This window comes from Sus scrofa, chromosome 1 (assembly GCF_054392235.1).
Source record: "Sus scrofa isolate SSC_HxYL_T2T_F1_AM1 chromosome 1, Sscrofa_HxYL_maternal_Yorkshire_Landrace_v2.0, whole genome shotgun sequence".
Lineage (NCBI taxonomy): Eukaryota > Metazoa > Chordata > Mammalia > Artiodactyla > Suidae > Sus > Sus scrofa.
In genome coordinates this window covers 11,575,601-12,647,598 of record NC_139383.1, presented here as the reverse complement: position 1 = coordinate 12,647,598, position 1,071,998 = coordinate 11,575,601, and the positions used below count along the sequence as shown (strand labels likewise).

The 1,071,998-nt window shown below is 43.4% G+C and overlaps 6 protein-coding genes, 5 long non-coding RNA genes and 1 pseudogene across 59 annotated transcripts; 4 read left to right on the top strand and 8 right to left on the bottom strand.

Annotated features, from left to right (window-relative positions):
* Window positions 1–15,796: 15,796 nt before the first annotated feature.
* IPCEF1 (interaction protein for cytohesin exchange factors 1) lies at window positions 15,797–177,956 on the bottom strand. The gene is given in 13 exon segments (NM_001445178.1): window positions 15,797–20,993; window positions 28,925–29,118; window positions 46,380–46,752; window positions 57,781–57,869; window positions 59,162–59,220; window positions 65,956–66,027; window positions 67,474–67,547; window positions 89,356–89,525; window positions 90,144–90,183; window positions 103,765–103,817; window positions 126,718–126,808; window positions 127,501–127,544; window positions 177,794–177,956. Coding segments are annotated over 10 exon segments (1,302 nt in total). The 5' UTR covers window positions 103,789–103,817; window positions 126,718–126,808; window positions 127,501–127,544; window positions 177,794–177,956; the 3' UTR covers window positions 15,797–20,786.
* A 42,072-nt stretch (window positions 177,957–220,028) lies between these two features.
* On the bottom strand, window positions 220,029–319,666 carry CNKSR3 (CNKSR family member 3). Of its 3 annotated transcripts, XM_021086603.2 has the most exons (13): window positions 319,122–319,666; window positions 262,860–263,023; window positions 254,812–255,014; window positions 254,206–254,293; window positions 247,041–247,082; window positions 243,297–243,416; window positions 240,867–240,926; window positions 235,474–235,542; window positions 234,807–234,953; window positions 228,887–229,011; window positions 224,860–225,068; window positions 224,280–224,369; window positions 220,029–221,592 (listed from the first exon to the last, which is right to left on the bottom strand). In XM_021086603.2, the coding sequence occupies exons 1-13, from the start codon at window positions 319,171–319,173 to the stop codon at window positions 221,294–221,296; spliced, it is 1,668 nt and encodes a 555-aa protein (XP_020942262.1). In that variant the 5' UTR covers window positions 319,174–319,666; the 3' UTR covers window positions 220,029–221,293. The 3 variants fall into 3 exon arrangements, 2 of the variants coding, with proteins under 2 accessions (XP_020942262.1, XP_084879568.1); XR_014844338.1 differs by lacking the exons at window positions 220,029–221,592; window positions 224,280–224,369; window positions 224,860–225,068; window positions 228,887–229,011 and adding an exon at window positions 230,288–231,405 and having other exon boundaries at window positions 231,708–234,953; XM_085023442.1 differs by lacking the exons at window positions 243,297–243,416; window positions 247,041–247,082; window positions 254,206–254,293; ... (1 more) ...; window positions 262,860–263,023; window positions 319,122–319,666 and adding an exon at window positions 311,320–311,368 and having other exon boundaries at window positions 240,867–241,757.
* LOC146405930 (uncharacterized) lies at window positions 256,113–261,755 on the bottom strand. Its single transcript, XR_014844354.1, has 2 exons — window positions 259,347–261,755; window positions 256,113–259,050 (listed from the first exon to the last, which is right to left on the bottom strand). It is a non-coding gene; the product is annotated as an uncharacterized LOC146405930 (long non-coding RNA).
* A 72,314-nt stretch (window positions 319,667–391,980) lies between the features above and the next one.
* Window positions 391,981–392,592, bottom strand: LOC146405929 (cytochrome c oxidase subunit 7C, mitochondrial pseudogene; annotated as a pseudogene).
* Window positions 392,593–496,251: 103,659 nt separating this feature from the next.
* Window positions 496,252–729,646, top strand: SCAF8 (SR-related CTD associated factor 8). 20 transcript variants are annotated; one of them, XR_014844296.1, is made up of 24 exons: window positions 496,252–496,767; window positions 532,036–532,119; window positions 536,245–536,289; window positions 543,702–543,863; window positions 545,500–545,653; window positions 547,021–547,151; window positions 549,994–550,170; window positions 551,392–551,471; window positions 553,534–553,651; window positions 557,512–557,643; window positions 558,147–558,259; window positions 559,677–559,870; window positions 561,718–561,818; window positions 564,591–564,704; window positions 565,942–566,098; window positions 567,977–568,110; window positions 569,829–569,973; window positions 571,851–571,919; window positions 574,417–574,635; window positions 575,700–577,164; window positions 687,663–687,739; window positions 719,802–719,977; window positions 725,281–725,606; window positions 729,402–729,646. XR_014844296.1 is itself a non-coding variant. In XM_085023350.1 (22 exons), the coding sequence occupies exons 2-21, from the start codon at window positions 502,429–502,431 to the stop codon at window positions 577,148–577,150; spliced, it is 3,795 nt and encodes a 1,264-aa protein (XP_084879476.1). In that variant the 5' UTR covers window positions 496,252–496,767; window positions 502,383–502,428; the 3' UTR covers window positions 577,151–577,164; window positions 644,574–645,193. The 20 variants fall into 20 exon arrangements, 16 of the variants coding, with proteins under 16 accessions (XP_084879476.1, XP_084879461.1, XP_084879417.1 ...); XR_014844297.1 differs by having other exon boundaries at window positions 725,281–725,706; window positions 728,614–729,646; XR_002338279.2 differs by lacking the exon at window positions 725,281–725,606 and adding an exon at window positions 502,383–502,446.
* On the bottom strand, window positions 609,671–616,271 carry LOC146405928 (uncharacterized). The gene is made up of 2 exons (XR_014844318.1): window positions 612,649–616,271; window positions 609,671–612,369 (listed from the first exon to the last, which is right to left on the bottom strand). It is a non-coding gene; the product is annotated as an uncharacterized LOC146405928 (long non-coding RNA).
* LOC146405927 (uncharacterized) lies at window positions 684,831–687,516 on the bottom strand. The gene is made up of 3 exons (XR_014844319.1): window positions 687,385–687,516; window positions 685,505–685,585; window positions 684,831–684,940 (listed from the first exon to the last, which is right to left on the bottom strand). It is a non-coding gene; the product is annotated as an uncharacterized LOC146405927 (long non-coding RNA).
* A 348-nt stretch (window positions 729,647–729,994) lies between the features above and the next one.
* Window positions 729,995–969,395, top strand: TIAM2 (TIAM Rac1 associated GEF 2). 14 transcript variants are annotated; one of them, XM_085023170.1, is made up of 29 exons: window positions 729,995–730,337; window positions 817,978–818,055; window positions 846,881–847,009; window positions 849,497–849,607; window positions 851,911–853,092; window positions 858,059–858,494; window positions 863,916–864,088; window positions 866,694–866,918; window positions 882,253–882,438; window positions 883,087–883,233; window positions 886,362–886,433; window positions 894,680–894,841; window positions 897,044–897,148; window positions 898,223–898,301; window positions 900,346–900,438; window positions 901,051–901,314; window positions 923,400–923,503; window positions 948,305–948,484; window positions 951,486–951,554; window positions 952,414–952,539; window positions 954,503–954,611; window positions 959,066–959,245; window positions 961,140–961,258; window positions 963,149–963,257; window positions 964,067–964,125; window positions 964,692–964,797; window positions 965,974–966,061; window positions 966,406–966,560; window positions 968,284–969,395. In XM_085023170.1, exons 5-29 carry the CDS (start codon window positions 851,917–851,919, stop codon window positions 968,880–968,882), a joined length of 5,121 nt encoding a protein of 1,706 aa, XP_084879296.1. In that variant the 5' UTR covers window positions 729,995–730,337; window positions 817,978–818,055; window positions 846,881–847,009; window positions 849,497–849,607; window positions 851,911–851,916; the 3' UTR covers window positions 968,883–969,395. The 14 variants fall into 14 exon arrangements, with proteins under 14 accessions (XP_084879296.1, XP_020927597.2, XP_020927596.2 ...); XM_021071938.2 differs by lacking the exon at window positions 846,881–847,009 and adding an exon at window positions 730,745–730,968; XM_085023163.1 differs by lacking the exon at window positions 729,995–730,337 and adding an exon at window positions 731,160–731,395 and having other exon boundaries at window positions 846,881–847,053.
* Window positions 869,780–875,338, top strand: LOC146405926 (uncharacterized). Its single transcript, XR_014844329.1, has 3 exons — window positions 869,780–870,159; window positions 870,863–871,273; window positions 871,715–875,338. It is a non-coding gene; the product is annotated as an uncharacterized LOC146405926 (long non-coding RNA).
* LOC146405925 (uncharacterized) lies at window positions 962,683–964,110 on the bottom strand. The gene is made up of 2 exons (XR_014844316.1): window positions 963,931–964,110; window positions 962,683–963,217 (listed from the first exon to the last, which is right to left on the bottom strand). It is a non-coding gene; the product is annotated as an uncharacterized LOC146405925 (long non-coding RNA).
* Window positions 969,396–1,052,307, bottom strand: TFB1M (transcription factor B1, mitochondrial). 10 transcript variants are annotated; one of them, XR_014836794.1, is made up of 9 exons: window positions 1,052,119–1,052,307; window positions 1,049,322–1,049,473; window positions 1,033,417–1,033,525; window positions 1,031,922–1,032,073; window positions 1,030,264–1,030,477; window positions 1,029,743–1,029,941; window positions 1,022,213–1,022,332; window positions 977,927–978,054; window positions 969,396–969,763 (listed from the first exon to the last, which is right to left on the bottom strand). XR_014836794.1 is itself a non-coding variant. In XM_021083526.2 (7 exons), the coding sequence occupies exons 3-7, from the start codon at window positions 1,033,523–1,033,525 to the stop codon at window positions 969,535–969,537; spliced, it is 738 nt and encodes a 245-aa protein (XP_020939185.1). In that variant the 5' UTR covers window positions 1,049,322–1,049,473; window positions 1,052,280–1,052,307; the 3' UTR covers window positions 969,396–969,534.
* On the top strand, window positions 996,073–1,001,517 carry CLDN20 (claudin 20). Of its 6 annotated transcripts, none has more exons than XM_085020006.1 (3): window positions 996,073–996,110; window positions 999,125–999,145; window positions 999,441–1,001,517. In XM_085020006.1, the coding sequence occupies exon 3, from the start codon at window positions 999,530–999,532 to the stop codon at window positions 1,000,187–1,000,189; it is 660 nt and encodes a 219-aa protein (XP_084876132.1). In that variant the 5' UTR covers window positions 996,073–996,110; window positions 999,125–999,145; window positions 999,441–999,529; the 3' UTR covers window positions 1,000,190–1,001,517.
* Window positions 1,052,308–1,071,998: the final 19,691 nt, after the last annotated feature.

Genomic DNA, 1,071,998 nt, shown 5'->3' with positions numbered 1-1,071,998 from the left:
TCTGAAAGGAAGACACGAAGTTTTCTGGGATGTTGAGCTGATGAGAGCAGACACAATAGCCCTGGTGCAAGTGTTGTGCCCAAATTACCCACCATCTACTCTAAACCAACCCCTCCTCTTCCTCTGACCCCCATACTGAGGCAAAGGACATGCTCAGACCTAAAAGATCTGGAAACATAATACATCCAGAAGCCACATTATGTACAATAAGACACACACAAAATGGTAACTCGCTATAAGACATTTAACCATGACTCAGGCTCCTTCCTCTCCAACTTCCGACCCAGATAGCAGGAGCAATCCAGCAGTCCTGCAAAAGTACAGACAGTTCTCTTACCGAAACTGGCTGGAGAGCAGCTTATTTAAAAATTCATGTGTATTTTTAGGACAAGAGTCAAAGGAAAAGACTCTTTGAGAAGAGGAAATGGGAAGAGTAGTTAACCCACTTATCAAAAATAGATGACAGGAACTACCTATCTAAATTAGATTTCATCTAATCATTGGGAAGAGACACCTTGGAGCCCTTCTTTATTTCCCACTCATCCCCTGTGGGGCTCTGGGGTCAGGGGACTTCCAAGTTCAATCTAGTGGTGGACTGAACCCTTAGGTCACCCCTGTAGGTCAAATCTATATGTCACCTCTTGACAAAGCTTTGTTCACCATGCCTATCATGGAACTGATTGTAGGTGTCTTCTGCAAAAGCAAAATAGACCAGAATAAGTAGAAGTCCATGAGAATAGATCTTTTTCCTTATTAAGACTCCATATCCATTATAAGTGATACTTTGATGGACCGATTCTTTGTCCAGATTCAAGCAGAACTTTAATTCTTTTTAAAACTATGTCTTCTCTCTGGTGGCTGGCTCCATGGCCGGTATATGAAAGGTTTGGATCAGCCTTTCCGAGCCACCTGGACCTCATATCCTGGCCTCTAGAGCCCCTTGGCCTTGGCAGGGAGACACAGATGCTCCTGGGCAATGAAAGCAGTATTTGGAGCACCAGCCAAGCTTTTCCTAGTGCAGCCTGATACTGGAGCAGTGCCGAGCTCCCCCAGACATGTCCTTTCTTAGAAAAAAAACTCAAAACAGGCATATTAAAAACACCAGAATAGAGAGAAAATTGAATTATTTAATATTCCCTGAAGAAGCACCAATATAATCATAATAGAAAAATTCATGCTCCCTGGACTTCTTATTGTTTCGTATTGAGTATTTTCTCTATTTTGATTTACATATGGAGGGTGAGGAATGATTGTCTTTTGCTTGTTTAGGACCTATAAAGACATAATTTAGCTCTTCCCTTCCAGAAAGCCTGAGACCCTGTACCTGGAGAAGGGTGGCTGGTCACACGGAAATGACTGAAATAATTTGTTGGGACCTGCTATCAGAAAAGAGTGAGAAGGCGTTCCCGTCGTGACGCAGTGGTTAACGAATCCGACTAGGAACCATGAGGTTGCGGGTTCGGTCCCTGCCCTTGTTCAGTGGGTTAACGATCCGGCGTTGCCGTGAGCTGTGGTGTAGTTTGCAGATGTGGCTCGGATCCTGCGTTGCTGTGGCTCTGGTGTAGGCCGGTGGCTACAGCTCCCATTGGACCCCTAGCCTGGGAACCTCCATATGCCACAGGATTGACCCAGATAAATAGCAAAAAGACAAAAATACAAAAAAAAAAAAAAAAAAAAGAAAAGAAAGAAAAAGAAAAGAGTGAGAAGCCATATCAAAGGGATCACATGCACAATCCTACCTGTGTCACAACCTGTGGCTAGTGCCGTTTTTCTGGGATGCAGCTTCTCCACCTCTCTGTCACCACTCTCCCTAGGTCTCCCCCCCCACCCGCCCCCGCTTCCTGACTGCACCAGCATTTTGTTCTAAGGCTCCATATTCAATATGAAAAATATTCTGCCCTAGGTAGAAGGAGAGAAGTAGAAATGAGAGAAAATTCAGTGGGGACTTGATATCCAACTATCCTTGACACTTCTAGTAAAACAATGGTGTCAAATTTCAGCTGAATCATGTAGAAAGAGATGACAGATGCAGCCAAGCGATTCTGTAGACTAAGCTTATCTAAACCTCTCATGCCCACCTTTCGTTCTTTCTTTAGAATGGCTACAGGATCTCAGGTCCCACCTAAACCTTCAGCCCCTCAGCCCCCTTTCTGAACCATCTTCCCCCACCAGCCCAGCACTGCTGTAGACAGTGGCCAAGGCACATCCTGAACTTCAGGCACACCAAAAATGTACAGCCCTTTAAATTCCACTTTGTGGGGAGAGCATTGAAACCCAGCCCTGCTTTTCATGATCAGCTCTTGCAATGTGGATGGAGCTGGGCTTTGCAGGGGTTCCAACCTGTTCACTTACCATGGGAAGGCAAAAGAGAGAGGCAAGTGGAGTGGTAGGTAACTGCCCACACCTACCTGCCAAAAAAATATCCCACTACTAGTGCGGACTATAAAGTGCCTTTGGAGGACTCTCACTTTAGAACTCTTATAATGATAATAAAGATGTCAATAGGGATATTGTGAACATACATCAAGTACAAATTATTTAACAGTTATTCTACTAAGCGCCTCACAATGAGTACCTGATTTAACGTTCACACGCACGTTCTCAGGCCGTGCTACTGGTACCCCATTTGAGATGAGGAAATCAACATTGAGAGATTATACTCTCCTTCGTAACCCAGGGACTGAGGTATTTCAAAATTATGCTCTTAACTTCCACATCATGCTACTACTTTCAAAAATTATTTCCCAGGAGTTCCCATTGTGGCTCAGTGATTAATGAACCAGCATCCATGAAGACGCAGGTTCAATCCCTGGCCTTGATCAGTGGGTTAAGGATCTGGTGTTGCCATGAGCTATGGTGTAGTAGCAGACGTGGCTCCGATCCCTCACTGCTGTGGCTCTGGTGTAGACGCAGCTACAGCTCCGATTGGACCCCTAGCCTGGGAACCTCCATGTGCTGTAGGTGTGGCCCTAAAAAGACCAAAAAAAAAAAAAAGATAAAAAAAATATTTCCCAAGCATACAAGTAACATTCAAATAAAACATAAATAAAGCCCATGATTGGAAAAATAAAGCTAGAGGTAATCTTACGGTAAAGAGAAGATTTTAGCTATTTACAATTATAAAAAGAAAGAATTACATAGGAGTATTTTTACTATTTTAAAAGGTGTCTAACTCTGAATATGTTTATTTTCTGTGGCATGATTTGTGCAAGATTTTTTTTTTAGGGTTGCACCCATGGCATATGGAAGTTCCTGGACCAGGGGTTGAATCCAAGCCACAGATGTGCCCTCCACCACAGCTGCAGCAACACCAGATCCTCTAACCTACTCCGCTGGGTCAGGGATCAAACATGTGCCTCCACAGAGAACTGAGCCGCTGCAGTCTGATTCTTCACCCGCTGCACCACAGCAGAAACTCCATGACTTGTGCAAGATTAACAAATTATGGTTTATGGTTAAATGGTTTATGGTTAAACCAAGAAATAAACTTTTACGTATGCAGTTTATGGTTAAATCAAGAAATAAACTTTTACATACTCAGTTCTTTGTGCCAATTAATTTTATTTTCTAATGTTAGGGAAAAAATTCTGTAATTTGGACAGAATAATTTACACAGAAATTAATTAGCAAGTGCTCTCTATTTGGAGTATTGGGGGTTACTGGAAATTCAAAATAGGAGATTCTGGTCTATTTACAATCTTACTCCAATTATCTTACAAACACAAAGGAGAGTGTATGGTCTTTATACACTGATTTAGTCATAAGTCAGATCACATAATATATGTGTTAAGGGCCATGAGAGTTCAAAAAAAAAAATCATTTCTGCTAAGTTATCCTGGAAAAGTTAGTAAGAAAAAATAGGTAGTAAAGGAAATAAGTACAGCATGGAGATCAATGGATAGTAAAACGAAGGGCATTGGAGGTAGAGGAATTTGCAGGAGCAGGTACAAAAGAAGTGACCCTTGTTAAAAACCAGGCAACAGGCTTAAAACGGAGTGTCTTATGCTAAGCTACCTGTCATCACACCAAGACTTATTTACAGTTTCAGCTCTCCCAGAAATGGAATCTTAAACCAGTCAATGAAGGATCACCTGGTTAGCATTATTAGGTATCTACCTAATAAAGCCCCACACTTTCCTATATGGAAAGTAACCTGGTGATACCTAATCCACTCTTCTGTCCAGTACAATTTCCTTGCACCTGCTCCCTTCTGTCTGCAAAATCTCTCACCTTGTATAGCCGTTTGGAGCTCCTTTCTATCCGCTATATTGGATGTCGCCTGACTGATGAATAAAGCCAGTAAGACCTTTAAAATTTACTCAAGTGAATTTTGTTTCTTGAGACTTTAAAGACCCCAATGTCGGTGCCAAGACTTGTCTCTCTACTGAAAGGCCCTGGAATTCATGAGCATCATTTAGTATTCATCCTGTCCACTGGCTACAGTCATAACGCTAAACACTAGAAAGAGAGAAAAAGACTTCATCTCCTCTTTCCAGGAGCTCAGATCCCAGTGTAAATTGAAAATTAAAGCAGCCTCTGTAATGGTGTCGTAATTAAGATTCTGAGCTCTAGAATCCACACTGACCAGGCTTAACCCCTCACTTTTCGACTCACTAGCATATTCTTGACCTCTCTAAGCCTGTCGCTACCACTGTAAAATCATTAATAACTGACACAAGGATTAAATTTTTAATTTACATGAAGCTTTCATTAAAAATAAGTGACTGTTATGTGCCTTTTGATAGTGTTAATATTTCAGAATGTCCAGCAATCGCACTCCTGGGCATCTATCCAAAGAAAACTCTCATTTGCAAAGGTAGATGCCCTCCAATGTTCAATGCAGCACTGTTTTCAATAGCCAAGACATATAAGCAACCCAAATGTCCATCGACAGAGGAATAGATAATGAAGATGTGGTGCATATATACAATGGAACATTACGTCAGCCAAAAAAAGAATGAAACAATGCCATTTGCAGCAACATGGATGGATCTAGAAATTATCATACTAAGTGAAATACGTTAGACAGAGAAAAACAAACATCATAAGACATCACATATACAGAATCTAAAAAATACAAATGAGCTTATTGGCAGTGCAGAAACTGACTCACAGACTTTGAAAACTAACTCATGGTTACCCAAGGGGACAGGTTGCGGGGGGATGGAGGGTTTGGGATTGGCATATGCACACTGTGGTATATGGAATGATTGGTCAGCAGAGATAGCACAAGGAACTCTACCCAATATTCTGTGATAATCTCTATGGGAAAAGAATTTGAAAAGAATGGATTGTGTATATGCATAAGTGAATCCCTTTGTTGTGCAGTCGAAATAGTGTCTGGAGCTGGGGCCTGTCATCAGGACTTTTTAGAAGTTCCCCAGGTAATCTCACATCCCTGCCCTCCAGGTTGAACCCACAGAAGGGATCAGGAGCTCTACCCGTGTATTTGGAGGGCAGGGAGACAGCCACAGTGGACATCCTGGAACGGACGAGTCCTGTCTTGGGCAGCGGGTACCCGAATGCCACAGAAAAGGTGGGAAGAGGATCAGATGTGTAACAAACCTTGGCAAAGTCGCGGACAGGTTTCTAATTCTCCCCGGGGGACATAAAAATGGGTTCTCTTTTGGGGGCATCGCAGAACCATGGCGTTCTCCCCTTACAGTCTCTTGCCTTTTCTTTCAACCAGGAGCAAACCACAAACCAGAAAACACATAAGGTGCTGCAGTGGAGCAGCTGCACTGGAAAAGGACACCAATCAATAATAGTGGCCCTTTGAGTTGTCCCAGGTCCCTGTCCGCGCTCACCGTGTTCCTTCCCTCTGTCTGGTCACTGGCATGTCAGAAAGCGCCCCTGACATGGGGTGGGGTGGGGAGCCCCGAGGATGCCCTTGTTAGTTTTGAATGGACCTGAAGGAAGGAAGGGGTGTCAGTGTGGCTGCAGCGGGGTCTGACAGGGCCATGAATCTGCAGTAGGCTAATGTATCTTCAGAGAAGCAATCAGAGTGAGAGACACTTAAGGATCTAGCAAGTGTGAGGAGCCACTTAGATCAGCCCCTAATGCCTAGCTTGCTAGAGATTTCATCAGAAGCTTGTCCTTTCTCCCCACTGTATACAAAGTGAAAAACACGCTCTGCAGACCGACATGGCCAGAAACAAGGAGCATTGATCCCACGGCCTACATTTCAAATTTCCTAGTGATGACAGCTCTTGGCAAAATCCCACTTGAACTGGCCCAACGCGCAGGAGGTCGAGGACGCCGGTGTGCAGCCTCCGGGAACAACACTCCAAGTCCCTGCAGAAAACCAGCACTTGGCGGGGCCTGGAGCATTGATATGCAAGTCACTCGGGCTATGAGTCAGTTTTCTTCTCAAGGCAATTAGCAATTACCAGCATTTATTCACTGAGCAGGACTTGGGCAGGCAGACACTGACAGTCTGTCATTATCGCAACCAAAGAGCCACAGCTTTTATCCCCCTCTGAGGAAGGAAGATTTTTAAGAACTCCAGCTTTCGAGCGCACGCTCTTCCTGGACCTATGACTTACTTCATCGTCACCCTTAAAAACAGTAAAGACCTGCTGTTTATTTCTGAGGGACGGCTCCCAAGAATTACCTGCAGTCTCAGAAGGCTCTGAGAGAGGACTGAAGAGAGATGTATTAGGGCAACCGCCAGGGGGCGCCACCTCTACATTTATGCCCCATTGACTCCATCCTGGGAAAAGGCACCCTTCTTCAAACTTCCTGCCAAAGGGCTTCCCTTCTGTCGCAGCCTAATCACTCCGCTGCTGTTCTGGTGTGCTCAAGCCAACCATTATTTGTCACATTCCAATTATAAGCCACTATTAGACACCGTTGAAGCCAGTACGAACTAAGGAGGCATTCATGCTCCCAGCTCTTGAGCGCTAGATCCTACAGTTTGGTCAGAAGCTCAGTAATGAAGCCAAAGTCAAACTGGAATCAAATAAAATCCACCTCTTACGGGAGGTAGGATTTGGGGCAAAGTGTTTAATCACTCTGGGCTTTAGTTTAGTTTCCCATTTATCAAAAGGCTAAAACCTCTTCATATAAAAAAGATAGTGTACTATCATAATAGCATAAAACCTTCTGCCTTACACGCAATACGCGGGCAATATGTACTAATGTCGCTAAGTCATCAGTGTGTCCCTGCTGTACCAGCTGATGCGTATATTTATTCCAGTGGTCAGCCCTAGCCCTAAATTTTAGTGCTAGGTCCCCCAGGTCCACCATGTCTGAAATTCCAATCCTTCCCATTAATTCCCTCTCTCATTATTCCCTCTCAGGGGTCTTGATGGGGATGGGGTTATGGTGTCTGAAGTTCCCTGGGCCAGGGCTGCAGCATCACAAAACTTTCACGGTCTGCAAGGCTCTGCAGCTGCTTTGCCTTTTCACTCTCATGACCAAGTTTTACACAAGAGGTTCAGATGTAAACCAATGGCACCTGTAGCACCACAGATACAGGTACTCAGGGTACTCAGGGTACGCAGGGTACGCAGGGTACGCAGGGTACTCAGGGTACGCAGGGTACGCAGGGTACGCAGGGACTGGAATGGCAGAGCAGGTGCAAACGGCCCAACCCTCTGTCACTCTGAACCTGGAATCTGAACCCTCCAAACACTGGTCCTCCCTGCCAGACTTCTAGCCTCACAGTTCATCCAAGTTCCATCCAAGTTCTCCCAGTCCATCCAATAGATGTGACGTTGTCTTAACTGTCCTTGTCAATCAGCACTTTTTCATAAGCCTCCTAGGCTCTATACCAATCGGGGTATGGTTTTGAATTCTCTGAACATTCAATGCCCAGAGTAGGGAACCTCCAGCCAGACTAACAGTCTCATCTCTGACACAGCAAAACACCTAGTCCCGAATGCCCCTGATTAACATAAATGTAAATATTCTCAACAAAATACAAGTAAACCAAATTCAACAACACATTAAAAGGATCAAACACGCTGATGAAGTGGGATTTATCTGTGGGATACAAGGAGGGCTGAACCTACGCAAATCAAGAACTATGATGCATCACATTAATAGAATGAAGGATAAAAACAATACACATCTCCAGAGGTGCAGGAAGAGCTTATAACAAATAAAACCTCCCTTCATGATACACTCTCTCAGTAAATTAGAAGAAAATGCCCCTCAGCATAATTAGGGCACTCTATGGCAAAGTCACACATTACCTCCTACTCAATGAAGAGTTGAAAGATTTTCTTCTAAGACCAGGAACAAAGCAAAGATGCCCAGTCTTTTCACTTCTCTTTGTTAGGGTACTGGAAGTCCTAGGCAGAGCAATTAGGTAAGAAAAAGAAAAAAAGCACCCAAATTGGAGAGAAAAAGGTAAAATTGTCTCTGTTTGCAGATGACATGATTTTCTGGACAGAAAATCCTAAAGAAGAAAATTCTGTCATTTGTGACAACATCAATGAACGTGGCCGATGTTATGCTACGTGAAAGAGGTCAGACACAGAAAGACAAATACCACGTGATCTCACTTCTCTTTGGAGTCTAAAAAAAGTCAAACTCATAGAAGCAAAGATTAGAATGATGGTTGCCAAGGGCTGAGGTGTTGGGCAAATGGGGAGATGTTTGGAGTCAAAGGGCTCCAATGCTCAGAATTTCTGGCCATCTAGTGCACAGCAGTGTAACTACAGTTAACAATACTGTATTATATAACTGAAACGTGTAAGAGAGTAGATCTTTTTCTTTTTTTTTTTTTATGCGTTTTACGGCCGCACCTGCGGCATATGGAAGTTCCCAGGCTAGGGGTCCAGTCGGAGCTACAGAGGCCAGCCTATGCCAGAGCCACAGCAACATGAGATACAAGCTGCATCTGTGACCTACAGCACAGCTCAAAGCAAAGCCAGATCTCTGACCCGCTTAGCGAGGCCAGGGATGGAACATGCATCCTCATGGATACTAGCCAGATTCATTTCCACTGCGCCACAACAGAAACTCCAAGAGAGTCGATCTTAACTGTTCTCACCCCCAAAAATTACAGCTATGTGGGATGGTGGATATGATAATTAGTTTGACTCTAGTAATCATTTTACAACCTATATGTATACAAAAACATCACATTATATACTGTAAATATACACAATTTTTACTTGCCAATGACACCTCAGTAAAACTGGGGGGAAAATTCCAGCAAGGTTTTCTCATAGATACAGACATGATTATGCTAAAATTTCCATAAAAGGACAAAGAGCTAGACTAGCTAACATATTTTGAAAAAGAAAATAAAGTGGGAGGAAGCAGTCTGCCTGATTTCAATTTTTATTTATATAGCTACAGTAATCAGGAGTGTGAGATACTGGCAGAGGGACACACACATATATCAAATGAACAGAACGGAGAACTCAGAAGTAGATTCACGCAAATATGCCAACCTGATTTTTGACAAAGGTGTGAAAATTCAATGGAAGAAAGGTAGCATTTTAAACAAATGGTTCTGGAGCAATTGGATGTCCATACACAAAAATTAACCTCAATTCATAAGGTTTATAAACACCACACCTTATACAAAAAGTATCACACTGTCCTTGATAAAATGGGCTAATGATAAGGAAATATTAGGGTGTGACATCTCTGCAATGCAGTTATGTTTTTAGAGAGATATTTGCTTAAATTGGATGTTTGGGTAAAGCAAGGAAGAAAGTAAATCTGGTACAATCTAGCTCTGATCAATAATTTGTAAGATTAAGTGATTACAAGAGTAAACACTTAAATTCCAACCAATGTTTTAAAGGTAGGAAATGGGACATTCTGTGCATAATGTATAAACGCAAATTGTGTCGTGATGGCTAATGAACAATTCTGACTTCACTCGTGGATTGGACGATACTTAAGGTACATTAAGGTGATGGGTTAGGAGTGTGACGTGAAGAGCATTGCATTCTGGGCTCATTCTCAGGGCCAACAAACAATTGAGCAAGGAGAAACACTCATCCTCAGGCTACGATTACAGAGCAGAGGACAAAAGAGCTCCCCCCGCCCCCCGATGTGAAAGAACTAGGCAGAGAGGTGGGTAAGTGTCTTAGATGAGGTTCCACAGAGGCATGGCGGAGACAGAGATTTTTGTTGTGATGTATTGAGGCGTGCCCTCAGGACAAGGGACAAGGGCAAGCAGGATAGGGAGGGAAGAGAGCTGATTAACAATGTGATCTAGACGTAAGCTAGCTTTGATCTGATCTCAAGGACCACTCTGGAGGACACACCGCACCACAGAGTTGGTCTTGTCTCAGTACTAGAGCAACAAGCTTGAACCCTCTATAAATCAGTTACTGGTCACTGCCTTGTGGGGAGAAGTGTGGAGAAGGAGCAGGGGGACAGTCTTTGGGGAGGCAGATGCTATTCCGTGAAAGGCCAATCTCAAGAGAAGGAGGCAGTTGTGAGTAGCCAATATTCACTGGGTTTGGGGTCTGTCTGAACAAGGATCTGAGCAGTGAACCACCTACATACAAAGGCGTCCACCTCCTGAGCTCTTCCTCTTGATTTTCGTATTGAGTTGATCATATTTGGGCACCGTCACAATTTCTGAGCAAGCTTCCAAGTGGCAAGTTCAGGTGATGCGCTCCAGCCCAGCTGTGCCGTTGGTCCTAAGGACACATTCTCTCCCTCCTCCGAAACTCATTCTGGCTTCCCCTTGCCTTGCACATCTGCTATCTGATGGTCCAGATCCCCATTCCTGAGCTGGAAGAGCCCCTGGATAACTATTTCTCAGCCCAGTTGCTACCCTTGCCATCTTACTGGGAAAGTTATAACTGGGCATGGAAGTACCAAGAGATGGCCCAGTGGATTATGTGAGGGCCAAACAGAGTTCTCCCCCTTCCGTTATGTAGAAGCAATCTTATCTCTTCGTGATTATCACAGTCAATAATCCCACCAGCATGGTAGATCCTGTCAGTCCTGCTGATCTCCACGACCTAGAAGTAAAAGTAAATATGTGGCTGCCATAATCTTTGGTTTATTGGGATTCTTATGGAACCCCTCATAGAGGTAGGACCTCTAGACCCACAGAGACTGACACTGTAGGTATCAAAAACTCAAATTCTTCAGCTGAATCACCTGGAGTGATGGTGAGCTGGTCGTTCCTATTTTCAGCCCCTTTTTGCCCTGACCTACATAATTTAGCCTTTTGTAGATAGGGCACCATACAATGGCCACTGGCTTTTAAAATTGTACCATACTCTGAATGATGGTGCTCCATCCTTATACTGTGTCTTCTACCAGTAGGTGTCCCAACTGCACCTGCAAGAGATCTTCCCAAAGTTCTTTCAGGCCACCAGCTTCTCAACATACAGAATGTGACAGAACCACTGGATCCCATGGCCATGTGCCCACTGCCTCACTAGGGGATATCAGTTGGCTGACTCATCCTATCCACTTGGTTGTTTAGTGCTTCTTCTGAAATAGATGCTCTCTGATGGGTATTGGCATTCAATACAAAGACAGATCCTCACACATTGCGCCCATTCCCACGGGTAGATATTTAAGCATCTCCTCCAGACCTCTTTGTCCTTAGCGTTACTTGGGCCACCTCTCTCTCCACACAAAGTGGATAACCAGTCACACTGCCTGAAGCTCTGACTCCTGGGAAGTTTTCCACTCACCACTGGCTTTCAGAGTCAGCCATAAGTGAAGCTAAAGTGCAGTTGAGCTGTCCGTTTCTTGGCTTGAACTCACATATGAAGTTGACCCCATACTGATCTAGGTTCAGGCATTTTCCTCTTCCATCTGACAATGAGAACTTCCCACAAGGTCAATGTATGAGCTAAGGGAGAGATGACTATGTAGCAGTAGTGAGTGAGATAGGTGTTTGAGTCACCTGTTCATGAAATTTTCTTGTGCCCTCTAGAGCTGCTTGAGCCCAGTCTTGGATGTGGCACTTCCATTTTATGTTGAATTCCTCTGGACAACCCTAGAGTTATATCTATCTAATAATACCCAACCCTTGATGGTTAGTTCTGGCTACAAGTCTGTTGATATGCCACAGTCATACATTCTACAATAGTTGATATCTAGCAGAGCTAAATAGCATGCCAGGAGCTGTTTTGTAATGACGACTCTTCCTCTGTTGTAGATGGCACGGCCTTGGTCCAGAACCCTAGGGATCTGTACCATGACTCTGACATTGGAAACCGGCATGGATTCCACCTTGTTTCTTCCTGTATTGAATATACCTCTACTAACATGGGATCTGCCATATCTCAAGCAAGAAAAGAATGACTTGCATCACAGCCTGTTCTTACTGTAAAGCCCATTCTGTCCTGGGCCTCACTCAAAACTAGAAGCTTCCCTTGTTGCTCATTGAATGAAGTCAGGACCATCTTCCCAAGTATGGAACTTGTTGCCTTCAAAACTGGAAAAGGTCCACCAAGAAAAACCCTTCTTTTTTATTGGTAGAAATCCAAGGTACGCTAACTTGTCCTTTGAATGAGATATCCTGACTTTTCCCAAGCAATTGAACCCCTAAATATTCCACATATTTGGCAGGCCCCTGAGTCTTTGTAGATTGAGATTTATCTTTAAATAGAGACTGAGTTCCTGTGTCAAATCCTAGCCTCCAGAGCTCTTGCCACTTCCCATTCATCAAGTTCTTGCTATTTATTATATGATGTCATAAATGTGGTGAACCAATATGGGTTTCTGTAGAGTGTTCCAGTGGTGTTTGAGCACATGGTATACGTGACACTTTGCAGAAAATCAATACAGGCCTTGGGCAGGACCATAAATGGGTATCGTCATCCATCCCATGTAAACTGTGAAATGCTTCTGATCCTCCTTCGTGGTGTTGAAGAGAATGCACTTACCTAACCAAAGTCTAGGTACTTGAGCTCTGTTCTGCTCTAGTAAAGATACCATAGCCAATACCACAACTTCTGTTAGGATTATAACTTGGTTAGTTTGAAAGAATCCACTATAATTTGCCATTGTCCTTCTTGGGTTTTCAGGAGACCAACTGGTAACCCGAACAGGTATGAGTGGGGACCACTATCCCTGTACATTAAATCTTTTAGGGTAATTACATCCCCCTTGTGCCACTCAGAGTGGCCATTATAAAAAGTCTACAAATAATAAGTGCTGGAGAGGGTGTGAGAAAAGGGAACCCTCCTACAGTGTTGGTGGAACTGTAAATGGGTACAACCACTATGCAGAACAGTATGGAGATTCCATTAAAAAAAAAAAACTAAATATAGAACTGCCATGTGACCCAGCAATCCCACTCCTAAGCATATATCTGTTGAAAACCATAATTCAAAAAGATATATACACCCCAATGTTCACTGCAGTTCTATTTGCAATAACCAAGACAGGGAAGCAATGGAAATGTCTATCAAGAGAGGAATGGATAAAGAGGACATGGTACGTATATACAATGGAATATTACTCAGCCACAGAAAAGAATGAAATAATGCCATTTGCAGCAACATGGATGAACCTAAAAATTATCATATAAGCGAATTAAGTCAGAGAAAGACAAATATCATATGAGACCACTAATATGTGGAATGTAATAAAAATGATACAAAAGAACTAATTCACAAAACAAACAGGCTCAAAGATTGTGAAACCAAATTTATGGTTCCCGAAGGGGAAATACTGGGGCAAGGGATAAATTAGGAGTTTGGGATTAACATAGACACATTGCTCTATATAAAATAGGTAAGTACCAAGAATCTACCAGAGAGCACAGGAAAATCTGCTCAATACTGTGTATTAACCCATATATGGGAAAATAAGCTGAAAGGAATGAATGGATATATGTATAACTGATTCGCTTTGCTGTTCCCCTGAAACTAACACAACATTGTAAGTCAACTAAACGCCAATAAAATGTAAAGCAAACAAAACGAAACAGACTAGCATCAAGGAAATACCTATAAGGATAAGGATGGATGTGCTAGGGTTTTTTAAAAAGAAAAAACAAATACAATACTCACATTTTTTTTTTTTTTGTCTTTTGTCTTTTTGTTGTTGTTGTTGCTATTTCTTGGGCTGCTCCCGCGGCATATGGAGGTTCCCAGGCTAGGGGTTGAATCGGAGCTGTAGCCACCGGCCTACACCGGAGCCACAGCAACGTGGGATCCGAGCCGCGTCTGCAACCTACACCACAGCTCACGGCAACGCCGGATCGTTAACCCACTGAGCAAGGCCAGGGATCGAACCCGCAACCTCATGGTTCCTAGTCGGATTCGTTAACCACTGCGCCACGACGGGAACTCCACAATACTCACATTTTAAGCTACAAGCACCAAAACCTGTGGAAAGTCCATGCTGATCCGTATAGTTGACCATCATCACACACTCACAAGAAACTGCGACTTGGCTGGACCCCTGGTCAGGGTGACATTTTCATCCTCTGCTTCACAACACTCGATTCTCAAAAATCGCTTATTTTAATTCTTTGTCTTTAAAGGTAAGAACTGTTAAAACCTGATGTTATTGTGAAACTACCGTACATGTTATATATGTATATGTGCACATTAAAAAAGCTAGAAAATTTTTCACCCTTCTCCTCATAGAAGTGGAATTACTTTTCTGGTGGTGGACAGATTTTGAGGCAATCAAATTCAAGTCACCAAATATGACAAAGGTCTTTCGTGTTTATAGTTAAAACTTAGACATCCTGAAATTTCTGGAGGAAATGGATGGTGCCGGGGGCCTATGTGAGATATTTGAAATGGAGGTTTGCAGCCGGCAGAACAATGGTCATGAATCACTGGAATGTGTATAGATGTTACAAAGGGGAATTAAAGCTGCAGGTTGTTTCACGTTGCTAAAACAGAGCCGGTCGCCTGGATTATCCAGGAGCGCCCAATGTAACCACAAGGGTCCTTAAGAGTCAGTCTGGGGAAGGTATGACTAGAGAGAAAATGTGTAGAAAGATACAGTGTTGCTGATGTTGGAGATGGAGGAAGGGAGGCGAAGAAGGCGGGTGACCTGGAGAGCACAGGAAAATGTGTTCTTTCCTGGAGGTTCTGGAAGGAACACAATTCTGCCAACACCTTGATTTTAGCTCAAGGAAACGAGTGTCAGACTTCTGAATCCACAGCTATAAGAAAACACATTTTTGTAAGCTGAGACGTGTGTGGTGATGAGTTACAGCAGCAATGGGAAACGAATGCAAGACCGTTCCAGAAAATAAGAACATGCTGTGTGGATGCCTTTGGTAATCCCTTTGGTCTAGAATAATGTTACTGCTTCCAGATGTGTGTAGATAGATTTTGTGGTGGCCGATGGAAGGAAAAGAGGATGGAACTCAGCATGACCCATGAAAATTGGGGGAGAGAGAGAGAGGGAAAAAAAATAACACTTTGTATAGACAGCAATCACCATGTGAGTCAAGCTCAGGGCAGGCTAATTTCCTCTCATCAGTGGATCCAGAATAAAGGCAATTGATTAGGCCATTTCAATACTTTGTGTTCTTTTTTTCACAGAGATTCTTATGTCTCTTAAGGAACATATGTGCTACTGATTGTAACTTTATAATCTGTCATTTTTTTTTAAAGATTCTGTAAACAATATGTGGGGGGGCCTAATAATAAGTCAAATTTTGGGCACCAACAATTTTGGAAAATATAAATATCTTTGTACAAAGAAATCTGTGAGTTGGGGACCAGTGTAGAAGACCACATCAGTTATTGTTGAAATAGAGTCCCTAACATAATTATTTTTATTTATTTAAAAATAAAAGCATCAATCGCCTGGAATCAATTATTTTGAGACTGCCACCAGAGGGCGCTAAAACCTTGGTAGAAGAGAAAAAGCCCAGCCATTCAACACCTCCCAGGGAAGTTTTATTTTGAGGAAGCAATACTGCAGGGCAGAAGAGGAACAGCCATAGGACATTCCCAATTTTTTCCATGTCATTTTACTAGGTATATTTTCTCCTGTTTTTATTATCTTACAAGTCAACCTCAAGCACATAACGCTGGAGAAATGAGTCATGCCTCTTTTTTTCAGTTTGGTCGAAGAGGGTTCGGTGACAGAGAACGAAAGCACAATGAGATTGAAGGTATCATTTCCACATTAACATCTTGTCCCCAGACACCATGCAGTGCTAAATGTCACATCCCCGTCATGCAAGGACATTAAAATAGATGGCAGTTTAAAATCCTGGACTTCATTTTGAGACGCTAACCATCTCGATGGGGCATGCTTCCCCTTTGGACTCAAGATGAAGAAATATCAATACAGAGCAGTGAAGTCTCCTCACGGCCAGAGAAATAGAAAAGCTGGGGTTTTTAAATGTAGAGTCCATTTCTTGGTTGTTCATTTTCTCTGTGGTCTGTGGTGGTGTGAGGAAGAATGAAGATGTGCCGAAGAGGCGAGAAAACTGCTTCCTGTCTCACAGCCTCGAGAAGCACGTAGCTGTTTGTCATCTGGTTCATTGCAGCGACAGGCGACAGGCAGCTCTCTGTGCTGGGTAGAATTATCACCCCTCCCAGTCCATGTCATATGGGTTGTTAGAGTCTAGTTTCAGGGCTTTTCATGTTTGGTGACATGTTACAAAATCCTAGGCAGGGCAGTCACCTCGCATTTCCTAGAACTCCATTCCTCTTGTGAGATAAGTATACAAAAACGATGGCATGGGAAATAAATTGGAAAGCCACAATCAAATATAAGATTCTATTAGGTGGAAGAGGTGCATCGAAAAGCTTCATTTGGATACGGCAGCTTTGCAACGTATCTTGACTGCTGGAGAGACAACCTCTGCACCTAAATTACTAGCTAAATCTTCTGTGTGGCTGCATCAAAACATTACCCTTCAATGAGAGCATCATACAAAGAGGTATATGTCCACGAATTTAAATATGGCTGGAACTTGTGTAGCTTCCCTCTTCAAACTGCTTAAAAGTATATCTCTTTCATCTCTATCATATTGTTTGTGATTTAGAGGCTATCTGAGGCATTTAGCATAATTACATGAAAAGGAATTAAGACAGGAAGCTAAAGCCTTAACATTTAGTCACTAAGCCCAGTCTCTGGCATCTCCTGACAGGTGTGAAAAGAAAAACAGAAAAATGCACTCCAGGTCTTTCAATGTATCCCTTTCCTCTGAGGATCTCCCAGCACCTAAGGAGCAGTGTTTGTTACCCAAGGAAAGAAAGGAAGCCCAGAGCTAAGTTACACCCCAGCTTGCAGCTAGCCCAACAGCAGATGGCTACAGGGGGAGAGTTAGCTTTGGGGCCATGAGGAAGAGAGGCTGCACTCAAGGGAAAGAGTGATTTTCAGCAGACAACCCTGCAAAAGGCACTACGTCCCTGTGCCCCTTGCAGCACGATGCCATTTACAGTCGAGTCCAATGGCTGGTCCCCTGAGCAACGGCACAAGGTGGGGGAGGGGGGACAAGACACTCGAGACTCACATCCTGGCCATGGCCAGCCGAGGGTCTCCCAAGGCACCTCACTCCTCCGCAGGAGGAGTAACGATAATCCACAACCATCCTCGATATGCCCCAGGGAGAGCACTGGGGGGGGGGTGCTGAAACACACCCATTTGCAAACTACAAAGTGCTCCTTAAATATAAGGCATCATCATTTCACCTTGAAATCTGCCTCCAGCATAGTCTCACTTTCAGGCTTGCTTGCCAGAATCTTGGTAATAGCCTGCTTAGCATCTCTCCAAGCTTTGGGTGCTGCGCTGAGATTGTGGCACAACTAAGAATCATTCAAAGCAAGAGATACCTGCCAAGGGTCGGAAACGACTCAGCAAGCACTCCAACAGCCCGATTATTAAGGGCATCACACCAGGCACCAATGTGGGTCCATAGGCTCTCAATGGAGCCACACCATTCTTCCTGAGCCCCCGGAGAGGTCCGGTCTGTATCCTAAGCCCCGGCAGGTGCGGCAGGTTTGGACGTGGTTATGCTCAGAGATCCTCCTCTTCCTGAGCGGCCCTATGGGAACGCCATCCCACAGCCTTCAGACCCGACGCCTGCGGCAGTGGGTTCAAGAGCCTCCCTTTAGACCCCATGAAACTGCCCAAAATCTGTTTCAGAGATGCCCCAATCCTCAAGAATACACTGGAAATGAACCAGTTTTCTCAACACCCTTTGCTCCTCCCCGCCCCCAAAAAATGGCTGGAGGCGAGACACACTGGGATTACTGCTCAAGAATGTCACCCCTCTTCCTCTCACTTCCTTCTCTCCCCCACCCTCCTCGGTGGCCGCAGCTGAAGGTGGAAACACACAACCGAGCCTCTAGCTACTTCCTAGCTCAACACAACACAGCTCGAACATTCACAGAAGGAAGTCCTACCAGCAAGCAGGTGGGTTTAGGTGTGAAATCGTGCAGCTTAGTTTAACTTTCATTCTGGGAGGTTCTGCCAAGGGACTGCCTTCCTAACAAAGCAAAAACATCCAAACAACCCTGAAAAATAACTTACAGGCTGCATTAATCTCATGGATCTATTCTGTCTTTACTTTGGAGTGGTGCTGAATGACTTTAAGAGGCCAGGTAATTTGTATTAATGCAACGTCAAAGTAGAGCATTAGAACGTATGGGCAAGTTCTGGCCAAGAGCTTTTGGAGTGCTTCAACTCAGCACGAACTGGTCTGAAGTGTACAGGCTGGTGCTGCAAACCAAAGAGAAGAAGGTTGAAGAACACCTGAAACTCGTCTTCCTCCATTATTTTCTCCTTTCTCACCACTGTTTACACTGTGAATGCTAAACAATCCACCTTCTGATCACAGGAAGGGTGCTGCTAATTACAGAAAGAATCAATGATAATTTCTAGAGGCAAGAGAGGAAAGCACTGGCCTCTCAAACCAGAAGCTTTGGCGTCCAATCTGAGGACCTGAATGATGGCTGATCTCTGTGTGGCCAGCAAACTCAGGAAGGGAAGGGCCAGGTCCTCACTTGTGCACAGTCTGAGCCTGCCCCACTCACTCAGCGCCCCCCCCCCCCGGAGCAATGAAATGTTTACTGGGCCAAACTGACTAGTGTAGCCTTTATCTTTCAGAAACCTCTGCTATTACAACTTGCTTCCTGTTTTTCTTTTTTTCTTTCTTAATGCTAAGGCTGCTTTTTGTTTACAAAGTATGAAGACTTCTTAGTAAAGCTTAGGGAAGATTTCGAAAAACTATTTCCATTTAGGTTACAGATAAAATTCAGGGGTTATTTCCACTTGAACGTCACGCCACACACTGACACTCTAGAGCTGACGGTGTCATGCTGACCGTTTGCTAGAGATCAAACCAAAATGGGGTTTGGGTGGGTTGCGGTTCTTCTTACGGGGAGGAGAAGTCGAGGTGATGAGCAGGTGAAGACCTTCCTACCGGCTCTCTGACCGGGGGAGTCCTTTGTAACAATGAACCTCAAAATTTCTAGTGGTCTTTAGTCAAAAGGTTGCATTCATTTGGTTTAGGGTGTGTGGGCATAAATGGTACGAAGCTTAAGGTGTATTTATTAGACGGGATAACATCAGATCCAAGTCCTTTTCCAATGAGGAGAAAGGGTTACAGCAGATAGAAATCTAAGCATTCTGGGGGGAGAGAGAGAGAAAAGCCAGAAAGTAAAGATTATTAATGCATGCCCCCATTTACCCCGCGAGATTTCCTGAGCATTCCTCAGACATTATAGTGCAACATAGTAAGTCCACTGAATCGAGAGTATTCCTACTTTTCTCAAGCAAAAAGTATATACTTTGAAATATACACTGAACAAAACATAGGAATAGTATGTCATCTTTTAAAACACTAGTAATCTGAACTTCTATAAATATACTTAAATAACATATTATACATAGCTATTCACATAGGACACAAAGTGATGCATAAACATACAAAAATAAAACAACCATGTTTTAATTCTTGTGTTGGTTTTGTTGGGTTTTTGTTGTTGTTCTGTTGGCATTTTTTTTTTTGAAGTAAAGATACTAAATTAATTGAGACACCAGAATCCTCTTGTCAATATCGATCCTGGGAAAGCTGGATGTACACTTGTACCAGGCATAGGGACCGCACCCAAGGGCGAAGGCAGTAAACATTCCTTCTGGACGTGTTACTGTCCTACCGTGATTTAGAAAAGCGAGGAGCAGAGGTCTCCGTGTAATGAGACCATTTAGCTGCTCCCTGGAAAGGAAACAGCAATCAGATCCCCCATCCCAACCTGGACAAAGTACAGACACCTTGAGCTGTCCTTGGAGAGAATGGAATATGAACATGCTTCCTTCTGGGGGGCACCCACACGCCACATCCTATGAAGTATTTCTCGACACATCAAGAAGGCACCACCACGCTGGACCAAAGGCAAGGGGTTTGGGTTCCCATCTGTCACATCACATCTGTCCTGCTCCTGTGGCTGCTATAGAAAGTATCCCTCCACCCAAAAGACGATCTGGGGACCTCGGCTCCCCAGCCAGATGGAATATGTCTGTTCTTCTTTTGCAAAGCAAAAGACTTCTGGGAATTCATATCCCTGGTAAAAGCAATCTTTTGGCCATGGAAGGCTGTCCAGTCTCTTGAGAGCAAGAAACGGAAGATACAGTTCTCGCATCCCACCTAGACGCTAGCACGGCAGAGAGCTCCCGGGAGGAACAGAGGACGGCTCATTCACCCGGACTCCATCCCTCCAGCTGGGATGGAAGCACTGGAGCTGGTGACGATGCCACCATCAGGGTTTGCCCTCATCCCAACCGCATCCCTAGAGGTTCCACGAACTGGGTCTCAGTTTTCCTTTTTAACGGAGAAGGTCAAGCTCTTCCAACATCTCGAAGAGTTGCTTGGGGTGAGAGAGAAGGAGGAAAAAAATCCTGGTTTGTTCTCACATAGAATTTTCAACGCAGGTAGAGGAAGGTGGTCTCTCGAGTCCCTGGGGGGAGGTTTCGGGAGCAGACGAAGAGACCTGCCGCTGCTGATAGATATCCTGGATCAACATCGTGTTCATGACCTTCCATTCCCTGTATTTTGTGGCTGTCAGCTTCGGATCATCCAGCAACTGGTTAATCATGGCCAGGTCGTGTTCTTTACACTGTGCAAGTAAAAAAAGAGAGAGAAGAGGGTGAGATGTAGTGATTCATCTTTTATCTCTTTTTACAGCTGCACCCACGGTACACGGAAGTTCCCAGGGTCCTTAACCCACTGAGCGAGGCCGGAGGTCAAATGCACAGCCTCACAGAAACTATGTCCAGTCCTTCATCTGCTGAATCCTACGGGGGCTATCTTCATTTCAATAAACCACCTTCAGCCCTTTTACAAATAAACCCACATAGGGAATGTAAACTGGTACAGCCGCTATGGAGAACAGTTTGGAGATACCTTAGAAATCGATACATAGAACTTCCATATGACCCCGTAATCCCACTCTTGGGCATCTATCCGGACAAAGCTCTACTTAAAAGAGACACATGCACCCGCATGTTCATTGCAGCACTATTCACAATAGCCAGGACATGGAAACAACCCAAATGTCCATCGACAGATGATTGGATTCGGAAGATGTGGTATATATACACAATGGAATACTACTCAGCCATAAAAAAAGGATGGCATCATGCCATTTGCAGCAACATGGATGGAACTAGAGAATCTCATACTGAGTGAAATGAGCCAGAAAGACAAAGGCAAATACCATATGATATCACTTATAACTGGAATCTAATATCCAGCACAAATGAACATCTCCTCAGAAAAGAAAATCATGGACTTGGAGAAGAGACTTGTGGCTGCCTGATGGGAGGGGGAGGGAGTGGGAGGGATCGGGAGCTTGGGCTTATCAGACACAACTTAGAATAGATTTACAAGGAGATCCTGCTGAGTAGCATTGAGAACTATGTCTAGATACTCATGTTGCAACAGAAGAAAGGGTGGGGGAAAAACTGTAATTGCAATGTATACATGTAAGGATAACCTGACCCCCTTGCTATACAGTGGGAAAAAAAAAAAAAAAACAAATAAACCCACATATACATTGACCATAAAGTTATCCAAGTGCTTTTACACATAAATATTCAAATCCCCGCAACTCTCTGAAGGGATATGACAGGACACCCATCTACATAGGCTAGCCACCAAGAAGGTAAGCAGCCTACCCAAGACTTGGAAGGAGAACTAAGCCGCCTAGTCTCCCATGGAGCTCTTCCCTGATCAATCCGCTGTAATAGTCCTACCTCCGTGTGAGCTTTATTCTTCCAGGAACCTACAACTGCGTTATCATTCTGTTGACCACCCAAACTGCACTCAGTAAAGCTAGGACATAATACGTTTCCTAAGACATAAGACAGTATAAAACATATGTTTTTAATTTCTATTAAATTATCTTACTTTTTAATAAATCACACATTTACTTAATGAATATCTACAGAATAAATATGTAGGCTCTTTAGTCAAAGACTGCCAATCGTCCACCAAAGCAGCGTGTATTCTGATGACGCCAGCAGAGTAAACAACCTATTCATACGATTTCTCCCTGCCGCCTCTGAAACCAGTGATACCCATTTCTGCAATGTCTATTGGGTTAGGAGACTTGGCTGTACCCCAGGAATGGAGTAAAAATAAGATGTATCAGCCTCCACATTCAAAAGGATCGCTCATCCTGACAAACTTATCTCAAATCTATTCCTGCTTCCTCCATTGCTATGACCATAAGCCCAATTCTGGATAGAAAGTCAGACTCGACCCACTGCTGCAGTCTCGCAAGTGAGGTTCCTGCCTCCAGCCCCCACTTTGTATCCACCTGCTGCATAGCAGTGCAGGGGATCCACCTAAAATCCTGCGTCCTCTTAATGGTTCTCCTTCACGTCCAGGGTTCCGCGGACTTGAGCCCATCTGTCGATGCTCTCCTTGCTTCTGATGTGCCACACTAACCGTGGGGATGTGACTTTTCTCCCTCACGTGGAGCTAGTTCACACTCCACAATGTGCTCCAGGGAGGATCTTCCTCACCTTCCTTCACCGATGGACTCTAACTCCTAGAGTGACTTTCACCGGGAACATTCTCCCACCATTTTTTTCTTACTGGATTTTACTGCAGCTCATAAATGTATATTCACTTCAGGCATCATGCTCTCTCAAAACTCTCTGAACCCCTAGATTGATTGGAAAAGTTCTTTTCATGCTAGCCTAGAGCCCTCTTAGAACTTGCCATGTCACCCAAGGATGCTCATGGATCTGTCATGCCACCTTTTCTAAAGCATCTTAAAGAAGGTGACAGGGAACACATTTTTTTCATATTTTTTATTAAAGTATAGTTGATTTACAATGATCTGTCAATTTCTGCTATAGAGCAAAGTGACCCAGTCATACATAGACATACATTATTCTTCTATTATCTTCTATCATGTTCTATTACAGATGATCGGATATAGTTCCCTGTGCTATACAGTAGGACCTCACTGCTTATCCATTCTAAACGTAAGAGTTTGCATCTACTAACCCCAAACTCCCAGTCCATCCCCCTCCCCCTCAGCAACCAGCAAGTTTGTTCTCTATGTCTGTGAGTCTGTTTCTGTTCTGTAGATAGGTTCATCTATGCCATATCTTATACTCCACATATAAGTGACATCATATGGTATTTGTCTTTCTTTCCGACTTGCTTCTCAGGGAACATATTTTATTAACACCTGTATCCCCTGTAGCTGAGTGCCAGGCAGACATTCAATATATGTCCACTATTGAACTAATCTCTCTCTGCCTAGATCCAGGGCAGCTTGTGCAAAGCTAAATATTCACAACTGTGTTTACTGGCTGAAGTTCAAATTCATGACCACTGCCATTGAGTGGACTTCCACTACTATTCAGTAATCGTATCTTCTCATCTGTTTTCTCTCCCATGCTCCCAAAGGACTATTTCAAAACTTCTCATTTCTACCCAAATCTCCTTCCCAATCCTCCCTCGTAGCTGTTGACCCTGCTGTCTATTTTCCGAGGAAAGGAAAACGTGAAGAGTGGCTCTCCCAAGCTCCTACTGCCCTCTTCCTACATCAGCGCAAATATGTGCCCCCTTCCTCCCCGGTCATTTGGGTGAAACATCTGTGCTCCTAGCAAAGACTGATGTCTCCGCTTCTGCTGACGCTTCCTCTCTCACAGTCGAGAAATACACTCCAGCACTTCTCCCCTCTTTCCTGTGACTCCTCAATTCCCCATCTCCGTGTGATCATTCTCACTGCCATAACATGCATAATCTTATTTCTCTCATCTTAGAAGCCCTTACTTTTCTCTTTCTTTCTTTTTATTTATTTATTTACTTACTTACTTTTGTATACAGAAGTTCCCAGGCTAGGGGTTGAATTGGAGCTGCAGCTGATGGCCTACGCCACGGCCACAGCAATTCAGGGTCAGAGCCGCATCTGCAACCTATACCACAGCTGATCAAAACGCCGGCTCCCCAACCCCCTGAGCAAGACCAGGGATCAAACCTGCAACCTTGTAGATACTAGTCAGATTCGTTTCCACTCCACCTCAATGGGAACACCCAAAAGCCCTTTCTTGACCCCACTTTCTGAGTCCAGCTAACGCTCCACTTTCCTCTGTCTCCAATGTCCTTGTGCCCATTCTCCCATAGGCTCACTCCCTTCAGACTTCTGCCCCCATCATTCCACCCAGACTGCTCTTGTTAAGACCATCGATGACCCCCATGTTGCTAAATCCAATAATCAATTATTCATCTTCCACTTCTATTTCCCGACAGCATCTGAAACGGTTCACTTCTCCCTCTTGAACACTTTCTTGAACATGTTGTTGCTGGGACAGAGTCTCCAGATTTTTTAGAGATCCTAAGATTAATGAAAATTGGAAAATTGATTTTTCAAAGGCAAAAATGAATTCACCACCACTCTAAATCAGAAAAGAGACCTTAGGAAAGGGTCTCTTCAACTTTGGGCTGACACTTCTCATAGGGTTTTATCTCTAAATAATTCAAATTTCTTACTCTTTGGCCCAAGTCTGTGTTAGCTCTTTTACAGATTAAAAAAAAAAAAAAAAAAAGTAGAGAAGAATAGAGGGGAAGGAAATTAACAAAAGAACAGAATCCTCTGAGCTCCTTCCTTGACAGGGCACCCTAGTCAACAGCTTCACATAAAGGCCTCGTATCCACCCCCCGCCCTCCAAGGAGCAGGAGGCTTTGAACGACTTTTACAGCATCCTTCTGGCTTTTTTGGAGGCAGGCAGGGTCTGGTAGGGATGCCAAACAATACCGTGAAAGAATGAAAGTGGTACCTTCATTTTTCATTCCAAATACTCAAAACATAGCTTACTCCAAGACCTAAGCACTGGAAATGTGTCCTACCAGAGCAGTGGGGCAAAGGAGAGCTCATTCCTCTCTTGACCTAGGTGAGAGGAACCCTGGGAGAAAATTTCACTTGGACCCATGAATCATGCAATTAATCCTTCAATTTAAAATAAAGACAGGCTTAGCTGAAAGTCAGGGATGTGGAGCTGTCAGAAACTCCTAAATATCTAACGGTCTTTAGTATGTGATGTGATAGTTTGCTCAACATCCAAAAAAAATTTTCTCAAAATGCATTCATTCCAACACAATCACAGCGTGAGGATTTTTCTTTATTTCCAGAATGTGCATACCACTAATATAAACATGATTATTAAATGTTTCCTTATTTCTACATGAACCTCTGTCCTTCTTGCTTGTCCACACTCCAGCTTTGAAGTGCTTTTCTTTTCTTTTTCCTTTTTTCTTTTTTTTTTAAATTTAGGTCTGCACTTGCAGCATATGGAAGTTCTCATGCTAGGGGTCAAGTCAGAGCCACAGCTGCCAGCCTACACCACAGCCACAGCAATGCCAGATCCAAGCTGTATTTGTGACCTACACCACAGCTCATGGCAATGCCAGATCCTTAACCCGCTGAGGAGGGCCACGGATCAAATCCGTGTCCTCATGAATACAATCAGGTTTGTTACTGCTGAGCCACCATGGGAACTCCTGAAATACATTCTTTAAATGTATTTTATTTTATTGTTTTGGCCGCACCCACAGCAGGCAGAAGTTCCTGGGCCAGGGATTAAACGCGAGCCACAGCAGTGACAACACTGAATCCTTAACTGCTAAGCCATCAGGAAACTCCTGAGGAACTTTTTAAGTAAACATTTATATCGAAACGTAACATACATGAAGAAAAGCACATGTACAATAAGGTTTGTGCTTGACAAAATTATCACAAAGTGAACACATCTGTATAACCATCACCAAGACAAAAAGATTCCTACCCAGAACCTCAAAAGCTTTATTTGTGTCCCCACCCCCGCCAGTCATATCCTCCTCTCCTCCTCCCCCCTACTCTCCTGACTGCTTTGAGTTTTAAAGACAGTTAAAATACACTTAGAGACGGTTAAAATACAATTAAAGGCGGTTTTACAGTAGGAAAAAAATTTAATAAAAATAAATAATTCTGATAGCTTTTTGACATGAATAAATATGCATGTGCTAAATGATGTTTCTCTAATGAATAAACAGATTGATGTGCTTTTTTGCTTTTTTTCAACTGGTCAATTTCAATGTCATCATGTCCTCCTGACTCCTGGGTGGTTCGTAGGAACACAGAATACATTTCATCAGCCCCAGCTCAAAGGATCTATGGAAGGGTCTTCTTTCCAGGAATGTTCAGCTGGGTGAGGCAGGTGGCCTCTGAGACGGCCCCAGTGTTCCTTGCTCCCTGGTAGTCATGCCTTTTATAATTCACCTCCTTGACTGCAGGTAGGCTGACCTAGCAACTTGCTTCTAATGAAGAGAATACTGTAAATGCAGTGTGCTGTCACTCCTAAGATCTGGGGGTGACCCACCCTGCGCCCTCACCCCTTGCACGGGAGGCCAGCTTCTCTCTCTTCTGCCTTAGAAAGAGGCTTACATGGCCAGGAACTGGGGGTGGGCTCTAGCCAACGGACAGTGAACAACTGAGACCCTCGGTTCAACAACATGCAAGGAACTGAATCCAACCAAAAACCACGTGAGAGAGCTTGGAAGCACACTCTTCCCCACCCCGGTGGAGGGATGAATGAAGCCCCAGCTGACAAGTGGATTGCAGCCTTGGGAGAAGCATCTAAGCAAGTCATGCCTAAATTCTGACTCACAGAAACTGTAAAATAAGACATGCTTATTGCCTGTAGTTGCTAAGTTTGGAGGGTATTTGGTTACCTAGCAATAGATACCTAATAACTGGGAAGAAAAGAAAAAGCTACTGGACTCATCAATTCTGTGGCCACAGTGCATGGAGAACAAGAGGTCACAGAGAATCAGCTATAAACCTTTTACTGAACCAGGTCAGTAAAACCTTTGAATCTTTGTACAAACCTGCACTCGCAGCAACTGAGCCCCAAGGCATGGCCTTGTAAAGGTCTAGAATCCTGAGATTGCTGCTCTTTGCAAAGCTGAACCCTCCCTTTTTCTCCTTCTAGAAGTAGCCTGAACTGTCCATGCTCTCCTTGGCTTCCATTTCCTGTTTCTCCCAATGTGGGCTGTAGCATCCCATCCACCGATACCCCTCTGCCTCGCCCAGCTCCTCCTCCGTGAATGCATCTTCTTCTCTTTCTGATGTTCCTCATTTTTCATCACAGGCCAGTTTCAGCATCTCCATGGCATTGTCCCTCAAGGCCTCAGGTAGGCAGCTGCTTCCCCCTCTGGACCACCCAAGTGTCCCAAGCTGATGTCAACTTAAGTACTTATCCCATCTCATTCTAACTGTTTTCCTTTACGTTTCCGTTGTCCAGTGGCATCTACTCAGGGGTCCCAGTATCCTAGAAGAGTGCCTCATACAGAGTCAGGAAATACTTGTTCAATAAAAAATGTATTCATGCCTATCAGTTATTACAAACTAGACAGTAAAATCACAACCTATAATGGTATATTTCATTGATAACCATTGACATTTACCCACTCTGTAAATATACGGAATATAACACATTTCACTTTGAAATGAATGCTAGTGATATCTTTCATCACTAAGTGCTAGGGAATTTCCTCTACATTCCTCTACATTTCTTTTATGTTGGTAAAATACACCCTTGCCTTTATTTTTCAGCCTCATGTTTGCAAGGCTTTTAGAGTGCATAGGCCTTCCACGGACTAGCTGGGACACCTGAAGAGTCACTTGGCCATCTTTTGTAGCCCTGTCCTTTTGACTGCTGATATTTCTTCCTGGCAAGGGATGCCAACTCATGATGCCAAAGGATATATACAAAACAGAATGAAAATGCAGGCTTTATCAAGGCTTCTCAGAATCTATAAGTCTTCTGTTAATTCAGGACCATTTTACGAAGTATCCTGGCCTCCACCTGTTTGTGTTATTACAATCTAAACCTGAAAGCAGGATGCTTTTGTTATGAAGAACCACTTCAGCTACAGGAGGCCCTGAAAACAGCTTCAGTATAGCTATAAACTGTCCCTCGTTCCCATTACGAAGGCATCTGTTGGTCTGCTACCAGGAAGTGTCTATTTCCCACAGCCCAGCTCTCATGGCGTCTCTTGGCTCCAGGGCCAATAGCTCAGAGATACTATGCTGTTGCTATATCTGAAACATAGAATTTTTTTTCTGGCTATGGTAGAAAAGAATGGTACCTTTTAATGAATCAGGTGAAAGCCCAATATCTTATTAAATATGACTGTGTGTTCTTCCCAGTTGACCCTCTCAGGCTCTCAGCATTTGTTCTCTCAGGTAGAAGGGTACAAAAACACATCACACATGATCCTTGCCTCCTAAAGGAGCTTAATCTTTGAAATTTTATACCAAAGTGAACACAAAAATCAAGGCCTACTGTAGAAAACTGAGTTGGATGCTGCTGGGTGGATGTCCTAGTGCTTTCAGAACGTCAAGGGGCAACTCACCCAGTAGAGTCTGCACTGCCCTCCGCAGCCTCCACCCACGCAAACACTGCGGTTTGCATGAATCCTTCTGCAGAATCAGCATTTTTCTCGACCCACATCCACAGAGTCCATCCATAATCTGAAACTTCTTACCTTTAATGTGCTATTCAAAGTTCGGATCTTGTGGAGTTTCTCATTTATGGATGGATTTTTGCACCGCTTCACAAAGGACTTCCTCAGCTCCTTTTTGGTTGAAGGTCGCCGGTCCCCAAGAGGAGACAGACTGGCTTGCTCTAAAGATTTGTAGAGCTTCTCCATTTCATCATCCTCAGACACTTTTGTCTCTTCTGTTAAAATAAAAAAAAATAGCAATAAACCAAGTTAATCAAGGAGAGAACATTTGAAAGTGTAGTCCTAAAACAAGACCCTCCTGACACCTTGATCTTAGACTGCCAGCCTCCAAAACTGTGAGACATAAATATTTATTGTCTAAGCCACTCGGTTGGTGGTGTGTTGTTATGATAGGGCCAGGTTCCTTTTGAAGGCACTTATTTCAGGTCTCTCTCCCAGCTTCTCATGGTTCCTTGGCTTGTGGCAGCATAACCTTAATCTCCACGTGGCGTTTAACCTGTGTGCATATCTCTGTGTCCAAATTTCCCCTTTTATAGACACCAATCCTTCTGGATTACAGACTCACTCTATTGACCTCATCATAACTAACTATACCTGCAAAAAAAAAAAAAAATCCATTTCCTAATAAGGTCACATTCTGAGGTACCAGGTATTAAGTCTTCAACACAAGCATTTTGGAGGGACACAATTGAACCCATAATAGTATATGCCCTCTAACCTCCCAAAATTCATGTCCCTCTCATATGCAAAATGCATTCCCTGATCCCAACATCTCCAAAAGTCTTAGCCCATTTCAACATCTAATCTCATCCAAATATCATCTAAGTCAAATGTTGGTGGGACACAGGGAGTGATTCATCCTGGAGCAAAATTCCTCTCTATCTGCAAACGTATGGAAACAAACAAGTTCTCTGCTTCTCAAATACAATGGCGGGACGGGAAAACCTTAGCAACCCAATACACACCCTGAAGCTTGAGAATCATTGTCCCAGATTGCTTTTTTTATCCTTCCTAGAACTGCCCTTTGAGAGAAGAGCTCCACCTGTGGTCTGTGACTCTGAGCAGATAATAATCATCTCTTATGCCACATACCTCTGTTCCCTTTCTTAACCATGCCTTGCCACCCTCAGTTCAAATGCTTCTAGTGAAGTGACTCCACCCAGGATCCAGGGGGGACTCCATATGATAGCCTAAGCCAATGGCAGTTCCATCGCATTGGCCACAGTCATCAATCCAAGAACGCACATATGTTTCAGGCCAGACCCACTGGGGCCAAAGAGACTCAATTCTGTGACTCTGGTTTGTGAGAGATTGATTCTCAGGGAATCAATCTCTCTGTTTTCCTAAACTGAGTGGTATGATCATGTGACCTGGAAGATTCCAGGAATCATGCCAGAATCATGAGAATGGAGCTAATAAAGAGGATACACTGAGATATATATCTTTGTGATACCATTAGAATCCTCTCAGCTTATGGGAACCAATACATTGCCTTTCTTAAGCTATTCTGGGTGCTGTTTTCAGTCATAGGCAACTGAAAGAGTCTCAAAGGATGTAGAAAGTTACTCGAAGGAAATCAGCCCTTAATGTTGCTTTAATTCCTTACTAAAAACTTCAGTTCTTTATTCACTTCAGTCTCTAAAATTAATCTTGGGAAAGATACACAGTAAGATTTCTTTCTACTATATACTCCTTAGTGTCTGTGCATTTTAGTTCCTGTCCTGAAAACAAGCCTGATAGAGGACCATAGAAAAAGTATGGCTTTAGGAGAACTATAAAAAAGGGTTTCTTCAAAGGGGAGGGAAAGGCATACAAGAGTACTCTAAGAGCATCAAAATTAAGCACACTTACTTTATAGTTTACTCCTGTAAGATTTAAATTCTTTAGGCAATAGTTTCCCCCCATTTGCCACCAGAGAGCCGCCACAGGAGTTCCCAGTACTCTTTCATAAAATGGAGAACCAAGATGTTGGGCTAACTTTGCACCTAAATTATTGGTCAGTAAACTTTGTTCTCTACCAAAACATTCTCCAAAAGGGGAGAAACATTAAAAACTATTCTTAAACACAACTAACTTTTTGGCTCCATCTGTGTGCAGACAGCAAAAGTAGGTTTTTGTCAATAAGCACATGAAAAGATGCTCAGTATCATCAGTCATTAGAGAAATGCAAATCAAAACCACAACGAGATACTATCTTACACTCCCCAGAATGGCTAAAATCAAAAAGGCGCAATAACAAGGGTGGGCAAGGATGTGGAGAAACTGGAACGCTTATACATTGCTGGTTGGGAGTATAAAAGACTAGCCACTTCAAGAAACAGTTTGGTAGTTCTTCAAAATGCTAAATGCGAAGCTCCCATAGGACCCAGCAATTCCAGTTCTAGCTATATACTTAAGAAAATGAAAAACATATATTAACACAAAACCTGTGCATGAGTGTCATAAATAATATGACAAAAGGTCTATATGCTAGGTGTTCATTAACTGATGAGTGGATAAATAAAATGTGGTATAGGCATGCAATGGGTATTATCCGTGATTAAAAGTGGTATTCGATACATTCTAAAACATGGATGAACCCTGAAAAATTCTCTGAGTGAAAGAAAACAGTCACAAAAGACACATACTGTATCAGTCCATTTATACAAAATGTCCAGGCAAGCAAAGCCATTGTGATAGAAAGCAGATTAGTGGTTGCCTGGGGCTGAGGAGGGGACAAATAGGAACTGAGAATGATAGCTAATGTGTATGGCTGTGTGTGTGTTTGTGTGTGTGTGTGTGTGTGTGTGTGTGTGTGTGTGGTGCTAAAATGTCTTCAAATTAGACTGTGGAGCTAGTTACACAACTCTACAAATATACTAAAAATCACCAAGCTCTACATTTTTAATGTGTGAATCTTTTAGTATCTGAAAGACATCTCATTAAACCATTAAAAAGTAGGCTTTTATATAAGATTATCATGGTAACTGATGTCACTTGCAAAGCAGAAATATTAAGCATGGCAATAATCCTGGAGTTCAAACTGCTGGAGACTTCAGCAAGTCTTAAGAAATTTATTATTTTTTTACTTTGAAATTTTTATTCAAAATGGGCACAAAAACTAATGAAAACCCAATCGTTCATAGAAAACAACTGCTAAAATTTTAGTACATATCAGTATCAGTCAGAGTTAAGTCAGAGAAATAGAACCATCAGAACAACCAAAAACACCTAATAAAAATCCACTCATTCAGAGAAAATAACCACTAAAATTTAAGTATGTATTAGTTATCAATCTTCAGGTTAACCAGAGAAATACAACCATATATACATATATTTCACTGCAAGACTTATTGTAAGAATTCAGATTATGGAACTATGAGGGCTGATAGGCAAGTCCAGAATCTATAGTAGGTCGTTAAATAGGGTAAGCCTGAACTTTTAGGCATGAGCTGAAGCTGTAATTCACGGATGGAATTTCTTCTTCTTCATGGAAGCCTCATCTCTGCACTCAAAGCCCACCCAAATTATCTAGATCAACCTCGTTTAAATTCAACTGATTATAGATGCTAATCACACATGCAGGATAACTTCACAGCAACACCTAATTTAGTGTTTGAATAACGGAGGACTACAGAACAGCCAAGTTGGTACATGAAACTAACCATCATAGTCCACTTCTTGTCAACTTGCTACTAACACATATCTTCTTAAACCACACTTACACTCCGAATAAAGACAACAGCAAAATCATATTTCCGCCTAACATGATACAACTACCCCACATATATTGAAAATACAATAACCTTTTCACCAGAAAAGGATGCAAAGACACCTGACTCTTAAAGGGGTTCATTAGCATCGAGGACTCTGGAAGTTTTCAGACTCACAACAACACAATGATTTTATATACATCCTTTTTTTTATAGATAGGCAGGCAGGGCTCTACTTCAAATAAAGCCTAAATACATAGTTTTTAATACCACTTTAATATTTTTAAGTGTTTTTAAAGTTTTATTTTATTTTATTTTTCTTTTTGAGGCCACGTCTGTGACATATGGAGGTTCCCAGGCTAGGGGTTGAAGAGGAGCTATTGCTGCCAGCCTACACCACAGCCACAGCCATGTGGGATCCAAGCAACACCTGCAACCTACACCGCAGCTCACAGCAACACTGGATCCTTAAGCCACTGAGAAAGGCCAGGGATCAAACCCACAACCTCATGGTTCTCAGTCGGATTCATTTCCACCGTGCCACAACCGGAACTCCAGTATTTTTAAAGTATTTCATATTTAACAAACTTCAAGAAACAAATCAAACAAGATATAACAAAGATAAATAGAAAGATTACTTCTCTGTGTTCACTAAGCTAATCAGTTGTGCTAAAGAGATTGTAATAGAAGATAAAGTGACTTTTGACTAATACATTAATTTGTAATTAGACCAGAGTAAAATGAATCAGATCTAATTTGACAGGTAGTAAATCCATAAAGATGAAAATAAATGTTAAAATCTTGGAATAACATGGCATTAAGTACAGTCCCTAAATTAAAAATGAACAGGACTGCCTCTGGATAATTTTATTATTATTTAATTTATTTATATTAAGATATATTACCTTTAAGTTAAAAATATCTGAGATTACCTCCCTCCCACCCACCCACACACACACACACACACACACACACACTCCTTTCCTAAATTAAAATGTGGGGCATTACCTATGAGGGGGTGTGTGTGTGTGTGCGTTTGTGTGTGTGTGTGTGTGCGTATGTGACTTGATCCTTCAAGAAATAGCAGAACTTTAAAATTAATACAAGGTAAAGTAGCCTTGGTGGGATTACAAAAAGTTAATACAGAATTCACCTAAAATATGATCAGTGTTCAAAAAACAAACACTCTCTCCTTGGGATTCGTGTAGAAATTGGAGAGAATAGTTAGAAGTATGTTCAGATAAGGTTAAAGCTCTTGGAGAAATGGGGGAAAATTAAAGGCAAACTACCCTTATGGTCTCACCTCACAGCTATTCATCTCTCCTCAGAGAAAACCTAAACTTTAAAGACTATAAAGTCTGGAGTTCCTGCCATGGCTCCGCCGTAATGAACCCAATTAGTATCCATGAGGATGCGGGTTCCATCCCTGGCCTCACTCAGAGGGTTAAGGATCCGGCATTCTGTGAGCTGTGGTGTAAGTTGCAGTCACAGCTCAGATCCTGAGCTGCTGTGGCCGTGGTGTAGGAGGCCAGCAGCAGCAGCTCTGATTTGGCCCTGGCCTGGGAACTTCCATATGCCGCAGATATGGCCCTGAAAAGCAACAACCACAAAAAAAGTCTTCATGTCTGATCTTTAATAATCTTTCAGAATCACTCACAGATGTAAGGACAAAAAAAAATAAATGATGTTAGGAGTCAAAAAACACCCTGATCGCCTTTTTTTTCATGTCATAATCTGAAAAATATCAATGTATTGCTAGAGACTCAGGGGATAGATTGTGATCCAACACGGTTCACCACCTGCATGGGGCTTTTATACTGTTTTTTACGGGTGCTAATGGCTGATGCCTAGGTCTTCCCAGGACCAAAAAATGAACATCCAAAAATGATGGACACAAATGGTAAATAAGATCTTAGGACAAAAAAGGACCTAAAGGCTACAAGCACACAACAAAACACCGCAGAGGTGAGGGTCCTTCCTAGTCACTGTACGGAAGCCTCGTGCTGGCTGGTTAATCCTCAGGGCTAACCCCGTACCTTTCAAAGCCTTCCCAGTCAAATAAGCATCTCCCTTTCATCTTTTATGTAAATATTTTTCTAAATTATAATTTCGTATTTGAAAATACTAGGTTATTTCCCTTATCTTACTAGATTATAAAAAGAGCAAGGAAAAAAAATGATTGGCAGGAACAACCACTGGTCTCTCTCCCACTGGAAACAGAAGCCAAGTTCATTTTTTCCATCTCTCTTATCTTATCTTCTGTGACAAAATTAATGGGCTTTGTCTGACTATCAAGTGTTTCCAATGCAATTGTTCTTCTTCCTCTCAAGTGCATATTCTGGTCTTGTTACATAAAATAACATGGCTTGAATTCCCTTCATCACGTAAGGCACAGTGTAGTCTGTCTCACTAAGCCTCACAAGTTCTTTGCCAAGGAAGATGAAGTTATTTTTATTTTATAGATGAGAAAAAAATGTGAAGATTCTTGAAAAACAGTCCGTGTTCTTTCCAAAATGTAAATCCATGATGGAATGAGGAATAAAAGTTCAGTTCCACATTGTACAGGCCCATGCCCTTCTGGACCAGTCTTCTCCAACTTCAATCAGCAAACAACCATCTAGGGATCTCATTAAAATGCAGTTTCTGTTTCAGTCAGTCTGGGATGGAAGGCTCTGAGACTAAATTTTTAATGAGTTCCTAGGTGATATCAGAACTGCTGGTCCATGGACATACTTTGGGTAGCAAGGCTAGATTGCTTTCCAGCAATTAGCCATGCCGCACCTCCGCTCGTTGGAAGAGAAAGGTTTTGGAGTTACAACTAGAAAGTTGGGGCTTGTCCAGAAAGCAGCATCTATTTTCTCTATGCCATGTCTTTTTTTTTTTTTAATCTGGCTTGCTCAAAGAATGATTCCAGAATCCCAGCTGTAAAGCCTCAGTATCTCACATGTTGAGTTGGTGGGAATTTGAGGTACATGTGACTGACCCTTCACTTCGGTTAGACTTGCTCAGAATGCCTGGAAGAGTCAGACTAGGAAATGGTCTCTGAACATAGGTCAATAATCTAATGATTTAGACTCAAGAAAGGTAAGGGGTTTTTTTAGCAAGATCTTTCTTGTTGACATTAGCGAAAGACACAGCAACACTTTTAACCAATAGTGACTAGTTCACTCCTTTCCAAGATGCTGCCAAATGCATGTGCTCCTCCCACGTAGCCAGCCTACTGTCTGCTCCTGACAGGACAGGCACACCCCAGCAGGCCCAGAATTTGGCTGTCGAGAACACTGTATGCAGATTCTCTCTTTAAATGCTGTATTGTCAACGCTGCCTCCCCCACTGTCTTATTTTTGGTGTTTCCTTGTGCTTCCTAGAATGTGATTTTTTTTATTTGCTGTTTAGAACATAAATACCGGCTTCCAGAGACAAGAGGGGACTTTATATACCATATTTTATATCAGAATTTGAAAGGAAAATTTTTGAGATTGGACAAGTCTAAATGATATCCCAAGAAAGATAGTATTAGCTCCCAAAGTGAAACACTTGAAAAGGTTTAGGTAGAAATTGGTATTCCCTGTTTCATGTGCAATGTTCTAAGTGTTTGAGAAAGGAAAGACCATGGAAGGCACTTGTTACGAAGAGAAGAAAGAACTTCGTGGTCATTTGGACATTAAGACTTTAAGAATTTACAAATGTCATTTAATACAGCACCTGGTACCAAGAGATCAAAAGCATTTTACAGGCTTCCTCTAATTAATGATTCTGACAACTCTAGGACAAAAATCTTGAAATCCGAAATTATAATGACAGACGAATTTAAACCAGATAACTAAAATAAGTCTGGATAACTTATTTTTAGACACTTAGTTACTTGCTTTAGGATACTAAGGATACTACTAACCAAGTTTAATTTAAGAGACAGATTGCCTGTTTCTGCTGCTGTTGATGCTGGCAGAGATAGCTCTGTGTATTGAGTTTTTAATTATGTCATAAGCATTATGTTACCTGCTATACCAACATGATCTCACTACCTTTGTAACAACCCTATGAAGAAAGTGTTATTAATAATCCTTATATCAAGGAGAGAATGTGAAGACACAGAAAGATCAAAAACTTTGACCAAAGTCACAAAGAGACAAACCAAGGTTCTGACTCAAAGCTCATTGCCTTAAACACTATGCTCTGTACTATAAACCTATTTGATATACTTTTTTGAAAAAAGTTCATTGAAGAGGATTTCTAATCAGATAATGCATAGGCACTAAGATGGTAGCTTGATTTGGACTGGAGAGGCCAAGGCTCAGATTCCTGCCCCAACTACTCCATTTTCCAAGTGAAAAATGTCCACCCAGAGCCTCTGCTTCTGAGGGACCCAGATTTTATACATCAAATTCTGTTCTCACAGGGCCACAGGGCAGTAGATCCTAGCACAGGAAATTCATAAGTTGGTCAGCAACCTAAGACACAGGCTGGATAACCAGATTCTCTGCTTTGGCATTTGAACTGGGAACCTGGGGATAATGAACCGGTTTGAATCAGGAGTAGGAGGTTGGAGTCGCAATCATGCTAGGCAACAAAGACATAAGTGCACAGAAATGGAGAATGCAAAGTTGGGGTTTAAAATGTATATACGGCAGGTAAAAGAAATTCTGTAAGAGAAAAAATCGAACAGATTGAGAGAAAGCCAGAGAGAGTGCCCAAGTATAAAGCAGGTAATTTTACTTATGTTCTTGTAAATCTGACAGTAGTTTCACTTTGGTTTCCCTCATTTTCCTATATTTGCTTTATCTTTTCTGCCAGAATCAGACACCTCTTGGATACTTAATGTTTCTATTAAGCAACTCAGTACTCTTACACTGTATTATTATTTTTATTGATAAGAATAAAACCAGCCTATCAGGAAATCGTTAATGTTGTTCTTAGGTTTTATTATTTTTGCCTCTGTGGCACTGATCTTCAGAACTAACCTTAGGGTAGGTTCATTGCCCAGGATTCTAATAAGTAGCTTCAGATTCTTAAAACTAAGACTCTATTTGTTTTTAAAATGCATTCTTCCAATCATATGAGCACCTGGATTGTGTGAAATATTTAATGCAGACGTAAAATTTCTCTATCTGCTCACATCTCTTAGGATGTGATAAGAAAAAAAAGAACATTGGCATGTACATAAAAAAGGCATTTGGTCAGTTTTTTTTCTTTCTTTTTTTTTTTTTTTTTTTTTTTTTTTTTTGTCTTTTTCCCTTTTCTAGGGCCGCTCCTTTGGCATGTGAAGGTTTTCAGGCTAGGGGTCCAATCAGAGCCGTAGCCGCCAGCCTACGCCAGAGCCACAGCAATGCAGGATCCGAACCACATCTGCAACCTACACCACAGCTCACAGCAACACGGGGTCCTTAACCCACTGAGCGAGGCCAGGGATTGAATCCGCAACTTCACGGTTCCTAGTCAGATTCGTTAACCACTGCGCCACAATGGGAACTCCAGGTTTTTTTGGTTTTTTTTTTTTTTTTTAATATATTTAATGCAGCAGAGTTCGAATGGGAAATAAATGGGGGAAGGGGCTGAAAAACTGCCTAAAATCAAGAATATAAACCCAGAGCATGATAGATAAATGTATCATCCCGCTGGAATCCATCAACCATGTGGATCCATAATAGGGATAAATGAGCATAAAATATAAAAATGAGAGATTCAGAAGAAGAGATGTGAGGGGAACTTCATGACAAGTGCAGTGAGGCAAGAGGAAGGAAGAAGTTACCCCATCTCAACTTCACTAAGCAGTAAATGAAGGTTGGAGCAGATAAAGATGCAGCTCTCTTGTCCTCACACCTACGCTTTGTAATTACTTGCAAAACATCCTTATTTTTGCCTTATCGGAAATCCTCAGGGTACACATTTAGAGTTACATATTTCAACATGGCCATTAAATCCCAACTCATGAACCTTTTCCCAGGAAGTGATAACAGTTCTGCAGAGTTGCAATTATCTTTAAAGCCACAGGGGACTGAATGTTCTCAACAACGACGCATCCTTCATCTTCTCTTTCCCTCATCCATCCAATCCCTTCATTTATTCAATCCATCCATCACATATTCTTTGAATGTCCACTGGGCACTTGGGCAGTGGCGTTAAGTGACCAGAGCTAGACCAAACCAGGCAAGAATCCTTTGTAAATCTTACATTCTTACATTGTATGTTGACAATCTATCCCTAATATGTGTATTTCTTTTCTCTCCCTACCCCATTGCTACCAATTTAGTCCAGGCCACCACCACTTCATCAATTTCATCACTGCCTATTTCAGCAGCTACATTCCTAATAAACATGTTCCATACAGTGAAGTGACCTTTTTAAAAGATCACACCAAAACCTTCCTCCAAAAACATTCCCTTGCAATTAGAACAAAATCCAAATATCTTAAAGGACCCAGCAGTTGCCACATTAGCAGAACTCAGCTGCTACTGAGTTCTCCAGTCTCTTCCTAAGCTTCCCCTCTGCTCCAGCCACACTGAATATGTTTCTGTTTCTTGAACCACAAAATTCGTGTCAGTGCTAGAGCACTTAGACTCTATGTTCTCCCGACTGGGGCATTTTGTCAGCTGTTGCTCATATGCGTAAGCTTCCTCGTGCCTTCAGGTCTCAGATCAAACATCACTTCTTCATGGAGATCCTCCCCAACCAGTCATCTCAATAAAGGTCCTTCTTCCAACCAGCTATTATTATATACCCCTACCCAATTTCCCTTACAGAACTGGCTCACTACCAGAAATTATCGTGTTCTTCTATTTACCCACTAATTGTCTCCACATCCTGCCAAAATGGACGTACACACTAGGCTGTAAATTCTATGCAAGAAAGCTATTGTCTTTGATAAATTCAAAAATTATCTCCAAATGCCAAAAACTGATCCACAACTGAGATGTAGCAAAAGCAATTCTAAGAAGAAAACTATTGCAAGAGCTATTGTCTTTGATAAATTCAAAAATTATCTCCAAATGCCAACAACTGATCCAACAACTGAGATGTAGCAAAAGCAATTCTAAGAAGAAAGTTTATAATGATACACACTCACCTCGAGAAATCAACAAACAAAAAAATCTCAAATAAGTGATCTAACCTTATACCTAAAGGAACTAGTAATAGAAGAACAAACAAAACCCAAAGTTAGGGGAGAGAAAGAAATAATAAAGATCAGGGCATAAATAAATAAAATAGACTAAAAAAAGATCGATGAAACTAAGAGCCCGATTCTTTGAAAAGGAAACAGAACTGCTAAACATTTACCCAGCTTTATCAAGAGCAAAAAGGGTCCCAACTAAATAAAAACAGAAATGAAAGACACCATGCGACTAAGAAGGCTCGTAGAGATTACTATGAACAAATGTATGCCAATAAAATGAAATCTGGAAGAAATGAACAAATTCCTAGAAAAGGACAACCTCCCAAGACTGACTCGGGAAGAAATGGAAAATATGAGTAGACTGATCATCAACGATGAGATTGAATCAGTAATTTAAAAACTCCCAACAAACAAAACTCCAGGACCAGAGAGCTCCACAGGTGAATTCTATCAAACATTTAAAGAATTAATCTCTATCCTTCTCAAACTATTCCCCAAAACTGAAGATAGAATACTCCTGGACTCATTCTATAAGGCTAGCACCACCCTGATAACAAAACCAGACAGAGACCACAAAAGAGGGAAATTACACATCAACATTACTGATGAATGTGCAAAAAGTCCTCAGCAGAACCTTAGCAAACCAAATACACTAAAAGGATCATACACCATGATCAAGTGGGATTTATCCCAGGGAGGCAAGGATGATGCAATAAATGTAAATCAAATTCATACACATTGTTAACAAACTGAAGAATAAAAATAATATGATCATCTCAATAGATGCAGAAAAGTGTTGACAAAATTCGTCATCCATTTATAATAAAAACTCTCAACAAAGTGGCTACAAAAGGAACACACCCCAACATAATAAAGGCCATATATGAGAAACCTAGGGTCAACATCACACTCCCAGATGAAAAACTACAAGCATTTCTTCTAAGATCAGGAAAAAGACAAGGATGACCACTTTTAATCAACATAGTGTTGGAAATTCCAGCCACAGCAGATGAGAAAAAGACCAAGGAATTCAAGTTGGTAACGAAGAAATAAACTGTCCCTGTTTGAAGATTACATGCTACTGTACATAGAAAATCCTAAAGATGCCACCAAAAAACTACTGACCTCAGCTATATGTGGAATCTAAAGAACAAAACAAATGGATAAAACAAAACAAAAACAGACTCAGATACGGAGAGCAACAGGAGATTGCCTGAAAGGGGGTGGAAACATGTTAGGCAAATAGGTGAAGGGGCTTCAGAGGTACAAACCTCCAGTTATATAACAACTAAATGATGGGGAAGTAATATACAGCATAAGGAATATGGTCAATTATAAAAACTTTGGGGACAGATGGTTACTAGACTTACCATGGTGATTATTTCATAACATATGCAAATGTCAAACCAGTATATAGGACACCTGAAACTAACATAATAGTATACATGGACATATTTCAAAAAAAAAGAGTTGAGATTAAAGTCTGAGAACTACAAATGACCTAGTTATATTGCATAAATTCATAGGTAACCTAACCTATTATTTCATGACATCTTCTAGGAATCTTTGGCCACCTGTCATGGAGCAGAGAAAGCAGTGATGGGTCATCCATGTCTGAGACCAATGCCTCTGAGCTCAATAACTACAAATTCAGGATTTTTACAGCAGGAAATATTTACTCCCATTTTCATGTCACTTCTCAAATTATACTCAAAAAAACAGGATCACTAGGAAATTTTCTAGGGACTGAATTAAGTAATAGAGATACGAAAACCAAGATTGGTCTTCAACTGGATGGACATGCAGTAGAATCCCTCAAGTAAGCCTCGCCTTTGCTTCCTATTTCCACTGCCACCTACGCTATTACCAAAGCTCCCTCATTATTCTAATTTCCTTTGTTCCCTTACTAAAGCTAACATAATTTTTCTTTCTTTCTTTTTTATTATGGCTGCACCTATGGGATATGGAAGTTCCAAGGCCACGGACTGAATCCGACCCACAGCTGTTACCTACACCACAGCTGCAGCAACACCAGATCCTTTAACCCCCTGCACTTGGCCCAGGATCGAACCCGCACCTTTGCATCGACCTGAGCTGCTGTAGTGAGATTTCTCACCCACTGAGCAACAGTGGGAGCTCCTTTTCTTTACTTCATTGTTTAAAAATTTTTCCAAATACATAATTTCTCTGATTAGAAATCATCATCCATTTTCTAAAGGAATAAACTAACAATGAGCCCAGGAGTCCACATCATCCAAATTTATCTTCCACTCCTCTTTTCCCTGGCTCTCCTCTCTAGGCACAGATCTTCCCACTTGGGCCATCTTAGATCACTTACAGGCAATCTTTCATATTTTGAGTTCCTGCTCTCTTTACAACCCTCAAGTACTTCGTATCTCTCTGTGGAACTTATTTTATTCTGCTTTATTTTGTTAAGTGAGTCTTATTCCTCCCACTCTTCCCATTATGTGTGAAAAAATTTTAGACCAAAAATTGTATCTTGCTCGTTTTCACAGTCCTGTTAGCACAAAAGTACATCTTGGGTGCCCAAAAAATAACAAAAATAATGCTTAATTGAAGAGTTTATTAATCAACTTTTTTTGTTATTATCTTGCTTCCTAAAGAGACATACTCCATCATTCCTACAGCAATACCTGAGGTATCTAGCTAAAACAATGTAGCGTCAGTACCGATGGCACTAAAATTGTGTAAAATATTTGGTAATTGCTAAATTCTAAAATCTGGCTCCTTTATGTCACTTTCCTGAAATGTCATGCATGCGTTTATATGCATAGCTCTTCATTAAAGATGCATTTTATTCTACCTGATTCCCAGGCCCATTCTGGCTGTATTTATATTTGACAATTTATTTGCATAAATCGGGTATCAGTCTTATTAGTGGTTATCCAGCTTATCAGCATCCAGGGTACAGTCACTCCATGCATGGAATAAGCCTGAGTAAAACTGTCTCCACATTGTCACTAAAATGTAGGTAGAGGCATACAAATGACCTAGTTATATTGCATAAATTCATAGGTAACGTGAGTCATCATCTCACAGACATGACTCATGGGTCAAATAACCTTTCACGAAAGAAACAGTATAGAGTAAAGCTGAGCTGGGATGAACATTCCATTAACCCCATCACCTCTTTTCCCATCATGCTTTGTACAAAGACTCGGCAAAGAATCTGAAGAGCTCAAAAAACTGGAACTCCCAAAGCAGAAAGGCAATAGACTGCAATTAACACTCTGCATTGTTTAAATAGTTTATACTGTAGGTGAAAATGTCTAAAAGGGTTTGAATTCTGTATAAAATTCTACCAAGCACAATTTTAATTGTATACCAACTGCAAAATACTTCTCTCGTTGTCTAAATAAAAAGAAGCTATAATAAGGCTGTCTGCTTATTTCAGAACTCAGTTATTAACTTTTAAGAATCTTTTCTAGCATAAAAGCCTCTTTCTCCAGCAAACACATCTTTAGACTGGGACTTAATCTAAAACCCTAACTCCTGTCATGGTCCACGTTGAAACTTCAATTTCTGTCATAAAAATAACCTGAATAACATTTCAGACACAGGAATTTCAGTGCTTTTCTTTGTTTAATTGGCAACTAAGAAATAATAAGTTTTAGAAGTCGCAAAAATGAAAAGCTACCTTCTTTTCCAACACATGTAAAAGAAAAAAAGCACAGTACGTAATCTGATTACTCAACAGTATGTCATTGCAAACGCAACAAAGACTGGGTTGCTGTTTCCATAGCAATGACTTTATGTGGTTTAACTCTGCTGGGAATTTAACCAAATCCCCAGCAGCAGGAGAAAAATCATCAGCAAAAATTTTGTAACATATGGCAAGTGCCAACAAATCAGTGAGGGGAAAAAATGGTTTTATTTTCTCTTCCTTCCTACCCCAAAGAATAACCTTCATATCAAGCTGTTTGAAGAAGCACAGAGATTTTTGTGGTTCTCTCTGCACCTAACTCAAAATTTTAAAATATCTGGTTTCTTCCTTCTTAGATTAAAGGAGCTATTGGTACTCAGCCAGCCTCTGCAGCACACGCATCCCCAGAAGGACACTGGATGTGGACAAGAACTGCATGCATCTTCCCATGACTATCAGATTATTTGTCCTAAAGGAAAACTCAATCTGCAACATTATCTCTTGAAGAAGAATGCAAATGGAATTTATTCCCTATTTGGCTCTTCAAGCCATCCTCATCCTGGGATGCTGTGAGTGTGAGTGTAAGTGTGTGTGTGTGTGTGTGTGTACACGAAAATTTTTAGCTCTACCAGTGGCCCGGTGATTAAAGTAAGAGTTTTCAGCTGGAAAAGAATAGATATAGTCCTTTTCATTATTTTCTTGAGTTCCACCAGTCCTATATCTGGAAGGATCTTATAACCATCAAGTTAGAGGCCATCTAGTTCAAGATACTTAAATTCCCTCTTCAGCGCATCTTCATAAGAGCAAAAGTTGTAATCGGCAGGAAATACATGGTTAATACCCAATGAAGATGGTTGTCTCAGAATGAGTAAACACCCTCACAGTAAGGAACATGCTGCTCTCCGAAGAGCCTATTCAATTTCGAACAGTTCTCAATGTTAACAAGACATTTCTTATGCTGAACCCCAAATTATCTCATTTTCACTTGCACCATTGGCCTCAAAATTTCCATTTGGAGTTCCCGTTGTGGCGCAGTGGTTAACGAATCCGACTAGGAACCATGAGGTTGCGGGTTCAATCCCTGGACTTGCTCGGTGGGTTAAGGATCTGGCGTTGCTGTGAGCTGTGGTGTAGGTCACAGATGCGGCTCAGATCCCGTGTTGCTGTGGCTCTGATGTAGGCCGGCAGCTACAGCTTCGATTAGACCCCTAGCCTGGGAACCTCCATATGCTGTGGGAGCGGCCCAAGAAATTGCAAAAAGATTAAAAAAAAAAATTTTTTTTTGCATGCATTTTTGTTCTTCCAAGGAGGTACAAACTAAGCCCTATACCTTATATGTGGACAACACCTCGCGAACTGAGGCCAGCATGATCAAGTTTAGTGCCTTCTATTCTATACAGTCCGGTCTGACTCCCTCCTTACTCCTCAGTGGTGCTCTACTCCACCTCATTCACCTCTAAAAGTAGGTTATATTGGCAAGGACTTCATTTACTCCATTTTTCTCTAATGTAAAGTAAATCACTGGCCTAAATTAGGGGTATCCAATGAAAATGCTATCAGAAGCCAGGCAGGTAACTCAACTGTGTGAAACATCTTCAAATGAGGCCACAGGGAGTGCTGACAACTGTGACGACTTAGAGAATGCATTTCCAGCCTGAGCATTCAAATAAAGGCTACACACACACACACACACACACACACACAAGCTGGGTCTGCAGTTGTCATCCTTGACCTAAATTATTCTGATACCAAACATGAAATTAATAGGGTACATCTGAAAACTTGAGAACTTAAAGAAATTCTTCCTGATTAGGCTAGGGAGGAGAGAACAGTCACCCTGGCCACCCTGGCTAGGTGTCGTGAGAATTTAGCCTCTCAACTTTCAGTCAATAGTGCACTGAAAAAAAATACAAACCAAACTCATCATCCTCTCATTTTTCAGTGTCCTAAATCAAGTAAGCTTGCTTTACACCAGAATGAATAAGGCACAGACCATCAGAAAAGACCCATCCTGATTGAAAACTAAACATTTTTAAAAGTTTATCTGAATAACATATAAGGATCAATTATCACAGAATATTAAGTAAGCTCACACATTTCATGTCTGCACTCCAAAGACTCTTCCCTTTGCTAAGACTTAAAATGTTTATTCTTCAAACACATAAGCTGTGCTCTCCTTTGGTTTTAAAGTTCTAGGGCTTCCCTCTAACATGCATACAAATTGCCTGTCTCTCTCTCTCTCTCTCTCTCTCTCTCTCTCTCTCTCTCTCTCTCTCTCTCTCTCTCTTTTAAGGGCCACACCTGTGGCATATGAAAGTTCCCGGGCCAGGTATCAAATCAGAGCTGCAGCTACCGGCCTATATCACAGCCAAGGCAACACCAGGTCTGAGCTGTGTCTGTGACCTACACCACAGCTCACGGCAACGCTGGAACCTCTAACCCACTGAGCAAGACCAGGGATCAAATCTGCATTGTCGTGGATACTAGCCGGGTTCTTAACCCACTGAGTCACAACAGGAACCCCCCTGTCTTCCTCTTAACCTCAGGAGGTGGGTCTCAGGAGCTGACTAGCAAGGACCCAGACCTCATCTGAGATTACAGCCCAGGGAAGGAAGTTGCCCTGCATTTGTTTGAAATCATGGCGGTGATGTCATCTGCAAAATGTTGATCTAACCACCACAAGCCCCAAATATAGGCCATGGAAACAAACCAAAAAAAACCCTCCAACCTTACTTCAGATAGGTAGAAAAGTAGCATTATTTTATGAATGTCTCATAGTTGCAAGGATTTGGTCAGTGAAACTTACAGTAGGTAATAAATGGCCTTGAAGCAAGAATTTCCCACATGCAACCTCCTCTAAAAAGTGGCCCCTGGACTTAGCCCCACTTGACTGTTTAGGGAGTGAATCATTTGTGACTTTAAATATTCTTTTTACAATTGACACTAGCATTCCACATCCACATACAAATATTCATTCCCTAAGGAAGAATCAACAATTTCTTGGCTTACCTCCGTCCATCATCTTTGGTCCAGCAGGCTTCTCTGGGCCACTAAAATGATCTTGATTGCTATTCAATGAAGAAGTGTCATCACTAGATAAAGAGTTCACGAAGTCACTCTCTGATGTGGCAAAGCTGTTTTCCAGGGCCCTGAGGCTGTTTGCCTCTGAGGGCACAGGTGAGTGGACCTGCACAGCGCACGTCACCGATCGTGCCCCATCTTCAGCGGCAGACGAACTATTGATCATGTCGATCCAGGACTGTCTTCCTCTCGACAACGAGGAAGACAAAGTGCTGGATGTCTTTCTTGAGGTTTCTATGGAAGATAAAGAACGCGCTGTTCCACTCAGTTTGGGTGAAGATGAAGATGCCTGCTGAGCAGCCTGTTTTTCACAAATAAAACCAAACGAGAATAAAATAAATCATGAGTACGTCAGCATTCTCTACTTCTCATTTTCAACGAAGCTGCCCCAGTGTTTCAAAAAGTGGCCAATGATAGCAGAGTCAAAAGGAAAACATATGGTATGGACATCCATATGACAGGCATTAGGATGCCATTTTCCAAAGCCACTTTGTACCACTTCGAGTTCACTCCTCTAGGATCCGAAAAACCTTCATATCATGATTTACCCTATTTTGCAATGCTCTCCAGATGCTTAAAAGACCCCTTTGGGGAATTCTTCGGTACACGGAGGGGCATTCTGAGCAAACATTAGATTGCAGGAGTTCCCTTGTGGCTCAGCAGATTAAGGAGCCATTGCTGTCACGGCTGTGGCTCTGGTTGCTGCCGTGGTGCAGATTTGATCCCTGGCCCTGGAACGTCCCTGTGCCATGGGTGTGGCCCCCAAAAATAGATTGTTGTCTATCACCGAATTCTCACGGACCGAGCAAAAGCTCTTGAGAAAGGTTACCAGGAGTAAGAAAGCAAAAGCTGGAACCAGGCAGGAAGCAAAATAATATTAACTGAGTGGAAGACCAGTAATGTGGGCAAACATATATTTACACCCTGAGCTATTTTTCCCACGTTCCTTAGCACATCACCAGAATCAGCTCATAACTGCCTGCTTAGGTGAAATAACGTTAACTCGTTCACGCTTCAATAATTTTAAAATGGCAATAAACCTTCACCAAAGAACACAGGCATACACATGCAGGCTCCTAATTCATGAACAGGAAATCAAAACCTATGAGAAGTGGGTTGAGGATGCAGGGCTTTCTGAAAAGCAGTTCCTGACATACAATCCGAGGGTGAATGACAATCCTTGGCCACACTTTCACCAGTCCAAGGAGAAAACATCCAATGCAACTTCATCAATCGTCATCTCTTGGGAAAGACTTCATTTCCTCTGAGACTGTATCCCTGTTACCTTTTGATGTAAGGTAACACATGCCTTCTTCTGGAAAAAGGTAATGGTAGACAATAGGTTTTGCCTTTTTGGAGATTTTTTTTTTATATATATTCTGTGTAGCAAAATAAAGACTTGGCAACTATATGCTGGTTCCCCCATTTTTAATTTCATTGGTCAATAAAATCCAAAAAAATCTAACCACCACTTCTCTATAGGCCACCCCATATCTCCAAAGGCAGATGAGACAGAGAAGTCTTTTTCCTGTTTCGGTTTCATTGTGTCAGCTACGGAATACTCTCATCAGTTTCTAGCACTTAGAATCAGTTCAACCGCATCAGGATGGCTGCAAGATAACGTTTTCAAGCATTTGCAGGTTCTGAGTTCTGGTGGGAAAAGCCAGTACTTAGCCTACGTGTGCCCGCCTGGCTGCATACAAGACATGGGTTGTCAAATAAGTAAGAAACCCACTTGTTAGTAGCATGACACTAAAATATCCAGTTAAAACACTAACTCATCACAAACACATTTGGCACAGACATGAAAACGTTCACTTCAGGAATGAGTCTATAAGCTTTCAAACCAGCTTCCTTAAATGACCCAAACCACTTACCCTGGAGATCAAAGATCTGTAATTCACTAAATAAGACTCTAATTATCTGGAGGAGGTCATTTCCCCCTACCCTCCACCAAACTGTCCAAATCAATGCCAAGACTTGTTTACTCATTAGCAGAATCTACAGAATAAATATTAACAAAAATGCCCATTCAGGCTTGGTCCTGACATGTTCCCCATTGAGAGCTATTTTAGTAAAACTTGGCTTCAGTGGCATCAGCTTCCTTTTCTGGAAAGAGACCAAACACAAGCTTTTCCTGTGGTTCCTGCTGACACTATTGTAATTTGATGATAACAAAATGGGCTATTTGGGTAAAACGTTGTTGCTACAGCACTTTCCATAGGCTTTTTGAACCTCAAAATTCTGCTTAAAAACTAAGGAAAGACATACTCAGTGAGCATCAGAAATTTCTGTAAAGTGTATTCCTGCTTGTGGTCCCACCCAAACACAGGGCAATTGCTTTGCATCCATTTTTCTCTAGTGTCATGTTATCATTTCTAAATTTGATTTTTAAATGGAGAAAAGAGTGAGGAAAAGGAGAAATAAGGAAAAGAATTCAAGAGATGGAAGAACAAAATGAGATAATTATGTTGTGTATCAGGTCAGAGGGAGTTTTCATGAGAAGAGAGATGGACTCAGATCCAAGGTTACATGGAGTGCCGTTACGGAGGATGCGTGTGGAGATGTGCTTTGCTAAATCCCAGTTCATTATTCCTACTGTTCTGTGTCTACCCATAGGCACAAGTCAAACAGAAGAATTTTTAATTCAGTGTCTTCTATGAGCTGTCCAAGTAACACACTATAAAGCTCCTCACTGCAAATCAAATGAAGGCAGAAAGGAGTGGAAGTCTCCCCTCTCACCCTATCTCTACTTGGCTAACACAAGCCCATCCTTCAAGTGTTAGTTCAAGGGACACCTCCTCCAGGAAGTCTTCTCTGGTGGCCTTGGGGCCAAGTAGGTACCTTTGTCTGATGCTCTGGAGCTTACTTCTATGACACCCGATGGAATATCATTTTATTTGTCAACAAATAGTGCAAGTGCTGATTGATTTGTTCCTCTTGTGGGGTGAGTTACTTGAGAAAAGGCTGTTTTTAATCATTTTTTCATCCCCTTTTCTTGCATTTGTGCCTGGCATTAATAAATTAATAAACAAATAGTTGGTAATAAATTAATGCCAACAAAAAGTGGCCTAGAAAGCCAGAGTTATGTGAAGAAAACCAGCCTGGCACAGTTCAGTCTCTTATTAAGGAGTACCCTGAAATTCTCTGCAAAGTTGCTATGGATGATTTATTTGAGTTTAAATTTTTTTTTTTTCTTTTTATGGCTACACCAGCAGCATATGGAAGTTCCCAGGCCAGGAGTCAAATTGGAGCTGCAGCTTCTGGCCTATCACAGACACATCAACACCAGATCTGAACCACATCTGTGACCTATGCCGCAGCTTGCAGCAATGCCAGATACTTAACCCACTGAGCAAGGCCAGGGATGGAACCCACATCCTCAAGACACTATGTCAGGTTCTTAACCCAGTGAGCCACAATGGGAACTCCTAAAATTTTATTTTAATGGGAAAATTAAAGACATTTAAAAATCTTAGTTTTAATGAGCAGACTCTGTATATGACTAAACAAAAAAATCAGTATTGCTTTTCCCCATTTTCTGTATGACATTTTTATTCATCAAAGAAGCTTAGTTCAAAAGCTGATTAGCTTTAAAATCCTTTTCTTTGAATTGATTTAAAAACCCAAGTTTGACATGGGGAAAAATAATTTAAAATGGCCACCAAAAGTCTGTAAGTAGAAAGGAATGAGTCAGCATATAAATCTTAAGCCACATTAGTCAAAGTATATGAAAAAAAATAAAATACAGGAATAACTGGACTAAACATAATAAAACCAAATGAGAACAAAAAGGAAAGTACACAGCTTTTCTTTTCTTCTATTGACCAGATTGATAAAAACAAACCTGTCAGTGCTGCTAAGCCCTAAGAGGTGTTGTGTTTCTATCTCTACATATGCTGATAAGAATTTTGCTCTAAAAACCTGAAGACCTTGTATTGTGCACTGCCCCTCTCTGTCTCTGATTTTCTGCATGACCTTGGGCAATGAGCGGGCTGAAGATCCACTCCTCACTACAATCTTACTGTTTAAGTGACTTCAGAGAAACCACTTTATTTCCAAGTCCTAGGTTACTGACTTCCTGCCTCCACCGCTGCCCACCTCTTCCCCACCTGAGTCCATCCTCCAAACAACAGATAGAGCATTTTTTAAATAGAAAACAGATCATTTAGGGGTTCATAGATGCAAATGATTACATTTAGAATGGATAAGCAATGATGCACGGCTGTATAGCCCAGGGAACTATAACCAATCACTCGTCCTATATCCTATACATGTATACATATGACTGGGTCACTTTGCTGTATAGCAGAAATTGACAGAACATTGTAAATCAGCTATACTTTAATTTTTAAAAAAATTTTACAAAGAAAACTGACCGCAGTATTCTTCTACTGAAAATCCTCCAGTAATTGCCCATCACAAGTAGGAGAATATCCGTGGTCTTCATCACAGCTGAGAAAGTCCACATGGACCCTACCTACCCCTCCATCATCCCCTGAAGCCCCCGCTTCCCTCTCCTTTCCAATCACATGGTCTTCTTTCTGTTTCTTGAGCACATCTCCAGTTCCTTCTGCTGGAAAGGCTCCCTCTTTGTATTTTTGGTTGGCTGCCTCCTTCCCATCATTTTGGTCTCAGGTCAAATACCATTTCCACAGCAGGCTCTTCCCCAACAGTCAAGACAAAGACGTATCCTCCCCACCCTCAGCCTCATGTTATCTTCCTAATAGAATATTCATCAGTACATGAGACTCTTTGCCCACATTACAAATTCATTGTGACTCTTCCTCCACTTAGAACTTAAGATGCTCCAGGGATGAGACTCTCTCCGTTCAGCATCCTCTTCCCTGCACCAGTGCCTGGCACAAGGTTAATGCAGAAAAAAAATTTATCAGAGGTCTTCTTCCCTGACTCAGACTATCAAGAGGAGCAAATGAGAGAACTTAAAATAGTGTGAATAACAGGTAAACTTAAGCTTGCAAAGGTTACTTATAAGGGTTCTATTTACTTCTCCGCCATGTGACTTTAGCATTTGTAAAAGACAGGACTTGCGTGAGAGTCAAATGAAGTCATCCTCATAAAGGCCAAGTACAAGCACTAGACAGGTGTAAAGCAGTTAGGTTTCTAATTCCTGTGGGGAATTATTTTTACGGCTACAAATCTGTGGAGTGCATGGATGAATTCACAATTATCATACATTTGCCAATTGACTGGTCCATTAAATAAATATTTAATTAGGCTCAAACATGTGTTAGGCAGGGTCATAAATGTTGTGGGTAAAGAAAAAGATGTAGGACACTGCCTCTGACATGAAGAATTGAATAATTAGGAGTTCCCACCATGGCTCCGTAGAAATGAATCTGAATAGCATCCCTAAGGATGCAGGTTCTATCCTGGCCTCGCTCAGGGGGTTAAGGATCCAGTGTTGCCATGGGCTGTGGTGTAAGTCGCAGACACAGCTTGGATCTGACATTGCTGTGGTTGTGGCGTAGGCCAAGGGCTATAGCTCCAATTCAACTCCTAACCTGGGAAATTTTATATGACACGGGTGTAGCCCCCACCAAAAAAAACCAATTTAATAATTAGATAAATAAACCAGATACACGAAATATGCATTAAAAAGCAGAGACTAACAACATAATAAAAAGTGCCCAACAAATGCACAATGGGCACGTGGAGTTTAGACGAGAGTAAAATCCTCCTGACTTAGAGGATGAGGAAAGCTTTCATGAAGGCAATCACACTTCAAATGGTCTTAAAAGATATTTAGGAGGTGGAATTGGAATGAGAGTAAATGGTTCCTGCAAGTGGGGAAACTTTACGAATACACGTCCTGCAAAGCTTTGGGGAGATGGGGGCAGTTATTGGGCTGATAACAAAGGAGGAATCAGCAGTAAGACTGACAGTTAGAAGGAAACCCAAGGGCCTTAAATACCAAGCCAAGGAGTTGGAAATTAAATTGATAGGCAGTAAGAATTCACTGAGAGGTCATGTGCTGGTGAATCAATTAATCAGAACTGCACATTATGAAGACAAATTTGGCAGTGTTTTTTTTTTAAGAGAGAGATGAGAGACAGAGAAAGAAAAACAAGCTGCTTTTCCAATGGTCTGGGCAAGAGCTAATGCCAACCACAGCAGGGCAGGGGCAGCGTCATGGAAGGCCTACAAGAGGTTATGTGACAGCCACCATGCCTGGCGACTGACAGCCAGAAGATGAGCTGTTAAAGCAAGAGTCAAGATGTAAAAGCTAATTTTAGAAAAGTCTTAAAATCAGTTAAGTGTTCAACCATAGAGCTTAAGAAAATTTTCCACATTTTGAGGATAGAGGCTGAATTTTTCTTTCTACCTATTCTTTGTAAGTTATGTGTACTCACTAATAATTTTTCACACACCTCTCTCTGGGGAGCATTTCCATTATTTTATATAGTACTGACCTTTAGTAAACAACTGTGCAAGATTCCTCCCACGAAGATTAAATTTGAATTACTGAATTGATTTTACCACTTTTTGTGTTTAATCTTTAATCTCCTCCTCTGCCACTGGCCAATAAGCCACAACATGCAGAGTTGTTTCTATTTATTGCTTCTTTGATTTGCTTTAGCTGATATATTTTTTTTTTTTTTTTTTTTTTGTCCATACCTGAAGCATGTGGAAGTTCCTGGGCCAGGGATCGAACCCCCACTGCAGTTGCAACCTGCACCACAGCTGCTGAAATGCCGGATCCTTAACCTGCTACACCACACGGGAACTTCCAATTTGCTTTAGCTGGTTTTGTTTTGTTTTTTTTCTATTCCTTAGATATAAAGGAATTTTACTTCTAAAAAAGCATCAAAATATGAGGACTATCATGTTAAAATAATCTGCATCGGCTGCTTAAAACATGGATTATAAATATTTATTTTCATAATTTCTCTCTTATCTGACCCACCTATTGGGGCGTCTGCCTTCCAACTACGTTCAAAATCCACCCATTCCATTTCTCAGCCCTGCCCTGATCCCAGTCTTCACCAGCTCCCACACTCGATTACTGCACACTCTCCCTTAGATTTCTTTGCTTCTACACTTTTCCCCCGCCTCCCAAAGTCTCTCCCACACAGCAGCCCGAGTGGTCCTTTCAAAATGGTGATTGATCACATCACGCCTCTGCTCACAATTCCCAGAGGTTAAAGAACTCAAAACATCAACATCCCTGAGGGTCCACAGGCTCTATTTGGCGTGGCCACCACTACCTTCCAACCTCATTGCCTGCTGCTCTCATCTGGGTTCACCCTGCTCCAGCCACACTGGCCTCCTTGCATTGGCATCGATGCACCAGGGAGATCTGGACTCTAACTGCTCCTTTTGCTTGGAAAACACCTTCCCTGAATATCCACCTGGCTGACGCGTACACCGTCCTCCAAGAGATTTGCTCAGATCTCGACTCTCACTCGGGCGTCCCCTGCTACCCCATTCATTGCCGCAACCTGCCCTGCAGCACTCCTGACCCCTTACTCCCTCTGCTCCACTTCCTCTACTGACACAGCAGATCGCTTACTTCCTATGTTGATGGCTTCTCTTCCCTCAACTAGAAGTTTGGTTCCAATGAAGAAACAAATCTTTGTTTGTTTACAGTTGTATCCTAAGGACTATTTAGAATAGTGGCTCTCAATAAATATTTGTTAAATGAATGCATAAGCAGCATAGATCAAGTTATCAGACAATCCTTTTTCAAAATTAAACTTAGAGGGAAAATATTTCTAACAGACGCTTGATGATCTTTAAACTCTTAAATACTCTGTAACACATAAAACCAATGCATTTGAAATGTGAATGAAGTCAGTTCTTTTTTAGCTCTTTTATGAGTTTTAAGGAATCACGGATAAGTGATTTCCACAAAGACTCTTCCAAAGTAGAACCTACAGAGACTCATCTATTTTGAGCCTTTCAGTGGAGTTTTGTGGTGGTTCAGCGAGGTAAGGATCTGACGTCACTGCTGTGGTTCTGGTTACTGCTGTGGTGTGGGTTTGATTTCCGGCCTGAGAACTTCCACATGCCATGGGCATGGCCAAAAATTTTTTTTAAAAAGCTCTCCATTTTTCAATTCCCTATAAATAAATAGATATCCCTAGGCGTTCCCGTCGTGGCGCAGTGGTTAACGAACCCAACTAGGAACCATGAGGTTGTGGGTTCAATCCCTGGCCTTGCTCAGTGGGTTAAGGATCTGGCATTGCCGTGAGCTGTGGTGTAGGTTGAAGACGTGTCTCGGATCCCGCGTTGCTGTGGCTCTGGTGTAGGCCGGTGGCTACAGCTCCGATTCAACTCCTAGCCTGGGAACCTCCATATGCCGTGGGAGCGGCCCAAGAAATAGCAAAAAAGACAAAAAAAAAAAAAAGAAGATATCCCTTCCACCATCCATCTTGTGGAACTTTCTCAAGAAGAAGTAACATAAACAGAAATTTCTTGTTCACTCAAGGAAGACCCTATAGTGTTTCTTTATTCTCTTGTGGAATAGTGTCCCACTAGAAGTAGAGGTCCCAACTGGTCTGGTGTTGAAGTCTTACTACTGATTTTTATAGCAGACAGAATGACTGGACATAGAATTAAAATTTTAATTAAAGATTTTTAAATTTTGAAATAATTTTCCAGAATAGTATTATTTTATACATTTGAGTTCATCACTCCCAAAATAAAAGTTCATTATCCAAAATGTTTTAAAGCAAGAAGTTGGGAAATGTTTGGGTGTTTTCATTTTTGCTTTTATTCTGTTTTGATCTTTTGCCAATGCTTATATATCTCAGTCATGGCTAGCTTATGCCAGATTGAGCCAAAACAATAAGTTGATTCATGCTCCAGGTGAAAGTTACCATGATTTTTAAGTTTTCGTCTGTTTAAGCAAAAAGCTTAAATGTTATGTGAACCAAGTGTCTTGCATGGCTATTTTTCAGAAATAGGAAAAAACAAAAATAAAATCTGCCTGGGAAGTATATGAGGAGCAACATACTCTGTTTCTAAAGAAAATGAAATCTAACTATTCAGCATTTATCTATTTCTAATATATTTCTTCAGAAAAAAAATGCTAGCCTTGGTGGTCTTCCAAAAAATTCTTAGCTTAAAACTTCAGGGAATAACACTTATTGACATTTAGAATAACATTCTAAAGAATACTCTTACTTCAGTGATCTAAGTTACTGGTCCCATATCTATCCTTCCATTTATTTGCTCTGGAACAAGCAATTCCTGATCTCCCACTGTAACATGAGGTAAGACTATCATCATATAATGCAAGGGAGCCACACTCCTTCATCTAAGAAGATAACTTGGTTCCTTTTATTTTCATCAAGTAGATTACTGGATGTCTGACAATGCTCTTTGTAAACTGTGATACTAGTTTGTTGTTATAAAACTGAAAACCACAGTATTTTAGAACAAAAAGAAATCACCTAAAAGACAGAGATGGAGAGACACAGAGAGACAGATATAAAGACCAAAAGAAACCAAACAAAAATTACACCAACAAGGCACGGCTGTTTGATGACTGGATTAGGAAGATGTGGTATATATACACAATGGAATACTATTCAGCCATAAAAAAGAACAAAATAATGCTATTTGCAGAAACATGGATGGAACTTGAGGCTCTCATACTGAATGAAGTAAGTCAGAAAGAGAAAGACAAATGCCATATGATATCACTTATTTCTGGAACCTAATATATGGCACAAATGAAACTTTCCACAGAAAAGAAAATCATGGACTTGGGGAATAGACATGTGGTTGCCAAGGGGAAGGGAGTGGGATGGATGGGGTGCTTGGGGTTAACAGATGCAGACTATTGCCTTTGGAATGGATTAGCAATGAGATCTTGCTGTGTAGCACTGGGAACTATGTCTGGTCACTTATGATGGAGCAGGATAATGTGAGAAAAAAGAATGTGTACATGTATGTGTATCTGGGTCACCATGCTGTACAGGAGAAAATTGACAGAACACTATAAACCAGCTATAATGGAAAAAAATAAAAATCAGTATATTAAAAAAATAAAAAGAAATAGAAACCTCTAAACACTGAAAAAAAAAGAAGAAAAAGACTACATCAAGGGAAAGTTATGGATATATTAAGAAAGGGTACATTGTAAGTTGAGTTCAAACACTGGTCTACATTTTACCATATTCAAAGTTTAATTTTGTTTATATCTTGCTTAACTTTGGATAATCCTATTTAATAGATACTTTAATAAACATTCATTCAACAAATATTTATGTCTGGTCTTAGCTGCTAGCCAAATCAATTAAAAAAGTGACCACAATTCTCCACTGACAGTGGATAAAAGTAGCAGAGGTCATTATTTAAATGATATTAACACCATAAATCCAGGAACTACAAAATGCAAATAAAGATAAAAACTTTATCACACAAAACAGAAGATTTTGGCAGAAGAGATCTGATCAGTGAAGGAACTGCTGTAACCCGTCAGCGCCTATGCTTATTCGGGTCCTTGAGTGGACAAGGGTCATGGCAGAGTGGACGGAGCGTACACTGTAAAGCTGGACAGACGGGGTTCCCACCCCAGAGGCTCCATTTCCTGGATGTGTGACCAGGCCCTTCCACTTCTCAGAACCTGTTTCCCAATCCAAGAAATGAGGATAGCATTATCTACGTCCTCGTGACCTGGGAATAGGAAACAATTCTTCAGACAGGACACTGACCACAATGAAAGTGATGGATAAACCTGACACATTGAAATCATGAACATCCGTTGACAAAAAGAAACAGAGTTAAGGAGTTCCCGTCATGGCACAGTGGTTAACAAATCCGACGAGGAACCATGAGGTTGCTGGTTCCATCCCTGGCCTCGCTCAGCGGGTTAAGGATCCGGCGTTGCTGTGAGCTGTGGTGTAGGTTGCAGATGCGGCTTGGATCCCGTGTTGCTGTGACTCTGATGTAGGCCGGTGGCTAGAGCTCCGATTAGACCCCTAGCCTGGGAACCTCCATATGCCGCAGGAGTGGCCCTAGAAAAGGCAAAAAGACAAAAAGACAAAAAAAAGAAAAAGAAAAAATTATCTTTGCAAGCACTGGCCTATCACCCAGAAGCCCTTTGCATCACCACGAATCCTCTGAACATGATACATCATCTGTGAGTCCCACACAAATACACCGAGTTTGTCATACCAACGGATTGCTATGGAGAAGGCTCAAAATCAGCACCTGAGAACCGTACATGCTCTTTGGCAGGGAACTTCGCTTAGCTTATTCTAGAACTTCAGCAGTCAAGGTGGTTTCTACCCAACTGGGAGGAATGCTGTCCATGCATTTGATTGATGACCAAGACACTAAGGACATCAGTACACACCAGAGGAAGCAGAGACTCCTCAGCGCAGGGAGGGGGTGCAGTCTCCACCGCTATCTCAGGATCTTCCTGCTCACTCTCGCTGTAGCATTCTGTAACAAAAACGAAAATGCTTAGCGTTTCAACACTGTCATCACTTATCCCATAATGCACGAGCTGAGGTCTACTGCAATTCCAATCCGATGCAGGAAGTACTTAACTAGTGAGCTACCTGATATGTAAGAGTTTCCGTTTCTGCCCTCAAGGAGTGTCCCATAGGCTAAAAGAGGACTAACTGTAGCTCCGGGAAATTCAAATAATCCCTCAAAAGAAGTGTGAGTCCTACACTAAGGGAACACAATTTTGAAGCTAGGAATCACACGGAGCTGAAAATGACAGGGTGAGTGAACCATCAGTGGTGCACACAGAGCAACGGGAGTACCAGGCTGAGGACAGAGGCTGAGCCAAGTACGCAGAGTCCCCTAAGGTTCACGATGGAGAGAAGCAAAGCTGAAAGGCTGCGCCAGGCCGTATCACAGAAGGTCTTACACACCAGGATAAGGATAAGGTTTTTGTGCAGTTTCTGTGCAATTTTTGCTCACTATCTATAAATAGACTTCCAATACACAATGGGCATTTATTTTACGGAAAAGAGGACCAAGGAGATGACTGGGACACTGCTTTCTGTTACTGCTTTGTCCTTCCTGTGGCTTTAAGTCAAGTTGCCACTTTTCCATTTCTGAATTTATGACATCATGGTTTTGTTATCCAAAGATATAACTCCCTACTTCCAATTCCCAGGTTTTATGTGGCTCTGAGCATTTCAGAACAGCATCAGCTCTGTGACCCTGGCACCTCAACTTCTTTCTTCTCAACATTAAGGAGTAATTTCATCCTTAAGAAGAATTAGCCTCCTGGAACATTTGAATCCTGAAAGCCACAGACGGAGCTAGAAATATGGCAATCTGTCCCAATCTAACATTCAGGCTCTTGGTACAAATTTAGGGCAATTTGTCTCAGCACACACCTAGAGGAAATACTAAAATATCAGAGAGGAAACAGTGGGCTGAAAGTTATCTGTCTAGATCAGGACGAGATCATGTCTCTGAGTAAGAATTCCATAAGTGGGGCAAAAAATCATTTGCACTGGCAATTGGCTGTGGTATCAGTGAAGCCTACAGCTGCTAACTGTGGGTGAAGTGTGAAAAGCATTCTTAGCCAGCATGAGAAACTCTATTCCATGTTGGTGAGCCCATGGGACTATGTCTGCTCTACATATTTTCAGAGGATTTTAAATGCCAAAATATGTTTCATTAGAACAAGACTATGCACAGAACTTGACCTTGTATTTTTACCCTAGCCCAATGTTCTTGTTAAATTTTCAGAAATTTAAAAGAGAACATACCTTCATCCTTTGTAGTGGACTCAGGATGGACTACAGCTAATCCAAACTTGCTTAACCACCTAAAATTCAAATAGAAAATAAATGTTTGATCAGAGATATTGGTCCCTACCTACTCAGCTTTACCCTAGACCCCAAAGGAAGGTCTTATAACAGCGTTTATAATGAAACGAAATCACGGTGCCAGAGTCAGTCTAAACATTTCCAGACGTAGCATAAATTTGCAGTATGGAATCCTAAGACCTCTGGTTTCATAGCACTGTGAAATCAGTACATTCTTTGTTGGATAAAAAATGAGGAGTTCCCACCATGGCTCAGTGGTTAACAAATCTGACTAGCATCCATGAGGACACAGGTTCAATCCCTGGCCTCGCTCAGTGGGTTAAGGATCTGGCATTGCCGTGAGCTGTGGTGTAGGTTGCAGGTGTGGCTCAGTTCCCGCATTGCTGTGGCTCTGGCGTAGGCTGGAGGCTACAGCTCCAATTCGACCCCTCACCTGGGAACCTCCATATGCCACGGGCACAGCCATAAAAAGCAAAAAAAGAAAGAAAAAAATGAAGTGGCCAGCTAGTTACATTAGATATTATAAATATATGAATGAATGTATGCTTTACACTTGTGTATTTGAAATCCTTTGGTAACCATCAAAATGAATTTAGGAACTTGACCTTTTAAAGTTCTAGCTCTTTAATTTTTAAAATGTAAGCTTATTTCACACACAAAAAATGAAGATAGTCTATTTTTAAACCAGGCTCTTTATATCAGTCAGTAAAAAGATCTGGCCAGAGCTTCATAGCTATCCCTAAACTGGGGAAATTTTTAATTCCCTAAAAAAATTTATGTAAGAATAAAAATTGACAATATCCCATCTTCTATTGATTTACCATCTTATTGGCAATGAATTTCAACTACACATCAGTAATGAAAACAGAGCTAGACAAACCTGAAAGAACACAAGTTGGCTTATGACTTCAGGCCACTATAGCTCTTTTTCTAGGGTTCAGTTAGAAACTTATATGTACATTTTTAAAAGATACAAATGTGTCTATTTCATATATTCCTAGCTGTAAAACCTTCTATTTAAAGGGAAAATATTATTCTGGGACAGTGATAATCTAAGTGATTATTTCCTATTTCTTTCTAGTTTTCTTTATTTTAAAAAAATATTCCATAATGTATTCCACAATGTGTAGTCATCTTTTTTGAAACATAAATAGCCTAGGTCAATCAGTATCAATAAAATGACGGTGCTATTCTCTTACTGATTCACTTATACTTTTTATTTCTTCTAGCCCTGTAATGCCTCATAAACAATCTAGCATGCTACACCCCCACCATAGTATAAATATTGCACGCACATTCCCAAGTCCATCATTGTCACCAAATTAGGAATCCTTACCTAACTCTCAACCTGCCATGGTCTTGTTGTACCCATTTTTTTTTAATAGGAAATGTGTAAATAACTTTGATTTTTTTAATGAATGAGGTAGGACTTTTTACAAGAAGGAAGATGAGCTCCAGCCTTATTTAGGAAGTCCCCTTTAGCATATGATAAACATGAGTCTTCAATGGCCACTTAAAACTAGACCAATACCTTGGCCCAGAACGCTCATCAAGATTCAATAGAAAAACAAAGAAACAGAAAATGACACCCCCCCAAAAAAATACAAATGACCAATGACTATATGGAAAAAATTCCCAGCCTTAATAGTATTTTGGGAAATGCATATTCAAGCACAGGAAAATATTTTTCGCCACTAGACTGATGAACATTTTAAACATCACTGATCTCTAGATTTTAGGAGGAAGCATTCTCATCCTTTGTCGAGTTGACCATGAAAATTTGGTACAGCTGATACTCAGCAAGCAATTTGATGATACTATTCAAAATAGAGATATCTATCCCCTTCACCAAATAAGTCTAAGTATAAATGCCTATTCTACAAAACACATCTTCATATACATAAGTAAATGTGGAAGAATTTTTTTTTTTTTTTTGTCTTTTAGGGCCACACCCACAGCCTATGGAGGTTCCCAGGCTAAGGGTCTAATCGGAGCTGTAGCTGCCCGCTACACCACAGCCACAGCAATACCAAATCAGAGCCACAATTGCCACCTACACCACAGCTCACAGCAACGGCAATGCCAGATCCTTAACCCACTGAGCGAAGCCAGAGATCAAGCCTGTGTCCTCATGGATACTAGTCAGATTCATTTCCACTGAGTCACGACGGGAACTCCAAATATGGAAGAATATTAATTCAATAAGGCTTACAATGGCAAAAAGAAAAGGTTGATGTAATATAATTGTCCATTCACAGGAAAATGGATAAGTTATGGTAACAATTCTACCAACACCATGTTATAAAGAAGCTAATAAAAAGAGTGAGATCGGGTTAAGGATCTGGCATTGCCGTGAGCTGTGGTGTATTTTCTTTGTAAAATAAATATTAAAAAAATGCTCAGAGTTTTTTTTTTCCTTTGAAGTCCAGTAATTTTACTAGAGGGTACCTTAGTGACGGTAGTTCTGGATTTAAAATGTCACGTATATATTTGCAGTTTCAAATCTACAATTCAATAAATTTTTCTTAACTACTTAAAAAAAAAGACTGGGCTTGAGGGGGGGGGCTTGTTATGACCCTGAAAATTCCTGACATACTGTTAAGTGAAAAAAGCAAGTACAAAGTGTGTTTGTCCTGATTCAGTGGGCCTTCAAAACTATATATTTGCATAGGTGCATGATTCTGTATGCAAAGAAAAGCATCAGGAAAGTGTAGAGTCATATTGTGAAAAGCGACTTAATCTTAGGGAGAGAAGCTGAATTGGAAGGTAAAAGAAGTAGGGGGTATGGGAAGGTTTTCACTTTGCATACTTTTATATTTCCCACTTTGCATAACACTGTATTCAGTACTACACACGGTTTTCACAAGAATATGCTGTATGCATTACTCATCTAAAAGAAACACTTGAAAGTACATTTTATTTTTTAATGGTTTTTATTTTTTCCATTATAGCTGGTTTAGAGTGTTCTGTCAATTTTCTACTGTACAGCAAGGTGACCCAGTCACACACACACATATACATTCTTTTTTCTCCCATTATCATGCTCCATCATAAGTGATTAGAGTTCCCAGTGCTACACAGCCGGATCTCATTGCTAATCCATGAAAAGCATATTTCTAAAAACTGATCAGGCAAAGCAAATTGAATGGCTCACTAATTTCTAGTTTATAATGTGAGTTCATAACTGTGGAAGTTACCCAACCCCCTCCAAAGCATCTCAAAGTGAAATAGACAAAATTCTTTTTTTAACACCTCAAGACCAAAAAACAGATGAATCGATAAAAGCTGAAACAAGAAAAGCTGTTTCTAAGTTCTTTTCCCAGAAATAGAACAGAACAGAAAAGTATCAATGGTAAAGAAAAGATTCCTATCAGCCCTTACCCCAATCTCACATCCTTTTCATTGCCACCACCAGTTACTTGCTGGGAAAAACTGGTGATTGTTTAGAATCTTGTTTGACTGTTTTCCTTCTAGAACCCGTGGGTTTAGAGCACCTCCTTTGCTGGGAACTTTTTTTTTAAACATCCAGGGAGTAGAAAAATTTCTATTTGTGGCTAAATAGGAGGATACTCGGATACACAAAAAGACTTACATTTACATAAAAGAAGATGGCAGATGTTTCCTGGGAGTTTGTTTTATGTTAACTCGATGTGAATGTGTGTGTAGAAGACCCACAAGTGTTAAGAAATTGATGTACCAAACAAGAGGAGTCTTCCTACAAACACTGTCTGGGAAAGGCAGCTACCTTCAGTCTTTGCTAGAAACCAACTCTTTCATTACCCTTAATTACTGACCCCTGAACTTGTAAATTGAGGGTCCCTGCAGAATGCACCACACTTCTGTTAAACTTAATTATGTGTCCCTTCACCATCCCTGGAAACGCCACCACCCAAAAATGCAGTTTCCCAAGAAGGCAAATTTCTAAAACAGGACCCATCTCTCCAAATGCCACCCCCTCCTTCCCCAGCATCTCTGCCTCTCACTAAGAAATACCCAGATGCATTATGTACCAATTTAAACAGGCCTCATCAGTAACAAAGGAAGCTCTTTAGATATTACTGCAGAACAAACCCTTAAATATCCTCTGCATAGTCTTGTGGGAGAAAGAAGAAGTGAATCTGCAGGTCCAAAGAGATGCTGCCTTGTTGGCTATAGAAAAATCATCTTCAGAATAAGAAAGCTTAATGATGATATTACAAATTAAAAATCATGATACATTCAGGCAGAGACAAAATGGGCCGTTTACTTATGCGTGGCCAGATGGACAATTTTTGAGTACAGAGGTCACCAAGAGGTTCAAAAATACGGGGTCAGGACACCACCTCATGTACAAATTTCAGTTCACACCTTGTTTGCAAGCTGGAAAGGTTAACAAATACTAAGAGAGTTTCAAGTGAAATGAACAGATCTTTGGGCATAAATAGGCCATGAGATCTTGACTTTGATAACTATAAAAGGCTTTGGGCTAACAGCCAAATAGGTAGAGTCTGTAGCTGATACTCATGCAACTGTACTTGCCATAAGCAGATTTCTGCAACAGGAGAATGTGAAGAGTGAAGAGAAATGGACCAGAAATGTAAACAAAAAACTGGAGTAGTGGGTGGGCAGGGCTATGTGGTGTAGAGAGCAACCTGCCTGAAATAGAACAGCTTCCGATAATTGTGGAAGGGTCTCACACTTGCACTGGTTTAAAATGTGTTTGCTATGGAGCTGGAGAAATTCTCTAGGTAACAAAACACTTGGCAGTCGTTGTTTTTATGGTAAATGCAGTCTTACGCTTCCCGCTTGTCGTCGGAGAGAACAGAACAACTTTGAAAGAACCAGCCATGGGATGAAGGGGAAGGCTGTGGGCCAGAAGGAAGCTGGAGATAGAGAAGGTGTCTGGGAGAATCCAGACACAGCAGGAGCCAATGCAAGGGGGGAGAGGGCTCTGAGCACAGCACTGTTTCAGCACCATTAAAGGTCAGAAAGCACCGCTTGGGATCGATGGACAGCTCAGCTCCAGACTGATGCTCACTACGAAATGCTCCAAGGACTGCCCCGCAAGGCGTTAGGCTTTCCACACACCTAGACCTTAGAGTCAATAGGATTCAGTTACCAGCGTAAATAAAAAGAGGAATAAAGAGCTTTGACCGTGAGGTTTTTTATCTTCTCCTTTTGTGCATCTGCTCTTATTTTTCTCAGATGCTTGAGAAAAGCCAGGGCGGGGGGGGGGGGGAGCTAAAATCAAGAAGAGACTAGAAACAACTTCTCTCTTGGTCCAAGCAAATAAAAGACTTGTTTGGAAGACTCCCTTGTCAATACCTTGCTTTGCTATTTCTCACACAGGCTTATTAACTTTCTGTGGTAAAGAGTTAGTCTGTCCTCATCTGAAGATGTGTGGTGAGGAGATAAATTTAGGGAGCAGATGAGAATGCTTCTAGCAAGAAGCGGCTTCCCTGGGGATGTGATCTAAGGAGGGGTGTGTGTGTGTGTGTGTGTGTGTGTGTGTGTGTGTGTGTGTGTGTGCTCTTCATCATGCATGTATAATGAAAAGTAGCTTTTTTCAAGTGTCTACAGCAAGAGGGTAAGGAGAGGAGTTCCCACAGTGGTGCAGAGAGTAAAGAATCTGACCTCAGAGGCTCAGATCACTGTGGGCACCCACGTTCCATCCCTGGTCCAGCACAGAAGGTTAAAAGATCCGGCACTGCCACAGCTGCGGCAGAGGTTGCAGCCAGGTAACTTCCATACGCCGTGGGTGTCGAAATTAAAATAAAATAAAATAAAATAGGGCAAAGAGAAATTACAGCAGATAGATTAGAAAATCATTATGTTTATAAAGAAATTAATAGGTATAGATAAATGGTATAAATATATAGATAAATAGGCATAAAATATAAATAGATAAAAGTAGGTTAAACCATAAACTCTGAGAGTGGAGGGATTATGACTGCGCGCTTCATTACCAGTGCCCCGGATCCGCTACAAGGGAGCCCCTCGTAGGTACTCCACATGCATATTTTTAGTTAATTATGTGAAAGTAATGAGACACTCCAAATTCTGAGAATAGGACTTACATAGAATGTCCCCTGATGCCTCAAGCACCTCAAATACAGATAATCTCATTCAAATAACACAGCCATTGCGGTCACACTGTAATCTAAACCAAGCGCGAACGTTGCAGGGAAGAAAATACTCTACCTGTATAGCCACGTATTTAAACCCAACAAACAGGAAATGGAGGTAGGGAAATAAATTTTTATATTAGATGTACTCTAAAACAAAGACACTTTTCAAAATGTCCAGGATAAACGCTGAGGGATGGTAAATGCATGAATCATCATGATAATCACACAGCATATATGACGTGTCCTAGAGACATTTTTCACATAGAATTCTGAAAGCTGTGAGATTGGCGACATAATTCTTTCAAGTTTTTCTCCCTGCAATACTGATTCCCATTTTAACCGTTTCTTATCATGTCTTCTGTCTATTCCTTCCTCAACTTAGTGGTTCCCTCAGAAGAAACGTATTACTTCTTCCTAAAATAGCCATTTTGATCTGTCTAGTTCTCCAAAACGCTTCTAAGTACTAGAAAAGAAAGCAAGAAGCCTTTATAACTGCTAAGGAGATCAGTCATTAAAGTAGTGGCGATAAATAAAATAATAATCAACATGAACATAGGCTTAAATTCAGACACCAACCAAAGTAATCTATCCCCATAAAGTCTGGATTTAGCAACTTTCTCTACTTACAGGTTCATTTCCTGCACATTCTCAGCTGCAAAATAAAAGGTCTTGATCTGTGAATGGCTGATCTTAAAAGCACTTGAAGGGGAGAAAAACAGACATAAATTAGACATTACTGTGGTCAACAATGGATTTGAAAGCAAAACAGTCGAATATAAGTATAATAAATTCATCTGCTTTCTTTGTTAATTTACAAAAAAAATTATATTAAATACCTATTTTCTAATTTCTACTTTATGCAGAGAACAGAGGATTAATTCATCATGTCAGAATATCCAGACCAGTACCAAGTCTTGGCTGATCAAGAGTTTCTATTTAAAACACGTGGACATACTCTTTTCATTTGCTAACTGTTTTACTATAAAGAGATTAATATTTGAAAATATAAAGTGATAGACATGTCACTTCAAAATACTCAGATCAACTCCTTCAAGCAAACTATTTATTTGAATTCCATCAAATATACAAGATAATTGTATTTATAGAAAAATAATCAAGTATAAAACTTCTACACTGTAACCACCCATCAAAAAACCTTATTCAAGCTACCCTTTATTAGTAAAGGAAAAATATAACGGAGCATCTTAGTTTAAAAGAAAATATAAAACACTTAAGATAACAAAGTATTTCCCCTTTACCATTTAGACAGGAAGTCCTGCAGTGTGGGGCAGAGTTTTTGCAAATGACCACTTTAGTGAAAACCATGAGAATCAGCACAACCTCACGTACCACTGGATACGCGCAGCTCCACCAGAGTGGTAAAGACTTAGAGCTAACACTAGGGTTTTTTTCTCTTTTTTTTAAGAAAAGCTAATCAATTGCTGCTACGAGGAACACAGGTCCATAGGGAACTGCCCCTTCCTAATAATACAGGAAAAGATGTCAAGATCAGAATAAAGAATAATAAGTAAAAGGTGAAAAGGACACACTCAAAATGCAGCTGGATGCTGTCACGGGGAAGAGCCCTTGATTGGGAGTCTGGGTAGCTGGTCTAGAGCCCTGGGCTGGTGACGCTTGGTTCCTATCGGTTCTTAAATCTTTTGGACTTAAATTACATCAGGCTATAATGCCCCAGTCTAAGACATCTCAGGAAATTCAATTTTAAGGATGCTCCTGACCATTCCAGGAAACAGGAAAAAGAAACTGATCTTGTATCCTCTTCTCAGCTCTGGTGACTCCTATTTTACTAGACATTCTCTTTGCAAGGACAAAACCTTAACATCTGATCCCCCTGCCAATCCTGGATGGCAGCTTGTTTTTCACTGGATCACAGGCACAGTCCTTAACAGCATGCCATGCCAGGGCTCGGTGGGGTTTTAAAATCCATCTGCTCCACCCAATGAAATTCCAGAAAACAAGAGGTTAAAAGCTTCTGTTATCATTTGGAGTACCACCCTATAAAGTCAAAATTCTCAGATATTTGAATGTCACTATCGTTAACTTCCAAATCACCCTATCACTTGAGGAACATGATAAAGGAGTTATCCTGGCTCAGAGTTTTGCAGAAAATGATAGAGAACTTACTGCTTTTTCTTGCATTCAGACGCCCTCTCTACAGTGAAATCAGGCAGGTTGACAAATCCATCAGCTTTCTCTGCCTGAAACAAATACACACCACAAACATGAATAAATGTGTCAATGGCAGCAGTTTCCTTATTGAGATCATATATGTTGAAGAGAAGCAGTATAAACGAAATGGAAGCGTATCAAAAGATACCTTTCCAATCAGCTTTGGACTTATCCCAGATGCACATTTTATAAGGAAAAAAATGATATGCTGATAAATTATCCAGAATCTTTCCCTGAGAAATAGCATGACACAGTTTAGGGACAGCCCTTGTATGGCACACATAGGACCTTCCCAACTTATCCTCCTCCAGGCAAATATCAGAGAGAACCTATCAGAGCTCTACTTCCTGCTGAGCCCACAACCATCCTCAGCATCTTTCTCAAGCTACTTCTCTAGTGAGCCACAGGCACAGATAATGGACCCAATTAGCACCCTATTATATGGTAAACAGAAGCCTAACTCTGGAGTCAGCAAATCAAGGTTCTTATCACAGACCTACCACTTACCAGTTGTTATAAGAATTAAATGAGCTCAGACAAATAAAACACTTAACAGATATTCAACAAACACTATTTCCTCTCCCAAGTCTTTAGGCAGTTCCTTGGGGATTAACTCACAGAGCCATGTCTTGGGAAACCCTGGTTCCCTAGTCACTTCCTAAGGGTCTTTCTATAAAGGAAAAACTGTGGAGGAAAATAGCACTTTTAAGGCATGAACGCCACTTTAAAACATCAAAATTTTTATAGAAAATGTAACATTGCTTCACTTCTCTAAGAATGTCTTATTCTTTTCTCTATGAATAAAATTTAAGTGGACCACAAGGAGGCTGGATTGTCATAGACAGAACTCGAGTCTTTCATCTCTTGAGTGGAGAAATACAATCCACGAGATTACCATAAATGAGTCTGTGGTTATTGGTGATGAGTAAAAATTGATTTTTTATTTTGTTGTGTTTTTGGCTGCATCTGCGGCATGCGGAAGTTCCCCGGGCCAGAGAGCAAACCTGCACCACAGCAGTGAAAACACTGGATCCTTAACCTGCTGAGCCATGTCGGAGCTCTGGTAAAAATTGATTTTGAAAATACAATCTTAATTTATAAGGTCAGTTACCTACTAAGTTAGCACCATGGGTGCTCATCATTCACTTCTTCATCTGCGTTTCTCTCCCTTACGGCCAATGAGAGTGCAACTTGCACTCTTTGCTCGGAAAAATTACACGGCAAACCTTCCAACCCGAGGCTTGTCCTGTCTTCTCGCCTCTCAAGTCAACTTATCTAAACTCTTCGCTTGAAGTGCTTTCTTTTTATAAGGCTCAAAACTCAATTTCAAAAGTCATTTCCTTCTTTAAAAATTATACGTGTTTTTTCTTTCAACTTATCTATTTTTTGCTGAGCTGCTTAATTACCAGATGGTGATGTCACCAATCCTATCTCAAAGAGAATGTGAAGTACTTGAAGAGCATAGACTGGGTAAGTCAATTTTCCTACAATGCACAGTGCTTCTTGTGGATTCAGCATTATACAAAAGTATAGTTTTGAAAAACTATGTTAGGCTCCATCAGTCCTACTCTTAGATACATAACCCCAAAAGAAGTGAAAACGGTACTCAAATAAATACACGTACGTGCCTGTTCACAACAGCATTATTCACAGTGACCAAAAGGTGGAAACAGTCCAAATGCCCATCAGCAGATAAACGAGTGGTTGTGTAGCCATACAATGGAATATTATTCAGCCATGAAAACAAAGGATGTACTGATATAGGCTACAACGTGGATGAACCCCAGAACATTATGCAAAGTGAAAGAAGTTAGACACAAAAGATGATGTATGGTGCGATTCATTTATACAAAATATCCATAATAAATAAACCCATAGAGACCAAACACAGATTAGCAGTTGCTGGGGTCTGGGAAGAGTGGGGCGTAGGGAGTAACTGCTTAATGGGTATGAGTTTTCCTTTGCATGTGATGAAAATGATTTGGAACTAGATAGAGAAGGTGATTACAGGGCACTGTAAGGATATGAAATATTCCTGAACTGCTCATTCAAAAAAATGGGTAAATCTCATGTGAATTTCATCACAATCAAAAAAAAAAAAAAACTTTGTTATGCTAAGGTATTTCAATGTAAATTCATATAGTTATTTTAGAAAGAATAAAACAATTTATGGTCACCATTTGTTTCTACTTCCTTCCCTCATTCATTTCTATGCCCACTATTCCACAGGAAGGGTAGTTACCATGAACCCCAACGATTTTCATGTGGCTAAATCCCATCTACACTTTTCAGCCCTCACTTACCTGAACTCTCGGAATTGACAGTACAGTCCATCCATGCCCCAGCCCCGAAATGCCTCATAACTTGCTTTTCTGACGACATATTTTTGCACCCACCCTTCTCTAATTATTCCTTGTTTTCTTTCATATGGTCTTCTTCTCCAACCTGTCTCTTAAATCTCAGGATTTTCCAGGTTTCTAACCACAGACCTACTCTCTTCTCATTCCAATACTCTCTGTAGGGGTGCATACACACTGCCATGGCTGCATGTATAACCATTGTGCATGCATCCAAAACCTATACCTAAACTCATTTCAATTCTGGTGCTCCTGTCCCAAGATCCAAGTGCCTAGTGTACCTAATTCGATGGCTATTCCACAGGTTCCCTGTTACGGACCCAATATCTGTGCCTCTCCCCATCACACATTCATATGTTGAAGCCCTAAACTCCAATGTGATGACATTTGGAGGTGGGGCCTTTGAGCAGTCATTAGGTTTAGATGACGTCATAAGGGTGAAGCCCCTATGATGGTATTGGTGCTCCTCTAAGAACAGGAAGAGACCTGCTCCTCCCTACTCCTCCTCCATCTAAAGATATGGCAAGAAAGCAGCTATCTCCAACCAGAAAGAAGTCCTACAGACTTGGAAGCCACCAGAAAACTTGATCTTGGACTTCCCAGCCTGCAGAATTCTCAGGAACAAATATTTGTTGTTTAAGCCACCCAGTCCATGGTATTTTGCTTTGGCATTGCAAACTAAGACTCTCCCCAAGAGTGACAGATCCAAAACCAAGCTCATTACCTTACTCCATAAAATGCCTGCTCCTCTTTCTCCTGTGTTCTCCTCTCCAATGAATGATATCACTTTCTATCCGGTTGCCCAAAAAAAGGGGAGTATGGAAGACATCTTTGACTCTGCAATCTTTTTCTCAGCATCCGTGAAAGTAATCTCTAAGCTGCATCTTTGCTACATCTGTCACAGCTCTTCAGTGCATCACTATCTACCACCTCCTTCAGATCACCTTTAATTTTGACCTGAATTAATGGAAAAGTCTTCTGAACCATTATCCTTCTCTGTAATTCTGTCTTTTCCTCCAATTTAGTGTCCAAGTCACAATTACAGCAAATCTTCACTGTCTGAACTTTTGTTTTTTAGGGCCACACTCATGGCATATGGAGGTTCCCAGGCTAGGGGTCTAATCGGATCTACAGCTGCTGGCCTACACCACAGCCACAGCAACACCAGATCCGAGCTGAGTCTGCAACCTACACCATAGCTCAAGGCAACACCAGATCCTTAACCCACTGAGCAAGGCCAGAGATCAAACCCACAACCTCATGGTTCCTAGTTGGATTCACTTCTGCTGAGCCATGACCAGAACTCCATGTCTGAACTTTTTAAATTAAATCCCTGCATGGTTCTCAACTGCTTTTTGATAAAGTCTAAATGCCTTAGCAGTGCATAAAAGTGCCTTCCTGATCAATCCCTGCTTAATTATACCCTATCATCTCCTCAGGTGTCCCCATTCCTTACTCAACCAAAAGTAAGCTGCCTCAAAAAATTAAAACACAGAAAAAACAAAACTTCCATTAAGCTGAATTAGAATTGACAACCAATTTATAGCATTATTAGCCTCTAGACAATTTATTTTCAGTTTAAGAAGCCCATCTTAAATGATAACAAGTCAATCAACAAACAACTAAACACAGATATATGTAAGAAATGAGTTTTAATCTTCATTTGAATGGATTCCTTTCCTCCAAAATGGAAAAGGCTGAGAGTCCTTTAAATAAGAGCCGAAATAAACTTGAGTAAAGGACACCTTAGTGTTTCCCCAGTAAATCTTTCCTTTGTGAGCAAAGGCCCTTTTCATTGTACCTAAGACATTCAGGCTGTATTCAAAATCACAGGCAACTGCGTCAAAAACTGTCTTTGCTTATTTGACTTGCAAAAAAGACCTCAAAAATGACAATCACACTGGAAAAACCCTAAGGAAATGACAGTTTTCTCCTCTTCCTCCTCCTTTCCCTCCTCCCACCCTCTCAGATCCCTTGTTCCTTATTTCATTAACTAAAAATAATTTTCTCAAATGGCATCCTTCCTCTTCAATAATTCCCAACTTTCTGAAAAGTTACTTGAAAATTCTGCATTGGTACCTGCAATTTTCTCTCTGAATTCTCCATGCAATAAAAATCTTACTCTCTTGCCAGAAGTATCAAACCATCCTTTGGCCATTGTGCAAACTTGTCTTACCAAATACAGTCTTAAATTCTGAAGCAAGACACTGCTTTTAAACTTTGTGATAGGATATCCTACAATCTCAAAGCTGTTCCTCCTGTATCCATCCATCCATCCACTTTTCCCAGCATCTCTGATTTTGTTCATCTCAGCGGAGTTTCATCTGCACTTGGTGTATTATTTGGCAGCATTAAACACACATTTTTATCAAAACTGTTAGCGTTATACAGTTATTTATTCAACAAATAATTACTGAGTATCTTTTCTTTGTGTCAGGTTCATGTCTGCTATTTGGGCTACATCAGCAGACAAGAGAGATCTCATCTATCAAGGAGAAAAGAGATAATAGCTCAACACATGGGTGCACAACCTACAAAGCACAATGTAGGCAATGATGTCTATGAAGCAAAGCCAAGTTGATCTGGGTAAAGGGATGCTAATTACAAGCAGGGCAGGATGCCTTCTGCTCCTACTGCCCTTCCTCCCTCACTTCCCTAGATGTGTCTCCATGAATCATCACAAGTATGACCTTCTCCAAAACATTTCCCTGCTCCTTTGAGCCTGGAATTTGTACCCTTCTCTTTATGCCCAGTATCAGTGATGGACTTTGCTTCCCATACTTCTCTTACTGTATTTAGTTATCTAGCAGTTTCTCTATTTCTCCAACAAACTGTAAGCACCTTGAAGGAAATAATTTTGTCATTTACAGCTATATAATTATTCTTGGGACAAGGAAGGTGTTCAACACTGGAAATAAAGAAATGAGTTTTATGAATGACTAAATGACAGAAACATGGTCTTTTTCCTCTGACAATAAAAAATGTGCTAAAATGAGATGCAGAAACCACTTTGGAAAAAAGTTTGGTGTTTCTAAACAATATAAACATATAATTAACACACAACCCAGAAATTCTATTCTTAGGTATCAAATCAAGAGAAATGAAAGCATAAACCCACACAGAAATTTGCATGCATATATTTATAGCAGCATTATTCATAATAGCCAAAAACTGGAAACAATCTAAATATCCATCAACTGGTAAATAATAGTGTGGGATATACTTACAGTGGAATATTGTTTAGTGAACAACTGATGCGTGCTAAAACATGGAAGAATCTTGAAAACCTAATGCTAAGTAAAAGGCGGACATAAGAAACCACCTAATATTACATGATTCCTTTATATAAAATGTAGAGAAAAGGCAAATCTATAGAGCCAGAAAGCTGAATAGTGGTTGTCTGGAGTTGAAGGTAGGAATGGAAATTGACTGTAAATAGGCATAAAGGATTTTCATCATCATTTTATATGATGAAAATGATTTAAAGCTGATTTATTAGGATGGCTCATCACAATAAATTTAACAAAAATTATTGAATTATAAATTTGAATAGGGTGATTTTTATGATAGGTAAAATATATTTCAATAAAGCTGTTTTTAAAAACATGAGATACATGATATGTTTGGGGAGTGAAAAAAAAAAATCTATGAATGAAAGCTCTCCTGTTTGGCTATCAGAAAGACCTGAAAGAAGGTAAAATATGAGTCCTCTGATGATCCTGTTGATAAGTCAATATGATCTGTTCAAACTTAACACAGAAAATTGGGTTAATATTTCTTATTTGCTTCAATTTGGAACTACAGAAATGTTTGAGTCAAAAGTATTTTACATAGAATTTGCCACACTCAGACATATACTTTAAAAATTAATTAAAAGAGGACATCAAATTTTAATATTTAAATGCAAAATAAGTGTTTATTGCCATCAATACAGTTTGGCTTTTTCCACTACAAAACCTTGCAAAATAGGCAAAATCACTTATTAGGGATCTACGTATGTCAGAACTATAGAAGAGCAAACCTAGAAAAATGAGTGATATATGTATTTCAGAGACTAAGTAGGTCAAAGAAGACCAAACCAGAAACAAATGAAGTACAATACAGGGAATTATTGTGTACTTCATAGTTAAAAATAAAAAGCAGAATTATATCTCTATTCTTAGTGGAATCCCATTTCCTTGATTTTAAGAAACCAGATTTTTTTACACTTCAATAATTCTGAAATCAAGAGGCACCTTAGAATCTAAATGTATATTTCATTGTATCATTCCCCCCAAAAAATCCAGTTATTAAATAAATTATAGGTCTTCAGATGAATAGAATCTTAAATTCAAGGGAAAATAAGTTTAAAAATATAGGCTTCTTTGTAATATGCTTTTGCATTTATGCGTGAATATGGGTTTAACATTCTTGGAATTACTTTAAATAAATTTAAGTGAAGTTACCCAATGAATATCAGAATCAGGAGAAGCTGCAAAATTCCATTTCTCCAAAGAAATCTGTAATTTGCTCAGTTCTGCCCTGACACCTAGAGAAATCTGAATTAAATCCTCTAAAATACAAGGTAAAAATAAATTGAGATGAAAGAAAAGAAAAGATGAAATCAATTTTTAAAGTTCTACTTCTACGGAGAAATAGTCATTCCACACACTGTTGGTGGTAATGCAAAATGGAACCCAGTGGAAGGAAAGTGAGCAGTAATTAGCAAAAATGCACTTACCCTTTGACCCAGAAATTCCACTTCTGGGATCTGTCCCAAATACAAATATGTGGAGTGGCAGAGGCACTGCAACATTATTTGCAGAATAGAAGATGGTAAAGGATCCAAATGTTTATCTTCCAAGGACAGTTGAACAAACTAAGGCATAGGCATGCAGTGAACAACCATGAAAAAGGACACAGATGCATGCAGAGTAATCTCCACAACCAAGCAAGAGAAATAGTAAGTACAGTACAATGGATACAGTATGCTATTTTGTGTAAGCAAAGAGAGATAGAATATGCCTCAGTATACATACTTGCCTACATTTGTAAAAAGAAACAGTAGAAAAATAAAACAAAAACAAACAAAGGGCAGAAAGAGGGTAGAGGAACAGGCATGAAAGCAAGACTTAACCTGGTTGTAATTTGTTACATAGTTTTGACTTTGGAATTGGGTAAACGATTTTTATGAAAAAATGAATAAACCAAAACAAACAAAAAAGAAGCAGTTGACAAAATTATAAACAAATAGAGACAAATGAGCCAGACGGAATATAAACGTGGTGACATAACCCCGCACGAGTGATAATTACGCCAAGGGGACTTGGAGCACAGAATCTGAACTATAATTAGTGGACTGCAGTCAAGAGCTTTTAGTCGTGACATTGCCATTATTTTTAGATAGTTTTAATAGCTTTTCTTCCCCTCAAAAAATTGCCTGAAATCCAAAGCATTCCTCCTTCTCACCAGATAATAGACCATGTGATGCTGCTTTGCTCTGATAAGCAACTCGACTTCCTCTTCCTTTCAGGAAAGAACTTCAGAAGATTATACACCAAGGCAATTTCCATTCTACAAGTATTACCTGGGCCTGCAGGCAGAGAGCTAAGCTTATTAGCACTGGACTCTGACAAGCACTGCAAGGGAAGAGGGAACAAAGATCTTTTGTTTCGTTTTGTCTTGTTTTGTTTCTTCCCCACTTCAGAAGAAGTCCTGGCAGTGAGAATGCTAGAAACCCTTTTAAGAAATACAATCACAATAATCTTGAGTAACATCTAATAATACCGAACACTTATTCAGTGCTAAGCAAGATGCCATCTAGGTACTATCATCTTAGCCTTTAGAGGAAAATGAATCCTGTGTAAGTGTCAGAATTTATGAAATGTAACAGTTTTTAACCTAGACAGCAAAGCAGGCTGGCATTATAAAATAGAAAAGTTCTATGATGTCCTTCGAGTGACAAAACTCAGACCAGAACCCAGAAGTCGGTTAAAAGATTCTAAACAAGAATTTCTTCACTCTCACCCAGGATCTGAACTAGAAGAAAAAACTGCAATTGATGGATAGCCGGGAAGAAAGAACCCTGGATTTGGAGGCAGCATATCTGGAAACAAGCTACTTTCTGTGTAGTTTAAGCAGAGCACTTAACCTCTAGGATTGGCATCCACGAGGTGGATCCAAGCAGCATCTCAAGGCTGGCCAGAGCTAACATGAATCTATGTAATACCGTAACATCGTCAGCGCTCTACCTAATTTAAGACTGCATTATTAACGATAAGAACTCGGGAAAGAAATGGAAAGAAAGTGAAAAAAGAAGGAAGGACCCAGAAAGACAAAGGTGAATTAAATAAGGTTTTCATTCCGTCCACGGTCAGCTGCGCCTTCTGAATAGCTGTTTCTTTGTCTTCTCTGAGTCAGATTAATCGCTGTAAAAAATATTTTGACTTCTCTGGAGAATGATAATGCTAGCCAACTCACTATAGCCTTCATACATTCTCTGGAGTCGGCTTTTCTTAAAATGATATTGCATTTGGGTTGATCTAGAATTACATTATGAATACAATGACATTTTAATCCAAAGGGACCTCTTCCAAATGCTGAGAAATAGATGTTCTTCCACAGAAAACACTGGGTAAATGTTCGTGACTAATAACCAGAAAAGCCTGGTTTCCTAAAACACACAGATTCCTGGCACGAGTATAAAAATGGATTGAAGCTGTTGATGGCTCTGAAGAGGCTGAGGCTCCAACAGGCGGAGAGCAAAGGGGCTCTGGAAGGAAGCAGACCCCTTGTAGCGGATGCTGTGGTGACCCAGCCGCCTGCCCTCATCCTGATCACCTGCCGTTCACTAGCCAGACTTCACTGCCAGCCTTGCACCTCTCGTGGGAAGGCTTCTCTGGCTGCCTGCTTCCACGTCCACCTGGGAAGAGGTGCTCAGGAATCCCTGTCCCCAGGACAAGCCTTCAGCCAGTGACCCAGGCAGAGGGACCCACCGTCCTAATTTTCTCACCTCCGGAGACCTTTATCCACCCTTTCTCACTTCTTCATTCCCTTTTCAAGTATTTCCGGTATCACTTCCCAAATAAAGGACTTGCACCCAAATTCTCTTCTCAGGCTCTGCTTCTGGGAAACCCAAACCAAGATGCTGTCCCTCTCACAGAAAATGTGCCTACTCACGGGTCCTGCACACGAACAGCGCATCTGCTCAGCACTAAAGGCCTCTTTATTATCTCCTTTTTAAAAATCACCTGAGCATATATGACTACCTCAATATCATATTAGGTCATATGTAAGTGGTGACCAAGAAGAGCCTGGCATCTGACTCGATGATTTGTAAATGAGCTCTCCTAGCTAGCCATTCTTACTTGCATCCTTCCATTCTCTCCCTGTGAGATCATATTTTAAACAAAGTTTACTAGTGAACTCTCTGGTCGTGTGACATACAAAGATAGCCATTATCTTCTAAAATATCTGCTGGTCTATGGCCATACCACCCTGAACACACCTGCTCTCGTCTGAAATATCTTCTGAAGTATCATTTTCAAAAACAATTAAGATGGAAACCTTCATGTAAAAGAATTTTTGGCATATAAAACCCTCCCCATGGGCACAAGCCTTAGCATACAAGGCCATGCATGACCTGCCCCATCCAGTCTCATCTTCCACCAGTCTTCCAGAAGCCTTAAAACCCTAGAGATCCTATCACCTTCCTCTTCTAAGAGTGGGTCTCTTTAGCAACATGGGCAGAAAAAAAAGGAAAAAAGCAGTATATAAGATGGAAAAGTTTTAAATAAATAGGAAGGAATTTTATTAAATCTCACTATTACAGAATAAATTACATCTCTTGCTTCCCAATAAATTTCATCTAGTATCTATGGTTAGATCAGGAGTAAGTTAAAAGCAAGTAGAAGAATATAATTTAAGAAAAATTAAAATCTGGTGCATATGCTTCCACTATTAGAAACTCAGGAGAAATAAAAAATAACTTTAGTTCTTGCAAAATCACAGTAGAGAACATAATTGCACCTTCACACAGTGCATATTAAACCTTCCAATACTTTAGACACTTTCAAATCTCTTCAGACTTTTTTCCTGAGTTTCACGAGTGCCATTAAGGTACTACTCAGCCACAACAAAACAACCCCAAATGGGGAAAGATACTTTTCCAAAGATATATTAGTGGCCAAAAGGCACATGAAAGAGGTTCACGGTACCTAAATCATTAGGGAAATGCAAATCAAAACCACAATGAGACACTACCCCACACTCACTAGTACGGCTAACTATCCAAAAAAAAAAAAAAAAAAAAGAATAACAACAACAACAAAAAGGACATAACAAATGCTAGTGAGAATGCAGAGAAAAGACAACTTTTGTGCACCTTTGATGGGAATGTAAAATGGTCACCAGATAGAATCAGCACGGCAGGTCCTCAAAGAATTACAAATAGGATTAGCATATGACCCAGTAATTAGCCTTAAAAAGGAAGGACATTCTAACACATGACACAATGAACCCTGAAGACAGTATGCTCAGTGAAACAAGTGAGTCCCAAAAGGACAAATACTGCTTGATTCCAAAGATACGGGCTGCCAGAGAAGTCACATTTTGTAAAGACAAAGTAGAATGGTCGTTGCCAGGAATGGAGGGAAGAAGGAACAGTGAGTTATTGTTTAGGGAGGACAGTGTTGCAGTTTTGTAAGATGATAAGAGTCCTGGAGACGGTTGCAGAACAATGTGACTGTGCTTAAGAATGCCACTGATCTGTACCCTTAAAGATGGTTAAGATGGGAAATGTCGTGTTATGTGGAGGTCTCCGCGGTTTTTCAAAAATAAATTTTAAGCAATGTTAAGATACTACTCTGAAAAGCATTCTTTGTCAGTGAAGGATGAGAATGCATTTGCCACAGTAGGTTTCATCGGGCTCCACCTCCGTGATGAGCACATGCTGTCCGCGAGCACCGCCTCCTTCCCAGGGCATAGCCCGCTATGCGCGGTCCTGCTCAGCAGGAAGGAGAAGGCCCAGAGAGAGTGGGCAGTTGGCCTTAGCTGTCAAGGGGCTGCAGCATCAGCGTAGCACCCGTCCTCCTGAGTCTGAACCCAGGGACATCCTCAACTAGAGCCTGTCATTTCCCTGTGTCCTCTTTGAAGATATTGTTTCAAACAAGTTCTAAATTCTGATTCCTTTAAAAACAAATCAGTACATACATATATATATATATATAATATGTATACCATATATATATAAATTAGTGGTATGTGTGTATATATATATATATCATATATACATAAAGCGTTTTATATTTCCACTACATAGCTTCTTTTCAAATGTTCTTGAAACATGCTTTATGGGAGTCTAAACACAGCAGAACGATGCCAGATGAATTTATCAGTTAGCTTGTCTACAGAAGCAGCTGGGCCCTTGGCCCTTAAAAAGCTTGCTCCAGAGGGATGGTAAATCTTCCAATAAAGACGTCTCAGGAAAATGCTCACATCTAACCAAAAGTTCAGCTCATCCCATGGGCCACTTCTCAGGCTATCGCTTGGAAAATTCATGCACAACCTCCGTCACTAAACCACGTGTTACTTCATCTCCTCCTCCAGGTTAGGAACTACTGTCCTACAGAGCCCCCCAGAGAGCCTCCTAATTCACTTTTCTGTTTCATGGCTTAAAGTCACCCTTTACACAGGGTCAGCAGGTATACTTTTAGAATCTCCAACGCATGATAGCCATGCCCTCCCCTCCGCAAAAAAAATTCCTGCTGTTTGAAAATCCTCAGCACAAGTCTTCCACATCCTAAAACCAAAACAGTGTGCAAGCACATTTCATCTAAAGAACAGGAGTTCCCATTGTGGCTCAGCAGGTAAAGAGCCTGACATAGTGTCCATGAAGATGCAGGTTCGATCCCGGGCCCTGCTCAGTGAGTTAAAGATCCAGCATTGCCACAAGCTATGGCATAGGTCGCAGTTGCAGCTGGGATCCAGGGTTGCTGGGGCCGTGGCATAGGCCTGACGCTGCAGCTTCAATTCAGCCCCTAACCTGGGAACTTCCGTGTGCCGCAGGTGCAGTCGTTAAAAAAAAAAAGAGAGAGTGAGAGTATATAAAATTGCCTTTATTCATATCTATTCCTGGTGATTTTTTAAATATTGCCTTAATATGCATTTGACCTTCTCGAAATCACTCTGAATTATGTAGGGGTAGCATTCTTGGTCAAAGTGTACTTGTCAGAAAATGGAAGCATACAAAGTTACATCACCGACCTAGGACAGTGCAATTTAGTAGAAAAGGGCAGGACTAGAATCCCAGTGACATTTGTCCTTTACATCATGCTGGCAAAACCCACCTTCCTGCCTTCTTGCTTAATAGAATGACTGCGTTACATATACACACACCTCCATCAATTACATTATAGACACCAATAATTATAGAAACACGCATATAGTAAACACACATACAAATATAAATAGTTGCTTTATAGTCAATTTAGTATGTGTGTGCTTGTCTATTCTATTAGCTAGAAAGGATTTTAACATAACAGGATTTCTACCCTCAAATTCTAGGTACTGATAAGCTACGATATATCCACATGAAAATATGTTGATAATGTATTTTCTCAGTGGGAAGATCAAGTTACAATTTCATGCACAGGATAATTTTCTTTTTGGAAAACATAATGAAAGGTTTGGAAGCCCATACATACACCGAAACGTTTACAGTGATCACATCAAGGTGGTTAGATCATGACTCATTTAAATAAGTAAATGATCTGAATAGCCTGCTGGCCTCTATATTGATCAGCTATTTTAAACAATTTTCTTTTTTGGCCAAGCCCACGGCAGGTGGAAGTTCCAAGGCCAGGGATCAAACCCATGCCACAGCAGGAGCCAGGGCCACAGCAGTCACACCACCAAAGCCTTAACCTGCTAAGCCACCAGGGAACTCTAAAGCACTTTCTTAATTATTTAAGGTATTTTTAAAAATTATTTAGGAGTTCCCGTTGGGCTCAGCTGGTTAAGAACCCAATATATTGTCCATGAGAACGCGGTCTCACGGACTTGCTCAGTGCGTCAGGGATCTGGCACTGCTGTAAGCTATGGCACAGGTCACAGATGCAGCACAGATCCGGTGTTGCTGTGGCTGTGGTGTAACCTGGCAGCTACAGCTCCAATTCAACTGGGAACTTCCATATGCCACAGGTGTGGCCATAAAAAGAAAAAAAATTATATAAATTTCCAAGAAGAAAGAAGCTGGATTCCACCAAAGACAAAGCAAGACAAAGGTTGTAGAAATGTCAAGAAAAGTGCCATGTTCGGCCCACCGCCCAGGGAGAGAGGGTAATGTCACATTCTCCTGACTGGGTATGTCAGTCTCCGCTGTGACCTCTGATAGAGCACGACCTGGGCCATTAACCCTGGTGTCCTCATTAACCCCTGAGCACACCGCTGCCTCCTAAGAAGAAATGAAAAATGTCACAGCCTCACTGTTTCACAATTACTTGTGAGAAGTTTGGAAAGAACCTAAGCGATTATTCCCACCCTGTGTGAATGAAGCAACATTTAGCAAATGTTTAGTGAATGTAGAAGTGATTCAAAAACAGCCTGCTTCAGTTCCTGACAGCCCTGGTCATAAAGATGTGGTGGGGAACCCTTATTTCAGAACTAACATTCTGGGGCCCACCAAGACAAATAAATGCCAGAATATGGTAATAGCATTGTAGACAACGAATAAATGAAACCAAACCAAACATCTGTTTAGAGATCTTCTCCCCATACCTGAAATTATAATGAGGGAAGTAACAGAATTTACAAAGTCCTCAGATCATTCCTGGGTTGAGATTTTCCAGTGGTACCTAAACAGTCCCGTTTACCCCTTCCACCCAGGTCATCATCTTGTGTAAACTGCTCACTGACAGCTCCTGAAAAAGAACTGCTGGGAGTTCCCGTTGTGGCGCAGTGGTTAACGAATCCACCTGGGAACCATGAGGTTGCGGGTTTGATCCCCGGCCTTCCTCAGTGGGTTCAGGATCCGGTGTTGCTGTGAGCTGTGGTGTGGGTTGCAGACACGGCTCGGATCCCGAGCTGCTGTGACTCTGGTGTAGGCCGGCGGCTACAGCTCTGCTTCGACCCCTAGCCTGGGCACCTCCATATGCTGGGGAGTGGCCCTAGAAAAGGCAAAGACAAAAAAAAAAAAAAAAAAAAAAAAAAGAATTGCTGCTCTTTTCCCCTGTGTAGACCTGTCATCCTTCGACGTGTCGTCCTTCCCAATACAAATTCTAGAAACACATGTTGGCAAAGAGTTCATCCATTTTACTTAAGTGGTTTGAATTGTCTTCACCGAAGTAACGTCTTTAAATATTGGAATTTTGTTCCAGATACACTCAGAAGCTGGTTGTTGGTTTAAAAAATGAACATAGAGATCAAATAAATTAGGAGCCCATAGTTCATAAATCATCTCATTTTGTAGAATTCTGGGACTATATCAGATGTTCAAAATCCTTTGATTAATTGATTTATATAATTAATTGATAATTAAGTAATGGTAATTAAGTAATAATGAGGTAATGGTCTCAAAAAATGACTGGTGCCTAATCCATGCCTACTGCTTTTAAGCTCCAGGGACCCAGGTTAAAACAGAAAGGTAAGGAATACACACCTCAGGTGTTTATGCTGTAGTGCGGAAAAGAAAAAAAGAATATAATAAGCTCTGATTGCAGTTTCATAAATTCCTACAGAATTTTTTTCACCTATGGTAAGCTCACGCAGACATTTTTCCAAAATCTATGCTAATGGGTGATTACCGCTAAAAGACGACTTAAATGTCTCTTTCAAAAGGAGAATTAACCCATTCCTTATATTTCTTATGCTGAAAAAAAGGTGCTCTATATTTGCTAAAACTTTCAGAACATGAAAGGAGATATTCTGGTGTTCAGGTAATGTTTTCTGCAAAAGTGTATTCTATTTAATCTCAAAGTTGATGAGGTCTTTGCTGTGGAGATTCTCCTAAGATCGATTCCAAGAAAATTCCTGCAAAATCTAAGATCTTTCAAAATTCACATAAAGTGCACATACAGCTAATACTGAAAACCTCTGATACTGGTCACAGTTACTTGAACCCACAGACAGGTGGAACCATTCAGACAGCAAGGACAATCACATTTGGGCAGGAAGGTTGGATTCTCAAAGAACTGAGAAGTCTGCATAATAGGTATTAAATCAGACATTAACCTACAAACCTCACCAGCTGACCAAATGTTTTTATGAAACAGAGTCGGTGATTGTTTTTCCATATGAGGCTCAGGGCCCCCTGGGCTCCCTTGAACTTTTGATGCAACAGCAAAAACGGCATCAACAAATGGTTATTTCACTACTAAAGAACCCAGGTTTCCAATAATTTTATACGAAGAAAGAATGTATGAAACTAAAACAAAATAAAAAATCTACGACGATGAGTCTAAATGAAATTCCACATTTTCAGCCACAAACTTCACACCTTGCCCTTTCTTATTGTATAGCGTGTCCCAAATTTTTAGTTTCCACTCTAGTTTGGGAGTTCATGTCTCAATACCTGCATTTTGTCACCATCTCCTAAGTGACCCTCTGAAAGCTCCTTTATTCTCCAACGCATCCTATTTATTACTTCCGGGTCAGTATTTTCACATGTCAATTTCATTAGATCATCTTCAGACAAGAATATGCAGTGGCTCCCTACTGCCTCCAGGATCAAATTCACATTCCTACCATGTGCCTTTGAGACCCCGTTTACCAGTCCTGGCCCACCTCTAAGTGAAGACAGCATGCAGACCCAGGAAATAGCCTGGCTTTGGTACTGGTAGAGCTTGTTTTTAATCCCAGCCCTGCCATTTACTCCTTAAGTGACTTTGAGCAAGTTATTTAAATTCTCTGAGCTTCATTAAACTCCCTTGGAAAATGGGAATAATAAAATCTCTCTTGTTGGGTTATTAAGAGAATTCAATATAATGCCTAACACAATGGGGTGGCACAGTTCATTTATATATTCATTCCTTTGGTCACATTAGTCCCCAGACTGGACTGTTTATCCCCCTACCCTTTATCTTTGAAAAAAAAAAAAATGCCTTCCAAAGAAGATCATAAGAGAATCTTCTCCATAAAGATTTTCTATATTCACTGTAACCCAGAGGAATCATATTCCTTTGATTCGTGAAAACTATGTTTATCTAGTAAAGAACGCTGGCTTCTTTGACCAAAGAAATTATTCAGCTTTGGAAAATGATAAAGAAAGGAAAAACCCACCTTCCTAGGTGGAAATGAAAGAGAACCTTTCAGGAATAAAAGTTGCTATGGCAGAACTTCCTCACATTCAGCCCCAAATATTTCCCTCACCCCTAGAATTTATAGAATTCATCTGTATTGCTCAATCTCAGTCATTTTTTTCACCAAGTTTTCTTTGATCATGTCTCTTAAGTAGATCTTTCTCCCTCTACCAGTTTATAAGCTCTTAACAGAGAGAAAAAATGTCATCTCTCTTATTTATTTTTAATTCTACACTTCCAAGAGCCCAAAATATTTTTAAGTCCTCAGTAAACACTAGTGGATGGATATGTAGGTGCATGGGTAGGTGGATGAATGGATGGATGGATGATAAACTTTTCATGTTGGGTTTACTTAAAAAGAGTTTTTTTCATATCTTTTCTCTGTAACTAGTATTAAACAGTGCTTTGTAATTAAAACTTAATTTGTTTAGGCAAATGCCTCCAAGTTGTATACCAGCATAATGCATATGTTCCCTTGATGTATTTTGATAGTTCACATATGCTCTTGGGTAATGTAAGAAAACACACCACTAAGATGCATAAATGCTCCCAGAGTAGAAACATTTAAAAACCTCATTGACTTTCAGTGAGTTATATAATGTAATAATATATATACTATTTTCCATATGATCTGTCTTGGGTAAAAATAAAATCCACAATATATTTCACAAGGAACGAAGCCAAATTTTAATTAAGAATTCTTAGAAAAGAAAAATAAGACATTATAGCAAAAGGAGGAAATCTAAAACCTTAAAACTTTAAGATAGTTTTAACAAATAAGCAGTAACATCTTAAGGACCCATCCTGTCATAGTTTCATAGTGACACGCCTGAAGGAAGACAATAATTCAGAATTTTGCTTCTCCTTCACCAGAAAGAAGGTATCCATCCCCAAAGTCACTCTCCAGGTGTGCCCGGAATCCAGGTGAAATGCTAAAGTGGAGGGAATTCCCTGGGAAACTTTCTTTCTCTCTTTCAACATTTCTTCGCCCAGCCCAGTGATCTTGATCTGTAAACCCTTGTTTTTAGCCACAGGCCATGGTTAGCAAGAATGGAATAAAATAAATTCTAATAAGGTGTTAGCAAAATGGGAGACGCTGAAGGGATCTATTTGGGACCCTGCGGCCCTTCTAGCAAATCTCAAATTGAAACTTGTTCTGTATTTTTAGGAATAGATATAGAGGTATTCCCTGGTGGCCTAGCAGTTCAGGATCTGGTATTGTCACTGCCGGGGCTCAGGCGACTGCTGTGGCGTGGGCTGATCCTTAGCCAGGAACTTCCACCTGCACACACACACAAAGAATGGACACGGAAATGTCTTTACTGGAAAATTATTTTGCGTCACAAGCAATCCTTATTCACCATCCCATTTCTCAAGATTCCTATGGATAAGGTAAATAGTGATATTCCTAAGTCTCCTTTATTTATAAAACCAACAAAAATTACTTGAGTGCCTAGTAAGTGTCAAACACCACACAAGACTCTAAAGATGTCCTGTGGTCCTGCTCCACAGAGATTATTATCAATTATGGAAAACAGCAAGTCTAAGAACATGCACAAAAGAGGAAGATAAATATAATTAGTATAGGCTATATGGGAGCGGACGAGGAGGCCTAATTTAGGTCAGAGGAAAAGTAAGGAAAACCAAGAAGCTGAGCTACTTAAACTAACATTTGACTTATGAGGAAGAATAAGCTTGATGGAATTGAGTGGGAGAAAACTATAGGGCTGGGAGACCAAGGGTTTTCTGAGCAGAAAAACAGCACATGCGAAGGATTAAGGAGAGCCAGTATACATGATATGAATAAGGAATTAAAAGAAGTTCTGTAGTTGAAGCTTGGGTGGAGGTGGGGAGGCTGGGGAAGTAAGAGAGAGACAGGGCAGGAGACCTTCCGGAGCCAGGAAATGAATTTCTACTTTATCCTAGAAGCAGGGGAAAACAACTGTGTGGATTTAACGCCAGGATCTTGAACAGCCTGGATTTTTAAGGCTGTTCAACTTGAATATGGTTTTATAAGACTTGGCATAATTTTCTGTATGCTGCATCACATTCTACACACATAAGATGGGGTGTGAAAAATGGTAGGGGGAATGTCTGAACTTGACCTTTCTCAAGGAAATTTGGGTAGCACTTCTGAAAGCAGCAAAGAGTTGGTGGAAGAGGGGGATACACCCTGCATCAGTTACTAGGTAACAACAATAATAAAACACTGGGAGAGGTGAGGGGTTCCAGAGGTTGTATCAGGGACCAAGAGAGACAAGCAAAGGGATCTTTGTACTTTCACATAAGGACTGCCCCACATTTCATTTCTAGGGTTGTTCTCTCTGAACTCCCCTGAAGACAGATGACAGGGCCATTGAACCACGTCGTTTATTCTGGTCCCAGCTATGGGGTCAGGTTGGCAACTACCCCCGGGGAGGAGTCAAAAAGGCTGAAGGGGGTCTGATTCCCCCCACGTAGGACTTGGCTCACATGGGACAAAGTACACCAGCTCTCTGAGTCTCAGCCTTCCCAACTTTCAGCACTTGGTGACAATTAACACCTTGGGGGGTCTTTTCGAGGAGTTAAAAAGAGCATGTGTGAAAGGCACCCAGATTCTCCTTTGGCCTACCAAGGTGTTGAGTGAGAGGGGGCTCCAGCTATGATGCTGACAGCTCCATCACTACATATAAGACAGAACTGGAAACCGGGAAGGGAGAGGAGAAGGAAGTTTGCTCCTTAGGCAAAAGTGCCTTGGGAGCTTCTTCGCTGAATCTGAATTCCTTGAGCGGCAGGAAGTAAATAAATGGTCTCAGCTTGAAGGTATGTGTTTGGCTCTTATTTCACAGTTGACATTCTCACAGATAGCAAGGATATGACTGTTAATTAAGTATTCACTGAGTAGCCTTTTTTTTCTCCACAACACACACATAATTAAGATGTCAGGGTGTGTTTTGGGAGCGAGAGTATTGCTCTGCAGCTCAGAGTCATAGAATTAGAGAGTTGAAAGTGTCCCTCTGTTACATACCACTGGTTTAATAGGATAATACTGGGGCCAGGTAACAGTAAACTTATTTTCCATTCACTGTTGCTAATCTAATCCCATTCGAGTCCATGACTTGCCACCTGACTGTTGCTTTGATGTGTCTGCATGAAAGCAAGCCAGGACAGGGGCGCCCGAGGGGTCTCAAGCTTCCTCCTTGTCCTCTTTTGAATCTAGTCTCAGTCAACAGCGTTGCTCCCTGTGGAAGCCTGAGATCCCTAACGCCTGAAAGAGGTAAATCATTGTTCCTCTAAGAGAAGCTTCAACCAAATGAACTGATGAAGCCACATAAGCCAAGTCTGTAGCTCTCTGCGGTTCAGAGAGGACTCTCAATTCGATGAAGACACAGATGGCACCCAGACACATTTGGGGACTAATGTGATGGGATGAGGAAATCAAGGGCATGCTTATAATCTGAGCTTTGTCACTTCCCACAGATGTGCCACGCTCCATCAGCACTCAATCCTTCCAACAGCTTGGGAAAGTTCCTAGAGAGCTATTAAAAGATAAATCAGCAAGCCCTCTCATTTCACGAAAGATGCAGGCTATCACTTGCCACAAGTAACCAAAAGCAAGAGCCTAAAGTATTATAAATGAAAGAAATTTATATTCGCCTCAATTAATTAATCTTTTTATGGAAGGAAGTTGTACTTGCTTAAGAAAGATCCCTCAGGCTAGAAGGTGAGACCTCACCCCCAGGTTGCCTTCATTTGCATAAAACTATTCCATGCGAGACAAGATGATGAATGTATCCAGCAGGGAAGAAGAAAAGAGAGAAAAAAGGAGATGGTGGAAGACTCCGCAAGGTGGTATTTTCTTGTGGCCCTCCAAAAATATTTGATAAAGTTGTTAAAACTCACCAAAAGCTCAAAAAAAAAAACCATATTTTTATAAGACTCAGTGAAGAATGTGGTACCATGTGGCAGGTGAAACCAAAGCAATAATCTTGGCACAGAGAAGGGGGGAATAGAGAGAGAAGCAAAAGGGAGAATGTTTATTCCAGCGGCTGGAGTTGGAATTGGGGCCAGTTTAACCAAATTTTTACAGAACAGGTGCCTTGGGACATATGGGTACACAGCCTTTGATTAGTGGCCAGTGAATATAAGTGCATCTACTAAACATTTCTCCCACAAACTACACAGGGCACTTATTTCATCCTTGTACAGTTATATGCCCTAAAGCTCTGCTGCTTGAGAGTCAGGCATACACAAGTCATTTTAAAAGAATGGTGTCACGTAAAGAGAAGTTTTCTGGCTTATGGCATATTTAAGTAACTTCCCCTTAATAGGTTGAAGGACATCCGCTGCTGACCTTCATTCTACCACAAAGAGAAACTCAAGCTCTCCTGAGATCAGCAGTTGCTACTCTAGGTTAGGGACGAGAGTTCCTTCATCAAAAGTCTCTGCTTAAGAGTCAACAATACTGTCGTTTTCAGAATGTTTCAAGCCAGGAAAGATCCGCACGCCTTTTAACAATAACTTTATTTCTAGCCCTTTCAACAGAAAACTAGCCTGGGAAGCAGGCCACAAAAGGGTACTGCCTCTTACAGGATAAATGAGGCAACTTTCTTATCAAGGATTGACCAAGCATCAGAGGTTTAATGCCATCCCTGCACGTGCCAAAGACCCAAGAGACAGCTGTCACCCACACACCACCACACTCAGATGAGCAATTCCAGAATCAACCCACCTAATAAAGAAGGTCAGAGGCAAAGACGGTAATGAAGAAGGAGAAATGGAACAGCTTCTGTGGACTGAATCAGTTTACACCCTGAGCAGGTCTTCAAAGTTGAGTCCCTCTCTGTTTGGGGAGCGATCTGAGCAATGTCAAGTTCCCATGTCAAGTACTGTCCATGGAAATCCTGAAATGATTAGCAGCTCTCATGGAAGAGTCACATGAATAGGTCCAGAAATCCTCCTTCAATCAGGGTAGACATGTGGGCCCCCTCTCCACACAAAGATTAGTCAAGCAGGATGGTTTTCTCCGTTGTAGAGTCCAATCGAATCACCTACGTATCTGTTAGCCCAGAAACAGTTTCTGGAACTTATTTGCTCTGTTCACAGTCCCAGAAATTCAAATGATCTCTGCCATAGGCATCACCTGCTCCACAACGATCTCTCACCTACCCTTTGTTAGGCTGGGAAGGGGCAGGGGGCGGGGGGCGGCCGGGGGGGCAAGGACTCACCAACTGATTGCTGTACCAGTACAGTGACGATCCCTTCAGCACCACCCAGAACTTTTTCCATTTGTTGCCCAGGAAAGTTCCCTTTTCCTTTTTCTTATACAGCCACCCTTGGCAGTCGGCATGCCCGAGGTCTTTACATGATATCCTCCTCCGACTCATGCTGAAAAGACCTGCAACAGTTACATGAAAGGTAAGGACCATTGTACCCCGATGGATGAGACAGAGTGAAAGGTAACGGTTCATTGTTTACCTCCGGGAAGTTGGATTTTTCCAAGGTTTATGCAAAGTCCATGCCGGGAAAAAAAAAGCATCTATCCATTTTATTTTTAAACATTGATTTAGTGCTTGTAAGGGACAAGATGGGATCAAAGAAGCAAGGAGACTCACGTGCAAGTGTTAGTCTAAGAATATTCTTCAACAGTAGCAGAAAAAATGAAAACCGTGAGTCTGGCAGGCACATCACTGCACGGAGACAGCTTGTTTCAACAATAAGAGCTGTACTTATGCAACAGATGGGAAAGGGTTAATGCCCACCTAGAAACACAGCCACTTCCCCACTCTGTGCCAGTCTTGCTAAGCCCTATTGCATACCGCGGGGGATTAATCCAAATGAACAGCATGCCATCATTTCGTAAAATCGATCCAAAATAACCCCCCAATTAATCTGCCATCCACCCCCAGATATTAGCATTCAGACAGACCAAAACCTGATCCTAAAGAAGGCATCGGAGAGAAAACGACACTCAGCGCACACAAACAGGGGACAAAGAAACAAAAGATCTAATTACCTTGAGTTTTCTTTCTCTGCTTCCGACGCAAGGGAACCTGCTGGAAATGCAGGAAGGAAAGAAAAGAGGAAATTTCTGATTGTGTTGTAACATTTGTAAAAAGAGAAGGAGGGAGGAGGTGGCAGTGTTTATGAGCAGGATGGAAGCTAAAAAAAACTCTCCAAGCAGAGCTAAAGGGGAGCTCCTAGCTGAGGCACAAAATGTGCTAATGAGAATCAACATACATCCAGCTGCACCTGAAAAAAACTACGTAACACGGCATTTATCACTAATGTTTCCTGTTTCCACCCACAGGCAGCTTTCTCATACCACTGCAGTTAGGACAAGACAGGGTTCACTCGAGTTCTTAAAAATAATAAAATGTTTCCGCTTTTATTTATTTGGTGTGTGTGTGAAGAAAAAAAAATTTATGCCGTGCTTCTTTTTGTGCAATTTCTAAATAATAGCAATTGTTTAAATAAACCTGGAAGTTGATCACTGAGATCTCACAATACTACAGGTTCACATCAGGCTATTAAATTCCTGAACCTGCTACCCCATAGGGTTACATCTAAATCACATGAATTAAACATTCCAGAAAAAGAAATTCCACAACCTCTTTTGGTGAGATCTAAGTATTTATCAACCCTCCCTACCAGGGAATTTTTACTTACAACCAGATTTAAATTACTTATTGTCTATACGTATCTCTAAATATTTATCACAGGTTTCATGGAAGACATTAATTACCAATCTCTATTTGATACTAGCTCTTTAAATATTCAAATCAGACAAAAGACAATATCTCTGAAATATACATTTTCACAATACATTTTGAAGAATTCAGGTAAAATCATCAGACCAACAGCAAAAATCAAAAACAAAAAAAATCCTTTCAAGTTATTGTGTGTGTGTCTGTATGTGTCTGTGCGCGCTCAGAGAGACATTTTAGATTTAAAAACTTTAATTTTCTGGTCACAATATCTAAGCTGAATTTATCCAGGTTTAAATGACCCAATCTGTTATGGCAACAAGTGGAGACTTTGAAAAAATATACATTATTGAAAAGCAGTTCTAAAAATTAGTATACAACCTTATTACAACATTTCTTAATGTTATTCTAGATGCACCTGGCTAGTATTATCCATAGCTAACTATTGATCTAATAACTACAATGGTTCTACTATATGTTTGAAGAGGAAATATGATGTAGTAGAAACGGGATTTTTAAATCAGAGGTCTGAGAGTTCCTGTCATGGCTCAGTGGTTAATGAACCCAACTAGGAACCATGAGGTTGCAGGTTCGATCCCTGGCCTCGCTCAGTGGGTTAGGGATCCAAAGTTGCCATGAGCTGTGGTATAGGTCGCAGATGCGGCTTGATCCTTCGTGGCTGTGGCTGTGGCGTAGGCCCGTTGGCTACAGCTCCAATTAGACCCTGAGCCTGGGGACCTCCGTATGCCACGGGTGCAGCCCTAAAAAGACAGACAATAAATAAATAAATAAATAAATCAGAGGCCTGACTCATGGTCGTCATAATTATAGCTGTGTTACCCAAGGAAAAGTCAGTTTACCTCTCCAAACCAACTTCCTCATTTGTAAAGCCAATATGTTTATAATAATTGCAATCCTGTAGCTCTCATAAATATTTATTAAAATACATGAAAATGCGTTGAAAACTAAAAATACTTGAAATGATTATATGTAATATTATATGATTATAGATATAAACACTCCATATCTCATCAACAAAAATTTCATGATCAGCTTTTAGGATAAAGCAGGATTTGTATTTCTTTCAGCAGCCACGATGAAGTTAAAGTGCTCAAATTATATTTCCTGGGAAATGCCATACTGACTTTTCATTTTATAAATGTTGGAATAAAATTTTACCCCTGAAGAAATGAATCATCCTTATGGGGAAAAAAAAAAAAAAAAAAAAAAGACAAGACAAAAGGAATAACTGCCCTAAATTTTTAGCAAGAGTGGATATGTTACAGTCACAACACATGACTAAAATTTAGACATGTTACCACGACAGAGTCCCAGACTCAGCTTCACTTCACAAAATATCTGCTACACAGCCCTGAATTTTGGCCTGAAATTCCTACCATTCCCTCAAATGGTCTCCTGGGGTCTTTTCTGTATGTAATTATCTAAGATCAGTAAAAACCTATTAACAAAATATTTTAGCTCGACTATATTATTTGGACAATGCATAGTATTCGGAAAGCTAAATTTTAGCTGAGAGCCAGGATTAAAGGCAAGGAAGAGATTAAGCAAATTTTTCTTTTTTTCTTTTTTCTTTTTTCTTTTTTTTTCTTTTTTTTTTTTTTTTTTTTTTTTTGAGGACTGCACTTGGGGCATATGGAAGTTCCCAGGCTAGGGGTCAAATCAGAGCTGTAGCCACCAGCCTTTGCCACAGCCACAGCAATGCCAGATCCTTAACCCACTGAGCGAGGCCAGGGATCACACCAGCATTCTCACGGATGCTAGTCAGATTTGTTTTTGCTGAGCCATGACGGGAACTCTGAGAGTAAGCAAATTTCAACAGTGGGAACAATTTGAGAAAATCTGCGTCCAGGAGACCTCAGGGAGAACGCAAGACAAACTAAGAGACAAAGGAATAGCAAGAAAAGGGAGCTACAAACAGAGGCACTGCTAGAGGGTTCTGGCCCCATTCAAACAAGGTAAATCACTTCAGCTCATACAAAAAAAGCATCTTTGAAAAGGCAAGAGAAAAACTTACGGTAACCAAAGGGGACAAGTGGGGCGAGGGAAAGGTGGACCGAGGGTTTGGGATGGAAATGTTCAAAATTATGTTGTGATGATGGTTGTACAACTATAAATACGATAAAGTTAATTGATTTTTTTTCTACTTTTTACAGCCATTCCCACAGTATATGGAAGTTCCCAGGCTAGGGGGGTTGAATCCGAGCTGCAGCTGCCGGCCTACACCACAGCTCAAGACAACACAAGATCCCCAACCTGCTAAGCGAGGCCAGGGATCAAACCTGCATCCTCATAGATACTGGTCAGGTTAGTAACCCACCAAGCCACAATGGGAACTCCCAAAATGCACTGAATTATTAACAAATCCAAAAGCAAAGATGAGAGAGGAAGAAGCGTGGACAGCTATAGAGAGCAAAGGCTCCATCCCTCCTGACAAGGAGCCAGTGCCACTGCTCCAACCATCCCTTAGGGCTCCCAGTATGACTGGGGGCTCCCACCACCCAACCTTAGGGCTAGAGAAATCCCCCATCAAACTGCAGGCTCTGGCACAGCTTTGCCCCAAATCAGGCTGCACCTGCGCTAGATCCTTGCACCTGGCTTGGGCCAGAAGGGGGGCTGTAGACATTATCCTGTCTCAAGCAGGGTGAGCACCCACACCAGCAGAGGACTCAGACTCTTTCTAAAGGGGAGCAAGGAGTTTCGTCATTGAGTCAACCCCCCTCTGACTGGCAGTACCTCTCCCAAAGCAAATTATTATAAAATCTGTATCAGTGCTCAAACTCCCCCCATCCCCCCCGCACCAGAAGCAGAACTGCATATTATGGAAACAATAAATTATGGGGAATTTCAGTTTCACTATATACATATATATAAAGAATTTGAAACCTAAATTGGTTTGCATGAGAGAATGAAAACAATCTTGAGAACTTTAGTGAGCTGGAGATACATCTAACTCCTGACAACAGGAAGTGGAACCAGCGAACTAGTCAGTTTCAAAAAGATCTCACATGTGGTTTTTTTTTTTTTTTTTCACTAGGTGAGCGAGAAAAAGCCAAGCCAGCAAGCAGTAAGCATTTTATGAGACAATTTTTTGATAGGGAATTATAACTCGTTATCATAACAAATAGCTGAAGCCTAAGATACTTTTCTCACACAATTTTCTTCCCCTTGAGATGTTGTGGGTAAAACTGAAAAGTTACTCTAAATTCTGAATTTGCCCCAACATGTGAGTTTTTTTCTTTTAAATATATATTTATATATTTATATATTTTTTAAATATATTTTTTATTTAAAAAGTATTTTTCTTGTACTTTTTTTTACCTTTTTTTTTAGGGCCGCATTCTTGGCATGTGGAAGTTTCCAGGCGAGGGGTAGAATCGGAGCTGCAGCTGCTGGTCTACACCACAGCTCACGGCAACGCCAGATCTTCAACCCGCTGAGTGAGGCCAGGGATCAAACCTCCATCCTCATGGATACTAGTCAGGTTCCTTACCACTGAGCCACAACGGGAACTCCCTTCTTTTACTTTTTAAGATGATTTTTTAAAAAAATTCACTTGGTCACTAATCACTCAAAAACACACAAAGGAACTGGTTTAAAATACACAAAGGGACCTACTTTCATGTAGAATACTGGCACTAACACCAAGTACAGAGTAATTCCTATATTGACTTCTAATTTACACACTAATTGTTAACTCTTGCAATTTACCACCATAGTATATTAAAATTCACCTAAAGTGGTCCATCAGTACATGAAACTTGACAAGGATCCTGGTCTTAGGCAAAAATATTCAGTGCTATGCTAGAAAATGGGTCCTGATTTGTGGCATTTATCTGAGTTCCACGGTATAAAACCTCAGTCATTATCGATTTTAAGCTACCAGTACTTTAACCAAGCAACAAAAACGCCTACATGTTTTAGAGCCAAGCCAGCCCCAGCTCACAGAGCTGTTCAGCCTATTTCTGCACAAATACCTTTTCCCCACAAATATCCTTCTTTCCTGGAAAATTGAATTCAACTTTCTAAAGAGAAGAGGGGGAGAGGGAGGAGGAAGGGAGAATGTAAAAGTGGGGGAGAACAACGTCCCAGGGAAGGTTTCTAGCTCAAACCACAGAATAAATGACAACAGTATAGAGAACACGGTTTAACTCAGAAGCAAACCTATTGAGTGTGATGTGCATAGGAGGCATCCGAGAGGAAATAGGGTACATAGTATTTAAGGGTCTAGGGACTTGGAGGAAATCTGGAATAAAGGGATAAAATTAGGAATCATCAGTGCACAGAGGGTGGAAGTCTTGAGTTTGGGTAAGATCTCCCAGATGTGTAGAGTGTCAAAAGGTCGAAGTAAGAATCGGAAGAAAGACCAATGTGTTTACACAGAAGCATCAGGAAAGGACACTCAAGGAGGCTAAGCAGAACAGCAAAGGAAAATAAGAATATCAGGAGAGAGGTTGTCCTGGGGGTGAGGGAGAGCTGAGGGGAAAGGCGAGCCCAAACCATCCCATACTTCCAGGATAAAAGAGAAAGAAAACGTTACTAGAGACCTTGGCAAAGCAGTTTCAGTGTCAAGTTGGCAAGTCGGGGGTTGGAGAAGGAGAGGAATTGAAGAAGTCAACAAAAGTTTCCTTAAAAAAGACACATGCACCCGCATGTTCATTGCAGCACTATTTACAATAGCCAAGACATGGAAACAACCCAAATGTCCATCAACAGATGATTGGATTAGGAAGATGTGGTATATATACACAATGGAATACTACTCAGCCATAAAAAAGAACAAAATAATGCCATTTGCAACAACATGGATGGAACTAGAGACTCTCATACTGAGTGAAGTAAGTCAGAAAGACAAAGACAAATACCATATGATATCACTTATAACTGGAATCTAATATACAGCACAAATGAACATTTCCACAGAAAAGAAAATCATGGACTTGGGGAATAGACTTGTGGCTGCCTGGGAGGAGAGGGAGGGTGTGGGAGGGATTGGGAGCGTGGGGTTATCGGATGCAAACTATTGCTCTTGGAATGGATTTACAATAAGATCCTGCTGAGCAGCATTGAGAACTATGTCTAGATACTTATATCGCAACAGAACAAAGGGAGGGAAAAAAATGTATACATGTAAGTGTAACTTGGTCCCCATACTGTACAGTGGAAAAAATAAATAAAATAAAATTTAAAAAATAAAATAAAATAAAATTAACTATACCCCAAACACATTAAATTTTAAAATTTTGGGGAAAAAAAAAAAAAAAGTCAACACAGGATTGAAGACACGTCTTTCTAGAATCTTGACGGCAAAGAAGAGACGTGGTAGTAAGAAGAGGGCATGGGGCCAAAGACAGATTGTCACATGCTCTCGTCAGAACCACTGCTCCTCTGCTTACAATTTCTCCTGCAGTAAGTGACAGATACACATCTATTGACTGATGGGGGATGTTGAAATTGAAAAGCAATTTAATAACATCAAAAGTATCAAAACATCTCAACTATATTCATATTCTAACTCACTGAATTCACATTCCTTTCATCTCTTACTTTTTTGATTTTATTTTTAAGGGAATGAAACACACATACACACTTGTTTTCCTACCTACAACTTCCCTTTCCCATTTCCCTCTCATTCACCCCAGGTTACACGAAGCTAAATGTGACATTTGCCATTCCATACAATTTTAGTATTTCTAAGCAATATTTAACGATACTATAAACAAAGGCATTAACGGGAATATTTAATGTTAGTATTGTGAGGTTTTTATTGAAGCATAGTTGATCGATAATATATTCATTTCAGGGGTACAGCACATCAATTCAGTTATATACGTGTGTGTGTGTGTGTGTGTTTGTGTGTCTGTGTCTGTGTGCAGGGGGGGTGTACTCTTCAGATTCATTTCCTTTATAGCTTATTACAAAATATGGAGTATAGTTCCCTGTGCTATACAGGTTCTTGCTGATTATCTACTTCTATATATCAGTGAATATATGTTAATCCCAACCTTTTAATTTGTCCATCCCCCCACCCTTTCCCCTTTGTATTTGTTTCTTTGTTTGTTTTGTCTTTTTGCATTTTCTAGGGCGGCACCCTCGTCATATGGTGGTTCCCAGGGTAGGGGTCTAATCAGAGCTGTTGCTCCGGCCTACACCACAGCCACAGCGATGCAGGATCCGAGCCACGTCTGCTATCTACACCACAGCTCACGGCAACGCCAGATTCTTAACCCACTGAGCGAGGCCAGGGATTGAACCCTCAACCTCATGGTTCCTAGTGGGATTCGTTTCCGCTGTGCCACCGCAGGAACTCCCCCAATTTTTTACTTTATATTCTACCTTTCTTAGCATATTTTAAATCTGCTTTGGAGTTTAGGTTTGCAGAGTTGTCAGTGGAAGGATTTCACGTGTGCTCTCCTGCCCTCTCCCCTCTCTCTCTGCCTCTCCCTCTCTCCCTCTCTCCTTCCCTTTCCCCTATTATGCCCACGGCTCCATCTTTATCACTTTGGAAGCTGCCTCCACTTGGTGTGGAATCAGTCCCACAATCACGTCCTCAGGCAGTCATGGAAAATCTTGCTAATCCAGTTGCTGACCTGGCTGGTGACTGGGTTTTGTTACCATGGCCCTATTCCTCCTTCCCTGGGCCCTCAGGGAGCTTGTGTAATTGTATAACCCTAGACAGTGGTTTGACAACCATTATCGTTTCATCGGTAGCCCCTTTCACAAGTGGGGGAGCCCCACGGACCGTTGTCCTCAGGAAGAGAGCGTAGCCCTCTCACATCCAGTGGGGCATTTCATGGCGCCTTAACCTGGGCCAGGGGGCAAACCACTTCCTGCTCCCCAGGAGGGTGGGTGCCCATCAGGCCCACAGCTTCCGTCATGCTGCTGCTTTGCCCTTCTGATCCCTAGACATGCGTACAGTGTTTTCCAGCCTAAATGTGCTTTTCTGGGCTCCTATGTTTCTCTTTGTCTCTCATGACTCTCTATGCGCAGCAGAGTGGGGTGACTGCGTGGGAACCTGCAGGGCCATGACTGGATGGAAACCACTCATTTCAGGTACGAGAGTCCATCTCGAAACACGATTTAACTGGCAAGTGAGTCCTTTCCCACAGGATCCTCAATACACCACCAAGACATCTGTCCATTCCTCTCCTGGGACCTTAAATTTTTTCTATTCTGCAGAAATATCAGGCACTTGAACCACTCCGTCTGTACCTTTGAATGCTCTATTCCCTTCCCCCCGTTTTCATCTGCTTAACGCTTACTCATCCTTTCAGACCGGGTCAAATGCCACCTCCACCGTGAAGCCCTCTCTGACTTTAGAAGGCAGTTAGCTCTCATTACTAATCCCACACTCGTTTAGTGTTATTTATTTGCAATCACTGCAATAATGGACTTACATTATTTCCCAAGATCTTCATGGTAGGCACTATTTTTGTCTTCCTTTTCACTAATAAGGAAATTCACCTTGGTGTGGTTAAGTAACTTCCCCTCAAATTACACATAACTAGTAGCCGAGCCAAGACTAGGACCCAGGTCAAAGGGACTCCTAAACCTATGGTTTAAGTCTATGTTACTCTACCTCTTCTGTCTTCTGTATTCCACAATGCTTTGCCAATGCCTCTGAAATGAGATTATAATCTGTTTATAGACCCGAGTGGTTGCAAACATGATACTACCACAATTCATCCAGTGGGCCAACCCAGAACCTGTGGTTAATCTCTGGCTTTTTCTTCCATCCCACATAGTTACTCAATCACTTCCCCTGTCGATGTTGCTTCTTAAAGTTTATTAAATGTCTTTTAGCAGCTCTGTAGTTGAATGACAATTCTGTTTGGCTTTAATGACGGGTCAAGACTTCAAGAGAGAACTGAGGTTCTTGAACACATCAAGACTTCAAACTCTAGCACATATCCCTATGCCTGGCACGTAGAGTGCTCAATACGTATTTACCCAAAAAATTAACTGTCTTATATCAATTTTCACTTTCTACAATGCCTTAGTAGTGGTACATGGTACCAGTGATGATTTAACAAATATCTGGAAAGCCACCTACTGTTCAGTTACTCAGAGCTGAAAATGCCTTCCATGAACATCCGCAAAGAAAAGCAGCATAAAAGTTGCTCCAACACTTCCCTCCCACGAGAGAGGCACATTGGTAAAGAATCGTCCCTGGAACCAACTGATGCTAAGTTTGAACCCACCCGGAGAGGGGGGATCCTTGGTATTTCCCTAAAGGTAAAATGGACTAGTGCTGAACAAATCTCCACTTCAAGCTAAACTACTAGTTCCTCAAAAAACACAGCTGCTTTCTCCAGCATCCTCTTTTAACCATGTCCTCCAAACACTAAGAATCTGGAGCCCAAGAAACAGGAATGCCTCGGGCAGAGGAGGGATGCTGGGAGGAGGAACACAAGCCTTCCAAGGAAGTTAACAAGCCCCTCGCCAGGCATCTGTTCCCCAGACAGCTGTGGTATGCTTCTCCACTGGAAGTTCTACTTGGGACAAAAACCACGCAAAACAGTCTCCTGAGTTGGATCTGTCAGGCTTGTCCAGGGCAGCACTGGCACAGCCGACCCAACATAGAGTTATGTTGGTATAGCTTCAAAAACAAGCTGCTAAAAGGTCAGCTCTTTTGAGTTGATCCAAAAATGTGAACAATAGATTCCTCACTTTGAAGATTCCTGGATATCTCTGCACCCCCGAGAGACACACCACCATCCCCGAGATGGGGGGTGTGCAGGGCGTGTTCCCACGGGGGCTGAAATCACGTCTGAGCTGCTCACGGCACAGAGTGCACATGGCACATGCACACCAGGCAATACATGCTACTGAACAATGAATGCAGAGCTTTCTTAGAAGCACACATGCCAAGGACCAGTTGGCTGCCACACGGATCACCACGTGGATGATGGTCCAGGCAGCAGGAGATAACCCAGTGACAGCAGCGCCAGAGAAAATGCCCATTCGCCTTCAGTGAGCATGTCCACATCAGCAGAACCAAGTCAAGCCAAGTAAACCACAGTTTATACCTAGAGACGTTTGTTTCCGGAAAAACGTTTTCACTTGACATTTTCTTCCAGGCAATATTGAATGAAGGGAATTTATTTTCAACAATTTTTGAGAAAGCACTGTCATAAAGTTTTGATCTAAGATAATGCTGACATTTCTTCCCCACTGGAGCCATCTCTGGATGTAAGAAATCTCAGAAGCTTTAGGTATAAGAATTATGTACAGTGTTAAAAAGGGATGATGTGTCACATTCCCTCTGAGCCTTGTCATCAGTAAATTAAGGCTGTCTTCCTTCCTTAGCTAAAATGTTGTTAGGAAAATCTGAGACTCGAGAACTTTCTCAATCAAACATTTAAGATTCATACACCAATCTCTCTTTCTTTCTGTTTAATCTATCTATCTACCTATCTCCATTTATTTTAGTAAGAATGAAAATGAAAGAAAGCTAAGTCAAAATGATTTGTGTATAATTTGTAATCACTAAAGTGTGGCTTATGGAGAGCCTTATAAGAATCAAGAACTACACCAATGGCTGTTTAGTGATTGTACCAAATCTAATCATTATGTTGAAAGCTTCCCAAAAAGCTATGACCCAGATTCTAAAGGTGAGTATGCTAGTGCTTTCTTTCAGGCCACAATCTGGTAAATTATGGCCTTTGTTTCTTCTACCACCACTCACTGCACAATGACTCAGCGCCAAGGACCAGAGATTCAACGGCACTCAAGCTCTAACACAGCTTCCAGGGAAACAGAAAAACGAGAACTGAACAAGGATAATGAGGTCTGCAGCCCATTAGCGTAATTGCCCAGAACTGGGGAGTCAGGGAAGCCCCCCCCCCCAGATAAAGACCTGCCCATAAGAGGCTGTGACATGGGGATGCAGGTACAAGCCAGGAAGCTTTGACCACACAGTACAGGCAGGGTTTAGGCGAGGTAACCATAGTCAGGGTGGCCGGGTCACATCACAAAGGGCCTGGTAAGTTATGTTTGAAAGGATAAAGTTTATCTGAAAGCCAGTGTAAGTTATCCCACAGACGGAATCAAGTGGCAAAATCACATCTGCATTAAGGAAAAGCCGCCCTGCTGTGGAGCAAGTGGAGACTGGTCGGGGGCAGGTGCAGAGAGAGGCAAAGAGCCGAGTGCACAGAAGGAAAGGCAAGTGTTGTGTCTTGGAGAACTATTTAGGAGGCAAAACAGGCAGAACTTGGTGAGTTAATATTTCTGATTTTGTGTGAAGCTATCGCTTTGAGATTCTGCTGTTTTCCTTTGGAAGAGAGAACATCAGAGGAAGCAAAAGCATACGATCAGATAACAACAACGCAGATTAACGAAAAAGAACAATGCTTTTTTACTACACACATAAGACAATTTCAAATGCTGAGAATCTAGTTTCTTGAACAGTTTTATTAGCACGGTTTCCCACGCCAACTTCAGTGATAACTACCACGTCAGGATCAACAAAGATGCCTTAAAAGTATCACCCTTCCCCCACCAGATGGTGGGCTTCTCACCTTCCTACCCCAGCACCACACAGAGAGTTTAGCACATGTAGTGCAATAAATGTTAGTTTAGTGGAAATGAAATATAATTCAGGATGTGATTAGGTCAAATGTGTCAAGCCTACCGAAACTACCTAGCATAAAAATAGGTCTCCTGTGCTACACTGTATTTAGAGAACAAATGACAGCAGAAAATTGAACTAATTTTCTAAATGGAAAGATAAAATAGGGTAACCACTGAAAACAGCTGGAAGAAATGCTTGAGAAAGACATTAAGCAGCACCGCCCAGACACTGATGGCTGTGAGATAAAAATAACAGGTACACAGACACCCAAGGAGAGCTGAGCTGATTGAATCTAGGAGTGAAAGATGCCTCATGAAATGAGAAAGACCCAAAAATAGCCAGAGTTCCCACCAAGAAGAACAGAATCCACTTGTGCCCAAGGGGAAGCAGATTATACATCATAATGCTAATTTCTCTAGGTTGGAAACTATACGATGATATGTTAATTCTTTGGTGATCATATCTGCCGTCTTTGTTCCAAAACCTAAGGTTATAATTTTTTAAGACATGTAGATTTTAACTCATTGCGGGTCATGAGTAAATCACCAATTCCTACCTATTATTATGGCGGATACATGATAGACTCAGGAGAGGTAATCAATGAATATTTCAGCAAAGAATGAATGAAAGAATTTATTAAAGTCCTTAGATGCTCCCTTATTATCCTATTTATTTTTTTAATTTTTATTTTTTTAGTTGTTATTTCCCCAATACAATTGTTTTCCTACTGTAGAGCATGGTGACCCAGTTACACATATATGTACACATTCTATTTCCTCACATTATCCTGCTCCATCATAAGTGACTAGACAGAGTGCCCAGTGCTACACAGCAGGATCTCATTGCTAGTCCATTCCAAAGGCAACAGTTTGTCCCTTATTATCTTAATTTCTGTCTCCTCTTAAATATAAGATGAACTCTTTCCAGTTGGAAGACTGCCTTTTTTTCCAATGGCGAAAGTGACGCAATATAAGAATTAACCCTGGCACCACCTTTCTCAAGGATCCAACAGTCCTAACTCTTTCTTTTCATGTCTTTGTTCCACATAACACATACACGAGTGCTTATAATCACATGCATTTTTTTCTTTTTAATAATTGTCATAAACTTTGGCATCACTGAACTTGAGTCCCCCTGACTGTCTTTACAGATCTGTGATATCCATTTGCTTTTCCCTTGACCATAGGACCTTCTTTAACACCCTTTATGCCACATATTTTTATATCTAATTCTAGCAAAAATCTTCTCTTGCAGCCACATTTATTCTTAGCTGTTCCTCTTATTTATCTTCACTGTGATTATTCGCATTTTTATTATCAACACATTCATTCATGTCCAAAGAATCAAATTTTCCTCTTCCTGCAAGTTTTAGATAGTGTATTTCCTAGGTTGCATAACAGACAATAATTTGCATTTGCATTTTCAGTTTTCTGCAGCCCTGTGTCCCAAAATTTCCTCCATTTTTCATCATTAGCAAGCTTTTCCTCCTCGTGTAGAAGTAACATCAGAATTAAAGTGCTTGCATTGCCTTCTCTCTTTCTGGGACTTGAAATTGTTAACAAGCAGAGAATTAATATGCTGTGCTGCTTTGTCGTAAGGTGGCCCTTCAAGGAGCTGTCTAGTTCCCTCGATTTCTCCATCACTATTGTTACAACCTACATTGACATCCATGTTCTAATATGCAACAGGAAACCATTGCCTTTGTTTCCTACCTGGCAGGAAGCCTATGCTATGTTCTCTTGACATCCCACGTCTGATTCTGCTTCTGGCTCTACTCCAAAAACTCTGTCCTATGCATCCACCACAAGGTCATTAAATTTGCCAAAAGAGGCACACCATCCAATCCCACACTCCCCTACATCCGCATTTATTAGAAGTGTCATGTTACTTATATCAGTTTTTCCCTACATAAGTTTCCTCCTCTAATAGAGGAAACTTGCTCAACTGACTTACCTAATTTAGGCAAATGTATGGCTATAAAATTATTTTAATAGGAACCTACAATTTCAGCGTAACACTTAGCAGAATTACTCCCATAAAAGTTGCAAGAGAGATTACACTATACCGTAGCTAATTTAAAGAGGAAATAATTTATGTACAGTATGTTAAAATCATGGAGGGGGTTTCCTTTAAAAGTAAATAGCTCGGAATCTTAAACAAATGCTTGATGATCATAAGAAACTCTCAAACTCTAATAAAAGTATCATGTAATTTCATTGTGACTAATCAAATGGAGGACAATAAACAGCTAGCCAAACTCAAAGTCAAATTGATTGTTTTTTAATCATTCATCAAACTAATGATTAACATCTAAAATCTGGAGTTTCCAAAGTACTTACAAGATCATTGCCATCAGTAGCCATGTGTGATGTCAAATTGGTAGGAACAAAAGCTAGAAAAGAAGAAAGATTTTCAATTAAATGTGGGATTAAATTGTTCATAAAAGTATATATCACTTTAACAGGAGGAAAGGCATTTCTATTTTGATTGACGACATTCACAATAAAAGCAACTAAGTACATGGCCTTTAAGCCAAAATAAACCAACTGTTACACACTGAGTTCATAACATAAGCCAGAATTTCATCCGCATGTTTCTCAGTATTCTTTCAAGTCTACAACAAGATGAATATATTTTTATCTTCTTAATATTGTAGTACCTATACACATGTATCTTTGAAAAGTGAAAATATTTTCCTCTTCATGATGGACAACGCACTATAAGATGTGGAAATATTTGATCCATTACTATTGCTCTGATGGTGTTAACTAAACAATTTCAAATATGTAACTAATCCCTCTGCTTCAGAAGTCCCAACTTTAATATGAAGATGAGCCCCTTTTGATGTATTGCACTTTGTAGTGGATTACCTAAAAAGCAAGACACTGTGGTTTCAAGAAAAGGAGATGAAAACAGACAGAAAAAGGTCTCATATTTTCAGACTTTGACAAGCAAGAAACTTGTTAAACATCCACAACCCAACGAAACTCTCCCCAAAGCAGAGAGCCTTTCACCTCTTCCCAGATCCATAACCTATGTGACTTTATTACCAATGGTTCTCAAAATCTGCAAAACATATGTACAACCCTTTTTCATGTCAAAAATGCCATATTTATATTACATAGATATGAATAAAATGTTTACTTGTGAAATTCCAAGAAGAAAAACCACAATAAAAAGACTGACCAATTTAATTACTTAATTTTTAACTTATTTGTTCAAAAAATACACTAAGACATAAATAGAAAATCAAATAACAAGCTGATGAAAATAACTATAATATATATTTAACATATAAGAATCATAACATAAGGAGTTCTTACCAGTAAGAAAACAATAAGCAGACTGGGAGATCAAGATGGCAATATAGAAGGATGTGGAGCTCACCTCCTCCCACAAATACATTAAAAATACATCTACAAGTGGAATAATTCTCAAAGAATACCCACTGAATGCTGGCAGAAGATCTCATACAACCAAAGCTGGAAAAAAAAAAATCACCATATAACTGGGTAGGACAAAAGAGGAAAAAATGAATCAGGACCCTCACCCTGGGAACCCCTTTCACTGGCTAGGAGTCGATAGGGAGCTTCAGAGGCTCAGAGGACAGCAACTGGCTTGCAGCAGACAGGACAGAGAGAGAACTGCACAGAAGATCCTGGCACCTCCCTTCATGCCCCAGCCTGAGATGCATACCTGCTGGAGTGTATAGCAGCTGAACGTTGACACTTAGGCTTCAGCAGACAGACCTAGGGAGACGATTTGGTCTGGCTGTGTGAGGACAGTCCCAAGGGCCTCAAGAGTAGTCTGGGCCACAGCTGGAGGTGTGTGCAGGACAGATAGGAGCCCTACTATCAATGCATATGTCAAGGGAGAGCTGTGGCCCCCATCATAGCAGCCCCCTTCTCAGCTTGCTCACAGAGGACACAGCCCCACATCTACAAGCTCTGGAAGTGCACAAGCACCTGGGGGTTGCCTACAGAGAGGTGGAGCTGAAATCTGAGCCAATTCCCTGAAGGTACTCGACTTTCATGGATTTATGCCACTGGCAGCTTTGTGAGCACAGTGCCTGAGGGACTTCCGAGCTGTTTGCTGGCTTTCCCTCTTCTGAGATGGGGCAGAGGGCAGTTTCAACAATAGTGTACTTAGTGAGCACGCACAACAGGTGACAGAGTGCATGTTCCAGTGGAGGAATACTCAGCAGCTCTTTTCCCAGTGGGAGGGTTACAGTCCTGCCTACCTCACACTACAGCTTAGGACCAGATCTGGAGCTTCTGCTCCAACAACTGTGGAGTAGACCTTGCCTCTGACAGGTGTCTGACAACCACTGACAAAAAGGAGACCCCTTGTCCAATGCCCTGTGCAGGCTTTGGTCACCACAACACCAATCACACCCCTTATCAAGGGGATAATGACCAGCATACCTTGAGGAAAGATGAGGCAGGCATCCATAGCAAAAACAGCCCTCATATCAAAAATATTAGATTTAACAGACTACACTGGAATGATTCCACATAAAAACAGCCCTTCGAGACCATATTAGATAACTGTTTCTTCTAAATTCGTAGAGTTAGAGAAATATAAGGAAAATGAAGATGCAGAGGAACCACACCCAACTAAAAGAACAAGAGAAGTTTCCTGAAAGAACAATGAAACTGACTTCTCCAGTCTACTAAACCCAGAATTCAAAAAGAAAGTAATAAAAATCCTGAAGGAATTAAGAAAGGCTATTGATAGAAATGCTCTGTCACAGAAACTAGAAACTTATAAAGAGAAGCCAATCAAAATTAGACAGTTCAACTGCCTAGATGAAAATCAAGCCAAAGGCAAAAAACAGAAAACTAAATAACGTGAAGAATAACTAAGTAATCTGGCAGATAGAACAATGGCAATCCCCCAATCAGAACAATAGACAGAAAGACAAATGGAAAAAAAAATGAAAGCAACATACAAGACTTATGAGATAATATAAAGCATTCCAATCTATGCACAATAGGGATCCCAGGAGAAGAAAGAGAAAAGGGCATCCAAAATGTATTTGAAGAGATTATGGCTGAAAACTTACCAAACCTAAAGAAGGAAACATATCCAGATACCAGAAGCACAGAGGAGGGTCCTAAACAAGATGAACCCAAGCAGACCTACACCAAGACGTATTATAATTAAAATGACAAAGGATAAAGATAAAGTGAAGATTGTAAAGGCAGCAAGATAAAAACAAAGACTTCGTTACAGGGAACCCCCATAAGACCATCAGTTGATTTCTCTACAGAAGTAGTGCAGGCCAGAAAGGAGTGGCAAGACATATTCAAAGTCCTGAAGGGAAAAAACCTAGGACACTCTCTCCAGCAAGACTATCATTTAGAATAGGAGAGATCAAGAATTTCTCAGACAAGCAAAAACTGAAAGCATACAACAATATTAAATCTATCCTAAAAGAAATATTGAAAGGTCTTCTCTAAGGAGAAGAGAAGTAAGGCCCTACAGAAAAGGGGAAATCACAATAGGAAAAGCAAGCACATAAGTACATAGATTTAAAAAAATCAGAACATTTTTTAATGTGATTATAACTACAATGAACAACAAAAGGATAAACATGAATATGTAAAAGAGAACATCAAAATCATAAAATTGGCAGGAGGGGAGTGAGAAAATGTGGTCTTTTTTTAGAATGTGTTTGAGCTTATAAGACTAGCAATATAAAGCAACTAGATGCAGTAATGGGCTAACATACTTGAAATACACAGTAACCACAAATCAAAAACATACAATAGATTCACAAAAAACCAAAAAGAAGAGAAATCATGAATAATACAAAAGAAAACAATAAAAGGAAAAAAACAAAAAGAAAAAAGAGAATAAAGAAGAAAGATAACATCAATTGGAAACAAGGTTTAAAATGTCATTAAATACATACCTATCAATAATTACCTTAAATGTCAATGGACTAAATGCTCTTATCAAAAGACAAAGAGTGGAAGACTGGATAATAAAACAAGAATATACAACATGCTTCCTACAAGAGACCTGTTTTTGGGCAAAGAACACACATAGATTGAAAGTGAGGGGATGGGAAAAGAAAGATATTTCATGCAAATGGAAATGACAAGAAACTGTGGGTGGCACTACTCATATAAGACAAAATAAACAATGAAGGTCAAAAGAAGGACACTATATAATGATAAAAGGATGAATATAAGAAGAGACTATTATACTCATTAACATATATGCATCGAGTATAGGAGCACCTAGATACATAAAACAAATACTAACAGACATAAAGGGAGCAATTGAGGGGATACCATAACAGTAGGAGATTTTAACACCCCACTGACATCAATGAACAGCTCTTCCAGATAGAAAACCAATAAGGCAAAGAGAAACCCTAAATGACACAGTAGAACAATTAGACTTAGTTGATATCTTCAGGACCTTCCCTCCAAAAAAAAGAAAAAAACCAGAACACACATTATTTTCAAGCACACATGGAACATTCTCTGGGATAGAGGATATGCTAAGGCACAAAACAAACCTCACCAAATTTAAGAAGGGAGAAACATTTTCAAACATCTTTTCTTTTTTTGTCTTTTTGACTTTTCTAGGGCCACTCCCGTGGCATATGGAGGTTCCCAGGCTAGGGGTCCAATTGGAGCTGTAGCCACAAGCCTACACCAGAGCCACAGCAACTCGGGATCAGAGCCACATCTGGGACCTACACCACAGCTCACAGCAACACCAGATCCCCAATCCACTGAGGGAGACCAGGGATCGAACCCACAACCTCATGGTTCCTAGTTGGATTCATTAACCACTGAGCCATGACGGGAACTCCTCAAACATCTTTTCTGACCACAATGGCATGAAACTAGAAATCAACCACAGAAAGAGAAACAAAGGGGAAAAAAAACAATTTACATGGAGACTAAACAACATGCTAGTAAAAAACCAAGGATTCAACAATGAAATCAAAGAGGAAATTAAAAAATACCTCAATACAATTGACAATGCAAACACAAACATACAAAATCTATGGGCTGCAAGAAAAGCAATCCTAAGAGAAACATTCATAGTAATAAAAAAAAAAAAGAAAAATCTCAAATAAACAACCTAACCTACCACCTAAAAGAATGAGAAAAAGAACAAACAAAACCTAAAGTCAAAGTGTTCACATAGATAAAAACCAATAGTGGGACCCAGAACTCTCAATAATATTTATTATTTTCCAGTAATAAATAATATTCATCCATATGTATGTTTCATAATTAGGAGGGACGCTTCACCTACATCATTAAACAATGCATTTTCAATAAAAACATTTACCTCCTGTACTGATCAGTATTTGTCAAATTTGTAACATATTCATATTATTTGTTATGTACCAATAATAATTGTAATAATAACTCACTCCAAATGAAATCCTCTATGGCTTAAAGAACCATGTCACCTCAAAATTTTTAAATTAATTTCCCTTAAAATATATATAATTGTTGAAATGCATTATAGATTTATCAATAGAAGTTTTCAAGCACAAAAATATTATATAATTGAATGAAAAATCCATGGAATATTGGAATAAAAATATGAGTTCAGAGGGAAAAACAGGGAGGAATATAAAATGTAAAACCCCAAGGATTCTTTAAAAAAAAACACTTATCAAATTTCTTTTGTGTGTGTGTGTGTGTGTGTGTGTGTGTGTGTGTCTTTTTTGTCTCTATAGGGCCACACCTGCAGCATACGGAGGTTCCCAGGCTAGGGGTCAAATCGGAGCTGCAGCTGCCAGGCTACACCAGAGGCACAGCCTTATCAGATCCAAGCGGTGTCTGGGACCTACACCACAGCTCACGACAACACCAAATCCTCAACCCACTGAGTGAGGCCAGGGATCGAACCCACAACCTCATGGTTCCTAGTCAGATTTGTTTCCACTGTGCCACTATGGGAACTCCTCAAATTCCTATTTTTAATGCATAAGTTATATTTAAAGAGTACTATTATCTTTTCACTATCAAGATTTATAATATGCCAGAAATTACATATTTTCAACAATTTAAACATATGATAAAAACTCTGGGTGACAATTTAAACTGTGAGGGAATACACAGGGTTTTCATATTATTTCATGGATACACAACCAAAAAAATGTTTTAAAACTATTGCACACACATGGTTTAGGGTCAAAGAGATTTCACTCTACCACTTGTTAAATGTGGAAACTTCTGAAAATCATTTAATTTCCCTAAATAACAAGTGTCATCTGTTAAACAGAAATAAAACAAAACAGAAATAAAAAAAATAACCAACTGATAGAGTTTTGGTGAGAATTAAGTGAAATATCATATGGGAAACACACATATACTCAATAAGAAGTAGCAATTACCTAGAATGGGAGCAATTACCTAGAAATAGCTTTGTTATAGAGAACTATTCTTCCTAATGGAATTAGCACACAACTAAAGGGTTTGAGCAAGTGAGATAACAGGTTTCATCAAATAAAATAGCTTCCACACTTGAAGGTTGATTAAACTCCCTAGCCTCCTCTCCTGGAGGCATTTTTGGTACCTTATTTCAGAGTTTAAGGGAACAGTTTTCTCAGTCATATTTGAGGCAAGTTATCTCCTTTAAAGAACAATTTCTTAACATACCACAACATGAGGCTTAGCCAAAACAATGAAGTTATCAATATTTTTTAAGTAAGTGAAATGAAATAAAATATATTTCTGATCAGCTCTGTAATTGAAAAGTGGAAAACACATTTCATTACTAAATGAATAATACTGTTAATTTCAGAGAAGAGTTTTTTTTTTCCTCTTAATATATACTAGTTGTTGTGGACTGAATGTGTGTGTTCCCACAAAATTCTCATAGGAAATCTCCTTCTCAGTGTTTTGGTATGTGGAGGTGGGGCTTTGGGGAGGTAATTAGGTCCTGAAGGGGAAGCCCTCATAAATGAGATTAGTGTCCTTAATAGAAGTGGCCAGCTCACTCTCTCCACCATGTGAAGTCACAAGAAGAGCCAGAAGTCTGTAACCCAGAAGAGGGTTCTCTCCAAAACCAGAACATGCTGGCACCTTCATCTTGGACTTCCCACGTTCAGAACTGCGAGAAAAGAATTTCTGTTGTTGATAAGCCACCTAGTTTATGATATTTTGCTATAGCAGTCTAAACTAAGATATTGATGAAATCATTCCCTTTTGTTTTAACACAAACAGAAAAATTTAAAAATTTTAAAAAAATAAAAGTGCATTCTAGCAATTTATTTTAGAAACTGTTTGGTAAATTAGTTAAGTCAAAAATACAGACACTGCACAGATGGCCAAAAAAATACATGAAAAGATGTTCAACATCACTAATTATTAGAGAAAAGCAAATTAAAACTATTATGAGGTACCACCTTACACCAGCCAGAAGGGTCATCATTAAAAAGTCTACAAACAATAAATGCTGGAGAGAGTGTGGAACAAAGGTACCCTCTCGTACTCTTGGTGGGAATGTAAATTGGTACAACCACTATGGAAAACAGTATGGCAATTCCCCAAAAAACTAAAAGTAGAATTACCATTTGATCCAGCAATCCCACTCTTGGACATCTATCTAGAGAAAACCATGGCTTGAAAAGATACATGCACTCCAATGTTCATTTCAGCACTATATATAATAATCAAGACACGGAAGCAACTTAATGTCCATGGACAGAGGAGTGGATAAAGAGGTTGTGGCACATATACACAATGGAATATTACTTAGCCATAAAAAGGAACGAAATAATGGCATTTGCAACAACATGGATGGACATAGAAATTATCATGCTAAGTTAGTCAGACGGTGAGACACAAACATCATACTCTAGCATTTATATGTGAAATCTAAGAAAAGGATACAATGAACTCCTTTGCAGAACAGAAACTGACTCATAGACTTTGAAAAACTTACGGTTCTGAAAAGAGACAGTTTGGGAGAGGGGAGGGACAGGCTGGGATTTGGGATGGAAATGTAATATTGGGTTTTGATGATGGTTGTACAACTACAAATATAATAAAATTCATTGAGTTTTTAAAAAATATGGACTCTGGTCTTATATACTTTTAACCAGAACATAGACCAAGAATATCAATATGCAATAAATGCACTATTGATAAAGCAGGCAGTTAATACTATGATTGATATTTTTAAAGCCAAAAAAAAATTCACTAAAGGCAATTATAGGTTTAATTGATCCAAAAGTAACTGTCTTGATTATTCTCCAATGGACATTATAATCTTTGGGTGAATGCAGCAAAATAAGCACCACATCTACTGTTGTAAATATTTTTTTAAAAAATACAATTTATTGTGATTTAGCAATAATTTTCCAATTGAAAGAAACTACAGGCTAGGTTTACTGTCTTTTTCACAGAGCCTTAGGTGAAAACAGCATAACTGAACAAAAATTTAAAACACCGACAGCTTAACTCACATCATGCTTATCCTTTAGAAATACAACGTTAGCATTTGATGAGACGTCTCAGAACCACAATCCATGAGTTGAGGCAAACAATGTGCAGTATTCTTAATCCAGCTCTTTGGAAACAGAAAATGCTGGTCCTTCTAGAGGCAGAAGTCTCAATCATCAAAAAGCATGTAAAGCCTGTGGCAACAAAGTGTACACTTAATTAGCCATGGGAGTAAATCTCTCCTGTTAAGAGATTGTTCATCCTAGCAATGCCGCAAGAAGTAGGAGAGAAATTTCATCTTTGCTTACACGTTAAAGCCAAAGTGAAGGACATGGAACAATCCATTGATTTCGCTACTTAGCCGCAGACCTCTTGTTAAAGCAGAGCAGGAGAGAAGGGAGCCAAGTGCGAGATGACTTCCGGTGTGCACAGATGCAAGAATACATGGGCTGGGGCAGTCTGGGGTTGTTACTGTGTCCAGGAAATTTACGAAAGGGAAAAATGCCTTTGTCCAAATTATTTCCAACGTCTTTCTTCTAACATAAGCTCTACTGTCATTGTTTCCATCCATTTCCTACACGCTTTAAAAGTCTCCTTTTTCCTCTTACATGCATTTTCTGTTTTTTCCTGCTAACTTTTCCACTCACTTCATTGCATTTCTTTTCTGTGGTCTCTCCACTTCGAGGATAAACTGACAGATGGTTTTAAGAGCAGCAGCTTTTTTAAAACAGAAACTATGATTAAAATACTTTATGTGCAACACCACTGAAACGCTGTGCTCCATCATCGGAGGAGACTGGCAGGCATCTTCCTTACATTTCTCTCACACGTTCCCACATCAGCTGTCAGTCCTGACAATCAAGGCTTAGACATCAAAATCCACAAACCTCAGAGGGAAAAACCCCCTTTTTCAGCTAAATACGTCAATCTTTGTTCCCAAAGGACCATTTTACCATAGTAACAAGCAGGTTGCAAACTGTAAGAGGTCACCAAACAGCTAGCTGCCTCTCCCACTTCCGGGAAGAACCTGCGTCAAACCCAAAGCGCTGCTGGCCAGGCCCCTCCGGGAGGCATGATGCTCCCTCGCGTCTCTGGCCGCAGGCGTCCCGGCTTCCTGCGGGCGACGGAACCTGAAAGAGTCACAGATTAGGGTCTGTGTCTCAGCATGCCCCTAGGGCTCTGGCAACAAGCGGAACTCCGCGGATCCCCTCCTAGGCTTAGCAAGAGTCTGCCCACGTGCGCCTGGTACCCACTGCTCGCAACCGACTGCTTTACCTGCACCAGCTACTGGGGTCGACCAGATGCCCAGAGACCACCAAGCTTCATTTCCAGGCGGTTGATCACGTTCCCACGCCTGTCTTCAATTCCGCGATGCCAACCCTGTGAGTGACCGATCCCACAAGGCCCTTCGGAATTGGGTTAGCACATTGACGTTTGACTGTTCGAATTATTTATGCAGGCAGGGCCCCTCAAAACGTACTTGCACATACCTGCAATACGCGCGCACACGTACACACATCCACATCCAGCCCCCGAAACACCATAGCAGCAACTTCGTGCACCAATACAAGGCACCTACCTCCTCCCCTAAGCCAGTGACAGTTCCAAGGAACCTCTAGGAGCCAGTTATTCTAAGATCCAAACTAGCTGTGTGTTTAGATCTGATTTAAAAGATTTGGGATGGAAACCAAGGAACTTCCTCAAAGGTTTGTACCAGGACCAAAATGTTCCACTTAGTTGGGGAAGGGCCACCAGGCTTATGATGATGCCACAGGAAGCATTGGGAGGCCCCAGGCAAAGTTCCGTTATCAGGTCCACTAAAGTCTACCCCATGAGCACACCCTGGCTGTCTACAATGGCAGCCCCTAAGTAACAACATCTGACTCCTACATTCCCTTCCCTCCAGCCTGTGTGTGTGCGTGTGTGTGTGTGTGTGTCCCCCCCCGGGGGGGGGGGTGATAGGTGGCAGACAAGAATGGCAAAGGGTCACCCTTACCTTCCTGCAATTTGCATCCCTCAATTGCTCCAAGTGAGTAATAATCATATATTTTCTCCATATATTCTTTCTCTGGAAGATAGTATATTTTTCTGCCTGTGAAATCTGAACTGAGTGCATGCTGCTCTGAGGCAGCCAATCACTTTAACTCAGCTTTGCCAAACAACCTTCCACTGAACCCTCTTTCTACCAAAGTGAGTAGGTGCACTGCCTGCAGCAGTGGCCTTGGCTACAGGACTATGGCTGACTAAAAGGAAGCCAGAAACAGGAAAACTGCTATAAAAGCTGCTTGCTGTGTGCACCCGTGACTCTGGAGTTGGAGCAAAACTGCCTCTTTTGTCTGGCTAGCTCTTTCTTGGGAACTAGCCCTTTGATGGGCCTTATGATTTTGCAAAAGTAGCTCTCAAGGTCCAGTTGACCATGAGGCATAGAGACCATAAGCTGCTAAACTGTGAAGCTGAGCATCACAATGGGAAATGCTGTCTTTACCAGGAATAGGGGCCACTTCTCTTGGAGGTTTTACACTGATACTCAGCAGAATTATCACAAACTGTTTGCAGGTTTCACCTCAACTCTGTAAAGTAATATTACCTATTCTTTTGCAAATAAAGAAACTGACATACAGAGCACTACACGCAAGCAAGTCAGAAAGTCAGAGTTTGGATTCAGGTCTTCAGACTCAAGCTCAGGGCCCTTTGGATATCAACAGTGCTATCTCATAAAAAGTTTTTGCCTTTCCAGCTTCTGAGAAGCACTCTTAATGTTTCTATAAACAGTAAATCTCGTTACATCCTTACAGAATCAATGGGTCCCATCATTCTTGTAGACACTCCAGGTCAGGCATACCTTAGGCACCTGGTAAATATCTGTTAACTTATATTGACCCTGCCTCTCCTTTAGGACAAATTCAAGAAGGTAAGCTCTTCACCAAATTTGAACAATTCAGAGAAGTCTTATGTGACACACTGCAATTGATACCTTTTACCCAAAGGGTTACATGTGGGACCATGGATCAGCTGTCACTGGGTAGTTTTGAAGGATCTGATCAGCACGGATTATAGAGCTTAGAAACAGACATTGGAGAGCCAAAGACACCTAGTTTGGGAACTGAGCACTCTTGCCAAGGCTTCATTCAGAAATAAGGTAGGACTAACTTCCTAGTCAGAACCCTGCGCGGGCAGGTTATCTGTATCAGCCTGCCAGCAACCCTGGTGCAAGTACCCCAACGTTGTGTCTGCTAATAGTTCCTGGATAATGTCTCCAAAACTTTTAAAATGAGAGTGAGAGCTTTGATCAGGATGCACCTATTATTATTTAAGAAGAAATATTAAATTAAAGCCATTCTTAAATACCCCCAAATTGAGAATTTTGTTAACAAAATCCATGTAAACTACTGTTATCAGAAATAGGTTAGCATTCTCTGGAATCAAATCACGTATGTAAAGAGACACCTAGTGGACAAATATGTAAATACACTATTTAGCTTGAGATCAAAGACTAAAAGATCATTCTGACTCCCCGAATTTACATTCTTTTGATTTTAACTGAGTTTTTTTGTTTGTTTGTTTAACTACTGGAATCATAAACCTGGAAACCTAAGTTTTACAGAAGAATATTTTGTTTTTACTTCTAAAGGAAAAGTTTGCTCTTTGATTTGTTTTTTCAACGGACTATCTCAGAGTAGAATGCAACTGCCCAGCCACTTGAGTTCACCAACATGTGTGTGCTTATTTTTTATTTCCATATTTTTATAGACTGTGTGGGAGATTTTCCACTTGTCTTCAAGTTGTTTTATTCTTGCTTTTAATTAAGTAAAGCCAAAGACTTTTCTTTTCCAGCCAGTTTCCTGTGGTCGCCCAGTTTCCTGTGACCTGCCCGCTCTCTTCATTTCATACTCCCTTTCTCACTCACACCTCACCTACACACTGTTTTATACCCACCTTCTCACATTCAACTTACACATGCACCTGCCACCTCCCAGCGCCCTCGATAACTTCATCTAACCTCAGAAGTAAAAGTCTGTCATCACAAAAAATTAAGTTATCTATTTTTTTGACATCATTTCACTGAAATTTGGTTATGGCAAACATGCAGATGAGAAATTTTTTAATTAAATGGAAGAGTTTAATGTCAGTTTATATGAACTCATGACTCTCCAGCTCGTAAATTTTGGATCTGAAAGAGGAACACTTGTTCTAGGGGAAGGCAGATGATATTTACAAAGTCCTGTTACTCTGAAACAGCCCTGCTGGGAAAAGCCAAGCCACGTGGATAACCCAGGAGAACAAGGTGACAGAAGAAGGAATACAGACATATGGATGAAAAAGTCAACTTGGAAGTGGGTCTCCCTGCCCCAACCACTCCAGCAAATGAATCAAACATGAACTGCCAAGGCAAGACCTTCCCAAATTCTGACATGGGCAAAATGAAGAGGTCCTTACTCCACCATTCTCAATAAATAAGGTGGTCCTTATTGCCTCCATCCCATATTTGATAGTGAAATGTTGAAACCTTTTCCTTGGATATCAAGAATAAACTAAAGATGCTCATTACTGTTCAAAAAAATTGTCTCAGAAGTGCTCATTAAAAAATAGTAAGAATTAAAATAATTTAAAAAATAAGAAATTAAGATTGTCAATATATTCAGACGATATGATTATACCTGTGGAAAAGAATCTACACATGAATTATTTAAAGTAAAAAGTGACATAGAGGGGTTGCTAGATACAAGGCCAATATGTAAAAATCAATTAGCATTTCTACATGCCAGCAACAAATAGCATAAAAATAAAATGTATAAGAAGATACATAAACTGCAACATCTTTAAATTCCAAATACATTAGAATGATTCTGGGTTTTTTTTTTTTTTTTTTTGTCTTCTTGCCTTTTCTAGGGCCACTCCCTCGGCATATGGAGGTTCCCAGGCTAGGGGTCTAATCAGAGCTGTAGCCACCGGCCTACACCAGAGCCACAGCCACACGGCATCCTACACCATAGCAACCTACACCATAGCTCGTGGCAACGCCAGATCCTTAACCCACTGAGCAAGGCCAGGGATGGACCCCACAACCTCATGGTTCCTAGTCAGATTCGTTAACCACTGCGCCACAACAGGAACTCCTAAAATGATTCTTTAAAAAGACAGCCGATATATCTATAAAGAAATTTATAAAAACAATATTGAAAGAAATTTATAAAAACAATATTGAAAGAAATTAAAGATCTCAATAAATGGAAGGATAGATCATGTTCATTAATTAGAAGGCTTAATATTGCAAAGATGACTTATGGTCAGTGCTTTTTCTTTGCTATTAATTTTATTATCCTATGGCCATAAATATATTATCTTACCTTTTCTTCTAGAATGTTTGTTGTTTTGCCTTTCATTTTAGATCTACAGTCTATTTGCAACTGACTTTTTATTATGCTTTCAAATAAGAGTTAAGTTTCACTTTTCAAATTAGTAACTAATTGTCTCAATATCGTTTATTGAAAATACTGTCATTTCCCCATTTGTTCTGATGATAAAGGAATAGTCTGATAAGTTTGAACCCACTAAAATTAAGAATTTCCATTCACCCAAAAGACATTATGGATTCTAAAAGCAAACAAATGAATGAGAGAAAATGTGTGTAATATTTACAGCCTATACAAAGCCTATACCAGAATGCATAAATAACTCTTATAAATCAATTCAAAAACAAGAAAACACAAAAGAAAAATGAGAACAGACTTAATAGCCATTTCACAAAGGAGGATGTGTCATTTGGCCAATATATGTATGAAAACATGCTTAACCTCACTAACAATCAATAAAATATAAGGCAAATCTGCGAAGAAACACCATTAAACACTAACCAAAATCATGAAATTTTAGAAAACTGACAATGACAAAGTATATTGTAGAGCCAATTAAAACTCAAACACTGTTGTAGGGAATGTATTTAGGGCAACCTTTTTGGAAAACCAGGAAAATCTGCTAAAGTTGATCAGGTGCAAGTCTGTGACCCATTAATTTTACCCTTAAGTGTATATGTCTCAGATGTGCATGCACGTATACACTGAAAACATGTATAAGAATGTTTCTAGTAGCTTTATTAATAATATCCAAAATGCTAAAAACAATCCAAATGCCCATTGACAAGAAAGTACATAAATAAATTGTGGGTTAGTCATACCATGGAATACTACATAGCAATAAAAAGAGGAAAACTCCTATTCCACAGTCACCTAATACTGAAAGAAAGAAACCAGACACCAAAGAATATAAACTGTATGATTCTGTTTATATATATATATATAAACCTGGCAAAACTAGACATCAGCATTTAGCAAAGTGCACTTGAGTCAAAAATTATACAGTAATGCAAGGAAGTAATGACCACAAATGACAAAAGAGTGGCTACCTTTAGGGGAAGGAAGGAATTATTAATTAGAAGGGGCACAAGAGAAGACTCTGGGGTCCCATCAATACCCTATTTCTGGCCTCAAGTAGTGGTTACAAGAATTTCTACTTGTAGAAATCATCAAACTATTCAGATTAGCTTTGTGCCCTCTTCTCTATGAATATTGTATTTTGGGGGGGGGGGTTGGCCTTTTCTAGGGCAACTCTTGCGGCATATGGAGGTTCCCAGGATAGGGGTCGAATTGGAGCTGTAGCCTCTGGCCTACACCAGAGCCACAGCAACACGGGATCCAAGCCACATCTGTGACCTACACCACAGCTCACGGCAACGCCAGATCCTTAACCCACTGAGCAAGGCCAGGGATCGAACTGCAACCTCATGGTTCCTAGTCAGATTCATTAACCACCGTGCCACGATGGGAACTCCCTGAATATTGTATTCAATATAATGTATATCATATTTTGAAATAAAATTTATTTTATAAAGTAAGATTTGGAGTTCCTGCTGTGGCACAATGGGTTAAGGATCTGGCATTGTCTCCTTGGCAGCTGAGGTCGCTGCTGAGGCACATGTTTGATCCCTGGCCCAGGAACTTCCATATGCTGCAGGTGCAGCCAAAAAAAAAAAAGGATATGAAATGTTAAAATTTAAAAGATGGAAACAGATATCCAAGCAAACAGAAACCAAAAGAAAGCATCGTGATTATTTTAATATCTGTAAAATATAAAATTCATGGTAAAATATATACTTATATATTGATATCAGAAAATATAACTTTTATAAACATTTCAATATATTGCCTTAAGTGACCACAAGTCATAGAACTGGAAAAAGAAATATGTAACTTATAGTTGAAGATTATAGCGCAGATCCCTCATATATCAATAGCTTAAGCAGACAATAAGTAAACAGAAATATTGATGACCCAAAAGACACAAATTAGTAAATTCAGATACATATAACTCTATACTTGAGAAACAGAGAATAAACACTCATTTTCATCACATATTGTCTATTGACAAAAGTAGTGTATTACAAAGGCAGCCTTGATAAATTTCACAGAATCAGTTTTAACAGAGATTATATTCTCTGATATAATGCATTAATTACAGAAATGAATAATGAAAACATAGCTTTAAAAAGTCTACGTGTCCGGAAACTAAATCTTGCACTACTAAAAAAAAATTGATTCTGAGGAAAATCAAATAGGATATATTTCAAATGTATCACCATTGAAAACACTACATATCAAAAGTTCTAGGAAACACAACTAAAGCATTTTTCAAAGGAAAATTTTTATCTTAAGTGCATTTATCAAAACATAAGAAGGAATGAAAACAAATAAACTAAGAGCTTAACTGGTGAAACTAGAAAAAGAGCAAAATGACGAAACCAAGGAAGAAATATTAAAAATAAAGGCATAAATCAACAAACTAGAAAAATACAGAGATTTAAACATAAAGCTGGTTCTCTGAAATAAATAAAATTAATAAAATTTAAAATTAATCAATTAAAATTAATTAATTTAAAAAATTAAATAAACAAAATCAATAAAATACAACTTCAGCAAGACTGATAAAGGGGGGAAAACTAGATATAAATGAAAAATTCTGAGTTATAGCTTTTAACCTGCCAATTATTTAGCCTAAAATTGTTAACATCAAAAAATTTCATCATGGCTCAGTGGAAATGAATCTGACTCATATTCATGAGGATACAGGTTCGACCCCTGGCCTTGCTCAGAGGGTTAAGGATCTGGCGTTGCCATGAGGTGTGGTGTAGGTCGCAGACACAGCTCAGATACCACGTTACTGTGGCTGTGATGCAGGCTGGCAGCTACAGCTCCGATTCAACCCCTAGCCTGGGAACCTCCATATACCACAGGTGTGGTCCTAAAAAAAAAATTCATTTGCATACAGGCAAATAGCTAAGAAAAATATCATATAGAGAGATTATGCAATTATCCATTTTGTAACCTGCCTTTTCTGAAAGAAATAAAATATTCTTTACCAAAGTCTAATTTATTTTTTGGCAGATTGATCAGTGAGAGTAAGAATCTAATTGAAAATGAAATAAATTATCCATAAAATCAGATAAAATTATTCTCCCCATAATTTTTCCAGACAAAATTACCTAACATTAAAGACTAATTATAACACATACAGAAATTATACACACACAAAACTCATCAAACAAATTGAAAAATTACTGTCAGATTTCAGATCTGCTGCTTTCTTCCAGCTATTAATCTTAGGCTCTTTTAAAACAGACCCCCATTTCTCAAAGCTCAATAGAAGGATATTTTATTGGCTATTTATTAATTTTTGTCTGACTAGCTCCTTTTTCTTTGAGGAATGCCTCTTCTCTCCCTTGTGGGCACTGTCAATCATACGGCCCCACATCCACAAAACAGGAGCCAGCTCCTGGCGTAGGTTTGCCAATCATTCATTCATTCGTCGAGTATGTATTGGCTGACTAGGTGCCAGGCACAATTTTATAGCCTGAAGATACAATACTGAACACAACAGATTAAAAACCTCCTGCAACCAAGGGGTCTACATTTCATGGGGAGAGACAATGAACAGGATAAGTAAGTAAAATAAACGGTATATTAGAGATAATATGGAGATAAATGGAGAAAAATAAAATGTAGGAGAGAGTGTTATAAAGAGTTGTGATTTTTAAATAGAAATGGTCTCACTACATAGTTGACATTTGAGTTAAGACCTGAAAAAAATGAAGAAGCAGCCTATGACTGTCACAGAGTGGAGCAGCCCAGGTTTAGAGAATGGCCAAGGGGAGGCCCCAGACTGGGATAGGCGATGTGTCTGGCAGGTGTAACGCGTGGCTCAGAGGCCAGCATGGCTGAGGCTGAAGGAGCCGTAGAAAGAGGGTGGCAGTAGATGAGGTCAGAGGGTCGTGGGAGGTCAGATCACGTAGCTCTAGATGGTCTTTTAGGCAATGTTTGAAGATCAACCCTAGCTTTCTTTGAAGTGGAACAGGCAAGCTTTATAAGATTTTGATCTGACAAACACATTAACAGCTCTGGCTCTAGCATTTAAAATGACCGAACAAGGAGTTCCTGCTGTGGTGTAGTGGGTTAAGATTCCGACTGCAGTGGCTCAGGTTGCTGCCGAGTTATAGGTTCCACCCCAGCACAGTGGGTTAAAAGATCTGGTATGCCTGCACCTGCAGAGGAGGTCGCAGCTGCAGCTTGGATTCAATCCCTGGCCAGGGAACTTCCATAGAAATAAACAGATAGATAAATAGATTGATTGAACAAGGATATACATTGAGAAACCAGTTAAGAGGCTCCCGCAGTCATCCAAAGATGTAAGAATGTCTTGAGCCAGAGCCGTTATCAGTAGAGGTGATTAGAGAAGTAGAGGGTTCGATGCCTGGCCAAGAACTTCAGCATGCCATGGGCGTGGCCCAAAAAATTAAATTAAATTTTTTAAAAAAGAAGTAGGTGGACCAAAGTACTTGTCTTCTTTGACACAGTGACCAATTCAGAAAGGAGTACATGAACCAAATCAGGCTCATGGGAAAATTCTGCCTGGAGAATTAGGACAAAGTTTCATCCTTTTCTCTGGGATTTTAGTCATAAATGCAGTACAAACCTGGAATTAGCTGTGGCCATGTTGGTTACTTGGTGGAGAGACTAGAGAATGAAACTGAACCAGTGAGAAGAAGAGCCCAGACAGAGGGGGAAAAAGGAAAACTTCCCATCCCACAAAATGCTGAATCAGACATATTTGAAAAACTGCACGCTTGAATATGTCTTGTGAAATTTTAGAATTTCGAAAGTATACAAAGAATTATAAAAATTTATGGACAGGTTAAATAGGTATTATCCACAAAGAAACAAGAGTAAGAGTGACAAATTTCTCATGTGCAACATGAGATGTACAAGGATGTTGGCGAAATGCCTTGGAAGTTCTAGATGAAAATTAATTCTCTACATAAAATTCAATATCCAGTCAAACACACAATCAATTGTGAGGTCAAAATACATGCTGAGACATGATTATTCCCCATGTATCCTGTATAAAGATAGTTCTTGGTAAAATACTCCAACAAAGTGAAAAGGAGATTTAAGAAGAAAAACATGAGACTAAGATTCAGGGAAAGCTGATCATATTTTTTAAAAAAGAACTTATGAAAGACCATCTACTAAAACTGTCCTTAGTTTCATATTTCTAGCTCAATATCCCATGAACGGATTTTGCAATCAAGCCTCCCTGTATTTAGACTTACTTTTAATTTCAAGTTACAGTTTAATTGAGAAGAAAAAGAAATACTAGCTACTACTACTAATACAAATAAGAATCTATACATTTGAGGGCTTTTTTTTCCTATTGTTGATGATATCTATATCCTAACTAATTCCTCCTCAGTAATTCTTGTTTTATTTATTCTTATCTAAAGTTACCAATTACCAAAAAAGTGAAATTAATTTTAAAAGGTTAAAATTGCTTATCTACATATTAAAATGTAAAGAATTATAAATGTGAACGATATAGGAAGGAAATTTCTCCTTGTTTCATATGGGGGCCTCATATGAGAATTACCAGCAAAATTTATCAAAGAAGAAATTACTGGTGCTCACTCTATCTAGTTTTCCCCTCCTGCCAAGGCCCCCAGGAACACCTCCAGCGCCCTGTGGTTAGGAGAGGCCATATGGCTAGTGCTGGGCAGTAGGCTCTGGGTGGAGGTGTTGCAAGGCCTTCAGTCTGGAGAAGAGTATGCATCCTCCATACTTCATTCCTGCCACAGCAAACCCTGATGCCCCTGTTGCCATGGTGATGCCACAGGATGGTGGTGCTTTACTTGAGTGACTGTGTGGCGTGGAGGAGCCCTTCCCTTCTCATGTCAATCAGCTTTGAACGTAGGGTGTAAATAAGAAAAATGGTGCCTGTGTTAAGCCATGGAGATTTCAGGGTTAATTTGCTACCCCAGCGTAGCCTCGCCTAGCCTCATAAGGGTTACTTTTGCCTCACAAATCATTAACAGGAGTCTTTTCAAATTTTATTGCAGTTACGTTTAAATTTTTCTCTTGTTAAGTTGAATTGACATAGACCCAGGGTAGTTCACGTCTTTCTTAAACACTGTAGTGGAGGTGATTTTATTGGGAAAGACATTGATGTTTCTACTGAGGACAATAAACTAAGGGAAAATGAAATGTCTGACAGCGAGAAAACTCTTGCTCCCTGGATAAGCGTATTTCTCTCCTCCCCTTTTCCTCACTGTCTGCAAACAGTAAAGGCAGAAAATTTTCTGGAAAAATGCCCCTTTAATTTGTGCAAATAACCTCAAAATTGTCCAAAATTCAGCTAATACATTTCAGTTTTGAAATAAGATTCTGTCCCTTAGAAATCAATTTTTATGTATATTTTTAATCAAAATTGAAAAAAGCACAAATATTATTAATGAGGTAAAATAATGGCCCAAATGTGAAGCTTTCCTGTCAATAATTTGAAAACCTTACAGATCTGTCTCAAAGAATAATCTTTGTTCTATATATATATAGAGAGAGATAGATATAAAATATATATGGAAGTAATTCTCCAGCTAGCCAATTCTTTTTTTGTAATCTGGTTGTCCCCACTCCTGTTCACATTGGTATATTTTGTGCAAAAAAAAATTACGAGCCTTCAAAAAGAAAGCATGTGGTCATCTACTCCTTTGCTACCAGAACACAAGATTTTAACGTAGAGTTTATTTTAAAACAAGCCAAGAAATCCTTGGAGTCCAAGTTGTTTTTCCATTAGAAGTTTGAGACTTGGCCCCACATATTTCTGTTCTGGAAAAACTCCACTGACACTCTGAATCACCTGGCAACATAAATTAACATTAAGTAGGTCTTAGACCATAACACTCCTAGGCGCCCCAAGGGAAAAAAAAAAAAAAAAAGAACAGGAAAAAAATATAGTATAGCCTTGTGTTCAATGTGTATTCAAATAAAACTTCACGATATTCACTTTCCAATAGGAATATGTCAAAATAATTAGATGAGCATTCTGTACTTAAGAACTCTGTGAAGACTGTTGGCGAAAATGTAAAATGATATAGTCACTGTGGAAAACAGTATGGCAATTCCTCAAAAAAATAAATATGGAATTACCATATGATCCGTCAACTTGACTTCTGGGCATGTATCCCAAAGAACTGAAATCAGGGCCTCAAAAGAAATATGTGTACATCCATTTTCAAGGAAGCCTTATTCACAATAGGTAAAACATGGACACAACCCATCAACAGAGGAATGGATAGGCAAAATGTGGAATATTATTCAGTCTTAAAGAAGGAAGGGAAGGAAATTCTATAATATGCTACAACATAAACAAACTGTGAGGACATTACGCTAAGTGAAACAAGCCATACTGTATGATTCCACTTATATGAAATATTTAGGGTACTAAAAATCATATAACGGTAGCTGCCAAGGGCAGGTGAGAGGGAAGAAAGGAGTATTATTGTTTAATGAGCATACAATTTCAGTTCTACAAGATGAAAGGAATAGTAGGGAATGATGGTGGTGATGGTTGTACAATAATATGAATGTATTTAACACCACTGAACTGTAAGCTTAAAATGGTTCAGGTGGTAAATTTTATGGCTATGTGTGTTTTGCTACAATATAAAGGTAAAAATTATTAAATCTATGAAGAACTCAAAATAATCATGGGGCCAGAAATCTATGCATATGTGAATGAGAATTAATTATGAATTACTTACTCCCACTACACACACTTGGACTATATACTATATATCTATAATATATCAAAATGACTATATTAGCAATTTATTCCCACTACACACACTTGGACTCTATGCTATATATCTATAACATATCAAAGTGACTACATCTATATCAAAGTGACTATATTAGCAATAGCCCTTTACTGTTGATTAATGACAATGATAAAGATTAAAATTATTAATATGCTTTTGCATTAAATTGGAGGACATTTTATTATCCTAGTAGCTGGTTCAAGACTTTATTTTAGGTAAATGTCTTGCTTGGCTAGAAAGTATCAAAATAAGGCTCTTTGTAATGAAATCTGAGATCCAGAGCTATTTGAATGTATGCAGGTCCGCCTGCATGAAGCAATGCGAGGAAATTGGGAAATGGAGCCTGGGGAGTGAGGAAAGCCGTCTTACAGAGGTGATGTCTATTGCTTCTATAATGTTGGTACAACTAAGAAGCAAAAAAGCATTTGAGCTTTATCTTCATGTCGGCTTCAGGTGGAACAGAGATAGTATATCAGGATTCTTGAAGAAATAAGTTGCTGGAAATTCTTAGAAATCACAATCAGATGCACGCCACTCTTAGGGGATTATTGAAAAATATAGAAAACTCTCTAAGAGGCACAAATGCCCCAGCTGATGACAATATCATTCATCCATCACCATCAAAACTGATATTTATTGAGTGCCAAACTGTGTACCAAATATGGTTCTAAGAACTGTATTCATATCAAAGCATTAAAATCTCATAGCAGCTTTATTAGATACTATTACCATCTCCATTCAACAAATGAAGAAAGTGAGGCAAAGATTAAGTAACATGACCAAAGTGACATAGCTAGTAAGTGTAAGAGACAAGAATCAAACCCAGGCCACCTAAATTCAGAGACTGCCCTCTTTACCACTAACTCTGTCTCTGTGAAGACTCAAAGACTCTAATTTGGTCATGGGTTGCATAGCTGAGAATCATCTTACATAAGAAATACCAAGTTTTGTATGTTATAAAAGACCATGGAGTTTATTTAATTCAGTGTTTACTAGTTCAGGGTTCCCTTACAACACACCGTTTTCTGATAAATAAATAAGGCTCTTTCTAGATAGATATCCGTCTTGATGGGGGAATCCTAAACTAAGGATCAGAAATGTTTTACTAGAAAATTACTTGACAACTTTCGATGGTAAAAATCTACCCAATTTTGTCAATTCCTTAGTATAACCAGTTTCGTAAACCGTCCATGAAAAGTGCAAGGATGAAAAGGGCTACCTTAAATTTCTCAATGAAACGTCAAATGTTAGGGTTGATAAAGCATTCTTTACCATAGAAGGCAACCTAGGAATCTTATTGGCTGAGTTATATAATCCACCACATCAGTAAATGAAAATCTTTAGTACACACATGTTGGAACAATAGTAATTTATATATTTGAAAACATCTGAACACCGAAGAAGGCAACAAAAGTAATTTTTGTGCTTCAGTAAGTTGGACAACCAGGACACTGGGTTTTAACAACTACAGAAAGAAAAAGAGAAGGCCAGTGGTCCTCAGAAAGGATGACGGTGATTCAACAGGTTACGAGTCAGCTGCAAGATAATTGAAAGTGGTCAAAGGACACACTGGGGCGAAAAGTGGTTATTATTACTATTGTTTTTTGGCTCATACATAAATAGGAGTGCTTAAATTAATATATTAATGTTTTCTGAAAAATTACCAGAATTTCAGTTATATCCATGGAATCACAAAAGGATGAATTCTTGAGTGATAACTGTGAAAAGAATGCTTCCCTTGTATTCTGCAGCAAGCTGGGAAAAAAAAAAAAAAAGAGTTAAACTAAACAAGATATGGGTGTCCCAGTCAGGAACTAAGACATAATCTTTTTAAATCATTTTATAAATAGGAAATTAAAGGAATACTGAGAATAATTACACACCTATTTATAGAACTTCAGTCTTACCTAGACTAAGAGGGGTGAATTTTAAAGATGAAAGCATCTTAAGACTGTTTTACTTTCACATGATATTTATTAAATGTAACTAGCTTATTATAGTCATTAGTAAATTTAGGTTCATAAATGCCTCATTTCTAGAACTTTCAATTTATATGTGGGCATCCAAACCCATAGTTTCTTATAAAATAGATTCTTCACATAATTAGAGTTCTATGGTATGTTGATAGTTATGGTATGTTCCTGACCACTAGGGGTCAAAACAGACAGTTCTGTAAATAAACTAACTGCTTTACTGAGCAGCTCTCCCACTAAAAGGTAATCTCCATTAATAATCCACTTTCGAGGGAAATCTGAAGGACTAAATATAGTTGGTTATTTATTAATGCTATTACCTTCTCTCTGCATTAATCCAAGCTTAGGGATAAATACACCTAAGCTAATATAATTTGGTTCACAAATTAGAATAACAAAGTAGAGTCCAGGCCCTTTAGATCATAAATATCATTCAAAGAAAGAATTAGTTTTGAAGAGTTCTCAATTACATACCAAAAAGCTGTGAGTTTCCTCGTTCTGGTTCTGTTGCTCCTGAGCTGTACGAGAAAAAGACAAGAAAGAGGTCATCAGACTTCTGCGTGAATTTCGTTGCCTGGGAGGAGGTCAGAAACCTACCCCATCAACCCCAGGAAGAGGTAACAATATAGTAACTTGTGAATGGCAATAATTACCTAGTGTCTCTCCTGGACAATGAGACAGAAAGTTCTAGCTCATAGAAAATAAGGAAACCTCGGTAGTAAGCTAGTAGGAAATCATCAAACTGAGATCCCCCCAAATTGAACATTTGCTAAAAGATAAAATGAAAATGATATTCCAATCTCTTAAACACTCCTAAAGATACATTTTTTACTTTACCTTTTTATTTTTTATTTTTTTGTTGAAGTATCGTTGATTTACAATGTTTCAGGTGTCCAGCAAAGTGATTCACATGTATATTATACATATATTCTTCTACAGATTCTTTTCCATTTTAAGTTATTACAAGATATTGACTATAGTTCCCTAAGTAGGTCCCTGTTGTTTATCTCTTTTATATACTTTGCTTTGCTTGTAAATACCCTGAGAGATGTGCACTTGGATTTAGAACTTTTGTTCGTTTTCCTGGAATATTGCCGGAGGAAAATATTTCATATTAGTAATAGTAATCCCACGTATTCCCTAAACACAAATGTTTTAAAATAAAGATTCTTTGTTTAAGAAACTGTTTCTTTGAAAGCAGTTTTATATTTACAATAAAACTGAGAGTACAGAGACGTCACAGAGGTGTTCCATATACTTGCTACCAACACACATGCAAAGCTTCCTACACTATCAACATCACTGACCACAATGGTACTTTTTTTTGGGGGGGAGCTGCATCCATGGCATATGGAAGTTCCCCAGCCACTGATGCAATCCAAGCTGCAGCTGCAATCTACACCACAGCTGTGGCAATGCAGATCCTTAAGCCACTGCTCCTGGCCAGAGATCAAATCTTGCCTCCCCAGTGACCCAAGCCACTGCAGAGAAAATGTTGTATCCTTCACCGGCTCCACCACAGCAGGAACTCCCACAATGTACACTTTTCATCAAGGGTGAACCTACACTTACAGGTTATAATTACCCAAAGTTCATAGCTTACCTTAGGGTTGGCTCTTGTTGTTGTACAGTCTATGAGTATGAACAGATGACACCTCTATCATTATACTATCATACATACTGTTTTCATTTCTCTAAAATCCTTAATGCTCTGAGTATGCATCTCTCCACACTCACCCCACCCCTGGCCATCAGTAATCTTTTTTAATTGGCTCTGTAATTTTGCCTTTTCCTATTGGCCTCTTTCATCTAGTAATTATGAATTAAAATTTCCTCCATATCTTATCGTGGCTTGATAGCTAATTTCTTTTAGCACTAAATAATATTCCGTTGTTTGAATATACCACAGCTTGTTTATCCTTTTACCTGTGGAAGGACGCCTTGATTGATTCCAAGTTTTGGCAATTTTATGAATAAAGCTGCTATAAATGTCCATGTGCAGATTTTTGTGTGAACATAAATTTTCAGCTCTTTGGGTAAATAGTAAGCATGATTGCTGCACTGTACAGCAAGCCTATTGTTTAGCTGGTTTTGATGTTACTGTTTTTAACAACCCACTAAACTGTTGTCCCAATTAGCTGTACCCTTGTATATTCCTACCAGCAATGTATGAGGCTCTTCCTCTGGCATTGCTGCAGCTCGGATGGACTTGATCCCTGGCCAAGGAACTCCCAAATACCACTAGTGGGGAAAAAAACATAGTAGTTAACAATGAACACCTTCATAGCCTTCATCTAGATTCCCAAAATATTACCATTTTGCCACAATCACTTTAATCTCTCTTCTGTATATATACACACTTTACCAAACCATTTGGAAATTGCTTGTAGACAAAAAGATGTTTCAGCCTTATCTAGTTTAGCATGTACCTCCTAAGAACAAATATCTTATCATAATGACATAATAATGACCACACTTAGGAAATTTTGAATGATAGAGTATAATTATGTAATATGCAGTTCAAATTCCCCCAATTGTCCCAGTAATGTTCTCTTCAGGATGGAGAGCTATTCTATTTTATTTTAAATCCAGGATCTGGACCCAATCAAAGATCATCATTGCATTATCATATTATATAGTTCCTTTTGTTATTAGTGATCGACACTTCTATAGAGTCCAGTCCAATTGTTTTGCATAATATCCTCAAAGAGGATTTGTCTAACTGTTCCCTCACAATTAGACTCAGGTTAAACGTTTTTGGTGGAAGTACAAATGTGAAATTGAATTGCTTTATTTTTATACTTTAGAAAAACAAGAAAGGTTGGATTAATTTTTTTTTTATCTCAGTAACATTTAAAGATTGCTTCTTATAAAGCAAATTTTTGTTACAGTTGCAATTTATAAAATGCTTTGACTTACTTAGATTAATTTATTCAGTTTGCACAACAACCCCATGAGTTAGGCATTTTTAATCATCTTTTTTGGGGGGGTGGAAATTTATCCAAGTTTATATAACCAATAAGACTATTTCTGTGGCCAAGATAAGATATAGAAATACTATAAACTTCACACTACATTAAGAAGACCTCTATTTTCACGTCAAATACATCGAGACATCTTTTTTTTTTTTTTTTCCCTCTTCTACAACCTGTGTTCCACATTGTTCACACTTTGCGGCTTAAAGTTCTAGTTTTGTTATATTAAATTACAAGGTAATGTGATATTGTTTTAAACATTTTCCGACTATAACGATTTGAAATGATAATAGTTGACCGGAAACAATGTAAAGTAGATGGATGTTAGCCGTGTTGGATGCCGAGTCATTGGCTTCTGTTCATGTTTGTCTTTGCATTTAGTGTACCTAACAAGCCAGCTCTTTCTTTCCCTCTAAAACAAGATTTTATGTTATTTCTTTCTACTTCCCAAAGCAGTGAAAACAGCACTGTTTCACATTGTAGTAATCAGCATCTGTTCAAGAACTTCTTGGTTTGTTTTTTTTTTTGTTTTGTTTTGTTTTTTGTTTTTGTCTTTTTTGCCATTTCCGTGGCACATGGAGGTTCCCAGGCTAGGGGTCTAATCAGAGCTGTAGCCACCAGCCTACGCCAGAGCCACAGCAACTCAGGATCCAAGCCGTGTCTGCGACCTACACCACAGCTCACGGCAACGCCGGATTCTTAACCCACCGAGCAAGGCCAGGGATCGAACCCGCAACCTCATTGTTCCTCGTCAGATTCATTAACCACTGCCCCACACGGGAAATCCTGGTATTTTAAATTACTTTTTATATTTTTCTCTTTTATTGTTGGACCTCCAAATCCTGGTGTTGTTTAGTTGAGGGCCAAGTCAAGAAAAGCTGGGCTATTGGTGTATATAACTTGTTCACAGCCAGCAAAATGAATCTCTAAGTAGGCATTCCAGCCAGAAAGGGCACAAACAGGTTTTTCCATCCTATGAGTCAAGAGCACTCATGGAGGTAAAAGCCAGACAACTTTTATAGTAATATTGAAATTTAAAAAGCATTACCACCCATGTCTAGGTAAATGTGACTGCAGATGCTTATCTGGGTGGTATTCAGTTTCAGATGTACTAACTAAATCATTTTGAGTTTAGGAAGGTCTTGAGGAAACTTGGTGATGTTTTCTGTGATAAACACCACTTTACCACCTCCAGAAAGCCTCATGCTGAGATAACAGATCAAGATCCACTTACTCTTCCATCTATGCACAATTTGTCTAACACTCAATGACTTGAATATCTCATTTCAAAGGAAAAGAGTTATTTCAAATGAATAATGAATGTGACATTATTGCCCTTGTCCAGTGCTCGATTTCATAAGGAAGCAGAAAATACCCCAAGAAGGAACAAAATTCTTTGTTCCATGTTCACAGAATTCTACAGGTGTAACATCATTTTCTTTTGAATTGGCATATAATGCACATTCTCAAAAGAAAAATCTATATCTTAGCCCTAAGAAAAACATTCTTATTCATTTGAATTCGTTTTCTAGGCCAAATACAGTAGAGAAAGCTGCATTTGATAACTACGCTTTGAAGACATACATTGTAGCTAGACAGAGTGATGAAAAATGTTTCAGTGAAGTCTTTAATAGAACATGTATCATTCATTTTTCCCCACCAATCCTCAACAGACTCCTATTGTCTTCAAATAACAATGAGAGGCTGCCTGCAGTTAATTTAATCATTGTAATTTCCTAAGAAATAAAGACTGATGTCTATTGAAAATTATTCCAATTATGTCTTTGAAAGTGAGTTCAAAACTGTTAAAATTACTACTTTCAATACTACATTAACCTCTACCAAGTATTATTAGTTATTCTCAAAAACTTCTTAGAGCAAAAAAATGACATTAGTGCCTAACTTTTTTTTATTCGGTAAAAAAAAAAAAATGGAAATTTTTGCTGCCACGATTATTTTGTAAAACTTTGCTCAAGTTCAATCTACTTAAGGTTTATTGATCTAACCCTTTTCAGTTACATCCTGAGAAGCAGCTTCTCTGATTAGAAACAAAAACAGGGCCAGAAGTAAAGTCACTACACAACCACGTGAAAATAAGTAGAAGGTAAGCAGAGAGAAGGGAATCTCACAAAAGACAACGATGAAAATAACAATAGCCCACATTTGTTAAGCTCCGCTTATCACTAAGTGTTTGCTGGCATGTGCTAAATGCAGTACGTGTATCAAGCATCTAGTTTTCACAACTCTGGGAAGCTGGTGCTTTCTTTATTCCCATTTTACAGATGAACATGATGACGGCCCTCAAGTTCACAGCTCTGGCTGGAGCGCTCTGCTGTGTGGACACTGCCCACCCCGCCTGTGCCCAACCGCCTCTAGCCCCGCCCTTCACAGACACCTGTTTCCCATCCGTATTACTATGAGGAGGCTCCACAGCGACCTCTGCTTCCCTTTGACCATATTTCTCTCCCTCTGGAACCCACAGACACCCTCGCAGAGGAATTGTGTGGGAAGAGGCAGAGAACAGAGAGAACTGGGTCAGTGCCCTCTGTACCTAGAGCCCCGCCTCCTCCCATGCGGCCCGACTTCCCTCATCTCCGGTTCAGAGGTCGTCCAGCCCCTTCTCAAAGACTTCCACCCATCAGGCAAGTCTGGCCTGTCTAAACCACAAAGGCAGATAAGTTTAGCCCCTCTTGCCCCAGCCTCTTGCACCCCAAGCAGGGCACCTCGTCAGGCCTCTGACTCCACTGGGCTGATCACCAAGAGCCTCTGCCAGCCAGGAGAGTCCCGGCTGTGACACGTACCTGCATAATCGCCATGGGGTGGCTGCTGCCTGACTCCCAGGTGTGCTGTCGGTCCCTCATCCTGACACAGTTCAAGAGACTCTTCCGAATCATCAGCTACACGAAGGAGGTAAAGTTTATGCCTCAAACACGTCTATGCTTTGGCTCTTAATATGCTGTGAATTCTATGTACATTTGATGAGAACGAAAGGAGGCCGGGGGAGAAAGGAAAGACCAACGGGAGGAGAGCAGTTTGGCTGGTGCGTTACTGCAGGGACCTTGATCAGCCAGAGGGCAGCAGGGGGGGCCCGCTCGGCGGCTGGGGAAGGAGCAGCGGCAGAAGAGGGTGTGAAGAAGGCAGGCAAACACCCGGGCCCTTCCCAGCTTCATCATTCCCTGTTCTGCTTCTCCCGGAGGCCGCTGTCCCTTCTTTTCCCCATGTTTGCCCACCTGGAAGCTCCATCACACTCCCCAGAAACGCCCATGTGTATGGGTTTCATTCGTGTCAACTTCCTGCACCTACAGGGACTCTACTTCTGTACCTCCCCTGACCCTGAACGAAATATGTATTCCACATAAAACGGTGATTCTTTTTTTTTTTCCTTTTTAGGGCCACACCCATGGCATATGGAGGTGCCCAGGCTAGGGGTCGAATGGGAGCTGGAGCAACTGGCCTACACCACAGCCACAGCAATGCCAGATCTGAGCTGCATCAACGACCTACACTACAGCTCACAGCACCACTGGATCCTCAACCCACTGAGCAAGGCCAGGGATCGAACTTGCGTCCTCACAGATACTAGTCAGATTCGTTTCCACTGAGCCATGATGGGAACTCCCAAAGTGGTGATTCTTGAATATCAGCGTCAGTGCTTTTGAGTTAAGAGGAAGGACTGGTAAAGTAGAAGAAGCTTCCAGGGCCCTCCTACCCACCTCCCACCCACCTCCTGATAGCAGGAGAGAGGGACGGATGGGATGCGGATGCCAATGCAAATTATACGAGAAGTTTTCCCCTTCCCTTTCCTACTAGTCTAAAGTCACTGCCTTTCTACTTGTTTCATCCTTCTGGCATGGCGCAGACTCCTGATACATCACCCCCACCACGAGCATATTTTTAAACCCAGAGTTGATAGGCACGTGGTGCCTCCTCTTGAGTGCTGGACCCTTGCTCACCACGTCCTGACTCCAAGGTTGGCACTCAGCTAATAACTACAGCATCTATTCCACTTTTTAGAAGTTGAAGTTTTGGATATTAAAAAATACATATTTGCCTTGTTTTCAACTTTAAAATGCAAAAGAAAAAAGTCACTAAAAGAAAAATCACCCCAAATCCAGAGATACCCGCCTCTTAGCTTGGGTATTCCTGCTCCATTCTACTCATTTGGAAAATCTGTAATGAAACCGGGGGTGTTCTATATATACAGCTTTGTATCTACAAAGCCTAAGCTTAGAGCTCTGCACAAAGGGAGATTACAGCTCTTATTTGAGCTCCTTGACAAGTCACATGTAGGTCCTTGAATCACAGTGGAGGCCCTGACATTCCACTTACTCTATCAGGCATGTGTGAGATTTTGGACAGCACCCTAATGAGCAGTAATGGTCTGGAGAGAATGCTTTTATCTCCGCTGCTGAGCAGGAGGTCCTAGGGCGCAGAATCACATGTAAGTCCACATGTACATTTTCCCTGTTTGAAACAAGCACATAAGGCTCAGAAGCTTTGAGAGCAAAACCAGGAAGTTCCTGTTGTGGCTCAGTGGTAACAACCCCAACTAGTGTCCATGAGGATGCGGGTTCGATCCCTGGCCTCGCTCAGGGGGTTAAGGATTCAGCATTGCCGTGAGCTGTGGTGTAGGTCACAGACTTGGCTCACATCCCGCTTTGCTGTGACTGTGGCGTAAGCTGGCAGCTGCAGCTCTGATTCAACCCCTAGCCTGGGGACTTCCATATGACACAGGAGTGACTCTAAAAAGCAAAAAAAAAAAAAGAGAGAGAGAGAAAGAGAGAGATTAAAACCAGTAACTTATAAGGCTCAATGTTGCCATCTCAAATATTTCATTGTTTAATGTTCTTGGGTTCTTTTAGGAAAAAAAAAAAAAAAGCTACATAAATGACAGAAAGCAAAGATTGCTCAAGTCAAAATTTATCTGGAAACAAAGGATTTGGAATCATCTGGCTCAGATTTATAGAACCATAAAAATATTCTTAGAAAAAAATCTGACAACATATTAGAAAATACATTGCAATGATATTTCATATACATACCACCTTGATTTAACAATTTCTCTAATCATCCCCAAAATGTCTCTGAAGAGTTGGTTTGTAGGGAACACCTTAACAAGAACAAACTAAATTTAAGGCAACAGCTGAACTTCAACTTCCCAAACACTTCCTAAGTTATTATCATCAATTACATCTTCTCCAATCAAGAGGACATTTTCATTTGTTTATGCCAGAAACAGCCTTGCATAGTTCATTCAACTGAAAAAATGATGCAGACCCAAAGAAAGCAAGAGAAATAAATAGCAACCTTCCTTTAAAGCAGGAAGACCTGTTAAAGATCTCTTCTCTTTTCAGTAGAAAATGAGTAATTCCTATCAAGGTCGCCAGCATCAGCATCTCACAAACACACACACGTGTAATCAAAGGAAGAAAGGACGCCAGTGTTTCTGTCTATTGCAGGATTCAACCCCAGAAGCTCTCAGCAAACACTGCTATTTCCTTCGTAGGAAGATCGTGAATCATTCATGCCTTAAAATGCTATTGTCAGTGGTTTGCATCCTAAGACTTGAACAATCCGTCCGTCCATGAGTGCTTCATGAACTGGATACCTGTGCGATGCCCAACAGCAGTCAGGGTTGGCGCAGGTGGGAGAAGACACGAGGGAGAATGCGGAGAGCCTGGCGGAGGTGGGCAAGTCCACACTTACTGGTTTCACCTTGAACTGCAGCCCATACTTGCCTTCAGAGAAAGAGCTCCAAATTCTTTTGAAAATTGTGAATCTATGCTATTCTAATGTATTTTTCCAAAATTCAGGGATTCTATTCTGAATAATTTATAAAATTCATAGTTGGATTATGACACTAAACAACGAAAAGCCAATTCTCGAACTGTTATAAATCTATTAAAGCCAATGCAGATGGATTACTGCTTCTGGTCTTCTACCTCACTGCCCATTTTCTAAGCCACCATGCATGGGGAGGGCATTCAACCCACTAAAATTGCTGGTGTTTTGGGCTCCCTCCCAGAAGGAAAGGACAGCTCCTTTGCATTTCTGTTAAAAAGTAAAAGGCAGATTTGGCCTCTCTGTGGAGAAAATGCAAAGCAGAGAATACCTTAGGTTAAACATGAGAGCGTTCCTGTTGCTTTTCTTCAACTGAGTCTCCGAAAATATTTATTTTCAACTTATTTGAACATAGGTATTGAGGAAAGGGGCTTGCTTTTTTGAAACAAGCAAAGTGGATACTCCCTGCAAAATACAAAGTCAAAAACTTAAATATGGTCCTTCCCACAGGCTTTGAAGTGGCAGACACTTCAGGCCTTTGCCACTTACTCTTCTCTTGGATAAAATCAACATTCCCCTTCTATAGGTAATAAAATAAGAAGTCCTGTATTCAGAAATGATAGCTTTTATTGTTGCAATCTAGAAGTGGGGACGTTGCCTTGCTACCTGACCCCTGGCAAGAAGGCCACAAATTAACTATTCTAAACCCAACATAATCATCTTTGTTCAGTTTAGCTTCTCATTTACCCTGTTTATAGTCAATATATCTATAAAATAGCTTAGATCAGTCAATTATCAAAACATCTGTTTTCTAGTCAGTTATCTTGGGGCATTCACCAGAAAATTATATCCATCAGTCAAAATACTCCATGTGTGGGGTCGTAAGAGTTTTATAGTGGACATGAGCATGTGGTTCTATCAGGTTTGGATATTCCGGGTTAAAATCACGGAAGCTGGGGTTCCTGTTGCGGCTCATCGGGCTAAGAACTGGACTAGTATGCATGAGGATGCAAGTTCAATCCCTGGTCCCACTCAGTGGGTTAAGGATCCAGCATTGCTGCAATCTGCAGTGCACATCACAGATGCAGCTCCGATCTGGCGATGCTGTGGCTGGGGTGTAGGCCGGCAGCTGCACCTCTGATTCAACCCCTACCCCGGGAACTTCCATATGCTGCAGGTAGGGCCCTTAAAAATTGTTTTAAAAATCATCGAAGCCATTTGACTTTGTTTAAAGCCATATGCTTTAAACACCCAGTCCTCTGTGAATCGAAATAGATCCCGTATTGTTCCAAGTGACTTTTTCCCACTCTGATCTTAGGCTGGTGTGTTCTGAGTAATTTGCCCTAATGGGGCCTATGGTAAGACCACATCCCTGCCTGGGGAATGAGATCTTCCCAGAGAGGGCACACCTTCCCCACGTCTACAATCTTAGAAACATTTGGACTCTGAGATGTGGTAGGAAAGTTTCTGCTTCTCCTTCTGTCTTGGCCTTGCTCTCTTGAGCCTGAATGCTAAGGAATCTTACCGGAAGGCTCTATAGAGATGCTGCAAAGATGCTCTGTGGCTGAAGCACCTGGAGGCAGCCCTTGGAATAAACTGGGAGAGAGGAAAGCAAAAAAACTCTCACAAAGGTGGGCTGTGACTTGTGAGTTCTGAAAGCAGGCCTATAGAGAGGGACATACTTTGGGGTTAATGGGATATATCGATATGGTCTTGCAATCTCTTTTTTGTCCAGTCCGGTTTTTGCTAGCTGTTCAAGTGTGACATAACTTCCAGTAACCCTCTACTTCCCACTGGCCCATTTACCTGGCACAATGATCTGCTCACTCAGGACCAGAGGTCACATCACAGTATAAGCAGGTCCTCTGTTGCCCTGCGTCTATGGATAATGGAGAGAAACAGAGTTTCCAATGAGCACCAGAAGCAAGTTTGGGGAAAATCCTTCAAAATTTTAAAACTCACAGTTGAAACATGAGGGAGAAACCCTACAATTATACATTACAAGAAATAAAATGTGAGGTAAGAAGAAGTTTTTTTGAACAATCAATGAAAATGAAAAACAATTTGATCAACTTATGCTACAGAACAGACTGGATTGTCCTATGTGCTCTAGAGAAAAATGACATTATAAAATCATTATCATATGAAGAGGCAACCAAAAACACTTGCTGTTAAAAAGCATTTAAGAGATATGTCGGGCAGTTTGTTTTTTTATTATCTCATTTTTCTGAACAAAGTGCTGTTTCTGGTATTTTGGCAGCTTTTTCGAATGTGAAATTTATTGTCGTTTCTGTCATGTAGTTTAAATATTGAGTTTCTTACAACTTTCTCTTTGTACGTTTCTATATTTCCTAAAAAAGACCCTCAAAGTTGTATGAGCTTAAGGCCTTACAAAATCTGGATCTCTCCTGTTTATCTCCAATTTCTCTCATTCCAGCTTGGCCTCAGCCAGGCTGTGGCAGAGGATGAGGTAGGATGGTAAAAGGGAGAGTTTCGAACTATGTCCATACTTAGGGACCACGAATTGGTGGTGGTCTCCAAGGGTCACGAGAGTCTTGGGCACAGGAGTTGAGGCTGTATAACCCCAGGCATCGCTCCCGCCTTGAAAGATCAGCACTGTTAAATATGCCTACGCTTTCCTGTCCTCCAAGTTATTACAGTGTTTGTTTAATCCAGAGCACAGACAAGCATTCCCATGTTCGCCAAGAGCATCAAATCCAACTGGCTTGTTCTCAATCTCTGTCAAATGCTCAGTTACAGTAAACAATATTGATATAATATGTTTAAAAGCATATCTGTTACATGATATTGCAGAGTTATTTACTCTTAAGAGTGCTGGGACTTTTGGAGGTCTGTGATTCCCTGAAATTGTAGGGAGAATTTAACGTGTGTCTGCATTTATATCTTTCAAGTCAGAGTCTCAAATCAGTCCATGACATGTAAAAATTAATAATCACTAATCTGCATTTCAAGAATAAGTGCCTCCGCAGAGGAAACCGATCCAACTAGGAACCATGAGGTTGCGGGTTCGATCCCTGGCCTCGCTCAGTGGGTCAAGGATCCAGCATTGCCGTGAGCTGTGGTGTAGGTTGCAGACATGGCTCAGATCTGGCGTTGCTGTGGCTCTGGCGTAGGCTGGCAGCTACAGCTCCGATTAGACCCCTAGCCTGGGAACCTCCATATGCCACGGGTGTGGCCCTAGAAAAGACCAAAAAAAAAAAAAAAAAAAAAAAAAAGAATAAGTGCCTCCATGGAGGTGGTACTGAAAGCAAATAAATAAAAATAAATGATAATACTTTCTACCTTCAAAAGGTTAAAAAAATTATATTAGATTGTTTAAAATCCATTTCTATATTAAGCTACGCCAGTAGAAACATATCATTAATTTATACAAAGTATGAGAGATATCCCAATAAAACAAAGGATGTTTGCAAAAGTACTCATAATTTCATTCCTCAGTGTGTCATTGCTATCGACTGAAGTGTCGCCCCCCAAAATTCAGAGATCGAAGGCCTAACCTGCAACGTAAATGTATTTGGAGATGGGCCTTTCATCGGCATGAGATGGAGATGGGGCGGGGGGGAGCCTCAAGAGGAATTAGTGAGTGCCCATAGGGAGGAGAAAAGAAAGAAATCCTTCTCTTTCCACACCGTGAGGCCATGGCAAGAAGGTAGCCACCTGTAAGCCAGGACGAGAGCCCTCACCAGAAGCCAGCCACATCAGCACCTTGCTCTGGGATATCGAAGCCTCCAGAACTGAGAAAAACGTGTCAGTTGTTTAAGCCTCCCAGTCTACGATATGTTGCTACAGCAGCTCAAGCAGACTCAGATGAAGCAGGGCCTATGGAAAACTTTTCTCCCCAGTTTCCGTCGAGAAAGAGTTGGGCATCTCGGGAGCCATGATCATGAATCTGTAACTAACTGTTTCTTCCTCTTTGTCCTGAATGTTAAACTTAGAATCAAATCTGTCCTTGTACTCTAATAAAGGTCTAGAACCTTCCCATGTATACTTTGTATATGAACTTCCCTCTAAGACATCTGTTACTTCTCATGCTAATTTTCTCTTTCCTTTCTTTTTTCTCATCCACTTACTTGTAACCTTACTATATTGTGCTCTATGCATGTATGCAAGTTGCCTCAGATCCTTTCAAAAACAAGGCAGGTTATAAGTAAGAATATGAATGAATGGATGAATGACTTTTCCATTCGAGAATTAAAAATACAAATGTTCATAACTGCATTGAGAATTATATACAAATATTTATTTGAAGAACTATGTCAACCATGCTCACAATCCTATGGAAGTGATTTTCTTGCTCCGGGAGTCCTTATCTTGGGGGTCACAGACTCTCCAGGGGTTCTGTGGACAGAATTCAGGGAATCTATACACTTAAAATGGTGAAAATATATCTTCCTTTTCACCGACCTCGAACTGAAATTTAACATTTCCTTCAAGCATAAATACTGACAACAAGCCACAGAAGTGCTATCAGCATCTGTGATTTTGTCTCCCATAGAAACCACAGATATTCTCCTCTCCAGTAGGGTTTTGTGGCTATCTTCAGACGTCATTTATGTTTCTCATCACCATCCAAATGTCAATGTCACCAGACTTACTGCTGCAAGGTTGTTTAATGCATTAGCAAAGAAGCACGTGTATTACTACATCGCCCAGGTTGGGATAATTACATTTGTATGTATTGTGTTGCTTTGCAACCTTTTGTATTTTGTTCTATGTATTTAAAAACACTGTTCTGAAAAGGGGTCCGTAGGCTTCTTCAGACTGTCAACAGTGTTCGGTGCTGTTAAAAAAAAGTTACATCTGTGTCAAGGACAACCTGTTTAGGCAGCATTTTACAGAATGTTTGCAAATACCTTACTGAGACCTATACTAAGAGGAGGGATGCTGGTTTCTCTTGACTGGAGAACAGTGGCATCCTCTTTAAAGAAGAGGGACCATTAGAAGCTGAATGGGTCTTTTAGTCCCTTTGACAATATAAGGTCATACTCAACCCTCCGGAGATAAATTTATTTCTTAGGTCTGCACTTAAAACCTCTGAAAAGGCATTTACCAGCCTGGGTGAAATTTTGGGTCAGCATTTCTGTGTCTGAGAGAGGAAAAGCATTTGACTTAACATACAAAACATCTACTAAGAAGCAGTGCATTTGATTCAGTCCTGACTCATTGCCTATTTTGCAAATTATCTAAGCCCCTTCCTTTTATTTTTTTCCTCTGTGAGTCAGGTTTCTTTTAAATTTTTATCAGACACTGTGGCACTTTTAGCACATCTGGAGTAGGGCAAGAATAAGGAACTAAAACGAAAGGCTGCCAGTATGATTGCTCAACACACACTTGAACATTATTTTTAGTTAGTGACATTCACAGCTAGGACCCGGTACGATGGAATGTGTGTGTTTGCGTGTGTGTGTGTTGGAGGGGAAAGAGTGTACATGTGGTGACACCACTCCAAGAAGGCCGTGGGCAAGGGTCTTTGCTCCTCCCTCCCAAGTTCATTGATTGAAGATCAGGGGAGGGAGGGAGCCAGGATGGACTAGAGAGGTTTACTCTCGCCCTCAGCGCTCCGTACTGCAACCACAATGGGAAGTGGGTGGGGAGGCAGCCTGGTGGGTCCCTGCAATGGTGGACTTTATTCTCTCTCTCTTTCGGGCCAATAGGAGGGTACTATCCCTGGGCCACCTGCCCCTGCTCCCGTGAAAGCTGTGGTTGGAAAGTGGAGTTCATAGTTAAATGATAAGGCACCAGCTCCTCTGAGGATAGACGCATCACTTTGTATAACTAGTAAGTTTTCCAGATGGCAGATTTCTTACCTTTTAAGCAGTGATGCTTTTTTCGTGTCAGTTATTTTAGACTACTGAACTTATCATAAATGTCCTATACACCTCCCATGTACTTAGAAAAGTGTCCTGAAGTTAGTTTAGTCTTATATTGAGGACTCTGCATCAACACAAACTATTCTTTCTCGCATGGAAGTGCAGCAAAAGTAAACACCAGGACCCACTGAGGGTCTTTGAATTGGAATTGATGCTGAGATCTTTGGGTCTTCTATAGTGACTTCTATTTTTCGTCTAATTCTTTCTTATCAGACATTATTCTCACTGTTGTCAATAATCCCAATAACGAATTTCTTCTGTGCTCCAATAGATTTGGAAACCAGATATGGAATAATGAAGAGACTGAAGGTCATTTTGAGAAGAGAAAAACTTTGGCGCTTGAGATGTCTTCTTTGTAGTTTATGACATCTGAGTATTCGCAGAGTTTTACCGATCTGCTGATTCCTTGCTGGGTGCTGGATGTGTGAGTTTATGGTACAGGTAACTTCCAAAATAAATGAGGTCCCCCTCCGCCTGGTTTTCTTGTAAATCATCCGAAGAGGTCACCTTGCTCTCACAGGTCCATCCTCGTACCAGCACAAAGAAATGCTTATCACAGTTTTTGGCAAATAGCAAGCTTCTGCCATGGAGTTAAAAATCTCCTGAATCTACTAACTGAAGTATTTACAGGCCTTGACTAAAACCAGAGGTCCTGCTGTCAGAAATCTCTGAGTCACACCCTCAGTTTCACAGAGGCAGCAAAACCCAATTTTCGCACTTCCTCTTTCACCTGGGCTTTATTTATCTCCTTTAGTTGTAACTGCGCCACGTGGGGGAAGGACACTGGACATGGATGGAAACCCCGCTTCTGCCTCCAGCTAGCTGGGTGGGACTTTGGGGGAAACTAGTGTTAAGTGAATATTATTTAGGACCCTCTGTTAAGTGAATATAATCTAAGACACAGGGTGTTTGTGAGAATGAAGTGAATTCTCACTTCTAATTCTAATTCCTGTGAATTTACCCAGGCAGTGTCCGGCACTTAGTGGGTGCTTTTTTCTCTCCTTTCTCATGTTCCTTTATTTCCTGTCTGTTGACTCTGCAACAACCAGTTATACAGATCACCTTCAAAACACAGTTATCGGCTTCAGTCAGGCAGTGTTGATGAGCAACCCAACAGCCTTAGTCGTTCTTAAAAGTCCCCATCAGATTTTGAATGAAGCTGTGTGACAGCTGTGTGACAGTCACCTTGTCTTAGGAGCCTATGTCCATGTCTGCCAGCCCTTGGACCAGGAGTTTCTTGAGGGGAGGGTCGGCATCTCACTTACCCTTTTCTTCCCAACTCTCAGCCCATCACTTAGGACATCAGTAAACATCGAACGAATGAAGAAAAGAATAAAGAACTATTAAAATATCTTTTTTTTTTTTCTTTTTCGAGCCACACATGCAGCTTATGGAAGTTCCTAGGCTAGGGGTAGAATCAGAGCTGCAGCTGCTGGCCTACACCACAGACACAGCAACACAATATCCAAGCCACGTCTGCAACCTACACCACAGCTCACCACAATGCCAGACCCTTAACCCGATGAGCAAGGCCAGGGATCAAACTGGCCTCCACTGGGATACGAGTCAGGTTCGTTACCGCTGAGCCACAACGGGAACTCCACCATGTAGATGTCTTGAATGAAGTTCTCTTTACACTAGGAGAGTCCTAGTCTGGTAGAGTAAATAGTTGGATCAAAAGCCAAAGAGCCTGGACAACAAGAGGCCAAGAGGACCAGATCCATAGAGAGTTACCTACTGGTAGCTTTCTGCTGACCTCTCAGCCCAGAATCAGTTCATAACAACAACCTGGAAATTTTCCCAATGTATCTTCAATTTGGAAAGAAAAAAATCTTCATTTGCATTTCTATACAGAGTCACTCTGCCTATGACTAAAATGGTCTTCTATTTTAAGTCATAAGAAAATTAATGAGAAGCCTGGTACTTTCTGGCCGTCAGCTCAGCCCTCTCCACTGCAACATTTACCCAGTCAGGTGTCTATGAAGAGAAAGAAACCAGCTGCCGCTAAATAGCCTGGTTGACCACCTTGCTTTTGACTGACTTGGGCCCTCTTGTCCTTCGTCCTTGTGCCGCATCCACCCCTTAGTAATTTCTGCCATGCATTCTTTTTGTCTTTTTTTTCTCCTTTTTTACAGCCACACCTGTGGCATATGGAAGTTCCTGGGCTACGGGTTGAATCGGAGCTGCAGGTGCTGGCCTACACCACAGCCACAGCGATGCCAGATCTGTGCCCTATGCTGCATCTCACAGCAACGCCGGATCCTTAACCCACTGAGCAAGGCCAGGGATCAAACTCGCATCCTCCCGGACACCATGTTGGGCGTTTAACCTGCTGAGGCACCACAGGAACTCCTGCCATGTCTTCTTCACTGGGCATTTTTCCATCTCCACGACAATCCCCAGGCCCAAATATCTTATGCTTTTCCCTGGATTTCTACCTTCTTCCTCTTTCTGTGTCTATCCATCTTACACACACTTACATGTTCTTTCACAAAAGTCATATCTCACTGGAAAAACATCAGTAATAGTTTTCCATCTCTGGGTTTTCTTTCAACCAATGAAACCACCCCCAGCTTCCTTCTTCTCCCTTCCCACTGGTTCCTGTATCTAATTCTAGGAAGATTTCCAAGACAGTCAAATTAACCTCATCAGTACTTGTTTTCTCATTACTTGAGTATACTTCAGTATCCACTGTGCCTATCCACACTATCCTTCCCTGCCTTCTCATCCATTTCCTGAAATCCCTTCAAAACATAACATTTTAGAGGTTTAAAAAATGACCTTGGGTTGGAGTCCAACGATGCCATGCAATCCCCTCGTTTCTTTGCAGTCAAGAAACTAAGACCCAGAGGTGGTTTGTGATGTCCTTCTGTTGGACAGGTCTCAGCATCCAAACACTACCTCTACAACACCTTCAAGAAAGCAGGTCCCTGGAGAGGAAGAGGCAGGAAGGTGGATGCTATGGGACACCTCCCAGCCTCAGGTCTCAGCATTCGTACTTGTACGATCTTCACAATGAATTCATTTGATTTTTTTTTTATGCAGCACCCACAGCATATGGAGGTTCCCGGGCCAGGGATCAAATCCAAGCCACAGCTGAGACCAACACCACAGCTGCAATAATGCTGAATCCTGAACCCACTAGGGATTGAACCCAGGCCACTGCCAAGACAATGCTGGATGCTGGATACTCAACCTGCTGCACCACAGCAGGAACTCTTGAACTCATTTTATAAAGGACAAATCTAAAACTCAGGAAGATCAAGTAAGTGATTTGTTCAAAGTCATACATCTAGTCAGTGCCAGACTCAGTTCTCAGGCCTTGGTTTATTTACTTCCCAAATCTCACTTTATTTCTCAATCTCACTGCTCCCTCCACCTGTTTATACTGTACAGAGTTCACGTTGGTGTGTCTGCTCTTCTGTGTCTGTTACTTGACATGGGTGGAGTATCCACCTGCTAGAGCTGCCATAGCAGAATCCCACAGACTGGGTGCTTTAACCAACCGAAGTTTATTTGCTCACTGTTGTTGAGGCTAAAATCTAAGGTGCCACATATTTGGTTTAAGGCTCACCTTACCATTCCCATTTTAACTTAATTACTTCTTTAAAGACCTTATCTTCCAATACAGTCTCCTTCTGAGGCTCTAGGGGTTAGGCTGGCAACGCATGAATCTGGGGAGAACACCATTCCGCCTGTAATGAGGGTCCAGAACTGTATCTTCTACTTCAGTTATCCTTAATCTCATGACCCCCCCCCCCAAGTAGAGTAATCTCTTTCACCAAATTACAATGAAAATCACACAAATTAGTCCTAACTAAGGTTTAGACTCTTTTGCATTTACACATCCACATTTAATGTGAGAAGAATCTAGAAATGCATTCACCCATGTCTTTATTGCTATCTACACCCAGCTCTTTGCTTCAAACACCCATCAAAACCAGTGAAGAATAATTAATATCCACCAGAGTTCCCCTCGTGGCACAGCAGAAATGAATCCTACTAGTATCCATGAGGATTTGGGGTTGATCCCTGGCCTCGCTCAGTGGGTCGGGAATCCAGTGTGGCCGTGAGCTGTGGTGTAGGTCGCAGATGTGGCTTGTATCCCGTGTTGCTGTGGCTGTGGCATAGGCCAGCAGCTGTAGCTCCAATTCGACCCCTAGCCTGGGAACCTCCATATGCTGTGGGTGCGGCCCTAAAAAGCAAAAAAATAAAATAAAATAATTAACATCTGCAGCAACATGGATGGAACTAGAGACTCTCATACTGAGTAAAGTAAGTCGTAAAGAGAAAGACAAATACCATATATCACTTATATCTGGAATCTAATATATGGCACAAAGGAACCTTTCCACAGAAAAGAAAATCATGGACTTGGAAAATAGACATGGTTGCCAAGGGGTAGGGGGAGAGTGGGATAGACTGGGAGCTTGGGGTTAATAGATGCAGACTCTTGCCTTTGGAATGGATTAGCAATGAGATCCTGCTGTGTAGCACTGGGAAGTGTGTCTGGTCACTTATGATGGAGCATGATAATGGGAGAAAAAAGAATGTATACATGTATGTGTATCTGGGTCACCATGCTGTACAGTAGAAAATTGACAGGACACTATAAACCAGCTATAACGGAAAAAAATGAAAATCATTATATAAAAAAAATTAACATCTGCTGACAGCATTAAGCCCATCTCTGCACCAAGCACTGCATTCATAGGACTTACACTCGTCAGCTGCTCTTCCCCCCGCTGCCACCCTCACACACAACATGGACAAATATTACAACCAGCAAATCAATAAGGAATTTCTCATCAGAATCTTATCATTGAAAAGAAAAAAGGTACAGAGCTTCCTCGAAAATTGCACTTCTGACATGTATATAGCTCTCTAGAAGCTTCAGTGATTTTTTAGGGGGAGGAAATGGAAAAGAAAAGGTAGTATTTCTTGTAGAAAGAAATAAGAACAGGATGAGAAGGAGTCCATGTGCTTATATTCCTGCCTGAAATATTTTCATGAGGATTCCAAACTTAAAATTTTACTGCTTAATTCATCTTTTTTTACCAAACTTACCCAGAAGCCAGCCATCCTTCTCAAAGCAGTGTTTATATCCAACAAAGAATAAAGTATATTTCACATTAATTTCAGGCTGCCTCAGAAAAGACAGTAGTCAAAGAATTATAAATATACCAGCTCCTCTTGCAATATAATGCAAAGGTAATATGCCCTTGAAATTTCTAGATCATCCATAAGGTGGTGACACTCCTGAAGGCTCTATTTTGTTGTTAGTTTTATAGAATGAGAATGTTTTTCAACTTAAGATTAGCTGTGATATCTGCAACTCAGGAACGCAAGGACAGTCCATTGAAAATTCTTACACAGTCCTCCATGGTTCTCATTTTATAAGTGTAAACTTGCACATTTATTTTTTAAAAAATCAGGAACTTCCTGACAAGTATATCATCTTAAGTGAGGAAAGTTTTGTAACGGAACATATGGGGAAGAAGTTTAATGTATGCTAAAACATACCACCTCTTGCAAATAGCATGATCTCTTAAAAAAGAGAAAAAAAGAAAAATGAACATGTACTAAATGTTATGTATCTAAACCTCTCTTTCCTTCCATTCCTCAAAAATCTTTCTCAAGTAATTGTCCCTTAGCTCTCTGATTGAGTCAAACTACCCCGAACCCCAAAAGCGTCTTGTTCACAGCCCCAATCAGTGTCACAAGTTTGTATTTATTTGTGTGATTAAGATAAATGTCTGCTTGGAGATCCTGTGGTGGCTCAGCAGAAACAAACCTGAATAGTATCCATGAGGAGGCAGGTTCGATCCATGGCCTCACTCAGTGGGTTAAAGATCTGGCGTTGCCATGAGCAGTGGCGTAGGTCACAGATGTGGCTTGGATCTGGCATTGCTGTGGCTGTGGTGTAGGCCGGCCACTGCAGCTGCAATTCAACCCCTAGCCTGGGAACCTCCATATGCCGCAAATGTGGCCCTATGGAAAACAGCATAGAGGTTCCTCCAAAAATTAAAAATAATACTACTGTATTATCCAGCAATTCCACTTCTGGGTATTAATAGAAAAGAAATTAAAACATTAACCTGGAAAAATATGTGCACCCCATGTCCACTGAAGCATTTTTTTATAACAGCCACAATGTGGACACAAACCTCGTGTCCACTGATGGATGACTGAATGAAGACAATGTGGTGTACAGGTGTCCCTCGGCATCAGTGGGAAATTGATTCCAGGACTGCAGAGGATTCCAAAATCCCCGGACACTCAACCCCCATGTCAGCTCTCTGTACCCCTCCTTCAGATTCCAACAACCTCAAATCATGCAGTATTGTATGTATTTATTTTTTAAAATCTTGATACAAGTGGACCTGTGCAGTTTAAACCTAAGCTGTTCAAGGGTCAATTGTGTGTACATACATACATATGTGTGTGTGTGTGTGTGTGTGTGTGTGTGTATGCATATAGACAACAGAATATTATCAGCCATAAAAAAAAGAAGAAAATACCGCCCTTTATAACAACATGGGTGGACATCAGGGGCATTTTGCTAAGTGAAATAAGTCAGCTAGAGAAATACTAGGACTATATGGTCTCACTTAGCTGTGGTATCAAAATGAAAAAACAAAACCTGGAATTCCCATTGTGGCTCGGCAGAAACAAATTCCACTAGTATCCATGAGGATGTGGGTTCAACCCCTGGCCTTACTCAGTGGGTTAAGGATATGGCATTGCCATGAGCTATGGTGTAGTTTGCAGACACGGCTCAGATCTGGCGTTGCTGTGGCTATGGGTGCTGGCCTGGGAACCTGCATATGCTGCAAGTGTGGCCCTAAAAAGCAACAAACAAACAAAACTCACAGATAAAGAGAACAGATTGATGGTTGGCAGAGATGGGGACAGAGGAGGGGAAGGCAGTGCTGGAGGTGGGGGTGAAGGTGGTCAGAAGGTACAGACCTCCATTTATAAGACAAGCAAGTCCTAAGGCCATGACGGAGGGCATGGTTGCTCTGGGGAAGAATGCCGTATTGCATATTTGAAAGTTGCTAAGAGAGTAGATCTTAAATGTTCTCATCACAAGAAAAAAAATGTGTTAAGTATGTGTGGAGGTGAATGTTAACTAGATTTACTGTGGTGATCATTCCACAGTATAGACATATATCAAATTATTATGTTGCTCACCTGAAACTAATGCTCACTGAAATTAATGTCCTCATGAATGCTAGTTGGGTTTGCTCATCGCTGAGCCATAATGGGAACTCCAATGATACCTTAATTTAAAAAAAATAAAACCCTAAAACAGTATAGACCATGTTTAAAACCATTTTTGCTTTACTTAGTCGTTTTTCTCTTGTAAAGTTTTATTGAAGTGTAGTTATTTACCAGGTTGTAATTTCTGCGGTACGACAAAGTGACTCAGTCACACAGGTACCCACATCCATCCTCTTTCAGATTCTTTTCCCGCACAGATGATCACAGAACACAGGGTGGAGTTTTCTGTGCCAGACAGCAGGTCCCCATTGGCCAATCATTTTGGATACCTTAGCGTGGAGGTACCAATCCCCCAAATTTTAGATTTTAATCCTCAGCTCCCTGGGTTGTGAGTCCTGAATGCATTTGAAAATATGATGAATGTGCAAACTTTCTCCCAGAAAAACACAAACAAAACAAAAAAGATGAATGCTTATGCCCCAACTCTAGGTGTCAGAGATCACACCTGTTTGGCTTCACCAGTTAATCCACATCGTCCTGCCTAAAATCTAACAGGAGATCGGGGTGTGTTTAATGACTGCCCGACTGACAAAAGAAACCAACAGTTATTTCCACCTTCATATTCAACACATCCTTCCATCTCCCTTTCAAGCAGCTCAGCTCCCATGTCCCGGAGGGATTAGCGATGGTTCTTACCCACCTGCCGCCCCCTATTCCTGCTGCAGACCAACCCCTCTGCAAGGGCGAGAGCAGCGCCCTCCTAGTTCTTCAGAGGGAGCACATTTATCTCCCCTTCTCTTTCTTCTGTCTTCAGACAATCCCTTTCTACTCTTTTTCCTCTTAATGCGTAACCATTTTTAACTCCCACTAATCTCTTAAAAAAACCAAATTCCTTTGGCTAAAGCCAAGCTTAGTCCCTGCTTGTTTTGTTTGTTTGTTTTTATTTTATAGCCACACTCGTGGCATATGGAAGTTCCTGGGCCAGGGATTAAACCTAAGCCACACCTACAACCTATACCAGCTGTAGGCCACAATCTTTTTAATTCACTGTGCCAGGGTTACTAACTCTATTATTTAGAAAAGAGTAGAGGAAATACGTGAACTATTTTTTCAGCCACACCGTGGCACGTGGAAATTCCAGGATGGAATCCATGCCACAGGAGCAACCCAAGCTGCTGCAGTCACAACACTGGATCCTTAACCTGCTGCACCACAGAGGAACTCCTTAAATCATTTTTATGCGGTTAGAATAAGTCTATTACCAAAACAGAGAAGCAAATGGAAAAAAAAAAACTATACACAAATATTTCCACATGAATGCAAACACAGAAGTCTGTTTAAAACAGTTGCAAATAAAATCCAGCAATATATAAAAATATAGCCTACCCTGGGAATGCATTTGCATTTACTTGTTTTTCTATTTTATTTTTAATTGTTATTTCCCCAATACAATTTTTTTTCTACTGTACAGCATGGTATTTACTTTTTTTTTTTTTTTTTTGTCATTTCTTGGGCTGCTCCCACGGCATATGGAGGTTCCCAGGCTAGGGGTCTCATCAGAGCTGTAGCCGCCGGCCTACACCACAGCCACAGCAATGCCAGATCCAAGCCATGCCTGTGACCTACACCACAGCTCACGGCAACACCGGGTCCCTAACCCACTGAGCAAGCGTAGGAATCGAACCCGCAACCTCATGGTTCCTAGTCGGATTCGTTAACCACTGCGCCACGAGGGGAACTCCCAAGCATGGTATTTACTTTTGAAAACTAACCTATACAATTATGTACATTGACAATAAAATGTCAATAAATGTCTATCTTTCTTCACAAATGTCATGATTACATACACAGAAAATCCAAAGAAATCTACAGAACAACTACGCAACTAATAAGTGAATTTAGCAAGGCCTCAGTGAGACAAAGTCAATATACAAAATAATAGAGTCCATACAATAATAATGAATAAATGGAAATTTTATTTTTAAAATATGGAGTTCCCATCATGGCACAATGGGTTAAGAATCCTTCTGCAGTGGCTGAGTCACTATGTAAGAGCAAGTTCAACCCCTGGCTGGTGCAGTGGGTTAAAGGATCTGGCATTGCTGCAGCTGTGGTATAGTTCACAGGTGCAGCTTGGATTCAATCCCTGGCCTAGAACTTCTATATGCCTCGGGTACAGCCGTAAAATTAAATAAAAATGATAATAGTAATCATACCCATTACAAAAGCATCAAAAGTCAAAAAAATACATACAGGTACATCTAGCAAAAAATTTCTAAAGTCTCTGCCCTTAAAGATATAAAACATAGTTAATAAAATTTTTAAAAGATCTATGATGAAGCTATAGCAATCAAGACAGCATGATACTAATATAATGATATACAAATTGACAGTGGAATGAAAGAGAAAGTTAAGAAATAAATATACAGGAGTTCCCGTCGTGGCGCAGTGGTTAACGAATCCGACTAGGAACCATGAGGTTGCGGGTTCGATTCCTACGCTTGCTCAGTGGGTTAGGGACCCGGTGTTGCCATGAGCTGTGGTGTAGGTTGCAGACGTGGCTCAGATCCCCCGTTGCTGTGGCTCTGGCATAGGCTGGCAGCTACAGCTCTGATGAGACCCCTAGCCTGGGAACCTCCATATGCCGCAGGAGCGGCCCAAGAAATGGCAAAAAGACAAAAAAAAAAAAAAAGGAAAGAAATAATTATGCAATAGATGGTCAATTGATTTTCAACAAAAGCACCAAAGCAAGCAGAAAGAAAAGACTTTTCAATAATATTGATGGAACAAGTAGATATCCATATAAAAAAATAATTAACTTCAATTCTAACTCCATAAACCTAAACAAAGAAGTTAAAATTATAAAGCTTCCAGAAGAAAATATAAAGGAATGTTTTCAGGATCTTGAGGTTGGCAAAGATTCCTTACTCAGGATACAGAAAGCCCTGAGTGTAATTTTTTTTCAATTTCTGCTCATTAAAAATGACATTAAGGAGTTCCCATGTGGCCTAAGCAGTTAAGGATTCAGCTTTGTCACTGCTGTGGTTCAGGTTCAGTTCCTGGCCCAGAAATTTCCACATGCCACGGGCATGGCCAAAAAAAATAATAATAATAACATTAATAAAATAAGCAAACCAGACTTAGAAAATTCACAAAACATTAACCAGGCAAAGAACCTATATCAAGAATAAAGAATTTTTCAACTCAATAGTAAAATGACAAATAGTACAATTAAAATATGCAAATTCACAGGCAGTGTGTAAACAAATAAGCATGGCTGTGTTCCCCACAAAAAAAACTGTATTTACGGACACTAAAAAAATTAAAAATAAATAAAACGTGCAAACGTTGGGATCAACAGCTACACACAACTATATATAAAATAGACAACAAAGACTTACTGTATAGCATGAGAAACTGTATTTACTATCTTATAATAACCTATAATGGAAAAGAATCTGAAAAGAATATATATATACATATATATGCATGACTGAATCATTCTGCTGTACAACTGAAATTAACACAACATTGTAAATCAACTGTACTTCAATTTTTTTCTTTTCTTGTTTTGTTTTTGTCTTTTTGCCTTTTCTAGGGCCGCTCCCAAGGCATATGGGGGTTCCCAGGCTAGGGGTCTCATCGGAGCTGTAGCCACCGACCTGCCTACCCCAGAGCCACAGCAACACGGGATCCAAGCTGCGTCTGCAACCTACACCACAGCTCATGCCAACGCCAGATCCTTAACGCACTGAGCAAGGCCAGGGATCAAACCCACAACCTCATGGTTCCTATTGAGATTCATTAACCACTGAGCCACGACGGAAACTCCCAGCTATACTTCAATTTTTTTTTTTTTTAAATGGGCAAATGACCTGACCAGACACTTCGCGAAAGAGTTACAAATGGTCAGCAAGCACAGGAAGTGCAGCTCAACACCGTGAATCATTAGGAAAGTGCAACAAAACCACAATGAGATATGCCTACAATGGCCAGAAATAAAAAGATGTTAATGTGATGGGAACGATCAGAACTCTCAGATTACTACTGAGGGGAGTATATAAAAAAGACAACCATTTTAGTTAAAGGTTTGGCAGTTTCTTCAGAAGTTGAACAGCACACGCCCTAAGACCGCCAGCTTTACCCTTTAGTATTCACTCAAGAGAAAGGAAAACATATATCCACATAAAGACATATGTATGGATACTTATAGTGACTTTATTTATAATAGCTTCAAACTAGAAACAACCCAAATGTTCAAAAACAGGAAAAGAGGTAAACAAATTGTGATGTATGCATTAGCTCCAACGGGCAATGGTGAATAGAAATGAACTAGTACTGATACACACAACAGCAAAAATCAATCTCATACACATTATGCTGAACAAGAGAAGCCAGATTCCTACAAGAATATGCCTTCCCATGCCACTGATAAGTTCTGGAACAGACAAAACTAATCTATAAAGGACAAAATCAGAACAATGGTCGTGTCTAGGGAGAGGAAGAGGGGGCAGAATTGACTCTAAGGGGGCAAGAGGAAAATATTATGTTATCTTGATAAGAGTCTTGGTACATGAAAAGATGCATCTGTTCAAACTTACAGAACTCCAACACTTAGGAGCTGCGCAGGCCACTACATGGAGACTACGGTTTAATCAAATAATTAAACAGTTACTAATTATTTCAATATTGTTGTGAAAACGAAACTGAAAACCAATAAAGGAATAAAATAGGGCAAATTCATGTCACTCGTTCCCTCAGGGAGTATGAGCCCCAGATTGTGAGATGGAAACTACAAATATATTCTCATTTCCACCTGACTAGACTGGCAGTGTGCTTCTAGTTTCAAAGATAGGTGTTTTCCATGCTTCTGACATCAAGTACCTTTTTCTCCCCATGTGGCCCATGAACTGGAGCCAACCTCATCATCCAGAACCTGTAGAAATATGAGGATCCATTCCAACAGCTCCACCAGCTATGTGAGTAGAATGTTCTGTTTGTCTCCACTAAGATGTTTTCCAGGAGACTGTGAAGGATAAGCCTGAACGTATATGATTTTTGCCTTACCTGCTGACTTTACCAACCAACCAAGGCTAAGCTATGAGTTCACAGCAATTTTTCCTACGTAAATTAGTAAGTAACATACTGTAGATTCAATACATAACTGAATCCCTATCACATGATTCTACTAAGAATCTGCTCCGGTTATAATTAAATGTATCAACTGTACTTAAAGTCTATTAAAATTCCCCCAATCCTTTCTTTTCCCTCCCCCTCCCCCCCCCCAAAAAACATGAACTATTTATAAAACTTGCAGTCTCTTCATTTGGTTTTACTTATCTGGACCCATAAGCCACGCATGGTAAATTTCAGACCTATAATTTGTGGCTTCCTGCTTCCAAGATTTCTCCAGAGTCGTTCTCATGTGACTGTTTTTCTAGTTAAATATTTACACATATACACGGGGTACACAGGCAGTTCATATTTGACATGATTTAACAGCATCTACATCTGTTTCTCATCATAACATGACTGGAAAATGTGCCTACTAAACATTTTTTAAATATATTTGTCCAAAATATTTTTTTTTTCTACTCTCATCTCGAGACATTTCTGTGTAAAGAAAATAAAAGACAAGACGGCCCCTCTCAGGCCCTGTTTCATTAACTCCTTTCCTCTGGCTTCAGGGCCCTCTGTTGCTACCCATCATCATTTCCCAAGCCTAACCAAAGTGTGCAGCAGGTCTTTTTTTAAATCAGTGGCTGAGAAGCACAAAACTGAGATACGAAGGTGCAAAAATCTTATTTAAATAAAAAGCCTCCCAAAGCAACTGGCTTCAGTGTGATGCTCCAAGGTTAGCAAGACTGCCTCTGAATAAGGTCTCTGATGATGCAAACATGTCTGAAGTCTGTTTCCTGCTCCCTCCCAGTGCATAACTTCAAGCATGCGTTTTCCAAATATAAAAAAGTAGGAAAGAAGGAAGGAAGGAGGGAGGGTAGGAAGAAAGAAAGGGTGAAAGAAAATTACTGGTTTTCCAGACGTGATCATTCCTAGGTCCCCAGCATCTCAAATCATAGCACACACATCTGTTCTAATTCTTCCCCGGTTTGTTTAACAAAGTCAATTTTCTTAAGTTCATACACTTTTCCAAAAATACAAAGCACAGTTAAATCATGAATGTATTTTCTTCAGAACACTAATTTAGAATAAGTAGATCTTGTCTGACTTTCATTCTATTGTTTGGGGTTTTAATCCAGAAGTCTGTTTTCTCATTTTTATTCATATGTTATCATAAGCAATAACAAAGCAAAATGAAAAAGAATGAAAACAAAAACAAAAAATCCTGAGTGAATTATAAATCCTGGAAGCTGACCCATAGTTCATATGTATTCAAAAAGCAAAAAAAAAAAGGAATGATTGTTTTCAGCTATTTTGAGACTTATTTTTCCAACTTGTGTCTAATTGAAGACCTTGATTTTTTTTTTTCTTTTCTTTTCCCTGATTATCTTTTAGCCACTTCATAGCTCTACGCACTCTGGAGAGAAAGTGTTTGGATTAAAAAACAGAGATGAGAATAAAATGGGTATAATTGACCTCAACTGCCCTGAGAAAAAGTTTTATTTTCAGGAAACCTGGAATACTCAACTCTAATAAAGCTTTTGGTGCATCTGCGAATTTTTTAATTAATTAATTATTTATTTATTTATTTATTTATTGTCTTTTTAGAGCCACACCCACGGCATATGGAGGGTCCCAGGCTAAGGGTCAAATCTGAGCTGTAGCTGCCAGCCTACGCCACAGCCACAGTAACGGCAGATCTGAGCCACTTCTGTGACCTGCACCACAACTCACGGCAACGTCGGATCCTTAACTCGCTGAACAAAGCCAAGGATCGACCCTGCCTCCTCATCGATACTAGTCAGGTTCGTTTCCACTGAGCCAAGAGGGGAACTCCTGAGAATTTAAATAATCCTTAGTATTCCTAATTCCTGTCATCCTGATTTAAAAGTATAACAGTAGATTTTTAGATAAACTATAAAAATAGTATGACATACTATGTAATAGACATACCATAAAATAGACATTCTGTTATGAAATAATATGAAAAGTTGTTCAAATCTAGCCATCATGCTATATACTCAGAGAAGCATCTCCTAGAATGCTCTATATTTTCTCAAATATATGTATTTACATAATATACATAAATAATACATGTAAATATATATATAAATGTTAGCTTTGGTCTGCGGTTCCGATGCGTCAAATGCCTATGCTAGTTTTAGAAGAAGCAAATAATTGTAATACGTATGTAAGAAAACCTACAAATTATCCAAATTGTACTTTATCCATGAACTCTCATTACGTAGTAGATAAACATTTCAGGGAAAAGGATATTATGCACATTTACATTTTTTCTTAACTTTGGAGAATTAAAACATATTGAGCATTAAATACTTAAGGAATTTTATAAAACCTCCAAGAAGGTAGAGGAGGGAAATTCCCAACTCTTTTTATGAAGACAAAAGAATGCTGACACCAAATCCTGACACAGACATATAAGAAAAGAAAATTATAAACAAGTATCCCTCATGAACATAGGTGTAAAAATTCTTAACAAAGACCAGAAAATTGAATTCAGCTAAAGATAGAAAATGTATTATATTGTGACCACGGGAAGTTTATCTGAGGCTTAACATTTGAAAAGCAATCACTATAAATCACCATGGAGCTCCCATCATGGCACAACAGAAATGAATCCAATGAATCTGACTAGGAACCATGAGGTGGCAGGTTCGATCCTTGGCCTTGCTCAGTGGGTTAAGGATCCGGCGTTGCTGTGAGCTGTGGTGTAGGCCGGCAGCTGTAGCTCCGATTGGACCCCTAGCCTGGGAACTTCCATATGCCGCAGGTGCATTCCTAAAAAGATAAAAATACCAAAAGCATATATATGTGTGTGTGTGTGTGTGTGTGTGTGTGTGTGTGTGTGTGTGTGTGTGTGTGTGTGTGTGTGTGTGTGTATCACCATATTAACGGAATAATGGGAGAAAATGCATATGTGCCAAAACCTCCAGTTCACATCATGAACAGATCAGGGACAAAGTAAGAAAACACAATGTGGAGTTCCCATTGTGTTAACGAATCCGACTAGGAACCATGAGATTGCGGGTTCGATCCCTGGCTGCCTTGCTCAGTGGGTTAGGGATCCGGTGTTGCCGTGAGCTGCGGTGTAGGTCGCAGATGAGGCTCGGATCCCCGTGTTGCTGTGGCTCTGGCATAGACCAGTGGCTGCAGCTCCAACTGGACCCCTAGCCTGGGAACCTCCATGTGCTTTGGGAGCGGCCCTAGAAAAGGCAAAAAGCCAAAAAGAAAAGAAAAGAAAACACAATGATACCCTACACAACTACTAGAGTGGCTGAAGTTAAAAATACTGATCTCACCAAGACCTGATGTGGATAGGGAAGTTCTGGGCCTCTCATACATTACGGGTGGGAATATAAGTAGTCCCATTACTCCCGTTTATTTTCTTTTATGTTTTACGATTTTTTATTTTTTCCATTATAGTTGATTTACAGGCTTCTGTCAATGGGTCCAATCACTTTGGAAAACAGTTGGGTAGTTTCTTTAAAAGTTAAACATAAACCTACGGCAACCCAGCCATTCTACTCCTGGATATTTATCCAAAGAAAAATTAAAGCATATACATGTTTAAATATTTAAACACAAATGTCTATAGGATCTTTATTTGAAATAGCGAAAAACTAGACATAACCTAAATATGCATCAATACATTTATGGATAAAGAAATTGTGGTATATCCATACAGTGGAATATTGCTCCATGTTAAAAATAAATAAAATAGAATATTAATACATGGCTAACGACAGGATGAATCTCAAAATAATTATGATGAGTGAAATAAGCCAGAGCGAAAAAAAAGGAGTACATAAAATCCTAGAAAATGCAACATAATCTATAGCAATGTAAACCTCAGGGGTTAACTGAGGATGTGGAAAACAGAAAGGCTGGAGAAAGGGATTACATTTTCTTGATTGTAATGCTAGGTTCATGTGTGTAGACCTTTGTCGAAACTTACCAAACTGTACACTTTAAATGGTGCCATTTATTAAATATCAATTACATCTCAATAAAGCTGTTTTTTTTCCTAACTTCTAATAGGGAATTAATGTCCATAAATTTGAGAAACATAAAGAAAGCCAGTGTGGCTAGAACAGGATGAGCGCAAAGGAGTTAAAAGGCAAAGTTAGAGTAAGCTGGGGCCAGACCAAGTGTGTCTTCACAGGCTCAGTCAGGCATGTGAAACGTATGCAAATGGAGGATTATAAACAGAGCAGTCACATGATCTCATTCATGGGAATGCTCCTTGAGCCTTTTCCGGAATGTCATATAATCGGCATCACGTAATATGTAATCTTCTCAGATTGGCTTTTTTCACTTAGCAATGTTCATTTAAGGATCTTCAATGCCTTTTCATGCCTTGATAGATCATTTCTTACTGAATAATATTCCATTATCTGGGTATACCACGGTTCATGCCTCCATTCCCTATAAAAGACATCTCGATTGATTCCAAGTCTTGGCAATTGTGAATAACTTGCTATAAATATCTGTTGTGCAGGTTTTTACGTGGATGTAAGTTTTCAGCTCCTTTGGGTAAAAGCCAAGGAGTGCAATTGAAGGATGGGATGGTAAGAATATGCTTAGGTTTGTAAGGAACCGACAAACTGTGTTTCAGGAATGACTGTGCTATGTTACACTGCCATCAACAGTGTGTAAGAGTTCCCGTTGCTCCACACCCTCACTGGCAGTCGGTGCTGGCGGTGTTTTGGGATTTTTGGCCATGCTGATAGGCGTGTAACATGTCTCATTGTTTTACTTTTCACTTCCCTCACAGCATAAGATGTTGAAAATCTTCCATAAGCTTAGGTGTCATCTGCATCTTTGGTGAGGTGTATGTTCAGATCTTTTGCCCATTTGTGTGTGTGTGTGTGTGTTTAGGGCTGCACCCGCAGCATGTGGAAGTTCCCAGGCTAGAGATCAAATGGCAGCTGTAGCTGCTGGCCTACATCACAGCCACAGCAAAGCAAGATTGGAGCCATGTCTGGGACCTACACCACAGCTCATGGCAACGAGCAAGGTCAGGGATCGAGCCCACATCCCCATGGATACTAATCAAGTTTGTTACCCTGAGCCATGATGGAAAAAAAATCACCTTTTTTTTTTTTTTTTTTTTGTCTTTTTGCCTTTTCTAGGGCCGCTCCCAAGGCATGTGGAGGTTCCCAGGCTAGGGGTCGAATCGAAGCTGTAGCCGCCAGCCTACACCAGAGGCACAGCAACGTGGGATCGGAGCCGAGTCTGCAACCTACACTGCAGCTCACGGCAACGCTGGATCCTTAACCCACTGAGCAAGGCCAGGGATCAAACCCACAACCTCATGGTTCCTAGTCAGATTCGTTAACCACTGAGTCACGATGGGAACTCCACCATTTTTCAATCATGTTGTTTGTTTTCTTTTTGTTGAGTTTTAAGAATTCCTTGTATGTTTTGGATTTCAGTACTTTATCAGATATTCCTTTTGCAAATATTTTCCCTAAGTCTATGGCTTGTCTTCTCATTCTCTGACAATGATTATATTTTAATACAGCATACTTGATACTGGCTAAGCCTTTCAGCTCATCAAATATAGGTAGGTATATATCAAAAACTGGTTCATATAAAAATAAAAATATTGCCAGAAACACAAGATAACAAAAATATGCTAATGTGTCCTGACATCCAAGCAATAGCTTCTATTCATAAAATACTGAAGAAATATTAGGAAACCATTTAGACTCTTAGAAAATTGATTATTATTCCTTAGCAAGTCAGATTTTTTTCCAAGTAACTATCGGCATCCCCAGGATCATGGCACACAGAGTAACAGATGAGCAAATAAGGAAATAGAATTAAACAGCATTGCTTGATATTTTGTTCCCTGCAATCATCATTGCTTTGGCATTTAAAATTTATGAAAAAATTTCCTAATTTCTTCCTAGTGGAGATAGTTGCTTGTTTTGTTTTTTGGGAGCAATGTGGGAAATCAGGGGTTTTGGGAGGGGTTGTCTTTTTCTTTTTTAGGGTGTCACCTGCAGCATATGGAAGTTCCTGGACTAGGGGTCAAATTGGAGCTGCAGCTGCCAGCCTACACCACAGCCACAGCAACACGGGATCCAAGCTGCATCTGCGACCTATATTGCAGCTTGTGGCAACCTCAGATCCTTAACCCACTGCGTGAAGCCAGGGATCGAACCTGAATCCTCATGGATACTGGTCAAGTTCTTAACCCACTGAGCTACAATGGGAACTCTGGAATAAGTTTTCAATGAAACATCCCTGTTTCCAATTTATGCAACTGAAGTTGTTAAGGGAAATAAATGAAAATGTCCAGTCTTAGATATGGCCAAAAATGTCAAAATCTTGCATATCAGGTCATCTTCCGCAGTATTCGCTACCTACTTTTATATGTTGAGAATTTTCCATAATAACAAAGTTATTTTTTATTAATTAAATTTATTTTTTATTAGGGTAAATCTTATTTACCGTGTTGAGTCAATTTCTGTTGTACAGCAGAATGACCCAGTCATATATATACATATGTCATTCTTTTTCTCATATTGTCTTCCATTATGGTCTATCCCATGAGACTGGCTATAGTTCCCTATGCTATACAGTAAGACCTCATTTCTTACTCATCCTAAACGTAATAGTTTGCATTTACCAACCCCAAACTCCCCGTCCATCCCACTTCTTCCACTTCCCCCTTGGCAAACAACCACAAGTCTTTTCTCTAGGTCCGTGAGTCTACTGTTTTGTAGATAGGTTCTTTTGTACCATAATTTAGATTTCACCTATAAGTGATATCATAAATGAATGCTTACATATATTGAAATTTAGCAACATAGTTTAGTCAACTGATTAACCACGTGGAAAATATCTTAAAAAGCTACATTTAAATAACTTTTGGGTAAATAAAAAATTTTGAATACGTAAAATAATAAAACTATTAGAAGAAAATATAGGAGAATTTTATTTCTTTTTAGAGATAAGTAATCTTTTCTAAGCAAGGCACAAAAAACCAAATTCCATAAAGATTAGTGAATATGGTGACATGAAAATGGTTTTTTTCTGCACAGAAAAAATGCCAAAGTCAAAAGACAAATGATCAAGTGGGAAAAATATTTCAACACATATGCCAATGAGCTCATTTTCTTAATATATAAAGACTTCTTACAAGTCAGTTATAAAAGACCATTAAGCCAATAGAAAAACTGACAAAGCCCTTAGAAGCAGTTCATAGGAAACAAACACAAATGGTTTATAACATATGAAAAGACATTCAACTTTAACTGTAAAGGAACAAAAAAGTAAAATATCAATGTTATATGACCATTCATTTAACAGAAAGCATTCTTAAAGCATATGTCATTAAGAAATATTTAAGTGAAAAAAGTCAAGATGTAAAACAATCTATAGTATGCCTCTACCTGTATATACAAACATACATAAAGAGACACAAATATGCATGTATGCTTAGACACACACAGAATATTCTAGAAGAACATTGTCAAAACTGATTACCATGGTTGCTTCCATGGCAGGAGCCTGGAAGTCTTGAGCAAGGAGTAAACATAAACTTCCATCCTCTGTTCTCATTATAACTTTTAAAATTTTAAATGTATGTCTGCATTACCTTTTCAATGAAAAACAACTAGTTGATAAAAAGCTAAATTATTGTGTTCAACAAATATTTCTTGGTGCCAATCAGTATGTGAAGTACTGGAAATACAAGCGATGGAAAACCAACAAAAATCTCTGTCCCTAGGTCTAACATGCTCTTGGGGCAGGAATTATAAAAATCTCTAATGAATTTTGTTCAGAATAGTAATTTTTTTGACAAATATTTTCTTTGGAGATGTGCCGTTTTTAACATAAGTGAATATATTAAGTCTTACATAAAACAGTAACTATAGAAATGCATTCTTTGGAAATGGCAGAGTTGTCATCATCATAATCTGGACAGGCTTTGTCAGGATGGAAGAAGCAAGAAGAGATTCATGGTTCATGCCTCCATGTGTACCCGTATCATTTAAGAATCTCACTGTCCTTGACACAAAACACTTCTAATCTCTCTGCCTTCATTTCATGGTTTATTCATTGAGAGTTAAGAAGCTTCTCGCTCTCTTACTATTTAATCCATTATTTTAGAATTCAAATCTAAGTTATGTCCTGAAGATTCCGGATGAAAACAATCCCAAAGACTTTTACTGTCATCCACGCACATAAAATTCCCATCAGTGTCCTAAGTTTTCATTTCCATTGCATCTCTGTGTCTTTTTCTCTGGCATAGAACAACTATGCCAAAAAAATGCAAAATTATATATGCTAAGACCTTGTTTCACTTATTAAAAAGTTATATTTTGGTTAAAGGTGGAGTAAGCTAAAGAACAATATTTCTAAAGTACAGTGAATAGATGAGTGCTAGACTTGCTCAGTGCCATCATAAAGGTATTCCTAATACATAGGAAAAAGCTGCATATTAAGCTTCCCCACAATGAAAAATTTTCCCAATACTGGAGATTAACAATGCATATTAGCCTATTATCCCCCTAAAAAAGTTCCTTAAATGAAGAAGTTTGCTTAACTTTGAGCCTCTCTTTCTCCCTTCTCTATGCTAATTAAGAAATTGCTGAACATCAGAGGAAATTATAATCTGCACTCAAATTAGGACAGATCTTAGTTCTGAATCTTTGCTTTCCTCTCAGCAAACTCCAGAGTAACTTCCTGGCCCTGCTCTGACATTCATGCTGTCAAATTTCTTATCAGCTCACAGATAATCTGAAGCTTCCATCTGTAAGAATTACAGCCCAACATACCTCTGTCAAAAGGAGCACACTCTGGGTCCCCTGGCAAGATGAAAGTGAAAAAACAAAATACGTGTGGGCTTAAAACAGCTGAAATTCAATATTACCTACAGCCAACTTCCTTATAAGGATAATTCTGATAGGACACAGCAACAACCAAAAACAACAAATGCAAAATCCATTTTTTTTTTTTTAAGTAGGGGACAAAAGAGATCCAATTCAAACCACTCCCCTGAAACACAATGTGATGGGAAACAACTTTGCTGTAAACCGTATACCCAGCAGGACTTCTTAAATTATAGTCTCTCTTTCAACTAACACTCTGCTCAAGAAAGTCTCATTGGATGAAATTCTAAAACCAAACTAAGCATCTTCTCAGACAGTGGCCCTCACAGGTGTGTTCAGCCGTGGGATCAGGCCTTCCTGAGTTCCGATTAGCTCCTGACTCTTATCACCACATCTTGCTTCCAAAGCTTCCCGGGGCGAAATAGTCTACCAGCTAAAGGTGAACCTTAATCAAGGAATCCCCTGTTTCCTTTCTTAAAGAAGCAGTTCCCATCAAGAAAAGCCTGCTACAATTTCACGAATTCACAGGTAAGACACAACAACTGAAAAATCAAGGATGGTGACATTTTCATACTCTGTATCCTATGAGACATTTGACATGTAAGCAAATCAACCTTCTGATGAAAGCCTGTGAATGACAAATACTTATCTGAATCTAAGCTTAATATACCAAGAAGCTGAAACTAGTCCTTTTGTGTAAGTGTGTGCTGAAAACTTTTGTCTTGTTTTTGTTTTTGTTTTTGCTTTTTAGCCACCGTCACCACCCTCCACCCCCAGCATGTGGAGGTTCCCAGGCTATGGGGTCAACTCGAAGCAGTAGCCGCCAGCCTACACCACAGCCACAGCAACATCAGATCCGAGCCATGTCTGCAACCCACACCACAGCTCCTGGCAATGCCAGAGCCTTAACGCACCAAGCAAGGCCAGGGATCGAACCTATGTCCTCATGGATGCTCGTCAGATTTGTTTCTGCTGAGCCACACTGGGACCTCTGAAAAACTTTTTCAATTAAAAAAAAAAAATCTTAAAAACTTTGAAAAGATTCTCTCCTTTGGCAAATGGAACTGAAGACTCAAGAATTTTGTCTCCAGTTCTGTTTGAATTCCCATGTACTCTATGCCAGCTGAGTGCCCTCCCTCCCCCCATCGTGTGCATATTTCTAGATCCTTGGAGAAACCACTAGGCAGAAAGTCAGCACAAATACCTTCTGAGCCCACAACAAGTTGTCACTTGGTGAAAGAAGCTCAGCAGAGAAAGAGAGACGGAGCGCGGGCTCTGTTGTAAAAGAAGCGCATTGCAGGCCCAGGAAAAGTCATCAGGAAAGATAAGTGTGATCAGAAGGGTCCCAAAGAGCTTACCACACCTCGATGCTCTGCTGATCTTGGAGCAGGTGGGGTGGGGACCCTGGAGGGGCTGATGGCTGGCGAGACTCAAAAGAAATTTCATCCAGTGGAAAAGCTGACATCAACTCCTGCCTTGTGGAAATACAGGTCTGTCTCTTACCCAAAACTTCCAAAGCTATGTTAACTTCATTTTCCGATGGTCTTCAGACTAGGTTGGATCCTCAAATAAGCCAACTCGTTTAGATGTTTCCCCAGTCACAGACTGCCTCCTGAACCCTAGAGCCCTGTACATGCAAAGCCCTGACAGAAAAGTGTAAGAAGAGAGAAAGGATGAAATGAAGGAAATTACTGCCACCTTCACACACAAAGGACAGACCCGCATTCTATTGAAAGACATTTTATTTTATATTATTTTATTTTATTTATTATTTATTTATTTTGGTCTTTTCCAGGGCCACACTCGAGGCACATGGAGGTTCCCAGGCTAGGGCTCTAATCAGAGCTACAGCTGCAGGCCTACACCACAGCTCAACGCAACATCGAATCCTTAACCCACTGAGCAAGGTCAGGGATAGAACCTGTAACCTCATGGTTCCTAGTCGGATTCGTTAACCATTGAGCCATGACGGGAACTCCATAAAGACATTTTAAATGAGAAAAGCTGAAAGACTTTTCAAAAATAAATGACGTGTTTTTGTTGGGCAGTGAAAAATTACAGGGTCTCAATTAGGCATATATCAGCTCAAAGTTGTGGGACAGGTGAGCCAGGTGGCCTGGCAATCCAAATTAGCTCTCAATGGGAAGGACTGGCAAAGTCACACACTGGTGTCAGCAACTCATAACAACTGAAAGACCTCTCCTTTCCAAGAATGTGTTCATTTTAACCCAGATTTCACAGTGGAAAGAGTCTAAGAATCAGGAAATCTAGGCAGTGAACTATGCATTGCTCCAACAAGCTGTACCCATTTGGGAAATCTTAAGATCTCTTTGGACCTCAGTTCCCCATCCCTAATGTGATAAGTGGAGAGTAAATGGAGCAAAAATTGGCTTGGTGTCTGATTCTATGGAGTAAGCACTAACCTCAGGCATCCAAGACAGGTGATTAGATAGCTACCCACCCACCCCAGTAGAAGGCTAAGAATACATGCCCAATGGGATGATCCAGATTAGGACACACTTCAGGAGCAGCTGATTAGACTTGCATTCAAACTTGACCTAGGTGATAAATCAGTAGAGACAACATCCTGATAAAGGTCAGGCAGTAGAAAGCTCCAGAGAGGGGAATGTCCTATAAGAAACAGTGAACTACAGTTGAGCCTCAGCTCAGCCATTCACTAGTACCATGGCCTTGGACAAGCCACTTCACCATCTTGAGCCTCAGTTTCCTCCATGGATGCGTTACTACCTGCTCTACACACAGACAGCACAAAGGCAATATAAGAAAATGCATACAGACACACTCAGAAGATTGTAAAGCAGTCATCGCTTATAAGCTCCATGTGAACAAGCATTTGGGATTTAGAAGGAGGTTCCCCTCCCAAAGAATAAAACAAAAACGAAAGGCTGGAAGAAAACTTTTGAGAAAACAGCTTCTTACTTGCTCATTCCTAAAACAGAGGCACTGAAATGTCAATACAGGCTCTTCAAGAGAACAGAGAGCAGACTTTCAATGGAAATGACTGCATAATAAAAAAGATTGCTAAACTCAAGTCTTTATCATATTTGTCATAACCCCAGGCCATGCAAGACATTCAAGTAAGCAAAAGAATCACAGAATCTCTGCTTTACACGAGCAAACAGGACACTGGGAGGGAAGGCAAAGGATAGGGCCCCGCAGAGCAATTAGTCTAATGTGCCCAAGTAATCATGAAGAAAAGGTGCAGAAACTTGGGGGTAGGGTTAAAGAAAAGAGATTTGACCACAGCCAAGATTCTCTATTGATTAGAGTGAACAGGTATGGGAAAAGAATGCTTTTCTTGCCTGAACGACCAGGTCATCTAGAGAGAAAAGTTTTAGACAACAAAACTACCTTGACCCAGGAACAAATAGATGATATCAACACATAGTGTGACCAGACAAAGCATTATTAACCCCTCCTTGAGGGAGGAAGAGATTTTGATGATTTTTTAAAATTATCCTCAACCAAGTTTATTTGTTTTGATCAACTCTCCATGATTCTCAAGAGTGTATAAGGAGAATATCCAAAGAATACTGGGCAATAATTCAATTCTAAACATATGTGAATTGCAACACCAGTGCATTTGAGGGAAAAACCCTGCGAACAAGAAGAAACTGAGTGGGGAACTAGAGTTAGATCAAGACTGGAAAAATGGAGGTTTCAAATCATATTTTGGAATAATCGTTGAGAATTGAGGTCAGGGAACTTCCCAAAAGAGAACCTCTAGATTTAATAAGACAGGAAACCAAGAAGTAAGTCAAGGAAGATGCTACAGTTGAAAAGCCTGCGGAGAATTTTGAGAGAGATGGAGTGTAGGCCCTTAAGGCAGATGAGGTCTGCCTGAGTCTTAAAGTCTGCAGAAGGGATAACTGGGGGATATAATTAATACAATTAGTGGGGAGACATATCAAAAGATTTGACATGCTTGCCTGCCATACGCAAGAAAGCGCCATTTTATTTGTAAAATACAAATGTAAGAAAACCCATCCTTATCATCAAAATTTTTCAGTTTCCCCTTCAAACCCTTTCCTCCTTGTCTTCTCACTTCCCTTCATTTCTCCACTTCTCCAGAAGGGAAGTATCAGTCCCATCAAGTTACCGACCCTCTGCCTGCCTCTTTACCCCTGATACATTTGCCCTAATGACGTAATCCCTTTGTCTTTAAAATACTCACAGTGGCTTATTGTCCTGTGCTCTGGTTTTGTGCTTTCCTTCTGCCTGTATTTCTGGTAAATCATCATCACAAGAGACACAGCACATATTTCAGCCTACAAAGCATAGTTACACACATCATCTCATAGGAGACCCCAACAACTCTTGGAGGCACTTAAAGATGTGATTCTACCCACCTCACAAATGGAGCAACTGAAATGTAAAAAAGGAACAAAGCGAAGTGCACCTACGTAGCAACAGGTAGACCGAAGCGTGGGGCTTGTGGTCCGACCTTCTTCCCCATGAACAGCTGCCTAACGTGCAGCACCAGGAGCACCATCTTGTCTTGGCTCCAGGAAGAAAAGCTCTGTTTGAATTTTACCCCCTGACTCTGTGCTCATCTCTCATCCTTCCACCCACATGATGGAGGGAGATGTGAGAAGAAGAATGTACATACATATGTGTGACTTGGTCACTTTGCTGTACAGCAGAAAATGGACAAAACACTGCAAACCAACTATAATGGCACAAATAAAAACCTTTAGAAAAATAAAAATATTTTGTTGATATTTTCCACAATCCCTGATACAGAGGAAATTCTGTATTTTCAAAAACTCAAGCAGTAAATAGTAGGATCATTGGTAACATCAATTTAGTATAAGGCTGAATGCAAAGTATCTGACTGAAGAGATTCTTTTTTTTTTTCTCCCTTTATCTAATTCGAGATTTACTAATCTTTTCTTTATCTCAAGAACCTTTTCTGGTCTTAACTAGAAAGCATGAATAAAGACAAGTCAAACACATCCTCTCAAAACCTTGCCTTCCTAACTTTTAATGCCCATTTTCTTCCCCTTTCCAATCTGAACTCTTAGAAACAAATGTCGTATCTCTTTGCTGCAAGCCTCCTCAGCTGGGATCTGGAAATGTCTTTAGGAATGGGATTTTCCTCGGTGCTCACGCACACCTGTGACAAGCACTCCCAACATCATATTCTTCACTCAAACCAGCTTCCTCCGGCCTAATTAGGGTTAGAGGACACACACTCTCAGCCCTTTGGGCACAAAGCAGCCTTATCCAAAAATAAGAAATCACGTGGCATCCTTTTTGTTCTGCCCTCCAGATGGCCATTACTGGATTCTCAGCTCCAACAGACCCTGGGTCAAGTTCTGACTCCAGGATCAAATCGTTGGGGTTGGGATCCTGCCTCTACCACTTACTGTGTAACCTTGAGTCCGCTTCTTAAACTCTCTGAGCCTGTTTCTTCATCAGGTAAAGGGGAACTCGTTCATAACAGCACTTCCTGGAGTTATTTGGTTAAGAAAATCAGACTATGAATCTACAGCCTTTAACACCTTCCTGGGCAGACAGAGGGTTGGGCAGACAGAGGGTTAGACAGTACACAGCAGACAGTACCTGTCAACGCTCAGTGATAACAGTAGTGCTGACCACACGTGACACACACCCACTGGGGACATGGAAACGCAGGCAGCCTGTTTGAAAAACTACAACGAGTAACAAGGAGACTTCATGAACCCTGTTTTCTGCCTTCACCGAAGGACTCACCGCAGTGGCGCTCACTGCCCAGAAAGCTTCAAGCAATGAAGAGGATGCCTCGCTGGCCAAGGGCCTCCATCCATTGGCCAAAGGCCCACGTCCATGGTTAGAAACATGAGGGGGAGCAGGCAGTAGTTCTCAGTGTCTGCACTCATTTCAGGATTGAGAGGAGGCTCTTGCTAATTTGCACCCAAATTAGCAAAACACACAGGAGTAGGAAATTCATGCAAAGTGGAAATGATCAGATGCCCTGAGTCTAGGACTCGGCAGTCGCCAAGAACACCAAACTGCAGTCACCGCAGAAGAAATAGCCAAGCCAGACTGGCTTTGCTCACTTACTCTGCCTCTTTTTTTTTTTTTTTTTTTTTTTTTTTTTTGCTTTTTTTAGGGTCACACCTGCGGCATATGGAAGTTCCCAGGCTAGGGGCTAAAACAGAGCTGCAGCTGCTGGCCTAAGCCACAGCCACAGCAACGCAGGATCTGAGCTGCATCTGTGACCTACACCACAGCTCAGAGCAATGCTGGATCCTTAACCAACTGAGTGAGGCCAGGGATCAAACCCACATCCTCATGCATACTAGTCAGGTTCATAACCCACTGAGCCACAATGGGAACTCCCCACTTACTCTGCTTTGATGAATGGCCTGGGGTCTCACTTCTCATGCCGCCTTCTCTGCTCAGGGTAGCTGGGGGTCTGGCGTTCCTCTCAAGGCAGCTGATTTGTACATCACTTTGGAATGTTGGCGAGTGTTCACAAAACAAAACTAAATTGTGCTCTAGTGCCTACCTCAAACCTTGCTGGACAATTGCCTCTTAAGTTTCTGTTACCTACGTACAATGATTCCAGTTGATTAGTCAAGTTGAAAATTCAAGTGCATGAAAACTTGGTAGCTTGTGTTCCAGAGTCAAATCCTAGAACTTGGTAGCTTGTGTTCCTGGTCAAACCCTCTAGCTGGAAAACCTTGGCCATATTTCATCAAGAGAGTTCAAGTTCAATCGTTCTCTTTGACAGAATGTTGGCTCTGAATCTAACCAAGTAAAGATGATAATTCATATGATTATAAGGGAAGGTAAAAAGTGATCTTCATATGGTATTTGTCTTTCTCTTTCTGACTTATTTCACTCAGTATAGGAATCTCTAGTTCCATCCATGTTGCTGCAAATGGCATTATTTTCTTCTTTTTACGGCTGAGTAGTATTCCATTGTGTATATATACCACATCTTCCTGATCCAATCATCTGCCGATGGATATTTGGGTTGTTTCTATGTCTTGGCTATTGTGAATAGAGCTGCAATGAACATGCGGGTGCATGTGTCTTTTCAAGGCAAGTTTTGTCTGGATATATGCCCAAGAGTGGGATTGCTGGGTCATATGGTAGTTCTATATTGAGTTTTCTAAGGTACCTCCATACTGTTCTCCACAGTGGTTGTACCAGCTTCCATTCCCACCAACAGTGCAGGAGGGTTCCCATTTTTCCACACCCTCTCCAGCATTTGTTATTTGTAGACTTATGAATGATGGCCATTCTGACCGGTGTGAGGTGGTATCTCATGGTAGAAAATGAACTTTTCCACAGAAACGAAAATCATGGACTTGGAGAATGGACATATGTGTTGCCAAGGGGGAGGGGGAGGGAGTGGGGTGGATGGGGAGCTTGGGGTTAATAGATGCAGACTCTTGCCTTTGGAGTGGATTAGCAATGAGATCCTGCTGTGTAGCACTGGAAAGTATGTCTGGTCACTTATGATGGAGCATGATAATGGGAGAAAAAAGAATGTATACATGTATGTGTAACTGGGTCACCCTGCTGTACAGTAGGAAAAAAATGTACTGGGGAAATAACAATTGATTACAATTTAAAAAAAAAAGTGATCTGTCCATTCTCTTGCAATAAGACGCTTGGAGAACATGAGGTATCCAATAGGCATTTGGGGAATGTTTAATATTCAAAAATGGGTATTCATTGTATTATATGATTAACATTCACACTCACATGTGAGAACAACTCTTCCCGTTTTGTCAGCCTCATACAGAAGTTGGAATTTGTGGTACAACAAGGAACAAGAAAATAAGGTTTCAGCATAACGCGCTTCAGCTTTTTAACACGTAGGAAAAACAAAGTTGTTATAATTGACCTGCGCTTCGAGTGAGTGACTAAAACGTCCGTCTGGCAACCACTAGTTTGCTAAACTAGCAGGATCTCCAAACACGCTGAGAAATTAATGAGATTACATATGCACACATCCCCCCTCTTACATCGTACTCTGAGCTACCCAAACAGAAGCATCGTAAACGAGCAGCCTAAAAATTATGGTTTTCATGTTCGTGGCCATTTTCTCAGTTTTTTGAAAAGTCGTAAAGGATTCCTCCTGAAAATGTGACTTAGGAGAAGAGCAGCTGCGCGTCTCCTGTGTGCGTCAGGACACCTTACACCAAACTCTTTCTGCAGGAGAGGGTAATGTTAGACCGAGACGCCTGGGAAGAATTTTGGATCAGCTCCATTGCCTTTCTTCTGTAGGAGAGGTCTGTATTTTCCATTTTTACACCAACATTTGGTATCAATAAACACATTTGTCTATGAACAGCTGAATGTTCTAGTCCTCTTTGATGCTACAGATTAGTGCATAAGCCTCCTAAGAAAGCATTTTCCTTCATGAAAGTCAGGGAAAAAAAAAAAAAAAAAGAAATTCTGCCCCATTTGATGAGAAAGAATCTATCCAATCACACCTTTCCAGTGAGCAAGAAACTGTATACAATTAATAACAAGTCTAAAGGAAATTGAATATAAATCAATTAAGGAGGGAGGCAAAAAAAAAATACGTTTAGTTGTGAGTAGAATGAATAAATTAGCCTCCTACTAAAATGTCTTCCTGCTGAAAGAATGTTGTTCTGCTAGGGATAATTGTGGGAATAGGAATTAGGGTAATTTCAACTCAACTGAAAAGAGAATGGAAGAGATTCTTATGTTGCAGAGAAACCCAAGAACCTGCTTGAAATCCCAGCTATTTATTCTGTCATGAAAATAACTATACAGGTGCCAAACTAGGAGTTCCCATCGTGGTTCAGCAGTTAACGAGCCTGACTAGGATCCATGAGGATGCAGGTTCAATGTCTGGCCTCACTCAGTGGGTTAAGGATTCGATGTTGTGTTGAGCTGTGGTGTAGGTCGCAGACATGGCTCAGATCTGGCGTTGCTGTGGCTGTGGCATAGGCCGGCAGCTGTAGCTCTGATTCTACCCCTAGCCTGAGAACCTCCATATGCCGCCAGTGCAGCTCTAAAAAAAGAAGAGGAAAAACAAAACAAAACCCAGGTACCAAACCAACTTTACACATCAACGGTATCCAAGGTTATGGATGAAACCACTAAAATGATCCAATATCCTATCGACTGGGGAGTTGCCCTCACCATATGCTTAAATTGGAGGCTTAGGATTTATATTCAAACCAAAGGGCCATCACATTGCATCATGTTTCCAATTCAGAGTACTTGAACTTTTCTTTCACTATGCAACTTGAGGAAGTAAAAATCTTCCCAGACACTACTGTTCCACATCGAGTAAATGACCACATGCGTATAACAATCTGGAATCCCTACCAAGACTCAACTTATGAAAGGATGCCCTTTCACAGCCTTCACAATAGCCTGATTTTCATTTTGTAAATGCATCTCATTGTTCAGCATCTTTATTCGTTCCCACCCAATGATGAAGTGAATCTACTGTTTGGGCCCAATGCCACAGGTTAAAGTCAGAGAAATGAGTCATATTGGCTTTGGTCCCTAGAAGCGCTTGCCAACAACATAGATGAGTTTATTACCAGCATTTAAAATGACTTTTATTCTTTAGTCCCTGTGTTCCTTTCCTAGGGCTGCAGTAACAAAAGACCACAAGCTGAGGGGCTCAAAACAACAGAAAGTCACTCTTCCATAGCTCTGGAGACCAGAAGTCTGAAATCAAGGTGTTGTCAGGGTCTTTCTCCTTCTGAAACCTGGTAGGTTGAATCCTTCCTTGCATTTTCTTTGGCTTCTGGTCGGCCTGGCAGTTCCTTTGTGTCCCCTGGCTTGTAGCTGCATCACCCCAAACTTGATCTCTCCATCCCATGGCCATCGACCTGTGTGTCTCAGTCTTTCCAGGACTTTCTTCTTATAAGGACAGCAGTCTTCTTGGATCAAGGCTCCCTCCATTATGACCTTCCTAATTTAACTAATGACATCCGCAACTACTTCCTTTGCAAACACAATCCCCTTCTGAAATCCTGGGGGTGAGAACTTCAGCATCTCTTTTCTTGGGGGGGAAGCACAGTTTCAACCATAACACCCGTTACTGCTGTTCATCTAATCCTCTTCTGCCAAGAAATCTTATACCCCAACGGAGTCTCTCCATAGTGAGAAAATAAAATCCAACTTAAGACAGAAGGCCCCATGGGTTTATAATGTTTTTACTTTCTTTGAAGCATGTCCACTTAAGAGCATTGGGCCCACACAACAAAACAGACTGGGTAGGTATTTTTATCTCAGCTTTTACGGCTGAGAGAATGCAAGTGGGAAGACAGTCCATGCCTTGCTTTGTAGCACACATCTTTACAGGCCACAGGCAGAGCCCTCGGGCCTCCTAACCTCAGATGTGCTGTTCCCACTATGACATCGAGCCTGTATCTAGCATCAGAACTATGGGTGCACCAACACTCAAGATAGAGGTTGATGTTTGCAACTCAAAGAGGCTGTTGTTATAAAAGGGCAACATGAGGGACCCTTGTGATGGGAGAATGTTATGTATCTTGGCCAAGGCTGCAGACTATCCTGGGATGGTCCTGAAAGCCATGAACCGCCCTGGCTCTCCAGACCCCTTTGGTTCCTGCTGGTTGGGAAGCACTCCCCACATAACACCTTAGAGCTTCCTAAGAAGAAGTTACAGTGACAACCACGAATGTGCTATTATGTCAGACACAGGTAGTTCCCTGAAAAAAGAAAAAAAAAAGGGGAACATTCCTTCCTACTACCACTTCAATAAAGAAGTAGAAAGGAATGCCACTTAAGGCACTTTCAAAGCTGAACGTGAATCTGTCCACACACTTTCCCTGGGTCTCCCAATTCTTAGCCTCAGGTGACTGTCTAATGTGAGACCATCTTTAACACGGGTCATGTACGATGGGAGTTAGGCCACGAGCTCAGAGACACACAAAGCTCTGGGTTTGTGTCCTGTCTCTGCCCACACTAAGGGGAGTGGTTTTTAGGGTATTTTACCTCTCTAGGCTTCAGCTTTGCGGAAATCACAGCAGGACTAATTCCCAGGATGGTTTTGACAGGTAATTGGCTCAAGATGTGTTCATGCAAAAATAAAAATGCTGATTACAATGCCCTGAACCGAGCCAGTATTCAGTAACATCATTCTTTCGAAGTCACTGCTCCACACACGAAATATTCAGTAAATTCTATGGACCATCTGTTCCAAAGTCAACCCTGCTGCCCCTTCTAGTTCAATTCATATTCCACACTGGGTTATCTGGTTTTTTACACCTGGGCATAAAGTTCATTGTCTGTGTGACCCATTCATTCGTCTCCAATCTAAATTTCAGTTTTCACTGATGATCTAGTCCTCTTTTACTCAGATTTTTTTTTTCAGAGCTCATCTACACTCTAGTAATCTTGGGATGAGTTTAAACTGGCTAACTTTCCACCTTTCAACTATGTCTCTTTCAATATCCATGTCTTAGGAGACCCATCTTTTGCTCACATTTGTTCATCTTTTGGCCCTTTTTCTGGCAATGATTTTTCACTTTCATTTCTAAGACAAAGATAGGAAATTCCTTCCAATACCTAGAAGCCACGATATTTGATTTTGGTTAAGTCTCTGATAAAAGTCTTCTCCACAGTGACAGGTCAACACTATGAGATGAGACAGCCACGATCCTAATGGGAAATATTTCTTGACTCCAACGTTTTTCTAAAATCAACATTCCCTTAAAGACGAATTACTCTTAGGATGGCAAATATAAATTTAATTTAGAACTATTAACTATTTAACTGACTGTTGAACTTGCTAGAAAGTCGTCTAATAGAGGTTTTAAAAGGTAGTTGTAAATCATCTAGAGAAAAGAGCGCATTTGCAGGTGATTCTAGGAACTAAGTAGACCAGTCAATCCCAGAGGGGAACTTTTTAGCTGTTCTCACCCTAGAACTGTCGCATAATTCTGCAGCTATCTTAATCCCAAAGGGGCTCCCCCTACAAAGATTAAATAACACAAATCATGTCATCTCATCAATTGTAATAAACCACAATTTTTGTAGCTAAAGAAGCACCTGTGTTTTATTTTTAGTGGAAGATTAAAAGAGTTAACTTTTTTGTTGATTTATTTTCATTCAACATTTATTTTGTTTTCCAATTATCAAGGTAGTTTAGATATGCTCCACTAATGAAATATTTGGAAAAAAATTTTTTAAATATGAAGATAAATATAACTATCAGCTCTAAAGCTACTTAATCATATTTTAACATATTTACCTCAGTCTTGCTTCTCTGAAGTGTTTTTATCTAGCTGAGAGTTATGTTTCCATTTTTTTTAACTTAGCCTTAATACATAACAATATTCCCATAAACATCATTTTATTGAAGGTATTCCTTTATATAGATACACCACTCTGTGCTTAATCATCCTGATAACTGTTAAAACATTTATTTTTAATAAATAATGCTATAAAAGGATCTTGCTCATTTTACGAAAGTTAGAAAACACCAAAAAATATAACAAGGAAGATAAATTGGTGATTAAATATTTAGGTGTGGCTGCATGATTTGTAAACTGAATGTACTGATAACTGCCATGTGGGGATGAGTGCTGAAGTGGCAGGCACTGGGCAATCGCATCTCTGATCCTTATACAGCACAAAAAGTCAGGCTGTTGTAATCATCACTTTACAGGTCTAATCCCAAAACTGTTTCTCACTGTGTCGCACGGCCCCCCATCATCACTTCACCGTCACTTCTGCCACCACCACCTCCGCTATCGCCAACATCTCCTCCTCCACCACCTCTTCCAATGCCAGATCCGCCACTACCACCACCACCACCTCCACCGCAAGCTCTGACTCCACATCAGCACCACCTTCGTCACCACCACTTCCACCACCAGCTCCACCACCACCTCTTCCAACGCCAGATCCGCCACCACCACCACCATCGCCTCCACCACCACCTCCACCGCAAGCCCTGACTCCACATCACCACCACCTTCGTCACCACCACTTCCACCACCAGCTCTACCACCACCTCTTCCAACGCCAGATCCGCCACCACCACCACCATCGCCTCCACCACCACCTCCACCACAAGCCCTGACTCCACATCACCACCACCTTCGTCACCACCACTTCCACCACCAGCTCCACCACCACCTCTTCCAACGCCAGATCCGCCACTACCACCACCACCACCACTACCACCACCACCTCCACCACAAGCCCTGACTCCACATCACCACCACCTTCGTCACCACCACTTCCACCACCAGCTCTACCACCACCTCTTCCAACGCCAGATCCGCCACTACCACCACCACCACCACTACCACCACCACCTCCACCACAAGCCCTGACTCCACATCACCACCACCTTCGTCACCACCACTTCCACCACCAGCTCTACCACCACCTATGCCACCAGCTCCAACTCTACATCACCACCACCTCCGTCGCCACTTCCACCGCCATATGGCCGCCCTTAGGGCTTCTTATCACCTTTCTACACACCCTTTCTTCTCTTCCCACCTTCCTACTCTCCTCCTCTCCTGCCTTGATCTGATCTTCTTCTCCAACCGGCTCCTCCTTACGTGCCTCAGTAATAGAGAAAAAGCAAAGGCTGCACCGCCATATTCGTTTTATGCGAATCTCAGTCATTCATTCATTCAACACACATTGACTGAGCACATATTATGGGGCAGGCACTGTTCTAAGCACTAAGTAATTCCCCCATTTGCAGAATTTCCTTTAATACCGAAAAGCTGACTTTTAAAAGTTTCCTTCACCATTTACCCTACTAAACCTGTGACAAATTATCAACCTATGTTTGGGTTCTCAGCTCACACTGCCTGGCCCCCATGCTGGATGAAAAAGCAGAAGTGAGCTGTTTAAGAAGGATACACTAGTAAAAAGGAAAGTATCAGGCAATAGCCATGAAGTAATTTTTTATCTCATATTGCCACAGCACGCTACCGCACGAAAGAACTTCCTATTTCCATGCTCAGATGATGTGTATTTGCTTAACACAGCTTGCCCACAAGAGTTCACACATGGACCCTCTACAGAAAAGACACTTGATAGATAAGTAGAAAGGAAAGGAGGGAAATTTTAAAAATGGAGAATAAGTACACCAACAAATACACAAACTGAAGTCCTTTTTCTTCTCACTTGCATGATGTGAGTGGAAAGAAACCTGAGTTCTTTCTATTTCCATTTTCTATGTAAAATTTTAAATAGCTGTGGAGGAATTCGACTCTACATATGACTCTCCAATGCTCAGGACAGTCCTAAGAACACCCAGGACCCTACAGACTAATAAATTCCACCACGGTTGTCAAAGATGCCTTCGTGGGTTATAACCTTGTCTCTTACAATTCAATTTCCATCACACATACAAGAGAAGGAAATCAAATGTTCCAGATGCCCCAAGTAAAGACCTCTGAACCAACATCACCTAAGTTCTCATTTTCATACAGAGATATTCTGTCAAGCCTGTGACTTTCATCTGAAAGTAAAATCCCCTTCAGCTGCCTGTGTACAAAGGGGGATTCTCCATAAAGAACACGCTTTCTCAAAAGAGGCTGGCCACAGGGTGTTTCCCCAGATGAACTCCCCAGGACACACACAAATGCTGAATTGGGCTTTTTCTAAATCCAACCCGTGGTCTGCGGAACAAGCAGCTGCCAACACAACATCCATTGAAGAGCCAGAGGAAAGCAGCGTGTGCATGCAGCTCTCTTCTTCAAAGCTCTAACAGAATTCAAGAGTGCCTTTAGCACGGGACTTCACACAGCAAGTTTATGAAGAGCTGAGCAAACGTGGCAGCCCAAGAGTCACACCTTGCTCACAGCCCACAATTCTCAAGAGAGTGCCAGGGTATTCGTTGCTTTACCATCTTGAGATGCCAAGCAATGACCTCACACATCAGCCAAGGAGTGGTTTTACTTACATGCAATAAAGAGAGTAAATCCAAGCACAGGTTGTTTAATCCCTTGAATTCAGAAAGCTCTTAACACTTGGAGGCCACACTTGAGGGTTCCACCGTAAACAGCCACAGCTCGGGCAGTCAGGCTACCCAGGACTACCATAAGAAGCTGGCCAGAGAGAAAATCTCTTTCGAAAGAAGAGGAAGTGTCGTCTCTACTTCCCCAATTGTATTGGTCTTCCTTCTTATTGTTAACAACCCCTTCCTGGATTCCAAAATCCAGGACACAATTCACACAAATCAGACACATCCCACCTGTCTGACTCCATTGATCACTAAACACTCCTCTGACTCAGTGTATTTTATTTCCATGATACATGGAAACATTACATGGTTTTGCTTTCCTGTTTTGGAGGCAAAGATGTTTATTTGCAGGCATGAAAGGTGAGGTCATTTGCAGAGCTCTTCCTGGAGTGTTTAGTCGAAATGCCACTTTTTAATCACCCACCTCTTTTAGGCTCAATGTTCTTTCAAATGTCCCTTCTTTCTCCTCTCCTAGTGTTCCTACTACTCCTACATAGGGGACACAGATACATTGGTAAAAAGTATCTTAGGATAAAAATAGATCCTTGCCTGTCATTCTTTGGCAGCATACCTAATAAATTCTCTAACTTCAAAACTTTTCCTTCACACGCTAGAAACGGAAAATGACAAGCAAAAGTTGGAAAGACTTGAACTCATCACCAATACATTCCTGCCCCCCCACTTCTTCTTTTCAAAACCAGCACCTTGTTTCCTTATACCTTCTTGGACAAAGAGCACAATCTCGTTATACTTAGAGTCCACTGTCAAAGAAAAGGAATCAAATGATTAGAAACGGCTCACGACCAGGCAGCTTCCCAAAATGTGGTCACTAGATAATTAGCACCTGTATTAGTTATCTATCGATGCCAAACAAAGTACCCCAGACTTTAGAGGCTGAAAACAACATCTATTGCCTCTTACTTTCCAAGGGTCAGGAATCTGGGGGCTTAAGCTCTCCCACAAGGGTATAGCAAGGTGTCAGCCAGAATTGTGACCATCTCAAGGCTCCGCTGGGAAAGGAAACTCCTCAGGGGTTCCTGTTGTGGCTCAGAGGTTAAGAACCCAGCATAGTGTCTGTGAGGATGCGAGTTCAACCCCTGGCTACATTCAGTGGGTTAAAGATCCAGCATTGCCATAAGCTGCAGTGTAGGTTGCAGATGAAGCTCAGATCCGGTGTTGCTGAGTCTGTGGTATAGGCCTGAAACTGCAGCTCCAGGGTGACCCCAAGCCCAGGAACTTCCATATGCCGCAGGTGAGCCCATACAAAGTACAAAACAAAACAAAACCCCTCCCAGCTCACCCCTCGCCGTTGTTGGTAGGATGCAGTTTTTCCAAGGCTATGAGCCTGAGTTGCCAGGTCAATGCAGCTGTTGACCAGCAGCCGCCCTCTGTCCGCCACCCCATAGATCTTCCCGTACGGCAGCTCACAAGAGGGCAGGTGGCCTCACCAGAGCAAATAAGAGGGTGAGAGCCAGGAATCCAGCTCCTCATTAAACTCCCACCTTTCAGGCCTGATTCTAAGTAATCACAAAGGCTTTCCCTGGCAGGTCTCACGGGGACACGGCCGTCCCCACACCAGACTTGGTGACAGGAGGGCACAGCCGCCTCTGAGGGCCAGTCAAGGTCCCAGGTCCCCCTGGACAGTCTTGCTTTTTTGCATATTTCCATTCCTGAGTCTCTTTGTCTGAGATCTTGGGCCAGAGTCTTCCTCTGGCGCCTCTGCAGGAAAGCCCCACTACTCAGTCGGGACATTTCTACTCCTGGGTCCCCCCCCACACACACACACACATATCTCAGGGGCCATAAAAGTGCCAAAGTCTCTCATTCAGGGTTCCCTCAACAGCGAGGTGATTGCATAGGTCCTGACCCTCCACGAGGCACCATTCTCTGCAGAAGATGGGCTGGGGAGTCTGGTGCTGCCTCCAGCTATCGATGCTGGGCCACACCCTTGAGGTGAGTGAGCCAAGGCTTAACTCTTCCATCTCTGGCTGGTTACTCCAACCCTGGACAGCTCAGCTCAACTCTCCCTTACCCGGCTCAGTTGACTTCCCGACAGAGCGTGTGAGCAAGACAGAAGTCACAGTCTTTTGTAACCTATTCTCAGAAGCCATATCATAACACATTTGCCACATTCTGTGTGTTACAAGCAAGTCATTTGGTCCAGTCTACGCTCAGGAGGAAGGGCCTAGGCATTCCTGCTGTGGTAACAGGGGGATAAGAATCCCACAGCAGGAGTTCCCATCGTGGTGCAGTGGTTAACGAATCCGACTAGGAACCATGAGGTTGCGGGTTCGGTCCCTGCCCTTGCTCAGTGGGTTGAGGATCTGGCATTGCCGTGAGCTGTGGTGTAGGTTGCAGACGCGGCTCAGATCCCTCGTTGCTGTGGCTCTGGCGTAGGCCAGTGGCTACAGCTCCAATTCGACCCCTAGCCTGGGAACCTCCATATGCCGCGGGAGCGGCCCAAAGAAATAGCAAAAAGACCAAAAAAAAAAAAAAAAAAAAAAAAAAAGAATCCCACAGGAGCATCTCGGGCCACTGCAGAGGTATGGGTTCGATCCCCAGCCCAGCACAGGAGGTTAAAGGATCTGGTGTTGCCACAGCTGCAGCACAGATCACAGCTGCAGCTCAGATTCAATCCTTGGCCCAGGGATTTCCATATGCCATGGGTGCAGCCTTTAAAAAAAAAAAAAAAAAGAAAGAAAGGGAAGGGAATATACAAAGTGAGCATGTAAAATTTTATCCAAACTGAAGTTGCCTCTGTCTAGTCAAATATGAACGAAAGGGAAGCTGTATCTAAGGAGCAAATCACCAGTACAGTCACATCACTAGGAAAAATCTGAGACCTTCCACCAGGCAGTATATTAGCCTGTAGGCCACTCTAGTCTTTGCCGAGTCACATTGCTCAGACCTGAAAACCACATCATCCCATCTCCAAGAAACACAGTAACATACAAGCAGAAACCTAAATGGCACTGTAAAACCAGCCTGGAATCTGGAAGAGGGCAGAGCATTTCAACAAAAAGAGTACCTCTTTACCTAACCATAAGCAGGCGAAAGCCTCAAGGCAAGCCCAAAGTTGCACTTTTCTCCATAGGTTTATGGAGTCACCTTAATCATTTATCCTCTTAGGATCGGAACTCCCCAACACCTGACTTTTCTCCTCTTAACGGTCCATGAATCTGCTCCTTCCTGAGAATGACAAGGCAGAGCTTTAGTGCACGGAGCCCCCACCAACCCTACCATGGACAAAAGCACATAACTCCTTCCACCTTCCTCTCTCAGCATGAACTGCTTAGATCACAGCAAATAGAAAGTCTGTTTCCTCATCTGCAACCACCGGGGGTAAGGAGCGAAGGGTCATTCTGGATGGAGACGTAAATAATTTAGTTGACTTTAGATCTTCCTAATTTGAAGCTGTACTGATAACAGCTGACAGAAACCAGTGTCACTTGATGTGCGGTTTCATTAGCAATAGATTACAGGCAACATTTACAAAAGCCAAGCGGAATTCCTCTGGGCGGCATGTTTTGTGTCTCTGCTTTTTCAGAAGGTTTTGAATTTGCAGATTAAACATAGTCTACATCCCAGCATCCCCCAGACCTCACCACCCAGATGTCAACAAAAACTGGGTTAAAAATAAATAACTATTAAGGGAGAAAAGAAAAGAGAATATCTAACAAAGTTACTATTTGGTAAAAGCTTTGCCTTTGGGGAAGAAGTAATAGTTTGAGAACTAGTTCCATCTCTGTTCTGTTCTCAGACATCTCATTTTTTTTTAATTCATTTTGTGAGAAGATAAAAATGAAATCTGTGGCATGAAAGGGTCAAAAGAAGATGCTGTACATTTTGACCCGGAATAAAATGAACATTCTCTCAGTGGCATCTTATTTGCAGAAACTTCTGTTTCTGGCAAGTGTTGTCTCTTCTTATCCTTGTATTAAGTTAACCTCTAGGACTCTGCATTAAAAAGCCCCCAAAAGCAATAGATGGTATTAAAAGTATTTAATGACATCAGTAGCAGGGGCTTGTTTCTCATCAGGCTTTTAGATGCCAGCTTCAAAGTCATCCTCAAAGGGCATGTAATTTACAATCATGGGCCTGGAATGGGAGCCACTTAAATTCCCCAAGAACCATCACCTGATTTATAGAACTGAAGAATCCTCAGATCCTTCCAGGTCAACATGGACTGATGACAGATTTTTGGGGCCCCTTTCTCTCCCTCCCAAGACTCCATTAAAATGATAGGGAAAATACAAAACATGTGTAAGTCCGCAATAACAAAGGTAAAATTGGAGAAAGGGCATTAGAGCTTTAGAGTTGCCAACAGATTTCTGGGAGACAGGATGATGGGGGGGGGTAAGAGGGGAAGGAGGGCAGGGAAGCTCATCAGTCCATTGGTAAAAAGGACATGACGGTGAAGAAAGGACTCCAATGCGGAGTCCCCAAGAGAACCAGGACTCAAAAAGCCAAGAGAGGCTAGAAAACTGAGCAAGTGAGGAGGCTCAAAATTGAAGCTTCACTGAAAGGCTGTGAGCATCTGGCTTTCTTCCCATAGCCCCCCTCAAACATCTCTATCGGCCGAGCTTTTACACAGTAGATGCACACAGTCCTGTGGGCCACGTTTTCACCCTACCCCCGAGCAATATTATGGTGGATTCTTCTCTAGTGAAATTGAACTTGTACCGAGAATGCAGGCAAAGTATGTGCCTATGGGACCATTAGAGTGAAAGCTCTACGGTCTGGATGGAGAGCATCACTCAGCACATGCCGGGCAGGACATAATCTCTCTGCTGAGTACACATGAGACATAGAAAAGCAGGGGATGACCTTCTAATCAATATGCCTGCAGATGTTTATGAAGATATTGTACCAATAAAAAAAGGAACAGGGTGTCAAGAAGGATAAATAATTTGAGAGCATGAAAGAATTCTTGGATATTATAAATATGATTGCCACATAAAGATTGGAATGGAAGGCTTGGATTGTAAAGCTTTCAGCAAATGTTATCCAATGACCTCATCAAAGAAATAACATGAAAGGTTTCCCTGAAGTGAATCCATAAGTATTTGGATTGAAAGTTCTCACTGAGTGCCCAGGAGAAAGAAGCTCAAGTTATGGTCAAATTCCCAAACACCGAAGGCAAAAGAGAAAGTCCTAACCTCTCCCAAAGAGAGAAAATGAGTCACTTTCTCAGAAACAAGCAACTGATGTTTCCACATTTCTCTGGAAGTAGAATTGAGGGTTAGAAGGCACAAGTGAGCACAATCTCTAACATTCTGCAGGAGTTCGAGTTCATTCGTTCAGCCAATGTCTTGGAGCAGCGTTCTGGGAAATGAGGCTACAACAGGCAGTGAACAATAAGGAAAACCTTGCCTTCAGCAGGCTTCTGTTCTTGCTAGTCAGGATGGTGTGCTCTCTAAACAAAATAAGCCACATTGAATGTGTTAGGTAATAATAAGGAAGAAAATAATAAAGCTGGGTAAGAAATACATAGTGTCTAGGGAAAGAATTAGGCTAAAAACTACATGTGGTGTCCAGGGAAGGACAAACACAGAAGGTGACCTCGGAGTCTTGATCTGAAAAACGTGGAGTGAGCCAGCAGACCTCTGAGGAAAGAGTGGCAAATGCAAAAGTCCAGAGGCCTCCAGAGCCTGACAGGTGCACTAGAGGAGCAGCAAAGAGGTGGGTCTGGCCAGAGCAGAGGAGCACTGGCAAGGCAAAGGCAAGCCATACAGAGTTATGGTTTGGTCACAAGGAGTCACAGTGAGAACCTGGGTTTTTTGTTTTTTTTTTTTTTTTGGTTGTTGTTGTTGTTGTTGCTATTTCTTGGGCCGCTCCCACGGCATATGGAGGTTCCCAGGCTAGGGGCTGAATCGGAGCTGTAGCCACCGGCCTACGCCAGAGCCACAGCAACGCGGGATCCGAGCCGCGTCTGCAACCTACACCACAGCTCACGGCAACGCCGGATCGTTAACCCACTGAGCAAGGGCAGGGACCGAACCCGCAACCTCATGGTTCCTAGTCGGATTCGTTAACCACTGTGCCACGACGGGAACTCCAGAACCTGGGTTTTGACTTTGACCAACTAAACCCGGAGTCAGCAAACTTCTTCTGTGAAGGATTATATAGTAAATATTTAAATAAGAAATAGTCACAGGTCAGCTCTTCACCTCTGCCTTTGCAGCCTGAGAGCAGCCATAGACAATACGGGAATGAATGAACACGACTGTGTCCCAATAAAACTTTATGTGTGGTCACTAGAATTTGAATTGCCTATAAGGCTGGGTGTCACAAAATATTCTTCTTCTTTCGATTTTTTTTCATCCGTTTAAAAATGTCAAAAACTATCTTAACTTATAAGCTGTAGAAAAAACAGGCAGCAACCAGATTGAAGTCATGGGCAGTAATTTGTTGATCCTGAACTGAGCCATCAATCAAGTACCAAGGTAGAACATTGCTGTTTTCAGACTCAGAAAAGCTGACTCGGAAAGACGACCTCCCACACACCCTTTCTTAGGAAGTTACTTGATAAGATACTCTAGCAAAAAAACAGAAAACAAAGACGTGGAATCCAGGAAAGAGAAGACGCTGTTTAGGAAAGGAATGAAGAGATGAGATAAAGCAGCTGGCATAGACAGCAAAGCATCAGACGGAAACACACACAAGGGGAAATGGCTCCCAAAGCGAAGTTTCTAGGAGAAAAGTGGGATCAGAGGTCAATGGGATTACCCTTGAAAATATGGAACAACCTAAGAGTCAGTAGAGAATTGAAAAAAAAATTGAAAAAGTAGTTAGAATACACCAAAAACAAAAATAGAAAGAGTAAAAGAGCTAAGCCAAAATTACTCTCTGTTATTTGGCTCTAAAGTAAGTAATAGTTACACAGTCATGACAACGCAATATTCACAACTGATTTCCAGCTTTGAGAATCAAGGTATGGAGAAAATATAAAATCAGAAAAGGCTACAGGAGTTCCCTTGTGGGTCAGTGGGTTAAAGATCTGGCATGGTAACTGCTATGGCATGGGTTTGATCCCTGGCCCAGGAACTTCCACATGCTGTGGGCGTGGCCAAAAAATAATAAAAAATAACTCAATAAGCCTTGACAATACAAAATTTAAAATACAATGGGCTGTAAACTATGATAGCCACTAACAATTAAAATTTAAATTTTAGTTAATTAGGATGAAATAAAATTTAAAACTCCAATTTCTCAGTCACACTTACCTCTTTTCAAGAGCTTAAGACCACTTGTGTCCAGTGGCTGCCATATTGGACAGGGCAGATAGGGAATTATGCAACTGTCCTGTTTGGGAGTTTCACTCCTAACTGGACTGTCAGCTCTTTGAAAGCAGGGATGGATTCTTTTTTAAATTTTTATCCCCATAAACGAGTACTAGGATCCTCATCAAATCACCGTTTGCCTAACTGACATATACATACATTCTACTTGCAAGGGCCATAATTTTATACACTAAGATCCAAGGATATCATCCATCGTCCAGGAAAGCTACGCTCTGTAAGAGGCCAGGAATCTCCCTGACACCACCCATCAAGCATCTCCGACTCTTTCTCTGGTGCCTGAAATGCCACAATTACAGCTTAATTCCTTTCTTTGTAAGACATCTCCTTCTTTTGCACGGTCAATCCCCCTTGGAGACACAGCCTTTAAGTTTCACGAGTGAACCTCAACCAACATGAATTTGTCAGATCCCTTCAATTCAGAACCAACCCTATCTCAAAGTTCACACTTTGAAGCCGGCACGCAGCTGTGTTACTGATTTGGGACTATGTCTGTAAAACATAGCTACAGCTAATTCAGCATCCCGAGCCTCAGCCATAACAAATCAACAATGTGAAAATGTTAGTATTATACGTGAGAATACATTAAAAATCAAGATTTTTAAAAAACATCCATTGTCAGGATTTCCCATGGTGGCACAGCTAAAACGAATCAGATTAGTATCCATGAGATGCAGGTTCTATCCTTGGCCTCCCTCAGTGGGTCGGGGATCTGACGTTGCTGTGAGCTGAGGTGTAGGTCAAAGACACAGCTTGCACCCTGTGTTGCTGTGGCTGTGGCTCAGATTCGACCCCTTAGCCCGGGAACTTCCATATGCCACTGGTGCAGCCCTAAAAAGAAAGAAAGAAAAGAACAAATATATATATATATACATTGTCTCCAAAATATATGACACCAGCTCTAATTTTGGCCTGAGCTCAAACATGTTTTCACCTTTTCCATTAATTAGTATAAAAACTCTCAGGATTCCCATTGTGGTTCAGTGGGTTAAGGACCTGACATAGTCTCTGCTAAGAGGCAGGTTCGATCCCTGGCCTCGATCAGTGGGTTAAGAATCCAGCGTTGCCATAAGAAGATGCAGGTGCAGCTCAGATCCGGTATTGCTATGGCTGTGGCATAGCCCTCAGCTGCTGCTCCAACTCGACCCCTGGCCGGGGAATCTCCATATGCCAAGGAATCAGCCATAAATAAATAAATAAATAAATAAAATTACTTCCAAGTTTATCTTGTAAATTTGTTTTGTTTGGAAGTGTACGAAGAACCATTCACCACTTGAGAGACAATCACCACAGCCCTGGCAGGCCCACTTACGGAATCAGTCTTGTACCCACCTCTATTAGAAGCAGTCACAGCCAGTGATTTGACATATATTTGTGAGTACAATTAGTTAGGTATTCTTCAAAAGCCAGATATTAAAGTATCAACATTATTTAGTAGAATATCATCTTACTTAACCTAAATCCAAATATATTTCTTTTAAGTTGGAACCAGGGTCTATTTCATCTGTTCTCTTCCTGTAAGCCTGTCCGAGCATTTACACATTAAAGTACATATTATGTTATTATAAACTACTCTTACTTCTCCTTCTTTTCCTTCTCCTTCTCCTCCTTCTTCGTCTTCTTTTTTCTTTTTACAGCTGCACATGTGGCCCATGGAAGTTCCCGGGCTAGGAGTTGAAATGGAGCTGCAGCTGCTGACCAATACCACAGCCACAGCAATGCCAGATCTGAGCTGCATCTGTGACCTACACTGCAGCTTGCAGCAACGCCAGATCCTTAACCCACTAAGCAAGGAACCTGCATCCTCATAGCCACCAGCTGGGTTCTTAATCCCCGCTGAGCCGCAGCAGGAACTCCTTATTTCTTCTTTATATCTTATTTAGGATATTAAGAGTTAATAGAGAACTTACTGTGTCCCGGACATATTCTAAAAGCTGTACGAGTAACTCACCCCATCCACACAATAACTCCTTAAGACAGATATCCTTACCCCCATTTCAGAGATGAACAACTAAGGCACAGAGAAGTCACCTAACTTACCCAAGGTCCCACGGCTGGTAACTGGCAAAGTCCAGATTCAAACCTGGGCGTGCTGGCTCCAGGCTCTGTGCTCTTGGCCAAATTACTGTACTTCTAGTGGGGTTTTTTATTTTTATTTTTTTTATTTTTTGCTATTTCTTTGGGCCGCTTCTGCGGCATATGGAGGTTCCCAGGCTAGGGGTTGAATTGGAGCTGTAGCCACCAGCCTATGCCAGAGCCACAGCAACGCGCGATCCGAGCCGCGTCTGCAACCTACACCACAGCTCACAGCAACACCGGATCCTTAACCCACTGAGCAAGGGCAGGGACCGAACCCGCGACCTCATGGTTCCTAGTCGGATTCGTTAACCACTGCGCCACGACGGGAACTCCGTGGGTTTTTTTAAAGTTTGCATGTAAGTAGGGTTTTTTTTAAGATTTATAAGTGTTATATTATTTAGGAACCTCATTTCAAGATAGTAGAGGGCATTTCAATATGTAATTTATCAAGCAAAGGGAAGCATCAGATGTAATAGGGATGAGAGTCATTGGCATAGCTGAGAACTGAAGCTGATGGGCAGGAGCGGTGATGAGCAACAAAAGGGAGCGGATGGCTGAGGCTGGGGCGGAGGCACATCTCACCTGTATGGAAGGGTCTCAGCCTCCTTGAATAAAAAGCATTCTGGATGTAATGTGGTTTCCCAACATTCTACCACTTTTCTATACAGAAATCTTCTCCTTGTTAAAAGAAACAAGATTTTCAAAGGCAGGGATTTTTCGTAAGTCTAAACCCCAAGGCTAATGCCTGGTATGTGATGGTCAAGTAATGTTGGTTGAATTACTTACATTTTCCAGTGTGAAAGGCTGGAAAGTAAAAGCTTGGTGCTTAACTTCCCCTCTCTCTCTCTCTCTCTCTCTCCCTCTCTCCCTCTCTCTCTCTCTCTCTCTCTCTCTCTCTCTCTCTCTCTCTCACTCACTGGCGCGCGCGCGCTCCCCGACTCTCCTGCCCCCGGTCCTCAATCACTTGCTTAATAGGAAAAGCAATGGCTCTAACTTGGTGCCTTTGGGATCATGCACTTAACAAGCAAAGATCCCCTACTGGTCTCAGCTAATGGGTAATTTTATCATCTTAAGATACCCCCATGCCTAAGAATCCCAGAGTTCAAAATAACCATCCCCCATTCCAGTAAACGAGTGAGTAAGTGGGGCAATTTTAGCCCAGATGGTTTTTTAATAGCAACCTTCTGACAAATCCATGGAGTCTGCAATATTGGTGGTTAGAGACCTTGTTTTAGCATCTCTGAACCAAGCCTTAATCAACAATAATAGGAAGACCCCGCCCAGATGGGACACATCTCAGCCATAGTTATCTCACTCGGTCTTGAGGACAAGGGCAAAGACAATATCCTGCAAGTGAGGCTGGGGCCCAACTGAGGCAGATGAGCCACCAGAAAGATTGTAGCTGGTTAGCAAAGCAGACCTTTGGCCAGTAAGAGTCTTCTCTCTCAGCCATAAAGGCTTCTCCCGACATACTCCTTCCTGTAGCCTTCAGCACTCTTTCCCCAGCTCCTACATTTGCAGCCATGACGGTGTCCATGGCCCTGGACCAGGCAGAGGCTCAGCTCCACCTGCCCTTCCACGCATGCCATCTCTAAGTGCCATCCACTGGCAGACACTCTGGAGCCTGCAAAGCTGGACCATCGTGGAGGCAAAATAAGAGACTCTCCCAAAGTAGATGACTGAAAACTGAAAACGCAAGTAGTGAGGTGGTGCTGCAGTAAGATGTCTAGCCTACACTGTTGCATTGTCAAGATGTTACTAGCAAACAGAGTCAGTATGGAATGAAGACAGAAGTGTCCTGGAACAAAGACTCATCTACAAGTGAGGACTTACTGAGGGTTTCTTCAACATCTACAGGTCCAGAAGTTCACTGTACTGTAAATTGAAGTACTTCTATGATTATAATTCCCTCTACACTGTAAATTCCTAGAAGCCAGGGCCAGCTTCGTGTTCCCTGGCATATCTCACAATGCTCAGCATGGAGAAGGCACTCCTAAATATGTGTTGGAAAGTGATGGACAGATGGAAGAAGTGAGGTCACCACGTACGTGGGTGTGTTTGTTTCCCATTGCTCTTGTCACAAATTACTACAAACTTTGTGGCTTAAGGCATCATGGGTTCATTCTCTTACGGGTCTGAAGGTCAAAGGTCAAAATGGGTTGGCAAGGCTGTATTCCTTCTGGAGACTCTAAACACGTCTCTGCTTTTTCCAGCCTCTAAAGGCTGCCTGAATTGCATGGTATTTTTTGAGGGATGACTCGGATCCCTCGGATCCTTCCAACCTCTGCACCATTTCTTTCCAAACTCTGCTTCTGCTGTCACATCCTTGTCTCTTACTCCAACCTTCTTACCTCCCTCTTACGGGGACCCTTGCAGCTGCCCTGGGCACACGAGGATAATCCAAATAATCTCTCAATCTCAAGATCCTTCACTCAATCGTATCTGCAAAACCCCTTTGCCATTTCACAAAATGACACAGTCACAGGCTCTGGGGATTTGAACATGGACGTCCTTAAGGGACCATTATTCAGCCTACCAACCGGCTAATGGGTAGATTTTATCCCTCACTTAATTCTAGTAGTTTATGGATTTTTTTTTCCCATTAATTCAGGCACATACTGAGCAGTGTCTCCTGGGGCGGTGGAGGTGGGGTGTTTATTTTTTGGCCACATTTACGGCCTGAGGAAGTTCCTGGGCCAGGGATTGAACCCATGCCATAGCTGTGATCTGAGCCACAGCAGTGACCATGCCAACCCCCCACCGCTAGGCCATCAAGGAAGTCCTTCTAACAGTTTATAATACACATTGCTTGAGTCTATTCTGGAAGTGCTCAGATCTCACTTAGAATATGAGATATGACAATTTCCTCCTGATCCCTGGCTCAGTCAAGGACCCCAAATAAGCCGAATCAGGAGAGATACTAGATTTTTTTCCAGATCCCTGTCTACTTTTACAAATAAATCACCAAATTGTACCACATTCATCTTCTTCCCACCCTGCCTGCCACCTCACTTCACCTGCAGGCCTCCTCCTCAGCCGAACTGCAATACCATGTCAGCCAGTCTCCTCCGTGATTCCGAGGGATCCCTCAAACACACAAATCTGCACATAACACCTCGAGAAACATTTGCTGGACTACTCGCTAAATATTACTAGAGACAATAGGTACTGATTTGAGGAAGAAAAGTCTAAAACGCAGACCCTATAATCTAGGATCTGCTGCTTCCTTATTTGTGAGGGATTATTTTGATTGGCTTTCCCATGTTTCAGTTTTGTCAGGAAGATCATTACTGGCCCATTCGTTTTCATATGAAATTCACATAAGTGGATACCGTGAATGTATAACATTAGATTTTTAAGATTCAGACAGTAAATTGCAGGAGTTTGTGGTTCACCTCGGGCTGGTCTACACGGATCACTGCCACCAAGTGGCAAACGTTGTCATTAGAACGAACGAGCCCAAACACAGCCAGCTCTCTCACTCGTTCTGCCCATTAAGCTTTCAGTGCATAAGGAGGACCTTGAAACATATCTCTGACCTGCAGTGGCCCTGTGATGAGCTGAGACTTAGAACAGCAATTTGCAGGATTTTTATAGCACCAGGGAAAATAGAGGTAAAAATTCTTGTGAGCTTACCTATAGAAATCAGTTCTTTTTTCCTTCTACTTTCCAAATTCGACCTTGCAAAACACAGTAATTTGACATTAAAGACCTACGGCAACCTGGGAGGTTATTTTCAAGGTCGCTCTAGCTGATGTCTTTAAGAATTTAAAACTTATGTCCATGCTTCAATCATCTATAATGTTCTACCTTCACTGTGGTTAAAGTTAGAACAGAATGACGTGCCTGTTTCCTGTGGTGCAGCCGTGAAGGTTCATCACTGTCCAGAGGGCTGGCCCAGCCATGTCGCATTATAAATTCACTGCTCTCCAGGGTCAGGCCCATCCTTGATGGCACACGAACTCCGTTTTGTCCCTGCTTCGGGGTTTCCTGGACACAGGTGTTCTGACTTGCCCTAACCAAGTCACACACAAAAGCTTGAAAGCAGATTTGTGTATCCGTTTGAGATAAGAAATGCAACGCATTATATACTGACGCAGTACCTGTAACAGGGGTCCAGGGGAGGAGAGGGAAACGTAGAAGCCCCTGACAGGGAAGCAGGAGCTGGGTTCAGATGGCATTTCTGCTCCTTTTCTGATTCGTGTAGCTTAGCAATGTGCCCCCTTTTCCTGAGATAAATTACATGAGTCTCTGAGGACAAAAAAAAGTGGGAGTTCCTGTTGTGGCTCAGCAGGTTAAGAGTCTGATGTTGTCTCTGTGAGGATGCAGTTTTGTCCCTGGCCTCACTGGGTTAAGGATCCAGCATTGCCACAAGCTGCAATGTGGGCTGCAGATGTGACTCGGATCCAGAATTCAACCCCTAGCCCAGGCAACTTCCATATCCTGCAGGTACCGCTGTGAAAAGAAAAGAAAAAAAAAAAAAAAAAAAGCTAAAATTACTATTAAACCCGAAAGTCATTAAGGATGATGTTTTTAGTTTTTACTTTTTTTAATGGCTACATTCACAGCATATAGAGGTTTCTGGACCAGGGGTCAAATCCATGCCACAGCTGCAACCTACACCACGCCTGAGGCAACGCTGGATTATTAACCCACTGCACAAGGCTGGGGATCAAACCTATGCTTCTGCAGCAATTAGAGCCACTGCAGTTGGATTCTTAACCTGCTGGGCCACAGTGGGAAGTCCCTGATTTGACTTTTTATGTTTCCTTTTGAGTTTGGAGCATTTAATTATTTTTTATTATTGTTTAAATTTTTACTGCTTGTTTTTTGTTCTATTACAAAATAATAAAAGAATGCGAGGTATATACTTTATGCTTTGCAAAATAAATTTGCCTATTCTTATTGTCCAAATATATTATTAATTACTGTCTATATTCAATGAACACTTTTTTAAAAGGTCAATTCTATGTACTTTAAATAATTTGTATCTATTAATTCAACTTTCAACCTATGTTTCTGCTCTTTAAATTGTTATTGTCTTTGTCTACTTGATCAGTCAAAGACTGAAGGAAGCTTCTTTTTTTTTTTTTTGTCTTTTTGTCTTTTTGTCTTTTTGTCTTTTTGTTATTTCTTGGGCCACTCCCGTGGCATATGGAGGTTCCCAGGCTAGGGGTCTAATCGGAGCTGTAGCTGCCAGCCTACGCCAGAGCCACAGCAACGAGGGATCCGAGCCGCGTCTGCAACCTACACCACAGCTCACGGCAACGCCGGATCCTTAACCCATTGAGCAAGGGCAGGGATCGAACCCGCAACCTCATGGTTCCTGGTTGGATTCGTTAACCACTGCGCCACGACGGGAACTCCTGAAGGAAGCTTCTTAACGTCTGTGACATTTGGGTATTTCTCAATTTCTCTTCATAGTTCCAGTAAAAGTTGTTTTATAAGTTTGAAGTTCACATACTTGGGCTTATATAGGTTTTTGACTATTGCATCTTTGTATATCGTATCTTTTATCTAAAATGACACACTGCCTCATCTAATGCTTTTGCCTTGAAATTTATCTTATCTGAAATTAATATTGCCACTTCCTGTTCTCTTCTGTCTGCGTGACGAAATTTTGCTCATTTTTTTTTCTTACACTTCTGAGTAATTTCACTTCTGCTGTCTGTTATTTGTAGTATCTTGTTCGGTACTACATACGTTAAGACTGTGTAGTATTTCTCAAAATTGCTATATTTGCTCTTCTGTCAGCTTGTTTTATGCTTTCTGCTCCTTTATGTTTCACTGATGCTCCAGAGTCCACAGCTAGAGCACATGACTAGGCCTAAGCCAATCAGAGACTTCCCTGTGATCTGAGCTGGTCCAATCAGCTATACCAGCATTTGTACTGGAGCTCTCAGGAAGAGAATCTCCTTCACGCTGAACTTAAACTTGTTCAGATGTGAGATGAGAGCAGCTATGGCCACCTTGCCAGACTGAGAATAGAGTCAACACAATAGAAAAAAACAGTTGAAAGGTAGAAAGAAGAAAGAGTCTTAAAGGCTCTGTTCAAACACCCAAATTCAGCTATACTTGAAGAAGAGTCTACCTCTAGGCCCTGTCCAACAGAACTTCCTGCCAAGAAAGAAATGTTTCATGATTTGCACTGTCCAATATGGCAGCCAACAGCCCCACCATGACTATAGGAATGTAGTCAGTTGAATCAAGGAGCTGATAAACACAGTGTATTATTAGCAGATGGGGAAATGTAAACAAAGATGAAGCATCTCTACAAAATTCACAGAATTAGTGGCAGAGCCAGAATTAGTAGGCAAGTCTCCTAGAATCTATTCCTGTGCTCTGAATAGATGAGCTGAGATTTGCACTCATCAATTAACAAGGCAGTAATGAGGAACGAAAAACCAAGATCTGTATTAAATGTGTGGATTTCTGACCATGCCTCTTCTGTTTTTCATTGGTTGGGGCCACTGGCATCAAATGTAAACAATAATCTTTGGAGCTAAATTACCTCTAATTATGCCAAATATAAACAAATTGGTCTAATTGTTTTCACCTTTAAAACTGACATGCCAGTCATTTCGTAAGCGATGGTTAGAAAACTTCAAATGATTCTGATTCCATATTCTAACTCCTAGTTTACAACAAATACTTCTCCTGACGTTTAAAATGACAAGGTAGAAAAGGCGATTCTTAAAAAAAAAAAGTTGCGGAAAACCTCTCTAAGCTACCTGTAAGAATTTGATGCAAAGAACTGCTGATACTGTAGTAATGGGCCCATAGCATCAGAATCACCACATGGTTCATTTCCTCTTTTACATAGGCATGCTCCATTATCTTCTGCCTCTTGCCTTTCTCTTTTTGGGGTCTATTTAGAGATTTTAAAAAGATTACTCTGATAACAAAAAATGTTTTAATAATGCTGGGTATTATCATTCTTAGAGATGCATATTGGCTGAAAGCCTATTAAAATTCTTGATAAATTGTGCAGAAAATAAATTTGTTAAAATTTTAAAAATAAATAAAATATGTACAATAATAGTGACATATTTAGATTATAATTCTTGGTAAAATGCCAGCCCTCAATTTCGTTTGATACATAGCAAGTAACTCAGGAAATTTCTGAAGCCCAAAATATTCATCTATGACTTCTCAGTGATTATGCTGTTGCTGCCTCTAGGGTGCCCTAAATGGGTTGCCAAGCAGCCAGGAAATTTAGATAGCAGCAAAAATTTTAAAAAGCTAAGATGTAGCTGAATCTTTCTCTTTTTTTTTTTTCTTTTTTTGAAGTGACATTTTTTATTTAAATTTTTGCTGACCCAAGTAAAGTGGAGAAGCTTTTCACATATTGATAATAATTGGGAAAGAAAACTGAAAAACAGAGCAAAACCCATAAGGTTTAGGGCCCAGGCTGCACCAGCCAGAGAACAGAGCGGCAGGAGAAACCCCAAAGAGACTGGCGGCTGGAAGGACTACTTTTCTCCCTGGGTTGGGGGAAGAAACACTCAGACCTTAAAGTCATTCGACTCTCAAGTTAATTGTCAGCAATTTCTAGGAGTTCCCATGGTGGCTCAGTGGTAATGAACCCAACTAGTATCCATGAGGATGTGGGTTCAATTCCTGGCCTCCCTCAGTGGGTTAAGGATCAGGCATTGCTGTGAGCTGCAGTGTAGGTCGCAGACTTGGCTCGGATCTGGTATTGCTATGGCTAAGGCATAGGCCTGCAGCTGTAGCTCCGATTCAACCCCTAGCTTGGGAGCTTCCATATGCCATGGGTGTGACCCTAAAAAGACCAAAAAAAAATTGTCAGCAATCTCTATAAAGTAAACTCCTGTAAAAAAGTTCATCCATTTATCATCCACATTCTTGCTATGGGACAATCTACCCCTGGTTTCTTACAGAGTTGACTGTGGCTCTAAGCTCTGCATTTCAAGGAGAAAAGAATTTCAAAGCATCTTCCTGAAGGCTCACCACCCTCCGCCTGGCAGGACCATGACCCCTGAGCTCGTGCTCCTCTGACATCCTTCCAGAGAGCAGGAAGGCAGGGAGAAGGAACCAGACACACGGCTAAGCTCACAAAACACTCCAAGCATCCCCAGGGAGCAAGAGCCAAACTCCTGCTCCCACCAAAGGCTGCCTGAGCTCCCCCCAGATCCATGCAGCCAACAGCAGATGGTCCTCCTGCAGGGGGTCCAAGCCGCTCTTGCTGGAATCTACACATCCCATTCCTGACAGGAGTTTACAAAGAGACCCTCGCAGGCACTGGGAGAAAGAAATCAAAGGCTGAAAACCTTGGCTCTCTTTGAAAGACTAAGTCCAAACTAAAAAATGAAGGCCGGGACTGGCAGCAAAGTGCAGTTGGGGATAAGTTAGCATGAAGCTGAATGTGGAATTTAAGATCATGTCTGTAAGTTTCCCCTCAATTTCTTAAATTAAGAGTATGAGGGGAGTTCCCGTCGTGGCGCAGTGGTTAACGAATCCAACTAGGAACCATGAGGTTGCGGGTTCGGTCCCTGACCTTGCTCAGTGGGTTAAGGATCCGGCGTTGCCATGAGCTGTGGTGTAGGTTGCAGACATGGCTCGGATCCCGCGTTGCTGTGGCTCTGGCGTAGGCTGGTGGCTACAGCTCCGATTGGACCCCTAGCCTGGGAACCTCCATATGCCACGGGAGTGGCCGAAGAAATAGCAAAAAGACAAAAAAAAAAAAAAAAAGGCTATGAGGGGGAAAATGCTATTGGGGTCCTTTTTGATCCAGAGAAAGAAAAAGCTCAGGGAGAGATGGTGCCAGAGATTAACTTTATCAGCAATGACAGCTTTCTGCAAACAAATTTAGGATTTTCTATCAGAATGATAAGCAGCTTTACTGTAGGGTTGTCCCTATCAAAAATGAAGGAAAAAACCCATCCAGATATCGCCATCTTATACACACTAGTCCACGCTTTTTGTAGGTCCAATATGCATGGTTTTCAGTTACTACCAGGTGTGCCATAACATGGCGCAAAAGGTGGTTACCGAAGTGTGTTAACTATGAGCAGTTGCATAAAGTATAAACTTGACTGCTAGTCTTTCAATCTCCTAATCACTAAGTGAATAGCTGCTACACGTCAAGAGAAGTGACCAATCACATCCCTTCGTCCTCAATCTATCCGTGATGGATCACTGTGCATCTCTTATTCAGGTCTCACAGAGCCCGGAAAGTGCGTATAAAATTGAGTAATCAAACGTGCAAAAGCGAAAGTGCAGTGGGAGTTCCCACTGTGGCGTGGTGGGTTAAGGATCTGGGGTTGCTGCAAGTTGCAGTGGTGGTCGCAGACGGGGCTTGGATCCCACATTGCTAGGGCTGTGGCGCAGGCTGGCAGCTGTAGCTCCCATTTGATCCCTAGCCTGGGAACCTCCATATGCCTCAAGGGGCAGCCCTAAAAAGAGGAAAAGAGATCAAAGAAACATTAAAACACAAAGGATAAAATGTTGGAAGCTGATTCAAATTTAGAAAGCAGTATGACTGCTCTCCAAGACGTAGAAAAGATATAAAGAAGGCAAGCCCTGTATGAACTGTTCTTAAGTCTTTTACAAAGAAATAAAACAATTTCATTCTCAGTCTGTCTAACATTTTACATTACCAGGAACCATTTTTTTTTCATTTCCCTGTATATTCATAACCCACAAAAAGGGAGCATTTAATTTTTGAACAAAAAATTTTAAAGTTCACGGAAGAATTGCAATTTTGCGCATTATTAAGAGCACCTTGCAAAGTATCAGCTTGCATAGTTGTCCTTATGGACCTGCAGTACTATGCAAAGCAAGAACTGTCTATTCTTTTTTGAATGGGAACACGAATGCATCTTTTTGCTCAAGGCACTGACATGTACACCCTTGAGGAGCATTCCCAAGGCAACATCATCTCTTGCCTACTTTCCGCTGCCGTCTGCCCTCCCACACACAAAAGAAAAAATACACGGTCAACAGCATTGCCCCTTCCACTGTACACCTGTGAACCTACACGTTGTTAAACTGAAAAGTAATGCCTCTTTTCCAGGAATCAGCATCATTATTTCACATATACAGGAAATTATTTCAGTAGCCACCCCTTGGTGAGCACGCTGGGGGATCCTGCACAGCAAGCTTCTTCTCCCACAACAAGCTAAATATACCTGGAGCATCGCTGCCATCCTCATGCCAGGTTTCAGTCTCAAAAGCAGAGATATGCAGAAATTTCTCCCCTTGGTTTAGTCTCACATAACACATTTTGCACATATTATACTTCTATGCTCAATAGCCATCTACCCACTGGAAAGGCTCGCTCTCTGGCAGCCCAGCTTATTCGAAGTCATTTCCCCTCCAGAACTCATACCCCGCGCCCACAGTCTGATTGCCTGACTCAGAGACCTGTTTAATCCTACAGCCTTCGTCTCTGCCCTCCACAGCCGGTCAAATAGTCCGCGCCCAGTAAAATCAGTTTTGAATAAACGAGTGAACAGCTGAATCCTCAGGTCCCACCTTAGACAACGCCTCCTCTGAGAAGCCTTCCCTGCTCCTCCTCCGCCAAATGGGCCATGGATCCGCCCTCACTCCTCGGCCGCTGGTACTTCTGGATCGTTGCTCTCAGCAGCGCTGTGTTATCTTTCAAAAGTAAGATGAAACCATTGCCCTTCTTTAAAAAAAAAAAAAAAAGAAAAGGAAGAAAAAGAAAGACCTCTCCTGTGTCTTCAATACCTCAGATGAAGTTCAAACCCCTTTCGTTGACATTCTTTATTTATTCCTTCTCTCAGCAGGGATGCATCAGTTCTTGAGTGTGTTATGAACGCGTTAGGGGCACTGTCCCCGGTGTCAGCCCTTGGACCAGCTGACAGATACGCAAACAGATAACCATGGCACGAGCCAGGACGTGCGGTGGCAGAGATGTACACAGTGCGTTTTGAGAGCAGAGGGGCGGGGCACCTAATCCATCTTGAGGTTGAAAGGGAAGGGAAGCTTTTCCCTGAGAAGGCAATTGATTGTACCGGCTTAAGGATGAGTAGGAATCCACCCACCAAAGAAAAGTTGAAAGGAAAGGGGGCAGGGCATACTTTGTTTTCATAAACTTAATATATCAAGATACTTAATACATCAGGAGATGACACCCGAGCAGCAGAGAGAGCCTCATTCCTCCTTAAGGCTGGGGGCCCCTCCGCGCTGTTATGTGGTTGCACAGCAATTTGTTCAACCACTCCTCAGCTGATGGGCGTTCATGATATTTGCGCTTCCCATTATCTGCTGTCATAAACAATGTTTCAGTGAAGAGCACAGTGCCTATTTGTTGCAATTTGTATTCTTTTCTTTTCTTTTTTTGTTTGTTTTTTTGGGGGGGGGGGCACACAAGCTGCGTATGGAAATTCCCAGGCTAGGGGTCAAGTCAGGGTGCAGCTGCTGCCTACACCACAGCAGCTTGGGATCCAAGCCACATCTTTGACCTACCCCACAGCTCACAGCAATGCCAGATCCTTAACCCACTGAGGGAGGCCAGGGATCGAACCCACATCCTCATGGATACTAGTTGGGTTTGTTACTGAGCCACAATGGGAACTAGGCAATTTGTATCTTTTACCAGTTGTAACTCTGGGATAAATTCTTCAAAGTGGGATTGGTGGGTGCAAGAGTGAGCGCAGGTATAATTAAGTTCAGTATTGCCAAATTATCCTCCATAGGACATGTGTCATGGCGCATTCTCGTTAGCAATGTATGAGACTGAAACATTTATAGAAATATTTTTTTAAGGGTGACATAAAACTTCTAGTTTCAGAACTGTACTCTGGTGGCATCCATGAGAAAGGACAGAGTTAAAAAATGCAAAGCCCTGGGAAGTCAGAGCTGTAAAGGCTGAATCATAAAATCAGAACACTTATTTTAATGGCTAATGAGGTGCAGCAGAACAAACAAGGCTTCTGACTACCCTTTGTTCTGCCACAGAACAAAAGAAATACCCGCCCTCTGCTGAGAACCGTGGGGAATTGGGAACCTATCTATCCAAGTGAGAGGTGGTGGAAAGAATTAATAGTGCATTACTCATCATTACTAATCCAACCTTTCTCTCTTCTCCAGTTCCATTTTTCCATCAAGTAAATCTCACAACTACATACTTTTCCTGCCCCAAAAGTTTTCAAGATCTTTACCCTCCACTGGGTATCTGAGCCCTATCTTCCTCATTCCTGCCTCTCCCACGACCTGGAATCCTCATTTGCCTTGAGAGGGAAGCAGCCAGGGCAGCAGGGTCACTTTAAATCTTAGCAACTTGAGGCACGTATCTCAACTCCTACACCTAATCTCACTCTGCCAAAGACCTACATGTCTTTTGCGGGGACAGGTAAGGAAGGCAGAATGTGTTGTTTTATTTACTTATTGTCCTATACTTGGTTTAAATAGAAATGCTATATATATAACATACATATATACATGCAAAGTACATGTAACTAATGATGCAGATGCAAACACGGTCAACATGATTTGAGAACTAGAATATCACAATATCCTTGAAGCTACCTGTTGTTCTTGCTTGATCCTCCCTCCCTCCTCTGCCTCAAACCCCTTGCAAAGAGGGTGTGTGCTGGCATTTGCTGAGAGTTAGGTGACTACGAGGGCCATGTTTGCCTCCTAGAATGGCTCCTAGAAGTCCTTTTAGGTGCGACTTTGTGCTTTATGGGCAAGGCTTAGGCTCCACATCCGGGGACTGATGTAAGAGTTTACCCTCAGGAACACTTTCCTGTCCATTCTCATCATTCTGGCCTCACGGGTGGAGGTCCCGTGCATTCTTACAAATCCAGCCATGCCTTATGAGATATCTTTGTGGTGATGAATGCAAGATTAATTTGCAGTTTGGCAGAAGGGTTCTTCATGGTAGCTAGTAGCCCAAACTGCTATGAGTGGAAGTCTGTGGTTTCATAATTCTTGCCTCTGGTCTTGCGATAGCAACTCCCTTCCTTGCTATAGTCTAAGGAAGGATTGCAACAAATCCTATTTCATGGGCTGCTGCCCCTTAAGAGTTTTATTATCTATGACCGTCTCAAATAGTTGGTAGGTGGTCACTGAAAGTCTGTCTTGTAAGACTTGAGGGGTTTTTTTCAAAATCCTTCAGGAATGCATGCTCAATTTCTACTCTGAGCAGTCATGCCATGAGTGACACAGCCTAACAAGAATTTAGCCTTGACAGCCTAAGTTCCAACCTGTGCGTTTTTCAGATGAATGTATATTGCTGCATATTTCCCTCTTCAAGGATTAGTCCTCAATTGCCTAGATCCACCTTCAAAGCCCTAGCCAATAGTAAGATTGTAGGAATGTCAAAGAAACAAACATAGTCTCTCCCTTTCCCTTTCTTATCTCATCCTTCATTCACTCAAGCTCCTCCGTAAATCACGTCTGCTTACAAAGCAGCCTCCTCAAATCTGAGGTCCTTGCATTACCTTGATTTTTAATTCCTCGTAAAAATGATGCAATGAAGAAACACTTTTAGCTGAACTTGGGCCTCATCTCCCATCCTGTTCTGATCATTCTCAAGAACTAATTCGAATTCCTTTTAACAATCATCACTTGGTGTATATTAGCTATTGTTGCTAACCCTCTAATATCGAACAGCTTGGAAAAGCAGGAAACATTTATTTGGTCACCCAGTTTATGTTAGAAATTTGGGGATGCTCAGTGGCGGGGTGGGGGGTGGCTCTGGATCTCATGCGAGGTTTCTGGGTCAGGGTGCTGGCTGGGGCTGCATTCATCTAAAGACCTGATGCGGCAGAGGACCCACCTCTAAGGCAGATCACTCACGTGGCTGGCGAGTCAGTGCTGGGTGCTGCAGAGAATCATGGTTTCTCAGCACGTGGCCCTCTCCGTACTAGGACTGCTCGAGTGTCCTCACAACCTGGCAGCTGGTTTCCCCCAGGTAGAATGGTCCATGGGAGAACAGGACGGAAACCTCCACATCTCCTAGGACCTGCCTCGAAAGTCACGTGCTACCATTCCCCCATGCTCGCTGCTGGTGTCACCTCTCTTCAGTGTGGGAGGATATTACACAGGGAGTGAACACTTGGTGATGGAGATCAGAGGAGGTCTTCCTGTGGGCTCCCTACTAGGCCTGGCAAATATTTCTCCTTTGAAAGGGACGTAAAGCCAAAGACCCCCAAAGCCCGAAGCTTGATACCTTGTTAACTGCTCCAACGTGCTGAATATGGCGCAGAAAGTAAGTCTTTACATTTCCTGGGCAGACGTGGTGATTTCACATTTTTGCAGGAAATCTCATAGCTTTGGGACTTATCACCATACATCATTTTGAGATGCCAAAAATGAAATTACATGTCATGACGAAAGAGTGAGGAGTAGTCGACTTGATAGGAACAACAGGGACATGGCAGAAAGTTATTTTCAAAAGTTCCTAAGTGTGCTGGTTGAGTCTTTGGGGTTAGCTATTTTTCCACAGAATAATAAGCTCCATTCAGTGAAAAAAAAATGTCTTGCCCTTCTTCTTCTGACAGTAACTGTCATCATAGAATAATGGTAGATGCCATTGTGCTTTGTTTTGCTTGGCTTTCTGGAATGCTTCATATGAGAGCACCTGCAGAGCTTTTGGAATTTCCTTACAATCTTCTAAGGAGGTAGAAAGCCATAAGTCTAATTATAAAACAATGTTTGCCTTGTCACTGCTAGGTGAGCAAGACAGAAATCTGGCAAAGTTCAACACAGCAGCAGTTTTAAAATATTTACGTTTTAAATATTTTAAACTTGGTTTAACTGCCAAACCCCTCAAGAACCAGTGGGTCTTTCCACAAGGTGCATCAACATCGCCAAGCAATATCTTCTAAGCCCCCTCTTCCTCCTGAATAATCAAATTTGAGAGATTTTTATGAGCAAATCTACCACCAGAATGTGCCAGACATTTTTCGAGACTTCCAAGAGAGATTAAGAAAACGAAGATCTAGGAGCGAGGTCTCTGCTCAGTGTGGGAAACCTCGGTGGCCTCCTGGTGGGTTTTCATGACGTCCCTCCCCATGTCAACTTGCAAGAAGACATAAACCTGGTGACAGAGGAATTCAGGAAAGAAGCCTCTTCCTTACCCTTGTCCCTGTACCTGCCCTCACCCGCTTCTTTCCTGGGAATAGCACACCTGGGGGAAAGGCAAGCACCTGGCACTAGGAATGTTTTTCCCTCCAAATTTTACATGTTCAGAATCTCATTCCATCTAAATCTTTCCCAAACCTACTCAACATGTATTGTGAGGCTGTTCAAGCATTATTTCCATATTTTAGACTTTTCATCTCATCCATGTTGTGGTTTCATGATGTAATAGTAACGAGAAGCAAATCTCAGCCCCCAGTGATTTACACAGAAGGGGTGGGTCCACGTCGCCCCCACAGCCTTGAGAGCAAGGAAAACTGTCCCAGTGGCAGATGACAGATATCTGAGGAAAGGAGAGTAGCAGAAGCAACGGCTTCTTCAGACCAACTCTTTTGAGTTTCCACACATCCTAGGAACTTTTTACAGCAGCACCTGCAGCATATGGAAAATGCAAATTCCCAGGCTAGGGGTCGAATCGGAGCTGCAGCTGCAGGCCTCCACCAGAGCCGCAGCAACACCAGATCTGAGCTGCATCTGTGACCTTCACTTAGCTTGCAGCAATGTTGGATTCTTAACCCACTGAGCAAGACCAGGGATTGAACCTGCATCTTCATAGGGACAAAGTCACGTCCCTAACAGGTGAGCCACAGTGGGAACGCCACTTCTTTTCTTGAGGAAGAAAAAAGCATCAGACCCCATCCAAACTAAAGACTCACTCAAATGTTTAACCCTATCTATATGCATCAACTCCCTTCTCCCTATCTCTCTCAGAATTATTTGAAAAGGAAAAAAAAAATGCAAAAGCAGCTAGGTGTATGGAGTAGAGCTCTCAGTCTATTCCCTCTTGAAATATCCAAATTTCTTAAAGACAACATCTTCCTTTTCTGAGATGTCATTGATATATAAGCTTTTATTAGTTTCAGGTGTACAGCATAAAAATTCCTTATTTATATGTATTTTGACATCATCACCACAGTAAGTCTAGTTAATGCCCACCGCCGCACATGGTTATAAAACTGTTTCTCTTGTGACCAGAACTTCTGACATCTACTTTCTTAGCAACTTTTTTTTTTTTTCTTTTTAGGGCCACACTTGTGGCATATGGAGGTTCCCAGGCTAGGGGTCAAATCAGAGCTATAGCTGCCGGCCTACACCATAGCTATAGCCAGGCCAGATCCGAGCCATGTCTACAACCACAGCTCACAGCAATGCCGGGTCCTTAGCCCACTGAGCTAGGCCAAGGATCCAACCCACATCCTCATGGATACTGGTCAGGTTCATTACGGCTCAACCACAACAGCAACTCCTTAGCGAATTTTAAATATGCCTTACAGTATTATTAACGACAGCAACTACGATGTATATAACATCCCAGGACTTATTGATTTAAAAACTGGAAACGTGTACCTTTTGACCCTGTTCACCCATTTCGCTCACCGCCCCCCAAACCCTCCACCTCTGCCCATGACCAGCCTTCTCTCTGCATCTAGGAACTTGGGTTGGGTTTGGTTTTGAAGATTCCATATACAAGCGGGACGATGGGGTGTTTGCTAAAGACATCTTTCTACATTGCAGAGTAGCAATCCTAATTTAAAAGTAATTTGAAAGCACGTACGCATTACATAAACACCAAGATGCACCTGAAATTATTAGCATCACGCCCTCCTGCATCCCTCCTCCCTGACAAGGAGCCCCGTTTCCCACACCATCATCCACCTGTCCTTCCCCGGGATCAAAAATGGGGACAGAAGCCCCCCAAAGTCCAAAGACACGTTTCCCCTGTGGGGCACTTCACTTCTGAAATCGGACGAAGCCATTAAAACCTAGCTCTTTTCATTTTTTAAAGTTTGATTGACGTCCCGCTGATTTACAAGGTTGCAATCATTTGTGCGGCACACGCAGGGGGTGTGGTCCTCCATGTACATACCTCCTTCCTCTTTCAGAGTCTTTTCCCAGAGAGATGATCACAGACGATTGGGTAGAAGAGGTCTCTGTGCTGGAGAGCGAGTCCCCATTGGCCAGTCATTCGGGGGCGTATCCCAATCCCAACCCCCCCATTCATCCCTCCCAGCCACCCGTCCTCTTTGGTAACCATCAGTTTGTTTTCAAAGTCTGCAAGTCTGTTTCTGTTCTGCATAGTTCATTTTGAAGAAAAAAAGTCTCCAAACAAATATGGCAATTATCAAGACATGGAGGGTAAGGGCCTCTATTCCATTTGAAAACGTGTTACTTAACATGGGTTTACCACTGTCACATTGCCCCGTGACGGTCAGATATTTTGTTTGTCCCTTCAGATCTATCCTTTACTCCCTCGAATCTAACCCCATCCCACCCTTGCTTTGGGTCAAGGAAGCTCCCTCCATGGACCATTCCATCCATGGGTCAACGGGGCTCTCCTGCCCTCTGGCTTCTGGTTGGGTGGTGCCAATTAGAGGGGACTGATAGAAGGAGAGAAAGCTCAGAACACATACTCTCCCTCTCCATCTCTCTCTCTCTCTCTCATTTCTCTCTCTCCTCTTCCTCCCTTCCTCCTCCCCCCTACCCCCGACCCTGCATTGGCAGAAATCTTCTACCAAAGATCATGGCTCCCAATGGGCAATCCCTCCCTCTCCAACGACCACATTCTCTCTGGGTTCCAGGGCCCTCTCCCTCCCCTGGCCTTCTACCTTTCTAGCTGATCCTGGGACACTTCACCACCCATGGTGGAATCTCTGCATCTACTGACACCTTTGTAAACAACCCGTTGTGGGAGACTCTCCTCAGGGACCCCCTTTGAGAGTGCCACCTGTTTCCTGCAGTGCCCATGACCGGCCCTGTGCCTGCCTGACTTTTTTAACCTTCCCATCAAGGCATCAAGCACGCCACTCTTTTCCAAAAGCAAAGTAAGTTAGAAAAGGAAAGAAAAAGCCAACCACCGGGTGCCCAATTTTACGTAACTAACAAAACAACTTAGGCATTGCTGCAAAGAAAATTAAAGAAAGCCGTTTCATTGTGTACATTGCTTAATTGAGGCAATAGGAAAGGAATGTTAAGAAAAGCAGGAATGTTTGTCAAGTTCAGGGTCTATGATAACCGGAAATCGCTGCCTGTTGCAGCCACGTGAGTAATTCACAAGGGATTTGAACGTGTCCATGCAACAATTCTTCCACTTTCAATAAAACATAAAGAACTAGCAAGCCGGGGAAATTAAAAACACATGCATTCAATTATTTCGTTAGGCCTTATTTAATGAGAAAGGCTTTCTATACTCCAATGTATTGTACATTATTTTTTACATTAATTTTTGTCTGGAAATAACTTATGAATAAAACTGGTCAGCGACTTAACGGCTGAATTTTTACTAGGGATTTGATTCCTTCTGTCCTCCAAATAGGTTTAAATTGGCTTTTCAAAATAATCAACTGAGGAGTTCCCGTCGTGGCGCAGTGGTTAACGAATCCGACTAGGAACCATGAGGTTGCGGGTTCGGTCCCTGGCCTTGCTCAGTGGGTTAAGGATCCGGCGTTGCCGTGAGCTGTGCTGTAGGTTGCAGACGCGGCTCGGATCCCGCGTTGCTGTGGCTCTGGCGTAGGCCGGTGGCTACAGCTCCGATTCAACCCCTAGCCTGGGAACCTCCATATGCCGCGGAAGCGGCCCAAGAAATAGCAGCAACAACAACAACAAACAACAACAACAAAAAAAAGACAAAAGACAAAAAAAAAAATAATAATAATCAACTGATTTCCTGCATGTGAAGAAGAGTAAAGTGTTCTCAGAACTGAAGAACAGCTACTCTTCTCTTTTATACAGAAAAACAAACATACTCGGGCACACAGATTGAATCAATCATGATTTAGTCTTTGATTCTTTATACATCATCATTACTATCATTGGTCCATGCTTGTCCTTCTTTTAGTTTTTAAATTTTGTTTAAAAAATATAGTAAAATGAATGCCTGTGTACCCACTGTCCTAACCAACGACTAGAATATCACTGACAAGTCACAAACGCAACTCGCCTGGCCTCCCAGGTCCCCTGTCCAGGGCTGATCAGCGCAGGGCTTCTCCTTGACCGTCAGCCATGCAGCCGGCCAACCCCCTGCTCATCCAGGTGCTGCTCCACCTGCCCTCTGTGGCCTCGGGTGAAAGGCCACACTGCATGGCATGGGCTCTGGCATTTTGAGCGGCCACTAAAGAGGTTAGGTGACACAACAAGGGAGTATAGGGACTTTAACTTCCCATGGGCTGCCCTGACTCGGAAGATAAATTCCCCCCTCATCCTGCCTCCGCACTGCTTCCAGAGGAGCCCCACTGAGCAGGCCCCGTTGCCTAGAAACCCACTGTGCATCTTCTGGAGACCCACTGTACGTCTTCCTGACTCATCTCAGAAATGACATTGGACAAAGCTGTGGGTCACTGTGTCGGTCTGCTCAGGCTGCCATAAAGTGCCACAGACTGGGGGGCTGAAATGGCAGAAATTCATGGTCTCACAGTTCTGGAGACTAGACGTCTGAGATTCGGGTCTCAGCAGTGGTCCTTCTTTCTGAGGTTTCTCTCCACGGCTTGTAGACGGCTGTGTGCTCTCCATGTCTTCACATGGTCTTTTCTCTATGCATACACCTGTCTAGGTCCGAATTTCCTCTCGTAAGGACACCAGGCAAAGTGAATTATGGCCCATCCTAAATGCCTCGTTATTTCTTTAAAAAACCTTGTCTCCAAATACGGTTACATCCTGAGCTACTGGGGTTAGGTCTTTGATACGCTAATTTGTTGGAGACAAAATTCAGCCCCTAACACTTTACATTGCTTCACATCTTCTTCGGCCTCACTTCCCTTTTTTCTCCTTCTAGTTGCTCTGGGTTTTAACCTGCAGAAAAAGCATCCATTTTTGTTATCCTTGACTCCAGTGAGAATCAAGCCAATACAAGAATCCAGGGCAGGAGTTCCTGTTGTGGCCCAGTGGAAACAAATCTGACTAGTATCCATGAGGATGCCGGTTCGATCCCTGGCCTCGCTCAGAGGGTTGGGGAATCTGGCGTTGCCATGAGCTGTGATGTAGGTTTCAGACACGGCTCGGATCCTGCATTGCTGTGGCTGTGGCATAGGCCAGCAGCTGTAGCTCTGATTCGATCCCTAACCTGGGAACTTCCATATACCGAGAGGGTGCGGCCCACCCCCCCAAAAAAAAATCCATTGCATACATCCACCTATTATGGGTGCCTTCCTTTTCTTTGCTCTGGCGGCCTCGCACCCTCCAACAGGGAACCAACAACCTGAACTGGGCGTTTTCATCCCCTTTCTTTTCTCTCTTCACTTGCACATTCAGTCTAAATAACATACTCTTTGGTGTGAGCTGTTTTAGGAAGTTCCAAAGAGGGTTACACTATACGCTGCACTCTGGCACTTACTCTTTCCACCCGACATTACATGAATAAAAGTCATCTGGATGTGACTGCTACACCTCATTCGTTTCCACTGGCTGCAGATTATTCCATTTTAAGAATAAACCCATAGAAACATTATTTCTTGGTGGGTTTTAGGTTGTGCCGTGCAAAGGCAGATGGTCAAGCTGCACTAACAGGCTTCTTAAGAGACCACGTGCCAGGGACTCTCAGAAAAGCAGCAGGCCTGCAGGTCCCATTGTCAGTTTCCTTGGGAGCAGTAGTTGCAGGTCTGACAGAGCCCAGCCTCAGCCTCTGGGACAGAGGTTCCAGATCTGTGTGGCTTTCGAGCTGCACTGTCAAGGAAGCAGCAGGCCCTCCCCCGGCATGATCAGGGCCCGAGATTGCAGCTGAGGATTGGTTTCCTTAGAATCCGTGGTAGGGGAACAGCAAGCCCTTCCCTCCCCTGGCAGCCCCAGAAAAGTAGGTTTTAAGCCTTACATTTGGCCAGACTTTATTGCCCTAAATGATGGGTCCCAGCCAGTTTCCATGGAGCTGTGCTGGAGCCCACCTCCTTGATTGGGATAACAGCTTGTCAGGGGGCAGTCTTTGACATGTTGGCATTTACCTCTCAGGTAGTTAGCATTTTCTTTTCCAGAACATACACCCAGGAATGAAATTGCGGGGTCAGATGGTGTGAGTACTCAGTGCTAATTTTACCTTACACCACCGATGCATATGCAGTCCCACCGATCTTCCTACTATGTCCTCCTAGCATTTTTTAGTTACTTCATTTTTTGGCAATTAATTAGGCATTGAAGATCTCCCTGTGGTTTTGTTTTAGATTTCCGGGACGACTAATGAACGGCTTTTCATGTGCAAGTGGACGATTTGTGTTCCCTTTTGTGAAATGCTTTTTGCTTATTTTCGTACTGATTTGTCTTTCTTGAACCAATATTTAAGGATTATTTTTTATATTCTATATTCATCTTTTTTCTTTTTAGGGCCACACCTGCAGCATATGGAAGTTTCCAGGCTAGGGGTCGAATCAGAGCTGCAGCTGCCAACCTATACCACAGCCACAACAGTGCTGGATCCAAGACATGCTGTAACCTATGCTGTAGCTTGCAGCAACACTGGATCCCTAACCCACTGATCAAGGCCAGGGATCGAAGCTGCAAACTCACAGACACTATGTCAGGTTCTTAACCCACTGAGCCACAATGGGAACTCTTACATTTTATATTCTTGATGTTAATCTTTAGGATTTTCTATCCTCCCTCAATTCATAGCCTTCTTTTTATTTTCTTTGTAGTGTCTTTCCATGAACAGAGTTCTTGGTTTTAATGTAGTTGAATTAATCAATCTTATCTTTTACAGTTGGCTCTTCTTGTATAAGAAACACTTCCCTACCCCAATGTCATAGAACTATGTAAACCTCAAAATGATACATGAACCAAAGATTAAATCACGATGGAAATGAAAAATTAGTTGGAATTGAATGGTGGTGGAAATTCTATATACGAAATCTTGTGAGCTATAGTGAAAGTCATGCATAGTGGTAAGTGGTAACACTGCAAAAGAAAAGTTATATATTACTGAGCTGTATATCCACCTTAGGAAACATGTCAGAGACCATGAGTTCTCACCAATAGCCTCTTCCCAACCTCCCTTACAGTTAAGGTGCCATGATTGCCATTTTTAGGCCAAGTCGGTTCACTATTCATGGAAAGTTTTACTTTCCCATGTCCCACACCCCAGTCTACCAGATGGGTAACACCAGGCTTGAAGCTCCAAGTTGGATAAACCAGAGATAGGAGTGTGGCCTGGGTCCCTGAGTCACTGATTGTTGCAGGGCCATCAGAGAGCCTTTGCCAGCCTGGACCATCCGCAATCAACTTTGCATGGGGAAAATGTAAACCCTTAGTGTGTTACGTCACTGAGACAGGTTGTTATAGCATGAGTTTCATACAAGTTTAAAAAAAAACAACAACAGTAGAAGTTCCTGTTGTGGCTTAGTGGTTAACGAATCCGACTGGGAGCCATGAGGCTGTGGGTTCAATCCCTGGCCTCGCTCGGTGGGTTGGGGATCCAGCATTGCCGTGAACTGTGGTGTAGGTCACAGACGTGGAGATCCCACATTGCTGTGGCTGTGGCATCGGCCGGTGGCTACAGCTCCGATGAGACCCCTAGCCTGGGAACCTCCATATGCCGCAGGAACAGCCCTAGAAAAGGCGGAAAAAAAAAAAAAAAAAAAGTATGACCCCAAAGGAAATAAAGGAAGGAGAAAATGAAAGAGCAAAATTCAAGGAAATGGAAAACAAAGAAGCAGCAGAAAGACTCAACAGAGAGATTGTTGTTCTTTCCTGTGCCTTAGAAAAGCCATCAGATAACTGCCCAGCCCTGGTCTTGGTCTCCTCGCCAAATGTGTTTTCACAATGCTCACAAGAACACAGTGAGAGCCGACACATATGAAGCTGAATGGGCTGGATTGTGTGCTTCTTATTCTTCCAACTGCCAAATACATGTGCTGCAGGAAGCCAAGTGTGGGGGATGGACGGAGTGTAAAGAGCAAAGCCCGGAAACAGGGGCGACTCGGGGTTGAGTTGCATCAGGGAAAGACAAAGGCGAAAGAGCAGAGCAAGAGTCCAAAAGTCAGAGAGTGAACGTGCAGAAGGGCGAGCGGAAGAAAGGCAGGCAGAGCAGGAAGCAGGGTTTCCTGGGGTGCTCGGAACAGGTGCTCCCCACGCCAGGACAAAAGACACGAGCAGAGTAGGGATGGTCATTTGCGTGCACCAAGTACTTTCCACGGCCAAGACGAGGATCCAACTGCATTTCCCGGATAACAAGCATAGGCCGCATTTTCAGCTAATTCTCCAAGAGCACTTTTGATGCAAGACAGAGCTGTCATCATCAGGAAAAGCAACCCTCCTGGGGCCCGGCAATCATCGTCGTCGTTAACTCTGATTTGCAAAGGACTCTTCCTAAGCATCTGGTATTTCTTCCTTTTAATCTTTTTAGAGGTTGTTGAACCACATCCTAGTTAAATGTCTCCTGCTACCTGTTGTCTTTCTGGGAGTTGGGTTCCTGGGGGAGCCGATTTTCTGATTGTTTTCATACATTAGCACAGAAGAAATGCACAGATTCAGGTGAGCCCCATGTAGCAAGGAGCTAAAGACATGATATTAAAACTCAAGACATTGGAGTTCCTGTCGTGGCGCAGCGGAAATGAATCTGACTAGTATCCATGAGGACGCAGGTTCAATCCCTGACCTTGCTCAGTGGGTTAAGGATCCAGCATCACTGTGAGCTGCGGTGTAGGTCGTAGACACGATGCAGATCTGGCATTGCTGTGGCTGTGGTGTAGGCCAGCAACTACAACTCTGATTTGACCCCTGGCCTAGGAATCTTCTTATGGCTCAGGTGCTGCCTTAAAAAGACCAAAAAGAAAAAAAAAAAAAAAAATCAAGACATTATTTTTGTGCCTCGAGAATGTTTCAGCAGCATTTCTCATTGTCTCTAAAACACAACAACAATATTCTTGGTAGTTCCATCACTCAACCCCTTCAAATGAAGGATTTTAATAATATTTCACTGTCTAGTCAACAGCCGTAGTGTTCATACACTTGGTTTTCTCAGGTCCAAACGTCTCCCCTTCAACCAAACATCACACAACTGGAATTGTCCTCTGTCTTGCCTAAATTTATAAGAATGTTCTTTGGCTCCGACTCCCCACTATTAATTTCCCTATGGCTAATTTGCAATTGCCTATATGAGTCTTAAATGAGCCCTTTGTAGACTTCTGGAAGTGCATCTATTCTCAGCAGTTGCTGTAATCCTGTTACCAAGGAAGCTATTGTCGACAGCCAAGGTTTATTCTTCCTATAAATAAGATCATGTTCTGACACCTGGTATAATGTTTTTCTTTAGAATGACAGCCAATGTAATGAAATAGAGTAGTCTGCAAAAAAATCTTAATATAAAACTTTAATGATTTTTTCTATTTTTTTTTCTGACTGCACAGTCATTAATTTTATCATCCATTTACTTCAATAATATTGACTCTACCCACCGGGCGAGTTACACAGATCCTGCTTTAGAAGGGTCATGATCTAAGCTGGAGAGCCAAACATCTAACAGGATGAGTCAGTGCTATAGAAAAACAGCAGAGACTATTGAATCCGGTCCAGAAGAGGGTCAGGGAGGGCCTGGGGGATGACCTTGGGAATCACCTTGGTGACTGGGCCTAGCAGGATGGATGAGTCCGTCCTCAGCTTGAGAATCCAGAACTAGGGCTCAGTCAGACGTTTAAGGAAGAACACTAGCTAAAATTAACTAGTTGTTAGTTAAAACACACACACCTTGATCATTTGTATTTTATGTTGTCTAAAGAGTACGATTCAATAAACATCCTGAATACCCTCTAAGCCGGCTGCAGGCACGTTCCTTCCTTGAGAAGAAATCTGAAAAAAAGCAGTAGCATTTCCAAGTGAACTACAGTACCCGAACCAGGATTAACTTAAATGGGCTTCCATGTATTTAATTGCCCGGAGAGGAAAAAGAGAAGGCAATATTGAAAGGTCTTGGTTAATTTCTTTTCGTCACCAAAAATCAGGTTCTAGGGGTTTTGTTTTGTTCTGTGGCCTTTTTTGTTTGCTTTTTAATTACTCATCTGATCTAAATGCTCATGGCCAACCCCTGTTTATCCCTGGCTTTGCCATGAGCATAATAATGCAAAAAACCAGTGTAGTCCTTCAGGCAGCATCGTGTCCCCTTCTTCCCAGGACTTAGACAGATTATTTCCTAGGAAATAAAGACGCAAGTAAAATGAAATTTAAGGGTCATCTTCAGGTGTTCAGGGAATGGGGGCGAGAATTCATGGAGGCAGACAGTTATGACAAACTGTTACTGCAACGGAGTTCCCCTCGTGATTCAGTGGGTTGCGAACCCGCCTAGTATCCGTGAGGATTCGGGTTCCATCCCTGGCCTCGCTCAGTGAGTTCAGGATCCCGTGTTGCTGCAAGCTGAGGTGTAGGTCACAGACAAGGCTCGGATCTGGCGTGGCTGTGGCTGTGTGATAGGGCAGCAGCTGCAACGCTGATTCAATCCCTGGCCTGGGAACTTCATATGCTACAGGTGCAGCCCTAAAAAGCAAAAATAAATAAATAAATAAATAAAGTAACTGCAACACAGGGCACACGACAGAACTGAGTTTTGCTGGAAAGTAAGAGGAAGAACCATATGATCTTTGTCTTTGGGCATTTGTAATCTACTAGGTCAACTCGTATTCACTATGACAATGTAGGTTTTTATTTTCATATGGCTGAATACTCACAAACTCACATGATTCTGCTTAACAGATGAGAGAGACAAATACAAGAGCTCAAGCAGAGATGGGGCTTAGAGGCATGTCTTGATCTGTGTGCTCGGTCTGCTGATACACTGCCAGTGTCTAGATAGTTGAAAGTCAGGCAGAACTCAGTCAACCAAATGAAAGCCAAACCGGACAACCATTTGTCCCTCTCATAGAATTTGTTCCCCTTTTTCTCCCTGGACCCATCAAGGCTTTGATCGAGCATCTGAAGACAGTCCTTTCAGCGTTGTCGGAAAGGGCGACACAATCTATTAGCTTTACGTTTATGTAAGAGTTCCTTCCCATGAGAATTTCCAACATAGAAACCATTCAACATGATTCTTTTCCTTTCTAATCATATGAAACACAAATAAATGTGGGGTACCGTTCAAACCAGGCATGGGAGGCAAACATCATTCAGCCTATTAGGAGATGGGGAAATGCTCAGATTTCCTTTGTTTTCCCACACCGCTCTGTTGAAGAAAGTGGGGGGGGGGATTAAAGAGGAAAGATATGTGGATGATAAATCAAATCAATGCTACTCTCTTATCCCGACTGTGTCCAATCAGAGAACTTATCGCTTCTTGAGTTCTGACTCAGCCAAAAATTAGAAGAGACTGAGATTTGTCCCAGGAAAAACCACATTTCCTGGCCACGGACTACACAGCAGCTTTCCGACAGTGTGACAATGGCACTATTTTACTGGCTATGGACAGAAGAAAGAGCAATTCCCAGTTTACCAGCTCTGACTGCCTTCTTTCTAGAGGTTACGATGGAGTAAACCCTGCTACTACAGTGTTCCAACAAGAGTCAACATCTCCTAACTTGGGGGGGCGGGGTGCTGGGCTATTCTACAGGCTTCCCCAACATTATCTCATTTAATCCCCATAAGCCTATGAATAGAGTCTGTTATTATCCCCTCTACATAGATAACTGGGGAGCAGAGAGATACGTAACTTGTTTCAACTAGTGCTTCTAGTTACCGGATGCCAATGTGCCAAGGTCAAAGACTCCTAAATTAGTACCCATTCCTGAGACCCCTCCATTCTCATCCTGGCACAGCCTCAGCTGCAGTGACAGAGGTATACAAGAGTAAGAAAACAGAATCCCATACCCACAAAACGAAAAGGACAATTTCTTACTTTCTGCCCAATATTACTTTATATTAAACTTCATTTTTCCAGTCTTTCTTGTTTCTCTAAGATCAGTCAAAAGGTTCATACTAAGCTATGCCCAAATGTTGAAGGACTATCTTAAAATCCAGTCTTTGTCACCCTAAAGTTAAATGAATTTTTTTTTTCTTAATGCCACAAAACAGAGTTTCCATTGTGGCTCAGTGGGTTCAGAACCTGACAATCCTGAGGATCAGGTTGGGTCCCTGGCCTTGCTCCGTGGGTTAAAGGAAGAATAAAGAATAAGTGATATTTTTCCCCTGATGTTTTCTCTCCTTCCCTTCATTCCTTCACAAACATTTGAGTGTACGCAAGAATCCAGGCCAGGGGAGAGAAAATGATGAGAATGTCCATATCCCTGGGTATTTTCCTTTTTCAAACACCTTTGTGTTCTCTTTCTCAATTTTCTCTTACAGCTTCAGTTTCACAACTTGTCAAAGAAACAAGCAGCTTGGTAAAGGAGAGCATGTGTAATATTCAGCTGCAAGGGTGACATGAAGGCTCAGGCTGGGAACTGTCTTCTTCTGAGCAGTGACTCCAGGGCAGGCGGACCCAGAAGAGAATAGGCACTAACACCTACTTCTTTAGTTGTCTCCTCACCTGCTTGAGTCCCCAAGGTCTGTGGTCAACTGGCATCCGATGAACAGCAAATGGTCTACTCAGATGAGCTTCATAAACATCGCCATAGAGATTTAGCGTAGGCCCAGGGTCCAGCAGGTTACAACCAGAATTGAGTCCTTAAAAACCCAACACCCACCATGGAGTTCTTGCTGTGGCCCAGTAGGAACGAACCAACTAGTATCCATGAGGACGCAGCTTCACTCAGTGGGTTAAGGATCCCTGGCCTCACTTAGAGGGTTAAGGATCCGGTGTTGCTGTGGCTGTGGTGTAGGCCGGCAGCTGCAGCTCTGATTGGACCCCTAGCCTAGGAACTTCCACGTGCCGCAGGTACGGCCCTAAGCAGCAAAAGAAACAAAATAAAACCCAACAGCATGTGCCTGTCTGTGTAACGGGAGCCCCAAAGGTTCTGAAATACCGTGTGTGACAGCCTGTTGGTGGAGCGATGTTATTTTGTTGGTTACAGACAAAATATTACCTGTCCTCTGTGCAAAATCATAGTCTTAGGCTATTATTTCAAAAGGACTTTTCGTAGTAGAAAAATTCTCTTGAAAGAAAAAATTATCTTCTACACACACACACACACAGCATTTGGGACAAGCCTCATATACCTAAAACTAGAGAAAAACATGACCCTCTGGTAAATCCGAATTTGATGTAATCACTTTTTCCTTTACTTATAAAACCTTTGTTAAGCCAGCACACTTCTAGTAATCATTCTGGCCACAAATAAATAAAACCCCTAAGGCAACACTTAGCATTTGAGAATTTCCAGAAAATTATAAGGTAATTTTTGCAATAAGATTAATGCTTTTTCTAATCCCATGTTCTATCATTTATAAAATCTATTTTTTAAGTCTTGCATCAGCAACCATGGTCCTGCTGGGCCTGATTCATCATTCCAGGCCTTCCATATATTTGAAGACACATCAGAAAGTTCAGCTTTTCTTTAAGCCAGGTTTTAATCAATTGATTTTTTTTTTCTTTTTAGGGCCGCACCCACAGCATATGGAAGTGCCCAAGCTAGGGGACGAATCGGAGCTACAGCTGCCCTCCTACGCCACAGCCACAGCAACTCGGATCCAAGACACGTCTGCAACCTACACCACAGCTCATGGCAACGCCGGATCCCTGACCCACTGAGCAAGGCCAGAACAAACCCACATCCTCATGGATACTAGTCGGATTCATTTCGGCTACACCACAACAGGAACTCCCTCAATTGATTTCTTTTTCTCATTATATTTTTTTATGATTTTTATTTTATATGTATGACTGGGTCACTTGGCTATACAGTGGAAATTGACAGAACACTGTGAATCAATTATAATGGAAAAAATAAAAATCAATTGATTTTTAAATACTCACCTTCTGCATGATTAGCATGAACATATTTTAAAAATACACCAGCAGGGTAACCTCAAAGGTGAATAAATCAAATGTCATTGACTAACCCCAAGGGGGCCATAGCAAAAGTAGTATTTTCCTTCTCAAGGGGCCCACTGTCCATATCATCTCCAAGGGAGGAGCTGGCAGAAGTCTCCCCCCAAAAGAAATGATGCAGTGGTTCTGTTCACAAGAATAGGAGCAAAAGCTGAACCACTTCCCTGTAACCACAGATTCGATAGGCGGAATTATCCACATCAGGTCTGCATGGCCATCCCGCGTGTGCGAACAGTGGCAAAAAGCAACAGACGCTAGTGTCAAAGAGACTGACCTACGCCTGCTCTTTGGTGAGTGAACAATTAAGTGCAAATACCTCTTAGAGTTTTCTGAGGGCCAATAAACTGACACTTGGGAACACTGATGGTTCGGGCCAGGGGAGGTAACAACGGTTTGACTTTCAGATGGAAAAAACAAAAACAGATACAACCCCCAGAGAACAGATGCTAAAACTCCTGGTTTGGTGAAGCGACAACCAAGGAGAGAGAAGCAGAGACAGAAAAATGGACAAATATATAACGTGAAGACTGACACTCGATGAATCAGGATTTTTGTTGTTGTTGATTTTAGGACCACACCCTCGGCATATGGAAGTTCCCAGGCTAAGGGCTGCAGCTGCTGGCCTACACCACAGCCACAGCAATACAGGATCCGAGCCGTGCCTGCAACCTACACCACAGTTCATGGCAATGCCAGATCCTTAACCCACTGAGTGGGGGCCAGGGTTCAAACCCACATCCTCAAGGATACTAGTCAGGTTTGTTACCGCTGAGGCACCGTGAGGACTCTCAGAAACAGGATTTCTTGTCAATCACTGGTTCTCAAAGGGATGGTCCTGGCCCCCACAGGCACTCTTGGAAATGTGAGGGCTTCTGAGGTACCAATGGTGGGAGAGCCACTACCTCCATTCCTCGGGTGTAGCAGGGATGCTCCCCCAGCATCCAGGTTAGACTCTCCCGGTGAAGAATGGTCCCCTGCCAGCACAGCTTTCAACAGCCCTGCCAACTATTCATGTAGATGGAAAGCCAGTTTAGAATTCTGAGTCTAGTTTAAAATTATAATTATTTCTATATATAAACATACAGGGAATTTTTAGCCCAGTTTTAGTATGCATTGGGGTTTTCAGGAATGCAATTCTGTGAACTGGGGGGACGGGTACAGCAACGTGATGACAAACAAGGATGCCAGAACTAGACTGCTTCCATTTGAATCCCAGCTTTGGAGTTCCCGTCGTGGCTCAGTGGTTAATGAGTCCGACTAGGAACCATGAGGTTGTGGGTTCGATTCCTGGCCTCACTCAGTGGGTTGAGGATCTGGCATTGCCGTGAGCCGCAGACACGGCTCGGATCCTGTGTGGCTGTGGCTGTGGTGTAGGCCGGCAGCTACAGCTCCAATTAGACCCCTAGCCTGGGAACCTCCATATGCCGTGGCAGCGGCCCTAGAAAAGGCAAAAAGACCAAAAAAAAAAAAAAAAAATTAATCCCAGCTCTGGTCTCATCACCTGTGTGCCTTCACATGTAACAAAGAAATAGCAGTGGCACCTGCCTCATAAAGTTGTTTGTTATTTAGAAGAATGCCAGGCCCCCAGGAAGAACTATCTGGATGTAACTATTATAAACTTCTGTTTTGTCTAGGACCTTAGCACGAATTGGCCACATTTTAAGAAAAGGGAACCTTCATACACGGTTGGTGGGAATGTTAACTGGTACAACCAGTGCAGAAAACAGAATGGAGGTTTTTCTCAAAAAACTAAGAATAGAACTATCGTACGACCCAGCAATTCCACTTCTGGATGTACAACCAAAAAAAAAAAAAAAAGAAAAAGAAAAAAACCATATACCATAATTCAAAAAGATACAAGTACACCAATGTTCATAGCAGCATTTACCAAGGTATGGAAGCAACCAAAGTGTCCATCAGCGTATGAATGGATAAAGAAGACATGGCCTATATACGCCATGGAATACTACTCTACCGTAAAAAAGAATGAAGTAATGCCATTTGCAGCAACGTGGATGGCCTTGGAGGGTATGATGCTGAGTAAAGTCAGGAGGAGAAAGACAAATACTGTACAATACCACTTATGTGTGGAATCTAAAAACTACAAAAACTAGTGAACAAAACAAGAAAGAAGCAGACTTGCAGATACAGAGAACTAGTGGTTCTCAGAGGGGAAAGGGAAGGGAGAGGGGCAACAGAGGGACGGGGGGGGGGAAGGGGGTTGTCATGGGATTATGTGAAATCATGGGTGCGCAACTTTTGAACGTTGTAAAGTACTACAGAATTGAAAGAATCTTTCATTCAATTCAAAAAAAAAGAATTGGCCACATTTTAGAAAATTCGCACTGCTGGCATCGATCTCATTTCTGGGGTTGAGCTGCCAAAGGCAGACTGCCCCGGGCATGGTGATTTCACATACAAACACAGATATGTGCTTTTTCTCATTATTTCGGACATCTCGGAGCATAATCATGCTAGAGCATTTACATATTAAGACAATTACTTCATTACAAAATACTTACACATGTGTATCTGGTTTATATTAGTGAAGACCCTGCATTGATAGGCATGTATATAGTCAGTTATAGTACCTATCCATTTCATTTTGGAATAGCAAATGTGGATGATGCCTTTATGTACAAAGGCAGGTTTTACCACCCATGATTTTCAGTCGATGGTTGCGGTGATGTTATCAAATATTTGTTATAAGAAGGGGTAGGCGTTGATCTGGGTCTGGTAGTATTCAAAAAAATCTCTTTTGAAGGATCATGTCCAAAAGGGTCATTCTGCAGCTTCGTACGTTCATGCACACCCACCACGAAACCTAGTTACTACCAGAGCAAGTGATTTCCATTACTTTCTAGGAAATTAGTATTAAATTATTAATTATACATGTCAATAGTAAAGACAGTTACAAACTCCTTTAGGTGGCAATCTATTTCTCAAATACATTTCAGGAGAAAACCCCCAAATGAAAATAAAAATGAAGCAATTGAAAGGAGAGAAGCCCCAACATTTTCTGTCTTTCCCAGGACTTCAGGGAACAGTCTGGAAAACAGATCTGGCACCGTTACTTACGCGGAGCAGTGACATATGGAGGATGGTGATTTGCTCACAAAGGGCATTTACTCCACAGAAAGGGGGCGAACCTCCAACTACGACCTCCGAAGACCCCGAACTCATTACTCGGGGGAGCTAAAGCGCCCCTAAATCTGGGGAGTGAGAGGAAGCGTTTGGCCCCATTTTCTGGGCTTCAAGCCAGCCAAGCTAACAGTAAGGGGCCAGGGCTGGTGCTCCCCCCTTTCCACAGCTCCCTCCTCGTCCTCAGGACCCTATCACCCCCACCCCCCCGGCCCTGCTACTGTATTACAAGCACCCAATGAATCACACATTCCTCCTCTTCCCTCGGTTTCAAACCCCCTGTCATCCTGCAAGAAACAAGTCTTCCATCTTCCCTGCAGGTCCCTTAGGGGTTGGTTGACAGGAAAACGGGCTGACTGAATTCAATCCCACTAACACAGGAGCGGCTGACAGTTCCCTTCACCCCGCAAAGGCACTTTTTAAAAGGAAGAGTTTACTTGCTCCAGGCAATCGCCAACGTGTGGAATTTCGGGCAGTTCCGCAAAGTAGACCATTGGAGGGGGAGGGTATTTTTGAGGCAGGGGTACCAGCCCTGCCCAGGAATCTCAATACCTCAGAAAATTCCCAGAATGTAATTGTGCTTTACGCAGGCTCCCCCTCAAGGCCCCCATTTCCAATCCATGAAATCCTAAAATGCTTGGGAAGGGTTTATTTTGCTTTTTTTTTTTTTTTTTTTTTTAACAATAGTGCCCACAGTGGCAATAGCCTTGGTGGTCACTGGTGAACCTGAAAACATCTTGCACACTTTCTCATTAGCTTCATGTAAGACACCAATATATCAATTACATGTGACTAAGAGTAGGAAAAATATACAACTATATTTAAAACATTTAAATTAACAAGATAGTACTTTTCCATTCTAACAAAATATCATACATTCAGTTGAAACATGAGTTAATATCCAGACACACTTTTCCAAAATACCTGATGCTAGCTGAAAGTGAGTGACCGTGAGTTTTTTTCCCCAAGAAATTTCTAATTAGCCAAATGTATATAATTTTTGAGGAACTGTCCATTCTTTTCCGGAAGATAGTCATTGAACAGGTCAAAACACAAACCAACGTCTCTCTTCTAAACATAAGTTGTTTCATTTTTCTGAATGATGCTTTGGCCGTCAGCAAATCGTATAGCTTCTTTTTCCCTTAAAGACAATAATACATAACAACGAGGCCACCTCTCTCAAATAACCATAAACTTCTTTGTGGGTAGGGAGCCCTATCGAAATAGTTTCACATGTTTTTGTGTGACTTGACCTCCACGGAGATTGTTATGAAAAGGATATTAACCAAGTGTAACAGGCCTACACTTGACTCTCCGCTCTGAAAGAGCATCAGCCCCTTGACAAGTGTTATTTCAAAGTCAGAGCCGCTACACGTACACATATGGTATGTAGCTTGAAAAATCAAAACAAAAACGTTTTCTCCGCTGGCTTTTTCAGGTGAAGAAGTTGGACCAAAACCCAACACATCAGTGTGACAGGGGCCACCCATTTCAGCCCCACCCCAAAATGAAAAACGGCCCAGTTCCTCATAACGACCACAACATTCCTGGCTGAGGCTCCGGTTTATAGAGCATGTCTCCATATTCTGACTCTCAAGAAAGCAAAAAAAAAAAAAAAAAAGAAAAAAAAAATCAGACTTGAATCATTCTTCTCCTTCAGTCTCCACAAGCCTCACCTAAGATCCTCTGGATTTGTTCCCATCCAATGACTTCAAAATTCCCAGAAGGGCAGTACACGATGTTAAAACAACAACAACAACAAAACAAAACCAAAAAAAACCCCACGGAATTGCACAAAGTCGCTACATAATACTGCGGATGAAAATCAGAACAGGTTGTCAACCGAGGAAGCAAGGCACTTGGTGACAGGAAACGGGGAGAAGCCAGGGAGTGCAGGGCTCAGTGAGTCAAAAGTTTCAGGCGGGTAAACCAGCTGACCAACAGGGACGGTTCAGCGGAAGAGGACCTGGCTGCCGAGGGCCCAGCTTTCTTTTTGGTCCCTTCCTCCTGGAACGGAATCGTGGCGCTGCTGTGCAGATCCGAACTGAGGTAGCACCTGCTGCCTCGGATGTAGTCTGCGCCGCGGACCAGCTGCCTCTCCGTGGGGGGCCTGGAGAAGCGGTACGGGGGCGCCGAGCTTTCTTCGATGATGGGCGGGATCCGCTCATTACTGAAATACCGGCAAAGAGCATCTTCACCTGTTCGCAGACAAAGCCCACAAGCAGTCTTTAAAACACCCATCCTCGGCGGGCTGCAACCTGTTCAGCCGTCCCCTGCCTCTGAAAGCAGCACCACCACCCCTCCCGCCCCACACCCAGGATGAGCTACCAGGCCTCCCAGGCAGCCAGGCCCATCCCATCCATTCTCACTGGGTAGTGAGAAAGCAGAAACAAGTCCAGGCTCCAGGCTGCTCTCCCACCTGAGAGGTAACACAAGAGCAGAGCAGAATCAGAGCCTACACTTTTTAACTCTGTAAAATAACTTCGCTTAAAATAAAAGAGAGAGAGAGAGGAAGCCTGATAATTGCGTCACTCCTTCACACCTGTCCTTTCTGGATGCTTGCAGCACAGAGCCCGGGCTTTGGGAAGAGTGGTTCTTATCCCAGATGCACCCCTGCCTCGGAAACATTAGGAAGATGCCTTAGGTTGTCACCCTTAATGCAGGGCAGACACGCCTCACCTCTAATGGGTGGGGTTCAAAGATTTTAATGCTCGGAAAGGCTTGAGGCATTTCCGGAAAAGGAAGAATGATCCCATCCTAAGTACCTGTAGACCCCCTGGGATGCAAGGCGTGGGTAAAAAACTGAATAAAAACCTAAACTGCAAGTACTCTCATGGGGAATTCCTTTGACCTAGAAATTCCACTGCTGATAATGTTTGAAGACCATCATACATGCGAGATGCTTCTTGAAGTATTATTTACAACCGGGGAAAGAAACAGAAATAACCTAAAGGTCCAACAAGAGCAGACTGAACCAAGAGGTGCTAGAGCCATGAGATGGATTAGCAATGCAGCTGTTACCAAAAATGCACCTGTTCTAAACACAACCCCTTTACGCTGTCTTCCTGAACACCTAGCAACCCCTTTTGCTGTCTTCCTGAACACCTAGCTATTCCATTTTGCACATTTTTTCCTAAGTGTATAATATATAAATATAGGAACAACTAGAAGATACACAAAACATTCAGAGGGATTACTTCTAGGCTGGGGGAGCAGACGACAGATGAATTTTCTTGTACCTTCTTGATGTTGTTCAACGTATTTGTTTTGCTTTTGGAACCGAAGGGGAAAGCAACTTTTTAAAAGTTCCCATCGTCAAAAAGCCACATTTTCTAGGAGTTTATTAATAGATAAATCCAAAGACAGGAGAGTTCCTGTCGTGGCCCAGTGGGTTTTGAACCCAACGAGTATCCATGAGGATGCGGGTTCGATCCCTGGCCTCACTCAGTAGGTTAAGGATCCAGGTTGCCATGAGCTGTGGTGTAGGTCGCAGATGCAGCTCGGATCCTGCGTTGATGTGGCTGCGGTGTAGGCCGGCAGCTGCTGCTCCGATTTGACCCCTAGCCTGGGAACTTCCATATGCCACAGGTGCGGCCCTAAAAAGACAAAAATAAATAAATAAATAAATAAAATCCAAAGACAGAAGGTAGAGTGTGGGTTGCCAGGAGCTGAAATAGGAGGCAACGAGGAATGACAGCTTAAAGGGGTATCTTTTTGAGGTGATAAAATATTCTGGAATTAGTATAACTCTACGACTATAGTAAAAAAAATAAATAAATAAAATACCGAATTGCACATTTTAACGAGGTGAGCTTTGCGGTTCTGTGAGTTGTCACTCAAAAAAGCTTCTTCTTTTTTTTTTTTTTTTTAAGTGTCATTATGCGGATACCTTTTTTTCTAAGACGACCACATCTGAAAAATGTGGAAGTGGGTCAGGGGTCAAGGATCTGTCCACTCTCCCGACCTTCTGCTTCCCACCCTACTCCCCATATCTCAATATTAAAAGAAATAAGAGGCTAAATCAAGGGCTTTCAAGGTTAAAAAGAACGGCAATGAAGATGTGGCCATTTCTGCATCTAAACAAAGGACTGCCCTGCCCCCTGCTGACTGCTCCAAAGATTTTTCGAGTCAACGAAGGGAGTGCTGGACCTGAGAAGGCACCTTCCGGCTTTTCCAATTTAATGTACTCCAGGTGAGTCAGGTACTTAGGTGACATTTACCAAACCCCGGGGAAATGCCAGGGGTAGAACACTTTGGAAGCTGGGCTTTTTTCTCCCTCCTTTTACTCTCTAAGGCCTCCTGTACTCAACTTTGCACCAGCTCTCCACACTGACATTGCAAGAGCAGTGTCCTGCAGTGCTGACCATCAAATGTAATCAGGCCCCAAATAAGAGATTTATCAAGATTTCCCTCAAGACTAGTGTCATCACCAGTAACTTTGATTACGGGGTTAATTAAACACAAGTTTCTTTGCTAATTGTAGGTACAAGAAGGAGTGGGGAGAAAAAAAAAAAAAAAAAGCCATGTTTGTTGTTTGCCAAAAAATCAAAGACTCCAATAATAATAGTCATAACATACAGGTGAGACGGTTTAAGGAATAAGGTGTTTCTACTTGTTTAGAAACTGGGCCATCGATGTCTACAGCCTTTGGAAGCCACACAATACCGATCAGGAGCTTTACAGCTACGCGTATATAATTCTGCCATTCTGGACACAGGCAGGACCTCAGAGGCCTTCGGCACCCCCGATGCTGTAGCTCGGGTGAGATTCCGGCCAAGTCCCTGCTCCAGTCATTAGAACTCACTTAGGACTAGGGCTGAAATGGGGGCCTGGGCTTTTGACTCCAGGTCTGGTGCTTTTCAGTTTGCGCCTAAATTCAACTTACCTTTCCTCCCATGACCTCGAGGCCTGGCAAAAGGGTCCACAATCCCCATCCAGCTGGCGTCCGCAGGCATGGACAAAGGCCGGGGCTTGCCTTCAGCAGAAGAGGAAGCAAAAGGAAAAGTCGGCAGAGTTTTTGGACTTGACAGACCCCTTCCCTTTATCCAGACTTCAACTCCCTCCCCGACCCCATTGTCACAAACGCTTCCACATAACCAATAACATAGTTCCAAATAAGGAAAGTGTTTTAAAGCAGTGTCTTTCCATAGCAAGCAATCAATTAGGCCAGAAGAAGCTGAACTTGAGTCTCTGGGTCCACAGAGCAAAGAAAGCAACTCCAAGTTCAAATGCGGGCATGGAAAGTTAAAATTGTAACATGATCTCAACCCCCTGGGCTTTGATGCCAGGCAGTGTAATGACTCAACAAGCCTTTGCTTTAGAGAGATGAATAAAGGTCTCATACTTAAAATTTCAGAGAGGTTGATGTTGTCTTTGGATGACCCTCCAAGTCTGCCAAATTCACCCAAAGGTTCCAAATTGGGAGAGGGGAGAGGAAGAGAGAAAACACACACTCAGCAACGTACCGTAAGATGGTGTTTTCTCTCTCATTTTTGTGGGCAGAACATTGGTTTCCACCGAATACCCAGGCAACTGATCAGAATCAGCGATAGTAAATCTCCGTCTCCGGCTTTCCTGATCCAGGAAGGAATTGGGGGACTCGGATCCCTTAGGACCAGGCAGTGGCTGTTTACACTTGCTGACTCCTCCATAACCAGCACTCCCGTTCTCCTCCCTGCAAGACAGAGCAAGAATTAAATTGCTTACAAAGACCCTCTCACACCAAAGAAGCATAGGAGACACACTACTTCTAGCACAAGTGAGAAAATTTATTTTTTACTTTTTTGTGCTATTTTTTTTATTTTCCCGATACATTATTTTTTTTTTACTGTAAGAATGTTGACCCAGTTACACATACATGTATACATTCTTTTTTCTCACATTTTCCTGCTCCATCATGAGTGATTAGACATAGTTCCCAGTGCTACACAGCAGGATCTCATTGCTAATCCATTCCAAAGGCAATAGTCTGCATCTATTAACCCCAAGCTCCCAGTCCATCCCACTCCCTCTCTCTCCCCCTTGGCAACCACAAATCTATTTTCCAAGTCCATGATTTTCTTTTCTGTGGAAAGGTTCATTTGTGCTGTATATTAGGTTCCAGATATAAGTGATATCATATGGTATTTGTCTTTCTCTTTCTGACTTATTTCACTCAGTATAGGAATCTCTAGTTCCATCCATGTTGCTGCAAATGGCATTATTTCCTTCTTTTTTATGGTTGAGTAGTATTCCATTGTGTATATATACCACATCTTCCTGATCCAATCATCTGCTGATGGACATTTGGGTTGTTTCCATGTCTTGGCTATTGTGAATAGAACTGCTATGAACATGAGGGCGCATGTGTCTTTTTTAAGGAAAGTTTTGTCTGGATATATGCCCAAAAGTGGGACTGCTGGATCATATGGTAGTTCTATGTATAGATTTCTAAGGTACCTCCATACTGTTCACAGTGGTTGTACCAGCTTCCATTCCCACCAACAGTGCAGGAGGGTTCCCTTTTCTCCACACCCCCTCCAGCATTTGTTATTTGTGGACTTACGAATGACGGCCATTCTGACTGGTGTGAGATGGTATCTCGTGGTAGTTTTGGTTTACATTTCTCTAATAATCAGTGATGATGAGCATTTTTTCATGTGCTTGCTGGCCATCTGTATATCTTCCTTGGAAAAATGTCTATTCAGGTCTTTGGCCCATTTTTCAATTGGGTTGTTGGCTTTTTTGTTGTTGAGTTGTATAAGTTGTTTGTATATTTTAGAGATTAAGCCCTTGTCAGTTGCATCATTGGAAACTATTTTCTCCCATTCTGTAAGTCGTCTTTTTGCTTTCTTTTTGGTTTCTTTTGCTGTGCAAAAACTTGTCAGTTGCTTTGGGACAAGTGAGAAAATTTAATCCTCCTTTCCAGAGGTCCCATTGTGGCTCAGCAGGTTAAGAACCCAACTAGTATGCATGAGGATGCAAGTTCAATCCCTGGCCTCATTCAGTGGGTTAAGGATCTGGCGTGGCCCGGGCTGTGGCATAGGTCAGCAGCTCCAGCTCGGATCCCACCCCTAGCCTGGGAACATCCATATGCTGCCAATGCGGCCCTAAAAAGCAAAAAAAAAAAAAAAAAATCCTCCTTTTCCTCTGGAGGAAAAAGCATTACTCTTCAATCACAGTTGCCTTTCAAATACATGAAGATCCTACTAAATAAGACTAAATGCCATGACCCTATTAAATAAGAGAAAATGAGGTTTTTTCCCATATATATTTAAGTGATACAAATATACTATTGAAAAGCTAGCTCTGGTTTCCCTGTCCATCTGTCCTATAATTGAATCTCCTACTTAGAACAGAAACCACAAGTTCAGGTATGATCTAGCAAACATTTTTTTCTCAAGCCAAGAGCAGTATCTCTGCCAAGATCCAGCAAAGAAGACACTTGACATGTAAATGGAAGTTGTTAGATTTGAAAAAGATGTCAAAAAAATACAAAGGGGCCTTTATTGTAACCAATGAGAAGTGTCTATTCTCTGAACGAAGGACAGAAACTGGCAAAAACCGGTCCTCCAACTGCAACTTAATCCTTTCCAAATGTCAGCTATTTATAATAAAACTTCAAATTAATTTTAGGTGAGTCCAGGTTACCAGCTGGTTAAATTTTTTTGCATTTGGTCCATCCCACTCAGCGATCACTGCAAAACAACTAGGTCGATACAGAATGTGCTGAGTCCAGAAACAATCTATAGATCAGCCTTGCCTATGGGTCTTCCCAGGGAGTCTGCTGCCTGCATACCTTTCCCCTCCACTCTATCTCCTTCTGTACTTTTAAACCTGGCCTATAACTTCCCCATCCACAAAGCTTTCCCGACTTACCACCTGTTCTCTGTAACCATGTGTCTTTTTCACTGCTCGGAAAATAGCCTTCATTAATAGCATGTGTGTGTGTGTGTGTGTGTGTGTGTGCGCGCGCGTGCATACGTACCTCCCCCAAACAGATTAAAAGCCCCAGTTCCCTTTCCCCCTTACTATGTACTTATTTTTTTTTTTTTTTTGCCGCAGCTCCTGTGACCCAGACAAGTGCATCCAGGATTAGGGAAGCTGGCACAGCAGTGTGTGATAGAAGCATCCACACGCTGGTCATCAGTGGCCCCTCTGCGCTCCATGTGCAAAGGCAATAACTCCTTGAAGTTTTAAACACCCTTAAGACATCGCAACCGCACGACGGATCTGTGAGTACAGGAAGGAGTCTGTCCAGCGACCGGAACTCCCCTATTACCGAGGTCACTGCTCTACCTGCTGTGATAAGTTCGGGGCAAACCAAGACTCAAAGAAGAGGAAAATGACACGAACCCTTCTCTCTGCCCAGAAGAGAAACACAACAGAAGCAAAGAGTTCCGCTCCAAACAAAAGCAAACAAAAAACTCCAATATAAACTGAAACCTCACTACAAGTTCAGCCCACACTTTGTCTTATGAAGTATTACATCATGATTACATTTTTCTCAATTTATTCTTGAACAGGCAACTAAAACACTGGCAGTTCTCTGGGGGCAAGATCTACATCTGTTTTGCATAAGATGATAACTGAGTCCCCACTCTCAGTAAATTAATGTTGAATAAACAAGTCAGATTCTCTCATTTTACCAGCATAGGTAACCATGTAAGATGATAGGAATAAGCCTATATTTCATCCTTAATCACACCCTTTGTAACATCTAGCACGACTATCTTCAGTTCACCATGGACATTTAAGAGAGCCGTTAAGAAAGCAATGATCTTTAAGAATTTATAATAGATACATACACATAAACACATATGCACACGCAAATATAGCCCATCTACACTTTTTTTTTTTTGTCTTTTTGCCTTTTCTAGGGGTGCTCCCATGGCATATGGAGGTTCCCAGGCCAGGGGTCTAATTGAAGCTGTAGCCACCGACCTACGCCAGAGCCACAGCAACTCAGGATCCAAGCCACGTCTGCAATCTACACCACAGCTCAAGGCAACGCCAGATCCTTAACCCACTGAGCAAGGCCAGGGATCGAACCTGCAACCTCATGGTTCCTAGCTGGATTCGTTAACCATTGAGCCACGATGGGAACTCCCACACGTTTTTTTAAGTCCTACAAAGAACACATCTCTCTCAGCAAAGTACAACTGCAACCTTAATTCATCTCAGAAATACTCATTACCTTCTGCCCCAGGGATGAATTTACCATGTACCTCATGAAACTTAAGCTTCAGGGACCCCCTTCAGGTACCTGCCGATGCCCAGCAAGGAAGCAAAACAATGCCTTCCCAAGACCACACGCTGTAAGAAGCCCCCTCCCCACCAGCCGTCTGGCTCCCCCACCCCAGGATGACAGGTGTTGACAGCGGATTCAAAACTCAGCCCCATCACCCGGGAGTTCAGGAACCTCTCCTCTCGATTTGCCCGAGGTCCTCCCACCCCCACTAGAATCTCCACACACAGGAGACGTGCACACCACGAAAACAGGCACCGACGTACCGGGGCGAGTAGGGAATGGCCGGAGGAGGAGGGATGTAAAGATCCAGGATGGCCGGCTTCTCCTTCTTCAGCGAGGCGTCCATAGTGCTGTCTGGAGACTGGGTGGTCGTGGGCAGAGGTGAGGTCTGAAGGGGGGCAAGTGCAGACGCCGGGAGGTTAACTTGGAGATCGTTCTCCCCAAAACCAACACCAGCCCCAGAGTGGTGTGTGTCTGCAGCTACTAGCAACATTCCATGCGTATGCTTCCCTGAGACCCTCAAAATTTACCAAGTGTTTTTTTAATATAGTTGATTTACAAGGCTGTGTTAGTTTCAGGTGTATAGCAAAGTGATTCAGATACATACATATATATCCATTCTTTTCCAATTCTTTTCCCATATAGGTTATTAGAGAATATTGACAGAGTTCCCTGCGCTCTACAGTGGGTCCTTGTTATTTATCGACTTTATAGAGAATAGTGTATATCTGTTAACCCCCAACTCCTAATTCATCCCTCCCCCTTCCCCTTTGGAAACCATAAGTTCATTTTCTGCATCTGTAAGTCTGTTTCTGTTTTGTAAATAAGTTCACTTGTATCATTTTTTTAAGAGTCCACATATAAACCATATCATATGTTTGTCTTTGCCTGACTTAATATGATAATCTCTCGATTCATCTATGTTGCTGCAAATGGTATTATTTCATTTTGTATGGGCTAATATTGTTTTATATGTATGTGTGTGTATGTACACACATCATATATACAATCTGTGTATATACACATACACACACATCATTTATCGAGAGTTTTGAAAGTCTAGGTGCATAGTGAGAAGCAGACGCCTGGGAACCAAGTACCAGGCAGGTTTGAATTCTAGCTCTGAGCAAATCATTTAAACACCCCTGCCTCAGTTTCTTCCTCTGAGAAACAGGCAGGCTGACAACGCCTCTCACATCAGGCTGCAGTGAGGACGGAATGAGTCAGTTCACTCAAAATACTAACGATCCTACCACTGCCTAGGAGGGTAGGCTCAGGATTCAGAAGGTCTGGGTGCAATCCTGGTTATACCTCTCGTTAGCTGTGTATCTCTGGGAAAATCACTCAACTTCTCTGTGCCTCATCTACAGAATGGGAAAAAACAGGGACAAGGAAGAGTGGCAACACAGGGTGGCTGTGAGACTTAAGTGACATCATGCATGTCATGGGCTTAGCGCATGGCTTGTCACATAGTAAGTACACAATCTCGTGCTGTTTAATTTAGTATTAGACACATATACACTTACACACAAGTTAATTTTTAAAATTAAAATCCATACGACTTCACTTTAATTATATTATTCGTCTCAGAGGACCTATTTTTTTAAAAGCTGTGTAAGCCCTTCAGTGCTATCTCATCTACAATCTGACAGTGACAACCAGCCTTTTCTTTTTTCAATTCAAGGAATTTTATTATATTTATAGCTGTACACCCATCGTCAACCTAATTTTAGAATATTTCCATCCTAAACCCCCAGTCCGTGCCTCTTCTCCCCACCCAACACCTGTCCCCTCTGGTAACCATAATATTTTCAAAGTCTATGACGTGAGTCTGTTTCTGTTTTGAAAAAAAGTTCATTTGTATCCTTTTTTTAGATTCCACATATAAATGATAGCATATGATGTTTGCCTCTCACTGTCTGACTAACTCCATTTAGTATGATAATTTCTAGGTCCATCCATGTTGCTGCAAATGCCATTATTTCATTCTTTTTATGGCTGAGTTAATATTCCACTGCATATATGTACCACATTTTCTTCATCCAGCAGTCCCACTCCTGGGCATCTATCCAGAGAAAACCATGAGTCAAAAAGATACGTGCACCTCAATGTTCACTGCAGCACTAGATACAGTAGCCAAGACATGGCAGCCACCTAAATGTCCATGGACAGAGGAGTGGATAGAGTGGATCAGCCTTTTCTGGTTGGTAAAGATCAGCAGGGAAATCTGAGTCAAGGCACCCAGGCAGCTGGTGAAGGCCACTGGGGGGCAGTGAGGACTGTGCTGGCTCTGGGGAGACACCTAAGCCCTCTCCCGTCCAGGCGGGGACTGACAGAAGACCCCGTAAATCCCAGAAGTGAGAGTGTGAACTAGAGCCTAAGGGTCGGGAGGACAGGAGTGGCCAGCGCTCAGAGTGACAGCCCCATTTTGGGGGAGCAACCCGGAGGCACAAGGAAACGGGGGCTGAGTCTCCAGTCTCCCCAGAGCATAATCCCCATACCCTGTATGCCAGCCCCTCACACACAGCCTGGAGACTCTCCTCACTACATAATTGATTCGCATCGTGTCCTATTAATCTTGCACATCTGCAAACATGGGGCCAGAACCCAGGGCCTCCCTGTAGTAGAAGTGAAGAAATCTGGAGCATCTCCACAGAACCGGCACTTTCTGAAAACTCCAACACCAATTTCTGAATCAACAGCCCTCGTTTACCAGGATTGTGGCTTAAAAACAGCGCAATGACCATCTTTCCCGGGACAAAACCAATGGTGTTGACAAGAACTAAAGAAGCGGAGTTCCCATCGTGGCGCAGTGGTTAACGAATCCGACTAGGAACCATGAGGTTGCGGGTTCGGTCCCTGCCCTTGCTCAGTGGGTTAACGATCCGGCGTTGCCGTGAGCTGTGGTGTAGGTTGCAGACGCGGCTCGGATCCCGCGTTGCTGTGGCTCTGGCGTAGGCTGGTGGCTACAGCTCCGATTCAACCCCTAGCCTGGGAACCTCCATATGCCGCGAGAGCGGCCCAAGAAATAGCAACAACAACAACAAAAAGGCAAAAAGACAAAAGACAAAAAAAAAAAAGAACTAAAGAAGGTCCCTCCCAGCAGAGGTGGGCACCCAGCCACGCAGATTGCCAGAGAGTGACACACATGGCAACACCCTGTGTGGGGGCTGAGAAAGTGCACGGAGTACTGGTCTACCAGAGTCCATGTTCTGAAAACATTCTCGATGAATCACCAGGACACATAGTAGCTAAACTGTACACCTGCCTCTGCATTTTGATGGTTGTTCTCTCCCTGGGTTGGAAGCAAAGCTAAGTGTCTCACTCCTCACCAGCACCTCTTCCCCCAACTGCACAGTGGAGCTGGCAGGAAAGTAGACAAAACCAGGGGAAAATAGGCATATCTCTTCTTAAATGAATTTTCAGGACAAGGAATAACTCTTGTTATTAATAATTAGAAGTACTTTTGACTTCCCTTCTGAACACATCCACCTGAATTCTCCTGTATCACTTCAAATTCAGTGAGGGTCGGAAGACCTGTCATCTCTGCCTCCCAGATAGCTCGCTCTTTACTGCCCTTCTAATTTCCATCACTGGTATCACCATCCAGATTCACTGTCACATCTGCTTCTCCCATGCCTTGCCTGCCCTCCTCACCCTGTGTCAAAGCTTTTTCTAAGGGTCAACACGAATAATTAGGAGTGAAGTTTAGAAATAGTAAAACATTCTTATCTGAGCTCCCGTGGCGAAGATGTGGCGGAAGTGGGATTTGAACTCCAGGAGTTCAACTCGGGAGCCCCTTCCTGTCCACTCTGCTGTGCTGCTTTGTGAGTCCTCCTAATGCTTCTTCCAAATGGCCTCTTGCATTTCACTAGAATCCCCCCTGTCCCAGCCTTGCCAGAACCACATCCCCAGTCATCTAGACATGCAACCCCTCCCACCTGGGGTTTCTTGTGCTTAGATGGTGCCATGGGCTAAATCATGTCCCCTAACCCCTAGAATGTGGTTGCACTTGGAGAGAATACCTTTAGTTTATTTAAAATGAGGTCATATGGCAGGGGGGGCCTAATCCAGTCTGACTGGTGACCCCATAAGAAGAGGAGATCAGGACACAGACACACAGAGGAAAGACCACGGGAGGACACGGGGAGAAGACGGCCGTCTGCAAGCCAAGCAGAGAGACCTCAGAAGATGCCGGCCCCATTAACACCTTGATCTTAGACATTCAGCCACCAGACTTTTGAGGGACTCAGTTTTTGTTTCAGCCTCTCAGTGGGTGCGCTTTGTTTCAGTGGCCCTAAGCACATCAACACAGATATTATTGTAAAAATCAACTGTCACCCTGTTGACAAAGTGACCCTGTGGGGTGAGGTCCATGCTCCTTAGCCTGGGACTCTAGACCCACCCGTTCAGCTCAGCCCACTAGTCCAGCTTTCTCTCCAGCCCTCTGTCCTGGAGAGTGTGTCCTACTCATTCTTGCAGGAGGGCTGTGGTGCCCACCTACCGTGGCCAGTGAGCCCAGAAGCTGCCTCCTTCTCTGGAGAACTGACCTCCGCTGACGGCTGCCAACCCTGAGTGCAGCTACCACAAGCCCATCACCGTGGAGTTACACCCCTGGAGCAGGCCAAGACTCGACTCTACTGGAGACAGCAGCTTGCTGGCTCCCCCGGCCCCACTGATGCTGCCTCCCTTCCTCCTTTACAAGTTTTACTGAAGCACGTGCCCTCAATGGCTTTCAGGAGAATGTCACACACTCTACTTCGAGGAAACCTTCCCCGAGGAAGGCATATCCATGATTTGTGGGCATGTTTGTGTGTGTGTGCACACGCACGTGTGTATAACTGAATCACCTTGCTGTATACTGAAGCACTATAAGTCAACCACACTTCGGTTTAAAAAAAGTAGTAATTAAAAAAGAAAGAAAGACAGAACTGCAGTCAACTCCTCCGTCACACCATCTCTCATCTGCCTACCAAAGCCCACTTAGTTTGCCAGGCTCCAAAGTGCACCCACCTCCTCAGGAAGAGGCACCTTCACCTACCAGTCCATGCCCACTGCCCACGTCTTCAGAACCCACCATTTACCCCTGTGCACCAAGGAGCTGGCAGAGCTGGCGGGCAGCAAGCACTCATTAACCACCAACGATGCAGGCAGACCTCCAGGACGTTAAGTGACACATTCTGAGGATTCCACAACTATTGAAAGATGCTGCTCCTTATAGTGGGTGATGCAAACAGAGGCAGCTGGGGTGTGAGTGATATGCGCCCCTATTATTTAAGAAGTGACTTCAGTTACGTGCCCCTCCTAGCTCCACCCTCCACATCCTGTTATTTATTTTTCTGTCCCTGTCACACCTCTAAGGTACACAACACACACACACACACATTTCCAGTGCTCTATGCATCACAAAGTATCCAAAGTGAGGGCTTGAGACTACTGCTGCCCCTTCCATTTGAAGATATACAATAAACTCAGAAACAGTTGCATATTAACGGCAATCTCAATCTTACAAAAGGGCATTAAAATGGGACTGCTTTTCATGCATGGTTTAGGAATTAAACACTAAGGACCAATGACATAAGGAGAGGGCTGGTCAGGGGGCATGGCCCACCCGGTGTAGGCACTAAGAAGTGAATGGTTTGTACAGAATTTAAACAATAAAACTCCCTAAAGGCTGGTCTGCTTTTTATGGTCACCCAAGACTGCCAAATCTAAACAAAGGAGGGACACAGCTCCCCACTGAGGTTGGGGAGGGGGTGTCCTTCCTCAGTCCCTCCCCCGCCTTGATAAACTGGGGCTGAGACCTCAGCCCCACGTGGACCCCTTTATGTGAGCCTGTCTTTGAAGTGACAGAGGAAAGGGACCAGAAGAAACCTGCAGAAATGGCAACCAGTGGCCACAGGTGGCCATACCAAGCTCCTGCAATGTGGCTGGTGGAGACGGAGGGGCTGAAGCTTTTCATTGTAATTACGGACAGAGCCACAGGTAGCTAGTGGCTGCCATCTGGATTAGTGCAAATGCAGCAGGTCTATTTTCCTAAGGAGGAATACAGGGTCATTATCCAGACACAGTCCCGGAAGCCAATGACCTTCAGGCTGGTATCTTTCTTTGGGGGGACAAGTCAGATGCTGGACCCTGTTCCTGCACTGATGCCGGAGGAAGGCTTCCAACCAGGAACGGTACCTGCACCAGAGGCGGCCGCCAGCGTAGGTTTTTCAGGGGAGCAGGAGTAAAGTTGAAGGAACTCGTGGGGCGCTTCTTCAGCAGCAACACAACTCCGGTCGGGTTCTCTCTCAACTTTCTCACTAGGTTTTTGAGCTGCCAGCCCACCTTCAGAGAAAGAAAATGGGGAGAAGGGACTCGCTCATGAATAATGAAAACTCCAGTCTATGAACTAACTGATCTCCAGGAAATCAGCTGTGAGTGAAGACGTAGCTACAAATCTGTTCACCTCAGCGCTGCTGAAAATGATGGGCAACTTGTAAAAATGCAAGCATTGCAGTGTCCCGCTGGCCGATAAGGATTTGGTGTTGTCACTGCTGTGATGCAGGTTTGATCCACAGACCATGGGCGTGGCCCCCCAAAAAGCTCAAAATTCAAACCAAAATAAACCACATTTTTTTTTGTAATGCAAACAAAGGAGTTCACTGGTGACTCAGCGGGTTAAGGATCCCCCATTGTCACTGCTGAGGCACAGGTTCGATCCCTGGCCTGGGAACTTCTCTATGCCCTGGGCACTGGCTTCCCTCAAAAAAAAAAAAGAAAAAAAAAAAAAAGAAAAAAGTAAGTATAATGGTTTAAAACTTCGAGAGGGAACTACGAAGTCTGAAGTCTCAACAAATCCACTCACCACAGTTTGCTGATTAACCTGAATGACTTCATCACCAGCATGAATCTTCTGAGATCTGTCTGCCGGGGACTATTGGAAACAAACAGAGAGATGGGTCTTATTTTTTAAACCTTCTTTCTTTCTCCTTCTCTTTCTTCACCTTTCTTTCTTCCGCAGAAAACGAGCAGTGGAAATATAATTTGCTCAAGAAACATCACACGGTGTAGGTGACTTCTCTCCCTGGGAATACAGAGCCTGCACAAGCTGCCAGGTGAACGCAGCTGTCAGCTATTTTATCGGCGGTGTGTTGTCACAGATAATCTGTCCGTTGGAACAGCCAAGGTTCATCTAACCTATCACCAAAAGTGGGCTGCCCTGTCCACATGATGGGCTGAGCAAAGCCACCGGTTCACCTAAAAAGCACCTTACCTCCATCCCTATCAAAACTAACCTTGTGGGAGTTCCCGTCATGGCGCAGTGGTTAACGAATCTGACTAGGAACCATGAGGTTGCGGGTTCAGTCCCTGTGCTTGCTCAGTGGGTTAAGGATCCGGCGTTGCCGTGATGTCGTTGCAGATGCGGCTCAGATCCCGCATTGCTGTGGCTCTGGCGTAGGCTGGCAGCTACAGCTCTGATTCGACCCCTAGCCTGGGAACCTCCATATACCACAGAAGCGGCCCTAGAAATGGAAAAATGACAAAAACAAACAAAGCTAACCTCGTAAAAGGCGACCAGCTGTTTAATACGTAAAAATCATCCCTATAATTCTATCATACCATTTCCTTTTAAGCAATTACTAAAACTAAATCTGGGGTTCCTGCTGTGGCACAGTGGGTAAGAATCTGACTGTAGCAGCGTGGGTGGCTGTGGAGGCACAGGTTCGGTTCTTAGCCCAGTGCGGTGTGTGAAAGGCTCGGGTGGTGCCACGGCTATGGCATAGGTCACAGCGGCTGCCTGGATTCAATCCCTGGTCTGGAGATTTCCATATGCCCCAAATGTGGCCATAAAATAAATAAATAAACAAAGCTAAATCTTACTTTTTTCAAATTTGTCTTTCACGTTATCACAATGCTATTAAAGTAGAAAGATAGTGACAATGGAAAACATTTCTTTGGAGAAAATTTAAAATTTGTTTTCATTTTCAGGTTGAATTCCAAGAGAATGTGTATCAAAACAAAGTTCAAACTTTGTTTCCCTCAAATAATAGTTTACTACAAATTTGCAAGTATACAAATAATATATATATGGTAATCTATATTACATATTATATATATTATGATAATATAATTTTATCTATGCACATAATATATCCATACATATGTGTACATGCAGACACATAGATGCAACCGGTTGTCAAATATTTTTCCATAGTATTCTTGTTCATTTAATCAAACTAGAACTCTTGTGTTTAAGATACTTCGTATGACCAAAACAGAAGGAAAAGATAAAACTTTGATTTCACATTATAAGCAAACATTACTAAGCCTGTGTGTCTTATTTGGTGACACATAACTGGCTGAACCTTAAAACAATTTACAACCATCCTTTAAAAATAGCACCTTTGAACAACAGGAGGGGCAACGACTAAACTCAAGACATGCTTGCTGCTGTTTCTCTTTCACCTGTTGTGACAGGCTCAACAGGAAAGAAGCGGGCAGCAGTAAACTGTAGAAACAGAGCCTCTAATTTATCTAGGTCCAACGAAAGGCACAGGTAACTCTGACAGTTATTTCTATAAACGTTTAACCTGTCACCATAACAACCAGCAGTGCCTCACCTAAGAGACTAGCATCGTGGGTACCACGGGGAGATGGCCTGTCTCAAATCTCTTTCCCTCGGGGCACTTTTTTTTTTTTTTTAATGACGAGTGTACCAATGCTCCTTTTTGCCCCTGGGGTCAGAGGCCTAACTCACGGTTACAGATCCGACTTGGGTAAGTCTGATTGTAAGCAGTCCAGTCCAGCTCATCTTCCTGGGCTGAGGATTCATTTAAGGTAAACTTCACTTTCTAAAAGATGGCCCTGAGGCCATGAAGTCTCTGTTTATAGATACACAGTCTTAAAAAACAAGCCCCGGTGTCCTGAATTGACTTCCCTTCCGAAGGATCCTCCCATATTCATCTCTCAAATGTCTTACCGAGGGATGAAGAGGTGTGCTTGGCAGAACGCCGGTAAAGAGAGAGCCTGATACCAAAATCCTCCCAAGGGCAGTAGCCCCTGCCTATCTTCACCATGTGCCCAAGTATTGAAAAATGATGCTTGCTCTGGTTTGCTGTCAAGAGTGATGACGGGGAGAAGAAAGCACCCATTCTTCAGAGGCTCACCTACTTCCCAACTCCCGTCGGGGGTGGGGAATAGCAGTACCGATGGGGTCCTGTCAAGGCATCTGTCAAGGTCTTGAACGGCATCAAAAAAAAGAGCCAGAGACTCACTAGATACTGTAGGTCAGACCTCGGAATGATCCTGGCTTATCAAGTAACCTCCAAAAAAAAAAAGGACTGGAGGCCTGCAATGACCACCGGCTCTGCTTCAGCTTGGAGTCCAACGGAGAGGCACGTGGTGACGATTCCCTTGGGAGTGCAACTGGTGATCTCTGTCCACTACCAGCCACCACACTAGGCTGCCAATCAAACATTCTGACTCTGAAGCCACTTAAGGAAGTGACAGCCAGAGAGCTGTCCTTGAGCTGGCAGTTTCTACCACTGCTTAAGGGTAAAATGTCTACTATTAAGTGTAAAACATCCAGATCAAGCCTTTGACAAGTGGGCTCTTAGCTAACTTCCTACCCTCATCTGCACGCCTTAGAAAGTATCTGGCATATTCCAGGTACTCAGTGAACACAAGGGGATTGACTGAAAGCAAGGGGGATCTTCTCAGGCGGATTACCAGACGGACTAAGACACGTCTTCCCTGTTTTGATCTCTCACAAGTTGGAACCACCTCTCTCTATGGATGTGCTGGCATCAGTCACATCCAGATAAACCCTGAACCTCTCACCCAATCCTAGGAGGCCAGTAGGAATTCTAAGAAACGTGTCATTTGACATTTCGTTTGCTTCCAAAGCAGTTTTGCAGAGTCTCTCATTCAACTCCAATCCTTAAAAGTCGGGGAAGGGGAGGGGGTATGACGGGGAACAGGGAAGGGAAGAAATCTGTGTGCCTGCTGGTAGTAATATGATACTGTTCTACCTGCTCACCCCAAGATTAAAATTGATTCAAAGGCCTGACTGAGTCTAGACCTGCACAGGTCTGGTGGTTAATGAAATCGCCAAGTTGCTCCGATGCAAAACTTCAACTCTGTAAAAACTGAAACAACATTCACCATCCTTCTGCATCTAACTCCAAAAAAAATCTACTGAGTGGTACATGAGTACGTTCTTGTGTGGTTCAGCTAAAAGACATAAGGTCTCTGATGAGGATAAAGGAGGAATGTTGGCTGTGACTTTTTTTTTCTTTTGCAGCATCCCCAGCCTAAAAGGAGAATGTCCTGTGCCATTATGACCTATCAGGTGACGCGGAGTTCCCCTTGTGGCCTAAAGCGTTAAAACCCTACTAGTGTCCCTGAGGATGCAGGTTCAATCCCTGGCCTCACTCGGTGGGTTAAGGATCTGGCATAGTCACAAGCTGCAGCATAGGTTGCAGATGCAACTCAGATCTGGCATTGCTGAGGCTGTGGTGGAGGCTGGCATCCGAAGCTCAGATTTGACCCCTGGCCCAGGAACTTCCATGTGCCACTGGGGCAGCTCTAAAAAGAAAAAAAAAAAAAAAAAAATCCCAGTGGTCTCAGTGCATTTTCACTGTGGCTCAAAAGAGAATGTTTAAAGACACCATCATCTTCCACCCAGCACCACATAACATATTTATAATTCATTGACTGCCTTAAGATGTCATTTTTCTTATTACAGAAATCAAGCGTGTGCCACAAACCCTAATCAAAGATCATGCCATTTTATTTTATCAAAAGACCTGGTAGCTAAAGCTCAAACTCTGATACATATTCACCAGATTAGAAAAAACAGTTACCAAATTTCTTGTTTTTAAGAATTACTTCCTCCAGAAAAGGACTTGAGCGTCAGGCCTGTGTTAGGTTCTGAAGCTTAATGCCATGCACTTGTACGCATTAAAACTGTCTCACTGAAAAGCATTTTTAGGAGTTCCCGTCGTGGCGCAGTGGTTAACGAATCCGACTAGGAACCATGAGGTTGCGGGTTCGGTCCCTGACCTTGCTCAGTGGGTTAACGATCCGGCGTTGCCGTGAGCTGTGGTGTAGGTTGCAGACGCGGCTCGGATCCTGCGTTGCTGTGCCTCTGGCGTAGGCCGGTGGCTACAGCTCCGATTCAACCCCTAGCCTGGGAACCTCCATATGCCGCGGGAGCGGCCCAAGAAATAGCAACAACAAAAAAAGACAAAAAAAAAAAAAAAAAAGAAAAGCATTTTTAGTAATAGGAACCTCTTACATTTGAAAAATGTTGTGTTTGCATTGGATTGTTTGAATCTTTTTGTTTTCTCAGTTTCCCCTTCCCTGGATAGAATTTTCCCTTTTGATAAAGGAGTAAAAGTGAAAAAAAAAAAAAAAAAAAAAAGAATGACTTCCTCTCGTCTTAGTAGATTAAATACAGTAATTCATTCCATAGACACATGCTTCTTTTACACAGATGCAAGGAGGCTTTTTAGACATTTCTAGATTCATATCAACGTCATTCAAAAGCTGGCCCTGTCGTCAGTAGAATAAAGAAAGCACTCAGCTTTACTTTTCACAAATTCAAAATGCTTGAGGGGCTAAAGAAAAACCTTTCACGTAGCAGAATTTTTTCAAAAGGTAAGATAACAGGGTACCAAGTCCCTCACAGTAGAAACAGCCCTGCTTCTTCTATGCAGAAGGTTAGAGGGAGAGAAAAAACTAAATTTCAATAGTATGCAAATATGATGAAATACAATTGTATAAAAAAGTATCTTTGTCACGCAAAAATCCCTAAACAGTTGCTCTGGCGACACATATAAATTTCATTAAACAAACAACTCCCCCCCCCAAAAAAAACCCACTATATTGTACACACATGGTCACCACTCCAGCTCTTTTTATAAAAGTGATTCTCAACCACAAAGAGATCCCTGTCTTTGGATGGATGGGTTAACGCCTCCGGGATACACAAACACATACATAAACCCAAGGGTGGGGGCCAAACCTTGGCAAGGTGTGTGTACGAGAGCGATACAGGACAATTTAAATAATACATTGAGGACAGCTGGTGACAGGCAGCACATTCCCAACCGAAATAAAAAAAGCTGACACTGCGCTCCCATGACTGGTAATAGAACAGCAGGACACATTTCCATGAAAAAATATAGGGACTCTGTCAAGTCCGTCTGACCAGACGAGAGCTTTTCCTTTTAATGGATACACACACGCACTTACATTTTCTGTGGTTCCAGTAATCACGTGCAATCCATCATAGGTTGATTTGATGTACATGCCCTAGGGGGAGTCACAAATAGATGAGCTCGTTACTGCAACATTTAGAAACACACAGCCGCCAGGGAGACCAACAAACAAAACCTCTAACAGTGAAGGCAGTCCCTTAGCAGCATACTCGTTTTGAAACCTCCTGAAACCTTGTAAAACAAGATCCAAAGAGCGGTGAGGGGGAACGAACCACGTCGAAACACCAGCGGAAGACATCAGAACGGGGATCCCTTTGATATTATCATTTGTGTACCAGGAGCGCATGGTCCTGGGGACTCAGAATGAAGGAGCCGGGGCAAACAAGGACAGTCCCCTCCCGACCACCTCTCTGTGAAGGGACAGGAGATACTCGGTTGATGTGGTCTCAGCAGTCCCTGCACGGTGACTCACTCAAGTCACCAACACCCAGACCAGGATGCAGCAGCCAAGGCTTTTAAGGAACGCATCATCGGAGGTACATGAGAAGCAGGCACCCCTCCGCTGTGAGGGAGGCATAAAGATGAATACGCGCCTTCCTCAAAGGCCTGACGGCGGACTCAGACGTGAAAGCCACCTCAGGGAGGAAGCGTCTTTGCAGTTTGACATGCCACCTATTTTTTTAAAAAAAGCTTATTAAAGTTCCATTGGAGGAGGAAAGAGAGCAAAAAGAGAGCAAAAAGTGGCTCAGTGGTAATGAACCTGACCAGTATCCGTGAGGACGTGGACTCGATCCCTGGCCTTGCTCAGTGGGTTAAGGATCCGGCATTGCCGGGAGCTGTGGTGTAGGTCGCAGACGCGGCTCGGATCCGGCGTTGCTGTGGCTCTGGTGTAGGCCGGAGCAACAGCTCCGATTCGACCCCTAGCCTGGGAACCTCCACATGCCAAGGGTGCGGCCCTAAAAAGACCAAAAGAAAAGAGCAAAACGTAGACAGAGAGTAGTTGCTCAGCCGGGTGTGGCTATGAGAATACTACAGATCCTCCTCGGACGTCATTCTGACCCTGACCTGAGCCTGCTCAGCAACCCGCAGCACCCTGGAACCAGCCCAGCCTTCGTAGTTCCGCCCCTTCCTCGCCGCCGCCCTTCCCATCACTCTGAGCCGCTGCGTCATCGGCTCCTCCCTCCACAGGGTGCCCCTCCTCCCGGAGCTTTGCTTGTCTAACTACCAGCTGAGATGGCAACTCCAGCTCTGCCCCTTGGGGCCCTGCTCCACTTCAATACAGGCCCATCCACCCACCTCCAGGAAGTCTTCTGTGTTTTCTCTATCACAGTCCATCATTTACGTCGAGGCTGGGCCGTCTCAGTGTGGACATGTCTTTTCACTAAGAAAGCGGGCTTGTCGATATTGATTTTGTTTTCCCAGCTGAGAGGGGAGACCGCCCTGATAGCTCCCCACACACCAGGCGCGCCTCCTCTTCTTCTTTATCATCAGTCATCACCGTCACCATCAGGACCAGCAGCTGCAGCCACCAATCACTGCACACTTACCAGGCATCAGCGCCTGGCACGCAGCATGCATAATCTAATTTAATACATTCAACAGCCCCGCGAGGGTTGTTACTATTCATTTTTGACGGATGAGGACACGGACCCATATAGACATTAAGTCACTGGAGAGTTGGGATTTCAATCCTGCTCTTTCTAGGAGTTCCTGTGTGGCTCAACAGGTTAAGGTCCTAGCCTTGTCACTTCAGGGGCTCTGGTTGCTGCTGTGGTGCAGGTTCGAACCCTGGCCCAGCAACGTCCATGTGTTGAGGGTGCAGCCGAAACAAAAAAAATGTAAATCCCGCTCTTTTTGACTAAAAGTCCCTAAGCCCTTCGATGGGCCTCCTAGGGTCCCCACGTAGATTTCAGCACACTAATCACAGCTGCTGCATGCGAGGCAATGAGAATACGAGTTACCTAGGACCAATCTAGGTATCCAGGTATCTACCTGTATGTATTCTCAGACCCTGTTCTTACACAGAGCCCGTTACCTCTGAAACATTTCCGAACTTTCTTTAAGAATCGTTACTTTCAACCAGTCTCTTCTCACCTCCATCCTAAGTGCTAACGGAGGCTTCAGAGCAGATGTTGTTTTGTACCAAGAGATCATCTTTCCTTTGTGTAAATGTTTTCTCTCGCCTTGTATTGCTAAGTCCTAAAAATAAACCCGTTAAGACAGTTCCTTCAAGATAAGAATATACTGTTTTCAAACAGTATTCATTTTTATACGTTGAAGATACAAAATATACCCACAGTTCAAGATGGCACATTCTTAGCGACACAATGGAAGACAGTATAATCGAGTCTACTCCAGAATTCCAGTGAAAGCAATAAGGAATTATTTTCTTAAAAAAAGAGATGACAACTTCAGTCCGCACTGATGCCATGGGAAAATAAACAAGTGGTGGTAGACTTCTTACCAGGCCTTCCCCGGGCTTAATGTTTGGTAAGTGCACTTCCTCCAGACACGCACACTGGCTCATCACAGGGTCCGTGGCAGATCGGATCGTTTTGTCACAGATGCCATTTAGAACCTTGACCTAGAGTTGGAGAGGCAAAGAGGGACGGTTCAATCATTAATCTAGACTGGATTTTAAAAAAATGCATTTCACCCATCATCTTGAGCTCTGACGCGCAATCACGATGACACGCGGCGCAATGAACACGTGCCACTTGGGTTCCATATTTGCATTGGGGGGGGATGGGACCACTATTTCATCTTTGCTTTAAAAGTACAGCTTTTATATTAACTCCTTTAAGACGAATGAGGGGCACGGGCTGGGCAGAAACCCCCTCTCGGCAGTTAAAGAGAATCATGTCGGCTTCTTAGGGACTGCTCACATTCTCTGCATACCAAATCCTGACAAAGTTAAAATATATATATATATTTTTTTATATATTTTGTTTGAACCCTTTTTAAAAATAGATTTGATATTTTTCTTTTTTTGGCTGTGCCCACAGCATGCAGGGATCAAACCAGCACCACAGCAGCAACCCAAGGCACAGAAGTGACAACAAAAGACACTTAACCCGCTGCACCACCAGGGAACTTCTAGATTTTATTTTATTTTATTTATTTATTTATTTTTTGGTCTTTTTTGTCTTTTGTTGTTGTTGTTGTTGCTATCTCTTGGGCCGCTTCCGCGGCATATGGAGGTTCCCAGGCCAGGGGCTGAATCGGAGCTGTAGCCACTGGCCTACACCAGAGCCACAGCAACGCGGGATCCGAGCCGCGTCTGCAACCTACACCACAGCTCACGGCAACGCCGGATCGTTAACCCACTGAGCAAGGGCAGGGACCAAACCTGCAACCTCATGGTTCCTAGTCGGATTCGTTAACCACTGCGCCACGACGGGAACTCCTAGATTTTATATTTTAAAGCTGTTTGAGGCTTTGAGGAAAACTGAGCATAAAGTACAGTTCCTATATACTCCCCCCCACCGCCCCACTATAGTTTCCAACAGTTATATTTTTGGAACATGGTTAGTAACAAAAGATTATTAACATCTTGCATGACTGCAGTACATCTGTTACAAACGATGAACCAATAGTGATATATTTTAACAAAAGTCTGTAGTTTACACTAGGGTTCACTCTCTGTGGGGTATAATTCTACAGCTTTTGACAAATGCATGATCCTACCACCACAGGATCATAGAGTATAGTTCCTCCACCCTAAAAATCCCCTATGTGCCACCTACTTGTTTATTTCCCCCCCCTCCACGATGCACCCCTGGCAATCGCTCATCTGTACTGTTTCTATGGCTTTGCTTTTTCCAAAAGGTCCAATAGTTAGAATCATACAGTACGTAGCCTTTTCAGATTGGCTTCTTTCACTGAGTAATATGCATTTAAGGGTCCTCTGTATCTTTTCAGGACTGGGATACATCATTCTTTTTCCTGCCAAATAACATTCCACTCTCTGGATGGACCATAGTTTGTTTATCCAGTCATCACGTGAAGGACACCTTGGTGGCTTCCAAGTACTGGCAACTATGGTTAAAGCTGCTCTAACACTCTGTGCAGGTGTTTGTGGATATCAGTTTCTCTCATTTGGGTAAACACTTAGGAGTATTGGATCCCAGGGTAAGAGTAAGTTTAGTTTTGTAAAAATCTGCCACCGTGCCTTCCAACATGGCGCTACCATTTGTATCTCCACCATCGAACAAGAGTTCCTATTGCTCCATGTCCGGAGTTGTCATGTGTTGGATTTTAGTTATCCTAGAAAGTGTGTAGTGGTACCTCGCTGATATTTTAATTTGCAATTCCCTAATGAAACATGATGTTGAACATCTTTTCATATACTTATCTGCCAAATATATATCTTTTTGGGTTAGGTATCTGTTTGGATCTTTTAGCCACTTTTTTAATGAGGTTGTTTTATTTTTTTATTTTTTATTTTAATTTTTCTCTTTTTTGCTTTTTTTTAAGGACCACACATGTGGCATATGGAAGTTCCAAGGCCAGGGGTCAAATTGGAGCTACAGCTACAGCCACAGCAGCACCCCCAGTACTTAATCCAGTGAGCGAGGCCAGGGATGGAACACTAGTCAGATTCTTAACCAACTGAGCCATAATGGGAACTCCTGTTTTCTTATTATTGACTTGTAAGAGTTCTTTGTATATTTTGGACACAAGTTCTTTGTCTGCTAAGTGTTTTGAAAACAGTTTCTCCCAGTCCGTGGCTTGTCTTTTCATCCTCTTAATAGTGCACTGATGGTGTAGAGGTTTTGTTTGTTTGTTTGGGGTTTTTTTTTTTGTTTTTTGTTTGTTTGTTTGTTTTTTGTTTTTTGGGGGCCACACCTGAAGCATGCAGAAGTTCCTGGGCCAGGGATCAAACCCACATCACAACAGTGACCAGGGCCACAACAATGACAACACTGGATCCTTAACCCACTGAGCCACCAGGGAACTCCCAGAGTTTTTCATTCTAATGCAGGCTACCTTATCAATTTTTTCTCACACGGATCATGCTTTTCTTGTTGTATCTAAAAATTCATCACCAGGAGTTCCCGTTATGGCGCAGTGGTTGACGAATCTGACTAGGAACCTTGAGGTGGCAGGTTCCATCCCTGGCCTTGCTCAGTGGGTTGAGGATCCGGCGTTGCCGTGAGCTGTGGTGTAGGTCACAGACGCAGCTCGGATCCCATGTTGCTGTGACTCTGGCGGCTACAGCTCCGATTCGACCCCTAGCCTGGGAACCTCCATATGCCACGGGAGCAGCCCTAGAAAAGGCAAAAAGACAAAATAATAATAATAATAAAAATTCATCACCAAACCCAAGGACGCCTAGATTTTCTCCTGCTACTTCCAGGCATTTTATTGTTTTGCAGTTTACATTCAGGTCTAGGGTCTTTTGAGTGATGCCTCACATTCTCTGAACACCAAACCCTGACAAGGTCAATTATTAGCGATGTGAAGATCCCCAGTAAGTGGTCTCCGTGTAGAAATCACAGCGGCTGCGCGTAGTTATGTCTCCCAATCAGATTCATCTAACCTTTCAAAATTAACCAAACACATCGGGAAATTCCAAAGAGTGATTTTTTTTCCCCCAGGGGGCAGAGCCCAAGAAAGGATACTCTTTACATTCCTCTAATTTGTTTAGCCTCCCTATTTATGGAAAAATATATTTATAGCAGTTTCATTGCTAAATTCCTCAACATCAGTAGGAGGAAGGCCTTATCAAAAGAGCACAGGCTGGCTTCTGTCAAAAGGAGGAAGTGATGATGCATAGTTACAAAACATGCTGCTAACAGTCAGAGGACATCCCCCTTCCATCACAAGGCTTTGGCCAAGATTTTTATTTTTTTTAATCAAAATGGTCCTAAAGTGAAATTTGCAGATCCGTTCAACCCTAATTAACAGGGCGGCTAGCAATTTAAGTATAATTTTATCCAGATAAAGTGCTCAGCTGGGGGGGGGGGAAGCAAGGCAGAGACCTTAATATATTTCATTTAAGCACAGGAATCTTCACAGAGCTTGGTCTTGTTGTTAACTAACTTTTATTCTTCCCTTTCCACCGAAATGAATAGGCTCATACCCCCAAAGCCAGTATTTCAAAGCATATCCTGAATTGCCGAGCCACAGCGCATTTACTTGAATTAATGTGATCCCTGCTGGTTGTGGAAAAGAGAATTTTATAACTTTTAGAAGGAATACTTACTACGGTTAAAACTTTGTCCTCCATCTCTGCCACAAGGCAATCCTAAAGAAAGAGAAGAAAATAAAAACTATAAAGGCAAAGAACTTTCCGAAACTTGTCTGAGCTCTCCAGGTACTTCCTGGGGCCCAAGAAAGTCCCTGACACCACCCGCCCCCAACCCTGAAGCCTGAGCACTTTCTGGAGGAGAAACGTGGATTGGAGAAGAGGGCAGAGCAGGAAAGGAGTGGACATTCAGTTCCTCCTAAGGCTCTGCCCTCTCCTGACTCCAAGAGCTTATCATCCAAGGAATCATCTGACCAATTATTTAATCAGAACACCTACAAAAATCATTGAGGTCCACCTACTGCCCAGACTATACAGAGCCTAGGAAGCCAGAAGTCCGAGTCCAAGAAGGTTAAAGTGGCTCTTAAATGTGACCCCAGGCTAAGCTCGCCCTGGGCCAAGGGAGCCAAGGAGTCTTTAGCTCTGGGCCTGCCCATAAGAATGGCTTTCAAATAAGGGCTTGAGTAAACTTAGCCACAAAGTTTATTTTAAGCACCGCTGAGATTAAATCAGATATTTCAGGCCTTAATAGATGAAAAGGCTTCAACAAAACATTCATTAACATGCTGCCAAAAACGTGGTCTGGAGGTATGCTATTGGGGGCAGCAAATAATGAGCTGGAATGCAAAGCATTATGTACTCAGCTTAAGAACAAAAGACTCGGAACCCTAGGAACCCGGTTCGCTGATTATAAGAATCACCATTGTCCTGTGTAAAAACAGCCAAAGTGAAACTGCCGCCATGAAACTCTCTTGGTGAACTTTCTAGAACAGAAGAAGATTTGCACTGACATGGCAGAGTGCGTACCGAAGAAAAAGGAGACCCACGAGATTCCTAACAATTTATTTGGCACCATTAAGTACAATAATCCCAAACTGGAACACCGTAAAGAAAACGAGAATTATTTTATGCGCAGGAAGGATACTGATCAATTCTGTTGGAATTGTCCAAGATTCTCATTTCAATCCCAAGGTCCTTTTAGGTCACTTTCCCTCCCTTTCTACGGCGGGGAGAAAAATGTATGACATTCTACTCTAATGTGACTTTGATCATTGTATTTTCGATGCCTTAAAAATGTGTTTAACTTCTTCCATTAGGTAAAAATGTGGGCTATAAGAATAATATAATATACCACATATAATATTATATACAATATATAATATAATAATATAACCTCCTCCACTAGGTAAAAATGTGGGCTGTAATAGTTACTCTCCTACTCCCAAAATTCACACTGACTCTCAGAAGAAGACCAGACTAGTGAAAAAACACTTTAAAAAAGAAATTTAGGAGTGCATTTTTGCATGTGTGAATCCGACATGAATCCCCACTCCGGGAGCAACTTCTGTAAACTACGAATGATCACAGCTCAGACACACACTTTTCCTCCTCTCTTTCGTGCGTGGGACTAAGGATCAGCTACCATGATCACCCCTCCCCCACTGACACCATCCGAAGGACAGAATTATTAAAAAAAAAACGTCAACTTCGGCAAAACAGAGTACGTACATAGTCTCATGCTGGAAATAAAACTAATGGGTTGGGTTTCCGGTTTTTCATGACAAATCCCCAAATGATTGGCCGTCGGTCACCCTTGGGGTGACCACCCACAGGCAGAGGGGCCACTCCCCTCACACCAGGGCCCAAGCGTCAAGATGCACGTTTGATCTCATGGTTCTTCCTACTGGATGCCTTGATGGAGTCAAGACACCACCGAGAAAACGGGGCTCTTTGTGGCCATGGAGCCAATGGGTGAGGAGCGCTCCCGGCTCCCTGAACTGTCCAAGGCAGCGTGTGAAAGGGTCACTTTTTACGAATGTGGGTTCCCACACCCATTCCTCCCGGGGAGGGGGGGCGGGGGGAAGCAGCTGCTGGCCTGACCTCATGGTGTTTGGCACGGAGGCAACAGGATGGAAAAAAAGAAGTCCTGGAACCAAGTCAGCCCCTCATGGTTCTGACAGCAGGGCCGAGTTTTGTCACATTTCTTGGTCACCTGGATCCGCGGGCAAGGGCCCGCCAACCTGGCAGAGACCCAGGCAGGGCAGCTCCCAGCTGCGCCTTCCCGTTGCTGCTCTTCTTTATTCTTCTTCTTTTTCTCCCCCCTACCTTCTTACTAACTGAGGAACCTTGGGAGACGGGTTTAACGTCTTCACGCCTCAGCTTCCCCCCTTGTAAAGCAAGGATGATAAAACCGATCTCAGAGAACTGCTGAGAATTAAACGTGATAACACACATCAAGCATGTAGAGCACACCTGAGACCCAACCAGTGCCCAGTAAATGGTCGCAGGGCTCTCCCTCCTCTGCGGTCACGGTACTTTCTGTCCACTCAGTGTTCTCGGCCATCTAATGCTCACTTCCATTTCTTCCTACGCATTGAAACTCAGCACCTGCTGCTGCCATCCTGTCTCTCGTCAGCATGATTCCAGTTCTCACGTCCTCGAAACTTCAGGACAAATGGAACACAGAGGTCAGGCTCCCTTCCCACTGCAGGACCCTTCACCCGAAATTTATAGCCTGAAAACTAGATGGACGATCTATCTGTGGACTCGGTGTGAAGCGACAGCCGTAGCACACTTAAAAGAAGTTATGTGCAGTGTAATGGAATCACTGTGCTGTACCCCCAAAACTAACACGACATTGTAAATCAACTATATTTCATTGAAAAAAAAAAAGAAGAAGAAGAAGAAAGTGGAGTTCCCACGGTGGCTCAGTGGGTTAAGAACCTGACATAGTGTCCATGAGGATTCAGGTTTGATCCCTGGCTTCACTCAGTGGGTTAAGGATCCAGCTGAAAGCTGCAGTGTAAGTCACAGATGTGGCTCAGATCCAGTATTGCTGTGGCTGTGGCGCAGGTCTGCAGCTGCAGCTCCAATTCGCTCACTAGCCTGGGGACTTCCATATGGTGCAGGTGCAGCTGCAAGAAGAGAAAGAGAGAAAAAGGAAAGACGAAAGGAAAGGAAAGGAAAGGAAAGGAAAGGAAAGGAAAGGAAAGGAAAGGAAAGGAAAGGAAAGGAAAGGAAAAGTTAATTAGTGGGGAAAAAAAAAGAATAAGTGTGAAGTTTCCTTACAGGGAAAAAAGCAGCAAGTCCTCATCCTTCCAATCGGGAAAGGCACACACTGTCACCAGAGGGTGAGATGCAGAGAAGGAGACAAAAAGAGGAGGAGCAGTGGCCATATGTGGAACAGAGAAAGAAGAAAAAGGACAAGCCAAGCTCTCTTTGCCGACAAGGAAAAAGGATAAAGACTCAAGGAGAACATGTTTCTTGTCACTAGAAATAAAGAGACACAGCTTTGATTCCTTCCATTCCCCAGAAAGAAAGCAATGACTGGAAAAGACAGGTTTCTTCCTAAAGAGTCAAAACATCTTCTGCCAAGAGGCTGAGAGAAAACCGGCACTTCCCGCCATTGTGAGAGGGTGTGACATCCCCAGCAAATTCACCCTTGCTGCTGCCAGGACACCGCACGTGGAAGAAGACATTCGACTCCTCCTGCAACTCGCCAAGGCACCTGTGCTCTCCCACTACTAGAGAAAACACAGGGGCATCAAGAGCGAAACATGTTTTTTTAGAGTTCCTGTCATGGCGCAGCGGAAATGAATCTGACCATGAGGTTGTGGGTTCAATCCCTGGCCTCGCTCAGTGGGTTAGGGAATCCAGGTTGCTGTGAGCTGTGGTGTAGGTCACAGACACGACTTGGATCTGGCGTTGCTGTGGCTGTGGTGTAGATTGGCAGCTACAGCTCCGATTTGACCCCTAGCCTGGGAACCTCCATATGCTGCGGGTGTGGCTCTAAAAAACAAAAAGACAAAAAAAAAAAAAAAAAAAAAAAAAGCTAAACATGTTGTTTCAATCTAAGTTCATAAAACGACATTCCCATATATGTTTACACAGTTTCTTAAGCCTTAGAAACTGTCCAAATTTAAATACAAAATACCAGAAATAACATATTTGTTAACTTTTGTCTCCTTAAGCCATCATGTTTGATTCCAGAAAACCAGTACCAGAGAAGATATTACTATTTCCTACCCTAGGCTATTATTTCATAAGCAGGCATTGTGCTTTACATATATTGTGTCTTGTTTCCTCTTCACGACACTCTTCTGAGGTAGGTGTCTTAACGAATTTGTAAACAGTTTGTAGAATTTCCCTAGATCTAGTTTCACATGGACACATGAATGCGGTCGTCTACACGCTTTTCGTAAAGGAAAAACTGTTTTCTTTTCTTTGGCTCCTAGGCTCCCTCCTCCCTTCTCTCTCTGCCAGAGTAAACACAACTTTTCTTCAGAATGGCTGCTATATTTAATATTCTCCTTTGTACAGAGGTTTTCGCATGTATGTGTGTATGATTACTAATACATATAGACATACATTTAAAAAAATTTTGGTCACCATTTGTCTTCATATTACCCTCATGTTCCCTTTTTTTCTTACTCCACAATAACTTATAGAAATTCCAGGAAATTATCTGGTAAGGTCAATAATAGTATTCCCATCTTACAGTGAGAACACCAAGGCTCATTATGTTTTTTGTTGTTGTTTGGGAGGGAGAGTTGTTGTTTTCTGGCTGTTCCCATGGCATGCAGAAGTTCCCAGGACAGGGACTGAACCCATGTCGCAGCAATGACAACACCGATCCTTAACCCATGAAGCCACCAAGGAACTCTGAGGCTCCTAAGTTTTAAGTGACTTGTCCAGAGTTCTAGGGCTAAATAATGGCAGAGGCAGGATTTGAACCCATAACTGCTTGTCTCTGAAACATGCTCCATGAACACCAAAGGGAAAATGGAAACAAAAAATAAACACAAACAAAAAGAATACCTCTTGTGTTCTTTAAGTTTGGGTTAAATTGTTCCTGATAAGAGACAAAATTCTCATCAGCTTGTTTGTCAAAAGCATTAGGGCATTTGTTTAAAAAGACAATTAAAAAGCATCATTCATCCTTTCAAATTACAGTTTTCTCCAGGTATATGCCCAGGAGCAGGACTGCTGGATGAGATGGTAGGTAGTTCTGCATTTAGTTGTTTCATGGATCTCCACACTGCTCTCCACAGTCGTTGCACCAACCTACATCCCCACCCACAATGGAACAGGCTTCCTTTTTCTCCACCCAAGTATTTATCGCTTAGAGACTTTTTGACGATGGCCATTCTGACTAGAGTGAAGCTAATACCTCATTCCAGTTTTGGCTTTCATTTCTCTCATACGAAGTGATGTTGAGAATCTTTTCATGTGTTTTTTTGGCCACCTGTGTGTCTTCTTTGGAGAAATGTCTATTTAGAGCCTCTGACCATTTTTAAAATGGGTTGTTATTTTGATATAAAGCTGAAGGAGATGTTTGTATATTTTGGAGATTAGTCCCTGGTCAGTCGCTTTTTGTTCAAAAGATTTTCTCCCACTCTGTGCGTTGTCTTTTCATTTTTTTTTTTTTTAATGCTTTTCTTTGCTGTGCAAAAGGATGGACTTAGAGATTATCATACGAAGTGAAGTAAGTCAGGCAGGGAAAGGCAAATATCATGAGATCACTAATATGTGGAATCCAATTAAAAATGATACAAAAGACCCTATTCACAAATCAAAAACAGATTCAAAGATTTCGAACCCAAATTTATGGTTCCCAAAGGGGAAAGGTTGGGGGGACGGATGGGTTGGGAGGTTGGGATTAGCGTATACACACTACTACACACAAAATCAATCAGCAGCAAGGACCTACTGCATAGCTCGAGGAAACCTATTCAATACTCTGTGATAGCCTATATGGGGAAAGAACCTGAAAAAGAATAGATATATATGAATATATATGACTAATTCACTTTGCTGCACGTTTGAAAGTAACACATCATAAGTCATCTAGAAAATCCAATAAAACTTACTCAAAAATAAATAGAATGCAAAAATTTTTAAATAAAAAGCACTCTTCATCGTGCACCCAGAGTCGTGCAACCCCAATAAGCCCCCATGGGCACCCTTCTGAGCAGGATCACTATGCCTAGGGACCCTCCATCACATAATGAATGCACCACAATTGCTATCAGACTCTTTCTATCAAAATTACTTTTATACACCATAAAAATGAGCAGAAACTCAGAGCCACTTTATTGCTCCGTGTTCTTTCCTAAGAACATGGCCTCAAAAGTGTATGATGAAGCCACACATCCTTCAAGTTCAAGGGCTGCTCAGGATTGGACCTTAACCAACAGCCCAACTTCACTCTTCCAATTCCAGAAACAGACAGAAAGCACGAGGCTTTTCAGAACTGCATCTATTTTCTGGCACGGTTAGAACTGAGGAGAGGGCGTTCTTTACCTTTTGCCAAATCAGCGGTGGAAACAAACGTGCACTAGCAGAATTTTTGAACCAAGTGGGATCACGAAAAAAAAGAACAAGGTTGTCCTTACATTTATGGCCTCAATTCGATTCGCAAATATTTTTACAAGAGTCTTCTGCGTGCCAGTTAATACATTCTTGGCGTTTACTAAGATGCATAGGTCTGGCCAATGAGCTGTGTGTGAAATTGACGTGTCATTTCCAAACCAGAGCATTTGTCAGTGGGAGAATCATCCAGGTTCCTTGTCCCTCTGCCACGGGGACAAATAACATAAGACACTGGTGGTTCTTATGTAGGATGTCAATCTACATCTCTAAAGCAGAACCCCCAGCTGACCCATTTGGATGCAGATAAGCCAGGAATAAACTAAGGTTTGTAGGGTGTTTTGTTACTGCATCAAAGCCTAGCTCATCTTGACTGATAAACCCAACCAAGAAAATTAAGAAGCAGATACAGTAAGGTACTCAGAACAAAGGGTATCATGAAATTGTCACTCCAGAACTTCTATTTTTAAAAAAAGGAAAAGCACTCTACTATTTTAGAGAAAGCACAAGACTATTAGGTCGACTATTTGAAAACAGAAGAAGGTAAATCTTTGATGTAAAGGCCACAGGTCATTTTTCACAGAACTTATCTGTATAATTCATCTAAGCGAAAGCCTTTCATCTCTCCTCCAGCTCTGATGGGGGAAAAAAAAGGGACAGAAAGAAACAATGGTACCTCATACCTGCAAGTAAACCCTTTGAAGCAAAGGAAAAGGAAAAAAAACCTTGTAGAAAGCAACAGGGATGCACTGACCTTCTGCACGGTGGTTGTCAGGTCCAGGCAAAGCTGAATGATTTTGTTCTTCGTTACTGAGAAGTCGGTGATCCCTGTAAACGGCGTCCTAGAAAGCAACGAAAATCCTCATTAAAAAAAAGGGGGAGAAGAAGAACCCACTGGGGTCCCACACTGTGTGTCAACAAGCACGGCTACACAATAGGCTGGTTTAAATTGCTCCGCAACATCTTCCTCCCAAAAAGCACACAAGATGGGAATCTACAGAGAAAAGAGACAGATGCTCTAGATAAAAAAAAACAAAAACAAAAAAACCCACACCTCAAAAAATGAGCCAAGAGAATTAACATCTCTTCAAAAGCCAACTAACAGCCTTTATACAACCAAATAATCAGTAATGTTTAACCTCGGAAAAACTCAACTCCTCTCTAAGCTGAGGCCACTTTGTTCCTGCTATTCACTTGCTCAGTCACTTCCAGAGGGACCCTAAAATCAACCACTGATGCAGAACTCCCAGGCTGCCAAGGCCGGACAGGGACAATGGTGCCTTTTCCTCAGGCAAAATCCAGACGTGCATGCATCTCAGACCCGCCTTCAACAGGACAGCAAAGCACCCCCAGGACTCACCGGTCCAGCCAAGCTAACAAGGCCTTGGCAGCGCCTATGAGCTCCACCACGGAAGTCAGAAACTCATTGGGGGGCTTGTGGGAGGTGTTTCCGTCATAAGCTGGACTTTTCCGCCGGCCACTTATGTAATTCTGTAAATTGTGGGAAGATGCTCGAAGTTTCAAAACCAAGTTCTTCATGTTATCAGTTTCAAGGCCATAATTCTGTGGACAACAAAATCGAAGGGGAAAAAATTCAAAACAATCAACAATGTATACATTCTCCTAATAATTCAAAAGCCCATGGCGTCAGCTTTTGAATTATTCTCTTCCTGAAATGCCCCTCCCACAAATTTTGGCAGGGACAGCTCTTTCTTATCACTTTCATCCTCATTAGCCCAAATGTTTCTTCTTCTTCACGGCTTCTAGGACAGTCTGGAGCAGTTTCTCACCCTTTAAATGCCTTACTGACATTTAAAGCCCCATGATTCTTTGTTTGGGTTAGGAGGTGGGAATTCCAGCAGACTGAGGGGTGTCTACCTGGCCTCTACTCATTAGATGCCAATAATGTACCTTCCCCCGTTGTGACAAATCAAAAACGTCTCCAGGGCGTTCCCGTTGTGGCTCTGCAGGTTAAGAACCTGACTAGAATCCATGAGGACGTGGGTTCAATCCCTGGCCTTTCTCAGAGGGTTAGGGATCGGGTGTTGCCATGAGATGTGGCATAGGTCACAGACATGGCTCAGATCTGGCACTGCTGAGGCTGTGGTGTAGGCTGGCAACTGCAGCTCGGGTTCGACCCATAGCCTGGGAGCGTCCATGTGCCACACCTACGGCTCTAAAAAGACAGAAAAAAAAAAAGTCTCCAGACATTGCCAAGTCCCTCTTGAGGCCACTCTCCAGCCCATCGCCTCTGTCATCTCTGAACCACCTCGTTCACTGCTGTCCTCCACACTTGGACGTGGGTCTGCGAGAGCTGGGCCCCGTGTCTATTGCTCACTGCTGCACCTCCGGGAGAGCAGACGTAAGGCAGCCATGGAATGGATGGATTTCGAGACTCACACGGAAACAGAGCAGCACTGACTGAACATCGATTCACCTGAAAGGTAATTTCTGTCTCATGTGCGTCTAACCTCTGCTCTTTCTCAACAATGTTCGACGTACTTGGGGGCTTTTCAAAAATCCATTTTATGGGACAATATCACCCTAGATGACTCCCTTTTAGATAAAGAACAAATCCCAAGAAACAGCACGTAATCTGAGACGACTTTGGGGGAAGGAATGACTTTCAGTATTCAACTGCTTGTACATGTCCTAGGTTGGTTTTGTTTTCTTTTTGTTTTTGTTTTTGTCACACCCTCAGCACACAGAGGTTCCTCGGAGGCCAGGGATCCCATCCAAGATGCAGCTGCAGCCTGTACCACAGGATCCTTAACCCACTGCGCTGGGCCAGGGACTGAACCCACAGCTAGGCAGCAACCCCAGCTGAAGTCGGGTCCTTACCCCACTGCGCCACAGCGGCAACACCGTGTTTCCATCATTTTTTAGCAAAAAGTGAAGCTATTTCTGCGGTATATGAAACTGTGTCAATAGCATCCCACAGCAAGAATGTGGTACCATTGAAAAAACTGGTGATACTACAAGGCCAACATCACTGAACACTTTAGGCCAGAAACTGGGCTCAGTGCTTGGCAAGTATCATTTCAGGGACAGTCTCTGAAGGTGGAAATGATATTAACTCTGTTTTGCAGGTGAGGAAACTGAGGCACAGAGACACAGCCGGGCAGGATTCCGACCAAGGCACTCTGCACGGAGGGCACAGCTTTGGATCACCACGCTGTCCAACACAAGGCCAAGTGATGAGACAGAAAACAGGCTGGGCACTGGACAAGGCAAAGGCAAAGTGGCCAGTTCTCCTGCATCCAGCACAAACTAAGGAGTTGCTTAACTCCCCTCACTCTATCCTGTCTGCTCCATCCCCTCTGCTGTGTTAGAAGCTTTGTTCCCTTCAGCCGGCCTCAGCCATCTCTGACCGCACCTTCTGAGAGGCCAGCGGGCTTTCTTTGGATCTGATCACCGCTCTTGTCCCTACTGAATCTAGCCTGTCCCTCTGCTCCTCCTCTGTCAGAGCCCCCCATCTCTACTGCCTCAGGGAGAGGCGAGCCATGTCTCAAAATCAAGACACATGGAGCAGAAATATACCAGGGGGTCTTCTGCCAAGAAGAGCAGCGCTAAGTAGTGATGCCAAAAATAAAAGAGTCCTTCAGGAAAATATTTCTGACTTTAATTCGATTTTATGGGACCTTTACATGTATGATGCATGTTGCTGCTTAGTAAAATAAAAAATAAGTTTTTAAACATTTTAGAGAGTGGAGTTTCCGCTGTGGCACAATGGGATCAGCAGAGTCTCTATAGCTCCAGGACGCAGGTTTGATCCCCAGCCCAGCACAGGAGGTTAATGGATCCAGCATTTTGCGCAGCTGCAGCGTAGGACCCAACTTCAACTCAGGTCTGATCCCTGGCCCAGAAACTGTACATGCTTCAGGACAGCCAAAAAAAAGGAAAAAATAAATTAATAAAAATTCAGACAGAAATTTTGAAAAGTGAAGAAAAGAACTTCCGAGATGCATGAACTAAAAAACTGCCTTCACAAGCTTTTTTTTTTTTTAAAAAAAAAAAAAAAGTAAATTTCATAACAAAAACGAGTCTTTGGTATTAACAGTGGTGTTCCATCTAAACTTGATATTCATTCATTTTTTTTTCACTGTCATTTTCTGTAGACCAAAATAAAGTCTTGTCTTTCAATAGAAAAGACAAAAATAAAAAGATGGATTTTCATCATGGCATTTTTAAATTCAGAGAATCAAAGACTCACAACTGAATGGATAAAGAGCCACATGACACAGCCTGTTTTGAAGGACTTGCGACTATGATTAAAGGGAACTGTCCCCTTATTGAGTTTATGACTCAGCCTGCCAACTTACATGAAGAGTTCTAACTAAAAGCAGGAAATTCCGCTTTCTGTCACCAAGGTCACCAGGAGTTACTTGGAACTTTTATTACCATACACATGCCTTAAACTCAAAGAGGATTAGACGCATTTGAGTGTTACAAGAAATTTTAAACCTCAACCTTCTACAAACTCATCACTGTTAATATTCAAATAAAGGAGTGTAGCGTATTAATTGGTTCTTTGCATTTCCCCTCGGTTTCTATGATTCTTTCTTAACTCCCTCAAACAAATCACGGGACTAGAAAGCTGGAGAGATGTAGCTCTAACACATTATAATTTAAAAAAGAAGTAAAGAAGGAACAAAGTAAGGAGGGAAATTCCTCCCCTTCTATCCCATTCCGACAGCAAGAAGAGAACAAGAAACTGATTATATCGGCTCCAAAGAACCTCCACTGCAGAAACATAATCAGGAAAGGATTATTGACTTAAGTGCCTCACAATGAAAGACAGTAAATGAATCATTTCTCAGACCAGATTTGATTATTTTCACTAATCTTCTCCCTAGAAATCTGTCTCCTTCAGAAACTGATTGATTTGAGAGAAGGTATCAAGAAGATACAAACTAAGAAATGAATTTCCAAAGATCTAGACATATACTAACAAGCACCTTCCCCGAGCCCTCCCTTCATTAGAAGTTAGCGATCAGGGGCCAGTTCCCCGCCTGGCAGACACAGGAGACAGGAAAAAAGGAAACAGCCAGAGTCACAAAGTGTCCTCTGGTGTCACAAAGTGGAGACATTTTGGCTATGGACAAATCCGACACAACCCCTCTGCTACTTTCTTTTCCTGCTCCTGCCAGCTGTCTGTGATCTAAGGGGCATGGGGGTTACAGAGTGGCACAGACACACCATCAAATCCATTTTACTAACTCAGGTTAATGAAGTTTTAGTCTAAGAAATACACTTCACAGTTTAATAACCTCAGAAGCAAGATCAAGTTAGGTACAAAAGGCAAAGGTTCCTCTTCCGCCAGGATTTCTCCCCATAACAAAAAGGGTAACATTTTTTTACTTGTTGCCTCGGCTGGGTCATGACGATCATCTCAGGGGTTACGTGAGTGCAGAGAAGCACCCTGGGCAGGTTGTTACATGACGGGTATTTCGCTGAAGCCCCCATGTAGGTGGCACCACTTCATATGTGTATGGATTCCACCTTTGTTCCTGCTCTCAGCCCGCTTAGGTCCCGGCCATGGTCTTCAGGAAACTAGGGTCTGGTTGCTCGGGCAAAGAAAATGGATTTTACAATTATACTTTATTTTTTGTTTTTGTTTTTGTTTGTTTGTTTGTCTTTTTGCTATTTCTTTGGGCCGCTCCTGCGGCATATGGAGGTTCCCAGGCTAGGGGTCTATTCGGAGCTGTAGCCACTGGCCTACGCCAGAGCCACAGCAACTCGGGATCCGAGCCGCGTCTGCAACCTACACCACAGCTCACGGCAACGCCGGATCGTTAACCCACTGAGCAAGGGCAGGGACCGAACCCGCAACCTCATGGTTCCTAGTCGGATTCGTTAACCACTGCGCCACGACGGGAACTCCTACAATTATACTTTATTACTCTCTATACCACCCTAGAGACCAAGGCTGTCCAACAAAACTTTCTGCAATGATGAAAAATGTTCTCCATCTGCACTGTCCAAATACGGCAGCCACCAGCCATAACGTAACTCTGTGACTAAGGAATTGAATACAATCTCATTTTAAATACCTTTTTTTTTTTTTTTTTGTCTTTTTGGGGCTGCACCCACGGCATAGGGAGGTTCCCAGGCTAGAGGTCTAATCGGAGCTGTAGCTACCAGCCTACACCAGAGCCACAGCAACACGAGATCCAAGCTGCGTCTGCAACCTACACCACAGCTCACGGCAACACCAGATCCTTAACCCACTGAGCAAGGCCAGGGATTGAACCCGCAACCTCATGGTTCCTAGTCAGATTCATTTCCGCTGCACCACAACAGGAACTCCAATTATTTTAATTTAAATAGTCAACATGTGCCTAACAGCTACTGGAAAAAGCAGCTCTAGAGCCTATCCCAGTTACCCTCTGCCACCCAAGAGGAGAAAAACTGGGCTCTGCTTTGGAACTCAATCTGGGAAGTGGTCCTGGTTCTTCCTCAGCATACAAGTCACTCTCCAAAGCCACACCAGCCAGCCAAGGTCACCGTTCACAAAAGGTAGTGTCCTCCTGGCTCTCTATGCAGGACCGGCTCTTTGGGGTCCCCCTGCTCACCGGTTTGGGAATCTTCATCAATAGCTGGTCCCTGTTTTCGCTTCCTCTAGATTCTATCTACCCCTTTCTTTCCAAAACTCTCCAGTGGTTTTGCTCTTCCCCCACCCCCTCTTACTTCTAATTCTATTCATTTCCCGTCCATCCTAAAGGCAACATCCACTGAACTGTTTACATGAACATGTCTTTTATAATTCGGGAGACAACCGCACACACATAGAAACAGTGCAAGGCCTGGACTGTTCAAAGGCAAAAGATGATCACCAATTCAAATATACAAACATCTACATGGCATGCATGGATTAAACAGATAGTATAACTGACCCATGAGCTACAATACGAATATCTTAGAACAACTCTACATGTAGTAAAAGGCATTGAGTGATTAAAAAAAAAAAAAAAGACGAGCTTCAAGGGAGATTACAGCAAGGCCAAAGATATTTTAGTCAAATGCTCTAAGACCCTCCCCAACTCAGAAAAGGCACCTTCATTTGAGAATCCTCCCACAACCCCCTGTCGAATGCATTCGCTGGCACTCTGCTCTGCACAAAACATGTCCAGAATGAGTCTGAGGTCAAAACGTTGTCTCCAAAGGAAATAAGGAGGAAATTGTAGGAGATAAAATGCAGCTTTAGGTTCTGGCATGTGTCCAGCTTTGTTCACTTTAGTCTCATATTTTAAGAGGTAGAGAAGGGGGAAAGCAGAGAGGCAGCTGTTTTGTTAATTATCCCACTGGAGGTACACAACCTGCCCCGGCCCACCCTGCCTCCTCCCCTCCCTCGTGGTGGATTTCAAAGTCATTTACCTGCCTTCAAGGTCTGACCACAGAGTGAAACGGATGATCAGAAATAGCAGAAAAGGCCAAAAAGGTATGTTCCCAGAAAGTGTACTGGGAATAAACACAAACATTGTCTTTCTGTACGAACAGTATACAGTTTTCATTATAAACGGGATTCAGACAACTTCTGGGCAGCACACAACACAGCCACATCCAGGGCAGCGTCACCGTGCAGATGGGGAAAACAGACACCACCGTTTCCCTGGAGGTCACGGCGCCGAAGTGTGCAGCAGAGTCAGGATTAAAATGCAAAAGGCTGCCTCCCGGGCCAGCGCTCACCCCACGTGGCCACAGTGTCTCCCTGGTGGCAGTTCATTTGTCACCCACAAATAATTTCCCCATGACTTTCCTAAACAAGAGGAGCACATGTGGGAGCCGAAGACGGGCCCTGTCCATTTTAAGAAGAACATGCACCAGGCCGCAGGAGTTATATAATCAAGGGAGCGCAGACCAGCCACGGCGAAATCCTCGGGAGAGCATTCTTTCCCACCCTTCTCAGTGATGTAATTGTATATTCCCCTGGCTCAGGTTCACAGCATAATGAAACCAGCCTGAATGCTGCCGAGTGGGTCTGAATCCTGCCAGTGAAGGAAGCAGCATTCTTCACATGGCACAGCAGACGGACGTGGATCCCACTCTGTGCCAACCAGTTTATAAACACAATGCCCTTACAGGTGTTTTTAGCCCACACCTAAAAGGGCTCCCCACACGGCCACTGGTGTAATAAAGAGTCAGAACCTGGCAGGGTTGAACTCACTCATGTTCAAGCCAAAACTCAGTCATCTGCAAGAATAAGTTCACACTTTTCCCTGGTCTAGCCACCATCTCACTGGTGGATTATTTCAAGCACCGGGCTTTGTTTTTGAAATAGCACAAATATCTGTGCTAAAAACCTGAAATGCTTTTTATAGTAACAAAAACAGACATGGAAATCTGAATCCATTTGTCATTTCAATGTAGAACACACATTCATTCAGAACCATCGTCATCTTTTTGTTCTTTATAAAGGATAAGAAAATAAAACCAGGAGCTCCCATGGTGGCTCAGTGGAAACGAACCCAACTAGTATCCATGAGGATGCAGGTTCAATCCCTGGCCTCACTCAGTGGGTTAAGGATCTGGCGTTGCCGTGAGCTGTGATGTAAGTCACAGACACAGCTCAGATCCCATGTTGCTGTGGCTGCGGCGCAGGTTGGCAACTGAAACTCCAACTTGACCTCTAGCCTGAGAATTTTCATATGCCACAGGTATGGCCCTAAAAAGCAAAAAAGAAGGGGAAAAAAAGGAAAGCATGAAAAGAAAAGAAAAGAAAAGAGAAGAAAAAAGAAGAAAAGAAGAGTTCTCGTCTTGGCAGAGTGGAAATGAATCCGACTAGGAATTATGAGGTCGAGGGTTTGATCCCTGGCCTTGCTCAGTGGGTTAAGGATCCAGTGTTGCCATAAGCTGTGGTGTAGGTTGCAGACACGGCTTGGATCTGGCATTGCTGTAGATGTGGTGTGGGCCAGCAGCTGTAGCTCCTATTAGACCCCTAGCCTAGGAACCTCCATAAGCTGCAGGTGCAGCCCTATAAAGACAAAATAAATAAATAAATAAAATGAATCAGAACTCTTTCCATAAAAGGTAAACTTTTTCTAAAGGACAAAAGAGCAAATATTTTAGGCTTTGAGCAGACAGAGGGTCCCTGTTACAACTACCTGACTCTGCCACGGTAGCACAAAAGCAGCCACAGATAACATTTCAATGAATGGCCATGACTGTGTTCCAATAAAACTTTATTTATAAACATAGACAGTGGGCCAGATTTAACTTGCAGGCCATAGGCCGCCAACTCTACTAGCAAATGATTTCTTCCCTTCTGATATTATTCTCAGCTTATGCTGTACTTCAACGGAGGGTTAAGAAAACGTTGATCAACTCAAGTGCAAAACCACGGAGACTGAAAAAGATGAGCTTCTTAATGACATCATCACAGTACAGATCACCTTCCCCTGAACTAACCAGTGCACAGAGAAGGTCGACAGCCTCCAATACAAGTTCCTGGTGTCCAATTCGTGTGACACCCAGCTCCTCAAGATCCTGATGGGAAATCTGTAGCAGCTGCTCTCCATTTATCTTCTCCCGTTCAAACTTGTGGACGTACTGCTGCAGGCAATCATCTAACCCTACCAAAAAAGCAAAAAAAGTACATTATTGGCATTTTGTTCCTTTACCTAAAGAATCACCCACATTTAAGTCAACCTCAGGAACTGCCAATTACGCTCCACTGTCAGACTGTCTACACTGCATGCATTCCCAACCTGGAGGACACCTTTTATTTTCTTAAACAGATTTTAACTGCGCAACTTAAAATGTTCAAATGGATCCAGCACAATTTTGACATTTCCTTTTCTGCTAAAAGAGTACACACTAACCCCTGCTGATTCGAAATGCCAGTTATTGACACTCGCCATAGGTTTGTCTGTTTGCCAAGCAGTCTTCCTCTAGGATACCATCCTTCTCTAGCCCGTGTGATCCCAGTGGACCTGCCAATCAAGATGCTTTGCCACAGTGATTGGCCACCATATTCTATTTCTCAGCCAATTGTAGGTTCAGAGATGACCATGGGACCAATCAAAATCTTCCCTGATATTTGATATATAAACATAGGAAGACAAAGGCTCTTTTTTCCCTTTCCAATTGGAAATCATAAATATACAACCTTGCAGATGCTGGCAGTCATTTTTCTGATCAGTTTCTTAAAAATAAATCCATTTGAGAGAAACAAAATGCCCTATTAAAAATCCCACATCCCTGGATCTAATCTTGCTTAAAGGTACTTTTACACCCCAGAATTTTTTACTTAAAATAAATTCCCTTCTCAGCTTAAGCTTCTCTGGTTTGAGTTTCTGTCCCTTGCAACTGAAAAAGTTCTGATGAATACAGAAACCAAAGGAGAAGTACCAGCAGTGGTACCAGAGAAAGGCAATGTTAAATGAGTTAGCTTATGGGAATTTTCCCAGGTCAAATACCCCTGCCAATAGTGTTGTATTTCAATGCTCTCCTACAGTGATTAAAAAAGGTGAGCCTAAAATAACTTGGAATTCTTCATTCCTATATAGCGAACTCTCTGATCAACATGTTTTAATGGTTTTACTGAAAAATTTTACACTGAACAATTGATGTATTTAAGCCTACTAATAAAAGCCACCTTAGTGTTTTAAAAGTCTAGATTTATATAAGTTCAATCCCCACACAAAAAAAATGAAAAGTCAATTTAACTAGAACAAAGTACGTGGAAAGCATGGTGTGCCCTCCCCACCCAAACACGCACACACACACACACACACACACACACTTCATTTACTTCTCACGAAAGCTCTCCATGTGGGCACTTACTTTTGGCAATATTACATTCCTGGATCTCAAAATCTGGGCACTAGGCTAAATAATATCTCTGCCCCACACACTTTCACCTTTTGCCTCCTGATAAGATATAGAAAGAGGAACACTGTCCTGATAACTGTTCGGGGCTATCAATTCCAGGAAAAGGAGGTAAGAATTAATTAATTCTATGAAAACTAGTTGAAACCAATCCATCCTCCCTGAAGAGACATCCGTCTAGCAGAGGGGTGCTGTCACACAGCAACAAGGTTGGGGACACGGATATAAACCCAGCTCCACTTTGATGGCCTTGAGCCACAAGTGGCCTCTGTGGTATGTGAGTCTAACAGGCAGAGGGGGCCACACGAGTCAGCACATGGGGCTGTCTGCACAGACTCCACCTGCAGTGGGCAACAGTGATGAAGACCAAGAGCTGAGGAGAGCGCCTCACTACTCTACTCCCATTTTACAGATGACTAAGTGAAGGCTTGTGGGGGCTGCAGAACTCATCCACAGTCACATAGTTGGTAAGATGCCAAGAGGGATTTTGTTGGCCATTTTCTTCAGCTCGATAGAGAAGAAAGGAGCTTGAGTTCCAATCACAGTTTTTTGACCCAAGCCCTATCCTTCTGCATTTTACCCAGCGAATCTGGGATTATAAAAACTCCTTTCTGAGCATCTTCCTAAATAAGCAATAAGGTCTAATTACAAAACAGTTATTAAAATCATGGAAAGCGAGAAGTGCTGAGAAGGGACTTCAGATTTCATTGAATCCAAATATTGGGAAAGTATGAACAAAAGATGAATTACTGTGAATTTTACCCTAAATCACTCAGCCAGTTTTTTTATCTTAGGAATATATTTTATTTATTTATTTATTTTTATTATAGTTGAGTTACAGTATTGTGCCAATTTCTGCTATACAGCATAGTGACCCCGTCATATCTATATATACAATATTTTTTTCATACCATGTTCCATCGTGTTCTACCCCAAGAGACTGGACATAGGTCCCTATGCTGTACAGTAGGACCCCACTGCTTATCCATTCTAAATGTAGTAGTTTTCATCTAGCAACCCCCAAACTCTTGGTGGGAATGTAAATTGGTACAACCACTATGGAAAACAGTATGGAGGTTCCTCAGAAAACTAAACATAACATATGTTAGTTTTCTTTAATCTTTTTTTTTTTTTTTTTTTTTTTTGTCTTTTTAGGGCCACACCCACGGCATATGGAGGATCCCAGGCTAGGGTCAAGTCAGAGCTGTAGCTGCCAGCCTACACCATAGCCACAGTAATGCCAGATCCAAGCTAAGTCTGCAACCTATACCACAGCTCACAGCAACATCGGATCCTTAACCCACCGAACGAGGCCAGGGATAGAATCTGCATCCTCACAGATACTAGTCAGATCTGTCAACCACGGAACCACAACGGGAACTCCTTTTAATCATTTTTCAAAGTTTTATTGTGGTTTAGTTGATTTTCGATGCTGTGATCATTTCTGCTGTACACAAAGTGATTCAGTCATACATGTACCCACATCCATTCTCTTCCAGATTCTTTTCCCACACAGATGATCACAGAATATTGGGTAGAGTTCCCTGTGCCATTCAGCAGGTCCCCAATGGTCAGTCACTGCCTACACCTCAGTGTGCACATGCCCACCCCAAGCCCCCAGTCCATCCCTCCCCCCTTCACTTAGCCAGTTTCAAACCAGATCAAACCAGTATCTTTACAATCTCCTCCCCCCCAGAATGTTCTCTTCCTTTGCCTATTTTTAAGCTTTAAGAAAGCTTTGAGTTTGATAGAAATTGCTTGCTGAAAGAATTTTTGCTTTAATTGGTTTTTAGTTTTTGCTTTTATTTGTCATAAAAGTTTAATATTATACATTTAATCTTTGTTATGGTTGAATGGATTGTCCTCCAAGATTCATACACTGATGTTCTTTTTTTTTTTTTTTTTTTTTTTTTGTCTTTTTGCCTTTTCTAGGGCCGCACCTGCGGCATATGGAGGTTCCCAGGCTAGGGGTCTAATCAGAGCTGTTGCTGCCAGCCTACGCCACAGTCACAGCAATGCCAGATCCGAGCCGCATCTGTGACCTACACCACAGCTCACGGCAACGTCAGATCCTTAACCCACTGAGCAAGGCCAGGGACCAAACCCGCGACCTCATGGTTCCTAGTCGGATTCGTTAACCACTGCACCACGACGGGAACTCCTGAAGTTCTAATCACCAATACCTCAGAGCATCACAGTATTTGGAGGAAGTGTCTTTAAAGAGGTGATTAATGGCAAAATTATTAAAGACATAAACAGCTGGCTATGAAGGGTGATTAAGTTCAAATGAGGTCCATACAGTTGAGCCCAAACTCAACACGACTGTTGTCCTTCTAAGAAGAGGAGACTTACATACACACAAAGGCACTGGGAGAAGAAGGTACCTACGAGCCAAGAAGAAAGGCCTCAGAAGAAACCATCCCTGTGGACACTATGATCTCAGATTCCTGGCCTCCAGAATTACGAGAAAATTATTTCCTGTTGTTTCAGCCACCCAGTCTGTGGTCCTCTTTATGACAGCCCTAACAAACCAACGCAAACCTAATAACATTTCATTCCGTATTCATCCACATGTGATAAACTCCTTCCTAAAATAAACCCAGTGACCAACAGAACTGCAATTCATGTTTATTGTGCCAAGCCAGTTCATTGCTCCAAATACGAGAATAAAACTGAGAGATTCATTATAATTTTCACATGCCAAATAAATTAGTCAGTTAAAGTGAGGGAACCATGTACAACGGCTGTTCATTAAACGTTATCCCTGAATAATAAATAGAAACAAGATGAGGCCAGATTTCTCTTTAACTGTGGAAAGTTTCACTGAAGAAACAGAAAAAAAAAAAAATCTGGCTTAAGAACATTAAAGAAAAATTTTGGACACAGAGAAGAAGGTTGAGATGAGAGATGTAATGAGGATTCTGGATAGGATGGGAAAGAACCCAAGAAAAACAGCAGAACATTTGCCTGTAAAAGGGCCAGAATCTCCTTGAGGATTCTGAGGAATATAAATGATCTGACTGCAACTAATCAAAGATCCCTGAGATGCAGGAGAATTACCAAGTAGAAACACCACAGTGTTACCCACCCAAATACAGAATCTATAGCGGCCTGAAGACTTTCCCCTGTGGAAGCAACCTAAACGCCCATCAAGAGATGACTGGATAAAGGGGATGTGGTATAGACATACAATGGAATATTACTCAGCCATAAAAAAGAATGAAAATGGCATTTGCAGCAACATGGATGGATCCAGAGATTATCATACTAAGTCAGTCAGCCAGAGAAAGACAAATATCATGTGAGATCATTAATATGTGAAATCTAAAAAAAACTGATACAAATAAACTTATTTACAAAACAGAAATAGATTCACAGACATAGAAAACAAACTTATGGTTACCAAAGGGGAATTTGGGAGGCAGACTGGGGAGGGAAAAAGTAAGAGTTTGGGATTAGCAGACATCCACTACTAGGTATAAAATAAACAAGCAGCTACTATATAGCAGAAGGAACCATATTTGATATTTTACAATAATCCATAATAGAAAAGAATCTGAAAAGAATAGAAATATATGTGTGTGCATGTACGTGTATGACTGAATCCCTGCGCTACACACCTGAAACTAACACGACACTGTAAATCAACTACACTTCAATAAAAAGGAAAAATAAAAAGGCTTTCCCCTCAAGGGACACGTATATCGAATACACTAAGTTTTAAATAGTATTGTCCCCAGTTTTATTATCCTAATACATGATGGCCTATTGTTCAGTTATCCTATTGTTTAGAATACAATTACACATTCATAAACAGCCAAATCAAACTATTATGCAGTTCCACAAAGGAGGGGAAAATCCCCGATTTCAAAAAAACTGGCTTTAGAATTTGCAATAAACCACACACTTTGTTAAATTTGCCGTTCTCTGCTTCAAGGAACATAGAGACCGTCTAGCAGGACCGAGAGAAACACATAATTAAACAAAATTAGATTAAACACATTCTATTTACACAAATCAAATTAAACACGTAATTCCATGTGAAAAGAATCGTGAAGGAAAAGACATTCCCACAGGCTGGAAGCCGCAGGGAGAAACAGCCCCCAAGCCTGGGAATAATCCTACCCTTTCAAAGAAACCCCAAAGCCAAAAAGGAAGAAATGAAACATTTTACGGTTGTAAAAAATACTATTTTATGATTTATATCAGAAAGCAACAGAGCAGTGGTTAAGGGCCTGAGTTCCAATCTCAGTCTTGCTTTTTCTTGCTATCTGGATACCTGGGGCAAGTTCCACAGTTGGCTTATTTATGAAACAGAGATAATATTATCTGCCACAGGGATCTGTAATGAAAAGTATTAATAGTTATGAAGAACTTAAACACGATGAAGCAAATAATACCCCATGCATTTTGTTAAATGAGGAAAGAGATTGATTCATTTCCTCGAAAGTGTTGAAAACAAAAGTTGCCTGAGAGACACACAAACTCCAAAATGCTTAGGTAACCCCTTCTGGAACACAGCAAATTGGATATAAAGCAAAATCTTAACAGCCTTTCTTACCACCTTCCCTGCAAAGTGTCCCCAGATTTGGAAACTTGCCATTATCATTGACCCCACCTAAAAATGTTGAGGATTTACGCCAAAAAATAAGCATCATGAAAGAGTCTTCTTTTTATCTATTGCTTATTCTCCAGCATCTAGAACATTGTTGGTACACAACATTTGTGAAAGAAATAAATGAATGTACGAGAAAAACAAAGAACTTCATGAATAAATATTCATGTCATACCAACACACAAGTCACCTGATGCTATTTTCCCACGCAAGTGAGCCACGAAAGGTAACAGCAGCACCAATTGTGCTATCAGTTAGGGTATTTGTGGCAAGTTTCTGCGTTTCTTCGAGATGAAAGGAGGGCATTTCCACATTGAGAAACAGAATAAACTAAATAGAACCCCCAAAGTCCGATCTTTGACAAGATAGATACTTGCCCTGTACTAAGAATTAGCTTTTATTGGAGTTCCCGTCGTGGCGCAGTGGTTAACGAATCCGACTAGGAACCATGAGGTTGCGGGTTCGATCCCTGCCCTTGCTCAGTGGGTTAACGATCCGGCGTTGCCGTGAGCTGTGGTGTAGGTTGCAGATGCGGCTCGGATCCCGCGTTGCTGTGGCTCTGGCGTAGGCCGGTGGCTACAGCTCCGATTCAACCCCTAGCCTGGGAACCTCCATATGCCTTGGGAGCGGCCCAAGAAATAGCAACAATAACAACAACAACAACAAAAAGACAAAAGACAAAAAAAAAAAAAGAATTAGCTTTTATTAATTAATTCATCTCTCCAGAACGGGGAAGCCTAGTGATGCATGAAGACTGAGAAGTGAGAGTCGATGCCTCAGTGCTAAACCTCCAGCGCTATTCTCTTCCTATTTTCTGTACGAGACTAAAATCAGATCGTTGACTGGGTTAGTCTGTTCTGGCAGGTATAACTTTGAAGAATTTCCCAAAGCTATGCTCTCCACCTGTAGGCTCAAGTCAGCAAAAGCTCTAATTCTGCAAAGACAGTGAGACCCGAGATGTTCTTACAGCCCTTCACCATCAAGCACTTTTGATCATTAAAGTATTTTTCACCAGAGGGGCTTTGTTTTGCATTTAAGGAAATGTTTTGATTCAGAAATCAATCTAGACATTCCTGCTGTGGCACAGCAGGTTAAGAATCCGGCGTTGTCTCTGAGGCAGCTCAGGTCTGATCCTTGGGCCAGCTTAGCAGGTTAAGGATCCAGTGCATCAGAGCTGTGGCTCAAATTCCATTCCTGGCCTGGCAACTTCCATATGCTGAGGCTGCAGCCAACAAAGAAAAAGAAAGAAAGCAAGAAATCAGTCTAGCTAAAGCGTGTAGATTCCCATCTCATTGAGGACTTTGAAGGGCCACAAGCGACAGAGGCTGCAAACAGGGTTTGGGTGTGCCTCGCTCTGTGATGAGGAGAATCAAGCACAGGTCACACGATTCAATTTAATGGAGCCATGGCCACACACAAGCCACTGAACTAGGGACAAACCCCAACTGCAAAGGAGAGGAGGACAGAGTAGGAGGCCAGTGCTGATGTTGTGAACCAGAGGGATGGAAAGAAGACCTAGGCAGGACATGAACACCGAATTATATTGAATGTCAAACCTAATAGTCTCGGCATTCCCAGCACGTTTAAAAACAGTAAATGGCGGAACGCCTGCTGAGGCTCAGCAGTAATGAATCCGACTAGGATCCATGACGACGAGGGTTCGATCCCTGGCCTCGCCCACTGGGTGAAAGACCCGGCGTTGGGGTAAACTGTGGTGTAGGTTGAAGATATGGCTCCGATCTGGCATCGCTGTGGCTGTGGTGTAGGCCGGCATCTACAGCTCCAACTCTAGCCTGGGAACTTCCACAGGCGGTGGGTGTGGCCCTAAAAAGACAAAATAAATAAATGAATACAAATAAAAATAGCAAACGGCAAAGACCTGACCTCAAAGCCCTTCAGCCTTCTCAACTTACTGATACTCTTGATCTATATATTATCACATCCCCCCAAATTCAGAAGGGTGGTCTACCGTCCAGACCTCCCACTGTCATTTTATGAAGGGAGCCACCAACCCCATCCTGTGGGGACTGACTTTCTTTTGCCACCCTGTTTAGTTGAAGCCTGTGGGTTTTAATTTAAAAACTAGACCATAAAACTGGTTTAAGTATAGCAATCTGAATGCAGGCAATAACACCATTTGAAACATAGGGTGTACTGACTTTCAGCTGTGTCATTTTAAGGGGTGGAGGAATTCTCTTTGCCTGGTCAGGCCCCGGACTGACTGGCCTTTCCTGAAGAGTCAAAACCACAGTCAGTGTCTCTAGGAAGGAGGGAAAGGAGGAGTCCGAAGGGCAGCCTGAGACAAAAGGAACACCCCGCTGTTCCGCTGCCTTTGCACCTGCTGGGGCCCTGATGGAGGCACAGTTCCTCCCTCTGGATGTGGAAGGACCTCACTTCCTCCCAAGCCTCCTCTTTCTCTGCTGTCAGAATATCCTGTATCCGCTCTGAGGGGAGAAACTGCAGCCATGACCTTCCTTCTTTGGCTCAGGTTCCTCTGGCCTCCCCGCCCATCTCAAGAGGTCAAAAGGCAGCAGGAAAAGCAGCACAAACTGCACACTGAAGATAATACAAGCCCAACCTAATGATCAAAGTGGTGAATTGATGTTTCCGATCAAATGAGGACCAGATCTAAGAGAACTGCTAAAAACATGGTCTCACATCTCCCAACGTTAATGAAAATCACACATTAAATATATATTTGCCTTGTGATTTTTTTTTAATCTGCACCTGTCACATTCAGGCCAGGGAATGAACCTAGACAAAGCAGTGACAACGCTAGATTCTTAACCACTAGGCCACCAGGGAATTCCTGCCTTGTGAATTTTTTTTTTTTTTTTTTTTTTTTTTTTTTTTAGGGCCGCACCTGTAGCATAAGGAAGTTCCCAGACTAGGGGGCTGAATAGGAGCTGCAGCTGCCCGCCACAGCCACAGCCACAACAACACCAGCTCCAAGCCACATCTGGGACCTATACTGCACTTCATGGCAATGCCAGATCCTTCCTTAACCCACTGAGCAGGACCAGGGATCAAACTCACATCCTCATAGATACTAGTCGAGTTCATTGCCACTGAGCAACAATGGGAACTTCTAAAAATATTTCTTACCCTTTGGAAATGCCTATTTCTTCTTCTTCTTCTTCTTTTTTTTTTTTAATGGCTGCACCCGTGGCATATGGAGGTTCCTGGGCTAGGGACTGAATCTGGCCAGGGCTGTGTCCTATGCCGCAGTTATGGCAACACCAGATTCTTTAACCCACTGTGCCAGGCTGGGGATCAATCCTGCACCTCTACAGTGACCAGAGCAGCTGCAGTCAGGTTCTTAACCACTGTGCCACAATAGGAACTCAGAAATGCCAACTTCTTCTATTAGGTTTTATAAAACACATGCTAGTCCAGTAGCATGTGTATATTACTGATCAATATCTATTATTGTGCCCACAGATCATTTACTTATGGGAAAGCATGATCAAACACCTCAAGACTACAGAGCTATACAGTGGCACCTTCCAAATTCTGCTCTCAAATCCACAACTCGACACAGTTCAAACCAGGATTCCTCATCTCTCATCAAGGCAGCCTCGCCCCCACTGTCCTTATTTTGGTCGAGGACTCCAAGGTGTACAGAGTTGTCCAAACAGAGAGTGGGAGCCATGCCCTCCGCTTCCAGATTCTTCATCCCCAGGACTTCAAATCTTCAGGCCTCGGTTCTCTCCAATTTAATGAGGAGTAGCCCTCTCCTAGGTGCCCTCGCTGTCACAGCTGCCCAGGTTTCCACCGTCATCTAGAAACCTGTTGCCATGCTCAGTCCCTTCTTCCTCTTGATTCGTCTGCCACAATCTGACCTGAGCAAAACCGTCTCCTCAACAGACCCCAATCCGGGAGCTTATCAGCAGGGCATTCCAAGGCCTCTAGGGCCTGTCCTCTTCCAAACCCCCCACAGTCCTGCTTTTCTATAACATTCATCCTTCTGATGAGGACGTAGAAGACACCCCTTAGCTGCAATTCTCCCAAAGGAACAAAGGTGGAATTCACAGGTCCGCAAATACAGCTCATGGACCAAATCCAGTCCACTGCCCAGTTGTGCAGGCAAAGGTGTGCAGGAACACAGCCCTGCTCTCCTGTTTCCATACTGCCTCCCGCTGCTTTCGAGACACGATAACAGACCTGAGTCGTAGAGACAGACCAAATGCCCGCAGGGCCCAAAACATTGATTCTCTGACCCTCTGCAGGAAAGGCGTGTCAGCCTTTGGCACGACTCACAGCAGCGAGGAGCACAGAAGTGACAATCCACCTGCCAACTGGAAAAGCAGACTAGACTGAGAACGAGGTAAATCTGTTTTTTTCTTTCCTTTTTGTATTTTTGAAAGAATCGTTTCATATAATTTAAAAGCTGAGAAAATGTTCTCTCCCTCCCTTCCCCAAAAGTCCTGAACATGTTTTAGGAGACCTCTCACAACTTTTTATATCTACTTTACACGCGGTAAAATTCCCTGATTTTCAGTGTACAAGTCGATGAGTTTTGACAAGTGCCTATAATCACGTAACCACATGGCAATCATGATATAAATTTATTTTTTCTTTTTATGGCTGCACCTGGCACACGTGGACATTGCTGTGCCAGGGGTCCAATCAGAGCTACGGCTGCAACCTACGCCACCGCCACAGCCACATCGGATCCTTAACCCACTGAGCGAGGCCCCGGGATAGAACCTGCATTCTCACAGATACAATGTCAGGTCCTTAACCCGATCAGCCACAACGGAAACACCCTAGGTCAACATTAACCATCACCCCAGACTGTCTCCATGTGCCCCTTGGCTGTGTCAGTTCTTTCCCCACAGGCCCTTGCAGCCAACAACCTGCTTTCTAAGGAAGGGAACCTGATTCCTTTTCCTGCCGTTGTCCACGTCCCACCATGCACAGCACTGGCTGAAGCTCTTACTTCCAGTCCTTGTTGGTGTGAACGAACAGGCTTCAATTAAAACTACACACACACACACACACACACACACACACACACGCACACACACACACAGTCCTACTCACAGCTCTGAGTTTCTCAGTCATCCCGCCAGGCTTCCAGTTAACTATAATCTGAAGAAAGGTACCACAACTAAACGCAGTCTGAAAAGTGGGTTAGAAGAACTCTAACTTCCTCTCCAATCTAAAAGTCTACACTTCTCAGTAGATGCAAACTAGTGGACACAGGATGGTTAAACAACAAGGTCCTACCGTACAGCACAGGGAACTCCGGTCTGCATCCCGGGATAAACTGTTAATGGAAAAGAATAATAAAAGAACGAATAGTTCCCATTGTGGCTCCGCAGTTTAAGAACCCAACATAGTTCTGTGAGGATGTGGGTTCGATCTCTGGCCTCAGTCAGTGAGTTAAGGATCCGGCACTGCTGCAAGCTGTGGTCTAGGTCATAGATGCAGCTCAGATCCTGCACTGCTGTGACGGTGGCATAGGCTGGCAACTGCAGCTCGACTCCTAGCCTGGGAACTTCCATGTGCCGTAGGCGTGGCGGTACAAAAAAAAAAAAAAAAAAAGAATGTATATGTGTATAACTGAGTCATTCTGCTACACAGCAGAAATTAACAGAGCATTATAAATCAACTATACTTCCACTGAAAAACATTTCTTTAAGTCTCCACTTCTCTACTCAGTGTATTACCTGTGACTTGCAGAGTACAGAGAAGGAAATAAACTGCCCAGAAACTTAAATGCCAAACCTCCTCTGAGCCAAAAAACAATTAGCAAATGAATGAACTTGGACTTCAGAAAAACTGCCAGGTTTTCTGCCCTGATGAGAGCTGTGAGTCCATGAAGCCATTGCTGAGGCTGTGAGTCCATGAAGCCAACGCATACAAAAGAATGCAGCAACAAATCCAGCCCTCTGTGATTTCTTACAAAAAGCAACAATAACAACAACAACAAACAGTGTTTTGTTTCTAAAGCAAACTCAACACTCTCGCTAGTAACCCACGCCTTCTAAGACATAACGTGCCGTTTCGAAGACATCAGAAGCTGTAATCAAGAAAACAGCCCCTCTTGGGGTTTCACTACAGCAGGAGAGAGTTTATGACTGAAACAGAACTTGGCAAGGGCAAACGTACCTGTGCCAGGATAATTTAAGGAAGTGAAAAGAGGAGTTCAGGGATTCGAGTTACCCAGAAAACAACAGTCAGGTGGACTGCCCTCCTCTGAGGTTTCTGAACCGGTAAGGAATGCAACCCAGCTGGAGATTTTAACCAGAAAACTCGGCCTTCCCAGGGGTAGGTCTGGCAGTCTCCCTACCCCCTCCTCTGCAGACTGCACAGCTTCTGACGCTGGGAAAGACACCCAGCCCGCCATCCCCCAGCATCCGGCGCCCTGCCAGTGCAGAAGTGCCCAGAGTGGGGACAGCGGCGGAAAGGACAGAAGTTAGTTGTCTGCAATCAACTCTGGGGGGAGATATTTATGCCAATGGAAATCACTGAAAAAGAGCTGCCATGCACATCAGGATCAACCAAAGAACTGACCGTCTAGAGAGATGATTGAATTTACAATATAATGAATGATAGCCCTGAATGTTCAGCATCCAGCTCCTTCCCCTGCCCCCCAAAGTATGATGAACTTGGAAGATAACAAGGAAGAGAGGGAAGAAATTCAGCAATCGTGGGTGTCTGAGGATGTGTGTTTGTGTGTGTGGACGCGCCCACAGATGCCCATATAGGTACACATCATAGTTGTTATTAAGCACAAACTGCAAACCAAGTTTTCAGATTCTAAAAACAACAACATAATGCTGCAGATGAGCGCAAAGCATGCCACAAGCCTCTGGCCCAAGAAATGTGTACTCTCCAAGGCTGGCTGTTGTAATTCAGGAACCAAATCACTGTATCCAATTCTGGAAGACTGGGACCAAAGGGGGAGGAGGCACAACATGTGAAAGAGGAGAAGAGACCGTCCTTCACCCAGGAAATCCTCCTTTCCACAGCTTGTTTTTCCAAAACTATCAATTAGACTTGGTCTAAAAACCAAACGCTGGCTACAACAACTATTGTCTACAACAACTATTGTCGCTAGAGCAGGCTTACTCTGAACCCAGGGGGAAATTAACGAGTTCCCTGTACCCACAGCAAGTTTAAGTTCATAGAACTACAGACCGTCAACTCAGTCAAGCAACTATAACCACAACCAATATTACATTTTCAACATCCTACCCTCCCACCCCAAAACCAGGTGTCCATAAAGCCGTCATTCCCCATTTCACCCACCCCACACCCACCATCAGCCAGCACTGATCTATTTTGCCCCTCTGGGTATGCCTGGCTATTTCACACAATGGATTTCCTGTAAATACGATATGTGGTCTTTGGTGATTAACTTTTGTCATGTAGATTAAGGTTCTCAAAGCTCACTAAACCCTCAACACACAGTCTAAATGTTGCTCCCTTGGAGTTCTCATTGTGGCTCAGCAGTTAAGAACTCAACATCGTGCCCATGAGAATGTGGGTTCCATCCCTGGGGTAAGGATCTGGCCGTGCCACAAGGAATGCCGCAAGGTCACAGATGTGGCTCAGAACCACTTTTGCTGTAGCTGTAGTATAGGCTTCAGCGGCAGCTCCAATGTGACCCCTAACCTGGGAACTTCCATATGCTGCAGGTAGAACCATTAAAAAAAAAAAAAGAAAAAAGAAATTATTTTATAAAGGTTACTCTCTTGCTCCAAGCTCTGCTGGCTCCCACTGCACATGCAACAAAATCCACAGCCAGCAAAGTCCGGGCTGGTCTGCCTGGCTCCCGTCCGCCTCTCTCTCCATCTGCATCTCCTGCCGAGTTCTCCCCAGACCACCAAGCTGGACCCTGATGAAATCTAGCCCTTCGGACCTCCAGCTCCTCTCCACCTCAAGTCCTGTCTCCAGTTCCTTCGACCTGGAACGTGTGGGCCTCCTCACCCCTCAGGCTCAGCTCAAATATCTCATCACAGGGAGCCCCTGATGAGCCGAGCAGGCAAAGCAGCCCCATGATCTCTGGTCTGCCCTGTGTCCTATCTATGTCCTTCATAGGACTTTGCAAACCTGTGAGCACCTATGTGTTCATTACCCTGCATTTGCCTCTCTATCTCTCAAACACGGGGCCACTCCCTGGACCACTCCTCACGAGGCAGGGCCAGTGTGCCTGCTCTGTCTCCCTCCCACAGAGGGGCCAGACGATGTCTACAGAGCTTTCTGAGTTACTCAAAAGAAAAAAAAAAAAAAAAAAAAAAACTACACAGAAATATTCACACCAACATACAGCACAAATTGTAGATTTCAAGGGCACATTAAAGAAAGTCAAGGGCCAGAATGAAAGTCACGGGCCTAAGCTCCCAGCATCTTCTCAAACGTGGCATCACGGGATGGGAGGAAAGGCAGGTGAAAACCCTCAAACAAGTCTGCATTTGATGAATACACAGAAGAGTTTTGGCCTTAAGACCTGCAAAATTGATGGCTTCCAACAAATTCTAAAGTCTTGCATGTAACATAAAATGGGATTGGTTTATTGCACCAAATCCTATGGCCAAAAAAGATACCAAGTTTTCTGTGATATAAAATTACAAGAAGAGTAAAGTATAATTGGAGAAAATAAATACATAAATTCCACAAAAGGTAATAGCAAACCGTTAAATGTCATTTACTACATGGCAGGCACCTTTTCAAAATTTAATATGTATGAACGCTTTAATCCTCCCAATGTCCCCCCAAAGTGTAGCATTAATGTCCCACTTCGAGGATGAAGAGCTAAGGTCCAGGGAGGGGAGGTGACCCGTCTAAGGCGACCCGGAGCTCATACCCAGAAGGCTGGCGCCGGGACCTCTCTTCCTCTCCACCACGCACTGCCTCTCCATCCGCCAAAGCAGAAGGGTCACGGATGTCCCTTTAAGGGATCTAAGGCTATGTAACAAGAAATGAGTCAGGGCATCTAAGCCGACTCAGTTTACTGTCTCTGACTGTCATCAGAGATTTTAATGGCAACGCTCGCCCACCTGCACGGGTCGGATGAGAAAATTAAGAAACTTGGGACACCAATTCCTACTGCCTGGTTGATGACTTCTTTTTCTTTTTCTTTTTTTTTTTTTTTTTTTCTTTTTTGTCTTTTTAGGGCTGCACCTGCAGCAGATGGCAGTTCCCGGGCTAGGGGTCAAACTGGAGCTGCAGCTGCCAGCCTACACCACAACCAAAGCAACGCGGGATCTGAGCCCCATCTTCGACCTATACCATAGCTCACAGCCAACATCCTTAACCCACTGAGCGAGGGCAGGGACGGAAAGCACATCCTCACAGAAGCAGCATGGGGTACTTAACCCACTGAACCACAACGGGAACTCCTGATGATGGCATCTTTAGCTGAGGTCCCAAGTTTCTTCACAACACTCTAAAATAAAGGTGAGATGGACTCTGTTTTTTCTAGGAAATCTAAAGTGAATTCTTTTTGAGCTCTTTCACTTTTGAATGTGCTCTAGACACTGGCCTTTTAGGTCAGTGGTCACCACGCAAGGGTAGCGACACACCAATAAAATCTATCGCCTTTAAAGGATTAAATATCTGCAGAATTCACAAAACTCTCTACCTACCTGTATTTCCCAAAGTCATGTTTCAAAAAGTTGAATTTAGAACAAGGCAAGCTACCTCTTGCTGGGAATCAAATAAAAATAAGCAAAATAAAGAGGTATATTTGAAGTTTTCTGCATGCTGTTAGCATTCCAGAAAAAGACAAAGGCAGAAAAAGAGAAAATACTACCAAAAAAAAAAAAAAAGAGAGAGAAAGGGAAGTAGCTAGCAGTGTAGGTCAACACCTACCTGTATAACCTGAGGGCTACAGAAAAACAAAACAAAACAAAAAAGACAGGCACCTAAATGTTCACAGCTGCACTGTTTACAGTAGCCAAGACATGGAAGCAACCTAAGTGTCCATCAACAAATGGATGGATAAAGATGGGATATATATATATATAAAATAAGTAATATATCATGGGTATTATTTAGCCATTAAAAAAGAACGCAATAATGCCACTTGCCACAACATGGATGGACCTAGAGATTAGCATACTAAGCGAAGGTGGTTAGATTGAGAAAGATAAATATTATATGATATCACTTACATGTAGAAGCCAAAAAATCATTACAAATGAACTTATTTACAAAGCAGACATAGACTCACAGACATAGAAAACAAAGGCAAAAGCAGGGGGACAGACAAATGAGGAGTTTGAAATTAACATATACACACTACTATACATAAAAGAGGTAACGAACAAGGACCTACTGTATAGCACAGGGGCCCATACTCAATACCTTGTCATAACCTACAATGAAAAAGAATGCAAAAAAGAATAGAGCTACATATGTATATGTATAACTGAGTCACTTTGCTGTATACCTGAAACTAATACAACCTGGTAAATCAACTCTACTTCAATTTTTAAAAAATCAGCAAGTAAACCATACAAAGAGAGAGAGAGAGAAACCTGTGTGTGGTTTGGTCTCTCATCAGGGAACAGCCCAGTTCACTGGGCTCATGCACTGACTTGCATCTACCAGGCAAACAAAAACAAAAGAAGCACTCGCCCCCCGAGCAGCTCGTGCAAGCACGAACAAGGGTGCTGCCCAAACTGGGAAACACCGTCAAACTGGAGCGTTCTTCCACCATCTGGGACCCAGGCTCTGCCCTGGGGAAAGACTGGAGCACTCCCTGTAGGAAACCTTTGTGGGGAAGTGGGGAGAATGAGGTCGGAGCTGTTCTCCTCCACCTGTATCTTTTTCCAAGGGGAAGGAAATGTGGGAGTGCCACTCTATGGAGAAAGTGAACCGCAGAGAGGAAGAGAGAACAAATAGGATGGGGATGCAGGAGGCAGGTACTTGAAAGGGAGGAGGGAGGTAAAGCTTGGAGGAAGTGCAAATTGGATGGCCACTCTGTTTCCACGGAGAGCCCCAGCGCTCCTTGCTCCTAGCCAATCATTGCCAAGACCAGTCCTTAGGGGAAACAACAGCTGCTGAAATCTTCCAGGAACCACCTACCTCACCCTCCCCAAAGGCCACTGAAGCCTCCACCATCACCCCCAACCACCCACTAACCACCGCCCCTCCCCAAAACACACAGTATTTGACTCAAATCCCCTCTATTTTTTCATCCGCCTGTTTCTTATTTTAAAGAGGCAGAGCACTACCCACCAAACAAAAGCTTTCTCCTAAAAGAAAGACATTTTCCCTAGAACAAAGAGTTCATTCCATTTGATCCAACTTAGATCTATTTGTTTAGCAGCCACTAGACACTTCCCTACAATGCTCATGTGCGGAGGGTTTGTAAATGCCTTTGGGGGGTGGGGAGGGGTCTCATGACATATATGGTCAACAGGTGGTCCTGAGGAGGGCCAGCAACTGGAGATGCCATCCTCTTCTCACGGTCATCACAACAACTGTTGCGTCTCCCAGGCAAAAGCCACAGGTCATATTCCTGAGAGGGAACCACTCAAAGTGATGCTGCAAACAGCTTATGCCTGATAGGAAAATCACACATCTAGAATGGTATTTTTCTACGGACAGAGAGGTACTTAATTTGAAATTTATTTTTATAATTGTTTATCATTTACCTATGTATACCATATATAATACACCATGTGTATGTACAGATACAGATAGATGTGCTGTATTATGTATGCACACATACACACTGTCAACAAGTTGAAAATGACAGCTGTATATACAGAAGATGACCAAGAGTTCCCGGGAGGCCTAGCAGGTTAAGGATCCATCGTTGTCACTGGTGTGGCGCAGTTTCAATCCTTGGCCCAGGAACTTCTGTATGTTGTGGGCGCAGCCAAAAAAAAAAAAACAGAAAACCAGAACCGTGGTTTATATTTAGGTCTCAGAATTTGATTCTTAGAAGGAAGATAGGAAATGCTGAGGGTAAGCACTCCACTAGACGTTCCTCTTTCTAGAAAAGTCTTCTTCCAGATCTTTGCCTGGCTGACTTTCTCAGCTCCTTCTGGTCTCCACTCAAATGTCACCTTTCAGAGAGGTGCTTCCTACCCAACCAGTCTAAAAAGTCCATCTACATGTCCAGTCACTTCTATCATACCACTTTTTAATTTCTTCTTAAGCCACCACTGTGAAATTACTTTATTAGCCTAATATCCCTCTGTCTGGCTCCTCCCTCTAAACCATGAGCACCATGAGAGTCAGGTCCTTGTCTATCTAACCACCTGCTCCAAGAACAGATTCTTGCTCGTAGGAGGCGCTCAGTAACTAACTGCCAAATGAATGAAGAATGAATGCATGCACACAAAACAACGGGAGGGCGTGAGCAAAGAACGAACACACTGCAGATCCGGACTCAGACAACCTGGCTGAAAATTCAGCTTGAATTCTGATACTGCTATGTGTCCAGCATAACTTTTAGACCTGAGTTTCCTTAGCGTTACACTAAGATAACACAAAGTATTGTGTTTGAGAGGGACTTGTAAATTACCAAGTATTCCATTATCGTTATTTAAGACATCTTGAGGCAATATGTATACTGGCATCGATCAAAAGGTTCATGAGAGGAGATCCTTAAATAAGTGAGTTGCTCTGACAAGGGCAAACGTTCTCATCTTCAACCATATGAAGGGTTGCAACGCTAACCTTGGCCTGCTACCTCTCAAGAGTGTGACAACTTGTTTACAAATTATAGCAGAAAGTATTGCACAAATACCTGGGTTCAAGACTCTACTACCCAACGTCTTTAGTCTCATCTCCCCCTATTGCATATATATTATAAATACATAAATATATATATATATATATATAAAACGCACGGATCTCAGAGTGCTACTGTGAAGATGGAAATGTAATGTTACGCTTTGCACAGCAGGTCAGAACGTTCCCATGGCGGTCTGTTGGTCTATAGTGGGATCCTGGCTCCAAAGGCCTCCCAGGCACCACTGGGAAAAGCACAATTGTAACATCGTACTAACAGCGAGACAATGACAGCAGTGCCATTCCACCGCTAGCAGCAGACAACGCCTCCACGTAAAGCCTTCGTATGACTAGCCACACATTTCTATGCTGCCCCATTTTTTTATTAAGATAAAATTCATATACCATACATTTTATAAATTATGGTATGTGAATTATATCTTAATTTAAAAAGCGTACAATTCAGGAAGTTCCCTTGTAACACAATGGTTTAAGGATCCAGCATTGCCACAGCTATGGCACAGGTTCAATCCTTGGCTCAGGAACTTCCACATGCCACGAGTGTGGCCAAAAATTTTGAAAAATTAAAAAATAAAAAATGCATGATTCAGTAATTTTTAGTACATTTAGAAGGTTGTCCCTTGGCCTTGCAGGATACAAAGAAAAGTCTGCAACTCAGAAGAGGAAGGAGCCTCACCCAACCATGCTGGCATCTTGACCTTGGATTCAGAGCCTTCAGAAATGTGAGAAATAAATAAATTTTATTTATTTATTTATTTATTTATTTAGTCTTTTTGCCTTTTCTTGAGCTGCTCCCATGGCATACAGAGGTTCTCAGGCTAGGGGTCTAATCGGAGCTGTAGCCACTGGCCTATGCCAGAGACACAGCAATGCAGGAACTGAGCCACATCTGCAACCCACACCACAGCTCACAGCAACACCGGATCCTTAACCCACTGAGCAAGGCCAGGGATCAAACCCTCAACCTCATGGTTCCTAGTCGGATTTGTTAACCACTGTGCCATGATGGGAACTCCAGAAATAAATAAATTTTAGCTGCTTTAAAAAAAAAAAAAAAAAAAAAAAAAAGCGGGAGTTCCTGTTGTGGCTCAGTGGTAATGAACTTGACTAGTATCCATGAGGACGCAGGTTCAATCCCTGGCCTTACATGGTGGGTTAAGGACCCGGCATTGCCGTGAGCTGTGGTGTAGGTCACAGACTCATCTGGATCTTGCTGTGGCTGTGGTGTAGGCCAGCAGCTGCAGCCCCAATTTGACCCCTAGCCTGGGAACTTCCACATGCCGTGCGTGTGACCTTAGAAAAACAAAAAACAAACAAACAAAAAAGCAGCTGTGTGACCCGCATCTAATCTGAGGACTTTTCCATCACCCCTATACGCATGGACAGTCTGAACCCTGCAGTCACTAGTGCACGTTCTATCTCTATGGATACATGCCTACTTTGGACATTGCCTATAAATGGGAACCCCACAGTATTGTAACCTTTCGTGCCTGATTTGTTTCACTGTTTTCAAAGTTTATCCATGGGGCATGATCCAAGTTGTATCAATACATCATTCCTTTTTATGGCTAAATAGCATTCCATTGTATGGATACACCATATATTTTAATCCCTTCATCAGCTGATGGACATATGGGTTGTTTCTAATTTTGGCCACTATGAATAATGCTGCTGTGAACATTTGTGTACAGGTGTTTACATGAACATATGTTTTCAGTTCTCTTGAGTATATACCTAAGAGTAGAATTGTTGAGTCACATGACGACTCTCATTTTGAACTTTTTGAGGAACTACCAAATTGTTTCCCAAAGGAATTGCACCATTTTTCATTCCTACTCACAATTCATGAGGGTTCCATTTTCTCTGTATCTTCACCAACGCTTACTATTATCTATCTATTTTTTTTTATTAGAGCCATACTAGTAGGTGTGACACAATATTTTGTCGCATTACCAGATTTTAACATCCAAATTTTTAGCAGGTCCTCAGAAATAGAATACAAATGCCAGGTAGCTCGAAAAAAAAGTCCAGATTACACCACGGCACTGTTCCCAGACTTCAGGCATTCAAGAACCACCTTAATGATTTTGTCAAATCAGAATGCCATTTCTACTGTCAGGTACTTAATTTTTTAAATAATCGATTCATTTTTCACATCAATTTTGAAAAAGTCTTTAAATCACTGCTATAAATTTCTATTACTTGCCATAAACAGAAAGTATCATAAACATAAATATAATAAAAAGGAAGCAAAGTTAGATATTAATCTCCTAGGGCCCGATTCTTCATGTTAAAAGAGCAATTGCAAGGGACAGGATTGGAAGGAAAGCTAGCTACAAACAGGTCTCCTTTGACCCAATCAGACAGTCTAAAATCATGTCTAATACTATCACAGTCTCCTTCCTTTGGAAAACTCTGCTGTTAACATTTCAAGAAATGCCTTTCCCAGAGTTCCCATTGTGGCTCAAGCAGCTTAAGGACCCCACATAGTCTCCATGAGGACATGGGTTCGATACCTGGCCTCACTCGATAGGTTAAGGATCTGGCATTGCCGCAAGCTGCAGCACAGGTCACAGATGTGGCTCATATCCGGTGTTGCTATGGCTGTGGTGTAAGCCTCAGCTGCAGCTCCAATTTGACCCCTGGCCCAGAAGCTTCTACATGCTGCAGGTATAGCGCTAAAAAGGAAAGAAAAGGAAAAAAAAAAAAAAAAAAAAAAAGGAAGGAAAGAAAAGAAATGCCTTTTCTGAAAGAAGAGGTCCAAAAACAGGTTCCATTGTGATGATTCTATTCCCTAAAGGCTGTCACATTTTGGTAGCCCATCATATTTGGCTGAGGGGTGTCCCGGCCTTCATGCTAACAAACTCCCCTCAAATTTCCAATAAGTTGGCCCATCCTCTAGCTGCAAGCACCTGGCTGTCCAAGTTTCAACCAAAACAGCTTTCAGAGCAAATATACGTAATACAAATTAAAATAAAGCGCACCTGCCCTTGGACAGGCATGCCCAGACAATGCGACCTGTAACGTGACAAAGCGCCTGGATGAACTTGACTGACAGCACTGGCCCCGGGTGTAACACACACAACACCTGATTGTGCTCAAGTACATTCAGCCTCCCCCTCCCAGCCCGACACAGGCGCTATTTATCCACAAGTTAGATAAAAAGTCGGTGACAGCCTGGTTAGTTAGGTACCTCCAGGTTTGAAAACTAATTCTCATCTGTCCTCAGCCAAGCTTAACAGGACACTAGACAGCATCTCCCCACTAAGAGGAGAAGAGTAAGGATTAAAGTTGAAGGTGTCTCCCTGCCTCCTCACTCAAGCACCCCTACTCAGCCCCGGGGTCTCAGCTCAATCTCCCCTGCCAACGGGATTATGTCCCTAACTCCCCCCTGAAGGTATCTCAGCACCTTTGCTGTCCCTTCACACACATCTCACTTTATAATTTCATATTTGCACGGCTGGTGTCTGTCTCGCCACGGGACAGGGTTGGTGAAGACAAGAACCAGGTTGGTTTTGTCCAGCATCACACCCTCAATAGCTAGAACAGTTCTGGGCACAGGGGAGGCATTCAAGAATTATTTGACAAATAAATGAGTTCAAAGGATGTTAAATTTTTGTTAGATGGTATAAGGCTTGGCCACAGTTACGACTACGAAAAGTACATTTCAAAAAGACAAAAGCATATCCAGTATCTTATAATACACCATAATGGGAAAGAATATGAAAAAGAATATATATATATATAATGGAATCACTTTGCTGGATATCAGAAATTAACACAAGATTGTAAATCGGAGTTCCCATCGTGGCTCAGCAGTAATGAACCTGACAAGTATCCATGAGGACTGGGGTTCGATCCCTGGCCTCATTCAGTGGAGGAAGGATCCAGTGTTGTGGTGAGCTGCGGTGCAGGTTGCAGACTCGGCCCAAACCCCACGTTGCTGTGGCTGTGGTGTAGGCTAGCAGCTAAAGCTCCGATTCAATCCCTAGCCTGGGAACTTCCAAATGCTGTGGGCATGGCCCTAAAAAGAAAAAGAAAAAGAAAAAAAAAAGACTGTAAATCAACTATACCTCAATAAAAGACAAACAAAAAGACCAAATAGCACAGGCAAAGGTTCTTCAACTTCCTAGAGTTTCCTACTCCCCGGCTGCAAACCCGTCCTTTGCATACAATAGAAGCCTCTCTTTCTTCCATGTAACTTCCAAACAACTAAGTTAGGACTTGAGTCTCTCAACAAGCCATTATGAGGACCTGCTGGTCAGGGGAGGAGGAATCAGTGACCAGAGAGGGAAAAAGATAAGAAAACTACAATTGACTGAGTGCTTACCATGTATCACATACTCCTCCTTTAATCCACAAAAAAAAAAAAAAAAAAAAAAAAAACCTTTTTAGCACCAGAATACAACTGAGACTTTAAAAAAAAAATCACACAGCTAATAAATTGTCAAACAGCAGCAAGTGTCTCTGGTCCTCTGCGAGGTGAAAAAGTTACACAAGCACCAGAGAGAAGAGACGAAGAAATGACGAGATCAGGGAGTTCCCGCTGTGGTGTGGTGGGTTAAGGACCTGGCATTACCACAGTTGTGGCATAGATGGCAGCTGGGGCTTGGATTCAATCCCTGGCTTGGGACCTTCTATATGTCGCAAGTGCAGCCAAAAAAAAGAAAAGAAAAGAAAAAGAAAGAAAGAAAGAAAAGAAATGGACAGGATCAGATGATAGACTAGAAATGTCACATGGAAAGCAAACAAATAATCAAAGACAACACTAAGGGTTCGAGCTGGGTTACCTGTAAGGTTTCAAACTCTGGCCAGAGATAAAACAGAGACGGGAGAGATCTGGAAAGGGAGAGGAGACGCGTAGGAAGAGGATGCGGTAATGCATTTGCACCTGCACCTGCACCTGCTGAGCTGACAGTACCTGTCAGTGAGTCAGTAAGTGGACACAGCCTGTGGGCATCGGCAGGTCCAACCCAGGAGCCCGAGGAAGGGCTGGCCCAAGGAAATCACCAATGACTGGGCACACACCATGTTTCTAAAGGTCATGGTCAAACATGAGTCTCAAGCATTCTTCTGAAGAGTCCCCAGATCCCTCGCCCTTCCTTTAAGGAATAGGTCCGATGTCAAAAGGACTAAGAAAACTGCTGATGATGACACAACTAGAAAGTGGTAGAACTGGTCTTGAGACCAGTTCATCCAACTCCAGAACCCATTGTCTTCCCGCTGCTGGGAGTCTCAGAGAGAGAGGGTTTCTTCTCCGGAAGAGGGCGGAGCGAGTTGTAAGCACACCTGGCCCTTCGGCACACACGGTCCATTCCCCACCCCCGCACCGGGCACTCTTCTCTCCTTAACTCAGCAATTGTACTCACGAATCAAGATCCAACAGTAACCCTCCCACCAGTGTTCATGAACCATCCTCCTCCCGACGTGGACGTGATCACCGCCCCCCTCCCCAACTTCCACAGCCCTTGATGTCCACCCCATCCTCCTGGCATGCTTTACCCCAGGTGGGCTCATCTGGCCACCACATGCCACCCCACTGATGGACAGAGCGGATTCTGCTGATTCCACCCTCCCTGGGGCGGCTTCCTCCCCGTCAGCTGCATCTGAGTGGTCCTGGAAGCCGCATTCGCAGTTAAAGATCAGCCTTCTGGAGCAAAGAGCCCTGTGCAGCCCTGGGCATATGGAGGGATGGGTTCTGATGACGCATCTTCTGACAAAGTCGAAGTACGGTAGTTTGTCTTCCTCTCCTTCCTCTTCCAAACTCGGATTTAAATTTCTAGGAAGAAGACACCTCTTGTGTCATTCATAGCACTTTGCACACAGGGTAGATGCCTGGGGAACAGTCATCAAAGATGATGACACACAACCCTGAGTGGAGGGACACCTCCAGGGACCTCACCTCACACACCTTAGACCCAAAGCGAAGCCAGGAAGCCTCTGAACAAACACAATAAGAGGCTAGGGATTTTTTTTTGTTTTTCAAACCCAGTATTATGGAGAACAGAAGTGCTATGATGAACTTTTTTTTTTTTCAGATACAGATTGTCTAATGTCAGGAAGCCTTGAAAAATACACAATGATAAAAATCATTATTGAATAAATAAATAAATAAAATTCACCTACCAAATGAAAAAAAAAGAGAGAAAACTATAAAATGCATCCTCTTTCTTTAAAATGTTACAGATATGAGAAAGCTTGTGCAATAAAATGCATTGACTTAGAGATCCCAGTGTGGCTCAGTGGGTCGAGGGCCTGATGTTGTCTCCATGACGATGCAGATTCTTGCTCAGTGGGCTAAGGATCTGGTGTTGCTGCAAGCTGTAGCCTAAGTCACAGATGCGGCTAGGATCCTGTGTTGCCGTGGATGGGGCATAGGCCTCAGCTGCCGCTCCTATGTGACCCCGAGCCCAGGAACTTCCATGTACCACCGATGCGGCCATTAAAAAAAAAAAGAAAAAATACCTTGATTTGACTTACAGAAGTCTTCTCAAAGCCTATTTGCTATCATTTTACAAAGCAAGTAAGCTATTTTGCTACCCAGCCTGCAAAGAGACAAGTTGAGTAAATGCAAGAAAGGCCTATATGGGTATGCTGCTAGAAGCACCTGTTACCTAAAACCCAAGAGCAGTAACTTTATATTTTTGTTTGTTTGTTTTGTCTTTTCTTGGGCTGCACCCGCGGCATATGGAGGTTCCCAGGCTAGGGGTCTAATCGGAGCTGTAGCCGCCCGCCTACACCACAGCCACAGCAACATGGGATCCCAGAAGGGTCTGCGACTTACACCACAGCTCATGGCAACGTCGGATCCTTAACCCACTGAGTGAGGCCAGGGATCGAACCTGCAACCTCATAGTTCCTAGTCGGGTTCGTTAACCACTGCGCCACAACGGAACTCCAAGGGGTAGTAACCTTCAAAGCACGGCATCCTGCAGTCACTTGGCAAGACAATCATCAGTGTCGGTACATTATCATCACCATACGCACGTGCTTCCATCAATGTGCAGAACTCTTTCTTTCCCAAGAAAGGAATGCTGAACCCACTCTGTTTATGAGCTCAAGAAAGCAAATATCTTGAGAGCAACTTTCCATCCAAAAGTGAGGAGAAAACATTTTTGTTTAAATCCAAGTCTTAAAGAAGTTCAGTTACCAAGAAAAGTTACATATGGGACACGGTTCATTCTCTCCTCAAGCCCAGTCACCAGGATGATAAATCATATCCATTCTTGCAGAGGAACTGCTGAATGTCCAATTTCTTATCTTTTTTTTTTTTTTTATAAACTTTTCAGACAACCTAACTGCAAGACACAAATAGCTAGGAGATCAGCTGCCTTGAAACTATGAAAACCTATTTTTACATAAAGAATCCATTTTAGGAGTTCCTGTCGTGGCTCAGTGGTTAAGGAATCTGACGAGGAACCATGAGGTCATGGGTTTGATCCCTGGCCTTGCTCAGTGGGTTAGGGATCTGGCGTTACCGTGAGCTGTGGTGTAGGTTGCAGACGCGGCTCGGATCCCAAGTTGCTGTGGCTGTGGTGTAGGTGTAGGCTGGCGGCTACAGCTCCGATTAGACTCTTAGCCTGGGAACCTCCGTATGCCACAGAAGCAGCCCTAGAAATGCCAAAAAAAAAAAAAAAGAATCCATTTTAGATCAAAGCATCCAGTGCATTTCAAAGAAAGAGAATTCATTAAGATTCTGCAAATCTTTCTATCACTGAACTATCCCAATAATGAAGAAAATAATTAGCACCTTCAATGGTTTTCCAACACTCGGAGGACGACGCCCAAACTCTGTAACATCACTTGGTTACACTGCATCACACGCGGGACACAGCGACCCACACAGAAGCAAGTCCTGCTCTTATGGGGCTTCCATTCTAACAAGGCGGCCCAGGCGACTAACACACCAGCCTGTAACAGGTCAAGGGCAAGTGCCGGGAAGAAGGCTAAAGTAGAGAAAGGAAGGAAGAACGATGGGCAGAGATGGCCTCTCACGTGAGAGGAGCAACGTCCTGAAGGCAAGAGCATGACTGGGTCACGCCAAGGCCTGAGGCAGTCGGCCCTGGGCTTCCGGACAAGCTGCTCCCCTGCCCTCTCCCTCCTGTATCTGCTACCCCAGCCTCCCTGAGCTGAGACGCCTCCTCCTAACACAGCCTGCTGCTTCACACAGTCAAGCCTGTGCATTTGCTCTTCTGCCTGCAAAGGGTCCCCCACTCCTATCGGGGCTGGCAAATTTCCCCTCCAAGATTCGCCTGAAGCTGTGTTTCCTTTATGAGGCCCTCTCTGGACACCAGCCACACACCCTCCCACCCCAGCCAGATTCGCACCCACCCACCCCCACCCCGACCCCGACCCCCGCCATCTGGACCAGCCATTCTGCCTCGTGTCTCTGACTCCTGAGTCAGGGGAGAGACTCAAAGGCCAGAGGGAGACCCTCCTTCCTGTGTCCCGAGCACCTGGTCCTTCAGCTGTGCCTTTGGGACACAGTTCATCAGTTCATGAACAAACCAAACATATGACCTTTTTCTTTTTTTAGGGCTGCACCTATGGCTTATGGAAGTTCCTGGCCAGGAACTGACTCTGTGACACAGATGCTACCTGTGCTGCAGCTGCGGCAACGTCGGATCCTTTAACCCACTGAGCTGGGCCAGGGATTGATCCTGTACCTCCACAGCAACCTGAGCTGCTGCAGTCGGATTCTTAACCTACTGTGCCACATCGGGAACTCCTACACAACCTCTTCTTCCAGTGCCATCTTTGAAAAGATCTGCCCATAAAGAAAGCACAAACCCATGAATGCCTTTTTTATTTAAAACCGACTTTTTTTTCCCCTGAAAGCTGCATGTTTTAAAAGTCTTTTGGGGTTTTTCCCTCCATAAAATTATCTTGACATCTAGCCATGTGTCATGGCACACGAAGCAGCTATAACTCTGCAGTTGGAAAAACATTACACTGTGAAGGAAGAGCCCAAGATCTGCCAAGACACTTTACAAGGATTGCTAACGATGCACTGAGAATGTGGTGTTGGACCCAACGAAGGCAGTTGATCCTCTCTTTTACAGCCTGGGATTCTTCTCCCAAAACTTTCTTTTGTAGGAGGCTAAATTGCTTAAAAAGGGGGAGGAACACACACTCTTGTTTTTGTTTGTTTGTTTAGTTTGTACAGCTAAACTCTGGACTGGAACAACTCAGCCTACACTTTCCCCATCCTCACGGTACCCAAGCAGTTGAAGGATAAGGGGGACGAAAAGGCAGAAAACAGGACACAAGATATAAGGGTTTTGATAGAAAAACAAATTCAGGGTAAAAATTCTTCCTTCGGTGCAAATTCCTCTACCGCTCTCTTAGTTTCCGTTTTGTTTTCAAATGTTGGGCAAATCTGAGTTGAACCAAGGAGAGTGTACAACTGCTCAGTGTACGGATGCTGGATACAGAGTCAGGTTTTAGCTGCAGAAACGCGAGCCAGGTCTCAGGGGGACCAGCCTCCAACCCAGACTGGAGTTCAGCAACGGAAGACCCGTTCAAAACAACAAAGGAAAACAACTCAGCAGCTCCATCTCAACTCAAGCACAAAAGAAAGGGGCGGGGGGGGGGGGGGGGGAATCGTTTCCATATTTCACATAAACACAGATCTTCCTGCGGCGGTGGGGAATGCGTGAGTCAAACCAGGGCTGACAGTGATCACCCCCCAAATGGAGCCCCTGCTAAAGATCATGCGACCACGTGCAGCCCCAACCCACAAGGACGGCCGGCCCTACGGTGAGATGTTTGCCTTTACGAATTTCAAAATGGCTTTTTAAAAATAAAGTGTCCTCTTCTGCAGAATTCTCACTTTTCTGCTCTAGAGGAAGCACCAGGGAGAGACTTCCAAAGGCAAAATCTGTGCCAAAGTAATTCAAGCTTTTGTATTTGCACCTTACTGCCACTGTGTAACAGTGGTGCCCCCAGACTCCTGGTTCAAATGAGCTCCGCCCTTGAAGGGACCTGGGGTGCCCCGCACTGCAGGGGTCAGGGTGGGGGAAGGGGAAAGGCAAACAGATCGCAGAATGGCTGCAACCCCAGAAGGGCAATTTTCGGGAGAAGTAAACTGTCTCCTCGTAGACGGCCAGAAACAGAGTGTTATTCCTGATGAAGACCGTGGCACCCAAACCCAGAGTATCTGGGCCTGGGCCAGGGGACTACGAAAGGAAAAGCACAAAATCACAGGTACCACAACCTGGGCTCTTCTGTATTCCATACCACAACCTGGGCACTTCTGCCCAGCGGTCTGATTAATCCTCGGAAAAACCACACAGTGTATTATTATCCCCACGTTGCAGATGAGGAAACAAGCTCTGAAGGGCTAAATGCACGAGGTGATGCCACCAGGAAGCCCTGGAGTGAGAACCCCATGCAGGATTTTCTCCTCTGCCCCAAGCTGCCTCTGCCTTCTCCCCACAGCAGGTGACCACATAGGAAGCTCCCTTCCTGCAGTGTGACCTCCCCATGCACAGGATGCTGTCGAGGGTGGGAGGGTCTCGAGAGCAGGATGGATACAAGGAAACTGAGCTGTTTCCCTGATCCATCCTCTATGCGATCAAACTGGCTGATCCTTAATTAAGTGCAGGAAGGCAGTGGATGGGACAAAAAAATGACCCATTGTGCAGTGTGAGATGGCACCACTGCGCTGTAAAGAGCAATTTCACATCCAACAGAATAAATACCGTGTTCCTACCCTCCTTCTTGCCCACAAAACCCAACTTCCTTGAGATCCAGATTAAAATAATTAACCGTGCACGTGCCATTATACTTAGAGATTACAACTTCCTTTTAAAGCCATGACACGGCCCCACAGGGTCAAGCATTCTGAAGGTCATTGTCATGTTTGTTTGATAACAGTTTGTTCCCAAGATCTAAGTAAACTTCCCATGAAAGGTTCCCTCCTTAAGGCAGCCACTGGCCATGAAATGAAAGAGACTTGATGCCTTCGAGAGAAGAGTTGAGGAAAATAAGCACACATTGCCCTGTGTCCTTTGCAATTATGTCATCTTTTTGGATTTTGTGATTTTACGCATGCCTGCGTTGTTATTTTTAAAAGAGGCCTGATGACCAGGTTCTGGTCACTTTCAAGCACTGGAGAAGAAGAATGACAGCAGGTGGCTGGCAAACTGTCAAGGCAAGAAGGCGTCTACACTGAGGTCATAATGACAGCATTCCAACAGTGCCTGGGACAATTGCTACTGCACTTGAGGGAGCAGCCACGGATGCCCATGGTCTGTTTGGGTTTGGCAAAGTTCAACACGTACAATTTTAGGAGTTCCCACTATGGCGCAGCAGGTTAAAGATCCGGCGTTGGTGCAGCCGTGGCATAGGTCACAGCTGCAGCTTGCATTCAATCCCTGGCCCAAGAATTTCCATATGCCACAGGTGTGACCAAAAATAAAAAGGACAATTTTAGCAAGATGTCACCGAATGCTCCGCATGACGTCAGCCGTCCGTGAATGTATCAAAACAATGACCTATCCCATTTCTCCTTCTAAAGGGGTCCCCTCGTCAGTTCTGGGTCCCACTTCTCTGGGTTAAAAGTCCACTTGTCCTTTGGATCAACTTCTCTTAAACAGGCTTTGCAAAATTATGAAGCCTGCTTTGGAGAAAGATACAAGTCCTGATGTCTCAGCGATCTCAAAGATTATGTATCAAGCCACCTCTCACTCTAATACGATTCTGGCAAGAAAAGACCAAATGTGTGCTTGAAGCAGAACTGGTATTTTAGTAATAAACTCTCATAGCAAGAGATCAGTTCTCCCTTGCCAGGCTGACCCAAGATATTCTGCCCAGTGCCAGCCAGTCTGCATAAAACATCCTGAATCCCTATTCGGCACCGTGGTGGGTGAGCCATCACCCCTCCTGTTCCTGAACGGCACCCAGATTTCCATACAGCCATTCCTAAATTACGAGCAAAGTAATTAAGTTTGATTGCATAAAAAATTACTTTGAAAATGATTGAGGATTATCTAAATAGAGTGATGAAGAAAGACCTTTAAGGGTCTATGAAATGTGAGAAGAAAAAAAAAAAAAAAACCACCTATGGATTAGATTCACACTGCATGGGAATTCATTTTTATAAATGAAAATGATTATACACGAATCTGCACAAACATGTACGCAAACGTTTAGGAAGGATTCTGGAAGGTGCTCGCACCCAGCTCTGAAAAAAAGGAGACACGTTTAAGAGCAGGCAGGGGAAATTTAGATACGCTTTTTTAATTGTCTCGCGTTACATTGTGTTAAGTTCTTTTAAAGAAAGTATTTCTGCATTATTGGACAAATAATAAAATCTGCAGGCAACAGAAAGACAATGGGGGGAGGGGGAAATACATGAAAACAAACCACATTCCACAGCTCCCAGTGTTTAATCAGAGAGGACTTTCCATTAATATTCTTGTGATTACGGCATTGCTCCATGAGGCTGCACTGCTGGCTGCCACGTTAGGAGCAGCTGTTTCCTATCATTAGTTATCTGCTTCCTCCAAGGCCGTGCAAACCGAAAGGCAGTTCTGTCTAGTTCCCGAAGCTGAACACGTGAGACGGAATCCACACCTTCACCGCGACGGCATCTTGGAGGAAGGGCAGGGAGGCTCTGGACAGGACCTGCGGCTGTGCCACTTCCGAGACCAGAGCAAAGCACTATTCCTGAACCTTCTTCCCGGATCACACCCCAGCCGTAGAGCATCTGACCATGTCACCACCCTCGTCATCACATCAGGGGGCCTATTCCAAGACACTGCATGTTCTTCAGCCAAAAGAAAACAGAGGATCTCTGATGAAACAGGTTGGAGGAGGTGAACAAGGTGAGTACGACCTGTCTGCAGGTGGCCATGACCCCACCGCCAGGGACCCCCTCCAGCACTGCCAATGGACAGGTTTGTAGTTTCCTAAATCTCTTCATCTAGAAGGCTCCATCTTCAACGGCCATCTGACTGGCGAACTCCCCTTTATTCTTTAAAACCATCTGCAGGAGTTCCCGTCATGGCACAGTGGTAAACGAATACGACGAGGAACCATGAGGTTGAGGGTTCGATCCCTGGCATCGCTCAGTGGGTTAAGGATCTGGCGTTGCTGTGAGCTGTGGTGTAGGTCACAGACGCGGCTCTGATCCCACGTTGCTGTGGCTGCATCTGCGATTAGACCCCTAGCCTGGGAATCTCCATATACCTTGGGAGCAGTCTTAGAAAATGCAAACAAAAAGACCAAAAAAAAAATTTTTTTTTAATTAAAAAAATAAAATAAAACCATCTGCAAACAACCATCCCTAAACTACACACACACACACACACACACACACACACACACACACAGCCTTTGTGCTCTTCTGAACAGCTCCTGGACCTGCCTATAAACATGTCCATTACTGAACTGCCACACCATACTGTTTAATAATCAGTGTTGTCACCTCCCTGCTGGACGGAAGGTTCCTCACTGGACCCTATAAGCCAACGGAGTCTGCATCACCGGTGATGAACCAAGGCTCAGGCCCTGGACTGTGGCACAGATGGGAAGGAGGCTTCACACCCACCCATAATGCTGGTGGGTGGGACCCACAAGGCCATAAACTTTATAGGATCTGGGGGCAGAGGGCAATTAAGGTAAGGCTGGGAAAATACTATAATCAGAAACATACAGAGCTGGGAGTCTGGAGAATTCCATTCCAACCTAGGTCCTGCTAGTTCATCTTAGCCACGTGACTCTCTGGGTCACAGCTTCTTTAGCTTTAAAATGAAACAGGAGTTCCCACTGTGGTGCAGCAGAAATGAATACAATGACTAACGATGAAGTTGTGGCCTCGCTCAGTGAGTTAAGGATCCGACGTTGCTGTGTGCTGTGGTGTAGGTCACAGACACGGCTCGGATCCCACGTTGCTGTGGCTGTGGTGTAGGCTGGTGGCTACAGCTCTGATCTGACCCCTAGCCTGGGAACCTGCATATGCCTCGGGTGCAGCCCTAAAAAGACAATAAAATAAGATAAAATAAAATAAAATAAAATAAAATAAAATAAAATAAAAAAGAAACAATTTATTCATTCAAAAGAGCATGTATTTGGACTGCATGACCTATGATTATCACCAACCCTCAAGATTTATATAGTCAGTGATGAGGGGAAAAAAACATAGAAAGCAGAGTGCTGGAATATCAAGGGAAAATGCCATTTCCTTTATATTCCCAGTAAAAGTCAAGAAACACCCCAATTTTCTGAATACACAGGCTGACTTCCAGGTCACAAACCTAAACAGGATGAACACTGCCAAACACATAATATTCCTTCACTAGAAGAATCTTCTTGGTCTCCCTTATCTCAAACCTACTATGATTTTCCCCAACACCTTCCTCCAAAGAAGATGAAGAAAAAAATTGGAAATAAAAATAAATTGCTAAGATCTTAAATGAGGCAAAGTCCCCCCTCAATTTTAAGCCGCAAAGGACAATGACTGCAATTTCTCAAACTTGTAAATAGCGGGTGACATAACCATTCAGGCCTGGTGACTGCTCCTGGCCTGAGTGCCTCAGGGCTCTGGGTGGGGGATTTTCAGCTTGAGTCATCACCCTTGCTTTTCCTAGAGAGCAAAACGGCAGTTCCCCTGAAAACGGGGCTGCCGAGTCACATGGATTCTTAACTCTATGGGATCTTCCGCAGATTGTTTTCAACGTTCAAAATCAGAGTGCAAGTTTGAAAAATCTATAGCATGCAAAATATGCTGTGCATTCTGAGGTATAGAGAATGACTGGCCAACCTGTCGCATAGCACAGAGAACTTATTAATATAACCCAGTATTCTGTGCTAATCTATGTGGGAAAAGAATCTGAGAGAGGATAGCTGTGTGTATGTATACAATGGGGTCACTTTGTTGCACAGCAAAAATTATCACAACTTTATCAATTAACTGGACGTCAATAAAAGTTCAAAAAATGTTTAAAATTTTTAAAAATAAATAAATAAAATAGGCTATGCATTAATTCATCACTGATGGGTTGCATCTCCCTACACAGAGTCTTGAGGCTTTAATGGGGAGTGGAGGGGGAGAGGAAGGTGACCTGCTGCACATCCTCCAGGCGCCCACCTGCAAAGGGGCCTCTCTGAAACCCATGGGGACCATTCTTTCTCTCTTTGCACCTGTGACCCTGAAGGACCTCTGATCAGTTCACAACCCTCTGTGATTCCAAAACTGAGGGAATCCACGCTGGTGGCCGAAGAACAGACGTAATCAGCATTCTGACAGCTATTCCCACAGCGCTTACAGAAGCACAGCTTGCGAAATAACTTCTTGGCTCCTCCCAAGAAATCGGGCCGGTGTCCTTAATTGGGCTTGGCCAGACGGAGCATCTTGGACATGCGGCTAATGGGCCCGATGCTGACAGGAGACTCTTACTCAGTGGAACACGCATTACACCAGGGCCACACCCAAGGATTACTGTCACACCCACCAGTATCAAAGGCCACAGCGAAGCAGATGTGTAATACGTCGTGGACATTAATTGTAATAAAACAGGAAATTCGAACTCGACATGCCTCACTGGGGCGACAGCCTTCCCGCTGACTTTTTTCGTGACTGTTCTACTGACAGATATCGCAGCATTAGTGGAATAACCAGGGAGAGATTTCTTTTCTTTTCGGGTCATGCCCACAGCATATGTAAATACCCAGGCTAGGGGTTAAGTCAGAGCTGCATCTGCCAACCTACACCACAGCTCACAGCAACGCCAGATCCTTAACTCACTGAGCGAGGCCAGGGATCGAACCCGCATCCTCATGAATACTAGTCTGGTTCATTTAAACTGAGCTCCAATCATCCATATCTTGAAGTTTAAGGGGTATAACTGGCATCTCCTCTTTCTTTTTTCTTTTTGTCTTTTTAGGGCCCCACCCGTGGCATATGGAGGTTCCCAGGCTAGGGGTCCAACTGGAGCTAGGGCTGCCGGTCTACACCAGAGCCACAGCAACGGGGGATCCAAGCCACATCTGCGACCTAAACCACAGCTCACGGCAACGCCGGGTCCTTAACCCACTGAGCAAGGCCAGGGGTCGAACCCACAACCGCATGGTTCCTAGTCGGATTCGTTAGCCACTGAGCCACGACGGGAACTCCAGCATCTCCTCTTTCCAGTGCCATTTGATGTCAACGCACTCCCCAAAGGGTTCGTGATCCAGTTTTTCTCCTTACCCTTCTCCTCACTGAGTTGTAATTTACCATTTGTAAAAGGCAGAATATGTGTTTACTTTGAAACTATTCTGTTGGAAATGTGAAAATTTCCCCCGGTATATCTCTGCAGTGTATGCCACAAAACAACAGCTAGAGTTTTATTAAGTCTTTACTATAGGCATACAGTTTATTTTACCATTTATATATAGTGGTCAGTGCTTCACCTGTATTATCTCACTGAATCCCCTGCAAGTTCAGTAACAGCATGACCCCAAACTGAAACGTAAGCTAGTTGACTAAACAATGCATAGAAACTGGCCAGCATCACACATCTAGTAAGTCATCAGTCAAGGATCCAAACTTAAGCAGCCAGTCCTGGTCTTAACCACCAGGCACTATTGTAGCAGCCACAAATGCTTTCAGAATGGGAAACTGCCCAAACACAGAGACACAAATTTATGTGACTGTAACAGACAGAAGAGAGAGAAAGACTATGAATGGGTGCCTGAGTATATTTTCTCTCCAGGCAAAATCCTTAAGAGTAAAACAGTAATTCCTCTATCGCAGGCAGTTAAGTACAGGCATGTGCTCCCACTTTCATCCAAAGTACATACATTCCACCGAGAGGTCGGATTTTTCAGAGCTGACTCCAGCTTTGTTCAGGAAACTTTCAGGTTTCACCTTCTTCCCCCATCAAGTGTTTACTGAAGGCGTTTACTATACAGGCTATAATTTAAGTAGATAAACAGACACCATCCCTGACCATTTCAAATGCGAATGTTAAGCTCGTCATGGGGCTTTGGAATGAATGTTTTATTAAAGAGAATAAGACTGTTCACTGCATGGAAAAAACAAAACAACTATTCCACACATGTCAACAATGTGTCACTTTCCTAACACCTCGAGACTCATAAAAAGCAAACAAAACCAACAATTATAGTATCTACAGCATGAAGTTTGCTTTTATAAGAAAAATAGCCTTATAATGTTTGTAATATTATAGTCATGATAGTTATCACCAAAGATGATAATTACCCGCCTTAACCCCACAAAACTGTCTTCAGATCTTCTGATGACAACTGAGTCATTATAAAAATTGATTTCACTACATTTATCACTTCCAGGAAGTGGACCACAAGTGCATTTAATAAAACAGTTTTTTCTTAGAGCCTTAGATTTCTCCCTAAATTCCTAGGGTTGCTTCTAGGCATTGAGAGTTTGCCTTTGGTATTAGTTAGTCTCAGAAAATCGTCCTCTTCCCCTGGATTCATTAGAACATGACTTTAGGAGATGGAATATCTAGAGCAGAGCTGGAACATTACACATTATCTCAGGTAAAGTTAATTTTAAAATCAGAAAATAGGAGGAGTTCCCATAGTGGCTCAGTGGTTAAAGAATCTGACTAGGTACCATGAGGTAGCAGGTTCAATCCCTGGCGTTGCTCGGTGGGTTAAGGATCTGGTGTTGTCGTGAGCTGTGGTGTAGGTCACAGACGCTCGAATCCCACGTTGCTATGGCTGTGGCGTAGGCTGGCGGCTACAGCTCTGATTAGACCCCTCGCCGGGGAACCTCCATATGCCATGGGTGCGGCCCTAGAAAAGACAAAAAAAAAAAAAAAATCAGAAAATAGGAAAAGGGTTCCAATAGGCATGTCATCTTGATAAAATACATTTGCAAGATCCATTCTAGGGCTTTAAAAAAAGAAGATGAAGGAGAAACAAATACACCTTCAATGATGCAGAAAGAAATTGCAGAGCACAATTCTGAGTGGCTAAACAAATATACAGAGAAAGATGTTAAACTGACTGGTCATAGCTACACATGTCCTCTAAGAGGATCACAGCCTCAGAAATCATGGGGAAGGTGAGGGCAGATAGAAGCTGAAAAACTGGCTGCTGTTGGGTTTTTTTTTTTCCTATTAAAAACTAAAATTTTACCTTGTTAAATTATTTTGAAAACCACATTCCCTTGAATTATTGCAGACTGTTGAAGATGGAAGCTTTCCCAGAACTGAGTATATGTTTAACCCGGGAATGATGTGGCCTGTCCACCACCCACAACAGGCTGGGAAACAATGCAGAGCAAGAGAAAGGGCAGCCACACCCTGCAGAGGTGGGGCCCCATTTGTTTTTTTTTTCATCCTACCATAATCAAGCCCCATTAGCTGTAAGTATAATCTGTGTGTTCTTCCAAGGTTCAGGACCTCGGAAATGAACACCCAGGCAGCTGCTTCTGGGTCTGGTAGAGCCGGTGTGATTCATGGGGACCTGGATCTGACATGTTCACAGTATGTATTTTTAAGATTTAGGTGTATACTGCATTCTTTTTTTTTAAGATTTAGGTATAAATGGCACCATGCTACAGGTGGAAATGGGAGCGGGGGCAGCAGTGTTTCGTCCATGCTCTGCCATCCTTCTGGAGGTGCCGGGGTGGAGGGACTTCCAAACCCTTGGGTGGTATTTCGGCTCACTTCTACAGCACAAATTCCTAAGGCTCTGTTATGGCTTTGGCTCACCCACCGGAGTGAAGATTCTGAACACACAAAGGTTTTATTATGTGCTGAGCTAGAAACGCTCATTAATCATTAATCAGCCCTGGGCAGCAGAGCCCAGGTGATAAGGCGCTGAACACCCCCGATCAAGGTGTGACCTCCAGGCCACGCCCCTCAGCACTCACGACCCTGCACTCGGCCACCTCCTCTGCAGGCTCCTTTCTCAGTCCTCACCAGCTTCTCTCCTCTCCCACTGCCTAGCAGCCCAAAACCTTTTTTTACTCAAGTTAACAAGTTAGTAGTTTCTTCACTTTCTCTTTTTTTTTTTCCAGTTCCTTTTTCTTTTTTATTCTTTTTTTTTTTTTTTTTTGGTCTTTTTAGGGCCAAACCCATGGCATATAGAGGTTCCCAGGTTAGGGGTCAAATCAGAGCTACAGCTGCCTGCCTACACCACCGCCACACAGGATCCAAGCCGCATCTGTGACCTCTGCGAGCAGCTCACAGCAGTGCTGGATCCTTACCCCACTGAGCAAGGCCAGGGATCAAGCAGTCATCCTCAAAGATACTAGTCACAAGGGGAACTCCCAGTTCCTTCTTTTTTTAATGCAGAGTTTTTATATTTCCTTATGCTATTTAAAAAAAAAAAAAAAAAAGCCTGGTCAATTTCACATTTCACAGATCAAAGGAAATAAATACCCAGGAAGTGGGGGTAATTTTTGCACCCAGTTTTTAACTGGTATTTCTCCTTGAGATTCAAGGGCTTCCCCTAGAGCAGAGTGTGACCAGTTCACTCCAGGTCCAAAGCCCAGGATAATGCCACGTTCTATAACAGAGCGACAAGTGCCTCCCTAATAGAATCCTGAATCAAATAACGTTTAGGAGCCAGAAAAAATACATACACATATATGTGTAGTTACAGGTCCATGTGTGAGTGCAGACAGAGATGAAGAGATACAGATATTTATACATGTATTATGTATGTACATACACACACTCAAGGAACATGAGGTCCTCCATTGGTTTCCACCTGCTCAGAGGCATCAACAAGGCTCTGGGAAGCTCCCCCTCCTCACACACCACCCCAGCTCACAAGTGCCCGGCACAATCAAGTTCCTTCAGTGGAGGAAAAACGCCACGTCTCCCTTGCCACCCAGTTTTCCCCCAAATCTCTTCTTTCCCCTTCTCTGGGCCTGGCTGAGCCCCTGCTCATCCTACAGGTCTAGATTTAGATATGGCTTCTTCCAAGAAGTCCTCCAGTTGCGCCCATTCCAATCCAAGTGAAGGACTCCTCTGCACGCCTAGGGCGCCCTGTAGCTTAAGAGCCTGCAGGCCTGGCCGTGTCTCCACTCCAGGGAAGGTGCCGAAGACACAGGGACCCTGTCCAGTTCACTGCACCTAGCAGAGACACTACACATGACAGTGCTCAATAAATCTTTGATGACATATTTTTTTTTCTTTTTTCTTTTTTTTTGGCCACCCTGCAGCACATGGAGTTCCCTGGGACAGGCATCAAATCCAAGCTGCCGTTGCGACCTAAGCTATGATCCTTAAGACACTGTGCCGAGTCGGGCGGGGGATCGAACCTTCCCAGTGCTCCCAAGATACGGCCAATCCCACTGTGTCACAGAAGGAATTCCAGACTTATATTCAAAGTTGACTGGTTTATCTCTCTTTGTACCAATTCTCCTGCTAACAGACCGCTTCTACCTGTGGGCTGAAACAGACACTGTGTACACGTGATTTCACAGCATTTGGACTATTTCAGCTAAATCTTACAATACATGAAGGTAAATCATCAGCAACAAGGGATTCTTCCAAGTTTCTGGATCAGTCCATAACAAATCTTTTCTGCCGAAACGGGCAAGCTATGGAATAGCAAAGAACTCAGGTAGAGAGCAATTTCCTCTCATTTCTAAATTTTCATTTCAAAAAAGAAAAACGGGGGGGGGGGGAATGGCATAAAGAGAGAATTTCTGTGGACTCTTCTCTCTAGAAGCCACTGGCACACAGTCATTCAGTGAATGAATAGCTTTGTTACTCTTAAAGCAAGAGGCTGCATAATCTACGGTGTACGGTTACCCAGTTCACGGAGGGCGTAACATGTCCCAACTCATCAACTATCTAGTTACCAAACAGTCGTCTATTCCAAAAGATGGTCACAGTTTCTAAAGGAGGAAAATAAAATAAATGTAGAGCTTAAGTAGCCCAAGAATAAAATGGTGCTGCATTCTCTTTGGAAGATGTCTTAACACTGGGTGCCCTTTGGGGCTCCCATGCCGGTTCTCCATCTGGTCTTGAATTTACCCAGACTTTTGCACCCATCCACACACCAGAACTAGCTTTCCAACTCAGCGGTGTCCTCCACACACCAAACGTTCTCAGTGTCCCCTTATTGGCCCGTCACAGTATCGGGCCCAGGTGACACTCCTTCCTCACGGGCCCCCAGACACCACCCTCCCCCAGGTCTCCCTCTACTACCAGCAGCAACTTGTTGGTTGCTCCTCCCTCAGCCTTGTAAAGGTGGGAACACCCCAGCTCTCTCCTTGTCTCTTGTCTCCCTGTGCCAACCCCTTGGGTGGTACCATTCAGCCTTGGAGATTTCATATCCCAGTGGCCACCAAATTTCTATCTAGTCTCAACCTCGGCCATTCATCCAGACACACACGTCCAACCACCTCCTTCACTCGGGGAGCTAACAAGCACTGGATGTTGAAAACCCAAATATCCCCTTAACCATCTCCTCCAGCACCCTTAGGTGGCGAGGCTATCCTTCCAAGTCCCCCGACCAGTGATGTCATGGGTATCCTCTCACACCTCCACCCAATCTCTTGGCAAATCCCACTGGCTTGCAGAACACCCAGAACATGGCCACCTCTCACGGTGGCCACAGCTGCCACCTGGTCCAAGTGTCATCTTTCCAATGATTACTGCCACACAGTGTCTTAACGGGTTCCCTGATTCTGCCCTTGCTCACTGTGGTCTACTCAACACAGCAATCACTGTCATCCTAAAATGTAAATGTGACATCACTCCTTGGCTCAAAAATCCTCCAATGGCTTCCAAAATGCCAAATTAAAGCCCCAACACATATAAGATCCCTAAGGCTCTGAACCATCTGCCCCCCCTTTCCTCTGATCTCATTTCCCGCTGCTCTTCCCTTGGCTCACTCTGTTTCAGCTGCTTTTCCCTTAGCTCACTCTGCTGCAGCTGGCCTCCCGCTCCTTCCATGTGGTAGGCAGTGGCCTGTCTTAGGGCATTTGCTCTGCAAGAACTGTTTCTTGTTTCTTTTTGTTTTTTTGTTTTTTTTTTTTTTTGCTGTGCCTGTGGCATGTAGAAGTTCCTGAGCCACAGCAGTGATATCACAAGGTTCTTAACCCACTGAACCACCAGGGAACTCCCTGCCAAGAACATTCTTCCCCCTGTTAGTCACATGCTCAGACAGTGTTCCCCAGCCTCCCTTGTTAACACTGCACCCCCACAACCTTCCTACACCCACCTGTGGCCCTTGCTCACAGCATACACCACATCCATGTGCTATGAGTTTGACTTATTGTCTGCTCCCCCTCCTTGAAAATCAGCTCCAGGAAGATAGGAATTACCATCTCTTCTATCCACTGCTGTGTCTTCAGCCTTTGGCAGAGGTAGGTACTCGATAAATACCTTTGAATGAATGCCTAGTGCCTAGCAACCCTCACCAGACTTGGTGGAAGTGCCCGTTCACAGGGCACCCTAGTTAACAGACCAAAAGTTAAATGCAAAGGGTTAGAGTTATATTTCTCCTAACTGGCCTAGGGACACTACTTCACCCAAGACCTCACCTCTAGAATTAACATGAAAGACAAGCGGTATCACTTCAGAAGTAGCAGGTAGCGGAGTTAGGACCAATTTAAACATCATGGATAAGGAATGAGTAAACGTTCATAGAAATATCAGCCATGCAGAACATTGGGGAAATTGTTCTAAGAAAAATCACCTGCCACTTTACAGCTGATGCTGTGCAATAAAGAATCTCTTCATGTTAGCTGAGGAAATTCACAGAAGAAATCACATCTACTTCAAATGGTTGGTTGGGTCAATGGCGATGAGAAAATGGACCATGTCACATCTGCGGAGGGCTGGCCTGCCATCCCTGCCTTGAGTGCCAGGCCCTGGAAGGCCCCATGCCCTTGGCCCTCTGCTGGCTGGTGCACCCCAAAGGAGGCACTAATCTCAGGGCACAGGCCCCCTGACCTACACGGCAGGTGCAGCCAGCGTGGCTGAGCTCACCAAGCACTGGCAGGACCTCAGGGACTACTCTAAGATGCCTTCTCCATTTATCAGCATCGATCTTAATATCTCCGCTGACACACTGTCCTGTAGGACCCGCATCTTCTCCACTTTATGCTCTACATCTTGAACCGCAGCGCCGCACAGAAATAATTCCGGGTGTCATTTTCATGTATATTGCATCATTTCACACTCAAGTTGGAGGGCCTCAATGCCAGCTAACACCCTCCTATTTTAACACATTTCATGTGCCAAGCTGCATGATATTTACACCTCATTAAAACATGAGACAATGTCAGGGCACTGCAGCAAGCCAGCGAGCGTGGGCACTGTGTTTTCTTCAGCATGTGAATCATGCAAGAAGCCGGTACCACGTGAGATGTCTCCTCTACAAACTAGAACCGCATTGGGGGTTGGTAGCCGTAAGCTGTGCTCACTCTCAAACCCGAAAAGCAGCTCCTCCCAGAATTCAACACACTTCCACGGTGTAACCATGCCAAGGTACTGAGGCACAAATGGCCCCTTCTCTCCACTCTCCCATGCATCCCCTGCCAAGGCTTCCAGACTGCTCCGCACAGTGCCTCTCCAGCAGCCCTTCCCTCTCTTCCTCAAGGCCCCTGCTCTCACTCAAGCCTCTTCAACATTCCCCTAGACACCACCCCACATGCCCCCCAGAGCTGGTCTCTCATATTCCAATCACTCCTCCCCATGCCAGCCACGGGCCTCCTTTCAAACCCTGTATAATTCACTAATGGCCTAAGTCAGGGACTCTCAAACTGTGGTTCTTGGGCTGAAAAACACTCATGAGCTGCCTGCGAAACACCCAGCTCCCAGCCCCCACCCCCCCATACCTACACAGGTGGCCGCCGTCTCTCTTGGGAATTGGGGCCGGGAACTGTATGGTCCTGATTATTGACTCTCATGGCCACTAAAATCTGAGTGCCAACACCCCAAGTCTTGCATTCAAACAACATGGCTGGATACACCTGGCTGTGCTGGATCAGCACGTATCAAACCAACCCATAAGACAAGAGGAGAAATTTAAAAGATGAACCAGCAGTTGGAAGGTAAGAGAGAGCCACTAAGGCTGCCAGGACTTAAAGGGTTGAGATCCTGGACAGAAAGACAGAAAAGTGAGTGCCACATTGTCTCCCATGTTGCCCTTGGCAGCTTTTCTGGGTCCCCAGCGCCCTGAGAACAAGGTCAAATAGAAAGGAGCTGTGGCTCTGAATACAGGAAAAAAAATCATCTGATTACCCTAGTACACACAAACAAGAACAAAACCACCTCTAGTTTCATCATCTGTAGAAAACCAATGCAGGCACTGGAATATGCTTCCTTCTAGCCTTTGTAAATATATGCTCACAGAAAGAATCTCAGAAATGTAACTTATGACATTATTAGAACTTAAAAACACCGACTACCCAAAAGTATATAATCCCTATTGAATGTATTTTACAATCCATCTTTTTCTGTTTACAGTAGCCCAATCCAATATTTAAAAAGAAAAAAGAGGAGTTCCCGTCGTGGCTCAGTAGTTATCGAATCTGACTAGGATTGCAGGTTGCAGGTTCAATCCCTGGCCTCGCTCAGTAGGTTAAGGATCCGGCATTGCCACGAGCTGCAGTGTAGGTCGCAGACGCGGCTTGGATCCTGCATTGCTGCGGCTGCGGTGTAGGCTGGCAGCTACAGCTCCGATTAGACCTCTAGCCTGGGAACCTCCATGTGCCGCAGGTGTGGCCCTATAAAGGCAAAAAGACCAAAAAATTTTTTTAAAAAATTAAAAAATAAATAAATAAAAATAAAAAAGAAATAGATACTGTATTCTCTACAATTATTTTTATCAAGTGGTGAAATTACAGATTACATTTAAGTAGATCGATTCAAATCACACTGTTCATAACATGTCTTCCTCTTGTCCTCAAAACTTCTTACCAGGACAAACTTAGGTCCTGAGAGCAGATAGGTGAGAGGTCAGGTTCTGGGATCAAATGTATCTTTTATTATTATTATTATTATTATTATTACAGCTGATTTATAATGCTGTCAATTTCTGCCATACAGCAAAGTGACCAGACATACATATATATATACATTCTTTTTCTTACATTATCCTCCATCATGTTCCATTACTAGTGACCAGATATAGTTCCCTGTGCTACACAGCAGGATCTCATTGCTTATCCATTCCAAAGGCAAGAGTTTGCATCTATTAACCCCATATTCCCAGTCCATCCCACTCCCTGCCCCCTCCCCCTTGGCAACCACAAGTCTCCAAGTCCATGATTTTCTTTTCTGTGGAAAGGTTCATCTGTGCTGTATATTAGACTCCAGATACAAGTGATATCATATGGTATTTGTCTTTCTCTTTCTGACTTACTTCACTTAGTATGAGTCTCTAGTTCCATCCCTGTTGCTGCAAATGGCATTATTTTGTTCTTTTTTATGGCTGAGTAGTAAGGCAAAACATTCTCTGACATCAACCATACAAATGTGTTCTTAGGTGAAGGATCAGGTATTGTCACTGCAGCAGCTTGGGTTACAGGTTCAATCACTGGCCCAGGAACTTCCACATGCCGCAGGTGTGGCCAAAAAAAGGGGAAAAGTAACATCATCTATTTTTGTAGGCTGCACAGGAGTGGTACAGACCAGTGGTTCTCAGAATCACTGAGGGACCCGTGAAAATGCAGCACCTTGCATCCCATCCCCAGAGCGTCTGCTTCTGTGTGTCTGGGATGCGGCCTGGAAATTTACATGTCCAAGTTCCCAGGTGATGCTGGTGTTGAAAAAGGAAGTTCAAAAACAATGGTGACAAGATGTTGAGAGGCACCACATGCACGTGGCTGGGAAAGGGTTTCTTGAAAAAAAAAAAAATCTCAGCTTTAAAATGTCAGGAGTCTGGGACAATGGTCATATATTTGTAAGTGCTCTTTAAGTATCCCGATTAGATGGTGCCAAGTAAGTATGGAGAGTTTCTCTACCTCCAAAAGAGTCTTTTTTGGGAGTTCCTGTCGTGGCGCAGCGGAAACAAATCCGACTAGGAACCGTGAGGTTGCCGGTTCGATCCCTGGCCTCGCTCAGTGGGTTAAGGATCCGACGCTGCCGTGAGCTGTGGTGTAGGACACAGACACGGGGCTCGGATCCTGTGTGGCTGTGGCTGTGGTATAGGCCAGCGGCTACAGCTCTGATTAGACCCCTGGTCTGGGAACCTCCATATGCCTCGGGTGTGGCCCTAAAAAAGACAGAAGAGTCTTTCTTTACAGATCAGCTCTAGATGAGAGTCTTCAACTTGGCCTAGGCGCGCTTATAACCAAACCCCTTCATACCCTCCATCTCTAGACATCTTACTGTCAAGGTCCTATTTGTGTTTTTTATTTCATACTTATTACCGACAACTTTAGGCTTTAGTGTAGACAGCCGTCTCCATAAACCCTGCTCACAGTTGTGCCATCTGCCCGTGGTTAGTTTAAGGTTCCGCGGGATCCATGGGAAGGCGGCACTGACAACACGGACAGGTGCTACGTGAACTGGGGTCCACTCTACACACGAAGCGAGTTTTCTTATTTCAAAGGTCATATACTCCAGATAAGTTTTTGACTTGATTCTCTCTCTCACTGGATAAGTTAAAAGTATTCTGAGAACAGGAAAATCTGTTCAATTAACACAGGTTAGAGACACATAAACACACGTCCACACACACATCCACTCCTAAACCCAAAAGCACTGAATTTCCCCTCTGCTGCAAATTTCTGAAAATAGGAAATAGAATGTTTCCTTTCGCTAAAAGGCTTTCCTCAGGAAAGCATGATTCAGATGATGATAATCACTGCCTTTTCTGATAGATGACACGTAGGGGTTTTCCTCTAATAGATCTGAGAGCACCCTCCTTTTTTTTTTTTTTTAAGGGCCGCTCCTGCGGCATATGGAGGTTCCCAGGCTAGGGGTCGCATTAGAGCTGCAGCCGCTGGCATACACCACAGCCACAGCAACACCAGATCCGAGCCAAGTCTGAGACCTACACCGCAGCTCACAGCATCAACAGATTCCTAAGCCACTGAGTGAGGCCAGGGATTGAACCTGCAACCTCATGGTTCCTGGTCGGATTCACTTCCGTTGTGCCACAAGGGGAACTCCTAAGAATACTCTTCTGAAAAGAGGGGGGGGGGGGTGACATTAGGTGTGTGTGGTAAGCCTCTAGATTATTCTACTTTTTTTCTAGATTATTCTAATATAAACCTACCGACTTTCAAGTCTCTCCCACTTACTCTGACCCTGTTGAAAATTTCTTAAAATACCATCTATTCAACCAAAACTATGCTGACTCTGTTTTCTAAAGGGAAATTAGGACAGTGTATCCATGGAAAAAATATTTTAAATTAGATCCATGAGCCAGTTCCTTTGACTCCACTAGTTTCCCAGTTTTCACATCAAAAGCTTTCTAATTTTTACAACCTACTGATCCACGTTCGAAGGAACTGTTTCACTCTAATAAACACAACTGCATCTGCCCTTCTGATCCCAGGTTAAAAAGTGGTCAATCAGCCATTTGATGTCAAAGAAAACAAACGAGGCTAAGTCCACTTTCACAAAAACCCTATTCATAGATGAATACACAGCTTCAGAAACTGTAGCTCCCAGCAAAATGCGCCAGAAGAGAACAATGACGTGAACAAAGCATGTGAATGCAGAAAGACAGATTGCGCCCTCTCTTTTCAAAGACGAGAGTAATCAGGATGAGGGGAGGGCAGGGCGAGCCCTTAACCCGGGTAGAGCAAGGAAAAAATAAATCCACATCCCACCTTCAGATAAAATTGTGAACGTGTCGGATGCGCAGCTATCAGTAAACCAACTCTACCACCAACTTGGCTTCGCAAATGCGGGAGCCACCAAGACCTTCACCCAAGGTAGCATCACCTCCAGGACACAGCACTGCCTTCCTGCTGGCCTCCCTGAACTCCTTTCTGCCCCAAGAATCCAAATCAGATCATGTCACTCCCCCCCCGCCCCGCCCCGCTTTCTCAATCAACCAGAAAATACTGCAAATGCCTGTCTGAGACTCTGAAGACCTTACATGGTCTGGCTACTGGTCTCTCACCCCACTGCCACCCACCACAGCCCCACGGCTCTTGGTCTGCAGGACACCACTGCACTTCCTTTTCTCACACACTCCAAGCTCGTTTGCACCTCAGGGCCTTTGCACTAGCTGTTCCCCTGCCTTTCCCAACTGCTGGTTCCTTCCTGTCACTCGGACCCCAGTGTCCGCTTTTCAGAGAGGCTTCCCCAAAGACACCATCCAAAGAAGTCCCCTGCCCACTGGCCTTCCTGTCTCTGTTTTACTTCCTTCTTGGTGCTTATCATGCGTGGATATTTTCTTGTTCCCCTGTTCTGAGGTGGGGTCATGGTGGTGGATACTATTCCTTGTCATCCCCCCATCGAGCATATGAAAGCAGGGACCCAGCTGGACCCTGGCACCTAGAATAATACCTGGAACTTAGCAGGTCCTCTGTAACCATTTGTTAGTCATTTGGTGAATGAATGAAACTCTGTTTACTACAGGCTGGAATCTGTCATCAAGGCAAGTGTTTCTCCCAAGTTCTCGCCAAGAGAGCTGCTACTAAATGCTTCCATGGCACCACCGTCCGCCCGGACATACAAAGTTCCCAAAGGAAGTGATGGGAAAGAGCCAAGGAAACAAGGAAAAGACAGCGTTCATTTAACTCACCACCTGTCCCCCAAGACCGAGGAGGATGGAACTGTCCTAAATCATTAGGAAATACATGAAAGGTGACTATCAGCCACAGCAGCATTAAATAGCTAAGCAACGATAATCCAATTACAGGACATATCAGCTTGGAGGTATTAAATTGATAATAAGTTTGGGAACACGTCAATCCTAGGCATTGAGAAAAATGCTCTGCCTTCTTTACCTCTTTTAATTTCAACGAAAAACACTGTGAGTTAATTATCAGTCCCATTGCAGAGATGAGAAAACTGAGGCAGGCTTGGGGAGGTGAAGATACTTACCCAAGTTTTCAAATCAGTTAGTGTCAAATACAGAAGCCGAATGCAGCTCTGTTTTATTCCAAAGCCTGTGTATTATTCACCACTCCCGAACGCTCCCACAGCAGTTAAAAATAAAAATGGTGTGAAGAATCAAAGGCAAGCAGGAAATGAAGCCACAGAGATCACAGGGGCTGTTTAAGAAAGTTAAATTTATGTCATATGTATGCATGTGTGTGTGGGTGAGTCTCCCAATAGAAATGTTAACTGTATCAGACATGAAATCTGCCATATGACACACAAAATAAAAATGAGATTAAGACAGTCAAAAAGAGGAGTTCCTGGTTAAAAGAGGAGGCAATTGGCTAAGAGTCTGGAGTTGTCGCTTCCCTGGAGTGGGTTTGGTCCTGGGCCCAGAAACTTCTGCATGCCGTGGGCATGGCCAAAAAAAAAAGAAAAAAAGAAAGTTAAAAAGAGAAATAATTTATTCCATTATTGAGGTACATTCTTTTTTCTGTATTTTTTTTTTTTTTACAGCCATAGCTGCAACCTACGCCACATCTTTTGGCAATGCCAGATCCCTAACCCACTGATTGAGGCCAGAAATTGAACCCACCTCCTCAAGGAGACAACACTAGGTCCTTAACCTACTGAGTCATGTTGGGAACTCCCTGAAGTGCATTCTCTCTCTCTCTTTTTTTTTTTTTTAACAAGTGGCCGCACCTGCAGCATATGGAAGTTCCCAGGCTAGGGGTCGAGCCACAGCCACTGGAGAAGCAACACCGAGTAGTTACGTGGTGAGCCACACGGGAAGTCCCTGAGTGCATTCTTAAACAATACAGCACAGTCAACACACCACAATAAAAATAAGTAACTGGCAAGAAATGTCTCAAATGCTAAAAGGTCAGGTCCAAAATATGTAGGGTATTGATTAAGCTGTGTAACTTCTTTAAAAAAGAAAAGACAGACAAGGAATGCAGCCTAGGAGTGTACATCCTGAAAGACAAACTAATCAGGAAACACAAAAGTCAGAAGTTCTTTGAAGAGGCCTCTCCCCACACTTGTCCATTAAGAGAGAACAAAAAACACAACCTGACTAGGGAGGGAACCAGGGGCTGCACAGAACAAGAACAAGAGAACAGAAGGCCTGGTGGGTCCCGTCCCAACCCCGGGCCTTCTGACCTTGGACAGCTCATCCCACCTCCAAAAGCCCTGATTTCCTCCTCTGCTTCCTCCTCTGCGGGGCAGAAGCGCCTGCACCACGCACCTCTCCACCTCGTGAAAATGCCAAAGGAGAACCAAGAAGGAACTCACTTTAAAGCCCAGCTCAGGGCTAAGCCCAGGGTGAAAACTCCAGAAATCTCGCGAAATGAGAGTCAAGAGGAAACGGAGGTGAGAACACAGATGTCCCAGAACTAGAACACACCAGGCTGGGATGGTCAAATGGTAAGCTGGTGACACGGAAGCAGCAAGACAAAAAAGAGAGACTCCGAGGCTGGGCGCAAAAAAGGGAGGCGTGCAGGTGAGGCGTGAGCAAGGAGAGATGGGGGCCTCCTGGATCTCCACCGACACACAACTCAGGCACCTGGCCTCGGCTCAGCACACAGGTCCAAATTCTAAGAAATTGCCCTGAAATGATAGTCAGTATCGTTTTGCTGCGACAATGAATCTCCCCCTAAAATCAGCCAAGTGTGGTGAACCCAGTGCAGTCACAGACTAGGGGACCGTGTGACCGGCCAAAAGCCCATCTCAACCTCCGAAGTCCACCTGAGAATCCTGGGAACACACTTCAACCACACAGCCCACTGACCACCCCATGACTCCCTTCTCCTTCAAAAAAAAAAAAAAAGGCTTTTCTTTTTTTACTTGTCTTTAAAAAAAAGGGGTTGTGATGAGAACGCCAAAGTCCCAAGAAATATGGAAGCGAGCTCAGGGGAAATGTCTCATTTAGTTTGCTGAGAATTACCTGAGGCTGTTGCTAGGCGGCGCTTATAAACAAAAGCACACACCCGAAGATTGCTTTTCTGCTTTAATTAGAGGCCAAGCCAAGCATCCTCAAGTGTTGTCATCGGGAAACTTTAATAAAATAGATGGAGCCCATGTCAGATCAGACAGCAGGCCCTCCCAGCGAAGTGTGAAAAGGAGTTTGCAGCTTCACGCTAGAGCAGAGCTTCTCAAGCTCAAAGAGCACATGGGTCACCCAGGGGATCTTGTTAAAATGCAGATTCTGAACTGGCAGGCTTGTGCTTCTGCATCTCTAACAAGCTCCGGGGTGATGCAGGTGCCACTCGTCCTGGATCAGGTGCCAGACAGGGGTCAACAGTCCAAAGCAAGAGACAGTTTTAATACCATGGTCCCTGGAAGTCCAGTTACTACAGAAAAAAGTTAAGAAAATATGGTATTAATTGATTGACCCAAAGAAGGCTTGTGATATTGAGTCATCTTTCACTCAGCTGACCAAGAACCTTCCCCTGATAAAAGATGTTGAGCATCTTTTCATATACTCGGTGGGCATCTGTATGTCTCTTGCCACTTTATTATTACTGCTTGGTGGCATTTTTTTTTTTTCTCCTTTTTAGGGCCGAACCTCCAGCATATGGAAGTTCCTGGACTCAGGTTCAAACTGTAGCTATAGCTGCCAGTCTGCATCATAGCCACAGCAACCTGGGATCCTAGCAGCATCTGTGACCTATGCTGGATCCTTAACCCACTGAGTGAGGCTAGGGATCGAACCCGCATTCTCAGGGATACCAGTAGGGTTCCTAATCTGCTGAGCTGCCGTGGGAACTCTGCTTCTTTAGCATTTTTTAAGGAAATTTGCCTAAGATGAATCAATAGAGCCCTTCAGATACTTTTTCTAATATTTTAAAGTTTGCTCTTCAGAATTAACCTTTAGATACACCTAGCATTTACTCTGCACATAGGATGCAAGAGTATTGTTGTGAGTATGAAACGTGAAGAATTTAAGTGTCAACACAGAAAAAACAAAAAAACAAGAAGAACCTTCCTAACTGCAAATCCCACCGCGTGTCCTCTGAGTGGTTGGCAAATGGCAGGGAAAGCTCCAGGGCCCTGACGGATGTCCCCAAATGGTAGGAATCAACCTTACGACAGACCAGGCTGCTCAGAGAGAATAATTTATGTCCTGGAGCCACAGGATGAAAGAGGAGAGGAAGCAATAAAAATAAAGAGCAGTAGTTTATAGAGAGGCTTACATAAGATCACACAGGCAGAGGCTATACTGGGACAGAAACCCAGGATCTGTTTCTAGAGCCCACACTCCAGGCTCTAAGTTCCAACGCCAGGACCGGCCCATGGAAGTGATGAAGTGACGGAGGAGAGGAGAGGGTTTGGAGCCCCACCCCTTATCAGCAGGACTCCCGGAGCAAACTCTCCTTCTCTCTGCTTTGCCTTCTTCATCTGTAGTCCAGGCTAACCCTGGTTGTACACTTCACTGAGTTTTCTGAGGATGAAACAAGGGAGCCCAAGTAAAGCACTTAGCACAGCGTCGGATCCATAATCAATATTCAATGAATGTTTTTCTATTATTCTGACTAAGAAAACTCTGTGGCTGGCATCCAGGGGATAGAAAAGAACCAGCCAGACAGCGAAATAAAGAGAACAGTTCTCAACTTATACAGGCAAATGATGGATCAACAGCTGCCAAGAGAAAAAGGGTGTCCCTTTTTCGGCGACCGTAGAGACTAAAGGAAGAAGTTTATCCTAAATGCAATCAGGATTACAAAAAGAACTGGCCTCTGTACGGATGGAGGCGGGAGGGGCCTATGGGAACCAGGCAGAGCCCTGGGGTTGCCAGGCCAAGAACCAGCTCTCTGCGTTAACTCCAGCCCCCTCCGTGACCAGACTGCGAGGCCCTTTAGAAGTGCTGGCCTCCCACAGGTGACAGACATCACAAGAGAAGAGCCGCAGCCACGGCCAGATGACAGAGAACGTGCAGGTGCCCAGACTCTCACGTGCTCCATCTGAAACAGGAAAACCTCCTTTGCTCTTGGTTGGTGACAGGGAAACATCACCCACCCTGGCAGCACCAGAAGCCAGCCAGAGAGACTTGTCTTCTGGGCCCAAAGCTGGTTTTATAGACGGGGTCGCTCAACAACACATGTACTGCGAGCCCGCCCATTCCAGATGGATCCCTGACCGAGGGCCAGCCGGACAGGGCTGCTGGGACAAAGCGGTCAGGACACTGCTCGTCCTTGGTGAAGACACTCCCCCGATGGCCTGAAAGCAGACCCACACCTTGGGAAGCTGTATTTTACAATGCAACTTCCAATACTTAAATCAAGCTGAGAGACACAGACCTCAGAAAAGCTAAGGTTTTGACTTGAGAAAACCGGAATGAAAATACAACACAATGTGCAAAACAGGGCAGACCCATGGGCTTGAGGGACACGGGAAATTGTGACTTGCCTCCAACTTTGAGAACTGATCTGAGGATCAGGACTTGTGAATTACCGTGTGTCAGACACCACCGGCTGCGTATCAATGGTTATTCTCCCCTGCCTCCGTGTAAATAAACTCCAATTTTTTTTCAAGGCTGTGACGTACGCAATTTTTTTTTTTTTTTTTTTCCGGCTTGAAATGGGACCTAAGTTTCCCGACCAGGGACTGAACCTGGGCCCCAGTGGTAAAAGCACTGAATCCTAACCATGACACCACGGGGGAACCCCAGTGTGTGTGTGTGTGTGTGTGTGTGTGTGTGTGTGTGTGTCTGTGTCTGTGTGTGTGTATGCATACCCAACTTTAAAAAAAAAAAGCACTACAGTGACCAGCCTCCCTTGTAGCATGAGGTGGTCACATGACAGTTGTAGCAACTGAGACGGGAGCCAAGTCACTTGATGGAGCCTCCAGGAGAGCCCTTTGAAGGATAAGACTTGGCTCCCGCAGCCTTTTATCTTCTCCGGGTCTCCTTTCTCCAGCCTGGAACAGGAACGTTCTCCAGCCTCTTTGCACGGAGGTATTTGGTAAAAAGATGAATGTCACCCACTAAGGATGACTGAACAGGACGACAGAACGAGCCTGTCAGAAGGGGTCGGTCCTGACAGCACCACGGCGCCCCCAACAAAGTCCTAAATTCCATATCTCCAGATGGTCTTCACAAGGAAAACCTCCAACCTCTCATCTGGTTAATCCATCAATAACGGTTTTTTGTTGCAGGCAGCTTTGGCCCCCTTCTTGCCTGATACATGCTGTAAAAGATCATTTGCTTTGCAAAAGCTTTTACCAAATCATCAGAAAGGCAAGGTGCCATGAACTATGAATGAATTTGGCTTACAAATAACTTTGCTGACATAAACAGAACAGGCAGAATAAGACCCAGATACCCAGTTATAGCCACTAACAGAGGATCTAAAACTCACATTCCAGGAATTCATCAATGAGGGGAAGATGCTAAGAGTCCGCTAGGGGCGCTTCTGGAAAGAAGCTCCTACGAAGATGGAATGAAAGGAAGCCACACTGTCTGGGGTCAAACACTGCTCTGTCACTTCCCAGCTGTGTGACTCTGGTCAAGGTCCTGAGCCTTTCTTGCCTCAGTTTCCTCAACTGCAGAACGGAAAGAAGAGCTCCTATCTCAGTGGATGGTTACACCTTTAAATGAGCTACTTCTTGTACAATGCTTAGACCTATGCATGGGTCCACGAGGGATCCATTAATATTATGATAAGACGGGTGACGGCACAGCTAAAGATTAATACAAAAAAACTATAATAAAAGCCAGATGAATTACCTCATTCTGTGGACATCAACCTTTTTCCTAATGTATGCATCTGCTTAATAATATCAACATGAGAGCAAGCTATAGCTTGTGGCTGAATTGAGATGGTTTGGAATCGAAGCCTTTCTCCAGGGCTCCTAATCCCTGTGACCCATACTCATGCAGTACCAGTGGCAACGTCTACTCAGAGAGCTGCTTATCAGTAGGATGTATTTATAAAATGGGGCTGGGTAGAGAGGTTAGCAAAGAGCTAAAAATAGTCCTATAAGCAAACAAGTTTTCATAAGCCAATAGTTCATTAAAAAGTCAATACTTTCATATCACGACTATGAGAAATATTCAAGTAATGTGGCACGCAAGTTGGGAGACTGCAGCCTCACGTCTACAAGTTAGCCTCACACTTATTCCCTGTATCTTTTCTAGGTTCTAACACAGAAAGCAGCCAAGTCATTCTTTGAAGCTGTCCTTAAGGATCCAGAGGGCACAAACATTTTATATAAAGTCGCCGTGTACCAGCCACAGGTATGTAGCGTAATCAACCAGCAGCCAATACTCTGGACCCGGGGGATCCTGAACCATCCACGATTTCTGTTTCAGGTCAGACTTTCAGGTCAGCAATCTCCTCAACTAGGCATAACTAAGTCAGGGCAACTGGATACAAAAAGCATTTTCATCTGCTCTGCCTTTTAAATGCTTAACAAACATAACAGGATGTGAATTTACACTTCTCCTCTCCCAACCCCAAGAGGGACCAAAAAAAAAAGAAAAGAAAAGAAAAAAAATTCCACAAATCTTGAGGGTGTGAAGATCTCACTTCACAATCTTCCTGTGTGCCTGTTACTGTTTTTTTTTTTCTTCTAGTTGTACATTATCAAGTAGGCTGGCAGGGGCTCAGGAAAGCGGAAGAATGATAAGTTGTAACCCTTTCTTTTACTCAAGAGCCCTACTGTCCAGGAGAAATCTAATGAAAGCAGCAAAAATGAGCTGCCTGCATCATTTTAAATTTTTGAAGGAGCCACCTTAGAAGGTGAAATTAAACAGGTGAAGGTCATTTTAGTAATACACTTTCTTGAGCCCAATCTGTCAAAATACTACCGTTTCAATATGTAATAATTTTAAGAAACGAGTTAATGACATAGTTTCATTGCTGTTTTTCACACCAAGACCTCACACTGGTGTGTATTTTACAGCGCACCCAACTCTGACCATTGGCCCAAGAGCCACTGGCTACCATATTGGACTGAGCCGCTCTCGAGGTGAAAAATGCTGAAGCCATCGGTTTCTTAGGTGGCCTCTGTGATGGGCACACAGAAAAATGGATCATCCACCTCAGCCAGGATTAGTCCCTAGAAGGGGGTTCTAGCAGTTTCTTGAATGGGGGAAACACACCCCATTTCAAAATACAACCTGGGTCTTTATAGCTTTTAAGTGAATGTTTTGTATTAAGCACTGACACTGCTGTTTAGCCTTTATTCAGTGTACAAATATTTGGTGTTTTCATCGTCTTTTTTAGTAAGAGCCCAGGAAATCCTGGTCCCTGGAAAAACCTCTTCTCCAGAAAGAGTATATCCTGTCCCTTCTCCCAGAGGGGCAGGAAATGGTCAGTCACACCCCACTGGCACATCCCATATACCTGGGCAGTTCCATTCCACGTGGTCTTTATGTACAGGCATGAGAGATGAGATGTAGAGATGAGCAGTGTGTGTTATGCCACAGTCATGGGTGAGACGATTAGAAAGATGACCTGATCTTACCAGTATTACCTACCTCTCAGGCTTACTGATGATCAAGGGCAATAACAGAGAGAGAGCTCTTAGCAAACGGTAAAGCGTTAGAGAATTCTAGTTATTATTATTGAGAAAGGACAGCATTCCTCACCTGGAAGAGCAGATAGAAGAAAGAAAAAACAAAAAAACAAAAACAGTAACTTGAAAAGAGAGAGATGCTGAGCTGGGAGGGGGCAGGGGGAGGAGTCTGCGAAAATACTGCTTTGGGTGGACCTGTTCTCTTAAAAAGGTACAAAGAGTCTTGCGGAATCTCCATCACCTGTCCCTCGAAATCTTGGGAGGTACTCAAAAGGCAAGCGTGACAGCGCGGGGCACAAGCTTCCACCTCTGCTGCACCACCCGCTGCCCCTCCAACCCACGGCTTTTCCTCATCCCAGATGACAGCGTAACTCGGGATAATGGGTCCCGACCGTTAAAGACTTCTTCCCAGGGTTTAAACGTGGCCTAAACATGCAGCGCCAGCGGGGGGGTACTGGCGCCTTCCCGGAGCAAAAGTCGCCGAGGGCCGGGGAGTCTGGCTCAAGGCTCCTCGCCGGCGCGAGTGCCGGAGAGTTGGCTCCCGCGCAGCCCTCTCTCCTCCAACAAAAACACAGCGGCTCGCCGCGCCGCCGGAGTCTCCCTTTACCTGTCCCACCGCCTCGTCACGCCGGAGAATTGCTCTGGGCTGGCGGCATTTACGAGGTCCGAGGGGAGTCACCCACACAAAGGCGCCTTGTGCCTCTGCGCTCCAGGACGGGCAGCCGGGGCGCCGGGGACGGTACCCAAGCAGCGCAGGGACGGCCACCCGCGTCCGACAGCCGCACTCCAACCCTCAGCGCCCCCTTCAGCGGCCACCACCACCCACCGGTTTAAAGATCGGGCTTCCCTCGGCTTGTCACAACCCGCACCCCCGAGAAGAGCTAAGGGCGAACAGGCCACTCCGGAGAAGTTTACATTGTCACCGCGCGGCGCTCTCAAAGCTTCTCGCCCGCGGGAGGGACGGAGCGCCCCCGACCCCGCCGGCCCGATCCGCGGGGCTGCAGACGCCGGGCTCCCCCCAGGCCCGCTCACCTCTCGTCCAGTCCACCACTTGCTTGGGGCTCCACTTGGTCACGGGTTCCATGGTGGATGGCTGGGCACCCAGCGGGGCTGGAGTCGGCAGTAAAGTCCTGTTGTCCGCACCCGCTGCCCCTTCCCGGGAGGGCGCGCCCCGCGGCCGGTCCCCACGTCCGAGCGCCCGGTCAAGGCTGCATGGCCGCGGTCAGCGGGGCATCTCAGCGCGGCGCAGCCCCGGCAGAGCGGCCGGCCCTCTCCCCGGCGCACGGGACAGCCGCGCGGCTCCTCCTCCAGCTGCCACCGTCCAGCTGCAGCTCCTCCTCCTCCCCTCGCCGCCGCCGCCGCCGGGACCCCGGGCACAGCTGCTGCTCCTGGGCGATGGCAGCTGCGGGGACGAGGGGCTTCGAGCCCAGACACCCGGGCCTCGGCTCCACACGGGACCCTCCCGGCCCGGCCGCTCCCCGCCGCTCCTCTGCGCCTCCGGCCCCGACCGCTGCCTCCGGTTCTGGGGCCGCGCACTCCGCTCCCGCTCCAGCTCCTCCTCTGGGCGGCGAACTCTCCCGGGTCCCTGCTCCGCGTGCGCTGGCGTCCCCAGCCTTCCCGCCCGCAGGTCCCACCTCCTGCGCCTCCCTCGCTGGCCGCACCGGGGCGGGGAGGAGCGCTGGGCCAGCGCGCTCCGGTTACAAAGTTTCAGCTCCCGGCGGCGCGCTCGGAATAAAAGAGGGGGCGGGGCCGGACACCCCGCGAAACTCGGGGGAGGGGGAGGGGGACGGGCCGCCCGAAAGGCCAGCTCCTGTTACTTTCCCTCTCTAAGCCCTTCTCAGCACACCCCGAGTGGCCCGGGCCCTGCTTTCCTGTTCAAGGGGCGGGGTGTAGACCGTGAGCGCATCCTGGAGAGCCGGTTGGCTTGGGTGAGGCCCGGGTCCTATTGGTAACAGAACGGTCTGTCTCGCCGTGAGCAACAATACACGAAAGAAAAATGAGAAAGTAAAAAATAAAGATCTGCATGTTCTGTCCGTTCTAAGTGCTTTGTATCAATACCGCTCTGCGATCAAGTCCTCCTCCTTTTAGGTTTCTTACGGGAAGACGATTTTATTTTATTTATATTTTGGATGACATCGAGAAAATTTAACTCACTTCTCTTTTAATGCTCTGGCAGTATGTCAACTTCGGGACTGAAATGAATCATTTGGTAGCTTTTAGCGTTCTATATTGCCGTATTGCAATATGCATATTTGCAAAGTGAGCTAATGCTCATTTGAATTAGTCATCAATCTCGAAGGGAAAGTGGTTAACCAGCTCCCTACCCCCACCCAAAACATAGCTTGTGCACAGTTTCAGCGACTGGCAGGAGAAGGGCCCTTTTACTTGCAGGGACTCAAGCTGGGGCCTGAACTGGGGGAAAATCCTAAATCCTAATATCTACCCCTCCTCCGTCAAGCCCCACTGCATCCCCCCTCCAGCCCCAGGGAGCTCTGCTCACCGAGATTCTTTTGGCACTTAGCGATACCTACTTTCAGTTGTGGTTATTTATTTGCATCTTTCCCTTGGAGACGGTTACCCCCTTGCGGGCAGAATTCACCCGATCTTATATAGAGCTTTTTCTCCTTTCCCTCTTGCTACCGCCTAGCTGGTAGCACCTAGCACAGAGCCAAAGGTGTGGTTGGCATTTATTCATTCAATACATATTAGTGGAATGCCTCCTGTGTGTCAGCCCCGCATTCATGAAAAAGCCGTCGAATTAGTGTGTTAGGTACTGGTTATACAGGTCTATTTGGATGCATGTGTTGACGGACGGCTAGCAGAAGGCCTGAGTAGCTGCTGTAGAGTGTGATGAGCTGGAGCACCCAAGAAGAAGACATACATTTTAAAAAGAGAAACTTCAGACCCGCCTTCCATGCAACTTATCCACAGGAGAGAGGAGCCACAGCAACCCAGAAATAATGCAGTTAGCAAATACAACGATTTTTTTTTTTTTTTGAGCAAGGGTCGTCTGTAGACCAGGAAATTTGGTATAGGCAATGACAAAATTAAAAATGGAGTAGTTGTCCTTTAAAAAATAAAATAAAAAGATGGACTGACTTTTAAACTTAATATCAGTTGTGAACCATCTTTTCTCTATGGTACTAAGTAGGGAGGATCTTGTTTTTTTGTTTTTGTCTTTTTAGGGCCACACTCATGGCATATGGAAGTTCCCAGGCTAGGGGTCTAATCAGAGCTGTAGCTGCTGGCCTATGCCACAGGCACAGCCACAGCAACGTTCCCAGGCTAGGGGTCTAATCAGAGCTGTAGCCGCTGCACAGGCACAGCCACAGCAACGTGGGATCCGAGCCACATCTGCAACCTATACCACAGCTCACAGCAATGCTGGATCATTAACCCACTGAACAAGGCCAGGGATCAAACCTGCAACCTCATGGTTCCTAGTCAGATTTGTTAACCACTGCGCCAAGACGGGACCTCCCAGTAGAGAGGATCTTAACAGCTGTCATTGGAGTCACTGGAACATGTAACCAATCTCAGCCCCACCTTTCGTTACAGCAACTACTGTATTTTGTGTCATCTTTGATTATGATGAGGGTGACCACATAATGTGCCTCCAAACCAAGATATTCCTGAATCTGAAAGGGGATCTATCACGACTTACATTGGCATAACATGAATAAATTAGGCCTTATGCTCCCATAGGAAGAAAAAGTCAAGTGTTAAAATGATTGGGCCGTGGCATGTGAATGTGATGTTTTCACAATGTCCTCAAATTCATTTATCAGAGAGCTAAACGTTAAGATTCTGGGGTCAAAAAAGATTGCAAGATTTTACCCACTGAGTCAACACCCCGTCCTCCCTGAGTACACAAATACCTCCTCGCTAAAGAGGAAGGGCGGCATCCTCAGATCTCGAACCCGGAAGACTAATTAGCTGTCTAAATGAATTCGCATTCTGTTTACACTTCAAGTCCTGAAGGCTAATTACTATTTAAATAAGGCCTTCTACCTTAATTACAGCTGTTAGCATGTGAAAGTTTGAAGGAGGCCCACCTTTCCATCTAAAAGGCAAACTTGAAGACAGCCAAAGTCACTAATGGCAGCTTACAAAGGCAGGACCTTAGATAAGCAGCTTGGCAAATTAAAATAGATACAAAATGATCGTTCATAAACATGCTGATTTTTCTTCTCTGCCAGCTCTCATCTTAGCCATCCTATTACATTTTTTTACGCACACCCATTACCACACAGCAGCCAGCCCATCTTGTTGGGAAACTGAAGTCCTCGTTGGCAGCTTGCTGTTCACCACGATCCCTGACACAGAACAAGGAGCCGAATAAATCCTTTTTTCAATTAAACTGAATTTGCAGAACCAATGCCAGAGCCCAGGTTCTCTAGATTTCTCTTTTCAGCCCCTCTGTTTTTCTGGCTTTGGGTCTTCTTGCACATTTAGGCCATTTATTCAGCCAATGAAATACGTATTCACAGCTTGTAAGACACTAAACTAGACGCAAGGTGGGTTCAGAAACAAATGCCAAGTAGCCTTTGTAGATCAAAGATATCAAGCGATTTTCAGATGGGGTGAGGGTGGATTTTCTTCTGTAGTCTTTTTTTTTTTCTTTTTTTTCTTTTTAGGGCCGCACTCAAGGCATATGGAGTTTCCCGGGCTAGGAGTCAAATCAGAGCTACAGCTGCCGGCCTACACGAAGCAGGACGCTTCTGCAACCTGCACCACAGCTCACGGCAACGCCGGATCCTTAACCCACTGAGCAAGGCCAGGTATCGAACCTGCAACTTCATGGTTCCTAGTCGGATTCGTTTCCGCTGCGCCATGACAACGGGAACTCCTCTTCTGTAGTCTTTGTTAGTCCTTGACAAAGGGTTTTAAGGATCAATGTGATCTTAACATGCTGAGTCTTTTATTAATTTTTTTAAGAACTAGGGATGGAACATTTTGGGTTGGTAGTTTTACTATCATTTATTTGACAAGAGGAGCAAAATAAGCAAAATTCTAAACAAATTAATCAGTAAAGCCCCAGGCTCCTTCTCCAGTCCAAAGCAATATTTTTCAGAAAGAAAGAAAAAAAAAATGAGTAATTCAAGCTGCTCCAAATAGTCTATTTTATCTCATGAGCTAAGAGAGATTCTTAGATTAGCAGTTCCTTGGATTATCACTTTTCCCCATCACATTCCTTTTGCAAACATTCAAAATTACTTAATATTATCTGCATACATAATTGTTTCATGTATGCCTCTTAATTATCTTTTGTATCTTGAGAGATGCCAAACAATTCATCCAAATGCTGCCTGAGAAACACCCTACTCTCTTTGCATTAAGCATTCTTATCTCTGACAGTACCTCGCTGCAAAGTCATCGCTTAAGTATATTATCCAGGCGGCTGATGATCCTGTCTCTCAATCCCATTTGGTAGGAATTCTTCACACCATAGTCATATAGTTATCTTCCTAACTATGCCAGGTTCCCTATCAGGTAATTCAAGCAGGAGAGTCCTCAAACTTTTTGTTTGTTTGCTTTTTTAAGTCTCACAAGTGCTGCCCTACTTATTCGAATTCTTTTGATCATTCAGTTACTTTAATTAAGTCATCCTACAGCAGGAAGGCTGGCATTTGGTTTTCTTTTACTGAGCCCCAGCTGTAACTCAGGGATCAGTGTCAATTGGATAAATGTTCAAAAACCTCACCTGCTTTAAATCTGACTTGGAAAAGTTGATGACACTTTTCCAACACAAGAGAGAAGCACGGACACCGTGAAATCCTACTTTCCAAGATTTAGAGTTGTATTTTTGGAGAGTTGTTATACGAGGCTATCCTCAGAAAAAAGTTGAGCAACTGTTAAAGTAGTTAACAGGGGAGCATGCGCTAGACCCAGAAAAAGCAAGCAATCTGCACATTCCCCCATGGATGTACGCTACTTTTCCTTGCAGCTATCAAGTTGCAGAGTGTCTGAAAAGAACCAAATGCCATTTGCACCAGTTGCTCTTACAGTTTCAATTCACCTTTGTGGGACTCATCATTTCTGATACAAATACAATGCCAAGAGCCTCAGACCCAACAATTTCTGTTTCCAACCTAAGTTCCATGTTGATAATGATAGAAAAAAGCTCAGGGTGGGGGGAAAAAAAGGATTAACAGTACAAATGAATCTTTCTACAGAAAAGACACTCATGGACTTGGGGAACAGATTTGTAGTTGCCAAGGGGGAGGGGGAGCGAGTAGGATGGACTGGGAATCTGGGGTTAATAGATGCAGACTATTGCATTTGGAGTGGAGAAGCAATGAGATCCTGCTCTACAGCACTGGGGACTATATCTAGTCACTTGTGATGGAGCATGACGGAGGATAATGTGAGAAAAAGAATGTGTGTGTGTGTGTGTGTGAGACTGGGTCACTTTGCTCTGCAGTAGAAAATTGACAGAACACTGTAAACCAACTATAATGAAAAAATAGAAATTATAAAAAGATTAATGCATATCATGCTAAACCGAAAAATAAAATCATAATTAAATTAGACCAAGTAAACTTTTTTACATTTTTTAATTAAAGTATAGTTGATTTACAATATTCCAGGTGTACAGCAACGTGTTCACTTAACATACAGACGCATCTCTACTCTTTTTCAGATTCTTTTCCATTATAGGTTATTACCAGATATTGAATCTAGTTCCTTGTGCTAGACAGTAGGTCCCTGTTGATTATTATATACATAATAGTGTGTATCTCTTAACCCCAAATTCCCATTTATGCTCCCTTACTTTCCCCTTGGGTAACTGTACGTTTGTTTTCCATGTCTGTGAGTCTATGTCTGTTTTGTAAATAACTTCATTTGTATCATTTCTAAAGTTTTTACATATAAATGATATCAGATGATGTTTTTCTGTCTGACTTACTTCACTTAGTATGCTAATCTCTAGGTCCATCCATGTTGCTGCAAATGGCATTATTTCAGTCTTTTTTATGGCTGAGTAATACTTCATGATATATACATATATGCCGTGACTTCTTTATCCATTCATCTGTCCACGGACATTTGGGCTGCTTCCATGTCTTGGCTCTTGTAAATAGTGCTCTAAGAACAATGAGATACATAAGTTTTTGCCTTTTCTCAGAATGGAATGTAGGACTATATGGGAATTCTGTTTTTAGATTTTTGTTTGGTTGGTTGGTTTGATTCGGTTTTTTGGCCGCACTCGCAGCATGTGGAGTTCTCAGACCAGGGAGACAAACCTGAGACACAGCTGCAGCAATGCCAGCTCGATAACCCACTGTGCCACACAGGAACTTCCATATTTTTAGCTTTTTAAGGACCCTCCATACTGTTCTCCTCAGTAGGCCGACTAAACTTTTAGCATTAGAAATAAAACACAGATTCGTGGGTCATAAACACATTATAGCCACAATTTCACAAAATTCTCAAAAGTGTTAACAAGAAGAACATAAAAATAATGCTTTATTTACTGTTTTGTTCTTCTCCTAATTTGACTTTGGCATAAAAGAGATATTCTAGCATCATGCCACTTCAGATGAAACAAAAATATATATCCAGAATATCATGAAGCAGATTTAATGAACTTAAATAGTTCCCCCTTTGGGGGGGGGGGAGGTTTGCTTGTTTGTTTGTCTTTTTTTTTTTTTTTTTTTTTGCCATTTCTAGGGCCACTCTCGCAGTATATGGAGGTTCCCAGGCTAGGGGTCTAATCGGAGCTGTAGCCACCGGCCTACGCCAGAGCCACAGCAATTCAGGATCCAAGCCGTGTCTGCAACCTACACCACAGCTCATGGCAATGCCAGATCATTAACCCACTGAGCAAGGCCAGGAATCGAACCCGCAACCTCATGGTTCCTCGTTGGATTCGTTAACCACTGAGCCACGACGAGAACTCCAAGAGTTCCATTTAAAAGATGTTTGCTCTTGCATTACGTAGTTACAACTGCACACAGAAGAGGAAAACTTGCTTTCGATGTACCCACTAAGAGTGTTTAAACGCTGCAGCCCCTGCTCTTCGACGTACCCAAATGTTCACTAAAAGCAGGTTTATGCCTCCCATTTGGGGTCCTTAGACAGCGAGTCTGTCACAGGACCCTTTTCCTTAGTTTTCCACAACTTTCCCCTTGTATTTGGAAATACTATAATCATTTGGGATGGGGAAAAGGTGGAAAGAAAAAGAACATATTAGAAAAGCAGGAAGTGTTTCGGTCTACTTCAGCAGCAAAAGGGAAAGGACAAAAATGAATAGCAATCAGTGTTTTCCTGGAAGGAGTCAGATGATTCCAGAGGATTTTAAGAGCCCTCCCAAAGGTCTAATTCAACAGGAAAACTCACACTTGCTGCCAAAAAGTCAGCAAAATGGTTGTTAAAACCCACAACTAGCTCACAAATGCTCACGACAGTAATTGTTTTACAGTAATTGGTTTACAGTATGCATTCCACTCTGGAAAAAAACCTCCCAGATCGAATCTCTTTTTCCATGAGTTCCATATAGGTTTTGTTTCGAGTTACAGAGGAATAGGGCTGTATCCGTTTCTCTTACACGTTTTTCTCCTTCTCCTGGGCTTAGTCCCAGGGAGACGGCTGGGGGGTGGGGGTGGGGGTGGGGGAGACTCCAAGAGCCAGAGGAACCTCACTTTCAGGGGCCAACAGAAAGCCTTACAGTGGGTGAGTTCCTGATCCCTGGGTCTGAGGAAATCCTTGAGGAATAAAATAAAGGGATACCCGCCTGGCACCAAGGATTCAAGCCAGAAGACCTTGCCTCTGTCCTGCTCCAAATAATGCCCCTGTGGGTGCCACATGGTCACCAGCCAGGTGGGACAGGAAATAGGAACAGGAGAAATATGATGCTGGCCTTACCTGCAAGGAGCCAGCCACCTGGTCAAGGAAGCCAGGTGTGCTTGTGTCACTTCCTCTTCCAGGGCCACCTCCTCCCCCTTTGTGTCCATACCCTGTAGTCAGACCCCTTCGTCTCTACTAAGGTGCTGGCTTCAGATGTCCTCTTCTCAGAGAATTCATGTTTGGTTTGTTTGTCTTGGGGAGGGGGGGAGTTTTGTCCATGCCCAAGGCTGACAGAACTTCCCATGCTGGGGACAGAACGCATGCCACAGCAGGGACCCAAGCCACAGCAATGACAGCACCAGGTCCTTAACCGAATGAACCACCAGGGAACTCCAGGAATTCATGTTTTGAAGGGAAACACTTTGCGGTCCCCACTGACTTTATTATCCCAGTCCTTAAATAGTCTATAACCAGCCCTGTAACCTTGAGCAAATTAGCCTCTTTGGACCTATATGGTGAGGATTTAGGTCTCAAGGAACTTTCAGGATCCTCCCAGCTTCAAAATCCTCTGCAGTATCAGTTGTTGAGGGCAGACAAGGGGAAGGTCGTTTTGCAGGAAGGACCTGACCCCTTCTTTCCTGGCTGCTATAAATCTGCAGGGATCACCATAGCTGTTTGAACTGACTTGCTGACATTGACTTTGAAAAGAGGACAAGTGATAAGAGGAGAAAAAGTTATAAGTGATAAGAGGAGAAAAAGGAGGAGCTCCAGGATTCCGCATATTGTTTACAGATTTTAACACAGAATAGGGACTTTGTTTGAACGAAGTTCTGCCATTTGCCAGAAGCTATCGATAACACTCGCAAATCCTGCTTTGATTGTCAAACCGAGGGTTTCACGTCTGTCAATATCACGATAAAATAAATAAAAATATTAAGTGCACAGAGAAGTGCTTATTACTATTGCTAGTCATCAGATGCCAACTCTGGCTCCTCCTGGAGAGTCTGGTTCCAAGAAAGGGGTGTCACCTGATGTAAAGGGAGGTGCCCCAATTTCACTTAGGATACAACCTGCTGTGTCACTTCCAGCCCCTTCACTCTGCCTTCCTCTCAGCCCAGGAAGTCTCACAGGCAGATTGTTTGAATTATAATTTCAACAGATTTTTTTTTTTTTTGGTCTTTTTGCGTTTTCTAGGGCCATAGTCAACACACATGGAGGTTCCCAGGTTAGGGGTCTAATTGGAGCTGTAGCTGCCAGCCTATGCCAGAGCCACGGCAACACCGGATCCTGAACTCATTGAGCAAGGCCAGGGATGGAACCCGCAACCTCATGGTTCCTAGTTGGATTCGTTAACCACCGCGCCACGAAGGGAACTCCTCAATGGATTTTTTTAACAATATTTTCTTTAATACTATGGCTCTTTTTGTTGTTGTTCCTTTTTTTTCCCTTCCCCTTCAGATGAAAACATATCCACAAAATAACCTCCAATTGAATAACTATTTTACAAAGAGAAAAAAATCCAAAATCAGTGGATTGGTTTTTCCAGAGGGAAAAAAATATATACTGGAAGGTTCTAGAACTAGCTCTAACCACATCCCTTCACCAAGTGATGATTCACCGAATCATTTCGTCTCTCTGTGGTCAGAACCAAATGATCTACAAGAGTCTCTCTCCCTCCCTGCTCTGTATCATCATAAATTTAACCATTGCAACACCACTTAACATTGCTGAAAAATCAACATAAATCTATCTGAGGATTGCCTCCTTCTACCCAAAAGAATTGCTGGACCCAAGAATGGCTTTTAACCCAATAAGTGTAAAATGAAGAATTAAAAAAAAAAAAAAAAAAACAGCACTTGATTGTTTTTAATCTTCATTTGCACTCATTGGGTAAAAGAGTGTGTCTTCCTGAGACAACAAACTTCCGTCCTTCAGTGTACAGCAAGAAACGTCTCAGACTCACGAACCCCACCAATGCCGGGGGAAACTCCCACCAGCAAAGGAGGAAGAAAAGTGCCTCTCCGGCTCCCCCTTTCCTCTTGAACATCTGACTCCATCAACTGCTTCTTCTATTCAGGGTAGGACCTAGGAGTAGGGATGAAACCTCTGCATAAATGACATGGCCTGAAATGTCACCACCTTTATATGTATTTTTCTTCTTTCTCCCTCCGATGGCACTTGCTTCTGCTGTTATTTGTTGTCAAAGTGGGAACAATTCTAAGAATGGTGCTACCTTCAGTTACTAATTAATCCATTAAGAAACTTAAAAGCATTCTTCCCTTCTGAGGAAAGGGAGCCTTATGCAGTTGACAAGAGTCCTTTTATCCTTAAAGATCCAGATGCTAAATCATCGTCAGTCTCCAGTAGAGCTGCCATACTGTCAGGACTCACTAAAAGGCTCCCATGGAAGGCCACTCAGAGGGGACGTCCAGTTACGGAGACAAATTAGGCCTGATGAATCCCAAATTCACCATTTCAGTCATTAAGAGAGAAGCCCTGGAACTGTCATCCCACATGGGGGAGCCTCTCACCTGGTCCAGTCAAATGGACAAGGGTTATAGCCAAGGAGCGCAGGCAGTGCTCCTTCACCCACATTTCTCTATATGTTATTTATATCCTCTGAACCACCATACACAGTCTTTCGCCAGGAGAGACTCTGAGCTAGAGTGTAGCGGACCACAGTTTCAATAGTCTTCCCTTCCTGCAGCATTTATACACAGACAGGTTTAAGTGGGCTCCACACAGGAGCTATGTTTCCATAGACCACCGATACCTCACCCAAAGTCACTAATTCGAAGACCAGAAAGGATTGTATTGTATCCCCGGGCTACATAATTCCAGTCTCCCCGTTATTGAGACTCATGGTTTTCAATACAAACATGAAGGAATATAAACAATCTAAAACAGAGGGAGTTCCCTCATGGCCCAGTGGGTTAAGGATCTGGCACTGTCTCTGTGGCTCTGGTCACTGCTGTGGTGTGGGTACAACCCCTGGCCCGGGAAGTTCTGCAAGCCAAGGGCATGAACAAAAAAATAAAAATAAAATCAACTTTATCAACTAATCACAGAAGAAAAAAAATTTTTCAAATATTTTCTTCTACAAATCCTACACTGCATGGACAGCGTAGCAGCAAAGCAGTAAGAAAAGAGTAAGGCTCAGGAAACCTAAACTTTTCAAGAATTCTTTGTCCAAAAATAATACTAAAAAAGTTTTTTTTAAAGCAGCTGCAAAATAAAGCATTACAAGGCATTATATATTAACAAACAGGAGTTCTTATTGTGGCTCAGCAGGTTACAAACCTGGCCAGTATCCGTGAGGATGAGTGTTCCGTCCTGGCCTCGTTCAGTGGGTTAAGGATCTGGCATTGCCATGAGCTGTGGTGTAGGTCAAAGACGTGTCTCGACATGACATGGAAACAACCCAAATTTCCATCAACAGATGATTGGATTAGGAAGATGTGGTATATATACACAATGGAATACTACTCAGCCATAAAAAAGAATGACATAATGCCATTTGCAGCAACATGGATGGAACTAGAGACTCTCATACTGAGTGAAATGAATCAGAAAGACAAAGACAAATACTATAGGATATCACTTATAACTGGAATCTAATATCCAGCACAAATGAACATCTCCACAGAAAAGAAAATCATGGGTTTGGAGAATAGACTTGTGGCTGCGCAATGGGAGAGGGTGGGAGTGGGAGGGATTGGGAGCTTGGGGACATATCCTGCAGCATATAGAGGTTCCAAGGACAGGGATGTCATTACAATGGACCCTACTCTGATATGGCTGGTTCCCTTATTAAGAAGAAAAAAAAAAGGAAAATTCAAGTACAAAAGCAAATACAGGTTAAGGGGGCAAAGATGATCTGAAGATTCCCAGTGAGGATATGGCCATGTGCAAGCCAAGAGCCTTCAGAAGGAACAATTCTCATATTTCCCATTGTGGCTCAGTGAGTTACAAACCCCAACTGGTATTCGTGAGGATGCAGGTCTGATTCCTGGCCTCGCTCAGTGGACAAAGGATCTGGCATTACCATGAACTGTGATGTAGGTCACAGCCGTGGCTAGGATCCCTCGTTGCTGTGACTGTGACATAGGCTGGCAGCTGCAGCTCCTTTTTGACCCCTAACCTGGGAACTTCCTTATGACGCAGGTGCAGCCCTTAAAAGCAAAAAAAAAAAAAAAAAAAAAAACCCAAACAAACAAACAAAAAGAAAACCAAGAAAGAGCTATTCTGCCGACATCATGCTCCCGCTTCCAGAACAGTGAGGCAACAAATGTGTGTTGTTTAAGCCACCCAGTTGATACTTTCTTTCATTTGGGAAAATAATACCACCCAAAGAGACCCACGTCTCCAGTCTATTTAGGCAGTGCCTGAGCAATCCTCACCTGCAAGTCCATCTTTCCAAGCGTGGACAGGCTGCCAATGCTCCCTCTCTAGTTCTGACGTGTAGCCACGTGTGTGTGGTGGTGGGGGAGTCGAAACTTGGGTATCCACACGCTTGCAGCATTATTGGGTAGATGATGGCTAAACGAAGGCAACCCTCAGAGATTCCTCTGGCACTGTTAGATGTCTTCCCAAGGGGCCTAGCCACTAAAGTGGATTCAAGTAATAATTGCATTATCAATATTAATTATAATCTGTAATTTAAGAGCAATGGACAAAGGCAGAGACCGCAGTAGCAACATTCAGACTAAATGGGATCTGTCATGGGTGGAAATGTGTCCCCTCAAACAGATATGTTGAAGTCCTAAGCCCTGGTACCTTGAATGTGACCTTATCTGGGAATAGGGTCCTTGCAGATGTCATCAAGTGAAGGCGAGGTCATTAGGGTGGGTTCTCATTCAGTATAAGGGCTTGTGTCCTTATAAGAAGAGACTCAGAGACAGAGACGCACATGGGGAAGAAGAACAGGTAACCACGGAGGTGGAGACTGGACTAACGCATCTAGAAGCTGGGAACTCCAAGGCCTGCTGGCCAACAGCAGAAGCTAGCAGAGGCAAAGAAGGATTCTTCCTTAGAGATTCCAGAGAGAGCCTGGCCCTGCGGGCACTTTGACTTCAGACTTCCAGCCTAAGAGCCACGTAAGACCACAAATTTCTGTTTTAAGCCACCCAGGACTTGGTGCCTTGTTAGGCAGCCCTAGCAAACGAACAAAGATCTTTCGTAGGTCCTGTTTCACCCACCAGGAAATGGAGAGCCGATGAAATGAAAAGATTTGCCAAAGCTCCAACCATGCAACTATGATTGGTGCTCAGACCTTCTGACTCTTTTTCTAGTCCTGCTGGAACAAACTACCTCAATTCAAGCAAAAGAATTCATTCCCTCACTCACCTTACAAATGGTTATTAGGCATATATCAATTGACAGCCGCCATTCATTTAGACAAGGACATATATTGGTCCAGAAAAAGGTTTTTTCCTCAGGGTGCTTTGAAGCCCTGGGGAAAACAGGTAATGATGAATAATAGTAGTGATAATAATAAGGAAACAGTTTCACAATATATAATGTAATAATTTAATATTCTGGTAAGGGAAACAGAAAAAAATCAACGAATGAAAACAGAAAGCTACAACAATAAAACATTTTCACAAAATGAAAAAATTAAAGAAGGATATTGTCAAATATTCTTGTACCACTTTGCTAAAAAAATCCAAAGTTGGACTACGCTCTTATAAATTTACAAAGACTAGACCAGCAGCTCTCAATAGGAGGAGATTTTGACCCGAAGAAGACATTCAGCAAAGTCTGGAGATATTTCTGATTGTTGTGGCTAAGGGATTGCTACTGGCATCTAGCAGGTTGGGTCAGAGAAGCTGCTGCTAAACATCTGATAAGGCAAGGACCGTCTGTGACAACATAGAATTATCCATTCAAAATGTCAGTGGTATCCTAGAGTTCCCACCATGGCTCAGCAGTTAACAAATCTGACTATTATCCATGAGGACTCGGGTTCAGTCCCTGGCCTCGATCAGTGGGTTAAGGAGCCGGCATTGCCATGAGCTGTGGTGTAGGCTGCAGATGCAGCTCGGATTCCACAAGGCCACAGCCTGGGAACTTCCATATGCCGTGGGTGCAGCCCTAAAAAAAATGTCAGTAGTGTCCAGGCTGAAACGCTGAACTGGAATAAAACAGAGGCTATTTCTTAGCTATACTCTTTAAGTCTACCACCAATTCCTTACCACAAAGACCTAAAGACAGATATCTGAACCGACTATAAATCCAGACAAATTTATTTGATAGGTCTATAGAAAAAAATATGTATTTCTCATTTCATACTCAATAAATCTTTCTGTCTTCCTAAGAATTTCAGAGGTATTATTTTATACAGCTATCTGGACTGGGTGAACCCATGGCAATTACCAGCAAGATTCCAGCAAAATCTAATAAAAGCACCCTTCATAGAACACAACCAGCCACTCTCAGCCAGCATCTCTGCTGAGTACATCATGTACTTCCTGTGTATCAGAGGATGACATTTCTATGTCCCACTGCTCATCAAGCCAAGAAATCTGCTTCTCATCCAAACCTGTACTTTATTGAGAGAGGAGTGTTTAGATTTGTTAGGCACCAAGAATTAGCAGGTAAAGCTCAGACACTGGTGAAAAGACCATCAAGGATGAAACCCAAAAGATGGGATGGAAGCCCTGCAATAAATAATCATATGGATATTAAGTTAAGTAGGAGCTGAGTAATGCGCTCAGGACAGGAACCTACACAGAATCAAAACCAGAGGAGCCGGATCTTACAAATTTATCCTAGCTGAGCAGAATCATCAAGAAAGAAGTTTGCTAAAAATAGATGATTCCAGATCCAATAGAGGAGTGACAGGGCAGAATGAAGCCCATTTCAACATAAAAAGGGCAAAAGGCCAATAGCCTGGCTGGCTTAGGGCTACGGATTCTGCCACCGAGTCAAGGAGCCAAGGGAATGTAGATCAAGGGCAGGTGTGAGGCATAGACGTGTGATGATGCACAAATCATACGAAGCAAGAAAGACAAAAAGATGCATCCAAACTGATAATCTAGACTTTTAACCACCTCTCAACAAGCGGATCGTGATGGCCATGGCATCACCATGTTCGTCTAATGAAACTTCAGAATCGCCCAATAAAGGGAAAACGACAACAAGGACCTACTCTACCGCTTAGAGAAGTCTGCTCAGTACTCTGGGATAGCCTACGGGGGAAGGAATCTGAAAAGGAACGGATATGATGTGTAGGTATGGCTGATTCGCTTTGCTGTAAACCTGAAACTAACGCAAGAGTCTCAGTCATCTACATGCCAATAAAATTTATTTTAAAACAGGAAAATTAAAGAATGATTAGTGACTTTCAAAATAAGCTTTTGTGGAGTTCCTGTTGTGGCTCAGTGGTTAATGAATCCAACGAGGAACCATGAGGTTGTGGGTTCGATCCCTGGCCTTGCTCAGTGGGTTAAGGATCTGGCGTTGCCATGAGATGTGGTGTAGGTTGCAGACACGGCTTGGATCCCGAGTTGCTGTGGCTCTGGCATAGGCCGGTGGCTACAGCTCCAATTAGACCACTAGCCTAGGGACCTCCATATGCCACAGGAACAGCTCAAGAAATGGCAAAACCTGAAAAAAAAAAATTAAAAAAAAAATATGTTACTTCAGTTAACATTATGATTCCTATTTTATTTTATTTTTTTATTTTTTTTTTTTGTTTTTTGTCTTTTGTCTTTTAAGGCCACACCTGCAGCATATGGATATTCCTAATCTGGGGGTCTAATTGGAGCTACAGTTGCTGGCCTACGCCAGAGCCACAGCAACGCCAGATCCGAGCCACATCTTCGACCTACACCACAGCTCAGGGCAACGCTGGATCCTTAACCCACTGAGCAAGGCCAGGAATCGAACCTGCAACCTCATGGTTCCTAGTTGGATTCATTAACCACTGCGTCACTACGGGAACTCCCATGGTTGCTATTTTCAATGAATCGTAAATAAATATTTCCCAATTTTCTCAGTTTTGATTTCTATTATGGGTAAACACTGGTAGATATATCCCCACAGAAACCCACAAAAGAGCTCTCTGGAGTGCTTTGATAATGTTTAAGAGTATAGAAAGATCCTAAGTCTAAAAGGTTTGAGACGTACTGATTTGGTCACTTAGACACCTGCTAGTACCGTAACAGAAACCTGGTTCTACATCTAGGGAAAAAAAAATATATATATATATATATATCTGAACATGGAATTCTTAAGGCTAGAGTAAAAAGCAAGAGAAAAATCCATAAGAGCAACTAGTTTCCGGCTGCAAAGAATAGGCCAAGAATATTTTGTCATCAAAACACAACAGATTTTTAATCCCATTTAAAATTTATTTTATTATTATTATTATTATTTTAGGGCTGCATGTGCAGCATATGGAAGTTCCTGGGCTAAGGGTCAAATGGGAGCTGCAGCTGCCAGCCTACACCACAGCCACAGCAATGCAGGCTCTGAACCGTGTCTGCAACCTACCCCTCAGCTCACGGCAACACTAGATACTTAACCCACTGAGTGAGGCCAGGATTGAACCCACATCCTCACAGATATGGATACTAGTTGGGTTCATTACCACTGAGACACCACCAGGAACTCCCCACTGAAAATTTAAACGAAGGTTTTTCTTATTTTAAAATTATAAAAGAGTTGGAGTTCCCGTCGTGGCTCAGTGATTAACGAACCTGACTAGGAACCATGAGGTTGCGGGTTTGATCCCTGACCTCCGTCAGTGGGCTAAGGATCTGGCAGTGCCAAAAGCTGGAGCATAGGTTGCAGATGTGGCTTGGATCTGCTGTTGCACGGCTGTGGTGCAGGCCTGCAGCTGTAGCTCAGATTCCATGCCTAGTCCAGGCACTTCCATAATGCAATGGGTGCAGCCCTAAAAAAGGAAAAAAAGCAAGGAAAAATGAGTATAATTGAAATTTGCTGAGAGTAGAGCTCAAATGTTCTCACCAAGGGGGGAAGAAAGATAAATATGTGAGGGGATGGATATGCTAATTAACTAGGCGGAATCCTTTCATCATGTAAAATTTTTTTTTTTTTTTTTTTTTTTTTTGTCTTTTTGCTATTTCTTTGGGCCGCTCCCACGGCATATGGAGGTTCCCAGGCTAGGGGTCGAATCAGAGCTGTAGCCACTGGCCTACGCCAGAGCCACAGCAACGCTGGATCCGAGCCGTGTCTGCAACCTACACCACAGCTCACGGCAACACCGGATCGTTAACCCACTGAGCAAGGGCAGGGACCGAACCCGCAACCTCATGGTTCCTAGTCGGATTCGTTAACCACTGCGCCACGACGGGAACTCCTCATCATGTAAAATGTATCAAATGACCTTGAGGCACCCAGGTCATGTACCTTGCCATTGTGTGTGTCAATTGTACACCAAAGATGCTGAAGTTTAAATAATCATTTTTAGGAGTTTCTCTTGTGGCTCAGTAGTAATGAACCTGACTAGTATCCATGAGGATGAGGGTTCGATCCCTGGCCTCAATCCGTGGGTTAAGGATCTGGCATTGCCATGAGCTGTCATGTAGGTCACAGACACGGCTCAGATCCCGCTTTGCTGTGGCCATGGTGTAGCTATAGCTACAGCTCCAATTCGACCCCTAGCCTGGGAACCTCTATATGCCGGGGGTGCAGCCCTAAAAAGACAAAAAAATATATATATATTTTTAAACACTGATGATAAATGCCCTACCACATCATGTTCATAGAATTAACTGAGCACACGTTTAAAATAATATAACTCCAAGCACAATGGGCATTTTAATATCAGTAACCTCCTAAAATTCACATCCATGTAGAATATTCACACTAGGCATGGCCCATAGAAGGAGGAAGGTGTCAGAGGGGCCTCTGATACCCTGTGTCCTGAAGGGGCGGCAGGTTAGAAGCCTGTGGCTTTCGGTCAGGGGATGGAAATGCTGAGCCAGAGAGTTCATACCGCACTTGCAACAGGCCCCCCTTCTTCCTTCCTAACGCCTCTCCTTCAGCACAGCTGTTCACAGTTCAGGGATGCTGGGGAGCCAGCCCTCGGTCTCAGTGGATCTTCTTCTTCCTGAATGACTGTCCCTGAACTTTGCCCTTCCTTCTCTGTACATCGGACTCTTTCCTTCTTTTCACCCACTGTGGAGTCCACGGCCCTCTGACCTTGGGCTCCCTCCCCTGGCTCCGGGGGCAGGGAGCATGGTGGAAGGGCCCCATCGGAATGAGTAGCGTGAGATGCTGGAGGAGACTGGGTGAGGGTCCGAGTACGCAGGCAGGATAGTGGCTTGGGGATGCAGGAGGGACGTGTGAAAGGCAAGGGACCCCAGGTTCTCAGCGAGTAAACACGGTGGGATGGGGTGATGATGAGGACAGAAAGGCATGGCCGGGTCTACAGGGGATAATCGGGACTGAGGCCACCAAAGCAGGAGGTACTTTTTGTAAAAATATAATAACGATGATGGCAATTTATAAAAAGGCTAAATATTTATCCTTAAGGACCATGCACCTCTGTGACAATTATGTTTATTACTAGATACGTGTCACTCCATGGGTATTGCTGTGTTAGCAGCATCTGGGTGATGACACTTTACCATCGTGTGGTGTGGTCCTGAGTGAGACAATGGAGGCCGTAAAACACCAGATGAGCCTGCAGTGCGGTCTCGGAGGCAGCTCTTCGTGTGTGTGTTCCTCCCTCCCTGTGTCTTCCATCTCTCCCTTTTATTGACTTGCTTTAGTTTAACGAAGAGAAAAGCTTGGTGCGTCTTGAAGACTTGCCCACAATACGTGCATCTGGAGTCGTGATTTAAGACTTATGGTAATGGCAGCGGCAAACTAAAACATTCAAACAAAAGATCCTTATGTGGTTTTTTGTTTTTTTTTGTTTTTTTTTTTTTTTTTGCTCTCAAAGAATCTGGAGAGAGACTTTACATCCCTTATTTCTTCCCCCAACCCTTCATGCTATTGAAATTAATGACTAATGGACACAAATTAAACTTTATTTCTTTTTGAAGGGTATAGATGCTCTTATTACTTTTTATAAGTCATCTTTCAGGAGAAAAAAAAAGCAGTGATGAGAAGGATTTTTCCTCTAATAATTTATTTGAGAAGTTAAGAAGCAGGGGGGAAATGCAAAAATAAATAAAATCCAGCCCTGATTTCAGAGCTATTGCAACACAGTACAAGGGTCAGACTGCTGTGGACACTGTGACTGTGATATAAGGAGAGATATAATGGCCTTTGCCCATTTAACGATGTACTGGGAAGCTGCAGAACAAAAAACTTTATATTTTTATTAAAGGTTTAGGTTAAGAAAGTGGGCAAAAAATGTTTATAATATGTTAGCAAAATCTGCTGAACAGATTTAGCAATAATCAATACGAATTTGTAAGCACCAAATCCTACATTAAGAAACTAATTGGAGTTCCCGTTGTGGTGCAGCGGTTAACAAATCCGACTAGGAGCCATGAATTTTCGAGTACGATCCCTGGCCTCGCTCGGTGGGTTAAGGAGCTGGCGTTGCCGTGAGCTGTGGTGTAGGTCGCAGGCGTGGCTCTGATCTGGCATTGCTGTGGCTGTGGCGTAGGCCGGTAGCTACAGCTCCAATTCAACCCCTAGCCTGGGAACCTCCATATGCCACAGGTGCAGCCTTAAAAAGGACAAAAGACAAAAAAGAAAAAAGAAAGAAAGAAAGAAAGAAACTAATCCGTGAAATGCAAGATATTTTTGTCTTGTTGTGTGCGTCTATTTGTCAATTTGCTTTTAGTTTTGAAATACTAAATCCCTTCCCCAACCACAAGTTCCCTGATGCCATTTTCAGGAACAGTGGATTCTTTTTTTTTTTTTTCCCTGTCTTTTTAGGGCCACACATGCGGCATAAGGAAGTTCCCAGGCTAGGGATGGAATCAGAGTTGTAGCTGCCAGCCTACACCACGGCCACAGCAACACAGGATCTGAGCCTTGACTGTGACCTACACCACAGCTTACGGCAACACCAGATCCTTAACCCACTGAGTGAGGCCAGGGATCAAACCCACGTCTTCATGGATCCTAGTCAGGTTTGCTACCACTGAGCCAAGACAGGAACTCCAAAATGAATTTATTTAAGATCTTAGAGGAGTTCCCGTCGTGGCTCAGTGGTTAACGAATCCAACTAGGAACCATGAGGTTGCAGGTTCCATGCCTGGCCTTGCTCAGTGGGTTAAGGATCTGGCGTTGCCGTGAGCTGTGGTGTAGGTTGCAGACTCGGCTCGGACCCCCGTTGCTGTGGCTGTGGTATAGGCCTGTGGCTATGGCTCCGATCCGACCCCCAGCCTGGGAACCTCCATATGCTGCAGGAGCGGCCCAAGAAATAGCAAAAAGACAAAAAAAAAAAAAAAAAAGATCTTAGAAAAAGAGGGGAGAGAGAAAGCTTCCAGCTATAGTATATGACAAAGAATGGTTCTTTACTCGTTATTATTAGATCAACATGTATAAGATGCCACTGAAAACATTTTAATTTATTGTATTTTATTGAATGTAAAAATACACACAAGGGGAGTTTCCTGGTGGCTCAAAGGGTTAAGGATCTGGAATTGTCACCACTGTGACTCAGTCACTGGTGTGGCGCAGGTTTGATCCCTGGCCCAGGAACTTCTATATGCCTCAGGTGCAGCCAAAAAAATAAATACATAAATTTTTGTTGTTGTTATTGTTGCTTTTTTTTAGGGCCACACTCATGGCATATGGAGGTTCCCAGGCTAGGGGTCAAATCAGAGCTGTAGCCACTGGCCTATGCCTCAGCTACAGTAATGACAGATCTGAGCTGCATCTGTGACCTACACCATAGCTCACAGCAATGCGGATCCTTAACCCACTGAGTGAGGCCAGGGATCAAACCTGTGTCCTCATGGATGCTAGTCAGATTCATTTTCACTGAGCCATGACTGGAACTCCAATACATAAATTTTTTAAAATTTAAAAACTAGCCATAATGAACCTCATTATTTCCTCCTAAAACAAAGCCACAGATAATGTCACAAATCACCCAGATTAAGAAAAAGAGAAAGTCTTAAATTTTGGAGCCCTAAATAAACCCCACACCTGCAGCAGAGCTTCTGCGAGCTGTGTGGGAGGGTGGCGGCCAGGACGCCCACCAGCAAGTTTCCCAGATGGTCTTAAAATGATGAATCAGGCTACTTTTCATCAAGAGACCCTTTCTTAAACAGCCTCCTCCCTGCTGTGGCAGTGAAAAGCCAGGTAAAACACTAACTCTGTTATACAGCCAACAGAAAGCCAACTGAGTGGTACAGGCTCATTTTCTTTCTTTCCCATAATTTGCATTTTACCAGGGTCCTATCTCACTAAGACTAAAGCAGATCACCAGGGCATCAGAACTCTGCCAGAAAAAGAAAGTCACCTCTTTGTACGTAAGTGGCTAACATCAGACTTGGGGTCTTTCTCTTTTATTTTTGAAAATTTTATTGAAGTATCGTTGATTTACAATGTTGTGATAAAGGGGTCATTTTTAAATTAAAATATATCCATTATTTTATACTGAGGGTATGTTTTCAGATCTAAACTGCAATTTTTGCCTCATAAAAGATATGTCCCAACTCTTAGGAATATTTTAAAACATCCTGAAAGGAACAGCGAACAGTACAAACAGTGCGTCCATTTAGCAATTATGTTACATATTGTACAAAATGTAACCGTAATAACCCCAAACCCCAGCATAGCAACCTTAGGCAACATATATTCCTGCAAAAAGATGCTGCAGAAAACTGTGGGTCTGTAATAGGAACAAGGAACTAACTATACGTTTGGACTTGCCCATTTCTCTTTGTTATGATGGAAGAACTGCCAAACTCAATAAAACAACCAAGCAGATTGGAACCAAAAGCTAAGAAAGGAGTGAAGTGGGATTAAAACCACAGCTTCTTGCTCTTTCAACTATGAAAAACCATCACTAAAATGTAACCGAAAATTCTTACCTAAAGCATTCTTTAGATAACAGTTATATAAAATTCTTGTTCCATGGTTTTTCACTTAAGTGCTTTGATCTTAGGACTGTTTTTTCTAGTTGGGAACTCCCACAGACTCCAATTTAAATAAATACGTTTTGTTTTGAGATCAGCTTCCATAGGAAGTCACTCCTTGGGAAGTCTTTGCTGCACGCGGGGTATATAGCCCAGTCTTTCCACAGTTTTTCTTTTTCTTTTTTCTTTTTTCTTTTTTTGCCAGTTACATAGAATACCTTGCATTCCTTTTTCAGCAACATTTGTGATTTTTTCAGCAGAATACCGTATTAAAATCATATTTAAAATAACTTGCGTCTTTCATATGACGATCTCACAGAATGTGGATTCATGCATAAAACATCTCCAGGGAACCATATCCAATCACTTGTGATAGAACATGATGGAAGATAATGTGAGAAAAAGAGTGTTTCTATATGACTGGATCACTTTACTGTACAGCAGAAAATGACAGACATTGTGAATCAACTATAATTTAAATTTTTTTTTTTTTTTGTCTTTTTGCCATTTCTTGGGCCGCTCCTGGCATATGGAGGTTCCCAGGCTAGGGGTCGAATCGGAGCTGTGGCTGCCGGCCTACACCAGAGCCACAGCAACTCGGGATCCGAGCCGCGTCTGCAACCTACACCACAGCTCACGGCAACGCCGGATCGTTAACCCACTGAGCAAGGCCAGGGATCGAACCCGCAACCTCATGGTTCCTAGTCGGATTCGTTAACCACTGCGCCACGATGGGAACTCCTAAAAAATTTTTTTAATACAAAAATGTATCTCTCTGTCTCATGCCTTCCAACTGCCATGAATGTGTAGACTGGTTTTTTAGATGCACACTGTTATATTTGGAATGGATGGGCAATGGGACCCTACTGTACCGCACAGGGAACGCGTGTGATTGGGTCACTTCATTGTGCAACAGAACTTGATGAAACATTGTAAATCAATTATACTTTAATAATAATTAAAAAAAGAAAATTCAGAATTTTTCATGCAGGACTTATAATGGAAAAGAATCTGTAAAAGAATGTGTGTGTGTATATAACTAATCACTTTGCCATATACTTCAAATTAACACAACATTGTAAATTAAGTACACTATATAAAAAATGGCTTAAGAAAAAAAAAAAAAGGCCTACAGGGACCTGCTGTGTAGCACAGGGAACTCTACCTAAAATTCTGTGATAATCTATATGGGAAAAGGATTTGAAAAAGAATGGATATGTGTACACATATAACTGAATCGCTTTGTTGTACAGCAGAAATTATCACAACACTGTAAATCAATATATTTCAATAAAAGTGTAGAGATTTTAAAGAAAGAAAGAAAGAAAGAAAGAAAGAAAGAAAGAAAGAAAGAAAGAAAGAAAGAAAGAAAGAAAGAAAGAAAGCTTGGCTGACTTCAGCAGGACATTAGGGAGATTTTTGCCTTGATGAAAAGTCTCACATCTTGCTGGCGGTGCTAGTTACACGCATGAATACCTTTGTCACAGTTCACTGTCCTCTTAAGACCCATGCATTTCATCGCATTTAAATTACACCTAAATAAACTTGATTTTTTAAAAAGAAGCCATGCTCATGCAGGAGAGACCCTCAAAATGATCTCTAAGCCGCTAGTTCTCAAAATGTGGTCCTCAGACAACCTGCAAACTTCTTAGAAATGCCAATTCTCAGGCCCCACCAGGACCTCACTGAACCCGAAACTTGGGGGGTGGGCCTAGACAACTAGTTTTGTTTGTTTGTTGTTTTTTATTCTTTATTTTTTACTTATTTTTTTATTTTGTTTGTTCGTTTGTATGTTTAGGGCCAAACCTGTGGCATATGGAAGTTCCCAGGCTGGGGGTCCAAGAGGAGCTACAGCCGTCAGCCTACGCCACAGCAATGCCAGATCTGAGCCACATCTGCAAACTACACCACAGCTCACGGTAACACCGGATCCTTAACCCGCTGAGTGAGGTCAGGAATTGAACTTACGTCCTCATGGATACTAGTTGGGTTCTTACCCTGCTGAGCCACAACAGGAACTCCTAGACAACCAGCTTTTTAACAAGCCTTCCAGGTGATTCTGCTGCATGACAAAGTTTGAGAACCACTGATTTAAGCCAACTTTTTTTTTTTTTTAACAATTGAGGCATCTAAACCTAAAATCATATTGGAATTTGATTCCAAATTTCTTGCAGGTTTTACAGTCTGGGACACGTCAAGGCAAATTCCACCTGCTTTTCCCATAACACTCCTTGGTTAGCTCCACCTGGTTCAGAGATGTGGGTTCCAAAAAGGCTGGACTCAAAAAAGAAAATTCAGTGATAATTCTTTCCAAAATCCTTCCCCCCTGGAGTTCCCGCTGTGGCTCAGTAGTAACAAACCCAACTAGCATACATGAGGATTCAGGTTCCATCTCTGGTCTCTCTCAGTTGGTTAAGGATCTGACATTGCAGTGAGCTGTGGTATAGGTCACAGACATGACTCAGATCCCGAATTGCTGTGGCTGTGTCTTAGGCCGGAAGCTACAGCTCCGATTCGATTCGACCCCTAGCCTGGGAACTTCCATGTGTCATGGGTGTGACTCTAAAAAGATAAAAATTAAATTAAATTAAATTAAAAATTATTTTTAAAAAATCTTGCCCAGACCTTCCCTTTCTCCCACCTCCACTTATAGACTTGTTGGATCATAAGCAGGGCATTTGGTTGAATGCTAGAACTGAGTCCCATCCCCACTGCTGAAAGCTAAATACCCTCAGACAAATCACCTCCTTTCTCTCCTGCCTACCTCTTTATAAAATAAGAGAGTTGTAATAGATTATATTAGAATTAAAGATTCTCCATACCTCAGAAATTTCGTGATTCTCTGACTCTGACTTCTAAAGAAATTTTCTCATTGTCGCCATGCCAGATGGAAAAAAATCAATTCTCCAGTGGCCATAAAATCTCAATTCCCTTTGCTTTTATTTCACACTTTCCCTCCATCCTAAGCCTATGTTCCTTAAAAGAGCTAAGGGCTGGGATTGTTTCAATGTCAAACTATATGTTGTTGTGATCATTAAAGCAGAATTTAAACCAAGAGAAAAAGATTGACCAAAAACACTGGATATTTTGCCTTTCACAAGAGTGGAAATTTAACATGCATAGACGTACAATGTGAATTAATATTTGCATAATTTCCTTTGTAGATTTGTTCTTAGTCCAAAAACAGCAAGAAAAACTTTAAAAATACTTAAAAGCAAATAGTGTGATAGGTTAAAACATTGGCAATTGGCAAAGTCAACTACTTTTCAGTTTGCTGCTGTAGCAATGTCTTTAGACATTGTATTCAATACATAGATGCTACTTACAGCTATGCAAGACAACTTACAAGTTCACTTACACTGAAGAGAAATAGTCTAGAAAGTGGAACCACCTAGAGTGCCAAAAAGAGTCACAGCCTCAGTGAGAGGGGGCTAGATGGTCCAAGGCTTGCAATTACACTGATCTCTGATCATCTTTTATTTTTGGGGTTTTTTTTTGTTTGTTTGTTTGTTTGTTTGTTTGTTTGTTTGTATTTTTAGGGCCACACTTGAGGCATATGGAAGTTCCCAGGCTAAGGATAGAATTGGAGCTACAGCTGCCAGCCTACACCACAGTCACAGAAACACAGGATCCAAGTAGCATCTTTGACCTACATCACAGCCCATGGCAATGCTGGATCTTTGACCCACTGAGCGGGGCCAGGGATTGAACCCCAAATCCTTGTGGATACTAGTCGGATTGTTTCTGCTGCGCCACAATAGGAACTCCTGACTGTTTTTTTCAAGCAAGCATCTGTATAGGACATCATGTTGGTGTCACCCTTCGCCTTCATATCAGAGAGCTAGTAGCATCATCAGTAAACCCCATGCAGGGTCTTTCCACCTCTTCTCTTGATTCTCCTAATAAATACCATTTAATAGGAAAATGCCACTTTCCAAGAAAGGCCAAAAAGAGCTCTGCGTGGGTGAAGATTTTCCTCCTCCCCAACCATCAGCAATAGATATGGCTTCCTTCTAAAGCCATAAATTCATTCTGAATTTTAATTCCTGTGTCAGAAAGCTTTTTCAGGCTAAGAACCTTAACAGTTAGATACCAAAATAAAGATGTTGCAAGCATTTAAATTAAATGTGAAAGTATGTGGGAACAAGAAAGAGAAGGAAAAATAACAGTACTTCAGGAAATTTCACAAGTTGTTTCATTAAAACAAGCAACAGCAATTTATAGAAAAGAAACATCATGAAATCAGGACTGCGAAGGATTAAATTAACTACTTTTATTAATAGCTACAAGAAAATTCTTGTACATTTTTGGTTTTTATGTAAGGAAATGAAGAAGTACCAAAGAAGTGTAATTGACTCAGTGATTTCAAAGATACTGGGCATTATAAAAACAACAAAAGCACAATACCGCAATGGACATATTGTTTGTATTTGTTGAGCAAGGCAAACTAGCAACAGAAAAACAGCACAAATGTCAAGCTTTTTAATTTAAAATGTTTAGGATGGGAATATTATATGCATATTATAAGCTTTCAAAACTATATTTTTAAATAAAAAAAAGCATGAGGTGGGCATCTAAATCTATCAAAATATACCCTAATTGGATCATGTGTCATATAAATTGTATATCAAAACATTGTTGGAGTTCCCGTCGTGGCTCAGCGGAAACAACCCTGACTAGTATCCATGAGGAGGTAGGTTCAATCCCTGGCCTCGCTCAGTGGGTTAAGGATCTGGCTTTCCACAAGCTGTGGTGTAGCTTGAAGACATGGCTCAGAACTGGCATTGCTGTGGCTGTGGTGTAGGTCAGAGGCTACAGCTCCAATTTGACCCTTAGCCTGGGAACCTCCATGTGCTGCAGGTGCGGCCCTAAAAAGACAAAAAAAAAAAAGTCTTTCATGCCTTTTCGTCACATTTTCTTACTGAATGTAACCAAATCCCAGTGTTCTCAGTAAAGGGACCCCACATTTGAACTGGACCTAGAAATAAACTGGTGTAGCCAGCATCACCACCACTAATGCTACCCCTTTCCAAGACAAGGACCCTTCTCAAGATAAGATCCTTCAGGCTGGACCAGACTGGGGTCAGTTTTGGGGGGTGGGTAGCGAGCCCCCTCCCAGGCATATCCTGGGCCAGCTGTCTTGGGTATGGTTCTCCTGTCAGCTCTCACAACTTTAATGATCTCTGTTGTTCTTGGGCTCAGAACAGAGACTTCAGTTTTGGATAAAACTGTTGGCTTAAAAAAAACTTTGGGGGAAAAGATAGAAGTGAATCACACTTCTACCTTCAAAGAGTTATTCCTTTGGGTGAAGGCACTGTCATCTTTGAAAGTCCCACGAGGCAGAAAGAGAATGGAAAGTGCCCTGATTGCGGAGTTGGGCAGATCTGGGTCCCAGTGCAAACGCTGCTACTTACCAGCTGTGCAGCTGTGGAGAGTGAATTAACCCACATGAGCATCCGATTGGCCTTATGGAAAACCCAACGATCTTATAGAGCTCCTAGAAAGCAGCATCCACTTAGGCAACATAAGGAGATTACTAAACATATGCTCCATATATCATGTAGTTTCCAATAAATTACTTACGTCACTATGATGATTAAATACAAGCATTTCCAGAACCAAAGTCACTAATACCGTGCCATAAAATGCACGCTACGCTCACTTTTTAATGGTACTTAGCTAGCTCAAAACAAAGTACAGAATGAAGTGGGAGCCAGATGAACTAGCAACACTTCACAGCCCAGGAGCTATAGGAAAGAGTTCAAAAAAGAAGAGGAGGGAGAGCAAGAACCTTAGAAGTCTGGTAGCTCCGGACCCCCCTCAGCCTCCTCCCCACAGCTTTCTAAATGTCCCCACTCTCCTCCTGAACACCTGACCTTGATCTGCTCCGATTCCAGGCCCCCCCAGCTCTCAGGGAGCTCCTTCTGTTCATCCACCAAGACAATATTGCTCCTAGAATAAGAATCCCTTCAGCTCCCTCTGCCCCTATTTCTAAATCTCCCTCTCAAATTTGATTGCGATGATTGCTGTACACCTATAAAAGTAATAAAATTCATTGAGCAATTTAAAAAAAAAAAAATCTTCCTCTCTCCCCAGATGTGCAATCTCCTGGCTCCCTACCAGCTCGAGTGCAAGGCTGGTTGCCAGGCCCTCAGCCCCTAGGAGCCGATTCACTCCCAAGGAAAATTCTCTGCTCTACAAAAACAATGTTCAGAGAGGTTCAGGAATTCACGAGTTTCTGCATTTCTCTATTCCTTCTCTATGTCAGAAAAGAAGCATCCCATAGTTGATAATGCTGTGCTGCATAACTGAAATTCACTGAGAGTGGACCAGAAGGGTTCTTACCAGGAAAAAAAAAAAAAAAAGTAAGTACACGAGGTGATGGATTTATTAACTCCATGGGGGGATCGTTCACAGCCTAATCATACTGCAAGTCATCACACTGTAGCTTTATAAGTATCTTAAGTTCTCTTTGTCAATTATCCCTCAATAAGGCTAGGGGAAAAAATTAAAAATCAATGAAAACAAGGCATCCTTAGCAAATCTTACACACACACACACACACCTGTTAGACACACACCGCTGCCTTCCATCCCTTCCGGAGGCTTCTTTCATTAACTACTCCATCCTCCTCGGACATTCCCCCCCCTTTTTTTTTTTTTTTAAATCCAGTCTTTCCTTTAACCCCTGTGAAGACTGTTTTTATGTGCTACCGTGACTGGGCTGAGGGACCCCCAGAGAGCTGGGGCAACGTTATTCTGAGTGTGTCCGTGAGGGCCGTTCTGGCTCAGCATCTGAATCTGAGTAAAGAGATCCAGACCCCAGTGAGGGCGGCGCCGTCCATCTGCCCGCCCGTCTGGACCAGAAAGGCGAGGAAGGCCCCTCCTCACTTTGCCCCCCGGGCGGGACGTCCATCCTCTGCGGCCCTCTGGTCTCCGGCTTTCCGCCGCCAGACCGCCGATTCTCAGGCCTGCGGGGGGGGGGGCACCACACCACCACTTTCCTGGGTCTCCTGATGGCGCTCCATCCCCCAAATGTCCTAAATGCCACCACGTGGCATCATCCTCAGGGCCAAGCCCCTAGGCCTGGTCCAGGCCCGGCGCTCCTGTCTCAGGATGGGTCTCTGGGCCGAGTCTCTTGTCCCAACAGACTCTCCGTTCATAGCCAATTGCTTCAAATAAAAACAAACAAACAAACAAAACGGCAGTCGTTTCCCACTGCAGTTGTTTTAAAAAGCCAAACGCTTTGCCTTGACCAGCAAAGCCCTGCAAGAAGTGATGTGGCCTAGATCCCAAGCCTCCCCTGCAGCCCTGCTCCCCCCATCCTTCCCTCTCACCCACCGTTCACTCCTCCTCCCTGCCCCCGCCCCTCTGCCCCCTCAGGCCTGAGCATCAGCGTCCAGCACGGAGGGGGCACCACTCGGGACCAAGCGCCCCTCCCCCCAGCACCTGCTGTGTGCGTGGTTTACAGCATTTGCCACCGTATGGAAATGTTTATTTATGTTCAGAGTGTGTTGTCTCCGCCACCAGAATGGGATCCCCGGAGTACAGGGTTTTGCTCACTGCTCCACACCCCCAGTAATGGTGTCTGCCACCAAAGAGCCCTTCAAGAAATATTCGCTGGAAGAACAGATTTAATCCATTGACTTATTCCTCTCGGTTTACACACCTGCTCTGGTCTCTCTCCCTAAGACGCTCTTCTTCCTGATACGCATTCCACTGAGCCCCGGCTCCTTTCCCGCATTTCACCCCCGGTTTATTAGCGTCCCTCCCTTCTGGTCCCCCTCTGCGACAGCAGCTTTCCCTCTGATCCCATCACTTCATGGGAACATGTCCTGTGCTCCCCGGGGGGCAAAATCCAGGGGCCTTTTCCCAATTCACACTCTAACAAGGGCTTGGTGGCTTGTGGCTTTTTATTTTTGTATCCTCAGAACCTCATTCCATACCCCACGGGGGGGGGGGGGGGTAATAGTTGTTGAATGAACTAATAATTAAGGAACTAATTTGACCCAGATTATCACAGACATTCTCCTGAAACTCTTCTTTGCCTTCCACAATGTTGTCTTACTTTTTCCCCCAATTGGCCACCTGATGAACAACATTCTTCTTCCTCAGTCTTCTTTATTGGCCCTTTCGGCCACCATCCATATTCTACAATGTAATCCAGCAATCTCCCTCCTGGGCATATATCCAGACAAAACTATAATTCAAAAAGATGCATGTGCCCCTATATTCACTATTCACAATAGCCAAGACATGGAAACAAATCCAGATGAATGGATTAAGATGTGGTCCATATACACAATGGAATATTACACAATCATAAAAAAGAATGACATAATGCCATTTGCAGCAACATGGATGCAACTAGAGATTCTCATACTAAGAGAAGTCAAAAAGAGAAAGACTAATACTATATGGTATCGCTATTATGTAGAATCTAAAATATAGCATAAATGGAACCTATCTACAAAACAGAAACAGACTCACAGACATAGAGAATGGATTCGTGGTTGCCAAGGGGGAGAGGGGAGAAAGTGGGATGGGCAAGGAGTTCAAGGTTGGCAAATGCAAACTATTTCATTTAGAATCAATAAACAATGAGGCCCTACCATACAGCACAGGGAACTATATCCAATCACTTGTGGTAGAACATGATGGAAGATAATGTAAGAAAATGAATGTGTGTGTGTATATATATATGTGTGTATGTATGACTGGGTCACTTTGCTGTACAGCAGAAATTAGCACAATATTGTAAATCAACTATACTTTAATAAATATATATTTATACACATATATGTTCTTACTGCTCACCAAGGGAAGCCTTATCCAACCCAGTAGCTTCACTTAGCACTCAGCTGTTGAACATTCCCTGCCTGTACCTTCTGTCCCAACCTCTTGTTTAATCTCTAAGTAGATCCCCCCAACTTCCAAAATATAATCTTGGTGTCAATAATGCCTACCTACATCAAGCTAAACGTGTCCCAAATGTAGGTATAATCATGCTCCCAGTCCCAGTCCACCCCAGCTGACTCCACCCAACGTGGGCTCCCCTGGGGCCCCTTCCCCGCCCCTGGGTGCCACAGGTCACCTTGCTGGGCCTCACAGGCCCCAGGCTGACTCAGCTTTGTTCTCTCGCAGAAGCTGAGGCTGCACCTCAGGAGGTGTCCCCACTCTGAGGTATTTTTCTGAGACCCCATCCGAGGGTGGCGGTGGCAATAGCTCCCTCCTTGTCCTCAGTGTTGCCCACCTATTTAATGGGTCCCCACCCTCCCAGAGACTCTGGACTGACATTCATCTCTCCTCTCTCTCCTTCCCCTTTGCATGAACACTCTCTCTCTCCCTCTCCTCCCACTTTCTGAGGACCAGAAAATGGGGGCACTTCTGTTTTTCTTTTTTTTAAACCACACCTGGCATGTGGAAGTTCCCAGGGCCAGGAGTTGAACCCGCACCATAGCAGCCACCCAAACCACTGCAGTGACAAAGCCATGATCCTTAACCCACTGCGCCATAAGGGAACTCCCGGGTGGAGCTTTCTTTGGCTTCGCGCCCATGCTGTCCTCTTTCTGGCTCCATCTACTTCAGGGGGCAGGAGTCTCCCCTGCACTGTGGGAGAATTCTATAAGCTCACTTCTCCGCGCTCAGTGGTTGGTAGGCTAAAGAAGGAATTAAAAGAATTTGGAAAATATTTTCCCAAGATAGCCTGGCAAGTCTGATATAAATTAAAGCTGATGAAGTGAACTTAATCTGGCAGGCTCAAGGAATTTTGATTGATCCTAAAGGCCATATGAGGAGCCACTGACTGTTAGAAGCATTACTTTATTTTTTTCCTTTCAAAGGTCACTTTGACTGCAGGGCAGAGTGTGGATGAGACACTAGTGCTTTCCAGATTTTGTTCCCGTGGAAAATGGCAATATTTTAAGACACACTGAGGGAGCAGAAAGAGGTGGCCCCAAGCCCTGCTCAGCTGCCACGAGGGCTGAGAGGATGAACACATCTAGAGTCCATTCATGGTTACACATCGATAAAGTGGCAAGGACCAGCCTGGAAGGCAGGAAGCTGGTTGGAAGGCAATTGCCATACAATCCAGTAATCCTGTTCCTGGGCACATATCTGGGGAAAAAAAAAAAAAACAACAACCTCTAATTTTAAAAGATGCATGCACCCCAGTACTCACTGCAGCATAATTTACGATAGCCAAGACATAGAAGCCACCTAAATGTCCATCCAGAGAAGACTGGATAAAGAAGATGTGGTACATAAATACAATGGAGTACTACTCAGCCATAAAAAAGAATGAAATAATGCCATTTGCAGCAACATGGATGGATCTAGAGACTCTCATACTAAGTAAAGTAAATCAGAAAGAGAAAGACAAATACCATGTGATATCACTTATATATGGAATCCAAAAAAATGATACATGGAGTTCCCTTTGTGGCTCAGCGGTTAACAAATCCAACTGGGATCCATGAGGATGCAAGTTTGATCCCTGGCCTTGTCAGTGGGTGAAGGATCTGGCATTGCCATGAGCTATGGTGTAGGTTGCAGACGAGGCTCGGATCCCGAGTTGCTGTGGCTGTGGTGTAGGCCGGTGGCTACAGCTCCGATTCACCCCCTAGCCTGGGAACCTCCATATGCCACAGGCGTGGCCCTAAAAAGCAATAAAATAAAATAAAATAAAATAAAATAAAATAAAATAAAACAAAACAAAACAAAACAAATGAGCTTACTCACAAAACAGAAGCAGACTCAAAGAGGGAGAAAACAAACTTATGGCTACCAAGGGGAAAAGAGGGGAGGGCTAAATTAGGAGTTTGGGATTAGCAAGTACACACTGCTATACATCAAAGAGATAAACAATAAGGCCCTACTGTACAGCACAAGGAACTTGACTTAATATCTTGTAGAAAACTGTAATGGAAAGAATCTGAAGAAGGATATACATATATCTGAATCACTCTGCTATACAACTGAAACTAACACAACACTGTAAATCAACTCTCCTCTAATTAAAAAAAAAAAAGCAATTGCAACAATTCATGCAAGAAGTAATTGTCTATGTTTTAGGACAGTTCTCAGAATAAAGCAAACAGGAAATGAATACCCTCATAAGTGGATGAAGGAATCATAAGAGAAACTGAGATTCCTGAATGCGATTTCACAGCTCCTACACCAAAATGACTTCTAATGGCATATGATGCTAGGATATTAAGTGACAGGGTTAGTGACGATGGTGAGGAGAGTGAGAGGGAGGGTCAGCTAAACAGTAGTCCTTTGTGGCAGTGGACGTGGGGAGAAATGCGTGGGTCTGAGAGATACTAATTAGATGGAAAAAGGACGTTGTGTTTCAACAGCTGCGTGAAAGGTGGCAGCAGTGCATGGAGACGGGAAGGAGTTTCCAGAAGATGTTGTTGATGTTCTTTCAGAGTCTGATGGAAGGAAGACATTCCTTTGGGGCGAAGGAGCCGCTCATGACATCCCTGAGAATGTTCTCTAAGTTATGCCGGACCCTAGAGATCATGCTGCCCAAACTGCCCACCTTACAGATAAGAAGGATTCTTACTGTTTACTGAGGACCTCCTATTTTTTAAGCAGTGACCTGTTTGCACAGCACATCTCACCGCATGAATTCACAGGTAACTCTATGAGGAGGCTGTTCTTGTTTAAGAGGAAGGAATGGAATCCCTGCGAGATTCCAAGAGTAACGTGTCTGGACAATTCAGAAATTCAGTCCCAGAGCCAAGATTCAGGTCCTGACCTCCTTGCTACCCAAACTTGTTACTGTCCCACTATATCCTGAACAATTTATTTTTAAATATTTTGTATGTATGTATGTATGTATGTATTTTGCTTGATAGGGCCTCACTTGTGGCATTTGGAAGTTCCCAGGCTAGGGGTTGAATCAGAGCAGCAGCTGTCGGCCTACACCACAGCCGCAGCACCTCGGGATCCAAGCTGCATCTGAGACCTACATACACCACAGTTCACTGTAACACTGGATCCCTGACACAGTGAGAGAGGTTAGGAATCGAACTTGCATCCTCAAGGATACTGGTAAAATTCATTTCCTCTGTGCCACAATGGAAACTGCCTGCACAATTTATTTTTTAAAGTTACAAATTAAAAAAAAAAAAAGAATCTGGAGTTCCCATCATGACTCAGTGGTTAACGAAACTGACTAGGAACCACGAGGTTGCGGGTTCAATCCCAGGCCTTGCTCAGTGGGTTAAGGATCCGGCATTGCCATGAGCTGTGGCGTAGGTTGCAGACGTGGCTCGGATCCCGAGTTGCTGTGGCTCTGGCGTAGGCCGGTGGCTACAGCTCCAAGTCGACCCCTAGCCTGGGAACCTCCATATGCCACGGGAGCGGCCCACGAAATGGCAAAAAGACAAAAATAAATAAATTAATTTAATTAAAGTAAATTAAAAATAAAAGAATCTGATTGCAGCAGCCACTGCTCTGGTTCCAATTCAACCCCTAGCCTGGGATTGAATATATATGCTTTGCTATACACCTGAAACTAACACAACATAGTAAATCAACTATACTCCACTTAAAACATTTTTAGAGGAGTTGCTGTTGTGGCGCAGCAGAACGAATCCAACTAGGAACCATGAGGTTGTGGGTTTGATCCCTGGCCTCCTCAGTGGGTTAAGGATCCAGCGTTGCCATGAGCCGTGGTGTAGGTCACAGATGCAGCTCAGATCTGGCGTTGCTACAGGCTCCAATTCAATCCCTAGCCTGGGAACCTCCAAATGCCATGGGTGTGACCCTAAAAAGCAAAAAAAAAAATAATGATAATTTTAGAAAGCAGGCCAGGATAAGACCCAGGGTTCCACCTGCCCTTCAAATTTCAGTCCATGCCCCATAAATTTTCCTTCCTGAGCAAAATGCACATTTGTTTGTGACCCACAAAGTCTCAAAATCTAACTGAAAGCCATGCATATACTTCTAGATCGTCTCCAGTGGCATGGCATTAATTACCATGCTGACTCTCTCTGCAGAGACATCGGGGTTCTAGGCTTCAGCATCGCTCTTGGCCACAGAACCCCCCATTTAGTGGTATCTTGGAAAAGTGGACAACTTCAGATTTTGCCTAAACCAGTTCACATGCAGACGATGGCTCCTTTGAGTCCAGTTCTAGGAAGCACGGTTTTAAGACGTCGAAAATGATTTGCATTTAATTTAACCCTCATGTTTGTCTTCTCATAATGAAAGACACGCAATAACACGCCCCTTTACTAAGAATGCGGCATACATAACCCATGTGGCCAAATGCCCACACAAAGTCAGGCTGATGTCATTGCTGCATTCAGCGTAACCCTGCCCTAGCCCAAGGGAACGACTCCGTTTCCTCACTATAAAAAGTCACAGCTGTGCACCCGGGTGAAGCTCTCCTTGGTGATACGATTTCACTTTCGAACCAAGACATGTCTAACGCCTTAAATTTATGCCAACTTAAGCTGCTCAGTGATGTATGTTGTTGGTTTAAACAAATGCCAAGCTTCGCACCGGCACTGTCGAATTCCTTAGATACCTCAGCACAATTAAGAGAACTAAGTTTCAAGGTAATTGCATAGCCTGGGTTAATGTGTAACCCTGGAGAGCCCTAATACCCATGGCAGGCAAAGCATCGACCCTGTTTTGTTACGTGGGTGGCGCTGGGGGCGTGGTGGTGAGAAGTCAGATGGGTCAGAGGTGGCCTTTCTGTACAGGCTGCGATGAGGAGGTAATGTTTTGGTTACAGGCCTTCTAACCCTCCTGAATTCTTCAGCTACAGCTGGAATGCCCTGGAAAACCCATTCCACCCTAGGCCTGGCACAACACCAAATAGGTTTTTCTGACAAAAGGAGAGAGGAGACAAGTATCTTTAATGAAATTTCCTCTAGGTCTTAAACTTGGCAATGGTTCCTACAATTATCATTACTTCCTTTCTGGGGAAAAGGAAGTTTTTTCTCTATTTCTCTTTCTCTCGGATGGGCAAAAATGCCCTACAGATAGTCCAACCACATATAGGGTAGCACATTAGAGTGAAAACTTGGATACACTGCTCTGATTGAAATGTTTCCTGTTTTACTACTGTGTAAGGATTCTATAGAGGACTGGTAAAATTTAGAACATTCCCCACATTTAAAAGCAGAGCTGGAGTTCCTGTTGTGGCTCCAGCAAATTAAGAACCCAACATACTGACCATGAGGATTCGGGTTTGATCCCTGGCCTCTCTCTCAGTGAGTTCAGGATCCAGCGTTGCTGTGAGCTGTGGTGTAGGTCACAGATGCGATTCAAATCCTGTGTTGCCGCAGCCGTGGCATAGGCTGGCAGCTGCAGCCCCAATTCAACCTCTACCCCAGGAACCTCCATATGCTGCAAGTGTGACTTTAAAAAAAAAAAAAAAAAAAAAAGGCATGGTTAAAGTGAGGGAGAAAACAATTACCATTATAGAAAGCAGATTATCAACTACCCAGAATAATTGTCTGAAAATTTAATCTTTGTGGCCCATTAGAACTTTTAGGAGCCTGTGAAAGAAAGTGGCCACAGACCAGTAGATGACCCATGGCCAGGACCACGGTGGCCAGCCGTAAGTGTGTTCCAGAGATGGACCAGGCTTCACAAGCTCGCACCTGTCACTCTAATGCTCCTCTGAGGACAGCACCCTGCCACGCCTGGCCTGGCCAATGGGGTGTCCTGGAAAGTGCCACCATGAGAACTCTGCGGTGGGAGTCAGGGAGGGCGGGGCTCTCTAATTCACCCGAGCTCCCCGCATGTCCCCGATCCAGGTCTAGCTCTGAGCCAGCAAGCAGATCACAGAAATGATCTGAGAACTCAAACCATCAAACGGAGAGAAAAAGGCTTTTTGGGACTTCCCGTTGTGAAGAAGCGGAAACGAATCCAACTAGGAACCATGAGGTTGCGGGTTTGATCCCTGGCCTCACTCAGTGGGTTAAGGACCCAGCATTGCTATGAGCTGTGGTGTAGGTCGCAGATGCGGCTCAGATCTGGCATTGCTGTGGCTGTGGTGTAGCCAACATCTCCTATTAGACCCCTAGCCTGGGAACCTCCATATGGCTGCCAAGGGTGCAGCCCTAAAAAGACAAAAGACAAAAAAAGAAAAAGAAAAAGGCTTTTTGGGGGGGGGGCGTGAGATTAGCATTTATTTATTTATTTTTAATTTAAGTAAATTTTTAATTTTTTAAAATTAAGGTACAGTTGATTTACAGTGTTGCACCAATTTTTGCTGTATAGCATAGTGACCTGGACATATATATATATTCTTTTTCTGAAATATTGGGGCAGGAACTCCCTGGTGGCCTAAGAGTTTAGCAGCTAAGAATCCAGCATTGTCACTGATGCAGCTCACGTCATTAGTAGGGCGCTAGTTCAATCCCTACCCCTGGAAATTCCACAGGCTGCAGTTGCGACCAAAAAAAAGAAAGAAATATTGGAACAAGTTTAAAGCCAAAAGTCATATCCAGTTCACATATTCAGCACAACAAACAAGTACCAGGGAAACATTTAAGGAGAGTGGTTTTATCCTTTTCTGATTTCCTTATTTTATTCCCAGCTTCACTGCATTAATATTTGTATTTATTCCTTCATGACCTAGCTCCTGCTTCCCTCCCCAAGTTCACCTCCTGCTCTAGGCACGCTGAACTGCTTGCCAATTACCAAAGGCCCCCCTCCCCTCCCCTTTGGCTCCCCCTGGGCATCCTTACTTGTTCGGTAAGACTCAACCCTGATATAGTGTCCTCCTCGGAGCCATCCCTGCCACCAAGCCAAGCTGGCCGTCCCTGGTGCTCTGTGCTTCACGGATCAACCACACGAAATTGCCTGGCTTTCTGCCTTTTGACAGAAAGCTCCTTAAATAACAGGGACTGACTCTCATTCACTGTCTCCATGGTGCCCACTGTATGCACGGCACCTGCGGTGTGATAAGTGCTAAAGAACATTTGCTCAGGAGTGACGGGAGGAAATTCCTTCTTGTGAAATTCAATTTTCAGACGATACCCATATGGTGCCCATATGTGTGTGCTTGATTGGGTGTGATGGTGGCTAGAATGGGCGATGAGCACCTGCCGCCTGAGGGTCAAGACCACGCATGTTTCTCGCATCAACGGTGATGGACACAGAGCCTGCACACAATACTGCATATAAAATAGATAGTTAACTAGAACCTGCTGCAGAGCACAGGACATTCTACTCAACAGTTTGTGATGAACTGTATCAGAAAAAAGAATGACTCTATTTACATCCATGTCTGATTCACTTCGCTGTATACCTGAAACTAACACGACATGGTCTGTCAACTCTACTCCAATAAAATTAAATTAAAAAAAGTTTTTTAAAGTGTTGGAAACCAAACTCTCAAAACCTTGTCGGGAAAATAATTTCTTGTTTCTTTTTGTCCTCAAGGAGGAAGACAGAGGGTGATCTAATCTCATACAAGAGGTTCCAATGTAGGATCCTCTATCTCTATCTATCCATCAATCTCTCTCTCTCTTATCTCTGCCCTGGATAAAAAGGTGATTTTCTCCAAATGTTGAGAGAAACAGAAACCACCATCAGAAACAGGGAGCTCACGTCCTGGCAGCTTCGTAGGGAAAGCCCTCTCCTTATCTTGGTCCTCATTTGTATCCTGGACAGACGTGCTCTTCTGACTTGAGATTGGGTCACGTGTTTCCCGGCATTTCCTGCTGAACCCTTGACAGGCCTCTTAGTTTTCTAAATAATTCACACCCCTCCCACCATCCCCACCCCATCCCTTACTTTCTCTGTCCTCTCACTCTGGTACAACTGCTGTTGTTGGTTGATCCTCTAATTTACTCTTTTTTTTTTTTTTCCCCTCTTTTCTACCCCAGTGTCCTTTTTCCTCCACTTTTGGGAAGATTTTTCTCAACTTCAACGTCACTTTTTTTTGTTTGGTTGGTTGGTTTTTTGGTCGCCCCCCCCGCCCGACATACAGAGGTCCCGGGCCAGGGATCAGATCCAAGCCGCCTACCTATGCCAAAGCTGCAAGGCCGGATCCTCAACCCATCTGTGCTGAGACAGGGATTGAACCTGCATCTCAGCACTCCGGAGACACCGGTGATCCACAGCAGGAACTCCCCAACTTCATTTTTTCATAATGTCTCCTTAATTTTTTAGTTATGTCCTCTTCATTTCAATATCCAAGAGCTCTTTCTTGTTCTCTGAATGTTAACTTTTTTTTTTAAGCTTTCTCATTCTTATAAGAAATTTGTCTCTCAGCCTCTCTGCGTATATTAACCAATAGTGATGGTTCTGTGGTTTGTTTTTGATGTTTTCTTCTGTTTTTTGTAAGTTGCTTTTATTTGGAATCTCTCCTGCATCTTAGAAGCTGTCCTTAGATGCCTGGTGATCCCAGATATCTGTTTTATATTTGGGCATAAGTGCTGCCGGACTTCAAGATAGGGTAACTGTGATGGTTAATTTTATGCGTCAACTTGGCCAGGCCATGGGATGGCCCTTTATTCATACGAATGTTATTTGGGGTGTTTATTGAGGATGCTTTGGATGTGATTAACATTTAATGGGCAGACTGAGCAAAGCAGATTGCCATTCCCGGATCTGGGTGAGCATCACCCAATCAGTTGAAGGTCTGCATAGAACAAAAAAAGCTAACCTTCTCCCAAAAAGAGGGAATTTCTGCTGCCTGATTTCAAGGGAGGAACACTGTGGCTCAGTGGTTAATGAATCCGACTAGGAACCATGAGGTTGCAGGTTTGATCCCTGGCCTTGCTCAGTGGGTTAAGGATCCAGCATTGCCATGAGCTGTGATGTAGCTCGCAGATGCAGCTCAGATCCCGAGTTGCTGTGGCTGTGGTGTAGGCTGGTGCTACAGCTCCGATTATACCCCTAGCCAGGGAACCTCCATGTGCTGCAGGTGCGGCCCTAGAAAAACAAAAGACAAAAAGACAAAAAAAAAAAAAAAAAAAAAAAAAGTGTTTCAACCAACTTCTCAACAATCACAGTCTGCCTGCAGTTCCATTCAACACCTCTCCTTTTAGGTTATAGATGCCTCAAATTTCTGAGCCTTTCGAGAGTCTTGTAGTGAGAATTATCTTGTTGCTGAATAGCTGCCATATGACACCTACCACCTCTGGCAGGTCCTTAGCTTTCACTCTTCTCTAGTCTGAGTTAGTTATAACTTGTCCTTTCAAGTTCAGTTTCCAAAATCACTTAAAATCACTTGCTGTTATCTCCTCTCTTCTTTCTGTTTTTGGTTCCATGCTTTAAAAAAAAATGGTTTTTTTACTGTTATTTTGATAGGGCCTTGAAGAAAAGCAGAGATAAACGCATGTATTAATCTGCTGAGCTTAAGCAAAATTTACAGGGTTATAATTATACACAAAAGACTGTCCAGGCACTCCTAGTGAGTGTGGGAGTTCTTTTGGGGGCGATGAAATATCCTAAAATTGGTTGTGGTTATGGTTGCACAACTCTGTAAACATACTGAAAAACCATTGAATTTTATACTTTACACAACTGAATTAAATTATATATCCATAAAGCCATTATATTTTTAAAAAGTAAAAGACTTCCTCGGAGTTCTCTTGAGGCTCAGCTGATTAACAATCCAGCATTGCCACTGCAGCAGCTTGGCTCACTACTGCGTCAGGGGTTCGATCCCTGGCCCAAGAACTGCCACATGTCGCAGGTGTGGCCAAAAAGGAAAAGAAAGGAAAAGCTTCCCTGCTGCTGAAGTCCTTAACAATACCAAGAGGCAAAGCTGGATATAGCAAGTTCAAACATAGACCATGATGAGCGGGTAGATTAATGAATTTGCATAAAAAGATATTAAAATTCAAAATCTTTCCTAAAATCCATCATAACTGTACTTTTCTTAGGAGTTATGATGGACAAATAAGCCTTTCTATCGACCGTTGTGACTGTCATACAAGACAAATACTTAGGTCTGAAAATATGAACTCAAACAGTCAATGAAACCAAGGGAGCCTATTCAATCCATCCATTTAAAGATAAAATTGAGGAGTTCCCGTCGTGGCTCAGTGGTTAACAAATCCGATGAGGAACCATGAGGTTGCGGTTCAATCCCTGTCCTTGCTCAGTGGGTCAAGGATCCGGCGTTGCCGTGGACTGTGGTGTAGGTTGCAGACGTGGCTCGGATCCCGCGTTGCTGTGGCTCTGGCGTAGGCCGGCGGCTACAGCTCTGATTCGACCCCTAGCCTGGGAACCTCCATATGCCGTGGGAGCAGCCCTAGAAAAGGCAAAAAGACAAAAAGATAAAAAAATAAAAAATAAAGATAAAATTGAGGGTTCTTGAGTGGGTTCATGTTAACTACCTGTGTCTTAAACAGCTGGCAACACAGCATTTAGGGGCGGACACGTGTTCCAATAAACTTTATTGACTGATATCTTCAGATCTTTCCACATATGCCAGCTGTTAGGTGTCGGGGAAAGCATCGCGTAACCTGAGGACGTGTCAAAACCCGAAGACATGTTCAGTTCATATTTCTGCATCTATTAAATTGCTGCCAGGAAATAGAAGGGCAAAATTTCCATCAGGTACCAGAAACCAACAGGGGTAGCTTTGTGTTTCAGTAACCTCTTTGCGGTTACAATGCAGGGAAATGACCCACCAGAAGAATCACATCTGGAGCAGTCCGAGTGCCTTACCCCAGACCTGGTCAGTTGAAATGTCCCGAGGTGGATGATGCCATCATTTTAAAATACATGTCGGTTGACGTGCCACGTGAGGTGGGACCCAGTATTACTCTGTGGGGCATGGAATATTTACTCTCTCAACATCCTGGAAAGTGATATTTATTTTTTGGTTTGTGTTTTTATGACTGCGGATAGCATGCTCTTACTTTGTGGGCCAAAACCTCATCCCCCAAGAAACAAAACAAAACCCTCCAAACCCAGCACGAAGCAGACCAGCTGGGTGGAAATGCACTAGGGAAAGGCACGTGACCTGGCTTCCGGCCAGTGGCACATTTGTCACACACTTGCCACACTTGTGAGCTTTACGTGGTCACGAGATCTCTGACCTTGAGTTTCCTCCCTTGTCAAATGGGTATAATCCGGCCGGCCCAGCTCTCAGGATGAGGTCAAGGAGCCGTAAAGTGACACACATGGATGTGATCGATCAACGCCTAAGTGTTAGAAAGGCAAATCACCAGTTTAAGTGGCCAGGGATGTGTAGGAGCAGAAAAAAGTGAAGAAATAAGTGGGAACGGCCTTAAAAAAAAAACCTTCTCACCTTTAAATCTAACAATTTTATGGTAAAGGGGATACTTGAATGGTATTTCCTAGGAAAAGTCTTGGCACCTGCTTTCTTCTAAATGTCTGTTCAAGCTGATTCTCAGACCAGGTGAGATACACACACTAAAACGGTCCCCAGAGGCAGGTGGCCTCATAGGCCACACACACCAATAAAGACACTAATCCTTAGAGATATTTGACCACAGACGCAGCCAGCAAGTCAACTTACAGAACATGCTGTAGAATGTCATTTTCATTACCTAGTTCTGAATGGCCTGGCTCTAAGGAATTGAGGAGATTCCCATTTGCTGAGAGTTTGAGGAGCTTCAGCCACGTGAGGAAAGGTGGCTTGAGTCAACAGCAGGTGTGGTGGGCAGGAGGCCAGGGAGAGGCCACCCATGCCAAGGAGACATGGCTACTCACTTTCACATTAGGCACCAGACCACTGATCTTAAATTTTGCTGAGACACAGCGAAGATTTGCTCTCTCAATTTCAATCACAGTCAAGCATGATTTATATTTAATTCTTTTTTTTTTTTTTTTTTTTTTGGCCACGCCAGCCAGGGATCCAACTCATGGCAGAGGTGCAATCAGAGCTGCAGCAGTGACAATGCCAGATCCTTAACACTCTGAGCCACCGAGGAATTCTTATATTGAATTTTAATTTGCCATTTTATTTTTCTTTTTTGGGGGGCTGCACTTGCAGCATATGGAGGTTCCCAGGCTAGGGGTTGAATTGGAGCTACAGCTGTCGGCCTACACCACGGCCACAGCAACACGGGATCTGAGCCTCATCTGCACCCTAAACCACAGCTCATGGCCATGCCAGATCCTTAACCCACTGAGCAAGGCCAGGGATCGAACATCCTCATGGATACTAGTTAGGTTCTTAACCCGCTGAGCCACAGCAGGAACTCCTCGTTTGTCTTTTAATAACTAAAACCTAATACCTTCAACAGTAAGGGAATTATTTAATTGGTCAAAGTGGCCCCTTGATAACATCCATTATGAAGAAGAGTTTAATGGCATCATTGTATCAAACTACACAGGGTTAGTGGGATACAGGCAATCAGGAGGACCCCTCAGAGGCCCCTTGGTTTAAGGTATACTTGCCCTCCTGGGAGAACCCAGCAGCCCAAGTTCAACTTGGGGGGGGATGGGCTGGGAAGAAGATCAGAAGAAGGTGACAAAAATCAATATCATAAAATATTTATAACAAAGCGAGTTGTCTCAGAGTTCCCGCTGTGGCTCAGCAGTTAACGAATCTGACTAGCATCCATGAGGGGGAAGGTTCAAGCCCTGCCCTCACTCAGTGGGTTGAGGATGCGGTGTTGCCATGAGCTGTGGTGTAGGTCGCAGAAGTGGCTCGGATCCAGTGTTGCTGGGGCTCTGGTATAGGCTGGCGGCTACAGCTCCGAATCATCCCCTAGCCTGGGAACCTCCATATGCCGTGGGTGCGGCTCTAAAAAGACAAAAGCAAAAACAAAAACAAATAGAGTTGTCTGAACACTAACCCTAACCCTTCCACTGTCACAACTCAGTCTTCCATGGCCTTCTCCCTGCCACTTTCCCCACTGTTTCTCCATTTCAGTTGAACAAGGAACAAGATAAAAATGTCAGAAACAGGGATAGACTTTCCGTTGTGGCTCAGCAGATTAAGAACCCAACGTAGTGTCTGTGAGGATGTGGGTTCAATCCCTGGCCTGGCTCAGTGGGTTAAGGGTCTAGTGTTGCTGTGAGCTTCGTGTAGTTTACAGATGCAGGTCGGATGCTGCGTTGCTGTGGCTGTGGTGTAGCTCTGCAGCCGCAACTCTAATTCAACCCCTGGCCTGGGAGTTTCCATATGGCACAGGTTCAGCCCTAGGAAGGAAGGAAGGAAGGAAGGAAAGAAGGAAGGAAAGAGAGAAGGAAAGAGAGAAAGAAAGAAAGAAAGAAAGAAAGAAAGAAAGAAAGAAAGAAAGAAAGAAAGAAAAGAAAGAAAGAAAGAAAGAAAGAAAGAAAGAAAGAAAGAAAGAAAGAAAGAAAGAAAGAAAGAGAAAGAAAGGAAGGAAAGAGAGAGAAAGAGGCAAAGAAAGACGGACAAAGGATTTCCCACATGGTGTTATTTAGGAGGTTCTAGCATCCATGAGGGCGAAGGTTCGAGCCCTCTCTTCAGAACACTTTGCAGAGTGGCTAGAAAAAGACTGCGTGGATTCAAACCCCACTTTCCTCATTTCCACTTTTATTCAGATGATCTTGAGCGAGACACCAAACTCTTCCAAGCTTCAATTTCCCTCATCTGCAAACAGGAATCTACCCAGAATAACATTCATCTTAGTGATGCGTGAACATTAAATGGGACACTAACCCATAAGGCAAAGTACTCGGTACATGTCAAGAGTTATTTTTCTCACATTTACTAGTGGGCTTCGTATAGTGGATTCTTTTTTCAGAAAAAAAATCAGAGCATTGAGAGAGAGTTATGGTTTTCAAACTTGAAGGAAAGTATCCTATTAAAATAAGGAGGGGGGAAATCAAGGTTAACTTTGTCAAGAGAGCTCTGTATCGCAAACAATTAGCGTCTTGTTCACTGTCAAGTTCAACAAAAGTACACAAAGTCCTAGAGACCTGATAATAATTACGAATATTCAAAAGCTTATTCCTAAAGCTCCTTTACATCACTGACTCAGTATTTGGGTGGTCATTCAATTGGCTGTTCTTGTTGTTTTATGGCATCTCTTGCTCTCAATCTGGAATAAATGGGGAAAATTTCTAAGTTAGAACATTTGATCTACCAGTTGTCCTTCTTTCCTACTCTGGTTTTAATAATGAGACGCTATTATTCTAGAAAAACCTCTCATAAACTGAATATTGTTTCAAAATCTGCTTGCTGACATTTCTCATGGAACGCTCCGCAGCATGTTGTGTTCAGTAGGAAACATCTGTCTCTGGCATTTTCGTCACGGAGGCAGTTTACTACAGGGCATGGCGTGCCTGGGGGCACACAGATAACTCCCCTGTAGGGACTGGCCCATGCACACGTGACCAGGGACACACACCCCCAGCAGCAACCTCAGGGGAACACTTGTGCTCATGGGCAGAGAACACACCGCGGTATGGTCCAAGGGGAAATGCCCCCAGAGGCTCCCAAAAAAGTGTTTGTTGGTGATAACAGGCTAGCCTGTTGCTGGGATAGAGTTCTCAGTACTTCAGCAACGTTGTAATACCAGGAGGGTTTCTTTTTCTTTTTTCTTTCCTGTTTAGGGCCACAGCCATGACATATGGAAGTTCCCAGGCTAGGGGTCCAGTTGGAGCTGCATTTGCGACCTACCCTGCAGCTTGCAAGGCAACGCCAGGTCCTTAACCCAATGAGCGAGGCCAGGGATCAAACCTGCATCCTCACGGACACTAAGTCAGGTTCTTAACCCACTGAGCCACAACCAGCACACCAATGTGCATTTCTTAAAGTGAGCTCGGGTGCTTTGAGATGTGCTCGTAGGAAAATTCTAACTAATTGGAGTATTAACTTTCCATTGAGGTCTCTCGTCTCCATGGAACTCCTGTCTGGGTTTTGTTTACCTAGACCTGGCCTTCATGTATTAGACTAAGACTAAGACCTAGACTGTTTTACAGAGCACAGAGATTTTAGACAAAAGGAAAACTCCAAAGACTATTTACTGTTCCTTTAGCCAGAAGGCAAACCATCTAGAAACCAATACTCATTAGATATTTTTGTATCTATATATGTTGTTAGCTTTTAAATGAATTAACTGATTAAAATCTTCAAGTGCCAAGCACCTCTTGACAAGAAAATAAAATGAAGAGTTCCCGTTGTGGCTCAGCAGATTACAACCCTGACTCGTGTCCATAAGGATGCGGGTTCGATCCCTAGCCTCACTTAGTGGGTTAAGGATCTGGCTTTGTTGTGAGCAGCAGTGTACGTCACAGATGCGGCTTGGACCCTGTGTTGCTGTGGCTGTGGTGTAAGCCAGCAACTCCTATTTGACCCCTAGCCTGGGAACTTCCATACGCCACAGGTACAGCTCTAAAAAGAAAAATAATCAATCAATCAATCAATGAAATGAGACTCTCCACTTCTTTTTTCTTTAAGATCTGTTATCACTTGCATTTAATTTTTTCATTTTATTGTATTAAAGTATAGTTGATTTACAATGTTGTGTTCGTTTCAGGGGTACAGCAAAGCAAGCCAGTTATACAAATACGTATATAATATATATTAAAAAGAATATATACATATTTTCCAAAGAGCACATCTCTCAAAGCACCTGAACTCACTTTAAGAAATATATATATATTCTTTTTCAGATTCTTTCCTCTATAGGTTATTACAAAATATTGAGTGTAGTTCCTTGTGCTCTGTACTAGGTCCTTGTTGGTTACCTAGTTTACATACACTAGTGTGTATATGTTAATCCTAGCCTCCTAAATAATCCCTCCCCCCTTTTCCCCTTTGGTACCCCAAGTTTGTTTTTCATGTCTGGGGGGGTCTATTTCTGTTTTGTAAATTGCTCTTTTGTACCATTTTTTTCAATTCCAAATTTGAGTGATATCACGTAGTCTTTGTCTTTCTCTGTCTGACTTAATTCACTTAGTATGATAATTTCTAGGTGCTGCAAATGGCATTATTTCATTCTTTTTTATGGCTGAGTCACATTCCATGGTGTACATACACCACGTCTCCATCCACATCTCTGCCGAGGGACATTTAGGCAAGTCTGCCACTTATTTATTTTATTTATTTTTTAGTGTTTCAATTCAATAAATTTTATTATCATTGTACAACGATCATCACAACCCAATTTTACAGCATTTCCAACCCAAACCTCCAGCCCATCCCTCGCCCTCCAGCCTCTCGACTTCTAAAATGCTCTTGCTGGCAGTGACGTGCTGGAGCTGCCTCCACCACCAACTCTTACCAGCTCTGCACTCAGTGCATCATATCGGAGGCTTGAAAGCAATCATGGTGGGAGCATTTACACCATGGAAATAGGCACACGCTGCAGATCAGGCCTCGCTCTTCCTCTAGGCAGCTAGCTGTTGAACATTTACAGACACATCGCTGGTGCTAGGCCCCCTCTGGAAGGCTGATGCCCTGGGAAGCATGCTGACCACAGTGATGCTGTCAAGACAGTTGCAACAGGGATGTGTGTGGAGTCGGGGTCCCCTTAGGACATGGGAACCCCACCTCAGAGTTGGAATATCAAAGCTGCCTACTGAAAACAAACCCACCAGAGTGAGAGTTGGGTTATTTCTTTCTGTTCTGTAGATATGTGTATGGGGGGTGTTTTTAAGCCTAAGCTTTGTCTTTTATAGTTTTCCTTCTTCAAATTCATGTCTTGAATTTAACTTATTTTTCAAGATCCTTCAATATTTTTATCTGGATCATGACTCTGTTAGGCAACTTATTAATCAACCTAAGTAAAAGCATTTGGCAACTAGGGGAGTTTCCATCATGGCTCAGCAGAAACGAATCTGACTAGCATCCATGAGGCTGCAGGTTCAATCCCTGGCCTCACTCAGTGGGTTGACTCCAGCGTTGCCGTGAGCTGTTGTGTGGGTCGCAGACACAGCTCAGATCTGACCACTAGCCTGGGAACCTCCATGTGGCAAGGGTGTGGCCCTACAAAAACAAAAACAAAAAGCATTGGTAAGTATAAACCCAATGGAAAAATAAAATATTACTCGTATATTCATGCAAACGTGACAAGTATTCACACTCGAATCACTGATAATAATGTTATAAAGGACAGTGTCTTGGTTTGGGTTTTCCTGAGGCAGAGACTTGGAGACAGATAGTCTAAGAGGTGACCCAAGGAAGCCCAAGCGAGGGGGCAGTCATTCGGGGCAGGGAGAGGCCATGAAGTTGCTCGGCTACTTGTCACTGTGGACACGGTCCTGCTGGAGACTCGGAGCAGCGCTGTCAAAGGGATGAGACTGTCCCTCTGAAGGATAGCACCCTGGGCACTGACCCCTGACTCCCTTCCTCTCCAGCTGGAGGGCTACCCTGGGGGCTGGAACGCCCCACCACTTCCAGGCTGTAAGGCAACTTCCCAGGCAACTTCTTCTTTTTTTTTTTTTTTATTGTCTTTTTACCTTTTCTAGGGCTGCTCCCGCAGTATACGGAGGTTCCCAGGCTAGGGATCCAATCAGAGCTGTAGCCACTGGTCTACACCAGAGCCACCGCAATGAGGGATCCGAGCCGAGTCTGCGACCTACACCATAGCTCATGGCAACGCCGGATCCTCAACCCACTGAGCAAGGCCAGGGATCGAACCCGCAACCTCATGGTTCCTGGTCAGATTCATTAACCACTGAGCCACGACAGGAACTCCTTCTCAGGCAACTTCTGAGAAATCCTGGTGTGGAGAGATGGGGAACTCAGCCTGTGGGAGGTGAACCAGTGTCGACACGCCCAGAAATTGTCCCCACCCCCACCTCCCGGGCACAGCTGTGGGCAGAGCTGGGCCGAGGGGACGTGGCACAGGGCACCAGGGATGTCTGCTGCAGACAGGATTGAGGGACATCTTTTATGAATTGTTCATGAATTCAATTTTTTTTTTTTTTTTTTTTGCTTTTTAGGGCCACACCTGCAGCATAGGGAAATTCCCAGGCTAGGGGTCAAATCGGAGTGATAGCTGCTGGCCTACACCACAGCTCATAGCAATGCCAGATCCTTAACCCACTGAGTGAGGCCAGGGATAGAACTCGCATCCTCATGGATACTACTTGTGTTTGTTACTGCTGAGCCACAATGAAAACTCCAAAACATTTTTAATTCAAAAAAAAAGCAAAATATCAGAGATATTGGACCTTGGGTGGGGGCAGAGAGAGTCATTTTTAGAAATGGCAGGCAGGGAAGGCTCTTGGATCAGGGACCATTGGAGCAGAATCTTGCACAAAAGCAAGGGGCTTGCAGGGATCAGGGTGGGGGCTGTTTCCCAGGCAGAGGAACAGTGGGCACAAATGGCTGGAATCAGGAACAACCCCAGCTTGTTAAAGGACCAAGGGCAGGTGCTGCATTAAGCGTGGGACTCAGGGCCAAATGAAAGAGAGAGGCTCCCCAATTTCTCTGGCCCGTGTGGAGCTTAGAGGCTGCCGGGGACACTGCCATTAACGTCAAGAACAATCACACAAATGAAAGTCAGTTTATACATTGCAGTAAAGGCATAACCAGATCTGTGTTTTCAAACGATTACTCTGGCTCCTGAAAGAAGATTTGAACCGAGTCCAAACTTAGGAGCCATTCACCATTTGACCCTGTTCATGATGCTAAGTGATCCTTCTCACTATCCACAATCTGGACATAGCTCTGGATGCTTAGCGCAATGCATGGCGATCTACCTCATAGTGGGCTTTCTAAAAACATGCTGGTTGGTAAAATTTGCAAACACTTGCATGACCCATCCTCCAGCTCTGCACAGAAAAACGAAAGGGAACCTAAGCTTAAAATCAAAGATTATATTGATTTCTAATGCCATGCCAAAGAATACCTAAAAGAGTCAAAATCCAGTATGGTAGAGTGAAAAGAACATAGACTTGGATTTAAACCTACCTAGATTCCAATTCCAGCTGTAATTACTACTAACTATATTGCTTTAAGCAAATTATTATACCCCCTAAGCCTCATACGTAAAAGGGAGATTATGCCTATTCTGGAACTTTATGGGAGTTAAATAAGATCATATGTCTAAAACATCTGATTCATAATAGAGTCTGGAAAATGGATTATTCTCACCATCATCATCATCGTGCTGATCACAGGACGGAACCCCTGTGATCTGAATGCTTTTTGTCGAAACGAAAAAAAGTATTCAAAGAAAACACGGCATTAAAGCTAAGTATACAAATAAACTAAAAGGAGCTTGTAAAGAGATCGGACAAACCAATGTGGTCCAATGAGCCCGAGACACGTGTTTAGTATCGGTGAGAAACTGCTGGGGGTGGAAAGGGATAGAGCAGAAAGTAAGAGTCCACAGCATGGGGGTGATTTTCTGGAAAAGTATTTCTCTCCAGATCTCTTGTCTGACGACGAAACACAGATGCTGAAGCCTCAGACCCAGGAGGAAGATTCTACAAGGTCCAGTCCCCGAAAGGGAAATGTATTTTGATGACTCAGCAAGAAATACTTGTTAGCACAAGAACACATGCCTGCCATCTGTCAAGGGAGGCTGTCATCCCATCACCGACTCCCACACATTGAGCAGAGCCATAATCATCTTTTACTGGGCCGCCGAGATCACAGGAGCAAGCATGCCCTCTTAGCCCCAGGACCAGCACCACGCTGCCAGGTAAGGGATTCCCAGGTGTGTCGGGATCTCCTGCAGGTCAGCCAGTTCAAGGCACGTCCTCGGGGACCTTCTCCAACCCAGGGAAGGAGGTCAGCCCAGGACAGAAGCTCCCACACTAATAAAGGGAAGCTGGGTACCGCAGGCTCTGACTTCACTGTCTCTTGGGCACCCAGCTTAATCTCATTTAGACTAGCTTGCCAGCCATGATTACAAATCCAAAAGGGAAATGAAAATTGGAAATAGTCTTGAAAGCAAAAGCTTATTATTATGCAATCGGGAAAAGCGGCAAAACATTCATTACATTCAGATGCACAGGCCAGGGGTCTTTCCAGGCCTTGGAATCTTTCAAAGGACCGTCTACCAGATGCATTATCACTTACAGCAGCAGCGATGCATACCTGCAGGGTGTGTGTAGGCATGTGGTGCTGGGTGGTTTATACCTGACATAAATGATTTCATTATAATCCTTATAGCAACCTATGTACAGAGTTATTCTCGTCCTTGTTTTAGAGTTAGGGTCATTGAGCCTCAGAAAAAAATTCCTTGATTCAGCCCAGGACCCATATAAAACAGATCTTGGGTCAGGGACTTGAACCTAGGACTCCTGACCCCAAGTTTTATTTTTGTGGCTACGCATTCCATAGGGTGGCAGACCCCAAGTTTCCCAATGCAGCCCCGGCTGTATTGCAGCTGTCTGGAGGGAGCAGGATAATGTGCATTTTACTGGAGGCCACATCAGAGGGTGAGCCAGAGCATAAGTCCACACAAGCCCAGAGGTCATCCGTCCAGAACTCAAGTTGCCAGATCTAAGAAAGTCTGTTCTGAAAGTGGGATCCCAGCCAAACCAATACTTCTCCAAAAGCCGAGGTGATCCAGGGCAGCTGAGTTCAGTGAAAGAACAGCCCTCTTGCCCTGTTCCAGGAAATCATAAACTGTGGTTGAACAGTATTATTTGAAGATCCCTTCGAATCCATGAACAGAACTGAAGCAAATCCTCCAAACTTTGATTGACGTTCTGGTCTTCAACTTGGATTCTGCACATCTTCAGTTTTTTAGGATGGAATCTTCACCCAAAGATTTAGACAGGAGCTTTTACTTCCATTTTGTAAGCTCTGCCATTCTCGTAACCTGTTTTACTAGTTAACGGAAGTGGGTGATGTGGAAACTCTTGTCTTTAATTTGGAGGGATGCGTGGATATTTCCCGTGGTGGCCATAGTTTCTTAGCCATGAACCCTCATAAACATGTAAGCTCCATGAGGACAGAGATTTCTTGACTGATTGTTTTGGGGTTTTTGTTTGTTTGTTTTTTTTTTTTTTTTGGCCTCGCCTGTGGCATATGAAAGTTTCTGGGCCAGGGATCGAACCCGTGACACATCAGTGACTCAAGCCACTGCGGCGACAATGCTGGATGCTCGATCAGCTGAGCCACCAGGGAACTCTGATTCTTGTCTGTTTGGATCACTCTTATATCCTCAGTAAATACTGATGAATGAATGAATGATGATGATGTGGGGTCATTTTACATGGACTTTTGGCAGAAAGAGGGGCTTGTTTGGAAGGTGAACTAAAAAGAATTTCCCTCATTAGGAAGTACCATGATCATCTTGGTAAAACAGCATAAAGTATCTCTTCCTTTCCCTGATATTTACTGCTCTTTCAATAGGATGTAGGCTTCAAAATGACTATGTGGTTATGCATTCAACAGATAAAATACATGAAGGATGAAAGATGCTAATTATGTAGGCAATGGTTTCACCAAGGACCATGACACAGCAATTGTGTTTCAGTCCAACACAAGGGATTGTGGTTCAGATCCTATGTGACTTTTCTGTAAGGGGAAAACCCGTTTATATTACCTGAGCCCAGAACTCTACAGAATTCTCTAGGAATGCAGATGTCATGTAACTCGAGACTCCAATTTCTTCTACTTGTGAAAATGACACATGGAAGTATGGCTCTACACATTTGTATTTTATAAGCAGAAAACTCACAGTGAAAAGGGATTCTTGGGAGTTCCTGTCATGGCTCAGTGGGTTACAATACAACTAGCACCCATGAGGATATGGGTTCCATTCCCGGCCTCAATCAGTGGGTTAAGGATCTGGCATTATGGCAAGCTGCGGAGTAGGTCACAGATGGGGCTCAGATCCCTAGTGGCTGTGGCTGTGGCTCTGGCAGGCAGCCGTAGCTCCAATTCAACCCCTAGCCTTGGAACCTCCATATGCCACAGGTGTGGTCCTAAGAAGCAAAAAAAAAAAAAAAAGGAAGGAGGAAGAGAGGGAAAGAGAAAGGAAGGAAAGGAAAAAGGAAGGAGAGAAAGAAGGAAGGAAAGAAGGAGAAAGAAAAGAGATTCTTAATACTACACATGAGATCTAAACAAAATAAACTATAGGGGCAGGATTACTACCATAGACATGGAAACCATAATTTTATTAACGCAGCTGATTATTGTAGCTAATTTTTCTAGAAGCCCCATCATACATTTCATATCTCATTTATGGTTCATATGCTTCACATATGTAAAACAAGAGAAGCAACTTGGGCTTTTTTTTTTTTAACCCAAATGAAAACGTGCATTTACTTATTCTTGTTAGATTTTTTAAAATCTAAAACTGTCTTGACCTTAATTTTTTTCTTGTAGTAAAATATACATAACATAAAATTTACTATTTAAGCATATTTAAATGTATATTTTGGTGGTATAAAATACAGCCACACTGTTGTGCAACTATGGGCACTGCCAATCCCTGAAACTCTTTCACCTTGTAAAACTGAAACTCTGTCCCTATTAAATACTAACTCCCCATTCTCCCCTCTGCCCAGCCCTTGCAACCATATTACACTTTCTTTATGAACTGGACTCATCTAGGTACTTTGTCTAAGTGGAATCATCCAGAATCTGTGTCTTTTCAACTGCTTATTTCCCTTAGTTCATCCATGCTGCAGCATGTGTCAGAATTTCCTTCCTTCTTTTCTTTGAGCCTTTCTCTCATGGACTTGAGAATCATAGTTCTGGTCTACTGTGATAATTCTGAATATAAATGCTGATGAATTTCATAGAGGTGCCTCCTATCTCCTATATTTGTGTCAGGGGCAAATTTGATTAGCATGACTTTAGGCAGGAGGTGAAATGTCTGACATATTCACATTCATGCCTTTTCATCAGTCAGTAATTGTTTTGCAGAAAAGCTCCAATGCATTTAGCACCATGGATTCCCACATCCCGGAAGCTGCACATGAGAAGTCTCTTGGTGCTTGTGGTCTGTCCGCTCCACACTCATCTTGCTGACCCACTAAGACTGGAGGTCAGCTCTCTGACTGCTGAGGTTGGTCAGGAAGGAGCACTAGCCAGAGGCAGAGAGAAGCCTTTGGTTCCGAGGTAGCTGGTGGCAGCTTTGGGCAGGTGGTAAGGTGGCAGTACAGCAGGGAGCTGCATCATCAGCCCAGGAAGTGACAATGTCTTTACGAGGACCTGCCTCTTCAGTAGGTCCATAAGCAACCATGAAACAGCAGGCAGAAGCTTGGGATCCTGGGCTTCATTCAGCCAAAGGCCATTTTCAGCTTCACCCTTATTCCTTGTCACTTTTTCTTTCTTTCTTTTCTTTTTTTTGTCCTTTTTTTTTTTTTTTTGGTCTTTTTAGGGCTGCACCCACGGCATATGGAGATTCCCAGGCTAGGGGCCAAATCGCAGCTGTAGTTTCCGGCCTACACCGCAGCAACAAGGGATCCGAGCTGTGTCTGTGACCTACGCCACAGCTCCCTGCAACGCCAGATCCTTAACCCACTGACCCAGGCCAGAGATGGAACCCATGTCCTCATGGATACTAGTCAGGGTCAATAACCACTGAGCCATGACGGGAAGGCCTTCCTTGTCACTCTTTAGGCACCTTCTTCATTCTGTTGCTGTTCTCATGCATTTAAAACCGACCCCCTGTATTAAATTTGCTTTATCTGAAATACTCAGAGTGGTCTCTGTTTTTCCATTTGGACTCTGATATAGTGACTGTTGGACAACATTCTCAAAGCCACCAGTTTTTCATTTTAAAAAATGATCAGCATTCATTGAGCAATTGCAATGTGCCAGGCACTTTATTAGGCGTTGGAAATACAAAGTCAAATGAGTGGGATATGATCCTCATCCTAAAAGAGATTTCAGTGTGGCCAGGGAGAAGGGGATGTAAATCCATGGTTCCAGGCGATTGGCATGGGCTAAATTAGACACCAGGGTAGGATTTAGGGTATGGAAAAGAAACATCTAAGTAAACAGGACCCACTCTGAAAGTGAACCTGAGGTCGGCCAAGCTTGTGTGACATTTTGAAGTTTAAATAATACATATTGGGAAGGGCATTCCACGAAGCTGCAACAGATGTGGGGGGTGAACTACTAGGATACTTTTGGGAGTGTTACCTTACCAAAGGCAAGAGTTCACAGATGGACAAAGAGTTAACAAAACAAGAACAACAAAAAAGAAGCTATTGAAGATCCCTAGACTTTCATGGACTGTTGAAACACTGTTTCAACTCCAAGGTTTTCCACATTTGTTCTGATGGGAACTCATGTAAAGTTTTCCTGAAGAAGTTCTTTAGAAAGCAGACTAAGATATATTCATTTGTACTCATGCACACACCACTGGAAGACATTTTTCTCTCTAAAGATTTCCATTAACTCCACCAAAATACCCCAGATTTGAACAGTAAGGTCAGTGTTTCTAGCCTACCTCTGTTCCAGGGGCTGCACAAACAAATGACAACACTTCTAATAATCATAGCCTGCAGTCTTTCATCTGATATTCCTCTGAATGGGAGGACTTTAGTGTAAGCACATTTGAAGATGAAGAATTGGGAGTTTCCGTTGTGGTTCAGTGGGGTATGAACTGAGGATATGGGTTCGATCCCTGGCCTCGATCAATGGGTTAAGGATCCAGCGTTGCTGTGGCTGTGTCGTAGTTCCTCCACAAGGAATATGCATAGTATCTTCGAGGTCTCTTGCAGGATCTAAGGCTCGCTCCCAGGTGGAGGATGGTAGCTTGAGGCTGAGCACAGGGTTCCTAGAGTCCCGCCCTGTCACCTCGCCACCAACCAATCAGAAGAAACTCACACACCCTGCAGCCCTCACCCTAAATTCTATCAATTAAAAACTCTCCCCTTGGAGTTTCCTGATGGTGCAGCAAGTTAAGGATCCAGTGCTGTCACTGCTGTGGCTCAGGATCCCTGGCCTGGGAACTTCCCTATGCCAAACACAAACAAAACATCTCCCCAAAAACCATAGAGGAGTTTGGGTTTTATTTTGAGCACAGCCACCCTCTCTCTTCCCATGGCCCTGCAATAAAGTCTTTCTCTGTCCCACCATTTCAGTTTACTTGGCCCCACGGTGCATCGGGCACACAAACTTTGTTCAGCAACAATTCTTGTTGGGTTTCAGAGAAAATTTATTAGATTTGTGGATTCTAAAAATAGTTGGACATGTTCCCTGTAAACTGTAAAAGCAATTTTACATTTTTTATTGTGTGATATAATTAGAGACTTACTTTAAAATTATTGCCATGTGCTGAAACTTGCTCTATGCTGTAAAGTTTTAGCAAAATTTAAATTATGCAAGCACATGAGCTAGAATTGCAATTATATGTAATTGCCTTTGCCAAGGTAATTGAAGTGCATACAGAGCCTTACTATATAATTTACAAATCTGTACACAATTAGTTTTGTGTGATGTTTTTGATCTCTTTTTACAATGCTATACTTCTTGAAGTCACGTGAAATCCAAAAGCCTATTACTAAGGGCATTTGTAGATTAGTACACATCTCTGACAGCCTTAATAAACCCATCTCCTTGCCATTCTGGCTTTTGGTTTGACTGATGAGGCAATATCACCAGTCAAGAGAGCCAATTTGGTTCTTTACTTAAAAGAGAGAAATTACTTTTTCACGATTATCTGCACTGTCACTGTAATCCTCAAGCACCGCCACCACTAGCACACAAAGCTCTGTTTATTTCTCTGTATGTTTATAAAGAAAGTCTTCACACATACATAATACGGCACTCCAGAAAATAATGCCTTGATTAAATATACATTCATTATCTGCCTGAACTTGCCAATACTAGCAGATTCATTAATGCCTCTAATTTTTATACTCAGATACTTGGACTTTTAAATAGCAGCTCCAGGAACTCTACCCAATATTCTGTGATAATCTCTATGGGCAAAGAATCCAAAAAAGAATGGACATGTGTACATGTATAACTGACTGAATCTTGACTGTACAACAGAAATTATCACAACTCTGTAAATCAACTCTACTTTAATAAATCTCTAAGAAATACATAAATAGGAGTTCCTGTCATGGCTCAGTGGGTGAAGAACCTAACTAGCATCTAGGAGGTTTTGGGTTGGGTCCCTGTCCTCGCTCAGTGAGTGAAGGATCCAGCGTTGCCCTGAACTGCAGTGGAAGTTGCAGACTGGGCTCAGATCCCTGCATGGCTGTGGCTGTGGTGTAGGCTGGCAGCTGCAGCTCAGATTCGATCCCTAGCCGGGAAACTTCCATATGCCACAGGTGTGGCCCTAAAAAGAATAAATAAAGTAATAAATTAATTAATTAATAGCAGTTCCAGGAAACCACAAGCTTTTGGACCATATGCATGGCTTGGGGAAGAGTCTCTTTATCTTCTGGCCAAAAGGTGACTTCCTAGCAATGTCAGAGGATTAACCAATTACTAGAATTTCTATTTCTTTTCTTGGACGCACTCTCTTCAGTGATTTCAATTGGCTGTAACATGGTCATTGTTGCCTGGGGCCATCAAGGTTTGGCTTAGGGAGAAGTCTCTGCCATGTGTTTGGAGCTTTAAAGGAGCTGGCCCTTTGTAGCTCATGCCTTTTTTCTCTACTTCTTCTGTTGAGTCTCTTTTTATCAACTCTCTCTCTCCATTGGCTGTGGGTCTTTATGCAGCTATCTTCTGTCCTTTGGGTGTGCTTGTTAGGCCCTTGATTACCAGGAAAGGAGATTCTCTGACTCCACCTTAAGAAAAGTGGGCACAGGGAGTTCCCATAGTGGCTCAGTGGTTAAGGAATCTGACTAGGAACTATGAGGTTGCAGGTTCGATCCCTGGCCTCACTCATTAGGTTAAGGATCCGGCTTTGCTGTGAGCTGTGGTGTAGGTTGCAGACCCAGCTGGGGTCTGATGTTGCTGTGGCTGTGGTGTAGGCCGGCAGCTACAGCTCCGATTCGACCCCTAGCCTGGGAACCTCTGTATGCCGCAGATGTGTCCCTAAAAAAAGAAAAAAAAGAAAAAAAAAGTGGGCATATATAAAGGTATATGAGTTTAAAACCTGTGAGGTTGCAACAGAAGAAAGGGTGGGGGAAAAACTGTAATTGTAATGTATACATGTAAGGATAACCTGACCCCCTTGCTGTACAGTGGGAAAAGAAAATTAAAAAAATAAAAATAAAATAAAATAAAATAAAACCTATGAGACTATTAGGCAGGTCTTAAGATGACGCTCTGCTCTACCTGGATCATAGCCTGTGAAATCTCTCTTTCAATGTGCCACAGCTTTGATCTAAATGGCTCCATCTTTCTGTGAATCTACTCTGTACTCCCCAAAAACAATTTGAAGGAAACTAGTCTGGTTGGTTTAGCTAGTTACTATCCTCCCATAGAACACCCCTGCAAACCTGTCATCAGGTATTGCATCAATAAGCAAGACACTGTGGCCAGGAGGAGAAGGGAGAATAGTCTACTATTTAAAAAACAACAACAAAAATAAGCAAAAAGCAAAACAAAAGAAAACAAAACACCCTCATGGCAGTGAGCACTGTGATTAACCTGCCCAGTGCATGTAAAATCAGAAGGCACACTGCCTCAGCCTTGGTTAGTTAAGAAAGTATCTCACAGAAGCCCGATCCATTCTCCTGCCGTGCACTGAACACCAGTTAGGTGTTCCTAAGCTTTGGGTTTCTACAGAGAAACGTTTTGACAAAAACTCAGCCAAAGCCACTTTTCTTTGTTCAGTGACCCATTTGTGTTTTGAATAACTGGGAATTTGGGCCTGAATATTCTTGTCATCTCAAATTCCATTGGTTTATATGTATAGTTAAAAATAATTATACTGGAGTTCCCGTTGTGGTGCAGTGGTTAACGAATCCGACTAGGAACCATGAGGTTGCGGGTTCGGTCCCTGCCCTTGCTCAGTGGGTTAACGATCCGGCGTTGCCGTGAGCTGTGGTGTAGGTTGCAGACGCGGCTCGGATCCCGCGTTGCTGAGGCTCTGGCGTAGGCCGGTGGCTACAGCTCCGATTCAACCCCTAGCCTGGGAACCTCCATATGCCATGGGAGCGGCCCAAGAAATAGCAAAAAAGACAAAAAAAAAAAAAAAAAATTATACTTAGAGTTCCCCTCGTGGCTCAGTGGTAAGGAACCGACTAGCATCCATGAGGACTTGGGTTCTATCCCTGGCCTTGATCCGTGGGTTAAGGATCCAGCAGTGCTGTGAGCTGTGGTGGAAGTGGAAGATGAGGCTCGGATCCTGTGTTGCTGTGGCTGTGGAGTAGGCCAGCAGCTGCTGTGGCTCCGTTTCAACCCCTAGCCTGGGAACTTCCATGTGCCGCAGGTGTGGCCCTAAAAGACAATAATAATAATAATTATACTCATGTGCACTTAATAAATAGATCAGACTCCTTGATTTTCTCTTCTGCATTCGGAAATCAGAGGTTAGATTAGCCCGCTTTGTGTTAACTGTCTAGTGACATTAATTTGGGGAACAGATTATGTGTACAAACTCCAAGTCCTGATTTCCAGCTTCTGGAAGAATATTTTTTTTTTCTTTTTAGGGCCACACCCACAGCATATGGAAGTTCCCAGGTTAGGGTTGGAATCAGAGCTACACCTGCCAGCCCACGCCACAGTCACAGCAACATAGGATCCGAGTGGTGTCTGCAATCCACGGCTCACTGCAACACCAGATCCTTAACCCACTGAGTGAGGCCAAGGACTGAACCCACATCCTCATGGATCCTAGTTGGACTTGTTTCCACTGGGCCACAATGGGAACTCCAGGAAAAATAATTTCTTTAAGTTAACCATTCGAATACATAATCACTAAGATTTCAGAAAGTTGGAAAACTCAATATATTTGAAATTTTCTAATCATTTTCTTCCCGAAATTGGGGTGGCAACCTCCTTCAAAAATAAAGATGCTGTCCAAGAATAGTCAGTGTTTGCTCAGGCAAAGGAACATTGCAAAAAGAGACCCTGCACGCTCATTAAGAGTAGTTGGAAAGTTACACTTTCTACTTGTTATATTACCACTGTTTTCCTTTACCATGTGCAGTTAAATATGCGGTATTTCTCAGTTCCAAGATAAAACTGAAGCTGCTATGACATAAAGGGGTAGCTAAAAATGGATCCAGTATTGTGGGGTCAACAAAGCCTGTATTATTCTGATCTGATGATAACCACCGCTGCACTTAAATTCTACACATCTGCTTCTATCTAATACATTCACATGTTTACTCTGAGGATATGAGAAAGCAAAGCTGGCTCAAGAGCAGGAAAGTAAACACCATTGCACCTACTCTCAGCAGGAATCGTTTGCACACCTGTCTTTCCTGGAAATGTTTCAGCTGGTTGTTTTCTCAGGTTCATGTCCAATTTCATTAGGCTCTGGAAACACCTACTCTGGGTCAACTGAGCTGGCCATTGGAGAGAGAGAAAGAGAGAGAGAAAAAACATTCTATGCCAAATTTGGTTTCCTAGATGCTGGTCCAATGTATGTCAAACACAAATATATAAACTTACGACGGTTACCGAGACCAAGCTGATCCTGCCCCCCTTCCCCCCACCCCGCGCATGACAGGACAGTAAATTGAGGGCAAGTTGTTGGGACAAGGAATAGCAACTTTATTTAGAAAGCCAGCAGATGGAGAAGACGGTGCTGTACCGTTCCAAAGAATCATCTTGCCCATGTTAGAATTCAGATTTCTTTTATAGTCAAAGAGGAGGGGGTGCGGTTGGTTGCCGCCAAGCTCTTGGGGCCAGAAATCCTTTGTTCTTGCAGCATTCTGTGTCAGTCACCGAGTTCCTATAAACCTCCAACAAGACAAAGGTTATTTTCTGTCCTGCATCTTTTTATCTCTGTATGAATGGGAACATGTTATATCTGGAAAAGTCAAAACCTTGAGAACAGGCTCTCTTGAAATATTTCAGGCTATAGGCAACATTCTTAACTTGTAGCAAAAGCAATAGAATACAAAGTTTAAAAGTAAAAGCAACAGATCCAGGAGTTCCGTCGTGGCGCATTGGTTAACAAATCCGACTAGGAACCATGAGGTTTCGGGTTTGGTCCCTGCCCTTGCTCAGTGGGTTAACGATCTGGCGTTGCCGTGAGCTGTGGTGTAGGTCGCAGACGCGGCTCGGATCCTGAGTTGCTGTGGCTCTGGCGTAGGCTGGTGGCTACAGCTCCGATTGGACCCCTAGCCTGGGAACCTCCATATGCCGCGGGAGGGGCCCAAGAAATGGCAAAAAGACAAAAAAATAAATTAATTAATTAAAAAAAAAAAAGTAAAAGCAACAGATCCAATATGGAGTCAGATTTGTTCTTCCCTATTACATAACTATAGGATAACATAGACTTGGTAATAGAGAGATGCATACATATTAAGGAGGTGAAGGAAAGGAATCCTAGAGCTGCGGAAGGCTGGGGGAGGAGGGGGAGGGCTAGGGGGGTGGGGAAGACGTAAGAAAAGGAGTTAAGGAGGGCGTCCTGGAAGCTGTGACCCCTGAATGTTTAAAGAACAGGAATGAGGTAGAAGGAAAGACATTCTCCACAAAGGACAGAGCCATGAAAAGGACTGAGAGTGAAAGAGCTGTTCATAAAAAGCTACTGTGTGGGGGCACAGAGGGAGCTACAAGAAGTTGAATATTGCTAGAATTTAAAGTGTGAGTCAAGCAAGGATTGAGAGATGAGGCTAGTAAGATAAGCAAGAATAAAATCATACAGAACCTTGCACAGCACCGTGTTTGGAAAGGCTGCATGTTAGGAAAAGCTGTTCAACACAATGTAATAAACACCAATTATTGTCAACTCATGAGAGCTTATCCAAGGCACATCCTGTCACTTTAATACCCAGGCAGGATATTAAAGACATTTTCATATTGAAAACCTTTTGTAATTCTCATCTCTGTGAGGTTGCCACCTACTCTTTCCTTTTCAAATTCTAGCTAAATAGGCCTCATGGCAATTCTTTAAGAGTACAAGAAAGGAAATACAAATTATAAAAAACAATTGTAATTTAAAAACACAAACAAACCTAACCAAAAGAGTCTGCTTACGTTTTGCTTCCTAACTGCAAAGATCAGGCTAGATTTAGGAAGCTGATTTGAAGAAAAGTCATATTTGCCTTAATCAACGTTTTCTTCAAATGTGAGAGACTGAGTATCTTGCCATCATGTAGAGATTTGTTTAAATACGGCTCAGATGTTTCTCGGGTCAAAGAAATAGAAAAAGTGTCACCCAAAGGCCTCCTAAGGAGCAATCCGTCCTTGTCACAAGTGGCCAGCTTGGGTGCTTGAAATCCCTATGAGTAATCCCTGCCTTCCTTCCCCCACCCCCAACCCAGCTCTCTCTCCAGCTCCAAGTAAAGCAAGCCCACTGGATGGACTCAGAATTGCTCCCCTTCGCGTGAACATTGCTTTGCTCCTGGCACACGGAGTGGGTAACCTGGGCTCATCAATTTCTACTTCTACAAAGTCAAAGAATCGTCTCACTAGGGTGACCAGATGTCCCAATTTACCAGGCACAGTCCTAGTTCATGTCTGGGCTGTCAATATAAATACCAGTAGTGGCTTTTTTCACTCTCAAAAGTGTCTCTGTTTAGATTACAAATTATACGGTCAGCCCGCTTCTAACCAATTTCAGTAGGAGCTCAGCCTCTGCTTCTAAATCTCTCTCCCATTTATTTCACACAGCAGCTGCTAGGATGAAATTCCAGTAAATTCCTGTGAAACATAGTAATTTGAGCAGTGCCCTAGTACTTATGGCTAAAGGTTTGATTTATAACACATTCCAGGCATCTTCAGATCAATTATAGAACGACATTCCATAAACATAAATCCTTGCTGCACTCCTCTGAAAAATAAATAGATAATACTTTAAAACACAAGGAAGGCCCATCTCCGACATTAAGCAGAGATGATCAAGGAATTTAGAAAACCTATGCAAAGAGTTTAGAGAAAGCAGATCTGTGAGGAGGCCATTGGAGATGCTGTTCATTAAGAAATGGCCTTTCGGAGTTCCCGTCACGGCGCAGTGGAAACGAATCCAACTAGGAACCATGAGGTTTCGGGTTCGATCCCTGGCTGCACTCAGTGGGTTAAGGATCCGGCATTGCCATGAGCTGTGGTGTAGGTTGCAGACGCAGCTTGGATCTGGCATTGCTCTGGCTCTGGCGTAGGCCGGCAACTGCAGCTCCAATTAGACCCCTAGCCTGGGAAACTCCATGTGCTGCGGATGCGGCCCTAAAAAGACAAAAGACCAAATAAAAGAAAAAGAAATGGCCTTTGATCATGATGTCGGTCTTCGGATCTAACATCCACCTGTGAGCCAAGTGGGAAGCGTTATTTATTTATTTTACCTTTTTTTATATTGTAGTTGATTTACAGTGTTGTGCCAATTTCTGCTGTACAGCGAAGTGGCTCAGTCATACATATATATTTTTTTCTTTTTTTCTTTCTGTTTTTGGGTACCCACCAGTGGCATATGGAAGTTTCCAGGCTAGGGGTCACATCAGAGCTGCAGCTGTGGCCTATGCCAGACAGAGCCAGGGCAACACCGGATCCAAGCTGCATCTGTGACCTATACCACAGGTTGCTGCAATGCTGGCTCCTTAATCACCTGAATTCAAACCTGAATCCTCACGGCATCCTCACAGACAGTATGTCAAGTTCTTAACCTGCTGAGCCACAATGGGGACTCCTATACATTCTTTTTTTAATATCTTTTCCATCTTGGTCTATTCCAGGAGATTAGATATAGTTCCCTGTAGTATACAGTGGGGCCTTATTGTTTATCCATTCTAGATGCAATAGTTTGCATCTCTTAACCCCAAACTCCCAGGCCATCACTCCACCTCCCCCCTCCCCCTTGGCAACCACAAATCTGTTCTCTATATCTGTGAGTCTGTTTCTATTTTGTAGATAGGTTCCTTTGTGCCATATTTTAGATTCCACATATAAGTGATAACATGATATTTGTCTTTCTTTTTCTGACTTGCTGGACTTAGTATAGAAATCTCTGGTTGTACCCATACTGCTGTGAATGGCATTATTTCATTCTTTTTTTATGGCTGAGTAGTATTCTATTGTATATATCTACCACATCTTCTTAATCCATCCATCAATAGACATTTAGTTTGTTTCCATGTCTTGGCTATTGTGAATAGTGTGGGCAGCTTTTCTTTTCTTTTCTTTTTTCCTTCCATTTTCAGCCACTGGTGGTATATGGAAGTTTCTGGGCCAGTCATTGGATCCGAGCTGGAGCTGTGACCTTTTCCAAAGCAGCAGTAATGATGTATCTTAACCCACTGCACCTGGCTGGGCATCAAACCCGCACCTTCACAGAGAGAAGCTGGATCATTAACCCACTCTACCACAGTGGGAACTCCCAAATTTTAAAAATAATAATGCTTTTCACATCCTCTCCAGCCATTTGGAAGAGCACGGTCAGCAAATTTCTGATCCTTTGGCTCTCTCTTCTTCCCTAACTTTTTACAAAGTCTTTTACATGGGAGTTTGAACTGTTGTTTTCTTTGTTTCATTTTTTATAAACAACCTAGTTGACCTATGGTTGACATAGAACAGCTTGCACATATTTAAAGTATACAATTTAATTATTTTGGAGGTATGTTTGGTCCTATCAAGATAATTAACCTCCCCATCACCCCCCAAAGTTTCCCCCCACCCCTTGGTAATTCCTCCCATCAGCCCCTCCCATTCCCCCACTCCCACCCCCAGGCATCTTTCATTTGGCTTAAAAGCAACACAAAAGAAACAAACAAACAAAAAACTTTTTAAAAGTGATTTTTTGCAAATACTTTTAATTGCTTAATTTAAACCTTCTGAGCCTCTGAGGCTTCTTGCTAACCCATATGGAATTTACACGGCAGTCTACTTCATTGTCTGGCACATTTTTCACGCTAAAAAATAATAAATAAGATACAAGAAAACTCCAAGAGTGCAGAGAACGCATTTGGCTTGCTTAACAAGCATCAGGAACAGAAGTATTTGCTTTAGCTTAAAGCCATTAAAAGCATTCTTTCCTATGGAAAATCGAATGCCAGAAACAACTAGACACTGAACTTCTCCAAGTTTTTATTAAAAAGTGAGAGATGGCATTGCTGAAGGAAATACCCACGCAGAAAGAAACCAGATTTCACCCGAGTGGAATGCCTTATGGAGGGGTCAGTTCCTGAGCAACTTCTTCATCAATACTTCATGAAAAAAACTGGAAAATTTAACTTTAAAAAAAAAAATGCTCAACGCTTGTTCTCTGTTTGGATTGCATTTGCTCTGGGAGAGAAAACCTGAGCAGCAACAACAACAACTTTCCTTTTTTTCCCCCTTTTTTGGCCACCCCACAGCACATGGAGTTCCCAGGCCAGGGCCAGGGATCGAACCTGCATTTCCAAGACACTGCTAATCCCATTGCACCACAGGGGGGTCTCCAATAACCTTTCCTTTTTGATGGTGGGAAACTTTGGGAGAAGCACGATGCCGAATGTCTAGAGATGCTTCTGTTAACTCTGTGAACGCATGAGCCCTTTCGCTTTGGCTTCTTAGTGGCATAATGAGAGAATTGAGCTAGAAGAATCGTCAAAGTTCCTTCAAGCTCTAAATTGCATAGTGTATGACCTTTCCAGGAATATCTTTGTCCAACAAAGGACTCAGCTGGCTCAGATTCCCCCCAAAGTAGAAAAGAGAGAAGTATTTGCTCTCATAACCAGCTACCCTCTCCCATAGCCTTTCTCTGTTGTAGCTATTGCAACAGCTATTATTGCGTAGCTACTAGGGAATGCTGACTGGTTTAAACAGAATGTGAATCTACTAACATATTTAAAATATTAACTGAAGGAAGGGAGAACTGTGTCACACAAGTGGCCCCCAGAGAGAGCGCTTAGTCCAGGGCAGCCGGTGATGGCACTTTGTGGCAACCACCATTGCGCCACAGACACCACCTCTCGTCTCTGTAACTGTGTCACCAGCTCCCAGATCACTTTCCTAATCCAGCGCCTCCCAGACTCCCAGCAGTATATAGAAAATTGTATTTTCACAATGCACTGGGGTATGTGAGGTTGCTGTGGTCACAGGTGAACAGTCCAGGAGTTTTGATCACCTCAGACCCTACCAGGCATTTCCGAGGACTAAAGAATCCCCTGTCTTAATATTCCAATGACTATGCACGGTCTGCCACTTTGCCCCAGCACACTGGCTGAGAAGCTTTGCCCTCCGTAGGTGTGTCTGCTTGGTTGAGCCTAGGCCATATCCCTAGCTGCAAAGGAGGCTGGGAAAAGCAAGTATCAAGTTATATATTTTACTTCTGGGAGTTCCTGCTGTGGCACAATGGGATCAGGGGCATCTTGGGAGTGCTTGGAGGCAGGTTCAATCCCCAGCCCAGCACAGCCGGTTAAAGATCTGGCGTTGCCACAGCTGCAGCTTAGGTAGAGACTTCAACTCAGAGCCTTGGCCTGGGAGCACCATACGCTGAGGAGCAGCCAAAAAAAATAAAATAAAATAAAATATGGAGTTCCCATTGTGGCGCAGTGGAAATGAATCTGACTAGTGTCTGTGGGGATTCAGGTTCCATCGCTGGCCTCGATCAGTGGGCTGGAGATCTGGTGCTGCCATGAGCTGTGGTGTAGATCACAGATGCAGCTCGGATCCTGCAGGGCTGTGGCTGTGGTGTAGGCTGTAAGTCCCCTAGCCTGGGAACTTTCATATTCCACGGGTATGGCCATAAAAAGCAATGGAATGAAATAGTAATAGAGTAGAGTAGAGTAGAGTAGAATAGAATAGAATAGAATAGAATAGAATAGAATAGAATAGAATAGAATAGAATAGAATAGAATAGAACAGAATAGAATAGAAGTAGAAAATTTTACTTCTGGCATAAGGGGCAGTTTCCCCTAAACTGAGGAATTCCTCAAAAAGATGCAGGTGGCGTGGGGGGGGGGGGGTGGCACTGGGAAGTGTTACCAAAAACCTATTTGTGTACACGTATCTATTTTAACAGACCTTGTCAGGACCCACGATGCCATAAGACAGGTGACACACCACTTGGGCTTAGAAGTCAAGAGGGCCTCATAGCTCAGGATCATGAGATGCACCTTCGGCCTTGGAGCTCTTCAAAACAGCAACACTGGATTCAGTGAGCCCATTCTTTCAAGGTTCTCATTCCATGCTACGAACTGTAAACAGAACGGCCCCTAGATCCAGGTTCTGGAGCCCCTGCTTTACAGAGTCCTGTCCTGGCCCTTTTCTGGCCACACTCCTCCTGTTCAGATGAAGTGACCCAGGGACTCTGAGTCTCACCTGATGTCACCACTCTAGGTACACACCCCTCACCCCTTCCAGACTATGCTCTGGGCATCCGAGACCCCAAATTCCCTGCCCATGTGCCCCTGAGCCCACTTCCTGTGGGGCCAACGCAGGCCTTTTCCCAGGGGAGTGCACATCGCCCTGTCAGGATGCTCGCATGGCCCTGTCGGGATGCTCGCCCTCGGGACTGAAGAATGGCCAGCGGGGGACTGGGTGTGGGGACAGCAAACATAACTGGGACATGTGGGCTGGAGGGGCCCGAGTGGGCTGCATGCGGTGAAGGATGGAGCCAGGGTGGCAGCGGAAAGGACTGGGCTGCAGGTGGAGGGCCTCCGTCCGTGTTCTTGTCCCAGACTGGACATCTTCTACATGTACCCAAAACTCCGCCAAGACATCGCCTGCCTCCAAAGCCAGTTATGGACATCGCGTGGCCTTTCAGCACTTCCTTTCTACAGAAGGTGGCGTTCACCTGCCCTGCTCAGAACCGAAAATCCACATGGAGACTGAGCCACCCCGTGCCTCAGCTAATGGGGACAGGGTCCAAGTCTTCTGGTGTCGCTGATGCCAGTTCAGGCCATTCACGCTGCGCTGGGTGGGCTGTCCCCAGTGCTGGAGTGAACCTCACAGGGAAAAGAAATAGGCACAGCACAGCCAGGAGCAAGGACAGATGGGATACCGTGAGGGGCCACAGGGCTGCTCCAGCGTTGGATGCTACAACCAAAGGCTTCAGCCCGTCCCTTGTCCCACGGTCACCACACGGTACTGGTCTGAATCCAACCTGCCATGCTGGCACCAGCCTCTGTCAGTCTGCCTAAGGGGGATGGTCAAACCACAGCCTAAGCTGCCACAGCAGAGCCGATGGAGAGATTCATGACGACGCAGATCCATCATTTATTCCGGCCTCTGAAAAGGCAGAGGACTGCAATGGGCCTGCACACCTGATGCCAGGCCACCCATGCACCATCTTCCCAGCATCCAAGCAACGTCTCCCTTGGAAAAATGCGAATAGATAGTCCTGGCCAGTGATGGTCTGATGTTGGGGCTGGGAGCCAAGCTGGCCCACATGCCAGTTGAAAAAGCAGAGAAAGTCCACCCAGGGGGACACTGGGGCTGATGCACAGAGAGAAAGAGAGGCAAGAAACCACATTTCCCGTGAGAAAGCAGGGGAAGTTTCAGGTTCCAGCTGGTTTTTCAGTCTTCAGTCTGGATGAAATTACTGCAGTTTCATTGAAATTAAAATTTCCTTCCAAAGAATTCCCACTGTGGCTTAGCAGGTTAAAAAACCCAATGTAGGACATACGGAGTTCCCGTTGTGGCTCAACGGAAATGAATCTGACTAGTATTCATGAGGACACAGGTTCGATCCCTGGCCTCGCTCAGTCGGTTAAGGATCCAGCATTACCGTGAGCTGTGGTGTAGGTCACAGACTCGGCTCAGGTTGCTGTGGCTGTGGTGTAGGACGGAAGCTACATCTCCAATTCGACCCCTAGCCTGGGAACCTCCAGATGCCATGGGTGTGACCCTAAAAAGACAAACAAACAAACAAACCCCAACATAGGAATTCTCATTTAGCTCAGTGGTAATGAAACTGACTAGTATCCATGAGGATTCCAGTTCGATCCCTGGCCTCCTTCAGCGGGGGGGGATCCAGCACTGCTGTGAGCTGTGGTGTAGGTGGACGATGCGGCTCGGCTCCCATGTTGCTGTTGCTGTGGCTGTGGCGTAGGCTGGCAGCTGCAGCTCCCATTCAACCCCTAGCTTGGAAATGTCCATATGCCACGGGTGCATCTATAAAAAGAAAAAAATGTCCTTCCTTTGCTTGGAGTCAGAGGGATTTCTACAGCATCACACACTCGCACACACACACATACCTGAAAGCAAATGACACCTGATTTCACCTGAGCACACAGGAGTGTGTTCTGCCTGGAGCCTAAAGAAACTTAACAAGAAGTCTCTGCAGTTCACCATGGCTTTTCATTCTCACAAAGCAGTGTGCCCAAGAGCTTTCATTCAGATTCCTACAACCACGTGGACTGTGTGAAGCACGTCCACTCTGAGGATGTGTGACCCCGTGACCTTTGCTCATAGGATGGCTGGGTCACTCACCCTCCAACCCTGACTTTCCCTGCAACGCCACCTTTTCCTCCACACCAAGGTCCTGGCACAGAGCTCCCCCTCTCACCCATTCGAGACCCCCTGGGTAAGAATGGGGTCCAGGCTTAGCCTGGTTCCTCCAGGACCAGCTCCATCACACACCAGCCACAGAGACATCAGCTCCTTCTCGAAGACCTGCCTAGAGAGACCCAGCCTCCCATTGTGCTCTGTCCTGCTTTCCACCCTCAAACGTCGAACCTTTCAAACATGTCCTATTTCTGCCCTTACATGTAACACCGAATATTATCCTTCTGGAAACATCCTTGGCATCTCCATGTCTACAACGGAAGCTCATGCCAGCTGTTCTCCTCTAAACACCCTTTCTTTCTTTTTGTCTTTTTTAGGGCCACACCCACGGCATATGCAAGTCCCCAGGCTTGGGGTAGAATCAGAGCTGTAGCTGCCAGCCTCTGCCACAGCCACAGCAACACGGGATCCTTAACCCACTGAGCAAGGCCAGGGATGGAACCCTCATCCTCATGGATATTAGTTGGGTTCGTTACTGCTGAGCCGTGACAGAACTGCCCTGAACACTCTTTCCAGAAGCCCCCCGCCAACAGCCCTCCTCTCCATCCCTCCCCAGTAGAAGAGCCTCTCTCCCATTTGACCCAGACTGGCAGGCAGGTTCCAACCACCAGACATCACTCTTCCCTGGATAGAAAACTAGAAATCATTTGGCTAACACAGGAAATTCATCCCTGCAAAATTGTGGAGACTCAAAATCCACTGAGTCACAGCGGTACTGAACCCTTTTCACACCAAACCACAAAATCCCATCAGACACATGACTGACACAACTTCACCGTTTAAAGATAAGCTGTCACAACGGAGTTCACAGAAACGAGAGTCCAGGAAAACCGTCCTTATCTGCAGTTGACGGTCTTAATCTGACTGGGCAGTGAGTGAAATTATCCACAAACAGTAATTCTCCAGAGAAGGCCTCTAAGGACCTGAGCGAAGCAACCAAAGAGATATTGTTCCCCAGGCAGAGAAGCTAAACAGAAAAAGTTCAGCCACGGAGTTCCCTTTGTGGCTCAGCAGTAACGAATCCAACTCGTATCCAGGAGGACTCGGGTTGGATCCCTGGCCTCGATCCGTGGGTTAAGGACCTGGCGTTGCTGTGAGCTGTGGTGTACATCACAGATGCAGCTTGGATCCTGCGTTGCTGTGGCTGTGGTGTAGGCCGGCAGCTGCAGCTCTGATTCGACCCCTAGCCTGGGCACTTCCATATGCCGCAGGTGTGGCCCTAAAACAAAATAGAAAGAAAGAAGAAGTCCAGTCACTAATGAGGGCATGGCTCTCCTTAGCAGTATGAAAAGGATTCAAGCTTTCTAGGGTTAAATAAACTGCTTCCCAGGCCCATTCTTTCTCTTTCTGTTTTTCAACTGAAGTCTTCAGAGAGCAGCGGGTCACTCTTATCTGGGAACTCAGATGTGACTGTCACACAATGACCACCTGAAAGCAATGGAGGCTCCTGCCAGATCAATAAAACTGAAGCTCTTTGATGGTATCCAGAGGCCGGTACCTCCTCACCCCTCCGTCTTTGTTCACGCCACCAACTCGGCCTGCGGCTTTGCCCGCCTCTCTTCCTATTGAATTCCCACCTCTTCTTCAAGGCCCAGCTCAGATTCCACCCCATTCGGCGGCGATCTTTCTCACAGCTCTGAATTCCGATAGGGCTTTCGACCCAGGCCCTGGATTTGATATCTGCCATGGATTGAGTTATGCGGCTTTCAATGAAGTCCGGTTTCTCTGGCTGTTTAATTTCTCTGCAATCCTGCTGTCTCTTAGCATTCAACCCTCTTAGGTCAGTGAGGTAAATATAAATAGTGCTTGATAAATCCATCTTTACTGATTGGATTAGAATAGTAACGAAGGCGTTCCTGTTACGGCTCAGCAGATTAAGGATCCGACGTCGGGGCTGTGAGGATGCGGTTCAATTCCTGGCCGCACTTGGTGGGTTAAGGATCTGGCGTTGCCACAAGAGGCAGTGGAGGTGACGGATGCAGTTCGGGTCCTGTGTTGGCACGGCTGTGGCGTGGGCCGGCAGCCGCAGCTCCGATTTTCTTGGCCTGGGAAATTTCATATGCTGCAGGTGCGACCATAAAAAAAAAAAAGAAAAAAAATAGTAATGAAGTGTAGGCTGGTTTCTACAAAATATAACAAACGCTTTATATAGGTTTATTGCACTGTTGAAGGACAAAGGTTTAAGCTGATGAACCACAAAGAACCTTAAGTATTAAAGAAAGATTCAATCCAACATACTATATATACATAAGGGAGAAATGGATGCAGATATTTGAGAAAGATTTTGCGAAACAAGAGTTGAAATAAATTGGGTTTGTTCAAATTCTAGTCTTGGATTTGGGATAGCCTTACCAAATGTCTGTACGCTGGCACTTCCCCAATCCTGGGCCTTGCTGAACTGAGACAGGAGTTAAGCTACAGCACTTGCAGCAAGTGTAGATGGAGGGAGAGCTCTGAGTGTGGTACAGAAGGACCAGGGTCCAAACGCCAAGTTCAAGATTCAAGGTTAATCTAGAAAATGGAAACCCAAAGGGAGGGAAGCATGTCACGTATGGAATAGTTCAAGGCAACTATTTCAAGATTGATTTTCTTTGTCTTTTTTTTTTTTTTTTTTTTTTGCTTTTTAGGACCTTACCCACAGCGTATGGAGGTTCCCAGGTCGAATCAGAGCTACAGCTGCCGGCCTAGGCCACAGCCACAGCAACTCGGGATCCAAGCCATATCTGCGACCTACACCACAGCTCACAGCAACGCCAGATCCTTAACCCACTGAGCCAGGCCACCGATCTAACCCACATCCTCATGGATACCCATAGAATTTGTTTCTGCTGCACCACGATGGGAACTCTTTTTTTTTTTTTTAAGGTCACACCTATGGCACATGGAAGTTCCCAGGCTAGGGATCAAGTCGGAGCTACAGCAGCTACTGGCCTACACCCCAGCCACAGCAATGGGGTATCTGAGCCACATCTGTGACCTACACCACAGCTCATGGCAACACCAGATCCTTAACCCACAGAGTGAAGCCAGGGAGCAAACCCTTGTCCTCAGGGATACAAAGCAGGTGCTTAACCTGATTAGCCACAACAGGAACTCCTCGAAATTAAACTTTTAAACAGCAGGAAAATTCTGCCCAAACTCTTTTTTTTTTTTTGTCTTTTTGCTATTTCTTGGGCCGCCCTGCAGCACATGGAGGTTCCCAGGCTAGGGGTCCAATTGGAGCTGCAGCCATTGGCCTACGCCAGAGCCACAGCAACTCGGGATCCGAGCCGCATCTGCGACCTACACCACAGCTCACGGCAACGTCGGAGCCTCAACCCACTGAGCAAGGCCAGGGATCAAACCCACAACCTCATGGTTCCTAGTCGGATTCATTAACTACTGCGCCACGACGGGAACTCCCCCAAACTCTTTATTGTGGTGCCTGGGACATGATTTAGGGATAAAAGCAGAGATGTCAAATAACCATACAAGGCTGGGCAGTGATTCTCAAGTGTTAAGACTCAAGGAACCAGAAAGTGAGCCCCTGTCTTGGTCGGTATTCACATTCTCCCAACCTGTGGCTGTGCTCCACAGCTCCTGTATTCCCTGTGCAGGCAGAGCATTCTCATGCCCCCCACCCCATACTTCAGAGAAGAGGCATTACGGATTCGTGCCATAATTTTTATTCACAAACATATCCAGTATGTTGGGTTCAAGAATCTGATCCTTTTTTTTTTTTTTTTTTTTTGAGAGAGAGAGAGACTACACCTCTTATAATGCTTCTCTTCATAGCTGTCTCATGGATCATTTTCTTTAAGCAGTTGGTGTCTTACTAGAAAGAAAGGTGCAGCAAATCCGCATCCAAAGTACAAAGTCATCAGGGGTTCCCTTCATGGCTCAGTGGTTAACACATCCGACTAGGAACCATGAGGTTGCAGGTTCGATCCCTGGCCTTGCTCAGTGGGTTAAGGATCTGGCATTGCTGTGAGCTGTGGTGTAGATGGCAGACCCAGCTCAGATCCCTCGTTGCCGTGGCTGTGGGGTAGGCCGGCAGCAGTAGCTCTGATTCGACCCCTAGCCTGGGAACTTCTATAGGCTGCGGGTGTGACCCTGGAAAAAGACCAAAAAAAAAGGACAAAGTCATCATGGCTGGTAACCGCCACTTGTTTTCCACTGAAAAGGGCAAATTCTTCCCGGGAGCCCCCTCGTCGTGGCTCCTCCAGACCACGTATGTTGTGAACCTCTGGACTCTGCCCCAACACGGCGCTGCTGGAAAATCTTCGAAAGGCGCAGAGGCTGAAGGTGGGAGAAGTGGTGATGGCACAACAAACCCTCCTTTCCTCACCACCTTCTTCCCTGAGCGCCAGAACGCTCTCGTTTTTTCTTGGTGTATCTCCAGGGTGCAGCATCGTGCCTGGAAGCTGCGAGGGGCTCCTTAGTGATGTATTTACCTCTAAACTTAGTTGCATTGTTCACAGTAATATGTGTAGTACCTAAAACAGTGCCTGACACAGAAGAGACCCAATAAATATTCGCCAAACGAACAGGAATGAATGAATTGGTGAACGGATGCTTGTCTGCGTGCCGCACCCTCTCCTGGTGTTGGGAGACATAAGCGTTCCCTCTGACATTTAAAGGCATTCAATTATTGTCATCTATTTTATTCGCGCTCTCGGGCAGTGTCTGGGAGGGATGAGGACATCACTAAACAGAGGTGCATGTGGTATAATCACTGAGTCATCTAAGACCACACGCCCCCAGATGATCTAGGTCTAGTGCTACAAACAATTAAGTAAAAGACTATCCAGGGAGTTCCCATTGTGGCTCAGCAGTAACAAACCTGACTGGTATCCATAAGGACCCAAGTTCAATCCCTGGCCTCAATCAGTGGGTTAAGGATCAGCATTGCCGAGAGCTGTGGGGTAGTTTGCTGATGTGGCTCAGATCCCGAGTTGCCATGGCTGTGGTGTAGGCTGGCAGCTGCAGCTCTGATTCAACCCCTAGCCTGGGAACTTCCATATGACGAAGGTGCAGCCCTAAAAAGCAAAAAAAAAAAAAGACTACCCAGTCATCAACCCATGGCAGACATTAACAGTCAAAGGCATTCCTACTTAACATACAGGGCAATCAAATTTTAGTCATAGGAAGGCTGGGCTCATCATCAGAGCTCACTCCCTCAATACCTGTAAGAACAAACCAGACATCCCTCCATAACAAATACATGCCATAAGGATCAGATTGATAACCGCCACCCCCAAGCACCCCCAGCCCCACCATAAAAACACACACCTCTCCTTACATCCATATCGCTGGGGAAACTAACTTCCTAACCCATGTACATCTTACCTAGACAATAGCCTTTGACCTCATCTGCCAAAGGTTCAATCTACAGCACACATGCAGGTGTGTGTGCCTTCATGTTCACATAAATACATATGTGCATGCAGGCACACACACACACACACACACACACACACACACCCCATTGTGGCTCCTCAAGGCAATCATTTACTACTTCTCCGAAAAAAACGCAACAGCTCAAAAACTACTGAGTTAGGGGATATCAGTTAATTACTCATTTGTTAATTTATGCGCTTATTCTTGCCTCATTCGTTGAACAATTACTGAGTTCCTTCTCCTGCCAAGTATGTTTCTAGAGAGTGCAGAAGATTCTAAGGTAAAATTAAGACCCATTCCTTATCTTCAAAGAGACTGCCATCAATTGGGAGAAAGAGATAATCAGAAAATCACCCTAGGAGTTCCCGTAGTGGCTCAGCGGGTTAAAACCTGACATGGTGTCCGAGAGGATTCACGTTTGATCCCTGGCCTGGATCAGTGGGTTAAGGATCCAATGTGGCTGTGGCTGTGGTGTAGGCCAGCAGCTACGGCTCTGGTTTGACCTCTAGCCGGGGAACCTCCATGTGCCACAGGTGTGGCAAGAAAAAGAAAAAGAAAAGAAAATCAGTATGGAGCAGTTCCTCAGTAGCTCAAGGGTTGAATTATTATGGATTTATGGATTTATTTATTTATTTTGTCTTTTTAGGGCTGCACCTGTGGCAAATCGAGGTTCCCAGGGAGAGGGTTGAAGCAGAGCTACAGCTGCCGGCCTACGTCACAGCCACAGCATCGTGGGATCCAAGCCACGCCTGCGACCTACATCACGGCTCATGGCAATGCCGGATCCTTAACCCACTGAGGAAGGCCAGGGATCAAACCTGCGTCCTCATGGTTCCTAGTCTGGTTGGTTAACCCCTGAGCCCCAATGGGAACTGCTCCGTAGCTCAGAGGGTTGAGGATCGGCATTGTCACTGCTGCGGCTCAGGTCCCTGCTGTGGCTCAGGTTCAAATCCTGGCCCAGGGAACTTGGCCCAGGGAACTTCCACAGGCAGCCAAAAAAAAAAAAAAAGATCACTGTGGAGCAGGACCTCTGCTAAAATAGGGATACCAAGAAACTGCTGTGGTCACACGGAGGACAGGAACTCACTTTTATCAAGTGCCAGCCCTGGATGAGGTATTTTCCAAGGGAACCTCATTCAGTCTTATAACAGTCTGATGAAATAGGTATTATTATATTCTTCTTCCAAGTTTCAAAAGGGAAGCTTTGAGGAGTATTTGTTCCAGGTCACACAGCCAGCGAGTAGCAGCACCAGGATTTTAACTTAGTTGTCCCGGGGTCTCACATGGGCCCCCTGGAGCGTTAGGAGATGAAGCTTTGATGACATATGGAAAGATGGAGCATCATTTGCCAGGAAGGATTTACGACTGGGTGACAGGACACCCGGGTGAAAGGGCTGCATGTTAGGAGGTTCCTTCCAAGAAGGACTAGTTAAGGGTCAGCAGGTGGACCAGCAAATAGACCAGTGAGGCTGAACAAAGGAGAAGGTAAGAGCCTGCATTGCCTCTGGCTCACCTCCCTGTGTCCTCATTTCTCATGGAAGTTTCTGTTCTGGACCAAAGACACTGTCTCCTCCATGACCAATCTGAGTTTGCAAACTCCTGTCCATGGGCAGCCAAAGGAATTCGGTCACCCTCCCGTCGCTGTCAGCTCAGATAGGTTTATTTGTCATCACCGCCTCCTCCTCATTAACCTCACTGTGAGGAATCAGGCTCATCAGAAAAGCATTACCAATATTTGCGTCAGTTGTCAAGCTCAAGTTCTCAGCGTGGAGGAGGAAATAATGCAATTGTGGGCTGTTTGTACTTCACCAGCACAGAATTTCTGTCATTGCTTCTCATCTGGGCTGTGCTTAAAGACACCGCCCTGTTTTTCCAAACAATAAACATTTCCTCGGGCCTCCTGGACTTCCTGAATAAGAAGATAAATAATGACCCCAACAAATTTCATTAGAGTGGCCTATGTTTTTAAGTGTCCTGTAAACACATACAAGGGCTCATCCCAAGGGAAAGGCGATGTGATTAAGCGAATGATGATTTGCCTGATGCTGCAATTCCACCCCATCCCCACCCCAGAGGCTGGTCTTTCTCCAGGTATTTTCCAGGAGTACAGATGGGATTTAGATGGAGCCTGTGATAGTTCGAGTGGTCCCTGCATCTTTACTTAGTTATCTCTGCTCAGGGAGCCTTGAGGGCAGGCGTCAGAGCTTTGTCTCAGCCAGCATCTGCCATAATGCCTGGTACAGAGTAGGACTCTGGAATTTTTTGTTAATAACTCAACAATTTATCCCCAAAGGCTCTTCTACCATCTGCTGTTTGCCAAAAAATATGTTAAGAACACATTGAAGGAACCCAAGATAGTAATTAATTTAGGTCAGCCTCCAAGAGGAAAAAGGCCAATTTTTGTTTGTTTGCTTTTTAGGTCCAAACCCACAGCAAATGGAAGTTTCCAGGCTGGATCAAATCAGAGCTACAGCTGCCAGCCTACACCCCAGCCACAGCAATGCGGGATCCAAGCTGCATCTGTGACCTGTACCACAGCTCACAGCAACGCCAGATCTTTAACCTGCTGAGTAAAGCCAGGGATCAAACCTGTAACCTTATGAGTACTAGTTGGGTTTGTTACCACTGAGCCAAAACGGGAACTCTGAGACATCATTCTTGTTAATCTTAAAAAGTCAAATCATGGAATGTCTAGTGAACATGAGGCGGATAGAAGAAGCTCCCCCAGTGGCCTCCCCTTTCAGGAAAGAGAGGATGACTGAAGCAGTCCCCCAGGTTAAGCGTAATCTCATGCACACTAAATTAACTAGTTGTTGTGTAAATCAACAACACACCTCGCCTCCTGGCAGCCTCACCCACTCGCCAGAGAGGATGGGTGCCCTTTCTCGGAGGCGAAGTCCCTATCTTCTCTCTTCCTCCTGCTACTGCCTGGTTTGAAGCCCGGAGGCTGGAGGACAGGAAAACGAAGCTGAAAAAGGCCTAGGCTTTGGGGGTCCCCTTGCTGGGTCCCCACAACCGTTGCCCAATGGAAAACCATCCACCCTCCACTATCTCCCCCTCCTCCACTCTTGTCCCTCCCACTTTCAGCCAGAGCTGAGCAGCCTGGGCTTCAGGGAAGGGGCCAGAACCCCCTCCTCCTGGGCCTATCCTCCTGCTAAAGCCCTTATCTAGGCCACTCTGGGTTTTTTTGCTTATTTGGGTTGTTTTTTTTTTTTTTTTTTTTTGGCTGGCCCACAGCATACGGAGTTCCCAGGGCAGGCATCAGATCAGCGTGGCCGTCGGGACATCAATATGATCCACAATCCTGGACCCTTTAACCCACCTGGCCAGGCTGGGGATTGAACCTGTGTCCTGACACAGCAGAGACACTGCCAATCCCATTGTGCCGCAGAGGGAACTCCTGGGCCACTTGGAATTACAGTTGTTTTCACGTGTCTGTCTCCCTTACAAAGTTGTGAGTTCCTAAGGATCCTGTTTGACTGATCTCTCGAGAGTGCTTTGTGCAGCATTTCGCTTGTCCCAGGCTCTCTACGAAAACTTGACACTGTCTGCCTCAGCGCAGTCCTGGCCTTCACCGCTGCCCCGGGAAATACAGGCTTGGAGGAGACCATTGGAGTCCTTTGGGAAAAGGCAGGTAAATTGTTCCCTGTGTTCCATCAGAAGAACCTGCAGCCTGGGGAGGGTAGCTGAACGCCCTCGAAGCTGGGCCTCGGGGAGGGAGCAAGGAGCAAGGCCTGGCCAGGAGGTCCTCTGTCCTTTGAATCGCATTAAGCTGCCATTTGCCTTGACAACTACCGAGTTTACAGGAAATCCCTGGAAAGAACCTCCTTCCCAGAAAACCCTGGAAAGAAATCGATAATAGCATTGGCAAGAAGTGCATGACAAGACATTCAGTGGAGAAAAGAGAGGCTCCAGTGACCCAGTGGCCCAGAAAAGCCTGGTGAAGTTTGCAAGGGCAGGAGTAAGAAAAAGTTACTGTGCCTTTTCCCTAAAACGAAGCCAAAAGCCAGCTGGCGGCCCACACGGAGACCTCCCAGAGGCCCGACTTTCTGTTCAGCCAAAGGCACGCCTGGTACGAAGCAAGTCGTGAATGTTCACATTTGTTTTTTCTCCCAGATCTAACCAATGCTTTTAATCCTCCAGTTTTGTTGCCAAAACTCGGCCTCTGTTTGCAGTTGCCGAATAGAAGCTTGAAGTCAGAGTTTTGGTTGAAGGAGGAAAAAATAGCTCTATCCCTTTGCCAGGCAAGTTCCTTAAAGACTGTGCCCCCTTTGGGAGAGATTAGCAGGTGGTTTTATAGTTTTGGGGAGCGGACAAGTGGGGCTGCAGAGAAGTGATACCAGAATCTGGGTTCTTGCTCACGAGGTTGAAGAATGAACGCCACGAACACACAGGCAGAAAGCAAGCAAAGTCTTTATTAAAGGAAAGCAGATAGCTCCCAGGGCTGCTGGGAGGGGGGAGAAGAGCCCCCTTTCTCCATTGTCCTAGAGGGGTTTTTAGCCCTAAAGACGGGGGGGGGGGGGGAGTACCAACGTGGGGTCCAGAAAGATGTGGTTTTCTCCCATTGGCCTTGTTCAATTACCTCTATCAGTCCTTGTCCAATAGGCTCTTAGGGGTGGAAATGTCCTGTACATCTCAGAGTTTCTTTGCCCTTTTCTTCCTGTAAACTGAGTCACAGGGGATGAGGGATTAGTGCCCATCTGGGCGGAGGTACACTCCCTGTAGTCAACAAGGCCTGTGGGGATGTTACTCCCTGGAGCCCTTAAGCCACAAATGTTAATCCATGGCCATATCAAAGAAGGCATCAAAGCCCATGCTCCTACACGGACCACCTGAGTTATTATTCTGCCTCATAAAGATCAGGGGAGAGGCAAGCTTGCATGTTCTCCCAGAGCTGGTGTTTAGTGGCCCCAAGACTGGTTCTGGTGGGCGTCCTACTTCCTGGAACAAAGAATGCTTCATCAAATGGTTCTTCCATTTGTTAGAGGTTTTAGCTCTGCAGAAAGGCTCCCGGATGTTGTTCTGTAAATTCCTCAGGACCCTGCCCCAAGGCTGCACTATTGTTTCCTGACTGTTCCACCCTGGTCTCTGCATCCCTTCCCTTCCCTGAAGAGCGGCTGCCCCTTTGGAACTCAGGGAAGGTCATGGAGGCAGAGGCTTATGCCCTAAAAACAAGAAATGGAGGACGCAGAAAGGCTTGTTGCCCGGGAGCCCCGCAGGGCACTAGCTTGGTTCCAGTTTCATCAGCATTTCTCACCTTTTCTTATTTCTTTTTCCTGACAGAGTAAATAGAGGAAGAGTCCACCTGAATCTTCCCTTGACTGTCTGCCCCGCCTCTGTCTAGTATTAGAATAGATTCCAAGGAGTTCCTGTGAAGGCTCAGCAGAAATGAACCTGACTAGCATCCATGAGAACGCAGGTTCAATCCCTGGCCTCACTCAGTGGGTTAAGAATCTGGCATCACCCTGAACTGTGGTGTAGGTCACAGATGAGTCTTGGAACTGGAGTTGTTGCTGTGGCTCTGGGGTAGGCTGACAGCTCTAGCTCCAGTTTAACCCCTAGGCTGGGAACCTTCATATGCTGCAGGTGAGGCCCTGAAAAAAAAGGAATAGATTTATAGATTTCCAGTTTCTTTGCTTTCTTCTTATTCCATTCTACTGCTTCCATAGGTAGTCGTTTCCATGCAATCCAGAAATCAGTCACCTGCAGAAGGTCTGGCATCTTTTTCTTTGTCATAAAGTACATATACTGACAAAATGAATATCATCCACTTACTGTTTTCATCAGGTGTGCACATTTTAGCTCTGAGTCATAAGAAAATAACATAGCCAAAAAAAGACATCTCCCTGCAGCAGATGACAAAGAAGATTTTCAATACAGATTTCATTGGGTTGGGGCTGGCCCACTACAGATATTGGTGATTCCCTTTTGGAAGTTCCTGTTGTGGCCCAGTGGAAATAAATCTCATTAGTATCCATGAGGATGCAGATTTGATTCCTGGCCTCACTCAGTGGGTCCAGCCTCAGGCCTTGTCGGTGTAGGTTGCAGACATGGCTTTGATCCCTAGCTGCTGTGGCTGTGGTGTAGGCCGACAGCTGCAGCTCCAATTCAACCCTTAGCCTAGAACTTCCATGTGCCATGAGTGCAGCCCTAAAAAATAAAAGCAAACAAACAAGCAAAAATCACTTTTGTAGACAATTTGAACCCTAGCTCTATGAAGATATTATAAAATCCTGCAATTTTGAACCTAGAAAAAAAATGTTAGAATTAATCCTCTTCTACCATCTAATTTTCCAAAAGAGAACACTGTGGCTCGGATGTGAAATTACCTGCCTGAAGCTTCCTGGCAAGGTAGAGTCAGAGGCAGGGGAGGAAGGCAGATTTCTCTATTTTCAAGCAAGTTGTTTCAAGAAAACAAAGTGGAGTTCCCATCATGGCTCAGTGCTAATGAACCCGACTAGTGCCCATGAGGACTCGGGTTTGATCCCTGGCCTCGCTCAGCGGGTTAAGGATCCTGTGTTGCTATGGCTGTGGTGTACACTGGCAGCTACCACTCTGATTCCATCCCTAGCCTGGGAAATTCCATATACCTCAAGCGTGACCCTAAAAAGACCAAAAAAACAAAAACAAAACAAAACAAAACAAAACAAAAAACGCTGAAGTGTTTCTCAGTATATCTGTGTTATGAATGCCTTGCATGTAATAGGCCTTCAAAAAACAGCAGTTTACTGAGTACATGATTCATGATTATTGTAAAAAATCATTGGTGATAAATAAATAAATGGAGAAGAGGAAAATTCTTGTGCAGAAATCTCCAAGTAATTTATATAGACATCTTTTTCCCCCAAAGGAAGAGGAGCCCAACTCCCTACCCTTTATGGGTGGGCTGCTCAGAGTGACTTGGGAACATACTTATGCCATGAGTGTGGCCCAAAAAAGACAATAAAAAAAAATACATTAGGTAAAAAAAACTAGAGCTGAATAAAGTGAGATCTTTAGTAAATAACAACAGCATTGCTATTGGTTCATTAACTGCAAAAAATGCACCACCTAATAACGTCGTGAGGTGTTAATGAAAAGGAAAATGAGTTAGGGCGTTTCTTCTCAATTGTCCTCAATTGTCCTTCAACAGTCATTTCAAACTGTTCCAAAAAATAAGGACTCTTTTTTTTTTTTTTTTTACTTTTTAGGGCCACACCTGCAGCATGTGGAAATTCCCAGGCGAGGGGTCAAATCAGAGCTGCAGCTGCTGGCCTAGGCCACAGCCACAGTAACATGGGATCCAAGCTGCATCTGCCACCTACAGCTTATGGAAACACGGATCCTTAACCTACTGAGTGAGGCTAGGGATCGAACCCACGTCCTCATGGACACCAGTCGAGTTCATTTCCACTGTGCCACAATGGGATCTCCAGGACTATTTATTTTTATTTTTATTTTTTAAAGCCTCTTTTGTTTTATATATATATATATGTATGTATGTATGTATGTATTTTGGCCACAACCACAACATGCAGAAATTCTCAGGCCTGGGATCAAACCCACAGCAGTGGCAATGCTGAATCCTTAACCACTAGGCCACCAGGGAACTGCCAGCTTTTTTTTTTTTTTTTTTTTTAATCACTGATGGAGTCAGGAGCAAAAGCAAGTGTTTTCTGTTGTCACCCATTGACCTGCTGTCTTGTCACAGTCTTCTTTGGTCACAAAGCATCTGAACACATACCTCTCAGGAAGGCGTTTCCTTAAGGGAAAAGGGAAAAAGCATTTCTGTGCTTTAGCTTCCCCAGAGTCTCGTTCTCTCCCAAATATTTGTGTAGCTTGTTCACACAGACCCTAAAAATGGGCCTGTACATTAAGGAAACTAAGCAATTAAAATAGCATATATCCTTCATTTCCATGTAGTAATAAATGACTCTCTTAAGAGAACAAAGAAAGAAAGAGAGGGAGGGAGGAAGGAAGGAAGGAAGAGGGAGGGAGAGAAAAAAGGAAGGAAGAAAAAATGAAAGAAAGAAAGAAAAAAAACCCGCTAGAATATGTGGTGTATGAGGACAGGGATCTTCCCTTTGTTCGCCGATGTTTCCCAGGTTCATAGAAGGGTGTCTGATACACAGTAAGGGCTTAACAATTATTTGTAAAATAAATGAAAACCTCAGAGTTAGAAATTATCCTTTTAAAAAACATCTCATGAAATAAGATCTAAAATGCTGCAGCTGGAGTTCCGGTTGTGGAGCATCAGAAACGAATCCGACTAGGAACCACGAGGTTGCGGGTTCAATCCCTGGCCTCGCTCAGTGGGTTGAGGATCCGGTGTTGCCGTGAGCTATGGTGTAGGTTGCAGACAAGGCTCAGATCCCATGTTGCTGTGACTGTGGTGTAGACCAGCAGCAACAGCTCCAATTGGACCCTAGCCTGGGATCTTCCATAGGCCATGGGTGCGGCCCTAAAAAAAAGGACAAAAGACAAAAATAAAAATAAAAAATAAAATGTTGCAGCTGATTTTTCAAAATAAACTAAAACTTTTTTTTTTCAAGCAGCAAAGTCTTTATTAAAGGAAAGCAAATAGCTCCCAGGGCTGCTGGGAGCGGGGGAATAGAAGAGCCCCTTTCTCTATTGTCCTAGAGGGGTTTTTAGCCCTAAAGATGGCAGGCAGGGGAGGGGGGGGCGTACCAACGTGGGGTCCAGAAAAATGTAGTTTTCTCCCATTGGCCTTGTGCAATTACCTCTATCAGTCCTTGTCCAATAGGCTCTTAGGGGTGGAAATGTCCCGTACATCGCAGAGTTTCCTTGCCCTTTTCTTCCTATAAACTGAGCCACAGGGGATGAGGGATTAATGCCCATCTGGGCAGAGGTACTCTCCCTGTAGTCAACAAGGCCTGTGGGGATGTTACTCCCTGGAGCCCTTAAGCCACAAATGTTAATCCATGGCCATATCAAAGAAAGCATCAAAGCCCATGCTCCTACACGGACCACCTGCGTTATTATTCTGCCTCAATCCCCCCACCTAGAGTTGGAGACTCTAACTGGGGGGGTGGGGGGATAAGGGGCGACGACCACTCTGCTTCCTGCTGACAAGGGGCGTCATTAGGGGAAAGCAGGTCTCCCCTCCTGGGACGGTCGAGTGGGCTTCGATGCATGACACTGGGTACTGCTTCCATCACCATTTGAAGGTTGATAGCTGCTAGTAGGGATGTAATGAAATGAGAAATACAATTAATTATAAACCTTGATTAGGCGCCCTTGGCATGCGAATTGAGGCTTTAACCTGTGACAGAATATCTCTTCCTAAAAGAGGAGTTGGGCTCTGGAACAATCAGAAAAGCATGAGAGAAGAAAATGGATTCCCAGTCACAACGCAAAGGCTGTGTCATTAGGAATTATTTTGTCCTCCATTGATTCTGGGTCCAGTGGTGTATGCTTTCTCCGTGCCTCGCGGAGTCTTTCTAAGAAACCCGATGGTCTCTCTCATTCCCCTTGACAAACCTCTGATAGTTTGGAGTAGTTCACGGCCTTACCCGGGAGGTTTTTAGTCCTTCAATTGCACAAGTAATGAAATGACTTCTATGCCAATTGTCTCTATCCCCCTCATCAGCAGACCAGCTAGAATCTCTCCTAGGAACTGCCTGACACCCTGTGGGGAATCTTGTTCATTCCTCTTCTGATCTGCCTCTGGCATTTGCAGCACACCCCTCATCTCCCCAGCTTTGAGCATTTTCTAAGACTTTATTTTTTTCACTTATAGTCAATGTCTGCTTTAGTAATAACATGACATCCTTCCAGGCTAACTCAAAGCATTGCTGGAGACCCTAGAAGACCTCAATATATCTATCTGGGTCATCAGCAAATTTCCCCAAATCTGTTTTTATCTGCCTTAAGTCCTGAAGCGAGAAAGGCACGTATGGACTCGTATTGGTCCCCACTTCCGTTTGCTACTTCTTATAAAGGGAGTAGAGAGGGATGTAACTGGCACTGGAGGGGAAGGAGGAGGAGCCTTGGGCGCTATTGGAGAAGCCTGATGACCTTCTGCAGGGTCTGACCCAGTTGGGCCAGGATGTGGTGGGCACCTGGGTCCCGAGGGAGCTGGCATAACGCACTGGGGAGGTTCCCAAGCCTTCCTCAGTGCGGTGTCTTCCCTCCATTGTAAAGAAGATCTGAACATAAGGCACCTCTGACCATTTCCCTTCTCATCCACAAAATAGGTCTCACTGGAGAATAGTATTATGATCCAGAGAGCCTTCAGATGGCCATCGCTCTCCACTGGACAGGTTATACAGTGGCCGGGCTTTCGTGCAAAAGAAAATTAAACATTCCTTTTTTAGAGTCTCAGGGTCAAACTTTTTCCAGTTCTTCAAGGCACATGTCAGGGGAGTTGCTATGGAGCCGTGCACCAGGCCCAAAGATGTGGCTCCCATCTTGTGAGCGCAGATGTATTGGGTCGGATCCCGGACGTGACCCCAAAAGATGATACCGGAAAGATGATACCAGAATCCAGGTTCTTGTTGACAGCAGTCAAAGAATGACCTCTGCAAACACACAGGCAACAAGCAAGCAGAGTCTTTATTAAAGAAAAGCAAATAGCTCTCAGGACAGCTGGGAGGGGGGAGAAGAGCCCCCTAAGCTAAAATTTAAATACTCAAATGATTGCGGTCCCGCCAAAGTGGTACCCTTACCAGGCACACACCTAATTCAGCTCTGCTGTTACTTCTCCCAATAACTTTAGAATTCTTCACGTGGCATCGTTCAGCATTTACAGCATCAAGTCCCAACGGGAAAAATGAGACCTTGGTGACTGAGGCCCTGCCAGGTGACCCACTGCTCTTTGCTCCCCTCTAACATTTTCCCCTAAACCCCTTCCCTCCAAAGAAACGTCCTCCTGCCTGAAACCTCCTCCCATCACCCATCATTGAAGAAGTTCCAATTCCTCCCTAAAATCCTAGCTTCAGGGACACGTTCTTTTAAAAAACTCTTTCTTATCATCCCGTCACCACCACCTCAACAGAATCAATCATTTTTGGGTCCTACCTCTGTGCCCTATTATTGCCTTGATCATGATGAGCTGTATTCACGGGGTTTTTTAAAATTTAATTTTATTGGCGACTAGTTGACTTACAATTTGTATTTGTTTCCGGTGTACAGCAAAGCAAAGCAGTCATATGTATACATATATCCTTTTTTTTTTCCCATATAGGTTATTACAGACTATTGAATAGCCTTTCCTGTGCTCTACAGTAGGTTCTCATTAATCATCTATTTTATACAGTCATGTGTGTATGTTATTCTCACCCTCCCAACTCTTCCTTCCCCACAACGGTTTCACCTATGCAACCATCGTGTTGATGTGTTTATCTTTGTTTTCCGTGTTAGTCCGAAAGCTGCTCTTGAAGGCAGGAGCTTTGCATCACAATCTTGTCTCCACAGCCTCCTGTAGAGCCACTAACTCCAGAGGTGCCTGGTGAATGGAATGGAACAGAACCCAACTGGAATTAAGCCCAGAGTCAGATTCTTTTTCCCAACCCCAGTGGTGACAACTACTGTTGAAAAGAGTATGGAGGTTCCTCAGCAAACTCAATATAGAACCACCATAGGATCCAGCAGTCCTACTCCGGGCCATATATCTGGACAAAACTACAATTAAAAAAAAAAAAACGCATGCAGAGCTCCCATTGTGGCTCAGCAGTTAACGAACCAGACTAGCATCCATGAGGACGCCAGTTCGATCCCTGGCCTCACTCAGTGGGTTAAGGATCCAGTGTTGCGGTGAGCTGTGGTGTAGGTCACAGACACGGCTCAGATCTGATATTACTGTGGCTGTGGCGTAGGCCAGCACCCTAGCCTGAGAACCTCCACAGGCTGTGGGTGCAGCCCTAAAAAACAAGAAATAAAATAAAAATAAAATTAATAAAAGTTGTATATGCTTACATAACATTTCAAAAGTGTCCCTTAATTTTTTTTTTCAATCTTCCTATTGAGATTCTATTTTTTTTTTTTTTGTCTTTTCGCCATTTCTTGGGCCACTCCCACGGCATATGGAGGTTCCCAGGCTAGGGGTCTAATCAGAGCTGTAGCCGCCAGCCTATACCACAGCCACAGCAACATGGGACCCAAGCCACGTCTGCGACCTACACCACAGCTCACAGCAACGCCGGATCCTTAACCCACTGAGCAAGACCAGGGATCAAGCCCGCAACCTCATGGTTCCTAGTCGGATTCTTTAACCACTGCACCACGATGGGAACTCCCCCTATTGAAATGCTTAAGCAAACTCCTGACACTCTACCTCTGGAGACTCTGAATCTCTTCCTCCTACTGACATAAAACCCAGTATAGCAAAGACTAGCAATTGTAACGCTTGAGGAATGAATGGGCCCGGACTAAACTAACTGAGCCTATTAAGTAATTTTCTGAGCCCTCCCATGAAAAACGTAAGAGTGCAAACGTCTGATCTTAAACAATGAATCACCTTTAAAAATACGTATTGAAAATACTTTCATAAGGGGACAGCCTTCAGTGCTACCAGTCCAAGAACAATAGTAATAAACCAACCATACTCTAAGAAACACCCATCACTTAACTATGCTTTTCTTTAAGTAAGGCATGTTCATTTAATTAGCTGTAGTTCAAAGTCAATTAACAAAGTTTCAAAATAAAACAAGATAAAAGCCAACCTTTTATTTCCTAAACTCCTGAATCATTCTCTGATGATTTTGACTGAACGTGAACTCATTTTTTAAAATACAATTTTTTAAAATTGAAGTACATAAAATCGAAGTACAGTTGATTAACAATGGTCTTAATTTCAAGTATTCAGCAAAGTGATTCGGTTTTATATATCTATATATTCTTTTTTTTTTCTATTTTTTCCATTAAAGTTTATTAGAAGATATTAAGTAGTTCCCTGTTGTGTACAGTAAATTTAAAATACAATTTTATTTCAGAGTCTTTATAAAGCCCGTATTCAATTTCTCTTCCCCTGCTCTGTTCATACCCCATTTTTGTTGTTGTTGTTGTTTTTTGGCTGCCCCATGGCATATGGAGTTTCTGGGCTGGGGATCAGATCCAAACCATAGTTGCAACCTAAGCCTCAGCTGGAACCTAAGCCTCAGCTGTAGCAACACAGGATCTTTAACCCACTGTAGGGATCAAACCTGCATGCCAGTGCTCCCCAGATGCTGCCAATCCCGTTGCACCATAGTGGGAGTGCTGTATCCCTCTAATTTTTAACCTGTTAACCTCAATAAGTATATTTGGTTTGCCATTTGATTTCAATCACTTTTATTCCATTTTTTCTGTCCTGAGACTGTAATATTGCAACAAACCCAAATATACTCCCAGAATCCCATACTGTTTTATGATGTGGTTTAGTAATTAACATGTTTTTAAAATTCAGAAATTTTTTGCTTAGAGCATGCAGAGCCACGATGAGACTTTGGGTCACGTTCAGCTATGTCCTTCTCCAACTCTCCAGGACGGCCCCTGCCACGTCCCAGGGGTCTTGTCTTCTCTGGTCAGCTCATGCACTGCATGCTTTTGTGCCTTTCCTCATGCTTTTATGCCTTTCCTCATACTGTTCCCTTCATCTGGTTTGCTTTTCTCTCCCTCTTCTTTCCTTCCTTCAAAGTACAGTTCAATTGTCCCTTCCTACAGGAAGCCTTTTCCAGTTCCTCTGGCCTGATTTAATTGCTCATTTCCTTTAACTCCATGGCTCCTATCTAGTTACTTCATCCTTTACGCTTGACTCAGACTGCTGTGGGCTGGTTTTATGCATAATGTTGTGTGTATAATCAGCTCTTCATAATTGTTGTTTGGATAGCATCAAACACCCAGCAAGCATAAGAGGAGATAAATGCAAACCTTATTACTCAGCACATGTGGGTAGTTTCCCCAAATCTCTAGTCCACATTTGATTTTTCTAGCAGGTAGTCCCAGATAGCTCATTATAGATTAGCAATTCTTAAATTTCCAATTCACCGTCTCAGAGTGAATAGGAAGGAACTTTTTTTTTTTTTTTGCCGCACCCGCAGCATATGGAGGTTCCCAGGCTGGGGGTCTAATTGGAGCTACAGCTGCAGGCCTGCGCCAGAGTCACAGCAACACCAGATCCGAGCCGCTTCTGCAAACTACACCATAGCTCACCGCAATGCCAGATCCTTAACCCACCTTGTTCTTCTCTCAGCTGCTATATCTGGTAGAATTTTTTTTTTTTTTTCATATAGGGTAAAGATTTGCAGTTCCCACCTGGTAAAATCCTGGCACAGGTTGGAGGGAGTCAGAGTGACACAGTGGAGAACACACAGCCTTTGGTGGTAAACCTAGACTCAGATGGAGGCTCTATCACACTCTAACTGGGTGACCGTGGACAGTGATCTTGGGCAAGTGATGTAACTCTTGAAGCCTCAATTTCCTCCTCAGTAGAACAGGACTAAACTTGAGTGGGGCCAATGCAGGGTCAGGAGATTGCACCAGCTGTCAGAAGATCAACCTCTACCCTACCTTGCTGTGTAGATGAGGCTAAATCCCTTATGCTGGGTGTCGTAGAGGATGTGAGAAAAAAACTACATGGCCCCCTTTCTGCCCCAAACGCTTCTTTGACGCTAGGATCCAGGGTAATGTATTAGAACATAAAATATCAGCTTTGTTTTCAAGAGGGGAAATGTTTACGCTGCCTCTGCACAGAGTCATAAGGAAAAACAACAGATAATCTTCTAAAGATATAGTCAGAACATAAAAATAAAATCTTTAGCTCTCTGCCAAAGTGACTCCAAACTAACTCTGAAGCCTGACCACTGGTCAAGGGCATCAACCTCCCGATGCAGCAGCTCTTTCGGTTCTTTCCCTGACCAAGGCCCCACATCCTTCTTGACCAGATACGATATCCTGTAACCCTTACCTCCGGGTCCCTAGGCGTGGAATTCAACTTTTTATCACTTCAAAGTAGAGCCAAGCATGAAGGGTGCTCACTGAATCCTGAGCCTCAGTATGTCCTACGCCTACTTTTTTAAAACAGGTAATCCCTTTTATTAAAAAATAGAAAAGGAAGCTTTAAGTGCTTCATGTCTTATGTGTTTGGGCTGGTTCAGAAAGAGAAAGAGACAAAATGACTGTCTCTCTCTTTAAATACCGCGCATACTCTGCATTGTATCAATGCGCCTGTAGTTGTTCTGGCATTTTACAAAATAAATAAAATAATTGTTGTCGTTGGTTTTTTGTTTGGTTTTTTTTTGTGTTTTTTTTTTTTTTTTTTTTTTTTTTTTTTTTTGCCATTTCTTGGGCCACTCCCATGGCATATGGAGGTTCCCAGGCTAGGGGTCTAATCAGAGCTGTAGCCGACGGCCTACACCGCGGCCACAGCAACACGGGATCCAAGCCGAGTCTGCGACCTACACCACAGCTTACACCGGATCCTTAACCTACTGAGCAAGACCAGGGATCAAACCCGCAACCTCATGGTTCCTAGTTGGATTCATTAACCACTGAGCCACGACGGGAACTCCAAAAACAATTGTTTTTTAAAAAGCATTTCTTTCAGTTTTTAATAAAATGAGTGTCGATTGTTATTTTTATCCCAACTAGCCCTCACTTCCCTAAAGAGCTACCAATGGCAGTTTAGGAGACGGGAAAAATTTTGATCTCAGGTTTATTATATTAGAAATAAATTTCAAGTCCTCTTTTAAAAAAAACTATTGAATTGAATACTTTATTTTTTATATATTTATTTTTTTACCATGCCCTTGGCATGCAGAAGTTCCTGGGCCAGGGATCAAACCCCATGCCATAGTAGTGACCTGAGCCACAGCAGTGACAATGTCAGATCCTTAACCACTAAGCCACCAGGAAACTCCTTCAAATTCTCAAAGGTCTCATGAAAAGACAATTCAGTTTTCTTCTTTTCTTTTGATTTATAGACATAACTCTGTGCAGATTCACTTTACCTGATTAAAAGTCACTTCATAAATTATTAAGTTGGAAAATAATTCCAGGAGTTCCCATTGTGGTTCAGGGGTAACGAACCCAACTAATATCCATGAGGATGTGGGTTCGATCCCTGGCCTCACTCAGTGAGTGGGGAATCTGGTGTTGCTGTGAGCTGTGGTGTAGGTCGCCGATGTGGCTCAGATCTTGAGTTGCTGTGGCTGTGGGGTAGGCCGGCAGCTGCAGCTCCCTAGCCTGGGAACTTCTATATGCCACAAGAGCAGCCCTACAGAACAAAAAAAAAAAAAAGAAAAAGAGAGAAAGAAAGACAATAATTCTTGAGTTCCCATCATGGCTCAGCAGTTAATGAATCTGACTAGCATCCACAAGGATGCAGGTTCCATCCCTGACTTTGCTCAGTAGGTTAAGGATCCAGTGTTGCGTGAGTTATGGTGTAGCTTGCAGATGTGGCTTGGAATCTGCGTTGCTGTGGCTCTGGCGTAGGCCGGCAGCTATAGCTCTGATTGGTCCCCTAGCCTGGGAACCTCCATGTGCCGAGGGTGCAGCCCTAAAAAGCAGCAAACAAACAAACAAGATAATAATTTCAACTCTCGAAGGACAGCCAAATCAAAGTTTCTCATTTGTTTGAGATTACTGCTGATTGCTCCCCAACCAGCTTCCCTGGGTGTGGGGAAGACACTATTGGTGCCTTGGACACTACTGTCCCTTCTCCAGGTGGGTGGCCCATCCTCCCACCCCCACCCAGCTTCAGAGAGTGTTGGCTGCTGGTGGTTCACAGCTGCACTTTCCAGGAGAACTGTTCTCACCAAGAACTGCCCGGAAGGTTATGGGCCTCCCGCCCTTCCGCGCTGGGGGAGAGCCTGCCACTAGCTGAGCTAAAAAGCACCTTCCCCTTGCTCCAGAGCTACCTCTGGGTTTCCTCTAAAGCCCTGTCTTTGCTTATTTTCTTGCCATTTCCTCACTTCCCTATAGATTTCTCAAGAAATCACTTGCGCTAGGAAAGTCAATCGCTCTCCTTTGAGATCCAAGACTGTGCCCTTGGAGACCCAAGGAGGGACATTTATGGAACTGTACGTGCATTTGTAGTGGACATATAAATTCATGTATATAGTTATATGACTTCATATAAATTTCAGATAATTTACAGTTGACTGAAACCTAAATGTTTCATAAATTTACAAATTACTACAAAGAAACTGTCAATTCACTAACCCACATATAGAGGTATGATAAAATCCAAAGTGTCATTTAGATTAACAGCAAGAGCCAAAGCAGAGAAATCAGGACAGAATGTAATTATGATGGCTGGCATACACGGTGGGTATTTAATATACATTTAACAACTGGAGGGGTTTTTTTTTTTTGCCCAAATTTACGTGATTAGAAATTGCGCCTTATTCAAGAATGAAAGTGACCCATAACTGAGTGTTTATAAAAAAGTTTTTGAGATTATTTTGTGTAATTGTTTTTCCTTCGATCCCAGAACACCCACTGAACATGTAGGGGTAACTCTACCCACTTGGGAGATAGAAAGAAAGGGCTTTGGGCCACACCTCAGCGTTCAACTAGCCACTGCAAATTTCTTTGTGGTCCCAACTCCATCATCCTGCCCAGAGGAAAGAATAGACCCGCCAGGGTCCCCAAAGAATCCTTTGTATCTCTGAATGCACCTTGAGAACAGGGCTAGAACTTCATAAGATAATTTTTAAAATATGCAAAAATGTATTAACATTTTAACTGAGTTCTTTGAAATCTGAGTTGATAGATTAATGAAGTGAAACAAGAAATAAAGAGAAAATGCCAGCATGTTGGCTGCATTCAAATAGAAACTTTTTTTTTTTTTTTTCGTTTTTAGAGCCGCAGGTGTAGCATATGGAAGTTCCTAGGCTAGGGGCCTAATTGGAGCTGCAGCTGCCGGCTTACACCAGAGCCGCAGCCATGTGAGATCCGATCCACGCCTGTGACCTACACCACAGCTCATGGCAACTTTGGAACCTTAACCCACTGAGCGAGGCCAGGGATCAAACTCACATCCTCGTGGATACTGGTCAGGTTTGTAACCTACTGAGCCACACTGGGAACTCTCTAGAAACTGTTTCTTATTTATTCCTGTTCACAATCTTGATCCAGAATGATTACATATAAATAGGACCTTAGGATGGAAAAATATCCTTACCAATTGTGGATTAAGAGTCATGACACTAGGATGGCCTGTCATGGCTCAGCGGTAACGAAACTGACTCGTATGCTTGAAAACATGGGTTCAACCCCTGGCCTCAGTGGGTTAAGGATGCTGCATTGCCGTGAGCTGTGGTGTAGGTCACAGAAGAGGCTCAGATCCCTCATTGCTGTGGCTGTGGTGTAGGCCAGCAGCTAAGGCTCTGATTCAACTCCTAGCCTGGGACCTTCTATATGCTGTGGGTGCGGGCCTAAAAAAGAAAAAGAAAAAAAAGAGTCATAATGCTAAAAACCAAAGGAAAATATATTACATCATTTTCCATGAAGAATGCAAGCAAATGATAGAAATGTAGTTTAAATATCTCTGCAATATATAGAGATTTGCTCTATTTTAAGTGTCCTATGAGCCCTAATCATAAAACCAATTTTTTTTTTTTTTTTTGGACATGCCCACAGCATAATGAAATTCCTAGGCCAGGGACAGAACCTGTGCCACAGCAATGACCTGAGCCACAGCAGTGATAATGCCAGATCCTTAACTGCTAGGCTACCAGGGAACTCCCAAAACAAATCATATTTTTAAAATAAATATCTAGAACTTAAACATCTACAGAGCAGGTGTACATTTAAAGGAGTCAGTCTAGGAGAATATATCCTTTTTCCAACAAAGTTGCTGTTATTTAAACAACTTAGTCCAACTTCTTTCAGAGTTACCTTCATAGACCACAGCATATTCTTCTGAAGATTCTCAGTGGTGAAAAATCTTTGCTCTTTGAGGCTGAATTTGACCTTCAAAAAAAAAACGAAAAAACAAAAAACACAGGCAACACCTTTCAGACAAGCCAGTGGAAAACTGAAGAATAGAGTTGGAGAGTTAAGGCCATGACAGATGCATGGTAATTTACAAGAACACATAAGCCCAGGAAAAGTTAACACAAAGGCAGTCACTGTATTCTGGGCGTCCATATCTTGGCCCCGTTGTCTCTCTCTGTGGGTCTCCATGGTGTTCTTTCCAGCCAGATATTGCGATCTTTGAGTTTTCCATGTAGCCCTGAAGTTCAGATCTTAGGACATAAATGGAATCATGTGATATGCTAATAACATACTCATCAGAAGTCTTTCCACGATATTATTAGCTTGACGTTTGACTCCTTGCAGCCAATGTGCTCATCAATACATCACCATAAATCTTTATGTGGCAGGGATGCGTGTGAGAAAAGCACGGCCCCTGGGTTGAAATCCCTGTCCCAATACTTAAGGTTAAGGCCAGGGACTTACCCTCTCTGGGCTCCGACTTCATCCTCTATTAAATGGAGTTAATGACTCTACTTTCCTTATGTGGTTCTCACACAGATTAAGTGACTTCATATAGTTCCAGCACTTAGAACGGCGCCTGCTGCCAAGTCAGCAATAAATATTGGCAATCATTATTTTGTGTGATAGTCTTAATAGGCAATGAATGAGAAGCTAGCTTTCAAAAATAAGAACAGAATTCCCTGGTGGCTCAGCAGATTAAGGATCTGGCATTATTGCTGCTGTGGCCTGGGTTGCAGCTGTTGCAAGGGTTCCATCCTTGGCCTGAGAAATTTCACATGCCACAGACACGGACAAAAATAAAGTAAAACCCCAACCCTTTATTGATTCAAGCACTGTACACTCCTAATCCAAGCTGAAGGACCTTAAGAGGATCAAAAGCCATATAGCAAATCACAGGGCCCTGACCATATAGGACACAGAGAGCTGTTAAGAAGGAGACATAACTATGGACCCCAGTATAATTTTAGGAACCTCCAAAGATATGCCCTTATGGCTGTTATCAGAAAGCATTGGTTGTTTCAATGGCATTTTTAAAAAATAATTCAATGAATTTTATTATATTCGTAGTTGTACAACCATCATCACAACCTAATTTTAGAACAGTTCCAACCCAAATCCAGTCTATCCCCTGCCTCCCCCCATCTGTCTCCTTTGATAACCATCAGTTTTTCAAAGTCTGTGAGTCTGTTTCTGTTCTGCAAATAAGTTCATTTGTATCTTTTTTTGAGTCCACATATGAATGCTAGCATATGATGTTTGTCTCTCACTGTCTATCTTCCTTCACGTAACATGATAATTTCTAGGTCCATCCATGTTGCTGCAAATAGCATTATTTCCTCCTTTTATGACTGACTAATATTCCATTGTGTTTATGTACCACATCTCATTCATTCATTCCTCTGTTGATGGACATTTAGGCTGCTTCCATGTCCTGGCTATTGTATGCAGCGCTGCGTTACACTGTATTTTATTGACTATAAAAGTCCTCAGATTGAAACAAACATCTCTGTTTCACAAAGACTAATATGAACATCTGTGTGCCTCAGTCCATGAAGTAATAACAGAGGGGTAGAGGAGGATGCCTAGTTATCTCGCCTCGGCAGATTCGTCTACATTCTATGTGGATCTCTAACCCCAGGAAGGGAAACCTTCCTAAGATGCAGTTGCAAAGGCAACAACTGAGCTTTGAACTCAGCAGCGAGAAGGGGAAAGCCCCCCAGGGAAGACTATGGTTTATATGAGCTGAAGAAAATGCAGAAGAATGTGAGAGACTTTGAGTGAGCATAAATGGTTCCTTACGTGGATGTTAAAAATACTCACGTGAATTCTGAGATTCAAAATGATTTTTCCACCTGTGGAAAGAGTACATTGCTCCAAGCAAAAGTGAAACAGCCACTCAAGAGGGAAGAACTCTCAAACTTCTCTTTTCATGTTGCCCCTTGGTTTCTGGTAGCTCCAAGTTTGGACTGCAACCATAATTACTGTCACTTTGGCTAGCTGGTCCTCATCAAATGCCACCAGAGCCAAGAGACCCTGCAAAGAGCATCAGTGAATGCAAATGGGTCAGGAGGCCCCAGAGACCCAGATCTTATTTGGAACCCATTCTTTCTGTATTCCAGTTCGACAAATAGTAATCAAAGCATCTGGTCCATATACAGGGTATTGTTTTAACAATGAAGCCAGGTGTAGAACGTTTTGTGCTAAGGGGAGAGAAAGTGACTTAAATTTGGCGTCCACCTGGAACTTCCTTTTGGGAGGGGAATGAAGGGAATATGAATGGGGACAGGGGGAGGGAGAGGGAGGTTTACATCTGAGACATGAAGACATTGCCTAGTGTCTCAGACCGCCCTAAAGAGAACTTGACACAGAAATGTAGGGCAGCCCCCCTCCTGGTAACTCTGACATCCATCAATCACAAATGTGTAAGATGCTGAAAAAGTGGCCCCAAATTTCTTTGCTTCTCACACTTTCCCTACTCTCACCAGCCTATGACTGTCTTATTGGTAAATGCATACGGCATTCCCTTCATAAGAATGTGACTTTTGGGAATTCCCGCTGTGGCGCAGCAGAAACGAATTCCACTAGTATCCATGAGGTTGCGGGTTCAATCCTGGCCTCGATCAGTGGGTCAGGGATATGGTGTTGCCATGAGCTGTGGTGTAGGTCTAAGAGGTGGCTTAGATCTGGCGTTGCTGGGACTATGGTGTAGGCCAGTGGCTTACAGCTCTGATTCAACCTCTAGCCTGGGAACTGCCATGTGCCACAGGTGCGACCCTAAATAGAAAGGAAAAAAAAAAAAATGTGACTTTTGGATCCACCTTCCCAGCTGATTTGGAGGCCTTTTTTTGCATGAAGTTTAATCTTTTGAGCAGTGAGTGAACTTACTACTGCCTTTATTATTATTATTTTTTTTTTTTGTGCCACACCTGTGGCATGTGGAAGTTCCAGGGATCAAATTCATGCCACAGCAGTAACAAGGTCGGATCTTTACCCACTCACCCCCCCACCCCCCACCCCCCACCAGGGAACTCCTGAACCTACTGCTTTTTTGTAGAGAGAGTATCATTCAATATTGATTCATGTTTTAGCATAAAACCTGGAAGATGATCAGCAGCACAATTTTTCATCATTTAAAAAATTAGAGTTAGGAAAAAATATATCTTATTTTTAGCCATTGAGAAATAGCTTCTTTGTAGAACAATTAACAGTTATGTTTCAGTACTTTCAAAGTTATTTAATAAACAATATTGCTCTTATCTAATTACAAGTAATTCTAAATTGTTTAATGTCTTACATTTATGATTTTGATTTCATGCTACTTGAATTAGATCACTGGACATCTGAGACTTGGAAATCCTATATTTACATAAGGTTTTTAGAAAATAAGATAGGTGTTTATCATGGCAGGAAATAGCTGGAGTCTATTAGGAGACTGTCTCACAGTTCAGGGGGTGGGGGGGATGCACTGGGGTTGTGGGATGGAAATCTATAAAATTGGATTGTGATGATCATTGTACAACTATAAATGTAATAAATTCATTGAGTAATAAAAAAATAAAATTTAATTTTAAAAGGAGACTGTCTCAGATCATCATTTACCTAACTTATTTTTTTATCTTTTTTTTTTTAGGGTTTTTTTTTTTATGTTTTTCATCTTATAGTTTGCTTTTTAGGGCTGTACCCACGGCATATGTAAGTTCCCAGGATAGGGGTCAAATCAGAGCTACAATGGCTGCCTGCCTACACTACAGCCACAGCAATGCAAGATCTGCCCCATCTGCTACCTACACCACAGCTCAAGGCAACGCCGGGATCCTTAACCCACTGAGCAAGCCCAGGGATCGAACCCTCGTCCTCATGCATACTAGTCAGATTCATTCCCTCTGCACCACAACAGGGACGCCTCATCTTATTTAAAAAGCAGCTGTGTAAAGTATAGAAATGAATATCTCTGGTTTTGTTTGGTTAAATTATCTCTATGGTCTTTTTTATAAATAACCCATCAAGGAGTTCCCTGGTGGCCTTGCAGTTAAGGATATAGCATTGTCACTACTGTGGCTCAAGTTCAATCCCTGGCCCAGGAACTTCTGCATGTGGTAAGTGCAGCCATTAATAAAATAAATATAAATAAATAAATAATCCTTCCAGGTCATCGTCAATGTTTTTGTACCAATGTTTTGTACCAATGTTTCTCATTGGCAAACCTAGTCAGGAACATAGTCACGCCCATCAGCTCTAATTTATTGATTCTCTTTCAAGCTTAATGACCTCTGGGCAAGGAATTTGAATTCTTCTCAACCCCTCTCCCACTTTTTCTTTTCTTTTTTTTTTTTTTGGTCTTTGGTCTTTTTAGGGCCACACCCACGGCCTATAGAGGTTCCCAGGCCCATTCTCCCACTTTTTCTGGTATTTTTCTGAAATGCCTGAGCTCCAGGTTCTATGCCCTTATATCTGGGTATTCAAAAGATGGAAATGATAAGGCACATGACATCAGGCTAACTTTTTTTTTTTTTTGCGTTTTCCTTAAATATAAATCCTGGCTCGGGCTGCCAAGAGTTCTGACAAAGGTCAGCCTGGTTTTACTCGCAATGAGGGAGACCAGAATTCCTTGGCCTGATAAATTCCTGTGGTCTCCACGGACACCTCCTCTTTTCCAACATCAAGTTCATATGCCGTGTTTACTCCACTGCGTTTGGCCCACTAACACCTCCTCTGATGAGAATGCAGCGCTTGGCCAGAAGTCCCATTTGGATCATTTTCTTTTCCTTTGTTGATCGTATCAAGCAAACCATTACAAATAATAATACTCTAATAACATGGTTCTTGCCAGGAAATGTCATCTTGCTGATGGCATCTAAGACTGGATATTATTAAAATCAGACTGGTTTCATCATCCCAACTGCACTGCAACCCAGCACCCCTTGAAGAGAGACAACGTGCAGAGATTTTCTGGCTTGTGATCAGCATTTTGGGTTGGTGATCAGATGAAAGCTCTGTTAGAATTCTTTCCAAGGGTTTGTTGTGTACACTCAGATTCCTTGTTCTATGGTGACTCAAACTGTTTTGTAAAATACCTCTGTAAAAACAGTTCATTGAGAAAAAATAATATTAAAAAAACCAGTTCATTGAGGCACTTTAGAACTAAACATAAAATTTTTTTCATTTGTTCCTTTACATTTTGGGAATGTATATAAGCCAAATACCTGGACCGATCCCTTAGTGAAAAATTAATGCAAAATGCCAAACTTCATGCAAAACGGTACAGAAAGTTCCATTCTGAAATAGAAGTATTTGCCTCTATCTTGTATTTCATCTCATCTAATTCCATCTGCTCCGATGTTCTACCAGCCCCAGAGAAAGAGATCCTCCTGAATTAAAGAGTGAAACTGTGCTGGGTTTGATGAACCATACAAAATCTGTCCAAAGTAATATTTGTTTCCATGAGAACATTGGAACATTGTAGAGCACACTTGTAAATCACTTCTCCGGAAAAAAAAAAAAAAAAAAAAAAAAAACGGCAAGAAGTACTTCTTTGGCAGGATGTGTATAACAAGAAAAAAATGGTTAGCGTCTAGGGGGAAAAAAGTATTTAATCTTGGAGTTCCCGTTATGGCTCAGAGAAAACAAATCTGACTCGTATCCATGAGGATGCGGGTTCGACCCCTGGCCTTGCTCAGTGGGTTAAGGATCTGACGTCACCAGCTGTGGTGTAGGTCACAGAGGCGGTGCAGATGTGCCGTTACTGTGGCTGTGGTGTAGGTGGCAGCTGCTGCTCCAATTCTACCCCTAACCTGGGAAACTCCATAAGCCGCGGGTGTGGCCCCCCCAAAAAACCCATTAATCTTAAATGTTAGGATCTATTTGGCTACAATTCCAGAACCCCAATCAAAAATCACAAACAATATAAGTATTTCTACTTCGTGTAACCAGAAGCCTGTTAGAGAGTTGATGACACAGCTCAGCCATGTTCAAGCTCTGTGTTGACAACTTCTATTGAATTCATTCATTCTTTCATCCAACATGCCCTTATATATTCCCTTGGCTTCCTCTCTGCCAGTTCATATGCCAGGAGGTGGTACCTGCTGGTCCTGGGCCCAGTACCTTGCAGGGCTTTGGGCTGATACAAACAAGAAGTAAGGTAGGGTCTTTGTAGTTCAGAAGTTAACTTCCTCTTTATCAGGAAAAGGCTCATATAAATGAAACCAAAGTAAAACCGTCCGACACAATAGTCAGACACTCATTTGAGTGTCATAGACAATATCCATCTGGGCAGGGCTTCTGGCAAGCAAAGCAGAATGTCTGGAGGGTAATTGAGTGGCTCACAGAATTGACTGGAAGGCTGGTGGACTATGGAAAACCAGACCAGACCAAACCAAAGAATCTCAGGTCATCTAAAAGGAACTGCTTGGTTGCTAGGCCATCACCAGATGCCAGTATAAGATATGGCCATTGGCCACCTCCAAATGAATTCTACATTGACTTTGGTTGCGTGGCTGGCCCCTTAACAATAAGAATTCACATCTACTTTGGAGTTCTCGTTGTGGCTCAGTGGTTAACAAATCCGACCAGGAAGCATGAGGTTGTGGGTTCGATCCCTAGCCTTGCTCAGTGATTAAGGATCCGCGGCGTTGCCGTGAGCTGTGGTGTAGGTTGCAGATGAAGCTCGGATACCGAGTTGCTGTGGCTTTGGTGTAGGCGGCAGCTACAGCTCTGATTCGAACCCTAGCTTTGGAACCTTCATATGCCACCGGAGCGGCTCAAGAAATGGCAAAAAGACCAAAAAAAAAAAAAAGAATTCACATCCATTTTGAGTTTATACTGTGTGAAGTCTGTTCTAAGCGCGTTAACGTTATCTCATTTAATTTTTCTGATAACACCTGGAAGAAGCTAGTTGTCCCATTTTATAGGTGATGATACTGAAACTCACAGAAACCAAGCCCCTTGCCTAAGGTCCTCAAACCCAGGCAGGCCAGCTCTGCCACTTCGTCCTCCTCTCAGAGTCTAAGTAGCAGTCTCTGAGAGTTCCCGTCGTGGCACAGTGGAAACGAATCCGACTAGGAACCATGAGGTTGCGGGTTTGATCCCTGGCCTCACTCAGTGGGTTAAGGATCCGGTGTTTGCCATGAGCTGTGGTGTAGGTCACAGACATGATTCAGATCTGGTGTTACTGTGGCTCTGGCGTAGGCCAGCAGCTGTAGCTCTGCTTAGACCCCTAGCCTGGGAACCTCCACATGCTGCGGGTGCGGCCCTAAAAAAAAAAAAAAAAAAAAAAAAGGAGCAGCCTCTGAATTCCTCAGCCAGTGGCCTGGTTTTTAATTGCCAGGAGTGGAAAAGCACATATGTGACCTTTTTGGCTTCCAAAACTTACAGATGGCTGATTCTCTAACATGGGAAGGGAGATCAAATGCTGGCAAAGAAAAATTTACAAATATCACTCCAAGACCACGGAGAGAGGCATATTAAGAAGTAAAATAAAGGACAGATCCAAACCTGGGAAGAAATATCCTAAGTATTTGCAGAGTGCAATTTTCTATAGCAAGCGACATGCTGAATGTTGGTTTCCACCCAGGAACACCTCAATATTTGGTTACAGTCTCTGGGACGACAAATTAAAGTCATGCGTTACATTTTCCCATTTCGCTCTCTCTCTTTTTTTCCCTTTTCGCTCTCTTTAAATTATGCCAAGACACTTCTGATAAAAGGTAGCTGTCTAGTTTGAGGGCTCAAGTCAGTGGAGATGAAAATGTCCTTATTCCGAACCTTCCTGCACTGTTGGTGGGAATGTAAACTGGTACAGCCACTATGGAGAACAGCTTAGAGGTACCTTAGAAATCTATACATAGAACGTCTATATGACCCCGCAATTCCACTCTTGGGCATATATCTGGATAAAACTCTACTTAAAAGAGACACATGCACCCGCATGTTCATTGCAGCCCTATTCACAATAGCCAGGATATGGAAACAACCCAAATGTCCATCAACAGATGATTGGATTAGGAAGATGTGGTATATATACACAATGGAATACTACTCAGCCATAAAAAAGAATGACATCATGCCATTTGCAGCAACATGGATAGAACTAGAGACTCTCATACTGAGTGAAATGAATCAGAAAGACAAAGACAAATACTGTAGGATATCACTTATAACTGGAATCTAATATCCAGCACAAATGAACATCTCCACAGAAAAGAAAATCATGGGTTTGTTTGGCGAATAGACTTGTGCCTGCCCGATGGGAGAGGGAGGGAGTGGGAGGGATCGGGAGCTTGGGCTTAACAGACACAACTTAGAATAGATTTACAAGGAGATCCTACTGAGTAGCATTGAGAACTATGTCTAGATACTCATATTGCAACAGAACAAAGGGTGGGGGAAAAAATGTAAACATGCAAGAGTAACTTGATCCCCATGTTGTACAGCAGAGGTGGGGGGGAGAAACTTCACTTGTTTTATAAATAGTAGAAAATTTTTTAAAAAGTCCTTATTCCATTCTATTTCTCAAATATCCAAATGATTTTCAAGAAATCGTATACTCAGTCACAAACTCAGAAACGGCTTTATTGAATACAAAAGAAGGAAAACCAAATCAAACCAAAGCAAAGAGCCTTATTTTTTTATTCTTCCCTATATTTTTGGCTATGGAGTGGAAGGAAGGACAATTTTATGGATGCAAAGTTAATCAGTCAACGGGAGGCCATCCTTTCTTTCTTTCTTTTTTGTCTTTTGTCTTTTTAGGGCCGCACCCATGGCATATGGAGGTTCCCAAGCTAGGGGTCGAATCAGAGCCGTAGCCGCCAGCCTATACCACAGCCACAGCAACACCAGATCTGAACCGCGTCTGTGAGCTACACCACAGCTCATGGCAACGCCGGATCCTTAACCCACTGAGTACAGCCAGGGATCGAACCTGCAACCTCATGGTTCCTAGTCGGATTCATTTCCACTGCACAACAACGGGAACTCTCATCTTTTCTTTCTCAGGGATATTGATAAATAATTGTGACCAGACTTGCCTTTGTCTTTCCTCCTTAGCGTTTTGCCCTGAATCCATGGACCATTTCGGTTTCTATTCCAATAGCAGCACAGAAAAGACCCCATTGCCAGTGTTCACATAGATCAACCCTACTTATTCCCAAGTAGAAGGAAAAAGAAATTTTGTTCTTCCCAAGTTACCTCTTGGATTTATGTATCCGATATACCTTACAATGGATATGATTTGATGTATTTTGATAACAGAGATAGGGCATGCAAGAGCAATCAAGGGATATTTTAAACTCCTTAGAAATGGAGCCCTATTCCAAATCATAAGAACAAATCAGGGAGCTCCCACTGTGGCACAACAGGATCAGCAGCGTCTTGGGAGCACTGGGACTCGGATTCGATCCCCTGCCTGGCAGAGGGGCTTAAAAATCCAGCATTGCCATAGCTGCAGCTTAAGTTGCAGCTGTGGCTTGGATGTGATCCCTGCCCGGGAGCTCCATGTGCCTCAGGATGGCCAAAAATGCAAAAAAAAAAAAAAAAGAACAAATCATAAAGACAAAATTTTGAAGAAAACGCTGATGTCTTCTTTGATAAAAGTATATAGGTAAATATCTAAAGTATATAAGTACTCAGTATTTTTCTTATGAAAGAAAGTCTGGCTTAGTAAAATCAAAATGTGGAGCTCCTGCCCGTGGAACAGTGGAAACGAATCCGACTAGGAACCATGAAGTTGCAGGTTCAATCCCTGGCCTCGCTCAGTGGGTTAAGGATTCAGCGATGCCCTGAGCTGTGGTGTAGGTCACAGATGCGGCTCGGATCCTGCGTTGCTGTGGCTGTGGTGTAGGCTGGCAGCTGTAGCTCTGATTGGACTCCTAGCCTGGGAACCTCCATATGCCACAGGTGCAGCCCTAAGAAAAGCAGAAGAAAGAGAAAGTAAAATCAAAATGTGAACTTAACAGGATATATGCCACAGGAGCTGGATTAGCTAAATTAGGAGCCAGAGAAAAAAACTAGGAATTCATCTCGGAGAAGATTTCTGCTCTCACATTTCCTTTTTTATATTTTGGAGACAACTGTCCTCCATGCCCTGAAATCCGGTCACTGCAAAAACAGCCGCTAAGAAAGCCAGTGACACCACCGTCTTCAGCTGATTTGTTTAAACCCTGTAATTAGCTCCAAAGGTCACTTTGATTTTAAGCCTAGAGCCAGTGGCTTTCTGAGAAGTTTCCTGTTTTCTTTTTAGAAGAAAAACAACCAGCCTGAATGATAAGAATTTGCGGCCAATTCTAAACGCAAAGCCTGGTGCATTTAAATATTTCCACAGATTTCTGTTCTCACCACAGGACTCTGACTTTCAAAACTGCATTTCTTTCATAATTCCGCAAATATGAATTTCCCTGAATTTGCCTCTTGACAGCTTTCCAATGGCCAAACTGGGCGATTAACGTTATTGTTTTTCTAATAACATGGGCCGTTAGGGAAAAGGAATTGCATTCATTTCTGACTGTTGCTAATTTTTGGTTTCGATTTGTAAGGATCAATATTCTGAAAGGATGTTTCTGGTGACTGGGAGAAACATAACGTCATTTCCATTTAAACGGATTTTCACTAAGAAGACTTCCTACTGAGTTAAATCAGCCTCTTATCTTATTCCTGATACAGATATATTCTGAAAAGCCACGGTTGCCTTCTATGCGATTAAACGCACGAGGCCAAAAATGTACTCAGAAAGGAGTTCCCCGATGGCACAGAGGGTTAAGGACCTGCATTTTCACTGCTGTGGCTTGGGTCACTGCTGTGTGCAGGTTCTGAGAACTTCCACATGCTGTGGGTGTGGTCAAAAAAAGAAAAAAAAGAAAAAAACTCAGAGAAACTCTAGTTGTTATTAATAATAATAATCTTCATGCATAAACTTAATCTCTGAGCAGTTTAACCAGAAGCCCTTTCTGAGGAAATGTGTTCCATGGACTTAGTCTTCACACGGAAAAATTATTCTTAGAGTTCCCGTCATGGCTCAGCAGAAACCAATCTGACTAGCATCCATGAGGATGCAGGTTTGATCCCTGGCCTCACTCAGTGGATTAAGGATCCCGCATTGCCAAGAGCTGTGGTGTAGATTGCAGATGAGGCTCAGACCTGGCATGGCTGTGGCTGTGGGAATCTGAGCCGCAGCTGCTGTGGCAACACCAGATCCTTTAACCCACTATGCCACAGCGGGAACTCACAGTCTTTGAGTTTTCAGTCAGCAAAATGAGAGGATGGAATAGAGATGAACTCTAAAGTAACTTTCTGTGGTTAAGCCGAACTTTCAGTGAAAGTTTAACGCAGTCTTCCTTCAGTCCTACACCAGTGTCGACTTGTAAAAAAGCACACAACCTAAGACCTGTATGGTGCGTTTATTCAGTGTCTTCCTGAGAATTTGACCCCAAGAGACCGTCTTTTTGAGAGCTCTGAAACCAGAGAGGTAAGGGGGCACTCAGGATATACATGATTTTGGCCAAGGGTACCAGCAACTAAGCACACCTCTTGGTAGAAGGTTGCTGCTGGTCACAAGGAACAGGCATCTTTGTTTATGGTTTTAGTGCTTTTCTAAGTATGGGAAGATGCAAGAATCCAGGTTCCTACCATATTTCTTCTGAAAACATCTGACTATCTGAAGGCCTGTTCTGCCCCCAGAACACAGAGCGCCTCCTTCCTGATCCCTGCCTTGAATTCCTTCCAGGGCGCCTCGAAGGGCAGCACCTGCAGTAGCTAATGACTTGATTCTTGCAGAACTGGGTGACCGAGAGTGGCCGCTACGCTTTAACAAAACTGGTCAATGCCAAGGTCACTCTTAAGTAGACGCAAAGCCCAAATATTTCACTCGGTGGAATTATCAGTTTTTACTGCCAATGTCTTAATTGCAGTCAGGAAAAGTTAACAAAACGATAGAGAAAGTTAACAATTTTTCTTCTGCCTGTGGCCCTGAAATTGGTATCTTGAACTTTCCTATCTTTCCACTGAGATGTCCTTTCAATGCCCCCCTGCCGGTGAAGTTAAAAGTTATAAAAAGTTTCTGTATGGTCCGGACTTACAAAATGACCTCTTTCACATGGAAAAACAGCCTAAAATACATCCATAAGAATTACTTTACCCAACATGTTAAACACCGAGTCGTTTGCAAGAAGTGTTTATTTTTGAAAGATGCAATTAAGTTCAGCCTCAAGTTATGCAAAATAAAGTTTTCAAGCAGTAGTACTAAGATATCCCTTAATGATATAATGGAGAGCTTGTACTGTACAAAACAGCATTTATTAGTTAACAATCTACTAAGTAGTGCTTTAAGTGTTTCATAACCTTTATGGGCACACTGACTTAGTACTTTTCTTTCTTTTTTTCTTTCTTTTCTTTTTAGGGCCCCACCAGCTGCATATGGAGGTTCCCAGGTCAGGCGTCAAATGGGAGCTGCGGCTGCCTGCCTACACCACAGCCACAGCAGTGCCAGATCTGAGCCACATCTGCGACCTACACCACAGCTCACAGCAACACTAGATCCTTAACCCACTGAGTGAGGCCAGGGATCAAACCCGCGTCCTCATGAATACTACTCAGATTCATTCCCTCTGCACCACAAGAAGAACTCCCAAGATATCAGAGAATTACTAAGCAAAATAACAACAAACCAGTAGAGAAAATGGGTAGAAGATATTACCAGACAGACCATAGAAAGGGAAATACAGATAACTTTCTTTTTTTCTTTTTAGGGCTGCACCTGCAGCATATGGAAGTTTCTGGGCCAGGATTCAAATCAGAGCTGCAGCTGCCAGCCTACGCCACAGACACCGAAACACCAGATCCGAGCCACAACTGTGACCTGTGCTGCAGCTTGCGGCAACTCCAGATCCTTAACCCACTGAGCAAGGCCAGGGATTGAACCTGCGTCCTCATGGATCCTAGTCAGATTCATTTCCACTGCGCCACAGCAGGAATTCCCACAAATAGCTTTTTAACACATGAAAAGATATTCTACCTCACTTAAAATAAAAGAAATGCTAATTCAAATTTTACTGAGTTTTTTTTTTCTTTACAGTGGTCAGATTTGTAAAAATGAAAAATCTAATGATGCAGTATGTTAATGCACTCTTAGACGTCAATAGTTGGGTTGTAACTGATGCTTCCATGGAAGGAATTTGGTAATAACTACTAACATTTAAGGTATGCATATCTTCCAGCCTAGCCAATTACACATACTCACCCTACATATGTACTCACACCTCTGTAAGATGATAGGTTTTAAGGCTATTTATTAATTATAGTAGAATATTAAGTAACTAAATAGCAGGAATACCTAAAAGTCAATCAAGAGTTGGGTGATTTTAAAAATTATGACGTTCTATATGTTAGCATGGAATGCCAGAGAGCTATTTATTTATTTACTTTGTCTTTTTAGGGCCGAACCCACGGCACATGGAAGTTCTAGGCTAGGGGTCAAATTGGAGCTACAGCTACCATCCTACATCACAGCCACAGCAATGTGGGATCCAAGCCACGTTTGTGACCCACATGACAGCTCACGCCAATGCTGGATCCTTAACCCACTGAGCGAGGCCAGGGGTCAAACCCAAGTCTTCATGGATACTAGTTGGGTTCATTAGCCACTGAGCCATGATGGGAACTTCCAGAGGGAGATTTAAAGAAAGGATAAGGAAGCTCCCTACATTCTGATGTGCAGCAAAAATCAAGACATATTTTCAGATGAAAAAAAGCAAAATGCAGAACATCGTTTGGGTAAGAGTAGGGGTGGGGAACCATACATGTAATTAGTTGACTGTGCATAGATGACCACTGGAAAGACGTTCGAGAAGCTGGTAATGTTTGCCGCTAAAGAGAGGAACTGGGCGAACAAGCACCAGCGCAAAATGCAACTTTTCAAAAGCTGTGGATCAACTGAGCCCGTCTTACTTATTTAGTACCGTCAGGCACTGTGACACACAGGGATGCTTTGTGCCCTTATGAAGACAGAGTATTAGAAAGAGAAAGCCAGCAGATATGATATATTAGGAAACCATCATGGGCTAAATTACTTGGCCTTAATTGTAAATGAAACTGACATGCAGGGGAGCTAGAAACAGAAAAACTTGGGGAACACAGATGAGCTGTGATGGAAAAGTCAACACTCCAAGCCGAGGCAATAGCACAAAAGTGTGGGGCCAGTCTGTCTGTGCCAGGAACTTGGTAATAACTACTAACTCTGAAAATAGTGAGAGTTAATGATGTCTTTTTTCCTTCCATCCTTCCTCCTTCCTTCTGTCTTTTTTTGCTCCTGCTGCTTTCTCCTCCTCCTCTTCTTCTTTCTCCTCCATCTCCGTTCTCTTCTTTTCCTTCCCACGGTTGGGGTTCTTACCGTTCATATTTTATGACAGTGGGTTTTCAAGCACTTTTGTGATAGACAAGGAAAATCCAACCACCAGTGACCTGACCAGTGCTTTCCTGGGTGTAGGATGAGGTCATTATTTTTCCTGTTTGGGGATAAGTACATATTAATCCAATGATCATGAGGTCCTTCTCATGCACCTAAAGCATTGGATATGGCCCAACTTTTGTGTGTGTGTGTGTGTGTGTGTGTGTGTGTATCAAACAAGTTGATTAAGAAGCAATATTAGGAAGTGTTCATATTTAATATCAAAATTGCATCCACAGCAATAGAAACACAATAGAAGCTTCTCTCCCACATTTGCTCTCTCTCTCTCTCCCTCTGATAAGATATTGTGAATAAGACATTTAATTAAAATGCATGTATTTTGTATGTGCAACAGTGAAAGCAACAAAGTTAAAGACCTTCAGTGTCACTGGCCCTGATTCAGCAGGTTAGAGGACAAAACTTCTGGGTTTTAGTTGCTTTTTTCTGTTATAAGATTTCTTCCATCTTCCCACATCAGTTCTGAACTGAAAATTCCTAATAACTGTCCAAGTCTGCAGCCGAGACACACACACACACACACACACACACAGCTTGCTTCCTACTCTGGAAGTCTTCCTTGTGCCCTTGGCTGGAAAAAAATGCAGGAATCAAAGCATTTCCTTAAACCGTGGAAGCCAAGATAAATCTACTTATTCTGAGAAACAATAGAAATGAAATTTCCACTGGGATCAAACTCCATCGAGCTGATTAGCATTTCTTTCAAGCTAAGTATTTGGCTTAGATGTCAGGCTAGGGGTCAGTAGAGGTGAGTCCATTAGCCATTATATTAAACATGCACATGCATCAATGAGTAATTAATTTGTGTCTTACTTCTTCAAATGCCCTTTCTCACTCTTCATGATCAGTATCAAATATCCTATCTCCGGCAATAATTTTTGTTTGATTCCCCCCTTTTTCCAGTTTGACAGTAAGAGGCTTATTCTAGAACAGTTAATAAGCCAGACCACCCACCAACTGCCCACTGGTAATATTTTGTCGTATTTTATGTTGTGTTTTTAATCCACCTTCACTAGAATTTATACTCTGTTCACGGAAAGACTCAAGTTTCTTGTTGTTGTTTCTAGTCAACATGTAACCTAAGTGGACAGGAATAGGAATCAAAGAAAATACCAGAAGGTGTAATATGGTCTTGGGGAGAGGGGAGAGAAGCCGAACGTTGTTCACGCATCCTGCACCAGGCAATTAAACCTTTATCTTCTTTCCAATAAAGCTGACGCTTAACACGGAATCCAGTGTAATTTATCTTGGCTTACTGTCATGAGAAGCAGACATAACCACAGGTTCTGGTGAGTTCCAGAGTTCTATCGCATTCCCCACACATATGTTTTTTCATCTTGAGTGTCTGTTCTCTGCTCTTCCCCTGGCCATTTAGTGTTCAAGGGTTAACTCTTTTGTTATTCTTGTTTATGTCTCTATGTCTCTTGCTTTCCTTTTTAAATTTCTCCTTAAAACTTCATAAAGTTTTCTTTTTTTCTGACAGTCTACTCTGTTAAGCAGGGTGGTATGGGCATGCTTCCTGAGACTTCTAGGAAGAGCAGCATCCTCCTGGACACTGTGTGGTGCTATAGACTGAATGCTTGTGTTTTCCAAAACCCATACGTTAACTCCTAATGCTCAATGTGATGGTATCTGGAGGTGGAATCTGCGGAAGTGATTCCATGAGGGCAGAGCTCTGGTGAATGGGATTCGTGCCTTAGAAAAGAGATCCCCACAAAGTTACCTCACCCTTCCCACTATGTGAAGACCGTCCTTACCAGGCACCAACCCTCCTGGACACTTGACCTTGGACATGCCAGCCTCCAAAACTGTGAAAAATAAAGTTCTGTTGTGTCTCAGCCACCCTGCTACGTCTTAGGATAGCAGCAGCCTGCACAGACTAAGAAATGCGGCCTTCTGAAATCAAAGTGGAATGAGCCCCATCAAGAAAGAGACAGAGTCAGAGTTTCCATTGTGGCTCAGCGGTAATCAACCCGACTAGCATCTATGAGGACGCAGGTTCCAGCCCTGGCCTCGATCAGTGGGTTAAGGGTCCAGCGTTGCCATGAGCTGTGGTTTAGATCTCAGACTCGGCTCGGATCCTGCGTTTCTGTGGCTATAGTGTAGGCTGGCAGCTGCTGCTCTGATTTGACCTCTAGCCTGGGAACCTCCATACGCCACGGGTGCAGGCCTAAGAAGACAGGAAAAGAAGAGAGAGAGAAAAGAGAGAAAATTACAAGACTTATCCTTGATGAAGAAGGCACATTGAAGAGGACAGCTTCGACCTGCAGTCACAATCAACCTCCTGGAACCTACGGCCCTGAGTCCCACTAACACACCCACCAGCCTGTCCACTGCAGAAACAGCACCCGCCCCAGGACGTGCTCCCCAGGATGAGAGGGAAAGCCAGCAGCTTCAGGACACACCATTCTGAGAGAGACAGGGGATCAAGCCACGGGGGTTCTCTCGACTCTCATCAGGCAGGTACGTTTCACCAAGTGGGGGGAGATGACGGAAGAGCAGGGGTTCCCCTCCTCTTGCTCCCACTGAGGAACTAGAGCGGACGTTCTCTTTTACGGAAGATGAAGATTCAGAAATACAGTCCCTTCAACTCTGTGTGCCTGGTTGACCGAATGATCCTTAAAGGCTCCGTAAATCAAGATAACGTTAATTCGAAAGAAAGAAATTTGGTCTTCCTTTTCTTTTTCTGTCTTTTGCTACAGGATTTTCTCTTTTTTTCTTTTCTTTTTTTTTTTTTGGCCGCCCCCACCCCCACCCCCGCCACAGGGTGTGTAAATAATTTCCTGGGGCAGGGATCAAACCTGAGCCCCTGCCATGAGAATGCCAGCGCCTTAACCCACTGCACCACAAGGGAAATCCTCACTACAGGCTGTCTTATAGCAAGTTTATACGTAAGTAAACAAGCAAACAAATAATTTCAGTGAGATAAAAAAGAATCTTTAAAGAATGGTATGGAATCTGATATGTCGGGGACATCTTTGATCACACCCAGGGTTGAAAGCCACTGAGATGATCTGCATTATTGCAAAGCCAAAGCAAAGAGTACCTGACGTACTAGTAACAGATCCCCTTTGTGCCTGAAGTTCCAGGCTCATCTTAATCTCATTGTCACAACCTGATATGATGAGTCACTTGGAGTTTCTATGTCAAGTGCAGTTGGCAGCAGATTAAATGCTGAAGCTGAGATTCCCACCAAGCCTGTTTTTGTAACCTGTGAAACACATTCAAACAATTTGGGACCCATTTCCGGAAAGGATATTTTCAACTTTCCAGCTCTGCTGCTAATTTAAAACTTGGACCCAGCCTTCAACTAGAGAGCGTGAGGATCCTGAAAAGGAAACAAATTTTCTCTTCAAGTAAGGAACTTGAGGATGGGCTGGGAAGGGACACGTTCCCAAGATGATGACTTGCTTCCCCTTCTGAGAGTTCTCAAAAGGATTCCACGCGCATTTATCGACTTCCTTTGTAAGTGAACTTCATTTCTCCGAAGGATCGCACACAGGGAGGAAAGTCTAGAGAGTAGGAGAGCTTGATGGATTTTTTGGGGGGGGGAATGAACACACCCATGGAAGCAGCCCCAAATCCAAATACAGAGCATCACCAGCACTGCCAGAATTTCCCATTGCCCACTCCTCTTCATTCCCACCACCCAAGCGACTGCTATTCTGGTTTCTAACGCCGTGCACTAGTTTTGCCTAATTTTGAGCTTTGTATAAATGCAATCCGACAGTAAGTGCCCTGTGTGTCTGGAGGTTTTGCTCGTGTTCCATCTGGGAGATTAATCCCTGTGGTAACAGTAGTAGTTCCCTCATTCTCACTGCTGTCTAGTATTCCATTGCATGAATACACCATTTTCTATTCATTCTGCTGTGCTCAGCATTTGGATCTTTTCCAGTCTGGAACCAAATGATAGTGCTACTGTGTAATTTCTAGACTATGTCCCTTGATGAGTATCGCTACACATTTATGTTGGGTTTATTCCAAGGAGTCAGTCAGCGATGGCTAATCTTGTGCTAACTTGTTAGGGCAGCGATAGGAAGTTCACATAACTTTTTCCATGTTTACTGGCCCCATGGACACCCTTTTTTTGTGTGAAGTGACTGCCTGGTTAAGACTTTTGTCCACTTTTAAGGTTACATTGTGTCTGTTTGTTTTGACTTGTGGGAATTCCTTCTATATTCTGCATTCTAGGCCTTTGTAGATCATGATATTTCTCATGCTTTCTCCACTCCGTGACTTCTTTCTTTTACTCAGTGTTGTCTTTTGGGACAACAAAGTTCCCAATTTTGATCCCGTCTCATGTACCTCTCTTTTCCTCTACAGTTACTGCTTTGGGAGAACTCTTAAGAACACCTTGCCTACAAGGTCATAATGTCATTTTCCGACTTATTTTCTGCAAGCTCTATTATTTTGACCCATCTGAAATTGATATTTGATATCATATAGAGTCAGTATCGAGATCTACTTTTTTCATTTAGATAACCAATGATCCAGCTTTTTTTTTTTTTTTTTTTTTTTTGTCTTTTTGCCTTTTCTAGGGCCGCTCCCGTGGCACATGAAGGTTCCCAGGCTAGGGGTCTAATCGGAGCTGTAACTGCCGGCCTACGCCACAACCACAGAAATGCGGGATCTGAGCCACGTCTGCGACCTACACCACAGGTCACAGCAACACCGGATCCTTACCCCACGGAGCGAGGCCAGGGACCGAACCCACAACCTCATGGTTCCTAGTCGGATTCGTTAACCACTGTGCCACGACGGGAACTCCAAGCTTTATTAAAAATTCCAGGAGTTCCCGTCGTTGCCCGGCGTTGCCGTGAGCTGTGGTGTAGGTCGCAGACGCGGCTCGGATCCCGCGTTGTTGTGGCTCTGGTGTAGGCCGGCGGCTGCAGCTCCAATTCGACCCCTATCCTGGGAAACTCCATGTGCCGCGGGAACGGCCCAAAGAAATAGCAAAAAGACAAAAAAAGAAAAAATTCCATCTTTTCCTCATCATATGGTAATGACATCTTCGTTATCTATGTGTGGATCTATTTCTGGACTTTTTTTCCCTGTTCTAGTGTTCCATTTATTCATCTTTGCACCTGTTCAGAAAAGAGTTAACAAAGCAAACCAGAGAAGCCTCTCCTTCGAAAGGCCTGCGTATAAAGTTGGTCCTCAGCTGGAGTGTGGGAGCTCAGATTTGGGGAGCGTTCCAATCCCTCCCGGAACTAATAAAAGTGTCTCACCATAGAAAACAGACTTGTGGTTGCCAAGGGGGACAGGGAGGGAGTGGGACGGACTGGGAGTTTGGGGCTGGTAGATGAAAACTGCTGCATTTAGAAAGGATAGACAACAGTACAGGGAACTGTATCCAGTCTTCTGGGATAGACCACAATGGAAAAGAACACTTACAAAAAAGAACTTGGAGGAGTTCCCATCATGGCTCAGTAGTTAATGAACCCAACTAGTATCTGTGAGGACGCAGGTCCGATCCCTGGCCTTGCTCAGTGGGTTAAGGATCCAGCATTACTGTGAGCTGTGGAGTAGGTGGCAGACACAGCTCAGATCTGGTGTTGCTGTGGCTCTGGATCTGGCGTAGGCCGGCGGCTACAGCTCCGATTCGACCCCTAGCCTGGAAACCTCCATATGCCATGGGAGCAGCCCTAGAAAAGCTAAAAGAACTAACTAACTAAATTAAGTAATTAATTTAAAAAATTCATATGCTGAAGTCCTAACTGACTGTATTTGGAGATAGGGTCTTTAAGGAGATAATTAAGTTAAAATGAGGTCCTTGGGGTGGACCCTAACTCAGTATGACTGCTTATAAGAAGAGCTTAGAACACAAAAATGGGGGAAGATCATGCGATGACAGGGAGAAGAGGGCTGTCTCCAAGCCAAGAAGGGAAACCAACCCTGCCAACACCTTGATCTTAGACTCCTAACCTCCATAAAAGTCACCCATGTAAGCAAATGTGACTTACACTGAATTGTAATACAACGCTTCTAAATGAATTTCTTGAGTTGGTGAAACCATCATCACAGTCTAATTTTAGAGCATTTTCATCACCCCAACAAGTTGCCCAGTGCCTATTTGCAGTCAGTCTCCACTCCCACACTCAGCCTCTGGTAACCACTAATCACCAAATCTATAGACTTCCTCCCCCAAACAGTTCATGTAAATGAAATCATACACTATGTGGTATTCTTCAGTTTGGTGTAAGTGCACATATGCTTACAATGGGTGACTTTTATGGGATCCAAAATTATACTTTACTAAAACTGAAAAAAAAAAAAAAAAAAAAAAAACCCATGGGATCATGGAGTTCCCATCATGGCTCAGTGATTAGTGAACCTCACATCCATGAGGACGTGGGTTCGATCCCTGGCCTTGCTCAATGGGTTAAGGATCTGGCACTGCTGTGAGCTATGGTATAGGTTACAGATGCGGCTCGGATCCTGCATTGCTGAGGCTGGTGGCTACAGCTCCGATTGGACCCTTAGCCTGGGAACATCCATATGCCATGGATGCGGCCCTAAAAAGACCAAAAAAAAAAAAAAAAAAGTGGGATCAGAGGTAGGAAACACATAGATAAAACAAGTTTGGCAATATATTAGTAATTTTTGAAGCTAGATGACGGGTAATGGGGTTTCATTATGGTATTCCTTCTACTTCTATGTATGTTAGCAATTTTTCTCAGTAAAAACTTTTAAAAAGATAATGAGAGATTAAATTAAACGTTACTTAAAAGTGCTTTATAAAGATATGCTCTACTAAGTATTCAACTCAATTGTTATACCTACATTTACTTTTCAAGCCTTTCCACAAAAGAGGCAATGCTGAACAGAAAATTGGCTAAAGGAGATGCAAATGATTGACATGTTAGCTAGGTCTGTATTTACATGTTGCATCCAACAACTTTAGTTGGCTTAATACAACTCAAAAACCATGCTGTCAAGAAATCATAAAGCTGAAAGGGCCTTAGAGAGGTCACGAGATGACCTATGCTTCTGAAAGTGTCTCACACAAGAAAGCTATCTTTCTCTTTTCAAATATTTAGAAATGCACATAGACAAGTTACTCAAAATCCCTTTGGCATTTTAGGTCAACACAATCCCACTGCATTAATGAATACCTTTCTTTAACCTACTGAGAGCCAAGTCAAACAAAAAATATTAGGAAGCCAGAAGTAAGTTATGCATCTATTCTATGTCTGTCTTTCCATAAAGAGAAGAGGCTAATGAAGGAAAATTCCTGAGGAATTAAACACACGTCTTATTGGAGAATTTTTAAGAGACTTCGTTCTCACCATCCTACACTGTTGGTGGGAATGTAAATTGGTATGACTACTATGGAAAACAGTATGGAGGTCCCTAAATATAGAACTACCAACGACACAGCAATCCCACTCTTGGGCATATATCTGGACAAAACTTTCTTTGAAAAAGATACACACAACCCTATGTTCATTACAGCACTATTCACAATAGCCAAGACATGGAAACAACCTCAATATCCATTGACAGATGATGGGATTAAGAAGATGTGGTATATATACACAATGGAATATTACTTGACCACAAAAAAGAACAAAATAATGCCATTTGCAGCCATAGATGGAACTAGAGACTTTCATACTAAGGACGTAAGTCAAAAAGAGAAAGACTAAATAAATAAATAAATAAATAAATAAAATAAAAAAGAGAAAGACAAATACCATATGATATCACTTAAATCTGGAATCTAATAGCTGGCAAAACGAACCTATCTGCAGAAAAGAAACAAACTCATGGACTTGTGATTTTCAAGGGGGAGGGAGTGCGATGGACAGGGGGTCTGGGGTTAATAGATGCAAACTTTGCATTTGGAGTGGATAAGCAATGAGATCTTGCAGTATAGCACTAAGAACTATATCTGGTCACTATGACGGCACATGAGGAAGGATAACACGAGAGAAAGAATATATATATACGTGTGACTGGGTCACTTTGCTGTGCAGTAGAAACTGACAGGACACTGTAAACCAACTATAATGGAAAAAATTAAAATCATTAAAAAATAAAAAAGAGACTTCATTCTTAAGATATGAATATCTTAAGATATCTTAAGATATCCTCGACTGAGGACATTTGGCTCATGGGACAAATGAACCTGAACCAGTGGTTGATAAATGGAGAGAGGGATTTATTTATCTAGAGGGTTTGCCCTGCAATAGTTGGCAGTAAGATAGCACCATCTGTTGGAAAGAAGAAATGTCAATCACCAGTGAAGCATTTTTGATGTGTCAAATAAATGTTTGTTTTTCCAAAGTGCTTGATAAAAAAAAAAAAAAAAAAATTATTAGGATCAGAAACCACACACTCAGTGGAACAAATACCAAGCTGTGTTGAGATGATCACATCGCCCATGGAAACAGTTTATTTGTACAGGCTGAGCTGTTGAAACACACACAAAAATCTAAATTATTTTATTACAGATATAATATATAACATATGCGGTTTATATATAACATATAAAAATCTTTATTAATGTTTGTAGCCTTGTGGAAACCTTTGAAATGTCACCACCTTTCTTTCCACTTCTTTAAATTCTGAGACAGCTACATTTGTCATGCAGAATCTGTTCTTCTGAATTCCTGGAAGTTTCTGATCTTGATAATTACATTTATACCCGACAAACCACTGCCAAATTTGAAAGGACTATCAATACATTTTGTACAATATATTAAAACCCTCTGTCCAAAACAAATACAGTAAAACATAAATAAATAGACATTTCCACTACAATATCAATCTTGGGGAAAAGGACATGTTTATTTTGTATATTGAACAAAATTCCTGGCTTATTAGAATGAATAAACGTCTAAACACCAGAGTACCTGGTGATCCCACTTGGGTTCAGCAAGTATAAGTAGGGGAGAAAATGCATTATCACTATTCAAAATGACCTGGAAGTCAATCTTTTAGATCCAGATTCTATCTTCAATCTTTCCAGGTTCCTAAAAACTCAATGCTTCTAAAACCATTTTCTGTGCAAAACATAGACAAAACATGGACAGTTGGCACCATAAACACAAAGCTCTCCAGTCCTTTCCTGGAAAATAGCAGCTATTATGCAAAAAATATTTTTTAATCTGTCTAGCACATAATAATTCCTATCCTTCAAATTTATGAGCCCTAAATGTATCGTTAATTTTGATATAAAATGTTATGGAAGAGTCAAAGTACATTTAGTACAAGAAAATTCAAGGAGAAATTCCGTGGCACAACAGGTTAAGGATTCTGGCATTGTCGCTGCTTGGGTTGCTATGGCGGCTCAGGTTCCATCCCTGGCCTCCCTGTAACTTCCACATGCTGGGAGCACAGGCTAAAAAAAAAAAAAAAAAAAAAAGGTCCAGCCTCCTTTGTATTATAGAAACATACCATATGAAGTCTTGTAGATGCTACACAGAGTTTCTGGATCCAAGTGGCTCACCATCATCTAATTGTTTGCAATTGTGAACTTTCAGATGCTTGTTGATCCCTCTGTGTAATTATCCATTTGATTCAGCTTAGAAAGGACCCACTTGAAAGGGTCAGGGAAGAGTTCAAGGGGTGTAACTTACCACAATCTAAAAATGGTGTCCCAGAGTTCCCTCCCCAGGGGCTCAGTGGTTAACAAGCCCAACTAGGAACCATGAGGACGCTGGTTTGATCCCTGGCCTTGCTCAGTGGGCTAAGGATCCGGTGTTGCCGTGAGCTGAGGTGTAGGTCGCAGACGTGGCTCAGATCCCGAGTTGCTGTGGCTGTGGTGTAGGCCATCGGCTACAGCTTCAATTGGACCCCTAGCCTGGGAACCTCCATGTGCCACGGGTGCGGCCCTAAAAAGACAAAAGACAAAAAAATTTTTAAAAAAATGACCCTGCCGAGAAGGCAGGAGAATAAACCCACAAAACCTTAGTCTCAACCACTTTATATTGTTTTCTCCAATTAAAGGCTAAAATTGCATCCTAAAATAATGGGTGTTGGGAATAAAAACATTTATGTGGAATGGCATGTAGCCTAATTTGCAGAATGTAATAAATAAGACTAAGAAATAAAATTGCGTTGTGGCGCAATGAAAACGAATCCAACTAGGAACCATGAGGTTGCGGGTACGATCCCTGGCCTCGCTCAGTGGGTTAAGGATCTGGTGTTGCCATGAGCTGTGGTGTAAGTCGCAGACGCGGCTCAGATCCCATGTTGCTGTGGCTGTGGTGCAGGCTGGTGGCTACAGCTCCGATTCGACCCCTAGCCTGGGAACCTCCATATGCTGCAGGTGCAGCCCTAAAAAGACCAAAAAAGAAAAGAAAAAAAAGAAATAAAATTGTAGCTTTCTGGACTCATGTAATGTAAGAGAAGTAAACGCATTAAAATTAAAATATCATTTCATGGAAAAATATATATATTTAACAATGGAGTCCTGGGCTAGGAGGTCTTGTGACAATAGGAAAGAAGCAGCAGTGAGGTAGAGTGTCTGATCCTTGTAAGACAATCCTAACTCGGATGAGAGAGGCCTGCCATCTGGACCACTGAGCATCCTTCTCCCGTGGCTTGACAAACACGGTTACTAAGTAGGAACTGAGCCTTAATCTGGCCTGAAAATCCACTTCAATGAGTGCTAAAAAAACACAGTCTCCCGGAGTTCCCATCGTGGCGCAGTGGTTAACGAATCCGACTAGGAACCATGAGGTTGCGGGTTCGGTCCCTGCCCTTGCTCAGTGGGTTAACGATCCGGCGTTGCCGTGAGCTGTGGTGTAGGTTGCAGACGTGGCTCGGATCCCGCGTTGCTGTGGCTCTGGCGTAGGCCGGTGGCTACAGCTCCGATTCAACCCCTGGCCTGGGAACCTCCATATGCCTCAGGAGCGGCCCAAGAAATAGCAACAACAACAAAAAGACAAAAGACAAAAAAAAAAAACAAAACAAAACAAAAAAACACAGTCTCCAAAGAGGACAGATAAGACAGTTCTTTGCAGGGCAGGAAAAAAGTATCAGACTGCCTATTTCTGGTTTAAACTTCTATTTTTGTCAATATTTTTTCAGTATATGCAATACAGAGTAGTAATTTATAATTAAATAAGTATTTCTATGAGAGGAGGTGAAAGTGAATGTTGCCTATTTGACCAATTGAAGTGAGAAATCCAAAACGTTTGAAGTCTGCTATTTTAAGGTGCCATAACTGATAATTTGAATTTTAATAGAAGATAATATCTAATTACCAGGAGTTCCCGTCGTGGCACATCAAAAATGAATCTGACTAGGAACCATGAGTTGCGCTTCGATCCCTGGCCTCACTCAGTGGCTTGAGGATCTGGTGTTGCTGTGAGCTCTGGTATAGGTTGCAGACTTGGCTTGGATCTGGCGTGGCTGTGGCTGTGGCTGTGGCGTAGGCTGGCAGCTGAAGCCTCTCAGCATATGGAGGTTCCCTAGCCTGGGAACCTCCATATGCTGAGGGTGTGGCCCTAAAAAGACAAAAGACAAAAAAAAAAATCTAATTGCCATCACAACTCCAGAAATCTCTCTCTCTCTCCCTCTTTTTTTTTTTTTGTCTTTTTTTTTTTTTTTTGTCTTTTTTTGTCTTTTCTAGGGCCGCACCCACAGCATATGGAAGTTCCCAGGCTAGGGGTCGAATCAGAGCTGTAACCACCAGCCTATGCCAGAGCCACAGCAACTCGGGATCTGAGCCGAGTCTGCAACCTACACTACAGCTCAGGGCAACACCGGCTCCTCAACCCACTGAGTGAGGCCAGGGATCGAAGCCACAACCTCATGGCTCCTAGTCAGATATGTTAACCACTGAGCCACGACAGGAACTCCTAGAAATCTCTTTAATACTACGACATCTTCCACTCAAAAAAACAAACAAAAAACCTGACTTGTTACTTTACTTCCTGATCAAAAAGCAAATCTTCCTTCCCCCTGTACTTATGATCATTGTATAATAATGACTACTTTAAAATCCTGTTTTTAGAGTTCCCTGCTGCTTCAGCAGGTTAAGGATCTGATGTTGTCACTGCTATGGCTCTTGTTACTTCTATGGTGTGGGTTCAGTTCCTAACCCAGGACCTTCCACATGCAGCAGGCATAGCGCCCCCCCCCCCAAAAAAAAAAAGAAAAAAAAAAATCCTGGGAGTTCCTGTTGTGGCTCCGACATTGTCTCTGTGAGGATATGGGTTCAGTCCCTGGCCTCCTTCAGTGGGTTAAGGATCCGGCATTGCTGCAAACTGCAGTGGAAATCACAGATGCAGCTTAGACCCAGTGTTGCCATGGAGGTGGCGAAAGCTTCAGTTGCAGCTCTGATACTACCCCTAGACTGGGAGCTTCCATATGCCACAGGTGCACCTCTAAAAAGGAAAAATAAATAAATTCTGTTTTTCTCTCAACTTTGACCTCATTTTCCGACTATAGCTATGAACCAGCATCTTGGCATAGTCCATTTTCTAGATAATCATATCATCCACATCACTAGGAAAAAAGAATCGATTTACAGGGTCTCATGTATTTACTTATGGAGTGTGAGGGCCAGTGGTGCCATTAACCAGTATTTCCAGTTCTCTGCCTTCTGGCACAGGCAGCGCTCGATTCTCAGTTCCCGTTAGGGGTGGAGCCATATGACTGATCTGGCCGGTGAACTGTGAGCAATGTCACTTCTGTTCTAGGGCATTTGATGGTCCGTGTGAGACCTTCCTGGCTCTCTCGTTTCTCTCTCTCTCGTGGGGACCTTCTCCATCAGCCTGAATAGTTAAATGACCCCAATAAGCAAAGCACCTCTGCAAATCCGCTAAAATATGCAGCGTGAGCGAGAACGAAACCTTTGTTGTTTCCAGCCCCAGACATGTGGGGTCTGACTGTGACCAGGACATGATCTGGTCTGTCCCCAGGACAACTTGAAAGATAGCTAAAATTCCACCCAAAGCCCAATAAGTCCTAACTCAAAGTTTAGGTAAGCAAGAGCAGGGACCGAACCGTCAACCTCATGGTTCCTAGTCGGATTCGTTAACCACTGCGCCACGAAGGGAACTCCTTCCTGTAGTTTTGAGGGGGAATCTCTCCCTTTGAAATGTCAAAGGGCAGTCTTTGGTATCAGGTGCCAGGTTGGTTTGCTCAGAGAGCAAAAATGCAGGAAACTCTTCTGCTTGATCCCGACATGCAATTTTCAAGCTCGAGACCTCACCTCTCAAGATGAGAGCAGGTGGGATTTGCAAAACCGGCTATTCTTCCCATTTTCCCTTAATCTCACTTTAAGTGAGAAGAGAGTTAATCTGATGTAATCAGTATCTCCCCCGCTACCAAAAAAGAAAAGAAAAATTCGTCTCTATTTCAAGGGGATTTGTGTCCAAATATATTCCCATACTGTTTTATTTTCCTCCTAAGTCACTATAGTTTTTTCACCTTAGTGGAATATGAAAGAAGAGAGCTGAGCTAGGCTGTTCCCCGAGGCTCACTCGGGCTCAGTGGGTGATAACTGAATGCAGGACCCCTGTGTTCAGGTCACAGCTCTGTCACTGACCAGCTGCGTGACCATGTAAGTCACTTAACCCCTGTCAGTCCACTTCTTCCCCTGGAAAGGCCGCTTCATAAGAGTGTCCTTGCCTCACTTTGAGGTGTGTCAGGTTTTCTGCTTTTTTTTTTTTTTTTTCTTTTTAGGGTTGCACCTGTGGCATATGGAGGTTCCCAGGTTTGGGGTCCAATCAGAGCTGTAGCTGCCGGCCTACACCACAGCCACAGCAATGCAGGATCCCAGCCGGGTCTTTGAATTACACCACAGCTCTCGGCAATGCTGGATCCTTAACCCACTGGGAGAGGTCAGGTATCGAACCTGCATCCTCATGGATGCTAGTCAGACTGGTTAACTGCTGAGCCACGAAGGGAACTCCCAAGGCTTTTCAGTTTTTAAAGAGGCATTATATCTGAGAACAATTAGGTAGTTGAGTTCCATTATTGGAAGGAACATCCGTGGTTATTTACAATGTATCAACACAGATTTCCTGTCTTCTCATGACCTTTTTAGGTTAAATTGTTTCTGACACTGCTCTATGATTTCTAAATTTTGTATTCCTCTTTTCATCTCCATTTACAGAACCTGGTGTTCCCTGGTGGCCTAGAGAGTGTTTTAGGATCCAGCATTGTAACTGCTATGGCGTGGGTTCAATCCTTGGCTTGGGAACTTCTGCATCAGTAAGTAAGTAAATAGTGAACCAGATATAGGAGTTTATTACCCAAACAGGAGAGGCCAGGTCGAAGCAAAACAGTAAGCTTGTCTTCTCAACCCCAGCCCTCTCCCACTTCTTCTGGGTACCTTCCTTTTTGATTCAATTTCAAGTGTGCGAAGTCACCTGAAGTTTGCTGGTTCTTCTGCTACTGCCTGGAGTCTGTACACCTCAGGACGTGGCTTCTGGATTCACCCTCCTGCCGGTCAGCTGATGGAAGCATGTGTGCTAATGAGGGCCTCTCCTGCCTCTGGGGTGGCCTTCTGCCTGCACCTGCCTCACTAACCAGAAAAGAAATTATGTGGTTCAGGTTTGGGAACAGCTAGAACGGGGGAAGAGTATTTTGAGAAAGGGGAGCTGGAATCACATTCTGCAAACCGCTGTGTTCACAGCCCATAAATAGGGGACATTAGCCACTGTGAGACATGAGATGGAGACGGGCGTGTGGGCCAGAACCAGGAAACAGGCAGAGCTAAAGCTCCCCACTCAGCACCAATGGAAACGTGTAGAATAACCCCAGCAACTCTGAGCAAAGCAAAGGAAAATAGTGTTTCTTGGGTTTTTTCTGTAAGAGATGGAATATATATGTTTGGTGTCTGCCTGCCAAAGGAAACTTTTGGAATTTCTCTTGTTAGCCTGAGCTTCAGAATGTCAATGGCGTGTTTCCTTGTGGCTCAGTGGGCTAAGGATCCAGCATTGTCGTTGCTGTGGCTCCAGTCACCGCTGCAGGTTCAATCCCTGATTCCAAACTTCTGCATGCCATGGATGCGGCCAAAAAAATGTGGAAGGAAATGAAAGGAACACCGGGAGGGGTGCGTGCGTGTGTGGCTGGCTTCTAAATGATCACTGTTGCTGGTTAAGAGTTTCTGGTTTTATGATGTGTTGTCCTGTTGTCATTTGTTTTGTTTTGAACTACATGGAAAATGTGACATTTTCAGGGAGGAGAGCCTGGATAGCAGGGAGATTCAGGGAAAAGGAATCAAAACAAGACTGGAAATTCCCCTTATGTTGAAGCATCTCAAAACTCATGACCTGGGAGGCAGCCGCAGTGGCGGAATCAAGGCAGGCTTTCCCGTGAATCATGCATTGCTTTGTGATCGCAACAGCGCTTCCTGCTCCAGTCAACAGGGCATCCAGGGTGGAGTTCATGAGAAAAAACCTGTCTTAGTGATGAAGCACCAATTTTTCAACTTGAGCCAAGCAACATGCAGTAAGAATATCGTGCCCACGATTCGCCAAAAGAGTCTTGAACAAGTTTTGAATCTGATGGCGGGTACAAAAAGGGCACAAAAGTAATTCAAGGCACATCCTCTGCCATGAAGGGGTTTTTGGAGGATCTTCTGGGAAGTGTGGATTCGGAGAACGGCGATGGCAGGATGGGGCAGAGAACCAGAATGAAAGGTGCAGGACCTGACCTGTTTTTTGTTTAGGGAAGAGGGTTTGGGCCACGCCCACCACACACAGAAGTTCCTGGCCAGGGATCAAACCCAGATCACAGCAGCAACCCAAGCCACTGTGGTGACAACATTGGATCCTTACCTGCTGAGCCACAGGGAACTCCTGGACCTGTCTTTCCATGGCCCCTATGGAATGATCAGGCTTCTCAAAGCCAGACGCTCTGGGCACACCCCTTCTGCCTGCAGGTCCTCTGGTTTGCTTTCTTAGCAGAGAAGGGCAGGACAGTTCAGCTCTCATGATGAAGAGTCAGTCTTACATGCATGCGCCTGCCTGGATGACACAACAGAACCCGGGAGGGCTCCCTGTCCAAAGTATTGGCCTCTCGCCTGTTCTCTAATTAGAGTTCTTTCTGCACACGCAGTGCGATAAAGTAGAAAGAGCTTGGACTTCAACTTCAGGCAGACTGAGCTCAGATCTCAGCTCTTCTGCACACTACAGATATTTAGCAAGTCACTTCTTTTGTGAACCCTTATTTCCACATCTGGTACCTGGGATAGTGTAGGTAAAAATGCTGAGACAATAGGAGCTGGGCACATACTATTTTCCTTCCTTTCTTTTCTGAGTCTAATTGGGTAAATACTCTGGAGCTGAGTAACATTCTAAGCTTTTATATTCTGGCGAATGGATGTCTCTCTAGGGAAATTAATTATCAGCTTCAACTGTTATCCAGAATATTGGTGCTCTAACCACTCAAGGACATAATACTTTTAACAAAGATCTCTCTCTCTCTCTCTTTTTTTTTTTTTTTTTTTTTTTTGTCTTTTTGGGCCACACCAGCAGCACATGGAAGTTCTCAGGCTAGAGGCTGAATTGGAGCTGCAGCTGCCAGCCACAGCCAAAGCCATAGCAAGGCTAGCTCAGAGCCACGTCTGTGACCTACACCACAGCTCATCGCAACACTGGATCCTTAACCCACTGATCGGGGCCAGGGATTGAACCCTCATCCTCACAGACACCATACTGAGCCCCCATACCACTGAGCCACAAACGAAACTCCCTGTGTGGGCATGTTTTAAACAGCTATCTCGTGAACATGCTCTACGTGCAGGAACTGGAACTCTGACTCCCCTCACTGACCATAACTTCGCAACTCGAGGGATGGGAGGCAGGGCTGAATAGACTCTGGAATCAAATAAACCCCCAAATCTGGGGACTTATAAGGAGCTCATGGCACAGGCTGACGCCAATCACGTGGCTCTCTTCCAAGTGGTGAGTCAAAAACCTATATGTTCTATATGAACAAATGGTTTCAAGACACCTCCCCCTGATGCTTCTACAAACAAGTCTGCATTTTCTAGGAAGTCAAGGAGGCAATAGGGAGGAAGAAGAGGATGGAAGTCAGATGTTTCTGGGTAATTTTTATAAATGAAGCCTTTATAAAAGGTCTGTGCAGGGAGTTCCCTCTGTGGCTCAGCGGGTAATGAACTCAACTAAGATCCATGAGGATGCGGGTTCGATCCCTGGCCTTGCTGGGTGGGTTGGGGATCCAGCATTGCCGTGAGCTGCGGTGTAGTTTGCAGATGCGGCTCGGATCCCACGTTGCTGTGACTATGATGTAGGCCAGTGGCTGTAGCTCCAATTCTTCAACCCCTAGCCTGGGACCTTCCATATGCCTAAAAAGCAAAAAAAAAAAAAAAAAAAAAAAAGTAAAAAATTCCTGTAAAAATGGCTTTTGTCTCAGGGATAGAGTTAGATTTGGTAACTAGGGAGAAGTCAGATGAACAATAGGTGAGTGACTATATTCGTGACTCACCGTGTCAAGTCTTTTCTTTTGAACCTTGTCTATTGATGACACCTGATGGTTTGGACCCAGCAACACAGAGAATGTGAAATTCAGCTCCCACCTTCTGTACTCAAGCTTGAGTGAGTCTCTCATCCTGAGACCTCACAGAAGCCCACGCTCCACTGTGTAGTTCAGTGACCGTTAGCAATAAAGGCCGTTGTGTTGTGTTTTGTTTTGTTTTGTTTAGGGCCCCATCCACAGCCTATGGAAGTTCCCAAGCTAGGGGTCAAATCAGAGCTGCAGCTGCTGGCCTACTCCACAGCCACAGCAACACCAGATCCATGCTGCATCTGCAACCTACACCACTGCTTAGGGCAATGCCAGATCCTTAACCCACTGAGCGAGGCCAGGGATCAAACCCGTGTCCTCATGGATACTAGTCGGGTTTGTGACCACTGAGCCACAATGGGAACGCCAAGGCTTTTATTTATAAAAAGAAACCGCTGAAACATGGAAGGAAATGATAGGATGACAGGATTTCCTGTCAAGTGCAGGAACAGCGCAATAGTACACAAGGTGCCTTTACAAACAGCTTTAATAAGTTTTACGTAAATGCCTGACATGACCTTTTGTGCTTTTGAGCTACTCAGTTAGAGTGACATCAGGGATGGTGGCCACAGCTTTTACTATAAATAAGAATGCTTTCCTAGTCATGTGAATCAATGTATGAAAATCAATGCATATTTCACGTTCAGATACACTCAGAATGCCATGCACAGGCACACACACAGGGAGAAAGAGGATCTATGTCCTTATCTTATTTTTTTTTAAATATGACATTAAGGAAGCACAAGCAAATACATACAGCCTACGGAAGGAAACAGCAATTATGAAATGCCAGTCACCAAATTAGCTTTCATAAATCGTAAATCACACAGGAATGACCTCACCAAGGTTTGTCTCTAGTAATTACCACGTCAGACACTTTTTCCTTAAGAGTCAAGAACTTTGCAATGTTAAAGAATCATTTCATGACTTAAATTTTTACAATTCCTGGACTTCTTATGTGTATGTGTTTGAAACTTTTTCAGTTGAAATTATTTAACTTTTAGAAACAGGGGGAAATAATACTCTTCTCCCCTGCATTCTCTGAGCTTTTTCCCTCATATTACTTGAGTCAAGGGATTGCTATCAAAGAAAGCAATTTCCTGTAACATTTTAATCTAGTGCAAAATGATTTTCCTGTCCTTTATCTGGAATATATATCGTGATAGGGCCTCAGCACCAACAGGGGGCTGACTGGTGGGTAAGACATTTACAAGAGAGCCCAGATGAGAGTAATGGGAAGAGTAAGCCTTTGCCGATTCGGGTCTCACTGAGGAAGGCACATCATAGTAACATGAAGAGCCTTTTAAAATCCAAGTCTGGGGCCCACCCTCTGAGGTGCCAGTTCCCTACAAAGCCTGTTAGAGGGTACACGTTTCTCTGCCACAGGGGTTATCAGAACACTGGCCAGGGTCTGAGGTTCACCTCCAACAAGTCGTGCAGCAGACACCATCGCAGGAGCAATGTCTGAAGGTGTAGCTCCTGGCCCCACCCTCTTTGCTCCCCGAGTTTTCTTTCTCTTTATCTTTTTTTTCTTTTTTTGGTCTTTTTGCCATTTCTTGGGCAGCTCCCGCGGCATATGGAGGTTCCCAGGCTAGGGGTCGAATCGGAGCTGTAGCCACCGGCCTACGCCAGAGCCACAGCAACGCGGGATCCGAGCCGCGTCTGCGACCTAAACCACAGCTCACAGCAACGCCAGATCGTTAACCCACTGAGCAAGGGCAGGGATCGAACCCGCAACCTCATGGTTCCTAGTCGGATTCGTTAACCACTGCGACACGACAGGAACTCCTCCCATGGATAATTTTAAGTAAGTGAACAAATAATCAGGAGGCAGGGCAAGATTTCCATATGTAGATTTTATTTTATTTATTTATTTATTTTTGTCTTTTGTCCTTTTAGGGATGCACCAGAGGCATATGGAGGTTCCCAGGCTAGGGGTCTAATTGGAGCTGTTGCTACCGGCCAGAGCCACAGCAACACCAGATCCGAACTGCATCTGTGACCTACACCACAGCTCATGGCAACGCCAGATCCTTAACTCACTGAGCGAGGCCAGGGATCAAACCTGAAACCTCATCGTTACTGTCGATTCATTTCTGCTGTGCCACGATGGGAACTCCATCAATACATAGATTTTATTTTATTTTTTGGCTGCTCCCACAGCATATGGAAGTTCCCTGGCCAGGGATGGAACCGAGCCACAGCTGTAACTAGAGCCACAGTAGTGACAACGCTGGATTCTTAACCTGATGAGCCACCAGGGAGCTCCCAGACTTCATATTTCCTATTACAGTTTTGTCCTTTCCATGACTTTTTCCCTCACTTCGGAAGTCTGGGGCTGTGGTATTTGCTGCTTATACCATCAACCTTATTCTGGAGAAAGCATCTCACTCTCACCATCTGCATGCAGGATAAACTGAAATCAACGTACTACCACTCCCGCGTATCTGTTTTTTCTCTAGCTGCAAAGGAAGATTTAGTATCTCAAATGGATTTTAGATATCAAGGAGATGGGAGAAGGTGGAGGTAGTAACCAGGGACAGAAAGGTGTCATCTCAATACCGCAAAAATGACACCACCCAGCCAAATAACCTCGATCACTCCACCACCCCTCAGTCAGCCCGAAACATAAGTGAAAAGAACACAAAACTTCAAGTAATAACTGTTCTTGTGGATTTCTGGACTTCTGAAATATTTAGTAGGAAATAGGTAGTAATTTTGTTCTAACTAGTAAAAAAAAAAAATTGGTCTAAAAAATCTTGTAGAAAGGCTCTTTGCACAGCATTTAACAGTGACATTGGTGTGATAATGCCTTTCAGCTCCCCAGTGAGCCCACATCTTCTTTGTTGGGGGCTCAAATACTGGGGGCAGTCCTCTCCCCGCCCCCCCACTTTTTTTGGCCATCATGCAGCATATGGAGTTCCCAGGCCAAGGATCAGATCTGAGCCGCAGTTGTGACCTACGCCACAGTTTCAGCAACACTGGGTCCTTAACCCACTGTGCCAGGCTGGGCATGGAACCTGCATGCATCCTGGTGCTACAGAAATGCAGCCACAGCAGTGTCTCCAGGGCAATCCTCTTTTGAGTTCCTTTTTACTGTATTGAGCATGTGAGATCAGGTGTTCAATGGCCATGCTCAGAAACACCTTGACTCACCACCCAGACGTCCAGACACTGCCCTGGGACCCTATCCGTGTCTATTACACAACAACACAACTCCTGCTTCTGAGCGTCTGTCCTGATAACAGTCTTCAAACTCTCATCTTAGAACTTCCTTCCATGGGTCATTGAAGGAGCAGCCTGGGTATGAACTGTTGGCGAAAATCCCAAGGAACTCTGTCCTGGACGCTGCATGAATGAGACCCTGGAGACCTGGTGCCCGGTATTCCTCAGGGTGCTGGGGTTCAGAAAAATTTCACTATAAAGGACACTTTCGGAGTTCCCATCGTGGCGCAGTGGTAACAAAGCTGACTAGTATCAGTGAGGATACAGATTCGATCCCTGGCCTCATTCAGTGAGTTAGGGGTCCAGCATTGCCATGAGCTGTGGTGTGGGTTGCAGATGTGGCTTGGATCCCGAGTTGCTGTGGCTGTGGCGTAGGCCAGCAGGTACAATCCCAATTCGACCCCCAGCCTGGGAACCTCTATATGCTGTGGGTGTGGCCCTACGAAGACAAAAAAAGAAAGGACACTTTCCTCTCACACCCTCACACGCCCATCTCCATCTGATTGTGTAGAGAGTGAGCCAGGTTAAAGTAAAAATTAGGAGCAGTCTTTTTTTTTTTTTTGGCTGCATCCACAGCATATGGAAGTTCCAGCGCCAGGGATTGAACCTGCACCACAGCAGCAACCAGAGCTGCAGCAGTGACAACCCCACATCCTAACCCGCTTCACCACCAGGGAACTCCTAGGAGCAGTCTTGAAGCCAATAGCGAACACTTCGACCTCACCTCTTTAGTTTCAGCTAAATGGGGGGGAAATGGGAGATGCACGTGGCCTTAGCTTTCTTGTGTTTCTTTCTGTTCGTAGACCAGCTGGCTTCATTACACATCCCCACAGCTCCTTCTGTACACCCCCAAACTTCCATCTTTTTATAAACCACCCATTATTGAGAAATTTCTGTCCATTACTATCTAATGCATTATTTCATTTAATCTTTTCGGTGGATCGTGAGGCAGTTACTAGTGTTACCGCCACATGTCAGATAAAAAGCTTAACTAGCTTGCTCTGTTCCGTCCTGCCAAGAGACAGAGACGGTCTATCTGACTCCTCAGCCCATTCTCTCCCCCTAAGCTATGCCGCTGCCCCCTGACCACTCCACTTGACTGTAATTACAGTCTCTCAACTGTCCCACGACACACAGTGGTGGAGAGAAGTTATATGAAATCCATTGACTGAGAATCTTGAAGAGATTGAATGGAATTCAATGAAGATTTTGAATGGAAAAAGGATTCCAGACTCAGAAACTAAAACTAAAACCGGAAAACTAAAAAGATGGAGCTTGGAGGGGGTATACTTTAGGAAAGAAGGAGGAAAGAACAGAAAAACAGAACTACCCCTCACATCTGTACACATTGAACTGCTCGGTTGCGGGAGGGGACCATTCCCATTATATTTCATGTGAAAGATGTCTTCCAGGGTTGTTCAGTGCACAACCTGGGCAGCAGGATGAGGTATCCCTGTGAATGATACTGTATGTGCTCCAGAATTGGTAGTACTTAGGAAAAAAGGACCCAGGGTTCTTGTTTAAAAGAAAAGGATGACTTTCACGAGATAGTATAATATATGAACGGTTTCATTTGTGTCACTCAGGCTTCTGACCTATGACTAATGTTAATAATTGTATAGACATTATGTATGTATACATAAAACATATATAAATTGGATACTTGAATACAATGAAATTGTTGTATTATGATTTAAACTTTTCTCTTTTTTTTTTTCTTTTTTTTGGTCTTTTGTCCTTTTTAGGGCTGCACCCATGACATATGGAGGTTCCCAGGCTAGGGGTCTAATTGGAGATGTAGCCACCGGCCTGTGCCAGAGCCACAGCAGCACCAGATCCAAGCTGCATCTGCGACCTACACCACAGCTCACGGCAATACCGGATCCTTAACCCACTGAGCGAGGCCAGGGATTGAACCGGCAACCTCATGGTTCCTAGTTGGATTCATTTCCGCTGTGCCATGATGGGAATTCCTCTTTTTTTTTCCCTGATTCTTTTTTTTTTTAATAGGGCCTCAGGTGCATCATATGGAAGTTCCCACGAGAGGGATCAATTTGAAGCTGCCAGCCTACACCACAGCCACAGCAACACAGGATCCTAATCAAGTCTGTGACCTATACCACAGTTCGTCACAACACCAGATCCTTAACCCACTGAGTGAGGTCAGGGATGGAACCCACATCTTCATGGATACTAGTCAGGTTTGTTTCTGCTGAGACACAGCGGGAACTCCTAAACTTTTCTGAAAATTAGTTTTTCTCCTTTGCAGATACTTTTTTTCTCAGTTGATTCAAATTACACTTAACTGAACTTTTAGGAATTCTGCTGTGGTGCAATGGGATCAGCAGTGTCTCTGCAGTGCCAGAATAAGGGTTCGATCCCCAGCCCAGAACAGCATCCAGCATTGCCTCAGCTGTGGCTCAGATCTGATCCGTGGCCCAGAAAATCTATATGCCTCAGGGCAGACATAAACAAAAACAAAAACAAACAAACAAAGAACCTTTGTAAGTGAAAGTAGAGATTTGGCAAATGTTGATAGAAAAAATGAGAGTGAGAACTTGAAATAAACTTGCCAAAAAAGAAAATGAAAGTTTGGAAATATGCTACAGGTGGTATAAATCCAAGGTTTTTTTTAAATAGGGGCATCGTTCTCAGGAATTATACTTCAAAAGGACTGACAACTTGAAGAAACAGTGTGCCTTTCATTTTAGCTGTTAAAAAAATCCAAAGTAAGAGACATACCAAACCTAAATTCCTAAAGCCACATAGTCGTGACCCAAACTTCCTCCCCAACGCCTACACCTTCAGTTATTTCCTGCGTGGAGGGTGGGAGATGGAGCGTCAAGGCGGCATCAGTCACCCAGCTACTTACCCAAAGGTTGGTATCAAGTGATTCTTGTTCTCCAAAGTTTGGGATTAAAACAAAATTCTCACCCAGGAAAGGAAGGCGTAAAATAAGAGTGGGTGGAGTGGGAAAACAGCGAATGAGAAGTCCTGGGGTCTTGATGGCCCTCTGGTCCTCTCAGAAAATAAAGGCATGATGCCTTGTGTCTTTTTTGAAGTTTTAATCAGGACTCAGCATAAAGAATTCAACTCAGGAGTTCCCGTCGTGGCACAGTGATTAACGAATCCGACTAGGAACCATGAGGTTGCGGGTTCGGTCCCTGCCCTTGCTCAGTGAGTTAACGATCCGGCGTTGCCGTGAGCTGTGGTGTAGGTTGCAGACGCGGCTCGGATCCCGTGTTGCTGTGGCTCTGGAGTAGGCCGGTGGCTACAGCTCCGATTGGACCCCTAGCCTGGGAACCTCCATATGCCACAGGAGCGGCCCAAAGAAATAGCTAAAAGACAAAAAAAAAAAAAAAAAAAAAAGAATTCTACTCTGCACCAAAGAGGTCCAACCCCTAATTCAGTTATGTATAGTAACTTAGCAGTAACAGTATAGGTTCTTGGAGGAGTATGGACTTAGAAGTTAGATTAATCTGGGTTCATATCGTATTTCATTTACTCAATAATTTTTCACCAAGCACCTGCCCTATGCCAAATATTAAAAATAAAAAATAGGCATTCTTGTTGTGGTTCAGTGGGTTAAGGACCCGACGTAGGCTTCATGAGAATGGGGGTTCAATGCCTGGCCTTGCTCAGCGAGTTAAGGATCCAGCATGGCCACAAGCTATGGAGTATTTCACACTTGCAGCTCAGATCTGGCATTGCTGCGGCTGTAACGCAGGAGAGCAGATGCAGCTCCACTTTGACCCCTAGCCCAGGAACTTCCGTATGTCGAGGGTGCAGCCATTAAAAAAAAAAGAAAAAAATTTAAAAATAGTAAATAAATATAGGAGTTCCCATTGTGGTGCAACGGAAACGAATCCAACTAGGAAACATGAGGTTTAAGGTTCAATCCATGGACGCGCTCAGTGGGTTAAGGATACAGATTAAGGATTGCACAGAGCTGCGGTGTAGGTCACAGACGCAGCTTGGAGCCTGCGTTGCTGTGGCTGTGGTGTCGGCCGGCAGCTGTAGCTCTGATTTGACCCCTAGCCTGGGAACCTCCATATGCTGCAGGTGTGGCCCTTAAAAAAGCTGATAAATAAATAATTTTTTGGAGAGTTTTCTTTTATATTTTATTTATTTATTTATTTCTTAATAGTTATTTCCCTAATACAGTTTTTTTTTTCTACTGTACAGCATGGTGACCCAGTTACACATACATGTGTACATTCTTTTTTCTCCCGTTATCATGCTCTGTCGTACGTGACTAGGCATAGTTCCCAGTGCTACCCAGCAGGATCTCATGGCTAATCCATTCATAAATCAATAAATATTAAAAATAAAAAGGAACTGGCCTTTCCTCTTCGGAGCTTAATTTCATCCCATTGCCCTGGGCGAATTCCAAACTTCTGGCCTCATCCCCGAAACAGGAGTATTAATAATCTCCTCCCAAAGGGGGCGTTTCTGGAGAGGTGGGTTTGTGGCCCTTAAATGTTACCCCTCCAGCTTCCTCCCCACCCAGAGGGGTGGTTGAGGAAAGTTTCCTGACCCCACCACTTTCTCCGTGACCGATGCTCCCTCGTGGGTGCAGATTCAGCAGATTCGGATCATTGGAGATGAACAAACCTAGATGGTGGAGCTATGTTGCAAACATGGACATTAAAATCATTTAAACATTTTCCACTCCAAATTATTATCCAGTCCTTTACTCTACTATCCCTTCTTTTTTTTTATCGTGGTAAAACACACATTATACACTTTACCATTTTAACTCCTTTGTGTGCAGGTCAGTAGCATCAGGTACACGGCTGTTGTGGTGCAGCCCCTACCTCATCCTCCTCCAGAAAGTTTTCGTCTCCCCAACTGAACTCCATACCCATTAACCACCACCTCCCCAGCCCTCCTCCTAGAGCCGCTGGCAACCACCCTTCAGCTTTCTGTCTGTGAATTGGGCTACTCTCACGCGAGTGGAATCACACAGTATTTGTTCTTTGGTGACTGGCTTATTTCACATAAAAATGTCCTCAAGGCTCATCTATGTTGTAGCGTGTGTCAGAGTCCCTTCCTTTCTGAGGGTGAATCATTTTGATCACAAGCGTGTACCACGCGCTCTGTTTACACGTTCAACCATCAGGGCGTGTGGATTGCTCCACCGTTTGGCTGCTGTGAACCTGGTTGGATTTGTTTACTTTTTAGCCACTTTTTTTGCCTTCCGGGAACCTATAGGTTTATGATGAATTAGAACAACATAGGCCTGGAGTTCCCGTCGTGGCACAGCGGAAACGAATCTGACTAGGAACCATGAGGTTGCCGGGTTCAATCCCTGGCCTCGCTCAGTGGATTAAGGATCCAGCGTTGCCGTGAGCTGTGGTGTAGGTTGCAGACGCGGCTCGGATCCTGCGTTGCTGTGGCTGTGGTGCAAGCCGGCGGCAACAGCTCTGATTAGACCCCTAGCCTGGGAACCTCCATATGCATGGGTGCGGCCCTAAAAAGAAAAAAGAAAAAAAAAAAAAAAAGAACAACAGAGTCCTGAGATTATAGAGTCTGAAAGAGTGATTGGAGATGATGGAGTCAGACCATCACGTGTACCAACAAAGAAACAAAGTCACAAAGAGATTACGTGATACTTTCAGAACTTGAAGGACTTCCCATCAGAAGAACCTATCAATGAAACTCATCACATCAGTGAAACCCACTGCAGTGGTAACGTTGTACGTATGTGTGGATCTAATCAGCAAATCATCCAACACATGTAAAATATTTATCAGAAAAAGGAAAGGAGTTCCCATCACAGGCTGCCAGCCTAGGCCACAACCACAGCAGTGGGGGATCCGAGCCACTTCTGTGACCTACACCATAACTCATGTCAATGCCAGATCTTTAACCCACTGAGCGGGGCCTCAGATCGAACCCCAAGTCCTCATGGATACTAGTTGGGTTCATTATCAATGAGCCACAGTGGGAACTCCTCAAGATTTTATCATGTTTAAAGCACACTTACGTATGGCCTTTTTGTATTAGAAAGGAATTAAGTTCAAAAGCAAGGAGCTGAACAACCATCTCAAGAAGGTGGAAAAGAATAGGAAATAAACACAAAGTAAATAATAAAGACAAAAAGCCAAATAAATCATATACCATAGGGAGAATCAAGAGAGCCAAAAGGTGGTTTTTTTGAAAAACTTAAGGAAATTGATTTAAAAAAAAGAAAAAGCCACTTGGTGAAACTAAGGAAAAAAGAAAGAAGGCATAAATGACCAAGGCAAAGAATGAAAGAAAATTATAACTACAGGTTCTACCAACATCAAAGACATAATAAGAGGACATTTGGAACAACTTTATGCCAATAGCGTTGAAAGTTTAGATAAAATGGACAAGAGTCCAGAAAAATACACTTTACCAAAATTTGTTTATGAAGATTGGAAAATCCGAATAATCCATTTAAAGGCTGTGTCTGATAATTCTGACATTCGAGTCACTTGCAGGTCTAGTCTCTCTCTAAATACTGGTTCTGGAAATAAGCAGTGATTTTTAGGGAAAGCGGGACATTGCATGTGAAGAATTCCAGAGCGTCTGGGTGACTTCATCCTCCAGCAGTGAGGGTTTACCTTGTTCTCTGGCAGCCACAGACCGTAAATCACCTCAGTACACTCTGCGCATTTGGATTCGAGTCGCCTTTGTACATTTTTAATGTCTGGCCTTCCTCAAAGTTGTGCCCTCTCCCCGGGTTCTAGCCCTCCAAACAAAGCTGAGGTGTTAAGCAGAGCCCCTCCTCCATGGCTCCAATGTGGGTTTTCTTTGGGGGGGGGGTGTTGTTTGTGTGTCTTTTTTAGGGCCACACCGGGGGCATATGGAGATTCCCAGGCTAGGGGTTGAAGTCGGAGCTGTAGTCGCTGGCCTACACCATAGCCACAGCAACGGGGGATCTGAGCCGTGTCTGCAACCTACACCACAGCTCATGACAATGCTTAACCCACTAAGCAAGGTCAGGGATTGAACCTGTGTCCTCGTGGATGCTAGTCAGGTTTCTTACCACTGAGCCATGATGGGAACTCCTTAGTAGGGTTTTAAATGACTCCGGAGTGGAGTTCCTGCTGTGGTGTAACAGGATTGATGGATCAATCAGTGCAGTGGCAGGAATGTGGGTTTGACCCCCTGGTCCAGCGCAGTGGGTTAAGGGATCAAAGCTGTGGCGTAGCTCAAACTCCAGCTTGGATTTGATCCCTGGTCCAGGAACTCCATATGCTGCAGGGTGGCCAAAAAAGAAAAGAAAAAAAAAGGTTCCAGAGCCTTCAACACTCTCCTAGGGGATTCTCAACTGGTCCACTGGAAAGATCTGTGCCCTGTGGACTGGACACTGGACAGAAGCACAGATATTCCCCAGTCACAAGAGCAGTCCCCTCCTGTTCCATCATCTCAGCTGCTCTCGGTCCAACAGTCTAAACTCTTGGTCTTCCCTACTTCCTACAACGGGAATTAGACCCAAGGCCACTCCGTATCCCAGATCCTACGGGGTCATCATAGCCACCCCACTTGGCCCAGGTAAACATGCCCCATCCTCGATGTGAGGTGATGAGACAGGTAATCTCTGTTCCGACCCCTTGGTGGGAAAGGTGGGCTGCGTTCACAGCAGAACCTTCCCCAGGGACATCCTCCTCCCCACATGCTTGCTCTTCCCTCCACGGCGACAGTTTATATTCGGAGTAATATGGGTAATTCGGGTAGAGAGGAGCTCGTGTCAATACACTGGTTCTTGACCATTTGCTTTGTAATTCTGCGTATGGGACTTTGACTTACATCTATTATGGCATGCGCCCTGTTAGCACGTCCATCAAAAGGAAGACGAGAAGGATTGTATTTTCACATTCTGTGCCTCGCATATTGCTTAAAGTCATCACGACAGCAAAGGAGCAATCTGTGACCACAAACGCAAGGGCTTACAGGGGCAGACAGCTAAAGCAAACGAGGCAACCAGCCGGAGGCGAGAAAGGTTGCCGGAGCTGCTTGGTCAGTTTTTAATTATCCCACCTGCATATGGTGAAACACTGTTTTGTTTTGTTTTTGTCTTTTTGCCATTTCTTTTTTTCTTTCTTTCTTTTTTTTTTTTTTTTTTTTTTGTCTTTTTGCCATTTCTTGGGCAGCTCCAGTGGCATATGGAGGTTCCCAGGTTAGGGGTTGAATCGGAGCTGTAGCCGCCAGCCTATGCCAGAGCCACAGCAACGTAAGATCCGAGCCGCGTCTGCAACCTACACCACAGCTCACGGCAACGCCAGATCATTAACCCACTGAGCAAGGGCAGGGATCGAACCCACAACCTCACAGTTCCTAGTCGGATTCGTTAACCACTGTGCCAAGACGGGAACTCCATTGTTTTGTTCTAAGGAAAAAAGAGACAGATGAGGATAAATGAAAAATTGCCTTCAGCCTCAGTACTGAAGGGCAATAAGGAGTGGTGGGGTCTGAGGAAAACTGGAAACTGAATGACTGCCGGTCACGACTCAGCTTAAGCCAGTTGTTTCCATAAAGACAGAAAACGCAGTTTTGAATATGTGATAATTGTTCAAGAAAAGCAGGAAAATGTCTTTATGTTTGTACTTGATCTTTTACACTTTGGCTCCAGTTTCTTTTTTCTTTTTTTCAGACACCGTGCAGTTACTTGGCACAGTGCCCATCTAAACCTCCTACAAGAGAGTTCCTAAAATGGTGAGCAAAACCTCGGTTATCAGAGCAGAAAGCCAGGAAATATTTTCTTAGTTGGTACGTTTACAAATCGTGATTTTTGTACATCATTTAGACCTGGGAAGTTAACTAAGGGAATAAAAGAGGTAAAAGTGGTTGTCTTTAAGGACAGCATTAGAAGGACTATAGCTGGTATTAATTTACACTATTTTAATTATTTATTTATTTTTTATTTTTATTTATTTATTTATTTATTTTTGCTGTGTCCATGGCATGCAGAAGTTCCCAAGCCAGGGATTGAACCACAGCAGGGACAACGCTGAATTCTTAACCATTAGGCCACCAGAGAACTCTGGTCTATACTATTTCCATCCTTTTTTTTTTTTTTTCCAGGGCCACACCCGCAGCATATGGAAGTTCCCAGGCTAGGGGTAGAATCGGAGCTACAGCTGCTAGCCTACACCACAGCCACAGCAACGCCAGATCTGAGTCGTGTCTGTGACCTACGCCACAGCTTACGTCAATAACACCAGATCCTTAACCCACTGCTCAGGGCCAGGGATTGAACCTGCATCCTCATGGATACTAGTTGAATTCGTTTCTCCTGTGCCACAACGGGAACTCCCATTTTCATTTTTTAAAGTTTTCTGGTATGACTTTGATAACAAATTAAAAATAAAAAGTAACCTCCAAATCCCTCCACAAAAATCCCAACTCTGATCTGACGTCCCTGGCTGGAGCATATATTTCCACCAGAGAAGAGAAGCGACTGACTCCCGGCTACACCGTGGCCACCAGCTTTGCAGAAAAGCCAGCAGGCGAGGGTTCATGGAGCTGTGTCCAGCTTCTGTGACTGTGTGTCTGTGCTCTCTGCTCCCACACCGGTTTGCCACAATCTTGTTCTTTGCATATCTTTGTATATACCCCATGCGTAATTCTGGCTGGCTGCTCAGGAAGGACAATGACAATGTCTGAGGACCTGCAGAACAGGCGTCCAATCCTGAGACCAAGGAGACCAGCTCTATCTAAGCCCAATGACCTCGTGGCATTTTATCACCAAGCTTCCAACCTCCCCCATCACCGTACGCCATTCATCCCATGCCAGCCTTACGACGGCATTGCCATCTGCTCGCAAATGGCAATATGGACTTCTGGTGACAGCCACAACCACCCGCATTCATACCACTGCAATATCGTTGTCTCTGTGGCTTCTCCACGGAGCTAATATGAGGCCATGAGGACGAATTCGTAGCCGCTCTTTTGTGGACTCTCCCCCGTCCTTTGGACGAGTCATTTGTCTTCAGCTTACTCCCAACAAAGAGGTAACTGAGAGGCTAATTTTAGCACAGAATGATAGAAACGACAGGGATTTTATGTATTGTCTTGTAATAAAAATAGCTCAGTGATTGAGTGGTGTCAGGCAAGGGTCTCGTCTCCATGATGTAGGTACAACTGGCCCCATTTTAAGCCAAGGAAACTGAGGCACAGGAAAGTTAAGTAACCTGCTCAGGGCAAAAATATAAGAAGTGAAAACGCCTGTATTTTAACCCCAGAGCCTTTGTTTCAAACAACTAAATTATAGAGCCTTTCAGTATAAAACATCACATGAACGCAAAACGATAAATCCGTAAAACAGGCTATAATCCTCAAATTTTAATTCTGGTACAACTAAGAGATCACTCTTCACAGGACAAAGAATTGAACAGCATTAATGAGTTTGAATACGCTCAATACGTAAACTCTTACCTTTCTTCCCCCTAATTGTATGTTATCTAAATGGGCTTTCTGAGCCTTCATAAATTCAATTTAAAAAACAATTTCCAAGGTTTGCCGCTAGAGGTCGGTCTCCTGACTGTGTGGTCTGGTTGTTGCCACAGGGAACAGGCGGCATTAGCCCACAAATGACGGTTACCATTTGATGTGTCCAGCAGGTGTCACTAGAATCCCACAGATTCGGAGGTTGCGCTCTTTTCCGCGGTGAACTCTGCTTCACCAATACAAGCATTTCACTTCTGTCAAGGCAAGTTATGCTAAGTTTATTCTTTTAGTAAAGTTCAAAACATAACATGGTTTGGTTATCATGACAGTTTACCCCAAACTCATCTTCTGGGAAAGTGAAACAACATGAGACATCTTACTTGAAATCACCAGGTAACCAAAGGAAAAGGAGGGGGTTCATTGATAGGAATGACAGCTCAGACTGGGTTCAAGGTTATTACCCAATGCCTTTCACCCAAAACCGTACTACACCCAAGATCAACGATACAAACTGGTGCTTCCATCAAGGTACTCCCAAGTGTCAGCCTGGGGGCCACAACCAAACAGTACAGGCTGGGGGGCTTAAAGAACAGGAATCTATTTCAAACAGTCCTGGAATCTGGGAAGTCCAAGATCAAGGTGCTGGCCAATTCAGTTCCCTGGCGAGGACTCTTCCCGGCTTGCAGACAGCCGCCTTCTTCATGTGTCCCAAACACATGGGGCGAGAGAATGCAAGCTCCCTAGTACCTCATCCAAACCTAATTATCTCCCAAAGGCCCCATCTCCAAACACCTCCACGTGCAGGGTTAGGGCTTCAACAAATTAATACAGAAGGGACACAGTTTGGTCCACAGCACCAAGGTTGGTGGCCAACAGAGGTAGGTGGTCAGTGGAGCCCAGGTTGAGTGAGGACTAGTCTATGTCAGAGGACCCCAGAACACAGGTCCATGGTCCTTTATGCCATGTGTAAAGGAGCCCCTGTCAGCCTGGATGGATCCACACTATGACCTTATAAGGAATGATTGCCGCACCAATCGCTTGCTTCAGAGTGCTAGCTCCTACACCCTACCCACACCTTACCTCTGGGACTTTGATTTATCCAGAAAGCTATCTCAACATATCACTTCATGGCCAAATGCAACCTAAATGAGATATTCCTGGAGCTCTCTTGTCAAGACCCTCAGGGTCTGGAGCATCTCACCCTATTCTTCTTCTTCTTCTTCTTTTTTTTTTTTTTTTTTGCTTTTTGGGGCTGCACCTGTGGCATATGGGGGTTTCCAGCCTGGGAGTCCAATCAGAGCTACAGCCACCTGCCTACGCTAGAGCCACAGCAACGCGGGATCCGAGCCGCGTCTGCAACCTACACCACAGCTCACGGCAACGCCGGATCCTTAACCCACTGAGCAAGGCCAGGGATCGAACCCACAACCTCATGGTTCCTAGTCGGATTCGTTTCTGCTGCACCACGATGGGAACTCCTCACCCTATTCCTATTTACTGCCCATTTCATAAATATGACATCCCAAGAGCAAGAAGCTAACCAGTAGGGGCGGGTATGGAGATAATCATTAACATCTTTTTTTTTTTTTTATGACTTAGCAGAAATCATTAAAATGTATAGTTCCAGTTAAGAAGACTCTTTTGCTTAAAACCTACCCCACTTTATCAGCATGGTGGCTTAGAAGAACCCAGTGCCGAGAAAGGCAAGACCAAGAACCAACAAGGGCTTCTCTTGTACTTTTATTCATTTTAGTTTTAAAAATGTTTTTGCTAAGAATATTTTTTTATAACTTGACATATAAAATGAGAGCATTGACAGCACTGAGGAAAGGTGTACTTTTTAGGCAGTCTGGGATACTGACAATAGATACTTCTCGGGTAAAGGGTTTAAAGGGATTGGAGACCTCACCCAAAAAACAGAACATATTTCTGGAATATTCCACGCCTATCTTTTGAGTATTTTTTCAGAGGTTTATATCTCTTCTGTTTGAACTGTCCTCTCTAACTATAAATCCTATTCATCATGTAAGGGTTAAGTTCAAATAGTTCCTCCTCCGTAAAGTGTTCTCCAGCCGCCTTAATCATGGTCAGAACGACAGCTCTGACGTTTCCCCCCTCAGTGTGTTTTACAAACTACCATCATTAAAGAGTTTATCCAGGAGTTCCCACTGTGATGCAGTGGGTTAAGAACTCCACTGCAGCAGCTTGGGTCACTGTGGAGGTGTGGGTTAGATCCCCAGGCTAGCACAGTGGGTTGAAGGATCTGGAGGTGCCAAAGCTGTGGTGTAGGTTGCAGCTGGGAACTTCCATATGCTGCAGACATGGCTCCCTGTGTGCGCTGCCTGCTCCAGAACTGGGGATCAGTGCATTTGAATGTTCCCATTGACAACAGGAACTATTCATTTTGCAACCTCCTCATTTGATTTCACGTTGCACATATGGGAGAATTCAATGTTTGTTGGACTGAAATGCTGTGAGACGATCCAGAAGGATCTCCAATCAAAGATATCCTCAAACATATCCCTAAGACCCAGAGATGGTTTTAGGTGTAACTATTTCCCAAGATTATACCCACGTACCTAGGAGATGAAGGCTCCCCAGAGTCCATTAAAGATAGTCAGGGGATGAGAAGTGGAGGAAAAACACTGGTTGGCTGCAAGGTTTTCCACGGAGACTCAGAATTCGTACTGATAGAACATCGACAATTGTAAAGGTAAGTGGAACCTACCTTTGGAGGCTGCAGCATACTGGAGAGTGCTGTCCAGTCTCCAAAACTATTTACTAGTCATTTCCTGATTCTTCCAGCAGGATTGGCCATGCTCTGAACAAGCAGAACGTCCTACACCGAGACACACGATGGCTAAGAAAACTAACCAGTCGGACAGGAAAATGCTGAACCACCAAAGGTTACTGAAAGATAAAGGACATGGATTTTAGGAGTTGAAAACAAAATAGCCAGAAATTTTCCCTCAAGAATTTGGAGGCTGTTAGACCTCTGAGGGAATCTTAGGGGAATTTTTTATTACTCAATGAATTGTATTACATATACAGTTGTACAACAATCATCACAACCAAGTTTTATAGCATTTCCGTCCCAAACCTCGGTGCATCCCTCCACCCCCCCCCACAACCTGTCTCATTTGGAAACCATAAAGTTTTTCAAAGTCTGTGAGTCAGTATCTGTTCTGCTAAGAATTCGTTGTGTCCCTTTTTAGATTCTACATGTAAGCGATAGCATTTGATGTTGGTGTCCCACTGTCTGACTGACTTCACTTAGCATGATAATTTCTAGGTTCATCCATGTTGCTGCAAATGCCGTTACTTCTTTCCTTTTAATGATTGGGTAATGTTTCATTGTGTATCTGTACCACATCTTCTTGATCCACTCCTCTGTCGATGGACATTTAAGTTGTTTCCATGCCTTGGCTATTGTGTATAGTGCTACAAGGAACATTGGAGTACATGTGTCTTTTCAAGTCATGGTTTTCTCTGGATAGATGCCCAGGAGTGGGACTGCTGGATCAATGAGTAATTCTATTTTTAGTTTTCTGCGGAATCTCTGTATTGTTTTCCACAGTGGTTGCACCAATTTACAATCCCACCAACAGTGTACTAGGGTTTCTTTTTCTCCACACCCTCTCCAGCACTTACTGTTTGTGGACTTTTTGATGATGGCTATTCTGGCTGGTGTAAGGTGGTACCTCAGAGTGGTTTTGATGTGCATCTCTCTAATAATGAGTGATGTTGAACATCTTTTCATGTGTTTTTTGGCCATCTGTATGTCTTCTTTGGAGAACTGTCTGTTTAGATCTTCTGCCCATTTTTTTGATGGGCTTGTTTGTTTTTTTGGTATTGAGCTGCAGAAGGTGTTTATAAATTTTGGAGATTAATCCTTTGTCAGTTGATTCATTTGCAAATATTTTCTCCCATTCTGTGGGTTGTCTTTTTGTTTTGTTCAGGGTTTCCTTTGATGTACAGAAACTTTTAAGTTTAATTAAGTCACTTTTTTTTGGCTTTTCTTGGGCCGCTCCTGCGGCATATGGAGGTTCCCAGGCTAGGGGTCGAATCGCAGCTATAGCCGCTGGCCTACGCCAGAGCCACAGCAACGCGGGATCCAAGCCGCTGGCCTACGCCAGAGCCACAGCAACGCCGCGTCTGCGACCTACACCATAGCGCATGGCAACGCCGGATCCTTAACCCACTGAGCAAGGGCAGGGATCGAACCTCATGGTTCCCAGTCAGATTCGTTAACCACTGCGCCACCACGGGAACTCCTGTTTATTTTTGTTTTTATCATCATTACTCTAAGTGGTTGTCAGAGAGTGTTTGGCCTATGTTTTCCTCTAAGAGTTTTATAGTATCTGGCTGGGGAATTTTTATACTACTTCAAAAAGGCTAGGAGCTGGGAATTGTGCAAAGCAAAAAGATAAAGGCTTGGATTGATGAAATTCAAAGCTATTATTAGATCCTCTTCCTTTTGTGCGTCTGCTTTGCAGTGATTATTGTAACCACAAAGGAGACAACATTTCAAAGCACTTTGCTATTTTTTGAGTGTTCTTTCACCTGACTATCCCCAATTCAATATAGCGCAGTTTCAGTGAGGGTTAGAGAATGTTGCTAAAGACTTTCTTGTAATCAATCAAAAAGCAGTTATTAAGTACCCTATACTCAAGAGCACTGTACTAGATACTGCAGCGATTGGATCACATCCATGATGCAAACTCTCAAGTGGTTTCTAATTCCAATAATTCAACTACAAAATGGTTCAACTAGTAACTCAGAGCCTGAACAGACAAGATCATATGTTTAGCGCTTTGTACTTACACTGCAATGTCTTTGGCTTAACACTGAAGGTATTTCAGAACGTCTCAAATCAAATACCATTTATTATAAGCCTAGAAACACACTTCAGTAGGAACACCAAAGGCCAAAAAGTTTTTTTTTCCTTCACCTGGAAGCTCTATTAATAGCTGGCCATGCATATGCCGATCAAGTGAGCTTTGAGAATAAATTAGATAACTGTATATGAACTGAGTACAAGATTATTCCTAATAAACTGATGTGGAGCGGTCACATGATTAAGGCTATTGTCTGCAAAGAAATAAAGGTCCGAGCTCTTTCTCTTTTAACCCTGAGCCCTGTACCACCTCCGTGCCTCCTCTGGCAGTGCCTTCTTGCAAACTTTTTCATTGTCCCCACATGATCACTAGCTAGAGGCGGAAACCACGACTTTCCTTTTTGAAAGTGAAAAGTGTCAAGTGAAACTCTTGATACTCTCACTCTTCAGTGTCTGTTTGCTCTCCTCCTAAGTGTAAGCTCCCGGAATCTGGGAATCTCTGACAGGCACGGTTTCTCTCTATTATGGGGAAGAATTTCAGAGTAAGGCGTAGAGAGTGCACGATACAGTTACTCAGCAGTGAATCATTTTATTCAAACCTAAACCATCCGCATTCGCCGTGGTCGTCCTCACTTCCCTGGGTAACTTACAACTTGGGGATGCCCTCATCTGGTCTCTTCCAGTGACCTGTGGGTTCTTGCCTCAGTCTCAGGTTTAAATCGTAACTTAAGTTACTGCCACCCGCCTGGCCAATGAGATCTGGGGGCATTCAAACGTGTGCATCCTTCCCGAGGCCGTGACCTAGGCTTTAATGTAGACCAGACCGTCGTCTCCTTTTTATTATGTGAGAGCATATCTAGGGGTCTCTGACCCGTGTCCTCGTTGCTGGAACCCTGTGTGTGTGTGTGTGTGTGTGTGTGTGTGTGTGTGTGTGTGTGTGTGTGTGTGTCTTTCTGTCTTCTCCCATTTCTAACTTCCTTAACCCTACCTGCCTCTCCCTTTTCCTCTGATTTTCTTTCTTTCCCCCTTCCTCCCTCCATTTCTTTCTTTCTTTCTTTTGTCTTTTTAGGGCCACACCCACAGCATATGGAAGTTCCCAGGCTAGGGGTCAAATCAGAGCTGCAGCTGCTGGCCTACATGACAGCCACAGCAATGCCAGATCCTTAACCCACTGAGCAGGGCCGGGATTGAACCCGCATCTTCATGGATGCTAGTTGGGTCCATTACTGCTGAGCCACAATGGGAACTCCCCTCTGACTTTCTAATGAGATATGACTCCATTGTCATCTACGAATAAAACTTTAAATACATTCGCATCTCCTTGTGGCTACTTACAATAATTAAGTCACAGAACAGCTCACCAGAAAACACGTTCACTTACAATAGAAGCCCTAACACACACACAGACGCAGCAGTGGGGAAAGCACAGTCTTTTCAATAAATGCTGCCAGGTCAGTTAGGCAACTATATGGAAGAGTAAAAGCTTTTCCATACCTCATGCCATTCACAGAAATTAATTCCAGGTGGATTATAGACCTAACTATAAAAATATAAAGCAATAAAATTACTAGAAGGTAGCAAAGAGAAAGATTCTCACCTTGGAATTAGGGAAATCTTTTTTAAACAGGATACAGAAAGCACTTTCAATTTTTAAAAAGTGATAGAAAAATTGTACTGTCTTAACTCTCTGCTTTTCAACAAAACACTATTAAAGTCATGAAAAGGCAAACCAGAGTAGAAGATTTTTCTTTTTTTTTTTTTTTTTGCAATTGACTTAATTGACTAAAGACTTGTTATCCATAATAGACAAACTCTTACAAATTAGTAAAAATGTACGACCTAATAGAAAAGTGGATGAGAGTCTTGAACAGAAAACTTAACAGGAGAGGACAACTTAATAACCAATAAACATTTGGAAAAGGACCCAAATTCACCAGGGCAATGCAAACTACAATGGCAATGAGAGAGTATAACCTGCCCAAAAGATAAAATGAAAATGACAGATTTTGATGAGACGAAGAACACATAAGAAATCTTTTATACTGGAGTTCCCATCATGGCTCAGAAGAAAGGAATCTGACTAGTATCCATGAAATTGGAGTTTCAATCCCTGGCCTTGATCAGTGGTTAAGGATCCAGCATTGCTGTGAGCTGTGGTGTACGTTGCAGATGCGGCTCTGACCTGGCGTTGCTGTGGCTGTGGTGTAGGCCAGCGGCTACAGCTCCAATTTGACCCCTAGCCTGGGAACATCTATATGCTGCGGGTGCAGCCCTAAAAAGATAGGGAAGGAAGGAAAGAGAGAGAGAGAGAGAAAGAAATCTTTTATACCATAAGTGAATGTAAACTGATGCACTTATGCTGGAAAACCTTGACATGATCTACTAAAGTTGAATACCCATCAGAAATGAATGCTTACATACCCCCCAAAGAAATAGACAAGAATATCCATCCAGAACAATGTTACTCATAAGCACCAAAACTGGGGCTAGATTCGGTACATAAATTACCATCTATTTGTGGAACGGAACTCTATACACCAATGAGGAAGAATGAACCACTTCTATACCTAAAAACTTGGTTGGATATCACGAACACAACATGGGGTGTGAGCAGCCAGCCACAAGAGACGATCCACCATACAGCTTTCTGTACATCGAGTTAAAAACAGGCACTTGAAGAAGACTAGTGTAGGCGTTCCCGTCAAGGCACATTGGAGACGAATCCAACTAGTATCCATGAGGATGCAGATTCAATCGCTGGCCTCACTCAGTGGGTTGAGGATCTGGCCTTGCCGTCAGCTGGGGTGTAGGTTGCAGCCATGGCTTGGATCCTGTGTGGCTGTGGTTGTGGTGTAGGCCAGTAGCTGCAGCTGTGATTAGACCCCTAGTCTGGGAATCTCTGGATGAAAAAGCAAAAAATGAAAAGAATTAGAGGGAGGAGGAGGAGTTCCCGTCGTGGCTCAGTGGTTAACGAATCCGACTAGGAACCATGAGGTTGTGGGTTCGATCCCTGGCCTTGCTCAGTGGGTTAAGAATCCGGCATTGCCATGAGCTGGGGTGTAGGTTGCAGACGCGGCTCGGATCCCGAGTTGCTGTGGCTCTGGTGTAGGCCGGCAGCCACAGCTCCGATTCGACCCCTAGCCTGGGAACCTCCATATGCCAGGAGCGGCCCAAGAAATGGCAAAAAAAAAAAAAAAAAAAGGAAGGAGGAGGAGAAGGAGAAGAAAAAGAAAAAGAAGCAGACAAGGACCAGACTACTTGGGTAAACTTTGGGCTGAAGGGAGCGAGTGGTGATGGGTGTGGGACACAGACCGGGCTTCTGGGGTTGTGTCAGTGGTCTGTTTCTTACCCGGGTGTTGGCAGTGAGTGTGTATGCATGTTGAGACGAATGATAGAGCATTTATGATGTGTGCACTTCCCTTCAGGCATGTCATGCTGTGTGTGTTATAGGAAAAAAAAAATGTTTCAGAGAAGAGACAATTTCTAAACACTGGAAGTGAAGCTAAAGTTAAAGCATCAGTCAGGATCACTAGCATCAGTGAGGAAAGTTCTAAATTATAGACAGCTTGCTCCATAGGCTCTACTCTATCCTGCTTAAAAACAGGGCTGGTCCTCAAAAATAAGATATAAGTTTGTGGAAGAAGTTCAGTCATTGTATCTCTGGCTACTTGGGGCCATAGAAGCCAAGGTATTTTTTTACACTGACTAGAAATTACCCTAAAACCTCCTGTTGGATCAGTAGCTTGATACGGCAGATGGGATTTTAAGAGCAACCTTGCAAAATAAAAGTTGGCCAAAGGTATTCCTGGAGTGTGGCTCAGTGAAAATAACTCAAATTGCTACAATTTAATGTTTTGCATTAAAGTGAGGCAGAATTCTATTTTGCTTAGTCCTTTTACAGAAGAATAACGACATGTAATATCGAGCCCTTAAAAAATGCAAGTTGTATGTTTACAACTATCTCTGCATTTCTAGGTGTCATCTGAAATAGCTTTATTTTCTTCTCATAGCAGGAGCTAAAGCTTTACTTAACCAAGATATTTTATGTTCCAAAAAAGGAAATCTAACTTGTTTATGTGATGTTATTGTTTAATTAGATTTTAATCAAGAATTATCTTTGAACATAATCACAATTTAATAGCCTAATAATAAGACAACATTTTGAGTAACCATTTCTTAAGCAATCATGGTATTTTTTTCACAGCTTATTAATGATAGTGAAGTTGTCATAGAAGCTGAAAGTTTCATGAAATCTCTGATTTATCAAGTTGGAAGTTTCCATTTCAGGGCCGTATGTGCCTGCCCGTTGGACCGATTATGCATAGTCTCAGAAGAACCTAAACTCGTAAAAAGAGAAGATGCTGGTACAAGCTGAGTGATTAAGGGAAAACAAAAAATTAGGAGAAGCTGTAGATCAGTTTGCTAAAAGTCAGCTAGAGAAGTTCCCATCGTGGCTCAGTGCAAACCAATCTGACTAGCATGCATAAGGACAAGGTTCAATCCCTGGCCTCGCTCAGTGGGTTAAGGATCCTGCGTTGCTGTGGCTGTGGCGTGGGCCAGCAGCTACAGCTCTGATTCGATCCCTAGCCTGGGAACCTCCATATGCCGCAGGTGTGGCCCTAAAAAAAAAATGAAAAAAAAAGAGGTCACCTAGAAAGTGATAGACTATGAAAAGCTGAGTCTGAGCAGACAGAACACTTGTTGTCTAGACCAGGCTCTCCACTAACTAGTTCTGTGACCTTAACTAGCTCTGTGACTTCAGCCAGACCTCACTTTGTGCGTCAATAAAACGGTGACTTCATCCCCGATGGCCTTTATAGAATTTAATTGCCAGTGGTGGAATGTTTACAGTGTTTAAGGGGAGGACCAGTTAAAGTCAGTGCCAAGATTACAAACTGGCCAAACTCCATCCGCAGAGATGTTTAATTTGGCTCAGAGGCATTGGTTCTACCATGTTTTGTACTTGAATTTGCTGGTCACATTTAGAATTTGGAAAATACCACATAAAAATCCCCATTTCCAGCATCCCCTAAACTAGATGTAGCAACAGTGGGCTGGGATACTCGCGTTGCCACAGTTGTCTGAGGTGGGAAGTGACAGGCACAGCCCCATTCCACATGGTCTTCATGGATCCTATTGTTACTTTGACACTGAAATCAATGGATGTAAGTTCTCCCAACTGAGTTCCATTGATGCCACTGCCACACCATGGGGAATACTTTGTTAGTTGGGTTTTTTTGTTTTTGTTTTGTTTTTTTTTTGTTTCTGGCTGTGCCCATGGCATGCAAAAGTTCCTGGGCCAGAGATCAGACCCGTGCCACAGCAGCGACCCAAGCCACAGCAGAGACACAGGATCCTTAATCCACTGAGCCACCAGGGAACTCCTGCCATGGAGAATATTAACAGCCATATAAATGGGAATGGAAAGAGCAGTACCCACAAGTAGCTATAACAGGGGAAGGCCAAACCTATCCTTTATTTTTTTTTTTCTTTTTTCTTTTTATGGCATATAGAAGTTCCTGGGCTTGGGGTCAAATTAAAGCTGCTGTTGAGGCCTAAGTCGCAGCCACAGCAATACCAAATCTGAGCCGAATCTTAGACCTATGCTGCAGCTTGTGGCAATGCCAGATCCTCAACCCACTGAGCAAGACCAGGGATTGAACCTTCATCCTCATGGGCACTATGCTGGGTTCTTAACTTACTGAGCCACAGTGGGAACTCCCAAACCTACTCTTGTGAAGTGGAGTGCCTTCAGGAGGGGAACCCACAAAGACCCTGGGAAATTGTTCAGAAAATCAGGGTTGGAAAGAAGACAAACAAATTGTCAAACAACTTTCCTTAGATTTGGCCTTACTGGTTTTCAATTCTATAATGACACCATGCCTAGGAAAAATTAGCTTTACATGATTTTGGAAGTTTATTCCTATTTTTTTTTTTTATGGCCACATGTTTGGCATATATGGTTGTTCTCCATCCAGAGATTGAATCTGCAGCAACACTAGATCCTTTAACCCACTGTGCCAGGCCAGGGACTGAGCCTGAACCTTCACAGCGACAGGAGCCACTCACTGCAGCTGGATTCTTTTTCTTTTCTTTCCTTTTTTTCTCTTTCTTTTCTTTTTTTGCCTTTTTAGGGCTGCACCCACAGCATATGGAAGTTCCCAGGCTAGGTGGTCAAATCGGAGCTCCAGCTGGAGGCCACAGCCACAGCAACGGATCCTCAACCCACTGAGTAAGGCCAGAGATCAAACCCACATCCTCACGGACACTAGTCAGATTGTTTCCCCTAAACCACAACGGGAACTCCAGCAGTTGGATTCTTAACCCACTGTGCTCTGGTGGAATCTCCTGGAAGTTTCTTTGTTTCATATGGAAAATATCGTAGAGACTCTCCATTACTAGGGGATTTATTGATTTCTGTCAATTGCCTAATTTCTGTTCCTTCAACAAAAAGCCCTCACAGTCTGGACCTGGAATTGTTTACAGTCTTATGGAGAAATGGAGAAATAGACATTTTTACCTCATGAGGTGTCGTGGAAGAGGAAGCTCTTAGGTTTGAGACAAGGAAATAATTGTACAAGCTATGATGTTTCAGCCTAGAGTTAGAGGAGCAGGAATCTGCCATGTCAGCTGGGAAGGACCTTCCAAAACTGCATGGGAGAAACACCAAGTGTTCAGCAAGCAAGGAACATGTGGAGACTCATAAGTGGTTTGATATTTCTGGAGCATGAAGTGTAACAAGAGAAGAATTCTAAGCTGGCACCACATACAGCAAATGCAAATTAGCGTGACATGGACCACTATGTCACAGAAGTACTTATAAAGAAGGTTGTTATCAAATTGTAAAAACACTTTGAACGCAGTGCAGAAACTCTGGTATTTCCTTCTAGGCCAAATGCATATCTCAGCTTCTCTAAGATACCATTAGGAAGTTCCCATTGCAGCTCTGTGAGTTAAGAACCCAACTGGTATCCATGAGGACACAGGTTCAATCCCTGGCCTACGCTCAGTGGGTTAAGGATCTGGCATTGCCATGACCTGTAGTGAGGTTGCTGACTCGGCTCAGATCTGGTGTTGTGGCTGTGGTGTAAGCTGGCAGCTATAGCTCTGATTGGACCCCTAGCCTGGGAAATTCCATATGCCGTGGGTGCAGCCCTAAAAAGCAAAAAATTAAAAAGTTAAAAATTAAAAAAATCTTGTGGGATCATCTCTTAGCTTTTTCTAACAAATTGCTTTGATCAGATTTTCTTCCTCTAGAAACGGAGTTTTCTCCTTCCCTTAGGAAATAGGTTAAAGCTAAACTAAGTTCTCATACACCCATCCTTTATCAGACACTCCTGAATATGTTCCCATAAAACTCTACAAACAGCCATTCACTTTATCATTTCAATCAGATCAGTGGACTTTAGAGTAGTTGAACAGGACACTTCATTTATGCTATTTCAAGTTGGAAAAAAGGAGTTATTCACACCTTTCACACCTTGAGAAACCAGAGGTAGCTTCAATTTTCTCATCTTATACAAGGAACATATGGATTCTGAAGATTAGCAATTCTTGAAAAGATACCCAGTAGTGAAGACTTTCAGAATAAAATGAATTACTAGTACAACTCAAATGGAAGAAGACAATTTAGTATTAAACCCATGTCCCAGCTACTACATTTTTTAAAAAATCCAAAACTAATAATGGAATTTAAGACATTTGGCTCTAGTTTCAAAGGCCTCACTTTTTCATTTCACATTTCTGGCTTAATTAAATATTCAGGGAGGCTTTTTTAATTCTTGAATTTGTTCCAAATATAGAATCTCTGTTGAGTAGGAATTTCACCAGAGTTTACTCCAAAACGATCGTATATGCCTGTTTACATTTTTATGCTATTTATTTATTTTTTTAAAGGCATTTGGAGCTTCCAAAGCGGGATCCAAACTGAGCCTGCAACCTACACCACAGCTCATGGCAACGCCGGAGACTTAACCCACTCATTAAGGCCACATCCTCATGGATACTAGTCGGGTTGCTGCTGAGCCACGATGGGAACGCCCCTTTTTCATTTTTAAACTTGAAGTTGTGTATTTTTCTATTCCTTCCCTACTGAAACAAAAAACGTTTTAAACTGAAAAGCATTTTTCTTCACAAATACTTCTATAATGGACCTATGCTGCAAATCACATTTTTACAAAAGGTTTGCCTATGCAAAATTTGTACTGGGCAATCCGTTCTTGTGGCAGGAAATTGTAAAGCATCTACCATCAGCAGCGTGTTCGTCGTAGAGTAGCAAACGGAATAAATACAAATCTAGTCCCTATGCTAAATTAAAAAAAAAAAAAAAAAAGGAGTTCCATGGTGGCTCAGTGGCTTAAGGATCCAGCAGTTGTCCTACTGTGGTGTGGGTTCAATCCCTGGCCCGGGAACTTCCACATGCCTTGGGTGTGGCCAAAAATAAATAGATAAATAAATAATTTTTTTTAAAAAATCTAGTCCCTGCGCATCACAAGAACATTATTGTGATTCTGAACATTACTGAGGAGAAGTCAGGAAACCGACAGGTAACAATAAAAGGGTATCAATAATTCCACGGCAAAAGAAATTGTGATGTGTCAGTTTCCTATACTTTCCTATCAAAATATCTCCCAGAGGAAGTTTCCAGACTCCTCTAGAGCGCTTAATGATTAGTTCAGGGAAAGAGACAAGGAATCGGAATTTACAAGATCTAGATATTGAAAATTATTAAGATCAGAGCCGTTGCTGTGGCTGTGGAGTACGCCCGGTGGTTACAGCTCCGATCGGACCCCGTGCTTGGGAATTTCCATATGTGGCAGGTGCAGCCCTAAAATGACAAAAACAAACAAACAAACACAAAAAGCAAAAGCTAAGTAAGCTGATGCACCCAAGGAGTATTTTGTTAAGTAAATAAGCAACAACTGAAGCTAACAGGGTGGAAAGGATTTAATTAGGTTTAAGAGGTGGAACAAGATTGTGTGTGTGTGTGTATTTTAAGAACGGTGCTCAATGAAGTGGTTGGCTGAGGCAAGAGGACTCATTTTAAAAGCGGCAAGAATTAGAAGTAAAACAGGATTTTATGCGGGCCAAGCGCGTTTTTACTCGGTAGATACTGCAAGAGTATTTGTGCTGAGGAATGATGTAATGAATCAGCTTTTTAGAAATATTAATGCAGGAGAGACGTTTAGGATAAGCGCATGGTGAAAGCCAGGAGACCTCAGCTACCCAGGTATTCATTCATTTAGCAAGTGTGTATTGAACAACCAACCAGCATGAAACACCCTGAGCTAAGCAGGAAGAATGCACAGCTGTAAACTCCAGTGTCCAGAACTACAACACCGATTCTGTGAGTTCTCAACTTTTAATCTTTTTTGGTTCAGTGAAATTGCTCCTTGTAGCTTGACTTAATTTAGGACCATCCTAACAGCTTTCGGTTCTGTATTTATGCTAATTTGCCTAGCTATTTGGAGTGGCTGCATTTGCAATTAAAATGCTGTCTGTGGTTGTTAGAAAACTCCTCTGTAAGTGAGATGAAAAACAATTTTGCTCCATCCAAAATATGCTGAAAAGACTCCGAGAAAGAAAACAAAAAAAGGTTAAAGCTATGTTGATGGGCAGCCAGATCTTGAAATCCAGGAGCAGTTAAGGAAACTGGATTAATGTTAACACACTTACCAGAGCAGAAAGGACTCAGTTAATTTAAGCAATAGTGATTACTGAAAAGGATTTAAGTTTAGAAGTATGTGAAGCGCATTCCTACTGGAGGCCTGGTCTTTGGGATGAGGCTGGGTAAGTGTCATATACGTCACTGCAGAACTTTCGAATCCTTAGTAAGGAGAGGCATAGGCAGCTACCAAAGTATTTGCATTATGAGTTACCATACCCCATATTCCAACCTGTAAGTAAGATAGCGTATTTCTCCATTTTCTTAAAAGCAGCTAAAATCTCTTCCTGATGTGGAAAGTCACCTAATGTCTTTTCTATCAAAGGAAATCTTGGTGGCTCCATTTTGCTCCGGTTTCGCCTTCCTGCGACCCCCCCACTTCCCTCTTCTCCAATATCAATTTGTTTCAAATTAGCCAACCGGGAAGAGTGTGCGCCCTGACCTGACCTATGGGAAGGGGACAGGTACGTCGCCTGCGTTAGGGATAACTAGGGGAGGGTCCTTTGTTCCGCTCGCACTTTTTGGAGTGCCCAAGCCCTTCTGCAGAAGTAAAGAGGCTTGTTGAGATCTCCCCGTGTTCATGTGCCTTTTTTTTTTTTTTTTTTGTCTTTTGTCTTTTGTTGTTGTTGCTATTTCTTGGGCCGCTTCCGAGGCATGTGGACGTTCCCATGCTAGGGGTCGAATCGGAGCTGTAGCCACCAGCTACGCCAGAGCCACAGCAACTCGGGATCCGAGCCGTGTCTGCAACCTACACCACAGCTCACGGCAACGCCGGATCGTTAACCCACTGAGCAAGGGCAGGGACCGAACCCGCAACCTCATGGTTCCTAGTCAGATTCGTCAACCACTGCGCCACGACGGGAACTCCAATGTGTCTCATTTTTTGACACGGATGATCTGAGCCATGTCCCCAACAATGAGAACCCCATTGCACCAAATAATGGGAAATTTAATCTGAATGATCTTCCTTGCTTGTTATCAGAAAGAATCAAAACCACGTATATAACAAAGGTCGCCAACTGGTGCCCGCACTGGCCTTGTATTGGCCTACAAAGAATACATGTAGAAATAAATAAAATTAGGAACTACTAAAAAGTTTTCTAAGTTGTGCCAGAATTAATTTGTTTTAATTTGTAAATTTGACTTCTATTTTAAAATCTGAAGATATGGCAATATTTGGCATCAATTCTTGGCTACAACTGACTGGAGCTGGATAGCTCCTACCCCTCTTATGGGGGGGTATTTTCTACTACAAACCCAGCCTTTTTATGAGCTGGTACACAATAGCTTCAGCCATTTTGCTTTACCTGCTGATTTGGAATGCATTGGTTTTTGCCAGTCTGGCCCTGTGGATTCTGGGGGGAAGTGTGACCTGCACTCGTCAACCCAATAAGCCAATTACGTATGTGTTTAAGGTGTTCTGAAAACAAGACCCCAATACATGAGAATTGTTTTTGAAATCCTTATGTTGTTAAAATCCTGAAGTCAGCATGAGAAATGGCAGAATTGCGTCGTTTTCCAATACCTACTTTTCAGCTTAGAAATTATTTTTATTTGTAATTAACTGGAGAGGAGGCACATCAATGGTTCTTCAGCACTAGGACAATAAAACTCATTCCATGGACCTTAAGTTGGGACTCAAGAACTCTCCTCCCCCCAGGATTTCAGCTATGTTGAATCCGAAATTATAGCCTCTTCAGTTGAAATCACTTGGAGTCCTTTGCCAGAGATCACAAATAAAATTAGCACTGTCGTCAGTGAACTCTCATCTTCTATGGTAAGGGTATAAAAATACCCAAGGGTTGGGGAGGGGAAGCTCCTAATTTTGCTTTTTGTTAATCGGGTCAAAGCAGAATTCATTGAAACACACAAAGCTATGCAAAATCCCTTTGATTTTACTCTGTAGTCACTACCGTCCTTCGTATCTCAGTAAGATTTACAATTGCTTTTGGGAGTTCCAGTTGTGGCACAGAAGAAACAAATCTGACTAGGAACCATGAGGTTGTAGGTTTGATCCCTGGCCTCGCTCAGTGAGTTAAGGATCCAGCATTGCCGTGAGCTGTGGTGTAAGTTGCAGACTTGGCTCAGGTCCCATGTTGCTGTGGCTGTGGCATAGGTCAGCAGTTGCAGCTCCAATTCCAGCCCTAGCCCGGGGACTTCCATAAGCTGCATGTGCAGCACCCCCCCACCCCCCCAAAAAAGGTCTGGTACATGTATATAATGGAATACTAGGCAGTCATAAAAAAAGAATGAGACAATGCCATTTGCAGCAACATGAATGGACTTAGAGATAATTATACTATATGAAGTAAGTCAGAAAAGAAAATCAAATACCATTTGCTATCACTTATATATGGAATCTAAAATATGATGTAAATGAACCTATCTACAAAACAGAAACAGACTCACAGACATAGAGAATCGAGTTGTGGTTACCGAGGGGGAGGGAAGTGAGGGGGGGAGGGATGGACTGAGAGTCTGAGGTTAGCAGATGCAGTCTTACATATAGAACGGATAAAGAATGATGTCCTACTGTATAGCACTAGGAACTATATTCAACATCCTGTGATAAGCCATATGGAAAAGAATATTACAAAGAATGTGTATATGTGTGTGTGTATATGTATACATACATACATACATATATATACACACACACATATACACATATACATACCTGAATAACTTTTTTTTTTTTTTGGGTCTTTTTAGCTTTTCTAGGGCCAATTCCGCGGCATATGGAGGTTCCCAGGCTAGGGGTCAAATCAGAGCTGTAGCTGCTGGCCTACACCACAGCCACAGCAATTAGGGATCTGAGCCACGTCTGCAACCTACACCACAGCTCACGGCAACACCAGATCCTTAACCCACTGAGCAAGGGCAGGGATCGAACCTGCAACCTCATGGTTCCTAGTCGGATTCATTAGCCACTGAGCCACAATGGGAACTCCCTGAATAACTTCCTGTACAGCAGAAATTAACACAACATTGTAAATTAATTATACTTTAATTTTTAAAAAAGATACAATTTCTAATATCTTAAGAGATATGTAGCAACAACTAGTGGAATTACAGAGAGAGAGAGATAAACGGACAAATGTAGCTGGAGATTTTAACAGACCCTCTCAGAAACTTAAGGATAAAGCATGTGTAAAAATAAGTGAATATTTCAATTCTTTAAGTAACATAATTGGTAAATTCACATTCCTAGCTTCATAGACAACCAACCAACAAAAATTCTTTTGGAGCATCCAGGAAACATGGACCAAAATTCCCTAGAAACAAGTCTGGCAACTTTTGCCTAAATCTCCCTGAACAGACAGGGGTCTGATGGCCCCTCCTATCTGCACAAAGCTTGTAAACAGGCACGGGGATTTACCAGCCTCTATCAGAGAGGCAGACAAGGGAGGGAGAAGGAGGTTGGGAATGGAAGCGGATCAGCCAAATTTCCGATTCTGCCACATCTCGGTTATGTCACTATTCTACCCTAACTTGAATGATCAAGCGTGACTGGATCTAAAAATGTATGTCCCAAGTTTTCACACTCAGGATTTTGAAGGCATTTCCTGCTAGCATGCAACGTATCTAAGAGAGGTTTTGTATCTCTCTTCCACATTCCTTTCTAGTCCTAATTTTTACTCTGTTTTTAGGATCTTTACATTTATTTACATTATCGTGTTCTGAAATTGCATGTGAATGGGTCTAGAAGGGGTCTTTTTCAAATTCATTCTACTCAGCCCTCCAGGGGCTCTTTTCATCTGAAGACCTGAATTCCTTCCCAATTCTAGTAATTTTCTTCTAATGTTTCTTTGATATATTTTATCCACTTCCTCTCCTTGAGACTCCAGTTAGTTTGCATAGTCTAGAGTCTATTGGTTTGAATAGTCTAGATTGTTTTTCCCTCCTCTTTTATAATTTCAGACTCTCTCTTTTTTTTTTTTTTTTGTCTTTTTGCTTGGGCAGCTCCCGCGGCAAATGGAGGTTCCCAGGCTAGGGGTCCAATCGGAGCTATAGCCACCGGCCTACACCAGAGCCACAGCAACATGGGATCAGAGCCACGTCTACAACCTGCACCACAGCTCAGGGCAATACCGGATCGTTAACCCACTGAGCAAGGGCAGGGATCGAACCCACAACCTCATGGTTCCTAGTCAGATTCGTTAACCACTGCGCCACGACGGGAACTCAGACTCTCTTTTTTGACTTCTGCTCCTACAGCCTTTCTGCTCAAAGTGTGTTGGTGGCCCCACAGCACCAGCCTCATCTGGGAGCTTGTTAGAAATGCAGACTTCAGGCCTCACCTCCAACCACCAAGTTAGACCCTTTACTAACAAGGTCCCCAGGTGATCCTTATGCACATTAACCCTGAGAAATATTGAAATATTTTTATTGCGACATTCATAGTGTTCGTTTATAGTAGCCCTTTCTTATACTATTTCTTTTTCAAAGGGTTTTAGTTTATGTATACAATATTTTCTTGAGACCAATTATTTTATTTCAAGCCCTCTTTTGTTTCTTGAATTATCTGTTTCCCCTGGGATTGTGTGTGTGAGTGTGTGTGTGTGTGTGTGTGTGTGTGTGTGTGTGTATCTATCTTGGTATAGTTCTTTCATGTTGCTCTTTTCCCTGATAGATCTATTGATCCTGGTTAATTCCTTTATATTTAAGAATAAAAGCGGAGCCCACTGGTGGCTCAGGGGGTTAAGGTCACTGCTATGATGTGGGTTTCATCCTTGGCCCAGGAACTTCCACGTGATGTAGGTACAGCCACAAAATAATAATAAAATAATAAAAGATGGATTATTCATGTCGTTGGTATGGGTTTCCCCTTCTGTGCCTCCCGATAAGGGCCTCTTTTCCTAAATGGGGAGTCATTAGATGTTGGAGGGACATTTAGTACAGATGCTGTGCTTCACCCTTGGGGAGTCAAACACAGTATTCCCCTTGGAAAGCATAGGCCTTCAAACTGCTGACTTTCCTCTTCAGTGATAGAGCCTCTGGTGGGTGAGGCAGGAAAGCTGGGAGGAGACCTGTGCAGCTCTTCCATATTTCCAGCCCCACTCTGCATTCCTACTCTCTGATTCGCAGATGCTGGCTGGTCTCCTAACTACACGGCTACCCGCCCCCCCCCCCCCCCCCCCCCGTCATCGAACTGCAGTTTGAACTCCATCTCATCCATGACCACAGCTCTGCCTTACTTTGTCTTCCTTATTTTTTGAAATTTCTTTTCTTTTCTTTTCTTTCTTTCTTCCTTCCTTCCCTTCTTTCTCTTTTTTTTCTTTCTTTCTTTCTTTCTTTCTTTCTTTCTTGCCACACCCTCAGCATATGGAAGTTCCCAGGCCAGAGACTGAATCCAAGCCACAACTGCCACATCCTTTCACCCACTGTGCCAGGCTGGGGGTCAAACCTGCCCCTCCTCAGCGATCCAAGCCACTGCAGTCAGATTCTTAACTCACTGGGCCACAGTGGAAACTCCATGAAATTTCTTATCTGCTGATAAGAAAGCCTTATTGCCTTCTCTCTTGCAGTGTTTCTTTAACTTTCTGTATTTCCATAGCATAATATCAGCGGAGTCTTATAAAGACAGGAGGCAAATGTTTGTCCTTAGTCTCTTGTTTTGAGCCAGAAGCCTCTAAAGCGTTTTTGTGATGCTGTATTTCAAAATCATAAAAAGTGTGGTTTTAAGTGTAGTCTTAAATCTATGATACCCCCCATGGAGTTGTATTTAAAGACGACTTTGAAATGAATACTACAGCATTTAGAAGGCAAGTCAAACACTGCATGATGCTTTTGTAAAGAAGATGATGTAATGTGGGTAGATTTGTATTTAATGAAGTAATCGGAAAAGACTCAACAGTGCTGTTTGATGTCAAGCTGGGAAAAACTTTAGAGCTGAAGAATAGACTCCTTAGTAATCAGACTTTTGTTTTGTTCTGTTTTAGAGCTACACTTGTGGGGTATGGAAATTCCCAGGCTAGGGGTTGAATCTGAGCTGCAGCTGCCAGTCTACACTGCAGCCACAGCAACTCCAGATCCGAGTGGAGACTGCCACCTACCCCATAGCTCACAGCATCACCGGATCCTTAATCTACTGAGTAGGGCCAGGGATTGAACCCACAACTTCATGGATACTAGTCGGGTTCGTTACCTCTGAGCCACAATGGGAACTCCCAGGAATCAGACTTTTGTAATAGTTATTGATATAATGACATTGAAAATGTGCTGATCAAATTTTTAGATGAGATAAAACTAGAAGGCTAGTAGATTTGACAGAATGACAATTAAAAAGGCAGTAGGTTGGCACGATGGGCTTAATCTAGGAGAACAAAGTTTAATATAGACAAATGCAATGGCTGGAACTTGGCCCAAGAGACTGCACAGGAGTACAGCTTGAGAGCAACAAAGGCAATGTGAGGAGTTCCCGTCGTGGCGCAGTGGAAACAAATCCGACTAGGAATCATGAGGTTTCGGGTTCGATTCCCTCAGTGGGTTAAGGATCTGGCATTGCTGTGAGCTGTGGTGTAGATCGCAGGCTGGGCTCAGATCACGTGTTGCTGTGGCTGTGGCTGTGGCTGTGGCCGGCGGCTGTAGCTCCGATTAGACCCCTAGCCTGGGAATCTCCATATGCCGGGGGAGGAGGGGGGTGAGGCCCTAAAAAGACAAAAAAAAAAAAAAAAAAAAAAAAAAATCCAACTGCAGTGCTTGGGTCATTGTAGAGATGAGAGTTTGATCCGCAGCCCAGGGCAGTGGGTTAAAGGATCCAGCATTGCTGCAAGTGTGGTGTAGGTTGCAGCTGTGGCTCAGATTCAATCCCTGGCCTGGGGAACTTCCACATGCTGTGGATACAGCCAAAAAAATGTTCAGCTTTGTAAGAGTACTAATAACGAATTCATTAAAATAATTAAGTCGTGTCTTCATTAGTTGATAGTTTGAAGGATTATCTCTAAAAAGCTAGCTTTACAATATATTTTACAAAATAATTCTGATGTGCTAGTGTGAACTACCCAGGGATACATTTAACAAGAAAGGTCACGGTCCCTTGCCCCCACCCCCCGCCCCCACTTCTCTCCTTATCTCAAGGCATTTCCACGGTCACTGCTATTATTTCCAAACACATCACGCTCGGTTTCCTTGCCATTCTCTTGCTTTGTAATTCCTGCTTGATTAAATCACAGCCCTGAGTGTGTCCAGCTCTTGCCTCCTCTGAGCCTCTACCCACGCAGCTGAATGTGGCCAGAGAACCATGCCTGGCAGGTTGACAGCTCCCACACTCTTCTTGAATAGGCCCATGATGCTACCTGCTGTCAATACTCAGCCCCTGTCTCCTTTTAACACTGCTTTCCAGACCCACTCTGCCCAGCTTCCTACTTCACTAAAGAAACAGGAGGCAGTCCACCCCTGCTACTACCACACCTGCCCATCACATTTCATCTCGAGAGGACACTGCTCAGTCTCCTGTTACTCTGGTCAGTTGTTTGTGCTCCTAGCCAAGGACACTCTTTGAGGTTCTCTCTCTCTCTCTCTTTTTTTTTTTTTTTTTTTTTGTCTTTTTAGGGCTGCCCGAGGCATATGGAAGTTCCCAGGCTAGGGGTCCAATCGGAGCTGTAGCTGCTGGCCTACACCACAGCCACAGCCACTTGGGATCTGAGCAACACCTGCAACCTGCACAACAGCTCATGGCAATGCTGGATCCTTAACCCACTGAGCAAGGCCAGGGGTTGAACCTGTGTCCTCAAGGATATTGGTCAGATTCGTTACCGCTGACCCACAACAGCAACTCCTGAGGGTCTTTGATCTTGTCACTCGGTCGGTCTAGAATATGAACTCCCTCCCTCACCTCCTTAGAGTCTGTACTAAAATATACTAAAATATCAGCAAGTGTCCTATTTAAAATAGCAACCTCCACCCCCCACCTTCTGGTCTTCCCTGCTTTATCTAGCACTTATCATAAAAAAGATCATATATTTAGCTTGTTTATTTTGATTATTGTCTATTCTCCACAGAAGGCTCAATTTCAAAAATATGTCTGGCCTTTCTAATTTATTTGTGAATTTAGTAAAATCCAAATAAAAATAGCTATGAATATGTGTGAGAGTAGGCAAATGGATTCTAATTTATATAGAAAAAGAATCAAGAAACAAGACAGAAGAAACAGAAGAGCAACAAGGTAGAACCAAGCATACCATAAATTTATATTATAAAAACCTGAAATATTAGATTAGTATAGAGAAATATTAATAGGGAAACTGATAGCGTAGAATAAGATGTGAGAATTTAACATATGAGAGTATACTTCAAACCATGGAGAAAAATATAAACTTTTCAATAAACGATTTAGAAAAAATTCGGTAGTCATTTGGGGAAAAAAACTGAATCAAATGTAAGGCAATATGTAAATTTAAGGAGAAGCCCCATAGATCATTTTGTTGGGTTTTGCACTAGGTACTATGGTTCTAAATTCCAAGTCAGAAATTGAGTGAATTATAATTATCAGGAAATTTGGGGAAATAAGACTATTGATTAGGAAAACTGATATTATCAGATGCTAAAACAATATAAGTCAATGGTAATCAAGAACTATGGACTTGGCATATTTATCTATCTCCATCCTCATCCCTTCCTAAAACACAGTGGATCCTCTATACGTGTTTTTTGACAATAGAACATAATCTTCGATTCAATAAAGTATTATTTTTATCTTCTGCCTTCTTAATTATTCATTACTTTATTGATGACATTTGTGTTCACGAATATAAATAAGGTACCAATGAGCAAATTAAAAAATAACACTTTATTGAGTTGAAGACTATATTTTGTCTTCAACAAAAGTATATATATTATACACATAGAACATATGCATACATATAATAAAGTTTAAACACATACCAAGACATGGAGGCATTAACATGGATGCATTATATTATAAGCATTATATTAATGAAAAAGTGAAAAATACATTATTCTACCTAAACGAGTTTCAAACATGGCAAAACCAAAAGTAAGTTGTATAGGTGTACAACTTATACATGGAAAAAAAGCAAGGGTATAGTAAATATTCATTAATATGGTGGTTACTTGGTGGAGGGAGGGAAAGTGTTTGGGATGGAGGGTTTCAGGGTTTGGGATGGGCATAAATAGGAAGTAGGTGCCAGGATAAATAGTAGGCCTGAGATGCTATCCTTGGAAAGACGTGCTTATAAGTTTAGACATTGGCTGGTGCCTGGGAGCTTGGATTTCATCTTGGAAGGGTTCCCACCATTGCCTGATGAGAATGGCTCACTGTGCCTAAACCATTTGTACAACGTGGTTTATGCCAAACACCTGCTTTCCATCCGGAAGTCTCGAAATTTGGTACATGCCAGGCAGAGGGAGTCTGCATGTCCAGTTCCAAGAGAAAACCCTTGGCATTGAGTCTCTAATCAGCTTTCTTGACGGGCAGCATTTCACATGTGCTGTCACAACTCATTGCTGGAAGAGTTAAACCCATCTTATAAGGCTCCCCAGGGAGAGGACTATTAGAAGCTTGCACCTGTCTTCCCTGTACCTTTTCCCTTTTCTGATTTCATTTTGTATTTTTTCACTGTAATAAATCATACTGTGACTATGATCCGATTCTGAGTCTATGAGTCCTCCTAGCTTAATATCAGCCTAGGGCTTGGTCTTAGGGGGAGTTATACAGGTGTTCTTTTAAAAATTTTTATATCTTTCATATCTTATAAAAATTATATGATGAACCAGTTAATCAAAAGGAAAATAAAAGGAAAAAGGAATAGGAGTTACCCATATAAAGATGAGATGTAACTGGGTCGAAAGCATTCTAGTAAAATGAAATAAATAGCACGGCAATGTCTAGAATCAAATCGTAGAATGTCTTATTCAAGGAACTGAAATTATGGACTGAAGAATCAAAGGGAATGGTAGAACTGGAGAAGGAATCACAAGTAGCCATGGCTGTGATCTCCACGAAAAGGTCTTTGCAATGCCCCAGGTACTGCTCCCTCTCCTCCTAATTTTCATCTATGACGTGAGGTGAGCATTGAGGCACATTTTTCTCCATATGGATCCCCTTGTTTTCCACTGCCATGTATTGGAAAGAATATGCATTTCTTTGGTACCTTTGTTGAAAATGAACAAACTAGGAGTTCCCGTCATGTCTCAGTGGAAATAAATCTGACTAGTATCCATGAGGATGAAGGTTCGATTCCCTGGCCTTGCTCAGTGGGTTAAGGATCTGGCATTGCCATGAGCTGTGGTGTAGGTTGCAGACTTGGCTCAGATCTGGTGTTGCTGTGGCTGTGGCATAGGCCAGCGGCTGCAGCTCCAATTTGAGCCCTAGCCTGGGAACTTTCATATGCTGCAGGTGCGGGCCTAAAAAAACAAAAAAGGAAAAAAGAAAATCAACAAACTATGTGTGGGGCTATACATATTATAGGTAAAATATATATAATATATATGTATATTTCTGGATTTTCTAGTCTCCTCTCTTGATATGTAGGTTTTTTCATACTCCACTACCACACTGTCTTGAAGCTGTAGCTTTATAATAATTTTTTAGATCATATAATAGGGGTCTTTCTAATTTTCTTTAAAATTGTTTTAGACATTCTAAATCCTTTTAAGCCTCGAATAAAATTTGGAATCAGCCTCTCTAAGGAAAAAACCCTGCTTTTTTTTTTTTTTTTTTTAAACTAACTTGACTGTTTAAAACATTTTGAGAACTGACGTCTTAACAATACTGCCTTCAATACCACGAATGTGGTTATCACTCTTGCTTGGATTATAATTCAATAATTTTATTTTGTTTAAATTGTTTCTGCTCTGGCCACTGGAGGCTCTTTCAGTTAGTTCCTGGGTTGCTTTGACACGCACCATCAGTGTGTGTGTGTGCGTGTGTGTGTGTCTGTCTCTGTGGTTTTTCCCAGGTATTCAGTTTGGTCTCTCTAATCTGGTTGATAAGAATTCAAAACCTCCTAGTTCTGGGAATTGCTCAGCTTCGAGTTCCCAAGTGGGTTCTGCTGCCTGACCTTGTGGTGTTTTTCTCTGGGCAGGTGCGCCTTCGTCTTTGGCCAGAACTCCAGCTGACCTCCGGGATGACTTCCGGGCCCTTTCTCCACCTAGCTCTCTCCTCTCGTATCCTATTCTCCAAATTTCAGCCATCTTTCCAAACTCTGACCTCTGTCTTCTCAACTCAGTAAGACTCTCATGCTCTGTTTGGGTGCCTCTGCCCTATGCTGTGGTCCAGAAAGAGCCATCAGGCAGAAAATAGAGGTATTGTTAGGAAAACATTGCTATTAACCTTCTCCATCTATTGCCCACTGGAAATAGTTGTTGCTTATATTTTCATTCTCTAGTTGTTATAAAAAGTCAAGTGTGGAGCCAGTGTTCCATTATAGCAGGAAGCACAACACCTATTTTGTCTCCACTATTTTGGCTGCTATTTTATTTTATTAAATTTTTTTTTTTTCTTTTTCTAGGGCCACACCCTGGCCTATGGAGGTTCCAGGCGAGGGGTCCAATTGGAGCTGTAGCCACCGGCCTACACCACAGCCACAGTAACGTGGGATCCAGGCCACATCTGCCACCTACACCACAGCTCACAGCAACGCCGGATCCTTAACCCACTGAGCAAGGCCAGGGATCGAATTCTGCAACCTCATGGTTCCTAGTCGGATTCGTTAACCACTGAGCCACGACGAGAACTCCTTGGCTGCTATTTTACATGGGACATATTTCTGTAATTGATTACAGTTGCTCATATAATCTCCTAATATGGGCACAGGGAAAAGCAATTGTCTTGAACTATTAACTATTATTTGTTGTTTTTTTTTTGTTTTGTTTTGTTTTTTTGCTGTTTTTGCTATTGTTTTTTTGGTAGGATTTCAGTTCCTAGACTAGTGATTGGACTCAGGCCACAACAGTGAAAGCACCAATTCCTAACCAGTAGACCACCGGAGAACTCCCCCGTCTCAAACTGTTATTAATTCTATAACTTACCTGTAGCTGTTTTTAAAGTTTTCTATATAGTTATGTGGAACTTTTTCTTTGCAATTCTTAGAATTTTTATTTTTTGTCTTGCCGCCTTGGGTTGGGCTTCTAAGGTGATGCGAATGCTGAATCGAAGTGGTAATAATGGGCATCCATTCTTATTCCCAGTTTTGAAAGGAATGTTTTTTTAAAGATCCTGATTAAAATGCAAGTTGAGGAAATTTAATAATTCCTTTGTGGATTGTTTCTCAGTATGCTGAAAAGTTTCCCTTTCCACTCTAGTTACATTTACTTCTTAGTCACTGGATCCTGTGCATATCACCTTTACAGCAAAAGAGGGAAAATTAGGTTATATGGCAAAATAAGGGATTAAGATAAAGATCTTGAAAAGACTTTTATCTCGAATTATCAGGGTTGACCCTAAAGGCAGTCACCTGTGTCCTTAGAAGAGAGAGGCAGAGGGAGACCCACTTCAGCTCTAGGGACACACTGCAAATGAGAGGATGGAAGAAAATATTCCATGCAAATGGAAATCAAAATAAAGCTGGGGCAGCAACACTCATATCCGAAAGGCAGAGGGAGATTTTATGCCGAGGAGGGTCCATGTGAAGACAGAGCCGAGACTGGAGTGATGTCACCACTGGTCAGAAAACACTAGCAGAAGCTGCAAGAGGCAAGGAAGAGACTCTCCCTAGCACCTCTGAGGGGGCCCTGGCCCTGCCAACACTTAGACTTTTCATTTCTAGCCTTCAGGACTATAAGTAAATTATGAAGTCACTACTTTCATTGTAATTGGTTATTGGCAGCCATTGGATTCTAATATTCATTTATTTAGTTGTGATATTGAATCATATCAATGCATTTTTTGTATCCACTGAAATAATGATATAGTTTTTCCTCTCTCTCTCTCTTTCTTTCTTTTTTGGCCACATCTGTGGCACGTGGAAGTTCTGAGGCCAGGGATTGAACCCGTGCCACAGCAGTGACCTGGGTCGCTGCAGTGACAATGCCAGATCCTTAACCCACTGGGCCACAAGGGAACTTCTAGTTTTTCTCTTTCAATCTCATTAAAATGTGAATTACATTAATGCATTTTTCTGATGTTAAACCAGCCCTATATTCCTATGATAAACCCAACTCAAGATGGGTTCATGATGTATATGTGTGTGTATCTATGTTTCATCTGTCTTTTCTGCTGATTCTCATTCATGGTATATAGTCTCCAAAGGTTGCCCCCCAAGCCTCCAGCCAGAAGACATGCATCCCTGCCGACACCTTGCTTTTTAACACGGCGAGACCCGTTGTGGACTCCTGATCTCCAGAACTGGAAGACAATAAATGCATGTTGTTTTAAGCCACCAAGTTTGTAGTAACTTGTCACAACAGCAATGGGAAGCAAATACGTCCATTTTCCTTAAGAATTTATTTGTAGGATTTCTTTAAGGCTTTAGAGGAAGGTCCAATCTTTCGAAAAGAGCTTATGTTTCCTTCTAGGGGCACTGCTACCCTGGGAATCCTTTAAACTACATTAAAGACTTAAGGTAACACAATTTTGAGCTACAAATCCGTGCAAAGCCTAGACTGTGTTAAAGCTTCTAGCATACCCCTCTCTTCTTGTTTTATTAGACAAGGAAAATTTTCTCAGAATCCCCTGGGTAGAGAGAAAAAGATGTGAGTTTACTTCTGTTTTGCTCTAATCCTGGGTTGTAACCCTTTGCGAGTCCAGCCCAGTGTGGAGAGTCCCTCTGGCTAGACGTCTCAAACTGGGGGCCCCTAGGGTGTGATATCTGCCCCTTTTATTCTAGAAGTTTCACAGAACCCAAAATTCAAGTTTGTCTGGAATAGAAAATGCACCCAAGGCAAAAATGATTTCAGGGCTCTCCCTGGTTCTCGCTTCAACTTTTGCCCTGTTTTCGGTGCTTTCCAAGCTTTTCATATTTTTCTTTCTTTTAGCCAGCATTTGTTGCAATTTTCGGTAATGGGACTGGTCTGAATAACCTCGTCCAACATATTCTTGAACACCTATTAAAAATGTTATCTTTTGGGAGTTCCCATTGTGACTCAGTGAGTTAAGAACCTGATGCAGTCTCCGTGATGATATGGGTTTGATCCCTGGCCTCAATCAGCGGGTGAAGGATCCAGTGTTGCCGCAAGCTGTGGCATAGGTTGTACATGTGGCTCTGATTCGACCCCAGCCCGGGAATTTCCATATGCCATGGGTGTGGCTGTAAAAAGAAAAATAAATTTTTTTTTTAAGTAAAAATTTGTCTTCTGAATCTGTCAATTCCATCATCCAAACTTTTGGCTCCTCTGATTCTGCTGTCTTGTGTTTTCATTGGCTCTCACTCACATGCATTGTTTTCCTGATCATTTATTTGTTTGTTTAATTATAATCTCATTTTCGATAGACCTTCATTTGTCAAACTTCTTTGAAAGATAGGTTGAAGTTGCTTTCCTCCAGAAAAAAAAAAACGCAGTTGTGCGTTACATTGTTGGGAGGCATGCCAACCCAGTACCAAATTAAAATAATTTCTTTGCTTGAGGTTTTTCACATCACCCAGGTATTATGACTTGGACCACAAACATGCATGAGGTCTGACTTGTGGTTATATATTCCCCAGGGAAAATTTTCCCTCTCTTTAGTTCTGATACTGATACAGGAATTTCTACACTGCTCCCTCCTCTTTCATCCCCCAACCACCTTCTGGTTTTGTGTTTGTTTTAGTCTTCCTTTTACACTTCAACCACTTTACTAATGGAGGCCCTTTGAGATTTAGCTTTGTGCAAAGTTGTCTTATAAGACTAAGAGAGTAGATCTTAAAAGTTCTCGTCCCAAGAAAAACAAAACTGTGCAACTAGGTGTGGTGATAGGTGTTAACCAGATTTATTATGGTGATCTTGTTGTGATATCTACAAAAGTCAAATCATTGTTTTATGTACCTGAAACTAATATAATGCTATTTATTTAATTATTTAAATTTAAAAGACACCCTTATTTGGCCATCTCATGTCCTATGCATATATCATGTATAACTATCAACATCGAAGCTTAGTTACACAAGGGATTGGCAGTGTTCTGCCATTCTAGTGCTTTCTTATTTCTCTAGATCCTACTTCTACTTGTTTTGGCTTCTAAGGACGGCTTTTTTACTTTATGTCAACTCAGCAATGCATTTAAAAAGAAAACTTAAGTATTTTAACAAGGACTGGCAGTTGCTATGCAATAGAGGTGTTTAGGCATCTGATCTGTCATTCTGCTAGAAATTTTAAAGGGCCAACTCTCTGGGAATTTAAGGGGCTAAAGACCGAAGGCTGCAGTTCATAAACAAGGCACCATGGTGTCCTGACCTCCAGGAAGGCCTCTTGACCAAGAGGAAATATTAGATTTCATTTTGCCACCATTTCATGCCTCAAATGTTAATTCCTTTGGCCCCCCAGACTCAATTCTCTTTTGTAACTCTTCTTGATTACTAACTCATTCTTCTCTACAAATCTTTATGTGAAATAAGTCAAGATAACATATATTTTAAACAATTTTTGAACTTTGCATTGCTCTCTTGCCTCTCTTGTTAAAAGCAGAACAAAACAATAAAACAAGATCTTAACCCAGTGTTCTCAGACAAAGATGGGTATTATATAATGATAAACGGGTTAATCCAACAAGAGGATATAATATTTGTAAATATTTATGCATCTAACATAGAAGTGCCTAAATATATAAAGACAAAAATCAGCATATCTAGGAGTTTCCACTGTGGCACAACAGGGTTGGCAGTATCTCTACAGTGCCAGGATACAGGTTTGATTCCCAGCCCAAAAAGAACTCCATATGCCACAGGGCAGCCAAAAAAGAAAAAACAAAAACAAAAAGGAAAAAAAAAAACAGCCAAAAAACTAACATAACATAACAAACTTAAAAGTAGAAATAGACAGCAGTATAATAATAGTGTGTGTGGGGGGGAGTTCCCTTCGTGGTTCAGTGGAAATGAATCTGATTAGCATCCATGAAGATGCAGGTTCAATTCCTGGCCTCACTCAGTGGGTTAAGGACCTGGCATTGCTGTGAGCTGTAGTTTAGGTCACAGATGATGCTCAGATTTGGCGTTGCTCTGGAGGTGGTGTAGACCAGCAGCTACAGCTCTGATTCGACCCCTAGCCTGGGAACTCCCATGTGCCACAGGAGTGGCCCTAAAAGAAAAAAAAAAAAAAAAAAAAAAGACAAATAATAGTAGGGGATTTTTTTTTAAATGTTTAATTTTAATTTTTATTTTTGCTTTTTAGGGCCATACCCATGGCATATGGAAGTTCCCAGGCTAGGGCTGTAATCAGAGCAACAGCTGCCAGCCTACAGCACAGCCACAGTAATAATACAAGATCCAAGCCACATCTGTGATCTACACCACAGCTCATGACAATGCCAGATCTCTGACCCACTGAGTGAGGCCAGGGATCAAACCCAAATCCTCATGGATACTAGTCAGATTCATTTCCAGCGCTCCATGACAGGAACTCCAGTAGGGGATTTTAATACTCCATTTCCATTAATGAATAGATCACCTAGACAGAAAATCAAATAAAGAAATATCAACTTTAGGAGTTCTCAGCATGGCACAGTGAAAACGAATCCAACTAGGAACCATGAGATTGCAGGTTCGATCCCTGGCCTCGCTCAGTGGGTTGAGGATCTAGCATTGCTGTGAGTGTAGGTTGCAGACATGGCTTGGAATCTGCGTTGGTGTGGCTGTGGTTTAGGCTGGCAGCTGTAGCTCCAATTCAACCCCTAGCCTGAGAACCTCCATAGGCCATGAGGGTGGCCCTGAAAAGCAAAAAAAAAAAAAAAAATCGACCTTCAATGACATATCATCATGTCATACCAGATGGACTTAGCAAATATATACAGACTATCCCATCCAAAAGCAACAGGATACACATTCTTCTCAAGTGCACATGGAACATTTTCCTGGATAGATTGTATGTCAGGCCATAAAACAAGTCCTAATAAATTTAAGAGGATTGAAATCATCTCAAGCATCGTTTCCAACCACACTGGTGTGAACTAGAAATTCATTACACAATGACAACTGGAAAATGTGCAAGTACGTGGAAATTAAAAACATGCTACTGAACAACCAATGGGTCGCTACATTGTATGCCTGAAACTTATATAATATTGTACAGCTGCTATACCTCAATTTTAAAAAAATTGAAAAGAATGCTAAAAAGTAAAGAAAAAGAAGGCAATCTTGCCATTCACAACAAAATGGATGAACTTGGAGGATATTACGCTGTGAGATAAGCCAGATATAGAGAGACAAATATTGCATAATCTTATCTGTGGAATTTTTTCTTAAGGTTAAACACATAGTAGCAGAGAGTGGAATGATTGTTACCAGAGGTTAGAAGGTGGGGGAAGTGGGGAGATAGTGATCAAAGGGGACAAACTTTTAGTTATAAGATGAAGAAGTTCTAGAGACAGCAGGACGACGACTGCTAATACAAATGTAATGCATACTTGAAATCTGCTAAAAGAGTAGATTTCAAGTGTTTTTATTACCCCCAAAAATGTGTTCACTATGGGAGGTGACAGATAGGTGAATCGGCTGGGTTGTGTTATGCATATCACAATACATATCTAAACCTCGCCTTGTACACCTTACGTGTATACAGTTTTATTTGTCAATTATATCTCAATAAAGCTGGGGTGCAGAGAAGACCCTGCCTCCAAATACAGTCACGTTATGAAGTTCTGAGGATTAGGACTCCAGCATATGAATTTTGGGAGACACAATCCAGACTACAATACCACCTCCAACTGATTTTTAAAAAGCGCTTCAATATATTCAGATTTATATTAAAATCTGTATAAATTAATATGTGATCAATAAAATCAAGTCTCTGGAAGATCATGGTTTTACTAGTCTTATTGTAGACCTTAAATTTACTTATTTATTTACTTATTTTTTGGTCTTTTCTAGGGCTGCACCCGCGGCATATGGAGGTTCGCAGGCTAGGGGTCTAATCGGAGCTTTAGCCGCTGGCCTACGCCACAGCCACAGCAACAGCAACGTGGGATCCAAGCTGCATCTGCGACTTGCACCACAGCTCACAGCAACACTGGATCCTTAACCCACTGAGTGAGGCCAGGGATCAAACCCACAACCTCATGGTTCCTAGTTGGATTTGTTAACCACTGCGCCACAACAGGAACGCCTCTTTTTGCAATTTAATAAGTCAAAGCAACTTTCAGTTTATTAGCGTTCCAGCTACCTTGATGTAAAAGACTTTGCCTTGAATAGTAGACAGAATTCCAATCACTTGAATGAGATCTATCACACAGCAAATTAACACACTTGCATTCTGGACGGCATATGTCTGTGTCCTGTGTTTACCTATCATCGGTCTTGAATTAAGTTATTAATCTACCAACATATGAGAAAGATGGTGACCACAAGGTATTGTTATTTTGTGAGGCCTTATTTGGACAGCATTTTGATGCCAGCTATCATTACAACCTCAGTTGATGACAGACGTTTGAATCCGAGAGTTAGACTGAGTCTACGGATAGAAAGAAATGCCTGTGGGGTGATATAACTTCTCTCGTCACACCCTCAGTCTTCTCATTCTATAGAAACAAAATAATGTGTCCTCTTTCTTCATGATCTGAAATGAATGAAAATTTGGATAGTCAGCACCATCCCTTTCATTTCACAATAGCTGCATCAAACTTTAAGGTAGGCAAAAAAACATCTTCTCACAGAGTTCCCGTCGAGACTCAGTGGTTAACGAATCTGACTAGGAACCATGAAGTTGTGGGTTTGATCCCTGGCCTTGCTCAGTGGGTTAAGGATCCAGCATTGCCCTGAGCTGTGGTGTTGGTGGCAGACTCGGCTCGCTCGGATCCTGCATTGCTGTGGCTCTGGTGTAGGCCGGTGGCTGCAGTTCCGATTCAACCCCCACCTGGGAACCTCCATATGCTGTGGGAGCGGCCCAAGAAAGGGCAAAAAGACAAAAAAAAAAAAAAAAACACACACACACACAATCAAACAAACAAACAAACAAAAAACCCCCCACCTTCTCACAAGCAATTTGTAATAGTGTCCATTTGGAAAGTCTGAGGAATAATTGAAGGTTGTGTCTGCGGGTTGGGCAAGTAATTTGGGTCAGGAGCATGTCAGAAGTCACGAAAGATTCCTTGTGAAGGAGAAAGACAGAAATCTGTTGGTTTACTTGGTGAGGGGCAAGTGTTGAGATTAATATTCCAACTACGAAGTCAGGAAACCTGAGTTGTTTTTTTTTTTAATTATCAACCACTACTACTAATAATGTATGATGTTTTACCTATAGCCATTTGAAGAACCATCTCTTGAAGAGACAACGAGATGCACCTGCCAAACTCAAAATTCCTAGAGAAGCCAAGCCGGTAGAAGTAAAGTGCTTACTTTGTATCTTTAATATCTTACGGTTCTCTCAGGAAATATACTTGGTTTCAGTATTAAGTTTGGTGAGTTATATTGCACCCATTTAAAATATTAAGATAGGAATTCCTGTCGTGGCTCAGTGGTTAACGAATCCGACTAGGAACCATGAAGTCGCGGGTTTGATCCCTGGTCTCACTCAGTGGGTTAAGGATCTGGCATTGCAGTGACCTGTGGTGTAGGTCGCAGATGCAGCTCCGATCCAGAGTTGCTGTGGCTCTGGTGTAGCCTGGCGGCTACAGCTCCAATTCGACCCCTAGCCTGGGAACCTCCATATGCCACGGGTGTGGCCCTAGAAAAGGCAAAAAGACAATAATAATAATAATAATAATAATAATAATAATAATAATATAAAATTACCGAATTACTAAAAGGGGGCAAAAATATTCTCTAAAAAAACCCCTCACAATCTCAGCACCCTTAATATAATCATCTTCATTTTTAAATATGTTTAAGTACATTGTTCTATGACAGTGAGTACCTTCACATTGCTGTGCAACCATCACTACCATTCATTTCCAGAACCACCCCATCTTCCCCAAATGAACTCCATGCCCATTAAACACTAACTCTCCATCCCCCTCCTTTCCTCCCTTGGCAGCCGTCATTTCACTTTCTGGCTTTATAAATCTGACTCTTCTAGGTAGTTCACATAATTGAAATCATACAACATTTGTCTTTTTATGCCTAGTTTATTTCACTTAGTATAATGTCTTCAAGGTTCATCCATGTTGCAGCCTGTGTCAGAACGTCCATTCTAAGGTTAAACGATGCTCTATTGTATGTATATACCCTATTCTGTTTGTTTTGTCCATTCACCTGTCCACGGACACTTGGGTTGATGCCACCCTTGTTATCGTGAAAGTGCTGCTGAGAACAAGAGGACAGAGAGCTGTTCAAGTCCATGCTGTCAGTCCTTTGGGGGGAACACCAGAAGCAGAATTGCTGGATCATAGGATACTTGACTTTTGAGGAACCATCCTATCGTTTCTCACAGTCTAATCATTTTCACTGGCTATATATATTTCATTTTGTTTCGATGCCCTGATTTACTAAACCATTCCAGAAGTGTTTCCTGAAAATTTCAAATTTTAATTTTTTTCCATTAGTTTTGGTTTAGGCAACGCTCCAGGTTTTTTTTTTTTTAAATAATTCACATAAACCCAGTTTTTAAATAACTCATAACATATATCATTACTTACGATAGTTGATAATTGGATTTTGCTTGCTGCTACCTCACTCCCTCAAGGACATGCCCTATTCATTGGAGTAAGTCCTCTCTAGCTGGGACCTCTGCTTTCCAGTGTGGTGCTCACTAGCATATAGTTAACTTTGAGCCAGTTAGAGTGAAATAAAATGAAACATTCATTCGTTTCCTCAGGTGCACTAGCCGTATTTCAAGGGCATGTTAATCAGACAGAGCTATCCTACTGAATTGGGCACCGTGAACACAAAACATTTCCTCCATCCCAGAAAGTTCAATGGTAAGAGCAACTCCAGAATGGTCTTGACTCTGACCATTTGGTTACAGCTGAAGTACAGCCTACGAGTTACTCCCAGAAACGAGGAGGTCCTGAGGGAAAGGCCAAGGATGACCTCGTTCGGAAGACAATGCCATCAACTCTGGCATGTGACTTCCATAATTCACGATGGGCATCTCTCTTCCATTGGCCGAATCTTCCTGCCCACTCTTTCCCATATCCGCCATCGCCAGAATATGAAGTATTGTTAAGTTTCTTGGTGATGGTCACCTAATCTGAGCTGGGCCACTCGGATTCCTTACTTTTCCCTTAAGACAGTTGGAACTGGGAGGGAGAGGTCTCCAGTCAGGTCCTCCAGGTGATTAGAACTATAAAGCCAGGAGCCAGAGTCCAGTCCTGCTGTGTACAACAGAGTTGGATAAAGGAACAGACAGAAAACTCGAGTAGACAGAGATTAGGTGCTTTAGACGTGCTGTCTTCTGGTTCAGGTCCATCCGTTCCTCAGGCTCATCTGCATTCCTGATTTGGGTTACAGGAGAAAAATCAGCATGCATGAAGTCTTTAATGCTCAAGCTAGCTCAAATTAGGTTGTTATGGTGGAATCAGAATCCTAATATACCTAAATACATAAACTACAGCTATGGGCATCGCCTTTTTCAAAGGTAGGGGTATGTGTGGTTGTGCATAAGCTTTGCGCTTAGTCCCTGCACTGGTCCTCCCCACTCCCCGCAGCCCCTCTAACCCTCCTCAATTTTCCCTCTTGCTTTATCTCCTTCTCACTAAAAGAACGTGCTTCATTTGTTCTCTGCTTTTTTCCTGTTCCTTGATCAAAGTATGCCTCCTGCAATCTTTCTGAATGTAGAAGCTTTGTGAAATGAAGTCCTATAACATATTAAGCACTGATTTAATTCTTTAGCTGGTACTGCATCTTAATCTCTCAGGCCTAAGTAATTCCATCAACATTCATTAACGAATGACTGAATAAAGGATCCCTCTTAGGCCAGAGCAGTGACTGTTCTGCATTAGAATCTGGCGTGATTACAACTGAGTGGGTATTTCTGCAAGTCAGTGCATGCTACTGTAGATGAACTGATGGGGAGAGACCTCTTGCAAGAGGAAAGGACGAGGACCAAGCCATGGAAGAATGAGAACCACAGCACCCCACTAAGGGCAGAGGCACCCAAGTGTCCCAGGAAAGAAAGTGCTTCGTGTTGTCGGGGAATAAAGGGGACCAGTGTAGCCAGAGCAGAGAGCAAGGGGGAAAGTATTATGAGCTGAGGTAGGTAGGGCCTTCGGGTTCTGGGAAGAGCTTAAAGTAAGATCTGAAGTGCAAGGGGAAAGTTTTAAACAGATTTAAGCAAGGGAGTGAGTTGATCTGATTTTTGTCTTTCCAAAAAAAAAAAAAAAATCCCTCTAGCTACAATCTGGAGAATGAAAATTAGGAAGATAAGCAGGGACATTAGGAAGCTACTGCAATTGTTGGCAAGAGATGGTAACGGCTTGGTCTATGAGGATGGGAGGCAAAGGGAGATGGAGAGCTTTGTGACATCATCTGAAATTTTGAAGGTGGAAATATAAGCTCTTAATGGATGACGTTATCCCTCTTTGATTCTAAGTAGCCAGCCCCAATATTAAAGACGTTAACGAAGCAGACTCTAAACAGCAGACCCGAAGAAGTCGAGAAGGGCTGGCTTCCTCAGTTTCACACAGCTCGGGGCTCAGCTCTCACAGAAAGTACCTTGCTTCCAACGATCCTCGAATAAAACTCTGCTCATCTTCCTCCCTTTCCTTTGCGTGAACTTGAGAGAAGTGGTTGCTTGAAAACGATTCTAAGGCGGTGTCTGGGGCTCACGGATACACCTCCGACTTTTAAATATTTGCTTTTAGTGTGGTATCGGTTATTTTACATTGCACGAGGTGAGAAAGAAGGCATTTTGCTAGCAGCACCTCCTGTTTCATCCAGGAAATCTGTATGCACCCGTCTCTAAACAACCTAGGGCAAGATTCCTTTAGAATAATTCATCTTCTGTAAAAGATGAGTTCCCTTTCACCTATGCAAATCTCGTGCGCTCTGGGAAACCGCTTCCCGCCCTACAGACAAATGCACTCATTGTCTGTACCACGCCAGTCCCCCCGGATTTTATGCAGCGTGCATTTCCTGCACTGAACTGCTTGCTGGTTGCAGGCGTGCTTCCCTCGTCCCCCTGCCCCCAACCGGATCCAAAGCGTTTGTTTTTAACGTTTTCTCTAGACGCCAGGAAAATGCTTGGGCACGTCGTTACTACATAAGTGTCTGGCTAGGAACTTTTCCGGCTGTTAACCTTTAGGTCACTGTCCAGTGAAGTTCTGAAAAGCATCGAAACCTCATGTAAAGGGGCCAATCCACATGGAAACATTATTGCCTAAACTTGCGGCTTTGTAGGGGGGCATCTGGGTTTTTCTTTGAGCGACGCTTTGCAGTGGCCCAGAGGGCAGCGGCACTCGCTCCCTCTGCGGCCCCGCGTGGGTAGGGGGTGAAGCGCGGGGGCGGGGGCGGGGGCGGGGATGGGAGGGTGGTCCTGGGCCGAGCTGAGCCTGGCCTCCGGACGGCGACGCTCTGGCCCGCGCGCGCTCGATGGTTCCGCGCGGCAGCCCGGGCCCGCGCGGTGCAGTCGCCAGGGGGCGCGCTGGCCGGTGCCGCGGATCTCCAAGCTGCGCGGCCCGACTCGTGTCCGCCATATTGGATGCCGCAGCCACTGCTGCCAGCGCTTCCTCCTCCGTCTTCGCGGTGCGCTGCTGGTTCCTGCGGCCCGAGCGGCGGGGAGGTGAAACAGGAGCCTGTCGGAGGCAGAGGAAAAAGGGGGTGGAGAGAGTAGGGGACCCCGGCTAGAGGGTGGAGGCCCGAGACCGAGCGGGGCGGAGAAGAGCAGGCGCCGCGGCCCAGCCCCTCCCCCGCCCGCTGCCGACCCGCCCCGGCAGCGCCTCTGTTCCCGGGACCGGCGCTCCGCCCGCCCTAGCGGCCATGCCGGGGCCTCGCTGCCCCTGAGGGAGCCCTTCCCCGCCAGTGCTTGCCCTTCCCCTGCTGCCCGGGGTCGCAGCGGTCCGGCCTCCTGCCGGCGCCCCCTCCTCGCGGCCGCGCAGCCGCCCCCGTCTCGCTCTCCCCACCCAGTGCAGTGGCCGCCGCCTCTTCCGCCGCCGGGCTCCGGGCCTCTGCACCGACAACATGGAGGCTGTGAAAACCTTCAATAGCGAGGTTGGTATTGCAGTCTAGCCTCCCCCCCGCCCCCCGCCCGGGACGGGGCCGCCGCTGGGAGGGTGGGCACGGGCCCGCAGGGCTTTTCTGGGTGGGGCGAGTGGCGGCCTAGCTGTGTCCGTGGGGGAGGGGTGCTTCTCTGCCCCGGCGCCCCTCCCCCAATTCCGGGGAGGGGAGGGCTGGGGGAGGGCCGCCCCGGGGAGGAGGGAGGTTCCGGTGTCTCCAGCATCCTACTGTATGGCTGCGAGGCTGGAGGGAAGGCTCGCTTGGGCCCTCCCCCGGAGATTCCCGGCTGGTCTCTCCGGGTCAGTTCCGCCGAGGCCTGGCCCGCCCACCTCTTTCCTGGGCCTGCGGGATTTTAACTGGAGGCCGGGCTTCGCGGCCCAGACCTTCCCTGGGTCATTAATAAGGCAGGCACCGATTGGGGGTAGTGCTGGAAGAGCCCCTACAGGGGTGATGATTTGTGGTCACTTTGCACATAGTGTTTGTTTATAACTGAGATACCGTTGGCTAGGTAACCTGCCAACTAGGGACCTAGGCTAAGCGGATGGGTGATCGAGAGGCGAGGGTATTTTGCATTTTGGTTATCCTGCAATTCTCCTATTCTTACTCCTCCTCATCGTCACGACAGAAAGGCACACATGGCAGGGAGAGCTGTGCAAGCAGGCAGAGAAGGAAGATGCTGGGGAAGCATTTCCCACGGGCTCATTCACAAGTCAGATAAAAGACTAGATGTTTAACATGCAGGTGTCCAGTTTTCACTGTTCAGTTGAATTTACTCGTCTGAAAGGAGACAAGTTTCGATAAACTATCACAATTTTTTAAAACTCTGACTTGAATACACCGTAATGTAAACATTAAGCATAGCAAGCACATATCTACAAAACCCAGAGTTATCCTTACCGGTGTGCCTAAGATGAAAGTATTTTAATGTGATGTTAACTAAGGTCGCATACATTTTAAGGACTTTTGATAGGGAAGTGCTAATAATATTCTGTTCAGTAGTGTAATTAACAGTCTTAAATGTTCACTTCTTAAAGTACCAGACTTACTACTGTGATAATCTGAACAAGACAATACTTTAAAAAGCTCTTACAGTTTTGTTTTTTTTCCTCCGTCTCCCCCCCTTTCTTCCTCCCTCCCTCCTTCCCTCTAGAATTGGCATTTGGGAAGCTTAGCAAAGAGGCTAAAAGTTCGATAAAAATCACGTGAATTAGACTCTCCGTATTAGAGTAGATAGCAGTGATACAGGTCCATGAGAGCAAGCAGTCTTTTGAATACTGGATTTTCTTTTCTTTTTGATTGCTTCCTTTTACAAATCAGAGCAAAGGACATGGGAATCTTTTCCTTTCACTTTATGAATATATAGCTGATAATTTGTGTCAAATTGCAAAATTTGGTTCGAATCCACAGTACTCTAAAGTACCAGACTTAATTACTGTGATAATCTGAACAAGGCAATACTTTGAAAAGCTCTTAGTTTTATTTGTTGTTGTTTTTTTTTTCTCCGTCCTTTAAAGTCTGGAATAAAAATTGAGGATACTGTGTTCCAATTTATTGCTAATAGTTTCAGAGCTCTTCAGGGGGAAAAAAACCCCACAGCTCTATGTAGCCTTTTTATTTGCTACATATAGTGCTACAGCACTAATAGAATGTTAAAGTGGTTTGTTTTGTTTTTTAAGTGTGAAGAAAATCCTGTTTCCTTACAGTTATTTTTTTACCCTACCTGTTTTTGATTGGTGTCTCTCTCGTGGGTGGGGGGCGGAGGGTCCCAGTGTGTATCCTCCATTCCCAGTCTTCCCCACCATGTGGGAGATATAATCAAGTGGTTTGCACTCTGTGGTTGGTCACAGTTGGGCACAGTGGAGTAGACATGTTACTGTTTTTCATTTCAGTATTGACTTTAAGGATGGGGGCCTGACATATCTGGCTAGCTTCATGTTTCACCTCTTTTCTCATCTAATTTTTACAGTAACTTGAGAGTTGTAGTAGCATTCCCATTTTAGTGTATGTAGCACTCTCCTCATTTCCACACATGGATTTTGAAGAACTTGAAACATCTTTTAACTCCTTTATTTACTAATATGCTCAGACTTCACCATGTTTGAAAATGGGGTTGATTTAAAAATAGTAGCAGTACAGAATCAGAATTAAGGAAGGGAAATCTATTTTGAAGAAGATTCGGAAGAATATACCGTTTTTGTTTTAAAAACAAAGTACATAATCCTGATAGTTTTTTATAATGTTTGCTGATGTAGTAAAAACTTGTTGTCTCAAGTAAGTACATAGTAGGAAATAGTTCAGAATATTTTTCCATTAAATCATGTGTTGCAAAGTGCAAAAATAAAAAAGGAATCTGAGTTACAGGATTAGGAGAAAAGGATGTTTTGGAATGTTTACCTACAGTGAATTTGGCTTTTAAAGGCATCTGTCCTTGGGCTGAGCCCAACAAAATTTTCTCTGCCAAATTTAAAGGTATATTTGAAGTATTGTCAGGAAATTCCATTTACTTTATAAGGCACCACAATTTAGCTCTAAGCATAATGTTTAAAATATGAAATACTTAGCTTTTATGCCCTGCTAGTTCTCAGATTTTTCAAGACTAAAAAACAAACAAGCCAGCATTAGCTTGAAAACAGGAACGTGCCAGAAATTTTAATTAAGAGTATAGGTTTTTATTGCAAACTGGATAAGTTTCAATCTGAAAATTCATAGCCTTATGCAGGATATGAGTCATGAATAGCCTGTACTGCCTCCCCCCTCTCCCCACACCATTTCTCAAAGGGTTTTTGTGGCCTCACCACCCCATGTTCAAATTCACTGTCAGGGATCCTTTATGTGGTAAATTCCCCTTAATTATCATGAGTGTTGAGGCTCAAAAATTGATATTTAATTGATATTTAAGTACCCCCTATGCTAGTTTTGTGGGAAAACTAGAATTTCCAGTTAAGCATCATCATTATGATGAAAGTTAATCCCACGACCACGAATGTCAGTTCTGAAATGATGAAAGCAAATTTGTCCAGATGGGAGAATAAGACTCCCTAAGGGTCAGTGCTTGGTCTGAGGAGTTAATTCTAGAATTATTGTCCTTGTAAGATACTGGGTTTGTTGCTGCGTAGAGCTGGTGGCATTTACTTGTTACGATGGTTTAGAGTTCTCACCTCAGTGGAAAGGATATGATGTGATGTGTTGGTGTCTGTGCGTGACTTGAGGACCCTAGTCGCTTGCTGGAATGCGGCAGTTTTATGTGATCTGCATAGCTGTACCCTGTCCTTAAGAATGCCACCGTATGGAGGTCTTTATGGTGGGGTTTTGTCTTTGAAAAGAGGGGAAAGAGAAGAGCAATACGTGGTCCTCTCCTTTTAAAATTGTAACTCGTTTGGAGAGGGCCCTTAGTAATACAGGAACTTTTCAAATGATACATAGAAAATTCAAGAATCTGTTATGCATCTGTTATGCTCCATGCGTCAGGAAAATTACTGCAGTTTAATTTTTGGATTACCTTGGTTCATAAACTCTTTACTCATCTTTGGCCATCTAAATTCTTAGTGTTTTTTGTCCTTGGGATCCTTTGGCTATAAACCTTTTCAGGATGCAGATTTCCAGAGTCACTTTAACATCCAATACCTTTTCCTCTTTTGTGCCTTGTCTTTCACATCAAAAGTAAGATCCCATTTGTTTTATTCCAGGTTTATATTGAGAGTGTTCATTTGCCTAACTACAGGACTTTTTATAATCTTTCTAGCTGTGTCTTGTAGGTATTGGTTGGCAGAGACTAGTGGGAAAGGTACTGCAAATAATAAAAGTGTGTGAATGTTTTTACGCTTTCTTTCGTTGTTTAGGAAAGGGAATATATGTAAAGCAGCTGTAAAGCATAACATTTTTCTTTCACTTTTTTGTGTCAGGGAAATCTGTCTCCTTTTTCTCTCCTGTTTCAGCTTTCCAGTGGGAGTTTTGATTAATTGTAACAATTAGGCTATGGTTTGTTTCTGCTTTGTGAAAATCCCTTAAAGATACAGCAATCCTAGTGTTCTAAAGGAAGGAAGCCTTGTCTAGCCCATCCTTGCCCTTCATGGTTTAGATCAGGGTTTCTCATCCTAGACATTATTGATATTTTGGGATGGATAATTATTTGCCGTGAAGGACTGTCCTGTGTGTTGCAGGATGTTTAGCAGCACCCCTGGCCTCTACCCATTAGAGATGCCGCTATTGACAAACAGAAATGTCTCCAGATACTACCAAATGCCCTTGGGGGGCAAAAATCACCCTGGTTGAGAATCTCTGAGTTAGATCCCCTGATAAACTGTCTTAAAACACTCTGTGCTTTTCCTTCTAGTGATTCCTACAATTTTAAATAATGAGTATTAGCCTTTCCCACCAGATTGTAAGTTCCATGAAGACAGTGACCACGTCTTCATTGCTTCATATCCTTGATATATAACTAGTGCCTTAGTACATAGTATATGCTCAATAAAGATGGATGATATAATAGGTAGCTAAATGATCTGGGGCAAAGCAGTTAACATTTCTGGACCTAAGATTTTCTTCTTTGCGAAATAAGTGACTAATTTGAGATTGTTTTTAGATTCTGTATTAGCTGGAGGATTCTTTGACTAAATATAAAATTAATATTGTGAAGACTTACTAATTAAAGTATAAGCATTACTTTGAAGGTCATTTTGTGACACTGTAGGCGTATAGGAATTTAGATGGGAAATTTTAAATCAAAACTCTGTTTATGGTTTTTCACTTCTTACTAAAAGGGGAGAGTGGGGAGGGGGCTGTTCCATTGAAAGTTTCAGTTAGATTAAATTCATCATAAGTTTTATGTTATGCTATTTTCAAATCATATTTGCTTTATTGTTTTTCATTTTAAGACAACATATGGTAAAAGTTTTTTTAACCAGTATTCAAAAAATTTAGGAGTTCCCGTCGTGGCTCAGTGGTTAACGAATCTGACTAGGAACCATGAGGTTTCGGGTTCGGTCCCTGGCCTTGCTCAGTGGGTTAAGGATCTGGCGTTGCCATGAGCTGTGGTGTAGGTTGCAGACGTGGCTCGGATCCCATGTTGCTGAGATATGCCATGGGAGCGGCCCAAGAAATGGCAAAAAGACAAAAAAAAAAAAATTTAGAATACAGGGATAATTGAGATGGATAATAATGATTTTGGGGACTCCGCATGATTTGAAAGTGTTTTAGTCTTAATCTTTCAAGATTAAATATAAAATTTTTTGGCAACATTGAAATTGATGAGATATATATAGTTCAATCATTTTATTCTAGTCTAGCATTGAGTTTGTTACAGTAATTTCTGTTGACATTTGGGGGACATCTGTATTCCCTAGTCTTCTAAATAGTCATATTTTATGATCATTTGTGCCTTTTTTTAGACGTGTAGTTGGCTTAGAATTAGTGCTGATACTGCTACTTGTACGTGGAATGTGTCTTTCTAGGGCCAGTTTTGCTGTTACTGGACAACTTCTAACTCATAATGGTATGAGAGAATGTAATCAACCTTGACCTTGAACACTGGCTGAGCTCCTGAACTCTTACATGAGCTCATTTTATCTGGTTTTGTTTTCTCAACATCTTTCTCTGCTCCTCTCTCTCAGGATTGTGCCTCTACTCCTGCTTGTTACAGACTGCTTTTCCAGCAGCATGGACACAAGAAGCATAGTAAGATAATTACAACCCACATAAGGCAGGCGCTTTGGAAAATAATTAGGTTTAAATTGGTAGTGAAATGATGTCTTAACTGCATGGGAAGTACTTGGGAAGTAAAATACAGTTTGTCACTGAAAATACATTAGTAATTTTAAGGAGAGCATGTAGGGAATAAGTTGAATTTCTTCACAAAAAATAGGTTAAGTGAAAAAAAAGTTGGGCTTAGTAGTGAGCATAAATCATATCTAAACCCTTGTCGCATTTACTTGCATTCTGCTCCATGTAACTTTTTGTAAAATAAATTACCAGTCTCTGAATTTGATGGTTGAAAATAAAATACGTCTTATATTTTGAGGAAGTTCTTCAAACTATAAGATGACAATAGACCATTGACAGATATGCTACAGTAATGGAGATATATAAAAGTAAATCAAAGTTTTGATTTTCTAATTATAGAGGAGCAGATTTTGGTAGAAATAAATGCTGGCGAGAAATGTTTCTATAGCCTCAGATTTCTTGACTGAGTTGGTTCTATCTCAAGTTTGGTGGTAAACATGATGCATTTTGTCTTTCTGCTTTTGGTTTTATGCATTTATTTCATCTTTCTAATTCTGCTTGCCAGTTTCTGATACACTATATTTTAAACTCAAGGAACAATATGTAAATATGTTATATCTACTGTAGGTCGGAAAATAGGTTAGGAATGTTGACATTACTGCATTTAGTCAGAATGGACAGTATAGATCATTTGTTCATGTTTTTAGAAGGTAGTTTATGGCCATTAAGTTAATTATGGCAATTTTTTCTTTTTTTTTTTTTCTTTTTTTGGCATATGGAAGTTCCCAGCTTAGAGGTCTAATTGGAGCTGTAGCTGCTGGCCTACACCACAGCCACAGCAACACCAGATCTGAGCCACGTCTGCAACCTATACCACTACACCACAGCTCACTGCAATGCAGGATCCTTAACCCACTGAGTGTGGTCAGGAATCGAACTCACAACCTCATGGCTTCTAGTCGGATTCCTTTCCGCTGCGCCAAGACGGGAACTCCCCAAATTTGTTTTTAAAATGATTCTACAACTTAGTATAATTTATTGGTTAACTTGAAAAATCCAGGATTCCATTCATTCATTCATTCATTTTTTTCATTCACTTAACCAGTACTTAAGGAATGTTTACCATGTACCAGACATTTTTCTATCTGCTGGATGCAGTGGTACCAAGACAAGCAGAAAGCATACCCTTTTGGAGCTTATGTTCTTGTAAAGCTCATCAGCTTTCTGTGCAGTCACTTGGCTGCAGAGTAGAGCAGGTATTCCTGACTCCGAGGGACCTTACGTTTTCAACAGTGGGAATAAGATGAGCTACATTGTTTTATTTTGCACCACATTGCATGTCATAGTATTAAATTTCTTTTGGCATTTTGGAATCATAACTATTTTTATCGAATGTAGTTTTGGGAATGTTTCCGTTTTTCAGTTAGATATTGGTCTCCACATGCAAATGATTACAAAATACTTTTAAGTGCTGACCAAAGCTTTATGAATGTGGTGTGATAAATTAACAAGTATTTTTATTTTTAAAACAAACTTTTCCCTAAATACTTGAAAAAATTTGGTATCTGTGTTTCTTTTCTATAAACACTTATTTTCTGAATTTGATTTAATTCTTTGGGGCTCGTTTGAGTAGCTTATGAGCGAGGGATGAAAAGTTTGGATCATGTATTTTATGATCTTAGAAACCTGGGAAATGATACAATGGTGTTTTTATTTTGGGTCACAATATCTAAAAGGTTGACTAGTGCTCCTGGAACCAATATGATGTTGTATGTCATCTATATCTTAAAAAAAAAAAAAAAAAGGTTGCCAAAGCCCTAGTTAATGGTTTTCTTTACTTTAGTAACATCTTTGATACTATAAAGTTTTATGATAAAAAAGATGTAGGTACTTGAATTTATTGAAATGAAAAAGAATATTGAACAAGTTAAAAAATTTTCCAAACCAAAACACATAGCAAATGTCTAGTTTCCAAAAAACAGCTGCTTGCTATAGTGAAAAAAAAGGTCTGGCTTGTGTCATTTTGAAGTACTTTTTATTTACTGAACATTGTTAAAAAGTGAGGCACTTTATAGTACATAATATTTCATACTCTGCCCTTCTTTTCCCCAACCATTATCAAGTTTCAGTGGCTCTTTAGGATAAACTTGAGAGAAAAGCAGGATACTATCCTTATTTTATAGACAAGGAAACTGAGGCCTACCATTGTGATTTTCCTGAGAAAACGCAGCTTTGTAAGTATGAGAGCTAAGGCTGGAAGGACCTGCATCTCAGTTCTTGGTTTAGATGGTGTTTCTTACACTCTGTGTTGAGGAGAACCATCACACAGTTTTTCACAATTCTTTTTGCTAGCGTGATGTCCACATATAAATTAAATATTTTTCCCACTTTTTAAACTTTATTTTTACAATATCAGATTTATAGAAAAGTTGTAAGAATGATAAAGAACTTTTCTGTACACTTCATCCTGATTGCTCTAATTATTTAATCATATTTGCTTTCTTATTCTCTTCCTCTCTTTACATATACATGACCACATGTAAACTTTTTGTTCTGAATATTTGGAGAGCCAATTTCAATAAAGGATGGCTTTTACTTCTTAATATAACTATTTTCTAAAAACAAGGATATTCTCTCATATAGCCATAGTACAGTTATCAAAATCAGGAAATTAATATTGATATAATGCAATTGTCTGCAGACCTTGTTCAGATTTCAGTAATTATACAAGTAATGTCCTGAATAGAAAGAGTGGAGCCTGCATCACACTTATGTTCATGTGTCTTGTCTCTCTAGTGGCCTTTAATCTGGAGAAGTTGGTTATTACTTTGTCTTTTATGACCTTTGATGATTGATGAGAATAGGCCAGTTATTTATAGAATTCCCTCAGTATGGATTTGTCTGCTCTTGCTGTTGCTTCATGGTTAGTTTTCACGTTATGCGTTTTTGGCAGGAATAGTCCAGAAGTGATATTGTGTCCTCAGGAAGCACGTGATGTCTATCTGTCCCATTCCTAGGGATGTTGACTTTTTTCCTGCAGAATTTTTTCTGTTGTGAAATTACTGTTTTTCACTTTGTAACAAGCATTTTATGGGGAGATATTTTTGAAATTATGCACATAGCTTGTTACTCATTAGACTTTCACTGTTTTTTTTCCCCCCCAGCATATAGTTAGTTCTTGCCCGAATCAGTCCTAAGACGGTTGTCAGATGGTGATTTTCTTTGTTTCTTTATTATTGGCATTCTGCAAGAGCTTTTTCTTCTCCCCATTTATGTATTTATGCCTATCAGTATGAACTCAAGTGTTCTTTTTAATTCATTGGGGTCTTTTGATGTCAGAACTCCTTCATGCCTACCCGTACTCCTCCTCCTTTGAGTACTGTACTCACTTTCTTGTACAATAAGGTATTCCCACCCCAACCCTGCAATCAGCCATTTCTCCAAGGAACTGTAGTTTCTTCTGGTGGTTATCTGTTAACAGATTGAGCTAGAAGTTGTATATATATGTATGCACATGCCCAGATGTATGTATACACAATTTTTTTTTTTATTTTAATCCGTCTGCCTATCTAAGAAACCAGGAATTCATCCTGATGTCTCAATGACAGTCTAACACTGCAGGGTTCATTTTCGCCATTCCCCTTTCCAAATCTGCAGTCCCTTTCTCAGACAGTGAGAAAACTAGATCCTGCTGTCCAGTGTATTTCCTCATGTTTTTGAGCAATCCTGCAATACACAGAAAGTAGTTGCAGAACTGCTAAACCGTATGTCTGTGAAAATAAACCTATTAGCTAGAATTTAATATTTGTTTGTAGTTCATTTTTTGTTTCGCCTGTGGGTATATCATCAAAGTGTTGTGTTCAAACATTGATTGGTTATTTTTTTCCCCCCTTAATGTAGCTTTGCTATTCCTTTGACTATAATTTGGCTTTTTTTCCTGTTTGTATTATTTTGTTTTTTCCTCCATCCACTTTTGTGATTTTTTAAATATGTAAAACATTAAACATAAATTATCTTTAATCCTCCTTTGCATTAGCTTCAGTATTATAACCACTTATGCTTTGGTGAAAAAAAAAAAAACCCAAAACCATTTCCTTAACATTTTTCAAATCACATAAGCCATAATTTAGAGGTTTAGATATGGAAAAGGTCTTAGGTGAAAGATATGTTGGTTAGTGCAGATTGAATTCATAGGTGAAAGTACATATTCAAAAAACTTTTAAGTGAAATCTTTTGAATGAAATCTTCATTCACAAGGGTTAGTAGACTTTCAGTAGAGGGCCAGATGGTAAATATTAGGTTTTGTGGGCCACTTAAGGTCTCTTTTGCATAATTACGTTGGTTTTTCACAATTCTTTTAAAATGTAAAACCATTCTTGTCTTGAGGGCCTGCAAAAATAGGCTGTGGGCCCTACTCATAATGGTGCTGCTGCACTCTGAAACCTGAGAACTTGTTTAATTGCCTGCTACTTGCAAAACAATTATAATTGCCAGGAAGATATATTCTTTATAGGAGTATAAGCCTTATTTTAGCATTAGAAACAGAAACAAAGTAACTTTAAAAGCTGCCTTGGTGAGAATATTTATTCAAGATGTTTTTTGAACACTACCACTAAACGCAGATGTGCAGACACTATTCTAGACCCTTAGGGATTTAACAGTGTACGAAACAGACTGGGAAAAAAAAAAAAAAAAAAAACCCAAGAAACTCTGCCCTCCTGGAACTTACATTCAGTTTTAGTGTGTGTGGGTGTGTGCTGGAAATGTATGTTTCTTGTTTTTCCGATTTAGTGACATTTAACCAACTAAAAGTTTCTTTCGTATTAATTGCGGAGTGAGCATTCTTGCTTGAAAACTTGATAAAAGATGCACCAAAGGGGGCAAACTTTTAAAAGCTTGGCTCATTTCTTCCCACCTCCCGTTCATGATACTTTCTTGTGTAGCTGCACTATCTCACTAAAGGGAGAGGAGGAAAAAACCGTCATTAATTGGACACAGAACCCAGACCTCATTTAGTGATAAGTACACGTGTATTATAGAATCTTAAAAAAAATACTATTCAGGAATATATGTAACAGTAACTCAGTTTTTCTTTCTTTAATGCTTTCGTGAATAAATGAGAATGATTCTTAAAGTATTGTCCAAAGTTGAAAACCATTGTGAGAGTAGTTGCTTGTGGAGTTTTCTTGAAATAGGGAAAAAGTCTTCTGATAATGCTAATATTCATTTACCTAATAAAAGCTCAGAATCTCTATGCAGGTTATCTATTTTGTGCCTGGTTAAATATCAACACCTTTGAATAAGTCTTCAAAATGAGTTTTTACCATGTTGTATATTTCTTGCTGAAATGACTTCTTTTAGTAGTTTTTCTATAAGCATTTAATAAACCAGTAAGTGCCTCTTTTTTTTAATGCTTTATTGAGATATGAGTGACTGCTTTTGCAAGGATTAGTAACACATTTGGCTTTTTTTTTTTTAACACTAAGAAAAGTGATTTTTATTTTTACAGTAATTCCTGTTATTGGGCAAAATTTTCCAAATTCTTATTCCCAGTCTGTCAGAGAACTCAGAACCTGTTGTAGAGGCCTGTCTCTGCTTTGGTACCAATTACCGGAACAAGGGTTGTGACCACTTTAACTGAAAAGGATTAATGTCCTAAAGGAGTTAGCAAGAGCCGGGCACATCCTTTCTAGCACAGAATTTCCCAGTTAGTACTTTGATTCATTTGGGAACCAAAGGAATGAAATATGGCAGGCCTCCTAGAGCTGTAACAATGAATGATTCCAAACAACTCTATGGGCGCTTCCTTTATTTTTTGTTTTGTTTGTTTATTTTTGGCCATGCATGGCATGCAGAAGTTCCCTGGCCAGGAATCGAACTTGAGCCACAGCAGTGACAACACTGAATCCTTAACCACTAGACCACTGGGGAACTCTGAGTGCTTCCTATGTTTTACTAGTCCTTTAAGCTTGTCAGACAAGTTTTTTCATTCTACATACATACAGTACAGTACAGTTCTCCAATTGCTAGAATTCAGTAAGTAATAGCCCCTGAAAATTCTAATGTGATAGCAGATAGTAGTCAGAAAGAATGCTAGAAAGTAATAACTGGTCCTTTGAGCTCTGTTCTTTCTATCTGTTGGCTATCTCTCAGGCAGTGTGTTCTGCAGAGTGTTTAATTAGACATCTCCATCCTTTTCCTCAGCTCATGTTAATATGAGTGGGGTTGGGAATGGATTACCACAAAGAATGGGAAAGAAAGTAATGTGATATGACCACTAGGATACAAAGAGTAGTGATGTGGGAGTGTATAATATGTATATATTCTGTGTATGTCATGTTGTTCAGAGTATGAGGAGGAGACATTGTGTAAAGTAAAGGATAAAAACCCTTTTCAAGGAAATGGCAACTTTGGATAGGGGATGGGCTTAGAAGGAGTTCTGAAAGAAGGATTAGGCAAGGATCTTCTGATGAAAAATCTTTCATACTATGCACACGACCTCGTTTTTAATCAGAAGGAAATGGAGGTTCTGATGAGTTTTAAATAAAAGCACAAGCTTTAAATATGTGTTTTAGATCAATATCATCATGGGACAGGGCAGGGCAATGGAGGGAGGAGAGTGGGGGAAGCAAGATTAAATTAGTGTAGAGAAGGTATTACTCAACTACAGTAGTGATGGAAGACGGCTAGATGAATACAAAATGAATTTAATGATAATAAGGACCTGAATATAAGGAGGAGAGTGGCTAAGTGACAGGTAGATAAAATGTTACCGTACCAGTCACTGGGAGGAACAACAAACTTGAGAAATATAACAGGTTGGTTTGAATGAGAGCACGGTCTACGGCCATAGCACCCTGAACGCTCCCTATCTTGTCTGAATGGGGGCTCATTTTTTTTGCCTAGAATGAAAGCGTATGGAAGGAGGATTGAAATCACCCATATCTCAACCACCCAAAGACACTGTTACCAGTTTGTTGAATCCAGTAGAAGGAGCTCTGTATATCTTGAAGATTTAGTGTCTGGAGATAACCAGCTAGATATAGGTCAGGTACTTGGAAAGAACAGGCTAGAGACCGAGTTTTGGGAGCGGGTATAGTTGTGTAGGGAAATTATGTAGAGAGAGAGGAGAAAAAGGCTTATGGTCACATCTTGTAGAATCTTTTATCTTGCTCACTTCTTTCTCTCTCTCTCTTTTTTTTTTTTTTTTTTTAAGATAAGGCTTGACCCTTTGTCTCATTGTATGTGTGAATATAAAGATATTTTAAAGCATCTCTGTTTGGAATTTGCTTGATTTTAGAATTCTGCTTATACAACCAGATGTTCTTAAATGCAGTTAAAATTTAGTAAATTGATGTAAACCAACTATAATGGAAAAAATAAAAATCATTAAATAAAAAAATAAAATTTAGTAAATTGAATGGTCAGTGAATAAAATTAAGGGCTTAAGTTTTATTGAATGAAATGTTATTAGAATTCCTTAACATTGAGTCTACTCATATCATTGAATGTTTCATTAGCTTCTCTTAGTTACATAATTCTTTAACTCTGTGTATAATAACCAATTTATTGTGGACATGGAATTGTGAATTTAAGGACTATATTATTAGAAATAGAACTCGTATCTATTTGAGAAATTCTAGCTAATAGGGTACAAATGAATTATTCTTTCTCATTTTGGTCATTTCACTTACTAGATTAATTATTCTAAATTTAGGAGGTAAAATTCATTTTTTTTTAGATTTTAATATTACAAAAGACATAGGAAAGAACTGAAATTAAATGCAGGTGGGTTGTTGGGATCCCAGGGAAAATTTAAACTGAAGTGTTGTTTTTATATATGTATGTGTTTATATTTACACATTTTGTTTTCTCCCATGGAGAATAATTTCTGTTCTCTTTGGTTTTAGAATGGGGTTATAAAACCATTATAGTTGTGTTATACATTTGTAGCTTTAGGTTCTATGATTGGGTTCCTTGTTTACTTCCTGGTTAATGCTTAAAGTGGATTTTCACAAATAAATTTTAGACCTGAAAGATTTATGATAATATATCATTTAACAGACACATTTTGCAGATAAAGTATCAAGAGCCAAAGATAATGAAAGTTGTTAAGAATCACACTTTATCAGAGGCACACAGTTAGCCGCCAAATTAGAAGAAATTTTTGCTTTCTGTGTCTTCACTCATTTTTACTTTTTCAGTGTGATTGAGTTTTTGGTAGTGTTTATTTATGTGCATTGTAGGTGGAAGAGGAGTGGGAATTTGTGATTCTTAGTAAATTATTATCACTTTATGCTACCTCTAGACCAGGATGAGGAGTAGACTATTGTACTGCTGCTTTCCTGCTCATAAAATAGGGTGATTTAGGAAGACATGCATTTCTTGGCAGGGAAGTGTTGTGTGCAGTAACACCCACTTAGCCAGCAGTTTTCTAGCAACTCAGCCCTCTGCAGAAAAGTCACAACAGCCTTCGAGTATCATATCTTGTACCGTCTTTGTAGGAGGAGTACAACTGCTCTATAAAGCTGTATCCTTGGTGTATTGTTTTCATTTTAATAGTAGTAGCTACTTTGTAACTGCTTTCTTTAGATTTTTCACAGGCTACTGTTTAGAAAGCTCCTGGCACAGATATTTTAAAGCAAGACAAGGCTATGAAATTAATATGGTTGCTTTCAAAGTAAGATGTGCTAAATTATAATTGGAAAGAAAGGAGGTAGTTGTTTTACCATTTATAAAATGTGATTAGACAAGATCTTTTAGGATCGCTTAAATATTAGCCCCAATGAGTAAATTTTCAAATTAAGTTTTCTTAGCTTCAGTTTACTCATTTTAAAAATAGGGGTAATGAGGAATTTCCACGGTGGCTCAGCAGTAATGAACCCGACTAGTATCCATGAGGATGTGGGTTTGATGCCTGGCCGTGCTGAGTAAAATAAGGATCCAGCATTGCTGTGAGCTGTGGTGTAGGTCATAGACATGGTTTGGATCTGGCCTTGCTGTGACTGTGGCTGTGGCTATGGTGTAGGCTGGCACCTGCAGCTCCAATTTGACCAATTTGACCTCTAACCTGGGAACTTCCATATGCCTCAAGTGCAGCCCTAAAAGGCAAAAATAAAATAAAAAATAGGGATGATAATGCCTTCTCTGATTACCTCTCAGAATTGGTTTAAATATTTAAACTACTGGCTGGTTTTCGAAACATTAAAAATTGGCTTAGGAGTTCCTCTTGTGGCTCAGTGGTTAACGAATCCAACTAGGAACCATGAGGTTGCGGGTTTGATCCCTGGCCTTGCTCAGTGGGTTAAGCCGTGAGCTGTGGTGTAGGTCGAGGACGAGGCTCGGATCCCGCTTTGCTGTGGCTCTGGCATGGGCCAGTGGCTCCAGCTCTGATCAGACCCTTAGCTGGGAACCTCCATATGCCGCGGGCGTGACCCTAGAAGAGAACCAAAAAAAAAAAAAAAAAAGAAGTTGTCTTAAATAAAATTTTAAATACTCAAAAAAGTTGGTTTGAATATATAAAATTATAAAATAATAATAAATTGTAAGGCACTTGGAAAGCTAAAGAATGCTAGTTCTAATATTCTTAGTTTTTTAGAGAAAAAGTATACGAAGGAAAGTAATTTTTTGAAGTAGCCACTGTAGCTCAGTAGGTTAAGAATCTGACTGCCGCAGCTCGGGTTGCTGGGGAGGCTCGGGTTTGATCTCTGGCCTGGTTCAGTGGGTTAAAAGGATCCAGTGTTGCTGCAGCTTGGATTCAGTCCCTGGCCCAGGAACTTTCTTATGCCGTGGTTGTGGCCATAAAAAGAAAAAAAAAAGTTTTGGAGAATATGAGCTATAAAGAAAGTGCTAGATTGGAGTTCCTGTCATGGCTCAGCACAAACGGATCTGACTAGTATCTGTGAGGATGCAGGTTTGATCCCTGGCTTCACTCAGTGGGTTAAGGATCTGGCGTTGCCATGAGCTGTGTTGTAGGTCACAGACACAGCTTGCTTGCATCCTGCATTGCTGTGGCTGTGATGTAGACGGGAGGCTACAGCTCTGATTCGACCGGTAGCCTGAGGACCTCCATATGCCACAAGTGCGTCCCTAAAAAGACAAAAAGAAAAAAAGCAAGTGCTAGATTATATTTAACGTATTTTCCAGATTGGAGAAATAGTTGAACAAAACTTAAAAAAATTTTTTTTTTGTGTTAAGGTATATAGTTGATTGACAGTGTTGTGGCAGTTCTGCTGTAGAACAAAACAGTTGACAGCAGACAGTAATAAAATATAAACTATGATGCATTTTGGACCAGTATCATTGGTTGTAATTTATAAGAATTTCAGTGTTTTATTAAATCCAGCAAGGCCTTTAAAAGAATTTTAAATAGTTATTATGAGTATAATTTTGCTCCAGATTGTATTTAAAGTCTGTGTGCCATGTATGTACATGTACACATTTATATCACACACACACACACCCCCACAACCACACAATTCTGAAAAGTAACCTACCAGCCTTTTAGCAGTGGTCATTTCTTAAAAGACTAGTAGGTAATAGGGAGCAGTAAATGAGAGTTTTCAATGTTTGGAATTTTTCACAGTCAGCATCTATTACCATATTAGTTTTGTAATATTCCCCTCAAACCCAAAACACTTTGTGTGTTAACTTTCGGGAGAAAGATGGAGCTGGTCTGTTTTAATGGTATTTGAACTACGTCCTTTAGAGAAAGTGAGCTTCCTTGTTAAGTGTTGGAAGACTCTTGGAGTTCCTGTCATGGCGCAGTGGTTAATGAATCCAACTAGGAACCATGAGGTTGCAGGTTCGATTCCCTGGCCTTGCTCAGTGGGTTAAGGATCCTGCGTTGCTGTGAGCTGTGGTGTAGGTCGCAGACGCGGCTCAGATCCTGCTTTGCTGTGGCTCTGGTGAAGGCCGGCGGCTACATCTCTGATTAGATCCCTAGCCTAGATCCATATGCTGCGGGAGTGGCCCTAGAAAAGGCAGAAAGACAAACAAACAAACAAAAAAAGGGTTGGAAGACTCCTAAAACTTATTCTTTTAATTTTATGTTTATATGAAACTTATTTAGCCATTACTTGATTAGTAGACATGTAAGCATCATAATCTATTGTCTTTACATCTTCTTGGTTATTAGTTAGGTTCATGCTATTACGTGGTATTTTTGCATAATTATCTACCACCTTACTCAGTGACTCAGTTGTGTATATTTAGTTGGATGCTATCTGGTAGACTTTGTTTTTGTAAACTGAGTGTTAGGTAGCCAGAAGAACTGGGTTTGAGACATAGTTATGTAGCTTAATAACAGTCTGAATTTACTTAGGTCACTTACCCTCAGTTTATAGATCTGTAAAATTCAAATAGTAAACACTAATCTTATTGAGCCATTCTGAAGGTAAAAGCAATACAGCATGTATGATAGTGCTCAATAGTTAACAATGTCATAGAGATGAAAAGTAATACTATCTTTCTTTGCTGTACTGCTCTTTTTTTAGGCTTTATTTTTGAAATGATTTTATCCATAGACCTGATAGGCTTTTGGTCCACTTATTCTCTCTCTGTTATTTAGTCCTCGGAATTTATTCTTCATCTCTTCAACTCTTTATCTCTTCAGGGAAGACTGTTTTTGCTTTTCCCTTCTGGGATTCAGTCCCAGATCATCTGGGTATCATGTACATGTGCTCATGAGATGGTATGGTTAATCGCTCCAATCTAAACTTGTCTACTACAATCTTGCTCTTAGACGTCCCCTTTATGTCAGTAGAAAAATTATGTTCCCAAACACGCAGACCTGAAAACTGGAATTTTTCTTAGGTGTCTCTCTTTTTTTGTATCTTTTCAGTCATGAAATCCAGTGAATTATTTTTAAAAATAAATTTTGCATCCTCCCGTTTCTTTTTATTCTTACACAGATGCTTTAGTCCATGTCCTCATTACTTCCTCCTAGGTTTGCTAGTTTTTAACTGGCTCTTAGTGTATTATTCTCTGTTCTCTAGTTGATACAATAGGACTACATTTTTTTTCATTTGTCCTTTTTTTTTTTTTGGCTATGTCTATGGCATGCAGAAATTCCCAGGTCAGGCATTGAACCTGTGCCACCAGGGACTTCCATAACTACATTTCGTTTTGGATTACTGGATTAATTTTTGCTTGATTAGTGTCTTTAAACAACTGTTTCATTTGAATTGCTTTGTACTTTGGGAGTTCCTGTCATGATACAGCAGAAACAATCCGACTAGAAATCATGAGGTTGTCGGTTTGATCCCTGGCCTCGATCAATGGGTTAAGGATCCGGCATTGTCATGAGCTGTGGTGTAGGTTGCAGATGCGGCTCGGATATGGCTTTGCTGTGGCTGTGGTGTAGGCTGGCAGCTATAGCTCTGATTAGACCCCTAGCCTGGGAACCTCCTTATGCCTCGAGTGCAGCCCTAAAAAGCAAAAAAATAAAAATAAAAATGAATTGCTTTGTACTTTGGAAAATCTCTCAGATTACCTTTTCCTTCAACTGTGCAGATTTCCTAACTGCGGATTTAAGGCTTTTTATAGGACTATTTTGTTAATCAGTTATTTATAAATATATAAATAAAAATATATAAATATGCTTATATACACAATATGCTGTGAAGGTTAGCATTTTCACAAATGTTGTCAAGATTACTATATACAAAGCTATGCACTGTATATTCCCATCTTGATGTCTTTTTGGTACTCAGTGATTCTCTAGTAGGAAGGCACAGGAGCCTATTGAGATTTTAATGCATTGCCATTAAGAAATAGCTACTTTCCAATCCTTTTTGATAATTACTGTTTGTCAAGAGAGATTTATTGATGAGCCTGCTACATGTGTAAATAGTATAGAAGCAAAATCACAGCTGTGACATGAATGCTCTCTTTCTAATCAGTCCATTTCACTTCTATTTGTTGTTTCTAATTACATGTCATTTGTCTGAATGCTTCCCTCAGTAACATTTTTTATTTTGGCGCTAAATCATGCCCTGTGTTCTTATTGCCTTGAGGTCGTGTTAAGGTCTTCATGGATCCACGGTTTATATACTTTTTCTTTCCTCTTTTTATGGCCACACGCACAGTATATGGGGTTCCCAGGCTAGGGGTTGAATTGGAGCTGCAGTTCCGGCCTGCACCACAGCCACGGCAACGAGATATCCTAGCTGCATCTGTGACCTACACCGCAGCTTGCAGCAATGTTGAATCCTTAACCCACTGAGTGAGGCCAGGGATCAAACCCACATCCTTTATGGGGACTATGTTGGGTCCTTAACCTGCTGAGCCACAGTGGGAATTCCCAGGGTCTCCCACTTTTTAAATACCACTTTGGTATGTTATTCCCTGTTAAACGCACATGGGAACATGAGGGGAGAAAAGTAAAAGATGTTCAGTCACTAATGGTTAAGTAAATTGTTTCCCCATACACCAGTTTTTAAATATACACATTTCAAATTAGTGTCTCCGTGAAATTACCTGTGGTTACACTTTAGAGACCTTGGGATCATTAGCGAATTGTCAGAGTGACGGTGGTGAGTCTCAGAATGCTGAGACTCTACTACGCTATAATATCGGTGTGTCTTTGGCTCCCCTTCACGTCTGTCAGTTGTTAGTCAGTTGAGGTGAAGGTCTTCATGTTATCTTTTGTCTGCTGAAGAGCTTGGTATATCGTGTATATGCAGTAGCTAACGGTGAATGTAGATTTAAGTCACCACTTAGCTTTAACCTGTGAATCAGTTGAATTTGGCTTCATATTTCCCAGTTCTTTGTTTTTAGTTGGTTTTACCTTGATGATGAAACTGTATTGATCTGAGGAAGATTATTGTGAGTGCTTATGATTAACTCTTAAGTAAATTTGAGAATAAATTTACAGGGTGACTATTGTACATTAATTGTAAATTACATTGGGAATTATTTCAGAGTGAGATGTCCTGCTGCTTTGAGGTAGTTCTTTATTTCCATGAATATTGGCATTGGATTATAGCTACTGGGTTGCAAAGGTTATTAAAAGTAAGTTTGGGGGAAGGGGAAAAAAATGTGTGTCATCACTCTGGCTTTGGCCTTCCCCTCCTTTGAGCAGAATAGACCCCTTGCACTCAAGGGAATTTAGATATGAAGAAACTGGATAAATTTGTTTTTCTACCTTGTATTTGGTTATCTGATTACCTTTGGAGCCTAGTAAGCTAATTTATCAAAGCGAATTCAGCTTATTTTTATACAACTTTTATGTGCAAGAACTGTTTTATGCATTGCAGAAGATATGAAAAAGACTGATAATTGATAACTACTGAGGGTTTATAATATGTTGTGTCAGTGTTTTCTAAAGTGGATGCGTGAATGGAGAGATAAATAGACTAAACAGAAAGCAATTATGAGAAAAACAGTTTTACCTTGTGATTAGATTGCTCTGAAGGTAATAAGCAGGGTGTATAACAGTCACAGGAGGAGCCAGATCTGTATCTTATCTGCACACGTATACACATACAGACAGACGGACTCCTCTGGTGGCAGGGTATGATTTAGATAAGAAAATCACTCCCTCTCCTGTTCTTCTAACTAGGAAAAAAATCTGAGTTTTATATCTCTTTTATATTTCTTTTTCGTCTCTGTGGGTATTTCCTAATCTTTTTAAAAGGAAACAAAAAGAATACAGTTTAGTCTCAGCCTTTGGCAAGCAGAAAATATCCAGAGGGAACTTAGTCATGTTTTATTTTCCTTTGATTATATTTCAAATTACCTTCTACTTATGACTGCAGACTAGAGCAAGTTCTCTCAAGTTTTTTTTTCTTTTTTTTTTCACTATAACCCACAATAAAAAATACAATTTGTGTCATGAACCAATAGTAAATATGTAAATACAGCAGGAACAAAAATTTCAGCCAGGATTGGTTAGTGTACTTCATTATTTTTTACTTTGTTCTGTTTTACTTTAATTGGGCTAGAATTACCTTGAGAAGTTTTTCATCTAGTAGATAAGTTATGATTTGAAGAAAAGGACCATTCATTCCTAGGTGGAAGGCATGACATGAAATAGAAAAAGAAATATGTGCTAGGACATTTTTCTTTTTAGTTTTAAGAATATTGTCAGTGCCTAATAAATTATATTCAGTTGTTACAGGCATTCTTCTGAATTTTTTAATTATTACAAACATTTTATATTTGTCTTGTAACACATTAGACCTTTCCTACCTTCTGCATTAATAGTGTATCAGGTTAGCTTTGTATCTCATGTCTTACTAGATCTCTCTTCCTGGACATTTCTTTAAACTGCCATATAAAATGTTGATAAAAGTAATCATGATTGTGGCCTTTTGCTTCTTAAAATATGTAAAGACTCAGTAAAATTTTACAGCTCTTATATATAGCTATAAAGAAACTGTATATTTCAGTTCTAAAATTTTCCTTTGGTTCTACTTTGTAGTTTCTCATCATCCCCTAAAAACTTTTATCTTTGCATTTATTTCAAGAATTGTCTTCTTTACCTCATTTAGAATGATTGAGTACTTACCTGATAATTCCAACATCAGCGTCATCTTGGGGTTGGCATCTTTTGATTATTTTTTCCCTCCATCAGTGTGGACAGATTTTGGGGGGGGGGGTGGAGGCACAGTGAGAGAGAGAGAGAAAGGGGTGTGTGTGTGTGTGTGTGTGTGTGTGTGTGTGTGTGTGTTGGGATGTCAAGTAAATTTGGCTTGTATACTGGACATTTTCAATATCGTACTGTAGAACTTCATGAAAATGCTTTGAAGAATGTTGATTTTGGTTTAGCAGGCATTCAACTTGGTTTGGTTCAGATGTAAGTTTTATTTTCCCTTTTTTGTGTGGTTTCAATGTCGGTTCAATTTGGGTTGTTATTTATGTATTTTTTTGGTGTCTTTGTCTTTTAGAGCCACACCTGTGGCATGTGGAGGTTCCCAGGCTAGGGGTCCAAATCAGAACTGTAGCCACTGGCCTACACCACAGGCACAGCAATGTGGGATCCGAGCCTCATCTGAGATCTACACCACAGCTCATGGCAATGCCAGATCCCCAACCCTCTGAGCAAGGCCAGGGATTGAACCTGTGTCCTCATGGATGCTAATGTTCAGTAACCACTGAGCCATGATGGGAACTCCAATGTTGGTTCAGTTTTCAAAGAATTTCTTTTGTTGTTTAAGTGTGCCCAGCACATGTGCCACTTAGTTGTTGCTTAGGTATTAAGTAGCGGTTTACATAGATACTAGTTCCCAAAGCCTTTGTGGGACTTCTTTGGGTCTATTTCACAAGGCACAATTTTAGGATGAGCCCAGGACTTAAAGTTAGTTGGTGCACAGAATTAGGGCTCCTCAGAGCTCTAGCTCTCTCTGGGGTTCCTGTACTCTCTCCAGATCCCAGAGCATCCTTTTCCCTGTTCTCTGGCCACAAAGTCAGGTCTCTGGCTTTTTTCTTGGTGTTTTTGGTACTGGGCTGTTAACAGTGGCTTTCTTTTAACTCCTGGCAGGGTTAGGGAAGAAAAGGGTGGCTGGTTTGTTTTTTCTCCCAGCGCCACCTCCCCAGTAGCATGGAAAAGTCCTTTTACCTAGTCTTCTGCTGGACAAAGAGGGTTTCCCTTTATTTTTGCTTCTGGTATTGGCTGTACCATTTGATAACACTAGCTTTGGAATCAAAGCCAGGAGATAACAGAAAGAGAAGACCCTGCAAAGTTCACTGTAAGACCCACACAGGGCTCCCTCTTGATGTAAGTGCATTGTTCAGGTGTGACTCCAGTAGGCTTGGTGTTCTCTTTCAGAATCCTCTGGTAGTTACTTTTTATATTTAGTCTGTAGTGTTTACTTGAATCAGTGGGAAAGAGAGGGTACAGTCGCTTACTCCATCTTGGCTGGTTGTAACTCTCATATGTACTTTTTTCTTTTTTTAATTTTTAGAATTTTTTATTTGAACTCAATGAATTTTATTGTGTTTGTAGTTGTACAACTATCATCACAACCCAGTTTTACAACATTTCCATCCCAAACCCCCAGCCCATCCCTCCCCCCACCCCAACCTGTCTCCTGTGGTAACCATGAGTTTTTCAAAGTCTGTGAGTCAGTTTCTGTTCTGCCAAAAAGTTCATTGTATCCTTTTGCTAGATTCCACATATAAGTGATAGCATATGATATTTGTGTTTCATTGTCTAACTTCACTTAGCATGATAATTTTTAGGTCCATCCATGTTGCTGCAGATGCCATTATTTCATTCCTTCTTATGGCTGAGTAATATTCCATTGTGTATATATGTACCACATTTTCTTTGTCCAGTCCTCTGTCCATGGACATTTAGGTTGCTTCCATGCCTTGGCTATTGTATATAGTGCTGCAGTGAACATTGGGGTACTTGTATCTTTTCATGTCATGGTTTTCTCTGGATAGAAGCCCAGGAGTGGGATTGCTGGATCAAATGGTAATTCCATTTTTAGTTTTTTGAGGAATCTCCATACTGCTTTCCATAGTGGTTGCACCAGTCTGTATTCCCACCAGCAGTGCAAGAGGGTTCCCTTTTCTCCCCTCCCTCGCCAGCATTTATTGTTTGTAGACTTTTTGATGATGGCCCTTCTTGCTAGTGTAAGGTGGTACCTTATAGTAGTTTTAGTTTGCATTTCTCTAATAATTAGTGATGTTGAACATCTTTTCATGTGTTTTTTGGCCATCTATAAGTCATCTTAAGAGAATTATGTGTTTAGATCTTCTGGCCCATTTTTTGATGGCGTTTGTTTTTTTGGTATTGAGCTGCAGAAGGTGTTTATAAATTTTGGAGATTAATCCCTTGTCAGTGGCTTCATTTGCAAATATTTTCTCCCATTCTGTGGGTTGACTTTTCATTTTGTTTAGGGTTTCCTTTGCTGTGCAGAAACTTTTTTTTTGTCTTTTGTCTTTTCAGGGCCGCACTCGCAGCATATGAAGGTTCCCAGGCTAGGGGTCCAATCAGAGCTACAGCTGCTGGCCTATGCCACAGCCACAGCCACAGCCACGCCAGATCCGAGCTGCATCTGAGACCTATACCACAGGTCATGGCAACACCAGATCCTTAACCCAGTGAGCGAGGCCAGGGATCAAACCCACAACCTCATGGTTCCTAGTCACATTTGTTTCTGCTGCACCATGATGGGAACTCCTAAGTTTAATTAGGTCCCATTTGTTTATTTTTGTTTTTATTATCATTGCTTTAGAAGGTGGATCTCAGAAGATACTGCTTGGTTTAAGTCAGAGAGTGTTTGGTCTGTGTTCTCCTTTAGAGTTGTATAGTATCTGGTCTTATATTTAGGTCTTTAATCCATTTTGAGTTTATTTTTGTGTGTGTTGTTAGGGAATTTTCTAATTTCATTCTTTTACATGTAGCTGTCCAGTTTTCCCAGAATCACTTATTGAAGGGACTGTCTTTTCTCCATTGTATATTCCTGCTTCCTTTATCATAGATTAGTTGACCATAGGTTTGTGGGTTTAATTCTGGGCTTTCTAGTCTGTTCTGCTGATCTATATTTCTATTTTTGTGCCAGTATCATACTGTTTTGATGACTGTAGCTTTGTAGTATAGCCTGAAGTCTGGGAGCTTGATTGTTCCAGCTCCATTTTTCTTTGTTAGGATGGCTTTGGCTATTCTGGGTCTTTTGTGCTTCCAAACAAATTTTAAAATATTTTGTTCTAGTTCTTTCAAAAATGCCATTAGTAACTTGATAGGGACTGTGTTGAATCTTTAGATTGCTCTTTAAAAAAAAAAAAAAAAAACGAAAAAAACACCAGTGGCATATGGAAGTTCCTGGGACAGGGATCGAATCTGAGCTGCAGCCTACACCATAGCTGTGGCTGTGCCAGATCCTTTAACCTATTGCAGCTGGCTGGGGAATTAAACCCACACGGTTGCAGTTTGTACAGAGTGAGCTGCTGCAGTTAGATTTTTAACCCACTGTGCCACAGCAAGAACTTCTGTATGTACTTTTTAATTTATTTTATTTCCCCTTTTTTTCTTTCTTTTCTTCTTTTGGTCTTTATAGGCCCACACCCGCAGCTCATCGAAGTTCCCAGGCTAGAGGTTGAAATGGAGCTATAGCTGCCAGCCTATATATCATAGCTCACGGCAACTCAGGATCCTTAGACCACTGAGCGAGGCCAGGGATCAGACCCGTGGCATCATGGATACTAGTCGGGGTAGTTTCTGCTGAGCCACAGTGGGAACTTCTATACTTTTTCAAAGAGTATTTTTTAGGCCCCCTCCCCCCGGCCCCCATTCCAGGGACTTGGAAAGGTTATGTACATTTGGATGTTGAATTAAAGGGCCATGCAAATAAGTGGCCTAAATTTAGTTCTTTAAATGATAGTTTTTAGAGAGGAGAATTGATAACAGGTTTTCTTTGTTACTAATACAGTTGCTTTAACTTAGATTCTAAAATAAGCTTCCTTTTTGACGGTATTCAAAACTGGAATATTAATCTCTCAAGCATCTACCATGCTTGAGAAATGGGATATTCTGCTTAATAATAGTAAAGCATTTATGTGAAAATGCTTATAGCCCATAGGAAAAGGTAATCATTTATAAAGGATATAGACATTTGTATTTGTCATAATAATCTTGTTAGCACCTTTATATATCAAATTTTGGCTTTATATAGATTTGATCTTATCAGAGAGATATTTGCATAATTCACACTTATAATTTTAGACAGTAAATATTTCCTTTTATTTTTGTATTTTTTTTTAAAAAGGGATTCTGGGTTTAAGAGTCTGAGAAAGATAAGGAGTTTTGTTTACTCTTCATCACATCACGTTTTCATCTTCATTGGGTCCTTACTTACACTCTGTAAAGTGTGTCTGTTAGAGTATTGTCCATCTCCAAAAGTAGCCTATCAGTTCCATGAGGACAGAGACGTCTGCCTGTTCTTTTGGACCCGTAGTGCCTGGTACTGATTGATTATATTTGGAATGAGTGATGAATTGTTGGATTACGGATGATTTGCATTTTTTGCCATCCTTATACTTTTTTGCACTTTCCAGTTTTTCCATACTAAAAATACTTTTTTTTGTTGTCTTTTTGCCTTATTTTAGGGCCGCACACGCAGCATATGGATGTTCCCAGGCTAGGGGTCTAATCGGAGCTGTTGCTGCTAGCCTACACCACAGCCGCAGCAACATAGGATCCAAGCTGCGTCTGCGATCTGCACCACAGCTCGCGGCAATGCCAGATCCTGAACCCACTGAGCGAGGCCAGGGATCGAACCCGCAAGCTCATGGTTACCAGTTGGATTCGTTTCCACTGCACCATGATGGGAACTCCTGATTTTTTTTTTTTTTTAATTATTATTTTAACGAAATTTGTTTGTTTGGCTGTGCCCGCAGCATGTAGACGTTCTCAGGCCTTGTAGTGAACCTGAGCCACAGCAATGACAACACTGGATCCTTAACCAGGGAACTTCCTCTCACTGGTTTTTAGGTATTATATAACATTTCAGATTTTGTGGCTTTGGTGTTTGCAATTACTCATGACCTTTTTTACCTACCTACCTATCCCCCCATCCCTAAAAATGTATTTGAAATCTTGTTCTGAAGTTTTCATACTGGCCCAATACTGAGTATAAAATTGGAAGTTGTGCCTTTGTTAAAAGCCTGATCTGTTGATCCTCGCAGAGTGTCTGTGACGTATTCTTTGGCCTTTGCTCTTTAAAACATTCTGATTGCACAAGAATATTGCTACTTCACTGGAAGTTAACCCAGACTTATGTATTGAGGGCTTTTTTCAAACACTTTTTACAAAGAAATTTACTTTTAAAATCTTAGGAATAAGTCAGTATTGGTCCCATTATTCTTTTAGAATGTGTATTTCTTTCTTTTTTCTTTTCTTTTGTCAAGCTGCACCTACAGCATGTGGAAGTTGCTGGGCCAGGGGTAGAATGTGCGTTTCTTAATGTTGAATCTACTGTTGTTAGTCTAATGTTGATTGGGATATAGAGTATACCTCATTTTGACTTACTGAAATAAAATTTGTAATAAATTGTATTGGTTCTCAGGTATTAAAGTTGGTTAATAATATGCCTTTAAAATGACTTTATCACTTTCTATATACAAAATGCTGAATTCCTTTTTTTAAAGTTGTTTAGGAAAAGGCAGAGAAATGTTTTATTTTGAAATTTTAATTTCTACCTTCAATTATAAAAATGACTTGCAAAAATATTTATGAAAAGTAAAAAAAAAAATCTGTATAGTCAAGTTAGAAAATGAAGGTAAGTCATTCACAGCTTTCTTTTATTTTTTAATGTATCTTTTTTTTTTTTTTTTTTTTTTTTTTTTGCTTTTGAGGGTTACACCAGCAGCATATGGAGGTTCTCAGGCTGGGAGTCCAGTTAGAGCTACAGCTGCCAGCCTACACCACAGCTCATAGCAACGCCAGATCCTTAACCCACTGAGCGAGGCCAGGGATCAAACCTGCAACCTCATGGGTACTAGTCGCATTCGTTTCTGCTGTGCCACAATGGGAACTCCCTTTCTTTACTTTATTCATTTTCTGTTGCAGTGTTAACACATTGCTGCAAACCTGGCTTGACCCTTGGTCAGGATCAGGCATTGGTTAGGTGGGTCCTCTACTGGTAGTCTCACCAGCCTGAAATCAAGGCATCAGCCAAGCTGTGCTCTCATTTGAGATATGAGGTCCTCTTCCTGGCGCATTCAGGGTGTTGGCTGAATACAGTTTCTTGCTGTTGTAGGACTGAGATCTCCATTTTATTTGGTGGCTGTGGCCAGAGATGTCTCTCTGAATTCCTAGCAGCCACCTTCAGGTCCTAATAGCCTTGTAGTCCTCTCATATGTGTCTTCGCATTTTTTTCTCAGCTTTCATTTGAGTTTCTTTTCATAAAAAGGTACAGGTCCGAAATGTCTGCAGGAAGATGTCTCTATTAGCCAAGCTAGTCAGGGATATGTATTACCGTGTCAGCTGGGTGTGGGGGGGCGTCAGGCGGGGAGAGGGAGGCGCTTCGCGGACATGGCGCCTGCCTGCCCTCTCCCTGTTCTCTGGTGCCTCTTTCTTAGAAGGACAGCAGTCCTGTTGGATGAGGACGTCACGCTTCGGACCTTTTTTACCCTAAGTACTTCGTACAGGCGCTGTTTCCAAATACATTTGACCCTTGAACAACAGTTTGAACTCTGAGGGTTCACTTATATGCAGAATTTTTTCAGTAGTAAATACTGTGGTGCTACATGGACCGGGGTTAGTGGAATCTGTAGATGTAGAACTTTAGGTTTGGAGGGCCGACTGTATGTTATATATGGATTTTTGACTGTGGGAAGGTTGTCACCCCTAGCATTTTTGTTTTTTGAGTGGTTGGTGTACAGTCGTATTATGGGGTGGGACTTCAACATATGAATTTGGGGGGAGAGATGTACTGTGGGAGGCCGAAGTTGGCAAGTGTAGTTGGCAAGATTGCATTAAAATAGAATTATAAAATTTTTCAAAATAACATGAGTATGTGATTTTTTTGGTTTTATCCATTCCTTTTTCTTTTCTTTTTAATTTCTTTTATTTTTTTAAATTATTTCCCCAGTACAATTTTTTTTTTCTACTGTGCGGCATGGTGACCCAGTTACACATACATGTACACATTCTATTTTCTCACATTATCCTGCTCCATCATAAGTGACTAGACAGAGTGCCCAGTGCTACACAGCAGGATCTCATTGCTAATCCATTCCAAGGACAGTAGTTTGCATCCATTAACCCCAAGCTCCCAATCTACCCCATTCCCTCCCCAAGCATGTAATTTTTTTTAGTACAAAAAAGATTTTATTGGAAGCCCTCCCTTCTTACCCTCTGGGGTCTTCAAAGAGAGCAGTGTTTTAATTCATAACACTTCAGTCCTTCTGATGATAGCCTTCATATCACTAAGCAATAATTTTATACATATTTCTTTATTTTTATTTTTTATTTTTTTGTCTTTTGTCTTTATAGTGCCACACCCATGGCATATAGAGGTTCCCAGGCTACGGGTCTAATCGGAGCTGTTGCTGCCGGCCTACACCACAGCCAAGCAACACCAGATCTGAGCCGCGTCTGCGACCCACACCTCAGCTCATGGCAACGCCGGATCCTTAACCCACTGATCGAGCCCAGGGATTGAACCTGCAACCTCATGATTCCTAGTCGGATTTGTTTCCACTGAGCCACAATGGGAACTCCTATACATGTTTCTTCAATGGTCAATTTCAGACATTAGAGATCGACATTTTTCAGCCATCACTTCTGCTGCTCTCGCCCTCTGAATACCTTGTTGTTTAGTGGTGGGACTCTGGATTTCTGCAGAGCAAATTGTTTCCTTCCTTGGCTGTCTCTTGTGTATGTATTGTGACTCGTGGGTTCCTCTTTGTTTCATCAGTTAACCAGTCCTCTTATCACATTTCCATTTTCTGGAAATTAATGTCATCTTGTCTGCTTATTTTTCTCCTTTTCCCATTCTGCTTTTTTACTGTGAGTTTTAAATACCTTTTAAAAATTACTCTCGTTCTCCTACTGTTTCCACCGCATCTGCATTCACTTCCTCCACTAAGTCTTGAATCCCTCAAGGTCATCCATAAGGGTTGGAATCAGCTTTTTCCAAACTCCTGTTAACATCATTATTTTGACCTCTTCCCATGAATCATGACCCTTTTTTTTGGCTGCGCCTGAGGTGTATGGAAGTTCTGGGGCCTGGGATCAAACGTGGCCACAGCAGTGACCCAAGTCCCTGCAGTAAAAACACTGGATCCTTAACCCTCTTAGCCACAAGCTGCACATGCAGCATATGGAAGTTCCTGGGCCTAGGGGTTGAATTGGAGCTGCAGTTGCTGGCCTGCACCTCAGCCACAGCAACACTGGATCCAAGCCACATCTGTGACCTACACTGCAGCTTGCGGCAATGTCAGATCCTTAACCCCACTGAGCAAGGCCAGGGATTGAACCCGCATCCTCATGGACATTATGTTAGGTTCTTAACCCACTGAGCCATAATGGGAACTTCTCCAGTGAATGTTCTTAATGGCAGCGAGAAGGTTGAATCCTTCCTAGATTTTCAGTTTACTTTGCCTAGATCCATCAGAGGAATCAATATGGCAACTATAGCCTTAGGAAATGTATTTTTCTTTTCTTTTCTTTCTTTTTTTTTTTTGCTTTTTAGGGCCACACCTGTGGCTTATGGAATTTCCTGGGCTAGAGGTCAAATCAAAGTGGCAACCTTCAGCCTACGCCACAGCCGTAGCAACACATGATCCGAGCTGCTTCTGCAACCTATGCCACAGCTCACAGCAATGCCAGATCCTTAACCCACTGAGTGAGGCTAGGGATTGAACCCATATCCTCACGGATACTAGTTGGGTTTGTAACCAGCTGAGCCACGACAGGAATCCTGAAATATATTTCTTAATTAGACTTGAAAGTTGAAATGGCTTCTTGTTGTATGGGCTGCAGAGTGAATGTTGTGTTAGCAGGCTTAGGAAAACATTAATCTTGTACATCTCCTTCAGAGCTTTTGGGTGACCAGGTGCATTGTGTATAAGCAGTAATATTTTGAAAGGAATTTTTTTTTTTCTGAGCAGTGAGTCCAAACAGTGGGCTTAAATATTTAGTAAACCATGTTGTAAATAGATATGCTGTCACTCAGGCTTTGGGCCATTTAGAGAGCACAGGCGTAATAGATTTAAGCATAATTCTTAAAGATTGTAAGATTTTCACAATGGTAGGTGAGCATTGGCTTCAACTAGTCACTAGCTGCATTAGCCCCTAACAAGCCCCTTTCTTCTCTCTAGCTATGAAAGTCCTATGTGGCATCTTCTTCCAACGTAAGGCTGTTTTGTCTACATTGAAAATCTGTTGTTTAGTGTAGCCATCTTCATTAATTTTTGTAATTCATTAATTCTCTTCTGGATAACTTGCTGCAGTTTCTACATCAGTACTAGCTTCTTCTCCTTGCACTTCTGTGTGTTGGAGATGGCTTCTTTCCTTAAACCTCCTTAACCATCTCTGCTAGCTTCAAACTTTCCTTCTGCAGCTTCCTCACCTCTTTCAGCCTTCATAGAATTGGAGAGAGTTAGAGCCTTTCTCTGGATTCAGCTTTGACTTAAGGGAAAGTTGTGGCTAACTTAATCTTCTATCCAGACCACTGAAACTTTCTCCATATCAGCAGTAAGGCTGTTTTCCTTTTTTACTTATGATTCTCATCATGAACTTTTCCTTTGAATTCATAACTTGGCTGGTTGGCCAGAGAGGCCTAGCTTTCAGCCCATCTCAACTTTTAACATGTATTTGTCACTAAACCTTTTCATTTTTAGCTTTTGACTTAATGTGAGAGACATGCAACTTTTCCTCACTTGAACACTTAGAGGCCATGGGAGTGTTAATTATCCTAATTTCAGTATTGTTGTTTCTCAAGGAATAGGCCTAAAGGGAAAGAGACAGGGTATGGCTAGTTGGTGGAGCCATCAAAACACAATGTATTAAGTTCCTTATCTTATATGGGTGTGGTTCCTGATACCTCAAAGCAATTTCAATAGTAACACCAATAGTCACTGATCACAGATCACTTTAACAAATGGTAGTGAAAAAGTTTGAAATATTGTGAGAATTATCAAAATGTGACACGGAGACACAAAGGAAGCAAATGCTGTTGGAAAATAGCGCCCATAGACTTGCCTGATGCAGGGTTGCCGCAGACCTTCCATATGTAAACACCACAGCATCTGGAAAGCACAATACAATGAAATATGCCTGTTGTGTGGTGGTGACAGTGTAGCTTCCAAAGACTAAGATATTTACATGATGACCCCTGGCCTAATTAATAATGGGCAACTTTTATTAGAAATATTTTTTTTTGGTGGAATAACCAGCAGCAACTAATATATCTCAGTTTGGGCAAAAGATTCCTCATACCTTGATTAAAGTCATTAGAAACTGATTTGATTTGAGAAAGTCATTTGCGGATCCAAAAATATGCATTGGATTTGGTGCCTACAAGTGACGGAATAGAAATTTAAATGTTAACTAGTCCGAAGAGCACTCTTTAGTGTACCTGAGGGGAATTGAAAAACGAAAGAATAAGTGAGTTAGACTGAAAACCTAGGCTATAGTTTTGTATCTTTCGTTTGAATAGCCAAAGAAAGGGCAGGTCAAGACTGAGCCTTCATTAAATTTTAGTAAAGGCATTCCATGAAATGATCTATGCCTGTTTTCTTTTCTTTTCTTTCTTTCTTTTTTTTTTTTTGTCTTTTTGCCTTTTCTAGGGCCAATCCCACAGCATATGGAGGTTCCCAGGCTAGGGGTCTAATTGGAGCCGTAGCCACCAGCCTACACCAGAGCCACAGCAACACTGGATCCAAGCCGCATCTGCGACCTCCACCACAGCTCACAGCAACGCCAGATCCTTAACCCACTGAGCAAGGCCAGGGATCGAACCTGCAACCTCAGGGTTCCTAGTCAGATTTGTTAACCACTGCGCCACGATGGGAACTCCTATGCCTGTTTTCTGATGATCACTTTTAATAAAGAAATGAGATTCTAGAGAATCTAGATAAATGGTTAGTTGGAAGCCTGTGTATTGAATCTTTGAAAAGAAATTAGGTATTTATCTAAGTAGTACTTTAAGTTTCTGCAGTAGGTGCATTTTTAAAAGGAGACTCTGATTAAGAGCTGACTTTTCACACTGTTGAGTTTTCACACACATTTTGCAAAGCTAAATTTTATTTCCCCTACTTCATTCTCCCCCCGCCCTCAAAAAAAAAAAGGAAGAAAGCAAGCAAGCAAAGCCTTTGATCTGCTAGAATATAGGCTAGTGCTTGGTTGAAACTTTAGGGCTTTACCATGCCAAATGAAAGAAGTAATGTATCACCAGCCATAGAAAGAACCTGATGTATCTTCATGGCCTTAGTAATATGAATTACTGTGGAAGGTACCCTCAGGTACATGAATGAATAACTGTTTAATGGATACTTAAGTGTTATTCATTTAAATGGAGAATACCTACCAAAGAAAAGGATTTTAATTTTGGCTAAGTGTGGAGTGACTTCAGTGTGTTCTAAAAGCTTTATATGCAGTGTTTCTGTGAAATGAGTGTTGTTTCTATTTTGTAAATGAGAAAACTAAGGATCAGAGGTTTAACAACTTGTAATAAGATGACATAGTTGGAATTCAAATCCAGGTCTTTCTGTGAACAGCTTGTACAAAGCTGTCTCTTATATGTATTTGTTCATTTTAATTATTCTTAATGAGTTCCTATGCTCTTTCAGACACTTAGGATACAGTTTGGACAATAGGGGGAAAAAAAAACCTAAACAAAAATGGTAGGGTTTCTGTCCTTAGAGCTTATTCTCTACTAAGCGAAAGTAGGACTGGATCTCAGATGGGCTCCAGTTGGGGCCCACTAAGAAATTCTGGGAAGTTGACCTTTGCTTTATACCGCTTGCTGTAAACACTATAGAATGTCTTGTTGCTATTTTGCACCTGGTGAGTAGACTGGCATACCATTAGATTTTCTAAAACAGAAAGATAGGAATTGAGGCCATGAGTATATTAAAGTTCCTATGACTTTGACAGAGGTGACCTCTTAAAGATTCTGGTGAGGTCCTTTCCCTGATTGGGCGGTACCATCAACAAGCGGACAGGTACTTCTTTGGGAACTTAAAGGGGAAAGACTTAGACTTCTCCTTGGATTGATTTTAGCTTGGACAGGTCTTGGTGTACAGTTAACCTCTTTTTACTTACACTGCATTAAAGGTGCTTAAATCCTTCGTTTCATGGATATCATTGTCATTCTTTGGGACAGTCCTTTTAAAAATCAAATATTAGTTAAATAAGCATACAAATAAGTATCAGATTACTGTGTTGAATGCTTCAAAAGTGAATGACAGTACAATGAGGGCATAAAAGGAGGTATAGCTTTGGTTGGGGAGACGTAGGGAAGGCTTTTCTCATTAGGTAACTAGTGGGGAGGCCCTGGTTGTATTCCAAATAGAGGGAACAAACCCATTTTTAAGAGTCTGTGGTAGAGAACTGAAAGAAGACCGTCATACTTAGGGCAGAGAGCTGGGAAGGGGAGATGAGACTGGAAAGGTAGACAGGAATCGGACCAGGCAGGGGCATTGTATGTGTAGATTTTTGTGTTTCCCCAAAGACTGGGAAGTCATTGAGCTTACTAATTTTTAAGGTGGTAAGAAGTGGATATCGGTCACTTGATCACACGAGGTTTTGAAAAGATAGACGTACCATCTCCATGTGAGAGTGAAGGTAATTTGGTCCTGGCGGTGGCTGGAGGAAGAAGAGACAAAAAAGGGGGAAACTGGGTAGTAAATCTATAGGATATAGAAATCAGTAAATAAGGGGTGTTGGATTTAAGACTATAGAGGACTCTAGTTGATTAACCATCGAATGCTGTTTGAATTGCTTTTAAAGCCTGTTCAGGTTGTTTTTGCAGTGTTCTAGTGGCCAGAGCTTAGTTTCCAGACTTGTATTTAATATCTTAGAGCATTGGTAAGATCCTAGCATCACTTTTCATCAGTATCATTTAAGCTTAGTTAGTTGTCTTTTGCCTAGTTTCCCCACCTTACGTTAACTGTTTTCTCTAATCAGTACTACTATCCTTTGCTTACATGAGAAATTTTAAAACAGAAGATTTTAGGGAGGAGGATCATTGCTAAACATTAAAGCTCTTGATTTCTAAAAACAGTTATATTGCACTTACCATGTCAGTAACCAATTGAAAGTATATAATTCAGTGATTTTTAGTATGGTTGTACAGTCATCACCACCGTCAATTTTAGAATATTTTTATCACCCTAAAAAGAAGTGCTGTACTCATTATTATCGTGCCTCGTTGCTCCTAACACCCATAGCTGAGTTAATCACCAGTAGATTTACCTTTTCTAGACATTTCATAATAAATGCAGTTCTGTAACATACGGTCTTTTAAATACGGCCTTTTGAACTTAACGTATTTTCAGGGTTCATCCATTTGTAGCATGTGTCAGTACTTCATTCTGTTTTCATGACTAATATTTGATTGAATAGATTGAACCCATTTTGTTTATCCATTCCTCACTGGATGGACATTTGCGTGGTTTCCACTTTTTAAGTGAATTTTTTTATGAATAATGCTCCAGTGGCCATTTGTGTACAAGTTTTTATGAAAATGTATTTGCAACTGTTGGGTATGTACCTGAGAGTGGAATTGCTGGGTCATATTACGTATTTTTATATTTCACTTTTTGAAGAACTGCCAAACTGTTTTCCAAAGCTGCTGCACTGTTTTACGTTTCCATCAGCAGTGTGGAAGAGTCCCAGTTCCTTTACGTCCTTGCTAGCACTTATCTTTCTGATGGTAAGCAAGCAAGTGTAAACGGATCTTCTCATTGCGGTTTTGATCTGTATTTGCTTGATGGCTAATAATGTTGAACTTGATTTTTAAAAGAAAAGCAATGCTTTTATTTCATTGAGTGTATAAAAATAGAAATGTTTGATAATTTTATGTAATTGCTTCAAGACAATTAGTGTTGTTGTATTTAAGCTTTGTTCTTCTTTTTCATCAGTTGTATTCCCTGAATGACTATAAGCCACCCATTTCTAAAGCAAAAATGACCCAAATTACTAAAGCAGCCATCAAAGCTATTAAGGTGAGTAACAAATTTTGCTCTTGTGTTTTCAAAAGAAAATACTACACCATTATTTTGAAAGAGAGAGAGTTTTTACAGATTATATATTTTCTTCCTTTTTACAGAGTTAGTACAGTACAAGGGGAAAAACACAAAACAAAGTATATCACGTGCAGACTCTCTCACCTAGAGATAAACACTTAATATTTTGATAAATATTCTTTCATAAGCTTTAAGGCAATCATTTTCCCTTGCTTTGTCTCAGGTTAGATTTTAGATAGAGCCCCCCTGTGAGCAAAGTGTTTATTAACACTGTTATTTGTCACATTGACTTTCCAAGATCTTGAAACATGAGTTAAGAAAAGGTTTCCAAATAAAATTAATGTATTAATTTTTTCTTATTGATTAGGGGCCATTATGAAAAATAATTGGACTTCATTGTATGAAGGACATTTTTTTTTTTCTTTATAGGGCCTACCCATGGTGTGTGGAAGTTCCCAGGCTAGCGGTCAAATCAGAGCTGAGGCTGCTGTCCTACACCACAGCCACCGCAATGCCAGATCTGAGCCGTGTCTGTGATCTACACCACAGCCCACAGGAACACTGGATCCTTAACCCACTGAACAAGGCCAGGGGTTGAACTCATGTACTCATGGATACTAGTTGGATTCATTACCACTGAGCCACGACGGGAACCCCATGAAGGGCATTTAAACTGTGGGAAGAGTCCACAGGTATTTAGCCATTGCTCTTAAACAGTAGTTTTGAACCGATTTTGACTTATGGATACTTCTGAAAATCTCAGGAAAAGGTTGGACTCTCTCTAGGGAAGTACACGTATATGCAAAATTTTGCATAAAATTTGACTTCAAGGTTTTTTTTTTTGGTTTGGTTTTTTTTTTTTTGCTTTTTTAGGGCTGCACCTGCACATGTGGAAGTTTCTAGGCTAGGGGTCCAATCGGAGCTACACCTACGCCCCAGCCATAGCAATGCTGGATCTGAGCCACATCTGCAACCTACACCACAGCTCATGGCAATGCCAGATCCTTAACTCACTGAGTGAGGCCATGGGTCGAACCCGCAACCTCATGGTTCCTAGTCAGATTTTTTCCCCTTGCACCACGATGAGAACTCTGACTTTAAGAAACTTTTGAAGGTTAACCTTAGATAACCTCTTCAAAAGGTTCTTCTCCCCAAAGCTGAGACTCGCTGCTGCAGTAGAGTTGTTAAAATTGAGAATAATTACTTGTTTTTAATTAAGTAGGTATTAACCTATAGATATTATATTGGTAATATATTTTCCTACTCTAAGAACATCAACCATAGAAGCACCATTATTTAAATAAATTGTCTTTGAGTAACAGCATTATCTATTAGATTTAACAGATTCTTTACAGAGAATCACCACTTCGAGAAAATTTAGATTTATAGTTGATTTTGCAGTGTTCTTACAGCCAAAACTTAGTTTTCAAATTTGTGATTAATATCTACCAGAAACAGTTCAAATCCCTGTATTTAAATGCAGAAAATCAAAGAGGGAATAAGGACAGTGACCAGCGAACACATTTAAGCTACAGGATTCTTCTAAGAAGAGATTTTTCAGTGTATTTCATAAGTTCTGTATAGAATGTTGGGCTCTTGTGCTTTACTATACTGTTGTACATAGTGATCTGAATTTTATGATCATGATCCTGAGAGTGTGCAAACATACCACTTTTGTTCAGTGAAAATAATTGATGCATTTAGTGTAACTTTTTGTTGAACACAATGCATTTTAATTAGAAGACTTTTTAAGAAGTACTTAACATTATTTCCGTTTTTCAGATGTTGGAAGGGTCTAAGAGCTAATTTACAGTAGTAGAAACAGCCAGATTTGAACCCAAGTTTCTCTCAGAGTCTGAACATGATATACTATTTTGATTTATGGGTACTCTTAATTATTTTTAAGAAAATTCAAACGTGTTGCAAAATACTACAGTAAGCAACACACAGCCCCTTAGATTCACCATGTGTTAACAAACATCTTATTACATTTGATTTATTTGTACACACACACGCGCTCTCTCTCTCTCTCTCTCTCTCACATTCTCACTCTCACATATGCACTGTTTTGGGGTTTTGTGGCTAAATCATTTGAGAGTTTGTTTCAGAGTTCATTCAGAATGGCAATCCCTAAATTCTTGAATTTGTCCTAAAACAATGATAATGATAATATACATCACACGCAAGAAATTTCACTCTGATATTATATTAATATACAATGTATTATATGACAATCACGTTATCATATTAATACATAATATATTAGTGTACTAATATATAATCTACACTTTCATTTACCAGGTGTCTCAATATTAACTTCAGTAGCTATCCCCTGCACCCGTGCATTTTCAGGATCTCGTCAAGATCCTGTCATTTATTTGTCCTGTTCTTGTTGCTTTGTTTTGTTTTTCATGACATTGACATTTTTGAAGAGTTGGGACTAATTGTTTAATAGTACTGTACTATTTTAAACTGCATTTGATACATACCTAAATTGATACTTGAATCAGATTTAGGTGACACTGTGTTTCATATTCAAGTAAGTCCTTGACTTTTTATCAGTGTTTGGAGGCATGATTATTTTGATGGGAGCTTGTTAACATTGCACACTGTCTTTTTTCTTTCTTTTTTCTTTTTTTTGGGGTCGCACCCGTGGCATATGGAGATTCCCAGGCTTAGGGGTCGAATCGGAGATACAGCTGCCAGCCTACACCACAGTCACAGCAACGGCAGATCCGAGCCATGTTTGTGGCCTACACCACAGCTTACGGCAAGACTGGATCCTTAGCCCACTGAGCAAGGCCAGGGATTGAACCCACAATCTCATGGTTCCTCATTGGATTCGTTTTCCACTGCGCTACAACAGGAACTCCAATAGTGCACACTGTCAGCAGTACCTCTGGTAGCCTGAAGTGGAAGAAGCCCTATGTGAAACTTTGAATTAGTGTTTAGTAAGCTGTTTTACTCTGAATTACCTGTAATATATAAAGTAACTAGAAACAAGAAGCACTGTCAAGGCATTTTCCAGAAAAATCACTACTTAATAAAAACCAGTCACTGTGTAATTAGTATTTTGTATATTGATTTTAAATGTTTAGTTACCTATAAAATACCTAATAACTTTTAAGTAGTTTTAACTTTTTTTACGCAAGTAATTTAAATCGTTGAGTATACTGTTACTTTATAGTAAGGAAATTTTATTGTGAATTTTGATTTGGAGAATCTGAATAATGAGGTTTTCTTTTGTTTTTGACTTTACCAATATTGGAGTTCATGCTGCAGTTCAGTGGAATACTCTAGTGTGTCTTCAGTCTTGGGGGATGTCTCTTAAAAGTATAATTCATGGAATAAGAAATAGAAGCATGGTTCAGGCTAGTTTTTAAACGAAAATATGCTAATTATGCAGTTGCCATTGCGATATTAAAACTTATAATGTACAAATTCTAGATACTTTTTGTTTAGCTATAGTCTTCATTTCATTCCTTTTCAGGGTCATTCATAGTATTGTTTATAAAACTTAAATCTAAGTTTTCTCACAATTGAGAGTAGCCCATTTAAAATTTTTAATATGTGTGCTCACTTATTTTCTATTGATTTATTTTGGCTGACCCATTAGAACATTATATACCTCTATTTTGTTATATATACTTGTAGTTACATTTTCCAGGAGAAACTGAAGAAGATAATAAAGTTGAAAACCACTCTCTCGCACACATTTATTAATGCTATTTGTTGACGGTTATTTAATTTTTCGTCAATAAAATTTTACTATAGCAAATCTATACTTTTCATTCTAGGAAGGAAGAATGTACATCTACCAGTGTCTTAACACCAGGATTTTTCAGCCTGTTTGTGAAAGTTGCTTGCTTAAAGACTATAATAGAATTCTTTTGTGTCTGTGTTAATGTAACACACTTTGGGTACACTGACAGTACACTTAACTCAAGAATCACTTTACTAGTCACAGCTAGTTATGTTATATGAAAATTTATGATTAAAGTTAATTGCATTAATAGACCTTTGAAGATTTGTTAAGCCACATGTTTAGCAGGAAAAATCATAGTAGATTTAAAACCACATTTCTTTTTTTCTTTTTTTTTTTAGTTCTATAAACATGTGGTACAGAGTGTTGAGAAATTCATTCAGAAAGTAAGTATATGATTTTCCATGTATATGCTGAATATACTGTAATTAAAGATATAATGTCCTGTGCTTTTTTCTCTTTCTTTTTTGTCTTTTTAGGACCGTACCCACAGCTTATGGAAGTTCCCAGGCCAGATGTCTAATCGGAGCTGCACACAGGATTTGAGCTGTGTCAGCAACCTACATCACAGCTCACGGCAACACTGGATCCTTAGCCCACTGAGCAAGGCCAGGGATTTGGAGGTTCCCAGGCTAGGGGTCTAATCGGAGCTACAGCTGCCGGCCTACATCACAGCTACAGCAACACAGGGTCTGAGTCACATCTGTGACCTGTACCACAGCTCACGACAACACCAGATCCCCGACCCACTAAGGGAGGCCAGGGATCAAACCCACATCCTCACAGATACTAGTTGGGTTCGTTAACCGCTGAGCCACGATGGGAACTCCACCTAAGATATTGAGTGTAGTTTCCCTTGTGCTACACTAGGTCCTTGTTGGTTATAATTTTATATATACTGTGTGTATATTTTAGTCCCAAACTCTAATTTATCCCTCCCCTCTTCCCTTTTGGTAACTGTAAGTTTGTTTTTTATGTCTGTATGTCTGTTGCTGTTTTGTAAATAAGTTCATTTGTATTATTATATATTGCACATGTAAGTGATATGTATGATATTTTTCTTTCTCTGACTTCACTTAATATGATAATCTCTAGGTCTGTCACATTGCAAATGACATTACTTCATTCTTTTTCATGGCTGAGTAATATTCCATTATGTATACATACCATGTCTTCTTTATTCATTCATCTGTCAGTGGACACTTAGGTTGCTTCCATGTCTTGGCTATAAATAATTATCCTTAGTCATAAAGACAAGAAATTTTCTGCAGAGTCAGAGACCTCATGATTTGATGACTTTTCTATCATCCGTGGCTAATCATTCTGTTTTTATTTGATGGTCTGAAATTCAAAGGCTAAATCTTCAGCTACATTCTAAAAAAATATGTAGAGTTTTGTCTACTTTTGTCCATATGAAATATTTTACCCTTTTGCATGAGTTACTGCCAACAAATCTGTCCACTACATGTGGAATAGGATTGAATATCTCAAAACTATTTAGTTGGATACAGTCTGCATACTTTTTTTAGTCAGATGCATTGTATGACACTGTGGCTACTCTTAGGTATCAGAAGGTCAGCAAAAATTTTATCTTCTGGGCTCTGATAATGATCTATCGATGAACTAGTACTGCCTTAGTTTATAAGCTTTTGACTATTGTTACCTTCCTGAAACTTCCTACTGTGTTATATCAGGAATGGCAGGGAATGTAGCTTATTTATAGTTATTTTCATGTAACAAAAATTTTACTCAGTGAATAAAATGTGAAAAAATTGTGCCAAGTGATCTAGAGGATATAGTAGTGAAAGTTTTTGGTTTTCCAGAAACGATCTAGTAGTTTTGTGCGCACAGTGGTTGGCTGTTCTTTTTACAGTGGAGATAAATGTGTGTGTGTTTTCCTTTTCTTTTTGAGAAACCGAAATACATGATCACCTTCATTAAGGTCGGTACATTAATGCTTTTGCCCTTGTGCGTTTTCCCAGGGGAAGGATGAGAGCCATGTGGAAAGACAGTTGTTATGTTTACTTCCGCTGTCTTGCTCACACACATACCCCTTCATGCAGGTTGTGACATCCTGTACTTGGGGACCTTCTCGTGGGTGTACCTTACCCTTCGGTGTGGAGAACACAGAGATTTGTGGGCTTTGGCACAGATAGTTTAGAAGGAGTAAATTTCCAGATTCTTACCTTTCCTAATGAACTTTTTACTAAAATTCCTCTGCCCTGGAATATTTTGTTTTAATTAATTAATTTGTGTTTTTGCCTTTTCTAAGGCCGCTCCCATGGCATATGGAGGTTCCCAGGCTAGGGGTCTAATCCGAGCTGAAGCTGCCGGCCTCCACCAGAGCCACAGCAACTCAGGATCCGAGCCGTGTCTGCGACCTACACCACAGCTCACGGCAATGCCGGATCCTTAACCCACTGAGCAAGGGCAGGGACCGAACCCGCAACCTCATGGTTCCTAGTTGGATTCGTTAACCACTGCGCCATGACGGGAACTCCTGCCCAGGAATATTTTAGATCAGTTCTTTGTTCCGTACTCTTAAATTTGCTTCTCAAATGTGTCTTAGGCTTAGTTGTTGTTAATCATTAAGGCAAGCTTTTGTCTTTTGTGTTTTATTAGAGAAATTTAGGGTGTTTAATTTTTTTTGTCGTGACATATATGTACACATATACATCACAGAAAAGTACAGAAAACATAGTATGTATAGCTAAATTTTTTTTTTTTTTTTTGTCTTTTATGGCCGCACCTTTGACATATGGAGGTTCCCAGGCTAGGGGTCCAATCAGAGCTGAAGCTGCCAGCCTACACCACAGGATCCGAGCTGTGTCTGCGACCTACACCACGGCTCATGGCAATGTCGGATCCTTAACCACTGAGCAGGGCCAGGGATGGAACTCTCATCCTCATGGATACAAATTGGGTTTTGTTAACCACTGAACCATGACAGGAACTCCCCTGTATAGTAAATTTTTATAAAGGGAAGAATTATGCAACTCATTCACTTTCAGAAATAGAACTTTGAGGAGTTCCCATTGTGGCTCAATGGTAAGGAACCCAGCTAGTATCCATAAGGACACAGGTTCGATCCCTGGCCTTGCTCAGTGGGTTAAAAGATCCTGTGCTGCCATGAGCTGTGGTGTAGGTCACAGATGTGGCTCGGATCTGGCATTGCTGTGGCTGTGGTGTAGGACTGTAGCTCCAGCTCCAATTCAACCCCTAGCCTGGGAACATCCATATACCATGGGTGTGGCACTAAAAAGACCAAAAAAGAAAAAAAAAATTAGAACTTTTACTAAACGTCCTTAGCCCCCCAAATGCCTCTTCCTGATCACATCCATTTCCAAGTAAACAAACTGGCTTTTATGTTAGTTACAAACTTGCCTGGTATTGTACTTTTAAATATGGAATCTTGAGCAAGCACTTTAACCTGCTTTTTATTTGTTTGTTTATTATATTTTTTAGGGCCGCACCTGCAGCATATGGAAGTTTTCAGGCTAGGGCTGTAGTCCCACATCACAGCCACAGCAACTCGGGATCCGAGCCAGGTCTGTGGCCTACACCACAGCTCATGGCAGTGCTGGGTCCTTTAGCCCACTGAGCGAGGCCAGGGATGGGACCCACATCCTCATGGATACTAGTCGGGTCGGGTTCGTTGTCTCTGAGCCATGGCAGGAACACCATACATTTTAATTTTGTTGAGACAGAATCCTGTAGTGTGTATTCTTTTGTGTACTTTTTATTTTTTTTATTTTTATTTTTTATTTATTTATTTATTTTTTTTGTCTTTTGCCATTTCTAGGGCCGCTCCCGCGGCATATGGAGGCTCCCAGGCTAGGGGTCCAATCAGAGCTGTAGCCGCCGGCCTACGCCAGAGCCACAGCAACACGGGATCCGAGCCGCGTCTGCAACCTACACCACAGCTCACGGCAACGCCGGATCCTTAACCCACTGAGCAAGGGCAGGGATTGAACCCGCAACCTCATGGTTCCTAGTCGGATTCGTTAACCACTGCGCCACGACGGGAACTCCTGTGTACTTTTTAAAATCATGTGTTTAGAATTCATCCCAGTCAGCATAGCAGTATTTGTTTCTTTTATTGCTTATATATTCCATTATTCCAACTGCAGCATTTTCATTCTGTTAACAGATATTGAATGTGTTTATGGTTTTCTAGTTTTTGGAATTGTGAACAGTACTGCTGGGAACATCCTTACATGCGTATCCTGGTGCAGCTGGTATTTCTGTGGGAGTGGAATTGCTGGGTTGTAGGCTGTGCATTTCAGCTTGGCTAAATAATACCAAAATCATGTTGTAAGGATTCTACTCATTCACATTCCCGCTACCAGATGTGGCCCCCATCTTAACCAGCGCTTGATACTGTTAGATTTAAAATTTTCTGACCTAATGAGCCTTACTTAAAGGTTATTTTTGAGAGATTTTAGTAAATCATCTTCATTCAAGAAGTTAAATTCCAGCCAACATTGAAACTTGTTTCTTGATGTCTTTTAGACTTTTAAGGACTATCAAATAGAATCAATTTCTCTAGTTCCTCAAACAAAATGTATCCTATTACCAACTAAGAAATACTGTGTTGCTTTATAGTTACTGTTACTTTTCTTCAGATTCTGTATTATCACATCAAATTCAACCTGAGATATTTTACTAAGCTATTAAATTTGGATTTGTCTAGCTTTGTTTTGTCAGGAACTGGTATAATATTTTTTCCTTGCTTATCATTTCCCTTCTCCTGTACTTGTGCACTGACACTCCATGTCGGTGAAGAACAAAGTCCCCTCTTCTCTGCTTTCTGTTACCAAGGCCCTCCCTCGGAGTGTGAAGAGTTAGTGATTCCCCATTAGCCTCTCTGGCTTAGACGTTGTGGAAATACAACTATTGTGGAATTTCTGAGGTTCCTCACTTAGAGAAGTTGAATTATCGGAAGTCTTGAAAATGACGGAAAAGTGTGTTTGCTATCTAGAAGAAAATGCCACTTGATCTTTTCACTTACTTTGTAGTAGTATCTCTGCCTTCTGTAGTTAAATGTTACTTCTTTAAGAAATACTGTGTAGAATGGTTCAAAGTTAGCAGTGAAGATCTTGTAGGCTCTGCTAAGAGTATTATATATGTTCAGTTCATGTTGCACCTTCCTTCCCAATTGATGTACCTTTCATTTCCTTTTCTTGTCTTATATCAGCTGGGACTTCTAATATGATGAAAGGCAGTGGTGAGAGAGGGCCTGCACACCTCTTCCTGATATTAGTGAGAAAAGTAGTTTGTCACCATTAAGTATGATATTAATTGGGTTTTTTTAGTTGTTTTTTAGTAGAGTCTGTACCTATAGGCCCTGAACTTCACATGTGTTTTTCAGGGTTTTTTAAACCCCCCTTCAGAGGATCTGGATGGGTAGAGTGGGTATTTCTGGAGTTGGGTATTTCTCTTCCCCCAGGTCAGTTAAGCTCTGATAAAATCCCAGCAAATTAGTCTCTGGTTGAAAAGTTTCTCCTGAGGGAAGACCTTATGAAGAACTAAATGCCTTGGCTACCTCAGAATGGTTCTTTTCCCGTCCTCCTCCTGGAAGCATCCCCTGTTCACTGTGGCAGTTGATTTGGTGTCAGGTATAACCGGGTCCTGAGACAGCCCTCTTTTCTTAAATGCTGCTGTTAGCAACCTTTAGTGCTTTATAACTACAAGTCACAGTTGTTATTCAAAGTATAAAAAATACCGCATGACATTAGAGTCTTAGGAATTCCTGTGTTTTCAGTACTGATAGGACTTGAAGAAGAGATTGAAAAACATTTCAGATTTGTTGTCTTAATTCTCTCAAGTTTCTAGTTGGAGACTTAGCCAAGTTTACCAAATGTTATTTTAAAGCATTCACAATATTTAAATAATACTTAACTTTGTTTTTTGCCATTTTATGTGGCAGACACATAAAAATACCTACTCAGCGAAGGAAATTCTGTCTCACAACATCTTAATATAGGGTTTGTAAGGTATTGTGTAAGGAAAGTTGTTTTTTCCTTAGTCTTTATAGCTTAATACTAAAACTGCTAACATAGTTTTAAAGCTTTGGGATCTTTGCAATAAGCCAGAAAGGCTCATTTCTTGTCTTGTGTACTTACGGTGCTTATGTATTGTGAGTTTATAATCAGAGTTTTTATTCTAAATCAAAGAAAAAAAGTGTTATTTATTTTTTAAAAAACTCACTGCTTTGATTCTTCTATTACTTACCATTCAGTTAAATTTTAAAAACTCTTATCCACAACTTATAAATTCTGTTCAGCTTTACTCTCAGAATAATCATTTCTATAAAGTAGTACTTTGTATATCAGATTATTTTATCTATGTTTTTGGCATTGGGAATAGGTAATTTTTAACAAAGATGTCAGGCTTTTCATTAAATTTTAAAAGTTTTCATTACTGAATATATTATTCGCTTGGCTAGATAGATATTTCTTTGAATGTATGGTAGTCAGAGGAAAATAGCCTTGGCTACTATGTGAACTGAAGGACAAATATGCTAGATTTGGGGGAATATGAGTGAAAACTGCTTCAGACTTTTAAAACAATAACTTTCAACAGAGCATACATTTTTGAACCTTTAGGTAGATTAAACCTAAACCTCTAAACCTTTAATGTTCAAACATCAGCGTTAACGTCTTTTATCATGAATCCCTAAGTACTGAAGGCCAGAGCACTGCAGTAGATATTTGTGAATGGGTGCTGAAGATCTCTTCATTTTCTTAATAGTAACCTTAAGAAGATTCTTTAAAAGGATTTGAAGGGACCTGTGTCTTTTTGCAGAGTGAAATCACTCATTGTCTTGGCTGAATTCTGTTTGGAAACATGTATGTTTGTGTTGTAAGTGGGCTGAGGAACCTTTTCTCACTGTTCCTCTGATAGCCAAGAAGTTTTTCAAGAATGCAGTTTTGACTTAGTGCCATATATGATTTTCCTGAAACTACTTTGGGTGAAATATTGACCTCATTACACCCAAAATTGGAACCTACTTTTTAGATAGGTAGGAATTATCTAACCATAATTCCATTTTAATCAGTATATGTTTGGGAGGCAGGTTTTTGTATGCTTTTGGATATGGCAAAAAATTGAAGCAGTGAGCTTGATAGTAAAAGGATTCTTTATTGTCCTCTGGAAAGTAGGAGACTTTCGTATTCTTCCCATTGGGTCAGGGATAAGAAGATTGAGAAACTGATCAGTGGAGTAGCTAAAAATGTTCTCATGGGATATATTCCTAGAATCATAATGGTAGTGTCTTATCTTTCATATAGGTGTGGCATTTGAGCAAAGTTATGAAACTTTGGGTTCGGTATGTTAAGAATGTTATAATTTGCCATATCGTTTTTTCCCTTCTTAATACAGAAATCCTTTGGTTATTTATTTCAGATGAAGTCTAAGGCATGTTTGCAATACTTTTACCAGAGCTTTTCTTTCCTGAATTTGCTCCTTCCTTCCATGTGGCTTTTCACAGTCATTAAACACATTTTTTGGTTATTAAAATAGTACTTTACCTTTGTTTTTTATCATTCAAGCCAGTTATGCAGTGCTGTTTTGGAACTTAGGTGATGGGCCAGTCTGAGTGTGTGGAGTAGCCAGAGTAGATTCTTTCAAATGCCATTCCAGAGATAGACTCTGTGAAATAGTCAGCGTCTGAATGTTCACTACCGCAGCGTGAGCAGGGTTTTTGTGTTTGTGTAGGATTTATGGTGACATTTGTCTGTCAAGAATTTAACCTCATTCATTTGCTTCCCTTCCCACTCTTCTCTTTTTTCATCAGTGTAAACCAGAATACAAGGTACCTGGGCTTTACGTTATTGACTCCATTGTACGACAGTCTCGACATCAGTTTGGTCAAGAAAAGGATGTGTTTGCACCCAGATTTAGTAATAACATCATTAGCACTTTCCAGAATTTATATCGTTGCCCTGGAGATGACAAGGTATGCTGTCACCCCCCCCCCCTTTTAATCACTACAGTAATTATCCTTTTGGTGTTAATGAGAGTCTTCAGATTATCTTAATTTAATTTATCATTTTATGTTATCATTTACTCCTAGTTATTGCATTATCCGTGTTCCTTTTTTTCATTAGACTCTTCTTAAACAATGTAAAAATGTAGTTGATTTTGCTACGTTTTAATTTATTAAGCCAATTGGTGTTACAGAAACTGGCTCTCATAAGCTTCTGGAATTATATGAAAAGCTTATTTATACACATAGCCAGTTCAGAATTTTGATTATTTGAGATGAGCTGATATTTACTTACTTAGTGTCTACGAAAAATGGATTTACCAAGCAATTAGTAGAAAATAACTAACCGCATACCAAAATTCTTTTGTTATGGTAGAGATTTCTTAGTGCCAGAAACCACAGTGTTAGGTCTGCCAGATCTAAGTGGACAAATAGTCTGTACTACATAGAATGAAGCTTTGGATCCTGAGGGAGAACAAAAAGGTGTTGTGATCTTCATAGGTGCTCAGTGATATTAGAAAGTTGTGTGTGTTGGATACTGACTTGGAAATTTAGTGTCCTTTTTCTGTCAGCGTCAACTGCTACATTGATTTTGTAGGAAAAGGTAAGAATAGCGGAAGAACTGTTCACCCTAAGGAAGAGCCGCAAAACTTCAAAAGCTCACCACGGTCTTCTTCCTCCTCTCGCATACCACAAGATTAGGCGGTTTTTATTTTTAAGGACTATTATATAATCTTGAATGAGGAAAAAAGTCTTATTATAATAGATGGATATGGAGCTAAAGATATTGCATGATTCTTTAAGTATTTTTGGATATGCTTCATGACAGATTTTTTTCATTTAATTAACTTTGGTATTTGATAATTCTAAACAGGCAGAAAGAATGCTTCTAATTTTTAAGTGATTTATCATCGAGTCCCAGATAGATACCTTAGAATCTCATCTAAAGTAACTTACTTGAAATTTTATATATAAACTTTTTTTAAGTAACTTAAATACTTTGATTTAGAAGTTTCTCTAGTTTGGGCTTGGATTTCTATCAGTTAAAATGAACAAATCATCTTTGAATTTGTATATTTCTCATCGATTAATTAATTTATGTCTTTCTGTCTTTTTTTTGGTCATTTTAGGGCTGCACTCGCAGCATATGGAGGTTCCCAGGCTAGGGGTCTAATTGTAGTTGTAGCTGCTGGCCTAAGCAACAGCCACAGCATTGCAGGATCCAAGCCCGCCCGTCTGCGACGTACACCACAGCTCACAGCAACGCCAGATCCTTAACCCACTGAGCAAGGCCAGGGACCGAACACGAAACCTCAGGGTTCCTAGTCAGATCCGTTTCCTCTGTGCCATGATGGGAACTCCTGAAAGCCTTTTTTGTATAAAGCGAAAAATAGAAGGCACTTTCTAAGTGCCCACATATTAAGAGAAATCAGAAGTTAGAAGGTAGGACGCATTCTTGTGTGTAACTTCCTTATGCTTCGTTAGAAATACAAAAATTTGCATGTTAATTTAGCTCAGACCTAGTTGGAAAATATGTTGGTGTAACATGAGAGATTTAAAGATGAACCAGATACTCTTAAAATGTCGTTTTTCTTTTTTCCTCTAGAGTAAGATAGTGAGAGTATTAAACTTATGGCAGAAAAATAATGTATTTAAGAGCGAGATTATTCAACCTCTTTTGGACATGGCAGCGGGCATTCCCCCCCCAGTTGTCACACCTGTGCTGGCCAGTACTACTGCTGCCATGAGCAACACCCCAGGTAGGTTGCTTGATAGGGATTGTTTTCTGCGTATTCTTCTTACACTTTTCAGGTTATTATTCATATGTGAAATAATAATTTGACAGTGCAGGAGAATTTGTCTAGCATTAGGTAAGTGAAAGGAAATGTAATTTGAAGGAAAAGTAAAATCAGAAATTATATTTCTATGTAATTCCTTTCTTTTTTCATTTTTTGCTTTTTAGGGCCGCACTTGCGGCATATGGAAGTTCCCAGGCTAGGGGTCAAATCAGAGCTGCAGCTGCTGGCCCATGCCTCAGCAACATGGGATCCAAGATGTGTCTGTGACCTACACCACAGCTCATGGCAACGCTAGATCCTTCACTCACTAAGCAAGCCCAGGAATCAAACCCGCATCCTCATGGGTACTAGTCAGTTTGTTTCCACTGTGCCACAGTGGGAACTTCATGGAATTCTTTTCTAAAAATTAAAAAGCTAAGTTTTTTAAATCCCTAGAAACAGAACCAGCTTGAGAAATTGGTACGTCAGTTGGGTTTTTCCTTATTCAAACTGTCGGTAATCTTTTAAACTTGCATAAATCAACTTGATATTTACAGTAAACTGAGGGTACTTAATATTTATAGAGAACCCTGAAAAAATTTATTTAATGGAGCTAAGAATTTTTAGTAATAAGCTCAAAAACATGAATTTTTATTTTTATTTTTTAATTTTTATTTATTTATTTTGTCTTTTTAGGGCCACACCCAAGGCATATGGAAGTTCCCAGGCTAGGTGTCAAATTGGAGCTACAGCTGCCAGCCTGCGACACAACCACAGCGACATGGGATTCGAGCTGTGTCTGTGACCTACACCACAGCTTACAGCAATGCTGATCCTTAACCCACTGAGCGATGCCAGGGATTGAACCTGTGTCCTGATGGATACTAGTCAGTTTCATTAACTGCTGAGCCATGACGGGAACTCCAATTTTTTTTAAAGATATTTCAGTGACATTTGAAATTTTTTTTATCGTAGTCCAAGAATTATATTTGTTGACATTTTTCATCAAAGATTGCATTTTGAGTATTTCCTTATATCATCAAATTTTCTTTTTTAGTAAGATTATTAATGACTTCAAGTGTTGTAAGCTCCTTTAAAGTTGCAGCTCAGTTGAGAACAAGTGTGGAAGTACAGTTAGCTCGTTTTGGTGGGTTTGGGTTGTTTGTTTGTTTGTTTGTTTTTAAGTGTACCTAATTCTGTAATAGTTTCTCGGAATGAAGACAATAAAATTAATGTGTATAAATTTGTAGATATTTTATAAAAGTGACAGAACAGCTCTCTCTGCCTTTTCAAGTCTTATTTATTTACTTACATATTTATTGGGGTGGGTTCGATGTCTTTTCTAAAAGGAACTCCTGTGACACCTGTTACTCCAGCCAATGTGGTCCAAGGTTTACCTGATCCGTGGGTATCTCAGATAACAAATACAGATACACTTGCAGCTGTAGCTCAGATCTTACAGAGTCCTCAAGGCCAACAGGTGAGCAACTTTCGTTATGCCTGCAATGATTTAGAACTCATTATTTTCCTAATGTGTTGTTTCATTATGTACCACCCAAAGAGTATGTGTTTATTGTGTAAAAATGATCCCTCTGCATATAGGACTTTGTGACTTGCTTTTTTTTCACCTAGTAATGCATCATAGACACTTTTATGTCATTAAAGATTATTTTACAAGTAATTCATTCTACACCAAAATATTGATTTAGTGCATAGTTTATGCCAAACATTATTAGGTGCTATTGTTATTCCAGTTATTCCAGGGAGGTCTTCTACCTTAGAAAAAGTATCCTTCTGTCTTAGGGGAGACAGACAATGAAGAAGTATAAAACATTATTTAGATGGTGATAGGACTTAAAGGAGGGTAAATCTTTAGAGTGACTAGGCTTGGGGAAAGGGGTCAGAATTAGAGTAGCCAAGAGAAGGCATCTTTGAAAAAGTGGCAGTTGAATTGAGCCTTGAAAGGGAGCTTGTCAAGGCAAAATATGAGGATAGTCTTTCCTTAGCATTTTTTTTTTTTTTTTTTTTTTGGTCTTTTTGCCATTTCTTGGGCCACTCCCGTGGCATATGGAGTTTCCCAGGCTAGGGGTCAAATTGGAGCTGTAGCCACCGGTCTACACCAGAGCCACAGCAACGCAGGATCCGAGCCACATCTGCAACCTGAACCACAGCTCACGGCAACGCCAGGCCAGGGACCAAACCCGCAACCTCATGGTTCTCAGTCAGATTCGTTAACCACTGCGCCACAACAGGAACTCCTCCTCAGCATTTTTTTTAACCTATCCTTTAAAAGCCAGATTAATTGTGATCTGTGCAATAAAACTCCCTCAACTGTCTTCCCCCATATAGTCACACGTTTCGACCTGTTGTAAGTCTTTTCTAAAATGTTACCTCAATAAGGGCTTCAAACAGCTATTTGAAGCTGCAGACTACCTTTCATCCCCTCTACTCCCTTTCTCTGTCACCCCTCTTCCTTCCTTGGCACGTCATACCTTATGTAACTTACTCGTTTCGTTTTGTTCCTTCTCTGTCTCTTCCCACTGGAATGTATGCTATACAAGGGCAAGGATTTTTGTTTCGCTCACTGGTGTATATCCAGTGTCTAGCTTATGGCAGCTATTCAGTATATTTTTGTGGAATGAATCATGTCTAGAGGCATAATAACAGCGTTGGATATAGAAAAGATATTTTATAATTGAGTTGTCTGGCGGGTAAGTTGACCTGTGCATGTCAGTTACTAGTGACAAAGTTCAAATGGTAGACCTAATTGTGGGACTTGGGTTCCTAAAGACATAAATGGCTGGCCAAGAAATAAGGGACTCATGTCCTAAGCAGTGGGGAATTGCCAGAGAGTTTTATGTTGAAGTCACATGATCTGAATAGTACTTGAAGGATGAGAGAGGAAAGAAATCTAGAAATAAGGAGGATTTTTGTTTTAATAACAATAATTACAAGAAGTAATGAATATATGAAAAATAGTAAGGTTGTGGACTTTCTAAAAGGACAATCCCCTCCATCCCAAAAAAGGAACCATTCTAATAATGTAAAAATGTAAAAACCATTTCAATTCAATTATAGTCTTAGATTGCATCCATTTTCTACATTTTTGGGGCAGTTGGGGAAACTGAATTGGATATTAGGTTAAGTTATAGAATTACTAATTTTTGAGATAATGATATTTTGAAATTAATTCATAAAGCCAATGTCATTTTAAAAGACATCTGTTAAAAAAAAAAACTTTTGGTGGGAGAATGGATTTTCCCAAAAGAATACTATAAAGAATCAAGAAGATACCATGGGAATTCCCCGGTGGCTCAGCAGCTTAAGGATCTGATATCATTGCTGAGGCAAGGGTTTGATCCCTGACCTGGGAATTTCTATGTGCCATGGACACAGGCCCCCCCCGCCCCCCAAAAAAAGCCCCCAAGAAACCAGTAATTTATGAGCTATGAAGTCAGAGTAGAGAAAGAAGCAAGCTGCAAGTGGCTTGAACCTGGGTGGCTGAAAGAATAACAGCGCTGGGGGTCGGGGGGACAGGGATGTCAGAAAGAGCAGTGAAAGTGTATAAAGGAGAAGTGAGACATTTCTTTGCTTTCTTCTCCCTCTTCCCTCCTTCATTCATTCATCCTTGTCTGTTCTGGATCTTCTTCAGTGCAGTAACTCAGCTGTTATATATTTTTGTATTTTCTTTGCTGTCACATAGGAGTTTGAAGTAAATATTTACTAGGTAAAGACCAGTTTGTTTCTTAATGTTGCTGTTTTAGACAGGCATGAAATTGTTTCACTTACTGTCATCTTCCATTTTGTTTGTACCTTCTCTCACTGTACCTTGAACTTTATTAAGACTACAAATGTCTTGTTTGTTTATCAGTAGCTTTCCTGTTTTTATTTTTCTATTCAAACTGATAATTTTCAGGTTTGACCTAGGTTTAGATCTTAAATAGAAAAGTATTAATTACTAGAATGTTTGTAGGGTTTCTTAACTGAAATATCTTCAGGATCTTCTTATGGTTTCTATTTGTTAAGAAGGAGGGTGAGTAGGGGAACCAGGATTGTTTTATGTCTTTGTCAGAGTATCATCATTTTATTTTGTTTAAAGTTCCCTGACTTTCCAGAAGCAAGACAGAATTGTTAAGAACTGTTAGATACGGCACACAAAAAAGACTTTTTTAAAAAACATTGTTTTGAGTTAGTGTATCTATTTTCTTGGTCTCTAGTCTGTAGAACAATAGATTTTATTGACTTAAAAGTTTTAGATTGGCATTCTTATGGATAAAACCCAGTACATGTTTGTAATAATTTTGTTTTTCTCCCCCTCACAGCTTCAGCAGTTAATACAGACTTTACAGATCCAACAGCAGAAGCCTCAGCCTTCCATCCTGCAAGCCCTGGATGCTGGTCTTGTGGTCCAGCTGCAGGCTCTTACAGCACAGCTTACGGCAGCAGCTGCAGCAGCCAACACTCTTAATCCCTTAGAACAGGGCGTGTCTTTTAACAAGGTAGATGTTAAGATAACAGTTGTATGTGAAGAATTATATATTAATTGTGGTGTCTGTCCTGTAATTATATATGTATAAATACATTATATATGTATTTTTTAATGGCCATAGCTGCAACAGTGCTGTTTCCTTTAACCCATCGCACCAGGTCAGGGATTGAACCCGCATCTCTGCAGTGACTGAGGTTGCTGTAGTCAGATTCTTAACCCACAGCATCACAGTGGGAAGTCCCTGCATTATAATTTTAACCTGCTAAAATTAAAATTGTAAAGTATGTGTAAGTTCAAAGAAAAGCTTCTCTACAAGTTGTTACAGTATTGTACAGTATAATAAATGATGTCTAACCATGAAGAATGATGTTTTTAAAGTTGAAATTTTATTTTATTTTATTTTTTTGGTCTTTTCTAGGGCCGCTCCTGTGTCATATGGTCATATGGAGGTTCCCAGGCTAGGGGTCCAGTCAGAGCTGGAGCCCTCCCCCTACGCCAGAGCCACAACAACATGGGATCTGAGCCTTGTCTCTGACCTACACCACAGCTCACGGCAACGCCGGATCCTTAAGCCACTGAGTGAGGCCAGAGATCAAACCCTCAACCTCATGGTTCTTAGTCGGATTCCTTAACCACTGAAAATCTTTTTGGTTTAACTTATTGTGTGATATCCTCAGTATTACTGCTAATTATGGGACTATTATAGTACCTTGGAAATGTTATCCATATTATTTTTATTTCTGCTCCTGTTATTTTTAATAGAAATATATTGATTTATTAAATTATTACTTAGACTTTTTTAGTCCTCAGCTTCCAAAAAAGTCTTTAAATTGATCAATTAGAAATCATTGGAGCATTCTAAGAGAACTGTGCTAGTAATAAATCTATTGATTATATATAGTTCTGGATGTTTATTATCAGTCTTTGTTACCATGGACAAAATACTTAATTATTTTAATCCTAATCTTCTCTTTCAAATTAGATGTTGGTATTTATGCTTTGTATAATGGTGTTTTGCTTCATAAGGCAGTGTCTGTCAAAATGCTTTAAAGGAAAAAGTAAAGATACACTCAAATAAAATGCTTTATTATCATGTAACATAAAATGATATGAAATATGTGTTAAATGATAGAGATAAATTAATAGGATGTCATTGACCTCCAAAATAGCATTTGTAACTTCAGCTTTTGTGAAGCACTTTTAAATTTGTTTCTTTTTTTTTTTCACTTAGAAGTTGATGGATAGGTTTGATTTTGGGGAAGATTCTGAGCATAGTGAAGAACCCAAAAAGGAAATTCCAACTTCTCAACTGTAAGAGTCGTTATATTTTCTTTATAAACCATAACTTTTTTCTGTTACCTTTATAAATCTTGACTGGAACATTGCCATCTGAGCTACTAAGTGGGACTTCCAATAAGTTGAGTTACTATTTAGGCTCCTGAGCTCCCAACATTGCAGAAAGATGGTAGAATTGCTGCTTGTTGCCTCCCTATGTTATTTTTGCTCTTTCTAAGAATTTTTCAAATAGTTGGGATGTGTCAAAATTCTTTATTGGAAAACTGATGTGTTGAGAGTCTAATTGTGATATTTTCTATATTAGGCTTTTATTTATCTTAGTTGTAGGAGTATTTGTAGTAATAGGAAAGAAACTTGCTTCTGGTGCCTGTGGCCACTTCTGGGAAGTATAATAAATTCTAGGAGTATATTAGACTAACTAGAAGTAAGGAGTAGAGTTGTAGAAACTGTGTTTTTTAAAGAAATGGAGTGTATGTTTTTATTTAAATGAGTGGTCCCCTTGCCCCCAAACAGTTCTGCAGGGCCCTAGGTTCTGTGAGGGTTGATGAGAGGACTGGAAGGAGGATTTTGGGGAGTTAGGGGTATCAGGTGGGAGAATAGGAAGGGGCTAATGAATGGGAAAAGCCCCTGGGAATCTTGTTTCAGAAGTTATTTTCTATATTGTGATAATTTATAAAATACATAAAATGCAAATATATGCTGTGATAAATTCAGGTTATTTTCTATATCGTGATAATTTATTAAAATTATTTATATAATATGCAGATACTTTTTTATTTATTTATTTATTTATTTTTGTCTTTTTGCTATTTCTTGGGCTGCTCCTGCGGCATATGGAGGTTCCCAGGCTAGGGGTCCAATCGGAGCTGTAGCCGCCGTCCTACGCCAGAGCCACAGCAATGCGAGATTCGAGCCGCGTCTGCAACCTACACCACAGCTCACGGCAACGCCGCATCCTTAACCCACCGAGCAAGGGCAGGGACCGAACCCGCAACCTCATGGTTCCTAGTGGGATTCGTTAACCACTGCGCCACGACGGGAACTCGAGATACATGTTTTGATTAAAAATTCTTGAAAAAACTAACGTTTTAGATTATGAATTGTAGTTGAGATCATATAGATCTGTGTCTGGATCAATGTAAGAATCTGCTTTAACAGTCCTGATGGGATATTTATCCATTGTTTTAATAACCTTCTATGATAAGAAGTTAAGTAATTGTTAATACTGTGTCATCTTTTGTTACTGAATTCTGTTTGATTTGCTTTCTTCACACTGATCCATTTTGCTTTCTGAAGCAAGGAAACAAATTTATTCCATTATCTTTTGAGACATAGCCATTCAGTATTTGAAGATAGGTATCATTCTTCCCCTTAGGTTTATTTGCTCCAGATGAAGTACACTTTTTTTCAACTGTTTCAAGACTTCTCACCATCCTGATTGTCCCTTTTGGGATGCCCTCTTTTTTGTTCATGTCTTACCTTGTGGCACCCAGAATTCCAGGTGTATTCCAGGTGTGAATTTCCCAGAGTATAGTTCAATTATTATTTACTCTTACCTAAACAGTTTCTGTTAACATACCTAATAATGTGAATGTTTTTCTAAAGAGAACAGATTAGTTTTGTAAAGTGTGTGATCAGTTACGATTGTAGATTTCACGTATACTGATTGATAGACCATTTTCCCCACTGTCTCATAGTTAAAGGTGTTAGAGTGACAGTGTTTAAGTACATTTAACTGTTTTTATAAGTATTTTATTGAGATTTTCTTAAAGTGCTCTAATGTAATAAGTACTAATTTATATATATAGTATTTGATAGCATGAGACAGTAATATCAAGTCTTTATCAGAGTATCTCTAACATGGTATCCATCTCTTGAAACACTGTTGAGTATATTTCGATTTCAACATATTAATGTTCTGAGGTAGTCTGTTTTCTGTGTTAATATTTCAGAAGTAAACATTGTAGTAGAGTGTTTCATTTAATTGGCATTTTGGGGTGTTCTTTTTGAATATTCAGTTATTTCATGTTATGTTTGTTGGATTTTAAAATACACTTCTGCTTGTTTTTCCTTTTAGTTCTCATGTTTCAGAATCTGTGAACAATTCCATTTTTCATCAGATAGCAGAACAGCTACAGCAGCAAAACCTTGAACATCTAAGACAGCAACTTCTGGAACAACAACAGCCTCAAAAGGTTTATAGCCCCATCTTGTGGTTTTCAGAGTTATTGCTGTTGGGATCATTTGTTTTTGCTAAACTATGGCGATTTTTCTTTATTTATACTAAGAAGATCAGTCTTTTTAGGACTTTTATAGTTTTGGGGTTTTTTTTGTCTATAATCAAAATGTGTTCTGGCAACTTATATATCCATTGAGAACGTTATAGAAATTAATTTTAGTGTACCAGAATTACAGAATAGAAGACAGGTGATGTTTCAATATTATAATTTTCTTTCCTCTAAATTTTCTTTCCTCTAAATTTCCTGTCAAGCAAGGTAATGATAATTTTGCTATGTTAATGATGATAATGACAAAATAGATTACTGCCTTTAATTAGGCTCCTAGTATGCTTCAAGAACTTTTATTCAGCATGGTTACATTTAATGCTTATGAGGTAGGCATTTTGAATCTCATTTTACACTGTAGGAAATTGAAGCTTATTGAAATGAAAATCTAATATTAAAGTATGCCACTGATGTATATCAGTCTTAAGATACTCTATTATTTTATGTGTAGCTGAAACTTTTATTTTAAACACTTGTTTATATGAAATAACATCCCAAAGTATGAGCAGTGCATTGTTAGACATACAGAGATGAACAGAGAAGCATCTGGCCTCAGGTAACCTCTTTTCCAATAGAGTGTACACATCTGTATGAACACGAGGCAGAATCCTAGTTTCTGTAATCGAGGTGTAAGAGAGGGTCTATGGCAAGGTGGAAGAGGGAAGGGTTAATTTAGAAGGAATAGCAAACCTTAGACGCTGCTAGGGTCTGAACTTGTCCTTTTTGTGCAAATAGTAAATATAAAATGGATATTAATAGTATTTGAATGTTGGAACTTATACCTGGAATTAATGACAATGGAATTATGTACCTTGTCTTTTTTTTTTGTCCTTTTTAGGCCATACTTATGGCATATGGAGGTTCCTAGGCTAGGGGTCGAATCAGAGCTGTAGCTGCTGGGCCTATGCCACAATCACAGCAATGCCAGATCCGAGCTGCATCTGTGACCTACACCTCAGCTCAGGGCAACGCTGGGTCCTTAACCCACTGAGCGAGGCCAGGGATTGAACCTGTGTCCTCATGAATACTAGTCACATTCATTTCCGCTGAGCCACCATGGGAACTCGTCAGTAAGGTTTTTGACAAAGCCTTTCCTGCTACTTAACAGAGAAAAAAAATGAGGAAAGTAGATTTATAACTGATCAAAATGTCACATTGAACGTTAATCCAACCTTTGAAGAAGTCTTTGTCAGCTGCTGTTATCCTTCTGTTTTTTCCCAATGTTTTCATTGATGCTTTGCATGAAGACATTATTGCAGAAACTAGAGATGTGTATATACCAGGATGTATACTAGTATATCAGGAAAAAAAAAAGTCAGTTGCCACTTGGTTCCTGTGGATTCTTTTTGTTACTGTTTTTTTAAAAAAATATTTTACGCATCTTACAAATAATTTAAAAGCGAGACTGTAGGGATGGGGAAAAGCCAATTAGGAATTTTAATATAGTTGAAATAGAGCAAACCTTTTCGTGTCAGTAAAATTCGTGTCACATGTTCTTTTAATAAAACATAACAATGCAGGCTCTTGTTTCCAAAACACTGTAAGATGAAGTCCTTCCTGTTGAATGACTAATTGGATGAAAATACTGTTAGAGATTTTTTTTTTTTTTTTTTTTTTTTTTTTGTCTTTTTGCCATTTCTCGGGCCATTCCCCCGGCATATGGAGGTTCCCAGGTCCAGTCGGAGCCATAGCCACCAGCCTACAGCAATTCGGGATCCGAGCCGCGTCTGTAACCTATACCACAGCTCACGGCAACGCCAGATCCTTAACCCACTGCGCAAGGGCAGGGACCGAACCCGCGACCTCATGGTTCCTAGTCGGATTTGTTAACCACTGCGCCACGACGGGAACTCCTTAGTTGAATTTTGAAAATAAATTTTCTCTTTCTTTTTTGTAAGACCTCTAAGAAAGAATAAAAGTCAGGAATTGCAACCTTTTCAAAATAGGTAAAACTCCTCAAAAAAGAGACTCAGAAGTGAAAATTGGTTGCAGTGTGGTTGCAGTGGATTCTGTTGGTTATACCAAGGGTTGACCGACCATTAAATAGAAGTCAGAGATGAAAAACAAATGGGGTGGATGGTAGGTAGGGTGCTTAGGTGAGTGGGGAGCTAAGAAGTAAGGGATGGGAAGGGCGTGTGAGTCTTGAAGTAGAGCCAGACAGTAAGGCTCAGGATGCAAGTGAAAAGTAGTTTGCTGTGTTGTTAAGAATTTTATTTTTATTGTATCATTTTTTTCCTTTTTCATGGGGAGGTCTGCACCCCGGGGCATATGGTGTTCCTGGGCCAGGGATCAGATCCAAGCTGCAGTTGAGACCTATGCCACAGATAGAACAACGCCAGAGCCTTCACCTTCACCTGGCCCAGGGAATCAAACCTACATGTCAGCATTGCCGAGACCCGGCCAATCCCGTTACACCACAGCAGGAACTCCTTTATTGTACAATTTTAAAGGCATAGGCCAGAAACGTGCTTAAAACTAAGACATTTTGATTTGTTGTCAATGACTATACTCATTTACCAACTTTTTGGTCAATTCTGTGGAATAGAGCAAGGATTTAACTAATTGAGGTCTTCTAATTCTTTTAATTCTAAACCTTGAAAATGTTATTTGTCCTTGGGAAACCTATCATAAATTAAGACACTTGGAACAATTATTTAATGCTCTTTTTAACTCTTAATTTTTATTAATTTAATTGACATATAACATGATATAGATTTAAGGTGTACAACATATTGATCTGATACAATTATATATTGCAGTATGACTGCCTCTGTAGTGTTAGCTAACACCTTAATATGTCAAATAATTATCTTTTTTTGGTGGTGGGGACAATTAAGATTTAACCCCTTAGCAACTTTGAAGTTAATAATACAATATTGTTGTCCGTAATCAACAATATTGGTTATATTTCTTTTATAGATAGACCCATTCGGAATTAGGTTCACAATCACAGAGTTTGTAGCAGTTTTGAATTGCTCTTCTTTGATAATTAGTCCAGTCGTTCCCAACTTGTGTACTCCCAGGAATTCTGCACTACCAGGAATTCTTTTTATTAATCTTCAACACCTGTGAGCATGTCTTAGTCATGTTTAACTAGGGAGTCATTTTTTCATGATAATCAGCTTCTCAGTTTTAGTTAACGCCATAATATATGTCACTGCTGATCAGGTTCATACTGATGAGAATCATGTAAGCAGTGTCAGTATATCAACTTGTAATTCTAATCCCAGGGGTAAAAAAAAATTCAAATTTTAGTTTCTATAATTAGGCCCCATGTTTATTAGACTTTCTAAAATGTTTTACATGTCCGAGTACTTCCTAATATTGTTTTGTGATTTCCTAGAAATGCAGGTGGGGAAAGGCCCAAGTTGAGAACTGTTTTTTTAGATTAGTGTTTTTGATATTGGAATTTGAGCTTTGTTTTCCTTCTGCACATGCAGTGTGTAACTTGGTTGTGTATTCATCATTTGTGATACATTCCCTTTATTCTTGATAGTGTATATTTGCCGCAATAAAAATTGTTTTGAGACCTACTTGATATTACCATTTTATTCTAGTATTACAGTCTCTGTCTGCCTTTTGTGAGGTGTTTTAAGTAAACTTGAATTTATACAAAAGTGTCATTTTAGATTGATCATAAAAGATGTAATACAGGATTTCTTTAGGTGTTTGGCTTCTTTTCAGAAATTTAATTGCGATGTTTGCATGTTTAAATTTTCATTTGTAATATTATTTCCTAATGTTTGTGTGTTCATCTACGTTCTCAATAGGCAACTCCTCAGGATAGTCAAGAAGGAACATTTGGGTCGGAGCATTCTGCGTCACCATCACAAGGAAGCAGTCAGCAGCATTTCCTTGAACCTGAAGCAAATTTAGATGATTCCATAGATATTCAGCAACAGGTAAAAAATAAATATTTTTCTGGGTCATAAATTTTTTAAATTGATTACAGAGAAAATATAAATAGAGTAATTTTTATTTTGTGTAGCATTTTTTTTATGTGTAAAATAATGTCAAGTTGAATGGTTTCCCCCCCACATTAAGCTTCACACTCTAACCTTTTAGTGTTACTGTGGTGATTTTTTTCTTTTTCTTTTTTTTTTTTTAGGGCTGCACCTGCAGCGTGTGGAAATTCTCAGGCTAGGGGTCGAGCTTGCTGCGGGCCTACACCACAGCAGTGAGGGATCTGAGCCACATCTGTAACCTACATCACTGCTCACAGCAGTGCCAGATCCTTTAACCCAAGGAGCGAGGCTAGGATTGAACCCGTGTCCTCATGGATACTACTTGGTTTCGTTACTGCTGAGCTGCAGCGGGAACTCTGGAAAATATTTTTAAGGCAGAATTACCAGTATATATGGAATCTCAACCAGGCATTTTGTTTGCTCTTCTTTTGACTTTCAAGGATATGGATATAGATGAAGGGCAAGATGGAGTGGAAGAGGAGAGCTTCGAACAAGAAGCAAAGAAGGTGGCTGTTCGTTCAAGATCAAGAACACATTCACGATCTCGTTCAAGGTTCTACAGTGTTACTTAAATAGCTATGTGTGAACTTTTAAAATGTTGGCTTTCTTTTTTTTTTTTTTGCTGTCCTTTATTTCTTTGCATCAGGATTAAAGGAAATGTTTTTCTGAGAGTGCATCATATTCTGTCAGAAGGACCATAATTCAGAACTTCGAAAGCAAAATATTTGTTAATGTTTTTAATTGCATATAGTTGTGGCCATTTATTTGAATAATTTATGTGAGTCACAGCAGTATTTTAAGACTTAGATTTTCAGTTATACCTGATTTCTGTTAATAATAAAATGATAATACCCAGGCTAGACTATTATTGCCTCTGAACACTTAAATCAAGCTAGAGGAATAGTGTTAGAAATTTCATTGTATTTCTTACATTCCATTCCCTCATTAATACCAAAAATGTTTTTATAAACATTAACCATATTAAACTATTATACAACGTCCTAGAAATGGTTTTCTTTGTGGGCTTTTCACCCTGGCTCATAAGGTACATCAGTGTACATGCTTATTCAATTTTGAGTTGAAGGTGCCTTTTTCTTAACCTGATAAATTTCTTTGGTGCACATATATATTGTTTTGTCATAAACTGTCTTAAAATGTAGTCATTAACCTTTAACACTTCTGTGCCCTATTTTCTACAAATGAATACCCCTGAAAATCTGAACAATAAATGCTGAAAGAGGGGCAGTATCTTCAATGACATTTTTAGTCATTCCTTTTGTGGTTCAAAAACTAAACTTGTATTTACCTCTTGCAAATGAGAGCATGTCACTTCATCTTTTTCCAAACTGCCCTCACTTCATTGAATTTTACAGTGTTAGTGCCAAAAACATCATTGTCGTAGCAGCACCTCCTTACTAAGTATTGCAAAACAAGTTCAATGGCATATGCTTGACAGGAAAAAAGAAACAGTGTTTCAGTATCATCTTATATTGTAATAAGTCAAGAACAATGAGATTTTAGAAATTGAGAACTTGTAAACAGTATTATATAGTGAACTAATGTTCTGGTAAAAACATTCTGTGGTTTTTAATTTAAAACCTGTTAACATCTTTATCACCTAAAAGATCTTTTTTGTTTGTTTATTTTCTTTGGTCTTTATCATTCCTGTTCTTGGCCCTTGTTTGAAAAATGAATTGGAAGATGCTAAGCAAAAGTGAGACCCTTACTGGAATCTCATCTTTTTTTTCCTCGTGGTTGCGAATAGTCACCCAGATTCAGTAAGAATCATTGCAGACAAACATCTGTGACTAGGGTGGACCTAAGCAGTATATAGATTTCAGAAAATGCATGTTTGATATTTGATTGTATTTAAACATTTCTTAAGAATTAACCCCCCCCACCTAAAAGTTTGAGAAATTTGATAGAAAAATAACATTGCCATTGGAAGTAAAATAAGATTATTTTTATAGATCACCAAGAAAACGAAGGTCTAGGTCGCGATCTGGTTCTCGAAAGCGGAAACACAGAAAGCGATCGCGCTCCCGTTCTAGAGAAAGAAAGAGGAAATCGTCACGTTCATACTCCAGTGAAAGAAGAGCTAGAGAAAGGGAGAAGGAACGGCAGAAAAAGGGGTTACCGCCAATTCGGTCCAAAACATTAAGTGGTGAGTGACGTACTTTTACCAAACTTTGGTTTCAGTAAATATTAAGAAAGTAGTTATCTGCTGCAAAGTCTCTTCGTTCTCAGACTAAAGAGTTGAAAACAGTTTTGGTAAGTGAGTAATTTTATTTTCGGTCTCTGTAATGTGATAGGGGAGAAAAGAAAAAGGAATAGCAGTTTCTACTCAGATACTAAAGTCATTGAGAGTTGCCTTTTTTTTTTTTTTTTAATACCATTTAGAAAATACAGCTTAAATATTGATTTATAAAGTAGACTAGGTTGTGTCTGTTAATGGGCACATGACTTCTGTGCACAGTGTCGTAATGAATTAATGAACACCAGGTCTGTAAGAATAATTACTATGTTTAAGGCTAATTACGAACTGTATCAGTATTGAAGGAGAGATTCCTATTTCCCTCCCTTATGTTTCTCAATCTATAATGCATGGTTAGAACAAATTTGTAGTAATGGGAATTTGTTTTGAGGAAGACCTAGGGGAGAGTTGACTTGGTAGGCATGTGAGGTACAGGAAAATAAGTTATAATTAGTGCCAAATTCTTCCTAAATGATTCTTAGTAATAGGTTTGTGGTGTTTCATTACAGCAGAAAAAGAAAACTAATACAATTGCCCTTTGAGACTTTGGTTGAATATTAAGTTATGTATGCATAGGGTGAGACTACATAAGACAGAGAACAAATAGCAGGAAAAAAACGATTTCTAGGGATCTGTTAATGATTCCTAAAAGCTCACGCAGGTCTAGAAGGCATTCAGGTTCTGAGCAGCCAAAGCAGAGAGACCTAATTGAAACCCACATTTGGTAGAGATCTTGGAATGGTCACATCGTAGTGTGGGCTGAATTAGCTCTAGAATAAAGCCTGCTCTAGCCTCTGTTGTAGATAAAATATAATGCAAAAGCTGGAAAATAATTTTTTTATGACGTTAACATAAATCTATTTATCTTACAACTCTGCAAATGTCAGCTGTACATATTTTTAAAGTGTCTTCAGGAAAAGGAGATGTTTATGGAGGCACGAATAGTGCAACCAGAAGTCGGCGAGATGTCTTAGGTGTAGCGTTCATTTATTAAAGGGAAGTGGCTTCTGACCCTGAAGTATCCCCAAGTGTTACATGATAGCAAATTAAGGAGTTCGGCTCCAGCCTTTTCTTTTGTGTATCTCCATGCAAATTATTCTTAAGGATATGATGCTGTTTTTATATTTTACTGTTGATTAGGGAGAAACATCACTTAATCATTCTAGCACAGAGAGATAATTTAAGATGCACAAATAGGATTTCAGTTAAAAGTGGCTTTGAAACTTTATTGCACATTAGAATTACCTACAGAATTTTAAAATTCCCAGTTCCCAAAATGGCCATACTCTACCTTGCATCATGTTTTAGAGTGAGACTCAGATATACACAGGTGATTCATGTATGCTGCCACACTTGAGAATATGTGATAATGCGAGAAGTTGACTTGGCATAGGTGTGAATTGGGTACTTGGTATTTTAGTTGATTTTAAACATAACAAATAAAAATGTCAAGTATTTTAGGCGTTCTCGCTGTGGCAAAGTGAGTTAAGGAACCAGCATTGTCTCTGGCAGCTCAGGTTTAATCCCTGGCCAGCACAGTGGGTAAGGATCCAGCGTTGCCACAGCTGTGGCTCAGATTTGATTTCTGGCCTGGGAACTTCCATATGCCGAGTGTGCAGCCAAAAAGAAAAAAAAATTTTTTTAAAATACACGATCTTAATTTTAATTTATTATTGTTACTAGTGCCTTTTCCCCAGCTGCTTGAAAGAAGTAACTGTCCATGTGATTTAGGCCTTTTGTCTCTTCTGTCTTGACAGTGTGCAGTACTACTCTGTGGGTTGGTCAGGTAGACAAGAAGGCAACACAGCAGGACTTAACTAACCTGTTTGAAGAGTTTGGACAGATCGAATCCATTAATGTAAGTATCAATTCTTAAATAATAGTTTATGGTTAAAAAAAATATGGAGTTTTCAACATTACCTTGGTTCCTCATTAGCCCAGGAATAGCTACCTTTAATCACATCTTTATAAGGATTATTTAATTCTAATCATTTTTGTGTTTATTCCATTGCTCTTGATCTCCTTACTTAATTACTTTTGCTCTTTTTAATGGAATTCTAACAAAATATTCTTAGGGGTTTTATAGCAGCATAGTGGCATTTGATTCCTAAAAGCATTGAAATGTTTGGAGTTCCTGTCGTGGCTCAGCAGAAACAAACCTGACTATGAAGTGGCAGGTTCAATTCCTGGCCCCGCTCAGTGGGTTAAGGATCTGGCATTGCATTGAGCTGTGGTGTGGGTCGCAGACATGGCTTGAATCCCCACGGCTGTGGTGCAGGCCAGCAGCTGCAGCTCCAGTTTGACCCCTAGCCTGGGAACCCTCATATGCTGTGGGTGTAGCCCTAAAAAGCAAAAAAAAAAAAAAAATTGAATGTTTGAGTTAGCAAGAGTCTTATGTGTGATCTGGTTTAATTACTTTTTATTTTTTTGGTAATGAACATGAAGAAGCTGAGTTAGAATTGTAATCACCTGCACATGAGCACATAGGCAGTGGTAGAGACACAACTGGACTTGAGGTCCAGTTTGTCAGCCTCTTCCCTCCCTTTCTCTGTCTGTCCTTCTCAGAGCAAACCTGAGGCAAGAAAACCCATGTGGCCAGGGCATCTCCAGTGACTTGAACGTAACTCACTCCTGGGCTTTATTCTTTCAGTGGATTCTAATCCTCTGAGCATTTTCTTCCTGAAGGGCTGTTGTTTTTCCTTTTGGGCTAAAACTAAGTAATGAAATGTTTCATCATTATTTATTTGTTTGAGGAGATTTATAATTCATTAACTCTCTGGTTCTACTCACCATTAATGTACTTTTATGTCTGTTGGATCTTTTTATCATTATTTACTTGGAAATTGGCTGGTTCTCCTTTCTAGTCTTAGATTCCTTATATTCCCAACATTTCTTACGTGACCAAACTTGACTTATTGATACTAATAACAGCACTCTTTATTTAAATTGAATTTGGTTATTTTGTATTTTGTTTTCAACTATGTAGGCTCTTCTTGGAGCCCCACAAGAAGCTGTTTATGTAGTTAAGATGTTGTTTTACCAGTGAGGAACCCACATGATTTGACTGAGTTACATGGATGATAAATAGTGGATTGGCTAATAAATAATAGGCGATAGGTTGAGTGTTTCAACTTCAGTATTTCAAATTCGTGTTTTTACACCATGAAAGTATTAGAGGCTTCTCTTTTTGTCTTTTTAAATTTCACCTGTCAGAACATAAGTAATCTTTCAGAGTCTGTGACCACATAACCTCTAAAATTTTTTCTGATTTTCTCTACTTTTAAACTAGTGGTTCTCAGCTCTAGCTGCATGTCATTTAGTTTGAGAAAATTTGGATATCGGTGGTCATTATCTTTAGATTAAAGATTGTTATCAAAGTACCGTAATTACATAGGCGATTTTGATGCAAAGCTAGGAATAACTGCTCTGGACACATCCTGAATCCAAGTAGCATTTTGGATTTTCACATTCCTTATGACATTTGTAGTCTTTCTTTTGCTGCAGTCATTTGGACATTAGTTTGCATTGTCTCCCCCTTCTTGTGTGTTAGCTTTTAAGAGCGTAGTAGTTGCAAGTAATAGGCACTAAGTTACGTTGTGAACTGAAGTGTACTGAATGGCTAAAGATAAAAATCAAGGATTTGAAAAATTGATGGGAGATGTATAAACCTTTCACTTGGTTTTGGGGGAGCTTGAAGACAAAGAAAAGTCCATTAGATCTAGCATTTAGTAGGTCATTAGCTTGAAGAAAATATTTTCAGTGGGTTGCAAAGGGGTTGGATCTGCATTATGAGAGATGTAAGGGTTTAGATAGACTGCTCTTTTGAAAAATTTGCTATTAAAGTGACAGCTTGAAATATTAGACTAAGGGAAGGGTTGTTTTGACAACTAGAGCTTATTATGTATTGAGTACTAATAAAGTGATAGAATACCTTTTGAGTTCTTCAAAAATAAGCTGAAATGCTCTGTATTTTTCTGAATTAATACATTAAAGATAATTTTATATCTGTAGACTGTAGAATAGTTAAATACTTTGTAAATAAAACTCTTGAGATTACAGTGAAGCTGTCTTCCTATTTATTATTTATGTTAAAACCTTTGTCCAGAGATACTTGGACAAAATTAAGTTTTATAAAATAGAAAAATGTTAATTTTACCATTTGTTGTTGTAGATTTTAGGTTTTCTATTAAGGATAAGAAACTTACTCAAAACAAAAATCCTTCTCACATTACTCAGCATGACACTTCCAACTTAAATGCTACTGTGAATAAATTGTACACCTTCAAATGTGCTGGCCATAAAGTGTTATTTTCCTTTTACCTGGTGGTATTATATGCATGTAATTACACATAGTTTTATCTGTTCTTCATTGTGTATTAAAGTTTTAAGATGTGTAGATAGTCAAGATTTCACATGTATAACATGGTTTATAAGAAGAGACCCAACTTGTTTTTGAGTTTCTTTTAAACGAAGTGATTGTGCGCGAATTACGCCAGTAAACGGATAGCTGGAGGACGAAAAGGGGAAACAGTTCAGTGTTAGGAGCCAGTGTTCTATGCCAAAACCATAAAATGCCAGAAGTGAATTGGCCTCCTTATACCCTTTCTAAAGAAAAAAATTTTTTTAATAGATGATTCCTCCCAGGGGCTGTGCTTATGTCTGCATGGTTCATCGACAAGATGCATTTCGGGCTCTTCAGAAACTCAGTTCCGGATCGTATAAAATTGGCTCCAAGGTCATTAAGGTGAGATTAAGGGCACCTCCTTGTGTTTTATTGGATTCTTAGAATGTTTCATCTAATTCATCTTCTTTTTTAATGTTATGGGCAAACCCTCAGAGAAATTTATTGTTTCGCTGAGTTCCCATTGTGGCTCAGTGGTAATGAACCCTAGCATCCATGAGGATGTGGGTTCGATCCCTGGCCTCGCTGAGTGGGTTAAGGATCTGGCGTTGCCATGAGCTGTGTTGTAGGTCACAGATGTGGCTTGCATCTGGCTTTGATTGCTGTGGTTGTGGCATAGTCTGGCAGCTGCAGCTCTGATTTGACCCCTAGCCTGGGAACTTCCATATGCCGCACATCCAGCCCTTAAAAAAAAATTTTAAAAATGGCAAGAAGGAAATTTAATTATTTTAGTATTGTTGAATTGTAAAATTAGCTGCAGGTAAAACCAAAACCTTACTCAAACAGTTCTTTGAAACCACACATGCACAGTTCTCATAGTCAACCAGTCACCATTTTATGTGAACTATTTTGTTTTTACAAGTTCATATTCCATTCACTCCTTCCCAGTGCTTCCTAAGCCTACCCCTTAATTCTGTTATTAATGTCTCCTTTTTAACGTCTCATACAGCTGAAGGGTTTATGTAAAAGTATATTTTTATTTTCCTACTAGTCTTTACACTGAGTATATTTTTGGTGTGTTTTTCCATTTTTACTTTTTGTAACTAATTTACATTTTGTTTCTGCTATTTGAAGATAATTTATTCCACCAGTTTTTGCAACTGAATTAAATATATTAACTACTTTCAAGGGAGTTAATATATCTGTGCTTTGTCATTTTATGGTGGAGAGTTTCTCTGCTAAACTAAAGCGTCACTGGTTTCCCCTTTTCTGGAGTAGCAAGATTTTATTTAAATTAACTATTCTAATTATTACTAATATAGATTGACACCTTTTGTGGTGAAAAGTAGATTTGGATTATTTCTGGAACTGTATTGTTTTAAAGTCTTAATAAGAAATGGAAATAAACTCCATGTTATAAATAACATCACTGTCTAATGGAGGTTTTATTTTACAAACAAAATCGGAAGATGTACGGAAAAAATTTCCTTGCCTAGTGTTATTCGGGCAGTGATGCTTTGCCTGTTCAATTGATTTTTAAGACTAATTTTATTTGCATTTACATTGTTGGTATATAATTTTGTATGTTTTGCCTTGTTTTTACATGAACTTTCTTTTTTCTTCACCTTATTTTTGGTAGATCGCTTGGGCTTTAAACAAAGGTGTAAAAACAGAATACAAACAATTCTGGGATGTGGATCTTGGAGTTACGTATATACCATGGGAAAAAGTTAAAGTGGATGACTTGGAAGGTTTTGCAGAAGGAGGCATGATTGATCAGGAAACTGTAAATACTGGTAAGAACACCAGCGATGGTTTTGTTGTTTAAAAATACGTGTATGCCTGAAAAGATGTAATTGATAAGAGTTTTATATGATAGGATGAATTGTGTTTACTTCCTTGACTCTCTCCACCCCACCTCATGCAAAAGAGGGGGAAAAAATGAAACATTATCCTGTCCAGTGGATGTGCTTAACGGACTTTATAAGTTTCAGGGTATCGATAATGTTCTGGAACTCTGGCAGTGTAGCATTTTTTCATATTTGTCTTTCAAAAACTCTCAGTCTTTGAGAGATTTGTATATATGGAGGCTTTTTTAAGCTAATTATTTCTAATGAGACTGGGGATTTAGGAAGTTTCTTCAAAAAACTTCGTAGATTATTTTGATTAGTATCTATGTTGAGAATGGCAGGAATAGACTTTTAGAGAGCTGCAGTTCAGATTCATGCAGTTCTAGAAAGCTTATAACCAAATGATAATCCAGGCTGTTCTTTTTAAAAGTTTGTCTTTGTTTTTTAAAATTTTGTTTTAAATTAACAGAATGATTAGCAGTTACAACCAATAAGAAATCTTAAAATGGATACTTAGAAAAGGATTGAAATATGATGTCTACCTTATTTCTTTACATCTTAGCTCTTCTACCAAAAGTAGCTAATTTTCAGAATAGTATTTTTGTTCTCAAGCTGATGCATGTATTTTCAAACACTTTTTCAGTTTTTTTTCTTGTCATTCTCTCTGTCTCTCTCCCACTCTCTTTTTGATGGATGCTCCTCCAGAACATTTATTCATTCAGAAAAATACTTGTTTTTACTGTGTGCCAAGTATAATTTTAGTGACTGGGATTATGCCAGCGAGGCAAACAGACCAAAATCCGTAAGGAGTGTACATTGTAGAACAGGGGTTGACAGCCTTTAACAGCCCATTAGCCAGGCCTTACTGGCAGCTCGTTCTGTAATAGAGTTTTATTGAAACATAGCCGTGCTCAGTTGTGTTTATCTATTGCATATGACTTTTTAAAATTCAGTCAGTAGAGTCACTGTAACAGGTCACATGGCCCCCAAAGTCTAAAATACTTAAAATAGGAAAAGTTTGCCAATCCATGTTCTCGTGGAGAAAAACGAATGATAAAATAAACTTGATAATTTCGAAGAGTTTTGAGGAAACATGGAACGGGGGTGGGCAGTATGGGTTCGGAGCTGTTGCAGTATTAAGTGGTTGAAGAAGGTCTAATAGGAGAAGGTGATGCTCCGAGAGGTGAGATATACGACTCTCTGGGGAAAGAGCCTTTCATACAGAGAGAACAGCAAGGGCACCATCTCTTACAAATCATGAGAAACAGACAACACCATGAGACTGGTATGGCTTGAGTTTGGTGGGGCGTGCGTAGTGGGAGCTGACGTCAGAGAGGTACAGAGGGGCAGAGTCCTGTAAAGTCTTACTGGTCATTCTAATGACTTTGAGAGAGGTGAAGAACCTTTGGAGGAACCTTTAGAGCTTCTTTGTTCTATTTTTGCATAGCCTTATTTTCAGAAAGATTTTCTGTATTGGGTCAGTACTTCCTTGTTGGTCTCCTCTTGAACCTTGTGACAAAATAAAGAACAAGGATGGTCTTTGAGATATATACCTATTATGTCCCTTTAAAGTGTTTTCTCTAGAATAAATATTTTAGTGTCTCTGATTTGTACCTTGTGTCATGCTGGTTTGAACTCTTTAGTATCCTAATCAGATTTATCTTGGTAAAACCAAATAGGTTGGCACCTATAGTTGTGGACATGTCTTTAAACATGCGCCAGGGTAGTCGAGGGGCTATGCAGACATCAAATAAATATATACATAAAAACAAAATGAAAAGTTGCACCTATTCCGAGGAAATCAGTTTCACATATTTTGTTTAGAGTGGGAAACTGTGAAAAGCTCAGAACCGGTTAAAGAGACGGTCCAGACGACTCAGAGCCCCCCTCCAGTTGAAAAGGAAACAGTGGTCACGACCCAGGCAGAGGTTTTCCCTCCGCCTGTTGCTATGTTACAGGTTAGTGCCGTTTTTGTTATTGCTTAATGTGTTTTCTTACATTTCTGTTTTTGTTCGTGTGTTTACTTTATAAAACATGTAGGGAGTTCCCTGGTGGCCTAGTGATGAGGGATCTGGTGTTATCACTGCTATGGCTCAGGTTCAGTCCCTAGCCTGGGAACTTCCACATGCTGCAGGCGTGGCTAAAATAAATAAATAAGTAAAATAAGACTTGGAGGAAATTGTCCAAAAGGGATTAATATTAAATACAAGCATTTTTGAAAACTTCATTTTAGAAAAGAGTTCATATTTAAATGTTCATTTATTGAACAAATATTTGTTGATTGCCTGGTCTGCATGCAGCAGGCGCTGTCCTAGGCACCTGGGATATGGATACATCGGTGAAAAAAGAAACAAACACAAATCCCTGCCCTCATGGAGCTTTTGTTTTCAATAGGGGAGACAGAAGATAGAAGTTGATTAAATGATGTGGGAGGGAAAAGGTAGTGAAAGGACCATCAGGAGTGTCTGGGTAGCCACTTCAATAAAATGGTCAAGATGGACTTAATTAAGAACATGGCGTTTGAGCCACAAGTTAAAGGTGCTGAGGCAGTTAACTGTGTGGCTGTCTGAAGAAGAACAGTGGAGGCCAAGGGAATAAGCAGTGCACAGGCCCTGGCCGGGAGTGAGCGGCAGCTTAGTGCAAGTGAGACCTCTAGAGGGACTTTGGTTTTCACCCAGCCAAGATGGGAAGAAAGGAGCGACTTGATCTGGCTTAGAGTTTTGAAGGCTTACACTGGCAGCTGCTCTGAGAATGGTGTAGTGCACATTGGTAAAAGCAGGGAGGCCAGTTAAAAGACAGTTGCAACAATCCAGATGAGAGGAGCTGGTGGCTCAGACGGGACTGATAGCATGGAGGCAGCAGAACGTTGTCAGATACTAAGTGTATTTCTGATAGTTTGACAAAGAACAGGGGCAAAATTTTGGGTCTGAGAAATTAGAAAGACGAAGTTAACCATTATCTGAGAATGGGAAATTCTGTGGGAAGTGTGGTTTGAGGAAGGACAGTTGGGAATTCAGTTTTTGTGTGTGAAGTTTGAACTTTCTAGACAACAAAGTTGAGGTGTTGAAAAGACCATTGATATAATTTGAGCTTTAGGGGAGAAGAATAGCCACAGTGCAGACAAACATTTGGGGATTATTGTACTTAGGATGAATAAAAGAATTTATGCTTCTGAGTAGAAAACAAATTAATGAGAAATTTGAGCCATTTTAAAGCTTTCAGTGACATACTGCCTGATGGTGATTAGATCACATAACACGGCTAGATATAATAAACTTAGTGGGACATGGCAGTTTAAAATTGAGCATGACAGGAGTTCCCTGGTGGCCTGGTGGTTAAGAATTCAGTGTTGTCACTGCTATGGCTCAGGTTCGATTCCAGGCCCAGGAACTTCTGCATGCCACAGGAGCAGCCTACATAATTAATTAGTTATTAATTGAGCATGATATTTGCTATTCATGAAGGTGCCCATTATTTTATGTCATTTGAATATGAGATTTCACGATCTCCATATATACTCTCTGTTGAAAAATACTGCCTTGGGTTCTTACCTTAGGTTCACTTACAAGAATCCAGAAAGGAAAAAAAAAAAGAAACAAATAATTCATCTTTGGTTGTTCTAAGATATAATCACTGCAAGTGGATAAAACGATACATTTTATTTTCTACCCACAAGATTCCAGTAGCTCCAGCAGTGCCTGCAGTTAGTTTAGTCCCACCAGCATTTCCTGTGTCAATGCCAGTTCCTCCTCCTGGATTCAGTCCAATTCCTCCACCTCCTTTTCTCCGAGCAAGTTTTAACCCTTCACAACCACCTCCTGGTAAGAAACTTTCATCTTATTATTTTAACCCTATTTAGAATGCTATTTAAATTGTTCATCTTCCAGGCTTAAATGCTGTATATGGCGCAGTGATTCTCAAACCTCAGATTACATCCAAATTACCGGGAGGGCCTTAGAGCACAGATTGCTGGGCCCAGCCTCTTTCTGAGTCAGCGGGACTGAGGTGGGGCAGGATAGTTGCACGCCTAACAAGTTCCTGACTGACAACTGCCCGACTGATGCCCGTTGTTGGAGGACCGCACTTCACAAAGCACTGACAGAGAAGAGAAATGGAATCCTTTAAAAATCATTGAAATGCTCTTAAAATAATTTGTGTTGAAGTTTCCATATCAGAGTGCTCTGTAGTTATTCATCAGAAAGAATGTGTTAAGTTGTATAAATTGGTCCTCTTAAAAATCATTAGATTTCAGTTTTGACATTAGAGATGATATCTTAAAGTGCTAATTGAATTCACAATACTTATTTTGACCTAGTAAATTATTGATAAAAGTTCTTTGAATCAGTGTTTAAAGGTAAAAACTAGATTAACACATATCAATTAAGTATAAATAATTACTTGCATAACTTAGAACTTTTAGTATTAGATCATAGGTTTAGAAGAATAGGGAGAGACAATACAAGAGATCAAATGATATATATTGTTTTTCAGAACTGTTTTGAACTTTATATGTTATTTGCATATTATAGAAAAGAATTACAGAATCGATTTCTGTAATTTAAGTTTTTAGCCACTGATAGAGTTCAGCAGGGACAAAAAGTAAATTCACCATCTGAGAATGGTTGTAATTTGTCATGTTATGTAAAATTTTAAATTACAGTTTGATACATAATTTGTAGTTGATATAGATTTTTGTAAGAACTTTATCTTTTTATATTTCAGATATTGGCAAATTGTTCTTGTCTGACACCATCTGTGTTTATGATTTAAAATTAAGATTTTTTTCAGAAGATATTTTTAAATTAAAAACCATACCATATGGATTTTTTAGCATTCATTTCTTGAAAATCACGTATCTGTATTTTTCATTATTTTTAGCCACTATTTTCTAAAAGGACTTTAGCAGTAGCTCTGTTTTTGTCTTTTAGGGCTGCACCTGCAGCATATGGAGGTTCCCAGGCTAGGGGTCAAATTGAAGCTGTAGCCCCCGGCCTACGCCACAGCTACAGCACTGCAGGATCTGAGCCGCGTCTGCAACCTACACCACAGCTCATGGCAACACGGGATCCTTAACCCACTGAGCAAGGCCGGGGATCGAACCTGTGTCTTCATGGATGCTAGTCGGGTTCATTAACCACTGAGCCATGGTGGGAACTTCCAGGTCTGTATTTAAAAAATGCAAGGAAGCAGGTTTATAGTTTGATTATCTGATGTTTAAAACCATAAAACAGACAATATTAAATTTTTTTTTAGTTTTTATTAAGATTTCAATACTCAGAACAAAATATAGTGATACTCAAGGTTAATGAAAATCGTCTGATCTAGTGAGTAAACAGCATATATATATATCAAACAAATACAATATAGCACATTTTACAGAAGTCATTATTGCAGCTTGAAATAAATGTTTACCTACTCATGCAGTCACCACACTAACATAAACAGGTTGTCTGGCTTGAATTAATCTTTGATACTTACAGCTTCATAGACCACAGGATTTAAACAAATGAGTGAAATAGATAAGCTCATGTTAAGAATCATAAAAGTAATTTTTTATATGGAAAATATATTCAAATGTGAGGTTTAGTAGTGACTGTTTTAAGACTGTAGAATTTCATTTAATAACTGTTGAAATCTTTGATTTAAAGGAAAGTAACTTTTTTTGTTATTTTATTTTTGGTCTCTTTTTCCCATGTAGGTTTCATGCCACCTCCAGTTCCACCACCTGTTGTACCACCACCTACTATCCCACCAGTAGTACCAACATGTGAGTTTTCTACCTGAAGAATTTTCTTGGAGTTCCCTTTGTGGCGCAGTGAGTTAAGGATCTGGTGTTGCCTCAGCTGTGATGCAGGTCACAGCTGTGGCTGGAATTCAGTCCCTGGCCCAGGAACTTCCATATGCTGCCAGTGTGGCCAAAAAAGAAAAGGATGTTTTCTTTACCTATGGTAGTGTTAATAATACATGTCGGTTCTCATTCTTGTGACGTACTGTTAATCTTTTTATTCTCAGAGTATTCAGACAAATGCATTTTTTTGTTAAATGCTTTCTAACAAAGTTGTCCATATTCAGATTTGCCGTATTATGATTGTTTTATTTTAATCAAAAGCCAGAGAAGGGTTCTTACATGGTATTTGTGTGGGGATTTTTTGTTTGTTTTGTGTATTAATTGTCTTAATATAGAGTAGCCCCACCCAAACCTCCCTTTTTAAAATTCTTCGTGTCTTTGACTTGTCGACACAGTTCACTTCTGTATGCAGCATCCCAAATAATGGATTTGGGTTTTTTGCTTCTTTGCGGTATTGAATTTGTTGCTCTGTCTCCTCGAATCTCGACGTTTTTAGCACCATAGGCTTGTTTAGAATAAGCTTCAACTGTTTTGATCAGGATGCTTACAGGTGGGGTGCTGGATGGACTTGATATTCCATCACATCAGGAGCCATGCAGTACCTTGTCCCACTTTCAGCGATGTTAGAATGGATCAGAGCATCAGGTATTAGGACCTAGCCATCAAAAAAGAGTTGCCCTTCAGATTTTCCTCTGATGGTTTCATCCTATGATTGGTATTGCCTGAATCTACTTTTCATTAGTTGCAAAGTAGTGATCTTCCAAATTTTATAATTCCTTCCACTTTTCTTTTTTTCCTTTGTTTGTTTGTTTGTTTGTTTGTTTGTTTGTTTTGGCCACACCCTCAACGTGTGGAAGTTCCCAGGCCAGGGATCAAACCTGTGTACAGCAGCGACCTGAGCTGCTGCGCTGACAATGCTGGATTCTTAACCCGCTGTGCCACAGGAGAACGCCCTCCTTCCACGTCTTAGATTTTTTTCTGTAAAGAAAAACTTTCTCTTAGCTCATAGTATTTAGTTACCTTGAAGTGTAGATGTACAGGATCCTAAGTGTGGATGCCCAGTTCTTTCCTATAAGTGCCTTTTTCCAAGTAATGAGTTCTGTGGGGATTACCTTGATACGCAGTGACTGAAGAGGGAGTGGATTTTTCTTATTTCTCCTTCTCCTCTACTTTTTTCTTTCTTCATTTTTTGTAGTGTTTAAGGACTAATGGATTTTTACTTCCAAACGGTTGCATTCACTTTTCTTTTTGAAGTTCTCTTATATTTTTAAACTCTTCGAACCTTCATTGTTTAGACAGCATTAGGATCCTTTTTCTGTTACCGTTGGTTAATTAGGAAGAATTGTTTATTCTTTCTGAAAATTAGAAGAGTGCTCAGAAGCCATTTCCGAATTCACCATTCATAGAGACTCGTCTTACTTAGAGTTTACCTCCCAGTTATTTCTCCTTACTTTCACTCATTTTAGAAAGTCTGGGGTCCATTAAAGGAGAAAGAGAAATAACTGTGTATTAAGGTCCTCACCTGATTGTTCACACTGTCTCATTCAGCTTTCATAATTTCCATACATGATCCTGGGTGGTCTTATCCCTGTCTTACATCTCTGTTGTGTGCCAGCAGTTTGTCTAGGTAGTCTGGAGTTAAATGTGAGCATAAAACAGTTTCTAAAATCCCAGAGTACATGGTTTAATAGTGTAGTGGCATGAATTGGTCTAGAAATTCTGATTATTTGATTGTGATTTTATGTTTCTCTGGTTTTGATTTTTAACATATAAATGACATACACAAGGGTTTTCTATCCATTTTTAAAAATGAAACGTTTATACTTTTTTCTTTGGGGTTCTCATCTAACCTCGTTTGTCAAAAAGTAAATTGTGAGGAGCCTAGTCCTTATAATTTCAAGGGGATTGGGCAGATTTTCATTCTTGTATTTGTTGGTCTGCACCAATCATTTCTGTATATTTAGATATTCATATACTGTCATCCTTGAAAAATTACGATTTTTGTTTTTGGAGGGGGCTGGGATTTTCTTAAATATGAGTCCTATTTTTCTTGAAAATATTTCCAAAATTTTTTTTCCTATTTTTAAAAAATAAAGCTTTCTAAATACAGTTTAGCCTCTTCATGATGGCTCATTTGTCATTTTGAACATTATCATAAAATGTGGTGGGTAATACAGATATGCCATTACATTATACACTCAACCTGCCAAAGTTAGTTTTCATTATAAATGAAATAAAGGGACCAAAAGAGAACTCAGATGTGTCTTGTTAACCAAGCGGTCTTACCAGATACCTGGGGAAAGAGGAAAGGAAGTCATTTAAAACTTTGGCAAGACCCATGTTGGCTATACCTAACTTAGCACATGAATTGATTAGCTAATTCAATCTGAAATATATATTCTCCTTCTTTAAACAGCTTTAGTGCAGCCACCATTATCTATGACTCCAGAAACTGTGAAAGATGTTGGATTTGGTAGCCTTGTTTTACCAGGTGGTTCTGTTGCCAGCAGTCTTGCTACTTCCACTCTGCCAGCCGGAAGTGTTTTTAATCCTCCAACTAAACAAGCAGAGCCTGAAGAAAAAGTACCTCATCTTTTAGACCACCAGATTTCTTCTGGTGAAAACACCAGATCAGGTAAAAACAAAACAAAACACCAAAAACCCAAATCAAAAGAAATCCCCAGAAATACATAGTTAAATCATAAGTACTACAGTACTGCTTCTTTATGTTGGTGTCAATTCTTTTTTTTTTTTTTTTTTTTTTCGCTTTTTAAGGCTGCTCCTGTAGCATGTGGAAGTTCCCAGGTTAGGAATCCAATTGGAGCTGCAGCTGCCGGCCTATAACCACAGCCACAGCATCTCAGGAACCAAGCCACATCAGCGACTCCAGATCCTTAACCCACTCACCCATTGAGTCCAGGACTCAAACCCGGAATCCTCACGGGTACTAGTTGGGTTCGTTACCAGTGAGCCAAGATGGGAACTGCTGTTGGTGTTAATTCTGAGGCGACATGCATGTATAACTGGTTCAGTGCACAAATAATGCAGTTTAAAAAAAAATAAGAATCACTATCTCCTAAAATTTCCATTAAAAACCAGTTTGGCATTCTGTTCAGGATAGTATAGATTTTGACACCTTTCCATTAAGACTCCACCTTTGTTTTTGGCCTAGTGGGACTTTTTTTTTTTTTTTTTTTTTTTCTCTTCTCCCTATTGGGACTGTTTTAATGTGTTGTTATCAAAATAAAATTGCACAAAATATGTGTACTTATGAAAGATTAAAATGAGCAAGAGTCAAGTATAAGACTACCAGGTATTCAGCTAGGTCTAGAAGATAAATATGGTATTTGAAAGCAAGAAGTTTTTTTTTGTTTTTTTTGTTTTTTTAGTGTATTGAGAATTGTTTGTACTTTAGAAAGACCTTTGCTAAAGGCGGACAGTCAGTGTAAAACTTGACCTTTTTTGTTTATCTTGAAAAGATTTAATATGAAGATTTTAGGTAATAGCCCCACTTATGTTTTAATACTTAAATATCGCTATGCATGGTATTAATTTTTATTATCTAGTATACCTTGGCCTTTGGGGGTACAGTAGCTGATGAAGCTAACTACTGGAAATTATTGCATTAATAATTAGAAATATAGGTTCCTTTTCACACCAGAATGACAGCTTGTATAATTTTTCTTCTTTCCACTTTAGTGATTCCAAATGATATTTCAAGCAACTCTGCAATTTTAGGAGGACAGCCGCCAAATGTGACAAGCAATTCTGGGATTCTGGGAGTCCAAAGACCAAATGTATCAAGTAATAATGAAATCCTTGGAGTCCGGCCGTCTAATGTTTCCAGTGGTTCTGGGATTATTGGACCCCAGCCACCAACTATTCTAAATAACTCTGGAATTTTGGGAATACAGCCACCAAGTGTGTCGAGTAGTTCTGGACTTTTGGGGGTGCTTCCCCCAAATATACCTAACAGTTCTGGACTCATAGGAGTACAGCCACCCGGGGTTCCAAATCCTGGACTGTTGGGAACACAGCCACCAGCTGGGCCTCAAAATTTGCCCCCTTTGAATCTTTCTAATCAAAGGATGCCTGCAATGCCAATCTTAGACATTCGTCCAGGACTCATACCACAGACTCCTGGGCCACGATTCCCTTTAATACAGCCTGGAATTCCACCCCAGCGGGGACTCCCTCCCCCATCAGTACTTGATGCAGCTCTTCATCCACCACCCCGTGGTCCTTTTCCTCCAGGGGATATTTTTAGTCCACCTGAAAGACCTTTTCTGGTTCCCGGAAGACAAAGTGTAGACAATGTCAGTAATCCAGAAAAAAGGATACCGCTTGGAAATGATAATATTCAACAGGAAGGAGATAGAGATTACCGGTTTCCTCCCATGGAAACCAGGGAAACCATCAGTAGGCCGCCCCCGGTGGATGTTAGGGATGTGGTTGGACGGCCTGTAGATCCGAGAGAAGGTCCTGGAAGGCCTCCGTTAGATGGTAGAGAGCATTTTGGAAGACCTCCTGTAGATATTAGAGAGAATCTTGTGAGGCCAGGCATAGATCATCTTGGTCGGAGAGACCACTTTGGCTTTACTCCAGAGAAGCCGTGGGGGCATAGAGATTTCGACGAGAGAGAGCATCGGGTTCTGCCTGTCTATGCGGGGCCGAAAGGCTTACATGAAGAAAGAGGGAGATTTCGGTCTGGAAACTATCGGTTTGATCCTAGAAGTGGTCCTTGGAACAGAGGATTTGGACAAGAGGTTCACAGAGATTTTGATGACCGCAGAAGACCCTGGGAGAGGCAAAGGGACAGGGACGACAGAGATTTTGATTTCTGCAGAGAAATGAACGGAAATCGGCTTGGACGAGATAGAATTCAGAACACCTGGGTCCCCCCACCTCATGCTCGGGTTTTTGATTTTTTTGAAGGGGCCACTTCGCAACGAAAAGGTGATAATGTGCCTCAGGTTAATGGTGAAAATACCGAGAGACATGCTCAGCCACCACCTTTACCAGCACAGAGCGATCCTGAACTTTATGAAAAACTGACATCTTCAAGTGAAATAAGCAAGGAGAAGAGTGACACAGTTGCTGATATAGAAAGTGAACCAGTGGTAGAAAGCACAGAAACTGAGGGGACATAATCATCACTCAGTAGGTAAAAGATACATTTTGTAAAGTTGTCATCTCTCTGTAATAGATTAATGGCTGACTGGACCATAGTTGTTCACTTTTGTCTGCCAGAATTAAGTTAATCTGATGTTCATGTTCACCTTTCTCTTAAAATAATTGTACAACTGACTTGTATAGACATTGTTCTTAATATGAACATGGTAGGTAAACATTTTTTTATTTTTCTGATAAAATATAAATGTTGCCCCCAGATTCTTTTAACTTCAAGGAAATGAATAACAGCTTGTCAGAGACTTCCTATGGAAGAAGGAATTTTTTAGATACTACCATTAGGTTGGATATGGTAATAGATATATTTCAAATAGCAAGTGGTGGTATATCTTATCCATATCTTTAGGCTGCTGCAGAATTTTAAGGTAATAGACAAAGCTGTGATATTTTATGCAAAGACTGGCTCTAGATATTTGAGGAGCACAATACAGAGATTTTAAAAAGTGATTTTGTAAAATCTACACTATGGTCTCTGTTTCTCCAAAGTAAGTGTTTGTGATTTGTTCCTCATACTCAGTGAGTGAAAAAGAAAAAAGAAAACAAGAAAACAACATAAATATTAAAGTACGTTTCAATGTTGGGTGAATTTTGTTTTTAGATGCCAATAAAACTTATTTGTTTGATAACAGTGTTCTAGGAATTGTATTTTTTTAACCTACAAATTCTTATAACCATGGATCATTAGCAGCATGTGCTTAGTTGTTGCAGAAGTTCTCTATTACCCTTAATAACAACAAAGAACTATGTGGTGGAAAAGCATGTACTTTGATATAAAAATCATGCCGTCTCATTAGTATGTATGTAATATATTTGTATATTTACTGTGTTAAGTCATGGAGTGTTTCTGTTTCTCTGTATGTCTGTTTCATGCACATACAGAGAAAAATAGAAAGCTGACAGTTTAGATAATAAAATACTCTTTAGAACTGGATAGAAAATCAGAGACATTTGGCTATTGGCTAATTGACATTGCTCATAGTTATAGCCCTTAGCCTTTATGATGATGATAAAATAAGAAATATCGTAAAGAAATATGTGGCAGTTTGGCAGTTCTTTTTTAATGTAGTAAGCATGAAGCCAGATTTAGCAAGGAGCCGAATTTCACGTAAATGCTTGCATTGCTTTATTTCACACTATATTTGCTATTCTGCATAGGTAGTGCTTGTACTAAAAGTACTTACTGGTCACTTGCCTGAGGTGAATTTCTGAATTGCCCAAAATGTAGAGTGGAGTTGGTGGGTTTGAAAACATCAGTTCCTGTGCCAGGAACAACGTGTCCATCATGTGCTTTATCGGCTCTGTGTAACACCATCCAGATCAGCCTCCAAGATAAACCGAGTAGCAGAAAAATTGGGCATTGGTTTCCCAGTGCCCGCCCCACCGCCCACCCCTGCCCCTGCCCCTGCTCTTGCTTTTCATTCATTTGCTATCTGTTTCTCCTTTGGGTTTTACATATATATATATATACACACATATATATATATATAAAACCATTGGTATTTTTTTGTTTCTAATGGAGGCTTTCATTTGGTCCTATGAGTGGTCGTTTTGTTTCCTATTCCAATAAATCATCATTTGCTCTAGCTAAATTTTTGTTAGCTTTGTCAAGGGCCCCCACCCCTACCCCCAGATGCTGGAGTACACCAGCCATTTAAAACTGGGTTGTTTTTGCTTACCTCTGTGAAATAGCATTAAGGTTCATAGCCAAAAATGAAGTCTTTTCTTCTTACAGGTTCTGAAATAGAAATAGTACATTATTTATTTTGTTTTTTGGAAAAGTGAATAAGAGTGGAAATTCAGAGTTTATTTCTAAAGTAATTAATTCCGTTCAATAATTCAGTTTGGTTTCAGATTATTTTCTTGGGGTAGTGGGAAAAACCGTGACAGTAGTACAAGGATTTAATGTTCTAGAAAGATTAGCCTATCTAGAATTTCTCTGAAACTACTTAAGTTATATTTATCATTATTAAAATTAAGTGACATTCACTTGGATTAAGTAGCAATAATAAAAAAAAATGTGGGACTTGTCAGTCTTTTGATCTCAAGCTTTTTATCACTCTTGGACTTTCATGTGCAAACTTGATAACAAAATGTCTACAAGTATTGCACTGGTTTGAAGATTCTGATAGTGAAAGTTACCTAATCAGTTTTCAGCACTGTATGTAGAAACCCCTCTGGGAGATGTGTGACACGCTTAAAAACAGCTGAAAAAAAATGTATAGTTATACTCACTTTATCCTTGTTCTGTAATGTTTGAGTGAAAGAGTATTATTCATCCTCATATGGAATTTCCAATATTGGTATTTATTTTGGTATTTTTTTTTAACAATGGAGGGAGAATTATCTTTGATAAGTTTGACTTAAGACCTATCACAGTTTTGATGCTTTTGATCACAGTACTGCTGTCACTAGAATGCAAGTAGAAGTATGCAAGGAGGAACCTAAATACTTACATAAAATAGTTTGAAGTGTTGCAGGCAGTAATTTACATTAGATGTGAGATCACATAGTGTTTTGATTTGTGATATGATAGAGGAGAGGATGATAGGACTTCCTGTGGTATTAGTAGGTTGCAGCATTAATAGACATTGGTAATTTTTTTTTACATCTTTAAACATTAAACTGGCTTCTCTTCTTAGAATGAGTACATATATTGTACTTTGATTTTTTACATTGTAGATAGAAACTTATTTTAAAGCAAGGTAGTCTATAGCATATCATAGGTGGAAAGTTACTTTATTTCAATTTATAGGGTGGGCAGATACTTAGAACACATTGGAAGATGGAATAATATAAAGTTATTTTTTTAAAACTCTGGAAATGTCTTTACATAATATTTAATTGATACAATTTTTTATTTAAGCTATTATATTCTTACCAGAGCAGTTTCTTTTGTCCTTATAATTTAGTTGCCTTACCAAATTTATTGGCCATTTTTTAGTCATAGAAAATATTACAGTTTTATGGAGTGATACTTAAAAAGTTACCTCTTTTGAAAAAAAAATTTTTTTTTTAAAATAAACACTGGTTTGTCAGGTCTAAAGTGCTCTTGACTGTAAGAAGCACCATTAAATTTTAAAATGCTTCCAATATGACATGCCAGTGATTATATAAGATTTCTAATTCAGAAATGTCAAATGTAAAACATGTTTTAGAATCAAAGAAATGTGATATTCACTCATTACTGGACTATGCGTATAATATATGGCCCCTTACTAGGTGGTTTAGAAACATCTTGAGGTTTGGTCGTTGTTTATGTTTTACACGGGCACGGCATTTAATGAAAAAGGAAATTTTAACATTTGATTAAACACAATTTGGTTAACACCTTATGTGCCTTCATCATTATTATTTGGTGCTATATTAATAAAATGTTTCAAGGGCTTATAATACTCTTTCAAAGAAGAAAATTAACGTTTTTCTCTTTAAGTATTTTACGTAAAGTAGAGGAGGGGAGCAAGTGTATATTCATTTTTAAGATAGGCAAAATAAAATTATTGTAAGTATTCATAAATACTGCCGTGTGGCAGAGAATTGTATCTCCTTAAATGATGATGCTGTGGTTTTTATAGAAAACATTTTTAAACTGTATTTTAAGTTGTAGGCTCTAAAAGTTTTATTTTCCACTTCTGAAGAAGAAGTCAGGTTACTGCACGAGATTTAAAAACAAGATACCTTGCTCCAGCAAAACTTTTTAGAACTAAAATTTAAAATTAGTGGCTCAGGTTGTTTTCTTTTTGGGGGACATGCTGTAAATGGGGGCATGTCTATTGAAAGCTATTTGAAATACGCTTTCTCTGTGGTTCTCAGTCAGGAAATGTGGAACAGTCATCTGTGGAGCTCTTTGAAAACGCGGGGGCATAGTCACCACAGACTTGCTAATACAGAATCTCCTGGGGAGATACATGTTTATATACATACACAAGTACATACTCACGTTCCTTCTACGCACCACCACTTTAGATATATTAAAATATTTAATGTTCCATACCCTTGAGATTTTTTTAAAGTTTTTTTAAAGTAAAATATGTTAGTAATACAAAATGATTGTTAGTGTTTCCATAAAGTATGTAGTTAATTGTGGTAATTGGTATTGGAGGAGGAATAAAAAGAAGTCCATTATCACAGATGTTTCCAATTTAAATACCAATGTAAAAATGAATGATTAGGAGTTCTCATGGCACAGCAGGAGCAAATCTGACTAGGAACCATGAGGTTGCCAGTTCGATCCCTGGCCTCGCTCCGTGGGTTAAGGATCTGGCATTGCCGAGAGCTGTGGTGTAGGTCGCACGTGAGGCTCGCATCTGGCGTTGCTGTGGCTGTGGTGTAGGCTGGCAGCTGTAGCTCCATTTCAACCCATGCCTCAGATGTGGCCCTAGAAAGATAAATAAATGAGAATGATTGTAGCACGAGGGGGATGGAAGGAAGCATTTGAAAGTGTTTTGCAGGAAGTGTTTTCGACTCAAGTGAAACTTTTTATGGAACTTAAAGAAAAATTTACTCGATGATATGTAATTAAATGCTTTAAATATAGAAAGAACCTATTTGGGACAAAATTGCAAGCATGACGTTTATCAGCAACTAGGAGTAGTGTTCCTAGTAGGACTGCTGAGATGTGGGTTGCACATCCAAAACTAATGCAGATCAGTGGTTTATTGTGGCACGAGCTTTGCTGAGACATTTTTCTTCCCCTCTACTTTCCAGGGAGCTCTCCATCTATACATACACCTAGAATTACTGTGCCTTGTTCTGGTCAAGATAGAGAACAAATATCCCTCGTAATTGGGAAAATACCTAGTAGATCCAAGGGGTGGAGTGGGTGCAAATGGGCTGACTTTATATTGCTTAGGAAATGTTAATGCTCAAGGTAATACAATGACCTGTAGGGAAGGAAGCTGAGCGTGTGCTCGTGCACAGAGCCCCGTGGATGGTGGAGGAGGATGCACTTGGGACTTGAGACGTTTCAGCCCTGTTGAGTTTAGTGAGAATTAGAGGAGATTCATGAGCCATGGCATATATGCAGCACTGGGCTGACCTGTGTTATGCGTCCTTCCATCTCCCACCACTGTCACCCCTCACCCCCCAGGCAGCGGTCACTCTTGTATCGCCTTTTTCTGCCTTTCTCAGCGTTCTCATCCTTCTCTTCGTAGCATTCCCACTCCCCTTTTTGACCTGTCATTCCAGGCAGGAACTATCGGTTGAACTTAACTGTTGTCGAAAGCAGTTTGCCACTTCTTTGGTTAGTGATTTCAAAGGTCATTTCCAGCATTTAAATACCTTGAGTCAATGAAAGAAATTTTCTCTTCTGTAAAAGACCAGTTGAGGAAGCAAGAGGAGCAGAGAAGGCTAACAGTATTAGAACAGTTTTTTAAAGAGAGCATGGATTTTTATTGCCTTTGGGTTTTCAAAACTAGCTTTAACATTTCTAGATGTGTGTCTTTGGACAAGTTACTGTACCTCAAATCACCACTTCTTAAAAGCTGACTTTCAGGGCTACTTTTTAAAAAATTATTGATAATATTAGCTAATATTTAGTAGACATGTACTCTGTGGCAAGAACTGGGCTGATTTCATTACCTGCATAGTATAATCCTCACTGACAATCCTGTGAGGTAGTTGTTATTTTAATATCTATGTTACTCAAGAGAAACCTAAGTCACAGATTTAATATCCTGAGGTCTCTCAACTTATAAATATTTGAGGAAAGATTGAAACCTGGGTCTATCAGATCAAAAAATTATCATGTCCCACCTTATAAAGGGCCAGGCGTACATGGCAGTGGCTCACCAACAAGTAGTTCCTCTTCTCTTTCGAAAAAAATTTGTGTAGAAAAATGTAAACTTGAACAGCCAAGGAGGCATGTCCTTACAGGGTAAGGCTGCCGTGAAACACCAAACCTGTGTTTTCATTGTGATAAGTATGCATGGGCCAGTCGTCTTTTCCAATGGCTGAACATTCACTTCAGCTTCATTTTCTTAGATTCTGTTTTCAGGATTTTTTTTCTTCAAGTGATACCATAGCAGAATATTAACTTTCTAAATAACTTGCTGCTTTGGAGGCAGGTTTGTGTTGCATTGGTATTAAATAGGATTTCTTTGTGAAAACACCTTTTCCCACAAGTTCCATAAAATTTCAAAAAACTTTCTTAATCCTTTTAAAGGTTTAATACACTTAAAGCAGAGCCAGTGGTGGCTTTTGCAAATTTATACTTTGGGTTGTAGCCTCGACCACTCCTTTCTAAAATGTGACGTTTAAACATTGTATGCGTGGCCACAACTTCGTTCTCAGTTTTCTTGTGTGTGAAATTCCTATATTAGGAATATTCCGTGTATTGAAATTAATGAAATATGTAAAATTGTCTTTACACATAGTGAGCATTCAGTGTTAGTCTTTATTCACCTCTTGAATGCAAGTAGTCTAAGAGGTTAGCTGTTGTCTTTGGTGGTAGTGGATAATTTGCAGTTGTTTTACTTTTTTTAGAATATATAACCTGAATCTTGACTTTCTTCAGGTTGCTAAACTTAGACTCACATAAGGTTTAATCCACAGCATGTCATGGTGTTGGCCTTTGATCACCTTTCCCAGAGTCTTTGGACAGATGACTCTAAACATTGTGGCCGTATCACTGCCTAATCCATTTATCAGGGGACCGTGCTTATCATGTTTGTGAGTTATACTTCTATTACTACTAATCTTGCCAGAGTTTATTATTTTGCTTATGTTACGGTTATTACATGAAATAAAAAATTCTTGCATTTGAACAATTGCTTTTTAGTGACGTGAGTCTCGTGTTATTACTGAACTCAAATCAGTTTACACATTAGTAAGAATATTAGTAAAATCAGAAGACTTGTATTAAATAAATAATCTTTGAAAGTGTAAAAGATAAATTGTGTAAGAATCGATCTTTCGGAGTTTCCATTGTGGCACAGCAGAAACAATCCTACTAGTATCCATGAGGATGCGGGTTCAATCCCTGGCCTCGATCAATGGGTTGGGGATCCAGCATTGCCATGAGCTGTGGTGTAGGTCGCAGATGCAGCTCAGATCCCACATTCCTCTGGCTGTGGTGTAGGCTTGCAGCTGTGGCTCCGATTCAACCCTGGGAACTTCCATATACTGCAGGTGCAGCTCTAAAAAGCCAAAAAAAAAAAAAAAAAAAATCTTTCCTTTTCAGTAGAGTAGCACTTATATTCTTAGAAGTTCCAAAAAACATATGGTGTCTGACAGCCCTGTGGTCATACTCACAGTAAAGATTTAGAGATTTCTAAGCAGTAAAGGCATCAGGACTTCATTTAGCACAGTGTTTTTTATAAAATTTATTTAATAATATTTGAATTACAGTCCTCTGTTTTTGTCATATTTCTGAATTGTTGGTGAAATAGTCTATGACTGTATGTTAAAATGCATTCTCATTACAGGGAGACAGAGGGGTTTGGGAGTGAGAGAAAAATTTTAACCTCTGAGTCATGGGCATTCTATATAATTATCTTCAGAAATAAACTGGTAGGATTTATTTTCCCTTCTTTACAAGTAGACAAACTCAAGTCCATGATCACACAGCTTTTGATTTGCATAGGTATTTGAACCCAGGTTTTGCTGACTTCACAGCTATGCTTTACTTTAAAAGATGTTCTTTTGGACTGGTAGATTTTAATTTTAATGTATGGTCTGTATAATTAATTTCATAGAGCTGTGCTAACAATATACAAGAAAATGGGTGGCTTAGAACAACAGAAACTCAATCTCTCATGGTTCCAGAGGCTAGAAATCTGATCAGGGTTTGACAGGACCGTGCTCTCTCCGAAAGCTCTAGAAGAGAATCCTTCCTTGCCGCTTGCAAACCCAAACCCCTGGAAGTTCTCAGCAGTCCTTGGTGTTCTTGGCTTGGAGTCCAGTCTCTGCGTCTGTTGCGTGGCCGTCTTCCATATTGTGTCTTCACGTCACCTTCCTTCTAGGCATGTCTGTGCCTGAATTTTCTTCTTAAAAGGACACCAGTTACATTGTGTTAGGGGCCCACCCTATCCTAGCATGACCTCATCCTAACTATATTTACATTGACCCTGTTTCTAAATAAAGTCACATTCTGGGGTACTAGAAGTTGGGACTTCAGCATACATTTTTAGAGGACACCTTTCATAACAGCCTGTGGCTGAATCCTGTAACTATTTAAGATCTAAATAAATAGACCTTGAACAGTTTAAAACACACATACTGTTGCAAAGCTAGTCACATTTTATAGTGATGAAACATGTCTTTATAGAATCTCATTTATAAATCACTTTGGGTGTTAAATTTAAAACCCTCACACAAGAATTCCCATTGTGGCTCAGTGGGTTAAGAACCCAACTAGTATCCATGAGAATGCAGGTTTAATCCCTGGCCTCACCCCTCTGGCACTGTGGTGTAGGACTGCAATTGCAGCTCTGGTTCTGCCCCTTGCCTGGGGACTTGATACATAGCAGGTGCAGCCCTTAAAAAAATAAAAAAAATTTTTAAAAAAGAAAAGGAAACCCTGAGTGTCTGTTGTGGCTCGGTGGTTAACGAACCTGACTAGCATCCATGAGGATGCGAGTTTGATCCCTGACCTCCTCAGTGGGTTAAGGATCCGGCATTGCCTCGAGCTGTGGTGTAGGTCACAGACATGGCTTGGATCCCGTGTTACCTTGGCTGTGGTGTAGGCCAGCAGCTGCAGCTCCGATTTGACCCCTAGCCTGGGAACCTCCATATGCCGTGGGCATGGCCCTAAAAAGACAAAAGAGAAAACAAAAACAAAAAACCCTTCACACAAGTATTGCAAATCGTTAAGCACAGTAGCCACTGCCTAACTTTTTAGATGAATTTGTAATACCCATACTTTTATGTTTCCTTAGTAATACTTGAACTAAAGAAATTAGCAAAGAAAATTCACTAATACTACCATTATATAGCAAAGACTATTTGCTGCACATTATTATGGTATTTTTTAAAATGCTGACTTAAATGGTTTAGTAAAGAAGTAAAGTTTCTTAGATTTCATTAAATATAGCTACACTGAAAATATGCAGTGTCTTTCCACTTTGTTTCTTTTTTATAATAGCATTTTTTGTCTGCTCATAAAAATTCCATATTAATGAGCAAGTGATAGGACTATCATTTTTCTAATTCAGTCATTTATTAGAAATAGATTTTTCATTTACCTAATGAATGATTTGTTCACCGTTTTTATCTGGAAGTATAATCTTGTGTGTGTGTGTGTGTGTGTGTCTTTTTGCCTTTTCTAGGGCTGCTCCTGCAGCATATGGAGGTTCCCAGGCTAGGGGTCCAATCAGAGCCATAGCCACTAGCCTACACCAGAGCCACAGTAACGTAGGATCTGAGCCGAGTCTGCAACCTACACCACAGCTCACGGCAACGCTGGATCCTGAACCCACTGAGCAAGGCCAGGGATCGAACCTGCAACCTCATGATTCCTAGTCAGATTCGTTAACCACTGTGCCACAACAGGAACTCCTGGAAGTATAATCTTAACATATTTCTATTTTTTCAAACAAAATCTTTGAGTAAGAAATGGCTTTATAGGAGTTTCCGTTGTGGCTCAGTGGTTAAGGAATCCGACTAGGAACCATGAGGTTGCGGGTTTGATCCCAGGCTACACTTAGTGGGTTAAGGATTTGGTGTTGCCGTGAGCTGTGGTGTAGGTCGAAGATGTGGCTCCAGTCCCGTTTGCTGTGGCTCTGGCATAGGGTGGCGGCTACACCTCCGATTGGACCCCTAGCCTGGGAACCTCCATATGTTGCGGGTGCAGCCCTAGAAAATATGAAAAAAGACCAAAAAAAAAAAAAATTAATGGCTTTGTAGCTGACTGAGCCTAAGTTATAGGAATATGTAGGTCTTTACTAAATAGGTATGTTTGACGAGGTCCCCTTATAACTTATAGAAATGGAGAGTTCTCCTGATTTCCATTTCCATTAGGCACTTAGAACACTGCCTGGCATGGCGAGTACATGGTTGTTCACTGTTGTTCTAACTGTCTGTCATGGCTTATAGAGGGGCGTTGCAAATCAGTGTTGTATATTAATTGCAAATAATTAAGGGATAATTTTTGCAGATTCGAATATTGCAACCCCACATCAGAGCATAGGTAACTCTTTTACCTCCAAAACCTGCTCAGTTCTAGCTATATTTGTGTTTCTGGTCCTCAGTAGCAGTCTTTAAACACAGCTGATTGATTAAGGCTTGTGGCAAGCATCCTGCTGGCCCAACTGGCTTGTCTGTCACGGAGAGATGGCTGTGATCTCATTTTAGGAAGAACAATGAGAAAGCTTCCTTCCCTTTCGGTTAATTGTCTAAATATGTCCAGATAGTAACAATTTAGTGACTAAAAATAGAATTCCTGATTTTGTGATTCAGTGAAGTAGGGACCTCAAGTTTTTAGAGTAGGTGTTTTTCCATGGGATATGAAAAAACACTGATTCAATTGAAATGACAGATTCACACTTTTCTCATGAATATATTCATACTAAAAAAAATAACTGAAACGAATTCCTTTATAAAATTGTGTCTGACTTAATCCATTGTATGGAAAACCACATTTAGAAAAGTGATTTAAAAAATTTTTATTAGCCTTCCCTGTCTGATACTGATAATTTGCAAAGCATGTTTAGAGCTATTTTATCCCAAATTGAGTCTGTCAAATAAAATTTGAAATCACAAAAGAGATCTATTTGAGAGGGAGAAGTGAAATTATTCAGTAACTGTCCCGTCCGGAATCTATAGTCATTCATAGTGAGTTCAGGAAGGCATAGGAGGGAGCACGGTTCCACTGGAATTTATAAAATGCCACAATAACTATAGTTTTATCTGTACTTTCAGATGTAGAAGAGTAATTGGATTTCTCATCTGAGCCTTTAAAAAAAGTAATAGCTGGACTCGTAGGGGATAATGTAACAGTTGTTACCTTGATAGAGGAAGTTCAATTTGGAATGGGGCGGTCCCTTCAGCTGTGTTTCAGCTGTGGACCTCTTTGCCACATGGAATAGATGTTGAACTTTAAATGGAGAGCTCTAAGTACAAAATGTACCTGTCCCCACATTCACAGTTCAGAGCCTTTGCTTTAATTTGAACTATGTGCTTCAAGTTTTTTCATAACATGACTTTTATACTCTGGGCAAATAAAACCAGCAGTGTACCTTTTAATCCATGGCAGAAGCATGATTTCTAAATTAACATCCGTTTTCAAAGGGCTCCCCTCCCATTAGCAGCATTTTCATTTAATAGCGAAAGTGGGGAATGTGGGAATGTTTATGAATGAAAGAAAAATTCTGATGGACAATTCACCGGAGAAAACTATGGGAATAAAGCCACTAACTTTTGGATCTCGTGGGCTTCTGGCTAGTGATTGTCCTGGCTATCCAAGGGTGTGGCCTTGATGCTTTTCTCAAGCACTGAACATCAAATGGAAACGATTTTAAGAGGATACATAGGAATAATATAACCAGGTCTTGAAAACCGCCACGGTACCAAGTCCAGAGAATTGAATGGGGCTGACATTTCGTGATTAGTTATTGAGTCCTTTCAAGGTGTGATTTTTCTCAGTTTTTCCAAAGAAAGACTTTGCTACTTTTCCCTTTGTTCTTGGCAGTTCAGACAGCTCTCCACCCTTTTCTGTAGTTCCAAGTGGCTGGTGGTCTTGCGAAAGAAGAACGTGACTATCAACTATTGCCTTTTTTTGGATGTGTCATCAAATATCTATTCAGGCATCTTAAAGCTCCTGTTCTGTCTGGAAGAGGTTGAGCCAGGATGATTTTTTAATGGTGAATATTTTTTCTGTTGCTCAGTGAGTAGTCAGACTTTGCTTTTGTTTCTCTCTTGACTGCTTCCATTTTTAATACTTTAAAATGGTTTCTAATCTAATACAGCTTATAATTGAAATGTGTGTCTATACGCATTTCTATACATACATGCCCACGTGGATATCAGCCCCTTAAAGAACCTTCAGCAAGCCTTGTAGATTTTTTTTTAAATCTTTTTATGATGGTACTTGAATATTTTCTCAGGAATTAGACAACTTCAGGCCAATATCTTTTTTTTCTCTGCCTTGAGTCTCACAAGTGTGTTTCAAACTTGGAGTTCTTAGGAATTGGATCTTTAAAGTCTGACTTATTCTTATTGATAGGATCACCTCCATCCTCATTAAAAAAAAACGACTCCTTTAAATCCCCCAGAAAGTCCCCCGGAAATTAATGCTAATGTATACTCGGTACTAAATGTATTCTCAGAGAAAGTGAGCATGAGAGCTGCCTTTAATTTTTAAAGTAACGATATTTCTGAGAACTGGCTGAGAAAAACGGTAGTAGCTTTAAGTGATGGTCGGAGTCATGACTCTCCTTCTGATTTACTGTAGCCTGATAGTACTCTCTACGGTCACTATCCAGTGCTCTCAACAGCGTCTGTACCATGATTCACTTTGTGGATTTTCTTGCTTCAGACCAGCTAGTTGCAAAGATGCCAGAACGTATTGAGGCTGAATTAGACTTCAGAGAGAAGACGAGATGTGAGATGAGTGTGAGGGATACAGCAGCAGGCAGGCATGTGCCCCTTTTTGGCCTTGGGCTGTTTTATACTCAGTGTTCAATCAAAAAGAAACCTTTTATTTTTCGCTTTTGTGATTTCTTTTTAAAAGACTGTTTTATGGGCGTACTGTTGGATGTTCTGATTTGTGAACCACTATTCTAAACTCCTTTTCATCAAACTGCCACATTCAAAGTAAACTTCATTCGTTATTTCGTTGAGCTGTTGTGCATAGGATTGACTTGATAAGAATAAAGATATGTTTAGCTCATCTGGTATTTAGCGTGCATATTTGAAATGCCAAGCAGTAGACCTCTTGAGATGACAAACAAAAAACCCAGATGTTCCTATGGTTTTGGAATTGAGCCCAGGAAGGAAAACCTCATGGGTGCTCCTGCTCTGACAGCCTGATGTACACCCTTGGGCCCTCTCACAACGTAATCCTGGTAAATGAGAATTAATAGCGTTCTCAGAGCATTTGTGCCCCCGTGATTGTTGCAGTGATTTTCTGCTCCCCAAGCATTACGTAGTCTGGAATTCACTTCTGTAACAGGACTGCTGAGGCCCTAACACCCATCTTGCTTCTGGCTCTCTCATAGTCTTCTGGTTGTACGGCATTCGTCTGTCACTTCAAATCTTTGAAGCCTTTGGCGAAGGAGGCGGGGGTGGACACTCACACATTTTAGGGTGCCTTTTTTCCTCTAACTTGCACGATAGAAAGAACCCTGGTCTGGGGCGAGTTAGCACTGTAATAGCCATCAGTAACAAAATTTGTCATCTTGTCTCAGCACTCTAATTTGTATCTAGAGCAAGGTTAAAAAGTATGAAGGGTGAGCCAGCATTTTCCTCCCTCCCACAAAAGATGCATATACTTTAATCCTACAGCTAGGACGCCTACCATTTATCTATCCAGGGACTGCTAAGCTACGCATTTTCTACATTTCTTTAGGCGACCACTAGTAGTCACAGTTACTAGCATTAGAACTGAAACTTGTGGAGTTCCTGTCATGGCACCGCGGAAACGAAACCGACTAAGAACCATGAGGTTTCGGGTTCGATCCCTGGCCTTGCTCAGTGGGTTCAGGATCCAGCGTTGCCCTGAGCTGTGGTGTAGGTCGCAGACGCTGCTCGGATCTGGCGTTGCTGTGGCTGTGGTGTAGGCCCACAGCTGTAGCTCCAATTCGACCCCTAGCCTGGGAACTTCATATGCCACAGGTGCGGCCCTAAAATGGCAAAAAAAAAAAAAAAAAAAAAAAACCAACCAAACTTCATTCTGACCCTGAAGCATTTTACCATTAAAAATTGCATGCCTTTCTTAAATAGTTGGCCCATCGTTCTTCTCTCAGTTTGCAGCATAGAGTTTTCTAGTTGTTAAGGTGACGTTCCATGATGTTACTTTCTGTTGATTAACGCCGTTCAGATATTATTCTGTCTGTGCCCTACTTGCCTTGAGGTGCAGTCACGTCTTGCATAATTCAGTCAATTAAGAGGTCTGTTCCTGAATTATTTTAAGTATTCTAATACAAAAATAGTAACGTAGGAGTTCCCATTGTGGTTTAGCAGGTTAAGAACCCACTAGTCTCTGTGAGGATGTGGATTCAATTCCTGGCCTAGCTCAGTGGGCTAAGGATCCAGCATTTTTGTGACTGTGGCATGGCATAAGCCAGCAGCTGCAGTTCCAATTCAGCCCCTAGTCCAGGAACTTTCATATGCCGCGGGTATGGCCATTAAAAAAAAAAAATAGTAATATAGTAAGATTATTTATTGACTTAATTTTATAGATGTTATAATGCACTAAATTATGTTAAGACCTGGATTTCCCATCATGGCTCAGTGGTTAACGAATCCAATTAGGATCCATGAGGATGCAGGTTCGATCCCTGGCCTTGCTCAGTGGGTCAGGGATCTGGCATTGCTGTGGCTGTGGCATAGGCTGGCAGCTGTAGCTCCTATTTGACCCCTAGCCTGGGAACTTCCATATACTGCAGGTGTGGCCCTAAAAAAAACATATGCATATATGTTATGACCTTACTTTCAGCTCTTTAGGGAAAGGAATCCTTAATGAAGATGTTAAAATTGGATAAGGAGTTCCCGTCATGGCGCAGTGGTTAATGAATCTGACTAGGAACCATGAGGTTGCAAGTTCGATCCCTGGCCTTGCTCAGTGGGTTAAGGATCTGGCGTTGCCGTGAGCTGTGGTATGGGTTACAGACACGGCTTGGATCTGGTGTTGCTGTGGCTGTGGCGTAGGCCGGCGGCTACAGTTCCGATTAGAACCCCTAGCCTGGGAACCTCCTTGTGCCTCAGGAGCAGCCCCAGAAAAGGCAAAAAGACAAAAATAAATAAATGAATTAATTAAATAAAATTGAATAATTATGGCTTCAGTCATTTGTTTTAAGTTTTCTTTAACCTTGTCAATAAAATTGTTTTAAGTAATTATTACAAACATGCTAGGGTATGACCTTTGAATCCAGTTAATTTTTGTTTCAAATATTAAAACTTTTTTTTTTTTAATTTTAAGGGGACACTTTTTAAAAAAATTAAAGTACAATGATGGAGGAAATTTTATAAAGAAATAATTGAAAAGAACTCAGAAGAAGAGAATGGAATTAAGACTAGAATACTTGCATTATTTCCCAAAAGAAATAAAGCCAGTGAGAGGCCAATACAGATTGAGGGAAAAAAAACAAGCATTGGTTAGCACCTTAAATATACCCAGATTTCTTTTTGAAATTAAAAAACATAAGTTTTATATCAACCTTTCATGTTTATGTTATCCCAAGTATATTAAAATAAAATATTTTAGGATTTTGAGTCATGGAAATCAATGCTTATGGCTTTGCAGACTTTTTAGTATTGAGCACCCTCAAAGATTGGGTCTGTTTTGTTTATATTAAGTAAAATTAAAAGTCTCAGAAGTTTTGTCCACTTTTGGAACTTGGCTGAACTCACTGAATTGCCTAGTGAGATTTTATTTGCTTAATGTTGGCTTCAAAGCAATTTGATTTAGTAACTTGTAGCAATATAGACAACAGAGTTGTTTTTCTGTCAGTAACTTCAAAAGTGAGCCACTTATTGAAATCCTTAGATTTGTTAACTACAATTGAGTTACTTACATCTAGGTTGTTCTTTAACTGTATACTTACATTCCTTTTCTCAATTCTTATACCTCCTAGTATGTTTCCACATCACGTGCACTTGTGGAGAGGAATAGAGACACCTAACAGCTTTAGGGATAACCTGATGGTGGTACCAACATGTTTGCCTTCAGAACATTTTAGATATAAACCTGCATCCCATTTTGTAGTCAGGTTTGGGGCAAAATGCATGGGCTTTTCTTAATGATAATGCCCATTACCAGAGCTCATCATATTAGAGGCCTCAAGTGTATGGATCCTGTTGCAATTAGAAATACACTTGAGGGAGTTCCCACTGTGGCTCGTCGAGTTAAGGGCCTGATGTAGTCTCCATGAGGATGCGGGTTTGATCCCTGGCCTTGCTTGGTGGGTTAAGGATCTGGCATTGCCGCAAGATGCTGCAGCGGTCACAGATGAGACTCAGATCCAGTGTGGCTGTGGCTGTGGCATGGGCTGGCAGCTGCAGCTCTGATTCATCCCCTAGCCTGGAAATTTCCATATGCTGTGGGTGCAGCTGTAAAAAGAGAAAGACAAACAGAAATTTGGTTGAATGATGTTCCCACTTTAGAATATGGAATTTCAGCTTCATTTTTTTTTTTTTTTTTTTTTGTCTTTTGGTCTGTACATGTAGCAGATCTGAAACTGAATCCAAGTTGAATTTTCTTTCTTTGAAAGAGAAGTAACACATCCCAAGTGCTTATCACTCAGTATTCAGACTAACTTCAGAGAGCTGTGGAACCGAAGCGAGTCCCGTGTAGGTCGTGAGTCTAATTAACCACAGGGAAATTATAGCTGGCAAGCCGTCATTATAGCCTCTCTCCGGCAGAAAAGTCAGACTTAGGAACATGTGCTTATGCTGAGGTTTACTTTAGCAAGGATGAGCATCTTTGCCTATCATGTCTGGAATTAATTGTTTGAACATATTTTACTGTGTTAGGTCTTTGTGTTGAGATGCATTCCATCTCTCGAGGAAGATCTGCTAAACGCACATCCACTTCTGTTAGCTGCCCATGGAAGTGCCTCCGTAAGTTTATGGATCCCAGAAAAGGGAAAGAGAAACTTTTCTAGGGCAAAGTTCCTTATTTCTCAAGTCCATATTTTGGGGAGATTTTTAAAGTGAGATAAATGTCTTTGTAAATCACTTTCCTTGGAAATGAAGTTGACAAACGCCAGAGGTATTACATCTGGCCGCTCTTCACTGGTATAAGGGCAACTGCTGTTGTGAACAAGTATATTTTCAACATTTTTCGAAATGATAAGGTTAAAACATAAACCAGATTTTCAAGTTGGGACGACTGTACGTAGAAGAGAAGTTTAAATGAGAGAGCTAGTTAGAACAGATTCTGACCCGTCACTGTGTAAGTGCACAGTAATAAAGCTTTGGGACCCAGATATTAAATGTTTTTCTCTACATAGTTGAACACAAATATGAATATGGACTAATAGCCACATATGCAGCATATGAAAGTTAATGACAGCTTTTCAAAGATCATGCATAATTTAAAATACTAGATCGTTTTGCTCGTGTGTCTTAAGGTAAAAAAGTATTGGTTGTAATGGAGAGGATTGGGAAAATGAAACATAGACGACTTCCTGTGGAAGACTACAAAATTTTGATAAAATTGTATATTCTGAAAAAAAGATCAATTCAGTTTTTACCCCTAAATCTCTGCTCTGGTAAACACCAAGAGGTCTCTTCTCAGAGCCAGGACACTTCTCAGAATGAATCACTTCCCTAAATTTTTAAGAATATTTTGATAGGAGTTCCCGTCGTGGCGCAGTGGTTAACGAATCCGACTAGGAACCATGAGGTTGCGGGTTCGATCCCTGCCCTTGCTCAGTGGGTTAACGATCCGGCGTTGCCGTGAGCTGTGGTGTAGGTTGCAGACGTGGCTCGGATCCCGCGTTGCTGTGGCTCTGGCGTAGGCCGGTGGCTACAGCTCCGATTGCACCCCTAGCCTGGGAACCTCCATATGCCGCGGGAGCGGCCCTAGAAATAGCAAAAAGACCAAAAAAAAAAAAAAGAATATTTTGATAAAGATCCTTTGGTGCCTTCTTCAAGGTCAGGTCCTTTTGTGTACTATTTTTTGGAGCATCCATAAAGGGAAATAGACTTACTTCTTAGGCCCAGGAGAGGAAAAACTATTTCTGATACCCAGACGATTTTGTTTCCCTACTTCTGTGCCTCTCCCATTCTCTACAAAATGATTTCAAAATGTTTTCACCCATCACAAACATATGTTGTTCTCCCCTCTGAGCGGAGCACCTTCCGCTCTTCTCACGGTACAGCTGGTGGATGGGAACCACTTCGTTTCAGTAACGAGCTTTCTTAAAATTATTTGGTCTGTGCCTCTAGACCAGTGGTTCTGAACCAGGGAGGGTTTGTTCCCTCCTTCCCCTGGGGACATTCAGCAATGTCTGGAGACATTTTTTGTTATGATAGCAGGGATAGAGTTGGTCGTCCTACTGCTATTCAGTATTAGGGGCAGGGAGGCTGCTAGAAATTCTGCCGTGCAGAGGGCAGCCCCCTCCATTGATAACAGAGAATTCTCCTTCCAAACTCAGAAATGCTGGATCTGAGAAACCTGCTCTCTAGTCTTAGGAGGAAGTGTCACTCTGTGGGTCCAAAGCTAATTTCTTGGTATTCTCTTCATCCTGTTTTCCTTAGGACACTGCTTCATCAAATAGCATCTTTTCCCTGTATTTTTAAACTTTCTCTCTTCATTGAGCCCAGGTCTTCCTGTTACTGTGCTCAAGTCTTTCACACTTGCAAAAACTAGCCCTTGACTTTCTGTCCTTTTCCAGTTACCAGTTTCTTTAATTCCTTTATAGCAAGATCTTTGGGAAGAATGTTTTTATCTGTCTCTATTTCTTCTTTTATTCCTCAGCCCAGTGTAGTCTGCTTTTGACCTCACCGATCCACGAAAATTGCTTTTTCTAAAGTCACCAGTGCCCTGCTGGACTCTATGATCTAACTCTGTCTGCCTTTCCCCAGTCCCTTATCTGATCGCTACCTAAACACCATGTGTTACAGCAATTTGATGGCATCTGCATTTACTGCTTGTCTTGCTGTTTGTTCTGCCTGAGATGGGAATCCTCACTTTCTCTGCTCTGCAGATTCAGTGCAGGGGCCACGTCTTTAGCCTTTTCTGCTCCCTCTGGGAAGGTGGCCATTCTCTTCTTTGAGGGCTGTGGTCCAATCTTTTTTTAAATTTTTTTTAATCATTGTTGATTTACAATGACCTGTCAATTTCTGCTATACAACAAAGTGACCCAATTATATATATATATATTCTTTTTCTCACATTATTCTCCATCACATTCCATCACAAATGATTAGATATAGTTCTCTGTGCTATTCAGCAGAATCTCATTGCTTATCCACTCCAAATGCAATATTTTGCATCTATTAACTCCAGACTCCCAGTCCATCCCACTCCCTCCATCTCCCCCTTGGCAACCACAAGTCATTCTCCAAGTCCATGAGTTTGTTTCTTTTCTGTAGATAGGTTCATTTGTGCCATATTTTAGATTCTAGATATAAGTAACATTGTATGGTGTTTGTCTTTCTCTTTCTGACTTACTTTGCTTCGTATGAGAGTCTCTAGCTCTATCATGTTGCTGCAAATGACATTATTTTGTTCTTTTTTATGGCTGAGTAGGATTCCATTATGTATATTACCACATCTTATTTATGCTCCTAGTGAAGTACCTGCCTCATAGTACACATTTAGTAAAAATTTGTTGAACAAGTGAACATTAAAAAGAAAGTATGGAGTTCCTTTTGCGGCTCAGTGGGTTAAGAACTTGACATAGTGTCTGTGAGGATGTGTGGTTTAATCCCTGGCATCACTCAGTGGGTTAAGGAGCTGGCGTTGCTGCAAACTGCAGTGTAGGTTGCAGATGTAGCTTGGATCTGGTATTGCTATGGCCATGGTGTAGGCCTCAGCTGCAGCTCTGATTTGGCCCCTAGCCCAGAATTTCCATATGCTGCAGATACAGCCATAAAAAAGAAAAAGAAAAAGAAATTTGAAGCAGCCAAAAAAAAAAAAAAAAAAAAAAACACTAAGATCTGGAGAAATTAGTTCTTGACTACACAAAGCCTTAAATCAGCATCACACTTGGAAATGTGATAGAAACTCAGAATCCCAGGCTCCATCCTAGACCCACTGAATCAGTATCTGCACTATAAAAAGATCCTCAGATGATTTGTAGTAGGAATGATGAAATTTGAGAAATAGGTTTCTAGTTCATTTTCTTCCCCAACAAGTGTGGGTTTTCATATGTTCGAATGGAACACACACACACTTATATACATATTCACACTTTTTATCTTTGTAAAGACTAGAATAACTACTTTTATAAATAGGCTTAATGGTAAGAAAAAAGTAAAATGGAAATTTAAGGCAAGGGTAAATTTGATAATGTGTTACATGTTCTTTAAAATTGTATTTTGGGGAAAAAATTTTTTAAAATAATATTTCCCAGAGTTCCCTCATAGCCTAGTGGTTAAAGAGTCGGCATTGTCACTGCTGTGGCTCAAGTTCCATCCCAGGTCTGGGAACTTACCCATGCTGCAGGCATGGCCAAAAAATTGTATTTCTCTTGGTGTTCCTGCTGTGGCACGAGGGTTAATGATCCTGTGTTGTCTCTGTGGTGGCGTAGGTTCAAACCCCGGCCTGGGAACTTCCATATACTGTAGTACAGCTGAAAAAGAAAAAAAGCCTATATTTCTCATATAGTTCTCACAGTTAGCAGAGGCCCTGTGTAATACTTGTTTCTGAAAAGGAAGGGGAGATCATATTTTAACTGGAAGCGCTTCTCGGTGTGTTTAAGAATTTTATAGGATACCATCTCTGATAATGTTTGTAAACAAGGGCCTTGAGTGTGTTTCTCATGTGAATATTCCTATTTTGTCTATAGATGGAATTTCATTACATCTGGAGATCAGAGGTGGGACTGTGGATTTGGATGGAGGGCATAAATTCCTAGATTTCCTTCGGCCCTTTCTGACTGGGGAGGAGAGATCCCAGAGTTTATGCTGGCCTCACTTTACCCAGTGGATACTGGCAGTGTGCCCATTGGAGTGAATCTGGTTTAGTAAAGTATGAAAAGGTAAAAAAAGTAGTCATAGATCAATGAGTTGGAAGGATTGGGAACTATCAAGACTTTAAATTACTGTAAGCCGTAAGCCTCAGCTCTGCTTTAAGATGAACATATAAGAGTGAATGGTGTTTTATGACACAACTTGTGTGTGATAGATGTACGGTGTCAGTTGCAGTTTTAAAGTTGTTGTAACTTAATTTCCAAAAACATGGGAATTCTGATTTTTTTGTTTTGTTTTGATGAATGAGTCTGAAAAAAAAAATGCAATAGCTCAAAGTTAGTTGTTTTGATCAGCCATGTAAAGTTCCAAGTTTCTTGCCAGAGTCTTTGAAACTATTGACAAGACTTTAAATGGTAAGATTTAAATGTGATTCTAAAACTCACATAAAAGATGTTTGAGATATAGGCATTGGAGAAAGCATGGTAGCATGTGGATTTGTCATTGGAACAGAAAAACAAAATCATAGTAAATTCAGCACATACTTATTGAAGAATATATACATACATATATATATATATATTTCAAGTACTTTGATAAAGTTGATGGTAGCAGGTAGTTGAGTAAAATAGTAAAGAGCTGACGGAGCACAGTCTCTGCCTCCAGAGAGTCTACCTTTTAAGTGGGAAACAGCCAGTGAACTGTATTTCCGTGTGATGTGTGCATTGCAGCAACGGAAGGATAGATATAAAGGCTGCAGCTGAAACATAGAGGAAGGGCATTCACTTGTTGCCAGATTTCAGATAGAAGATGCATTTTTATTTCAGCAAATTAACCCCCTGAGCCTCAATAAAATGACGATAATATATCTATCTGGAAGACTTGTTCTGAGGATTAAATGAAAGTACCCGAACAGTGCTTCGTGCAGTGCCTCAAATGGCCTGGCTGCTCAGGAAGCCATAGCTACTACCCCGAGGCTGCACCTATAGAGAGTCTTTCTTTCTGGTTTTGTGGGCTCTGCTTCCCTTCTTCCTTCCTTTTTATTTTATTTTTTTAAGTATTCATAGCCCTGTAGTTCCTATTGTGGCTCACTGGTTAAGACCCCAACTAGTATCCATGAGGACGCGGTTCAATCCCTGGCCTTGCTCCATGGGTTAAGGATCCAACATTGCCATGAGCTGTGGTGTAGGTCACAGACGCATCTCTGATTCGATCCCTAACCTGGGAACCTCCGTATTCTGCGCGAGCGGCCCTAAAAAGACCAAGGACAAAAATGTTTAAAGTTAAATAAATAAATAAGAAAGAAAGAAATAAAATATTCAGAGCCCTCATGGATTTGAAGAAGGCCCTTTAAAGTCTTAGAAGTCAAACTTTGCAAAACATGTTGCCTCTCATCATCATTCAAAAATCTGCACTGTCCAATAAGGAACTACTTAGTCACATGTGGCTGTTTAAATTATTTAAAATTCAAAATTCTCTTTTGTCAGTCACAATCACCCACACTTCAAAATGCTCAGTAGCCACGTGTGGTTGTAGCTACCAAACTGGACAACACAGATGTAGAAGCCTTCTGAAAAGTTCGATTTTGTAGCACTGTTCTGGAACAGCGACTGCTACGAGTTCCCTGGCGGCCTAGTGGTTAAGGATTCAGTGTTATCCGTGCTGTGACTCTGGTTCGATCCCTGGCCCTGGAACTTCTACACCCTACAAGTGCAGCCTCAGAAGACAAACAAACGAACAAAAAAACAGCCACTGCTGATCATATAGGACCCGGAAAGTGGACTGTTTATCTAATCAGTTTTATAATTCAAAATTCTCTCTCTCCTACTATATTAAAAATTAAAAAAAATCCATCACCTTTGATTATTTTCCTTTAAAGAGTTATAATGCTTTAGCAGTTTTCAAGTTTTTAAATGACATTTAGACTTCTTTAAAATGCTGTTTCTGATGAAAGATTACATTTGATTAGGTTAAATACATTCAGTAGACTACTTTAATCTCTTTCTTCGTCAGTGTTTTATGTCTCATACTTGCCATTTGTTTTTTTCTAAGCAACTCAGCATGTGTCTTCCAAATACAGACAGTATTCATTTAGGATTTTCTTACTGCAATTGCCATGTACGTCTGCATTGTTACTGATAGTGGCAGACACACTAACAAACATACTGACAAATAATCGTGACTAAATCAGCAAAAATAACAAAAAGATCTAAAAGGTTTTCTATGTGACTGCTCCTAGCAAATTTACAGTGAGTAGAAGTGTTAGGTTACACACAGGTTCTGGACTGGTTTCTCAGGAACCTACCTGTAATTCATCCCAGATCTCCCCCTGTGTGCCTGTCCGATCTTCCCAGAGCAACCTTTTAAAAAAAAATTCCGGAGTTCCCATCGTGGCGCAGTGGTAAATGAATCCGACTGGGAACCATGAGGTCGTGGCTTCGATCCCTGGCCTTGCACAGTGGGTTGAGGATCCCGTGCTGCTCTGAGCTGTGGTGTAGGTTGCAGACGCGGCTCGGATCCCAAGTTGCTGTGGCTGTGGTGTAGGCCGGCGGCTGCAGCTCCGATTCGACCCCTAGCCAGGGAACCTCCATATGCCGCAGGAGCAGCCCTAGAAAAGGCAAAAAGACAAAATAAATAAGTAAATAAATAAATAATTTTAAAAAATTCTATAGCCCAAAAGGTGATGTTCCTTATTGCCTGATTTGTTGCAATAAAAACAAATTGGATTTACAGATATGTAAGTAAATACTGAGTTTATTTCAAAATATGGACTATTGTTGCCTTGTTCAGTTTACTGTGTACTTCATAACACAAAGCCATATTCTCTACAATACAGAGCGATATCTACTCTAGCTAGTAAATGTAACGTAGGAATTATTCCGAAAGGTTGGAAATCAGATAAGAGCTGAAGAGAAAGCAAATAACCCCGTAATGTTTTGGGAAACAACTTGGATTTAGAGTTTGAGAGCACCATGAAGATCACGGGCTGTATCTTTAAACAACAAAATTTAGAGCGATTATGACTTTTACTCATGGTAACAGATGGAAGTGGCAGTTTTAAAAAAATTGTGTGTGTGTGTTTTGACTCTTGAACAGCTAGGAGGTTCCATACAGTCAAAAATCTACCTATAACAGAGTTCCCCTTGTAGCACAGTGGAATTGAATCCGGCTAGGAACCATGAGGTTGTGGGTTCAAGCCCTAGCCTTGCTCAGTGGGTTAAGGATCTGGCGTTTCCATGAGCTGTGGTGTAGGTCACAGACGCGGCTCGGATCTGGCATTGCTGTGGCTCTGGTGTAGGCCAGCAGCTGTAGCTCTGATTGGACCCCTAGCCTGGGAACCTCCATATGCCATGGGTGCAGCCCTAAAAAGCAAAAGCAAAAAAAAAAAAAAAAAGTTCCTGTAACTTATAGTTGGCCCTCCTTATCCAGAGTTCTACATGGATCCCTGGCTCAGGAACTTCTGTTTTCCTCGGGCAGGGCCAAAAAAATAAAAAATAATAATAAGATTATCTTCTGTTGTTATTAGAAACCATTTGTGAATTTTAAGAAAATTCAGGAAATCTAGGAAGTATAATTATTTAGTATTTTACTACCTGAAATATTTAGAGGTGACTTAACCATTAATAGCGTATTTGAATTTTTTTTTTTTTGTCAGCAGTAGCGGTATTTATAATGTGAAAAAGGTACTTGCTAGCACTAGTTTGCAAATTCAGATGTTACCTATAGCAGTTTTCTTTTTGTAGGAAAGAATCCCACATTTTAATCAGTATTACAGTATTATTTCAACTATTTTTTTAATATAAAAATAAATGTCATTAAAATGGTAAAATTTTATGTTGTATGTATTTTACCACAGTTTAAAGATGATAAATAAATATCAAGTCTGGAGTTCCCTCATGGCTCAGCAGGTTAAGGATCCAGCATTGTCACTGCTGTGGCTCTAGTTACAGCTATGCCCAGGTTCAATCCCTGGCCCGGGAACTTCTGCATGCTGTGGGTTGGGCAAGAAAAAAATACCAACTCTAATGAGAGTCGTTCCTCCTTCAGTAGTCTCTACTAGCCATGTTTATAGACTGATCCTTTTTATTAATTCAGGAAAAGATAATCAGAGAGAGGAATCTTTAATGATGACAGGTGGTATGTATCTTCAGTTTGGAGCTTTTAGAGTCAACGTTATTAACAGCTAGCATCTCATGATCATGTGTACCAGGTACTGAATAGGGCACACAGGAAATGAATTCCATACCTTAAATTCATCACAAGAGGAGTATCCGTTGTGGCACAGCAGAAACCAATCCGATTAGGAACCACAAGGTTTCTGGTTCGATCCCTGGCCTCGCTCAGTGGGTTAAGGATCTGGCATACCGTGAGCTGTGGTGTAGGCTGGCAGCTGTAGCTCCGATTGGACCCCTAGCCTGGGAACCTCCATGTATTGTGGGTGTGGCCTAAAAAGCAAAAAAAAAAAAAAAAAATCACAAGAGGATAGTATGATAAAATAAAAGATTCAGTGCTTTTGTTCTTGAGGGGAAATGATGCATTAGCTTCTCATCTTTGTTATAATATCAGTGTCAGTAGCTTGTACAAGTAGAAACTCAGAGTCTGTAATAAAGACGTATTGTAGGGCTTTGTGTATTGCTGGTAGCAGGGGAAAATAATTTTTGTTTTAAGCACTTAAATAAGAGAGGAATTCCCTTGTAGCACAGTAGATTTAGGGTCCAGGGTTGTCACTGCACTGGCTCTGGTCACTACTGTGGGGCAAGTTCAATCCCTGACCTGGGGACTTCCACATGCCGCAGGTGCAGCCAAAAAAAAAAAAGACTCATGAGAGAGAATTGAAGACAAAGACTGAAGCCCCAGTGCCTGGGAATAGTGCTTAATGTATGATGGCTATTCGAATATTTAATAAAATTAATTTGCAAGTTTTCATTCAGATATAATTTGGTAATAAATACATACATTGTGGGAGCTATTATCAAGCTAATTCTTTATAACTAGGATTTTGAGTGGGAGCTGAGTGGGGTTGGGATGGAGATAGCAAGAAATTCTTGCTGTGTTACTGCCTTCAAGGACTTGAAAAGTTATTAGAGGAAGGTTGGGCGTTGAATACTGCCGAACAGTGTATCAAACACAAGACTAAATATAATATCGTGCTTCCTGATTTGGTGAAGGTGTGAAATGCCGCAGCTAATCAGAAAAGAGATGCAGTGGAGGCTGCAGTTATGGGAGTCAACCCTTTAGAGGCTGATGTAAGACCCCTCTGACCAGAGCCAGCAAGGTCACTTTAGGAGCAAGGTGACGTATGGTTTGGTTGGTTAAGTGAGACCAGTTTTCACAGAATCTTAAGCCTCAGCAGCTGAGACGTTCATATTTCATCATAGGGGTGGTGGGGAACGACTCAGTGTAGATTCTCAAACTGAAAAATGGTCGGATGCCTTGGTATCTTCGGAGAGGTTACTTTGGTGGTTTTCTGTAGCTCAGGGGGATGGTGGTGGACAGTGGAGAGACAGGTGGGTTTGCTCCCCGGTGACCTTGTGGGGATAGTGTACGCTTTTATGTGACACATAAGTCTGGTCCGAGGCAGAGTTTTAAGTATATTGTTACCTTCCTTTTTTTTTTTTTTTTTTCTTCACTTTTTTTTCTCATGGCCGTTAGCTGTTACTCATTATGTTTGTGATTAAAAACAACAACAACAACAAATTCACTTTAATAGGAATTTTGTAAACAGATTTCCTTAGCAAATTTTCGTTGGAGGTTCATGATAAAATGGCAGGGAATTTCGGATGGGTCACACCGCCCAGTGGAGATACAAGGATATCTCACTTTTTAAGATCAGTGTTTCTCAGGGTGGCCCTAGGGTAACCCGAATTAGAAGACACATGGGGTTTGTTTAAAATGCAGACCGAGCCCCTCCTAAAACCTAGCTAAAAGCTTTGGGAGTAGCTGGGGGAACCTGCCTCTTTTACCAGTAATCCAAGTGTCCTGAAGGCATATACTGAATTTTGAGAACCACTGATGAAGGCATTGCAACTTTCTATGGATTTATACTAGCAGGTAGTCGTCTTCGATTTCACTTCCTTCATATTAGTTTATTTCTTTGTGGAACATTTTCCAGTACACCAGGTTATACATGGAAGCCTATGCTCAGGTGGAACCTAAAGGAACGTTAATCTCCTGGCCCAGGATGGCAGTTTTTCCTAGAGTGCAAGCAGTTTCTTGGAAGGGTTGAATACTTTTTCATGTGAGCAGCCTGTCCCGTGTTTGTATTTAGTTTGTCAAATATCGTTACATCTGAGTTCCCGTCGTGGCACAGTGGTTAAGGAATCCAACTAGGAACCATGAGGTTGCAGGTTCGATCCCTGGCCTTGCTCAGTGGGTTAATAAGGATCCGGGTGTTGCCGTGAGCTGTGGTGTAGGTCGCAGATGAGGCTCGCATCCTGAGTTGCTGTGGCTCTGATGTAGGCCAGCGGTTACAGATCTGATTAGACCCCTAGCCTGGAAACCTCCATATGCTGCAGGAGTGGCCCAAGAAATAGCAAAAAGACAAAAAAATATATATATATATATATTGTTACATCAAGTTGCTTTTGTATAACAGTGTCTTTTACCAATATCTGGAGTTGAATGATTCCTCTTCTACTTGCTGGACTGTTCATTTCAAATCCCCTGTAATTATTAGTCTCCAACTGAGAGTGTGTCATATTAACCACTGAACATGAGTTTTTAAATTCTAGTATCTAGTAACTTATGTTGCCAGAGTTTTGTTTTGTTTTGTTTTAAAGTTAAAACAGGAATTCCAAACGCTGTCCCCGAAGTTAGGAGTAACTTAGCCTGTCTGGGGTGGAGGGAGACAAAGGGAGTTTGCTGGGTAAAAATTCAGTTGACCTTATTATAGCTGCCTTTTTTTGCACTTGGCTCCCCTTTAGTTTTATCAACCTTTAGAAAGTATAAATATGAATAAATTTAAACTACAGACATTTTATTACTTACTTGACTGAGAAATAAGTACTAAAGAAATAGCATTAAGATGAATGGATTTCTTTTATTCATTTTAGGTGGGTTGAGGAACAGAACCAGAAATGCTTCTTCCCCAGGACTGTGACATAGAGCAGGCTACTATATTCTGGTGTCCCGATAGCATTGAAACTGAAAATATTTCTTTCTCCTGTGTCCATGCTGACAGTCATCCTGGACTAGGATCTTATTTGTAATGTGAGAAGGGCAACGGCAGGAAGGAAGCAGTTTATCTTTCGTGTTCTAATTAACCTGTAAAACCCTAGCACAATATCGAGGAAGATACATACAAGCAGCAATAACGCACTTTGCATTTGCAGCAAATTAGTTATCATCTAAGAGGCAAGTGTGCATTCTTTTTTCCTAAGGAAAACCTTTCAACAAGGCCCATTTGTCCCTGAACCTCTGCCCCCCTTTTCTTCTGTATATCTCCTGTGTTAATTTTTAATTTGGATTGTTTTCCATTAGCCTAAAAATGTGTGTGTTAAGATAGGAAAAAGGATCTCGTAGTTAACAGTGTTTCAAGAGTCCATCATAATCCATGCAGATTCACTGTACATCAAACTGTATAGGATAGTTAGTTTAATGCCGACAGTACAGCAGTTATTTTGCAGCTTGGTTGTATATTTAAATGAGGAATAAGCAGCTAAGTAGATCCCATCAAGTTGCGTGTTAGAGCCTCTCCATTAAAGGCCTAATAAGTCAGTTTCCAGTCAGAAAGTAGGATTCTGAAATCCAATCAGTTATCAAAAAATTAAGTGCTTATGACACAGCACTGTACAGTTGGAAAAAAAAAAAAGTTGGAGTTCCCTTTGCGGCTCAGAAGTAATGAACCCAGCTAGTATCCATGAGGATGTGGGTTCAATCCTTGGCCTAGCTCAGTGGGTTAAGGATCCATGAGCTGTGGCGTAGGTCGCAGACACAGCAGGATCCTGTGTTGCTGTGGCTGTGGTATAGGATGGCAGCTACAGCTCCGATTGAACTCCTAGCCTGAGAACTAAAGGGAAAAAAAAAAAGAAACGAAAAATAGTCAATCGTTACCGCAAAAATTAATTTTCAGATTTTCTAAAGCTCTTTTGATCTTTAAATCTGCTGTAAAGTTACATTTGCTGTTGGTTGTTAAGTAGAGGATCCTGGAGTCTCTGCTATGAAACTCAGGAATGGTAATGTCTTCATTTCAGTTTGGTCCTGGAAGCATGGAAACTTTTAGCTGAATATAAAATATTTTAAACTCTTTTGAAGGATAAGTCCTCATGTCTCAGGATTGTCAGTTCACTTTATTATTTCCTGTTTGTGGTGCTGGTGTACCCCCTGCAGAATACTCTATAGTTTTTTAATTTAAAGGGTTTTTTTTTAAATTTTAAAGGACTTAATTTGGAGAGTTATTAACATTCCTGTCATTTCGTAAGTGCCAAGAGAATTTTGCCATTGCCAGATGATTTAACTGGCTGTAGGATTTTGACTCTGATAAATACCCAGGAGGGGCAAATTTGTTAATCATTTGATGATCAGCTTTTCCAGAAGATGAAAGTTACAGTTTTAGTTCCCCAAGGTAATAAATCTGAAAGTGGATAAGTGAATTGACTCTGAAAATTACAGCCACAAAAATATCTTCATTGTAAAATTATTCTCATTGCTGATAAAATTATTTTTTAAGGTCAATCAGGACTCAGTGAAAGATTTGCTTTCTTCTTCTTCTTCTTCTTCTTCTTCTTTTTTCCTCCTCCTTTTTTTTTTTTAAAGAGCTGCACTTATAGCATATGGAAGTTCCCAGGCTAGGGGTCGAGTTGGAGCTGCAGCTGCCAGCCTATACCACAGCCACAGCAACACAGGATCAGAGCAGAGTCTGCCACCTATGCCACAGCTTGCAGCAACACCTGATCCTTAACCCACTGAGTGGGGCCAGGGATCAAACCCGCATCCTCATGGATAGCAGTCCTCAGGGATAGTAGTCCCGCTGAACCACCACGGGAACTATTTCTGCATAACTTGTGAGGTGCGAGCCTGTAAATCCCACACACACAGATACATTGGGAATTTAATCTGTAAGATACATTGTTGGACTCAGGTGATACTGTGAAGTACGTGGAGTTTACCTTTTCCTAGCTTTCTTTTTTGCTTTCCTCAATCAATTTTTAAATTAATTCAATCCGGAACCCTTCAAGAATTAAAACAAAGTTATTCTTCCTACCCCACCCCCAGTAAACTGTCCCTGTCATGCATACATTTTTATAGAGAGCAAAATCTCCCCTTATCAGAACTGAGGGAGCCATCAGCGTTCACACATCTGAGGGGCATCCTTGATGTTCCATCAGAGCCTCCTTCCTTCTATCCTCCCGGCTCAGAGAGGCCACTTAGAGTAGAACTTCATACGACGTAGCACAGTCACTTTTGTTGTCACTGCTGTGATGCAGGTTAAATCCCTGGCCTGGGAACTTCTGCGTGCTCCAGGTGCAACCAAATAAATAAATAAAGTACACTTTTTAAAAAAGGCATGCCATTCTTTTTAATACATCCATAATATTCCACTGTGCAGTTACCCATAATTTAGTGAACCCGTCTTCTGTGGAACAATGCCGTCGTCTCCTCCTGTTTTTCTCTTGTACTTGGTCTCAGCAGTTTTAAAGGACGTTTCAGTCCTCTGCTAAGGAATATTTAAGGTGTTTCCTGTTTTTCTCTCTCATACCCAGTAAGCATTTTCAATGACGTCACTGCTTTTGGGGACATGCTCTTTTAGAGAACTGTCTAGACGTCAGTATTCACATAGGCTTGCGTAGAATTTGGTGGCGTGATGTTTATAGTTTTAAAGCTGTCGATTCTTTCAGGGCATTAAAGTCCACTTTTAGGAAATCGCTTTCGTGGTGTCGTATGTTATCCTGATGTGAGTCAGGCATTATCCTGTGGGCTGAGAGGAGAGGCTCTGATGGACTCACGATGGGTCTTCACGTCTCAATCCTTCTCCACTAAAAACTGCATGTCCACTTAATCCACTTAATTCTAGGACATGTTTTTGCGGATAGGACTGATTGAACAGAGGAGAGTTATGTGGTGGTAATTGCTTGAGCAGCTGTATATATGGGAAGACCTCGGACCAGAAAAATAGCTTCCTTCATCTCAACCCCTGAAAAAGAGGCGAGAGAGAAGAGATTTGCTGGTCTGAGAAGCAGGCTCTTCAAGTGGCTCTAGATTCTGCTGTATGTGGTGGGGCTGTGCAATTGTACAAAACCTTAGATAGCTTTTTAGAGAAAACTTCATATTTTAAGGGTTATTTAAAATATATCCTCGGGAGTTCCTGTCGTGGCGTGGCGCAGCAAGGAATCCGACTAGGAACCAAGAGGTTGCGGGTTCGATCCCTGGCCTCGCTCAGTGGGTTACAGATCCAGCATTGCCGTGAGCTGTGCAGACACAGCTCGGATCTGGTGCTGCCGTGGCTCTGGCGTAGGCCGGTGGCTACAGCTCCAGGGCCTGGGAACCTCTATATGCTGCGGGTGCGGGCCTAAGAAGACCAAAAAAATAAATAAATAAATAAATAAATAAAATAAAATAAAATAAAATAAATAAATAAAATAAATATATCCTTATAGTTACTTGTATAGCAATACTATTTTCCCTACTCGCTGCTGGTTCCTCAAGAGATATTCTTGATAATGCCTTACATGGAGGACAACAAATACTTGATAAATTAATAAGTTGAAATAATGAAAAGGAAATGTTTATAGAAATATTTAAATACTTGTTATCAAAGTTAAATAGGAATAGCTTCATTTTTCCTGACTCATTACTCTTATTTAAGCACTAAGTAACATTTTTTTTAAACCATTTAAAAAAATTGAATTAGGGGGAGGGGAAAAAATAAAAATAAAAATAAAAAAATTGAATGATAGTTAATTCACAATGTTATGTTAGCTTCAGGTGTACAGCAAAGTGATTCAGTTTTATCATAAACTTAGTATGATAATCTCTAGGTCCATCTGTGTTGCTGCAAATGGTATTATTTCATTCTTTTTTATGCCTGAGTAATATTCCATTGTGTATACGTACCACATCTTCTGTATCCATTCCTCTGTCAGTGGACATTCCGGTTGCTTCCATGTCTTGGCTATTGTAAATAGTGCTGCAAGGAACATTGGGGTGCATGCATCTTTTTGGATTGTAGTTTTTCCTGGATATATGCCCAGGAGTTCCAGATTGCAGGATCAGATGATAACTCTGTTTTTAGTTTTATAAGGAATCTCTGTATTGTTCTTTTTAGTGGCCGTACCAACTTACATTCCCACCAACAGTGTAGGAGGGTTCCCTTTTCTGCACACCCTCTCCAGCATTTGTTATTTGTAGAATTGTGATGATGGCCATTCTGACCTGTGTGAGATGATACCTCATTGTAATTTATAAATAACATTTCCTGAAAAATAAATCTACCTATAATCTGTATATGTATTTTGTGCAAAAGCCAACTAACTCACCAGTCCTCAACTCTTTATTATGCTTGGTTAAAAAGAAAGAATATATATGTATATATATTTTAAAGGGAGTTCCCATCATAGCTCAGTGGTAACCAACTCAACTAGTATCCACATGAGGATGCAGGTTCGATCCCTGGCCCTGCCCATTGGGTTAAGGATCTGGTGTTGCCGTGAGCTGTAGTGTTGGTTGCAGATGTGGCTCGGATTTCTTGTTGCTGTGGCTGTGGTGTAGGCCAGCAGCTACAGCTCCTGTTAGACAGACCCTTAGGCTGGGAACTTCCATATGCTGCAGGTGTGGCCCTAAAAAGATTTAAAAAAAAAAGAAGAAGAAGAAGAAGAAAGAGCAAAGCAGAGAAGCTGTATTTCCCTATTGTTGGAATAAAATTTGGTTTATTTATCACTGAAAAGTAGCATTTTGAATTCTTTCCTACTTCATTTACTGTGATGGAAATTTATGGAAATGAAGTTTCAAGGAAATTATTTCAGCCTACAAGAATTAAAAATATTCCTATTGATTTTTAAAAATTCATACTTTGAAGTTGTATAGTGTTTCAATCATAATTGCGTGTATGTGACTGTTATGCAATGAAGCATATTAAGGCATCTCTGAGGTCAAGTAAATTGACCCCCAAACAAGTGGAGGTTAGGTGTGCAAACCCTCCCTACATATAACTTACAGTCGTTTATAGTTGGCCGCCACGGTTCCATATCCAGGGACTCAGCCAACCTCAAATCTTGTAGTCCTGTAGTATTTACTATTGAAAAAAAAGCCATGAAAACTCCATGTATAAGTGGACCTGTGCAGTTCAAACTGTCTTGTTCAAGAGTCAACTGCATTTTTTGGCATTTTTTCACTTGTAGTAAAATTTGCCCCTGGAAGATTTTATAAATAATAAACCTGTCTACAACTAATTTTATTTCTGATAACCTTAGATATTTAAAAGATAAAATCCAAAGCTTTAAGTATTATTTTGGAAACAAGAAAGCGTAATATTCTTGAGAATGTCGGCCACATAATATTTGACAACCAAAAGTCTGAGTGCATTGTGAGAACTTTAACTATATAATTCTTGTTGTATAATTGGTGACTTTGGCGACTTTTGGGTGTATTAGAGGTATTTTCCAAAAGGTTATTTTTAAAGAATAGCCTTAATGCCATGGCACGTAACTGTATTTTTGCTGTCACCAGCAGGATTGATTTTTTAAAATTAAAATACTATTTAGTTATTTCCAGTCTGTGATATGTTATATGTGGTCTGTTGTAATTGGACTGTTTAATGTTAGTAGAGGAGGAAATCTGTATTTTAATTAGGAATTTTCAAAGGTCCAAAAGAATAAATATTCTTAATCTTACCTCTGAAAATTCCCTTATGGAGAAAGTGGCATTTTGAGATTCTCTATTGGCACCAGTAGAGGTCACTGTGCACCTGTGAAAGGCGACCCAGTGCTGCCCGGTGAGCTGGTTATCCTAGGACTATAGTCATCCTTAGTCTTTCTGGGAACTTAACCACATTCCTCCTCTCCCCTTAACAAAGTCACTTGCCTGTCGTCTAAGTGACAGTCGCTTGTTTTTCCACCTAAAGGGAGCATATCCTGATGCTGTTTGGTGGAGTCGTGACACCCCTTCCCATCAGCTGCTCGGGGGCATGTATGTGACTGGTATCTAACAAAGCATATTAAGGCATTTTTGAAGTCAAGTAAATTGATCCTTGAACAAGGGGGTCAAAAAAGCACCCAAAGTTATGATTTCACAAAACCATAGACTCTCAGGGTTTGAAAGAACTTTAATAGTCATCAGACTCAACATCTGTTTTAGCATTTAATTTGCTAACGGAACATAGTCTCAAAGCGGTTCTTTTCCGGACAGTCATCTGCTCCTTAGCAGTATGGAATTTTACTTGGTAGTACTGCGCATTCCTTTGCACCATCATGGTGTTCGTATTACAGAGTGTTTCATTCTCTGAGTAGGTAAACAAAGCATTTCGAAGGAGAGTATTATTTTTAAAGGGCTCTCCACCGATGCATCTGCTGATGGTAACAGAGATGTATCCAAGAACTAGGCAGATGCTGGTTACCAGATAACAAACTCTGTAGCCTGTGTCGTGCTCCGAGTACTTTTCAGGTGATTGTAAAGGTGATAAGGAACATTGTGAGAGGAGCAAGCCACTGGGAACCAAGGACCACTTCTCCAGACCAGTGTCATTGAGCCTCAGTTTACAGGACCTGAGGAGAGTGTTCTAGATGCTTTTATAGGTTCCTTTAGTGCTACCATTCTGGTTGTCCACAGTCAGTGTATAATGCAGTGGTTAACAGCGTGGATCCTGGAGGGCGGTTACCTTACCTGGGTTCGAATCCACCACTTACTGGTTCTCAGGTTATCTTGTAGTTACCCCCTCTGCACCTCAGTTTCCCCGTCTGGATAGTGGGGGTGGCAAGAGCACCTGCAGTATGCAGTAATTAAGTTAGTAGGTGTGACGTACTTAGAATAGCATGTACCTAGAACACAGTAAACGCGCAAGCTGCTCTTATTACACGCCCTCATTTTCTTCTTAGTAGAACCCGTGCTGTGATATGATAGCTAAATTCTTGGACCTTTTTCTGTTCTTGACGGCTCCCTGAGGATCAAAATGGAGTTATTCTGTTTTCTCTAATTAATCCTCCATTAGGGACCTCTATATCAAGGAACCAGAGGTGTATATCATTTCTAATGATGTAAGCTTTCTCCTTTTTTTCCTTTAAAGTTGTTCTCATATTTATTCAGTGGGTTTTTTCTTTGATCCAATATTTTCGCCATGGAATTTTTCTTATGGAGCATATAATCACATTTCAGCTGCTGTTTTTGTGACCTATGCCACAGCTATGGCAATGCCAGATCCTTAACCTGCTGTGCCATTGCAGGAACTCCTTAGCTAAAGAATTTTAAATCAGGGTATCAGGACAATGTCATCTGTACCAGAGGATTTATAATGGCACTTAAGGAGTTCCCGTCGTGGCGCAGTGGTTAACGCATCCGACTAGGAACCATGAGGTTGCGGGTTCGGTCCCTGCCCTTGCTCAGTGGGTTAGCGATCCGGCGTTGCCGTGAGCTGTGGTGTAGGTTGCAGACGCGGCTCGGATCCCGTGTTGCTGTGGCTCTGGCGTAGGCCGGTGGCTACAGCTCCGATTGGACCCCTAGCCTGGGAACCTCCATATGCCGCAGGAGCGGCCCAAGAAATAGCTAAAAAGAAAAAAAAAAATAATAATAATGGCACTTAATAGTTGCACATGGCATTTAGAATAGGACTGGCACATCGTGAGCACTTAATTCATGGTAGCTATTATTATTTTCATTATTATCTAGGTTCTAGAGAAAAAAATTTTAAGACTACAGACGTTAGAAGTACCAGGCCCTCCTTGTCAATACTCATCCTTAAGAGAAAGTGTCCTATAACATGCCTGGAAATGAAGCGGGGGAGTGTCTTTAGATTTAAAATCTCCCTCTCTTTTTTAGCAGCGCTTGGCTTTCAGCAAAGCATACATTTTACAAGATGTGTGATACTGTGCTGGACATGGGATAAAGCCAGTAAAAGCTACAGCCTCTGCCGTCTCGTCCTATTAATTCAAAAATAGCATTATTGTTCATAAGCATGCAGGAAGGTAGAAAGAAAAAAGGCAGCCATTCAAGAAATCAGATAAAAAACCCAGCAAGAAAAACTGCACGCACACCGCAGTAAGAATATTCCTTGAGGAGTTCCCCTCATGGCTCGGTGGTTAATGAACCCGACTGGCATCCATGAGGACGCAGGTTCGATCCCTGGCCTCACTCAGTGGGTTAAGGATCTGGCCTTTCCATGAGCTGTGGTATAGGTCGCAGACTCAGCTCAGATCCCGCATTGCTGTGGCTGTGGCGTAGGCCAGTGGCTACAGCTTCGATTCGACCCCTAGCCTGGGAAGCTCCATATGCCTCTGGTGTGGCCCTAAAAGCCAAAAAGACAGAAAAGAAAAAAAAAAAAAAAAGAATATTCCTTGAGTCTGAAAAAGCAGAGATGGAGGCAAGCTTCTACAGAGAAAAGGGAGGTCGCTGTGAGCAGAGGGAAGCCAAGTGGGCTTCGAAGAACTGGTTCCAGTGACATAGGTGACTGGGAAGGACACGGTGAGTCAGCTCTCCACCAGCCCCTCACACGTCACCTGGAGTCTGACTTTGATGGCAGTGAGATACTGCAGGTGACAAGCCATGTGGTTAGAGTGACAGGCTCTGACAAGTTCTAGGGCACCCCAGATGCCTTTAGTGTAATGGAGTTTGTCTTGCAGGATGAAGTCGAGGAATAGCAGGCTGCGAGGCTGCATCTGGAGATCCTAGTTCCATTTGAGATTCTTGAACTGCTGGGCCTTGGGACTTAGCAACTTTACAGGTCATAGATCAGAGAAAATTAGCACCGGAAGGCACTGGAGTAAGAATTTGGGTTTGTCACACTGGGCAGAATAGGAGGGAGTTTGAAAAGCATGTTTAACATGCTTTGTTTCATGTTGCAAAGTAAATTTTTTTTCAAATTCTCTTGGTGGAGGGAAGCTGCGTGGACTCTGATCACGTGCAGAGGATTATAATGGGCCTGGGTTAGCAGCAGCCGTAAGATGATGGTGGCTGTCCCTCTGCCATGGTTTCCTGCTCTGTAAAGCAGGAGTGCCCATACCAGTTATTTAGAATGAGCATCCGGTGACATCACCAGGTAAAAAATTCCTTGGAAGTTTGGGGAAACTTAGAAAAGCTTTTGTAAATGAATGATGCTGTGGCAACTATAGTCTCCTCTCTGGGAATTGAAGAGCAAGTCGAATTCCCTCAGGCTCGCATTAAGTGAATTAAGTGCAGAGAAAAGAGAGATGCTAAAAGAGGGATAGTTGCTGGGTTTTGCAAATAAAAATACAGGAAACCCAGTTGAATTTGAATTTCAGATAAGCAATGAATGATTTTTTTTTTAGTATGGGTACAGGATGACTGCAATTCAAACTTAACTGGGCATCCTGCATTTTATCTTGCATCCCTAATGAATTAGAACCTAGAATCACAGGTGAGCCAAGATGTTGGCTGAAGGCTTCAAGTCCTAGACTGTGTAGGAATTTCACCTTGTGTCCTTGGACTTTTCTAGACACCTAGAAAAGATGTCTCACTCCCTTTCCTCCTCCCTCCTTGTTCGCAGAACTGGGGAGTCTTGGAATAAGCACTTTGTGCGCTTTTTCGAGCCGTGCGTGGTTGTCAGCGTTAGTGTAGAATGATGGTCACGATTATTCTCTGCTGAGCACCTGCTCTACTGGACCTTTTACGTAAATCATTTATCCTGTGAGAATGTTATTTCTTTCACTTCACAGATCAAATAGCAATTTAGCCCGAGTTATATAGCTAATTTGGGCAAAAGGTGGGTTCTGACGCAGGGGCATCTGATGATAAATCCTGCATTCTTAACATCTGCTCTGCAGGATTGGGATCAGAATGTTTTGCAGTTAATGACAGAGAAGCACTGACAGCTTTTCTTCTCCTTCCCTATTATGTGAGTTTCTGGTCAGCCCTGTGTCCTGTGTGTTCACATTCTGTGCTCTGTCATGTTTCTTTTCAGAATTAGAGTTTGTTGACTTTATATGCCTCAACTAATATTTGATCTTGCTAATGAAAATAGCATACTTTGATCCCTTCGGAAGTATTTAGGTTCTCTCCTCACATTTGTACAGATTAGCTTGAGACAGATGAATTCATAGGCAGCATTACAAGTGACAACCTAGAGAAAAGTCTACAGACTCGTGGGTCTGTGCCCAGCCTTTATTTATTCACTCTGCACGGCTTTTCAATGAGGTACAGCCAGTTAAAGAGTGGAAATCCACTGTTGAAAAATATTTTATCAATCCAATTATGTTTAAAGTTATTTTCATTTTCTTTCAGCTCTCACACACAACTATCTTCTCCATCTGATTTCACTTCTGCCGTGTTCTTAACTGCAGAGATTTTAGAAAGATGACAGTTGGTTGACTGTGAAATGTAGAGTCTATTTTTATTCCAGATGAAGTTTGACAAACTAAAGGAACGTCATGTTCTAGTCACTGAGATGCTTAGTACCTGCCTGGTGAGTTCTAGTCTAGAGAATGGTCCATTTTTTCCTAGTGATTAAAGATTGAATTTGCTGTAAGGGAATTTGCAAGGAGATTTGAGTTATAGGGATTTAAAACTCACATGTACCCTGAGCAGCTTTCACCAGGTGGGCCCACTTTTCCCCAGATATTCTGTCTCTTTGGCCCAGTTAAAAGCTCCTGAGAGCTTATGTGTGCGCTGTGTCCTGTGAGTCCTCGCCTTTGTCATCTTTCTTATTTTTTAAGCTGTTTTTGACAGCTGCATGTGACATTTGGAAAATTGCTTCCATAATTACATTTGGGTTTTGGCAACCTATTTTAAATATATGAGAAAATCACATCTTTTAAAAATTTTAAGTCGAAGGCATTGGCATTCAGTGTCTTTTAAATAAGGAATGATTGAACATGATGAAAAGGGTGAATAGTGAACAATGATGAAAATTCTTGAATGAACAATGATGAAAAAGGTCCAGTTTTGTTAAGTATCTTTTGATAATATTTTTGGGCTAAGGGGAATTGGAAAACTCAAATGCAATTCAATACAAAAGTCCAATATAAACTCAAACTATCACCATTAAGGGCTGCAAATCTGAATTTGCTAAATGTTGAAGTCTAGTGAAGAAATGAAAGTCAAGGGAGTTCCCTGGTGGTCCAGTGGTTAGGATTCAGCACTTTCACCCCTGCAGCTTGGGTTCAATCCCTGGTCTGGGAACTGAGTTCCCAGTGGCTGTATGCCATGCCCCCCGCCCCCCCCCCAAAAAAAAAGAAAAAGAGAAAGAAATTATAGTCAAAATATATATTTTATATCATTTTTGCAGGACCCATTTATATGTGGGTTCTTAAGTAAGGAATCATTCTTGACAGAAATGATGGAGAGATTTTGCAAATTATTGAGCAGAGCAAGTGTAGAAATTCTACCATGTGAATGTGTCGATAACTTTTAGTCATAATATTTTTCATCGTCAGAGGTATTTGCTCATAATTCCTGGGTAATTTATATCCAGTGATTATTTGCTAGGTAATTTTCACTGATTATTGTGTTATTAGTCTGGGAAACCACGGAGCCAACTTTTTCCAGTTCGGTTATTGATATTCATGAGATTATTTTAGTTAACATAAGATATTACTGGTACACAACTTTTTATCTCTGGTGCTTAGCAAAATGCTAGACCATGCTTAGGTCTCAGTAAATATTTGTTGAAGTGAAATTAAATGGCCTGGCTGGGGTGTTCATATTTATTATTTTTCACACGGAAGTAAAAAGATCTTTTATTCACTTCCCTTTACATGTTCCCCTTATTAAGGAATATGGGAATAGAAAAGTTGAGGTTCTAAAATGTTTCCGTGGATAACCAAGATAGGTAACCTTTCTAGAAAAATTAGTAAAATTAGTTGTCAGTAAAGAGGTTGTTTTCTCAAAAAGCATATAAATTTATTCACCTCTTCTTACATAGAAACCTATAAAAGTGAGAAAATGACGCAAGGGGCATCGATAAGATAGATATGAAGATACCGTGTATATTTACACACTTTTTAAAATCAGCATCTTTTGCATTGTTTACCATTTTTTTCCAATTTTTTTCTGGTTTTCCAAAACAAGTATGATAGAAATCTCAAGGTAGTTTTATGTGGTATAATGATAACTATTCTTCCCTGAAGCCAAAACTTCCTATCAGTAAAAATTTGTATATCAGCTATATCTCACTTTTTAAAAAATTTGCTCTTAAAAGCATGAATCAAAGAACAGCATTGGCTTTGTATTCAAACTTTCCTTCAGGTGTTATTATTGAGTCAGAATCTCTATTCTGGGGCACATAAGTTGTATCCTTTGCCCAGGGACGTGACGGTAAAACTTTGTGACAATAACAATAAAACTTTGTTCGTCCAAATATTAGCTAAAATTCATCTTGCATGATTGTCCACTATATTCCACTTGTTTCACTCTATTTTTCCAGTAAGAGAAATACCACTTTAATAATTGAAATAAATGAGTTTAAAAAAAAAAAAGTAAAAATTTGAGGTGTAATGGGTTTGGGTAGAATTTATTCCCCTAAGTAGCAGTTATGCCTATAAAGCAAAGTAACTACTGAAAGACTAGGCCTACTGAGTATAAATAGAAAAGCACTTTGGAAAATGTGTTTCTACTCAAAAGTTTTCTATTAGTAACTAACACGGTTGAGTCCCATTCTCCTGACTTTTTATCTTCCTAATAATTTAACCTTGGTGGGGACTGCGTAGATAAATTTCTGGCTAAAAGGTTCTGGACCAGGAATCTCACCTGGTTACTGAGAAAAGTATAAAGTGAAAGGGCTGGGAATCTTGCCATTTAATTCCCTAAAAAAATATTTTATACTTCCAATCAATGCACGTTTTACTTTTAAGCAGTATTGTAGTAGTTCTTTTAGAATCGGGCAGTCTTCCCACCTTGTAGCATTTTTGCCTCTGAGAGTATAGCCTGAAATAGAAGAGGCCGCCACTGTGCCCTTGTCACATTTAACTTTTCCTCCGAACTGCTCCAGTCTTGTTTGTTTTAAGTCCAAGTTATAGAGGTGGAATCCATTTTGGCGAAGCTGAGACTCTTTGTCACCTGTCTTAAAATTAGCATGACCATATGTCCTGGTTTGCCCCAGAGAACCTCGGTTTATGCCAGTTGTTGTCCCAGTGTCATTACTCACAGTGCTTCTTTTCACTCTTGAAAGTGTTCTTCCATGGACAATAAATTATATGTGCATTACCCTTTTAGCTGTGATCTCATTACAATATAGGAGTTACAAGTTGCACAGCCACATGTGAAGTCTCAATGATTCAGAAAGGAGAATGAGACTTGTTAGGATGCGGCAGATTAATCTACAACTTGAAAGCAGAAGAAGTAACAACTTTCTGGAGTTCTTGTTGTGGCTCAGAGGGTTAAGAACCCAGTTAGTATCCATGAGGATGTGGGTTCAATCCCTGGCTTCACTCAATGGGTTAAGGATCCGGTGTTGCTTTGAGCTGCAGTGTAGGCTGCAGATGTGGCTTGGATCCAGCGTTTCTGTGGCTGAGGTGTAGGTGGGCAGCTACAGCTCCAAGTCAACCCCTAGCCTGAGAACTTCCATATGCCACAGGTGTGGCCCTAAAAAAAAAAAAAAAGAAAAGAAAAAAAGAAATAGCAACTTTCTGATATATTGGAGGGGATTGATGCCCCAGAGTGGCTTTTAATCTTGAGTTAGACATTTATCTCTGCAAACATTTGTTGAGTTCCCGCCTTGTGCCTGGTGCCTGGGCAGCCATGGGGGTACAGCAGAGACCTGGCCTTATCCCCAAGGAGATGCCAGGAACTACCCAGTTAGTATTTGTTCAGCCTACACACAAACACGTCTCCAAACTTCTCTTTCACTTCGTAAACCAAAGATGTAGGCTGTGTTTTTAGAGTCCGATGGCTGAGTGATATGCCAACTTTCCAACCTTAACATGCTCCTTTATTGGCTCTTAACCTCCGGTGTGACGGCCCCTGTAAGAACTTGGATTTTCTGGGCGTTCTTGTCATGGCTCAACAGAAAAGAATCTGACTAGCATCCGTGAGGATGCAGGTTCGATCCCTGGCCTTGATCAGTGGATTAAAGATCTGTATCGCTGGGGCTGTGGTGTAGGTTGCAGACACAACTCGGATCTGGCGTTGCTCTGACTGTGGTGTAGGCTGGCAGCTGTAGCTCCAATTCGAGCCCTAGCCTGGGAACCTCTATGTGGCCCGAAAATAAGACCAAAAAAAAAAAAAAAAAACTTGGGTTCTCTGAATCAGTCACGCTTCTCTAGGGCCTCATGCCTGTTGTCCTACTGTCATAGCAGTTCAGAGAGACTGTCAGACTGTCCACTGTGATAAACACCTGAGAACAAAATAAACTGCTTACTTTCTTCCTTTTTTGCATTCAAGTCAAGTACTTCTTTAAAAAATCCTGACTTATTTAAAGTCACGTATACAGGACCTTCCACTGTTCCTAAACACCTCTGCTAAAAACCAGGAGGCGAGGTTTTAACCCTGAGCAGCCCAGGCTTCGTGATGGGCTCTGTTTTGGAGGAGTAGGTGCAGCCGGAAGGGCTAGGCAAGCACACCGGCCTGGGCAGGGCAGGCGGCGGGGCCAGGCAGGGCAGGCAGTCAAGGTGGGTGTGGTCAAGCGAGTCTGGGGTCCCGACTTCTCCTGGTTCTGCTTGAATACAGACAGGTTTCTTACGAAGCCCATGTGGGGCATCGGAGAATGAATTCAGGTTCACATGCCATGCGTTGCTCCAAGAATCTTGATCGTCGGATTTTCTAGTCCACAGTAATTACAGACAGGAGGCTGGCAGATCAAGACATTCCACCGTAGTCCAGCAATGAGACTAACCTCTGGTGTAGAGCTGACAGCAGCAAGCACTAATGGCTGATAGCGTTACATTATGAGAGAAGACAGAAAACTCTTCATAAAGAGCAAAAACTAGCCAGAGGCCATGCACGGTGTCTAAATATGCCAGTGCAGACGGGGGTGAATTGACGTGCCGTGTGCAACTATAGTTCTGAGAACATATCTTATGTGGGCTATTTCTTAACATCGTAGATAATTTCGATTTAGTGTTTTTTGTAGATACGTCATCTGTTTTCTTTCCAAGTTAGTTCTGCTGTCTAAAAATAACCAGAGGGCGTCCCTGTTGTGGCGCAGTGGAAATGAATCCAACTGGTATCCATGAGGATGCGGGTTTGATCCCTGGCCTTGCTCAGTGGGCCGGGGATCCGGTGTTGCTGTGGCTGCAGTGTAGGTTGGTAGCTGTAGCTCCGATTCGACACCCAGCCTGGGAACTTCCATATGCCGTGGGTGCGGCCCTAAAAAATAATAGAAGAAAGCCAGAAATTCACATTTAACTCTGAAGTCTGGGTTTTTTTTTTTGTGTCTTAGCTTGTTGTTATTGTTTTGTTTTATGTGTTTATTTATCTTTGGTTGATTTTCAGTGGGCCAACTTTTGTTTTTTGATTTTAGGCCTATGAGGGATGTGGCTATAGCCTTGACTGTTTCTTGCATTTGTAGAACTCAGGGGACCATCCCTTTTCCTCTCAACAGCACGTGGCACATTTCCGAGTGTGCATCACTTGATTATCTGTTTCATTTGAAAACACTTTGAAGCGCTTCCAGTGTAAGAGAATTGAATTGTGTTGGTTCAAAACAGTCGCATGTCTGTTTTACTTGAAACTAAGGGCGAGGACTGTTCCCTGGAAAAACTCGCGGGATCATGTCAGGTTGAAAGCATCGGCGCTTGAGACTGATCTGATTCAAATCCGGTGTCGCCCATGGAACAGCCCTGAGATGGCAGGGAAGACACCTGATGTGTCCAAGCTCCAGCTCCGTGTGTGGAGCAGGCGTGCTCATGACGGCGTCTTCCTCAGAGAGCTTTTGGGGGATTGCAGGACAGTATACAGGCCAGCACGCAGCACCGTGCCCTGTGTGTAGCTGAGCACTCATGACTTATTATCTTATTTAGGTGTTTCTTTCAAAGGCTCCCATATGCTTATATAGACTTAAATATAGGCCCTTTAACTCGCAGACAGAGCACCTGCAGGAATCCACCACTGTTGCCAAGCCCTGAGCTGGCCCTGGCTTGAGGAGTCAGAAGGAAGGGACTCACAGTGATGCCCTTGGACGTGGGGGGTCTGGCCCCCGGGGAGAACTGGGAACATTGGGGAGAGATCCGTGGATGGTGGGGAAAGCGGACATTCGACCTTGCGCGGTAAAGTGAGAGACCCTGGTTTTTTCTGGAGGATGAAAAGCAAACTTCAGTTTTCCTTAAAAATCACTTTTGACCTTCAGTAACCCTGTCTGGAAGCAATCACCCCCACCCCACCCCTCCTTAGGTCCTACATAGCTCTAGGCTAACAATTATTTGGGTGGATATTTCATTTTTCATTCTCTGTCAGCCTTACAGTGTGTACACTATGTTGTGTGTATTCTATCCAAGGAGCAAACAGAAGGCTTCTTGTGTTTATTGGATTTGATGGTTCTTCAGGAATCTAAATGGGAAACAGGTGTGGGGTGTGTGCTGCCTTGTCTCCAAAGTCCCCATATCTCTGATCCTTAGGCGGGCGGCAGTGATGGCCTCTGCTCTCCTGTGCAGTGGAGCTGCGCGCCCTCCGCGGGGTAGACGCTTGGCAGAAAGCAGTTTATAAAAGACACATTTTTGGAAAGCCCTGAACATTCCTTATATTCCCCAAGGAAAGGCTATTTTCAAATGATCACTCTTCATTAGACTTAGCTGAAAATATTCATCACATATCATAATAAGTGCTTAGATAGGTTGAATATTTCTAAACATTAAAACGTAGCCTTGGGGGAGTTCCCGTTGTGGTTTAGCGGATTAAGAATCCGACTAGTGGAGTTCCTGTCATGGCTTGGTGGTAACGAACCCAAATAGCATCCATGAGGATGCAGGTTCCATCCCTGGCCTTGCTCAGTGGGTTAAGGATCCAGCATTGCTGTGAGCAGTGGTGTAGGTTACAGATGCGGCTCCAATCTGTGTTGCTGTAGCTGTGCTGTAGGCCAGCGGCTACAGCTCCGATTGGACCCCTAGCCTGGGAACTTCCATATGGCGCAAGTGCAGCCCTAAAAATAAAAATTAAAAAAAAAAACCCGACTTAGCCTTGACTGTGTTTAGGATGTGCAGGGAGCACTAAGTGAGCGTGCCCATCCCTTCCACTTGGCGTGGAGAAGCAACGTGGGTAGGACTGTGCGCGTTTGTGTTTGGGGTGAGACAGTCTCTCTTTCCCACGGTGTTGCACCTCCCTTGTGGAGTTAAGACACACAGCCCAGGGGCGCAGGGAGCAAGGTCCAGCTGGAGATAACTGGAGATGATGAGAGCAGTGGGACCAAGGGCAGGTAACACAGCGGACCCGGGAGAGTGTCCAGGGAGGCCGGCCGCTGGAAGACACCACAGCCGAGCAGCTCCCGGACCCCCTCTGGGAAAGGCGGGAACAGTGGTGTGAGGGCTCGAGTGGGCGGACGTGTCCATCGGGGGTCACTGGGAGCGCGCAGTACGATAGAGCCATGAGCGGATGGGCTTAAAGGCGGGCAGGCTGTGGATTGGTTACTGTCATGCAACAGGTTTGTATGTGGCAGTATCGTCTTTAGATTCTTCTAGAGGGAGAGGGCCCCTTGGTGGGAGGGAGGTGGTGAACACACTGGGCAAATTCTTTTTACTCTGCCTCCTTTTCAAATGATGGTGCTTTAGCCACAATCCCTCTCGGGAGCAAGGAGAGAGTGTATAATTTTAATTAATAGTTTCCTATTAATTAAAAAAGTGGGGAAGTGACTTTCACAGATAACTGGGATAGAGTGAAAAGTGTTGGAAGATTGGGGTTCGAATCTGGCCTCTGACACCTGCCTTCCTCCACCACTGCACCTGAGCCTCTTTCTCATACACCAGGCTGCCTTAACACCTGTCTTGTGAAAACGTGAGGCTAACAGGAGACCTTGTTCAGAGACCGTCCTCGCATATGCTCTGGGAATAGACAGCTCTGTCAGGGCTGTCACCTGTGATGAGACCGTCATCACCCAGGTTTTAGTTTGTTTTTATTTTGGCCACACCCATGGCCACCCAGGTCTTTTTGAATGTAGCCAGCACGTCAGCATGAAACCCATGCTTTGCACAATCACGGTTACAAGGACAGAGCATCTGTGGCCGTGGAATGCAGGAAGACTTCCATCCTGGCAATCTCAAGTAGCGCTAGGGTATCCTCGGTGTTAAGGACTTAGTAAGAAATCATTCATTTAGCAGATAGATACTGAGTAGCAGTGCAATTTCAGGCATTTCGTAGATACTGGTTCTCCTGTAATGGTAAAAATGCACATCCCAACTTGGAGTTTAAGAAAAGTGAATGTGACCTAATGCTCATTCTGTGCCACTGTGGATGGTGTTAGAAAACAACTTTAATAGCAGCAGAATTGGCAAGGATGATTACAGTTTCTAACTGCCTGTGTACATTTGGCTTCATGTAGTAGTGTTTCATGCTCTGGGAGCGCCAGGCATCTGACCATTGATTGTCCGGGTGACCAGATGACCAGTTACAGCATCTGCCCCAACCCTCTTCTCCCTGAAGCTGTGTGCTGTCCATGGTTGCCCGTGTGTGGGGCCTGGATTAGCATGTAAATCTCTTCACTCCCTCTTTTCTCTTTTCAAGAGGTTAATGCTTGTGCCATGCTTCTCACTTTTTCTGTACTCACTGCTTGTACTTGCGCTAATTCTGGTAATAATCTCTTGTGTATATAGATTCTCTTTATCTGCTTCTTCGTTCTCTCTGTCCCTTCCAAGGAAAGCAAAGGACATCCTGCCCAGCCTTTTAGGCATTGTCGCAAATAATCATTGGGACCCTGTGCATGACATTATAGATTGACTTTAGAGTTGATGCAAGGCTGAATAAGACATTAGTCCCATATTTGCAAATCTTAGAGTCTCATAGAGCTGATGATTTCTAAACCAAAAGCTGTTGGACAAGGTAGAAAGCAAGTGCCAGAGTGTGAGACTTTTTCTACCGTATTTTCTGTCTTCAAATTAAGAAAATGCGTTGATATAGCTGTTCAGGTGTTCTACATTATTGTTCGAAATAGGACAGAAAAAGGACATGTTTATGAACGATAACTGGGAATAGACAGCTCTGTCAGGACTGTCACCTGTGATGAGACCATCATCGCCCAGGTTTTTGTTTGTTTGTTTTTATTGTTGAAGGATAAAGAGTGAGTACACACATCTTGGTCATCAGTTTGGCTTTAGGCTTTGTTGACTTATTTGTTCACCAATGGAAACCTGAGTAGCCAGGCACTGCCCTCGAGTTAGAAGCTCCGAGTGTCGCAGGAACAGAAGGCAGGAGAGAACCGAAACCAAGATATGAGCCCAGGGTGTCTCGGGGGACCCCGTGGGGGCCATCCAGGTCTGGCGCCCAGGAGGGATCCATTTGAAAGATGGCATAAGGACGGTTGTCTCATGCGTTTGGAGGGTGGTTGGAGCTGTGATTATAAAGACTAGACGGCTGGGGGCCGAGGGAGCCAGCCTAGAAAGGTCAGATGAACCTGTTTGGGAGGCTGCGTGTTGTTACGTCTGATTCCAAGTTTGCTAAGGGCAAAATGCAAGGGGAATTGCCTAATTCTGAGAAAGGGAATGATGTAAATATAATGTGATGCGCTTTTCAGTGTTTTTATGACTTTATTCGGTAGGTTAGGAAAGATTCAAGGCAGGTCACCTATTAAAGAGTTTTTAGAAAAGCAAGCAAAACATTTTTCAAGGTTAATTTGGCTTATTAACCTTAGATGTGAAAGATTTATAAAAGGCAAAAATGACAACGCTGCTTCATATAACCAAATCCCAGAAAACCTTGGCTCTGGTTCTAAAAATCTTGAAATGAAATGTTTTCTGGAACATTAATTGGAAGACAGCTTGCTATCACCAAATTGTTAGTCTGTGGTAGAAACTCAAAACTAACAGATGCACCCACAGATTTTTAAAATATGGAATTATTTCAGCCAGCTGCCAAACCATTGATCTATATAACTTTTTAAAACTATGAAATATGCATATAAATCTATATAACTGTTCAACTGGGAAAAAGTGTTCCTCTTTGTACAACATGCTATAAACATCTAGATTTTCGAACTGAGTTTTGCCTTCACGCGACTTAAGCTATGCAAATTAGCGCAGGCATTTACCTAAAAATAACTTAGATTAAGTTCAGGTTTTTAAAAATAGAGTTTAGGTTATAGTCCTTGGCCGGCATTAATTAGTAACCTTGGTCAAGTGTCTGAGCATGCCTGAGAAATTTCCAGATTCCTTTAAGTCCATATTTCCAGTTTGGGCCCTTGAGATTAGTCCAATACATGTTATTGTCAATATATGTTGTCAGGATACATTCAAGTATGTGCCTTAGTTGGTGAATTTACTGGCGCGAGGGACTCAAGTCATACCCAAATGGTCATATTTGCTCCTATAGAGAAGGTGAACAGGGCCTGGGTAATAAAGAGGGGCCTTTGGGAATCCACTTCTGGACACATCTGCTGGTCAACCCAAGTGGGAGCGTTGAGGGGCGCTGTCACACCGACTCCCCGGACGACCGGGTGCAGTGGAGGGAAGCGGCCTCTAGTTTACACGGGCCTGCTACACCCCCGTCCCGATCCAGCTGGCTAAAGCCTCTTTCAAACCAAACAAATGGAGTTCCTGTCCTGGCTCAGCCCGACTAGCATCCATGAGGATGTGGGTTCCATCCCTGGCCTCACTCAGTGGGTTAAGGATCCAGCGTTGCTGTGAGCTGTGGTGTAGGTCGCACATTTGGCTTGGTACTGCGTTGCTGTGGCTGTAGTGTAGGCTGGCAGGTGTAGCTCCAATACAACCTCTAGCCTGGGAATTTCCATATGCTGCAGGTATGGCCCTAAAAAAATAGAAATGCTATCTTTCCTATTTTTATCGTAAAAGTTCAATCATGAAGCCTCTCAATTTTGCAAAACTTCCTTCTTGTAATTTTTAAAAGCTGCTCTGCTAAATGTTATTAAAGAAGGAAGAGAACCTGTTCCATTATACAGATAAAATTGGGTCTCAATATGCAGATTCTATATATAATATTATTATTTCTATTTTAAAATCATATAAGTAATTCATGTTGTAGAGGTAAGTATGAAACAAATAGAATCACATATAATCTTAAATCTGGGCACTTTTTAATTCCTAAAAATCTGGAAGAATTCTGTTTACCATATAGAATAAAATGCTGCAAAGACAAAAACAACTTTTTTTAACCTGACATATAATGTTATGTCCATCATACCCCAAAAAGACAGTTCCCTGGTGGCTTAGTGAGATAAGGATCCAGTGTTGTCACTTCTGTAATTTGGTGACTGCTGTGGCTCAGGTTTGATCCCTGGCCCAGGAACTTCCAAATGCCATGGGCACAGCCAAAGAAAAAAAAAAAAAAAAAAAATCACTGTACATCAAAAAAAAAAAAAAAATATATATATATATATGTATACAGGGACTTCTATTGTGGCTCAGTAGTAAAAAACCTGACCAATATCCATGAAGACGCGGGTTCGACCCCTGGCCTCACCCAGTGGGATCCAGCGTTGCCATGAGCTGTGGTGTAGGTCGCAGACACAGCTTGGATCTGGCGTTGCTGTGGCTGTGGTATAAGCCAGTGGTTACAGCTCCAATTGAACCCCTAGCCTGGGAACTTCCATATGCCATGGGTATGGCCCTAAAAAAGACCAAATATATATATATATAGTGCTAAATGCAGTTAGAAAAGAATGAAATAATATGTATAAACATTGAAAAAGAAGTAGTTAAACATCTTTATATAAAAAAGAAAGAAAGAAAGAAAAAAAGAGAAAAACTTTTTCAAAAGTGTAGTACAGGGTAGGGTAGAAGCAGCATCTGAATTCTGGAGTCACCCAGAGCTGTGCTCTTTCTGGTTTTGTCAGTGGGTTGCTTTGAGCCACAGGCGTAATCTCTCCGAGTCTCTGCAAAAATGGTGGTATGGGTGCTGTTTGCCTGGGTGCCGATGGAGGTCCGAGGTTGAGGCACAGGGAGCAGGAAGTGGGTAGCTGACCCGTGACTCAGTGTATGGACATTGACGTCAGCATCGACACAGATCACGGCCAACCTACTGCTTGTCCTGCAGCAGCAGCAGTGTGGGGGAGACCGATTGCAAATGGTCCAGCGATAAATTCAATCCATGGACAACGTTTTTAAAAGGGAAGCTGGCCCAAGAGGGGGAATAATCACAAACCCAGCAGTGATCCTGCCAGTCCATGTAAAGGGGTGCCTAATCCTGATGGCAAAGGAGCGAGGTCCCTGTGCAGAGCCCACGTCTCCGAGGGGCCTTATCACCTGCAGCGGGGAGGGCTCCCATTCTAGGAGGAGCCTGTGGAAAGGTAATCAGGAGGCCAAGACTGGTTGGAGATGGGCTTGCGTAAAATACAGACTGTAGTTGAACTACAAAAATGCCTCTGTAGTGTTGCTCAGAGCCAGGAAGGGCGAGGCCCATTGAGAGATGAAGCAAAAACTCCGTATAAGAGGGAACAAAAGCGAGGAAGGTGAGAGAACTGTGGTCGGGCTCTCGTTGTTCTCAGAGGTGGCCCAGTTTTGACACATCGCAGCCCTGGAACTAGAAGAATTTACAGATTGCAAAATCCAGGCATTGTGGAGGGTGGGTGTGGATTCTCATACTTAGAATCAGGCAGATGTTCTGATTTTTGAGCAAAGAAAAAGGCTGTTTCCTGAACTACAGGCCAGGGAGCTTGTCATCATTCCCACACATGATGCGGAAAAGAATTAACTAGACGATCTGTCAGCTGGTGGAGTTTCCTGGTGGTGCAGCGGGTTAAGGATTTGACATTGTCACTGTTGAAGCTCAGTCACTGCTGTGGCTCAGATTTGATCCCAAGCCTGAGAATTTCCACATGCCTCAGGCCCAACCACCAAAAAAAAAAAAAAAAAAAAAAAAATCAACTGTTAAAAAGGGATGCTTGGGAGTTCTTGTTGTGGCTTAGTGGTAATGAACCTGACTAGCATCCATGAGGATGCAGGTTTGATCCCCAGCCTTGCTCAGTGGGTTAAGGATCCAGCGTTGCCATGAGCTGTGGTATAGGTCGAAGATGAAGCTCGGATCTGGCACTGCTGTGGCTGTGGTGTAGGCCGGCAGCTACAGCTCCGATTTGATCCCTAGCCTGGGAACCTCCATATGACACAGGTGCGGCCCTAAAAGAAAAGAGGGATTCTTTGGTCCAGATTCACTAAGAACAATTCTGCCAGAAAGGTGATTGCAGCTTGTAAAGAGGGTTCTTTGGTGACTGACAACTGTTGTAGAGATGCTCTCTATCAGGATTCGGGTAAAGTATTTGAGAAAGTTGCTAAAATGCCTTTATAAGGAAGATGGAGGGCCTGGCTGGCAGTGTAGCCCAACTAGTTGTATACCTGCCCACAGTACTGGTTGGGTTGATGGACCGCTATCCGCCCAGGGTGTGGGACTGCTGGGGTGGACTCAGGACTCTGGTCTCCTGGGGGGGACACTGCAGACCCACCATTGCCTCAGTGCATGGAGCAGAGATCAGAAGCCACCACGTAGGTCAGAGGGAGGAAGACAAAGCCCAAGTGGATGAGAAAAGAGCCAGGATGGGGGATGCAGGGATGAGGAGGGCTGGGGTCAAGGGGCAGCAGACTGCCCATGGGAAGGGGTATCCCTTCTGCAGCCCGTTTCTGGGTCCTTCTCAGTGGCTCTTGCAATTTGCCACAGGCCCTTTTAAGGGCTGAAGTGGGAGAGAGATTTCTTTTTATTTTTTAATGTATTTTTTACTGGAGTTTAGTTGATTTACGATGTTGTGTTAATTTTTGCTGCCCAGCAAAGTGATTCCATTATACACACATATACTTTCTTTCTATATTCTTTTCCTTTATGGTTTATCCCAGAGTTTGAATGTAATTTGGGAGAGAGATTTCCGAGCTCAGATTTCCCCTCTTTAGCTTATTTATTGCCGATCTGCTGAGGGAATGGGTATCATGCAGGCCTAATTAAACCTGCAGGCGATCTGAAGCTGGACCAGAACTACAGCATTGCAGGGGTTCTGTGCCTAGGTCCAGAAAACGCCATCATTCCCAGTGTGGGAAGAGGCAGCTCCAGTCCATGGCACCCTGAGAGGAAGAGGCAGAGGCTGGGTGTCGGTCCACACTCGGGTGCCATCAGATACTGAAGGGAGCTGGGGCCCCTATCTCAGAAGAGCACGGTTCAGGAGTTCCTGTCGTAGCTCAGTGGTTAACGAACCCGACTGGTATCCAGGAGGATATGGGTTCCATCCCTGGCCTCGCTCACTGGGTTAAGGATCCCGCCTTGCTGTGGCCGTGGTGTAGGCCGGCAACTGTAGCTCCGATTCAGTCCCTAGTCTGGGAACTTCGATGTGCCACAGATGCAGCCTGGAAAACAAACAAACAAACAAACAAAAAAAACACCAAAAAGGAAGAAGAAGAGCACGGTTCAGGCCGAGATGAGTGATTATCCTGGGTGGCATCGTCCTGCCCCACACAAATCTGACCACACCTGGAGCTTCTGATCCCGCGCCAGTGTCCATTCACTGAGGGACTGCGTGTGTCAGATGAGGGTGAGTGTGCTTGGCTTGGAGGACACTTGAGCAGTTTTACGGCCACTTGCTTAAGTGAAGCGCTGTTCCGTCGAAGGATTGGCTTTCCTTTGTAACCCAGAGGGCACAGACCGGGCTTCCCAGTCCGTGGAGATTTCCCTACAGAAATGGAAACCTCGGGAGAGAGGCCTGGCCCCTGGAGAGGCTGCTGGACAAAGGCCCCTTTCAGGGAAGTGACATAGTTCAGGGATCCAAGTAGGCATCCGTCTGATGACATGTAAACCCCATAGACCCGCAATTCTGTGGCTCCACCGCTTTTATACGTTTCTGCCGCTGCGGGTTCCAGGGCATCACGTCCGAGGCTTAGTCGTTGCTGTAAAATACGCGTGATTTGAGATTGTTTGCTTCTTGTTCGTGTGACTCAAATCTGAAAAGTTTGGGCTCTCTTGGGTGAGAAGGGCATCCATTGCACCCCGGTTCCTTTCATCAGACCCGTTGTTGTCCTTCGGAGAGGAGCTCGATAGAAGGGAAGGGAGGGAGACGCAGTGAAACTGCAGGGCTGATCTGTGCGCCTGCGTGTCCCAGCACCGAAGGGCAGCGCAACTCTTACAGGTTAAAATGAGCTGTGGTTTCTTCCATAATTCTTAAACAAATAAAAAAATCAGATAGTCAAGTTGTTAAGGAGAGTCCTTATAATATACTTTGACTTTTTAAAACATTCATTTGCATATCGTAAATGTAAATGGACATCCTTCCTTAGAACTTTGGGTGAAAGCCAGAAGCGCAGTGTCGTTGGCTGTAACTGATAAACAATGGAAAGGTTCCTAGTTCTGGTTGGTGCTGCTGTGACCTAAGATCAGATAGGTGTCCTTGTCCTTTTGAACAGGGGAAGGGATTCAAAAGCCATGGGAACTTTATTTCCATTACGTTCCCAGGTGGAGACAACAATCCACCAGCTGCTCTGATGGGGGGTGTTGGTCCCCTTAGCGAACAAACCCTCTTCCTGGTGACACATCCCTCGGGACCCAAAAGGGGACATTCGGGAATGAGGGAGTTGGTTTCCTGGTCGAGGGTGACCTTCTTACCGTACTTTGTAAGCCACGGTAGCTCTCGCCTCCTCCCATGTACACTGCGGATGGTCGGGCTTCTTAAGTGGAGATGTTTTTTCTCCATCACTTGGGATGCTGGTTCCAGGTGCTGTGGTTTTAGCTGGAGGGTTCTTTCTTTTTTTTTTTTTTACACGGACCGGCTTCAGTGTGCTTTGCTCTGGGACTATCAGGTGCCCACTCCTCCGTCTCTGTTTCCCCTGCCCACTTTTCCTCACTCCTCATCCTCTCTCTCGCATCCGCAGTGTTCTCCCCGTCCTGACAGACACCTGCAGTTCTCGCCTGCCCAGCTTGCTCTGGACGGGAATGCGACCTGTTAGACAGCTCAGTGTCCCTTAGGCTGCCCATCCACTCCACTCCCTGGAGTAGGGGACATAAATATGTCCCCTGCAATATTGGGGATGTACGTATACTAAAAATTCCTCCTTGTGTATTTTCATTTGCTAATTTTGGTGACCCCATCCCCTCGTTCCGTGACATATAGTGATTTGCCATAGTTAGGATGTTGCAGTGTTCTTTACAGTTTTCCTAAAAGAATCAGCTCCAGGGAGCTCCTGTCGTGGCTCAGCAGAAACCAATCTGACTAGTATCCATGAGGATGCAGGTTCGATCCCTGGACTCACTCAGTGGGTGAAGGATCTGGTGTTGCTGTGAGCTGTGTTGTAAGTCGCAGATGCAGCTCGGATCCCATGCTGCTGTGGCTGTGGTATAGGCCAGCAGCTGTAGCTCCGATTAGACCCCCTAGCTGGGGAACTTCCATATACCTCGGGTGCGGCCCCAGAAAAGACAAAGACACACACACACACACACACACACACACACACACACACACACACACACACAAAAGGAACGAAACATATTGAATATAAATGATAAGGAGTGTTACGGGGATAACCTCGTATTCTTTCTGATTTATTATTCAAAGCAAATAATTTGCAGACTTGGACCTTCTTACTGTAATGAAAGCTAAGCAATGTCTTGAGACACTTCTCTTGGCTGCCTGCAGATTGACTTTGATGTTGAGGATGAGGGGGCTAGAATGTAATGTTTAAAAAGCGAGGATTGTGGGTTTTATTTTACTTCTTTGAAAGAGAAAAGAATATCTGGGCCTCAGAGAGGCCCTCTCTAAAGAGCTAGAGGCGGCTTAGTCCGAGCCCCTCTCAGGACCGGAGTGGATATTGTTGACAGTGAGTTGACACTTCCATTTTCACATGTAACAAAACAAAATAAGAAGCCATCTCACGCCACTGGCGGGAGTTGAAATAGTGGAATGAAAAGCTTTTTGAAAACACAGAGGACCGTACACGTGAGAAATGAGAATATGTCTTTTTTAGTTCACAGTCACCACTAAATCTTCACTTGTTTCTAAACTGTAAAAACTGTGTGGGCAGTTTAAGAAACATCAAGAGATTTGTCAGAGGACTGAAGCACAGTTGGAATAAACTGAAAATAAATAATAAACCATAGTATCCACTGTGATAATTTTTCAGTTATTACTTTGAAATGTAAGAGGGAATTGACAAAAACATTTTTTTGGCTGCACCCTCGGCACATGGTTTGAATCTGAGCCACAACTGTGCAACATGGGATCCTTAACCCACTGCGTGGGGCCGGCGATCAAACCCGCGCCTCCTCAGCGACCTGAGCCACTGCAGTCGGATCCTTAACCCACTGTGCTACTGTGGGAACTCCAATGTAATTTTTTTTTTTTTAAGGCAAACCCCAGAACACTACCACAAACTACCAAATGTAGCTTGAGAGTTTCCTTTCTTTTGCTTAGATCAGAAGTAAGTGAATAGACATATTTATTTGGGTCCTTTGGTTGAGTTCAAGTATCTGTCTATTGTCAGCACTTTCAAGTTCCCTGAAACATGGTTATTTGGGGTATAATGCAAACAAAAGAGTGGCATCCGATCACCCATCTTCCTGCCGCCTGGTACTCCCTAGTTTTATGTTACTTAAAACAACTAGCAGGGGGCGGCCTTCTCCCCGTGTCCTGACTCTGGGCTCTCCCTTCTGTTGATGTACATCCAGCTACTGCTGTGTAAACCCTGGACCACTTCTCTCTAGCGTGATATCCTATTGAGCATCCTGGGAGAGGTTCCAAAGAATGAGCTATAGAAGTTTTGTGGGTGTTTTTTTTTTTTTTTTTTTTAATGTGTCGTTTGTCATAATTCCAGAGAGAAGGAAAGCCAGAAATTTTGACAAAATTTTTGGCAACTAGATCTTCTCAAGATGATTTACGCGCATGTGCTTCGCTGGCTCCGCAAACCCAACCGTGGGTCATGGATGCCGAGAAGCACTTTGCTGGGCTGGGTCCGCCTTAGAGCCTTGCAGAAGTTTCCTTGCACTTGACCTGCCCCGAAAGCATCACCCGCCACACAGAAGGAGGCCCTTGTTGGGAGGAAATGCAGGCCTCTGTAGAGAAAACATCACAGGAAGCAGGATGGACTTTGGTTTCAAGTGTGGGCTCCACCTTGCCGGGTGAGCTAAGGGGGAACAGCCTCTGGCAGCCACTCGTTAGGGTCATGACAGCTGCTTGAAGGTCAGGGAGGAGGACAGGTCCAGCCCCTGCCTCGCACTTGGCACCTGACTCAGCTGACACCACCCCCGCCCCCACTGCAATGACAAGGGTTTACAAGCCCATTTTGGCTCCTTGCCAGGCTTACTAGGTCTTGCTAAGTTGTGGCAGTCCTGGGAGGAAAAGGATGGATAGTTAAGGTCAGGGGTGTGCCAAGAAGCAGGAGTATTTTCTCAGGAGTCGCCAGAAAGGACGCAGGCTTTTGGATATGTTTAGTGGCAGGTGGTTTGAAAAGTAAGTAGCAGTTTCTTTTGAAATGTAACAAGGCAGCTGAATTCCAAACTTATAAAATTGGCTGTGTCTCAAAATGGACATCATTTTCTTGTTGTGTAATGAATAGTTTATAGTCAGGGCTCTACTCACGTTAACCTGGGATGTGCTGGAATTTTGTTTTTAGTTCTCCTGTCTCCCAGCCAAGCCGTTTAGGCCAAGCACACCTCGCCCGTCCTGACTCTCGACCCAGCTCTGCCCTGCTTCATCCACTGTAGACAGTGCTGGCTTCCTTGGGACCACGGGGAGTTCATTACCTTAATAGTTTCCTTACCAAGTGTATACAAATGATACAGGTACTTCCAGTGTAGGTGTTTTCTGCAGCCTGTTTCTCAGTGTATATGTGATTGGGGAAAAGGAGGGAGAGACTTAAAGAGAAAGAGATTATTGAGGGCCAGCTGGTATTCCTGATACTTGTGCAGCACCTGACGCCGAATGGAAAAGGTTATTGAATTATTATTTGAAAGGGGCTTAAGCTTTCCTTCAATGACTGTCATAACTTCGGGGAAGGATTCATTTCCGATTGGGATTTCAGTTTCCCAAAATGTGATGCCTTTTGACATGGATCTGACTCCTCAAAGGCCTCCAGAAATCTTGAACGGCCTTAGATGCCAATCAGGAAGATGGCCGGTGAGCTGACAGCAAGGAGGTTTCATCCCGGGGCATCTGTGGGGGTCCCTGGGTGAGCCCGGGGCCAGGCTGTATTTGGCGTGCCCCTAATTGGATTTGATGCCTCGGTAGCACTTAAAATCGTTTCAGTACAACACTTTCCAGTGAAAAGTTGTAAATATTAGCTCTGTGGGTTTCAGACCCTGCCTCTGAGACTGTGGGGGCAGGAACCCGCAGGGGCCCGCAGAGGCGGGACAGACCTGGCCTCTACGTGGCGTTTCTGTCTCACACGAGGGACTCAGCTCAAACAGTAGGAGACGAGTTACAAGCTGATGCTGGAGGTCTTGGCATCCCCGGCGTCACACGTCTGCGCTTGGCTGTTCCAAGCTGCCTCGCAGCATGTGATTATCTGTAGTTTTGCCAAGGCACAGATGTGAGTAGGCTCGCTCACAAGGCAGGTGGGTGGCAGTGTCTCTCAGATGGTGAGTGGGCCCAGGGGACAGCAGTCACGTCTCTGCTCAGCCTTTTCCTGCGTATCACCTACCGCATCCCTGCTTTAAGCGGGACTACAGACTACAATGGGGTTTGTAATTTGGAGGTTTGCTGACGTCTGAGATGGGTCCTTCTGTGAAAGGCCTGGAGATTCTGGAGGGCAGGATGGGATGCGGGTGCCGTGGCCTGGGGACTGTGAGGCGTGTCCTGGGGTGGCCTGTCGCATCACCTCATGATCAGGAGTTCTCTGTGGGGTCCAGATGTGGTCCACGTCAGCTCCCAAACCTGCAGAGGCAGGGGTTTTCTTATCCTGCTTCCTAGACGTTCGAGGAATATGACCGTGGAAATCCACCCGTTTTTTAAAAGTCATCTCCCATTCCCATTCTCTTTTGTGCTTTCTGATCTGCCCAAGCCAAGGCCAACCTTCCGAGACTGTGCTGTGTTTGTAGAGAAAGAATATCTATTAGCGGTTCATTAACGTGGATCATATTTGGAAATCTCTGTGAACTTGTTAAAGTAAGATACTGTGCCTTCCTGAAAACTGATATTCTTTTATTAAAAAAAAAAAAAAAAAGGCATACAATTCAGTGTTGCTCCCTGACACGGGAGTTATTACTTGAAGCACTGAGGGACTTTGATTGAAGCACAGACTGATGTCTATTTGGTGCAGAATAGCTGCTCAGAGTCTTAGCGCGTCTCTCTCTGCGGGCTGTTAAGTGTGCCTGGGACCCTGGTTGTTGCATGTGCCGATCCTGCGCTAAGCCCCCTGCTCTGGATGCGGAGCCCCTTCCTGTCCTAGTCATTTCAAGAGCTCATGAGAGAAAGGCTGAAATGAAGACGGATGGGTGGAACTCAGCTTATCAGAACAGGTCTGAAAACGTGTTCCAGTTATACCTCTCCAAACGCACCTGATGAGTGATAGTCGTTTTTTTCTTCTTTCTTATTAATTCTGTTCACTTACCTTCCTGGTGATTCTCTGAAACAGCCAGTTCCCAATTTTAATCACTTGCAAGAAAAGTGGAGGAACGCCTGGGGCCCGTGGTCTTTCTGCCTTCTTGTCCCCTCCCGAGCTGGGACCTTGCTCCTCCCAGGACTTGCTGCCCCATGGGGCTGGGAGGAGGGGTCCCTGTCCTGAGATTTCCCGCGGCCACCTTTCCTGGGGTTGTAAGTTCCGGCAGCCAAGAAGGGCTCGTGGCTCGGCATCTCCTTGCCTAAGTCCTGTCAGTTCTCTGCCACCAATCCGTTTGCACATTAAAACAGGAGACGAGGAGCCTCGGCTCCACTGGGTGGCCATCTAGCGCTCCAGTTGTGAAGACAGCTGAGGACACCAGATTGAATTTGCTTTAAGCGACCTGGATATATGAGAATTGAAAATCTTAAAAATGGATGATTGTTCACTTTTCAGAAGTTCCTTTGCCCAACCGGAAAAAAAAAAAAAAAAAAAAAAAAAAAAAAAGGTGGAGAGGAGGCTGTCTTTAAACACCACCGTCTAGCGCTCCAAAACGAAGATGTGACTAATGTCCTGTGTTTCTAGAGCGTATTTTATGCATAGAGGTGGCCTGCCTGTAAAAAATTGTGAAAATTTTTAAAGTGAACTTTTAAAATGACTAAAACTTTTTATCTGATGGGTTCAGTTTTACTCAATACATACATGTTAATAGCTTTTTTGCTCGAGACGGGGGGAGGGAACGAAGCCATCCCATTCCTGATGGTTTAAACACAACAAATTTAAAAATGAGGGCAGGGAGTTCCGGGAGTTCCCGTTGTGGTGCAGTGGTTAACGAATCCAACTAGGAACCATGAGGTTGTGGGTTCGATCCCTGGCCTCACTTAGTGGGTTAAGGATCCGGCGTTGTCATGAGCTGTGGTGTGGGTCGCAGATGCGGCTCGGATCCTGTGTTGCTGTGGCTCTGGCGTAGGCCTGCAGCTATAGCTCCGATTAGACCCCTAACCTGGGAACCTCCATATGCCACGGGAGCGGCCCTAGAAAAAGGCAAAAAGACAAAAATAAATAAATAAATAAATAAAATAAAGATAAAAATGAGGGCAGGGAGTTCCTGTCCTGGCTCAGCGGAAACGAATCTAACTAGCATCCATGAGGTTGAGGGTTCGATCCCTTGCCTCGTTGAGTGGGTTAAGGATCCAGTGTTGCCTTGACCTGTGGTGTAGGTTGCAGATGCGGCTTGGATGCTGCGTTGCTGTGGCTCTGGGGTAGGCCGCAGGCTACAGCTCCGATTGGACCCCTAGCCTGGGGTCCTCCATATGCTAAGGTTTGGCCCTAAAAGACCAAAAAAAAAAAAAAAAAAAAAAAAAATGAGGGCAGTACATCATGTGGCCTGCCTCTTGTTAAGCTTTCAGTTTCTGTGCTTAGAAACCCAAAGGTCTTTGGGTTTAACCTTTAAGCCAGGAGGAGAGCTTCTGGAGGAATCTCTCCTGTAAACTTAATGAGCACTGAGCATCAGCCCCCAGCCCCGGGGCCTCCAAGCAGTCGAGGTGATTCCCCTGCCAACAGGATATATGTCGCAGGGCTGTTTGGTGCAAGTCATCCGAAACGATTCAGGCTTCAGCTAGGAGACCTTGCAAACTCCCAGGAAGACCGTGTGGGCGATTCCCCGCTCATTCACGCAGGGCTTCATTCGACGTTGCCGCGCCCTCTGAGAAGCCCCGTGCTCAGGACTGGGGCGCCTCACGGCCACAGAGACAGGCCGTGGCCTTGAGCAGCCCGTCTGCCCGGCCGCACGCGTGGCCGTGCGCCGGAAGGTCCTAGAGCGCCCCCTTCAGTAACCTCGTCCTTCCCGCCGCCTCCGTCGGCTGCTGTCTTCTTTCCCACTCCCGGAGTGCACGGTGTCAGGCTGTCAACATGCAGGCTTGTCAGGTCATAGGCAAGCTGTTAACAGAAATTGATTTTCTTGTACCTCAGCCAGAGCATAAGACTTAAAAAAAATGTATATATTTGTATGTATATAGAAGTACGATTCCTTGTTGCTGTGGTGATTCTCTCCTCTGAAAGGAGTTGCCCAGAGAGGAGTTCCCGTCGTGGCTCAGCAGGTTAAGAACCCGACTAGTATCCATGAGCATTCGGGTTCAATCCCTGCCCTCGATCAGTGGGGTAAGGATCTGGTGTTGCTGAGAGCTCTGGTGTAGACTGCAGATGCGGCTTGAATCTGGTGTTGCTGTGGCTATGGTGTAGACCCACAGCTATAGCTCCAATTCAACCCCAGCCTGAGAACTTCCATATGCCGTGGGTGTGCCCCCCCCAAAAAAAGGAGTGGCCCAGAGAGACCCTGTTGGGAGGTGGAGGAGGAAGGGGAGGCTCGTTTTGGGGCTGGGAGCAGAGTGGGGGAGGACGGATCCCAGCTCTGTAACGGCCAGAGTGGCATGGAGTGTCTGGTCTGTAGAATCACTGATGCCCCATGAGGAAGAGGCTGTGAGCCTCTTTTGTTCACTTTCAATCACGGAGGTTCTTCCAGTCCAGGAAAGGAGAGAGACAATCATGAGAAGACTCTCCCAGGGATTATGGACCAAGGGGGCTGGGGACCAGGCCTCTAGGTCTTGCAAGGGGGCAGCTGTCAAGAAGAGGGTTGTCGTGGCTGAGTGCTGTCAAGTAGAGAAGAGACGGAAGAGGGTTCCATGCAGAGGGGGTGGCCAGCGTCAGCCTTGCTCCTAGAGCCTAAGCATCCCTGAGCATCTGTGCTGCCCCCTTGTGTCACCAGGCCCCCCCCCCCCCCCCGAGAACGAGGCCTGGCAGATGGGAGGTTGCCTACCCCTCCCGCCTCCTCTCTGACGGATGATCCCACACAGCCCCCCTCTTAGGCCCCACGTTAGCCTTGGTGGTGGGCCATCATCTCCATTTTCCTGCTGAGGAAACTCACAAGAATAGCTAAGGAGTTTGCCCAAGGATTGCTTATCCAATAAAGAGCAAAATCAGGAGTTCCCTGGTGGTTCAGCAGTGAAGGATCTAGTGTGGTCACTGCTGTGGTGCAGGTTCAACCCCTGGCCTGGGAACTTCCATATGCCACAAATGTGGCCAAAAAAAGGAGCAAAATCAGAGATGCCAGGCTGATGTGTCACATTCCGAAGGGCACATTTTTAACTAGAATGCTGAACCGCCTCTCCATAAATGAGCTTGCTGGAAGGTTCTGCCCTGTGCCTCCCACCCCACAGCTCACATGAGATTGGACTTCCACACCTCTGGCAACGTGAGCTATGCAACCTGACCATTACGGTCCGGAGTCTCTGTTATCTTTGGATAATTCAAAAGTCTATGTTACGTTTGGGGAGTTCCCATGGTGGCTCAGTGGAAACAAATCCAACTAGTAACCATGAGGTTGTGGGTTCGATCCCTGGTCTCACTTAGTGGGTTAAGGATCCAGCGTTGCCATGAGCTGTGGTGTAGGTCGAAGATTCGGCTTGGATCCCGTGTTGCTGCGGCTGTGGTGTGGGCTGGTGACTGTAGCTCTGATTCAACCCCTAGCCTGGGAACCTCCACATGCTGCAGGTGCGGACCTAGAAAAAGACTATATATATATATATATATATATATATATATATATATATATATGTTACATTTGGATGGTTCACGCTAAGAGGGATAACTTTTCAGGATTGAGGATCTGAGACATTTGAATTAAATGACCAGGGGACACTGTGGGGTCTACAGTCTACAGTGAAACAAGAAATCCGAGCATTATCTAGATCCCTTGTCTTCGTGCCCCGTGTGCAAGGGTGGGAGCGCTGAGCTTCAGTTTTCTAATGCTCAAGATGAGACATTTGTGTCCTGTGGTTCCCAAGGTCTGATTCAGCACTAATACGTACACGATCCTTCTTGCTCTTAAGTGGGAATTAAGGTAGTTCCTTGGGGGGAATCCCTAAAATGGTATGCAGCCTGGCCGTGTGGACCCGACACAGGACCCAAAGCATGACCTGCGTTTATAGAGGGGCTCTGGGTACCCCCCACCATAGACATAAACTTCCCTAACAGGAAACAAGTCCCTTGCTTTTCTTTTAATTATTCTTACACTTGGTTCTTGGGAAGGCCTGACTTCATACTGTTCTAATCTAACGGGATGTCGCTCCTCACATTTTCAGTAGATTTTTAACTACAGAACAATAACACATTTAGCAAATTGTGTTAGAACATGTCTGCACACACTGCTGCTTTCAGATCTGTGCCAGCCATCCTGCTCCCATATGGGCTGACCCAGCATCCGCTGGACGAGGCAGATGGGGGCCTGGCCCCCGTGAGTCACCCTGGCACCCTCTCGGCGTGGCAGGGTGGGCTGGCTGAGGCTTGGCTCTGGAGGGCTTCTGAAAGGACCTGTTTTCTCGAATTGTTCTGTCACCTCCTCATTAGCCCACTGGTGCTCAGTGTCAGCGCCGGAACACATCACACCCCGGGTAGGTATTCAGTCCCCATCACGTCACAAATCACCTGCCACCTTCTTTTGTGGAGCACAGGAGGGCGGGCGGTGAATTTTCGTCTGTCAGCTCGGCCGATCACCGTCCCCTCTGATGAGAGTTTTCCTGGGAGAAGAAATCCAGGCGATTAATGACAAAGGGGTCAGAGCCTCTCTGAAGGTTTTGCCTCTTTCTCAGCTGTAGTTTAGAAGTGATTCTTCAGGCTGTAGGTGGCTTTCAGCCAGCCAGTAGGTCATTTGGGAATCAGGTCACATCTGCCTTGAGGAGGAAGGGGACGCGGGCACAGAGGTCTTTACCCTGGGTTGATGTTGACCTGATTTCCGTTTCTCTGTGCCCTTGGCCCATCGGTGGTCCTCGGTCATTGCGGCCTGTCCTTCCTCCTGCCTTCGGCAGCCCTGCATTCACAGAAGCCTGGCCACTAATTCTAGAGCCTGCTTTCCACCAGTAGGAAAGGGGATGGCTGCGTTAGAAGTAGTTGGGCCACCCCTGCAGGGCTGGTCCCTGCCGGACCCTCAGCAGCCATGTGACCCACAGGCCCCGGGAGGGGGCGGCTGTCACTGCCTGTAGCACAGGTGTCTGGGGAAAAGAGCGGGTGAAAGGTGTATGGTTTGGGGGTGAGACACCCTTAACCAGAAAGCCAGTCTCAGCCACTTTCTAGCTGTGTCGTCTTGGTGAGGTTATTTAATCTCTTTGAACTTCATTTTCTCACGCACATCGTGGGATTAATGAATCTGTCTAGTTTGCAGGGCTGTTGGTGTAGATTAAGTGAGACGTGTGTGTATGTCAGTTACCTGGAACCAGTACCACCCAGTGAGTTACACCTGTGTGAGGGGCCCCTCCAAGTCCATTTGCCTTCGTTGTGCCCATTTTATCAAAGAATAATTGTGTTTCAAAACTCAGGACAGTTTTGAAATACATCCTCCCTGGCAACATGAGCTGCAGAAAACTGGTTCTAGAACTTTTGTGATTACCTTCCTGGTATTACTTCCACTTCCAGGTACTGCTACCTCCCAGTTTACTTAAAAAAAAAAAAAGAAATCTGGAGTTCCCGTCGTGGCTCAGTGGTTAATGAATCCGACTAGGAACTGTGAGATTTCGGGTTAGATCCCTGGCCTTGCTCAGTGGGTTAAGGATCTGTCATTGCTGTGAGCTGTGGTGTAGGTTGCAGACGCGGCTTGGATCCTGCGTTGCTGTGGCCCTGGCGTAGGCGGGTGGCTATAGCTCCGATTCAACCCCTAGCCTGGGAATCTCCATATGCCGTGTGTGCGGCCCTAGAAAAAGCAAAAAGACAAACAACAAAAAACTTCGCATCGTGTTCTCATTGAAAACTGGGGTGTTTGCAGTTCCCACTGTGGCACAGTGGAAACAAATCCGACTAGGAACCATGAGGTTGAGGGTTCACTCCCTGGCCTTGCTCAGTGGGTTAGGGATCCGGCGTTGCCATGAGTTATGGTGTAGGTCGTGATGTGGCTCGGATCTGGTGTTGCTGTGGCTGCGGCCGTGGCCGGCAGCAGTAGCTCCAATTCTCCCCTAGCCTGGGAATCTCCATATGCCACGGGTGCGGCCCTAAAAGACAAAAAAAAAAAAAAAAAAAAAAAAAAGAAAGAAAAAGAAAGGAAAGAAAACAGGGGTGTTTGGCCTCCCGCTCTTCATTTAATATCAGATTTTAGCCGGTGTTTTGGGGGATTGTGCAGCCTCCTGGTAACTGCTAAGAGTGAGCCCTGAATGAGGAGAATGCCCTTCTCCACAAAAACTCATTTTAAGGAGTTTGGAATAAGCCTGCCTGCCTGCAGGGTCACTCAGCAGCAGGTCCCTGGAGCAGCCGGTGTCGGTCTTTGCTTTGTGACGAGGCTTTAGATGCAGAAACGTGTGTTGGGTCTGACACGTGTGGATGCTTCTGCCTGGCGGCGGCGGTGGCTTTGAGCTCTGGCTCTGCTGGTGGCTGTGTCTTGTCACACTGGCAAGATGCTTCTCTGAACCCGCCTTCTTTGTGGAGACGGTTAGACCCATTTTGCAGAGTATTCTTTCTGAGACACTTAGTAGGTGAGGGGTCATACCAGGACCTATATGACGCAGAAGAGAGAAATAAGAATAAGGAGCGGATTCATGGATATCCAGCATTCCCATTCAGAGATGGCACATGGAGAAGAAAGTGCTGACCCAGGATCAGAAGGCCTGGTCCTTACTCTGCCTGGTGACTTGGTGACCCGCTTACCCGTGTAACGCCGGATGGGGCGCCTAACCCTCAAACCTCAGCTGACTCTCGTGGAAACAGAGTCTCCCATTATAAGGACCAGAGACGTCTTACTACCCACCTCTCCCAGTGATGGATCGGTTTCCATGCTCTCGGGAGATTCCATCAGGCACTTAGGATACATGCTAACACATCCCAGAAATCCACGGCCATAAAAATACTTGCCAGAATTTCATAATAAAGTTTACTTACTGTTTGTTTATTTCAAATTCATTTATCAAGACAGAAATATTGATTTCTCTTACTTGGCCACAAAGAAACACAGAAATTTAGTCTATGTTGATACACCTGCACGTGCTAATAGAAGATTCTTGGAGTTCCTGTTGTGGCACAGTGAAAACGAACCCGACTAGTATCCATGTGCCATAAAGGGGTGCAGCCCTAAAAAGCACAATTGGAGTACGTTTGGGTCTTTTCCCTTTTGTTGCCTATTGTGGTCTCTGTGCCTTTTATCACATAAATGCTGAAACACCCTATCGTCACAACCTGGCAAATCTTACCCCAGATTTAAGAAAACGCCTCTGTCCCTTTAGTGTGGTAGCTTGTTTTCATTGTTGCTTTCTTTCTGAAGTAGCTTTTAAGTTTGAAAGAAATGCATTAGCAAGACACTTAGAATCATCCAAGTAATAGATGAGATCTTGGTACCAATTTTGTTTTGTGTGAATTCTTCACACGTTTCCCAAAGTAGTGTCTCCCCTTATGTTAAAGCCACAGTAGAAAGTAAAACAAAAAATTACTCAGCTATTTTTCTTGTCAGGCAAGACAGCTATGAGGCCTTAAAATATATAATGTAATAATGATATCATAGCTTGCTATGAAAGAAATAATAAATGGTTGTTTGGGCATCATCTAAGTTTCATCAGCTACAGAGGCATAAAGATCCCTTCAAAATTGCTAAATACAGTTTTTCAGTTACTGACGCTTCGTTTGTTACTCATGGGAACTAATTGCCCTAAGTTTCCAAATATTGAACCTAATTCCTGGTGCCACCTATGACAGCTGTGAAAGTCACATTGAACTTTCCAGCCCCCGTTCACTATGAAGTCTTTTAGCATAGTGGTTAAAAACATCAGTTTTAGGATCAGACTTCTTGTGTCTAGGTCCCATCTTTGCTTACTGATGTGTGTATCTTTATAAAGTTATTGAAGTAATTACTTAATCTAGTCCAACTAGTTGGATTTGGGGGCTAGGTAGTACCCTCTTGTGGACTATAACCATGTTGTTACACTTATTAGTGGATTTTTAAGCTTAGCGTAACTATTTCTTAATTTAAGAAAACCAGGGATTTCCCGTTGTGGCTCAGCCGGTTAAGAACCAAACTAGTATCCATGAGGATGCAGGTCCAATCCCTGGTCCCCCCTCAGTGGGTTAAGGATCCAGTGTTTCCACAAGCTGTGGGCATAGGTCACAGATGCAGCTCAGATGCCAAGTTGCTGTGGCTGTGGCATAGGCCAGCTGCTGCAGCTCTGATTCGATCCCTAGCCTGGGAATTTCCATATGCCACAAGTGTGGCCCTAAAAAGTAAAAAAACAAACAAACAAACCAGCAGATACCCCCCAAAAGACATGTCTTATATATTAAGACAGCACAAGATGCGAACATGTGTATTTTCAGAAATTTACCCTCATCTAGCTTCCTCACAGCATCATTTAAGAAGCCTTTAATTGACTCCAGATGCTAATAGACATGTTGAGATGACTCTGGTAGTTCGGCTGGTTCTCAGTGCCCGTCTGAACTAGGATGGTAGGCTTCCCGGGCACAGGTGTTTTGTAGGCCCAGCCATTGCAGAAATGGAAATGGTTCTACCTGCCCGTGCTCTCTGAGGAGCGCTGAAGGCGGGACCACATGGCCCTATTAAAACCTAATTGGTGGCTTCCTTTTTAGACCACACCCATTGATGTCCTCTTAGTCTGTATGCGAAGGACGCCAGGCCCCGCAAGTTTAGGCGGTGTCGTTATTTACCACCGGTGGAGCCACGTCTGCAGCCCGGGCCTGCTGACCTCCAAGACAAGGGTCTTTCCTGAACCACCCCCAGAGGGAGAGAGATGGACCCTCTGGTTCTTCCTGCTCTGCTGGAGGAAGAGATGGCATTTTAGAGCAAGAAATTCATCAAACATTGAAACATTTGCTGTTGTAGTTGCACCGTCTCTTTAAGAATTACTTTGGGAAAAAAAAAAAAAAAAAAAACTGGGAAAAGTTATTCCTTTGACCAGTGATGACCAGTTATTGTTCCTTTTGTCAACAGGCAAGATGATGAATGAAGTTCGGGCAGCTTCCTGTGTCCCAGGCCTTGTAGAAATAAATGAGACGTGCTTCACATTTCCAATGTGCATCACCTCGGATCTTTTTTAAGGAAGCGTTAAAAGGAACCCAGCGTTACCTATTGAAGGCTCTGTGCTCTCAGGCATTGTTTCTGATTGAATCCAGAGGTTGCAAGCATGCCTCCCTGTATTACCTGTTGGAGCAGGTTTAATTTTATAAATTTTAAACACAAACTCTATGAGTTTCTAGTTCATAATTGTTCTGTTTGAGGATCCACTCAGATGAACAGTATTGCATCTATAAGAGATATGCGCTTCCACGGGACCAGAATTTTGGGGAATGTAAAAGGCAAGAAACTCCAGCTGTAGCGTCCTCGTGTACCGAGGGATGAAAAGGAGAGATTTGCAAGAAAACCCTTCAGGGGGAGATGTCATGTTGTGTTGGAACCACAGATTGCTAGAACCACAGCTCTAGTAACCCAAGGCTCTTTGCTGTGAACACAGTATGCAGACTGTAGTTCTTGACTGGTGGCTTTCATCCATGATTGTTAGTCATGTCCTCGGACACTCTCAAGTGTTGAAAGTCTTCAACTTGCAGTAGAAAGAAGAGAGAAAGAAAGGAAGGAAGGAAGGAAGGAAGGAAGGAAGGAAGCAAGCTTTGAGAAAATCCAGGTTCAGTGCCGTCTTTTGAGACTCTCACTCCAGCCTTTGTGTCCTGTTCTTAGAAACAGCAGGTACCTGGTGGCGGGTGAGAAGCCTAGTGGGAGAGAAGGGAAGGGACCAAAAAATGGGCATATCACATTGTATTGTAGACATACTTTATAAGTACGTTTCTTATTTGCTTCTTATTCAGGCAGAGATTATAAAAGTTTCATGCAAGAATCCAGACCAAGATTTGTGTTTTGGCCATGATCAGAATACCTGCAGGGAAAGGACACAAACCACAAAAACAAAAAACAAACAAACAAAAAGCCAACCTCGACTATGAGCACTCTTTACACCTAAACCAATATTTTTATCATTCTTTTATTTGTTTTGGCTCTGTCACAAATTAAAGTGCTTGGAATGCTGTAGTCTGTGGTCTCTTGAAATTTAATCAATGAGAACCTAACACTTTCACAGTATGCTGTCACTTTGGACTTTCATAATAAAAGTTGAAATGAATTTTGGTTGGTAGTCATTTATTTTGATTTGTGACTTAGTGCCTCTTTCGCGATTCATCTTCGCCTATCCGCCGAGCGATTTGTGTCCCGAGACATAGAGACGCAGAGTCCAGGCCTTTCACAGTCTCTCAGCAGATCACTGTCTTTTTTTCTACGTTTTAACGAGTGCTTCTTATTTGTTGAAAGGCTGAGATATTTTTGAATGCCCATGGCTTTTTGATTATGCGTGCTGGGAGTTCCCTTCGTGGCTCAGTGGTGAAGAACCCAACTAGGATCCATGAGGATGTGAGTTTGATCCCTGGCCTTGCTCATTGGATTAAGGATCTGGCGTTGCCATGAGCTGTGGTGTAGGTCCCAGATGCGGCTTGGATCCTGCGTTGCTGTGGCTGTGGTGTAGGCCGTCGGCTGTAGCTCTCATTTCCCCCTCTAGCCTGGGAACTTCCAAATGCCTTGGGTGTGGCCCTAAAATAGCAAAAATTTTTAAAAAGATGATTATGTATTCTACAACACAGATTAGAGATTGTTCTTGAGGGTTCTGCCTTAGCTTTCTTCAGTTTCGGATTATACCATATTGCCTATCAAATGGTTTATAATATATTTTGGTATTTTCTATTAGGTAAGTAGAACATGGTAGAAGGCTGTGGGGAATCTGGCTACGGCCGTGGGCTTTTCAATCACATCTTTCTTTGATTCTGCTCTGTGTGTTGGGTATTGGAGTAGCTTTTTCTGTATTGTACAGTACTGTAGGAAGGAAAAAAACTCCAAAGAAACCCAGACAGCTGAGCATGGGTAGGGAACTGGAAATAGGAGAAGATCCAGAGTTTCCATTGTGGCTCAGTGGTAATGAACCCAACCAGTATCCATGAAGTCGAAGATTTGATCCCTGGCCTCGCTTAGTGGGTTAAAGGATCCGGCATTGCTGTGGCTGTGGTGTAGGCCAGCAGCTGTAGCTCCGATTCAACCCCTAGCCTGGGAACATCCATATGCAGCGGTGAGGCCCTAAAAAGACAAAAAAGAAAAAAAGAAAAAGAAAAGAAAGACCCCCTTCTGGCTATTCTTTGATACCTGAACCTGCAACTGGCAGATACACCACTCATCCAGCTCTCGCTCCCCACCGCACAACACCAACCCCCCACCCAAAGGATCAGCATGGATTAACATGGACGTTCTAGGGCGTGTGTGAGCAAGTAACTTTGGAGCTCTTAGATTACGGGAAAGAAGACCTAATAGGAAGTTCTGGGTTCTTTTCAGTGGGTGGGTGGCAGCAGAAGGAGTAGAAGAGTGAACCTAACAATAGAATCCTTCCAGAGTTCCCGCCAAGGTGCAGTGGGTTCAGAATCCAACTGCAGCAGCTCAGGCCACTGAAAGGCTCAGGGTCGCTCCCAGGCGCAGGGGGCTAAAAGGGTCCCTCAATGCCACAGCTGTGGGAAGGTTCCAGCTGTGGCTCGGATCCAGTCCCTGGCTTGGGAGCTTCCACATGCCACAGATGCGACCCTTTAAAAAAAAGTGGGATCATTCCTTCAGACTGAATTGTGTGACTCTGAGCACCTAGCTGGAGGTGCATTTCTACTTCCGGGGCCCATCCGTTGGAAGCGTGTCTTTTCAAAATCCCAGGGCACCATAATAGGGGCAGGCGTGGATGCTTTGGTTCCCTGGGTGAATTCCCTTGTCTGGAGCCTCCGCTACCTTCTCTCTGCCCTGGACGAGCTCTCTTTGTGAATCAGCAGGAGTACTGAGCAGACCACACTCCATCCCTGCCCTCAGTCTGTGGCAAGGAAAAGCTCCCAAAAGTCACCGTTCTCTAGGGACTTGAAACATGAGCCTGTTTTAAAAACAGGTGTTGGATGCCTTTGGTGAACTGAAGCTATTCAGTATTTACACAACTGGAAAGAATCCTTGCTGAGGGTGCTTTGGTTTTGTAAGGAAACGCCTGCTTCTCACTTGAATTCTCATACTGAGATCTTACTCCAATGAGACGGGTGGTCTTAGGCCGTTTCCTTGCGGTGAATACATTCTTCAGAGAGCAAAAGAAACCCCCAAACCTCTGCTTCAGAATGCTCCCCCCACCCCCCCGTAGGAACTGCCCCTGGGTGATTACTTTTATTCAAAGCAATGTGTGTTTTATGTGATTTAAGAACATAAGTAGTTAAGGAAGTGGTTGAGTCTGATGCTTTAGGAGAAAGCTTCTTTCCATTCATTTTAAGTAATTTTCTTAAATCTGCTATTTCTGCATCCATTTGTTACAATTGGGGACTATTCCATGCTACTGCGAATGGCATCGAATTACACCATTTTCATGGCTGGGATTTCTCTGGCGAGGGGACACAGCTTCTAGGAGAAGAGCCTGGTGCGGTGTTGAGACTGGGTTGCATTTATTGTTTTCTGGATACCTACTGCACCGGTTAGGATCTGCGAGACACATTAGGTTTACTGCTCGTATTTATCTGAGCTATATCTCTCTTCCAAAGCATTTTAGAGGAGTTCCTTTTGTGGCTCAGCGGTAATGAATCTGACTAGGATCCATGAGGACACAGTTTTGATCCCTGGCCTCACTCAGTGGGCCTGGGATCCGGTGTTGCCATGAGCTGTGGTGTAGGCCACAGACATGGCTCAGATCCCTCACTGCTGTGACTGTGGCATTGGCTGGTAGCTGCAGCTCTGACTCAACCCCTAGCCTGGGAACTTCCATATGCCGTGGGTGTGGCCCTAAAAAGCAAGAAAAAAAAAATTCAGAAAATATAGAAAGGACTCTATCCATGAGCTAAATAAAGGATGCTCATTTTCACAGTCTTCTGTTATTGCAACAATAAGTTATTTTTTAATCCAAAATATACAAACAGGTCAAATGGCTATTTATTATAGACTGTTTAGGAGAGAAAATTGTAAACTAGGAAAAAATATCTGTATTTATACATTTTATTATCTAAATTTGTATATACAAGCCTAAGTACCATATTGAATTGTATTTTCTAAAAAGATAACATTCATAATATTAGTACAAATTTTTAAAGCCACAAAAGGATGCATAGCCTAGAAACAAATGTGGCTTTCAGCTGGCTGAGACAAACAGCTTGCACGGCCGGGAAGGAACCTGAATACACATTTTATAATTTTGCCTGGGCGAGAGTTCCTGTCGTAGCTCATTGGTTAACGAATCTGACTAGGAACCATGAGGTTGCGGGTTCAATCCCTGGCCTTGCTCAGTGGGTTAAGGATCTGGCTTTGCCGTGAGCTGTGGTGTAGGTTGCAGATGTGGCTTGGATCCTGCGTTGCTGTGGTTCTGGTGTAGGCTGGCAGCCACAACTCCGACTGGACCCCTAGCCTGGGAACCTCCATATGCCAAGGGAGCAGCCCCAGAAAAGGCAAAAAGACAAAAAAAAAAAAAAATTTAAAAAATAATTTTGCCTGGGCGATCATGGGTGATAAGACTGTTTCTGGGTAGAAGCAATTGCTGTTCCAAAGAGTTTTTTCAAAATTGTGTAAATATTGAGCCAAATTCTCATTTTATATCACCTTAAAGATCCTTCATGAAGTGCTGTATTATTTAAGAGATCCCCCAGGAGTTCCCATTGTGGCTCAGTGGTTAAATAATCCGACTAGGAACCAAGAGGTTGCGGGTTCAATCCCTGGCCTTGCTCAGTGGGTTAATGATCCGGCATTGCCGTGAGCTGTGGTGTAGGTTGCAGACACGGCTCGGATCCCTCGTTGCTGTGACTCTGGTGTAGGCCAGCAGCTACAGCTCCAATGGGACCCCTAGCCTGGAAACCTCCATATGCCAAGGGAGTGGCTGTAAAAAAAGGACAAAAAGACAAAAAATAAATAAATAATTAATTAAAAAAATAAAAGTTCCCCCAATCAGGAGTTTCCTAGTGGCTCAATAGGTTAAGGACCTGGCTTGTCACTGCTGCAGCTCTGGTTACAGCTGTGCCATGGGTTTGATCCCTGGCCCCAGGAACTTCCACATGCTGTAGGTGTAGCTCCCACAAAGTTCCTCTACACAGTGCCAAGCAAACTGAGAGGCCACGGCCCAGGCCTTCGGTGGGCACCTCCCTCTTTCTTCACTGCATCATTCCTGTCCTTTGATAACTGACAAGAAAAAGACAAAAGCTAATGGCGAAAGGAAGTAATTTTTGCCAGAAAGGTCCATCCTAGGTTTTCTCTTGCCTGTGTAGACCCCACACTTTGGGGACCTGGAGGCTGAGGCAGAGGCACCCAGATCCGCTTAGGTCACCAAGAAGTAAAGCTCCCTAAAATGAGGCCTGGCTAGGGACTGACCGTCAGGAGGCCATGGGGAAGGAGAGGACAGGCTGGGGTCCCAATCAAGAGCTAATGGGGAGATACTTTCCTAGAAAACAATCACCAAGTACAGAGACAGAGGCCCTCCCCTCTGTGCAGGAGGCCTGACTGCAGCTGGAACCCCCTCTCCTTCATGTTATCTGGTTTTTTTTTTTTTGGCCACCTGTAGCATGTGGGGTTCCCGGGCCAGGGATCAGATCCGAGACTCATTTGAGACCTAAGCCGTTCCGGAGCCTTTAACCACTGTGCCGGCTGGGGGATTGAACCTGCATCCTGGTGATGCAGAGATGCCGCCAATTGCGTTGTGCCACAGTGGGAACTCCTTCTTCATGCTATCTGACTTTCTAATTAGAATGCTATATGTTTGTCTCCAAATCTCAATATTCTTTTGGGGATCCAACTTGTATTTATTTAGTGCTTACTAAATGCCCGGGACTGTTTTTTGAGACCAGAGATGAAGAAATGAGTGAAGATGATGCTTGTACACATCAGGAAGGAAGACAGGTGTGAATTCTGTGTTAAACAGAAGCAGAACAGGCAGGTATCAACCAGGAGTTCACCTAAAAATGACTAGTTTTTTGTTTTTGTATTTTGGCCGAACCCACAGCATGTGGAAGTTCCTGGGCCGGGGATTGAACCCACAGCACAGCAGTGACAACATCAGATCCTTAACCCACTGAGTCCCAAGGGAACCCCCCCAAAATAACTCATTTTTTTATGAGCTCAACTTGCCACTATGAAAACAGAAAACAGTTCTTACAGTTTATCTTTTTGCTGTTTCCTAGCCCATAGTCAGTTTACTGTTTATTTGGTTTTTAGAATCTGGGGATTGTATTTACTGATAACTGTGAACCATGCCTATTCAAAAGTGCAATAGTAAAAAAAAAATTTTTTTTTAAATAAATAAAAACAATAAACCATGAGCTGTGGTGTAGGTAAAAGATGCAGCTCAGACCTTTGCTATGGCTGTGGTGTAGTCCGGCAGCTGCAGCTCCGATTCCAACCCTAGTCTGGGAATGTCCATATGCCACAGGGGTGGCCCTAAAAAGAAAAAAAAGTGGCATAGTTCGAAGACCTTGTCTGACCTCTGTGACCTGGCAGCAAATTTCCCTGGGTTGAGATTTCACAAATATGTTCTTTAATTAGACATTCCTCGCAACACATCCTAAGCGGGATCCCTCTTTTTCGAAATCCTTAAACTTTCGCACAGAAACAAGTACCACTTTCCATGAATGCTGTCCTTAAATTCCACATGAGAAGTGACAAAGTTTCAGCTGTAGGTGGATGAATGAAAAAATTCAGACTACTCTGCAGGCACAGTGACTTTGACTTTAGAAAGTGACAAAATTGGCTTTACAAATGACCTTGGAAAATGATAAATAGAACCCTGAAAGCTCTTTCTACTATCAAGCCATTTGAATTCAACGTTTCTTGAGAGAGCTCTCTTATTTCCAAAAATATGTATATATTTCATGAACCAAGGGCAGACTGTAATGAGAGAGTGGATGGAATACACAGAAAGTTACTCTTGGCCCACATTTTTCCTGAAGGGAGTTTGGTTTTCCTGGGGCCATCTTAGCAGCATGCAAGTGAGCTGGTTTCCCCAGATGCTCATCACAGTAAACAGATGCATAGAAGTTGGTTGACTCCAAGTTTTTGGTCCGGTTATAATGTGCCTAGAAAGACACCACTATTAAATACAAAGGGGGTGGGGTAGTTCCCGTGGTAGCTCAGCGGTTAATGAACCCGACTAGCATCCATGAGGACGCAGGTTCGATCCCTGGCCTTGCTTGGCAGGTTAAGGATCCGGTGTTGCCTTGAGCTGTATTGTAGGTCGAAGACGTGGCTCAGATCCTGAGTTGCTGTGGCTGGGGTGTAGGCCAGAGTCTACAGCTCCAAATCCACCCCTAGCCTGGGAATCTCCATATGCCACTGGTGCAGCCCAAAAAAGACAAAAAAAAAAAGATTTGTGATATGTAGGTTTGCTTAGGAAATTCAAGGATTTCATTTAGGGATGAACACTATAAACCCACACAGGCAATACGTGTTACTTAAAAAAGACAGGAACTGCAGTAAGTCTAAGCACGACCGCTACCAAATCGTTTGCTAACCACCCTTTTTTGGACCACAGCCAAGGCATAAGCCCTAAGTTCCATTCAACTCAGTCCAACTAAAAGCAGTAATTCCTCGGTATGCTTACCTGGACCATGAAATGTTTCAAACTAAGGTTTTGCAAGATGACATCACAATAAACTCTTATTTTCTAGCATAGAGGGGATTGGGGCTTTTCCAATGAACCTCCTGTTTTTAAGGAATTTAATATATGCCTTTTTTTTTTTTTACATTTTTTAAGTGTAGTTGATTTACAATGCTGTCAACTTCTGCTGTACAGCATGTGACCCAGTCATACATATATGTATATATACATTCTTTTTCTCATACTCTCCTCCATCATGCTCTATCACAGGAGACTGAGTACAGTTTCCTGTGCTGTACAGTAGAACCGAATTGCTTATTGGGTATACTTCCTTTTTTTTTTTTTTTTTTTGTCTTTTTTTTGTCTTTTCTAGGGCCGCAGCTGCAGCATATGGAGATTCCCAGGCTAGGAGTCTAATTGGAGCTGTAGTCACTGGCCTATGCCAGAGCCACAGCAATGCAGGATCTGAGCTGCATCTGCGACCTACACCACAGCTCACGGCAATGCCGGATCCTTAACCCACTGAGCAAGGCCAGGGATGGAACCCAAAACCTCATGGTTCCTAGTCGGATTCATTAACCACTGTGCCATGATGGGAACTCCTTATTGGGTATATTTCTTAAATGTGCCAACACAAATGCCCTGCTGGCTGTCACCTACCAGTGTCTGCTGTTGCAAAAGGCCATCAGACGCTCACCTTGCTCATCTGGAGGCCACAGAGTCTGGTACAAAGAACTAGCCTCTAATACAAATAGACATGAACTGAACAGTCACTCTCCTCCAAGAGCAGAGGGAAAAGAAACCCCACTGAATAGATTTACTTAGTGTATTTTTGTTCAGCCCTTGGACATGGAATCAGTAAAAAAAAAAACCATCATCCCATTAGAGTTATCTGTGCTTGCACCAAGGAAATTTCCTCTCTTATCAAATTTCTTCCATTGCCTGCAGAGAAAACAGATACCCTTATTCAGGTGTGTCTCCTCGGCTACTCGTAGCTCAGGCTTTAGCTTGCTTTGTTTTATTCCTTGGTCTTGGTTTGCACTTGGCTTTTTGGGCGAATCCTTGCAGCTGAAGATGCTTCTGGGCACTAACGCAGAGGTTCCCAAAGTTGTCTGCACATTAAATCCCCTGGGAAGCCTCAAAAACTACCAATGTCTCTGTCCCTTCCTAAGATTGTGATTTCTAGGGTGTGTCCTGGGTGTTGGCGTTTTAACAGATCCCCAGGGTTTCCTAATATGCAGACAAGTTTGGGAACTGCAGGGCCAGAGGGAAGGGAGGAAAGGTTTGGTAAGCCTGAGCCGGCATCCTGGTCCCGCCTCCTGTTTGTTGTGTGATTTGGGGCAAATGACTTAACCTCGCCCCGCCCTGATTTCCTCGTCTGTAGAGTGGAGATAACCATGCTGGCAGTTCTCTCATCTGTATCGTGAAAATATCGTGTATATTACATGATTCGTGACAGCACACGAGGAGTGGTTGGCACAGGAAGTGGTGGCTGCCATTATTTTATCCCTAGGGTAAAATAAAGTTTAACCCAGTCCAAAGACAAGGAAATGCCTTGCGGGTGATTAAGTGATGTTAGCGCAATGAAAGTGAAAACAGGTAGGGTGACAGCCAGGCTCTCAGCCACATGGGAGGCCTTTTTCTTCCCCCGAACAATTGAATCGTTCATCTATCGCTAGCCTGTTGGAAAGAATGATACAACTTACACTCAGTGATAAGGCTATTGTGTTCATCTGTTTTCCCAGGATAGGGCGAGTCTGCCTGGGGCTTTGTGAACAGGACCCGCTTGGCAGGTCAACGCAGGAAAAACTAGGAAGTGGATGCTTTTGAAAAGACCAGTTTGACTCTGTGGGTTTGGTGGGCATGTTCACTGATCATAGTTTGCCACAGCCCTGGGCACATCCCTGGGGACAGAAGTGAATAAAGTAAGGGGGTGGGGCTGTCATTGTCTCCCCACACCATGTCTGTCACCAGCTGGGTCAGACTAGGATCTGACAACTGATTGGGTTTTTTTTTTTTTTCCTTTTTTTTCTTACTTTGGCCGCAGCTTGATGTGAGATCTGAGTTCCCAGACCAGGGATTGAATCTGGGCCACAGTGGGGAAAGCACCAAATCATAACCACTAGACCACCAGGGATCTCCCCTGATTGTATCTTTGAATCTAAAAAGTCTCTCTTCCAGGCTTCCAATTTTTAATCATTTCCTGTTTTGCATTCATCTCAAATAAATCCAAATTAACTTTGTTGAGAAAGGAAGAACTACAGACACAGGTCCTATTGGGATGAACGTGGTTCCTGCCTGCGGTCTAGGCGGGGATGGGGACAGAAGGTCTCGTTTTGCCACGTTGCCCTGGGGAGGGCATCTTTTGTGGAAGGAAGAGGGGAGGTGATAGAATCAGAGGAGGCTGAGCAATCACCGGGACCCTTGGGGTTCTTCACTGAACACTCTGAAAGTCTCTGTAGCATCTCAGGCAGATCGAAATGTTTCTTGGATGGGCGCCCTGCCTTTTAAGCTGATTTGCAAAGAGCTTGGCAACCCTCCAATACGAACCAATTTTACTCATAAGGAAACCAACCCACACAAAGGAAACCGTTGAGAGCAACATTGGCAGGTGGGAACCAGTGGGGACAGAACTCAGGGCGCCTATGGGGGTCTATTCTCTCCTACCTTCACTCCCCAGCTTTCAGAGCAAGTTCTAAGTGCCCATGATGGGTCCGGGCTGCTTAAGCCACAGGTTCTGTGAATTCCCCATCAGATGGTGCCAACAGAATCCAGAACGAGGCTTCCACTTTCCTTTAACCAGGGACGTTGTGTCCCAAAGGCACTGGGAAGAAGGCAGGGCCGTTGTAGGCTGGAAATCCTTATTTTAACCTGCAGTGGGGACTCAGTCCTAGCACGAATCTGGGCCAAAAGGAGTCTAGGCCACAAATTGGGAAAACAGGCCGTCTTAGCGCCTCCCAGCTGCTGTAACAATACCGTCGACTAGGGGCTCATAAACAACAGACACGTGTTTCTCACAGTGCAGGGGGCCAGGAGACCACAGTCAAGGTGCTGGCAGATCTGGTGTCTGGTAAGGGCCACCTCCTCGCTGAGTCCTCGCAAGGGGGAGGGGGAAGGGGAGGGGGAGGCCACCTCTGGGGTCTCGTATAATCTCATTCCTAAGGGCTCCCCGTATAACCTAATCACCTCCCAAAGGCCTCCAGATACCCACATGCTGGGGTTTAGGGGTTCAGCTTATCAATACTGAGGGTCGGGGGAGACACAACACGCTGTCAATAGCAGCTGGCAGTGGCCTATAAGAAAAGGGGTGCTTTGTATTTCCCTTTTCTTGAATGTACTTCTCATTGTCATGAAGGCTCATTGGCCAAGGAGAGGTTTGGCAGGATGAAAGGATTTGAGATCTGTGGACCCCCTGTTAGACCCTGACACCAACAGGATTCCACCTAATTATTCTAAAACTATAATTAGATGGAGGTCCTGTTGTGGCTCAGCCTCATCCATGAGGATGCGGATTCGATCCCTGGCCTTGCTCAGTGGGTTAAGGATCCGGCGTTGCTGTGGCTGTGGTGTAGGCCTCGGCTACGGCTCCGAATAGACCCCTGGCCTGGGAACCTCCATGTGCTGCGAGCATGGCCCTAAAAAAACAAAATAAATTTTTTTAATTAGCAAACGTTAGCACACAGGGCTGCCTTGTTGTGGTCTGAGCTGTTGATGGAAGATTTCGTGGGATCCACAGAGAGGCCAGTGGGAAGGTTTCTGGGCCCCTTCTACCCCCAGCCCCACTGTCCCCAGGAGATTGCGGTCTAGTGGTTACGGTTCAGGCTCCAGAGACAAGTTTGCCCAGACTGAAAATCCCAGCCCCGCCACTTGCTGGTGTTTGACCTCATCTTCTTGGGGCCTTGGCTTCCCGTCTGTCAAATGGGGACAACTTAGCGGGATTGCTTTGAGGACGAACCAGGAAAGTGATTGGAAGTGGATTCCGGGTCTGACGGGTCCCATCTGTTTATTGTATTGAATGTATTCTGCATGGCGAGGTCATGTTTTCACTGTCATATTATTTTAAAAACGAGTGTTTCACCTGCCGTAGGAAGGCATCAGGCCTGATCATTCAAGTTCTAAGGTGATGATGAAAATAAGAGAACCTCGAATGATCACTTCCTGTTGACCTTTGATGTCAGCAGCTATGTCGTATGACTGGCCTCACACTTTTCTTCACTCATTTTTTAATCTCCTAAGTCAAGAATGAGTACATTCTTGTTAAAATTGATTCTAACAAGCACAGACTTTTATAGAGTCAAAGATGACTCGTCCTTATTTTTCTGAAATAGCTGCTCTACTAAACTTTCTAGGTAAACTGGTCTGGCCAAGACTCTTGCATGGAAAAGCCAGAAAATGTCTTTGATGTGTGGTTTTCTCACATGCCTGCTGACCTAGCCTCTGATCGTGGTTGTCTTGTGACAAATGGTTGTGGAGTTTTGCACTCTGGGAAACAGTGTTTTGGCAGGAGTGTTTCCTGCTGTATAAAGTGTCACAGCCTCTCTGGCAGTGTCGAGCACAGAAGGTGGACTTTGGCAGGAAAGGAAGACCCATGTCCCACATGGGGACGTGGAAGGAAGGGGAGGAGAGCTGCAAACTGCTTTGGGGGACAGAGTTCTCCCAAAGGCAGAGAAGCTAGCGCTCCATTGCTGGAGACCAGTAGGAGCCCATTGGGGGTGTGGTGCTGGGGACCACGGCCAGGCTGAACCCAGAGAGGGCGGGGCTGCTGCTAGCAAGGCCTTGTGTAGATTATAGGTGGGAATGCACAGCAGGGTGGGAGGAGCAGGGTTGGGTTTCAGCCCTTGCTCTCCCCCCCTCCCAGATGCTCTTGTGCAGTATGCAACATGTGCACCTGTGCTCAGCAGCCCCAGGCCAGATGCAGGAGTTTGTTCATCATGGACTAGGATCCATGAGAATGCGATCCCTGGCCTCGCTCAGTGGGTTAAGGATCCAGCATTGCCTTGAGCTGCAGTGTAGATTGCAGATGTGGTTTAGATCTGGCATTGCTGTGGCTGTGGGTAGGCTGGCAGCTGTAGCTCTGATTCGACCCCTAGCCTGGGAAATTCCAAATGCCGTGGGTGCGGCCCTTAAAAAAAAAAAAAAGAATAAAACCTGGATCCTTCTGCGTGACCTGGCCCTGCCCTTCCCACCTCCCAGCCTCCCCATCCCCCTCCCTCTGCCAACCCCCACCCCCACCCTTGAGCTTGGGCGGCACCGGTGTCCTCCAGCTGTGTCAAGCCTTGGAGGCCCATATTTTTATTTTGAAGGCTCCCAGCTCATATATCAAACATGAATGTCCACCCACATGATGTATTAAATATTTTTAGTAGAAAAAGTATTTTAAAGTTTTTCATATCTCAAATAATTTTGAAATTGACCCTGCGTGACTGCTTTAATTTGAATGCCTGTGATTTCTCAGCCATCTTCCACGTGCTTGAGGAGTCTCATCAAATGAAAGCATCTAAACCTACGCATTTTTTCCCAAAGTGAAAGATCTATGAGTGCTTGGCTCTAAGACAGTTAGCAATGTGTTTTATTTTATTTGCATTTATGAAACATCGACTTTGCAGTTTTGCTTTCATATTTGGGGAATAACATATTATTTTCAGGCCTCGCCCCTTTCTCTAACGCCCGCCACCTCTCCCCACGGTGGCCTGGCCAACTTCTCCATCTCCTGATCTCATCTCAAATGTAACTCCCCCAGAGGGCCTTCCTGACCCAGAGCTGGGTCAGCTCCCTTGTCGCATCATCTTCCGGCCCTAAGTCCCTTTCCTCCAGAGGACATCTCAGACTTTAACTTCAGGGGTATCTGTGTGACCCGCTCGTTAGAGTTTCTCTGTAGTGCTGGACAGACCGGAAATGGCACAGGTCAAAGGCCATGGCCGGCTGGTCCCCATCCCGCCCAGGAGTGGCGAATGGTGGGGACTCAAAAAACTGTTAGCCTTCTTCTTCTCCTTGTGTGCCTAAGCCATCTGGCAACAATCTGGAGTTGCCATTGTGGCTCAGTGGGTCAAGGACCCGATGTCTCTGTGAGGATGCGGGTTTGATCCCTGGCCTCGTTCCGTGGGTTAAGGGTCCTGTGTTGCTGAAAGCTGCATGGCTCCTCTCTCGTGCTGCTGTGGCTGTGGCTTAACCCAGGAACGTCCATATGCCAGTTCCAGGTGCAGCTGTAAAACAAAACAAAAACAACCTAAGCATCTCTCTTGCCCTTTGGTGCTATTAGGACAGAATCTAGCATCATTCATTAGTGTCTCTAGTGACTTCAAATGATCCTAGAACACACAATTTGAAAGCATAAATCAAGGAAATGTGTGGTCTAGAGATCCATTCGGTCTCAACTGCCGGGAGCCTTTCTCTGTGACAGCGCGTGTCCCTGGTCACAGCCGATCCATCACCACCATCTTCCTCGTCAGCATCTCGCCCACTGACGGGCGGCGCTGTCTCTCTTGCAGGGCTCTCGGCGGTCTGCCCGCATTAGTCATCTCCTCTGCCACGTGAGCAGTCCTGCGAGGCAGGGGATGGGAGGAAGCTGTCCTCCACACGGTGACTGTGGGGCACGGCCATGTGCCGTTTGCGGAGGACTCGGCTCTGGATCCGGACGCGGCTTGCGTTTAGTCCTCTGCAGGTGTCCTTGCTGTCGGGCAGTTAGTACCGAGATGGTGCAAATATTGGTTTAGTCAGAGCGTGCTATTGAGGCCCAAATGTACTCCCATCCCTTGGTACCTCGGGCTCCATGTGGCCCCAATAAATGCCAGGATGCCAATTGAGCTGCCAGTTTGTAAGCCAGACTCTAACCTCGTGAGACACTGTTCAGTCACGGACCAACGTGACTGCTCATGTTGACGGGAGGGGAAGAAAGTCAAGATTTGAAAGCTGATGCCCGTGGCCCCAGGCACACCTTAAACACAGGTCATTTAGGGCTCAGCTTTGGAAGGAGGGAGAGAGTCACGAGTCCCGCGCTTTTCTGGGGAGGCTCTTGCTGTCCCGAGGGTCTGTGACGACGTGACTCTAGCTCTGGAGTCATCCAGACGCGGCGTCAGCTCCGTCTCTCCCCCCGACCAGCTCTGTGACCTCGGACACGTGATTTACCCGCCTTGCGCCTGTTCTTCTGAAACAGAGATAAATCCAATCCATTCATCCGAAGCACTCAGCTCTGACCAAATCCGTTCCCGGCGGATGTTGGTCAGTCATGGCAGCGGTGAGAGTCCAGCGAGGGTGGTGCTCGAATCATGGGTTGTCCTGGTCGAGTTTGTGTCCAGAAGTTCCTTTTCCTTTTCTTTCTTTTTTTTTTTTTTTTTCCTTTTTTTTTTTGCTTTTTAGGGCCTTCCATTTGCAGCATATGAAGTTCCCAGGTGAGGGGTTGAATCAGAGCAACAGCTGTAGGCCTACACCACAGCCACAGCAATGCCAGACCTGAGCCACATCTGTGACCTACACCACAGCTCAGGGCAACACCGGATCCTTAACCCACTGAGCAAGGCCAGGGATCAAACCTGCCTCCTCTTGGATATTAGCTGGGCCCTTTACCCACTGAACCGCAACGGGAGCTCCCCAGAAGTTACTTGGTTCCCCACAATCGATCTACGGCCTCTTCCCTTGAGCAGACTGGGGTCCTCACAAGGACGAAAGATGAGTCTGGTCTTTGTATTCCACATAGTGCTCTTGACACACGATAAGAGCCGAAGAATTATTTAATGGAGTATGGAATTATTGACTATAATTCAGTCGAGAAAAGGCCACGCTGCAGAAAGTTATCCAGTAGAGGAAAATGTCTTAAAGTCTCAGGAGATGAATTTCTTTTTTATCAGATCCCTAAACTTTTCCATCATTGCTTTCAAGTTTCATTTCTACAGTAATTAGAGCCGCATTAAAAAGAAATAAGAATTGGAATTCTTGCTGCAGCACAGTGGGTTAAGAATCTGACTGCAGGAGTTCCCATCATGGCTCAGTGGTAACGAACCTGACTGGGATTCACGAGCACGTGAGTTCAATCCCTGGTCTCTCTGAGTGGGTTAAGGATCCGGCATTGCCCTGAGCTGCGGTGTAGGTCGCAGATGCTGTTCGGATCTCCCGTGTTGCTGTGGCTGTGGTGTAGACCGGCTGCAGCTCTGATTTGACCCCTAGCCTGGGAATTTCATATGCTGTGGGTATGGCCCTAAAAAGACAAAAAAAAAAAAAAAAAAAAGAATCTGACTGCAGCAGCCCAGGTAGTTGCAGAGACGGATTCAATCCCCAGCCTGGTGCAGTGGGTTAAAGGATACGGCATTGCCACAGCTGTGGCTCAGATTCAGTCCCCAAACCAAGAATTTCTGAAAGAAAGGAAAGAAAGAAAGAGAGAAAGGAAAGAAGGAAGAAAGAAGGAAGAATCAGTGGGAATTCCCTCTGTGGTGCAATGGGATCAGTGGTGTCTTTGGAGCACTGAGTCGAGGGTTCGATTCCCTGCCTGGCACAGTGGATTAAGGTCTAGTGTTGCCTCGGTGGCAGTGTAGGTCGCAACTGTGACTAGGATCTGATCCCTAGCCTGGGAACTCCATGTGCCACAGGGCAGCCAAAAAAGAAAGAGAGAAACAAGAATCAGTCGAGTTCCCTTGTGGCAGGTTAAGGATCCAGCGTTGTCACTGCAGCGGCCCAGGTCACTGCTGTGGCATGGGTTCTATCCCTGGCATGGGAACTTCCACATGCCGTGGGCATGGCCAAAAAAAGGTAGCTCTGGCACTGAGGGGGAGTCTTTGAGGCTGACCCACCAATATCAACCTCCCCTTTGGGGGCTTTAAAATTTCCACATAAAAAATAAATAAAAATAAAAATAAAATTCCACATACAAAGCACTTTGAGATGCTTAGATGAGGGTGTCACAGGAGCTCCCCATACCTTATTATCATGAGTTTAAAAGCCCCCAGACCCCACTCAGGGCACTGGACCTCAGGGGACAGATACTGCCTAGTGTTACAAGGACCTCAGGTTTGAAGCAGGGTGGGGGTTGGGACCTGGTTGCACAGACATGCCAGGGCCCGTGAGCTTCCCCTGTGGACAGTGGAGCGAGTCAGAGTGACGGTTTAACGCCGTTGTCTGAATATCTTAGGGTCAGACCAGCCAAGACTCATCATGATCTTTCCATTCCGGCCAGGTCGATGCAGTCGCTGTTACCAGGACTATGACAAGACTCTGACTTTCGGGGGGAGGAGTGCAGCTGGTTTGTAAACCAGCTATCAGAGGCTTGTATGAAATGCTGAGTGAAAGCAGCTCTTTTGCTTTTTCGTGCATGCCTGCAGCGTGATTCCATTTCTCAGCACAAACGTTAGGAAGCGAATGTGCGTCAGTGCGTATCTGAGGGGCCAGCAGCTCCTCTTCCCTGGAAAAGCCATGGTCATTCCTCTCCTTTCACTGAACAAAGCCTGTTAGTAAGTCAGAGACAGAGGAAGAACTCAGGTGTTTATGCTCCGCAGAGGAGGCTGAAAACCTTGCTTTTAGTCAACATGGAAAAAAAAAAAGTTTGGAGTTCCCATTGTGGCACAGCAGAAACAAATCCGACTAGGAACCATGAGGTTAAGGGTTCAATCCCTGGCCTCGCCCAGTGGGTTGAGGATCTGGGGTTGCCATGAGCTGTGGTGTAGGTCGCTAGATGCAGCTCGGATCCTGCATTGCTGTGGCTGTATAGGCTGCCGGCTACAGCTCCAATTGGACCCCTAGTCTGGGAACCTTCATATGCCATGTGTGTGACCTTAAAAAGAAAAAAGAAAAAAATTTACGGATTTAGATTTCACTTTTCGAAGTTCCTGCCATGGTGCAGCAGCTTAAGGATCTATCATTGTCACTGCAACATGCGGGTTCGATCCCCGGCTCCGCACCGTGGGTTAAGGATCTGGTTTTGCTGCAGCTGTGGTGTAGGTCGCAGCTATGGCATGGATTTGATCCCTGGCCCAAGGACTCTCATTCGCTGTGGGTGCAGCCAAAAAATTAGAGCTTTCACTTTTCGTCTCTTCATCCCTGTCTGTGGAGAAGTGTTTGGGAGGCGGAGGTGAGAGGAGCTGGGGGATGGATGTAAATGGCCCGAGGTCTTAGTCTTGGGCTCAGCCGTGTCAGCAGCAGCCAGGCTGTGTGGCGTTTTCTTTCACATTAGCTCCTAACCCCTTTGATGTAAGAAGTTCCCTCATCTGTAAAGACCCAGCATGCTGGCATGGGGGAGAATGGCACGGTTTCCAGGACAGAACATGCATAAAGAAGCATGCCGATTTAGCGTCCGCATTTTTGCAGAGCCAAAGCAGTCGAGAGGTCACGCAAGCAAAACCTGGGCCCCGTCCTCTTCCATATCTTTCCTGATGGCCTGGGGATGGCAAGGGAGACGTAACTGTCAAAGTCACAGGGACGCAGACTCAGCGAGAGCCTTCAGAAGACCTCCATAAAAATCCAAATGACCTCAGTTCGTTTATACATGTTCCCCCAAGACTGGAATGAAATTCCCTTTGGACAGATGTTAGGTGGTTGGTCCAGCTGAAACAAGTCCCCTTTCCCTCATCCCAGGAAGGAAGAGGATGGGTGCGTGGCCAGCTGGAAGGTGTGGAGGGACCCTTTGGGGTCGCTGACCTTGATAGAGACCAGCCCCCGGCACACGTGCTCTCAGGGCTGGAGATGACCAGCGTCAGCGCCCTCCCGGGACGGGATCGCCCAGCTATGCTCTGCCCCCCGCACACCCGGCCAGGGACACACACCCAAGGAAAAGCTCTTGTCCGTGGAGTGCCTTCTATGTGCCGGGCTCCGCACCAAGCCCTTTAGCTACACTTTCTCGCTTTATTCTCACAGCACATCTACCACGCATTCTCTCCGTGTGTGTGATGGAGTTGAGAAAGGTAGGGTAACTTACCTGGTGTCACAGCTAGTGTAAGTGGAGTTCCCGCTGTGGCTCCGTGGGTTAAGAACCTCAATGGGGAGTTCCCGTCGTGGCTCAGTGGTTAATGAATCTGATTAGGAACCATGAGGTTGCGGGCTTGATCCCTGGCCTCGCTCAGTGGGTTAAGGATCCAGCATTGTGGTGAGCTGTGGTGTAGGTGGCAGACGCTGCTCGGATCTGCCATCGCCGTGGCTGTGGTGTAGACTGGTGGCTAGGCTACAGCTCTGATTCAACCCCTAGCCTGGAACCTCCATATGCTGTGGGTGCAGTCCTAAAAAAAAAAAAAGAAGAACCTGAATATTATACATGGGGATGTGGGTTTGATCCCTGGCCTCACTCAGTGGGTTAAGGATCCGGTGTTGCCACAAGCTGCTGTATCATTCACAGATGTGGCTTGACTCCTGTGTAGCTCTGGCTGTGGCATAGACCAGCAGCTGCAGCTCCAATTCGATTCCTAGCCCAGGAACTTCCATATACAGCAGGTATGGCTGTAAAAAGACCAAAAGGAAACGGGGGGAGGGGGGGAGCTGGAGCAGAGCCCTGTGTCTGCCTACCTGGCTACCTACCTACCCCCAAGCAGGACCAGCCCGACAGAGACTGGGAGAAGTGGGGTTCACCACATGGAGGTGTTCGGACCCTGCTCAGAGCCAGAATAGGCCGGGAGCCTGGCGAAGGGGAGCAGGGCTTCCATGCCCTGGGGCACGTTCCCAGCCAGGGCTAACCTCCTTCCTCTCTGAGATACGGCGGCCGTATGGTCCAGCCGTCTGGTAAAGAAAAATGAAGAATGTGTGGTCAGGGGAAAAAATGCTCCAACCCATCGAATCACGGGACGTTCTCTCTCATCCTGGGGCCTCCTGTTTTAGGATTGTTGGTAACTCGCCCTGCCTCTTGTGGCTGCCTTGGCTGGGGGAAAGCGAGCCGGGAATTCCAGCCCCAGCTTCGGATGCTGCGTTCTTGAGAGAGGGGCTGGGGGAGGTGGGAACCCGGAACCCAAGGTCTCCAGGGGGACGTCTGATCCTCCTCGGACGGGAAGGCTGTTGGAGGGAGGGGTGCACTAAAACCAAGAGAGCAGCAACGCCAAGAGTTGAGTGAAGTGGATGGGGTGGGGGGCACAGCGCTGGGATACAGTCTGAACAGACAGGCCCCTGTGTCCTGCCTGGCCTGACATCAGCCGTTGATGCTGACGCAAAAGCTGTGCACGGCCCGCCTGTTCTAAGACAGAAAGCCACAAAGAAATGGCTAAAATAATTTCAGTTGTAATAAGTGCGGTGATGAAAGCCAGAGTCTGAGGGCAGGAATGGGGGAGGGGGTGGGGGTGGAGTGAAAGGTACTGCCAGGGAGTTCCCGCTGTAGCTCGACGGGTTAAGAACCTGACTTGTATCCATGAGGATGCAGGTTTGATCCCTGGCCTCGCTCAGGGGGTTAAGGATCCCGCATTGCTGTGGCTGTGGTGTAGACTGGCAGCTGCAATTCCCAATTTGACCCCTAGCCTGGGAACTTCCATGCGCTGCAGGTGTGGCCCTAAAAAGCAAAAAAAGAAAAGTACTGGTGAGGAAAAACTCTCAAGAGGTGACATTCCAGCTGGGACTGAAGTAGGGGTGCCGGGCAGCCCCCGGGGAGTGCTAAGTGGGAGAATGTTGTCATCCTGGTGGCATCCCTTCTGCTACCAGGAGGACTAGACGGAAGGGGGCCCAGTGTTGGGGCAGGGAGACCAGCCCTGGGGTGGGGGTTGGAGGACGGGGGAGCTACAGGAGGATGAGCCAATAAGAGATGAGAGAAGGAGAGTATTTTTGGAGAGCGCCTCAGTGGGACTTTCTGGAGAGCCTGGACAGATGTGGGGAAGGGAGGGCTCATAACACAGATTTCTGTCTGCATAGACGGGGTGCCATTGTTCTCAAGAGAACAATTAATTGTCTAGGCAAAGGGACCCTGTGGTGGCCGTTTGGGGTCTTGGAAAGTCGGGGATGAGAGGGACAGGAGCCCCGTGGGCCCCGGGTCAGGGTGATGGAGGGAGTTCCTGTGAGTCAAATGCAGTTTGATAAAGCCGTTAGGGCAGCGCTGGGAGCATCGTGATGACTCAGTAAATGGGAGCTGGTATTTCATTAGGAAATAGCAGCCAGATGCCTTGGAGGAGCAGAGTGGATAGAACAGGAAAGAATAGGAATGAAGCCTGCAGGGCAAGGCTAGGGAGACGCCACCAATGCTGTGTGTTCTTTTAAGGTCGGGAAAGGAACCCAGACAGCAGCGTGAGGAGGGAGTGTTTCCAGCCCTGACAACCTGGGAGGGTCCTGTGTCCTCCAGGCTGAAGGCGTGGGCGAGGCTTCTGCTCTCCGAGCCCTGACTGCAGCAGCATTGTGCCCCGGATGCCCTTGGGCATGTGCCCCTGGGCATTAGCACCTCCCTCCCTTGTGCTTATTCTCCTTCCTCCAGCCCCCGTGGCTTCTGCTGGCTCCTTTCCATCTGATTTCCCTCCCCTCTCCTCAGGGTCCGATCTGGCCCATCCACTCAGTCACGCCTGATGAAAACACATTGACAAAGGAGAACTGGGGGCCAAAGCTTTTCCTGCGATCCCAATTCTTTCCATACCAAGACATACACTCAGTTTTGGAGTTCCCTTGTGCCATAGAGGGTTAAGGACCCAGCATTGTCATTGCAATGGCTCAGGTTGCTGCTGTGGCTTAGGTTCAATGCCTGGCCAAGGAACTTCCACAAAAAAGGAAAAAGAAAACAAAAATATACTCAAATTTAAAAACATTCCTCCTTTTTTTTTTTTCTTTCTGCCTTTTCTAGGGCCACTCCCAAAGCATATGGAGTTTCCCAGACTAGGGGTCTAATCAGAGCTGTAGCCGCCAGCCTATGCCAGAGCCACAGCAACACCAGATCCAAGCTGCATCTGCGACCTACACCAGAGCTCACAGCAATGCCGGATCCTTAACCCACTTAGCAAGGGCAGGGACTGAACCCTCAACCCCATGGTTCCTAGCTGGATTCGTTAACCACTGAGCCATGACGGGAACTCCAAAAAAACATTCCTCCTTTTAAAACTTATAACTAGAGGAGTTCCCATCTTGCCGTGGCAGAAATGAATCCCACTAGGAACCATGAGGTTACGGGTTCGATCCCTGGCATTGCTCAGTGGGTTAAGGATCTGGCATTCCTGTGGCTGTGGGTAGGCCAGCAGCTACAGCTCCAATTTGACCCCTGGGAACCTCCATATGCCAGGAGTGTGGCCCTAAAAAGACAAAAAACCTCATAACTGGGAAGGGGAACTTGATCTGAAGTCTTTAGTCTTCAAACTAAATTTCCAGTGACTTGAAACAGGTGTCTGACCTGAATCAGCTCTGCAGAGTCAGACTTCTTCAGAAAGAACACACGTTAGGAATCAGCACCCATCTTCTTATCAGAAAGTGGGGTAATTATATTTGCCTGGTTCACAGGATGTGAGCTGTAATTATGGAAAGCTAATGCTTTTAAGAAAAGGAACTTGAGATCTCCCAGTAAGTGCTTGTAAACTCAGGCTGCTTTAACACAGACGTGTGTCTGCACACACTCCCTCATCCCTCCCCCCGCCCAGCTCTGCAAGTCTCACTGGCCACCCCAGTGAGAACGGCTCCCAGTGGCTGTGACCTCACAGGAACAAAGGCCAGAGCCACAAGCACTAAGCCATGCGTTCCTGATTCTGAAAGCTGCTTGGGTATCACCTTCCCTTCTAAGTTTTCCATTAAGGAGAAGTTAAGATTTGAAAAGATGGCATGGGGGGCTGCTGGGAAATGTGATGAGTGGCTTCTGTTTCCACTTTGGGGACCTTCCCAGGCTTTCCCGGGTCCTAAGAGGCATGTGGGAAAGTCCACCGCCTGCCCCCGGTCACAGGCATCCTTCGCAGGACAGGCGGCCAAGCCTGCCCCAAGTCCCTGCTCCCCTGACACTCCTGGAGTTCTCTGACTTTAAAGCCTGGGGAGGAGTTCCCCTTGGGGCTCAGCGGGTTAAGAACCTGACTAGTATCCATGAGGATGCGGGTTCAACCCCTGGCCTGGCTCAGTGGGTTAAGGATCCAGTGTTGCCGTGAGCTGTGGCATAGGTCGGCAGCTACAGCTTTGATTTGACCCTAGCCTGGGAACTTCCATATGCTGCAGGTGTAGGCCTAAAAAAGAAAAAAAAAAAAAAAAAAAGACAAATAAATAAATAAATAAAGCCTGGGGAGCCAGGTGGGCAGGAGGGTGATGCCTGCTCTGTAGGCAGGGACATCAGGGGAGTCGGAGTTCCCCACGTGGGCAACATCTGGTGCCCCTGGGAGGCTCTAAGCACACCCACTCCCCAAGTAAAGGCCTCCATGTTGGAGGCAATTTTTTGGATTTCTTTTGTTTGTTTTTTGTTTGGCTGAGGCGTGCAGTGGCTTGATGTGGGCTCTCAGTTCCCAGACCAGGGATGGACTCAGACTGCAATGGTACAAGCGCCAAATCCTAACCATTAGACCACCAGGGAACTCCCTGGAGGCACTTTGAAAGGCCAGCAGCATGAACCTGAAATGAGGTGTCACAAAACCCTCTCTGGGATGGAGGCATTTTCCTGTGTCTTTAGGGCAGCATATCAAACTTTCCCCCATCCACTTAACGGCAAAGGGGAAAGAGTAAATCCCCTTCCTTCTTCTGGTGGCCAGGCTTCTAGGCGTAGTGGCCACATGCATCGAAACAGCTTGTTTCATCACACAGCTTCTGTGTGATCATGAATCCTGTGCAAACATTACACTTTATTCAGACACGTTGGTTCGAGATTTAATACACGAGTCATGGGTTGTACTGTGTCAAACTACCCAGCTCTGCAATCACACTCCCCCCAACTTTAAATAAAATTGAAGTTGTGGCATAGCAGGTTAAGGATGTGACCTTGCCACAGCTGTGATGCAGGCTGCAACCATGGCATCGGTTCGATCCCTGGTCCAGGAACCTCCACATGCTGTGGGTGCAGGAAAAAAAAAAAAAAATTTGAAGTTCTGGTTGAGTGTTGAGTGACTTGAGGCTCCGCGTGCTGTAACAACCCCGTTTGCACTTGTTGGGCTGTGGCCCCGAGCAAGTGCCAGGCTGCCTGCAGAATTATTCCTGCTCTGTCTCCGTGGGCCCCCCAGACTCCCTGATCTTGTCTTTAATCCCTCAGTCAGTGTCTATCCCGTCTTCTCATTATCTCCGCTGCCCTGCGTGGAGGATTTCCCAGCACACACCCGTTAATGCTTCGGAAATAGATCGTTATCTTCCTGCCTCGCTTTCCTTCTTCTTTTCCCAAGATGGTTCAAATCTTGCTATTTGCTTATTTGCTATCTGAATACATGGACAGAGGTGGAGACCAAAACCAGACAAATAAACAAAAATAAGGAGGAGACTGGAGTTTCCGTCGTGGCGCAGTGGTTAACGAATCCAACTAGGAACCATGAGGTTGCGGGTTCAATCCCTGGCCTTGCTCAGTGGGTTAAGGATCCAGTGTTGCCGTGAGCTGTGGTGTAGGTTGCAGACGCAGCTCGGATCCCGAGTTGCTGTGTCTCTGGTGTAGGCCGGTGGCTGCAGCTCCAATGGGACCCCTAGCCTGGGAACCTCCATATGCCGCGGGAGTGGCCCTAGAAAAGGCAAAAAGACAAAAAAAAAAAAAAAGACAAACAAAATAAAATAAATGAGGAGACTGATGAAGAAGTTCCCAACAATATCCTGTGGATGGTGACATTTGCAAAAGAGAGTAGGCAGCTCTTCTCTTCTGAGGCCAGGCTGGGATTTGGAGGGAGTCAGGGGAACAGCATCAGAAATTCCAAGGAGAGTCTGTCTTCTCCATCTCCAGCAGCCTGTCAGAAAGCTCATCATAGCTTCAGGAGGAGATCCTTGCCGCTAAGTTTGGCTGAAACATGACAACCAGGCAAGTGACTTAACTGACTCATACACACATGCACACATACATATTATGATTTTTATTTTTTCTAGTATAGTTGATTTACAGTGTTCTGACAGTTTCTACTCTACAGCAAAGTGACTGTCATACATACATATATATATATTCTTTTTCTCACATTATTCTCCATCGTGTTCCATCATAAATGACTAGATATAGTTCCCTGTGCTACACAGCAGGATCTCATTGCTTATCTACTCCAAATGCAACGGTTTGCATCTATTAACCCCAAGCTCCCGGTCCATCCCACTCCCTCCTCCTCCCCCTTGGCAACCACAAGTCTGTTCTAGTCCATGATTTTCTTTTCTGTGGAAAGTTTCATCTGTGCCATATATTAGATGCCAGATATAAGTGATATCATATGGTATTTGTCTTTCTCTTTCTGACTTACTTCACATTGTATGAGAGTCTCTAGTTCCATTCATGTTACTGCAGATGGCATTATTTTGTTCTTTTTTATGGCTGAGTAGTATTCTACTGTGTCTATGCACCACATCTTCTTAATCCATTCATCTGTTGATGGACATTTAGGTTGTTTCCGTGTCTTGGCTGTTGTGAATAGTGCTGCAGTGAACATACGGGTGCATGTATCTTTTTCAAGGAAAGTTTTGTCTGGATATATGCCCAAGAGTGGGATTGCTGTGTCATATGGTAGTTCTATATTGAGTTTTCTGAGGAACCTCCATACTGTTTTCCATAGAGGTTGTGCCAATTTATATCCCCACCAGCAGTGGAGGAAGATAGCCTTGTCTCCATATTTTATATTTAAGGCATGCATTTAGTGAGGCACTGAATTAATTTTTCTCCTAGAGGTTATATGGTCTTTTAGGAGTTCCAAATACTTGGAATAAGGAGACATTTACTTCCAGAATTTAGCCAGCATGTCTTCTGCATTAATTTTATTAGCTCCTGAAGCTGGAACTGTAACAATCAATTCATACAAATGTAAAGTTTTCAATGAATTGTATCAATTCATACAAGTGCAAAATCTTTATAAAAAGGCTTTACCTCAAGAGGGAGCTCCTTGCAAGCCTTCGATTTATTCAGTTCATCCAGGACTGACGCTTGATTTTAAAGTATATTTTTGGGAACTGGATTGCAATCCTGAGTGAGTATAGAGAAAATTCACAGAAGAGGCTCGAGGAAACAAAACAGAAGTCCAGGAATTTGAATTCTTTTTTTTTTTTTTGTCTTTTTGCCTTTTTGCCTTTTCTAGGGCCTCTCCCATGGCATATGGAGGTTCCCAGGCTAGGGGTCTAATCAAAGCTGTAGCCACTGGCCTACACCACAGCCACAGCAACACCAGATCCTGAACCCACTGAGCAAGGCCACGGATCAAACCCACAACCTCATGGTTCCTAGTCAGATTCGTTAACCACTGCACCACGATGGGAACTCCCAGGAATTTGAGTTCTTAGAATGGAGGCCATGAGGATCCAAGGCTTTAAATTTTATAAAAATTACTATCAAGAGAATTTAAAGAAATAGAGTTCCCTGTCGGCTCAGCAGGTTAAGGATTCAGTATTGTCACTGCAGCTCAGGTTCACTCCCTGACCCAGGAAATTCTGCATGCAGTGGGTGCAGCCAATACATGAATAAATAAATAAAATTACATTCTATCATAACTTTTTAAAGAAAGAGAACTTAAAGAGAACCTCTCTAATCTTTTAGTCTGTAGAATTATGGCACCAGAAGGGCTCTTGAGAAGACAGGGAGAACTGGCTTTCCGTGTTGATGAGTGTTTTGGGGTGGAGGTTGGGAAAGTGGGGACAGGATTCTCAGGTCTCCTCAGGAACTCAGTACCTGGTTTCCCATGCTGATACCGTAGCCTGAGGCAGAGGGAACCAGGATGTTTGTTTTTGTTCTCTTTAAAGTTGCATTAGCTCTTCTGAAGCAAATACAGTGTGGCACAGTTAAGAGGCAGCAGGTAAGTGAGAATGGAGTTCTGGAAATATTCATTATTCCAGGAAAAAAGAAAAAGTAAGAAAAGAGGAGCAGAAGGACTTTTAAAAACCCAGATGAGGCCAACGGAATCAGCGTCTAGGGGACTTTTATCCGGTCACATCAGTAACTAACATTAACTGTAAACGGGCTCAACACTCTAAAGGCAGAGATTATTATGAAACTGGGGAAGAAGGAAGACCCAATGATGTGCTGCCTTTGAGTATAAATAAGGTAGATGGAAAGCAAAAGATATAGCAAGTATGTCTTACAAACAGTATGCTTTAGAAAGCTGGAGTGGCCATATTAAAATAAGATAAAATAGGAGTTCCCGTGGTGGCGCAGTGGTTAACGAATCCGACCAGGAACCATGAGGTTGCGGTTTCAGTCCCTGGCCTTGCTCAGTGGGTTCAGGATCCGGCGTTGCCGTGAGCTGTGGTGTAGGTAGCAGACGCGGCTCGGATCCCGCGTTGCTGTGGCTCTGGTGTCGGCCGGTGGCTACAGCTCCAATTCGACCCCTAGCCTGGGAACCTCCACCTGCCGCAGAAGCGGCCCTAGAAAAGGCAAAAAGACAAAAAAAATAAAAAATAAAATGAGATAAAATAGACTTTAGGGTGATAAATATGACCTGAGATAAAGGGGGCAGTTCTCCAGGAACACATAGCAACCATCTATCTGTAAATGTCTAGTAACAGAGCTTAAAATATGTGAAGCAATTATTAGCAGAATTTAAGGGAGTCATAGACAAATCTATAATCACAGTTAGGGACTGTAACATCCCTGTGTCAGTAGTTGATAGAACAGCCAGACAAAAAAGCATTTCCATTCATCTAGATTGGCCATCCACCGGGGACTGGGCTGGTGTCAGCCAATGGGTGCTCTGTTCATGATCGGTTTTTATTTAATTTCCTTGGCTAATGAAGAAGCAGCTGTCTCTGCAACCTCTGTTACCCAAAGGACATCTTGAGATTGATTATAATTACTGTGGGAGGGAGCCTGATGTCTTTACCTTGGCAAGTAAGCTACAGAGAATTTTCTCATCACTGGTACACTGGAGATCAACCCGTAGTCTAGACAGGGAGTTTCTAGTGAACGGAGTAAATTGCTTCTGCCCAAATAAGGCGAGGCCTTTTCTCCAAGGAGACTTTTAACTGCTGGAATACCAGGCTTTGGGGGAACCAGGCTCCTTCAAGGACCCTCAGGTTCAATGTTTGATTATGCTGATAAGCCCTTGAGTTTGGGATTGCACAGCTAAGTGACACTTGAAGACTCCTTCATTATCTTAAACCCAGATTGCGATGTGCTGGGAGCAGCTTAATAGGATTATTGCTGGGCTCGGAGTAGCCTTACTCTCAGGACTCCAGGGAGATCCTCCCACCCCATCACTTTTCAATTCTCAGTCTAACCATCTCCTAAGAAGAGAATTTTTCAATTTCCTGCAATGATCAGACTAGCAGTTTTCCCAGCCTGCAGAAATAATGAATTAGAAAATTGTGAAAATGCAATCGGAATAGTACAGAGTGACTGAGGTTAAAGCCTCTTATGCTTCGGGACCACTTAAGATCTGTGTGGTTGTGGAGACTGGACCCCCCTGGACTGGTCTGAAAGTAACTCTTATTTCAAAGTTAATGTTTTCTTAGTTCAATATAAGCCTTATTCCCTTATTTTCTAAATTAAGGGGAGTTAGAAAACAGAAGATCTGCTATTATCAACACTACAGTGGCAATAAGTGCATCCAAACGTTGCTGAACCAAGAAGCCAAATGAAAGAAATCGCACATGCTTGGTGGTGGGGAGAAAGTGTCCCAGATGCAATGCTGGGTTCTGCTGGGCAAGGGAAATACTTCTAACGTGGTATTTGATAAATAGGGAGCTGGTTTCCTGTGGGTTTTCATCTCTAGACCCGCATTACAGAAAACCCCACCCAGAGCAGGAGAAAGTCAGAAAAACATTCTGGGACTAATCCACGCAAAAGAGATAAGACTGAGTTTTCAGGCTAGTGTATGATTCACTCAATCCCCTCTGCCCTGAGACACCCAAATTGCCAAGTCAGTTCTTTTATTTTTAGCATCAAGCTTGTGAATAATGGCTTATTTTTGTCTTTTGTACAGTACATTTTGCATCTATTGTTCTTTCTATCTGGTGTCCCCAGATAGGTCAGTCGCTCTACCTAATGCCAAAGAAAGCCTTTCCCAGTGGTGGGTCCCCCAGTGGAATATGGCATTTTCCCACTTTGTCTTTGGTAAAAGAAACAGAATATGAACGAAGGACTTTTTCTCTCCAGCCTCCAAAATTCCCTACCATTTTCTCCTAATTTTTATTACTGTTTAGATAATAAAATGGGGGAAGGGGTATGGTATTATTTCAGAAATAATCCAATAAATCATCTCAATTAGTTACTTCTAACGATTTAACTACATCTTCTAAAGGGGAGAAAGACATTGGAGCCATTTTGTATTATTTTATTTTATTTTATTTTATTTTGGCCTCACCCACATCATGCGGAAATTCTGGGGCCAAGGATTGAACCTGAGCCACAGCAGTGACAACACCAGATCCTTAACCAGCTGAGCCACTAAGGAACTCCCTGTTTATTTTTATATAATAGATGTAGGAATGGGGGAAAGGACAGACTTTTTCTACTTTCTCCTTTGAGTCAAGAATCATGGCCATTGTTTTTTTTTTTTTTTTTTTTTTTTTGCTTTTTGAGCCACACCCACAGCATGTGCACGTTCCCAGGCTGGAGGTGGAATCAGAGCGACAGCTGTCAGCCTGCCCCACAGCCACAGCCACACAGGATCCACACGGTGTCTGCGAGCTTCACCACAGTTCACGACAACGCTGGATCCCAGGCCCACTGAGCGAGGCCAGGGATCGAACCTGCACTCTCATGGGTCCTACTCGGAGTCGTTTCCCCTGCGCCACAGCAGGAACTCCAATCATGGCACTTTAGTGGAGAAAGAACAGAGGGTTCCAGTCCAGGAGGTGGGCCAGGTGTTACTGTTCCACCCTCGGGCATCCAGGTCTGTTCTGAGCTCGTCCCGTCCTCCGTAGACGGGGGTTTTGTCCTTTCCTGACTGCCTCAGGCAGTTGTGCGAGGAGAACACGCAGCAGGGGAGAGGCTAAGACGACAGGGGAGAGGCCCCGTGGGTGGACAGAACATCCTCGTTTACCTGGAACCTTGACATAACCTGGAACTTTTCTCCCCAGTTGGTGACCCCTTCTCATGACCTGTTTTTCATTTCCCTCGATCCAGTGTGGCGTCTTCCCATTTTCTGTTTTTCTGGTTGCTCATTCACGAGTATATTGGCTGCTGTGTTTTTCATTATTTACCATGTTACCAAGGTTTATTTTTTATTATCTTTTTTTATTGACATATTTGCAACGTTACGTACGTTTCAGGTGTACAATATGGTGATTCGCAATTTGCAAAGGTTATGGTTTATAGTTATCATAAAACATCGGTTCTATTCCCTTGCTGCACAATATATCCCCGTCGCGTCTTTATTTTATACATAGTAGTTTGTGCTATTAACCCCCTACCTGTACCTTCACCAACCCCCCTTCCCTCTCCCCATCATAACCACTAGCTAGTTCTCTGTGAGTCTGTTTCTTTTGTGTTACAGGCACTAGCTTGTTTTATTTCCTAGATTCCCCATATAAGTGATGTCATATAGTGCATATAGTATTCGTTTTTCTCTGTCTCGCTTATTTCACTTAACGCAATGCCCTCCAAGTCCATCCATGTTGCTGCATATGGTAGCATTCTTTTTTATGGCTGAATATATATATATATATATCTCACCTCCTCTTTGTCCATTGCTCTGGTGATGAATACCTAGGTTGCTTCCATGTTTTGGCCATTGTAAATACGCTGCTGTGAACACTGGGAGGCATGTATGCTTCCGAATCAGTGTTTTAGTGTAACCAAGCTTTAAATACGAAATTCTGTCACCAAAATGATCTTTAAACATTTCATGATAACCTTATAACCTTCCCATTTTAAGGGATTAATTCTTCACATTTATTCTGCCTTTCTTGCTTGCTTGCTTGCTTGCTTCACCTGGGGATTGAATCCGAGCAACCCTGGATCCTTGACTCACTGCACTGGGCCAGGGATTGAACCTGTGCCTCCACTGACGAGAGCCCCTGCAGTCAGATTCTTAACCCACTGCACCATAGCAGGAACTCCATATTCGGCAGCTTTGGAGCTGATCTTAGCATTCTGTAGCTTTGCATTTGGTACTGAGAACCCAGGATTTGCTTTCTGGCTTGGGAAGTTAATTGACTTGAGGATGTTTCTCCATTCCCCGCCCCCCACTCTCCCTTTCCTGGGGGCGTCAGGTCCCTCTGCCTTCACTCTGTTCTCAGAGCAGATTAGCAGGACTTTGGCCTCCAGCAACAAACTAATACCCACTAGACTCCAGAGCTCTCTTTCTGTCCTTCTTTTGCTCCAGATGAAAGTCCCGTTTCAAAGACTGTTAACACCTGATTTGTTGTAAGGCATTCTGGAAAGTACTGTTTCCTACACCACTCTTATACTCCAGTATCAGAGGTGTGGTGGCCTGTTTCTTCTTTTGAGGACGTGTCTCATTTTTCGTTTGTTTGTTTTTCAGGGCTGCACTTGTGGCATATGGAAGTTCCCAGGCTAGGGGTCTAATCGAAGCTACAGCTGCCTGTCTACACCGCAGCCACAGCAACTCAGGATCCAAGCCCCATCTTCGACCTACACCACAGCTCAGGGCAACGACGGATCCTTAACCCACCGAGTGAGGCCAGGGATCAAACCCACGTCCTCATGGATCCTAGTCGGGTTTGTTAACCACTGAGCCACGAAGGGAACTCCAAGGATAGGTCTCATGGATGTAATTCTAAAATTACATTTTAAATCCACAGATGAAGAATATGTGTTTCTTCATGTCACACATCAAGAGAGACTTTTTTTTTTCGTCTTTTTGTCTTTTAGGGTCTCACCTGTGGCATATGCAGGTTCCCAGGCTAGGGGCTGAACTGGAGCTATAGCCGCCAGCCCACGCCACAGCCACAGCGAAGCAATGCCAGATCTGAGCCACATCTGCCACCTACACCACAGCTCAGAGCAAGGCCAGATCCTTCACCCAGTGAGCGAGGCCAGGAATCAAACCCGCATCCTCATGGATGCTAGTCAGGCTAACTGCTGAGCCACGACGGGAACTCCAAGAGAGACGTTTTAATTCATTCTGAAATCTATATCGAAGAATGCCTTAAAGCAAAATTGCAACTTTACAGCTATATTAATTACAAAGTAGATCAAGTCTGAGTACAGTGACCCAGAGTCAGACCAGAGGCCCATCTGAACTCAGATTCTTTCTCCTCAAGCTTTTTACTGTGGTGCAGGCCAGTGGGTGGAGTGGGGTATGTGATAAGGTGGAAAGATATGTTTTCCTTCCCCGGTCTCCAGAATGTCTGGAATGTTCTTCAAAGGTGGATCTGTCAGCATGACCTTTGCTAAACTCCTTGAATCCCTTTATATTTTATCTGCTATCTCTTGGGACATACGTTTCATATTTTTATTATCAACAGTAGCGCAGCGCTTCCTCTTTTTGTCCTAAAATTACCTCTTTCAAGCTTCGGGGAGTGCCTTCTGCCTTTAGGATTGGGAAGCGATGACTCCATCAGTTCCACTCCATCCCGGAGGCTCCGATGGCATCTGCGTAGCCTTTGTTTGCCGAGACTGGGAAAGCTCACTTGGGTTCAGAAAATGGAAACTTTTCCAAGAAGCCTTCCTTCAGGCGCCAGATCATTTTCAAGCGTGGGTGCAATGGCCCTACTGACATATAGGTGCTGGACGTCGACAAAGGGTTAAGCGTCACAGGCAGTCTTGGTCGACGTTCAAACACAGGATGGTTCCAAAACACATAACATACACTCCAAAATAAGCCAGGCTCGCCCCTCTTCATGGGATCACTGCAGACATGCCAAATTCTACAGCCCGTCAATTGTATACATATGGTAAAACTTTTCATACCAGTCAACGTTTGCCTCCATATGATTTTAATTAGGGACAGATTGGGTAGCTGGAAGAAAGCACTGGAATGAAAGAGAATAAAGTTAAACACAAGCCCTTTTATAAAGGACCCTGGTTTAGGTTAAACCATATGCAAAGGACCGCTGCGGACAGTGAGAGGAATGCGTGGTTTGGGGGCAACTGGGGATGGGACGTGACTCCTCGTCCACCTGGGGACCCAGTGCTGATCTGGTCGGAGAGTTTAGGGACACGGTGCTTATATTTCTTTTGAAGTTGGGACTTAGGCTGATGCTCACGCCTTGTTACTGACAATCGTCAGGCCCCAGGACAGAGCTGTCTTCTGCAGGACTAAATTGCTCTCCGGGCAAAGAGCGCCTATACTTCGAAAGGTTCAGGAGTTGGATACAGCAGATTTGTAGTTTTGAAACCCTCCCCTGGATACATACTGTATTTTCTTAGGCTGTATTCCTTGTTTCTCTGAAGTTAATTGGACGTCATGAATTCAAAAGTGCTGCTGTTTACCTCATTCGAGAAAAGAAACGGGAGGAGTTTCCCCTGTGGCTCAGCGGTAATGAACCGGACTCGTATTCATGAGGATGTAGGTTCGATCCTTGGCTCTGCTCAGTGGGTTAACGATGTGGTGTTGCCGTGAGCTGTGGTGTAGGTCACAGATGTGGCTCGGATCTGGCGTTGCTGTGGCTGTGGGGTAGGCCAGCAGTTCTAGCTCCCATTCAACCCCTAGTTTGGGAACCTCCATATGCTGCAGGTGCGGCCCTAAAAAAAAAAAAAAAAAAAAAAATAGAAAAGAAAAAAAGAGAAAGAAAGAAATGGGAGAGAAATTCTGCTCCAGCTGGGCCTTGGCCAGGCAGAGGGGAAAACCGCCGCTCTGGAATGTGCTTTTCTCAAACTTTAAGAGCATAGCTTTGGTTTTCCTCATAACTTACCAGAATGGCTTTGACTTACTGAATATCTTTTGGGCAAGCCTCTCTGAATTCCAGCTTCTCTTTTGTGAAGCTACGCAAAAGAGGGAAGATACACCCATCAACAGCATCTTACTGAGGTTTGCCTGAGGCCTCAGGACCCCAAACCTGGCCCGTCACAGGCCCCGTACGCAGGGCTGCTGTGACCTCCGGAGGAGGGAAAGTGCAGTGGACACAAGGAGGAGTAGAAATGATACCCAGTTTCCAGTGAGGGGTCACTCACATCAGACTATTTCAAGGAAGGGGCCAGCTCATATCCTGCGCCTTTACTGCCGAGATGGCAACAGGAATTGGCCTGCTAAAGGAGCGAGTGAGGGCTGGATCAGGCCTAGAAGGTTCTTCTCCCCCAGTATGCGTGGAGAAGGAGGCTGAGTGAAGGGAACCCCCAGGTTACGGGGGAAGGAGCTGCAGGATCTCAGCTGTTGGGAGGAAACCACACGCCCATCACTGCCTTCGGCCGGGCAAGCAGCAGTGACTTCCAGCTGCCCCCAGCCCCTCGGCCGAGCCGGACAGTGGCCACAGCAGCAGGAAATGCCCCTGTCATGTCCAGCCCCCTCTCTGTATTTATGAATATTCATTGACAGACATGAATCTGCCGACAGACACACACACTCTAGTTTTCTATTAGTAACTTGGTAACTTTCTTGAGAAAGTCACCAGTTTTAGCCTAGAGAAAGTTACGGGATAATGAATTAAAATTCCTCTGTAATAACTATCTATGGATTGAAGTGTCTCACTCTGCAGGGCTGTCAATGAACTAAATGTGTCCTCCAGACCATGGGTTCCTGCCTGCCTGCCTGCCTTTCTCTCTCTCTCTCTCTCTCTGTCTCTTTTTGGCTGCCCTGCAGCATATGGAAGTTCCCAGGCCAGGGACCAGATTCTTAGTTATCCAAATCAAAACAAGTAAGAGACACTGGGCATAGCTGCAGGGGAACTGGTGCAGAGCAGGGCAGCCCAAAGAAACAACTTTGTTCATAGAGTGAGGCAGAGTCCATTCCCCATTGCAGCCCCACTCTGTCCCCTGTTGAGCCTGCAGCCCTGTGTGACCTGGCATGAGCTCGCCACAAAGATACCATCCTCGCCAGTCCTAGAAAGGGGATGGCTCGCAGGGGCGAGGCAGAGGCTTGGGCAGCATGCAAGAGGGTGACAGTTTTTGGCTCAGGCCCTTTGCTCTGGGGGGCCGGTTTTCCCTGGCTGACCTTTAGCACCTGCATTTAGTTTCTAATCCACTTGTGTGCCAGCCGGTAGGGGAGGGGCTGGAAAAGCCACAGCTCCTTAAAATATAGAGGCTGCCCTCAGTGTAGGAGGAAGCACAGACATTTTAACGACCATTGCAGCACAATGCAAGAATTTGCTAGAGTAGAGGCAGCTCTAGAAAAGAAGCAAATAGGTATGCTTAGGAATATCAGGGAAGGCCTTATAAGGATGGAGAAACTAGGCAGTGTCTTTTTTTTTTCCGGTCACCCCAAGGCACATGGGGAGTTCCAGGTCCAGGAATCAGATCTGAGCTTCAGTTGCAAACTACCCTGCAGCTGTGGCAATGCCAGATTCTTTAACCCACTGTGCCAGGCCGAGGATCGGACTTGCATCCTGGCGCTGCAGAAAGCCGCCAATCCCATGGTGCCACCGTGGGAACTCCCGAGTAGGGTCTTGAAGGATGAAGAGGGTTTCACTGGGCAGAGAGGGTGTCCTAAGCACTGGAGAGGAAGTAAAGCTAAGCAGGTATCACGGAACCTGGTGCATTTGTAAACAGTAAAGAACCCAGTATCGAAGGAAAATGGGTGAGTGGGAATTCACCGGGTATGAGACTGGTGCACCAGACTGGGGCCACATTGCTGTCGTGATGGTCAAATGTAATTACTTACTTACACGTCTGTATCTCCTGCCAAAGTGCTGCAGCCTGAGGTCAGGGAATGAGTTTTACTGACTTTCTTCATTCTTCCTGAATCCCAGTGTGTTTTTGCAGATCTTTCTTTCTTTTTCTTTCTTTCTTTCTTTCTCTTTCCTTCTTTCCTTCCTTCCTTCCTTCTTTCCTTCTTTCTTTCTTTCTTTCTTTTTCTTTCTTTCTTTCTTTCTTTCTCTTTCCTTCTTTCTTTCCTTCCTTCCTTCTCTCCTTCCCTTCCTTCCCTTCCTTCCTTCCTTCCTTCTTTCTTTCTTTCTTTCTCTTTCCTTCTTTCTTTCCTTCCTTCCTTCCTTCCTTCCTTCTTTCTCTCTCTCTCTCTCTTTCTTTCTTTCTTTCAGGGCCACACCCATGGCATACGGAAGTTCCCAGGCTAGGGGTCGAATTGGGGCTATAGCTGCCAGCCTGCAACATAGCCACAGCAGCCTGGGATCCAAGCTGCGTCTTATCGTGTGGGATCCACAACACAGCTCACAGCAACACCACATCCTTAACCCATTGAGTGAGGCCAGGGATCAAACCTACATCTTCAGGGATAGTCGGGTTTTGTTACTTCTGAGCCACGACAGGAACTCCCAATCCCAGTGTGTTTTGAAAAGGGCCCAGTGAACTTTCATGGAATGGGTGTTGAGTGGTATTGGGAGTTATTTTAGCCAGACTGAGACGATTGGACTACAATCTAGTTGTATATCACAGCAATTCATTTGGACTTTATCTCTTGGAGAACGGAGACATTAAACAGGAATGATCTAACCTGTCTATGTGTGAGAAAGTAATTCTGGCTATAATGTGATGGAGTCATTGAAAGAAACTGGAAGTTAGAAACCCAGTTAGAAAACTACTGTGATGATCCAGAGGAAATAGTAAAAGGTCTGAGAAGGTGAAGACTTGAGAGGTATTTATAAAGTAGCATTAACAACTGGACCTAATTTTTGGTGGCCTATGGAATAGGAGGAAAGAAAAATTAAAGATCATAGTTGATTCAAGTGGAACTAAGTCTGACTTTCAAGTGGATTTATACTCAAAGATTAAAAGGAAAATAATTCCTGGAGTTCCCTGGTGGCTCAGCAGGGTAAGGATCAGGCATTGTCATTGCTGTGGTGCGGGATTGATCCCCAGCCAGGGAACTTCCACATGCCACGGGAAAAAAAAAAAGGGAAAAGAGTCCCCAATGTTTGGGTATCAGACATAATTAACTTATGGATGTTGGTTTAGACTAAATGAACTAAGAGTAAGTTTTCCATGGATATATGGTAGAAGGAACTGATTTATATAGACTATGTAATATACGTATTGCTTGTACATGATATGCAAATACACAAGAGTATATTCTGATGTTATAAGTATAAACAGGGCTGTCACACATGGTCTCACAGGTTGTGCACTGCACAAATCTTGGAGGCAGCTCTAATGTTAGCACGAGCTCACCCCATAAAGCTACTATATGTCCCTCTTGGCCTTCAGCTTAACACATTCATTGACTGTTGCTTTTGGCTATAATGGAAGGTGTTTAAGATGGGAATTGGATAGACTTGCAAGGTTTTGTGGGGCTTTTGTTTGTTTGTTTGTTTGTTGTCTTTTTAGGGCTGCACCTGCAGCATATGGAGATTCCATAGGCTAGGGGTTGAATTGGAGCTGTAGCCACCAGCCTACACTACAGCCACAGCAACACCAGATCTGAGCCTTGTCTGTGACCTACACCAGAGCTCATGACAATGCTGGATCTTTAACCCACTGAGCAGGGCCAGGGATCGAACCTGTGTCCTCATGGTTACTAGTCAGGTTCATTAACCACTGAGCCACAACAGGAACTCCGGTGTTTGTTTTTTTGTTTTTGTTTTTTTTTTTTGGCTTTGCCCTGGTCATGTTCTAGTTCCTAGGCCAGGGATCAAAGCTGCGCCACGGCAGTGACCAGAGCATCTGCGGTGACAAGCCAGATCCTTAACCTACTGAGCCACAAGAGAACTCCTTGCAGGGATTAATCATCTGACAGGAGCCCTTCAGTGGCCAAGTCATGTGTTCGTTAGATGTGTGTTGGGTTGGGGGGGCCTTTTCCTGTTGAAAATGAAAGATGTTTTTCTCCTTTTAAAGGACTTGAGAGGTTATGCTCTTATCCTGCCTTCTGAGAACACAGGAAGACCCAGCTTTTGCTGGTGGTGATGTTGTAGGGCCTCTCGGGTGTAGTGTGTCCACGTGGTGGTGTCCGGTGTGGCTGTGTCTTGTTCGGAGTCGGAGGTTGGTGTGTGGATTCAGCCTTGGAAGGGATGGACTAGGGGAAACAAGTGAAGGAGACACAGTCCCTTCTATTCTTTCACAACAATCATATGTTGCTTTAAAGTTGCTGTGATTTTTTGCTTATGTGCTTCAGGGGAAATAGCTTTAAAAGGCAACGTTCCAGAATGAGGGTCTGACTTGGAGTTCCCGCCTCGGCTCCGTGGTAAGAAACTTACTAGTATCTGTGAGGATGCAGTTTCGGTCCCTGGCCTCACTCAGTGGATCGGGATTCAGCGTTGTTGTGAGCTGTGGTGTAGGTCACAGACGAGGCTTGGATATTGTATTGATGTGGCTGTGGTGTAGGCTTGCAGCTGTAGCTCTGAATGGACACCTAGCCTGGGAACCTTTTTCAGGTGCAGCTCTAAAAAAGAAGAAGCAGAAGCAGAAAGTAGGTCTGACTTGCCTTCCATGGCTGCCGAGGCTGGGGTTTCTGAAGCATCACAGAATCTCTCAGTGGCCTGAGACTCAGCCCAGGGGATGCAGGGGGCAATGCGAGATGTGTCAGAAAAGAGCATCTTGCATGTCAGGCTGCCGAGGGCTCAGGGAAGGGAAAGCAGCCCATACAGCTGCGTGGTAGGCAGATTCCCGCGGCCTGTGGTCTGGAGCGGGGCTGGGGCACAGCGCAGGTAGTGTGCAAAGATCTGTGCTGGCCCACAGTTACTCGCCTAGTGAAAACAGGCTGGCTGCCTCCTCCGGGGCTGTGCGTTTATTTTAAAGAATGTTAGAAAGGAAATCGGTCCCTTACCATCTTCCTCCCACTTTGGGCGTGTTTATTGTGATTGGAATTCATTCTCGGCCACGTGGTCGTGGCTCTCTCCCCACTCTTTGTGCTCCTAGGTTAAACAGCCCTCCGTGCAAATAAACAGAAAAGAGCCAAGTATTTTATTCAGCTACGGAAAGAGGAACAAAGTGCGACCCCAGAGACCTGGGATGGAGTAAGCCCGGCCCGTGTCCTCCGAAGCGTGCTTTCTTCTCGCCCAGAGGGAGGCCAGGAGGCACAGTGGAGGCCCTGCCAGGGCTGGCTGGGAGCCCAGACCCAGGTGTTCGGCAGTATATGGGGCTGCCGGCCCTGGTTTGTTGTTTGCTGGAACTTACCTGGGGCTTATCTTGACTATTCCTGTGGATGGAGGAGATTTTGAGCTGCTCTGAACTTGGTTGAAACCCGAAAGCAAGAAATCAAGGTGATGAGTTCCTGTGGTGGCTCAGGGGGGTGAAGAGCCTGACATAGTGCCTATGAGGATGCGGGTTCAATCCCTGGCCTCATTCAGTGGGTTAAGGATCTGGTGTTGCTGCAAGCTACATCACAGATGCAGTTCGGATCCTGGGTCGTTGTGGCTGTGGTGTAGGCCTGCAGCTGCATCTCTGATTCGGCCACTAGCCTGGAACTTCCATATGCCATGGGTGCAGCTATAAAAAGAAGATAAAGAAATCAAGTTGAAGAACTTGTGTGTTTTGGATACTATGTATTTTAAAATTTAGGTCCAGGAGTTCCCGTTGTGGCACAGTGGAAACAAATGCGACTAGGAACCATGAGGTTGCAGGTTCGATCCCTGGCCTTGCTCAATGGGTTAAGGATCCAGCGTTGCTGTGAGTTGTGGTGTAGGTTGAAGACTTGGCTCAGATCTGGTGTTGCTGTGGCTGTGGTATAGGCCTGCAGCTGCAGCTCTGATTCACCCCTAGCCTGGGAATTTCCATATGCTGCAGGTACGGCTCTAAAAAGACATGCACACACAAAAAAGTCACAAGCAAGCTTAGAAGTTAAAGGGCAAGGGCTCTGGTGTGATGGAGTCTGACTTTCTATTCTGGTTCTGGCACCATGTGATACTGGGCAAGACATCAGCTTCTCTACTCCTGCTTCTCCATCTGCACATGAAGCTCATAGGACCCGTTTATTAATCAAAGTCCATCCACCTTTCTGTTAGGAAGAACAATTACTTATTAAACTCTCTGCCTTATTAATCTTGATTCTGGAAAATGTTAATCAAGTCTGAGTCCTTGGTTTAAAAATAAAAAGCAGTGAAAAGCAGCATACTCAGGATCCATCAAATACAGTTTCATTTACTTATGGGTACCAATATTTTAGATTTTTTTTTTACCTGATAATATTTTATTAGCACTGATAACAATAACTAAAATGGTGAATAGTTTCAGTACATCTTTCAGTTCATGAAACGCCTTCACATGAACTATTTGGGTCTAAGTAGAATAAAAATCCTGCCCAAATTATTTCTCCTGCCTTCAACCTGTGCTAATGTTCCCCTCTGTGCTGTAACCTGTAGTGAAAGGGAACTTATTAAAAACTGGTTTTTGCTCAGTTATGACACATATGATGGGTGAAGGAACATAAAACATAAACAGCTCATCATTTTGTACATTTCTGGGGCTATTTATTTTGTGGAGTACCCAATTCTTGTCATCATCACATAAGTCTGTACCACAAAAAATATGGGTTAAATAACAGATAAGGTATCTAATCTTGACATCATCTCACATCATTGCTTGTTAAAAAAATAAACATGCAATAACCAATTCACCAAAATGGCACTGTGAATTTGAGTGCTGCCCTGAGCTGTGTCTTACTGCATAGTCACTAAAGCCCATATCAGAGAAGCTTACAACAGGAGTGACTCAGGTTACTTTATAGGGAGATCTTTTTTCTCTTGTCTTGAATCCATACTTCACATGACGGTCCAGTGGATTGTCACAAATCCTCAACCTATAAGCATGGTATCTAGAATATGTCTGCAGGAAGTTGCATTAAAAGAATAGAAAATTGAGTAACTGTTTTATCCTGGTAAGGAAGGTCACACTAACCTGTCGTCCCAAAGGAGGCACTGCTTTCCAGTTGCAGATAGTTTAAAGGACCCACATCTGGCTCCCTGGCTCCTGCCTTCCAGGCTCCCCTACACTCTCCTGGGATGGATGGTGGAGCATCCTTGGACCTTTCTGCAGCTCCCAGGTCCTAACAATTAGGGCTAGATTTGGGTTCCACATTCTCGAGATTTAATGCCTCCTTCTGGAATCTAGCTCCATCCCACAAATGACTGACGTCATTGTGCCTTTTCTGGCTTCATGGGTGCCACCCTCTTTCCCAGACGATGAGAGAAGGGCTCCCGTTCTGTTTTCCTCTCTAGTCCTGGAAACGTCACACCAGCCTTTCTCAAGCTTTTCTCGCTCTGGGCGTTAGATGTGGGCATCGCATCCTTAAGAGCCTTGCATTTGGTGAGGAACCAAATGAGCCCCCACCTTACTCTGGAGCTAAGTGCTAATTAATCTGCAGGCAGATACCACCCCCCCCACGCTCACCATTTTGTACAACTTTCTCATAGAGCACGTGTCATTTTGTTCTATGACTTGAGAACCTTCGCACTTTCTTTTTGCCGTCACCTACAACAGAAAATTTATTCTCCATTACAAACTAGTACACACAGATGTATGTATAGATGGTTAATGCAGAGCTATAGATATAGATCCGTGTGAGTGTTCTTATCTTTCCCGCATGTACTCTGGGAGTTTCCATTCTAGGCTATTCTCTTCTACTTTATTTGCTCTTTTTGTTGTTGTGTTTGTTGCTTATTTTGAACGCTGACGAGGACCCGCTAAATTGGTTTCATGGTCTTCTATCTCACTGGCTCACAAGCTGCTGTTGGAACAACGCGGTTCTGATTAACGTGCCTGACTCCCCCTGCCCCATCCCTGCTCGATTGTGACCTGACCGTGGGCAGGAGGCAAGCTTGTCCATTTCTCCTGTGTTTACTGAGCACCCACTTTGGTGCCTGGCAGGTAGCAGATGCTCAGATAAATGGTTGTCAAACCAAAGAACTCAGTCTCCTTTGTAAAATTTGTAAAATGCAGAGATGCCCATGCATAGCTGTGGGGCATTTGTGAGAACAGAAGGATATCGTGTTTAGTTTAAAGCAGAGAGCACAGGACTCAGCACTGACAGATGTTCAGCTAACACAGGTTTCTTTCTGGTTTTCTAGGATCCGTTCTCCCTTTAATTGACCATCTGAACTGCATTCAGTTTCTTTAAAGTGTAATGAGACTTTTGAACTCCATTAGCCTCTGGCCTCCAGCTGCTCTGGCGCTCAGCAATTTTCCAAGACACCATGGAGCTGGGGGCCATGGCCCTTCAGGGAGAACAATTTCTTTCTTTTTCTTTCTTTCTTTCTCTCTTTCTCTCTCTCTCTCTCTCTCTCTCTCTCTCTCTCTCTCTCTCTCTCTTTCTTTCTTTCTTTCTTTCTTTCACCACACCCATGGCATATGGAGAGTCTCAGGCTAGGGGTCAAATTGGAGCTACAGCTGCCGGCCTACACCACACCCACAGCAATGCCAGATCCTTAACCCACTGAGTGAGGCCAGGGATCAAACCTTCAACCTTATGGTTCCTCGTCGGATTGGTTTCTGCTGTGCCACGACGGGAACTCCAGGGAGAAAATTTTCTTCTGGAATTCTGGGGTTTAAATAGTGGAAGGTCATGGGGGCAGGTCCGCTTGGCCATAGACTTAGTGGGACTCATTTCTCCATGAAAAGTGGAGATGAGCTCACTCTTAGAAGTTCTTTGCAAAAATGCAAATCATTTCCATGTTTTAAAAGACTAAACTAGGGAGTTCCCCTTGGGGCTCAGCAGTAACAAACCCAACTAATATCCATGAAGACGAGGGTTCGATCCCTGGCCTCTCTCAGTGGATTAAGGATCCGGCATTGCCACGAGCTGTGGTATAGTTCAGAGATGTGGCTCAGATCTGGTGTTGCTGTGGTAGTGGTGCAGGCTGTCGGCTGGCAGCTGCAGCTCCATTCGACCCCTAGCCTGGGAACTTCTTTTTACTCTGTGGCAATAAAAAGAAAAAGAAAGACTATAAAATAAGGTTGAAATCAACATGCAACGGGGACTGTTTTGTGACTCAGAGGTCTTCATAAGAAGTGTTCTTTCAGAACAGCAGTACCTAAATAAAGTCTGATGGAGCCGGAAGAGCACTGATCAAAGAACTTTGGATCCATTAGGAACTGGCTGCTATATTGTGGGTGGAAAAGCCTCTCCGGATCTTACTTCTTCATCTGAAAGGAGAGTCCTCCATGCCCAGGCTTCCGTGATCACACATACGAACTTTAAAGTACTTCCTTTTACATCCGCTGGATTGTATTAACCACCAAAGAGATAGCATTTCCCTGAAAACCCACCTCACCTGCAGCGTCTGAATCAAATTCCGCGCCTACAGCCTTCTCCGTCTGTACCTGTTTCTTGCTCCTCTCGCAGAGCAATGCGCAGCGATGCTTGAGCCAACCTGATCACCTAAAGGAAGAGTCAGCCTCTCTATTATCTGCATAAATTACACTTCAGAAATCACGCTTTTGCACGCAGCAGCAGTTTGCCCTGAATCCTACTTCATCTTGTCTGTGAAATGTGAGCTTTTTGTTTAACTGATCGTTCACTCATTTAATGAGCCCGTTTGTTTTCTTCTAGGGCAGTGATTCAGAAGATAATGGAGCTTCAAAGTCTGGCAGAATATGAAGTCTTTCCTCTTCTGGTTTAAATTTAAGGTCAGTGCTGAATTCCATTTGCTACCAGCTGATACCTGCTCATCTTCCCCAGTTTTTTTTTTTTTTTTTTTAATTGGAGTACAGTTGACTTACAATGTTGTATTAGTTTCAGGTGTACAGCAAAGTGAATCAGTCGTACATATAAATACAGCCTTTCTTTTTTCCCATATGGGTTATTATAAACTATTGAGTAGATTTTCCTGTGCTATCTGGTAGGTTCTTGGTTATCGTGGGGGTTTTTTTGTTTGTTTCTTTTTTTGTTTACTGCCACCTCATTGCATATAGAAGTTCACAGGCCAGGGATTGGATCTAAGCTGCAGCTCTGCCCTACGCCATAGCTGCGGCAACACTGGATCCTTAAGCTACTGGGCTGTGGCGGGAACTCCTTCCACAGTTCTTAATGAGCAGCCTGTCCCGAAGTTAGCAGGACGGATAGGAATGCCTTGCCTGCATCGGTATTAACGTCGGGATTTGTTCAGATGTCCAGAGACAGTGAGATGCTTGGTGTGGAGAGATTATCAGTGAGGTTGTGAGGCACCAACTCCCTGATACAGAAGCGTCTCATTTGCTTCTTGCCGGCACTGCCCCCATCCCCGCCAGATTCTGATGGAAAAGAAAGTTGGATAATAAGTCGTTCAACTTGAAAGGTTAAGCTCCCCGACAAAAAAAATGTCAAAAAGGACTCCCTTGCTGTGGCAGTTTTCAAAACGAACATACTGTGCCGAGGGTGGTGTCACATCTTTTTGTTGAGAGAGGAAAAGAAGTTGGTGTCAGAAACAGTCTTTTTCTAACTCATTCATTCTCTGTTGTTTGGCCCGTTGCGTGAACCACCTGCTCAGCCTCCACGCCCTTCTCTAGTTTTACCACCTTCCGCTGGAAGTTAGAGGCATATCCACCTTGTCACTCCCCTGGAAAGGCCCCTGAGCGGCCCCTTATCTCCCTCAGGATTGTCAGCAGCAGCAGCAGCATTATCATTTTGGCCCCAGCGTGCAGCAGCTCGATGTAGGATCTCAGCTCTCAGACCAGGGATTGTACCCGGGTTGCAGTGGTGAACACACCAATTCCTAGCCACTTGACCACCAGGGAACTCCCCTCCTCAAGGTCAAATCTAGTTTGGCTTCCAAGGGTTTTGTGTCTGGATCCCCACCCGCATCCTCAGCCTCATCTCGTGATGCCCCTTCCTCACTCCTGGCCCCATCACCTGTTGGGCCCCTCTCTTGGCCCTTGCTCTTCCCTCTCCTGCATGACCTCCAGCCCCCTCTTCCCCAGCCTGTGTTGCAAGACTCACTCCCAAGGCAGCCCCTCTGGGCAGTCTTATCCGGGACCCACTGCACTGGGCAGCCACCAGCCTCCCCCATGGGCTTGTGATTCCTGCACATACACCTGCGGTCCTAGAGTCACCCACCCACCATGCCTATATTACATTGCAACATCTCTCTCCCCGCTGCTGGACTGAGTGGCTTTCTAGGTCATGGACTTGCTCATTCTCAAGGCAGTACAGCAGTGGCCAAGGTCACAGACCTGGAGCCTTACTACATGGGTTCAGATCCTGGTTCTCTCCCTAACTGATTGTGTTGCCTTGGATTCTAGCTCATACCTTTACTTTCCTCCTCTGGAAGATGGGGTAATTAAACTACCCACCTTGCAGGGTTTGTGTGTGTTAGGTGAGTTGATGTGTGTGAAGCTCCAGGGACAGAACCAGGCACGTGGTCAGAGTGATCTAAACGCTGTCTCTCACTGAAGATGAGTTCAGAGAAACTGGGCATTTTCCCCCTGTAGATCAGAGCTGGGCCTATAGCAACAATGGTTTGTAACTAATAGATGTTTTCTGGATATTTTAGAATGTTGTGCGGAAGGAAATTGAGTATTCTATGCAATGTTAGGAATGTCTAAAAATGATCTTCATGAAATAGCAGAATACTGGAGTTCCCTGGTGGCCTAATGGTTAAGGATCTGGCATTGTCACTGCCGTGGAAAAAAAAAGTAGAATCCTAGTCCAGGAAGCCATCACCACTGATTTTTTTCTTTTCTTTTCTTTCTTTCTTTTTGGCCATACCTGCGGCATGTGGAAATTCCCAGGCCAGGAATCAACCCATGTCACAGCTCTAATCCAAGCCACAGCAGTGACAATGCCAAATCTTTAACCCACTGAGCCTCAAGGGAACTCCCATCACTACTGCTTTGATTCCAGATGCTTCTTTTTTTTTTTTTTTTTTTTTTTTGGTCTTTTGTCCCAGGCTAGGGGTCTAATCAGAGCTTTTGCTGCCAGCCTACACCATAGCCACAGCAACACCAGATCCGAGCTGCGTCTGCCACCTTCACCATAGCTCACGGCAACGCCAGACCCTTAACCCAGAAAGCAAGGCCAGGGATCGAACCCACAACCTCATGGTTCCTAGTCGGATTCATTTCCACTGCGCCACGACGGGAACTCCTGATTCCAGATGCTTCTAAGCTTGCAGGCCTTTCAGAGGCTTCTAAAGCTCTGGCTGGGTCATAGCTTCCTTTAGGGCCTTCCTTAGTTCTGTTTGTAACAAATGCGTTTTTCTCGGGGCTCTAGAAACTGAGGAGTTCACGATGCTCTGGCAGATGTGAGGTCTGGCGAGAGCCAGCCTCCTTGTAGATGATGCCTTCTTACTGAGTGTTCACAGGGTGGGAGGGGCGGGGTCTTCTCAGGCCCTGGTCCCAATCTCTAGGGGCCCCCCCCCCGACCTCATCACCTTTCAGCTCCTTGATTCAGTCGCCAGAAGCAGGAGGTTAGGATTCCAGGGCCTGCATGAAGGGAGGACATGAACCTTGAGACCATAGCACCTGCTCCTCCACAGTATCTCTGCCCCGTGAGGATGTGGGGAGGGGGTCCCCCCACTTCCTCGAACATGAGAGGTGTGCCCTGGAAGGAGCCTTTGAGCCTGAATGTCTTCTAACACAGGGGGCGTCAGAGTCTGTGTCCATGGCCAACTCACCATATTTTTATTTTTTTATTTTTTGCTTTTTAGGGCTTCACCCTGGCATATGGAAGTTCCCAGGCTAGGGGTTGAATTGGAGCTTCAGCTGCCCACTTATGCCACAACCACGGCAATGCCAGATCTGAGTCACATCTGCAACCTACAGCACAGCTCACAGCCACCCTGGATCCCTGACCCACTTAGCAAGGCCAGGGATTGAACCTGCATCCTCATGGTTCCTAGTCAGATTCCTTTCCACCACACCACAACGGGAGCTCCCCCACCTCACCAGTCTTATCAACAAGGAGCTCAGATTCCAACTGGACATGTTGTGACAAGGCGATGTTGTGGCCCCTCAGGGGAAGAGCAAGAGGCTCCCAATCCTGCTGCCCCGTCCTCTGGTGTGGCCTTTGTGCACTGGCCCTGGGGGCCTGCAGGCCCTCTGCTCTCGCACACAATCCCTACGGGCAGCACAGGCGCCGTCCCCGGCCGGGGCCTGCCTGCAGAGACACAGCACCAGCTCCGACAGCCCCAGGAAGCTCTCCTTGCTCAGACCTGGGGCCCTGCTGCCTTTGCACGTGCTTACGAGACTACCTGCTCTGCCTCTGGACTCAGAGGGGCTTGGGACACAGCGGAAGCCCGCATCCAGAAATCTGGGCCACTGAAACCTGTAGCATGTGGACCTGTCTCCCAGGGGCCTATCTCGCATCAGCAGCTTTGACAAACATGCTCAGGATTAGAATCACTGGAACCTTGAACCCCGCACCTTTCTGTAGCTTTTTTTTTTCCCCTCACTGCACTTGCGGCATGCAGAAGTTCCCAGGCCAGGGACTGAACCCATGCCACTGCAGTAACCCAAGCCTCAGCAGTGACAATGCTGGATCCTTAACCTGCTGAGTCCCCTCGAGTGTGGTCCGCAGTCTCTGCTGCCTGTTCCTTCATGTTTTCTTTCTGCTTAATCTGAGCTCTGCAGGCTGCCTCTGTCCTGCTGAAGTGTTTACCGGCAGTGAAGGACCTCCTTGCAAAAAAGTGCTGCATCTTTCCTCAGGCCACTTTCTTTCTTCCTGGGCTGTTGTGACCCCCCACCTCCTGCTCAGCAGCCAGGCCTTTCCTGGTTCCTTGGCTCCTGGGCAGGTCCCGCCAGGTGCCCTTGTCTGGACCATGTGCCCTCTGGTTGGGATCCCCAACAAGTGGATTTAGGGGTGTGCCTAGGAGCTCCTCCCTGTTCTTCAAAGGATAGATTTGATCTTTTCAGGGGAGTTGCTGCAAAGTTTAGTCTTGAATCTCCAGCCCTGACTCCCCTTCTGAGTCAAAATTGCTGTCTGGCTATTTCAGCCTGGGCATCTCTTCACCGTCGATGTTTCCAACGGGAACCTTATTCCCCCCACGTCCTCATCCCAGCGTCTGTTACGAGGGCATCTCTGTCCATCTTCTGAGCTTGGAAATTGCAGCCAACTTGGACGCTTTCACGTCCTCGCCCCCTTGGAAGTGTGGCCAAATTCTGCTCTTTCAAACAGTTTAGATTTGTCTCCGGTCTCTGTGCTTGTCGCCTCTGGCCACAGCTTCAGCCTGGGCCCCACTTGGGCGTCCTACTGCTGGACTAAAGCATAATTTTTGCACAGCACCCTCTGTTCAGATACCCTAAGCGACTCCTTCAGGCTGATAATGGGTCAAGTCCAGTTTCTTCTGCCTCGATTCCAAAGCCCTGTGTCACCTGACCCCAGCCTACCACATCTAACCACACTCCCCACACCCTCTCCTGAGCCCGACAGCTATGGGATGAGGGGAATCTAAGGAGGAAGACGGTGGAGCCCCTTCTCCAAGACCCTCCCAGGGAGGTAGAGGCTGTCGCCAGGTACACAGCTGTAATTAGAGTGTAGGTGCTCTGTCCCAGGCAGGGGATAGACCCGTCACTGTGGTCACTTCCTGTCAACTCAGGACATGACAGTGTTTCTTTTTTCTTTTTTTTTGGCTTTTTGCCTTTTCTGGGGCTGTTCCCACGGCATATGGAGGTTCTAATCGCAGGCTAGGGGTCTAATCGGAGCTGTAACTGCCGGTCTACACCACAGCCACAGCAATGCAGGATCCAAGCCGCATCTGTGACCCACACCACCACTCACGGCAATGCTGGATCCTTAACCCACTGAGCAAGGCCAGGGATCGAACCCGCAACCTCATGGTTCCTATACAGATTTGTTAACCACTGCACCATGATGGGAATTCTGCCATGATGGCGTTTCTTGAGGCATTTCGTTAGATCCAAACAGTTTTGTGAAACCGCATTAGATTATTTAAAATACATTTTTTGGTGTTCCAGTTGTGGTTCAGCGAGTTAAGAACCCACGTAGTACCCAGGAGGATGCAGGTTCGATCCCTGGCCTCGTTCAGTGAGTTAAGCATCCGGCATTGCCATGAGCGGCAGTGTAGGTTACAGATGTGGCTTGGATCTGGCGTTGCTGTGGCTGTGGTGTAGGCCAGCGGCTATAGCTCCTTCCTATTCAACCCCTAGCCTGGGAATTCCATATGCTGCAGGTACGGCCCTAAAAAGATAGGTAAATACATAAATTAATTAAATTTAATTTAAAAATAAATAACTTTTTTTGAGGAGGAAAAAAATATAACTCTTCTCTCCCAAACAGGGTGAGTTTTTGAGGTAGCTTGAGAAGCCTGTGCCTCCTTTTCACCCATTTTTTTTGGGGGGGGGTAATGTTTTACCTGAATTTGTATTTTTGAAAGAACTCTTTTAAAAGTTCTTGTTATTGGTGAATATCCCACTGAATGTTCATGTGGAAATTAAAGATAAATACCTGGCAAGCATGAAAATGGTCTTCCTGGAGGGTTAGCTCTTTTTGTCAAATACACACAAAAAAGCGCGGAGTTCAGCGGAGCTGAGGTTCCTGGTGGGTTCTGCCCTCTTTCTGTGAAGGGCTCAAATTTCAAGAGCTCCCCTCAGCCGCTCCCTATTGGACCCTCCACAGATAAATTTGGGGTGACAACCTCTGGGAACCCAGGGTCCCAGGTGCAGGTGTCTGTGGAGAGAATTCCATCTCTGTGGCATTTCACAGCCTGCGCTCATGGCCTGGCATGCGTGAGATGCTCTTGCATTTGGATACGAAGAAATTCCCTGTGACCTTGAAGCTTGCTTTTGGGTGGTTCTTCCTCTGTGCCTGCCTCATGGTATGAAGGGCTGCTCATGGGTCCAGGACCAACCATTTATTTCCCCGTGCCTGCTGAGAGCCGGCGCTCCAGCGTTTGATGTTTCACTGCTGCATGCTTGGGTGCTCCCTCTTGGTTTGCACTGTCAGATTCTAGAGGGCAAACATTTGGGTATATATCTGCAGGTGTGTCAGGCACACACATCCCTTTGTTACCCCCTTGAACTCTGAATGAGATTTCAGGAGCGTGCATCTAAGGGGCGGATCCCCCCACGCCAGCCTCACCTGTACTTTCCCCACCCGCACCTCTGAGCCAAGCGGGAATAAGGCAGCAGGTGCCACGCCCAGCCTGCTTCCCCTTACACACACACACACACACACACACACACACACGTGCACACACACAATCACGCTTGCTTGTACACTCACATCACTCACATGCGCCTGCAACCTCCTCGCCCCCAGGCCTAATACACACACTTTAAGGTTTGCAAAAGGTTCTCCTTAAACACACAGTGGGGAGTTCCCACTGTGGCTCAGCGGGTTACCGACTAATATTCATGAGGATGCGGGTGTGATCTCTGGCCTTGATCAGTGGGTTAAGGATCTGGTGTTGCTGTGAGCTGTGGTGCAGGTCACAGATGCAGCTCGGACCTGGCATTGCTGTGGCTGTGGTATAGGCTGGCAGCCGCAGCTCTGATTAGACCCCCTAGCCTGGGAACCTCCATATGCCACAGGTGCAGCCCTAAAAAGCAAAAATAAACAAACAAATACATAAATAAACACACAGTGGGAGTTCCTGGTGTGGCTTAGTGGGTTAAGAACCAGACGGAGTGTCCGTGAGGATTCTGGTTTCATCCCTGGCCTTGATCAGAGGGTTAAGGATCCAGTATTGCCTCAAGCTGTGGCAGAGGTTGCAGATGTGGCTTGGATCCCATGTGGCTGCGGCTGTGGTGTAGGCCAATTAGACCCCTAGCGTTGGAACTTCCATATGCCGGTGTGGCCCTAAAAAGAAAAAAATAAATAAAAAGAAAAAAAAAATACTCAGTGGATGTCCACATGGAGTCCACCTGGGGGAAGAGACCGCCAAAGGCACAGCTCGAGTCATTTCTGAGTGTCCCTGTTCTTTTTCTCTGGGCATCACCCTTCCTCCCCTCCCTTAGCCAAGGTGTATTTCCCGAGGCCTTATTTCTCCTCTCTTTCTTTCTGTCATTGTCTTTTCTCCACGGCAGAGCTCCAGCCTGAGGTCTGCCTATGGTCTGTTTTCCCCGAGGCCTGTGCAGTGATTATCCTGAGCCAGCCACTCCCCTTCTCATGATGGATGCTGCTGGCAGGAGAGCTAGGTCTGGACAGGCAGTCAGCCCCAAGCCCCATCATTACCTGATTCAAACCAGTTGTGTTCACTGCTACAAAGAGTTCATTACAGGCCCGAGCCAGGGACCGGTACCGTCACATCAGGGACACATCACTTGACCTCAAGAAGACCTCTTCAGCCCAACTCGAAGTGACCAGTTGAACCACTCTCTGAGGATAGGCAGGCATCACGGGACTCCACAGTCATGTCAGGTTTTATTTTTCAAGTTTAAGCAAGTCCCAGTGCATAAAAGACCATTGGGCGCATGTGTGCCACTTGCACAACATTTTAAGTCATTATGGCAGAAAATCTGGGGCCTCACCAGGGGGATCAGATTTTCAAAGATGTACAAAAATGTAGAAAGAGAATGGGTGTTCCTGCCGTGAATGGTAGGTTGATGATCCGCTTGTCTTTTTGAAGGCACCGGTTTGATCCCTGGCCCGACGCGGTGGGTTAAGGATCCAGCATTGCTACAGTTGTGGCATAGGTTGCAGGTCTAGCTTGGATTCAGTCCCTGGCCCAGAACTTCCGTATGCCATGGGGGGAGGCCGAAAAGGAGTGTGTGTGTGTGTGTGTGTATTTATAGAAAGGGAAGAGTGGTAAATGACCGGGGTGAGTTATTGGGACAGCAGAAGCTTTAAATGGGCTTTTTTGGCCTGCAAAGATGCAAACTATGGTAAAAGAGACTTTTACAACTCTCTTTAGACAGAAGAAAGTGAGGATGGGAGCTAAAAAGGGCCCTGCTTGGAGGTCCTGCTGTGGAGCAATAGGTTAGAGATCCGGTGTTGTCTCTGCAGTGAGGTGGGACATGGGTTCAATTCCTGGCCCACGGCAGGGGGTTGAGGATCCTGAGTTGCCACAGCCACAGTGTGGGTTGCCACTGTGGCTTGGATTCAGTCCCTGGCCCCAGAATTTCCATATGCTTCAGGTACAGCCAAAACAAACAAACAAACAAACAAAATACATGGGCCCTGCTGGAGGAATCCAGCATGGGTTGGGCAGACGTTGGTGTAGGAATCACAGAGGGCATTTAATAAGCAAAGGGGCGACTGAATTAGGTCACCCCTCCAGCCCTGAAGGTCAATAATTCTATGAAACAGAGGTTGAAATTTCACATTAGGTCCTAGGATGTGAACTGGTAAGAGAATTCTAGAACTGGAAAGATTGGCTCCTGAAGAGTTATCAGTAATTATTGCTTTTTACCTAAAATGTCTAATGCCACTTCCAAAGTTACTGAATTGGTTCCCAGGACTTCATTTATTGTCTGGGAGAATCTGACTGATTAAGTGGGTGCCTTTGTGAGCAGATAACGCTCTGAGCTGAAACAGCCCCTTCCATTCGTGGCTCTCCAAGGATTTTAAATGCATTCATTAGTTCTCACATGTGACTTCAGTATTTGCACACTTGTGAAGTCGATAGTAAACAATTACACCCAGGCGAAGCCAAAACCCTGAGATGGTATCGCTGGGTGTCTGACTAGAAGATTCTGATTCTGGTGCTGGGATGAACCCCAACCCCTTCCCCCCATTTATTCCCACCACTTATGTCAGGTCTTCTTCGAACATTCAGCTGTCAAATAAGGTGGGACATGTAGGAGAAGTTTCCAGACTTCCAGTCAGTGTATGAGTGTGAGAATTGGGCTTTATCTTAGATTCTTTCTCCCCCCGCCCACCACCACCACCACACACACACAGGAAGGTGGAGCTGTCTGCAAAGTTCTGGGACAGCACTGAACACCGTTCTGCTCCCTTGCTGGCCCCAGCCCATGTCCCACCTCTCCAGCGCCAGGGACCACTTCACGCTGTTTAACGAGTTATAGGGAATCCCTGGGGCGGGAGATGAAGGGAAATGCTTGCCCACTCTTCTGACTTGGACACATTTTAATAGTTACAATCTAAACAACCTGCTGCCTTCATTTCCTCTCCATCCATCCTTCCTAAACCCCTCCAGCCCAGCTCGTATCCTCTCTCCTCTACCCAAGTCACTTTTTTTCTTGTTAGAGCACGTGTGGCATATGGAGGTTCCTAGGCTAGGGGTTGAATTAGAGCTGCAGCCAACTGCCTACACCACAGCCACAGCAATGCAGGATCCGAGGCACATCTGTGACCTACGCTGCAGCTCGAGGCAATACTAGATCCTTAACCCACGGAGCGAGGCCAGGGATGGAACTGCCATCCTTATGGGTACCAGTCAGGTTCTCAACCCACTGAGCCACAGTGGGAACTCCCCAAGTCACTTTTTAAAAGTGGAACTCCACCAGGTGTTTCTTGAGGTCATTCCACTTGGCCTCCCTGACACTGTTGCCCACCCTGTCTTCCTCCAAAGTCCCTTTTCCCTTGACCTCTGTGGCCCTGGAGCCCCCATTTTCTTTTCCCTTCTCGAGCCGTTGCTCTTTCTCTTTCCGAGGATATCCACTCATCCTGTGGTCCTTGAGCTTCCCTGCCCCTCCTGTGGGACCAGCTCTTGCCGTCCTTACCCCCCGCGGGGATGGAGGTAGCTCTCCCCTCTCCCAGAACGACAAACCCAGAGATGGCGTCCCTACTTCTCTTCCTCTCATTTTCCACACCTGGTGGCTCACGAAGTCCCTCTTTTTCCTCTGAAGCAGCCCTTAGCCCTCAGGCCGTTCAGTGAGGCCCCTGGTGCCTGGAGCACTGCCCCCTGAGCATGGTCCCCCAAGCACTATCCCCTGAGCATGGTCCCCTGAGCAATGTCCCCTGAGCACTGTCCCCCAAACTCTTGATCATAGGCATGAACAAAATATGTATGTAAAGTTCACGCTTCCAGTTCGTGACAGTTTATGTGTTATGTACTCTTTAGTCTGCTAGGGCGGCCATGGACTGGGTGGCTTAAGGACAGAATTTTATTGTCTCCCAATTCTGGAGGCCAGAAGTCCAAGATCAAGGTGCCATCAGGGTTGGTTCCTGATGACACCTCTTCCTGGCTTGTAGACGGCCACCTCCCTGTGTCCTCACATGGCCTCTTCTGTGTGTGTGTGTGTGTGTGTGTGTGTGTGAGCCCGCGCGTGCACAGAGAGAGAGAAGGAAAGAGAAAGAGAGAGAGACAGGGAGGAAGAGAGACAGGGAGAAGGAAAGCTGGTGTCTCTTCTTTTCAAATGGGTCCTATCAAAATGAGGACGTATTAGGAGCTCCCACTGTGGCTCAGTGGAATAAGAAATGACATAGTGCCATGAGGATGTGTATTTTTAAAAATTTGTTTGTTTTTTAATTCAATGAACTTCATTACATTTATAGATGTACAATGATCATCACAACCCAATTTTATAGCATTTCCAGCCCAAACCCCCAGCCCATCCCCCACCCCCCACCCCTCAAACTGTCTCCTTTGGAAACCATAAGTTTTTCAAAGTCTGTGAGTTAGTATCTGTTCTTCAAGAGTTCACTGTGTCCTTCTTTTATATTCCATGTAATAGATTACACTTATTCACATGTAAGTGATAGCATATGATGTTGGTGTCTCACTCTCTGTCTTCACTTAGCGTGATAATTTCTAGGTCCATCCATGTTGCTAAAAATGCAAGTATGTCTTTCCGTTTAATGGCTGAGTAATATTCCATGGTGTATCTGTACCACATCTTCTTGATCCAGTCCTCTGTCGATGGACATTTAGGTTGTTTCCATGCCTTGGCTATTGCAAATGGTGCTGCAGTGAACATCGGAGTACGTATGTCTTTGTGAGTCGTGGTTTTCTCTGGATAGATGCCCAGAAGTGGGATTGCTGGATTAAATGGTAGTTCTATTTTTAGTTTTCTGAGGAATCTCCATACTGTTTTCCACAGTGGTTGCACCAATTTACATCCCCACCAACAGGGTAAGAGGGTTCCCTTTTCTCCACACGCTCTCCTGCATCTACTGTTTGTAGACTTTTGGATGATGGCCATTCTGGCTGGTATAAGGTGGTACTTCATAGTAGTTTTGATTTGCATTTCTCTAATAATTAGCGATGTTGAACATCTTTTCATGTGTTTTTTGGCCATCTGTGTGTCTTCTTTGGAGCATTGGCTGTTTAGATGTTCTGCCCATTTTTTGATGGGGTTTGTTTGTTTGTTTGTTTTTTGGTATGGAGCTGCAGAAGGTGTTTATAAATTTTGGAGCTTAATCCCTTGTCAGTCGCTTCCTTTGCAAAAATTTCAGGGCGCTCCATGTCCCAACATGACCTCTGCTTCAAGCTGTAGTTCCTCCTGAAGCCTCCCTCGGACCCTGCCCTTCTGCAGGTCTGGGGCCTCTAGCTCATCTCCTTCCCAGTTCACTCCCATGCACTCATCTCTCCCACCCTGAAGCTCAGTCCCATCCTTTGGTTCAGGCTCACCTGCCACCCAGCAGTGTGACACCTGCACGGGCGCCATCTTCCCTCCTCACCTGGATTACGATCCAAGAGCTCATGGTCCAGCTTTTTTCTTCATCTGACGGCCTTCTCTGAGCTGGTCCTCTGTCACTGCCGTGCTCTTCTGTCTTCCATCTAGGATGGCCCAGCAACAGCCTGCTCAGTGTTGGGCAGAGACCACCGTGGAGGCCTCGGAAGGCGCAACGCCATCTGACTTGCTGACCACGTGTGCACACACGGACTGGGTGGGTTTGGGGCAGGCAGCTTAACACGGCTGAGTTCCTAAGCCTCTTGCAGCTCAGCTTCTTGCCAATGGTATTGCCAAGAATTTGGTGATACAGTCTCCTAAAAATTTAATAGAAGAAAAGTTGGCTGCTTCCTGAAGTGTGCTTTTGACTGACAACTCTGATTAGCTTAAAGTGGTGTGGACGAATGCAAGATTTATTAGCAAAGCGTCCATCTCTAACGCTCGATGGGGCTCAGGACATGCGTGTAAACCATTCAGATAACAATTTCCTGGGCTGAACACTTGGCATTCACCACCACGAGTCACCTGTCACAAGCCTACCGAGTCACAGATGGCAGAGCTGGGACGCCGAGGTTGGCCGAGGAGGTGAACACTCAGGAAAAGAATGCCTTTGCTTCAAAGGTGGCCATCCTGGAGCTGTTTCCAAAAACTGAATTCCCCCTTTAAACCTCACCCGCTGATGCTGACTTGGGCATTTCAAAACAGTGGGCTGAAAGAGGATAACTCACTTCCTGAACTTTGATCTTTATGGCCCTGGGGCTGGGATACAGCCACCCAACTCCCAGATGCGCCCACAGGTCCTTAACTGGGATGAATGGTCTTGGAGACCTGTTAGCTGAAACCCACCCCTCTCTGTGAAATGAATGTATGCAGGCTGCAAATTAGTTTCCTTGTCCACCCTAGGAGGGGATGGCCCCCCAAATTGGTATTTGTTTAATGCCTAAACTATGTATTTTTTCCTTATCTCCATGGTAAGCTTGGCAGACTTAGTAAATGTCTGATTGTGTTCAGAGTCCAAAAATCACCTCGTAGCACGTTTCAAGTGTAATGTGGTTCAGGGTCCAGACAAGATTATCTCGCCAACCTCTTTGAGTGTTAGGCAGTGGCCAAGGACACTGAGTGGCCCTGTGGGGTGACACCCACCTAATCTTCGGGGACCATGCAGAGACGGTCAGGCCATGTTTGTCAGATTAAAGTGTAATTGCAGCTCTCCTCTCACAGTTTGTTACTGAAACGTTCTCTCTGCTTCTTCATACTTTTGCATAATAGCTACGTGTGTCTCTTCCATGCGAAGCCAAGAACTGAACTGGAGAAAGGGAGGCATGTGGGCAAGACCAGTGCTGGCTCACAGAACTGTCTGCTGGGTACACGTTTCTTTGAGATTTTTTGATCCATCCATTTTCACAAAAGGGCCACAGAGAAAGAGAGAGAGGGAGAGTGGAGAGAAAGAAAGAAGGAAGGAAGGAAGGAAGAAAGGAAAGAAGGAAGGAAGGAAAAGAAAAGGGGAGGGGGAGGAAGTGGAGTGGTTGGGGAGCTTGGGATTAATAGATGCAGGCTCCTGTCTTTGGAATGGATCCTGCTGGGCAGCCCTGGGAACTATGTCTGGTCCCTTATGATGGAGCATGATAATGGGAGAAAAAAGAATGTATACATGTATGTGTAACTGGGTCACCATGCTGTACAGCAGGAAAAAAAATTGTATTGGGGAAATAACAATTAAAAAAAAAAAGAAAGAAACAAAGAAAAAAGATAGGAAGAGAGAGGAGTTCCCGTCATGGCTCAGTGGTTGATGAACCCTCGCTCAGTGGGTTAAGGATCCAGCATTGCCATGAGCTGTGGTGTAGGTCACAGACACGGCTCGGATCCCGGATCCCGAGTTGCGGTGGCTGTGGTGTAGGCCGTCGGCTGCAGCTCTGATTAGACCCCTAGCCTGGGAACCTCCATGTGCTGCAGGTGCAGCCCTAGAAAGCAAAAAAAAAAAAAAAAACTAAGAAAGAGAGAGAGGGGGGAGTTCCTGTCGTGGCGCAGTGGTTAACAAATCCGACTGGGAACCATGAGGTTGCGGGTTCGGTCCCTGCCCTTGCTCAGTGGGTTAACGATCTGGCGTTGCCGTGAGCTGTGGTGTAGGTTGCAGACATGGCTTGGATCCCGTGTTGCTGTGACTGTGGCTCAGGCCGGCAGCTACACCTCTGGATTCAACCCCTAGCCTGGGAACCTCCGTATGCCTGGGGAGCGGCCCGAGAAATGGCAAAAAGATTAAAAAAAAGAAAAGAAAAAAAAGAAAGAAAGAGAGAAAGGGAGGGAAGGAAAGGAAGAGAGGGAAGAAGGAGGGTGGGGAGAGGGAAGAGAGCTGGGTGGGGGGATGAGATCAAGAAAAGAAAAAGAATGAAAGGAAAGGAAGGAAGAAGAGAAAGAGAGTCTTCCAGTCAGGCCCACGTGGTTCTGAGGCTGCCCTGCCCAGCAGAGTTTAACTCAGGACACAGCCCCCCCCCACCTCCCCACAGCCTCCCTCCACTGTGGCTGCTGGCAGGGGCCTCGGGGACATTACAGATGGCACCAGGAGAGGGATGAAGGGCCGGCCTGCTTACCCCTCCGGGCCCTCTGCTGAGGCCGGTGTGGGGAATACCCACGTGGGGTGCCAAGTGCAGCATTTTCATAGCCTGAGTCACGCAGACAGAGCCTGACTCTGTGAACGCAAACCAGGCACATGAAGAAGAAGATGCCAACGAGATGCAGGCGAGGACATGGGCTTTGGGGGCCGTTCCATGTCCTCAGGATAATTCGAAGTGCCATCAGCCTGAGGCTCTGCTCCCCGAGAGGGGGATGCAAAGCTCTAAGGCCTTGGCAAGCAGCAGCCTCCTCAGTGTTTTCCTTAAACCCTGCTCTGAAGCGTAATGGTGCAAACCAGGACGGAGCTTGGAAAGTCTGTGTTCACTGTTGGGGTTTAATTAAAATCCACTGAGCCTTGCAGAAGCTTGTGGTTCAGGGTAATGGAAAATCGAGGGAATCAGAAACAGAGACGGAGCCGAGGAAGAAAGGTCTGATTTTCTCCCAAGCCTTGGATTTTTTGCCGTTCATTTCCTCCCAGACTTGCAGTGACGCCCTCTTGAACACATGAATTATTTTTCTAATAAAGGGATCATCCATCTTATAATCACAAGTGTTTCGTGTTTACTTCTTCAGAGGCATTATCCAAATGTTCATACGATTTCATGTTTCCTTCTCTTGGATTAATTTAAAAACATATATTTCTCGTACAGTTACTATGTGCAAAGCAAGCCAGGGGCTTGAGGGGTACAACTGTGAACAAAACCAGACCAGCCCGGCCCCTGCCGCATGGAGCCTTAAATCTTTCCCTGCCACTTTGTCTTTGTATCGAGTTAAGAGCACAGCATGTAGCTTGGTCTTTTTTTTTTTTCTTTTTTTTTTTTTTAAATTGAAGTGTAGTTGATTTACGATGTTGTGTTAGTTTCAGGTGTACAGCAAAGTGATTCCGTTATACACACACACAAAATTGTATGTGTATATATATACATTCTTTTTCAGATTCTTTTCCTTTATAGGTTTTTGTGTTTTTTACAAAATATTGAGTATAGTTCCCTGTGCTATACAGTAGATCCTTGTTGGTGATTTATTTTATATATAGGACTGTGTATATGTTAATCCCAAACTCCTAATTTATCCACTGCCCCCCCTTCTCTCCCTCCTGTCTTGAGAAGTAAACTTGACTTTCACAAAATGCCAAAAAGTTAAGAAAAATAAATGATTTTGAATACAGCCCTTGTCACCAACATGCAATTGTATATAATTGAATGCACATCTCTAAGAGTGATGATGTAGCAATAGTCTTCAAAGCACAGTTTACGCATGTTTCTCCCACACGTCAAGCTTCATTTCAACAGCTCAGTAAATCCAGTGGAGCTTTCCACGCGTGTTCCCGGGAGGCGGGTCTTGGCTGAGCTCAGGCTCTTGAGAACAGTCATTCTTAGTGTACAGTTTCTGCATCCACAAGTCACCTGGATGTGTGTGTAACTTCAGACTCTTTAGCCTTACTCCAGATCCACAGACTTAGAATCTTAGGAGTTGGGATCCGAAACAGGCATCTCTAACAGGCACTCTCCTGGTCATTTTTGTGTAAAGCAAAAGAACATTCTTTTCCAAGCATGCTTGTCAAAGTCGATGTAAATGCCATCAATCAACTGGTCAAACAGAACAAACTTGATCCAGTGTTTGGGGTGGGTGCCGCTACCCGGCAGATCTAGGAGTTTTATTTGGCATCTTATAGTCTCTCCTCCCCAAAGCAATAAATAATGATATTATATTCTTTATGTGCGGCTGGCCGTACCAAGGACCTTAGGCAACTGATTTCTTGCTTTCTTCATCTGCAGAGTGAGAGGTTTTGCTTAACTCTCTTTAAGCATCTTTTTTTTACTAGAATCAACACACCAAGCAGGTAGCTGCAGTGGTGACCCAGTACCTTTTCCCCTTCCTGTCCTTACCACCTTCCCGCAATGACACAAATGTTGGCCACCAGGAGATTAAAGGCAGAGAGGGGTTCCCTGGTGGCACAGTGAATTAAGGATCTGGTGTTGTCCCTGCTGTGGCTCAGGTCAGTGCTGTGGCACAGGTTCAATGCCTGGCCTGGGAACTTTTGCATGCCGTGGGCAAGTCCAAAAAAGTAAATAAATAAAGGCAGAGAAAGAAGACATATGATTAGCACAGCAGAAGCACGTCTTAAGTAAACTGTGCCTTCAGACTGTAATTATTTCCCCCGTCTTCCTTCTTCTAATGCATAATGTTCTTCTTTCTTCTGTTACGAAGTGATTGAGTTCATCATCTTTAAGTTGTTCATTTGATGTTTGAACACTTGGGAGTGTCCATTGCATTCCAGGCCAGGCTGTGTGTTGAGGATGCGGACATATGCAAACAGTTTAACCTCATGTGGTTTTTCCTCTAATAAAATCAGTACCCAAATCTTTTACCCAAAAGAGTTCATTGACACCCTTTTCAATTCTAGGCTCCTTCTCCTGAAAGGTTAATGTAGAGGGTATTTTACAAACATAATGACCAGGAGTTCCCATTGTGGCTCAGTGGTTAACGAATCCTACTGGGACTCATGAGGTTGCAGGTTCGATCCCTGGCCTCGCTCAGTGGGTTAAGGATCTGGCGTTGCCGTGAGCTGTGGTGTAGGTCACAGACGCAGCTCGGATATGACATTGCTGTGGCTGTAGCGATGGCCACCAGCTGTAGCTCCAATTCAACCCCTAGCCTGGGAACCTCTGTATGCTGCAGATGTGGCCCTAAAAAGCAAAAATACATACATACATAAAATTTCAAACCTAAGCTTTTGAAAGACAAATACTACACAGTCATATATCACACTAGTCCACATAAGTAAACAAACAAAACTTGGGTGTCATATGTGCCTTTTTCCTCGTCCACAGTACTGTCCCCTGAGAACAAGGTAAGACAGGTGGAATTTTTAAAGGTTTTCAATCTCTAGCCACAGAGATGCTTAGGCTCTTTTTATAACACCTTCTATATACTAGGTAATACATGTGTACTGATTCATTTCCTATTTTGTACATGACTTTCAGAGAATGGCAGTAAATCTTCAGAGGATGATAGATGAAGAACCTTCCATTAAAAAGAATATTTCAAACTCATTTCCCCCTAATTATATTGGAATGACATGGGCAAAATTCATGAAAGGGTCGTTGGATTTCAAAAACTCTCCTTGCTCCATTGATAGGACTTAAATGTTTTAAAAGAAGCGGTTACCTGGATGTATGAACTTCCCCCTTGGAATTAGGGCAGGAAAAGGATATTGGGGTTTATCTTCATGATTGATTTTATATTCAGGAGAGAGCTCTGTCAAGAGGTTGCCTCTTTTTTTATTTTTCTTTTTAGGGCCGCGCTTGCAGCATATGGAAGTTCCCAGGAAGTTCCCAGGTGGAATCAGAGCTGCGGCAGCTGGTCTACACCACAGCCACAATACCACCAGATCCAAGCCCTGTCTGTGACCTACACCACAGCTCATGGCAATGCCGGATCCTTAACTCACTGAACAAGGCCAGGGATTGAACCCACATCCTCATGGATGCTGGTTGGGTTCATTACCGCTGAGCTACGATGGGAACTCCCATGAACAGATTTTTTAATTAAGGTGTACAGGTGAATCGCCATAACAATTATGCAAATCTTTCTGCTCCCTCGAGAAAGCTGCCCTTGTTTCCCAGTTCTCTGTGAAGAGGTCACCAGTGAGGGTCATTCCTCCTCCTCAGCTTAAAAGGAGCACAAGGAACTTTACCCAGTATTCCGTGATTATTAATATGGGAAAAGAATCTAAAAAAGAATGGATATGTGTATAACCACATCACTTTATGGGTAGCAGAAGTTATCACAGCACTGTTGATCAACTATACTTCAATAAAACTTAAAAAAAATCCGTCTGGGAGTGTCCTGGTAGCTCAGTGGGTTAAGGACCTGGCATTTTCACTGCTGTGGTGTGACTGACTGCTGGCCCAGGATCTTCTGCGTGCTATGGGCACAGCCTAGGTAAATAAATAAATAAATAGGAGTTCCCGTTATGGCTCAGTGGTAATGAATCTGACTAGTATCCATGAGGATGCAGGTTCGATCCCTGGCCTCGCTCAGTGGGTTAAGAATCTGGTGTTGCTGTGGCTGTGGTATAAGCTGGCAGCTACAGCTCCAATTCAGCCCCTAGCCTGGGAACTTCCATATGCTGCAGGTGCAGACCTGATCCAAAAAAAAAAAAAAAAAGACAAAAATAAAATAAAATAAATAAACAGCCTTCTGGACTTCTCCATCACGAAGAAACTCATCTGTCATGACTCTAAGTTAAAACCACTCGAAGAGTTGGGTTTTGTGCATCATTTGCCTGAAGTACCACGCGAAGAACTTGCAGTGGGAGTTGAACGGTGACTGCGAGAGGGCAGTGAGAAGCATTTTCCCCAGAGGGTCAGCAGGGAACTGATCATTATTTCAGCAGATAAACTGTTGTGTCTGCGAGGAAGGAAAAGATGCAGGGCTGGCCTCTCACGGCTCCTCGGGGCTCGGTGTTACACAAACAGGAACGTTTCTGATTTCAGCCCTTTGAGAAAATTCCCTGTGAGATGGAAAGCCTGACTGGCCTTTTCTGGTCCATTCTTCCTCCATGGGTAGAGAGCTAATTTCACATAATTGAGGAAGCCTGCTCCAAAGAGACTAAAATTGGACTGCTGGAGAGAGTACAAAAACACAGGGGTGGGAGAGAGAGGCTGGCGTTTAAGGCACAGTTGCACTGATGGCTCTGTAAGTTTCACACTTCCACCGAGAAACTCAGGAACCCTGGCTCACAGCACTGTGCAGGGCAGTTTTCAAAAGCTGGTGCCGACCGGTTTATTTCTACATTGAAAAATCACCTCCTTCAAAACCCTTGTGAATTCTCTAAATTTCATATCTATATGTGAATTACATAAAACACCAGTTCTCACTTTGGAAAATTTGCTCTTTATTTACGTATGTGTATATTTACTTATTTACTTATTTTGAGGCCATGGCCACAGCATGAGCTAGTCCCTGGGCCAGGGATGGGACCCCCACCACAGCTGTAAACAGACCCACAGCAATGACAATGCCAGACCCTTAACCCACTGAGGCACAAGGGAACTCTGGAAAACTTGCCATTTAAACACTAATGATGAGAGTTTCCTGGTGGCCTAGTGGTTAAGGACTCAGCATTGTCACTGCTGTGGCTCTGGTTACTGCTGTGGCTCAGGTTTGATCCCTGCCCCTAAATCCAAGATCTTTCCTCTCCTGGAAGGAATTCTGAAAGTGTCTGCTCTCAGCCCAGCTCTGCCATGTCATTATGGAAGAAAATTCAGTCTGATTTTTATATTGTTGTAACATGGACATGAAATTACTCAGATCACCTTAACTACTGGTGGATTCAGAATTCCTGTCATGGCCCAGTGGAAACAAATCTGACTAGGAACCATGAGGTTGTGGGTTCAATCCCTGGCCTCACTCATTGGGTTAAGGATCTGGCATTACTGTGAGCTGTGGTATAAGTTGCAGACGAGGCTTGGATCTGGCATTGCTGTGGCTCTGGTGTAGGCTGGTAGCTGTAGCTCCAATTAGACCCCTAGCCTGGAAACCTCCATATGCCATGGGTACAGCCTTAAAAAGACAAACAAACAAACAAACAAACAAAAAACTACTGGTGGAGTCTCCTGCAGCGAGAAATTATCACTGTCACTTGGCTGGTTCTCTTCCCCTGGCACTTGCCACAGTGTCTGGTTAGATAGATATTTACTGGTTCTGAATGTACCTGTTCCTTAGCCCCTGCTTTGGAGGTCAGGAGATTGTACTTGAAAATCTTTTTTTTTTTTTTTTTTTTTTTTTGTATTGAAGTATATAGTTGAGTTACAGGTTATGCCAATTTCTGAGGTCCTACCATATAGCACAGGGAGTTTTGTCCAATCTCTTGGGATAGAACATGATGGGGGATGATATGAAAAAAGAATGTATCTCTAATTCGACCCCTAGCCTTGGAACTTCCATATGCTGCAGGTGTGGCCCTAAAAGTAAAAAAATATTCTTTTCCAGTATAGTTTATTACAAGATTCTGAATATTATTCCCTGTGCTATATGCAGTAAATCCTGTTGTTATTTTATATTTAGTAGTGTGTATCTGTTAATCCCCTACTCCCAGTTTATCCCTCCCCTCCCCCTTTGGTAACCATAAGTTTGTTTTCAAAGTCTGTGCGTCTGTTTCTGTTTTGCAAATAAGTTCATTTGTGCTATTTTTTAGATTCCATGTATGATATCATAGGCTGTTTGTTTTTCTCTGACTGGCTTACTTCATTTAGTATAATCTTTTGGTCCATCTATGTTGCTGCAAATCACATTATTTGTTCTTTTTTATGCCTGAGTAGTATTCCATTGTGTATATATACCACATCTTTATCTATTGATCTGTCAGTGGACATTTAGGTGGCTTCCATGTCTTGGCTATTGTAAACAGTGCTGCTATGAACATTGGGGTGCATGTATCCTTTTGAATTACGGTTTTTTTCTGGATATATGCCTAGGAGTGGCATTACTGGATCATATGGTAGTTCTATTTTTAGTTTTTCGAGGAATTTCCATACTGTTCTCCATAGCGGCTGCACCAATTTACATTCCCACCAACAGTGTAGGAGGGTTCCCTTTTCTCCACACCCTCTTCAGCATTTATTATTTGTGGAGTTTTTGATGATGGCCACTTGATGGTGGCTGGTGTGAAGTGATACCTCATTGTAGTTTTTTGTTGTTGTTTGTTTTTTGTTTTTTTAGGGCTGCACCCACAACATATGGAGGTTCCCAGGCTAGGGGTCTAATAGCAGCTACAGCTGCCGGCCTACACCACAGCCATAGCAACTCAGGATCCGAGCCACGTCTGTGACCTACATCACGACTCATGGCAACACTGGATCCTTAGCCCACTGAGCGAGGCCAGGGATCGAACTCGCAATCTCATGGTTCCTAGTTGGATTCATTTCCGCTGCACCACGATGGGAACTCCTACCTCATTGTAGTTTAGAACTGCATTTCACTAATGATTAGTGATGTTGAGCATTTTTCTAGATGCCCCTTGTCTTCTTTGGAGAAATGTCTTTTTAAATCTTCTGCCCATTTTTTGATTGGGTTATTTGGTTTTTTTTTTTTTTTATTGAGTTGGATGAGCCATTTGGATATTTTGGAAATTAATCCCTTATTGATAGCATCATTTGCAAATATTTTTATCCCATTCTGTGGGTTGTATTTTCATTTTGTTTATGGTTTCCTTTGCTGTGCAAAAGCTTTTCAGTTTAATTAGGTCCCATTTATTTGTTTTTAGTTTTACTCTAGGAAGTGGACATTAGAAGATATTGCTGTGATTTATGTCAAAGATCAAAGAGTGTTTTGTCTATGTTTTCCTCTAGAAGATTTATAGTATTTGGTCTTACATTTAGATCTTTAATCCATTTGGAGTTCATTTCTGGGTATGGTGTTAGAGAGTGTTCTAATTTCATTCTTTTGCATGTAGCTGTCCAGTTTTCCCAGCACCACTTTTTTAAGAGATTGTCTTTTCTCCATTCTTGCCTCCTGTGTCATAGATTAATTGCCCGTAGGTGCATGGGTTTATTTCTGGGCTCTCTTTCCTCTTCCATTGATCTGTGTTTCTTTCTCAAGATTGCTTTGGCCATTTGGGATCTTTTTGTGTTTCCATATAAATTTTAAAAATTTCTAATTCTGTGAAAAATGCCATTGATATTTTGATAGGGATTGCATTGAAGCTATAGATTGTCTTGGGTAGGATAGTCATTTTAACAATATTGATTCTTCCAATCCAAGAACACAATGCATCTTTCCATCTGTGTGTCATCTTCAATTTCTTTCATCAGTATCTTACAGTTTTTGGTGTACAAGTCTTTTGCTTCCCTAGGTAGGTTTATTCAACACCACATCTTTATCCATTCATCTGTTGATGGACATCTGTTGCTTCCATGGAATGTGGCAGATTCTTATATTAAAAAGCTTAAACCTAAGGCTGTTCCTATCCTTCCATCCTCCCCCTCCAGAGATCAAAAAGGAAAAGTGTGTTGTTATTCACCTGACTGCAAATATTTCTGGGCAATGACTTTGCACAAGAAGTCATGCTAAGGCCAGGGGCATTTAAAAGGAGTGTGGGAGGAGTTCCTGTCATGGCTCAGTGGAAACAAATCTGACTAGCCTCCATGAGGACGCAGGTTCGATCCCTGGCCTCACTCAGTGGGTTAAGGATCTGGTGTTGCTGTGAGCTGTGGTGTAGGTCACAGACACAGCTCGGATCCCATGTGGCTGTGGGATAGGCCAATGGCTACAGATCAGATTCGACTCCTAGCCTGGGAACCTCCATATGCTCTGGGGGCAGCCCTAAAAAGAAAAAAAAGAAAGAAAAAGGAGTGTGGGATTTCCTGTTGTGGCTCAGTGGGTTAAGAACCCAATATAGTCTCTCTGGGGATACAGGTTTGATCGCTGCTCTTGCTCACTGGATTAAGAATCTAGTGTTGCCTTAAGATGCAGTATAGGTCTGCGGTTCTGATTCACCCCAGCCCAGGAATTTCAAAATGCTGTAGGTTCTGCCATAAAAAGGAAAGGGGGAAAAAAAATGAAGGGTTGGTCTAGTGTAAGCTGTTCCTTTATCTCCAAAAGCATAACATCAAGAATGAGACTGTTGAAGTTCCCGTTGTGGCTCGCAGGTGAAGAACCTGATCAGTATCCATGAGGACTTGAGTTTGATCCCTGGCCTCACTCAGTGCATTAAGGATCCGGAACTGCTATGAGCTGTGGTATAGATCTCAGACTTGGCTTGGATCTGGCACTGCCATAGCATCTGTAGCTCCAATGGGACCTGTAGCCTGTGAACTCCATATGCCCCGGGTATGGCCCTAAAAAGGAAAAAAAAAGAAAAGGAATGTGACTGTTGGTTTGGGGCCTTTTAAAGGAAAACTAGAATGGAGAAGCCTGAGTGCTATCCTAAGGGCCAAGCCCACACACAGAGCAGAGAAACACTTTTCCTGGCCTGGGACTGAGGAGGGCGGAGCTGGGATGAAGGGAGGTTGAGAAATACCAAGTGGGCTTCTGCCCCCCTGACCCTTGGGCCTTGTCCCTGGGGGTAGGGACAAAATAAACCAAAGAAAACTTGCAGATCCCAAAGCCTGTCTTGTCCCTTGGGTTTAGCCCACAGAAGCTTTGGGAGGCCCCCATCCAGGGGAGCAGTGCACTGAAAAAAAAAAAAAAAAGCCAGTGCTGGACAGAGCCAGAGGTCAGCTCTGAAGTCCTCTGTGCCCAAGGGCCAGGGACTGCCCAAACCCGTCTGTTCCTCAAAGCGAAGCACAGAGCTAGACTGAAAATGGCCCAGGGGGCCAGAAGAGGCCTTGAGAGAAGGGGGCCACAGCCTGAGGATCCCTACTGATGGGCATTCATGGTGGGACTGGTGATGGCAGAGTTTGCTACAAAGACCAAGGTCAGGGCCCAGGTCAAGGCAAGATGGACTAGAGGAGGCCTGGAGAGAGTGTGCCAAGCCCACGTTCCTCACTGAGGCTGGCGCTGCCCTATTCTTAAGAACACTTTGCCCAGGAGCTCCCGCTGTGGCGCAACGGGATCAACAGCATCTTGGGACGTGGGTTCGATCCCTGGCCTGGCACAGTGGGTTGAGGATCTGGCATTGCCTCAGTGTTGGCTTAGTTCACAGTGGAGGCTCAGATCTGATCCCTGACCCAAGAGTTCCATATGCTGTGGGGCGACCAAAAAAGAACCACTTGCCCAACTCACACCCAGCCTCCTCCTGGAACTTACTTTACATCCAGAGAGGAGAAAAGGGGCAGGGAATTGGGGAAAATCCTGAATTGACAAACTACATATCAGAAAGGGATCAGATTTTATTTATCTTTTTTGGCTGACATGGCATATGGGCTTCCTGGGCCAGGGATCAGATCTGAGCTGCAGTTGTGAACTACACCACCACAGCTGCAGCAACGCCTGTTCCTTTTAACCCACTGTCCCCAGCCAGGGATCGAACCTGTGTCTAGCACTTCAGAGACACCACCAATCCTGTTGCGCCTATGGCTGCACCTATGGCATGCAGAAATTCCTGGGCTAGGGATCCATCCCTCTTCACAGCAGTAACAATACCAGACCCTTAACCCATTGAGCCACCAGGAAACTCCAAGACCAGAATTTTAAACCAGAAGAGACTGAATTTATTGAGGGGTGAGATTTCTTTTCCCATCACATTTACAGATTGAATCATGTCTCCTCAAAAATTGCATTGAAGGCTTGGCACCTGTGAATGTGACCTTATGTGGAAAGGGTCTTTGCAGAGGAATTCAAGGGGTCATTGGGGGGGCCCTAATTCAGGATGAACAGGGTCCCTTTAAGCAGAAGAGAAGGGACAGGGACCCAGAGGGAGACGCCAGGTAATGACAGAGGGAGCCGGGAGCAATGCATTCCCAAGCCCAGGACCCCAAGGATGACAGGCAGCTGCCAGATGCTACCAGAGAGCCATGTAACACCCTCTCTGCTGGTGCCTTCAGCAGAGACCGAGGCCACTGCTGACCCTGATTTCAGACTTCCGGCCTGATTCCAGAACTATGAGACTGTAAGTTTCTGTTGTTAAAAGCCTCACGTTTGTAGGCTTTTACAGACACCCTAACAAACAAGGACAATTCCAGACTGGAAATGGGGGCTGGTGAACTAAGTGGAGTCCCAGTATGGAAAAGGAAGGACAATTAGGCTTCTGCACCTGTCCCCGCATTTTATATTAAACTCAGGCATTGAGTCTGTTTTGCATTCTTAGGAAGCCAAGCTTTCATGTCACCTTTTGTTCTGGGCAGCCGGGATATGCTTCTTTCCACATTGGCATTCCCTGAGTTTGTATTTTATGAGTTGCCTTCTGTACATCAAGACCTATGGCAACTGCCAGGAGGCCTTTGCTTTCCTGGTTCTTGTTTTAATAAGCCTGCCTGGAGTTCCTTTGTGGCTCAGCGGGTTAAGAACCCGACTAATCTCCATGAGGATGCCAGTTTGATCCCTGGCCTTGCTCAGTGGGTTAAAGATCTGGCGTTGGGCGTGCGAGGGCATCGCGCGGAGGGACTAGGCAGAGGCTGGGACTCGCCGCCAGGTCCGCTCTCATTCCACGCTGCCTGTCACCCGCCCGCTGGTCTGCCGCCAGGGCCACCACCATGGGAGTGCAGGTGGAGACCGTCGTCCCCCGCCTCCCCGCACCCATCCCCGCCCCAAGACCGGCGCACCTTTCCGAAGCGGCCAGCCCTGCGGGGTGCACTGCCCCGGGATGCTTGAGGGTGGAAAGAATTTATTCCTCCCAGGACAGAAACAAGCGCTTTAAGTTTGCGCTAAGCAAGCGGGAGGTGATCCGAGGCTGGGAGGCAGGGGTCGCCCAGATGCGTGTGGGTCAGAGAGCCAAGCTATCTCCCCAGACTATGCCTATGGTGCCACTGGGCACCCAGGCATCATCCCGCCAAATGCCACTCTCGTCTTTGATGTGGAGCTTCTAAAACTGGACCGCCAGGAATGGCTTCCTCCCTGCCTCCCCATTCCTGGATGTGCCGGGGAGGGATCTGGCACCTCCGGCCTCACAGGAGTGCGAACCGAGTTTTCCTGACCTTCCGCTGACCTTGTGTAAACATCATCCCTATGTGTGTTCCATCACTGGCTTTGTTCTTTGTATGTGTGTTTCTCCTTGTATGTGTGTTGACCTGAACCTCAACAGAACCCTCATAACAGAAACCTCAAGTCACATAAACCTCAAGGTAACTCTGTTTAGTTTGTTTTCGTTTTGGGGTGAAGATTTAGTTTCAGTCTTTTGAATGGAGATTTCCAGTTAAGTATTAGTCAAGTATTAACAGTACAAGCCATGGGTTAACTTTAGAATAGGAATTGGTGCATGCATGGGGGAGGGGTATGAGAATCTTTATTTTTCTTGGAAGAAATTTTTTATCTATTGCGTATTAAATATCCTCGCTGCTGTGCTGCGAAGCCGTAGAAGCTTTTGAAGGCTGAATTCTCCAAGTTGAGAGATGTCTTTAGGTTGAATTAAAAGCCCTATCCGGGAGTTCCTGTCATTGCTCAGTGGTTAGTGAACCTGACTAATATCCATGAGGACTCAGGTTCAATCCTTGGCCTCGATCAGTGGGTTAAGGATTCAGCGTTGCTGTGAGCTGTGATGTAGGTCGCAGGTGTGGCTCAGATCCCCTGTGGCCGTGGCCGTGGCATAGGCCGGCAGAACTCTGATCAGACCCCCCAGCCTGGGAACCTCCGCATGCCTTGGGTGCAACCCTAGGAGACAAAAGACCAAAAAAAAAAAAAAAAAAAAAAAGAAAGAAAGAAAAGAAAAGAAAAGAAAAGCCCTACCCAAAATTAAAGTGGGAAGAGGAAGAACCTTTGCCTCCACTGCCCCACCCTCACTCTCCCCTTAAATGCTCTGATGAGAGTTGAATACTGCAGGTGTCTGTCCCAGGGCCAGCAGGGACCTCTGAAGCCTTCCTCGGGGCCTGGCCTTTTTTTTTTTTTTTTAATCCTGTGGTTTTTCTAATGGATATTCAGGACTTTTGTAATCTAGGACTTTGGTAATCTCATAGCTATCCAAGCTCCACTTCCTAAATTTTAAGTACTTTAATCGAAAGCTTAAATCGAAGGTTCTGTTTGTAGACACTTAACACCCATGAAAGCCCAGCCATCACAACCAGTCCTTGAGTCTTAAGAAGATGATGCTGGTCACCACGGCTTGGGCAGCTCCTGTTTTCTGTTTTCTGATGCTCGGCTCCCCCTGCTGATCTGAGAGTTTCCTGGCTTCTCTCCCCCCACCCCTTGCTGTCCTGTGCAGTGACTTGGTGAGAGAAATTGCTGCCTACTCACTCCTCACCCGCCCCACCCCGCATTTGGGTTTCAGGTTTTATTATTGCAATGCTGGCTTTTCTCAAAAAAAAAAAAAAAAAAAGGGATATGGCCTTGCCCCAAGCTGCAACATAGGTCAAAGATGCAGCTTGGATCCTGCATTGCTGCGGCTGTGGTGTAAGCCAGCAGCTGCAGCTCTGATTCAACTCCTAGCCCTGGAACTTCCACACGCTATGGGTGTGGCCATAAAAAGCCTGCCTGAGCTAACTTGAGTCAGAATTTACACCAGCTGGGGAAACAGCTACAGTTTACAGCCAAGTGTACTTTCCAGTAAAAAATAATCCAGGTCAAGGTCTCACCAGGAAGGGAATTAGTGAAATGATGCAGTGCAATTCCAGTGTTTTCTCCTGTGAATGTGTACTATCAAGGTCCATCTGTTGGGGCGATTGAAGGGCTCCGGGGAAGCCTCCTCCGTTAAATTGCCTCGTTGCTTCTCCAAGTGTCTGAGATCCATCACGTATCATCATTCCTTTGGTTCTCAAAGGCATCATCTGTTTTACAATTAAAGCACAAATATCTCCCGAGAAAGTTCACAGCTGAAGCTCTTAGCAACAGCCAAGAGTTGTTTATTGTGTGATTTCTATCCTGGGACTAGTGGGGAGATGAGGATGGAACAAGGAAGGCCACGGCCAGCTTCCCAGTTTGGCTGAGAGCAAGGTCCTCAAACATCAGTGGCCAATATTCTGTGAAGATCCGTACCATAACAGGGACAATTAACTTGGGAAGCTTGAGCTGTATTTTTGAAATAGAAAGGAGTCCATTAATAAAACAGTGTGTTCTGTCCTCTCCCTATGATGGGTGGTTAGGCCCATTCACTCTGGGTCAGCTGCCACTAGCTCTGTGACCACGGCAGGTCACTTATACTTTTGAAACCCCGGTTATTCCTCATCTGTGAATTGCAATGATAAACGTTACCTGCCTCATCAGGTGGTTACAAGGTGTGGATGAAATAAATTTTCATTTTCAGCCCTCAGTCAGTTCGTGTCGTGGACTAGTATCCATGAAGATTCGGGTTCGATCCCTGGCCTTGTGCAGTGGGTTAAGGATCTGGCATTGCCGTGGCTGTGGTGGAGCTACAGCTCCTATTCGACCCCTAGCCTGGGAACCTCGATATCCCACAGGTGTGGCCCTAAAAATACAAAAGACAAAAAAAAAAAAAAAGCCCCAAAGCACTGAGCCCCAAGTGTTGCCTGGTAGCATGATGGGTTAAAAATTCAGTGCTGCCATGGCTATGGCTCAGGTCACTGCTGTGGCTGGGGTTCAATCCCTGGCCCCAGAATTTCTGTATACCATGGGTGCAGCCAAAAAACATACAAGCGGGAGTTCCTGTGGTGGCGCAGGGGTTAACCAATCCGACTAGGAACCATGAGGTTGCAGGTTTGGTCCCTGCCCTTGCTCAGTGGGTTAAAGATCTGGCATTGCCGTGAGCTGTGGTGTAGGGTGCAGACACAGCTCGGATCCTGCATTGCTGTGGCTCTGGCGTAGGCTGGTGGCTACAGCTCCGATTTGACCCCTAACCTGGGAACCTCCATATGCCGCAGCAGCAGCCCAAGAAATAGCAAAAAAAGACAAAAAAAAAACAAACAAACAAACAAACAAAAAATCCAAGCAAGCAAACAAACACTGAGCCCACTGCTTGACTCAAAGTAAACACTCAAGAAATATTAGTATATTATCTACCTGTGCCTTTTCTCTCCCCACGTTAAGGCATAGTTGTTTCTTCATACTTGGCTTTAGATGATTTGTGCTAAAATAATCTGTGCTGTTCCAGAGTCCAGGGCTGTATTAATACGAATTCAGACATCAGTCCATCAAAGAGCAGTAAAGACTCCTCCCACATTGGGCAGCGCCCACACTGTGCCACTCATGTATGTTTTTATCTTTGAAAATATGCTGAAGCAGGAGTTCCTGTTGTGGCTCAGCAGTTAACGAGCCCGACTAGTATCCATAAGGACATGGGTTCGATTCCTGGCCTCCATCGGTGGGTTAAGGATTCAGCGTTGCCGTGAGCTGTGGTGGAGGTTGCAGATGCAGCTTGGATCTGGCCCTGGTTATGGCTGTGGTGTACGCCAGCGGCTGCAGCTCTGATTTGACCCCTAGCCTGGAAACCTCCATATACCATGGGTTCAGCCCTCAAAAGACAAAAAAAAAAAAAAAAATGCTGAAGTAAAAGACAGCATTAGGAGAAAAGAAATCCCACAATTGTTTACAGCTTATAAAACATTTCAATACTGCTTACTCTGTGCTTTACAAATACAAAATTATTGAATCTCCATATGATTCCACTGGGTAAACTCTATTATTATCCCCATTTTATACTGGAGGCAACTGAGGAGTAAGTCATTTTCTGAGGTCGCGTGGCCAGTGGCAGAAGGGCCAGGAGTTGAACCAGACACTCTGACTCCAGTAGGGCTGTTAACTATGACGCTATGTTGTGAACATCTCACACACGCACACGCACACACACACACACACACACACACACGCACAGGTCTGTTTCCACTCTCCTTGAAAATGTGTGCTGGAAGTTCTTGCTGTGACATAACAGATCAGCCGTGTCTCTGAAGAGGTGGGATGCAGGTTAGATCCCCAGCCCAGCACAGTGGGTTAAGGATCTGGCGTTGTCACAGCTGTGGCATAGTTTGCAACTGTGGCTTGGATCTGATCCCTGTCCTAGGAACTCCATATGCTACAGGATGGCCCAAAAGGAAAAAAGAAACGTGTGCTGGTCAGAACTTTATTGGCATTTCTCTTTTTTTTTTCTTTTTTTGTTGACTTTTGTCTTTTTAGGGCCACACCCTTAGCATATGGAGGTTCCCAGGCTAGGGGCCTAATCAGAGCTGTAGCTGCCAGCCTACACCACAGCCACAGCAACACGGGATCCAAGCTGCATCTGCAACCTATACCACGGCTCATGGCAATGCCGGATCCTTAACCCACTGAGTGAGGCCGGGGATTGAACCCATGTCCCCATGCATGCTAGTCAGGTTTGCTAACCACTGAGCCATGACGGGAGCTCCCACTGACATTTCTTAATGTGACCACATCTTCGGATGATAGAGGGTGATATGGCCAAAAAAGGAAGAGGCTTGGTTGTTTTCTTTTCCTTTTCACAGCCATACCCATAGGGGTTGAATTGAAGCTGCAGCTGCTGGCCTACACCAGTCATGGCAACACTGGATCCTAGCTGAATCCATACCTACTCTGCAGCTTGTGACAACACTGGATCCTTAACCCACTAAACCAGACCAGGAATCAAACTTGCATCCTTAACCCGCTAAGCCACAAGGGGAACTCCTTGTTTTGGTCTCACCCATGGCATGTGGAAGCTCCTTGGCCAGGAATCGAACCCAAGCCCTGGCAGTGACCTGAGCCACAGTAGTGGCAACATTGGATCCTTAATGTCTAGGCTCCCAAGGAACTTCAGGGCTTGGACTTTTAAGAAAGAGGGCCCATTGCAAACCATATACCGTCTTCTGGGAGGCAGAGGGTGAGGGCAAGAGATGGCATCTCTGAGGTGCTCCAACAGTCTCCTTATCTCCAGTGTCTGAGGAAGAAGCTGAGCAGCCGAGACAGCGAGGAGGAGTTATCAGTCGCCAGCCTGCAGATGAAAGAGGAGCGGAGGAGAAAGGGGATTTTCAGACCGCAGTTATGTTAAACCCGGTCATAGAGGAGCCTAACTTGACTGAAGGAGAAAAGAGAGGCGCTTCCTGCCCCTGAAGGCAAAGCCTTCCGTGGCCACATCACCGAACGGGGCTTTGCCACGTGTGTGTGCAGAGCAAGAGCTGAACACAGCTCCGCAGAGCAGAGAATCCACGTGTGGAGCATGAAATGCCTGGGATGTCCCAGGTCCCCAGCCAGTTACCAGGACACCCCCCCATCCGTCCCCCCGCAAGGTCCACCGTCTGGTCAGGGAGGGATGATAGGGAGGGAGCGATGCGCAGAGCTGGTTCCACCCAGGCAGCCCCTGGAAGATGCTCAGACAGATACCGTTTTTGCTGGGTCCTGAATTGGGAGAGCGACCTCAGGCATTTGCTGCCATCGTTTGGGCAGAACTGATGGCTGTGGCCGTGGAGAGGGCGAGAGGTTTGGAAACTCTAGGGGGTAACCAGGCAAAAGGCTGGAGACCAAATGGTGATGGAGTGAAGGTCAGGAGAGGTCAGAGGCAGCTCCCCAACGGCTTGGGGGGTGGGGTGGTACTGATGGAGGGAGGCAGCGGGATGGGGGGAGAAAGTCTGGGAGACATCACTTGGCAAGGTGGGTGTGGCTAACGGTCACCCCTCCAGGCCGGTGGGAGTCAGGGTAGCACAGAGTCCTTCTCTCTTGGATATTTCTTTTGGTCTTCCTGCAGTCATAAGTATTTTTGTATTGATGAAATTGTGTTGGATTAGAAATGACATAGGAAGGAGTTCCTGTGGTGGCACAGCGGTAATGAACCTGATTAGTATCCATGAGGTTGCGGGTTCGATCCCTGGCCTCGCTTGGTGGGTTAAGGATCTGGCGTTGCTGTGACTGTGGTGTAGGCCAACAGCTCCGATTAGATCCCTAGCCTGGGAACTTTCATATGCCCTGGGTGTGGCCCTAAACACACACACATACACACACACACACACACACACACACACACACACAAGAAATAGGAACAAAATGTAACGCTCTGTGGGGGTAGCAGGCAGGGAAGAGGCTGAGCAATGGTGGGTCCGGGAAGCTGCCAACCACTTAGATGTACTGCTTGCTCATTGGCTTATTTTCACAGGAGCTGAAGGATGGATGAGCAGACGGCAGGTTTCATCCCATCAATTCACCTTGCCCTTGGGACAATGCCGAGGAGACACAAATGTACCTTGAAGCTTTCCAGGGGAAGGCTTGTTTCCCATGACCTCATCGCAGCAAAAAGAAGACGACTTTCTCAACCACTTCCTTCTGCAGGAGGTAAATGTACGATGCCCTCAGGTTTCTGTGTGAGCAGGTAGCGACAGGTGCTGGTTAGCAAGAATCATGGGGGCAGAGTTCCCGTCGTGGCTCGGTGGTAACCAACCCGACTAGTATCCGTGAGGATGCGGGTTTGATCCCTGGCCTCGCTCCGTGGGTTAAGGATCCGGCGTTGCCATGAGCTGTGGTGTGGGTCACAGACAAATCTCGGATCTGTCATTGTTGTGGCTGTGGTGTAGGCCAGCAGCTGCAGCTCCGATTTGACCCCCAGCCTGGGAACTTCCAAAAGCTGAAGGTGGGGTCCTAAAAAGGAAAAAAAAAAAAAAAAAAAAAGAAAAAGAACCATGGGGGTGCAGTGCCTTTCTCCTAAATTCCAGGTGCAGGTAGGACTCTACGAAAATTAACATCCTTCTGTTGCAGAGAATTAGACTTGAACAAAGAAATTTTCGAAAACACACGACAAATTGTGTTCATCTATTTCAAAGCATCCAAAATTGCTTCATAAATTCTCTTATGGTCCCGTGGGCTAGGAATATACATTTGCAGCTGATAATGACAGTCTGTGAGGCCAGAGGAAAAAAGCAAAGCAGCTCCCTGCACAGACTTCTGCTTCGTCGCCTGTTGTCAGGGCTGCTTGCTTTAGACAAGCCGTCTGTTTTTATTAGGGAATTCCATCAGAGAAAGTGTGTTTGCTGAGACTCTCATTCCAATGACATGGAATAATACTCAACTATGCGAACAGGCTTCCCTTCCCTTCTTGGGAGTGGGTGATGGAAGGCAGGGCTGAGGAAGGAAGTGGATTATTCTAGAGGTGTAAAGAGTAGACAACAACTATTGTCTTTTTTTCCTTTAGAAAATAGTAAAATAAAAAATAGTAAAATAGAAATATTTTTAAAACTCTTGACACAGAAGCAGGAAAAACTGTGGGCAGAAAGATTTCATTCATCCTTTCACTTTGGGGAGCCACTGTAGATGTGGATGGTAGTTTTAAAATCTAGAAGACAGGAGTTCCTTTTTGGCACAGTGGGTTAAGGATCTGGCATTGTCACTGCTGGGGCTCTGGTGACAGCGGTGGCACGAGTTCCATCCCTGGCCTGGAAATTTTCATACGCTGCACCAACAGCCAAATAAATAAATAAATACAGAGTTTCCATCACGGCTCAGCAGTCATCAAACCCAACTAGCATCCATGAGGACACGGTTTGGATCCCTGGCCTCACTCAGTGGGTTAAGGATCCGGTGATGCTGTGAGCTGTGGTGTAGGTGGCAGACGTGGCTCGGATCTGGTGTTGCTGTGGCTGTGGTGTAGGCCGTGGCTACAGCTCCAAATGGACCCCTAGCCTGGGAGCCTCCATATGCCGCAGGTGTGGTCCTAAAAAGACAAAAAATATATAAAATAAAATTTTAAAAAATAAATAAAATCTAAAAAATTTCAATGCCAAAATGATTTTTAAAAAAATCTTTATGCAGATCTGCTCTTTACAGTGTAAAGATACAAACCTAATTTCTTATAGAAAGGTTATGTATAGTTCTATTGAAAACTATATCTGGAGTTCCCCGTTGTGGCACAGTGGAAACAAATCCGCCTAGTAAACATGAGGTTGTGGGTTCCATCCCTGGCCTCGCTCAGTGGGTTAAGAATCCAGCATTGCCATGAGCTGTGGCATAGGTCGAAGACTGCTCGGATCTGACATTGCTGTGGCTGTGGTGTAGGGCAGTGGCTACAGCTCCAGTTTGACCCCTAGCTTGGGAATCTCCATATGCCATGTGTGTGGCCCTAAAAAAAAAAAAAAAGAAAAAAAGAGTATTATATCTAATTTAAAAGCCTGGAGTGTGGATTTTAAAACTTGTGACTTATTTAAACCTTCTCATGAGAAAGTTTTGGTGAAAAAACAAACATTAGCCATGAGGTCAAGTATTATTGCTCTAACTTAAGACAAAAGGTTGATGAATTTATGTATCTGTTAATTCAATAAGTATTTATATTATGTGCTAGACACAAAGTTTAAAAAGAGATTTTTTTTTTTCTGTATGACACCATTTCCCCATTCTATCATTAAAGTTTGTAGATTTCTTTTTTTTTTTTTGTCTTTTTCTAGGGCCACACCTGCAGCATATGGAGGTTCCTAGGCTAGGGGTCTAATTGGAGCTGTAGCTACTAGTCTACACCACAGCCACAGCAACACCAGATTCAAGCCACGTCTGCAACCTACACCACAGCTCATAGCAACACCGGATCCTTAACCCACTGAGCAAGGCCAGGGATCGAATCCGAAACCTCATGGTTCCTAGTTGGATTGGTTAACCACTGAGCCATGACGAGAACTCCTATAGATTTCTTTTTAAAAATGCTATAGAATGAGGCTAAAGGAATTGAAGGTTAGGAGTTCCCATTGTGGCTCAGCAGGTTAAGAGCCTGAACCTGACTAGTATCCATAAGGATATGGATCCCTGGCCTCACTCAGTGGGTTAAGGATCCAGCTTTGCCCTGAGCTGTGGGGTAGGTTGCAGATGTGGCTCCGATCTGGCGTTGCTGTGGTGTAGGTAGGCAGCTGTGGTTGTGATTTGACCCCTAGCCTGGCAACTTCCATATGCTGCAGGTGTGGTCCTAAAGAGAAGAAAAGAATCACAAAAGAGTCAAGTAAGTCTATATGTATTGACATGCAAATATGTTTATTCCATATATACGTAAGTGTATGATACATAGGGTGCATTTGATGAATATTTACTGTAATTGTTATAGGATACCACAAGACTTTCTTTTTTTTCTTTCCCTTTCTTTCTTTCTCTCTCTCTTCTTTCTTTTTCTTATTTTTGGCTGCACCTGTGGCAAACAGAAATTCCTGGGCCAGGGATCAAATCCGAGTTACAGCTGCAACCTATTCTATAGCAGTGACAATGCCATGTTCTTAACCCACTGTGCCACAGTGGGAACTCCTCTCCTTTCTTTTGAGATATATTGGACCAAGAAGAAACTGGCCAGCATGTAAGTCTGAGCTCAAGGTCAAGTTTTAGCTCACTTAATACCCCAGCTTTGAAACTGAAACCCACAAATTATATATCACCAATTTATAACTTTTAGAGGAGGTACATAACAGTTGGTGTGACTTATTCACAGTACACACCAGGATACCTAAACAGATTTCAGAGCTCTACTGACGAGGAGAAAACTGCTAGTTCAACTCTCCTGGCGGAAGTCCATTCTTCAGGTTGTTTAATTTCAAAACTTACTTCCTTAGTAAATTAAAATGAAAATGAAACAAACTTAAAATGAAACAAAATGAAAACAAACTTAAATGAAACAAACTTAAAATAACATTGGTTTTTTTCAACTTAGAACAATCAAAGTCATGGGCATTTTTTTTTTTTCAATGGATATGTCTTTTGAGGGTGAAGTCCAAGGTTCAAGTCCAAGGGTGACGATCTTGTCCATACACCAGGTGGCTCCACGCCAACAGCCCCCAGCTTCAGTTGTGGCTTAGATTATCTTTGTCCACAAGCAGGGGTTGATCTGGTTTTCTTCCCTTCAGACCCACTTAGAACTATGACATCCAAACCCCAGGACTTTCAATAATAACAATGAGCAGCAGCATTTATGTAACAGAAAGTTAGCAAGACTCTGCTGTTGAGGGGTGAGTGGCAGTGACTGAGCATAGTAAACAGGGCTAGGAGGAAGCACAAGGAATTCAGGAAGAATCCAACCAGAGAATCTGTGACCAAGTCCAAGAACAAGTTTAATGGGTGAGGGAATTGAAAAAGTAGAACTCGGGGCCATAAAGGGAGACTTGAGAGAAAAGGCGTGCTCATATAAGTTCAGCATTTCACAGAAAGGTTATGGGTTCAGCAAACACATTTCCCAGGCTGAGGGCTTCAGGGAAAGTAAATGCTGGCTATGTAACTGGCCGGTGAGCAAGAATTGACTGGACATTTTTAAGGCATCTAAGCATTATAGTTAGTACTTTATTTTGATTCAGAAAACATTAACTTTTACATTTTCAGATATGTTTCAGACTAACTTTCTAAGTGATGAAAAATGAAACAAACTTAAAATAACATTGGTTTTTATCAACTTAGAACAATCAATGTCATGGGCATTTTTTTTTTTTTTTTAATGGATATGTCTTCTGAGGGTGAAGTCCAAGGTTCAGATCTTTCACTGGGTCTCAGGAGGTGTCTGCATATGGGTTACACAGAAGCCGGACGAGTGCATTGGTAACTGGGGCTGACTTGCTCAGAGCTTAATCCTCTTTGGAGATGCTTTCCAGCCTAGGGGTGGAGTGGAGACAGTATCAGCCCTGGCCGAGAGAGATCCCCGTGGCATTAAATGATGTTTTGTTTTGTTTGCTTTTTAGGGCCGCACCCGAGGCATATGGAAGTTCCCAGGCTAGGGGTGGAATCAGGCTGCAGCTGCTGGCCTACACCACAGCCACAACCACAGCCACACAGGATACATGCCGCATCTGTGAGCTACACCACAGCTCATGGCAGTGCCGGATCCTTAACCCACTGAGCGAGGCCAGGGGTCGAACCCACATCCTCATGGGGTTCGTTAACTGCTGAGCCACAAAGGGAACTCCTAAATGATATTTTTAGATCTGGAATCTTGACCCATCTTCTAAACAGAGACCTTTTATTATGGGGTAGTAATTCTACCAGGCAACCTTTTGTTTTCTATTTTTCTTTCAAGGATCTATCAGACTGTGGTAAAGGCAGCCCCAGCATCCTCACCATCCACTCACTTCACAGCCACCAAAACTCTTCAGCTACAATATCCTATTATTTCCTAAAAAGTTGAAGAGAATATTGGCTGTAACCCCACTCCCTAGAAATAATCATTTTGTTTTATCTCCTTGCAGACTCTTTATACATAAATGACCCACGTGAGCAGGTATTTAACTCCCCCCCCCCCACCCCGGCTACACACATGCAAGTGGTTTGAAGGCAACACAGGGTGGAGCCACCACATTGGGTTAAACGCAGCTTTTTTTTTTTTTTTTTTTTTTTTTGTCTTTTTGCTATTTCTTGGGCTGCTCCCGTGGCATATGGAGGTTCCCAGGCTAGGGGTCGAATCGGAGCTGTAGCCACTGGCCTACACCAGAGCCACAGCAACGCAGGATCCGAGCCGTATCTGCAACCTACACCACAGCTCACGGCAATGCCAGATCGTTAACTCACTGAGCAAGGGCAGGGACCGAACCCGCAACCTCATGGTTCCTAGTTGGATTCGTTAACCACTGCGCCACGACGGGAACTCCACGCAGCTTTTTAGATTGTAATCAGGCCCGCTGCCTTCTTTCTTTCAGGAGTTTGAAAAGTGCCTTGAAGTGGCTCCTGGGAGAGGCAGGCAGCCTTCCTTGAAAAGGCTACCCCCTGGAAATCTTGACTTCCCCCAAATTAGCCTGAACCCCCTGGCCAGCCGCCTGCCCACGCTGGAGAGACGCTGGGCTTGAGTCAGTGTGGTCCTAGCCTGTTTACTGGATCCTGAGGGCTGGGAGGGAGGCTGCGCGGAGCCTGTTACCATTCGGGGCAAGAAGTAATAGAACAGCGCTTAGTGGAAGTGACCATGACTGAAAGCCTCGTTCTCGCCCACAAACAGGCTATAAGCTGAACTTGAGCTCCGTGGAGATAGGTATTGAACACAACCAATTTTTTTTTTAAGTTTTATTGTTATTATTATTGGGGTATTTTTTTTGTTTGTTTGTTTTTGGTCTTTTCTAGGGCTGCACCCTGTGGCATATGGAGGTTCCCAGGCTAGGGGTCTAATTGGAGCTGCAGCTGCCAGTCTACACCAGAGCCACGGCAACACCAGATCTGAGCCACATCTGCAAACTACACCACAGCTCAGGGCCACGCTGGATCCTTAACCCACTGAGCAAGACCAGGGATCGAACCTGCAACCTCATGGTTCCTAGTCAGATTCATTTCCACTGTGCCATGATGGGAACTCCAAACACAACTGTTCTTGACTGGTATTGCCACTGTGTGTGTGTGTGTGTGTGTGTGTGTGTGTGTGTGTGTGTGTGTGTGTGTGTGTGTGTAATGTCACTTCTGTAACCAGGGGGGCCCAGACTGAGGCAGGGGGTTTACTTGCAAGAGATTCTCTTCCCGTAGGTTCTAGGAAAGAGAGTTTCAGACAAAAACAAAAACATGTGCTGTGGGTGTGGCTCTAAAAAGCAAAAACAAACAAACAACAAAAAAAAAACTACAACTTTCAGAAAAACCAAAAAAGACTTCCAAAAACTAGAAAGGTGCTTTAGAGAACTCTTTTTGACAGAGAACTCAGAGGAGGGAGGACTTCGTTGACGCCAGTGATTCAATATCTTGCTACCAAAAAGTCCAACAATACTACCCAGTCCTGGAAAGATTTGCAAAACAAATTTCAATTCTGCTAACATTGCTCGACACCCTGTAGGTGCCAGAAAATGTACTAAGTTACTGGGGAATAAAAAGATGGATTCGCTTGATCCCTTACTTCAAGGGATTTAGATTTGAATCACTTCTGTATAAAGAGTCTGCAAGAGGATATAACAAAATGATTATTTCTAGGGAGTGGGGTTACAGCCAATATTCTCTTCAACTTTTTAGAAAATAATAGGATATTGTAGATGAAGAGTTTTGGTGGCTGTGAAATGAGTGGATGGTGAGGATGCTGGGGCTGCCTTTTAAAAACCAGGCTTTTCTTGTCTTCGCCAAGGGTGAAAATTTGAATTATCCTGGGAGTAGATTTGATTGTGTGTGTTTGTGTGTGTGTGTGTGTGTGTGTGGTGGTCACACCCGAGGCATGTGCAAGTCCCCCAAGCCAGGGATTGAACTCACACCACAGCAGTGACCTGAGCCACTGCAATGGCAATACCAGATCCTTAACTGCCAGGCTACCAGGGAACTCAAAATTTGCTTTGACTGGGGTTTTGGTTATGTTATGAGGAAGCCCATCCTGCTTTCAGCTGCTGGTCTCCGCCACAGCCACAGCAATGCCAGATCTGTGCCGCATTGATGACTATGCCACAATTTTTGGTAACACCCGATTCTTAACCCACTGAGCAGGGCCAGGGATCGAACCTGAATTTTCATGGATATGGTCGGGTTCTTAACATGCTGAGCCACAATGGGAGCTCCTGATCCCGCTTTCGAAGGAAGATGACCCAGCATAATTTCCTGATCATTCCTGAGCTCTTCCCTCTCCACCTTCTTTGCTGATCCAACCCCATCCTTCGAGAGTTCTGTCTTTTCCAGGCTTGCCCTCAGGCATCTCAGCCAGGCCCAGGTTAGACGCTAGTTCTCTGCACCTGTTACTGCTCAGCCTATGTCCCCAGGTCCAAACTCTGTTCTGAACGTATGTTTTCCGTGTACCCTTCCTGAATATACCCTCCAGTCAGTCTTTTCTCCTTCCACCCTCCGCCCCCAACTAGGCGGGCACTTAATATCTGGCAGAGGGTTCTCATTGTTCTAAGGATAAAATCCCAAATTCTTAACATGCCTGCGAGAGCACGCGTGACTGGTTCTTCTCCGCTTCTTTGGCCTCATTTCCTGTTGCTCTGTCCTTCCTCCTTTTCCCTTCGGATGGGCCCAGCTCTGCCTCACCTCGGAGCTTCAAATTCACCTTTCTCTGGATGATCCGCCTCAGTCACTCCTTCAGAGCTTCACTAAAATGCCGCCTCCTCCAGGCCGTCCTCTCTCCTCCTTCAGACCTACATTAACTCTCCTTAGTATGAGCTGTGCATCTTTAGCAGAGACATAAAAGGGACTGTTCATAAAATGATTTACTCTTTCCCTAAGGTTTTTCTTGTTGTTGTTTTAGGGCTGCACCTGTGGTATATGTAAGCTCCCAGGCTAGGGGTCGAATGGGAGGTGCAGCTGCCTCCTACGCCAGAGCCACAGCAACTCGGGATCAGAGCTGCATCTGGGACCTACACCACAGCTCATGGCAATGCCGGATCCTTAACCCACTGAGGGAGGCCAGGGATTGAACCAGCATCTTCATGGACACTAGTCGGGTTCATTTACTGTTGAGCCTCAGTAGGACCTTGTCTCTCAGATTGTAATGGTTACACAGATTTTATCCTTGTTGCCTAGCGCAATGCCAGGTGCTGAGAAAAGTCTCCATAAGTGCCCTAATAAGTGAGTTTTGGTATCAAGGGGCTAAATTTTTCTTCCTAACCATGTCCATCTTTGCTATAGACAGAGCTTCATCTCTGCATCTTATGTGTTATTTAATGGGGTGGGACTAAGATTGAGGACTTGGAGAAATTCTCTCTCCCTCTTTCTCTCTCGCTAGGGCCTGGTGACCTTGCAGCCTGGGCTCTGGTGGGGGGCGGGGGGGGGGGGCAGGGGTGGTACATGCTGGTGGCCTGTAGGAGGCTTGAGCTAATGCGAGATGCCCTGGCATGGTTTTGCATCTTTGGGACTGTTATTTGGTTTTAACTTTTTCTTTCCCCTTCTATAATTCCCTTGTGTGTTTCCCTGAGCCTTCTGTTAAATTTGGTTGACCCTCACAGCGTGGTCACAGCTGTGGTGTGAGAGACTAGGCCAGGAGGAGGCCATGGCTCCCCCTCTGGGCAAAGCTGTAGGGGAAAAAGCTGAGACCGCTTGCAGGAGAGGGAGTGAGCAAAATGGCCAGCAGAGGGAGGCAGGGCCAGCAGGCGAGCTTTGGAGAAACGATAATAATGATATAGAATGTGTAGGCATATGTTGGGAGGGGACCGGGGGACAATGCCTGGACTTTCTGAGGTTACAAAGTGTGCCAGTCCCTGGGAGGTGCCGTGAGGCTGTCCCTGCCTGAGGCTGTGGTTCAGATCTGGTGTGGCTATGGTGGAGGCCAACCGCTGCAGCTCCCATCCAATTCCACCCCTAGCCCAGGAACTTCCATTTGCCTCAGGTGCGGCCCAAAAAAAGGTGTGCCAGTCACTGATTGCCAGTCAGCTCCAAATTTGTCCTTTCTGTCTTCTCAGTCAAAAGGGATCTGGGCCTTTTCTGGAATTTCTTTTGCCAGCCGGCTGGTTGCTAAGCCTTGTCAGTAGAGGGCATGCGGGAGGCGTGGCAAAGGGCTGGAGCTCAGCCGGCGGGTTGCCCTGTTCGTGCTCCTTGACCTCCTGCATTTTGAGCAGTTTCTCCAGCGCCAGGATCCCACAGTTCAGGGCAGCACCCAGGAGGCACCTTGCTGGGCACTCCGGTGGCCTTGCAGCAAAGTGCCCCCATGAGGCACCTCCCTCTGAACAGCTTTCCCCACACCCTAGAGGGCAGACTATCAGCAAGTTTCAGAGGGTGGATTTCCAGCAAGTTCCACTGGCAATCTTGCGGTCACCATGGTGACTTTCCTGCCACTTAGTCACAGCCATGCCCTCTCCAACAGGGTCTGAATCTTAGCCTGGGATAGCCTTAGCCCCAGGGCCAGTGGCTGATTTCAAAATCTTTTCTTCTTTTTCAGCCACACCCTCGGCCATACAGAAGGTGCAGCTGCAGCAACACTGGATTCTTAACCTATGTGCTGGGCTCGAACCCACATCTCCACAAAGACAATGGGGACCATTAACCCACTGCACCACAGAGGGAACTCCTAAAATCTATTTGCTCTTCCTATTTTCTTTGAGTTCTCTTCTAACTAGTCAATCCCTCGTTGCTCCGAATCCTGTCATAGGTAATAATTCTTTACAGTAAACTTTTACTGCTTAATTGCCGTGTGGTTCCTTTCTCCTGATGGGTTCCAGACTGATTCCCACGGGATGGGGTCAAGCCTCTGACTACTTGTCTATCAAGGGAAGGTGTCCCTAGACAATTGGAGGAGGTGTAGACCTTCGGGTTATGTGTATTTTCCCAGATTTGTGCAATGAATATGTTATTTGTTTAATCAGAAAAAAATATTTTTTTGAGACAGTGTGAAAAAAACACTGTCCAAGAAGCAAGGGTGACAAACATAAAGAAGATTCTAGGGTGGTAGGTCTGTGCTGAGGGGGAAAAGCCTCTGAGAGGAGGCGATGACGATGCCTGAGTGGAGTGGGAGGAGCTTCCCACCGGAGCCCCGGGGCCCTGCAGCGACAGGAGGAGGAAGCGCCCATGCAGCGGAGCAGGTCACTGAACAGAGCCTGTGGCAGTTGAAAGTGGAGAGCCAGGTCACCGCAACGCCTTGGGGCTTCATTTAAAAAACCGTAGGCCTGTGGGTGAAAGGTGATTCCCTTCGTCTTTTAGACTGTGGTCAGCTGTGAAAATCCTTCTCGAATATCTCCAACCATCTCCAGGTTTCACTGATGAAGGGCCCTGGCGGTTGGGCTCTGAAACGCCTCTCTGGGTTTGTGCCCAAGGCCACGCTTTTCCTGCGGCGGCGTCTCCCAGCCCAGGATTGGGAGAGACACGGATGCTGAGGCAGGTGGGTTCGAAGGCGAAATGAGTCCCCTGCGCCGGGTAACTCTGGATGGCAGACTCACTCTGGATCTTCCTGAGGCCGCTGGGAGGTGAGGGTCCGTCTCTCCTTCACGGCGCTCAGGCTGGCGTGAAGCTGGGACTCTGGGATCCCCTCGCATTTAATCGCACCGCCTTCCCCTCTGAGAAAACCCTTCCTAGTCCGGCCGTGGCGCCTGCTTCTTGGAAGCCCCACGCTTGCACGGGAACTACCTCTTTCTCCTTCCCTCTCCTCTCCACCCAAGAGCCTCTGTGCAGGCAGGGACCGCGACTGTGGGAACCCAGCCTTCATTCCTGCTTCTCCTGAGCGTCCTCCCCGCCGCCCCATCATCCGGGCCCCCTGCATCACTCAGGTTTCTCTCATAACCCCCGCAGCATCCATCTGGAGAGTCCGAATTCCCCGGGACTCCGCTCGAGGGTCACTTCCATAGAGGCTTGGGAGACGAGCCGTCTCTCCTGCCTGCACGAGGCTGCCGATCCCTCCCGCCCTGTCCTGAGCGGTACCCGCGCAAACGTCTGCTCCACGCTCAGCTCTTTGGGGGAAGGAACTGGAGCTTACGCGTCGCATCCACGATGGCAGGCGGAGCGCCTAGTTCCCGGTAGGCGCCGACTCGAAGCTCGCGGAGTTCTCGGTTGTTCTTTCGTTGGGACGTCGTAAAAAGAAAGCGCCGGCCGGGCTGGGCAGGCGGGAGAGCAGGGCCGCCCCGGTGGGCGCAGCGGGGGATCAGCGCGGGTTCGGGGGGCTTCGGGGGGGGCGGGGGGGGCGGGCCGGGCCGGGCGGCGGGGGCGGGGAGGAGGCGGGCCGAGCAGCCCGGGAGGAAGGTGCGGCCGCTCTCGCCGCCAAAGGCGCGGCGCGCGGGGCGAGGGGCAGCTGCGGCCGCCGGAGGCTTAGCGCCCGCGGGGCACGAAGTGGCTCCGGCAACTTCTCCAACTCGACCGGCGCCGCCCCGCGTGCCCCCGGGACTCCCGCGGGAACGGCCGTGTCGCGGGCGGGGAGCCCGGGCGGGTGCCGGGCGCTCCACCCAGGTAAGGGGGGCGGCGGGGGGCGAGGGCCGGACCCCGGCTCCGGGCGGGCGGGCCGGCCCACTCCTCCGCTTTGTTCACCGCGCTCTCTTCCACCGGCGGTGAGCCGAGGGTCGCGGTCGGGATCGCGCGGTGGCAGCGCCCCGGTACGTCCCGGACCCCCGCGCAGCCTGGCGGGCCGGAGAAAACGCTTCCAGGGCGCTGGCCCTCGCGGTGCTCTGGTGCCCGCCCGGCCTCCGCCTTAGCGCGTCCGAGCCCCGAGCCTGGCCTCGTGAGTGCGGCGGCCGAGCGCCCGGGAAGGTGCGGGGAGGGCGCACCCCACGCCCGCGGCTCAGCTCCCCGGGTTCAGGGGCCCCGAGGCCGGGGCCGCCGGGCGGGAGGCGGGTAGGAGTCCCGCCGCCGCCGCCCCGTCGCCTCCCCGCCCGGCTCGGCTCCGAGGGGCCCAGGTGCCAAGTTTCTGGGAAAGCCGACACGTCGTGTCGCAAACGGATCATATTTACCAAAAACAGTTAAGGAAGAAAAAAGGCCATTCTTCCAACAATTGACGACCGCAGCCGCCTGGAAAGTACGCGAGTCCGATGATGCCACGGGGTCCTTTCTCTTTAAGAAACAGTGAAACTTAATCTGGTGTGCGTCCTTGCCGCTTTTGACTTTTTAAAATAGCAAAATAAGGGAACTTAAATGGGGGGAGGGGAGGCTGCTTGGTCCTGAAGGTAGCTCCCTTCGCCTTCACGCTGCGGCGCTGCTTTGATGACAGTTGTAGTTTAGGCAGCCTTGGGTCGTGATAAGACCTTTATTCATCATGTGGCCAAGGTCTTGGTTTCTCATGCTGGTTCATCCCATTCTACCGCCTGCTTCTCAAATGCCACTGACATAATCCTTTCCACGACAGCACCTGGTTACCTCCCTGTCTGATAGGGGTATGCCCCAGGGCCTCTAATAAGTTTTAAAAATTAGTCTCCCGTGTTTCTCACAGGTGCATGCCATATGCTATAAATATCTCAGGTCCAGGTTCTGAATGAAAAGTGTCCATTTCTGGGAATTCCCATCGTGGCTCCGTGGAAACGAATCTGACTAGCATCCATGAGGATGCAGGTTGGATCCTGGCCTTGCTCAGTGAGTTAAAGATCTGGTGTGGCTGTGGCTGTGGTGTAGGCCAGTGGCTACAGCTCCAATTTGACCCCTAGTCTGGGAACCTCCATATGCCAGAGGTGTGGCCCTAAAAAGACCCCCCCCCCAAAAAAAAAGTCCATTTCTGGTCGTCTCACTTGAGCATAACCAGTAGCACTTGTGTGCATAGACACTTAAAGACATTTGCTGGTAAATCTTTAAACTTTGTATGTTCTAAAACGTCTCAAGATGGGTGCATTTCTAAAAGCAAACTTCTTTTCCATTGGCATTTATCTGCTCAGCTTATGGGGTGAGACTTACTGCTTTAGGGAATCAGAGTCCCTAATTACCTTGTGATTGGTAAATGTAAAAAAAAAAAAAAATAGGGCAAGGTGTAATTGAAGAAGAGCTTAATATTTACAGCTGCCAAACAAGGCCCGAATGACCTGAGAATCAGGTTTCAACACTTTAATTTGCCATATAAAATGCTTCATAATTTGGCCCCTGCCTGCCTTGCCAGCTTTGGCTCCCAGGTCTCCCTTCCCCCTCTCCGCTTACACACGCAGACGCACAGGGACACACAGCCAGACTCTTCAAACTCCTTCCAAGCTGTCATTTCCAGACCACTCTCTGGAATGAATGAACATTCTGTTTATACCGTTCTTCCTCAGCTCGCCCATCTGTTGATGACACACCCGTCCTTCATGTGTCAGTCAGACACCTTCTCTAGCAGCCGCTCCTTCCTCATTATCTGCAGGCAGTTAAGCTCTTTCTCCAGCAGTCAGTGCCTCTACTAGAACACGGGTGTGTGTTTCACTCCTCTGGCCGTGCTGCCTTGTAGGACTGTGAGTTGGTCACTGCACAAGGTCATGCTGTCCAGTGGGCACGTGGCGGCTGAAACCCAATGTACAGTCCACTTGCCAAGCCCCTGGTGCCCTCCTGCCCTCGGGAGGGGGCCACCTTATCTAAGGGACCCAAAGGCGCCGTGTGGGCTGGTGGTGACCCTGCTTCAGCCTCTCTGTACTGTGGTGCTTGGCACCCATCACAGAGCCTGTTGGAGCAGGAGCTCAGTGAGGATTCCTTGAATGAGAAAAAGAAAGCGTCATCCCTCAGATGTCTAGAAAGAAGCAGGAGTTTGGGGACACATTTCTCAGGATGAAGGGGGCGTCAGGTTGTTCTGGCCATTCAGGTGATTCTTAGGCATCGTCTCCTTGATTACAAGGAAGAATCTGGGCGTGGGAACTCACAGGTGGGTCAGAGGTGGGTGCCGACACGTGGTGAGCCTCCTCAGCTGGCTACTTTTCAAGGCGCCGAGGTCCAAGGAGGATTTGCTGGCGGAAATAAGGGTACATGACTCTTAAAAGTAAGGCTGGGAAGAGCTTTGCTCCCATGAACATGTGTTCATAAATTAGATGACGTGCCCTTTTGTGTACAAGAACTGAAGTCACCCTGAAGTGATATATCACAGAATTAAAAAAGAAAGAAAAGAAGGCTTTGAATTGGATCTGTTTAGGCTCTCCAATGAGAACAGCATGTGAGATTACAATTTACACATGAAAAAATGGAGCTTTGGGGGGCAATTTGCAAGCTCAGTTGGCTGCAAGATTCTTAAAAATGGTCCAAATTTGTATGTACTTAAAACCTTCTCATAATTTGTGGGGGCATTCTGGAGATTTACAAAAAAAATTTACTGGCATATAGTTGACTGAATAATGTATTATTGGGGTTTTTTTTGTTTGTTCGTTTTGTCTTTTTAGGGCCGCACCTGCTTCATATGGAAGTCCCCAGGCTAGGGTAGAATCAGAGCTATAGCTGCTGGCCTACACCACAGCCACAGCAATGCGGGTTCCAAGCTACCTCTGTGACCTACACCACAGCTCATGGCAATGCCGGAGCTTTTAACCCACTGAGCGGGGCCAGGGGTCGAACCCGAGTCCTCACAGATACTAGTTGGGTTCGTTACCACTGAGCCATGACGGGAACTCCAGTTGGGAAATCTTGACGGTAGAGACTGATTTTACCATCTCAGGGAAAAGGAAGATTCCCAGTACAATGCCTTGCGCAGGTGATAAATGTTTGCTGAATGAAGGAATGAGCCAATGGAAAGCTTACTTTATCCAGTACAGCACAATGCAGAGTCTTCTGGAGTCCATTTGAGTGGAATTTGGCCATATTTGAGTCCTTAAATGCCATCAAAGTGTTGGATAAACTTGATGGAGGAGATGGGTGTAGGAACTGTTTTCTGTAAAAGAAGCCAGGGAGCTCCTGGCAGAGAGTCATCCACAGAAAAACTCAGGATCTGGAATCAGGGGGTCTGTCCACAAACCAGCCCCAGTTCCGCACGCCTTGACCGTCGCCAGCCTCGGTTTCTTCCTGGAGCCTCCCAAGTCTCATAGTTGTTCGCCGGATCGTGTGAAAGCACTTTGCAAACTTTAGAAGACTGAAAAGTCGCAAGGGGCAGAATCTAGGACAGGCTGTGCCCACAGGCCCTGCGCTGGGCTCGGCTCTCTGTACCCATCAACCTGCTTATTCCTCAGGGCAGGGCAGCAGGGCTCTCGTTGATAAGGATTTAGCCTCAACAGCTGTCCTTCCAGTGGAACAGGTCCTTTGGTGAGCCCCCAGGGTATTGCTATCTTTAGTCTCTGAAATTCAGTAAGAGAACCTTACCTAGAGAAGAAAGGCAGGTGACATAAAAGCACATCACTTGGCTTTAGGCAGAGGAGTGATTTGCATTTCAGACCCTCTTGAAGCAAGGTGAGTGGTTTTGAGAAACCAAGACTGGCAGAAAGCAGATGAGTTGCAATTGTGGAGATGGTCAGAGGCAGTGGGAACACAGCAGGGCAGAGAGCCCTGGCATCCGAAGGAGCGGGGGTGGCCTGGGGGAGTGGATCCAGCGAAGGATATTCACTGACCTCAGCGACACAGAGCGAGAAGGCTGGGGGTCTGGGGAGGCCCCTCACCCAAGTTCACCTCCTTAGGAAGTGGCACTGCTGAGATCTGACCCAGGTCTGATGGCACGTTCCTTCCTTTCTCCCATCTGGTCTCAACTGCTAATGGGTCTGCAGTTGTAAAGGCGTTGAGGATTTTAGGAAAAACAATGGAGAATTTGAACCCTTTTATGAGTTCTTTCAGAATTTTAAGAAAGAACAAAAAGTGCCTGATCCGAAGCCCTCCCACAGACTAGGGCCAGTAGACATAGCCTGGTGCCTGAACCGGTTTCCTGCCAGGAGCGTGTAGTGTATTTCCTATCTTGGATTCTGCCTGGCCTGGGATCCAGCCCACTCCTCTCCAGGCATTCTGTCCAGCTGGAAATTGGTCTGCTTTGTTTCCATGTAGGAGGTTTGTAGATTGAGTAACAGAATCTGGACGGCAGCTTTCTTTGTGTTTTTGTGGTGTTGGATCACGAGGTTTCTTTCAGATTCACGGCTAGATTTCTGAATGTGTCTCTTGGACATGGTTCTTCAAGAGTTCCCATTTATGGCCTTCGCTTGTGGCTCAGTGGGTCAAGGATCTGGCATTGTCACTGCTGTGGCTCTAGCTCCTGCTGTGGCGTGGGTTCGAGCCCTGGCCTGGGAACTCTCACGTGCCATGGGTGTGGCAAAAAAAAAAAAAAAGAGTTCCCATTTCTAAGTGGCTCCTTTGCACTGGAAATAAGATGTAAGGCTAGAATTTTGAAGATTCTCATGTCATCAGTAGTTTGGGAAATAGCATAGTAAACAGGCCTGGAAACCTCCAACTGGTAAAAGTTAGGATTCCCAGTGACTTTAACATATAGTGATGAATTTTACTCAATATTTTGTTATCGCTATTTTATTTATTGGTCTTTTTAGGGCTACACCCAAGGCATATGGAAGTTCCCAGGCTAGGGGTTGAATCAGAGCTGCAGCTGCCAGCCTACACCACAGCCAGAAATTCGGGATCTGAGCCACATCTGTGACCTATGCTGCAGCTTGTGGCAGTGTTGTATCATTAACCCACTGGGCAGGGCAAGGCCAGGGATGGAACCCACATCCTCATGGATACTAGTCGGGTTCTTAACCCATTGAGCCACAATGGGAACTTTTTTTTTTTTTTTTTTTTTGTCTTTTGTCTTTTTTAGGGCTGCACCCGTGGCACATGGAGGTTCCCAGGCTAGGGGTCTAATTGGAGTTGTTGCTGCCTGCCTACACCAGAGCCACAGCAACGTGGGGTCCGAGCCGCGTCTGCGACCTACACCACAGCTCACGGCAATGCCGGATCCTTAACCCACTGAGCGAAGCCTGGGATGGAACCCAAAACCTCATTGTTCCTTGTCGGATTCATTTTTTCTACGCCACGGCAGGAACTCCCTATTTTGTCATTTTTAAAGTCAAAGTAGTTTTTTGTCTGATAAGAGTGTTCTATGTCTCAGGATTTTCATCTCTAAAAGGAGGGTGACAGCAGTGGTTTCCTCCTAGAAGATAATTTGGAGAGTTGAGGACTTAGTTAATTAGCGTAAGGTGCTTAGAACTCTGCCTGCCAGGACAGGAGAGTTCGGGAAGAGTGTTGGTTCTTCCCTCCGTGGAGATGGGCTCGGGCTGGGTCATGTCGTGTCAGATAAGGATGGGCTGCGGGTTAGGCTGCAGCATAGAGACCCGACGGCATCCCCTTCCAAGTGAATTGCAGTCTTCTCTCTCTCCTTCCCTTTCATGGCTCTGCCCTGTTAGGCCAACTCCTTGTCGTCATCCATTGAGCCTCAGCGAAGCCTTTCCTCTGAGTGTGTTGCTCTCTTTCTTGTGCTTCCAGGCACTGACTTTGTGGTCTGCATTGGTCGTGGCCTTCGTTGTGGGGTATTTGCTTGTGGGCGAGTTCCCCACCACACGGGGAGTGCTTTGCTTCTTTTCTTTCTGTGCCTCTTCCAGGGCCTGCATGGTTCCTTAGTGGCCATTCTCGAATAGTGGCCGAGAGCATGCACAGAGTGTTCCCTGAAATCGCTGAAATGCTCGTTTGCAGTTGTTTCGTGATTATGAAGTGGAGTGACCATTGGCCGGATATTTGACTCTTTAAGTGGACTTGATCAATAATAAAGTGCTAAAAAATGAAGTTCTCTCCATCTTTCCTAAGCGTGAAGTAGCAGCCGTGTCGTTGTCCTGGGTATTAATAAATCTGGAATACACCTCTTGGCAACTCAGCTAAACATTCGAGGGCCTTAAGTTCTCCAGGGAGAAAATAAGCATTGTTTTCTGATGATTCCCAGTGTCTGCTGGCAGCTGAGGCATCCCGTTCTCATTACCTTTCCTCCTTAGGCCTCATGCTAGGGTGGTGGTTCAGAGAGCAGTAGTCTTAGTTACCCTTCGGATTACCATGAAGCTGGTTTGAAATGGATTCAAAAAAATCTTTTATCATAGTTGATTTACAATGTTCTGTCAATTTCTGCTGTACAGCAAAGTGACCCAGTTACACACACGCACACACACATATACATTCTTTTTCTCACATTATCCTCCATCGTGTTCCATCACCACAAGTGGTTATAGTTCCCTGTGCTGTACAGCAGGATCTCATTGCTCATCCACTCCAGATGCAATAGTTTGCATCTATTAACCCCAAATTCCAAGTCCATCCTATCCCTTCCCCCTTGGCAACCACAAGTCTCTTCTCCATGCTCATGAGTTTGTTTCATTTCTGTGGAAAAGTTTATTTGTGCCACATTTTAGATTCCAGATATAAATGATATCATATGGTATTTGTCTTTCTCTCTCTGACTTACTTCACTTAGTATGAGAGTCTCTAGTTCCATCCATGTTGCTGCAAATGGCATTATGTCATTCTTTTTTATGGCTGAGTAGTATTCCATTGTGTATATGTACCACATCTTCTTAATCCATTCATCTGTTGATGGATGTTTAGGTTGTTTCAGTGTTATTGGAGTTCCCACTGTGGTGCAGTGGGTTAAGATCTGGCTTGTCTCTGTGGAAGCTTGAGTTCATTTCCTGGCCTGGCATAGTAGGTTAAAAATCTAGCATTGCTGCAGCTGTGGTGCAGGTCAAAGCTACAACTCAGATTTGATCCCTGGCCTAGGAACTTCCATATGCTGTGGGGGCAGCTGGAAAAAAAAAATAAAGATGTTATTAAACTTTCCAAAGAGAGCATTTATCTGAAACTAACACAGCATTGTAAATCAAATGTATTCCAATATAAAATAAAAATTAGATGGAGTTCCCATCATGGTGCAGCTGAAACGAATCTGACTAGAAACCATGAGGTTGTGGGTTTGATTCCTGCCCTCACTCAGTGGGTTAAGGATCTGGCCATTGCTGTGAGCTGTGGTGTAGGTCGAAGACATGGCTCAGATCTGGCGTTGCTGTGGCTGTGGTGTAGGCTGGCAGCTGTAGCTCTGATTGGAGCCTTAGCCTGGAACCTCCATGTGCCATGAATATGGCCCTAAAAAGCAAACAAAACAAAACAAATTAAGTTGGGGAAAAAAAGAGCTTTTATTCATATGAATAGAAACTAAAGAAGAACACAGCTGGAATACATTGCCATAAATTACGTGCGCTGGTGGCATTTGAAACTTCTGGGCTCAGTACCTACTGTATGAAGACATGAAGCCTTGATAAATGTTAGCCAGATCAGCAGCCAAAATGCTTATCCGTTGAATGGGTCCTTCTTGAAGTTTGCCTCTGGAAACCCAATCATTCTGTGCAAGCACAGCCACCTGCAATAACTGTTTTCACAACTGCCTGTTGAACTTCTCCTTGGGAAGTACACGGCGTCGCATGTGGGCAAATAAAATTCATTTTACATAAGATGTAAAAAGAAAATGAGAAAATACCTCAGAGTGGTCACTCATTATAAATACATCCAACCACTGCTAGGGGGTCACTTTAAAAAAATGTCTTCTCCATCAGAATCTTGTTGTAACTGGAGTGCACCGGCTTTTCTCAGCCATCTAGACTCATCGAAGACGTTATCCTTCTGAAGGTCCCCTCATCTTTTCCTAACCCCTCATTTTTGGGGGGCAGTGTAACACTCAGTCCTCCCCACTCTTGGGGCTCGTCCTCTGAATGGCTGCATTGTCCACACGGTGGATGATCAGTGTCTGCGTCACTGCCCACCTCTCAGTTGGATTCCTTATTAACCCGTAGGAACGTGATCCTTCCATAACGTTTGCAATTTGTGATGTTTTGGGACCCATATGACTTTTATCAGCGCCTTCACTTTTCTCCATTCTGACAGAAAACAAAGAATTAACTATTTGAAAGATACTTGTATACGTTTGAATTGTTCTTGATATTTGTCTAGCCAGAGGTAATAATCCAGATAGTTAGAACACCGTATTAAAGAAAGACTGGAGTTCTGGGTTTCAGATAGATTTAGGAACTCTGCATTTTGGGTAGTTTTACCAAAAATAGCTGGGTGATCTTGAACAAAACATGGCAGTCTCTCTGGGTTTCCATTTTTTTCTTTTTTTCCCTCTCCTTTTTCTTTTTATGGCTGCATCTGTGGCATATGGACGTTCCTGGGCTACAGGTCAAATCACAGCCTACACCGAAGGCACAGCAGCTCAGGTTCCGAGCCACGTCTGCCACCCACGCTGCAGTTTGCAACAATGCCAGATCCTTAGCCCACTGAGCGAGGCCAGGGCTCGAACCCACATCCTTATGGATACTAGTCAGGCACTTAACCTGCTGAGCCACAGTGGAAACCTCTGGGTTTCCATTTCTTAATTTGTAACTTTGGTGGCCAGGGGAGTCACATTGGACTGAAAATGACTTTTAGGGTCCTTCTAGCCATAAAACTCGGTGATTCTGTGCAGCAATAGGGGATCAGAAAACAGAAGAAACAGTTTATAAACATTTTAAAGTAGTGTATTTATAATAGGATACTTATGCCCCCTGGCATTGGGCCTTGCCGGTAACCATCACCCAACACTAGCAAGGAGGGCAGGGCTGGTGGACGTGTTGGGTCTTGGCAAATCCAGAATGTGTAATTAGACATTGCTAGGAGGTAATTGTGATCTTGGAGGCTGTGGATAATAGGGATTTCAAGGCCTCTGGAACTGGGTGGAGGGAAATTCGGTGTTGAACTGAGTGGCTGGGGGAGCTTGTACAGGGTTGTGAGGTCCTGCGAGTTGATTTGCCAGGCATGGGCAAGAGATGTGGGGGTTATCCACAGAGAAATGCTGTGCAGTTTTCCTTACTTCAGACTGGTCCATGATTCGAGGTTTGACAGGCGCTATTTTTAAAAAGAAACATCGGGGCTGGGGGTGGGTTCCCATTGTGGCTCAGCAATAATGAACCTGACTAGTAACCAATGAGGACGTGGGTTCGATCCCTGGCTCCCCTCAGTGGGTTAAGGATCCAGCGTTGCTGTGAGCTGTGTTGTAGGTCACAGATGCAGCTGATCCCAAGTTTCTGTGGCTGTGGCGTCGGCCAGCAGCTGCAGCTCTGATTCAACTCCTAGCCTGGGAACTTCCATGTGCTGTGGGTGCAGCCCTAAAGAGGCAGAAAAGAAGAAAGAAAAAGGAACATCGGGTCTCTAAAGGAAAAAATTTGTTAAATATATTAATAATAAGCATATTAATAATGAAAAGTAGTAGGGAGAATTTCAACCTACATAGAACCATCTATTTTGTAATCACTATGAAAAAAGAAGCATTTCTCTGTCTTCGGCAAAGGCCATTTCCTAAGAAATGCTAACAGGCAGTGTTTTACTTAGTTCTCTTTCAGTTTTCCATGAAACTGGAATTTTTTTTAATGACCTGCCTTTAGAAATTTCAAGATATCATGAATCCAACTGTAATAAGTTCCGCCTTGGCTATTAGTCTAGATGTGTAAGGAAATTGAATCCAGAAAGGTGGTCGATGTTGCTGGAATCGTGGTGTGTACTAAGAAGAGAATGTGGTTGCTGTATGGCATTTTCTGAAAAACTGTCACAGAAGCTACATTTTGATGGCTTGATAAATCTCACTAGTTAGAAAATCCGCTAAAGCTTGAGTGGCTTGAGTGGCATGTACAGAGTTGGCAGCCAACATTTGGAATTTTCAGCAGATCAATCAATGCGTCATCTGAAAATGGATGGGCGCATCCATGTCTTATTGTCAATATTAAGTAACATCTCATATAATTTTCCTGTTTGAAGGAGAACCTTTAAGCATGCGTAGAGTGCATTAAAAATTCTTGAATAATTTTGGAGTGTAAAATCACATTGATATTTCTGTGCACAGTAGAAGAGACTTTAAAAATATGTAAATAAGTGATACAGACATGAGGAGTCATAAGCATATTCACAAACTGTGCTGTCGTCTTTTAAGAGTTGTCATGTACCCATCAGCATTTTGGAACAGAATCACCTTTAGAAGTCTTCTAATTCAACCTGTTTTTCAGAAGACAAGCTGGCTGTTTTGGGAAAGTTAATTCCCCATTGAAAGAAGTTAATGGGAGTTGCTGTTGTGGCTCAGTGGGTTAAGAACCCGGCATAGGGTCTGTGAGGATGCGTGTTAGATCCCTGGCCTTGCTCAGTGGGTAAGGATCTGGCATTGCTGCAAGCTATAGTGTAGGTCGCAGATGTGGCCAGCATCCAGCATTGCTGTGGCTGTGGTGTAGGCCGGCAGCTGTAGCTCCAATTTGACCCCTAGCCTGGGAACTTTCGTATGTTGCAGGTACGGCCCTAAAAAGAGAAAGAGGGAGAGACAGAAAAAAAGAAGTTAATGGTCAGGCAGAGTGAGGTCTCCATCCCAGATTCTTTACCCTTTTTTTTTTTTTTTCTCTCTCTGTGCTTAAAAATTAGAATGACTATTATGAGGACTGCATCAAAAAGCCAGGAAATATTTTAGATTTTCAAAGGAGAAAGGAAACTAACCCTTTGTGTTTTTGGAACTAGCAAAGGCAATAACAGCTTCTTAGCTTGTGTACTTTAGAACCTGCCCAAAGGAATGTTCAACTTTACGTGGAGAGAAGGGCCTACAGCTGGAGCTGGTTATGTGGGTTACAGCGGACTGGGTCATTGGCACCAAGATAAATAGGCCTTTTCCTAATTAGGTGAGAGTGGGAGTGTTGAGGGGAACATACACATTATTTGAGCTGAAAGGAATCTCAGAAGCAATCTAGTTCACCCCCTTTATTTTGTGTAAGAGGAAATAGAGCTTTGCCCTGCCTTTATGTTATAAATAACTAGAGTGTTTTTGTTAATAATTGTTTTAAAATGAAACAACTGACATCTTTAAAGCCCATCAGGGCTTGTATTAACAAATAATAATAATAATAATAATAATTGTAAAGCAGACATCCCTGAAATTCAGAATACATTTTGGGGGAGTTCCCGATGTGGCTCAGGGAAATGAATCTGACTAGTATCCGTGAGGATGCAGGTTCGATCCCTGGCCCCATTCAGTGGGTTGGGAATCCAGTGTTGCCATGAGCTCTGGTGTAGGTCACAGATGCGGCTCGGATCCTGTGTTGCTGTGGCTGTGGTGTAGGCCAACAACTGTGGCTCTGATTTGACCCCTAGCCTGGGAACTTCCACATGCCTCGGGTGTAGCCCTAAAAAGCAAAAACAAACGAAACCATTTGATTTTGATTACATCCAAGGTAATGGAAGAGGTGAGTCATGTGTCTATAAAGATGGTAGTTTGGGGCCTACAACTACCTTTCTGTTGGAAGACAGTGGACCATGCTCCCAAGTGCACTGTGGGTTGTGAGGGCAGGCACCCCCTAGCCTTGCAATGACAGTGGAGTGTCCAAGAGAAGAAAGCTGACTGTCCAGCCAAATAGAAATCACCTGTATAAATTGTGGTCTGCAGTCTGGTTTTCAAGTCTTATGTCTTTGTCAAATTATTCTATAGGCTTTTGCAGGTACATGCAAACTGCTAGGAGCCTGATTGGATGCGGGTAGGAAGACGTTGCTAAGAGATAAAGAAGGCTCTACCTATCAGAGCATCACTATTGCCAGGTATCCTCTCATCCCAAGGAAATGAGCAGGGGCGGTGGCAGTGGTTATGTTCTTTGCTAGTCAATCAAGCTGTTCGAATTATTCAGTTCAGGAAATTCGCTAAAAAGCTGCTTCTCCCTCATACACAGCCCCCCTCCCCCCCGCCCCCAGCCATCCCACAAGGCTTTCCAGTTTAGTGTATCTTTACTTTTCAAGATGAAGGTTCATCTCCCTTGATAGTTTCAAAGGTTTTAATTCGTAGAGGAAAAACACGTTGCAGGTTTGAATAGGCTGATGCTCACATTGATATGTCAGTGTTTTAGATGTTGAAGCATCAAAAACTGTCTCGTTCGGCCTTCCTGAAATCGTTAAAGTAGCAGGAGATGGAGACGTGGCTCATAACTGACAGCCAGTCTGCGTGGCGTCTCTTCCACGTGGTTCCGTAGAAGGTTGGCAGGTTCCCCCGCGCCGATAGCGGACATGTGCACGGAACCGCACAGAATCTCGGGTCCGGCAGATCAGCACTCGGAGGCTGGGGGTGAGCAATGGTCATGTTCCTGCTTGTTCTAAAGCGAACCAGGTTTTCCAAGAAAGAGCTGTCCCAGAGTTTAATAATCTTCCCGTGTTTGGTCACTTGGTCTCTTTGGTCCTCTTTTTGGTGAGTTTTGGTCGCTGGCAGTCCAGGGTATGGCTTGATGTGGGATCGCAGCTCCCAGGCCAGGGATTGAACCCGGGCCTCTGTGGTGAAAGCACCGCGTCCTAACCCTTAGACCACCAGGGGACTCTGCTCAGCCCTCTGGAGGCTTAATCTCTGAAACGCTAGTAGAACCTGGCCTCTTGGATTATTTCTTGGAAGATATCGAAGCGTGTCCTGGACCCTCCTGGCTGTGCGTGTTGTCCTGGTGAGGAGCGAGAGCAGTGTGCCCGCTGCACGGCAGCAGTGCTTGAACACCTTCTCGTGGTATCTTGACTTTTTCAGCAGGTGAACCTCCAGCTAGTTTCCGTATTTCTGGGGCGGGCGCTGAATGTGGGGTGCAGGGGGACTAGGCAGAGGAAGGGAATCATGGAAGAGCGTTGGGATTGCTCCAGAGGAGAGGTTCATCAGAATTGCCTGGAGGGCTCATTACAACACAAATTGCTGGGCCCCCCCGTCACAGTTTCTGATTCAGTCCATCTCGGGTATGAGAATTTTCTTCCTTTTTTCCCCATTTTTAAAAGTTTAGCTGAAGTCGAGTTGATTTGCAAGGTTATGATCACGTCTGCTGCACAACAAAGTGATTCAGCCGCACATGTACCCACATCCATTCTCTCTCAGGGTCTTTTCCTGTATCGGTAATCGGAGAATACCAGGTAGAGTTCCCTATGCCAATCCCAAACCCCTAGTCCATCCCTCCCTGCAGCCTGTTCCCTTTAGTCACCAAAATTTTGTTTTCAAAGTCTGCGAGTCTGTATCTGTTCTGCAAATACATTCATTAGTATCCTTTTTAAATTTTACTTACTTAGTATTTTTTTCAACTCAGTGAATTTTATTACATTTATAGTTATACAATAATCATCCCAACCCAATTATTTTTTGTTTTTATTTTTTGGTTTAGGGCCACACCCGAGGTATATGGAAGTTTCCAGGCAAGGGGGCCAATCAGAGCCACAGCTGCTGACCTACACCACAGCAACACCGGATCTGCCCGCTGTGTCTGTGGCCTACACCGCAGCTCATGGCAACGCCAGATCCTTAACCCACTGATCCAGGCCTGGGATTGAATCCACATCCTCCTGGATACTAGTTGGATTTGTTTCTGCTGTGCCATAATGGAAACTCTGCATCCTTTTTTTAAGAGTCCACATATAAGTGATGTCAAAGACGTTTCCAGGGGATGATGCTTCTGTGGGTCCTGGACCACATTTGGAGAGCTGCTGCCCCGGGGGTGCAGGGGATGAGGATGTAGGTCTGTGGGTACCAGCCTGCTTCTCAGGGGCTCTGTTTCCTATTTGTGAAACAGTTACCTTATTAGTGGTTTTCAAATGTTTGAAATCAGACGACTCTTTTGTTTCACACAAGTACATAATTGTGTGAAACTCCAAAATACAGAAGAGAAACCGGCACTGTGTTCATGATGGCAGGGGTAGAGGATAAAAGGATTTGTCTGCTTGTGTATCTTTTTGTTTTTCTTATTCCCTGGAGTGGAACCCCAAACAGCAGTGCATCCAGTGGGAGAGAAGTTTTCTAAGGCCCCTGGCATTTGTCATTTTCTCTTTGATTCTACGTACCCTCGATACTGTAGACTCTTACTTAAAGAGTTGAACAGATCTGACCAAGAGACTAAACATTAAGGTTGCACTTTTTAATGCTTGAAACGGTGTGTGGGCTATGTAATTAGGTAGAAGTGAGTCTGAGACTTGCATGCTAATAGAAAGGATTTACAACCCGTTGCAGGTTAAGACCTGGGGCAATTTTAATAAGGGGGACAACCCGGGGAACAGGGATGTGCTTCTTGCCTTTGGATTCAGCGGGTGCGTTGTGACTGAACTGAAAGTGTGTTCTTGGAAGCCTGATGGTCAAGCCTAGAATTGGGTGTCTGAATCTTTCCCGGAATTTTTACCAGACAAGAGATAAGAAGGAGGACAGCAGTACCAATGTTTCAATAAAAGGAATGTTTCAGTAAAAGGTCTCATACGTCAGAAATGTTCAGAGAAGATGTCTGTCCATTGCTCCTGATTCCTTTTGTCAGTCCCTTTATGGAAGCCCTGTAAACAGCCTTAAGGGAAATTGTGCATTAGCTCAGCCTGACTTTGGTACCCAGGGAGTTTCTGTTCTGGGTTTCTTGAAACTCTTATTTTCCCTCTTCTTCCTTGGTACACTCTCCTTGTAAGAGAAGAACTAAATAGAAATAAATACCCACGCGTATGGAAAAATCTCTGTGGTTTATTCAGTGAGAAATCCGGATGCAGACACGGTAGAAGTACTCAGCCTTTTGAATAAAACAGTGTTTTTCAAACTGTGAGTCACAGGTAATGACATCAGTTTAGTGGTTGGTTTTGTTTTTAATTCTAGCGATAGACTTAAAAAAAAAATTTCCAGTAACTTTCTGACATGTTTTGGACTAAGACACACGGGATGGAATGACATAGCACAAGGTGGAATAGAAGGTGTCTAAATATATTGCATGTAGTAAGGATATAGTTTCCTGAAACTTTTGTTTTAGTTTAATGTATATCTCAATATCCCTGTAAGGTTTGGTTGGTGGGTAGATATGGATGGTTGGATAGCTGGCCATGCCAGTTCACACACACAGATACATATATGGGAATATATATATGTATGGAGATACATGTACATAGGGAGCTATTTATATGGTGATACAGATAGGGAGATACTTATATGTATGGTATTAGCCAAGGCTCTTCAGAAAAACAAAGTCAATAGAATGTGTATATACACAGAAAGAGTTTGGTTAAGAAGGATTTGACTCCTGTGATTCTGGAGACGGGCAAATCCAGACTCTCAGTGTGGCCAGACAGCCTGGAGACTTGGGAGAGTGGCGGGTCCAGACGAAGCCTGAGGCACTGCTGGAGGACTCCCCTTGTGTTTTTGTTCTACCCAGGCCTTCAGCTGATGGCACGAGGCACCCCCCCCCCCCCATTATGGAGAGCAATTTGTTATACTCACAGTTCAGGTTGAAATGTTAGTGTCATTCCCAAACACCTTCCCAGGTGCCATGGAAAATTAATCATCGCATATAGGTCTACTAAGTCGCAGGGCGAGATATATCTTACCTGTCACAAAGACACATACCCCCCATCTATATACATGGGAATATATATCTATATATGTAGGGATAAATATCTCCATGTATAGAGGGAAACTCCCCCATATATATATTTATATATATATGATGAACTGGATTGAGATGATGTGACTTTACAGATTTTTCTTATATTAAAATGATTGGGTGTGAAATACTTATTTTGAAAAACATGGCCAGACGCTTCCGACGCTGCTAGCAGTGGACTGAAATGGCCTGTCCTGAGTGCCTACTTCCTAGGGGCCTTGATCCTTCTTTCTCCTCCGAGGTGTCTGATAGTAGTTTGCTTTGTGGCCAGGATATAATTTAAACAGGTACTCAGCATAATTTTAGTTCCTTTGGGATCACTCTCAGTTTTTCTACCTTATCTGGCTCTCAGAAATTGTTTTTTTTGGGGGGGGGCTTTTTGTTTTTTTTAGGGCCACACACGCTGTATGTGGAGGTTCCCAGGCTAGGGGTCTAATCGGAGCTGTAGCCCCTGGCCTACGCCACAGCCACGCCAAATCCAAGCCATGTCTGTGACCTACACCACAGCTCTTGGCAACGCTTAATCCACTGTGGATCTTGAAACCACTGAGCGAGGCCAGGGATCGAACCCACAACCTCATGGATACTAGTCGGGTTTACTAACCACTAAGCCACGACAGGAACTCCCGAAGATCTGTTTAATTACAGCTGTGTTGATGTTTGGCCAACTCACGAAAACCAGTGCATTCTCTCTGGGGAGACAGTAAATTTCTGATGGGCATACCAGTAAAAATGGAATTCTTCTGCAAACAGACACTTTTTTTCAGGATTATTCTTGTAAATGCCTGGAGAACTTGGCAGCCTTGTGATACTTTTGGCGGGGTTCTCGTGGGTACCAAATGGTGCAGAGCTACTGTGTGCTTGGAACATGCTGACAAGAGGCTCAGCTTTTCTGTAAGTGTGTTTTGGCTTTTTGAGATAGCTCCTTCCATGGCAGAAGAACCGTCTTTTAAAACCAAACGTAGACTCTGGGCTTTCTCCAAGGGGAGTATTGTAAATATATCAAAGCTGATCCTATGCTGACTTTCTTTATAGAAAGAAAAAAGGAGTGGTTAATAAATCATGTATAGTGTCTGAGTAGAGTCTGTGCATTCAGAGAGGTCATCTTTTCTTTGGGCCGCGTTTGTTACAAACATTTTATGTTTCTCCCTGCCCCCTTCCCCCCACCACATCACCCTGTTGCAGTTTACACTGTACAGGTCTCCACCTTAAGGAACACTTTTCATCCTGAGCATCCACTGAGGAAGAGGAAATGCACAGAACATTCTGGAAGAGAAAGATAATCCTTATACAGCTTGATTTTTTTAACTCTTCCCCTTTTGAGCTTTAGATTGAATATAAGCTTTTTTTTTTTTTTTTTAAGTATTTTTCTACCTCTTTGTTGGGTGGGTAGGGGAATGTTAAAAGCAAACTTGCCAACCAAACCCCTCTAAGTCATCATTCTTTAAGATACGTAATGATATTTCACAGAAATAACCACAGGACAATTTGTGATGCTATCATAGAAATAGTACACACACACCCCACTCTATGTTTTCTGGGTTTTTTTCTTTCTTTTTTTTTTTTTTCCCCCATATTCCACTTTAAAGTCTCACACTGTAGCATTGGAGTCATTGATCTATTTGATCTTAAAAGGCCAGGTGATACCATATGGTATTGGTCTTTCTCTTTCTGACTGACTTAGTATGAGAATGCATAGTTGTGTCCAGTCGTTGTGTCCACATTGCTAAAATGGCATTATTTCATTCTTTTTCATGGCCGAGTAGTATTGCATTGTACATGTGAACATCTTCTTAATCCAGTCATCTGTCAATGGACATTATGTCATTTCCATGTCTTGGCTATTGTTTGTTTATGGCCACACAGGTGGCATATGGAAGTTCCTGGGCCAAGGGTTGAATCTGAGCCACCCACTGTACCAGAGGGGTGGAAAACCCACACCTGCACAGCAACCTGAGCTGCTGCGATCAGATTCTTAACCTATGTCTTGGCCATTGTGAATAGTGCTGCTATGAACATATGAGTGCGTGCATCTTTTTGAATTGTAATTTTATCCGGATATAAGTGGAATCTAAAATATGGCACAAAGAAACCTATCTACAAAACAGAAGTGGACTCACAGACATAAAGAACTGACTTGAGGTTGCTAAGGGAGAGGGGGGAGGAAGTGGGATGGATGGGGAGTTTGGGGTTAATAGATGCAAACTATTACATTTAGAATGGATAAGCAGTGAGGTCCTGCTGTACAGCACAGGGAACTCTATCCAGTCTCTTGAGATAACCATGATGGAAGATAATAAGAGAAAAAGTGTGTGTGTGTGTGTGTGTGTATTATATATATATAATATATATATATATAAAACTGGGTCACTTGCCTTACAGCAGAAATTGGCACAACACTGTAAATCAACTATACTTTAATAAAAAACAAACCACCCCCCCAAACAAACAAAAGATCCATTGACAGATGAATGGATTGAGAGGAGACCTTCCAGTGAGTCCTGACTCACTTAAGAGGCCAGAGGTGAGAAAAGTAAGCCATTTGCCCAGCTCTTCCTGTCTGGTGAGTGTGGACCTCAGGCTGGGGCTTGTCCTCTCATTTCTTCCCTTGTTCCTCATCCCCTATTGCTGTTCCCACCTAGGGCTGGAGATCCAGGCTTTCTCTGTGCATAAGATGCCCTGGGGGCATCCCGGGTTTGGGGCTTGGCCCCCTAGTTTGGATGGTTTGAGCTACTGATGGTGTGTGTGCTTTGGGCATCCCACTAAGCAGGTCCTATAACACCTCTCTCCACATATTCAGAGTTTGACATAGAGTTTTACTTCTTTTGCTTTAAAATGTTTGCCTTTGGCAGCGGCAGTGCAGTGAAAGATTAAGGAACTAAGGGAAGAGAAGGGAGACCGGCCTGCGAGCCTTCACTGCCTCGCTGATGTGTCAGGCACCGGGCTGGGGACCTTCACGGGGCTGTTAAAATCCATGCTCCTCGCGAAACGTGGAAGGGATCCTGGAAATCCACACTGGGGATGGGGAGGTGGAGAAGGGCTGGGGCTGGGTCCCCGTTTGTCTGACTCCATAGCCTTTCTCCTGCTGCTTTCTCGAGGGGGGCGGGGTGGCGAGAGAGCACATGTGCATCTTACAAGCCATATGGAATCGGGAAGCGCTGCTCGGCTCTGACAGTTGCTTAAATGATCTGTGACGCCGCCTCCCGACATTAGCCTGTATGAGTGATGGCTGACAGTTCCCGTCGGAAGAGGCTGGAGTCCTGGTCCCTGGAGCCGTGCTCACGGAGTCTTTCCAAAGTGCAAAGGATGATGGGAACGGATTCTAACAGTTCCTGCTGGGCTGACAACATTCAAGATACTGTTAGGCTTTTTTTTTTCTTTTCTTATTTAACAGCTTAGGTGGAGGAGATCATTATTCTGTTCACTTTGACACAAAGAATGTGGGGACCTTTTTCACGTGCCAGAGTTGAGAAAAATCTGTTTTAACCTTAATCTCATGATACTCACGTTCCACTTGTATTGACTTTCTGCCTTCGAAAATGTCTTTCTTCATCCCTTTTGTCATTTCCTAGGTGTGTATTTCCTCTCTCTAGTTAGTATTTGTCCTCGCTGAGGTCATTGAGCTTACCTTTTTAAAAAATTTTTTCCTCGATTACTCAGGACAAAGTTTAACTCACGGGCATCAACTGAATGATTATTAAGTATTCATCTTCCTTCCTCCCGGCTTCCCTCCCTTCCTCTTTTCCTCCCACCTTCTCTCCCTTCCTCTTTATCCACCGCACCCTCCCCGTGTGGACGTTCCCAGGGCAGGGATCGAACCTGTGCCATCACAGAGACAACACCAGATCCTTAACCTGCTGTGCCATAGCAGGAGCTCCATTTTTATGCTATCTTTTTCATATGACTAGTTTAAAGATGAATTATTGGAGCTCCCTTTGTGGCTCAGCAGCAAATGAACCCGACTAGCATCCATGAGGACAGAGATCTGGTCCCTGGCCTCGCTCAGTGGGGTAAGGATCTGGTGGTGCCGTGAGCTGTGGTGCAGGTTGAAAACAAGGCTCAGATCTGGCGTGGCTGTGGCTGTGGGCGTAGGCTGGCAGCTGTAGCTCTGATTTGAACCCTAGCCTGAGAACTTCCATATATATGCCCTGAAACAAAAAACAAAAAAGCTGAATTATTATTCCAAGTAGTTTTGAATTTGTCTCTTCAAGTTTCACTTAGTTTTGTTTAGCTCACCCTAGTGATGTTTCTCCCATCATGGTGTAATAGAATGGAACTCCACTCTCTGGCTGCGTTTTATTGCCAGGGTTTATGAATATCCGATTCATGAAACTCTACCATGTGACTGATGTGCGGATAAAGCCTTTCTCTGGTATTTGTGTAAATGCAGGATGCTCTTGACGCCGGGGGATGACTTACCCATTCTTCTGTCTTTCGTTTTCAGTGCTTCTGGAATGTACGCATATACCCCTTTGTAGTTTCTGTCAGTTTACGTTTCATGATTCCTTTACTTACCCAATTTCATTTTTTTTTTTGTCTTTTTTTGTCTTTTTTTTGCTATTTCTTTGGGCCGCTCCCGCGGCATATGGAGGTTCCCAGGCTAGGGGTCCAATCGGAGCTGTAGCCACCGGCCTACGCCAGAGCCACAGCAACGCGGGATCCGAGCCGCGTCTGCAACCTACACCACAGCTCACGGCAATGCCGGATCGTTAACCCACTGAGCAAGGGCAGGGACCGAACCCGCACCCTCATGGTTCCTAGTTGGATTCGTTAACCACTGCGCCACGACGGGAACTCCTACTTACCCAATTTCTTTTACCTAATATTTCCCCCCTTCAAAGCTAACAGAAAGGTATTTCTTGGTGGGGCCAGAGCCGCAGAGGGCATCCGGTGAGCATCTGTTTACTTTTTCTGCTCCTTCTCCACAAATTCTTCTCCTATCAGAAAACAATCTCCCCGGAGGCTACCAGACGTGGTCCCTGCTGAGTGTGGAGTAAAAGGGAGCTGTCCTTGGAGAGGCTGGAAAGTGCAGTGAAACCGAGCTTGGGGGGTCCTGAAAGTGTGGTTGGGACATTTGGGCTCAACTTGCTGAGCAACTGGGGAGCTGCGGGAGGGTTGGACCGGCAGGGCTGAGGTGTGTGCTGGAGCTGGGGGGTCCAAGCCGGGCTGCTGCAGGCATCCTGGTGATCTGTGAGCAGAGTCTGCACCCCATGGATAAGAGAGTGGCGTGGAGGAGTTCCCACTGTGGTGCTGTGGGTTAATGATCTGGCTTGTCTCTTCCGAGGTGTAGGTTTGATTCCCTGCCCAGCACGCAGTGGGTTAAGATCTGGTGTTGCTGCAGCTGTGTGTGGTGTAGGTTGCAGCTCCAGCTCAGATTTGATCCCTCCCACCTGGGAACTTCCATATGTCCTGGGGGGACAGGGTGGCCAAAAAAAAAAAAAAAAAAAACATTAAAAAGAGAAAGCGGAGAGTTCCGTTGTGGCGCAGTGGTTAACGAATCCAACTAGGAACCATGAGGGTGCGGGTTCGGTCCCTGCCCTTGCTCAGTGGGTTAACGATCTGGCGTTGCCGTGAGCTGTGGTGTAGGTTGCAGACGCGGCTCGGATCCCGCGTTGCTGTGGCTCTGGCGTAGGCTGGTGGCTACAGCTCCGATTCAACCCCTAGCCTGGGAACCTCCATATGCCACGGGAGCAGCCCAAGAAATAGCAACAACAACAACAACAACAAAAAAGACACACACAAAAAAAAAAAAAAAAAAAAGAGAAAGCGGAGAATTGCCCAGACTGGGCACGTGGCCAGATATGGGGGCACAGTGTTGGGAGGAGTAAAACGCGATGCTTAGGTCTGGGTTCCTGGGATGGAGATGGCGCTGTGAAGAGAACAGAGTAGGTCTGGGAAGAATAGGTTTGGAGCAAGTCATGGAGGGTTTGGCAGTGGTCCTCCTGATTCTTGAGATGTCACTAGGCATGGTGGCGTCCTGTTGAACAATTAGATGTGTCCCACAAAGAGTTAGGACCCTGGAGCTTGAGAAACACTTGACATCCGGCTCGGCTGGATGTGGAGACTTGGGACCAGCTCGTAGAAGTGATGATGAAAGCCTGTGTAAGAAGGACGTTGTCATGGCAAAGCAGAGGAGAGCACAGGGCTGTGGCCTTGTTTGGGGGTTAATTTCCGGAGGTAAACTAAGACTCGGAGACAGGGGAGGGAGCTCCGAAAGGGGTGTCAGAGGAGGGCACTGCTTCCCAACTGCTAGGGCGCGGGCTGGGAGGTGAGGGAGTTTTCCAGACCCGCAGACGGGCAAAGTTTTCTTTGTTTTTTCTTCATTTTTTTCACTTTGCATATGGAGTCCCCAGGCCAGGGATCAGATCAAGCCATAATTGTGGCCTAAGTGGCAATGCCGTATCCTTAACCCACTGTGCGAGGCCGGGGATTGAACCTTTGACCCAGGCTTTCCAAGATGCCGCTGAGCCCGTTGCCCCACAGCGGGAACTCCTGGCAAACATTTTTATACTGACAATATCTCCTGCTGGCAGGAATGCTGGGGCAAGGCCGGCTTCCAGGGTTGCTGGTGGGAATAGCCACTGTGGAAAGAGTTCTGGCAGAGTCTATTAACATTCAAAACGCACGGGGCCTTTGACCCAGCTATGCCTCCCCCGGGAACTCTACCCCAGAGAAAGCAAAGCCGCTGTGTGTCATCTGTTTGTTCAGGAATATTTATGACAGCGTTGTTTGTAGTGGCAAAGAACTGGAAACTAAGTGGATGCTTTCAGCAGGGAAATAGTTGGATAAAACGTGGCCCATCCACGCCTTGGAGCTCTCTACCCCTTGTCTTGGAAGCATTCCCACGAGAAAAGACGAGGCAGAGACCCATGTCTGATTGTGCAGAATATAAAATGATAAAACCCTTGTGCGTGTTGTCTCTGAGAGCGCTGTTTGCTATGAGAAGTCGATACTGTGAGAAGAGACGCAGGGGAGTGAGTAAGAAACACGGGTACTGACACGCTGTCCAAGATGAAACATCATGAAAAATCACTCGTGTGTTGATGTGTAGGCAGATGTTGCAGAAGGATGGTCGCCAGGACGTGACAGGTGAGCAGCTCAGGGTGTGGGGTGTTCTTACTTTCTGATAACTTTGCCATGTTGTTGCAAATCCATTGACTTTCGAGTTTAAAAATCCCTGGAAACCTTTCTGAGAGCAGTTGGGAATGGAAGCCCCATTTCTTGCTGTCAGGAATAGTGACAAGGTGGAGACAGGGACGGCGTGCTTTTTTTTTGGTCTTTTTTTTTTAGGGCCACACCCATGGCATATGGAGGTTCCAGGCGAGGGGTTGAATTGGACCTGCAGCTGCCAGCCTACACCATAGCCGCAGCACAGGGGATCCAAGCTGCGTCTGCACCTACACCACAGCTCAGGGGGCTATGCCAGATCCTTAACCCACCGAGCCAGCCCAGGAATCAAACCCGCATCCTCCTGGATCCTAGTCAGGTGTGTTACCTCTGAGCCACCATGGGAACTCTGAGGGTGTGGCTTTGGGGCCGGCTGGCAGGCAGGCCAGGTGAGAAGGCAGAGGTCTGGAGGAAGGAATTTGAGGAAAAATGTTTTAAAGATAATGTAGGAGGCAGGGTTATATTATTTAAAATGATGTAGTAGGCTTGCACTTGAGGGGTCTTTAGGGTAGCTTCGGATATTTTGGTAGATACACATGTTTGGAACAGCCTCTGTAGGAGATGCTAGAAAATTCATAACATGTCAGCAGAAAGAGTGAGACGCTGCAGAGAGGGCTGCAGTCACACAGGCAGTGGGGACTAATAAGGCTTATCCCAGGAAACCGAGGGGCAGGGGGCTTCCAGTGGGTGATGACTGGGAGTGGGTAGTGTCTAGCTGAGAGTGGGAGATGAGGTAGGTCAGCAGGGACCCCATCTGAGGGGAATCCAGGGAGGTTCCTGAGGGGTGGGGGTGTAAGGTGTAGTTTCACTGTTAGGTTAAGACTTCCATGTCATCTGTTCTAGAACAGTACCCACTTCCTCTTAACCCTGCACAAAGTCCAAACTCAGCCTGACTTTTTAAGCCTTCCCTTTAGGATTTTTCTCTCTTTTTTTTTTTTGTCGGTCCCACAGTATGTGGAGTTCCCAGGCCAGGGATCAGACTGAGCCATAGTCTTGACCCAAGCTGCAGCTGTGGCAATGCTTCCTCCTTAACCCACTGTGCTGGGCTGGGATCGAGCCTAGGTCCTGGCACTCCCAAGATGCTGCCAGTCCAGTTGCGCCACAGTGGGAACTCCTCTCTCTCTCTTTTTTAAATTTTTTTTTTTCTTTTATGGCTGCTTTCATGGCATATGGAAGTTCCTGGGCCAGGGATCGAACCTGCACCTCCATGATGACAGGAGCTGCTGCAGTCAGATTCTTAACCCACTGCGCCACTGCAGAAACTCCTAGGATTTCTCCCGAAGTCCTTGATTTGTGGTCTAATTGGAAATCCACTTCTGGCTGATTTGCCTCTAGACAGGCATGCCTTCATCAGCAGCCACTGTCCACATGTGACTGTTGCATGCCTGATGTGTGGCCCATACAACTAAGGTGTGCTCTTACGTGCGAAGTCCACACTGGGGCTTGAAAAATATATAAGCGACCTCATTAATCATTTATGTTGTATCCATGTTAATGTGATGATTTTGGATATGTTGGATTAAAACATATTATTTAAATTAACCTCACGTGTGTCTTTTTACTTTTTTCAAAATAGTGGCTAGACAATTTAGTGACTGCAGAGCTCCCGTTTTCTTTCTATTAGGGACCCGGCACTCGACCTTGATGGGCACAGTTTGCCTCTGGCTTTTTTGTCTTCCTGGTTTTTACCCTCTTCTTTCTCTCTCTCTCTGTTTTTTTTTTTTTTTTGCTTTTAGGGCTGAACCTGCGGCATATGGAGGTTCCCAGGCTAGGGGTCCAACTGGAGCTGCAGCTGCCGGCCTATGCCACAGCCACAGCGACGAGGGATCCGAGTCATGTCTGTGACCTATGCCACAGCAAGCTGGATCCTCAACCCACTGAGCGAGGCCAGGGATCGAACTCGAGTCCTCATGGATACTAGTCGGGCTTGTTTTACCTCTGAGCCACGACAGGAACTCCATCTACCCACTTTGTTCAAGGGCAACATCAGTCTCTCTTCTCAGGTCTGTGACACTTAAGGTCTTACTTCTTATCCCTTTCCCTAGCTTCTGTTGGGAATATCACAGTTTTCCTGCCTGTATCTCTACCTGAAATCTGCTTGCAAGCATTTCTTATCTCCCCTCCTAGAAGATAAAGTTGCCTTTGCCTTTACTAGATGGTAATCCCCTTGAAACCAGGACTGATAAAAGATGCATAGTTTTTCCCTGGCTTCTGGCATTGTCTGTATCCTTGTCTGTATCCATTGTCTGTATCCTTGGGTTCTGCCCCAGAGGGGAGCTCAGAGGTTTATTGATGGCGTAAACAGGTGATACGTTTGCAGTTCCTTTAGTCGTTAGGAAATGTCCTTTTTAAATCCAAATGAGGCACCAGTATGTTTCCTAGTTCCTAGCTTCAGGGTTTGAAATTGGACAGACCCGAGATTGAATCTAGGATGATCATTTTTGCTCTGTGACCTCGCCAAGTTATTTAATTCTTTGCACCTTCACATCCTTGATTGGTAATGGAGGTACTGATACTGATCTCCCAGAGTTGCTTTGAGAAAAGCCCACATGCTCTGGATGCTCCATAGTGCCAGGGTCCCTGTTCCTGGGAAAGTTCGTATGGAATGTTGAGATCGTGAGTGAAAACTGCCAGGGAATCTACATGGGCTGTTTCTTAACTGCTGCAAGAGGATGGCGCCATGCATTTTGGCTCTTGGCTATGCTCTGATGAAATTTTTGTTTGACTTCTTGGTGATAATTCCAAATGGTGGCAAGGTTGAGGATCCCTCTGTCTCTGCTGGAGAAGTCCTTGTGGAAACACAAGTTAATAGCATCTAAATTAGTAGGTGACTAAATATCTGCAGATTGAATAAGGAAGACTGGGTCTCCAAATGATATTTTTTTAAAGAAAAAATGGTTATTTTTTTTCCCTGAAGTTCTTTATTTTTTGTTTTTATTTTTGTATATATTTTTTGTCTTTTTTTTTTTTTTAGGGCCGCACCCGTGGCGTATGGAGATTGCCAGGCTAGGGGTCAAATTGGAGCTACAGCTGCCAGCCTACACCACAGTCACAGCAACGTGGGATCTGAGCCACATCTGCGACCTACACCACAGCTCACGGCAACACCAGATCCTTAACCCACTGATCAAGTCCAGGGATCGAACCTGCAACCTCATGGACACAAGTCAGGTTCATTAACTACTGAGCCATGACGGGAACTCCTGAAATTCTTCTTTTAAATGTTATATTTTTATTAGAGTATAGTTGATTAAGAAAAACGAAGTTCTTATAAATGATTTGTTGAATGAGAAAATGAGAAAGGAAATGACTTAAGTGAAATTAAAAATTAAGTGAACAGGAGTTCCTGTCATGGCACAGTGGAAACGAATCCAGCTAGGAACCATGAGGTTGCGGGTTTGATCCCTGGCCTTGCTCAGTGGGTTAAGGCTCCGGTGTTGCTGTGAGCTGTGGTGTAGGTTGCAGACGTGGCTTGAACCTGGTGTTATTGTGGCTATTGTATAGACTGGTAGCTACAGCTCCGATTGGATCCCTAACCTGGAAACCTCCATCTGCTGCTGGTGTGGCCCTAAAAGGAGAAATAAATAAGTAAATAAAATTAAGTGGAAAATGATTCAATGAGAGTCCTTCTTGGGGAGAAGGTCAAAAATAGTGGGGGCCAAGTGCCTTGATAATGGCCCTGGGACCCCAGAGGTGCTTTTCTCTCCAAGTTGGTTTTCTCTGGTATGTTGCAAAGAGTGCTGGCATGATAACTGGATGACATGACTTCTTGCCTCTGGCCCGCTGAGGCATCTTGGGGAGGTGACTTAACCTTTCTGAGCCTCTGCTTCCTCATTTGCAGAGCAAAGGTGGGCAGATTAGAAAAGCCAGCCGCGTGGGCGGAGGTGGCAGCTGGGAGTCAGCCTGGGCCGGTGCACTGCCTGTGCCACTTGCTCGCTGGTCAACCTGGTCCCAGCTCCCCGACTTCTTCGACCCTTTCCGGAGCGTGGGAGTGGGAGGGTTGTTTCCTGTTCCTGCCAGAGGAGCCTCTAAAGAAGTCCATGGAAAGCAGCTGCAGATCAGTGGGGGACTAGTCAATATTTGTTAACTTGACGAATGAAAGGATAAGTGCCAGGGGAACTTTTAAAAATATGCTTACTTAAAAATCAGTCCTCTTGAGTATAATTTATGTGCCATGAACATGTTTTTATTTTAATGATTTTTTCCATTATAATTGATTTACAGTCTTCTGTCAATTTTCTACTGTACAGCAAAGTGACAGTCACACACACATATATACATTCTTTTTTATTTTGATGATTTTTATTTTTTCCATTAGACTTGATTTACAGTGTTTTTTTTTTTTTTTTTTTTTTTTAATTTAAAAAATTTAGGAGTTCCCGTTATGGCTCAGTGGTTAACGAATCCGACTAGGAACCATGAGGTTGTGGGTTTGATCCCTGGCCTTGCTCAGTGGGTTAACGATCCGGCGTTGCTGTGAGCTGTGGTGTGGGCCACAGATGTGGCTCGGATCCCGCATTGCTGTGGCTCTGGCATAGACCAGCGGCTGCAGCTCCAATTTGACCCCTAGCCTGGGAACCTCCATATGCCGTGGGAGCAGCCCAAGAAATAGCAAAAAGACAAAAAAAAAAAAAAAAACCCTTAAAAAATTTAATCTTGGTAAAATACACATAACGTAAAATTTCCCGTGTTCCCCATTATTCAGCGTACAGCTTCCTGGCATTGAGCACATTCACATGGCTGTGCAGCCGTCACCACCAACCATCTCCAGGACTCATTTCATTTTGTAAAATTAAAATTCTGCATCTCTTAGACAGTAGCCCCCCCATTCCTCCTCCCCTCCAGGTTTTGACAACGACCATTCTGTTTTCTGTCTCTCTGAATTTGACTCTTCTGGATACCTCTTGCCAGTGGAATCCCACAGTACTTATCCTGCAGCAGGTGGACCTGCCTGGGCTAAGGGTTCAATTGGAATTGCAGCTGCCGGCCTCCAGCACAGCCACGGCAGTGCAGGATCTGAGCCACATCTGCGACCTATGCCGCAGCTCATGGCAACGCTGGATCCCTAACCCACTGGGTGGAGCCAGGGATCGAACCTGCATCCTCACGGAGACTACGTCGGGTTCTTAACCTGCTGAACCACACGGGAACTCAGGATTCAGCCTTTTGTGAGTTGGCTCATTTCACTCAGCGTAATGTCCTCAGGGTTCCTCCACACTGTAGCACATGTCAGAATTTCCTTCCTTTTAGAGGCCGGGTGATATTTCACATACAATGAAATATTTTTTTGCGTCTTTTGCCTGTTATGAATAATGTTGCTGTGAACACGGGTCTTCATATCTTTCTAAGATCCTGTCTTCAGTTATTTTTTTTTTTTCCAGATGTGGAATTGCTGGACTATATGGTAATTCTGTTTTTAATTTTTTAAAGAGTCACCCTTTTGTTTTCCACAGTGGCTGTACCATTCTGCGTTCCCACCAACAGTGCGCAAGGGGTCCAGTTTCTTTGCAACCTTGTCGGCACTTATTGTTTTCTGGGTTTTTTTTTTTTTTTTTTAAATATTAGCTATCCTAATAGATGTAAGGTGGTTCTATAACTAGACTTTAAATAATAACAACTTACAGGGTCTGAGAACTAGAAGGATCTTTTGATATCATCCGTCCAATTGCCTCATTCAAATAGTTAAGGAAATAGTTTCAGGTAGGTTAAATGACTTGACCACATACCTTGTCCCGTAACTTTTCATGTCAAAGTTAAGACTGCAGTTCAAGCCTCCCCACTCTCATTGCTGCAGGTACAGTGCAGTCTGGTCACTTATTTATCCCCTGGTTCAACCCACAGCACCCATATCAGTCCTGTGTGAGGTGCAGGGGTGGACAAGGATGGTTCAGATAAAGACCAGCCCCTGACCTGCTGTCCCTGCTGACCCGGGCTGCTCAGCATCCTTCCCCCACCTCGCTGTCCGTTTAAGGACCAACTCATGGACGGACCTGCAGAATCATGCTTGGTAACTTACTTTTGCTTCCCACGCTGCTGTATTACAGGTCCAGAGGAGCTTATGCAAAGGACCTAATTTCCCTCAAAATTGAGCAGAAACTGTAGGCGGGATAAAGAAAAGGGAAAGAGACAAGGTGGTGAGCTATCTACCAACAGGTGTAGAAGGCTGACTGTGTTTAAAGATGGCTCAATAGCATGGGGCATGCCGTGTAGACACGCGTGCCTGTCCAGTTCTTGAAGAATTCATTGACCTCATCTGCGATAATATTTAATGCGAAGGAGAGAAATAAACATCCATGATGCTGGAGCCTTGTTAGTGCAGCTCTCACTTTGCAGGGAAAACCGCCTGGGGTCATCTTGCAGAAACAATGCACTGTCTTGTTTTGTCAAATCCATTGAGTCCAGGCTTAGTCTGACGGTAGAGTAGGGTTACTGCTTCCACGGAAGCTCCCCTTCGTGGCGGTTGGAATGGATGATCGGTTTAAGGAAGCCGGTCCTGGCTGACTTGCGTCATGTTAAGTGTTTGGCTTTGGCTCTGCCGCTGTGGATCTGTAGAAAGTGAATTCATTTTTATCTCTGTCTCAGGTTTCCTCCTTTCTGGCTTCCATGCTGAAGAAGTGGTTTTTCAAACGAGGGCACTGAGAAAGAAGGAGGCACCCAGTTTTTGCTCTTTTTTTTTTCCTGGCATGTGGATTTATTTTCAGATCGGCATTCCTTTCCACTTTGTTCAAGATGTCTGGATTTGACTTGGATTTTCTTGCAGCCACTTCAGGAAATGGACTTTAGAGGAAAATCTGAGCCTGGGGGTGAGGTGGGGGGGTTGGGACTCCGCTTGAGATGCTGCCTGTACCTGGCACCTGGCTCTCTTTAAGCCAAGTCTCAGCCTGGAGCCGGATCGGAGGTGCCACGCTCTGCTAAGATGCAGAGGGTTGACGGGTCCATGTGAGGGGCCTTTATGGTTAGAAGCAAAAAGGATTCTATGAAAATTTGCAGCTGAGCAGCCAAGGGTGTGTCTTACCATAGTGAACTCTTGTCTTTTTCACCGACTTCCGTCCAAGTCTGCCCCGTCGGTGCGTGGGGTCAAGTGCAGGTGGGGGTCGTACCTGTGTGTTCTCTGCTGCTTTGGCAGCTGTGATGTGTTAGGTGGCCTCTTGGCCCCAAACCACCTGGAAGTGAATGGTCTTAAGGGGCCAAGCAAAGATGAAGAAAGATTTGAGGTTGGATAAGGCAGATGTTACCCATCAGGCTTCGGAGACCTTTGCTGTGGGGAGAATTCTTATTTCTGGACGCGCTGGGCAATAACGAGACTTGGCCAGCCTGCCTTGCCGGAGGAGCCCCTCGGAAACGTGAATGTTTTCGTGCTGTTGTTCATCACTGGACATCCGAACCGAAGCCTTAGATTGCCCTGCTCCGTAGACCGCTTACTGAGATGCGGATCAGTGGTGTGTGTGGTAACTTCTCTGGCCTCACTCTCCTTCATCTGAGAGATGATGGGATTGGAGAGTTTCCGAGACTCTCCATCATCAGCACCACCATGATCGAGTTGATGTTGTAGCAGTTGCGACGCCATCATCTCATTTAACTCTGCAGTTCCCCAGTGTGTCCCCTCTTGACGGCGAGTGGGGAGGTGGGGGCACAGGGCGTGGGCTCAGCCAGGGCGAGGGATTAAGCATCAGAGCTGAGTTTTGACCCCAGCCTGATTCCAGAGCACTTGCTCTTTGGTCTGTGCCATGCCCTTGTTACCTACAGCTTCCCAGTTCTGGGGAAAGGACTTAGCCCTTTTCTCTGGTAAGAGATAAGTAATTGAAGAACAAAAGTAGACTGTACATTTCTTTTCTGAGAATTGAGAGCCATCTAAAATAATGACTCTTTTATTTTCTATGAGATTTTTTTTAAATCTCAAACTCCTAATTTATCCCTCCCCCCTTTGGTAACGATAAGTTTATTCTCTTTGTCTGTTAGTCTTTTTCTGTTTGAGAAATGAGTTCATTTGCATATATATATTATATATGTAGGAGTCCACATATAAACAATATCATATGTCTTTCTCTGATTTAACCTCACTTATTATGATAATCTCTAGGTCTATCCATGTGGCTACAAATGGCATTATTTCATTTTTTTTATGGCTGAGCAGTATTCCATGGTATGTATAGCCACCACATCTTCTTGATCCATTCCTCTGTTGATGGATATTTACTTATTTATTTATTTGTTTGTTCTTGTTTTTAGGGCCACGCCCATGGCATATGGAAGTTTCCAGGCTAGAGGTCCCGTTGGAGCTGTAGCTGCCGGCATATGCTACAGCCACGGCAACACCAGATCTGAGCTGCATCTGTAACCTCTACCACAGCTCATGGCAATGCTGGATCCTTAACCCACTGAGCAAGGACAGGGATGGAACCTGTGTCCTCATGGATACTAGTTGAATCTGCCACCACTGAGCCGTGACAGGAACTCCCAGTGGACATTTAGTTAGGTGGCTTCCATGTCTTGGCAGTTGTAAATAATGCTGCAGTGAACATTGGGGTGCATGTATTTTTTGCATTGTGGTTTTCTCTGGAAAAATGCCTAGAAGTGGAATTGCTGGATCATATGGTAGCTCTATTTTTAGTTTTTTAAGGAACTGCTTTTCTAACTGTAAGATTTAAGTACTGATTATCTGAACCAGAGACTCTAAGAGCTCATAGACATGAAGCAACATGATATAATTTTTTTAAATCTCATAGAATTTTCAGGCCACAAATGTCCTGGAAGACACTGTGCTTTTTTTTTTTTTTTAAAGTGTTATAAGACCTGGGTTTAGAAATTGTCCCTAGGTGGCACATGGACAAGTTATAAGTTATGTTTGATCACTTTAATATTTTTGCTTTATAGGAAAAGACAATCCTATCCCTAAATTGCTGTTACATTGATGTCTTCAGGGGTGGGATCTCATGAATTTGCTATTATAGTAGACCAAAACCTATATATAGGGACACTCAAATTAAATGTGGTGTAAATCCATGTCCTTAAAAAAAGAAAGCAATTACTACTTTTGAAAGCCAAGCTATAAAAAGTAAGTGAAATCCGAGGAGCACCAAGACAGGATTTCGTTTTACTAAGCAAACGGGCCCTGCCCTTCTTTTCCCTTTCGAACCCTGCAGGGGCAGAGCGGAGAATACAAATGCTGCGAAAGTAGGATCTTAGACATTCATAGGTGGCTGACCGTTGGAGCTCTTCCTTGTTGGCACTGGCCCTGCTGATTAAGAGATGATCTGAAAGGGCGACAGGCTCACACTCTGAGCTCGTACTTTGTTAAAAGTCATTTGAATTATCGAGCACCCCACAGAGCTTCTTTGAAAGAAGGCGTTTATTTTGTTGGTGATTCTTTTACTAAGTATCATTGATTTACAGTAGGGTTTTTTTTTATTAGAGTTGATTTATGATGTTGTGCCCATTTCTGCTGTACAGCAAAGTGACCCAGTCACATACAATCCCTTTCTCATATCATCTTCCATCAGGTTCCATCCCGAGAGACTGGACAGAGTTCCCGTGCTGTACAGCAGGACCTCATTGCTTGTCCATTTTAAATGTAATAAAGTATAGTTGATTTACAGTGTTGTGCCAATTTCTGCTATAGAGCAAAGTGATTCAGTTATACATCCATACACATTCTTTTTAAAAAATTCTCGTCCCTCATGCTTTATTGTAGGAGATTGAGTCTAGTTCCCTGTGCTGTATAGCACGACCTTGTCTCTCCTCTCCATGTGCAATGCTTTTCCATCTGCTAACCCCACCCTCTCACTCCATCCCTCTCTCAACCCCCTCCCCCGGACAACCACAAGTCTGTTCAAGGAGGTTATTTTTTATTTAATCGGCGCTCATGCACGTTGTAATTTTCTTTTTTACCAAAGTTAAAATTAATTTCCTCAAGGAGTTCCCATCGTGGCTCAGTGGTTAACGAATCCGACTAGGAACCATGAGGTTGCGGGTTTGATCCCTGGCCCTGCTCAGTGCGTTAAGGATCCAGCGTTGCAGTGAGCTGTGGTGTAGGTCGCAGATGTGGCTCGGATCCCACATTGCTGTGGCTGTGGCTGTAGTGTAGACCCGCGGCTACAGCTCCGATTCGACCCCTAGCCTGGGAACCTCCATATGCCGTGGGAGCAGCCCAAGAAATGGCAAAAAGACAAAAATAAATAAATAAATAAAAATAAATAAATTTCCTCGAAAGTATATGTATCTTTGACCCCTGAAGCTAGAGGAGGACCTGCCAGGTTTAAAAATCTATTTTCAGTGCACACATGCAAATGCAATTGACCCCCTTCCCTCCCCTCTTCCCACCCACACCCCCAAAGGAAAACAAAATGAAGAAAAAGCCTTGGGAGTGTTCTGAAAAGTCCTTGGACCTTTTGCTCTTGAGGGGCTGGAAGGACGTTGGAAGGAAGCCTCTTTGGCAGTTGTGAGAACTAAGAACATTGAACATTAGCTGCTCTGTGCATTCTCAGAAATAGAATCAGCCTCTTTTAAAATAGAACTTTCCTGCTCAGAGGTGCCTTGCAGCCCTGCTGGAGCTCTGATGACCGTAGTGTGGATTTCTGTGTGAAAACATAAAATAGCTTATATCCAGACATTTTTGCTCTGCCCTCTGAAAGTGCTACGTGGCTTTGGCTCCGTACTAGAGGAAAAAGAGCAGAGCATCTAAGGAGAGGACTGTTTCAGACCTGGGTGAGCTGTCACGTCATGAAACGCTAACCAGTGAGCCTTCCCTCGGGGGTGTGTTCAGAATTTCGGGTGACAAAAGCCTTGATTGATTCCCCAGCAAGTGCAGATGATCTTGCCATCATTTCCGACCTGCCTTCCCCAAGGTCTTCCCAACGTTTCCATTAGGGAAGAACCATCCTTTGCAATGGGAATTGAGTGTTTCTCGCTCTTCTTTATTTTTCTTAGCTCAGGAGTAAAATGTTTGAATGCTAAGTTCCTTTTTTTTTTTTTTTTTTTTTTTTTTTGTAAAATTCATTGCGGTTAACTGTCACATTCAAAGGGAACAATCCTGAGGGAGGATTGGAAGTGTTTTTGTAACAAAGAGGCTGCACGCTGGTGGCAGATGCGTCCAAACAGGGGCTGGCAGGCTTCGAGGGACTGACTCATCCATGACTCAGAGGGCAGCCTGTGTGGCCCTTGGCCTGGGTACCAGTCTCTGAAATGGGGAGGTGGTGCCTTGGCCCTCCCAAGAGAACTTAAAGGTTAAAATATATGGCTCTGGAGTTCCTGTCGTGGCGCAGTGGTTAACGAGTCTGACTAGGAACCATGAGGTTGCAGGTTCGATCCCTGGGTTAAGGATCCGGCATTGCTCTGCGCTGTGGTGTAGGCTGCAGATGCAACTCAGATCCACGTTGCTGTGGCTCTGGCGTAGGCGGGCGGCTACAGTTCTGATGAGACCCCTAGCCTGGGAACCTCCATATGCCTCAGGAGCGGCCCTAGAAAAGGCAAAAAAAAAAAAAAAAAAAGTATGACTCTGATTCTGCATGGTTTTAAGTGTGGACTCACCCCTGGTTAGGGACTTGGTGTGAAGCTTCACGTTTACCCTTTGGGCTTCAGTACCAGTGTGTGACTTGGAAAAGACCAACGTGCTGCTGGTTTTACATGCGGGAGAAACTGCCCAACAGAACAATGGGCTGGAAAGAAAAAAAGCTGTAGATGTTCTAACATCACTTGTTTTAGGGCCCATCTTTTCTTTGTTTTTCTTGAAAGGCCACCTCTCTCATTTTCTACATCTCCATATAACTTGTGTCTATTCTTGGACTTTGAATATTTCTGTTTGGTAGCAAGCTGTTCAAATTATTATGAATTTATAGAATATTTTACTATCTGATAGGGTAGATGCTTTCAGGTTATTCTTTTTTTTCTCTCTCTCTCTAAAAATACTTTTCTTAGCTATTCTCTACAAAGTTATTTGGCCAGATGAACTTATTTTTTTTTCTTTTTTCTTTTTAGGGCCGCATCTGTGGCATAGGGAAGTTCCAGGGATAGGGGTTGAATCGGAGCTGCAGCTGCCAGCCTCCACCTTAGTCACAGCAGTGCCAAACCCGAGCCGAATCTTTGACCTACACTGCACCTTGTGGCAACATCAGATCCTTAACCCACTGCACAAAGCCAGGGATCAAACCCACATCCTCATGGATATTAGCTGGGTTCTTAACCCTCTGAGCCACAACAGGAACTCTTCCAGCAAATTTTCAGTTGACTGCCTTTGACTTTCTAGATTGACATCATATTATCCATTAAAGTAGGAGTAATAGTGTTTCCTCATTTCTTGATTTTGCATTAGGGTTCATGAAATGAATTGATAAGCTTTCCCTCTTTTTCTGTACTCGGGACCTCTGGGTGACATAAGGATTTGCTGCTCTTTGCAAGTCTTGTGATGATTAGCCGTAGAATCAAGTGGATTGGAAGTGATTTTTATATTACTTGATAACTTTCTGCAGTTACGGAGTTTAAGAAAGGGGGCAGGGATGGGATGGCAGCTGGAGAGCGATGAAAGATTGGGGGTGGGGTGCAAAGCGGGTCCTGATCTAGAGGGAGAAGTTGGACAATTTGGAAAGAGACTTGCTGGTAAAATAATCTTGCTAAGGAGCCTTTGGAAGGGTGGCTGTAATACACCCTTAGAGAATGTCATTATTTCACGGGGAGGAGAAAATCCACAAGGGTTGCGTTATTCTCAGCTCTTTACAACCAACTTGTGATGACTCTTAGGGTCTTTTCCCTAGAAAACAAGGAAGCAGATTAGGGTTTTAAAGTGAAAACCCAACCTCCCTCTGTTGGTAAGAACTTGGCTTTCAGAAGTCTTGTGATGACTGCTCACGTTTGGATACTGTGGTCCCCTGAGGAGATGAAAGGTGGAGAAGGGCTTCTAACCCAGGCTCTGGCTGGGGCCAGCGGTCAGCAGGATTTAGGTGATGACCTCTGCTCTTATTCTGCTTCCAAGTCCCAGCTCTCCTGAGGCTGTTCACCCCTGCTCAGGGGCTGTCTGCACAGGTCCTGGGTTCTCCTGGGAGCACGTGCTGTGATTTCATCAGATTCCTCTTGTGCTGGTGCAAGAATGTTTTTAGCTAATGTGCACTCACTTCTGGGGCATAATCCTTACTGGTAAGTCTTGGAAGAAAGCTATTTTTCCATAAGGATGGACATTAGATTTTGGATTCTGCTGTTTATCATCAATGTTTTTGCTCATTTGCCCTCATTTCTGGGACATAATGCTCATTGGCAGGTCTTGGAAGGAAGCTATTTTTCTATAAGAATGGACGTTAGATTTTGGATTCTGCCGTTCACCATAAATATTTTTGCTAAGTGTGGCCCTTAGCTTATAGCTCAACCATGGAGATTGATGCTATGGCTCCAAATAATGAAATCAGTCCTTTCAGTTTACTGAGTTTCCTTTGTTTAGATTGAGTTTCCTGTGTTTAGATTTAGATCTGTCTCTTGTTAGAAGTCCTGAGAAATAATAAGTAAAGACCTCTCTGGCATGTTCATGCTGTCTCATAGACTGCCATAAGATTTAAAATTTGAGAATGCATTCGTGGTTTTGGTAAAATGAGTTTCCATGAGGGTCTTTGTCTTTCCTGACTGATGCTATTTCTCTTGATCATGTATGGCTAAGAGTTTTCATGACGTGCCAAACATTTGGTATCCATAGGATAGATACCTTCTGCCAATATTTAACCCCTTGGCCGTGGGCTAAAAATTCTGATGTGAAAAAAAATGCACATTCCTAAATACTTCCCTTTGTTAATTAAGTTAGCTGATTAAAGGTGCTACTTAATTGTTCTGTCAACTTCTTTGTTGTTAAAAGGTGAAATACATATGTATGTCTGTAGGTGTCAGGTATAAATTAGAATTAGTCAAGTCAAATCTAACTGTGTCTTTGTAAATGATTCTGTCACTGTTGCTGATATTTATTTTTTGTTTTTCTTTTTTCTTTTTTGCTTTTCTAATATTTTAAATAATTTACTTCCTGTATTATAGTTTATCTCTCTTCTCTTTCTGTCTTTTTTAGGCCCACACCCAAGACATGGAAGTTCCCAGGCTAAGGGTCTAATCAGAGCTGTAGCTGTGGGCCTACAGCACAGCCACAGCAACACCAGATCCAAGCTGCATCTGTGACTTATGCAGCAGCTTGCAGTAACAGTGGATCCTTAACCCACTGAGTGGGGCCAGGGATCGAACCCTGGCCTCGTGGAACTCGCATCCTGATGGATGCTGTGTTGGGTTCTTAACCCACTGAGCCACAGCAGGAACTCCTATCTCAATTTTTAAAAATTAGTTGTCTTGGAGTTCCCGTCGTGGCGCAGTGGTTAACGAATCTGACTAGGAACCATGAGGTTGCGGGTTCGGTCCCTGCCCTTGCTCAGTGGGTTAACGATCCGGCGTTGCCGTGAGCTGTGGTGTGGGTTGCAGACGCGGCTCGGATCCTGCGTTGCTGTGGCTCTGGCGTAGGCTGGTGGCTACAGCTCCAATTTGACCCCTAGCCTGGGAACCTCCATATGCCACGGGAGTGGCCCAAAGAAATAGCAAAAAGACAAAAAAAAAAAAAAAAAAAAATTAGTTGTCTTAAGAGTTCCTGCTTTGGCACAGTGGGATCAGTGGCATCTTGGGAGTACTGGGACATGGGTTCTATCCTGAGTCTGAACACTGGGTTAAGGATCTGGAGTCGAGACTGCAGCTTGGATCTGATCCCTGGCCGGGGAGCTCCATATGCCTTGGGGTGGCCAAAAATGAAAAACAAAAATTGTCTCAAATTACAAAAGAGTTTTTTTCTTTTTCGACTGCAACCAAAGCATATGGAGGTTCCCAGACCAGGGATGGAATCCAAGCCAGAGCTGCAACCTATGCCACAGCTGCGGCAGCGCTGCATCCTTAACCCACTGTGCTGGGCCGGCGACCGAACCCACGTCCCCACCACTGCAGAGACCATTGATTCTGCCGTGCCACAGTGGGAACTTCTTGTTTGTTTTTTTCAAATGAAGAGGTGATTCATCTGGATGTGATTGTGACTTTCTGGCTTTTGAAACTAAACAAACTGTGGAGAGTTTATTTCAGTAAAACGAGATGTATCGGATTTCTGTGTCATAGACCTAAAAATTTAAAACAGTGTTTATTTATTTGAATTACATACTTTTCTTACTTTTGGAAAGAACTGAGAGAAGGAAAATTCCTAGGAACAAATATCGTGTCGTATATTTAATTTGAGGGATCTATGAAAAGTTATTTCAGTTTGTATTTTGAAGGCGTGTTGAGGGAGACCAGAGTCTATATTAATTGAAGTAGAAAGTTCTCTGCTCCTGTGAATAGTGGGGAAAGCAGAAGAGCCTCTCAAATATAGAATGTGCTTTATGGACTATAGAATATACTTGATAGCACACAGAAGATCCGGGAGGGAAAACAGGTTTGGTTCAGCGAGGTTCTGCTAATGTGAGAAAGGCAATTACGTGTGGTAGAACCATCTAAGCCATTTTGCCAAAATGTTTTCCTCCCTGTTCCTGGGTCTTCTCCTTGTACACCTGTGTCCTTAGCCAGGGGGCACCTGCTTTTCTGTGAACAGGGATCAAAGCTCGGAAAGATCACAGGTGGTCCTGTCTCCTCAGTGGGTTTCCCTTTGAAAAATGCAGATGTTGATAGTAATTTATGTTCTGTGTGGCATTAATGGTTACATCTCTGTTTACACACAAATAAGATGAAATGGAGAGTCGAGGCATCTGCCAGAAGAATTGAGGGGGAGTCTTTCGAGAATGACTAGAATTTTCCTTCTTCATCTCTGCACTCTGTGCCTCTTCGGCATGCGGGAGGTTTTTGGTTTTTTTGTTTTTAATTTGTGTCATTTGTAGACTTAAGGAATTTTTGGCCCATAAAAGAATCATTTTGGAGTTCCAGCATGGCTCAGCGTTTAACGAACCCAGCTAGCATCCATGAGGACGCAGGTTCGATCCCTGGCCTTGCTCAGTGGGTTAAGGATCCGGTGTTGCCGTGAGCTGTGGTGTAGGTGGCAGATGCAGCTTGGATCTGGTGTGGCTGTGGCTCTGGTGTTGGCCGGCAGCTGCAGCCCCGATTTGATCCCTAGCCTAGGAACTTCCATATGCCGAAAGTTCGGCCCTAAAAAGACAGAAAAGGGGGTGGTGGGACTTACTGATGTTGAAATATTCTACCCTCGTTTGTTTGTTTGTTTGTTTTAAAAAAGTGAGTTGATCTTAAGGCCCCTGCTAGCCCTAAAATTCTTGCGTTCGGAAATCTAAAATTTTTAGGTGTTAGGTTCAGGCCTTTGTTCTGAGAGATTTGCCTTCGTCCGTAACCAAGACTCTTTCCATTCCTCTTGACCTAATTGTCTTCTGCAGTTTTCCTGTCCTGTTTTTCGGGAACCGTCTTCCACGCTGCCCTGGCTGTTCAGTGTAGTGTACCGGGAGAGGCATCATCTTTGAAATTAGATGGGATTCAGATCTTTTCTCCACGGACTATTTGTTGTGAATATACCCTCGGTAAATTTGCTGAGCCCCAATTTTCTCATCTGGGAGGACCTGGTCTGGCCTGGCCTGCCCTCCCTCTCTTGACCCTGAGATGGGAAGTTCGAGGTTAAAGATTTAGGCTTTTTGTTCTTAATTCTGCCTACATTTGAGTAGATGGCAAAAAGGAAGAGACAGAAGGTCACGAAATTCATTCTTCAAATTTCTTCACGAGCCCTCAGTGGTGGGAAGAGCTTGGCCATACCTATATGGCCAAGAATAAACTGGGTCCTAAGCAAATTGCATGTCACTGTCTTTCCTTTCCCCTCAGCCAAATAACTCTGCAGGTATCTTATTTCTTTTTTGGCCATGCCTGCAGCCTGTGGAAATTCCCTGGCCAGGGATCAACCCCGTGCCACAGCTGTAGCCAGAGCCACAACAGTGACAATACTGGGTCTTTAACCTGCTGTGCCACCAGGGAACTCCTCCAATTATTTTTTTCAATGATTACAACTTTAAAGTTTCTCTTGGAGTTCCTGTTGTGGCTCAGTGAGTTAAGAACCCAACATAGGTGTTCCTGTTGTGGCTCAGCTGTTAATGAACTGGACTAGCATCCATGAGGACATGGGTTCAATCCCTGGCCTTGCTCAAAGGGTTAAGGAACCGGTGTTGCTGTGAGCTGGGGTGTAGGTCCCAGATGTGGCTCAGATCCCATGTTGCCGTGGCTGTGGCATAGGCTGGCAGCTACAGCTTCGATTAGACCTCTGTCTAGCCTGGGAACCTCCATATGCCTTGGGTGCAGCCCTAAAAAAAAAAAAAAAAAAAAAAAAAACAAACCAACATAGCTTGTCCTTGAGCTTGCAGATTTGATCCCTGGCCTCGCTCAGTGGGTTAAGGATTTGGCATTGCCCAAAGCTGCAGCATAGGTAGCAGACATGGCTCAGATTTAGTGTTGCCATGGCTGTGGTGTAGGCCTCAGCTGCAGCTTCAATTGGACAGCTAGCATGGGAACTTCCATATGCTGTAGATGTGGCCATTAAAAGAGAAAAAGAGGAAAAAAGAAAAAAAAAATCTCTCTGGGCCTTTATTGTCCTGAAAAAAAGAAAAAAATTCCCAGCCTACTTCTGTTACTCACAACTAAATATTCTTTCCCCTAATTTGTAGGTCAGCATGAATAGTTTTCTTTATGTTCTTTGGGGTTTGTTTCTAAGTCCTTGCTTTTTCTGTATCCTCTGTTATTCTGCATCTTTATCCGCAGCTGTGCCTGGCTGGGTCTTTGTTCTCTATTCTTGTCTTAGGATGCCTCGCCGACCCTAAGGAATCCCTCATTTCTCCATTTGTACTTTTAGGAACAAGAGAGGCGGTCTTTTTTCTCCAGTCATAGGAGATAAGAGAGCTCGATTTGGAGAGTTTTCTCCTTTGCTGAATTGCCAAGCAAAGGAGCCCTAAAAACCCTGTTCTTGAAATATAAAGGGCACAAGTTAGAGTGGGGAGCTTGGTAAATTTTCCCAAAGTGAACATACCCCTGTAATAAGAATCTAGTAAATTTCAGGGATGTCTCTAACTGCTCCAGGCTGTATTAAGCCCTCCTGCCTGTGTCATCCAGCCGGTAACCCACCTGTTGTGAGAAGCCTTTCGGCTCCCTGGTGCCCTCTGACCCACCACCTGCCAGCTGGTTCTGTGTGGAACTGTTTGGCCTGCCCTGCCTCCCCCGTCTTGTCCCTGAGATGAGAAGTTTTGGGTTAAAGACAGGCTCTTTGTGTCTTTTTTTTTTTTTTTTCTTGTTGGCTTCCCTGCAGCATATGGAGTTCCTGGGCCAGGGATCAGATCTGAGCAGTTTCAACCTAAGCTGCAGCTGCTGGACTCTTTAAAACCCACTGTGCTGGGCCAGGGATTGAACCTGCTTCCTGGTGCTGCAGAAACACCACCAATCTCATTACACTCAGTGGGAACTCCAGGCTCTTTGTTTTTTTCTTGGTTTTTCTTTTTTTGGCCTTTTTTTTTAGGGCTGCACCCGTGGCCTGTGGAGGTTCCCAGGCTAAGAGTCAAATCGGAGCTGAAGCTGCCAGCCTACACTACAGCCACGGCAACTCGGGATCTAAGCCACGTCTGCGAGCTACACCACAGCTCATGGCAACGCCAGATCCTTAACCCACTGAGTGAGGCCAGGGTTCGAACCCGCGTCCTCCTGGATACTAGTCAGGTTTGTTTCTGCTGAGCCAGGTTCTTTGTTCTTCATGCTGCTTGCATTTGCACAGATGGCCAAAAAGAAGAGACAGAGGCCATATTCCCACTTTCCCTCAAACGGGCTTTCCTTGTGGCCAGTTGGATGCAGAAGGCAGAGAAAATGCTGAGTGAGTCCCTGGCTGCCTGCCTGCTTCCTTTGGCTTTTTTTCTCCTCTCTATTCATCGGGGGATTGAAGATAATGAGTAATAGTGCCAATGTGAGAAGCTAGTGAGAAGACAAAACAAACCACAGTGTTTATTATGAAGATGAAAAAACTAAACTTAGACTTTTAAAAATGAAGAGTGAACAGGAGTGTTCTGATTGATGGGAAGAGGCTTACATGGTCTGCAGAGCAGACGTCAGAAGCAAATGGACTCAATCAGGGCAGAGGGATTGAGGTTCCATTACGAAGAGCTTCCTGTTGGAGGGGCTCTGGTGTGATGTATTGGAATGCACGAGTTGCTGAGATTTGTGGAGCTGTTTCCCGGATAGATGGAGGAGTGTGTCTACAGCAGCCACTGTCAAAGGTTGGCATTGACCTTCCTCTAATTCTCATTGTTATGTGGTTTCCTAAGTGTGATGAAAGATTCCAGAACAAGGAGTTCCCGTCATGGGGCAGTGGTTAACAAATCCAACTGGGAACCATGAGGTTGCAGGTTCGATCCCTGGCCTCCCTCAGTGGGTTAAGGATCAGGCATTGCTGTGAGCTGTGGTGTAGTGTGCAGACATGGCTTGGATCCTGTGTTGCTGTGGCTCTGGCATTTTCCGGTGGCTACAGATCCGATGAGACTCCTAGCCTGGGAATCTCCATATGCCTCCGGTGTGGCTCTAGAAAAGGCAAAAAGACAAAAAAAAAAAAAAAAAAGATACCAGAACTTTTTTACTGCCATTCATTTAATGAGAAGACATGGATTATTCAGGCATGCTGGTATGAATTAGAGGTCTTTCTAGAAGTAAAATGCTAAGGGTTTTCAGACTTCAGGCATGAATTTACATGCCAGCTTCATTCCTTTGGCGCTGCGGGAGCTCAGACATGGGATGGTGGAGAAGACTTCAGAGACAGTGTATACACGTTCTTTGTAAGTTGCGTGGTGTTTTATACCGCGGTGAGCTGTGATACTTGTGCTGGAATTCTCCGCCTCCATGCTGATCTCATGTGGTCTTCGCTCTCTGCGGCGTGCGGACCTGCTGTCTCAGTGTCGCTGGGAGCACTGGAGTGGAGTGGGCTTTTACTGGTTTTCTGCTGTTGGTTCTGGTGTTCAGTGCTGTCCTCCTGGGTGGTAACGCTGGTGGAGATGAAGGCGGAAATCTGAGGGCTGGGGAGGTTTTCATTGTTGGAGGGTAAGGCAGCTTTGTGAGAGATGAGATTTAGAAGGGGAGGCTAGAGGTACAGCAAAACTGGGGAGTTCCTTTTGTACCTCAGCAGGGTAGGAACCCCACATAGTATCCCATGAGGACTCGGGTTTGATCCCTGGCCTTGCTCAGTGGGTTAAGGATCTGGTGTTGCTGTGAGCGGTGGTATAGGTCACAGAGTGTGGCTCGGATCCTGCATGGCTGTGGCTGTGGCTGTGACATAGGCTGGTGGCTTCAGCTCCAATTCAACCCCTAGCCTGGAAACTTCCATGTGCCGCAGGTATGGCCCTAAAGAGAAAAAAGGAAAAACAACAACAACAAAAAAACCCCAGAGAAACATAAACAGTCTGCGGGGATCACGTGGGTGCGGGGTGCATCCATTAAATCCTTTTCAGACGTAATGTCTATGCGTCCGTGAGGCAGGATTCTCTGCCGACGTGAAAAATGAACAAATGGTTCATCCACAGCTGAGTGTGAGCCGTGTTCGTCACAGCAGCAGAGCTCAGGGAAGTGCAGCTGCAAGTACCTTCCTAGAAGGTGTTGAAGATAAAATTTCTTCTAGTCAGTTTTTCTCTTCATGTTAAGCTCCTGTTTGTGGAGTTTCCGTCGTGGCTCAGCGGTTCGCGAACCCTACTAGTATCCATGAGGATGTGGGTTCGATCCCTGGCCTTGCTCAGTGGGTTGAGGACCCAGTGTTGCCATGAGTTGTGGTGTAGGTCACAGAACGTGGCTCGGATCCCGCGTTGCTCTGGCTGTGGTGTAGGCCGTCGACTTCAGCACTGATTGGACCCCTAGCCTGGCAACCTCCATGTACTGCAGGTGCAGCCCTAAAAAGGGGAAAAAAAAAATTGTGGATTCTGATGCAAGGTAGTGGGTCAGGCTGAGTGCTGTGCCACTTCTGCACCAAACCACACCCTGACCCGTTTAGGAAAGGCCAGAAGGGCCACCAGCCTCCCGGAGTCTGTCCAGCCAGGAGTCTGCCTGAGAACTGGCCATGAGCACGCTTGTCTCTGCTCGGAGGGGACTGGCTCTGTCCTTCTGAACGGGAAGGCCAGCTCCAGCTTCCTGCCCTGAACCAGAGCTGGGGTGCGGCTCTCCTGTCCCACCTCGGCCCTATCTCGAGGTGGTCTGACCCTGGAGCTGTTAGGCTTCCTTCAGCACTTTGTCCCCAGGACACATAGAGTGTGATCTTGGGGCCAAAACAAGTTGCTTCTGCCTTGGCTAGATTATCAGGTTTGTTTTCAGTGATCTTTCCTCATGTTGCGTCTTAAAGTGTGGCCTGTAAGAACTACACGTTGTTTCGGTTGTTGGTGTCAAAAACATAAATTTATTTTCACTCCTGGAGGCTGGAAGTCCAAGGTCAAGGTGCTGGCAGGGCTGGTTTCGGCTGGGGCCTCTCTCCCTGGCTTGCGGACAGCCATGCTCTTGCTGCCTCATTGTGTGGCCATCCCTCTGCACAGGGGCAGCCCTGACGTCTCTCTGTGTGGCCTTAACTCTTCTTTCTTTTGTTTTCTTTGAATCAAATCTTATTAACTCCCACTCATTGTCTACAACATGCATACAACCTAAATTAACTCTTCAGTTCTGCATAATAGAGTATTTCAAAGTCTGAAGTGGAAATTTACCAGCTGAAAGAAATACAAACACTGCATCTTTTTTTTTTTATTACTCAATGAATTTATTTATAGTCGTACAACCATCATCACAATCCAATTTTATAGGATTTCCATCCCACAACCCCAGTGCATCCCCCCACCCCCAAACTGTTTCCTTTGGAAACCATAAGTTTTTTCAAAGTCTGTGAGTCAGTATCTGTTCTGCAAAGAAGTTCATTCTTTTTTTCAGATTCCACATGTCAGTGAAAGCATTTGATGTTGGTGTCTCATTGTCTGACCGACTTCACTTAGCAGGATAATTTCTAGGTCCATCCATGTTGCTAAAAATGCCGGTATTTCATTCCTTTTAATGGCTGAGTAATATTCCATTGAAGCACTGTATCTTTATTGTTGAGATAATTCTTAAAAGGATAACTGTATGAGTTATCTATTGCTGTGTGACAAATTGCTCCAACACTTAAAAACTTAAAACAACATTACTCTCTCCCAGTTTCTGTGGGTCTGGAGTTGCTGGGAGCCTCTGGCTCAAGTCTGTTGGCCAGAGATGCTGTCCTCTCACAGCTCAACTAGGGGAGGGACCATTTCCAAGTTCACTCACATGGTAGCTGGCAGTTAGACTCATATTTTAAATGATACAGGAAATCTAACCCTAACCTTAACCTGTCCCTATTTCGAGATCCTGATGGAGAGTGGCTCCTAGTTTGTAATTGTATATAAATCTGCAGTTTGACATTGGGGTTTGCTCAAAGATAGCTGTACTTAAAACTTTATGGAGGTATTTGGGTATACTTTTTTTTTTAAAAAAGGATACAATTTCCATTCTGATCTTCTTGAGGCCAATGAGAAGGAAAACCTATGTTCCCAACTACTTAACTCTGAGGTAATTACAGCCTTCCTTGTACCATCGCATTTTTGAACTGAATGCTTTGTCTTCATCCCTAAGAATTTTATATTTGTCATTTTATTTATTTATTTATTTTTGTCTTTTATTTTTTGTCTTTTTGTTGTTGTTGTTGTTGTTGTTGTTGCTATTTCTTGGGCCGCTCCCGCGGCATATGGAGGTTCCCAGGCTAGGGGTTGAATCGGAGCTGTAGCCACCGGCCTACGCCAGAGCCACAGCAACGCGGGATCCGAGCCGCGTCTGCAACCTACACCACAGCTCACGGCAACGCCGGATCGTTAACCCACTGAGCAAGGGCAGGGACCGAACCCGCAACCTCATGGTTCCTAGTCGGATTCGTTAACCACTGCGCCACGACGGGAACTCCCTGTCATTTTAAATATTTGAAAAATTTGACAATTTTGAGAGAGAGAATTTGGAGCATGGATTCTCCAGCTGTGCTTCTCTGGAAAGATGGCGCTGAATTTGGGAGCCCAGGCCGTTTCTTCCCGCCGTTTCTCATGCACACACTATACAAGCCCCAGTTCCATATACTGTCATATTGCACATTTATGAGTTTCATTTACAAAGGTATGTGTAAAATCTATACATATAATCTTGATTATGTATAGACTATATAATCCCCTATTGTATATTACATATATAATTTTCAATTATACATAATACATAATCTTCTATTGTATAACAATGTATCATATTTTCTATTTCTCATATAATCTATTATAAGATCTATTTTACATTATGTATGATGTTTATAATCTTCTATTATATATAATATATGTGTAATCTTTCAATCTGAACTATAAGTGCAGGAGAAGCAGATGTCATACCTTCATACCCTGTAGTATGAAGAACAGCAGGTTAAGTTTCACTGTTTGTTCTCAGCAAAACACTTGGAGATTTGATTGCAGTTGATTTTTTTGGATGAACACAATTTTGCTGCTGTAGGTAAGCAGGGAAATTGGATGCAGGCTCTCCTGAACTTAGTGATGCCCGGGGCAGCGAGGCCACCATATACCCCAGGTCACTGCATCTAGGGAGCCAGGGTTTCCAGGGGCACTGCTCAGCCTTTGCTTCTCCTGGACCCCCCTTGCCCCCAGGCCAGAAGGATTAAAGTGCATAATAAGGTGGGGATGCTACATCAGGTGACAGGAGCATTCTTTTCTGTTTTGTCACCTCTGGCTGCAGTTCCCTCTGGGGGCTGGTTCTGGAGGCGCAGACCTCCTGCCAGGGTCAGTACTGTGTCCTTCACGTCACCAGAGGTGCCTCTTTCCGTGGACTGTAATGAGATTGGAACGAGCCCCGTTATTGGTAATTCTGTAGTTTTGCTCCCTTTCCGAAAAAGCCTTGATGTTGGTGACTGAGCCGTCTTGCTTTATTATTTTGAAGTTTCCCTTCTGTTTTCTAGAGAACCCTCATGATGCTGCTGCTTAATGGGTCTAATGGTGATCCTTGAGTTCTTCCAGTGGTCTGGGAACCCAGATGGAGGTTGTCCAGGCCGGGCGTGGAGCTCAGGACACTACAGCTCATTAGAGAAACTTTTGAAAAGAAAGCAGTGAAAGAGCTCTAGGGAGCCTTGGTAGATGATCACGTCTTAGTAACCAATGTACCATAACTGGGTGCCTTAAACAATGTTTATTTCACATAACTCTGGAGGCTGGGAAGTCTGAGATCAAAGCAGCATCAGATTCTGTGTCTGGAGAGCCTCTTTCCTGGTTCGTAGCTAGCCATTTTCCTCACTGTGTCCTCATATGAGGGGGAGACTTCCCTGGAGCCTTTTTTTTTTTTTTTTTTTTTTGCTGCATCTATAACATGCAGAAGTTCTGAGCCAAGGATCAAACCCTCTCCACAGCAGTGACACTGGATCCTTAACCCACTGAGCCACTCGGAAACTCTATCCTCTTTCCTTTCTGAGTATCACCACCGTCACCCTAGCGGTCAGTCCTTGGCAGTGAAGGCCTTTTCTAGCATGCACCTGCAAACTCTTCCGACCTCTGCCCATGGTATAACAAGTTCCAAAGCCATTTTTGGGTATTTGTTAGAGCAGCATCTCCACTTCTCAGTACCAGTTTCTCTCTTACTCTGCTTAGGCTGCTGTAACAAAAATACCATAGATTGGGTGGCATAAAGAACAAATGTTCATTTCTCAGTTTTGGAAGCCAGGAAGTCAAGTCAAGCAGATTTATGTTTGGTGACAGCCCACGATGTGGTTCCTAGATGCCAGTCTTCTTCTCACCATGTGCTCACATGGCAGAAGGATGAGAGCTGTCTGGGTTTCTGTTATAAGAGCACTAAACCCATTCCGGAGGGCTCCCACCCCCATGATACATTCACGTGCCAGAGGGTTCACCTCCTAATACCATCATATTGGGGGTTAGGGGTTCAACATATGGGTTTGGGCAGCAGGGCGTGGGGAAGGAAGGGGACATAAATGTCCAGTCTATGGCAGATTGTCATAAAAGGCCTTCAGTGTACGCTTTTACCCTAGGGCCTTGCTGTTTGCTTTAGCACATCACATTCATGAGCCCTGTGTTCGTGTGTAGGATTTGCAAAGACAGCAGAAGCTACTGGATTAAAACTGGGGCTCCCTAAATTCTGCAGTGCTGGTTTGAATTCTGGCTCATCTATTCCCTCTCTCTGATTCAGGGTAAACTACTTTGGCTCTTTTACTTTATATTTTACTTTTTTTTTTTTTTTTTTAATGGGTGCACCCTGAGCAAATGGAAGTTTCCAGGCCAGAGACTGAATCTGAGCTGCAGCTGAGACCTACACTGCAGGTGTGGCAATGCCGGATCCTTCAACCCACTGCGCCAGGCTGGGGATCGAACCCATGCCTCTGCAGTGACCTGAGCTGCTGCAATTGGAGTCTTACCTTACTGCGCCATTGCAGGAAATCCTGCTTTAGCTATTTTAAACCTGTTTTCCTCATCCTTAAAAAGAGGCTAATAATTGTGTGCATAGCATTATTATGAGAATTAAATGAGACAGTATTATTGAATCCAACACTCGAAACAAATTAAAATCCCAGTACATGTTGGCGCTTGTCACAATTAGAGACCCAAAGACCACTTCTTTATGAGTGAAACTGAACACAGCCATTGTTTCATTGTTTATAGGCAAGGCCAGTTCCTCCTCCTTCACGCTTGGATATTTTTTCACAATTTGTGGCATATTTATCATAAATGGATTCAGCAAGGAGTTCCCGTTGTGGCGCAGTGGTTAACGAATCTGACTAGGAACCATGAGGTTGCAGGTTTGATCCGTGGCCTTGCTCAGTGGGTTAAGGATCCGGTGTTGCTGTGAGCTCTGGTGGAGGTTGCAGACACGGCTCGGATCCTAAGTTGCTGTGGCTCTGGCGTAGGCTGGCGGCTACAGCTCCGATTCGACCCTTAGCCTGGGAACCTCCATATGCTGTGGGAGCAGCCCTAGAAATAGCAAAAAGGGACAAAAAAAAAAAAAAAAAAGGAATTCAGCAAGCTGAAACAGGCAAGCAATCGTGGGGGGGATGGGGTGGGGTCCAAAATATAAAGCAAGAAACTATGTCCCCCTGGGCTGGACTTGAAGATGTATATATGGCCGATAAACACATACACAGATGCTCAGCAGTGCTTGTTAGGGAAATGCAAATCAAAATCGCTGTGAGATACCACTTCACACCCATCAGGATGGCTGTTTCCAAAAAAAACCCACCAAACCAAAACCAGAAAACAGCAAGTATTGACAAAGATGAGAAATTGGAGCCTCATACACTTGGTGGGAATGTAAAATGGTGCAGTTGCTATGGAATGGCCTTACTCTGGAGTAGAATTACTGTGTAACCCAGCACTCCCACTTCTGGGAATATACCCCAAAAGAATTGAAAGCCGGGATTCACACCGGTGTCTGTATGCCTGTATTTATAGCAGTGTTAATTCACAGCAGCCTAAAGACAGAAGTAACCCAGCTGTCCATGGACAGATAAATGCATACATGAAATGTATATACAGACAATGGAATATTAAAGCCGCAAGAAGGAAGGAAATTCTGGCATACGCCATAACATGGGTGAACCTTGAAGACATTATGCTCAGTGAAATAAGTCACAAGACAAATACTGTATGATTTCTCTTACCTGAGGTACCTGAGGGAGTCACGTTCATTGAGACAGAACGTACAAGGGTGGTTGGCTGGGTGGGAAGGAATGGAAGTTACTGTCGAATGGGCATAGAGTTCTTTGTTATTGTTGTTTGCTTGTTTGGGGGGCCACCCACAGTATAAGGAAGTTCCTGGGCTGGGGATTGAACCTGTACTACAGCAGTGACCCAAGCTGCTGCAGGGACTACATGGGATCCTTAATCCACTGCACCACAGGGGACTTGTGAGATGAAAGGAGCTCTGGAGATGGATGGTGGTGCTGACTGTAGAATGGGGGCATGGGCGTGTGCCACTGAACTGTGTGCTTAGTGGTTGAAATGGCAAATTTTAAAATTTGCCACAATTTAAAAAAAGCTGTGACACCCCCTGTGCATTATTTACCATGGGAGTTAAATTGATATATACTGAGTTTTCAGTTTAAGTCCCCTGAGAAAGTTGCCATCACCAGAATTGTTTTCATCCTCTTTGGCAATAATCAAGCACACTCCACTCCCACCCTCCGCCTTTTCTCTCTGCACTCCCTCCCCCTTTCTGGATCGCGTCTGGAAGGCAAAGTCCTGGTGGCCATGGTGGCATTCTGAGAAGTGTGCTGTTTTCTTTATCTTTCCTGACATTTGCAGAAGCTCTTGGAGTAACTATGAGGTGAAGACTGTGAGGAATGGAGTGTAGGTTCAGGTGGATCCAGGTTTTGTTGGCCCTCAAGCTCATACTATTTGAGGGACTCTTTAAGAACAAGAGTAGAAAAAGATCTTTCTTCTGTAACTTCTTTATTTATTAAATTTTTCATTATAGTTGATTTACAATGTTCTGTCAATTTCTGCTGTACAGCAAAGCGACCCAGTTATACATTTATATACGTTCTTTTTTTCATATTATACTCCATCATGTTCCATCACAAGTGACTGGATAGAGTTCCCTGTGCTGTACGGCAGGATCTCTTGGCTTATGCACTCCAAATGCAACAGTTTGCATCTACTAACCCAAACTCCCAGTCCATCCCACTCCCTCCCCCTTGGCAACCCCAAGTCTGTTCTCCATGTCCATGGGTTTGTTTCTTTTGTGTAGATAGGTTCATGTGTGCCATATATTAGATTCCAGATATGTGATACCATATGGTATTTGTCTTTGTCTTTCTGACTGACTTCACTGATTATGAGAGTCTAGTTCCATCCATGTTGTTGCAAATAGCATTATTTTATTTTATTTTATTTTGCCATTTCTAGGGCCGTTCCCGTGGCATATGGAGGTTCTCAGGCTAGGGGTCTAATCAGAGCTGTAGCCACCGGCCTACACCAGAGCCATAGCAACTCGGGATCCAAGCCACATCTGCAACCTACACCCCAGTTCACAGCAAGGCCGGATCCTTAACCCACTGAGCAAGGCCAGGGACCGAACCTGCAACCTCATGGTTCCTAGTTGGATTCGTTAACCACTGAGCCACGACGGGAGCTCCTATTTTGTTCTTTTTTAATGGCTAGTAGTATTCCATTGTGTATATGTACCACATCTTAATCCATTCATCTGTTATTGGACATTTAAGTTGTTTCCATGTCTTGGCTATTGTGAATAGTGCTGCAGTGAACATAGGGGTGCGTGTATCTTTTGAATGAGAGTTTTGTCTGCATATATGCCCAGGTGTGGGATTGCTGGATCATAGGGTAGTTCTATATTTAGTCTTCTGAGCTACGACCATACTCTTGTCATAGTGGTTGTGCCTCTTCTGTAACTTGTACAAGAACACTTGTGAACATGTTTTGGGGGCTCTTCTCAGGGTTTTAGGAGGAGCCTGAGGCTTAGGCTTCATTAGTTTAATGTAACTTGCCTCTTTTCCAAAATGAGAGGCAGAGTATAGAGTTGGGAGCTCCTGGAGTAAAGTGTTTTGCCTCCTCTGAGCTTTAGACTCAGAAGCAAAAAGCTTTTGGCAAGATGGGTTACATCCAGAAGACTGACAAGTAGCTAGGAAGCCCTTCAGGATGGAAACTGATTTATGCAGTTTAGCCCCCTCCAATCCATGTTTAATTGAACCATTTCCCCAAACTTCAATTTGGTGGCCATTTGTACTGTAATTTAATATTAAAAAGTGACCTTTGACCCAACCCAATTAACTCTGAATTTCTCGCCTAGACTGTTGCTTTATAAAACTTTAGAGGCACTTTCTGAGGCATTGTGTAGCATTTCCATAATAATTATGACCTTGAGTCATTCTGGTGTCAAAGAAGATGAATTAATCTTCGCTCCTTTGGCTGAATTACTTTCTCATCTCCCCCCTCCCTCACCCCCTGTACCCTGATGGGTCTTCATATCTGTTTCCACACTTAGATAAATACTTCATCAATCAGAGATTAGCATAATCTCATTGCCTATGGGAATTCCTCCGTGCCACTCAGGTCTTTAATGGAGCTGTTAGGGAGCCTTTGTCATTGAAAGCATCGCTTAGTGACCAGATGGACTCATTGGAAACAACTGACAGAATGTCAGGCGAGAAGACATTTAATGAGGCATAACCTGTGCCGTGGCAGCGAGCCTGGGGTCCTGGTTTTCTTCTTGTTGTTTTGTACTGCTTTCAGCAATGGCATAATTTCTTCTTATTTTAATAGGAGGCATGGAACTTTGCAGAAGTAAAACAGTATGTGTTTGTTTCCTATCATGAAAACCAAAGTGAAGGCAAAAAGCAAAACATGGACCACAGCCTTTTTTTTTTTTGGTGGCAAAATCCCTTATCCTGAGGGAGCGGGGAACTTGCACTGTCTCCTAGGATAAGGGCAGCCGCCATTCAGACCCTCAGTTTGGCCAAATCCCTCATTTTCAGATGGAGATTTCAGTGTCCAGATTGCCCATTGTTCAGAGGCCAATTGGGCACTGGGATATGTACCTGCCAAATTCATTTTCACTTCGTGGACAAAGCTGGATTTTAATCCTAAATTAAAGGCAAAGACCAAGGTCTCTAAACCAATTAAACCCCATTATCATTCAAGTAGGGCTCTTCTAGTGTTTCTGGCCACTTGAATAATAGAAAATGATTGAAAAAAATTCAGGTTTTTTTTTTTTTTTTTTTTTTCCTGCCTCCGGAGACGTGGGGGAACTTTATAAAACTTGTTCACGTGTGTGGTGAATTGAAGGCTCCTTGGCTTATTTTTTGTCTCTGGAAAGATGAAGTTAAAAGGAGCTCAAAAATCTGTTAAGAGTGGCAGTCTTTTCCGTGGTTTGAATTTAGGTCTTCTTTTCATTTTATGGACGCACCTGCAACATATGGGTGTTCCCAGGCTAGGGGTCAAATCTGAGCTGCAGCTGCCAGCTTACACCACAGCCACAGCAATGCCAGATCCAATCCACATCTGAGACCTCTGCCACAGCTTGCGGCAACGCTGGATGGTTAACCCATGAGCGAGGCCAGGAATCGAACCTACATCTTCACTGGACACTGTGTCAGGTTCTTAATCTGCTGAGCCACAATGCGAACTCCTGAGTTTAGGGTTTTTGTTTTTATTACTCAAATGAATTTATCACATCCGTAGTTGTATAATGATCATTACAACCCAATTTCACAGGATTTCCATCCCACAACCCAAGCTCAAACCCCCACCCCCCCCAAACTGTCTCCTCCGGAGACCATAAGTTTTTCAGTGTCTGTGAGTCACCCGTCTGTTCTGTAAAGAAGTTCAGTCTGTCCTTTTTTCAGATTCCACATGTCAGTGAAAGCATTGGATGTTGGTGTCTCATTGTATGGCTGACTTCACTTAGCATGATAATTTCTAGGTCCATCCATGTTGCTAAAAATGATGGTATTTCGTTCCTTTTGATGGCTGAGTAATATTCCATTGTGTATATGTACCACATCTTCTTGATCCACTCCTCTGTCAAAGGCCACACCTGTGGCATATGGCTGTTCCCTGGCTAGGAGGTGAATCAGAGCTGCAGCTGCCAGCCATGACCACAGCCACAGCAACAGGGAATCTGAGCTGCACTACAGCTCACCCCAATGCAGATCCCTAACCCACTGAGCAAGGCCAGGGATCCAACCTGGATCCTCATGGATACTGGCCCGATTTGTTTCTGTTTTGCCACAACAGGAATTATCCTGAATTTAGATTTTTGGTTTGATCCCATATTCCAAAGAAAAGAGTGTGGTTGAAAAAATGATAATGAGAATTTGTGAAACTGGTAGGAATTTTGTATTGTTCTGAGTTTTAGTGAGATTGGTGGAAGAAGGAAGAATTTTAAAAAGGAATAATGCCAGCTAAAAAAGTTTGCCTGTTCATGGCACAGCTTTGATTTGGTCAGGACTGTTTTCATATGAGTGTCTGAAATGTATCAACTTCATTACCAGCCAATACTTGGTATATCAGCATTCTCTCCTCTAATTTCTTAAAACACTTCCGGAAAAGATGAATAAGGCTTATTTTGAAATTAACTGCTTCCAGTGTTTCCCTCCTGCCTCTGAGCTATCCATGTTGCCAGTGTGATGATTGTAGGAATTAAGGCAGTTTGGAAGCTTTTATTTTTAGCATGAGAGGAAAATGGTAAACTGGCACCAACCTGCTTTCAGATAATTTAACAAAAAGTTTCATTTGAAACAGTTTTGTATGGGGAGTGGTTTTCTCACTGGGGCAGATTGGCTAGAAGCCAGTGTTGCAGCTTTATTTTGTTTCTTTCCTAGACCTTTAATCTACAGTGTTTGTTCATTTAGGGAGAGGAAAGCCTTTTCCTGCAGCTTCCTGGTGGGCGGGGCCCCCTCTGAGTCCTGTTGCAGCCTCGCCCCCACTGCCTGCCTGTCCAGGTTCCATATGCTTGGCACATGGGACTCAGCCCTTAGCATCTGCCTCCTCAGCAGGTTTGAATGGCAAGCCGGGTCCCACTGGTCAACCTACATTAACGGGGAACCTCAGGATGCCACTGACTTTTTAGCTCACTCATCCTGTGGTTACTTTAATTAGACTATTGTAATAATTACATTTTGCGATCCCTACTAAGTGCCAGTGGCTGTATCCAGGTTCTTTACCTGTGTAATTTTATTTCTGCCTCCTAAATGTGATGGGGTTTTGTTTCGTTTTGTTTTTTTTAGGGCTGCACCTTGGCATATGGAAAGTTCCCAGGCTAGGGGTCAAATGGGAGCTGCAGCTGCTGGCCTACACCACAGCCACAGCAATTCGGGACCCAAGCCACATCTGTAACCTACATCACAGCTTGGGGTAATGCTGGATCCTTAACCACTGAGCAGGGCCAGAGATGTAACCCGTGTCCTCGTGGATACTAGTCGGGTTCCTTACCGCTGAGCCACAATGGGAACTCCATGGGGGAAGCCATGTTATCTATATCATTCAAGTGAGGAAGGCGGACACTGGCAGGAGGGAGACCTACTTGGAGTCACGTGGACGGGAAGGGGCGGAAATGGATGCAAAACCAGGTTCTGCTCACTGCTCTCCCCACACCCTCTGCTGCCTTCCTTAGAGCGAGAAGGACTTTTAGAGACCTTCTCATCCAGTGTCTCAGCACTGGGCACGCATCAGTCATCTGGGAAGTTGAATACACGTGGTTGAGAGGCTTTGGCACTGTGCACTTCAAGGGCAGGGCTTAGTTTTGAAGGATTACAGAAAATCAGATGGTCCTAAAATGGCCTTGTGAATATCAGCTGAAATGCCACTATGTAACCATATATGAAATGTCTTAAATTGTATCTCTTAGTTCTAGGGCTATAACAGAATGCCATAGACAGGTGGTTTAACAGCAAACATTTTTTTTCATACAGCTCTGAAGGCTGAAAGTCCAAGTTCAAGGTGGTGGCAGATCTGCTGTCTGGAGAGAGCCCACCTTGTGGTTCACAGACGGCTGCCTTCTTGCAGTGCCCTCATGGGTGGAGAGAGGGAGAACAGGAACAAGCTCCCTGGTTTCCTCTTATAAGGGCATTTACCCATCACAGGGGCCCCACCCTCATGACCTCATCTAAGCCTAGTCACCTCCCAAAGCCCCCACCTCCTCATACTGGCGCATTGGAGAAAGGTGGAGTTTCAGCGTGAATTTATTCAGAGGAAGGGAGTACAGACATTCAGTTCATAACAATCCTGATCTATGTGCACAAGTGCGATGTTACCAGGAACGGTTTAGGTTTATTTTGACTCTTCCTGTTTGCTGGATTGCTTGCATTTATTTATTTGTCTATTTATTTATTTATGGCCGTGCTCACGGCACATGGAGGGTCCTGGGCCAAGGATCAAACCTGCACCACAGCAGTGACAACTCCGCATACTTAACCTTCTGTGCCACCAGGGAACTCCAATTGCTTGCATTTACATTAGCATCCACATAGCCAGGGACAGTTGCGAGAAGCTGGGTCTGTGCCTGTCTCCGTTGTCCAGGGGAGATGTAGAAGAATCACATACAAGGGTACCCAATCACACAAGTTGTTCCCACTGCAAGTTCTCATTCATGGTTTGGTTCTCTTGCAACTAAACCACACGATCATCAATTTCTGAAGTGAGTGATATGCCATAATGCAGGGCCCCCATGGGTGTGATGAGGCGCATGGGTGATGCTTCATTCGTATAACGGCTGTTTTTCACTCCTCCACCTGGAATGCTCTGTGACCCTTTCAGCACGCTGGCTCAGTTCTTTGGTCAGCTGGGAGAGACTTCACGCTCCCATTCCCTGCTCTGCCTTCTTGCCTTGGTCAGCTGCTTCTGAAACTCATCTTGAATAGACTTCTGGCTATATTATATCTCCTAACTTTTTGTTTTGCTCTGTGATGTTTTTCAGTATTCCAGCGCACAGCCTTAGCATTTAGCATAGTTCATTTTCTTTCTCAAATCCATCGAAGTTTCTTTGCAGACATCATTTAGAATTTCTTTTTATTTCTTTCTCTTGTTGAGAATTCTTTTTCTCAGATTGCTGCTTCTTCATAGCAGCCTGGTCTTGCTTTGTGGGCACATTATTTCAGGCCTTTCTTATCATACTAATTAGAATTTTTAAAACAGTTTTCTGTCTCATTAATTGTATTTCTCTGGGGCTAGTTCCATGTCTTTTATATCCTGGGTTTCCCTCAAATGACTTGTGATCCTTGCTTGCTGGTTTGATTTAATGAGCTAAGAACTCCATTGATAAGCCAGGAGGGTTGGTTTTGATCTTCTCTGTAGTTGTAGAGACAACTTTCAAAATGGCCCTTTGGGAGTTCCCTGGTGGCTCAGTGGTTAAGGACCTGACATTGGCACTGCTGAGCTGTGGGTTCGATCCCTGGCCCAGGAACTTCTGCCGGCTATAGACACAGCCAAAATACAAAACATAAAAAGAAAAAAGAAAAGAAAGGCCTCTTTTAAATAGCAGGCCAACCCCCTCCTTCCCAACATAATTGTCAAAGAAGGGAGGCTGGTGCCTTTAAATGCCTCTTACCTCTTTGAGGAGCTGAGCTGTCTGGTGTGTAGGTTCTCTAACATGCACCCTGGGATTCCTCCCAGGCTTAGTGCCTGATTTCTTGGTTTTAGCCACTGGGTCCAGCCCTGTATGGTGGCTCCCAGCCTTAAAGTTTCAGTTTTTGTGTGAGAGAGGTGGGGAAGGGCCTGGAAGGCTCAGCGCTTCTGCACTGAGTTCTTTATTCATACGCCCCCACCCCCACCCTGTGACCACCCTGCCCCCTGCTGCCCTTCATCTGCGGCCTCTCTCTGTCCAAGACTCCGTGGAAGGGAAGCTCTTGCCTTCTTTTCTCATTTCCAGTATTGCTGTTTGTTTCTTTCTTTTTTCTTTTTAGCATTGCTGTTTCTAATGGTTGCAAGATTTTTCACCCTGTTCCTGCAGCACTAGCCTGGGAGGGCGGAGCTCTGTCCCGACTGCAGTCCAGAGCAGCAGGGTGGACAGACCTGGCGAATTTGAATGCAGGGAATCAGTTCACATACTGTTCGCCAGTGTTTTTCTGCTTTTCCGGGCGCTTCCCCTGGATGCCCCCTATGCCTCTCTGCAGGGTGGGGGATGCGTAACTCTGTGCAGGACAGTCCCCTCCTTTGTGTGGCTGTCACCCCATTCCCCCAGCAGGCCCCTGCTTGATTGTCACTGCCACTGGGATTTGGATTTGTTCCTGTGGCTTGTTCTTGTTGAAACAACGCAGCAGGAGACAGTTGGTGGCCATTGGAATTGAAGGGGCCTGTGAAATGCATCTAGAAAGAGCCTTTAGTCAGCTCTGTGACTGTGTGTGTGGGGGATGAGGAAGGGAGAAGGAAGGAGTGGAGGTGGCTCTGAGTTTCCGATTTGGTCCGGGCTTGGGAGAATGATGTCTCCCCCAGCCTTTTTTTTTTTTTTCTCCTGGCCATGCCTGTGGCACATGAAAGTTCCCAGACCAGGGATTGAACCCTAGCCGCAGCAGTGACAATACCGGCTCTTTAACCAGCTGAGCCACCAGGGAACTCCCATATCATCTCTTTTTATAAAATCCATCTGCCTTTTCCCCTGTTGTTTGCCCCTCTCAGTGATTCCTTGTCCCAGATTCACCCAGGAGACAGCAGGCTCTGGTTGCCCAGCCCCCAGCAATCTTTCTGCTCCCCAACTTGAGCTTAGAGAGGAAGAGAAATGCTAATGCCACCCCACTTCCTGCTCTTCCATATTTTCTTCTGTCTTTTCATCCTGCCTCTGAGAAGGCCCAGAGGATCAGAAACACAGAGTGGAGGGTGGTTAGTTAAGGAAAGCTCTTTCCTTTCCAAAGCAGAGCAGCAGGGGGGATGGGGAAGGACCCCAGCTCTCCCCGTGCCTTCTCTCCAATCTATCAGTGAGGAAAACAAAGGCAACCAGCAGGTGAACGTTGCAGATACGAGCTCAGGGCTAACAGCTGAGTCCCATCAAGCTGGTACACAGAGAGGAAAAGGGCCAGTGCATGACCCAGGCTGCGAGGAGAGAAGTGTGGCAGGGAAAGGAAGAGGAAGAAGTGAGGGAAGGGAGGGTGTGAGGCAGGTGTGTGTTCGGGTAAAGGAGTCAGCAAACAGCCCGCCGGGCAGCTGGACCTGGCACAGGAAGGCGGGGAAGGTAGCTTATGGACTGTGGGAGAGTTTGGGCTGCATTGCCCCAGAATATTTTTATAGCGTGGTAAACGGCCCCACAAACAAATAAACTCAGGGCATGCTCGAACAGAAAGCACTCTCGAAATCCTCTATCAACTTGTTGAAAGAGCCCATGGCGTCGAGTTTGAGCACAAAACCAGAGGCTGCGTAATTATGCTGACGTGGGGCCAAATGCACCTGTGAACCTGGGACGAGTCCTTCATCACCTTGACCTTAGAGACTCTGGCCCTGGGGGTTTGGTGAGTAGGTTTCATCTGGCATCGTCCTGGGAAAGGGAACCCAATGATGGCTTTCCTGAGAGGAAGAGTGTTTTCCCCAAAGCCTGCGTCTATAGGTCCTTCATCTCATACCTAGACTTTGTTGAGATTTTTTTTTTTAAGTTGGATAATAGAATATGACTTTGTTTAGTCTCCGTATTTTCCTCATTTATGCCTAATAGTTGCCAAGTTTGCTCATTAGTGATGGGTCATTAGTGCTGTAATTATTGTTCAGTTTGGCTGTGGCCAGAAAGTTTGTCTGACTTGACTTGCAGCTAAGTCTTGGCATGTCTGTTGCATTAGCAGCAGCTAACCTTGTTCTGAGTAGAAGTTTTAACAGCCTGTTCTCACCTCCAGTTTTATTGGTTTGTTTTTGTTTTTGGCCATGCCCATGGCATGTGGAAGTTCCCACACCAGGGATCGTATGCGTGCCACAGCAGTGACCCAAGCCACAGCAGTGACGATGTCAGGCCCTTAACCCACTAAGCCACAGAGAAACTCCTAACCTCTAGTTTTACAATGGTTCATTTACTCACTTATCAGAGTAGTTCTAACTTGAAGTAATGACATACCCTCATCATGGTGGGTTTTTCCCGCCCCAGTCCTAGAATCAGCTGTTTCTCCAAGGAGCCCTGTTTTCTTAGTATTAGAAACCAAAATCTGGGTGCTAGGTGTGCCTATTGCCACTGGGTTTGTTTCTTTTTTGTTGTTTTTGGCTTTTTAGGGCTGTACCTTTGGCATATGGAGGTTCACAGGCTAGGGGTCCAATCGGACATGTAGCTGCCGGCCTATGCCACAGCAACACAGGATCTGCACTGCATCTGTGACCATAGCTCATGGCAACGTTGGATCCTCAACCCACTGAGCAAGGCCAGGGATTGAACCTGCATCTTCATGGATGCTAGTCGGGTTCATTAACTGCTGAGCTATGATCAGAACTCTGTCTGCTACTGGGATGTTTTTACTTTTTTTTTTTTTTTTTTTTTTTTTTTTTTTGTCACTTTAGGGCTGTATCCATGGCATATGGAAGTTCCCAGGCTAGGGGTTGAATTGGAGCTGCAGCTGCCAGCCTACACCACAGCCACAGCAATATGGCATGTGCGCCATGTCTTTGACCAACACCGCAGCTTGTGGCAATGCTGGCTCCTTAACCCACTGAGTGAGGCCAGAGATTGAACCCACATTCTCATGGATACTAGCCAGGTTCTTAACCCACTGAGCCTCAACAGGCGCTCCTCTCAGGTGATTTTAATGAGCAGCCAGAGAAGCAGTTCTAGCCTTGAAGGTAAAGGCTGCTAATTTATGAAGTAGATATTGGGTAAATGTTTGTTGGTGTTAATGTTAATAATTAACTAATTTAGAAAAAATTGAGTTCATATCGCCTGCCGGGCACTATATCACTCAGTGGGATAAAAGACTTTGTCCTTAACATTGATAAAAACGATTGGTAACAGTTGCTACAGTTACTAAAGACATACTGTATTCAAGCACTAAGCTAATCACCTCATGTACCTTATTTCATTAGGTCCTCAAACAGTTCTTTGTCTTTTGCACATCCTACCCGTGTGCGAAATCCAGGCTCTGAAAGGTTTCAGTGACTTCTCTAAGATCGCATGGAAAGTTGTGGAGCTGGAGTTTTGAACTGAGATCTGGCTGGCTTCCTCGTCTCCTTAAAACCACCCACTATTCTATCGTCCTCATGGGTTCCAACTTTGAGCAGGGGAAGCAGATAGATAATTATATGAGCATGGGATACATTTTATTCTATAAGCCCCTGTAGGGTGTTAATTAGGAGAAAACAGTACACGACTGAGTGGTACCTGTTATGGTAGAAGCACAGAGGAAAGGTAGCTAACAAACCAGAGCCGGAGAGTGTGTGGTCTTGGAAGACTTTCTAGGACAGAAGGCATGTGACGTGTGTTTTGTAAAATTCTTAGGAGCTGGCTCTGCAGCACGGAGAGGAAGAAGATACTTCAGGCGTCCCAACGAGGAAATCAACACCCATACAATGCTGTTAACTAAACTGCAGACTTTATTTGGCCTTCCCCAGTTTTTCCACTGAGGGGTGGTCTCTGTTCCAAGATCCCGTTCATGAGTGTACGTTCCTCTCTGTCAGTAGTCGTGTCTGTCGTCAGTAGTCCCTAGTCTGTGGCCATGCCTTGGTTTGTCCTTGTTTTTTATGACCTTGACATTTTTGGTGAGGAATGGTCACGAATCTCCTAGCATGTCCCTCTATTTGTGTTTGCCGGATGTTTTTTTCATGGTAGACTGAAGGTATGGATTTGGGCAGAATATCCTAAAGGTGATGTGCCCTTTTCTTTTGCATCGTATTAGGGACACTTGCAGTTTGGTCACTTGGCTAAAGTAGTGTCAGCCAGCTTTCTTCATAGTGTGATTACTGTTTGTTTGTTTTTTTAATTATTGTTTTATTTTTTTACTTTCTATGGTCACCAAGTCCAGTCCCTGTCATGGGGAGGGGATTTAGCTCCACCTTCTGGAGAGAGGAGTATTAAATAATTGTGATCATATCTGAAAACTAGCCCAGCGTTTAATACATTTGAGGTATTGTACTTTGAGGCAATGTAAAAATCCTGTTTCTCCATAACTTCAGCCACTGCTTTTAGTATTTATTCAGCCTGAGCAATAAGACAGACTGTGCTGTTGTAATAGTGATTTTCTACACCCGTTGTTCTTTCTACATTTAATAATTGCCGTTCCTTTGTTAAGAAGATTTGTTCCTTTTTCTCCTATTTGTTTTTTTTCAGTTTTTATTTATATCAGTATGGACTCATGGTCATTATTTTATTCTTTGGATTATCACCCAGTACTGTCATTATTATGTTGCTCAAATGGTTCCAGATTTGGTGATTGAAAACTTTCAGGTTGGCTCCTGTTTCTTTTTGACATTCTGGCACTATAGGTTGTGCCACCTTTCATCTTCAGGTTTTCCCTGTTCCAGCTCTAGAATTAGCTGTTTCTCCAAAGGTGTCCTGCTTCCTTTCTGTTGAGAATGATATTTAGACACCAAGACCTGGCACTGGGCGTGCTCATTGCTACTGGAGTGTTGCTGCTTCTGTTACGCACTCTCAATGCCCAAAGCTAGGGAGTATTTATCTATTTACTAATCCATGTATATACATATCTGTGTTTCTCTGTCTTAAACATGAGGTCACATTGATATCTCTGGCTTTACATTTATTTCTGTATCTATCGCTATATTAGAATAAACATGAGTTCATACTGGTAGCACAGAACCTACATACATATCTATATTTATTTTTAGATCCATTTACCTGTATATCTACATAATCCAGAAACACAGTGTGCATTCTTTCCTCTCCCTTTCTTTTCTTCACCGCTTCATTTTCTGACAGTGAAAATCTTGGCTTCTCTTATCTACTACTTTTTGCAAATTTGTTCAGTCCTGGTTTAGATGTAAGGTAGTTTCAGAATGGCCAACTGTTACTCCTCTGAGTAACGGATTTACCCATCACAGTACAGTGCTTATGTTTTTCTTCTTCTTTGTCTTGTCAGCGTAGAGTATCAGCTAGAATACTGGGCTCCTTTTCCCTGCCCATTATAGTGAAGTTATGTCATCCATTTGTTATATATGTATTTTTTCTTCTGGTCTGCTGCATTCCATCCCAAGATCCCCTGACACCGGTTGATTTTTTTTTTTTTTAATATTGCATAAGAATTTAGTTCACTCTTTGTGGCGTACAGGTCTGTGGGTTTTGACAAATACGTACAGTCAAGCATCCACCATCCCAGGGTCATTATGAACAGTTACATCACCCTAAAATTCTGTGTGGTCCCCTATCCCTGGGCAACCACCGATTCTCTCCCTGACTTTTGCTTTTTCCTGAAGGTAAAATAATATAAAATATGCAGCCCTGGTAGTTCCTTAGTGGTCTGGTGGTTAGGACTTGGTACTTTGATCAGTACGGCCTGGGGTCTGGGAACTGGGATCCCACATCAAGCTGCTGCATGCTATGTGCACCCTCCTCCACCCACTGCAAAAAAAAAAAAAAAAAAAAAAAAAAAGATTTAAAAATATGCATCCCTTTTTGTCAAGGGAGGAGTTTGGCTTCTTTAACTTAGGAAAATGCAGGGGAGATGCATCAGTTTATTGGGTGAATCAATAAATTGTTCTTTTTTATTGCTGAGTAGTATTCCATTGTATGAATGTACCACTGTTAATCATTTGACTGTTGAAGGACATTTGGGTTGTTTCCAGCTTTTGGAGATTGTGAATAAACATTTTTGTATACAGATTTTTGTGTAGCATGAATTTTCAATTCTGTAGGTAAATACCTGCGAGTGGGATTGCTGGGTCGTGTGGTAGATGTGTGTTCAGCTCTGTATGAAACTGTGAAGCTGTTTTCCAAGGTGGCCATCATTTTGCATCTCTCTCCCTCCTGTGGCACCATATCCTCACCAGCTTTTGGTGAGATCAGTTTGTTTTACTTTGTAAAAAACATAGCCACTCTAATAGTGGGTAATGAGAGCTCCCTGTGGTTTTACTTTGCGTTTTCTGAATAACTTATAATGTTGAGCCTCTTTTCATGGGCTTACCTGCCACCCATATCTCTGGTGAAGTATCTGCTGAGGTCTTTTGCTCATTTAAAAAACTGGGTTGGGGAGTTCCCGTCATGGCACAGTGGTTAACGAATCCGACTAGGAGCCATGAGGTTGCAGGTTTGATCCCTGGCCTTGCTCAGTGGGTTAACGATCCGGCGTTGCCGTGAGCTGTGGTGTAGTTCAAAGATGTGGCTCAGATCTGCGTTGCTGTGGCTCTGGCGTAGGCCTGTAGCTACAGCTCCGATGAGACCCCTAACCTGGGAACCTCCATATGCCATGGGAACGGCCCTAGAGAAGGCAAAAAGACAAAAAAATAAATAAATAAAAATAAAAAAACTGGGTTGGGAGTTCCCATCGTGGCTCAGCAGAAATGAATCCAACTAGGAACCATGAGGTTGCAGGTTTGATCCCTGGCCTTGCTCAGTGCATTAAGGATCCGGTGTTGCCATGAGCTGTGGTGTAGGTTGCAGACACGGCTTGGATCTGGCATTGCTATGGCTCTGGCATAGGCCAGCAGCTGTAGCTCCGATTAGATCCCTGGCCTGGGAACCTCTATATGCTGCAAGTGCAACCCTAAAACAAAAACAAAAACAAAAAAACCCCCCACATAACTGGGTTGTTTTCTTATTGTTGGGTTTTGACAATTTTTAATGCATATTTTGGATATGTGATTTGCAAATATTCTCTTCCATTTGATGACTTGTAACTTTTTTTAAGAACAGAAAATAACTGGTTCAGATTTAGCGGCAAGGCAACATAATTTAATAAAGGGGGTAATGATGCAAGACATAGAAATGCAGTAACAAGATCTCTGCCTCAAATCGTAAATGATCCTTTATTTTCCCACAATCAACGAAAAAGCATTGTTTTAGCAGTGGATCATATTGGGGTGGACCTCTTTCCTGTGTGTGTGTGTGTGTGTGTGTGTGTGTATGAGCACAAATCATTGTGTGTACACTTTCTGCAGTATATCTCGAACTGGGTGATAGTTACATGAGTATATAAATATGAAGAGTCACTGAAAGGTGCAGTTAAAGTGTGTGCATTTGATTGCATATATGTTACTACTTGATAAAAAGATGTATATGTGGATATAAGGCGGTGGAGCTTTGGACAGAAGTAATCACAGCAAGTAGAGATTATGTAGAAATGCTGGAGTATATATAGCAGAACTGTCCATAATCACTGTGCCACGTGATTGTCCCACAGAAGCTACAGAGAAGCTTCGAAGGAAAGTAATGACCAGTATATGGCTCATGCATAAAGGCTAGCTCTCCTGTAGCTTGAGAAATGGATGGTTGTGCTTGGTAACTGTGAATAAGTAGCCTCATGTCTTTCTTGGTTGTAGGGTTTTATTAACAAGCTAAAATTTACCTGTACATTTTTTTAAGCTTCTTCCATGCTGTGCTGATTAGGTAATTACCTAAAGACTTCCTTTGCCAGGGTGGGGATATCGATGTTGTTAGAATAAAGTCATGTGAGATACGGGGTCTTCCTTTTAGGAACTAAACCCAAAACTTGTCATCCAGTTTTTATAGCCTTGGGATAAGAAAATTGCATAACTCATAGAAAAGCATCCCATACACGTTGCTAAAACATAAAGCCCTGAGAAGCTCGTGCAGCTGGCTGGCCTATGCTTTAATTGTGGATTGTGACTATATTTTGAGCTGAGATTTGAAGAGCTCACCTCCTGAGAACTGTTGGTTTGGCCCAGAACCAAATGTAGTACAAGAGCTGGCAGGCCCGGTGGGGAAGCTCTGGGCCTGGAATTTTATTCCTGTGTCAGAGACTTCGTCTCTCTGTTTCTCAATGGAGGCAAGATGCTTTTGAGTAATTCCAGGTGGAGGCTTGACAGGGTTCAGACATGAAAACTGGGTTACATAATTACCCTTCAGGGCCAGTGTCATTAATAACTTGTGCGCGAACATATCGAAAGGACACAAGGCCTCCTCCTTTCAGGTTGTGTATTTACCCCCAGGTCTCGTTGCTGCTCTGCTGAAGATAGACCTCCCATCCCATCTTCCCTCCCTTCCCCGTACCCCATCTTCCTCCCCGCCCCCCATCCCTTTACCCCTTTCTCCCACCTTCTCCCCCTCGTCCCCTCTCCTCTCTAGGGTAGAGACATGGGCACAATTAATTTTGGTCATATGTACACACTCTTAAACCATTTCTTTCTAGTTTTCCTTATAAGCAAGCAATACACATTCTACTGCACCTAAGCCTGTGCCAATAACTGCGCATCTCCTTTCTCTTGCCCGTATGTGACCTTATTTTTAAATGAAAATACTCTTGTTTTTTTGGTCATACAAAAGCATAATTTCCATTTCATGCTTCCAAGTGCAATTCTGTATTTGAATTCAAAGAGCGATGTAGGTGCAAAGGCGAAACAGCTTCTTTGTTGGCCTGGTGACTCTGGCTTGGAATCCAGGCAGGAGCAGGCGCTAAGCGGATTTGGCAGCCAGTCATGCTGCTAATTTGTGTTCCTAACCCCTCCTCCGAGGCCAACCCAGGATCAGTCATTTGGAGACACAGGTATTGGAAATGCCTCTGAACATCTTGCTGCTTTGGACGGGGTAGCATTGAACTTCGGCGACCCCAGCTGCTCTCTGAAGCGGTTCCAAGGGAATGGGCTCTCTGCAGCCAGCCGGAGCCCTTCCCAGCCCGCTCTGCCCCGTGCGGGTCCCCATCCCTCTCTTCCCATCCCCCACCCTCACTGCCCCCTGTGGCCTCACCGTGAAGACGCCTCACAGTTTCTCCTTTGGAGTCGGACTCTGGTTTACATCCTGTCTCGCTGATGTCTGTTGTTAGTTGCTCCCAGTGCATCACACGTGAGACGGTGAGGGCCTGGGCCGTGGATGCAAATCCCGTCTGCGAGGTTCTGCTGGGGCCCGGGCCTGGCCTGGGAGCCTCCTCCCGGGCGAAGAGGCTGTGCGCGCTCGTGCAGACCTTCAGAGGGGACCCGCCAGGGCTGCTTTGAGTGGATGGCTTCGATATTTTATGAGACTTCTGCCTCCTATTTCTGGGGTGTCTTTTCAGTTCGGGCCTGGTTTTCCTGTAGTTTTTATCCTTTGTAATAAACTTTGATTTCAGAAATGGGAAGCAAGCCCAGATTTTAACCATAAGCTTCTACAAATATTTGGCGGAATTCTTCTCTGCATACCTTCCTGAGGTCTAACGGTTACATTGAAGTGAAAATCTTCAGATTAGGTGTTTTTTTTTTTTTTTTGCTTTTTAGGACAACACTCCTGGCATTTGGAAGTTCCCAGGCTAGGGTCAAACAGGAGCTGCAGCTACTGGCCTACATCACAGCCACAGCAACTCAATATCCGAGCTGCACCTGCGACCTACACCACAGCTCACGGCAACACCGAATCCCCAACCCTCTGAACAAGGCCAAGGGTCGAACCCGCATCCTCATGGATACCAGTCAGATTTGTTTCCACTGCACCACAACGGGAACTCCTGATTAGTTCTTTGCCAGTATTTCCGTTTACAATCTTCCTAAGTTGCTGGAGCTGCAGAGTTCTCAGTAAAGCCCCCCACCCCCCACTGTATCTTGGGGTGCAGCCTTGGCATTGCAGGGCCCCAGTTAGCAGGGCCAGTGGGCTGAGAGAACTCACTCTAGGCTCGGCACACAGGGTGCTGGTTTCTACGTTGTTCACAGGCAGCAGTGTAACATCTTTTTGTTGTTGTTGTTCTTTTTGCCTTTTCTTGGGCTGCTCCCTCGGCATATGGAGGTTCCCAGGCTAGGGGTCGAATTGGAGCTGTAGCTGCTGGCCTACACCACAGCCACAGCGATGCCAGATCGAGCTGCATCTGCAACCTACACCATAGCTCACGGCAACGCCGGATCGTTAACCCACTGAGCGAGGCCAGGGGTGGAACCCGCAACCTCGTGGTTCCTAGTCGGATTCGCTAACCACTGCGCCACGACGGCAACTCCAGCAGTGGAGCATCTTAATGTGGAGGTCCCTCCTCAACTCCTAGAGACCTCTGGCCATCCCACCGCGGGATTTCACAGCCGCTGGTGCCTGAAGCCAGGCTCTTGGCATTTTGCTTGGCTTCTCTCTTCCTTCAGAGTTGGCATGGACCTCCTGGCTTTCTCCACTTCGGGAGCCCCTCTCCATTAAGTGCTGAAGACGAAGGACGATCAAACCTGAATTAAACAAGGACTTACTGTAGATCACAGGGAAACTACAGTCAATATCTTTAATAACATACAACGGAAAGGAATCCAAAAAAAGGATATGTGCACAGACATATGTGCACACACAGCTGAGTCACTTTGCTGGACACCTGAAATTAACACAATTTAGTGAATCAACTATGCTAAAATTAAAACAAAGAAGACAAAGGACTCTATTCACCTTAATATGCATGGGCGACCTGGGAGAATATTTGAAATTTCTGCCTTTTCTTTCTCCTTCCTTCATCAATCCTCTTGATGGAAAAGAGAATTTAAAGACTGAGCTCTCCACAGGTAGGAATGATGCTACTTCTTTAGGAAACGAATGGTGGCAGTTAGTGTCGGTCTTAAATAACATGTTGCTTTTCACTGTGCTATTTTCTTTCCTTGCTTGCTTGCTTTTCTTGCTTTCTTTTTGCTTTTTAGGACCACACCCGCAGCATATGGCAGTTCCCAGGTGAGAGGTCACATCGGAGCTGCAGCTGCCAGCTTACATCACAGCCACAGCAATGTGGGATCCGAGCTGTGTCTGCGACCTACACCACAGCTCATGGCAACACTGGATCCTTAACCCACTGAGCGAGGCCAGGGTTCAAACCCGCATCCTTATGGACACTGGTCAGGCTTGTTACTGCTGAGCTACAATGGGAAAGTTCCTCTCCTTTCTTCTCCACACGTTAGTGAGGTCTGTGTGTATGTGTGTGTGTGTGTGTGTGTGTGTAATAAACACTCCCTTAATCTTAGTTCAATCCATGAATCTTAAGCAGGTGAAGTCCTTAAGTTTAAGGGATTTGACTGAACTGAGCTGTGTGTGTCAAAGCTTCATTTTGCAACACTTGGCCAGTTGTTGATAGTTATCCATAAAGATCTTAAGGAATTGACAGAAGTTTTAGGATTAGGAAGAAGATAACACTACTCTCATCTCGTCAATGTCTTGAGGCTTTTTTTAACCTCAGAGTCTCCAGTTACGTTAAACACACTCATAATTTGCTTTCTAGTGTCCAAACATAACTTCTTTTAAAAAACTGACGTGTAGTTGATTTATAATGTTGTGTTTGTTTACCTTACCTTCCTTTGAGTTTAGCAGAGATCTACCCTGATTGATCCCTTGGGTAAAAGATAGAGTCTTTAAAGGGGGGAGCACTTGTTTGATTGAGAGGTGGACCTGGACCTAGCTTTGAGGACCGGGAAATGTAATAATTAGGCCGGGAGTGGGGTTGGGAATAGAAAAGCTCCTCCCACCTTTTTTTAAAAGCTGAGTCAGGGATCTCACCTGCATCACAGCAACGACTCGAGCCCCTGCAGTGACAACCCAAAAGGTCTTACCACGCGAAGCAAAGGAGCGGCGTGTGCAAAGCCCCGCTTGCAGGAAGGACTGTGGCTGGAGTGGAAGGATGGAGGAAGGTGAGGCTGGGGAGGCAGGAAAGGGTTGACTTTGCAAGACGTTGTAGATCCTATTAGGGACCTTGGTCCTTCATCCGAGAGCATGGAGAGGACTCCAAAGGGGTTTCAAAGGTAGATTTGGGGAAAGCAGATGGGAGGCAATTGCATTTGCCCAGAGAACGGTTGGTGTCTCGGACAGGGTGGCAGCAGAGGAGATGGAGGGAGATGGGTGTGCTGGGAAGATACTGAGAAGGGCCCAGCAGCGGGCCATGGAGGAGAGATGGAGGTGATGGAGTGTTGAGTTTTCATTGCCCTCAAGGCAGCCTGGAGCTTGGAGGAGAGATCTGTGCTGGGGGGCTGGGCACTTAAGCCACACTGACTCTCTACCCACTGAAGCTCTGGAAGGTAGGGCGTCTCGGGCCTCACTAACCACATGGTGGAGGCAGGATGTAAATCCAGGACTGGCCTTCCTGCAGAGGGCACTTTTCCTTTCTACTGACCTCTAAACTGCAACAACCTACTCTAGTTAGGTTCTGTTCCCCCCTCCCCCCTTTTTTTTTCTTTTTTAGGACGGCACCCACGGCATATGGAAGTTCCCAGTCTAGGAGTCAGGTCACATTGGGGCTGTAGCTGCCAGCCTATGCTACAGCCACAGCAATGCGGACTATGAGACAAGTTTGCGACCTACACTGCAGCTCATGGCATCCTTGACCCACTGCGTGAGGCTGGGGATTGAACCTGCATCCTCATGGATACTAGGCAAGTTTGTTTCCATGGAGCCACAGCTCCTTAGGTTCTGTTTCCCTCTTTAGGAAATTCTATGAGTGAGAAGCTGCCTAGTGTCTTACCAGCCTTTATAGCCACTCTTAGCTGTTAGTAAACATTTTAGCCTGATTTTCCATTGTTTGATTCAAGTTGAATCAGAGAGCTAGAGCTTCCATTCATTGGAAGGAAATAATGGTGCACCTTTGGGGAAATGCTTATCAACGATTTTATAAAGAAGCATGTATTTGCATATATTTTTGGTAACCGTCTGTGCCTGTTCGAAGTTAGACACCAAAAGAAAATTAGGAACAGACATACACAGAGAATCATTACTTTGTAAAAGCGTAGAAAAGCGTTGATGGCCTCTGTAATTTTAGTATAGAAGAGACAGCCTACTTGATATTAATATTATAGCAGCTAAAATATATTAGAAAAATAAAATAAAAGGAAAAAGAAAAAAATTAAAATGTATTAGAAAAATTGAAAAGTGCAGGTGATTAGCTTTGTCATCAGTTTTGGGTCCCAGTGTAGCTTCCTACTATTATTTAAGGAAAATGGAAACAGGAGGGATGTTGAAGAAGTAAATTGTCTTGCTGTTTGTACCACGAGTTTTGTAGCGGTCTGTAGTGTGCTATCTGGACAGTTATTTATTTTTTAGGTTGAGATTTGGCTTCCTTTGGCTCTTAAAAGAAACCCTATACCGTGTATTCAGTATTCACTAAGTCATGTTTCTGGTAAGCATATCCTCCCTGGCCAAGAGGCAGTTCCTCAGGAGTTTCTTTATGATGAGTTAAACAGGGAAATGATAAATAACTAAGGGTGAAAGGCCTTCCAAACATTGGGGCAAGTTGATTGTCTGGGTCTTTGAAAGGGAAATTTATGTTGAGGCGATGACACCTTCTGTTCCCAAGAAAGCGCCTTATGTCTTTACTCCGGAGCCTTGTGGTTCAGCCAGGACTTCGAAGGTCTAAGAAATATTTCTGAGCATGTGTTTACACATTAGAGAAATGAATAGGTGTGCCCTGGCTTTCCAGACAACTCTGGGGCATGTCTCCATGGAGTCTTCATCAAGAGAGGGAGACTTGAGCCGGAAACAACTGGATTTGTGGATGGTAGGAAGACACTGGAAGCAGCCTTTCAGAATGGATTTATTACCCCAGGACACTCGTCCTCTGGACCTTGTCTTTGTTAATTGGGTTGTGCATTCAGCAGACACTCTGTGCTCATGGAGCCTTTGCAAGCACTGTGTCAGGCAATCCTGAAATAAGAGCAGCTCATACGACAGCATCTGTGCCCTAGTGAAACATGGGCACAGGAGCAAAGAATTTGTGTAGAGCAGTAAGTGTTCCAGCAGAGGTTTGTACAAGGTACAGTGATGTATCTGGAAGTAAAGATTTATTAGCTCTTTTCCTGATGTTCAGGAGAACATGTAAGTAAGTTGGTTTTGAGAGTGAAGAGAGGTTTGCTGGGCAGTCAAAACAGAGGGGAGCCTTGAAGCTTCACGAAAGGCTCATAGGCATTGAAGTATGGAGGGTGCCGTGGGCTGGAAGGAGTCTGAGGTTGTGGCTGGCAGGACAGGAGCCCAGCAGGGTCAGTCGAGTTTTATGTATCCTGAAAAGAAGTTTGGGACTTTTGACTGTAGGGGATGGAGTGTAACAAGACCCAATTTGTGCTTTAGAATTTTCTTCTGGCTGCTGGAGAAGAGGTTTGTGAATGGAGGGAGGCCTGGGAGCCTTTCAGTAGGAAATGAGAGGGCTTCTCCCGAGGTTTGAGTGAACACAGAGCAGCAGAGGTGAGGGAGGCGCAGGTGGAAGATACTGAAGGGGTAGCAGCAGGAGGATTTACTGACACCTGGATGTGCAAAAGGAGAAGAGAGAGAGGCGAGCCTTGGGGAATTGATGGGTTTTTATCTTGAGAGAGTGGCCTGCTGGAGGGGCCATTATCCTGGCGTGGGTACCCAGAGTCAGTTATCTGGGTGCAGGATGGAGTTGGAGTAATAGATGACTTTGGTTTCAGTCATCCTGATTTTTGACCACATGCAGAAGGTCCATAACTGGGTCTGGAGTGGACAAGAGCCATTTCCTCCATTTCAGGAGGAGCCTCGGTGCCAATAACAAGAGTGAAAGCATCGAAGGGACCAGAAGGAGAACATCCAAGTGATGAGACGAGGACCAAGCCTGGGGCCGAGGAGCATCCAAGGAGGTGGAGGAGCTCAAGAAGGAGACAGGGAATTGAGAGGGGTTGGGAGTCAAGGAATCCAATGGAAGATAGAGGTTCAAGAAGTTGAGTGTGTTGGAGTTCCCACTGTAGTCAGTGGGTTAAGGGTTTGACATGATATCCTTGAGGATATGGGTTCAATCCCTGGCCTTGCTTAGTGAGTTAAGTGTCCAGCATTGCTGCAAGCTGAGGCATAGGTCACAGGTGTGGCTTGGATCCTGTGTGGCTGTGGCCGTGGCCGGAAGCTGCAGCTCCTATTCAACCCCTAGCTCGGGAACTGCCATATGCGACAGGTGCAGCCCTAAAAAAAAAAAAAAAAAAGTTGAGTGTAAAGTAATTCTTTAGATTTAGTGATAAATGAAAATGTTTTCCGAGGGGAAACTAGTCTATAGTTCGCAGATTTAAAATCTGTTATTTCCTATCAGGATCCATATCTTTTAGGAGTTCTCGTCGTGGCTCAGTGGTTAACGAATCCGACTAGGAACCATGAGGTTGCGGGTTCGATCCCTGGCCTTAATCAGTGGGTTAAGGTTCCGGCATTGCCGTGAGCTGTGGTGTAGGTCACAGACATGGCTCGGATCCCATGTTGCTGTGGCTCTGGTGTAGGCTGGTGGCTACAGCTCTGATTTGACCCCTAGCCTGGGATCCTCCATATGCCATGCGTGCGGCCCAAGAAATGGCAAAAAGACAAAAAAAAAAATCTATATCTTTTAGATATCATTCATAATTGATATGCCTAAAATCTGTTGTTACAATTTAGACACGAAAGGACTTTAGAAAGACCCTGTATTAGATTGTATTATTATCCATTTTTTTATTGTACGTGGTACTTTTCCTGTTTCAGATTGACTACGTATTTTTATAGAAGGGCTTGAGACTGTAGCCAAGTCCCACTTTATGTAACTGGTTTTATCCAAATCCCCCTTCGGTTTGATTTCCTCTGATTATAAGCCCTGCCTCTGTGGGGACTCCGTGCACTTCCCCTGAATTCGAGGAGCAAGAGGGCGAGGCTCAAGGTCACACCCACTGTAGCAGCTGCGCAAGAATTAGAATTGAGGGGTCCCTGGTCCCTGCTCAGCCGTGAACTACCCCACCTCCCCATGATTAAAAGTCTGTCATAATTTCCACCTCAAATGTAATATTTTCCTCCCTGCAGTAACACTCTTAGGAGGATTCGGAATTTTCCCAGCCAGCACTCATTAGCATCTTTCACCCCCAGACATGAAAGATTGGCAGACATCAGAAATCCCCGACAAAAAGAAAAAAAAAAAAAAAAAAAGGAAAAAGAAAGAAATCCTTGCAAAGCCCCTTTGAGGCTGGAAGGTGGAGAAGGCAGAGTGAAGCTGGATGGAGCAGCTTGTTCGCCAGAGCAGCTTGTTAGTGGGACTACCCTGGAACCAACGTACTGATTTTACCACTGGAAAGCAGACGCCCTGCAGGGCGACCTGTGTTGACAATATCATGATTCCAGATCCTACATAAATCCTATTTATTCACACCTGATCCACAGCGGATACTATTGATCTAATAAGTTGACTGTATGAAGTTTAACATGTTCTTCAAATGACACAATATCCCTTGTAAAAAATATAAATTTTTATTGAAATAATAGTGGATTTACAATGTTGCATTAGTTTCAGGTGTACAGCAAACTGATTAAGTTATGCATACATATATTCTTCTTTATTATTTATTTATTTGTTTGTTTGTCTTTTTAGGGCCGCACCTGCCGCATGTGGAGGTTCCCAGGCTAGGGGTTGAATCAGAGCTACACCTGCCAGCCTACTCCATAGCCACAGCAACCTGGGATCTGAGCTGAGTCTGCGACCTTCATCACAGCTCACGGCAACACTGGATCCATAACCCGCTGAGCAAGGCCAGGGATCGAACCTGCATCCTCATGGATGCTAGTCAGATTTGTTTCCACTGAGCCAGGACAGGAACCCCCATATATTCTTTTTTAGATTTTTTTGGCTGTGGCCACAGCATGTAGGAGTTCCCGGGCCAGGGTTCAAACCCATGCCACAGCAGTGACTGGAGTTACAGCAGTGATAACACCAGATCCTTAACCCATTGAGCCATGAAGAAACTCCCCTTTTCTAGATTCTTATCCATTATAGGTTACTAGAGGATATTGAGTATAGTTCCCTACGCTATATGGTAGGTTCTTGTAGGTATCAATGTACTTTTTCTTGTACATTTATTAAGTTTTTCCTAAGGGACTAGGAGACTATTAGTTCTTACATTGTGATTGGTGTCATTTCTGCCTTGAGAACTGCTATTTGAAATGCTGTTGGAGGAGTGTTTGCTGTGGCACAATGGGTTAAGGATCCAGTGTTGTCTCTGGGGCAGCAGGGGTTCAATTCCTTACCTGACAACAGTGGGTTAAGGAGCTGGCATTGCTGCAGCTGTGGCGTCGGTTGCAGCTGCCACTTGGGTTTGATTCCTGGCCTGGGAACTTCTGTGTGTTGTGGGTGCAGGCAAACAAGGGGGGGAAATAAAAATGTCGTCAGACTCTCAGAATTGTCAGTTTGAGCTGCAGTTGGCCCATCAAGGTTCATCTCATGAGCAGGGCCTTGAGGAGTTGGAGGGTGTGGGTGGCTGGTTAAATGGTGGAGGTGCACTGGGTCTCAGGGCAGCTCCAGACAAGGATGGTAGGGCAGGTGCAGTTCTGGGCAGTGGGCTGTGGGATGGGGGAAGTACGGAGCCAGGACGCGCCACATTGGAGGTGTGATTGCAGCTCCTTCAGATTGCTCTGTGCTCCCACTGTGGGAAGGGAATGCATGTGAGGTAGGAAGGGGAGACTGGGTTGGATTAAATGTTCAAGTTGGATAAAGTTTAAAAAGCCTCTGGCTAATTCATACAGAAGATTTTCAAGAACATACTTAATGCCATAGAATTTTTTTTTTTTTTTTCTTGTTACGGCCACACCTGTGGCATATGGAAGTTCCTGGGTTAGGGGTTGAACGGAGCTGTAGCCGCCAGCCTATGTCACAGCCACAGCAACACTAGATCCAAGCTGCATCTGCGACCTACACCACCGCTCGTGGCAACTCTGGATCCTTAACCCACTGAGAGAGGCCAGAGATCAAACCCGTATCTTCATGGAGACTATGCTGGGTTCTTAACCCACTGAGCCACAATGGGAACTCCTAGAAACATTTTTTAATGAAGTTCTGTTATAGCCAAAAGAGTAAAGCTAAGCTAAATAGAATATTGACTTCTTTGTGTCACTACACGGGGACCAAAAAATAAATAAATCTATCTAGTGGACAACTCTTGGAGAAAAACCTTAACCTTTGTTTTTTTATTTTAGTTTCTTTGAGGGTCATGGATATAATGTGTCTACCTCTTCTTTCCTTGCCTAAGGTCACTTGGGAGTCCCTAGGGTTTTGCATGAAGTGAGAACAAGCCGTAACAAAGGAATTAGTGTAATAAAATGATGGCAAGAAGACAGGTAATAGAGTTAGCGGGCAGGCACCTTAGGCAGGATGGTGACAGTGGACAGGGCTTTAGGTTGGAGCCTGAAGGAGTTACTAATAGAATTGGGCTGGGGTCTGAGGCATGGGGGTAGGGGTGAGGGTGGAGTGCCTTTGGGTGGTTTAAGAGGTAGAAAGGGAATGGAACTTTCATTAGGGGCCGTGGAGTTTGGGCTCAAATTCTATTCCTAGACCGTGTGCCTGTAAATGCACTTCACATTGTGAAAGTCCAGAATTGTGTCAGTCTTCTCTGCCCAACCCCCTAGTTACAGCCAGTTTCCAGTTGAAGCTTTAGTTATCCATCCTCAGGAAAGAACAGGTAATAAAATACCTATGGGAAATAGGTTTTAGCTGATTTTTGTCCTGAAGTAAATTACAAGTAAATGTCTTAAACCCTCAGTCTAAGGAAGTTCTGTGATCACCGTTGTTTAGGGATGTACACATAGTTTAGATCCAGGAACTGTAATTGGATGCTAATCAGAGCTAATTAGATGCTCTGATTTGGTCCCAAGAGAGAAGATGGAGCTCCATTGTGAACGGTTGGCCATAGAAGATCAAAACTGGGAAAACAGCCTAGCAATGCACTCAGCCACATCCACCTACCGAGAATTTGAAATTCCTAACCTTTCCTCCAAATCCTTTTTATTTTGCATCCGCAGAGTTCACATTTAATAAATTTGCCATCATTTATGCTTAATTCTCCACAATTTCCATAGTTTCCATTGGGCCCAAAGGCCTGGAAGCTGTTTATTTCACAAAATCCTAACATGTGCTGAGCCCCTTTCATAGCGGTGGGTAATTTTTTCTGAAGAAGAGCATCCTACAGGCCCAGCCTTGCGCTTGAAAACAGACCTGCAATTACCTGCCGGTTCAGAAGGCTCCCTTCTGCTCAGGACTTAAGGGGAGGGAACTCAGTGCCTGGGTTCATTTACTTACTTTTGATTTTAGAATATTACGGAAACAGTTTCAGAAGACAACTATCAAAATGGAAACCCAGTAATTTCCAAGTCGAATCCGTGCTGGCTTCTCAGTTGACGTTTTCCTTTTTAACTTTTAATTTACCAACCTACTCCGGTCCTAGAGAAATATTTTTTAAAAATCATTTTACAGTATTTGTTAGTAACGGACATTGAGGCCTGGCCTTGGTATTACTGAGTCATCTTGCTAGCCTTGCAAGCTTGTTAACAGTAGTTCAAAGGTTAGCTTTTAAATCTTTTTTCCTAATTTTTTTTTATTACTCAAATGAATTTATCACATCTGTAGTTGTACAATGATCATCACAACCCAATTACACAGGATTTCCATCCCACAACCCAAGCACAACCCCCCACCCCCCAAACTGTCTCCTCCGGAGACCATAAGTTTTTCACTGTCTGTGAGTCAGCATCTGTTCTGCAAAGAAGTTCTGTCTGTCCTTTTTTCAGATTCCACATGTCAGTGAAAGCATTTGATGTTGGTGTCTCATTGTATGGCTGACTTCACTTAGCATGATAATTTCTAGGTCCATCCATGTTGCTAAAAATGATGGTATTTCATTCCTTTTGATGGCTGAGTAATATTCCATTGTGTATATGTACCACATCTTGATCCAGTCCTCTGTCGATGGACATTTAGGTTGTTTCCATGTCTTGGCTATTACAAATGGTGCTGCAGTAAACATTGGAGTACATGCATCTCTGCAAGTTGTGGTTTTTTTTCTGGATGGATGCCCAGAAGTGGGAATGCTGGATCAAATGGTAGTTCTATTTTTAGTTTTCTGAGGAATCTCCATACTGTTTTCCACAGTGGTTGCACCAATTTACAATCCCACCAGCAGTGTGCTAGTGTTCCTTTTTCTCCACACCCTCTCCAGCATTTATTGTTTATAGACTTTTTGATGATGGCCATTCTGGCTGGTGTAAGGGGGCACCTCATAGTGGTTTTGATTTGTGTTTCTCTAATAATGAGTGATGTTGAACATCTTTTCATGTGTTTTTTTGCCATCCATATGTCTTCTTTGGAGAACTGTCTGTTTAGATCTTCTGCGTAATTTTTTTCTTTTTTTTTTAATGGCCGCATTCGCAGCATATGGAAGTTCCTAGGCTGGGGATTGAACCCGCATCTCTGCAGCGAACCCAGGTGCTGCAGTCATATCCTTAACCCATTGTGCTACAGCAGGAACTGCTAATTCAAAGTTTTTATTTGTGCTGCTCCCTTGGGAAGAAAGCTTGTATTTCTTTCTGCATCACAGAACCTGGGACAAGAAGAGAGAACTAGTATCTATTATTTAACATTTATTAACTCGGATGAAGCCCCGTGCTAGGTAATTTAAGGAGATTTTCGCTTTTGCTTTCTTTGTGGTCCCGGGAGTCAGGTTTAGAGAGGTGGATAAAAGACCCAAAGCTGGGCATCATTGAGGGGTTTGCGCCTAACCCTGCACCTGGTGCCCCAGCCTTCTTAGCAAAGAGCTCTCTTCTGTTGTGCAAACACACGTTAGGATCTCCCAGTTAATTGGCATCAGTCAATAGTTGGTCTGTATTGATGGATGGTGCCAAGCTGGTGCCAGCGGGAGGGCTCACAGACTGCTGGCTTGGGACTTCTGCTCTTATGACCGGCTTCCAATGACTACTCCTCACGTGGCCTCCTGGACCCGGGGGGCCTCCATCCTGACCTGCTTCTCTCTGGGGTTCACTCCACGCTGTGCTTCGTTGCACTTGATGCTTTTTTCTGGGTCTTGCTCGAGTCTCGGACCTCCTGGTCTCTCTGTCCTTCACCTGTGCCGTCCTCCTTATGAGAAGGCAGGGCCTGCCTGGTTCCTCGCTCAAGTTGGACAGGCCAGGTCTGCAAGCAAGGCTGCCCTGCTCTGCTCAGCCCCACGTCATGTCCTCTTGCCTGAGCCGCTCTCCAGCAGTAGCCGCTGATGCTCTGGTGGGTGTCTGCCCGGGGCTGTCTTCTTGATCCCAGCCTGCTCTCAGCTGTGGATGTAAGGTCTGCCTTTATCTCTTTGGAAATAGATGCTCTGTAGCCGCCAAAAAAAATTTTTTTTATAAGTTCTATGATCTGTTTTGCCATAGAGGTGGTTTTTTTCTTTTCTTTTTTTTTTTCTGCTGTGGTTTGGATGTATTTTGTTTTTTTCTCCTTTTAGGCTGGATTCAAACTATACTTTCCTCTAGTTTGGCTTGATGATTTTAGTGGTATTGCTGCTGAGAATGCCTGTTCTGGAAAGATTAAATGGACTTTGTTTTGCTTTTTGGTAGTTGCTCTTTTTCTTTTCTCTTTTGGGCTGTGCCTGCGGCATACGGAAACTCCCAGGTCAGGGTTCAAACCCACCGCACAGCAGTGACAACACAGGATCCTTAACCACTGAGCCACCAGGGAACTCCATTGTTTCTTTTCTTTTTTCAAAACCAAGGGAAGTTTCTGGCATTCTTCACAGCATCGTCTTGCTCCCATCCCAGATGGCAAGTTTATCTTGCCTCTTCATGTGATGAATAATGTCTTTACTGTCTTGTCTCCCCTGCTCACTCGAGGCCCTTTGATAAGTGGTGCCGGGTCTGATTCACCCGTGATTCACTCTCGGTGCCCAGCTTTGCACTTGGTTGTTAGCTGGGACTTAAATGTGACTACGTGTGACGTGAGCTGTTTGTCAGCTGTAGTCAGCACAGCCTGAGTCTCAGAGGTACACAGTGTGAAACCATAGGGATCCTGGTGTTTGCTTTGTTCAGAGAGTTCCTGATGTTGCTTTACTTCTTGGGTCATTTTGATTTTCCCTTACAGTAATGGAACGAAACCACAGCTGTTTCACCCCCAGGCACTCTCCCATGTGCTCCTTTCTGCAAAATTCAATGATGAATCACCAACGAAAGCAGCCTCCTGTCAGGTGTTTCTCTCATCCTTGGAAAGGCTTCCTCATCTCTAGTGCGGCTCTTGGGTTGGTATTTGTTAGCGTCTTTCAGAACCTCATCTGCAGTTTCCCTGCAAGTGACACAGAATCACAGGGGCCTTCTCTGTGAGCTGGTGCCTCTTTATTTCAAGTTTACTGTTTGTCGGGGGGGGGGCATTAAAACGTTTATGAAAAGTGTTTAAAAAAGAATTTGCTATAAAACCTACACATTCTTTATTTTCAAAAGTAAAATACACATTTTTGCTGGGAAGATATGTATAGCCGTAGGTTTTCTTTTTCCCAAACAGGTGACTTTAAACAGATGTTTATGTAAAAGTAACATTTCATCTTCAAGTGTCAAGTTTGACCTTTTTTTGGGAGGGGGGTAGGGGCAACACCTGTGGCATATGGAAGTTCTCAGGCTAGGGGTCCAACTGGAGATGCAGCTGCCGGCGTACACCACCGCCACAGCAATGATGTGGGATCCAAGCCTTGTCTGTGACCTAAACCATAGCTCACGGCAACACTGGATCCTCAACCCACCAAGTGAGTCCAGGGATTGAACCTACATCCTCATGGATACTAGTTGGGTTTGTGACCTCTTGAGCCACAGTGGGAACTCTGAGTTTGGCATCTTTTAGATGAGAGGGACATTACTGTGTTACGTCGAGTGATGCTGTAACATAGCATCTGAGATAATGTTTCATGCCCTCACCTACATCCTCAGCCTTGGGATGAAGCTGTGAGATGCCTCCTGAGCCGTCCTGAGATGAGCCTCACTCGGGATGCGCTGTCTCAGTGAAGCTTGTGACTCTGGGATCATTATTTCCTGCAGGTCCCCAGGCAGGAAGCCAGTCAGAAAAGATTCCCTAATCCATGGAAGCATTAGCTTGTGCTCTCTTTCCAGGAAGGAGATGTGTGGCAGGTTTGAACCATTCAGGAGACTGATCTATTTGGGTCATCATTTTGTGGCAGTCTGTGATACTGGAGCATGCAAGGACAGATCTTCCTATAGTCTACTTAAATTCAGGGGTTCACACCGGCCACTGTGTGCCATTTTCAGATGCTTGTCCTTGTGATGCACAAATGTTTCCTATTTTACGGTCAGTGGATCCTTTTTTTCCCCCCATTTTTTAAAGTTTTATTGACTTACAGTTGATTTACAATGCTGTGATAATTTCTGCTGAATCGCAAAGTGATTCATACACATACCCATTCTCTTTCAGTTTCTTTCCCCATATAGATTATCACAGAATATTGGGTAAAGTTCTCTGTGCTATACAGTAGGTCCCCCGTTGGCCAGTCATTCCATATACTAGAATGTGCACCTGCCAATCCCATACCACCAGTTCTCCCCTCCCCAAACCTGTCCCCTTTGGTAACTATAAGTTTGTTTTCAAAGTCTATGAGTCCGTTTGTTTTGTAAATAAGTTTACTTGGATCCATTTTTTAAAAAGATTGCACATACAAGTGATATCATATGATGTTTATCTTTCACTAACTTTACTTAGTATGATAATCTCTAGATGCATCCATGTTGCTGCAAATGGCATTATTTCATTCTTAACAGCTATGTAGTATTCCTTTGTATATAGGTACCACATCTTCTTTGTTCATTCCTCTGTTGATGGATATTTAGGTTACCTCCATGTCTTGACTATTGTAAATAGCGCTGCTGTGAACATTGGGGTGCATGGTGCTGCTATGAACATTGGGGTACTTGGATCTTTTCCAATTATGGTTTCCTTTGGATAGATGCCCAGGAGAGGGATTGCTGGATCATATGATAGTTCTATTTTTAGCTTTCTGAGGAACCTTCGTATGGTTTTCCATAGTGCTTGCACCAATTTACATTCCCACCAACAGCATAAGAGGGTTCCCTTTTCTCCACACCCTCTCCAGCGTTTTATTGTTGGTGGAGTTTTTGATGATGGCCATTCTGGCTGGTGTGAATGGTACCTTATTTTAGTTTTGATTTGCATTTCTCTAATAATGAGTGATGCTGAACATCTTTTTTTTTGCCATCTGTCTGTCTTTGGAGAAATGTCTATGTAGACCTTAGGTCATTGGATCCTTTCATTTTTTTCCTTCCCTTTCATTCAAGGAGCATTTAAATCCATATTATAGGGTAATGACTATATGAGTTTTGTTTTGTTGCTCATGCCACTTGCTAAAAAATAAAGGTAACACACCATTCAGTTAGTTATTACAAAATATTGGCTATATTCCTCGTGTTGTACGGTACATCCTTGTAGCCTGTCTCACACCCAGTAGTTTGTACCTCCCATCCCCCACCCTGCAGGTGGGCGCTCCAGGTATAATGTGCCAACTTTCGGGTCCTTGGATTTTGTCCCTGGATGCATGAACTTTGTGGGAACCCTCCTCCTTAGAAACACTTGCTTTAAACGGAGGCCAGATGGGTGGACGGGATCGCCAGCCCAGGAAACACAGTGGCGCAAATGGATATACCCTGTCCTTTTTCCAGCTGTTTTTGGGGGTGGGGCGGGGGTGTGTTTCACGTGAGCTGTTTCATAAATGACAAGGGACTCGCTGTGACTTGGATCATTGTAAGCGGTAAGTGCTGCCCTCCGTGGGCATTTTCATTGTAATTAGTCAGCCTTTGTCCGCAGGGCAGATTCTGCACCGTCTCCTGAGGGGCTGGGCCGTCTTTTGTCAAGGGTGGCATCGTGTTCCATGAGCTCTTTGTGAGGGAACAGTGCGTTAGTATCCACGCAAGAACCTGGTGAAGGTGGGCACCAGATGAAGGCATCCAGCCCATCATTAGTGCCACCTTAGGTCCAGCCTTGGAGCAGGGGCACGGAGGGGCTTGTTCCTCACGTCTCTGAAATCTCTGTGGGCCTGAGCAGGCAATAAAGCAGCCACCTGGGAAGAGGGATGCTGGCAGACTCGTCAGGTGCTGCAGACCTGGCTCCCACGAGGGGTTCGTGGAGATGGGAGTTCTCTTTCCACTCCCAGCTCCCTCTGGCTCCTGGAGAACCTCCCCCTAGCTGCACTGTCTGTTGACAGACTCTGGGTTGAGTCTCTGAATTGATAAGCTGCCTAGCTGATAGATAGCAAGGCTAGAGGAAACCCAGAAACTTTTAAGACCTGATTTTGGTCAGGGAGAGGCTGCTTACAAAGGGAATCTAATCTGAAGAAGGCACGAATTTTAGGGAGAATGTTCTCAGCAGGAAATGCGTTCTTTCTACCGAGTTGGGTCTCGGGGAGTGTGTTTTCAGGGCATGGGTAAGTAGTCAGATCTCTTTCTCTGCCTCAGCACTTTCTCTGTGACCGGGTTGGCCTGGCAGTGAAAAGTTTTATAAACGCTGGGCCCTGTGAACTTAGGCCAGGCCTTGACCATAGGCTTCTAGATTGATGAATGTTGCAGTCTTTCTGTAGGTGTGGCTTTTTTTTTTTTTTTTTTTTTGAACTGAGCTGTAGCTGAAGATTCAATTACATGCAGCCTGCGGCTTTTCTTCGCAAAACTCAGGGGAGAAAAACGTAAGATCGATTCATGTTAGATTAGAATGATGTCATGGGGACAAGCAGGCAGTTCAGGGGCTCTGGAAAGGCAGGTTTCCATGCGGGAAGGAGCATGAGTGACCCCTGTTGACAGATGACTCTGTCCACACAGGCTGCCTACGTGCGGAGGGGGAGGTAGGCACACTCTGTGTAGAACGAATATGTAGAATCACAAACGTTTTGTGGCAGATGCGGTTCAGCCAGCACTGCCTCGGGCTGCGAAGACGGTACCCTCGGGGCCCTCTTAGACCTGTCTGCAGTCACAGGAGCTCACAGGGCCCGTCCCGCGCCAGACTCACCTTAAAACAGGGCCCTCGTGGGCGGCTAAATCCAGTCAGCACAGTGCAGAGGATGTCCCACTGCTGGGGACGGGTTTCAGTCTGTCCGACTAGATGACACTGCGTTGGCCACGTGGCCCTGGGCACGTGTACACGGGGTGGAAGAGCACTTTGGAACGGCTAATTGGTCACGGTGGCAAAACCACGGTCACCTGTGCTGGGACCAGAGTGGAAGACGAGACGCTTTAGCTGGATCTTGACGGGTAATTAGGAGTCCTCCAGGGAGGCATTCCCGGCAGGAGACCGTGTATGCGAAGGTATGAAAAATAAAAGACAGCCACACTCAGGAAATGGCAAGGTCTTCAGAACGAACGTGTGGAAGCTTCTGTCACATAGTAAGTGCTTGGAAAAGTTAAAGTGTGGCAAATGTTATATTGTATAGTTTCTTGGTTAGGAAATAACCATTTATCAGGCTGTCAGTAAGACAGGATCATTCTTGGCTTTTTTTTTTTTTTTGTCTTTTCGTCTTTTCTAGGGCCGCTCCCGAGGCATATGGAGGTTCCCAGGGTAGGGGTCTAATCAGAGCTGTAGCCGCGGGCCTACACCATAGCCACAGCAACGTGGGATCTGAGCCACATCTATGACCTACACCACAGCTCACAGCATAACGGAATCCTTAACCCACTGCGCAAGGCCAGGGATTGAACCTGTAACCTCATGGTTCCTAGTCAGATTCGTTAACCACTGCACCACTACAGGAACTCCCTTGGCTTTTAAACAGTGTAGTGTGTTTGGGAGTTCCCATCATGGCTCAGTGGTTAATGAATCCGACTAGCATCCATGAGGACCTGGGTTTGATCCCTGGCCTCGCTCAGTGGGTTAAGGATCTGGCGTTGCCGTGAGCTGTGGTCTAGGTCACAGATGCGGCTTGGATCTGGTGTTGCTGTGGCTGTGGCATAGGCCGGTGGCTACAGTTCCGATTAGACTGGGAACCTCCATATGCTGTGGGTGCGGCCCTAAAAACAAAAAGACAAAAAAGAAAAAAAAACCCAACCAACCAAACAAACAAAAACCCAGTGTATTGTGTTTAGATAGAGTACACTGAAGCTTGTTTAATTTTCCATTCTGTTTAAAAATATTTTCTTATCCATACTGGTTTAATTACAAAGAAAATTTTAAAAATATGTCTATTTACGATTTATAAGGCAAGCATTCTAGACCAAAAATGCCTATTATTTAGGTTTCCAAAACCTTTGAACCACTTATGTCACCTTGGGCAAATCAGTTTACGTCTTATAGCTTTAAATTCTCACTTTTAGAGAGAGGGAGTTGGGCTGGTTTTTAAATGTCCAGCCATAGATTATTCTATGATCTGTCAATGAAAATTGTCATCTCCACTGTGCCTGATTGTATAGGTGTGTTTCTGTAGCATGAATCATCGTGAGAATCACGCCTTGCCCAATAATAGCGACTGTTTACAGTGAAAGTACTTTATCACCACTTTGAGAATTTCACATTTCACCCACTTTATTAGCTCTTTTATGTGCACCATCCTATAATATTTAGAATAACCCTGCAAAGTAGATATCATTTCCATTTTGTAGTTGAAGAAGCCAGAGGCTCAGGCAATTTAAATAAATAGGTGGTAATAGAGAAACTGGGGGCTGAACTCTCATCCTTTGGCTCCAAAGTCTTCATCCATTTTTTTTTTTTTCCTGGTCTTTTTAGACTGCACCTGCATATGGAAGTTCCCAGGCTAGGGGTCGAATTGGAGCTGTAGCCTCTGGTCTACACTACAGCCAAGCCATGCCAGATCAGAGCTGTGTCTTTGACCTACACCGCAGCTCACGGCAATGCTGGATCCCTAACCCACTGAGCGAGGCCAGGGATTGAACCCACATCCTCATGGATACCAGTCAGAATCTTAACCTACTGAGCCACAATGGGAACTGGCAAAGTCTGCATTGTTTATCAAGGGTTGTGAACTTGGAGCCATAGTACACAGTTGTTATCAGAACATAGTATCTTGTGTATGTAGCAGAGGTGAAATAAATTTTTGTATAAAGACAAGTCTCTACTTGAAAATAACACGATATTGTATGTCAGCTGTAGCTCAATAACAATAATAGTGATGACAATGGATCATTGTGATAATAATTATGATAATAATAGGCAAGTCTCATTCTCTGAAAGCAATCTGTTTAACATTTTAAACAGTGAAAGAAAAGGGCGATAACTTTCTGCTCTGTTGACCAGCAGGGCCATGAGTTTTAATGTATCGCTGGGCGGTGTATCAAGCGTAGGAAGAAAGTATTATTCTCCATAACATGGGAGGACCCAGAAGCCACCTGCTTAATGAGTAATGCAGCTCAGATCCTTTGACTCCACTCGCCTGCATTTCGATTCTGCCCCACAATCCATGATAACTGCTCTTGATAACGCTGGTTCATTTAGGTTCTTGGCTGGTCCCTCTGTGCAGGAAATCATTTTTCTAACTTCCAAATAGCATTCATGGAGTTCTTAGTGTAGCCCTGTGGGTTCAGAAACCAATTGCAGCAGCTCGAACTGCTGTGAAGGTGTGGGTTTGATTCCTGGCCTGGCACAGTGGGTTGAAGGATCTGGCACTGCCACAGTTGCAGCTCAGATTCAATCCCTGGCTTGGGAACTTCCATGCCTCGGGTGTGGCCATTAAAAAAACATAGCATTCAGATCTCAGCCTAGTTGCTGTCTCTGAGAGCCATTTTCTAATCTTCCAATTTAAATAGGACACTTGTTACTCCTTAGTTCATCACCCTATATGATGTCATGTCTCTATTGCAGGTTTCGTTCTAGGATGTTTTCCTTAGTTTATGTACCTATTTGTTTGACTGCTTCCTCCCATTTGAATAAAGCTCAGGGGGAGCAGAGACTTGTATTTACTACTCTACCCTCAGCATCTAGAGGGGTGGCTTGATAGCAGTCGGCTTGGGCTTGTTCTGTCTGTTGAACTGTCGGTCCCTCTGTGTCCCTATCCCCCTCCCCCGTTTCTCTCTCCTCCCTCCCTCTCCTCCTCCTCTCCTCCCTCCACCTACCTGTCCGTAAAATGGCTTGGCCATGTAACACTCTAGGATGAAACAGTAAATCTGCTGCTCCAATGAGGATGTGGGAAGACCCTGGTATTTCCTTTGTAGTTAATCGTTTAACCTTTGCGTTGTCTTTTAGATGCTCCCTTTGGGTGTCAAGCCCAAGAAAATGGCAGCATGCCAAGAAACTGAGCTTTAATCTCACAATTCTGATTTTGAGGATTTGATTTTCACCGTCTCTGTGTTTTGGTTTTCTTTTGCCAGGGCTTTGCGCTTGAATGAGCGATCTCGTCTTGTGGATGAATGAATGGTTACGCTAAGAGTGGTCCATACCTCCTCGGGGTAAGTTCTGATTGCTTGCACATCTCAAAGGCAATACTGTCTGTCATTTTATATTTCTTGGGTGTCTCTTCCTCATGTAGCTCTGTTAACTGCTCTTTGTATGTGGGCTTAAGGGGGAAAAGTCAGTATGGATTCCTCAGGTGCTGGTGGCTGAGGTTCCTGCTGTCTGAGTGGCTTACTACAGTTGCACTTGAATTTGATGTGCTGGCCCATCTTCTCCACGTGGAAGAGCATATGCCCCTCTTCTCTGGGAACTTAGGTGAGACACTGAAGCTTGGGAAGTGTTCATTTCCTTTTCTTTAGACGTCACATACTGAGAGGGCATATGTTTGAGCTCCACCTAGGACTTCCTGCTGAGGAACAAGCTAGAGTATGTTATTTCTTGTTGCACTTGTTAAGATCAGGTCAGCGCAGGAGACCTGGACACTAGGAAGCCACTGAGGAAAGGTCAGTTTCCACCTCCGATGTTAAGGCTGGTTCCGACTGGGGCATCTTAGTGTGTTTGTTGTTACAGGGTAAGTGCTATAGCAGGGAAGCTGAGCAGGTCCCAAAGCAGTGTTTGGAATGGTTGCAAGTAATTTCCTGGAAACGTTGCTCCCTCTGCAGTTCATGCCTGTTTTGCTGGAGCACAGACATAGGCAGAGTCTCTCCAGGCTGCAGTCCGTCTCAGCTTTCCTGGGCCGCTCTGCACCCTTTGGATCTCAACTGCAAAGACCATCTCCGACCACTCAATCTGAGGTGGTCACCTAACCACCTGCTGCACTAGCCCTCTCTTTTAGTTTATTTAAAAACATTTTTAAAAATCGAAATATAGTGGATTTACAACATTGTGTTAGTTGCAAGTGTATAGCAAAGTGATTTGATTATATATATATATATACATATATGTATTTTTCCAGTTTCTTTTCCATTGTAGGTTATTATAAGGTATTGAATGTATTTCCCTGTGCTATGCAGTAGGTCTTTGTTGGTTATCTGTTTTATATATATTAAGGTGTAGGTTTTAATCCCAAATTCCTAATTTACCCCTCCTCACTTTCCTCTTTGGTAACCATGAGATTGTTTTCTGTGTCTGCGAGTCTGTTTCTGTTTTGTAAGTTCATTTGCATCATTTTTTTTAGATTCCACAAATAAGTGCTATCACATGGTTGCTATCTTTGGTTTTCTTTACTTAGTGTGATAATCCTTAGGTCCATCCATGTTTCCGCAAATAGCATTGTCTCATTCTTTTTTATGGCTAATAGGCTATTGGATGAATAGAACCACATCTTCTTTATCCATTCCTCTGTCAGTGGACACTTAGGTTGCTTCCACATCTTGGCTATTGTAAAGAGTTGCTGCTTTGAACACGGAGGTGCATGTATCTTTTCGAATTAGAGTCTCCATCTTTCCTTTTTTAAGTTTTTTTATGACAGTTGATTTACAATGTTATGTCAGTTTCTGCCGCACAGCAAAGGGACTCAGTTATACACATACATTATTTTTCTCACATTATCCTCCATCATGCTCCATCACAAGTGACGAGATACGGTTCCCTGTGCCATACAGCAGGATCTCACCCCAAATACAATAGTTTGCATCTACTAACCCTGGATCGAGGCCCAGGGAGTGGGATTGCAGGATCATATGGCATCTCTGTTTTTAGTTTTTAAGGGAACCTCCCTATTGTCCTCCACAGCGGCTGCACCAATTTACATTCCCACGAACTGACATCACCCTATTTTAATTCTCTGCAAAGTGCTTGTCTCTACCTGATAGTTTTCTCCTTTGTGTATTTATTCATTGGCTTCTTGTCTCGCCTCAGTCACTGGAGCAGAATTTCCATGCGCTCAGGACATGTGTCTGTCTGGTGCACCACAGATATTGTTTGGTTAAATATGTAGTCAACAGTTATTGTTTGGTTAAATATGTAGTCAACAGTTAAATGAAACTCACTGTAGAAGTTGTTGGTGTCATGTGGTGAGAAATTTGTTCCCTCTGGAAGAGATTTTGAAGATTCAGTTCGTCTGTTAGTAAGTTCCAAACAGGGAGTTTTCTAGCATTTCTGGGTTTATCTGTAAATGTGGCACACTCCACGACTAGCCATTTTGATGGTCATTAGTCACCTTTATGTTGACTGACCTTTATATCATCGACCTTAGAATATTCAGAAGGGATCCTATTAGCCTTGCAGCCGTGTTTCATTCTCGCTTCCGCAAAGTCCAGAAATCATGACTGAAAGACACCTGTTTCAAACACCTAAAGTTGAGGTTTTGGGAGGAGTTGCACCACCCGAGTTCTTTGAATCGTCTCTGCCATTTCCTGGCTCAGTTTCTTCTTCTGTAAAACAGGAGTAAGAAAAGCATTTTTCGGCCTTCCAGGTGCGGCTCAGTGGGTTAAGAACCCAACATAGTCTCTCTGAGGCTGCGGGTTTGATCCCCGGCCTCAACTCAGTGGGTTACAGATCCTGTGGTGTAGGTCACAGACGCGTCTTGGATCTGGCATTGCCATGGCTGTGATGTAGGCTGGCAGCTGCTGCTCTGGCTCAGCCCCTAGCCTGCTCTGGGGCTGCAGATGTGGCCCTAAAGAGAAAAAAGAAAGAAAAGCATTTTTCTCATAGAATGATTGTGATTAAGTATGTTAATGTATATGTCACATGAATTTCTGTTTTATTTAGCATATGCTTGGGTTTTTATATATGAAATACATTAACTAGGTTTAAAAATAATGTATTTGGGAGTTCCTGTCGTGGCACAGTGGTTAACAAATCCGACTAGGAACCATGAGGTTGCGGGTTCAATCCCTGGCCCTTGCTCAGTGGGTTAGGGATCCGGCGTTGCCATGAGCTGTGGTGTAGGGTTGCAGACGTGGCTCGGATCCTGCGTTGCTGTGACTCTGGCGTAGGCTTGACAGCTACAGCTCCGATTTGACCCCTAGCCTGGGAACCTCCATATGCCGCGGGAGTGGCCCAAGAAATGGCAAAAAGACAAAATAATAATAATGTGTTTGGATCCTGTTTATAAAGTGGTGACACAACTTTGAGATCTGTTTTTGCAGTATGTGAATGAAAACAGCTACCCTCCCGAGCTTGCCAGAAAGAATAGACTTGCTCATAATTGTTTAAAATTTTATTAAGGTATAATAATGAGAAAACATTATAGATATGCCATTTCCTATAAATATAGCAATGCTGTTGTATCTTTGGTATCAGACAGATTTGTTTTGAGTTTTTCAGTGGTACTAGTTTTGTGGCCTTTAGCAAATCACTTGACTCTGCTTAGGTTTTTTTTTTTTTTTTCTTCACCTGCCAAGTAGTGATAATAATACAAATCAAAGAGGAGCGTCATGAGAATTAAATATAAAATATTAAAAATGTAGAGAATGCTGCTGGTACAGCACCGCCTAATCTTTAGTTTTCTTTCTTGCCTTCAGACCTTAGGTTTAAGAAAGATATTGATATCCTGCCTTTCCCATTATGGCTCAATGGGTTAAGGACTCACTGTTGACTCTGTGAGGATGCGGGTTCAATCCCTGGCTTCGCTCCATGGGTTAAGGATCCGGCCTTGCCGTGAGCTGTGGTGTAGGTCTCAGACACGGCTCTAATCTGGTGTTGCTGTGGCTGTGGCGTAGGTCAGCAGCTGCACCTCCAGTTGGACCCCTCACCTGGGAACTTCCATATGCCGCAGGTGTGGCCCTAAAAAAAAAGAAAAGAAAAAAAGAAGGATACGGATCTCCAGAGGAGAGTGAGCCTGGTGAGGAATGTTTGGAAATAGTGTCCTATTGATTATGATGAAAGGAACAGAATATCTAGCGTGCAGAGTAGTAAGCTTAGTAGGGAGCGTTACACCGGCCCCTCCTGTGTGAGGGGAACAGGGGAGATGAGGCCCACTTATTCAGTTTTTGAGGAAAGAGCCAGGACCAGTGAGTAGAAGTGGAGGGAAACCCCTCTGGGTTTCATGTAGGGAAGGGCTTTCTTAGGAGCTGTGGGAAAACGGGGGGTGACCCTGCATTTCCAGGGTAGATGTGGCCTCCGAAGGCAGGCTGGCTGCAGGTGGAGAGTTGGCTTCACTCACCAGGAAGGTGGCTGCCAGGGCCTGTGTGGTCCTTCATGGTGCCTCTTCTGTGTACATGGATCCCTCTCCAAAATCATGGTGCCCCTCGTGGCCAGGTCGCTTGTGCAGAGGCAGATGTCCCTTTAGATCCAGACTTAGCCTTCTGAAGCCAGGGGGTGGGGACTGCTGATGGTTTCCTTTCAAAATATTTTTCAGGATTTGAAACTTTCCCCTTTGGGGTCTTATCATTTGCATCAGAACTTGCAACCTGGTAGGCTTCTGGCAGGTTCTGGGCTGTGGATAAGCTTTGTTGGGCTTGTAACGCTGAGTCCCTGACAAGTGTCTGCAGAATACTTACATGAGTTGCCTGCCTTTCAAAACTGAAAAATTGACATAAAAGCAGCATTTTGCAGGGTTTCTTAAAAATGTGGTTCATCTGGCAGCATTCCTAGGCTTCTGCATTCCCAGGTGGCGTGGGGTTCTGGAGCGGGGCAGCTGCTGGCCCTCTGGGATGGGTTGTCACGGGCCCGTATGCCACAGTCCCCACCCCTGCATGCCGTCTCCCCGACACCGAGCATCACCTGCCATTTTCCATTGAGTGAAGTTGTTTTTCTTCTAGTAGCATTAGGAGAAAAGTGGACAAGTGTGCTCTCCTTCCATATCGATAGGGGGAAAATGGAAGTTATTTCCATAGAGTTTCATATTTGAAGAAAAAGGGAGCATTGGGGTGTCCATGCTGAAGAATGCTTTCCATTTGCAAGCAAATAGTCTGTATTTCTTAAAAGCACGGCACTCAGGCTTTGCTTCGTCGATATACTTTAAACAGCCCTAAAGGTAGGAGACTGTGATTCCTCATCTGGACAGTAACATTTTCCTTCTGTGGTCACTCTTGCTTTTATTTTAGGCCACTTCCTCTCTCTCAGCAGCAAACTCCCCACCTTCCTTAAGAGCAGTTGCTGGGTCTCCTGGCTCGGGCGGAATGAGAGCCGTGTGTAATTTGCACGCACCCGGGGACTCTGGAACTGGGTTCCATCTGCCTTCTCCAGGGGAGCCCCAGTGAGCTCTAGACTTTGTGGCACCGAAGAAATGAGAGCCCCGTAGCCGGGTTTACTGAGCGGGGTGACCGAGAGAGTGCTCTGGGCTCCCTCAGGCTCAGGCTGCAGCCTTGGGGCTCGCTTCCATGTGCATTTGCTTTCGAGTGAAGAACCTCACCTGCTGTTGTCGGTCTGTTGTGTTTTACAAAGTGGTTCTGGCTCCTCGGGAAGATAAACTAAGTCGAGGGGGCAGGGGGAGGTGGGGGAGGAAAGAGCCATTGACTTCGGCTCCCTGGGGGGGTGACTGGGTGGAGGAGGGAGGAGGATGCGTGTGGATAATGCTGGAAAGACTAAACTTAATTAGTGGAATTTTTAGGATGACCGATTGAAAGTCGGGGGAAGGCGTTCTCATCTATCAATTGGTTACTTGCCAATGGAATGTGGTCCCTCACGGGGCCGTGGACGTCCCATCACTCTGGGTATTTAGGGAGAAGAGAGGGGCCCATCTGGCCGGATCCCGGAGGTGGTTCTTAAATTAAAAGCGAGACCAGGCTAGACGGATGACCTGTACGGTCTCTTGGCAAACTCAGATTCAATTATTCTCAGAATTAAACTGATTAGGAACCTTTCAGCCAAAACAGTGTCACTTCAGTTCCTAAAAAGAAAACATTGTGAGTGGAGTGAGAGGCAGAAAATAGCACTTCTTAATTACATTTGGTTCTGGTCAGATTACTTGTGCTTTCTTAAATATTCCAATATAACCCTTCAGAAATGTTGTAAACAGATGTGTCTGGTGCTTAGGATTTATAAGCCAGGGTTTTACAAGCATAGTTCCTAAATCATTTTTTTCTATTAACGTTTTTCACCTTACCTTCACTGAAACTCATTTTGTAGTTTTATTTTGGGTGGCATGATTTTTTAAATACAGATTTTTGTCATTTATATAAACGTATTAGCTGTTACTTATAAAGTATTTAATTTCATACAAATTTAGGATTCTGCATATTGTCAGTAATTGTTCATTGTCCAAGTGTATTTAATTTGGCTTATAAGGACTTAAAGAAAAAGTCCCTTTAAAGGAACACTTTTTTTTAAGAATTTGTTTGAAATCTTTGTGGGGTTTTTGTTTGTTTGTTTTGTTTTGTTTTGTTTTTTGTCTTTTTGCCTTTTCCTGAGCCGCTCCTGCAGCATATGGAGATTCCCAGACTAGGGGTCCAACTGGAGCTGTAGCCACCAACCTACACCAGAGCCACGGCCACGTGGGATTTGAGCCACGTCTGTGACCCACACCACAGCTCACAGCAACGCCGGATCCTTAACCCACTGAGCAAGGCCAGGGATCGAACCCGCAACCTCATGGTTCCTAGTCGGAGTCATTAACCACTGAGCCATGACGGAACTCCAGAATTTGTTTGAAATCTTTTTTTTTTTTTTTTTGTCTTTTGTTGTTGTTGTTGTTGCTATTTCTTGGGCCGCTCCCGCGGCATATGGAGGTTCCCAGGCCAGGGGTTGAATCGGAGCTGTAGCCACCGGCCTACGCCAGAGCCACAGCAACGCGGGATCCGAGCCGCGTCTGCAACCTACACCACAGCTTACGGCATCGCCGGATCGTTAACCCACTGAGCAAGGGCAGGGACCGAACCCGCAACTTCATGGTTCCTAGTCGGATTCGTTAACCACTGCGCCACGATGGGAACTCCCCGTTTGAAATCTTAATTTTTATGTCACTTAAAATTTATTTGCTTATTCTTATAAAAGTAACTAAGTGGTGATTTGGTGAAATTAAGGCTTGCTTGTTATGTAAGATACCACTTGGACATTATAAATATCTGTACCGTAAAATCTCTCATTTTCATGATAATTGTCTCCATTAATTTTTTTTTCACATTTGATGCCTTTGGAACACTTAGAAAAAGCTTATATTATGAAACTTAGACTTGCCGTGGCTTTAAGGCAATACAGACTATACTAGTATTGCCTTTTGCATGATCTTAAGATTGACTGTCGATTTTGTGGGCACATCCAGTTCACTTTTAAACAAGTTAAACATTTATTTTGCTCTTTATTCTCAATACATACCACGTTTTTCACTGATTCTACAGGGCACTCCATTTTCTTCTTAATCAGCATTTGTGAAGCTATGACTTTAAAGGAATATGTACCAGGCTAGACTTGCGTTTTGAATTATCTTAAAATTGACTGTTGGCTTTAAAGATTCATGGCTGTGGGCCTTTCCAGCATCTCCTTGAGGCTGAAGCAGCCTGGAATGTGACACACTGCAGTACAGAACAGCTGGGGCACTTCAAGCAGACACTCTGAAAGTCTTGCTCAGTGGGCATTGATAACATGTAGGTGGCTTATTTTAAATAAAGGGGTTTTAGAGGCTTCTGACACAAAGATAGAGACGGTGCCAGATGCTCTTTTCTTGGCATGTTCACCACTGCCATCATCACTGTCATCTCTTGTTCATTCATTCTTTCATTGGCTTCATGGGTACCTGTTGAGTATTTGCCATGTGCCAGGCACTTTTTAAATACTAGACTTAACAGTGAAAACCCATTTAACACTACCTCTGCTTTATGGAGTTTGCATTCTCAGGCAGGTCTTGTGGTAAACAGTCTCCATGTATTATTTTAATCCTGTAAAGTAAGTAATACCATCCCCGCTTTGTAGATCAAGACACAGAGAGGTTAAGTGACTTATCTAATGTCACACAGCAGGGTCTGAGGTCAGGGCAGAGGGACCCTAAAGCCTGGGCCCTGAGCTGTTTTGCTGAACCCCCGGGGAACAATGATTGGGTAGCAAATGAATTGCACAGGTCAGGTGTACACATGTGTGGGTTTCAGCATCACACATGGGAGGTAAAACCTTCAGACCACGGCTGGGTGAGGCATGAAGGCCAACCAGGCAGGCTTTCACTCTTCTCCGGGCTAATTCGGAAACACTTGGATTCAGAAACAGACTTGCTAGGTTTGTGACTTTGGACGAAATTACCTCTCCAAGTAATATTTCTTTGGATTTTCGGGTTTTCACGTGAATATTTTGCATGTTTCGTTTTCTTCTGGTATTGCCTCCATCCAGGACGTTGTGTTTCATTTCTTCTTTGATGGCTTTACTCAAGCTGCATACGTTTTCGGCCCACATGATCCGAAGTACTGCTTTTCCATCAGAAGCAGCCCACTAAAAGCTCTTTAGGGACATGAAGCTGCTGTGGAATATTTTGCTCTTTTATGTGACTTCCTCAAAGGTGAACGTCTATATTTGTAAGTGATTATTTGCTCTTTTGGAACCCTGTTTGGATAAAGGTAATTTATGTTTTTAGCGTTTATTTATTATTACTATTATATATAAATATATTTAACCAGATGAAGCCCTTAGAATTGACTATGGAGTATCAATAAAGAATGGTGCTTGATGGGATATTCATTCTGCATCATTGTGTGTTTGACTTCAAACGTGAAGAGTGTGGGACTTCCTGCTGTGGCACAGTGGGTTAAGGATCTGGCATTGCCACAGCTATGGTGGCAATGGGAACTTCTATATGCTGTGGGTGAGGCTGTAAAAGAAAGAAAAGTGAAGAATATGGAGGGGGTTGAGTTACTTTATTTTTAAAAGAGAGAGAGAGGTTATTTCTGAGAGTTCATATTACTTTTTTTTTTTTTTTTTTTTTTTTGTCTTTTTGCTATTCCTTGGGCCGCTCCCGCGGCATATGGAGGTTCCCAGGCTAGGGGTCTAATCGGAGCTATAGCTGCCAGCCTATGCCAGAGCCACAGCAACGCGGGATCCGAGCCGCGTCTGCAACCTGCACCACAGCTCACGGCAACGCCGGATCGTTAACCCACTGAGCAAGGCCAGGGATCGAACCCGCAACCTCATGGTTCCTAGTCGGATTCATTAACCACTGCGCCACGACGGGAACTCCATATTACTTTTTTTTTTTTTGGCTGCCCCCGCAGTCTGAAAATTCCTGGGCCAGGGATCAAACCCATGCCACAGCAGCAACCTGAGCTACTGCAGTGACAATGCTGGATCCTTAACCCTCTTGGCCACAAGAGAACTCCCATATTACTTTTAATATTGCATTTTTATTTTTTACTTTTGTTTTTTAGGGCCACACTGCGGAAGTGTATGGACGTTCCCAGGCTAGGGTCTAATCAGAGCTACAGCTCCGGCCTACAACACAGCCACAGCAACTTGGGATCTGAACCACTTCTGTGACCTACACCACAGCTCATGGTAACGCCAGATCCTTAACCCACTGAGCAAGGCCAGGGATTGAACCCACCTCCTAATGGGTACTAGCCAGATTCATTTCCACTGATCCACAATGGGAACTCCTAAAATTGCATTTTTAATGTCAGTTTGTTAAATAACTATTTATAGACTAATAATCCTTATTTTTATCAAGATAGACCTTATTCTTATTCACCTTATTTTATGATGAAGGTACAAAAGGCTTCTAAATTACTAAGAGATGAATTGCTAACCCACATCTACTGTGAAGCCTGAGATATCACTACTACATTCTGTGGCCTGCTTTTTTATTAATTATGATTTGTCCTGTGAAAGTGGAGTGTAAGATATTCATGTCAATGATTACAATTAGGCTATAGCAACAATGTGTGCTTAGTCTTCACTAGGCAAATAGTAAAACATGGTTTTTTAAAATTTTTTATTTTTTTTAATTTCAGCTTGGAGTTCCCATTGCGGCTGATTGGGTTAAGAACCCAACATAGTGTCTATGAGGATGCGGGTTTGATCCCTGGCCTTTCTCAGTGGGTAAAGGGTATGGCGTGGCTGCAAGCCGTGGCATGGGTCGCAGAGGCAGCTCAGATCTAGTGTGGCTGTAACTGTGGTGTAAGTTGCATATGTAGCTCCAATTCGACCCCTAGCCTGAGAACTTCTATATGCTGCAGGTGCAGCCATTAAAAAAAAAAGTCAGCTTTATTAGAGGTATAATCGACATATAAAATGATATGTTTGATATATTAATACATAGTGAAAGGATCACCCCTTCTAGTGAATTAGCACTTTCCTCACTTCACTGCTTTTTATTGTTGTTGTTGTTGTTTTTCTGGGTGAGAACATTGAAGTTCTACTATCTTTTTTTTTCCTTTTGAGGGCTATACCTGAGGTATATGGAGGTTCCCAGGCTAGGGGTCTAATTGGAGCCACAGCTGCCTGCCTACACCACAGCCACAGCAACTCGGGATCGGAGCCGCGTCTGCGACCCACACCACGGCTCACAGCAACGCTGGATTCTTAACCCACTGAGCGAGGCCAGGGATCGAACCTGCGACCTCATGGTTTCTACTCAGATTCGTTTCCGCTGAACCTCGACGAGAACTCCTAAAGTTCTACTCTTAGCACATTTTAATTGTACAGTATGGTGTCATCAGCTGTAGCCACATGTTACCCATGGATCCTCAGATCTTATTCATCTTGTAGCTAAAAGTTTGTTCCCTTTTACCACCTCTCCCTATTTCCCCATCCCAACCTGGCAACCACTTTTCTGCTGTGTCTGTGTGTGGGTGTGGGTGTGTCTGTGGGAGTGTGTGTGTGTGTGTGTGTGCATGTGAGAGAAGGAGAGAGACAGAGAGCAAGACAGTGATTTCCGCTCAACTCCTTATTGGGAAAATTTACAGAAACGCAGAAAAGTCCAAAGTGAACAATGAACCCATCACTTCAATTCTATAACATTTTTCTGTGTTTACTTTTTAATGTGTCATTTTGCATTGTGTGTTTGGGGGTAGAATTCAGTAGTAATTTATGTAATGTTCAGAGATCTTTGCCAAAGAATTCAATTAAATTTTTTTTTTTTTTTTTTTTTTGCATTTTAGGGCCGCATCCTCGGCATATGGAAGTTTCCAGGCTAGGGGTCCTTTTGGAGCTATAGCTGTTGGCCTACACCACAGCCATAGCAACTCATGATCTGAGCCATGTCTGCAACTGACACCGCAGCTCATGGCAATGCCGATCCTTAACCCAGTGAGTGAGGCCAGGGATCAAATCCATGACCTCATGATTACTGGTCGGATTCATTTCCATTGCACCACAATGGGAAATCCCAGGAATTCAATTTTAGATGCCTGTTAACACATGTGTCAGAATGAAGCATTAGAAAGATACATTTTAGCTTTCATGATGTGGCAATATGCTGGCTTTTGTAATTTTAGGATGGAGTACCAAATTGAGAGTGTTTTGCTAGAGTTGGACAAAGTCTAAAGAATTTGAAAGATCTGACATAGTTTGAAACCCCAAGGGACTCTATAAATTCATAGAACTAAAGTTATTGGAGTGACCTCAGTGATAAAAAATGGAACCGGACAATGCAAACCCGTTGAAAGTGTCTGCGGAATGTTGCAGATAATTCAGTCTTTCAGGCACTTCTGGCTGGGAGACATCTATGCATAAAGTGTATCAAAAAGCCAGGATTGTCTTAAGAACAATAGAGGCGCCAAACATCTCTGTGCTGCTAATTGTTCTTTGAATACTTTCTACCCTCAGAATCGGCTCTTTAACTCTCCTCCTTCCTGACGTAATCCCCGCCTCTCCTTCATATCAAGGAGCAGTTCTTCTGTCTCAAACGTGTGTGGAAGAAAATTGCTTGTGTTCTGCTGGCTGATACGTCATTGTTAGGGGAGCAGGAATGAAGGAGCTGGATCCCAGGGCATCTCAGAGACTTCGTGTCCTTTCTTCTTCTTCTGTGTCTACCCAGGGTGTTTTACCCCGGGCACACGTCGAATGAACGTGTTGGGAATTCCCGTGTTTTCTGTTATGTGACTTGGTTTCCATAGCAACCTTCTGACTTCAGTCCCAGGGGTTGTGGTTACTTGGGTGGCAGGTCTTGGCTGCTGACCAGCTATGTGACCCTGAACAAGTCCCTTAAGGCCTCATTTTTGATCTGTTAAGTGAGGGGCTTGGAGTAGGGAATTTTTCAGCTTTTTTTCACCATCACTAAAAATTCTTTTGTTTGTTTGTTTTGTCTTCTTAAGGACACACCCATGGCATGTGGAGGTTCCCAGGCTAGGGGTCCAATCGGAGCCTACGCCAGAGTCACAGCAACGCTGGATCTGAGCCTCACCTGCAACCTACACCACAGTTCACTGCAGTGCTGGATCCCTAACCCACTGAGTGAGGCCAGGGATCAAACCTGTGTCCTCATGGATGCTAGTCAGGTTCCCCTCGCTGAGCCACGATGGGAAGCCCTAAAAATTCTTCAAAAAAATTTTTTTTTGAACTTAATTTTAATTTTTTTTTGGCTGCACTCACAGCATGTGAAAGTTCCCAGGCCAGGGATTGAACCTTCGCCATAGCAGGGACAATACTAGATCCTTAACCTGCTGCGCCACAAGAGAACTCCCACCAAGACTAAAAATTCTTTGGTTCTGTGTTCACTAATTTAAATTTTTGTGGAGGTTAGACTAGCTGTTATAATTCTTGGGCTGATGATCTTATGTAATGGCTCTTATTATTTGTCAATTAAGATTAGAAAGTGTATCTACAATCATGTACTAACTACATGGAAACTATGTGGAAACAAAATTCTGTTTGTAAGTGTGTGTATTCCTATATGCGTAGATGTATATATCGGTACATAAATATTTTTCATGCAGGATAAGGAAATTAAAGTTTATATGCCTAGGAGTTCCCGTCATGGCGCAGCAGAGACAAATCCGACTAGGAACCATGAGGTTGTGGGTTCAGTCCCTGGCCTGTGGCGTAGGTCGAAAATGCGGCTCAGATCCTGCATTGCTATGGCTGTGGCGTAGGCTGGCAGCTGTGGCTCCGATTTGACCCCTAGCTTGGGAACCTCCTTATGCCAAGGGTGTGGCCCTAAAAAGCAAAATAAATAGGTAAATAAATAAACAAAATATAAATAAAAATAGCAATTAAACATAAAGCTTATGTGCCTAAAGTAGATAGAATCTTTAATGTTATGTCAGAATCTTGTCTGTTGCATGTGTAGGTCCATTCACATTTTTAACATAATGGAAAACATCCTAAAAATTGTTGTCCACGATAACTTGGAAACTTAAACTGATTTCTTCTGTAGACTGTAATTTCAAAAGTTTAAGCACTACACAAATGTAATCCTGTTTTCGTATTCAGCACCCTCTCCTTAGTGACGAATATAAAAAGATCTGAAAATGTTGCTTTATCTTTTGGGGATAATTTGGGGGGGGCCATACCCGTGGCATTTGGAAGTTCCCAGGCCAGGGATTGAACGTGTGCCACAGCAGCAACCTAAGCCTCTGCAGTGACAATGACAGATCCTTAACCTGCTGAGCCACAAGGGAACTTTCTGGGCATTTTTCAATTGAAGGTCTTTCATCAAAAGATACCGGAAGACTTAAGAACCCTGCTGGTCCATCTTTTTTTTTTTTTCTTTTTTTAAGGCAATTCAATGCGTATTTTTGACTAAATAGTGATAACAAAGACTTTCGATATGGGACACTGTAGTTGAGCTCACTTAAAAGCAAAGTAATTCTAGCAAGGAACATAGAGTAAGTATACACCCGCTATTTTGCAAATCACAAAATTATTTTGAAGCGCTGCTCCGGAGGCAGGATTTTTATGGCCGTCACATTCCAGCTGTGGTTTTGGAGACAAAATGTTTACTACAGCTCTAAACACAAGGATGGTAGGTGTGTATTCTTCCTGCTAAAAGCCTTAAAAAAGCAGCCGAGGCTCCCTTCCAGTAAGTGAACCTTTATTCGGCGAATGCTGGAGCCGTGTTCCTATGGAACTTCGGTGGTAATTCTGGAATGCAGGGCCAACAGCAACGCAGTCATGGGCCAGCCCCGCGGCTCTGGGGCCGGGTGGCAGGCCGTCCTGGCTAATCGCTGCCGGCAGCCCGTGGAAAACCACTTTCTGGTTAAGTCTGCATCATACTCTTCCACCAATGGAAAAAATTGAACATGATGAGGGTGTGTAGCTAGCAGACAAAAATATACCCGGCGTTGCACAGGATCTGTTTTTAGCTCCTCACGGCCGAGCATGAAGTGTTAGATGCCGTTTCCTGCCTTCCCATGGGCAGAAAGGAGGAGGTGGCCGTGGACGTGGGTATGGACCCTGACTCCCGGGAACCCCATCCCCTGAGAAAAAGTGGCTACATCCAACATTTTGGCGACGGTAAGATTTGCAGCTGTGGCGTTTCGCCCTCCTGCAGCTGACTTCATTTTATTTGTGAGATATCAGTGCTTCCTGAAATGTGCCTCTTGGCCGATTTCATCCTGCGCCGACGTTGCTCTGCTTTGCGTTATTTTATCCCCGGGCTGCCCACGTTGTGGTGCCGGAGGGAATATTTCCTTTAAGGTTGAGGGTCGATATTCTTCCACATGCCCGTGGGTGGTTTAGGGCAGCTGTCCATCCTTTTACTAATTAACTCTCCCCAAGCTGCTGATATATGTGGTCTGGATTTATGTTTTCCTGCCCTCTCCAGAAAGTACCATTTCTCAGTCTGATCAGGTTGAAGCGTTAGTGACCATGACGTTATCCTTACCAGCTAATTCTTTCGGGGCACGTAGGGGAGTGAAAATGCCCTGGGAGCTTATATTTTAGAGTTTCCCGGTTATTCATGTAACTTCATCAAGCCTTGCTTTTGAGCTGAGGGAGCGCCAAAGAGTTTGCCTTTCCTTTCGAACTCGTGGTTTGATGTTCACCCTTGATGAAGGTTTATCCTTAACTTTCATCTCAGACGTTCGGAAAAGGAAGTGGAACCCCTTGTCATGTGTACGTGGGGGGTACTGGGTTTAAGTGGAATGATGGATTCGTGTCATCAGGCGTTTGAACAGCGAGTTCCTTGGTGGGGATGGAGCGACCTGGCTGGGCAGAGTCTTCCCCTCAGCTTGATGTTAATTTGGCCAAGCATGTAATTCGCAGAAAATTGGTAGGTGGAGAGACAGAAATAGGAAGCTTTATTGAAGTCATGGTAACTTGGACGATTATTTATAGAATTTCTGGAAAGTAAGGGGCCGGCAGAACAGCTGCTGGAGTTTCCCCTAACACGTTTCAGCATTTCGCTGCGGCCCCGTGTCACTCTCAGGGATTCTAAAGTTTGAGACGCACTTTTGGTAGAATGAGGTTATGGGTTATTTTAGGGCGGGCAATAGGCCCTTTAGATGGGTGTGCCCCTTCCGCGTGCGTCTGCTCTGTGGGTCCCTTGTCTGCTTTGTGGGTCCCTTGTCTGCTCCTTCCCTCCGTTTACAGAAATGTCTTTAAGGGATGGAGGAATGGGGGTGCCGTCCAGGTAGTGTAGAATTAATAGAAACGTTGGCGACATTTTATTTATTACTCTTCCTTTGAACTTAGAGAGTGCTGCTCTGACAGAGCAACTAAGCATGTCTGGCAGGGACCACGTGAGCACCGCCCGCCCGCCTGCTCGTGTCGTCAGATTAACACTTGTCAACCACTTTGATGTTCACCAGAGCCTGTGGACAGAAAGTGAAGTCTGTTCAAGGGCCTTCTGACTCCAGTCCCTACGACACGGTGTTTTGAATGCAAATAGATAACACCTTTCTTTCAATACTTGAGTGCTGGGGGGTGGGTGGGGAGCGACTGGCAAAAGCCTTCTCCTTGCACCAGGCCTGATCTAGGATGCCTGGCCGTACAAGATAAGGGCCCGGCTCCTTGCCCAGTGATCATCCTTCCCAAGTGGTCCTTCACTGAGCCACTGGGTAAAACAGATGATTCTGTCTTGGTGGTCCAAGATTGGGTGTTCCCTTCTCCGGAGACTTCAAGGTGGTACAGTCTCCCCCCACCTGTTCCTGCAACTGCCATCCAGTGGATGTGGGAACAACACCGAGTGAAGCCTGAAGGGGCAAAGCTCTCGCTCCTTAAATACCTGATGGGACACTTCTCTGTCCATCCGTGCCTCCGGGTTTAGCCATGGGTAGATTCATTGACGTAGCAATCATAAACCACGCTCGTGAGATGCCTTCGCTTAACGGAGATTTTTTTTTTTAAGGTTATCTCCTTTTTACAGAACATTTCAGAATGAGGTCTTTTGGGACATATTTTTTTAGTTTTAAGGGATAATTTGCATTTTCATTTGAAGCTAAGTGTACCTTACGTAAGGGTCAAGGTAAAACATGACTTTATTGGAAAGACTAAAAAAAGGTAAAGGTATGGAATTAAAAGAAATAGCAAGGATATTAGGGACAGGGACGAGAGCTGATCCTAGATAAACCTGAATTTCTGACTGTTGACACACAAAGGTACTAAACATGGTATTTATAATCACTTGAATTTCAGTAATGGTGGGTTGGGTGTCTGTTGAGGACTCAGTTCTATCTCAGACGGTCTCACAAATGTTCGGAGGCATTAAGCTCAGTGTCCGAGGAAGATGCCGTAACACCCTCTGGTCAGCTCTGTAGAGTCTGTAGCATCGCAGAGCCGAAAAGGGACCTTAGGCAAGTTTTTAAACGGAAAACCTGCAGAACTGAAGTGGCTCATCCAAAGGTCCTGCGATGGTGAGTGGCTGAGCTGGGACGTGATACAGGTATTTTGTTAGCCTTTCCTTACCCCACCTGTTTCTGTACTTGGGAAATACCTCTGCACCGCCCGAGATACCTTTATAAACAGATAGAGACACGTGCATGTACACACGTGTACCCACCACACACCCATTTTCCTCCCTCCTTTCTTTTCTTTCATCAGGTTACACACCTGCTTATTTATCTACTTAGCAAACCAAACAGGCGTAAGGGTCTAGGCAGAGACAGGACGGAGACCTTGGTTTTCCCCTGATCCTATTGAAGGTCAGAGCTCTACCCTCGGTCAGTGGTCGTCAGTCCGGCTGACTGTTGCCGGAGGGGATTTTAGCTGCCCGTGTGTTACTGACCTGTGTGAGATGACAGCTTTGACCAGACTTCATCCGTCCGTCTCTCCCTCTCTCAGCCTTACATGGAGAGGTTTTGCTTTGCCCGCGATCCCGTTCCACCTGAGGACTGTAGTTTTCGTTAATTCTGTGCCTGACAAGGGAGGCTCTGGGAGGGAACAGAAGACGGCAGATGGACTTGAGCTTTGGCGCCAAGGGAATGGAAGGCCCTTTTGGAAAAATAAACTTGACGCGTAGAGCGATAGACTTGAGTTCTCACTGCGTCCTAGGAAGGGTTGTGCTCAGTGCTGCCGACCATGTCAGGAAGAAGTGGGTCCAGGGCGTTCCTAAAACGTAAGGTTTCAACATCCTGAGTCTCTTGAGGACAACCCTGGAAAGTGATAACTTCCACATCCTGTGTTTTTCCCGGACCGTGAAAAACACTTTTCTCTAGCTGCAGGGTTATTAGAGCAGGATTTCTGAAGGGGAGGGAGGCAGGGCTGAAGCCAGGCGGAGTGTAGGGGCCGGGAAGACAAAAGCTCAAAACCCGTACCATCAGAGCCAGTGAAAAGAGCCTGTGGGTGGAGAGGATGAAGGCAGGCTTGTCTTCAGGTCCTCCGCAGCCACCGTGGAAGGCGGAGGGACGGGGAAGGAATCTGTGCTCACAGGCGGCCGCGAGCCAGGGAGGCCCGAGCTGTCAGAGGGCAGTAAGCGTGACGAGCTTGTGAAGAGCGTGCGGACACTCAGGGGACACACCCGCTGTCGCATACGTGCAGGTGCATGTATGTTCCATTGGAGAATGGGTAGGGTGCTCGCAAAGGACCCAAAGGCGAAATGCAAAACAGCAGTCCCCAAACCCAGAGGTAAGCAGAGCCAAGCGAAAATATTCACTTGCCACCCTGCCCCCTGTCCCCCGCCATGACCTGGACGGGGGAAGTTATAAGGAATTTTAAGAAGACACAGAGATCAGTAACTTGCCAAATATTTCCTTGCCAGAGTGGATATCATTTTGTCCTGGCTCCTTATCGCCCGTGGCTGTTATCGGTTGTTCCCAGGTTTCTCTCACAGTGGAGGGTCGTGGCTGCTTGGCTGGGTCCCTCTCTGGTGACGAGCAGGCTTGGGAGGAAGCCTCCTTTTGCTTTGGCCAGTGAAGGGCAGCAGTCTTGGTGTGTTACCCCCACCACTCCCCCAACCCCCCATCTGATTCTTTCCAGGCCTTCCCAGTGCATGCTGGGATTTCTCCTGAAGACACACACACACACACACACACACACACACACACACACATCCATCCCTTTTTTGGATTCCTAGCTACCGTCTGATTCTCTGTTCTTTTTTTGTTGTTTTTGGGCCACTCCCAAGGCATGTGAAAGTTCCCAGGCCCAGGATGGAACCTGCGCCACAGCAGCCCTCTGAGCCACAGCAGTGACAATGCCAGATCCTTAACCTGCTGCGCCACAAGGGAACTCCGAGAACAACGTCTTTTCTAGGTTTCCACTTAATTTGATTTACCGATGGCTCCTTCTGTTTTTCCTTATTTCTTGGCCTCCTCACTTTGGAGGACCCTGGGGCGTCAATGGACCTCTGTTCTTCTCTTTGTTTATTTAACCCCGTGGGGAGCTCATCCAGTGTATGTTTAAAATGCATTTCACAGGGGCGATGGCAAGCGTGTGCCCCAGGCCCGTCTCTCCTGGGAACTCTGGGCTCCCAAGTCCAAAGGTCAACTCAGCACGCCCACCGTAATGTCTAACAGGCGTCTCACACCCAACACAGGCGGAACCACCTCCTCCCAAGCCCTCCCAAGCTCCTCCAAGCTCCTTCCAAGCCCGCTCCGCTCTGCCTTCCCTGTTTTTGCAGAGGCTTAGGCTAAAGATCGGGCGCGTCTCTGACCTGTCATTGCTCCCACCCTTCGACCTGGGGCTCCAGTTGCTCTCCCCTGTGTCCAGATTCAGACCACTCCCTACCCCTCCCACTTGAGTCTGACCCACTTCCCCTCCCACCTGAATTACCCTCCCTGCCCAACGGGCCCCCACTTCCACCTTGCTGCCCACTGCCCAGACCACAGGCAGCCACGGGGGTTTTTTTGAAAGAGGCCCCATGATGAGCCTTCTCTATTCACAGCCCTCTATTCATGACTTTCTGTCTCAGTGTGAAAGCCAGGGTCCTTCAGATGTCCTTCTGGCTGCACCCTCGTGTACTTCGTCCCCTCTCTGACCGCCGTGGTGTCCTGCCTATCCACCTCTCTGGGCGTTTGCAGTTTCTGTCCTCCGTGTCAAATGCTCTTTCCCCAGGGTCCACACGGTCTCCCCTCCCGCAGGTCCTTGGTTAAGTGACACCATTCAGTGAGGTCTTCTTTATTCCTCTTTCTAAACCTGTAGCCCCTCCCCCACAGTGCCTATTTCCCCCTTGGCCTCCCCGCCTTTTTTTTTTTTTTTTTTTTTTTTTTTTTTGCTAAAGTATTTATCACCTTCTATGACACAAAAGAACTTATCCACAAAACAGAAATAGATGCACAGTCATGGAGAACCACTTGTGGTTGCCAAGGGGGAGGGAGTGGGATGGACGGGGAGTTTGGGGTTAGTAGATGCAAACTATTACATTTAGAATGGATAAGCAGTGAGGTCCTGCTGGACAGCACAGGGAACTGTGTCCAATCACTTGAGATAGAACATGATGGAAGATAGTTTGAGAAAAAGAATGTGTGTGTGTGTGCCTGGGTCACTTTGCTATACAGCAGAAATTGGTACAACATTGTAAATTCACTATACTTTAATAAAAATAAATAAAATTAAAAAATAAAGTACTTATCACCTTCGAAGATATAACCTTTCCTTTATTTTTCAGTCTCCCCATGATAAGTTCCATGGAAGGGATTTTTTTTGGGGGGGGGGGTGGTCGGGGTGGGAAGGGTTCTGATGCTATATCCCTGGGTCTAGAACAGTTCTAGCACAGACCGATTGCTCAGTAAACATTCATTACATTATTCAGTGAAAGTATATCCTATTTAGGTTACATGGTGATATAGCTAAAGCAACCTAATGAAAATGCTATCCTTGAGCTCCATGTCATCTCAAAGTGTAAATTGTATATTTTATTTCATGATGTATGTTTCTTTATTATGGAAGCAATGTTTAAATTCCCTAGCATTAGATGAAATGGAAACTTCAGGAAGACTCTCCCTTGATTTTTCTGTGGTCTTGAGTTACCCCCCGACCCGCCCCACAAGCTGGGTCTTGGTCACCAGGTCCCACCCCCGCAGCTTTTGGAAAATATATTATAAATTATAACTGACATTTAGAATAATGACCATGTAGCTTAAACTATCAAGAAAACATAATTCTTGGAGTTCCTGTTGTGGTGCAGTGGAAGCAAATCCAACTAGTATCCATGAGGTTGCAGGTTTGATCCCTGGCCTTGCTCAGTGGGTTAAGGATCCGGCTTTGCTGTGAGCTGTGGTATAGGTCGCAGACACGGCTCAGATCTGGCATTGCCGTGGCTGTGGTGTAGGCCAGCAGCTGTAGCTCTGATTCAACCCCTAGCCTGGGAACCTCCATATGTCACAGGTGCCTCCCTAAAAAGATTAAAAAAAAAAAAAAAACAACAAATTCTCTTTTGTGCTATGTTCTTGGTAAAGCAGTAGAATAGAAAAAGTACCTTTTAACCTTCAGGCTCCTTAGTTAACTCAAAATTTCAGTTTTTCGTTGCATTCTCACCTCCCTATCCCCAGCTGTAGGGGCCTTTTCTGCCTGGAAAAAGGCCATTTCTAGGGAAAAGTAAGTATGAAAGGGGCATAGGTCACAACTATTCTTCTTAAAGAGGAGCCTAGAGCTCCCGTTGTGGCTTGGCAGGTTCAGAACCCAACTAGTATCCGTGAGGATGCAGGTTTGATCCCTGGCCTCGCTCAGTGGGTTATGGATCTGGGGTAGCCATGAGTTGTGATGTAGGTCACAGTTGTGGCTTGGATCTGGCGTGGCTGTGCTGTGGTATAGGGCGGCAGCTGCAGCTCCGATTTGACTCTTATCCTGGGAACCTCTGTATGCTATGGGTATGGCCCTAAAATGAAAAAAGAAAAAAGAGGAGCCTGAAAGTTAAATTATATTTAAAAAGAAAAAAAAAGAGTATTTTCAGATTTAAAAAATAGAGAAACAATTTATATTGATGCAATACATATGTTCAAAAAAAAAAAAAACAAAAGATGAGAGAAATTCGGGTTGGATTCCTCCTTTTGCCCCTTGGTGATCTTGGTCCGCTTTCCTCATCCCTGGAGGCTAACGTTCCCTCTCCTACGAAACAGGGGTGCGTGTGCAAGCTGTCGGGGTTCTTGTCCCCATCCTGGCACACGCAGCTCTGCATGCATTAAGTCCTTCCCCTCTGTCTTCATGCCCATCTACTTGAGGTATCAAAGATGTTAAATTCCTGTAAATTACGAAATTCAAACTATACATACTAACACTATCCATTTCCCCCCCCCAAAAGTTTCTGTAAAGTTACCTGCTAAAATCTTAGCAGGTTTGTTTTGAAGAATTAATGATTTAGGGAGTTCTCTTGTGGTGCAGAGGGCTAGAGATCTGGTGTTGTCACTGTTATGGCATGGGTTCTATCACTGGCCCAGGAATGTCCACATGCTGTGGATGCGGCCAAAAAAGAAAAGAAAAAAAAATATATATATATACACACATATATGTGCAATTTATGGAAAAGTTCAGCAATGATTGCTCTAGTTTTACCTGCAGGCCTCAGAACGACTTCTGTTGTGGCTTTAAGACCTAGAATTAGAGAAATGGATACTTAAATCGGGCTACGAGCAGAAGCTGCAGCAGCCGCGTTACACATGCGTGAGAGGGGAAAAACCCGTTTACACCCGAGGCAGGAATGTGCGGTTTAATTAAGCCTGTTGATTTTTAATGTAAATGGAACAGTGTGTAATGAAGAGCTGCTTGGCCAAGAACAACCTGGTCCAATGGCCACGGCACATCTTGTCACAGAACACGACCCGCGTTGCGGAGGGTGACGCCTGCCGTGTGATTTACTGCAGCACGAGCCTCGTGTGCGTATGCGGGTCTCCGGGTTGCTGGGAGGCCTTGCGGTGACAGCCTGGGCTTCCAAGGCATGGGCTTCGATTTCCATTTCAGTGTGAAGCTTGGGAGGTGCCTGCCCGTATCTGAGGTCCCTTGTTGCGGAATGGCTCCTGTGCCTAAAACTTAAAAAGGGGGGTTATTTAAAAGTCATGCAAACTGTTTTGAGTGTCATGTTCAAGTGAGAGAGAGGGTGATTTAAAAGTGATGCTAGGAGTTCCCATTGTGCCTCGGCAGGTTAAGGACCTGGCGTTGTCTCTGTGAGGATGCAGGTTCGATCCCTGGCCCTGCTCAGTGGGTTCAGGCTGCGGCGTTGCTGCCAGCTGTGGTGTAGCTCACAGACGCGGCTCGGCTCCCGCGTTACCCTGGCTGTGGCCTCGGCCTCCGCTGCAGCTGCAGTTGGACCCGTAGTCCAGGAACTTCCCTTTGTCATGCTGGAGTTCCCACCTCAGCGGAATTGAATCTGACTGGTATCCATGAGGATGCAGGTTCGATCCCTGGCCTCACTCGGTGGGGCAGAGATCCGGTGTTGCCGTGAGCTGTGGTGTAGGTGGCAGATGCGGCTCAGATCTGGCATTGGCTGTGGCTGTGGTATAGGCCAGAGGCTCCAGCTCCGATTCGACCCTTAGCCTGAGAACCTCCGACAGGAGAGAAAAAAAGAAAAAAAGGTCATGCTAACCATTTCCAATCTTGTGAATCTTTGTTTCCAGCAGTCACCAAAGCAGTACAGGCTCTACAGAGACCAAGGCGTCGGCCAGTATTTGTGGATGAGTCTTGAAGGACCCTTGGGAGAAAATGTAGACAGGGACTCAACATTCGGTATTTAAAAAAAAAAAAAAATTCCTGCTTGAAAGACCGTGAATGAATATGCATGGGATTTGTTTTGATCATTTCTGAAAGAAAAATAAGAAAGTTTCTCTTTCCATAGATCAGTTTAGACTCTATGAATGCTGTCACTTTTATGGAAGTGGTGATTTAAAAAAAAAAAACAAAAAAACCCTGAAATATTTTCAGTTTCCGTGATGGCGCAGATGTAGCTGGGCCTCTCAACTCACCGACATTCCAAAGGCATAGCAGTAATATTTGTGGGATTGTGGGTCTCACCACCACTCTCCTACACTCCACGCTGCGGGAGACGTTGTAAACTCGCTTATTGATTCTACAGACGGTTCACGTTGGGAATTGCTCCCCTTTCCTCCAAGAGCCGAGAAGCCCCTTTGGGGAGGGGTCAGAGATGACGGGGCTTTTGTTTCTCTCCTGGGAAAAAAATGCACGTCGAGTTGGGCATGGAAACGCTCATTTCACTTCTGCTCCCCAAGTTGCCGCCAACACCAAGGGCGTTTTCTTCTTCTGCCAGTGCTGCTGCCCACACTGATGTCGGAGCTGTTGGTTCCTGTGGACTCCTTCCTGGGGGGTGTCCCAGCGTGTCCCCAGGAGATGGTGCCACGGCGGGGCTCCTGGGCCAGTGAGGGAGGACACGAGGGTGATGGGCGGTGATGGTCAGGTCCCCCCCAGCCCCCGCTCCCTCCTTCCACCTTCCCCTCTCACTGTTTCCTGCTCACCTCTCTGAACGTTGTCCCTGACACTTGTGCTCAGCCCCTGCTGCGCTTGTCACCGTTCCTGAGCAAGCTGGGGGCTTTCTTCATTGAGTCTGCTGTCTGCTGGTTGATTCAGTCACTTATGGATTCGGAGAGTGGTTCTGGAGAGCCTGTGTCTTCAGACACACTGTTTTCTATTCCTTGAAATGTCCTGCTTTCCTTTCTTCATCCAGCAGAATCCTACACAGTCTCAAGACCCAGTTCTTCAGCTGACTTCTTTTGGGGGGGGGATTTTTAATTTTCATAGAAAGCATTTGAGTGTCCAGTGGAAGCTTCTTTTAATTCGTAGACTGCAGAAGGGCGAGTACATGGACCTCACATGTGGTGCCCAGACCTGCACTTTTTTTTTTTTTTGGCTGTACCCATGGCACATGGGAATTCCTGGGCCAGGGACTGAAGTGACCTGAGCCACGGCAGTGACAGTGCCGGACACCCATAACCCGCTGAATCACAAGAGAACTCCAGAATTGCACATTAATGATGATGAGTCTTTTTCCTTCTGGCTCTTCTTATCCAGCTGAATTATTTGCTTTGAGCAATGATTTTTCAAATGTTTCATGACCCTCTAGACTTGGGTTGTCCTTGGGTCTTGTTGGAATGGATGTGCCATTCTGATGAAACTACTACTTGCGGTTTTATAAATCACTGTTTTCAGGAGTCCCCTTGTGGTGTAGTGGATTAAGGACCTGGTGTTGCCACTGCAGAGGCTCAGGTTGCTGCTGTGACGTGGGTTTGATCCATAGTCTGGGAACTTCCACATGCCGGGCATGGCCAAACAATTTTTTTTTAAAAGCAGTTTTTTCAAACTCTTTTTTTTATTGATCATTACTCAAGGAGATATAATTTTACTTCACAACCCAGAATATAGGCAAACATTCAAGCACACAAAAAATTTAGTGTCCTTTTTCAGATAAAATCTTCTCTGTTCCTTTTACTATATTCTCTGTTCCTTTTCTTTCCTTTTCTCTTTTCTTCTTTTCTTCATTATATTCTAGTCATCTAAAAATTTTTTTTTTTTTTGTCTTTTGTCTTTTTTTTGTCGTTGTTGTTGCTATTTCTTGGGCCGCTCCCGCGGCATATGGAGGTTCCCAGGCTAAGGGTCGAATCGGAGCTGTAGCCACCGGCCTACGCCAGAGCCACAGCAACTCGGGATCCGAGCCGCGTCTGCAACCTACACCACAGCTCACGGCAAAGCCGGATCCTTAACCCACTGAGCAAGCGCAGGGACCGAACCCGCAACCTCATGGTTCCTAGTCGGATTCGTTAACCACTGTGCCATGATGGGAACTCCTAAAAATATTGATACTAGGAGTTCCCTGGTGGCTCAGCGGGTTAAGGATCTGGTGTTATCACTGCTATGGTTCGGGTTTGGTCCCTGGCCCTGGAATTTCTGCATACCACAGGCGCAGCCAAAAAAATTATTGGTCTCAAATCATTAAATGATGCATCAGTGGGTCATGAACCTTAGGACAAACACTTATGTAAGCAATGCTGCAGATGTTAACATTTTGTATAAAAGCAGGTGTGAATGCTGAGGGATCCTGCTTATGATAAATTGGCTTAGAAAGGTGATGAACTGTGCAAAAGCTGGGCTTTTGTCTCTATGGAATTTATTGCTTTTCCCCTGTTGAATACCAGCCATGCTTGTCCACTGAGATCCTGTTCTGGGCATTCCTTGCTGCAGATGGGTTTGTCCATTCATCTGTTAATGCGCCTTTGGAAGGAGTCCTGCTGAATTGAAATAGAACCAGGGCGGCTCCACGATGGCTGCTTGGCTTTTGAGGCCTGAAGCAGCAGCCTGCTTTCTGCCCATTTATAAGGATTCCTCCCACTGAGCACTATTCCTATGGAGACCAGATGTTCCTTTTGCCCGCCCGTCAGCCAAACTGGGTCCAGGTTTATGATTCGAAATGAGCTCTGTCCCGTCTGTGTTTTCCTGCATCCAAGGGCAGTTCATTGACACAAGACGAGGGAAGCAGGTTCGGGCAGTATTTGCAGAATTTGTTAGGCAGTTTGGCTCCTTTGACAGAGTGCCGATGCTCTTGCTTTAGACTTTTAGGAGTATTTTTTCTTGTATTTTAGTGGGTTTAATGAGATAGGCAAAAAAATTTCAAGGCAGAGTTTCTCAGCCTCTGCACTAATGACATATGGAACCAGATAATCATTGCCTGTGGGGGCCATCCTGTGCATTATAAGAGGTTTTAACAGCATCTCTGAACTCTTCCCATTAGATGTCAGTACCATGACCTCAGTCGTGACCGCCAAAAATATTTCTAGGTATTGTGGGGTCCAGAATCATCATGGTTGAGTGCACCTGGCTTAAGGTAATGTCAGCTGTCCAGTGTGAGCTGATCTTACCTTTTCTATCAGACAGGTGCTTTCACAAGCCAAGCCACGGAGCCTGGCTTCCTTCTTACATTTCCTAACATGTAATAATACCAGCACACAGCTTGTGCCACTGTTTTTGTTAACATTTGACACATCTGACAAATTAGATAGTTTTAGGTGCTGTAATTATAGGGGAATTGATCAAAATTGGACAATTGCTGACAGTGGGACTTGGGCAATTCCAAACGTATATACATAAACGTGTAATTGCTAATGTACTAATAGTTACTAAAATATCTGAAGCAGCCAACCATTATGCTAAGATATCCTGCAACACCAAATTAAATTTGTAACTAAAAATTATTAATGGTACTGGATATTTGTGTTGCATTTCACAGTTTTGTTTTTTTAAGGTGGTTTCGCATAGATTTCCACATTCAGTCTGTGAAGGAGATAGGACAGATACTTTTATCCTCAAGATGCAAATCAGGAAAATGAGATTCAGAAAGCATAGAGTAATTTGCCCTAAAACTCGCATGCTGTGCGAGAGGCGGAAGCAGGCCTTAAACCCAAGTTCTGTGACACAAACCAGACAAGGAGTCTGAGATTTCTCTCCTTAATGATTGAAGCTTCCCCCACCTCCCAGCTTCCCACCCTTAAAGCAAGTAGATATTGTTACGGGTAGGGGTGAGTCCTTTTCTTATCTTTTTTTCCCCTCCTCGCTCTTAGCACTATCTGAAATGTTTGCCTTGTCCAATGATGAGGCTTCTATTTCAGCGTAAAAATCTGTCTGAGATGATGTGAGGGTCTTGTCAATATCTCCTGGTTGGTAGGACTGGAGCCACCCTTAACTGCCTTGCTCAGCCATAAATCTGGCTGTGGGGCAGTGGCCCCACGCCTCGCCATCAGCAGTCAGCCCCAGCCCTCCTCACGGCTGGGTCTGGCCCACTGGGGTTGCCTCTGACCTTCGCTGTAGGCGCTCCATCTGGGCAGCCAGCTCAGGCGGACACACAGCAGAGGTGAGCTGGAGGATTTTTCGTTTCCTTTGTGATAAATTCCGTACTATGTAGAAGTGAAGACATCAGCCATCTGACACGTCAGTTCAAGCCCAAGCTCGAGGCAAAGGAAGAGAAAGGTAAATCTTGATGAATTTCCTCCTAGAAGATGTTTCGCTGGGGGATGCACAGTGGCTGCTGGGGTTGAGAGGACGTATTTGTGAAGTACCTCCACGTGGCTGGATGTTTCTGGGGTGATGATTGTAATTTAAAGAGAAAGAGAACTTCCTTTCTTGTTTGTGATCTTAGCTCAGAAAGCTACTAATAAGCACGTTCATGAGTTTGGGGATTGGGAGGGAACGTAGAAAAGGAAAGGCAAGGATTGCTTTTAGGTTTAGGAGATTGTGATCGATTTTTAAAAATTCTCATAATTATCCAGTGAATACAAAAAATTGTAAAAAAAAGTATATACACATCACTGACTATTTTCTTTGTGACCTGCACCCAGTCTTAGGACCATTTCACTTATTCCCGAGTAACCTCACTAACGTTTTCCCTTGGTCAGCTTCGGGCCTCGTTGTACGTTAGTGTATCTGACACATGCTTCTGCAGGTGGATATACCCAATGTGCATATTTTTTCCCATCTTAACATGGGCGGGGTTAAACTATTTCTTTTCTAAAAAGTTCACAGGAAGTGTGTCATTTCAATATTTTCAGCCTGCTTTCTAGCAACCACAATTTTTTAGAAATTGAATACCAGGAATTCCCTTCGTTAAAGCAGTTCAGGGGGTCAGGGTTGCGGAAAATCTGACCTATTTATTCTCTTGCTTTCAGACAAAAGTCACAGCTGAAGCATGGCAGATAAATATCTATTCAATTTGCCAAACTCCTCAGGGACCGTTTAAGGTTTCCCTCGGAGAGTCTCCTTCCTTGTCAATGAATTTCTCATAAATATTAGATAAATTCTTCTTGCTGCAGTTTAAGGCTGCTTTTCTTCTGCGGGAGTTAGTGGCGACGCTGAACAGCTGGTCAGCATCCCCCCGCCCCCGCCGCAGCAGTGCACATTGGCCCCGCCTTTCGGCTTTTCTCTGGACGGTCCTGTGTTCATTCCTGAGGCATTTCCTTGGGGATTCATACATCAGTCTTTCGGGCAGACCCTGGTGGGACTAGTTTGTGCCCAAACCACCCTTCTGTCATGTCACGTTGCTTTCCTTCACTTCAACCGGTGTTTATTAAATGCTGCTGCAAGCTCCAAAGTTGCGGGTCTTACTGGACAGCGCTTCAAAAAAGACAGAGTCCAGGGCTGTGTGTATGAAATAGAATGTGAAATTTGCAGTTAACTTGTTTAACTTCAAAAGGAGTAAGACGAGTTGAGGTTACGATCTGCTGATGGAGGGGGGTTGCATAGGCTTCCAAGCCCAAGCCATTCTGCACCTTCAAACCCCTGTCTTCGTGTGTCCTGGGGCGGCTGACACAGGGAGCCCCTCTCTTGGTAGCAGCTTTGTGCACTGGGCTGAGGGGCCTGAATTGGTGCTGTGTGTGCTGTCTTTGGGCACATGGCCCTTGAATCCGAAAGGCCTGGGGAGTTCCCTGGTGGCCTACAGGTTAAGGATCTGGTGTTGTCACTGCTCTGGCATGGGTCTGATTCCTGGCCTGAGAGCTTCCATGGGTACAGCCAAAAGAAAAGCGAACCCCACAAACACCTCTGAAGTTCTCTAGTGGCTCAGCGGGTTAAGAGTCCAGCTTTGTCACCACTGTGGCTTGGGTCGCTGCTGTGGCATGGGTTCGATCCCTGGCCCCAGAACTTCCACATGCCACAATATGGCCAAAAATAAATTTTAAAAAAAGGGGAGGGTCCTGACAAAGGCTACCCAGGGGCCTTTCACCTGCTGGGTCATCATTAGACCTTGTTTGTTTGTTTGTTTTTCGGCCACACCGGAAGCATGCAGAAGTTCCAGGATCAGGAATTGAACCCACACCACAACAGCAGACTGAGCTGCTGCAGTGACCACACCAGATCCTCAACCCGCTACACCACGAGGGAACTCCTCGGACCTTGTTCTCGACAAAAGTAAAGAAGCACAAAGGCTGGCTCCCCTCTGCCCATCCTGTGAGGTCTCTGAAGATAACTGCTGGGGGCTTCTCTGGCCACTTGTAGTTCCTACAGTTAAAAAGCAGGACTGACCACTCGGGTTTGGAGCATTCAAAGGGCGGGGTTCTTGTGTTCTAGCTCCTGTGTTAGAGGTGCCACGGGGGCTACTTTTTAGTGGCAGTTCAACTAGTGGCTGTTGTGCCTTTTAGATGTTTGGGTGAGCTGCCCACAGAAAGGTGGTCAGTAACGGGGTCGGTACCGTTTCAGACCTCATTACTTAAACCCTGGCCTCAGTCGTCATAGACTCCCATGCGCTGTTAGATCTCCTGATGCCCAAGTGTGAAATCTTCTTGACATCTTTTTTTTTTTTTTTCACTTTAAAATGTATGTGTGTGGATCACCCCAGAGAGATTGTATCTTTGGTTTTATTAGTGACACTGGGCCAGTGCTTCATTAACCTTAAAAGTCACCCTCAACCCCTCCCAAAGAAGCTACGCAGATGGCTAAAAAGCCATGAAAAGATGCTCAACGTCACTAACCGTCAGGAAATGCAAGTCAAAACCACTGTAAGATGTCATCTCATACCGTAGGATGGCCACCATATTAAAGAAAGAAACAGGAGTTCCCGTTGGGGCGCAGTGGTTAACGAATCCGACTAGGAACCATGAGGTTGCGGGTTCAATCCCTGGCCTTGCTCAGTGGGTTAAGGATCTGGCAGTGCCCTGAGCTGTGGTATAGGTCTTAGACGTAGCTCGGATCTGGAATTACCGTGGGTCTGGCGCAGGCCGGCAGCAACAGCTCCGATTCGACTCCAACCTCCTGGGAACCTCCATATGCCATGGGTGCAGCTCTTAAAAAAAAAAAAAAAAAAAGACAAAAGACAATAAATAAATAAATAAGTGATTTAAAAAATAAATAAAAAATAAAAAAGAAACGAATAGAATGTCCCGAGTGTTGGTGAAGATAGGGAGAAGTTGAAACCCTGTGTGCTGCTGACGGGAATATGTAAAATGATGCAGCTGCTCTGGGAGCCAGTATGGTAGCTCCTCAAAAAATTAAAAATAGAATAACCATATGATCCAGCAGTTGCACTCCTGGGCATACACCCCCAAAGACTTGAAAGCAGGGTCTCAGAGATCTGCGTATACCTGTGTTCGTAGCAGCGTTGTTCACGACAGTTAAGAGGTGGAAAGCAGTCTCTGCCTATTGACAGATGAATGCATAAATAAGGTGTATATACGTACAATGGAAGATTATTCAGCCTTAAAAAGGAAGAAATTCTGACACGTGCTGCTACACAAAAGAGCCTTGAAGACATGATGCTGAGTGATAGAAGCCAGTCACAAATGACAAAGATGTATGATTCCACTTACAGGATGTACCTCTAGCGGGGTCAGAATCTCGCAGACAGAAAAGAGAATGACTGCCACCAGGGGCGGGGAAGAGGGGAAGGTGGGGAGTGGTTTCATGGCCGTAGAGATTTCGTTTTGCAAGATGAAAAGAGTTCTAGAGACAGACTGACAATGCAAACGTCCTTCAAATTACTGTCTGTACACTTGAAAATGGTTCAGGTGATAGATTTTATGCGTATTGTACCACAAGTACAAATACTTTTTTTTTTTTTTTTTTTTTTTTTTTTTTTTTCGGTTGTGCCCCTGGCATGTGAAAGTTCCCAGATCAGGGATGGAACCCAAGCCACAGTAGGGACAACACTGGATCCTTTAACTGCAAAACCACCAGGAAACTCCACAAATACTTTTTTTTTTTAAAAGAGGGAAAAGGTCACTATTGAACTCTTGCTGCTCTGCTCTCTCTGTCTTCTGAGAAAAGAAAGGCTTTGTGTCCAGGCTGAGAGCACAGCCAGATGGCAGCCCCCACCCCCAATCCCCAGCAGGTCCTCTTCCCCCCACTTTTCATGTAGCGGCGGCGAGACCCATAGATGTGCTGGAGAAAACCGTTTTCATCTCATCTATGGGGTCAGCCTCTCTGACATAAGTTGCTTTAGCCAAGGACTGTTTCCCTGGGGCTCTACACGTTGGGTTTTGTTTTTGCTGCTTCGTCAAATGGGGAACAGTGACCTGTTGTTGCCGCCGTTAGGACCGTGCTCCTGTGACCTTGCCAGCGCGGCGGGTCTGGGAGTTGTTTTGCTGGCGGTGGTGACAGATGAGCCGTGACTCATGGCAGCACTTTCACCTGCTCTCCCCGGAACAAAGGCATGCATTGGGCTGCAGACTGCATGGAGTTAAAGGTCTGCTCAGGGTTGGGTGGGCGGTCCGGGCTTCCCCTTACCTGCTCCAGACACCCCCAGGGCATCACGCAGCTCAAGGACATTTGGTTTATTATTTGGACAGGGATTCCGGACACCTGTTGTTTCTTCAGGTAATTTCCCTTCAACCTTCCTTTGTACTTTTCAGGGGGCTGAATGGAACATGCTTGATGGAGTTCTCTCATATTTCTGTTTTTCAGGATCATTTCATGGACTCCCTGCCCGTGCTCGTTAACCATGCTGCCTTGCTTCCAGGACCCTGGCAAGTCAACTGACCATTAATCTCCCTCCGCGCACAACCTAGACCGCAGGTAAATCCAGCTCGTGGAGTTTTGGTTCATGTCAAGTTGCATGACTGTGACTTAGGGGAGTAATAAAGGTTTAATGCTGTGTTCCCATTATCTGGGTTTTAAACTGTGTTTGAGAAATGCCACCAAAGAAATGTCAGCCCTCTTGACTTTTGTGGCTGTACGTTCTTAGGTATAAAAATTATAATGAAAAACCTACTAAACATTACTTGGAAACATAGCTGGAAGCATCGCCTTCAACTTGCCTCCAGCCGTGCGATACTGGTTAGAAAGAAAAACCGGCTCAGAAGTTCCTGTTGTGGTATAGCGGAAAGGAATCCGACTAGGAACCATGAGGTTGTGGGTTTGATCCCTGGCCTTGCTCAGTGGGTTAAGGATCCGTCATTGGCATGAGCTGTGGTGTAGATCACAGACGAGGCTCAGATCTGGTGTTGCTGTGGCTATGGTGCAGGCCAGCAGCTACAGCTCCGATTGGACCCCTAGCCTGGGAACCTCCATATGCCATGGGTGCAGCCCTAAAAAAAGGACAAAAGACAAAAAAAGAAGAAAAAAGAAAGGGAAAAAAAAACCTGACTCAGTGGTAAAGAATCTGACTAGTATCTGTGAGGACACAGGTTCCATTCCTGGCCTCGCCCAGTGGTTTAAGGATCTGGCATTGCTGTGAGCTGTGGTGTAGCTCGTAGATGCAGCTCAGATCCTACGTAGCTGTGGCTGTGGTGTAGGTTGGCAGCTGTAGCTCCTATTGGACCCCTAGCCTGGGAACTTCCACATGCCGTGGGTGTGGCCCTTATCAAAAATAAAAACAACTGAGGGGGGGAGTTTGGGGTCAAGTTTCACCTTGGATTTGGCTTAATTAATAGACTCCTTAAGCAAATTTGGGTTTTAAAGGGAATAAAAAAAAACTAACGTTTTTTGGAGGGTGGGGGGTATCCGCATTCTAACAAATCAGCTTCAAGCTTTGTCTCTCATTATGTTCCCAAGCGAGGACCCTTAAAGCCTTTAGAAAAACTCTAGATGTTAGTTTCCTTACAATGCTTTTCTGTCCCAGAGGAGAGGTTTTTATCTCCCCACTTTTCATCTCAGCCTAGGTTTGTTTTGTTTTGTTTTTCCTGCTGTGCAGGCAGTTCCTGCGCCAGGGGTTAAACCTGCATCATAGCAGCGACTTGAGCCACAGCTGCGCACTGGATCCTTAACCCACTGAGCCTCCAGGGAACTTCTCAGCATTATTTTTGAGAATTTCTAGGCCTTATCTTTTGAGGTATTCTTACTCGGTATTCTTTGAAAAGTCTAACACAGCATGGTACCTGTCATGTTACTATACATGTGGTTATTTTTCAGCAATAATCACTTATATTGAGCTGCGATATTAGCTCTTCCAATAATGTATACACAAAGAAAAGATATCTCTCGAGTCATTGAAAAATCAGTGTACTGGGATGACAGAGTCAGGAGACTTTCCCTTCATTTTTCTCTTCAAGAATCATTGGTTCAAAGCTTCAGTCTTAAGCTGAGTCCTGTGCCTCTTCGATTTCTGATTAACATCAGCCAAGAAATTATGTGCTTAAAATCACTAGCACAGGAACATGCACTACTGTCTGTCTGTCTGATGACCTGCATTGCAGGAAGAGAACCAGAGAACCAATTCAGTGAGTCACAAGGGTTTTTGGTTTGTCTGTTTTAAATTCTATGGCTGCACCCAGGACATATGGAACTTCCTGGGCTAGAAGCTGCATCTGAGCCATAACTGCCACCTATGGTGGCAGCTGTGGCAATGGCGGATCCTTTAACCCATTGTGCTGGCCAGGGATCACACTGCACTTCCGCAGCAACCTGAGCTGCTGCAGTCGGGTTCTTAACCCCCTGCCCCCCAAGTGAACTCCTCAGTGAATTCCTCTTGTCCCTATTTCTGGCAGTTGTGTCGGAATCAGAAAGAAGTTTCGGGGGTTCCACTGTTCTTTTTCTTTCTTTCTTTTTTTTTTCTTTTTCTTTTTGCCGTGTCTTGGGCTGCTCCTACGGCATATGGAGGTTCCCAGGCTAGGGGTCGAATCGGAGGTGTAGCCACCGGCCTATGCCAGAGCCACAGCAACGCGGGATCCTAGCTGTGTCTGCGACCTACACCACAGCTCATGGCAACGAATCGAACCCGCAACCTCATGGTTCCTAGTCGGATTTGTTAACCACTGTGCCACGATGGGAACTCCCCACTGTTCCTTTTTCATGTGAAGAACATATTTTATAGCAAGTTTTGTCATAATGGAAGGTAATTGAGATCACGACTCTTATTGATGCTACTCTTCTTAATTTAGGTTAAAATGGGGAACTCTGAGAGTCAGTACACCCTTCAAGGATCTAAAAATCATAGCAATACTATTACTGGTGCTAAGCAAAAGCCCTGCTCCCTGAAAATCCGTGGCCTTCATGCAAAGGATGACAAGTCACTGCATGGATGGGGTCATGGAAGCAGCGGAGCTGGGTACAAATCCAGGTCCCTGGCCCGAAGCTGCCTTTCTCACTTTAAGACCAATCAGCCTTATGCATCCCGACCGGGGGGCTCCACGTGCAAAGTCTCCAAAGGCAGTGCCTACTCCAAGCACAGGACAAGTGCCTCAGGATCTGATTTCCAGGGCAAGGATGCTGCTTTCTCCCCCGACAACGGCTTCCACTATGTCGGGCACCCACCAGCAGAGAACCACGCGGCCTCCAGGGACTGCAACGGGCATCTTCTCAACTGCTACGGCAGGCAGGAGAGCGTGGCGTCCACCCCGCCCGGCGAGGACCGCAAGAGCCCCAGGGTGCTTATCAAGACGCTGGGCAAGCTGGATGGGTGCCTGCGGGTCGAGTTCCACAGCGGTGGCCCGCAGGCTGCGGCGGCCCCGGGGGCCTCGGGCGGCCCCGTGCAGCTGTTGCGCTACTCGGCCGGCTCGCCGCCCAGCCCGCGCGCCTCCCCGGCCGCCGCGCGCCCGCGCTCCAGCAAGGGCAGCTCGCTGAGCTCCGAATCCTCCTGGTACGACTCGCCCTGGGGCCCGGCCGGCGAGGTCAGCGAGGCCGAGGGCTCCTTCGCGGCGCCCGGGACGCCCGATGGCGAGCCGGAGCCGGAGCCCGAGCCCGAGCCCGAGCGTGGCCTCCACGCCGGCTTCCCGCCCAGGGATGCTCCAAAGCCTTTCAGCCAAAGCGCCTCCCTCTCGTCCCTGCGCGAACCCTACCGGGACCCCATCCTGGGGAGCCTGGCCCCCGCGGCCCTGCGCCTCTCCGATGACTACATGGGCCCGCGCGCCAGCCTCAGCGCCCGCGTCTCCTTCGCCTCCGACATGGACGTGCCGGCCCGCGTGGAGCGCGGGGAGCCCGGGCAGTTCGCGTCCTTCACGCTGCCCTGCCGCAAGTCCCGGGCCCTGAGCGAGGAGCCCTCCAAGAAGGACACCCTGAAAGCCAGGATGCGCCGCATCAGCGACTGGACGGGAAGCCTCTCCAGAAAGAAAAGGAGACTCCAGGTGAGTAAAGCCGGGAGCGCGGGGAGGCCTTGGTTTTCCTGTCTGTGAAATGGGAAAGTTAGCAGAAGCTACTGCACAGCGAGCGTGGTCTAGAGGCTTAAATGAGCTCCTGGGAGTGAAGAGCTTAGCCTAAGGCCTGACCCATCCTGATGGCAGGGGTGTGTGCATTTTCACTCCTAACCCTCCACTTCAGTCTCTCCAACTCTGTACGGTCGCCTACTGGCGCTGATAGAAATTCCACGGGCCTCACTCATCCTAAGACCTGGTCAAATGGCGCTTAGAAAGGGACAGTGTTGGAGAGACTTCCCCAGTGAATTAGTTATCTGGGGATTTTCTAGAGCTCATTCTTAAAGCCCAAACAAAAAGGAAGAGAGATTGTTGTTGTTTTTGGATGAGTGGTCTTCCTGAGCTTGATATGACTTTGGGGAAATTTAAATTCCTATTGTTCAGTTGGTATATCAGGAAAAAAAAATGTTGGTGATTTATCTGTAGGTATAATCTTACCACCTGCTCATGGGGATGGCTAATGGTTTTGAAAACGTCTTGAATTAAGTTCATGTAATAGTGAAAACATGTTGATAACATAAGAATCACGATGATGGCAATAATACTTGTAAGGGGCCAAGTATAACGTTTGAGGGGGAAACAAAATGACCCTGACGCCAGGAAGGAAGTCATTCACCTTCTTAGGTAACTAGCAGCAATTCCTAAGTTTTTGGTTGCTTGCTCTTTTGTTTGTTTTTATTTTTAATTATTTATTAAAAAAAAGAGAAAGTGTTTTTTTTTAATTCATATACATGATATCATTGAAGGAAGTTTGAATGGCCCATTTGTTTCTAGAATTGCACTTTATCATCCTAGATAGATATATAATTACAAAACTTTAATAGTGCTTTAGGGGTAGAAAATAGTATAACTTTCCAGCTCCCATTTCTCAAACAACTGGCGGCAGTCAAGCATAGTGGGAGAAATAAAATAGTTCTACTTTCTGGGGAATCGTGGTCCCACGCAGGCAGCTTTCCCATCTTTTTTGATGCAGGTGTTGTGTTGCGGGTTTATGTTTGGCTCTCATCTGCTGCAGCCCCTCGTTGAGCCTGGCCCTGAGCCTGTTCTCCACGCCCCTTATTTGCACCAGGCGTGTTTCTCATCTGCGCGGGTGGCCTGGCTTACACCCGGCTCTGCTGTGTCTCATTCAGTTTCCACGCAGATCCAAAGCAGACCCATTGCCACTGTGAACTGACCACGTTCTATCCCATGCAGCCCCCACTGTCCAGCCAGCCCTGGGGAATGACCCTTCTTCAAGTCTGTATCATCCAGACGTGTAAGCTTGTGGAGTTAGGAGCAGACTGTGTTTGGGGTTGGCAGATACCCTCTATGACATTGAGAATGGATAAGCAGTGAGGTCCTGCTGTACCCCACAGGGAACTATATCCAATCTCTTGGGTTAGACCATGATGGAAGAGAGTATAAAAGAATGTATATGTATGTGTGACTGGATCCCTTTGCTGTGCAGCAGAAATTGGCACAACATTGTAAATCAACTACAGTTTTAAAAAAGTTGGAGTTCCCACTATCCGTAAGGATGTGGGTTCAATCCCTGGCCTCACTCAGTGGCTTAAATGATCTGGTGGTATTGCCAAGAGCTGTGGTGTCCATCAAAGACATGACTCAGATCTGGCACTGCTGTGACTGTGGGGTAGGCTGGCAGCTACAGCTGTGATTCAACCCTTAGCCTGGGAACTTCCGTATGCTGTGATACAGCCCTAAAAAGATAAAAATATATTAATTAAAAAATTTTTAAAGTTAAAAAAAGAGCAGACTGGTTATAATCAAACAGTCTGAATTTGAAAGCTAGAGAGGACTCCATCTCTTTTTAAAAATCAAGAAACTAAGACTCAAGGAGTTTGAAGACACATAGCTCATTGGTGGAGAAGCGGGGGCCAAAGTCATTTTTGCCAAAGCTCAAACGAATGCCTTTTCCAGCTAGCCCACCTGGTCAAGGTACTGTTGAGAGCTACCAGTAATTACGTTGGGGCTATGGAATATTCAGATAATAAACTATCTTGGATTTTTAGAAAGCGGCCTATGGAAGCATCTTTTTAGTTTTGTTCATGTCCCCACAATTGATAAATCTATACAGCTGAATAAAATGTGTGCTTTTGCTGTGCACTCCTGCAGAGTTTCTTACAGAGGAGAGTCAGGACACTGAGACCCTGGCACTTTTTGTTTTTGTTTTGTCTTTTTAGGCCGCACCCTCAGCATATGGACATTTCCAGGCTAGGGATCAAATCCAAGGTGTAGCCGACGGCCTACCCCACAGCCACAGCAACCGGGCATCCGAGCCACATCTGTGACCTACACCACAGCTCATGGCAACGCCGGATCCTTAACCCACTAGTGGGGGCAGGGATCGAACCCGTGTCCTTGTGGGTAATAGGTTCATTACCGCTGAGCCGCAGAGGGAACTCCTGACTCTCTTAATTGTAGGCTCTCACTGCCCTTTGACGGCCGCGTGGTCACAGGGACTTTGAGCAGAGGACTAGTGGCCCTTACTGTGAAGTGAAGGACAATGGCATGCGAATTTGGTACTTTCTCCTAGAAAGTGAGAAAAGGGGATGAGATGTTTTCTTTGGCTCCCAAGCAATTTAGTGACATCGCTAGGGTTCCTCTCCCGTCTTGGCTACAGTGCGTTTTCCATCATTCACGGCCGCTTGATGGGGGTGGAGATGGAAATCAGACCTCTTTACCTACCTGTCTAACGTAGCACCTTCGTTTCGGGCCCATAACACAGGGGTCAGGAAATCCAGCTGAGACTACTGAGGGTCTCCCTCCCTCCCTTTCCATTAGCCTGAAAATGAGTCAGTGGCTATTGGGATTCTAGATAGAAAGCTTTACAAATTTTTTAGAGACTGAGAAGATTCCTATCTGTATAAGAACCAGATATAAATGCAAAAATGCCATCTTTCTCCATTTCTCAAGGAGGAAAATCTGGCTTGCTTTGCTGGGGTCGATCATTTGAAAGTTTGTGATTCAACTTAAGTCTCCTTCTTATGAGCGACAATGTGAAGAGTGCTAATGGGTTACATTTAAGTTTGACACCTGATGCCTTTCTCTGGCAGGGTTCTGTGTTCTGAAACACCCCGGTACAGCTCTTGCTGGGTGCTGGAAACAATCCCAGCATTCGGAGGCTGTGAGCGAGTCCTATTCATCGCTGAAATAATGTCAATACTAGCTAAATGAGAAGTATTCCTTCACCCCCTAGGAGCTTTTGAAGAACAGCAGAGTGACAATTAAATTTTAAAAACTTCAAACTATTTTGAAAGTTTCCTAAGTGACTCACTGTAGCTGGCTTATTCGTTCTGTTCTTGCATAAGCATCAGTGTATAAATAAATCTGACTATGGGCCATAGTGGTAAACATAGCGGAAAATAATATTTTCATTAGTAATAGCATGTTTGGGGCTCAGTTGTGTATGGCCCCTGGGTACCTGGAAGCACTCTTCTGTTCATTTTGCTACAAAAGATAGCAAGTAATTGCTACTTGACTTCCGGATGCAGTTTCTGAAAAGAAAACTACTCCCCACACAGGGGAATATTCAAAATAAGGTCTTTCGCAATGGTCTTTGACCTAGTTTTCCCTCCTTTTTATTTTAATGGATAGGGGACTGAAATTGAAGACCCACTCACCACGGAATAGATGAGTGTGTGTTAGCATCTCCCTGCAGAGTTACCTTAACCTAAGCTGTAAATGTGCAATGTCAGTGTCTGTTAAGTCACAACTGAAGCTCACTTTCTGATGAAAAATTTGCCTGCTGCTATGGACCAGTGAATGGCCTCAATGCAAGTTATTCTTGAATGACTCTGATCTAGACATTAGAGGAACCTTACGTGTTCTCAGCTCTATGCATGGCCATGTTCTCAGCTCAATGCATGGTCAGTTCAGTGTTGAGTGTGTGTTGTCCTAAATGGGCAGTGGTTGTTTGATCAATCTTAATTTTACGTAGAACTGTATGTGTCTGATTTTATGTTGGAATAAATATTGAATACATGCTTTGGTATTCTTGGTGCTTAGAATAAAATAAGTGTTTAAATAAAAGAAGGTGAATGGATAAATAGTATATTCCTTTCATGGAAGAATTCCCAAATTAAGTATAAAATATGAGTTATGAAACAAAAGCCGCAGTTACTAGCGACTATCCTTTGTGGATAAGGAATCCCAGATGCGTGGTTTTTATTATCTAAAGAGGGAAAATGAGATGCTAGCGATCTCAGCGTCTAGACCTGGGTTGAGAAGGTGTGGTGGTTGAGAAGCTTAGACTCTTCACTGTGTGGAGAGGAAGAAGAGTTTGTATATAATACCACCCCCCGTGCTCCTGGAACTAGAGATTGTCTAATTTAGCTTTTAAAAGCTCCGGAAGGAAATCAGCCTCCAGGAACACGAATTCTTTCCTGGAAGACAGTGATTCATAACTAGCAAAGATATCTGAGTCCAGAAATCTTCACTAGTGTGTTTTGAATATACTGGTTTATTTTTCTTTTTTTCTTTTTTTTTTTTTTGGCCACGCTCACAGCATGGGGAAGTTTCCAGGCCAAGGATTGAAGCCACTCAGCAGCAGCAACCTGAGCCACTGCAGTGGCTCTGGATCCTTAACCCACTGCACCACAAGAGAACTCCTACTAGCTCATTTTTTGATGCCGAGTGTAGATTCGATTTAGGATAGTCGGGGGTATTTGGTTTACATTTTTAAGGATTGACTCCACTGGCTATAAATTGGGTTGAGTAATACTGTTTCTACAGTTCTTTCTGGTGTGGAGACCTGATAATTAAAGATGCGTTTTGTTAAAAAGAATCTCACTCTGCAGCCACAGTGTTAGCGAGCCACACTGTTCACGATGAGGCCGTTGTGGGGAAGCGGCTCTTTGGCTGTGCCTAACCTCTGACGGATGGTCATTTGCGTTGCTCACAGGAGCCGAGGTCCAAGGAGGGCAGTGACTACTTTGACAGCCGCTCAGATGGGCTGAACGTGGACATGCAGGGACCTTCCCAGGCATTGGCGTCCCTGTGGTCAGGGGGCTCGGCGCACATCCTGTCGCACAGAAGCGAATCCGCCCTTGCGATGGGCAGCGATCCCCTCCAACAGAACATTTATGAGAACTTCATGCGAGAGCTGGAGATGAGCAGGACCAGCACGGAGAACGTGGAGACCTCCACAGAGACCGCCGAGTCCAGCAGCGAGTCGCTCAGCTCTTTGGAGCAGCTGGACCTGCTCTTTGAGAAGGAGCAGGGAGTGGTCCGCAAAGCCGGGTGGCTCTTCTTCAAACCCTTGGTCACGCTGCAGAAGGAGAGGAAGCTGGAGCTGGTGGCGCGGAGGAAGTGGAAACAGTACTGGGTGACGCTGAAAGGTAAGCGTCCCCGCCACTCGGAGGGCCCCTGGAGTCATTTCCTCCACTGTCCTCTTTCCTAGGAGAGGCCGGCGAGTCCAGCGTTGATTTGGATGCATGTGACGGCATCTGATCCAAACTCTACCAGCCCGCCTTCCTCCAGATACTTTCTCAAACCTGGGCAATAGGGCTAATTAGCCCTCGTATACAGTATTCATTCTAATAAGTAATGGTTGAATCGAATAACTATTGCTTGTGATTTCAGAGGTATTTCTGTACCACTCGAATACTTTTCCTGCATCTGGGGGTGCATGCAGGGGGAGGGGGAGGGAAGCCCCAAACAGGTAACCAACTGTCCTTTAGATGCTTGGAATATAGGTCATGAATTCTGCACACGTTCAGAACTCCAACAGGTACCCTTCCCAGCTTGTACAACTGAGAATCTCACCTGCATTGCTTGATTTGTGTCACGTCACTTTGGTGAAGGGAGTCTGTCATCACACACAAATGCTTTTTTTTTTTTTTCCTTTTTGATGCAAAGGAAATAGGGGTAAGCATTGCTTTGTTAAGGTGATGAAAGTTTCCCATGGGCATTGCCGTTTAAAAATTACTCTCGGAATTCCTGTTGTGGCGCAGCAGAAATGAAGCTGACTAGTATCCATGAGGATGTGGGTTCAATCCCTGGCCTCACTCAATGGCCCGGGGATCTGGTGTTGCTGTGGCTGTGGTGTAGGCTGGCAGCTACAGCTCTGATTGACTCCTAGCCTGGGAACTTCCATGTGCCGTGGGTGCAGCCCTAAGAGAGAGAGAGAGAGAGAGAAAAGCTCTCACCCAGCTCACTGTGGATGGAAAGATTATTTAAATCGACCTGTGTCCTGAGGAAGCGTGAGGCTCTGAGTCAGCCTCGTGTTGATTTCTGCAGATGTGAAGAGCACAGCAGCCGCACAGCCTCCGGCATTTCTGCACAGCTGTCCTGTGACTCTGTCAGAGGAGGCGAGCGTGGTGTGTGCAAAGTTAGACCTCGTTAGCTGCTGCCACTGTTCCGGACCCTGGACTGATTAGCCCACAGCACATGTGGAAGGCCTGGACCCCTGCGCAGTGCTCCCCATTTTTAGAAATTGTGAGCTTGGGGAGCTGGCATCACTTCCTAATTACCCAGAAGCCCTTCTGGGAAAGGTGCACCCGCGAAGGAGTCTCATCCCTAAGTGATGCCTTTCCCTAGCAACCTGGAGGATTTATAAAACCCCAGACCCAGCCTCCCACACAGGTGCCTCTTTTCCAAGGATCTGGGTCCTCGTGGTACCTTGTGGCACCTTGTGGCTGAGGAAGATGGCGAGCTTCCCCGATGTGTGCAGACTGGGGAGGCAGGGTCCTCTAGTGTAAGAAGAGATTTGGAAAGTTGAAATAATGGGTCGAAGCCCACAAGATGGTGTTTTGAAGGGATCAGTGATGCTTTAAGGTTTATTAATCAAATAGCTGTGCAAGTGCAGGGTGGGGGGGGTGTGGCTGCAAAGTGTTACAGGTGAAAGAGTGTGGGAGTTTGATCTGCAGGCCATTCAGAATGAGTTTTGAAAGCCCCCAGTGTGCACCATGGCGGTGGTGGGGGCTGGGCCTGGGTATGTGTGTCCATAATCCTGCTCTGAGAGGTGGGGGCTGTCAGTGACACCAAAGGGATTCAGAGCCATGCCAGATGGAGGATGGCACCAGGACCTGGAGGAATGAGAACTGGGGTGAGAGTGAGCCCAACAGTCTTACAGAAGAGACACTGAATTTAGTGTGGTTCATCAGAGGGTGGGACAGGGTAAATCGATGGAAGACAAACTGATTGGGAATTAATGTAACAAATACAACAGAAAAAAGCCCGCTGCCTTCCTGAACCAGATCGTTAGTGGTTTCTTGCAGGAGGTGCAGGCAGTTATCACCTAAGGTTGAAAGAGGGCAGTTCCAGGATCCTGCCTTCCATCCCAGAAGCTGCCCTGACAACCTCTGGCCGCGGGTCAGGGGCGGGGTGGTCCTGACGTGTCTTTGACAGTTTCAAGATCCGCAGTCCTGCCTGAGCTCTCGCTTGTCAAACACGGGCAGACCTGTGGATGGGGTGCTGTGTCGGCGCAAGTGTTGCTAAGCACACATCTCTGTTTCCTTTGCAGCCGAGGAAAGGCATGCGATAAAGATGTGTGCCCTCCACCCCACCCCCCGCAGCGTAACCTTTTCTATGTGGTTTTCTACACCCCTTTCTTCTGGGAATTCAACGTTGAATTCAACTTTCTTGGCTTAGAATCTAAGTTGAAAGATTTGGACTTACTATTGATTTCATCATCGTTAAGGAGATATGTGTGTGTGTGTGTGTGTGTTTATATGCACATGTACATTTAAGCAGAATTTTAAAAGCACCCTTGAAGTATCTGTGTAAATAAAGGGCCCGCAGCTGTCGGCAAACATCTGGTTGTCTACCTACGTTGAATGTATAGGTGTGCTAATGGCACAGGTGTTTTTTTAGGGTTTGGAGGATGTAATAAATTTTTAACAAGGGTAATTCTGCTTTCCATCTGTATTTTCCAGTGAGTACGTTTTCATGCAGTTCACGGGGGACTTCCTGGGTAGAATAGTTGGCAGGGGCCTCCCAGGCATCCCACAGCATGCACAGCAGCTGACCGATGTCAGGAGCAGGGTTCTTAACGGACCTCGGGATGTTGGTCATTCGGCCTGAGACAGGGAAGGAGGGATGAGCGTGGGTTCAGAGGGTGACAGTGAAAAGGAGGCTTTGAGGGGAGACCGAGACTGTTTCTCCTTTTCTTTCTGTCCCTGGTGCTATTTCTACTAGTAGCACCTCCTCTCATCTCGTATTCCCACCGCTGTTCTGATCTGTTTTCTCTTTCTGCTTTAGCTGTCCACCCTCCAGGGAGACACCAGCTCCTGGCTGGGGGCAGGGCAGGGCCAAGAGCCGCAACCCTGTGGGTCGGGGGGCACAGGAGACTCCACTGACAGTCCCTTTCCATCGGCCTCAGTGCCCGCTCATCACAGTCACAGATGAAGTTAAAACCGATCTAATAGGCTTACGGTTGATGTCCTGTTCTTTGAGTTTGCTGACAACAAAATTCTGCATGTTGTTTCACATCCTGGCCTGGTTCTAAAATGAAAAATGCCCGGTTGTGGTTTCAGGCTTCCTCAGGGGAGCTGCCTTCTGCCGTAGAGGGGGTATTAGGGTTGGTGACATCCTGGCGTCTGCCTGAGATTGCGTTCCTTTCCTCCAGATGGAATGAGTCAAACCCTGGCTGCTGGGAGCTCAGTGGCAGGGGTGCTGGAAGTCGAACTTAACCTACTGGAAAGCATTTGGATTTGGGTGGAGCTGGTGTTCCTCAGTCACTTTTGCCCTGGTCCTCAGGTGCCCAGGTCGTGGCATGTCACACATGCAGCAGTAGCGTTGGGCAGGCTTTTCCAGAGGGAAGGATGAATGCTGTTCAGGGCATTAGGGGCTGGAAGAAGAGACTGGCTCAGACCTGCAGCAGCATAAACCCCTTGCTCCGTTCCCTGTTCTAAGGGGCTTTTACAGCCTTTGGGGTTGGATGGGTTTTGTTTGTAGGAAGAGCGATTGCTCAGTGCTTCTCAAGATCACGAAGTGCCATGGTGGAAGTGCCACGGTGAGAGAGAGTGTCCTGGAGATGCTGTTTCTGGGGGCATTGCCAGGGTCCTGCATTTTTTTCCTCCTGTCTTCTCTGCTAGGCTGGGTTCCATTATATAAACTTGTTTGTCTGTATTAAGAGGTGTTTTTAAAGGAAGAGATAAAGCTGATAGTGCAGTAGTTTTCAAAGCATTTCAACCTTGATGAATGAAGACTCCTAACATGGTAGGATGAAGCAGGCATGAAATGGACCCCATTTGCCTGCAATGCAGGGGAAGGCAGGCTGGCACTTCATTAATTCAGTGTAAAAGGTATTTGCAGAGGCAGGAGCTGGTCACCGCGTTGTGATGTGTGTCATCCATCAGCACATGCGAAGGGCTCAAAAATGTTTATTGGTTGAAGGTTTCGAGGGATATTCAACAAGTCAAAATACCTGTGGGCATTTTAGAATGTGCTTAAAAATTAGGTTTCATTAGAAAACAATCCCATCAAATGAGCAAAGCAGACCCTTAGTGAATTGTACCCACAAAACTTAATTAGCTTATAAGGGAAAGCCATGTACTTGCAAGCATTTGTAGCAGCACTTTAGGGATTTTATATTTTAAAATACAAGGTATATACTTTCATTTTCCTCTCTTGATCTTAATGAGTAAGATTATGGTAATATTTCCTATCGCTATGATATAAAAGAACGTAGTAAAATTAAGTTATCTTACATGGCATTTGGAGGATAAACTACGTACTTTCTCTCACAGATGGCACAATTCTCCATGTCAACTTATTTTCTGTTATCACACATTATAAGTGTAGAAACTCACTTAGTCAGTGAATATAGGATTTTCTTCTGTCTCTCGCACAGATTTCCTAGGTGTGGTGCTGTGGTTAAGAGCGAGGGCTCTGCAGCCAGGGTGCCTGTGTTCACACCCTGCTCTACTGCAATCCAGTTCTGGGAGCTGCATAGCAGTGTAAACTCTCAGGCTTTCCATCTGTAAAATGGGATTAGTAACTCTGCCTGCCTTCTAAGGCTGATCTGGGGACTAAATGATCCAGTGCATGCTAGATACTTAGAAGACTTCCCGACGGGGGTTAAGCAACAATAAATGCTTGGTATTGTTATTATCGATATTACATTTATAAAACATGTCATTTTCTTTCTTTCTTTTTTATTTTCTTTTTTTTGTCTTTTGTCTTTTTAGGGCCGCACCTGCGGCATATGGAGGTTCCCAGGCTAGGGGTCGAATCGGAGCTATAGCTGCCGACCTACGCCACAGCCGTAGCAACACAGGATCCAAGCCACGTCTGGGACCTACACCACAGCTCACGGCAACACCAGATCCTGAACCCACTGAGCAAGGCCTGGGATCGAACCCGCACCCTCATGGTTACTAGTCAGGTCCATTAACCACTGAGCTACGATGGGAACTCCCTTTTTTCTTTTTTTTTTTTTCTTTTTTTGGCCATACCCATGACATGCAGAAGTTCCCAGGCCAGGGATTGAACTCAGGCCACAGCAGTTGCAGTGCTGGATACTTAACCACTAGGCTACCAAGGAACTCCAGATATTTCATCTGAATTGATGCTAATCTAACATCACTGGGTGTGTTTTGGATACTAGAATTCCTTTTTGTATTAAATAGTCTCATTTAGCGTCATTCCTTCTCCTTCTTCCCCTCCTTCCTTCCTTCTTTCTTTCTTTCTCTTTTTCTCCTTCTCTCTTTCTCTCTTCCTTTCCCCTCTCCCTCCCTCGCTCCCTTACTGCCCATTCCTTTCCTACACAGATTCCCCAGGACATGTGACCAGGACCTGTCTTCTCTCTTTCTCAGGATGCACACTACTGTTTTACGAGACCTACGGGAAGAATTCCACGGATCAGAGTGGTGCCCCTCGGTGTGCCCTGTTTGCTGAAGACAGCATAGTGCAGTCCGTCCCCGAGCATCCTAAGAAGGAAAACGTCTTCTGCCTCAGCAACTCCTTTGGAGACGTCTACCTTTTCCAGGTACTGCCCAGCTTTCGAAACACAGGGTGGAAGCGATGGCTTGTGCCCAATTAGGATGAGAAGGACCAGAATCAAGAGGGTCAGCTTAGCGCTGAAATAGACTACAAGCCCTTCGGCTTTAGATTACTGTTTAAGCAAGAGCATTGGCGCCTGCCCACTGCCAGGTACCATAGGACATGCGAGTGCCATCATGCACCCAGCAAGCATTTCTTGTGTGCTTGCCCATGCAGTGCCAGGCTGTAGCCCAGGTGCCACTTTTCAAGATACAAGAAAGAAAAGTTAGGATTCCTGTTCTGGGGCACTTTGTGATCTAGCGTTTGCAGGATCCAAATGCCCAGAGTGGAGGAGGGTCTCATGTGAAAACCCAGAGAAAATGGACAGTAGAGGCTTAAGTTCTTCTCAAGAATCCCCAGTGGAAGTGAAAGAAGAAGCTTTTCAGGAAAACCCTCCCTGACAAATGCTCTAAGGTCTCATTTCCCTGCAGAAGTGGTCTTAGGACCTTAAGATTCAGGTTATCTACTGTTGTGATTCTTAGAATCTTTCTAGCAAATGAGAGGGCAGACTGGGGTGTGGGTCCTGGCGCTGTGGCTGAGTCCGAGCATCATCTTGGAGCACTTTCTGAACTTCTCCGAATAGGACCCTTCAACCAGTAGGATGACCATAGCTTCTAGGATTGCCTTAAGGGTAGCTGAGGTCATCTGCATGTGTTAAGTACTGACGGAATGCTAACAATCGTTACCGCTATTATTAATAGTTAACCCCAAACAAGTGGGGGGAGAGGTGATAGCCCGGAGGTGAAGTGTGCTCCCGAAATTCCTCCCAATCCAAACACCGTTGTGCATGTGGACACCACATGGCCTGTGGACTCTATCTGGTCGGAAGCTGCACGGAAAGCCTCCTCGGTCTTGGATTCTTATCTCTGATAAAGGTGGCCCCCTGGACCCCTGCAGACCAACATAGCTGTTCCTTGGCTGACTTTGAAATCTAGCAATCTCTGAAGTGTTTGCGATAGTAGGATTTCCGAGCCCCGATCCCGTAAACACACTGGGCCTCTGCCCTCCCTGCTTCTTCTCCCAACCTCACCTGACTGGTGAGAGTCAGGCTGGAGATTTGAACGTTCCTTCTTTTATTTTAATTTTTGGCCACCCCATGGCATGTGGAGTTCCTGGACCGGGGATCTGAGACCTATGCCACAGCTTCGGCAATACCAGATCCTTAACCCACAGTACCAGGCCAGGGATTGAACCTGCATCCCAGTGCTTCTGAGACTGCAGATCCTGCCGCACCACAGCAGGAACTCCGAACTTTCCTTCTTTTAACAGAAAGCTTGCTTAAACTTTCTGTGACGCTTTAAAGCAAAGTAACAACCTGGGGTTCATCTGAATTGTAGGGAAGGTGAATACACTGGTTAAATCTGTATGGACTTAGGGGCAGGTATGAAGTGAATATTCTATTTTGTGATTCATGCAAAATATCCGTAGTTTTAAAGAACTTTTCCCATTAGATGCCGTCGTATGATTCCAGAGGTCACCGGAGGATTGACTGCAAGGCACGAATGTGTGTGGTGGTTTCTGTGCCTCAAGGAAAAATGAACGTGTGTTTCGACCTGCTCAGAATCCTACGTCTTTGCCCATTCGGCTTTGTTCAAACTTTCTTTAGTGTTTTTAAAATAAAATATTCTTTTATGAAAATAGTATAGGGTCATTGTGTCTGAAGGTACTATAGGATAGAAAAAGAAAGCCACTGTTCATATTCCTACTATTCATAGATCAAATTATTTTAATTTTATTATGTCCTCCTTCCAATGTTGTTCTTCTTCTTTTATTTTGGCAGCTCCCTTGGCGTGCAGAAGTTCCTGGGCCAAGGATCGAACCCATGCTGCAGCCACGACCCAAGCCGCAGCAGTGACAATACGGGATCCTTAACCTTCTGTGCCATCAGGGAGCGCTTCCAAAGTGCTTTTATTGTTATTTTTCATAGTGGAGTCCATATCCTAGATGAATTTCATATCCAGGCTTCCAAATGTAACATTTGAGTCCTGATAATTTTTTCATTCTATTAAAATTATGAAGATGGGCTGCTTTTTATTTTTTTGCTTTTTAGGGCCTCATTTGCAGCCTATGGGGGTTCCCAGACTAGGGTTCAAATTGGAGCGGCAGCTGCCAGCCTGCACCATGGCCACAGCAAGGCAGAATTTTGGATCCTTAACCCAGTGAGCGAGGCCAGGGATCAAACTCACATCCTCATGGATACTCGTTGGGTTCTTTACCGCTGAGCCACAAGGGGAACTCCAAGATGAGCTGCTTTTTAGAGAGTGACATGACGCGCCCTGGTTTTCTGATTACTCCCCTGCGGCTAGGGTACAGCTTGATTCTCTGATGCCTCTCTCTTTGGGGCCATGTGACCCCCTCAGTGGCCTCACCCACCTTCTGGAGTCAAGGAAGCCTGCAGACCTGAGTTGAGTAGTGGTGTGTGTTTTTAAAATGAACCAGTTTTTATGAATTGAAGGTACTTGGGGGTTTTACACCTCAGAGCCCAGCCTGCCACGGGGGAGAACAGTTTCGTGGTGAAACAGGTCCAAACGGGGTTTCCCCCCTGTGTTCAGGCCACCAGCCAGACGGATCTGGAGAACTGGGTCACGGCCATCCACTCTGCCTGCGCCTCGCTCTGCGCCAAGAAACACGGCAAGGAGGACACGGTGCGGCTGCTCAAGAGCCAGACCAGAAGCCTCGTGCAGAAGATCGACATGGACAGCAAGATGAAGAAGATGGCCGAGTTGCAGCTGGCGGTGGTGAGCGACCCAAAGAACAGGAAGGCCATAGAAAACCAGGTACAGGTTCTTTGCGCGGGTTTCCTGCCCCGGCCCATGTCGCTCACCGCACACGCAGATGGGGGCGCTGTTTCTGTGCCTCTTGATTCAGGAACTCAAGGGCTGCATTTTTGCCGTATGGGTTAAGTTGTACGCTCTGCAAAATGTTGGTGGCTGTATATATATATATATATATATATATATAATGGAACATTTTGTGACCGAATTGCGTTTCCTGATGCAATGTCTAAGTGTCTCTCCATCTCACCTAGCTGATTCTCTCATACACTGTCACTTTTGGAAAAGAAATTATGTAATAAAACTGCTGAGAGGTCCCTTAAGTGGCTCAGTGGGCTAAGAACCTGGCTAGGATCCATGAGGATGTGGGTTCGATCCCTGACCTCACTCAGTGGGTTGAGGATCCAGCATTGCTGCAAGCTGCAGCGTAGCCCTCAAATACCGCTTGGATCTGGCATGGCTGTGGCTGTGGCGTAGGCCTGCAGCTGCAGCTCCGATTCAACCCCTCGCCTGGGAAATTCCATGTGCTGCTGATGCAGCATTAAGAAAAGAAAAGTAACTGCTGGAAGATTAGTCAGGTAAGATTCTAATACAGAGGATGGCTTTGGAAAGAGCAGTTTGGTATAACTCAGTTATTCCTGTGTCTGGATTAAAAAAAAAAAAAAAGAAAATCACCTTTTTAATTTTTTTGTGGGTAGTTTTTTTTCTCTTTATTACAGATAAGGTGCCAAGGAAAATGTTTTCTTTGGCCTATTTCCACATTCGTTTAATAATTAAACAGTTTCTGTTTCTGCTAGGGGGTCAGAACCCCTAACCCTGAACACTTAGACAAGTGTCAGAGAAATTTCTGGCACCCCTCCTTTCATTCAGGTTCCCTGGGAAACAGACCGAGATGGAGATTTGCAGGTGCGGTGTTTTACTGGGGATGCTCTTGGGGGTGAAGGGACAGGCTTGAGGAGGGCCGTGTTGAATTGTGCTGAGCTGGTCCCATAGAGGGCCCAGCAGCTGGGGTGGCCCTTCAGAGTTGCTGGCATCAAGGCACACCACATCCACTGGGCAAGGCAGCTGCCATCAGAGGAGGTAGCTTCCTGGAGAGGGAGCAGTTAGTGACCCATAAGCAGCTAAGGGAAAGAATGCCTTCATTTCAGAAGGGGGAATCAGGTGACACACAACAGTATCCACTACAGTTCCTTCAAAATCAGGGTCAAATGAGATTTGGGAACTTAAAGAGAAATAGGGTAAATATAGGTTGGCATGTTCCTGATTTTTTCATCCTTTTCTCTCTATAAATTGTTACAGAGACGCCAAGTTCCTTAAAAAAAAATTCCACAGCAATACAGTGATTTGGACACCCCATCAGAAAGGAATTTTCCCTGTAGCACTTGACTTAAATCACAAATTAAACAGCAGGAGTTCCTGTCATGGAGCAGTGTTTAATGAATCCGACTAGGAACCATGAGGTTGCGGGTTCAATCCCCGGCCTTGCTCAGTGGGTTAAGGATCTGGCATTGCCGTGAGCTCTGGTGTAGGTTGCAGACACAGCTCAGATCCCACATTGGTGTGGCTGTGGTGTAGGCCAGTGGCTACAGCTCTGATTAGACCCCTAGGCTGGGAACCTCCATATGCCGTGGGTGCAGCCCTAGAAAAAGGCAAAAAAAAAAAACAACAAAAAACCAAACTAACAAAAAAAACCCCAAATTAAACAACACATTATCAATCTTCTGTTTGTGTTTGAATATTTAACCTTGCTGAATATTTTTTTCTCCATCTGCATATAGATGAAGAACTTAGAATATGTAGAAAGAAATGTCTGGTTGCAAATAAGAAACTGATGAAAGGCATTCAGTCAAATGATGTGTTCGTGAAACACTAAGAATTTGTTATCTATCAACTGGCAGTAGTAGAAAAACCAAGTAGTTCCCATCTCTTGCTCCCTCATCAAGTGTTTCTAAATGATGGCACAGTCGAGCTAGATCTGTGGATAATATCTGGATCCATCTTTGCTTCCCCTTTTCTGATAGCCTGTTGTGTCTTTCTCCCCTTCCCAATTCTTCCTTCTCGCTTATTTGTGGATCTTTAGATACTGACATACCTAAAAGATGTCTATAGCTTCAAAAATAAAAACAATTAGAAAATATGGACCCTGTTTCTAGGAAATGTATCATTTAGTTAGAGGTGAGGCTTTGTACACACTAAAGAATATTCTAGAATGGTGTAGGACCAACTGGCACAGTCATCAAATGCTGTGAGAGATCAGGGGTTGAGCTTGTGCCACGGTGTTGAGAGGAAGGAGAATTCCTGGAACAATATGGCCTGAACAAATTGGTAAGAGGTGTGTAGGTGAAATAGCTTGTCCAGGCTGCCAGGCAGGTGTGAGCATGGAAGGACAATGTGGAGGTAGCATTGACCCCTGAGTGACATAAGGGTCAGGGGCTCTGACCCTCTGGCAATTGAAAGTCCATGTAAAAGAGTTCCCCTATGGCTCAGTGGGTTAAGGACCTGGCATTGTCCCGGCTGTGGCTCTGGTTACTGCTGTGGCACAGGTTTAATCCCTGGCCTGTGAATTTATGCATGCCGTAGGCGTGGCCAAAAAAAAAGAGAAAGTTCATGTATAACTTGTTGGCCCTTCAGATTCAGCCAACCATGATTGTGTAGTACTGTAGTGTTTACTGCTAAAGAAAAAAATCTGCGTATAAGTGGACCCATGCAGTTCAAACCCTCCAGGTTCTAGGGTCACCTGTAGAAGTAACAGTGCTGGTGGCAGTCCTGAGCACATGGGCATAGAGGGTGTGAGCTAGGAAGTGGTGAATGACTGGTGCTTTGGTGGGACCGGTGCTGGTGCAACTTTTTAGGGTCTTAACTGTAAGGCTGGGATGTCAGCTTTATTTCAGCCTCTAGATCTCAGGGAGGCATATAGGTTTTTAAGTTGGGGTGAAAAGCAAAATGATTGTATTATCTTTGGAAGATGAATCAGGCAGTGGCTTAGGGGGCAGAGGGAAGTGGGGAAAGGCATAGGGCAGTAGGATGGCCCTGCTCTGGGTGTGTGGTTACCAAGGCCTGGGGGGTCGGAGTTATATGACAGAAGTTTAACAATTTATATGGAAAATGTTTTTCAGAGTGCATGATTTTCTATAATTTTGTAGATATTAAAGATAGCTTCCTCTGCTCTTGAACTGGAAAGTTCCTTCCTCCAACAGAACATGCTGTTGATTTAAAGAGGACCAGCTGGTGAGCTGTGGTGTAGGTCACCGATGCGGCTCGGATCCTGTGTTGCTTTGGCTGTGGTGTAGGCTGGCAGCTGTAGCTTTGATTTGACCCCTAGACTGGGAGCTTCCATATGCTGCAGGTGCGGCCCTAAAAAGCAATAATTAAATAAGTACCAGCTAACAAACTACAAGCTAGTTTTACCGAAGAGCTGAAAAGGAAGGAAGTGTGACTGCGAAGGAGAATAAAGGAGGATGGAAGGGTTTGGGGGGGGGGGTCTGACAAGGTCGCAGCTGCTGGAGGAGGTGCAGCCATGAGGCGCTCAGCCCATGTCATCCATGCCCTCTGCCTCCTTCCGCCCCAGAAGCCTCACTGGCTCGTATCTGGGAAGAGTTCAGGTCCCGAGGCAGGTCGTGAGCTCTCAGCTTTCTGTCTGGGTCGTGTAGGGAGATGATGCTGTGCCGGATTACACGACAGATCCCAAAGCTTGAGGAGAAGTGGCTTTCCCTGTACCATGTCTCCCCTCTGGTCCAGAATTCCCAGAATCCAAAAGCCACAATCATTTGTCTCTCACCAGCTATGCAATTCGTGGGTTCAGGTGTCTCAATTAAAAATCTCATACTGGGAGTTCCCGTTGTGGCACAGTGGAAACGAATCCCACTAGTATCCATGAGGATGTGGGTTCAATCCCTGCCCTTGCTTAGTGGGTTGGGGATCCAGTGTTGTCGTGAGCTGTGGTCTAGGTGGTAGACGCAGTTTGGATCCTGCATTGCTGTGACTGTGGTGTAGGCTGGCAGTTGTAGCCCTGATTTGACCCCTAGCCTGGGAACTTCCATATGCTGCTAGTTCAGCCCAAAAAGAAAAAATAAAACAGAACAAAACAAAAAGTCATACTGATTGTGGTGGGAAAGGGTATGGTTTTAACTTTTACAGGCTCTCTAAAATTTAACTTAAAAGCCACTTAGTCCTCTGGAAGGGATGCTCAGCTTGGAGTTTTCAGGTCCTTGTGTCAAATGTTTAGGTCCAGGCAGAGAAGAGGGAAATTGGGCAACATTGAGAATCGCCCGGCCTTTTTTTTTTTTTTTTTTTTTGCTATTTCTTGGGCCGCTCCCGCTGCATATGGAGGTTCCCAGGCTAGGGGTTGAATCGGAGCTGTAGCCACCGGCCTACGCCAGAGCCACAGCAACGCGGGATCCGAGCCACGTCTGCAACCTACACCACAGCTCACGGCAACGCTGGATCATTAACCCACTGAGCAAGGGCAGGGACCGAACCCGCAACCTCATGGTTCCTAGTTGGATTCGTTAACCACTGCGCCACGACGGGAACTTCCCTTTTTTTTTTTTTTTTCTTCCCGTTTTAGATCCTCCTTCTTTCTCTCTTTATGGCCGTAAGAAGTTCAAACAGTTTTTAAAAATTTAGGCGTTCCCATTGCGGCTCAGTAAGTTAAGGTTCCGACTAGTATCCATGAGGGTACGGGTTCAATCCCTGGCCTCTCTCAGTGGGTTAAGGATCCAGTGTTGCCGTGAGCTGTAATGTAGGTCGCAGATGTGGCTCAGATCCCACATTGCTGTGGCTGTGGTGTTGGTCGGCAGCTGTAACTCCAATTCGACCCGTAACCCAGGAACATCCATATGCTGTGGTGAGGCCCTAATAAGACAAAAAAAAAAAATGAAATACAAAAAATATTTTTAAAAGATTTAAATTTTCATTAAATGGAACTTTATTTCTTTTTCATAGTTGGTAAATGCTTACTTTATGCTATCAAAATTGGTGCTCTTCTCCTTGGGAGGGCAGGAATTGCCTTCACATAAACCCCTACACAAATCCAAGAGACTAGACGGGTCAGTTGGCCTGAAGTGAAACTCTTTTAAACGTCTTTACTACCTGTAGCCTGTTCAGCATTCTTTGACGGGACCACTGCATCAGTTATTTGAAGCACACCGTCCACTCCTGCTCCTTTCTCATTTCAGTCCTCCCTGCCCCCCGCCCTCATCCCTTCCCCCACCCCCTTCCCCACACAATCACCTTCTCCTGTTACACTTGTGAATTTCTCATAAGAAACAGTTTGGGTTGATCTTTAGACATTCCACCCCCAAATATTCTCCATACGACATCGGCAGAACAGGTTGAGATTTATTCATGCTTTCCCAGAGGGCTTTGCAGTGGGTGACAGCAGTGACATTTGCTGTGCCCTTGTCCTTAACTCATTTGCCCGATGGTTGTCAAGCGCTCTGCTCTTTCCTTGCAGACACAAAGAGTGTGAAACGTTAAGGGCAGACCTAAGCACATGCTTAGAATTACTTTCATGAGATAACTTTTGACCGGAGCGCGTTCTATGAAGCCGCAAAGGTATTTGCAAATCAAGATCAATAGGAAGGTAATTTCCCAAATATCCCAGAAGTACATAGTTGTCTCCAAAGTACCTGTTAAAAACTTTCAGAGAGCGGCGCGTTATCCAGTTAGCATTTATTTATTTATTTATTTATTTATTTATTTTTTAATTGTGTGTGTGTGTGTGTGTTTTTTTTATTTTCCCACTGTACAGCAAGGGGGTCAGGTTATCCTTACATGTATACATTACAATTACATTTTTCCCCCACCTTTTCTTCTGTTGCAACATGAGTATCTAGACATAGTTCTCAATGCTACTCAGCAGGATCTCCTTGTAAATCTATTCTAAGTTGTGTCTGATAAGCCCAAGCTCCCGATCCCTCCCACTCCCTCCCCCTCCCATCAGGCAGCCACAAGTCTCTTCTCCAAGTCCATGATTTTCTTTTCTGAGGAGATGTTCATTTGTGCTGGATATTAGATTCCAGTTATAAGTGATATCATATGGTATTTGTCTTTGTCTTTCTGGCTCATTTCACTCAGGATGAGATTCCCTAGTTCCATCCATGTTGCTGCAAATGGCATGATGTCATTCTTTTTTAATGGCTGAGTAGTATTCCATTGTGTATATATACCACATCTTCCGAATCCAATCATCTGTCGATGGACATTTGGGTTGTTTCCATGTCCTGGCTATTGTGAATAGTGCTGCAATGAACATGCGGGTGCACGTGCCTCTTTTAAGTAGAGTTTCCAGTTAGCATTAAATGCTAACTGTATCTCAGCTTCACTGTATTTTATTTTACATGGAGGAAAGTATTTATTTATGTAGCACCTTCCCCCCTGAGACCCCAAGAACCTCAGATAGAGTCATTGATAGCCTAAGAATAGTGAACTTGACAGTGCATGTTCCATCACGCAAGATGCAGTCTCTGGAACAGGTTTTCTTTGAAAGAGATCATTGTCAATGCGTTTTCCAAATCAAAAGACACGATCTCAATACTAACGGCCGAGTCTCAGCTGTTGTGTGGGGCAGTCTCTGCTTAAGAGAGGCCATCCTACGGTCTCCTCCCTGGGCTTTGTGGGGGCCTTGGGGGGACGCAGCTCTCTTTGGGCAGCCGGTGTGGGGCGCCGGATAGGCTGTCCGCATGTTGGACTCCTTTTGAAGTTCTGAGGGAGGGAGAGCTGTAAATTAAGTCCAGTCAGTACTTTATTTTCCTTTCCGATTATTATTTTAAACAAGTAAACAAGGACAAAACCTGGCTACCCTGAGGCGGCCTGACTCCCTCCCTGATGGCTCCTCCTCCCCATCCAGGCTCTTTCTGGGCCTTTCTCACTTCCTGGGGTTAATGAGGCCCCTGGAGGGAGCAGGTCCCGCTGGGGAGGTGCTAGAGTGGGAGGTCACAGTGTCAGTCAGTGGGCACGGGACTGCATGAGCCTTGTAGCCTTTATTTCAGGTTCTCTTTTTCTTTTTTTCCTTTTTTTTTTTGCCACACCTGCCGCATGTGGAAGTTCCCAGGCCAAGGTTCAAACCCAAGCTACAGCAGTGACAATGCCGAATCCTTAACTGCTAGGCCACCAGGGAACTTCTTTTGTTTTCAATAGTAATGTTTTAAAATCCTGAAGCTAGACAATTGGAAACGGCAGTGATGGGAACAAGACGAACAAAGCCTTGAGGAAAAAATGCTCTGGGGGTGTGGGGGGAGGCAAATTGGGGAATAAAGCATTGGAGGGTCTTTGTGAAGGGAGTTTGAGGGAGACAGGCCAGATTAAGGAGGGGCTGAGCCAGGACGAGGCTTCCTTCAGCAGGCCGTTGGGAGGTGGAAATGCTGGGGCAGGATGTTAACATTCAGTTTTATTTTATTTTTTTGTAATGATTTTTATTTTTTTCTTTATAGTTAGTTTATAGTGTTCTGTCAATTTTCTAATGTACAGCAAAGTGACCCAGTCTCTCACACATACACATACACATTCTTTTTCTCACATTATCCTCCGTCATGCTCCATCACAAATGACTAGATATAGTTCCCTGTGCTACACAGCAGGATCTCATTGCTTATCTACTCCAAAGCAATAGTCTGCATCTATTAACCCCAGACTACCAGTCCATCCCACTCCCTCCCCTTCCTCCTTGGCAACCACAAGTCTGTTCTCCAAGTCCATGAGTTTCTTTTCTGTGGAAAGGTTCATTTGTGCCATATATTAGATTCCAGATATAAGTGATATCATATGGTATTTGTCTTTCTCTTTCTGACTTACTTCCCTTATTGTGACCATGTTGCTGCAAATGGAATTATTTTGTTCTTTTTTATGGCCGAATAGTATTCCATTGTGTATATATACCACACCTTCTTAATCCATTCTTCCGCCAATAACATTCAGTTTAGTTTAGTGAACATTTAATAAGTACAAATTCTGGGCCAGGTGACTGTGCAGACTTTGAATTTGAAGAAGCTGCTCTCTCTTCCCTCAGGGTACTCTCAGTTTAATGGGGTGACAGACAACTGAACATATAATTTCAACATAACAGAATGAATTCAGAGCAGTCGATATTCCAGAGTGTTGTAGAAGACACATGGAAAATTTAGCCTCCTGGGTAGTCCTGGTGGACTTCCTGGAGGAGGGATGCTGAATTGCTTCTTGAAGAATGAGGAGTTAATCAAAAGAGAAATGGACTTCCTTCACTTAGTAGATGCAAACTGTTATATCTAGAATGGATAAGCAATGAGGTCCTACTATACAGCACAGGGAACTATATCCAGTCTCTTGGGATAGACCACGATGGAAAAGAATACAAAAAAGGGAATGTATATACATGTATATCTGGGTCACTTTGCTATACAGCAGAAAATGGCAGGACATTGTAAATCAACTATACTTCAATAAAACTTTAAAAATGAAACAAAATTTTAAAAAATAATAAACTTTTTTTTTTTTTTTTTTGTCTTTTTGCCTTTTTTTCTAGGGCCGCTCCCGTGTCATATGGAGGTTCCCAGGCTAGGGATCCAATCAGAGCTGTAGCCCCAGCCTACTCCACAGCCATAGCAACTCGGGATCCGAGCCGAGTCTGTGACCTACAACACAGCTCACAGCAACGCCAGATCCTTAACCCACCGAGCAAGGCCAGGGATCGAACTTTCAACCTCATGGTTCCTAGTTGGATTCGTTAACCACTGAGCCACGAGGAACTCCAATAATAAAACTTTTTAAATCATAATTTTTTTTTTTTTTTTAAAGAAGAGAAGCAGTGATGGGAATTCCAGGCTAGGAGTCAGCATGAGCCAAGGCAGAGCACTCTAAAATCATGTGGTTGTCCTGGCAGTTTGACTTTTTTCAGGCACACGATGTGCTGATGCTCCTGGTGATCGGCGGTGGAGGGCTGAGTGACACCATCCTTTCTCCTCCCCCTAAGGCTGCAGGAGCTGCCCATTTTGCGGTCCCTTAGCTGCCTCTTCCACACAAGGCCAGAATGGTTTGTATCGAAAAAGCATGTCTGACCATGGGATCCCCAGGTTTAAAGATCCTGCAGCGACTCCCCATTGCCCTCTCCCACCTCCACCTTTGTCTTCAACCCCAGACTTCCCACAGGTTCCTCTTCTTTTTGGGGGTTTTCTCCCTGGCAGAGAGAACCGGCATAGACCACACACCCACGTGCAGACGGGCTCCTGCCACTCCCCGTCATCAGGCTCACCCTGCTCATCTGTGATGAAGGGCTTGGCTCCTCCAAGGAGCTGCCCTGGACCCCCCCACCCCCACCCCCTGATCAGGGACCCTTCTCTGGTCCCGTCATGTTCACACACTATTTTGTAATTATGCCTTTGGGTATAGGGTTGCTCCTGGTATGAAATCAGAGCCTCTAAAGGATGGACAACTTTCCCCCGTCTGTCTCCCCAGTACTTGGCTCCAGGTATTGAGCATCCTGTCTTCTGCCTCAGTCTCAGTCCTCATGGCGTCTGAGTCTCCTTCTCAGGGCTCCTGTCTCAGGTCGTGACTGCATGATTCCACGGTTAACTCCATGCAGTCCAGTTGCTGGTATCATCCTGCGGATGGATGAGAGGGTCGGTGCTGGGAGGGGGGCGGGGAAGGAAGGTTCCAAAGTCGAGCGGCGGAGCTGGGACTGGAACACACATCTGTGCTCCGCCTGGATCCAAGCCTCTTCCTTCATAAGACTTTTGTGAGTCAGACTTTGCTTCGCTTCTTAAGGAACCACGTGATGAGTGGTTTTGTACAAAGTAGAAATTAACCAACTCAGACTTTTCGGCTTTATTTGATGGGAAATGTATTTATGAGTACACTTGGTGAGTGATTTTTATGGCATGTGAGTTGTATCTCGAAGGAAAAAACAGAACAAAACTGATTTTCTAAACCGTAGCTGGTTGTTGTAACTACCAGACAATGTGTCTTCTGTCACTGGCCGACTTTGGAGGTGGGTTTTAGTGCTTGGAAAACACTGCACAGGAGTTTTTCAACGTACTCTGCCAAAAAGGAAAATCTAATTATCTTTTAAGACCAACCTAAGACTGGACAAACGACCAAATACCGTGGTCAAATGACTAAATGGTAGAAAATATTTTTCTAGGAGTGTTGGGTGTGGCAGGAATGTACTTGTCATTTTTTTTTTAAATATCACTTATTCATCTGTTATTTTTAGCATTAGCCTTCCTCTCTTCCCCCTCCCACTTTCTAGAGCAGACCATAGCCTCTCTGAGCTCATTAAATAAATATAGCTATAGTAGCAATAAAGAGGAAACCTGTGTGTGTGTCAGTGTTTAAAAATGGAGCTCTCCTCCTTAATTTGTTGTTAATAATTTTTTACAATGAAAGATAATGAAAACCTACTTTGAGCTTTCTTCATTCATGGCATTTTTTAATTTTATTTATTTATTTATATATTCTGGCTGCACTTGCAGCCTGTGGAAGTTTCCAGGCCAGGGATTGAACCCCCATCATAGCGGCGACCCATTGTAGTGACAGTGCCGGATCCTTAATACGCTGCGCCGCAAGAGAACTCCGTCATGTCATTTTTATGTGTGGGGCACAAACATTGAAAGAAATGAAAGCTCAGTCTACACAGAAGCTGAATGTCCTTCTCATGTCCTGACAGTTGTCTTAAAAATTAAATGTCTAGGGACAATTATCAGTATTTAAGGAATTCAGAAAAAAAGTCTTGGTTTAAGGGAATTGATTTAGGGCATTTTCAGTTTTGATAATGTTAGAAAAAAATCTCCAGAAATTCTACGAAAAATGTGACGTCAGATAACATGACTGGTTTAGTGATAATGATGATTACAGTTTCCTTATGGTAGCGTATATATTTACTTAGATTAGCTTATACATTGGCTCCTTTCATTTTATTAATTTTTTTTTGTCTTTTTAGGGCCGCACCTGCAGCATTTGGAGGTTCCCAGGCTAGGGGTCCAATCGGAGCTGTAGCCACCTACCTACACCCCAGCTCACAGCAACGCCGGATCCTTAACCCACTGAGCAAGTCCAGGGATCAAACCCACGTTCTCATGGTACTAGTCAGGTTTGCTAACTGCTGAGCCACGATGGGAACTCCCTAGCTCCTTTCATTTTAAAAAATATATCTTTATCTCAGCTTTTGAGAGAGAAAGGAATAAAAATAAACTTTTTTTTTTTTCCTTTTAGTTTACTTTAAAATCGGGCTGAACTTAAACATAAGGGCAATATGGTGGGAAATTGAGAGGCAAGATGCTCCCCCACAGGAGAGCACAGATGGTCTGATGTCTTCTTGGTGGAGCACCTGGGACTGGAGGGGAGAAATACGGTCAACAGTTAGAGGAACATGTAAATGAGAGTTGCTCAGTCACTCCTGGACGCAGACCCCTGCCCCGTGAGCAGGTGGACCTGGGGCTCCGGGGCTTCGTTCTAAGTGCTGGATGGAACTTTGCTCCTGCGTAGAGTTCCCATTGGGTCAGCTTCGCGCTTTGGCCAGCCTGGCAGGGCCGGCCTGTTATGTGAACCTGGTCCGGTCACACCCCTCCTGGGCCTCTGTCTCTTGTACAGAGAGATGAAGGTGGGGGGACGCGAATTTCCCCCCAAGCTCACGGCACATGTGCACAGCCTCCCCGTATTACAAGCTCTGTATTGAGCTCGTGGGTCCAGCCTTCCCTCCATGTGACCGAAGCATCTTTTACCTGCATATTCTCCCACATCCTTTTTCACAACTGTGGTGAGTCTGTGGAAAGGAAAAAATCAAATATTTTCATTGTTTCTTGTCCAAACACAGGCCCTCATTTACCCTCTCTGACTGAATCTCTCCATAAAAAACCATGACCTTCAAAACAAGATAAATATTGTCCTTAAGGAGGGACTCGAGGTCTGACTAACGATGGCTTACTCTGGCGCGGACCTCTCTCGGGATGATGTGGCTGGGTTAGTCAGGGTTTCTCCGGGGAAATGGAACCAACAGGCTGTGCGAAAAACATACTTCTGAAGAGATTTATTATAAGGAATTTGGCTCCTGTGATTATGGAGATGGGCAGGTCCCAAGACCTGCAGTGAGTCAGCCAGCTAGAGACCCAGCAGGAGAGCTGATGGTGTGGTTCCCATCTGAAGACTGGCAGGCTTGAGACCCAGGATAAGCCAATGCTTCGGTTCAAGTCAAAAGGCAGGAAAAAAGCCAATATCCAAGTTTGAAGGCCATTGGGCAGGAGGAATTCTCTCTTTCTTGGAGTGGGGTGGAGGGGTGGGTAGGGCGTCAGACTTTTTGTTCAAGCCAGGCCTTCAACTGATTAGATGAGGCCCACCCACACAAGCATGGGAGTGCAGTCTGCTTTATTCATTCAGTCTACCATCTACATGTTAATCTTATCCCAAAACACTGTCATAGAAACACCCAGAATAAAATGTTTGACCACAGATCTGGATACCCCATGACGCAGTCAAGTTGACACCAAGCATTAACCATCACAAAGACTCAGTTAAGATAAGGACATCCTTGAGATGGAAAAATCATAAGATTCCTTCTCATGTGCATTTTCTACTAAGTTCAGTTAAGAAATTTCCTCTCCATTGTGCAGTATTGATTGAGATACTAGTTCTCTGGGAACGCAGTCACAGATGCTAACAAACTCCTTGATCATCGTAAGGCCTGCTTTGGGCCACTGGGGGTCTTCCAGCCCCTTCTTCCCTTCAACAGACTTAAGCATCTGAGTCCATTTTCTCTCTATGAATTCACCTGCATGTTATCCCAAGTTTTGGGTGGAGAGGTCTAGGTGGGCTAAAACTTATCAAAGTATTTCTGGCAAAATTTGAAGATCACCTGTGTATTGTTTAGAAGGGAACTGTCTTTTCCTTCCAGTGGTGCTTTGATGTGTAGTCATTTAAATACTTTAAATGATGTCTTTAAACACCTTTGTAAACTGCAGAAGTCAGTGAAAATATAAGAGATTGCCACCTTCTCTGATCTGTAGTGGTTGGCCTAGAGCTTTTTTTAAAAAATGTTTAATCTTTTTAATCCACTGGATGGCATGGGCTTTTTCACCGCTAGGTACCCAGGGACCCATTGATTTCTTTCCTTTCATACCTCTTTCCCTCGCCCTCCCCCAAGCCCCTGGGAAGCATCTCAAAAGCTATTATTTCACGTGGAGTTAATACGTGAGGGAGAAGATTTATTTTTCAATTTATATTTTTATTATTTTTTTACAGCTGCCACCCATGGCATATGGAAGTTCCCAGGCTAGGGGTCAAATGGTGACCTATGCCGCATCTCGTGGCAATGCCGGATCCTTAACCCACAGAGTGAGGCCAGGGTTGGAACCTGCATCTTCACAAACACTGTGTCAGATTCTTAACCTGCTGAGCCACAATGGGGACTTCCAGGGATAAGCTTTAATACACTACCAAACCTAGACATACCTGTATAGGTTAGAAAGCAAAAAGAATGTGTCTGTAATTGTGGATTTTCAGAAATCAGCTAGTGAAGATATTTGCGAGACAAATCTGGGAGTATAGTTTTACTGGGACTATAATTCCAGGTAAGTATAGTTTATGGTTACATAATATCCATCCATTACTCCTGGAATCTAGAATTCCCTAACATGGCAAGACCAAGAAGAGATTTGCAGTTTAACATGAGCTATTGTGTTAGTCTGGAGCAGTGGTCCTCACTAAGGTTGGGCATCAGAATTGCTGGCAGTGCTTTTGATTTTTTTTTTTTTGTCTTTTTGGGGCCGCACCCACAGCATATGGAGGTTCCTAGGCTGGAGGGTCAAATTGGAGCTGTAGCTACCAGCCTACGCCACAGCCACAGCCATGTGGGATCCAAGCTGCGTCTGCAACCTAATCACAGCTCACAGCAATGCCAGATCCTTAATCCACTGAGCGAGGCCAGGGATCACACCTGCATCCTCGTGGATGCTAGTCAGATTCACTTCCACTGACGCACAATGGGAACTCCTGGAGGTGCTTTTGAAATGTCAGCTTTCTTGGGCCTCGCGCCTCATGAGCAGACTCATCGTGGAGAGGACCTAGGCATCTGCATCTTTAAAAGTCGGGTCATTCTGGAATTGATTCAAGGCTGACGCCAGTGGGCTATTGCACTGCTAATAAGGGCATACGGAGTCTTAAATGAGGTTAAGATCACTGTGGAGATTGGGCTTTTTTAACGCACTCTGGGACTTTGCTGTTTTGCTGACAGTGATGAATTGACAGCTGGTTTGCTTAGGCTTTGTAGCCATCCTGTTCCTTTCATGTAGAGAAGTCGTACAGTAGAGTTCCTGAGAAAGATACGGAGAACTTGGAGGGGGTCTTGGGAGCACCCAGAATGTTACTGCTTTTCTCTGGAGAGAGACTGAGGGGAACATTGTGTTCAGTGTTAGATGCCCTTCAAAACATCATTTTTTCAGGGTCGAGGATTGACCTGGAACGTGCACTGTAAACAGTTAGCATCTGTCTGGGTGCTTAAACTTGGCAAACCGGAGATGCGGTTATTGCAAATGAAATGGCACCATTCCTGTGCTGACTCATTATAAACCTTCATGATAGACCTTCTCTTGAGTTTCGAGATTGCTCTGAACACCATTCGAAACCCAGCTTTCCGTTCTGTTCTGAATCCATGTGTTGGCAACTTACTAGAGCCTTTCTTCACCTCTTCACGTGTGTTTAAATGAAGGTAATACATACCCATAACATGCTCTGACATCTTTGGAAGAAGAGGGAGCGGCCCCTAGCCTTTGTATTTCTTTACCAACTCACAACTTCAGTTTTGAAGACTATGCAGAAAACCACATCATGTAAATAATTATATATGTCTTAATAAAGATGTATAGATGCCGCTTATTCTTTCATGTACTTCAAATAGGAGCTAAAGCTCTGTTTGATGCCCGAAGTTCATCTGCTTCTTATTATTTTGAGTCATTCCCAGAATCTAGAGAAATGTACAGTCTCTGTCTCCATTCACCCAGCATCTGTGGATAATTCAGTTAGTGTGGTTTAAGATGAGAGGCTGTGAATGTATGTGAAACACAGTGAAATCACTGACTCACACTCGTGCACCCCTCCTTAAGCCAGCCTGGTTTTTAGGGCTGGGGTTCTCCAGAGGTTTACAGCATGGCTGTGCGTTGGGACCACTGGTTTCGTTTTGGTTTGGTCGTCCTGGTGAAGTTCAGCGCTGCCTGACCTCCCGTATTTTGGCGGGAGGGCTTCAGATGGGGATCCGGGAAGGCTCATGTCAACCATGCAACACCAGCCGACCGATCAGGGCAGGTTTGTAAAGGGATCACGTTTTTAATTTGATCCAGGATCTTTCTTTAAGTCAGTTCAATTCTTGCTTAAACAGATCCAGCAGTGGGAACAGAACCTGGAGAAATTTCACATGGATCTGTTCAGGATGCACTGCTACCTGGCCAGCCTGCAGGGCGGAGAGCTGCCGAACCCCAAGAGCCTCCTTGCAGCCGCCAGCCGCCCCTCCAAGCTGGCCCTGGGCCGGCTGGGTGTCTTGTCAGTTTCCTCCTTCCACGCTCTGGTGAGTTGCTGAGGAAGCCTGTTCAGCAGATGTTCACCTTTCTCCAGCTTGTCAAAGTAGACACGTGGCTCTGTGGGACTTAACCTAGTAACTGACCAGAGCCACCCAGGGGCTGGGTGCTGAGGGATGGAGGGCTGGTGCCCTGCTGGGGAGTCCCGGCTTCTCTGGCTGCTTGTTCTCAGAATCCATCCACTGGCACCCCGTGATTAAATATTCACATCTGCCTCTGCCTCTGGTCCATTCCACCTCGTACAGTCAAGACGGTGGAGTCCCTGCGGAGTTGCCTCAATGGTGGGAAGAGTGGAAGGGCTGATTGGAGGTTGTGTGATCTGTTCTGCCGAGAGCCCCATTTCCTGAAATCGCTCCGGTGTGGGTCGCTTCTGGGGATGGTACTGGCTTAGCCTCCTGGGTCTGCAGGTTGCTCTGCCCGCCATGGAGAGATGTGAATGTTGTAACTAGCCTCGTGTCACCCCGATGAGAGATTCCTCTATGGTGGCCACCTTTCTGGTATGTCAGAGATGCAGCAGCATTGGGGGCCGGCCAGAAGGCATGCAGAACAAGCAGGGCTTCTGTTAGGGCAACAGTTCATTCTCCTTATCACCCAAATAATCCATTGTAAGATTTTTTTGAAATCATGTTTTAAATTAGGTATGTTCCAGAGATGACTCTGCTTTCCGGAAAAGAACCCTCTCACTGACCCAGCGAGGAAGACACAAGAAGGGCTTGTTTTCTTCATTAAAAGGGCTGGATACACTTGCAAGAAAAGGGAAGGAGAAAAGACCGTCCATAACACAGGCAAGTCGCCCAGCATGGGAGGGATGGCAGACCTAGCGGGAAATCCTTGATAAGGAACAGACTGTAACTGTTCCTTATCCTTCGGCGTGAGATAAAAGTTGCTTCAAAAGGATACAGTCTTAGCATGGACTTCTTTACCAAATGAAAACACACAAGTTGTTCCATCTCTTCTTGAGTCCTCCAAGGAGATACTCACATCTTGCACATCTGCAGTGCTTAGGAACACAAAAATCAGAATCATATCAGAAAAGAAAGCATGGAGTTCCAGTTGTAGGTCAGCAGGTTAAGAACCCAACTAGTATCCATGAGGATGCAGGTTCGATCCCAGGCCTCGCTTAGTGGGTTCAGGATCTGGTGTTGCTGAAATCTGTGGTATAGGTTGCAGATGTGGCTCAGATCCAGTGTGGCTGTGGCTGTGTCCTCAGCTATAACTCTCATTTGACCCCCTAGCCCAGGAACTTCCATGTGCTGCAGGTGTGGCCATAAGAAAAAAAAAAGAAAGAAAGAAAAGAATCCATGGTTGTCACTGCCTTTAGAACTAATTGCCCTAGATTTTATATTAAAACCAATATGTAAAATTAATAGTAACAGCAGCACCTAAATTCTATTGGTAGTGTCAGATGCTTTGCTGACTTAATTTTTGTGACCCAAAGTAGGCGTTTTGTCATTCTTTTTTTTTTTTTTTTTTTTTTTTTTTTTGGCTGTACCTGTGGCATATGGAAGTTGTCAGGCCAGGGACTGAATCTGAGCTGAGCAACAGCTGTGACTTCTGCTGTAGCTGCAGCAATACCCTTTAATCTACTGTAATGGGCCAGGGAGTGAACCCTCACCTCCGCACTGACCTGAGCCACTGCAGTCAGATTCTTTACCCAGTGCGCCATAGTGGAAACTCCCTTGTCACCGTAAGAGGAGGAGCCTGAGGCTGGAGAGGTTAAGTCACATCCTTTCCCTGCTCACCCAGTGCCCAAGGGTCAGGGCTGGGACGTGGTCTACTTGGAATCTGTACAATGGGCCATTGCTGCTGCTTATTTTTCTGAGGAAGGGCGGCTGTTTCAACATTTTATCAAGTAAAAACAGCCTGAGCACTTATTGTTGAAATGTGGCCCATGTACAGGGAATCATTATTTTCAGAGCATTTTAAATAGTCATATCTGAAGTATTTCCTAATGCCATTAAAATAGTATATGATAATGATTTTGATGTTGCTGAGTGCACTCATGGTATACGGAAGTTCCCAGGCTAGGGGTCAAATTGGAGCTACAGCTGGTCAAATCGGCCTACGCCACAACCATAGCCACGTGGTATCTGAGCGGTGTCTGTGACCTATACCACAGCTCACGGCAGGGCAGGATCCTTAACCCACTGATGCCAGGGATTGAACCTGCATCCTCATGAATCCTAGTTGGGTTTGTGAACTGCTGAGCCACGAAGGGAACGCCAAGAATCACATTTTAATGGAACATAATTTTATATGGATATTTATTTTTTGTGTGTAACAGTTTTGTGAATGAGGGATAGAATTAACGTCTTTGACCTGTCTGTAACCCTAAAACAAGGAAGGGGGAGGTGGTGGTGAGTGGATTGGTTGACTGAAAGACAGCAAATACACATAGAACTCGTTTCACTTGGCCACTGGTTTTGTATACTCTCATATGATTGGAAAGAATACCACATTTAAAAATTGTGGTTCGTGGCTCAGTGGTTAACAAACCTGACTAGGATCCATGAGGATGCGGGTTCAATCCCTGGCTTCGCTCAGTGGGTTAAGGATCTGGAATTGCTGTGAGCTGTGGTGCAGGTTGCAGACACAGCTCAGATCTGGCATTGCTGTGGCTGTGGTACGTAGTCAGACAGCTGCAGCTCCGATTGGACCCCTAGCCTGGGAATCTCCATGTGCCCTGTGTGCGGCCCTAAAAAGCAAAAGCAAAAGCAAAAAAAAATATATGTGGTTCTCCTTGTACTTGTGAAAGTAATCATTTGTTGGTTATAAATGGAAACATTTCTTCACTGTAGGTCATAGTTTACATCATTGACTAATGCCGGGCTTATGGTTTTGAATTGAACTTCTGGGAAATTTAAATATCTGAGGTAAATGCTACATAATCAAGGTATATAGATTCAAGGTAGCCAATTCTGTATAATTAAATGATAATATCTTGATAAGTTACTTATAAGATGTTGACATGCAGCTGATCAGATAGGATATCCTAATATGGTCTTCACCTCATTGTATGTGCTAAGTGTCCGTAATTGAAGATTTCTTGAGAAACAGAAGCATTTGGCTGAACATTTTTGCTTTAAAAAGATACGAACCTAATTGTAGAGTTGATATTTATATAACTGAATGAAGTTTATGTAGTAGGTATCTATAAACGGCCTATTCTTTAATGTTTAGCAATCTACTATAAAATCAAGAAGATGAAAATTGGAAAAAGTAAAGGAAATTATTCCTAGTCGCTCTACCCAAACACAACCACTTTTAATATTTACTTTTATTTCTTCCCAATATTTAGTCTATGCACTTTTAAAAAATAGTTTCAAGCTTGTTTTTGGTGGCATTACCAAATTTGATTTCTACATCTTCAGAAAGATGTACCTCTTGGTAAAAGCAACATCAAGAAGATACGGGATGACTTAAATAATGTATAGCACAGAAAAGTAAAATATATAGCCGTAAGGGGGAAAAGCAACTTTTAAGTTAAATCTTTAAATGTAGTAGACTATTAAATAGTACAAATTGTGATATGAAGATCTTATAAAATGTTGTAGAACTTAATTTTTTTTTTTGTCTTTTTTTTTTGTCTTTTCTAGGGCTGCTCCCGTGGCATATGGTGGTTCCCAGGCTAGGGGGCTAATCAGAGCTGCAGCTGCCAGCCTACACCACAGCCACAGCAACGCAAGATCCAAGCCACATCTACGACCTACACCCCAGCTCATGGCAACGCTGGGTCCTTAACCCACTGAGCAAGGCCAGGGATCGAACCCGAAACTTCATGGTTCCTAGTTGGATTTGTTTCCACTGAGCCATGACGGGAACTCCAGAACTTAATTTTTTAATACTCAGGACAGGTAGCTGCCAAATGAAATTACAGAGCCATTTCATTAGTCTTTTTTCCCCCCTTCATCAGATATTTGATTCAAGTGGCAGCCATGGATTTTCTGGAACTCAGCTACCTCAAAACTCCAACAACTTCAGTGAGGTAAATGTTGCCGTAGACGGCAGCCGTCTTATTTTATTTGATGACACACATGCTAAGTCATTATTATTATTATTATTATTATTATTATTATTATTATTATTTTGCCTTTTTAGGGCCGCACCCACGGCATATGGAGGTTCCCACGCTAGGGGTCGAATGAGAGCTGTAGTCACCGGCCTATACCACAGCCACAGCAACTCAGGATCTGAGCCGCATCTGCAACCTACACCACAGCTCATAGCAACACTGGATCCTTAACCCACTGAGCAAGGCCAAGGATCGAACCCGTGTCTTCCTGGATGCTAGTCGGATTTATTAACCACTGAGCCATGACGGGAACTCCAACACACATGCTAAGTTAAGTGGAGAATGCCAGTTGAGAATCTTTACATGAATCTGCTGAAAACAAGTTTAGAGGTCAAATGGTCTTGAGTAATTAAAAGGTGTTTTCAGCATGCTGAGTATTTTTGAAGGTGGCTAAAGTCGTGGTCACTCCATCTCAAAAGCGGCACAGCTAAAGTCACGATAGTAGCTTTCATTTATTTGTCCCCACTTCTCAGCAGCACGTCCCTTCATTTGAGAGATCAGTGAGTCCAAGCTTGCATTTTCCTCCCGGGGCCCGGGGGTCCTCACACCCACAGCACATCCCGAGTGAGCAGCCTTTGGCTCACTGAGTGCCCGCAGTCGAGCTGTGTACAGGGGCCCCCTCGCCCCACACGGCTTCTGACCTAACACAGCCTCAGAACCATTTCTGAGTGGGATTCTGGAGAAGGGTGATGGTCTGGGTGAGCTTATGCCTCCTCTTTGTGCCTTTTCCAATCCGCACCTTCCCTCTAAGGCTGTGCTTCATGTTACCATCTGTTTCTCTTAACTGCTCCTTCACCAAATCCTCTTACCTTGGGTTTTATGTCCCATAAACCCCTAGCCTGTTTGTTGAGGCCGAAACCCGACTTTAAGGACTTGGACAACTGAATGTGCTTCTGTAGAAGGAGACAGCATTATTTAACAAATTAATTGGGATAATTCAGTGAACTGCCAGTTTAGTTTGAAAAATCTAAGGAATGGTGGAGGGTTAGATCCTGTGACAGGTCCTAGGGAGGCGAGTGATCCTAAAACATGCAACAGAGACACCCACCGATTCTGCCTCCACAGAGGTTGGCCCAACTGTGGGTGCCAAGTGTGGACCCCAAGCTGCTCGGTTCTGGGGGACAGCTCTAGCTGAGGTGTCCTGAAATGGGGAGAGGACCTTTCCTCAAAATCTTCCCCTCCCCTCCCACTCTCAGAGGTCAGGGGCTGCCAAAGGGCAGGGCATGAGACCAGGTGGCTGTGCCAGGAGGCTATGTCTTAGGCATTGCTCCTGGCTGGTCTCTGTGCCCTTATTTTGCCAGATTTGACCAAACCAAATGAGACCCCAAGGAAGCCAAATCCAGGCCCTCCTTTGATACCTTCAAAAAGGTAGGCCTCTGGAGTTCCCACTGGGGCACAGCGGAAATGAATCTGACTAGTATTCATAAGGATGAGAGTTTGATCCCTGGCCTGGCTCAGTGGGTTGGGGATCCAGCGTTGCCGTGAGCTGTGGTATAGGTCGAAGACATGGCTTGGATCCTGTGTTACTGTGGCTGTGGTGTAGACTGGCAGCTGCAGCTGCAGCTCTGATTCGACCCCTAGCCTGGGAATGTCCATGTGTGGCCCTATAAAAAGCAAAAAAAAAAAAAAAAAAAAAAAAAAAAAAGTTGACTTCTCATAATAAATAATTTCCATTCCCTGCCCCTTTATTTCTGTACACACACCAAACTTATTTCAAAATCCAGATCAAATGATGCCGTCCACCAGGGATTTGACCTGCTTAAAAAAAAATTGTATTGCCTTTCACTGCTTGGTTCTTACTACCTTCTGCAGTTGGTCATCCCACCAAGTTTGTATGGCATGGTTCCCAGGCAAGCTGGTAACTAGGACCCTTGATTTTATATATATATATCTTTTTTTTTGGTCCACACCAAAAGTTCCCAGGCCAGGGATGAAACCTGAGCCACCACAGTGACAACATGGGATCCTTTACCTGCTAGGCCACCAGGAAACTCCATGATTATATATTCACATCCGTGGCTCACTGCTAAGGATTATAGTGTTGCTTAATAAATTTGCCTATTAATCGTCCAAATTAGAGGTAGCCCTTCAATGGTTGAGAAGAGCTGTTTGGCAAAGAAAAAGAACCCATAATTTATCAGAGCACTTTCTATTGACAGAACTTAACAGTGGACTTTGAAAATAAGTTTTGCTAAAATAGCCTTTAATGGTCTGAATTAAGCTGAGTGCTTATTTAAATTGAGCTCAAATTACCAAATGATCTTCTTGTGATTTAATCAACAGGTCCCATTGACACTGTGGTGGGTGAGAAGAAAGTATTATGGCATCTGTTGTTGTTTTTTTTTTAAGTATATGTATTTAAACATTTATCCTTGTTTGTTTTAACTAAACATTGCTTCTGGTATAGCAGTGTTGAAGATATTTCTCAGACATATAGGGTTATTTTAATGGTATGTTTATCATTTCTGCATTATACACTCAGCTAGGTTTCATTGAGGTACAGATAGAATGAAGGGTACTTGGTTTTTTATATCTCTGGGACTTAAGATTCCCCCAGTAGCTGGTTGAATAATTAATATTTCATTCCACTAGTTTTCCTCTGCTAAGCCTTCTTGGAGAGTATTTATAACTTGCACAAACCATCTATTTGTAAACAGTCAGTATATTCTGTCCATTAGCCTAACACAGAAAGGCAGTCATTCCCGAGTGTGTGGGCAGGCATTTAAAAATATTCCATTCTAATTGGTGCATCATGTAACAGGCCAACAGTGAGTCACCCTAATTCGAAATCTGTTAAGGTTGGAAGAAAGCCAGTCTCCTTTGAGCCTTTTTGAAAGGACACTTTGGCGAGCCAGCAATGAAAGCTTTTCAAGCTTTTCGGAGGGAACGTCTTGATGAGCAATAATGAGTCTCAGTCCGCTTTTGCGGGGACGTGTTTGTTATGGAGATGGTTGTCACAGATCCCCTGCTGAGGCTCTGGAAGGGAGCAGCCCCAGAAGCTTTGTGGCAGAAATCATGGAGCCCTGGGCCTTGGCGCTCTTGCCTGGAAAATTGGATGGGGGTATCCCAACATTCTGGGGCAGCGAGTGAATGAAGTATTGTCACATGAGTCATGAGCTCCAAACTGGGAAAGAATATGCTAATTTTTTTTTTTTTTTTTTAAATGGAAACTGTGAATGAAGCCGCTTCCTCTTGACGGTAGCGCGGCAGTCTGTTTAAATAGTGCCTTTGGTAGGGAAGCCTGCGACATCCACACAGGCCCGCGCGGAGAGTACATGCATAGGTCTTTGTTTTCCTTTCATATCAACTGATGTTTGGGCATCAGCCCCAGAAGGAAATAAGCTCCTCCTCCTCGGTGACATTTTGCTGTTGCTGAGACAGCCAAGGGCACGCAACTCCTTTTGTGCCTTCTCCTCATCTCACTTGCTAATAGACCTTCCTTTTATCAGCAACTGTGGTGTGGGCCCCTTCGTGACAGCCAGATTGTGATTTTTGCTACTCCCTTCCCTTCAGTGATCCAAGTAGCAATTACAAGCCATTTGATCCCAAAGCATCTGCTGTGAGAACCCGCGGAGGTTCAATTTTCTCTCCTTGAGGCACCCTGAGCAGACGTAATTTGACATGTGCTTTCCAGACCATTAGTGGAGGTGGAAGAAGCGATGCGTCTACCGAAGTTGCCCTACCCACTCGGGAGGCTGAAGGGATTTGTGAGTCTTAACTGGAGCGTCCGCGGTGGCCGAGGCGTGCCTCCGGGATGTGGTCATTTCGTGGATGGTGCCGCATGCTGGGCCATGTGGTCTTGAGCACCAGGAGCCACCTGGCTCCCCGCGGCTGACTCTCATGCAGTTCTTTTCCGTGGCCGTCACTGAATGGCACTGGTCAAGGCTGCTGCAGTGCAGTTTCCCAATCCACTCTGAACTGCAAGAAAGTTCTTGTATCTCGCTGTGGCCTTTTTCAGTTTTACGTACCTTTAAGGGCCATTCCTCACACCAGTCTCCTGACCACCGCCCCCCGCCCCAACCCCGTGAGGCTGACATGTTTTAGCTCCTTGTAAAGGTAGAGAAATCGAAGCCGGGACACATCCGAGAACCAGTCCTGACCCAGACGGTCTGGTCTGTTAGTTACATCTTTGCTGTCTGCTCCAGGAGCTGGAAACCTTCAGCAGGCTGATCCGATACTAATTTTTAGAAGATTTCAGGGGAGGGAGGGAGGGAGCAGTTGGAAAGGGTACAAAGGCTGGGAGTCTGATTCTGTTTCGTAAATAAGTTCATTTGTACCATTTTTTTTTTTTTTAGATTCTACGCATAAGTGATATCATATGATATTCACTTCGTAAAAGTAGGGGGAAGGACAGATGAGGAGTTTGGGGTTAATACACACTATATACAAATGAGATAATCAACCAGGACCTGCCGTGTAGCACAGGGAACTCTACTGGATGCTCTATAATAACCTAAATGGGAAAAGAGTCTGAAAAAGAAGGGATATATGTATGTGTGTAACTGAATCATTTTGCTGTACACCTGAAACTAACACAACATTGTAAATCAACTGTATGCCAAAAACAAAAAAAAAAAAGAATGAGGTATTTACCAAAAAATAAAAAAAATAAAAAATAACATAGCACCTTTAAGGGTACGCTGAGAAAAGAGTTTTCCGGATACCTCAACTTGTTGTGCTTATTTTCACAATTCTCTGTTCCTTTTATGAAAAAGAATGTAGGATAGTATTTTATCCGGCTTATTGAAAATAAAGCATGCGATTTCAGTGTGGATAGCATCAACCCTTGAGGGGATCAATCCGGTTTTTTCTCCAAGTGGGCTAAGTTGCCAATACCTTAGGAACCCTGTAAGTACCCAGAGGCCATTTCTTTTTCTAGGTCTAATGAATGGATTAATCAGTTCCACATTCTTGATGCTTTCTTTGAATATTCAGATTTTACTTTAATTGCATACCTTTCTAAAGGGATGTGTGTGTGTCTTATGCACAGAAAAAACAGTGACGTGTGCATTTTCACTGTAGGATCTCTCAAGGGGATCTGAACCTTCCACAGCCTTGGCTTTGGTAGGCATCTTCTCATCCATCGTGGACTTGATCTTAGGCCAATAGTATAGACTCAGGAAATGATTCCTCGGAGCATTTGTAGGCACAAAGCCTTGGTGAATCAAATAGAACTGGGATATTTCATCTGTCCTTCCTTTGTCTCTCCATTTACCCTCATACTTTTCTTTAGCCTGGAACTTCTTCCCTTTCAATAATCCTTTTAACTCCTCTTCTTGAAACTTGAGCGAGGAGTAAGAGCTTGACACAGTGTAAATAGATTCTCCAATAACATACTGAAAATGGACAGTTTGTATCTGCTCAGCCTACATGTGTCTGTGAATTTCTCCTTGAATCCAGTTCAGCAGCCATGGGTGGAGGTGGGTTCTGGGCGTCTGACCCACGCACTGTGTTAAGGCCTGAAAGGGACTGAGAAAGAGAGAGTGAGCCTCTGTTGTCATCGAGCTTTGAACACGGTGTGTGGGGCCCGTGAGAGCAGCCTGAAAATGACTGTCCGGTGGGCTGGGTTTAGCCCAGCGCAGAGCCAGGGTCATGGAGAGTGGCTGAGTCCATTGGGTGGAATTGGGGTTGGAAGCTTGGGGAGCAGGAGATGCTTGACCAGAAGGGTCATTTGAAATAAGGTTGAAAGATAAACACGGTTTCAGCACAGAAACTGTGAGGAGGGTGAAGCAGGGGGAGGAAGTGGATGTGACCAGGGGTCCAGAAGCGGGAGGGGGCTGCTCCTTTGTGGGCAGTGTCAGCTGAGCGTGTGCCCTGGAGTAACAGGAAGGAGCCGAGACGGTTGGCTTGTGCCCATTTCCTGGGAGGTAGCTGCCAGGCTGATCGTTCTGTGGTGCCGTGGGGAGTGTGGGCTCAAGCTGGTTCCCAAGATTCCAGTCCCCACGGTATGAGAGTCACAGCTCAGTGTGGAGCTTGGGCAAGTTTCTAGAATTTTCTCAGCCTCATTATTCTTACCTGTTAAATAGAGGGTTGGGACAGTGCCTCCCTCAGAGGGATGTGACTAGGGACCGGACAGTCTCTGTGATGGACAGTGCGGAGGGGAGCAGGCAGGCAGGGCAGGGCGGTTGTGAATTTGTATCTTTGCCCACCCTTCCCTCAGCTTTCCATCCTCAGTCACGTCTTTCCTGTGCCGCTCTGAGGGTGCAGAACTGCAGTGCTTCGCAGCATCCTTCTGGACCCTTTGACTTCCTCTCTGCCTGGCGCTGGGCTTTCTTACTCCACAGTGACCTCTGCTGGGGTTTTAGTGTGCCTCGGAGCCAGAGTAGTTTGAGGGCCGGTACCTCCACCTTTATGGCTGTACCTGCTTAGTGCTGATGCACCTGCTTGAAATCACTGCTCCAGGGAACAGAAGGTTTAACCAGGGAAGGAAACCCCTGTGAAATGGGGCCCTTCAGGGGAAAGCGGTGCCTGTACTGGTTCCCCAGAGCCATCCTGAGCTCTGGGCATCTGTTCCTCTTCTCTCTTTTGCTTTTGCTTTGGCACATGAGGTTCGTAGTCATTCTGGGCTGTGACAGACAGTGACAGATCCATGGCAGATCCAGAAATGTTACTTCACAAATGAGCATCCCAGGGAGTTCCCATCGTGGCACAGTGGAAGCGAATCTGACTAGGAACCATGAGGTTCAGGTTCCATCCCTGACCTTGCTCAGTGGGTTAAGGATCCAGCGTTGCCATGAGCTGTGGCGTAGGTCGCAGATGCAGCTTGGATCCTGCGTTGCTGTGGCTGTGGTGCAGGCCGGCAGCTATAGCTCCCATTCAACCCTTAGCCTGGGATCCTCCATATGCCATGGGTGTGGCCCTAAAAAGCAAAAAAAAAAAAAAAAAAAAAAAGAAAAGAAAAGAAAAAAAAAGCATCCCATTTAAAAAAGACAACCCAGGAAGATTGATTGTTCCCTTTCCTTGCCTAAACTGGTTCTTAAGTGTATTTATTCTAATATTTTAATCCTATTTAAAAGGAAGATCTTTTGCTTTGTGGATTTTTAAAAAATGCATGGAATTCAAAGTAAAATCACTCATCAGTGACATGAATCTTTTGATTTATGTCAAGTCTTGTCTTTATCATTAGACTAATGTAAGAACCTAAGAAGAAGGAAAAATTTGAGCTGCTTAATAAATGTTAACTATTTTTGTTTATAAATCATAGAAGTGGGGTTTCTGTCATGGCTCAGCAGTTAATAAACCTGACTGCCATCCATGAGGATGCAGATTCGATCCCTGGCCTCCCTTAGTGGGTTAAGGATCTGGTGTTGCCATGAGCTGTGGTGTAGGTCACAGACACAGCTTGGATCTGGCATTTCTGTGGCTGTGGTGTAGGCTATTAGCTATAGCTTTGATTTAACCTCTAGCTTGGGAACCTCCATGTGCTGCGAGTGTGGCCCTAAAATACAAAACAAAACAAAACAAAAATATTTGGCAGAATTACATATTACCATGAGGTCATTGGATTACTGTGATGGTGAGGTTTAGGAAACGAAACTTCCTTGGGAAGAGCTTCTGGAAGCTTCTGTTTGGGGATGATTGCTAGAAGCGTGTCTAGATGTGAAAAGGCTGAAGGATGGAATCCCCAAACCAGGATGATAGGTCCATTTAAAAAAAAAAAAACAAGTAGAAATAAGACAGAAGATAAATGTGCTTTGGATTATGTTAAACGAAGCTCCTGGTTAGGATGTAGACGGGCGTCCGGGGCCCTGGGCGAGAGCGTGTCTGAAATTCACCGGCATCGTGGCTTAGATGCAGACTTCCAGGGGCCCCTGCCAGCCGACAATTCTAGAGCAGTAGGAGTAGACACTTAGCAGCCCTCTTGTCCCCTGCCGTGTTCTCACTTGGGCTCAGAGGCAAATGGCATAGTGGCTAGAACACTGGACAAGGAGTTGATTGACGTCGCTCCACCTCCCAGGGCTTCAGTTTCATGAGAGTTAGTGTAACGAATGAGGAAACTCAGGCATGCCTGCCCCTGGGGTGGGGGGTAGGGGTCATGGAATCCAGAGACGTGAGGAGCGTGAAAGAGCTTCCTGTAAATGAAGGGGGGCATTCCTCTAGTAGTTTCCATCATTGGTTTATTAAGTCTGTCTGCCTTTTCCTGTGGGATCTAAAAACAGGTGGATGACCTGCTGCACATATACGGGTCCGCCGTAGATGGGGGTCCCCGAGACAGCACGTGGGAGAGCCAGACCGACATCCACTTTCACGACCATCAAGCCGTGACCCTGACAATCAAGCCGGAGCACAGAGTGGAAGACGTTCTGACCTTGGCCTGCAAGGTAGTGGATTTTGCGGTAGAAATATACTTCTGAATGGCCCTCCTGCGCCCTCTGAAGTTTCAGGGTGTTTAAGACCTCGCCTTGTATGCAAAGGAACAAATGGAATATTTGTTAATTTACGTGTTATTAGCATTCTCCTCCTCCGTGTCTTAGGAGAATGTATTAAGTCATGACCCCTGGCCTTCCTGAAGAGCCCGAGCCATCTCACTGAAGTTCTTTGTATGCCTTTCTCTCCAGAATAATTATGAAGCCTTGTTGTTACTTAAGTTACTTAGAGAGAGTGCTCTGTGAGAGACTTTGAAGCAGCTGGAGTGAATCCTCAATGCTTGTGTCAAGTTCCTCTAGATTAAACAAGTCACTTGGCACCGCTCATAGGTGCTGCATGGAAATTGCTATGCGATGGTATTATAGTCATTATTCGCACTGAGTTTTATTTCTGAAGAGGAAGCTTATGATAGGTGTTCAAGAGAGCCCTCTGAGAGGGCTGAAGACGACTCCGCAGCTGCAGATCAGGTGCTCTCAGACCACCAGATGGCATAGTAGAGCTGAAATATTCTTAAGTGTTCAGAGAAAATGCAAATATATGAAGAGGTAAAAGAGTCATGTAGTGTGTGGTAACTCTTCTTAAGATAATTTTTTTGGCCACACGTGTGGCATGTGGAAGTTCCCAGGCTGGGGATCGAACCCATGCCACAGGAGTGAGAATGTCAACGCCTTAACCGCTAGGCCATACCACCAGTGCTTACTAGATATGGATAACCTTTCATTTTAGCCCTCCTTTGTCACTTTGACTTAAGCCCTAGGAAACCAGATATTTCTATATGCAGCTTATTTTCTTAAGAATGCAGTTTTCTTTTACTCCGTTATGTACGGTGTTTATTCAGACAGCCAACAGCATTGTTCTATAGCAGTGCTGTCAGTTACTAAGTTTGTGAATATTCTGGAGTTACCATTGTGGCTCAGTGGGTTAACGCAATGTAGTGTCCATGAGGTTGCAGGTTTGATCCCTGGCCTTGCTCAGTGGGTTAAGGATCCGGTGTTGCTGCAAGCTGCAGAGTACGTCACAGATGAGGCTCAGGTCTGGTGTTGCTGTGGCTGTGGCGTAGACAGGCAGCTGCAGCTGCGATGCAACTCCTGGCCCAGGAACTTTCATATGCTGCAGATGCAGCTGGAAAAAAGAAAAAGAAAAAAAAAAGTTGGTAAATATTCTGACAGAGAATGTCAGATGTAGTGGGTGAATTCGACGCTGTTGGAGCATAGGCTTGAGATGATTTCTCCTTGTTGAAAATGTGTATGGGAAAGACTGTGTGTATATACATCTCTTTCCTTGTGAAAAGTTGATGGCGTAGGAGATTCCTAATTCTGAAATCTGTAGACTATGAGATCATTCACAGTTCACAAATCTCTGTACTTTAGTAATGGGAAACGACTTAAAATTAGGTACAACCAATCTACCAGAGGAGAACATGTGCTGACAGTAAGATATGTATGACCATAACTTCTTCAAACTACAGCTCTTGCTTTTAGTGATAAGCAATATCATTTATAGAAAACCTTCTTAAAAATAATTTGTATAAGTTCTTGCAGTGGCACAGTGGGTTAAGAATCTGACCACACATGGTCCAGCAGAAACCAATCTGACTAGGAACCTTGAGGTTGCGGGTTTGATCCCTGGCCTCACTCAGTGGGTTAAGGATCCGGTGTTGCCGTGAGCTGTGATGTAGGTCGCAGACGTGGCTTGGATCTGGCGTGGCTGTGGCTGTGGCATAGGCTGGCGGCTGTAGCTCTGATTAGACCCCTAGCCTGGGAACCTCCATATGCCACAGGTGCGGCCCTAAAAAGAAAAATAAATAATAATAATTTGACTGCAGGATCTCAGATCAATGCGGGGGTATGAGTTCAGTCCCCACCTAGGTACAGTGGGTTAAAGGATTCGGCATTGCTGCAGCTACAGCATAGGCAGCAGTTGTGGCTCTAATTCAGTCCCTGGCCTGGGAACTTGCATGTGCCTTGGGTGTGGTCATGAAAGAAAAAGAATTACTTTTCCCTTTTCTTTCTGCATACTTAACTTTGAGCTGTTAGGTAGTTTGAAGCAAATTATATAAGGTATTTCTTCTAGAAATTTCCAGTTTGATTTTTAATGAACACCGATGCATTTAGAAAGAACATTTAACATCTGAATAACTGTCTTTTTCCTCATAGATGAGGCAGTTGGAACCCAGCCACTATGGCCTTCAGCTTCGAAAATTAGTGGACGAAAACATTGAATACTGTATTCCTGCACCGTCTGAGTATATGCAAGAGCAGGTGAGTGTATATTGGCTTTGGAAAGGGACTTTGCAGCCCCTTCTGTGGGCCCTTAACTTTATTTATTTATTTTTATTTTTTAACTCAATGAATTTTATTACATTTACAGTTGTACAGTGATAATCACAACCCAATTTTATGGCATTTCCATCCCAAATCCTCAGCCCATCCCCTCATGCCCCAACCTGTCTCCTTCAGAAACCATAAGTTTTTCAAAGTCTGTGAGTCAGTATCTGTTCTGCAAAGAAGTTTATTGTGTCCTTTTTTTAGATTCCACATGTAAGCGATAGCATATGATGTTGGTGTCCCACTGTCTGACTGACTTCCCTTAGCATGATAATTTCTATGTTCATCCATGTTGCTGCAAATGCCATTACTTCTTTCCTTTTTTTTTTTTTTTTTTTTTTTTTTTCCCCGCTCTTTTTGCCTTTTCTAGGGCCGCTCCTGAGGCATATGGAGGTTCCCAGGCTATGGGTCTAATCAGAGCTGTAGCCACCGGCCTACACCACAGCCATAGCAATGTGGGATCTGAGCCGCATCTTCGACCTACAGCACAGCTCACGGCAACACTGGATCCTTAAGCTACTGAGCGAGGCCAGGGATTGAACCTGCAACCTCATGGTTCCTAGTCGGATTCGTTAACCACTGCGCCACGACAGGAACTCCTACTTCTTTCCTTTTGATGGCAGAGTAATATTCCACTGTGTATAGGTACCACATCTTCTTTATCCACTCCTCTGTCCGTGGACATTTAGGTTGCTTCCATGTCTTAGCTATTGTGCATGGTGCCGCAGTGGACCCTGGAGTACATGTGTCTTTGCAAGTCATGGTTTTCTCTGGGTAGATGCCCAGGAGTGGGATTGCTGGATCAAATGGTAATTCTATTTTTAGTTTTCTGAGCAATCTCCATACTGTTTTCCACAGGTTACACCAATGTGGGCTCTTAATTTAAAAAATATATAATTGGTTGGGGGGTGTTCTGTTTTAATTTGGCTTCTAGTTTAGAAGCAGTCAAATGCATTTCTAATATTACGACATTAAATCCTTGGATTGTGTGCTTTTTACCTTTTGTAGGTTTATGATGAAATAGAAGTCTTTCCGCTAAATGTTTACGATGTGCAGCTCACGAAGACGGGCGGTGTGTCTGACTTCGGTAAGGACAGCGAACACCCTTGGCAACCGTCTGGTCTGGTCCAGTCTTGTCCAGTTTGCCCTCATCTGACCTAGTATTTTTTTCTTTACGTTTTCAGAAATGATGACAATAGTTTCTAAGCTTTGGTTTCTCTTCCTTCATTTCTGTTTATGTATCTTAGCCAGCTAAAATGATAGGTATTAATATTAGGGGGAAATGCCAGAATAATGAAAAGGAAGGAGTGGAAAAATGGAAAAGAAATTCCAAATGCTGGTGATAGTAACAACACGGTGGATTTATTGTGGGCCGGCTGTGGTTCTACGTGGATGAATTGATGATTCACGTAGCAGTTCTTTAGCTTCTCACCCACCTCACTGCTTCCCTTCACTCCCTCCCCCACTCCCTCCTCTCAGATTGTATAAATCTGACCTGTCCTTCCAGAAGTAACTTTCTTCCAGAAGCCTTATCTGATTGCTTTGCCTTCAGTTTAATAATTAAGGGTCGGTATTATTTAATTCCTGCACTTCTGTTTGTCTGTGTTTAGCTTGGCTTTCAGCTCTTTACAGCCTGTGTTCACGTCTTAAGTTCCTCCCTGTCTTTTGTTCTATTTTTTATCATAGAAACTTGATAATTAGATACTGATCAATAAATATCTCCATAGAAAGAGTATTTCTTATTAAATATGATGTAATTATTTTCCTTAAAACGACTCAAGCTGATCAAAATCTCATCATCGTTTGTCATGTGTTACACTTTCCTTTGTTATGCTTTGTTCTTTGTTTCTTTTTCTTTTTTTAATGATAAAATTGACACGTTCTTGGAGTCTTAATTTTACGCCATCTGTTTGGACCCAAATGGTATGTTGGTTTTCCTTCTGAAGCTCCCTGAGGATTTTGTCCATGCTTTCATTGGCCTCTGCTCTCCACGGTCCTCTCCTCTCCACGGTGAATCTTCTTTGCAGATGAATGAAGGAAGGATGGAAGATACTTGCAAAGATACTTTTTGGTGACCACAATCTCCCTGGCCCTGCCTCAGGCACAGAGGAAACAGGGGAACATACCTCTCTTCCGGTATCAGAGGACCAAGACCTGGAAATGTGTGTTCCAACCACAGAGACAGCGAGCTAGTCTCTGAGTGGGAAGATGTGTTCCCTCGTGGTCCTCTTTAGGGCAAGCGCTGTATCCATTTGAGCGGTGTTCCGCCTGTTGAAAGTGCCTAGCCCCATCTAGAGTTGTTTCTTAACAAGTATTTTGTATTGAAGCAAACTTTATTTCAATAAGATTGTCTTTTTTGGTTTCAACTTTTTAAAAAAATTTTTAAAAATTAAAATTGTAGTATAGAACATATTCCATAATGTTTACCTTCAAAACCAATGTTAAGTGTGATGGATATGACAGTTCAGTGTCATTAAATATATTCATTTTGTTGTGAAACCGTGAACACCGTCCATTCCAGAACTGCTTTTATTTTACAAAACTGGAACTCTGTTAAACAATAACGTCCCTTTTTTTTTTTTTCCTTCCCCTAGCACCTGGCAACCACACTTCTATTTTCTGTCTTTATAAATTTGACTGCTCTAAGTATCTCATATAAGTGGAATCATACAGTATTTGTTCTTTTGTGGCTGGCTTATGTCACATAGCATGATGTCCTCAAGGTGTTAATGTGTTGTAGCATGTGTCAGAGTGCTCTTCCTTTTTATGAGTGAATAATATTCCATGGTATGTATGTATATACCACATTCTGCCTATCCATTCATCTGTCAGTGTAGTTGGGTTGCTTCCTCCTTTTCGGTGTTGGTACTAAGGCTGCTCCAAACATGGATATGTTGTCTCAAATTTGAAGAAGACTGTGCACTCATTTTTCTTAAGCCTTGCGATCCAACACGTTCCACTTTTTATGCCCCTGTTAGATATCAGTGCTTTCAAAATAGCTGTTAGTGAGACTTTCTAAACATCGCATGCTTGGGAGACTAGATTTTCAAGGAAATACTGCCCGTTGAGTTGGGGAAACTAATTAGTGTGATGAATGCAGACGTGCTTTCTCCCTTTATTTTCATTCCTAGGGTTTGCAGTGACTGCACAGGTGGATGAGCATCAGCATCTCAGCCGCATATTCATAAGCGATGTTCTCCCTGACGGCCTGGCGTACGGGGAAGGTGCGTGTGACACACGGCGTCTCTCTTCTCTCTGAGTTGAAAACTGCAACGCAGTCTGTCTAGGGAAATTTTCTTATGGTTTTGCCAGGAAAGAGTTTCTCCTAAAATTTTAAAGAAAGTAAACTTCATGGTTTAATTGAAAATGCTTATGCGTGTACATACATGTATATGTATGTATATATGTGTGTATATATAAACACAGAGAGAGAGAATTTGTGTGTTTGAAGGAGAGAGAATGTACACACATGAAGAGAATATACGTGCTTATGTACAGACGGATGAGAAAGAGACGGTGAGAGCCAGCGAGGCACACAGACGTAGATAATTGTTATTCTCCAGGGCATCGACCATCAGACACATAGAGGAATTTTTCATTCCAGTGACCCTCAGACTCTTTCTTCCAGTACTGCTGTTGAGAGAACTGAAATTTGCTCTGTCATCACTGGAATCTGAATACTGTCCGTTTCGGCGCTTTCTTTGAAGGAAGCCACAGAAAGGTCCCTGAGCATAGCAGGTGGTTTGAGTTGGCAGCTGTCTTCCACCCTAAAATTTCTTTCTTTCAGTAATCTCTCTCTCTTTCTTCTTCCTCCGTGTCCCCTTCTTCCTTCTCAGGGCTGAGAAAGGGCAATGAAATCATGACCTTAAATGGGGAAGCCGTGTCTGATCTTGACCTCAAGCAGATGGAGGCTCTGTTTTCTGAAAAGAGCGTTGGGCTCACTCTGATTGCCCGGCCACCGGACACAAAAGGGACTCTGTGCTCTTCCTGGTCAGACAGTGACTTGTTCTCAAGGGACCAGAAGGGTCTGCTGCCCCCTCCTAACCAGTCCCAGCTTCTGGAAGAATTCCTGGATAATTTTAAAAAGAATACAGCAAATGGTAAGGTTTTGTTCTTTCTTCCTTCTTCACTGTTGGTATCACCAGCTAATATTTTTAGGCTGTAATTTTGCTTTGCAAACTTAGATTATTTAAGCTGTTCAGAGAATGTTTTCTCATTTCTGAGGAGAAGAACACAGATGCCAACCAAGTAGATTTGATTAAAAATTCCAGGCACTTTGGTAATTATAACACTTTGGTGAAAATAGAAAATAATTGTTTTTGCACAAAATAACATTCTCTAAAATTGCAGTCTTAAAAAATTTCCCCTGTGATATTTAGTATTGTAATTACTTCGTGCTTGAAGGTGGAAAAAAGCCAACATAAATGCCAAAGTTGATTTTTCCGTTGAGTGTAAGGTTAAAAAACATTTTGCAGAAACTTACTGAGTTTTAAGAACAGTTGATGCAATTCAATTCCTACCTCTTTTGTTGCATACTACTTTCTCAATAAACTGCAAACTTTTAATGTAGGTCATGAATATTAAAAGTTTGTGGAGGCCTACAAATGAAAAGTTGTATGCCAGTTTATTTTCCTGAGGGTAAGATTTCCACATGAGACAATCATTTGAAGTTTTGAATTTCTGAGCTTATTTTTCGTGTGTATTTCATGTTTTGCAGTCAAGTAAATTAGAGGCTTCGGCTCATACTGAAAACCTGTGGTTTCCCTCTGTGCGGCTAGAGGAAGCTGCTCGGGCCCCACAGGAGACCAAGCATGGGGTCTTATATTAGAAGCACAAGAAGTAATTTTTATGTGTAGTTACAGTGATAAAAAGATTTCCAATGGAAATCTCTGAATGTAAAAAGGAATGAAAAACACAAAAAGGGAAATTATTAGGATCGATTTAATTATAAAGCAAGTTTTTAGGTCATTTTTTGGAATTAATCAGATTATAAGATTTGTGATTCAGAAGTTCCCTTGTGGTGTGGCAGGCTAAGGATCCAGTGCTGTCACTGCAGTGGCACATGTTTGGTCCCCGGCCCGGGAACTTCCACATGCCTCGAGTGGCCAAAAACGAAAACGAAGATTTGTGATTTAGTGAGGGAGATGCTGCCTCTTCCTCCTCCCTTGAGGCTTACCTCCAATTTAAAACACCATGACATTGACCACTGGCGTGTAAAAGCCAGGGTCGTGAAACAAAAATTATGATGAGCTAATTACTTGGTGATGTTCGGGCCGTCACTCAGCCACTCTGGGCTGCTCTCAGAGTATTCCGTATAAGACATCGCGTGTCCGTTGCTGGCTTCATTATTCCTGAGGGATACATTCATTGCCTGTTACATCACTACATAAAGAAATCACTGCAAAGTGAGGCAAAATACTTTGGGTACTTGCGGGAGTGAATTTCTATAGAAAGCAGCAAAAACGGCAAATTTATCTTTTTTAAAAAAAAAACTTAAGGATCAAGCAGGTCAGTGAAGCTCGTTTTTCCTTTTTTTTTTTTTTTCTTTGTTTTTTTTTTGGTACAAGGAAACGGCCTAAGAGGAGCACTGGATGTGTTAGTTGGCTGTTCGAGTACGTGTCCTTGGGGCCATTTTAATGGGCTGCGGCTTTGTCATATACCCAAGGGATGCCCCGTCCGTGTGTGCAGGTGGCTTAGCACAGGCAGATGGTGGTGGTGCTTTTCCACACTGGTCTTGCCACAGGTACCCCCACGGCTACGGTGACTGTTTCTGCGCATCCTCTTTCCCCAGGCGGTTTACTCCCAGCGGGGAAAGAGCCACTGTCCCCTCCCTGGTTTCCTGTGCTCTTTGGGGATGGAGCAGCTTCTCCCCAGGGCTTTACTGACTGTCCCCACTCTGGTCCAGAGTAACGCACTTGTGTTGGAAACAAAACAACCACAATGCATTGCTTCCCCAGCTGCTTGGCAAATACAGAATTCACTTATTTATTTTCCTTTTTCTTTTTTGGCCACACCCATGGCATATGGAAGTTCCCAGGCCAGGGATCGAATCCAAGCCTCAGCTGCAACCTACGCCACAGCTGTGGCAATGCTGGATCTTTCACCCACCGTGCCCACGGGAACTCCAGAATTTCTTTTCTTGTTGAAATAGTTGTACAGCTTGTGAAGGAAGTTGAATGCCTGGGAGTGGCCATCTCAGAAGGAAGCCTGTCTGCTTCTAAGGTTGACAGAGAAGAGGAGGAGGGGGAGAAATGGAGAGATAAAAGAGAGAAAAAAGAGGGAGCCTCTTAGCCGAGGCTAACATCTCAGTGATGGGAGAAGCCCGTGTTTGTGGAGGCAGGGAGGTGGGTGGTGTGGTGACGGCACACAGGCTTCGAGTCGCACCTGATTCAGGTCAGGGCCTGCCCTTTACAGGTTGTGCGACCTTGGGGCTGCAATCAGCTAGGGAGGAGTGGGCATGAGTGGATGATACCCCAGCTTCTGTGCCCCCTGCCGAGACAGTTCTGGGTTGGGAATGATTGAGTTGCTCTTCAGGCTCTGTGCTTTTCTAAAACTGAAGCATCCTACCAGCATTTGAGATCCACAGACATGCACAGTGTTTAGGGAAATAGTTTGCAGACTTCGTAGCGCTTAAGACTCACCTGAAGTTTGCTAATTACAAAGTCCTGGGGTTGGAGAGCCCCCTTCAGGTGGTCTGGGGTAGTGCCAGCGCTCTCACGGACCAGGGTTCCCTCACACGGCCAGTGGCCTACGGGAGGTGGTCTGACCCTCAGCAGTCGGACCTACCCTTTCCTGAAGGCTTCTCTGCCCAGGTTTTGAGGATTAAATGAGATAATAGATATAAAGTCCCCTGCAAATGATAGCGGGTGTGCCTGTGTGTGTTGTGCTCTCAATCAGGGGTTACAGACCCCCGGCCTGCACCGCAGTCCTCAGTGAGCACAGGAGGCAGCGGGCTGACTTCTTAGTTCCCTGCATTCATTCCTCAGCCCACCCTTGGGAGACGGTCCCATTGAGCAGATTGATAGACCGAGAAGCAGAGGACTTCCAGCAGTCCCCGGCTTGCTGTGACATCCCAGTGACACTGGGAGGAGTGGCTCAGGCAGGGACGCCCTGGGAGCTGATGGGTGCTCAATATTGGGCTCCTTCGTTATCCTTAAATGACCATTGATTCTGGCCTTTAAGGGTTGGAATTTCTGTTCGAGTTATCCAGCATTGTCTGGAGGCTGTCTTTGACTTGAGCGGAAATGTCATCTGTAAAGACTTTTTATAGCGAGAATTCATTCCACCACTGGAATTCCCTCGGGAAGCCAATGTTATTTTTGAGCCAACAAGGCCACCATTGAAGGGATGAGATGTGCCAGCCCTGTTGAGACTGGGCTCCTGTTAAAGCTGCTTTTTGATTTATATTGAACACCCCTTTTTGAGTGTATGCCCTCTTTTGAAAAACTCCAACAGCTTTTAGGCGAGTCTCATTGGGCATAGAGTTTCTGTACAAAATCTTTAGGTAAACATTGAACTTGATGTGGCATTAATGTATTCTCTACCTATAAACAGCTGTTCATACGGCCCCCGTAGGGTTGGGGGTGTTTAACAGCAGGCGAAATAGGAAAGACCTATGTTCCTGCTTCCATTTAGATAATGTCAGCCCCGCAGATGCTTCTTACCGGATGATGAAGGTAATTGCAGCCCAGGGTTCTTTTTTTAATTCCCTGCCCGACTTTGAATCACTCTCTTTTTAAATTGACGTATGAGTAGTACAGAGTCTGAAACTACCAGGAGCCACTTAGATGCGCATTTGCTCTTTGGAATGAATGGCTCCTGGGAATGTCTGTGTCCCTGATGGAGATTTTCAGCAGTGGCAGAGTCAGCCGGCTCTGATGTGGCAAACCCACTCAGTTCCTGTTTATGAGAGTGAGGGCATTTCGGCTTCCATTGCCTGGTATAGGATGACTAACGGCATTGAGCTCAGAAAATGCCCTGTTTGTGTGTGAAACTGCTAGTATGGAATCTGTCTGGCTGCCACCCCAGATTTCCAGATGTCAAAACATATTCAAGTTCCTAAAGACGGTTGGTCCATAAAAAAAATTACAAAAAAAAAAAAAAATGTGGGTGGAGGTGTTCCTGCTGTGGCACAGTGGGTTAAGAATCTAACTGCAGTGGCTTGGGGGACTGAGGAGGTGCAGGTTCAATCCCCAGGCCAGGAGCTTCCACTGGCCGTGGATGCGGCCATTAAAAACGAAGATCTGAGTGGGAAATACTGATTTGACCAGGACACAGAGCCCTTTGGGCTTCGAATTCTGAGTTTCCTACGATGGTGCTGAAGGCAGTTTTCAGTTTCTTCAGCGTTAGTGGGCACATGGCTTCCTATTAGCCATGAAGGGGACTGTGGTCTTTGGATGCGAAGTCTCTTAAGAGAACTTAGTGTTGTTAGGAAACTTCTTTTCCTTTTTTATTTATTCACTCATTTATTCACCTGTTTCTTTACTTTTATTCACCTGTTTCTTTACTTTTTGCTAAATGTCGCAGGTATATGAAATGAGTTAGATATTATTATTTTCTATCCTTAAGGAGCTTCTTGGTTGAGCAGGAAAAAGTAAAACACTTGTAAATAAGAACTTGCCTTTGGAAAAAAAAAAAATACTTTTCCATAAAGAGAACTGGAGGTGGAATTCCCACTGGTTTTTCTGCGTATTTGGAGCAAAGGGGTCCAAAAGAGAGGTCTAGGAATTGGAGAAGGGTTAGCGTTTAATCTGCGCATGGTGGGTCCACAGGTGGATGGGGGGGTGGGGGGGGGGAGCATTTCACATACAGTGTGCAGCCTGGCTCTCTGTGAACAGAAAACAGCATTGGGAGGTGTGTTGGGACCCGATTGTATTAAAACCCTGAATTCCTGGAATTTATAGCAAACGTACCGTGACATGTAGCTGAAGAAGCTGGCGACTATTCCATTACTTTCCCCTGCCTTATAGAAAATACAGAGAATTCAGTCACTTAAGGAGCACTAACGTGTGGTGTGAAATCCGTCCAGGGTAAATACCCTACCCTCTGCACATTGGCTTTCTTATTCCACTATTATAGCTTCATTCCTTTGGCTCTTAAAATATTGTTGTTTTTAAATGACCAGTAATCCCTTAAGTAAGTACTCAAATCCAAGTTTTTTTGGGGAAAGAAAGAATAAATTAATTACCGTCGGTGCCCTTTGCAGAGTGCTCCTCTGCATTGTGAAGCCGTGTCCACTAATGGTGTGGTCTTTGGGGACGTGGCTGGCCTGGCGTAGGGACGGCTGGTGGTGAGGAGGTGCCTGTAGCATAGAGAATGAGGCAGTGTTGCAGCTGAGGGAGAAGCTAGTGAATAAAGTTTGCCAGCATTTTGAGTAAAGCCAGTCCTGTATTCTCTCTCCTAACATAAAATGCACATTCACCTTTCAGGTAAAAATCTCCAGAATTTCTCTGAAGCAGGCAGTATGCAATTTCTGTTGGCTGTGTCACTTTTAATAGCCGTTTGAGAGTTTGGGATGTTTGGATTGAATCGAGACTCCCGTGCGTGCAGCGTGAGCCAGATTGCTGTAAGGTGGTAGTTGTGTGAAACGGTGGTGGCTGCTGCTGGAAAGAGGGAACATTGCAGAGCGTGTTACATAGAAGGAGGAAAGCAAGGAGACCTGACTGTGCCTGTGGCCGTGGCGAGTACTGACTTTGCCAAATGATGCTTGCGTGCGGCGTTTCCACTTCAGTTCCCCTTCTTTTGGAAGGGCCTCAGAATGACTTATGCTCCTGACTTTATTCCTCCCTCTGAAGGAATCGAGACGCAGGAAGGATTCGGGATGGATGTCTCCTTTTTAGCTCTTGCTTCTTGAGACAGCTGTATTGTGGCTGTATCTTTAATTTTTTTGGATTGGAATACATAGGCATGGTACAAAATTCTAGCCGTGATAAAAAGTTAAACCATGATAGATAAGTTCCCTAAACTATAGAGTTGAGAGGCGAAGAGCAGGGACACTAGTCAGACAACCTGGGTGTAAGTCTTGGCTCCAGACTCGCCCACGTACTAGGTATGTGGCCTTGGGTGGGCAAGTCACTTAAGCCCTCTCTGCTGTGTTTCTTTTCTTTTCTTTTTCTTTCTTTCTTTCTTTTTTTTTTTTTTTTTTTTACTGTCTTTTTAGGGCTGCACCAGCAGCGTATGGATGTTCCCAGGCTAGGGGTCGAATCAGAGCTACAGCTGCCAGCCTACACCACAGCCACAGCAACACAGATTCGAGCCACATTTGCGACCTACACCACAGCTCATGGCAATGCCGGATCCTTAACCCACTGAGCGAGGCCAGGGATCGAACCTGCATCCTCATGGATACTAATCTGGTTTGTTACCACTGAGCCACGACAGGAACGCCTCTGGTGTGTTTTTGTAGCTGTCAAATAGTCTAGGATTTTTATGGGATCAAGGAACTAATATTTGGAAAGAGCTAGACAGTGCCTGGCACAGAGTAAAGGCCACATACGTGTTAGTTAAACAAATAAAATAGGCATATTTCTCCCACCCCATTCTTGGCCACCCAGTTTCTCTGCCAAATGTAATCCTTGTTCCTAGTTTCCTTCTCATCCTGTTGGAGACTCTTCGGTGTTGGGGGAAAGGGTGCAGTAATTTTCTGCTTGGTTTTTACTGCGCTGTCTTCATCACAGCTGTGGTGAGCAGAATAACGGCCCCGCAAGAATGTCCACAGGCCCGGAACCTGTGAATATGGCAGAAGGGACTTCAAAGATGTGATTCGATTAAGGGTCTTGAGATAGGAGATTATGCTGGCTCATCTGGATGGGCCTCCTGTAAGGACCAGGTCTTTCTAAGAGTCAGAATCAGGGAAGGTGTGATGAGGTGATGAGGGCCTGTGAGCCAGAGGATGCAGGTGGCTTCTGGAAGCCCATGAGGCCTGGAAACACTCTTTCCTTGAACCTCCAGATGGAATACATCCCTGCTGACCAATTTTAGTCTTCCGACCTCTAGAACTCTAAGATAATGTGTGTTTACATGTCAAGCATTGTGTTTGGTGGCAGAGATACAGAAAGAAAGAACCACAATTCCCACTTTCAGGGTAGGCAGGCTGTGGGAGATAGACATGGGACAGATAACGATTAATCCGCTGTCATAATTGCTCTGGTTCCGTGATTGCTAAACTTGTTATAGATCCTTTACTGTAAAAAGTTATCAGGGACCCTAAAGAGCTTAGTTGTATTAGTATCTAGCAATATTTACTATATTAAAATTTAAATCAAGACATTTAAAATTTATTAAAATTTATTTTAATGTAACAACAGTGAATCTACTTCATATACACAATAAGCATACTTTTTTTCCCTTGGTTTTCTTTTTTTTTTTTTTTTTTTTTTTTTGGTGGCACGTGGAAGTTCCCGGGCCAATGATCAAACCTCTGCCACAGCAGTGACAGACCAAATCCTTAACCTGTTGAACCACTAGGGAACTCCACAATAAGCATATATATTTTTTTCTATTTATGGCCACACCTGCAGCATATGGAAGTTTCCAGGCTAGGGATTGAATCTGAGCTGCAGCCCTGGCAACACTGGATCTGAACCACATCTGTGATCTTGCCGCACCTTGTTTTTGCGACCTATGCTGCACTTTCTAGCAACGCTGAGTCCTTAACCCACTGAGCAATACTGGGGATTGAACCTGAATCCTCACAGACACCACATTGGGTTTTTAACCCGTTGAGCCACAGCGGGAACTCCAACAAGCGTATTTTTAATGAACTAATTCTCCAACCCTAAAGCATGTATATATCAGTGAGAAGAATAGCACTGTTTTTTTTGCATTTTTGTAAATTTTTTTTAATGTGTATCTTAACAGAAGCTGGATTTTTATATCCATGTCTGCGTTCAGTCTATTGCAGTGTATTGTTTTGGTGGAAGCGATTTGAAGAAAACCCAACCTTGCATAGACTTGCAGTTGGAAAAGGAGGAGTATTTTAAGGATTCTGTCAGATAATTGTGACTATTCTCCTTTAATATTACATCAGAACTCAACAAGCGGTCGTTCCTTCAAGGTTAATTGCAACGTCGAATCTGAAACATTGTTGGAGGACTTCCTTTACTTGGTCACATTAGGATCCTTTGGCCTGTCTTGCACTTTGAATGGATCTTTTCCTCAACATACGATGTTGTTGCCGCAAATGGCATTATTTCATTCTTTCTTATTCCATTGTATACCTGCGCCGCATCTTCTTTATCCACTCCTCTGCTGATGGACATTTAGGTTGTTTCCGTCGCTTGGCTATTGTGACGCGTGCCGCAGTGAACACTACGATCTTTTCAAGTCATGGTTTTCTTCAGTCCGGGAGTGGGAGGGATAGATCTTATGGTAGTTCCAGTTTCAGTTTTTCGAGGAACCTCCGTGCTAGTTTCCACAGTGTTTGTACCAATTTACATTCCGACCAACAGCGTTAAGAGGGTCCCTTTTCTCCACATCCCTCTGTAGCATTTATTTTTTGTAGACTTCTTGATGATGGCCTTTCTGGCTGGTGTAAGGGGGTACTTCCTCGTAGTTTTGATTTGCATTTCTATAATTAATCATTAGCCATGCTAAACACTTTTTCAGATGCCTGTTGGCCATCTGTATCCCTTCTTGGGAGAAATGTCTGTTTAGATTTTCTGCCCATTTTTTGACTGAGTGGGTTCATGTATGATTTTGTAACATGCAGTGGTTTTTGGAAAATAGTACATCACTGGGTTATGCAGATCTTTCAAATGCGAGCATTTCATTGTACAGCGTTAAAAATCACATTCCTTAGTATTACCTTCAACCTCACTGGAAGTGTTTCCAAGTATCGGGAAACTATTAAGCTCATGGTGGTGAATACGCGTGTTCCAAGATTCAAATTTTGGCTGGAAAGTTTGAATGTTATCTATAAATACTGTCTTTTTTTTTTTTTTTTCTTGGAAAACAACACATTTTCTTTCATTAAAAAATATTTTCTGTCCATTGTTTCCTCGAGTAAAAATTGCATTTTGTGAAAAAGCAGCTAGTTCAGTTTGCGACACTATAGACGTGCTTTTTGTTTTTTTGGAAACAAGCATTGTGGAAGAGCTGTGTGGGTGCTTCCCAGACTTGTTCCCAAGGTCTCATGTTGACTCTGAGCAACATGTGGGGCCTTCCCAGGCATCTGAGCAGAGACGGGACGTGGTCCGGCCAGTGTTTTAGGAGGCTCACTGACTGTTGAGGATGGGCTGTAGGAGGCCAGGGTGGGACAGAGGCTCTTGCAGTGGCCAGGTGAGTGTGAAGGCGGCTTTGTTCTCAGTGGTCGCGATGGAGGTGGAACCAAGAGAACGGTCTCAGCGATGGCTGTGGGAGTGAGGGAAGGAGAGGCGGCCAAGAAGGACTCTCGGGTTTTCCCTCGCACCAGGAAGGATGGAGTTGCCACCAGCTAAGACAGGGAAGCTGTCGGGAGCAGTTTTGGCCAAAGACCAGGAGTTCCTTTTAGAATACCATGGCTGAGCCTCTGTGTTTATAGTGAATATCCCACCTGTTTACTTTTTTTTTTTTGTCTTTTTAAGGCTGCTCCCACGGCATATGGAAATTCCCAGGCTAGGGGTCGAATCAGAGCCATAGCTGCCAGCCTACACCATGGCCACAGCAACTCAGGATCTGAGCCGTGTCTGCAACCTACACTTCAGGTTGCGGCAATGCCAGATCCTAAACCCACTGAGCGAGGCCAGGGATCAAACCTGCCTCCTCATGGATACTGGTCAGGTTCACTTCCGCTGAGCCACAGTGGGAACTCCCCAAATGGTTTTAATGGCTTAAATGAAAGCCATCTGTAAAATGCCATCAATAAAGTCAGAGTTAGGAACCTAAAGGGAAAGGGAGGCGACTCGAATGACAACTTGCCTGATTTAAGGAGTTTCACTCACAGCGTAAGGCAAACACATACTTGTTTATAGACGAAAACAATCAAATTTGAAATATAAGTGCCATAAATCACTTCCTTTCATTTCAAATAGCAGTTATGGTTTGTTGCATTTTATAATTATATTTCTGATGCTGCAGTACTCAGCCCTGATTATCTGTTTATAAATTGTCCATTCTCCTGTAAGCCCCTTTATCTTTTAATCCTTTTTCGAATTTTGGTCATTAATCACTTTGACGTGTTATGGGAAATGTGACAAAGTTCAAATGGTCTGGTTTTGTTCCTTGTTAGTAGCTCTGGGAAAATTTACTTGCACGGAGACGTATGGAACTGTTAGCAAAATTATTGTGTGTCTTCTGGGAGGAGCCCTGACCAGCTGCCCCCGGTTGGGGGGCAAATGCTCTGCCACATGAAACCGTTTATAGAATGTTCTTTCCTGCCCCCCAAAGTTTCCCAGCAGGCTTGTGAGAGACTCCAGCATTTCCAGTGAAACATGCGGGAGCCGCTAAACAGAAAGACGTGCTCATCTCAACTTTTTTGCCTTTACCTCCCCACACGAATTCTTTACTCCTAAATTGCTATTTGTGACTCTGATTCTGACTTCTATGGTTCAGTTAATTAAGGACCACATCACTCATCTGTGAGGTTTAGGCATCTTTGCATTGTAGTGTGAGCAAAATTATTTGCATGTTTATTGAATTTTTTTCGTTATTATAAAAAAGTGGAAAGGGGAGCTGAAAAATGTTGAGAAGAAGCCTAGATTTCAGAGTTCCCATTGTGGCTCAGTGGGTTAAAAACCTGACTAGTACCCATGAGGACGCAGGTTCAATCCCTGGCCTCACTCAGGGGGTTAAGGATCTGGCTTTGCTGTGAGCTTTGGCATAGGTTGCAGATGAGTTTTGGCATTGGCTCCGATCCAGTGTTGCTAGGCTGTCAGCTGCAGCTCTGATTCGACCCCTAGCATGGGAACTTCCGTATGTCACAGGTGTGGGCCTAAAGAAAAGAAGAGGAAGAAGAAGAAGTAACCTAGGTTTCATAATTTAATACCTATGACCCCAAAATGCCAGTGGTCAGGTGCGCCTTGGCTGGCGAGCCTATAGCCCTATGAGGATGCTCTTTGATCTTCAGCAGGTCGTATGCCTTCACTGGGGAAGGAGGAGAAGATTAAGATACGTACCAGGTGTGTTTAAAAGCTAGGTCTAAATAGAAATTTTATAATTTTTTAGATCCCTGGGAATAGACGTGCTCACAGAACCTGTGAACTCAATTTCGGTCCTTTTAGGATTGTGTTGTAAGAAGGGGGCTGCCTGCATGTCACCTGGGAGAGATTGTGGCCTCTTCCTCTTTTGAACTCTGAGAGCGTTTTGTTTGCACACCTGATGTGGAAGTTAGAATTTGTTGCCTTGCAGTGTCACTCTGTGTGCTTGTCGTAATTCACCTGTTATTCAAGAGCTTGACGATCCCTTGAAAAATAGGTATTTTAAGGAACACAGAGATGTTTCAGACACAGCAGCTGGCACAATTCTTGGTGCATAGCAGGTATTTCACTCAACTATCTATTAAGTGAAAGATATTTTCTTTCTTCTATCAACCAGTTGATAGAAGCCTATCAAGGAAAGGCAGCATCTCTGAGAGTGCATTCCGGGGGATAAAAAGCATCCTTGGCGCACACCCTGAAGTTTCCCGGGTTTCTTTTTCTTCTTCTTCTTCTTCTTCTTTGGCTGCACCTGAAGCATGAAGAAGTTCCAGGGCCATACAGTAACCCTCGCTACAATGACAATGCCAGATCCTTAACTCACTGAGCCATCAGGGAATGCCCCAGATTGCTTTTAATCTGATTGCAAGTGAATTATGCTGAGACTTTCTCAAAGAGGAAGCTCTGCTCACTTGCACACATGCCAAGGGGACTCTGGGATGGCCCTTGACTCTGCTCGCCAAGAACCATACATCCCTGACCCCATCAGGCGGTGGATCCTGGGAGAATTCAGAGCCCAGCCCATATACCATATCTGCTCTGCGTGCAACTTTAATGGGCTGATTGGTGCCCATGACATGCGGCTATTTTGATTTTTTTTTTTTTTTTGTCTTTTTGCCATTTCTAGGGCCACTTCCATGGCATATGGAGGTTCCCAGGTTAGGAGTCTAATCGGAGCTGTAGCCACTGGCCTACACCAGAGCCACAGCAACGAGGGATCCAAGCCGTGTCTGCAACCTACACCACAGCTCACGGCAACGCCGGATCCTTAACCCACTGAGCAATGCCAGGGATCGAACCCACCACCTCATTGGTCCTAGTCGGATTCGTTAACCACTGAGCTGGGAGGGGAACTCTGACATGGGGCTATTCTGGTGGATCAGCCCAAACCACAATTGAAAAGAATGGTAACATCCGTATCACTGGTAAAGTCAATGCTGATAGTGAGGTGTATTTTAGGTTTAATTTGGGGGTACTAACATTTATAAAAGACTATGGATCTGGAGAAAGGAGACCTGGATTCTAGCTACGGGCCAGTGCCTCACCTCGGCCAGGTTATTCTACCTCCTGTTTCGTCAGCTCTTAAAATGAGGGGTAACACCGTTTACCATTTTTTCTTTTTTTAAAATTTAGTTATTTAATACCGTTAAAGCACCAAGCTACACAACTATAACAATGTGGACTTACTATGAAAGTTTATGAAGTGAAAAAAGCGGTAGCGGATCAAGCATTCCGTTTGATTTTGCAACGAATCTCATTACCTCTTTAAATAGAATCAGGTCTTGACTGCTGGCAAGAAGGTGTTTGTTAAGGCTTTGTAATAATAGCAGGCTGTCTCAAATATAAAGATCACCAAGAACCTTAAAAGCTCTAATTATCCCTGACATCACCCCATGGAGCAGAGATGTGTTATTATCATTTTACTTTCACAGCTGGGTAAATCAAGGCACAGAGACACATTAAGCTGCTAGTTACTTGGACAAGGTCATGGTCGATGGAAGACAGAGAACTATAACTTGTTTTTCTCTGTGTAGGGGAAGCTGGATTTTAACCACATTTTTGCCTTTTAAATATACCTCTATTAACATAAAGAGAGTAAAACTCAGTAGTCATGTGTCCTGCAGTAAAACAAATTTAGATATAACTGGATGGCTAGCAGCCCTGGTCTTATCTGGGTTGTTATCTGGGGGCTGGGGGTGGCACTTAGGAACTGACAGCCTTGTGATCATTTGGAGCTTGCTCGGTTCAGGGAAAGGTCCTGACAGCCACGCGTCTCCTTGCTGTTTGTGTGGATTTGCCACTTCCGCTCTTTCTTGGAAATGGAATGATACAATACGCAGCCTGTTGTGTCTGCCTTCTTTTGTTTAGCTTGATGTTTTCTAGATTTATCCAGAGTGTCACATGAATCACTACTTCATTCATTCATCCTCGTTATGGCTGAATAATATTCCTTTTGCCCCTGTTTTAATCCCACAGAACAAGAGCGCCCCCCGAAGGGAAGTGGTCCTCAGCACATCCCCCGGGAGAATCTTGTAAAAAAAAATTTTTTTTTTTTTTTTTTTTTTTTTTTAGGGCTCTTCCCAAGGTCTTTGAGTCGAGTTCCAACTAGGTATTTTGTAAGGGTTTTGAACTTAAATTCTTCCTTATCAAAGTTCTTTAGGTGTCAGAAATACTGGTGTCTATCATATGCCCCTGAATATAACTAAGTGACATCTGGGTGGTCCTTCCCGCTCTGCAGACGTCCGTTTCTGGTGGGATTAAAGCCTCGGCTGAAGATCCTTTTGCCACTGACTTTGTACGTTGCATTAGGGACCCAGATAAGGTACCATGGGAGGCCTGTTGGCACAGCCATAGGCTCCTGGAGAAGGAGGATGTGGGTGCATCTCCCCTCTCCTCCCCACCCACCTCCAAGGCCTATTCCTCCCCACATGGTCGTGAGCATGTAGGTGGCCTTGCTGCAACAGTCCTTTCCTGAAAACACCTGCCATGTGGCTGTTCCTCTAAATGTACTTTCAGACACGAAGGGTATTTATCACGGGATAATTGAATCAAATCATGGCAGCCTGCTATTAAGAAACGTTTCCTCCCAGTATTTGCTTCTCTCTGTTTATTGCCAGAGACCTTGCACTGTCAGGAACATCACCAACTGGAATGTGACCTCGGGGGACGTGCGCTTGGAGGTTTTATGAAATTACATTTTTCTGGCGTGGTATTTATGTGGTGATAGAAGTTACTTCTCTGCAAGCTTAACAGTGACATTCAAACTGCTGCCTTGAATTTCCTTGACACGAGAATAGGAACAGTAAAGAAATGTAGGGTCCCAGATATCTTCCCAAAATAGCTTCATTTTTATCTCTATCAGAGGAACATAAAGGAAGGATGGGCTCTTTGTTCACAGTGCGGGTTAGGACCTGACTAGCCTTTGAATGGGGTCAATTCAAAGTTATCTTCGTCTCTCACTGAATAGCCCATCAATGGTTTCATTTCAATGGTTTGATTTTCATTCTCTTTCACTGACTGATGATGATTAATGTTTGCTTGGGCGGCAGAGCACAGCAAACGTCATTAATGAAAGATGTCATAAACCACTGCATTTTTAAGTAAAAGCATGGGTAAAATTTATGGAAATTGGAGTTGATTAGAAAAATAATCAATGCTATACAAAGTTTGCAGATTTAAAAATTGAGAAATGTTAAGGCTTTCTATGTAAATAAACTCAGTGCTCCACGGCTCTTGGCACCAAGATGTACTGTGTATCTGAAATGTTGATACAGAATTTCATACAGTGGGAAAAGTTTGGGGAACTGAAAAAAATTTGTAATTTTGTATTTATGAAATGCTGTATCATTCTACCGGCAACCTCAACTTACCAAAACCTTTACCTCTTCTTAAAATTGCACTTAACTCTCTTTTGATAACAAAAGATACATAAGATGAATGAATTAAATTGGATTGATTCAATTCTGAGATTCTTTTCAGATATAAAATTTCCTGATTCTCTATAAACTGTTTATTTATGGAATTACATAGTGGAAATTCTGAGAAATTGAATAGAGAAATTGATTAAATTGCGTAGATTAAGAACCTAATTCACACAAACTCAGTTATCTAAATGTAAGTACAATTGATACTCTGTGTCCACGCATTTGCAGATTCTGGATTTGCAGATTCAATCAGTGTGGATGGGAAATACTATTTTGTGATGCAAAGGACTTGAGCATCCTTGGATTTGGTTCCCCTGAAACTGGTCCCTGTGGACACCAAGGGGTGACAGTAGGTCGAAGACTGTCAGATGTCAAGGGTGGACAACTTTAATGCCACAGAGGATTATGTGGTTGAAAACCTAATTAAGCCCTTTATTATTTGCTCGTAACTTCTTTGATATGATTTTTTAGATTTGTTTCCCCCAGTCATCTCCAGAGAAGATTATTGGTCTGTAGTTTTCCTCTCAGGAGTCTAGGGGGGCTAATGATTAACCCACTAGAACATTTTTGATCCTGAGACGAGGGGTCCCAGTTAAATATGCTGCATCATTTAATGCTGTCTTTCTGTCATTGCTTTAGTGAGTGTATTTCCTCTTTCTTCAGGAAGTGAGGGAGCTCATAGTCCCTTTGCACCTGCTCTGGGCTCTGTGCTTTTGGTGCACTTGGCATCTTCTGATGTCAGTGACCTTCCCAGAAGCGAAGCTGAAGTCCTGGCCACAGAGAGAGGCAGAGACAGTTCTCAGCAGCCGAGACACAGTCCACCAGTACATTTTGGAAGCTTATGGGTCTGTTTTTGGTTTTGACCGTGAATTGGGGGAAGGTGGCATTTAGTGCTTGGGGACATGGTGCTGGATGTCCTACTTGTTCACGTTAATCCCTCACACTGCAGAACGTGTCCTCTTGAACATTCATGGCAGGTGAAAACCAGGTGCATGATTACCTGAGCCCACAACCAGCTCCATTTTACAGATGAATACAAATTATGTTTTCCCCCTCAGCTATAGGGTACTTTGAATTTTCTAGGAGTGCAACAACCCAATAAATCAAGGAAAGTTTGACTTTTGTTTTGTTCAGAACTTTGTCAAGAGTTTTAGCCCATATGCATTTGAACCTCCACCACGGCTCACTGGCAGTGGTCAGGGATAAAGCTGCCATGCCCCGTGATTCTCTGGGGCGAACGTTGGACAGCTTCTTTGGGGCTTTTAGCATTTACATGTTGGAAATACGTATTTTTTTAATGACAATTTTCCATTTATTTTTATTCTTGTGTTACTATTAGGAAATTTTCATGTGTGTGAAATTATATGTGGAGGTGGATCATGTTAAAGAATTTAACTTCAGGATGGTAAAAGTGTATCTTATGTAAAAGGGGGCTTTGATTTATAGCATTGAATCAGTGTACAATGAGATTTGCAGCACAAAAAGCATAATTTCAAAATAACTCCCATTCTTGTTGCCTGTCTTTCTGTCTCTTTCAAATGACTCTGCAACCCACAAACTGAGGCAGAGCTTTTCATGATTCTATGACTACCATCATTAATTTCTCAATTTTTTTTTTCTTTTTTTCTTTTTTTCGGCTGTGCCCACAACATGAGGAAGTTCCTGGGCCAGGGATCGTACTCATGCCACAGCCGTGACAACACCTGCTCCTTAACCTGCTAGGCCACCAGGGAACTCCTCAAAACTTACTGTATCGAATAGGAGAAAACAAATGTCCTCCTCTCAGGTTAGTTTCTTGGTTTTGGCCTCGGCATTGATGTCATCTTGAGATTTTTCAACTCAATTCCGATTGCAGTTGCTGTTCTGAGAACGCGGGAGGCAGGCTCAGACTTTCTGGAGCTCTCTCTCTGGGAACCAGCTGTCTGGCTGCAGCCCGGGCAGAACACCTCACCTGCCTTCCTGCCCCCAGGAGCTGCCTGGTGTCTCTGGGTGCTGCTGGTGGCCACCTGAGTGGATGTCGGGGACTGGGGAGAACTTGTCGCTCTGCCCTTGCTGCCTGGCTGGGTAAGAAGGCGGCCACCAAGACTGGGGTCGTGGACGGCATCTGCCAGCTGAACCCAGCGGCGCAGTTGCCTGCTCAGCTGAGTGACAGTTCCTGAGGAGTAAGCAGGTGGGAGACGCTCAGGGACAGTGCCATGTCCCCAGGCCCCCTCTCCTGCCTCAGTGCCACCCGTTTCCCGCAGCCTCCCTTGTGCATTATCAGAGTTCGCATTTTAGGGGCCTGGGGGAGACACGCGGCAAAGCCCACATTCCTGCTTGTTAACTGTGCTGAACTGGATTTGGACGTGATGTAAATGCAGACTTTGAATTCACATGATGAGCTGCGTGGGCGAAGCAACCTTAACTTGAGCATTTCCTAACGTTTCTGGTTTTAAGTTGATACCAACTTAAAATATTTGCCCTTTAGTTGTAAAGGTTTGGGGTTGGCCGGCTATGACACCTTTGGGTCTGTACCGCTGTGCAAAACAGGTGGGCACTGAGTTCCTAGGGGTCTCATAGCCAGAGCCCCTGCTTCACTCGTGGATGGGGAGCTGTAGGGCTTGGAGGAGGGCAGGGGGCAGCCACCTGCTGCTGGGGTAGCTTACCTAGGGTGTCTTCACTCTCCTTCAATTTTTTTTTTTTTTTTTTAGGGACTCATCTGCATATGAAAGTTCCCCGGTTAGGGGTCAAATTGGAGCTGCAGCTGCCAGCTTACGCCACAGCCACAGCAACGCCAGATCTGAGCTGCATCTGTGACCTATGCCACAGCTCACAGCAGCACCAGATCCTTAACCCACTGAGTGAGGCCAGGGATCGAACCCACGTCCTCATGGATACTAGTCAGATTCTTAACCCACTGAGCCACAGCAGGAACTCCAAAAATGTTTGTTTTCAAATGACAGAGAGGGTGATCTGAGGCGGGTCTGACACAGGACCTGGTACCCCGTAGGGCTGCGGTGCGCAGGGCCCATTTGACCAGGGAATAAATAAATGGAATGAGTTGGTCCCCATGGAGGGGTGGGGACTGTAACTTGGGACATCGCGGCTGTGCTCACTCAGCCTGAGTGGAAGCTCATGTCCGCCGGGCGAGGTGCTGGATGTTTCAGATGCCGGACAGCACCCCAGAGTCTTCATTTCCGGGAGGAATAAGATGAGAAAGACAAAAGGGTGTGTTCACCAGACATCCCTGGGTGTCTTGAATCTGTAATTTTGTTATTTTTCATTGCTTACAATTGCACTGGCTAAAGACTCTTCCAGAGCGAGTCTGAACACCTGTCCTGCAGCAACTGAGCCCGGGGTGGGCAGGAAGCACAGGCTTGGGGATCAAGAGCCCCAACACATGTTGGGTGAACAGGGCCGCATGGGGGCTCTCCCAAGTGGGAAGGCAGTTTTTGGCTGGGAGGGAGGAGGATATATTTACTGGCTTTGGCAGCTGGTGCTCAGGGTGTGGGCCGCGTGTGAGTGGGGCTCTGCACAGGCACTTGGCTCCCAGGGCAGGATGTCAGTATGGGGCCTGTTTAAAACAGCTTTGTAAATAAGTATGAATTTTACCGGCCTACACTTTTTTTTTTTTTTTTTTGGCCGTCTGCTCTTCTTCTAGAACCTACTTTGCTCTCATTTCTCCTCTAGAAAGAAACTAAGGGCCCACTGCTTTTTGCAGATGGGGTTCAGGTCCTGTTGAAATCTGAGGCTCCCGGAGCCGAATCTGCAGCCACTGTCAAGCTTCCTTTGACCTTGTCATCTCCGGGACAGCGCTGGTGTATGGCTGGTAGGGTTGGAAAGGGAGGCAGTCACCACAGAGACCACTGATACCCAGATACCAGTCAACCTCGTGACATTTGGGGGGTGGAACCGCACAGACACCTCCTGCCTGAGCAGGGCTGTGTCCTCTTCTCGGATCCCCAGGGCCAGCCTCAGTGGGAACCGGAACCCGTGTTCCTTCCCATCCAGGTCTGGCTCCAGGAAGGACCCTCTTGCACCCAGAGGCTCCCGAAGTTAAGGGGCCCTGAAAGTGGCCACAGAACCTCACTGATTCCTAGTAAAGCCTTTGGTCCTGGGGTGGGCAGGGTTTTGAGAGGAAGGGCATCAAATGTTCTGTTAGCAGGTAAACATGTTGACTTCATAAGAGGTAAAAAGGTGGTTCTGGGAGCTTTCAGCATTTGAGTTCCACAGTAGGGTGAGTATATTGAGTAGATGACTCAGAATTCACTTGGCACCCGATTTTGACATCAGCTGTGTTATTTTCTCCAGCATCCATCTGGCGCCTCCGGGTTCTGGGGCTCCTTGTCCCCGTGCCGTCCCTGAGATCTTCAGGGGACCTGAGGTCACCTTCGTCTTTGTATCCCCAGAACTTAGTACGTACCTGACATAGAGTAGGTGGTATAGATTTCTTCATCGCAAATGAGTGCATCGATCCTGTGTCATATTTCTTGTACTTGCTACAGTTCTTTGGAGACACTGGAGCCTTTCATTTATAAGGTAAAGACAGCAATAATGCAAATTTGATTGTTACCTAGGTAATGTACTTTTATATCGCATGGCATCGGTGACATTGCTCTGTCTTGATTTCCTTGTGCTCTCCTTGTGCTTTTCTGTTACTTCTCTCTATAAAGAGAGAGGTACCTCCTCCCCTGTGCCTTGGCAAGTCCAGGGTTCTTTTCTTGGTCCTATTCACATCCCACTCTGCACATTCTCTTGGGAGGCACCATCCACCCCCATGGCTTCACTGCCAGGTGCATAATGATGGCTCCAAGTCCACATCCCTGTGTAGACCTTTCCTGCACTACCTGACTCTCCGGTCCCTCATGGTCCACGTGCATCCTAAACTCAGCTTTGCCAAAGCTAAGCTTGCGACTCCCACTCCCACCCCATCCTGTTCCCTTCTATCCAGTCACCTAAGATATAGAAACCAAGGCTCGGCCATCTTACCTCCCTGTCTGTATCTCCTTACCTGAAATAGGTGGCAGAGAGTGCTGTGGAGTCGACCTGCACAGACTCTGCATCTACTCGACTTCACTGCATTCACACTACTCTGTATTCGTTTGGATCCCTCCACCTCATTCCCTCAGTGTTGCTGTGACTTTCTGGCCTGTTTTTCTGCTGAGGTCCTTCCCTTTATCAGTTCCTCCATCCTAGGCTGCTCCCCCCGCCCCACTCACTGTGCTGCAACCACCCTCAACACGTTCTCAGATTGTGCTGGGCTCTTTTTACGATCTGCTGCAGTTACTCAGCTGCCTCCTGTTTATGGAATCTGCTTTCCCCACTGCCCACATTACCTGGTCATCTTCAGCTTTAAAGACAAATATCCCTCAGGCTTAAAGACTTTGCTCAAGTGTCTCCTTTGCTCTGAAGGCTTTTGGGGCCCCAGGGAGAATTTAACTTCCTTCCTGAGTGTCCCTTGCACCCTTGGGTGGCCTCTTCTCATGTCAGTCATTGTACTTGTGTTTCTCCTCCTTCCTCACTAGTCACCTGCGCCCCGACTAGAAGTACATCCTGAGAGTAGGGAGTGTGCCTCATGTACTTTGTATCCCGAGCACCTAGCACAGTGCCTGCCTGGAAAATAGCCAGTTCTCCAAAAGTGTGCATTGAATGGATGGATGGAGAGATGTGTTTATGCGGAAAACAATAAAGATATGGATTGTTTTCTTTTGTGAATTCTGTCGGTTGGTCTTCCTTAAACAAAGGTGCACACAGCAGCCTCAGGAGACAGTGGCGGGTCACTTTTGAGTTAGGGTGTAATCTTGCTGCCCATGTGGTCCACATGCTGGTGAGTGGACGGCCTCTGTGGTGTGGTGTTAGAGGCCTGGAGAGGTGAGTTTGATGTCCCCATCTGTCATTGCTTCCTGAGATTTTCCCAGGGATGGCTTATGCCTTTGTGATCAGTGCTGCCTTATTGGGGCTAAGTTGTAGAATAACTTTAGTAACACTTCATTGTCGTTGGTTATTGTGGTTGGTTATTATATAACCATCAACAGTGAAGTGTGACTTAGGTAGTTGTGGATCTTTTCTGGACGGGGTTAAGGTATTGGAAGAAGCAAAACGAAGAAGATATTTAAACTCCAGAATTCTGTAGACTGTTAAGACCATTTTCTTCAGGTCTCCTCTTGTTTTTTTTTAGGGCCATATCTGCAGCATATGGAAGTTCCCAGGCTAGGGGTCAATTGGAGCTGCAGCTGCTGGCCTGTGCCACAGCCACAGCAGTGCTGGATCCTTAACCCCCTGAGCAAGGCCAAGGATTGAACCCTCATCCTCATTCATACTAGTCAGGTTCTTAACCCACTGAGCCACAATGGGGACTCCCAGGTCTCCCTCCTCTTGTCTTAAAAGCAAGTGCTGTGTAGCCATTGGTGATATCAGCCAGGAACATGGACCAGCGTTTCTATCCACGAGTTCCATCAACCTTCTCAGGCTCCCACAGCTTCTAAAGGTCTCCTACAGACCACTCTTCTTGCTCCCATCATGCTGAGTGGTTTGTCTATTTGTCTAATGGTTTGTCAATATCTACCCAGGCCTTTTCTTCCTCCATCAACTCAGAAGGGTTTGAGATTGATGCATTCTTGCTGGAGTGGACTTGGATCAGAAACCATGTGCTTTCACCAAGTTGAGGGGATGGTCTATGAAATATAAAAATTAGAATGAAAACCTGTGTAATATTTTGATAGAGAGTGACTTTTCCATACTTCTTGAATTTGTTGATTTGAGAACCACTGGATAGAACTTTTGAGGATGGCATGTGTGTTTAAATGTAGGTTGAAAAACTACATGCTCTACCTTTTATTCCTTCTTCTTATGTCTTCATCTTCTGGAAGTTAACAAAGGTTTGCTGTTCCTCTTGGGACTTTCAATTTAGGGATACAATTATGGTTGATGCCAGAAAATAAATTATACTTGCACATGAGCAAGTTGTGGGTTATAATAAGAATCTATGGTATTACATCATTGGTTTTCCTGGATAGCTCTGGTGATTTGGCCCTCACTTAGCCAAAAATAAAGGGAGGGAGGTACGATCACTGTATCAAAAGTGTATTTAGTGAACTTTGTACAGCAGTGACAAGAGGGGCCAGGCATTTAAGTCACTGTTTTGATTGGTCATTGGCCTCCTTTGACCAAAACGGGCAGATGTGGCTTCTTCAATGAGCCGGAGTCCAGATCTGCTTTGGAAGTCTGGCTCTGCACACGGTGACTTCAGTATCACTGGGGACCACGCTGTCCTGCTTTCCGGATTGTTAATGTTTTCCTTTCCTCTCTTTCTCGATCTGAGCCTTTCAGCCAGCCAGTACTATTCTCTGCGGATGGCCAAACTCACCGATGTTTTTGTCACTTTTCCTGCAGATTTCAGCAATGTTCCTGACATTCCAACTGGCCTGAAAAGGAGTCAGACTGATGGCACGCTGGATCAGGTTTCCCACAGGGAAAAAAAGGAGCAGACGTTCAGGGTAAGATGCTATCCAGTCTCAGCCCAGGGCCTGGCAGGCAAGCCCTTGTTCCCACCTTCACCTGGCGCAAAAAAGATGGCATTATCCTAACCCTGCTGGGTTGTCCCGCAGTTGATACAAACTGTTTTTATCCCCTTAAATAAAATAGTTTCCTTCTTTATTTGAAGTGACGTACCAGTAGGAACCCTCGATCGACTCGAGCCAGACCTCCACCGTGCCTTCTGGGGCCCCAGAGGGCGGTGTGAGTGCGGCCACTCGGTTTGACAGGGAACATCTAGGCCAGGTGTGCTGCAGGTCCCATAAAATGTCTCTTCTGTTCCTTTACTCCCTTCTTTTTCAGGGTGGGGGGTGCTAGAGATAAATTATTTTGGAACATTGTCATTTTGTTGTGGTAAAATATATGAAACATAAATCCTGCCATTTTAATCCATTTTCAAGCGTACACTCTGTGGCATTAAGTACATTGCTAATATTTTGCAAACCGCTGTCCATTTCCAGAACTTTTTTATCCTGCCAAACGGACACTCTGTACCCATCAGACAGCAACTCTCCATTTATCCCACTCCCTGGTCCCCTGGTCCCCCCTTCTCTACTTTCGGTCTCATTTGCCTTTTCCAGTTACCTCCTGTAAGGGTGATCGCATAGCATTTGGCCTTGTGTTTCTGCATCGTGTTTTCAGGGCTCCTCCACGTGGTGGCGTGGATCAGAACGCCACCGTTTTATGGCTCAGTGACATTTCATTGTGTGGATGGACCACCTTTTGCTTCTCCATTCAGCTACTGACAGACGCTTGGGTTGTTTCCACCATTCGGCTGTTGGGAATGACGTTGCAGTGACGCGGACATACAGCTGTCTGTCCAAAACCTTGTTTGCACTTCTCTTGCGTATTCGACTTGGAGTGGAATTGCCGGGTCATGTGGTGATTCCGTGTTTGGCTTTCGGACGCACAGCCCCGCTGTTGTGCACAGCTAGCGCCGCGCTGTGCTGCGTTCACCACCAGCAGTGCACAGGGCTCCGCGTGCTGGGGGCTCCACATCCTCACCCACGCTTGGCATGTTCTCTTCTCTTCCTACATTTTGAACTGTTCTTAGTCAGCTCTCCTTTCCCAAATGGTGTGTCTGACGTGATCTGTTGAGATGGAGAGTCCAGTTGTAATGGACTTTGAAATTCGAACTCTGTTTTCTATGTCTTGCTTTTGTCTTAATACAAAATAAGAATGGAGGAAATACATGCTGTGATAGACATTGAAATAAAAGAGCAGGACCACACATCAGTTGGGTCTGGACGAATAGTGCCAGGAGCTGGTCCCCGGGCGAGTGGCCATGTTGGTGGCCTGGGGGGACTGTGGTGGTTACTGAGGGATGGGGGGGGGCGGGTTGGAGCCTTACCGGCTTCCGAGCAGATTCTAGTGGCCACTGGCACCTGGCCCCTCCTCTCCTCTGTCTTCCCCTTTCTTACCTCCAAACTCCTCCCCCACCCCCTAGTCACCTCCTCCGAAGAAATCTCTCTTCTTTTTCTTTCCCATTCCTCATACAAAGCAAATACTCAACTGCCTTTGGTCTGGCTGTGCCCCTAGGATGCAATTTCTTTTACTAAACTGAAATCCTCAGCATTTTCACTCTTTCTGCTCTGTTCTACCTCTGGTGGGTTATTTACTTTGGGGAACTCAATGCTATAGCTCACATGCATCACTGTTTTCGGAAGCAGCGGATCCCGGAGCATCAAATAGATGTGTTTTGATTGCTTTGCCTTAATTATTTTCAAAAAAGGCCAGTGCTAATGAAACACTCTGGAAGCTAGGCTCTCTGTTGAAGGTAAGTGTGCCTGGGGGGCCCTGGCAAAGGGTGTATGTGTGTGGGGGGATCATTAACCCATTAGGGCTAATGGATTCCTCTCTGTTATAATCCGAGTTCCCATTAAAGTTCTTAAGAAAATCAAATTATCTTCCAAGTTTCATTTGCTGTTAAGATTCAGTCAAACCAATAGGCAGAAAGTTCCCGTGTCGAGGCTATTTCCGACTCTGTTGCTTAACAGTGCTCATCACAACTACACAGAAATGTATAAAATGAACACTGGAGCACCAGACAGAAATTGAGACCAGGAGGGAAAGCTGCCCTTCAGCTGGAACTTGGAGCTTTCTGAGCTCGAATTTCCATTTCTAAAATGATTAAAGAAGAAAGAAATAAATACCAAACACCACAGAAGAAGAAAAATGTGACAAGGCCGTTAGCACGTCCAGCGTTTGCTGGCCATCTCCTCTGGGAGTGGCTGTTGTCTCCTCTGATTTGAAGATATCTGTCTATAAGAATAGATTGCAGTCCATTTAGAAAACCCTGGCAAGTGCTCAGCAGATAACGCAGTTTACACATTCTTTGTTCTTTGGCAAAGAAGAATCTGTGATCATCAGAAGTCATTGCGATGGCGATAATTAGTGAAAAGGAGGTTTTGAGCTGAAGAATTAAAAAATAAGTATTTCTCTTCTAGTAGTAGTATTTTTAGCCTCCTAGAAGCATTGAGTTATATCTAAAAGCAAAGCCTTTCTGTTTTCTGAATGGTAATGTGGGAGTTTTAGGACGCGTGCCCAGTGTGTGCTGGTCTCGGGTCTCCCGGGGTGGCCCCAGCACTGTCCCCATTGTGCCCACAGGAAGGCACCTGCTTGTTTCCCGGGCTCCCTGCTCTGAGCCTTCTCAGGGGTCATTAAGTTCTTTGCAGAGAAGACCCTGGGTGAACCTGGACTGTTTGGGATCTTTTACTAACATTCTAGACTTGGGAAGAAGGAGTCATTTCCCTTGAAAATCAAATGCAGCCTGGCTTGATGAAGCACAGCTGTAAGGAGGGCTTTTTGACAGCCCCGCAATTGCGGCAAATGGTTCAGAATTGATTGCCTTCTTTTTTGTCGAGGGTGCCTATTACTGTCTGTCACAGCTCTTTGTGTGCCCCCGTCAACCTCTCCTGTGTGTGTGTGTGGGGGACGTTCCCCCCCCCCCCCAGTATTGTTAGCAATTAGCTTGCACTATTGTCGTCGTAGTTTCGAGGTTGAAAGGAATAAACAGTTGCTTTGGGGGTGAGGGGGTTGAAAGAGTTTCTGGTTTGTTCTGGGAACTTGAGGTGTGTAAAGCCGTCCCCGCAGAAACGCTGCTTGCGGTGCTTTCCGCCTTCTGAGCTGGCTCTAAAGATGCGGCAGTTCCTGGTTCTGTCCTCAGCCTGTGTGCCCTGAGCGGGCACCTTCCCAGAGCAGGGAGGCTCAGGGCAGGGGGTGGGAATCCAGAGCAAGGGGCTGAGTCCTCCCCAACCGCCCCCCCCCCCCGCCCCCCGCTGGGGCTGCCTTGGAGGAAGAGCTTGGTGGCGCTAGGGCGTCCTTGTGAATGTGACTGGGGAGAACAGTTTGGGATTCTTTTTCTTCCCCCCACTGCCTGGGGATGAGAGGGAGAGAGAACGTGCGTCTTACTCCTTTCCCCACAGCCGACTGTAGATGGAATCGCTGCCTGCCGAGGGCACAGGTGTCTTGAACTTTTCCTTTTTATGTACAGCATGTAAGTAAACAAGGGCTTCGGTTCTCAGGGAGGTGGGTCTGAGCCAAAGGAGGAGGGCATGCTTGGGTGGTTTTCTTGCTCTGTCTCGAAAGGTGAATTTTCTCTAAAATGCATAAAGACTGTTATGCAGAAAAGATAAGGCTTTATTTCCGGAAGGGATCCTGGCATAATCTTTAAGCACTCTTTGTAGCTCAGCATTCGAGAATTTCTCCTGGGTCTTAGTTGTCCAGGGGCATTGTCAACTTTTCTCATTCTAAGAAGGTATAGGTCTCTAACGAGATCTCTGAAATAGTTTTGTTCTTTTGAAATATAAAGATCTGGCAAAGTCCTAAGAAATTTCGAATGCTCCATAAAATATGTCGGAAAGGGGAGAAGAGGACTTGGAAGACGGTAAATAATGTCAGGCTTTGTCAAATTTTCCTGGAGTGTTGTGCATACTTGTGCCGGGCTTATGCTGTCAAAGAAAATTCGCACGAGTGAAACCCGTTTTCTACAAGGTAAGCAGCATTTCTCCTTAGTGATTCCTGATTAAATGGTTTTTTTTTTTCCAGCTTTTTAGAAGAATTTTATGTAATCACTTAGTGTAGCTCCAGCAGTGATTATTTTTGCAGTTTGTAGGCGTTGTGTTGATAGAACAGAGAGCATTGGGAATCTGGAGATACACAGCCTTGACAACTGTGTGTTGTGCTCTTTGCAATTTCATCATGTTTAGGATCTATTTTGTCCTCTTTATTTTCTCCAGGCAGAACAAAGGGACATAGACTGACGGTTAAGCTTTGGGACCCAGCATGACCATAACGTGCATTTAATAGTGAACGCCTGTTCACCCACTTAGCTGCACCTTTTGGGTTTTTCACATGAATTGCTTTAAAGAGCTTGCATCTCTTAAGAAGCTAAAGGAAAAGATTACTGGAGCACATGGTTTTCCAGCACTTTAAATTATAGATCTTTCTCACCTTTCTTTGAATGTCTTGGATTATTTCATGCCAAATGTGGGCATGCTTGCATTATTTCAGGATACGTATCTTCATATAGCTTTTGGTTGTAAGATGTTTTTGTTAAACAGTCGAGTGAAAATAGAATTTGTTTATAAGTAGTAGTCCTTCTACATGGCTGCTATTCGATATTCGATAGATTAATATAATCATGATTCTTTCCTAAGAACTATAGACCTATTTCTAAACGCTGCTTATCTGACATAATTCCTACAGGAATGAATGGAGAGGTACCATCCTCAAAGTCACCTCATGGTCCCAGAAAAGTGACTTGGGGTCTGATGTTCCCCAGCAGTGCGACAATAATATTTCACCGTGATTTAATTCCAGGCAGCCGTTTCTCATAGGCAGGTCTGATGGAAAGAACGCTTGACATCATGGTTGGAAACCTGGGATCTGTATCTTGGGCCACCAGACTTTGCCACTGAGGCCCTGGGGCAAGGCACCCAGGCTTTCTAAGCCTCCTGTCCTCCTCTGGGGAATTAACAAATCGCCGAGCCCGTGTTGAGGAGGGGGCCGTGGATGGATAGGAGGGCAGGTGTGAGGCAGTATTAGGCGAACACTTGCCCTTCTCGATGTGTCTCATACACTTGCAGGTGTTGAATGCTCTGCCATTCTGCTCACCTGACGTGTAACTTCGCCATAGGTCTCTCAGTCGTCTTGAAATTAGTGTTGGTCAAATCCTGCTCGGCTGTGCTGCGAGATGAAAGGGAGAGTGGGAAACCAGGGCCATGGAATCCTCTTGGCTCTCTGTCATCCGCACAGAGACAGAGCCCGCCCCCTTCTTAGCTTATTTTTCTTAGGCAGCGTCTGAAGAAATGATGGTCTTTTCTAAAGGGCTGTTCAGGTGACTGAATGAAACAGTGGTTTGCCTTTATCCTTAGTGGGAGTGGGCTGTGGGTGTGAGATGCTTAGGGGGTCTTGCAGGCTTTTCGCCTTTTAGAGAGGCACCACTTCAGTGCAGAGAAAGGCGCCGAGGACACAGGCTGGAAAGGACCAAAGTTGAGCTGAGTTTCCCACCAGCTCTCAGACGCGTGGCTCTGCGTCTCTAATGCCACACTTCTTTTTTGGCAGGGACCTGGTGGCAAGTTGGTGGACTGGTTTGAAATGATGGTGATTAGTTTTCATTAGAGTCCGAAAAGCCATTTGATCTCTTTGCAGTTGTTGGACTCCCCCCCACCACCACTTTCCTGGCTTCAGAGAATCAGCCCCTGCTCTTCTTGGTCTTGATGGTTGGGGCTGAGGTGCCGAGGAGATGCCAGCTTTTTGCTGGGAGTGGCAGGAAGGGACGTGACTGCGGCGTCAAGCACACGAGAACCCTGTTTCCTTTGTTGCCAGGGGTCATTTAAACACTCTGTCCCGAAGGGTTAGAGGTGCCACCCACAGTGTCAAATGGGAGCGGGAAAGAAAGAACGAAAGAGAGGAACCCACGTCTCGGTACCAGGTGTGGGGAGGGCCATTGGCGAGTTGAGCTGTGGGGTGGCATCAAGCCCTCCAGAGTGAAGACACCAGGCGGGTGGCTGCGTGGCAGCCGTGGGATGGGAGTGGGTGTCCAGCAGAGCAGGGGACACAGTGGAGCTGACAAGGGGGCACAGGGAAGAAATCTTTCTGGTGGTGACCTCTCTCTGCACCTGTCAGCCCGGCTGTGGGCTGGGGTCCTAAAGGGGTTCGTGTTAGGGCAGGTGTGTCCTTGGACAGAGCATGACACTGTCACCGCTGGCTGAGCTGTGGTCCAACTGGGGCCAGAGACCCAGAAAGCGCCCCTGGCTGGGTGATGCCCGATGAGTGCCCCTCTGCCCATGCCTCTTCCGGGAGGCTCTTAAAGCCCCATGGCTGGGCTGGGCTGGCTTGTCCAGGGAGCGTGGGCTGGGGCGCAGGGCCCACAGGATGCTGTGTGCTGGCACAGGGGTGGCATGAGGCTCCTTGGGTCGCTGTGCTCCTCGTGGTACCATCTACACTTGTGGGATGTGGACCCCATGATCGGAGCCACGGCGGAGCCAGAAGGACAGAGCTCACTCAGCCCCTTCTCCCGGCACCCTGGGTGAGGGTGGCTGCATGGTTTCCCTCTGGCCTCTTCCTCCGCTCCCTCCTTCTCTGTCCCCGGCCTCCTCCTGCCTCTGTCCCCTGCTTTCTCACGCTCCTCCAGGCTTTCCCTTTGCATCCCGAGTTGCTGGAAAAGAGAAGGAGTTGGCATCGCGAGGCCTCTGCAGAGTCACACAGTGAAAATGGAAGAGGAGGAAGCATAAGCAGCCCGAGGGCTGCGGTGTGAGTCACTGCGGGCGGGCTGTGCCATCAGGGCCTGTCAGGTGGTCACGGCTCTGGACCCGCTTGCCAGGGAAGTGGGATAATCACCCCCTTCCTCTCTCTGTGGGGCCATGAGTCACAGGAGAGCCACCTGGAGCCCCCTCAGAGCTGAGGCCACACAGAGGTGACCCTGACGACAGAGATGCCCCTGAAACCGAGCAGGACCCTGTGGGGCTCCTGGGCACACAGCCTTTCTGGGTCCCCCACTTAGTGTTTTTAGGGAGTAGGCTTGAGCCTCCAGGACCCTCCTGGAGCATCGAAGGGCAGGTTGGGACAGTTGCTAATCAGGGAAGAAAGGGGACGCAGAGACCGGGGAGGAGCGGCCATCAGGAGACAGCAGCGCAGCCTTGGGGCAGGTCCTCCCTTTTCCTCAAGGAATACGCACCACATCTGTGAGCTCTTGGGGTAAACGAAAGCCCCCCAGTGCATGGAAACCAGAGAGGAGGACCCCCAGAACCAGTCCTGGGGCCACTCAGCACCGGCTTTGAAGAAGAGCGAAAGTGGGCATCAACGCTGATCCTTTACTTGCAGCCTTATTTCCCAAACGGTAAAGCCACCTCCCAGGCTCTCCCAGGAGAGGGCACAGTTTTTAGGGCATGGGCCTGCTGTGGCCGCCTTTGCCTGGAGAAGCAGTAAAGCTTTTTTTTTTTTTTTTTTTTTTTCCTCTTTTGCCCCATGCTCTTTCTGTGTCTTTCTGTGTTTCCGTTCGGCCTCAGCAGCCAGGCCCGGTCTCGGCAGCACTCCAGGGTGGGCCTGGTCCCACCGTGATGACAGCCTTGCCACCCTTAGTTCTGCTTCCTTGTCCTCCCCTGTGGAGCCACTGGGGCTGTGACTTCGTACCCATCCTCTCTGGGATGAGACCACAAGAGGGACTGTTGGTCCTTTCCAAGGCGGGCCAAGAGTAGCCAGCCGGCCCCTGCATGCACCTCGAGGGTGGAGAGGGGCCTCCAGCCGGCTCCGTGGCGCCCTCATTTGGTCTGGACAAGTCAGGCTGGGCGGATGGCAGGCGCCCTGTGTTCCCTGCTGGCCGAGGGCTGGGCTGCGGGCTCTTGGATTCCATCGTGGGGAGAGAGAGGTCATGGCAGCCTCGCATCTCCAACCCTGTGATGCTCGTCCCTCTGTTTCTCCATCTTTACTTTCTTTCTAGGCCTCCCGGATTGGACATCGAGATTTACAGAGACTCGAATATTCCTTTGCTTTTAGGAGGAGAAGAAAGCTGGGCGTCTGAGTTTCTCAGGCCAAAGCCTCCCCTCAGTAAAACACCATTTGCATTTTCTCAGGGGAGCCTCCTGGGCGTGGTCTCAGAGGGAGAACACGTGGGATTTTGCCCGGGCCTCACACTTTGTCCTGGGACAGGTCATCGCCCTTCCGCGCCTGTGCGCGCGAGGCCCGGGTCTGGCCGTCTGGGCGGCCCGTCCTGGCTCTGAGCATCCGTGCTCCCCACACTCCTCCTGGTCCGTCCTTCTGCCCATGGCCGTGACCTAAAGCAGCCTTTGGCTGGACCTGCACTTTCTTCCTCGTGAAGACAAGAGCCGCTTAAAAGAAAGATAAATCGTAGCAGAACCCCAGTTAGCGTTAACCTTGGATAATAAGGTAACGGTTAGTGAGGACGGAGGTGGTTACAGGTGCTTTATTCCCGTATCTGCTCTAGGTTTTCACTCCTGAACCTTCTTTAGGAAATTATGTGGAGCAGCCCTTTTGAAAATCTGGTGAAAGCCGTGCACACTTAGAAAACTGCACGGATACCTGAGTAAAAAGTCACCAGCGATTCCAAGGCGCTCACTTATCTTAGGCCCTTTATGCGGGGATCCCCCCCAGGAATCTGCGATCTCCAAGTTCATATTCTCAAACACCTGACTCTGCCTTGACCTAACACCTTGACATTATGTAGAATCAATGATCAAGTACTTCCAATAAGAAAAGCGCTGTGTTTGTGTAGTCCAGTGGCATTTGTTTATTTATTTATTTTTGCCTTACAGGGCCACACTCACAGCATATGGAGGTTTCCAGGCAAAGGGGTCTAATCAGAGCCATAGCTGGCAGCCTACGCCAGAGCCATAGCAACTCGGGATCCGAGCCGCATCTGCGACCTACACCACCGCTCACAGCAACGCCGGATCCTTAACCCCTTGAGCAAGGCCAGGGATTGAACCCGCAACCTCATGGTTCCTAGTCGGATTCATTAACCACTGAGCCACGACAGGAACTCCCAGTGGCATGTGAACTTTGTTTTTATCATCAGGTCTAATTGGTCGGGCAGGGTTGGCTGGCATTGCCTTAGTCTTTCCATGTGCTAAGAGGCTGAGGAACAGCAGGTAAATCACCCCTCCCTTGATGACAGGGCACCACCGCCAGGTTGTGACGAGGAGGCAGTACTTGTGGGGGGTGGACATCCTTCGGTGGCAGAATGTCAACTACAACACCATGTGCTGGTGTCAGCATTTCAGAAAGTTTTATTTCCTGTAGTTAGGGAAAAAAGTGATGGGACAAGACGAATTTTGATCCCAAACCAAAACTGAACAGAACTAGAGTTCCTTTTGTGGCTCAGTGGGTTAAGAACCTGACTAGTATCCACAAGGATGAGGCTTCGATCCCTGGCCTCGCTCAGTGGGTTAAGGATCCGGCGTTGCTGTGAGCTGCGGTGTAGGTTGCAGTCCCAGCTCAGATCCCTTGTTGCTGTGGCTGTGGTGTAGGCCGGCAGCTGCAGCTTCTGGGAACTTCCATGTGCTGCAGGTGCTTCCCTAAAAATGAAGTTAAAAGCAATTGAAGAGGACTCACTTTCATAAAATAAACAGCTGTGTGATGGGCCAGGAGAGGCTGGTTTACACGCGCTGTTCGGGGTGATGGGGTAGCTCCTGCATTTCTCTTCCGTGATTGTCACAAAGGCTGCTTCCGTGTCAGCAGGTGGGCTGGCTACTGCCCACTCTTTCCCTTTCTTTTGAAGAAGTAGCAGCCACAGTTGTAATAATTTAGGTTGGACATTATTTGGGCACCAGGAATCTCTATCTGTCTTATCTGTAATACCTTCCAAGAATGGAGCTTGAGGTAGCCTCACCCTAAAATCGTCTTCGCAGAGGCTCTCAGCTGTTAGTCGTTGACAGCTCTGCGTGGTCCTTCTTTATGATTATATTGCTGGGAGTGTGGGACTTTGTTTTTTAAGGTATAGTCGATTTACAGTGTTGTGCCAATTTCTGCTGTACAGCCATGTGACCTAGTCATACATATGTATACATGCTTTTTCTCGTGTTATCTTCCGTCATGTTCTGTCCCAAGCGATTGGATGGTTCCCTGCACCGCACAGCAGGACTTTGCAGTCTGTCCATTCTAAATGTAAGTTTCATCTGCTAACTCCCCGTCCATCCCACTCCCTGCCCTCTCCCCCTTGGCAACCACAAGTCTCCAAGTCCATGCGTTTCTTTTCTGGGGAAAGGTGCATCTGTGCTGTGTATTAGATTCCAGATATAAGTGATATCATATGGTATTTGTCTTTCTCTTTCTGGAGATGGACCTTCTTTAAATGCTCTGCGTGTGTAGAGATGGTAGGTGAAATGAACACTCTGATTGTGTGGGATCAACGATGCTGTATTGAGTCTTGGGGCACTTTTGTGCCTTCCATTACGCACAGCCAGTTCTTACCTTTTTATAATGTCCCAGCCCCACAGTGGATCCGCTTTCACATTTTGAAAAAAGAACTTTGAGAAATTGTTCTGAGTCGTTTTGCAATTTCCCTGTGTCCTCCTGGCTGAGCAGACATCTGGGTTCCTGCCTGGGGCCCGGCGGCTGAGGGAGGGAGCCCGACACACAGTCAGGTGCGTGTTAGTGTTCACTGTCTCCAGCACCGGCTTCTAACTGGAGAGTGAAATTGGGTGACTGGTTTTGCACATCAGCCTCCTGCAGTTCTTAATGCCCTGATCATGAATTACAGGGCAACAAAAAATGTATTTGTCGCAACTGTGGGAGACAGAAGAAAATTGGAGGTTTTTACAGGCGCCTCCAATTCTTTCCATCTTTTCACTCTCTTGCTCCTTGCTGCCTCTTTCACCCTTACTTTGTTTGTTCAGCTGCCAGTGCCTCCCCCCACTTCACCTTCCCTCGCACTCTCAAATTCTTTGCTGCCCCCCAAGTTCTCTTGTGTTTAAACGTTTGTCAGAGGAGGAAGCTTCTCGATGTGCAATTGCTTAGAAAGCTCTGGCTGGGCCTTTGCACAGCTGGGGGGTTTCTTCCTAACTGCGTAGAAGCCACAAGTGTCATGTCACTGGAGGAGTTCTGCCATCTTCCTACCTCTCATGCTGCTTTGAGCCAGCCTTGGAATTTTCTAGAATCCATTACCATCTGGGTTTATTCGGGCACAAGATAAAGGCAAGTCAGAAGAGAAGCCTGGCCTGGGGACTCCAAGGCATCGGAATGGGGCCAGCAGTGCCCTGGTCTCTTCTCAGTAGCCTTGTTTCTTGATGGTCGTGGTTTTGCAGATGGTTTTCTGAGATGGAAAGACTGATTATCACACCAGTAATCTCAGGTGAGATTTAAAAACAACTTCCTATGTCTGAGGCTCTTAAAAAAGGGGGGGGGGTGGCGGTTCTGTTTGTTATGAAAGTATTGTTGATTTACAATGTGCTAGTTTCAGGTGTACAGCAGCGCAATGCAGTTTCACAAAAACGTTTTAACTTTACACCGTGTCCCAGTCCCATTGTCTCTGGTGTCTCTGGCTTTTGCTGCAGTGTCTGCCTCTCCGGTTGCCCCTTTCCTAGGTCATCATCTGTTCTCACCACTCCGGGGAAGCCTGGCTTTGGTTACTTTGTATTTTCTAGAGGTTGGATTAGAATTGAGAAGCCATTTCTTAAATAAACAAGGATGTTGTCCTGGTTTCAGTGTTATTACCTCGTTTCTGTTATGTAGTCAGGGTTAGATTTTTATCCTTATTTTTGCATTTTTTAAAATTAATACGTCATTTTATTTTTTTCATTTTTTAAAGTTTTATTGCAGTAGAGTTGATTTACAAGGTTGGGGTCATGTCTGCAGTACAACAAAGTGATTCGATCATGCGTGTGCACACACCCGTTCTCTTTCAGTCTTTTCCCACGTAGATGATCACAGAATATCGGGTAGAGTTCTCTCTGCTGGACAGCAGGGCCCCGGTGGCCAATCATTCCATAGACCTCGGTGTGCATATGCCAATCCCAAAGCCCCAGTCCACCCCCCCACCTGTCCCTTAGGCTTAGATTTCAGAGATTGGTTGGTGTAAAGTCTCAGATAAACTTGCCTAAGGCAGGTATTGTTCTATATGAGATGATTATTTTGAGACCTGTCCATAAGAGGCCACCCAGAGTAGTGTAACTATCACATTACTGAAAACTAACAAAAAATTTCACTGGAAGTACAGGCAAAGGGGCACATACATTGTGCCCGTGCTTGCTCAAGGCGCACAGTGCTTGGCAATCCTTACGCCCAATTAAGATTGTCAGGATTTTAACAAATCACTTGATTTTTTAAATATCTTTGGAGCTCCCGCTGCGGTGCAATGGGATCAGCAGCATCTTGGGAGCGTTGGGACGCAGGTTCAATCCCAAGCCCAGCACAGTGGGTTAAGGATCTGGTGTTGCCGCAGATGCGGCTTAGTCTGTGGCTGCAGATCGGATCTGATCCCTGGTCCAGTAGCTCCATATGTTGTGGGGAGGCTAAAAACAATTTTTTTTTCAGTGATTTTTTTTTTTTTTCTCCACAAAGCTGCAGTGTTTTGGACATCAAATTCCAAGTGTTGTTTTTAGCTGAATATTAGAACTGAAAATCCAGGCCTCTTTATGCACGAAGGGGATGTGCTGGGGTTCAGACACATCAGCGCACCTGGTCCCTCTCTCCCCAACCCCGTGAGAGTCTTCCGAGGTGACTGGGGTGTCCTGGTCTGTGCAGCCTCGGTCATGGGGAGTCCCTGTGATGGTTAAGCTGTCACACAGGTGCCAGCCTCCGGGGGCGGGGGGCTGCCCTCTTCCTGAGGCTGCAGCGGGGGCTGCCCTCTTCCTGAGGGCACCTGCGATGGCTCTGCCTCTAAGGGGCAGCGAGAGACACAGAGGGTAAAATGCAGGGCACAGAGAAGTGCTTTAAGGATTCCTAATTCACACCACCGTCAGAGCCCATCTGCCGGCTCCGGGAAGGGCAGCCGTGGCCTGGTTTCTTCCAGAGAAGGTTACAGGGCGGAGGCCAGAGGCAAGCATGCTGCTGGTTTGGTGCCTCCGCCCTGGGTGGCTGAGTGATGCTGCCACCTTGGTTGGATGCTCATTGTCCCCACAGCCGAGGCTGTACCAGACCGCACCTTCGCAGCTCACATTAGGAAGGGGAGACAATATAAGGACAATAAAGATTATAACTGCAGCGACCTCGTCCCTGGCTGTACTAATTTGGAAAGGAGAGGAGACATTATCTCTTAACCTCCTCTTGCTGGGCCTGGCAGGAGGGGGCCCTGAGTGCCGAGCCCCCTCACTCTCACAGGTCAGTAGGCTTTAGAGACATTGCCTCACCCCGAGTCCTTATATTCTTATTCATTAAAAAAAAAAAAAAAAGGGATTATATTTCCATGACAGTTTTGTGGCGGCGAAAGGGCTTTGCTCACTGCCCTCAGCATGCGCTGCTTACCCTTAGCGTGCCCTGAATTTTACCGACACATTTCATTTAAACCGCTGTTCTCCGCAGCAGCCCTGTTGACACTTATCACCGGCCCCTTTTGTTTTTTTAAATTTTTTTTTTTTTTTTTTTTTTTTTTGTCTTTTTAGGGCCATACTTGCAGCATATGGGTCCCAGGCTAGGGGTGGAATCGGAGCTGCAGCTGCCCACCTATCACAGCCACAGCAATTCGGGATCTGAGCTGGGTCTGCAGCCTACACCACAGCTCATGGCAACACCAGATCCTTTAACCCACGGAGCAAGGCCAGGGATGGAACCTGAGCCCTCATGGGTACTAGTCGGGTTGGTTAACCACAGAGCCATGACTGGACCTGCACTAGCCCCTTGTGGTGGCAGAGAAGTGAGATGGGAGATGTTAACTGATGACCCGGTCAGTGGTGGGCAGTGTTCACACCCGGCCCCGTCAGATTCCAAAGCCTGTTCTTTCCACTACAGCCATCTGACCAGTTAGAAGAATGTGGTGCCAGTTACAGAGGAGAGGGAAAAAGCAGACAAACAGCCGTGCATTTAAATACCAGGGACCGGGACTTGACTTAAAGGCAGAGCAAGCAGTGTAAACGTGTTTTGTTTGTGTTGGCCTTTAAAGAACCTATTTCTCAGAGCTGTGATGAAATTTTCGTAGTTGTGATTGTCAACAAGTTTGAAATCTGTTGCAGAAAAGTTCTCAAGTCCTGGAATGCTGAGTACTAATATCTGATATTTGCATCTGACTAGTAATTAGTTTGATAATTGGGAGTGTAGATTTGTACTAGGTGCAGGCCATATGTGAATATTTTTACCTCCAAGTTGTTTTCTAATAGATAAAATTCATGGTTTAAAATCGGCCACTATGTAATAATCTTAACATTAAAATGCTGCATTACAAAAAGTAGATATTGGTCTTTCAGAAAAACATTTAAAACTGTGTTTCGGGGGGTACATGTAACTAGAGGGTACTGGAGAATACCTTTTAAATCTCCACAGAAATGCTTTTCTCCTCCAGGGCTAGTTGGGTGGCTTCTTCAAGGATAACATTCCTGATCAGAATGTCCCTTTTAATGTTGGGTTTTCGGCTGGAGCTCCCTCCTTATATGAATTTATGTCGACTGCACTCTCCCAATCCCATCCCCACAGGGTTAAAAATGTCTTTGTAAAAAAACTTTTGTACATGTGCTGGCTTCTGCCTTACTTCCTTCTTTTCTGCTGTCTCTTTGGTGTGGGGAGAAACACTGCAGGAAAAAATGCCCCTTCTAGCAACAGTCAAGGCGGTGTTAGGAAACAGCCCTGGTGGTAGGTGTCCTGATAGCGTCTATCTGGTGGATTGTCACAGAAATATTTCCCAAGATAAGATTGCGAAGCGGCAGCAATATAGCAGCGACAGTGATGTTTAATAAAGAGCTACCTGGGACAGTGGGAGAGTGACGTGAATGAAGGGCAGTAAAGGGCAGATAACAAGATGACGGTATTAGCCCGTGTTGCCGAGAACTGCTCCCCACCGCCCCGCCTTGCCCACTCCCCAACTTCCGTACCGATAAGCAGAGTCTGTGAGAATGTGGAGGTTCTGGGCTTCTGTTCCCCACGAAGGTAGACCCAGCCTACTAGTTAGAACCAGCAGAGACGGGGAGTTCCCACTGTGGCTCAGTGGTAATGAACCAGACTTGTATCCATGAAGACTCAGGTTCAGTCCCTGGCCTCGCTCAGTGGGTTAAAGGGCCCAGCATTGCTATGGCTGTGGTGTAGGCTGGCAGCTACAGCTCCCATTTGATGGCTAGCCTAGGAACCTCCGTATGTCATGGGTGTGATCCTAAAAAAAGATAAGGACAAAGGAAAAAAAAAAAAAAAAAAAGGAGCCAGCAGAGATGTAACCCTGTGACAGTCTGGAAGCTGAGCTAAGAGGCCCAAGGAGTGTCACCAGGGAGCTCAAATAGGGGCACCAGTTGCCATTTTCTGAGCATCTTAGAGCCCCTCCCAGGGCGCAGCGCTTGGGCTGCAGCGGGGAAGCAGGTGTTGCCCTACTTTCTGTTTTCCTAGGTGTAACCCACAAGGATTACAACCCACAGCAAAGGGAGAGGACCTGGTTGGGGCACAGCCTGGGCTTCGGGAGCTGGGCCGAGCCGGGCACAGCGTGAGCCTCAGTGTGCGGGGCCTGCTTCTAGGATCCACTGTATCATCCTCCCTCTTCTGTTCACAGTGCAGACTTCACCTGCCCAGAAAAGTCGGAGGCGCACAAAGATCAGTGGAAACTAGTCTTTCCAGAATTGGATAACTAACTATTGGTGGGGGTTAGTGACACATTTTCTCTTCAAACACAGTGTGACGAAGATGGGGAAAAAAAAATCTCAGCTCAGTAAATTCTCAGACAGAGTAGCATTTCAAGACCTTGGCTGCGAAAACCGCTCCATAATCTCTTACCAATCACCAAGAATCAAGTCAGAGACGTAAGTCCTGCATCACACTGTATTTGGAAAAACAGGAGTAGACAAAACCAACTGGAATGACAGGGTCCAGTGGAATCGTTAACCACTAAAGGGAGAGTTCCTGTAAATGCACAAGGTTGATTGTGGGTGATTATCAGAACCGAAGTAGGCTGTGAGAGGAAACAGAAGGAAGAGAACGAAGAGGAAGCTAGGTGGATGGGACAGCGGGTGGGGTGGCATCCGTAGATCGCAGAAGTCCTAGGCGAGGGTGTTTTCCGAAAGACCGAGTTGAAAGGTACCGGTTTAGGGATTCGTTGCGATCGATAAACCTACTTAGAATGAATATTCACTGGTGTGAAGCAAGTCACAGAAGGAGATAGAAATATAGGCCTTAAGGCCCCAAGCCACAGGAAGAGCCAACTACATGGTCCATCCATCAAAAGGCAAAACTGAACACAGCAAAAACTGCTGAAGAGAGTTTGAGCCGTTCCTCCGAGCCCTGGATCTGAGCCAGGTGAGCACGCAGGTGCTGTTTGGTTTGGGTTTTGACACACTTGAACGCATAGTCCAGCAAATGGTTTAGAGCTCATGGAAATGAAGATGTCATTTGGCATCTTTAGAAAATGAATATACAGGAGCTATACAGCCGTTAAGGATCGGGTGTTGTCTCTCTGGCGGTGCGGGTTCAATCCCCAGCCCAGCGCAGTGGGTTAAGGATCCAGTGCTGTTGCCGCTTGGATTGGATCCCTGGCCTGGGAACTTCCATATGCCGTGGGTACAGCTGAAAAAGAAAGGAAAAAAACCCTGTTTTATAAAAGTCATTTTAAAAACAGACACTTTAATTTACTCACTGAACAAGTTAAAGTGTTATAGATTTTGAGTTTTAATTCAGACTTAAATTTCAAAAGAAGCATCTTTTTCGATTGGGCTCATCTCTCTTTCAGGAATTGGCTTGTTTTTCCTGTAAAGGGCCAGGTAGTAAATATTTGAGGCTCTGGCGTTTCAGTGCAGAAACAGCTATAGACCGCAGGCAGATGGCTGAGTTCAAATAAAATTTTATCCACAGCAAAAGCTGGCATCTTGGGTTGGGGCTGATACCATTCACTGACCCCTGCTCTGATGATGTCCTTATTAGCCCACCTGGTTGTTTCAGAGTGAGGTCATTAAAGTCTGTGTTATACCCTTTTTTTTCTTTTTTCTCTCTTGTCTTTTTAGAGCTGCACCCTCAGCATATGGAGGTTCCAAGGCTAGGGGTCGAATTGGAGCTGCAGCTGCCAACCTACACCACAGCCACAGCAATGCTGGATGTGAGCCATGTATGGAACTTACACCACACCTCATGGCAACGCTGCATCCCGAACCCACTGAGCGAGCCTAGGGATCGAACTTGCATCCTCATGGTTCCTAGTCGGGTTCGTTACCACCGAGCCACGACAGGAACTCCTCTGTTACACCATTTTTGCACTCAGACATCAGAGAACAATTCTGGTCCACCTGCATCTTCCTTGCTAAGCAGGTTTCACTGTCCATCAGAAGTGAGCCATGTCTTTCTTTCTGGGTGAGAAATGGGAGAGCGAGAATGCAGTGCCTGGCAAAGGATCTGTTAGAATCTGTGCCGTTTTTCTGGTAAATTACATAAGAGTGATATTGAAACACCCGGTGTTTTATGAGAAAGAAGTGCCCCGTTGTCTAGAAATGCTGCCCTAGGCCTTGAGACATCCTTGGCAGAGAAAGCATATCTTATTCACTCCTGAATTCAGATCCAACACCAGTTAAATAAGGAAACTGAGCAGAAGGCAGGCAGCCGGCCTGTTTCTCACCAATCCTGGCTGGGCGGCTCCCACCGCGAGGGGTGGGAGTGCCTCTGGCCTGGGAGCCACCTACCCACACACATGGCACTTCCCCACCTCCAGGCACACAACACAGATCGGACCTGCCCTCCCAGGGGCGTGCCACCTAAGGACAAGGGAGCTCACTGCTTGGAGGCCCTCTGCCTTCTGAAAGGCTGTGCTCCCTCCGATGGCCGCTCCCTCCCGCAGGCCCTTGAAGGTGAAGGTCATCTCCTCCCCTGCCCCCTGTTAACAACTACAGTCCGTCCAGCGGGCCCTCCGTACGCCCCCTCCAGCTTGTGTTTCCCCAGGGCGCTGTGCCTCTGGACACTGTGGGCTGCACATTTTGTTGTCTGTGTCCTTGTTGCCTCGCTCTGTCCTTCCTCCACCACCTGTGATGAAGCGTGAAGGTCAGGCTTTTCCTTTTTTGTGTTTAAGCGTCATCTCCAACACTTAGAACAGAGCCTGGCGTGGAGGAGGGGCTCAGTAAAAATTTATCTAAAGAATGGAATTTGATTTGTCTGGCCTTTCCTTTAGGAACTCAGAGGAAATTTATCCTTCTACGCTCAGGAAAATAATACAACTTGGAAAATTAAACTCCCTGTGCATATGATAACTTCTTTTTTTCTTTTTTTTTTTTTTTTTTTATGGTCTCACCTGCAGTCCATGGAAGTTCCTGGGCCAGGGACACACAGCTGTGGCAGCGCTGGATCCTTTAACTCACTGTGCCAGGCTGGGGATCGCAGCCAGTGACCCAAGCCACTGCAGTCGAATTCTTAACCCGCTGCAACACAGTGGGCATTCCCATGATATAACTTTTAAAAGAGTCCCAGCTTTTACTAATCTCTCCCATCATTGGTAATTGCTGCATAGATTTTTTTTTTTTTTTGCATTTTTGTACCATAACTTATCTCGATTACTCTTTACCTTTCAGTATAAAGTATAGACTCTCATTGGACATAAGTTTACATTTAATTTTAGTTTATATTTCTATTCTGCCTTTGGCAATAGCACTGTCTCATCTAGAAAATTAAGATTATGAGCATTTCCTTATCCTTGTTGTACATTTTGATAAATATAAAAATCTTATGGCGTTTCTCAAGAATCCACTTGGATCTGTTTTTAACTCCCACTTCACCTGCCCAGGTGCTGATTACGACCCGCTTCCTCCCCCTCCTTCCGCCCCCTTTGCTGAGACCCCCTGGGATAGTCTGGCCCAGACTTCTGCCCTCTCCACCCTGGCACCACCTCTGAGCGTGGACCAGAGCACAGCCCTGGGACTCTGGCCTGGCAGAGATGGGTGCGTGGGGTATCAGTGGCTGGACCTATACATTGGGCATCCAGCTCACCTGGAATCAGTGCCCTTGTCTCTGCCCATCAGCCTGCCCGGGAAAGCCACCAACCCTCACTGCTCCTTCTGAGTGCCCTCTGCTGGGCACATTTGGGGTTGACATCCCCTCTTTCTGTAAGTTAGAGTCTATCATGGATTGCAGAGGGAACTGCAAAAAAGTCCTTTGTACAATTTTTAGATATTCTTTTTTTTTTTTTTTTTTTTTTAACCCAAAGGGGTATTTCTGACTTAATTTGCTAGGATGTGACCGCTGGCTCTGCAGCCCACTCTGAGGTGATTTACTGAGGCGAGTCCTCAGGGCTCCAGACAGTGAAGCGGGGTGGGGTGGGGTCCCGTATGAGCCCTCACGATGCAGGCCACCCCTTCCCCGGCTGGGCTCGCCTGGGGTGTCTGTTCTATGGTCTCTTAGAAATGGTGAGGCCCATGATGACCCAAGGTTCTTAGCACTGGAGTTCCCGTAGTGGCGCAGTGGTTAACGAATCCGACTAGGAACCATGAGGTTGCGGGTTCAGTCCCTGCCCTTGCTCAGTGGGTTAACGATCCGGCATTGCCGTGAGCTGTGGTGTAGGTTGCAGACGCGCCTCAGATGCTGCGTTGCTGTGGCTCTGGCGTAGGCCAGCGGCTGCAACTCCGACTAGACCCCTAGCTTGGGAACCTCCATATGCCGTGGGAGCGGCCCAAAGAAATAGGAAAAAGACAAAAAAAAAAAAAAGGGTTCTTAGCACTGATCACTGTGAACCGGGAAACACCAGTCTGAGTTTCAGGTTTCAGGATTGTTGGTTCTGCACAACACCAGCAGCCCCTGTCAGGCTAGGGAATCTTCATGCGTGCCCAGCCCTAACTTGTGGACACCTTCTTGCTTTTGGGGGGCGGGGGGGGGGGGCGCAAGGTACTCAGCAACTTAATGTGAGCTCTCAGTTCCCAAACCAAAGACTGAACCTGGGCTGCAGTGGTGAGAGCCCTGAGTCCTGACCACTAGACCACCAAGGAACTCCCTGTCTTGCTTTAAGAGCAGCTATTCCAGGAATGGAAGGGAGCAGGAATCAGCCTAAAGGAAGTCACAGCTGCATGCAGATGTGCCTTCCCCCCCGCCCCCCCAGCAGAGATGCCTCCAGAGGTTGGTGGCTGCATCCTGGGCCCACCTGGGGTGTGTTTGGATTCTCTAGGGCCATGAGAGCCCCGACTGCATGGTGGGCAGAGGCAGCCAGAGGGGCAAGTCTGTTCTGCCCATGCTTTGCTGGCTGCTCCAGGAGTGGTCAACCCTGTGCCATCAGGGTGCTGCCTCCCCCCCAACCTGAGGTCTCAGTGAGTCACAAAGTAAGGACCGAATGGCCTCTAGTTCTGTGAGAACACCTTCCACCATCTCTGCCTCGGATATAGCAAGTACTCAACTGATGCTATTTCTCATTTCTCCTTGACTCCAAAGGCAACTCGAGGCGTTACCTGATGCAATAGGTAATGCATCTTCTTCGATCAATGAGGTGATTGAAGATGCAGAACTGAGTCTTGCCCAGCACGTATGGAGGGCTGGAGGCAGAGCCAGGGCTAGAACTCAGGTCCTCTCAGCCTAGTTTGTGCTCCATTTTTCACCTCCATCGCCACGCACACGTGTGAAAATATCCCAACCACACGGGTCACTATTCCTAGAAATTGCTTATCATATCAGATACACCCGGAATTCTACACTTAACAGTTCACTGTTTATAACCATCACTTAACAGTTCACTGTTTATAACCATCACTTAACAGTTCACTGTTTATAACCATCACTGAGAATGGAGAAACTGAAATACGGTCAACTGAGTGACTCTTTGAGATACAACCTAAAAACACAGTTACTGTTACTCTTCTCCTTTTAGGGGCCCCGCCTCCTTTTGATTGCAGACAATCCTTGCAGACTTCCCTAGACAACAGCCAAACTGCTAAGTGTGAGAAGGGTAACACTTTGTAGCCTCTGAGCACTTCATTGTGGTACCTTCAAAGGTACATTTGCTATGAAAAGTCTAAGCGAACATTCACTTTTCCAAGTTAATCTTACCAGAAGTGTTCTTAAAATGAATTCTGATTTTCTAAAATGGCAAGATACTTTATTTTTAAAATCTGCATCGTTAGGTGTGATTTTTGACATCCCAGCAAAGGCGAAGCTGCAGTCTCACCAGCTGCCATTTCACTTATGGTGTATTTTGTCAGATCTTATTTTATACAGTATATGTTTGAGCTATTAATACGGCTTCTACAGCCCTGGAAACTGTTACTTTTCAGGGTTGTAAAATTGTATTGTCTGAGCTTTTGGTGCAAATACCAGTATAGAGATTTCAGATGAGTGAGTTTGGGAGTCTCAATATTATTATCTTGGGCTGTTGAGCTGCTATGAGAGCCAGACCTGGAACACCAGTCACAGTGTGATTCTGTCTGCTTTCTCTTGTCTTAGGAGCGTGGTCTATACACGCTTGATGTATCCATCCTTCATTGCAGACCCTGAGGGCGGCGTGATCCTTCTGGAAAACGCAAGCAGATGCTTGCTTTATTGATGGGTAGACCAGTTGTTCTCACATGAGTCACACATCAGCATCACTTAAGAAACTTTTAAAAGAATACTCAGATTCTGATTTGGTTGGTCCAGCCATGGGTGTTAGTTTTTCTTTCTTTCTTTCTTTCTTTTTTTTTTTTTTTTTTAATAGCTGCTACCCCCAAAATAAGTGTGTGGCCAGGATTGAAGTCCCCTAGAAAGTAGGAGGAGGAGGAGAGAATTTGGGGCTGGTTTGCTTATATTCCCTCGTGCTCCTTTCTAAGGCTCACCTCCTGGAAGAGAAGGAAAGCTGCCTTTGGGTTGCACTGTTCCCTTTGACTTTTGCTGTGTGTCGTTAGGTTTCTAGAGCATGACTGGACAGTTTGGAGTTTCTTCCATAATGAGTCATAAGATTTGGTTGCTTCAAACGTGCTGTGTGACATTTCGATAGATCAAGCTGCATTCCGATTGATGCAAGGTCCACGTCTCTTTTCTTGTTCTTCGGAAGTTTACCCTGAATGGACGTCGTCTGCCAGGCCTTACCAGCACCACGCTTGGTGTCCTCGTGAAGGACAGAAGCAAGGGGATTCTGTGTACGTCCCAGGAGGATCGTAGTGCTTTCACTGTTTCCGTAGCAAGTTACTTAAGATGTGTCTGTGTGTCTGGTTGATAGAGCTTTTGCACCAAGATTAATGTCAAAACACAAGAGAAGCAATTACACGAAAGGGCCGGCAGGCTGGGAGTTCTCCTCTTCCCTGTCTGCGGGCCCCTGGCTCCCCCCGCCCCCTCCCCGCTGCCGTGAGTTGGGCTCTTGTCAGTACCAGGCTCCTTTTCCCCTGCGCCTTTGGCATGTTCTGTGCTTCTCCCTTGGAGTACTCGCCTTCCAGGACCACTTACAATCCACTCTTCCCTGAAGCCGTCCAGACAGCCTGTTCCAGCGTGATGTTCCCACTTGTTTAATGTGTGTCACGTTTTACGTCTGCGACACACATGTGTGTGGTTGTTGCCAGTCTGCCGTAGGCTGTGCTTTGGTGTTTCCTACCTTGGCAGGGGCTGGTTTCTGTTTCTTTGGAGACAGAGCAAGTTCTCATTGGGTCCCCACCAAACTGAACTGAAAGTCTAGCCAGGAGATCACTGCTGAGTGTCGGTGTCAAGCGTATATTTCCATCACATGAACACACTGTGTTGGGCAGGAGCGGGTAGAAGAGGGAAGGAGAGAAGGAGAGAGGATGGGTGTCCTGAGTGGATTTTGAGGCCCCTCAGTGTACCAAGCATGCTTTGGGCCACTGAGTGGACCAGCATGCTTGTGGGAGTGGCTAGTGTTCTGAAATACCCCAGCAAAGAAAATGAATTACGTGAGAATGAAGAGGTGCTTCTGGCAGGTTCAGTTTTTATCCCAGACAGAGTGTTGGAGATCAGGTATGGAGACACCACGCCAAAGAGAGGAGAGGTTTAGTCGAGGTGCCAAAGATGGATCAGTCATTTGTATTGGGACTAAGCTGCTTTGTGATTCAAAATAATGTCAGTACAATAGAGGTAGACTGAACCCTGAGCTGGGCACTGGGGGCCATGACAAGGAAAGGTATGGCCCTTGCTCTTTGACTGGCTGACGGACTGGTAGGTGGTGAGATGGGCTGGAACTTGTGGGTGGGAGGAATAGGAAAAAAGATAAGGCAAAAGATACTTTGTCTTTTTTTTTTTAAGGACTGCACCTGTGGCATATGGAGGTTCCCAGGCTAGGGATCCAATCAGAGCCATAGCTGCCGGCCTACACCACAGCCACAGCCACACCAGATCTGAGCCCCATCTGCGACCTACACCACAGCTCACGGCAACGCTGGATCCTTAACCTACCGAGCGAGACCAGGGATAGAACCTTCGTCCTCATGGATACTAGTCAGATTTGTTTCCGCTGAGCCATGAGGGGAACTCCGAGGGAAAAGATACTATGAATGAATCCGATGATTCTCATGCAGGTGGAGGCATATAGGAGGACACACATTTGAGGCTTCAAACCACCAGCCTCAAGCAGGAACGTGCAAATGGGTTCTCCTTGAGAAGACTTGTCCGTGCTGTGCTTAAATCTAAGCGGGAACTTGTACAGAAGGCTGTCTGTCCCCAGAGACACTCCTGCTCCTTCTTGTCTCTAATCTGTGTGATTCTTTTCTTTCTACCTGGAATGACCCCTCTGTCCCATGCCCTGGGTCTGACACATGGCGACCTAGTGCTCAGGACCTGCTCCAGGCTCCCTCCTCCGTGAAGGTTCCCCCAGAGCATCTCTGGGCTTTGCTGTGTCACCTGCTCCCTGTCTTTCACTCCGCTGGGCTCTGCACCCCTTCAGGGTGGGGACCTTCTCTTTGCTACACATCTCAACCTCTACCTGCACTCCTGGCAGGTGCAGAAGCTCACACATCCCCACTCCTACCTCTGCTACTTGGCCTGAGACTGCAGAGCTCCAGGGCTGGATTTGGGGGTAGAACTCCAAGCCCCACGGTGGCCACGCCATCATGAAACTGCTGACCTGCTGCACTGTTCCCAAGTCTCCCAGGGCTGTTTGGTGGGGGGGTGGGGGGTGGTGACAGAGCTCTCTTAGGCCAACCATTGAGGGGACAGAGTGGACCCACTGAGTCTGTCTCTCATTGTGCTGTCACCGAGCCATCACCTTGATTTTAGAGCAACCTCAACTCCATAGCAGCTGGTTATCACTGTGCCCTATTCTCTAGTCTCAGGACGCAGGACGCAGCTCTCAAAGAGCTACTGAGGGCGAAATAGCATCATGGGTAAGGACTGAGCCAAGTGTACGGTCATGTCTTCACTCCATAATTTTTTTTTTTTTTTTTTTTTGGTCTTTTAGGGCCACACCCATGGCATATGGAGGTTCCCGCACTAGGGGTCAAATTGGAGCTGTAGCTGCTGGCCTACACCACAGCCACAGCAACACCAGATCCTTCACCCCTGAGCTAGGCCAGGGATCGAACCCACAACCTCAGGGATACTAGTCGGGTTCATTACCGCTGAGCCATGACGGGAACTCCCTCTCCCGGAATCTTGAGTGGTAGGCAGCAGGGTTTGAGATGGAGACGGCCGTGTGCCCTGGATGAACGCCCCGTGAGACTTGGCAAGAGCCTGGGGCAGAGAGGCGGTCCCTGCATCCTTGGCAGGTGGCCGATAACGATGGAGAACGTGCTGTGCCTCTTGTTCCCTCGCAGAGTGCTGAGCAGATCGCCGCGCTGTGCAGGAGTTTCCACGACACCCAGCCCAACGGCATGGAAGGACCAAGCGAGGGTCAGGACCCACCCCCGAGGCCGCTGGCTCGCCACCTCTCGGATGCAGATCGCCTCCGAAAAGTCATCCAGGAGCTCATGGACACGGAGAAGTCCTATGTGAAGGTAACAGGAGATGCCCCCACAGTTCCCGCTGCCCTCCTGTAGCGGCCAGTCGGGTGTTGACAGGGCCCCCGGCTCCTGTCTGCCTGGGGACCCTGCCACTCATCCTGAGGGAGACGCCTGCTCCGCCAGGTGGTGAATTGCTGCCGGGAAGGGTGAGAGGGCGGGAGGTGAGAGGCTTGGGAAAATTAGGTTCCCGCTTTGTTTTGTTACCAAGGTAGCTTTCACTATGGAAACAGATGTTCTAGCTTGTCATTTGCCGTCTGTGCGAAGGGAGCCTGGGCTGGTGTAGTGAAGGGGGATGGAGGTCACTGTCGGGGAGGAACAGCAAGTTCACAAGCGGCTGCTGGTTCGGGCCCCGGAGCTCAGGCCATTATCATTCAGGATGGAGCCCCACGACCAGGGCGCTGGCCGTCACATGGGCCGTCCCCAGCCACCACACGCAGTGGCAGCTGAGCCTTTCGGTACCTGGGGAGTGCATTTCTTTATCTCAGAAGCCTTAGTCAGTAGTTTGAGAGACATTTTTTTTTTTTTTTTTTTTGGTCTTTTTGCTATTTCTTTGGGCCGCTCCCGCGGCATATGGAGGTTCCCAGGCTAGGGGTCGAATCGGAGCTTAGCCACCGGCCTACGCCAGAGCCACAGCAACGTGAGATCCGAGCTGCGTCTGCAACCTACACCACAGCTCACGGCAATGCCGGATCGTTAACCCACTGAGCAAGGGCAGGGATCGAACCCGCGACCTCATGGTTCCTAGTCGGATTTGTTAACCACTGCGCCATGGCGGGAACTCCTGAGAGACATTTTCTAAACAATGCACCGGGCACTTGGGAAGACAGAGTTCTTTGGCTTTAAGTACGTGCTGACGCTTTGGAACTATTTTACACTGACTTCGTTGGCCAGTTGCTGGAAGCAGCGTGGCATAGTGTGGTAGGCTGAGGATCCAGGGCTGGCTTGGCCTCCACCTGCTGGTGTGGCCTTGGGTGGTCCCTTTTGAGTCCTTTATCCGGGGTCTGAGACAGATGTGTTCTTACGCCAGCTCTAACATGCCAGGTCAGTGAGTGAAGCCTTGGTACACGTGCACACACACACACCCCTCTCCTTTCCCCACAAGACACATCTGAGTTTCCCCTTTTACTAACATCCCTGTGGTTTCATCTGGACTTTGCCAAAACCCTCGTTCACAGGTGGCTCGGGAGAACACCAAAGCCCCTTCTCTTGGTCCCCTAGGGGAGGAAGGAAGGCTGTGGCGGTGACAGCTTCCTTTCCTTTCCTACTCTGTCTTGCCCTGCACCAAATGTGCAGAGATAAGGAAATATCCAGGCGGTTGAGACCAGATTTCCAAACCATCCTGGGGCCACTGTGCCCTCTCCCAGCAGCGCTGTGCGCTGCGGTGTTTGAGGCTTCACCTCCTGACAGCCCGATGGTGATCGTGGAGTTTTCACCCGCAGCGTCATGGGCGTAGTTGAGAGCAGAATCCAAGTCCCTTTTTGTTGTTGTTGTTTATACGGTACCAGCAGATCATGCTGTCTGGAGGGTCGCTGCGCTGGGACCCTGGTCGGGACTGGTGTGGATGCTGTGGGCCAGGGAGGTGAAAAGTGGGGCCCTCCCGTCTCTGCGAGCAACCTGTGCTTCGTCTCCTTTGCCGGTGTTGCAGCTCTGGCCCTGAGGCTCTGAGCGGCCAGTCTTGGTGTCACTGGTCCTGGGCGCCAGTGGCCGGCACCTTGTGCCCCTGCCTCGCACAGAATAACCAGCCCTAATGCCTAGTGTGGTTCACACACACACGTCACTTCTACTTTTTTTTCTCTTTGTTGCTGACTTTTTTTTTTTTTTTTTTTTTTTTTTAATTTTAGGGCTGCACCTGCAGCATATGGGAGTTCCCTGGTTATGTGCTGAATTGGAGGTGCAGACGCCACAGGTCACAGCAATGCTAGATCCATAGCCCACTGAGCGAGGCCAGGGATTGAACCCGCGGAGCCACGATGGAGCTCTGGGATGTTGCTGATATTTAACGTGGACTTTTACATGTCCTTTAACTTGGGTCTCCAGATGCGACGTGGAGTTTTCAACATGTGGGATACAATTCAGTAACTTCTCACCCCTCCTCTGCAGCAGCCGCTGTGGAGCAGAGAGGGAGGGGAGGCCAGGGCGGATTTCTTGTCAAACACTCGGCGTCACGGGCCTATCCGCTTGCTTTCAGAACCTGCACCACGAGGTTCTGGAGGCTTCTGGCTCTTCAAAGCTCTCCAGGGCTGGGTTTCTCTGTTACAACATGAGGGTGAAGTAATCAGATACTTCTGCTATTTTGGGACTCAGAATTCTTCAGAATAAATGAAATAAGGAAAAGAAATCATTTCTGTCATCAAATTATATCCTGATCTTGGCTTCAGGATCAAAACAAAAACAAAAAACTTCAAGGAATTTTATAAACACAGTCAAGCCCCCCCACTCAGTACTGTTGGAGCCCCGTTGGCTAGAGACTCAGATGTGGCCTAAATCGTAAACATTATGACTGCTCATCTTTGGGCATTTTTTTTTCTGGCATTTGAGTATGGGAGTTTGCAGTCCTGCTCATGCGTCAGCCCCAAAGCTGAAGTGGCTCAGCTGTCCTTGCTGGAGCTGTCACCATGCTCCTTGAGGCAGAGGAGGAAGCCAACTCGGCCAGCAGATGGGGCCACAGCTGGCGAGGACCTGGCCAGGGCTCACTTCTCTGCAGGGGAACGAGTGCTCCTGCCACAGGGGCCCAAAGAAAGATCCCGGTTCTGCCAGTCAGACATTTAAATATGCAGAGCAGGTGATGGAGCTGTAAAGGAAAATGCGGGCCCAGCTACTGAACAGATTGTGCTGTGCACCCCTTTGAAATAGGTGAGCAAGAAGCACCACTTTAAGGGTCAAGAATTCAACAAGGCATCAACTTCATCATTCCAAGTGGGAGTCTGGAGCTGCTGGAAATGCTCGGGTATGTTGGAGACTTAAGGGTTAAAGACGCTCCCCTTTTGTCTTGCAGGATCTGAGCTGCCTCTTTGATTTATACTTGGAGCCACTTCAAAGTGAGACCTTCCTTACCCAAGACGAGGTAAACAGCCATCCTCCTCACCTGCTGACCCATAGCCTGGTCTCTGTTTGCCCTTCGGAGAACAGACCTAGATTTCATCTCCTGCTTCCAAAAGGACATTCAAGACTTAAGGATCTTCAGAGAGACTCCGTTGTCTCTCTGGCCTTGGAGACCTTTGGCCTCCTCCAAAGCCGTTGATGTGCCAAGATATATATATATATATATATATATATATATATATATATATACACACTGTCTTTTTAGGGCCACACCTGCAGTATATGGAAGTTCCCAGGCCAGGGGTCCAATCAGAGCTGCAGCTGCCAGCCTACACCACAGCCACAGCAATGGCAGGTCCAAGCTGCATCTGCGACCTACACTACAGCTCACAGCTACCCCAGATCCTTAACCCACTGAGCAAGGCCAGGGATCGAACCTGCATCCTCATGGATACTAGTCAGATTCATTTCTGCGGAGCCACGATAGGAACTCTGGCGAGAGTTGCAAACACAGGGGAGGGTCGTGTTCTTTCTCTATTAGAAGATACGCCCCAAATTACTTTTCAGTGCATGAGTTTTTAATGCAAAATCACAGGAATGAGTTCTTTTCTGCTGACTTCCATCTCCCCCCAACCCCTACTCTGAGTTCTGAACACTTGACCCCTAATAAAAAATTATCATAGAATTACAGGGCCTGGAGCTGTGAGACTCTCTGTGTGGCAGCTGCATCCCAGAAGGAACATGCCGTCGTCTTTGCAGGATTTACCTCTGTCTCCTTCTTGGTGAATGACTCGTGATTTATCTGTGCATCTGAGAGGGAGAGAGAGGCATCCACGTCTCCGTCACTAACAGCCTCTTTTCAAATCCTCGTCTTCACCTAGATGGAGTCGCTTTTTGGAAGTTTGCCAGAGATGCTTGAATTTCAAAAGGTGTTTCTGGAGACTCTAGAGGACGGAATTTCCGCGTCATCTGACTTCAACATACTTGAAACCCCCTCGCAGTTTCGGGTGAGTCTCGCAGACATGGGTTTAAAGCAAGATCGGGTGGGTCCAGTGCAGAGTTCTCTTCGAAGGAATGTGATCCCTTGACTGTTTAAAAGATGACTTCAGTGCTTCCACTGCCTGATTTTCTCTGGCGGACTCTAAAAGGAGGCTCTGTGTCCTTGAGTACATGCTCTGGGGATCAGACGTCTGGGCGGCACAGCTTTTAGGGAGTCTGCCTGCTGCGGACCGTGTCCACGCTCCAAACTCAGCTCCACCAGAGGATCTGTAGGGCGACTGCATCTACCGCGTCTGATGTGGTGTCGCCACGGTCACATGACCCTGAGATGAAAGCCTAGGCGTTCACCTGTTCTGGGAGAGCTTCTAAATGTAGCAGTTTGCATCTACCAACCCCAGACTCCCCGTCTATCCCACTCCCCCCACCCTGGCAACCACAAGCCTGCTCTCCAGGTCTGTGCTGTTTCTGGTTGGTAGATAGGGCTCTTTTGCGGAGCTCTGTCTCCAGTGTGGAAACAGGTGACTGGCTGGAGGTCCCTCCGGGGAAGGAAAGGCAGAAGGGAGTAAAAAGGGGCTAAGGGAATGCGCAGCGAGTAATCATTCATAACTTATTAATTAATTATTCATTCTTTATTAAATGCTTATTAATTAGCCTCTCAGATTATTTGTATCCCACTGTGTCAGATACATTTTTTTAAATAAAATTTTCTTTCTTGTTCTTGATTGCACACTCTGTCATTAGTCTCTGCTGCCAGAATTTTTTTCTTTTTTCTTTTTTGGCCACCCTGCAGCATATGGAGTTCCCAGCCAGGGAGCAGATCCAAGCTGCAGTTGTGACCTAAGCCAAAGCTGTGGCAACACGGGATCCTTAACCCACTGTGCTGGGCTGGGGATCGAACCTGCGTTCCAGCACTCCCAAGACACCACCAATTCTGTTGTGCCACAGTGGAAACTTTAAAAAAATTTTTTTAATTATAATATAGCTAATTTACAGTGTTGTATCAATTTCTCCTGTACAGCATAGTGATCCTGTCAGACACACACACATTCTTTTTTCATACTGTCTTCCATCATGTTCTACCCCAAGAGATCGGATATGGTTCCCTGTGCTGTAAGGTAGAGCCTCATTGCTTATCCATTCTAAATGTAATAGTTTGCAGGTACCAACCCCAAACTCCCCATCTAGCCCACTTCTTCCCTCTCCCCCTCTGGCAACCACAGGTCTGCTCTCCATGTCCGTGATGTTTCTGTTTTTCATTTGTGCCCTATTTTATTTTATTTGTCTTTTTGCCATTTCTGGGGCCACTCCCGCGGCATATGGAGGTTCCCAGGCTAGGGGTTGAATCGAGCTGTAGCCACTGGCCTACGCCAGAGCCACGTCTGCGACCTACACCACAGTTCACGGCAACACCAGATCCTTAACCCACTGAGCTAGGCCAGGGATCAAACCCGCAACCTCCTGGTTCCTAGTTGGATTCGTTAACCACTGAGCCACAACAGGAACTCCTGTGCCCTATTTTAGATTCCACATATAAGGGATATCATATGGTACTTATCTTTCTCTTTCCAACATACTTCACTCAGTATGAGAATCTCTAGTTGCGTCCATGTTGCCACAAATGGCATTATTTTGTCCTTTTTTATGGCTGAGTAGTTTTCCATGGCTGTATGTACCATATCTTCTTAACCCACTCACCTGCTGATGGACATTGAGGTGGTTTCCATGTCTTTTCTGCTGCCAGAAACTTTTCAGTCAACCTGAAGATCTGCTAGCAGGACGCAGGGCTCTTCTGCATTTCTTGGGCAAATGAGGCTGCCCTGGGCTTTCTGTGGGTGGCTTCCTTGAGGCACTAGTGCTCTGGAATCTCAGAGACAAAGGCCACGGAGGCACCAAAGCAGCCAGATGTTATGCCTGAGCCAGCAGACGTTGATGAAACCACGTCCGATGTAACTTTTCCCCTTTTCCTTCTAGAAACTACTGTTTTCCCTTGGAGGCTCTTTCCTTTATTATGCGGACCACTTTAAGCTGTACAGCGGCTTCTGCGCTAATCATATTAAAGTGCAGAAGGTTCTAGAGCGGGGTAAGTTGCTCAGACCTTTTATAGCTATGCTTGTGCCATTCTAATTGTTAACGAAGAGTACATTTGTATTCAGTATGTACGGATACGTGTAATTTAAAACAACGGACTACGCTCCGTTGTTGGCCTTGAAATTGACAGACAGTAAAGGGGAAGTTTGTTTTTATCAGTTTTCTGATAACAGTGAATGTGTGTGTCTGAGGGCAGAAAAGTTGCTTTGCCACGTGTCAACGTTGCTGTTAAATCACATCTGGGTCCTTTTTTCACTGAATTCCCTGCTCTAAAACTTTTAACCAACCATATAAGCCCCTGGAGGGAGCAGAAGGCAGTGAAGGCCATTTTCTTTCTTTCTTTCTTGTTTTCTTTCTTTCTTCTTAAACCCGAGGACCCATTGCAAAAAACAAAAAACCACCACCAAACTCACAAAAAGTGTGTTAAGTAAAATGAAAAGCCTCTTTGGTGAGACTGGTGTTTCTCACAGCCCGCATCCTGGCCTGGAACTATCTTCTGTCCTCCACATTTTTATCGGCTTTAACTGAAGACTTTAACTTCTTTGACGTCCGAGGTAACTGGGTGACCACCCTGCGTCGCTCCTCCCCCACCTCGTGTCAACAGCCCCTGTTACCCTGGGCAGCTAGAGAGGTGCCCGGGCCTTCACTGCTGGCTTGCAGTGGGTCAGCCTGGGGGCAGCCGGCCAGGACATTGACCCCCTTGGGCTTTCAGTGACGGGCCAGCGGGTCAGCCCAGGCTGGGAAGTATAGTCAGAGATTTGCCAGTGGCAATGACCCTTTTCAGGAGTAGAAGTATCGGGGGGAGTTTCTGTGCCACTGTCATCATCACTGTGTCATCAACCCGATGTTCAAGTTATTCTTGTTGTACCTATTGATGAAAATAATCATTAAGCAGTCTCTAATAGAAGAGTTTTATTTGAGCCAAACTGAGAACTGTCGCCCGGAAGACAGCCTGTCCAGCAGCTCTGAGGAACTGCTCTGGAGAAGCACGGTTTTCAGCACAGTTTTAAGTCTTGTCAGAACAAAGGACGCAAACAAGTCAGGGATACGATCCGCAGGGTTTCAAAGAACCAGATTAGCACGTACACAGCCAGTCGGTATGGCTTTGGCACCTGGGAAGGGAGTCTTATCATCAAAGGAAGACACGCATTGGCACCCCAGGAAGGCAGGCATTTAACCTTCGTTTTTAATACAGACATTCTTTTCTTTTTTCTGGCGTGCTGCAGCATGTGGAAATGCCCAGGCCAGGGGTCAAATTGGAGCTACAGGAGTTCCTGTTGTGGCTTAGCAGGTTATGAACCTGACTAGTATCCATGAGGATGCGGGTTCGATGCCTGGCCTCGCTCAGTGGGTTAAGCACCCAGTGTTGCTGTGAGCTGTGGGGTACATTGCACATGTGGCTTGGATCCTGTGTGGCTGTGGCTGTGGCGTGTAGGCTGGCAGCTGCAGCTCTGATTTGATCCCTAGCCTGGAAACTCCTAATGCTGCAGATTCAGCCCCAAAAAGCCAAAAAAAAAAAAAGTGCTGCAGCTGGGGCCTGTGGCACAGCCACACTGGATCCTAGCCACATCTGTGATCTATACTTGCAGCAATGCCAGATCCTTAACCCACTGAGCGAGGCCAGGGATTGAACCTATATCCTCACAGGGACAATGCCAGGTCCTTTAGTGCGCTGAGCCACCACAGGAACTCCGAATGCTGACATTCTTTGCTTCTGGTTAGTGGGCCCTTTTCTTTCATAATTAAAGCCGATGCACAATGCGCGTTTGCTTGGCCATAGCAGGATATTTTCGTAAGCATGAAATTCAGGTCAACCCATGTGTAGGTCAGAATGACGTCCTCATACCTCAGCATGTGAACATTTCTTTCATCACACCCTGAACCAGGAAGGCTTAACTGGGGTTGCTGTCACCACGGGCTTCTTTCAGTCGCCACACACCTTTTAGCATGAGATTAGAATTCTCAATTTTGCCCCTCAGAGGATGTTTTTCTCTCCCATTCTTTGCAATTGCTATTTCTGGTGGCAGAGATGAGAGGAGGTCTTTAGGCTCAAGGGCGTGAGCAGCAGTCACTCGTCGGCCCAGAGAACATCAAACACACACGGGTCCCCAGGAGTCACTCCGTGCGAGTCCTACAGTGGAAGGCGTCTTATAAAAATACGTGTTGTCCTTTTTAGTTCATCTTGCTGTCTCTGGGAAAGGTTCCCAGGCTACCTGCATTCTCTGGTGTCCTTGGAAATTGGATCTGAGCCCCCTGAAGCTTGAACTGTTACAATATCAAGCGTTTCCAGGATAAAAAGATAACTTCCGGGCGACTTGAATGCCGCCTCTGGAGTTCAGGCTGGCCTCGTGCAGTTGGCTCCCACTGTGATGTGCTGCCTCCCTGGAGCCCAGTGACTCAGGGCTCTCTTCCTCAACAGCGCAAGTGTTTGAGGCAGCTCCTGTATTGGAACTTTATTTATTTTTGTCTTTTTAGGGCCGCACCTGCGGCATATGGAGGTTCCCAGGCTAGGGGTCGAATCGGAGCTGTAGCCACCAGCCTACACCATAGCCACAGCAACAAGGGATCTGAGTCCCTTCTGTGACCTACACCGCAGCTCACGGCAACGCCAGATCTGTGACCCACTGATCAAGGCCAGGGATCAAACCCATGGCCTCATGGATACTAGTTGGGTTCGTTAACCACTGAGCCATGACAGGAACTCCTATATTGGAACTTTAAAAAAAAAAGAATGGATATATATATGTGTGTGTGTGTGTGTGTGTGTGTGACTGGGTCACTTTGCTGTATGGTAGAAAACTGACAAAACACTGTAAATCAGCTGTAATGGAAAAAATAAAAATCATTTAAAAATATTTTATTGATGTATAGTTGATTTACAATGTTGTGTTAATTTCTGTTGCACAGCAAAGTGAGTCAGTCATACTCACATATACATTCTTTTTGAGCATTTTCCATTGCGGTTTATCCCAGGGTATTAAATACAGTTCCCTGTACTAGACAGTAGGACCCTGTTGTTTATCTCTTCTTTATGTGAGAGTTTGCACCTGCTGACGCCAAACCCCCCGTCCATCCCTCCCTCCCCCCGTATTGGAACTGCTTTAGTTGGTTGAAAGTACAGTAATGAAAAGCATACAAATGGCTTGCTCACCTCCTCTTCGCCACCAAAGAGGAAGAAGGGTCATCCACCATCCAGTTTGTCTGGTGGTCACACAAAATGGTACTGCATCTCATACGAGTTGTCTCTTGCCCTTGTACAAAACCCCCAGTAAAGGCCGTCATCCAGACTGGCTGAATTCCTATAGCTGGTCAACCAGTGTCAGCAGGTGCAGTCGACAACCAACAGCTGGTGTATCCACTGGCTCTCTCGAAACTAAAGGCACTTGGGGGGCGTTCCCGTCGCAGCTCAGCGGGCTACGAACCCAACGAGTATCCATGAGGATGCAGGTTCAATTCCTGGCCTCACTCAGTGGGTTAAGGATCCCACGTGGCTGTGGCTGTGGTGTAGGCCGGCAGCTGCAGCTCCAATCTGATCCCTAGCCTGAGAACTTCCATTATGTCACAAATGCGGCCCTAAAAAGCAAAAAAAAAAAAAAAAAAAGAAAAGAAAATGCACTTAGGTTCACATGTGTACCTTTGTGATACCCAATGGAGAAATGGTTTTCGCTGTCACGAGGGGTCTGAATCTGGTACTGCTCAGAACTGTGGAGATGGAGGCTACAGTGCTTATTATCTTTAAAGGAAAAAAAGAGAAAGATCTTGTTCTACAGAAGTCTTTAATTGTGTAGAATAAGTAATGACCTGTGCTAGGTCAGTGGAAGAAAATACTGGTTCATTTTGCTCTATGAATCTTTTGGGGAGGGGTTTGGGGTAGGGTCTGGATAACACCGTTTTGTGGCTTTATGAACGGTCTGAGACTCACTTTTCCGGCACCTATAACAACCTCTCTCATGGGTCTGCATGTGCATGTGCCTTGCAAGTCAGCCTCCTGGCATTCCTGCCGTGGTGCGATGACATTGGCAGTGCTGTGGGAGCACTGAGTTGCAAGTTCAGTCCCCAGCCTGGCACAGTGGGTTAAGTGTCTGATGTTGCTGCAGCTGCAGCATAGGTCACAGCTGTGGCTTGGATCTTATCCCTGGCCTGGGAACTCCCTATGCCTCGGGGCAGCCAGAAAAGGAAAAGGCTCCTGCCCTTTGCACCATGTTCCTGTTGGGCATGTGGATGGAGCTCTCCCGGCAGTTCCACAAGCCCCCATTCGCTCTGGTTCATCCCAGAGCTGTGATGCTGCGGCACTTGATCCACAGGCATGCTGGGCTTTTCTCAAAGGATGACTCAAGGGGGCCTGTAGACGTGGATTGTCTGTAACTCCATTAATGCCTAAGTGAAGTAGAATCTAACTCATCCTGCCATGTTCTTCTAAGGGTCTTTTAATCCCTCTGCTTGTAGCGAAAACAGATAAAGCCTTCAAAGCCTTTCTGGATGCCCGGAATCCCACCAAGCAGCACTCGTCCACGCTGGAGTCCTACCTCATCAAGCCAGTTCAGAGGGTGCTCAAGTACCCCCTACTGCTCCGGGAACTGGTGTCCCTGACAGACCACGAGAGCGAGGAGCACTATCACCTGACAGGTACAAAGGGGGCTCGGGTCCTGGTGTGACCGCGCCAGCCCCAGCCTGCGGATCCCCTCCCCCTGTGGAGTGCCGCATTCTGCCACATTGCTCAGTGCTGGGATGGTTAATCTGAGATCTAATTTTAGTATGCGAAGAGAGCTAGATATTGTGGCCATCCCTTTAAACGGGCAAAATAATTTGGCAAAAATTCTCTCGTTGAAGAGCCGCTGGAGGGATGATTCCATTCTTATTTCTAAGAGAAGGCAGTTTAAGCTCCATGAGTTGAAATAAACTTCGTTGGGTCGCACCTGTTTAACAAACAGAGCTGCCAGGGTCAGGCCTGTTTTCTCACAATTTAGTGCAGCCTTGTGAGCACTGCTGATGGAATACGTTGGGTGGGGCGCCACCTTGTGGACATCTCGGAGCAGAGCCTGGCCCTGAAACCAAACTCCCAATGACAGGTTAAGCCCCACTGAGCTGTCTTCTTTTGCAACCTCAGAAGTTATTGGCCTCAGATACACATTGGCCAAATACACACAGCCCCTAAGTTTCACAGTAAATAGAGTATCTCTTAAAGAGATGCTGTTTGGATTGGAGAGAAAGAGGGATTTGTTCTCCAAGTGTCAAAACTAGGAGGTCTAGGTACACTACATATAATAAAGCATGTGGAGAGAGAAACACACTTTTTGATAAATATTCATATCACTGAATAGCAAACACCAAGAAGAGTGAAAATTAAACTTGCTCCTTTTCTGTGACAAGCAAACTTGTGTATAAGTAATAAGGACAATTTTTTTTTTTTTTTTTTTTTTTGTCTTTTTAGGGCCACACCCATGGCTTATGGAGGTTCCCAGGCTAGGGGTGGAATTGAAGCTGCAGCTGCTGGTCTACACCACAGCCACAGCAACTCGGGATCCAAGCCATGTCTGCAACCTACAGCACAGCTCACAGCAACACCGGATCCTTAATCCACTAAGCAAGGCCAGGGATCGAGCCTGCGTCCTCATGTGGATACTAGTCAGTTTTGTTACCGCTGAGCCACAATGGGAACTCCAGGACAAATTTTTTTGTATAACAGTTAAAGTCTGTAAAGAAATGATCCAAATTATAATTTTCATCCAAATAAATACTGTGTGAATAGTTCACTTTGCATTAATATGATCTTTAAAAGGGGTCTGTTAAAAAAAATTCTCCAGACTGAATTAAAATACTAAATCAGAAGAACAAAGTATGAAAACTAGCAAATTTGGAGGTGACTTGAAAAAAATCACTTGCTTTTTGACTTTGACAAAATCACTTTGTTCCTCACATGCCTGTTAAAAATTACAAATAAAGACCATGCATGAATGCAAGCAATTGCTCTGGCTGTCAGGCATTTGCAGAGGTATTTGTAAGTTCTTATTTAAAAAACTGTTGCTGCTCACCATTCCAGTAAGTGGTCCAGGAGGAGAGGCAATACTTAAGAGCAGGTATCTGTGACCAGTTGGCCTTGGGTCTGAATTCTGGGTCCACCCCTTATGTCTGTCTTCAGAAGCCTGGTAGAACACACAGGCCCTCTGCATCTGAGTTTTCTCATTGTCAACTGGGATTGATAACAGGCCCATTAAATGAGATGTTTCACATAAACCACCTAATAGAACACACAGATAGTGCTCAGTAAGTGTGACCTGTTATTAGTAGTGATACTTTTTACTTGTCTCATTTCAAAGAGCATTCAAGGTGGAAGATAATTCTTCTGCTCTTCATTATAATAACTAAGTTACCGTGGGCTCTTTGATCCTTGCCTGAATGATGTTGCTGTTAGTAAGAACGGGTCTCGAATTCTGGCCTGAATCTTGAGCTTTTTCATTATTGCTGTGGGGTAGGATTTCAAATAAAAATTATAAAATAAATATGATTGCATATTTTGCAGAAGCACTAAAGGCAATGGAAAAAGTTGCAAGCCACATCAATGAGATGCAGAAGATATACGAGGATTACGGGACGGTGTTTGACCAGCTAGTAGCAGAGCAGAGCGGAACGGAGAAGGAGGTCAGTAGGACTTCTGGATCCCGAGAGGCCTAATGCCTGTGGTCACTGGGTCTGTGAACTGCCACATCAGGCCCCCTGTTAGGGCTTTCTGCAGAAGTTCCCTGAAACTTTCTTTTCTTTTCTTTTAATGATTTTAATTTTTTTTCATTATACCTGGTTTACAGTGTTCTGTCAGTTTCTGCTGTACAGCAAAGTAACCCGGTCTCTCATTATCCTCTGTCATGTTCCATCACAAATGACTAGATAGAGTTCCCTGTGCTATACAGCAGGATCTCACTGCTTATCCACTCCAAATGCAATAGTTTGCAACTATTAGCCCCAGAATCCCAGTCCATCCCACTGATTTTGTTTGTTTTTTTTTTTTTTTTTTTTTGCCATGCCTGTGGCATGTCGAAGTTCCTGGGCCAGAGACCGAACCCTTGCCACAGCAGTGATGCAAACCACAGCAGTGACAATACCGGATCCTTAACCCACTGAGCCACCAGGGAACTCCTCTTTTGGATCTTAGTGCTTATAATAAGCCACACAATTTAAGTGTAAGTGTAACATAAAATTGATTACATGGGTTTAAAAACATGACCTTATGTCCAGTTAACGTTGTACAAAAAAAGAAACATCACTGAGCTCGTATCCCTCCCGCTTCCATCTTTCCTGTGAGGCGTGAGGTTAAGGCAGATCTGGAAGCTAGACCATGTATGGAGAGCGTGGGCTGCCGGATTGAATGGATAAGGCAGTGGGAGCCAGCATGTTGGAAGAATTCAGGGCTTTCCTTTTTTATTTGGGTCTTTTCTAACCTTAAATATTGGTGGCTATCTCCTTACTTATAAAAGTAGTTTAAGTGGAATTTGACAGTTTCTCTCTTTATCTTTTCTGGCTGGATTACTAAATTTGGAATCTTAAGCTTTAACAAGTCTATGTATAAGAAGCATTATCATTTAAGTAGTAGAAGGCAGAACAGAAAAGAGCTGGAGTTTTTTTTTTTTTAATTCAGTTTCAATGTTGAGACTTCTATTAGCAGGCCTCGTGTGGTTTAGAGATTTGAGGTGCTAAATGTCCTAATTCCTGGGGGAAGTGCGAACAAAGGCATCGGGGCGGGGGGTGCCCCTTGACACTGAGGTGGAATGACCACCATGCCACAGGTCATGAGGCAGGTCTCACCCACATACAGGGTGTGCACTGGAGCAAAATGCCTTTTTATTTTTACAGCTGAACCTGTGGCATATGGAAGTTCCCAGGCTAGGGGTCGAAGTGGAGCTGCAGCTGCCAGCCTACACCATAGCCATGGCAACCCAGATCTGAGCCACATCTGTGACCTATACCGCACGCCGGATCCTTAATCCACTTAGCGAGGCCAGGGATCGAACCTGCATCCTCAGGGACACTATGTTGGGTCCTTAATCCGCTGAGCCACAAGAGGAACTCCATTTTATGCTTTTCAAACAGTTTAATGCTTAACTCATATTTTCAAAACTGCCATTAAGGGCCACGTTTACAGAGACTGTAGAGTTTTTTTGTCTTTTTGCCATTTCTTGGGCCGCTCCCGTGGCATATGGAGGTTCCCAGGCTAGGGGTGGAATCGGAGCTGTAGCCGTCGGCCTACACCACAGCCACAGCAATGCCGGATCCTTAACCCACTGAGCGAGGCCAAGGATTGAACCCGCAACCTCATGGTTCCTAGTCGGATTCGTTAACCACTGAGCCACGACGGGAACTCCAGGGACTGTAAAAATTGAACAGACACTGCCTGCATTTGAGCAGTGACCATGTACAGGTGATCATCCCTCATATGCAACAGCACCCCCTCTCCTGCCGCCCCCCACCCCGCCTACACCTAACATGTACACCAATATCCATGTTTCCGTGTCTCCTTGATCCGTTCTTACCATTTAGGTCACAGAACTTTCAATGGGGGAACTTCTGATGCACTCGACCGTCTCCTGGTTGAATCCATTTCTGTCTCTAGGAAAAGCCAGAAAGGACCTTGAGCTCACAGTATTTGGTTAGTATTCCACTCAGAAGAACTTCCTACCTACTCATCACAAGGAAGAGTTATTTTTTCTGAGATATTGTATCTGTGTGATATGACGGATGCTCGTTAAACCCGGTGTGGTCATCATTTCCTGGTGTGTGTAAATCAAGTCCTAATGATACACACCTTGAACTTGACATGTGGCAACTGTATAAATTCTATCACAGTCATACTGGAAGAAAAAAAAAAATCCAGAATGTAAACTTAAAAGAGCCTGGCAAGAATGAAGACCCTACTAACCCCACCGGCCCAGTTAATGCCTGATTTCCAGAAAGACTTAGAATCGTGGCTCCAGTGGCTTTGACTTAACACAGCCAACCTCAACTCTTTAGTGCTCTCACAGGGACACTCTTTATCTTTTCCCTCTGCTGCTTGGCTTAGTGGATCCCGCCAAGTGTTACAGGCACAGATCTCCTGAGGCTATTTTGAAACCTGCTATCTTAGTAGCTTGCTGCATTTTGAAATGTCTTAATTCTCACCAAGAGCGAGGCTAGACTGTATTCTGGGTGAGATGAACACCATGGCCTCAGCTTTCAATAAAACAGGAATTCAGAAAACAAAATGCCAGGATCTCCTTCAGATGATAGCTTTAAACAGGCAGGTACTTGTGCTGTGTAATTCAAATAGGAATGGAAGGAAGTACCAATTACTCCCTCACGTGTTAGCCGCGTGGGACCTTGGAGCTTAAGTTGGAGGAGCTTGTTGTCTTCAAGCAGTCAGTTGTAGTTCAGCCTTGGGCGAATTGGTACGAAATAATGACTTTTCTTTCTTTTCTTTAGTTTTTAAGAGAGCTGTCATCTTGGTTTATAAAGAAAACTGCAAGCTGAAAAAGAAATTGGTAAGACATGAATTACTTGTAATGAAAGCTATCCTTTCATGACTGTATCTTCCTGTTGTTGAACTGGGGAGCCTGCTGAGTGCCAAGGCCTTCCTGACTGATGCTGCTTATTCCTGGGTCACCAACCCAATCAGACACTCAAGGTATTTCTTATTCTCCCCACCAAAGATGTCTGCTTTAAAAGAAGATGTCCATAAATACCCATGCTGGGGCCCACACAGAAAACCAGCTTTTCTATCCCTAAAAATGGCCCATGTTTGTTCCATACGTGTAAGAGTCTGTGTAACTTGGGTTTCTTTTTTGAGGTAACATGAAGTCATGGAAGGGCTGCTTGTCCATCTTGCTTAAAAATCTAGAGCTTTCTGCACCCAAACTGCACCTCCACCCTGTCCCCAGCCAGGCTGTGAGGATCCCTGACAGCGGGAGCACACCTGACCTGAGTCCCTTCTGCACCCCGAGCCCCACACAGCAGCGGGTTCCTGTGTGCACTGCGCGCCCCCCCACCCCCACCCCGGCCCCAGGAGCGAGCTGTCCTAATGCTGTTCTTGACGGCTTTCACCTTCCAGCCCTCCAATTCCCGGCCTGCACACAGCTCCGCTGACCTGGACCCGTTTAAATTTCGTTGGTTGATCCCCATATCTGCGCTTCAAGTCAGACTGGGGAACACAGCAGGTAATTTTTGTATGTTGTACAAATGCCAGAAAGAAACATTTAAAGAGACTTTTTAAAACGGTGGAATGAAAAAGTAGGCAAGAACCCAAGAACAGTTCTCAGAATTTTATTTTATAGGCAAGGAAAGTGAGGACAAGCAAGATTACTGTGTTAGCTCCTCACAGATTTGGAGAAAAGATATGCCAGTGAATGGCTTTTCTTTGCCAAATACCTCTTTTCATTGTTTCCTTATTTTCACTGTCAAGTTTTCAACCGTCTTCTTTCCAATATCCTAGATACCGTAACACACGTCCAAAAATTAAAATTTTTACCAATTTTGATATATCAGAAAACTCCTTAAGATTCAAGAGGATTGTAGGTGACATAAAAAAACAGAAAACTCTTCCACTGTGGAACATGTTCAAAAAGGCTTGCAGAATAACCACGTTCTGGTGACAGAGCTTCTGGCGATGGAAAGGACGACAGGCCAAGGCACGCGGTGCCGTTCTGGCTGTCTGGTCAGTTTCTGTCCGAGGTGCTTATGTTTCTGAGGCCATGAATGAATTTGGGGCCGGTCTCTTTTACCTCCAGCGCCTGAGTACATCCTACGGTTCCTTCCAAGGAATGGGCTGTAAAAGGAGACCATTCCTCCTCTTTCCCAGAGAGGTGGCATCCAGGGGTAGGGCGAAAGCACTGGGATGGTTGCAGACCTTCAGGAAACAGCCAAAGTGATGGGAATGTCTAGCTTTCTGTAACTATCTGCAAAAGCCATACAAAGATTGAGCCACACAAGCAAACGAGGAGACTTGGGATGGGCAATATTTGATTTCTTAAAAAGGTAGTAGAGTTCCTGTTGTGGCTTAGTGGGTTAAGAATCTGACTAGTATCCATGAGGTCACGGGTTCGACCCCTGGCCTCACTCAGTGCATTAAGGATCTGGCAATGCTGAAAGCGAGTGCAGCATAGGTCACAGATGCAGCTCAGATTGGAGTGGCTGTGACCTGCGGCTGCAGCTCTGATTCAACCCCTAGCCTGGGAACTTTCATATGTTGCAGGTGCAGCCAAGAAAAAGAAAGAGAAAAAAAAAAAAAAAAAAAAAGGGCAGTAGATTGTGAGTTTTAAACTTCGCAAGTGTTCTTGCCCTCTTGACCACAGCATCTTTGGCCAAGGTGCAGGCCCTTGTTTCTTTCTACACAGGGACGGAAAATAATTCCTTGTGGGAGCTGATCCACACGAAGTCGGAAGTAGAAGGACGGCCAGAAACCATCTTTCAGTTGTGCTGCAGGTATTACTGGCTTCCAAAAACTAAAGCCCAGAGGAATGTGACAGGATTACTTCTTTTAAAAGAAGGGTTTATTTTTAGTGCCCTCCTATAATTTGACGATGTCACGAGCACACCCACCCTCCCCAGGCTGCCAAAGGCAGCTCTGGTAGAACACACTGATTGGAAATCCAGCTGTCGGTGCGTGAAGACGTTCAAGAGCGATCTTCTAAGCGAGGGGAGAGAGGCACCCAGAGGCTGGGTGACTTGCTGCCAGTCGTCCTGAGCGCAGCAGTGCGCCCAGGACGCGAGGAACGGCAGCAGGGTGAGATAGTGGACGTGACCCTTGTTTTCCCTCTCCCCACCAGTGACAACGAAAGCAAAACCAACATTGTCAAAGTGATTCGATCTATTCTGCGGGAAAACTTCAGGCGTCACATAAAGTGTGAATTGCCTCTGGAGAAAGCATGTAAGGACCGCCTCGTACCCCTGAAGAACCGCGTTCCTGTCTCAGCCAAATTAGGTGAGAACTCTGCTGGCCTTGGGTTTATTCAGGAACATGTGCCACACCTCCCTGCAAGGGTACATGCTCTCCTAACAGAGCAGCAAGCCATCACTTTGTGAACTCTGTAAGCTCTACACCACACACCCAACACACAGGGTGGTGGTGATTTAATTTCCTTTTAAGAAACCTAAAAATGTGCTTCTTGCTCCCAGGCCTTTTATAAAATAGAACCACCCCCAACCCCCATTCCTTCATTTCCCACCGTCTGACAGCCGGCACTACCGCCTTCTCTCTCTCACTGAGATGCCCAGGAGTCAAGGGACCTGGTTCTGCTCACTGCTGTGTCCTCGGCTCAGTGCAGGGCTTCTGGACGGTCCATACTTAGTGGATTAAGGTCAAGAAACCTAATATACTCATTCTTAATAAGTCCACAGGCGAACACTCCAATCATGCTGTTCTTCCTGTTTTAAAAATCTCAGCTTAAGTGTTTAGAACCTTCTTTCTGTGTTAAGCTGTTCTATGAATCTCTTTCATCTCAGTTTTACTCTTACAAAAATGTATCTCTTTCGGTCACAGTTTGACCTCTTCAAATTTACTATGTATTTTCCATTTTTTTCTCTACTTGCAAAGTAACCTACAGCCATCAAAAATACGCAATTGTTGTCTGCAGAAACACATCTGAGCTCCCCCATCCCTTCAACCCAAGAGAAAGGAATTAAACACACAATTGAATATTCATATTAAATCTCAAAGTTGGCTAGAAATTCCAGCAGAGACAGCTCTCATGAGAGAAAGAGCATCTTTCTACTTTTAATTGGGCAGCAAGGGAAATAAACAGGTGAGAAGGTAGGCAGAGAAATATGGTGTAATCTTAGTTCTCAAACTACAAAGTACTTTAATGGAAAAAAAAAAAAAACCCTAACTTTTAAATTTACCCACTAGCAAAAAAAAAAAAAAAAAAAAAAAAAAAATCCTAGCCCTTGTTGTATAGTTCACTGTTCTAAATAATTAACTCTGGTCATCTAAAAATGCCAAATTCAGCCTTCCTGTCGTGGCTCAGCAGTCAGAGAACCCAACTAGCATCCATGAGGACACAGGTTGGATCCCTGGCCTCACTCAGTGGGTTAAGGATCTGGTGTTGCCGTGAGCTGTGGTGTAGGTTGCAGACGCGGCGTGGATCCCACATTGCTATGGCTCTGGCGTAGGCCAGCAGCTACAGCTCAGATTGGACCCCTAGCCTGGGAATCTCCATATGTTGCGGGTGCAGCCCCAAAAAGACAGAAAAATTTAAAAATTAAAAAAAAAATCCAATTCCCCAACTTAAAATTTCAAATAAACATAAGTAAAAAATGTCCCTATTTTCGGTATCTCCCTTTTCTTCCCCCAGTCCTAGGATAGTTGGTAATTGAAGGGAGGTGGTAAAATTTTAAGATGTTAAATCTGGGAATTCACGTTGTGGCTCAGAAGGTTACAAACCCGACTAGTATCCATGAGGATGCAGGTTCGATCCCTGGCCTCGCTCAGTGGGTTAAGGATCTGCCATTGCCGTGAGCTGTGGTGTAGGCCGGCAGCTGCAGCTCTGATCTGACCCCTAGCCTTGGAACTCCCATATGCCCTGGGTGCAGCCACCACTGCCCCCGCCCCCAAAAAGATGTTAAATCTGATAACCTCCAATGAGAAAATGACACACGATGGAATCGGTTCCTCTATCCTAAGGAGAAACATGCTTTTCTCATTGCAGCTTCATCCAGGTCCTTAAGAGTGCTCAAGAATTCTTCCAGCAGCGAGTGGCCCGGAGAGCCGGGCAAGAGCAGCTCGCTGGACTCGGATGAGGGCAGCCTGAGCAGCGGCACCCAGAGCAGTGGTTGCCCCCCGACCGGGAGCCCACACGATGCCCAGAGACAGCCCCACGCCGGCCTGGCGGACCTCTCTGACAGCCTCATCAAGGAGAGCGACATCCTGAGCGACGACGAGGACGACTACCATCAGGCTCGGAGGCAGGGCAGCCCCACCAAAGACATCGAGCTTCAGTTCCAGAGACTGAGGATCTCCGAGGACCCCGACGCCCATCCGGCCGAGCAGCAGCCCAGCAAGGACAGCCCGCAGCCCAAGCTGGTCCGGGGGCACTTCTGCGCCATCAAGCGGAAAGCCAACAGCACCAAGAGGGACAGGGGAACTCTGCTGAAGGCGCAGACTCGTCACCAGTCCCTGGACAGTCAACCTGAAAGTGCCAACCTTGACTTCAGCTCTGTCCTCGAGCGAGAATTCAGCGTCCAGAGCTTAACATCGGTGGTCAACGAGGAGTGTTTTTACGAGACAGAGAGCCACGGCAAGTCCTAGTACAGTTCCAATCCAGAGATGGCGCCACTTTTAAACTGGTGGTGAAATGGAAATTGCAGAAAAACTGTTCATGATTGGGTTCTGTGCAGTATACATTTTCCCCCAAGTAGCTGTAAAGATTTAAGTTATTTTAATTTATTGTGGATCAGAAAACTAGATTAAACTGATCAGAATTTGTAAATGACTTACTTTACTTTATATCCCTTTTGAGCAGGTATCAAAATGACTTCGAATCCTAAACATCAAACTGAATTCTAATTAATTTATGTGGAAAAAGGTAGGAGGTTGTGATCAATAGCTTTTAAAAGCTCTCTCTTTTTTTTTCCAATTCTCTGGGCATTTTCTTTGAGCTGTTAGATTTCGCTTTATTTAAAGCGTATTTAAATTATTCTAATGTGGGTTAGGGGTTACCCTGTGCAGATATTTCATTTTTGTAAGGTTGTAACAGATGCTGTTTATACTAAACATGTCATATCTATGCAGTATGTATATTAAAAGAAAGCTTGTACTGTATCTCATTTGATGACGTTTATTCTCTTCACCAAGCCGTACAAGGGAAAGAGGTCGCAGCGCAGCGGGTGAGCACCCAGAGCAGCTCACCACTGCACGTGGGCCCCGGCAGGCTGCTGGGGCCTCGGGCAGCAGCTGCAGTCTAACTCTCCCCATCATCTCTCTCTCTCTTTTCTGACGTGTGCCTGAGTTCTTCTCTGAAGTTGTAAGCAAAGAGGTGTGGGTCTTCATCACACATTTTCCGGTACACGTCACAGAGGCTCTGGAAATGAGAGACCGAGAGCTGGGTGGGTCGAAGAGTAGGGTCCACGTCTGCCGACTCTAACAGTTTCCCAGTGCGTTCCATGCGCTGAGCTTCAGGGAATAACATTCTGAAAGGAAGAGAAAACAAAACAAAACAATTTCACTTAAATTCTGAAACAGACGAAGCTTCCCTCTACCTCCTTTGAAAACAACCCGGTTCTGACAAATGACCCCTTTAGGAGTGGAAGCGGCACCTCTGCAGGGTCCTGCGGGCTGCACGCCAATGGGGGAGGACTTTGGCTACACCGCCAGGCAGTGGGCATGAGCAAACCTCGGAAGGCAGAGCTGGTCTGACCTGCAGAAAATCAGTACGTGTATCTCTAAGGTAAATTTATCACATGCTCAGTTTCATTCTTAAGTTTGATGTGCCTCACATTTTAAAATAGTTTTTTTTTTTAGGACCATAACCAAGACACATGGAAGTTCCCAGACTAGTGGTCGAATTGGAGCTGCAGTTGCCCGGCCTACACTACAGCCACAGCCACGCCAGATCTGAGGTGTCTGCGACATACACCACAGCTCACAGCAACACCAGATGCTTAACCCACTGAGCAAGGCCAGGGATGGAACCTGTGTCCTCATGGATACTACTCAGGTTTGTTACCAATGAGCCACAATGGGAACTCTCAAAAGTTGCTATTTCCATGTGACTTATCAGTTTTGATTCTCTGATCTGAACTTAACCAGCCTTTGGAACTCTTCATCCCAAAAGAATGACCTTTTTTTTTTTTTGTAAAATCAGAAAATAGTTCACATGAAAATAGTTATTTGCCTCTTTAAGATATTGAAGCATCTTTAAAATTGATTCAAAATATAAATTCTGGATTTAACTAAATCAGATCACTGATTTAAAATGAGTAGTGATGAAATATTGCAAAGCTACACCTGGATTTTATTTTCTCTCCAGCCTCTGAGAGCTTGGAAGCTGTCATGGCAAGTGGAGACTGAGTTTTCCTTAGAGGCTGAGGGTCCTTCTCAGCAAGGAACTGCACATCCCATCTTTTTCGGGTGAGTTGTCTATGACCTGAGCTCAGTTTCATGGCCAGCAGAGGTCTGATCACAGTTTCTAACTAGGATCTGGGACTGATTTGTGGTGTGACTGAAGAATGCCAAAAGGTCCAAGCAGGTCACAATATTTAGTCCATATGTGCACAGGAGACTGCGTCTGTGACATGGGGCCTATCACTTAGTTGGGGGGCTGTCTTGGGAACACCAAGGGCCAACCCTAAGCTCAGGCCAATTCCAGGATTTCCACAAGTCAGATGTCCTTTCTATGATTCCCTCCCACTGCCCAGGACTCAGGGCTGTCCTGTACAACCGTATGGGGCACCCCTGGGTGAAATCTAGCTTGTGTTCTACTAGGCAAGGAGTGCATCCAGGTGGGGGTGCCACAGCACACCTGAGCCGTGCCTCCAGGTAACTAGGACCGAGATGGCTGGTGACATCCCTGTCACCAACTAGAGAGGGAGTAACTCTCTGGTGAAGTGTGAACACTCGTCTAACCAGAGCCAGCATTTGGCAAGTTGAGGCTTCCTCTGGTCATTCCAAATCCTCAGGAACACGCATTATGGATTCTGGTGGTTTCCAGGTCACGGCTGTCTAGCTGTGCCTAAAGGAATTTCATGGGCTAAAGGGGACCCTTCTCAAAACGAGATTGAGAGGTAAAATGGAGCTCTTTTAAGAAAATGAGAAATGTATGCCTCTAAAGCTGAACCCATTTAAACAGCTAAAACTGACTGTATTAATAAGAACACTTTCCTGCCTTCTTGAACAGCCTATAGTTGGGCCTGGTCACACATTTTCTTGGCTGTCACTGGATATAAAATGTCTCTGTAGTGATTCCAGGGCCTATCAGGCACGCAGACCCTAAATGGTCCTGTCTGGGTTTCTCACTGGGCAGGTGCGCAGAACTCAGGAGCCCTCCATCAAGTAAAGCACAAGTGCTCAGTGGACACTTGGCAACGTCGTCTTGGCCACTCCGAAGTTATATTTCCTTCCCAGTTCTCAGTGTGTCCTCCAAATCAAGAGAGCAAGCAATGTGATGGAAAGAAAGCATTTTAAAAACCCATGCAGTGTGAAGGAAGGAAATGTACATCTGGTCTTCGTCCCAGGTTGCTGACACAGAGCTTTTAAGATCTTTGGAATTTCTTGAATGAGAGGGTAATGGGAACATCTTTTTTTTTTTTTCCCTCTAATTGAAGTACAGTTGATTTACAATGTGTTAATTTTTGCTGTACAGCAGGGGGATTCAGATATATCTACACACACACAAACTCTTTTTTAAAATGCTCTTTTCTGGAGTTCCCATCATGGCGCAGTGGTTAACAAATCTGACTAGGAACCATGAGGTTTCGGGTTCGTTTCCTGGCCTTGCTCAGTGGGTTAAGGATCCGGCGTTGCCATGAGCTGTGGTGTAGGTTGCAGACGTGCCTCGGATCCCACATGGCTGTGGCTGTGGCTGTGGCGTAGGCCGGCGGCTACAGCTCTGATTAGATACCTAGCCTGGGAACCTCCATATGCTGTGGGTGTGGCCCAAAAAAGACAAAAAAAAAAAAAAAAATTCTTTTCCATTATGGTTTTACCACAGGACCCTGAACCTAGTCCTCTGTGCTGTACAGGAGGATCCTGTTGTTCAGCCCTCCATGTATCGTAGCTTTTACATCTGCTAACCTCAGCCTCCGCTCCTTGGCCACCACGGGTCTGTTCTCTGTGAGTCTGTTTTGTAGCTAGGTTCATTTGTATCATATTTTAGATTCCACATAAATGGTATGTGGTATTTGTCTTTCTCCTTCTGACTTCACTTAGTAAGATAATCTTTAGTTGCATCTATTTTGCTGCAAATGGCATTATTTTCTTTTTAATAGCTGAGTAGTATTCCACTGTATACACAGACTGCATCATCTTAATCCATTCATCTGTCAGTGGACATTTAGGTTGTTTCTGTGTCTTGGCTACTGTGAATAGTGATGCTTATGAACGCAGGGGTACATACACCTTCTTTAATTGTTTTGTCTGGATATAGGCCCAGGAGTGGGACTGCTGAATCATATGCCAACTCTATCCTTAGTTTTTGAACCTTCGTACTGTTTTACATAGTAGAAATGTAAGTTGGCACAACCACGAACAGTGTAGGAGGGTTCCCTTTTCTCCACATCCTCTGCAGCGTTTATTTGCAGATTTTTGAATGATGGCCATTCTGACTGGTATGAGGTGGTGTATATATACCTTGTTGCAGTTGTGATTTTTATTTCTCTAGTTAGCAATATTGAGCATTTTTTCATGTGCCTACTGACCATTTGTATTTATTCTTTAGAGAAATGTCTATTTAGGTCTTCTGCCCATTTTTTCAATTGGGCTTTTTGTTGTTGAGTTTTATGAGCTGTTTATACATTTTGGAAGGTGAGCCTTTTTCATGTTGTTTGCAAATATTTTCTCCCATGCCATAGACTGTCTTTTCATTTTCTTTTAATGCTTTTTAGGGCCGAACCCGTGGTATATGGTAGTTCCCAGGTTAGGGGCTGAATTGGAACTACAGCTGCCGGCCTACACCACAGCCACAGCAACACAGTATCCCAGCTGTGTCTGTGACCTACACCACAGCTCATGGCAACACTAGATCCCCGACCAACTGAGCAAGGCCAGGGATCAAATCCGCATCTTCATGGATTCGTTTCTGCTGTGCCACAACAGGAACTCCTGTCTCTCCATTTTGTATATGGTTTCCTCTGCTGTAAAAGCTTGGTAAGTTTTAGTAGGTCTCATTTATTTTTACTTTTGTTGCCTTAGGAGACTGACCTAAGAAAACATTGGTATGACTTTTGCGGAGAATGTTTTGCCTATGACCTCATCTAGGAGTTTTATGGAATCATGTCTTTAAGCCATCTTGAAATTTTTGTTTATGGTGAGAGGGTGTATTCTAACTTCATTGATTTACATGCAGCTGTGCAGTTTTCCCAGTACCACTTGCTGAAGACTTTTTCATTATGTTCTTGACTCTTCTGTCAAAAATAAATTAACTGTAGTGCATGTTTTAGCTCTAGGCTCTCTATCCTGTTCCACTGATCCATGTGTCTGTTTCTATGCCCATACCACACTGTCTTGCTCACTATAGCTTTGTAGTGTTGTCTAAAGTCTGAGAATCACCTCCTTTGTTCGTTTTCTTCAGGACTGCTTTGGCAATTCTGGGTCTTTTATGGTTCCATAGTAATTTTAGGATCATTCTAGTTCTGTGAAAAACGTCATGGGTAATTTGACAGGGGTTACATTAAATTTGTAGATTGTTTTGGGTAGTGTAGCCATTTTAACAATATTAATTCTTTCAATCCAAAGGCATGAGGGATCTTTCCATTTATTTAAGTCATCTTTAACTTTTTTTTGTCTTTTTGTCTTTTCTAGGGCGCACCTGCAGCACATGGAGGTTCCCAGGTCAGGGGTCCAATCAGAGCTGTAGCCGCTGGTCTACACCACACACAGCAACGTGGGATCCGAGTCGCATCTGCAACCCACACCACAGCTCACAGCAACACCGGATCCTTAACCCACTGAGCAAAGGCCAGGGATCAAACCCGCAACCTCATGGTTCCTCGTTGGATTTGTTAACCACTGCGCCACGATGGGAACTCCATCTTTAACTTTACTAATGTTTTAAAGTTTTTCACCTCCTTGGTCAGGTTTGCTGTATTTTATTTTCTTGGGGGGTGCGATTTTAAGAGGTATTTGTGGTTTTTTTTACATTCCCTTTTGGTATTTCATTGTTAGTATAAAGAAATGCAATCGACTTCTGCATGTTAATCTTGTATCCTGCTACTTTGCTGCATTTAACAGTTCTAGTAGTTTTCATGTGGAGTCTTTAGGGTTTTCTACATATAGTATGTCATCTGCATACAATGACAATTTTACCTCTTTCCACCCAATTTGGATACTTCTTATTTCTTCTTGTCTGATTGCTGACAGCTAGGACTTCCAACCATAGAAGAGGTGAGTGGCATCCTTGCCTTGTTCTGGATTTTAGTGGGAAGGCTTTCACCTTTTCTCTGTTGAGTATTATACTGTCTATAGGTTTGTCATAAATGGCTTTTATTATGTTATGTTCCCTCTATATGCACTTTAGTAAGAGGTTTTTATCATGAATTGATATACAATTTTGTCACGTGCTTTTTTTTCCATCTATTGAAATGATCATACGGTTTTTTGATTTTTGTTCATGTGGTATATCACACTGATTGACTTGTATATGTTGAACCATCCTTGTGACCTTGGGATGCAATGAATCCCACTTGGTCACAGTATGTGATCTTTTTATGTGTTGTTGGATTTGGTTTGCTAATATTTTGTTGAGACTTTTTTACATCTATAGTCATCAAAGACATCAGCCTGTAATTTTCTTTTTTGGTAGTGTCTTGTCTGGTTTTGGTATCAGGATGATGGTGGGTTCGTAGAATGTCACTGGGAGTGTCCCCTCCTCTTCAACTTTTTGGAAGAATTTGAGAAGGACTGGTATAAGTTGTTCTTTGTACGTCTGGTAGAACTCACCTGTGAAGCCACCTTGGCCTGGACTTTTGTTTGTAGGGAGTTTTTAAATTACAGATGCTATTTCACTTCTAGTGATTGGTTTGTTTGATTTATCTATTTTTTTCTTGATTCAATCTTTGGAGGGCTTTATGTTTCTAGAAACTTGTCCATGTCTTCTAGGTTGCCAAATTTGTTGGCATATAATTGTTCATAGTATTCCCTATGGTTTTTTGTTTTTCTGCAGTGTTGGTTGTTATGTCTCCTTTCCATTTCTTATTTTATTTGAGTTCTCTCTCTATTCTTGATGAGCCTGGTCAGAAGTTTGTCAATCTTTTTTATCCTTTCAAAGAAATTTTTCTTTTAAAAATATTTTATTTCCTCTCTGATTTTTATTTCCTTCTGCTGAATTTAGGTTTTGTCCTTCTTTTTCTAATTGTTTTAAGTGGTGGGGTAGGTTGAGTTTTTTGGTTTTTTTGTTTTTTGTTTTTTTTTTTTGAGGAAGGCTTGTATTGCTATGAATGGCCCTCTGAGAAGTGCTTTTTCTGTATCCCACAGATTTTGTAGGGTTGTGTTTTTATTGTCATTTTTCCCTTCTGGTTTCACCATTGATCTATTGGTTTTTTTAGTAGTGTGTTGTTTAGTCTCCACATAACCTTTTTTTTTTCTTTCTTTTCCTGTGGTTGCCTTCTAGTTTCATGCCTTTGCAGTCAGAAAAGATCCTTGAGATAATTTCTATACACATAGATTTGCTGATGGTTGTTTTGTGCCCTAATATGTGGTCAAGTCTAGAGAATGTTCTGTGTGCATTTGAAAAGAACATGTATTCTAGGAGTTCCTGTCGTGGCACAGTGGTTAATGAATCTGGCATGGCTGTGAGCTGTGGTGTAGGCTGCAGACGCGGCTTGGATCCCACGTTACTATGGCTCTGGCATAGGCCAGTGGCTACAGCTCTGATTCGACCCCTAGCCTGGGAACCTCCATGTGCCACAGGAACAGCCCAAGAAATGGCAAAAAGACAAAGAAAAAAAAAAAAAAAAAGAACATGTATTCTAGTTCCTTTTTAGAGTACTCTGCATTTATGTTAACAGCCTTTCTTAGTTCCTTCAGTATTTTTATTACCTCCTTTTTGAAATCTATTACACTAAAGAGGTCTGTTTAATTGTTCTTTCAGGGAAATTCTCCTGCTCTTTTAACTAGGAATGTTTCCTCTGCTTCTTCATTCCCTCTGTGGTCAAACCAGACTTCAGTCTCTTAAGGCTGTTTCTGCACAGCCAACCCCAGTTATCTCCCTAGGTCTTATCTCCAAAGCCTGAGCTTCAGGACCCAGCCTCTGCCTGCACCAATGGACTCATGTCTCAGGCTGGGGAGTGTAGGGCAGTGGCAATGACCATCTGTGTAGGTCTGTCCCTGTTCTGGCTGCTGCACTTTCCTCTGAGGCTCTGAAGCTCCCCTTCTTTCCTGGCTGATCTCCCTGCTGGTGAGGGGACTTCCCAGAGTACAGGAACCTTTCTTCTTTAAAAGCTCCATCCCAGGGGTACAGATCCTGTCCCAAATCCTTTTTCCTTTTGTCCTATCCAGTTACGAGGAGATCTTCTTGCTCTTTCATAAGCCTGAGGTCTTCTGCCAGTGTTCAATAGATTTCTGTGAGAACTGTTCCACATGTAGATGTATTTTTGATGTATTTGTGGGAGGAAGTGAGCTTGACATCCTACTACTCTGTCATCTTGTCTCAGGAGCATCTTTCGTTATTCATAACAAGTCCCTTTCAACCATACCTGAGTTTGTGCTAATGAGATGACCTTGGTGGCCAATAGAAAGCTTCAGGATAGAGAACACTTGCCAGGGGAACCAATTGTGTGACTGAAGGGTGTACCTTTCAGCCCCACACCTGGAGGGAAGAAGGGCTGGAAACAGCTCAACCACCAATGGCCAATGATGGAATCAATCATGCTTAGGTAAGGGAACCTCCATAAAACCCACCAAATGATGGGGTTTGGAAAGCTTCTGGTTTGGTGAACACACTGAGATGCTGGGAGGTGAGAAAACTATACAGGACATGGAAACTGTGCACTCGCTGCCCCCCATTCTTTGCATCATTTCCACTTGGCAGTTCCTGAGTTACACCCTTGACATTGATATACAAAAGTTTTTCTGTAAACCATTCTAGCAATTATTGAACAAGATCATGAAAACTGCCAACGTGCATAACCAGTTAGTCACAATTACAAGTGGCAACCTGGGACTTGCGACTCAAGCAGGGGCAGTTTTGAGGCACTGAACCCTTAAGCTGAGGGGGCTGTACTAACTCCAGGTAGTTAGTATCAGACTTGAATTAAATTGTTGGACACCCAGGTGGTGTCCAGAGAATGTGCTGGTGTTGGAGAAAACACATTTTGTGACCAAAGTGTTGAGAGTAAACAGTTCATATGGTCTGAGTCCAGGGTGAAAAGTCATGACCACCCCTGTACAGGGTCACTATAAACTGTGTGAGGTCAGTTGTAGTTTGTACCCATGATCAAACCAAACAAAACCTCTCAGAAGCACCTGAAGTTAAATTAAGGGTTTTGCTTTGACGGCCACTGAGGAAAAATTGTCATGGATCTGTTCTAAGAGGAGTATTTACAGGCAGCGTGAAGAATCATAAAAATAATGTTCTTAATCTTTGATGGCGATTGAGAATTGTATAGAGTGCTACAGAAAAGAAGAGAAAGCATTCTTACCCAAGCCCTCGATAGCAGTATTTCCTTCGGAACTGAAATGCATTCTGAACCACTTTCTCCACCAGCTTGAACGGCTGCTCTATCTTGGGCTGAGTCAGGGGGGTAAAGTGCACCACCCCCACATCCACCTTCATTGTCAGAAAACAGACACCATTTTACTGCCCGGTGTAGCGGATTAAACATCGTAAGACACAGGACAGGTCATCAACAGCATGGTTTTCACAAATTTTTATGTAGACTTCAGTTTCCCCTTCTCTAGGCCTGTAAGATGCTACACTTGATCTGAGCTGATGCAAATCACAGCTGGTTGCATCTGTTCTATGACGGCATCCAGCAGACCTGTGCTTGATGATCCCTTAATTTTAGAATGCAGTGTTACAATGGCCTTTTAAAATCTATCCAAATATTACCATTAAAGTCAGTAGGCAGATAAGAGAGGGCTTTAAAATATCTTACTTAGCTTCCGAATGAATAAAAAATAAGCTGCTGCAACAGTTGTGACTGTAAGGCTAGACTTCAAAACAGAGAGACATGGCAGAGGGGCCCCCAGGGACCAGCTGGTGCTGAACTCCCCAGAAAGGGAATCAATTAGGACACCACTTGTTTGGACACAGACCCTGATGAATCAGCTGGACTGAATTCCTGACTGTCATCTGCACAGCCACATGACTTGCTGGTAGCAGCTTTAAACACCCCAAGAGTCACAGGAAGGATCCAAACCGAATGGAAACCCCCCATAAAAATTACTGTTGGAGTGTTAAGCTACTACCAGCTGTTGAGATTCTTTATCAAAAAATAGAACTTTTCAGGCTTTTCTGATAAGAGATTTATACTCTTCCCTGTTCTAAATAGGGACTCACAGCAATTCACGAGGATTTTTCAAAATAACAATGGGAAAGTATTGACAGTAAAGACTAAGGGAGAAATGGGGTCAAAGCAGTTAAACACACACACAAATGCCTGACAGAGATGAGGGTCTAGGAAATGAGAATTCTATTCGTAATTCACAAAAGCTTCAGTCTCTAAGAGATTATTGTTAAATCTGCCACTCAGAACATCATACAGACTCTACAAAGGCTAAGAAAGTACAGCAATTTTATGAAGTGCGGGTTGTACCACTGCTTTTCAAAAGGAATTCTGTATTTTAAAATTCCACAGAGGTTAGTTATCACATTCCATGCCTCTAAAGATCCTTGTGGCTACAAAACTCCTCCAAATTGGCCTGTATGTAATAATATGAGGATGGGGAAGTTTTTGTTTTATTTTTCTTTTTAGGTTGGAGGAAAAATACTTGCCTATGACATAAGACTACGTGGACAAGAAAAAGTCAGACCAGAGCCATGCCCCACCTCAGGCAACCTGGATGGGCTTCGAGAGGCGCTGGCACTCTGTCCTGAGGGCCTGAGCTGCCTTGCTGTGGGGCTGCCCCATCAGACCTCCTCCCCCTCCTCAGTCATCAGGTCCCCAGGTTTCAGATTAGCTACAGCTGCACCTACTGGATGTCACTAGAAGTAGAAGAGTTCGCGCTGGGGATGTAGAGTACGGCTGGCAAACGCTGAGGTTGTTTTAAACAGCAGACTGAAAACTGCCAATGGAGAGGCTTTTCCACCTGAAAATGCTCCCTTAAATATCCATCAACCTCCAGACTATTTTAGTGACGATTATACGCCTTTGGTTGTCACTCCACTGCACAGAGTGACGATCTCAATGTTCTTATTAAAATTTGGTAATTTTCAAGCTGTGTTGTACGTGTCTCTCCAAGTTTACTAACAAGTTCTTCCCATAGGAAACGAAATGCTTTGGTTAAAAGGCTAGGGCTTTTCTCAGACCTTCACACAAATACCATGGAACGAGTCTGGGGTCAACACAAAGAGTCACTGAAGAGCTTGAGGGCCTGGGGAGGTGACTCAGGGACTGAGTGGACGGGAGGAAGAAAGATGCTTCACCTGAGAGCCTTGCTACAGAAGGAAAAAGAGGAGGAGGTCTGTGGGTGGGGAGAGAAACGAAGCCAGCCCACATTCACGACAATGAACTGCAGTCAATGGCCATCCCCACCTGCCTCCTGATGATCTGGGAAGGTTCTAGGCCATTCTCTAGACTTCACCCCACTCCTTCCCAGCATCTCCGCTCACGGGCATTCCTGTTCCAACCTCTCATGCTGCCAACCCTCCATGACTCGGCTCCTTCAACCCTGCCAACCCAATCCCTCCAAGTTAGTTCCGATAGGATTCTGCCAGTCTCCAGAGAAAATAACCTTTTAGCAAATTATGAGGTAAAATTAAACCCCCCTGAACCTAAACTCATAAAATATTATCCAAACTCTTAATATTCAAACACAATTAAGACCAACAGCACAAAACCAGAGTCAGACACATTCTCCTTCCAGAAACTGCCACTTCCAGAATCCTCGGATTTGCAAAACTTGGCCTCATCTTTATTTGCCTGATATTCCTTTGCGATTCGGCTAGTGTTTGCAAATACAGGAAATGTCTAATATTTGTAAACGCTAGGTTTTAAAACTCTGTATAAACATAGCAGCACTTCATGCTGGAGTTCCTGTCATGGCACAGTGGTTAACGAATCCGACTAGGAACCATAAGGTTGCGGGTTCGATCCCTGGCCTTGCTCAGTGGGTTATGGATCTGGCGTTGCTGTGAGCTGTGGTGTGGTTTGCAGACACGGCTCGGATCCTGCGTTGCTGTGGCTCTGGTGTAGGCTGGCAGCTATAGCTCCGATTCGACCCCTAGCCTGGGAACCTCCATATGCCGCGGGAGCAGCTCAGGAAAAGGCAAAAAGACAAAATAAATAAATAAATAAAATAAAAATAAATAAACACATCAGCACCTCATATAAACTGAAGCAGCTGACTTGCAAAATTTGAATATAATTTTGATACCCAGTTAAGTTGGCTAATAGTATATTTTGGCTAAAATGAAATTTCCACTCACAATCAAATACTATTTAATGGAGGACTCATAAAACTCAGTGTCAGAAAGGCTCTTCCAGTCACATGTCTGGCTTTTCCAGGAAACCCGTACCACCCTTGTCTCTACTCCTGCCTCCAAAAGCAGGTCTCAGAATTATTCCTAATGATGGAGCCTGTTTTCTCTAGAACCACAGGAAAGCTGCTTGGTAACTATATAACAGATACAAAAATGCTTTTTACTTATAAATGAATGCTTATTTAAAATTTACAACCATTATTTTTCCTTCCTTGAGTTTTAAGTCTTCTAGAGGGTTTGATTACAAAAAACAAATCAGTACATAGGTACCAGATGCACTTAAAAATTCTAGTTTAAACGTTGCTAGTCTTGGAGTTCCTGTTGTGGCTCTGTGGTAACAAACCCAACTAGAATCCATGAGGACGTGAGTTCGACTCCTGGCCTTGCTCAGTGGGTTAAGGATCTGGTGTTACCATGAGCTTTGGTGTAGGTCACAGATGTGACTCGGATCCCATGTTGCCGTGGCTGTGGCGTAGGCCGGCAGCTGTTAACTGTGATTCAACCCTTGGTCTGGGAACTTCCATATGCTGGGGGTGAGGCTATAAAAAAAAAAGACCAAAAAAAAAAAAAATGTTGCCAGTCTCTTTCCAAACTCAAGTCCATCAGTATACCAAAATGACCTACTAAGATTTTAAATTAGAGGATTTTATAGTGACTTGAACTTGAAAGTCAATGCTGCACAAAACTGAAGTTATGTTTCTTAGTATCAGCAGCCTTACCAGAGACTAGAGGCAGCTGTCCCATTTTCCAGGCTAGGGTGCCTAGGACAGGATGGGTTATGAGCTCAGAAAAACACTTAGGACTCATAAGACAACCAGGGTAAGAAGTTATTAAATCTTAGCTATTGCCACCTCCGATCTTGACTCAACATGGTGTGGGGAACGCAGAAGATCGCACAGTTTCTGACTTTGAGATAATCGTAATATGCCAAACAGTAAATAACTACCACATGAAAAGGTACAAAACAGTACTGGCCATTATCTGAGAAGGGGTCTTCAACACCGCCCACAGCGTTCACAACTATTAAAGGACAAGCCAGTGGAGAGGAAAACAATTAGGAAGTTACAGTTTACTTAGCCCAAATATAACCAAAACCGAGAAAGAGAAGGAATGATGGGGAAAAAAAGAATGACTACAGGGAATATTCGAGACGACTTCAAGGACAATACAAGAAGGATTCAGAGTTCAAGGTGGTAACCTCAGACCTGTGCTGGAGGGAATGGGAAGGGTCCAGCAGTTCCACGGTGGTCAGCACCACTTGATGGAACATGGGGCCACAGTCTGGGAGAGTCACCTTCAGTGCCCGATGAAGTGACAGAGTAGGGTGAGCACGCTGGGGGATGCGTGGTTCTTCTACCTACTGGTTCCTACTGACTCCTCAAGTGCCTATGCTGAGCTAACGTCCATCTCACAGGCCCTCAGGTTACAACATCCTCTGATCAGGGCAGCAGTCCAAGTCATCACTGCCTAGGATATTATAATTACACATTTAGTAGAAAAACCAATCACTTACAAATACATAGACCAAATTCCTAGAACTGTTAATAAAACATAATTTATGTCCATAATTCCTGTCCCAAGCCCAACTGAAGGACAGAATTTCCACTGTAAAATCTTTTAACTCGGAGTTCCTGTTGTGGCTTAGCAGGTTAAGAATCCCACCAGTATCCATGAGGACTCAGGTTTGACCCCTGGCCTTGCTCAGTGGGTTAAGGATCCGGCATTGTGTGAGCTGCAGCATAGGTCGCAGATGTGGCTCGGATCCTGAGTTGCTGTGACACAGGTCGGTGGCTGCAGCTTTAATCTGACCCCTAGGCCTGGGAACCTCCATATGCCGTGGGTGCAGCCCTAAAAAAGACAAAAGAGAAAAAAGAAAAACCAACCCCATGACTCAAATACTCTAATATCATCCCAGGTATTCGAAACCAAGGTATTCAACGAGGACTGACACTCTCTTAGGACCTATAGCTCGCTCTTTAAAGTTTACAGTCTGTGTTTGTTATTGAAACAATACATATTTCTGCAGATATCCTACCACACCTTTGTCCCCTATGGCTGTCCGAGTGGCTCGTCTTTCTTCTCCTCCCTGGAATCACCAACAGAACAGATTTCACATAGTCACAGCATCCCCTCTCAGAGCACGACCTGTGTGCAAGCGCCTGTAAGAAGCAAGCCCCGGAGGTGTGGGGGGGCTGGGGGGAGAGTGCTTTTTACCGTGTATGTTATACATGTTAGTGTGTGTGCGTATGTTAAGTCGTGCCTACTGTGAACGTTATTATACACGTTAGTGTGCGTACCTAAGTCGTGCCTACTGTGTGTTAGTGTGTGTACACATGTAAGTTATCCCTGCTAGTAGCTGCAACCTCTTGGTCCCAGTAAAGGAAACAATTTCAGGGAGGTGAACACTTCATTCCAGACGAAGTACAAGGGGGACAAGCACTAACAAACACTGGACTAGGATTTTCTGTTATACTTACCCTGGTGGTGTCCAACGACCACAGGGAGCACTCCTTTCTAAAACCATGACCTTTCCCACAGCCACGACTTTGGTGCTGTGGACGGGAAGCACTTGGAGGTGCCCGCGTCGCTGAAGTTCCCTGCCAGGGCCTGACCTCCAGTTTTGTTTCATGGGTTCAGGGAAATTCCGGCACCTCAGAATCAATCAGCTCCTTAGGGATGGTTTCAATCTAAGCAAACTCACAAGATACTCAATAACCGCTGCTATGATGATGATGACGAAAGACTTAAACGCATCTGGATGCAAATGTGACATTAATTCCTACTGAGTCATAACTGCCAAAGATACACTCAAGCTGACTAGTCAGGACATTCCCTTCCTATAAATGTTGCTTGACGCGCAAAGCTCCACCGTGGTGAGAAGCTAGCGCAGGGGTACGGGGCGGGGCGGTACACAGACTGAAGGCACCGAGCCTGAGCCTCACCACCCATCAGCACAGGGTTCTCCTAGTCCTGTGCTCTCGGCACCCAGCCCAGCTCTCCTTTGGCGGGGGTTTAAGTGCGTTCGTGTCTTCCTGCTCATCCTGTTTCTGACTCGAAAGACTTTCTGTTCTTTGAAAGGTGAATTCCATAGCTACTGGATCTCTTCTCATGCCGATTTTTACTAGTTTAACTCCTGGAGATTTGGGGGAACCTCCTATGTATGTAACCAGAGATATAAAAATAAATGAGAAATGATTACAACTGCTGCAAGCTAACTTGGCAACATTACGAAGTCCAAAGGAACCCACCCAGGACCAGAGAGTGTGGACTGGGACTGAGATGGAGAAGGCCCAGCTGGGCAGAGAGGCAGAGTCCCAGCGAAGGAGGACAATGTCCAGGAAGAAGGGAAGAGGGGGAGGTAAGGGCCAGGGCTTAGTCCACAACCCAAGACACTACCAATAAATGATGCTACTTTTTTTTTCTTTAAAAAAAAACCTCACTCCTGTTCTTCAAAATAATGTGCCAAGAGAATGCAATGGTAAGGCCACAACAAACACATATTTATATAATTTGAGGCTGAAAAAACTACATTGATTTACAAGTGTCACCACAAAATCAAAGACTGTCTTAATACTCTAAAATAATGTTATGAAGACAACATACACAAATCCTCAAGATTCTCTGACATGAAGACTTAAGAAGGAGTAACATAATGTTGCAAAAATAAAGTGATAAATATTAGAGCAAACAGCAGGGTAACTTATACGCACAAACACATTCTTGACTTGCAGAGTCCTCAGAGCCAGGAGGGCCCCCCAGACACCCAGGAACACACACCAACCAGAGAAGAGTTACCTTCATTTTCAACACAGTCCTCACTCCGATCTGCAAACTACCAATTCTAAAAGAGAAAGTCTTCAGGGCTGCCGAAAGCATTACTATAAAGCTAAAATGACCACAAAGATGGAGCAAGATAATGTACTGATTGTGCTCAGAGCTGATACTGTTCATTTCAGAGTCAGAAGAAACCCACTATTTTAGGATTAAGTCGATCACTTCAAATGTGTGAGACTGGAGCAGGTAACCACCTTACTCTTACTCTGAACTTTCATTATTTTCAAGGTTGAAGAGAAAGCAAATGAGAGACACTGTTGTGTTTTCAAATCAGAACCCCACCTTTACACTGGAATTAAGCGGGTGGCATTTTAAACATAAAGACTGGGCATCATAATGAGAGTAGGAGTGCTGGGCCGCAGGCTTGGGGCCTGACTAAAGCCAGATGATGCTCCCAAGAGCAGAGAGCCATGAGCTACAAGTTTGGAGAACTTCTCCATCAAAGGTGTGGTATCACTGCTATTATTTCTCAAATATTCAAGTTAGCAATTGTTTGAGAGAAAAGAGATGCTTCTCTGAATATTCAGATTATCATCACCAAGAAAAACACACTACAGGAATCACATATAATTTCTTCTGAAAAACGGATAAATGAAAAAATCTGAAAGAAAACAGATGGACTGCTACGTAGCTGGCCAGCTACTGCAGTCAGAGTCACTCATGGACTTGGCCTGAGTGAGAAGCAAATGTTTACATGTAAAACTACAGAGATGTCGGAGCTCACTTGCTTCTGCAGCTTAATCCAGACTACCAGAGAGAAACGGCTCATTATGATGATACTTGAAAATATATTCTGTTCCAAATGGAGGTAGGGCAGTGCTACGACTGTATAAAGGGCTTAAACAATCACAATATTCTGTAGATAAGCAATGAGACCCTGCTGTCTAGCACAGGGAACTACATCTAGTCACTTGGGTGATGGAACAGGATGGAGGATAATGTGAGAAAAAGAATGTGTGTATATATATGTATGACTGGGTCACTTTGCTGCACAGCAGAAATTGACAGAACACTGTAAATCAACTATAATAAAAATAATAAAAATCTTTTAAAAATTATAATATTCTGAGCCTAAATCCTACCTTCCTGCTACTCCATTTTATGCACCTTAGTGAAATTACTTCTCTGGAGCTTAGTTTTTTTCCCCTGTAAAATAAGGATTTCTATTATCTCAGAGGCTTATTTTAAGAATTAAATATCACAGTGCCTCAAAGAGTACTTAGCATATAAGAAGTTTATAAATGGTAGATATAATTATTACATCAAGATTATAAAACCAAAGAGTTGCAAAATTCCTTGAAGTGATGGTCTCATTTAAAAAGGACCAAATTATAATTACAGTATCACATTACTGTTACTTTGTATACTCAAAATCAGTCTCTGAATTTGTTCAACAAACATGCATTGTACCTCTACTATAAGCCAGGCCCCATTCCCGGTGCAGGAGAATCAGCAATGATCAAGACAGAGGGAAAGCCTTGCCCTTGTGAAGTTTACATTCCAGAGGTCTTAAACCAGAGTAAGCAGTAGGGTGCTCACAGGGGGCAAAATTCTTGATTTTGATGTTGAGAAACAAAGGATTTGTTGATTGAATGGAGGTTGGATATGGAATCGAGAATGCTTTTAAGATCCAGGGTCTACCAGATGGAAGGGCGAGTCTGCCATTAATGGACACTGGAAACTGGGGAGAACTGGAGTGGGGAAGGTGGAAGAGCAGGTCTATCCCTGACAGGGCTGAGACGGCCAGCAATGACGTCAGGCTGGCAGCAGGAGATACAACCTGGATCTTCAGTGGGAAGGGCGGGGGACAACACAGACTAAGGTAAAGATGCACTAAGATGAGACTTCTCTGGGAAAGCCTATGGACTTAAAAGATTTAATTCTCTTCAATATCCATACTGGACGTAGATGAGAATGTCAATGAATTATATTTTACTATATACCTCTATTTTCTAGTACCTTTTTTTATATAAGAAGCTCTGCCTTGGGAGTTCCTGTCATGGCGCAGTGGTTAACGAATCTGACTAGGAACCACGAGGTTGCGGGTTCGATCCCTGGCGTTGCTCAGTGGATTAACAATCCGGCGTTGCCGTGAGCTGTGGTGTAGGTCGCAGACGCGGCTCGGATCCTCCGTTGCTGTGGTTCTGGCATAGGCTGGTGGCTACAGCTCCGATTCGACCCCTAGCCTGGGAACCCCCATATGCCGCAGGAGCGGCCCAAGAAATGGCAAAAAGGCAAAAAGCCAAAAAAAAAGCCAAAAAAAAAAAAAAAAGAAGCTCTGCCTTGGGTGAAAGGTCTATAGTTAATGAAAGTTATTTGCATTTCAGAAGTTTGCCTTTTTAAAACAGGCAGTTAATATAATATAGGATAAGTGTTCTCAGCAGGCTAAAAAATATTTTGAGGAGTTTCTATCGTGGCTCAGCAGAAACGAATCTGACTAGTATCATGGAGGACGCATGTTCAATCCGTGGCCTCAGTGGATTAAGGATCCAGCATTGCCATGAGCTGTGGTGTAGGTTGCAGAAGTGGCTCGGATCCTGCATTGCTAGGGTTTTGATGTAGGCCAGGATATAGCTCCAATTCGACCCTAGCCTGGGAACCTCCATATGCCTTGGATGTGGCCCTAAAAAGACAAAAACAAAAAAAAAAAACAATGTTTTGAAAATAGTGGTGGGATAAATGGGATTAAGATGGTGGAATAGAAGGACTGGAGCTCACTTTCTCTCATAAAACCAACAAAATTACAACCAACCCCTGAATAACCTTCAATTGAACAGACTGCAATCTATCAAAAAAGATATCCTACTCCAGAAGACAAAGAGGCCACATCAAGAGATAGGAGGGGTGATTACGTGATGTAAGCAACCCCATACCTGCTGGGTGGGCATCCCACAGACTGGAAAGTAACTACATCACAGAGACTCAGCTACAGGAGTGAGAGTTCTGAGCCCCACACGAGGTCCCCACACCAGGGGTCTGGCATTGGGAAAAAGAGCCCTGGAGCATTTGGCATTGAAGGCCAGTGGCACTTGTGCACAGGAGCTTCCTGGGATTGGGGGAAATGGAGACCCCATTCTTGAAAGGTGCACACAGGCGTTCATGTGCACTGGGTCCCAGAGCAAAGCAGAGACTCCATAACAATCTGGGTCAGACCTAACTACACTTCTTGGAGGATCTCCTGGGAAAAGAGGGGGTGACTGTGGCTCACTATGGGGTAAGGACACTGGAGGCAAAACTCTCTGGGATAATCATCAGAGTGTGTTCCTCTAGAGGTGGCCCTTTTGGGAAAATCTAGCCCCGCCCACCAGCACTGAGCAGTCCCAGGACAAACAATAATCCAGGTGGGATAACAGACCCACCCATCAGCAAACAGGCTGCCAAAAGACTGCCCCCCCCAGCACACAACCACCTCGAATCTCCCCCAGACCACCAGAGGGAAAAGAATCAGTTCTACCTACCAGTGGCAGGCACCAGTCCCTCCCACCAGGAAGTCTACAGCAAGCCCCCCATACCAACTTCAGCCGCAAGGGCAGCAGACATCAGAAGCAAGAGAGGCTGCAACTCTATTGTCTGCAAAAAGGAGACCACACCAAAAATCTATACAAAATGAAAAGGCAGAGAAATATGTCTCAGATAATGGAGCAAGAAAAACCCCAGAAAAACAGCTAACTAATCTGGAGATTATCAGCCTCCATGAAAAAGACCTTAGGCTGATAAAAGTAAAGATGATTCAAGGAGTTGGAAATAAACAGGAGGCAAAGGTTGATAAATTACAAGAACTACTGAGCAAAGAAATATCAAGAAATACTGATAGAAAGAAATTCAAGGGTTAAGGATTAAGTGAGCAAAGATGCAAAATACAATAACTGCAATAAAAAGCTCATTAGAAGCAACCAACAGGAGAATAAAGGAGGCAGAAGAACGAATAAATGAGGTGGAGGACAGACTAGTAGAAATCATTGATGTGAAACCGAAAGCAGAAAAAAGATTGAATACTTGAAGAGATAATGGCCGAAAACGTCCCTCACATGGGAAAGGAACCACTCGCTCAAATCCACGAAGCACAACAAGTACCACATAAAATAAACCCAAGGAGGAACAACCCGAGACACGTATTAATCAAACTGACCAAAATTAAAGACAAGGAGAAAATATTGAAAGCAGCTAGGGAAAAGAAATAACATACAAGGGAACCCCAATAAGGTTATCAGCAGATTTTTCAGCAGAAACTCTGCAGAAGAGAAAGAAGTGGCATGATATACTTAATGTGATGATTACTCTACCCAGCAAGGCTCTCATTGACACTTGAAGGGAAAATCAAAAGATTTACAGACAAGCAAAAGCTAAGAGAATTCAGCACCACTAAACCAGCTTTACAACAAACACTAAAGGAACTTTTCTAGGTGGAAAAGAAAAGGCCACAACTAGAAACAAAAATATTACAAATGACGAGGCTCACCAGTAAATGCATACATATAGCAAAGGTAAGAAATCATCAACACACAAATATGCTACCAAAACTGGAAATCATGAGAAGAGGAGAGTACAAATGCAGGACACTGGAGATGAACTTGCAATTAAGAGAGCAACAGCTTATAACAATCTCGTATCCTCAACAAAACACTAGCCAACCGAACCCAACAATACATTAAAAAGATTGTACATCATGATCAAGTGGGATTTAACCCAGGCATGCAAGGATTCTTCAATATCTGCAAATCGATCAGTGTGATACACCACTTTAACAAACTGAAGAATTAAAACCATATGATTCTCTCAATAGATGCAGACTCCTATATCAAAACCTCAGGGAAACTGCAAACCAAATACCTACAATAGATACACACACAAATAAGAAAAAGCAACTCAAATATAACACTGAAGATAGTCATCAAATCACAAGGGAGCGAACAAGAGAAGAAGGGAAGAAAAAAGACCAACAAAAACAAATCCAGGAGTTCCCATCATGGCACAGCAGAAACAAACCCAACTAGGAACCATGAGATGGTGGTTGGAACCATGGCCTTGCTCAGTGGGTTAAGGATCCCGTGTTGCCTTGAGCTGTGGTGCAGGTTGCAGAAGCGGCTCGGATCTGCTGTTGCTGTGGCTCTGGTGTTGGCAGGCAGCTATAGCCCCGATGAGACCCCTAGCCTGGGAACCTCCATATGCCGTGGATGCTGCCCTAAAAAGACCAAAAAAAAAAAAAAAAAAAAAAAAAAAAAAAAAAATCCAAAACAGTGACTAAAATGGCAATGAGAACATATATATCAATAATTACCTTAAATGTAAATGCACTAAATGCCCCAACCAAAAGACACAGACTGGCTGAATGGAAACAAAAACAAGACCCACATATATGCTGTCTTCAAGAGACCCACTTCACTTCTAGGGACACATACAAATTGAAAGGAAGAGGATGGAAGAAAATATACCATGCAAACAGGAATCAAAAGAAAGCTGGGGTAGCAATACTCATTACTCATATCAGAAAAAAAAGACCTTAAAGAATATTATAAGAGACAAAGAAGGGTATTACATAATGATCAAAGGATCAATCCAAGAAGAAGATTTAACAATTGTAAATATATATGCACCCAACACAGGATCATCTCAATATACAAGGCAACTGCTAATAACCTTAAAGGGAGAAATTGACAATGACACAATTAATAGCAGGGGACTTTAACACCCCACTTACAGCTATGGACAGATCACCCAGACAGAAGATCAGCAAGGAAACACAGGTCCTAAATGATGCATTAGACAAGATGACTTAATAGGCATTTATAAAACCTTCCATCCAAAAGCTGCAGAATACACATTCTTCTCAAGTGCAGACGGAACATTCTCTAGGAGAGATCGTGTTCTGGGCCACAAATCAAGCCTTGGTGACTAAGAAAACTGAAATCATATCAAGCATCTTTTCTGACCACAATGCTTTATGTCTGGAAATCAACAAGAAAAAAACCTGCAAAAAAAACAAACGTGGAGACTAAACAACATGCTACTAAACAACCAACGGATCACTGAAGAAATCAAAGAGGAAATTAAATACCTAGATGCAAACAACAACAAAGACACAACAATCCAAAAGCTATGAGATGCAGCACAAGCAGTTCTAAGAGGGAAGTTTATAGCAATACACGATTACCTCAGGAAGTAAGAAAAGCTCAAATAAACAATCTAACTTTACATCTAAAGCAGCTAGAGAGAGGAACAGACAAGTCCTAAAGTTAGCAGAAGGAAAGAAATCATAAAGGTCAGAGCAGAAATCAATGAAATAGAAACAAAGAAAACCACAGAAAAGATCAATGAAACTAAATGCTGGTTCTTGGAAAGGATCAACAAAATTGACAAACCCTTAGCCAGACTCATCAAGAAAAAAAAGAGGACTCAAATCAATAAAATAAGAAATGAAAAAGGAGAAGTTACAACAGACACCATGGAAATACAAAGGTTCATAAGACACTACAAGCAACTATATGCCAATAAAATGTTCAACCTAGAAGAAATAGACATATTCTTAGAAAAGTACAATTTCCCAAGACTAAACAAAGACGAAATAGAAAAGATGAATGGACCAATCACAAGTAATTAAGTTGAAACTGTGATTAAAAACTTCCAAGAAACAAAAGTCCAGGACCAGATGGCTTCATAGGCAAATTCTATCAAACACTTAGAGAAGAGATAATAAGACCTATCCTTCTAAAACTATTCCAAAAAATTGAAGAGAAAGGGACATTCCCAAACTCATTCTATGAGGCCACTATCACCTCGATACCAAAACCAAAGATACCACAAAAAAAGAAAATTACAGGCCAATTTCACTAATGAATTATAGATGCAAAAATCCTCAACAAAACACTAGCCAACCGAACCCAACAATACATTAAAAAGATTGTACATCATGATCAAGTGGGATTTAACCCAGGCATGCAAGGATTCTTCAATATCTGCAAATCGATCAGTGTGATACACCACATTAACAAACTGAAGAATTAAAACCATATAATCCTCTCAATAGATGCAGAAAAAACCTTCTACAAAATCCAACACCCATTTCTGATAAAAACCCTCCAGAAAGTGGGAGCAGAGAGAACCTACCTACATAATAAAGGCATGTATCACAAACCCAGAGCTAACATCATTTGCAGTGGTGAAAACCTGAAAGAATACCCACTGAGATCAGGAACAAGACAAGGATGTTCACTCTCGCCACCACTATTCAACACAGTTTTGGAAGTCCTAGCCACAGCAATCAGGGAAGAAAAAGAAATACAAGGAATCCAAATTGGATAGGAAGAAGTAAAACTATCACTATTTGCAGATGACATGATATACCTAGAAAACCCTAAAGATGCTACCAGAAAACTTTTAGAGCTCATCAATGAATCTGGCAAAGTCGCAGGATACAAAATTAACACACAGATATCGACTGCATTTTTATATACTAACGAGGAAAGAAAAGAAAGAGAAATTAGGGAAACAATCCCATTTACCATCACATCAAAAAGAATAAAATACTTAGGAATAAACCTACCTAAGATGACAAAAGACCTGTACTCTGAAAACTAAAAGATGCTCATGAAAGAAATCAAAGATGACACAAACAGATGGAAAGACATACCATGCTCTCGGACTGGAAGAATCAAGATTATCAAAATGACTATACCCAGGGCAATCTACAGATTCAGTACAATCCCTGTTAAAGTACCAAGGACATTTTCCACAGAACTAGAACAAAATATTTTGAAGTTTGTTTGAAAGCACAAAAGACCTAGAACAGCCAAAGCCATTCTAAGAAATAAAAATGGAGCTGGAGGAATCAGGCTCCCTTACCTCAGACTATACTACAAAGCTACAGTCATCAAAACCGTATGGTATTGGCACAAAGACAGAAATATAGATAGATCAGTGGAACAGGATAGAGAGCCCAGAATTAAACCCACGCACCTACAGCCAACTAATCTATGACAAAGGAGGCAAGAATACACAAAGGAGAAAAGACATTCCCTTCAATAAATGGTGCTGGGAAAACTGGACAGCCACATGTAAAAGAACGAAATTAGAACACTTCCTAATGTCATACACAAAAATAAACTCGAAATGGATTAAAGACCTAGATAAAAGACCAGACACTATAAAACTCTTAGAGGAAAAGATAGGCCGAACACTCTTTGACAGAAACCACAGCAGTATCTTCTCAGACCCACCACCTAGAGTAATGACAACAAAAACAAACAATGGGACCTAATTAAACTTAGAAGTTTCTGCACAGCAAAGGAAACCCTAAACAAAACACAAAGACAGCCCACAGAATGGGAGAAAATATTTGCAAATGAAGTGACTGACAAGGGATTAATCTCCAAAATTTATAAATACCTCCTATAGCTCAATACCAAAAAAAAAAAAAAAAAAAAAAACCACAAACAACCCCATCAAAAAATGGGCAGAAGATCTAAACAGACAATTCTCCAAAGGCATACAGATGGCCAAAAAACACAAGAAAAGATGTCCAACATCACTCATTATTAGAGGAATACAAATCAAAACCACTATGAGGTACCACCTTACACCAGCCAGAATGGCCAGCATCAAAAAGAATACAAATGCTGGAGAGGGTGTGGAGAAAAGGGAACCCTATTACACTGTTGGTGGGAATGAAAACTGGTGCAACCACTGTGGAAAACAGTATGGAGATTCCTAAAAAAACTAAAAATAGAATTACCATTTGATCCAGCAGTCCTACTCCTGGGCATCTATCCAGAACAAACCATGACTTGAAATGATATATGCACTCCTTGGAGTTCCCTTCGTGGCTCAGTGGTTAACAAATCCGACTAGGAACCATGAGGTTGTGGGTTTGAGCCCTGGCTTTGCTCAGTGGGTTAAGGATCTGGTGTTGCCATGAGCTATGCTGTAGGTTACAGATGAGGCTCGGATCTGGTGTTGCTATGGCTCTGATTCAGCCCCTAGCCTGGGAACCTCCATATGCCATGGGAGCGGCCCAAGAAATGGCAAAAAGACAAAAAATAAAAGAAAAGAAAAAAAGAAAAGATACATGCACTCCAGTGTTCATTGCAGCACTCTATACAATAGCCAAGGCATGGAAACAACCTAGATGTCCACCGACAGAGGAGTGGATAAAGACAACGTGGTACATATACACAATGGAATATTACTCAGCCATTAAAAGGAAATAATAGCATTTGCAGCAACATGGATGGACTTATAAATTATTATGCTAAGTGAAGTTAGACAGTCAGATACCAATGTCATATTCTGTCACTTACATGTGGAATCTAAAAAAAAAAAATGACACAATGAACTTCTTTGCAGAATAGATACGGTCTCACAGATCTTGAAAAACTTATGGACTCCAAAGGAGACAAGGGGATGTGCTGCGGGTTTTGGATGGAAATGCTATAAAACTAGGAAAATTAGGTTGTGACGACTATTGCACAACTATACATGTAATAAAATTCATTGAGTTAAAAAAAAGAAAACAGCAATGTACCTTAAAGCATGCTTAACCCATTTATCTTCAGTGAGATGCACTGTGTTGGAGGTCAGATTGGGAGGAGACTGGTCCCTCCACCTGCCACCAGTAGCCTCAGCAGAGATAAGTCTGCACCGCAAACATGGCAGGGGCAACACAAGCCAAGACACTAAAGGGATCTGGCACATTTCCTGATACACTGGTAATAACAAAAAATGCTATTAATGTTAGGGCCTGAAATTCAACCCTACTTCATCCAGTATTTTTTTTTTTTTTTTGCTTTTTAGGGCTGTACCTACATATGGAGGTTTCCAGGTTAGGGGTCAATCTGAGCTACAGCTGCTGGCCTACATCACAGCCACAAAAACCCCAGATCTGAGCCACATATGACCTTCACGGCAATGCTGGATCCTTATCCCACCGAGCGAGGCCAGGGATCGAACCTGCATCCTCATGGTTACTAGTCAGATTTGCTTCTGCTGAGCCATGATGGAATTCCTCCTCCAGTATTTACACAAAGAATTGTCTATCTCCATGAAATAAAATAATTACATATTAAAATTACAACACTATGGCTAAAAAACAAATCCAAATACATTACATTTCTAAGAGAAGAAAACAATATATATCTCACTAAATGCCAGACTTAGAAAATATTAAAACAAAACAAAACGAAAAATCCAGATACTTGTAACATGCGTTTTTAGTATACACAGCTTTTAAAGAAATGGCTAACATCTAACATGGCTATTTGCATATTAGTTGTAAAACTTTATAAACATCCAATTAAAAAATTACCTTCCTTTCTCTATAGTGGCTATTAATATATAAGGTTGTAGAATTGAAAATACCAAGGATAAAAAAAAATGAGAACCTGAAGTAGATGAAGATGAAATACGTTTGTACGCTATTGCTGGTACTCACATACAGCTAATGATGTGGTTATTTCTGGTTATTACAGACTTTATATATATTACTCATGGTCTAGGACCTCAATGTTTGACTTCAGTTTCATCCAATATGTTTCATACATTATTTTGGTGTAATTTCTTTACTTTTCTAAAAGCTTTAATTTATTAAATTATACTCCAGAAATCTTTCTCAGTGGAAAGGCTAGAAAAAAATTCAATGCCCCTCACATACTTGAAAGGTTTACCGATCAGATTCTAGTCAACAGTTGTTTCTGGGTTTTCTTTTTACTTTTATTAAAATATATATAAAACACTGTCTTATGAATGTTTATTTTCAAAGTTACCAGTTTTGTGAATCTTGATTTCAGACAAGTCAGAAGCACCAGTATAAAAAAAGAGTCTCACTTAATTATCATTTGCAAAGCACGATCCGGTTAAAAATATTTCAGACCACATTCTTTAACTGGAGACATAATAAATTCTATCTTCCAACATAGATAAAAATTCAAAAATAAATTATAACTATGGACTAAAACATAGTATTAAAAGAAAAGAAAGCCTTTTTATGAGCACCCAAATAATTCCTCCTCTGTGTACAGCAACACAAAAGCATTTTCAGCTTTCAGGTTTCGACAAATCCTGTTGTAACAACAACTCCCTCCCTTCCCCGCCTCTTGGTTCTTAATTCTCCCACAGCTCAAAAAATGAGATGGAGAACCTAGTATTTATCTTCTAGCACCATCAGCAGTTTTCACCCCTCAGAGTTCTATGTTGCTCTTTATTTGCTATCTGCAAGTTAACTTGCTGGAGCTTTATCACTAAGACTCAGACGCTGTGAACCAGGCCTCATGGATGTGGTTTCACTTCACCGTATCTCACTGGGGTTCATTTGAAGAAGCTGACAGAAGAGTTAGGACATGGAAGGCAACTGACAAAAGGTACGGAAAACGAGAAGCTTCTATAATGCTTTGAGACCTACATATGGATCTGCAAGTATAACTTAGAGTAGTAAGTTGTAAATCTGTTTTTACCTATTAGTTTCGATATAAATAAATCTTGTCTGGAAGACTGACTTCACATTTTAATGAAATCCAATTCAGACTTTCATTGGGTAATAGCTGGTAAATTTAACATTACAGACTTTACTCTATATGCAACAGATTTTAGAACTATGAGAAAGGTGCTCTTCAGAACAAAGTTTTTAAATGTGACCCCTTTGCTTCTGCTTACTTTCGCAGTATTTTTACCACCATAACCACTGAAACAAAGTATGTCTTTATTCTCTATGAGATAGAAATTTGAGAGAACAGGCCACAAACTGTACCAAGCTTTCGGCTAGAGAGGAAGAAAGGAAAAACAAAAAAGACCTCAGTACAATCTAGCTGAGATGCCAGGATATTTTTACAAAAGCAAGAGAAGAGTGACCTTCATTTTGGAGAACAAATTCATTCTGCGTAAGTTCTCTATGCAGAGGAATATTCAGTAGTAAGGCAGCCCTGTGCTAAGAGAATGCAGGGTCACACTGTTTACGCTGATTGTGGCCGTCTGTAATTGATCATTGCCAGCACTTGTTAATTAAGATGAACAAGCTGTCTGCAAGCCTGAATTACACTGGAATTCATAAAAATGTATTGGTTAATGGGAAGAAAAGAGTTATAATTGGGAAGCTGAGCATAGACGGATCAACACATAAAAATTACTCAACCAAAGGGAGAAAAGAAATGAGATGCTCTTAGGGAATGCTAACAGCAGCCTCGCTCTTGAAGAATCCCCTAAGCCGAAAATGGTCTGTGAAGGCAGTAATTGAGGGAGCTGGCTGGAGCCTGAAATGCTAAACCCAAACCTGAAAACAGCTATTATGAAATTCTAAACAGGTGCTTCATTTTTCCCCCCCCCAGAAACTTTAACTTTTGTTCTATATTGGTCTCAGATATGAAAATAAATTTGGATAACAGAGGAAAAAAAGAATGAACTGTATGATGGCAGGCAAAGCCTAAGCACTCTGATGCTTAGATTAAAACTGACCCTGAGAATCCAAAATCTCAAGGAAATAAAAATCTCCCAAAACTGTGGAACATTTTAAGATGACAAACAAAAACAGAATAACGGGATTCAGACAGCCCAGGACTTAACCTCTCGGGGAATCAATGTTATAACTATTTTAAACTATGTAACTCTATTAAAGGTAACACAGGCATGGATTCGTGTTCCTTCAGATACTTCACAAACGCCAGGCATCAACCTCCTTGGCGAGTCTCGGAAGCTAAGCTATTTGCTAATCTGCCCTATTAATAGCCTCTGGAGTCTTTTTTTTTTTTTTTTTACTAAAAAAGGCAGTGAGTGAAGTTTGATAGTTAACATGCTGTTTGCCCCCAGATGTAGCGTTTTCCCCTGCTTCCCATGGGAAGCCTCCAGGACGATTTTGCCAGGAATTACTATGGACGAGGGGGAAGGCGTGCGCGGTGGAGGGAGGTGGGAAGACAAGGGGAGGATCTGGGCACTGCCCACCAGCTGCTGAGACCTGTGTGGTGTAGACTGATTTACTGCCTCACTGTCTTAATCTGAAACAATGATGATGGCCAAGATTGCCTCTATGGTCTCTTTCAACTCTAGGATCCTATGAAAATAAATAAAATCAGCCTAAGGAAGGAAGGAAGAGGGGAAAAAACCCAAATGTCATTAAATATCAATTGCCATGTGACATAAATTTTAAAAATACTAGTAATAATGTCAATTATAACTTACTAAGTACTTTCTATGGGTTAGATACTGTTTGAAACCTTGAAAATACATGAACGCATTTAACTCCATGATGCAGATACTATAATCCTCCCCATTTTCTAGAAAAGGATATTGAGGCACAGAGAGTTCTGGAAAGCCATGATTTGACCTAAATGCCTTAGATTCAGAGCTGATATTGCCTTTGGTGAAATACTAATGAATCATGATAGAGCCACTCTAATTTATCATTCAAAAATTAATTCAGAAACACAAAAATGCCAGTATTGCTGTATTTCGGAATCATTCTATTTCCCTGAAAGAAGGCAGCAAGTACTGCCAGATTAAAACACAACAGGCCACAAGGCTAAGTGGTATGCTGCCCTGGAAGGACGGAAAGGAGGGAGGGATGGAGGAAAAAAGTGTACGCTATTGCTGGTACTCACATACAGCTAATGAGGTGGTTATTTCTGGAATGTACTTTAAGATATTCTATGTCACTTCTTCTGAATTGTTTAGAATAACCGGTTTTGCAGCAGACTACCTAATTTGGGTCAGGAAATTATTCTGGTCCCAACTAGAAAGCATCTCATGTTCTCATAAGCCAAGATGACAGTGGCTTAATTGTTTCAGTTTTGAGTAACTTCTACCTGAAAGGAACAACTGCTCACTGAGGTGAGGATTTTACAAACTGGAAATTAGAGATAATCATGGCAGTGGCTTCGATTTCTCTGCTCCTTCAACAGCTCGCCTGGGGCCTGTGATTGCCACATGATGGGTCCTTAATATATATCTTTTTTTTTTTCTTCTTCTTCCTTAGGACTGCACCCGTGGCGCAGCATATCGAAGTTCCCAGGCTAGGGGTCAGATCAGAGCTGCAGATGCCAGCCTACAGCACAGGCACAGCCATGTGGGATCTGAGCTGCGTCTGCGACCTACACCACAGCTCACAGCAACGCTGGATCCTCAACCCACTGAGAAAGGCCAGGGATTGAACCTGCGTTCTCATGGATGCAAGTCAGATTCGTTTCTGCTGAGCCAGACGGGAACTCCATTAATACATATTTTTTTAAATAAAATCATTTTTTGAATAACTTAAAGCTTTTCTAATATATATTTATAAGTCATTTTTAACAGGTAGGTTTAGACTATTCTCCCATAAGACCTATAGGGTATTTTAATTAGAAACAAAATGTTTTAAAAACCTGTGCTACTGTTAAAACTCTTTTATCAGATATCCTACAGCTGCAATTTGGTAAGACTTCAGTCTCCGAACAAGGAACATGCTCTCCTACAGACGACTTGAGCACAGCTGAAGTTTTAAACAAGGAACAAGGTGGAGAGCCCTTTCCTTTGTGCCATGCCAAGCACCACCATCATCAGGAGAATGGTAGCCTCAGGGGGCCCAGCGTGAGCTTCTCCCCTGGGAAGCAGTGTCCTCGCCCACTACCAGGGCCTATTCAGCTGTGTTCTCAGCCCCCACTGTGTATAGGAGTCCTTTTGTTTCTTTCTTGCATTCTTTCCAGCCCGACTTTGTCTTCTCTCCACAGCCTTTTGTTACTTGGTTCTCTACTGTGCAGAAACAGCTACAGTCTGGGCCACCAGGATTTTCTAGGAGGACAAAGGTAACGGTGATGTCATGGCTTCGGCGGGTCTCCAGCTCCTCGCTTTCGCCCTGGCCTTATCTGGGGTCTCTGGGGTCCTCACGGCCACTCTGCTGCCCAACTGGAAGGTGAACGTGGACGCGGGCTCCAACATCATCACGGCCATCGTGCAGCTGCAAGGGCTGTGGATGGACTGCACGTGGTACAGCACTGGGATGTTCAGCTGCTCCCTGAAGGACTCCGTCCTGGGCCTCCCCACCCACGTGCAGGCCGCGCGGGCCGCCATGGTGCTGGCCTGCGTTCTGTCTGCTCTGGGGATCTGCACTTGCACAGTGGGGATGAAGTGCACTCGCTTAGGCGGGGACAGGGAAAGCAAGAGTCACACCTGTTTTGCTGGAGGCGTCTGCCTCGTGTCTGCGGGCATCTCCAGTCTCACACCCACAGTGTGGTACACCAAGGAGATCATCGCCAACTTTCTGGATCTGACGGTTCCAGAAAGCAACAAACATGAACCCGGAGGAGCGGTCTACATTGGATTCATTTCCGCCATGCTGCTGTTTATCTCTGGCCTGATTTTCTGCACATCTTGTGTGAAAAAGAGCGCAGAAGCTTTGCTCTACCCATCCAAGCAGCAACATATCCCCATCTCGCAGCCAGAGGACAATTCAGCATACAGCCTGAAGGATTACGTGTAAATAGCTGTGTGATGCACATGGAGTTTTTAGGTGCCTGCTGTGACTTCTGCCTTTCTTTTCAATACCGGGATTGTGCTTCACTTTCTCCATAAAGAATGCAGAATATTTAAACATGATGTTCAAGAATGCCAACAAAGTCTGTGGACAATTACATCTGTTTTAGATTATTTTTGATTATTGTCATGTTTTATCTAAAGGTTTATAGTGGAAAGAGGTTCTGATTATATTAATAAGCAACTGATAGTTCCAGTCCTTTTAAGATAAACTGTAAAAACATCTTCCTAACTGGCACTTAATGGGATTTTATAAAAGAACTGAATTGCCAAGTATAAAATGCACTTTGTGCAGGGGTTAATGCAGGATGTCACCTGCTTTTGCTGTCTCTGCCTGGCACCAGCACAGTATCTGCTTCTGTTTTCAAGCCCCCCTGAATGCCAGCGCCTTAGGGATGGAAGAGCAGTCTACTTCTTTCAGAGACTGCCCAAACCAGCCACCTCTCGGCCCCGCCTACTGAAACATCTTGGTTCTTTGTACATTTTAGGAAAAACATCTCCATACGTTTGCAGGAGCCTGACAATACAATAAAGATTAGGCAGAAATAAGAGAAAGTGGTAAATGCTACCCCAGTAAAGCAAACTCAACCAAATCCAAACTGAAGTTGCTAGGACTTTAAAGGATTGAGCACAAGCTCAGTGAAAATAAGAAGAGTTTATTTAATAATGCTTACGAACTGCCCTCTTTTGCTCCCAACAAGAGGATTCTCCAGATTAAATTCACTTACCCATCATTTTTGATTTACCACTATCATTTGCTATCTCATTGATTAGTATTTGGATGATCAAGGTTTGTCTTTTTTTCTCAAGTTTGATTCATGTGGACGAAAATGTTTTTATAAATGAGCTGCTTCAATTAGGTAATGGATGTGAAAATATTTTTGCTTTTTGGGGCCACACTTGCAGCACATGGAGGTTCCCAGGTTAGGGGTCAAATTGGAGCTATAGGTGCTGGCCTACGCCACAGCCACAGCCACTGCCACTCACGATCCAAGCCATGTCTGCAACCTACACCACAACTCACAGCAATGCAAGATCCCCAACCCACTGAGCAAGGCCAGGGATCAAACCCCCAACCTCATGGTTATTAGTCAGATTTGTTTCCACTGTGCCACAACAGGAACTCCAAAAATAATTTTTAAAGAATAAAAGATGCTTCTATTCACAATAGCCAAGACATGGAAAGAACCTTAATGTCCCCGACAGATGATTGGATTAGGAAGATGTGGTAGATATACACAATGGAATACTACTCAGCCATAAAAAAGAACAAAATAATGCTATTTACAGCAACATGGATGGAACTAGGGACTCTCATCCTGAGTGAAGTAAGTTAGAAAGACAAATACCGTATGATATCACTTATATCTGGAATCTAATATATATGCAGAAATGAACCTTTCCACAGAAAAGAAAATCATGGACTTGGAGAATAGACTTGTGGTTGCCAGGGGGGGAGGGAAAAGGGGTGGGAGGGTTTGGGAGCTTGAGGTTAATGAATGCAAACTATTGCTCTTGGAATGGATTAACAATGAGATCCTGCTGTGTAGCACTGAGAACTGTGTCTAGATACTTACAACACAGTATGACAATGGGAAAAAAAATTATGTATACATGTATGTGTAACTGGGGCCCCATGCTGCAGAGTGGGGAAAAAAAAAGGTGTTGGGGAAAATAACAATAAAAAATAAATTAAAAAAAACCAGGAGTTCCCGTCGTGGCGCAGTGGTTAACGAATCCGACTAGGAACCATGAGGTTGCGGGTTCGGTCCCTGCCCTTGCTCAGTGGGTTAACGATCCGGCGTTGCCGTGAGCTGTGGTGTAGGTTGCAGACGCGGCTCGGATCCTGCGTTGCTGTGGCTCTGGCGTAGGCTGGTGGCTGCAGCTCCGATTCAACCCCTAGCCTGGGAACCTCCATATGCCGTGGGAGCGGCCCAAGAAATAGCAACAACAACAACAAAAAGACAAAAAAAAAAACAAAAAACAAAAAAAAACCCCAAAGTTATTGGTAATAAACAATTACAAAATTTTGGCTATAAATCTTCAAATCAAAATACTCAGTATTAATGAAAAAAGATGCTTTAAAAATGAATTATGTAATTCAAATATTTTAATAAAAATTAGATTTTCTAATGTATGAAAGAAACTCTGCAGTTATTTCTAATAATTTGTTAATTTAAGCTTACACTGTACACTAATAACTCAGGAAGTGGGAAGTTATCTTTTATGTGAGTAAATAATTTTGAATTGTGCACATGGAAGTATGGATCGAAATATTTTATACCTATTTAGATCATTCTCTTCTGCATGATCATTAGATATTAACAGAACTGCTAAAATAAAAGTATGATTTCATAAGTGAATGAAAAAGTATCTGAAGTATATACTCCTTTTCAATGGTCAAAATATTTTTTAAACAAACATCACCTTAAAAAAGAACTGATAGGAGTTCCCATCGTGGCACAGTGGTTAACAAATCCAACTAGGAACCATGAGGTTGCGGGTTCGATCCCTGGCCTTGCTCAGTAGGTTAAGGACCCAGCATTGCCGTGAGCTGTGGGATGGGTTGCAGACGCAGCTCGGATCTGGCGTTGCTGTGGCTGTGGTGTAGGCTGGTGGCTACAGCTCCAATTCGACCCCTAGCCTGGGAACCTCCATATGCTGTGGGAGCGGCTCAAGAAAAGGCAGAAAAAGTAAAAAAAAAATAATAAAAATAACTGATAAAAATATTTTAATGCAAATGAATGTGATAGGATTGCTTTGACACCTATAATGGTTCTCATTTTGCTTAGTATGACTGGCTTTATATGCAATCTATGTATCCTACAGTCTGTTATTAAAAATTCACTTCATATATTCTACTTAGTTCTGTATTACTTCAAAACATGCTTTATTTAGCTGTGGAATATTGCCTTCCGAAATATATACAGGAATTTTTTTTTATTACTCAATGAATTTATCACATCTGTAGTTGTACAATGATCATCACAACCCAATTACACAGGATTTCCATCCCACAACCCAAGCACATCCCCCCACCCCCCAAACTGTCTCCTCCAGAGACCATAAGTTTTTCCAATGTCTGTGAGTCAGCATCTGTTCTGCAAAGAAGTTCAGTCTGTCCTTTTTTCAGATTCCACATGTCAGTGAAAGTATTTAATGTTGGTGTCTCATTGTATGGCTGACTTCACTTAGCATGATAATTGCTAGGTCCATCCATGTTGCTAAAAATGCCAGTATTTTGTTCCTTTTAATGGCTGAGTAATATTCCATTGTGTATATGTACCACATCTTCTTGATCCACTCCTCTGTTGATGGGCATTTAGGTTGTTTCCATGTCTTGGCTGTTGTGAAAAGTGCTACAAGGAACATTGGAGTACATGTGTCTTTTCAAGTCATGGTTTTCTCTGGATAGATGCCCAGGAGTGGGACTGCTGGATCAAACAGTAATTCTATGTTTAGTTTTCTGTGGAATCTCTGTACTATTTTCCACAGTGGTTGCACCAATTTACAATCCCACCAACAGTGTACTAGGGTTCCTTTTTCTCCACACCCTCTCCAGCACTTATTGTTTGTAGACTTTTTGATGATGGCCATTCTGGCTGTAAGGTGGTACCTCATAGTGGTTTTGATTTGCATTTCTCTAATAATGAATGATGCTGAACATCTTTTCATGGGTTTTTTGGTCATCTGTATGTCTTCTTTGGAGAAGATATAGGAATGTTTTGAACTCTCCAAAAAGCAGCCATTTCGTACAGAATAACGGCCCAATTCTACCTGGATTGGATATGGCGATGATGAAATGGGGTGAAGTTCCTCCATCTGTCTGTGATTCACCCATACTGCACTCTTCCACCCAGAATCCTCCACACCTGTCCCCTGGCCTTCCCAGGCCACCACTCATCCTTTAGGGCTCACCCAGAACCTCCTTTGTGAACTCAATCTGATGCCCTTAAGAAGTGCACAGCTGCCACTTAAGGCTTCCTGTGAAAGGCCAGTCCTGATTGAAATCCTTTGCACACTGACCGGTTTAAACCTCATAAGGATTCTAGCAGGCAGGTACAATTCTTGGCAGCTTACAGGAAATTGAGGCGGAGAAGAGTTAAGTCAGTCATCTAGCTTGCCCAAGGTCACACAGCTAGTAAGCAAGACATAGGCTTCAACTTGAGGGAACCTGGCTCTAGAGTTAAACCACATGGGTGCAAGGTTATACAGGGCACCCTCCTTAATTGAGGTACTGGTGAACTCATGTGAAAGTGAGAATAAGAATGGCATCTGTTGAGAGAGCTGCTGTGAGGATTAATGGGACGATGTGCACAAATCAGCTGGGGGGTGTGTGTTGGGGGGCAGGGGCGTGATGGTAGTCACACACTGCTCCAAAGCTCTACATCTAATCCAGTGGTTTTCAAGTGGGGTCAGTTCACCCTGGCAAAAGCATTCTGGCTGTCACAGCTGGGCTCCTGGTACTGGAATCAGGTGGGCAGAGAGGCCAGGGATGCTCTTAAATATCCTACAGCGCACAGGACAACCAGGCAACAGTTATCTGGCTTGAAATGCCAAGGGTGAGGAGGTTGAGAAACCTCGGTCCAAGCTATTTAAATATACTTAAACATTTATTTTTCTTTGATTAAAAAGTTAAAGCAAAATGCAGAAGAACAAAACACACAAACCACACCCCACCCTGCATATGCTTATTTTTACCTATGGAGCAGACAGATATTTCAGTATATATAACCAAAAAAGTCACCTGGTTATTCTGACAAAAATGCTGAAGACAAATTAAATCAGGAGAACTGGGTACAGGAACGAAGAGCTTTAGGAAAACTGTAGGTGATGTCAGAAGCTGGTAAACCAGTGACTCGTGGCAAGGGGGAAGGTAAAGGGGGGCTGGAAGATGGCCTCCAGGTTGAGGCCCGCCTGCCTGGAGAGACGGAGGCGCCACTGGTCAGCACACCGACCACAGGGGAAGGAGCAGGCCCTCGGGGGGGCAGACAAAGTTCAGTTTTGGACACAATGTTTTCTCATATTTCTTAGTCACTATCTTTTTAACAGCTAATGACTTGAAAATACACTTATTGACTTTTGAGGATTTATATCATAGCCTGTAATTTTACAGAACCCTGCTGCACATCTCTTATTACCTATAATAATTTTGTTCAATTCATTGTGCTTTATACACATAAAAATGTCATATGCAAAAATATAATTTTGTTCCTTCCTTCCTTGGATTTTTAATACTTATTGCTTATTTTATTCTTGAGCACATATGAAAGCATAACTAATGTTCAGTTAGATTATAACGGTAAGTACTTTTATTTCTATTCAATATTTCATATGATGTTTGAGGATGACTAATATTTAATTATAAAACTGGTTTTTAGTTTACACGTTTCTCTTTTAGAATCATCCACTTTCAAAAAGCATTTGAGGCAACTTACAATAAAATTGTTGGGCTAGTAAATACAAAAACCAAAAGATACAAGACTAAACTGTACAAAGAAAAGGGAGAGAGAAGAATGCAGAATTCTATGAAATAATCCCAGTTGAAGGTTGCTAAAGTGGTTAAATGTGAAATTTAGTTTAGAGCTTCCCTGAGGCTGCAAGTGGCTCCCAGATCTGGAGCTGCCTCTCCTGAAAAGTCAGGGCACCACTGCTCCTAGGAGGTGGCCAGCAACGACTGACTGACAAGGGTGCAACAGGCTCCCCCCTTGCCTCAAGGGAGGATCAGCTCTGTGGGGTGATTTGTGCCGCTGGGGCTCCCCTTCAAACCCATGGCACCAGGCTGAAGCCAGTCCCCAGGTGAATCAGCATCCTTGCTAGCTTTTCCCCCTGCCTTGGCCTGCTTCCCTCAGCCCCCTTCTCTTCAGAGCTGTCCTCAAACATCCCTTTCACAAAAATCCTGATCCCAGTATCTGATCCTAGGAAGCCAGACCAAATACAAAAGAACATGAGTTAAGCAGAAAAATATTAATCTTTCGATCTTATGTTCAAAGGATTTTCATATACAGTACCCTGAAACTACACAGAAGTAACAGCCTCAATGTCAAATTAAAGGCATGAAAAATGGCTGTTTCTTATTGGACCCATCCATTTACTAAGCTTAAGACTATTTCACACAGAGGTTGAGGCCTCAATAGCTGGGGGTAAGTGTGGCCGAAGGCTCTCAAATGCTGTTCTGAAAGGTCAGGTGCGATGCCCCAAAGTGCTGACCTTTTCTTTGTAACATATCATGGCTATAGCACCATTGATTCCTCTAAGATTGTTCTGACACAATTTAACTTTAAATCTATACCATGTTTGGAAGTAACTTGCTCCACATGCCATATTTCTCAACAGGCAAAATTAGATAAAAATTATATGTATGTCTTAAAAATTACAACCACACTGCATCAGAACATTCCAACTTAGTCCCTATTTGTTTATGATCATAACAGTAAGAGCTACCTTTCCCTGACTGTGTACCCGTGCCAGATGCTCACGTTAGGCAGTGCACACTCATTATCGCTATTCCTCACCAACAATCCTTCAAGGGTGGCATTACAGCCCCAATGCCACGTATTAAAACTCAGCCTATTTAACATGACCAAGTTCTCATCACTAGGAGCGCTGGAATTCCAAGAGGCCTAGCTTCCTTCAAAGTACCTCCAATTCTTCCACTAGTGGGTGCCGCCTCTGTCATGTGAATCACAAGAAGCTGTTAAAATCCTACTATATCTAAGTGACCTTTCTGGTCGGTCAAAGTACAGGACAGTGGTGTGGGAAGGATGTTAGGTCACCGCACCCATGGCCACAATCTATCAAAGAAAAAAGAGGACATGCAATTTTGACGGAATAGCTAACAGCTCAGGATTCCTCACACATGAGCACAGTTGTCCCTCAGTATTTATGTGCAGATTGGTTCTAGGACCCCCACGGATGCCAATATCAGAGGACACCCAAGTCTCTCATATAAAGTGGCACAGTATTTGCGCAGAACCTAAACACCTTCTCCTGCACACTTTCAATCATCTCTAAATTACCTACAGTACACAGTACAATGTAAACGTTACGTAAATAGTTAACAACATGGCAAATTCAAGCTTTGCTTTTTGGAACGTTCTGGACTTTTTTTTTCCCTTGACTACTTTTTATTTTTTACCTGGCTGTTGGTTGACTTGACCAATGTGGAACCCGTGGTTACGGAGGGCTGACTGTAACGTGCAGATTAGTTGGAAAAAAATTTACTGTGGAACCTCAGAAATATGTGGATTCTCAAGGGTCTACAGATACCAGCTTGAGAAGCTTAAATAAGTTTTATGTTCTCACAGAAGCACTTTTCAGTTGTGAACTTGCACTGCAAGAGATATTTTGCCTTCTAATTGATAAAATAGTTTTATTTACAGTGAAATAAAAACGCAAATTTTAAAAAATTCTAACTTACAATCCATATACTACAGACTCAAGTAGTTTAAGAAACAGTAGATTAATTAGCCTAATTTTAAGAACCTAAGAAGTTGTGTTTGTAGCTAGAAAAGATTTTGGGGTTCAAATTTTGGTAACTGCACTAGAGAATAAGAGTCTGCCAAGAATTTAGCTCAACTAGTCAGAGCAGGGTGTAGCTATAACAGCTCCACGGCAGTGAAAGTTCTGCCATTAAAGCTTGATTAAGTTAGATTAAAGGCCGATAATTAGAAAAGTTTACAGATGGCTATAAATTAGCCCTTCTTGTCATATCACAAAGGAAATTCTCCATATCTAATTCTTAGACTTTTGGCTAAGTAGTGAATCTTGGTAAATTTTTCGGAGCAACTAGAGAGAATTAACCTTCCTCTTTCAGGAATCTGCCTGTAGCTCCATTTTTAACACTGAGCACATTTTACCTATGTGTAGTTACCTGTGTTTAATAAAACATCCTCTTCTTCTTGCATTTAGAAGGGTTTAGCCACAGGGACAGCCTTGTACTGTTATATTTATCACCTCTCTAAGACTTTTCCCTTCTTACTTAAGAAAATCAATTTTTAAAAATTTGGTCAATGTAACTATCAGTCAAATATTTTCTAGTTTCCCTCAAAGTATTCCCAATCTGCCCTACTATGGTAAAACTCTCCAGAGCAATGGAGAATTGTTTGACAACTAAAATTTAATCATTGACTGTTTTCTGTTATCATAATACATTCTCTCTCCTCCTTGATAACTGCTTTCCTAGATTAGGTAATTACAAATAAATTACCTGCATTTAATGTTTTTTTTTCAGGGCCACACCCACAGCACATGGAAGTTCCCAGGCTAGGGGTCAAATTGGAGCTGTAGCTGCCGGCCTACGCCACAGCCACTTAGGAGCCAAGCCGTGTCTGTGACCTACACCACAGCCCACAGCAACGCCAGATCCTTAACCCACTGGGCAAGGCCAGGGATCGAACCTGCATTCTCAGGGATACTAGCCAGATTCATTTCTGCTGAGCCATGATGGCAACTCCTGGATGTGGTATTTAATGATGATGAAAAGTATGTAAAGAAAACTGCTATGAGTATGTTTAATTTGCCAAAAAGCAAACATCCTCAATGAAAAGACAAAGACATACACAGCTAACTTCTTTTCAAGTAACAGTTTCATAAGGACTTAATCCCAGAGGAAGGTACTTTTAACTAGTGGATCTTACCCTAAATCAAAGATAAAAGTCAGTAATAATCTCTAAACACCATCAACTACTCTCAACTAGGTAACTAAAACAAAGAGTCAGAAACTTCCCACTAAGAAGAGTCACCCTTGGTAAAGTTAGACAGCCTCAACAGGAGGCGGGATCAGGACGGCAGATGTGGCGCTCACCTTCTTCCACACACACATCAAAGCAAGCCCCATCTACATGCAGAATGATCTGCACAGAACATCTACTGGATGCTCGAAGAAGACCTCAGACTCCAAAAAAGGGCAAGAAACCTTCCACATAACTGAGTTGACCAAAAGAGAGAGAGAGAGAAAAAAAAAAAAAAAAAAAAAGGAATCAGGATGGGACCAACACTACTGGCAGGGAGCTGTGAAAGAGGAAAGGAATCTGCCCCCTGGGAGGCCACCTAACTGACGGAAGATCAGCCGGGACTGAGGGGAACCTCAAAGCCTCAGAGAAACACGCAACAGCAGGACTGAGGAGGGCAAAGCAGAGTGAGAGCTGCACAGATCATCTGCACCGCCACCGAGGACACCACAGCTGGAGACACTTGGGTGAGGGCCCTGCACTGAGACTCAGGCTTTGGAGGTCAGGTCCAGGAGAGGACTAGGGTGGGCTGTGTGGAAAGAGTCTGAGGGGCTGGGGAGCAGAGCACCACAGGTGAGGGAGCACAGGGAGGAGGCCTGGGCCTGCAGGAGAAGCAAGGCACCATTGCTGGGGAGGGCGAGAGGAAGAAGGGTGGATTGCTACAGGAACATCTTTCTCTGCTCGCGAACACGCAGACTCTCAGACAGTGGGCCACCTCTTGTATGGCTTACAGGGCAGATGCAAACTGCCAAAGCCATCTCGGACTCCTGAGTATAGGTATGGCCGGCCACCACTAAGGATTCTGTGAACAAACAACACCTGTGACCCCAGTCACCTCAGGGGTTGTTGCTACAGGGGTCCTGCAACCTGTTCCACTTCCACCTGAGGATCCCTTCTCCTGCCCAGGGCCCTGCGACCAGGAGAAGCCTGCTGGCCCCGCCTCCCCATGGGTCCTTGCCATTGCCAAAGGCCTGGCAACCAGTACCACCTGCAGGCGCTGTCCATTACCCCCACCTCCCTGGAAGCACCCATAGGCTGTACACCTGCACACCTGCACACCCCCATCCAGGGAATAACAGGCTGCACACACTGAGGAAGCATCCAAAACAAAAGCAATCCTCACACACAAAGAAAAATAAAAGAAAGGAAGCCCTTGCAAGCTACTCAGGGATGCTTTTGCATACAAATAGCCCTCCAAGACTACAGTAGATAACTGTCTTCCCTAAACTCACAGAATAAGAAAAATATAAGGAAAATGAAGCACAGAAACCATTCCCAGTTAAAAGAATAGGAGCATTCACCTGAACGAGTAAACAATGAAACAGACCTCTGCAGTCTAACAGACACAGAATTCAAAAAGCAATGAAAATAACTGAAGGAATTAAGAATGGATATAAACAGTAACACAGAATACTTTAAAAAGGAACTATAAACTATAAGGAAGAGCCAAGAAAAATTAGAAAATTCATTTGCACAGACAAAAGCTGAGTTAAAGGCATTGAACAGTAGAATGAATAATATAGAGAAATGAGTAAATGACTTGGAAGACAGAATAATGGAAATCACCCAATCAGGACAGGAGACAGAAAACCAAATAAAAAAAAATGAAAGCAATACAAGAGATCTATGAGATAATATAAGGTGTGCCATAATTGGGATTCCAGAAGGAGAAGAAAACACATGGACTGAAAATATATTTGAAAACATTATGGCCAAAAACTTTCCAAATCTAAAGAAGGCAATAGAGAATCTGGATACAGGAAGCACAGATGAACCCAAACAAGTTGAACCCAAACAGACTTCCACCAAGAGAAACTAATAAAAATGGCAAAAGTTAAAGATAAGGAGCGGATTCTAAAGGCAGCAACAGAAAAACAAAGAGTTAAAGGAGACTTTAATACCCTATTCTTATCAATGGGTAAATCACCTAGACCGGAAATCAACAACACAACAGATATCCTGAATGACACCATAGAAATTGATATTTTGATGACATTACATCCAAAAAAATGAGAATATGCATTCTTTTCAAGTGCACATTAACATTACCTAGGATTGACTACATACTGGGCCACAAAATTAACCTCAACAAATTTAAGGGTACAGAAACTATTCCAAGCATCTTCTCTGACTACAATGGCATGAAACTAGACATCAACCACAAGAAAAGAAATGACAGGAGTTCCCGTCGTGGCTCAGTGGAAACAAATTTGACTAGTATCCATGAGGACACAAGTTCGCTCTCTGGCTTCACTCAGTGGGTTAAGAATCCGATGTTGCCATGAGCCATGGTGTAGGTTGCAGATGCGGCTTGGATCTGGCATTGCTCTGATTGTGGTACAGGCCAGTGGCTAAAGCTCTGATTTGACCCCAGCCTGGGAACCTCCATATGCTGTGGGTGTCGCCCTAAGAAAAAGGAAAGAAAGAAAGAGACGAAATGAGAAAAAACTGACTACATGCAGACTAAATAACATGGTATTAAAAAACCAATGGGTCAATGAGGAAATCAAACAGGAATTTAAAAAATACCTTGAGATGAACGACAATGAAAACACAACCACACAAAATCTACAGGATGCTGCAAAAGCAGTTCTTAGAGGAAGGTTGACAGCAATACAAGCTTTCCCCAAAAGATCAAGAAAAATGTCAAATTGACCAATACCTTAACTCATCATCTAAAAGAATTAGAAAAAGAAGAACAAACAAAACCTAAAGTCATAAGGAAGGAAATCAATAAAATAGATTCAAAAACAACAGAAAAAAAAAATCAATAAAACCAAGAGCTGGTTCTTTGAAAGGGTAAACAAAATTGATAAACCTGTGGCTAGACCCATCAAGAAAAGGAGAGAAAAGAACTCAAAATAAGAAATGAAAAAGGAAAAAAAAAAATCTCAATGGATACTGCAGAAATATAAAAAACCATTAAGAGAATACTATGAACAATTACATGCCAACAAATCTGACAACCTAGAAGAAATGGACAACTTTCTAGACACAGCCAACCAAAACTGAATCAAGAAGAAACAGATCAATTGAACAGACCAATCACTAGAACTGAAATTAATATGTAATAAAAACGCTCCCTACAAACAAAAGTCCAGGACCAGATGACTTCAAAGGCGAATTCTACCAAACATACAAAGAGGAACTTACACCCATCCTTCTTAAACTTTTACAAAAGACTGAAGAAGGAACACTCTCAAAGACATTCTATGAAGCCGTCATCACCCAAACTCCAAAACCAGACAAAGATACTACCAAAAAAGAAATGAATACAGACACAAAAATTCTCAAAACAAAATTTTAGCCAACCGAATCCAACAACACATAAAAAAGATCATATACCATGACCAAGTAAGATTCATTCCAGGTTCACAAGGGTGGTTCAACATACACAAACCAATCAACATCATACACCACATTAACAAAAGAAAAGTCAAAAACCACATGATCATCTCAATAGATGCAGAAAAAGCATTTGACAAAGTCCAACATCCATTCATGATAAAAACTTACCAAAGTGGGTATAGAGGGAACGTATCTTAACATAATCAAAGCCATAAATGACAAACCCATAGCCAACACAACACTCAATGGAGAAAAGCTGAAAGCCTTCCTGCTAAAGTCTGGAAAAAGGATGCCCACTCTCACCACTTTTATTCAACACAGTATTGGAAGTCCTAGCCACAGCTATCAAACAAAAGAAATTAAAAGTATCCAAATTGGAAAAGAAGAGGTAAAATTGTCACTCTATGCAAATGAAATGATACTATATATTGAAAACCCTAAGGACTCCACACAAAAACTATTCAAAATGATCAATGAATTCAGCAAAGTAGCAGGATACAAGATTAATAACATTCAGAAATCGGTTGTATTTCTGTATACTAACAATGAAATACTAGAAAAGGAATACAAAAATACCTTTTAAAATCACACCCCAAAAAATTAAATACCTGGGAATAAACCTGACCAAGGAGGTGAAAGACTTATATGCTGAGAACTATAAAACATTAATCAAGGAAATTAAAGAGGATTCAAAGAAATGGAAAGATAGTCCATGCTCCTGGACTGTAAGAATATTGTTATAATGGCCATAGTACCCAAAGCAATCTACAGATTCAATGCAATCCTTATCAAATTACCCATGACAGTTTTCACAGTACTAGAACAAACAATCCAAAAATTTATACAGAACCATAAAAGACCCAGTATTGCCAAATCAATCCTGAAGAACAAAAATCAAGCAGGAGGCATAACTCTCCCAGACCTCAGACAGTATTACAAAGCTACAATAATCAAGACAGTGTGGTACTGTAAAAAAACAGACATACAGACCAATGGAATAGAATTGAGAACCCAGAAATAAACTCAGACACTTATGGTCAATTAATCTTCGACAAAGGAGGGAAGAATATAAAATGGGAAAAAGTCTCTTCAGTAAGTGGCGCTGGGAAAACTGGACAGCTGCATGTAAATCAATGAAACTAGAACACACCCTCAAACCATGCACAAAAATAAACTCAAAATGGCTTAAAGACTTAAACTAGTAAGACAAGACTCCATCAAACTCCTAGAAGCAATCATAGGCAAAACATTCTCTGATATCAACCATACAAATGTTTTCTTAGGTCAGTCTCCCAAGGCAACAGAAATAAAAACAAAAATAAACCAGTGAGACCTAATCAAACTTGCAAGCTTTTGCACAGCAAAGGAAGCCATTAAAAAAAAAAAAAAAGGACAACCTACGGAATGGGAGGAAAGTTTCAACCGATGCAACTGACAACGGCTTATTCTCTAAAATATACCAAACTTAAACAACTCAGCAGAAAAAAGAACCCAACAACCCAACTGAAAAATGGGCAGAATACCTGAATAGACATTTATTTAAAGAAGATATACACATGGCCAATAGGCACATGAAAAAATGCTCAACATCACTAATAGAGAAATGCAAATCAAAAGTACAATGAGGTACCACCTCACAATGGTCAGAATGTCCATCATTAACAAGTCAACAAATAACACATGTTGGAGACAGTGTGAGAAAAAGGTAACCTCCTTCAAGTTGGTGGGAATGTAAACTGGTACAATCACTATGGAAAACAGTATGGAGGTACCTCAGAAAACTAAATGTAGAACTACCATATGATTCAGTCATCTCACTCCTGGGCATATATCCAAACAAAAATACAGCTCAGAAAGGTGTATGCACCCAGATGTTCAGAGCAGCACTATTCACAGTGGTCAAGACATGGAAACAACCTAGATGTCCACAGACTCATGAATGGATTAAGATGTGATATATATGTATGTGATATAGATGTGCATATATGTAAAATGAAATACTACTCAGCCATAAAGAATGAAATAATGCCATTTGTAGCATCATGAATGGAACTAGAGATTCTCATGCCAAGTGAAGTCAGAAAGAGAAAGACAAATACCATACACTATCACTTATAGGTGGAATCTAAAATATGGCACAAATGAACCTATTTGCAAAACAGAAACAGACTCCAGACAGAGAGAACAGACTTGTGGTTGCCAAGGGGGAGGGGAGAGAGAAAGGGATGGACTGGGAGTCTGGGGTTAGTAGATGCAAATTATTACATTTAGAGTGGATAAACAATGAGGTCCTGCTGTCTAACACAAGGAACTATATCCAGTTTCTTGGGATAGACCATGATAGAAGCTAACATAAGAAAGGAAATGTATACATATATATGACTGGGTCATTTTGCTATATAGTAGAAATGGGAACAATTATACTTTAACAAAAAAATTCAACTTAAAAAATAGCCTAAAGATTCTGGATTATGATAACAACTGTAACTATAAAAGCCTGAAAGTAGAGATCTTGGTTTCTGATATAAATGGGTCTGATATTATTCAAAATGTTATATACAAAATATTTATGCAGTGCAAGAAGAAAAACAGCTATATGGGGACTCAAGTTTTCTTCATTTCAATGGCCACCTGTTTTTTTTTTTAGGATAAAAAAAAAAAAAATCCCCCAAAGCACCAATGTTGTTAAATCTGATGATGATGTATAAGAAGATACCTATAGTCATCAAATTCTTTTTTTTTTTTTTTTTTTTTTTTTTTTTGCTTTTTAGGGCCGCACCTGCAGCATGTGGAGTTCCTGGGCTAGGGGTCAAATCAAAGCTGTAGCTGCTGGCCTGCACCACAGCAACATAGGATCCAAGCCGCCACTGTGATCACAGCTCACGGCAACCCTGGATCCTTAACCCACTGAGTGAGGCCAGGGATCAAACCTGCATCCTCATGGATACTAGTCTGATTTGTTTCTGCTAAGCCACAAGGGGAACTTCAAATTCTTTTTTAACTCAATGAACTTCATGACGTTTATAGTTGTACAATGATCATCACACCCAATTTTACAGCACTTCCATCCCAAACCCCCAGCTCCCCCAACCCCCAGTCATCAAATTTTGTCTAGGATCTAACAGGGCCTATTATTTTGGAAGAAATCATTTACAATGTCTGAAGAAAGCTCAAGATGCTAAAGGGAGGTAATACTAAGCTTGATTTAGAAAAAGTAGACAATTAAGTCTGTTATGTAAATGCAGGATGAACCGAATTCCTAATATCACCTGAAAGCTTGGCCAACACTGGGAGACAACACAGCAGAGGAAGTGGAAGGTGGCAGCAAAGACCACGGAGATGCCTCAGATCATGGTTCAATGTGTACAAGTAGGTCAAACGCTACTGGTCAGGGGCTCCATTCTCGACCTGTAACTTATGTCTCTATCTCAATCTAAAAGTCACATAACACAATTTGTTCATGATATTTACTTATATTAGTGAACAATGTGAAGGAAGCTATGCAGGACTTCATACTTGGGAGTTTCAGCAAGCAAGAAGAAATCTGTTCCTCACTTGCTGTGAACTTCCCTGAAGGCAGATGTCTGACTGGGCTCCTATTCCTGTCACTGCTCCGTCTCTAACTAGCTTAGGGCTTTCCATGTAGTTTGGGCTCAATATACCATCAATGAAGATATAAGTGCAATTTTAGAACACATATTCTGTAGTAACTGATCCAGCAGTGGTTTTGCTAAACTAGACACTGGCTTATTGATTTATATTGTTGGCAGAGAAGCTTTGTTTCTGTCATTAGCATTTATTCTTCTGTGATTTGCATACAGTAGTCAAGAGCCTAGTTTAATATCCAAGTATTTCTCCATAGATGGTTGATGACAAACAATATTGTCAAAACAAGGTCTCAAAAGAGTGGGGAAAAAAAACATGATAAATAATGTTTGGATTTTGAAAGTGATGTCAGCACCTTGGCAGCATGAGTCATTTCTTTTTTCTCTCTTTTATTTACAACTCATTGGTCATTCATGGAACAAGAGAGCCTCTGCACATGACACAAGGGATTGCTACCTACCTGTGCTTCGGAAAGTAGGCAGACAGGACCCTGGAGGGGCTGCAGATCCAAGGAAGACAGTGAGCCCCCAAGGCCTTGGTGAGTGAGGGTGGAGGGAGCAAAACTGGAGACTGAAAAAGAGGGTGGACACGCAGGAAGACAGAAAACTTGTGGAGGTCCAGCCAGACTGGCACAGCAGAGACAAGCTTGGAGGCACAAAGGAAGAACTTGGGGAGTTAGTTCCCCTCCCTCCCTAGAGCAACCTGCCAGGCTTTCACAGCAACAGTGGTGACCTCCCTCCTCACAGAAGAGATGGAGAGAGAAAGGGCTCAGCTGCACAGAGCTCAACTGGAGGGACCCGCTTCTCTCCTGCAGCATCTGGCTTTGTGGGGAGGGAGAGGCACAGACAAGAAAGATGAAGGGTATGGAAGGTACTGTTCCTGCCATCTACCCTGGGACTTCAGCAGGAGGTCCGCCCACGGACCTCGAGAGGACCTCCATTCAAGGACTGTCCTTACTGGGCTGTGAGCACTCAAAGCCCCAGATGCTCAGCCCAAACCTTCCTCTACTCTGCCACAGCTCTTTCCCGGCCCTCCCTCCCTCTTTCTTGGCTGTGCCCTGTGGCATGCAGAAGTTCCCAGGCCAGAGACTGAACCTACACCATAGTGACCTGAGCCACAACAGTGACAAAGCTGAATCCTTAACTGCTAAGCCACCAGATTTTTCCATGGCACTTAAAAAACAAACAAAAAAAACCCCACAACTGAAAAACAAAAAAACCTCCAGAGCACAGCCCTAAAACCAGGTCAGGTAAAAAGAAACCAAAAACTTGAGCTACTCTACCCCTTCTGGAAAACAAGAGTTTCTATTCACTGGTCTGTTGAACTTAAAACAACCACTAGTTCAAATGCAATGGCAGAGGCACATTTCATCAAACACTATGAAAAATCAGGGTAATATGGTATCAGAAAATGCTAATTCTCCAGTAACAAAACTCAAAGGCACAGAATATTATAATCTAATTTATAAAGAATTCAAAATAGCTGTTATGATGAAATTCAATGACCTAAAAATAAACTCCAAAAGGTAATTTGATAATGAACAGAAGGAATTCTTTACCAAAGAGACTGAAATAAAAAGAACCAAATTCTGGAGATGAGGAGTTCAATGAATGAGAAGAAAAATGCATAACAGCTTAGAAAATAAGAGGAGATGAGATTAAAGAAAGAATTAGCAACTTGGAAGACAAAAACTTAAAAATGACTCAGGAATGAGAACTAAGTTTTTTTAAGTCTTCACTTTTAAAACCCTACAAGAGCTATCAGATACGAGGGCTATAACAAGAGAAGGCGGCAGAGGGTATTTAGAGAAATTGTTGCTGAGAACTTCTTAAACCTGGGGAAGGAATTGGGCATACATGTTGAAGAAACTAACAGACACCCTATTATCTCAATGTGAAAAGACTTTATCCAAGATACATTAAAATGAAAAACTGCAAGAATCAACAAAACTAAAAGCTTGTTCAAAAGACAAACAGATTTGTTCTTTGATAAACAAAATTGACGAAACTTTAGCCAGACTAAGATGAAAAGAGAGAAGCTTCAAATAAATAAAATTAGAAATGAAAAAGGAGACATTACAACTGAGACTACAGAAACACACAGAGCCATACAGAAATACACAGGACCATATAAGACTATTACGAAAAAGTATATGCCAACAAATTAGATAATCTGGAGAAAATAGATGTTATTAGAAACACACAAACTATTAAGACTGAATCAGGAAAAAAAAAAACAAAAATCTGAACAGACCAATAGCGAGCATAGAGATTGAATCAGTAACTAAAAACCTTCCAACACAGAAAATCCCAGGACTAGATGGATTCACTAGAAAATTCTACCATTGAAAGAATTAACACCAATCCTTATCAAACTCTTCCAAAAAAATGAGGGAATACTTCCAAACTCATTCTATGAGGCCAGCATTACCCTGAAACCAAACCTAGATAAGGATGCCACAAGGAAACCATAGACCAATATCCCTAATGAATGCAGATGCAAAAGTTCAACAAAATATTAGCAAATTAAATTCAAGAACACATAAAGAGGAGTAAACATCATAATCATGGGGGATTTATCCCTAGAATATAAGGATGGTGCAACATATGCGAATCAATAAATATAATACATCACACTGATGAAATGAAAGATAAAAATCACTTGATCATCTCACTACATGCAGAAGTAGTATTTGAGAAAACACAATGTCCTTTCATGATAAAAACAGTCAGCTGACTGGATATGTAAGGAACATAGTTGACACAGTTCCATATAATTAAGGCCACATATGACAAACACAGAGCTAACATACTCAATGGAGAAAAACTGAAAGTTTTTCCTCTAACATCAGGAATAAGACAAGGATGTCCCACTCTATCGCCACTCTCATTTAATAAAGTATCGGAAGTCTTTAGCCAGAGTGATAAGACAAAGATATAAGAGCATCTAAATTGGGAAAGGAGTAAAACTGTCATTAGTTGCAGATGATGTTTCTGTACATAGAAAATCCTAAAGACTCAACCAAAAAACTGTTGGAAGTAATCAACAATTCCAGTAAAATTGAAGAACATAAAAACCAACATAGAGAAAGTAACTGCATTGCTTTCTATAAAGATGAAATATCTGAAAAAAGAAATAAAACTATCCATTCACAATAGTATCAAAAACAATAAACTATTTCAGAATAAATTTATCCAAGGAAATGAAAAATCTGTACAGTGAAAACTACAAGACTTTCCTGAAAGAAACTGAGGAAGATGCAAACAAATGGAAAGGTATTTTACACTCATGGATTTGAAGAATTCATATTATAATGTCCAAAACTACCCAAAGCCATCTATAGATTTCAATGCAATTCCCATTAAAATACCAATGGCCTTCTTCAAAGAAATGGAAAAAAAAGAATTTTAAAATGTGTATGGAACCACAGAGATTCCTGAATAGCCAGAGCCATACTGAAGAAAAAGAACGAAGTTGGAAAGAGCATACTGCCTGATTCCAAACTATACTTCATTGCTACTGTAATAAAAACAGTATGTTACTGGAACAAAAAATAGACACACAGACCAATGCAACAGGATAGAGCCCAGAATTAAATCCTTGCTTATACGGTCAATTAATATTTGACAAGGGAGCCAAGAGCACCCAAGGGAAAAAGGATAGTTTCTTCAATGAATGATGTTAGTAAAACCAGATAAACACATGCAGAGCAGTGAAACTGGATCCTCTTTTTCTACCACCCAGACAAATTAATTAGAAATGGATCAAACACTTAAAACGTTAAGACTTGATCTTATACAACTCCTAGGGAAAAAAGTAGGGAATAAACTCCTCAACATTGGTCCTGGCAATGATTTTTTGGGATATAAAAACAAAAGCACAAATCAACAAATGGGACTATAAACTTAAAAAGCTTTCTCGGAGTTCCCGTCGTGGCACAGTGGTTAACGAATCCGACTAGGAACCATGAGGTTGCGGGTTCGGTCCCTGCCCTTGCTCAGTGGGTTGACGATCCGGCGTTGCCGTGAGCTGTGGTGTAGGTTGCAGACGCGGCTCGGATCCCGCGTTGCTGTGGCTCTGGCGTAGGCCGGTGGCTACAGCTCCAATTCAACCCCTAGCCTGGGAACCCCCATGTGCCGCGGGAGCGGCCCAAGAAATAGCAACAACAACAACAACAACAACAAAAAGACAAAAGACAAAAAAAAAAAAAAAAAAAGCTTTCTCACAGCAAGAGTAATAATTCTCAATGTGAAAAGGCAACAAACAGAATGAGAGAAAATTTTTACAAATTATATATTGGATAAGGAATTAATACTCAAAACATATAAAGAACTCACACTACTCAATAACAACAACAAATCTGGTTAAATCTGGCAAAAAAACCAAATAGACGTGTTTCCACAGAAGACATCCCAGAGGCCAAAAGGTATATGAAAAAATGCTCAACATCACTAATCATCAGGGAAATGCTGATGAAAACCACAATGAGATATCCCCCACACTTGTTAGAAAGACTTATCAGGAAGATAACAAATGCTGGTGAGGATGTGGAGAAAAGGGATCCCTTGTGCACTGTTGGTGGGAATGTAAATTGGTACAGCCACTATGGAAATAGTATGGTGTTTCCTCAAAAAATTAAAAATAGATCTGCTATATGATCCACGAATTTGACTTCCAGGTATTTATTTGAAAAAAGAAAACTCTTACTCAAAAAGACATAAGCACCTCCATATTCATGCGGCATTATTTACAACAGCCAGATAAGGAAACAACCTAAATGTCCACTGATAGATGAATGGATAAAGACAATGTACACACACACACACTGGAATATTATTTACCCATGACAAAGGATGGCATCCTGCCATTTGTGACATTGATGGACCTTGAGTACATTATGGTGTGAGATAAGTCACATAGAAAGATAAGTACACACATTATCACTTATATGTGGAATTTTAAAAAGCCAAGCTTATAAAATGGTGGTTGCCAGGAGAGAGGGGGGTAGGAAAAAGCTGTTAAAGTTTTGAACTTACAAGGAGTAGGAAATAAACCCCAGAGATATAATGCACAGTACAGTGAATACAGACAATAATATCATACTATAATCAAACTTGCTAAGAGATTAGGACTTAACTATTTCAGCTACTAAAAAGGAGAATTATATGATTTGAGAGAGGGGCTAATCATTGCTACAATGGCATTATATTGCAATATATAAACGCATCAAATTAACATGCTGTACACCTTAAATTTACACAATGTTATATGTCAATATATTTCAGTAAAAATAAATAAATAATGTCTGATTTAACTTTGTTTAGAAGTCTCCATCAGAAACCACAAAACAACATTGATTTCTTTTCTTTTTTCTTGCCTTTTAGGGCTGCACCTATGCCAGATCCTTAATCCAGTGAATGAGGCCAGGGATCAAACCTACAACCTCATGGTTCCTAGTTGGATTCGTTTCCGCTGCGCCACAATGGGAACTCCAAAAATATTTTTTTGAGGATTGAGTGATCATATAACTTATCTTTTATGCTGGAATACTTTCAGGGTGAAAGGGAATAATAGTAACACCACCACCAGGGCAACATGGATGAACCCTGACATCTGGTCATCCTGTCTAAGGGGAAGAAAAACTAGAATAAGAACTATTCAGGAGTTCCTCTCATGGCACAGTGGAAACGAATCCAACTAAAAACTATGAGGTTGCGGGTTCAATCCCTTGCCTTGCTCAGTGGGTTAAGGATCCAGCGTTGCCGTAAGCTGTGGTGTAGGCCGGCAGCAACAGCTCTGGGAACCTCCATATGCCGTGGTGTGGCCCTACGAAAAAAACAAAAAAAACAAAACTATTCATATTGTGATTTTTATGGTTCTTATTTAGGAGAGATAAAGAAAACTTATGGTATAGTTTTAATTTTTTTTTTCCTTTCAGGGCCACACATGGGGCATATGGAAATTCCTGGGCCAGGGGTTGAACTGAAGCTGCAGCTGCCAGCCTACGCCACAGCCACGGCAATACCAGACCCAAGCCGTGTCTGTGACCAACACTGCAGCTTGTGGCAATGCTAGATCCTTAACCCACTGAGTGATGGCAGGGTTCGAACCAGCATCCTCATGGATACTAGTTGGATTCTTAACTCACTAAGCCACAACAGAACTCCCTATAGTCTGAATTTAAGACCAGACTCTAGAGATAATTTCCTGTGACACATTCTCAAAGAAGCAAAGATTATAGTTAAAATCCTAATTCTGGCATACTGCAACAAAGAGAAACTCACCTCTGGTTTGGGGACAAAAGCCCGACCTGGAATTGTCAAGACGTGCTGAACGTCGCAGAGGTACTGGGCCATGATGGAAAGACGACTACGCTGCTTGCTTCCTTTACTGGCTATAAGTCTCTGCAGAAGGAAGAAAAGAAATTTCAGCAAATAATTCATTACTGATGAACATTACATATATTTTCCTTTTTAGGGCTGCATCTGTGGCATATGGAAATCAAATCAGAGCTCCAGGGGTCAGGGGTCAAATAGGAGCTGCGACTGCCAGCCTATGCCACAGCAATGCCAGACCCGAGCTGCATCTACGACCTACACCACAGCTCATGGCAACGCAGGATCCTTAACGCACTGAGTGAGGCCAGGGATCAAACCTGCGTCCTCACAGAGACAACGCTGGGTCCTTAACCTGCTGAGCCACAAGAGGAAGGCCTAGGTGGATTTTTTGAGGCAAGTTCTAAAGGCGAAGCACACAGCCACGAGGAACATTTCCCTCCAACACCAACTGAGCTACATCTAAGACGTGGGAATCATATCAGACAAAATGCACTCAAAAAAAAAAAAAAAATCAGGTAATAAAATTCCCCTACCACTAGCTTCTGGGATTTTATGTTATGTTATGTAGGAGATACTATATGAAACAAGTAATCAATAAATATTTGATAAATGAAGAAATTAGCAAGAACAATGAAGATCTAAAGATGTTTTATTTTATGAACTACCCCAATATCTGAATCAACATTTTCAATAGTGTGCTTTTCTTTATTTAAAAGTAATAAAACCCTGAATGTTCTGAACTCTTGAAGAATTGGCTGTTTTTGACCAACAAATTTTTACAAAAAACTTGTAATTTATTCTTTTAAGCACCCAAACTTTAATTTTAAAATGAAGTCTATTCAAATTAACTCATAAGCACAATTTCAACCAATATTACAAAAAGATTTTTAAAAAGACCTTGAAATCCCATGTAAATTTTATATGAAAAAGCAAAGGGTCAAGACTAGCCAGGACACCCCCTGAAGAACATCAACAGGGTGGGGGGACAGGGGAAGAGCGCTGTGAGGAGATGAGCTGGGGTGACTCACCTCCCCAGCTATCAAAATTAAGGCAGTATGGTATGGCTAAAGGCACAGACAAATAGACCAATGGAACAAACCACTGGAAGAGACGTGGGCATATGTGGACATCTGAAATGTGACACATGTGATGTGGTACCTGCTGGTGGGAAAAGAATGGATCACTCAGTGATATTAGTATCTACAGGAAGGAAAATGTAGGTTCATTATCTCATACCATAACCCAAAATAAATTCCAAGTGAATTAACAGTAAGTGAAAAAGAACACGTTAAAACAAAAATTTATAAGTAGGAGTTCCCACTGTGGCACAACAGAAACAAATCTGACTAGGATCCATGAAGATGTGGGTTAAGATCCGTCACTGCAATGAACTGTGGTGTAGGTCACAGATGTGGCTTGGATCCCGTGTTGCTGTGGCTGTGGTGTAGGCTGGCAGCTACAGTCTGATTCCACTCCTAGCCTGGGAACCTCCATATGCCTCGGGTGTGGCCCTAAAAAGCAAAAAAAAAAAAAAGTAAATCTCTATGACCCCAAAGGTAGGGAAGAATTTCTTAACAGTGCAAAAGCAAAAGCCATAAAAGACTAATACATTTGTTTAAGAACTCTATTTAAGAACTTCTATATAATAAAAACATTATAAAGATAAGCCACAGACTGTGAGAAGGCATTTGAAACTTATGATCTGAAAATGGTTAGTGTTCAGAATATAGAAAAACTCCTTCCCGTAGATCAACAATCAAAAGATAAACAATATAAAATATTATGAGAAATATGGTAAGAGCAACCCAAGTGAACCTTAACAATAAATTACACCTAACTAATTACAAATGAGGGTCATGCAAATTAAAACTGTATGAGATTCAATTTCATATTCACGAAATGAACAAAATTTAAAGAACCCGTGACCAAACCTGGTATTTACGAGTGTACGAGTATACAGAGCAACAGGAATTCTCCCACGCTGCTGCAGAGGGGAAGGGGGCACAAGCACTTTGGACTGTAATCTGGCAATATACACAGGAGCGCTAAAGCTGAGTAAACCCTTATGATCCTGCAGGTCTACCTTTACGAATATATCCTACAGAACAACTTATACACTCTGCAAGGAGGTACGTATAAGAATATTCACTGCAACACTGCATGTAGTATACTAGAAAAGTGGAAAAACATAAGGATCCATCAACAGGTGAATGAATAATAAAACTGTTAATTTTGACAACGGAATATGAAATAACAGTTACAATGAGTAACAAGGTTTACTGACATAAATCCCAAAATAGAGTCAACAATAATTAAGTGGGAGTTCCCATCGCGGCTCAGTGGTTAACGAACCTGACTAGTACCCACAAGGATGCAGGTTCAATCTCTGGCCCTCTAAGAGTGGGTTAAGGATCCAGTGTTGCCATGAGCTGTGGTATAGGTCGAAGATGCGGCTTGGATCCCACGTGGCTATGGCTGTGGCGTAGGCCGGTGGCTGTAGCTCCAATTAGACCCCTAGCCTGGGATCCTCCATATGCCGTGGGTGTGGCCCTAAAAAGACAAAAAGAAAAAAAAATTAAGTGGCAGTAATGTGTACAATATGACTCCATTCATACAAAAACTTCAAAGGATTATTTCTTATTGTTTGCGTGTATATATCTATGCATCGAAATGTGAGAGCAAGCAAAACACATTCATGAATAATGAATATCAATTTTAAGACAGCTCAATAAAGAACAGGGAAAGAAAGGATAAAGAGGGCTCCATGTATCTATAATATTTTATTTCTTGAAAATATGAAAAATATGGCAATATATCAAGATTGAACAGAGCTGAGAGGTGGATAAAAAAATTAGGCATACTTATTTTTCTAAAATGTATCCTGCTGCTCTGTGTTGTAAGTGCTCACGGGACGTTCTAAACCTCTTATGAATGATACAGAATCAACATTACAAATACCAATGATTACTGAAATAAGCCTCGGCCAGGTGTAGCAGTGGTGTGCCCTACCACCAACCAAAGACAGGCTGCTTTCTGAGTTACACTTACAGTGCTGGGTGTTCTCTTTACTGCTTCACTATCATGTGTCAGCCTCGAATAGCCCCTTTTACTTGGCTGCTTCTAACCAGCTGTGGGCATGAAAAACTACATAATTCGGCTTGTAAGAGCTTTGCTTTAAGTAAGATTTAAAAAGAGGCTTTAATCTGAGATGCTGAGAAAATTTCCTGTGGGCAAAGTTAACTGTAGATTGTGTAGCATCTATTCTGTTACTCAGAAGCCATCTCTCATCTCACCAATTTTCATTTTAATTTACCTGGCTCTTGTCTACATTTGGACAGTAAAATTATTGGGAAGTCGAGTTCAAGACAAGTGATGTGTTGTTACTATATACAATAAAATAAATTCTTCCTTACTAAAATGCAAAACTAAGAACTGTACATACTCTCAAGCAAGGATCAAAAAGAAAGACAAATAATGTAAGAGTAGATTTAAGTTAAAGAATAAGCTTATGGAGCAAATGGTAAAAAACATCTCTGATTCTTCATAAAGGAAAAAAAGGAACTTAATTTTTCCAGTGGCATAAAATTCAAATTTTTTAAGATGCACTGTGCAAACTGGCACACTTCTAAGCAGCTTTGTTTAAAAACTTAAAATCTAGCATGAACATAATCACAGAATTTGAAAATAAACCAAAAGAAATGCCCAGATTTTAAAAATTATTATTTCATCCTGGATTTTCTTACAGTATTTTACATCTGAAATGAGGGTACTCACTGATGAAAGGAAGAGAAAATTAAAAATCACTTTAACCAGGAGTTGCTGTCGTGGCTCAGTGGGTTAAGAACCCGACTAGCATCTATGAGGATGTGGGTTTGATCTCTGACCACGCTCAATGGGTTAAGGATCTGGCACTGCAGAGAGCTGTGGCGTAGGCTGCAGATACAGCTTGGATCCAGCGTTGCAGTGGCTGTGACCTTAAGCTGGTGGCTGCAGCTCTGATTCGACTCCTAGCCTGAGAACTTCCGTATGCAGTGGGTATGGCCATAAAAAGAAAAAAGAAAATTACTTTAACCAAAAAGCAAACCAGGGAGGCAAGGAAGGTAAGCTAATTTGATATAAAGACATTTAACTGTATTTCACTTAGAGGCGTATATACCCAGTTCTGCCAGGGGAAGGGGTGTCCCTATCCATTAATGTAACCCATCTAATCTTTGCAGCAAGATACACATAGCCTGTGGAGATGACAACATGTCATAGCAGAAAGCAGCACACATACCTGCCTCTAACCTAATTAGGGAAAAATTCAAGTCACAGACCAGAAAACTCCACAGAAGACTTCATTAAAAGCTAGCAAAAAACTTAAATGGTGGATCAACCACTCAAAGAGGAGTTGATATTTCTTTGATAGAGGAAAGTAAAGCTATGAAAATCAAACTCCATTACAAGATGGATGATCTGAAAAAGAAAAACCAAGAAACAAAACCAGGTAATTTTTCAGTATAAGGAAATCTCTAACCCTTGGGATTTTAAAAACATTCTGATTAAGTACAAGAAAAACAAGGGATCAGAGAATTTGCAAGGGCAGTGTTTTTTTCCCCCTTAATCATCTAAAATAATTTTTAGTACAACTGGAAAAATTGGGCTTATTCTTGAAAAGCCACATGGTCAAACATCAGGGACAATGAAATCTACATAATTAATGGAGAGGTGATTCTCTCTCCTCCAGGGATGGGGCCATTAAACAGCCAGGGTCCCCTGGAGAAAGCAGGAGATGAAGAGGCTGATGATGGACCCAGGAAGAAAAGACCACAGGTCCAGTCACACAAAGAACCTGAACATCATGACTTCAGCAGAAAACATATGACCTATGTTCAAGTTCAGTTTTCCCTGTAACTAACTCCAGGACCTTTGGAAGACATTAAATTACTTTGAGCCTCGGTTTCATCATCTATAAAATGAGGTTGATGAGATTTGTTAAGGTCTCATTTATGGCTAACAGTCTGATTCTATTTTATGAGCTGTAACTTTAAACTACCTACGAGCCCCTTAATGTGTATGAGCTGAATTCTTACATTTACACTTTGTACATGTAAGAGAAAGGAATATGACAACCATGCCCATTTCTGTTCTATAACTTGCAAAGCAAGTGTTTAAAAAGTGTTTTCTGTGTTGGCACAACATTGTAAATCAACTACCCTTTCATAAAAAAAAGTTTTAAAATTAAAATTGTTTTCTGTGGTTAAAACACAAAATTACAAATATGACAGTGTCAAGGAAAAGGTGTATAAGAAAATGCTGCTACATAGTCTTACACTGAAATTTTCACTTGTAAAAATGTGAAAATTCAGAGGACCAGTTGTAACCCATACTTCTAAAGCATTCTGCAAATTACAGACTCAATATAAACTCTTCTCAATATTCATAATAAAGTTTCACTAAAATCAACTTGTTGTTAAAGAAAAATGGGTGCAGTGGAAGCAACGCTATTATTAATAACCACGACTGACAGTGAGTCATTGAAAATGTTATTCCACCTCTTCAGCCTCTGTTCCTTTGCTCTTTCCCACCAAGAATCAGAATACACAGTATTTTGCATTTCTATTGTGTTACTGAAGAACAGAAATACCATAATAATCATGTCATCGGAGCAAAAAACTCAAGGACAAAACCAAAAAACTCAAGGACAAAACCAACAAAAAGGACTATTAGCATGGCCTCAATTCAAACCAACAGAAGAGAATTCATAGATTCACGAGGACTAGGACCTTAAGAAAGAGAGGAAGTCGTCTTAGAGTTTCTAACCGATATAAAAGGGTTCTGTATTTCTATGGTGGATTTTATGGCCAAATGCTCTAAAAGTTTCCTGATGGGGGCGTTACAGACATTTGTGCCGGTTAATGCTGAGTGATTTGCTGCGGAGGACTGTCCTGCACACTGAAGGATGTTTACCAGCATCCCTGACCTCTCTTCACTAGTCGCACAAGCACCTCCAAGTTGCAACAACCAAAAAATATCCCTGACGGGCAGGTGTGGTAGAATCACTCCCCGTTGAAAACCACTAGAAGGGTTTTCAGTGGAGATAAAGAGACAGAAGGGAATGGAGGTAAAAAGAGGGATGGACTGAAGAAAAGAAATTCTAATGATACATTCGCAAATTATTTCTAAGGAAGTCATCTAAAGAGATGGACTAATGCAGTTACACAGTCTAGTCTCAAAGGAATCCTGCTATTAAAAGGTTTTTTGTTTTTTTAACAGAAACTATGAAGCAGAACAATTTTCATAAACCAGACAACAGGCAGTGCGAGAGTGTGATCACGGACACACGGAGAGAAGGCGAGCCTCAGGACCACCCGCCTTACAGCCTGGAGACCATTCCCGGGCCGCGCACAGGGAGGAGGAACACACACAACCCAGGAGTCTCCTGCACTGGAGGAGACAGAGGCTGCCATTCCAGGAGGCCAGGGGGTAGGCAGACTCTGTGGGACTGACTACTGGATCTAGAGGAACACGGGGGGAGAGGCAGTGGTGTAGGCAAGGCAGAGAGAGAAAGGAGTGAGCCAGGACTCCTGAGATCCGCTCCTTCAGGCCCTGGCACTTAGCCTCTCTAAGTGCACGAGGTTAACTCCTCAAGGCTTGGGAGGCCGGAGAAGGTTCCATTGGAAAGCTGTAGGACAAGAGTGAGCTCACGTGTGGCTACAAATAATCTGCATCCCCAAGAACTTAAGCAGAGAGCCCCTGAAATACACGGGCACCAGGTGGATTCCTCAAAAAGGTCATGAATTAATAGCAGGACTCAGCCCCAGATCACAGGCTACTTTGGACCCATTTTAACAAAGCTTAAAGGCAAAGCTCAAAGCAAACTGCAAGTAACTTATTCATGTGCCAGAACAAAACCCACCACTCAACCCAATACAACAAAACTCGGCGCTCAACAACATTAAAAAAATAAATAAATAAAAATAAAAACTTCGCATATTCACGATCTTGTCAAAAATTATCAAGTTTGCAAAGAAACAGAAAAAACGGGACCCAAAGTGTGTGCATGATGTGGCGGGGGGGTGAGGGGAGGTGGGAATCAACTGGCAAAAACAGTGCAGAAATGACAGAGGTAATGAACTTAGTAGGTAAAGATCTTAAAGTAACTATTACAAATATTATACATATGCATAAGGATGCCAAGGAAAGTATGACCCCAATGAGAAAGCGAAGATACAGTAAGACTCAATGGAACTTCTAGAGATAAAAATACCTCAAATGAAAAATAAATTGAGTAAAATTGACAGATTCTATAAAAAAAAAAAAAAAAAAAAAAAAAAAGAGTAGTAAATTTGAAGACACAGTAATAGGAACTGTATTTTATGTATGGTGAATTACTAAGTTTTTTTGTAAGAATTAACCAAATAGCTATGCATTTGCTTCATAAGTCTTTCTCTGATTTATGATTTGATTATTATCATGTATGTACTAAGTTCTGACCTGATTCTGGATCTTCTAATCTAGCCACTGATAGGTTTTGTGTCATCTCATAGGGCTTTGATTATGAGAGCTTCACTACACATTTTAACATCTGATTTGCAAGTCTTCGCTCATCTTTTCTTTCAAAATTTCTTAATCCATTCTTGCAGGTCCATTCCTCAGGATGATCCCTGGAATTTCACTACATTTTAAAATGTTACTGAAAAATACAATTTGGAAAAAAGAGCACCTTTACTATCATTTTTCCTTCCAAAGCTAAAATATTTCTCCTGATTTATCTCAGTGATATTCTGAGATTCAGCAAAGTTTTGTTGTTTTTTAATACTAAAGTCTCTTCCCCCCGCTCAGGCTTCCAAAATAAATAATTATACACCCCCAAATAATATTCAATAAAATTTCTTTCCAGTAAGGATGTTGTATGTGCTTTAATCCCTCCTGTATGAAATTTTCTATTTATTCTTCCCAACCTGTATAACTGTTTGATATACACAAATACGTAAGTATTCTTCCAAATTATTCACCTGCTCTGATGCAATGTGAATGCTCTTCCTGAAGATTCCCTCCTCTGTCTTCTGAACCAGGCCTTCTGCTTCCTAGCTCTCACATCTTTCTTCTTGGTGTGGCTAATGAGACCAACGTTTCGATAGGCTCTTGCCATTATGTCAGAGGTGCTGATAGAGGTCAATGAAGGGCAGACTTTCCCATAAATGGTGCCAGGCTGATTGGGATCACATGCTAAAAATAGGAAAACTGACTTCTATTTCAACCGTATGCAAAAATCAGCCCCAAGTGGATTATAGATATTAGTAAAAGATAAAACAATAAAGCTCCCAGAAGATAACAGAAAAAATACCTTCATGATCTCAAAATATAAAAGTATTCAACAAGACATAAAAAGTACTAGCCATAAATTTAAAATTAAGAACATCTGCTCTTCAAAGACACTGTAAATAGACAACATAACATGTTAGTGGAAGAAGAAAGCTCAATACATTTAGCTAATAAACAACTAGTATGAAGAACATATAAGAACTGCTCCAAATCAACGAGAAAAAGAAAAGCAAACAGAAAAGTGGACAAAGGAGAGCACTTGACCAAAAAAAAGGTTATCCAGAAGGTCAATAAACACGTAAAATAGCATTCAGTTTCATTACAAATCAGCAAAAGACAAAACAGAAGCACAAGAGCACACTATTCTCCCAAGATTAACAAAAAACGTACGAATCTGGAAACAGCAAGTCCTGGAAAAGCTCTGGAGAAAAGTGAACTCACACACACTTTTCGGGGAAGATAAACAGGCATCCTGACCATAGAGCACCGTGCTGCATTCTCTACCAAGGCCGAAGATCTGCAGAGCTATGATCCAGGATGGCCACTTTCAGGTATATACCCTCGGGAGATCTTGCCTACATGTACCAGTTGACATAAATATGTTCATGACAGCTTTGTTTTATAATAATGAAACACTGAAACTAATGCAGGGTCCCCAAACAGGAAAATGGACAGATAAATCTGACAGATAGAGTTCATTGTAAACAGCTGTAAAATAAACTACAGATTTGAACAACATGAGCAGACCAGGATAAAAAGCATACATACTATATGAACCCATTTGTATAGTTTAAAATGGACAAAACTAAAGCATATTAATTATACAGATAAAAATCTACATGATAAACTGTGCAGGGAGTAATAAACCCATGGTATAGATTATCTTGGTTGCAGGAGCAGATGGCAGATGCAATCAGAATGAGGCATACACGAGGGTGTCAAAGGCATTGGTGATTTCATTAGTAGCTTGACTTGGGTGGTGGGGATTGCAGTGTTTTTTGTATTAAGCCATATGTATACAAAGCCAGGCATAGCCACTATATTCTCTTTTGCATTTACAAGTCATAATAAAATTAACAAGAAAAATACACTAATAGCTCACAGATTCCCTCTGCAGTTCAAAAACTGCTCTTACCTGCCCTGCGGGTTTATTTTCTAGAGACCAACCTGGAACACTCCAGCCATGGGAATGCCTAGCAGGCATAGTGGGAGTCAAAAATCTACTTACTAAGTAATGAGACACCCAACCCCCTTCCCTTTCTCAACTCCAAATTGATTATCACGTTCTTTTTGTTTTGTTTGGCAATCTGATCATGTGAAAAAATAGCCAGAAAAACTTAAAACTTACCTCTGCCACTTCCTTCTGAAAAGTCAGTGTCATCTGGGTTCTGCCATAAGCAAAAGGTCCATTTCTATGAGAAACGTTTTCAAGCCACTTAATAATCAGTGGAGTTGATACACTAAAAGGCAGATTTCCAATAATATGTACATTTGGAGGATCTGGTTGGCATAAGAAAAAACAACTTGGAATGATTTCATCAATATATTCTGAAAACAATTTTAGTTCAGAGTAAAATCAAACAATATTAACAGCATCAAACAAAAATACATGAAAAGATATGGCCGAGTATTTTCAATCCATTTATTCCTTAGAAGCAGTGTTTTCTCACAAACAGCTTTGAATTACTGGAAAAAAAATCCTACCTAATTAGTATTTAGTCAGCCAAAGTTTCGGTTAGTAAAAATACAAAAAATTGGTTTGAGGAAAAAGATCATTTGCTTGGGACACAATGAGGTCAAAGTTCCTATAGAGCCCCGGATGAAACTGCCAAATGCCCAGGGAGAGGATACAGGCCAGACATGAAGATATACGTGTGTGCAACACACACGTGGTAAGAAAAGCCACAGGAGCAGAGAGTCAGGCAAATCTGCTGCCTGAGAAGATGCCCTCCCCACCCTGCAACCTCAGAAATGAGATGCAAGATGTGGGTGGAAAAATAATCACCAGCACAGGATAGTCCGAGAAGGCTCACAACAACGTGAAAGGAAAAATAGGACAGCCTGGAATCAGGGAAGACAGGAGCAGAGACATCTTCTAGAAGAGAGTAACAGACAATGCTGGGGAACTTTGAGAAGGTCTGAAACAGGCAGTTAGAAGGTGGGTCACTGTGTCTGTGACTGGCGGGGCAGAGCAGAAACCTAAAGGCAGTGTGGTGACAAGAGAACAGTGCGCTGGCGGGCGGAGAGGGGAAGCGCCGGGGTCTCTGAAGCAGCCAGGCGTGGAGAGGCCAGAGATGGGGAATGCAGAAATGGGGATGCACCGCCACGGCCCCTCCACTTGTTCTAAGGGGTTTTATGGGCAAAAAACACACCCCCAGATCTATGTATTCCAAGGAGCTGGCACACAGCAGGTACCCAATAAACACTGAATGAAGAATGTTTTGGTTAGTCACTGCCTGTGAAAGACAATGGAAATAAAGTTAAAACAGAGGCTTGGCTATGGCTTGGTTTACTCAAACACTTCTTTTTTCCCCAACTGGAAAAAAATAACACTCATAGTTCACTCCATCCTTGCATGGTATCATAAAAATGTCAAGTTTATTTGAATAGAATCCCAAATACTTGAAAAATATGAGACAAACTAAAATTAAGAAAAAGTAATTTGATTTTGTATTTTGGAAGAAAGTGGAAAAGCAGAAAAAACCTGTAATGCACATTATTTAATTCTGTTCCTCTAATTTTAAATGTAAATATACACTAACATTGGTAATATATAATAATTAAATATTTGTAATCTAAATAATTATAAAAGAAAATAAGAAAACCAACCCAAAATCACTTACCATCCTCCCACTGTCTTTTGAGACTTTCTGGAAAAGCCCTTTCTATCTTAAATGTCAACACATCTCCATGGACAATTCTCAGTTTTCCAGGTGCTGCATCAGAAAGCATCTAGTTTACAAAAAAGTCAATAAAATGAGCTTATACACTTTGAAAGAAAGCAGAATTTTTTTCTTCAAATCTGTGCATCATTAATCTGAAAAGCCAGAGACTAAGAGTGATCATTAATGAACTAATAGTTTACTGTGTCCATTGCAGCAGACAATTGTGGTGTTTGACTTTTAACACGTATGAATGACTGAGAGGTCACAGATAATAGTTTAACAACAGCTTATAACTTCATAAATAATAATATTAACGTAATTTGACCCTCAGAATGACCTGGACTTCTATATAAATCTAGCAAAACCTCAACTCCTATCTATGTTTTTAAATTAGAGACTAAGGACATTACAATGAGAATATACTGAAAATTGACTAGGAGCAAATCACATGAAAGATGAACGTAATTCAATTAAATCCTCATAGTCTAAGATTTTACAGAGGAGTCTACTTATAACCAAGATCTTTACCTTAAGCCTCGAGTAGAGTCAACAAAGTAGAAAGTCATCTGTCACTGCCAAGCTGTATGTGGAACTGAGACACTCCCTTGACCAGAGTAGCCTTAAAGTATTTCTTGATCCACAGGTACTTTCGGCCTGATGAATTATCCTGCATGTCTTAACAAAAGCTACCTCCCAACCTATTTTTGCTTCCCTCTCTCTTAAGCGCTTCTAAGTAAACAAGAAAGAAAGAGAGCTTTCCCTTATCTTTTTTCCCTCCATTTCATCTACCTGAGCACCATACCTTAAGACATGCTCTCGCAGTACTGAAGTATTGGCGCCTAACCAAAAAGAGCCTTACAGCTAAGCCACCTATAAATCTGCATCGTGTTAAGTGCCCGGGACCCAACACGAGACTTGATTCTTGACGTCCTCAGTAAAATACAAACAAAAAACCCCTCCAGATACAATCCCTGAGCTTGTAAGGTTTAAGATGCAGAAGTGAATATAATCAATGGAAAAACATGTCTAAATTACAAAGGAAGAGGTTACCGTCTTCCTACACTAAATCTCAGCTCAGGGAGCCCAGAGAACCTTGGCTCCAATTCAATGAACTTTTGCCCTAAGCATCCCTTGGACCTGTTTCTCCAGCTTAATCAAAGCTGATTTTTCTCTCCTAACTTTCCCCATGACCAGCTCAGACAAGAGGAAGGATTAAAGCAACACCACCGAAGCCAGTGAGGAGACACAGACCAAGGCCCCCAGCTGCAGATCACAGCCCCCTTGAGTCTGCAGGGTTCTTACTCCTGTACCAACACAGGCTCCTTAAGGGCAGTACCTGTTTCTTCACGTCCCCTGCAGCTGCAACTGTACACAGTAAGTGCTTCATATATATTTCATAAGTAGATGAGTAAGTTAATGACCAAATGGCATTTAGTTTTCTGTGAATGCTGGAAAATTCCTCTCCTAGCCTGTGAGATTTGGGGCTCCTCAAATTTGTAAAGTAGAGAAACTTACAAAGATTTTTTTTCATTGATAAATTAGTTAAAATTATACAAGTAATATTTCAGAAATACACAGCTGAAATGTGTATACTGGTTAGAGGCTAAACATTTTAAGTCTGGAAATCATCTAGTTTGATGTTTGGCCATGGTAGCAAAAATAATTGTATACCTCTGATATCAATGTACTTATGGATTATTTTAAGTTGTCATGATTTGCTAAAACTTAATCTGATGAGTTCCAGACAACTCTTAGAAAATATAATAACCTCAATATATTACAAAAATAAAAAAGGAGATAGCTCTCTATGGGAAAGGCTCTTACTGTATAAAAACTGTATTTAATGATAGCATTTACCATCAATGAAGAACATTAAATTTTTTTCTATAATTATGCTTCACATAATTAAAACAAAACAAATTAGCATTCTAAAAACAAAAAGGCAGAACTAAAAGCTTATGTTTCGCAATGTCAGAAATTAATTAGTAATTAAGACTAAAACAAAACAATGTAAATTTGGCTCTTTGGCATTCATTTTCATGTTCTGATAACTCAATCACGTTTGAAATGTTAATTTTTCCACACTGACACACACAGCTGCATACCAGAAAATGGATATGATCCACATTTACCTTCCTTTCCTAGGTTTAAAGCTGCATTTCCATTTATGTATTTGTTTCTTTAGATTCTCCTTCAGGCTTAAGTGTCAGTCCATGATACACCAAGTCCTCCTGTTCTTTAAAGGGCCTACCTTTTCCAGGACTACTGTGTAGCCTCATCTTCCCTACCCACTCCCCACTGCAGAAGGAATGAATGCTGATGTTCACAGCTTTATGTGAAAGACCTGAAGCAATTACAGAGGGAAAAAAGGTGATGCAAGGTGAAATGACCCTACGGGGATGATACAGACAGCAGCCATCTCAACCCCGCGTAATGTTCAGCAATGGCACAGAAAGACCTTCTAACCAACCAGTAATAGAAGAAGCTGTTCTCATTATCATAATGATACTTGGGGAATGCTGAAGGGGTGGGAAAGGTCACCACTATAGCCCCCCTCCAACCTAACTCTGTTGCATCACACCTCAAGACTCCGCAGGTATTGCCTCAGCATGTGTGCAGAGGCACAGCTGACTTGAACACAGGCACCAGATTACAGCCAAATGAGTATTTCTATTGACACTCAAATTGTTTTATGTTTTTATTTTAGTGTCCAATCCTGTACTTTTTCAAATTAGGACATAAGCTTTGAGTAAAAGGCATTTATTGAATAAGGTTGTAAAAAAACAGAAAACCAAACCGGGAGAGGAGAAACATCTATGTAAGTCACGAAAGCTTTATATCCTAACAAGCTTTATATCCTAGAGATGAAGACGTTAGACCTCCCAACTGACATGCTGAATTGTACCGTTCTCACTCGGCACTGGAAGTTATTACAGAGGAAGCATTTTTCTGGTATCGAGTTTTGTAAAGGGTACAAGAACCAACAAATAGAGAAGGCCTTTCATAAAAAGGGAAAACAAATGCAGAAATACTCTTCACAGTCACCTAAAAGTCTCTCTTCCCTCACAAGTCAAGGTCATAGTGACACTTTCGGGGGGGGGGGGACAAGTAACTGTGGTCTACCTACGTAGTTTGTTCATGATGTAATTTAAAGAGGAAAGACTGTATGAAATTCTTGGAACTTATGACCTTGAGAACAAAAATAAATAAATAAATTCCTTGAGGACAAAAAACTTCATCAAACAGCTCTTTTGTATGTTTTATGCCACTTTCTCATGGCAGCCAACCCTGTACAGGGGGTAAGCATGAATTACACAGCCTGTGATAGTACCTGCCTTCTAACTTGCCACAAAGTAGGAACCCAAACACGGTGGAAGTAAGAACTGGGGAAAAAAATCTTAGGTGAACTATAAAGAATGAATCTAGGAGTTCCTGGGTTCAGTCCCTGCCCTTGCTCAGTGGGTTAATGATCCGGCGTTGCCGTGAGCTGTGGTGTAGGTTGCAGACGCGGCTCGGATCCCGCGTTGCTATGTCTCTGGCGTAGGCTGGTAGCTACAGCTCCGATGAGACCCCTAGTCTGGGAACCTCCATGTGCCGCGGGAGCAGCCCAAGAAATGGCAAAAAGACCAAAAAAAAAAAAAAAAAAGAATGAATCTATAATTGGAATATGATAAAAAAAAAGAAAATTTTTTGCCTATATAGAAGGTAAGATCGATGACATTATTCAAAAAAGATAATGAATGTCACAATAGACTTTCCTTAGGGTAAAGATTACAGCATGATTTCAAAAAGTCGCCACTTTCCTTTTGGTTTTTTTTCCCTTTTCAGCTGCACAAAGGCATATGGAAGTTCCTGGACCAGGGATCAAACACGACCTGCAGCTGTGACCAACACTGCAGCTTCAGCAATGCTAGATCCTTAACCCACTGCATGCCCAAACCCAGGCCTCAGCAGGGACCCAGGCCACCACAATGACAAAGCCAGATCCTTAACCCCTGCTCCACAGTAAGAACTCCTTGCTTTGCTTTTTAAACAAGACCAGAAAAGCATAGAAGCAGCTCATTTACTCGGACTCATAAAGAAATTAAATGTTTAATTTTCTATTCAACCAACATTACTGCTTTAAATGTTAACATTTCTTTTTTTTTTTTTTTTTTTTTTTTGCCTTTTCTAGGGCCACTCCCTCGGCATATGGAGGTTCCCAGACTAGGGGTCTAATCGGAGCTGTAGCTGCCGGCCTACACCAGAGCCATAGCATCGCAGGCTCCAAGCCGCGCGTCTGCAACCTACACCACAGCTCATGGCTATGCCAGATCCTTAACCCACTGAGCAAGGCCAGGGATTGAACCCACCACCTCATGGTTCCTAGTCAGATTCGCTAACCACTGCGCCATGGCAGGAACTCCTAAATGTTAACATTTCTTAAAAAGAAACTTACAGATATAAGTCTTTTAAAACTATTTTTCACAATTCTCTTCACCAACCAAGGACAATGAACCCAATTTCACTCTCTTCTTGAAGACTTGGGTCATTACTGCCTGTAGAGCAATGGCCTCAATGGTTATGATACCTTTCAGTTTTTATATTAGTTTTTTTATAGCTTTTCTGCTACAGTAATAACTGTTACTTCTTGCTTACTGCCAGTGGGTCTGCTGCTGGCAGTGACCTCTTTACCTCTAATTCGCAGGGGACTAGGAAATCCATTTGGCTGCAAGCCATCTTTTGCATATTGGTTGAGTGTTGTCTATGTTATGATCAACTCTGGTTACATCTCTATCAAGCACGTTACATGTGTAAAGTACATAATCATGTCACAACACAAAGTCTTCTGTGTTTAAAATTTGCTAGCAAGGAAAGAATTTCAAATTTGTATGATCTCTGGTTAAAAACAGCTCCGTTTGTCAGGATGACTAAATTACTTTCTATATCCCTTTATAAGATGACAGGAAAGTAGAATAATTTTAATAGCAACCATTTATTGACTATTGGCAATAGGCCAGGCTCTTTACATAAATTTATATCTATCCTTGAAGTAACCACACAACTATTACTCCCATGCTGCAGATGAGAAAGCTGAAGCTGTAAGCTAAAAAATATTCAAAGGCAAGTTCAAGGTTCCAAATCTAGTAAGTGCCACATATGATATTCCAACACCAGCTTATTTGATTTTCAATCCCATGAGCACTCCACTTTGTCTATCAAGTAGAAACAATCTGTTTACCTATTATAAAACCCCAGAGGCAATACTAACAATAACCAATGCTTTACAACCTCCAAAATTCCATGAAATGAGCACATAACTTCATGGTTAAGAAGAATTCTAATGCTTCTTACTCTGTTCAAGACACAACATAGAAGATCAAATATAAGATATACTCTTTTGCTTTAAATAAGAAATGGACAAAAGACTTGAGGCAATAATATTCAAGACACTGGACAAGGAAATGCAAGAAAACCTGCAGATCCAAGCTTTCATTGGCCCATGAGCAAGAAACACAAAGAAAATGACACCACGGCACACCATGATGAAACTGCTCAAAAACAATGATAAGGAAAAAATTCTTAAAAATGGCCAAAGATGACAGAAGCAAAGATAAGAATCACAGCAGGTTTCCTCTCAGAAATGAAACTTCATATGAAGACAGCAGAACAGCATCCTGAGCACTGGAAAGAAAAAACAAAAACTGCCAGCATGTTTTTCAAACACAAAGGCAAAACAAAACATTTTTTCAGATGTACAAATGCTGAAAGACTATCAAGAGATCTATACTGCAAGAAATGCCAAAGAAAAGTCTTTCAGGTAGAAAGACAACACCAAATAGAAATATGAAGAACACTCAAAATAGTAACCACATGGGTCAGTACGTAAGAACTTTTGCTTATTTTTTAAGTATCTTTAATATAGAATTGACTTTTAAAATAAAAATAGCATTGTGCTGTGAATTTTATAACATATGGAGAACCACGACAATGGCACAAAGACCTGGCAGGGTGCGACGCAAGTGTACTACTGTAAGATTTGTGGAACATGTTAAAGACATACATTATACACTTTGAATAAATTACTAAAATAACAAAAGGGAGAGTTACAGGTAAGAAATAACTACCATCAGTAGGCTGAATACTAGCCCCACAAAGATGTCCACACCCTAATCCTTGGAACCTGTGACTGTCATATTACCTGGTAAGAGTGACTTGGCCAATGTGATCAAAGCGGTGTTTTCTTTTTAAACGGCCACACCCACAGCACGTGGAAGTTCCCAGGGCCCGGATGGAATCCAAGCCATAGCTGTGGCAACACTGGATCTTTTAACCCACTTCGGCAGACTGGGGATTGAACCTGCACCTTCACAAGCAACCTGAGCTACTGCAGTCAGGTTCTTAACCCACTGTGCCACAGTGGGAACGCCTAAAGATTTTGAGGTGGGGCGATTATCCTAGATTATCCAGGTGGGCTCAACGTAATCACAAAGGGTCCTTGTAAGAGAGAAAGGAAGGGGGATCAGAGTCAACAGTAGACATGCAGAAGAGGTCCTTGAGCTAGTGAAGGCAGGTGGCCTCTAGAAGCTGAAAAAGGCAAGGGAACAGATTCTCCTCTGAAGCTTCCAGAAGAACGCAGCCTTGCCGACCCTGCTTTTAGGCTTCTGACCCCTAGAACTATAAGAGAATAAATGCGTCATTTTAAGCTACTGATTTTGTGGTAATTTGTTACAGCAGCAATAGGAAACTAATACATTAGGCAGAGATGGTCAGACTGGTAGGAAAATGCAAGATCCACTACATGCTGCCTATAAGACCCCCACTTTAAAAATAAAGACACAAGTAGGCAAAAAAGGATGGAAAAAGATATACTATTCCCACATTTATCAAAAGTAAGCTGGGGAGTTCCCGTCATGGCACAGTGGTTAACGAATCCGACTAGGAACCATGAGATTGCGGGTTCGGTCCCTGCCCTTGCTCAGTGGGTTAAGGATCTGGCGTTGCCGTGAGCTGTGGTGTAGGTTGCAGACGCGGCTCGGATCCCGCATTGCTGTGGCTCTGGCGTAGGCCGCTGGCTACAGCTCCAATTCAACCCCTAGCCTGGGAACCTCCATATGCCGTGGGAGCGGCCCAAGAAATAGCAACAACAACAACAAAAAAGACAAAAGACAAAAAAAAAAAGTAAGCTGGAATGGGAGTTCCCTAGTGGTCTAATGGTTAGGATTCATGCTTTCATTGTTGTGGCCCAGGTTCAATCCATGGTCTGGGAACTGAGATCCCAAATCAAGCTGCTACATGTGCAGCAGCCAAAAAAAAAAAAAAAAAGGCTATCAGAGAAAGTAGATTTCAGAGGAAAACATATGACCAGTGATCATGAAGATCATTTCATAATGATCAGAGAGCCAATCCCTCACAGAGATACAACACTTCTGAATGTTTATACATCAATGAAAGTGCTTCAAAAAAGGTGAAACGGAAACTGATAAGACTACATAAGGAGAGAGGACAAATCTGCGATTAAAATTCAACATTTCAGTAAGTTTCTCTTAGTAAATGACTGAACAAGTAGACAGAAAATCACTATGGAGAGAGGAGACTTGACTAATGCCAACCAACCTAACTGAAATTTATGCTTCATCCAACAACAGCAGAACGCATATTCTTTTGAAGAAATACTTACCGAGACCTATCCTACTCCATGTGCCACAAACAAATACAAATTAATTAAAAGTGATTCAAGTCACACAAAGTATGCACTCTGATCACAATGGAATTAAATTAGAAATTAATAACAGAAACAGATCTTAAAAGCCCTCAAATTTGCAAACTAAGTGATATACTACTACTTCTTTTTGTTTTCTTTTGGCTTTTTGCTTTTCTAGGGCTGCTCCTTCGGGACACAGAGGTTCCCAGGCTAGGGGTCTAATTGGAGCTGTTGCCACTGGCCTACGCCAGAGCCACAGCAACTCGGGATCCAAGTCGCATCTGCAACCCACACCACAGCTCACGGCAATGCCAGATCCTCAACCCACTGAGCAAGGCCAGGGATCGAACCTGCAACCTTATGGTTCCTAGTCAGATTTGTTAACCTGCGCCACAACAGGAACTCCGTGATAGACTTCTAAATAATCTATAAGTCAAATAAAAAACTACAAGGTAAATTGGAGCTACAGGTTATGTGGGAAACACAAAGGATTTGAATAGCAAAAACGATTTTGAAAAAAAAACAAATGGTTGGAAGACTTACATTACCTGCTCTTAAGTCTTAAAACTACAGAAATCAATATAGATTGGTACTGGTGAAAAGACAGAACTACCGATCAATAAAACAGAACTGGAAGTCCAGAAATGGACCAATACATATAAAACTGATTTTTGACAAGGCAACTCAATGAGGAAAATATTCTTAACAAATGGTTTAAAAAAAAAAAAAAAAAACCCAAAAAACTTCTACCCTTACTTCACACTATATACAAAAGTTAAAATGTGTCAGGAGTACAAGTAAAAGTTAAACTATAAAACTTCTAGAAGAAAACAAAGGAGAAATTCTTAGTTTGGGTTTTGGACTGTTTCAAAAAATTTTTTCTCAGAGTACTGTAACTCTGAAACATGCATAAAAATTAAAACTTTATACACTGGATGGGGTAAAGTGGAAGAAAATTATAGACTCTGTTTTTGAGAATTTAGAATTAGAATGAACTAAGATTAGTGTCTAAACAAGTTTTCTTACTTCCTTTTTTTTTTAGACCTTCCTAACTTTTCTGCTCCTTGCAAGGAACTACTATGATCTAGTGATTCATAAGGGTTTATTGTAATATTTAATTTCAAACTGTAGATTTGTATCAAGGTTCATGTTCCTCTCTCTGTGCAAAAAGATCTGGGTTTTTTGCTGTTGTTGTGATGGAATGTTTAGCACAAGAGCACAGCAAGTTCTGGCAGTTTATAATTTGGTTCACCTGAAGCAGACAAAAGAGGCAGAACTCTAAACAAATGAAGGCCTCTACTTAACTGATCCTTGGAAAACTGGAAGGGATTTTTTTCTCTCCTTCCCTCTACAGTCATCTTTTCGTATCAGCAGAGGATTGCTTCCAGAATCTGCTCTAGATAACCAAATTCACAGACGCCCCAGTCCCATAATCTCTCCCTATCTGTTCAATTTTGGATTCAAGTAATTAATCATGAGGTAATATATGTAGTTATTTTTAAAAATTGGCATGTAAGTGGACTCATGCAGTTCAAATCTGGGTTTAGGGTCAACTGTCTTTTGAAAACCACAGGACCTTATGTTGTTAAGCATTCTCTTCTAAGAGTCTGTACATTGTTCAGGAAATAAGCTTTCAACTCAATTAGCATTTAACTTTTTTAAAAAATGGAGATATCATTAACATAACACTTTGTTAGTTTCAGGTGTCCGACATAATGATTAGATATTTGTATACACTGCAAAATCACCACCACAGTAAGTCTAGTTAACATCCATCACCACACAACTGAAACCGAGTAGTATCCTATGGGGCAGGCCCCTCCCCCATATCCTCTGCTCTTAACTCCTACTCCTCTCTCAAGTACCTAAATGATAGCATCTGCTGCACACGTCCAAGGTGTTTTTTTTTTTTTTTTTTAACAGATGCTAAAACCATCACCAAATGGAAGGAATTATCTGATGATCATGAGCACACAGCCCCTAGACCTACTGGCACCTAAGTATTCATAATGTTAGCCCCCGAGACGCCACCCTGTTACCTCTCCATCAGCCAATCAGAGAACTGAGCACAAGCTGACCATTGACTCTGCAACCTTCCTCCTTCCTCATCTGGCTTTTAAAATACTTTACAATTATGGGTTTGGAGAGTTTGGGCTGTTTTGGAGCACAAGCCACCCATCATCTTGCATGGCTTGCAATAAACATTTTTCTGCTCCAGACTCTGATGTTTTGGTTTGTTTGGCCTCACTGTGTGTTGGGCACATGAACTTATGCTAACACAGCTACAACTGTTCTTATGATGCGAACTTTTAAGATTCATTCTCTTGGCAACTTTCAAATCTACAATACTGCATTATTAACTATGGTCACCATGCTGCCATTACATCCCCAAGGCTTATTTTACATGCAAGTTTGTACCTTTTGACTAACCTCACCCGATTCACCCTCGGCCAACCCCCAGACTCTGCCAGTCACCAATCTGTTCTCTGTATCTCTGAGTACACACTTGTAGTTTATTTATTTATTTAGCTTTTTAGGGCCACACCCACGGCATGTGGAAGTTCCCACTGTAGCACAGTGGGTTCGATCCCTGGCACAGTGGATCAAGAATCCAGTGTTGCCGCAGCTGTGGCTCAGATTAGATACCCGGCCTGAGAACTTCCACATGGCGTGCAGGTACTACCAAAAAAAAGAAAAAAAAAAAAAAAAAGTCACATCTGAGGAGAAAGCGCTGCACAACATGTATCTGGCAAAGCACTTGTGTCTACAATATAAAGAAATCTTAAGATTCAATAGAAAGACAAAATATTTAAAACTGCTCAAAACATCTGCAGAAGCACATGAAAATATGTCCAGAAGCATCACTTGTTAGGGAAATCCAAGTAAGAAGCACAATGAGAAGTTCCTGTCATGGCTCAGCAGAAATGAATCCGACTAGCATCTGTGAGGACACAGGTTCGATCCCTGGCCTCACTCAGTGGGTTAAGGATCCAGTGTTGCCGTGAGCTGTGGTGTAGGCTGCAGACGTGGCTCAGATTCCGTATGGCTGTGGTGCAGGCCAATGGCCGCAGCTCCGATTCAACCCCTAACTGGGAACCTCCACATGCCAACTCACTGAGGCCCTAAAAAGCCGAAAAAAAAAAAAAAAGCACAGTGAAATACCACTACATACACGCTTTGCTGCTAAAATTAAGGGGACTGACTATACACACGTGAGCAAGCACATTCAGCAACTGGAATGCCTGCACAGCAGGTGGGGATATTAAACAGCAAAGCCAACTTGTGAAACTTGGGGTAGTTTTACATAAAGTTTAACATACAACTACCACAGGACCCAGACCCTCCACATCTAGCTCTTTACTCAAGAGACATAAATGTTGTATCTCCTTCATGACAGTGTGTGACAGCCTGAAGATGGAAACAACCTAGCGTCCATCAATTGATGAATGAATTTACAACTTTGGTGGTTCATGCCATGATATACCAGGCAAGCGATAAAAAAAAAAGAGCAAACTTTTTTTTTTTTTTTTTGCTTTTTAGGGCCACACCTGTAGCATATGTAAATTCCCAGGCTAGGGGCTGAATTGAAGCTACAGCTGCCGGCTTACACCACAGCCATGGCAATTCGGGATCGAAGCCGAATCTGAGACCTACACCACAGCTCACAGCAACACCGGATCCTTAACCCACTGAGTGAGGCCAGGGATAGAACCCGCATCCTCATGGACACTAGTCAGGTTCATTAACAGCTGAATCACAAAGGGAACTCCAAAAGAGCAAACTATTGATAAAACACCTGAATGTGGTTGAATCTCAAAACAGTTATGCTCAGGAGTTCCGGTCGTGGTGCAGTGGTTAAAGAATCCGACTAGGAACCATGAGGTGGTGGGTTTGACCCCTGGCCTTGCTCAGTGGGTTAAGGATCCGGCGTTGCTGTGAGCTGTGGTGTGGGTTGCAGACGAGGCTCGGATCCCATGTTGCTGTGGCTCTGGCGTAGGCCAGCAACTACAGCTCCAATTAGACCCCCAGCCTGGGAACCTCCATATGCCGTGGGTGCAGCCCTAGAAAAGGCAAAAAAAAAAAAAAAAGTTATGCTCAGTAAAAGACATCAGACAAAAAAGTTCATACTGGATGACCCCACTTATCCAAATTCTAAAAAAAAAAGAAAACAAAAAAAGAATCTATAGTGACAGGAAGCAGATCAGTGGTTGCGTGAGGAGAGGGAAGGAGGAGGGATGATTACAAAGGAACATAAGGCATCTGGAAGGTCACAGATGGTCATCATCCGGACTGTGGTGATGCTTTCTTGTAACTACACATTCACCTAAAGTAATTTGTACACTTTCAGTATGTGCAGTTTACTGAACAATTATGCCTCAGTAAAACTGTAAAACAAAGGACTAAGCACAGTAAACCCTCAATAAGTATTAGTTATTATGATTGTTAATACACAAGATCTTTAAAATTAAAAAAAAAAGAGAGAGAGATTCCAGACTACTTATCTGAAAGTGAACAAATTACTTATGAGGATGTTATCTCAGATTGAGAAACTGGGGGAAGAATTTATTAGGACTTCAAGCTCCCAAAAGTGTCAGAAAATCTCACTCCCCCGCAAGACGTAGAGAATCTACCCAGCCATAAAGATGTACCGACAGGGAGTTCCCACTGTGGCTCAGTGGTTAACGAAACCGACTAGGAACCATGAGGTTGCGGGTTCGATCCACGGCCTTGCTCAGGGGGTTAAGGATCCGGCATGGACGTGAGCCGTGGTGTAGGTTGCAGACGCGGCTTGGATCCCATGTTGCTGTGGTTCTGGCGTAGGCCGGTGGCTACAGCTCCGATTCGACCACTAGCCTGGGAACCTCCATATGCCATGGGAGCGGCTCTAGAAAAAGGCAAAAAAGACAAAAAAAAAACAAAAAAAAAAACGATGTACCGACCAACAGCCTAAAAGGGAACACACAAAACTCCTAGGAATGTACACTCACAAGAAAATGAACAACATTAAGAAATCCCAGATGTCCAATGCTGGTTTGATGAGCTGGACAAAGTCTCAATGTTTCCACGGCACTGAGGATTTTCCAGTGCTCCTCAGAAACAACAGTACTTTTCTCCTGCACCTCTTTCTGGATGAGCAGTCTTCTCAACAACCCTTAATCACCAGAGGTGCCCAAGGCATGGGAATGACAATTTAACTGATTACTTCCATCAGAAGTTGCACTGAGTACCCACTAAAACAAGGCATTCAATCCTATGAGCAAACTGAGGCAGAGAGAGAGTTACCCACCCAAGGGCATACAACAGTAAATGGGAGAGCCAGAAGTCAAACACTGGCAGTGTCATGCCAGTCTGTTCCCCATTCTAAAATGAGCCTTAGACATGCGTTCGTAGCCTTCCGACACGCTGACAGTGAAACCTACGTGTTATCACTATGTTCTTTCCCCTAAGCCGCCTCGGCGATAATATTTTAAGAATTGAATTAAGCTACAAATGACATACTTTCAACTAGCAGACATTTTATAAATTATTACAATTTCTTTAAAAAGTAATTCTATTAGCTTAGATATCTCTAAAATGGAATCCTTAAAATAGATCACTCTCCTTCTGCCTTTACTCAGTTTTATGATTAATTTAGTACCTCTAAAAGAAAGTGGTTTTACATATTGAAACATTTTTTACAGGAAAAAGAAGTCTATTTGATATTTTAGTGTTCAACATTTCTTTTTAAGGCAAATTCCTTTCCTGCATATGACACTAAAAATTAATTTTGCTTCTTGTACAGAAAGAGATAAAAAGTCAAATATATATTTCCTGCACAGTAATTTACTTTGAAATTAACCTTCATACTGAGAAAAAAGAACACAAAACTTTTTTGATAATCAATGCTATGCAATTATTCACTTTCACCATAAGTGACACATTGAATCAGCTAATTAGATACCTACATAGCCAAACTTTTTATGTCCCATGTGGGTCCTTACTGAACACCCGCCATGTGCCAGGCACTCATATGTTGCAGCCATAAAACAAACCAGACAAAAATCTTGGCCCTCATGGCACTTACATTCCAGAGGGCTGGGCCTGACAACAAATAAGACTAGCCAGTGTCTCAGATGATAACAAATTTCATGAGACAAACAGAACAAGCAGAGTGGAGAAGTGCAGGGGTGGCGGGTGCAGTGGAGAAGAACAGAGGGCAGTCTAGCTGCAGAGATCGTCCACTGAGAGCAGAGAGAATACGTAAATTAAGGTGGCGACAGAAATCTGATTCACCTCCTTGCCTAATGAGAATTACACATAACAGAGGGAGAGACTCAGGGTTAAGATGTCCCACTAAGGGCAAAACAGTCAGATGAGTCTTCTCTAGGCACACTAAAGGGCTGGGTGAATAAACCTACAGGGAATTAGTGTTAGTTTATTTTACCATCTCCAGATCTCACCAAAAGTAACAGTATTATCACTCCCACCTCCAATTGATACACTGTTTTTAAAAGAAGTGGTTCAGACCAAAAAGCACTATTTGGGGTTCCCACTGTGGCACAGTGGATCAAGAACCTGACTGCAGGGGTTCACATCACAGCTGCAGCTCGGATTCAATCCCTGGCACAGGAATGTCCATATGTCGAAGGTGGGGCCATTAAAAAAAAAAACCAAAAAACCCATTCCACATTTGACCACCATGTAATATGGTGGTCATATTATATGCACCATATAGTAACCCCCAAATTAAGACTATGAAACCAATTCTGTTAATAAAGGCTGGCAAAATTCAATGGAACTATATAATTTTTTTAATCATAAAAACTGGATATAGCAATACAGAAAAAATCACTAGGTTTCTTAACAAAAACAGAAGCATGAACACAAAGCTCTAGATTTTTAAACAAATTTTCTCAAATTATTCTGGCAGAAGTCAAACATTTCTCCATTAATACATATACAAATATTAGAATGTATTAATTTTAAACCATTTTGTCCTCTTGTATGAAAGTAACAATGCAGATAATTATTCCATTGGACTCAATAAATTGCTACTCACATGAACCAAAGACTAAGGGCTCTTTGAAAGTTTCAGAATCATGGAGGAATCAAAGGCCCTTAAGCCATTAAGTGCCCCCATGAAGAATTCCCTTTACAAGATCCCTGGTAAAATCTATTCTACTGTTTGCCACCATCTTAAAAATATAAGTACCTCCTCATTTTAAATCCATATCTGCCTCCCTCAATTTTTACCTATTTTAGTTATTTTCCAGAGAAGACCAAAACAAGCTGATCCTCTCCACTGCAACCTTTCATAGGCAGCTTGAATCCCCTCACTCAAGGCTTCTCTCCTGTTGAAACATGCCCCGTTCCTTCAAATATTTCTCATATGACATCACCTACTGTTTTAAAGATGCATGTTATCATTTCATTCAAATGTCATCTTCAACCTCTATGTACAGGAGTTCCCGTTGTGGCACAGCAGAAAAGAATCCAACCAGGAACCTGAGGTTGTGGGTTTGATCCCTGGCCTCACTCAGCAGGTTAAGGATCCGATATTGCCTTGAGTTGTGGTGTAGGTCGAAGATGTGGCTCGGATCTGGTGTTGCTGCAGCTGCAGCGCTGATTGGACTCCTAGCCTGGGAACCTCCATATGCTGCCAGTGTGGCCCTAAAAACAAACAAATAAACAAAAACTATATGTACAACCTAATTTCTTTATTTAAATTAAATTATTATACAAATGCCTAAGCTTAACAATTAGTCTCTCTCAAGAAGCACCTGCCTTCTCCATCTTTTGCTTGGAGGGATGCCTTTCTGAATCTAAATGAAGTTCTCAGAAGTCATACCAATAGGTGAGTCATTATTGGCATTAGTTTTACTTATTTTTGAAGGAATGAGCTATGACATGCAGATACCTGTAGATTAAAAAAGAAATAAAGGGCCACACAAAACAGTCTGGTTAGCACCAATGTATAAAGCAGGTTTGTTCAAGTTGTGGCCTGTTCATGTGGGGATACTGGTTAGAAATGCAGATTCCTAGACCTCTCCAGGCTATGGAATCCATCTCTGGAATGAGGCCTGGAGATACACAGTTTGAGGAGCAAATTACAGAATCCTTGAATACCCTGGGGTTTAAGAATCATGGCCTAAAGATTTAAACTGGGTTTCTGTCTCTTAAAAAAGATACTTTATCTCACCTGTAATCCAGGAATAAACCGACTATCCTTTTCAACCACCAGAAGTTCAGCAATACCAGCATTGAGAATGGATCTTGTGATTCCACCAGGCCCAGGGCCCACTTCATAAACATAAGCATTTGTCAGACTGCCAGCTTTCCTTACAATTTTATCTGGAGAAAAAAAAGTTTTAGTCGATTATCGTGGCAAATTTCAACATATGATATTTTAAAAGAAAAATAATCTGGACAAATTTTTATCAGCCATTTACTCAATCAACTAATCTTACATATATTTATTTATCTGATTTAACGCTCAACCTAAATCAACACGTAGTGGCCATTTGGTTCGTCCACCTAACTGCTGAACTGTACCAGTCCCTCAACAAAAACAGGATTGCCATGACAAATTGTTTTAACTTAAATTTAGCTAATGTGGTATTTTCTACCTGTTCCTCTACCAAACCAATTGATTCCTAAGGACTAGATATGCACTACTTCTCTACACTTGAACACTGAATATTTCAATAAGCAAGACGACTTTCACATTCAGAATTTCCAATGCTGCTAGTTAAAAATCCAGAATCACAAAGTGCTGGCGGTCTCTTTTTTACCTACAGACATCTAGTTGGTGGTCAAAACAGCCATGGCAGCCAGTTTCCAGCTCACGGAACTTGCAGAAATTTAGATTTTGGTTATTTTCAGGAAAAAGTTATATTTAGCAGTGGAGGTTTTTTAAACTTTGCAGCCATGCACGTTGATAAGGACAAAACTAATTTTTTAATTAGTAAATGTCTTTAAGTTAGCAAACCCTAAGAAATCATGGAAAAGCAGATTGCTGAGGCCTCATTACAAGCAATCATCACGTCTGGAAAAACATACAATAGCCCGTCTGGTCTTATTGAGTGAGATGTTAAAATCCAAGCAATGAGGCCTCCTGGGAAAGTAGAAATGAACACACTGAAAACATTCCAGCACTTTGCAATGTTCACTGATATGGGGCAGTCTTATTTTTGCTTCTGTTACTGATAACCTACCTTTGTAGGCTTAAAGGCAAATCAGTCCCTCAACAAAACAAAAATAGTATTCTTTTAAGGGGTACCATGAGAAAATTCGAATCCACTGAGCATCTATTTGTCACAGGTGATTTACATGCTTTCTCCCAGTGAATCCTTATGACACATTAACTAAGAACTATTATCCCAGTTAAACCTCTCTGAACTTCCCAGTGTCCTCCTCTATTGTTTTATTTATGTGAGGTTACTTAGCAAGCCAAGAGAAGGGACTCCAGCTCAGGTGTAAATGCTTAAAGCCAATCCTTCCTCCACTCAAGACTGATGCCTCTCAAAGGAAACAGATGCTACATTAAGCAGAGGTATCATGGAATTGATTTAATACTCTTTTTTTTTTTTTTAATAGAAAGCTATGACAGTAGGTAGGACAGCTGTTCCACCTTAAACTTTTCAGGCACATTCAAATACAAATGAATATCAAAGAGGCACTGTCAATTCACTAAACTTTCAGTTTCCAACGTGCTCTGCTCACCTCACACAAGTACCTTAATTTCCCTTCACCATGGTTCCTGTAGAAGAGGGGATGACCATATCTAGATTCTGGAACTTATTTGGGAAGATGAGTAGAGACTCACATGAAAAAATGTAAAGGAATTTTTTCTTTAACATAAAGACCTGAAGTCCTAAGAATGTTTTTTTATACCTAGAATGTGGCTAATGACTAGCACAAAGGCTGGTTCTGCTTACTTCTAGGACCAAATAACTTTAGAGGCAAGAAAGATTTTAAAGCTGCTGTAGTGGAGCCCTCCTCCAGTTAAAATATGAGAAAACTGAAACTGAGTTAAGCTATTTTGCCCAGTTACTTTGGTATTGGCAAGTCCACAAATGCCACTCTACGCCCACGAAATACAACATTTTATCCCAGCTTTGTAGATTGTACTTCATTTAATAGAAAATGAACTTTGGGGGTGTTAACTTACTGATCCTTACAATTTTTAAAGAGGGGCCAAACAGGATGAAATATCAAGACCTCAAAAACGTTAAGTACTCCAACCAGGAACTAGTAGACATATTTGTAAAACATACACATTCTAGCATCTTTTAAAAGAGACCGTTACTAAGAAACGGGAGGTTGAACGAATAGATACATTTGTCAAACCTTATCAAACTGCGTTTCCAACTGAACTTTATTGTCCACAAAACGTGACAAAATAGGAAGTGGGAGAGTAAATTCCTTGAGGACATACTGTGGCTTGATTACTCCCATATGCCACTTTCAGCTCCAGCACACAGTGGCTGGCTGCGTATGTAGTCACGTAGCGAATGTGTGCACCCTCGAGGAGTTCCTAGACTCAAGTAAACGTTTAAATGACGAATCCTATGACACTGACACTTTCAACGGGCTGCTGACAAAACCCCTGCACTAACTTAACTGCACAAAAAGCCAACCTAGTCAACACGTGCAGTACCATTTCAAGTTAACACACCGAGATTCAAATAAACCTCCTCTCACGAGACGCGAACCCTTCTTCCCATGTCTGCTCGGCGTCGGCACAACCTGGCCTCAAAAGTCCACGGCAAACGCCCTCAAGAAAACAATGCTTCCGACAAAGTCTCAAGGGCGGTGGGACTCCGGAGTTCTTTCAGTCAAAACAGCAGAGGAGCCTGACCTAAGGCCCACAGAACTCCTGTGCCGGACCCCCTGGCACAGGCCCACAGGGTCCACGCGAGGTACCACCACCCCTCGCCCCTCCCCACCCCCACCAAGGACGCGGGGGAGACACCCGGGGAGCTCTGATAAGCCACCTGTTAGCCTCAAGTCCAAGAGAAAATTCTGGGATAGCTGCTTCACTGCTTGCAGTTTAAACAACCTAATGATTTCTCGAATTGTGGGCAACGGCGGGAGACGGAAAGTGCCGAGCGGCCCGGAGACAGCCATGGGCCGCAGCCGGCCGAGCGCTACAAACCTCACGCGAGCTTTTCCCCGCCGTTCTCAAAATAAAGCGGGGGAGGTGCCTGGGAGCACTATAGCCCGCCTCTGCGCCTAGCTCATTGGTCAGATGTCCTCCGCCGGAAGCGAAGGACGCGAACAGGAAATCCGGGCGCACACGAGGCGCATGCGCCCCATCCTGCAACGTGAGGGGCGTTCCGGAAACGCGCTGGTTTCCGCGAGTGAGGGCGGTGCAGGAGCCCTGCAGGACTGGAGTTTCGTGGGTGGGAGGTAGCCCGAGGGGCGAGGCGAGGCAAGGAGGGGCGGGTCCTAGAATTAATTGGTGGATGAAGTTCTCGGGGCAGATGGGCGTATCTAAAGCCCCTCTGTAAGTGGTCGCGGGAAAGTGGGCGAAACTATTGATTGCTAATTATTCTCTTTTGATTAGATGTTTTTAGACCGTCAGCGCTGCAGGTGTGGAATGGCAGGTTTCTAACTTCTCCTAGCCTTTTAAGTTTTGTTTTTTTTTCCTTTTTTAAAAAATTTATTTATATATATAGATTGTTCTACTGTAGGGCATGGTGACCCAGTTACACATACATGTATACATTCTTTTTTCTCACATTAAGTGTTCCATCCTAAGTGACTAGACAGAGTTCCCAGCGCTACACAGCAGGAGCCTATTGTTAATCCGTCAGGAAGGCTACATTCTGCATCTATTTACCCCAAGCTCCCAGTCCCTCCCAGCCCTTCCCCTTCCCCTTTGGCAACCACAAGTCTATTATGAGTGAAGTAAGTCAGAAAGAGAAAGACAAATACCATATGATATCACTTATATCTGGAATCTAATACACAGCACAAAGGAACCTTTCCAAAGAAGAGAAAATCATGGACTTGGAGAATAGACTTTTTTTTTTTTAAATATATGTTGAATAGATATCATGTCTACTTTAAGATGGTGACATTTGGTGAGAAGGGTCTCCTGGTGCGCAAATTCAGAACATAGTGCAATGCAGTCAGGTGGGAAGCCAGCAAAGGTGGCCGTTACAGTTATCTAGCAGATGAATGCAACTCAGAGGGTTAACGACATCAGCAAAGCTTGTTAGTGAGAGAGCCAGATCCAACTCTTCTGCCCCTTCTAAGTGGAATTAATGGGAAAAACCTCTTTGTTTAGTACTTTAGATTTTAGGAAATGTTTTCGTGTATATATTTTTTACCCTTTCATTAACAGTGTTGTAAATTAAATAGGATAAATATTACTAGGCTCCGTTTAGAGCGGAGGAAAGAAAAACTGTAGAGAGGCGATAAACCTTAATGATATTCACAAAGCTAGGAAATTGCGGAACCCGGATCCAATCTAAGTTTCCTGACTGTGGTGGTTGCTGGTTTTACTATTCTGCCTGTGCACTGAGTATTGGTTGTCACTCCTTGCTTAGCTTCCCAAAGTTTTGTTATTGCCTCTTCATCCTCCAAGCACTGTAGCCTAACCTTGTAGCAACTGGAAGCTAAGGATGAAAGGGAAAGAAAATAAACATGATGATATTGATAACAGCTAATATGCATTGAGCTTTTCCAAAGTACCAGGCTTCACAGCTGAGTGCTTTACAATCATCTTGTTAATTGGATTTAAGTTCACAAGTCTGTGTCCAGAGCCTGCCTTTTAAGAAGTGCCCTGGAGAGGTCATATGACTTGCCTAGGATGGAAAACAACAAAGCAAAGAAAGATGTTAAAAATGTCTCTGCTGGATGGGAGAGTTTAGCTTGTATAACCCTGTTTTTTGTTTTGTTTTGTTTTTGCAAATTGCTTCATTGCTCACAGGTGAATCAAAATCTTGTACAGCTTAGAATAGTAAGTTTAAAATAAAGCTAATGGAAAACAAAATAACTGTGATTGTAATTTGGAAATGAGGAGTCCATTGAAATCCCAGTGGAAAACCCAACCACCTTCTGGTATAATCATATTAGAAGGAAGTGTAAGATAATCTGATCTACCTCCTAGCTTAGAAAATTGGGAAATGACTCCCATCAAAGTAATGAGTTGCCCAAGGTAGCATAGAAATGTAGGTTGAAAGTCTAGACTCTTGATTCAGAGCCCTTATTTTCCACAATAAGGGCTGGAAAGGTATTCATTCAGTTACATGCATAGTTTCATTTACTCCTCACAACAGTCCTACGTGGATGAGATTATTATCCTTATTTTACCTTGAAGAAATAGAGGGAGATTAGGTCATCTGACTTGCCCAGGGTCACACAGAAATGTACAGAGAGAAGACTTAACCCCAGGTACTTTCTTTTCTGAGTTCTGATCTTGGCCACATCCCTCAAGTATAAACTTAAATTTTTTAAAAGTTAATCATACTGACTCACAGTCTTTGAAAAACTTATGGTTTCCAAATGAGACAGGTTGGGGGGTGGGGGATGCACGGAGTGTTTGGGGTAGAAATGCTGTAATATTTGGTTGTGATGATTGTTTATGCCTATAAATGTAATAAAATTCATCAAGTAATTTTTAAAAAGCAAATCATTTAATTAATGTATGCTAGTTTTAATTTTTGTGTTATTTATATATATAGAATCTGAATATAAAGCTAAGCTTATAGTTTTCATGTTGCTATTATCTAAAACACCATTACAATAAATACATATTGAAAGCTACACAGCAATACAAATGATGCATGATGTTAAATCACTGCTCTTAAAGCAGACTGGCAGGATTCTTTTTTTAAAGTGCAGCTTACCAAATGCTACAATGTGACATGTAATCATTGAATTTTCTCATCAGTTTTCTGGATCCAAACCACCACCAAATCTTTGTTCAGAATGTTTGCCATTGTTGCTTGCCTTTCTCTTGAAGGAACATGAAAGCAACATGTTAAGTCAGCTTGCGTCTGTTTTCACTTAGCTTGGAAGCAAATGAAGTTGAACTACTTGGCACTAATGCCGCCATGAATACACATTTTGCATGGCAGTTAGAAGGAGGATATCCAAATGATCCGGAATGTGCTCACACGAACTTTTTAAAAGATTAACACCAACATGAAAACAAGACAGATTTAAAGGGCAAAAACACATTACATTGTGAATTGGTGGATTCCTGAGAATCTGTCTGCACACCTAGAGATGAGGGAGTTTCCTCTGTGGTACAGTGGGTTAAGGACCTGGTGTTGCTGCAGCAGCAGTGTGGGTGGAAAATGCAGCTCAGATTCAATCCCTGGCCCAGGAACTTCCATATGCCGTGGATGCAGAAAAAAGAGAGAGAGAGAATTACTGTCTTATACCATGCTGTCTTCAATAATCAACATTTGAGAGGTGGTGACCTATTATTCCCAAAGGAGCTACTCTGATTAATTCTGATTTCAATTCTGTGGTGGAAGTTTACAAAGATATTCAGTGGCACTGTTACAGTGCTAGCAAGATTATAGCCGACCCTCAGACTGCAATGTTCTGACTCTACTAGGCTCTTTTACCTCTGGTATGTGTTAAATAGTCGTTGAACTGAATTTTAAAATTCCATCTGAGGAGAAACTTCCAAGTTTGTAATAGTTCTTGAGATCTAATTTTTATCATCATAAATATCTGATCCTCAGTCTTTTAATTTTTAGAAAATTATGCATAACTCATTGCAAAGCCTATGAAATCAGCAGGGGGTGTTTTAGTAGTGTATCTCACATATTAATGCAAACAGTTTTATCTCTTAAAAGAGAAGTATGCAGTTTCATCAGTTTTGAAGCTTTGAAGTATCTGCTTCATCTAGATATGGATTTTAATATGCTAAAATATTGTAATTAATACAGAAATTCCTAGCCCCACCTATCAGTGAGGATGAAGAACTACAAATGATTTGTACTAAGCTGTACAAAATTTATCCTCATAAATACATGGTTACAAAGGGAAGTTAGTCATTTACTTTAGTATTTATTTTAATGCAAATGCATAGGTGACTCTATTTGGCATAAGTAATTTAGTGTCTATTTATAGAAAATGTGCTAATTCTAAAAGGTTGTCATTTTACAGTTCCCCTAAAGAGACTTGAAAGCCACAAAGAGCTTTACAAATATCTTTCTGCCATGCGGGAATTTTCAGAAAAAATTATTTGTGACTTGGAATTACCAAATTGAACTTTATAAAATGGCTATAAAGGTATGTAAAGTGCCCTTTTCTGATGATATTTTATAATTCCATGTAATATGACTCAATGTTCTAGAGAAATATTGATATACATTTTGCACATATTTAGTTTTTTTTTTTTTTTAATGACTGCTTGATGCCTACTGTTCACAAAGGAATCTAGTGACCTACCTAGAGGAAAGAAGGAAATACAGGATAATTCTGAGCAGACAGACCAAATGCTTATTCTTTGGGGATGGGAACAGGGCAACTAATGGCAAGTAACAAAGGGTAATTTCCTGAGGGAACCATGTAACAGTTACACTATTTTTCTTAAATATAGTGTTTATCACTGTTCCAGACAATATTCAAAAGCCTGCTGATTATCCCCAAAGGTCTGTGAATTATTGTCAAGTATCCTAATGAGGTGGTGAGAACAGACAACACTTTCCACTCAGAGCTGAGGATATGGATTTTTCCGACACAACAAAGGAAATCTTTTTGTGAATGAAGAAAAGGTCACATGCTAAAGGGATTGTAAAAATAATAAACCTTTATTTTATCAATAGTTTATTAGTTTAAGCTTCAGCATTTAATTTTTTTAAAAAAATGTTAAGAATAAACAAAACTGGAGCTCCTGCTGTGATGCAATGGGATGGGCAGAGTCTCACAGGTTTGATCCCAGGCCCAGGCACAGTGGGTTAAGGATCCAGGCTTAGCTGGAGGCTGTAGCTCAGATCTGATCCCTGACTCAGAAGTTCCTTATGCCTCCAGGTGGCCGAAAATGAAAGAAAGGAAAGGAAAAAAAAAAAAAAAAACCAACAACTGTAAATATAAATATATACTTGTGTTTAAGGCTTTCCAACACATCTAAAAATGTATGTGAGAAGAAACTGTTCTGGGACTGGAGAGGCTCTGGGTTCAACAGGGAAATGGGCATCTTGGTGACAACTCCTTGTTCCCCCCCAAGCAAAGGGACCATGGTGCGGACTGGACCACTCAGTGAGGCCACATCTATTCCTTCTTTCTCTGTTCTAGGTCCCCTATCCTTGCCTGTCTCTAGCTCAAGCCGCAAAGACTGAAGAGTGTAGGCCAAGGTCATAGGAGGATGCTACTGCCCCTGGGCACACACCTGGCCCGGGATCCACATTCTTATAGTACAGGTTCATGAGCTGTCATTTATTCATCACAGCTAGCTGCCTACTCCTCCAATCAAGAAAGTGAAGACAGAAGGAAGGATGGGGGGCTTGGTCAGAGGAGGAGGGCCAGAGCAGGCTTGTTGGCACCCTCTCATTCCCCTGGGGGCCCAACTGTGCCTAGTGCCTTCAGCTGCTGTTGGATTTACCGTATTCCTCTACCAGACTACACCTGCCCTCACCTGAATCATCCACTCCTGGGTTATCTGGGTGAGTCCAGTGTAACCCCAAGGGCCTTTAATAGTGGGAGAGGGAAGTGGAAGAAAACTGAGAGAAAGCAGCATGAAAAGGATGTGGTCAAGTATCATTGACTTTGAAGAAGAAGGAAGAAGGTCAAGAGCCGAGAGGGTAAAACCTTCAGGGTTTGGGGAGCCTCTAGAAAATGACAAAGCAAGGAAAGGGGTCCTCCCCTGGAGCCTTCAGAAAGGAACGCAGCCCTGATGACATCTCGACTTTAGGCCAGTGAAACCCATTTCACACTCTGAAGACAGATTTATGTTTTGAGCCAACAAATTTGAGGTAAATTGTTATAGCAGCCACAGAAAACTAATCCAGTTTCTTTATAGCATGAATATAGTAATAGATAACTTACAGCATTACAAACATTTTGTGATATCAAAGTATTATATTATGATTCATTATACCTCAGAAGATAATACATATATAATGGACCAAATATAGTGACCAACACATTGGGGATACTTCATAAATTTTAATTCTCTTCCCCTTCTCTCTTCCTGTCTGAACACACTTATCTAGCAGATATATATATCAAGTTATAGACAATCAACATACTAGTTGATTAATACTCTTAGGATACTAAAGTCAAATAACCATTAGAATGTAGTTCTCTTAGTGTTATTGTAACATATGACAAAGTAAGCTCAGAGGAATACCTGTCCATTTATTATTCTGTGGCTCTCGTGAAAGATGACTCCCCATAGGCGTTTATTGAGCTTGGTTGTTGCATATTGACTTTTTATTCTTTCACTTCATTATTTAGAGAGGTTGACAATTTTAACATCAGAGGATTATCTCGAAGCTGGAATTAAAACAAATGTGTCCTTTGATCTTCCTCTTACCCAGTTAAAAAATGGTGTTCATTTTAGCCTGTTCAATACCCCTGTTGTTCTTTTGGGGGAGGTGAGTGCAAGGAGGGAGACTGGTTCTAATTAGGCAGAAAGGTTTTGGTAACATGTTAAACCAAATCAAGTGGCAGTGCAAAACAAAGTATCACATCATCATTACAAACTGTTAAATTGTGTTTTGAAGTGTATACACATAATGCTGTGACTGAAATCCTGTAATTTTAGATTGTCTTCAAAACAGTATGCTCAGGAGTCTTACGAATGGGAGAGACAGTGGGGAGGGTAACGGGAGTGCTGGCTTAGGGCCATAATAACCACAGTCATTAATTTATGTTGTATTGGGTTCATTATATTACACTGTATCATTGTATTAATCATATCCTATTTTATCACATTGTACCAAAGCATATCCTATATCATACTATAATTGTTATATATTTGAGTTAATAAGCTTCTGTGGTTTCAATCCAATCACAACTTAAAGTATTTCTATTTTAAAAATGCCTCCCAAATTCCAGTGAATTTACAAATAATCTGCCACACATTGCCATACTGAACTCCGGTCACTCTGGAGTTCGGCTGGGCAGTTTGTGGCAGGTTATTCTCTTATGCTTAGAGCTGCAGCCGCTCCATATTCCTAATATGTATTTTTCAAACTTTTTAGACTGTGATCCACAGTAAAAAGTGTCTTGTACATTATAGCTCTGTACATACATGCCCTCACACACAGATGTTGCATGCAACACAACCTAACTCTGCGTGATGCAATCTATTTTCTAAACTAGTCTATTTTTTTTAATCATTCCTTTTTTTTTTTTCTAAAAAATGAGTGTCACAATATATAAGTTCTTACTGCTCAATAATGGATTCGGACTTGTGGCTTATAACACGGTCTTATTTTCTTATTGGCCTCGGAGCATAAGCAGTGGAACATGGTCTACACTCCAAGGTCTCTGCCAGTTTTCCTTCATTCCCCTGTGATGACTATCAATGTATCTCTGTAACTCATGTAATGGTTTTTTTTTTTCTTTCTAAGTTTTGAAAGTGCCAGCAGGGAAGGTCACTATCAAATGTAGTAGGTGGGTAATTTTTTTCCTGAATCCATGTGTATACTCCCAACTTAATTTATGGTAAAATATAATACTTCATGCCATATCAGAAAGATCATATACTGTTTTCTTACTCATATGCACTGATTTGGGGGAATCTCATGGTACAGGTCCATTCTTGGGATATTAAGCAGAAGATAGAGCATTGTGCTTCTTTTTTGTTGTGGGATTAAGGCCTGATATATTATTTCCGGTGTTTGAGGAAGCCTTGGGATGGTATGGAAGCTTATAGGATTTGGGAGGCTCCCTTTAAGAACAAGGCTACAAAATTAAGAATACAAAACTAGATATGAGAGTCATTATTTATTTGAAACAAGGAAAGAAGTGACAAGGCGTGACAAATATTTGATGATAAATAGCACAAACATCACAACACCCAGAAAAGTAGCATAACATTTTAATTAACTACTTTCAAACTCCGTGGATAATTTTTCCCCTACATTTTTGGAAGTGAACACTGGTTTTTTTTTTTTTCAATATGAGAATGTTTTAAGAATACTTTCCATAGAGAGAATAGAAAAAGGTAATTTAGTGTTTCCTCCACAATGATTGATTAAAATTTTGCTTTTATTTTTGATAGTTTAGAAACATTTCTTGTGGATTCAAACTCATGATTGGCAATGTCATATAAATTGCTAGAACTATCAAATTTGGAAAGTTTCTTTTAGGCTTTTTGCACATATGATCTGTATGTTTTTAGGGCATTTCAAGTTTTTTTTGTGCAGTGTCTAATTTTAAATACGTTGAATTGACGACATTTATTAGCCGATTTGTCATAGGTGTCTTCAGTGTAGTGATGTATTATGAGTTTATATTAGAGTCATTGATGTCAGGATTTGGTATCAAATAATGAAGATATTCACCATACTGTACAGCAGAAAAATAGTTGTATTGGGGAAATAACAATAAAAAAATTTTAAAAAGATATTTAATTTTTTACAATATATTCATGTAATTCACTTCTCTATTAATTGGGTTATCAAACAGTCCATGAGCCTATTCATTACTTCTACTCAATTTATTTATTTCTCTTAATAAATTACTGCATTTAATATGATGAATTTTTTTGGCTGCAATTCACTTCCTGATATAAGAATCATTTCTATTGACTTTATTGCTTTATTTATCACTCTGTTGCTTTTGTTTCTTACCCATTTTTAATCTAAATTTTCTCTCAGTTCTTTAAATACATAAATTTAAAGACAGCAGAAAGCATACTCTATATTCACACCAATCAGGAGTCTATCATTTTGCATTTGTTTTACTGAAATGTTCTAAAACATCTTTCTAAATTTTACTTAAAAGGTGTATTCCTAACTCAATTTCTACCTTCATCAGATTCCTCAAGTGGTCTCTGTCACCAGAATATCTCTTGGATGGAGGGAACAGTCTTAACTGTGGTTAAAATGCCTTATTTTTGCAAATGTTACAAAAACATACAACCATGTGAGTGTATTTCCCGGGGCCCCTCCCAAGGCCTTGCGAGAGGCTTGTTCAAGTGAAGGCCACTTGACATCCTGAGCTTCACAGTTCATCTGCCCATGGACAGGAGCAAGGGCCAGGCTGAAGAGTCCCTGGGGGACACCATTAGAGGACCCGTCCTGCCACTAAGGCAGAACAGGGCTTCTTTACAATACGAGCACCGTAGGTTGTATCACCTCAAAATCAGATCCTAGGCAAGGATGTGGATGCAAATAGTTTATATGAGAGGAGGAAATGGGAAACGTGCGACAGGATAGTGAGGAAAGGTAATTAACTATGGTTAAAGAGTAGGGTTTTTTTAATTGTTTTTTCCCCAATACAATTTTTTTTTTCCTACTGTACAGCATGGTGACCCAGTTATACATACATGTATACATTCTTTTTTCTCCCATTATCCTGCTCCATCATAAGTGACCAGACATAGTTGCCAGTGCTACACAGCAGGATCTCATTGCCAACCCATTCCAAAAGCAATAGTTTGCATCTATCAACCCCACGCTCCCCATCCACCCCACTGCCTCCCCCTCCCCCTTGGCAAGCTAGGGCCCTAGGACCACAAAGCCTAGATCCCACTGAGGACCCTTTGAGAAATCCAGCTCAGAATTTTCCCACCAGAAGCTGGGCAGGGGGCTCCCCAAAGCTCTCAGAATGGAGGACAGCAGCCGAGGGGCGATGCTCTCAGTCTGCCCAGAGCCATGGCTGCAGGTCAGCTCAGGAAGACAGGGGGATACAGGGTGGGGCTCCCGCTGTGCTGTGTGAATTCTGTTTCCCCTGAGAACTTGGGAATTTCTTCAGTGATGTGGACCTTTCTTGTTTCATTACAATGACTTTTTTTTTTTGGTCTTTTTTGCCTTTTTAGGGCTGTACCTGTGGCATAAGGAGGTTCCCAGGCTAGGGGTCAAATCTGGAGCTGCAGCCGCCAGTCTACACCACAACCACAGCAACACTGGATCCGAGCTGTGTCTGCGACCTACACCACAGCTCACGGCAATGCTGGATCCTTAACCCACTGAGTGAGGCCAGGGATCGAGCCTGCATCCTCATGGGTACTAGTCAGCTTCATTTCCGCTGAGTCATGATGGGAACTCCTCATTACAATGACTTTGAAGTTAGAGGACAGGGGCTTGAAAGACAATAAGGAGTCATCCCAACTTGCCAGAGAAAGTTTTCTAATCCACCCAATTGCACCCTAGAATCAAGACATTTTGAGGAGTTCCCATAGTGGCTCAGCATGTCTCATAGTGTCTGTGAGAAGGCGGATTTGATCCTTGGCATACCTCAGTGGGTTATGGATCTGGTGTTGCTGTAAGCTGCAGTGCAGGTTGCAGATGCGGCTTGGATCCTGCATTGCTGTGGCTGTGGCTGCAGTTCCAATGTGATCCCTGGCCCAGGAACTTCTATATGCTGTGGGTGCAGCCATAAAAATAATAAAATAATAAATAAATCACTTCCTAAAGGAGTGAAATATTCTTATATCTGTCAACAGGAATAATTTGTCCATGAGAATGAATTTTGCCTTTCAAAGGGCTCTTCTGGTGTGGTCTTACTCATTTTGAAGAAGAGAAAACTTGACCACTTTATCCTCAGATACTGTGGTCACCTACTAGAGTTATGATCATTCAAAAGGGAGCAAAAGAAAACATTTTAAATGGGGTTGTTCTAGTAGGAGAATGAAAACCAGGCTAAGTGTTAAGAAAGCTGGGTTCTTGTCCAAATGTGATCAGCTCTGTAAACCTTGAGGAGCCATTTGCCTTCTCTGTGCCTCAGTTTCCCCATCTGTATGACAGAGGGTTGGACTGGTTGACCCTGAAGTTCAAACCCAGCTCTGAGGCTCTGCTGTTGGAAAAATAAAGAGTATGCCATGTCGTGAGGTATGGTGGGTTTGATCCAAGAAATTCACCTTTTTGACCTTCGGTTTTCTCATCTGAAGAATGAAGGGGCTGGGTTAGCTATCTTTAGGGACATTTCTGCTATATATAATCCAAGGAAATAAAAACGGGAGGGGAAAAATCTGGAAGGATGCACGGAAAGAAGCCCAGGCTGGCCACTGGGTGGTGATCTTGTTCCATATTAAGAAAGATTTTATAGCTTTTTCCAATAGTGTCAAAGTTTGAGTTAACTAAAGCATAGTGAAAATAGATTTTCCAAAAGATACTGAAATAAAATCAGGTCAGCTAAAACCCAGAATTATGGAGGAATGACAATAAACAGCAATGCCAAATAAGAGACATAAACTCTCTATAGTTGAGGCAGTAAAACATACAGGGGTATGTGAGATCTGTGTTTTGGGTTTTATTTAAAGGAATATAGGGAGAGGAGTACATTGTAAATGTATACAGTTTTTGAAAAACATGGTTTAAAAGTTAACTCTAACATTTAAAGATTTAACTTGTAAAATAACCAAATATCTTAAAAATGTGCTGGAGCAAAGAAGTCTAAACCTACAAAATCTAAACCAAATCAATGACCATGTTATTTCTTTTGTCTAAGGGAAATTGTAATCCTGTTCCAATACTTAAATATTACATAAAGAAACCAATTTCACACTTTATAGGAGGATGTGTGTCTATCAGGCTACCCACTTACCTTTAAAACCTCAGGATGATTGCTTCTGGAGTTAATAATCTGCATTGGCATCTGCAGGGCTTTGAGTTGAGGTCAGATTCTGTGGAGATGAAAGAGCATCAGTAGGAACACAGGGGAAGACAAAGGCTTTCTGATCACTGCACTGTCCACCTCTCTCTCTAGAAAAGGTTACATTCTCAAGGTAAACAATCTCCCCAGTAAAGCGCCTGTGAACATGGAGAGGCTTACAAAAGAGGGCAACGATGGAGAAGTGTGACCCTTCCATGAATCCTTCAGCTTCCCAATACTGCACACGGTGTCTTGTACACTGAGCTGCGGAGTGATGGTAGAGGCAGCACTGGCCCAGCCTGCCGTTTTCTACCCCGACTCCTCTGTCTTCTTGCCTTCCCCTCTGTTTTCTCCCAGTTCCAGTTCCTCTTCATCTTCCCTGTGAGGATGGACACAAGTTTCTCCTGAAGGCCAAAGAGTGGGCCTTCTGGCTCTGGTTGCCATGGCTGCTTCTTTTCTCCCCTTTCCTTTGATACATTAGCTATTAGCTTACATAATCCTCTCACAGGAGGATGTCCCTATTCAAAAGAAAAAAAAAAGTTATATTGCTAAGTAACCTTTAACAATGAATAGCATTCATTATGCATTTGCTTAATGATACAAAGGCATTGTTTGCTCTATTTCAGGTGATAACAGCAGATCAAAGGCACTGAGACCAGAATGTACTTTAGAGGAGTCAGCAGAGACTGGATGGAAATAATGCTTAGCATTTATGTCGCACTTTATACTCTCAAAGGATTCTGCAATTATTAATTATCTCAGAGAATAGCTCTATGAGGAAGGTCAGTGTCATTAGCTCTATTTTACAGATGAAAAATCAGAGAGCCGTTGTGATCCCCCCTCCCCCCACCGCAACATTTAAAGCTCTCATGTCAAAGCAGACCAGGGGTGGGGGCTGCAGGTAAATTATGAAGTGGTTGAAGCCTAAACAGACCAGAGGTGCCCCTTGTGGAGATTTCACTTCCTTTGATCTATCTTTTGAAAATCCTCTGAACAGAAGTATGTTCTGGACTTGGGTACTGCCTTCACACGTGGCCTGGCTCCTCTTGTGTACTGGTCTTTTCTATACATGTGTTGTTCTGTATGTAATTCCATCCTCCTTTCATTCCTTCATTCATGAACCTTAATCAGGTACTTAATGTAGTTGATATGGGCAGGAATAACGGAAATGAACAACAACTTGAGGTAGAGGGTGGGGAGGGAAGCACCAAGATGAGTTTTGGTCCTTGTCCTCTTTGAGACAAGAGACTGAAATTGCAGGACAGGTAAAGCATTTATTAGAAGCAAAGTTTGTGTGGGAAAGCAAGCTCTTGGAATGGCTGTACCCAATAGGAGTGGCTTAGATTGTCTACAGAAGGGGAGTTTTCTGGCTTGTCTCTGGCTAATCATCTTACTTTGCCCACATTTGGTCTGAATCAGGGTCCTTTCTGGTTTGCGGGCATCTCTCAGCCAAGATATATGCTAGCAGGAAGGTTTTTGGGAGATTGGCAGGACATATTAGGGCTGGTGTTTGTTCCCCCTTTGGACCCTCCCCTAGACTGACACCCTCCTCTGTACACACGTGGACTTGGAAATCCCCTTGACTACAAGGATGAGAAAAATTTGGTTGCTTTGTCTTTTATCCAATAAGAGCTCTGCCTGTGCTGATATCTTACCTCGAACTGGCAACAGGAGACTGGTTGCAGCTACTCAGCCTGGGGCCCACCTATCTCCTACCTCAAACTGATTCTTCAGAGGGATCTCACCTTTGCATACACACAGTTAGCAGATGTTTGGCTTTGTCCAAAATGGCTTGGGCTTGTCCTGACTCAAACCTTAAACCAAAACCTTCTGACATGGACCAAATATGCTCAAGGATGTTTCGGATAGGAAAGAATTTCAAGGAACTTTTGGACCAAAATGTCTTATGGACCAGGTGTTTTATGGACGTTTTGCACAGGACCAAATATCCTGCAAGGACACACCACACACACACACACACACACACACACAATCCCCCTCTTGGAGAATCCTGGAGGAGAGCATAGAGTTTCCCTTGTACACTGAGGAGGTGATTGGATGCCTGCCATTCAAGACGTAGGGCTCCTGAGGGACCCCCAGGGGAGAGAAGATCTAAATAAGGTGTCTTGATGGTTATTTCACATTTATTTTTTGCTGTGGGCTAGGCCTTCCATTGGCTAATCTGATAAACTCATATTCTGCAGTGTTTTAATTATTTGTGTGAATGTCTTCCATTTTTATAGGATTACAAGCAGATTGAAAATAGAGACTAATTCTTGTAGCTCGCAGCCATTATAGGAAATAATGGCATGAATTGCTACCATGCACTGAGTGCTTCATGCTTTACACGCTGCTCTTAGTTAAGCCTCGCAGTGACCTTTGAGGCACTACTGCTATTATCTTCTTTTTAAGAAACAGTTGAGGTTAAAGAGACTGAGAAAATTTAAGTAATTTGCTCAAAGCCATATGGTTCTTTCAGCCATTTAAAAGGAATTTAGTGACCTATTCTTTGTGCATAAAGGTAAGTTTTGAAAGATAAATAGGTGTTAAGTAAGCCAAAGTGAACAGCACGTGCAAAGGCCCTAATGTGGGAGGGAGATGGGAGGATCTGAGAGTCTGAACCGACTGCGCTGTGCAGAAAAGGGGGAAGGTGATTGGGGGAGGAGGTGGGCCCAGATCTGGTAGGACTTTGAAGGCTAGGGAAGAATTCGACGGTTAGGAACAATCGGTATTCCTGAGTTTTAAGTAAATGTGTGGCCTTGATGAGATGATGTCAGGGAGAAGAAGTTGAAGAGGAGCCAGAGAATAAAAAGGGAAACTGAGTAGGTGGGGGGTTTTAAGTAATGCTAGTGTGAGATGATGGTGAGACCAGGGTGGCAATGGTAGAGATGGGAGTAAACATGCTGGTTGTGGGATAACTGGAAGGTCAAGTGCACAGTTCCTGTGATGGGTGGGAAGAGGCAGGGTGATGAAGAAAAGACAGCTGTCAAGGCTGATTCCCAGGTTCCTGGCTTAAACAAGTGAATGACTGGAGACGTATACTGGAGGGGACCAAGGGTTTTGGGGAAATTCTTGAGGAACTGGAATCTAAATCTGTTTCTCGTCTTTTCATTTCTTTGTATCTTCTTTGAACTCCTTGATTAATATTTTATAGTTCTCAGCATATGAGTCTTTCACCTCCTTGGTCAGGTTTCACCTCCTTGGTCGTATTTGATTTTTTGGCGGTACAATTTTAAAAGGTATCATGTTTTTGTATTGCTTTCCTAATATTTCTTTGTTAATATACAGAAATGCGATTGATTTCTGCTTTTTTTTAGGGCTGCACCTGCGCCATATGGAGGTTCCCAGGCTAGGGTCCAATCAGAGCTACAGCTGCCAGCTTACACCACACCCACAGCAACACCACTGAGCAAAGCCAGGGATTGAACCCACAACCTCCTGGTTCCTAGTCAGATGCATTTCCACTGCACCATGATGGGAACTCCGCGATTGATTTCTGAATGTTAATCTTATATCCTACTACTTTGCTGAATTTGTTGATCAGTTCAAGTAGTTTTTGGGTTGAATCCTTAGGGTTTTCTATATGTAGTATCATGTCATCTACATACAGTGACAGTTTTACCTCTTCTTTTCCTATTTGGATGCCTTTTATTTCTTTTGTTTGTCTGATTGCTGTAGCTAGGACTTCCAATACTATGTTGAATAACAGTGGTGAGAGTGGGCATCCTTGTCTTGTTTCAGATTTTACTGGGAAGGCTTTCAGCTTTTCTCCATTGAGTATTGTATTTGCTGTGGGTTTGTCATAAAGGGCTTTTACTATGTTAAGGTGTGTTCCCTCTATACTCACCTTGATAAGAGTTTTGATGTGAGTGGAGGTACCACCTCACACCAGTGAGAATGGCCATCATCAATAAGTCCATAAATAACAAATGCTGGAGGGGGTGTGGAGAAAAGGGAACCCTCCTGCACTGTTGGTAGGGATGTAAGCTAGTATAACACTATGGAAAACAGTACCTTAGAAAACTATACATAGAACTACCATATGACCCAGCAGTCCCACTCTTGGGCATATATCCAGACAAAACTTTCCTTGAAAAAGACACATGCACACGCATGTTCATCACAGCAATATTCACAATAGGCAAGACATGGAAACAACCTAAATGTCCATCAACAGATGATTGGATTAGGAAGATGGGGTATATATACACAATAGAATACCACTCAGCCATAAAAAAGAATGAAATAATGTCATTTGCAGCAAGATGGATGGAACTAGAGACTCTCATACTGAGTGAAGTAAGTCAGAAAGAGAAAGACAAATACCATATGATGTCATTTATATCTGGAATCTAATATACTACACAAATGAACCTTTCCACAGAAAAGAAAATCATGGACTTGGAGAATAGACTTGTGGTTGGTGGTGGGGGGAGGGGGAGGGAGTGGGATGGACTGGGAGTCTGGGGTTAATAGATGTAGACTGTTGCCTTTGGAATGGATGGGCAATGACATCCTGCTGTATAGCACTGGGAACTACGTCTAATCACTTCTGATGAATCTATACAGGTATGTGTAACCACGTCAACACACTGTACAGTAGAAAATTGACAGAACATTGTAAACCAGCTATAATGAAATAAAGAAATTAATTAATTTTAAAAAATCAGCTTCAGCAGCCCACCTTAAAAAAAAAATCTGTTTCTCATCAAATTATGCTCTGTCCCCACAGAAATCCAGTGTTGAACTGCACTTCCGGCTTGCTGATGGTAATCAGCTTCCATTGCCATCACTGTCATCTTCTAGAAGAATGCACCTTGCCTTTGTTGTCCAGTCCGTGACATCGGCAGAGGAAATGGCCATCCAGGTGGGAATGCAAGGGAAGCCCTTTCTGGGAAAGGGAGACCTTTAATTCCCCAGCCCTGTTGCTGCTCAGCAATTAGGCAGAAGAGCTCTGCCTCAGAGTGTTAGAGTTTGACTCTTGCCCTCATAACTTGCCATCCCGTTGACATTGAGCAAGTTATTTAACATTTCTAAGCCTCTCTTTCCTCAAGTGTAAAGAGGGGGAAATAACAGTATCTTCTCCATCACAGGGCTGGTGGAGGAATCCGGGCGGCTGTTAGCTCACCAGACACCTTTGCATGAGTTAGTTAGAGGAAGGGTCCCATTCTCAAGTAAAAAATCTTTTTGAAGTTAGTATATTATATATTTCTCCCTAATTACAGTTGTGCAAACATAAAATAATTCTGAATAAATAATATAAATCAAATTATTAAACCTAACATAATATACGATTTGCATTTTTAATCACAATAATTAGAAAATCAAATTTAAAAATAATAGATACGTAACAAGCCAAAAATTTTAATAGCAGTTAATTATGAAATTTCCATAGCAACAAATAAACAAGTGCTCTAATGTAATTAGCAGATCATTACGTAGTAATCTCTAATTTATGTCAATTTAATACTTACTTTGTATATTACTAACGTTAAATTAATAATAGTTATTACCTAGTTATTTGTATCATAATGAAAGTGCCTGTACATTTAAAATAGGAACACTACCATCCCACCTGGTACGGAAAACACGTGGCAGAGTATGTGAACTGCAGTAGACTGATGCTGATAGAGTTGTTTTTTTAATGTTAAGATATTAATCAGCACTTTGGGGAGAAAAGCCACTTCTTATTTATAAACTTATTTATTACTTATTTATAAAATAGGTTATTTTGAATGTTGTTAGATCATCAAGAAGTTTTAATAATCAAACATTCTTTCTTTGTGTCTAATCAGAAAATGACAATATACCAATGCTAGCGAAAAAAACATATGAGTCATCCACCACAAAACTGCCTTAACAGGTACAGCTCATTCATCTCTGAAGTTAACAAAGTTATGATAAAAATACACAATAATTACAGAATAATTAGATGGCTATGATGTTTCCTTTGATGTACTACTTTTGTGCAGGGTACAACCTAAACCACAAACACAGTGGTTTGGGGGCAGGAATACAAAAGATAATTTCATAAAATACTTAGCATTCATAGGAACCATCTTAAACCAAATGGCCAATGTTAGTATTTTATATTTAGTTATTTAACTTATACTGAAATGCTCTTGCCCAAGTCTTAGTTCTCTTTTAGATTAGTACTGAATATACATTGTCAGTATGGATAATGAAGCTTAAAGAATAATGCCCAAATACACTGCACAAAAACTTTTGCAGTCAACTGCCTCTCTTCCCTTCGCCAGCACCACATTATAGCAGGTCTAACTATACTTACAGAATGCACGGTGGTTTGTTATCAGTTGAAGTTGATTGCTTGTTCTCAGACTCACCACAGAGAAAGATTCACATTGTGGTTTGTTTCAATGTTCTGCTTTGGTTCTCCTGATGGCAGCAGGCTGGGAAAGGAACCCCAATGCCGACTGCTAAAATATAAATACCTTGTAGCCCCTGTGGGTATTCTATACAGGGATAGGCAAAGGAAAGAAGTGGGCGTTCTTAAATGCTCAGAAGTAAGGATATTTAAAGAAAAGGTAAAAATAGAATTTTTCAGAGTGATTTAAAATGGTTTAGGAGAAAAAGAAAGAGTGAAAAGTATGGGAGAGATTTTCAGATAGAGGAGATTTAGCTAAAACTAAATCCATTATGAGCAGGAGACTATGAAAACGTGAAGGAAAGGAAGCAACAGAAAGTGATGTGGGAAGGGTCAAGGGCACAAGTGACGCGGTCAAAGGTCAAGGGGTTCGGTAGACAAAGGAGAGAACTGAAAACTGAAATTTAAGGCTGAAGGCGTGAGAAGGAGGTCAGAGCAGAGAAACAGCTAAGCAGTCAGAGCCAAACACCATGTTTCCACACTGGGCCGGGTGGGCATCAATTTGGGATCTTCTGCAGGAAGTTGAAAAGAAAGAGGGGAGACAAAGTCCCTCCATTTGGGTTTTGTTTGCTTTATTTCAAAAAAAGTTACTTTGTTGAAAGGCCAGGTTACGCTATTTTCAAAGGATTTTTTTTTTAAGAGAAAATACCACATCAATTTGAAGCATCATTAAAAATGGGTTAATCACAGATAGACATTTCTAACAAAGATGGACATTAAAAGAGAGAGAAAGAGAGCAGAGTAGACACAAAGGGAAGCAACAGGAAGAATCTTTCAAGGAAGGTGAGAGGTGATGGCCGCAATGAGTAAGAAAACGGCTCGAAAGATGCAGAGAGAGAGTGAGAAAATGAGACACCTCAACTCCGAGGAGTGAAATCACCAGTAATAGGAGCATTTTTTTATACTATATATATGGATTTCCATACTTGTCTATCTGTCTGTCTATATTTACAAAAATCAAGATCAAGTCAGGTAAGGGCAAATATTCTCTTGCAAAGTAGTAAATATTCTGTCACATTTAAATATTTTAGGCTCAGTGAGCCATACAGTGTCTGTTGTAACTACTCGACGCCACCACTGTGGATTGAAAGCAGCCATGGACAATATGTCATTGGCTGAGGGTGTCTGTGTTCCAATAAAACTATTGACAAAAAGCAGACGTCAGGTTGGATTTGGCCTGTGGATTACAATGTATGGACCCCTGATCTAAGATTCTAATCCCCTCACTTTTGGATGAAAATAGGAGACCCAGAGCATTTCAGGAAGCTTCCCCAAACAGCACAACTCAGCAGAGGGAGTTCAAAATGGAGAATAAGAAGTAATTAGGTAGATGCTATTTTGGAGAGATCCTAATCTTTTAAAGCAATACAACACTCGGTTGCACTGAAATTTGTTCTCTCAGAAGCTTATGAATGTTTCATTCTGGGTACTTGAGGCTTCTGAGCAGCCCAGGGTGCTTATTCTTTTTTATTTGTTTGTTTGTTTGTTTTGGTTTGCTTTTTAGGGCCGCACCTGCGGCATATGGAGATTCCCAGGCTAGGGCGTTAGACCCCTAGATCCAGACATGCCAGATCAGAGCCGTGTCTGCGATCTACACCACAGCTCATGACAATGCAGGATCCTTAACCCACTGAATGAGGCCAGGGATCAAACCTACAACCTCGTGGTTCCTCGTCTGGTTGGTTTCCGCTGCACCGTGATAGGAACTCCCCGGGGTGCTTATTCTTAAACCAAAAAGTCTTTCTATGCTAATTA

Bases quoted from the DNA above. Each gene is read 5' to 3' on its own strand.
- CLDN20 (XM_085019962.1), top strand. From the start codon at position 999,530: ATGGCTTCGGCGGGTCTCCAGCTCCTCGCTTTCGCCCTGGCCTTATCT.
- SCAF8 (XM_021072049.2), top strand. From the start codon at position 496,259: ATGCCGCAGCCACTGCTGCCAGCGCTTCCTCCTCCGTCTTCGCGGTGC. The intron at 496,388-496,632 runs TAGGGGACCCCG...CCTCCTGCCGGC, and splicing joins GAAAAAGGGGGTGGAGAGAG to GCCCCCTCCTCGCGGCCGCG. The intron at 557,644-558,146 runs GTAAAAAATAAA...TTGACTTTCAAG, and splicing joins CCATAGATATTCAGCAACAG to GATATGGATATAGATGAAGG.
- TIAM2 (XM_085023187.1), top strand. From the start codon at position 851,917: ATGGGGAACTCTGAGAGTCAGTACACCCTTCAAGGATCTAAAAATCAT. The intron at 954,612-959,065 runs GTAAGTTGCTCA...CTCTGCTTGTAG, and splicing joins GCAGAAGGTTCTAGAGCGGG to CGAAAACAGATAAAGCCTTC. The intron at 963,258-964,066 runs GTTAGTATTCCA...TCTTTTCTTTAG, and splicing joins CCTTGAGCTCACAGTATTTG to TTTTTAAGAGAGCTGTCATC.
- CNKSR3 (XM_021086603.2), bottom strand. From the start codon at position 319,173: ATGGAACCCGTGACCAAGTGGAGCCCCAAGCAAGTGGTGGACTGGACG. The intron at 263,024-319,121 runs GTGAGCGGGCCT...CTTTTTTGGTAG, and splicing joins AGTGGTGGACTGGACGAGAG to GGTTAGATGATTGCCTGCAG. The intron at 224,370-224,859 runs GTACGTTGCTGA...CTTCTGCTGAAG, and splicing joins AGAGAAAACACCATCTTACG to GCAAGCCCCGGCCTTTGTCC.
- TFB1M (XM_085010406.1), bottom strand. From the start codon at position 1,052,251: ATGGCTGTCTCCGGGCCGCTCGGCACTTTCCGTCTCCCGCCGTTGCCC. The intron at 1,049,474-1,052,118 runs GTGGCTTATCAG...TTTTTTCTCCAG, and splicing joins CTTGGACTTGAGGCTAACAG to ATAAAATTGTAAGGAAAGCT. The intron at 1,022,333-1,031,921 runs GTAAGTTTTAAG...TTCCTTCTGCAG, and splicing joins TTCAGAAGGAAGTGGCAGAG to AGACTTATAGCCAGTAAAGG.